The following is a 1,153,433-nucleotide window of genomic DNA, read 5'->3' as shown; positions in this document are numbered from 1 at the left end:
GGAGAAGAGGGTGGCAGAGGATGAGATGGTTAGCTAGCATCACCAACTCAATAGACATGAACTTGAGCAAACTCTGGGAGATAGTGGAGGACAGGTAAGCCTGGAGTGCTGCAGTCCATGGGGTTGCAAAGAGTCAGACATGACTTAGTGACCGAACAACAACAACAATGATCAATATTAATATTACACATTCATATAAACATTTTTTCTCCAAGAGAATGGACTCTCTGATACCTTAAAAGTTGTTTCATTATTTGGAAATAAGTCATGGCTATACTAAGATGAAGGCATCAAGGAATGAAAGGCCAGTGAGTAGAAGAACTTAGGCATTCTATCCTTAATTATACCTTATTCTAAGGATATATAAAGCAAACAAGGAAGTGGTGCTGGAAGGGAAAGGATTTCAGGGCCTACGAATAAAATGAATTGCCACCAACTTGTATAAATTGGCTAGAAATTAAAAAAAATTATAAACATTTCAGACTTTTAAATCCATACATTCTTCTTGAAAAAGTGTTGTTTCTGTTTTACAAAAGTAGGCACTTTTGGAGAAAAGAAAGGAGGGTAGTGGCATCGATACATTTCATGAAAATTTTTAATGAGACAAGGCATTCCTGCCCTAAATCAGTGATAACATAAAGGATGAATATTTGGCTTTGTCATTCAGCTTTTAAACTCTCAGGTTTTGCTTTTGTTTTTTTATTGTAGGAAGAAGCAGCCACTTTTTAACTTCAGGTCTCCTACCTTTATATATAAAAACTGTACTGGAGGCAGCTACAGAAAAAAATGACTTGAACCATACTGCTCATCATTCAGCTAAAAATAGGAAGCCACACTTAAGTATCTTGGCATTTACAGAGGTAAGAAAGAAAATTTCCATTGTCACTGTTGTTAGCAAAGAGAATATATTTCTTCATCTTCTACAAGGAAACTAAAAAAAAAAAAAATTACCAATGAGTACAAAGGGGTAGCACCTGGCTCTAATTCAATTCTGCCAAGAGGCCCAGAAGTAATCAATAAACACTTATTAACTAATCACACAGCATCTCACTTCGATGAGTGAAATGGCAAGTGCTGTACACATGCTGAAATTAAAGAATCCTTAATATAGACAAAAAAGTAGGAGAATAAAGAAAAAGCTGAGGAACTGGTTTATGTCAAATTTCCTAGGAAGGGGCTTAGCCTTCTTTCTATTCTGAGGACCACCTAGGTTGGAGGGGAAAATATCAAGGCTATTGTATTACAGTCTGATTTTCCTTTTCCTTGCATAGCTATCCTTTAGCTTTAAATGCTTATGAGATAGCCCTAGAAATCCCTTACCACCCCAATCAACCTTTGGAAAATCATTAGTCAAAACAACAAGTGCAAAATACTCAATTTATGTCCAGGAAACTGAATTACAATCAGAGGCTCAAAGGAAGTATCCAGATAATTCTGGAGAAACACGCCCCCACCCTGCTGCCCTTGGGATGTATTATTTAGTAAATGAAATTAACTTAATAAATAGGTTGGTAAACTAAACTTGTGTTCCTTCATTTTACCTTTTCAAGTACCTAGAGAAGCAGACAAACTAGACTGCTGGGCTCTGAAAATTTTAAAAAGAGCATAAGCAGTCAAACCATCTTTCTTTAGTCTGGGTTCAAACACTGGTATCACACTGTATCACAAATAGCAAGATTCTTGGGAGGTGGGGGGGACGGGTCTTATATTCAAGATCAAGGAGACAGAACTTCCCTCCCTATCAAACAGGGGCAGAGGACACAGGGCCGAGCTGCTTTGGTTTTTCTGCTTTCTTGGTCCTACTAACTAAAGACTAATTGGACCCTTGTGGTTTGAAAGGCAAGACTCAGGTGCTGTGGATGCCATGAAAATGGTGGGTGTCTATTCATGTTATGAGTGTGAAATCTATAAGGCAATTCTTGAAAGACACCAACAAGGACCACCAGTCCTCTTAGTTAAAGAATACTAACTGCCTAACAGAAGCACCTCAAATGTGACATATCTAAAAACTGTATGCATTAAAATAAAAAATCTTTTTCCCATGTTCCCTCTCCAGTGGCAGCAACACTAGGTAGCCAGTTGCTCAACAATACAAACCTGGTAGTCATGCTACCTTCCTCCCTGCTCTTCATATGCCTGTCCTGGAGCTCTCACATGCTCACCTTTCGCTCTTCCATCGCACTTGATCTTGACTTCCGCTGCTGCCTTTCATCACTGCTTGGGATTCCTGCAGGAGTCTCAGCCCACCACTTGGTCTCGAGCCTTCAGCAGCATTCTCCATTGCCTTCTCCAGTGCTGGCCTACCATCTTTTGGAAGTCTTACCACATCACTTCCTTATTTAAAATCTCTCAGGATGCCAAGTGACCCTAGGTATAAAGAACTGCTCATGTTTTAAGTAAGGATTTTCTTTTAGTCAAAGTGATACAGATACAGTTTTGAGTTTTTTAATGTTGTTCAGCCGCTCAGACATATCCGACTCTTTGCAATCCCCATGGACTGCAGCACGCCAGGCTTCCCTATCCTCCACTATCTCCCAGAGTCTGCCCAAACTCGTGTCCATTGAGTCAGAGTTGCCATCCAACCATCTCATCCTCTGTCATGCCCTTCTCCTCTTGCCCTCAATCTTTCCCAGCATTAGAGTCTTTTCCAATGAGTCGGCTCTTTGCATCAGGTGGACAAAGTATTGGATATTACTAAAGGATAGACAATGAAATGTCAATGTTTCACTCATCTCAGACTCTGAGAAAGTCTACTATTAGTAGCTTCTCAGGTATCACAATTTTTTCTGTGATATATACATGGATATTTGTAATTTTACATAAATGTTTTTTACCCATCTTAAGTTGTAGATTCTCTCATATGAACACATACAGATGTACTTTATTCTTCTGAATGGAATTCATTTCCAAGTATAAACCATAATATTTAATTAGCACCTCTCTGTGAGGATTTATGTCGTTTTTCCAGTCTTGTACTCTCAGAAACAAAATGACAACGTGTGCATTGAAGTTGTTGAAGAAGTTGAAACCCTTCTGCAGACAAGTTCTTTGGCATCTGGTGCTGCCGACACCCTTTGCTTCATCTCCCCCACTTCCCCATGCACAGTCTTTCCCTGGCCACACCACACTACGTGCAGTTCCCCAAACTCTGTGCTTCTGGGTTACATCTGCCTGTAATGTCCTCTTTGCCCTTCTCTGTCTGGCCAACTTTCACTCCTCTTCTAAAAGTACTCAAATTTTAATTTTGGTGTCCTTCCTTCTTTATCTGAACTCCATGGATTCCTGTGCTACACTGTGCTCCATGCATTATACCACAGGAGGCCAACTGAGTGAGAGAAGGAGAGATCTGGAGCCATCAAGAATGATTTTGAGGGGTGGTAGGACTGAATTGCCCTGGTGGCTCAGAGAGTAAAGAATCTGCCTGCAATGCAGAAGACCTGAGTTTGATCCCTGGGTTGGGAAGATCCCCTGGAGAAGGGAACAGCTATCCACTCCTGTATTTCCGCCTAGAAAATTCCATGGACAGAGAAGCCTACTGGGTTGCAGTTCATGGGGTTCCAAGGAGTTGGACTTGACTGAGCGACTTTCACTTTCACTTTTATTTCAGGACTGAATTGAGTCTTGAAGGAAGAATTAGACTGGGAGGCTAATTCTGTGATGACTGGGAGCCATCACAGTAAGGAGTATGCCCTGAGCAAACGCCCGGAGGAGTAATAGGGTGGGGTTTGCAGAGAAGAGAGGGAGACAGCAAGAGAGCTGAGCTCAGATTTTGATGACTGGCAGTGTAGGGCTGGCTCCTTCATGAATTAATTCAATAAACATTTATTGAGTCTTTGGCTGTTCTGGACACCAGTGTCAGCAATAAGCAAAATACTGCTGTGACCTCACAGAGCATCCAATCCAGGGGTGCTGCTGCTAATTCCCAGTGTAACCTTGAGCAAAGCTTCCCCACTGTATGGGTGCTGGGCATTTCTAAGATTGGAATCTTAGAAAATCTTTTTTCTCTCCAACATTCTAAGATTAATAGGAAAAGGTTAGAAATTTGGTGGAGCCAGATGACAGAGCTACGGAAGCGGGACTTCTTCATTTGGGCAGCAGAAAGCCTTTGTGTTTTCTGTGTATGGGGGACACTTTCAAGGTTTAAGAGGCTTAAGGAGTTGGGTCTGATCAACTGAAGGCAGGAAAAAAAAATAGGAAGCTGGAAACAATTTAAGAGATAACTGATCTTTATAAGGTGATGAAGACCCAGACCTACATCCTAAGATTTAAATTCATGGGTGAATAGCATAGATTTGATAAACCATGAATAAGCCACTGCTTCCTAAAAATACCGTCTCTATTAAATAGCTGGCTATCAAGGCTTCACTGCCATGATGTTAGCTGAGAACAGCAGAACTAGAGATAGATTTGCAGGCTAAGGACAGTTTTGGATCTCAATAAGACTAGGCTTAAGGGTACATGTGTTGCTTCACGGGCTACAAAGGAATGTCCTGCATGCCAGAGGAATACCATACAGCCCGTACCAGATGCAGAACACTCCAAGGGGTTTGGCTTGACAACGTGTAAATACACAACTGGCTACACCATGTAAGATGAATGAAGCCCAAGTAATGTGAGTTGTCTTCCTGGCATTCTGATAATAAGCACAGCATGTTGAATTTGCTATCTTTAGCCCTCTCGCTAGAGAATACTAGAGTGCTTATCACCCTGGTAGTTAATCGCAAAGCCATTTCTAGTTCAGCCTTCCCATGGCTAACAGAACTTTAGAAGTCACTCAAAGACAAATGTTCCCTGCCAGAAAATACCTTAAAATAAAATGTTGGAAAGATTTCCCTGTAGCAAGCAATAGGCACTTGCTTAAGAACCCCCCATACAGAGTTCTATCTCCTGCCTCCAAGAGCAGACTCCAGTCAGTCCCTTTTCTGAGGCTGGGGCACCAGGACCTCTTTAGAAAAGATCGGCAGAGAGAGAAGTCACCAATTTAGAAACTGAAGCAGAACTTGATGGCTCAGTCTCAGTTCTATTCTTGTTGACTTAATTCCATTGTTTGCTTCCAATTAAGTGAAAAACAAATAAGCAAACAATGATAAAATCTAGGTGGCAGGACAGTCCAAGTCAAAGTCAAGTGCACTTTGTTAACAGAATAACAACAAAAGACTTCTTTGAAAGCAAATAAACAAAAAAGTCAAACCAGACCTTAGTGTCCAATCTTCCCCAACTGCTCCCCCCACAGCATGACACTTCAATTTTAGTCCTTCTAGACTATAACAGGAGAAGGCAATGGCACCCCACTCCAGTACTCTTGCCTGGAAAATCCCATGGATGGAGGAGCCTAGTAGGCTGCAGTCCATGGGGTCGCTAAGAGTCGGACACGACTGAGCGACTTCACTTTCACTTTTCACTTTCAGGCATTGGAGAAGGAACTGGCAACCCACTCCAGTGTTCTTGCCTGGAGAATCCCAGGGACGGGGGAGCCTGGTGGGCTGCCATCTATGGGGTCGCACAGAGTCGGACACGACTGAAGTGACTTAGCAGCAGACCATAATAAGGAACAGCTGCATGACTAGTCATCAATAACCAAGGGTCATTTTTATCTTTATTTCAGAATATTACATCAACAGCATTTCAAATTCTTGAAAACCATAGTGTTTCACAATATCACCAACATTTCTCCAGTTGTATGTGATTATCAAGCAGTAGCCAGACTGCTACTGATCAGAAGATTATCATTTTTTTCCTGATCAGAAGATTATCAGAATCTGTTGTCTTTTATCAACACTGTCTACAATTTTTTCCCATTTAGATGTGGAGAGATTGACACTCAGAAGGGTGAAGTAGTTTATCCACTGTTATTTAGAAGGAAGAAAAGGGAACCTTTTCAGTAACACAGACAAGACTTTAACTCTGATTAATCATAATAATAAAACATATTTTCAATCTACCCTCTGTCCTAAAACTAACTTGTGACAAGCCAAACAAATACTGAGTACACATTTCTAGTTTGCTCCATAAAAAGTCTCTAGGTCCTCTCTCCTAATCTGCTTTTCATTTAAACAACTTGGATTTCACTGGCTGTCATCGCAAATCAGCTTATCACTGACCACATTAGCCTCTATTAAAGATGATGAGAAAGCTTCAAAATTCTTACAATCCAAGATGCTTGGAACTAAAAATTCTTTTAAAATTCTGCTACATATGGCCTTTGAGCCCTTAACATCATCCCAGGAAACAACACCTGTAAGTTTAAAGCAGCGTAAAGCTTGCTATACGTAAAACAGATAAAAGACAAGGATTTACTGCATAACACAGGGAACTGTATTCAATATCTTATAATAACATGTAACGAAAAATAATCAAAAAATTGTAATTTTATATATATATATACTATACACACATATATCTGAATCACTTTTCTATATACTTGAAACACAATATTGTAAGCCAGCTGTACTTTAATCTTTTAAAAATGTCTTTAATTGAAAACAGAAAGCAGTGTGAGGCTCAGAAACAGGCAGTGGAGCACAGAGCTGTTTCAGTTCTTGTGGTCCCTCCAAGAGTTCCTAGGATTTGTGGAACAAAACACTGAATAGATGGGTGGAAGCTAGGCTGACTGGCTCCTAGGGATCTGAACCCTTTCAAGTAATGCCTGCAGGTCTCTATGAATGCACATAATAATAACCACAATGTTATTAAATATTAATACTTACTGTATGCCAAGCTTATGTTAAGGGTTATATGTACCACTGCTGCTAAGTCGCTTCAGTCGTGTCCAACTCTGTGAGACCCCATAGACAGCAGCCCACCAGGCTCCCCCGTCCCTGGGATTCTTCAGGCAAGAACACTGGAGTGGGTTGCCGTTTCCTTCTCCAATGCATGAAAGTGAAAAGTGAAAGTGAAGACGCTCAGTCGCATCTGATTCTTAGCGACCCCATGGACCGCAGCCTACCAGGCTCCTCTGTCCATGGGATTTTCCAGGCAAGAGTACTGGAGTGGCACTCCATTGCCTTCTCTGAAGGGTTATATGTACACTAATTCTTTAAATTCTCACCACAACTACTTTAGTATTATTATCCATTGCACTCTACAGACAAAGAATCTGGGGTATCAGGAAATATATGTGACATGCTCAAGGTCACCCACGTAGTAAGAGGGAAGAAACAGGATTGAACCTGGAAAAATCTAGCCGTAGATCTCAGGAATTTAACAGCTCTACTAAAAAGCTTCCCACAAGGAAAGGCCCGTGTCTTCACTGCACAGACTCACTTGCGGCAGAGACAATTCTTGTGTTTACTAAAGACTACATTTCCCAGTCTTCCTTGTGTCATGTGACTGGGTACGGAGCAGTTAAATACCAACAGAAATGGTGTGAGCACACCTAGGGTGCACAATTAAAAATGTCCCGTGTGGACCTTCAGCTCTCTCGTCCCTGTCCATGGCACTGTGGAAAGCTTAAGTTTCAAATGGCATAGTTCTAAGATGGAGGCAGCTGCAGTGTCCCCAGTCATCGCTTGGAGAAGAGGTACCCAGGAGAGTCACTCAGCTCACACCAGGTGTGATGTGAGCAGAAAAGAAAGTTCTGTAAGAGCCAGCCACTAAGATTTCAAGATTGGTTTATAACTATGGCATGGCCTCATCAATTCTGAGCCACATACCATGCAATTTACTTCAGGTTTTAATTATGGGGGCCCATTATTGTATAATCTGCCTTAGTGAGTCTGCATAAACCATACTGTTTTCCTTGCTTCCCTAAGCTACTAAATTACCTTCCTGATCAAAAAGGGTTATGCCATTTCTGCCAGATTTCTTTCAAACACTGCCTCATATAAGGATAAATAGATCAATGAAACAGAATAGAGAGTCCAAAAATAGACCCACACATATGTGGTCAATTGATTTTCAACAAAGGCATCATGAAATTCAATAGGGAAAGGGAAGTCTTTTCAACAAATGGTGCTGGAACAACTGGATATCTGTATTTAAAAAAAAGAAAAGAAAAAAAACTTCAATTCCTAACTCACACCATGCACAAAAATAAATTTGAGATGAGTCATAGACAATGTAAAAGAACTATGAAACTTTCAGAGGAAAACATAAAAGAAAGCATGACGTTGCAGTAGGAGAGAATTTCTTAGATCGGTGGAGTGGATGCTGTGGTGAGCTACCTAGGCGCCCCCTCTTAGACCAAAACCCTCATTCCCCTAGCTGCAAGTGTTTGGCTCTTGTGGTTCACACTGAGTTTCTTCCCAGATGCCTCCTTCTGCAAAAAGGATCTACCTCGCTAGAGTTAGATTCTGTCCCCAGAGACAGCTCTTATCCAATGACTGGAAACAAAACAGACCTGTCCCTTTGTTGCAATTTGGGACAACTTTGAAGGGCTCTCCTGTGAGAAATGAAACATACTCACAAAGGATTTAGTCTGCCGTAGCCTTATTCATGATGGCCCCCAAACGGAAACCCAAATATCCATCAGAAGAGAATGAACAAGTTGTGAGATAGTCATACAAATGAATACCACTGGCAATTAAACACAACCAACTGCTGATATATCCAGTGTCATGGAGGATCTTAAAACCATTAGGTTGTGCTACACAAAAAAAAGTACATATGGGGGACTTCCCTGGTGGTCCAGTAGTTAAGACTCTGGGCTTCTAAAGCTGGGTGCTCAGATTCAATCTGCTTGGGGAACGAAGTTTCCACATGCTGTGTGGTGCAGCCAAAAAGGAAAAAGTACATAGTGTGATTCCACTCGGATAAAATGCCAAATCAGGTAAAACTACAGTACTAGAAATTAGAAAGTGGTTGTCTCTGAAATGAAGAGGAAGTTCCTTGAAAAGTGGAAAAAATGATCTTTCTGTGTTGACAGAAAAGTTCTGTGTCCTAATCAGAACGGGGGTTATAGAATTTCCAAAATTCAAACTTGACATGCAAGCTCCTTCCATTTTACTGTGGCATGAAGAGTTTATTTCAATAAAAAATGTTTGCCTCAAATCTGGGCTCCCTCTCTTACCCCCATGTGTGGAAGTTTTCTACCACTGTTGATCCCACTGCAGTGGATTTAAAGAATGGTTCACAACACGACTCCCATGTTCGTGTTTGGAGCCTTGAAACTTCCTTAGCTGGCCTCATTCAGAACTCTGCCTTTCTCCCTTCAATCTCTCTTGAATTTAATAGAGCTGGATTTCCCTCCTTTTAGGAGTTTTAAGGTTCTTTGAGGACTATGACGACTTCTTTCCTTATCTCTACTCTCCATCTCTTAGTCCAGGTGGCTAGACTATATTACCAGCTAAAGAATCAATCTCTCTTCCATCCCCAGACCAGGGAGGACAATAGCAATAGCAACAGCAGTAACGGTCACTGCCCTTTCTTGAGTATTTACCGTGGGTCAAGTGGTGTTCTAAATGCTTTGTTTACTTTCTTAGCCCACTTGGACTGCTGTAATAGAATACCATGGACTGGGTGGCTTATAAACAAAGAAAATTTACTTCGCACAGTTCTGGAGGCTGGAAAGTTCAAGATCAGAGCACTGGCAGATTTGGCATCTGGTGAGAGCTTACTTCCTGATTCATACACAGAACCTCACATGGTGGAAGGAGCAAGGAAGTGTTCTAGGATCTCCTTTATAAGGGCACTAACTCCATTTGTGATGGCCCCACCTGCATGATCTAATTACCTCCCAAAGACCCCCACCTTCTAAGGCTATCACCGTGGGGTGAGTTTTCAATATATGAATTCTTGAGGAAGACAAACATTCAATCTATACCTTATCTCACGTAAAAAGAGGTCAACCCCTTAAAGTAGGTATTATTATCCCCATTTTATAGTTAAGAAAACAAAGACTCAAAGAAATTTTTCAACTTATCCATATTCATAGAGCCCAGGATTAAAACCCAACTCTGGTTCCAAATAGGAAAAGGAGTACGTTGAGGCTGTATATTGTCACCCTGCTTATTTAACTTATATGCAGAGTACATCATGAGAAACGTTGGGCTGGAAGAGGCACAAGTTGGAATCAAGATTGCTGGGAGAAATAACCTCAGATATGCAGATGACACCACCCTCATGGCAGAAAATGAAGAGGAACTAAAAAGCCTCTTGATGAAAGTGAAAGTGGAGAGTGAAAAAGTTGGCTTAAAGCTCAACATTCAGAAAATGAAGATCATGGCATCCGGTCCCATCACTTCATGGGAAATAGATGGGGAAACAGTGGAAACAGTGTCAGACTTTATTTTGGGGGGCTCCAAAATCACTACAGATGGTGACTGCAGCCATGAAATTAAAAGACGCTTACTCCTTGGAAGGAAAGTTATGACCAACCTAGATAGCATATTCAAAAGCAGAGACATTCCTTTGCCAACAAAGGTTCGTCTAGTCAAGGCTATGGTTTTTCCAGGGGTCATGTATGGATGTGAGAGTTGGACTGTGAAGAAAGCTGAGCACCAAAGAATTGATGCTTCTGAACTGTGGTGTTGGAGAAGACTCTTGAGAGTCCCGTGGACTGCAAGGAGATCCAACCAGTCCATTCTAAAGAGATCAGCCCTGGGTGTTCTTTGGAAGGAATGATGCTAAAGCCGAAACTCGAGTACTTTGGCCACCTCATGCGAAGAGTTGACTCATTGGAAAAGACTCTGATGCTGGGAGGGATTGGGGGCAAGAAGAGAAGGGGACAACAGAGGATGAGATGGCTGGATGGCATCACCGACTCGATGGATGTGAGTTTGAGTGAACTCCGGGAGATGGTGATGGATAGGGAGGGCTGGCATGCTGCAATTCATAGGGTCACAAAGAGTCAGACATGACTGAGCGACTGAACTGAACTGAACTGACTGACTCCAAAGGCTGGATCCTCTCCACTAGACAATATTTTCTTTTGACAGATTTAATAAAATATCTTACTTGAATAAAAAATGATAGCTATGCTTTTAATAATGTGATGATTATAGCAAGTAATCAAGAAAGCTTTTAAAAATAAATAATAGCACTTCTTTGGTTTAGAGTCAAGAGGCATGAACTTGAAGCTCTGATTTAGGCTGGCTATAACCCATGGATGCTGGGAGGGATTGGGGGCAAGAGGAGAAGGGGACGACAGAGGATGAGATGGCTGGATGGCATCACTGACTCGATTGACATGAGTCTGAGTGAACTCCGGGAGTTGGTGATGGACAGGGAGGCCTGGCGTGCTGTGATTCATGGGGTCGCAAAGAGTCGGACATGACTGAGCGACTGATCTGATAACCCACGGAAGGCCTAGGCTGTGCAGCAGCAGACTGCAGCTGCTGAATGTCCTGGGGGGCTTTGGGGGGCATCCAAAATGCCCCAAACACATGCTACCACAATTACATTTCTGCTTGTTGAATGTTCAGTGCAATATACTTTATACCTGCTTTCAATTATAACATTACTTCATTACCATTCGAAACACAGATTTGCTGTTGGTTTTTTTAACCCCAGTGAGATTCATTTCAGGCCACCATTTATGACTTCAAACTGTCCCAATGAAATACATTTTATCTGATATGTTGAGAAACTGGCATCTTTCTTGATGCCACTGAGCGTGGATATTTTTCACTTCCCTCTGCTTGGGCTGCTCGAAGCAAAGAAGGCAGAGATGGCACTGAGCAAGACAGAGAAAGAATGGGATTGGGGGGCTGGGGTGTGTGGGGGGTGGGGGTGGGGTGTATATGTGTGAGTGATGTTTAGCCACTGACTAAATGAGGGATGAGTCTAGAATTAGTCCCACATCAGTCAGTTAGGAAGGCAGCCACAGTCAACACTCAATTATTCTAATGCTGAGGATCCAGGGTCTGAAATGAGCTTTTTGCTTTTCTTTTCTAATTTCTTTGTTGCTGTTGTTGTTACACATCTTCTTCCCTCTAGTTACCTATCTTTTCAACATTTCACTACTGATTAGTTGCTCCATTGGAGATTTGACAGAGAAAATAAAAAGATACCAACTGAAACTCTGTTTTCTACCAGAATCCCTGATTTAAGGTCTATGAGGAAGGTGGTTTATACCATCGTGTAAAATTAGATTTATTTTCTTTAATCATCTGTGAATTTTAATTATCTTTGATAGTTTCTGTCCTCTTATTCTCTATTCCTACTGAAACATATTTTAAAATGATTTCAACTTCCATTTCATCTATCTTGCACTTTTATAAAATACCAGAAATATTGGCAGCTCTTGGGAGGAAAAGCCTTAGACACTTGTATTGGGAGTCAGAAATAGATACTGTGTAGGGACCAAATCCTGTGCCATGAAATGGCTGTTTGCTCAATCTCCCTGAGATGTATATTGTATTTTAAAGGTTGTAAGGTCAGAACTCTTAGCTATTTTAAAAGGAAACGTTATGTTTTCAGTTCCACATACCATGTAAGCTGCTTATAAATTAAGCCATTAGGGTACTTCAGGAAGGACTGTGCTCTGAGATGATGTAGCCCCCAAAGCTCATGGGAGGTGGGTGGGGGGAAAGGTGGGGGGTTGCACTACTCTGAAGAGCACAGTTCCCTCTCACCCTCTTCATGCAAACCCCAAGGACTGACTGCATCTTCATGTAGCCACGATGACTGAGAGATAAATTAGATCATGTACTGCCTTTCCTCTTCCACATTTACTACTTCCAACAGCCCTCAGTTTAATTGTCTCGAACCTATTCAAGGGAATCCAATTTCATTGTTGAGGATCTGCAGCAGAACTAAGCATTATGATGCCTTTTTCTAGGATTATATGCAATTTAAAACACATCAGAATACAAAAAGCAAGTCATCTCCTGAAAACTTATCCTGGACAATAAAAAACAAAACATAGAGCAGTTGTTAAGTCAATATCTGACACATGTCCAGAAATATATATTCATTCCACTCAGTGGTGTATCCCCAACACTATTTTCCCTAAAAATAGGTGGATCATTTACTATAACAGACCCTTTGCCTCATTAATTTGGTTAGACCCTGTGGCGAACTTAGAAAATAGATACTACTCGGTGCATTTTATGGACACAGAAACAAAGTTCAAAGAAGTTTAATTTGTTGAAAGTCTCTCATCTGGTAGATGAACTAGGAATAAATACCTCAAATGATCTGGATCTTCCCTGGTGTTTATATAGAGATGATAAAGAAGGCAGAAACAAGTAGGGAGTCTAAAACAGAGATGCACTCTTAAGACAGAATATGATGAACTAGGACTCTTATCATCAGCCATTTGCAGATGTGGATCCAAAAGAGACTAGGAAAGAGAGGACTCAAACACCAAAAATCCACCATTCCTAGAAAACTAGAGCAGGTCAGTAAACTCATTGATTGGAGCAAAGGCAGAGACACATCTGAGAAGTATGAGATAGTGTTTTCTATTGGAAATGACAGCAAATTCTTGTTGAAGCCCTGACTCCCAATGTGAAGGTTTTAGGAGGTAGGGCTTTGGGGGAAGTAATTAGATTTAGATGAGATAATGAGGGTGGGGCTCTCACAACGAGATTAGTGCCCTTATAGGGAAAGACAGGAGAGAGTAAGTTATCCTTCATCCTCTCTCCTTTCTTTCTTCCTGTCTCTGTCTCTCACCTTTCACTTTGTCCCCTGCCCATCACATGAGAACACTCCATAGATGCCATTGGATGGCAAATCAAGAAAAGAGCTCTCATCAGACCCCAATCATGCTGGCACCCTGATCTTCTGGCCTCCAGAGCTGTGAGAAAAAACAAAAAGTCTTTTTTTTAAACCACCAGTCTATGGTATTTTGTTATGGCAGCCAGAGCAGGATAGGACAGTGCCCTTGCCTACAAAGGAAATGTAACCCAGATCAGGTATAACATAGACACGGAAACATGAGCAATGCAAGGATATCTATTGTCGTGTACTAAGTTAAAGGACTCATGATTTTGAAGAAGGCACAGTTTAACCTAGATTGGAATAGTCAGGAAGGCCAATGAGGAGCTGAAACTTGAGTGGAGCTTTAAATCACAAGGAGAAACAAAAACGAGAGGGTCTTGCAGGTGGAAGGCCAGCAAAGGCAGATCAAGGAAGAGGAGAGAACAAGGGTCAGCCAGTGGTCCAGGTGAAGCAGGAGACACACGGTGAAAGGCTGGGTTCTTCACAAGAGGAGAGGACCTGCAAGCTGTTTAGACACTGTATAGTGATCAAAATATGAAAGCGTGGTCACTCATTCATGTCTGACTCTGCAACCCTATGGACTATAGCCTGCCAGGCTCCTCTGTCCATGGATTCTTCAGGCAAGAATACTGGAGCAGGTTGCCATTCCCTTTTCCAGGGGATCTTTCCAACCCAGGGATTGAACCCAGGTCTCCTGCACTGCAGGCAGATTCGTACAGTAAAGAGATGGCAAAGCTTCATGAGCCAGGCAAGGATACCATCAAAGCCCAAGTCTCCTAGTCTACAGACTGAGAATAGCACGGGTGCCTCCTCCATGGCATTGCCGTATGGGCCCCATGTGGAGCAGGTAGCACAGGGCCTGGCAAACCAAGCATCAACAGGTATCAGCTCTCATGCACACAACGGCATCAGGAAGGCAAAAGGCTCGTTAGCCAGGGTGAGTATCAAAGCCCTCCAGGCCTCAGCATCTTGGCAGAAACACCCCATAAATAAACTGGCTGATGCTCAGGAGGGCTCAGCAGAGCAGCATCACTGCGGCTCAGGACACTGGCCCTCTGCCAACCCCCACCTCACAGCCAGCCCTGAACGCACTGTTTGTAGAACCTGGCCACGCTCACCACAGCCCACAAAGCATCAAGAGCTGCTGCATCTCCAGTCTTGCACTGCTCACTTGAAGAACCAGCCCCTGACTCCCAGAAAACGGACATGAGGTCTCTTGTCAGATGTCAGTCTGTTCCTGGCTCCCAGCTCCCCATCCCTGTTGGCTTGTCTGCTGAGGGGTGATTGACTCCAAATGCAGAAGGATGTCGGGGTTGAGGCCCTGAGATGCCACTTTCCAGCTTAGTGACCCCATTGCTTAGTCCCTTTATCCACTGCCTGCTCCCTCATTCATAAAACAGGATAATATATTCCCTCAAAGAGTTGCTACAGGATCACATGGGATGTGGTGGGTGAATGCTTTTGCTAAATATGCTATAAATATTAAATTTTAAAAATCTGTCTTTGGTTCATTTATTCATTAACCAAATATATACTGAGCACCCTTTCTGTGCCAGGAACTATTCTTGGAGGTGGGGATCAAGTAGGATATAAACTAGACCCAAACTCTTGTCTCCTGGTGTTTATATTCTAGGGCCTGAATCTCCCTGGAATGCAGGTGGTAGACAGTGTGAAGTAGCACCTATCTCTTAACAGCTGCTTCTTCAGTTATCTTCATTTCCGATGTATTCTTCTGTCTTCCCTGCCTGTCTAAAATGGCCTTAAATTTGACTTTGCCTTGGTTCCTGTTTTGCCTCTGGTTCCTCTTGATGCTTTACCTGACTCACTTTACTTGACTTGTTCCATCCTGGCTCCCAGCCTTGCTTGTCTTGCACCAAAGATGCCAGCATCCTGGCACAACAATTCTCATAAAATGCCGAGCTGGAAAATGGAAAACTGGGTACATATCACCACTTCAAAAAGTTTATTTTACATTGGGGCCACAACAGTGATTACCTACATGAAAGATGAGAAACCTGGCCAAGAACTGAGAGTCAGCACTCTTTACAGCCAGCTGTGTCCATTCTGCAAGCAGCACGGCTTGCCAGCTGCCTTTCTCAGCACATCTGGCATGGGAGGTCTGGACTTCAGTGTTCCAAGCCAATGAGAGCACCAAGGGAATGATCACTGTTGATTTTCTGACATCATGATTACAGGCCTCAAAATAACTCATCAGTAATGGGGTGAGAAGTGGAGATGGGGAAGACCAGGTGGAAACCATGTCAGAGGGTGCAGTGTGAAGGGCTCTACCTACTCAAATCTGTTCAGATGGAAACAAAAGCTCTTTTTGGAAAGTGTCTCACTGCATGGTTTTTATAGCAGCAGGTAGAAGAAAAAGCCTTCAGCTCTTAAGACATACTTCCAAGTCAAACCAATTTTGTTGCCATGGTACCAAGGCTCCTACAAGGGAGAAAAAAGATGCATTTTCAAACACTTGTTTGAAATATTCAAATAAATGGCAGTATGATGGCTGAAAGTGTCAGGAGGCCCCTGCAATTCAAGTAACAAATATCCACTGAGGAGTGCTTCCTATGTGCTAGGCACACTGGATTAAGTGTGGGATAGAGGCTGGGATGAATCAGATGCTGTCCATGGTCTAAGCCTTAGAGGTTTATGACCAAGTTTGGCAGAGAAATACTTCATAAAGTGAACTTAAACATAAGGCAGAATGTGATAGCAGCTAAAGGAATGGTACAAATGTCTGTTTACTTATTAACTCATTCATTAAATGAATATTTGAGTCCAAGCTCTCTTATAGATGTTGGGTATCCAGTGATTAGAAAAAATAAGCAAAAAATATATAGAACAGATAAACAACAATATCCTACTGTATAGCACAAGGAGATATATTCAATATTCTGTAATAAGCCATAGTGGAAAAGAATTTTTTAGAAAAAAGAGAAGAAAAATAAGCAGGATGTCTTTCCTTTTCCAACTAGGGCAGGGAGACACCTGAGCAACAGATGATAAATTAGTGTTGAATGATAAGGACAGATAGAAGTGAAGGACAGGGAAGTGGAGGACAGGGAAGCCTGGTGTGCTGCAGTCCATGGGGTCACAAAGAGTTGGACACAACTGAGCAACTAAACAGCAAAAGATAGATAGATAGATAATAGAGAGAAGATTGATAGATGATCAATGAATAGATACACGATGGGTGGATAGATGGATGACAGAAAGATAGACAGATGAGGGTTACAAAGTGATGGTTGCCATGAAGGTAACAGAACAAGACTGTATAATAAAAGTGCTCCTTAAGCACAGAGGTGAAGAAATTATTACAGCTAGAAGGAGAAGGGTAGGCTTCATGGAAGAGACAGCATAGGGGCCTGGCCATGGGTGATTTGTAGGTTTTAACAAACAGGGAGAAGGCCAGGAGTATCCAAGGTCAAGAAGCTGAACAAAGGCACAGAGGTGGAAGAGTGCCAGTGGTTCTTGTGACCGTGGAATGGCTAGAATGTAAGGAGAATGCTAGAAGGTGGAAGGAGGAAGCTAACAAGGTCCATCATCCGACAGCAGAGCAGAGCAGTTAGGACTTAGTTTTGGAGCCAGCTTGCCTGGTTTGGCCACTTCCTAGGTGAGTGAACTTTACCTTTTGGTGATTCAGTCTCATTCTTTGCAAACCAGGGATTATTGTGTTGTTTTAGGGATTAAATGATTTTTATTTCATTCAAATGTGTAAAGTAGAATCAGGCACATAGTGACATGAGTTACAACCAAGGAGAGAGTGGTTGCTGCCATGTAAGCGTGTGGCACAAAGCCAGGGATCACTCAGGCCCTCCCCCAACCTGGGAGATGTCCTGGTGATGTCTAAATGTCCCTGACAATGACCCATCGTTTTGAGGTGCACTGAAGAAGGTAAAGCCTTGGGGACACCGCCTTCCCTCTGACTGAAATCTTCTCTTCTGGACTTTGCTGTGAGTTTGGCCCTTCAGGCTTGTTTCTTGGATCTCGAGGCCCTAGGATCCACCGTCAGATAGAGACCCCTCTCACCGCTGTCCCTGCTGAGGGCGCCATGCTGTGGACACTGCGAGTGAAGAGACCCTGTTCTGACAGGGTGGACCAACAGGGGGCGACTCACTGCATTTTGCACCCTTTTTATACTGAACTGACCACCACTAAAATGGGGCCAGGAGGCACATCTGTAAATCTCACCACAACCTATAGTCTCAGCTTAAACAGCCTCAGTTCAGTTCAGTTCAGTTCAGTCGCTCAGTCGTGTCCGACCTCAGAAGGGTCTCAAAGGCAAAGCCTGCAACAGATAATGGGCTGCACAGACCAACATGGGGGCTGCTGAAGCTGAACTCTGCATACCCCACCCAAGCTTACTTATAAGCCTGGCTGATGCTGAAAGGAGAGAAGCAAAGTGGTTCACCAGGGCTCAGGATAAGAAGCCAGCATGGGAAAGAGGGAGAGACTGTTACTACAGGGAGAGAGATTCCCCTCCTCAAGCTGCAAAACCAGGCTATGACCCAGAATCTAGTCTAAAGGATATATTCAGAAGAGCTGAGGCAATTCAAACTCTGTAGGGGTCTGTTTGTTCCTTAGGCTGAATCCTAATGTCTTTTTGTGATTTACCTTGAAGAGCTGGTAGCTGGGCTGGCTTTTCCAAAGGGGATTGACTAGGCAGCCTGAGCAAAGTGAATGGGTTTTTGCAATTTACTGGCAGAATAACAAAATTGCAATGAAACTAGAGTTCAGTTCAAGCCTTCCCCCTTCCTGTCAAGTATTCCCCCTTCCTGTCTACACTAGTAATAATATCTATATACATACATTCATTAGACTATGTGTCCCATAAACACAGCAAAAGAAAACTTTACAGCCAATCTGAGAGATCACTGGCTGCAGAGAAGCCACACAACTTTACATGAGTCCATTATCTCTGCGGGCTTCAATTTTCACATCTGCAAAATGTTGAGGCTGAATGGGGAGATCTCCCGAGCTCTTTGCAACATACAAAATCTGGGCACTTAAAGGAATATGTTGTCATCAGATCAGCCAGAACGGCTAGTGGGTGCAGCTTCAGGAATATGGGGGCAGCTCAGAAATTTATAATATTGTACTTCTGCATCAAGAGGGGGGTTAATTTTGCTTTGTTTTTATTTTTTCATTTTTTTAAAAATTTTATTTTATTTTTAAACTTTATTGTATTGGTTTTGCCAAATATTGAAATGAATCCGCCACAGGTATACATGTGTTCCCCATCATGGATACACAGGCATTAAAAAGCAGAGATATCACTTTGCTGACAAAAGTCCATATAGTCAAAACAATGGTCTCTCCAGTAGCCATGAGTGGATGTGAGACTTGGACTATAAAGAAGGCTGAGTGCTGAAGAATTGATGCTTTCAAACTGTGGTGCTGGAGAAGACTCTTCCGAGTCCCTTGGACTGCAAGGAGATCAAACCAGTCAATCCTAAAGGAAATCAACTCTGAATATTTTTTGGAAGGACCAATGCTGAAGTTGGAGCTCCAATACTTTGGCCACCTGATGCGAAGAACTGACTCATTGGAAAAGACCCTGATGCTGGGAAAGACTTCAGGCAGGAAGAGAAGGGAACAGCAGAGGATGAAATGGTTGGATGGCATCATCAATTCAACTGATGTAAGTCTGAGCAAACTCCTGGAGAGAGTGAAGGATACAGAAGCCTCACATGCTGCAGTTCATGGAGTTGCAAAGAGTTGGACACGACTTAGCAACTAAACAACAACATGCACAGGCATTGTTTAACTTGTTAAAAACAAATCCCTTTACTGGCAGCCTTAGTATCAAACCAATAATCGTGCTCATTTGAAATGGTCCTCATCCAGCCTAAGTCTCAGAAGCATTCGAGGGCTTCGTTTTCTTTTTCTTCTTGTTTCAAAGTTTCTGTGTACATGTTCTCATGACTGGAACAGCTATATATTTATCAGGGATACTGGTCTGTAGTTTTCTTTTCTTGTTCAGATTTTCTCATTAATGCAATTGGATTTCCCCACCATTTAAATTAAATCAACTGAGGGAACATCAACAAAATGTTGGTACAGGAATTTCTAATACCTGTCCCCTCCTAGAAATATCAACCGGAACCATTATATTCACACAAAAATACCTTCACAAGATCTAAGGATTTCAGGTGAGGAATTATAGCACTTAGATGAAGTGCAGCAATAAGAGAAGGTGAATTAAGGAGGGTAAAAAAAATAGATTCAAATCACCTCCATCTCTCTTTCCCCCAAGTCAGGCAGCCCAGCTCAGAGAGAAATAGCCTTCCTCTAGAAGAGGAGAGTAAAGTGGGTACTCGTTTCACTCAAGACTTCAGCATAGCCCAACCCAGCACCAAGCCAATTCCTGTGGTCCAAAAAGGCTCCCAGGGTTCTCCATCAAACCCAGGCGCCCAGCACATCCCAGCACTGGCCAGCACTCATGGCCCAGGCAGTTCCTGTGGCCCCAGGCTTCCAATGAGCTCCTGCAAACCCAGACTCCAGGTGGGTACCCAGAAACCCAACCTTCCAGATGGACCCAGTGCCAGGCTCACCACTAAAGCCCCAGGCCCCAGCCAATCCAACCCCCATGGACCCAGACTCCTGATCTGCCCCACCACCAAAGGGCCCCATAGACTCAATCACCAGGCCAGCTCCCGGGAAACCAAGCTCCTGGCCTGTCCCAGGATCAGACTACTTCCCAGGGTCCCAGGTGCTGAGCCCACACTTGTGGTCCCTGATACCTGTTGATCCACCATGCAAGCCTGCCCATGCAGACCCAGGTGCCAGGCCCACCGCCATGGACTTAAACACCTGGCCCACACTAGTGACAGCAGGCTCCAGACTTGTCCCCATATTCCAAAACATCAAGCCTCCCCACTCTCTAGTCCAGATGCAAGACCTGCCCACCCAGGGACTCGAACACAATACCCCCAAACTCATTTTACAAGGCTAGCATTACCCTGATACAAAAGCCAGATAAGAACACAAGAAAAGGAAACTATGGACCAATATCTCTGATAAATATAGATGCAAAAAATCTCAAAAAATACTATCAAACCAAATTCAATAGTATATTAAAAAGATCATACATCATGAGCATGAATTTATCCCTGACATGCAAGGATGGTTTTCATAAAAATCAATAAATATGATATTTCACATTCATGGAGTGAAAGATAAAAATGATATGATCATCTCATAGATTCAGAAAAAGCATTTGACAAAGTTCAACAACATTTCATAATTAAAAAAACCTGAACAAAATACCTCAACATAATAAAGGCCATATATCATAAACCCATAGCCAACATAATCCTCAACAGTGAAAGTTTGAAAGCTTTCCTACTAAGATCAGGAAAAAGACAAGGGTGCCCACACTAACCACTCCTATTCAACATAGTACTGGAGGTGTGAGCCAAAGCAACTAGACAAAGAAAATAAATGCAAGGCATCCAAATCAGAAAGGAAGAAGTTAAACTATTTGCAGATGACATGATCTTATACAGAGAAAATCCTAAAGACTCCACGAAAATAACTGTTAGAATTAATCAACAAATTCAGTAAATCTGCAGGATATAAATACAATACACAAAGCTAAATTACTACTACTACTACTACCAAGTCACTTCAGTCGTGTCCGACTCTGTGCGACCCCATAGACGGCAGCCCACCAGGCTCCCCCATCCCTGGGATTCTCCAAGCAAGAACACTGGAGTGGGTTGCCATTTCCTTCTCCAATGCATGAAAGTGAAAAGTGAAAGTGAAGGCGCTCAGTCGTGTCCAACCCTCAGCGACCCCATGGACTGCAGCCTTCCAGGCTCCTCCGTCCATGGGATTTTCCAGGCAAGAGTACTGGAGTGGGGTGCCATTGACCTCTCCAAATTGCATTACTACATACTAACAATAAACTATCTGAAAAAGAAATAAAACAATCCCATTTACAATAGCATCAAAAATAATAAAATACTTAGGAATAAATTGAACCAAGAAGGTAAAAAATCCATACACTGAAAATTGAGAGACATTGATGAAATAAATTGAAGAAGATACAAATAAATGAAAAGGTATATGTGTTCAAGGATCAGAAGATTTAATATTGTTAAAATGTTGATAGACAAAAACCATACATAGAGTCAATGCAATCCTAATCAAAATTCCAACAGTTATTTTCACAGAGGAAGAAAAACAATCTTAAAATTCATATGGAACCACAAAAGACCAAATTAGACAAAGGAATTCTGAGAAAGAAGAACAAAATAGAAGCACCACAATTACTGATTTCAAACTTGACTAGAAAGCTACAGGTATCAAAACAGTATGGTATTGGCACAGAACAAATACATAAGCCAATGAAATTGAATCAGGAGCCAAAAAAAATCCCATGTATATATGACCAGCTAGAGATCTCTTCAAGAAAATTAGAGATACCAAGGGAACATTTCATGCAAAGATGGGCTCGATAAAGGACAGAAATGGTATGGACCTAACAGAAGCAGAAGATATTAAGAAGAGATGGCAAGAATACACAGAAGAACTGTACAAAAAAGATCTTCATGACCCAGATAATCACGATGGTATGATCACTGACCTAGAGCCAGACATCCTGGAATGTGAAGTCAAGTGGGCCTTAGAAAGTATCACTACGAACAAAGCTAGTGGAGGTGATGGAATTCCAGTTGAGCTATTTCAAATCCTGAAAGATGATGCTGTGAAAGTGCTGCACTCAATATGCCAGCAAATTTGGAAAACTCAGCAGTGGCCACAGGACTGGAAAAGGTCAGTTTTCATTCCAATCCCAAAGAAAGGCAATGCCAAAGAATGCTCAAACTACCGCACAATTGCACTCATCTCACACGCTAGTAAAGAAATGCTCAAAATTCTCCAAGCCAGGCTTCAGCAATATGTAAACCGTGAACTTCCTGATGTTCAAGCTGGTTTTAGAAAAGGCAGAGGAACCAGAGATCAAATTGCCAACATCTGCTGGATCATGGAAAAAGCAAGAGAGTTCCAGAAATACATCTATTTCTGCTTTATTGACTCTGCCAAAGCCTTTGACTGTGTGGATCACAATAAACTGTGTAAAATTCTGAAAGAGATGGGAATACCAGACCACCTGATCTGCCTCTTGAGAAATTTGTATGCAGGTCAGGAAGAAACAGTTAAAACCGGACAGGGAACAACAGACTGGTTCCAAATAGGAAAAAGAGTACGTCAAGGCTGTATATTGTCACCCTGATTATTTAACTTACATGCAGAGTACATCATGAGAAACGCTGGACTGGAAGAAGCACAAGCTGGAATCAAGATTGCCGGGAGAAATATCAAGAACCTCAGATATGCAGATGACACCACCCTTATGGCAGAAAGTGAAGAGGAACTAAAAAGCCTCTTGATGAAAGTGAAAGTGGAGAGTGAAAAAGTTGGCTTAAAGCTCAACATTCAGAAAATGAAGATCATGGCATCTGGTCCCATCACTTCATGGGAAATAGATGGGGAAACAGTGGAAACAGTGTCAGACTTTATTTTGGGGGGCTCCAAAATCACTGCAGATGGTGACTGCAGCCATGAAATTAAAAGACACTTACTCCTTGGAAGGAAAGTTATGACCAACCTAGATAGCATATTCAAAAGCAGAGACATTACTTTGCCAACAAAGGTTCGTCTAGTCAAGGCTATGGTTTTTTCTGTGGTCATGTATGGATGTGAGAGTTGGACTGTGAAGAAGGCTGAGCACTGAAGAATTGCTGCTTTTGAACTGTGGTGTTGGAGAAGACTCTTGAGAGTCCCTTGGACTGCAAGGAGATCCAACCAGTCCATTCTGAAGATCAGCCCTGGGATTTCTTTGGAAGAAATGATGCTAAAGCTGAAATTCCAGTACTCTGGCCACCTCATGCAAAGAATTGACTCATTGGAAAAGACTCTGATGCTGGGAGGGATTGGGGGCAGGAGGAGAAGGAGATGACAGAGGATGAGATGGCTGGATGGCATCACTGACTTGATGGACGTGAGTCTGGGTGAACTCTGGGAGTTGGTGATGGACAGGGAGGCCTGGCATGCTGCCATTCATAGGGTCGCAAAGAGTCGGACACGACTGAGCGACTGATCTGAACTGAGTGTTTGGCAAGGTAGCCAAGATCATCCAGTGTAGAAAGGACAGTCTCTTCAATAAATAGTGTTAAGAAAACTGGATATTCACATGGAAAAGAATGAAATTTGACCCTTGTATTACACCACTCACAGAAATTCACTTGAAATGGACTGAAGATGTAAGACCTGAATCTATAAAATTACTAGAAGAAAAGGTAGGAAAAAGTTCTTTGACATTGATCTTAGAGACAATTTTGTAGGTATGACACCAAAAGCCAAGCAAGAAGAGCAAAAATCAAGAAGCAGTGCTACATCAAACCAAAAAGCTTCTGCAGAGCAAAAGAAGCAATCACAAAATGAAAAGGCAACCTATGGGATAGAAGGAAATACTTCCAAACCATCCATCTGATAAAAGGGGTTGATACCCAAAGTCTATAAGAAATTCATACAATTCAATAACAACAACAAAGTTCAGTTCAGTTCAGTTCAGTCACTCAGTCGTTTTCAACTCTTTGCGACCCCATGAATCACAGCACGCCAGGCCTCCCTGTCCATCACCAACTCCTGGAGTTCACTCAGACTCACGTCCATCGAGTCAGTGATGCCATCCAGCCATCTCATCCTCTGTCATCCCCTTCTCCTCCTGCCCCCAATCCCTCCCAGCATCAGAGTCTTTTCCAATGAGTCAACTCTTCGCATGAGGTGGCCAGAGTACTGGAATTTCAGCTTTAGCATCATTCCTTCCAAAGAACACCCAGGGCTGATCTCCTTCAGAGTGAACTGGTTGGATCTCCTTGCAGTCCAAGGGACTCTCAAGAGTCTTCTCCAACCCCACAGTTCAAAAGCATCAATTCTTCGGCAATAACAACAACAACAAAAATCTGCTTTTAAAATGGGCTGAATAGACATTTTTCCAAGGAAGACACAGAAACGACCAACAGATATATTAAAAGGTGCTCAATATCACTAATCATTAGGAAAATGTAAATCAAAACCACAATGAGGTATCACCTCACCCTTGTTAGAATGGCTATCATCAAAAAGACTAGAAACAAGTATTGGATGTGGAGAAAAGAGAACCTTTGTGTACTGTTGGTGAGAGTATAAATTGCTGCCGCCACTATAAGAAACAGTATGGACATTCATCAAAAACCTAAAACTAGGGCTACTGTGTGACCCAGGAATCCCATATCTGAGTATATATCCAAAAGAAACAAAATCACTATCTCAAAGAGATAAGTGTGCCCCATTGTTCACTGTAGCACTATTCACTCCAGCAAAGACACAGAGACAACCTAAGCATCCATCAGCAGGTGGATGGATTCATAAAAGAATAATATTAGTCAGCCACAGGAAAGGAAAAAACTCTACCTTTTGTAAAAGCATGGATGGACCCTGAAGACACTGTACTAAGTGAAATAAGTCAGCCAGAGAAAGGCAAATACTATATATTCTCACTTATATGTAGAATCCAAGAAAGGTAAACTCATAGAAATAGAAAGTAGAATGGTGGTTACCAGGGTAGAACGAGGGAGTGGGAATAATGGGTAGATGTTGGTTAAAGGGACAAGCTTCCAGGTATAAGATGAACAAGTTCTGGAGGCATAATGTGTATATAGCATGATGACTATAGTTGGCAATACTGCCTTGTATACTTGAAAACTGTGAAGAGAGTAGATCTTAAATGTTATCACCAGACATATGCAAATGATAATTATGTGAGGAAGTGGAGGTGTTAACTAACCCACTTATGGCCATCAATTTGCAATACACATGTGGATTAAATAGTCGTGTTGTACACATTAAACAAAACAGAAAAAGGCTTTTAAAACTTAGAGGTCAAAATAAATATTTTTAAAATAAATAAATTATCTGAAAATAACAAGAGAGTCAAGAAAAAGGGCAGAAATAAGCAGGTAGAGATGAAACAAAGGAGGAGAGTAAGAATTCAGAGGAATAAAGATAAGGTCTCTGTAGTTACTTCTTTTCTATTTATTTTCTTTATGGTTTCTGAAGTTCTTTTTAGAAATGCAGCGTGACAGAATTTAACATCTGGTAGTAAACTGCATGTTTTCTGATTTGATAACATAACCACTGGGGGATCACAGCCTCTGGCTGCTGAAAATAATGCACTTAAAAAAATAAAAATAATGTTTTGTTATTTATTTTTCACAGCTCATAAATCATCTGCATGTCTTCAGTAGCATTTAAATGAATAAATAAAATGTTTACTCCCAGTACTAAACGGAATGATCTCTCTGATATGAGACATACCCAGTGTCATCCAGGCATTCTTGCCCCCCTCTAGAGATAGGGTGGCTTGTTTCCTCCTATGATATTCTATTCCATCTTCACTATTAGAAAATGCTCCCTGTTGTTGGGCTAAAATCCATCTCCCCCATTTTCTACCAACTGGTCCTATTGTTCTGCATTGGCCTATGTATAGCAAATCTCTCGCATATAGCAAAATTCTCTTATTTTTTGAGTAAAGCCATTGATTGTGTGTCTCCAAGCTCTATGATTCCATGGGTCCAATAGTTCCTTCTAGCTCACAATGCTTAAACTAGTCAACATCTAGTCATTTTCCTAGCAAACCCATGCTCCAATTTATCTTTGTCTATCTCAGTGTTACCCAAATTCACATTAGTTCTTTAACAAGCATACCACACAGTAAATTCATATTGAGTTTGCTATCAATTCAAAACCCCTAGGTCTTGTTCACATGTACCAATGCAGCTGGTTCTCTTAGTTTTTTGAAACTAAGTATTAACACAAAGCCCAACATTAATTCCTACAAAATTTCATCCTAGTGTATATGTGTTAATTCCAGTCTCCCAATTCCTCCCACCCCTCCTCCTCCACCTTAGCCCCTTGGTATCTATATATTTGTTCTCTACATCTGTGTCTCTATTTCTGCTTTGCAAATATTTAATAGGATCACCTATATCATTTTTCTAGATTCCACATTTATGTGTTAATTGGTAACTAATGAGAATATACTATATACATAGTATAGGGAACTCTACTTACTGCACTGTGGTGACCTGAATGGGATGGAACTTCAAAAGGGAGGGGTATATGTATGGCTGATTCATTTTGCTGTGCAGTAGAAACTAACATAACATTGTAAAATATCCATTCAGTTCAGCTCAGTAGTGTCCAACACTTTGCGACCCCATGGACTGCAGCACACCAAGCTTCCTTGTCCATCACCAACTCCCAGAGCTTGCTCAAACTCATGTCCACCGAGTTGGTGAAGCCATCTAACCATCTCATCCTCTGTCATTCCCTTCCCCTCCTGCCCTCAATCTTTCCCAGCATCAGGGTTTTTTCCAATGAGTCGGCTCTTCACATCAGATGGCCAAAGTGTCGGAGTTTCAGCTTTAGCATCAGTCCTTCCAATGAATATTCAGGACTGATTTCCTTTAGGATGGACTGGTTTGATCTCCTTGAAGCCCAAGGGACTCTCAAGAGTCCCCATGCCCCAATAAAAATTAATTTAAAAAAATTTACCTTGGATGGGGCCTGTCATTTCTATTACAATTTTTAAAAATTCTGCCATCCAGTATATTAACTACTCCTGAAAACTTCATGACATCTAAAAATTGAAAAGCATGTCTTTTTAAACTTTACCTAATTCATTGATAAAATTGTTTGCATTCTAGTAATATATGAAGTGTCCTTTAAGTATGAGCATTAGTAACCAAATACAATTCTGGTATCATTCAGTTTACATTTCTCTCTTTACACTTTCACAAGAGACCTTATTAAGCTGTATAAAGTGTGGGTGTATATGTGAAAAATTATCTCAATCTTAACAAATTAAGGAAAATTAACTTCTCTGAGATTACTTATACTTGGTGAACCTAAATTTGCTTCTACTGATCACTGATAGCTTTTTCTAATTTTCAAAAACTACCCTTTTCATAACCTAATCTTGAGTATTGGATGGAACTGATGTCAAATTCATTCTTTACAATCTACTGGTCATTATAATTTCCTTCCTTTTTTGTTAAATCTAGAAACTTTATATCCCTCTTTCTCCTAGCTCTGAGCACTTTTCTTCTCCTTTCAATCTCTTAGAAATTCTGCAGAAAATTCAGTGATCTTACTGTTTCTTGGTCCCCTCAGATGTAATTCATCCAGGCTGCAAGCCACAAGCTCTCAATTTCCCACAACTAATTAATATTTGTTCTCTGCATCTTAAGACAAGGATAAGCACCATGGCCCCAAGGAGGAAGTCTATGCAGACTGTCCCTTCTTGTTATCCTTTCTTCACCAACTGAACTAAAATGGCTCCTAAAATTGCCATTAGTTCTCACCAGCATCAGCAGATCTGAACCTTCAGCCTTCTGAGTACTGTTCTTACATGTTGCTGCTTTGTCATACTCCTTTTGGTCCTTCTCTCCATCTTTGGAATACGTGCTCTCTTCCTCTGAGCTCTTGAAGAAGCTCCCTAAGCATTCCTAAGGTAACTGCAAATGACCTCAGCAATGAAGGAAAGAAGGTAAGTTCTTAAATATCTTCTTTTCTTCCTTGTGGAGATCATTTGTGAGTTGTTGAGTTACTTTTTGAGAAAGCCCCAACACTATTGATGTCTCTTTTCTGTTAGAATTAGATACCATGGTATCATATCTCCTGCTTTTTCTGACATTTCTACAGTCTGCCTTGTTCAAGTCTAGAATTTCTCTGTCTAGTCTTCTTTAAATTTTTTTTTCTAATAAACTCTAAGGAGAGAATCGCTTTCTTTTGGAGTGCATTCTTCTCCAGCTCATCAATCTGGGGCTTCCTTGTTGGACAAAATTCTGTCCACCTTGTCACTTCTTCCCCATCATAGAAGAGGACCTTTATTGTAAAGCATGTCAGTGCATTGTCTGGCCCTCTGCTTTTCAGCTGAATGTGTTTGCCTGCACAGGTCCGAACATTTGAAGTCTCTCACTGTTACTGTATCTTGCCTTTCTCCCAGTATTGTGCCCATGGTTTTACAAGCTGCTAACAAAAATCATGATCTGGCTAAAATGAGAATCTAGAGGAAAGGTAAAGATGGGGAACCTACAAAGGAGTGTTCATGAGGCATGCATAGAAGGCAGCAATTTTGCTTAATCACTTGTTTTAAGGTAGTCATAGAACCTCCGGTTCTATGTGAACCTTTATGTGAACCTTTGGTCCACATAAAACACTGAGAATACGGAGAAAGAATAGATCTGTGCTGTGAACAATGAGCTAACCACTGAGACGCACGGTTGTCTGCTGCACTGTCCAACAGATGTATCATGTGAGACACACATGTAATATAAACATTCTAGGAGCCTCACTGTAAACATGTAGAAAAAGGTGAAATAACTGTTCAGAACTGTTTTTTTAACCCAATACATCCAAAATATTGTCACCTCAGCATGAAATGAGTGAAAGTCGCTCAGTCATATCTGACTCTGTGCGACCCCATGGACTGCAGCCTGCCAGGCTCCTCCGCCCATGGGATTTTCCAGGCAAGAGTACCGGAGTGGGTTAATGCAACACTACTCAGCAAAAAAAAAAGAAGAAGCAAACCACTGGTACATGAAATAACATCAGTGGAGAGATACACAGACAGATAGATCAACCTAGAGTAGATAGATATACATCCTATCTATAACAATAAGTTGAACAAAAGAAGCCAGACACAAAAGAGTACACACTACAAGACTCCATTCACATGAAATTCTAGAAAAGACAAACCTAACCTATAGGGATTGAGGGCAGAACAGTGTTTGCCTGAGCCTAGGAGCTGGGCATTGGGCAGGGACTGACTATAAAGGGACAGGAGAAAATCTTTTGGGAGACTGCTCCATCAATGACTGTAGTAGTGGTTATGCAGGTTTACATATTTGTCAAAACTCATCATATTTAAGTTCATTTAAGTGGGTATATTTTATTGTACTTAACAGCCCTGGGATTTCTTTGGAAGGAATGATGCTAAAGCTGAAACTCCAATACTTTGGCCACTTCATGTGAAGAGTTGACTCATTGGAAAATACTCTGATGCTGGGAGGGATTGGGGGCAGGAGGAGAAGGGGACGACAGAGGATGAGATGGCTGGATGGCATCACTGACTCTATGGATGTGAGTCTGAGTGAACTCCGAGAGTTGGTCATGGACAGGGAGGACTGGCATGCTGCCGATTCATGGGGTCACAAAGAGTCGGACACAACTGAGTGACTGAACTGAACTGAACTGAAGGGAATACACGTCCAAGGAGCAGTGGCTGCATGGGCGCAGGAGGCCCAAGAGGAGCTACTTCACGTTCAAGGTCAGGAGGGGTGGCGGTGAGGAGATACCCTTCATCCAAGGTTAGAGAAATCCAAGTAAGATGGTAGTTGTTGTGAGAGGGCATCAGAGGGCAGACACACTGAAACCATAATCACAGAAAACTAGTCAATCTAATCACACGGACCACAGCCTTGTCTAACTCAATGAAACTAAGCCATGCCCTGTGGGGCCACCCAAGACGGGCGGGTCATGGTGGAGAGGTCTGACTCAATGTGGTCCACTGGAGAAAGGAATGGCAAACCACTTCAGTATTCTTGCCTTGAGAACCCCATGAACAGTATGAAAAGGCAAAATGATAGGATACTGAAAAAGGAACTCCCCAGGTCGGTAGGTGCCCAATATGCTACTGGAGATCAGCGGAGAAATAACTCCAGAAGAATGAAGGGATGGAGCCAAAGAAAAACCAATACCCAGTTGTGGATGTGACTGGTGATAGAAGCAAGGGCAGATGCTATAAAGAGCAATATTGCATAGGAACCTGGATTGTCAGGTCCATGAATCAAGGCAAATTGGAAGTGATCAAACAGGAGATGACAAGAGTGAACGTCAACATTCTAGGAATCAGCGAACTAAAATGGACTGGAATGGGTGAATTTAACTCAGATGACCATTATATCTACTACTGTGGGCAGGAATCCCTTAGCAGAAATGGAGTAGCCATCATGATCAACAAAAGAGTCTGAAATGCAGTACTTGGAGGCAATCTCAAAAATGACAGAATGATCTCTGTTCGTTTCCAAGGCAAACCATTCAATATCACAGTAATCCAAGCCTATGCCCCAACCAGTAATGCCAAAGAAGCTGAAGTTGAATGGTTCTATGAAGACCTACAAGACCTTTTAGAACTAACACCCAAAAAAGATGTCCTTTTCATCATAGGAGACTGGAATGTAAAAGTAGGAAGTCAAGAAATACCTGGAGTAACAGGCAAATTTGGTCTTGGAATATGGAATGAAGCAGGGCAAAAACTAATAGAGTTTTGCCAAGAGAACACACTGGTCATAGCAAACACCCTCTTCCAACAACACAAGAGAAGACTCTACACATGGACATCACCAGATGGTCAACACCGAAATCAGATTGATTATATTCTTTGCAGCCAAAGATGGAGAAGCTCTATACAGTCAGCAAAAACAAGACCAGGAGCTGACTATGGCTCAGATCATGAATTCCTTATTGCCAAATTCAGACTGAAATTGAAGACAGTAGGGAAAACCACTAGACCATTCAGGTATGACCTAAATCAAATCCCTTATGATGATACAGTGGAAGTGAGAAATAGATTTAAGGGCCTAGATCTGATAGAGTGCCTGATGAACTATGGATGGAGGTTCATGCATTATATAGGAGACAGGGATCAAGACCATCCCCATGGAAAAGAAATGCAAAAAAGCAAAATGGCTGTCTGGGGAGGCCTTACAAATAGCTGTGAAAAGAAAAGAAGTGAAAAGCAAAGGAGAAAAGGAAAGATATAAGCATGTGAATGCAGAGTTCCAAAGAATATCAAGAAGAGATAAGAAAGCTTTCCTCAGCAATCAATGCAAAGAAATAGAGGAAAACAACAGAATGGGAAAGACTAGAGATCTCTTCAAGAAAATTAGAGATACCAAGGGAACATTTCATGCAAAGATGGGCTCAATAAAGGACAGAAATGGTAGGGACCTAACAGAAGCAGAAGATATTAAGAAGAGATGGCAAGAATACACAGAAGAACTGTACAAAAGAGATCTTCATGACCAAGATAATCACGAAGGTGTGATCACTCACCTAGAGCCAGACATCCTGGAATGTGAAGTCAAGCGGGCCTTAGAAAGCATCACTACGAACAAAGCTAGTGGAGGTGATGGAATTCCAGTTGAGCTATTTCAAATCCTGAAAGATGATGCTGTGAAAGTGCTGCACTCAATATGCCAGCAAATTTGGAAAACTCAGCAGTGGCCACAGGACTGGAAAAGGTCAGTTTTCATTTCAATCCCAAAGAAAGGTAATGCCAAAGCATGTTCAAACTACTGCACAATTGCACCCATCTCACACACTAGCAAAGTAATGCTCAAAATTCTCCAAGCCATGCTTCAACAGTATGTGAACCATGAAACTCCACATGTTCAAGCTGGATTTAGAAAAGGCAGAGGAACCAGAGATCAAATTGCCAACATCTGCTGGATCATCAAAAAAGCAAGAGAGTTCCAGAAAAACATCTACTTCTGCTTTATTGATACGCCAAAGCCTTTGACTGTGTGGATCACAACAAACTGGAAAATTCTTCAAGAGACTGAAGAATTTCAATCTCACATCCCTCAAGTTCGTGTTTCTATCTAGCCATCTCATCCTCTGTCATCCCCTTCTCCTCCTACCCCCAATCCCTCCCAGCATCAGAGTCTCTTCCAATGAGGCTGTCATCCCCTTCTCCTCCTGCCCCCAATCCCTCCCAGCATCAGAGTCTCTTCCAATGAGTCAACTCTTCGCATGAGGTGGCCAAAGTACTGGAGTTTCAGCTTTAGCATCATTCCTTCCAAAGAACACCCAGGACTGATCTCCTTTAGAATAGACTGGTTGGATCTCCTTGCAGTCCAAGGGACTCTCAAGAGTCTTCTCCAACACCACCAGACTGTATGCAGGTCAAGAAGCAACAGTTAGAACCAGACATGGAACAACAGACTGGTTCCAAATTGGGAAAGGAGTACATCAAAGCTGTATATTGTCACCCTGCTTATTTAATACTTACACAGAGTATATCATGCAAAATGCCAGGCTGGGTGAAGCACAAGCTGGAATCAAGATTGCTGGGAGAAATATCAATAACCTCAGATATGCAGATGACACAACCCTTATGGCAGAAAGCAAAGAACTAAAGAGCCTCTTGATGAAAGTGAAAGAGGAGAGTGAAAAAGCTGGCTTAAAACTCAACATTCAGAAAACTAATATCATGGCATCCAGTCCCACCATTTCATGGCAGATAGATGGGGAAACAATGGAAACAGTAAGAGACTTCATTTTCTTGGGCTCCAAAATCACTGCAGATGGTGACTGCAGCCATGAAATTAAAAGACACTTGCTTCTTGAAAGAAAAGCTATGACCAATCTAGAAAGCATAATAAAAAGCAGAGACAATACTTTGTCAACAAAGGTCCGTCTAATCAAAGCTATGGTTTTTCCAGTAGTCATGTATGGATGTGAGAGTTGGACTATAAAGAAAGCTGAGCATCGAAGAATTGATACTTTTGAACTGTAGTGTTGGAGAAGACTCTTGAGAGACCCTTGGACTGCAAGGAGATCCAACCAGTCCATGCTAAAGGAAATCAGTCCTGAATATTCATTGGAAGGACTGATGCTGAAGCTCCAATATTTTGGCCACCTGATGCGAAGTATTGATTCATTGGAAAAGACCCTGATGCTGGGAAAGATTGAAGGCAGGAGGGGAAGGGGATGACAGAGGATGAGATGGTTGGATGACATCACCAACTCGATGAACATGAGTCTGAGTAAGCTCCGGGAGTCGGTGATGGACAGGGAAGCCTGGCGTGTTGCTGTGCATGGGGGTCCCAAAGAGTCGTACATGACTGAGCGATGAACTGAACTGATGTTGGAAAATGAGTGGAAACTTTTGTTCGTTATTATTATTGTTACTGCTGCATCTTCTTTTTAGTATAAGAAACAAATGATTTTATATGATCTGATTTATACTTTTAAAGTCTCATGCTGGTTGCTTTGCATAACAGAGGTAAAAGGGAGGAAAGATGGAAGCAGTAGTTAGGAGACTATTGCAGGACCCAGGCAAGAAGTGGCAGTGACCAGGGCTAGTCTGTAAGAATGGAGGAGGCAGAAGGTGGGTCAGGTTAAACTGGGGGAGTAAAGAGTACCTACCTCATCAAGAGGCTCTGAAGAAAAACAAAAGAAATCCATGTACTCTAAGTACCTAAGTACTTAAAACATGCTCAGAATACTCTAAGCACTTGAAATACTCTTTAGAATAGTACTTAGAATATTGTAAGAAAAATGGAATAGAAATGTGCTTAGAATATGCTAAGCCCCTGAAAAGTGTTTATAAGAGCACCTGGCATACAGTTAAGGACTCACTGTGAGCTACGATTATCACTCTTCTTGGTAAAAGAACAGCCATCATCCCTGTGGGCAAGGCAGCACTTTGTGTTCTTGGTCAAAGGGCTGTGAGGGGGCCTCATCTTCACAAGTTTAACTGCTGCTGAGGTGCAGGGGACTGTGACTGAAGCAAACTTTAATAGTGTTAAAATTAAGGCAAAATTATTCCTACTTTTCCCACACTACTGTTACCCCTGTTTCAATAACAGCCATTACAAGGATACGAAGTCAAAACTCTTCTGAACATTAGACTCTAGGGCAGGAATTAAGGACCTGAGCTCCATCCGGGTCCCAGGCTGAATCATGTCAGGTTGCTATGTTTCTGCAGACTCTTTTTCACATTAGCACAACAGACAATTTTACTCCTGGATACAGAACTGAATCTGATGTATTTCAGTCTTGCTTGAACCCCTTTCTGTATGAGTCGGCAAGAGACACTGTCAAACAAACTCTGAGTGATACAGAGGCTGAGAGAGTTTTCCAGAGGAGAAACCCTGACACTTTTCCCAGATGGCTGCTCGAGTCTGAGCTCACAGATAGGCAGGAGTGCGCAGGACACAGCCACACCTGTGCCCCTGCCCACTTGATCCGGTGTGGTTTCCCTGGCCAAGTCCATGAAGTGAGCATAATTATCTTCATTTTATCACAGTAAAAAGCAATGCACAGTGCAAATACGTGAGTTGTCAATGGTCACTCAGCCAGGATTTGAACCAACTTGACTCCATTCTCCTCTGCCAGCACAGAAGAAAGTAATCAGAGGTGAAGCAAGTCCCTTCACAGTTTGTTAAGGTGAAAGGCAGTGATGCTATACTGCTTTGTACAAGAGGTCTTCGATGCAGCCCTTCTTCCAGTGAAGTTTCCAATCTGATCCAATACAAGTTTGCCATTTATGTAAAATACTTCTCATCTAAAAGACCCCAAACATGATCAGGTTCAACAGTGATGGCAGGAGGGAGAAAGTACTCTGTATGTTTGTGTTTAAATGGTAATTAAAAGTTAGTGAAAGGAGAAGCTATGTATTAAAATATTCATAAATTCTAAAATTTCTAGCTTATGTATAAAGATCATTGCTCATTATTTATTTATTTATTATTTTTGTCTGTGCTGGGTCTTGGCTGCTGAGTAGGCTTTTCTCTAAGTTGTAGCGAGCAGGGGCTATTTTCTAGTTGCGGTGCGGCCTTCTCACTGCAGTGGCTTCTCTTGTTGCACAGCAAAGGCTCCAGGGTTCATGGGCTTCAGTAGTCGTGGCTCGCTGGCCATAGAGCAGAGGGTCAATAGTTGTGGTACAAGGGCTCAGTTGCCCCTTGCCATATGGGAACCTCCCAGATCAGGGATCAAACCCATGTCTCCTGCATTGGCAGGCGGACTCTCTACCACAGACACCAGGAAAGCTTGATCCTTGCTCATTTTACATAGGCATTATAAAATAACTTTAAATACAAAAACGCAGCAAGTTGGGAAATCTGGATGGCTTAGTCTGTAGAATTAGATTCAAATTTTAAAACTTGAAGGTGTTTGCACATTAGAAAAATTCTGAAGCCTAGGAGAATCCATGATAGATTAGGGTAATATGGGGTGCCATGCAGGTCCCTCAGGGATGACGGTGATGTCCCAGATCACTCTCTGATCTACGCAGCCTTACATTTCTCTTGTCAAGTAAGCAAGAGCAATGTGGCAAATAAGTTTCCCCAAATAAGTAAGTCCCTACAAGAGCAGGGGGTCTTGTTTGTTTGCTCTTTCTCAGATCTTTCAAGAACAGAGCTGATATCATCTTAAAGAAGTACAGTAAGTAGTACCTAAATAATACAGGCCTGATTAAGTATCAGAAAAGGAGGGCTAGGCCGTCTTCCAGTACTCTTGCCTGGAAAACCTCATGGATGGAGAAGCCTAGTAGGCTGCAGTCCATGGGGTTGCGAAGAGTCTGACACGGCTGAGCGACTTCACTTTCATTTTTCACTTTCATGCATTGGAGAAGGAAATGGCAGCCCACTCCAGTGTTCTTGCCTGGAGAATCCTAGGGACAGGGGGAGCCTGGTGGGTTGCCGTCAATGGGGTTGCACAGAGTCGGACACGACTGAAGTGACTTAGCATAGCATAGCATTGCTGCAAACACCACGCATGTCACGTACCAGACCACATGGTGAGAAAACAAAGACAGTGGCAGCAAACAAACAAGCAAAGGCAGGCAGGACAGAAAGAAGGCCGGAACGTACCCTCCACTTCCTACAGACCCATCCAAGAGAATCGGACAAAGTCACGAGGCATGGGACTCAGTCCTTTCTAAAGAAGCATCTGGACTAGACCACCTGATAATCAATGACTCTGCTAAACTCTGGCCCCTGAAATCCTGTCTTTCCATATTATAACTGTTACTATCTACCATTTATTGGATGCTTCAGTTTAGTTCAGTTCAGTTCAGTCGCTCAGTCATGTCCGATTCTTTGCGACCCCATGAATCGCAGCACTCCAGGCCTCCCTGTCCATCACCAACTCCCAGAGTTCACTCAAACTCACGTCCATCAAGTCGGTGATGCCATCCAGCCATCTCATCCTCTGTCGTCCCCTTCTCCTCCTGCCCCCAAATCCCTCCCAGCATCAGAGTCTTTTCCAATGAGTCAACTCTTCGCATGAGGTGGCCAAAGTACTGGAGTCTCAGCTTTAGCATCATTCCTTCCAAAGAAATCCCAGGGCTGATCTCCTTCAGAATGGACTGGTTGGATTGGATTGGATGCTTATCTTATGCCAAGTAAGAGGAAGTTAAATGTTGCCTTGGTGCCTGGAGAGTAAACCTCAATCTTATCTACTGAACAATTTCTTAAGACTTGGAATAAGGGTTTTCTTTCCAGATGTCAGAGTTCGTGAAGGCTTGCAAGTGTCCTATGAGTCTAAGACTCCATCCCAGTGACTCAGCGGACTCTCTCCCCTTCATTCCTTACCCAGCTTCACATGCTCTTTTTTTGTTGTTTGTTTTCTCCAAATGCAACAATAGTATACCCCACCTTGCAACAATAGTGCCTTTTGTTTGGCTGCACTGGGTCTTCATGCTGTGTACAGGCTATCTCTAGGTGCAGCGAGCAGGGGCTACTCCCTAGTTGCAATGTGTAGGCTTCTCACTGCAGTGGTTTTGCCTGTTGCAGAGCACAGGCTCTAAAGATCATGAGCTTCAGCAGTTGTGGCTCATGGGCTCAGTAGTTGTAGCACATGGGCTTAGTTGCTCTGTGGCATGTGGGGTCTTCCCAGATTAGGGACTGGACCCACGTCCCCTGCATTGGCAGATGGATTCTTAACCACTGGACCACCAGGGAAGTCTCCATACACTCTCCTGATCTGAACGTGTGTCCCTGCCTCCACTCTGTGTCTTGGTCCCCTCTCAGGAGCCTCTTCAGAGGGGCTCCCTGGATTTTGATTTCCAACACACCCACAAGATCCTCTCAGATTACCTTGATTGATGTATTGTGATCAGCTCTGCCTGACCCCACCCTCAGTTCAGAAGCTCAGGAGCCAAGGCTGGGCCCAGAGCCCCCCACCCTGCTTGTCCAGGGAGGAAGCTTTGCCAGGCTTAAGAAACTGAATCACAGAAGTCAACAGCATTACTAAGGAAGTATAAGCTGCTATTATTAAATTCATTTCTAAAGTAAATCTTCCTTCAGTCAAGGCTAAAAGCTGATAATCTAATCCAAGATAACACCTTTTAAAAACAGACTAGCTTTACAGATTGATGATATTTTTATCATTCATTCACTTCAATTCTAGTGGTCTATTGTACATACTTCAATTTGAGAAATCACCAAATCACCAGACTTTAACAAAAACATTCTCAAATTTGCTAAGAGTAAGCCCCTCCAGAAAGATTCTAGTGCTTCTGATATAATGAATACAACTAAAGACTTCTTACATAAACTTATAACAATAGCTTTTATAAATTACTTTTGACAAACTGTGACTTACCATAACAATCCATCACTCTAATTATTGTTTTGGAGTTCAAATCTTTGGTTGTTTGACAGCCTGACTATGATGCTTACTGAAGTTAATGAATCCATAAGCCCATAAATTTAATATTTTATTTGGTTATAGTCTTGCAAGTGAGTGAAATGAGCCAATCTTTCCTTTTCCCTACACAATTTTGGGCAATAAATTCTACTTTTACTTCTGTTTCTCATCTTTACCTATACATAGCTCACCTGCGGCAATTCCACATCCACCTGTCTTTTCTAGGTCCTTTGTCTCAGGCTCTGTTGAATATAGGAATAGTCGGAAGAAGGTCCTAACTTCCTACCAGTCTAGACAACTGATCCTGACTAATGGAAAAAACAGGTGGGAAATTCCCATTTGTTCCCATCTAAGTATTTAGCTTCCATGGATCTCAACTCTCATACTAACTCAATATACAAACTTATGTTAATAATATATACCCTGATTGGATGCTTAGTATGTGGCAAGCACTGTCACAAAACCATCTATATACAGACGGGAGAGCTGAGGGACTCACACTTGAGTAAGTGGTCAAAGCAAGTGGCAGCACTAACCAACCATCATAACACCAGACTGTTCTAAGTAGTCATTGGGCCAATGTATTGCATTATTATGGGCAATGATTATGGGAAGAGGCTTTGTATACACATTTTTAATTTCATTTATTCTCAAAACAAACATATATGTGTTGAATATAGAATCATTTCTATTTTACTAAGGAAGAAACCAAAATTCAGAAAGAATATGTGACAATTTTTTCTATACATTTTATTTTGATGTATTCTTAACTATCATTGTTTCTTCTGACTGTACCATTGCATCTATCCATAGAGGAAGGTCTAGCAATTCAAATTCAGACTTCTAAGCCCACCTCAAAAATGAGAGCCAGTAGCCAGGGGGTTGATTCCATGAAGATCCACCCTCACCTACTTTTGTCTTTCTCACTTGTTAATGACAGTAACTATAGTAATAATAGTAACAATGACATAAATCATGATAGAACATTAACAGCATGTCAGAATACTTTATTGCTTTCCTTGTGACAAAGCTGTGAAGTAGAAATGATAATTATTCTGTTTTAAGAGATAAGGAATCTTGAGTTTAGTTGAGATTATATAGATTGCCAGAGGTCAACCATTCAGGAATAGAGAGAAATGAGACTCTAACATAGAACTTCTTACTTCAAATTCTGAGCTGTTTCCAGTAAGTCATGTTGCTTTACTTAGATTCATCGAACCTCATCATATATATGACTTACAAATCTTTGCTACAGTCCTCATCTGTCTCCCAAATTCAAGTACAGCTCTAATATCCATCTGCTAAGCATATCCATCCAAATGTCCTAGCTGTAGGTCTTATGCTTGTTTCCCTCACAGTATCTACAACAGGCTCCTGAATAAAGTGGGTACTTTTTCTGCTCTGATTGCTGTGGCCAAAACTTCCAAAACTATGTTGAATAGTAATGGTGAGTGGACACCCTTGTCTTGTTCCTGACTTTAGAGGAAATGCTTTCAATTTTTCACCATTGAGGATAATGTTTGCTGTGGGTTTGTCATATATAGCTTTTATTATGTTGAGGTATGTTCCTTCTATTCCTGCTTTCTGGCGAGTTTTTATCATAAATGGATGTTGAATTTTGTCAAAGGCTTTCTCTGCATCTATTGATATAATCATATGGTTTTTATTTTTCAATTTGTTAATGTGGTGTATTACATTGATTGATTTGCAGATATTGAAGAATCCTTGCATCCCTGGGATAAAGCCCACTTGGTCATGGTGTATGATCTTTTTAATGTGTTGTTGGATTCTGTTTGCTAGAATTTTGTTAGGGATTTTTGCATCTATGTTCATCAGTGATATTGGCCTGTAGTTTTCTTTTTTTGTGGCATCTTTGTCAAGTTTTGGTATTAGAGTGATGGTGGCCTCATAGAATGAGTTTCGAAGTTTACCTTCCTCTGCAATTTTCTGGAAGAGTTTGAGTAGGATAGGTGTTAGCTCTTCTCTAAATTTTTGATAGAATTCAGCTGTGAAGCCGTCTGGACCTGGGCTTTTGTTTGCTGGAAGATTTCTGATTACAGTTTCAATTTCAGTGCTTATGATGGGTCTGTTAAGATTTTCTATTTCTTCCTGGTCCAGTTTTGGAAAGTTGTACTTTTCTAAGAATTTGTCCATTTCTTCTCTGTTGTCCCTTTTATTGGCATATAATTGCTGATAGTAGTCTCTTATGATCCTTTGTATTTCTCTGTTGTCTGTTGTGATCTCTCCATTTTCATTTCTAATTTTATTGATTTGATTTTTCTCCCTTTGTTTCTTGATGAGTCTGGCTAATGGTTTGTCAATTTTATTTATCCTTTCAAAGAACCAGCTTTTGGCTTTGTTGATTTTTGCTATGGTCTCTTTTGTTTCTTTTGCATTTATTTCTGCCCTAATTTTTAAGATTTCTTTCCTTCTACTAACCCTGGGGTTCTTCATTTCTTCCTTTTCTAGTTGCTTTAGGTGTAGAGTTAGGTTATTTATTTGACTTTTTTCTTGTTTCTTAAGGTATGCCTGTATTGCTATGAACTTTCCCCTTAGGACTGCTTTTACTGTGTCCCACAGGTTTTGGGTTGTTGTGTTTTCATTTTCATTCATTTCTATGCAAATTTTGATTTCTTTTTTGATTTCTTCTATGATTTGTTGGTTATTCAGCAGCGTGTTGTTCAGCCTCCATATATTGGAATTTTTAACAGTATTTCTCCTGTAATTGAGATCTAATCTTACTGCATTGTGGTCAGAAAAGCTGCTTGGAATGATTTCAATTTTTTTGAATTTACCAAGGCTAGACTTATGGCCCAGGATGTGATTTATCCTGGAGAAGGTTCCGTGTGCGCTTAAGAAAAAGGTGAAATTCATTGTTTTGGGATGAAATGACCTATAGCTATCAATTAGGTCTAACTGGTCTATTGTATCATTTAAAGTTTGTGTTTCCTTGTTAATTTTCTGTTTAGTTGATCTATCTATAGGTGTGAGTGGGTTATTAAAGTCTCCCACTATTACTGTGTTATTGTTAATTTCTCCTTTCATACTTGTTAGCATTTGTCTTACATATTGACATGATCCTCTACATAGAAAATCCTAAAGATTCCATCAGAAAATTACTAGAACTAATCAATGACTATAGTAAAGTTGCAGGATATAAAATCAACACACAGAAATCCCTTGCATTCCTATACACTAATAATAAGAAAATAGAAAGGGAAATTAAGGAAACAATTCCATTCACCATTGCAACGAAAAGAATAAAATACTCAGGAATATATCTACCTAAAGAAACTAAAGACCTATATATAGAAAACTATAAAACACTGGTGAAAGAAATCAAAGAGGACACTAATAGATGGAGAAATATACCATGTTCATGGATTGGAAGAATCAATATAGTGAAAATGAGTATACTACCCAAAGCAATCTATAGATTCAATGCAGTCCCTATCAAGCTACCAACAGTATTCTTCACAGAGCTAGAACAAATAATTTCACAATTTGTATGGAAATACAAAAAACCTCGAATAGCCAAAGCGATCTTGAGAAAGAAAAATGGAACTGGAGGAATCAACCTGCCTGACTTCAGGCTCTACTACAAAGCCACAGTCATCAAGACAGTATGGTACTGGCACAAAGACAGAAATATAGATCAGTGGAACAAAATAGAAAGCCCAGAGATAAGTCCATGCACATATGGACACCTTATCTTTGACAAAGGAGGCAAGAATATACAATGGATTAAAGACAATCTCTTTAACAAGTGGTGCTGGGAAAACTGGTCAACCACTTGTAAAAGAATGAAACTAGAACACTTTCTAACACCATACACAAAAATAAACTCAAAATGGATTAAAGATCTAAATGTAAGACTAGAAACTATAAAACTCCTAGAGGAGAACATAGGCAAAACACTCTCTGACATACATCACAGCAGGATCCTCTATGACCCACCTCCCAAAACACTGGAAATAAAAACAAAAATAAACAAATGGGACCTAATAAAATTTAAAAGCTTCTGCACAACAAAAGAAACTATAAGCAAGGTGAAAATACAGCCTTCAGAATGGGAGAAAATAATAGCAAATGAAGCAACTGACAACAACAAATCTCAAAAATATACAAGCAACTCCTACAGCTCAATTCCAGAAAAATAAATGACCCAATCAAAAAATGGGCCAAAGAACTAAATAGACAATTCTCCAAGGAAGACATACAGATGGCTAACAAACACATGAAAAGATGCTCAACATCACTCATTATCAGAGAAATGCAAATCAAAACCACAATGAGGTACCATTTCACGCCAGTCAGAATGGCTGCGATCCAAAAGTCTACAAGCAATAAATGCTGGAGAGGATGTGGAGAAAAGGGAACCCTCTTACACTGTTGGTGGGAATGCAAACTAGTACAGCCACTATGGAGAACAGTGTGGAGATTCCTTAAAAAACTGGAAATAGAACTGCCTTATGATCCAGCAATCCCACTGCTGGGCATACACACTGAGGAAACCAGAATTGAAAGACACGTGTACCCCAATGTTCATCGCAGCACTGTTTATAATAGCCAGGACATGGAAGCAACCTAGATGTTCATCAGCAGATGAATGGATAAGAAAGCTGTGGTACAGATACACAATGGAGTATTACTCAGCCATTAAAAAGAATACCTTTTGAATCAGTTTTAATGAGGTAGATGAAACTGGAGCCGACTATACAGAGTGAAGTAAGCCAGAAAGAAAAACACCAATACAGTATACTAACACATATATATGGAATTTAGAAAGATGGTAACAATAACCCTGTATATGAGACAGCAGAAGAGACACTGATGTATAGAACAGTCTTTTGGACTCTGTGGGAGAGGGAGAGGGTGAGATGAGTTGGGAGAATGGCATTGAAACATGTATAATATCATATATGAAACGAGTTGCCAGTCCAGGTTTGATGCATGATACTGGATGCTTGGGGCTGGTGCACTGGGACGACCCAGAGAGATGGTATGGGGAGGGAGGAGGGAGGAGGGTTCAGGATGGGGAACACATGTAAACCTGTGGTGGATTCATTTTGATATATGGCAAACCCAATACAATATTGTAAAGTTAAAAAATAAAATAAAAAAAAGTGGGTACTTAATAGTAACTACTGAATAAATAAATAAATGAATAATTTCAAAGGAAAAAGGAGAGAAAGTCCCATAACTGAGCTAGGTGAGGTGGTGGGAACCTGGCCAGCATAGGAACCAGGGGATACCAAGCTCTCATCCTCTGCATCTCAGCACCATTGAGTACCACTGGCATCAGTGCTGCCCAGACCAGAACAGGGTGAGAGGCAGCCATTTCCTTCTGGCAGTTCAATTGACAAAGGGTCTCCACAAATGCAGCTGCAGGAGGAGAAACACCAGCCTGAGAGGTCCAGACCCTTTAGATGTCTTATGACTGGATTAAGATTGGTTCTGTAATATCCCAGGAGAAAATATGGCAGAAGAAAAGATAATCATGGCTTTGATTGTCTTATGGGGTAGCTAGAGTAGCAGCAAACCCACCTCTAATGTTCATTAGCAGAAAGATCCTGGACAAACATCCTAAAGTTTGCAAACCTCAATTTTCTCATCTGTTTGATGAAACTAATAACATACTTCTCAGTGATAATAGGAGGGTAATAAATGAGGTATTACATGATGCAAAATAAATATTAGCTATTATTATCAGATCAGATCAGATCAGTCACTCAGTCGTGTCTGACTCTTTGCGACCCCATGAATCACAGCACGCCAGGCCTCCCTGTCCATCACCAACTCCCGGAGCTCACTCAGACTCATGTCCATCGAGTCAGTGATGCCATCCAGCCATCTCATCCTCTGTCATCCCCTTCTCGTCCTGTCCCCAATCCCTCCCAGCATCAGAGTCTTTTCCAATGAGTCAACTCTTCCCATGAGGTGGCCAAAGTACTGGAGTTTCAGCTTTAGCATCATTCCTTCCAAAGAAATCCCAGGGCTGATCTCCTTCAGAATGGACTGGTTGGATCTCCTTGCAGTCCAAGGGACTCTCAAGAGTCTTCTCCAACACCACAGTTCAAAAGCATCAATTCTTTGGTGCTCAGCTTTCTTCACAGTCCAGCTCTCACATCCATACATGACCACAGAAAAAACCATAGCCTTGACTAGACGAACCTTTGTTGGCAAAGTAATGTCTCTGCTTTTGAATATGCTATCTAGGTTGGTCGTAACTTTCCTTCCAAGGAGTAAGCGTGTTTTAATTTCATGGCTGCAGTCACCATCTGTAGTGATTTTGGAGCCCAGAAAAATAAAGTCTGACACTGTTTCCACTGTTTCCCCATCTATTTCCCCATCTATTTCCCATGAAGCGGTGGGACCGGATGCCATGATCTTCGTTTTCTGAATGTTGAGCTTTAAGCCAACTTTTTCACTCTCCACTTTCATTTTCATCAAGAGGCTTTTGAGTTCCTCTTCACTTTCTGCCATAAGGGTGGTGTCATCTGCATATCTGAGGTTATTGATATTTCTCCCTGCAATCTTGATTCCAGCTTGTGTTTCTTCCAGTCCAGCATTTCTCATGATGTACTCTGCATATAAGTTAAATGAACAGGGTGACAATATACAGCCTTGACGTACTCCTTTTCCTATCTGGAACCAGTCTGTTGTTCCATGTCCAGTTCTAACTGTTGCTTCCTGACCTGCATACAAATTTCTCAAGAGGCAGATTAGGTGGTCTGGTGATTCCCATCTCTTTCAGAATTTTCCACAGTTTATTGTGATACACACAGTCAAAGGCTTTGGCATAGTCAATAAAGCAGAAATAGATGTTTTTCTGGAACTCTCTTGCTTTTTCTATGATCCAGCAGATGTTGGCAATTTGATCTCTGGTTCCTCTGCCTTTTCTAAAAACAGCTTGAACATCAGGAAAGCATGTTTTATTCTCCTTGCCATTAAATGACCACAAGTTAGAAACCTTCATGATTAAATATTGAAAACACAATTTTCCAAATCCCATGCTTCTTTTAGAAGATATAAGGATGATAAGCCTGCCTGCTGATGCCATGCTCTTGGCTGTCAGGGTACGTGGTGAATGTGCTCATAGGTGGTTCTGTCACAGACTAGCCAATGAAGTCCAGCTCCTTTACCTGTGAATTTCTAGGGAAATCAAAGGTCACAGGACAGGGTACACTTCCAGCTCAGCCTGGAGAAACTCTTCCCTGAAAGGAAGATCTCCTTATTTTATAGAGAGCATATGTAAGAGTTATTGTCCTTCGCTGTTCAGTCACTCAGTCAGGTCCGACTCTTCGCAATCCCATAGACTGTAGAACGCCAGGTTTCCCGATCCTTCACTATCTCCCCAAGTTTGCACAAATTCATTCCATTGAGTCAATGATGCCATCCAACCTTCTCATCTTCTTTTGTCCCCTTATCCTTTTGCCCTCAATCTTGCCCAGCATCGGGGTCTTTTCAAATGTGTCAGCTCTTCACATAAGGTGCCCAAAGTATTGAAGCTTCATATGTAAGAGTTAGTAAGAAACTACTCCCTACCCCCATTCCTGTACCACAATTCCCTGCCATGCTCAGAAAGATGATTAAATCAACCAGAGCAGGTTTGCAAAGCAGATGAAAGGCCTCGCATTTTCAAATAATGAGTCAAGAGCTGCATTATGAAGTGCTACTTGACACCTAGCAGTTCTTCTTTTTTGAAAAGATGCTCTCATTTACAGAATTTGAAAAGACTCCAGATATTTCCCCATGGGTAGTTTCAGGGCTTCACACATGGCATTAGTCAAAATGTTTGCATTTAACGTGTACAGTTTGCAGAAAGAAAACCAAATAGAAAGCAATGCTATATCAGAAAAGGTGGGGGCAGGCCAGATTCCAAAGAGAGGATTAGAACTGAGTGGATAAAACATTAACAAATGGGCATCTTACTACATGGTTCTTTCACAAATGATTTCTTGGCAGGTGCTGCAGAGAGGTTGAATTGAATAGCTTCAAGGTCAAATGCATCTCTAAGGATTCTCATGGACGTCACCTGTATCTGAGAAAGTGGAATGTTAAACATTTATCTTGGGTAATGACAATAAACACTCATTAAATTGCATTTGCCATCTTCTTTTGCTATAGAACTCAAACCATTTGCCAGAATCACAAACTGATCTCAGAAGGTCATGTCAACCTTTTCTTTGATTCTGAGCAGCCTTCAGATGAATGGATGTCCAAACAGCTCTTCAAAGATCTCTCAAAAGCGGGGAGTCACAGCTTTCCATTTCCCAGGGCTATACAGTTAGAAAGCTATCTCTTTTATAGAAGCTAAAGCTCCCTTACTGGGAGAGAACTCTCTTTCACATAGATGTTATGGGATGAGGGGGGATATGTTATTCTTATAGAGGAGACTTCTCCTGAAGTGTCTGCCCTGGGGTAAAAACAAACCAAGATTGCTGTTAGACCTTCTATTAATTGGGGGGAAAACTGCTTTAAAAGGAGTATTTCACAGAATCACAGTAACACACAATTTAGAGCCAAGAAGAACCTTCGTGATATGTTAATCTAATGTCTGATTTTAAAGAGTGGATAATTCCCTACTAACATGACCCGTGATAAAACTGGGACAGTATTGGGTGAATCGGTGTGGTTGGTTGTCTTATCCCACCAACCACCAATCACATTCAATCTCTCAGCAAGTCTACTTAGCCCAATCTCCCAAATAGGCACCAACTCTGATGCTGTCTCTCCACCCCCACTGGTCCAAGCCATTTTCTAGTCTTGCCCATCATAATCACTCTCTAATGTGTTTCCCTGTTTCCACTCTTGTCCCCATAATATATCTTTTGAACCATTAAGAGTAAGCTCTTTTAAAAAGAGATCAAAACATCAATATCCTCCTTAAACTCTTTCAGCTGCTTCCTTTGGCAAATGGAATAACATAAATATCAAGGCAAAAAAACAGACTTGCCTGTACATTGCTACCTTCCAAATAAGGCTGTTCTTACTGAAATTCAAATTAAATAAAAAATACATTTATATATCTCAGAAGAGTGAAGACGATGAAATAATACTGGGTTTGCAGTTCTAAACCTTTCTATTTGGTATAACAATGTTAGAAGAAGACCCTGCAGCGTAGGTTCTACATTTTGAGAAGCATTTTCCAAAGGAAAGCTCATTTAGGTCTAGGGGATGTTTACAGCCCATGGTAAACATAATACTCTAAGAGAAAAGCAAATGGATCCACAAAGTCCTGATATGTTAAGTGAGACATTTAGAGTTGCTTTTATATATTTTTTAGAAATGATCCAGTGATAGTTTTGACACTGAGTCTTTAAATCACCACCCTGCATGAACAGAAGTAGGACAGGGTTCCGCTTTAAAAGCTAATTGTATAACCAAGACATGAAGTCATCTAAATGCCCATCAACAGACGACTGGATAAAGAAGATTTGGTACATAAGTACAATGGAATGCTACTCAGCCTTAAAAAAGAATGAAATACTGACATTTGCAGAAACGTGGCTGGATGTAGAGATTACTAAGTGAAGTAACTCAGATAAAGACAACTATCATATAATATTTCTTATAAGTAGAATCTAAAATGATACAAGTGAACTTATTCACAAAACAGACTCACAGACTTAGAAAACAAACATGGTTACCAAAGCAGAAAGGGGGGAGGGAGAAATGAGGAATTGTGTACCTGGGATTAACAGAAACATACTACTATATACATAAAATAAACAACAAGAACCTACTCTATAGCACAGAGAACTATATCCAGTATCTTGTAATAACCTATAATGAAAAAGAATCTGAAAAATAATATATACATATATGTGTGTGTGTGTGTATACATAATTTAATCACTTTGGTGTACACCTGAAATATAAATCAGTTCTACTTCAATTCTTTCTTTTTTTTTTTTTTTGGCCACATCGCATGGCATGCATGTTCTTAGTTCTCCAACCAGGGATCACACATGTGCAGTGGAAACTTGGAGTCTTAATCACTTGACCACCATGGAAGTCCAACTATGCTTCAATTTTTAAAAAAGACTAATTGTAGTAGCCAACCTTAAGCCTCAGTGAGACTAATCAAAAGCTTTGACACTAAAGCTTTTGCCTGTGAATAATATCTTATATACTATTAGCTAAAAGAGTATCAGAGGAAACATACACACACACACACACACACACACACACACTCACACACAGAGTACCAGAGCCAAAGTAACTGAGATGCAAAGAAATACCACTATCTTTTTAAAGCCACATAGCTAGCAATAAGCAGAGCCAGAACTAAGCATCAAATCTCTTGAGTTTTTTGTACCTATTTCCCCACTGCTTCAGCCCAGTTAAGTCAATGCAAGAGACTCCAAAGTGTGGTGGGCTTGGTCTGGCAGGGAGAATTTGGAGCAGTGGATATCAAGACAGAAAGGGGAGGAAGAAAGTATTGGCTGTATCAGAACAACTGATCTTATTTACCACCAGAAGGCTTCAAACCTAAAGCTGTTCTTTGAGACTAAAAAATGTAACAACACATGAGAGATATTGTTAAGAGGATGAAAAGATAATTGTAAAGTCTAAAAATAAAATAAAATTAAAAAAAAAAGACAAGCATAGAATGGGAGAAAATATTTACAAAACACATATCTGATAAAAGGATCTGTATCTAAAGATGTATAACAAGAACTTTTAAAACTCAACAATAGGGACTTTCCTGGCAGTCCAGTGGTGAAGACTGTGCTCCCAATGCAGGGGGCACAGGTTTGATTCCTGGCCAGGGAATTAAGATTCTGCATGGCTAAACAAAACAACAAAAAAAAAAGCCCTCAACAATGAGAAACAAACAGCCCAATTAAATACAGATAAAATATCTCAATAGACACCTAAAGAAGATAAGCAGATGGTCAAAAGCGCTATGAATAATTGCTTATCATCATTTGTCATTAGGAATTGTAAATTAAAATAATAATGAGATGCCACCACACACCTATTACAACAGCTAAACCCAGAAAACTGACGTAACAAATGCTGGCAAGGTTGCCAAGCAACAGGAAGTCTCGCTCATTGCTGCTGGGAACGCAAAATGGTACGGCCACTCTAGAAGACAGTTTGGCAGCCTCTTACAAAGTAAACATAGTCTTACTATCCAGTCCGGCATTCATGCTCTTATGTATTTACTGAATTGATTTGAAACTTTATGTCCACACAAAACCCTGCACATGAATATTATTAATAGCAGCTTTAGTCAGAATTGCCAAAACTGGAAGCAATCAAGATGTCCTTCAATAGGTGAATGGATAAACAAACTAGAATACATCCATCCAATGGAATATTATTCACTAAAAAAATAAAAAGAGCTATCAAGCTACAAAAAGACATGGCGGAATCTTAAGTTCACATTACTAACTGAGAGAAACCAGTGTGAAAAGGCCACCTACTATATAATTCTAACTACACATATGACCTTCTGGAAAAGCCAAAACTATAGATACAGTGAAAAGATCAGTGATTGCCAGGGATCCAGGGGAAGAAGGGTGAAATGAGGCACAGGGGATTTTTAGGGCGATGAAACTATTCCATACGATACTATAATGTGGATATATGATACTAAGCATCTGTCAACACTTACTGAACTGTATAGCATAAAAAGTGAATCTTAACGTGTGCACATTTAGAAAAATCATTTAGAAGATGAGAAAACATCGAAAAAGAATGACTATGATGACAACGAGAATCTAATTTTATAGCAAATGTATGAAATAAACGTATTGAGGAATGTAGAGAAGACTCTACTCCATGTAACTTTGGAAATGAATGACGTCTATAAGACTAAAGGCAAAATGAACTGCACGTGGCCCTGTACTCTAGTAGACTTAGTTGTCTCCCACAGGGAAACAAAGGGTCAACAGTTCTGATATTGTTACACGTGTAGACCAGAAGTGAGCCATTAAGTAAATGGATGGTGGATGGATGGAAACAAATTTTTCACTCAGTTCAATTCATTTGTTCAGTCGTGTCTGACTCTTTGTGACCCCATGAACTGCAGCACACCAGGCCTCCCTGTCCATCACTAACTCCCGCAGTTTGCTCAAACTCATGTCCATCGAGCTGGCGATGCCATCCAACCATCTCATTCTCTGTCATCCGTTTCTCCTCCTGCCCTCAATCTTTCCCAGAATCAGGGTCTTTTCCAATGAGTTAGCCCTTTGCATCAGGTGGCCAAAGTATTGGAGTTTCAGCTTCAGCATGAGTCCTTCCAATGAATGTTCAGGACTGATTTCCTTTAGGATTGACTGGTTTAATCCCCTCTCAGTCCAGGGAACTCTCAAGAGTCTTCTCCAACACTAAAGATCAAAAGCATCAATTCTTTGGGGCTCAGATTTCTTTATAGTCCAACTCTCACATCCATACATGACTACTGGAAAAATAAAATGACAGGGGTATGTCAAAAGAGCACAGAAGCCAACTGAAAAAGCTCCCAAGAGCTGAAATAATAGGAGCCACAAAACAAAGTGATACTGGATTATAACTCAAAGTATAAAACAAATATCCATTATTTCAGGGGTCCTTTCCCCATCATTTACATTACCACCTGAGTTACACCACCTGTCAGATCACTGGTGGCATTAAATTCTCATAGGTGCACAACCCCTATTGTGAACTGTGCATGTGAGGGATCTAGGTTTCATGCTCCTTGTGAGACTGGACTGTCTGATGATCCGAGGTAGAGCTGAGAAAGTGATGCTAGCACTGGGGAGTGGCTGCAAATACAGATTATCCTTAGCACAATAAATTTAATTAGTTTGACTCATCCCAAAGCCATCCCCCCAACCCCAGTCCGTGGAAAAACTGTATCCCACAAAACCAGCCCCTGGTGCCAAAAAGACTGGGGAACATTGCATTTCACACTGAAGTAAATGAGTGAATGCATTAATAAAGGGGGAGATGAGACAAATCTATGCAGAAGACTTCCAAATAATGTATGTATGCTCCACCCTCAAGGAGGTGGAGCATAACTCCCCACTCTTTGAATGTGGGCTGTGCATAGTGACCTCCCTCCAAAGATGACAATGTGGATAGGCAGGTAAAAAGCACCTTGTCTGCGGAGAAACCTGCAAACATTGCATCAGCCGGCTGATCAAGGTCAGCACCATGAGTCATAAACCATCTTGATAACATGTATGCTTGAAATGATGTGATGAACTCGACACTTCACCCCTGTGATCTTCCTCTCAAAAACTCAGAACCACAGCCTAAACATAAGAAAAACATCACCAGACAAATTCCAATAGAGGCACCTTCTACAGTATCCCTGATGAGTATGCCTCAAAATCATCAAGGTCATCAACAACCAAGTCTGAGAAACTGTCATGAGAAATCTAAAGGAGGCATGACACCTCAATGTAATGTAGAATCCTGGATGAGATCCTGGAACAGAAAAAGAACATTAGGTAAAAACTAAGAATATCTGAATAACTATGGATGTTAGTTAATAATAAGGTATCAATATCAGTTGATTAACAGTAACAAATAGACCATCCTAATGTAAGATACTAATAATAGAAGAGACAATAACCCTGTGTTCGAGACAGCAAAAGAGACACTGATATATAGAACAGTCTTATGGACTCTGTGGGAGAGGGAGAGGGTGGGAAGATTTGGGAGAATGGCATTGAAACATATAAAATATCATGTATGAAACGAGGTGCCAGTCCAGGTTCAATGCATGATACTCGATGCTTGGAGCTAGTGCACTGGGACGACCCAGAGGGATGGTATGGGGAGGGAGGAGGGAGGAGGGTTCAGGATGGGGAACACATGTATACCTGTGGCGGATTCATTTTGATATTTGGCAAAACTAATACAATTATGTAAAGTTTAAAAATAAAATAAAATTTAAAAAAATAAATAAAAAAAATTAAAAAAAAAATAGAAGAGACAATGATGGGGAGGAGAAGGCGATGGCACCCCACTCCAGTACTCTTGCCTGGAAAATCCCATGGGCGGAGGAGCCTGGTGGGCTGCAGTCCATGGGGTCGCGAAGAGTCGGACACAACTGAGCGACTTCACTTTCACTTTTCACTTTCATGCCTTGGAGAAGGAAATGGCAACCCACTCCAGTGTTCTTGCCTGGAGAATCCCAGGGACGGGGGAGCCTGGTGGGCTGCCATCTATGGGGTCTCACAGAGTCGGACACGACTGAAGTGACTTAGCAGCAGCAGCAGCTGCATGAGGGCAAAGGGGAGTAATATGGGAACTCTGTACTATCTACTCATTTTTACCTGTAAATATAAAGCTGTTCTGAAAAAACCCACAACACTAATTTGTCTTCTGGCACACTATTTTCTTAGGGCATTTACCAGCAAAGCAATATGAGTATGCTGGTTGCCTCTCGCTTTTTCTGGTATTTTATAAAGAGAAAGTTACAGGAGAACCTTGCATACCATTTTTTCTGATGTTAATAGGATTTCTAATTATGACAAGATATACCCCCAAAATAGTGTATTTTGAAGGATTCTGACCTTATACAGTAAAACCCATGTCAATTCTTACACTTGGATATCAACAGTTGAAACATTTCCCTGGATACAATTATTCAAATTAGGAAGTAAATCCTTGAATAATCACTGTATGCCCCTCCCAAATGATTCTGGGGTTCCTGGTCTTGTGGCTCCCTAGGGCACTGCCATACTTTGGTGCATATTTTATTTAAGAATGAAGGTAAATAATGAGAAGAAGATCTACTCCATTCATTTCACTAGAATCGCACTGAAACCACTTTACGTCAGGAAGAACAACAGAATGTCACTGTTTGTCTAGAAATTACAATCTCTTTTTTTCAGTAAATTTTTATGATCAATTCTCCATCAGTTATGTCTCTCTCACCCCAACACACACACAGAACAAGAAAGTTTTGTTCTCTCGTCCATATTCCAAAAGTCACCTGTCATCTTTATCTTTTAAAAAAAGAAAACTCAACATCCTTTAGAAGTTGTTATAGTATTATTATTTTAGAAATAGAAAAAAATATAAAAGATAGTTTTAGATTATGATACTCCCATTCAATAGAATGCTACATAGCCTCTTAAAATAAATATACTAACATGGAAAAACATCTAGGATAATTAAATTTAAAAAGTTGCAAACTCAGCATAATGTAATTTGATTTTTATTCAGAAAGGGAATACATTAATATGGTATAATATACATTAATTATATATGTGTTATTATATTACTAATAATATAGTAATTAATATACTAACTAATATATTGCTAAGTCACTTATATAATAATATATGTTAGTATATGCAGAAGAAACTATTTGGAGAAATGCACTCCAAACTGCTCTATAGGAGGATGATGTGATAAAAAATTGTATGTATGGATTTATGTCATGTTTGAACTTCTATAAGCAGAGAATATTAATTTTATAATTTGAAACTTTTTCAATACTAAAAAATGTATTTTCTCTTGAATACCATGTGGCTTGATGAAAGGAAGTGCTGGCAATTCAGGATATATCTGTGCACCAGGACGTAGATTGTTCTGCCAGGACTCAGGTTGAGCCCACACTTGACAGAGAATGAAGTCTGAGGCACTCTTCTGTCCTATTACCTTCTCCTCTGCTCAAGCAGGACTTTAAGCTATAATGGCATTCATGGCAGAAATGCTCTATTGAATCTCCACCTGGTGGTTACTCAGCTCCTGGCTGGACATGGGGACCACACCACCTCATGAGACAGCTATTTCATTCTTAGGAGTTCGGAGGTATTTCCCCAAAAAATTCTGCTGGAATTTTTTTGGTGGCTCAGATGGTAAAGAATCCACCTGAAATGCAAGAGACCTGGTTTGATCCCAGGGTTGGGAAGATCCCCTGGAGAAGAGAATGACAACACACTCCAGTATTCCTGCCCGGAGAATCCCATGGATAGAGGAGCCTGGCAGGCTGCAGTCCATGGGGTCACAAAGAGTCGGACACAACTGAGTGACTAAGCACAGCACCCCCAGAATTGTAAACATGATTCAAAATTACAGAATAGTTGTTCAATGACATCCTGAATAGCCATTTTTAATGCTACGTCTAGCATAAATCATGACTTACAGTGGCTACTCAATAAATATTTATTGAATGCATAAGCTGACTGTTGAGAATAGATAGGTTTACACTCTGCTCTATTCTTCCCTTACCTGACTGCACCGTATATTTTAGACACTATATCACACAGTTACTTCATACTGAAAAAAGCCACAACTGAAAAAAAAAGAAAGAAATGAATTAGAAACCAAGAAACAGGAGTTCTGTTTCTGGTTATGCTGTTTATCAACTGCAAATTTAGGGAAGTCATTTCACATCTCTGAACTCTTCTTTCATATCTATAAAATGTGGGGAGGATTGGGAAGGTGGATTTCAACAAAAACTCTGAAAATAAGCTTATTTTCAGCATCCAGACTTTTGTTATCCTATGTAAGAGTAGTCATGTCTAAGCCCAGGGCTTTTACACTTATTAAATATAACCTTTATGTCTTGCTCTTTTATTCTGTATATTAAGTCACATCTCGTAACCCTCCTCCTTGCCCACTTCAGCTTTCTAGTGGCCATAGATTTAATAACTCAACTGAAAGTAGAACGAATAGAAAATAGATAACGTTGTCTAGAGAAACCATCTTCAAAATGCTTGTATTAAATGTACTCAGCAAAAGTCTTTAACCCAGAACCAGTCTTCAGAGTTGAGTGGAAACATTTGAGAAATGTTTTGAAACCAGTGGTTTTAAGTGCCACCTGGAAAAAATATTTTGCCTGGGAAAATAAACATTTTGTTTTCTATATGAACTGGCTGATTCTAAAACTTCTTTTGGAAAAAAGTTGTGTCCGCTAAGAATGAATATGTTAAAAACAAGCAAATGGAGAACTGAGAGCTTTGTTCGGAAACACTTACCAGTGTGGATACAGCCACCGTGGGGGCTAATTGTCCTAATTCCAGCCTTCATTTGGAACATGGTCAGTACTGGGAAATACGTTCTAGGAAGCAATAACTTTTCATTACTCAACTCAGTACTGCCATAACACCTGTTCAGCCATTTGGCAGATTTTGGTACTAGATACAATGTTAAGCTAAGTCAATGGAGTTGTGGGTGTTTACAAGGATGGATGGAAACTTCACCTTTAATAAAGGCATGGAAACTTCACCTTTAATAAAGGCAGAGAGTTTTCTGTCTTTGGTACTTCTCATTACTGGGCAGTAATACTGCTTTGTAAAAAGCAACAATAAAAATTCTTGCAGGTGAATAAGTATTTTTGAATATAAGCGTGCAATAACAATTCAGGACTTTTTCCTCAGAGAACTTTCTGAATCCTAAAGTAAGATTGCTAGAAGCTGCCACCTTTGGAAATCTCCTTAACCTTTCTCCATTTCACTAATCATGCTCCAAAGCCAGAGGTTACCACAAATTACTACTGTACAGGAAAAATGCAAACACCCAAGACATCTTTTTGATTAAGTAGTCAAGCTGTTTGCAACCGGGCCAGATAATCAGAAACTAAAGCAAAAGCTTGCTTCTATTCTTGGGATGGCATGACTCCTGGCTACTTCATCTGAAAAATGAAATCAAAACAATGGGGATAGAAGATAATAATAAACGTCCAACTATTTTGAAAATCTCAAAATGTGTGGATAGGAAATAAAACACTAAAAGGAAAAAAAAATGTTTTTTCACTTAAAGGAGCAATCTCTTTTCCTCAAACAGTTAAAAAAAAAAAAAAAAAAAAGGCAAGGATGATCACAAATCACCCTGAAGATGCAAAGGGCAGAAAAATTCAAAATATGGTGAAGTGTGAGTTTCTGGGAAGTCAAACTAGGGGAGTGAGGGAGAGCAAAAAATAGTGACAAAATAGCCCAAAATAAATTCTCTTGTGTGATTCAGCAGGAGGTACCAGAGAGAAGGCAGTACAGAGAAAAAAACACAAAAGGAGGTGTTTGTTAGGCTTCAAAGGAGAAAGGGAATAAAAGATGAAGGCTATTTTTTAATTTTCATTTGACAACAAAGGGCAGGTGAGGGAAACTGGGAGCTTGTGGGGAAGCAAAGCACTATCCCCTTGTTTTTAAAGAACTCAGAACTTTCAGAGGACCTGTGGAAGTAGACTTTACTTATACCATGATGATGCTATAAAATACTGCACTCCCAGTAAAGACAGCTCCATGCATTACCTTGGGAGAAGGCAATGGCACCCCACTCCAGTACTCTTGCCTGGAAAATCCCCTGGACGGAGGAGCCTGGTAGGCTGCAGTCCATGGGGTCGCTAAGAATCAGACACGACTGAGCGACTTCACTTTCACTTTTCACTTTCATGCATTGGAGAAGGAAATGGCAACCCACTCCAGTGTTCTTGCCTGGAGAATCCCAGGGACGGGGGAGCCTGGTGGGCTGCTGTCTATGGGGTCGCACAGAGTCGGACACGACTGAAGCGACTGAGCAGCAGTAGCAGCAGCATGCATTACCTTAACGACTGCTCTTATATATATATATATATATTATATACACACACACACACACACACATATATATATATATATCATGATGCTCCCTGACTCCAATTCCTCATTTCCATTATCAGAAAGAGCTTTGCTATGATGTTTTTTCTGCCTTAATTAGCTGGAGCAAGACAGAACATTTAAAACAACCAACTCTGTTTTATACTTCTGCACCTTTAGAATCCCTTGAGATATTATATCTAAATATCTCTTAACAGATCACTATTTGTCCTCCAACATTACCTAGGAGGAGGGACCTAGGGGCTAGAATTTGAACAGAACCTCTGAGCTGTGAGTTAACATCAACAAGAAATGTCTTTGTCTTTTGGAAATGGTTTTGAGGTTTAGTCTCAGAGTGTGGCTGGGAAATTCACAGTTTGATTAAAATTGTAATAAGAGCCAAAATCTGAGGCAAAAATTCTGGTAGGTGGAAAAAAAATTTCTTTAATAAAAATCCTGCAGTTCTGAAGGGAAGCATCTTGTTTCTAATTCTGGATTTGGGGGATGGAAAAAGGAATATGAAAAAGGAAACTGACTGACACGAACTGGCTCTAACTACCCTCATCAAGACCACTGGATAATATTAGGTACATCAATGAGAGATGTACCTTGAAATGATTTTTTAAACTATTGCAGGTCATGGAAATTTCCCTTATTAAAACATTCCAATCCTTAGTCAACAGATATCAATGCATCAAACAGAAAATGGGCATCAGAGCTTGATGTCAGTATAAAAAATGAACACTACATCCCAGCTCAGCTGAGAAGAAAGACCATCTCTTCAACTTTGATCAGATACAAAGTTCTTTTTAGGAGCATAACTTTTGTTATCTTGTATTTTATTCCTGATTTGTGAAAACTGAGACTGAGGCAACACAACTAATTGTCAGTTTCCTAAACCCCACACTATGGAAATTTGCAGATGGCAGGGGCCAGAAGTCACTGAAGGCTCCCCGCAGTAGCGTTTATGTAACATATGCAGCCCTTCCTAAATGCTGATGTAATCCACCCCACCGCAGCTGCGGGGGCAGGACCTGCTGCTCCACTGGAAAGCAGAAGCCCTGCCCATCCACTCCCTTATTGTCCCTCTTACTTGTCCTGCTGAATCATTTGTTTATCATGCTAAGTAGGTATGGAGCACCTGGACTGGCCAGATGAATCATCAGACCTCAATTCTAGTTCTGGCCCTGCCACTGATTTGTCGTGTGGCTTTGAGTAGGTCATCCTTGAACCTCGGTTTTCTCTTCTAAAAAAAATAGCTTTCTGGTCTAGAAATTACTTACAATCTCTTTGAACTCTACTGTCTTTTGATTTTTTAAAAAATTCTTTTTGGACCGAAGGGAATGCCAGGTGAGATAGAGTTTCTGCTCTCTTACAGGCTGTGGACACCACCTTGAGAAAAGTAAAAGTTCATTACTGGAGTCCTCTGAGCATACTTGGACCTCTAATTATCAGTCCTTTTCAACAGAGTTTCCATGAGGGGTGAAGATTTCATATTCTAAGATATCCCCTCTCTGTGATGAAAGAACCTCCCTTTTATGCATCTAGATTGGTACACGTTATGCACCATCCTTTGGAGAACTGAGAAACAGCCTCTCAGATCAACTTTCAGGTTATGTGATTCAGATGAGCAACTCCAATTGAGAAAGGCTGTAAGTTATTACTTTCCTATAGGATCATCATAGAATGCTAAAGCTAAACCATTCTATCCTGCTGGTTCTCAAAGTGTGGCCCCTGAGCCAGCAGCAGCCAGCAGCACCTGAAAACTTTTTCAAATGCAAAGTCTCACTCGCCTTAGTCCACTGAATCAAAAACTATGGGGGTGGAACCCAGTAATCTGGGTTTCAACAAGCCATACAGGTGATTCTAATGCATGCCAACGTTTGGGATCCACTGTTCTAGTCTTTGGACCTTCCTTTACAGATGAAGAGGGCAGGAGTGCAAGAAAAGTCACTTGCCCAAGCTGGCACCTCTAATGTATGGTTAGGCCTTGATTAGAATCAAATGTTATGGACAGAATTATGTCCTCCCTCCAAACTCATATGTTGAAGCCTTAACTCCCCAGTGTGGCTGAATTTGAAGATAGGGCCTTAAAGAGGTAATTAAGGTTAATGAGGTCAGAGGGTGGGCCTCTAAAATAGAAATGTCATCCTTATATCAACAGGGAGAAGTGGCCAGAATGTGTACATACAATGAAAAAGCCATGTGGGGACTCAGAGAGAAGGTAGCCATCTGCAAACCAAGGAGATAGACCTCAAGAGAAATCAAACTGACCAACACCTTGAACTTGGAGTTCTAGCTTCTAGAACTGTGAGAAATAAATTTCTGTTAAGTCACTCAGGCTGTGGCATTTTATTATGACAGTTCTAGCAAACGAATACTCCAGGTCCTCTGATTCTCTGGACATGAATCTATTATCTCAATTAAAATGACTTTGGAATTCTAACAAGTTTTTCTGAGACGTAAAGAAACAAATGAATCCCTAGAATGGCTGTTCTTCAGCTGGACAGATGGTAAGAAGAGGGCTTCCTAGAGCCCTGACCATGCACATATCCCAGACACTGCTCAGAGGGTAAGTTCTCCAAACCTGCATCTTATGCAAAGGTTTTGACACAGTCATATGAGAGTAGTGGACCTCATAAGAGGGGTTGTGTGTGTGTGTGTGCGTGCGTGCTAAGTCGCTTCCATCGTGTGTAACTCTTTGCAACCCCATGGACTGTAGCCCGCCAGGCTCCTTTGTCCATGGGATTTTCCAGGCAAGACTGGAGTGGGTTGCCATACCCTCCTCCAGGGGATCTTCCTGACCCAGGAATCAATCCAGCATCTCTTACGTCTCCTGCTTTGGCAGGCAGGTTCTTTACCACTAGCACCACAGGGGAAGCCCTATAAGAGGGTTTAACGGGGCCACTAAATCAGGAAGAGTTAAGGAAGATCGAATAATGTAAGGTATGAGGTTCCTGTCTTTCCAGCAGAAGCAGGAAGTAGTAGAAGGACAGGTTCTAGGAGGGCAGTGACAAATGTCCTTTGGACAAGCCAACCCTGGATATCCCTCAAGCTCTGTCCTCTTCCTCTTTCCTTCCCTGTTGGACCACACACAACACACAAATGCCTCCTCTTGCTTCCATAGCCTAGGTAACAGCATTTTCATCCCTCTGATGATTCCGGCTAGAATCCCTGAGGTCATCTTAACGTTTTTGATTCTCCTCTTCCATATCCACCAGGCAGCACCCGGTCCTGTCCATTCTGTCTCGGAAATACCTTTCAAATCTTTCCTCTCTTCTCTGTCCTGGCTGCCACTGTTTTTGATAATCCTTTCGTCACCTCTTGCCAGAGCAAAGCTTTTAAAGTTTTATAAGTTGTCTCCTGATCACTGACTCATATTCTCATATGAGAATATGATCACCTGATCACCCCCTCATATTCTCTCCAAAAGATGGTCAGAAGTCTGCCTTCCGAAAGACAGATCTCAGACAAGGCTCTTCATAATCCTATCTGCCCTTCCAGTCCACCCTTCGGCCACATGCCCATCCCTCCACAGGCACAGCAGCCCCACACTTCTCCAGTCCCCAAACCCAGCATGACCCTTCCCTCTACTGGATCGAATTATGTGGTAGTCTTAACTCTTTGGGGGAAATGCTTTGTTATTTTTTTCCACTGAGCATGTGTGTGTGTGTGTGTGTGTGTGTGTGTGTGTGTGTGTGTGTGTGTGAAATGTCATCTATGATATAACAACAACCCTCATATCCCCACCACCAATATAAGAAACAGAATGTCACCTATTACCCATCTCATATAGCCCTCTTCTCCTTTTCATCTGCCAGAGGTCTCCTTGATGTGCAGGCTTTTCAGTCTCCCGATTTCCTTAGTAGCTTTACCACTTGTGTATGTACCCATGAGTAATATTATTTAGTTTTGCTTGTTTTTAAGGGAGACCCCCCATTTGTAGCTTTCAAGGACTTGCTTTTTACCACTGGGTTCATAGGATTTGCCCACATTGTTGCAGGTAGCTAATTCATTTCACTGCTCTCTACAAATCTACGTAAATATACATGTACAGTATGCACACCCTTTTCCATTTTGTTGCTGACTGGTATGTGGGCTGTTTGTACAATATCATGAACATGTTTGAACACATGTCCATGTGTGTAAGTTTAGAGACTGCTTCTAGGACTGCCGGGCCCTGGGTATGTGTATGAGATCTGGCAATACCAGATTGTATTCCAAAGTGGCTATACCAATTGACACTCATAACTTTTTCATCTGTTGATAAAAATCAGTCAGTGATATTCTGTTTAAGATTTTGCATCTGTGTTCAAAAGTGAATTTGGTAACTTTCCTTTCTTAAATAATATTTAACTGATTTTGATATAAAGGTTGTACTGACCTCACACATTAATTTGGAAGTATTCCTTCTCTTTACACTCCTTCAAAAAGTTTTGCAAGATTGGAAATACCAGTTGCTTGATTTTTTTTTCTTTCCTTTTTTTTTTTGCCATGGTAGAATTTGTCTAATAAATTTCCTAGGCCCCAGTTTTTGAAGGAGACTTATAAATATAGTGATTCATTTAATAGTGTTTAAGAGCATTCCAATAATCATTGGCATAAAAGTGGTTCATGATATTCTCTTATCATTTCAGTGTCTGCTGCATCAGAGATTTAACAATATTGTTCCTAATACTGTTTACTCATGCCTTCTTTTCCTTTTTATATCAATCTTATAAGACTTTGAAAGATATTATTAGTCTTTGTATTGTAACATAATGTACATTCTTGGATTTTCTTGACCACATTCTACTTTCTCTCTCTTGCACGGGGCCCTCTCACACTGGCTCACCCCTCCACTGTCACCTGGATGCTAGGTCACACTGCTGAATGAATGTGCTGATGGACTATGCCCTTTGATAGTTCTTTGTGCTTTCTCTCTCTCTCTCTCTCTCTCTCTCTCTTTTTTTTTTTTTTTTTACCTTACTCCCACAGCCCAGGGCTTGTATCTCTCAAGTGAAAAAGTGTTCATAACTTTAGTCTTGACCTAAGTAAGGATCTGTCTTCTGGAGCAGTCAGGCTAAAGCAGTCTTTTTTTCAAAAATCACTTATTTATTTTTGGTTGCGTCTTCATTGCTGTGCGTAGGCTTTCTCCAGTTGCGGTGAGCAGGGGCTGCAATGAATGGGGGCTGCGGTTAGTGGGGGCCACGCTTCGTTGTGGTGTGCAGGCTTCACAACGTAGATGCTTCTCTTACGGCAGAGACAGGCTCTAGGCACACAGCCTTCAGTATTCGCAGTGCGTGGACTCATGAGCTGTGGCTCACAGGTCCTAGAACACATGGGCTCCAGTGTTGCACACCGGATAGCTGTTCCATGCCATGGGGGATCCTCCCAGACCAGGGATCAAACCCTCATCCCCTGCATTGATAGGGGGATTCTTATCCACTGTCCCACCAATGAAGTCCAAAGTAATCTTTTTAAATAATCAGATTTTGGCTTTGGTTTGGAGAGTCTTTCTTTTTATTTGCTTCTGCTAATGTCTACCATTTCCTTCCCCTTCTGTTCTCTGGGTCTATTTTCTGTTTTGTTTCAAAAGTTTTTAAGTTCGATAATTAGTCATTAATTCAACCACTCACTTTTTCTAACATCGGTTTTTAAGGCAGAGGTCAGCAAACCAATAGCCCACAGACTTGTTTTTGTAAATAAAGTTCTACTGGGACACAACCACACCCATTTGTTTTCATATTGTCTGTGGCTACTTCTGTGCTACAACAGCAAAGTAGAGTAGTTATGACAACACTGTGTCTGTAACTAGTAATATTTTAGTAGCTATTTCTTTACAGAAAAACTTTGCTCTAAGGATATAGATTTTTCTCTAAGTATTCCTTGAGTAACATCATGAATTCTGCTACCATAGTATTTGCATAACTCTTCTGAACTCTGTGTTTTCTCATATCTAGTATGATTTCTTTGATTCATATGTCATTTAGAAAGTATATTTTTAAAATTTCCAAACATGTTTTCTCCCCCCAAGGCTTTTAGTAACTTATTTCTGACTAACTTGTTCTGTGATGAGAAGGTAGATTTGTGTGACATTAATTTTCTAAAAATTTTAGAAATTTTATTCCTGGCCTAGTATATGATCACTTTTGTATTTTTTTGCAATTCATGGGGTTGCAAAGAGTCGGACACAACTGAGCAACTGAACTGAACTGAACTGAATGTATGTTTGAAAATAATATGTATTCTCTATACATATGTATGTGTAGTGTCTTATCTTTAAATCATATCTTTAAAATCTTTTGTATCCTTACTGATTGTCTGCTTAAACAATTACTGAAAAAAAGTATTAAAATTTCCCACTAAAGGGTGGATTTATCAGTTTCACTTATAGCATTGACCATATACGCTTTATTTTTTCAGATAGATAACAATTAAACCTTTTATAATTTCCAGGTGAACTGATTCTCTTATGAAGATAAGCATTGTATCTATTCATTTCTAATGATATTCATTTCTAATTATATGTCATAAGTGTGTCTCTTATAAATAGAATATAGTTGAATTTTTTTATGTATGCACTCTGAGAATCTTTTAACTTTAATTAGATGTTAAGTCCATTTAGTTGATCATAATTATGTGATATATCTGGATTACTTTGATCATCTGATTTCTTATTTCTCATTTTGTCTGCCTTTAGACATTTCCTTCACTGTATTTTCTTCTTTACTTGCTTTAAAGTTACATAATTTTTCTTTCTTGTTTTAAAGGTTAACTTAGAAATTTTAACATATATTTATCTTAAAGTCTCAAATTAATGTTTTTACCTTCCTACAACAATAAAAGAATCAATCACCTCCTTCCCGATTTATATGCTATTATTGTCCAGAATTGTAGATTTATATAGATTCTTTTAACCCCCAAACTCACTGTTACTGTTTCACATCAACTTGTTCACTATTTTTGTTTTGCTTTGTTTTTACCATTTCCTCTTCCTGAGATCATTTTTATCTCACATAAAATATATTTTTTAGTTAAGTCCTGTTGGTGGCAAGCCTCCTTGGCTTTGTTTTGTCTATAAATATTCATATTTAGTTTTTATACTTGAAAGATCATTTCACTGGATATCTCATCCCTTAATATGCAAAAATATATTTATGTATATGTTTTTGTCACCCTGGTATTACTTAATTATATATTTATTAAAGTAATTATAAAATTACTATCAGATCAGATCAGATCACTCAGTCATGTCCGACTCTTTGTGATCCCATGAATCGCAGCACGCCAGGCCTCCCTGTCCATCACCAACTCCCGGAGTTCACTCAGACTCACGTCCATCGAGTCAGTGATGCCATCCAGCCATCTCATCCTCTGTCGTCCCCTTCTCCTCTTGCCCCCAATCCCTCCCAGCATCAGAGTCTTTTCCAATGAGTCAACTCTTCTCATGAGGTGGCCAAAGTACTGGAGTTTCAGCTTTAGCATCATTCCTTCCAAAGAAATCCTAGGGCTGGTCTCCTTCAGAATGGACTGGTTGGATCTCCTTACAGTCCATATAAATGTGTTGTATGCATATATTTTTGTCACTGAATAGTTAGAAGCATTAGCTCTAGGTGAATCAAGTAAACTAAAAGTCTATTTCTAGTTAAACTATTAAGAGTTTATTTTATTTGCTAGTGAAGAGACTATTTCCAGTTTGCTACCAAAAATTAGTTAATTAAACCAGACTATGCTTCAGTACATCTTCCTAAATGTGGAATTAGCTAGTGATCTACTTTATAAGAACATCAACAAATTAAACAGCTATAACATAATAGATAGAATGAACTTAAGGATAGGTTATTTTGCCTTAACTATGTGACTGTACCCCAAGGTGCTCAACATCAAGAATACTAAATTAATATATATTTAAAAGAGAATGAATCAATTTTAAAAGATTATTTTTTCAAAAGACACAAAGAATATTTGTCCATAAAAATGATGTTAACTCTAATGTGTTAAAAAATATATACAACAGAGTGAAGAGGTTTTCAGGGGGTTTGGGGGTTAAAAGAATCTATATAAATCTACAATTCTGGATCTACAACACCAACCTTTCAAATAGATTCTCTCAACTCAGCTCATAAAACTGCAAAAAAGGCACAGCCACTTGAGTGCTCTGCTCTTGGGAGAGGTGAAGTCCTCTGTATTTATAGGAGGTTGATAAATCTGAATACATTAAATCATCAAATATACCCTCTTCCATCCCAAATGAAGCCCAAACTAAAACAGACATACTGAGCACAAAGATACAGGAGGGAAAGATAAGAGCACAGAGATAAATAATTCTGGAAAGTCAAAGCAATCTTGAGAAAGAATAATGCTGAGGGTATCACGCTCTCTGATTTCAAGCTCTATTACCAAGCTATAGTAATTCAAATTGTATGGTACCAGCATAAAAACAAATTCATAGATCAATGGAAGAGAACAGAGAGCCCAGAAATAAACCCATACGTCTATGGTCAGATAATTTACAACAAAAGCATTAAGAATATACAATGAGGAAAGGGCGGCTTCTTCAATAAATGGTGTTAGGCAAAGTGGACAGTCACATGCAGAAAAATGAAAGTGGACCACTTTCTGACACTATAAAATAGATTAAAGACTTGAACATAGACCTGAAACCATGAACTCCAAGAAGAAAACATAGGCAGTAGACTCCTTGAGATAGGTCTGGAAATGATTCTCTGAATCTGACACCAAAAGCAAAAGCAACAAAAGCAAAAATTAACAAGCGGGACTACAGCAAACGAGAAAACCTCTGTACAGCCAAAGAAACCACGATCAAATGAAAAGGGCAACCTACTGAATACGATAAAATACTTACAAATCACGTATTTGATAAGGAGCTAACATCCAAAACATGTAAAGAACTCATATAGTTCAATAGCAAAAAAAGGAAATATTTCAATTTAAAAATGGGCAGAAGACATGAGTAGACATTTTCCCAAAGAGAGGTATTACATGAAACAATGCTCTACATGACTAGTCATCAGGGAAATGCAAACCAAAACCACAGTGAGATATCACCCCTGTTAGAATGGCTATTAAAAACAAATTGAAAAAAAAAAAAAAAAACAAGGGCTGGTGAGGATGTAGAGAAAAGGGAAATTTTATGTGGTGCTGGTAGAAATGTTAATTGGTGGAGCCAGTATGGAAAACAGTATGGAGGTTCCTCAAAAAATTAAGAGTAGAACTATTATATATCATCCAGCAATTCTATTTCTGGGGTTTTTATCCAAAGAAGACAAAACAGTAATTCAAAAAGACATATGCATTCCTGTGTTCACTGCAGTATTATTCACAATACTCAAGACATGGAAATAACTTAACATCCATCAATGGATGGATAAAGAAATACTATTATATTATCACAAATATATATATATATATATATATATATATATATATATATAATTCAGCCATAAACCACAATACGATTAACAAGGCTTATGAGATCCCACTGCTGACTCCCTCCAACTTCACATCCTGCAATCTTCCTCCTGTCCATTCCATACCAGCCTCACCAGGCTTAGGGCTCTAACTTGTCTTCTTTCTTTTCTCTCTTATGTTCACTGTGGCTTCCCTCTCATACCATTCAGAGCTCAACTCAAATGTAACCCTACAATCATGCTAAATTGCTTCAGTCGTGTCTGACTCTTTGTGACCCTATGGGCTGTAGCCCATCAGGCTCCCCTGTCCCTGGGATTCTTCAGGCAAGAACAGTGAAGTGGGTTGCCATGCCCTCCTCCAGGGGATCTTCCCAACCCAGAGATCGAACCTGAGTCTCCTGCATTGGCAGGCAAGTTCTTTACCACTTGCATCACCGGCGGAGCCCAACATTACAATCATTTCACCTTAAATAACCACCTAGACCTTCGCAGACCCTCGCTCTCTATACTCAGATCATATGTTACTTTTCCTCATAGCTTTCAGTCTTCTATGAAGTCACATTTACTCCCTATCGTATGCTCTTTGTCTCCCTCACTGGAACGTAAGCTTCGTGAGGGCAGGAGTTTCATATGTCAGGTTTACTATCACATCCTTAGTACCTACTGCAGTGCCTGGTACATGGTAGGCACTCAAAAAACATTTGCTGAATACTAGAATAATGAAATGCTTACTCAGACAGATAGTTCATAAATAAAATGTCAGTTACTGTTATCATTAGGGAATGTTAGACCAAATTATCTAGCCACCTTCATTTTAGAAATGAATGCGCAGGAGTTCAAATTTGCAGAATTAGTGACATAGTTAAGACTACAACCCAGTTGCTAAATGAGTGTGTACTTTCAAGAGATAATCCTGTGAAAACAAACATTTCACTGCTCTTTAGTTCATTTTAATTCTGTGCAACAATATCCATAAGACTGATGAAGGGAGGTGATAGCCATAGGACTAGGGCGGCTGTGAGTGACTATTCTTATCGTAGCCACAGTCTATGCCATCCTGCTGGTAGTATGCTTAGAATCCCAGATATTATTCACTCATATGAATCAAAGCATTGAAGACTGATTTTAAAATAAAACTATCTAGGTACAGTATTGGTAATTATTTAATATCTTAGCTCAAACTAATTTATAGCAATAGGAACAAGATATCGAATAGAATCATGATGTAAAGGAACCCTGGGAAGGCAGACTTGGGAGGGGAGGAAAAAGAAGACAATTTGAGCACAGCATAGTTAGCCTCCTGGATGAGCTAGCTTACGAGCAGCACTCCCAAGTATGTGTGTGCAGGAAAGCACCATCAGTTGTGGGAGGAAAGCTGGGGAGCAAAAAAGATATGCGGGCAACTGCTCCCATGAGACTGCTTCAGAAAGGGGGATACCAGGGTAAAGAAAATAAAAACAAAGGCAAGGACATTCTTCCTTGAGCTTTATTTAGTGTAAGTTATGGAAGTAAACAGGGGGCATGGGGAGGGAGTACAAGTAGGTTTGGCTGGTGAATGGAAGACAAGGGAGCCCATGAAAGGGTGTACCCCAATAATTTGGGGATGAAGAAAAAGTTACCCAAAATTAAAGAACAAGCACCTTGAAATTAGTTACTCTTGAGATGGATTGGTCAGAATGCTGCCTCCATAGAATGTAGCACAAGTAAAAACTGACCAGTCTGACTTGGGCCTACAATGTCTCAAGCCTGTAACCAGGCTGCCCTAAAAGACCCTTGAGGTCTTTGTATTTAGATCCAGGATCACTTCTTTTTTGCCCATTTATACCTCTATGTTTAACTCCTAACTTTCAGCTCCATTTCCTGGACTGAGTTTAGTTAGAACATGAGGTATCAGATTTCAAATAAATTTAAGTTTCCTCCTATTTTCTCCACTTTGTTTTATTAGGTTGTTCTGTAAGTATTTACTCAGTACATGCTGTAGGCTATAGTGCTCTGTTTGCCATTGTAGATACATTAGAAACAACAGCAAAAATCTAAAATGCCTTAATCATGGACATACCACCACCAACAGACACACACACACACACACACACACACACACACACACACACACTTTTTAACCTTTATGGGAAACGAGTCAGTCCTATTAGAAGTGCACACTGTCTAATTCAGAATGGAATCTGCAAATTCTAAAAGTGACATCCCTTTTTGTAAGTAACTAGGTAAAAACACCAGAGAAGGCAATGGCAACCCACTTCAGTACTCTTGCCTGAAGAATCCCATGGATGGAGCAGCCTGGTAGACTGCAGTCCATGGGGTCGCTAGGAGTCAGACACAACTGAGCGACTTCACTTTCACTTTTCACTTTCATGCATTGGAGAAGGAAATGGCAACCCACTCCAGTGTTCTTGCCTGGAGAATCCCAGGGACGGGGGAGCCTGGTGGGCTGCCGTCTCTGTGGTTGCACAGAGTCGGACACGACTGAAGTGACTTAGCAGCAGCAGCAGCAGCAGGTAAAAACACACCATTTGGGTGTGCTGAATACCTAATCTAAGCAACGAGGTCTTGCAGAAGCACAATAAAAAATCATGCAAGAAATCACTGAGCCACTGTGCACATCAATATGAGCACTGATAGGAATTGTTAGAATTAAACTAACTAAAGAAGACCTTGCCCCCAGAGAGCTATTCAGTTTTGCAGAGAAAAGGAGATTTATGCCTCATGAAACCAAGTTTGCACAATATGATCAAGTGCCAGATTACTTAGTTCAGACAACAATAATTAGCGAGCACTTTCCAGTAATAGTCCACACTAATCTTTTAGCAAAATTTTAAACAAACCATCTGAATGTGCTGATTTGAATTCTGAACTCCTATTTTTCCTCACTATTACATATAACCATATGATAGGGCAGCAAAGGCAAGAACCAGGGTAGAAAAGCCTATAAAGTCTATTCAAGAAAGGGTCATATTCCACTACTACAGTGGCTTTAGGGCTCAGGTGCCCCGTGGTCAAGAAATGGCCTCTGGAAGAAGCACAGGAGCCAAAGTTAAACTGTCTGAGGTATGAGGGACACTGATGATACTAAGCTGTTAACAGCCAGAGTCTTCCCTCAGTAACACCTATAATAGAGCTACAGCCCTTCAGCGCTAGCCAGTTTCTATTTTCTAGATGTTCCTGAAGTGCCCACTGCTTTTTCTGTTACCTTAAAGCCTTGTCCTGAGCCAAGATGAAACATCTTCTACAGCTATAGAGTAGATCTCATTCCATGAGAGAAAGTTTAGGTACAATGTGAGACTCTTCTTTCATTTCCATTCCATGGTCAAGGCCAGAACCCTGTTAGTGAAGGTTCTCGCTGGTAATAGCCTGAGTCCTGTCAAGTCCTGTCTTTACAGATGATGAGGCTTGAGTTATCTGTATCTGTCCATAAAGGGACAACTGGATTCTCAAAGTATCAGATATACAATTGTGAACTGAAGAAACCAGTAGAAAAGAGTACCTTACATAAGCTGGATCTGTATGTTCTACTCTACCAAAGCTATGTAATAGTGAATTATCATAAGCATATATCTTCAGATCTTCAGAACCAATTGTATTTATGATAGGTTGTTCTCCATTACCCAAAGAATTAAGGTCAGATCATCTTGATTTACTCTCAAAATAGTTTTCCACTATCGTTGTTGTTGTTCAGTCACTATGTTGTGTCCAACTCTTTGTGACCCCATCAACGCCAGGTTTCCCTGTCCTCCACTATCTACAGGAGTTGGCTCAGATTCATGTTCTTTGAGTCAGTGATGCTATCTAACCATCCCATCCTTTGCCGCCCTCTTCTCCTTTTGCCTTCAATCTTTCCTAGCATCAGGGTCTTTTCCAATGAGCCGGCTTTTCACATCAGATGGCCAAAGTATTGGAGCTTCAGCTTCAGCATCAGTCCTTCCAATGAATAGTCAGGGTTGATTTCCTTTAGGATTGACTGGTTTGATCTCCTTGCAGTCCAAGGGACTCTAAAGAGTCTTCTCCAACACCACAATTCAAAGACATCAATTCTTCAGCACTCAGCCTTCTTTATGGTCCAACTCCGATATACATTCCACTCTTATACGCCAGTAATCTTTCATGTACCCCCTCTACTCTACTCTTTGCTGCTAAGTCGCTTCAGTCGTGTCTGACTCTGTGCGACCCCATAGATGGCAGCCCACCAGGCTCCACCATCCCTGGGATTCTCCAGGCAAGAGTACTGGAGTGGGGTGCCATTGCCTTCTCTGACTCTACTCTTTAGTGTTCCCTGAATGTGTAATATTTTCACACCTCTGGGTGTTACTTGATGGTGATACTTCTGTCTGAAATGCACTTTTAACCCCATTTTCCATTTACCAATACTTTATAGAATCCATCTGGTTCAAATACTCCCTCTCTTTTCAAATTTTTCCTGACTCTCTAGTCAAAATTAACCATTTAGGCTGTACAACTTTTATCCTTGTCTTAATCTACTGTTAAAAACTTTAAGTTGCCTGAGGATAGGATTATGTATTTTGTTCCCCTTTAAGTCTTCTTCAAACTGTTCATAGGGTTCTCAAGGCAAGAATACTGAAGTGGTTTGCAATTTCCTTCTCCAGTGGACCATGTTTTGCCAGAGTGAAAAAGTTGGCTTAAAACTCAACATTCAAAAAGACTGAGATCGTGGCATCCAGTCCCATCACTTCATGGCAAACAGATGGTGAAACAATAGAAGCAGTGACAGACTTTATTTTCTTGGGCTCCAAAATCACTGCAGATGGTGACTGCAGCCATGAATTTAAAAGACACTTGCTCCTTGGAAGAAAAGGTATGACAAACCTAGACAGCATATTAAAAAGCAGAGACATTACTTTACCAACAAAAATCTATCTAGTCAAAGCTATGGTTTTTCCAGTGGTCATGTATGGATGTAGAGGTGGACTATAAAGAAAACTGAGCACAGAAGAATTGATGCTTTTGAACTGTGGTGTTGGAGAAGACTCTTGAGAGCCCCTTGGACTGCAAGGAGATCAAACCAGTCAATCCTAAAAGAAATCAGTCCTGAATATTCATTGAAAGGACTGATGCTGAAACTCCAATACTTTGGCCACCTGATGTGAAGAACTGACTCATTGGAAAAGACCCTGATGCTGGGAAAGATTGAAGGCAGGAGGAGAAGGGGATGACAGAGGATAAGATGGTTGGATGGCATCACTGACTCAATGGACATGAGTTTGAGCAGGCTCCAGGAGTTGGTGATGGACAGGGAAGCCTGGCGCACTGCAGTCCATGGGGTCACAAAGAGTCAGACACAACTGAGAAACTGAACTGAAGTCTTCCTTAGTTCCTAGCATGTCCCTTTCACACAGTAAGTACTCAAAAAATGCTTTTTGGACGGATGGATAGATGGATGATGAATGAATAACACATAGCATCTCAGTTTCCTAACATAAAAATTAATAGATGATTGCCAAGGGACATTAACTAGCTATAAATGTCTTAGGATTCTTTTAGAAGGCTATTAGTTCTCATTTAGCTCAGTAGACACTGAGTGGGGGGTAAAAAACATCTCATTAGACTCACACACAAAAGAAACAGGAGCCTCACCAGAGTCTTACTCAGGATCCTTCAGGAAGAAATCTCAGAAAAGGGTCTAGAAGAACCTCTAGGTTCTAAAGGAGGGCTAGTACTTGGAGGAAATAGAAATAGTGGTAGCATAAAAGTAGAAACAAGCTGAGCAAAAAGCAATGTAGTAAAGGACATTTCAAAGCCAAACAAAAATAAATCTTGAATTAGCAACACCTTGAACTACTAGTAAAACACTTCTTTTCATCTGTAGATACGAATGATGGCTAAGTTTACTTCAAATCTGCATGTGCGTGAACATGCCTCTTCCAGTGGAGGATGCTGCTATATGCTGTTGCTAGTGCTCAAGAATCTCATGGAAATAAAGGGCCCATACAGAAGGGTTAATGGTTTCCATCTTGTACAGATTAAAGGCTGTGAAAGCACATAAAAATCTTTCCCAAAGTATACTGACATCAGAACAGCCTTCAGCTACTCAAATAAGCATCAGTTTGCAAACATCTAGAAACACAAATAGTATAAAAACGTCAGTAGTCATCAAACTGATATCAATGATATGTAGCGCAGACATATGTTCCATACATATGGAATTGCCCCATATTCATTTTCTGTTTCCAAAAGGACCTAGAAATGTCCCATGTGTGTTTAATTCTGAGAGGCAGGCAAACATATATGTGATCCAGAGCCATTCTCATTTCCCAATTTTTTATAAGCTGATTTGTGTAAGTATTAAGGTCAGAAAGTGAGACATTAGTCCTCATATCCCCAAGCCTGGATTATTCCATTATATGATTGGGATTTTTATCTTCATGGTAAACTACAATTTCACTTACTTCAATGTCACCAACTATAAGGGCACATAGAGGGGAAGAGAACAGGGAAATCAGGCCATGAGAACACAGTAAGGTAAGGACATGGGCTGGAAGACCAGCATGTGAGAATGTGTTCACTAGCTTAACAACTGTTCTTGGAGACCTACTATGTGCCAAGCACCATCCTTAGTACTGAAAATATAACAAAGAAAAAAAGATAAAATTCTGACCCTCGAGTAGTAGGAGATTAAATAAATAAAATAAGTGGTATGCTAGATGCTGGTAAGTGTGAAAGGTGAAGAAAAATCAGCAGTAAGAAAAGACAACATAAAAGTCACTCAATTGCAAACACTGAGTTCCATCTAAGATACTGACATTTACAAAATAAATTGGGATGAAAATTATGAAGTTAATGATGCTTGGCCTCTCTGCTCCTTATCCTTACCTTTTAGGTGCTATTTACTTTTTTTAAACATACCTTCTCTTTATTCCCCTAGGAGATTCAGGGTAACCAACTGTGGAATTGAAACTGCCAGTGTCCCGGTGACCATTCTTTTTCTTTCAGCCCGACATACCATATTACAAGATCAGTATTTTATTTCTAGATAATCTGATAATCCAAGAGGAAGCATAGCAACATGTAAAGCCACACCCCTATCCTCAGACAATACGTTTGTTGTTGTTTAGTTGCTAAGTTGTGTCCAACTCTTTTGCAACCCCATGGAAAGAGGAGCCTACTAGGCTCCTCTGTCCATGGGATTTCCCATTCAAGAATACTGGAGCAGATTGCCATTTCCTTCCCCAGGGTATCTTCCTGACCCAGGGATAAAACCCACATCATCTGCATGGGTATGGAGATTCTTTACCACTAAGCCACCAGGGAAGCCCAAACAATGGAGACAATGCCTTAAGCTAAAGGAGTTTCTTGAACATCAGGAATTTCATTCACCTTGTCACAGAGAGAGAAGTCTCGGGCAAAGGGGCCTCTCTTCCCCAATGACATACTTAACCTATGGGCTAAAGAGAGGTTAACCCTAAATCTTTGTAACCCTAAAACCCCAATAAACCTACTTTTAATTTTCATTTGATTTCAAGAGTTTAAATGCAGAGCCTCTTCATACTCTGTGAGACATTTGCCTTCTGATTTGTATTCTGGGGGCCCTGCCAGGACGTGAACATGAGTGACATGCACTGAGCACAACCAGGGACCAGAGCAGAGCCTGGGGATCAGTACATGTATCTGTCATCACCTAATAAGCATCCGGAGAAGGCAATGGCACCCCACTCCAGTACTCTTGCCTGGAAAATCCCATGGACAGAGGAGCCTGGTAGGCTGCAGTCCATGGGGTCATGAAAAGTCAGACACGACTTCACTTTCACTTTTCACTTTCATGCACTGGAGAAGGAAATGGCAACCCACTCCAGTGTTCTTGCCTGGAGAATCCAAGGGATGGGGGAGCCTGGTGGGCTGCCGTCTATGGTGTCACACAGAGTCGGACACGACTGAAGCGACTTAGCAGCAGCAATAAGCATCCAGGAGTCAGGCCCAGGTTCCTGTTGTTCGTTAAAAGCACGATTTGGGACTGCAACCTTCATGAGTGCAGAAAACCAAGGAGGAACATGTGCACGCCCACAGGATTTCAGTTGGCGGAGGCTTCTAGGGAGCAGGTGGGAGAGCTATTTAGATTTTTTTTCCAATTAATTGAGTTGGAAATTGTAGTAAATAAACAGTTTTAAGTACATTTTCTACCCTCTAAACAGTTCCCATATCATTGAAAAGCAGCTGCTTCAGGATCCCAGGTGGCTCATAGAAGCATAGGCTGGGCATGGGAGCTGGGGACCTGGCAAAGGGAATCCCCAGCCACTGTGGAGGAGGACCTACCATGAGAATCTGTATCCTATCACATCATATATATTGTAGCAGAGGAGGACACAGGCACAGCATGAGATACTGTGCTCACTCAGTTCAGTCGCTCAGTCATGTCCAACTCTTTGAGACCCCATGAATTGCAGCATGCCAGGCCTCCCTGTCCATCACCAACTCCTGGAGTTCACTCAAACTCATGTCCATAGAGTCAGTGATGCCATCCAGCCATCTCATCCTCTGTCGTCCCCTTTTCCACCTGCCCCCAAATCCCTCCCAGCATCAGAGTCTTTTCCAATGAGTCAACTCTTCGCATGAGGTGGCCAAAGTACTGCAGTTTCAGCTTTAGCATCATTCCTTCCAAAGAACACCCAGGGCTGATCTCCTTTAGAATAGACTAGTTGGATCTCCTTGCAGTCCAAGGGACTCTCAAGAGTCTTCTCCAACACCACAGTTCAAAAGCATCAATTCTTTGGTGCTCAGCTTTCTTCACAGTCCAACTCTCACATCCATACATGACCAGTGGAAAAACCATAGCCTTGACTAGACGAACCTTTGTTGGCAAAGTAATGTCTCTGCTTTTGAATATGCTATCTAGGTTGGTCATAACTTTCCTTCCAAGGAGTAAGCGTCTTTTAATTTCATAGCTGCAGTCACCATCTGCAGTGATTTTGGAGCCCAAAACAATAAAGTCTGACACTGTTTCCACTGTTTCCCCATCTATTTCCCATGAAATGATGGTACCAGATGCCATGATCTCCTGTGCTCATTACAGCTATACAAACGTTACCACCCTCAATGATCTCAACAGTTACATGAAAAGTTATCAATATGTGCATTTGAGAGATGAGGAAACTATCAGGATCTTATATTGTGCAAACGATCAATCCAAAATTCACACTCAGGTTTGTTTTACCTGCAGCTCTTAAACTCTCTTATCAAAGACCATATATGAGGATGGTGTTGACACTGATGTTAATGAAGGTAATGGTGATCTGAAAATGGTAGTAGTGCTAGAAAAACCATCAACAGAAGAACTGTTAATAACAGGAGAGCTAAGACATGCAATTTTTAAAAAATGGTCTTGCTAGGCAAAATTTATACTAATTATAGTCATTTATGTGAATCGTGTACAATTATGCCTAATTATAAGTCACCACAACAATGTTTATGTACAAAAATAAATATGTCAGAATAGCTTTGATCTAAAATGTATTTGATTATAATAGTCATCTCTCTATATATGTAATCAGACTTCACTGTTGCCCAGGTTCTAACATGCACGTGTGACATCTTGACAGCATTTTATATTCTGCAAAAGATGCTATCTTGAGGACATTCTCAAGCACCAGACATTATCATGTGTTGGGAGGAAACAGGCAACTAATAATAACAAAATAGGGTATGGCTCTGGAGAATCTCAGGGTGTGGTCATTTCATCCTGACCTCTGCCATGAATTAATTACGATAGTCATAATTCTATAGACTAGGAACCTGAGGCTAGATTCAATGAAATAGCTCATCCATAGACTTTAGTTTTCTATTCACAACCAAAAAAGTGAAATTAATTGCTACTGAAACACCCAGATTCAGTAACCCCACCCCCCAAAAACCTCTTTTCTTCAAAGAAATCAAAAGCCCACCCATTCTCAATTAGTTGGAGGAAGTCTCACTTTAATTTTTTAAAACATAATTTCTCATCTACTGAGCCCAATCATTTTGGTTGTTGGAACCAGATTTATGAATGAAAATAAAGAGCCCACTGGGGGTTAAAACCTAATCAAAAACAAGAAACCATCAGCTAGCCCATGTGCCTGCTGCTGCTGCTAAGTCACTTCAGTCGTGTCCGACTCTGTGCGACCCCATAGATGGCAACCCACCAGGCTCCCCCGTCCCTGGGATTAGACTCCCATTATACCTGCCACACCTCAAGGACCAGAGAGATTTAACTAGGTAAACATCTACCCTCATCCAGGGGAGGGAAAATTTCTAATAAAGATTAAATAACCAACATTATCCAATTTAATTCCACAGAAAGCAAAGAAGAAATAATGGCAATAATGTTTGGTAGGGAAGGAGGGAGGTAAAAATCAGAAGCTTGGGCCACTGCCTGCATCAGGACCCCTCAGGATAGAGAGCTCTAAAGCAAGTATCAAGGTTTATGTTAGGTTCAGACTCTGCAGCCGCAGACATGAGAGGGGATCAGGTAAGGTGCATAGCTGATCTTTACAGTAGGATGACTGCATTGCTGAAAATACAGAAAATTCCCTGAAAAGCAAATTCCTATATTTAAGACATAGGTTGAGAAAAGTCTCCCCAAACCAAGGACAATGAGTTGCTTGTGTTTAGGATTTTGCAAACCACTTTGTCCATCCACTCTTACAGATAATCAAAAATTGCCGGAGGATGAATCAGTTAGCATTTGCCTCAAGAGGTTGTGTGAAGCAGATACTCTGAGAACTGACCTTTCAGTCTGTGCACTTGGGGCCATGTACATCCCCAGCTCATTTCCATTCACAAGGCCTGGTCATATTATACTTAAGCAGAATGTCAGCAATCCAGACCATGGAATAATCCCAAGGTACGGTCCCTTTGTACTTTCCAACTCTAAAATGGATGTGCAATGACATTTGGAGTAGCTAATGTGACTAAGGTCAATGTTTTACACTGATTGTTGAGACAATATTAATAGCTAATATTTATTGAGGACTTAGTATATGCCGGGCACTCTTCCAAGTACCTTACATGGATTAACTCATTTAATCCTCACATCAACCCTTGGAGACACACACTATTACTACTCTCATTTAACCCATGTGGAAATAGGTACAGATGTTAAGAAACGTCCTGAAGGTCGTAGATTTTAATAAGAAAATTTCTGGACCACTGAAGTAGGGGAAAGTTAAATTGTTATAAATGCATCTGAAGTGACTGATATCTTTGTTACCTCAAAAGCAAACTGAGCCCCCTCTTGACCTTCAGCTGTTAGAGGTGTGGTACATTAAGATGTCTTACTCATCTATGCAACTCCCGATCACTTGTCAGGGCCAGGCTGGTCAATAAATGTTGAATGAATACCCTGCTTACCTTATATTTCACAATATCTATATCTATATGACAACTTTAAAGGGTATTTAAAGGCTAGAACAATCTGCATTCATTTTGAGGATCAAGTCTATCATTTATTAAGCCTACTAATCTGTCTGCCTGCCAATCTCTCCTATACACTGTGACAGATGATACATTGTCTTTTATGTTGACATTTTCATCCAAGGACCTTGATGTGCATTGTGAACCTGATCCTACTCATAAAAATATTCATGCATTCCAGGGAGCACATTCACTCAGAATCTAAAGGTGCATCCACGGCTGCAAACTAACTGGCAGACAGCTCAGGATCCCGCTGCAGATGTGTTTTGCTTGGCTGGCCGTGTTTAATATTTTTATTTGAATGTGTAGATCAGGCCTGCCTCTCTTTGCAAATAAAGCTAGATTCACACATTTTGTTACCTGAAAGTGAAAGGGTTAGTAGCTCAGTCGTGCCCGACTCTTTGCAATCCCATGTACTGCAGCCTGCCAGGCTCCTCTGGCCATTGAATTCTCCAGGCAAGAATACTGGAGTGGGTTGCCATTTTCATTACCTGCCTGGACCCAAAAGTGTTTAAAAGTGAGTCCTCCAATCTACTGGTACCCAGGGATTTGGAGTAGACTGAATAGAGACCTCTGTGCTCCTAAAATTTATAATCTATAGTCAGCACTTCAGGTGGATAGAAAACTTTTCATGCAATGAGGCCACTAAGTATCTTTTATTTCAAATGACTCCTTCCATATACACATATCTAATTCTCCTAGAGGAGCCTCAGGATCACCTCACTCCTATTTTCAAGGCATCCCTGAGATACACTCATTATGGCCACATCTTCAGAAATGGATAAACTACAACCCAGGGAAGGACAGACAATCCTACAGGTATCCAGTGATGGAATGCCCCAGAATAAAGCAAATGCTTTCACTCCAAGTTTACCCACTAGACTGGAATGTTCTCTGTTACATTTTTCATCTTAAGACCCCTCTTGTGAAGAAATGAGATTTATTCAAGACATCACCATGGTTTATTCTTGGACTCCTCTTTGCCAGACACCCTGGAGAGAAGAGATGCTGACTTGGAGGTGGACCACTGCAGTAGCTGAGAATAACAGCCACATGTCCTGTATGATAGAGGTGATGGGGCTTAGGAGGGGCTCACAGTCCTCCAGGACTGCTTGCTCTCTTTCGATATGGCCTCTTGGATTCAGCTTTTGGTTCAATGTGAAGCTGTGGCCAACCAGATCGCTCTTACTGCCTCAGTGTTATTTAGAGTCTGGATCTGGTCCATGGTGTGGAGTACAGCAGTGTCAATCAATACTTCTTACACTGTAGACATTTACGTGCCATTGATGGAGAACTTTCCATTTCTTCCTGTAGTCCCACTGACTAGCTCTCTCTGCTCAGGCCCATTAGAGAACTCAGCTGTGAAATTATCAGGGAGTAAATGCCAGGCCTTATCACTGGTGTGTACCTTCCAGTAACAGCCTTCCCTATTTGCTCCACTGGAGGATAGGCGGCTCTCCTTGGCATTCTTTTTGCTGCAGGATTGTTCTAATTGTCTCTGAATTGGTCTCAGGGACTCTGGAGCATTTGTTTGGGATAACGATGAGCAACACATCACCAAACATGATAAATGACAATGGAGTTCTGTGGCTTGAACTCTTTCCTTCTTCAAGAAAGCATTGCCTTAGTGCTCAATTTGCCGTAGAGTTATTGTTATTGTATAACAATCAGAGTCCGTCTTTTTCTAACTGTTGTCTCTCATGCGGAATTATCTAAAACAAAGTATTAAGTAGCACCAATCCTGGCTGTAAACAGTGATCCTACTAATGCCTGAAATGAGGTTGGTTACTTTCTTCTATATAGCTCAAGGATTCCTCACCTCTGATCAAAAGTCACAAGCAAATAAAGATGGGGTTCTCTGTGCCACCACCCCCACAGGCCAGACTTCTATGCCCTGATGCTTCTTCTGCCTACTCAGGGTTCCCCAAGAACCAGTGAAGTGCTCACCTAGGCTTGCCCCACTTAGGGGTTCTCCCAGGTGTTCTCAGGTGACAGCAATCCAATTCCTAGTGCTTCAGAAACTGGCTCTGCTCAGCTGTTAATGATGCTAATCACTGATGGTACCCACTGAGCTAACAATTTCGCATTTCTAATCTTTTGATAGAGGGAATTTCTTGAGTCATTGCCTTATCCCAAAGGCAGACCAAGGAGAACTACAGCCCTCTGGGTAACACTGACACCAACTCAGATTTGCATTCCTACACTTCCCTGAAAGCTATGCTGCCTTGCTCATCACATGGGTTTGTTCCTATGGCATAAAATCACACATAAACTCAGTAGAAAACTGTTGATGGTGTTTAAGCTTCTGCACAGGGGCAGCTGCTCCATCTCCAGAGTTCTCTCCTGCCTCCTCTGCTCTCTGAACAGTAAGCAGCAGCAAGCAGCTGCCACCCCCGAGGGGATGGCTCCTGTTGAGTGAAATTTCTGAATCTCTTTGGGATCTGATTTTAGGATATAATGTTTGTTGTCCTTCTTGGGCACTGGGCCCAGTAAAGTAAGACCTCTTCAAATAGTCAAGCCTGAACGGGGAGCTGGGGGCTTTCCTGGTGGCTCAGTGGTACAGAAACTGGCTGCCAATGCAGGAGACACAGGTTAGATCCCTGCTCCGGGAAGATCCCATGTGCCATGGAACAACTAGGCCTGTGTGCCACAATTATTGAGCCCACACTTGAGAGCCCATGAGCCACAACTACTGAAGCCCACATGCCCTAGAGCCTGTGCTCTGCAACAAGAGAAGCTACCGCAATGAGAAGCTGCGCACTGCAACTAGAGATTAGCCCCCGCAGCAACTAAGATAGAGCATAACCATAAATAAATAAAATTGTGAATGGGGGCTGCAAGACCTGTAACCAATGAGAGGAGTTCACTGCCTACGGAGATGGAAGGTGAAAATGAAGAGCCAACAAAGAGAAAATCAGGGCCTCGTGCCTCAGTGTCTGCTACCTGTATGGCCATGCCCAGCCTAAAGGGCAGCAGCCCTGAGCATTCCTGTGGAGTCAGCAATGTGCTCTGAGCTAGCCAAGGGAAGCAGTGCATGTGAGGAGAGGAAGCACAGCTCTTGTATTTTTGAACACTGCATCATCGGTCTCAGAGCTGATCTGAACTTTGTTTTCTAATAATCAGGAATCAGAAATGACAGAGGAGGGAAAAAAACAAGCTTGGCACCTCCCAAGGCCTATCCCCGTGGCAGGATCAGGACCAAGGCGCCAGCACTTTTCATTCCCTCTCTGAGTTGAAGAGGTGCTCTAATGGCAAAACTCACTGAAGCAAAGGAAGATGCAGTGACTGGAAATGTCTTTGTCCCTAAAATACCCTACTGGCTTTTAAACAGGGAGAGGACTGAGAGGATGCCAGCCCAAGGACCCGACGTGGCTCCCTGGGGAGATTTGGTGCCCTGCAGCCTCAGCATTGGCTGGGATCCTGCCATAAAAGCATCTGCTTCCTCCAGGAGCAGCCAAAAAGGAACTTTTCAAAGGTCCTGACTCTCCAAACAGACGTGACTGAAGCAGCAAAATCTCTAGGAGGAAAAGCAGGGTTGGCTTTAGAGAAAAGCTGGTCCCAATGCTCTGGGGAAGGGGCTCATAAAAGCAATGAGAGGGACAGCTTTGAAAGGAAGATATTCAGTGAGAAAGGGATTCAATAAGGAAAGGTGGTCCAACGAGAAATCAAAGCTTTGGTAATTTTCTGGGAAGACAAAAAATAACTCTGAATGTTCTGTTTGGTGGCTGGAATCCTGGGCGGGGGGCGGGGGGGGGGGTACCTTTTGAAGGTTCTAGCACCAAGTAACTTGCCTTCTCAATCAAGTCTTTTGGTCAAATAGCTTGAGAGAAGCTGGTGTTGGTTTTAGTCAAGTAATTTCCCAGATATGCTGCAGGTGGACCAACACAGGAGCCCATTTAACAACTCTGGGATGAAGGGGAAGCCCTGTGGCAGACAGCATGTCAGATGAAGGGAAATGTGCTTTTCAACAAGACCCAGTCACAAGTAGGGTTGATTTTTCTCGTGCAATAGAAACAGCAATAACACCCAATGAAATACACCCTCTTCGCTCCTTTGAAGTACTGTTGAAAGACCACTGCCACTCGTGACTCTTCTGTGAAGCAATTAAAGCAGGTTCTACCTCCAGACAGAGAGGAAAACCTTCATTTTCTTAAGGGACTCATTCAAGGTCACACTGAGCTAGGGACAGAAACAAGAATTCCTGCCTCCAGTTTAATTCTTTTTATTACATCATTCCACCTCTACTGGATAAATTTCGTAAGAAGGGTAGCTTAAAGACAGAGCTAATAAAGAAGGGTTTATATGGATGTGGGATTGTAGGAAATGAACCAGAATGCTGGTTTCTGAAGACATTCCTGGGCCTACACAAGAGATGAGGGAGAATCAAGCAGGAGGATGCAGGTCAATTAGAAAATGATGGAGCCAGTTGTTTCTAAACTCAACATTCTTTAATCTGTAAGGTAGAGTCAAATGATGAAATGAATAATCCTTCCCAGGAAGCAGTGAAAACAGGTGATCACAAAAAAAGCAACAGAGGCAAATAAACACAGATACTCATAATAAAATCTATTTAATAATACAAATCCTTAAAAAATAATTACTAGGGTATTTCACTCTCCAGATAAATTCCTCTCACCCTTTCTTTTTCAACATTTTCCCCCTCAGATCGACCCTAAGGAACTCAGAAATATATTTGTATTTCCTCTAATTCAGTATTGGAAAGGAAACAAAGAACTGTTTTAAAAAATGCATTTCACTGACGTGTCCTCGTCCTGCTTGACAATCATATTCACATAAAAAAAAATTATGCCAACATCAGACACACCTTAGTCAACTACCCACCTGCTCTGGTCTCACTCTTCCTACACCAGGCTAAAATGCATTCCAATATTTCCAATTTCACAGTTATCATCACCTCATTCTCTGGAACTCAACGGCTCACAATCCCTCAGGACAACCCTGGTCAGGACAATCAGTGCCTCGAGGTAGAAGCTACCACCACCCCACCACCCCCAGTGCAGATGTAACCTTTCTAACACAAGTCAATTTCTGTGAGAAGGACCTGGCTTTCTTTTACGTCCACTTGGGCCATTTCCCTGGAAAGGAGGGGATATTGGATGTCCAGCTATTCTGCTACAGCTCCTTAATAAGATCAGCTTCCCAAAGTCAAGGGAAAAGAGACCAAGAAGGTGGGAAGTGATGTTGGGAGATCCAGAGTAGGGGGACATTGTGCATTTTGCCATTTTAACCATCAAACCTGATTCTACAGGACAGCCCAGCCCTGCTTTCCAGCCACATATGCCTGGTACTGGGTCTGCATTCTGGCACTGCCTCCATCACCACACACTGTCGTTCCAAGCCGCTGTGCTTGAAGAAGTCACTGGTGTCCTCCTCCTCCCCCCTGCCTCCGTGAGAAAAGTGATCAAAGGCACGGCATTGGCAACATGCCGCTGTTATGTAATCAGACTCAGCTGAGGGCAGAACCAAGCAGGAATCTATATACCGTGGAGGCAAAATTCACTGTCATCCCAACCCGGGACTACGCCGTTTTCTGGACCGACATGAGCACACATTGTTGCTGCAGCTCAAATTCAGGGATTTGTCCTAGCCTCCCTCGAGGCTGGAGCCCAAGACCACAGGAGCAGTCTCAATTCTCAGCCCAAGTGCCTTCTGTCACTTGAGAGCTGCAAATTTAGATGGAGGAGGACAACTTTCTATGAGGAGGGCTAAATGAGGCATCTACTTGACCAATTTTTAATGGAAACTAATAGAAACGAGTATCTCTCTCATGCTGAGTTCTGTTTCAGTTAACTTTATTGTGGAGAGGGGGCTGGCAAAGAGAAGGCTATGACATTTTAAAAACAACTAGCTGAGGCCTGGAGGTTTTTCTTTCTTTTTCCAAGGATGCTGCAGTCCAAGGGGAAAAACAATGGGAGGGGGGAGGCGGAGAAACCATCTTCTCCTTGGCACTCTCAAAGCCTGACGCGGTGCCAGCCGCTCCACCAACTGTTTGGAGAGAAGGTAACTGTCACTCTTCTCACCGTAACTTCTTGCTTTCAGATCAGTGGCTGGCAGGTTTATCTGCTTCTGAGCAGCTTCGGATCCGCGTCAGTGACACTGGCTACGTCAGCAAGAGCAATCGGAAGGGAGCATGATGCCACTGCCAGCAGAGGTGGGAGGGAAAATTGTAGCCTTCAAGAAAATTCTTAGGTCTGTCCGTGTGGCTGACTCGCTCACATTGACTTAGATGACTGCCACCGATTTCAGAAAGCCAGAAGGAAACAGGTAGCTTTACACAGCCATTTTCGAGTTGGGGGTGTAGGAGGTTTTAGTTAGTAAAGGCTTACGCTTTCAAACCCCTTGTGTAGGACCTGCCTCCAACTTAGGAGAGGGCAGGCTTCAATCAGAGGATGGAATCAAGGTGACCACCACCACCCAGCAAGCGCCTGAAGCCCCAGTTCACACGCCTCCAGTGATTACTGCAGTAATTCTCCATTTCAGGTCACCCATAATTCTAGCTGCTTTCATTTTTGTCATTCTCATGATAAACAGGGCACAGTGATCACCAAGGGTCCTTGACACAGTGCTATTCTATGATCTATTTTTTTTTAAGTAGGTTTAAAAGCGTCTGTTCTTGGAGCAGCAACCCCTGAAGTTCATGGTTGCAAAGATAGAATTCTATTTCATTGACTTCTGGTTCAGGACTTTCTGGTTAAAAACAATGTTAAGGTGAAAAGACATAACATGACTAACACACAGTCCAAATGCTTTCAAAGATATTGTTTTGGGAAAAGAAAGGTAAAGATAGGTGGGGAACTTTGAAATATGTTCTTTAGCCCAGTCTTGGTCAAAGGTGAAAAATTTCCACAGACAGCACAGCCCCATGATTCCTGATAGCCCTAAAAGCAGCAAGTTAAAGTCAAAATCTTGTATCAAAAACTCATGTTGATTAGATTTGAAGAAATAACTCTGCCTAATTCATGGATATGGAGACAGTGTCAGGGTTCAGAAAATGGCAGTTCTCATCTCAGTCCATTCTTAAGATTATAAATAACCTCTGGAGTAATGCTCAATGCCAGGCTTTAGTGGGAATTTAACATTATGGAATGACAATTATTAGTAACTTGCTGGGCAACCATGGCCAAGGCACTGGATTTCCTATGCTTCCGTTTCATCGCCTATTCTGCCCCCAATAAGCTAAAGATGAGGAAGTCAAGCTGTTTCTCAGGTTTACTGAGGGGCACATCTAAAGGTCATTATTTGAAGTAAAGGGATCAATACCACATTTGGAGTCACTATCCTCATGGTCACTTGCAGGTCTGGATCAAAGCCATAACTGATACGCAGTACTTCTTCTGAGGTTCTTACCTTGGGACCTTGAACCCCATGGGAGGCCATGAATGGGCTTTAAAATGAGCCCACCTGCTCTGATCTAGGGGCAGGACACCCACTGACCCAAATAGTTTAAGAAGCATTGTCCTACAGTAAGCTTTGGTTACAGGTGTACCAAAAACAAACAAACAAACAAACAAACAAAAAAAAAAACAGCGACACTGCCTGATGGAGAGGAAAAGTCTAGGAGGTTGGTCACAGAAGCCAAAGGAAATACACAGGATCAGATCTCAAGGAAACCATCAGGACTTCACCTTGACCTTCTGGGTCATCTATCCATTCGGACTGAGCCTATCTGTCAGAATGGAATTTCTCCAATCAGCAATACCTGCTGCTGCTGCTGCTGCTGCTAAGTTGCTTCAGTCGTGTCCGACTCTGTGCGGCCCCATAGATGGCAGCCCACCAGGCTCCTCTGTCCCTGGGATTCTCCAGGCAAGAACACTGGAGTGGGTTGCCATTTCCTTCTCCAATGCATGAAAGTGAAAAGTGAAAGTGAAGTCGCTCAGTCGTGCCTGACTCTTAGCGACCCCATGGACTGCAGCCCACCAGGCTCCTCCGTCCATGGATTTTCCAGGCAAGAGTACTGGACTGGGGTGCCATTGCCTTCTCCTCAGCAATAGCTACAGGATCATTAATAATAAGCAGAAGAAATGACTGACTGAGGAAGGCAAAAGGCAGGAAGCACCTGGAGGAGCTGCCAACCATCCAATACCAAGAACACCTGTTGGAAGGAAAGCCTAAGGGTTTCACAGGGCTTTGTTGGTGTGGAGGAACAGGCAGATTCACAACAAAATGGCTGTAAAGAGTGGTAAACATGAGGCTGTCTTGTTCAAAGTGTGAGAGCTGCGAGTGAGGTCTGGGTCTGTGGATCAAAGTCAGGATGAAGAGATGGATAATTCTATAGTATCAAAAGGCAGTATCAAAGGGTAAGAAAGAAAAAAAGTTAAGTCACTCAGTTGTGTCCGACTCTTTGCGACCCCATGGACTGTAGCTTACCAGGCTCCTCGGTCCGTGGGATTTTCCAGGCAAGGGTACTGGAGTGGGTTGCCATTTCCTTCTCCAGGACCAAAGGGTAGTACCAAAGGGTAGTAGGTCCCAAACAAGACCCAAGTCCCAGCCCCAAAAGAGAAACCATATTTGGAAGTAAAACTAAAGGGATTTGCAGGGAACACTCCAAGGAGAGGGGAATGGTGCAAAAGAAGGACAAGAGCTCAGTTGGGATCTTCAGAAACCAGGTTTGAAGGTGGCACTTAGAAAAAGAGGGAGAGAATTGGAAAGGATTCCAATTCCTGAGATCCAGGCAACAAATAAAATACTCTAACACTTACAGAGCAACTTACAGCTTACAAAACATTAGGACATTCACTATCTCATTTAATCCTTATCACCCTGAAAAGCTGGTGTAATTTTCTTTATTTGACCCATGAGGAAACTGAGGCTAGGAAGGGTGGATTATGCGACTTGCTCAAGGTCACTTGGCGAAAGTCAGAGCTGGGACTGCATCCCAATGCTCCCACCTCTCCTGATTGTTATCCACCTGGAAAACCTTTATGTTAACTCCTAAGGGGCAAGGTTGATGTGATTACAAGGAACTCCACCCCCAACACTATCCCCGCCACTTGCCCTAAAATCTGGGGCGGAGTAGCGCCCCCCGGTGCCAGGGAGGGGACCCGAGTGACGCGGAGCCACAGCCTGGGGTTTCCCTGTCCTGCGGGGCTCTGAAGAGCGAACGGCAGAAACCACGGCTCTTATACTCGGAGCAGTCAAGTAACGCTCCAGCAGCAGCTGCCGGTTCGGGGCTTAAAGTGCGAGGGGCAGTGCTGGGCGAATTCCCTTCCAAGCGATTCTAGGTCCGGGACCCAGCCCGGGCGCCGGCTTCTCCGTATCCCAAGCTCGCCCCTGCCCCACTGGTTCCTTCTGGCGGTTCCCCAGTGCGTTGAGGAGGCGACAGGAGCCTGGGGTGGAATATTGAGGTGAAAGAGCGGGTCGACTCTGGGGCAAGAGTTTCCACTTCTGATCCTCCGAGTCAGAACCATGAGCAAACCCTGACTGGAAGTTTGGGCATCAAAGGTTTCAGATCAAGTAGCAAGTTGCCAGGAGAGCAGTAGAGGCGGGGGGAGGTGGGGGTCTGGGGTGGGGGTGGCGATAGGGGAAGAAGGGACAGGCAGGAAGAGATGCCCCTTCCCACGCAGCCCCCCTGCGGGCCCGCGGGTGGGTGGCCGGTCCGTCTCTGCAGCCCGCGGGTGCGGAGAACGCGCCGGGCATCGGGCACCGCGCATCGGGCACCTGGCGCAGCGCAGCCCCTCCTCGCCCGGTTCCGCGCTCCTCCCCACCTGCCCGCCGCCTCGCCCCCGCCGCGAAGACTCACAGTCCGCAGAAACTGGATCTCGTCCTCGCCTCCTTCTCCCCCTTCGGCCATGGCTCCCGAGGCGTCGGCGGTGCCCCAACCTCCGGCGCCTCTGCTTCCACCGGCAGCCGCTCGGCGTGCGCCCGCAGCTGCTGCGCTCTTTCTCCTCCTCCTTCTCCTCCTTCTCCTCCTCCTCCTCCGGCTCCTGGCTCTGCCTCAGCAGCACCGAGCTAATCCCCGACCATATAGGGAGCTGGGCAACACTCCACTGCACTGCAGAGCGCCAACGCCAACCAAGCAGCCCGCCTACCCTCTCGCCTCTCGCCCCAGCCAAGTGCGCGGCGGCCACCGAGCCCGCGGACAGCGCAGCGCCTGGCGCACAGAGCGGGCGGGGGCGGCGCTGCGACCCGGGCGGGGGCAGTGGGGCCTCCCCCGCAACGCACCGCGCCGCGCCGCCAGCTCAGCGGAGACGTGCGCCCCGCCGCGACGAGAGAGTGCCCCTACCCTGCTCGGATTCGCAAACAAAGGCCAGTTGCTTAGCTCCAGCGTGCCCAGACTAGGCATCTACCCTCTCTCTTTGCCCACTCTGCCCTCGTGCGTGTGTGTGTGTGTGTGTGTGTGTGTGTGTGTATGTGTGTGTATTGGGCTCCAATGCTTTGCTCAAACCTGAGTGCCTCGTTCGGACCCCCAGCCGCGGAAGGCTGAGAGAGGCGTGCCTGTGATCTTCTGATCAGCAGAGAGCAAACGGTGCAATGAGGGTGTCTGTCCATTCATAACAAAGTTTGCCTTTGCCTTTGCTTGCATGGCCCTTTCTGAGAACCCCTTCTCCTCTGCAAAACCCAGTCAGTATGTTTTACCAAACTGCTTGATTATCCATTGTTGGTGGACGGAGTACCATCTCTCTGCACCTCAGAAACCTTCCAGGGATTCCCCCATTCCATCCACAGTTCAGAGGTTAGGTGGCATGAATCGGTTCTCTCTGCCTACCCTCCTCTCCTAAATTTCTTCTGCATTTTAGGGTACCAGCCCTGGGAACTCTGTAAAAGAGAAACAGTAGGACCTCTTCTGTCTTCGGACTGCTGACATCTCACTCAGCCTTAGGTCACTTTCTGGAGCTGGGAGGCTGTCAGATTGTTCATTGCTAAAGCTGAGGTTTCGGGATGTCCCCTTCTGTCTGCTGGCCAAGAAATTCCAGGGCCAGAGAAGCTTTCAAGAGAAGGCACGCTAGGAAGAGCTGCACACCTAGGTTGAAAAGAAACCAGGAAGAGGTATGGGTGACAATTCTGGGCTACTGGTGGCACAGAACACTGGAAACCTCAACCAATTTCTCAGCTTCCTTGTGGACAGCCTCTCTCTTGATTCTGCCTTAAGACCTCTTTCCTGGGCTCCAGTTCTGCTTTGTCTACTGGACATCAGAGATGCTAAGAAGAATGTGGTGTTGTTGTTTTATATTTTACCAAAGCTGCTTCCTTCCAGAGGTTGCACCTTTACCCTTGTTCCTCTTCTGAAGCCTGCCTAGAATAAACCAAGCCATCTGCACATCTTGGCCCTTTACATATCGGAGGGCACCTGTCATGCTCACCCTCATCCACTTTTCCCACCTCCTGACTAAAGATTCCTCTTTCCCTCACCGTCCTCTAGCATAGTTTCCAAATCCTCCATCGTCTCTGATGGCCTTGTTATAAGCATTCCAGTTTGTCTTCTTCCTCCTAAATCAGAGTGCTCTCCTCCTTTGGACAGTCTGTACACAAAGCCTAATTGGATTGGCTTTGGAGCAGAACCAATGACACTTTATGTGTGCATTTAACTAGAATTTCTGTAGGTTTTTTTTTTTTCTTTCCCACATGAGCCACTAACATCAAAACTTTAACAATTTGTTCATGTCCAAATATTGATACTTAAGTACCAGCTTTAAAAAATATTTCTATTATAATTTATTTTATTTCTATCTATGGTCCCTTAAGACATTTTTAAAATCTAGATTATACCATTTCAAAGTGCTGATTATCACTAATCTATAGTATGGCCTACCTTTGCCATACCTTCTTAGATGATGTTGCATACTTTCATCTAAGACTATTTGACAGGTAAAGAGCCTACATAAATATAGTATTTTGCATCCCTAATTTTTTCTTGTTCATGAGACTACAAATACCTTTTCACACACTTTACTGAAATCAAGATATGTGAGATAGAACACTACTTGCTTTATTGGTCAAATAACCTCTGAGAAAAAGGAAGTGGTAATGAGTGATCTAACACTGTGAATGTATCCAATTGGATTTTGGGTGATCCTTACATTCCTTTAGTGTATTTAAAAGTGAGCTGTTTAAGTATCCAGTCTAGGATTGATTCTGGGGCTCAGCATACATTTGGGGGAATGTAGAACATTTGTCCCTATGTGAAATCCTCTTCCAATCTTTAAAAGTCCCCCAAATTCACCAATAGTGATGCTCTAAACAGGTGAAAACATTATCTCATCACTTTAGGATTTATTTAATCCAGGTCTGCAGATATAACACTGAATACGACAGCTGAATCCCTTGTTCTCAGAGACACTTGAAAGAAAGGAAACTGGGATGGATAAGATAGATAGATGACAGATTTCAGATATTGGGCTTTGTTAGTCCTTCCGTGAAGCCTGGGAGAGAATAAACTAAGACTGTTACTTGTCGTAAGTTATACATCTGGTAAGTGCAAGAGCTGTCATTCAGATATGGACTGTCTGACTCCAAGCCTAATACTTTTTGGTACTTTTTATCCCGTGCCACCTTGCTTCTAGGGCAGTAAAGTGGAAACCATCAGTTTGATGTACCCCTTCCCCACCACCCGACACCATCACATATCACTTGTTCTCCTACACCCTGTATTTCAAACTGTCTCTTGGAAAATTAGTTACTCTTCATAGAAAACTAGAGGACTTGGACCTCAGTTCTTAGAGGACTTAGCATCTACTATAGTCTCATTGGAAAAAGCCAAGCCGCTCAGGTTTCTAAATCCTTGAAAGTTGTCTGTCATTATTAAATTTTCCAGAAGGTGTCCACAGAGCAATAAAATACCATTGGGATGCTCAAGTTGTTCAAAGACAGCCCTGGAAGCTAGCAACTTTGGAGGTAGGGCGCTGAGCAGCCAATATCACCAACAGCTGGAAAGCACACTGTAACAACTCTGAGGCTTATGGGGCCAAACTGGACATTTTTATCCTTGCATTTATATATGTACATTTATATACATTCCTTTTACCATACATATTTTAAAGGCCTGAAAAAATCTAAAGCCTGATTATTGAAATAAAATTCATGTATTTATTTTTCCCTCTGGCAAATTCTCAAATGAAGTATTGGTCCTGAGGATTTTCTCACATTACAGGGCCTTTTATTTGTGTTTTACCAGAAAGATTGATATAGCTTTAAAATATTAATGAAAAATTGCTGTAGTCATATAATTCAGTATCTTATTTGCTATGCTTTATTACTCATGGTGGTCAATTGCTCAAGTGGTATTAATAAGGCCAGGGCTGTGGATTCAATTCCAGGAGGGCCAGTTAGTCTCACTCTATTTGCTGGTCAAAGACCTTGGTCCCTTTACTCTGGCCAAGAGCCTCATAAATCTTTGCTGGTTTATCCATAGGAAAGGCAGGTCCAAGCCTTGTGACTAACTAAGACCTACCATGCTTGGAGACACAGAAGCTAAGAGGCCACACTTGATAGAGATAGCCATCCCCATCGTATTAGAGATATATTTAACTCGACACAACATTGAATCCGTCTTCAATATCCATTTCAACCTCACTTCCCAACTCCAGGAGTCATCCATCTACTGAAAATACATTTCTCCAGTTAATTGTGCTCATGACTTTGGCCTGAGTTGACTCAGATTCCACCTGGGGAAAGTATCAAAGGCAATGATGGAATAACTGTAGAGGAGGGGCTGACCTCTGCTAGCTGCCACCTTTTTTGATCCAACACTACACATGTAAGTACTATTTGTAAATTGACTGAAGATTTATTTAATTTTTCATTAACAAATAGAAAAAAAAGCACATTTCTGTGCTTTTTCTCTAAGTATTTAAATTGTGAAGCTCTTTTACTGATGGGAGGGCAAGAAAGGATTGTCCCCAATTAAGCCCATGAACAGAAATAATTCCTAAAAAGGACACCTGCTTTTGATTTGGCCCTGATTGGAATGATGGCGTATAAACTTACAGATGTCTTTTTTTTTTAATTTAATGTTAAGCAGTGATTATATTAGTTTCCAAAATGTTTTGCAATAAGTTACTCAGTTGATAGCTTCCTTTGGTCCAAAGAATTGGCCGCTGCTGCTGCTGCTGCTAAGTCGCATCAATCCTGTCCGACTCTGTGCGACCCCATAGACGGCAGCCCACCAGGCTTCCCCGTCCCTGGGATTCTCCAGGCAAGAACACTGGAGTGGGTTGCCATTTCCTTCTCCAATGTAGGAAAGTGAAAAGTGAAAGTGAAGTCACTCAGTCGTGCCCGACTCTTCGCAACCCCATGGACTGTAGCCCACCAGGCTCCTCTGTCCATGGGATTTTCCAGGCAAGAGTACTGGAGTGGAGTGCCATTGCCTTCTCCGCCAAAGAATTGGAAGTCATACCAAAAAGCCTTGACTTGAATTCCTTTTTTTCATTAGCAAGGGGACAGATGCAGAGAAATATTTGTCTTCTTCTACTGATATCTGTTTTATCTCTTTTATAAAAGTCACAGACATCACAACTGCTTAACATAAACAAGATGTCATAGTCAAGAAGACCTTCCTGCAGTTAACACATGAAAAATGTCTTTATTCTTTTTCTGACACCTTAAAATTGGAAGATTATATAATAAGGTTAAATCGCCACTTTAGTGAACCACTCAAAGAGGGGACAAAGGAGAGGGGGTTAACTGAATTTCAGCAGATATGGAAGTCTTCCCAGGTAGCTCAGTGGTTTAAAAAAAAAAAAAATGCCTGCCAATAAAAGAGACACGGGTTCGATCCCTCAGTTGGGAAGATCCCCTGGAAAAGGAAACGGCAACCTGCTCCAGTATTCTTGCCTGGGAAATCCCATGGGCAGAAGAGCCTGGTGGGCTGCTGCTGCTGCTGCTGCTAAGTCACCTCAGTCATGTCCGACTCTGTGCGACCCCATAGACAGCAGCCCACCAGGCTCCCCTGTTCCTGGGATTCTCCAGGCAAGAACACTGGAGGCTACTACTTAGCAACTAAACATCAGCAAAACAACTACGGATTTGGAGGCAAGCTGAGCACACCAGCAGAAGCCTGAAGGGTGGATCCTCGCACCCCCGGTCTCCTTGGAGCTGAGCTTCAGGGCATCTCCAGCTGGAACAGTTGTTAAAGCAATAGATTAACAATAGGACCATTGCTCATTTACATTTTCCTCCAGGAAAACCACGATTTAACCTTAAACTTGTACTCTGGCTAGTACATGGGACCAAGTTTACACTAAACAGATGAGGGTCTGAGTTCTATGACCCTGAGCAGGTGATTTAAGCTCTCAGAACCTATTTCATCTGGAAAATGGGAATTAAAAGACCTACTTCTCAAGGTTCCTTTAAGGATTAAATGACCTAGTGATTAGAAAATGCTTAGCAGAGTAAAAGTGCTCAGTAGGAAATCCTGAGATCTCTCTTGCAGATCCATCCCATTCCTCTTCCTTTGTATTGGTTTCCAATGCCTGCCCTTCAGATCTATTTGTATGCCTCTTTAAAAATTGAAGTATAGTTGATTTACAATACTGCACCAATATAGGGAACTGTATTCTACATCCTGTAATAAACCATAATGGAAAAGGATATCTTAAAAACAATGTATATAGGCCTGCCTTTCTTAAAGTTCCTTTCTCTTTTGATTTGTCATGAGGCCTCTACCCACCAAGAAAGACACAGTGCCTCTGATTTCAGGACCCAATTTCCTGCCCCAGTAAGCAAAACATTCTGGGCCGATCTCACGTGTTGTGAGTTCATGGTGAAGGCCGACACTGCTTTTCGGTGTTTGTTTCCCATGGAGTTTTGTTCCGATCTATATTATGTCCACATCTTTAATGAGAAATGTATTCTGTTGCCATGGCATATTGAAATTCATGGCTTCCTCTGGTAGGTGGAATCTTCCCTGCCCACCTCCATCGTCAGGTTTTGCCTAGGGCTTTATGAGATTGAGATCTATGAAACTACACTTAATCAGATAAGTCTCAGTTACACTCAACTCAATGCCTTTGATTTCTAATTTCTGCATTTTAATTTTTCCTGCCTGCAGTTCAGTGGCACAGATTTATTGAAACTGTTGCCAGCAACAATTTGCTCTGACCTGCTACGGTTTTAAGAGTTGCTGCTGAAATAGGCAGGTACCCAGTGGGAAGGAGATAAATGGAGTTTCGTGTCATTTATTTCAGGTACCAGGGTAAGACCCACATTTCAGGAGGTAATAATGGAAGTAAACAACTTTTATTCTGGTTCTAAAGTAATGTTTCCATAACCAACTTCTGGATTAATTTGTCTTTTCAGCCTGTGCTGAGCAGATCTCATTTCCAGTGTCTTTGAGCTGGTGAAATTTCCTTTACAATGATTAAGGAATTTATCAAAGCAAATCTTCTTGCTCTTTACAAGGATGCACAATTTTCCATTGGCATTCAGAGCTGCAATGTCCTGGGACACGAGCTCGGCTTTTGAAATTTCTTCTCAATATGTCACTGCTGCTGACAAGTGTGGCAGATCACTCCAAGACTCTGATAAGAGTTCGGAGACTGGCAGGGCTCCTGGTTGCCTCCTGTTGCTCTCATCTGAGATCCAAATAAAAGTCAGAGGTTTTAAACTCTACCTGCCTCATTCAACCTAGAGTTGAAGAAGAGATAAGCGTTCTAGCCCATTGAGTCCATAGACCAATAAAAATCTAGAGGAAATTTTCAGCAGTACCATGAAGTTGCCAGCTTTTCCTGTTGCTTTGTAAACACATTAAAAAATCCAATTGCTAATGCCAGCTTATTAAAAAGCAGAGACATTACTTTGCCAACGAAGGTCCATCTAGTCAAAGCTAGGGTTTTTCCAGTAGTCACGTATGGATATAAGAATTGGACTATAAAGAAAGCTGAACACCAAAGAATTGATGCTTTTGAATTGTGGTGTTGAAGACTCTTGAGAGTCCATTGGACAGCAATGAGATCCAACTAGTCCATCCTAAAGAAAATCAGTCCTGAATATTCACTGGAACGACTGATGCTAGAGCTGAAGCTGCAATACTTTGGCCACCTGATGCGAAGAGCTGACTCATTTGAAAAGACCCTGATGCTGGGAAAGATTGAAGGTGGGAGGAGAAGGGGGCCACAGAGGATGAGATGGTTGGATGGCATCACTGACTCAATGGACATGAGTTTGAGTAATCTCCGGGAGTTGGTGATGGACAGGGAAGCCTGGCATGCTGCAGTCCATGGGGTTGCAGAGTCAGACTCGACTGAGTGACTGAATTGAACTGAACTGAATGCCTAGACCATTGTTTTATAAAATAAAGAACATTTTAGCATAACAGTAGAAATGACAAATCTTAGAATTAAAAATAAATTTTACTTTATAAACAACTCACTACATAATTTCTTTCTTCCTATCTTTCTATCTTCCTCCCTCTCTCTCCCCTCCCCCATCTACCCTCCTTTGCTGCAAAGGAGATGCAAACATCATCAGAGACAAATTCTGGTCTAAGAATCAACCTCCTTATTCTCAGATTGGGAATACGGAGCCTCGCTGAGGTTTAATTGAACTGATGAAAGCTGGAGCTGCACTCAGACCTTCTGGCTCCTTGTCTGGTATTTATTTTCCAGTTTTCTTTGTAATGAAATTCAGGGTAATGTCCCAGAGGTACAGCCTGATCCTGGAGTATCTTCCTAATCATCAAATACAATTATTTTGCCTTCTCTTAAGTTGTAATGTTAAGTGAATTGACGATGGTCTAATTCTTTAGAAATAAAAAATACCTGTTTGGGAATTCTCTAGTGGCTAACTGGAGTCCTTGTTCCCAAGGAATGATTTCCTAGTCTTTAAAACCAGTAACAACAAAACAAACCCAGAAAGTTAAGATTGAGGTCAGTCTTAAAGATTCTTAACACTTATACATTAAAACAGTATGTTGAAGTGGTTTGGGAATAGGGTGGTTCCAGAATAGCCTTCATAAAAGCGGAGGATTGATTTACTAAATTACATGACCAAATTGATTGTGTGAAAGTCATTTTCCATGACCTTCGTCCTGTTAGTTTCTACCTCAATATTTAAGTCTCTGATCTCCAAGGTTAAGAGCGACATCCCAAGCATGGCATTTTAATTTTAGTTCTTGTTCTCCTCTTTGACCATTGAATTATTTAGCCCTGTCAATGAGTTACTATTTCTTGGAACTAACGCTATTCCTTCCTTACCCTTAGGGTCCATCCTTGAGGAGCACTACCCTGGCACTCCTATGTCTCCACCTCCTTTGATGACTTCTCTTCCTCATTAGGAATGGGCATTCCCCAGTATTCCATCTTTGACCCTCCTTCATCCTCTATAAAATCCAAGCCTGTCCTTTCTTATAACTTTAGCTACCACCACCTCTAGGCCCAAATCTTTATTACCAGTTCTTCCAAGTCCCAAACTCATTTTGTTTAACCTCATGCTGAATGTTTCCAACTGTGTGTATCACCGTTTCTTCAAACACAATGTGACTAAAGCAGAATTCATCTCATAAGTAAGAGCCCTCCGCATGAACTCTCCTTTTCCACATCAGCTGTCTTCTTTTTCCTCCCAATGTCTACATCTCTGTTATTGGTACCACCATCCTTGAAAGAACAATTTCTAGAATCAAGCCTTTATTCCTCCAGTGACGTGGACAAGGGAACCAGCAGAAATAATAAATACCACTCAGTCAAGATATTAATACACTCTGCTTCTCCCTGTTGTACTGCCCTGCTTTTACTGTCTGTAAGAAATAAAATAAAAAGTATGGGGAGGGATAAATTAGGAATTTAGGACTAACTGCTGCTGCTGCTAAATCACTTCAGTCGTGTCCGACTCTGTTCGACCCCATAGACGGCAGCCCACCAGGCTCCCCCATCCCTGGGATTCTCAAGGCAAGAACACTGGAGTAGGTTGCCATTTCCTTCTCCTAGGACTAACAGATGCACACTAATATATATAAAAATAAATAACCAACAAGGACCTACTATATGCACAGGAAACTATACTCAACATTCTGTAATAACCTATAAAAGAAAAGAATCTGAAAACAAATAGATATATGTATATCTGAATTACTTTGAAGTACACCTGAAACTAACACAACATTGTAAATCTGCAATTTTTAAAGTCTTCATTTTTAAAAAAATTTAAGAAAGTATTTTTTAAGTATTTTTTTAAAAAAACTTCAATTTTTAAAAATATAATGCCCTCCCCCCCACGAATCACCCTCAAACTAGAGACCAAGGTCATCTAGACTTAAAATATTTAAAAGCAAAGACAAGATTCAGAAGTTAATGAGAGAAAATGAGCTTGGCCAAAAGACTTCTGGAGAAAACTGTGATTCTTCTCGAATAGGTGTGGTATCTACCTGGATCAGCAAATTTCAAGGTGTCTTCACTCTGGAACCCTATGCTTTGAATCCTGGTATCAATATATATTAACTTTGTGAATTTTGGTAAGGCACCCTGCTCTTCCTTGCTTCAATTTCAAAATTAAAAATTGTTAATAGGATGGTTGAAAAATTAAAAGTGGTCACTATCTGAAAAGCTTTTAGAACAGTGACTGGTAATGAACAGACACTGTGTTCAAGTCTGGTTTCCCAGAAGTAGACCTGAGACATGGATTTAGGAGTTGATTCCAGGAAATACCTGTAAGTGATGAAGGGAAGGGAAAGGAAGAAGCAGGCAAGGGAAGAAAGCCAGTAAGGGGTAAGTTATCAAGTCAGTTTCCCCTGTGAGAAAGTGGACACTTAATCTCACTGGGGAACTCTGGGGGTCAGTAAGGAACACCCACCTCAGAGTCACCCCCAGAAGGACAAGGAGGCTGGGGTATTTATATACTAACTCCGGTCAATCAGTGTTGAAGCCTGCTCCCAGGGAAGTGAATTCTCTGGCACTTTCACCAGCTCTGGCTGCCAGAGAAAGCCCTCAGGCAGTTGGAAACTGGGCTGGCAAGTCCCCTACAATAGTAGGGCCCAAGGAGATACTTGGGGACATTGTCTACCAGTATGCTCAATAAATATACATCATCATCATCACTGTTGAAGTCCAAAGGCAAAACCGATGAAAGCCAGGCTCTCCTGGCTGAGAGGAGAGAGTTGGGGTGATGAGCCCAAGGTTTGCATGGGGAACTCAGTTCTCTGCACAGAATCTTAGAGATCTACAGAGCAGTTTGAGAAGCACAGTTCATGGTGGCTGCTCCTGGGATCCTTTCCATCCTTAAGCAAATGCAGCTTAGTCCCTGAGACAAACTATAAACATAGTATTGTAAGGTAAGCAGCGATGGAAATTAGGACTTTCTCAGTGTCCAGCAAGTGGAGTAGAAGTTGTTTGAAAGGCTGAGATTGCCATAAACTGGGGCTGTCAGAATGGATGCTAGGGAGTAAATAGGATGAAACTCAGCCCTATATGCCGGCTGTCTTCCCAAGGTGGTGCAGTGGTAAAGAATCCACCTGCCAGTGCAGGAGACGCATTTTCGATCCCTGGGTCGAGAAGATCCCCTGGAGGAGGAAATGGCAACCCACTTCAGTATTCTTGCCTGGAAAATTCCATAGGCAGAGAAGGCTGGCGGGCTACAGCCCATGGGGTCGCAAAGAGTCAGACACGACTTAGTGACTGAACAACAACATGACGATTAGTTGTCAGTTACAAGAACAAAGGCAGAGTAGAGTTTACAAGAGGTAGCAATACACTGATTGGGCCCAAGTGTTTTCTAGATGCTAGTTATCGCCCAAGAGTGTCCTAGATGCTAGGTATCAATGCCGAAAGCCTAGGGGCTGGGACTTGCTGCTTTGGAAGGTCTGTCAGTTACCCTGGAATATGCAATGTGATTTATGCTAGCTGTGTTGCCATTCTCCCTAAACCAGCACTCCTAAAGGCAGATCCAGCTTTCAGTCTCTCTCTCCACCCCTGCACAGATTTTCCATCTTAAACATTACCTTTCATATCATAATAACTATCAACAACTCTTTGAGGTAGGCATTTTTATTACCACTTTATAGATGAGGAGATTAAGAGTGGAGGTTAAGGAATATCTCTAAAGTTAAATTTGAATTTGCACCATAGTCTATCTCATTTCAAACCCACACCAAATCACTATACTTGATGCCTTCATTTCAAGCAAAGAGGAGACAAAGAACTCTTTTAATTACTTGAAATTTGAAATAGTCACATTAGATCCTGCAGACTGATTTAAAGCACTTATATTGATAGTTTTTTTCTTCTGAGTATCAGCACTGTTATGGGGACTGCTTCTAAGGCTCCTTCTATCCCAGCAGCTGTTGCAAGCTTAGAGAAAACAAATTGGAAAGGGACAAAAGAGAATAGATTGAGATCCATTTGAGTGACAGCTTCCTTGCCTTGGTCAACAGATGGTGCATTTATGGCATTCTTGGATCTCTAGGAGAAGAAGAATTCCTTGAGATCTGAGTTCAGCCCCATTTCTGCAAAAATTGCAGGGCTCATTCAGCTAGTACTTAACATTCCATCTGTTACCTTTTGGCAGTTTTTTTTTTTTTTTTTTTTTTTATCAAAGGTATTCATTACCTGAAGCCTCCTTTCACTGTAACAGATGTGTTAAAGATATCATCATTCAGATATTCATTCATTCATTCATTTCTGATGACAGCTTAGGAAAGTAAAGAGAGTAAAATATTATTCTTTATTTACAGGTAAGGAGAGATGGCCAATAACGATCCTTTAATTTGGCCTTTCCCTCTTGCAGACACTCCTCTGCCCACCCCCCAACACCCCGACCCACCTCCTCCCATTTTAGCATCCCCAGAGAAAAAACTCTGCAAGCGTCTGGAGTAGATCACAGGAAAGGCAGATGCAGGCTCTTCACAGAGTTCCGGTTAAGTGATGGCTTGCCAATCCCTGAGGCCAGAGGTTTTCTCCAATTTTTTTAATCAGATAAATCCATAACTGGGTGCTGGAAATCCTTGGGTAAAATCACACCAGGATGAAAGGGAACAGATACAAAAGGATCACTTTAGAGGTCATTTTCCAAATACTTCAGAAATGTTTCAGGATATTCTGGGCTCCTTGAGGCACTAGGCTCTCTGGGACCACCTGTGTATGTGGACATGCCATTCCAAATTTAGAATCACATGAAGCTAGCACAAGCTTGGGAAGTTAATGTTGAAAATGTAAGTCTAACTCCCTAAGGAGCAGCGGTTAGTCTTAATTATCTGGAGGTGACTGTGTGTTTCTCTGGAAGGATATACACAATGATCCTTCCCTAAACTTTTAACGGTGATGATGATAATAATCGTAATAGCCACTGTAGTGGTAGTAAGCTCATATTGACTGCGTGCCAGGCACTATTTTGTTTCTATATGTATTAAATCATTTAGTCCTACAATAGTCTTATATAGTCAGTATTATTATTATTGTCCACATTTTACAATTGAGTTAGCTAAGGCACAGAATTAAAGTTACTTGCCCAAGGTCACATAGTGAATCAGTGGTGAGATTTAAATACAGGCAGCTTGTATTCGTTATCTATTGCTGTATTACAAATGACTCCAAAACTTAGTGACTTAAAACAGTATGTATTATCTCATACTTTACATGGTCCCACCCACTCTCAGAGTGTATAATATTAATACAAAAGTTGTCAGTACCAGGGAGCAGGATCATTGAGGGCATGATGCATTCCACACGGTCTGACTTCAGAGCCTAAGACACTGATCAAGAGAGGAAAAGGACAAGTTTTCTTTATGGTCAAATTCAGAAGAACCAAACCTGTGTCAACAAAGGGCATAGAGATGGAATGTCTTAGCCTGAGACTAGCTAAAGTTAATAATTTTCAGATCACTTATGCTTTGGGAATTATGTTTTCCTACCTTGCAAACTTTGCCATTTAGCTCCAAGGACAAGGAAAATGAAAAGCTGGGGATAATTATTTCTCTAATTCCCACTGTAAAGTTAATGATGAGAGAAATTAACCTGAGGAACAATCCCTCTTCCCTCTTTTTGTCTTCCTGTCCTTTGTCTTTCCCACTCTGATTTTGGGTCTCTCTGGCAATTTATCTGTCTCTCATCCATTCCCCTCCCACCTGACTAGCTTTCTCTTCCTAGTCTCTCCTGAGGTATCAGTTCAGTTCAGTTCAGTCACTCAGTCATGTCCAACTCTTTGCGACCCCATGAATCGCAGCACACCAGGCCTCCCTGTCCATCACCAATTCCCGGAGTTCACTCAGACTCACATCCATCGAGTCAGTGATGCCATCCAGCCATCTCATCCTCTGTCATCCCCTTCTCCGCCTGCCCCCAATCCCTCCCAGCATCAGAGTCTTTTCCAATGAGTCAACTCTTCGCATGAGGTGGCCAAAGTACTGGAGTTTCAGCTTCAGCATCATTCCCTCCAAAGAAATCCCAGGGCTGATCTCCTTCAGAATGGACTGGTTGGATCTCCTTGCAGTCCAAGGGATTCTCAAGAGTCTTCTCCAACACCACAGTTCAAAAGCATCAATTCTTCAGCGCTCAGTTTTCTTCACAGTCCAACTCTCACATCCATACATGACCACAGGAAAAACCATAGCCTTGACTAGACGGACCTTTGTTGGCAAAGTAATGTCTCTGCTTTTCAATATGCTATCTAGGTTGGTCACGACTTTCCTTCCAAGGAGTAAGCATCTTTTAATTTCATGGCTGCAGTCACCATCTTCAGTGATTTTGGAGCACAGGAAAATAAAGTCTGACACTGTTTCCACTGTTTCCCCATATATTTATGTATATATTAATCTTTTATCCTTTTTTCTCCCTAGGTTGTTTTTAAGTTTTAATTTATAAAAAGGTTTTAGGAAGGAAGAAGTCAAGATCAAACAAATTCACCAGAAGGTGGTAGGTGGTCATTTTTATGTCAGTGTGGCTGGACCATGGGACCCAGCTGTTCATTCAAACACTCATCTGTTGGTGCTGTGAAGATACTTTGTGGTGTGATTAAGATCTATAGTCCATTGATTTTATGTAAAGGAGATTATCCTCAGTAATATGAGTGGGACTGATCTAAACTGTTGAAACTGAAGTTTCCTGGAAGAAGAAATTTTGCCTGTAGATTGCAACGTCAGCTCCTGCCTGAGAGTTTCCAGATTTCTTGTCCTGATAGCTTGCCCTGCAGATTTAGAACTTGCCTAGTTCCCACAATCACCTAAGTCAATTTCTTTTCATATACATATCCCCTGGAGGAGGAAGTGGCAACCCACTCCAGTATTGTTGCCTGGGAAATCCCATGGACAGAGGAGCCTGGCAGGCTATAGTCCATGGGGTCACAAAGGAGTCAGACTCGACTTAGTGACTAAACAACAGCAAAACAATGTATCAATAAATGCAATGTGAATTGAAAATATCTTAAGTGAAAAATGCATTTACTACACCCAACCTACCAAACATCATAGCTTAGCCTAAGCCTGCTTTAAACATGCTCAAAATACTTACATTAGCTTCCAGTTGGGCAAAATCATTGAACAAAAAGCCTCTCTCATAATAAAGTGTTGAATATCTCATTGATTTATTTAATATTGTACTGAAAGTGGAAAACAGAGTGGCTGAAGGGTACAGAATGGTTGTAAGTGCATCAGCTGCTTATCCTACTGATCGTATGGCTGACCGAGAGCTGCCCTTGCCCAGCATCACAAGAGAGTATTGTACTAGCCTGGGAAAAGATCAGAATATGAAGTATGATTTCTACTGCACCACTGTAAAGTCAAAAATCATAGTCAAACTGTCATAAGTTGGGGACTGTCTGTATCCGTATATGAGTATGCAGGCATGCATGTTTGTGACCCCATGACTGTAGCCCACCAGGCTCCTCTGTCCATGGAATTATAGATATATAGATAAACACACAGCTTGCTGATTCTATTTCTCTGGTAGCACCCAGAATGATGCAGGTGGGAATGTCCAACAGTTCTGAAAGTAGTCTCTATAGCGGTTGGGAGAGGCAGGCTCGCGTTCATTTTAAAAGAGGAGTTGATTAATGTAAAGAAATGAATTGTTAGTGATACTTTTCTTTTGCGATGAAAATTCTGGATGTCCCTCAGGTTATGCATGCTGGCCATTTCCCCTCTGGTCTGAATTAGTCCCTGGTAACACCATCTTCAGACTTTTTTCAGTCACTCTTCCCTGTCCCATCAAAGCTTTATTGTCATGTTTTCTATTCTCTCAGGGACCTCATTGCCAATACATCGTTCTATTATTCTGTTTTATTCACATTTACATTCCTAGTTCTGAGCATTGCAATTTATGCCATTTCGTACAGGTTTACTTGAAGACCAATTGGTAAGTTTACATTTAAATAATAGCATCCAGTGTCTTAACCCAGTGATAAGACAAATGGTCAGGTTCATGTACCATGAGGGGCAGTGAAAGAGAATACCTTGGGGCAGGAGGTCCTCCTCACGCTCCTCAAATCCTATTACTCAGCCACCTAATCAACTACCCATATTCATACACATTCCTATGCCTTTTCCCATACATGGTCACAGACTGATATTAAACCATGCAAAATGGTTAAAGATCCACATAAAGATCAGTCATCTCAAAGTGTGGTCTCAAGATCCCAACAGGTCCCCAACACACTCTCAAGGGGTCTGCTAGGTTGTCCATGTCCACCTATATTTCTGTGTGATACTATATATTCTTCATCCACTTCAACCAAACCAGCATATTAGAACATATTAGAAATGAAAAGGCAGATTTAAGAGTCATGTTCTCTTTTACTGTCATCCATGAAAGAGATTTGAAAAAATGTATCATTGTGGTCTTTTTCTCACTAGTTTTTTCAGGAAAAAATATTTTACATAAAACGTTACACACAATGAGTTTATTATTATTTTAAATGAGTTAATACATGCCTATTTTTAGAAATTTGATCTGTTTTAATTTCTAATATGAGAAATATCATTAGCTATAACCCATATAAACAAAAGCTCTTTGTGTTCTCAGTAATTTTGAAGAGAGTAAAGAATTCTAAAACCAAATGCTTGAGAAACTGTGGTTATACATCACTGATTATGTTTCTGTTGGACCCAGAAGCACAGTGTACCCCGGGGGTGGGGGTGTGGGTGTGGGGTGTGACTGGCCAGCCTCAGGAATTGGAAGCAGAGTGACAAGGAACCTCAAGCCTGTTCCTCTCCTTAATGGTCAAATCCACATCAGAGGCTGTGTTTTATATTCCTTCTTTGTCTTCTACAGAGCCTAGAAGGACCGTGAGTACACCATACACACTGTATAAGATGCATTGACTGATGTCTGTTGATCTTCAATTGTGCAGAATGTATTAGTTTGAAGTAAGGAGGTCTCTGTCATGCAGCTCAAGAAACTTAATATCAGTCTCAAAAGCTACAACGTGAACAGTTATGTACCATTGTAAAGTCGAAAAATCATAAGCCAAGTCATCATAAGTTGGGGGCCATCGGCATCCATATATGTGTATAGATGTATAGATAAATGCAGAACTCATTGATTCTATTTCTCCGGTGGAAACTTGAATGACACTTGTGGGAATCTCTGCCCCTTACCCCACCACACACACACACACACACACACACACACACACACAGCCTAGAGCCTGCAGCCTTTTCTCAGTGCATGGATGGAGTCACTAGGTCCGGGAGATTCTGAAGTTTTCCTTTGGTTCAAGAAACTAACAGGCCAGGACACCAATATTTACAGTCTGGATCTTAGATCAACTACAGATTAGAGACTGGTGATATATAACCCAGGGTGTACTGACTGTGTACATGCTCTATCTTGTACAGTTTTTAAGTCCAGACTAAAGTACAGTTACAAGTGCTGAATCAAAGCTCATCCTACTCGCTGTGAGATCTTAAGCAAATTTCTTGCACTCTACCAACCTCAGTGTCCCTATCTGTAAAATAGGAATACTAATAATACAAGTTGAAAAGGTTGTGGTGAATATTAAATGATATAATGTATGCCAAATGTTCAGCAAAGGGGCCTGGCACCATGAAACACCTGAAAAAAAATGTGAAATACTATTGCTCTTATACGCCTGACACTTTTTTGTGTTAGGCAGAATAGAGGGGCCAGAAAATGAAGTTTCTGCTCCTACTTGATCGTTAATGTTTAATATTCGAAGCACTAGAGAGACCCATTGTCTCCCACAGTGCTTGCTGTGGATGAGGAAGGAAAACACAGATTTGTCTTGCTTCTTTTTTCATTCTCATCAAAAGCCTGGAAATGCAGGACAACCACTGGGGCATTAAAGACACAGTGCTTCCACTTTGACCTTCTGCTGTGTGTGAGTTTGGGACAATCCCCTTCAATCCAACAAGATGCTGTTTGAGTTGGAACAGGAGCTTCTCTTGCTGGAGGGGAAGGGCACGGCGCTGACCGGGCAGCGTGTTTGTTTGCCAAGGATCTTTGGGCCACTGGTTAACTGTCAGCACAGAGTTGGTTTTCATGTCTGGAGCCAGGAAAACATATTCCTTAATGCCCACATATTTGCAGTGTGACACACGTCTTGGAAGCCTGTCACACAGATTGCAGCAGTCACCTGATTTGTTTCCCAGGAAAGACTGTCTTCATGAGATATTATTAGAGATGAATGCTATGAGCGATGCGCACCGAGGACAGGACGGCAGCCACCTAACTTCAAAGTCTTCTCTCCTCCCCAGGCTCCTGTAGGCTGAGCCCTGTCATCAGCCTGCCCAAAAAAAGATCTTTCAGCAGCAAGGGGACTGTGACTCGCCTGGTATCTGCATTTGAGAATCAAAGGGCCAATTTCAGGTAATGATCTGCTGTTTGTCTGGAGACAGGTTTGGGGACTGCTCTCCTGTTCTGCTGAAGGAATGGCAAGCAGAATGATTTCACACCAAACGGCTGGTTCTGGTGTGAGTTTAAAGTAAAACTGAAGAAAACAACGAACACCCATCACTTCACCAAGGCACCCAAAGAGGCAAATTAATGCAGAGGGTTGGAATGAAAGAGTGCTGAATGTGAAATCAACTGACTCGCTTGTTTCAGAAAAGGGCACTGAAATAACAACGAAGCTAGAGAGTTGTAACGCCAAGTAATGTCTGAAAAGAAGCTAAAAAGAATGCATATTGTTTAATAGGAAGAGCAAAAAACCGAGGAAAGATAAAGCAAAACTTTCTGTGTTTAACAAGCTGTTTCCATCACTACTGGACAAAGGAGGAAAATGTGGATTAGAATTAGGGTTAAGTCACCAGAACTTTGTTGCTGTAGTAACAGGGGAGAAAATAGAACAAATGCTTCAGTGCATCATTAAAGCAGGAGGGGTCCCTACATGTTAGGAGTGGCTCGAGACCATCTTTCAGTTTTAGGCTGCTGCTGCTGTCAAGTCGCTTCAGTCGTGTCCGACTCCGTGTGACCCCATAGACCGCAGCCCACCAGGCTACCCCGTCCCTGGGATTCTCAAGGCAAGAACACTGGAGTGGGTTGCCATTTCCTTCTCCAATGTAGGAAAGTGAAAAGTGAAAGTGAAGTCACTCAGTCGTGCCCGACTCTTCACCACCCCATGGACTGCAGCCCACCAGGCTTCTCCATCCATGGGATTTTCCAGGCAAGAGTACTGGAGTGGGTTGCCATTGTCTTCTCCATCAATTTTAGGCAGTGAGTTGCAAATACTATAGTGCGTTATTTTCTATCTAATCTTTTCTTCTTTTTTTTTTTTTTTTGGTCACATGGCATGGGGGATCTTAGCTCCCCAGCCAGGGATTGAACCCACACACCCTGCAGTGGGAGCATGGTGTCCTAACCACTGGACCACCAGGGAAGACCTCTACATGAACTTTGACCTAAAGAAACTTTTGTTATTGCAATAACAATGAGGCAATGGCAAGGTTTAAAAATAACCAAGACAAGACATTAAAATATCAAGTAGCAAATAGTAAGTGTTTCCTTAATAAATGAACAGGTTTTTAGAAACAAGGAAGTATGAAGAGGGGGAGATGGAAGACTGCAAGAATGTGAATGCTTAATTTTCCAAATGTGTGTTCTTGTTGGTGATATTCTCCCTCAACAATTGGAGGCTCCCTCCAGATTCAGCTCATTCATCTCCAATATCTATCCACTGAAGCTGAAGCTCCAATACTTTGGCCGCTTGATGCAAAGAGCCAATTCACTGGAAAAGACCCTGATGCTGGGGAAAATTGAGGGCAGAAGGAGGAGGGGAAGTCGGAGGATGAGATAGATCGCATCATTGAATCAATGGATATGAATTTGAGCAAGCTCCGAGAAATAGTAAAAGACAGAGAAGCCTGGCGTGCTGCAGTTTATGGGGTCGCAAAGAGTTGGACACTGACAGCGAATAAACAGCAACAACCAATTCTGATCCATCCATCACCCTTCGTGAGATCTGAGCATCCCCATAATTAGGTTAGATCGCCCTCTGGTGGCAAGGAGTTCATCTTATCCTCTGCCTTCCCTCTGATGAGTTCAACATTTTGGTAAACAGCGTTTTCATATGAAGAAAATACAAACTCACAATTTTTACAGAATAAAGAAACCATAAAATATAAACTACTTATAGTTTCTTTTAAATTTCTTGTAAATAATTCATGAAGCAATTTGGGATATTGAAGAACCTGAGTAATAATTATTCGACTATTTTATAAAAAGGGGAGGGGTATCATTAATAGGGATTCTTTGTTACTGAGATTGATGGAAAGCCTGGAAAATAAGCTTTCACTGTTGATGGCAAATAAAACACTCTGATTTATAAGTAGATGTTTTCAGCCAAAACAGCCTTCACAAACCTACTTGAAATGAACCTGAAGGCCAACAATTACTGAAAATAACTAGGCAATAAGGGGGAAAAAAAGGTAATAATTGAATTTCAACCATCGTCTAAACAGATAGGATTAATAATTAATAAACAGACAGGATTCTTGCCCTGATACTGTCACTGTCTGGTTCTGTGTTCTTGGATTTCACTAGATACTCTGATGATATTCAAATAAATTTTCTCGGGCTTCCTTGGTGGCTCAGTGGTAAAGAATCCACTTTCCAATACAGGAGACTCAGGTTCGATCCCTGATCCAGGAAGATTCCACTTGCCATAAAGTACCTAAGCCAGTGCACCACACCTATCGCACCTGTGCTCTAGAGCCTGGGAACAACAATTAAGCCCACAAGCCGCAACTACTAAAGCCCTGCAACCTACGGCCCGTGCTCTGCAATAAATAGGAAAAACCACCACAATGAGAAGCCCATGCCTGCAACTAGAGAAGAGCCTCTGTAGCAATGAAGACCCAGCACAGCCAAAAATAAATAAATAATTTTTTTAAATTTCCTCTTTTTTCTTTAAGTGTTTCCAGTATTACTTGCAACCTAAATATTAACCAAAGTAACATTAACTCAATATTCTCCAGAAAGCTGCAATCAGCATTGACCAATAATATATGCACACACATTAGGGAGATAATTAAAAACAATGAACACATGAAGAAGGTTTCCTCTGATTATTTAAAAGGCAGTGGAAAATATGGCAGAAATGAACATCAAAGTGGACATTTTATGGACACAACTGCAGGGAGAGGGCCTGACATTTAATTTCAAATTCAAATTTTAAAGGAAGAGTCTATAAATGAGCTTTGGGCAAGGGTTCATCCAGGTCCACATAATCATGACTGCAAGCAGGGTGAGTAGGATAGGGTTGGGGGTTGGGGCAAGTAACTCAGCAGATGTCCACTGCAAGGACAAAATTCATATCATCTAAAATAAGTGAATGATCTCTAGATTTGACCCCAATAAGTACGTGTTTACGCTGCTGCTACTGTTGTTGATAATTAACAAGGAAGTGGATATTTTTTATTTATCTCATTGACTTTAGGTAGTAGAACTAAAGCTATATTATTCACTTAATGTATTCTACCTCATGCTACAAAAAAGTTTTATGTCTCTGTTATGATTTCTTACAAGGAATATAATAGTAAAAAAAAAACTAATCTCTTAGATAAAAATGCATCTGAGCCTTAATGTCTGCTGTGAAAAGTGGAAGTCATTCAGTCATGTTCGACTCTTTGCAACCCCATGCACTATACAGTCCATGGAATTCTCCAGGCAAGAATACTGGAGTGGGTAGCCATTCCCTTCTCCAGGGATCTTCCCAACCCAGGAATCAAACCCAGGTCTCCTGCGTTGCAGGCAGATTCTTTACCAGTTAAGCCACCACGGAAGCCCTAAATGTCTGCTATAAAATTCCATAATTTGAAAAAAAAAAAAAGCCAAATTTTAATAGAAGGATTTGAGACAGGAGCAAAGATCATTGGTGAAGTACTCTTTTAGTATGATTTTTGTCTAACATTTTTATGTTTCCAGTGTTTTTAGATTCATACACTAGCTATTTCCTCTAACACTGCAGGCAGAAGGATTATTAGTTAATGTCCACTTCATTAATTAGAGAAAAAAAATGAGGACCTTCTCAAGATCACAAAAAAACTCCTAGAGAAGTTCACGGGTTCTTGTTTGATCCTTTCATCAATTCATCCATTCATTTCCCAACAGATACCTATTGAGTAAATCTGTTTGTAATGTGTGTATCCTTCTAAGTGTAGAAAATGTGAATAAGATAAAATATCCGTATATGCAAGGAGTCTGGAATATAGTAGGACCAATCAGGCAACTAGAAAATAGGCTGAAATGGGTGCTTTATATGTTTGTGGAATCAGAATTGCAGAAGCTAAAGAGACCTTAGAAATTATGTAGCCTGACTTCTCTCATAGGGTACACTCTATAGAATATTTGGTGTGTGTGCATGCTAAGTCACTTCAGTCATGTCCAACTCTTTGCAATCATATGGATGGTAGCCCACCAAGCTCCTCTGTCCATGGGACTGTCCAAGCAAGAATACTAGAGTGGGTTGCCATGCTCTCCTCCAGGGGATCTTCCTGACCCAGGGATCAAACTCACATTTTTTATGTCTCCTGCATTGGCAGGCAGGTTCTTTACCACTAATGCCACCTGGGAAGCCAAGAATATTTGGTATCCAGGATCAACTAAAGCCCTAGAAATTGCTGTTCCAGCCACCATCCTGGCCAAGAGAACTATACTGTGCAGTGGGAAGGGAGAGGGGACAAGGGAGGGCTAGTTAAGGAAATGTCTCTTACATTTGCTGGGTCTCTGGAACAGAATCTGGGCATGTGGACAGAGAAGTGAACCAGGCTGGCCCTTGTCCTAAGTTTGGGGGCCCAGGCTAAGGAGAAATGGAAAAAGGAGTCCTGAATGAGGGCAGGCCAGAAAGCAAGGGAAAAATAGAAATTTAACAGCTAAGGAGCAAGTCAAGATAAAAACCAAGATCCATAGTGAAATGGTTTCAAGCAGAAACAGGCAAGGTTGCAACACAGGTTAAAGAGGTGATATCCAGAATGAAAACTTGGAGCAATTTTAGGTCTTCCAGGAATGAGCCCAAAGAACAAGAGAAAGCTATGAAGAAGACCAAGACTGTTTCAGCACTTTCACTTATTATTTCCTATCTGCTATGGCCTGGGCTAAGCACTAGGTAGAAAATATGAAGACGATCTAATCCAGATCTCAGAGTTCTCACAGCCTCCTTATGGGCGATGATCAAAGGCTATCTAATATGATCAGTACGATGATGGAGGAGCCATAGGAGCCATAGAAGAGGAACAAGACCTCTGAAGGAGGTGGCTGTCTGAGTCTTACAATATGAGAAAGACTCGAGTAGATGAAAGAACTGGGAAAGACTTTCTAGATGAAAGAAAAATGTCAAGGGAAGGCCCAGAGAATGAGAGACAGCATGGTGTAAAAAGGAACTATTGGTGGTTCTATATTGCTGGATTGTCAAGTGTAAATCACCGACAACCAGATTTTTCCTTTCCTGTACTTGAGAAGTTACATTTTAGAACCTAAGTAAAGGTCATTACACTTAATAATGTATTAATAAAGTATTAATACTGTATAATAATGTATTGATAAAGTATTATTAAGTACACTTAATAAGACAATAAAGTATTAACATTAATACTCATATTATTTGTTTTGCCCTTTCATAGTAGTCTTAGAATATTCTCAAAATATCAAAAGTCTGACTCCTTTTGGTGGCTCAGCTGGTAAAGAGTCCACCTACAATGTGGGAGACCTGGGTTCGAATCCCTGGGTTGGGAAGATCCCTTGGAGAAGGGAACGGCTACCCACTTCAGCATTCTGGCCTGGAGAATTCCATGAACTGTATAATCCATGGAGTTGCAAAGAGCCAGACACACCTGAGCGACTTTCACTCATTCATAGTTACTATTTCCCAAGGCTGCAGATCATCTGAAAATTTGATGAGTATTCTTTTTCTAGTTTCCTTTAGTCCTTGATTAAAATATAAAAATAAAAAAGTTGAGCAGTACAGCACTAAGTCTAGAGCCCTTCAGTATTCTCTAGAGAGCTCCTGTCAGGCTGTGATTGAGCCAGAAATCAACAGGCTACACATATGGTTGTTTAATTAGCTAATACTCTGCAGGGATGAGAGATTGTATGGCTACCTAGGGCCAGGAAAGGCAAGTTAGGATAACTTGGAAAGAATCCAGATGTAAAAGTGCACCTATTGAAGGGGAGTTCGGACATCAGAAGACAGAGCCGCATGTTAGTGTTGGAGGGAACTCAGTCCAACAGGCAGTTTCTGGAAATCATGGTAACAGACAATAAGCAAGTAGTCAAGTGGGAAGGCAGGCAGAGAATAAGGATTACATAATATAATGGGTTTATCTAAAAGGCAAGTGAGGCAGAGTGTTAGGGAGGATATTTGGAAATGTCCTCTTCAGCATTTAGGGGTAAAAGGACATATTTCTGCAACTGACGAATGGTTCAGAAATATAGATGCATTAATTAATTATGTATGTGTATGTAATATATATATCAACTACACATATGTGGGATGTATGTGTATCTATCTATCTACCCAGAGAGAAAAAAATATAAAATGTGATAAAATATTAATATTTGAAGGATCTGAATGAAAGATAGTCTTGAATTCTTGGCACTTTTCTTAAAACTTTTCTGTAGAACCAAAAATATGTCAAAATTAAAGTTTAAGGGAAAAAAAAAATCCCATAATGTAATGCCAAAGTGGAGTGGAGTGACTGATTAGGGTGCTTGCAACTGTTCAGGTGAGAGGTGATAAGTGCCAGGTGTAGGCAGGAATAGATGGGAGAAGGAAGCAAGAAACATACAGGTGAAGGTGCCCGTATTGACAACACAATAGATAACTCAGATGACTTGGGATTTTCTTTCTTTCTTTTTTTTTACTTTACAATATTGTATTGGTTTTGCCATACATTGACATGAATCCGCCACAGGTGTACACGTGTTCCCCATCCTGAACCCCCCTCCCACCTACCTCCCCATCCCATCCCTCTGGGTCATCCCAGTGTACCAGCCACAGGCACCCTGTATCATGCATCAAACCTGGACTGGCGATTCGTTTCACATGTGATAATTTACATGATTCAATGCCATTCTCCCATAACATCCTGCCCTCGCCCTCTCCCACAGAGTCCAAAAGACTGTTCTATACATCTGTGTCTCTTTTGCTGTCTCGCATACAGGGTTATCGTTACCATCTTTCTAAATTCCATATATATGCGTTAGTATACTGTATTGGTGTTTTTCTTTCTGGCTTACTTCACTCTGTATAATAGGCTCCAGTTTCATCCACCTCATTAGAACTGATTCAACTGTATTCTTTTTAATGGCTGAGTAATACTCCATTGTGTATATGTACCACAGCTTTCTTATCCATTCATCTGCTGATGGACATCTAGGTTGCTTCCATGTCCTGGCTATTATAAACAGTGCTGCGAGGAACACTGGGGTACATGTTCAAGTCAAGGTGCCAGAGAGAACGGTATCGCCTTCACAGTTTACGTGATGATCATCATGGTAGAGAGTTACTGATGATATTGCAAAATATGGACTCTGTGGGAGAGGGAGAGGGTGGGAAGATTTGGGAGAATGGCATTGAAACATGTAAAATATCATGTATGAAACGAGTTGCCAGTCCAGGTTCGATGCACGATACTGGATGCTTGGGGCTAGTGCACTGGGATGACCCAGAGGGATGGTATGGGGAGGGAGGAGGGAGGAGGGTTCAGGGTGGGGAACACATGTATACCTGTGGAGGATTCTTTTTGATATTTGGCAAAACTAATACAATTATGTAAAGTTTAAAAATTAAAAAAAAAATAAAAGCAAAAAAAAAAACACAACTGTAATTCTAGGAAAAAGACATGAAGGGGAATAATGTGGACTGCGACTAGAATCCCTGAATACTTACTAGGTGAGTCGATCAGTTTTTGTTGTTGTTAAAGTATCCAATTAAATTTAACTGTGGTCCAGTTGGTAAATTTGTATTTGTGCACCCAGCCAGAAAAGGACTGCTTTCATCCCCAATGAAGACGAAGAGTCCTGAATGCTGAAAGGTAACAAGAGCAAGCCCCTAGTTGTGAGATAAACTTTCAGAAGAGCACAGGTGCCTTGCTTAGGTGGGCTGGTCATCCCACCTAAGCAAGCCTTTTCATAGAACCTGCTGTCCCACCCAACTCTGTGGCCTTAACAGGCCTCTCAGGTGACCAGGCCCAATAAGAAAGGCCTCTGTCAACCAGAGCTTACTGGTGCTCTCTCATCTGCATTTCAATATCCTGAAATGTTAAGCCTCCACCCTCTTTGCATTTCCCAATAAATTTCTTCTTACCAACTATCGTGGTGGAATGTGTTACTTGCTCACAATTCTTCCTTCGCCACAATTCTTCCTTCCTTTCCTGTTCACCCTGTGGTCTTCCCCACCCATTGACTCTGGATTGGGCCATCTGGAGGAAATGACAGATACAAGTTCTGAGTAGGATTATATGTTTCTGTTTCCTCTCTTGACAGATGCAAATTCTGAACAGAAGCATCATCTGTTTCTGTTTCCTCTTTTGTCCTCCTCTGCTCGGCCAGGACCACAAACTCTGGCTAATGACTGCTCAATTTGCTTGCTCCATGTGGACCCAAATCCTTGTACCCAAGTCTAGACAAGCCCAACCAAGTCCAACCAAGCCAAGCAGAGCCACAAATCACCTAACAGACAGATGAAGAAATGAAAGTTTATTGTTGCAACTGTTGAGTTTGGGGTTGTTTATCACACAGCATAATCACAATAAAAAGTGATAAGTAACTACCAGTCTCTTGTCTATTTGGTTTGCAGCTTTTAACTCACCTCTTGGATTTGATACTTTAGAAGTTTTCTTTGGAACTGAACTGCTTTTTTCTGGCCTCTCTGGCTTCCCTCTACAAACCACCCTTAATCCATGGATCATAAGGTTTCTGGCCCCCACCTTACAACTCTGACCCATCAGGGCAATTCCCTGTCCTTGCAACCCCACTGAATGTTTACAGGCCCACAGATCAGGAAATAGACATGAGATGGGCAGTATTCAGAACACAGAGGTCCTCACCTTTCTAAATAAATTCAGTTACTTAGAAAGCTTTCCTCTTTAGAACACAACTGCAAAGGAATGAAAAATGATTGGAAATAGTGAAAACCATAAATGCTCCCAATATTCAGGCCCAATGGCAGAAATTTATTTTTCAGAGGAGAATTCCTCACTCACAGACTGTATGTTTTTATATTGCATGTACTTATAGCAAACCTGGTCCTATGTTTCAAGGCCACATCTGATTGGAGGAGGAGAGAAATCCTGTATGCAGGGATACTGACATTTGGGAGGAGAGACATCTGACATTCTCATGGACAGAGAGAAGATAAAAACCTGTTAAAATGGGACAATAATAAAAGCAAAAAGCCCAGTGGTAAGTATCCCTATGCACCACAGGACATCTCTGTTGTATAGTGGATCAAAGTATTTGCTGGGATTTTCTTTTCTTCTTATTATTTATTTTTGTTGAAGTTTAGTTGATGTACAATTGGGATTTTCTTTTATCCCAGAATTTAGCTACCTGAATATAATTGTTTCATGGGGGCAATCAAAAGCTCTCAAGTTAGTGGTGTCTAAATGTTAATGTGAAGAGCCGACTCATTGGAAAAGACCCTGATGCTGGGAAGATTGAGGGCAAGAGGAGAAGGGGACATCAGGGGATGAGATGGTTGGATGGCATCATCGACTCAATGGACATGAGTTTGAGCAAACTCAGGGAGATAGTGAAGAACAGGGAAGCCTGGCGTGCTGCAGTCCATGGGGTCGCAAAGAACTGGACATGACTTAGTGACTGGACAACAAGTGTCAACGTACCACTAAGCTTGCTAGGAACGCTCTCCATAAAACATACCATAAATGAAATTCTGTCCTGCTGAATGCCTTTAAGTGACAAGCACTACATGTTTTCTCTCAGGGTTTGAACAGCTGGGGCCTGGAGTAGGGTGTGTTGAATGTCTGAAAGCACAAGAGCAGCCCTCCACAGTCTCCTTAAGAATCTGTATGGCTCGCGACTTTTGTGAGTTTTCAGGTGTCACCGTCCTACTGTCGTATCTCCCCCAACTCCTCCCACCCTTGCTGTCTTCTCTGGCCACCCCTGCAGTCCTTCCATTCTCAGCCTAGACGGCGTCCTCTGGGAGGCTTTCCCTGGCTGCCACCCCCTCCCCAGGAGGCGGTTAAGTGTTGGGTTAAGTGTCCCCTTGGTGCGGTCACAGCCCCCTCAGCCCACTCCCTTCGTGCATGCCTGGCCTTTATGACACCATGCTGGACTCACCTGTTTAGACGTGGGCATCCTTGCCAGACTCTAACTCCTTGCAGGTAGCTCTGCGTCTGCCTGATGCATCCTCCTTCATGACTGGCCACCAGCAGACTCCTAGTATATATTCATTAAATGAGTAATGCTCCCACACAGGTGACTACCCAACATCAGGGAATCTGCATTACGACCATGATAACGAAATGAAGACACTCATCATGGATCATTTTGACAGGAAGGACACTGGGCAACATTATGTCAAATGGTTGGCAGTTCTCAATGCTGAAGTCAAGATTTTACACCAAATTCCAGTATATAGAACTATGTATATATAACTCCACCTTGGACTCTCTAAACACATCTTTCCCATTCATATCCCTGGTCTCTGTGGCATTATTTGCACATACAGTGGTACTTACCATCTAGTGCTGGGGGCAGCAGGACCCAGCTAGGCAGGAAGAAAGGGGGATGAAAGTGTTACCGTTTGGCAGAAAGGGGCCAGTGTGTACCCAGAATTAACAATGTGCCCTCAGGGACTAGGAAAACATACTGGGGCAAGATGTTTCCCCAAAGAAAGGCTTGTGAAAAAGAATCTTCTCTCAGACCCCAATCAAAGGACATTTATCTGGACAATCAAAATAACTTCAGATTAGGAGACTGACGTGCTGATGGCAATTTAAAAAACAGGGTTTACAACCATTTCTGATGGCAAGTGAGTGGTCCTATTATTATGTAAAAGGTCAGAAAACTTGAGAAAATGAAAGGCATCAGGTAGAATGGTTTGTTAGAATGTAAGCTAAAAATCTACAGATCTGGGCTCTAGTCCATTTTTTTTTTCCCATAATTTCTGTGTATACAAAACACAAGTTCCCCCAAACATAGCAGGTTCATCATGATGACTAATAATTATTAAGGAAAAACCAAAATACATTTCAAGAGAAATAATTAATGAAATGGGAAAGTGTTCATGATATACTTTAAAGTGAAAAAAAAGCAACTTATAAGATAGTATGTTCAAAATTGGGAAAGGGAGTAAGTATATCAAGGCTATATATTGTCACTCTGCTTATTTAATTTGTAGGCAGAGTACATCATGTGAAATGCTGGGCTGGATGAAACACAAGCTGGAATCAAGATTGCCAGGAGAAATATCAATAATTTCAGATATGCAGATGATACCACCCTTATGGCAGAAAGCGAAGAGGAATTAAAGAGCCTCTTGATGAGGGTGAATGAGGAGAGTGAAAAAACTCAACATTCGAAAAATGAAGATCATGGCATCCAGTCTCATCATTTCATTGCAAATAGATGGGGAAACAATGGAAACAGTGACAGACTTTCTTTTCTTGGGCTCCAAAATCACTGTGGATGGTGACTGCAGCCATGAAATTAAAAGACATTTGCTCCTTCAAAGAAAAGCAATGATAAACCTAGACACAAGCTGGAATCAAGATTTCTGGGAAAAATATCAATAACCTCAGATATGCAGATGACACCACCCTTATGGCATAAAGTGAAGAGGAACTCAAAAGCCTCTTGATGAAAGTGAAAATGGAGAGTGAAAAAGTTGGCTTAAAGCTCAACATTCAGAAAACGAAGATCATGGCATCCGGTCTCATCACTTCATGGGTAATAGATGGGGAAACAGTGAAAACAGTGTCAGACTTTATTTATGGGCTCCAAAATCACTGCAGATGGTGACTGCAGCCATGAAATTAAAAGACGCTTACTCCTTGGAAGGAAAGTTATGACCAACCTAGATAGCATATTCAAAAGCAGAGACATTACTTGGCCAACAAAGGTTCGTCTAGTCAAGGCTATGGTTTTTCCGGTAGTCATGTATGGATGTGAGAGTTGGACTGTGAAGAAAGTTGAGCACCAAAGAATTGATGCTTTTGAACTGTGGTGTTGGAGAAGACTCTTGAGAATCCCTTGGACTGCAAGGAGATCCAACCAGTCCATTCTGAAGGAGATCAGCCCTGGGATTTCTTTGGAAGGAATGATGCTAAAGCTGAAACTGCAGTACTTTGGCCACCTCATGCGAAGAGTTGACTCATTGGAAAAGACTCTTGATGCTGGGAGGGATTGGGGGCAGGAGGAGAAGGGGATGACAGAGGATGAGATGGCTGGATGGCATCACTGACTCGATGGACATGAGTTTGGGTAAACTCTGGGAGTTGGTGATGGACAGGGAGGCCTGGCGTGCTGCGATTCATGGGGTCGCAAAGAGTCCGACACAACTGAGCAACTGAACTGAACTGACTGATGGTTTTTCCAGTAGTCATGTATGGATGTGAGAGCTGGACGATGAAAAAGGCTGAGCACCAAAGAACTGATGCTTTTAAACTATGGTGCTGGAGAAGACACTTGGATAGCAAGGAGATTGAACCAGTGATTCCTATAGGAAATCAACCCTGAATATTCATTGGAAGGACTGAAGCTGAAGCTCCAATACTTTGGCCAGCTGATTCAAAGAACTGACTCATTGGGAAAGACCTTGATGCTGGGAAAGATTGAAGGTAGGAGGAGAAGGGGAGGACAGAGGATGAAGTGGTTTGATGGCATCATTGACTCAATGGACATGAATTTGAGCAAACTCTGGGACATGTTGATGGACAGGGAAGCCTGGCATGCTGTAGTCCATGGGGTCACAAAGAATTGGACAAGATTGAGCGACTGAACAATAAAATGTATTATATTCTCAATGAGTATAAGCATGCATGTGTGTGTGTATGTGTGGGTATATGCATAGGAAAATTATTTGAGTGAGACAAAGCAGATTATAACCAGTGATGGCACTGGAATTACAGCTATTTTATTCTTGCCATGTTTTTGCATTTTATAATTTTTCAGTAAGGTACAAGTTTTACATTATTAGCTGGAAAAAAAATAAGTTTTTGTGAATGTTTTCTTCTGTTCATTAAGTTAATATGTGTACTTTCTAATGGAGGTAATATTTTGTAACTATGTATTTGGAATTATAATAATAGTTGACCATTAATGACTATAGTAGAGCTCTGTAGCTATAAAGTAAACTATACTCTGTACAGATAATGTGCAAGTCATTTCCTTTTCAGCTCCACATTATTAGAGTTCAAGTAGCAATGAGAACTGAGGCAAGTCTCATGGCCTGGAACTTAGAGTTTCACAGACATCAGACATAGCACCAAGTTCCTCTCTCCCTCCTTCTGAGTTCATCTCTGCAGGCCTTGGCTGTGTATGGATCCAGCTTCTTCCCTGATTGTTGTTTGAGTCTCCCCATTTTCTACTCCAATAAATATTTAACAATTAGCGTGATGGTTTGATCCCATGGCTGGCTAGCTTAGGTCGAGCTGGTAAGCACACATCACAACGTGTGGCTTATTGTGGCAAATCAGTTGGAAGTTAGGAGGAGAAAGCTGTAGGGGGTGAACCCAGACCGGGAGGCAGAGGCTCATTCTCTTGACATAACAGGCTTCGAACATGAGGTGGAAGATTAGCTCCCACAGTGAAAGATTCCTTTTTCTTTTTTTTTAAATGATTATAATATTGGGAGGAAAAGAGAAATAAATAGAGTGAGCTCTTGGCTGGAGTCAGAACTCCTCAGTGGAGTTCCCAGCCTGCTCCACCCTCAGGTCCTGAAGTCTCTTCCTCTCTGCACCAGAAGCTTCCACACAGTGAACGGTATGATGCTACCAGCCTGAAGTTTTCAGAAGAGATTAGGGGACACTCCCTCCAAGAAAGTACTCAAGATTTCAAGGGCTGGGGAGAAATGAATCATACTTTACTAGAGCAGGAAAAATGGGAAAGGGGAATGGGTAGCTATTGATCCCACAATACTAATTTTATTGAAGATAGATTAAGTCATCTTGTAATTCCATCACCCTTGCCAGCATTTGGCTAGGAATAGGCTGGTGACAAAATTCTGCTAATGAGATTCTAGAGAAATCTGCTGAGAGCTGCTGGGAAGCACAGGAAGAAATGGTCTTGCTTCCTAAGGACACCATTATGTCTGCCTCCTCAGTCATCTTCTCCCAGCCTGAGAGTTGTTGTTGTTCAGCAGCTAAGTCACGTCTGACTGTTTGCAACCCCACAAACTGCAGCATGTCAGGCTTTCCTGTCCTTCACTATCTTCCAGAGCTGACTCAAATTCATGTCCATTGATTTGGTGATGCCATCCTACCATCTCACCATCTGTCATCCCCTCCTCCTCTTGCCCTCAATCTTTCCCAGCATCAGGGTCTTTTCCAATGAGTCAGCTCTTTGCATTAGGTGTTCAAAGTTTTGGAGCTTCAGCATCAGTCCTTCCAGTGAATAGTCAGAGTTGATATCCTTTAGGATTGACTGGTTTGATCTCCTTGCTATCCAAGGGACTCTAAAGAAGTCCCCGGCACTACAATTTGAAAGCATCAATTCTTCAGCTCTCAGCCTTCTTTCTGATCCAACTCTCATATCTGTACACAACTACTGGAAAACCAAAGCTTTAACTATATGGACCTTTGTCTCAAAGTAATGTATCTGTTTTTTAATACTCTGTCTAGGTTTATTATTGCTTTTCTTCCAAGGAGCAAATGTCTTTTAATTTCATGGCTGCAGTCACTGTCTGCAGTGACTTTGGAGCCCAAGAAAATAAAATCTGTCACTGTTTCCACTTTTGCCTGAGAGTTAAGACAACATTAATGATAACATACCAGAGACTTAGTAGCATGGCTGGGCCACTGAATCAAACAGGCCTGAACTCTCTGGACTTCTAGTTATAGAAGGTCATACACACCTTACCGTTCAGTCACTAGGAATTAGGGAAGAGGAAGACGTTTGAGGAGTGATTCACTGTGGGTGAGATAAATACCCACAGGGCATAACTTTAAAGGATGGACAGTGACACTTGAGCTCATAGATGGGGAATTGGGTCCACCCAGCCCTTTGCCTCCCCAACTAAGCTTAGTTTGCAATAAAGCAAAAGTGCAGGAAAGAACTTTCCTTGGAGTTTCATGTGTGTTTTTCTCAGTCAACATAGCAAGGTTACAAATAACTCAGACTCTATATTCAAATGGACAAAAAAAAAAAAAATGGAGTTAATTTTCCATAAGCCTCAGCCCCTCCCTAGGTACTAGAAACACTTACTAATTAACTTGCTAATTAAAGTTTTTGTCTCTTAGGGTTTAAACAATCTCCTGAATCAGATTATTCACAGTCCAGTTTCCCAGGGGGCTAGTATAAAGCATATATTTTGGATGACTTGGTCTCTCTGGGCAAATTATCAGGTTCCAGAGTGCTGTCTCTTCCTTCCTAAAAGATCTATGATGCATCTTACTGGGTTCCTGCGGTAGGTATCCCCTGGGTCTTGCTGGTCTTTACAATAGTATGGCTTGTCTGATCTGCATCTTTAACTGGTGATCACTTCAGGGTGGCTGGTCCCAAATAGACCTCTTAGATCATGTCATGGTACCTATTCTTGGAATCTTCAATCCCAGCCATCTGCTCCTACATGAAGATCCCCCTCATATTAACCTCTTTATCCTGCTGTTGCTCTGGCTCCCCCAGCACTTCCCATCCTTTCTGCAGGATACATGGGCATATTCCCAAGCAAGATGAAGCCAGCAGGGAGCCAGGAACAGGACTCCAGGCTTGCCAGCCCAGTCATCTCACTCCTTTCCATCACTCTATCATCACCTGGGATCTGAAGCTTTCTGATCACCTATGAATACTTCCTGAATGATTTGATAAACAGTTAAAATCAGTCTTACAGATTGCTATTTCTCTCCACTGTTACATTAAGGAATTAAATAGAAAATGCTATAAAATAATCTTTGCATAAATGCTGTCTAAATTAAGAGGGGTTTGTAACCCTGTCTAATTAAATCTCGAATTGAGCTTAGAGACTGAGGAGGGCCATGTTTGTTAAGGAATTGCAATTGGATAGAACTAAAATCAAAATTGCCTTAGCAACGGTGAACCACACACTGTCAGAACTTGAGATACCACTGGCCCAGAAGAGTGTATGAGCATAAAAAAGTCTGGGACAGGGCATCCCTGGTGGTCCAGTGGTTAAGAATCCACCTTACAATGAAAAGGACACCAGTTCGATTGATCCCTGGTCTGGGAAGATGCCACATGCTGCAGAGCAACTAAGCCTGTGCACCACGACCACTAAGCCTGCACTCTAGAGCCCAGGAGCCAAAACCACTGTGCCCATGCATCACAGCTTCTGAAGCCTGCATGACTAGAGCCTGTGCTCAGCAACGAGAGAAGCCACTGCAAGCAGATGCCTGCTGACCACTAGAGAGTAGCCCCATTCTCTGCAACTAGAGAAAGTGCACGCAGCAATGAAGACCCAGCACAGCCAAAAATAAAATAAATAAATCTTTTTTTTAAAAAAAGAAAGATAGAGACAAATTACCTACTTTTCCAGTATGGAAAGCAAAATCAGCATTTGATGAAGAATTTTTTTCATGTTTGTGATTCCTAAGTCTATCCTTTAAGCCAGGGCTTTTCCTTTTTGGTTTGTTTAACTGTAACCTATAATAAGAAATGGGCTTCCAGGGTGGTGCTAGTGGTAGAGAACCTGCCTGCCAATGCAGGAGATGTAAGAGACACGCGTTCAATCCCTGGGTTGGGAGGATCTCCTGGGATCATGGCAACCCACGCCAGTGTTCTTGCCTGGAGAATCCCATGGACAGAGGAGTCTGGACGTGCCTGGAGGGTCCTGAAGGGCTGGCTACAGTCCATAGGGTCAAAAAGAGTCGGACACAACTGAAGTAACTTAGCACACACACATAATAAGAAATACATTTTATTTTCCATGATGTACTTTTATAACAGGGAAGAGCCTTTCTATTTCATTATAAGTTAATCACTAAAGGGATGTTGTCTATAAGCTTAAATTATTTGTAATGGCTTATCTCTGGGAACCCTGCCTCCCAGGGAATGAGCTACCTTTGTTTAGCTCACAAGAAGCACCCTGAACCATGCTGCTGCTACTGCTGCTAAGTCGCTTCAGTCGTGTCTGACTCTGTGTGACCCCATAGACGGCAACCCACCAGGCTCCCCCGTCCTTGGGATTCTCCAGGCAAGAACACTGGAGCGGGTTGCCATTTCCCGCCTGTGAATAAATGCAGGAAGAAAGAAATTAACATATACCCTCCAGATTCTGGGGAACCAGGACTTTATCCCCACCCCTCCCTCTTTAGTATAAACGAAGCCCCGACAACTCATCTCTTGATTTATTGGCCTGTTGTGCAATAAGCAGTATGAACTTGGACTCAGTAACACTCTGGTCTATTCTGTTTTGTCCTGGTCTAGTCATTATTTTTTAATACTGTAGTGACCCATTAAATTGATGTCATGGCCCCCTAGTGGATTAAGATCTGTAATTTGAAAAATGTATATTGCCTTTTAAAGTGTTTCTCAAAATGTGATCCAAAGACCTCCCACGATACACACAGTATATCAGAATCTCCTGGAGTTATTTTAAAATGCAGAGTCCTTTATTTCTTTCCTGGACTCTAAACTTGAATACATAGTTTTCCTATGGCAATGGCTCCCAGCCTCTATTCTCATTCCATCATGGGCCTAAAATCAGGGTTGGCATGATCACAAACCACAGATTTGAGGAGAAAGAATGGACCAAAGATAGAAGCTGAGCTGAGGTCTGAAGGAGGCTTAACAGACATCAGACCTGAGGGGTAGGGGAGGAGCTACAGGACAAATAGATCAGAGAGGCAAGGGGCTTCTCAGGTGGGTCAGGGGGTAAAGAACCCACTTGCATTGCAGGAGACACATGAGAGCTGGGTTTGATCCCTGGGTTAGAAAGATCCCCTGGAGAAGGGCAGGGAAACCCACTCCAGTGTTCTTGCCTGGAGAATCCCATGGACAGAGGAGCCTGGTGAACTATAGTTCATAGGGTCGCAAAGAGTAGGACACGACTGAGTGACTGAGCAGGCATGCACGCAGGAGACAAGAGGAGCAGAAACAGACTGAGGAGACAGAACAAGGAGAGGGGCCGAGCCTTGCTGGATTTCAAGGTGCAGAACTGAGTTGCCAAACAAGGTCCACTCTCTTGTGCTGACCAAAAGCAGAGTTTGAGAGTGGGTTCTAGGACTCCAATTAAAATAAGCTCCCCTGGAGATTTTTATGCAAATAAAATTATAGAGATATTGCTAGGCATAAATTGTATCATTCACTCGCCAAGAAGGAGATTACAATTTTTAGCTACAGGCATGATATAAATTTTTAACATGCAGCCATCCACCAAAGTGAGGTTTAGTTACTTCTCTGTCATCATAAACACATTTGCTTCTTTCAGTGGAGTCTCCCTTCTCTTGCTCATCATAGTATCAACAAAATATTTGATCTTTCATCAGGGGCTCGGTCATTGGTTGCAGCTGTTACCTGAAATTCAGGGCCACTTTTTACTACCAGGTAAGATGCAGGGCTCACATTCAGCCAGGGACATACAAGGGCAAACATGTTAGCCAGAAGGAAATAGGATTTCTGAATAAAATGGCTTTGAGCTTGTTCTCAGCTAGGATCTGCCAAAAAAAATTTCATCATCTTAAAAGCCGAATTCAGAAAGCTAATATATTAATTTTTAATGAAGAAAATGTAACTCTCAGCAAGATGAATGCTCGCGTGCCTCTCCCTGTAGGCAATTTTCCTGAGATACTAAATTATCAGAATATTGCTTGGTGCTCACAGCATCACAGCAAGCGAAACAAGTAGGGTGAACCTCCGGCCCTCGGATGTTGGAATGGATGCATTTCCAGCCCTCTTTCAGGACACAGGCACCCCCAGGGCAGCAGGTTCCAGTCTCAGGGCACTTGCTATTTTGGACTTTCTGGAGATATGCTGCTGGCAGAAGAATCTCCGAATGTAACTTTTCTTTCTCATTTTTATAAAATGAAGTTTTCAACCCTTTTTCTTCTATTTGTTTATCACAGAATATTAAAAACAAAACAAAACAAAACAAAACCCTCCCAGAGAGAACTGCCATTAACAGCCTACTGATTCTTCTAGATGCTTTGGGTTCCATCCATTGTTGTTCTGATCTTTTCTGTCACAGTAGCCCTTGATCCCTCCCTTCTGTCCCCAGGGGTGACAAAGGGGGGGCGGGGCAGAGGGGGCCAGCAGCGTGCACAGTTCACCAGCTTCTCAGGGTGGAATTTAGGTGGAAGGCCAGGGTGGAATGCCCTGGCTGCGGTATGAGCAGACTGCTGTTTGCTCTGCAAAAACATAGAAACAGACACCCTGGGAGTTTGCTTAGCCCTTGTTCTCTCTCTCTCTCTTTAACTGGAGTATAATCGTTCTGCAATATTGTATTAGTTTCTGCTGCACAACAAAGTGAATCAGCTATAAGTATATATACATCCCCCACCTTGAGCCTCCCTCCACCCTCAACATTCCACCCCTCTAGGTCATCACAGATCACTGAGCTGAGCTCCTCTTGCCATATTGCAGCTCCCAACTAGCTAGCTATTTTACACACTTGGTTTATATTGTCAATGATACTCTATCAGTTCGTCGCACCCTCCCCTTTCCTTTCTGTGTCCACATGTCTGCTCTCTACGGCTGTGTCTCTATTCCTGCCCTGCAAATAGGTTCGTCTGTACCATTTTTCCTGACTCCACATATGTACATTAATATACAACCTTTATTTTTCTCTTTCTGACTGGCTTCACTCCATATGACCGCCTCTATGTCCATCCACATCTCTACAAATGACTCAGTTTCGTTCCTCTTTATAGCACGTTCTCTTGAAACTGAAATTTCCCCATGAACTGCCTTCTGCTCAGAGAAGTAAAATTGGTCAGTTGAGAGCAGAAGACAATTATTGCTGATGTTTATGAAACATTTACCATGCGCCAGTCACTATTTGAATATTTCTTGAGGGCCTACTTTGTTCCAAGCATTTTTCCACATGCTGAAAATGCAGAAACAAAACATAACAAAACCCTGCTCTCATGAAACTTCCATTCTCACATGGAGGCAATTTTTCAAACAAGTGAGATAAGAAGTATACTAAATGGTGATGAATGCTATGAAGGATAATAAAGCAGGAAAGGGGGGTGGACAGGACGATAGCATGATTTTTAAAAATTGATTAATTTACTTTTGACCACACTGGGTCTTCATTGCTGTGCGCGGGCTTTCTCTGTTGCTGTGTGTGAGCTTCTCATTGCGGTGGCTTCTCTTGTTGTGGAGCACAGGCTCTAGGCATGCAGGCTTCAGTAGTTGTGGTATATGGGCATAGTTGCCCTGTGGCATGTGGGATCCTCCCCTACCAGGAATCCAAAACTGTGTCCCCTGAATTGGAAGATGGATTCTTAACCACTGAATCACCAGGGAAGTCTGAGAGTTGAATTTTGAAAGCAGTGGTCAGGAGGACCCCTGACGTCTATCAGGAGAACGTGATATTTGAATTAGCATCCAAGGAGAGGTCAGGTAATGAGTCACATGGAAAAGCATTCTAGGCCCAGGGAACAGCCAGTGCCAAGGCCCTGAGCAACCAGAAAGGCTGGGTTGCAGACTAAGGAGAATAGAGGAGACAAGGACAGAGGCTGATGAGTGGAGGGAAGGGCTGGTTTGTGTTGGGCATTATTTAGAGGCCACTGTAGTGACTTCAGCCTTTACCATCAAGTCAAATGAGAGTCCCTGGATGTGGGAAGTAGGAAAGTGACATATTCTGATTTCTTTTATTAAAAGCTCCCTCTGGCTGACATGCCGAGGGCAGACTACTGGGGCCCAGGTGGCTGGGAAGCTACTGTAACACCCCAGGGGGCAGACAATGGAGGCTGGGATGGAGGTCGGAGTCATGGTGGTAAGCTTTGGACATATTTTAAAGATGGATCTGACAGGATTTGCTGACCATTTATAAGTGGAGTTCAAAGGAAGAGGGGAATCAAGACTGACAGAACAACTGGAAGGATAAAATTGCCTTTTCCTGCAACAAGGAACACCATGGGGAAGCAGGTTTCCCTCGGAGCGGGGCGGGTGGCGGGGGGCGATGATCAGATGTTCATTCGGGTATAGGTTTGTGGTGCTTACTAAGCATGAAGTGACAGTGAACGTGAAAGTTGCTCAATTTTGTCTAGCTCTTTGCGACCCACGGACTGTAGCCCACCAGGCTCCTCTGTCCATGGGGTTCTCCGGGCAAGAATACTGGAGTGTGTAGCCACTCCCTTCTCCTGGAGATTTTCCTAACCCAGAGATCGAACCCAGGTCTCCTGCAATGCAGGCTAAATGTGGAGAAAACTGTCCTTCAGGCATATATTTGAGAATGCCAGCATATGACACAGAAGAAGACTAACTAGGGAAAAGTAGGTAGAGAATAAAAAAGGTTTAATAACTGCCTCTGGATCTCATCACTATTTAGAGATCTGGGAGGTGAAGAAACACCAGGATATGAAATTGAGCTTGAGACCCAGGGAGATGGGGGGAAACAAGGAGTGGGAAGGCAGAATGAAGGAGGAGAAGAGGCAGATGCTGCAGATGGCCAAGGAAGACAGCTGGGTTTGGAGGTGTGGGAATTATTAATGGCTTCAGGAGCAGTGGTTTTGGTGGAGCCATGGGGAAATGAAAGCTCAGTGGTAGTGGTTTCAAAACAATATATGACATGAGGAATTGGGAAAAGAATAAACAATTCTTTCTGCAAGTTCTGCCCTAAAGGGAAAAAGGTAGAGGGGGTGGTAGCCAGAGGCAGATGTGAGAGTCAAGAGAAGGTCTTTGATTTTTATTTTTTCAAGGTAGGGTAAATTACAGTTTGTTTGTGTGCTGGTGGGCATGATGCACTAGAGAGGAGAAAATGATAATACAGGGAAGAGAGAGGAACACTGCAGGTGTGGTGACCTTGTGTAGAAAAGAGGGAGGGGGCGTGATGCATGAGCAGTGGGATGCACAGACAGACCTGCTCTGTGGTTCTAGGATGGGAGGCAGAATAGCTTGGCACAGATGCTTGTTAGCAAGGTGAGGTGGTGGTGGGAGTTTATGGATATTCTCTTCTCATTGTTTTGGATTTGCAGAAATATAAAGCAGGTCATCAGCTGAGAATGAGATTGGGGCAGGAAGTTTGGAAGATTGAAAGAAAGAGAAGTCTCTGAATGGATTTGAAAAATGTACACTTGCCGTAAGTACTTTTTAGTAATTTGTGCATTAATCTTTGCAATAGTCCTATGTAGTAGGAAGTAGTCTCCTCATCTAAAAATAAGGACATAGGATGATAAAACAGATAGCCCCAGTAAAGCAGGACCTTGTGAGTGGCTGGTTTCACCAGCCAAGAGTGAGAACAAGGAGTACAAGATTAATTTGAAATCCTTCAAGCTAGGCTTCAGCGGTATATGAACCAAGAGCTTCCAGATGTACAAGCTGGATTTAGACCAGGCAGAGGAACCAGAGGTCAAATTGCCAACATATGCTGGATCATAGAAAAAGCCAGGGAATTTAAAAAATTGACTTCTGCAAGAGAGTTCCAGAAAAATATCTATTTCTGCTTTATTGACTAAGTCGAAGCCTTTGACTGTGTGGATCACAAAAACTGTGGAAAATTCTGAAAGAGATGGGAATACCAGACCACCTGACCTGCCTCTTGAGAAACCTATATGCAGGTCAGGAAGCAACAGTTAGAACTGGACATGGAACAACAGACTGGTTCCAAATAGGAAAAGGAGTACATCAAGGCTGTATATTGTCACCCTGCTTATATAACTTCTATGCAGAATACATCATGAGAAATGCTGGGCTGGAAGAAGCACAAGCTGGAATCAAGATTGCCGGGAGAAATATCAATAATCTCAGATATGCAGATGACACCACCCTTATGGCAAAAAGTGAAGAGGAACTAAAAGCCTCTTGATGAAAGTGAAAGAGGAGAGTGAAAAAATTGGCTTAAAGCTCAACACTCAGAAAATGAAGATCATGGCATCTGGTCCCATCACCTCATGGGCAATAGATGGGGAAACAGTTGAAACAGTGTCAGACTCTATTTTCTGGGGCTCCAAAATCACTGCAGATGGTGATTGCAGCCATGAAATTAAAAGACGCTTACTCCTTGGAAGGAAAGTTATGACCAACCTAGATAGCATATTCAAAAGCAGAGACATTACTTTGCCAACAAAGGTCCGTCTAGTCAAGGCTATGGTTTTCCCTGTGGTCATGTATGGATGTGAGAGTTGGACTGTGAAGAAAGTTGAGCGCCGAAGAATTGATACTTTTGAACTGTGGTGTTGGAGAAGACTCTTGAGAGTCCCCTGGACTGCAAGGACATCCAACCAGTCCATTCTGAAGGAGATCAGCCCTGGGATTTCTTTGGAAGCAATGATGCTAAAGCTGAAACTCCAGTACTTTGGCCACCTCATGAGAAGAATTGACTCATTGGAAAAGACTCTTGATGCTGGGAGGGATTGGGGGCAGGAGGAGAAGGGGACAACAGAGGATGAGATGGCTGGATGGCATCACTGACTCAATGGACATGAGTCTGAGTGAATTCCGGGGGTTGGTGATGGACAGGGAGGCCTGGCGTGCTGCGATTCACAGGGTCGCAAAGAGTCGGACACAACTGAGTGACTGAACTGAACTGAACTGAAACCCTTTGACTGTGTGGACCACAACAGACTGTAAAATATTCTTAATGAGATGAGAATACCAGACCACATTATCTGCTTCCTGAGAAACCTGTATGGAGGACAAGAAGCATCAGTTAGAACTGAACATGGAAAAACTGACTGGTTCAAAATTGGGAAAGGAGTACGTCAAGGCTGTATATTTTCACCTTGCTTATTTAACTTATATGTAGAGTACATCATGTGAAATGCTAGGCTGGATGAAGTACAAGCTGGAATCAAGATTGCCAGGAGAAATATCAACAACCTCAGATATGCAGATTATACCATTTTAATGTCAGAAAGTGAAGAGAAACTAAAGAGCCTCTTGATGAAGATGAAACAGGAGAGTGCCAAAGCTTATTTAAAACTCAACATTCATAAAACAAAGATTATGACATCTGGTCCTATCACTTCATGGTAAATAGATGGGGGAAATGTGGAAACAGTGTCAGATTTCATTTTTGTGGGCTCCAAAATCAATGTGGATGGTGACTGCAGGCAAGAAATTAAAAGACGCTTGCTCCTTTGAAGAATCACTGTGACAAACCTATACAGTGTATTAAAAAGCAGAGATATCACTTTTCCAAAAAAGGTCTGTCTAGTCAAAGCTATAGTTTTTCCAGTAGTCATGTATGGATATGAGATTTGGACCATAAAGATGGCTGAGTGCCAAAGAATTGATGCTTTTGAACAGAGGTGCTAGAGAAGACTCTTAAGAGTCCCTTGGACAGCAAGGAGATCAAACAAGTCATTCTGAAAGGAAATCAACCCTGAATATTCATTGGAAGGGCTGATGGTGAAGCTGAAGCTCCAATACTTTGGCCACCTGTTGTGAAGGGCCAACTAATTGGAACAGACCCTGATTCTGGGAAAGACTGAAGACAGGAATAAAAGGGGGTGGCAGAAGATGAGATGGTTGGATGGCATCACTGACTCAATGGACGTGAGTTTGAGCAAACTCCAGGAGGTAGTGAAGGGCAGGGAAGCCTAGTGTGCTGTAGTTCATGGGGTTGCAAAGAGCCAGACATGACTTAATCACTGAACAACAACAACGTGGTTAACAGATTTATCTCAGATCCTGAGACCTGCAAGGGTTGGTCCTTGTGTATCCATATGATCTGTCTTATTTATTTTTTACCTCAATGACTGTGTCTCCATTCCATGTAATAAAAGGGTTGAATTAGCACAGTAATATAAAATAGGAAAGTTGGCCAACCCTTTCTCTCTGCTGGTCAGACTGTATGACAGTAGATAGGGGTTCTATTTACAGCTCTCAGGTCATTTCTGAGCCCTCCTGCCTCCTGGTTTGAACTGGGTTAGACTTCCCACAAGCTAGCATACTTCTGGTTCCAACTTAAGAACTATTTTATTACTCAGAGCCACTGTACAAAAGCATTGCCTGAGAACAATAAATGTGGTCTCTCAAAGACTGGATATTTTCTAAGGAATAAAAGAAGCTGTTTTAATCAAACTAATGAGAGTTGAACTATTTAGCATTTCAGTCCTTCAAGTTGATCGTGTTTGTGTGCACCGTCTCTTGACTCTAATCTGAGAAGAGTTTTCTGTGCATAACTCAACCAGCAAATTAATAAAAGACTTCTTTACTGTCACAACTCATTACTCTTCTTTGATCCCAGAGTTACAATTTTACCTTGATGTGTCAATACAAATGTTGACAACTACTGATTGTGTTGACATTGAGTCTAGTTTCAGAAACTTTAATTAAAAATATGTGTAGTGATGCATTTCTGCCAAGTGTTAATTAGACTAATTTTTTCCTACCATCTTCCCCATTTTAAGTAGCAGTTATGACTTTGGCATATGTCTTTATCAGAAAAAGAAATATCTACTTTTCTAGTTTTGGAGGAACACATGAGTAAAGAGGATACTTTATGGCTTTAAGAAAGCCTAACTAAAATTTGACATGAAGAATCCTCATTCAGATTCTAGTTTTGAGATACTGACCCAAATCAATCTAAATTTGATTCAGAAAAGCATTTTGGGGCTCACTTTGGTTTAGAGATGAAGAATCGAAAGTTTCATAAATAGCATGTACAAACTTGAGCTGATATGCCTTTGGATAAGAACGCTCGTTTGCATGAAACCCCACATCTTTGATCTTCATTACCACTATTTTCTGGATTCCAAACTAGACCAGAAGTGAGAAAGTATTATCTCAGAGTTCTCATTGACCTCATTTAGATCCATCTTCTCTGCAAGAACACGCTTTTAAAAAAATTATAGAGACATCACTATTTAAAAAAAAAAAAAAGGAACAGTATTTACATGAGCTGTTTAATATAAGGGCTTCCCTGATAGCTCAGTTGGTAAAGAATCGCCTGCAATTCAGGAAACCCTGGTTCAATTCCTGGGTCTGGAAGATCCACTGGAGAAGGGATAAGCTACCCACTCCAGTATTCTTGGGCTTCCCTTGTGGCTCAACTGGTAAAGAATCAAGACACACACACACAAACACACACACACACACACACACAAACTGTTTGATTTAATGAAAGTCATTGTTGTACCAATAGGTTTATTGTATGATATTTATCATCAACAGCAAGATAGACTATGTACCCATCAGTAAAACACTCAACTGCTTCACCTTTGGTGTTTAGCTGAAAGGAACTATGGCAGCCTTTTGATTCACTCATAAACAGATGCTTATTGAGTGCCCATGTATGTTAGTCACTATACTAGTACTTAGGAATATAAAATTAGAGAGAATGTATGCTCGGAGGCTGTATAGCACATCAGACAGAAATGTGCCTTTTAGGGGAAAATTCTATAAGGAAAAAAGCTTATCTGTTGCATTCATTCTGAATACCAAGGTTACCTTTACAAATTACCTTTGCAATTTTTGAATCAGTAGAATTGACTGAGATAACTCTCTACGATAATACTTGAGAAATTATTTCTAATTTTTGAAAATTTCATCAAAGGATTGAGAATGCCTGAACTCACACTGATGAACAAGAACAATAGTTTACTGTCCAGTTACCTCAGTGTCTAAATGATAGATCGATAGAGAATAAATAAAAATGCTATATCAGTATTTAAGGATTAACTTCCAATCTATCCTTATAGAAAATTAGTGAATTATTTCTTTCTGGCTCTGCACCCTTTTCTGCTTGTTCGGATTCTACTGAGTGCTGTTATTGGCCTGGCCTTAAATGGCTGTTTCCCTTGTTTCAAGGCACTTGTTGCTAATTTCAGAGTTCTGTTTTTCTGATTTGCAAATGTACATGTTCAGATGTTATATAATAGGGTCTCACCGAGTTTATTTCTTAGGAAATTTGCTTTGTTAAGTAAGCTTGGTAAAATGCCTGCCAATATATACTCATTAACTGGGAATAGTTTCTTGATTTGCATATTGCTGATGATTTCTATTTGTCTCTATTCTGAATGTTCCTGAAGGAAAAATAGCATATGGGTTGCATTTGAATTGGAAAAGAATTCTATAGCACAGAAATTGCAGGTGCCACAATGCTTCTCACGTCTTTAGACACTTCTCACTTCTCACACCTTTAGACATTCTTCTGTTTGCCTGTGTGCATGTTAAGCTGCTTCAGTTGTGTCTGACTTTTTGCAACTCTATGGACTGTAGTCTGCCAGGCTTCTCTGTCCATGGGATTCTCCAAGCAAGAATACTTGAGTGGGTTACCATGCCATCCTCCAGGGTATCTTCCCAATCCAGGGATTGAACCCACATCTCTCCTGTATTGGCAGGCGTATTCTTCACCTATAGGCACCATCAAAGTATTATGAGTTGGGACTTCCCTGGCCATCCAGTGGTTAAAGCTCTGACCTTCCACACTGTTCCAATGTGTGCGATGGGAGTTTGATTCTTAGTTGTTTAGTGGCTACATTCCTGGCAGAGGAACTAAGATCCTTAATGCTGCGGGGTGTGGACAAAAACAAATTAGGAGCTCATGTTCTAACAGGGGCTATACATTTATAATGGAGGTATATACAAAATTCTGTAAGAATAAATAAGACAGGGTAATTAATTGCTCCAGGAGTTTGAGATTCCTGGAAAGTTTCACAAAGGAGCTACATCTTGAGAAGAGACTAGGCATTTCCAAGGGAAAAAAGTGCAGAAGACTTCCAGCTAAAGAGGAAAAACATAGCATGAATAAACTTCCATTATGCTTAATTCTGTCATTATTTTTATGTAATTAGAATCTTGGATTTCCCTGGTGGCTCAGATGACAAAGAATCTGCCTGCAATGTGGGAGACCAGGGTTCAATCCCTGGATTGGGAAGATTCCCTGGAGAAAGGCATGACAACCCACTCCAGTATTCTTGTCTGGAGAATTCCATGGACAAAGGAGCCTGGCTGGCTACAGTCCATGGAGTTGGACATGACTAGCAACTAACACACACAACACACAATTAGAATATAGTTTACTCTGGGTTTGCTAACAAAGATGAAGGCCAACCCTAGAAGATGAGAAGACTAGTTCTTCAACTTCAGCTTTCTGTATCCCACGAAGACCAGCTTTCCTGAAACGCTGTGAAATTCCTTTTCATATCCAAAGCATCTGTCCTGTACCCTCATTCACTCAGGACATTTGTTTTCTCATTTTAAGGCAGCAATTCTTTATTGCAAAATGTTCGAGATAAAACCTCAATAACTGGTCATAATTGATATAGTACTCTTTCCAGGAATAATAGTATTTTAACAGGTTGATTCCAAATGCAAAAAGATTTAGTAAAAAGTAGTGAATCTTTCAGAGAAGGCAATGGCAACCCACTCCAGTACTCTTGCCTGGAAAATCCCATGGACGGAGGAGCCTGGTAGGCTGCAGTCCATGGGGTCACTAAGAGCGAGTTGGACGTAACTAAGCGACTTCACTTTCACTTTTCACTTTCCTGCGTTGGAGAAGGAAATGGCAACTCACTCCAGTGTTCTTGCCTGGAGAATCCCAGGGACAGGGGAGCCTGGTGGGCTGCTGTCTATGGGGTCGCACAGAGTCGGACGTGACTGAAGCGACTTAGCAGCAGCAGCAGTAGCTGTGAATCTTTATTTGTGGAATTTTTGTCGTTTCGGTAGATTGGTGGGGATATGTCTTAGTACAGTAGCTTTAATGTCTTCTCTCACAGCATGGACAGAACTGTGAAATATTATCCTTCCCTTGAATCATCAGACGTTAACTTTGTGTCTTAGCCATGGGAATCTTTGTTTCATTTGCCCTTTATGACCATGATTACATTTTTCCCAATCTGTGAAGAACTGATTTCAGTGGAAAATGGAATATCTTTTCAGCCTTAATTTATTTTAAAACAAGGAATAAAAATGGGAATTAAAAAAAAAGTGTGGAGAAGCATTTTTATTCATTTAGCTGAACGAGCTTGTGTTAAAAGAGGGTTTTCCTTCTGTAATGAGACTTAAAAATGGTAATTTACCTAACTTTTTTCATTTTTGTGAAAAGCTTTCCACCACAGTTCTGGTTTCTCCACTAGTAAGTGAAAATGTCATGAGAATACATTAATTACATTTTCTAATAAGAGTCTGTAGCTATTGCTCCTAAACTCTAGAGGAACCGTAAGTCCCTAATTAGAGTTTATCAATTGCAATTAAGCCTTTCAACTACTCCCTAGATGTACTTGAGAAAAGGAAAATGAGTGGCTAATAAATTTGAGGAAAGAGTGAAAGCTCTTTCGATGACTGTCAAGGGGCCCGCTATCAACCTGTGGGAGAAAACCTCACCCTGCATTTGGGAAGTGATTGCCATAGATTAGCTTTTATCTTCCTGAGACAGTCTCAGGACTTGGGTAGTTGGTGCAGTGCCTCTTATGGAGGTGGGTTGGTCTTAGGCACGATGGCTCTGATTGCCTTTGCACACTTTGGGTCAATACTGTAGAGGCACCTGCTTCAAGTGTCCCAGTTTCAAAAACTTGGAGTTAAGCACTGAGGGTGAGGCAGAGACTCACTGAGGTATGGAAGAGACTCACTACGAACTGGAGAAGCAGGACAAAGACGAGATGTGGTGTTTAGTGTGAAGGCCAAGGATGGAGTGCAGGAAGGTGAAGGTTAATCCAGCAAAGCTCCTTGGAGCCACGCAGGGAACCGTGGATGACCCTCAGGATTTCTCAGCTGCAGTCTTTCAGGAGTGACTAGTGAGTCTTGCTCATGAGGTCCAGTAGATGGAAAGAGCCCTCTGTTTAGCTTCTTCTGGTTGGGTACCTGCAGTTGCAGTATGCTTAAACTGGGACCCTGTTCTTGGTTTTGTGTCTGAAGGACTCTAAGCACCTTGCTCTTGCTTTCTTGCCTCCTGCTCACAGGATCTGAAAGTTAGTGTTCTGGTTATCAACATCTCTGGAAAAACAAACCACACATACAACTTAGATGCTGAAGACAGTTAAGATATTTCCTTTTTTCATACAAATCTACAACTTAGGCAGGTTCTCATGGGAACGGCTAGTCTCTTTTCCAAGGTATTAGCTGGGGCTGTTTGATTGGAGGATGGAGGACCTGCCTCCAAGATGTCTCACTCATGTGGCTGGAAAACTGGTACTGGCTGTTTGCAAGTACCTCAACCAGACCTGTGAGCCCAGTACTTTGAGCCTTTTCATGGGCTGCTCAGGCTTCTTCAACGTATGGTGGCTAAATTCCAGGGGAACCAGGCCAAGGTTGCAGGGGCTTTTCTAACCTAGACTTAGAAGCCCCTCAGTGTCACCAGCACTGCATTCTATTTATGGAAACAGCCACAAGTTTGGCCAGATTAGAGGAGGAAGGGACTTGGACTCCTCGCTTGATAAGGGGGTGGCCAAGTCCTAGAAAGACATATGGCCATCTTCAGAAAATGTGACAAAGTGGTCCCTTCTGCTGAGGGGTCCTGTTCACGGGGGGCCTGATTCTCTGTGTTCTGTCTCTCCAGGTCTCATGAGTCTTCAGCCTCCTGATGCCTCCATGGGACCGTCTGAATGTACTGCAACCCCCACCAAACCTTTTATATGCATCAGCTGCCTAATGAAATTGTAATGTCTGGAGTACTCATATAAAATTAACTTTAAATTAGCTTACAGACTAGATTTCGCATCTGTAAAATTAAGCAATGTGGGATAATTTCTCAGGTTCCTTGAACAAGAATATTCTCTTATCTGTATCTTTTTTAATATTAAGAAGATTATGTACTATGAGGAATACTTCATGCAACAATTGGCTTACAGTCTTCAAAATATCAGGGTCATGAAAACAAAAGAAGGCAGAACTGTTTCATATAAAAGGCTAGAAAGACACGACAACTGCAAACAGAGATAGTTTTTGACCCACCTCCTAGAGTAATAAAAATAAAAGTAAAAATAAACAAATAAGACCTAATTAAAAGTTTTTGCACAGCAAAGGAAACCATAAACAAAACCAAAAGACAACCCTCAGAATGGCAGAAAATATTTGCAAGCAAAGCAACCAACAAGGATTAGTCTCCAAAATATACAAACAGCTCATGCAGCTCAATATCAAAAAAAACAAACAACCCAATCAAAAAATGGGCAGAATATCTAAATAGACTTTTCTCCAAAGAAGATATACAGATAGTCAAAAAGCATAATAAAAAATTCTCAACATCACTAATTATTAGAGAAATGCAAATCAAAACTATAGTGAGATATCACCTCACACTGGTCAGAATAGCCGTCATCAAAAAATCTGCCAACAATAAATGCTGGACGGAGTGTGGTGAAAAGTGAACTCTCCAACACTGTTGGTGAGAATGTAAATGGTGCTGCCACTATGAAGAACAGTATGGAGGTTCCTTAAAAAACTAAATATAGAGAATTCCCTGGCAGTCCAGTGGTTAGAACTCTGCACTTTTGCTGCCGGGGGCTCAGGTTCATCCCTGGTGGGTATGTAGGATACCTCAAGCTAGGTGGCCTGGCAAAAAACAAACACAAATTTTTAAAAAATCCCTAAATATAGAACAACCATATGATCCGGCAATCCTACTCCTGGGCATATATCCATAGAAAATCATAATTTGAAAATATACATGCACCATAATATTCATTGCAGCACTATTTACAATAGCCAAGACATGTAAACAACTTAAGTGTCCCTCAGCAGAGGAATGGATAAAGAAAATGTAGTACATATATATTGCTCAGCCATAAAAAAGAACGAAATAATGCCATTTGCAGCAACATGGATGGACCTAGAGATTATCATATTGAGTGAAGTAAGAGAAAGACAAATATCCTATGATATTCCTTATATGTGGAATTTAAAAAAATGGTACAAATGAACTTATTTACAAAACTGAAATAGAGTCAAAGATATAGAAAACAAACTTAGGGTTACCAGAGAGGAAGTGGATAAATTGGGAGCTTGGGATTGACGTATGCACTGCTATACACAAAATCAATAAGGACCTATTGTATCGCACAGGGCACTCTACTCAATACTCTGTAATGACTTATATGGCGAAAGAATCTAAAAAAACAGTGGGTATATATATAACTGATTCACTTTGCTGCATACTGGAAACTAACACAAATTTGCAAATCAACTGTACTTCAATAATAATTAAGAAAAAGACAAGGACAACTAAATGCAATGTGTGATCCTAGATATAGAAAAATTGCTGTCAGAATTGGCACTATTGGCACTACTATTGGCACAATCAGCAAAATTCAATACTATATAAACAATAGGCATTATGCAAATATGCATTGAATTTAAATGAGTTTAATTTGAATTCCAATACTTAGAATGGTATGTGACAGCAACCATAAAAATCAATGTTTGTTTATATTCTAAATAAACACCCACCAATCAATAGTTTGGCATGGTCAGGTGAGGCAAATAAGTATAAAAACATTTACTAAATATTTTCCCTTTTAGGATCTTTTAGTGACTCCAGCGGTAATTCAGCTCAGGGTTTCCTTGACTTCATCTGACCTCCTTCCAAAGCATGAGAGCCTCCCACCCCTGTAGGCAGTAGAGAAATGGAGACAGCGCTCAACTTCTGCTGTAGCTCTGGTTGATCACATTCGCATTTGCACCATCCTTACCAACTCCCTTTGGACTCGGGACTTTACCAATGTCTTGTCTGATCTTCTGGAATCTGCTCCTCTGCCTGCCCAGTTCTAAAGTTGGACACATCCCTCCTCTTAAGTGAAAGTCCCCTCTACAGAGTCTGGATCTGTTGGATTCCATGCTGTCGGGTAACGCTTATGAGTCCTGGATTCTCATCGCCTTGCTTCTGTAAGTATCAGCATCAGGTCCAAATGAGACTTCATTCTCCCACCTACTGCCAAAGAGCAATTCCAATTCTTTATATTGTGTCTGTCAAACTACTACATAAATTTTAAATATTAAGGGGAGGTCTTATTTCACAACTGAAGCACCCTGGTCTTTACTTTTCTGTCCTCTACCGATTTCTTTCCCACCACCTGGCCCTCAGGCTGATTCACCTGTCAAGACGCTCCCCACCCCTTTCTACCCAATCCATTTTCTCCCCTTCCCCTCTCTCCCACTTTTTATTGATGTGATGAAGCTCAATTTAGCTACCTTCCTTCATTTCCCCCCTCTCCTCACTTTTTCTCACCCATTTCTGATTCTACTCTGGCAGTTCAAGTATAGCAACTGCTCTGGGATCAATCAACAGAGATCAAGAGAGTAAGAAGATGCTAGCAAACACAAGATTCTCTTTTCTAAATGGGAGGAAAGACAGGGACTGGAAACATTTAGATGTTATTTTAAGTGTGAAAGTGTCAGTTGCTCAGTTGTGTCCAACCCTTTTTGATCCCAAGGACTGTAGTCCGCCAGGCTCCTCTGTCCATGGAATTCTCCAGGCAAGAATACTTGAGTGGGTTGCCATTCCCTTCTCCAGAGGATCTTCCCGACCCAGGAATTGAACCTGGGTCTTCTGCATTGCAGGCAGATTCTTTATTGCCTGAGCCACAAGGAAGCCCAAAACTCCCAACAAAATAGGTCATCGTAAAACACTGCATAAATGGAATGAATGAATGTTCCCATAGAAATCACGGTACAAAAAAAGATTTTTTTTTTCATCAAGTCAAATCTGTTTCTCAGCCCACCTTTTCAAGATCAATGGGATGCCTGATATCAATGTGTTTGTATTGCTTCCTCCCCTTGCTACCCACCCTTCCTTGTATTATAACCAGGATCTTCAGCTTTTGTTCTTTCAGGAAAATGGGAGAGAAGAGTTAGCCATACATCATGGTCCCTACTGACCCTACTGACATTCTCCTCATCCAGCTGCTGTGAGGACTAAGGGGCAGCCATCCACTCAACCTCGTCCCCTGATGCCAGACCTATGCAGGGACATTCATTGTTCTATGTCAGAGACCACATCACACAGCCTCCAGCCTCCAGTGGCATTCCCAAGGCCTCTACCATCCTGATGTCATAAACTTTGATCACAAAGTGTGCAAATTCACTGTTACCTTGTGAATAGCTCTAATAATGATACAGGAAATTTTATTTTATTCTATTAGTTTTGATTGACAAGTTAGTCTTAATGTTATGAAAAGTTATAAAAATGAAAAATAAGTGAATTCTTTTAAATCTCAAAAAATTTCGTTTTTCACATATCTGCATGTTAAGAGAGTAATGCAAGATTTTTAAACTGTATTAAGGCTACATTTTTGATCTTCTTCCATTATGCAATCCAATGACTGAAAACGAATTCTCCTTAATCAGAAAACAAAGTTAATTCTTGACGCTGCAACAATTTTTCTTGCTATGTTGTGATATTTGTAGGGAGCTAAAATAGCATGACAGCACAAATCCTTCTGACTTGTGGGATTTCTAAGAAAATGGTTAAAATTGCATTCTGCAGTCATGCAAATTAGTCTAGACCTCCTCTATAGCCTTAGGTACTGGAACAAAACAGGAGCAGTTCTCAGTAAAACTAAGCTGTTGAGATAAAGAGTCAGAACTCACAACAGTAAATAAGTGAAATCGCTCAGTCATGTCTGACTCTTTGCGACCCCATGGACAGTAGCCTGCACCAGGCTCCTCTGTCCATGGAATTTTCTAGGCAAGAGTACTGGAGTGGGTTGCCATTTCCTTCTTCAGAAATCTTCCCCACCCAGGGATCAAACCCAGGTCTCCTGCATTGATAGACAGGTGCTTTACCGTCTGAGCCACCAGGGAAGTCCAAAACAGTAAATAGAAACCATCAATTCTTTGTTTGCCTAAGCTGCTGAAGCTTAGAGTTCTCCGGTGCCTCATTACAAGAGGACAGCTAGGTGTAGGGAGTGCCATAGGGAATCTAAAGAGTTAATTGTTTTTAGATTCATTAAAAAAAAAAAAAAAAAAACTGATGTGTTAAATAGGTCTTTATCTTCTTGATACATATATCATTCTTTCTATATGCCAGGGTCACATGAACAGAACTACATCAAGAAGGCATATATTTGGGTTTGTATTCACAGCAAGTGGTTCACATTATGGATTACACACTGCACCAGGAAAAGGAACATATGGGCCATACTCTTAAAAATTTATATATATAGGGGCCCAGGACTTCAAATTATGTTTTATTCCATAGAAAGATCCAAATACACTTTACTAATTAGTCATACATGTGCACTTGCTAAATGCTAAGAGTTACTTGTTTGTTAGTGTTAGTTGCTCAGTCATATCCAACAAGAATACTAAGTGGAATGGATTGCCATTTCCTTCTCCACAGGGGATCTTCCCCGACCCTGGGATCAAACCCATGTCTCCCGCATTGCAGGCAGTTTCTTTACCATCTGAGCCACAAGGGAAGCCCAAATGCTAATAGAATTACTTGAGAAGCCCAGAAAAAAAAATACATTTAACTCTACAGTTCTACTTTTCCAATGAAAAGGAAAAAAAATTTCACTTACAACAGCATTTGCCTAGGAGCTAAATGTTGTATTACCACAACTGGATTTAACTAGCTGAACCTGTTGAAAGACCATGATTTGGCCAATAGATTTTTGACAAAGGTGCAAAAACAATTCATTGGAAGAATGTTAGTCTTTTCAACAAACAGCGCTGGAGGAATTGGACATTCATAAACAAGGAAATGAACCTCAATATAAACCCTCATACAAAAAGTTAACTGAAAATGGATCATAGACTTAAATGTAAAACAGAAAACTCAAAATAAAATTAGAAGAAAACATAATAAAATAACTTAAGGACTTAGGGCTTGGATCAAACAAAGGCATGATCCATAAAATAAAAAATATCCATAAACTGACATTAAAATTTTAAAATTTTGCTATGTGAAAACTGTTAATAGGATGAAAGAAAAGCTATAGACTGGAAGAAAATGTTTGCAAATCACATGCTTGACAAAGGATTGTATTTAAAATATATAAATAATTCCCCAAACTCATCAAGAAAAAATAATCCAAGAAGAAAATAGTCAAAGAACATGAAGAGACATCTCACCAAGGAGAATATACAAATGGTAAATTAAGCAGTGTTCACCATCATTAATCATTAGGTAAATGCAGGTCAAGACCATGATGAGCTATTACTGCAAATCAATTAGAATAGCTAAAATAAAGATAATTACAACCCAATACAGGGGACAACCATGTGCCCTGCAGTTGAAGTGTGGAGTCTGAACCACTAAACCACCAAGGAAGTCCTTGTGTGGTGTCTTTAAGGAAAGGAGGGTGCAGTTAGTGGAGAGAATATGTTCTTCACCACTTATTCTCAATCAGAGGTGCCTACTGCTCTAAGGAGTTTAACAGAGGCTTTCAAACTGCATCTCCAGTGATTACAGATTGGCCTCCTGGGGGGTGTGGCCTTTTGTTGAGAATTCTGCTATGGGGTGCTGTACCGCCAACGAGAGTGTCCTAATGGGAGTGTACAGGTAAGCATCTCCCAGGAGGGTGGAAAGGACAGGGAGGATATATCTACTGTTCTAGATAAAGCAAGTGGAATGAATTGCTCATTCACTCATTCTTTCATTCTAAAAACATTCAGCATATGCCATGTGCAAAGGTAATATAAGATAAAAAAAATGAAACATTTTGTGTTGGCTAATGATGAGAATTAAGTACTTAACGCATGCCATACACAAGGTTAGGAGTTTTACATATGTTAGTTCATTTACTCTCCCAGGAAACACTAGCAGTAAAAAATCCACGTTCCAATGCAGGAGATGCAAGACATGTAGGTTCGATCCCTGGGTTGGGAAGATCCTCTGGAGTAGAAAGTGGCAACCACCCCAGTAGTCTTGCCTGGAAAATTCCATGGACAGAGGAGCATGGTGGGCTACAGTCCGTGGGGCACAGAGTCGCACACAACTAAGCAACTGAGCACACGTAACTTTATGAAGCAGGAGTAATGCACATCTTACAGATCAGGAAACCTGACCTCAGAGAGCTTATGTCCTGGGTACCACAGCTTCAAAGTGCCAGGATAGAGTGAAATCCAATGAAATTCGGTTTTGATTTGCGTGCTTTCTGTATCTAACCCGCTCTCTGTCTTCAGGGTCATCCTCTTCTTGAACAACTCCAGGGGGCACCATTCCTATTGTATTCTGCAAATGGTACCCCTACAGCACAAATCAGGGGGGGAATCAAAATGGCTTTGATTAAAATACGTTATTTCAAGAAGTTTATAGATTAACTGTGGAGTGAAGACCATTGTGAGCACATTCCTAAAAACAACATAAAATAAAAAAAGAGAATAGAGGTTGGAGGGATTAATTCTGCCAGGATTTGAGGGTGTGGTATCTGAGAGAGTGCAGAAGAACCAGCATTTGAGCTGAGCTGGGAAGGATGGATAAGCTCATGACAGATAATTGTGTGGGAGAGAGATTTTCCTGGAGAGAGAGTGGTATGTTCTGTAAGGCCTTTCCAAGGACTTAAGATTAGTATAATTTAGCTGGAAAACATTAGACTTACATCTTGGAGAAGTGAACCAAGTAAGAGGGATAGAAATGAAAGATATGAAGTCCAAGCACACACCTTTATAGATATCTCGCCAATTCTGTATCTCACCTCATTTCCTCCATCAATACAGAGAGGAATCTAGAACTGGTTAGTAGAGTGACATTGATAATGTAAAATCCCATCTACTATTCCAGTAATTTAAGATCTCAAAAAAATGAGGATAGAATTCTTTATAAGTGAGCAGTTGAGTAGGGTCTCTGGATCTAACCCTCCTCTTTCCTCCTTCCAGCTTGACTGCCACATACTCAACTTACCTTTGAAACATCAGGCTTTCCTTCCCAATGACTTGGCAGTGCCTCCTTAGGAAAAATAAAGAAATTTGTTTTGCTGCTCCAAAAATCCAACTTGGTTAAGAATGAGGATTTGCTTGGCTCATAGATAAGACATCTTTCATATTCTTCCTACCCTGCTCTCAGATGTTCCTGCCTCTCACCTCTTGACTGCATTGACTAGAGGTGCTTGGTTTGGATTTGGGTACAGTAATTTGCTCACATACCACACAGAGGTTGTGAAGGAAATGAGCATGATATCAACTACTGCTGGGTCAATGGATTTGGGGAAATGAAGGAATGTGTCCCATAGAGATGAGTGCTGTTTCAGAGCAGTTTAAACTGTGTCCAGAAATTTGTTCCATGGGTCTTATCACTCTTTAGGAAGAGAATTAAACTGTCCTAAAGTTCTGAACCCTGCTCTCACTCTGCCTACAGAGATGACAAGGAGTTGCTTTCACCCCACCCACCCCTATCCACTATGACATGCTGCCCCACCCGGCTAGAGATGACAGGTCCAGCTGTATGTGGAGAATGCCATCATCAAGGAGATACCTTTTCTGAAACTTGTGACATTCAGTTGGAAGTCCAAGTGGGAGCAGAAGAAATCTCTATTGGGAAGAGAAGGGTGAGCTCAAGGGCATCATCACAAGCTGGGCTTCCTAGTGTGTAAAGAGAGTAGAAAGAAAAGGGAAATTCAGGGAGGGCTATGAAAGGAGAAGAAGGTACAGGAAGGAATTAAAAGGGGAATTAAAACCAAAACAAAGAAGCTTCAAAGAAAGAGAGAGGGAAGAGAAGATGGAATGTGAAAGGAGATTTGGTGTTCTCCTTTTGTTAGATTGGGTTCAGTTGTGAACTTTAATTTTGATGCAGTGGAGCAGATACCATCCCTGAGAACCTGACATTTTCATATGACCCCTTTCAGTCATTATATCCTATTGCCCACGCTGCTTTATCTGTTCCCATTTCAGCATCAACCCAGCCATAATATCTAGAGTTTGTAAAAAAGTAGGATGGCTATAGACCAACAGAAATCAGCCAACCAATTCTTTTATATCCTCCAATTTTTCTATTATTCTTTTTTCCTAAGTCTCCCTGAAGGTCAGGGTTAGAAATAAACTCTCAGCGTGTTTGCCAATAGACACAAACTTGAGTTCTCCTAGCACTTTACCTGCCAATGTGCAGGCAAGAAAGGGGCAAGGTAGCCAAAGGGTAAAAACACTTTTGTGAAAACAAAAAGATTTCTGTACTCCAGTGGGATTCGTTTATGAGATTCATTTAAGAGATATGATCTGGCTTACTGAAATCTAGCAAAATATTGCAACTGATTCTGAAATACGAAAGGGTCTAGGAGGCATAAGTTTCGTCTTGGTTCTGTCTTGCCTGGTCAAACCTTTTCTCTGCTCCTTCCTGGGCTAATGACTATGTTGAACAGTAGAAGGTTTGTTTCCATAACACATGTTAATGTTAACAACATAGGAGACCTACAATGGAAGAAGCTGGACAGGACCCGTTGGATGATGTGTAAGTAACAAGAAGGAGGAAATGATATGGGACGCATCTACTGCATTTCAGTAAGGAAGAAAACCTTGACGGTACAGGACAGTGTCCTCAAGCCCGGGAGCCTTCCTAGGGAGGAAAGACGTTGGTTTCAGTTCTTTGGACTTCATTAGACTAGAAGTGGGGTTTGTAGAGACAGCCAATGTCTCCAAAAGCAAATCAGTCTTATTTGGGGAAAAGACCCTTGTCCCTGCCCCCTACCCAGTCCATGTTCCTACATGACTAGTGCAGAAGGTTTCCAATATAATAAACTCCTTAGTAGACTGTAACAAAGGAAAACTGAAAACGTGCCTCTTCCTTGAATTCTTTATACGTGTGGTGTGGAGTCCACATACTCTGTATAAATTTTTTGAAAACAAGTAAGTTAGAATATAATTATTCAAATGAAAAAAATACTTCTTTTGCTTCATAAAAGATTTGTGTTGTAATGGGTTCCATTTATAATATTTTAAATTAAAATGTGATTTGACTCCAAGAATTTGTTTTACGCAAAACATCTTAGAAATCAATTTATTGTGGACAATGATAATGCAAGGCTGGTGAGGCATAGTGACCACATAAGACAGGGCAAAAAATGAGATGACAGCTCATTTGTTTTCCTGTCCTGAGTTTGGTAATGAGATGATTTCCCTGCAGGCAGGAGGTGATGGAAATACCAAAACTAGAAGCCACAAAGCAGAACCTGGACTCCCTGAACTCAGACCTTGAAAAGGACCTGCAGAGAATGGATGAGGCAAATCAGGTTCTTCTCAAAAAAATTCGAGAGAAAGAAGAAACTATTCAAAGGTCAGGCTTTGTAGGTGGATGGGAAAGGTCTCCTCATCTGAAAGCCCCTTGGGATCAAGAGGTGGGTGGGAGGAAAGTTTACTTCTTTGTCCATGAATTGAGGCAAGTTGTTTAAATTCAGAACCTTAAGCAGTGGTGTCCTCAAAAGGTTTTATGTACAGATTTTTCACTACGTTTCCACATTAAGTCATTATTTTATTGCCACCGCATTGGGTGATCACTTTGGCTCCCTGAGACCTTGGCGTAGCTTCTCAAGCTGGGGCCCTGGCAGCTTCCTTTGGACTGAGCCACCCCTGGGTGACTATGTTTCAGTCTGGAAAGAGATATCACGCTGTCGGTCAGACAAGCCAGAGAGAGGGAGGAGCTGGACCACCGCATAGCTGAGAAGGAGGAAGCCCTGCGGGACCTGGAATTAGAGACGGCCAAGCTGGTAAGGAGGTGTCTAGAAAAGGACAGTGTGATGCATTTTGCTGCAGTCCACCACTCTCTCTTTCCCAGGGGACCATCATTGCTGGTCACTGCTGTGCCTGTGGAAATCACAGCTGTCTAACAAAGTGTTTTGGGCATGATGTGCTCGGCATGGGAGTGAGAGCCGGGCTCTGTTCCCAGATCCCCTGTGTGGGGCCCTCGTCCCTGGATGGGATTTCAGTGGCCCAGTGAGGAAGTGGGTTTGAGAGCAGCGTGAGGTTTGTATCCTTCACCTCTTTCTTTCCCCAGGAAAAAAATAAGGAAATTCTAAGCAGGAGTGTGGTGGAGATGCAGAAGGAGGTAAGGTGGGACCAGCTTTCTTTTTTGGGGGGGGAGGGGTGGTCCCAAGATAATAAGCCCACTCTTGAAAGGAGGCTCATTTCTTAGGAATCCCAATAGGTTTCATCATCTTCCTGAACTCCCCAGTCAGAAAGACAGGAGGAAGAGGAACTGGCAAAATGTGTGTGCTCCCTCCCAATCTGCCTTCCAAATCTCTTAGAACAAACTGGCTAATTGATACCATCCTTTGTCCTCTGGGAATTACAGCTCTGGGATGGGAAGGTTAAAGGAATGTGAGAGGAGAGAATTGCCCCTCCCTCCCACAGCTGCTCTGCACCAGTTTCTCTTCCCTCTCTCCCCACCTGCCTTGCCTCCTTTGTGCTGTACTTTTCATGGGCTCTGGGAACAAAAGGGTCTGTTCAGCTGGCATGGAGTCAGGCAGATTCCAGAGGAAGGAAGAGACACTTTTCTATTAAGCGTCCATCTGGGATCTGAATCAATTAACCACTGTTCTGCTACTTTGAGACCTTCAAGTCTGACTCTATGCCACGTTTTCATGTCCGGATGCCTTACTCAGTTTACAATTTGGGGGATGGTATTTCAGATTTCAAGGAAATTTAAGAATGTTGGCCTGGATAAAGAAGCCCTAAAGCAGATGTTGGCAGAATTGAAGGTGAGTAGAAAAGCAAATCTACCGATTTTCTGGGAGATGTGGTGTCATTCTAACTTTGGGGAGGAACAGCTTCCAAGAACCCACCAGGCTAAGTCTGTCTGTGTGCTCACAGAGGTGAGCCAGTGTCCTTCGTTCCCTCTGCTTTATCCCCTGACCTGGGCGGCATTCGTAAATTATTTTGCAGCATTCGTAACTTTAGTTTTAGTCACACTGGTGGCAGAGATGACTACAATGCCCCAAAGTGAAGGGAATTGCTCCAGAGACCTCTTCATCCATCAGTCAATAGGACATACATTCTGAATGCCCATCGGGACCTGCCCTCTAAAAATTTATTATCTAAATGACACACAAATGCAGGTAGTCAAGGAAGAAGAAAATACTAACTTCCACAATTGCAGAAGGATAGGTCAACAATTGTATTTGATTTTCTAACCCATTGTTTGTAACTTAAGGGAGTTTTTTTTTTTTTGATTGAATGTTTTACTAGGTGGCAAACCCAATGAGGGCATGAAGTTTTGTCTGTGTGGTTCACACCTATTTCCCCCGTGCCTAGAATAATGTCTGGCACACGGTAGTAGCTCGCTAAATATTTGTTGAATGAACTGGATGCCCAGTAGAGGGCAGAAATCCCATTGAAATGCTCTCTGTAGCTTTGTGTGGCAAATATGACCATTTGGCTGAGCCCAGCATGCCAGAGCACTCCTGTTCTGTTTTTCTCTGAAAAAGAGGCCGAAGGTTTCTCTTTTGCTCCATGATTCAGACTGCATGTGAGTGCACCCAGTGGAGTATAAGATGGAGGAACAGGTTGGCACTTTAGTCAGTAGGACTGGAGGAAGAAGGGTGATTAGGTCCAAAGACTGGGCAGTCAGAAAACCAGGGCTTAAACGTTGACTCTGCCACTGTGTGATTTTAAATAAGTCATGTACTTAACCTCTCCTTGCTTTTGTCTCCTCCTCACCTGTAAATCGGAGAAGGCGATGGCACCCCACTCCAGTACTCTTGCCTGGAAAATCCCATGGACGGAGGAGCCTGGTAGGCTGCAGTCCATGGGGTTGCTAAGAGTCGGGCACAACTGAGCAACTTCACTTTCACTTTTCATTTTCATGCATTGGAGAAGGAAATGACAACCCACTCCAGTATTCTTGCCTGGAGAATCCCAGGGACAGAAGAGCCTAGGGGGCTGCCGTCTATGGGGTCGCACAGAGTCGGACACGACTGAAGCGACTTAGCAGCAGCAGCAGCACCTGTAAATGGGCCAATAATATTGCCCACTCCATATTGTTATGGTCTGTCCTCACTATATGATAGCCATTATCATCATGCCCTGGGCTTCTCTGGTGGTTCAGTAGTAAAGAGTCCACCTGCAATGCAGGACACGGCTTGCAATGCAGGAGACATGGGTGCGATCCCTCGATCAGGAAGATCCCCTGGAGAAGGACTCAACTTAGAGACTAAACCACCACCACCACCTCCACCACCACCATTGTCATGCTCATTGCCTGTCTGGGGGAAGATGAATATTACCCATTTGCTTTCTCAAAAGAATGCTCTCAACCTTCTGCTGTCACATGCTGTCTTTAACAGGTGAAACTACAGAAGTCAACAGAATCCTGTGCCAGTCAAGAGAAGGAACTGGTCAAGGTAGAGGTGGAGTCTCCACTGAGGGTCTGTTCAGGATACAAATGAGAGAGAACCCCAAAGGTTTTAGAAAGAACAGTTGGAGGCACGGGAGGGGGAGGAGCAAGAATATCTGGCAAGTGAATTTCTGACTCACCTGCAGATAAAGGAAAAGAAAACTTATGTTAAAAGTACTGGTCTTGTCATTCCTCAAATACCCCTCTACCTCAAATACTCAAACACTGTTGTTGAAACCCATATCTAAGTGCCCTGAAACATCTCCTGATGTCTCATGTAAAAGGCATATGAGAACCTGGGAAAACAACTTTCTTTGCTCAAAATTAGACCCTGCCCATGAATGATGAGATCAAAGGTTTTATGATGTGGTTGCTTTCCCTGTTAAGAGGTTGCTAGGTAACCAGCCAAATAGCCAATGCACCAGTTGGGAGCAGCCCAGGCTTCATTGTGATTTAATCCATGAAATTTGTTAATTCTCTTTTCTTTCTAGATAGAGAGTGACTATCAATCTGTGTATCAGCTCTGTGAGGATCAGGCCCACTACATAAAGGTACACTGCCTCTGGGGACAAGTCATAGTAGAGGCAGAATTGCTCCAATGTCATGGATCCCTTGGTTTCTCATTTAGGCTAAAATCCACCACTAGGGGAAATACCGTTTATACAACAGCAGCAACAAGAACCAGATGTATGTTAAGGATTTATTTATACTGGCCCATATAGTATTTTTAAGCAATCTACATACAGTATTTTTCTCAATTAGTTTGTCCAGTAACCCTTTGAGGATCATGTTGTTATGATCAAGAGGACACAGGTTCAAATAAGTTTGGTAATGCGCTCTGAAAACATAGCTAGTAAGTGTGAGAGCTGGGATTTTCCTACAAGCAGGATCTGAAGAGAGAATTCTTTTCCTTTTTTTTCCATGTTCATCCATCCAGTCACTAATGTCCTAATTTTTATTGGAACGTCTTCATACTTGTATGTGTACATTCTTGCATGCACCATTTGGAAAATTGGGAGTTAGTCTTAAGAGAATCTTTTATCAATGTCATTGATATAGAAATTCAGAATACAGAAATTCTTGATTATGATCAATTTTTTTTTTTATTTCCATGGGAAGAAATACCAAGAAATTCTGAGACAGATGGAAAAGGAAAAGGAGATGCTTCTTCTTGAAAAAGAAGTGTAAGTTTGGGAAAATGACCTCATTGGTGGGATGAAGCTATAGTCCCCAGTGGTCCTTGAAGGGCAGAGTACTTCTCAGACCAGTTTGTGTCACTATAAATAGCCCCCAACAAGTTATCCCTGTCAACTTCTGCTCCATGTTCTGTACTGAAAAATCATCACCATTCAGGCTTCTCTCTTGCCTTTCTCAGCAGTTGGTGTTTAAAAGGTCTCTTTTTTTTTTTTTTACGTTCTTTTCATGCGTCCTCAGTTGAATGTTGTTCTTGAAAAAACTGATTGTGCTGACCCCTTTCCCAGGACATGGTGAACCCCCACTGGGGGCCCCGGTGATAGCCATTTACATACATTCTGTATTTGTAGACTTGCATGGTTTAGGACTTGACACACTTTCCATTGTTTGCTTATACTCTTTAACTGTGTTATGTATTATATTGTATTATGCAATATACATAGAGTGCACAAATCTCAAGTGGTATGTTAACATGACTCAGATCAAGATATAGAACATTCTGAGTACACCAAAAGGCTCCCTGTGCTCTCTTCTCAGTCATCATTTCTTGCAAAGGTAAACATGATTCTAACTTCCATCATTTCTTCTTGGTTTTGTCTGATCTTGAACTTCATGTGAACTCAGTATGTTCTCTCTTATCTCTGGCTTTCACTGATATTTATCCACATTGCTGCATGGCTCTGTGGTTCATCCTTTTCCTAGCTGTGTATATAGTATTCTATTGTAGGAATATGGCACAGTTTATCTATTTTACCATTGATGAACATTTTGGTCATTTCCAGTTTAGGGTTATTCAACTAAAGTTGTTATAAACATTTTTGTGCATGTATTTTGGTTGACATATATATTTCATTTCTGTAAGTTATATACCAAGGAGTAGAATTCCCAAGTCATTGAGTATACATATCTGTGGCTTTACTAAACAAAGTCAAATGATTTTCCAAAGCAGATTACCAGAATCTCCTCCAATGAGAATCTATACTAGTTCCAGTTATTCTGTTCCTCATTTCCACTTCATATTTACAGTCTTTCTAATTTTAACCACTCTGGCAGGAGTATAGTGATATCTAATTTTTATTTTAATAATGCATTTCACTATTGATTATTAATATATATATATACCTTAAAATGCTTACTTGAAATTTGGTTATCTCCTTTTATAATAAGTCTTTTGCCTTTATTTGGAGATTATCCATCTTTTTCTTATTGGTTTATAGGATTTCCTTATATTTTTTAATGAGGTCGATCATCAGATATGGATGGACACACATACACACGTTACAGTCATTTCTATGGCTTTTCTGTTTTACTCTTTTAATGGAATCTTTTGATTAAAAAATTTCTTAATTTTAAGGAAATCCAATCCATGAAAGTTTTTTCTTTTCTTTTTTTGCTCAGTACTTTTTCTTGGTAATAAAACTATTCTTTAATGCTTTCCCAAAGAATTTTCTGTTTGTTTTGCCTCTTACATTCAAATGAATGTAAACATTCATGTAAAATTTGTTTTTTGTGTGTGTGGTGTGAGGTAGAGATCAAGATGTGTTTTTTCCATGTGTGGGTAGCCAGTTGGCCCAGCATCATTTATTTAAAAGAGCATGCATTTTCAGTGGTGCCTTGTTTTATAAGTAAGGTGACATATTAATATATGTGTGAGTCTGTTTCTGGATATTTTATTCTGTGCCATTAGTTTGTGCCTCTATCCTGCGCCAGTACTACACAAGGATAGAGGTGTAAACTACAAGCATAGACTACCGGAATTCTGAAAGAGATGGGAATACCAGACCACCTTACCTGCCTCCTGACAAATCTGTATGCAGGTCAAGAAGCAACAGTTAGAACTGGACATGGAACAATATACTGGTTCCAAATTGGAAGAGGAGTACGTCAAAGTTGTATACTGTCACCCTGTTTATTTAGCTTATATGCAGAGTACATCATGCAAGATGCCAGGCTGGATGAAGCACAAGCTGGAATCAAGATTGCTGGGAGAAATATCAATAATCTCAGATATGCAGATGACACCACCCTTATGGCAGAAAGCAAAGAATAACTAAAAAGCCTCTTGATGAAAATGAAAGACGAGAGTGAAAAATCTGGTTTAAAACTCAACATTCAAAAAACAAAGGTTATGGCATCCAGTTCCATCACTTCATGGCAAATAGACAGGGAGACAATGGAAACAGTCACAGGCTTTCTTTTCTTGGGCTCCAAAATCACTGCAGATGGTGACTACAGCCATGAAATTCAAAGACGCTTGCTCCTTGGAAGAAAAGTTATGACCAACCTAGACAACATATTAAAAAGCAGAGACATTACTTTGCCAACAAAGGTCTGTATAATAAAAGCTGTGGTTTTTCAGTAGTCATGTATGGGTGTGAGAGTTGGATCATAAAAAATTGGGCCAAAAATTGATGCTTTTGAACTGTGGTGTTGGAGAAGACACTTGAGAGTCCCTTGGACTGCAAAGAGGTCAAACCAGTCAATCCTAAAGGAGATCATTCCTGAATATTCATTGGAAGGACTGATGCTGAAGCTGAGACTCCAATACTTTGGCCACCTGATGCGAAGAACTGGTTCAATGGAAAAGACCTTGATGCTGGGAAAGATTGAAGGTAGGAGGAGAAGGGGACGACAGAGGATGAGATGGTTGCATAGCATCACGGACTCGATGGATGAGAGTCTGAGCAAGCTCCGGGAGTTGATGAAGGACAGGGAAGCCTGGTGTGCTGCAGTCCATGGGGTCGCAAAGAGTCGGACATGATTGAGCAACCAAACTGACTGACTGACAGGGATTACAATTACAATTTAGTTTTCTAATTAGTTTTGATTTAGCATATCTTAAGTTCTGCAACTTTTTGCTTTTCTTCAAGACTATTCAAGACTATCTTAGCTATTTTTGGCTCTTCGAATTTCCATATAGATTTAAAAATTGGCTTCTAAATTTCTACCCAAAAAATTGCTGAGATTTTGATTGTAATTATATGGAATCTATTTTGGAGAAGGAAATGGCAACCCACTCCAGTATTCTTGCCTGGAAAATCCCATAGATGGAGGAACCTGTAGGCTACAGTCCATGGGGTCGCAGAGTCGGACACAACTGAGCGACTTCACTTCACTTCACTTCATAGATAAATTTGGAGATTAACAATATCTAAACAACATTGAGTTTTCCAAGTCATGAACATTTTTATCCCTACATGTATTTAAATCTTATTTAATTTTTCTTAAACATGTTTTGTAGTTTTCTATAGTGTTTTGTGCATCTTTCATCAGATTTATTCTTAGGTTTGATATTTGATATATTTGATGCTATTGTAAATAAGAAAATTGTTAATTTGATTCTCTAATTCATTACTAACGGTATATAAAAATAAAATTCATTTATAGATTGAACAATGTGGGGGTTAGGGGCACAAGTCCTCTGCACAGTTGAAAATTCATGTACCGCTATCCCTCAAAAGCAAAGGAATTAATAAATGACTCACCCAAGGACAGATTGCTGGGAGAAATATCAACAACCTCAGATATGCAGATACCACTCTAATGGCAGAAAGTGAAGAGGAACTAAAGAGCCTCCTGATGAGGGTGAAAGAAGAGAGCAAAAAAGCTGGCTTAAAACTCAGCATTCAAAAAACGAAGCTCATGGCATCCAGTCCCATCACCACACAGTGGTGGACAAATAGGTGGGAGAAAAGTATAAACAGATTCTGTTTTATTGGGCTCCAAAATCACTGCAGATGGTGACTTCAGCCATGAAATTAAGATAATTGCTCCTTAGAAGAAAAGCTATGACAAACCTAGATAGCAAATTTAAAAAGAGACATCACTTTGCCAACAAAAGTTTGTATAGTCAAAGCTATGATTTTTCCAGTAGTCATGTATGTATGTGAGAGTTGGACCATAAAGAAGTCTGAGCACTGAAGAATTGATGCTTTGGATCTGTGTAGTGCTGGAGAGGACACTTGAGACTTCATTGGACTACAAGAAGATAAAACCAGACAATCCTAAAGAAAATCAACCCTTAATATTCACTGAAAGAACTGATGCTGAAGCTGAAGCTCTATTACTTTGGGTGCCTGATGTGAACAGCCAACTCACTGGAAGAGACTCTGATGCTGGGAAAGCTTGTGGGCAGGATGAGAAGAAGGAGGCAGAGGATGAACTGGTTGGATGGCATCATTGATTCAATGGACATGTATTTGAGCAAACTTCAGGAGATATTCAGAGAAGGCAATGGCACCCCACTCTAGTACTTTTGCCTGGAAAATCCCATGGATGGAGGAGCTTGGTAGGCTGCAGTCCATGGGGTCGCTAAGAGTCGGGCACAACTGAGCGACTTCACTTTCACTTTTCACTTTCATGCATTGGAGAAGGAAATGGCAACCCACTCCAGTGTTCTTGCCTGGAGAATCCCAGGGACGAGGGAGCCCGGTGAGCTGCCGTCTATGGGGTCGCACAGAGTTGGACACGACTGAAGCGACTTAGCAGCAGCAGCAGCAGCAGGAGATATTGAAGGAAAGGGAAAACTGGCACACAGCAGTTCATGGGGTTGCAAAGTCAGACATGACTGAGAGACTGAACAGCAGCAACAAAGGGCAGGAAGCTGGAACAGTTCAGATAGATTCAGGACTGAAATGCTTCCTTGGGTTTTCCCTCTCATGATCTTAAACTCCAGTCTCTGTCTCCATGTTTGTTGTTCAGTTGTTAAGTCATGCCCGACTCTTTGTGACCCCATGGACTACAGCATGCCAGGCTCCTCTGTCCTCCGCTATCCCCCAGAGTTTGCTCAAATTCACGTCCACTGAGTCAGTGATGCTCTCTTATCATCTCATCCTCTATCACCCCTTCTCCTTTTGCCTTTAATCTTTCCCAGCATCAGGGTCTGAGTGTAACAGGTCTCAAACTCCAAATTCTACTTCCCAGAACAGCATGACTACTATAATCTTTTCTCAGCTCTTGAGGCATCTTCTGCTTTCTGGGCTTTCTTGGAATCCTGAGCTACTCATATAGAGCTTAAGAGCCAGATATCACTTTAAGGGAAGTTCATGCAGATATTTGAACTCATTTCTCTATGGTTCCTTCTTTCCTTGGATTTTCCCCCCTAGGGAATTAAACTCCAATCTCTGTCTCCTCAGCCAATTGATGCTGCCACTTGCTGCTTGGACTCTATTCACTGTACCACAAATTGACAAGTGCCCTTGGGGAAAGGCCTGGGATGAATGAGGGGATTATCTCAATATGCTTTACTTTGCTCATGATATGTATCCCCTCATCTTCTGACTGCATTCTTTAATTCATTCAAATGGCTGTTTTATGTACTTTGTCTAGTTTTTATAGTTGATTGTAGAGATGGACTAGCCTGATGCAAACTATTCCATCAAGGCCAGATCCTGAAATCTGGGCTGCTTCTCTCCTTTCTTCTATATTTGATGATTACAAAAAGATTCCCATGAAAAGTCTAAAAGTTTTTACTGGAACTGACCCTCTGGCAGGACACAGTTCTAAACTCTGAGCAACAGAATAAAACAAATGAATGAACAATCAGAAGGCCCTGGAAAGTGAATAAAGCCAAGCAAATTCTGGAGGGGGGGCTGACAACTGGAATAAGGGAAAGGAAAGAGGCGATTTTCTCATCTGATCACTTTTAGTCTGAAGGTCATCACCAGATGGTCAATACCAAAATCAGATTGATTATATTCTTTGCAGCCAAGGATGGACTATACAGTCAGCAAAAACAAGACTGGGAGCTGACTGTGGCTCAGATCATGAACTCCTTATTGCCAAATTCAGACTTAAATTGAAGAAAGTAGGGAAAACCATTAGACCATTCAGGTATGACCTAAATCAAATCCCTTACAATTATACAGAGGAAGTGACAAATAGATTCAAGGAATTAGATCTGATAGACAGATTGCCTGAAGAACAATGCATGGAGGTCTGTGACATTGTACAGGAGGCAGGGATCAAGACCATCCCCAAGGAAAAGAAATGAAAAAAGACAAAATGGTTGTCTGAGGAGGCCTTACAATTAGCTGAGAAAAGAAGAGAAGTTAAAGGCAAAGGAGAAAAGGAAAGATATACCCATCAATGCAGAGTTCCAAAGAATAGCAAGGAGAGATAAGAAAGCCTTCCTCAGTGATCAGTGCAAAGAAACAAAGGAAAACAATAGAATAGGAAAGACTAGAGATCTCTTCAATGAAATTAGAGATACCAAGGGAACATTTCATGCAAAGATGAGCTCAATAAAAGACAGAAATGGTATGGACCTAAAAGAAGCAGAAGACATTAAGAAGAGGTGGCAAGAATACACAGAACTATACAAAAAAGATCTTCATGACCCAGATAATCATGATCGTGTGATCACTCACCTAGAGCCAGACATCCTGGAATGTGAAGTCCTGGGCCTTAGGAAGCATCACTATGAACAAAGCTAGTGGAGGTGATAGAATTCCAGTTGAGCTACTTCAATCCTGAAAGATGATTCTGTGAAAGTGCTGCACTCAATATGCTGGCAAATTTGGAAAACTCAGCAGTGGCCACAAGACTGGAAAAGGTCAGTTTTCATTCCAATCTCAAAGAAAGGCAATGCCAAAGAATAATCAAACTACTGCACAATTACACTCATCTCACAGGCTAGTAAAGTAATACTCAAAATTCCCCAAGCCAGGCTTCAACAGTATGTGAACCGTGAACTTTCAGATGTTCAAGCTGAATTTAGAAAGGCAGAGGAACCAGAGATCATATTGCCAACATCCACTGGATCATCAAAAAAGCAAGAGAATTCCAGAAAAACATCCACTTTTGCTTGATTGACTATGCCAAAGCCTTTGACTTTGTGGATCACAACAAACTGTGGAAAATTCTTAAAGAAATGGGAATACCAGACCACCTTGGACCTGCCTTCTGATAAATCTGTATACAGATCAAGAAGCAATAGTTAGAACTGGACATGGAACAACAGACTGGTTCCAAATCGGGAAAGGAGTATGTCAAGGCTGTATACTGTCACCCTACTTATTTAACTTATATGCAGAGCACATCATGCAAAATGCCAGGCTGGATGAAGCACAAGCTGGAATCAAGGTTGCTGGGAGAAATATCAACAACTAACCTCAGATATGCAGATGACAGCACCCTTATGGCAGAAAGTGAAGAGGAACTAAAGAGCCTCTTGATGAAAGTGAAAGAGGAGAGTGAAAAAGTTGGCTTAAAACAACATTCAGAAAACTAAGATCATGGCATCTGATCCCATCACTTCATGGCAAATAGATGGGGAAACAATGGAAACAGTGAAAGACTATTTTGGGGGGCTCTAAAATCACTGCAGATGGTGACTGCAGCCATGAAATTAAAAGATGGTTGCTCCTTGGAAGAAAAGTTATGACCAACCTAGACAGCATATTAAAAAGCAGAGACATTACTTTACCAACAAAGGTCCATCTAGTCAAAGCTATGGTTTTTCCAATAGTCATGTATGGATGTGAGAGCTGGACTATAAAGAAAGGTGAGTGCTGAAGAATTTATGCTTTTGAACTGTTGTGTTGGAGAAGATTCTTGAAAGTTCCTTGGACTGCAAGGAGATCTAATCAGTCAATCCTAAAGGAAATCAGTCCTGAATATTAATTGGAAGGACTGATGCTGAAGGTGAGACTCCAATACTTTGGCCACCTGATGCGAAGAACTGACCCATTTGAAGAGACCCTGATGCTGGGAAAGATTCAAGGCAGGAGAAGGATATTACAGAGGATGTGATGGTTGGATGGCATCACTGACCTGATGGGCATGAGTTTGAGTAGGCTCCAAGAGTTGGTGATGGACAGGGAAGTCTGGTGTGCTGCAGTCCATGGGGTCTCAAAGAGTCGTACACAGCTGAGTGGATGCACTGAACTGAACTGAGTCTGAGGGTAAGCTAAACTTGATGTGAAGTCAATTTAAAAGTCTTGAGGGAACTGTACAGTCTTTCTGAGATAGAAAATAGAAGACAGAGCTCAGTGTAGTCAAATTGCTGGATTAAAAAGCAGAGAGCTAGAGTTGGAGAGTCTCAAGTTTTATCTAAACTCTGACCAAATCACAAGCTGACCTCCAAAACCATGCACTCCCAAGGCATTCTGTGGCCAGCCGAGGATATCAGACCTGAACTGAAGTTTGAACTGCCAGTAGGAGACAGAATTCATATTTTTGCCATGTGAATCCAGTATCAGGGTTGTGTCATGGTTACTCTTCATTGGTTGTCTTTTCTCATGAGACTGGTTCACATTTTCCTGTTTCTTTGCATATTGACCAATTACACATTTTGAATATTGAGCCTTGTGAATGTTATCAAGAATCTAGGAAATAAATCACATAGATTGCATGACTTAGAAAAGCATCTTTCATCGGTCCCACAGATTATGTTACTTAATTCTTGGATCTGATCTTTGTCACCCAGATGCAAAGCCCAGAACAACTCCACCCAAATAGTGAAACCAGGGTCAACTCTGGTGGAGACCATCCAAAGCAATATGGTAAGTTTTCCTTGTCCCAAATTGGAGTTTTCCTCTGTCTTTTCCTACCCTGGCTTCCCCCTTCCTGCCCCCTGGTCCCATCACTTCTTTTCAATAACCTTAGAGGTAGGAAATTAACAAGGCTCAGTACCTTGCTTCACACCACAGCAGCTAGGAAGTGGCAGAGCCAGTGACTCCTGGGTCAAGCTCTTAGCCACCCTACTACACTGCCTTTTTATGAGCACATGGACAGGCACACGTGTGGCTTTTATTGCTTTCCACAGGAGAAGACCATCATTAAGAAACAGAAGAGAATCTTTTGGTACAGGTAAGTGGTAGAATCTTCTGTTTTCCTAGTCTAGGTCACGTTCACTCTGTAGCAGTAAGTGACTTGATAAGAGCATGTAGAATAAGGATAAACACATCCACTAACCAGAAAATATCAGGCAGCCCCAGATTTCTGCCATCTCTCCCTTTCTTCTTTTCTGAAAACCAGAGTTATATAGGACTTGGTGGCTGGAGAAAATGGCTGTTTTGGAGACATTTAAGGTGAAGCTTGCATTTTAATTTCAATTTCCACTCTTAAGATTCATAGTAGGGCTCCTTCCTATTTTTCAGATCCTGAACCTGATAATCTGCTCTCCTCTTTACTGGAAAGAGAGTTCAAGGTGCATTAATTTTCTTAGTTCTTTTACTGCAGGCTGTAAAATTTTAGAGAAAAAAAAATCACTTGAACTCCGTGCCTTTTCTTTTCTAATTTTTGAAACAAGGAGACTAAGATGCTCCATGTGGCACTTTAATGAAAAGCTCCAATTTGTGACATTTTAGTATAGTTAAAGATGGAAAGCCTTGGGCCAGTTTTTAGGGTGGAATTTTCTTGGGTGCACACAAGAAAACACATGCACACAACCTATTATTGTTTCAGTTTATTTTTCTTCCTTATTTTCTTTTTTTCTTCCTTCCTTTCTTTTTTGGCCACACCATGTGACCTGTAGGATCTTAGTTCCCTGACCAGGGATTGAAACTGCACACTCAACAGTGAAAGCCCACATGGAGTTCTATCCACTGGACTACCAGGGAATTCCCAAGTTGGTTTCTTTTGGCACTTGATATTTAGCAAAAAAAAAAAAACAACAACAACAACCCACAACCCAATCATTTTCTGTGGATGTTAATGTCAGAGATGGCCCAGACATATTTCACAGTCTAAAAGTTCTTGCTATAGTAGAGTGGGGAGGACCACTGATGAGAGACTCTCAAGAGTGCAGTTCTGGATCTCTTGTGACAACCCCCACAAAGGCCTGCATATATAGTACCTGGAAGGTCTTATCCTTCTGCATCTCCAGCTCTTCTGTGTGGACATCTATTCTGTTGGAGGGCTTAGAAGTCAGGAGGGCTGTATCCCAGTCCTCACGACCACATCAGTCTTTTTTTAATATCACCTACCCCCTGCCCTCACCCTTTATGTCTGCATGCCCCACTTGCTCATCAGGCTGGCCCAAAGAAAGCGATTCACAGTCATTTATGAAGGTAAGGTTCACCTCCCGCTGCTGCTTCCCAGGCTGTCTCTTTCCCCTACGCTAACGATGAATGTCTCTCTGCAGGCATTTCAGGTACTTAATCTTCATGGTCATGATCTTCTTTAGGCTGCTGGGTTACGTGCTTTTCTACCTGCAGTACATAAACCCAGACCTCCTTGTGGACGTCCTGCCCATGGTCATGAGCAGAGAAACTTTGACGAGACTGAGGGATGCCTTATTTCCCTTCCTCACTCTAGAGGTGGAAGAAGTTCTACCACATTAGTCTGGAGTGATCTGGGGGCTTCACACTGCACCCAAGTGGAGAGGAGGGCATGGCTCTGGCCCCCAAGTGGGGAATGGGCCAGGAAAGAAGTAGGAGCTCTGACTCAGAGCTGCTGCTTTGACATCTGACCTCTTCATTTCATTCTCTTCCCACGCTTTTTCTCCAGAGTGTCTCTCTTTCAAATAAAACATATGTTTGATCAGAGTTCACTGTGTTAGTCTGAGAATTTGGTCCATGGGTCCTTTAGGGAAGATAACCATACATTATCTTCCCTAAAGTTCTCTTATTTTATATTGTTCTATGTCTTATAGGAGAGGATTGCCTGAAAAGCTGACCTTTTACATGTACACAGATGGTTACTCATTCTCAATTGAGAAGAAAATTACCCTAAAATTCAAGTGCTATAATAAAATCAAATCGTAATTCAAATGCCTTCCCTCCCATAATGCCTCCTCTGATCATTCCGAATGCTGCCGCAACCTTCTCCAGGCTTCCCTTACTGGCCTGCCCATTTCTGCCTTGCAGTATCATTACTGTCTTGAGGGTGGGGCTTCTGATACCTAGATTCTGGCCCCAAGCATAATGTCTTTACAAAGACTCCTTGGAGAGCAGCGTCCACTGGATACTGAAGCTGAGTAGCGGAGGCATCTTCCTTTTGCAGCTCCTTCCTCCTATGCATTTCTGAGGCCCTTGCTTTCTGGTGACTTTCTCCTTCCAAGACCATTCTCTTGCAAAGGTTTTAACTGAATTTCACTTGCACAGCAATGTTGAGGTGGAAGAGACACATTGTATGTTCACTTTGGCTGCAGACATGACCCTATCCCACATTTTCTTTGGGGAGTCTAAGGAGGAGAGGGTGAATGAATGGTCTCAAGACTCCTAAAAAGAAAGAAAAACTGATCAACACTACCCTCTTGTGGTCAAATACAAGCTCTATTGCATTTCAGCGGGCTTCCCTCCAAAAGGCAGGCGTGTGATTAACAAGTTGAAGCCGAAAGATGGGTCTTGGACAATTCTCTGAGCTCTAAGAAGTCCAATTCATATTCGTTCATTCATTCATTCATTCAATAAATATTCATTGAACCTTTTTCTTGGTCCAGGCTCTGGGATTAAAGCAATGAATGAAACAGCAAAAAAACCTCTGCTCTCATTGTGGTGGGTGTGTACATGCTCAGTCACTAAATCATGTTCAACTCTTTGCAAACCCATGGACTGTAGCCCACCAGGCTCCTCTGTCCATGGAATTTCCCAGGCAAGAATACTGGAGTGGATTGCCATTTCCTCCTCCAGGGGATCTTCCTGACTGAGGGATCAAACCTCCATCTCCTGTGTTACAACAGATTCTTTACCACTGAGCCACCTGGGAAGCTGTAGTGATTAGAGTCAGATAATAAATAATTGAAATATAACAATATCAGATGATATTAGGATATGAGGGAGGAGGAAAGAAAGGATGATGAGCAGTAGTTACAACGTTCCCTTGAGAAGGTAGCATTATAACCAAGACCTGAGGGAAATGAAGGCATGTGGGTACCAAGGTGGGTGGCTGAGCCAATTAGGAGACAGAAAGTACCTGGCCTAAAAAGTGGAGTGTGCCTCTTGTTGCTTTTAAGTTTCCTTTGCTGATTTCCTGCTCACACCTCTCTAATAATCCCTTCGTTAAACTCTCTTCATTGGAATCCTCTGAGCTGAGTAGGAGTAGGATAGCCTACTGGTTAGTACCAAGATCCTGGCTGATCCTCTGTTCACTGGCCAAACACATGCCCTAGGCTGGAGGATTTCAGAACTGGGCTGATTCTAAACTACAGGTGTATGTGAGGAAAACACCTGCAACTGGCCAAGAGATGTATCCACAGAACATTACTTCCTGAGTCATTCCCATCTCTGGTCACACAGTCCCTCATAAGTGCATGAAATGCCTAGGTGCCCCTCCAATACCCAGCCCTTCCCATATCACATCCTAGATAGATGTGGGCCCGTCCCAATCAAGACTGGTTAGGAAATACCGGGTTAGGAAAACTGTGGCTAGGTACCTCCTTATTTGTAGTCAGCAATCCACTGGGGACTGAAACCCTAAAGTTGTATTGGAAATTCACATTGCAGAAGCACAGTGACTTTTTCTGCCACCAGGAGAGCCTGGATCCAAGGACGCTGGGTCCTGAAGGGCCTGGAAAACATTCAAAGGTCTGGGAAGAACTAGAGTGGTTACTGCTGCTTTAAATGAACAGTGCTGAGCTGGACATTGGACTTCCGGCAAATGGGAGCTTATCATATCCAATGGGAGCTTATCATATCCAACCCTCACATACCCATCAGTTTCTGAAAGATTGTAACAAAATGATATAACACACCTAACACAACAAAGGGCACATGGTGGGCATTCAACTACAAGAGTTTCCTTTCTTTTATATGAGAGTTTGCCTTCATCTAGCAGTTAACCTCATATAGCAACACAGCAAAGTGACTGCCTCTTGTATATTTTAGTCACTAAAATGAACAGCCTTCTGGTCTCCAAATGAACATTTGCAAGTCCTCTGAGCTGTCACATGACATGGCTTCTAGATCTTGTATTATCTGATTTACCCTTCCCTGGCACCTACTGAGATGAACAGAATATACTACAGATGAGGTCTGTTTGGCACTGTGTGTGTGTGTGTGTGAGAGAGTCACTCAGGCATGGCCAGCTCTTTGTAACCTCATGGACTGTATCTTACCAGGCTCCTCTGTCCATGGAACTCTCCAGGCAAGAATACTGTAGCCCTATTATCCCTTTAGTTTAAATAACTATGACTTTATTAATACTGCCTAAAATTTCATTAGTCATTTCGCCTGCTGTATCTCTCAAAAATATGAGCTTGGAGTCAACCAAGATTCTTAACCTTTTTAGACATGAATTATTTTTATCCTACATCCCTTCTTTTTTATTTGTACAGATTAAAAAAAAATCAAACGAACAAACAGATACTAAAAACTATGGAGAACTTACTGCTTGCTCTATTAAATTTCATTTGTTCGTTTGGATGCTTTGTTTCAGTTTGTTGCAATCAAAACTCAGACTATCTGAAGGAGTTACTGGTCCATTTAATGACCTGAGACACCTGGTAGAGTAGACATTGCTGAACTTTGGATGGAGAGAGGTCTTCAGTTTTGTAATAACTGTTGACCCCAGGCAGCTAGTTAACCCTGGCTTTAAAGTAGCTAATTATACTCTCCCTCAGGAAATTGTTGCAGCAGTTGCCAAGTTTTTTTCTCCAGTATTCTGAAATGGAAAGTCTTTGGGGCTGAAGACTTGACTTGAGTTAAATGGATTAAGCACTTTCCTTGTATATTTTAACCTATCATAAAACGAACCTGTTAACTATTTTGGCTATTTTTCTTATCCATGCTAAAGATCAATTTCTTTGATAAAGAAGGCTGAAGTGGAATAGACTCTTATCTTTTAACATTATATATGCATACCCTAAGATGTGGCCCACCCTTCATCTTTCCTATTCCAAACATAGCACTAAAAGTACCTTTAAAAATGCACTTTATAATATCTTTTTGTAAACACCAGTGTTGTCTAGGAAAAAGCACCAAATAAGGAAGTAAGCCTTGGACACTAGTCCCAGTCTTTCTGTTATGTAGCTGATTTTCTACAAGCCAAATAGTCACATACCCTCTCTGGGCCTATGATCTCTATCTCCTAGTTTGGTGAAATGCCTGATATTATCCAGATGGTAAATGGCAGAGCCAGAGCTCACAGGCCACCTCTGGGCTCCTCTAGGACACATGCAGGCCAAGTAAGAGAGACGTAATCTAGACCCCTGAAGTCATCTTCTAATACAAAATTAATCTGCTGAGTATTAGAACTGTTGAATCAGTACTCATAAATCAGTTACTTTTCCATTACTTATATTCTTGAGATCCGGTATAATTCCTTTCACCGTCTTAAATTTTCATTTGGAGCTGAATTATTCCTCTAGTTTAATGATTCCCATTAAAATAAAAGATAACTTGGATAAATGTTTTATCAAGGCATTGAGGGCCATTTGTATCTTAGTACAAATACAAAGTGGAAGAACTGGATGTTAGGTAGGTAGAATAGGGAAAAAGAGTCCAAAATGGCGGTGGCTAAAAGACAAGGAAGGTCCGAGGACCAGAGTGAAGACTTCAGGCAGAACAAACAGAACAAACAGCACTCCTGGCTAAGCCCAATTTGCATAGGGCAGGCCCAGGTGGAGGAAAAAACATATAAAAGGAGAAGCCAAAGTGCTTTCTCTCGGACTCTCTCTTCCCTGCGTGCATGCGCTCTATCTCTCTCTCTCTTCCTCTCTCTCACTCTCTCTCACTCTCTCTCTCTCTCTCACTCTCTCTCTTCGAGTCTTGGATTCTCCTGCTATCTTCTAAATAAAATGGAGCTGTAACACTGATTTGCCTAAGAGCTGTAACATGGTTTGTCCAAGACCCGAGAGCTGTGATGCGCCGAGGGCTTTAATGTCCGTTGCTCCAAATCTTTGTTGTGATGAGACAAAGAACCGAGGAACATACACTCGAGTGACATGGATTTTACAGGGGAAAGGGAGGAGCTGAAAGAAATATTAAGGCCATTGTCACCTGAAGGTGGGTGAGGGTATTGAATCAAGGTAGTAACAGGGATGCTGAAGTAAGCATTAAAATAGTAACTTGTCTAGAGCAGCTTTGCCTGAGACAGCCCTTGGGGAGTCCACTTGCAAGCTTTAGTTCTCACATATAACCATGCCACTCTCATGTTACATCTTTTAGTACAAAATAATTGGACCTGGAGGGAACCAGACCCTGTCCAGGGGTGCCACTGTCCCCTGCAGATCGCTGTCTTGCAAAGCCCAGTTGAATCATTCCTGGTGGATCATTCTCCCACACACCATATATACTCACCAGTTAGAACTTCATCAGATCTTTTTAAATCCTTGTCTTTATGCCTTTATGTCATTCACCCCCTGGGTGTGGGTGCCAGCTTGAAAGAACAACATTAGTGGCTCCCTCTGGGAGTTCAGTGGACTCTATGGTTCCTGAGTTCAAGAGCTGCCAGCCCTGTGGTAGGGACCACGAATGAGCGGGTGTTGCTCCCTCTACTTGCTCGGGCAGGAAGAAGGCTTTCCTGCTCAGCTGGCAAAGCTGCCCTAGTGTGTGACTGTCCACCCTTTGCCAACAGTCTGTAGGAGACTGATCCCTGTTTGGAGCTCAGCATTTAGTTTTCTTCTGGGAGGTTTGTTGGAAGATTAGCGAAGCCCGGATCTAGCCTGAGGCTTTTCTCGGCTCCACAGAGCTATTTCACAGAAGAGTGAAGGGAACGAGGGAAGTGACTTTAAGCAGGCATTAAAAGAGTCACAATTTAGGGAGCAGTAAGATGGGATGGGGTGAAGGCTAGGGCAGCTTGGCAGAGGGGAATGTCAAGAAGGTCTAATGAAAAGGGGAATAGATTTCATGCCTTTGGATCCCTCCTTTTGCTAGAATTCTGCTCCAAATGTAGGTGGTTAGGAGATTCTATACCTTCCAGGACTCTTGGGCCTAGAACTACATTTTCAGTCAAGTTTAAACAAAACCACATGAGAGTGTAAACCGTGTACAATTCACAGTCAGTGCTGCAGTCTGGAAATGAGAGGTAAATTTGAGACAAGTTGTTGAAAGACCCATCTGCCTCTCGAGGCACAGTCTGAGCATCTCTGGTCTAGGAAACTAGATCAGAGTCAACAAAAGCAGGGAGCCAAGTGTACCAGTGACTTCCTATGTCATGAGAAACATATCCTCTCCCTGAGGTATTGTCCAACTGGGAAGATCACCACTGACCAACCTTGCATGAAAAAGAGTCAGTTCAACAATTTTTCATGTCTCTCCTACCTACCTAGCACATAGCAGAATTGTGTATTGATTACCTAACTTCTACCTTGAAAGAGTTTATAATCTACTAGCAAGGGGAAGAAAGTACTAAGTAACTGTAAGGTAAAGCAGAGTGAGGCAAGCGCCATTAAGGGCCTATTTGCAGGGTAGAAATAGAGACTCAGACATAGAGAACAGACTTTGGGACATGGAGAAGGGTGGGGTGAAAAGGAGAGGGTGGGACAAATTGAAAGAGTCGCCTTAAAACATATACATTACCATTTGTAAAATAGTGGGAAGTTGCTGTATAACATAGGGAGCTCAACCCAGTGCTCTCTGACAACCTAGAGGGGTGGGATGGGTGGCGTTTGGGGGAGAGGTTCAGGAGGGAGGGGATCTATGTATACTTATGGCTGATTGATGTTGTATGGCAGAAGCCAACACAATATTGTAAAGCAATTATCTTCCAATTCAAAATAAATTAAAAAAAAAAAAGGATACAGAGTGTCAAGGAGGCTCAAAGGAAATAGATTGTATCTAGAGCAGGAAGGAGCGGATGAGGAGGTATCATTTGAAATAGGCTTTGACAGAGGTACAGATTTCAACTCTCAGAGACAAAGGAAGGGCTTTCCAACTAAAGGAAGATGAGAAATGGTGGTTCAGATACTCCCGTCTTGTAAATAAACTAATCTAAAAGGCCCAGGGAAAGAGTTGAGCTCCACTAATCCTTTCAACTTGGAAAGAAAATTCTCGCAAGAGAGAAAATCTTAACAGCAGTTTACTTGATTACTAATTGTTCAAGAGATGTTATTAATTATTCACTTAGATTTGGTACTCAAGAAAGAGTTCCAAAGCAGATTCAGGCAACGTCTGTCTTCAATGGATTAAATATTGACATGATTGGAGGGCAAATTTTCCAGGTAACCCTGAGCATCCCCTGTTGGTTCACAAACTAGCCCCCATACACCAGGGGCAAGGAAAGACAGAAGAAGCAAACCACTCCTGGTTGGTGGGCAGCAGTTTCAAAAGCAAGAAGCTGAAGAGGTTTGCCTTAGGCAAAAAAAAAAAAAAAAAAAAAAAAAATGAGGAGACCTCCACACCAACCAACAGATCTCAAAGTTTCTGTAGAGGCCTTAAATGGTGCTTAGTCACGTGTACCACCCAGATGGTTTCAACAAAACATTACTCTCTCAAGGCAGCATTCTTAAGGCATCTTCTAGTGTGGGGGTGGGGTGGAGTGGGTGGGGGAACAGGTGAAACACACATTCCAAGGACAGGGGAGGGGTAAGGAGCCCTGATTGTCCAAGTCCAGCTAGTCGATCAATTAGTAGTCATGTCCTCTTCATGACCTTCTCCAACACCCTCCTTGGTCAAACTTTATAAATTCTTAAACCTTTAAAACCAATGATTTTCATAGATACTCAGAACAAAATGAAACATTATTTAGTAAAGAAAAGGAAAAGGACATTTTGTGAGCCTGCAGAAGAGAAATTCAGTTACTTCTTTACACCAGAGACTCCCACTAGAGAATAATATGTTAGAATCACCTGGAGATATATACATATATTTAATAAGAAAAAAATTCCTCAGCAGCAACATCAGACATGGGCTGTTCTGGAGGCCAGAAGTCTAAAATCAAAATGCTAGCAGGGCTGGGCTCCCTGCAGATGTTAGAAGCTCTGAAGAGGGTCCTTAGCTATCTTGATTTTATTTAAAGTCACTGATAGTTTTGAAAAGCCCCCACCCTTATTCCAAATGATTCCAATATATAGCCAAGGCTGAGAACCACTGTTCTAAAAGCATTTAGAGTAACCACCAGATTCTTTATGCAAAGTGAAAGGTGTGGGCATCTATTTCCAAATTGGGAAAGTAAGAAGAAGCAGGGACATCTCTATGTGGGAAAACAGAGTTCATCTCAATATGAAGCCACCTATCCGATCATTCTCCTTTCCTATTTACAACTGCTTTGGTGTATTCCACCTGGGTCTACATTTGCTGCCTTCTACCTTGAATTGATAAGAATACTTTCTTTTTGTTGTTGTTCAGTCACTCAGTCACATCCGACAATTTGCGACCCCATGGACTGCAGCATGCCAGGCTTCCCTGTCCTTTATCATCTCCTGGAGCTTGCTCAAACTCATGTCCATTAAGTCCGTGATGCCATCCAACCATCTCATCCTCTGTCATCCCCTTCTCCTCCTGCCTTCAATCTTTCCCAGCATCGGGGTCTTTTCTCATGAGTCGGCTCTTCATATCAGGAGGCCAAAGTATTGGAGCTTCAGCTTCAGTCCTTCCAATGAATATTCAGGACTGATTTCCTTTAGGATTGACTGGTTTGATCTCCTTGTGGTCCAAGAGACTCTCAAGAGTCTTCTCCAACACCACAGTTCAGAAGCATCAGTTCTTTGGCACTCAACCTTCTTTAATAGTTTCTTCAGCCTGTTTATTTTTTTTTTTTCTATAGAAATCAGGGTAAAGCAGAAACTTTTGTCTTTCCAAATGTGGGAGGCAGACTAAATATCCACATATCTATATGGATATCACTTCAGTGTATAAGCAATACAGAAAATTACTACTAGAGATATTTAACTTTTTTTGAATCATTCTAAGCTGAAGAATTGATGCTTTTGAACTGTGGTGTTGGAGAAGACTCTTGAGAGTCTCTTGGACTGCAAGGAGATCAGCCCTGGGTGTTCTTTGGAAGGAATGATGCTCAAGCTGAAACTCCAGTACTTTGGCTACCTCATGCGAAGAGTTGACTCATTGGAAAAGACTCTGATGCTGGGAGGGATTGGGGGCAGGAGGAGAAGGGGACGACAGAGGATGAGATGGCCAGATGGCATCACCGACTCGATGGACGTGAGTTTGAGTGAACTCCAGGAGATGGTGATGGACAGGGAGGCCTGGCGTGCTGTGATTCATGAGGTGGCAAAGAGTCGGACACGACTGACTGAACTGAACTGAACTGAACTGAACTGAAGCCTTTGAAATCTGGTTTGTAACTAAATGATTTAATGCTTTGGATTTTTTTGGATTAGATAACTATAACACTAAAATTAATTTTACCTGTTTGCTTTTACCTTTTATTTTTTTTAAGATTTATTTATTTATCTGACTGTCTTCATTGCTAGGTCTTCATTGCTGTACATGGGCTTTCTCTGCTTGCAGAGGCAGGGGCTATTCATTGCAGTGCATGGGTTTCTCATTGTGGTGGCTTCTCGTGTTCTGGAGCATGGGGTCTAGGGCATGCAGGCTTCAGGAGTTTTGGCTCACAGGCTGTAGAGCACAAGCTCAGTAGTTGTGGTGCATGGGACCAAGGATTGAACTCAAGTCCCCTGCCTTGGCAGGCAGATTCATAACCATTAGACCACCAGAGAAGCCCTGTCTTTATCTTTTGATGTGGCCTCTGAAAAATTAAAAATTTCACACATACCTCACCTGCTATTGCTGTTGGATACCACTGACTTAAAACATGTGAGTGATTTGCCTATTGGGTAAAACAGCACAATTTTGTAGTTATGGAGCTATTCCGTGCTGTTTTCCTGAGGAAAAAGTGTGATATTCACAAAGTCAGGATGAAGTGAGTGTGGAAGTAGGAGGGGTCAGGGCAAGATACACTTTTAGGCTTTTATTTTGGAATGTCACTTTAATTTTATTGCAGTAAGATGTACACAACATAAGATTTACTGTTTTAACCATTTGTAAGTGTAAAATTGGGTGGCACTGAGTCTATTCACAATATTCTGCTACTATCAGCATGATCCATCTTGAGCACTTTTTCATCTTCCTGAACTGAAACTCTGCACCCATTAAGCAATAAGTCTCCTTTCTCTCTTCCTCTCAGCCTCTGGAAATCATCATTCTACTTTTTGTCTTTATGAATTTGATTTTATACCCCACTAATTGGAATTATTCAATTATGTACTTTGTGTCTGGCTTATTTCACTTAGTATAATGTCCTTCAGGCTCATTCACTCCTTTCTAAGGATGAATAATATTCCACTTACGTATATGCCACACTTTGTTTATCCATTCATCTGTTCATGGATCCAATATGTCACTTTGCACTTGCTGTGCTCCTTATAGTTGTTCTAGTTTAATGAAGGGTTTTAGCTTTGATTCATCTCATATTCTTTTGTAGTGTCTATTGGACATCTTATGGCATAGGGCCTCTTAATAAATTCTTATGATGAATTAGGCTTTTCGGAGCTATTAACAAATTGGGCAATTTTTGGAGGAACCAGGAGTTCACATTCCCTGCCACATTGTCAGTAGATTTTGGTAAGTTAGAAGAAACTTTGTTAACAAATGATGTGGCAACGTCCCTACAGACAGGACAGTTCTCTAGAGATGCTGAATTCTCATGCTAGAATTTAAGACTAGCAACCCAGTGTTATTCCACTATAATGTTCATTCAGGGCTTCATGTCTCCAGCCATGGATAAATAGACATTCTACAAGGTTAATAGGCTCTGCTGAATCTGTGCACAGCAAACCAGGAGCCAGGAACCAAAATCTTTTCCTCCTGCAGCGTCTCTCCAGTGTCCTTTACTGGCAAAGTTTTCAGTTGGCCAGTTGGCAAAGGAACAGTGCTTGGGCTAAGATCCATTTTCACAGAGAAGGCAAATAGGGTGAATTTGGGGCTCAGAGTCAATAGTCTATAATGGACAAAAAAAACTTAGGTGAATGGTGGGAAAAGACCTATACAAGCCATAGCGTGATAAACTGAGCAATCCTATTTCCATAGACTGGGAGTGAAAGGAGTTTGTTGAGCATCAAGGATAAAAGCTCTAGTGATAAGTAAAAGAATATTTATTTTTTGAAGACCCTCAAAATGTCCTTGGTAACCTGACATGAATAAACAGGAAAACCCTGACTGCTGTAAGCAAAAGTGTTTAGAGGTCCACCTCTCCTGCTCAGTGGGGGAAACCACGTATGTTCTTTCAGCAAATATGAAGACCTACTAGGTGCAAGTGCTACTCTAGTAATGAAGGAGACAGGAGTAAACAAGGTAGGCATGGTACCTGACCTCCTGGCTCTGAAAACAAGACAATGAATAAGAAACAGTTAAAGCAACAGACTATTAACAAGACAACAAATAACAAGAAAATTAAAACGTGTGGAAGGTGATATATGCAGGAACAACTCTGATGTTATACAATGTAGCTGGGGAGAAAGGTCAGATGAGTTTGATGGATACACTGGAGAGGTCCTCTGCCGACGTGACATTCAGCTTGAGAATGAAGGCACGAGCAAGAGCCAGGTAACTGAGGGCCAAGGGGAAAGAACTCCAAGAAGAGAGAAGACCAAGGACAAGGCCTTGAGGCAGGAAACATCTGGCTTTACTCAGAGTGAAGCTGGGAGGGAGGAAGAGAAGTGGGGAGATAGGAGGAAGTGTGGGAAGGGAGGGAGGCATTTCTTGTCAACAGTGGAAATACATTAAGGCCAGCTCACATCCCTGTAGCAGACAGGCGTGATAGAAAGAAGAGCCCCAGGGTTCCTCAGAGAGGAAGAAATTACCTCATTACTTCAGCATGGATGGCATGATAGTATTATGTGTCTGTATCAGATCGGGTTAAGCTGCAGCCCAGCTTCAGCTGGTGCTGCACTCATGAATGCAGCTGGCCTTCAGGGTCAGCTAGCATCTAATCAGAAAGTCAATGTTCTACTCACTACTCTGCAGTGGCCTGTATAGTAAAAGAATCTAAGAAGGAGTGGATATATGTATATATATAACTAATTCAATTTGCTGTACACCTGAAACTAACATAACACTGTAAATCAGCTATACTCCAATAAAATTTTTTAAAAAGGGAGCCCATGTTCTGAAGGCAACAGCTCCATGCTCTTCTATTATCCATCACCAACCAACACCAGAAACTTGGGTAATGAAACAAATTTCAAAAATGAGCTTATCTATAAAATTAATGGTTAGTTAAATGGTTTGAATATTAGAAATTTGGCTTTTACTGTTAATGAAGGGTATTTTGTTTTGTGACTGGCCACATTTTTTAAGATTTCCAAATGATTTCTACAGGCCAAAGGGCAATATGTCTTAATTATATTTTATAAAGGAGATTAAAAGCATACCTATTACGTACAATGCATTTATAAAAGTGGGACATGCAAAGCAAGATGAAACATGATCTGGAAATATTAAAAATTATAAAATGAAAAGGTATTTTCTCTATTCTATCCCTTCATTATCCCCTCTTTTTTTCTGAAAGTAAATCTGGCCAAGACATTTTTGATCCACCTCATTGTAAGGACTATGCTGAGGCTGAAACTCCAATACTTTGGCCACCTCATGTGAAGAGTTGACTCATTGGAAAAGACCCTGATGCTGGGAGGGATTGGAAGGAGGAGGAGAAGGGGATGACAGAGGATGAGATGGCAGAATGACATCACCAACTCGATGCACATGAGTTTGGTAAACTCCGGGAGTTGGTGATGGACAGGGAGGCCTGGTGTGATGCCATTCATGGGGTTGCAAAGAGTCAGACACAACTGAGCGAGTGAACTGAACTGAACTGAACTGATCCATGCATGCACAGAGTATAAGCATCTAGGGAGGCATGTAGTCTATACCTTGTGTATGGACTCAAGGCTTGATTCCAAATTGGTTGTTTACAGCCACTGAGGATGCTAATCCTTGGTCATCTCTAACTTTTTGCTATGCTATGCTAAGTCACTTCAGTCGTGTCTGATTCTGTGCGACCCTATAGACGGCAGCCCACCAGGTTCCCCCATCCCTGGGATTCTCCAGGCACGAACACTGGAGTGGGTTGCCATTTCCTTCTCCAGTGCATAAAAATGAAAAGTGAAAGTGAAGTTGCTCAGTCGTGTCCGACTTTTAGCGACCCCATGGACTGCAGCCTACCAGGCTCCTCCATCCATGGGATTTTCCAGGCAAGAGTACCGGAGTGGGGTGCCATTGCCTTCTCCATCTAACTTTTTAGTGACTATTTTTTTTGGTTGTTGTTTTGTTAAAAAGGACCTAAGAGAGCTTGTCTGACCAATTTTGCCAACTGGACGTGGAACAACAGACTGGTTCCAAATAGGAAAAGGAGTTCGTCAAGGCTGTATATTGTCACCCTGTTCATTTAACTTATATGCAGAGTACATCATGAGAAACACTGGACTGGAAGAAACACAAGCTGGAATCAAGATTGCTGGGAGAAATATCAATAACCTCGGATATGCAGATGACACCACCCTTATGGCAGAAAGTGAAGAGGAACTAAAAAGGCTCTTGATCAAAGTGAAAGTGGAGAGTGAAAAAGTTGGCTTAAAGCTAAATTTTCAGAAAACAAAGATCATGGCATCCGGTCCCACCACTTCATGGGAAATAGATGGGGGAACAGTGGAAACAGTGTCAGACTTTATTTTTATGGGCTCCAAAATCACTACAGATGATGACTGCAACCATGAAATTAAAAGACGCTTACTCCTTGGAAGGAAAGTTATGACCACCCTAGATAGCATATTGAAAAGCAGAGACATTACTTTGCCAACAAAGGTCCGTCTAGTCAAGGCTATGGTTTTCCCTGTGGTCATGTATGGATGTGAGAGTTGGACTGTGAAGAAGGCTGAGCGCCGAAGATTTGATGCTTTTGAACTGTGGTGTTGGAGAAGACTCTTGAGAGTCCCTTGGACTGCAAGGAGATCCAACCAGTCCATTCTGAAGGAGATCAGCCCTGGGATTTCTTTGGAAGGAATGATGCTAAAGCTGAAATTCCAGTACTTTGGCCACCTCATGCGGAGAGTTGACTCATTGGAAAAGACTCTGATGCTGGGAGGGATTGGGGGCAGGAGAGAAGGGGACGACAGAGGATGAGATGGCTGGATGGCATCACTGACTCGATGGACGTGAGTCTGAGTGAACTCCAGGAGTTGGTGATGGACAGGGAGACCTGGCGTTCTGCAATTCATGGGGTTGCAAAGAGTCGGACATGGCTGAGCGACTGATTTGATCTGATTTGGATCCCATTGCCAAGTGACAAAAAACTGGCAGTGGGCATTTAAAAGAGAGAAAATGGAGGAAAGACTTTACTCTAACTACAGATGAGAATCTAGATTTAAAACCTATGACTTTGAACTATACCTATGTACTTTGACTAAAACCTATGACTTTTGAACCTATGATTTGAACTCTGACTACTAGCCTGCGAGCATACACATTTCCTGCAATTAGCAATAAGGTCTCCAGTACAAGGCAGATCTATCCCAGAGCAGGAAGGCTATGGCATGAGAACAGTACAGATCTAAGTAAGAGGCTCCAACCTTCTGGCGGGATAGGCAGAAGGGTGAACACGTGATGATGCATCCTTTCCCATCATGCTCGATAAAATGTTTGGGTGAAAGTGTGCCAGTTTCAAAAGTGGATATACAGCAATTTTTGTGATTCTAATCTGATGTTATTAAAGTTCAGTAAGTGTCCTTATTTTAGAAATAAGAAAATAATCCACTTAAAAGATAAATCATAATTCTTAGAAATCTCCTTGAATATCTGTAGAGAGATTTAAAGTGCCCTGCAGATATAGTACACCCACATCTTTATTTCCATAAAACAAAATTTCACAGCAGTAACTCAAGCTTTCCTTTTTGCATTTGTGCAGAAATAGATCTGAATGAGACCATAGGAATATTGTCCTAACTCCCCTCCCTTGCTTTTTTTCAGAAGGAGAAATTTAGGCCCAGTAGGAGAAAAAGGGCATGTATGCTTCTAGGTCAAAGTTGGGTTCTGACACGGGTGCCCAAGTGCTCAGCACTGGGCACTGAGCATCTCTCCCCGCTGCTTCCAGGTGAAGGAGACTCTAGGCAACCAGAACAGCATTGAGAGAAGATTTGCTCCACATTTTGAGTGGCCCCATGCAACACCAGGAAAGTAGAAATAAGAGCAGACTTACTATTAAGTATTATGAGTAACTGAATTCTGGTTTAATCTCTCCTAATAACTGCTGCTTGGCCTTTGATAATTTCTGCAGCATCCTTGGATCTTAGTTTCAGCTGTAAAATGTTGGTGTCAAATGCAGTAATCTTCAAGGTCCTTACTGCTCTTACATTTGATGTCTGTCCTTGGCAGACATCACAGGGGAAGGTGTTGCCAACTGATTAAATACAGAGCTCAGCCAAAGGATGTCATGGGGCCATGAAATATCTAATTTTTGCACTTTAAGCTAAACATTTAAGTTTCTAAAGAAATTAAACAGCAATGGTGGCCATGCCACATACTCCCCCAGCACACATGAGCACACAATAAAAATAGTATCCAAAAATGATGCAAATAAATTAACCTGAAACTGAAAAAAAAAAAATTTAGCTCTTGCCTTCCCTATGTAACAAATGATCCAACAAAACCTATTTGAAGGTCATTTATTCTAAATTACCTATCAGTTTCCCCCAGCCTCTTCAAATGCCAACTCCTACTATAGTTAATACTTGGCATCTTACAATCATTTAAGAATAACATTTCAGTCTCATGGTTTGAGCCCATCATAGAAGTTTAAGTGGTGCTTTTGCCTGTGTAAACAGAGAAAATCTAAAGTCATTTATTTCATCTGTAATTTTAGGTTCTGTGCCCTGTTATGATTGCTATATATATGCCTTCTGCCCTTTTGTCTCCAAGACAAGAATTTAGGTTATTAACAATTTGAAAAAAATATTTCTAAGCCCTCTCACATAGTGTGCTGTGCTGGGTTGTACTACGTGCCCTCCATCTGCCCTTCTGGTCAACTCTCATCCTTTTCCACTTGCTCTCTGGTCCTAGAGGTTGGCTTGTTCAGCCTGCATCAACGAGGGCTCCCTACTTTCAATTGGGTCTAGTACCCAAGACAGATAAGAGGGAGAGAGGAAAGTGAGACAAGGGTATTAATTCTCACGGCGACTCCCTGAGAGGTTACCTCCCTCTGGTTATGTCCCGTAACCAGGGCAGAACAACCGAACCCTGCATCTCCCTGGTTCTGGTAACCTTTGTCTTGTTGCTTAGATGTATAGAGAAGAGAGAGATCCACCAGACTGGGCAGTCAGAAGATCTTAGTTAAATTTTGCCAGAGTACTTATGAGGTGCAATGGATGGAAGCCTGGAAGAGGAGCAAAGACAGGGAAGGGTAATCTTTGCTGGAATAGAAAAGAAAAGGAGGAAGAGATCCTAGAGGAGAAGTCTAGAGAAAAGGTTTTTGTGTAAAGGCTAGGGATTTGAGAATGTTTATAGACTGTGGCTGTTCAAGCATAATTGGACTGGTGGGCCAGAGAGAATTGCCCAATGGCAACAGAAGCCAATACTATGGCACTGGCTTATAAGAAAAGAAAAAGTTTTATTGTGAAGTCTACCACCAAGGAGAAAAGAAGGAAGTCTCTCAGATCTGTCTCTTGCGCTCGGGATCTGGATGACAATTTAAAGGGTTAGGGAAATGTCAAACTGAGAAGCTGATTGGCTAGTCTTGAATCAGTCCATTTAAGATACCACACTGCTGGAAGCTAGATTTTCCTTAATGGAGGGCTTCTTGATTTATAAAGGTCTGTGGTCTTAATATTTCTTTTCTTTGAGTTCCATAGATGGAAATTCTTGGTTCTGAGGTCATCTTACACATGCACAGTATTGTCTCTGTAAAATAACTCAAAGTTTGATTAATCAACAACCTATTTAAGGAGGCAAAACCAGTTTAAGCTTGTCAATGTTTTATGTGCTGTTTCAATAGGTGGGCAGAGAGACTAGATCAAAGGCATGAGTTGGGGGGAAACATTTGACTTGAAAAGCTTGGGGTTTTAAGAATGGAAGCTGTGGGGACCATGTTCACAAACACACCTTTAATGGTCTGTGTGTATGGGAATTGATAAAATCATTTCCCAAGAATATCTATGCTTTCTGTGAATTAGGACACTGAAGTCCAGGAATTAGAGGAAGAGATTGCTGGAAAGAGTGAAGTTTAGGACCTGAGGAGGATCAGAGGTGGAGACATTCCTTAGACAAGCCAAGAGCAGTCAGAGATGTCTCAGCAAGGCTACGTGAGGTGACCCTCCCTGTCTGCAGATGAAAGCACTGCTCTTAACAGCACAGGTGTGGAGAAGTTTACCTGGGATTGTCCAGCTTCGTGGGTTGTACCTGGTGTCTGGAAGGGAAGCATATGAAGTTGAGGGTGCTGACAAGAGAATGACAGTGGATCCTTGACTTAGTGATGAAGGAAAATGTGATCAGTAGAGTGTTGACAGTGATGAAATAAAATTCATATTTTAAGGCCAGACAAGAAATAGCAGAGGTGTTTTTTTTGTTTGTTTGTTTGTTTTCTTTTTTTTTTTTTCTGTCCTTTGGACTTCTTCCCTTTCTTCTGGCATGCACTGGGCATCTGCATTATGCATTAACCAGACCTCTCCAATAGCAGACAGGCCTGCTCTTCTGGCTCCAGCAATGTAATGGCTTAGAAGATACCATTCCTTTCTCAATCCTGTTTGAGGTCATGATGACAAACCACTAGCCCTGTGTGTGCAAATGTCTTTGGTGAACCATAAGTACAATGCTGATAAATAATTTCCTTTAAAGATAGGAAATGGTGTGGAACTGACTGGATCAGACCACCTGGGGAGACACTGGGCTGAACCTAGTGAAAGTTCTTAGCTTAAATACTTTGGCGTCAATGGACAAACTGGTCACGAAATGTCTCCCACACCCAGGTTGAAGTCAAGACCGAAAGGGAAGGGATTGCGAAATAAAGAATGTTGCCCACTGTCCAGTTCTCTCCAGGGCTTGACGTCATTGACCTACAATAAATACTCTCTGAAAGGAATTCAGGGTGAAGATCAGGATGATGCAGACACTTTGTGCTCTGGGAAAACTGGCAGGATGGGCCCTCAGATGGTTAGCTATTTTCAGGAGAAAATTTTATAAGCCCGGTTTCTTGCATCTTCCCCTAAGTAGAAAAGCACTAAAACCATTAACTAAGATATTTGTTTCTTGAAAATAGAAGTACCATTCTGCCAAGATGTGTGCTTGATTGCACACACCCCTTTGCCAAAACCATGTCTGTGCTATCCCCTCACCTTACTTCTTTAGAACAGTCCTCGCAGCTTTCCGAGACTGTCTCCCAGGTTATAACCATCAGGCTGGTACAAATAAAATTCTCCATTCTTTCTTAGAATGACCATTGATTAACTTTTTGTCAAGAATAACTTCAGAAAAGTCAGGGGGGAAAAGTCTCATAGGGGCTTCATGAGCGTTACATGTGATAACATACAAAATTTTGGTGGACACTGTGCGGGCTGGGTCTGTAATTTTACCCTACTTAAAAGCTGCCCAGTTAGCCTGCTGTAGGGTACTGGCAGAAGTGACATGACTCTTAAGTCAAAAACAGAGACCTTTATTACTCACTGTAGCCAGAACTTCCCGTTCATTTGGATTGGTTCTCTGTGTTCTCCAAGTCCCATGGGGGCAACACGAGGCCTGTGAGAGACACTTGCACACACAACAGGTTAAGTTGCAGGATTTACCACTAAGTTAAGTTTGGGGATTCACCACTTTCTTATAAGCAGAAGCCGGAGAAGGCGATGGCACCCCACTCCAGTACTCTTGCCTGGAAAATCCCATGGATGGAGGAGCCTAATGGGCTGCAGTCCATGGGGTTGAGAAGAGTCGGACATGACTGGGCGACTTCACTTTCATTTTCACTTTTGTGTATCGGAGAAGGAAATGGCAACCCACTCCAGTGTTCTTGCCTGGAGAATCCCAGGGACTGGGGAGCCTGGTGGGCTGCTGTCTATGGGGTCGCACAGAGTTGGACACGACTGAAGCGACTTAGCAGTAGCATAAGCAGAAGCAAACTTGCTCTTGGTCCAGGGGGAGTAACTACCTCAGAACTCAAGGTTATGTGCTACAAACACAACTCTGAGGAATGGCTTGGCTAATGAGTGGTCAGAGCTTTGCATTCTCTGCACACTCAGCAAACATGCAGGGATGCTCAGAATACATGGCAGATTGCTTCTTCCATTAAGTATAGTGTCTGGCTGGTGGCTCAGATGGTAAAGAATCTGCCTGCAATGCAGGAGACCTAGGTTCGAACCCTGGGTCAGGAAGGTCCCCTGGAAAGGGAATGACTACCTACTCCACTATTCTTATCCTGAGAATGCCAAGGATAGGGGATACTGGTGGGCTACAGGCCATCAGGTTGCAAAAAGTTGGACACAGCTGAGCAACTAACCCTTTCACTGGATGATAGCAGGTGTTTAACAATATTAGCCATAATGGATGACCATGTTGTTATTCATGATTAAGTTGAATCCTATTTAAAATTCCAGGGAGATAAATGGAGGAGCCAAAGAGCCACAGTCTTGGGTATATGTAGTTCACTCACAGGGACTTGATATTAAACTCCAGCAGAATGAAAACTGGTGTGTTTGACTTATTTGCAGGTGAAATGCAAAGAAAATAAGAACTACAAGTTTGTGAATAAATCTGTTATAGAAAATCCTTCTTAATATTATGTGAGTATGAAATATGAAAGAACATCATGATGAAATGGCTAAAGTAAATCATAATGTAATCACATTTTTGAAAACACAGTGGATAAGTGTGAGGTGCAGAGAAAGAACTCTGCACAAAATATGGCTAAGTTAATCTTCATATACCATTTACTTAAAAATTCAAAAGGAGACAACTAGATTACAAAACATGAAAATAATTTCCCAGAATTGTTCCAAAGTCAAGGGAATGGACTCAATGACCTCCCTAGACAGCTAAGACTTTTTTTTTAAATGATCTATGACCTAATTTGAACGTTATATAAAAAACACACACTTCTAAACCCAACCATCAGCTCATTTTCCTTGGATTCCCTCTCCAGCTAAACTAGAATAGGGATCCTCTCCACTCTGTCCTTAGGAATTAGTCTAGCCTGCACTTGTTCCCTTACTTCTGATGTCAAATTCTTCATGAGATTGACAAGGCGTTCCCACTCAGAGAGAAGGAGTGTCCTTATAACTGAATGTTCAATGAAACCATTATCCTTCGTGTGCTCTGATATTAATCTTAATTGAGGGGCTATTTTCTCAGGCTCTTTGGATGAGAACCTGGGTTCTGGAGGATCCTGGGAACTGCTTTTGTTAACACCATAAGATTGCCCCTCCCCAAGCCTCTCTCATCCCAAGCAAATATTCACTCTCTACGTCCTTGTACAATCCATAGTCCCTAATCTAGAGTTACTCAGGATTTTATTTCCAACTACAACTGTAAAATCTTTTTACAAAACAAAACTAAGCACAAAGATGACACAGAATCGAGGCTCGCTTCCCCCAAACAAGTCAAATTGTGGCACAACGGTTCTCCAAAGTGCATCGTTCTGGTTCACAGGTCTTTGCCCAAGTGTCTCTATTTCAAATTAGCCAGTTGAAGCCACCTTCTGAATCTGGTTTGTGAAGGATTTGGGATAGCTGATTTAAACTTCAAATGGATTTGCTAGCTCAGCTGGAGCACTGATTGTTGGTATGATTGAATATCGTAAGCCTTAGGGCTACATGTACAGTTTTACCAGGTTCATCTTTAGGCAGATTCCAGGTTCCCAGGAGTTCAAAGATCAAATGCAGCATCTCCCTTTATACATTATTATGAGGCTGAAGGGCAAAGAAGAGTGAGTGATCCCAACTATATCAACATAAAAGCTTCCACCTGGTGCAATGGTATGACTTTCTAATCTTCCACATACATACTATAAAAGAGGTTTATTTTTAGGAAGTTTCTGCCTACTACTAACTTTATGTAAATGTCATTTGTCTACGTGGGGCTTTTTAAAATTTGTAAACCTCCCCAGTCATTTCCTCCAAGGACCCAGATTGCAAGAACACTTTTAACATTAAGTTAAAATAAACCCGTTAGCTTATTCAGGAAAATTACTGAAAATGAAACAAAAGGAGGAGGTTCCTCCCAGCCCTCCTGTTTTTGTTTTTTTTTTTTTTTTACATGTATACTTCATATAGTGAAGATAAAGTATCTTCAGTCTATGACTTGTCTTGGGCTTCCCTGGTGGCTCAGATGGTAAAGCATCTGCCTACAACATGGGAGGCCTGGATTCGATGCCTAGGTTGGGAAGACGCCCTGGAGAAGGAAATGGCAACCCACTGCAGTACTCTTGCCTGGAAAATCCCATGGACAGAAGAGCCTGGTAGGCTACAGTCCACAGGGTCACAAAGAGTCTTGTCTTAGAGCTTAACAGATCAGGATGAACTAATTCTAGATTGCAGCCCTACATCAATGATACACAGATCTCCAAAATAAAAGCTGATGAGAAAGGAAATTCTAAGAGTGAAGACTATCTTCCAATCAATTAATCTCATCTCTCTCTTTCATATTCTAAAATTGTGTAAGACATGGATATTTCAAGTCATGGTGAGCTCTGCAAGGAGCAAATGAATCTCTGCTCCAGCATGGAGTCAGATAAGTGTACTAGGGAAGATAATAAATCTGATGATTAGCAGAGACACCTGGTCACCTTAGCCCTACACCCACCCCACCATTCCAGGTGTGAACTTGCTTTTTTAAAAATCCTTTGAGACATGAACTCCAGAGTTGATTGGTTCAAGCAAATGTGATATATATAAAAATTCAAAAGCATCAGTTCTTCAGTGCTCAGCCCTCTTTAATGGTCCAACTCTCACATTTGTACGTGACTACTGGAAAAACTATAGCTTTCACTATACAGACCTTTGTTGTCAAAGTGATGTTTCTGCTTTGTAATATGCTAGCTATCCAGACTTTTCATAGCTTTCTAAGGAGCAAGTGTCTTTTAATTTCATGGCAGCGGTCCCCGTTCACAGTGATTTTGGAGCCCAAGAAAATAAAATCTGTCACTAAACAGACCTGCTAAATTATCAATAACTGGTGTGTACCTCACTGAAACCGAAATATTATCTTTCAAGATGTCCCACATGGAAGACATTACTCTAGGATCTTTCATTTTTCAGAGGATGTATATAGGAGCATTGCCCTTGCACAAAAATCAGTTAAATCATTTTGCTCAATGGGAATATTTAAAGTATTCTGCATGAATCCTGGTGACTGTCTTCTTCTATTTTAAATGGCTGCTGCTGTGGGATTATGTTCTCTCTTCTTGACATGCCAAATATAACTCTGTAAGTGATGGAGAATGCTGTCCTGCACAGACAACCTCATGACTCTTTTGGCAATTTAAATGTAGGCATTTTAAAGCCTGAAAGCTGCATTATTTTCATCCTAACTTGGTGTAGCTTAGTGGCCAGAATTGTGAAGCATGTGCCATTAATCAGGTGGATTTTTGGCTATCACTTCAAACGTGGAATAGATTTATGAATTTAGTATCCTCAAAGTAAAAAAAAATTATATATATAATATATACATACAATAAAATATTAGCCATAAAATAATATAATATTGTCATTTGTAGCAACATTGATGGACTTAGAGAATATCATGCTAAGTGAAGTCAGGCAGACAGAGAGACAAACATTTCATAATATCACTTATTTGTGGAATCAAAAAAATTATACAAATAAATTAATCTACAAAAAAGAAACAGACTCACAGATTGTTGAAAACAAACAGTTTGAATAAAAACTTATGGGTACCAAAGGGGGAAGGTGAGGAGGATAAAGAAGGAGGGGAGGATAAATTCAGAGTATAGTATTAACAGATTATTATACATAAAATATATAGGCTGATAGCTCAGTTGGTAAAGAATCCACCTGCAATGCAGGAGACCTGAGTTCAATCCCTGGGTTGGGAAGATCCCCTGGAGAAGAGAAAGGCTACCCACTCCAGTATTCTGGCCTGGAGAATTCCATGGACTGTATATAGTCCATGGGTCACAAAGAGTCGGACACAACTAAGCAACTTTCATTTCACAAGGATTTATTGTATAACAGGGATCTATATTCAACATCTTACAGTAACCTATAATGGAAAATAATCTGAAATATATATAATTGAATCACTTTGCTGTATACCTGAAAAAGAGATCTTCACGACCCAGATAATCACGATGGTGTGATCACTGACCTAGAGCCAGACATCCTGGAATGTGAAGTCAAGTGGGCCTTGGAAAGTATCACTACGAACAAAGCTAGTGGAGGTGATGGAATTCCAGTTGAGCTATTCGAAATCCTGAAAGATGATGCTGTGAAAGTGCTGCACTCAATATGCCAGCAAATTTGGAAAACTCAGCAGTGGCCACAGGACTGGAAAAGGTCAGTTTTCATTTCAATCCCAAAGAAAGGCAATGCCAAAGAATGCTCAAACTACCGCACAATTGCACTCATCTCACACGCTAGTAAAGTAATGCTCAAAATTCTCCAAGCCAGGCTTCAGCAATATGTGAACAGTGAACTTCCTGATGTTCAAGCTGGTTTTAGAAAAGGCAGAGGAACCAGAGACCAAATTGTCAAAATCTGCTGGATCATCGAAAAAAGCAAGAGAGTTCCAGAAAAACATCTATTTCTGCTTTATTGACTATGCCAAAGCCTTTGACTGTGTGGATCACAATAAACTGTGGAAAATTCTGAGAGATGGGCATACCAGACCACCTGACCTGCCTCTTGAGAAATTTGTATGCAGGTCAGGAAGCAACAGTTAGAACTGGACATGGAACAACAGACTGGTTCCAAATAGGAAAAGGAGTACGTCAAGGCTGTATATTGTCACCCTGCTTATTTAACTTACATGCAGAGTACATCATGAGAAACGCTGGGCAGGAAGAAGCGCAAGCTGGAATCAAGATTGCAGGGAGAAATATCAATAACCTCAGATATGCAGATGACACCACCCTTATGGCAGAAAGTGAAGAGGAACTAAAAAGCCTCTTGATGAAGATGAAAGAGGAGAGTGAAAAGGTTGGCTTAAAACTCAACATTCAAAAACTAAAGATCATGGCATCTGGTCCCATCACGTCATGGCAAACAGATGGGGAAACAGTGGAAACAGTGTCAGACTGTATTTTTTGGGGCTCCAAAATCACTGCAGATGGTGACTGCAGCCATGAAATTAAAAGATACTTACTCCTTGGAAGAAAAGCTATGACCAACCTAGATAGCATGTTGAAAAGCAGAGACATTACTTTGCCAACAAAGGTCCATCTAGTCAAGGCTATGGTTTTCCCTGTGGTCATGTATGGATGTGAGAGTTGGACTGTGAAAAAGCTGAGCGCTGAAGAATTGATGCCTTTGAACTGTGGTGTTGGAGAAGACTCTTGAGAGTCCCTTGGACTGCAAGGAGATCCAACCAGTCCATTATGAAGGAGATCAACCCTGGGATTTCTTTGGAAGGAATTATGCTAAAGCTGAAACTCCAGTACTTTGGCCACCTTATGTGAAGAGTTGACTCATTGGAAAAGACTCTGATGCTGGGAGGGATTGGGGGCAGGAGAAGGGGACGACAGAGTATGAGATGGCTGGATGGCATCACTGACTCGATGGACGTGAGTCTGAGTGAACTCTGGGAGTTGGTGATGGACAGGCAGGCCTGGCGTGCTGCGATTCACGGGGTCGCAAAGAGTCAGACACGACTGAGCGACTGGACTGAACTGAACTGAACACAGCATTGTAAATCAACTATTAAAGTGAAAGTGTTAATCGCTCAGTCATGTGATCCCAAGGACTGTAGCCTGTCAGGTTCCACTGTCCATGGAATTCTCCAGGGAAGAATATTGGAGTGGATTGTCTTTCCCTTCTCCAGGTGATCTTCTCAACCCAGGGATTGAACCTGGGTCTCCTGCATTGCAAGCAGATTCTTTACTGTCTGAGCCACCAAATCAATTATACTTCAATTAAAAAAAATGAGTTGATAACACACAAAGAATTGTATTTTTGTTAATGACCACATTTAGCAAAACAGCTGGCATACCAGTATCACAGTAACAAACACATTTTTCTTTTGCTGTCAGTTTAGTCACTCAGTCATGTCCGACTTTTTATGACCCCATGGACTGCAGCACGCAAGACCTCCCTGTCCATCGCCAACTCCCAGAGGCTACTCAAACTCACGTCCATTGAGTCAGTGATGCCATCCAACCATCTCATCCTCTGTCATCCCCTTCTCCTCCTGCCCTCAATCTTTTCCAGCATCAGGGTCTTTTCAAATGAGTCAGTTCTTCATATCAGGTGGCCAAAGTATTGGAGTTTCAGCTTCATCATCAGTCCTTCCAATGAATATTCAGGACTGATTTCCTTTAGGATGGACTGGTTGGATCTTCTTGCTGTCCAAGGGATTCTCAAGACTCTTTTCCAACACAACAGTTCAAAAGCATCAATTCTTCAGCACTCAGCTTTCTTCATAGTCCAACTCTCACATCCATACATGACTACTGGAAAAACCATAGCTTTAACTAGACAGACCTTTGTTGGCAAAGTAATATCTCTGCTTTTTAATATGCTGTCTAGGTTGGTCATAACTTTTCTTCCAAGGAGCAAGTGTCTTTCAATTTTGTGGCTACAGTCACCATCTGCAGTGATTTTGGAGTCAAAAAAATAAAGTCTGACACTGTTTCCACTGTTTCCCCATATATTTGCTATGAAGTGATGGGACCAGATGCCATGATCTTAGTTTTCTGAATGTTGAGTTTTAAGCCAGCTTTTTCACTCTCCTCTTTCACTTTCATCAAGAGGCTCTTTAGTTCTTCTTCACTTTCTGCCATAAGGGTGGTGTCATCTGCATATCTGAGGTTATTGATATTTCTCCTGGCAATCTTAATTCCAGTTTGTGCTTTATCCAGTTCAGCATTTCTCATGATTTACTCTGTATATAAGTTAAATAGGCAGGGTGACAATATATAGCCTTGAAGTATTCCTTTCCTGATTTGGAACCTGTCTGTTGTTCCATGACCAGTTCTAACTGTTGCTTCTTGACCTGCATAGTTTTTGCTGTAGTAGAAAGCTGAACCACCTGCTGGTTTAGAGGTGGCAGGCCTTTGTAGGAAGTGTGGATAGAAGAAAACATCAGATCCTCATTAAGTGGTCCTTGCTCTTATTCATCTTTTCCCTTTTCCACAGGGAATCTAAGTTCCAGCTCAATCACTAGCATCAATCACTCTTCTTCCTGGCTGGGAGCATCCTCACATCTCATGTGACTCCAGTGTCCAGGCATTAGATGCTCCTGTGTTGAATGAGAAAAATTTATCTGAACAGCTTATCTGAAAGAAGGTCCATTGTGAAATCCAGCCAAAAATCCAAAATAAGTAGGAATGATATGTGTCAGTGAACGAATTATGTTATCCGAGATGAGGCAAATCCAGAAGAGAGGGATCTGGAAGGTTGTGAATGTGCATTCTGGTTCCTAAAAAGCTACATTACTGTGGGTAGAACCAAAGCTGGGTGGTGTTACACAAGAAATGTCATGTAACACAGGTGTAACACAGGGATTGGGGTGAGGTGGATGATGCTGGGGAGTAACTTGGGGGCTCAGAATCCATTTTTTGCCTAGATTCAAATCTGGGAGTTAGCCTTTCAGCCTAAAGCAGAGAATAAAAACAAGCCTGTCATGGGCACAAAAAGAATGCCAAATGCCAAATGTGGAAAAAACCCAGCAACAACTTGCTTAGGTAACAAGGTGGGCAGAGCACTGAGGCAGATGGGGATGAAGAGAGGAAATACACACCATCAGATAAGCTGTTACTTTGGCAATTGGGGGCAAATACTTTGCTAACCATATTGGAAGGAAGCAAAGTCTTCTTATAATAGCAAAATAGATACACAAAGTTAAAGTTAAATGTGTATAATTCTGATATTCACGCATTGTGCTGAGCCGAGTTCTAAATGCTTTGTCACATTTTAATTAAAAAAAAAAAAAAAACAGAAAAGTCATATTATGAGGAAAGCACAGATAAGAAAATTGAGGTTTACCAAGGTCTTGTACCTCCAAAATTACCGTTAGAAAGTGGCAAAACTAAGACATAAACCCTGGTCTCTCATTGCAAACACATCCTCTAACCACACAATTAAACTGAATCCTCTGACGTGTGTTTGCTTTGATCACTGCTGTCCACCTGAAACTACCACAACATTGTTAGTCAACCATGAAAGCCAAAGTGTTATTCTCTCAGTCCTGTCCGACTCTCTGTGACCTCTATGGGCTGTAGCCCACCGGGCTCCTCTGTGCATGGAATTCTCCAGGAAAGAATACTGGAGCCTGTTGCCATGACCTCCTCCAGGGGATCTTCCCTACCCAGGGATCCAAACCGGTCTCCTGCATTGCAGGCAGATTCTTTCCCATCTGATCCACCAGGGAGGCCCAAATCAACCATACTCCAATATAAAATAAAAAGTTAAAGAATAAGTAAAATGTGTCCGTTTTGGAAACAAGAGCCTTGGGAACAGGATATGACTAGGATCAGCTACAACATTTATGGGACTCTGTGCAAAGTGAAAATGCAAAGTCCCTTTTCTAAAAATTACTAAAAATAGTGAAAGAGGCAGCAGAGCGCTACACAAAGTGTGAGCCTTCCTCGCTGGGGCCCTGTATGACTATGCAGGTCACATGCCCATGAAGCTGTACTTGGATTTGCCATTAGAAAATGGAACTGAGACCCAAGAACACGAACTAGACAAGAGAAGAGGAATCCAGTGCATCCATAAGAGAGAACAGTAGCCTCCCCTTTCCCAGCCTCTTTCATCAGCTGAAAGTGGAAACATATATAGGAAGTACTTTTCATTGTATTTGTAGTTTGTGACATATAGATTACACAGTAAAATAAATGTAGAATTCAATTTCTCTCCTTGTTTCATAAAGTTCTCAAGTTATACAACTATTCCAGTGTTATTCTCTGGACTTTCCTTCCTGACCATGGCTGTCAAGATTTTGGTGACCCAGGTGTGTGACTCTAGGTAAGCCGTCCTGCCCCACCCCCACACCTCGCTAGTCCTCTCCCACAGGTGTGGCTTTTGTCAGCCATGTGGTGTGATCTCAGTCCCAGAAGATGCCACATATACTACATACAATTCATGGGTAAGCCCCTGCAGCCCTCACACACCCTCAGTTTGTGCAGAAGGCACTGAAGGACAGAAGGGAGGCAGTCTTGCACCTAATGCACTTTCATGAACGCAGTGCTCCCTGGGCAGAACCATGAAGCTGTCAAACTAGGGTACAAATTGCTTCTCTCTGCAGCTCCTCTCACCTACCAGCCATCCACTTCTCCTTAGTGTGCAGCCTCCTCAGGGGGCCCTTTGTTCCCACTATTCCTTTACCTCCTTCAGATTCGCTCATTTCCCCATCAAGCCCAGACCTGCCTCTTTCCTTCTCTCAACAGGTCGCAGCTGACTTCCCTTTTACTCTCAGGGCTGTCCTATGTGATTGGCCAGGAGGAAATTAATCTCCTGCCCTCATTTGTGCTAAGACTAATGGTTAACACTAATTTGATGGATTGCTTTCACCTTTCAATTCCTTAGCTCAAGGATGAGTGATGAGGGCCCATTAGGTACCCAGGCTGAAGCTTTGCAAGCAATATCTTCAACAGAGGGGCTATTCCTGCTGCCTTTGACTGACATTGACAATAGCGTACTTATTTCACGGACAGGAAAGTCTTGCTCTATGAGTGGCAAATGAAAAATACAACAGGCAATAAACATTTGTTCACTGTTAAAGGAAAACTTCAATGATACATGGTTTGCTTGCCAAATGTTGAAGGTAAAAAGAAAGATAATTAATGTTGAAGATGAAGTGAAACTTATACAGTGCAAGAGAATAAACTGGTACACGTGTTCTGGAAAGAAGTTTGGCAGTTTGGTGGTCATGATTAAACTATACAAATGCATATATGTACACACATTATATAAACAAATGTTGTATATGTGTATGCGTGTGAGCATGCTCAGGCACTTCAGTCGGATCCAACTCTTTGTGACCCTTTGGACTGTAGCCTGCTAAGTTCCTCTGTCCATGAGATTCTCCAGGCAAGAATACTGGAGTGGGTTGCCATACCCTCCTTCAGGGGAACTTCCGGACCTAGGGATCGAATTTGTGTCTCTTGAGTCTCCTGCATTGCAGGCAGATTCTTTACCCACTGGGCCACCTAGGAAGTCCGTGTGTATATATATGTATATATGTATGTATGTATGTATATGTATATATATATATAATGCCTACACACATACATGTATATATATATATATATATGTATACACACATGTATATATACATACATAAAAATACTTGAAGGACTTAGATGCCAGCCAACAGTGCCCTGTGGAGTCTGACCCTGTCTGTCTCCCCAGGCTCATGTCCCCTCTCTCCTTCCAGCTCTGAGTCTATCCACACTGGCTTCTCTCAGCTCCGCAACTCACCTCATGTTCCCTGCTGCATGTTATTCTTTCTGCCTGGGTGGTTCTTCATCCACGTTTTCACCAATCATTTCTTGCTCATCCTACAGACCTCAGTTTAATAAGAGTCACTTCCCCAGGAAGCCTTCTCAGACCACCACTCCTCTCCCTGGACCCCCTAAGACTGGACAGACTCCCTTATACTCTACTTTTAGGGACTAGATTTCTTTTCTTGTGCTACTTAGCCTAGTAAGTCTTGATCCTCTCCTTTTCGTGGTTATATTGTTCATCTGTCTCCCCTGGTCAACTGTAAGCTCAAAGAGAGCAGGTTTGTGTTCACCTTTCCATTCTTGGTGCTTAGAAAAGGACCTGGTATTTATGAGGGGCTCAAGAAATACTTGTGGATTAAATAAATGAGATTAAAATCCACTTTAATTTTCTCCTTTGTGCTTTCTTGAATTTTTCAAATTTCAACAATCACGGGATACTTTTATAATAAAAAGACAATCATTTTTAAAAAGCTTTTCCTTTCCTTTGAGGCTGCAGCTGTTCTCTGCAGAGCCTGCTGCCTTTGGCACCAATTCCTCTGACTACTACTGTTCTAGGCTAGCCTGAGCCATGGAACAGGATTATGCTGCATTGTCTGAAATTCTTCCCTTGCTGGAGACAGTCTTCCCTGCCCATTGCCTCTGAGTTATTGGCCACAAAGCAGAGGCTTCGGACTCCTGCTGTTACATCTTTCCTGCCCTCAGAGGTGAAGCCTGGTTGCTCCCATGACTCAGCAGATGACTCTTGGACAAAACTGTGTGCGAAGCGTGTCTTGCCAGCTAATGATGAGACAGTGGGGTTTGACTGAGTGCAAGCTCTACTCTAGTGTCTGAGGATATATATCTTGGCATGAAACCATCACACATCACTCCACTCCATTCCCCTTTATTAAAAACAAAAAACAAAACAAACAAAAAAAAACTACAGTTATTATGACTTTTCCTGTTGAGTCAAACCTTATCTTTTCCAGGGAATTAATATGAGAGAGTTAATGGTTTCAGTTTGAGACTCAAGTTCCTACTTTCTTCCTACAAGCTGACAGCATAAATGCAATAATGGTTGTAGCTTAGTGAGAGTAATTTCTCCATATGGCACTTTAGGTGGCATTTGAGATATTTTTAATACTTCTGGCAGGCAAGTTAAAAAAAAAATCTTTCAAGCCTGTTAATATTTTACCAGCCGCCACATATGCTCACCTATACATGGCAACATTCCAAGGATTATTTGTCATTTCAAATCCTTTTCATAACGAGTTGGAGAATAAATAAATGTGGATGATGCATCAGAAGGGATGGAGCCCCTTCAGTCTAAACAGCCATGATTCTAGTGGTCTGAATAGGGGTATAAATATAATATCACTGTTATTTAAGTTCTGGCTTTTCCATGGCTGATGGATGTTTTCTCAGACTGTGAATCCACATTAAGAGACAAAGTTGCAGCACAAAGCCTTGTTTTTCTGTGTCTGAGATCCCTGGATGTGCTACAGAGATTGACATCTTAGCACCATGGAGTATTTTCAGGGAATTTGGGGGTGATGAGCAGTTATCAATTGACAGAATAGCATCTATATTAGGATGAATGCGGCAGCAGGCAAGATGCATTTATCCGGTGTTGAGATGAAAAGCTGATTACACAGCCGAGGGCAAATGAGGTGGAAACATCTTGGAGATTAGGTTTGCTCCCTGTGTCCTACATTTCAGAGGGATGCGATCATTGGTTTAATGTTTCCCATGGACAGCTTTTCTCGGGGTTGAAATAAACAGAAAATCTACCCTGGAGAATGTGGCATGTAGAAATTCAGCTCAGTCAGGACAAAGAGCGACATTAAAATCAATGGTCCTATGGTTGGCATTCTCGGATAATTGTGTCACCCCCTGTCTGGGACGGGGGAGGACACTGAGATTCAGACTGATTAGGGTGGTTTGGGCCACATTGTGTACTGAAAGTGTAAACCCTTTCTAGAATGATGTGATGCTGCTGTATCCTGTCAGAGCACAGTCCTTCTGTTGAAGGGCAAATACATTCCCCTGGGAATGCTCACTTGGGGGGCTCTTCCTATCCGTGTTCCCGTGACATTTTCCAGAATGCACTTGCAGTGTCTAGTCCCCACGTTCACTCCAGCTGGTCTCCCCTTGGCATCCACATAGGAGATCCACAGATGCCTGTTCCCTGACATTAGTTCTTCAGTACAAGACACTCCTTGCTTCTGCCTGGTCACATAATGGGAAGGTGAGATGTGGGACTTGAGCCACAGATGATGCCACCTGCCACATCTTATCTCTTTGTTCCCTGTCTGGAGTGGCATCCCTGCAAAGGGAGCCACCAAAATGTCTGTGTCCTTTCCTCTGCACCTGGCTTCTTTGCTTCTTTTTCAAATACTTCTGATTTTTCTTTGACACTGAAGTCACCTACCTCAGGGAAAGAGAGAGATGCAATTAAACATAGTGGATCACTTATTTTATGCAAGGCATTATGGTTATAAAGGATTTCCCTGGTGGCTTAGACAGTAAAGAGCCTGCCTGCAATGCAAGAGACTTGGGTTTGATCCTTGGGTCAGGAAGATCTCTTGGAGAAGGAATGGCTACCGACTCCAGTATTCTTGCCTGGAAAATTCCATGGACAGAGAAGTCTGGAAGGCTACAGTTCATGGGGTCACAAAGAGTTCGAAATGACTGAGCGACTAACACCTGGGGATAAAGAGGTAAACCACTGCCAATCCTCTCCCTCAAGTTGCTTTGAACCTAAAGGAGGGAACAAATATGTCTGCTGCCCTTTATGAGGGACAAGGAGATAAGAGAAGTGCAAACAACGTGCTACAAAAGCATAGAGCTGGACATGAACTCTGACAGGGAAGGAAGGAAGGCTTCAGGGAGGAAGTGGCTTGTAAGCTGAAGCATAATGGAGGAAGGAATTGCTTATTTCATTCTCTGAATGGAAGCACTTAGTGGTTGACCTGACATCTATGGTTTTCATTGACATAGCAGGTCACGGTTAGACTGAGAGGCATCAGGTATATGGAGGATCCATCTGAAGATCCATTCATCTTTCTTGTAAGAAAGGGATGGTTTAATCTTTTGAGAGAAGTTAATGATCAGTGAGCACTAGTAATGTTTCTTGCTGTTACAGGTTATGGTGGAAGCATAATTGAACAGGTATATTCCAGATGTTCCCTTCCCAGTCCAAGGTCAGGAGTATTTGGGCATTAAGCTGCTTGAGTTATTAAACACACTTTACACAAACAGTACTTGAGTGCATAGGAATCATCTGGGATATTTTATGACACTGCAGCTTCCAATTCAGTAGGTCTGGGGTGGCTCTGAGATTCTGCATTTCCAATAAACTTCAAGGTGAGGCTGACCTGATGACACATTGATTGGAGTGAATGTCATTATCTCATTTCACTAGAAGTGAACTAGGAGGTAATAAAGAGAGTTTTGGAACAGATGGGGAGTTAGATGAAAACCTTCTACCTACTACTAAGGGCTTTAAAAAAAGACATGTAAACATTACTTGAAGCCCAAATAGGCAGGAACCATCTTTTGTATTTTCTTGCTTCCCTTTAGAAGGTGGAGTACTTTGATAAACTGACCAAATTCAGTATTTTAAAATACATACCACATATTTCAGAGAGGGGTGCATTTCTATGGGGCTTATTAGAGATAGCTTCTTCCCTTAGGGAGGCAGAATGGTGTATTGTAAAAATGTGGACCTCTGGGTCTGAAGGATTTGGAATGAAGACCTTCTGAACTGTGTAACCTCAAGTGAGTTATCGTTCTCTCTGATCTCACTTTCTTACCTTTGGAATGAGGATACTACTAACCTTGCTAGGTGGCTGTGAAGACTGGCAATGATGTTTACAAAGTGATCTCTTCAAGCCTGATCCAGACTGTGTCCTCAACTCAGTTGTGCTTCATCGAGGTCATGAAATTGATTTTACTGAAATGGACATTTTCAGAGCCTAGTACAGCCACTAACATTTATTCAGTTCAGTTCAGTCACTCAGTCATGTCCGACTCTTTGCGACCCCATGAACCACAGCACACCAGGCCTCCCTGTCCATCACCAACACCCACAGTCCACCCAAACCCATGTCCATTGAGTTGGTGATGCCATCCAACCATCTCAACCTCTGTCATCCCCTTTTCCTCTTGCCCTCAACCCTTCCCAGCATCAAGGTCTTTTCAAATGAGTCAGCTCCTCGAATCAGGTGGCCAAAGTATTGGAGTTTCAGCTTCAATATCAGTTCTTCCAATGAACACCCAGGACTGATCTCCTTAGGATGGACTGGTTGGATCTCCTAGTAATTCCTTATTAAATGAGGAGCACATTTCAGTTCAGTTCAGTCGTTCAGTTGTGTTTGACTCTTTGCGACCCCATGAATCGCAGCACGCCAGGCCTCCCTGTCCATCACCAACTCCGGGAGTTCACTCAGACTCACGTCCATCGAGTCAGTGATGCCATCCAGCCATCTCATCCTCTGTCCTCCCCTTCTCCTCCTGCCCCCAATCCCTCCCAGCATCAGAGTCTTTTCCAATGAGTCAACTCTTCACATGAGGTGGCCAAAGTACTGGAGTTTCAGCTTTAGCATCATTGCTTCCAAAGAAATCCCAGGGCTGATCTCCTTCAGAATGGACTGGTTGGACCTCCTTGCAATCCAAGGGACTCTCAAGAGTCTTCTCCAACACCACAGTTTAAAAGCATCAATTCTTCGGCGCTCAGCCTTCTTCACAGTCCAACTCTCACATCCATACATGACCACTGGAAAAACCATAGCCTTGACTAGACGGACCTTTGTTGGCAAAGTAATGTCTCTGCTTTTGAATATGCTATCTAGGTTGGTCATAACTTTCCTTCCAAGGAGTAAGCATCTTTTAATTTCATGGCTGCAGTCACCATCTGCAGTGATTTGGGAGCCCACAAAAATACAGTCTGACACTGTTTCCACTGTTTCCCCATCTATTTCCCATGAATTGATGGGACCAGATGCCATGATCTTCGTTTTTTGAATGTTGACTTTTAAGCCAGCTTTTTCATTCTCCTCTTTCACTTTCATCAGGAGGCTTTTTAGTTCCTCTTCACTTTCTGCCATAAGGGTGGTGTCATCTGCATCTCTGAGGTTATTGATATTTCTCCCTGCAATCTTGATTCCAGCTTGTGCTTCTTCCAGCCCAGCGTTTCTCATGATGTACTCTGCATATAAGTTAAATAAGCAGGGTGACAGTATACAGCCTTGACGTACTCCGTTTCCTATTTGGAACCAGTCTGTTGCGCCGTGTCCAGTTCTAACTGTTGCTTCCTGACCTGCATATAGGTTTCTCAACAGGTAGGTCAGATGGTCTGGTATTCCCATCTCTTTCAGAATTTTACAACCCTAAATGTCTATACCACTAACCTGTTAATTAGTGTGCACCTTTCTATTATCTACAACCTTTAACTTATTTATATTTTGTCTTTATAAATAAACTTTTTGAAAAAATATTTTTATTTCTCTTTAAGTCACTTCCTACACATCCCTCCCTCTCAAGTTTAGATCAATTTACATATTTCAGAGTTTGACTAAAAGTTAGAATAGGATTTATTAATCTCTCCAGTAAGCTTTTGAAACAACTCTGGAAAAAGCCTTTGGGTTATAGCCTCTTTTTTTCTTTCCAAGACTAAGCTCCTATGGCCGTGTTATTATCATGTTGGTTTACTTTAAAAGATTCCTACTTCAGTTAAAATCTAGTTAGGTTCAAGCCCTGGAAAAATTTACTCCCTCCCCATCAATATCACGGAGAAGGCAATGGCACCCCACTCCAGAACTCTTGCCTGGAAAATCCCATGGATGGAGGAGCCTGGTAGGCTGCAGTCCATGGGGTTGCTAAGAGTCGGACACGACTGAGCGACTTCACTTTCACTTTTCACTTTCATGCATTGGAGAAGGAAATGGCAACCCACTTCAGTGTTCTTGCCTGGAGAATCCCAAGGACGGGAGAGCCTGGTGGGCTGCCGTCTATGGGGTCCTACAGAGTCAGACTCAACTGAAGCAACTTAGCAGCATCAATATCAAATCCAATTGTGTTCTATGAGCAAAGCTAATTTGCAATTGCTCCTAACACATTTCAGAGGTGATGCTTCACTCTTGAAAGTGCTTCTGAATGCAGTTTCAAAAAGTGTGAGAATTGGGTCCCTCTAAGATAGTTTTTCAGGTTTTAAAAAAAAGTTTTAAAGTAATGAGTGGTGTTAACATTTTCTGTTCTTCTAAATGATAATCATGGGCTTTAAAAAGAAGTATTGACTCAATTCCTAATTCGTTATAAGATCCTGGGACGGTTACTTGACCTTGGCCTTGGTGTTCTTATCTAAAAGGTGGAATTTACACAAGATAGATGTATGGATTGAAGGAGATAACTAAAAAGTGCCTATCAGTGTTTGACTAATATAAGTAATAATACATCAGAACACCCATAAACTATTATCTAGAAAAAAATTTGAGGAATAAAAATCACTTTAAAATATCTTTCCAATTTTTTTCACATTTATTTATGATTTGAACAGAATATTATCTGCACAGAATTTGTTTGGGATTGAATGCTCTTCTTAAGTCCCGGAAGGATGATACATTTTGCATGTATCAGGAAGCAGATGAAAGGCAATGCCCCTTCTTGCCCACCCACTTGGAACAGATAGGCCATCCAAATCACAGACCGAATCACTGTATCATTCAGGCTTCAAATCCTCTTATGAAACGTTTTAGAGTAATTCATTCCAGTAATAATTACATTTATTTAGGGGAAAAATAATTTATCTTGGCATCAAGTACACTGATCCTCCAGCACACAATGCCAGCAAGCAGGTACCCCCCATTGTGAGGCCTCTTGACATCCGGACTCAGCATTCCTTTCCCGAATTGCCGAGTCCCCTTGTTCAGATTTTTGCGCAAACCTGGTTAGCTCTTCAGAGAAGGCAATGGCACCCCACTCCAGGTACTCTTGCCTGGAAAATCCATGGACGGAGGAGCCTGGTGGGCTGCAGTCCATGGGGTCGCTAAGAGTCGGACACGACTGAGCAACTTCACTTTCACTTTTTACTTTCATGCATTGGAGAAGGAAATGGCAACCTACTCCAGTGCTCTTATTTTCAAGTGGTCAAAGTAATTTACTTGTCATGGATTCTGACTAAAAAGCAATTTGGATGCGGAACTGGGAGTGTGAGGGAAACTAACATAAGAGCTGGGTTTACCTGTAGATTCTTTCTTGAGTTTTCTGCTTTGACTCCTTTTAGCACTTACGATCTGGGGTTGCTAGGGTTGCAAGGGCAGTGGCCATTGACCTGATCACTGGAGCAGCACAGCCTTGTGGGGTCTCCGAGGCGTGGGAATCTCAGAAACTGTGGTTGCCATGGACCCGCTCCCTTCCCCCCATTGCTTCGAATCAGTCTAGGGCGTGCATCTGAGAGGCAACCCAGAGCAGGCAAGCTGGGGGCACGGGGCCAGGGATTGGCTGTTGCCCTTGCGGTCTACCTTAGATCTCGCCTTGAGACCATCACCTCCTACCCAGCAGCCTGGATATGCGTTGCCCAATAATCTTGCCGCTCTGCTCCTGATTGGGCGCCGTCGCCTTCCACCCCGCCTTGCTATCCGCCCTCCCAGGAGCCGCTACGCATTTCCATTGGTCATCAGCCCTGCCGATCAGTCCGTAGCTTACCTCCCCCAAACAGCCCGTCGGGCGAGCGCGTGCTGGGGAGGCGGGGCCTCACGTTTGGGGGTGGGGTTGGGGCGGGGCCTCGACGGAGGCCGGAGCCGCGGCAGCTTCAGGCTCTAGCTCTCGGACTCAAGCGCAGCATCCTCGCTGCGGCTACGGCTGCTGCACCTGGTCAGGTAAAGAGAGCCTTGTCCGTCCTGCTGGCGGTCTGCCCCGCCTCTTCTCCTTCCCGACCAAAGGTTGCCTGCTCCGTAGGGCTCTAGGAAAGAGGCGTCAAATCTGTTTTGCCTAGTTACCTTATCTTTCTTCCCTACTGCGTCCATTCTTCCAGCTCCGCAACTAAGAGGTTCCGAAGTGCGTTGTTGGGCCCTCCACCCTGGTCTTCCTAACGCTCCTCATTACAGAACTGTCTGTTAACTCCAAGCCCTCTCGACCCGCCAGCGCAGTCTCATTCTCACCTTGGCACAGGAAGGGTGGAAGGGCGGGTGGGGGAGGGAGCGATGCAGCGCTGTATTTTGAAGCTGGGTGTGTTTAGTTCTGAGGGGGAGTACTTAAATGGGGCTGGTTTGGGAATGGAAGTTGCTTCCTGGTTTTGACTGGGAGTGACCAGAAGGCTATCTGTTGCTGCTTTGTGCTTATATTTATAGGTGGCATTCACTATCAGTATTTTCTTCTTTCATTATCATCATCATCATCAACAGCACCACGACCACCGCCATCAACATTTCCCTTCCTCCATCAGAGCTCTTCAAGTTCTGCAAAAGCAGACTCTGTTCAGGCATGTAAGTGTTGACCCCCAAATAATAAGCAATGAGCTTGCCCCACCTGAGGCCAGAGCCAAGTACTCCTTTAACTCAAGGACAAGTAGCTGGGAACGGGGTTGAATGGGAGGAGTTTCTTTATCCCCCCCTTTGGGTTGTTGAGATTGCCACAAAAAACCCCTTTGTTTTAATCATTCACACTACTGCTTGCTGGCTCCTGGAGAATTTGACATTGGCACTGGCATTCATACATTCTTGATGGGCTGAATGCAGAGTTGTGGACCAGTGATGCAAGCCTGTGCAGTATGGGGGCTTCGGTCATGGAGAGGTGAATGCTCAGATCCCTTAGGAGGATCAGGTCAAGTGGCTTAGCATCTGACTTCCTTCTGCAGTGGCTCTATATGGGGTGTGTGCCAGCATGTGCTGTGTCTTCTTGGGGATCGAAGCTCCTGGGGAGAGATTTATGTTATGGGCACACCTTTGGTTTTCAACAATCATTGCTCAGCTGTTCTTAGGGCTAACCCCAAGATCACTTGGCTCTCATGCTTCTTTACCATTAGGAGGAAAGACAGCAAAGCCAAGGGTTGCATATCAGATTAACTCATTATGGAAGACAGAGCCTTAAAAATATTATGAAAGCCCTAGATCTTCTTGGTCAGCCATATATAATCATTAGTCTTGTTTTTCTCAACTGTGTTTTTAGTGCAGTAGGACCCATGAATTAAGCTCCTTTAGATATCTGCAGGAACAAAGGAGCAGAGGGTCATCACTGGAGGAAAACAATGGATAAAAGTCGGAAGGCAGTGCATCACAATGGTTAAACTTAGAGACCTGTCACTTGGGTTCATGTCCTGATTCAACCACTTGCTAGTTGAGTGGGTTTTGGCAAGTCACTATCCTTTTGAATTTTAGCTTCTTGTCTATAAAATGAGGATAATATTACCTGCCTCATAGGGGATGTTGTTAAAATGCTCAGTAGTTCCTGACACATTGTGAGTGAAGAATGAATGTAACTTTTATTAATAATACTTACCAACAAGAATAATAAAGGCCAGTGTTCTGTCCCTAAAAAGTACATTTTTACCCTGTTGTCTTTCTCCCTCCTTTTTTGGTCTCAGAGATGATCCCAGTGGGGGATGGCACTCTTCAGGCTCCTCATAAGACTCTTAGAGAAGTGGCATGTGTTTGGACAGATATTTCTCTCACCACCTGAGCAGATGCTTGGCAAGCTCTGTTAAGACACATTAGAGATGTAGCTTTAGAGAAGGTTTTGGACCTCTGGGCCTATCCTAGGTTGCTCATTCTCCCCAGGGTGTTCAGTGCACTGACTTGGTAAACTGTGCTTTTCAGAGAATCACTAGTGAGTGCGTTGGCTTCTGCCCAGAAGAAGCAAAACTACTTCAAAAATGCCCCTGGAAATAGAAGAAATTCTAACTTGCCAGCATGGAAGAATTTGTATTTTACAGTACTTTTATTCTCTAATGTGTTTTTCTTTGTTCATGTAGGAAACATGAACATCTTTGTGGTTTAGTTTTCTTATGTAGAAGGAGAAGTTAACAGTCTTAACTGCCTTTGGGGATACTTTGAAATTTAGAGTATATTATCAATATTCATTAGGGTATGGTCTGTTGTATAGGATGGAAACCCAGCTAGAAAGAATTGTAAGCAAAAATGAACACTGTGGCTAATATAACTGAGCCATGACCAGACTCTAATGTTGTGGTGAGGAAGTTGGTCTACCCCCAGCTTCTGAGATTTGAATGCTTTTCTGGTTGCTAGTTTGCTTTCTGTTTCCTTATACCTTTGAATTCTTTTATTTCTGCCCTTATTTCTGTCTTGGCTTTATTCCTTCCTATCACAGGCCTTGTCTTCTCAGTGCCTTCATAATGTCTACATTCACATCCATCTTGCTGTGTAACCTGAGGATAATCCCTTCTCCTTATTTCCATAGTGAATCCACACGGAAGAACTGTTATTCATCAGTCCTTGGTAACAGACTTAACTGTTTAGAATGAAGGTCTTGGCTAAGAGGATGGGGTCCTTTGGGTCCTACCTATGATTGTCTGGGGGTGTATCGGCTTCTTTACTCTCTAGACATAAAATTTGTAGAGCTGTCCCCAAAATAGGAAGGTTGGACAGGATGGGAACAGACTAGAGCTTGATGTGATGAAGGTAAACATCCTTGATAGAGGATTCAGAAACACTCCTCTCCTGCCTCCCATGTGCTGATTCAAAATCATTTTATGTTAAAGCTTTGGACTCATGCCTGTCATCCCAGGCAGTGGTATTTTAGATGATCTTGCCCTTAATGGTTTTCTTATTAAAACCTGGTGTGTATAATTGTGAAAATTTATCAGAGATATTTAATACTATACAGTGATTCTACTGTTGATAGATCATGTTTGGGGATTACTCATACCTTCTTGCTGGGACTTTGTTTAACAGGAGCATTATTTTTAGACGCACTGTGTTAAAAATCACCTTTAGTCTCAGCAGGTCCCAGCCTGTGGGTTGTTGAAGTTATAGCCATTAATCTGATTTGCTTGATCTTGTAAAGATGCTAAACCATGGGAATTGTATCCTTACGGAGCAAATATGAGCTTGCACCGACAGGCTGGCCATGGGAGGGAATTGAAACACCCCTGTGTTTAGTGTCTGTGTAGAAATGCTAACGAAGCAGTCGTCTGTATGCCCTGTAATATAACTACTAGAATGGAAAGATGGAAAGGAGGCTGAGAACTTCCTTACCTTGTCAACATATGAAAGCAAGCCTCTGGGAAATGGACTATTCCCTCCCACTTATGTGTCTCAAGTTCTCTGGCTAGCTGTATAATGAGTCCCTGAATAATCTTTATATCTATATTTCTTTAGATTTTGAACACCTAATACCATAGTTTTGTATGAGGCTAGGGTAGGCCAGAGAGTTGGTCTTCCTTTAGGCCACTTCAACTCTGCTTTCCTGAAATGTCCTCTGTAATTCACCTCTGCAGAAAGCAGGCTATTGGCGAGGTTTTTGTTTTTGTTTTTTTAAACCAATTCATCTGTATCCTTACCTTAATCGAAACTGACCTGTATTGTGTTCTGTCTTATTAGGGCCGTATCTGTTTCTCCTTTCTAAATTGTCAGATCATTGTTGAGGACCAACATCTTTCAAATTAAATGCATTTTACCTTGGTCTTCTGAGTCACAGATTATTGGGGGTAATGTTTTGGAGGGAGATAGATTTTTTTTTTTTTTTTGACAAGAGAAAAACAAACAGAAGTTTATTAGGATGTGTGTGGAGCTTACATGTGGGAAGACTCAGACATGAGTTACCCCAAAGGGCAGTTAGAACCTGGGCTTATGATCATTTTAAGTGAAAGGAAAAGGAATTTGGGGCTTCTGGGTGGGCGAGGCAAGTTATGAGAAAGTAACCTGGAAATGTTATGGTAAACAAGGGTTGTTTAATTAGGTTATGCAGATTTCAGTCTGTTATTTCTCCATTGATAAGAGTTGAGTTCTCTGGAGAAGGAAATGGCAACCCATTCCAGTATTCTTGCCTGGGAAGTTCCATGGACAGTGGAGTCTGGCAGGTTACAGTCCATAGGGTTGCAGAGAGTCAGGCATGACTAAATAACAACTGCAGACAGTAATGGCCTTAGGGATGATTTAACTGGAGCATTGTTTTAAAAATAAACTTTTTATTTGGAAACAATTTGAGATTTACAGAAAAATTGTAAAGATAATACAGAGAGTTCCCATAGGCCCCACTCAGTTTCCCATATTAGTAACATCTTAGATTACTTACATTACTATGGTACATTTGTTACAACTAATCAATGAATATTGAAAAAAAATTTTTTTGAGTCCTCTCTAGTGTGTGAGAGAAGGAAACACCTCTTTCAAATAGAAATTTCTTTTATAAATGTAAATTTCCTTATAAAAGGAAAACATGTGCATTGGTTTCAGAGTTTTCCTGCATCTGCTGGTGCTCAGTGGTATTTATTTATTTATTTTTATTCAGTGGTATTTAACTCAAAATAATCCATATGCCAAAGAGGCATATTTTGCAGTAGCATATTCTGGTACCCCTCATTCTGCTCTTTAACACTTCCTTTCTTTTTTCTGAAGAGGTTTTATATATAAAAATCGAGCTGGTAGCTGTAGGAGATTCTGCTTAGGGTTTGTGAGATTAGAGATGCACAAAGGGAGAGAGAAAACAAGAATAACAACACAGATTGGAACAATCTATGAGAAAGAAGAAAAGGACAGATTTAAAGCATTGCCCTGGTTCACTGAGTCATTCTCTCAGTCCTGAAACAGGTCAGTTCAGTTAAACAGTTGTGTCTTATTTCAGGAGGTGGTAGAGTAGGTGGGAGTAAGGTGACCCCCTGAATTAGGCCTCTATACGGTGTGATAAATGCTCCACTTAATAAGGGGCATTTCATTGGAAACGAGGAGAAAACAAAGATTAATGGTTAGAACAAACTCGAAACCCAATTTTTGAGTCCAGAGGGCAGTTGGGTCAAAAAGATTTCTAGATACTGGATTTGAAGCATCCTTGAATGGTAGAGCGAGGACAGGCAGTGGCAATTTGATGAATTTCGTGGTTTGCAGTTTCTGCGTCCCTGGTGATGGCATGGTGTGTTCCAGGGAATTTTCTGAGCACCCTATCCAGCAATCAGAATGAAGATTGGTAGGTAGGACTTTTTAATATTTATGTGGGTCATCAGAATGTAGGCATTAAAGGATGAGCAGCAAATGCAGTCAGAAGGCTGACCGAGGGGCAGGTGGTAGATACGGCTGTAAGTGCAGGGCAGGAGACACATATGGTGCTTGCTGCTGTTGTGGTTTTGTTGCCGAGTTGTATCCAACTCTGCCATCCCATGGATTGTAGCACACCAGGCTTCCCTTGGATTTTGCTCAGACTCATGTTCATTGAGTCAGTGATGCCATCCACCCATCTCATCCTCTGTCACCTTCTTCTCCTCCTGCCCTCAACCTTTCCCAGCATCAGAGTCTTTTCCAATGAGTTGGCTCTTCGTATCAGGTGGCCAAAGGATTGGAGCTTCAGCTTCAGCTTCAGCATCAGTCATTCCAATGAATATTCAGAGTTGATTTCCTTTAGGATTGACTGGTTTGATCTCCTTGCAGTCCAGGAGGCTCTTAAGAGTCTTATCAGGCACCACAATTCTGTCAAGGTATTAGTACTGCCATCCCAGTAGGAGCTCTCTAGCACCTATTTGTGAAAGAAGCACAAAGAACACAAGATGTCTTGCAGACTAGTATTTAAAAATCCAACCAACAGAGAAGGACATGGCTGCTCTTCTTTAGCTATGGTTGCCTTGTTTTTGTTGATTTTTTTCCTCTTTCTCTCTCTCTCTTTTTTTTTTTTTTTGGTTGTTCTGTTTTTGCCCGTATGAGTGTCTGTTCACACTCATCCAGGCTAAGATGGTTTCTTCAGTGATTTCCTCTGTGAAACATGGTAGGAAAAACATGTATGTTTCAGAGAGAGGAGACTCTGTCTACTTTTCAGGAGAAGCTCACTCCCATGGTCCACTGATCATGGTAGTTTTGGTAAACCATACAGTTTCCCAAACCTGGACATTTGCACAAATGATCCAGTGAGATTCTCTGAAAGAGCAGCATCACCTGTGGCCAAGAGAAAACCCTTCAGAGCAGCACATAGAGGATCATGGAGCTGCCTCCTGCTCTCCGAGAGCTCTTTCCAATGTTCTGGATTCTCTTGAGTCTTACGTTCTGGTTTTCTGCTCTTCAGTGCTGTAAAGATTGCTGAGCTAGAGTGGGCAACGTATTGTGGAATGACAAGTGCTCTCTTAGTGTTGCATGATCTTGTTCTTATAGGGCAAATGTAGTTATGTTGAATGTGTTCAGTCCCTGGGAGACACAAATAAAATCTTTGTCAACCTTTTTCAGAGGGTACATTGCAGCACTGATCTACTGACTGATTGAAAGTTCATCCCTATGATCTTAGATCTGTGAGTACTCATAAAGCCAATATCTCACCATTATACCATGGAGGTCATATAGCTTGCTGATGCTCTGTTCTGGGAAAAATATCATCAAAGTCTTTTCCAAGAGCAGGCAGTGAGTATGAGTGTGTGTTCCTCTGTGCCCATCCTGTGCTTAATACAGGGCATTTAAACTCCTTTCCTTGGTTACCTCTGGGCAGTAGGTAAGTGTGCTATACTTCTGTGTATAGACGAGCAAATCAGGGTTAGGAGAGGTTACCATGCTTTTGAAGGATATGGCTATTAATGGAACAGGGTAGTATTTACCCTACCTGCTGGACTTGCATTCTACCTTCTGTCTGTGTCTTCTAAGCCACAGAGAACATTCCTAGCTTTAATATTTTTTAACTTTCAAAGCAGAACAAACCATAAATATAGTGTAGTTTCTGGGTATGGATTCAGTAAAAAGCAGTTGCTGTTTTTAGGCATTAAAATTATTTTTACTTTCTCTTTTTAGATAAAGCAGCCACTTTAGAAAATTTTCTAAGCCTAGTTCATATTCAAAAAGCTTTGCAAATAATTTTGTTAAAAGCCCACAAGTCTGCAGAAAACAGAATTCATCTGCAGAACTGGCATCCATCCTGTCCCCATTTGCCAACGTCCTTGTCTCCTTTTATCTCTGTTTCTGCTGCAGCATCTTCTACCTTCCACTACAGGAGATCAGCTGGGCTTCTGAAACCACTCTTTCCTACCTACCACCCCTCAAATAAATATGAAGGGAGTACATCTCATATAATAGGGGATATCATCCTTGTGTTAAGGTCACTTTCTGATCTGTCTTAAGCTGGTTCTGATTTCTTTAAAGCTCTTAAAACAAAGGTTAACTTTACTTTTCATGATGACTTGAAGACCCAAAACTCCATGATACCTTAGTGTCATAAAGTTGACAGATTGAAAAAAAAAAAACAACAACGTGTCCTGTCTCCTTTACAAATCTTGTACCCAGGTTGTTCTCTAGGCAAGTGACAAGATATTTTTCTAGTTGTACAATGGAGAAAACTGAGATAGGGAGATAAAAAGTGACTTGGTCAAGGTCACTCATGGTCAGCCGCACAGCCAAGAATAGATCCAGGTCACCAGACTCCCTGGGCTTTCTTCATTACATCACTCAACCTCTCTTCAGGAAGAGACAGCCCTGCCAAACACAAAAATGAAAGGACAGTCAACTCTCAGCCTCTGTTTTGGGGGCTTGGTCTTTTTAAAAATGTTATATTGAATTAAATCATACAGCAATCGCTGCTAAATTGCAGCACTGATAGCAGGATTAACTATCTTAACTAAGGCAGAATTAGTTAAGAAAAGCAGAATTCTGTATCTATAGTCAATAATACTGTACTGTGCACTTAATTTAAGAAGGTAGATTGCTCATTGTATTCTTATCAAAATAAATAAAAAATTATAAAAAGATAAATGAAATTCTGATATCACAGTCAAAACCTGGGCAAATGACAAAACGAAAAGGGGAGATAGCTGAAGACTCCCAAGTGGTTGCTAGGAGCTTGTGCTCAATTCGCATCTGAGAAGGAAGAAATTCACAGAAGAGGAGAGAAGGGGTATGTTGTCTAAGATGACACATATAGAAGTATGGCATGGACCCAGGAGAATAGCATCAGGAAAACCAAGGTCATGAACAAGAAGATTTGAAAAAAAGTTGCTAAGGCTGTTTTTATAAGAGAAGGTTTTTAACAGCGCAATCAGTGCCTGATGTATAGATGCTGCTGCTTGAGTGAGGTCAGAGTTCACAGAGAGGGAGGACGCAGAGCTACTCAATTCTCATTTTGCTCCTGTCTTTTCCTTTCAAGTGAGCAGATGAGAGTCTCCATCTACAGGGACAAGTATATAAAAATATCTCATCTCTTTATTATTTTTTTTTCAAACCATGTGCATGTCTGTTTCAAGCCTCTTCCTTCTGGGAGGAAGGAAGTCTTATGAAAAACTTATTCTCAGTCCTCCTTAGGGTCATAGACATATAATCCCAGAGCTATGGCAAGGCTCCAAGAAGCTGACACAGGGGAGCAGCGTGGGGAGAGGAGACCCTGTGGTCACTGAGGCCTCTGATCACACAGTTCACACTGCAGCACTCTGTGTTGTTGCTCCTCTGGCTCTCTCAGGGGCTGCTACTCAGGTCATCTTTAGTCCACAGGATTCTTTTGGTGACATTTCCTATGATTCTTTCTGCCTAGGTCTACCACACACAGGTCAGGGGCATGTGGCCTCCTTAGGGACACTGACAGGAAGCAGGGCCTGGCCCCTCTTCCTCCAGAATCCATCAACCTACCTCTCTCCTTTCCCAACAGCCCTGGGAACTAATATTCCTTGTTTCTTCAAGATTCTCTGTGTCCATTAATATTATTCCTTCTTACCTCCTTCAAGCAATTCCTAGTGTTCTTCTAAGTGTTTGGGATTTTGGGAAACAAAACCCCAGAAATATTCTCAGGCTGTTTTCTTTTTTCTCAATGCCACATGCCTCTCCTGATGCAATGAATCCCACTTCTGACACCTGCCTTATTGGGGGTCAAACAAAAGGGAAAAATACAAGGAGAAAATAAACACTGATTAGTATCTCTGAACATTCCTTTAGCAGCACAGTAATTTGGTATACCTGTCTTTTTCTCATTCATTTTCCTTTCTTTGAAAATAACCCCAGGGTATATATAAGCATGGGCTTCATATACATAAGACCCTGTCCCTGGACAGGGCTAATTAAATTGGGGATAGCATTCTGATCCAAGCTGGGCCAGTTGCAGCCTCTTCCCCAAGAATTTAGAGTTTAGGGTTGAAGGGTGGTAGTGACTAAGAGTGAGAGAGTCAAGTCACAGAGAGTGCTCCAAGGACAGCCCCTGAACACTGTCCCAGTGGCCTTTGGAAGTCTCTGCTTCCTATTCTTCTTGCTCTTGGCTTTCCTGCTCTTTTTCTGATTTCATGAAATTGTCCATGAATTTCATGAAATTGGATATGCTTCTCTTTTTGTTAACATGGCCAAAATTAGTTTCAGTTGCTTGCATCCAAGAGTAATTTAAGAATTGTCCTTAGAATTACAAAGGCAGAAAAACATGGAAAAACAAGGAAACTGAAACTCAGAATAGGCAAAGAGTAAGATAGAATTTAGATATTTAGGGTGTGTCCATCTAATGACTTAAAGTGACCATTGCAAGAATTGTATTTGGAATCCTGGAACAAGTTTTGGCCTTTTTGGAGGAGTTGTTTTTAACTGTGCTCACAGCTTTGTGGTGGAAACTTTGACACACGGAGGGACAGTCAGATGGTATACTGGGTTTCAAGGATGAAAGCGTCTGCATTTGAGGACTTGAAGAGACTAGGGTGTTTTAGTCAGGATGAGATGTCTTAGGAAACAGGACTGTCTTTCAGGTGTTTAAAGGACAAATGGATGGAAGAGAAGTTGAATTTACTCATTTCAGCTCCAGAAGTAAGAACAAGCTCCCATGAAGAGATATTAATGGAGATGGATTTTAACTTGAAATAAGGGAATTTTTTTGTTGTTGTTTTTAACATTTAGAGCTATCTGACATTCTATGATTTCCTTGGGGGGTAGAGAACAATATGCCATAGAAGAGTTCAAGTTGAACTTTGATGTCCATTCACAAAGATTCAATGAAAGAGAGAATCCAGAATTGGGATGAAACAGATAACTTCTAAATTTACTTTAAAGTCTAGATTTCATCATTTTCCATATAAATATTACTAACTCCTCAACTGGAAAAATGCCAACACACATTTTGACAGAATGTAATAGGATTTAAAGCACTTTGCAAATAAAGTTTTTATGAAAAATTTCTTCCTTTATTAAAAAAAAAACAAAAAACAAAAAAAAACCCTGTTGGCTACAAACTGTCTTTGAAGGAAGACATTTTCAAAAAATAAGGCAACAAAAATGTATTTTCTCTAAATGGAATTGACAATGATTAACGGTTTCACTGCCAAGTGGTTCACTGAATTGAAAAAACTCTGTGATGTTAACATAATCATACAAAACCCAGGGAATACCGAATTCCATTTTCCCTAAATTTCTAGACTGTAAGAAACTGAGTAGATTCTTTGAATTATTTTAAGGAATAAATCAGAATCCGAACTCTTCTCCCAAACCTTTATAAGTGAAAAGAATGTCACCAGAGCACATTCTATTAAACCTAAACAGATATTTTATCTACCATTCCCCAGAACACTCACAGAAACTAGTCCCTTTCACAACTCTGAGACCCTTTGTGTATTTTAGATTATTGTTCTTAACTAGAGGGTAAGAACTAGGTTATTCTAGTTTATCATTTACATAGCAAGCAGATATTGACACTCAGTAATCATGTCTTAAACAAGAAGGGACAAGGAAAGCCACTTAGTTTGCAATCCTGGTCTTACAGACTCCACCAGACAGAATCTGACATCATGAAGCTTTGCATAATCTCTTTCATAATCTCGTATTCTCCGTGTAAAAACCTTTGAAAACGTAAACACACATATAACCATTCATTAGCTCCCTACTCTGTTTATTTAAGTGGATTACATTTATAAAGAGCATTCAAAAGAATCCAGCCTCTTCTGCTTTGCAAATTGGATTCTCAAGTCATCTTAAAGATACCATTTCCAACATAAGTAAAAAACGTGCTTTCTACCTATTTTAAAGTCTAACTTGAAAGAAATATAATCATGAATGCAGACTCTTGTAAAACCCTTTTAAAACTCATTTTTGGAAATGTAAAAAAATAGAAAAGGTACAAAGAAGAAAAGAACAATGATTGATATTGCCACCAGGAAAAATGGAACTAAACCTTGGTATTTTCTCTCCCTTTATTTTAAGGAACACACTTTTAAAAATATCCTATATGTTGATTATCAAGATTTCAAATAAGGCAGAAAGTTATGAAGATAACAGTTTTTAAAAAATTATCTCTTAACAATTTCCATCATTAAACTTAGTGAACTTCATTTCAGACATCTATCTATCTATTAGCATGAATGGATATTTAGGTAGAAATACTTTTATAAAGTTGAATAGAGATGTATATAATAAACATGATTAATTAAAAAAATTTTTTCAAGCAGTTAAAAGAAACAGAATTGAAACTAGAGTCAAACTTCAAATAAGTTTACCCCTTTTGAAGATACATTATTTCTTTTTAAAAAATCTCTCTATGGCTGAAGTATCATGAAAACTATTAAGAAGCCGGAGTCCTTGTTATGAATTATATTATTGTTTTTATGAGCTTTCTTCCTCAGATAGTATCAATTGACTTCCTTTTTTGAAAGTTAACACTTCTGAAAGTTCTTCTCCTCACCTCTGGAATGTTTTTAGGTGTTATTATTTCTGCATTGTTCAGGTTATATATTCAATTTTGCTATGGGGATGTATTTTGAGGATTACTTAGTAGTGGCTCTGTGCTTAAATGATTGAAGGCATAAACCTCTGGGAGTGATATCTTTGTGCTTTACTTTCAGTTATTATATCAACTGTCTGATAAACAACACTCGCTGACTTGGCACCATCATTCATCATCCCCCATGTGTAGGGTCTCCAAAGCTGTGTAAACCATTATCACTCATCACTGAAAAGTTGTTGAGTACCATTTGATGCTAAGCATTGCGAAATGCTGAAAATTCAGGGGTGGAGAGCTCATAGTCCCTACTCTCAAGAAGTGAGAGCAACCAAAGCGTTTTTAAAGTCCTAGTGTGTTGGATGCCTGAGAGCACTGCTATTATTTTCTTAACATCAGAGCCCATCATGTGGCCTGGTATTCCTTGTGCTAAGTTGCTTCAGTCATGTCTGACTCTTTGCAACCCAATGGACTGTAACCTGCCAGGCTTCTCTGTCCATAGGATTCTCTAGACAAGAATACTGGAGAGGATTGCCATTTCCTTCTCCAGGAAATCTTCTGACCCAGGAATCAAACCCTGGTCTCGTAACTGGGTTTGAGTGAGAGTGCTTGATGGTCCTCAGAAGGATAGCCGCCTGTCTGATATTCTAGAAGAGTGTTTCTCTCCTGCATTGGCAGTCGCGTTCTTTACCACCAGTACTACCAGGGAATCCCCTGGTATTCCTTAGGCCTGCAATTAATATTTGTTCAATTAAGTGAGCCTCTATGAGCCAGAAACTGTGGTTAAGTGTGTCATAAATTATATCTAATTTTGTCTTGACAACAAACATATTAGGTAGGCATTTATTGTCTCCATTTTGTAGATGAGGAAGCTGAGTCACAGAAATAATACCCCAAAGTTATACAATAGAATTTAATTATAGAACTCTTTCTTTTTTCATGACACCTGGTCACTTATGTTGGAAGTCATAGAGGAAAGAGGCACGTGAACTACTGGTTAGAACTCCTGATCACACTCACCGCTCAGTGGTGTGAGTGGTTTAATAGTGTAGATACAGTCCAGCAGTTAAGAGGCTGCTTCGTGGTGAATTTCCACTCTGTCATCCAGTTGCTATATGTCATAGAGCAAGCTCATCCTCTTTTTTAAAAAACATTATTTATGGCTGTGCTGGGTCTTTGTTGCTGCACAAAGGCTTTCCCTAGTTGCGGTGAGCAGGGGCTACTCTCTAATTGTGGTGCTTGGGCTTCTCAGCTCATGTGGTGGCTTACTCTTGTTGCAGAGCACAGGCTTTAGGTATATGGGCTTCAGTAGTTGCAGCACGTGGGCTTAGATGCCCCAAAGCACATGGAATCTTCCCAGACCAGGGATCCAACCTGTGTCCCCTCCACTGCAATCTGGATTCTTAACCACTGGACCACCAGAGAAGTCTGCTTCTCCCATTCTTTAAGCCTCTGTTTTCTATCTGTGAAATAGGATTAAGGGTAAATAGGCAAGAGTAAATCAAATGATTCAGGTAAATGTTTAGCATAATACTTGCCACAGGTGCTCAAGAAAGAGTAGCATTTCATATTATGTCTACAGCGTGCTCTGAAAGTTCAACAGAAGGAATCATTTTCCCCCCTGGATTTTCAGGGGAGGAGACACTCATGCTTGGGATGTACTGGCAGCATAAGCATTCATCCAGGCTGAGGTAGATGGAGTCTTAGCAGAAAGAAAAACATGAAACAGGACTGGAGATCCTGCCGAGTATTTGCATTCCCCTATTCAACTCCGGAAACTTCCTTCACTTGTACGTCTCGGGAGCATCCAAACAGGAGTATCTGTGTTTAGAAAGGCTGACTTGCAAATAGAGCATCGTATCTTACTGGACCATCTTCCCAGGGAGAATTAGTCAGTGTCTGTACCGCTTTGAGGAAATGTGAGTTGACGGGGCATTTTTAGGCCTAATGGTCCAGGAGGCCAGGGGCCATCCCAGGCCAGCTTAAGAGTGCTTGATGGTCCTCAGAAGGATAGCTGCCTGTCTGATATTCTAGAAGAGTGTTTCTCACCCTTGTTTTCATTGTCTTTCTCCATTAGACTTGTCTCTAATTGCTGTCCCCACCGCCACCATGAAATGTTAATAGAACAGACGGCATATCAGGTTATGTGCTGTGTGTTCATCCCTACTGCATACGTAAAAAGAGTAAGATTTTTGACCCACTCCCCAAGAACCAACTTGTATGAAACAGACGACTTCAGAGGGCCTTCTCAGGAAAGCTGCTGGTCTGGAGCTGACCCTGAACTTGAAAGCTCTAACTGCTGTGCCTACAAATAGCCACTTTTTTATTATGCTTTCAGTTGCACTTCTGCAATGAGCCCTTCTAGAAAAATAACGTGGGCTACAGCACCAGCTTCCCAACTGGTTTCTGTCTATCTGTGTTTCCTTGCCTGCCCTTTCACAGTCAGTTTTCCATATAGCAGCCCAAGTGACCTTTTAAAAATGTAATGAGAGCATGTCTATCATCTGCTTAAAACTCTCAAATACATTCCCATTGGACTAAGGATAAAATTTGGACTTTATATCATGGCCCCAAAGTCAGCCTGGTCTCCCTCTGAGCACTCTGGTCTCTTCCACGCCAGCCTGCATGCTAGGGAGGATGCTGTGTGGACAGACAGAAGCTGTCGGGTACAAAGGCACAGGGGTTGGCAGTGACAAGCTCTCGGTGTGTGTCAGTGACCGCTGAGAGGGTGTGGGTTAGGACACGGGTAAGCATGGACAGTAGTGGATGCAACACTGGAAGGGCAGAGAGAAGGGGATTTGTGTGCTCAGGGAAGTCAAGAAAGACTTCTCAGAACAAGTGACAGTAATGGAACCGCGACATGAAAAATGATTACACATTAACTGGGTGAAAGAGGATGGTGCTCGTGGTCCGAGCAGAGGGAACAGCATGCACAGAGCCTCCATAACGGGAGGGAGTGGGCAGCATGTGAGTCGCTGGTAGGGAACCGTGGCTGCAGCAGGATATGAGATGCTGCTGCAGAAATAGGCAGGACCCCCATCACATAGGCATCTCCAGGCATATTAAGGACTGTAGTTTGTCTTAAGAGGGAGATTGCCACTGGGGGGTGTTGACTGTGTGACTAGTTGAGAAGGAGACAAGGTCAGATTTCATTTTGAAAAGATTACTCTGGTTGCAGCGTGAGCACAGACCAGTCAGGAGGCACTGCAGTGGGAGGGTGGCAAACTGGTGCAGGTTTGCCCGGGAACTTGGCTGGGTTTATTACTGAAAGGCCTGCATCCGGGAAATTCTCCAGTTCAAGGCAAGCCTGCCTGGTTGGTCACCCAGTGCCGGGTAGTCATCCAGGTAAGAGATTATGATGGTCTCATGAATGATGCAGGAGCATCTCTTCCTGGACCCACATTAGAAGCAAAAGGGTCAGCCCAATGAATCCCTATTTCTGAAAGCCCCTTCAAATTGGCCTCCTTAAATATACAGGCAACACAGCAGTACACACACTTGCCTAATGTGCAAATTGCCTTAGGTGAGCCTTGATTATTTTTCCTACACAGGCTGGGTGGCGTCACGTTTTTGACATCTCAAAGCCTGGAGCCTGCCCAAGTGAAGGTCGATAGAGGTAAGAAGGGGGACTCAGTCATTGCTGCACCTTGAACCTCTGCTCATGATCAAGCCACACCCTGTCCCCAGACTTCTGTGCCGTCTCTTCACCCCCAGCTTCCTGATTCCAGCTGTGCTTTCCAGCCTATACAGATAGGCCCCCAATCCCACTAAAACTAGCTTTCTGACCACGCTGTACTGCTGAGCATTTTGAGCATTCCGAAGTACACCCTCAACAGAGTTAATAGCTCCGTGCTGAGACTTCGAAGCTGCTTCCCCCATCCCCTTAGCTTAATCTTCCTACTTTTTGTAGTCCCCAGAGGCAGAAGGTGTTTGTTACTAAATCGTCCGAGAGAACTGCTGCTACTCCTGCTCTCACTATCGATGGCTAACTGGGCCCGCTATGTGCCAGGCACTGTTTTTAAATGCTTCACATGCATAGTTATTAATATTTGTATTAATAAAGAGACTACTCATTGGACAGACTTTTATTGAGTACCCATGGTTTTGTAGTCAGTTGCTCAAGGACAGAGCGTAACCAGCAACAAAGCTCCTCTTTTCATGGTAGTTATCTTCTACAGTGTGTAGGGAGAGACTGAGTAACTGATGAATATGTAATGTGGCAGATGGTAAGTTCCATGGGACAGAGGCATTCGGGTGAGGACTGGAGAGTGACATTGGCTGTGGGCACTTTTTCATGTCAAATAACCTAGGAAGCCTTTTCATGAGGTGTCATTTGAGCAGATGCCTGAAGACAGCCAGAGACTGAGTCACAAAGATTCCAGAAAATTTCGTGCGAAGGGAGCAACAACAATATATATACTATATGTATATATATATACATATATATATAAACCATATAGCATCTATATATGGTTTGTGGTGAAATTCTGAAATCACACCTTTCATTTTTCTCTCAGGCACTAGTCAAGGTTTCATAAATACATTTTCCCCTTTGTTTAAAATCTTGGAGCATTTAAAAAAAATTTTTCTTTTCTTCATTTTTTATATTTCCTACTATCACTTTGATCTTTAACGGAAATTTTGGTCCTAACGAATCTTTTACTCTCTAATTTGACTTTTTGCATTTTTCATATTTTTCTCTCCTTGATATACATTTTAATGATGGAAAGCCAATTTTGTTCCTTTTAATGATTTTTTGGGTCCATTTTAAATGTTGTGTTTGATGGAAAGTAAAACTCAAGCAATCGTTGATCATTAATTATGGCTAGAAAAATAATATGCTTGAATTTCTAGGCAGAGACATAGTTTGGACCTGTGTTTTCAGATAATGATGCTTCAGTCTACTGTTGACTGAATGTCTGCCATCTTTCAGTCATATGCTATTGGGAATACAGAGATGGTGATGATGACGGTCCCTTCCCTTAGGGAGCTTTTGGTCAAACAGGAAAAATAAGTCACAGAAGGTCAATTGGCCATCAGAGGCAGTGTGTGTTGGGAGTCTTTTCCTGGATAACGGGTCTGGAACACAAAATAATAGCTATTACTTTTATAGTCCCTGCTAAGTATCAGACACCCACTTCTCACTGCTGATAAGTCTATCAGGTGTCGTATTACCTGTATTTTAGGGACAAGAAATTGAAGTTCATAGAGATAACATAGCTAAGGTTGCCATGCTGGGTGGAAGAGCTGGAATTTGAACCAAGTTCATATTCGTCCTAAAGTTATGCTAAGGAAGGGATGCTTTGACCCTCAGACAGATGAGGCAAGGACCCCAAGGACATCTGAAGTCTGGGTTCATGGGTACCATTGGGATTAAGCTAAACATTCTGACAGAGGAGGCTAAACAGATTTGAGCCCCAGTGCAGGACATGGAGGCATCATAGGTTGATAAGAGCTCAAGAAGGGCCTCAAGTTGAAGATTTATTCCTTTGTGCATGGGCCAGGAGGGGGCAATCAAAGCACCTCTTCAGAGGGTAGTTGTTAAGTGTCAGTCAAGGGTTTGGACCAAAGGAGAAAAGGCTGTGGTAGTGCTGAGGTGGAGAGATCACTGTGTCCTGGGTCTCACTCAAGCGAATAATGAATTTTCTTTTCTAATAGAGGTGGAAATAATGAGCCTTGATTAATTCATCTATTTTTCACCCATGTTAATTTTCAGTTTTACTCGTTTCCTACACTTCACTTGCTTTCCTTCTGGGTCTTGCATTACTGATGAAAATTTGGTTCTTTTGTGAATTTCTCATACTGTTTCCTTTACCTGCTTCCACCCCTTATTGTCCTGTGGTATCTTTGATTCCAGAAGTCTAGGTTCTGATCCCATGTGTGCCCTGAATTTACTCTACCTAGAAAAGTAATTTGGAGAGTGGACTCCATTTCTCTGCAGAAGGGACTATAGAACTGCATTGAAAATAGGGAGAATAAAAAGCTATTTTATAGATGGAGACCTTGAGGTGCAGAGAGGCTAAGTGACTTTCAGAAGACCATTGCTTTAGCAACTGACAGAGCTGGAGTTGAGCCCAAGCCTTCTGACTCTGAATTCATTGTTTTTCCTTCGGTCTGCGCTGCTCGGGTGGAAACTTTCTCATGTGAAGATTGATGAGTCCTGGATCAGTGATACTATGGGGTGAGTGCTCATATCCTATGACTTAAGAAGATGAATTAGTGAATGAGTGGGTCTCATTCAGAAGAATGAGATTTGGTTTCCCTGGCTAGTCCTGTAAGGGATTTTCATAGCCCCTCTGGGAAAAACCATCTCTGGTCAAATCCCATCTCAGCCCCTTGCCAGCTATGTGATTCTTAGCAAATTACTTACCCTCTCTGTAACTCAGGTTCAGGTGGCTCAGTGGTAAGAGTCCCTCTTCAAATGCAGGGGACTTGGTTTTGATCCTTGGGTTGGGAAGATCCCCTGGAGGAGGAAATGGCAACCCACTCCAGTATTCTTGCCTGGAGAATCCCATGGACAGGCTACATATGCACGTGACATGATCTTTATTATAGAACAGGGATAAATAATAGTACCTGCCTCATAGACTTTTTTGCATGGGTGAAAACAAATGTGTTAAAACAGGTAAAAGCTCTAAGAAGAGTGCCCAACATGGGGTGAGTGATCCCTAAACAAGCAATCACCTATTTAATTAACTATTTAAAGAACTAAAGCTGTTTACCTTAGGTATCTACAGTTTTTGTTTGGGAACCAAAGCTTAGAAACATTCTGGGTACTCAGAAGTTGTGTGTTAGCTGCAGATAATAGCTTTAGGATTTTGTCAGTACTGGGGAGACCTCTGACCAAATCACTCCCTCTTCTATATAAGTGAAGCTGAATTCCCTAAATTGGCTCCATGGCCTGTTATTCCCTTTGACAGGGCAATGCAGCAAATGAAAATACTTCTATGACAGGTAACTCACGTCATCAAAAGCTGAATGATTTCTATCTGGTCATATGTTGAAAGTGACTTTTCTTAGGGGTAGGAGACAGAATGTGTTACCAGCAAGGGGAAGGGAAGTAGAGGAGGTTGGTTAGAAGTGCCAAAGACAAATTCTCCATCTAGAAAAGTGAAGAAGAACATGTTTGACATATAGTTGGCCTTCAAGGAACAACTTTCAAATGGGAAATGTGCCATTTGCTCTGGGGGCCCTCCAGCCAGATATTTCTCTCAAACCTCTCTCAGCAATGTCCATTTATCTCTCAGATCTGATCAGATAAATTGCTTGTTTAAAAAGAATATGCATGTGAGATTTCTTCAAAAAGTATGAGACATTATGGGATTTTATTGCACTGTAGCCTCAGTTCAACTCTGACAGTCATAAATAAACATTTCAATTGGGACAGGACTTCTCAGTTGAGGAGGATGCTATATGGGTGAGAATTTCTTGATTCTTTATATATATACACACACGTATATATATAATCTTGTTCACTTATTTTTGGCTGCAGTGGGTCTTCATTACTTTGCCTGGGATTTCTCCAGTTGCAGCCAGGGGGGCTTCTCTTGTTGTGGAGCACAGGGTCTAGACACGAAGGCTTAAGTAGCTGTGGCACATGGCTTGGTAGTAGCGATGTATGGGCTTAGTTGCCCTGCAGCATGTGGAATCTTCCTGGACCAGGACCAGGGACTTAACTGTCTCCTACATTGGCAGGTGGATTCCTAGCCATTGTGCCACCAGGGAAGTCCTGATTCTTTTTACATCTGTGGGAGAGTACTGCTAAGTCTGTGTGTCTGGGTTGGGGGTGGGTGGATGGAGAATGTAGGTATTTTCAAAGCTTCTCTGCTTTGATTTGTACTAAATTTTGACCTCACTGGGGCCATACTTTTGGTTTCCAGTTCCCAGGCCAGCAAATGTACAGCAAGCTCTGTATGAAGTATCTAAGCTTAGCCTTTGAGGACTCCTTTCTTTATTTAAAAAGAAAAGAAAGAGGAAAAGATGTGGCAAAATAAGGGTGACCTGCCTTCTTGAATTTCTTATGAAAAGAAATAATGAAAGGAAGAAATATAAAGTATTTAGAAGATTGAGGAACTTTCTTCTACAATGTCAATTTCCTCCCTAGGCACCCCACTCCAGTACTCTCGCCTGGAAAATCCCATGGATGGAGAAGCCTGGTAGGCTGCCCGTGGGGTCGCTAAGAGTCGGACACGACTGAGTGACTTCACTTTCACTTTTCACTTCCATGCATTGGGGAAGGAAATGGCAACCCACTCCAGTGTTCTTGCCTGGAGAATCCCAGGGGCGGGAGCCTGGTGGGCTGCTGTCTATGGGGTCGCACAGAGTCAGACACGACTGAAGTGACTTAGTAGTAGTAGTAGTAGTATTGGGCAACCTCTATGACTGAGACTCTAGTCCTTAAAAAATAGTTCTTTCCTCTGAATGGAATCTAGTTTTATTTTATTAACTTATTTATTTGTGGTTGTGCTGGGTCATTACTACATGGGCTTTTTTTCTAGTTGCAGTGAGTGGGGGCTTCTCATTGCTGTGGCTTCCCTTGTTGCAGAGCACAGGCTCTAGGAGCACATGGGCTTCATCACTTGCAGTTCCCGTGCTCTGGGCACACACTCAGGAGTTATGGCGCATGGACCTAGTTGCTCTGTGGCATGTGGGATCTTCCCAGACCAGGGATCGAACCCATGTCTCCTGCATTGGCAGCTGGATTCTTTACCACTGAGCCACCAGGGAAGCCCCAGGAATCTAGCTTTATTAATTAAACTTGATGTGTGGTAGGATAAATTCTCTCCATCTGAAAGACCTGCTCAGTTTCATGGGCTCCTGATCTAGCTCCATGGGACAGTTCCAGAGTTTGAAACAGAAATCATGGTGGAATCAAACCATTACACTTTGTTTTTGGAAAAACTACAGTGTGGAATGTGGAAATATTTCTGATTGCCCACATTCCACAAGTCCAAATATGGGTCAGTCATACACAGGGATGTTGTCATTGATAACGTTCATATCATAAGGGAGCTGGGAACATGAAAAACTATTACACATGATATTTGCTCATTTGATCTTGAGCCTCCCGAGAATCTAGACACACTAGATTAATCCCTCAAATACTGATAGATAAAAATTATCAAAAATTCTGGGATTTGTGGAATTCAGTTGTCTAATTAACTGAACAAAGGAAATTTTAATAATTATTGGGATCAATTATTTTTGTTGGGAATGAAAATTTTATGATATGGAATATTATGGAACATAGATTAAGAGATCAAAGACTCTTTGTCTTTCCAAGAAGTGTATGTACCATAACATATTCAAAAAATTATACTAGCTTGGGATGGAAGTGTTCTGAATTCCAGCTCATCCGAGCACCTAGTCATCATGGAGGTAAAACCAAGAGGAGCTAGTAATGGATTGAACTCTGAGAGGGGCAGATATTAAGGGAGACTAATAGGTCTGTGGAACTGGATAGATAATGGTTAATAATTTCCTCAGAATCTCCATCAAATAGTCATCAACATTCACTTAAAAATGTCCGGTTATAGCAAACCTTTCAAAGAAACCCATTCCATTTGGATGACTGATTTTCTCTTCTTTGGGGTGGGAGTCATGTTTATCATTGCATTTCCTCTATTTCTTGTTCTTTTTTGTGCCCCTTATTCTTCAAACTGTGTGGAGGCCATCACTTGTTTATGGGTTGAAGTCAAGACGCATTAATAATAACACCTTAATGTGATCAATCTTAGTTTTTGCTGTTTACATAGGACTTCATCCACCCCTTTAAACGTCCCATTATTTCCTGGAGCCTCATATGTGCTAGGCCATCAGACTAGTCATTCTGTCCCCCAGCCTTGTCCTCATTGCACCTTGTCTTTATTCTGGCCTCTTCTGCAGGAACCCTCTGTTAAAATGACACCCTGTTGAGCACAATAGTTTTCTGTGATGGTCTTTTGAAGGTCCTAGGTCACCGGAGGAGACGATGGATGGGAAAGAACAGCTCCTTCTCCACCCCTGGCCATGCTCTCTCACTGGGTCCTGAAGCAGCACCGCTTGGTTTCATAGTCTTACAGAATCTTTTATGAACACAAGGAATTCTCCTCCCTTTTTTCCTCTGTGTGTATCAGATATTGTCCTTTCCTGTCCATTGTTCTCTTCTTTATCTCCACTTATCCCTTACCTACAATTTCCGCCCTCTCTCCAGATTCCTGCAACCAAATAGGTCCCCTTCATGCCTCTTGTCCTTCCAATCCCCCAAACTTCTCCTGTATATCTGCACATATATTAAACTCATGAAGGGTTCCTTGTCTATCAGTTTCACAAAAAGGTGGACTAGATATCCCAGGCCAATGCAGGTAGGTCACTCTGCTACATGACAGTTTTAGACTGGTGTTCTTCAGCTGCTCCAACCTTTTCCTGTGGGATATACGATGTTGTTCTTTTATTGAAAAATCTCTGGGAAAGTCATTCTTGTACTATCTGCATTATTTCAGTGATGTGACTCCCCACCCCCACCCTATTCTGTTCCTCCTCAAAGTCACAATCATTCATTCTCCATCCTTTATATTTTCCTCCAGCGTTATTTAAATGATTTGTTTTCTCTTTTCCTTTTCCACATGTTTGATATCCTTTTTAATAAGCCAGAGGATTGAGAGCCAGTCTTCAAGCCCCTGCTACTCGAATGTTCTATACTGAAAGGACTGTGGACTTGTGTTGAAGCCCAACTCTACTATGTTCTTCTGTGAACTTCATTTATTATGATGTATAAAATGAAAAACAACAACCTTATGAGGCAGAAGATAATTGCTAGAGTTAAATGAGATAACAAAGGCAGAATTTCTAATTCAGTATCAAACCGCATAACCAGTATCAGTCTCCTTCCCTTTCCCATCCCATTGCTTGGTGACAAGTTGCACTGTGCTGTGCGGAGAAGGCAATGGCACCCCACTCCAGTACTCTTGCCTGGAAAATCCCATGGATGGAGGAGCCTGGTGGGCTGCAGTCCATGGGGTCACTAAGAGTCGGACAAGACTGAGCGACTTCCCTTTCACTTTTCACTTTCATGCATTGGAGGAGGAAATGGCAACCTACTCCAGTGCTCTTGCCTGGAGAATCCCAGGGATGGCGGGGCCTGGTGGGCTGCCATCTATGGGGTCGCACAGAGTCGGACACGACTGAAGCGACTTAGCAGCAGCAGTGCACTGGCTGTGGTCCATCACTGCGTGCTGATCCACATAACACTCCTGCAGTATGTCGAGTGCCTTCCTCATCTTGCCATCCTCCTTCCAGGCTACTCGGTATACCAGTGGCCTCTGCATCAAGTTTGCCATGGAACCTCGAGTTAGTATGTGTCTTGATCCTTTGGTCTTTGTAACTTAGTTGTTGTTACTATTGAGTCACTAAGTCATGTCTGACTCTTCTGTGACCCCGTGTACTGCTGCCTTCCAGGCTTCTCTGTCCATGGGATTTCCCAGGCAGGAATACAGGACCGGGTTGCCATTGCCTTTGCCAGGGGACCTTCCCGACCCGGTGATTGAACTCACGTCTCTTGCTTGTGAGGTGTGTTCTTTACCTGGGAAGCCTAGGTATATCATTCATGTCGCCCATTTGAATTATTGTGTTTTGCACACTATGCAAATCCATGCAGTGTGATGACAGCTAGTGATATTAACACACAATTGTATACATGACCACATGTCTAACTTTGTTTGTGAATGTGTTCATCATACAGATTTTACAGAAACACCTTAGAATTGAAGAACTAGCTGTCATTAAGGTTGTAAGAGTGACATTTTGAGTTTGGAAAGGCAGTTCCAACTGAAGAAAGGGAATGGGGGAATGTATCCTGTCTCCAAGACCCATTGGTAGAATTAAATTTGTGTGCCCAGAAGTTACTTATTATAAAATGTTGGTATTTACTGAAATATTTAAGGTTGCAAAACAGGCTTTTTAGAAGAATAACTTGAATGCTGTAAATCTGTTTAGCTCACATAGGCCCCCAGGGCAGCCAAACAAATGCTTCTCCTGATGATGTCAGGCCCTTTAAGAAGGATTTTCTTGGTAAATCCTTATCTCTTAATCCACACAGAATTCCCCCAACTGAAAACTGATTTATCATGCAAGAACATGTCCACTTTAGAGTACCTTTTTGCCTAATCTGATGATAAAGCATTTAAAAGCCTTATCTGATGCACAGATTTAGTCTGTAATTTGTGTGACAGAAATGCGTGTCAGTTGCAACTTTTTATAAAAGGCTTTCAAATCATAGTGCTGGAGAAGACTCTTGAGAGTCCCTTGGACAACAAGGAGATCAAACCAGTCAATCCTAAAGGAAATCAACCTTAAATATTCATTGGAAAGACTGAAGCTGAAACACCAGTACTTAGGCCACCTGATAAGTAGAGCTGACTCATTGGGAAAGACCCTGATGCTGGGAAAGATTGAAGCTGAGTCCATCACCAACTCAATGGACATGAATTTGAACAAATTCTGGAAGGCAGTGAAGGACAGGGAAGCCTGGTATGCTGCAGTTCATGGGGTCGCTAAGAGTCAGATATGCCTGAGTGACTGAGCAACAGCAAAAAATTACGGAACCCCAGGACTTCATGTCCTCCTAATTCTGCATTCTTATTACCATCACAGGCCTGTTTGCTGTGCTTATTATATATTTGCTTTTATTTGCTTTTGAAACTTGTCACAGACAACGTTAACTCTTCCTGACATCCAAACTGTGCTCAGAGTTCTTGAATTCCCAGGAGTTCCCTTGTGTGCTGGGACGGGGAAGAGACCTATCACAGTTTCAGTTAGGAATCAGAACAATAGCCATTTGTTTCAAAATTCAATTACTGTTTTTTTGTGGCATGTATTTATGTATTAATTATACCAGAGTTTTAGCCATCTCAAATTCAGGAATGGTCTTATTAAGTTGTTTTATGTTTTTCCTAGATAATGAGGGACAGGGAGGCTTGGCGTGCTGCGGTCCATGGGGTCACAAAGAGCTGGACACAACTTAGTGACTGAACAACAACAATTTTTCAAAGGATTCTTTGGGGATGTTATTTGAATTCTAGGAACACAGGAGATTTCTAGAAACAGCATGAGACTGCCATAACAGGTTATCTTGGGTAACCATCTATACCTCAAAACTTTGGCTTTTCCATCAATTTCATGAGTCTATACTTATCTTCACCTTTATTCTTTCTAAACCTGCCATTTGGATAGGTGCAATCTTTGACTTCTGATACATAATATCTTTTAATGTTTCTACCTTTCAATCGAGGTCAATTAACAGATTTTTGAGAAGGAACTTGTGAAATCATCTGGAAATGCTTCTAAAATTGTGTGTAAATGGTGTGAGAGAACTGTTAGACACCCATGTGACATATCCAGCTATAGGAATTGTGGACATGAGCATTTTGCATGAAGTAGTGATATTGTGAGTAGCAGTCCAATGGGGAATTCTCAGAGCAGCACAGTTTATTAAAGGAAGACTTGTTTAGAGCCTGATACTACTTTCTTTGCCAAACCTTTGGGTTCAACTCTACCTGTTGTGACATGGAAGGTGTTTGTCTTAGGACCTGTTGAAATTAGGGATGAGACTTAATTCTTTTAAATTCAGGTATCAGAAGGTAAAAACTAGTTGGATATTGTTTAGACAGTCCCATTACAACTTCCAACCTTCTGCCAAAGATGGAATGGATTTAAATGTTTGAGTAGACATAGTTCTAAGTGTCCATACCCACAACTAAGCTCCTGCTCACAGGGGGGACTGTTTCAAAGTCTGGGGGTGCTCTGACATTTTTTCTTATACCTACAGTCAAAGCTTATTTTTAAAAATTTATTTGTTAATTTATTTTTTTGGTTGCAGTAGCTGGCATGTGAGATCTTAGCTCCCCGACCAGAGGCTGAACCCTCGCCCTCTGCGTTGGGAGTGCCAGGTCTTAACCACTGGTGGTGGTGGTGGTGGTTCAGTCACTCAGTTGTCTTGGCGAAGTAATATCTCTTTTTTTTAATATGCTGTCTAGATTGGTTATAGCTTTTCTTCCAAGGAGCAAGCCTTTTCTAATTTCCTGGCTGCAGTCACCATCTGCAGTGATTTTGGAGCCCCCCAAAATAAAGTCTGTCACTGTTTCCATTGTTTCCCCATATATTTGCCTTGACGTGATGGGACTGGATGCCATGGTCTTCTTTTTTTCAATGTTGGGTTTTAAGCCAGCTTTTTCACTCTTCTCTTTCACTTTTATCAAGAGGCTCTTTAGCTCCTCATTGCTTTCTGCCACAAGGGTGGTGTCATCTGCATATATGAGGTTATTGATATTTGTCCTAGAAATCTTGATTCCTGCTTGTGCTTCATCCAGCCCGACATTTCACATGATGTACTCTGTGTATAAGTTAAATAAGCAGGGTGACAATATACAGCCTTGACGTACTCCTTTCCCAATTTGGAACCAGTTTGTTGTAACCACTGGACTGCCCAGGAAGTCTCTGAAGTCAAAACTTATTAATATTCAAGCATAATTCTGTTAACTTCACTTAAGCAGATTTAATGGTGATATCCGATTTTAACCGTCCTCACTGCTCTGGGGCATTGTGAGTCAAATCTTTCTCTAGGCCCTGTTGAAAACATTAGACTGAACACTTGCATACTTTTAGAACAGAGAAGAATTCCTGGCAGGAATTTTGTAAACATTACATGTGCTTTTTCCTTTCTGCCAGATGGATAATTAACATGCTGGCTAAGGGGCATGTAGATCATGGCCTTACTTGTGTAATTGCCATAATGTCTTAACCATCAACTGTTCTTTGTGATCCCATGGACTGTCCATGGAATTCTCCAGGCCAGAATACTGGAGTGGGCAGCCATTTCCTTCTCCAGGAGATCTTCCCAACCCAGGGATCAAACCCAGGTCTCCTGCATTGCAGGCAGATTCTTTACCAGCTGAGCTACAAGGGAAGCCTTAACCATCAAAGAGAAATAATCCTTATGTAGAGGTGTTAGAGGTCTCCTGCGAGTGTCCCATAACAGATTTATTTTCTCTCCCCAGTGTGTGCATGCTCAGTTGCTAAATTGTGTCCGACTTTCTGCAACCCCAGGTACTGCAGCCCTCCAGGTTCCCCAGTCCAGGAGATTTTCCAGGCAAGAATACTGGAGTGGGTTGCCATTTACTCCTCCAGGAGATCTTCCTGACCCAGGGATCAAATCCTGGTCTCCTGCATCTCTTGTATTGGCAGGTGGATTCTTTACCACTGTGCCATCTGGGAAACCTCTCTCCTTGAAGTTTTTGAAAATGCATTGTTTTGTAACTTCTATGTGCAAATTTTTAATACATTTAGGCTTGGATTCTATTTCTAGTTCTTGTGACTTTGTGTAAGTTACTTAGGCTTATATGGTTCTCATGGGTAAAGAGGGAGTGTTGTTAGTACTCATCTCATAGATCTAAGAGAATTAAATGTTTGAGGCATTGGAAGCACTTAACTGAGGCCTAGCAGTGCTTAAGACCTCATGAGATGTTGCCTCATCTCATCTTCCTCTTCCTCCTTTGCTTTCTTTTCTTCCTCCTTCTCAACCGAATATGAATCCACCTATTTTAAATTTTTGTAGATTCTTATTGATTGTCTTTAAAATGTTACCTTCCTGGCTCTTAGTCAACCAAGGAAAATGAGCTTGCCAGACAGCAGTGGAGATTCCAGCTATCTTTGCTGAAACAGACTGACACTGGGTTGGAATGAAGTGGTGGGTTACCCTATCCCTTTCTTGGGAGATCCTTCTGTTTAGACAGTGCTATAGAGAGAGTTACTGGTATTGTGCAAAATTCACTTCAAAATAACTAACTCAGATGGCCGATTTTATGAACTGACACTAGATTTAAGATAAATAAGGGCCTATCTTGATTACCATGGTAAGCATTAAGGTTTGTGAATCTTTAATACCAATATGTCTTCTTCAAAAGCAACAACACAAAAAAGAAGCAGATACACCTTATGAAGCCATTTCCTATAAATTATTGACCTCTGTAGGATTCTGAATATTTAATCAGACATAGAACTCTTCTAAAGATCACACTTACATGAGAAACCCTTACCAAAGACTGGCTTTGAGCCCACTTGCTTCATCCTGTGTAGTACTACATTGCATTTAAAAGTCTATCCAGCAATAAAATTTTTATGGCACTTAAAATGGTTTTCAGCTATAGTGGAATAATAGAAAGACCACCAAACTGGGAATCCAATAACCCGGATTTGAGTCCCACTTCTGCTCCTCACTAGCTGTGTAATCAGGGGCAAGTCACTTTAATCTTTCTGGTCCTCTTAGCCTCTCTGTACATAAGCAACAGTGACAACATCTGTCATACTGGCCTTGGAGAGTGGTTGTATGTTTCCACTTGGAGAGTGGAAATTGGAGCCACACAACTTCTTTTATAGAAGTTTATACAAATCTCATATTATGGTAATGTATGCCAATGCAGGAGACAAAATAGATGCGGGTTCGATCCATGGGTCAGGAAGATCCCCTGGAGTAGGGCATGGTGACCCACTGCAGTGTTCTTGCCTGGAGAATCTCATGAATAGAAGAGCCCGGTGGGTTTCAGTCATTAGGGTCACAAAGAGTCAGACACAACTGAAGTGACTTAGCATGCACACATTCATGGAAGTATTTGGGAATGTTTTATAAAATTAGAATGCATGATGTGAGACAGTTTTTTTTTTTTTTTTTTTTTTTTTTCCATAACAGAGGGACTATAGGGGAAACAAGAGAGATGGCAGAGTTGCTTTATCTCTGAGAGTCCCCATCCTTCTCCCTTCCTCCGTGAGGTCTGTGGTCTCTGGTGGATCTTTAATCAAGAGAGTGCCCTTAAAGCCCCCTCCCAGGGTCTTTTATCCTCTATAAAATGTCAAAGTCTATTTTAAATCCTTTATTCTGTATAATCAGAACATCATTATTCGAGAGTAGTGTCCTTACTTAGGAAATGGAAATTTGACTTAACACATGCAATGACTGTTCCTGATTTAAACTTCTCATAAAAGCAAACTCCAGAGAATGGGTTCACAAATTTAAAAAGACACTTCTGATTTTTGAAAAGAAAGCTATGCCTGTCTTAACCAAGAATGTGCCAAGCCCATCTTTATGGGATGCTGTGCAATCATACACTGACCTTTGAAACTTAAGTATTCGATGTGTAAGTGTCTCATATGTACAGATTCTTTTTTAAAATCACAAGGAAGGGGTTTCTTCCCTCAATGTACTCATATACTTCCAATAGATGACTATATAAACCAAGTAGAGGCATGAACCCAGAGATGTGTTGAGGATCTCAATATCTGATATTTTCTTGGAGATCATGTGGTAGGCTGGAATTTATCTTTGTGTCGTGAAGTTTTAAAGAGGTAAGGGAGAGGTGAAGAAAAGATTCTCTGAAGTCTTTGGGGGAATCTTCAATGCTCATACCTTATAGCACATATGGATATTGGAGTGGCTTGGTTCATGGATTAAAAAAACAAACAAACAGGGTTTTCCGGGTGGCTCATTGGTAAAGAATCTGCCTGCTAGTGCAGGAGACACAGATTTGATCCCTGATCCAGGAAGATCCCAATGCCCCAGAGCAACTAAACCTGTGCGCCTTAACTGTTGAACCTGTGCTCTAGAGCCCATGCTCAGCAAAAGAGAAGCCACTGCAGTGAGAAGCCTGGGCAGTGCAGCTAGAGAGTAACCCTCACTTGCAGCTAAAGAAAAGCCCATGCAACAACAAAGACCTAGTACAACTAAAAATAAGTAAAATTATTTTTAAAAATAATTCACAGTATATGAACTGTGAAATTCTAGATGTTCAAGCTGGATTTAGAAAAGGCAGAGGAACCAGAGATCAAATTGCCAACATCTGCTGGATCATAGAAAAAGCAAGAGAGTTCCAGAAAAACATCTACTTCCGCATTATTGACTATGCTAAAACCTTTAACTGTGTGGATCACAACAAACTGTAGAAAATTCTTAAGATGGGAATACCAGACCACCTGACCTGCCTACTGAGAAATCTATATGCAGGTCATGAAGCAACAGTTAGAACTGGACATGGAACAACAGACTGGTTTCAAATCGGGAAAGGAGTACGTCAAGGCTGTATATTATCACCCTGCTTATTTAACTTATATGCAGGGTACATCATGAGAAATGCTGGGCTGGATGAGGCACAAGCTGGAATCAAGATTTCCAGGAGAAATATCAATAACCTCAGATATGCAGATGACACCACCCTTATGGCAGAAAGCAAAGAAGTACTAAAGAGCCTCTTGATGAAAGTGAAAGAGGCAAGTGAAAAAGTTGGCTTAAAGCTCAACATTCAGAAAACTAAGATCATGGCACGTGGTCTCATCACTTCATGGCAAATAGATGGGGAAACAATGGAAACAGTGACAGACTTTATTTTCTTGGGCTCCAAAATCACTGCATATGGTGACTGCAGCCATGAAATTAAAAGACACTTGCTCCTTGGAAGAAAAGTTATGACCAACCTAGACAGCATATTAAAAAGCAGAGGCATTACTTTGCTGAAAAAGGTCCATCTAGTCAAAGCTATGGTTTTTCCAGTAGTCATATATGAATGTGAGAGTTGGACTATAAAGAAAGCTGAGTGCTGAAGAATTGATGCTTTTGATCTGTGGTGTTGGAGACTCTTGAGAGTCCCTTGGACTGCAAGGAGGTCCAACCAGTCCATCCTAAAGGAAATCAGTCCTGAATATTCATTGGAAGGACTGATGCTGAAGCTGAAACTCCAATATTTTGGCCACCTGCTGCGAAGAGCTGACTCATTGGAGAAGATCCTGATGCTGGGAAAGATTGAAGATGGGAGAAGAAGGGGGCCATAGAGGATGAAATGGTTGGATGGCATCACTGACTCGATGGACATGAGTTTAAATAAACTCTGGGGGTTGGTGATAGACAGGGAAGCCTGAAGTGCTGCAGTCCAAGGGGTCACAGAGTCAGACATGACTGAGTGACTGAACTGAACTGATTTTGTAAAAATTGCAAGAAGGAGCCATTTTTCTTACTCTTTGATTACCAGCTGTGACTTTGGCTAGAAATTTATTGACAAAAATAATTCTACTGAACAGAAGTTCGCCTCTATATAATTATTTCAGAGATTCTCCAGTATGTTATAATAAGGCCCAGCTTGGAATGCTTTTGGCCCTTAGTCAAATCAGAGTTTTAAATGTAGAGGTTTTGCTTCTATAGAATAGTCTAGCATAGTGCTATCTTTCTTGTGACATTGTAGGAATACAAAGAAAATCATAAAATTGCAGTTTTTATGAAGAAAAAATTCAATGAGGTGATATATGTGTGCATGCATACGTGCTCAGTCTTGTCCAAGTCTTTAAGATCCTTTGGACTGTAACCTCCCAGGCTCCTCTGTCCATAGGATTTTTCAGGCAAGAATACTGGAGTGGGTTGCCATTCCCTTCTCCAGAGATCTTCCCAAGCTAGGGGTCGAACCTACATTTCCTGTATCTCCTGCATTGCAGCCAGATTCTTTACCAGTTGAGCCATCGAGGGAAGGTGATATGTAACCTCTCTTACTTTCACTACTTTCTGCTTATTGTTGTCTTTTCCTTTTAACTTAGACCTACTCTTTGACCATGAAATGATTTTCTTTCTTGTCAAGGCTTGTCCTCCTCATTTATCCTCAAGCCCATGTCTTCATCCTTTGGGGCCTTCCTTCATCTATTGTTCCATACTTTATCCCATCTTTCACTTGTATCATCAATAGCTCCCTCTTCACTACTACTTTTTTCTCAGCCTAAAAACATGCTCAAGTTTCCTTTGTCTTAAAAAACAAAAACAAAAGTAACCATGAAGTCAAAGCTGTAATACTTGTACAGGTTATTATTTATTACCTTCTCTTAACTATCTGCCTATCTCTTGCTTTTTGCAGTATATTTTGGTGTTCTATTACTTTGCTAAAATTACTATCTAAAGCTGTTCTTCTAATCTCCCCTTCTAGTTGGTTTCTTTTTCAGTTTCTTTGCAGAATTTTCTGTTCTCCTGAGTTCCTCATTCTTGATGCTTTCTGATCTCTTTCTACTCTATTCTGTTCTGATATTACTGCTAGACTCATCTATCTTAGGTTTAATCCTGGACATACTACTTTCCTGATCAAAACTCATCAGTGGTTTCTCACTTTTTTTTATGAAGTTAGCATTAATTTCCTACCAATCTGGATTCATTTTTTTTTTATGATGTGGCATCATGTCATACATCCTTATACACATCTAAAAAAGAAAGTCATTTTTCCCTTTGTGCACGTTAGCAAATTTCCCAGTCTTATATAATGCTTCTCCTCTTGTGTTTCCCTTTTCTTAATCTCTGCTTGTTGAGATCTTACCCTTTATGAGAGTCAGTTTCAAAAGCTTCTCCTGAAGGATTTTCTGATCCTACAAATCTAATGTACTTTCTCCTTTCTTTGACCTCTGATTTTTTGTTTGATGTCTATTGAATGGATCTCTTTCTGCTTTGTATTGTAGTCATTTAGTTGTGACTCCTGTACTCCTACTCCTGCTGTGTTTAGATTCTTTGAAGAAAAATTCCTTCAGGGAGAGAAGAGCTAGAAAGCTGTTGCAGACCTACCCTTGTGTTTGTATCTTCTATCTGAAGAACAGTGACACTGTTCCAACCTAGGGTGGCTAGGAGGTAGACAGGCAGGCACTAAAGTGTCCAAAATCACATGGGAGAGACAGAATTCAGAACTACCTAGAATGAGCAATGGGAGGGACCAGTAATGGTATCCAAAAGAAGTAACTGTAGCTGAAGGAGGACTCCCCAAGAGCCGCTGTGGTCTTCATGAGTAGAGGACCCACCTGTTAGAAAACCATGGTCTAGGAGGGAGGGAGCCAGGAAGTAGATATCCTGACCCTTTCCCCATTCTGCCTTCTAACCTGGTGCTACAGTGGCTAAACCTAGTGGCTGGAGTGCAGGGGAGCTTGTTGATGTTGCTGCTGCTGCTGCTGAGTCGCTTCAGTCGTGTCCGACTCTGTACGGCCCCATAGACAGCAGCTCACCAGGCTCCCCCGTCCCTGGGATTCTCCAGGCAAGAACACTGGAGTGGGTTGCCATTTCCTTCTCCAATGCATGAAAGTGAAAAGTGAAAGTGAAGTTGCTCAGTCGTGTCCGACTCTTAGTGACCCCATGGACTGCAGCCTACCAGGCTCCCGTCCATGGGATTTTCCAGATGAGACTGAATCCAAAAAAGTCAGTCTCCTGGTGCTTAAATTGGTGTGTAAAAGGACAGAGTGTGAATCTGTGTGGAGATGGACAATTTCCAGTTAAAAAATGGAAGTTATAGATAATCTATCTTGGTAATATTGGACTCAGATGGAGTCACAGGGCATGGCTGGGCCAATGACTGAGCAAAAAAAAGATTTTGCATTGGCCTTTTAGGCCCAGAATCAATTAGGAAATCTACAGTAAATAGGCAGAATGACTGCAGCTAATTCTTGGATCTAATTTTAGGCATTGGTGAAATAATGTCATGAGCATTGACTAGCATCTGCTAAAGGCAATAATTTCCTATTATGATGAGGCACAACAGATCTTTCCATTCGGGGTAGAGAAAAATCATGTACTTGCTTACTGGAAAAAGAGTCAGGGAAGAAATCAGCCCAGCAGTGTTGTTTTGGAGAGACTGGCTGCCTGGAGTTTGCTAGAGGAAATGAAAGACCTGAAGACTTACCAGGGAACAAAGTGCTTTCACAGTGGGCACAAGCAGAGAAGGTCACTTGGTAGACCAGATTAAGATGTATAATTTAGTGTGTGGCACCTGCAGAGCTGCTGTGTTTTAGTCAAAGCAGAGTGAGGCAGTGCTTCTTGAAATAGGCCTATGAACTCAGCATGGAATTGTGTATAATCCCACTTCATAGTCCTTTCTTTATTTTTTTTAATTTTATTTATTTTATTTTTGGCTATGCTGGGTCTTTATTTTGCTTTGTAAAGGCTTTTTCTCGTTGCTGTAAGTGAGGGCTGTTCTTCGTTGTGGTGCACAGGCTTCTCCTTGCAGTGACTTGTCTTGTGGTGGAGGCTCTAGAGGGTGCAGTCTTCAGTAGTCATAGTACATGGGCTTAGATGCTCTGTGGCATGTGGGATCTTCTGAGACTGAACCCATGTCCTCTCCATTGGCAGGCGGATTCTTATCCACTGCACTACCAGGGAAGTCCCTTTCCTTGTATTTTGCTTTTTTTCTTTTTTCCACTCCTAAGACTTCCAGTTCCTTTTCTCTGGCTTCTCAGATGGAAAATACATGAAATGATTCAACATTGTACTGTACTCTGACTTGTTAATGGATTGTCCCAGAGAAGCTTTTGCCCTGCTCAGAAGCCTTCTTTTGATGTGGAGCATCCTGGAGTGCTGAGGTTTGAAGTTCATTTGTTCAAGGCAGACTTCTGCAAAAAGGAAGCAGTTTGTAGTTTTTTGGTCATCTTGTAGGTATCACCAAGTAGTATTTTCGGTTAGTGGATTGGAAGCTTAGAAATTAAATTTCTCGTGTCACAGAGGACCTAAAATTTGAAGGAAGAAAGAACATGAGGTACGTTTATCCAGATGCAGACACTGGCAGGGATGCTAGACTGATGGCTGAATTCTTAGTCTGTTCTTGCCTGAGAGAGGGAGATTTAGGGAGAACCACAGATAGTTACTCCATGCTCCAGAAGCAGTTCTATAATTATTCACTGATGATAGTAGGGGATGTACACAATGAGTTTTTTTGATAAAAATAATTTCAAACTGTGGAAGAGAATGGGGAAGCAAGTTTGAAAATGTTTGTATTTCTTTGCAACAATTTATCTTAAATTTGGATGTTCCAATGATTCTAAAATTCATCCGTGGACCAGAAAACATGAAATTATCTTTTCTTTTCCATGAATTTCCTCTAAGATGCACTGTGGTTGCCAAATTCAAGCAAGTTGGATTATCTCTGTGCCGCTAGTATATCAAAATGTGTGTTCTTGTGCACTCAGTGGAAGCACTTGTTCTTTTCAACGAATTCTCCCTTTTTATTAGACTATTGTTCTCAGTCCCTACCGTCCACTGCAGATAATGTTTTTTGCTTGAAATTTTTTGTTAAATGATAAGGCCCAGAGAGAGAAGAAATAGGAATACCTTCTCTATGATCATTGGAAGCTCAGGAATTCTGAACACATGGCATGAACATTTACATCTGGATTTGGACCCCCAGAATCTGGTAGAATAATATTTCATCTTGGAAGCAGCAACACCTCTGTGACGCTAAAAAAAATTTTTTTGGGGGGGACTCTAAGAATGGAACTCTTCTCTTTGACAATTCATGGGGGCTTATTTTTGCCAAGTATCCTGCCATGCACCACAGCCCGTGTTGAGATCTATAACCTCAAAGTCACACCTTTCATTTTCTGTGCCCTATGTTTTGATCCCTGGTTGAAATGGTCTCCATCATGGTATGATACCATGTGATTTTTACTATTCTTATGGTATTTCTCTGCAAAAGAAATGTAGTAAAGATAATTGTAGAGGAAAATGTAGCAGGTCTTTAAGAAGGGATGATAGATAAAGCTGAAGCTAAGAATTTATGGATGCAACTGGATATGTGACTTCTGTTACTCTCAGAGAAGGGAGAAAGAAACTTTTGCCATTAATAGGATTGGGTTAGCCAAAAGTTCAATCCATATTATAGATTTTTCCATAACACCTTACCAATATTATGGAAGCCCTATGGTTTAATATAGCTTTAGCTTCTGAGATGTGGGTTTTGGTCTCAGTTTGGCTACACTGACTGAAAGATTTAAATCTAGAGTTTATAAACTTACAATAAAAGCATAATAATTTAGACTATTGAACTTTATTTAGATACAAAATTTGGGGAGTTATCTTACTTCTTATTTCTTTCTCAGCCTCTTTTGAGGTTTCTTTTTCCTCCATTTATTCCTTTAATATCTGTGTTCCCAGTACTATACTCTGTAACCGTTTCTCAGTCTGCATACTCTCCTTGAGTAACTTCATCCAAACCCGTGACCCATCCAAACTCCATACTGTTTGCATCCTGGTTCTTTGTATTGCTGAGTAGTTTTGAGTTGCATCCTGAATATTTGGAATATTATACACTCTGAGTAATGTTTTCCTCTTTTCAGGCAGCCAACCTGGATTAGTTCAGGCTGAAAGTTCCAATCAGTCTTCTGTTGGTTGTGGTTTTAATGTCAACATTTAGAGCTTTTCAGTGTTCTTTGGGGCTTTCCCACGCACATGCTACCCAGTCGCACCTGTAGGAGGGTAGCATGCAGGATCTTAGGTCCCTACTGCTGCTGCTAAGTCACTTCAGTCATGTTCGACTCTGTGTGACCCCATAGACGTCAGCCCACCAGGCTCTCCTGCCCCGGGATTCTCCAGGCAAGAACACTGGAGTGGGTTGCCATTTCCTTCTCCAATGCATGAAAGTGAAAAGTGAAAGTAAAGTCGCTCAGTCATGTCCAACTCTTAGTGACCCCATGGACTGCAGCCCACCAGGCTCCTCCATCCATGGGATTTTCCAGGCAAGAGTGCTGGAGTAGGGTGCCATTGCCTTCTCCATTAGTTCCCTAACCGGGGATCAAATTGGGACCCCAGCATTGAAAGAATGGAGTCTTAACCACTGGACCACCAGGGAAGTCCTGGAGGTCTATATCTTAGTCCGAAGGTCTGTCTGTTAGTTTTTTGTTTATTTTCTTTCCCAAAGTCTTTTGAATGCTGCTTAGGATCAGGTCCACACATACACAGTTGGGGGCGAATTCCAGAGTTCATAAATTACTGATTGGGTTATTTTCTAAGCTCCCCATATTTGGGGGACTCTGGGGATTTTCAATCTTCTAACTATAAACCAGAGACTTATCCACCTCTGCCTCAAACTTCCTGGAACTGTACTGACATCTGGGTCCAAGGAGGGGCAGAACAAGGAGATAAAAAGGAAGAAAGGAGCAGAGTTTGCCCCCACTGTCTTGGGACTACAGTTTCTCTGATCAAAGAGGGACATTCTCTTCTTTTAGTGTTTTCGGTGCCAACAGGCTCCTACTGCTGCTGCGGTCACTGTCAGGAAATATCTTGTATACTTCTGATTCTGTACTAGAAGATTTCCTCCAGAACTTTCTCTGTTTGTGCTGATACTCACTTTCATGTTTCAGGGTGATCTGAGTCTAGGCTAAGGGGCTGGCTACTGGAGGAAAAAATGGACAAATTTAACTGCAGTAAAACAGTTGGATGACACTTTAAAGTCTACTTTTCTTCACCAACTGGCTTGCTACTATTTACTTTCCAGAGTACTCAAATAACTACTCCATGCATTCTGTATAGATTTTTAAGGTGTATTCAGTGGTTGAATCAGGATGAAGTGTGATCATCTTACATAGAACTCCTTATATATGATATGAAAGTGAAAGTGTTAGTTGGCTCAGTCGTGTCTGACTCTTTGCGACCCCATGGACTGTAGCCCACCAGGCTCCTCTGTCCATGGGATTCTCCAGGAAAGAATACTAGAGTGGGTTGCCATTTCCTTCTCTGGGGGATCTTCCAGACCCAGGGATCCAATCTGGGTCCCCTACATTGCAGGCAGATTCTTTACCATCTGAGCCACTAGGGAAGCCCTATAACCCTAGTCTTAGCCCTTGTTGGTCTAGTCTCCACTTTGCTTCTGGAGTGATCTTTCTATAATACAAATCTAAATAAGCAGCATGCCTTGCTTAGGATTCTTTAATGATTCGCTATGGCTCCTGGGATGTTCCAGCTCCTTAGCCTGTGTTCAATACAGTCTTTTAACACATGTCTAGTCCCCAGTGCCCAGATTGGAGAAAATGTAGTTTCCCAAGAGCATGGGACAAATTCCTGTTTCCGTTTTTTTTTTTTTTTTTTTCCTCTCTCTGTTCTGTGCCTCCCTGGCCTCAGACATGGGCACCAAAAACAGCATTCTGTATTGAAATTTCTATGTGTAAGTGTTTTTTTTTTTTTTAATAGTAGCTTTATTCCTTGAATTGTGGTTTTATTGCTATAAAATCCAATCTCATAATTTCCTAAAACTTGGCTTTAGTTTCCCAACCATGACTAATATACATAATACTAACCATGACATTTTCTCCATGTGTATAATCAAGACTTATAAAGACAAGGAGAAAAAAGTATTTAACCCTATAAAAGAGCACTGTATGTCTATAATTTTCACAAAAGATACAGCCTTCATATGAGTCTGTTCATCTTTATTTTCTGTATTAGAATTTTTAAGAGTTCTACTTGACAGGTACAGATGCAATGAGTTTCTGGTGCCCTGACCCTGAATTATATTGCTTAAGGGACAGCCTTAGAGAACAGCATTTTGTCTGATCAGACATGCAAAAACATGAGTTGTAAAAGTAGCGAGATGTGAGACATATTTGAAGAAATAATGTGAGTAATACCAAGCTAGCAAAATAAAGGAACTCTTCTATTCAAATTTCTTGAAAAATTAGTTGAGCATTAGAAGGCAGTAAATAAGGAGCCACTTTACCTACAAAGCCGTGAAATGACACAGATCTAGGTTTTATTCTTCCTTCTTTTGAGCCATATAGCCTTAGACCAGGTCCTTAATCTCTCTGAATTTTAATTTCTTCATCTGTAAAAGGAAAATATGTTTGTTAAATGAGATAGCAAAATAAAAGTGTGCACACATATATATTCAATATATACATAAAATTCCCTCTCTTAGGGCATAGACTTTTAAAATAGGCAGTCATGGTTTCATCTGAAATCATAGCATGAACTTTGTGCTGCTACTTTGAACAGATTATGCTGCTGCTGCTAAGTTGCTTCAGTCGTGTCCGACTCTGTGCGACCCCAGAGACAGCAGCCCACCAGGCTCCCCCGTCCCTGGGATTCTCCAGGCAAGAACACTGGAGTGGGTTGCCACTTCCTTCTCCAATGCATGAAAGTGAAAAGTGAAAGTGAAGTCACTCAGTCGTTCCTGACTCTTAGCGACCCCATGGACTGCAGCCTACCAGGCTCCTCTGTCCATGGATTTTCCAGGCAAGAGTACTGGAGTGGGGTGCCATTGCCTTCTCCATGAACAGATTATATATATATATTAAAAAAAAATACTTTGACTCTTCCCCTTCTCCCACATCACACACTTATTTTAATCCAGGGAAATTGAGAAGGTAAGAACTAGAGGAGAGTGATGCTTGAGGTCAAGACAAGACCTTTCCTATCTTTGTGCAACTTAGAATAATAGCACTTCAACAGCTTCACTTCAGTTCTTTTGACAGTTCCTAAGTTGAACTCTCAATGCTCAGCATCATGAAGAGTGGATATTGGCAGCTATGCAGTTGCTTTTATAACTGGTTGTTTATGACTGTTTTACCACTTCTGAATAAAAAAACCACCTCCAAAGTGTGTTCTTAGATATATTCAGAGAGTTTGTACTATTAAGTATTAAGAATCTATATACATGGGCACCTTTAAGAAAGGCCAGGAATGAACATTTTAGACAAGTTTTAGGCAGTGGCACCCCACTCTAGTACTCTTGCCTGGAAAATCCATGGACAGAGGAGTCTGGTAGGCTGCAGTCCATGGGGTCGCTAAGAGTCAGGAACGACTGAGCGACTTCACTTTCACTTTTCACTTTCATGCATTGGAGAAGGAAGTGGCAACCCACCCCAGTGTTCTTGCGTGGAGAATCCCAGGGACAGGGGAGCCTGGTGGGCTGCCGTCTCTGGGGTCGCACAGAGTCGGACATGACTGAAGCGACTTAGCAGCAGCAGCAGCGATATTATAGTTGAATGAGAACAATCCCATAGAAAGCCGTGAGAGAGGCAAGGCCTCAGCTGGCCTCCCATTTCTTCTTTGCTTCCTCTCTTCTTGCCCTTTAACCCCTATGAGTACCCCAAGTCCTTCTGGAACTTCTGGGTTGACCAGATGGTTACTTTTTTTCTTTTTTTTTTTTTCTTTTTACCTTCATTTTATCCTTCTTATTTTCATATGTCTTCAGTAAGGAGTCTCTGTTAAAAGGCTTTTCCTCCTTTCTCTCTTCCTACACTCAAAATGTAGTTTTATGTACAGACCTGAGATGTCACTGAAGATATCAATGGTTAATAAATAGGTTATTATGTTACACTTCCCAGGGGATTTGTTTTTAAGCTTGGAAGTCCTGAAGACTGGGCAGTGCCTTCATTTGAGAAATGAAGTATCATAATATAGAATTCTAAGCTCATGGTTTTGTGGAGGGATGTTAGCCAAAGAGATGCCCCTGGGATACTTCACATCACAGGAGAGAGCAGCTGCCTTCCCCATCAATGTGACATTTCAGCCACTTTGATGGTGAAGTCATTGATTAAAAGTCCATACAGGGCCAGCAATGGCTTACAGATTTTTCCTTTTTCTCTGCCATTCCATTTGACTTCAGATAGGCAAGAAGTAGGAAAACAAAAAAACAAACAGAGAACCTGATTAAGATGTCTGAGTTACTTCTTTTAAATTTAAAATTAAGCATTTTCACTTTTAGCTCTTTTAGCAGAATTCATGAATTGTGTCCAGAAGAGACGTCAGATGTGTGCCTAATATCTTTCCTCCGTATTTCTTTAAGTTAAATAGAATGTGTGTTAGTTGCTTGTCATGTCTATTTGTGACCCCATGGACAGTAGCCCACCAGGTACTTTGTCCATGGGATTCTCCAAGCAAGAATACTGGAGTGGGTTGCCATTTCCTACTCTAGGGGATCTTCCTGACCCAGGGATGGAACCCAGGTCTCTTGCATTACAGGCAGATTCTTTACCATCTGATCCATAATCTCAAATCTTAGAAGGTGCTTCTTGGGGAGTAAAAAGGTTTGACTCATTTTTGCAAAGTAACCTTCCAAATCCGAGTTACTAAAATGGCTATGTTTTCTAAGGATCTCAAAGACCCCTCTCCTCAGGATTTCTGGGAGGTATGTTACCTCTGTTTTATAGAAGAACCTAAACAAAACCTTGAGAAGTTGAGAGACCTGCTTAGGGTATACATTAAGTTCCCACATAGGGCAAAGGGGCAAAGGGACTTTTGTCTTGGGGCTAATATTAAAGCATTCTCCTATTCTCAGCTGTAGAAAAGCTTTGCTAGTCAAGGGTGGGCTGGGAGCGGGGAAGAGGTCACAATCAGCCTTCTGGCTGATGTCTTGAGTTGATTGAGGTCAGCCAGAGAGGAAGGGTAAGACCGGTAATGCTTTGATTTCTGTCGGTATGTGATTCCTGCAGACTGTTAGACTAGCCGTTTTCCTCCCGTTTCCCTCACAGGCAGTCTCGTTGCTGGAGATGACCGTCAGCTGCTTTCCCCACACTGCCACCATCACATGCCCCACCACTGAAGCCTCAGAAGCCTGACCACAGACCAGCATCTCCGAGGCATGAATAATTAGGTAGGCATAATGGAAGGCACTCACTGCACCCTCCAATTGCGTAAACCCATTACCGAACTCTGCTACATCAGCTTCTATCTTCCAAGGGGTGAAGTCAGAGGATTTTCGTACAAGGACACTGTAACTCTAGACAGAGCCAGTAAAGCGTTTCATAACTGCTACCAAGTCAGGGAGGGATCCGACATCCACAGCCTCAGTCTGCAGCCGAACGAACATCCAGGCGACATCTTTTTCAAGCCAACTCCCACGAAAGACATTCTGACTGAACTGTACAAACTCACTGCCGAGAGGGAGAGACTGCTGGCCGGTCTGCTGAGCTCAGACCACATCCTGGGGATTACGATGGGGAACCAGGAGGGAAAGCTGCCTGAACTCTCTGTGAGCCTGGCCTCCGAGGATGACTGTTTCCAGAGTGCTGGCGACTGGCTGGGGGAGCCCGCCGTGGGCTGTCTCAACAAGAGGAGCTCCCACAGGAACAAAAAGGCCCGGAGGTTTGGTGGAAGGAGAGAGAGCTTTGAGGGGCTCTCTCAAAGCTCCCTGCAAAAGAGGACAAGAAGAAAGGGGCATGGAGGACAGGAACTGGCTCCTCTGCTGGGGAAGGACCAGGTCTATTCCAGCAGTTCCCTTCCTCTCTCTCGAACAAGGCCTCATCTTTGGCTTCTGGAGGAGAGAGGCGACTTGCTCCTCAATGGGGCACTTACTTCATCCCTGCAGAGGAGAGAGAGATGCACCCTAGAGGTCCCCAGGACACTGGATGCTGACTCTGGCTCGGGAAGCATCAAGAAGCCTTCTGAAGATGCGGGGATGGGAAGAGGCGGGCTGCCCCCTGACTGCAGCTCCACGGAGCCAGGGGATGATAGAGCTAGGGAGCTGAAGAGAACCCCTTGCAGGCTGGTGCATCAGCAAACAGGCTTGACTGAACGTCACAAGGAGCCTGAGAAAGAACCAGAGGCAGAGAGAGGCCGGAGAGCGAAGGCTGCTGAGTGGACTCATAGGAAGAAGCCTGTCTCCAGAGTGGTGGCCAGAGTCCAGGATCTGTCCATTCAGGTACAGCGAGTAGTCAAAACGCATCCTGAGGGTGAGGGAAAGATTGCCCCTGGCCTAGCAGCCCCAGCTGAGTTTATACCAGGCACAGACTTGCTCACCCTCCCGGGAGCTGAGGCTGGAGCTTGGGGAGCCAGGGGCCTGGACAAGGAACAGCAAAGGGACAGGTCATGGCAGCCATCAGCTGGGGAATGCCCCCCAGCCAGCACTGAGGGGGCTGTGAACAAGGTCCTCCTGAAGGTGATAGAGAGCGAGAAGTTAGATGATGCCGCTGAGGGCAAACGGCTGGGCTTTCCCTTTGGCACAATTGGTGCCCAAACCCTCCCAGAAACCAGGAGCAGGAGGGGAGCTGGGCTTGGAAGAGGCAGCCACAAAACCTTGTTTCTGGATCTGCCCCGTGGTGGCGTGGACCCTGGAAGTGATGAGAAAAGGCTGCCCCCACCAGCGCTGGCTGCTCTTGGCACAGTAATTAATAATTCAGCCTTTCCACCCAGCACGCGCAAACGGATGTCACCTGTTCCCTCACCTCTCTCTCCAAGGCTCCCCAGCCCTCAGCAGCATCACAGGATCCTCCGGCTCTCCTCACCGCCTGAAAAGGGGGAAGTCACTCTTGATGACTCTCTTTCTGGAAGGAGCCGTGCTGTCTCTGGGTCCCTCTCTGCAGACACCTTGGAGCCACCATCCTCTGCCAAGGTCACGGAGACCAAAGGGGCCAGCTCGACCTCCCTCAGAGTGGGCCAACCTCGGTTGGTGCCCGGGGAACCTTTGGAAAAGACCTTGGGGCCTGGGAGGACCACAGCTCAGCCCCAGTACCAGTCACCTCCAGGTTAGTCCCGGTTTAAAATGCTTTACATGTGTTCACGGGCGACCCACAGGCAATCTGATTGTGCTATTCAGAGACTGGCTAATTAACAATGAATCGATATTCCTTGGCCAAGTCAATTCACCTTGTAACAGTACAGCTGGGAGTGTTATTAAGGAGTGTGGAGGTGGTGTTGACTTATGGGGTTAGGGGTGTAGTTGCTTCTAGAAGCAATATTTTGTAAATGCCTTAAATTTTTTCGTTGTTTGTTTTGGCATGCTCTAAAGCTGCCTCCATGGTTGCTGAACACAGGACTCTCAAAGGAAATAGGACTGGGCAGAAAGAAGTAGCAACTTGTCACTGCCTTTGATGCTAATTGGCCCCTTGACCTAAATTCTGCTCTTCACGCTGCTGGGGTAGCCTGGATTTGTTGGGATTCTCTAAGAGTGGAAGCATACCGTGTCTTTGCTCCTCTATTGTCAGAGGTTTCAGGTTTTGGTTTTGCTTCTTTATAGTGATCAATTTTGTAAGTGGTCTTATTTTATGACAAAAACTTTTTTGTAAATACTAAAAGAGGGATGAATTCCTTCTAACTTGATGAAACTTGGTTCAGATTTTCTGGGTTTTTTTTTTTTTAACTCTTTTTTTATTTCTCAAATAAGCACAAAGTAATGTTTATCCTGAAGTTATGTTTTATATATGGGTTTTTGCTGTTACTGGTATAACATCATGTCTTATGCAGAAGGTGCTAAAGAGCTAATTTGGCTTGTATGTTTCATGTGATTTAAAATTTTACATGAAGATAGTTCTGGTGGTTCTATAAGTGGGTTCAATAAGACCTCAAAAGACAGTTTATTAAAGTGCCACTCCTGTATTCACACAATGTTCCAGTCCAGTGCGGCCAGGTGCCCAGGGTATTGCATGCCTTTGTGTAGGTAATAGGTTCTTTTTCAGTAGTCATTTCACAGCATATGGTCAATGCTTTGTTTAGGCTTGTAATGTAACACAGAGTCACTTAAAGGTTAGAGAAAACATCACATGAAATTTCTGAGATAAAAATATCTATCTAGGAAAGAGGAATTTAAAAAGCTTCTGTTCATTTTGAACTCTTGCCATTTTATAAATTTCTCTAAATCATTGATCCAGGGTGTGATTCTTTAAAGTGTAGTAAATGTTCTTCATTTTGTGTTTGTGGTATACTGCTCTTGGTTTGATGAAACTTGCTACTTCTTAATAGAACCAAACTGCTTCATCAGCAAAGTCATAGAATTGTAGATTCTATGTAGATCATGTGTCATAGAACCCGAGTGATGAAAATCCTTTCTCTGTGTGAATGCTGGAGCCTTCGAAATACTGGGAAAGGAAGCTCTCTGCAATTATTAGACAGAGACTTCTAGAGACGGGGCATGCAAGAGCCACCCCAACCCCAAAGGCTCTTTTTAAAAGTCACACTAAATCCTACTACTGGGTGTGGCACTTCTCCAGAAACTGCATTAAGTACACTGAACTTCAGTAAATATCCCCCCCATCCCAACTTAGAATTATCTTTATATTTTTTTGTCCTTTTTCTATTAAAAAAAAAAGATATTATAAAAGTTCTATTGCATCTGGGTCAAGGTAGGCACTCAGAGGACATTCAGTTTCTCTGATGACTGACCTTGAACTCACTGAAGGGCCAGTTCAACAGATGGTCACCCTTTCACGAGACCTCTCCATACGATTGCTCAGAACCATTCCCTTTTCTTTGGCCCCAGCCTTCTGCTGGGATCTTCACAGCACTTCAGGATACAGTCATTAGAATCACGTGAATTCCTTGGCAGGAAGACTGCCTGTGTTTTTAACATTTTATTAAAAAAAAAAAAAGGCATTGGAAAGCAGAAAAATGGGAGCAAGAAAAACCTTGTTTTTCTGGCATGGATAACTTCTCTTTTGCTGGGACCTTCCTCTGGGACATCCAAACATTGTTATCATCGTCCTTCTTTGAAAAGTGTGAAGGGAGGGAGTTCTCCAGACACTATTTTTCATCTGTATCTTGTGTTCCTGTCTCCTGCCTCCCATCAGTCCCCCTTCTCTGTGGCCATGAGTCCTCATTGTTCTGTGGATCCTTCAGTGACTTTGAGCAGCTGGTGGGTCCACACAGGGAGAATTTTCCTGCTTCCAGCTGCCTTTGTGTTTCATTTCACTTCTCCTACCTCCATATCACAACGGAGGCCTCAGACAGCCCCACGTGAGGGTGGGTCATTCATTTACCACCACCCAACAGTAGCCCTTTATCTGAGTCCAGTTCCCACCTTTCTCCCACGTTAGCTATTAACCAAGTCGAGTTTATGGTCTGTAGACATTTATTTCCTGTGGAAATAGCATCTAGGCATTTAACTGAAGTGATGCGATTAAGGTTATTGAAAGTGCTTATTAACTACTCAAGTAAGAGATTAAGTCTGGCAAAATAATGAGATCTGTTTCCAGTTGGAGGGCTCTTTAGTGTTATGGGCAAGTAGTAATTCCCAGGAAAGACTGAAACCTGCTTCTCCTTCTCACAAGAGCAGGCAGTGAAAGCCAACATTACCATCCACACAGGAAATAGCATGACCGCTCTTGGTCCACCTCCTTTTGGCTTTATAATTTTCCTTACTTTTCATTCCCAGGTCTGTGCTCAGGAATTTCTTGTCTGATGGTGATATGATCAAACAGAGAATATGCTAACAATGGATGGTGGTCAGATTTGTCTTCTATGGTCCTCCTCTTCCCACACCCTCATCCTCACCTCACTGCCACCCTGGTTTTATGGAAACTGCTGTATGTTATGTTCCCAAGCCTTTGTGGAATGTAGTATTTTCTCAAGCCTGAGGAACTCTAGTTGTGTTAATCTGCATAGTGATATCCTTGGGGCTGGGATTCCCTTCTGTTTTTCTGGCCTTCTTTTACCTTTGATCTGAAATAGACCCTTTTAATGCCGGAAGAATCACATGGAACTTGGGTTACCATACTCAGGAAGATCCCCAGTGCTGCAGTGCTCTGCTCAGCAATCTCATGATCTTTCTCCTTTGAAGTTACTGAGGTGGTGATGGAGCCACATGCCCCAGGCATAGTTCCTTTTGATACTGTGAATCATCTGACCAGTGCTTGTGCCCATCAAAAGATGTAATTAATGTCAACTGATTAAGGATTGAGAGGCATATTTATAGTAGATTTTGTTGTATCTAATGCTACTGTCAAAGCTTTGATTTCTCTTTGGACAACATTATGGGAAGTAGATATCAATTCCCCCTGTATTGATATTGAGGTTTGATAAATCCCAATAAAATTTTTAAGAAGCTCCACAACACTAATGGCTATATCCAGCCATTGAAGCTGACTACTAAAAGTATGTAACACATAGAAAATTATCTGTAATTTATGTTGACAGAAAGTAAGATCAGGGCTTCCCTGGTGGCTCAGTGGTAAAGAATCTGCCTGCCAGTGAAGGAGACATAGGTTTGATCCCTGATCTGGGAAGATTCCATGTGTAATTGAAACTATATGTAACTTTGACCTACCAACCCTATGTTAAGACTTTAGGTCACATAAATAGATGCACTAGTAAGAATATATGGAGAAGGCAACGGCACCCCACTCCAGTACTCTTGCCTGGAGAGTCCATGGACAGAGGAGCCTGGTGGGCTGCAGTCCATGGGGTCGCTAAGAGTCAGACATGACTGACTGAGCGACTTCACTTTCACTTTTCACTTTCCTGCATTGGAGAAGGAAATGGCAACCCACTCCAGTGTTATTGCCTGGAGAATCCCAGGGATGGGGAAGCCTGGTGGGCTGCTGTCTATGGGGTCGCACAGAGTCGGACATGACTGAAGTGACTTAGCAGTAAGAATATATGTATAAGGTTGTTTATTGCAACATTGTGTGTAGTAGCCAAAGCAGTGGGAAAAAAAAAATGGAGTGTCAATCAATAGAGAAATGGCTACATAAATTTAAATATATTTAATTTCTAAAGAATGGAACTAGATATTTAGCAAGTTGAAAAATAAGGTAGAGTATGCTCTGTTTTTCTAAAGACAACAAATCACACTCCTTTCTATATATGAGTGTATATGTTTGGTATGGGTTTGAATATCATGGAAACAGTGTAAAGAAAGATAGTCCAAGGTGTTCACATTCTATATCTAAGGGCAAGGCAAGGTGAAGGAGAGTAAGGGGAAGGGGAAGGAACCAGAAGTACTGAGGAAGAGCATTGACTTTTCTTTACATGTTTTAACACTGATTGTAATGAATGTGTCACTTTCATGATTTTTAGAGTTGCTGTTCAGTCGCTAAGTAGTGTCTGACTCTTTGTGACCCCATGAACTGCAGCATACCAGGCTTCCCTGTTGTTCACTATCTCCCTAGGTTTGCTCAAACTCATGTTCTTTGAGTCAGTGATGCCATCCACCATCTCATCCTCTATTACCTTCTCTTCCTTCTGCTCTCAATCTTTCCCAGCATCAGGTTCTTTTCCAATGAGTCAGCTCTTCACATTAGGTGGCCAGATTATTGGCACTTCTGCTTCTGCATCAGTCTTTCTATTGAATATTCAGGGTTGATTACCTTTATGATTGACTGATTTGATCTCCTTGTTGTCCAAGGGACTCTCACGAGTTTTCTCCAGCACCACAGTTCAAAAGTATCAGTTCTTTGGTGCTCAGTCTTCTTTATGGTCCAATTCTCTGGAAAAAACATAGCTTTGGCTATATGGATCTTTGCTGGCAAAGTGATGTCTCTGTGTGGTTTTTTTTTTAATTTATTTTTTTATTGAAAGATAGTTGTTTTACAGAATTTTCATGAATCAGCCATAGGTATACATATATTCCCTCCCTTTTCAACTTCCCTCCCATCTCCCTCCCCATCCCACCCTCTAGGTTGACACAGAGCCCCTGTTTGAGTTTCCCAAGCCATACAGCAAATTCCCATTGGCTATCTATTTTACATATGGTAATGTAAGTTTCCATGTTACTCTTTCCATACATCTCACCCTCTCCTACCCTCTCCCCATGTCCATAAGTCTATTCTCTATGTCTTTTTCTCCATTTATGCTCTGTAAATAAATTCTTCAGTACTGTTTTTCTATATTCTGTATATGTGCATTAGACTACAATATTTATCTTTCTCTTTCTGACTCACTTTATTCTGTATAATAGGTTCTAGGTTCATCTACCTCATCAGAACTGACTCAAATGTGTTCCCTTTTATGGCTGAGTAATATTCCATTGTGTATATGTACCACAGATTCTTTATCCATTCATCCGTCCATGGACAATTAGGTTGCTTCCATGTTCTAGCTATTATAAATAGTGCTGCAGTGAACAATAGAATACTTGGTTTCCTCAGGGTATATGCCTAGGAGTGGGATTGCTGGGTCATATGGGTGGTTTTATTCCTAGTTTTTTAAGGAATCTCCATACCATCTTCCATAGTGGTTGTATCCATTTACATTCCCACCAACAGTGCAAGAGCATTCCCTTTTCTCCACACCCTCTCCAGCATTTATTGTTTGTAGACTTTTTGATGATGGCCATTCTGACCGGTGTGAGGTGATACCTCATTGTGGTTTTGATTTGCATTTCTCTAATAATGAGTTATGTTGGGTATCTTTTCATGTGTTTGTTAGCCATCTGTATGTCTTCTTTGGAGAAATGTCTGTTTTCCCCATGTTTTGATTGGGTTGTTTGTTTTTCTAGCATTGAGTTGTATGAGCTGCTTATATATTTTGAAAATTAACCCTTTGTCAGTTGTTTCATTTGCTATTTTTTTCTCCCATTCTGAGGGTTGTCTTTTCACCTTGCTTATGTTTCCTTTGCTGTGCAAAAGCTTTTAAGTTTAATCAGGTCCCACTTGTTTACTTTTGTTTTTATTTCCATTACTCTAGGAGGTGGGTCATAGAGGATCTTGCATTGATTTATGTCATCAAGGGTTCTGCCTATGTTTTCCTCTAAGAGTTTTATAGTGTCTGGGCTTACATTTAGGTCTTTAATCCATTTTGAGATTATCTTTGACTATGGTGTTAGAAAGTGTTCTAATTTCATTCTTTTACATGTAGCTGTCCAGTTTTCTCAGCACCATTTATTAAAGACACTATCTTTGCCCCATTGTATATTCTTGCCTCCTTTGTCAAAAATAAGGTACCCATAGGTTCATGGGATTGTTTCTGGGCTTTCTATCTTATTCCATTAGCCTGTATTTCTGTTTTTGTACCAGTACCATACTGTCTTAATGACTGTAGCTTTGTAGTATAATCTGAAGTCAGGAAGGTTTATTCCTCCACCTCCATTCTTCTTTCTCAAGACTGTTTTGGCTATTTGGGGTCTTTTGTGTTTCCATATGAATTTGGCTATTTGGGGTCTTTTGTGTTTCCATGTGTAATTTTTTGTTCTAGTTCTGTGAAAAATGCCACTGGTAATTTGATAGGGATTGCATTGAATCTGTAGATTGCATTTGGTAGTATAGTCATTTTCACAATATTGATTCTTCCTACCCAGGAACATGGAATAGCTCTCCATCTGTTTATGTCATCTTTGATTTCTTTCATCAGTGTCTTATAATTTTCTGTGTACAGTTCTTTTGTCTCCTTAGGTAAGTTTATTCCTAGATATTTAATTCTTTTTGTTGCAATGGTGAATGGGACTGATTCCTTAATTTCTCCTTCTGATTTTTCATTGTTCATGTATAGAAATGCAAGTGATTTCTGTGTATTGGCTCTGTATCCCGCAACTTTGCTAAATTCACTGATTAGCTCTAGTAATTTTCTGATACTATCTTTAGGGTTTTCCATGTATAGTACCATGCCATCTGCAAACAGTGAGAGTTTTACTTCCTCTTTTCCAATCTGGATTCCTTTTATTTCTTTTTCTTCTCTGATTGCTGTAGCTAGGACTTCCAGAACTATGTTGAATAATAGCGGTAAAAGTGGACACCCTTGTCTTGTTCCTGATCTTAGGGGGACTGTTTTCAGTTTTTCACCATTGAGAATAGTGTTTGCTGTGGTCTTATCATATATGGCCTTTACTATGTTGAGGTAGGTTCCTTTTATGCCCATTTTTTGAAGAGTTTTAATCATAAATAGGTGATGAATTTTGTCAAAGGCTTTTTCTGCATCTATTAAGATTATCATATGGTTTTTATCTTTTAATTTGTTAATATGGTATATCACATTGATTGATTTGCATATACTGAGGAATCCTTGTGTTACTGAAATAAACCCAACTTGGTCATAGTGTATGAGCTTTTTGATGTGTTGCTGAATTTTGTTTGCTAAAATTTTGTTGAACATTTTTGCCTCTATGTTCATCAGTGATATTGGCCTGTAGTTTTCTTTTTTTGTGTTGTCTTTGTCTGGTTTTGGTATCAGGGTGATGGTGACCTCATAGAATGTTTGGTAGTGTTTGGTAGTGTTCCTTCCTCTGCAATTTTTTGAAGGAGTTTTAGAAGGCTAGACATTAACTCTTCTCTAAATGTTTGATAGAATTCTCCTGTGAAGCCATCTGGTCCTGGGCTTTTGTTTTTTGGGAGATTTTTGATCACAGCTTCAATTTCAGTGCTTGTAATTGGGTTGTTCATAATTTCTATTTCTTCCTGCTTCTGTCTTGGAAGATTGAACTTTTCTAAGAATCTGTCCATTTCTTCCAGGTTATTCATTTTATTGCCATATAATTGTTCATAATAGTCTCTTATATCCTTTGTGTTTCTGCATTGTCTGCTGTAACCTCTCCTTTTTCATTTCTAATTTTGTTGATTTGATTCTTCTCTCTTTTTTTCTTGAGTCTAGCTAAAGGTTTGTCAATTTTGTTTATCGTCTCAAAGAACCAGCTTTTAGTTTTATTAATCTTTACTATTTTTTCTTTCATTTATTTCTGCTCAGATATTTATGATTTCTTTCCTTCTACTAACTTTGGGGTGGGGAGTTCTTTTTCCAGTTGTTTTAGGTGTAAAGTGAGGTTGTCTATTCAATGTTTTTCTTGTTTCTTGAGGTAGGATTGAATTGCTATAAACTTCCCTCTTAGAACTGCTTTTGCTGCATCCCATAGATTTTGAGTTGTCATGTTTTCATTGTCATTTGCTTCTAGAAATTTTTTGATTTCCCTTTTGAATTCCTCAATAACCTGTTGGTTATTTAGAAACATATTGTTTAATCTCCATGTGTTTGTGTTTTTCTTGTAATTGATATCTAGTCTCATTGCATTGTGGTTGGAGAAGATGCTTGATATGATTTCAATTTTCTTAAATTTACTGAGGTTTGATTTGTGACCCAAGATGTGGCCTATCCTGGGGAATGTTCCGTGTGCACTTGAGAAGAAGGTGTATTCTTCTGCATTTGGATGGAATGTCCTGAAGATATCAAAGAAATCCATTTCATCTAATGTATCATTTAAGACTTGTGTTTCCTTATTAATTTTCAGTTTTGATGATCTGTCCATTGATGTGAGTGGGTGTTAAAGTCTCCTACTATTATTGTGTTGATGTCTCTGTTTTTAATATGCTGTCTAGATTTGTTTAATATGCCGTCTAGCTTTTCTTCCAAGGAGCAAGCATCTTTTAATTTAATGGCTGCAGTCATGTCCACAGTGATTTTGGAGCCCAAGAAAATAAAATCTGTCACTGTTATGATTTTTAAAGTGTTATTGAACTAATTTTTAAAGAAAAATATACACCACCTATAGGGGTTGTTTGTGTATATGTATGTTTTGGGGTGGGTGGTGAAGCTATACCACAATTTTCTGTGTCTTTCCCATGTTCTTTAAAGAAACAAGAAGCTCAGTATTGAGGTTAGAGCACTGTTACAAAGGAATATGTAGGTTGCTAGTGAGCTATGACAGCCATGTTTTAGAAGGACTAGTCAGGAAAGCAGGATTAGATGAAAGGGAGCAGTATCCAGAAACCAAGAGAAGAAGGAAGTTCAGAAAGGCTACTGACTCTCCTACACTGTTGGTGGGAATGTAAGCTGGCACAGCCACTGTGGAAATACTATAGAGGTTCCTCAATTCAGTTCAGTTGAGTTGTTCAGTTGTGTCTGACTCTTTGAGACCCCATGTTCTGCAGCACACCAGGCTTCCCTGTCCATCACCATCTCCCAGAGCTTGCTTAAACTCATGTCCATCAAGTTGGTGATGCTATCCAACCATCTCATCCTCTCTCATCCCCTGCTCCTCCTGCCTTCAGTTTTTCTCAGAAACAGGGTCTATTCCAATGAATCAGTTCTTAGAATCAGGTGGCCAAAATACTAGAGCTTCAGTTTAAGTATCAGTCCTTCCAATAAATGTTCCGGACTGATATCCTTTAGGATGGACTGGTTGGATCTCCTTGCAGTCCAAGGGACTCTCAAGTCCAAGTCTTCTCCAACACCACAGTTCAAAAGCATCAATTCTTTGGTGATCAGCTTTCTATATGGACCAACTCTCACATCCATAATGACTACTGGAAAAACCATAGCTTTGACTAGACAGACCTTTGTCGACAAAGTAATGTCACTGCTTTTTAATATGCTGTCTAGTTTTTTCATAGCTTTTCTTCCAAGGAGCAAGCGTCTTTTAGTTTCATGACTGCAGTCTCCATCTGCAGTGATTTTGGACCCCCCCAAAATAAAATCTGTCACTGCTTCCATTGCTTCTCCATCTATTTGCCATGAAGTGATGGGGCTGGATGCCATGATCTTTGTTTTTTGAATGTTGAGTTTCAAGCCATAGGTTCCTCACAAACCCAAAACTAGATTTGTTGTATGATCCAGCAGTCTCACTCCTTTGGCATATATCTGCACAAAACTGTAACTCAAAAAGATAAATGCATCCCTGTGTTCATAGCAGCAGTATTTATAGTAGCCAGGACATGGAAACATGCTAAATGTCCATTGACAAAGGAATGGATAAAGAAGATGTGGTATGTATATGCAATGGAATACCTTTCAGTCATAAAAATGAATTAAATAATGCTATTTGCAGCAACGTGGATGGACCTAGATTTTATCATATTAAGTGAAGTAAATCAGAAAGAAACAAATACCATATGACATAAATTATACGTAGAATGTAACATATGACATAAATGAAGTTATTTAAGAAACAGAAACAGACCCACAGATAAAGAGAACAGATTGTGGTTGCCAAGGGGGAGGTAGGGTAGAAGAGGGATGGATTGGGAGTTTGGGATTAGTAGGTGCAAACTAGTATATATAGACTGGTAAACAATGAAGATCTATTGTATAGCACTATATAGAACTATATTCAGTATCCTGTAATAAACCATAATGGAAAATAATGTATATATACACATCATATATATATATATATAATATCTTCCCCAATTATCATATATATATATGAAAAAATGTATATATATATATGTGTAACTGATCATTTTGCTGTACGTAATTAACATAACATTGTAAATCAACTATATTTCAATAAAATTAATTTTTTTAAAAGAAAGTCTTCTGGGTTAGACAGGGTCCTGGTGCTGCTGTTGGTGCTAAGTCGCTTCAGTTGTGTCTGACTCTGTGCGACCCCATAGACGGCGGCCCACCAGGCTCCCCCGTCCCTGGGATCTCCAGGCAAGAACACTGGAGTGGGTTGCCATTTCCTTAACAGGGAACAAATACCCAGGCCTGAAGGAGCAAGGGAAGTGGGGATCAATGGGACCCAAACAGGGGAGCTTAAAGGGGAGGACCACATGACAGGGATGGTATCCTGTTGTGGAGGTACTTAGCAGAGAGGAAGCTGTGAAATAAATACCATGGCATCACTCTCTGTTGGACTTCTGCCTGAACATCCTCCAAGTGAACCACCCAGAGGGCAGAGTGTAAGGAAGTGGGTGGGTGTCTCCAAGCTCAGCCTTCCAAGGCCCAAGGAAGAATGGAGAAGGGTCTGAGTAGATCTGGAGGGGCAAATGAGAGACAAGAGGACACAGATAGGCTGCACAATAAAGACTAGGAAATGCAGAAAAATAGAGTGGAATTTTAAAAGGGCAACAGGATGAAAAAGAATGTGTGTGTATGTGCGGTGTGTGTTTTGATATAGAACCATGGTTATCTTGATAGTAAGTGATTATTACAGCGTTTCATTCCTTTGTCATATGACCGTTCTACCTCTAAAGTACCAACTGCTGCTGCTGCTAAGTCACTTCAGTCATGTCCAACTCTGCGACCCCAAAGACGGCAGCCCACCAGGCTCCCCCGTCCCTGGGATTCTCCAGGCAAGAACACTGGAGTGGGTTGCCATTTCCTTCTCCAATAAAGTACAAACTAGAGGAAGTGAAAGAAATAATTGAAAGATTTTGTGATTCAGTTTTCAGTCTGTGGATTGAGAAAAAGTCATCAAGGTTTTAAAAAACAAAACTCTTATATTTAACATCAATTGATAGCCCATTGTGCTTGATTGCTTTCTGTGAAAAGCACAAAAAGGATTTTAAAATATCTTCCCCAATTATCTCAAGTTAAGAATAGCTAATAGCATATGAAATATGAAATGGATTTTCTACTAATGAATAATTTGTATTTTGAGGTCAGTTTCCTTGTAAAATAAATGCTGAGTGTTTCTCTCATTTAAATTTTGTTTTTTGAAAAGGAATAAGTTTCAAAAGCCAGGACCATGACCATGATCTGATGTTTTAAAACCCCAAGCTAGTTCTATATATGTGAATTTTTTTCCCAAATTAAAGTCCAATTGTGCTTTGAGGATAGCACCTTCTGTGGAGTTGTTTTTCACTTGTCTCTTTTCTATTCTTAGAGTCAGAGCACAATATTTAAAGCACGGGTGGCAATCTGTGGCCCTACCTAGGCCTTATCCATCCATCTAAAGTCATTCCTAAGATTTAGAAATGGAAGCATTAATAATGTGATGAAAAGTTACAGCTGCTGAAAAATCTTTATAAATAAATAGACACTAAATTTTGAAGAAAATTTTCTTTCTTCTGCCCTTTCTTTATTTTTTCCTCTCTTTCTTTCTCTCTCTCTCTCTCTTTCTTCCTTCCTTCCCTCCCTCCCTCCCTTCCTTCCTTTTTATAACTCAACCATTCTATTTCATAACATCATTGGTTGTGGGATATAAAAGACTCAAATTTTTTAAGTTGTAATTGGATTAGAAGCATTTTTATCAAATTGATAAAGCAGAATTCTGAATACTGAGATTCTGTGTTTTATTTCATTCCTCATGGGCTCTTCTGGAAGAGGGTATGTTTTGAAAACTGTGAAGACTACTCTGGGCCACTGTCTCCCTCTTGATGGCTTTTATCAAGTAAATGACTGTTACTGCCCATCTTCTTTCATCAAATTCCTCATTATGTACAAGAAAGCAGCTTCTGTTAGATAGTTCTTAAATGTGCTTAAATCCATATTTAGTACATTTTTGTGGCCTTGGGGCTGTGATATTAGGCCACACCATCCTCCTGGAGTTCCTCTATGTGGCCTGGCAGCTCAGCCTCCTGCATCAGCAAGTTCTGGAGTTCCTTCCTTCTCTCATTCCTGGATTGTTCCACTGCATTGAACCCGATGCTTTTTATCTGGCCCAGAGCTTTCCAGGACAGAACTAGAGTTAGGATTCAGATATGTATAGGATGGAGAGGGACTTGTGGGAACCATGAAGGTTATTGAACCATAGGGAGGAACAGGGGACAGTGGAAGAAGTATCACGAGAAAACAAGTCTGGACCAAAAGTCTGTGTATAGATATTTCCTCGTTCTCCTGGGCTTCCCTGGTGGCTCAGAGGTTAAAACGTCTGCCTGCAATGCGGGAGACCCGGGTTCGATCCCTGGATCAGGAAGATCCCCTGGAGAAGGAAATGGCAACGCAGTCCAGTATTCTTGCCTGGAGAATCCCATGGACAGAGGAGCCTGGTGGGATACAGTCCCACAGGGTCGCAAAGAGTCGGACACGACTGAGTGACTTCACTTTCACTTTCACTATACTCTAGGAAGAAGGAGCTTTAACATGAAGGGAATGAAGAACTTTGAAATCAGGAGCCCAGCAGTTTTGCAGTATGGAAGAGCTATTCAAGAGAAGCAGAAGGTTTTTTTGTTTAAAATATTTATTTTATTGAAGTATAGTTGATTTACAATGTTATGTTCATTTCTGCTTTGAAAAATGCAGAGTGATTCAGTTATTCATATGCATATTATTTTTCATATTCATTTCCATTATGGTTTATCATAGGATATTGAATATAGTTCCGTGTACTATAGAGTTGTGGTTAATCCATTCTGTGTATAATAGTTTGCATCTGCTATTCCCTACCTCGCAGTTCTGCCCTCCCCCCACTTCCCCACCAGCAACCACAACTTTGTTCTCTAGGAGTCTAAAGAGAGGAAGAAACTTTCTTGCTGGCCAGAAGCAGGGTAAAGCCCCAGCCTTGTGTCAACTCTTTATGACCCCATGAATTGCAGCACACATGGTTCCCTGTCCTTCACCATCTATCTCCTGGATTTTGCTCAAACTCATGTCCATTGAGTCGGTGATGCTATCCAACCATCTCATCCTCTGTCATCCTCTTCTCCTCATGCCTTCAGTCTTTCCCAGCATCAGGGTCTTTTCCAATGAGCTGGTTCTTTGCATCAGGTCCCTAAAGTATTGGAGCTTCAGCTTCAGCATCAGTCTTTCTAATGAGTATTCAGGGTTGATTTCCTTTAGGATTGACTGATTTGATCTCCTTGCAATCCAGGGGACTCTCAAGAGTCTTCTCTAATACCACAGCTCAAAAGGATCAATTCTTCAGCACTCAACCTTTTTGGTCCAACTCTCACACCCACATATGACTACTGGAAAAACCATAGCTTTGATTACACGGACCTTTGTCAGCAAAGTGATGTCTCTGCTTTTTAATACACTGTCTAGGTTTGTCCTAACTTTTCTTCCAAGGAGCAAGCATCTTTTAATTTCATGGCCTCCATGGTCCCAAGTTATTAGCTATCCATAGGCACTAAGAGTGACAGAGCAACAGAGCAGAAGGGTGGCAAGGGCAGTAGGCCCCCACATACAGAGATCTTGAGGGACCTCTGGAGGGCATAACTGGGAAGGAAGGTCCTAAGGAGAGATGGGGCTTCATGCCAAGCAAGTGAGGAAGAGCTTCAGACATGGAGGTTCAGATGTTTGTGCAGCATATCACACAGTCTTACTCTGAGGCAGTAAGTTGGGTCATCCAGGACTCACACATTTTTCCTAAGATATTCTGATATGGGGTTTTTGTCTGTTTGAAACCTAAGTTAAAGTTTTGAGGTGGAATTTTGCATTTGGAGGGAGAAACCCGCAATAATCCTATGGCTGATGAAAGTTGTTGATTTCCAGTTTAACCCAGAGGAATTGTGGAGAGAGTAAATAGCCACATGAGGCTTGAGTCTATGCATGGTCTCCCCGGGATTCAGACAAGTCTGGGCATGTCCAAATAATGAGATGGTTAGAGCTGTCATGAGTCTTTTGCTCGAGTGCCTAAATGCCTGTCTTTTGCTCGAGTGATGGTCACCGGGCAGAGCCCCTCCGGAGGAAAGCAGGATTCAAGGCACAGGAGAGGGTACCAAGCCCGGGGGAGAAACAGCACTGGAAGCAGCATAATGTGTCCTCCTGATGCCCTGCTGACTTGCACCTGGCTTGTAGGGAGAGAGGACAGCAATAAGAAAGTAGTGTGAAAATTTAGAGTAATTTTACTAAAATATTCCTAAGACAGTGATGAAGGCAGGGTCTTCATAAGAGACTGTGGGTGAAGGGGCCCCGCTCCTGGTGCTGCTGAGGCAGGATGTGACCGGGAGCACAGTGTGGGGAATTGGATTTGAGCTGGTTCCAGGGAGGAGAGGGGAGGTGGGGAGGTGGGCAGGAGTGTGTAAACAATGCACCTGGTACCTTAGCTGCAGCGCCCCAGCAACAGTTCTAGCAGCATCCAGAGGCACCTTCAGCCTCTAGACAAGTGAGGATGGTGGTGCCACTGAGGGATGAGGGGGATCACGTCCATGTATGCTTGTGCTTCCTGGAATGATTTGGAGACATTGGTGTCTAGCTGGAGGGGAGCCCCTAAATTGGTCGAGCCAGAGAAATACTGACTTTGCATGCATGCGTGTTAAGTCGCTTCAGTTGTGTCCAGCTCTCTGCACTACAGCCGGCTGGGCTCCTCTGCCCATGAGACTCTCCAGGCAAGAATACTGGAGTGGGTGGCCATGCCCTTCTCCAGAGTATTGACTTTACACTCTTATTACTCCCTTGGCTGCATTTGAAGGATGGAAGAATATCAAATTCACAGGGTTCTTTTGAGAATCGAATGAGATAATGTTGATGAAAATACTTCCTAACATATTAGAAAGTGTTAGCTTTATTACAATTACAGACCATTATTGGTTCATTGGGCAGAAGGGATTTTAATAAGCTACTCCCTTTGGTGTTTTCCAGTGATGAAATTATGCTACAATAATAGGTCACAATGGGTTATTCTATGTGAATTTCCCGATTTGCTCTCAAAGATTCTACATTTGCCTCTATTTCTTAAGTCACATGCTATTTTTAAAGTGACATTGTTCCCTTATTTTTTTTCTTCCAGTTTTATTGAATAATTGACACTGTTTAAGTTTAAGGTACACAGTGTAATGACTTGATTTACATACATTTTAAAATGATTATCACATGAATTTAGTGAACATCTATGCAATGTTAAAGAAATAGAAAAAAGAATTTTTTTCTTGTGATGAGAATGCTTAGGATTTACTGTTAACAATTTTCATATATGACATACAGCAGCATTAATTATTTTTATCGAGTTTTACATTATATCCTAGTACTTATTTATCTTACAACAGGAAGTTTTGACTTTGACTACCTTTATCCAGTTCTCCCATTTCCCACCCCTCACTGTGGTAACCACAAATCCGATCTCTCTTACTCAATTTTCTTGGTTTTTGAAGTGTAATTAACCTGCAACACTATGTCATTTCCTGTTACTCTGCATAGCAATTCAGTGTGTCTATGCATTTCAAGCTGATCACGACCCTAAGTCTAGTTATTATCTGTCACCATACAAAGATAATACATATTTACTGACTATATTCCCCATACCATACATTTCATACCCTGGGCTTATTTTGTATGACTTAATCTCTCTCACCTATTTCTTCCTCCCCCATCTCCTTGCCGTCTGGGAATGACTTGTTTGTTCTCTGTATCTATAACTCTGTTTTGTTTTGTTTGTTGGATTCCTTTCTGGTTTTTGTGTATCTGTTACAGATTTTTGGTTTGTGGTTATTATGAAGCTTACATATAGTTATCTGTTGATCTGTCTACATCTATCTGATGGTTTTAAGCCAGTGATCTCTTCATTTCAAACACATTTTAACAACCCTGCATTTTACTCCCCTCAAACTACGTTTACCGTTTCCTGAATCATATTTTACATCTAATTGTTTTGTGTATCCCTTAACTACTTATTGTCAGAGAAGGCAATGGCACCCCATTCCAGTACTCTTGCCTGGAAAATCCCATGGACAGAGGAGCCTGGTAGGCTGCAGTCGCTAAGAGTCAGATATGACTGAGCGACTTCACTTTTACTTTTCACTTTCATGCATTGGAGAAGGAAATGGCAACCCACTCCAGTGTTCTTGCCTGGAGAATCCCAGGGATGGGGGAGCCTGGTGGGCTGCCGTCTACAGGGTTGCACAGAGTCGGACACGACTGAAGTGACTTAGCATAACTACTTATTGTGGATATAAATTATTGTATTAATTTTGTCTTTTGACCTTCCTGTTAGCTTTGTGCATGGGTGATTTATTACCTTTACTGTGTATTTTCCTTTAACAATAAGCTTTTTCCTTTCATTATTTTCATGTTTCTAGTGTGGCCTTTTTCACTTAGAGTAATTCCTTTAACATTTCTTGTAAAACTGGTTTGGTGATGCTGCACTCTCAGCTTTTGCTTGTCTGTAAAATTTTCAATTTGTTCATCAAATCTGAACAGAAACCTTGCCAGGTAGGTTATTCTTGGTTGTAGGTTTCTCGCTTTCATCTCTTTAAATACATGTGCCACTTCCTTCTGGCTTGCAGTTTCTGCTAAAGAGTCAGTTGATAGCCTCAGGGAGTTCCTATGTATAGTTGTTGCTTTTTCCTTGCTGCTTTTGATATTCTCTCTTTATTGTTTTTTCGTTTATTTGTTTCTCTCTTTATCTTTGATTTTAATTAGAATCTGCCTTGGTGTGGTCCTTTTGGTTTAATCCTTCTTGTGCCTCTCTGTGCTTCCTTTGGTTAAATGTCTGTTTTCTTTCAGGTTAGGGAACTTTTCAATTATTATGTCTTCAAATATGTTCTCTGCCCTTTTCTCTCTGTGTTTTCTTTCTGGAAAATCTGTAATGTGATGGTCAGTACACTTGATGTTATCCCAGAGGTCTCTTAAACTGTCTTCATTTCTTTATTTCTTTTTATTCTTTTTTCTGTTATAGTGATTTCCACTATTGTGTCTTCCAGCTTACTGATACATTCCTTTGCATCATCTAATTTTCTGTTGATTACTTCTAGTGTATTTTTCATTTCATTGATTGTATTTCTTGTCTCTGTTTGGGTCTTTGTATTTTCTAACTCGTTGTTGAAACCTTCTAATTTCTCACTCTGTTCATTAGTTTTCTCCCAAGAATCCTTTGAACATATTTACCATCATTGTCTTGAACTCTTTATCAGGTAGATTGCCTGTCTCCCATTTCATTTAGTTCTTTATGTGTATATTTGTATGTATTTGTTAGGTTGACTATGTTTCTTGACCACAGAGGAGTGGCTTTATGTAAGAGCATGCCAGCAGCACACTCCCCTCGGGTCACCAGCACGATATGCTCCGGGGATACTCCCTATGTGGGTCCTTCTGATGTGGCGGACTGACTACTGTGGGTGGTCTCGTAGGCTCTCTGGTCCCCTAGTTTGGTTTGTTGCCAGGCCCTGTCTTATATGGAAGGTGTTTTTACTGGGCTTCCCTGGTGGCTCAGCTGGTAAAGAATCTGCCTGCAATATAGGAGACCTGGGTTCAGTCCCTGGGTTAGGAAGATCCCCTGGAGAAGGTAACGGCTACCCACTCCAGGATTCTGGCCTGGAGAATTCCATGGACTGGATAGTCCATGGGGTTGCAAAGAGTCGGACATGACTGAGCGCCTTTCCCTTACTTCACTTCAATTCTGCTGGGGGGCAGGGCTGGGTCATGAGGCAACTGGCTGCTGAGCCCTAAGGGGTCCCAGGGTTAGTGCTGGCTTAGTGGTAGGCAGAGTCAGGTTCTGGGGTGCATAGCTGTGGGGCTGGTGTTTCTGGATCTATTGTTGGCTTGTTGATGGGTAGGACCAGGGTGTGTGTATGGCAGAGGGAGGGCATTGCAGGGTTAGTACTTGCTCACTGATGGGTGGAACCGGTTTCTTTGGTCTCTGCAACATGGCCCTGAGGGTCCCAAACTTTGTATTGCCTGCTGGTGGGTGGAGCTGAGGTTCAGAAGATTGTGGACCCCACACTAGTATGTGGTCCTCTGGTGGACACAGGTCTTGAGTCCTCTGGTAGACAGGGCTGGGTCCAGGGGTTTCTGTAGGCTCAGAGTCTTAAGATAACAAGCCTTCTGGCAGATGAGGCTGTGCCTCTCCCTGGCTGGTTACTTGGCCTGAGGTGTTTCAGTGTTGGTTCCTACAGGCTGGTGGGCAGGGTCAGGTCTCAGAGCTAACAAGCTGGAGGGAGGATTCCATAATGGTGCCAGCGCCAATGTCCTTGTAGGAGAACAAGCTCCCCACATGGCTGCTGCCAGTCCTCTTGTCTCCAAGGTGAGCTCCAGTTGCCTTCTGCCTCTCTAGGAAACTCAAAAGATCACCAGGTAGGTCTGACACAAGCTCCTTTCAAATTCCTGCTTCTTCCCTGGGTCTTAGAGCATGTGGATTTTGTGTGTGCCCTTTAAGAGTGGAGTCTCTATTTCCTAAAGGCCTCTGGCTCTCCTCAAAGCAAGCCTCACTGGCCTTCAAACCACGTATTCTAGGGGTTCATCTATCTGGTGCAGGACCCCAGGCTGCGGGTCTCAATGTGAGGCTCAGACCCCTCACTCCTTGGAGAGAACTTATGCAGTTGTAATTATCCTCTCATTTGTGTGTTGACTATCTGGGGATATGAGTCTTGACTATACCAGATCTTCACTCTGCCCACCCATCTCACTGTGGTTCCTTTTTTTAATCTTTAGTTGTAGAAGATCTCTTCTGCTAGTCTTCTGGTCTTTCTCATCCACAGTTGTTCTGTAAATAAATAGTAATTGTGGTATGCTCATGGAAGGAGGTGAGCTCAGGGTCTTCCTACTCTGCCATCGTGGCCACTCCTCCAGTCTCTTATTGTTTTATGAAGGTCAATATGGATTTTCACCTCATTTGCAAAAAACCTGAAGGTGGTAATCATGTATGATACCTGTGCTTCACTTCCCAGAATATAGCTTAAAAATAGTCCACTCAATAGCTTTTGAATTAGGGAAGTTTTATTTTTAAATTAATTAACAAAGAAGTTGAAATTGCATTTCCAATATTAATTGCACTCCGATATGAAATCAAAAATTAAAGAATGAAATACAAAAGAAAACAAAGGTCCCCTTTCTTTCTACCAATTACTTCTGAATCACCTGAAGTCATAGCTTTCCGCTACTGAGCTTTTTTAGTTTCTGCAACTAATAGTAATCTTGTGCCTCCTGATTTTCATGTCATATTTTTGTGAAGACAGTAGGTTTTGGACCTTTATTATTTGCATCTTATTATGTTACTACATATATTTCATAATATTCTCTCATTTTTATGTGTATGTATCAATCTTGAGTTCCCATTAGGATTTTTCCTATCTTATACTTTGGTTGGAAGATTTGCAGTTCCTTAAATAGCATGCCACAAGGTAGTCAGCATGTATTAAATAAATTTTTATGGCTGTTGACTTTAATTAAAAGCAATTTTCAATTTACAAGTGACAAAGCAAGTGACTATGAGTGACAAATTTCCCTAAAACTATGACAAATTTCCCTAAGACTGCTGCTGCTAAGTCGCTTCAGTCGTGTCTGACTCTGTGCGACCCCATAGACAGCAGCCCACCAGGCTCCCCCGTCCCTGGGATTCTCCAGGCAAGAACACTGGAGTGGGTTGCCATTTCCTTCTCCAATGCACACAAGTGAAAAGTGAAAGTGAAGTCGCTCAGTCGTGTCCGACTCTTAGCGACTCCATGGACTGCAGCCCACCAGGCACCTCCATCCATGGGATTTTCCAGGCAGGAGTACTGGAGTGGGGTGCCAAGACTAGTTAGACAGAATAGTTGGAAATTCCTTCAGCTGGTGTGTCATATAACATAGCAGAGTAGAGTGGGTTTGTCTATGCCATTCTCTCGGTGTCTCATCTTCATTTGGAATCTGTTTCTGCTGATGATAGAACATGTCAGAATTAAAACAGATGTTTCCTTATTTTTATTTTTTAAAAAGGCCTCTCAAATTTAAGAATGGAGTCACATTCATCATTTCCCTGGAAGCAGGTTTAATGACATATGGCATGTATTCAGTGAATGTTTTTATTGAATGAATGAATACATGAATGAATGAAAGATGGGGAAATTTGGTCTGAAAACTGGTAAGAGGGGCAAATTTTTCCCATTTATCTTAAGTTAAACAGAATGAAACTGGTTTTATACCCTATTTTGTGATTACTATCATATTATTTTGGTAGATGATTTTTTTATTTTTAAAGTAACCTTAAAACTTCTAATCTCTGCACAGGTTTAGGAATCTGAATGTACTCAGAGGACGGGAATGAAATTAAATGAAACCTGCATCCTCAAAAGCAAATGTTTTTGTGAACAAATAGACTGTTATTTTTATTGGAATAACTTTACATGATCAGTTTTACCAGCACAGACCTTTTTTTGTTGTTTTAATTTTAAATGAGTCTTAACTTTATTGTCAGAACTAGTTGCTGAGAGGTGGTCGAGTGACCAAACCTGAAATGGAAGCCAGAGGCTGCTTACTGTTTCGTGTATTTTGCTGGTCACAGATTAACCATGTTTCACTGTGCATGATCAAAGGCCAGCACATTTGCACCAAGATACACTTTATTGCCTAATACACTGGTGAGCTAGAAGGCTGGGCAGGTACATGTCACTCTTCTAGACTGTGATTCAGGGCTCCTAAAAGACCTGCTTGCTGGGTGTCTGATGCCCACCATTGAAGTCTGTCTTGAAGCTTCAAACAGTGAAAACATTGTTGCTAGAATAGTTGTGTATAATACACATGTAAGCGGAGCCCATGTGATTGATTTCCAAAGCTAGGCACAAAACTGAAGAGATTAATTTGCCCATAAAGCTCCTGGTATTACCTAGCAAAACAGGTTTCTTAAAGGATGAGTTATAGAATGGGGTTCCAAAAATGGAAGCAGAAGTCAAGGCCAGGAAAGAAATGAACATGAGACCTAGAAAATGACATGAGAACTTGAGACCCTGAACAAGTGGGCAATATGATAGCACCAGGGACCTTAATTAGACCAGTAAATTCCTCTGCCTCTGGTATATAACTTCACTTGAGTCGTGGATGTGATATGCCATTATCTTCACAGGTTCTTTCCTCATTCAAGGAGAGGGGATTATTCTGGACAGGTCATGCAGGAGACAGAAATTCAGGAGACTATTTTAAAATTCTGCCTACCACAGTGTCCTTCCATTGTCTAGAAGCATCCGTTCCTGTCTCTTCTTGTCTCCTGCTTCCACTGTCAGAACCCTGTCCCTACAGCTTTCCCTTATGGAACCTGATCCATATCCATAATAGATTCTTCTTACTTCTGGATCATAATAATCCTAGTATATTGGTTAAGAGTGTGTGCTAAAGTAGAACATTTTAGTTCTACAATCTAAAGGGCTTGGCACAGTGTCTAGCATATAATTTTCCAAAAATGTTTAGATATAGTTCTTAATATATCCTGTATCAATGGTTTTATTCATTTATTATTTCTACACATTAGATACCCTAATAGATTCCTGTGTATCCTTCAAAATTCATCCTAACCTTGATTATAACCTTGATTATGTCAATGTGTGCACAATGCTGGGAAGTTGAATGAAGGGTATAGGGGACTCTCTATTTTTCAACTTTTCTATAAGTCTAAAATTATTGCAAAATAGAAAGTTTTTTTAAAAAGTCCTAAATGTTACCTCCCTTATAAATCTTTCTGATTCCCCTCATTGTAGAATAAACACTTTCATTTTACTTCTGTGGAACTCTACATATGATGTTTATCACATTCTATCGTATTATTTGTTTATGTATCTTTCCAGAATGTAAACTCTGTGGACGCAAAGACTTAGCTTTATTCGTCTTTTTTTCTCTAATGTATGGTATCACATCTGGTATTGCTTATAGCACAAATTACATAAATACCGGCTCAATAAGTAATTGTCAAACAAATTTTTATTAATTGTGTACAATAAATTCACCAGTAGCAAAATGAACTGTGGTGATAGGAACTTATGGGAAGGTCAGCATGGTGTAGAACAGTAGCAGCATTATTAGCCACAACTGGAAACTTGTTAAAATGCTGTTCCCTGGGTCTCAGGCCTACTGAATCAGAAATCCTGAGAATTAGAGCCAAGCTGTCTGTGCTTAACCACTTCAGTGGAGACCAGAATTAAAAACATAAATTATTTACTACTGTATTGCTACCATATGAATTCAAAATATTTTAGGTTTGGTTTTTTTAGACGGAAATGATATAGATGAGTGATCCTTGAGAAATAACTGAATTCCCATTTAGCCATTTCTGTAATGATTTTGAATAACTGTTATAGAATTTATCAGATATAGGAGCCTATATACTTATAAACATGAAAAAATTCTTAATATTCTTTATTAGCTTCCTCACAAACCATTCTTGTGCATTGCTTTAATACAGAAAGGTAGAATGCTATTCTTGAATACTTCCCTGTCTGACATTTGTTGCTGTGATCACAACTTTTTCCCTGTTAATCATAATATTCACCATTATGGCCTCAACACAGATGTCTTCAAATAGCTACTGATGCCAAGGACCAGCTGCTGTCATGTGGTCCAAGACGCTGTTTCTCCAAATTGTATTTAAGTGTCCATTAGATTTTCAGTATAGAGCTTTTGTAACCAGTTTTATGTTATCAGCAAATATTTCTGGAGTTAGAGGGTTTCATCTACTGAGTAATTAAGATATTACAATCACACATCTGCTGCTTTATTCCAAAGAGAAGCACTACTATTTTGTTGCCATCTTTCTAATTCCTTTAAGAGAACATGTCTGAGAAAATCATATGATAATGTATGACTAATCTCACAAAGAGCCTGAATCAGGAAAGCATTTGCCTCTTTGCGGCTAAGTCGTAGCCTCTGTGTTATTGGAGGAAAATCACTTCCTTATGTCCTCTGGGCAATATTTTCCTTTTGGAGACTGCCCGTTCAGGACTCACCTGCCTTTTGATGCCTTCTTCCTTTTCCTGCTAAACGGACCGTAATTCCCACAGCTATTTGGTTGAGCTGGGCTGGGGAAGAAGAGCCTGCCTTGGAATCAGGAAACCCATGTTGAAATCCTGCCTCTGTCAACTACTAGCAGTATGACTGTAAGGTACAACCTCGTCAAGTCTCATACTGAACAATGGATTAATAGCATCATCCTTTCAGAGTTGCTGAAAGAATTAAGTGAGAAAGCATACATGGGAGTGCTTTATAAATATAAGGGATTCTTTCTATAATTATGAATAGCTGCCTTGAAAAGAGCAATCACTTTTCATTTATCCTTAGTGAGCCTAATAGTCTCTATGCCAAAGAGGCCCAAAGTTAAAAGGACATTCTCTGCTGACTACATCCTGGGAAACTGCATTTATTTTCTTATTCTCAGGGGCACTATTTACTGTCATTTCTTCCATTTAAGGAACCCATAAAAGGCCATAACTTTCTCAGTTCAGTTCAGTCACTCAGTCATGTCCGACTCTTTGTGACCCCATGGACTGCAGCACACCAGGCTTCCTTGTTCATCACTAACTCCTGGAACTTGCTCAAACTCACGCTCTAACTTTCGCAGCTTTGTATTTCAAGGCAAATAGGCTTCTCAGTAGTGAGAATGTGATCAATTGAAAACAGGTAAGAATAAAAAAGAATCAAACAGGTAAGAATCAAGGCAGAAAGAGAGGACACTGAAAGATGAGCTCCCCAGGTCGGTAGGTGCCCAATATGCTACTGGAGATCAGTGGAGAAATAAGTCCAGAAAGAAGGAAGAGATGGAGCCAAAGCAAAAACAACACCCAGTTGTGGATGTGATTGGTGATAGAAGCAAGGTCCGATGCTGTAAAGAGCAATATCGCATAGGAACCTGGAATGTTAGGTTCATGCTGCTGCTGCTGCTGCTGCTGCTAAGTCGCTTCAGTTGTGTCCAACTCTGTGCGACCCCATAGACGGCAGCCCACCAGGCTTCCCCGTTCCTGGGATTCTCCAGGCAAGAACACTGGAGTGGGTTGCCATTTCCTTCTCCAGTGCATGAAAGTGAAAAGTAAAAGTGAAGTTGCTCAGTCATGTCCGACTCTTAGCGACCCATGGACTGCAGCCGGCCAGGCTCCTCCGTCCATGGGATTTTCCAGGCAAGAGTACTGGAGTGGTGTGCCATTGCCTTCTCCGGTTAGGTCCATGAATCAAGGCAAATTGGAATTTGTCAAACAGGAGATGGCAAGAGTGAACATCAACATTTTAGGAATCAGCAAACTAAAATGGACTGGAATGGGTGAATTTAACTTAGATGACCAATCTCAAAGAAAGGCAATGCCAAAGACTGCTCAAACTACTGCACAATTGCACTCATTTCACAGGGTAGTAAAGTAATGCTCAAAATTCTGCGAGCCAGGCTTCAACAGTATGTGAACTGTGAACTTACAGATGTTCAAGCTAGTTTTAGAAAGCAGAGGAACCAGAGATCAAATTGCCAACATCCACTGGATCATTAAAAGAAGCAAGAGAGTTCCAGAAAAACATCTACTTCTGCTTTAAGACTTTGCCAAAGCCTTTGACTGTGTCAGTCAGTTCAGTCACTCAGTCGTGTCTGACTCTTTGCGACCCCATGAATTGCAGCACTCCAGGCCTCCCTGTCCATCACCAACTCCCAGAGTTCATCCAGACTCACGTCCATCGAGTCAGTGATGCCATCCAGCCATCTCATCCTCTGTCGTCCCCTTCTCCTCTTGCCCCCAATCCCTCCCAGCATCAGAGTCTTTTCCAACAAGTCAACTCTTCGCATGAGGTGGCCAAAGTACTGGAGTTTCAGCTTCAGCATCATTCCTTCCAAAGAAATCCCAGGGCTGATCTCCTTCAGAATGGACTGGTTGGATCTCCTTGCAGTCCAAGGGACTCTCAAGAGTCTTCTCCAACACCACAGTTCAAAAGCATCAATTCTTCGGCGCTCAGCCTTCTTCACAGTCCAACTCTCACATCCATACATGACCACAGGAAAAACCATAGCCTTGACTAGACAGACCTTTGTTGGCAAAGTAATGTTTCTGCTTTTGAATATGCTATCTAGGTTGGTCATAACTTTCCTTCCAAGGAGTAAGCGTCTTTTAATTTCATGGCTGCAGTCACCATCTGCAGTGATTTTGGAGCCCCCAAAAATAAAGTCTGACACTGTTTCCACTGTTTCCCCATATATTTCCCATGAAGTGATGGGACCAGATGCCATGATCTTCGTTTTCTGAATGTTGAGCTTTAAGCCAACTTTTTCACTCTCCACTTTCACTTTCATCAAGGGGCTTTTGAGTTCCTCTTCACTTTCTGCCATAAGGGTGGTGTCATTTGACTGTGTGGATCACAACAAACTGTGGAAAATTCTTCAAGAGATGGGAATACCAGACCACCTGACCTGCCTCTGGAGAAATCTGTATGCAGGTCAGGAAGCAACAGTTAGAACAGGACATGGAACAACAGACTGGTTCCAAATCGGGAAAGGAGTATATCAAGGCTGTATATTGTCCCCCTGCTTATTTAACTTATATGCAGAGTACATCATGAGAAACGCTGGACTGTATGAGGCACAAGCTGGAATCAAGATTGCCAGGAGAAATGTCAATAACCTCAGATATGCAGATGACACCACCTTTATGGCAGAAAGTGAAGAAGATCTAAAGAGCCTCTTGAGGAAAGTGAAAGAGGAGAGGTATGGGGAGGGAGGAGGGAGGAGGGTTCAGGGTGAGGCACACATGTATACCTGTGGCGGATTCATTTTGATATTTGGCAAAACTAATACAATTATGTAAAGTTTAAAAATAAAATAAAATTAAAAAAAAAAAACACTCAACATTCAGAAAACTAAGATCATGGCATCTGTTCCCATCACTTCATGGCAAATAGATGGGGAAACAATGGAAACAGTGATAGACTTTATTTTTTTGGCTCCAAAATCACTGCAGGTGGTGACTGCAGCCATGAAATTAAAAGACACTTGCTCCTTGAAAGAAAAGTTATGACCAACCTAGACAGCATATTAAAAACAGAGACATTATTTTGCTGAAAACATCCGTCTAGTCAAAGCTATGGTTTTTCCAGTAGTCATGTATGGCTGTGAGAGTTGGACTATAAAGAAGCTGAGCATGAAAGAATTGATGCTTTTTTTTTAAATTAAATTTATTTATTTTAATTAGAGGCTAATTACTTTACAATATTGTATTGGTTTTGCCATACTGTGGTGTTGGAGAAGACTCTTGAGAGTCCCTTGGACTGCAAGGGGATCCAACCAGTCCATCCTAAAGGAGATCAGTCCTGGGTGTTTATTGGAGGGACTGATGCTGAAGCTGAAACTCCACTACTTTGGCTACCTGCTACGAAGAACTGACTCTTTTGAAAAGACCTTGATCCTGGGAAAGGTTGAAAGTGGGAGGAGAAGGGGGCCACAGGATGAGATAGTTGGATGACATCACCAACTAATGGACATGAATTTGAGTAAACTCCAAGAGTTGGTGATGGACAGGGAGGCCTGGCATGCTGCAGTCCATGGGGTTACAAAGAGTCAGACATGACTGAGTGACTGAACTGAACTGAACTGAAGAATCAAACAGCTCCATGATGATCTTGGTGTTAGTGGTAACAAGGAATAGATTCCAAAATACGTGGACTCAAAACTAGATGAATTTGATTGGATCCACAATTGAGGGAGAAAACAGAGTAAAGGATCACTAGAAGGTTCCTGCCCCAAGTGCTGGGAAGATAGCTGCTTTAGTGAAACTCGGTGGGTCTGCAAACAGATGAAAAGTCATAGTTAGAGTGTTGATGAATGCACCTATGTCAAAATGTAGAGAAACATCACTGTCATGTCATGGTCTCATCACTACTCCCTGTCCTGTTCAGATCTTTTCTCTTCAACATCTTGTTGGCATTCATAATTAACTTTGGAGATAAATGCAAATGGAGAGAGGTTACATGACAGAATCAGGGTATATTAAATTTTTCCTATGCTAAATGGAACAGGATTCAAGAGGATACTGGAAACATCCTCCAATTAGAGTAAAATATTCTTTACAAGTAAAGGACACAGGAGAATTCCGTTTCAACTTTGGTTGACAACATATTGATTTTGAGCCCGTTGGGAAAGGTGGCTATTTAAAGTAAAAAGCCAGGCTACATTAGTGATAGGTATTCATATATATTTATATCAAGGGAGAAAATGGGCTACTGTACCCTTTGCATGCGTGTGTGCTAAGTTGCTTTAGTTGTTTCTGACTTTGTGACTCTATGGACTGTAGCCCACTAGCGTCCTCTGTCCATGGGGATTCTCCAGGCAAGAATGCTGGAGTGGGTTGCCATGCCCTCCAGGGGATCTTCCCGACCCAGAGATCCTACCCAGGCCTCCTGCATCGTAGGTGGATTCTTTGTCACTGAGCCACCGGGAAAGCGTATGATGTGATCAGATGTACACATTTGAAGGGGGCTTACTTGAAGGGAGCTTTTGACATATTGGATGACATGCATGGGACCAGGAGACAGACCTACCTGGAAATGTTTTTGTAGGAAAAAGAATCCAAAAGAAGAGTGAGACAGTAAAATGGGAGAGGAGGTACATGACAAAGGCCATGTAGTGAATGCTGTGTGTGCCAGCCAGATCCCCCTGTCAAGATCAAAACCTTAGCTCCCTCAGCTACCCAGATGCTGGAATCATAATGTGGTGGATGACATCTGAGTCCCTCCTCAGACCCTGCCCTCTGCCTAAGGGAGCTGCCTCACCAAAGACTCCACCCACTCCACAGGGGCAGCCCTATCCCATGACGATGGCAGGTCTATGTGTGAGGGTACCAAAACCCAATCCTTGTCTCGTGCAGCTAATGACTCTGAAGAGCCATCCAGCTTCAGGGCTCCCTGTGTGACCAGCTGCGGCCTCTATTGTGGCTGCAACTCCTTATGACCAGCCCTGCATCCCTCACTCCCTAAGAGCACCCTCCCTTCACTAAAGCTTCGGAGCGTAAGTCTCCTCTCAGTAAATCCTGCTGCAACAGCTGACATTACAAAGACTGGGAGAGTATAAATTATTCAATAAACGTTGCTGGGCCAATTGGTAAGCCATATGGAAAGAAAAAAATAAATCTTGCGCCATGCACAAAATCTATTTCAGGTGGCTTTAGAACTGAGATGTAAAAAGCAAAACTTGAGAGCTCTTAGTAGAAAATATGCAAAGATAGGGAAGGGATGCCTAAAAACACAAATCATAAAGATTATTAGACAATTTGTATTAAAATAATCTGAAATTTAAAAATTTAAATGAAAATCATTTGACTGTGACAAATGATATTATTTTAAAAAGTAGTATGGAAAGCTGGGAGAAGATATTTGCAGCACTTACAACTAACAAAGAATATATAAAGAATTCATATAAGTTAGTAAATAAAAGACAAATTACTCAGGAGAAAAAAATAGTCAATTCACTTAAGATAAAATTTGAATGATGAGTGAGTTTATGAATGAGTGGAAATATGCTTAGTCTCATAAGCAATTAGGAAAATGATAATGAAAATAAAATCCTATTTCAGACATGTCAGATTGTAAAAATATTATTTTAAATTTATGATACTTTTCCTTCTTCCCTTCTTTTCCTTCCTGCCTTCATTTCTTTACTTCTGTGTCTTTGCATGTGCTCTTTCCATGAAAATCTACCTACTCATCCATCAAGACCTAGCACAAATGTCATCTTCTTTACAAAGCTCTTCTAACCTTCCTAGTTAGAGTTAAGCATTTCCAGAGTTAAGCATTTCCTATTATATATTTCGGAGAAGGAAATGGCAACCGACTCCAGTATTCTTGCCTGGAGAATGCTGTGGACAGAGGAGCCTGGTGGGCTGCTGAAGTGACTTAGCATGCATGCATGCATTGGAGAAGGACATGGCAACCCACTCCAGTATTCTTGCCCTGGAGAATCTCAGGGACAGAGGAGCCTGGTGGGCTGCCATCTATGGGGTCGCACAGAGTTGGACACGACTGAAGCGACTTAGCAGCAGCAGCAGGATTATATATTTCAGTAGTACATTGTGTTTCTTTCATTTCAAAACACTTGGCATTGTCATGATCATTTGTGTGCATGTGAGTCTGTGACACTAACTAGATTATGAGCCCCTGGAAGGAAAAAATCATAGGATGTTTGTCTGTGTGCCTCTGGCATTTATGGTAGTGCCTGGCACTTGACTGGTAAATATATATATTTTGTTGTTGTTGTTGTTCAGTTGGTAAGTCATGTCTGACTCTTTGCAACCCCATGGACCACAGCACACCAGACTTCCCTGTCTTTCACTGTCTCCCAGAGTTTGCTCAAATTCATGTCCATTGAGTTGGTGATGCTAGCTAGCCATTTCATCCTCTGCTGCCTGCCCTGTTCTCCTTTTGCCCTCAATCTTTCCCAGCATCAGGGTCTTTTCCAATGAGTCGACTCTTTGCATTAGGTAGCCAAAGGATTGGAGCTTGAGCTTCAGTCCTTCCAATAAATATTCAGGGTTGATTTCTTTTAGGATTGAATGGTTTGACCTCCTTGCAGTCCACAGGACTCTCAAGAGTCTTCTCCAGCACCACAATTCAAAAAGCATCAGTTCTTTGGCACTCAGCCTTCTTTATGGTCCAAACCTCACATCTGTACATGACTACTGGAAAAACCATAGCTTTGACTATGTGGACCTTAGATAAATGAATGCACCAGTTCCCTGCTCCAGTGGCTTTTTCTGAAGATCAGAACCCTTCAAAATGAGGGCTGAGAAGTCAAATGCTCTGCAATAGTTACTTTGCTTTCTTTTTGATGTATCCACTAAAGTGAATTTGAGATAAACTGTACTTTTGAAAAGAGTGTTTGATTTCTCATTACCTGCAGTGGAGCATATGATTAAATGTGGTCTCCACCCTCAATTTAATTAAAGAGGATAGCAGATAAGCTGGTTCTTTTGTATAAAGTTGTACTGGAGAAGGCAATGGCACCCCACTCCAGTACTCTTGCCTGGAAATCCTATGGATGGATAAGCCTGGTAGGCTGCAGTCCATGGGGTCGCTAAGAGTCAGACATGACTGACTGACTGACTTCACTTTCACTTTTCACTTTCCTGCATTGGAGAAGGAAATGGCAACCCACTCCAGTGTTCTTGCCTGGAGAATCCCAGGGATGGGGGAGCCTGGTGGGCTGCCATCTATGGGGTCGCACAGAGTCGGACATGACTGAAGCGACTTAGCAGCAGCAGCAGATAAATTATAGTTGTTCAAACCACATGGTACTCGACTGGCTGGATGTACAGTTTGAAGGAGGCATCGTGGAAGAACATGGGTAGCCACATTTACACTTGAGTCTGAACTCTGCTGCTGTGCTCTCATGAAGTTATACAACCTCTCTTAGTCTCAGTTTTCTCTTCTCTGCATTGTGAATAATCACAAGATGCGATTCACAGGGTTCTTAGGAAGAAGATGCCAGGCACAGTCAGGCACACTGTAAGCTATCGTGGCATTGAGGTGTACCAAAAGAAACTGACAGCTAGGAAAAGTTTTCTCTTTGGTGCTGACATCTACCTTTCCTGTTGATCTCATTAAAACTTTACTTGCTGTTACTGTCCTGTGGTGTGTGTTTTCAAAAACTTACTTTTTGATTGTATATTCAAAACAGTTGGTCATGATTTGATGGGCTGGTGGATAGGAGTATATGGTTCCCAGTTCCACAGCAAATTCCTCTGCCTTTTTCCCCCACCACACTTATTTATAGAAACAGCATAGCCAAAGGATTGTTGGATTTCTATATAGGTGTTCAGAAAAGAACAATGGGTAGATTCTTTAGAAGCCGGAATCAGTATACTGTGAATTTCTTTAGTACAGATTCTGTGTTTTTCATATTTGCGTTCCAGTACCCAACCAGCATGAATAAATCCAGTAGTGAGTGAGTATTTTATAGAGCATATGGGAGCAAGTAAACTTCCTTCCAAATTCTAGTAAAGATTTGGTACTTAACTGGCACTTTAATCAGTTTCATAAACAGAAACTGATCATTTTCTGCCCATATTTAAAATGTTTCTGGTATAAAGGAGCAACTAAAACCAGTGAAGGCTTGTATGGGACCACAGCACCACCAGGCTGGTGGTAGTGCTTACATGTACTGATCACAGTACATAAGCAATGGAGAAAGTGGATTCCAAAGCAGATTTGCCCATAACTGGGACTCTTCTCTTAGACACAGTGCTGATGGGTTTTCAAATGATTTTTTAAAAAGAGCATTTAGAACTTTCCATCAAAACCCACTGTATCATTTATAATGTATAACATACATATATGCAACTGAATTGTATAGAGTTCTTCATTGTCAGTGAATTATTTTATTGTCACCACAAACTCATAACTTAAAGAGGAGCTCCTGCCCTGGGCAATGTTATAACAGATTAAGAGACCTTACATAATTATCGTAACTAATATTTTGATGCCTAAAACAAGTGAAACCAGAATAAACAATTGGTTTTACAGAATGCTGTTTTAACAAGGATTCAGATCAGATCAGATCAGTCGCTCAGTCGTGTCTGACTCTTTGCGACCCCATGAATCACAGCACGCCAGGCCTCCCTGTCCATCACCAACTCCCGGAGTTCATCCAGACTCACGTCCATCGAGTCAGCGATGCCATCTGGCCATCTCATCCTCTGTCGTCCCCTTCTCCTCCTGCCCCCAATCCCTCCCAGCATCAGTGTCTTTTCCAATGAGTCAACTCTTCGAATGAGGTGGCCAAAGGACTGGAGTTTCAGCTTTAGCATCCTTCCTTCCAAAGAAATCCCAGGGCTGATCTCCTTCAGAATGGACTGGTTGGATCTCCTTGCAGTCCAAGGGACTCTCAAGAGTCTTCTCCAACACCACACTTCAAAAGCATCAATTCTTTGGCACTCAGGCTTCTTCACAGTCCAACTCTCACATCCATACATGACCACAGAAAAAACCATATCCTTGACTAGACAGACCTTTGTTGGCAAAGTAATGTCTCTGCTTTTGAATATGCTGTCTAGGTTGGTCATAACTTTCCTTCCAAGGAGTAAGCATCTTTTAATTTCATGGCTGCAGTCACCATCTGCAGTGATTTTGGAGCCCAGAAAAATAAAGTCTGACACTGTTTCCACTGTTTCCCCATATATTTCCCATGAAGTGATGGGACCGGATGCCATGATCTTCGTTTTCTGAATGTTGAGCTTTAAGCCAACTTTTTCACTCTCCACTTTCACTTTCATCAAGAGGCTTTTGAGTTCCTCTTCACTTTCTGCCATAAGGGTGGTGTCATCTGCATATCTGAGGTTATTGATATTTCTCCCGGCAATCTTGATTCCAGCTTGTGCTTCCTCCAGTCCAGTGTTTCTCATGATGTACTCTGCATAGAAGTTAAATAAACAGGGTGACAATATACAGTCTTGACGAACTCCTTTTCCTATTTGGAACCAGTCTGTTGTTCCATGTCCAGTTCTAACTGTTGCTTCCTGACCTGCATACAGATTTCTCAAGAGGCAGATCAGGTGGTCTGGTATGCCCATCTCTTTCAGAATTTTCCACAGTTTATTGTGATCCACACAGTCAAAGGCTTTGGCATAGTCAAGAAAGCAGAAATAGATGTTTTTCTGGAACTCTCTTGCTTTTTCCATGATCCAGCGGATGTTGGCAATTTGATCTCTGGTTCCTCTGCCTTTTCTAAAACCAGCTTGAACATCAGGAAGTTCACGGTTCACATATTGCTGAAGCCTGGCTTGGAGAATTTTGAGCATTACTTTACTAGCGTGTGAGATGAGTGCAATTGTGTGGTAGTTTGAGCATTCTTTGGCATTGCCTTTCTTTGGGATTGGAATGAAAACTGACCTTTTCCAGTCCTGTGGCCACTGCTGAGTTTTCCAAATTTGCTGGCATATTGAGTGCAGCACTTTCACACCATCATCTTTCAGGATTTGGAATAGCTCAACTGGAATTCCATCTCCTCCACTGGCTTTGTTCATAGTGATGCTTCCTAAGGCCCACTTGACTTCACATTCCAGGATGTCTGGCTCTAGGTCAGTGATCATACCATCATGATTATCTGGGTCGTGAAGATCTTTTTTGTACAGTTCTTCTGTGTATTCTTGCCATCTCTTCTTAATATCTTTTGCTTCTGTTAGGTCCATACCATTTCTGTCCTTTATTGAGCTCATCTTTGTTCCTTTGGTATCTCTGATTTTCTTGAAGACATCCCTAGTCTTTCCCATTCTGTTGTTTTCCTCTATTTATTTGCATTGATCGCTGAGGAAGGCTTTCTTATATCTTCTTGCTATCCTTTGGAACTCTGCATTCAGATGTTTATATCTTTCCTTTTCTCCTTTGCTTTTCACTTCTCTTCTTTTCACAGCTATTTGTAAGGCCTCCCCAGACAGCCATTTTGCTTTTTTGCATTTCTTTTCTATGGGAATGGTCTTGATCCCTGTCTCCTGTACAATGTCATGAACCTCATTCCATAGTTTATCAGGCACTCTGTCTATAAGATCTAGGCCCTTAAATCTATTTCTCACTTCCACTGTATAATCATAAGGGATTTGATTTAGGTCATACCTGAATGGTCTAGTGGTTTTCCCTACTTTCTTCAATTTAAGTCTGAATTTGGCAATAAGGAGTTCATGGTCTGAGCCACAGTCAGCTCCTGGTCTTGTTTTTGCTGACTGTACAGAGCTTCTCCATCTTTGGCTGCAAAGAATATAATCAATCTGATTTAGGTGTTGACCATCTGGTGATGTCCATGTGTAGAGTCTTCTCTTGTGTTGTTGGAAGAGGGTGTTTGTTATGACCAGTACATTTTCTTGGCAAAACTCTATTAGTCTTTGACCTGCTTCATTCCATATTCCAAGGCCAAATTTGCCTGTTACTCCAGGTGTTTCTTGACTTCCTACTTTTGCATTCCAGTCCCCTATAATGAAAAGGACATCTTTTTTGGGTGTTAGTTCTAAAAGGTCTTGTAGGTCTTCATAGAACCGCTCAACTTCAGCTTCTTCAGCGTTACTGGTTGGGGCAAGGATTATTTCCGACCAAATATGTTATGCATTACATCAGTACCAATTTTTTGTTACCGCATATAAAAATATTAAAAAAATGCTGATAACGAAATATTTGTTTCTCTAGAAGTAGTGTTTACTGGTTCAACAAATAATGACCTTGCATTGCTGAAGCGTTTTCATTCCTGCCCATGAAAATTCTTATCTAAAATGAAGTTTTTGATCAATGCCCCACTGCTGCTCAGAGTTGATTATTACAACTCAAGGTTATTTTTTTTTAATGACTGCACAAAATATCTCCAGCACACACAGTTTATCTCTGTTTACACTGACGACTTTGTCCTCTCACCTCTCCTGTTTCTCTATTTCAACAGGAGAAGAGATTAGAAGAATCTATTTGTCAATAACCGATTGACGGCCAGAAACCAGTTCTTCTTTATCCCATCCCTAAACATAGAATTCTAGAAAATTCAGCAATAAGGTTCATAAAATAGAATGAATGAGACATGGGGAATTAATGTTAATTACAGCATCCCCAACTGTGCTAGGCTGATTACATAGCATTTCATTTAACCCTTAGGAGTGTGTGCTTGTCCCACCTCTTTATGTGTAAAGCAATGAACTTCACTGAAAGTACAGCTCCAGTACTGTATAATATGGACTTCTGTGTATTTATCCTTTGAGTTTTTAAAAAACTGCTTAATTAGGTAAGTGTTATTTCATGACCGAGAAGGTCATTTTGTCAGTAGAAAACATTTTGATAAATGTCTAATCTGCCTTAAAGACCCATGTATGTTTTCTAGATGTTCGGAATCCAATTTTATTCTCAAGGAGAATTCTACTTTCTGGCCTATTTTCAACACTTTTATCTGTTAGGTCCCTTTTCATCCCCAAACAGCCCGTTTTGTTTCTCCCTTGGCTACGGGTACCATCAGAATACCCCCCTGCCTGTTGGTTTGAGAGATGGGCTCCTCCTGTTTGGTGTGCCAGAGGACACTTCTGGTGGCATCTGAGTGGCTTAGAGATGGATTTCAAGACAGGTAATAGCTACAGATAGCAGCCTTGGTTGTTTAGCAACTAAATGATTTTCCTTGTCAGGTGGCAGGCATTTCATGGAATGCTTATGTACGGTTTTATTATACTTGGATTAAACTGACCAGAGTGGTCAAGAACTAGGTCCCAGGTGTGTGGCTTACTGAGGAGTCTGAGAACTTATTTCTTTTCTTCAGGAAAAAACAGGATCCATAAAGTTTCAAGGGAAGGAGGCTGCTTTAGTATAAAAAGCATGAATTATTATAAAGTGGTTTAAAAATAGATAAGGTGGAATTTAAAATGTGCGTTCCAAGTGTATAAAAACGTGTGTGCATTCATGCTAAGTCGCTTCAGTCATGTCCAACTCTTTGTGACCCTGTGGACTGCAGCCCACCAGGCTCCTCTGTCCATGGATTTCTCCAGGCGAGAATACTGGAGTGGGTTTCCATGCCCTCCTCCAGGGGATCTTCTCAACCCAGGGATTGAACCACCCTCTCTTGCATCTCCTGCATTGGCAGATAGGTTCTTTACCACTAGCACCACCTGGGAAGCCCCATTAAAAATGTATGTGTATATTCAGATCTGAGTTTAAAATGCAAACCTTGACTTTACCACACATAGCCCTATCTATGGGGTTATGCCATATTCTTTTCGGGGAACTGAATCTATAAGTATTCAGACATTCAGGGCTTCTTTCGGTTCACAGGAAATATGGAAACTAGACGAATAAATTAAGCAACACCATGAGCAAGCAAACAGAAAAGCCCATAGGTGGGGCTATACTGGGTTCTTTATTTTTTTTAATTGAGATATAATTGACATAGAACACTGTGTAAATTTAAGGTGTACAGCATGTTGATTCGATATATTTATATACCGCAGTATGATTACCACCACAGCATTAGCTAACACCTCTGTCGTATCCTATAATTATTGTTTCTCTTTTGTGGTGAGAACCATTAAGATCTAGTTTCTTAGCAACTTTGATTCGTTTATAAAGCAGTAAACAAAGGAGACAGGTTTAGTGGGGGAGGGAAGATTGATGGGTCTGGCAAATATATATAAGAAAGTTAAGAGACACAGCAACCAAATGTAATGTATGAACTTGGAAATATGATTGAAATAAGCCATCTGTAAAAAGGCATTTTGGAGACAAGCAGGAAAATTGAATATAGATAGATATTTGATAATACTGTGCTATACTGTTAAACCTGTTAGGTTTGACAATGGCATTGTGAGTATATAAGACAGTGGTTCTCATTGTGTGGCCTTGGACTGGTGTCTATCAGCAGCATCACCCAGGAATACATTAGAAGTGGAATGCTCAGCACTGCTCCCAACTGACTAAATAAGGAACTCTGGGGAGTGGGGCCCTGGAAAACTCTGAGAATCACTGGTATAAGAAAAATATGCATTTTTCTAAAGGAGATACATACTGGGGTGTGCAGGACTGAAATGAAATTACAGAATAGTTTTATAATATTTGAGTTAAAATAGGTTAAATGTTTGATGAAGCAAGTGTGGCAACATCTTGATAATGGTTTTGTCAGGGGTCGTGTGTTTGTGAGGCTGCATTATTTGGTTCTCTACTTTTGTGTATATTTGGGAATATTCATTAGGGAAACTTTTGGAGACCTTACAACACACACACACACACACACACACACACACACACTCATGGAGGAATGTGAGAAAACAAACAAAAACTTCGTTTTAAATTTTATAAAAGCTTCCAGTTTACCCAGAGCAAACTGGGTTTTAGTCTTGACGGCCACTGATCACTTTGCTGGGTGGTCTCAATAATTCAGTTTCCAAGGAATCTCATCAATCTTGTCTATTCGATGAACAGGTTCAGTATATGATCTGTTGTGAAGACCCTCTCAAGCCTGCTGTTCTTAATTCTCTGAGCATTCAGGTGAGCAGTCGGACTCCTCAGCATTTCTCAGGTCTGCACTGTGCTCCTGGGTGAGCTGTCTCTTCCTGCCCACCCTCCTCCTGTGCATCCCCTTTCCTCTGGTTTCCATCCATTTGCCATGTCAGAGCACAGTGACATTCTCTGGGATGACAGAAGCCCAGGCATATCACCCTCTGACAGAGTAGATGAGGTGTGGAATTTCATGAAGATCTCTGGGGACTTGTGGTGGCAGGTGCCCTTCAGTCTAGGTCAGAGATGGCCAAGGCCCAGAGCAGAGCTGGGACCTGCACTCCTAGCATTGGGCCCGAGCCCCTTCTCTTGCCTCCCCCACTGCTGTGGCCATCATCTCCTCGTGCAGGGGCCACTTAGCCACAGCGGGGTAAACTCTGAGTGGATTCGGGAGCCCTAATTCATAGCTCTGGTACTTCGAGAGCTCTGGGGATTAGAATATCAAAGCCGTGTTCCCAGTCTGACAGACAGAAATGGTGTCCTCACTGCGAGGTGGAGTCAGGTTACCCAGTAAGCCATGAAAATGCAGAATTGCCAGGCAGATTCAGGGTCCCGGTGTCCACTTGGGAGCATGAGACAAGAGGAAGGCAGTAGGGAGGCTCTGGGGGGAGGGTGGGGCACACGGGTTGATCTTGGGGAGGGGATGGTAAAGGAGGGAGTGAGGGGAATATAGGGGCCTAATGTGTGCACAGGCTGCACGTTGCATTGGCAAGAGGGATGAAGACTGAAACAAGAGTAGCTCATGGGGAGGGAGCAACAGCTGGGGGGTCCACCACCAGCCGAAGGTGATACATCCTCCACCTCCTCCCCTTTAGATTGATTACCTGATAGAAACCTAAGTCCACAGTGCGGGTGATCAATAGATCATGTTCCCACCAGCTGAGCCGTCCCTGGAGGTCTTTTCCCAGTATTGGCACTTGCTTATTTTCTCTTCTCACGTTCCTCCATCCCTTTCATTTCCCTCTAGCGTCTTGGCCCTTCCTGGGCCATAGCAAATGGAGCATGGACACTGGCTGAAGGCAACAGTAACTGCAACAATAGTTTTGTTGAAAACTTAAGCACCAGCCACTTCCCTGGTGGCGCAGAGGGTAAAGAATCTGCCTGCAATTCAGGAGACCCAGGTTCAATCCATGGATGAGAAAGATCCCCTGAGAAGGGAATGGCAACCCACTCCAGTATTTTTGCCTGGAGAATTCCATGGACAGAGGAGCCAGGCAGGCTATATATAGTCCATGGGGTCACAAAGAGTCGGACATGACTGAGTGACTAATACTACTCAGCACCAACCACTGAACTGGATGCTTGATAAATATTACTTTTAATTCAAGCCATAGCTGTTATCCCCATTTTACAGATGAGAGACAGAAAGTCAGAGAAGGGAAGCCAATTAGAGAGTCACTCAGCCAGAAAGTGGCAGAACTCAGAGTTAAACCCAGATCTGACCGGCTGCCACTGTTGTCCCTCATCAGCCTCTCTCATTCCTGGCCCTTCTGTCATTGGTGGCAGGGAAGGGAGTGGGAAACTGCAACCAGCGCAGTAGGGCAAGCTCCTGAGTGGGCCATGTGGTGGTGGGGGGGGGGATGTCCTTTAAGAGGCTGCAGTACTGGGGCCCCACTACTTTCCCGAAGACCCCGATCACATGGAGAAGTCACTCCCCAGTGGAAAGAAATGTGCGAGCATCTCACATGGTACATGGGAAGGAAATTACCCTTAGTAGGGTGGACTATGACCCAAAATCAGAATTTCCTCTGATTCTGATTCTCTGATTCTTCTGATTCTTTCCTTCGCTGGGAAGAAATGTTGGATGCTAGGACATGTCCATCAGTAAACATTGCCCTTGGGCTCATGAATCGAGGACTTTCCTGATTGGTGCCATACTCAGTCTTTAGGACCAACATTAGTTCAGAATCATGTTGGTTTCTTTTTTCTTCTTTGAAACGTGGAGCTGTCCCTTCTCATTCAAAATGGGTAGAGAGAAAGAAGGTAGAATTCTGGAATGCTTCTGAAACTCCTACCCTGCCTGTCTCTGCCTTTCAACTGGAAGAGGGAGAGCAACTTCGGTGCAGGGTGGTGGTGACGGTGAAGGGGCTCACTGCAGCAGAGAAGGCAAGGGTGGAATCGGCTAAAGAGAGCTGAGGACAAGAACCACCAACTGCAGTCACCTCTGTGGGTACATGTGATTGCTCACACAGAATGTCCACGTGCGTTATCGTCAGAGCCTCATAAAAGCCCCCATGAAATGGGTGGGTATATTTCTGTCTTTTCTTGGTTTAAATCATTTTTTTTTTCCTACTTTGTCCCAGAAAAGATTTAAGGGAGTTGCATTCAGTGTAGCAGATAAACTACATTTAACATAGATGTTAAGAATCAGAGAGAAAGCACTCTTTTGATAGAATGGTATGCACCTTCCCAAATTTTGAATCCAAAATAGTGTGGAACCCTTAACATGACCCTTGCTCTGTTTTCAGAAGGAAATAACTATGAAATTGTTCATCAAAGAAGTCAATTGCTTAGACACGTTCATCCTAAAATTTCACTGTATACAATTAGGAAGCAGCAGTTTACGATCTAGAGACTGAGAAGTGGGTACTTTTTATTACTATTTGAAATGATTCCCAAACCCTTCCATCTTGGTTTATGCTCATGCTGCTGTTCTCGTCTATGTGGATGCACATTATGTGTGCATAAAATGTGTATTTTTTGTACATTCCCAAGAGATTTAAACCTCTTCAAGACTATGTGCTTGCTGTGTGATTCCTGACAGTCCTGTTCCCAAGGCAGGGAGTTCTAGCTGCCTTTGAATGAGGATGGAAGGGGAACTCAGAGAGGGTAACCTGCTAAGTAAATGGCACAGGAAGACTTGGTGTTGAATCACCTGCCCTCCCGCTTCACCACATTGCTATGTCCCCCGTTGGCCACAGGCCCATCTTGTCTGAACTGTGACAGTGAACACAGCTCTGTCGCCGTGGTAATTTGTATTTATACCTGGGAGGCACTCAAAAATCATTCGTTCATTCAACAATATTGATTGAATACTATCAAGGATTCATCACTGTTCTAGGTAGAGTGGACACAGCAGTGGACAAAACAGACCAAAATTAAAAGCTAATCCCTGTTCTTATAGAGCTCATATCCATCCTACAGAGGTGAGGACCCGAATATAAAGTTGTCAGTAAATTCTATCCTATGTTTGCAGGGCCTGTGTTGATGGGCAAAAACGAGGCACCTCAGGCAGTTATAGAGCCCAAGTCAGCTCCATGTTTTTATGGTCCATAGCAGAGGAACTTAATATCGGTATATAAAGCACCATGATAATTCTGTCCAGTTTTAAGTAATATAGACTATTGCAGCACCCTGGGAAGATAAACTAACTGATTGCAATACTGTTCCATGGAGTCACTTCTTACTGCAGCTAAGCTTTTCAACTTCTCAGCTTCACTCACCTCTGCCAAGAGGCCTCCTTGTTCCTCAGGGAATTGCTTCTCATATTTCAGAAGGACAGTGCATGCTTGTGTCAGGTGTGAAAAGAATCTTTCCTGCTTGATGCCAACGAGAAGCAGCACCAGGGAAGGCCGACAGACAGAGCATGCATTCTCCTCTCTAACTGGGTTATTCTTTGCTTGTCTTCCAATGAGATCTTCCTACTGGTGTTCGGTTTGTACCAACATTTAAAATCAATATTCTGATTTTTCAAGGACACATCCATACAAAAGAGGACTTAAGGAAAGGGGGGCAATTCTGAAAATTCTCGAAACTTGACACTGGCCTTTGAAATGAAAAATGTTGAGAAACTTCTAGGACAGGGTCCTCAAATAGTAGTTTCTTTAACGTCTAAAGCGCTTATTGGTCTTGGTGTGTATGGGTCAAATAGCACATTGTTTGGATTTTAATACTTAAAAAAATTCCTTGGGAAAAGTGGGGGAGGGGGATTGGATAAATTAGCAGTTTGGAATTGACGTATATATCAGATCAGATCAGATCAAATCAGATCAGTCACTCAGTCGTGTCTGACTCTTTGCGACCCCATGAATCGCAGCACGCCAGGCCTCCCTGTCCAACACCAACTCCAGGAGGTCACTGAGACTCACGTCCATCGAGTCAGTGATGCCATCAGCCATCTCATCCTCTGTCGTCCCCTTCTCCTCCTGCCCCCAATCCCTCCCAGCAGCAGAGTCTTTTCCAATGAGTCAACTCTTCGCATGAGGTGGCCAAAGTACTGGAGTTTCAGCTTTAGCATCATTCTACTACTATATATAAAATCGATAATCAACAAGGACCTACTGTATAGCACAGGGAACTCTATTCGATACTCTGTAATAACTTATATGGGAAAAGATTCTGAAAAAGAATAGATACGTTTATAGGTTTAACTTAATCACTTTGCTATACACCTGAAATGAACACAACATTGTAAATCAACTGTATTCCAATGTAAAATAAAAACTAAATAAAAAAAATTCTTTAAGGGATCAAAAAGAAGAGGGGGGAGCATCGGAAGGTAATCTGAAGGTAAAAACTCGGCAAACAAGATATTTCAAATGCATAGGCTACCTTTATTTTAGTGTAACACATTGTGACTCAAATGTATTTCCTTTCTAAGGTGTTTTCAGGACAAGCAGGATAACTGAATTTCAAGGGTTAAGCAGTTCTTCCAGGGTCACGGTTTTCTTTTTCCTTTCAGTGAGCCTCCACTTGACCTTGTGGCCAGCAGTCCAGTAGCTGGTCATGAAGCTTTCTCCAGCCACTGCTGTTTTCCCTAATGTCCTCAGTGGATCCCCAAAACCTGGATAAGAGTAGCCAGGTGTATGGTAGGCTGCTGAGGCTGCTAGAGAACTTGTTTAGTAACTGCACATGTATGGCAAGCACACTCTTTTTATATTATTTATTGCATGGTTTGGGGTGCTGTAGGCTGGAACTCTTAGCTCAGTACCACCCTTTCCCTCTGCTTCCAGAGTCATACTCAGGCCACCCAGGCATCTGTACCATTGTTTGGTTTCAACTCTTCTTTTAAACTTTGTGTCAATTCCTACAACCCCATTTAAAATGAATAGAATTAGTGATCTGGTTTGATAATTCATTCAGTTCAGTTCAGTCACTCAGTCATGTCTGACTCTTTGCGACCCCATGGACTGCAGCATGCCAGGCTTCCCTGTCCATCACTAACTCCCGGAGTTTACTCAAATTCATATCCATTGAGTCGGTGATGCCATCCAACCATCTCATTCTCTGTCATCCCCTTCTCCTCCTGCCCTCAATCTTTCCCAGTATTGGGGTCTTTTCAAATGAGTCAGTTCTTCGCATCAGGTGGCCAAAGTATTGGAGTTTCATCTTCAGCATCAGTCCTTCCAATGAATAGTCAGGACTGATTTCCTTTAGGATGGACTGGTTGGCTCTCCTTGCAGTCCAAGGGACTCTCAAGAGTCTTCTCTAACACCACAGTTCAAAGGCATCAATTCTTTGGCGCTCAGCTTTCTTTAGAGTCCAGCTCTCACATCCACATATGACTACTATAAAAACCATAGCCTTGACTAGATGGACCTTTGTTGGCAAAGTAATGTTTCTGCTTTTTAATATGCTGTGTAGGTTGGTCATAACTTTTATTCCAAGGATAATTTATTAGGTCTACATAATCATTCACAGGGGCTTCCCAGGTGGCTCAGTAGGTAAAGTATCTGCCTGTAATGCAGGAGAGACAGGAGACTTGGGTTCGATTCCTGGGTGGAGAAGATCCCCTGTAGGAGGGCATGGCAACTCACTCTAGTATTCTTGCCTGGAGAATCCCATGGACAGAGGAGCCTGGAGAGCTACAGTCCACAGTGTTGCAAAGAGTTGGACAAGACTGAAGTGACTGAGTACGCAAGCACTCTATCATTCACAGAAAGCAGTGGCTTCCTTGCTGTTTTGTAGCATGGCTTATGTAAGCTCTGGGATTTGATGGTAGTGCCTTGGACTCATGTCTTGTCCACTGTACAGGTTGGAAGGAAGCGTATTTGCTTGAGCTCTTCTGAGCTCTAAACAAGAAGTTTGATGTATTTATTCTTAGCTATACTTATTATAAAACAAGTAGAAAGGTTAATGGCTCCCTCCTTTATCCAAAGATGTATAAACACACCCCCGTGGCTTCAGGATCCTTTGAAGAAAGTATCAGTGCCCAGTTATCATTACTCATAATTGTAGAAACTTGCAGGTTGAGAAGCTATAATCTTCCTGCTGAGATCGTCTAGCTTCATCCTTATGCCAAAGACAGGATTCCAGAGAGATGAAGTGACTTTCCTATGGTCAAGTTGCTAGTTATCAGACTCGGGATTAGGATGGGGTCTTCAGCATTCCGATGAATGCATTTTCCCTTTATTTCTTGAATCCTGTTTGTGCTCTTTCACCCGCTTATGTACAATTATAGACTTTATGGGTTCATACTGTGAGAGACTCCTTTAGAGATCATCTCTTCTAACTCTTTCACTTCTAACTCTTTCACATGAGGGCAGGGAATCCCAGAGACTTTTACATGTCTTGCTTAGCATCACAGAGATTGTAGATGCCAGAACTGGAACTAGAGACCAGCTCCTCTGACTCTTTCGACCAATACCTTGCTTCTTACTGATGGCTGCACCTTGGAGAATGTTTCAACTCAGAGACCTCCGTGAGCTCAGTCATGTAGTTGTCTGTTCTTGTGAGTTGAACCGTTGAACAGCACAGGATCACAACGGTGCAGAGTTAGAGCTTTTGCCTTCAGTCCCTTCTGTGATTCTGTTGGTTTTTGTCATGTCTTTCTCTTGTGCAAAGTGAGGGTAGTGAATTAGATGTTTGTACTGGAGAATTCTGTGATCCTTTCCCAACTGTGCGTGTGTCTTAGTGTTTTGTCCAGTAGAGGGGGGTGTGTGCTCACAGACTAAGCCCCTTGGGCTACTCCAGGCTGGATTATTTGGAAACACCTAGAGGGTGTAGTGTAGGAGATGCAGATCTGGGCAAGACATCATGTGGGAGAAGCTGGAGACAGTGATGGAGGAACTGGGAGTTAGCGAAGGAAATTAAAGGTATCCCTAGAAAATAGCTCTCCAGGGCCCCAGAAATTCTTTTTATGATAATGCCACACCAAGGAGAATGATGAACTGAGAAGCTCCAGGTTTGGATATTCCCGTTGCCAAGTTATCCTCTGCTCTTAGGTGTGATGAGTACCCTGGGAGGATTGTGTGTATATCGTGCCAGTTCTGGTCTACGGCTCCTTTTCCAAATGATAACAATGAGGTTGCCTTAGGCGGAGATAGAAGATCTCCTTTGGACACCCAGTTGCACACAGGCAGCTTCTGCACCCCTGAAGCCTATGTGCTGAGGCCTGAGAAAGACCAGTGGATTCCTTCATGTTTAGTAAAGATGGTAGATGGCCATGGGTCAAGATAGAATCTCAAGAAAAAAGATGAACACTACAGTCTTCCTTTAAATTTCTACCTATTTATTACCGGTTATCGCTGGTTGTGATGATCCCATCATAAAGTGTAAAGGAAATAGAACTATGTAGCACTCGGAGAAGGCAACGGCAACCCACTCCAGTACTCTTGCCTGGAAAATCCCATGGACGGAGGAGCCTGGTGGGCTGCAGTCCATGGGGTCGCTAAGAGTCAGGCACGACTGAGCAACTTCACTTTCACTTTTCACTTTCATGCATTGGAGAAGGAAATGACAACCCACTCCAGTATTCTTGCCTGAAGAATCCCAGGGACGGAGGAGCCTGGTGGGCTGCCGTCTACGGGGTCGCACAGAGTCGGACACAACTGAAGTGACTTAGCAGCAGCAACATGAAACTATTCTCAGGCCCCTGTTTGTTTTATGTTTGTTCCCCCATTTTCATTCACTGCCTCTCAAAAGACAAATTAAGCAGTAATTTTTTTTTTAACTGCTTTGATATTAAAAAAAAGAAAAAAACTATGAGACACCTACTTCTCCTGAACAGAGTATGGAAGAGCAGGAAGGAGAATGTCATCTTAGCTGGAGAAGCTGAAGCTGTGGAATAATTTTGGAGAAGTGTCATTTTATTGAAAATATTCAGCTGCTCACGTTTTGGGCTATCAGAATTGAAAAAAGTATTTACAGCCAGGAAAGAAAGAGGGAGAGAAAGGTAGAAAAGGAAGGAGGGAAAGTTTGAAAGTCAGAGAGGTAGTGGTGGTGGGGGAGAAAAAAAAGAAAAAGAAAACTCTAGACTTCCTTCTTCTGACCCAGCTATGGAAAACGTGATTGCAGGTCCTTGCCTCCCTGGTCTGGACGATGGCCCTGGATGCCAGAGGCCATCACAGGGCACTTCTGAGGTCCTGGATGTCCTTCAGTTCAGTTCAGTTCAGTTCAGTCGCTCAGTCGTGTCCGACTCTTTGCGACCCCGTGAATTGCAGCACGCCAGGCCTCCCTGTGCATCACCAACTCCCGGAGTTCACTGAGACTCACGTCCATCGAGTCAGTGATGCCATCCAGCCATCTCATCTTCTGTCGTCCTCTTCTCCTCCTGCCCCCAATCCCTCCCAGCATCAGAGTCTTTTCCAATGAGTCAACTCTTCGCATGAGGTGGCCAAAGGACTGGAGTTTCAGCTTTAGCATCATTCCTTCCAAAGAAATCCCAGGGTTGATCTCCTTCAGAATGGACTGGTTGGATCTCCTTGCAGTCCAAGGGACTCTCAGGAGTCTTCTCCAACACCACAGTTGAGAAGCATCAATTCTTTGGGGCTCAGCTTTCTTCAGAGTCCAACTCTCACATCCATACATGACCACAGGAAAAACCATAGCCTTGACGAGACGGACCTTTGTTGGCAAAGTAATGTCTCTGCTTTTGAATATGCTATCTAGGTTGGTCATAACTTTTCTTCCAAGGAGTAAACGTCTTTTAATTTCGTGGCTGCAGTCACCATTTGCAGTGATTTTGGAGCCCAAAACAATAAAGTTTGACACTGTTTCCTCTGTTTGCCCATCTATTTCCCTCTCAAGAGGCTTTTTAGTTCCTCTTCACTTTCTGCCATAAGGGTGGTGTCATCTGCATATCTGAGGTTATTGATATTTCTCCCAGCGATAGAAGCAAGGTCCGATGCTGTAAAGAGCAATATTGCATAGGAACCTGGAATGTCAGGTCCATGAATCAGGGCAAATTGGAAGTGGTCAAATAAGAAATGGATGTCCTTACCTCCAGTATTTCTTTCTGAGAGGGTCTGTGAAAATCTTGATAGTACGCTACATCTAATCAGATCAGTATCTTTCTCCTGGGATCTGAAAGAGCTTTTCTCACATCTATTTAAATAACACTTAGCGTTACAGTAGAGGTGTTTCTGTCACTTGAAGCTGGATTACCCCCAAGGGGGCTTTTACCTATTAAATGTTGACTGCATTTTCCCCATTTGTCCATGCTCTGACCTGCCAACCTTCATGGTTTTCCTGGTGACCTGTCTTTGTGGCCACTCAGGCGGTCGCTTTGAGGAGGTGACTTACAATGACTTACCATCTGCCTGTATAACACTCACATTGGTCGTGTGTCTGTGGAGGGTATTTCCTGGGGTTGGCACTTGTGTATTCCATTCACAGACTATGAGAATTTGTATGGAATATATGTGACCGCTGCCCCATAAAAGTCTACCTAATGTGGTCTGGGCCAACTGACATGCACTGAACTAATACATAGATGATCAGTTATGATTAGAGGTTTTTCAAAACCTATTTGCATCTTCAGCTGACATTGACTTGTTCAGAAACAGCACCTTATAAGTCAGTAAAAATAATAACCCTCCTCATCCTCAGTTTGCTATAGCGTTTTATAGTTTGCAGTGTACTTTCCCACATGTCTGATTTGATCTTCCCACCCACCCTGAGATGGTCCCTGCAATTATTATTTGCCTTAAAGGTGAAGAAATTGAGGCCCAGAATTTAAGCAAATTCCTTTGAGAAATACAGCTAGTAAGAGATGGAACCAAAATTTGGATCTAGGTTTTCTCAGTACAAGTGTAAGCTTTTAAACTGATAACAGTTTGTTAATATATGATAGAGCTAATGTGGGTAGTTTGGTTCTAATAGTGTGGTTGAAAGAATCAGATAATTTCCCAAGCCTTCTGGAAAAAAAAAAATATTTCTTTTCTCTCATTAAAAAATGTATGAGTGTGTGTATATATATAATTATAGTAATTATATTTATAATTCTAGAAAACTTTGGAATCATAGAAATTATCTTAAAAATTGATAATTAAAGCTGCATCAATTCTATAAGTAAGCCTGTAGTAGCCACTTAATATTTTGAACTTTTAAAACTGCATATCTATAGTAACAAAATTATGAGTTTATATTGTATCACATTTTCCCATGCCATTAAATATTCTTAAGATCAACTTTAATATTTGCATATATTTCATTGAATAAATTCACCATAATTTTTTAAACAAAATTCACATTTTCTTTAGGCTGAAATAAACTATACAAAATTGATTTTCTTCACCATAATTTTTTAAATTACTCTTTTCTTAAATTCTTGAGTTGTGTCAGCCTTTACTATCAGACTAGTGCACCACACAACTCATCTAAAATTTTGTTTCCATTTCAAATACTTTCATAAAGCCCATTCCTGGACCTAAGTATTGAAAGGGTACATATGTTTAGTTTTTGAAGTAGAAACAAAATGCTAGTAGAGCAGTTGCTGACTTGCGTAAGAGGAATGTTTTCTGAATTTGGGGGAATTGCAATCAAGAATAGAAAGATTTTTGGTCAATGGAAATTGGAGGCTCTTCCAGATATAAGGGGAAAATCTCTTTATATCTCTTCTTTGACATCACCTTCTTTAAAGTCTTGCTGCCCATCCTAACTCCGGGAGATAGTGGAGGATGGAGGAGCCTGGTGTGCTTCAGTCCATGGGGTCACAAAGAGTCAGAGAGGACTTAACAACTGAACAACAACATACCCACCGCACATCAGATTATAGGAGGTCTCACGTGCCCCTGGCACTCGGCACCTGCTCTTTTTGTAGTACTTATCTTGCTCTGTCCATTTTAATTGTTTGCTTCTGAGAAGCCCCCTACAAGACCGCACGCTCTTGAGAGTGGGAACCCTGTCTCACTTATTGTAGCATTCTTGCACCGGCGCAGTGTGTGGCACATCATGGGAACTTGTGTTAGTCTGCTTCAGGAGCCATAACAAAATGCCATGGGCCATGTGGCTTAAACAGCAGACAATTTCTTCTCGAAGTTCTGGAGGCTGGAAGCCAAGATCAAGGTGCAGGCAGGAATGATGTCCTCAGGGCTCTCTCCTCGGCTTGCAGATGCCTGCCGGGGTCTTGTTGCCTCTTTACATGGTCGTCCCTCTGTGCACCTGTGTGCCTCTAGTGTGTCCTTATCTCTTCTTATCAGAACAGCAATCAGATTGGGTTAGGCCCCATGCTAATGACCTCTTTTAAACTTAATCCTCTCTTAAAGGTCCCATCTCTAAATACTATCCCATTTTGAGGCGGGCACAGGGGTCAGGGCTTCAACATATGAATTTAGAGGAGCATAATTCAGTCCCTTCCATTACTCTGTACATATGTTTATTGTAAACTATTTGACATGCTTGTAGATGCATAAGAAGATAACATTTACCTTCCAGCATCCTACCTTCTGGATGCTAGTCAACTCCTTTCTGGCCAGAGATAGGAACAGAGGCAGCCTGGTATCTTACAGAAAGTGCTAGACTTGAAGTCAGAGACCTGAATCTGCATCCTGGTTCTGCCAGCTCCCAGCTTTGTGACCTTAACCGCCCCGAGCATCAGTCTCCCCATCTGGAAAATTGGGATAATAACGCCTACTGCTGTAGACTGTTGAGGGACTAGATGAGGTCATGCATGTGGGAGTGCCTAGAATAACGCATGCCACGAAGTAGACCTAAGAAAATGTCGATTTGACCTAACAGTTGAAAGGTATGTTGGAAACAAGAAGTATTTCCATTTAGTTGTGAGGCATGGCACAGATACTGAGAAATCTCTGACAGTTACTGAGTTTTTTAAAATAGAGTTTCAGTGATCTCACCACGGTTATTCATACACACTGCTACTCCAGCTTTACATTTATTTCAGCTCAGTTAAGATGTTTTATCTTTTATATCTTTGTAGTGTTAAGTCACTCAGTCTTGTCTGACTCTTTGAGACCCATGGACTGTATGTAGCCTGCCAGGCTCCTCTGTCCATGGAATTCTCCAGGCAAGAATACTGGAGTGGGTTGCCGTTCCCCTCTCCAGGGGATCTTCTCAACCCAGAGATCGAACCCGGGTCTCCTGCATTGTAGGGAAATTCTTTACCGTTTGAACCACCAGGGAACAGTTCAGTTAAGATGAGTGGTTTACTAATCTTTTCTCATTTGAAAAAAACGACAGATTATTTATGTGTAAAGCACTAATTTATGACTGACGGTTTCCAAATTTCACTAAGTAATTTCAATTCTTGCTCCAAAATTCTAGTAGCTCATTGCATTGTGGTGGTGTCTAATTGCTGTTTTCACTGAGAGTTGTGTTACTCGAGCTTTAAAATATGTCCTTACATAAAATACGATGCCTTAGTGTAACGACCATGATAACTTCAGTGAGATGTAGAAAGATGGTAATAATAACCCTGTATACGAGACAGCAAAAGAGACACTGATGTATAGAACAGTCTTTTGGACTCGGTGGGAGAGGGAGAGGGTGGGAAGATTTGGGAGAATGGCATTGAAACATGTATAATATCATATATGGAACGAGTCGCCAGTCCAGGTTCGATGCACAATACTGGATGCTTGGGGCTGGTGCACTGGGATGACCCAGAGGGATGGTATGGGGAGGGAGGTGGGAGGAGGGTTCAGGATGGGGAACACATGTATACCTGTGGCAGATTCATTTTGATATATGGCAAAACCAATACAATATTGTAAAATTAAAAAATAAAATTAAATAAAAAAAAGAGATGTTTTATAAATGGACCTTGAAATGTCATAGCAACATAAATTCTCCATTTAGGACGTGGAAAGAACATTTTCACTTATGAGCAAACGGAAGGCTGTGGGACTACAGACAGAGCCTGGTGAATCTTTAGGACCCTTCAAGAATCAATGGTCAAGAATCAGACCCCTCATTGCTGGTCTTGTCTAAGCAACAGTCATGACCAGATTTTCCTTTGACCTACTTCTCATCGCCTATCTCCGTAGTTGTTTGAAATTGTGGTCTTTAGTTGTTCACTAATCCGCCCTTTACTCTCTTTTTCCAGGGCAAGTTGCTTGCTATCCTTGTTGCTCCAGCCTACTTCTGTTATGCTTCTGGCTTGGTCCCATCACCGTGTCCTCCTCTTCCTTCTTCCTTCTGCCTCATTCCTGGATTCTGTTCCAGCAAGCCTGCAGCCTCCATCTTTCCTATTTCCTTTCTTCTGCCTCAAGACCTGCCTCAGTGTCTGGGCTTTCTGCCATCATCTGCTTCTCTCGTTTTCTCTCTCTCTCCTGCCCTGTTGCTGCCTCTTCTCCTTTTCTCTTCAGATCCTCCTCTCGAATGAGCAGAGGTGTGAGATCACTCTGCAGCACATCCTTTTTATCTTCAGGAGACCTGAGGAGAGGGTCTTGGAATTGTGGCACCTACTTCTCCACAGACACTGCTAGTGGACCTAGCATCAGCGTCCTTGTAAGCATCACTATAATAAGACCTTTCTGAAGTCATCTCCTGGGCTCGGCATAGCCTACATCCGAGGAGGAAGCTCCACAGCCCCAATGGGGAGCTTGATCAAGTGAATGAGAAGGGAGCTTTGGTGGGAATGGAGCTGCGTTTGATTTGAAAATATTTTCATTTCCAGTTTTATCCTGGTTGAGTCGCTTTAGGATACTTGCAGATTTGGCTTCTACTTTAAAAGGTTCACAAGTGTTTGAAAAAATCTTTATTCCCTTTAATAGAGACGGTTACACTTGGATTTCATTTAGTAAGTAATAGTGATTTGTTTCATTATTTTGTTAACATATTTGGATTCACTTATTAACTCAGCTTATTAGTTGTTCTGGCCCCTCCCTTGAGACTGTGGTTTAAGTTGATGGTCCATGTGAGGACTGAATCGCGTTGTTAGGTGGTCTCAGGGTTTGGGTTGGACCCAGATGAGCATTGACCATAGCATTACTGAAAACAGTGGCTATTTGTGGCTGGTTAATGATGGTCCAGCCAACCATTTGATTCATTTTGAGACCATAGTCCCAAAGGAAAGCAGATCCAGCTTGACCTCCTATTTGAGGGAACATAAGATGTCAAATCTCCTTTTTGCCCCTTGTTGACAGGACTGTATTTTGTTTGCCTCTCCCCACCCAGCTCCTAATGCTCCACAAATCTTTTTACAACATGCATCTTGCAATTTTCTCAAACTCCCACATGTAACCATGTAGGTAACCTCTCTGCAGAGTCAGCCAGTCAGTTTTTCTTTGTCAGAAAAACCACTTTGCCTTTAATCAAGATGAAGCATTTACCCCACTCTGCAGTTACACAGCCAGTTATTTATGGGTATCAGTTTTCCTTCCCAAAGTTTCGGAGCCAGAGGACTCTCCAGGAAGGCGGATCCAGAAGAGTTCAGGTTTCACAGCCCTGCAAATTGGTGGTTACAGTCATTTGTCTTCCTCCCTTTCCCTGGTCTCTGCTCCAACCTGCCTGCAGCCTACACGGCTCCTTTCTTGCCTTCCCTTCCTGTCTGCTGAACTGCCTCCAGTCTGGGCAAGCTGCCAGGGTTTGCGGCTGTTTTTAGCCCATTTCCTGCTCTTCCCTTTCTGTCTCAGACCTGCTGCAGAATGAACAGAAGTGGTGTAAGAACCCTCAGCGAGATTCATGGACCTTTTTAATGAGTTTTAGAGGTTGATATATGGTAACATTGAATATAAATAATATACATACTCCGTGAATAAGAGTAGATGTAGGGTAGATGTCTTGAAAGAACTCTGGACATTCTAGGCATTGACCCTCGACCATCTGTGCCCACCTTCCTTTCTAGCTTTATCTCACACTCAGTTCCCTGGCACAGACTGTGTGCCTCAAGGCTTCCTATTATTTTTGAATATTCTGTGCTGCTTTTTCACACTGCCTGTCCATGGTACTTGTCTGCTTCTTCTCCATCCAAGTTTTGCCCATCGGTGAGATGGAAGCCCCCATCCTGTCTCCTTCAAGATGTTCCTTCCTCAATCATTCCACCTTCTTGTCCTCCTCTGAATCTAGAACTGTTTATATAATATTTCTTCATGGTGCTTAATCACACCCAGTGTCTCTAATGAGGATGAGTGCTCCTTATGACCAGGGATAAACTCCTTTTAGTCAGCAGTTATGGCAGCAGCACCTGCAAAAACATAACATTTACATGGTGTGTTATCATTTGTAAAGCTCTCTCATCTCTGCTATCTAATCTGGTTTTTCAGAATTGCACTGTGAGGTTGGTAGTATTATTATTTTTGTCTCGTATACAGATCTTTAGAAGCCGCTGTCCCAGCTTAGTGACTTATTGCAAAGGAGAGCCTTTAACCATGAATTATTAAAAAGAGATGGTTTTTAGGAAGAAATTTGGCATTTTTCAATGGGCTATATACATAACCGATCAATTGTACTTAGGAAGTTAAACATTTTGATGTTTAATTGTAATGAAACACTTCCTTGATAAACTCACTTGAAGACAGCCTCAGCCACTAAAGCTGTGGGAGCTTTAACAAAAATTTCACCTGTGAAGTTGGTTACTGGCCATCTAATGAACCCTATTCTTACTTTTTAACTATAATTAATTAATTGCATATTTGCTTCTGACATGTAACAGCTTTTAGTACTGAACCTTTTTTCCAGAGAGTGTTTTAGAGAAATTTTAGGTTCACATTAAAATCAAGGGGAAGATAGGTTTCTCATTAACCTGCTGCCCTCCCACATATATCACCTCTTTCCCCACTGCCAGCATCCCCCACTGGAGGGGGAACATTTGCTACAATTGATGAACCTACTCTGATACCTCTTGATCACCCAGAATCCACAGATTACCTTAGTTCATGCTTGGTGGTGTACATTCTATGGGTTTGCACACATGTATAATGATACATATCCATGATTAAAGTATCTCACAGAATAATTTTACTGCCCTAAAAATCTGTGCTTTTTATGATGATCATTTTGCCTCTAACATTAACAGTGTTTCTTAAAAAAATTTTTTTTTAATTTTTATACAACTTTAAAGGTTACTTTCCATTTACAATTACTACAAACTATTGGCTATATTTCCCACATTAGATAATACATCTTTGAGCCTATCTTATACTCATTTATTTTACTTATTTAAAGTTTTTTATTTATTTTATTATATTTTATCAAGAGCTGACTCATTGGAAAAGACCCTGATGCTGGGAAAGACTGAGGGCAGGAGGAGAAGGGGACAACAGAGGATGAGATGGTTGGATGGCATCACCAACTCGATGGGCATGGGTTTGGGTGGACTCCGGGAGTTGGTGATGGACAGGGAGGCCTGGCGTGCTGCGGTTCATGGGGTCGCAAAGAGTCGGACACAACTTAGTGACTGAACTGAACTGAACTATCTGGGCTGGGTCTTTGTTGCTGCGTGCAGGCTTTCTCTAGTTGCAGCGAGCAGGGCTGCTCTGTAGTTGCCGTATGCAAGCTTCTCATTGCAGTGGCTTGTCCTGTTGCCAAGCACAGGCTGTAGGGTGCGTGGGCTTCAGTAGTTGAGGTGCATGGGCTCAGCACTTGTGGCGTATGGGTTTTGTTGTCCCATGGCATTTGGAATCTTCCAGGACTAGGGATTGAACCCATGACCCTTGCATTGGCAGGTGGATTCTTAATGAACTTCACTGGACCACCAGCAAAGTCCCTCTTATACTCAATTAGCTATAATTTATATATTTAAATTCAAGAACTATTTGTTTGAACAGTAGACATTATTGATTTGTAAACCCCATTTGATATTTCCTTTGAATATTCATTTATATTTACTGTCCTAGTCTCTTGGTATTTACAATCCAGGAAGACTCTAACTTTCTTCATTTAGCACTAATCTTCAAGATTGGATTTTAAAAGAAAATTTCTTTCCCAAATGTAATAGCTAACAATTATTGACAACTGATTACATGTCAGATGCTTTCTGTGTATTTCTAAAGCCTTCAGGAGCCTTTAAGAAAGGTTATTTATTGTCTCCATTTTATGGATGATAAAACTTAGGCTTAGGTTAACTTTCTTAAGCTGATTACCTATAGGTAGTCAGTGTTGGATCAGGGATTTAAATTTAAATCCACAGGGATTTAAATTCTTATTGTTGGGTGTCATACTGTCATGAGAATCCCATGGGCAGAGGAGACTGGTGGTTGCAGAGTCGGACATGACTGAAGTGACTTAGCACGCACGCAGGCTGCTGTCATGCTGTTTTAGAAAGACAGTGATATAGAGAAACTTGATCCCTTTAAATTATCTCAGAATCCTTTGATAGGGCAAAAGTGGGATTGAGAAGGCATTTGGTATATTCCAGCGATATAACCTCATTACATCACTTCTGATTCAAAGTCAGAGCCTCAGTAGATGAGAACTCTAACAATTTCCCTGGTGTCAAACAAGGCTCCATTATTTGTTTCTCCTCCTCACCCCCTAAAAATCTAAGAAATAAAAACTAAGCCCACTTTTGTCCTTCTCTCTAGTACTGAATTGATATGGTGCAAAGACATAATGAGGGGGGCAGAAGAGTGCTGTTGAGTCCAGTGTCTGATTTATGGATGTTACTCCGTCGCCCTCCAAACATTGTGGATCAGTTTCTGAAGGGAAGCAACCATCTCAGATCTGCCTTTCAGAACACAGATTGTTAGACTAGATGCTAGTGGTAAAAAACCCACCTGCCAGTGCAGGAGATGTAAGAGATTCAGGTTCCATTGCTTGGCCAGAAAGATCCCATGGAGGAGGGCATAGCAAAACAGTCCAGTATTCTTGCCTGGAGAATCTCATGGACAGAGGAGCCTTGGAGGCTACTGTCCATAAGGTCACAGTCAGACATGACTGAAGCGACTTAGTACACACAAGCAGATACTCTAAGAGTTAAGCATTATTTGTGTGTGTTGATGGTGAAGACCAAAGTCTTTTATACTCCAGTGAGTCTCCACCCTGGCTACATAGTAGGATCAGGGAGCTTTAAAGAATCCCAGTCAGCCCCAGGTGCCATGTCACAAAGCCACTGCACTGCGTCCTCCTGCCCTGTAGTGGGGCCATGGAAAGCATTGCTGATGCAGAAGCAAATGACGGAGGCGGTAAAGTGTGAGGAGAGGTGCCTTCATTGGACAGAAGCCATGAGTGGCACAGGGAAGCTGTAACAGCAAAGTCGGAAGCTGACTACCTCTGTCACCTGTCTTGAGTGTAAGAATGTGTATGGTTGGCTTCAGTGTGCTTTCTCACACGGTATCCTTTGTCCACATTTCCCCTTTGTCTAGTAATAGTACTCATTTTTCCTTTGTGGACCTACTCCTACTTCCTCATGTTATGTGCTAAGGATGAGGCTTATCTCCTGGATCTAGAATTTAGAGCAACATCTGGAAAGCATTTAGCTCAGTGTCTGGGTACATTGTTGTTGTTCAGTCGTTTAGTCATGTCTGACTTTTTTGCAGTCCAGTGGACTGTATCCTGCCAGGCTTCTCTGTCCGTGGGATTTCCCAGGCAAGAATACTGGAGGGGGTTGCCATTTCCTTTGCCCAGGGTATCCAGGGAATCTTCCTGAACTGGGGATTGAACCTGCATCTCCTGTATTGGCAGGCAGATTCTTTACCACTGAGCCACCTGGGAAGCCCCTGGTACATAGCACATGCTAAGTAAACAATTAGTTTCCTTTATTAAAGTTGGAGAGCTTGTACCATGCCCAACTTTTACCATCCCTACATATAAGAATTATCAGCAGTTTCCTCTCCTTTTAGATTATATAGCAAAATTATGGCAGCAATTAGAACAAAGACTCTAGTTCTTGACTCTTTGGAGGAGCATACTTGGAGTAGGACAGTCCAGTAGGGGTCAGTTTGGCATTTGTGGATTTGGCAGAGACATTAAGATTGCTCTCTTTCATGTTGTGTGTGTTGCTAGTGGCCATTAGATTCCAATATTGCTAGGTTGTGCTTCCCAGGTGGCACAGTGGTAAAGACTGCTAATGCAGGAGATGCCAGGGGACCCGGATCGAATCCCTGGGTTGGGAAGATTACCTGGAGTAAGAAATGGCAACCCATTCCAGTATTCTTGCCTGGAAAATTCCATGGACAGGAGCTCCTGGTGGACGACAGTCCATGGGGCTGCAAAGAGTCAGACACAACTGAGCGACTAAGCATGTGTAGAGCAATGTGTATCTAAATTATTATTTAGGTGATAACAGGATTTTGACCTAGTTACTTATCCTGTTGTGCTTTATAAACTCAGGACACCTAGAAGGCATGGAAGAAATTTACTGTGAGATAAGCATTTAAAGAGTGAGCCTAATGTGTATATTCTAAAACCCATATTAATTTTATAAAACCTCTTCTAAACTACCTCACCTTCCCACTGTAGTATGTACCTTTAGGGGAGAAATCTATTAATAAATGACTACATTAAAACATCTTATTTCTTCTCAAGGAGCACAATTACTTGGTTACTTGAACTTAGAGAATACAACATATTTTGAGAAGGGATGGAAACAAATAGAATTGGAATATGACAAGAATATTCACATGTCAGCTTATTCACTTTTTTTTAATGAGAAGAGGTAAGGTTTTTCAGAATCTTTTAGGCTTCAGATGACCAAAAACACTGCACTTCATTCTGTTGGCAAGACAGTTTTGTTTTGTTTTGCTTCTCTGTGTAGTTAGCTATAAAAGTTTCCAGGAACCCTTTACTGAACTTCCAGAATGTTAATTTTTCTTTTCTTTCTTTTTTGCCTATTTTGTTCACCTGACTCTACTGTCTGCTCCTTTAAAGCAGGAATTGTGTCTTACTCACACTGTTTGCTTGCAGTACATGTTTAGTAAGTAAATAGATAAATGAACTAACAGGAAAAAAGTAATGGTGACCTAGTTATGTTTTAGATTTTTCTTGTGGCTCTAGGTCTATTGCTTTCTTTTCCTTCATCAGTTTTTAAAATATAAATCCCTATTGACTATGTACTTGATTGGGAAGTAAGATAACAGACAGTATATCTATGTGGAAATAGACAAGATACTAGTGTAAATTCCACTAGAAATGAAGGAGGAACACACTCCTTTGCGCTCTCACTTTATGGGCAGTCCAAAACGTTGAAATGATTTCAGTATTGAATTTCATATGACCCTGAATCTCCCATGTGGTCCGAGGGAGCAGAGGTGCAAAGTATCCGGTCACATGAGCAAAGTATCTGGTCACATGAGCACTCAAACTTAGGCAGATGATCTGAGTCTTACTGGTAAAATTCTTTTTGTTCCAAAACAGGACCCACCACTCTATCTATTGGTAAAAAGCCACGTTTTAGATTTCTGTTGAACTAAGGCCTTGGAGAATGTAGGCTGTGAGTCATAGATGGGTCATTGTAAATTGTTTTCTTATGGCATCACCTGGCTCTCCTTCCATCCACCCCACATGGAATGTTTTCCAGTTCACTTTTTGGGGTCATATGGATAGAGGGTAGTATCTTGCAGTTAAAGCCAAAACCTCTGCCAAGCAGTGATAGGAGGAAAGAGGGAAACTGAGTTTTCCGTTCAAGGCTTCAGGCTCACAATTTAATCAGCAGCTCAGTGTATAGAGCTGAAACTGTTCTGTGGTGTTTCTGGCTTCTCAGGTAGCTCAGTGGTAAAGAATCCACCTGCCAATGCAAGGAGACGCAAGAGACTCGGGTTCTATCCCTGAGTTGGGAGGAGGTCCTGGAGAAGGAAATGGCCACCCACTCCAGCGTTCTTGCCTGGAAAATCCCACGGACAGGAGCCTGATGGGCTACAGTCAGTAGGGTCACAAAGAATCAGGCATGACTGAGCAGGCACACACTAGGGGCTCCAAAGAACTCCTGGTACCACAGTCCTTTATGTCTCAGCATGCAAAGAATTCAGTGAGAAGCAAAGTGATAAGTGATTTATTAGAATAGGATGCTTGTGAAGCTTACCAGAGGGCGGGCAAGAGAGTGCCCCATCCTGAGAATTTACTGTGCTACAGTTTTATAATCAAAGGAAAAGTGGGGAGGGGGAGAAGAATTTCCTTGTCTTTCTTGAGTAGACATCATGTTTCCATCATCAGCTCCTCCTCCGGGTTGTGCAGGGGAGTTTGCTTGTCCCTACACTGTCAAGCTAGGTCCTCACATTGTTGTATTTTATGTGTACAGAGAGCATGTCCTGGGGATCATTAACTTATTGTGCTCACTGGGCACAACATGGGTCTCATGCCACCATGGTTTGATTGTTTAGGGGCAGGTCTCATGCTTCTGTTGTGAAGCAAGCCTGCTTGGCTTTGTAGTTAAGCAAACCTGCTTTCTTGAGTAATCATTAACTTACAGGGGTCTCCCATATTTTTCCTACTTATAGTCTCCTAGTGGGATTAACTAATCACCTACTTTGTCCCTTTACTCTGTCCCTATCAGTGTGGCATGTATATTTTCATAAGTAAGAGTTCTGGATCATGTAAAAAATAGGTAGTAGATCCAAAAGAAATATTTAAAAATTACATGAAATTATACACACAAGGATATTTATTACTGTGCATAAGTTGGAAAAACAAGGAAGTACCCAAATGTCCAGTAAAAAGGGATTGAGTAAGTGAATTTCATGTGTTCTTGTGCATATATCCATAAAATGGATCTGTAGCCACTTGAATGATGTAGAAGTACCTGCACTGACAAAGGGGGAGTGTTGGGAAATTAAAAAGCAATCAAACAAGCTGGAGAACATTATGTCTGTGCATATTCATGTGTGTATTCATACATCCCTGCATTTAACAATGGTAACCTCTGGAGGTGGCAATACGAGCTTTTTTTCCCTTTCACGCTGAACGGTTCCATACTGTTTGACTGTCTTACAATGAACATGCCCACAGTAGCCAACATCGACAACTTCTTTGCCCTAGTGCATGGACAAAAATGCACTGCTAAGTAGATATTCTGTATGGAGAGAGTGAGCGCCATCTGTGACCTGGTCCCTTGATGAGGAAGATGATGGTGGCCCTTGGAAAGAATAAGGAGAAGAATAAAATGACATCTGCTATTTTTCTCACCTGTGCCATAATTTGCGAACATAAAATAAATTTTATTTGTCTTATTTTTATGTTCTGTAAAGCCTTAGAACAGAAGAACAGATTCTTTCTGAGAATTGAATTCTCATTTCCACATGAAGCTCTCTGTCGGTAGGTCAGGTATGTCCTTGGAAAGCAAGGTCAGAGTCCTGAATCAAATTGTGCTTTCAGCTAGCATTGTGGCCTCAAATTGAGTCATTTAAATGCTAATCTCCCAGTTTCCCCACCTGTTAAATGTGATAGTAGTAATCCTTACCATCACATTCTTGAGCAGCGTGTCATGAAGCTTAGTAAGACCGTGTTAGCCAAATGCTTTGAGCTCTTCAGATAAAAATGCGATGCAAACATGAAGTCCCATTAAGATAATTATACAGTAATTTCTTTTTCATAGTATGGGTTTACATTCAAGGTCATTTTATGGAGGCAGGGAAGGAGCTTAGCTTTCAAAATTTGAAAATAAAATTCTTAACCCATGTTGAAGACAAATATAACAGAATCACTAGTTCTAAGAATAGGAGCACTTTGTTTTGAATCAAAAACTTGAAAATTAAAAAATAATCGTTTCTGTGTTTAACTGGAAATGTCTTTAAAAAGCAAAAGGATCACTTCTCCTAGCCCCTGAGAGAAGAAAATTAAAGGAAGCTCTTCAAGAATGTTGTTACTGTTATTCAGTCACTAAGTCATGCCCAGCTGTTTGCAACCCCATGGACTGCAGCACACCAGACTTCCCTGTCCTTTACTATCTCCTGGAGTTTGCTCAAATTCATGTCCATTGAGTCAGTGATGCCATCCAACCATCTCATCCTTTGTGTCCCCTTCTCTTCCTGCCTTTTGTAAAAAAAAAAAAAAAAAAAAAGTCTCACTCGTACTACTGTAAGGTGGTGAGACCTGTCTGGCCCACTGTGTGTGGGGACCGAACGTGACTTATTCATGCTGGGCGGAGTTTCTTCCCGTGCGTGGCTCTGTACCAGTTGCTCCTACGATGGAGCAGGGGAGGTACGCCCTCTTCCCACCTGGTCCTTCTTCTCCAGCGTTCCTGAGAACCCATCATGTTTGCTGCAGGCTCCCCGCCCTTTGGCACCATGGGTGCTTGCTACCATTATAATCCAAGACATGGACAGTCAATTTCAGTCCCCAAGATTTGGAAGTGCCGACACAGGAGGTCAGTAATCCCAGAAGAAGGTAAGCTTGCAAGCAAGAGCCCATGTTTTGTGTTGAAGGTGCAGAAAGAGAGAGGTCTATTTAGATGATCAGAACTGATGGGCTAAACTATGAAAGAAGAATTTTTGGTGAAGGGTCATTGTTTGGCACCTGACATGTTGGTTCAGGTGTCTTCCAATTGTAACCTGCAAGGCTGCTGACCTCAAATTTTTAAAATCACGTAATCTGAATTTTGTGTATCTATGTAAAATCTGAATATGTTCATTTATGTTGAACAAAACTAAGGATTAGCATTGTTTATTTTTTTAATTTTCTCAGTAAAGGAAGATTTAAAAATAGTCTTCCTCTAGGTAAGTTATTTTCATCTTAAGGGCTTGGGAGTATAAATGTGACAATTCGTATTTTTGAAATATAAAGCTTTTATAGAGTTCTTTGAAGATGGGTTACTATAATAAAATGCTGTATTGATGTCAGATAAATTTAATTTAGATTATTTATCCAAAGTAAGTGAAAACACTTTGTATCTAATCCTTATTATGGACATTGTTTAAATAATTCTCTTTACATTTAAACTTTAATATGGACCTTGTTAGGATGTGAGAGGTTTTGACTTTATTCTCTCCTACAAGAACTCTCCTACTTTCCTATCAAACAAGTTTTGTGGTAATGGGGTACTTTCTAATTTTATATTCAAATTAGAGAAGTTACCGAGGAAAGATAAGTTATGTAAAACAAAGTAATTTCAGCCTTAAGGGAGATACTGACCTTTTTTTTTCTTTTTGTTCTCTTGTTCTTACCTGCTGGTGCTTAGTTGATGCCATAATCTCTATTTTTCTGGTTCATTCTAGCCTTTTAGATGGACTTCTTAGTATGCCCTTGAGAATCTCTATCTTAAGATTTGGGATTATCAATGTTTTCAAATGGAGTCAGTGCTAAACTATGAGGAAAGTTGTTAGTAAAGCAAATGAAAAAATTCTTTCATTATAATTGCTTAGAGAGAACTAATAATTAAAACAGAAAAGGCTAAAGTTTCCCACAGAGGATATTAGGCAATGAATTAAATAATTTTAAGTTTGCAAGCTATGTTTTGTGATACAAGCATATCTTAAAGACATACATACACAGGTATTCCCATTTACTCAGAATTCATATGATTTTATCTTACGAAATCAGAATCAGCTTTAGAAAAGGTCTGTCCAGATTCACAACATGTTATATCATTATTTTGATTTAGGATGGCAAAGATTTTCTATTTAGGAACAGGAAAGAGAATATTGCTTATTCTTCTTCCCCACTACCATCCCATCACCAACAACTTAGAACAGATAAAGAATAGGCATTGCATGCAGGGTAAATCCAAATTTTATTTCTACTTCAAACACTAATTTGCTATTTGACCCTGAGTATGTTTTATAACTATTGTTTGCTTTAATGGTTCTTCCTTTAAAGATATAAAGTGTGTCCTATCTCATCAGAATGGTACAAAAATGCTACCTGTAGTGTGATGACCATTTTTAGTAGATGTAGGTGAAACACATATTAAATTAAGATTGTTTACATATGGAATCATTTGCAAAACATTACTTTCTTTTTCTATGAATCTATAAACTTTTGTCTCTGAAGTGGACTCAATAAATTTTTCCAGGTACAAGAAGCAACATTCAGCTCAATCCATAGCTGAGATTTTCCAACAGCAGTTTTCAAGGTTAAATCATTTGTTTGGGGGAAAAGAAGTTCAAAAGCATATCCTAGTTAAATAAGAACACTCCAAGAATTGAATGCACCTTGTAAGTCTCACAGCCTCTGTATTTCCCAGAACGCCAGTAATCAAAATGCAGCTATGATTTCTTCAACCTCCAGATTTTAAATTTCTCTCAAATAGATGGAGGATTCTGCACTGTCTTCTTTATGGCAGGAAATTACAAAATGCTTTTGTTGTTATTGCCAGAGTCTGAGGGCGTATAGCTTCCAGCAGTGGCACCTGGGTTTGTTTTCTTTCTCCCTCTTTGAGGGTTGGGGGTGGGGGCTGATGAGAGCTCGTGGAGGGTAGTAAGCTCTTTGCCAACATTCAATAGTTAAAACATTTTTCATATATTAATCATCCAGAAACTCTACTAGTAAAGACTTGTCCCCTTTGAGTGCTAGCTGCTGCTGCTGCTAAGTCGCTTCAGTCGTGTCCGACTCTGTGCGACCCCATAGACGGCAGCCCACCAGGCTCCCCATCCCTGGGATTCTCCAGGCAAGAACACTGGAGTGGGTTGCCATTTCCTTCTCCAATGCATGAAAGTGAAAAGTCAAAGTGAAGTCGCTCAGTGGTGTCCGACTCTTAGCGACCCCATGGACTGCAGCCCACTAGGCTCCTCCATCCATGGGCTTTTCCAGGCAAGAGTACTGGAGTGGGTTGCCATTTCCTTCTCCAATGCATGAAAGTGAAAAGTGAAAGTGAAGTCGCTCAGTCTTGTCCGACTCTTAGCGACCCCATGGACTGCAGCCCACCAGGCTCCTCCCTCCATGGGCTTTTCCAGGCAAGAGTACGGGAGTGGGGTGCCATTGCCTTCTCCGTTTGAGTGCCAGAATAGTCCCCAAATTAAATCTTCTGTTCTCTCCTAAGACCACAGTTATTCCTCCAGGTATAAATTATATACCTGGATCTGAGACTGACTTTAATTTCAAATAGAATATTTCTCAGTCCCTGTAGTATAATCATTAACTTATCTGACAGTTGGGTCATTGACTTTAGTGCCATATTTCGTTGTGGTAGTAAAAGTAATAGTAGTGGTATTGACGGTAATAAAAGTGTTAACAACCATTTATTGAGTGCTCTATAAAGTACTTTAAGTATTTCATCTTGTTTAATCCTCACAAGAGTCTTGGAGGATCTCTGTTGTTTCCATTTTATAGATGATGAACTTGCCCAAATGGATGAATAGTAACCTTTCTGAATCCAAGGTCTCTACTTTTCTCACTTTTCTATTTGAGAAAAAAAATCATATCTGGTATTATTTGTCTTTGCAGCTTATAGTCATATTTGGACTTCAATATGAATTCTCCCTCTATTAACTGCTTTATCATAGGCAGTTTTTCTGGGAGAAGTTGGAATGGAGTGCTGAATAGTGAGCAGAAATAATTTAACCCTGGGAGATTTTTCCAAGTTTTATCCTTGGGTGAAGCAAGAATTAGTGTGAGCCAACTGCACTTTACAATAGCTAGAGGGTTTTCCCAAACAGATGTAAAGAAAAATAGAAAGTTGGGCTTCCTATTCTATAGGTTGAACTCTAGTAAGAAAGTTATTCTAGCTCTCCATTTTTTTTTTTTCTCTATAAAATGGGGATTTACATGATACTAATAGGGCTAAGGGGCTTCCCTGGTGGCTCAGGTGGTAAAGCATCTGCCTGCAATGCAGGAGACCTGGGTTCGATCCCTGGGTCGGGAAGATCCCCTGGAGAAGGAAATGGCAACCCACTCCAGTACTCTTGACTGAAAAATGCTGTGGGTGGAGGAGCCTGGTAGGCTACAGTCCATGGGATTGCAAAGAGTCGGACACGACTGAGCAACTTCACTGGTTCAATAGGGCTAAGGAAGATCATAGCACCCACTAGATAACAGGGACAATAGCTAAAAGTGGGCTCCGCTTCTTTATGGTTAGATCTCTAGTTCCTGAATATCCCTGTGAGGTGAGAGCCTATAATCCCCATTCTCCCCAAGAAAGCTCTTTAACACACCCCAGGGCCACTAAGAAGCTTATTGATACTATTATTGCAAGCCAAGCGGTGTGTTACAGAATTTCTTGAAATGAATAGCAGTGCAGATGGGCCGGCTTGGTAAGGTCACAGGTTAAGGTGGAGATGCCTGTTACCTGCGGAGAAGGCAATGGCACCCCACTCCAGTACTCTTGCCTAGGAAATCCCATGGACGGAGGAGTCTGGTAGGCTACAGTCCATGGGGTCGCAAAGAGTCGGGCACGACTGAGCGACTTCACTTTCACTTTTCACTCTCATGCACTGGAGAAGGAAATGGCAACCCACTCCAGTGTTCTTGCCTGGAGAATCCCAGGGACGGGGGAGCCTGGCGGGCTGCCGTCTATGGGGTCACACAGAGTCGGACACGACTGACGTGACTTAGTAGCAGCAGCAGCCTGTTCCCTGAGGACTCCTCAGGTGGCTCAGTGATAAAGAATCCACCTGCCAATGCAGGAGATGCAGGAGACTTGGGTTCAACCCCTGGGTCAGGAAGATCCCTTGGAGTAGGAAGTGCAACCACTCCAGTATTCCTGCCTGAAAAATTCCATGGACAGAGGAGCCTGGTGGCTACAGTCCATGGGGTCACAAAGAGTTAGACATGACTGAGCAACTGAGCACTCATACACACATGTTACTTGAAGCTAAGGTTGATAAAATTACCTGCCCACAATGAGCTAAGAGCAGTCACAAGTTTGTTCTCTATATCTGTGAATCTGTTTATGTTTTGGACATACATTCATTTGTATTATTTTTTAGATTCCACATATAAGTGATACCATATAGTATTTGGCTTCTTCTGTTTGACTGATACCACTATGGCTAATATTCTCTAGGTCCATCCATGTTGCTGCAAATGGCAGTATTTCATTCTTTGTTATGGCTGAGTGATACTCCATTGTGTGTATAATACCAATCTCTTTAGCAAGGCTGTGTGCAAGGGCCTTGACCACCTGGTCCTTGCCTGCCTCTTCCACGAGCGGCACATCTTCTAGTCACATTGAAACACGTGCCATCTGCCAAGCACATGTGTTCCTTTACACATATTGTCCCTTCTGGTTTGCTAGGTTAAACCTTATTCATTTCTCAAGCATCAAGTATTATTTTCCCTGAGAAGTAGCCCATTCCTGAGGAACCCTACACTACCCTGCCCTTTAGGACTGCATTAATTCCCTTAGTATTCTCCTTTTAATACTTACAATCCAAGAATTTATTTCTTCTTTTTCCCTATGGGATACTGGACTCCTGGACTTGTCTTAGTTATCTTTGTATCACACAAGATTCAGTAGGTGATTATTCAGTATTTTGACTGGATGGATAAATGTTTCAATGATAGTAGACACGTTACTTGTGAAATCGACACACTGATCATACATTGAATTAAAAATGACTGCAGGTCACTTTCCTCCAAAATATGTTCAGCAATCACATCCTTAAACTTTCCAGTGACTGGCTGAATGGTAACTATAGCGGTTTTGCATCTTTTTAATCTCACACAAATGGCAAAATAAGGGAGAGAAAAAAGGATAATTTCCAGAAGTGAAAGATCTTCCATTTAGCAGCTGACGTAGGATCATTTTCATTCTTTAATTGTTGTACTTTATGGGCATTTGGGGTGTGCATTCAAGACAGACTTAATAATTTAGGTGAGACACTGCAGCGGCTATTACTCTTTATTTACTGGCTGTGTCCAAGAAAGGAAGCATTGTTACTCACGTGGCAGGGAGGGAAAGCCTAAGTGCTTTTGTCATGAGACAGGGAGAGACTCACATATGCGTAGTATTCTTAGGGTGTATACAAACAAGCAGCTGGATGATTCAAAAGGTTGAACCAGCAATGATTTGTTCCAGAACAGATGTGACAGAGACAGACATCTGGGAGTCAAGGACCACACATTACATGCTCAACTCTTTTCTGAACATTGCTTGAAAAATATTCAGATTTTCATGATTTCTACATATTTATGTCAAGGTCCAAATGTTCAGGAAGCAAGAGAGCAGTTATCTCTGCTTGTGTCCTTGCCCTGACATCAGGTGCTTAGGATGCTTACTTTAATGTCCTGGGACTCTTGATTCTCCTTCCTTAGACAAGCAGGGACTTCCAGGGATAATAGCCACAGGCCTGGCATGGGCTTCCCAGGTGGCTCAGGTCCTAAAGAATCCATGTGCAATGCAGGAGACCTGGGTTCGATTCCTGGGTTGGGAAGATTCCCTGGAGAAGGGAGTGGCTACCCACTCCAGTATTCTGGTCTGGAGAATTCCATGGACAGAGGAGCTTGGCAAGGCTACAGTTGAAAGGGTCACAGAGTCGGACACGACTGAGCGACTTTCACTTCACACACAGCGTGTGAAGCCTCCTGTCCACACTTGCAGAACATCAAGTTGAAGGGCAGGCATTAGCAGGAGCGTCCTGCAGGAATTCCAGGTTCAGAGTGAAACCAGGCTGACCTTCTAAAACAGAACTGCAAGAAGGGAAGGAAGGCAGGAAATCAGTTTAGGAGACCATGTATGGAGAGCCACCAAGGGAGGAGATTGACTTGGTCCTGAGGAGCCAAGCCTGGAGCAATTCCTGAGCTAAGGAGCAGGCAGGTGGCGTTTATCTGATTTCTCACACTTGGCTGTCAAAGCGTAATGAGAGTAATTAAAGGGACAGTAGAAGCAGTTTTCTGTGGGCATTTTATTATTACAGAAGGCTCTGCTTTGAAGTCAGCTGGTACCTCAGGGAGATGGTCTGGAAGGAATCCAGGCTGGAGGGACTGACCTGGCCGTGGAGCTGATTATGAGGTAGCGTGACTCGTGTCCAGTGAGCAGTGATAAATGTAATGTGGCAAATTTGGGTTTGACTGTGGCTCGTGTCATTATCCAAGGGGCTCCCATCTATAAGGGAGAGAGGAGTAACAGCAGGTGGTATGTTCCTAGCTATGTTGCTTAAAGAAATTAACAAGATACCAACAGAAATTTTACATAGAAAGAAAGCCTAGAATAAAATCCACTGAAATACTGTGTCTCTCAGTTGTGTCTGACTCTTTGTGACTGCATGGACTATATAGTCCCTGGAATTCTCCAGGCCAGAGTACAGGAGTGGGTAGCCTTTCCTTTTTCCAGGGGATCTTCCCAATGCAGGTATCAAACCCAGGTCTCCAGCATTGCAGGCGGATTCTTTACCAGCTGAGCCACAAGGGAAGCCCGAGAATACTGGAGTGGGTAGCCTATCCCTTCTCTAGAAGATCTTCCCAACCCAGGAATTGAACCAGGATCTCCTGCATTACAGGCAGATTCTTTACCAACTGAGCTATGAGGGAAACCTTGAAATAGTGTGATAATCATTCCTGAATAGGGGGACTGTGACTGCCTGTTTTTCCTTCTACTCATAGATATTTTTAAGTCTTCAATATAAGCAAATTCTACCTTGATAATGAAGAATAAAACAATACATTTAATAAAGGATAGGTGGGAGGGATCTTAAATTCACCTGCCTCAAAGCTTTGCTTCATTTTATTAACTGATAGTTGAAAGGATAATATGCTTGGGTAGTTCAAAACAACAGATGATTCAGTGTATAGTGGACGTAAGTCATAAATACTTGGGAACACTCATTTTGTTCAATTCCTTACTGGAAGGAATGATTTAATCCATGTGATGGAGTCAGCTGTCCTTTGGGAAAGAATATGTCAGAAGGTAAACAATCCATTAACAAATGATCACACAGGATACAGGTCAGGCTTTGGGAGTGAGGCATGTACACCAGAACAGTGATCCTCAACTTTTTTGGCACCAGGGGCTGGTTTTGTGGAAGACAGTTTCTCCTATGGGCCCAGGGGTGAGGTAGGGATAGTTTCAGGATGATTCAAGCACATTACACTTACTGCCAACTTTATTTCTATTATTATTACATTGTGATATATAATGAAATTATTATACAACTCAACATAATGCAGAATCAGTGGGGGCCCAGAGCTTGTTTTCCTGCAACTAGACAGTCCCATCTGGAGGTGATTGGAGACCCTCCAAGTGTGTTGTTTATATTCAGTCTACTCTGTAATCTCATTTTGGTTGCTGTCACTACAGAAAACCCTGCTTAACAAAGATAGGATGTTAGAAATGGAAGCAGGCATTAGATGCTCATAAGAAGCGTTCAACTTAGGTCCCTTGAATGTGTAGCTCACTGTGGGGTTCATGCTTCCATGAGAATCTAATGCTGCTGCTGGTCTGAGAAGAGGTGGAGCTCAGGCAGTAATGCAAGTGATGGGGAGCAGCTGTAAATACAGATGAAGCTTCACTCACTCACCTCCTGCTGTGTAACCCAGTTCCTAACAGGCTACGGACTCGTACCCCTACACCAGTAAATGCAGGCATTTAAAACATAACTTATTTAACATTTGGATTGTACTTTACTCATAAGAATTTTGTTGCCTGGTGCCTTGTACACTCTGAAGCACTGTGAATATATATATATATATATATATACAGTCAATGTATCGAAAAGCAAAAGTTGTATTAGTGTGGCTTTGTCTTCAGGTCGTTTCTTGTATACCCTGCTGTACACATGATGAGGCAGCCGTGGTGTGGAAGGTAAACCTTTCTGACAGGGTAAGCACAGTTGCGATAGCCCGTAGGATTGGTGTACCTCTGCTCTGACTGCGCTCGATTTCCTGCCGTCTCCACACACCACTTCCTGGCAAACCACATGCATGGCATCTTTGTGCGTACTCCTATTAAGTATTAATTAAGTAGTATGCTATTACTTAACTTCAGGTGTGAGCTCTAAGAGAGCAAGGATGACATCTTAAGTTTCTAGTGCTTGAGGAGTGATGACTGTTACCAGGTACTGGAAACAGTCCAGATAAACACTGGCAAAGAAGTTCCCAGATGTAAAGCTGGAGTATGTGTCAGTCACTTAATGAACTGGAGTTTTTATAAGCAGCTTGTTGCCCTGAATATCACTGGATTGCTTTTTTGTGACACTTTCAACACAGGTGTCTGAAATTCTCCCCGACGTGAACCCAATGGTCTTTCATTCGGCATCTCCAAGGAACTTTTTAATTTTATTGTATTACTGTGCTTAACGCTGGTTTAATGGAGCAAAAGCAATTTCAATTTTTTTTAATTAAAGGGATTATATAAGAAAACTACTACAGAAGAAAAAAGGACAGCAATAAAAATCTTCCAATATCCAACCACCTCAACCCTTTTCATAAAGATAGGTGTTTTTAAATGAGTAAGTCTATTTTAGATTTTACATACTTCCATATCTACCTAAGATTATTTTTGAACTTTTTATATTTCTGTACAATATTCTTAATTCTAATTTTGTAATTTTAATGGATAATAATATTTTGTCATAGTGATGAACCATAATACCAAATCCATTGTTCGTTATTTAAATTGTTTCCAAGTTGAAACTAATATAAAATACTGTGGTTAAAATCCTTCTTCACATAGCCTTTCATTTACTTAAATGATTTCTTTAGTGTAAATTCATAGACGTATTAGTAAAAAGACATGAATAACTTGTTACTGCAACAGTTCTTTCCCCAACATTATATTAATATATCAATAAATCATGGATGTTATCTTTTTTTTAAAAAAAGCTTTATTGAGATGTAATATACATGCTATATAATTCCGCAGTTTTTACTGTAGTCATGGAGATGTGCAGCTATCTCCACAATCAATTTTAGGCATTTCATCATTCCCCCAAACTCAATTCTCATTAGCAGTCACTTTTCATTTCCCACAATTCCCTTCAGCCCTCAGTTCAGTTCAGTTGCTCAGTTCAGTTCAGTTCAGTTCAGTCGCTCAGTCATCTCTGACTCTCTGCGACCCCATGAATTGCAGCATGCCAGGCCTCCCTGTCCATCACCAACTCCCGGAGTTCACCCAAACTCATGTCCATTGAGTTGGTGATGCCTTCCAGCCATCTTATCCTCTGTCGTCCCCTTCTTCCCCTGTCCCCAGTCCCGCCCAGCATCAGAGTCTTTTCCAATGAGTCAACTCTTCGCATGAGGTGGCCAAAGTATTAGAGTTTCAGTTTTGTGTCCAACTCTTTGTGACCCCATGGACTGCAGCATGCCAAGCTTCCCTGTCCATCACCAACTCCCGGAGCTTGCTCAAACTCATGTCCATCAAGTCAGTGATGCCATCCAACCATCTCATCCTCTGTCATCCCCTCTCTTCCTGCCTTCAATCTTTCCAGCATCAGGGTCTTTTCCCATGAGTCAGTTCTTCACATCAGGTGGCCAAAGTATTGGAGTTTCAGCTTCAGCATCAGTGCTTCCAATAAATATTCAGGACTGATTTCCTTTAGGATTGACTGATTTGATTTCCTTGCAGTCCAAGGGACTCTCAACAGTCTTCTCCAACATCACAGTTTAAAAGCATCAATTCTTCAGCATTCAGCTTTCTTGATAGTCCAACTCTCACATCCATACATGACCACTGGAAAAACCATAGCTTTGACTAGACAGACCTTTGTTGGCAAAGTAATGTCTCTGCTTTTTAATATGCTATCTAGGTTGGTCATAGCTTTTCTTCCAAGGAGCAAGTGTCTTTTAATTTCATGGCTACAGTCACCATCTGCAGTGATTTTGGAGCCCCCAAAACTAAAGTTTCTCACTGTTTCCATTGTTTCCCCATCTATTTGCCATGAAGTGATGTGACCAGAAGCCATGATCTTACTTTTCTGAATGTTGAGTTTTTAGCCAGCTTTTTCAGCTCTAGGTTTCCACTAATTTACTTGTTTCCTGTGTAGATTTTCCTGCCTGAAAATTGTGTATAAGTGGGATCATTCAATATGTGGTATTTGTAACTGGCTTCTTTCACTTAGCATACTGTTTTCAAGATTTATCCTTTTTATTGCCAGATAACATTCATTGTATAGATATAGCACATTTTGTTTATCTCTTTGGAAGCAGGTGGACATTTGGGTTGTTTTCTATGTTTTGGATTTTAATAATGTTTCCATAAACATTTGTCTGAAAGTTTTTGTGTGGACATATGTTTTCATTTCTCTTCTCTTAGTCGCTAAGTCGTGTCTTAGCTATAGTGACTCTTGCTATCCCAAGGACTGTAGCCTGCCAAGTTCCTTGTCCATGGGATTCTCCAGGTGGGAATACTGGAATGGGTTGCCATTTCCTTCTCCACTTGGATATATACCAGGAGTGGAATTGTTAGGTCATATTTAAATTCTTTGTTTTACCTTTGGAAGAAATATCAGGTTGTTTTCCAAAGCTGATGGCCATTTTACATTCCCACTAGTGATGTATGAGTCTTAATTTTTCTACACCCTTGTCAATACCTGTTATTATCTACGATTTTTTATCATAGCCACCCTGCTAGATGTTAAAATGGCATTTCATTATGGTTTGGTTTGCATGTCACAGGGCCTGTTAATTTTTTTTTGGTGTTTTAAATTACCTGTGTAGCATTCAAAGAACTTTACAACATACACTTAAAAAAAAAAAGTCAGTATAATTCATAGAGGGCATATACCATGCATATACCATGGATAACACACATGAGTGAAACAGTTCATAGATTGGGAGGGAAATATTCCATCAGAAATACATAAAAGGGAGAAATGGCATGGCACAAGAAATATAAAACTATTTGAATAGCAGTTTATAATTACATAGCACTTATTCATACATATTATCAAATTTACTCTATTACTTTAGATGCCATACAAAGACAACTTTAATAAAATGTAAAGGGCTTATTTCTAAAACTTCATTAAAGTTAATAAAAATATACTGTATGGCCAATGTATTAAAATTATTTTAATATAGACAATTTTAATTGACCAAAAATACTGATAAGTTGTCTCTGTATTCATTAATGGTGAATAGAAAATGGCTAAAAGTGTGGCAGAAGGATTTTTATTGAGATTTAATAAACTTTAAAAGAAAAGACTTGTTAATCATAATCATCAAAATGCCTTATTGATATATATTTATAAAAGTCTGTCCAGAATATTCCACTGTATGAATCATAAGGTATTTGATTTGGGTCATACCTGAATGGTCTAGTGGTTTTCCCTACTTTCTTCAATTTAAGTCTGAATTTGGCAATAAGGAGTTCCCAGTCTTGTTTTTGCTGACAATATAGAGCTTCTCCATCTTTGGCTGCAAAGAATATAATCAATCTGATTTTGGTGTTGACCATCTGGTGGACGTCTGATAGACTAGACCTGATAGACAGAGTGCCTGATGAACTATGGATGGAGGTTCATGACATTGTACAGGAGACAGGGATCAAGATAATCCCCAAGAAAAAGAATTGCAAAAAAGCAAAATGGCTGTCTGAGGAGGCCTTACAAATAGCTGTGAAAAGAAGAGAAATGAAAATCAAAGGAAAACAGGAAAGATATACCCATTTGAATGCAGAGTTCCAAAGAATAGCAAGGAGAGATAAGAAAGCCTTCCTCATTGATCAGTGCAAAGAAATGAAGGAAAACAATAGATTGGGAAAGACTAGAGAACTCTTCAAGAAAATTAGAGATACCAAGGGAATATTTCATGCAAAGATGGGCTCAATAAAGGACAGAAATTGTATGGACCTAACAGAAGCAGAAGATATTAAGAAGAGGTGGTAAGAATACACAGACTGCTAAGTCACTTCAGTCGTCTCTGACTCTGTGCGACCCCATAGAGGGCAGCCCACCAGGCTCCCCTGTCCCTGGGATTCTCCAGGCAAGAACACTGGAGTGGGTTGCCATTTCCTTCTCCAATGCATGAAAGTGAAAAGTGAAAGTGAAGTCACTCAGTCGCGACCCCATGGACTGCAGCCCACCAGGCTCCTCCATCCATGGGATTTTCCAGGCAAGAGTACTGGAATGGGGTGCCATACACAGAAGAACTGTACAAAAAAGATCTTCATGACCCAGATAAGCATGATGGTGTGATCACTCACCTAGAGCCAGACATGATGTAATGGGAAGTCAAGTGGGCCTTAAGAAGCATCACTACGAACAAAACTAGTGGAGGTGATGGAATTCCAGTTGAGCTGTTTCAAATCCTGAAAGATGATGCTGTGAAAGCACTGCATTCAATAAGCCAGCAAACTTGGAAAACTCAGCAGTGGCCACAGGACTGGAAAAGGTCAGTTTTCATTCCAATCCCAAAGAAAGGCAATGCCAAAGAATGCTCAAACTACCGCACAATTGCACTCATCTCACACGCTAGTAAAGTAATGCTCAAAATTCTCCAAGCCAGGCTTCAGCAATACATGAACCGAGATGTTCAAGCTGGTTTTAGAAAAGGCAGAGGAACCAGAGATCAAATTACCAACATCCCATGGATCATTGAAAAAGCAAGAGAATTCCTGAAAAACATCTATTTCTGCTTTATTGACTATGCCAAAGCCTTTGACTGTGTGGATCACAATAAACTGTGGAAAATTCTGAAAGAGATGGGAATACCAGACCACCTGACCTGCCTCTTGAGAAATCTGTACGCAGGTCAGGAAGCAAGAGTTCGAACTGGACATGGAACAACAGACTGGTTCCAAATAGGAAAAGGAGTGTATCAAGGCTGTATATTGTCACCCTGTTTATTTAACTTATATGCAGAGTATATCACGAGAAACGCTGGCCTGGATGAGGCTCAAGCTGGAATCAAGATTGTCAGGAGAAATATCAATAACCTCAGATATGCAGATGACACTACCCATATGGCAGAAAGTGAAGAAGAACTAAAGAGTGTCTTGATAAAAGTGAAAGAGGAGAGTGAAAAAGTTGGCTTAAAGCTCAACGTTCAGAAAACTAACGTCATGGAATCTGGTCCCATCACTTCATGGCAAATAGATGGGGAAACAGTGGAAACAGTGTCAGACTTTATTTTTTGGGGCTCCAAAATCACTGCAGATGGTGACTGCTTCCATGAAATTAAAAGACACTTACTCCTTGGAAGGAAAGTTATGACCAACCTAGACAGAATATTAAAAAGCAGAAACGTTACTTTGCCAACAAAAGTCTGTCTGGTCAAGGCTATGGTTTTTCCAGTAGTCATATGTAGATGTGAGAGTTGGACAATATAAAGAAAGCTGAGTGCCAAAAAACTGATGCTTTAAAACTGTGGTGTTGGAGAAGACTCTTGAGAGTTCCTTGTACTGCAAGGAGATCCAACCAGTCCACCCTAAAGGAAGTCAGTCCTGAATATTCACTGGAAGGACTGATGTTGAATCTGAAACTCCAATACTTTGGCCACCTGATGCAAAGAATTGCCTCATTCGAAGAGACCCTGGTGCTGGGAAAGATTGAAGGCAGGAGGAGAAGGGAACAACAGAGGATGAGATGGTTTGATGGTATCACCGACTCAATGGACGTGAGTTTGAGTAAACTCCGGGAGTTGGTGATGGACAGGGAAGCCTGCCTTGCTGCCGTCCATGGGGTCTCAAAGAGTCAGACACGACTGAGCGACTGAACTGAATTGAACTGAACTGATCCTGAATATTGTCAAACATTAGAATGAAAAAGAAATGAGAAGAGAAACCCCAATGTGATGGGTTGTGTGTACTCGTCCTCTTGATGTAATCTGGGGTACATGACTGGATAACCCTCCTCAGAAAGTGATCTTCCTATTCTGTTAATATAGAATTTTAATTTTTACAAAAATTCTAAAAATATTCTATAACCATTATAGGAAAATACTAAAAGATTTGTAGGGATAGAAGCAAAGAAAACCTTCTATCATCACAGTTCATAGAAAAGTTACAGTTAAACTTTACGTTTCTGTTCAATTTTTCTACTATATAAATTCCTACACTTGATATATAATTTTTTTGCTTAACATTTTATAAACCTTTTCCCATATTTTTAAACATTTTGTAAATATTGTTTTAATTATCATGAAGTATTCTGTGTAGAGAATTGGGTCATCCATTTACTATCATCTACCTAATTTTGGATCCTTGGCTTATAATTTTTTGATATTTGAATAACGTGACAAACATTTTTGCATAGGATGTTTGCATTTTAAAAGAATTTCTTTATAGTGGATTTCTACAAGAATTACAGTATCAAAAGTATGACTGTTAAAGGTGCATTTCAATACTTATTATCAAATTGTCCCTCCAAGTTGTGTTCAGTATGCTCCCACCAGCAGAGTATGCATGGACTTATTTCATCTATTTATTCAGCAAATACTTAACAGAAACTTGCTGTATCCAGGTACCATGTAAAGTATTGGGGCTGATTTAATGAATGTGGCAGGCACTATGCTGTTTTTTAAGAGAGGAATGCCAATTTCACTGCTCTGTTACCAACACTGCATATTTTCAGAGTTTTATTTTCAAGTTTCAGACTTGATGTGAGAATGTTGTATTTTATTGTTCTTTTAACTTGCATTTCTTTCTTTACTGTTGATGTTGAATTTCTCCATATTCATTGGTCATTTTTCTTATTTGCTGTTTGCCCATTTATCCATTAAAGTCTTTTTTTAAAAATACATGAAAACTCATGGATTTTTACATTGTCTTTTCACAGAGACTGCACAAGTCTTATTTACATTAGAGTGGCTAGAGACATTTATTAATTTAAATAAAATATTTTAGTCCATTTGTTGATAAATTGAGTACCCAACTTCATCTTGAAGGAAGTGCTGTTAAAACTGAGTGTTAATACTCTTTGAATGATCCCTTCTTGACTTTGGGGGGTAAGAAATGAGATGTAAACGGTGTTAGAGTTATGGCGAGTTTACTAGGTTATTTGGTTTTTTCCTTGGGCTAATTGTGGATCTTAGGACCTCTTCAGTATTAGACTGGATAACTCTTTCCTTGTTCTGAGAACTGATTGATCATCTAGAAGATTCGTATTGGGAGGCAGAAAGGGTAATCAATACTGTAGGCTGAGGTCACTGACAGGGGCCAAAGACGATAATCTGTGAAATTTAGGATAAATTGCTTTTGGGTTTTTGCCTAGATTTACTAAGACAGAGGAGTTGTTTGGGCAAGTGATGCCTCTTTGGCGTCTCTTTGAAGTGGCCATCTAATGAATCAAGAAGAGGGCAGTTAAATCCCTCTCGGTGAGAAGATCAAAAGAGGAATGGGATACAGTTACATGTTAGGAGCCAAGGGCTATCAGTTGACCTTTCTGAAGCCTGGGGAGAGGAGTTTGGATAATTGGGAAAACTTTTCGTTGCAGAGGGAGCTTTTTTTAATCCTTTCCCCCCTTTTCCCCCTTTTCTCCTTATCTTCAGTTTTTCCAGGCCTGTTGCTTAATTTTCAACATTGTATCACATAATTTCATCCTTGAATCTGGCTTTTCTTGAAGAGCAAGGAAAGTAAAATAATCACATTCTCTTATGAAAAAGATCTTTGAATTCATTCCCTTTTCTCCTATTTGCCATTATCTCCTTTCTCTACTTACAAGAGTTAAAAGGTATAGGGGTTGAAAAAAAAAAAAAAAAAGGTATAGGGGTGATTCACGCCTGCTGATGGTTTCAGCATATCTTTTAGCTCTCCCCCGTCTTCAGATCTTTTACCAAAGATTGAGTTTCATATATCTCCTGTTTTAAGTTGACGAGGACATCAGTGAGTATAAGCTGCCCCAAAATGAGCTGACAAAAGAATCAGAGGGCTTAGTCAAGGATGGGCAGACACATGGCATGCTTACCACCACTCTTCTCTCCCATGTCAGGAAAAGCAGTGCTAATCAGCCACAGGACTGTTTCCTACTGAGCCTGACCATGGCCTTAGAATTCTTGCCAATGTTGCATTCTAGTCATTCACTCCCAATATCAGGGCACCCAAGCTGAAACCTGTTTTATTTTTTTAATGTAAGATCTGGCTCCTTAATGTAAGATCTGCTTTTGAACTGTGGTGTTGGAGAAGACCCTTGAGAGTCCCTTGGACTGCAAGGAGATCCAACCAGTCCATCCTAAAGGAAATCAGTCCTGAATATTCATTGGAAGGACTGATGATAAAGCTGAAACTCCAATACTTTGGCCATCTGATGTGAAGAACTGACTCATTGGAAGAGACCCTGATGCTGGGAAAGATTTAAGGCAGGAGGAGAAGGGAATGACAGAGGATGAGATGGCTGGATGGCATCACCGACTCAATGGACATGAGTTTGAGTAAACTCCGGGGGTTGGTGATGATCAGGGAGGCCTGGTGTGCTGCAAGTCCATGGGGTCTCAAAGAGTTGGACACGACTGAGTGACTGGACTGAACTGAACTGAATGTAAGATCTACAAATAAACCTCTAGGGCTTTAAGTGTTAACTGTAATTGAGAAGTAACCTACATAAAATATCTGTCATATACTAGCATTTCTCTTTTCTTTCTCTTAAAAGAAGGACTACCATAATGCCATCTGTAGAGAGTAAAATCTGATCTGAAAACTGGCGTTGCTAAAACCAACTTTGTCTGAGACTTAGTTATATAGTTTCAGGAAATGCTAAGTGTTAAGGATAAAATATTTCAGAGAGAAAATGTTGGCCGAGGGGCAGTGACAAGAAATCTTCTCTGTTGGAAGTATATTTGAGCATATATCTGAATGATGTCAGGAAAGCAATGATGTGATGATCTGCGGGACAACATTCCAGCAGAAGAAACACCAAGTGTAAATGCCATAGGCAGGAATGTGGCTGGCTTATAGAATGGCAAGAAGGTTGAAATGGCAGAATGAATGAAGTGAATAGGGAGAGGGGAGAAGGTGGGTGGAGAAAGAGGTAAGCAGGGGTCAGATCAGGAGAGGTCCTTTAAAGCCAAGAATTTGCCTTTTCTTAAAACATGCCATTGTAGGATGTTGATGTGAGGAACTGTATGACTGAGCGCTAAAGAATTGATGCTTTTGAACTGTGGTGTTGGAGAAGACTCTTGAGAGTCCCTTGGACTGCAAGGAGATCCAACCAGTCCATTCTGAAGGAGATCAGCCCTGGGATTTCTTTGGAAGGAATGATGCTAAAGCTGAAACTCCAGTCCTTTGGCCACCTCATGCGAAGAGTTGACTCATTGGAAAAGACTCTGATGCTGGGAGGGATTGGGGGCAGGAGGAGAAGAGGAAGACAGAGGATGAGATGGCTGGATGGCATCACCGATTCGATGGACGTGAGTTTGAATGAACTCCGGGAATTGGCAATGGACAGGGAGGCCTGGTGTGCTGCAATTCATGGGGTCACAAAGAGTTGGACAAGACTGAGCAACTGAACTGAACTGATGACATTTTAAAAGATGCCTTGGATGCTTTGGGATAATATTATGGGGAACAGGAGTGAAGAAGTGAAAAGAGCTGGGAGATTATGTCAGTTACCCATATGAGAGTAGATAGTGGCTTGGACTGGGTGGTAATAATATGCCAAGTGATCAGATACAGGGTACTATTTAATACCTGATCAGATAAGTCTTGTTCCTAACATTATTGTGGTATGTGGGAGGAAGAGAGGATTCAAGGATGAAGCAGGTTCTTAATTTTAGAAAGATTAGATATTGATGCCATTTGACTAAGTGGGAAAGACTGAGGAAGGAGCACGTTTAGGATGAAAATCATGAGTTTGGGATCCATATTTCATGCAGTGAGTCATTGATGCCTTTGTGAGACAGGAGGGTGATAGGTCTGGCTGGATACATTAATTTGGGAGTCATTAGAATTTCAGTGGGGCTTCCCTGGTGGCTCAGATGGTAAAGAGTCTGCCTGCAATGAAGGAGACCTGGGTTCTATCCCTGGATCAGGAAGATCCCCTGGAGAAGAGAATATCCTCTCCAGTATTCTTGCCTGGAGAATTCCATAGACTGAGGAGGCTGGCAGGCTATAGTCCATGGGGTGGCAAAGAGTCAGACACGACTGAAGCAACTAACACTCATTTAAACTTTTGAGGCTAATTGAGGTGATCAAGGGAGAGGGTGATGATGGAGAAAAGGGCTCAGTACAGATCTTTGGGATGCTGAAACATTTAGAGCTTTGGTTCTCAACACAGTGACATCTGGCAATGTCTGGACACATTTTTAGCTGTCACAACCGACAGGAGGGAGGAGGGCGGGGTGCTACTGGTAAGCAGTGGACAAAGGCCAGAGAGTCTACTGAACATCCTATGGCGCACAGAACATTCTCCCACGATGAAGAATTATCTGACCCCAGATGTCAGTGGTACTAAGGTTAATAACCTGGAGGTAAAGTGGAGGTCGGGGGCCAAGAAGCCAGCAAGAGTGAGTAGTGAACTAGGAGGAAAACTGGAAGAGTGCTAAGGATGGGGTTTTGGGTTTCTAGAAAGGAATTTCAAGAGGAAAAATGTGTTTTCACTTCTGCATAAAGCTACTGAAAAGTTCATGAGATGAAGACTGAGACTTGATCACTGATCCAGTAAGACAGAGGATTTGGGAGTGTATCTGTAGGATTCAAGATTCCTTTGAAGAGTAATAGAGTCAAATGATGAGAGTATACATTTTCCTAAAATTAAATACATGTTAAAGAAAACTGACCCCTACTCTTTTTTTTTTGTTTGTTTGTTTAGCCACAGAGGCAATTCCAAATGAAATTTTTCTTATTTTCATTTCTTAGACTTAGTTTGTGAAGCACTGATTTCAACCAACTGACTCTGGTTAGCTTAAACAAGACAGGAATTTATTTGGAAATACGATGGTACTTTATGAAGTTAAGGAAGATTCGAATAACTGAGGCTTGGGCCAGGTGGCAACCACAAAGCTCTGCTTGTAAGCAAGATTTCATGGGTCTTTTCTATCATTTACATAACCCAGATCCAATGACTTTAAGTCTCTTTTAGTTTCTTGTTTCTTTTTTTTTTTTTCTTTTTGGCAAAAAAAAAAAACCAAAAAACATTGGCATTAACTTGGGTCAGGTAGCTATTTTGGGCTTCCCTTGTAGCTCAGATGGCAAAGAATCTGCCTGCAAAGCAGGAGACCTGGGTTCAACCCCTGGGTTGGGAAGATCCCCCAGAAAAGGGAATGGCAACCCACTCCAGTATTCTTGCTTAGAGAAATCCATGGTCTTGCTTAGAGAAGACCATGGGGTCTCAAAGAGTCAGACATGACTGAGCAACTAACACACACACACAGGTAGCTATTTTATGACCAGTCACTTCTGAAAAATTCCGACCACAATTGCTGTTCAGAGGCTCCCCCTTAGATTCTGGGAGCTGTTCCCAGAAAAGGGAGAAGAGTGAAGGGACAGGCCAACATTCTAGAGATGCCTTCTAGAAATCTCTCCTTTATCCTATAGATGTAAACATCTGTGCATCCGGGTAGGTCCTTGGCAGCTTTGCTCTAGTTCTATCATGTATAACCACAAACACTTCCTCCTTCACTGGAGATAACATAGACTGGCAGTTACTGGATCCAGAAGTGATGTCATGCGAACCCTATTCTTTGAGTTCACAGTCACTGGATAGTGTTCATTTCTCCTCTTGTCCCATCATACTCCATTTAAATGTTTTGCAACTTATGAATCAAATGAATATTTTTATTGCAATTAATATATCATGCATATAGAAAAGAAACCCCTCAAAAAGGAGGGGGGAGACAAAGAAAAAGTTAATAGTATTAATTGAAAGGATAAATAGGAAGAATTAATCAGTCTCTAGATATCCCAACAGTATGTAAGAAAATAGAGGTTCAGTCAAGATTCCCTGTTTACCTAATCATAAGGTCATAAACTACACTCAGTCTTTCCCCATTCATTTCCTGTTTCAAGTTATGCTTGCCTTCAGCCAGCATTTCAGCAGGTCTGAATTCCTCTGGGGTCTGAACCTTTTTTTCTGAGGGGTCTCAACCTTTGCCAGTACAGCCTAGATAACATTACAAGAGTCACCTACTAACCTGTCCCCCAGATTCCTCTTATACCCACAGAATCTCCAGCAATCCTGTTTCCATCTAATGGGATAAATCATGCTAGCTGTTAAGCAAAACCCCCACCGCCTTTTGCTTGTTCTTTTCCTGGTAGAAGAAGCTCAAAATGGTCCAGAGAAAATGTGTTTCTAATTCTGGGAAATGACTCCTGCCCCGGACACCTGCCTGGTGCATTTGGCAATGAAACAGTCTGAACACTCAGACCTTTGGGCCTAGACTCATTTATTATGAACTCCTCAGTGCCTAGTCCCTTGTATGGGCAGATGTGAGGCAGATGGCATTTTTTATTGATCATCAGAACAGAGCATGTACTTGGTGTTTTTGGACAGCTCCCCAGCTTACAAATGCTGCCTTCCAGGGCAGCTCCACTGTCTAAGAATCTTTGGAAAGGGTCTCACTCATTTAACACAGAAACCATCACAATGAGATTTCAACATTCTTACTGTTTTTCTTTTCTTTTAATGGAGCAAATATTAAGGCTCAAATTCACACTGTATTAAAAATAGAAACTATTTTTAAAATTTGTGCAAAGAAAAACAGTATCAAATCCCTTCAGCAGAGTAACACCTTTGTTAATCTAAATCAAGATATCCAACTTTTCCTTTACTATTTTCTCTTTTCAGTTAATTCACATTATCCTTGATTCCATGGCAAATTATAGAACTATTTAAGAATTAAATTAGCTGGTAGACATTGCTGCAGGAGTAGATACATATTACTCATTTCCCTAGTAATTGTGTTTTCATTTCCTTTTATTCTCAAAGGCTGAAGCCATCATGGGCATATCTCATGTTTTAATCGTGCTGAATTTGGTTATGTATTATCTCCCCTAACCTCATACCAAGGTGGTTGTGGCTTTCCCTAGGAATTTTCTGCATCACTATCATTGATAGATATGGCTGTCATTTCAAATGAAAGACAAGAAATGATTTGGTGCTTTTGCTCATTAGCAACAAGTCGGTGCAGTGCCTCATATTATTTTAAATCATAAATTGTGAAAATTTGTCAAGAAAATCTAGATCTATGTTTGTAAATAAAATGCAAACCCACAGTAAAAACCTTACACCTGAAATACCTCTCAGCACAATTCAGTCTAATCCTCTTGTCCTTCTGAAGCCATTATTGACAACCTTGTGCTTATTTATAATTTCTCAGCAGTGCTAGACTCAGAGGTTCCAATTCTATTATTTGTTTGGTGGAATCATTCCAGGGAATATTAATCATGAACTTGAGTATATTGATAAGTTCTTCTTAGGTGAAAAATATATGGTGAGCTCAATTCTCTTCTTCGTATAGATTTAGCTCAATTTATGGATCAATTGCTTTCCTGAAAGATTTGCCAATGAAATTAATTTTCTTCTATTAAATTGATTTTTCTACTGACATGCGTTTTAAATTGGAGCTGTGTTTTCTAGTAAACAATAGCCCTAAGGCATAGTAAAATCACATTTGCGATTATAACAGTCTCCTCGTGGGAGGAGGGGAGGCAATTTTCAGATAGTGATAAAATATGAAAAACTAGTTATTAAATTGAAGATGATTAGGATTAATTTTATGTTTTAAATGTAAAGGAAAAAAAACTATGATAACTTAGCCAAACAAACCATTTTGAAAAGACCCTGACTCCTATAATACTCTACTGAGGAAAAACATGAAATTCTTTTTGGTGGCTTAGGTTTTGTTTGCTGCTGCATGCTTTTTTTTTTTTTTTTTTTTTAATTTTTTTTCCTTTTGGGCATATACTAGCTTGAAGGGAAAATGAGAAACAGCTGAAATATTTCAAAATGAATCAAATGGAACATGAAAACATATTATTGAACCATTCATTTGAATTTAAAAGTGAACCCTTTGGAGAAATGGAGTTCTGCCCCATTCTTCCTTTTTGCCTTGTGGGGTCTAATTCAGCACCAAGTAAAGAGAAATCATTCTAATAGCGAGTGTATATATAGTGTTTACAACATTTAGTTCCTCAGTTCTGGGAGACTGCCCTGGAGGTCCAGTGGATAAGATTCGGTGCTTCTAATGCAAGGGGTGTGAGTTAGATCTCTGGTTGGTAAACTTAGATTCTACACAGCTTGGACAAATAAATATTCTCCCTTTTTAAACTATAGATTATTCTTTGATGGATATTTTGTAATATATCTTTATAATAGATCTTTTATTTATTTAGTTTTGGCTGTGCTGGGTCTTTGTTGCTGCATGGGCTTTTCTCTAGTTATGGAGGGTGGGATTCTCATTAGGGCTTCCCTGGTGGCTCAGAGGTTAAAGCATCTGCCTACAATGCGGGGGACCCGGGTTTGATCCCTGGGTCGGGAAGATCCCCTGGAGAAGGAAATGGTTGCCGTGGTTTCTCTTGTTGTGGAGCATGCCCTCTAGGGCAAGCGGGCTTCTGTAGTTGCATCACATGGGCTCGGTAGTGGTGGCTCCCCAGCTCTAGAACACAGACTCAGTAATTGTGGTGCATGGGTTTAGTTGCTCTCAGGCACGTGGGATCTTCCCGGATCAGGGATCAAACCCATGTCTCCTGCATTGGTAGGCGGATTGTTTACCACTGAGCCACCGGGAATGCCCTATAATAGAGCTTGAATAACAAAATGATTATTCTTCTAGGATAGATTCACACAAGTCAGGATTTAGTGATTAAAAGATAAGGACGTGTTTAACATTTTAAGTAGGTATCAGCTAACTTTTTCTGTCAAGAGTCAAGTAGTAAATATTTTTTACTTTGTAGGCTAAGGCTTCTTCTCTGTGGCTTCTTCCTCCCCCTACTCTTTCCCCCATTCTCCTCCTCATCCACTACCTCCTCTCCCTGCCTCTTCCTCCTCCTTCTCCTCCTTTAAAAATGGAAAAAAATGCAAAAGCCATTCTTAGCTCACAAGCTGTACGAAAACAAGCTGTGTGCTGTATCTGGCTGGCTCTTGTGCCAGAGTTGTCCACCCCTATTTCAGGTACATATTGCCAAATAGCTTATCAAGGATGAACACCAACTTACTCTCTCACCACGGAATTTTTGAGAGTATTTGTTTCACAGTACATTCTTTGTATCATTTTAATATTGATGTGAGGACATTCATTCTAGACTATTTTTCAAAATGTGCAGCTTTAACATTGATTCCTGTTTCTTTGATTGCTGAAGTTTAATATTCTAGGCCCAGTTCAAAATATTCAACTGAAGACATTCACTTGGTGAGGCACTGAAATGAAATAGACGCATCTTTAGTGTATGAAAACTTAAAGTGGTCGGGGAGCCTTCTTAGCTTCCTGTCTAATGCACCATGACTGAGTTCCCTTGTTGGAAGCCTCCCTCCTCTGGGCACTAAGATCTCTGAACCCCCCAAGTCCAATGTTGCAAGAATAAGAAGTTAAAATTATGCAAGCGATTAATTAATCTAATAATGTGAGGGGGCCCCTCTCACTTCTACTTTTGGTCTCCACATCTGTATGTTCTAGGAGAAAGAGCACCAACATTTTCCTGCTAGTTGAAAGCATATACTATATCTTTGGGGTAATTGCAGAGATTTGTGACACCATCAAAGCTTTGAAAGATGCAGGAGTGGTGACTCATACTGCGCTCCCATTTAAATTCTCTTGTGGCTAGTGAGAAAACAGATGGTTTTTAGAGAATGTCTGGATTATTCTAAACTTAATTACATTGGGATACAAATTGCAAGTGCTGTTTCAGATATGGTATATTTCCTGAGTATATCAACACAGCCTGGGGGAGTTAATATTCATTTATTGATACAGAAAATGCTTTATTTTCACAGCAACCAATTCGTCTTCATCTGGAAGGGATAGCAGTGTACTTGTCATTGCCTTACCTTAAGGTGTGACAGTTTACTTCTTCTCTGTCAGAAAGTCTGAAAGGAGTTTGATCATTTTGATAGCTCTTAAAATATTATGCTGACCCATTACATTGCTGCTATTATTTCATCTGGATACAGCAAGCATCAGATAGCAAGTGCCCTAAATGCCTTAATAATAAAAGCATGCTAAAAGGTAGGAAATAAACCCCATTCCTGATTCACATTACTCTATCAGAGTCCTGGCAGAAAACAGAGGGTATATATTCAAAAGTAAACTTAATAAAGAGATTATGTCCAGATCAATTAAGAAAACCAGCATGAGTTTGTGAGGTTCCTAGACACTAGCAAAAAACCATTATCAGCCCTAGGGGGCTGAAGGAGGAAATGGCAGAGACTGTTATAGTAAGCTGGCAAGAACTGGAGGTATGGAACAGGGCCAGGTGGCAAAGATATGGTTGCTAAAAAAAAGTAGCCACCTTTAAAAATCTTGATCCAGCAGGTCAAAAGTGACACAACCTCTTTCTCCTTTTGCTCCCACGTCCTTGCTGTTTACATGAGATGTCCTCATCTGTCTCACAGTCATTGGTTGCCCATGCTTAAGGTCTGGAGATTTAAAAACTTTTTGGAAGCTCTGAGTGCTTGTGAAAGTCAATTTTTCTTTAAATATATTCTGTCTCTCCTGGACCCCTGCTTCTAATTTTACATACATTAGACTACTTGACAGTGTCCCATAGGCCATTGGGGCCCTTTTAATTATTTTTCAGTCCAAAAACCACCTCTTAGCTATAAGCCTAGGCAATTTTGAGGCTCACTTGATTTGTTGTACCTCTCTCAAGGATTACAGTACTTCCACTGCTTGCTGCTGCTGCTGCTAAGTCACTTCAGTCGTGTCCGACTCTGTGCGACCCCATGGACTGCAGCCCACCAGGCTCCCCCATCCCTGGGATTTTCCAGGCAAGAGTACTGGAGTGGGGTACCATTGCCTTCTCTGGCATTGCTTGCTAGCAAATATCTGAAAATAGTTAATTTCCTATATTTTGCTTAGTTTTCAGTTGTTTATGGCAGGAGGCTAATTCTAGGCTTTGGGTTCAGAACCTAATTCTCGTACTTGCTGTTTGACCCTGGGCAAAGTTAATGTCAGTATTCATTAGTTTTACCTCTAACTTGCAGGATTATTGTGAAGATTCTCAATAATGTGCAAAATACATAAAGTGTGTGATGCATAGTAAACATCCCATATGTAGGACATACCTTACCCTTAGGAGAGTGAATTTTTGGAGAGAGAAAGTGATAATCAGGCCTCAGCTAAGGTTGCTGGGATAAAGTGCTGAACTTCTCTTCAGTACTAATGACTGGGAGAAGAAGGGAGATAGAAAAACTCCGTTTCCTAAGACACAGAAAAAGGGGTTCATTTAAACAAGCCTGCTGTTTCTAGGATGCTGCTATTTAGCTGATCTGCTGAAAAACTCATCGCTTCAGTTCCAAATCATTGAGTGGTCAAGATAATCTCCAAAGCTTTCTAGCTAGAAGGACAAAGGTCACTGACAGATGACTAGACCAGCCCAATTGGCTCTTTGAAGTCAACTATTGGTCTAACAGCTGGGATAGGGCTACGGCTCAGGTGTTGTGCAGTTGCTAAGTAATGTCCAACTCTTTGCGACCTCATGGACTACAGCATTCCAGGCTTACCTGTCCTTCACTATGTCCTGGAGTTTGCTCATACTCATGTCGATTGAGTCGGTGATGCCATCTCATCCTCTGTCATCCCCTTCTCTTCCTGCCCTCAGTTTTTCCAGCATCAGGGTCTTTTCCAATGTGTTGACTCTTCACATCAGGTGGCCAAAGTTTTGGCACTTCAGTTTCAACATCAGTCCTTCCTATGAATATTCAGGGTTGATTACCTTTAGAACTGATTGGTTTGATCACCTTGCTTTCCAAGGGACTCCTAAGAGTCTTATCCAGCACCACAGTTCAAAAACATCAATTCTTTGGCACTGAGCCTTCTTCATGGTCCAACTCTCACATCTGTATATGACTACTGGAAAAACCACAGTTTTGATTATATGGATGTTTGCTGGCAAAGTGATGTCTCTGCTTTTTAATATGCTGTCTAGGCTTATCATTGCTTTTCTTCCAAGGAACAACCATCTTTTAATTTTGTGGCTGCAGTTACTGTCTACAGTGATTTTGGAGCCCAAGGAAATAAAAGCTGCCACTGTTTCTACTTTTTCCCCATCTATTTGCTATGAAGTGATGGGACCAGATGCCATGATCTTTGTTTTTGAATGTTGAGTTTTAAGTCAGCTTGTTCACTCTACTCTTTCATCCTTATCAAGAGGCTCTTTAGTTCCTCTGCACTTTATGCCATTAGAGTGGTATCATCTGCATATCTGAGGTTGTTGATACTTCCCCTGGCAATCTTGATTCCAGCTTGTGATTCATCCAGCCTGGCATTTCACATGATGTACTCTGCATATAAGTTAAATAAACTGGGTGACAATATACGTCCTTGACATACTCCTTTCCAAATTTTGAACCATTGTTTGTTCCTTATCTGGTTCTAATAGTTGCTTCTTGACCAGCTTATAGGTTTCTCAGGAGACAGGTAAAGTGGTCTGGTATTCCCATCTCCTTCAGAATTTTTCAGTTTGTTGTGATCCACAGTCAAAGGCTTTAGCATAGTCAATGAAAACATGTTTTTCTGGAATTCCCTTGCTTTTTCTATGATCCAACAGTTGATGACAATTTGGTCTCTAGTTCCTCTGCCTTTTCTAAATCCAGGTTGTACATTGGGAAGTTCCTGGTTCACATACTGTTGAAGCCTAGCTAGAAGGATTTTGAGCATTACCTTGCTAGCATGTGAAATGAGCACAATTGTATGGTAGTTTGAACATTCTTTGGCATTCCCCTTCTCTGGGATTGGAATGAAAACTGACTTTTTCCAGTCCTGTGGCCAGTGCTGAGTTTTCCAAACTTGCTGACATATTGAATGCAGCACTTTAACAGCATCATCTTTTAGAATTTGAAATATCTTAGCTAGAATTCCATCACTTCCACTAGCTTTGTTTGTCGTAATGTTTTCTAAGGCCTACTTGACTTCACACTCCAGGATGTGTTCTCTAGGTTAGAGTGACCACACCATGATTATCTAGGTCATTAAAACCTTTTTTTTTTTTTTTTTTTGTATAGTTCTTCTGTGTATTCTTGTCACCTCTTCTTAATCTCTTCTGCTTCTGTTAGGTCCTTGCTTTTTCTGTCCTTTATTGAGCCCATCTTTGCACAAAATATTCCCTTTGTATCTCTGATTTTGTTGAAGCGACCTCTAGACTTTCCCAGTCTATTGTTCCCTTCTATTTCTTTGCATTGTTTACTTAAGAAGGCTTTCTTCTGTCTCCTTGCTATTCTCTGGAACTCTGCCTTCAGTTGGATGTATCTTTCCTTTTCTCCTTTGCCTTTTGCGTCTCTTCTTTTCTCAGCTATTTGTAAGGTCTCCTCAGACAGCCACTTCGCCTTCTTGTATTTCTTTTCCTTGGGGGTGGTTTTGGTCACCACTGCATGTACAATGTTGCAAACCTCCACCCATAGTTCTTCAGGCGCTCTCTCTACCAGATCTAATAATCCCTTGAATCTATTTGTCACCTCCACTATATAATCATAAGGGATTTGATTTAGGTCATACCTGAATGGCCTAGTGGTTTTCCCTACTTTCTTCAATATAAGCCTAAATTTTGGAATAAGGAGCTCATGATCTGAGCCACAGTCAGCTCCCAGTCTTGTTTTTGCTGACTGTATAGTCAGTGAAAAGGCTTAGGTGGGAATTCTGTAATCTAGCAATTTCTCTCAGAATTTAATATTAGAAAAACTTTTGCCCACCCACAGAATTAGTGATTCTTCTTTTTGGTAATAGAGGTGAAATAACTAAATACAGCTTCATCCTTGATTTATAAGAACACTCAAAACCATATTTTGTTCTTAATATCTCAAATGTTTACCTTTAGAATTAGCATATGTGCCTTCTTTTTTTCTTTGTATTGCTCTTTTATGTGTATTCATTTTTTGGTGAATTCCTTAAGATCATTTCTTTTTAGAGAGATTTTTAGAAAACATGTTGATTATATATTTTATCATCCAAGGCTTAGTTTTTTTTTGTACTACCTTGGCTATTAAGATAATTAGTAATTATGTCATATCTCTTCAAGAGTTGGGTTTCCCACTGGTGGAATTATCCCCATAATAACTGGGGCAATGTGACTAAAAAGAAAAAAAGGTTATTCAAATTTATTTATAATGAATACTGTAAGAAACACATTTATTCTTGTTCTTCAGTAATTTTTTTTCAATAAGCAAGTATATTCCTCATGACCAAGCACACCAAAAGTATTGATAACCTAGGCATTTGAAGTACCAATATCAATTTCTTCAGCATTTACTATATGTGAATGGACAGAGGCTCTTAATATCTCAGTGAACATTAGAGCCTTCCAGATTTGACCGTTTATTGATCTTTTCTGTACCAAACCTTACTTAGGTTCTCCTCCTCCTCCCTTGTATTATTTCTAAAGCAGAGTGACGCAGCAGCATTTGTGCTTTTTTAAATACACATCCCTGTTTTCAGGTGTTAAAATATCCAGTATAACTATAGCCACAGTTCAGTTTCCTGGCGTGAGTAATATTTGCCTCTCATCTAACATTTGTATTCTCTACAGGAAAAGATCATGGAAGGAGGTTAATGTAATAATCATAAAAAAAGATTTGATGTACCTCTTTAAAAAGCGATTTCATCTATAGTGATGCCTATAAATAGTTTCATTCAGAACTTGGGGAAAATGTGTCTTAGTGTGGTGTCTCTGAAGTGCCCTGAGGAGCTGCACTTTCTAGAGATGATCAGCCACTTTCTGAGAGCTATTGCATTTGATGATGTGAATTCTATTTTTAGAACTTGAACAGATTTGGGATCTGCTGCACTGGAGTGCTACTGTGAATTCTTATGAGCTTAATTTTTCTTCCCTGTATCTTCTTTGACAAAAAAAAAAAAAAAAATAGTCCTTAACACAAGTATGTGATGTGTAATATGCTTTTGTTGTAAACAGCTTTCTTCTTCTCTTTTATTTTTTATTTTTAAACTTTAAAAAATTGTCAAATTTTGCCAAATATCAAAATGAATCCGCCACAGGTATACATGTGTTCCCCATCCTGAACCCTCCTCCCTCCTCCCTCCCCATACCATCCCTCTGGGTCGTCCCAGTGCACTAGCCCCAAGCATCCAGTATCGTGCATTGAACCTGGACTGGCAACTCGTTTCATACATGATATTTTACATGTTTCAATGCCATTCTCCCAAATCTTCCCACCCTCTCCCTCTCCCACAGAGTCCATAAGACTGTTTTATACATAGGATCTTGTTTTCATACTCCATCAATTGATCACCCTGAATCCACGAAAAGTTTTCTGCAGGAAAATGATTTTGAGCACAGCTCAATATTAGGCATATTTTTATTATGCTCATCTTACTAATGAGGAAATAAAGATTCAAGAAGGTCTGGTAATTCCACCAACATCAAAACAATTAGTAAAGGTCACAGTTAAGACTCGATCCCACCTATCAAATCATTCACATCTCCTTCTTCCTCAGACTTCAGTATTCCCATCTGGGAATTGACAATAATGTCCTCCTCTAAACAGCATGAAAGATTTCCTTGGAACCTGGATTTTAGTTCTGCCTTTGCCACTATCTGGGTATGTCAGAAATATTACAATCTTCCTGGGTTTCTATTCCCTCAACTATAAAATGAGCAATAGGGAGGGGAGATAAATAAGATCCCCTCTAACTCTAAATTATATTTTGTTTGAATTCACACATAATCTTAAAAATCCAAATAGCATTGCATTTGTTCGATGGAATTGGATGCTTTCTTCATAGATTCTGAAATTGATATGCCTACCCCTCCATCTGTCTTACTTCTGGATCTACCCACAGCCTTCTCTGCTGCTGGACACTGTCCACCTGTCTGTCTGTGCTCATCATTTCTCTCTCTATGTACTTCTTATGAGGAGAGTTAGAGGCTGAGCTGGATTAGTAAGATACTTTCTCAAAGTTGTGTCTGCCTGGCTGGTTTAATGACATTATATTGTTAAATATCACAAGGAATGAAAATTGGGACAGTGGGATTGCCGAGGGTTGATCTCTAATTGACAGATACCAGCCATGAGACTTTTGCCAAAGCTCCATCTTCCTAGACATAGACATGAATAATTACACACAGGCACACACTCTTTACAAGTACTTAACAGTGTCACTTTCCATTAGCTACACATTTAGATTGCTGTCTCTCTTGCTTGTAAGTACATGTTTGAATAATATAACGGAAGACAACCTGTCTCCCTTTACATATCAGTTCTGATATTCACGGTTGAGAAAATTTCACCTCTTTGGATTTATTTTAAGTCAAGTATGATGGATAGCCTTGGGAGCTACAGCATAGGAACAAAATTCATGAGAGTTTCAGGCTGAGGGTTTTTTTTTTTTTCTCTCTTCTCCTTTTGGAGGCATAATACTCCATCATTGCTGTCAAGTGAGGGCTCAGTATGATGTGAAAATTAGAGGAGAAAGGCTGAAAGCCACTGTAATTTTGTTCCTTAGAGATTTTTGTCCAGATCTGATTATACAGTATGTTTGCATACTTCTCTTTGGACATTGGGGGTGTGTGTGTGTGTGTGTGTGTGTGATAATTAAAACCAATGCCTGGTAAATAAGGTTATGATTTTTAATGAAATGTAGTTTGTGTGTGGATTGTGGTATGAATAAGAATATGGGCATGCTGTGATTTTTCACCTAATATTTTCAAAACCTAATACAGTGAATATTTTCAGTACAAATTATAAATGAAACATATTGTAGTCTTTTAGTCCTCTCAGCTGAAATGGTTTGATTTTTTTTTAAATAGGTATAGTGTTTCTGGTGGGGACAAATGATAGAGTGTATAAGGCAGCTATTTCAACATACAAAACTCAAATCTTAGTGGCTCAGAGCAAATATGTATTGTTTTCGTCCATTGGTCTAAGAGTTGGCAAGGTTCACTTGATCTGATCTGAGTTCAGCTGTGCTGGCTCAGGGAGGTAGGACAGGGTTTGGGTCTGCTCTGTGTCTAAGTCCAGGCTCCCTAGACATGCTTATTTTGTGGTAATGGCAGAAACACAAGGCAGGGTGTTAAAACACACAATGCCTCTCCAGGTCTTGGCTCAGGACTGGCACAGTGTCACACTGGCCACATTCAGTTTCACCAGACAAGTCACAGGGCCACACCTAGCATCCAGGGACTCGGAGTCCATGGGCCTGGGGAAATGTATGACATCTACATCGGTGGGAGAAGCTACAAAAGCAACTGGAAAGGCCTTGGGTGAATAATCACAATGAAGCGAGTAAAGATGTGGGAACAATAAACCAGTATATCTAAGGTAGGGAGACTCACTCCACTGGGGAAGCTGGGCTGTGGAGACTGCCTCCAGGTTTAAATGGCACATCACGTTTCCTTTCCGTCTGCTTCCTTTGTATTGATAATTGACAGCAAAATCCCAGTTTGATGTTGTAGGTTAGCATCAGGAAGTGCAGCTCATATGGGAAAAACACAGACTTTCAAAGTGGTCCTAAGGTAAGTTGCCCTTCCTGTACTGTGACCGTGCTGTATGTTGTATTAACATATGGTCAATTGTGGAATTAACCTGTGTGTGTACGTGTGGTCCATCAAGCTGCTGAAATGATTCTGAGAAACAAAATAACTAATAAATACTGAGGAAAAATTAGATTTATAGTCTATGCACATGAAAGGGGGAAGACATGATTATGTTGATAAGGCTGTTTTAAGCTTTTCGTAAAATGTTCCCATGAAAATCTAACACCTCAAAATCTATTTGCATTAGAAATTTAAATGATATTTGACTGTTGTGACAGAATATGCTTACCTAATTTCAGATAATTTTTATCTGTCTTTATTAAATATATTCAGTTGAAGAGAGTAGTATGGACACTACCTATTTTAGTAGGCATAGACATATGCTTTATTTTTGACAGTTCAAAAAATGAGTTGATATTATTAAAACTCTTCAAAGACTTACTTTAGTTATACACACACACACACACACACACATATATATATACACTTTATTTTTAAATATCCTTTTTCATTATGGCTTATCATATTGACCACAGTTCTCTGTGCTATACAGCAGAACCTTGTTGTTTATCCATTCTATAAAATATATAATGAAATCGGAGGTTGGGGTTCGCAGACCATTATATGCAGAATGGATATACAGATCCTACTGTATAGCTCAGGGTCCTTACTATATTCAATATCCTGTAACAAACCACATTGGAAAAGAATATTTTCAGTTTTAGGCAATGAGACTAAAGCAGAAGCCTGACAAGAGATTTCTAGAAATGTTTCTCTTTCCTGCTCAGTGGTAACAACAGCTCTGGCACTGACTTTTCTCCTCATGCCTGGCGATGCAACAGGCATCTTGGAGGCAAGAAGCAAAATGCCAGCCTATGATGATGATGTAATAAAAAGCCAGAAGGATGTATCCTTAAGCTGTTTATCAATGCCAGCAACCAATCAACCTCCCTGCAGTTTTCCTACTATGAAAAATAAATGGGCTATCCACGCTGGCTCAGTGGTAAGGGTTCCGCCTACAATGCTGGAGATGCGGGTTCGGATCCCTGGGAGGAGGTGGCCATCCACTCCAGTATTCTTGCAGGAGGGTCACATGGACAGAGGAGCCTGGCGGACTGCAGTCCATGGGGTTGTGGGGAGTGGAACACAACTGAGCACATATACATAAATAAGAAATAGATAAATGGCAAATTTGTGAGACATCTTAAATAGTGGTTCCTGATACTTGTAAGTAGATTCAAACTAGTATACTTTTTAGAATATATGAAAATGCAGTGTGTGTTAGTTGCTCGGTTGTGTCCAACTCTTTGTGACACCCGGGACTGTGGACAGCTGGGCTCCTTTGTCCGTGGGATTCTCCAGGCGGAAGTGCTGGAGTGGGTTGCCATTTCCTCCTCCAGGGTATTTTCCAGACCCAAGGGTCGAACCCAAGTCTCCTGCTTTGGGGGGCAGAGGGGATTCTTTTCATCTGAACCACCAGGGAATCCCCAGGGATATTATGCAAAAACAAATAAGCCTATAACCATAGAAGATAAAATCAGTGAGACTTCTAATATCAATTAGCTGGACAGAAAACAGACATTTCAAGAGTGTTTTTATATGAATGAATAAGAAAATAGATGGTCCAAAATAAAAGTTTGTTCTTCATTAAACTATTGTCTTCTTTGACAAGAAATAAAAAGAAAATATATACATATATGAATAACTCAGTCACTTTGCTCTACAGCAGAAATTAACACAACATTGTATATCAATTATACTTTGATAAAAATAATAAAAGAATTTATTAGTTTATGTCCTTTTCAATGGTGAATTTGTCTTGTGTCCTCGCCTACTTTGTCAGACTTTTGAGAAGTGTTTTGTTACTCATTTCTGCCCTTGGTCTTTCCTGTCCTAACAACCTTTCCCCAGATTACTACCCATCATAGTTCTACCTTGAGTGTTTGCTTCATAGGGATATTGTCTGGTTAAAATTAGGTATTAGAAACGGGTTCTTCATAATTAAAACTGTTTCTAATATGAACTTACTTTTCATTGTTTCTGCCTAAACTTCACATTGTCTTTCCCTCTGCATTAAGTGAGCTAGAATGCACCCCACACCTACTTCATGCAGTGGTGGACAGCCACGAAAGGTGTGTGGATGCATTTCCACGGGCGTCTGCATTTTAGCTAAGGATACGAGGTCCTTATCCCCGTGGGAATTTACCACTGTCTTATACCTAAATGATGAACCATTCACCAGACAATGTGCCTTTGAGGATCAAGATGTCTTACCTTAGGTGTTGCACAGCATGTTCTTTGTGATGTATACAGCATGTTTTATGTTGTTTTGTCAATCTGTATAAACTGTACCCAAAGCCAGAAGCTATTCCAAAATAAAAGTGGAAAGTGGAGGGGTTTGAAATGAGAGGTGTGATTAGTAATGAATACATTTCGAAGACAAAGTAACTAGGTTAGAGTACACCATAAATTTTAAAAGGCTTATTTTCTCTTTTCTTGCCAAAAATGAGGGGGGGGTGAGCTAAATAAATAGAAGTTTTCTAAACAGAAATATTCTAGGAGAGGGAAAAGCTTTATAAATGGAAATTAAAAGGGGTCCACGCTTTAGTCTCTTCATCTCTTAAAGCATGGCCAGCACTGCGCTCTTCTTGGGGTCACCATGAGTATACAGGAGGAGCTTAGTAGACTGTCTCCTCTCTGAGGTTCTTTTAGGCATTATTCCTCCCTGTCTTCTGAGCAGGAGTGGGGGCCACTCTGTAGCACAAGAGGCCCTAAACAAGAGCCCAGAAGAAAGTCTGTCTGGAGACAGTAGGTACCAAGAGGCTTGTGGAAAGAATGAAGCCAAGTTCCTGAAAAAACCCTCATTCTAAGACACCTAACTCAGGTGAAGAAAGAGCTTAGGTGTAACCTTCTGGATGCACATGTCTGCAGAGTAGATGCCCAAGGCCCTGGACCTTCATTTTCTTGGTTTTCACTGCAGTGTTTTGTGGACAGCCTGCCAGAGGGCAACCATAGAGACACTGTGACCTGTATCATCTTTCAGTTTTAAAGTGTGATTGGAAACCAACCAACCCAACAGGCAAACAAAAAGCAAAACCTTGGGTGTTTCCAAATTTTCTCCTGAAATGCTACACTAATATAAAGGAGAAGTGTGTTATCCCACAGTCCTTTTGTTTGCTGACTTACTCTTGGCTCAGATTACTTGTAAGTCAGGTGTTCAGCATGGCTGAAGTCATTGGCTGGCTTTGGATCCCTGCCAAAGAGACACTATTACAAGGATTATGTGTAATAAACACCCTATCACATATCCAGCAGTCATCTCTATTGCAAAAGTACACTGAGCCTAAACTCTTAACTTCTGCCTGGTTGCTTAATATCCAAGTTTGCTTACCAGGAACTAGAATAGGTTTAGGAGCCTGAGAGCTCTATGGGACATTAGGGGTGATCTCGTTGTTTCCAAACTCTATTCAAGTGGAACACACTGGTGGCCTGTGACATGTTTAACAGGTGTCCCTTTAATTGGATTCTGTGGTCAACTAAGTTTGGAAAATGCTATTATATAGAGTTAAGTTTCTTTGCTAAAGGACATCTCAGGTTCTTTAGTATGCTAACATGAGTCATGGCTCTGGGGATAAAAGCTGCATGCTCACTTGACCACAAAGTCCTTTTATTGTAGGACAGGTATCGCCCTCTCAAAAATGTCAGGCAGAGACCATGAAGTCTCGTCATTAAGAGCACACCTGCCTGTGTGTGACTGCCTGGGTTCAATTCCTGGCTTTATCATTTACTGATCTTAAGCCATTCACTGAAAATCTTTGCACTTCAGTTTTCCCATCTAAAATGAGAACCCTAATGATACCTACCTATAGAGTTATTTTGAAAACCGAAGAACAGGGTTAAGAACTGTGCCTGACACATAGTTGACTATTATCACCCTAACAGTTCAAAGACGAGCTAGTTTAATACTCTCATTCTGGAGATAGGAAAGTGAGTTCCTAGTGCACTCACGTGGGTGTCACTCATTCAACACACTGACCAAAGGCCAGCTATCCCCAGAAATGAAGATGAACTGGATGCAGTTCCTGCCCTCAAAGAATACACACTAGTGACTTGGTTCAGGTGATACCTTTTGCAAATAAAGCCAACTTGTGAGTCAGGAGTCCAGGACTCCTGACTTCTGTCCTGCAGCTCATCCTCTGATTCTGTTCTGAAAGAGCATGATCTATATAGCCTGATTGGTAAGGAGGAATAGGGAGCACTGAGTACAACTAATAGACTTATTTTTTATATGCCTTGGATATGAGGGCATATATTTTAATTCATTCTGAGTGTGATGCAGAAAGAATACTTAAGCACTTTTGGAGGAAAGCAAACCTTAAAAATATAACTTAGAAAGGGAAGTAAGAGGTGCTATGCAGTGGCCCACATAGGAGTCCCCAGAAATGGCTGGCTTGATATATTATCACCACTGGGTCACTCATGGACTTCTCTGCTTTGGTCTAGGCATCTCCTCTGAGGGCTTTGCCCGGGACAGCTTCAGTGAGCAGACAGCAGCTAAAGACCTTCCCAGCAAAGATGGAGGTGCATGGGTCCTGGCTTACAGAGCAGGGCCAGCCTGTCCATTTCTGCTCCATGAGGAAAGAGAGAAACCCAACAGAAATGAATTGCACTTGGACCTCCATGTGAGTAGAAACCTTTGTGTTTGGGCTATGACTCTTTGTATGTCATAGAGACTCATTTACTATGCATTTAACATAAAGTGTGTCTGCAAGGCTGCCAAAGCTGTCTTTTGTGTGAGGGTCATTGTCTAAAAATCAATCAGCTGCAGAAAACAGATATACGTTGCTGATTTGAAATTTGTGCACTAGAAAGTGACTGTGTTTACACAGCCATGTAAATATCTGAGCATTTACAGAGTATTCTGCTAATATCACTTTGTGGCCTAAACCTCATTGTGGGAGGTTTAGTGACGCCATTTGTCACTCCTAATATTTTTCTAAAAATTTGAGAACATACAGTAACTGACTGATATGATCTGGATCCTCCAGTGAAATTCAAATAGCCTGTCTTCCACATTCCTACACCTTCCTTTCTCTGCAGCCACTCAAGTAACAGGTGAACAGTTTGGCAGGAAATCTGCCAAATGCAGGATGACCCGTTGAGAAAACAGCCTTCTCTTTCCCATTCTTTTACGGATTCAGTGACACAGAAGCACTGACTGACCTATACAAAGCAGAGGGCTGGGTTTTACCTACTTGCACATTGTAGACTGTCACAATTGTCCCTGCCCCCCTTCACTTCCCCATTTTCTATCAGAGACAGGAGTGAGCATTAGGAATCCAAGAGAGGCTTCCTCACCGCACCCTCCCCACCACCCCTACCATTAACTTTAATCCTTACTAACAATTTTGTGTTCCTGATTTCATTTAACACCTTCCAATTCATTACTTTCAAGCCTGGAAGTATGTTTTTGATGAGTTGTGGCCTGTAATATTCTCTGGGTGACAATTTTCTCAGGCATCCAAGAGCACAAGAATCTTGTACTTTTCATAATCATAAGACCACAGTCATCGTATGTCATATTAGAGAAACACTGGACATCTCAGTTTTTGTAAAAGGAGGTTTGGAATGAAGCTGAGAGATGTAAAAACTACAAGCCTTCATGAGATGAACTGGAAACTTGTAGTTTTTTTTAACCTCAGTTCAGTTCCATCGCTCAGTCGTGTCTGACTCTTTGCAACCCCATGGACTGCAGCCTGCCAGGCTTCCCTGTCCATCACCAACACCCAGAGCTTACTCAAACTCATGTCCATTGAGTCAGTGATACCATCCAAACATCTCATCCTCTGTTGTCCTCTTCTCCTCCCGCCTTCAGTCTTTCCCAGCATCAGGGTCTTTTCAAATGAGTCAGTTCTTCACATCAAGTGGCCAAAGTATTGGAGTTTCAGCTTTAGCATCAATCCTTCCAATGAATGTTCAAGACTGATTTCCTTCAGGGTGGACTGGTTGGATCTCCTTGCAGTCCAAAGAACTAACTCTCAAGAGTTTTTTCCAACACCACAGTTCAAAAGCATCAATTCTTCGGCGCTCGGCTTTCTTTATAGTTCAACTCTCACATCCATACATGGCTACTGGAAAAACCATAGCTTTGACTAGACAGACCTTTGTCAGCAAGGTAATGTCTCTGCTTTTTAATATGCTGTCTAGGTTGGTCATAACTTTTCTTCCAAGGAGCAAGCGTCTTTGAATTTCATGGCTTAAGTTACCATCTGCAGTGATTTGGGAACCCCCAAGAAATAAAGTCTGACACTGTTTCCACTGTTTCCCCATCTATTTGCCATGAAGTGAAGGGAGCAGATGCCATGATCTTAGTTTTCTGAATGTTGAGTTTTAAGCCAATTTTTTTTCACTCTCGTCATTCATTTTTATCAAGAGGCTCTTTAGTTCTTCTTCACTTTCTGCCATAACAGTGGTGTCATCTGCATATCTGCAATTATTGATATTTCTCCTGACAATTTTGATTCCAGCTTATGCTTCATCCATCCCAGGTTTCTCATGATGTACTCTGTGTATAAGTTAAATAAGCAGAATGACAATATATAGTCTTGACATATTCCTTTTCCGATCTGGAACCAGTCTGTTGTTCCATGTCCAGTTCTAACTGTTGCTTCTTGACCTGCATACATATTTCTCAGGAGGCAGGTCAGGTGGTCTGGTATTCCCATCTCTTTAAGAATTTTCCACAGTTTGTTGTGATCCACATAGTCAAAGCCTTTTGACTTTTTTTTAAATTTTAATTTTATTTTTTAACTTTACAATATTGTATTGACTTTTTTTTAAACCTCACTCTATCTAAAAAGCAGTTGTGTATCTTGAGATACAAAGTAAGAAGTGTAACAGCGCCATCTACTGGTCAGGCTAAGTTGAGCTTGCTGCAGCAGGACGTCTGGCATGTCACAGTGCTGAAATGAACTTGAAAGTCTTTCTTTTTCTTCTGTGTTTTAAAAAAATTCTGGGTTTATGTGTTTTTTAACCCATTGGCTAAACTATATATTCCTGGTTTTCCTTTTCCCTGTAAATTAAATTATTTCCTAATTTTACTTTACTTCAATTATAGAAATCCTATACAATCCTTTTAGAAAATTTGAAATATGTAGTTAAATTGAAAGAAATTAAATTAAAAAGAAATAATTCATAACCTCAGCAACCAAAGACAACAACTGTAAAAATTTGATAAATTATCTTTGTATTTTTCACTATGTCTGACTTATTTTCAGTGAAGGATTATTTTTAACTTGTAAACATAGATTTTATACCTTTTTTTTTTCCTTTACTTATTACTCTTACATTGCTTGTTCATGGTGTTACAAATTCCTCTGGATGTATTTTAAGTGAATGTGTAGTATTCCTCAACATTGTATGCTAAAATTTATTTAATCGTTTCTCTATTATTGGAGTTGGAGTTGATTTTTTTTTAATTTGAAATAGTACTACAACTTGGAAATAAATAGCACTACCACATATATAATTTTTCTTATACCCCTCCCTGCCAATATTGGGATAAACTTTGGTTTATTGTCTATAAGTATTTTTAGGCTTTTGAAACATATCATCACATAAACAAGGCCTATATCTTGAACTAACCTTTAATAGGGTATATGTGTTTGTGTATGTATATATATGTATACACATATGTTTATACATATTATACTATAAATATATTCACATATCATATATAAATATCATGTATTTTTATATAAAATTTATATAAACACACAATAAAATATATAAATATTTACATGCTTCTTAGTTTTTTAAATTATGATTTTTAAACATTGGGATAGTTCCTTTAGATTATTTTCTGCATTAGCAGTTTTTACACCTTGGGCCTTAAGTCTCCCCACCTCCAATCCTCCCCCTTCCTTAGATGCTACAATTTGATTCCTATGTTTTGAATATTGTTATTCTAAGTAAGATGTCCATTCAGGAGGAGGGTTCTACTGATTTAGTAAAAGTTTGCCTCTTGTTACTGATTCCCAGCTCGCACTAGTGGTAAAGGACCCACCTGCCAGTTCAGGAGACATAAGAGACATGCGTTCCATCCCGGGGTCAAGAAGATCCCTGGAGGAGGGCGTGGCAACCCACTTTAGTATTCTTGCCTGGAGAATCCTATTGACAGACGAGCCAGGTGGGCGGGCTACAGTCCATAGGATCGCAAAAAGTCCCACTGAAGTGACTTAGCATCCACGCATACACGCACTGATCACCATAGCAGCTCAGAAAGACTTCTTTCCTCTGGGGTTGTGAACACTTAGGTCAGGGAGAAGGGTATTGCTGCATGATATTTTGATCAGCCTTAAATGTTGCAGGACTGTTCTGTTTTCAGTTTTGAATCTGATTTGCAGCGTCACCATCAGGAAGTTACTTTAATCAGGCTTTTTCAGTGGAGATGTAGCTTTTCATTAGTATGTGGGGGTGATAGCTATAACATTTACTAATTGGTGGAAATTTGGCATCCACAAATCAGAATGACCCCAGGCATTCAGGCTGGGACTGCTATTAAGGCCCTTATTTAGCTGCAGATTAATTTTTTTTTTTAAGTCAAGAGCCAGAGAGGAAATATTTCAGGCTTTGAGGACCATACAGTCTCTATTGCAACCACTCTGTTGACAAAAGTAGCCATAAAGAATACATACATAGTAAGTGTGCCTGTGTTCCAGGAAAAGTCTGTAGACACTGAAATTTGCATTTCATATAATTTTCACCTATCAAAAACATTGTTCATCTTTGATTTTTTTCCTCCACCATTAAAAAATGTAAGGATCATTCTTAAAGAAGTCATTCAAAAACAAGTAGTGGGTCAGATCTGGGCCCCTCTGCTTTGGACCAGGAAATGGAAATCTCATTTACTTCACCTCTACTGCTGACTCAACCACTAACTAGCTATGGGACTCTGGGCACCGCCTTAAGTTCCATGGGCCTCAGTGTCTTTATCAAATGTGTGCTGACAGAATGGGACGAACAGGAACAGATAAAACAAAGTTCCTTTTTGTTATAATATTAAATTTCCTGATTCTGTTAAAGGGGTATAAATCAACCTAAGCAATGTTAGAGGGTAGATTGTGATGTATAGAGAGTGGAAATTATTTAAAAGAAATGTAAAGAAAGAAATGGCAATTATTTAAATGGAAGACATCTTAATATTCTCAATGTGAATTATTGTTTTAAAATGAGGAACAATGTCACCACTCCGATAGCGAGACCAAAATTTATACTCTCCTAACTCTGAAGGCTCAAACCACTTGTTTCTCCAATGCTATCCTTTCTTCCCGTCCCATTTTACTGAGGTATAATTAACATGTAATATTGTATAAGTTTCAAGCGTTTAGATGTTTAACATAGTGATTTGATATACATACATATTGTAAAATGATCACCACGATTATTTCACATCTTATCACCTCATTAGTTTCAATTATTTTTCTTACAATGAGAGCTTTCAAAATCTACTCTCTAGGCAACTTTCAAATACACAATACAGCATTGTTAGCTATAGCTACCATCCTGTACTCACATCCCCAGGACTTAAGAATCTTACACTGGGAGTCTGTACCTTTTGATCACCTCACCCGTTTTCCCCTGTCTTCATCTGGCAACCACCGATCTGTTTTCTGTTTCTAAGAGTTTGGTTACTTTTAGATTCCACCTATGAATGAGAGCATACAGTATTCATCTTCCTGTGTCTGACTTACTCCACTCAGCACAGTGTTCTCAGGGTCCATCATGTTGTTGCCTGCCACACTCATCATGTAGTGACTGAACTGTGAGAAGGTGGAAGGGTTCCCTGGGAGAATGGCAGGAGGTGGAGCTGGTAGAGGGTACATACCAGGGAGGTTCTGAGCAGCATCTTTTACCAACCAGTATATATTTCAGTGTTTAAGTGACCAGTGCTGCCAACATGGTGCCTCTTGGCTGCTTGTCAGCCAGACTGCTACGCAGCGAGGTTCTGTTTGGGTGATCATCGTGCTGTAGCAAACCATGTAGACCATTCTGGGTGATCTAGAAGGTTCTCAGAAGAACCCATTGCTCAGTCAGTTCCACGTCTAGGTCATGAAGTTGCTAAGTATTATATAGGACTTAAGTATTATATAGCATATACTCAGAGTGAAAAATTATTTATTGTTTGAAATTAAAATTTAACTGGTTGTCCTGTATTTTATTTACTAAATCTGGCAACTCTAGGTATCAATTTGGGAGCACCATCCAAACAAACCAAATGTGTGAATTGCCTTAAGGTAGTATCTATGCATGATAAATCCTCAGTCGCCCAAGAGTGCCCGTTTAGAGCATGAACATTACCCATTTAGCCTTAAAGGGCAGTTTCTTAAATTCTGCTATAGGACACTATCATTAGCTATGCTTCTCATTTTCTAGTGCGCTTTGAGCCAGACATGTCAAGGCAACTGAATCTGAACAGACTAGAGAGCAAATGGAGTCTAACTTCTTATTACACATGCAGTTTCTTAAGGATTCCATTTGAGATGACTTTTCACTATGGAGGATACTGTGTAAAATGTCTGTAAACACGGGATATGGGCAGGGTTGAAAAAAGATGCTGATAGAGGTGTGGCCTGAGATGGGCCACAAGGTACGAAAAGCAGAAAAGGTAAACAGTCCTCAAGATTCCGTATTGGTGGCATGAATTCTGAAAGTAGGGTTTCGCATGCAGTTTTTAAAACACAGACCTTGCACTCTTCTTGGAGATACTGGTTTCCAAGGACCGTCTCAGTCACCCCACCTGTGGGGCCTGGAGTTCTCCTTGCTGAACTGGGTTCATTGTCTTGGGAGGACACAGCATTGGGTTCCAAGTAGTTACATCTGATGAACAGAAGGATATAATTACCAAGTCCACACCCAACCTTCAGCGTCTACACCACTGACAAAACTGCCATGTATCGATCACTGGCTCAATGCCAGTCACCACCCTTTGTACCTATTGTACAGGTTAGGAGAGAGGTTCAGTAAAGCCAGGTGCAAGGATTTGAACCCAGGTCTGTCTGAGTATGGACCCAGGTGCTTAAATGGTAAGCCTCTCTACCTCTCTATTAGTTGGATGCTTTGTTTGTTTGTTTCTGTTTTGTTTCTAATTGAAGAACCAAATTCATTGTATAGATATGAGTTAGCCCCCATAACCAGTGAGAAGGCTTGAGAATTAAAACCACAACCAAAATCACCCCACGGAACTCAGTCCAGTGAAGATTCTGTAACATATTCTCACATGGAACACTGGATGCCTTAGACCTTTGGTTTTTATAGCTAATGGGGGAACACTGGTGGGAACATGAGCAGATTTCAGTCCCTCCACATTCCTTCACTCCTAAAAGACAAACTCCACGGCCATCAATTAGCTTCAACCACAAAGAATGAATGCAGAGGGCTCTCTGATATGCTGTCTTTGCAGTACATGGGCTTCCCTGGTGGCTCAAGCAGTAAAGAATCTGCCTGCAATGCAGGTGATGCAGGAGACATGGGTTCGATCCCTGGGTTGGGAAGATCCCCTGGAGGAGGGCGTGACAACTCACTCCAGTATTCTTGCTTGGAGAACCCCTCAGACAGAGGAGTCTGGTGGGCTATATAGACCATAGGGTTGTAAGAGTCGGACACAACTGAAGTGATGAACATGCACGCACGCAGCACATGGAAAGGACCACATCTTGGTCTCGTCTTTCATGGAAGCCAATGAGAGCCTACTGCTTAAAGCTAACGGCCACAGGCGGACTTCCCCAAACCATTAGCGTGTTCATGACAATGGGGCTTACATTTGCAAGTGAAGTGAATTCAGAATTAGCCAACTAGTTTGTTTTCTGGATGAGTGTGTTTATTCACATGTGTGTGTACATATGTGTGAGTGTGTGAAAGAGAGACAGAGATTGTGTATCTGTGGGCTGTATGATAAATGATCAAGAAATGATTCAGGCAAAAAGGATAGTTGGAAGGGATGAATTATTGATGGAACTGGAAAATTACGCTTGCTTCTTATAAACTCTTCAGCACTTTAAGTCATGACAAAGCAGTTGAAAAAAAGTTATCTGGTTTTATTCCTAAAGCCCATGAAATTTAATCATTTATCTCTTTCAAATTAGTTGCAACTGGTGTGGAAGGCTGGTATACATTTAAATAGAAACCCTAGTTTATGCCAGTCATAGAGCTCAGTTCTTAGGCCATTTCTCACACTTCCCTTGACATGTACTTGTCTTCTCTATAAATGGCAAGATCACAACAAACCTAGTAACATCCCAGATTTCTTTATAAAACAAAAAGAGTAAGTTTGACTTAACCATTGGACACCTTAGTGGTTAATGGAATTGTGAAATTCACTTTTTTAAAAAATCTTGATAACACTTGTACTCATTTCCTCTGTTCTGACATGAAACAGAATAGCTGTTCGTGTAAAACTGGAGTCTTGAAGTCTTGAAGTGTCTACATAGACACACTTATACTCTCAGACCCTGAAAGACCACAGATTAGAACTGAGTTTTTAAAATCGGTGAGAAATGTGGAGATGAATTTTATTTAAATGATTAGAATATTGCACTGAAATATTTCATTTAGCTTCTCTAAAATTCAAATGATTGCTTTTTTGTTCCCTTAGAATGGGTTCCATTTTTTTAAGCCTCCCTTTTCTGCCCCCAAAACTGCTGTTTTGTGTGCATTGCTTAGACTATGAGCTTCACATTATTTCTGTAAAGCTGGTCTCTCTACATGTATCATTTATGTTCCATGTGTGAATTTCGGAAAAGTATTTTCTGTCTTTTCTAAGAGAGAAATGGGAATTTGTGGTTAAAAAATTACATCCAATATGACCCATTTCGAATTTGAAACACAGAAGCCTTTGCCTAGAGAATGTTTGAGAGTACTCCTATGCTAACATAAGGCTCCAGTTTTTATGACCCCATTATTTTTCTCTTGCCTTTTGATTTTTACATGTTTTAATTAAGCCATCTTAATATATGATTATTATTGCTTCTGAATTTCATTAAGAACTGCAGCACTATAACTGTCCTGAGTATGAGCATTATAAATGTCCCTTTCGAGCTACAGGAAGTAAGTGACCGTGACTCTAGGAACTGTTGTATCATTTTTCCAGAATATTTCATGATAATTCTTAGAGTGCTGAAAATGACAGTAGCAGTATATATACTTGTTTGGTTTAAGTCCCAAATTAACACAGTGTACAAAACGGAGGCAACAGTGACTATATTTCAGAATTATGGAACTATGATTCTTTTTTCCGCTTTATTGATCTCTGTAGCTGTACATGTTCCACAGTAATAATGGTCACTATTTATTGAGCGGCTGTGATGAACTGAGCAAGCACTGGGTTAGGGATATTAACACATTTAATTCTTAGAACAATCCGATGAGTTAAATATTGTCCCCATTGTATGTATGTAAAGACTGAGCTAAAGAACTTGCCTAAATGTCACAGTTTGTGTGTAACTAGTAAGATCCTGTGTTGAATCCAAATGTGTTTCACTTCAAAGCCATGGCTATGCTCCCCTCTTTTTTTCTTTGTCCTCTCTTAACTGTGGTTAAGAATAGGATCATAGTTGTGAAGATCCCCTGGAGAAGAAAATGGCTATCCAATCCAGTATTCTCTCCTGGGGAAATCCATGGACAGAGGAGTCTGGTGGGCTATACAGTCCATGAGGTTGCAAAGAGTTGCACAGGACTGAGCAACTAGGGCTTTCACTTTTGTGACAATGCGTAGCTTACTTTCTCCTTTGTAATTTTAATGCCTTTACATCGGCTTCCATATTTTTCTTTAAAAATGACTAAGTGATGTGAGTATTAACTTCAAGGAATCAGTAATGATTCTGTGTCCTTTCTGCTCTCTGCCAGCTCTTTCTAACTGCAGTGGCCATTGGGTCTGGTAACCAGGTGATCATCTATAATATTTGCCCCCATTCTGATGTTTCAGTGTGAAACAGAACTACTACGTAATTCTATTGTTCTTCGATTTATTGTAATGAAAAGAAGGTACATTTAGAATCAGGCTGATCCAGTGCAGATCCTGACTGTTGCTCACTGGTTGTGTAATCTTAGAAGTGTCCTAATTTTTCTGAACCTCGGTGTTAACATCAAAAGCAGTAACCAAACACTAGTCACTAGCCACCTATGGCTATTAATTAAGATGAAATAAAATTTAAAATGTAGTTCCTCAGTTACATTAGGAACATTTTAAGTGCTCAAACACCACGTATGGCTAGTGTCTGCTGCATTGCATGACACAGATATAGGGGTTTTCCATCATTACAGAAACTTGCAATGAATAGCACTAATAAAATGGGGTCACTGACACCTTTCTCCTAGAGTTACTGGGAGGATTAAGGTACTAGAAAGCTTGCATAAGGAACGTAACATGGTGCCTACTTGGAACAATGACACCCTAAAATAATGCATGTCCCTAATGCATCTTTGTTTTCTACCTTTGTTTTGTTTTGAGCAAATCCTCATCATCCCTAATTTTTCTTTTGTCTCCTTTAAAATTTAAAAATATTTTAAATTGATAACTAGATCTTTAGTGTTGGAACAAGTATTCTCAAGATAACTTTTACATCTTAAAAACTAGGGAAGGACAAAAAGATAACATGTTATGGCTGTCTAGCTTCATACCCAGGAAGAAGGAGAATAAAAGCTTCAAGAGATGCATATGGTTTGTTAGAGTCCAGATCTGTATCTATAACTTGTATCATGAACAACTTTAGCCACAGTGAAATGCTTTCTCCACGGACCCCCTGCCTTCTGTAGTGGTTATTTCTGCGGGACAAAACTATTAGTCATTTGGGGAAAACACAAAACTCTTCAAAAACCTGCCCCAGGAAATTCTGTACCTTAAAGAATGCTTCTTTTTCCCTACCTCTCCAGCTTCACAAGTAAGTCACAGCCTTTCCTTTTCCTTACAGTATTCTGTCATGGACATTGAATCCATTTCCAAAGAGTCTTTGATACTGCTTATTGGAATCAGTCTTAGAAATATCTGACAGTAAGACCCTAAGTGGGCTTCCTAGGTGGCTCAGTGGGTAGAGAATCTACCTACAATGCCAGAGACGCAGGTTCAATTCCTGTGTTGGGAAGATCCCCTGGAAGAGAGCTTGGCAACCCACTCCAGTATTCTTGCCTGGAGAATCCTATAGACAGAGAAGCCTGGCAGGCTACAGTCCACAAGACCACAAAGAGCATGCACACACACATACACACACAAGACCCTAAGCAGTAATGCAATAACTATTTCAAACTTGATTTTTGTATTTGTAAGAGTAAGGACGTTTTCAATGAACTCGGTACACCTTTGAAGTATAATGAGTTGGCCTAAAAACAACAACAAAGAAATGGCCCTTGCTCTGCTGTTGACACCTTGGGCGGTCTCCCAGGCCAGTCACTGTCTGGGAACACCCTTTCCTAAAGGGAGGGAAGTCTCAGTGCTAAGGGAACACACAGCATCAGCATGTGTCAACAGACTCTTAAGCAAAGGATCTTCTGGAAAAAATCCAAATTCATAGATCTCCCCCTCCGAAATTATTGAGCTGATTTAAAAATCACCGTGGAACAGAGGAAAAGTATTATAATAAAAACAGGTGAACTTTGTCACCATCTATAGTAGCCACCTGGGAACATTTCAAGCTAATTGTTCTCTTCAGATGGAAAAAAAACAATCCAGAGAGCACTGGCCCTGAAATACCCAGAGGGACCCCTTGAAAGAATTTTCTTTGGAGCTCAACTCACTCGTGGCACAGATATGATATGGGGAGGCGTGGTATTTAGTAGGCCTATCTATAAGGAGGGCTTCCCTGGAGGCTCGGTGGTAAAGAACCCACCTGCCAAAGCAGGAGAAGTTCCAGGGTTAGGAAGCTCCCCTAGAGGAGGGCATGGCAACCCTCCCCAGTATTCTTGCCTGGAGAATCCCCATGGATAGCGGAGCCTGGCAGGCTACAGCCCATGGAGTCACAGAGAGTCGGACATGCCTTAGCGACTGAACAACAATAACAACAGTCCATAGGGAATAATCTTTTTCAGACCAAATGGCTCCTTTGTCCGGGAACATAGCTAAGAGCGAGCTGGGCAGGCCAGTTTCCTGCTTGGGCCTTCATTTCATGGGTAAATACTTGCTTCATATTGACGAGGTTAAAAGACATTGTTAGATATCAGTTGATGCCCCAAAGAAAGCTGTTCCTGTGATATGTTCTGAAAACATATCACATCCATATGGGACTTATTTTGTGTCAGGCACTGATGGAATGCGAAACACATATTCATTTATTTAATCCTTCTAATAACCCACGCAGAAGGAGCCTTTCTTATTCCAAGCTTTTAGGAGAGGAAGCTGAGACACAGGTTGCTTATATAACTTGCCCAAGGTCAAGTTTCTTGCAGGAGTAGGGTAGAATGTGAGCCCAGAACCCAAGGCCAGGTTCTTAACTCTTCTACAGCTTCACGAGTATGCCTTGGCCTCTCCTCTTCCTTTTCAGAGGAGAAGGGAATGTTTGTTACCAACATTCAACCCATTTCCACAGAAACTTTGAATACAGCTCAGTGGAACCAGTCTTAGAAACATTTAGCACCAAGACGGCTCGACGGAAGAAGGCGTTAATCCCTGAGTCCGGTTGTTGCTGTCAGCAGATGCAGCCTGTTTTGTTTTCAATCAGTGAAAACAGCTGCTAGCTTTTCTGAGGCTGAGTTAGAGGGGCTGTTTGAAGCACTGCAGTAGATAGCAGGGGGATTTCACATAGTGAAGCCTGGCAGAGCACTGCCTGAAATGGAAAGAGAAGCCTGGGGAGGCCTCCGGTTCTGGCCTCAGTTTGGCCTCATAACTCCATTTTCAAGATGTGGAAAATGAACTTAAAGAAGATGCTGTATCCTATCGTTGTACTTGAGCTTCGTGAACTGGTACAGTTAGCTAGCTTCTCTTGACTCCAAATATCTCCATCTTTAAAACATGAATGTTGAGCTGATTGTCTTCTAGTCCTTCTGAAGTCCTCTTAAGCCCCCCAACAATTTGATTCTACCCATCTTCTTCCATTATCTTATACTTCTTTCATCTGACTCCTCATTCATTTAACAAATGTCTTTTTGAGTACTTCTATGGCGTTATTTCCTCAGCGCTCACTTAGTTAAGTGTCACTTATTTAAAACATGCTTCCTGAACCTCCAAAACCCCATCTCCACCCATTACCTCACTTATAGCTTTCTTCATACTTTACTTACTTACTTTTCCCAGTCCATTGCTCTAAACACTTTTCTTCCACAGAAATAGTTTCTACAATCTTACATACTCTTACCAATTTTAACTTCTACTTTTCTTCAGCAGTCATTCCATGAACCTAGTTGAATCCCTAGAAGCTGGAAGCGGTCATGAAAAATCAGGCCCAGAACTTGGAGCTTATTGGATAAGGAGAAACATGAGAAATTTAGCCTAATACCATGAAATTAATCTCACTTTTCCCTTGCCTTTCTGGGAGAGTGCTCGGAGAGGGTTTTATGAGAATATGTGTGGGAAGGAATTCTCTAAGCTGAGTGACATGGGAGAGTGCTGCAAAGCGTGTGTGAGGTGGGGAGCGAGGGGCTTTAGGAAGTTTCTGCTTTAGACAGTGTGCTATTTCTGCAAATTGATTTTGAAAAATTTTTAATGCTCATTCCTTTAGTTGTTATGAGAATCAAGAAGCTAGGTTCTACTACTTCCAGGAGATGATATCCCTTCTTTTTTGTTTATTACCTTTTTTTAGGCTTATCTCACCAGGTGTTGTTTATTGGAATGTTTATTGACATGAGGTTCAGTTAACTCCAGCCTCAATCTGAGAACATGGTGAGATGGGAGGAACATGGAGAATTCATTAGTAGTAAATTCTCCACATAAATTCTGTATTCAGTTTTCACAAGCTGGGTACCAAATAGTTACAAAGAGCAACATGTGAGTTATCCTACCTGATATTGATCATGCCTATTTCAACTAGTTGTCCAAAGTAGATAATTTTTAATCTGGTCTTTTGCACAGGTAGCTATTATTAAGTATCTTGAGGTTAGAATAAAAGAGAATCAGGTGAGGTTGTAAAGGAGAAAGTCTTGGCTGTTACTTGGCTGTTTTTGCATAGTAGGTACTTGAAAAGCATGTATTGTCAGATCAGATCAGATCAGTTGCTCAGTCGTGTCCGACTCTTTGCGACCCCATGAATTGCAGCACGCCAGGCCTCCCTGTCCATCACCAACTCCCGGAGTTCACCCAGACTCATGTCCATCGAGTCAGTGATGTCATCCAGCCATCTCATCCTCTGTCGTCCCCGTCTCCTCTTGCCCCCAGTCCCTCCCAGCATCAGAGGCTTTTCCAATGAGTCAACTCTTCGCATGAGGTGGCCAAAGTACTGGAGTTTCAGCTTCAGCATCCTTCCTTCCAAAGAAATCCCAGGGCTGATCTCCTTCAGAATGGACTGGTTGGATCTCCTTGCAGTCCAAGGGACTCTCAAGAGTCTTCTCCAACACCACAGTTCAAAAGCATCAATTCTTCGGCACTCGGCCTTTTTCACAGTCCAACTCTCACATCCATAAATGACCACAGGAAAAATCATAGCCTTGACTAGACGAACCTTTGTTGGCAAAGTAATGTCTCTGCTTTTGAATATGCTATCTAGGTTGGTCATAACTTGCTTTCCAAGGAGTAAGCGTCTTTTAATTTCATGGCTGCAGTCACCATCTGTAGTGATTTTGGAGCCCAGAAAAATAAAGTCTGACACTGTTTCCACTGTTTCCCCATCTATTTGCCATGAAGTGATGGGACTGGATGCCATGATCTTCATTTTCTGAATGTTGAGCTTTAAGCTCTCCACTTTCACTTTCATAGAATAAGACAAAAATAATGTCCAAAAGAGGTGATTCTTTTTTCCTCTGAGAATGTTAGAGCATTAAATAGATGAATTTTTAAAGACCGCCCAACTAAGATCAGACTTGTAGGCTGCTTGTTTGAAAACTACTATGGTCTGAAACATTTTTCCATTCCCTAAATGACCAGATGTTGTAACATTTCTCATGGTCATGAGAATGAGTGTCCTGAAAGAGTCAATATTCAAAAATCTCTTTAAATTACCATGCTGCCCTTTCTTACTTATCTTCATATTTTTATGGTCATAACTTGCTTTCATTCAAAATTGTCTTAGTTCCACCTATTGCTAATTAAACTGAGTCTGGAGTATAAAGTACTAAGTTACAGTCTCTGAACAAGAATCACCTCTTTCTTGGCTGATTTCCCCTATTAAACTTCATGTTTCATCAAGGTGGAAGGCTGAATTTCTTCATCTTTATGTCGTACAGAGTTGGTGCTTGACAATGATTGTTGGATGAATGCATCTTTGTGATAGTTCACTTTGCTAAATGAAGGAGAATTGTATAGGTAAACTGGAAAGCCTCTTGATAAATTTGAGTCCTGAGGATTATGTGTCTTGTCTGTGACCAGTAGACAAGCCAGCTAGGGAATTTTTGCTTGATTTTTTCTAAGTAGCCTGTCTAGATTTCCCCTCTAAATTTACAAGGGAAAAGAATGGTCCCGCTCATATTTTTTTTCTTTTCATGAAGTCAGTCTTCGGTATCATTTCAGAGGGTAAGGTACAATACATGCCCTAGTGAGACCCCACCACCTAACCGGGCTGACACGCCTGCATATTTTAAGATGCAGGTGGATGTGGAGTCCTGTTATGGCAGGAATCAGGGCTCAGGCTTTTAGAAGACTGTGGATTCTGTGGCCTGATTGTCTTGATTCAAGTTCCAGTTCTTCTTGTGAATATGAGCAAGTTACATCATCTTTCCATGCCCCAGTTTCCAAACAGGAAAAAGAAAATAATACCAACCTCATAGTTAGATGTTGTTGATATTTTGTTGCTAAGTTGTTCCTTTGTGACCCCATGCACTGTAACCTGCCAGGTTCCTCTGTACATAGGATTTCCCCTGCAAGAATACTGAAGTGGATTGCCATTTCCTTCTCAGAGGGATCTTCCCCACAAAGGGATCAGACCTGTGCCTCCTGCTTCGCAGGTGGATTCTTTACCACCAAGCCATCAGGGAAGCCCATAGTTAGATGTACTAATCAGTTAATACACATGGAGCAACTAGAACAGTGCTTGTAAACACCTAATAAATGTTATGTATTATTAGTATCATCCACTTATTAGCTGTGCACCTTTGCTTGGTTGCATTCTCTTGGCCATGGTTGCTTCATTTTTAAAATGAACCTAAGAACACCTTATTTACCCTAAGCCAAGGGACTGGAATCAAACTGTCTCCCTGGGACCCAAGATTCCCACGACGTTGTATTCATGTCCGTGGGTATTGAGAAGGTGCTAGAACTTTGTATTTCCACTCCATGCTGTAGTGTAGAAGAGTCTTCTAGTTTATGTCCAATTTTGCCCATATCTGCTGAAAGTGCTTAGCAACTTATTCTGGAAATCAATAATTATGTCTGAGAAAATGGAGCTTTCTCGGTTAAAGAACAACAAATATGTGCCATGTCTCTTCCCCTCACCCATATGTTGACTGGTCTACATGGTTCTTCAGAAGACTGATCTTATGATCTGATGTAATGATTCCTTTTTCTTTCTCTGTCCTGAAGAAGCAGAAGTATGATTTTTATCAACAGGCATTTCCTTTAGATAGGAAGCTTGTTATGAGGCTTAAATGGCACGAATGAATTTTCCTGAGTGTTGTGGTGGCCTTTTGATTAACCATGCCCTATTTAATAATCTTAAAATATGCTGGGATCAGGAGCAACCAGGAAAGTATCCATTTAGACACAAGGTCAAATCAGGGATGAGGAAGCACTGTTTTAATTTTCCTATAAGAGTTGATGGGCTATAATCATATGTACGCTTTTTGTGTGAAGGTTTCTTTTGAACACATCACACTGGAAATTTATTATTGTGATCAGAATTTCTCAGTGGAGAACACAATTCAAGTTAGCAGTGTGGAAGCCACAGCCATTCCCTGCTGCAGATAAAGCAAGACAGCTGTTTTGCTTATGGCTACAGCTTCTGTTTTGCAGAATAAATTTGTTTGCATTTAACGCTTGGGCTCAATCTTCTCGTAGCTTTATTCAGAGAGCCAGTGATTACTATTAAACTATGATGACTATTAAGCCAGTTTGGCTCTCTTGATCCAGCATAGTGCCTTATCCATTCCAGGTGCTTACTAAATGCCTGCTGACTCAATAGGATCTGGTAAACACTGAGACCTTCAGGTACAACAGGAAGCTGCCCCAAGAGGCAGGTATGCTGCTAGGAAACAGAGCTGCAATTTTTCCATGTCCTTCATTGCCAGGTTCCCAGCTTGTACAGCATTGGAAACTACACAGAGCTGATGTTTGGTGGTGGTTTTGTCTTTCCTGTTTTTGTTTTAGGCAAATGGGTCTGTGACAGAGCCCTGATAGAGACCTTTCAGACGTTTTTCCCTGTAGGGAAATGTGGCTTCTTGGGGATCTTTTTTATGAATTGCTTTGCCTAACAGGGCAGGTTGTGTATTACTTTGTACCATGCTAGGTTTCAATTTGTTGGCTGGATGGCTGAAGCACAGAGGGGTGCCCTTTGGGCAGCAGGATTCCTAAGAAAGCTAGGAAGTCAGAGCTGCTGAACAGAAGCCCAAGGTTAGCCCAAGAGAGTGGGGGGTTATCATTCCTCCCTGACTGGGGCTGTTTACTCTACCACCCTGAGGCTGGTGGGCAGTGGGCGTGGTGGGCGTGCTTGCCTAAGTGCCTGTTTGTAGAACTCTGACAGCAGGGCAGAGCTAAAACAGCAGTAATCTGAAACCAGTCTTGTTGGTTTTCCTTCCCTGGAAGCTAAAATCTGCATTCCAGATGAAACCTGCAGGGAGGCGGAAGAAAGCACTTAAAAAAAAAAAAAAGAAAAAGCTTCAAGGGTAGTAAATTAACTGCTTTTTCGAGTCCTTGGCACTTTGAGATGATCTGTTTCTTTCTTTACTTTTAAATATTTCTTTGCTTCGGGCTTTGTAAGTGGCTGTCGGTCTGCGTGCAGTGATAGTTTTGGGGTGTGTTTTTTTTTTTTTTTTTTTTTTGCTTGGATGGCACAGGCTTCTGACCGTGATTTAGATGGCAAAAGAGAGCCCGCAAGACGTATTTCAGTTATTTTCTGCTGATTCACTTTAGAACTTCCTGGGCTGCTCTGGGAGTGGAGGGGCGGGGAGGTGGTTGAAGGCTGTCAGGAACTGCTTGCCCGCTCAGCACTCTCTGGAGCCTCCCGTGCTCACCAATGAGGAAGTTGAAAGCCACCAGGAGAACCGCGGGCACTAGGGCGGAGCTCGTGGCAAATCCTGGGCTGGGATGAGTGGGGGCAGGCTGATTTTCCCTACGACAAAAAGCCTTTTGTCCCCGGGAATAAATACGGAAGTCCCAGAGGAGCAGCCTCCCAGTCCGTGTGTAGTAAGGTGCGCAGCCTCAGCTGCTTCTGGACATAAAGCCCCGTGGACTCTTTACAGTTGCCTGGGGCGCCCCATCCCCGCGCAAACCGGAAGGAGGGCTCGGGAGGGACCAGGGCCGGGCCAAGTGTGCTCGCGCTGCGGCTGAGTCCACCGGCCGGTCCTGTGCTCTCCGTTCTGGAAGTTAAGAGCCGATGGAGTGCAGAAACTGAGAGAGCAGGGGAAGGTAGCAGAAGTGAGAACTGCCACCCAGGGCCCTGCTGGGACATGGAGGAAGTTGGAAACGCTCTGAAAGGCAGTGATGGCTCGAAATCAGAACAACCTGAAGCCGGACTTGACCCGGCGCTGTCGATCCTTACAAAGTTCTCTATGAAATCCCTCTTTGGGTTCACGAGTAAATTGGAATCTGTGAAACCCGAAGAGGAAGACGCGGTGCTGAAAGCCTTCCGTAATTTAGTGGTGGAGCCCAGTAGTGGATCGGATCTGCAGGAGGCAGAGGCTCAGGTTCCACTTGACCATGGAAATGATGGGAAGACAAAGGTGGAGACGCAGACGGAGTTGGAGGGAAGTCCTAGGGGAGAAGCAGAGGCCGGGATTTCTCTCCCTGGACAAGAGCTGCTTCCACTCGCTGCTTTGAATGTGAACAAAGACAATGTCATTTTGGTTCGAGGGACCCTGGTGAACACCACCATTGATTCTGATTCTGATGATGGAGGCCAGGAACCAGAAGAGGAAAGCAAGACCAATAGCCCCAGATCCCCTGGTGTTGTTTTATCTGAGCCATCCGAGGAGCCCCAAGAAAAGCCAGGAGATGAAAGGGAAAATACCGCCCCTGGTGACAGGGGTGATGCAGAGCTCAGTGGAGAAAGTCCTCAAAGAACTCTGCAGGAGATAAGCTGCAAGTTGGAACCCGACAAAGGTGGCCTTCAGACAGAGCACAGCTCTTGCCAGCGAGAAGCGGGAGAAAAAGGTTCCATGGCTCCAGCTGTGGTAGCAGACCAGGACTCAAGTGGTGGTGTCACCGAGAACACCTCTTCTAAAAAAGAAGTCCCTGGAGAGAAGTCCTTCCAGCTTCCAGCTTTTTTCAGTGGGCTTCGTGTGCTGAAGAAGGGAGCCACAACCGAGGGCGGGGAGACCATCACTGAAATTAAACCAAAGGATGGGGACCTGGCTTTGCTCAAGTTGACCCAACCAGTCCAGCGGTCCCTAGCACAGGCAGGGCCTCCAGCAGTGAAAACGGGAGAGAAAACAAGCTATCCAAAGGCCACTCCCACTCTCCTGGAGCAGCTCTCTCAGCTGCTCAACATTGACGTCCCCAAAGCTGAACCGAAGCCAGAAGACCCTGAACAGCTCAAGGGGGAAGAGATGGGCTGTGGTGCACCTCAGGAGAGCCAGAGCGACCCTGGAGAAGCCCAAACCCAGGGAGGAGAGGTCAAGCCAAAGCCTCCAGAAACTGCCTTGGAGGCCTTTAAAGCCTTATTCATCCGTCCCCCCAAAAAGGAGACCACCGCTGACACCTCTGAGCTGGAAGCTCTCAAGCGCAAGATGAGGCATGAGAAGGAGTCCCTAAGAGCTGTGTTTGAGCGGTCAAGGTCAAGGCCTGCGGATGGCCCCTCAGATTCCAAAAGCGTACGTAGCAGTTGGGTTGTGTGATTTGTCATCAAGTGTTATGTGGCCATGTTTCTTTTCAGGTTTCCTGTCAAAGAGGATCTTAGTTACCTACTCTTAGTGACACTCCTCTAGGTGAAACATGATATAATCAAGTGGTCCTTATAAGGAGTCTGGAGTTGGACATTTTGGAGTTGGAGTATTTTCTTTCTTTCTTATATTTCTCTGGATTGTTGTAAGAAAGGTGTGCAGATCAGAAAGGGAAACTGTCACTCTGAGTTTAAGCATTAATAGTAAATGTGCTTATAAAACCCAGGCAGCATCAGAATCAATGCAATATGGAAATGTAGCCCAGACTTCCTTCCCATTTAATTAATTATACCTCTGTGAAAACTGTATTTTTCCTTTGAAAATTGGTCACTTGGCCAAATACATGTTTGTGATGTGATTAAAATGTTCTGTGTTGGTTATAAGATATCCTGATTGAGGACTGGGTTTAGAATGAGACCTGGGTTATAATTCTAACTCCACCAATTACTGGTTGGGTGACCTTGATCTCCTCTAAGCCTCAATCTCTTCATCAGCAAAATGATGAAAATAATTTTATATGGTAGTATTGAAGAATAAATGAAGTTAGCACATGGTAACCATCTAATTAGTGAAAACTGTTACAGTTGTTTAAAAAAGTATTCAGGAAATTTGTAAGGACTAGCAAGCACTTCAGAGAAGGCAATGGCACCCCACTCCAGTACTCTTGCCTGGAAAATCCCATGGACGGAGGAGCCTGGTAGGCTGCAGTCCATGGGGTTGCTGGGAGTCGGACACGACTGAGCGACTTCACTTTCACTTTTCACTCTCATGCATTGGAGAAGGAAATGGCAACCCACTCCAGTGTTCTTGCCTGGAAAATCCCAGGGACGGGGGAGCCTGGTGGGCTGCCATCTATGGGGTTGCACAGAGTCAGACACGACTGAAGCGACTTAGCAGCAGCAGCAGCAGCAGCAAGCACTTGTTCAGTGGATCTTAAAAGTTCATAAGGGCAGTGAGTAGAATTTTTTGCATAGTTTCACCTTGAATATAATTATCATTCCCTCATACATTTGATCAGTTAAAATGTTAAATTTAAGGTCTTTAGAAAAGTTAGCTTGGGTTGCAGTTAAAAACTAAATACAATATAGCATTCTTCTGGTTGTAAAATCAACCCCTGTAAAAATAGCTTGAATGTGACAGCCATTTCATTCTTTTTTAAGATTTGGGAGAATGGCACTGAAACATGTAAAATATCATGTATGAAACGAGTAGCCAGTCCAGGTTCGATGCACGATACTGGATGCTTGGGGCTAGTGCACTGGGACGACCCAGAGGGAGGGTATGGGGAGGGAGGAAGGAAGAGGGTTCAGGATGGGGAACACATGTATACCTGTGGCAGATTCATTTTGATATATGGCAAAACTAATACAATTTTGTAAAGTTTAAAAATAAAATAAAATTAAAAAAAATAAAAAAGAATTGATCAATGTGAATGTCTTAGAGAAGTGTTATCTTGACCTAGAACTAATCTTCATGGAAAGTGCAAAGCTGGTTTATATCTTTAACCCTGGAGTTGTTTGGGCAATATTTGTAAACATACCTATAAATGTACCAAATTATAGTATAAATGTACCAGGTTATAGTACATCTGTATCCTCAGCTCAAAGTGTATTTATGGTTTTTTAAAAGAGTTACGTGCTAAAAATCACTTATTGAAGGTTGTGTAATACTTGGCCTTAAGTTTCGTTTTTCCACTCCAGCTGATCACTTTATGTTTCTGGAAAAGGATTGTATTGTAGTGAGTTGTTTCAGTTGCAGTGAGTGAGAGCAGTATGCAACTCAGGGTTTAGTTGGCTCTGGTCACATTTTATTGAACTTAAACTTTTCTCTGCCCACTTTTCCAACAGCCTGACCACAGCCCCACTGAGCAGGATGATAGGATTCCTGGCAGACTCCAGGCTGTCTGGCCACCACCGAAGACAAAGGACACAGAAGAAAAAGTGGGATTGAAGTACACTGAAGCAGGTGATGTGAAAAGAAGCCAGGTCTCAGAAATGAATCTCTTGCTGCATTGGCTTTTAGTTCTAGCTCAGTAGACTCTGAGAATTGGAGTTTTTGTTTCATTATAAAATGCAATGCTCAAGGCTTTTCTTTTTGGTTTCGATGTTACATTGACCCCTGGCACACTTATCAGGAATGAATCTCTTAGAGATGAAAGGTGAATGCAGTGAAATGAATGAAGTGGGGGGCACTTGTGTAAAGGAGGAGAACCTTGGGGGAACTAATGGAGAAGGTAGATTACAGATTCTTCAGGAAGCGGGTGGTTGGCCCTCAGAGAGTGTGTGAGCCGACAGGGCTTCTGGCAGAGGCAGAGTGTGAGTCTCCAGAGCTGGAATACGATTTGTTCTTTGTCTTCAAGTAATGCTTTTGAGCCACAGGAACCTTGTGCAGAGTGAATGTACAGATACCATCAATTACTCTTTCACTTTTGTTAAACAAAGCTTTATTTAATGCATGGCCAATTTCGAAGCAATCTAACTCCCTGGAAATCTTCCCCAGAGCTTTGCTTGAACGTATTTAAATAGAATGGGAATCTAGATATTTTTACTTTTTAAGTGAAGGGTTCACATGAAATTAAAAAAAAAGAAAAGAAAAGAAAAGAATGGGAGGAGGTTATGTCTTAATTGTATATATGTGTGTTTTTATGTATCTCTGAGGAAACCTCTTTGTCTTCTTCCTGATATTTGAAGATTTCTTGCATAGGCTTCCATTTTGCTGATTGTCTTAGGTATCTGTGTATATTACCAGTCTGTATGGCTATACAAAAGAAGTACTTCTTTCAGTTCTTATTGGTTGACTGGTTGACATAAGTGGATCAAAGTTTGGATGGTTTAGTAATCCACAGGCTTTTTGAAAGATGATAAAGTTACAATCAGTAAGTGATGGCACAAATGGATCTGAATTCTAGCCTCCACGTACACAGTTGCAAACTTCTGACTACCCCCAAGACAACAACTTGATGACGTTTTTTTCTGACCTGCTTGACTTACAGAGTGAAAGCTATGATAACCTTGGTGAAAATGTGTATTACAATTTCGTTCTTCTTGCCTACATTTGATTTTTCCAAAATCAGAATGCTTATGACTGCAATACTGACCACCTACCAAGTTGTCTTTTCCATAATCTGGCAGTTTGAACAGTCAAAAGTCCTGAAGCTCCCTTTAGTGAAAAACCAGAATCCTCTGAGTTCTTATTCCCAGTGTATAATGGGGTGGCAGTCTTCCTTGTGATAATGAGCATTTGCTGAGTAGAGAAAGAAAGGTCCTAAATGACTTTTCAGTCTATGTCAAATCACATTTGGGGGCATTTATACTCTATAGAGATTCCCGAGTATTGCTTTCTCTCCTCTTCTGTTTCTAGAAGCTCAGAGGAATCCTGTCATTACCTTGCTGTGTAATTACACCCAAAGTCAGTAGCTTTCCAAGCTCTCTGTCTTTTTTTGGTCATGAAATGTGTGTTCACAGAGCAATCTAAGGTCTGGGATTAGATGAGGGAAAAGGAGGGGGGAAGCAATGAATAGTAACAGTCCTCTTGGGTGCGTTCTGCTGGTACAAGGACAGCTTGCTGCAGAGAGAAGACTGACTGTTGTCTGGAGAAGGCATCTCGGTCCCCAGCGGGTTCCCATGGGTGGCAGTCCTGTGGCTCACTTTCTGTGCTCCCAGGTCTGGTGCTTATTTTCTTATGAACCTTGTAGCAGTAATTACTCTGCTGATAACACTTTACGGAGTATTAAAGCAGATACCCTATGCCTGCAGGAAACTTCTTTTTACTCCAAGACTCAATACCAACATATGGTTGCCTTGTCATTTATTGCTAATCTTGAGGAAGTTAACACTTGCCTTGTGATTTTAAGTTCTGTTGTTGAGAAATCTGGAGTCTTATAAGCACGTAGTTTATAACTGAATACATTTTGTGGTATTTCCATTGGTTTCCCTGCCCTTAGGGAAGTAGGGAGCACAGAGATAGAAAAATGAGATCCAAAATATTTTAGGGTGTTCGAAGTGCTTTTAATTTTTCCTGGCATGTATAATTCATTTAGTGAAATGGGATAGCAGGAGTCTAGCATTCGTATTTCAAGTATGCTATTGACTCAGATGATAAAGAATCTGCAATGCAGGAGACTTGGGTTCCATCCCTGGGTTAGGAAGATCCCCTGGAGAAGGGAATGGTTATCCTCTCTAGTATTCTTGCTTGGAGAATCCCATGAACAGAGGAGCCTTGCGGGCTACAGTTCACGGGGTCACGAAGAGCCAGACACAACTGAGTGATTAAGCACACAGATGTAAGAGTTCTGCGCTGTCAGCGTCGGAGCCCAGTCCTCGGCAGGGCTGGCCCAGAGGTGTTTTTTCCACCTTGAATCTCTCACTGTCCTTGTGCTGCTCTTGGCTACTTTGGATGTGCCGCTGCTTGTGTTTCCCTCTGTTCAGAGTTCATCGTTCAGTGATGTCTTTCTGAGGGCTTAGGTGGTCATCTGATATAGTCAGATCACTTTTGTTCAAGGATAAAAAGAAAGAGCTGATCTAAGGGAAGCTGTCCCTTTAAACTATGGCTTCTGGAGCCCTCGTCGCCATGTGAGAGAAGCTGACCACTGTTGCTGGTGCCAGCTGTCAAGGGTGCACTCTTCTGCCACTGCCAAAGCCATCAGCAGCATGTATAGCTGCTGACACGGCAACAAACTCACTCCCTCGGCAGCTAAAGCTTTTGGCTCCCACTGGAGCCTCTGCTGCCATTCTGATGACGCTGCATCCACCATCAAGGGCCCTTCCACTGCCAGTCTCTGAGCTCTCAGAGCCCAGGTGATGTGCCAGTTGAGAGGGGCACTAGCGCCCACCAGAGCTGTCACTCAAGGGACTTGGGCAGGTTGGAGTTGACCTCTACCAGGGAGGGTCCCCTGTGTTCATTCACACAGTATTTGAATCGCTCTGCTCAAATGAGAAAGAATCCCTTTTCCCAAGCCCTGTACTGTCCTTTCATACATTATTAGCAATGCAGTTCTGCTTTGTGCTTGGTATGCCTCAAAGCTATTGTGAGTGAAAAGAGCATTCTCTCTCCCCTGCCCCCCATCCCCTCCCCCACCCCAGCATTCCTTGGAATTGGACTGGGGACTATAATCTAAGTGACAGCCCTCATGTTCACAGAATTGTCTTTCCTCCTCCTCCTGAGTACAGAAGTTTGCTCTCGAAACAAGCTTGTGGGATAGTCTGGCTTTTTTTAGGAGGAATTTTTCAGTGGGCTCATCACATTCTTAAATGGTTAAGTCAGGTTGAGTCCCTGCCGCGTTCCTGCACTGCAGACCAGAAACATCTGGGTGGAGAAAACTTGATGACCTTGTGAAGCCCAGGGCTAAGTAAAACCAAGTCACAACCAAGTGAAAAGGTGTGAAACAATACAAGGGGAACCTAAACGAAAAAAAAGTCAATGTCTACCTTTAAGTTTAATGCTGCAAAAGCTGTTTGTCTTATCAGAGATAGATCCCCAGGGATCTCTTCTGTTCCTCCTCTAACAGGCTGTCCTATCTGTGGTGAGGTTACTTAAGGGTTTGTAACGGGCCCAATGTCTTCTAAAAAAAAAAAAAAAAAAAAAAAAGATTGGACATAATAAGGATCTAGGTATCATAGAATAGTCAAATAATAGAGGTAACATGGGGTTAAACTTTTATCTCAAACTTGAAAGAATTTTATAGACCCTATTAGGCTACTTTTTTTTTTTTTTTCCCATTTTGCTTTATGGAGAATAAATGCACTTAGCTATACTTATTTTGTCTTTGGATAATTCTGTATACTATTACTGTATCAGCCAGGGTCTTGTCAGGGATCAAGTGAGGATGATTTGATTGACAGTTTGTTGGAGATGGTTTACAAAGGTGTGGATGGGGTTTGGGAAAAGCAGTGAGAGATGGAGCAGCTCTCTGGGGCTAGTAATCATGGGAGGAGTTTACAGCCCAGGCAGGGCCAGGTGAAGCTGCTAGAAAACCCATAATGTCAGAGGGAGGCTGAGTGGTGTGGAGGGGGCTACCCAACAGGAGCCGTGGCCTTCAGTGGAGGGATGCAGCCAGTCCATGGTGACCTGTCCGTGGGAGGGAGCTGGGGGAATGAATGCTCTGACTTTCTTCTCCTGCTCTCTGGTCTCCTGCCATCTCTCCTCTTGGCCAAATCCAAAGAGAAGTTAGAGGACTGGGATCTGCTTTAGGCCAGACAGCAGAGCCCAGAAAAAGACCCAGAAGGGGCGAGAGTGGATCTGGGAGGCAAATGAAAGATACCCAGCACAGTTACACTGCTGGATGACTCCAGGTGAAAGAAGGTTCTGAAGCCCGACAGTCTGTGCAAAGAATTGGCACACACGTACCACATCGTTCCTGACCACATAGGGCGTGAAGAAAAGCTCCTCCCTTGTATCCCGTGGGAGGGTATGTTTTCTGCTCCAGTCAGTTCATAGAAAAAGACAATGGCTATTACTCAGAGCCTTGCCCTGTGCACTCCTACTTCACCTTAGTATAGAGGCTTTGTTTACTGATCTCAGAAAATCTTCCATAGGCTTTCAGTGGTTTCCCAATATTACAAAATAAAATAAGTTTGGAAATATCTAGAAATAACACAGAGTAAAACAGAATCTCTAAATTGTGTTTCATAGAGATATCATTTCCACCATTTTGAATGGTGATAGTCCTGTGTGAATTTAATACTTAAAATTTTTTTATCACACTGTACAGACTGCTTTTTATACTTGAAAATGTGACTTATCTTTGATTTCTGCATTGAACAATGATTAATTTGTAGATTTCATTTTTTGAAATGTATAATGATGAAAATAACATAGTTTATCAGTGTTTTCTTTATTTAGGATACATTGCTTGTGCAATGGCTAAATAAAAGTGTTTATGCCTTTTTCAGGTTTTTATGCATGTTAATTGCCAAACTTAATTTTCTTATCTAAAGTTGTTCAGTATGAAATCAATACTTTTAAAACACTGAAATTATTTTTTCCTCTTATTTGCGTTCTATTTTACTTGTATTTTCTGGTGTATAGAAATTTAAGATGTTTATATAATCAAATCTACTCTCATTTTATTGTATGGCCTTTCTTTTGGCTTCAGAGGACTTCCCCTACTCAAATATCAGCTTTATGTTTAAATTTCTTAAGTGATTTCTTTCTACCTCTTCTTTCCTTCTCTTCTTTTTGTCCATTTCATATTGAAAACTTATTTCAGGGCCTAGCCTGCAGTAGAAAGCTAATGGCAGCTTCCGGTTTTGTAAGTAGCTAATTGTATAGCAAGCTTCTGGAGTAATTATTCCTCTCCAGGATAAGTTTAGGACAGTATTGAGCTTTCTTTTCTCTTTGTGTTTGGATTTTGTACCAGTATCTTCATTATTGTACCTATATAATATATCTCAGAATCTGTTCAAGTTCCCAGGCATACTTCCAAAAAATTTTTTGTTTCTTATTTTTTTCTTCCAGAAAACTTTAGCTTACTTAGTCTTATTTTGAAAGACTCCCTTTGGGACTTTTATTGGAATTGCATTATTTATAAATTAATGTGAAGGTGGGAATGAGAATCGAAATCTTTAAAATGCTTAGTATTTCTTACCAGGAACATATCTTTAAACCTATTTAAGTTTTCTTTTCTGACTTAATAAACTAAATAAATGGATACATAGGGGTATATCTTGTATTGTGTCTAAATGTATTCCCAGGCATGTTATTTTTTGAAAAAAAAAAAAAAAAAATTGATGTGAAACTGTATCTTGTGATTACTTTTCCTTAAAGTCAAATGCATTCCTTCTAATCTAGTGAGTCACATGCACTGGATACTCAAATTTTCCTCCTGAGGTCAGGGCTGGCCTGAGTGAAGGGCATGTTTGGACCATCTGATCTCAGGGGTACTGTTCCTTAGTTTTACTCTGGTTGGTGATTCTTAGTATTCTGAGACCCCTTAAAAGGCTAATGATGATAGAAAGCTATGGAAGAAGACATTGCAGTTAATTTTGCATCTACAGTCTTTCAGACCCTCCTCCTCACCCCACAACCATCTGTGGACACCCTCCCCCACCTCCTGCCACGTCCCCAGGTTTAGATGAAGAACCTTTGCTGCAAATGCTCAGCCTAGAGCTGGGCCTCCTTTCCTCTTCATCTCCTATTTTGTGTTATAACGAATGACCTGAAACATTTCTTTCATTATTATTTAAGTATTAGGATATTTAAAAAGTACACCATCATACTGTGTACTTCAACATCCGAAGAGGAAATGAAGCTAATGTGTGTGAGATTAAAATGGTACCATTTAGGAAACTGGCAGTCACTTAATTACCCAAGAAAAAAATGGAGAAAAAAAGGACAAAGAAAGCAAGCCCTCATGTTTTCCCAAAATAAAATGAACTATGCGTCTTTAGTTTCTCTTTCAGCGTGCATCTGGAACTGCCCTTCTCTCCCCTGGCTGCACCTCAGAGCTGGCCTGGGACTGGGGGCTGGCACAAGGACCACCATACTCAAGGAACACTGTGGCTTATGTAGTAAATAGAACCTAACAGCAGGCACCAGGGTTACTGTGAGTGGGCAAGTTGTCAGTGCGTATGGCATCTCTTTGGGCTTATTCACACCACCCAGAACCTTGGAGTAGCTCAGGAGCATCCCTATTTGGAGTAATTTAGGTAACCCATTCCTCAGCTTGATAATAAAGATCCGCCTACTTTCTGGTTTGTTTCTAATTTAGGTTCCCTTGCTTATAAAGTGATAGAGCTGTTTGCCACCCTTCCTGGTGAGTCAGACGTTCTCGTCTCCACCAGCCAGGGAGAGCTATAAATATCTTGGAATATTTCATCGGCCTCTAGTACTTTTAAAAACTTCATTCATAGCTAACAAGCTATGTTAGCCATGAATGGATTTTCCTTTAATATCATACGTCCATTCAGATTTTCCTAAGTGTCTTCTTTCATGGTCTAGGCAATAGGTTAGTTCATTGTATATTTCACAGGCCTTTGTGACATGTTACCATCACTTGCATGGAGTTAGGGTGATGGTCCAGAAATTGGAAGCTGTGCCAATGGCCCAGGAAAACTTTGCATCTTATACTGAGAAATCAGAGGTGACACAAGTGTTACAGGCTTCTACTATGTGTCTGGGAGCTGTGGGGGAGGGAGACTGACTTCCTGAACACAAATGGGAACTAAGAATTGATATTTAGCAGAGGGAATTCCAAAATGTGGACCAGTGACTCAGGAATCATATGTTGTGTCCTAGGAAATATTAGTAAAGGTCTTTAGCTCAGAGGACGAAAAGCAAGAGATCAAAATACAGAATCTGAAACTTTAGAATATTAAGAATTTAGAGATACAAGCATCTCAGAAATTGTGTGATTAATCCTATTAGTTTTACAAATGAGAGCCAGAGAGGTTATGACTTACGGAAAGATACATGTAATTAATAAGAGAGCTGAAATGACAGAAGAAAGAGAAGAACCACAGCTTCAAGTCGGGGATAGGGGTGGTGGAATGCATTGGAGACTGAGTAATGTTTTTTTTTTTTTTTTTTCCTGCCAACATACAACAATTAAAGCTCCAGCAAGGAAAGCACATGGGAACAGGAGCATTTAAGAATTATGCTGATTATTAAAACAACAACAACAACAACAAAAAAAAACAAAGTATTATAGCACTGGAGTGAGTCCATCTGAATAATAAAGGAGAGATATGGGTACCATGCCAGCTCACCAGACACATCCACAGAAATTAACTGGGTCATTTCATGCTGCTTTTTGACTCATAAAAATTGTTAATAGGAATTTTAATGGTATCTTTAATATGGTCTAGTCTCACTTAAGCAATGTAAAGCAAATAAAAATGCTTCTGGTTTGTGAATTCTTGCAAAGTTCAGGTGGGGCTCATGGGGCTCAGTTTGTATGCTGAAATGCAGGGTGCATATTATTTGATTTTAGGAGGTACAGGAACAAATGTTTTTATTTTAATGGTTATGTATTTCAGTAGTCTTATGATGTTTTAGAGAAAATAAAACAAGGACTAAAATCCACTTTGAACCTTCTTTTGGGGAGGTGAGGCTGAGGTTTGATATGCCATATCCTGTGCCACATTTTCACAAATACCTCCTTTCATTATTATTATTTTTTTTTTTTACTGAAAATTTCTATCCAGGTGACCTCATTTTTCTTCTGTTTTTCAAATCTATTGCCAGCTGCCCAGTGTTTGTTCTCTGGATCCTCCACCAAGCACCACTCTACCATTCCAACCTCTGTACCCTCCCCTCTACCATTCCCCCTACAACACACATCTTTCACTTGCATTGAATTCTTTCCTCTGGTCCACCTTTACTGTTCTGGGATCACCCACCAGCTCAGCCAAGAAAGGGCACTCACTCTTTGAGATCCCTCCTCCCAGAAACAGCAGTTGGGACATGGTGAATGTTTTCCTCTTTGATAGAAAGAACAAATGACTGTATTTCTGACTAGTAACTAAAGCAAAGGTTCCATGGCTAAACTCTTGAGCCCTCTTTCCCAGAGGAAGGAGTGAGAATGTAAGATGGGAAAAGTAGAAGATGATCTCAGAGAGAAAGAAATTGAACCAGGGAAATCTTAGGGATGTGCTTAAGTTTGGTATTTCCTTTACTTTGGGTTTCATAGGTTTGGGCATCAAATAGAGTTGAGTTTGAAGCATGGCTCTTCCATGTACTAACTTTAAAAAGAGCAATGATGATAATTTAAAATAATTATTGTAAAGATAAAATGAGATAATATATGAAATTCAGTGGCATCACAACTAGCTTATATGTTATTTATTTTTTGACCACACCAAGCAGCTTGCAGGGTCTTAGATCCCCAACCAGGGATTGTACCTGGGTCCATGGCATGAAAGCATGGAGTCCTAACCACTGGATCGCCAAGGTGTGTGTGTGTGTGCATGCGTGTATGCTCAGTTGTGTCTGACTCTGTGACCCCATAAACTGTAGGCAACCAGGCTCCTGTGTCCATGGAATTTTACAGGAAAGAATACTGGAGTGGGTCGCCATTCCTACTCCAGGGGATCTTCCCGACCCAGGGATCAAACCTGCATCTCTTGCATCTCCTGCATTTGTTGGCGGATTCTTTACCATTGTGCCACGTGGGAAGCCTGGATTGTCAAGGAATTCCCACAATTGGCTTTCTAAAAAAACAGTTTATGTTGAAGTGTAGCATACATATGGAAAATTACTCATATTACAAGTGCTGATGAAAAAATCACTCAACCTCAGAAAGAAATGGAAAATTTTATTTGAGCCAAATTAAAAGGATTGGAAAAGACTCTGATGCTGGGAGGGATTGAGGGCAGGGGGAGAAGGGGACGACAGAAGATGAGATGGCTGGATGGCATCACCAACTCGATGGATGTGAGTCTGAGTGAACTCCGGGAGTTGGTGATGGACAGGGAGGCCCGGCATGCTTCGATTCATGGGGTCGCAAAGAGTCAGACATGACTGAGCGACTGAACTGAACTGAACTGAACTGAACTGAAAACTTAAAACCTGGGAATAGACTTTCAGAACTCTCCAAGAACTGTTCTGCCCATTAGAGAGAGTAGTAGATCTTGAGTCATGACCACCTTACAAGATTAAGGAAGGGTGTTCCTAAGGAGTAATCTTGTTGATGCTCGGAGAATGTTATTTATATGGTTGAGTAGTTCTTTCTTCTGATGGAAAGGTTTGGTCAATGTGTAATGCATATACACAATATACAGTAGAGGGGAGAGAGGAAGCCAAAGTCCAAAGAAAAAATGTAATTTGTAAATTTTCCTTGACTTGCTTTAGAATACAAATTTTTATTTCATCACAAATAGTATAATAGCTCCATGAATTATAACAAAGTGAACATAACCACCATGCAAATCAAGAAATAGTCCATTGCCTACAACCCCAAGGCCCCTATCTTGCCCCCTTCCTATCACAGCTACCTTTGTCCTCCAAAGAAATCACAGTTCTGACTTCTAACACTATAGATTAGTTTCAGTGCTTCTGAACCTAAATGGATTCATTTTGTGTCTGGCTGCTTTCCTTCAACATTAAGCTTGTGAGAACCAAACATGTAATCGTAGATACCTGTAATCTACTTGTTTTCATTGTTCTATACCACTTCACTGTATGAATGTATTGCAATGTGTTTATTCATCCATGATGGACCTTCATGTTATCCTCAGTTTGGGGCTATTATGAGTATGTTGCTGTTCATTTTCTTGTATGTGTCTTTTGGCACACAAAGGAACACATTTCTCCTTGGTACATACTGGGGAGTGGAGTTTCTAGTCATAGGATATGTCTGTATTCAGCGTCAGTTGTTGTTCAGTTGCTGAGTCATGTCTGACTCTTTGCAACCCCATGGACTGCAGCACCCCAGGCTTCCCTGTCTTTCATTATTTCCCAGAGTTTGCTCAAACTCATGTCCATTCTGTTGGTGATACCATCCAACCATTTCATCCTCGGTTGCCCCCTTCTCCTCCTGCTCTCAATCTTTCCCAGCATCACAGTCTTTTTCCAGGGAGTTGGCTCTTTGCATCAGGTGGCGAAAGTCCTGGGGCTTCAGCTTCCACATCAGTTTTTCCAATGAATACTTGTAGTTGATTTCCTTTAGGATCAACTGGTTTGATCTCATTGCTGTCCATGGGACTCTCAAGAGTTGTCCGCAGCACCACAATTCAAAAACATCAATTCTTCAGTGTTAGTTCAGTTCAGTCGCTCAGTCGCGTCTGACTCTTTGCAACCCCATGAATCGCAGCACACCAGGCCTCCCTGTCCATCACCAACTCCCGGAGTTTACCCAAACTGAGTCCATTGAGTTGGTGATGCTATCCAGCCATCTCATCCTCTGTCATCCCCTTCTCCTCCTGCCCCCAATCCCTCCCAGCATCAGGGTTTTTTCCAATTAGTCAACTCTTCGCATGAGGTGGCCAAAGTACTGGAGTTTCCCCTTTAGCATCAGTCCTTCCAATGAACACTCAGGACCGATCTCCTTTTGAATGGACTGGGTATATCTCCTTGCAGTCCAAGGGACTCTCAAGAGTCTTCTCCGACACCACAGTTCAAAATCATCAATTCTTTGGCGCTCAGCTTTCTTCACAGTCCAACTCTCACATCCATACATGACCACTGGAAATACCATAACCTTGACTAGACGGACCTTTGTTGACAAAGTAATGTCTCTGCTTTTGAATGTGCTATCTAGGCTGGTCATAACTTTCCTTCCAAGGAGTAAGCGTTGTTTAATTTCATGGCTGCAGTCACCATCTGCAGTGATTTGGGAGCCCCAAAAAATAAAGTCTGACACTATTTCCACTGTTTCCCCATCTATTTCCCATGAAGTGATGGGACCGGATGCCATGATCTTAGTTTTCTGAATGTTGAGCTTTAAGCCAACTTTTTCACTCTCCTCTTTCACTTTCATCAAGAGGCTTTTTAGTTCCTCTTCAGTTTCTGCCATAAGGGTGGTGTCATCTGCACATCTGAAGTTATTGATATTTCTCTGGCCAATCTTGATTCCAGCTTGTGCTTCTTCCAGCCCAGCATTTTTCATGATGTACTCTGCATATAAGTTAAATAGGCAGGGTGACAATATACAGCCTTGACGTACTCCTTTTCCTATGTGGAACCAGTCTGTTGTTCCATGTCCAGTTCTAACTGTTGCTTCCTGATCTGCATACAGATTTCTCAAGAGGCAGGTCAGGTGGTCTGGTATTCCCATCTCTTTCAGAATTTCTGCAGTTTATTGTGATCCAGACAGTCAAGGGCTTTGGCATAGTCAATAAAGCAGAAATAGACGTTTTTCTGGAACTCTCTTGCTTTTTCAATGATCCAGCGGATGTTGGCAAGTTGATCTCTGGTTCCTCTGCCTTTTCTAAAACCAGCTTGAACATCAATGTTAGTAGATGATACCAAATACTTTTCCAAAATGATGGTATCAATTTGTATTCCCATCTCAAAACATCACAGTTCCGATTGTGCCACATCTTTGCCAACATTTGGTTTGGTTGATTTTTCTAATTCAAGCCAGTCTGTTGTTAACTGCTGTTTCCCAGTTAAGCACTTTTTCATATGCTTATTGACCATTGGATCTCCTGTTTTATAAAGTGCCTGTTCGAATCACTTGTTCATTTTTAATAAGTAGATTCTTTTTTATTATTTTACACAGAAGTTATTTGTATATGCTGGATATTAGCCATTTGGTTAAATATGTTTGAAGTATTTTCTCTTACTCTCTGGATGAGCTTTTCATTATCTTGATGGTACCTTTTGATGAATAGAAATTCTCACTTTTATTATAATCATTCTTGTCCTATCATTAGCGTATTTTAAGCCTTCTTAAAATAATCCTTTCCTAAGTCAGTCATGAAAATACTCTCTTATAAAGGTATTAATGTTCTTCATTTGTCTTTAAACTTTTACAATATACTGGGCATTGATTTTTGTGTACAAGTTGAGGTGGAGATCCAGTTTGTTTTTTCTATATCAAAATTATCTGGAATTATTTACTGAGAAACCCACCTTCCTCCCCTGGACACTGTATTCTGTTCCAGTGTTCTCTAGATTTATCTAACCTTGTAACAGTGTAGCACTGTCTTAATGGCAACTATAATAAATCATGATCTACTAGAGTGTGTCCTTTAACCTTGGTTATTCTCAGCAGTTTGTATTTGCATATACATTTTAAAATGACTTTATTAACTTGGACATTGTGGTTTTGATTGCATTGACATCTTTACAATACTGAGTTTTTAATTCCATATAGTATGTATATCTTTTCTATAAATATTTGTATATTGTCTTTTCTGATTTCTCTGTTCAGTTTTCTTTGTGGAGGTTTTAATGTCCCTTAAATCGTTTCCTAAGTATTCTAAAGTTTTGATGCAGTTGTGCACATTTAAAAAAATTCCATGTAATGACTTTTTGTCAGAATGTCTCTCTCAATAAAATAGTTACTGGAATTATTGAACTCTTTCCTTTTTAATGAACCTTTTAACTTTTAGAATCTTTCACTGTTGCAAACAGTGCTTTAATGAAATTATTATATATCTATTTGTGCATACCAGTGAGTGTTTCGATAGGATAGGAGTAGAATTTTTAAGAGTTCCTGCCCGTTTTAAATGCTGATAGATACTACACAGCTGCCCTCTCAAAATATGAAACCCATTAATACTCAGCTAAAACAAGAAGGTCCTTTACTCACATTTCACCAGTATTCATTTAATTTATGCCAATCTAAGGTTAAAAATTGCATACCACTATTTTTAATTTGTATTTCTCCGATACTCGCATAGTTGGACGTCTTTTCACTGTCTTTTGTGACTTGTTTGCTTGTGTTCTTTGCCCTTTTGTAAATTGGGTCATTCTCTATTCTTACTGATTTAAAAGGAGGTGTTTATATAAGTCCACCAGGACTTCCCTGGTGGCTCAGATGGTAAAGCGTCTGCCTGCAATGCGGGAGACCTGGGTTCAATCCCTGGGTCGGGAAGACCTGGAGAAGGAAATGGCAACCCATTCCAATATTCTTGCCTGGAAAATCCCATGGATGGAGGAACCTGGTGGGCTACAGTCCATGGGGTGGCAAAGAGTCAGACACGACTGAGCAACTTCACTTTCACTTTTATATGTTAAGGGAATTAGTCCTTGATTTCCTTATATATACAAGTGTAAATATATATCACAATCCTAGTCTTTAGCTTGCCATTTCTTTTACCTTTTGCTGTCATTCATTATATGGAAATTTTGTTTTATGTAGTCATATCTTTTCAGGGAGTTGTTGTTTTTATTGTTGTTGGTCTTAAGGAAGCCTTCCCCAACCTAAACTTGAACAATATATGTATTTTAACTCATATGCATATATATTTAGATTTTATTCAGTCTGCAATTTATTTCTGTGTGTGGCATACATAAAGGTATGATATGGGTGACAGTGTGCTTAGCTTATAGAATCTGTTTTTGATTTTGTTTCCATCTTAGTTCTAATTTTTCAGTCGAGAGTCTTAGAATTTTTTTTTATAGACAAATGATGACAATTTGCGTTTGTTATAAAATGGATATAAAATTTATCATCTTAACCATGAAAATTTTTTTATCACTTACTCAAAACATTTATTAACACTCTGTAAATGTAGCACATATGGTTTACCTAAGGGTGAATAGAAGTTAGCCATTTTAAGTAGAGTTCAGTAGTGTTAAGTATATTTATGTTGTGTAACAGATATCTAGGACTTTTTCATTTTCATACCTGAAACTGTACACATTAAGCAACTGTTCATTTCTCTTGTTTTCCCAAACTCTGGCAACCACTACCTTATTTTCTATTTTATGAATTTGACTATTTCAGGTGCCTCATATAAGTGGAATCATACAGTATTTGTCTTTGTGTGACTGGTTTATTTCACTTTGCATAATGTCCTCAAGATTCATCCCTGTGTTAAAATGTATCAGATTCTTCTCCATTTTTAAGGTTGAATAATATTCTACTATATATGGTCTGTACCACATTTTCTTTATCTATCCATCAATAAACACTTGGGTTGCTTCTACTTTGAGCTATTGTTAATAATGCTGCTATGACCATAAATGTACAAATATTTCCTTGGGACCCTGCTTTGAATTCTTTTGAGTATATACTAGAGGTGGGATCGCCGGATCATATGACAGTTTTATTTTACTTTGAAGGCGCCTCCATACTGCTTTTCATAGCTGCTAAATGATACATTGCTACTGTATTGTGCAAGTTCCAATTTATCCACCTTGTCAACACTTGTTACTTTCTGATTTTTTTATTTGTTTAGTAGTAGCCACCTCAATCAGTGTATTGTCTCATTGTGTTTAGATTTGAATTTCTCTAATTATTCAGATCAGATCAGATCAGTCACTCAGTCGTGTCCGACTCTTTGCGACCCCATGAATCGCAGCACGCCAGGCCTCCTTGTCCATCACCAACTCCCGGAGTTCACTCAGACTCACGTCCATCGAGTCAGTGATGCCATCCAGCCATCTCATCCTCTGTCGTCCCCTTCTCCTCCTGCCCCCAATCCCTCCCAGCATCAGAGTCTTTTCCAATGAGTCAACTCTTCGCATGAGGTGGCCAAAGGACTGGAGTTTCAGCTTTAGCATCCTTCCTTCCAAAGAAATCCCAGGGCTGATCTCCTTCAGAATGGACTGGTTGGATCTCCTTGCAGTCCAAGGGACTCTCAAGAGTCTTCTCCAACACTACAGTTCAAGAGCATCAATTCTTTGGCGCTCAGCCTTCTTCACAGTCTAACTCTCACATCCATACATGACCATAGGAAAAACCATAGCCTTGACTAGACGAACCTTTGTTGGCAAAGTAATGTCTCTGCTTTTGAATATGCTATCTAGGTTGGTCATAACTTTCCTTCCAAGGAGTGCTGTTGAATGTCTTCTTATGTGCCTGTTGGTCACTGGTGTATCTTCTATGGATGAATGTCTATTCAAATACTATTGCCCATTTTTAGTCAAATTTTTAACTAGAAAAAAAAAAAAACAGATTGTTGCCTATCTCTTTTTATGGACTTTTTCTATTGACTAGAGCCTCCAAAACAAAGCTAGAAACATAGAACTTAGTAGACTTCCTTGTGCTATTCCTGATTTTATTGACTTCCATCTAATATTTTCCAGTTAAGCATTATGCTGGTTGGACATTTTTTGGTCAGTAGCTTTTATCAAGTTAAGGAATGTTATTTTTATATCTGGGCTTCTAAGTGTTGAAATCACAAAAAGTAGTTTGAGTTTTATATGTGAGGGATATATTTATTGAAATGACTGTGTGATTCATGTTTTAAAAAATCTGAATATCCAGTAATTACATTTTAAATTCATTAGTGTGGAATCTTCTCTGTACTATCTCATCATGATGAAAGACTGAATTTGATTTGCTGATTTTCTGGTCATTTTAAATAAAGAAAAGTCTTAGCCAAATGTAATAAATTTTGTGTATTCAAGATAAGGTAATCTAAAGGAAACTCTGGAGACATTCTTCATATTTTAAGTAGCAAAGTGTACAGTGACTGCAATGGAGCAATGGATTTGTTAAGATGAAAACAACAGCGAAATGGGTTTTAGATCTGCTCCTTGTGTTTTTCTCTGATGTTATTTTTTCCTTAGCATTAAGATTCCTTCTTCAGTGTACTACCAATCAAACTAAGTGGAAGTGAACTTTGAAAAGCAGCTCTATTGTGTGTTAAGTTACATGGTACAGCTAGGACAACTCCTGGGGGATTTCCCTTGACTTACTTAGAACACATGTTCTATCTTGTATTGTAATCTTAGAAGTTGCAGGTAACTGGCAATAAAATCAGAGTTACTGTTGCTTCTAGATCATATCTAACTCTTATTTAGTAACATCTAGCACATTGTAAGTGTCTAATTCATTATCAATTCCACTATTCCAATTAATAATATATGTGCATTTATTTAGCAAATATTTACTGAGTGTCTGTTATATACTGGTGAGTTTGATAGATGCTTGGAGTTCAAAGATGAATGAGGCAAGATCCTTTCGCTCAAGCAACTCAGAGGTAGTAGGTAGGTGATGGAGAGTAACCTAGGGGAGAGAGAGGTGAAATGTATACAAATAAGTGCAGTAAAATAGTCTAATGCTCTTATTGAAGTGTGTCTACCATATTGCAGAACACAGAGGAGAGCATGATCGAATCCTATTTGGGGCAACTAGGACAGGCCTCTTGAGCAGACATGGAAAATAGTAGTCTGGATAAGTCATGGGGAAGCAAGGTAGACCAAACGGTCAGAGGAAAGATGGAGCAGAGCTTGTTTGAAGAATAGTGGATAGTTTATTTTGACTGATAGATAAGAGGTAAAGGGAAAGATATACAAGGACATTATGCCTGTAAACTTGGAGGAGGCCAGGTCTTTAGGGGAGAGAAAAATATGGTGTTATGCTGTGCCTGAGGACCTCGGGCCATAGATACTGGGGAGAACTGTTGAAAGGTTTTAGGCAGGGGAGTAACAGAACCAAATGCAAATATTGTAGGACTACTTTAGAGATATTGAGGATGAGTATGGATCTGGGAAGGAGGTGAGTGGCTACTGAGGGAAGTAGACCAGTTTGGTGTGATCCTTGTAGTGACCCAGAGGATAGATGATAGAGGCAATCAAGGATTTCTACTTTCTTGTGAACACATACATTTAAAAAAAATGTTATTTTTGATATTCAGCAATAATGGAATCAGAGTTAATAAAAAAAATTCTAGATACTCTTGGTTGCATTTTAGGTGATGGCTTATACCTTTTGCTAAGCCCTAATAATTTGAATTCATTGCCTGTGAAGCCTGTAATGAATGTGTGACTTAGTAGCAATATATAGTTATCCTTATGGCTTACTTGGTAGCTCAGTGGTAGAGAATCCACTGATTATGGATTGTCCAATACATGGATAAAATATGTGTTCAGCTCTAGGTCAATTTGCTTGAAACAAACATACAAAACCAGTTGTCTAAAACCAGTTCACCTGGATTAGTATTATCAACCACTTATTTCTGTCTTCGGGGTTTCCCTGGTAGCTCAGCAGTAAAGAATGCCTGCAGTACAGGAGACTCAGGAGACATAGGTTGGATCCCTGGGTCAGGAAGATCCCCTGAAGAAGGAAATGGCAACCTACTCTAGTATTTGTGCCAGGAAAATTCCGTGAACAGAGGAGCCTGGCAGACTACAGTCTGTGGGGTCACAAAGAGTCAAACACGACTGAGTGCACACACACACACACACATTTCTGTCTTCAACAGCAAATAATTATGTTTGCAACACTCAAGCACAATAACCCACTGCTGACCCACCAGGGACTTTCTGTGATGAGCCACGTTCTTCCTGAGGACATCAATTGCTCCTTCCTGGTCAACAAAGTCAATATTTGCAATCAAACTTGGAAAACCATTTACCTCTGCTTCTTTCTCTTCACATTCTACCCATCCTTCCCCCAGTTCCAGAAAGCCTTTGACTATCCCACCCTCTCATGAGCGTCTCTGAATCCCTTGGTCACTAGGTCCTACCTGTGATAGGTCTTCTATTATTGAATTTTTATTCAAATCACACATCATTTAACATTTTATGTGTTTGTTTTGTGTCCCAGTTTGTTTCTCAGTCTCTAGTGAGGCAGGAAGTAATCTGGGGAGCCTTTTAATTCAGATAATACCGATATCTGGAGTAGGTCCATGAATCGGCCTTTTTCACATGACGCACAGGTACTTTGAATATAGAGCTAGATCAGTAGTCTTCAAATGCGGGATGCAGAAGGACCCTCCAAGGGGTGGGGGGGGGCATGGATAATTTTGAGCAATTTACCTTCCATATCCTCAACTTTCAATAGTGTTTTCTTTTAAGTTTATCTATCCATCCCTTTTCGGCTGCACCGGGTCTTTGTTACTGCTCAGGCCTCCGTAGCTGCAGTGAGTGGGGACCACTCTCCAGCCGCGGTGTGTGGGCTTCCCATTACAGTGGCCTCTCTTGTTGCAGAGCGCAGGCTCAAGGCCTCCGTGGTTGTGGCTCCCGGACTCCAAAGTACAGGCTCAGTAGTTGTGGTTCACGGACTTGGTTTTTCCGTAGCGTGTGGGATCCTCCCCGATCAGGGATTGAACCTGAGGCTCCTGCATTGGCAGGTGGATTCTCTACCACCGAGCCACCAGGGAAGCCCTTCTTAAATTAGTACTTTCTTAATTTAAATGGACCTCTAACCAATTTATAAAGGGAAAGTATTTAACCTATTCCCAAAGTTGGCTGTACTTGTTCAGGTGTAAAAACCACCAGGGTGTCAAAGGATAATTCCAAGTAATGGTATCCATGAAGCCTTCTTTGTTAGAGCACCAGAAGTTTCAGTCTATCCATTCCAATAAGAGTTATATTTCCAAATGAATTTTATTGTTTAATAATGATCACATTTCAATATGTTTTCATAGGTTAGATAGTAAAATTTTTTTGATAACTTAGCCCAAAAGTAAATGTAAAACTGGGCTTCCCACATGGCTCAGTAGTAAAGAATCTGCCTGCCAATGCAGGAGACACTGGTTTGATCCCTGGGTTGAGAAGATCCCCTGGAGAAGGAAATGGCATCCCACTCCAGTATTCTTGCCTGGAAAATCCCATGGACGGAAGAGCCTGGCAGGGCTACAGTCAGACACAAGTTAGTAACTAAACAACAACAACAAAACCTAAAACTGATTGTGATCAGAGGAAAGTTTTAAAAATCATTTTTGTATTTTTATTCCTTGAAAATTATAAAAGGGTGAATAATAGTCATTCAAGTATAAAAAAGCTATTTTGTTTTTTTGGGGGGTTCCTTTTTTATTGGAGGATACTTGCATTATTACTAAATTCTGTTAAAAGTAACTGAAATATTTAAAAAGGAAATAAAAGAACCAGGTAAAATTTCTGAATGTTAAAGCCATTTGTTCACAGCCTTTTAAAACAGATAATGCTGAGTGGCAAATTATGATATTATTAGATTCCATTAACTACATTTAAAAAATTAGTAGTTTCACTTTTCAGATCAGTATTTATAAATTGTCCTGTTTAAACTTACAGTGACAAGTTTCAAATGTCAGTTTAGAATGTGTGAGTTTATTTTTTTAGAGAAATTGTAGTGGGTGCGTGAGCAAGAGTTTGAAGAGGACTGTTCTAGTTTGTACTTTGAAAAATGCTGCATCAGAATCACCAGTGACCATGTAAAAAATGTAGCTCCCTGGGTCTGATCCAGGAATGATCATGTGTGTGATAATAGCTGACATTTATTTAGTTCCATGTGCCAAAGCAAGTGAAAACGGCAGGTTCATTTCTACAAAATGTGTCAATTCTGTTTGCCTTTCCTGAGGGCATGGCAGAGCTCTATTCCCTGTGGCTTACTGCCTGGTTCTCAGTGGCCATAACCAGAGCCTAAGGTTACAGAGGACACAGCCAATTCCCTCAAGTATGAGCCTGCTCAGAGAACTTGCTCCCCTCCCTTCCCACCCGTGCACTTGTGGAGTTGGCCCATCTTTAGACAGTCTCAGAGAAGAAGCTTCTGGACTCTCTCCCCAACCTCCTCACACCTTTCCCCTTCTCACCCAAACTCAGATCAGCTGTAGGGTGTTTGAAGGAGAGTGGGATGGTCAATGTCACTACCAGGAACAAACAGATTCTGTCCTGTTGTGCTGTACCTGGAGGAGCTTCCTGCTTCTGTGTCAGGTATGAGCTGAGCTTCCAGCACACTGAGCCAGATCTCTGGGGGATCAGCGAGATGGGAGTGTGGTCTCTGTTTTGCTTTGTTCCTTTTCTTTCTTTAAAGTGGATCACTGCTTTTATTTGTTTGTTTTATTAATTTTTTGAAGTATAATTGATTTAAAATACTGTTTCAGATATACAGCAGTTATTCAGTTATATACATACATATATGATTTATATATATTTGTATATTTATTATCTTTTATATTATTTCCCATTACAGGTTATTACAAACTATTGAGTATAGTTCCTTGTGCTAAATAGCAGATCATTGTTGTTTATATGTTTTGTTTATAATAATTGTTGCTGTTCAGTTGCTCAGTCGTGTCTGACTCTTTGCAACCCCATGGACTGCAGCATTCCAGGCTTCTCTGTTCTTCACTGTCTCCCGGACTTTGCCCAACTCATGTCCATTGAGTTGGTGATGCCATCCAACCATCTCATCCTCTGTCACCCCTTTCTCTCCTGCCCTCAATCTTTCCCGGCTTCAGGGTCTTTTCCGATGAATCAGCTCTTTACATCAGGTGGCCAAAGTATTGGAGCTTCAACTTCAGCATCAATCCTTGCAATGAATATTCAGGACTGATTTCCTTTAAGATTGACTGATTTGATCTCCTTGCTGTCCAAGGGACTCTCAAGAGTCTTCTCCATCACCACAATTTGAAAGCATTGATTCTTTGGTGCTCAGCTTTCTTTTTTGTCCAACTCTCACATCCATCCATGACTACTAGAAAATCCATAGCTTTGACTATACGGACCTTTGTAGACAAAGTGATGTTTCTGCTTTTTAATATGCTGTCTGGATTTGTCAAAGCTTTTCTTCCAAGGAGCAAGCGTCTTTTAATTACACGGCTATAGTCACCACCCACAGTGCTTTTGGAGTCCAAGAAAATAGTCTATCACTGTTTCCACTTTTTCCCCATGTATTTGCCATGAAGTGATGGGACCAGATGCCATGGTCTTAGTTTTTTGAATGCTGAGCTTTAAGTCAGCTTTTTCACTCTCTCCTTTCACCCTGATCAAGAGGCTCTTTACTTCCTCTTTGCTTTCTGCCATTAGCATGTTATCATCTGCATATCTGAGATTGTTGCTGTTTCTCCCAGCAGTCTTGGTGGCAGCCTTTGAATCATTCAGCCCACATTTCACATGATGTATTCTGCATAGACGTTAAATAAACAGGGTTAAATATACAGCCTTGACGTACTCCTTTCCCAATTAACGTGTATCTGTTAATCCCCAATTCCTAATTTATCCCTCTCCACTGTTTCTCCTTTGGTAATCATAAGTTAGTTTTCTATGTCTGTGAGTCTGTTTTAGTTTTGTGAGTTCATCAGTATCATTTTTTAAGATTCCACATATAAGTGATATCATATGATATTTGTCTTTCTCTGATTTCTTTCACGTGGTCTGATAATCTCTGTGTCCATCCATGTTGCTGCAAATAGCATCATTTCATTCTTTTTTTATGGCTGTGTAATATTCTGTTGTATATATGTACCATATCTTCTTAGACCAATCATCTGCTTACAGGCAGTTGGGTTGTTTCTGTGTCTTGGCAGTTGTGAATAGTGCTGCAATGAATGATGATGTGCATGTATGTTTTTGAGTTAGACTTTTTGTCTTTTCTTGATGTATGCCCAGAGATGGGATTATGGGGTTGTATAATAACTCTATTTTTAGTTTTTTAAGGAATCTCCATACTGTTATTCATAGTGGCGGCACGTTTTACATTCCCACTAACAGGATAGGAGGGTCCCCTTTCTCCATACCCTCTTTAGCATTCATTATTTGTAGATGTTTTGATGATGTTCATTCTTACTGGTATGTTTTGATCTTTGATTTCATTGTAGTTTTTATCTTGTCACATGCCTGTTAACCATCTCTGTTTTCTTTGGAGAAATGTCTATTCAGGTGTTCTCCCATTTTTTGATGGGATTGCTTATTTTTTGACGTGGAGCTGTATGACATGTTTGTATATTTTGGAAATTAATTGGCAGTTGCATTGCTTGCAGATATTTTTCTCCCATTCCATAGGTTGTCTTTTCATTTTATGTATGGTTTCCTTTGCTATACGAAAGCTTTTAAGTTTAATTAAGTCTCATTTGTTTATTTCCATTACTCTAGGAGATAGTTCCAAAAATATATTGCTGCCATTTGTGTTTTGCCTATGTTTTTCTCCAGGAATTTTATAGTATCCAGTCTTACATTTAGAATGTTCATCCATTTTGATTTTTATTTTTGTGTACAATGTTAGGGAATGTTCTAATTTTATCCTTTTATATGTAACTGTCCAGTTTTCTCAGCTCCACTAATCTCCACTATTCTCTATTGTATATGCTTGCCTCCTTTGTCTTAGACTAATTACAATAAGTGTGTGAGTTTATTTCTGGGTTTTCTGTGCTGTTATATTGATCTGTGTGTCAGTTTTTGTGCCAGTGTGATATTGTTTTGATTATCATAACTTTGTACTATTTAGTTTGAAGCCAGGGAAAGTGATTCCTCCAGTTCTGTTCTTCTTTCTTAAGGTTGTTTTGGCTATTCAGTATTCTTAATTTTGATAAGGACCAGAAATAAGTCAGTTGCTACAAAGTTCAAAGTCATTTTTAAAACTAGTTGTGGAATGGTTACAACCCTGATAAGGTATATAGAACAAAGAATAGAAGGAGTACGGCAAAATGCGAACAGTGGTGTCTCAGAGGAGTGGATTTGCCTGTTTTCTAAATTATAATTCTTAAATATGAGCATGCTTATATTGCTTTTACAATTTAGAAATCTGTTCTAAATTATCCTTTCTAAGAGGTGGGATACCAGACACTCATAAGTCACACAAGTGACTACTCTGTCACTTGTTCTCCGAGAGAATATTTCCATTTTTCAGTGATAACAACTAATAATGAATCTGTTTTACATCTGCCAAGCCCTATAGAAATGAACTAAACATTACACGCAGAGTAGATAACTATAATCCATAGTATAGCTATGAGGTAGATCATTATTCATAGTTTATTAACGAGGATACTGAAGCTTAGAAAAATTATGTCCTTTTCTTGGGCTTTGCATAGCTAATAAAGAGAGAAGCTAGTATTTGAACTTTGGTAGCTGGTTCCAAGACTACTGTTTTGCCTCATTAAATTGACAGACATGTCAGCTCACACCAGCTGACACCATGTGCTCCATCCTTTCTGAGTAAATATAGGAACATTTCTAGCAACTGAAATGAGAGCTCAGTTTGAAATGAGTGGAAAAAAACATTGGATATGGCATGATGATGAATGGATAAAATCCTGTAACGTGTTCTTACATGAAATTGTGTATAGAGGAGGTAATTCACATAATAAACATTCAGTGTTAATTTTAGTTAAAATGCAACATTTATTTAAATGATATTGCCTGAACACCTCCTACATGCCAGGACTTGTTTGAGGCATTGAAGTACATCAGTGAATCAAGGGAAAAAAGTTCAGCCTTCTAGGAGCTTGCTTCTAAGGGAAAAGGGGAGCATGTTAGTGGTGAATACAGATAGTGAAGACATAAAATAAGTAGACTGTGTATTAGATGGTGATAAACGCTATGGAAAAAAAAAGTTGGATAAGAGGCACTGGGATTGTGGTGGAAGACTTGGTTACCATTTTAAATAATATGATCTGGATAGGACTCCTTAAGACTGTGACATTTGAGCAAAGAAATAAGAAAAGAGAAAGAAGTAAGGGCCTGCAGGGGAAGGGGACCGCCAGTGCAAAGTCTCTGAGTACAGAATGGGTGTAGCATGGGCTGGGGAGCTGCAGCTGTTAGCCAGAAATGGAAATTCAAGAGAAGTGTAGTTAGAGCCTCTTAACCTGGAGTCTAGGACCTCTGAGGAGTTCAAGGCTAAAATTCAGGGGGTCTGTTAATTTGGATGGGAAAAAATTCCATCCAATTTTTTTCATAATAACATCTAACTGGAATTTAATGTTTTTCATCAGGTCCCAAACCTAGATAATAGAACTGATGACCTTGTCAGCAGTGGAAGTCACAGATATTATCACATCACATGATGGTTGTTGTATACCTTTTAAAATATGGTTATTTTCATCACCACGTCGCATCAAAGTTCCGTTAGTCATTAGACCTGCCACTGGATCCTATTATTTAATGTATTAATAAAGGAGTACATGTATTAATATTATATATCGCCATTAAAATAACACTGAGTTGGTTTCCTCTGTAATCTATGGTATTTCATTTTATACTCTAAATATATTCTTTGGAGAAAGGTTATGCCTTCCTCCAGGGCATTTTCCCAACTCATAGAGGCAAGAACCCTTGCCTCTATGTCTCCTGTGTTGGCAGATGGGTTTTTTACCACTAGTGCCACCTGGGGAGCCTAAAGGGATCAGTAGGCATTGCCACTGCCAAAGAGGCCTGTGGCACAAAAGGCATGGAGGAACGTCTGATGAACAGCTTTGCGGGCCAGTGTTGAGAGTGAAATTCGGCCTTTTTGTTGAGAGTGAAGTAGGGAGCTGTGAGGGAATTTTGAACAGAGACTTGACATGATTTTCTTTGTGTCTAGAAAAGCCCACTCTGGCTGCTGTGTTTAATTAGGGACTGGGGGCACGGAAGGAGGGTGTGGGGCCCAGCAGACCCAGGTTACAGTTATCAGATTGTTATGTTATCATAACATAATATGCAATGCAGGAGACCCCAGTTCGATTCCTATGTAATATGCAATGCAGGAGACTCCAGTTTGATTCCTGGGTCAGGAAGATCCCCTAGAGAAGGGATAGGCTACCCACTCTAGTATTCGTGGGCTTCCCTTGTGGCTCAGCTGGTAAAGAATCTGCCTGCAAAGCGGGAAACCTGTGTTCTATCCCTGGGTTGGGAAGATCTCTTGGAGAAGGGAAAGGCTACCCACTCTAGTATCCTGGCCTGGAGAATTCCATGGACTGTATATTCCATGGGGTTGCAAAGAGTCGGACATGGCTGAGTAACTTTCAGTTTCACCTTCATGGTGATCCAGGCAAGAGATTGTACTTGCTTAGGGCATAGGGGCATGGACTATGGTGGTAGAAAAGGAGGCAGTAAAAAATAATCAGATTTTGAATTTGTTTTGAAGGCAGAACCATTGGCATTTCTTTCTTTTTTTTCTTTATATATATATATTTTTTTTAATTTTTTGACTTGACAATATTGTATTGGTTTTGCCATATATCAACATGAATCCACCACAGGTATTCACGTGTTCCTCATCCTGAACCCTCCTCCCTCCTCCCTCCCTGTACCATCCCTCTGGGTCATCCCAGTACACCAGCCCCAAGCATCCAGTATCGTGCATCGAACCTGGACTGGTGACTCGTTTCATATATGATATTATACATGTTTCAGTGCCATTCTCCCAAATCATCCCACCCTCTCCCGCTCCCACAGAATCCAAAAGACTGTTCTATACATCAGTGTCTCTTTTGCTGTCTTGTATACAGGGTTATTGTTACCATCTTTCTAAATTCCATATATATGCGTTAGTATACTGTATTTGGTGTTCTTCTTTCTGACTTACTTCACTCTGTATAATAGGCTCCATTTCATCCACCTCATTAGAACTGATTCAAATGTATTCTTTTTAATGGCTGAGTAATACTCCATTGTGTATATGTACCACAGCTTTCTTATCCATTCATCTGCTGATGGACATCTAGGTTGCTTCCATGTCCTGGCTATTATAAACAGTGCTGCGATGAACATTGGTATACACATGTCTCTGTCAATTCTGGTTTCTTCACTGTGTGTGCCCAGCAATGGGATTTCTGGGTCATAAGGCAGTTCTATTTCCAGTTTTTTAAGGAATCTCCACACTGTTCTCCACAGTGGCTGTATTTCTTGATTGGAGGTAGGGGAGAGCAGTCAGGGATGACCACAGAGTTTTTGACTTGAGCCATGGAAGGATGGAACTGCCACTGACAGGAGGAGAAGACTGTTGGTGGTAGGGGAAGGATGAAGCATTATTTCTGAGATGTGAAACTCCAGGGGTCAATTTGACATGCACAAGGAAGTGCTAGCAGGCATTTGGATACTATGTGAGTGTGAAGTTGGGGTGCGGAGGGCTTCTGAGCTGCAGATGTGTACTGGGGAGTCACTTGCACATCTAAAAGTTGATATATAAAACTCAGATTGGTGAGATGCTGAGTGGAGATAGAAAAGGGAAACCAGGAGGGCATGACCCTAGGGACCGCCAGTAGCAAGAGATTGAGGTGAAGAGGAAGAATCAACAAAGTAAACCGAGGATGAGTGTCCAGTGAGGTAGCCAGAAAACCAAGAGGAATTCTGGTTGGTCTGAATGCTGAGTCCAAAAGGAGTATGAAGGATTGGGGGAAGTGTGCCAAATGTTAGAGCAGAAAAAAATAAGGATCGAGAATTGACCATTGAATTTAGAAGCGTAGAGGATCCTGGTGGAGGGGGCTTGGGCAGAAGCCTCATTCTGAGTGGCTTTAAGAGAATGACAATCAGAGACAGTATGTGGGAAAATTTTTGAGAAGTTTTGCAAAAGGAACTAAATTGGGGTAGTAGCTGGTGGGGCATGTGGGGCCAAAAGAAAGGTTCCATTTTGTTCTAATTAAGATGGGAGATGTAATAGTTCTTTTGTATGCCAGAGAAAAGGTTCTAGCAGAAAGGGGAAATTTGAGGTAAGAAGAAGGCAGGCTTCCTGGAATGGTATCTTTGAGAAATTGATTTGGATAGAGATATTAGGTACTAGCAGAGGGGTTGGCTTTGATAGGCGTATGAAAAGTCATCTCTAGTAACCAATCCCAAGAGCAAAGAATATGGATATCAGTGCTGGTAGGTAGAACGATGTGGAGGTTCTTCCAGTGGCTTCAGTTTTGTCAGTGAAGTAGGAAGCAAAGTTATCAGTTTGGAATGAAAATGAAATTATTGAAAAAATTATTTTTTAATAATAGTAATAACAGCTGAAAATATGTATTATACACCCGTGCACCAAACAGTGCTATAGGTACTGTACAAATATTAACTCATCTCTTTAGCAACTTTGTAAGGTAGGAATCATCATTATCCTTATTTAAGGATGAGAAAACAGGCACAGGAGGTGAAATAACTTGACCCAGATGCTACTACTTGTAAGTGCCCAAGCTAGGATGCAAACTAGATATCCTAGGTCCAGAGTCTGCTCTCAGTATCTATAGCGAAACTGACCTTCTCAAAGATAGTACCCACTTTACTTTCTTAACCAGTGATCCTCAGTGTCCTACAAAATGAAATACTAGAATGTCACCCTCTTAGGACGAGAGAAAGTGAGGCAAATGCCCGATTCACAGAAAACAGTCAATAAATGTTCTAACGGCAGTTCATTTTTGTTGATAAAGGTGTTAACGGTTTCTGATTCTGTTGATTGCTTTTTAGACAACATTAGGTTTCATGGTTTAAAAATGGTTTCCAACTGGAGGAACAAAAATGGTATCCTATGCTTTATTAATATTTATTTGATTACCAGCAAGGTTGAGTGTTTGCTCCTACGTTTAGAGGACATGGAAACAGTGACTCTGACTTTGTATTTCTGCGACATCTGTTGCCACAGTAACTAAGGCAGTGAACTGGAGAGGGAGTGTGTGAATCCACGAGCCTGGCCGCCAGCTTGCTGCTTGAGTGAGCCAAAGGGGCTGGATGAGCTGGAAGCTGTAGAATCTGGTGGCTGATGCATCTTGGTACTTATTCAGCTGTGGCTTCTCTATTAGGAGCAGCTGGGAATGCGGCTCCCAGAGTCGCCCTCACAAAATGAAGCACATGATAACAATTGGAGGAGGAAGACTAAATATTACTAAAGATGAATGGGTATAGTAATGGCCAAGTGGGAAAAAACCTGTGGACATGTGGGGATGCGTTCATGCTGACTAGTTGGTACCATGAGGGGTGAGTTTCAGGAAACCACTAATTGGGGTGGATCCTCTGCAGGGGACTGGGCCTGAGTCAGATCTGTTATGTGGGCTGAGTCCTCCAAGGAAGTCCGTGTCTGCAGGCTGAGTCAGCAGCAGACCCTCCAGAATGCTGGCTCCTTCTGGTAGTGACTGGAAAGCTTGGGTTGGTGTCATCATGATTGATTTTTGTCCTCATCAGTGGCTACTTATAGGGCTGGACTAGTATACAGAGTATAGCCAGGCTTCCTGGGTTCAGATCCTGGCTACATTCCTTATTATCCCTGTGAACGTGGGCAAGGACTTCACCTCTGTGGCTTTCAGTTTATCTCTAAAATGGGGGTGTGCTTGTGTGCATGCTAATTGGCTTCAGTCTTGTCCGACTCTTTGTAACCCTATGGACTGTATCCTGCCAGGCTCCTCTTTCCATGGGATTCTCCAGGCAAGAGTACTGGAGTGGATTGCCATGCCCTCCTCCAGGGCATCTTCCCAACCCAGGGATCGAACTCACATCCCTTACACACCTGCATTGGCAGACAGGTTCTTTACCACTAGAGCTACCTGGGAAGCCCCAATATGGAGGAAGTAGTAATACATCTTACATAAAATAGATACAACTTTATGAAAATTGAGTTAAAATATATCATCAAATGTCTGATATACATTATCTGCATCTAAAATGACAATTTTATAATTGGCATTGTACAGTCAAGATTGACAGCATTTTTTTTTTCTTTCTTCAGTTCAGTTTAGTTCAGTCACTCAGTCGCGCCTAACTCTTTGCGACCCCATGAATTGCAGCACGCCAGACCTCCCTGTCCATCACCAACTCCTGGAGTTTACCCAAACTCATGTCCATCAAGTCGGTGATGCCATCCAGCCATCTCATCCTCTGTCGTCCCCTTCTCCTCCTGCCCCCAATCCCTCCCAGCATCAGAGTCTTTTCCAATGAGTCAACTCTTCACATGAGGGGGCTAAAGTATTGGAGTTTCAGGTTCAGCATCAGTCCTTCCAATGAACACCCAGGGCTGATCTCCTTCAGAATGGACTGGTTGGATCTCCTTGCAGTCCAAGGGACTCTCAAGAGTCTTCTCCAGCACCACACTTCAAAAGCATCAATTCTTCGGCACTCAGCTTTCTTCAAGTCCATCTCACATCCATACATGACCACTGGAAAAACCATAGCCTTCACTAGATGGACCTTTGTTGGCAAAGTAATGTCTCTGCTTTTGAGTATGCTATCTAGGTTGGTCATAACTTTCCTTCCAAGGAGTAAGCGTCTTTTAATTTCATGGCTGCAATCACCATCTGCAGTGATTTTGGAGCCCCCAAAAATAAATTCAGCCACTGTTTCCACTGTTTTCCCATTTATTCCCCATAAAGTGATGGGACCAGATGCCATGATCTTCGTTTTCTGAATGTTGAGCTTTAAGCCAGCTTTTTCACTCTCCTCTTTCACTTTCATCAAGAGGCTTTTGAGTTCCTCTTCACTTTCTGCCATAAGGGTGGTGTCATCTGCTTATCTGAGGTTATTGATATTTCTCCCGGCAATCTTGATTCAAGCTTGTGCTTCTTCCAGCCCAGTGTTTCTCATGATGTACTCTGCATAGAAATTAAATAAGCAGGGTGACAATATACAGCCTTGATGTACTCCTTTTCCTATTTGGAACCAGTCTGTTGTTCCATGTCCAGTTCTAACTGTTGCTTCCTGACCTGCATATAGGTTCCTCAAGAGGCAGGTCAGGTGGTCTGGTATTCCCATCTCTTTCAGAATTTTCCACAGTTTATTGTGATCCACACAGTCAAAGGCTTTGGCATAGTCAAGAAAGCAGAAATAGATGTTTTTCTGGAACTCTCTTGCTTTTTTGATGACCCTGTGAATCTTGAACATCTGGAAGTTCACGGTTCACGCATTGCTGAAGCCTGGCTTTGAGAATTTTGAGCATTACTTTACTAGCGTGTGAGGTGAGTGCAATTATGCGGTAGTTTGAGCATTCTTTGGCCTTGCCTTTCTTTGGGATTGGAATGAAATGGACAATAATCTGAAGACACATGTGTGTGTGTATATATAATCTAAAAAAATATATGTGTATGTGTGTGTGTGTATGTATATAAAACTGAATCACTTTTCTGTGTATCTGAAACACATGCAATATCGTAAAACAACTAAATACTTCAATTAAAAAGCTGCACATTTCTATCAGTTGAGCTGACATCCTTTGCATGCTGCTCAGATAGTACACTTCTAGAACGATAATCTGGTGGGTTACATTGGGTTTATTAGTAAAGTGGAATTGACCAGAAGATCTTGCCATTTTTATTCCCATCTGCAGTCCCTTCTATATCATCCTGCCTTTTGAACATTACTTCAGGATGCTAAAATTTCAGAGGACATACAGGAGGGCAGGGAAGAACCCAAGTCCTGTGCATTGGCTGTTTGCTCATCAGCTTGGATGGAGGAGAGCTTGGAGTTAGCAGCAGATGGAGACGCATGCTTTTTACAATCTAAATATATGTGTGACCTTCTAGCATCCCCCGACAGCAGTGTTGGAGGATAACCCTAACAGTAGCTGTAGTTCTCAGCCTTGGCTGTCTGTCCGAATCACCTGGAAAGCTGTTAGAAAATCCAGTGCCTAATGTGCATCTCATACCAACAAAATCTATCTCTGGGCTGGAATTCATGCTTCAGTGATTTTTCAGCCTCCCTGGGTGATTCTAATACGTAGCCATGGCTGAGAACCACTGAATAGAGGCTTTACAGGGAGGGATTAAATTGGTTGGCTGATGTAGAAGTTTGGCTTTCACAAGTGAGCTGGTTGTGTCTCCAGTTTGTCTTGGCTGGTGTTTGACTGTAGTGACCCTGCAGCAAGCTCATAGGTGGGCCGCTGGGCACAACTGACTTTTCACAAGTGTGTGTTTGAGGGGCCGCTGTGTTTTGCGTGTTGAATCACTGTATCTGTCTTCATACGCTCTTAACAATGGCATTCCTCTCTCTCTACAAGAAGGGAAAGAGGGTGGTGTGTGCATTTGTGTTCTCTGTGTTGCCTTCATTTCACATCATTGTTTATTGTGTTCACTTTAAAAAGTAGATAACTGACTTCCTTGTAATTTTCAGTGAAAAATCATATGAAAAGATCAGATTACTTGGGGGAAAAAACAAAACTCAAACTGCCATTATAAAACTAAAACAACAAAATCCAGGAGATTTTAAAGAAAGCCAGCTCAACTGAAATGTCTAGAATCAGTGTTTCTAGGTAGCTAAAAGATTTCTACTATAACTCCATCTGTGTGCACACACAATCGCCAGTTTTTAGAAATTCTTGACCTGTTGTGCATAGTTCTCCCTAAGAGTGTCAAGAGATCCTGAAGTAGGGTTGCCAGACAAAATATAGGATGTCCCGTTAAATATGACTGTCAGATAAACAATAATTTTTTAGTGTTAAATACCACATATTGCCTGAGACACACTAACACTAAAAAATGATCTGCTGGTTATCTGAAGTTCACTTTTAACTGAGTTATCTTGAGTTTTTATTTTACTTTTTTATAATTATATACATATGTATATATATACATATATATATATATATTTTTTTTTTAATTTATTTATTTGACTACATCAGGTCCTGCTTTTGCAATAGGAGGGATCTAGTACCCCCACCAGGAGTCAAACCTGGGCCCCGTGCATTGGAGGTTTTTCTTAGATGTCTGATAGGTTTTCTCATCTTTGGTTTTAGAATTGAGAGAGACTTGAAAATAGATATATATGTGAAAAATCAGTTCTTAAAGTCTGACGGAAGAAGCAATGCAAGTCAAGACTTTACACTTAACAGGCAATACGCACGGTGGCAGGTGTAATGTGTTGTATTTTGGAGTACTTTTCCACCATGTGGGAGAAACAAGTGTCCTGTTGCCTTTAGAAATCTGGGCAGGTAGCCTGGCCTCCTGGGTACCTGTCTGGCCTGGTTTACTAGAAAATTCCACTCTCAGTCAAGTTAAAGCTGGCTGGCTTTCACCTGCGTCTCCAGGGACTGACCTTCATCTCCCCTTCTCCTGAGGTTCCCTTTGCTGGCTTTAAAGGGCTCTGTCAGCCACAGAGTCCAGGCACACGCTGAAGAGTGACGAACTTCGCCCAGAGTTTTCCATCAGATCATCTAATGCTTGTATGTGCCCCATAAGGAATGTATTTTCACTAGGACTCTGTGTATGCTTTCTAATTTTTCTCACTGACTTTAAACCAAGTTTTATGTAGAAAAAGCATATGTGTGAGATTTGGAACACATTCGTTGTCTTTTGTGGAAGAGAGTCCTGCATAATTTCAAACTACTAGGAAAACGGAGAAGGAGAATGAGCACTTATATATTAATCATCTATACTCAAACATTTCGCCACAGTTTCTTCAGACTTGTGAAGCCAGGGCTGAGACCACTTTTATAACGCCTCTTAATCCAATTTCTCTGCTTGTCTGCCCAGCCACTTTCTGGTTTGTGTGGGGGTCACCACCGTTAAAGGAAAGTCAGTTGTGAATGGCATCCTCTGTGTATTTCTAGACAGTATATAGCATGGGTTTTCTAAACCCTGTATAAATGGTACTGCCATATATACTTTGACAATCATATCACTGTAAATAATACCAGTATTGTCTTTTCCTTTCCAGTTTTCACATCTCATTTCTTACTGCATAGTCCCAGACCTCTAGTGTACATAGGGAAACATGAGTGACTGTGGGTACTCTTAAGCTGGCTTCCTGAGGTTTTACTATGACATGTGAAAAATTGCTGAAAAATTCTTAATGTCCTGAATTTGATTTCCTTCTATTCTAAATTATTTCAGAGTCTTTTTCTTTTTAAAATGGAGGGTGACTGTTGAGCTTTATCAGGATACTTTTTTGTTTCATTCTGGATCATTTTGAGATTTTTAGATATGATGCCTTTTCTCCTTTAGTGTGTTAGTATGTTAGATATCACTGACAGGTTTTCAGATGATATATAATTCTTACATTCTTAGAAGAAACCCTGCTTAGTTACATGGCTTATTTTCATATGTTGCCTAATTAGATTTGCTAATTTTAATTTTACTTTTTAGTCTATCCTCTTATTGATTTTAGTTGTATTATAGAAAGTGAACGTGGTCTGTATAGTAATATTTAAACATTTTGGAGGGATTTTCTCTGCGATCAATTTTAGCAGATACATCATGTGTCTGAAAAGGATGCATGTTGTTTTTGTTGGGTTCTGGGATATAGATAGTAAAGTTTGTTTCTTGTGCTAGTCACTTGTGTTTTTATTTGCTTGATCTGTAGTTTCTAATAGAAGGGCTCTGCTTATCTATCATTTAATTTATTTTGTCAGTTTTTACATTATGTATTTTAAGGCTAAGATGTTAATGACATTCAAGATCATTACTATACCCAATGCCTTAGTTAAGAAATAAAACATTAGAAATACATTTGCACCCTCCTGTGCTCCTTCTACCTTCCCCTTATGTGAAATTGCTTATTAATCCCATGTACTTCTTTATACTTAGGTACAAAATCCCTAAATATGTATAATACGATTGTGTGTTTTAAAATTCTAAAAGTGACATCCAACTGTATTTTGGGGCAACTTTTTCTCTCAAAATTATAGTTGCTAAATTAATCTGTGTTGGTATGTATAGTTCCAGGTCATTCATTTTAATGTCTGTATAGTATCACTTTGGATGAATATATTGTTCAATATTTATCTGTACTGCTGTATTGGAAATGTAAGTTTCTTCCTATTTTCCACTACTGGAAATGGGGTTTCCTCAAGTGTGCTATTAAACATTTGTGTTCATGGTAAACACCCCACTTGGGTTAAATTTTACAGTAGAATATCTAGTTCTATTAATGTGTATCTTTCAGCTTAATAGATGCCAAAATGAATTTTAAAGTGATTGTAACAATTAATACTTCCATCAATAGAGTGTGGAATTCTTCTTATTTCTCACCAGTAGTTAGTATTAGCAGTCTTCTTAATATTTTCAAGTTTGTTAGGTGTGAATTGACCTTCCATTGTAGTTTTAATTTGCTTCATCCTGAGGACAGGTTAGATTGTGTGTCTTTTTATATGTTTAGTAGTCTTCCATGAATGTACGGTCCATTTTTCTATCGGTTGCTTTTCTTATTTCTTTCTACTTGTTTATTCTAGTACTTGTTTGTCCTGGATGCTCATCTTTTGTTGTTCATATTTTGCAAATGTCTTCTCCAGGAGTGTGGCTTATCACTTCTAGTGGCATCTTTTAGCGTAAGTAATTTTGGTAATTTTAATGAAACTGAATCTAAAACATGTTTTCCTTAAAGAAAAAAAAAGTCTTAAGAAATCTTTTCAAATTCCAATGTCATAAAGATATCCTAATGTTCTTCCAAAGTATTTTTTTTCTGTTTTGCTTTTCATATTTGGGTTTTTTAAGCCTCAGGGATTTATTCTTGTGTATGGTATGAAATATAAATATTTTTCTTAAATTTGGATTTAGAAATAGTCTAGGCTTCTGTCACAAATTTCAAAACAGGCTCAGTTCTCACATTTAGTTTCCATATGTGCATGCCTCTATTTACAGACTTTGTTTTCTGTACTGTTTTATGGTCTAACTTCTTATTTATGTATCAGGGTCAGAGTTTCTTAATTGTGATTCTTTCTTGTCCTTTTTGTTTCATGCTGCATTTTTAGTTATATAGTATTATCTTTTATTCACAAATTCTTTCCTTAACAGTGTCAGTTTACCCCACTCTTAAACTTTTCAATTACTATATTTTACATTTCTGTTATTTCTTGTTTGTTTTTTAATTGCTGGGTTGTGTTCGACTCTTTTTCCGACCCCATGGACTATAGCCCACCACGCTCCTCTGTCCATTGGATTTCCCAGGCAGAAGAACACTAGAGTGGGTTGTAATTTCCTTCTTCAGGGGGGTCTTCCCAACCCAGGGATCAAACCTGCATCTCCTGCATAAGCAGGCGAATTCTGTACCACTGAGCCACTGGGGAAGCCTTCTAAAGTTTGTAGTTACCTGCTGTTACTTCTTTTTGTATATTCTTGTCTTAATATTGTTTTTATTACTTTTCTCATTATTGTTTATAGTGGTTGTTATTCTTTCACCTTGGTAACAATTCTAAACACTGCTAAAATATTTTAAACATTTATGTTTAAAATTTGTATTAATGTAATTTTCTCTTCCAATTGTTGACTTTGTTGTCTGTCTTGATATTTAGGTTTTGCTTGGTTTGAAGTCTCATAGTATATGGGATGCTTTTTTTAAAAAAAGAAATTTCTCCTTCCCCTTGACACTTGTCTGTTTTACAGTTGGCTCACCTGGTCCTTACAAGACTCCCAGACCAGAACCTAGTTTAACAATGGTGTTTTGGGGTCCCCAGCCCAAGGTGTGGTTGGGACGTTGCAGCTCTAGTCACTCGGAACAGGGATGGATATACTTGAAATCTGGTCTCAATTCTTGTCTACAGCCTCCTCTTTAAGCCCCCAGGCAGCAGTTGACAGCAACTATTAATACTTCTGGATTCTCTTGACCATTTAGGAGCACCACCCCAGTCCCTTTTTCTAAGCTGCAAGCCTAGCCCTGATTTCCTGCCCCACAGAGGGCCCTGTTAGCCTAGCTTCTCTGCAGTCGCCAAACTCCAGGCCGTCATGCCCGTCACTGGAACTTGAGCTCAGCCAGCCCAAGCTTCAGGCCCAAAGCGCCGCTGTGCTGCTCTAGTCCATTTCTGTTTCTCCAAGGTGTTACCCTGTTTTAGTAGTCAGCAGTGACTCTTAACTTTCTTGCTTTTTATTTCAGATATTGTTACACAGGTTAAGTCTGTGCTTAGTCGCTCAGTCATGTCTGATTCTTTGTGACCCCTATAGACTGCAGCCTGCTAGGCTCTGCTGCCCATGGGGATACACAGACTGGTTCCAAGTAGGGAAAGGAGTGCGTCAAGGCTGTATATTGTCACCCTGCTTATTTAACTTCTATGCAGAGTACATCATGAGAAATGCTGGACTGGATGAAGCACAAGCTGGAATCAAGATTGCCGGGAGAAATATCAATAACCTCAGATATGCAGATGACACCACCCTTATGGCAGAAAGTGAAGAGGAACTAAAAAGCCTCTTGATGAAAGTGAAAGAGGAGAGTGAAAAAGTTGGCTTAAAGCTCAACATTCAGAAAATGAAGATCATGGCATCTGGTCCCATCACTTCATGGGAAATAGATGGGGAAACAGTGGAAACAGTGGCTAACTTTATTTCTTGGGGCTCCAAAATCACTGCAGATGGTGATTGCAGCCATGAAATTAAAAGACGCTTACTCCTTGGAAGGAAAGTTATGACCAACCTAGATAGCATATTCAAAAGCAGAGACATTACTTTGCCAGCAAAGGTCCATCTAGTCAAGGCTATGGTTTTTCCAGTGGTCATGTATGGATGTGAGAGTTGGACTGTGAAGAAAGCTGAGCACCGAAGAATTGATGCTTTTGAAGTGTGGTGTTGGAGAAGACTCTTGAGAGTCCTTGGACTGCAAGGAGATCCAACCAGTCCATCCTAAAGGAGATCAGCCCTGGGTGTTCTTTGGAAGGAATGATGCTAAAGCTGAAACTCCAGTCCTTTGGCCACCTCATGTGAAGAGTTGACTCATTGGAAAAGACTCTGATGCTGGGAGGGATTGGGGGCAGGAGGAAAAGGGGACGACAGAGGATGAGATGGCTGGATGGCATCACCGACTCAATGGACGTGGGTTTGGGTGAACTCTGGGAGTATGTGATGGACAGGGAGGCCTGGCGTGCTGTAATTCATGGGGTTGCAAAGAGTCGGACACGACTGAGTGACTGAACTTGAACTTGAAAAAATGTGACCCTATGACAACTGAAGTCTATTGGGTCTCTCAACTTTTTGGAATTCTTGTTCAGTCGCTCAGTTGTATCTGACAGTTTGCAACCCCATGGACTGTAGCACACCAGGCTTTCCTAGCCTTCACCATCTCCTGGAGCTTGCTCAGACTCATGTCCATCGAGTCAGTGATGCCATCCAACCATCTTGTCCTCTGTTGTCCCCTTCTCCTCTTGCCTTCAGTCTTCCCCAGCATCAGGGTCTTTTCTAATGAGTCAGCTTTGCATCAGGTAGCCAAAGTATTGGAGTTTCAGCTTCAGCATCAGTACTTCCAGTGAATATTCAGGACTGATTTCCTTTAGGATTGACTGGTTTGAGCTCCTTGCAGTCCAAGAGACTCTCGAGAGTCTTCTCCAAACCACAATTCAAAAGCATCGGTACTTTAGTGCTCAGCCTTCTTTATGGTCCAGTTCTCACATCCATGCATGACTACTGGAAAAACCATAGCTTTGACTAGACGGACCTTTATTGGCAAAGTAATGTTTATTTGCTTTTCAATACACTGTCTAGGTTTGTCATAGCTTTTCTTCCAAGGAGCAAGCATCTTTTAATTTCATGGCTGTAGTCACCATCTGCAGTGATTTTGGAGCCCAAGAAAATTAAGTCTGTTACCATTTCCATTGTTTCCCCATCTATTTGCCATGAAGTGATGGGACCAGATGCCATGATCTTCGTTTTTTTAATGTTGAGTTTTAAGCCAGTGTTTTCACTTTCCTCTTTCACCTTCATCAAGAGGCTCTTTGGTTCTTCTTTGCTTTTGGCCGTAACGGTGGTGTCATCTGCACATCTGAGGTTGTTGATCTTTCTCCCATCAATCTTGATTCTGGCTTGTGCTTCATCCAGTCCAGCATTTCCTATGATGTACTCTGCATATAATTTAAATAAGCAAGGTGACAATATACAGCCTTGACATACTCCTTTCCCAATTTTGGACCAGTCCATTGTTCTGTGTCCGATTCTAACTGTTGCTTCTTAACCTGCATACAGGTTTTTCAGGAGGCAGTTCAAGTGGTCTGGCATTCCCATCTCTTGAAGAATTTTCCAGTTTGTTGTGATGCACACAGTCACAGACTTTAGCATAGTCAATGAAGCAGAAGTAGATGTTTTTCTGGAATTCTCTTGCTTTTTCGATGATCCAGCGGATGTTGGCAATTTTTGGTCTCTGGTTCCTCTGCTTTTCCTAAATCCAGCTTGAACATCTGGAAGTTCTCGGTTCACATACTGTTGAATCCTTGCTTGGAGACTTTTGATCATTCTTACTTGTTCTAATTTTTCTTATATAGGTACCCTATCCATATTAGTCCATCTTTTATGGCAAAGAAAAATGTTCATTTCACAGTTTTAACCCACCCTCATCGCCCCCATCCTCTGCTGCTGCTAAGTCGCTTCAGTCGTGTCCGACTCTGTGCGACCCCAGAGACGACAGCCCACCAGGTTCCCCCATCCCTGGGATTCTCAGGCAAGAACACGGGAGTGGGTTGCCATTTCTTTCTCCGGCCCCCATCCCCTAACCCCCACCAAATCTTTAAGGCTTTATTTGTTAGCAGGTTTCCAGTTTCCATATGAAATATGACCGCCACCTAGTGGCTCGCGTTGGGTACTTTCAGTTGAATCCTAAGTTTTAGACTGACAAGTTGGGAGCCTCTGAATTTTGTTTATGTGTGTGTGTCTTTTAAAACTACAAAGATAGGAAGGGGGAAATAAGGTTTGAGGAGCTTGTGTTCCTGGAGTTCAAAAGAGCTTGATAGCTCCATTTTAATAGTACAGAAAATAAGGGTAAGAGAAAAGGGCAAAGTGAAAAGGCAAATTTCCCAAACATTGGCAACTGGAATTTGAACTGACTGTTTTCCCCATGGTAAGATGCCTATGGTGCCTGGTACTGAATACCTACCTTGGGAACCCAGGTACTTATCAAAGAAACATAACCATAAATTCACTGACCTTTGTACCTATTTTACATTATCACCCAAAGACATAGAGACTCAAGTTGTCTGAGCTCATTTTTTGTGTGTGAAAGAATAGAAATGTGTGTGTTCCTCCCCTCCATTTATCTTTCCAACCTGAGCCCTCTTCTGTCTATGTTGGTTGGTAAGATTACATTCCAGTTACTTAAAGCTTTGAAAGTGGTATGAGCCTCTAAACAGTAAACTTGCCTGGAAACGTGTTCATCAGCTGTTGCTGCAATAATGCGGTGTAACAGACCTTGCTGACATCCAGTTTTCAATAATAAACATTTATTTGCATAGGTATCAAGGTCAAATGTGGTTCCCGTAAGCTAGTCTGGGCTCTCTTAGGCTGTGCATAGGCTGGGCTTGGCTGGGGACTCTGGCAAGGGTTTAGGTCTGCACCAGCTCTCGCTCTCTGCAACCCAGGCCGAGTCAGAAGTGGCTGTGTAGGGTGCGTCTTTCTCTTGTGAAATAGCAGGAGTGCCGGAAGCAAGCCAAACTGTGTGCAAGCAAATGCAAATACTCTTTACATCCTGTCAGTTCCTGTTCTGCTCACCAGAGCCTAGAGCCCTAGAAGTATTCTGCATCCCAAGCAGAAAGGGGAGGTGGAAGTGGATGAATATTTGCTGAATGGTACTCCAGTTTTCCACACCTACGTTTAAAATAATTGAATGAAATCAGATGAAGTCATTTAAGAAAATAAAGTCTTAATAGATGAATACTGAAGTTATAAGTGCTAGGAGTTTCTTAGACATTTCAAAGATGTACACCTTGAGAAGCTTTTTAAGACTGGGAGTGTGAACCATTTGTTTTCTTTTACCTAATGCTTAGTTCAGGCCGGGCTTATCGAGATACTAAACACATGGATGAAAGAGCTCCCAAGCAAACTGGTGGGATTGAATTGGGTTTTTCTCCCATTTTTTTAATATTAGTATTTGTATATTTCTGAGAGATGTTGGAAAATGATAATTCTAAGTTCATGGAATTTCTGTTGTCAGATCTTGTATTTTTCTGACATAGGAACTAGTCATCTCCCTTCTGTGTGCATATAGAACAACATACTACATAGAGCCATTGATTTACATGACTTCTACATGACCTCTTTGTGGTGTCCCAAGGATGAAAGACCAGAAAAAACCAAGGACAGTCTTGGAATGCATGAATAGATAAAACCAAGGAAGGTCTTAGAATGCAGGAACAGAAAAAAAAACAACCAACAGAACCTTATCGTCCTTCTCTCCCCCTTGTAACTATTAAAGAATTTCAGGTCCTCCTGAGCAGTATAACCTGTCTCCCCTTGTACCCCGTATAGGGAGGTTTCTGCCTTTCTGTTCCCCCCACCCAGTATATATGCCTCATCCAATCCGCAAATGACCCTCAAGACCCCTATCCTGCTCCTTGTACCCTGGCTATAAAAATGGACCAAGGACCCCTGTTCTACGTCGGTTCTCCCTTGAGCTGGCCAGCATTCTAACAGCGTCTTCTACTCTAATAAACTTTATTTTCCTCTCATCCTGTCTCATGTCTGGAAATTCTTTGCCAACTCACGCATGGACCATGACACTCTTCCTTTTGAAAGAGGCAGGATGGATCTTCTGCCTGAAATTTGATTCAGATGCCAAGATGATTTTGCCTCTCTCTCTCACACACACACACACGTATGGAAAGGTTTATCACTAGCATAATGAAACTTTGGGGGAGAGTAGGGCAGGGCCTCTCAAGCTGACTGAGAGATGCCTTGAGAGAGGAAGGACAGGAGAGTGGCATGGAGTTTTATGATATTCAGGGTTTGGGGCTAGGAGTGGGCTGAGGATTCCTCTCATGGGCAGTGGCTTGTATGTTCAATTTACTTGCCAGTCTCAAAAACTTTGTAACAAGAGTGCCAAGGTATGGAGGACAGAGGAAGAGGCAGAGGTGAAGCTTAAAAACTGTCAGCAATTAAAGATTAGAAAATGAAGTTAGACTCTGCATTATACTTTTCCCACCACGTGTGTGATTGTTGATGGCTTATTGATGGAAGGTGTTGTATTGACATTGTGTTGTTGTGTGGACTGGCTGGCAACTGCAGAATTTGATTTTACCCAACTTTGTTCTCTTGACTTCTACTATTTCTGACAAGTACGGGCAGCCATCCCTGCTCCAAATGGTATCGTTTGTACGGAGTGCATTGTGGATGGGTGTCTGGTGAGAAATGGACGTGGAGGATCTACTGTTCACCCAGACCGGGTGGCACACTTTGTTTATTAAACATGAGAGCTCAAATTTGAGTTTACTTTTATATTAGAGCTAATGATCTGTAAGTTTGCCTTCCATGACCAATACTATTTTCATTCATGTTAAGAGATAGTTGGAGGAAGTTCCTGTGTTTGTTCATGGATGAGTTTGAATGTTTATTAATCTGTCAATAACCAGCATGTTTCCCCAACACGTCATCTAGTATGTGCCAGTGTTACCGACCAGGGTTCTTGGCCTCCTTAAATCAGTAGAAATTGATCAGAAGCCAGACGAGAAATTCAGGCAAGTCTTGACTGGGACACGTGCTACAACACGAGGGAGTGAGAACAAGTGACATGTTCCCTTGCTCTGTCTCTGAGGGGTGGTGAGCTGGCATCTTAAGTAGGGTGAGGGTAGGGGTAGACTGGTGGGTCAGGATGCAGGAGTGGCTCGAGTGGTCTGCCCACCACCTGATGGTTCATGTTTTATGCAGGGTATATGTACAGTATCCTGCTTTTATTTCTGACTGTTTCAAAGTGGCAATTGGGGTTTTGGTCTTTTTGTATCTTGTTCATAATTTTCCCCAACTGAGCATGTACACAGTTATTTTTAGTCCCTTGTAGTTTGTTTGTATTCTGTTGCTTGAGGAGATGTTTGTCCAGGTATAAGCACTGAACTCCTTCTTGCCAATTTCAGACTTAAATTGAAGAAAGTAGGGAAAACCACTAGACCATTCAGGTATGACCTAAATCAAATCCCTTATGATTATACAGTGGAAGTGAGAAATAGATTTAAGGGACTAGATCTGATAGACAGCATGCCTGATGAACTATGGATAGAGGTTCGTGACATTGTACAGGAGACAGGGATCAAGACCATCCCCATGGAAAAGAAATCCAAAAAAGCAAAATGGCTGTCTGGGGAGGCCTTACAAATAGATGTGAAAAGAAGAGAAGTGAAAAGCAAAGGAGAAAAGGAAAGATATAAGCATCTGAATATAGAGTTCCAAAGAATAGCAAGAAGAGATAAGAATGCCTTCCTCAGCGACCAGTGCAAAGAAATAGAGGAAAACAACAGAATGGGAAAGACTAGAGATCTCTTCAAGAAAATTAGAAATACCAGGGAACATTTCATGCAAAGATGGGCTCGATAAAGGACAGAAATGGTATGGACCTAAGAGAAGCAGTAGATATTAAGAAGTGGCAGGAATACACAGAAAAACTACAAAAAAGATCTTCATGACCAAGATAATCATGATGGTGTGATCACTGACCTAGAGCCAGACATCCTGGAATGTGAAGTCAAGTGGGCCTTAGAAAGCATCACTACGAACAAAGCAAGTGGAGGTGATGGAATTCCAGTTGAGCTGTCTCAAATCCTGAAAGATGATGCTGTGAAAGTGCTGCACTCAATATGCTAGTCAATTTGGAAAACTCAGCAGTGGCCACAAGACTGGAAAAGATCAGTTTTCATTCCAATCCCAAAGAAAGGCAATGCCAAAGAATGCTCAAACTACCGCACAATTGCACTCATCTCACACGCTAGTAAAGTAATGCTCAAAATTCTCCAAGCCAGGCTTCAGCAACATGTGAACCGTGAACTTCCAGATGTTCAAGCTGGTTTTAGAAAAGGCAGAGGAACCAGAGATCAAATTGCCAACATCCGCTGGATCATGGAAAAAGCAAGAGAGTTCCAGAAAAACATCTATTTCTGCTTTATTGACTATGCCAAAGCCTTTGACTGTGTGGATCATAATAAACTGTGGAAAATTCTGAAAGAGATGAGAATACCAGACCACCTGACCTGCCTCTTGAGAAACCTGTATGCAGGTCAGGAAGCAAGAGTTAGAACTGGACATGGAACAACAGACTGGTTCCAAATAGGAAAAGGAGTACGTCAAGGCTGTATATTGACACCCTGCTTATTTAACTTGTATGCGGAATACATCATGAGAAACGCTGGGCTGGAAGAAGCACAAGCTGGAATCAAGATTGCTGGGAGAAATATCAATAACCTCAGATAAGCAGATGACACCACCCTTATGGCAGAAAGTGAAGAGGAACTCAAAAGCCTCTTGATGAAAGTGAAAGAGGAGAGTGAAAAAGTTTGCTTAAAGCTCAACATTCAGAAAATGAAGATCATGGCATCCGGTCCCATCACTTCATGGGAAATAGATGGGGAAACAGTGGAAACAGTGTCAGACTTTATTTTTCTGGGCTCCAAAATCACTGCTGATGGTGGCTGCAGCCATGAAATTAAAAGATGCTTTCTCCTTGGAAGGAAAGTTATGACCAACGTAGATAGCATATTCAAAAGCAGAGACATTACTTTGCCAACAAAGGTCCATCTAGTCAAGGCTTGGAGAAGGCGATGGCACCCCACTCCAGTACTCTTGCCTGGAAAACCCCATGGACTGAGGGGCCTGGTAGGCTGCAGTCCATGGGGTCACGAAGAGTCGAACATGACTGAGCGACTTCACTTTCACTTTTCACTTTCATGCATTGGAGAAGGAAATGGCAACCCACTCCAGTGTTCTTGCCTGGAGAATCCCAGGCGGAGCCTGGTGGGCTGCTCTCTATGGGGTTGCACAGAGTCGAACATGACTGAAGTGACTTAGCAGCAGCAGCAGCATCAGTCAAGGCTATGGTTTTTCCAGTAGTCATGTATGGATGTGAGAGTTGGACTGGAAGAAAGCTAAGCACCTAAGAATTGATGCTTTTAAACTGTGGTATTGGAGAAGACCCTTGAGAGTCCCTTGGACTTCAAGGAGATCCAACCATTCCATCTTAATGGAGATTACTCTTGGGTGTTCATTGGAAGGACTGATGCTGAAGCTGAAACTCCAATACTTTGGCCATGTAAACAGTTGACTCATTGGAAAAGACTCTGATGCTAGGAGGGATGGGGGCAGGAGGAGAAGGGGACAACAGAGGATGAGATGGCTGGATGGCATCACTGGCTCAATGGACATGAGTTTGAGTGAACCCTGGGAGTTGGTGATGGACAGGGAGGCCTGGCGTGCTGCGATTCATGGGGTCACAAAGAGTCAGACACGACTGAGTGAACTGAACTGAAGCACTGTAGCCCATCTTCCCAGGTGGCTCAGTGGTAAAGAACCCACCTGACACTGCAGGAATTGCAGGAGACTGAGGTTCAATCCCTGGGTTGGAAAGATCCCCTGGAGGAGGAAATGGCAGCTCACTCCAGCATTCTTGCTGGGATAATCCCATGGACAGAGAAGCCAGGTGGGCTATAGTTCATGGGGTCACAAAGAGTTGGACATGACTGAGCAACTGAGGATGGATGCACTCGAGCACTGCACTCAGGGGTCCCAGGTCCCAGCCTCTCCCCAGCTCCTTAATTTGGGGTATATCCTTAGACTACTTTTATTATTTTTTAATTTCTTCTTTAAACCAATTGATTTTTTGTTTTCTTTTTGCTTAAATAAAATTAACTTTATCTTAAAGCAATGATTCTCAAACTTTAGCATGCCTTATTACTTGGGGAGCTTGTTAAAAGTGTTCTCTCAGTTTCTTAATCAGTAGGTCTAGGATAGGCCTAAGAATGATGATTTCTAAGACGTTGCTTTCTAATTATTGTGCTGGAGAAGACTCTTGAGAGTCCCTTGGACTGTAAGGAAATAAAAAAATCAATCCTAAAGAAAATCAATCCTGAATGTTCATTGGAAGGACTGTTGCTAAAGCTGAAGCTTCAATACTTTAGCCACCCAATGCAAAGAGCCAACTCATAGGAAAATACCCTTGGGAAAGATTGAGGGCAGGAGGAGAAGAGGGCGACAGAGGATGAGATGGTTGGATGGCATCACCGACTCAATGGACATGAGTTTGAGCTGGCTCCGGGAGACAGTGAAGGCCAGGGAAGCCAGGCATGCTGCAGTCCATGGGGATTGCTAAGAGTCGGACACGACTTAGTGACTGAACAAGAAGTTCCAGGTGATACTGATGCTGTGGGTCCAGGGACTAAACTGCATCTTCTAACAGTGTCTTATAGCAGTAATACTCACAATAGCATGGGTTTTATGTGCTAGTTTGACTTTTTTCTAAGGCACATAAAATAAGTATTCAACTGTTAAAATAAAGTCCAGCTGTCTGTTACTGAAAGTATGACCTCACTGGTGTGTGTGCAAAGCCTTGGAACACTGAATAGTCTCCAAACATAATTCAGAGGAAGCATCCTTTCCCGTTAAAACTGAAGATACATACTTGAACACGTTTCTGAACAATATAAGACAATGGGTAAAGCCACTGTGAGACACACACAGGGCACACATTAGAGTCTGTGGGCAGAAACAGAGCTGTGTTTCATTTTGGGGGGAAATCAGAAAGTCTCCAATCCCCCAGCTGTGTGCATAGTCTGGTTCTGTCAGTGTCGTGTGAGTATGTTGGGGAGGGGCTGAGATATATTGGATGTGTGTGTACAGAGAGTATAAATGAAAACCAGATTTAACCACACACTGGTGTCTATAGGCTGGGAAGTCTCCGAGGAGACGACGAACGGATCAGTCATATAACTTGATGGAACCAACCATTGTAACTCACGCTGTTCATGTTGACCCCACACTCATCAAACCTCACTGTGATTAAAAAGACCCCTGCCTCTTTTAACGGAGAAGGCAATGGCACCCCACTCCAGTACTCTTGCCTGGAAAATCCCATGGACAGAGGAGCCTGGTGGGCTGCCATCTATGGGGTCGTACAGAGTTGGACACGATTGAAGCGACTTAGCAGCAGCAGCGGCAGCCTCTTTTAAAGAGTTAGGGAAAAATTGTCCCAATTTTACAAGTGATTCTTGAAATTGGATAATGTCAACAACCTTTAAGTTCTCAGGCATTTGGAATTTTGTTTATACCTGATGCTTACCCAACCATAAGAACAACAGTAACTCACAAATAAAACAAACAAAACTCTGTTAAGGAAATAAGACGGGTTCTTTGGGCTTGAATGACATCATTGGTACTGACTAGCATGTGGTCTAAGGGTAGTTGTTTAACCATTCGCCTCAGTCTCTCCATCTGTAAAATGGGTATTGATATGATAAGATCTACCTTGTAAGTGTGATGTGAGGATGGCATGAATTAACCTATGTAAAGTGCTTAGAACAGTTCTTGAGAAATAGCACTCAGTAATGTCACCGGTACTTGTGTATAATGTATGTGATTAAGAGAAACTCATGCAGTCAGTGATAAACTGCAGTAGTGGTTACTACCCCCATGTTAGAGAGGTCCTCTTTAATTTTGTTCTTGGTGAGTTGAAGAACACACCCCTGTGATGGTACCTGCAGAAAGTACCTTTTGTTGTTGGGAACTGATCAAAAAGAAAGGTCTGTATAGTAAAAGGGGTTGCTACCAATTAGACCAAGTACTTGACTAGAAAAAGCTCTATTTTTAATGGAGGGAAGTTCTTACCTCCTCCCAAAATGTTGAATCCTGCAAGTCAGGATCCTTTTTCTGTCTTTCCATATCATGTATTATTTCCCTAAAAGACATTATTCAAACTGCTTCTTTTGTGGGCTAGATTATTTAAATCCATTTGTTAATTTCCATTGAGGCTAATGAGGCTTCAGAGAAGTCTACTGTTTTCAAGCCCTGATATTTAGAACCTCTATTCCTCTTTTTCACACATTGATTAGAGTCCCAAAGCTACTGAATTGTAGGGTCAAGTTCTCTTTTTAAGAAACAAAAACATCCGTTGTGTTGAACAGAGACCACTGCCTCCCCATCGTTGCCCCCAAGAGACAGGGAAGATTTGCCTTGGTCTTCTCCAGGGTATTTGCAAACCCAAAAAATGTGGAGGGAGGGGACTGCCACCAGCAGGACACAGTTGAAAACCACCAACCATAATTCATTATTCTGTAACCTTTATCCTCTCTTACCATTCTCTTATGAACCCTCAAAGGGAGTATTCCACAAGCAAGGGTGTTAACTTCCTCCTTCTGCGTGCTGCCTGCTTATTGTATTTTATCATCTTTGTCACAAATGGGGATGTGTTTTCCTGCCACCTGTCACACTAGGACTGTTGGCACAAAACTGTTGTTTGAAGAGGAGATGAATCAAGATTTACTGGGTATTAGCTTTGCAGTGATCTTCATCAGTCTGTTGATTAGTCAGAACTATATGTCACGCCCTTCCAGGTACAGTTTACCAAAAAAGAATCATTTCAAAATATATTCTACAATGTTTCTCTTTAGGATGTAAATAGATACTATTCCCAAGGGGCACCAGTGTTGAAAGAAGGTTGGTTTGGCTAAGCTTTCTTTGCCTGCTTTGTGGAGACTTGGAATTGATTCAGGTTTAAATGTTGATCATCACTTTGGTTAGGGCTCAACACTTATACAAGACTCATACTTACTAAATTGTTCTTATTTGATCCACCTAGAAGACTCTTTTAGGGGCTTCCCAGATAGTTCAGTGGTAAAGAGTCTGCCTACCAATGCAGGAAACATGGGCTTGATCCCTGAGTTTGGAAGATCCCCTAGAGAAGGAAATGGCAACCCACTCCAGTATTCTTGTCTGGGAAATCCCATGGAGAGTGGAGCCTGGCCAACTACAGTCTGTGGGGTCGCAAAGAATTGGACACGACTTAGCGACCCAACAACAACTCTCTTATACCTATATGATATTCTTTTTATGACATGGTGGTGTTGTTCAGTCACTCAGTCATGTCCAGCTCTTGGCGACCCCATGGACAGCAATATGCCAGGCTTCCCTGTCCTTCACCATCTCCTGGAGCTTGCTCAAACTCATGTCCATTGAGTCAGTGATGTCATCCAATCATTTCATCCTCAGTCGTCCCCTTCTCCTCCTGCCTTCAATCTTTCCCAGCATCAGGGTCTTTTCAAATGAGTTAATTCTTTGCAGCAGGTGCCAAAGTATTGGAACTTCAGCATCAGTTCTTCCAATGAATATTCAGGATTGATTTCCTTTAGAATTGACTGGTTTGATCTCCTTGCAGTCCAGGAGACTCTCAAGAGTCTTCTTCAATACCACAGTTCAAAAGCATCAATTCTTCAGCACTCAGCCTTCTTTATGATCCAACTTTCACATCCATACATGACTACTGGAAAAACCATAGCTTTGGCTAGACGGACCTTTGTTGGCAAAGTGATGTCTCTGCTTTTTAATATTCTTTTTATGACACATGAAGAAGCTAATATATATAAATATAACCTTAGCAATCTTTTTCTTATACTTTAATGCTGCTGCTGCTGCTAAGTCGCTTCAGTCGTATCCGACTCTGTGCGACCCCATAGACGGCAGCCCACCAGGCTCCCCCGTCCCTGGGATTCTCCAGGCAAGAACACTGGAGTGGGTTGCCATTTCCTTCTCCAATGCAGGAAAGTGAAAAGTGAAAATGAAGTCGCTCAGTCATGTCTGACTCCTAGCGACCCCATGGACTGCAGCCCACCAGGCTCCTCCATCTGTGGGATTTTCCAGGCAATAGTACTGGAGTGGGTTGCCATTACCTTCTTCGACTTTAATGCTAGGTATGCATAAAGAAAATGATATAAAAGACATAGAACCTAGTGCTAGTGCTAAGTCACTTCAGTTTTGTCAGACTCTTTGTGAGTCTATGGACCATAGCCTGCCAGGCTCCTCTGTCAATGGAATTCTCCAGGCAAGAATACTGGAGTGAGTTGCCATTTCCTTCTCCAGGGGATCTTCTCAACCCAGGGACTGAACCTGCATCTTAACATCTCCTGCATTGGCAGGCGGGTTCTTTACCACTAAAGCCACCTGGGACTCCCCATGGAGGCTAAAGAAGATATTTTCATTGAAAGGCCTTCTTCCCTCATAACCCATCTCAGCTCCTCTTCTCCTGGATGGCACCATTTTCCTGATTTTGTTAATATTGTTTGCTTTTCTTGTATAGTCTTTCATTTGTGAACCTAGATATAGAATTTTGGGATAAGGAGGTATGGATATCTTCAACTTTATTAGAAATTGTTGAACATTTTCCATAGTGATTGTACCAATTCGCATTCCTACCGCAAGGGCCTGAGGGTTTCCATTGCTCTACATCTTCACCAACAGTCAGTTCTGTATAACTTTCTTCCTGATTGCTAAATGAGAATAGGCACAGGTAATGCATCTGATAGAGTGCCTGATGAACTATAGACGGAGGTTCGTGACATTGTACAGGAGACAGGGATCATGACCATCTCCATGGAAAAGAAATGCAAAAAAGCAAAATGGCTATCTGAGGAGGCCTTACAAATAGCTGTGAAAAGAAGAGAACCCAAAAGCAAAGGAGAAAAGGAAAGATATAAGCATCTTAATGCAGAGTTCCAAAGAATAGCAAGGAGAGATAAGAAAGCCTTCCTCAGCGATCAATGCAAAGAAATAGACAAAAACAACAGAATGGGAAAGACTAGAGATCTCTTCAAGAAAATTAGAGATACCAAGGGAACATTTCATGTAAAGATGGGCTCGATAAAGGACAGAAATGGTATGGACCTAACAGATATTAAGAAGAGATGGCAAGAATACACAGAACTGTACAAAAAAGATCTTCACGACCCAGATAATCACAATGGTGCGATCACTCACCTAGAGCCAGACATCCTGGAATGTGAAGTCAAGTGGGCCTTAGAAAGCATCACTACGAACAAAGCTAGTGGAGGTGATAGAATTCCAGTTGAGCTATTTCATATCCTGAAAGATGATGCACTCAATATGCCAGCAAATTTGGAAAACTCAGCAGTGGCCACAAGACTGGAAAAAGTCAGTTTTCATTCCAATCCCAAAGAAAGGCAATGCCAAAGAATGCTCAAACTACCACACAATTGCACTCATCTCACACGCTAGTAAAGTAACGCTCAAAGTTCTCCAATCCAGGCTTCAGCAATATGTGAACCGTGAACTTCCAGATATTCAAGCTAGTTTTAGAAAAGGCAGAGGAACCAGAGATCAAATTGCCAATATCCGCTGGATAATCGAAAAAGAAAAGAGTTCCAGAAAAACATCTATTTCTGCTTTATTGACTATGCCAAAGCCTTTGACTGTGTGGATCACAATAAACTGGAAAATTCTGAAAGAGATGGGAACACCAGACCACCTGACCTGCCTCTTGAGAAACCTATATGCAGGTCAGGAAGCAAGAGTTAGAACTGGACATGGAACAACAGACTGGTTCCAAATAGGAAAAGGAGTACATCAAGGCTGTATATTGTCACCCTGCTCATTTATCTTATATTCAGAGTACATCATGAGAAACACTGAGCTGGAGGAAGCACAAGCTGGAATCAAGACTGCTGGGAGAAATATCAATAACCTCAGATATGCAGATGACACCACCCTTATGGCAGAAAGTGAAGAGGAACTCAAAAGCCTCTTGATGAAAGTGAAAGAGGAGAGTGAAAAAGTTGGTTTAAAGCTCAACATTCAGAAAACGAAGATCATGGCATCCGGTCCCATCACTTCATGGGAGATAGATGGGGAAACAGTGGAAACAGTGTCAGACTTTATTTTTGTGGGCTCCAAAATCACTGCAGATGGTGATTGCAGCCATGAAATTAAAAGACGCTTACTCCTTGAAAGGAAAGTTATGACCAACCTAGATAGCATATTCAAAAGCAGGGATATTACTTTGCCAACAAAGGTCTGTCAAGGCTATGGTTTTTCCAGTGGTCATGTATGGATGTGAGAGTTGGACTGTGAAGAAGGCTGAGTGCTGAAGAATTGATGCTTTTGAAGTGTGGTGTTGGAGAAGACCGTTGAGAGTCCCTGGACTGCAAGGAGATCCAGCCAGTCCATCTTAAAGGAGATCAGTCCTGGGTGTTCTCTGGAAGGACTGATGCTGAAGCTGAAACTCCAGTACTTTGGCCACCTCATGCGAAGAGTTGACTCATTGGAAAAGACCCTGATGTTGGGAGGGATTGGGGGCAGGAGGAGAAGGGGACGACAGAGGATGAGATGGCTGGATGGCATCACTGACTCGATGGACGTGAGTCTGAGTGAACTCTGGGAGTTGGTGATGTACAGGGAGGCCTGGCGTGCTGTGATTCATGGGATCACAAAGAGTCGGACACGACTGAGCAACTGAACTGAACTGAACTGAATGTATCTGTTACTTGCATGTCCTCTTTCACAGTGCCTATTAACGCATTTAGCTATTTTTCATTTTCTGTAGTTTTTTAAGGAACTATTCACACATATATTTATACTAGATCTTTGGTTATGGGTTCCAATTATATTCTCCTACTCTCTGGCTTGTCTTTTCTCTCTTTTTATAGTATATTGATGAAAAGTTCTTAATTTTAATATAGTTGAGTTTATTACTTTTATGCTTTATATGTAATGCTTTTTTGAATCTTAAGTTCTTTCCTATCCTGAAGTTATAAAACTATTACTCTGTGTTGCTTATAAGATACTTGGTTTTGTACAGTGTAGCTCTTTATCAATTTAGAATGACTATTCCATGGTATAAAGTTGGGATCGAGCTTCATGTTTTTTTTGTGACTATCCACTTTTCCCAACCGATAATTATTGAAAAGACTGCTCTTTATTGTAAAGAAAGATCTTTTGTGCTGCTTCTGTCATACCAAGTAACCATAAGTTTATGTTGTATTTCTAGTCTCCTAGTCTATTAGTTCCTCTTTTAGTACCACACCACCATAATTGGGTTGTGATAGGAAAAAGTAATTCTTGTTACATAATAAGGCATGTTGTCTTATCTTTATATTTTTGTGAAGTTTCTTGGATTTTTGTATGTTCATGCTTCAATATACATTTCAGAATGAGGTCCTTAAGTTTGAACAAAACAAAAACCCTGAGAAATGTTGAATGGGATTGCATTGAATTGTTAGACCAATTTGGGAAGATCCATCTTTACACAGCAAGGAGATCCAGCCAGTCTATCCTAAAGGAAATTAGTCCTGGGTGTTAATTAGAAGGACTGATGTTGAAGCTGAAACTCCAATACTTTGGCCACCTCATGCGAAGAGTTGACTCATTGGAAAAGACCCTGATTCTGGGAGGGATTGGGGGCAGGAGAAAAAGGGGATGACAGAGGCTGAGATAGCTGGATGGCATCACCGACTCAATGGACATGAGTTTGAGTGAACTCCAGCAGTTCGTGATGGACAGGGAGGCCTGACGTGCTGTGCTTCATGGGGTCGCAAAGAGTCGGACACGACTGAGCGACTGAACTGAACTGATCTCTACACTATGGAATCACCCAAAACATGATTTGCTTACTTTCTATGTCTTTCTTTGTAATACATTTATATATAGTGTTTCTATTTCCTCATATGAAGTCTTGCATTTTTTGGTTAGGTTCTTTTTAAGTACTTTATATTTTTAGAGGTACTTGTAAATGTCAAGTTTTTTTCTTTAAACTGTTGGTGATATCAAGATTTTTGTATTCTAATTTTACATCCATCAATTCTACTAAACTCATGTATTCTAATATTTTACCTGTAGAATCTTTTGGATTTTTTTAAATACACAGTCATAGTGAATAATGAGTTTATGTTTCCCTTTTATATGTGTGTGTGTGTGTGTGTGTATGTGTGTGTGTGCACGTGTTTTTCTTTTCTCTTGTCCTACTGCATCTGCTGGTACCCTTAGGAAAACCATGAATAGAAGTGGTAGTAACAAGTATTCTTGTGTTATGGTGACTCTCCTAGGGAAAGCATTCAGAAGTTAAATATTTGTAAGTTTTAAAGAATTTTAATGTACTATAGTGTTAACTTTTTTCTTTTTTGTATAAGAATTCTGATTCTGAGTTTTAACCAGATGTGTAGATTCATGTAACCACCACCATAATCACGACCGAGGATAGTCACCCTCAAAATTCCTTTGTATGCTGCTCCGTTGTAGTCCAGCATTCCCCTGTGTCTAACTTCTGGCCACCGCTGCTCTGATCTGTTCTTCATCTGTGTGGTTTTGCCTTTTCCAGAATGTTGCTGCTAAGCTGCTAAGTCGCTTCAGTTGTGTCTGACTCTGTGCGACCCCATAGACGGCAGCCCACCAGGCTCCCCCGTCCCTGGGATTCTCCAGGCAAGAACACTGGAGTGGGTTGCCATTTCCTTCTCCAATGCAGGAAAGTGAAAAGTGAAAGTGAAGTCGCTTAGTCGTGTCCGACTCCTAGCGACCCCATGGACTGCAGCCCACCAGGCTCCTCTGTCAATGGGATTTTCAAGGCAAGAGTACTGGAGTGAGTTGCCATTGCCTTCTCCAGAATGTTATATGAAATTAAAGAACAGTCAACCTCTGAGGCTGACTTCCTTCACTCTGCATAATGCCTTTGATATTTGTCTTTGTTGATGTATTATTACTATTGTTGAGTAGTATTGAATTCTATGGACATGCCGCAGTTTATGTATATATTAACCAGATGAATTATGCACGTTTTTTAGCTATGCAACTTATTTTGCTTCTTTGGATAATGGGGATAATGCACCTACATCATAGGGTTATTGTAGTGATGAAATGAGTTAATCGCTATGAAATACTTAGGTAATTCCTGATATATAGTACGTGCTCAATAAATACAATCCGTTATTTCTGTCTACATTGTTAGTAAAGATTTTGAAATAGAAAAGAACTTAACAAGTTCAAGGAATAGGAAGAGAGCCAACGTGCCCGGTGTGTAATGAGAGGGGAAGGTGGCGTGTAGAAGGTGTGTAGGAGCAGGGTCAGACCTTAATGGGCTACAGCCTGGAGTTTTTATTTTAGTCCAAATACAGTGGAAAGCACAGGGATGAGACGTGATCTGGTTTATGACTTTAGCAGATCATTTAGGCTAAGAATGAGTCATGGAGGTGGTGGGAGTGAAAGCAGATTACCATGGTAGTCCACAGAAAACATGGTGGTGGCTTAGACCATAGTGGTGCTTATGGGGTTGGTGAGAAGTGGTTTGATTGAAGGTAGGGTTTGGAGGTAGAACCCACAGAACTTGCTGAGGGATTGTAGTTCAGTGGAACACATTCCCCATCAGAGTAGTGATGTGGCTAGTCTTAACTATCAACAGCAACACTGTTTTTTCTTACAGCTTTCCTGAAGATTTTCCTCATGCATTAAAAAAAAAAAAAATTGGAATATAGTTGATTGACAATGTTGTGTTAGGTTCTGCTGTACAGCAAAGTGAATCAGTTACACATATGCACATATGTCGACTCTTTTTTAGGTTCTTTCCCTCACCAGTCATTACAGAGTACTGAGAAGAGTTCCCTTTACTATACAGTAGGTTCTTATTAGTTGTCTAGTTTACGTATAGTGGTGTGTCATCTACTTTTGATTTGAAACTTAAACTTTCTTGCCCGATATCTGGAATCCACCTGAAGAAATAGCCTGCCTTTTCATACACTTTTAAGTGACATCTGATGTCTTTCTTACTCATAATCACAGTCCCAAACACATTTGTAAAAAAAAATAAATAAATAAAAATGGAAACTTAGCCCACGACAGTGTTTTCTCCGAGTGTTTTTCCTTGTGGTTCTCTACAGCCTGTGTAGTGCTGTGACCCCACATTCTAAGTCATCCTGCTGGAAGGGAATTTGATTCGCCAGTGGGATGGTAGTTTTAGTGGTTGGCAGGAGTTCCTGTGTACGCTTGGGACTGACTGTTGGAATAAACATTATTAGACTCAGACTAAAATTGGACCAGAAATTTATTTTCATCCTCCTTTCAACCTCAACTCACCCTCATCCACATGACAAATGGTCTTGACTTTTTGAAGTGATCTTAAAGATTAAAGTCAGCCCTGGGTGCTGGCTTATTAGTCTTGCATTCAAATGGAGATTTTTTTTTTTTTTTTTGGAAACAGTTAAAAATAGAGTTCTCTGATCTCACATGGAGACATTTTCTTTTATTTCCTGTGTGTCTTCTCTTAACATGACTATATTTGTTCTCTGTGGGTCTTTAGCTTCCAACTCCTTCTTAAGACAAATACCTGATCAGTCTATATCTGAAGCACTCATGTCTTTTTTTTTTTTAAACTCTATCCTCTCTGCTTAATTTTGGACATTTCATATTTCAGGATTTGCTAAATCGGGGGGAAATCTCCCTTCTATCTTGAGTTTCTAGTTGTATTTTGCCCCAGTGTTTATCATCTTTTGTCAGGTTAATGTCAAACTATGGTATTTATTTACTCAGTTGACTGGTAGGAGGGCTTATGGAATCTTAGAGCTACTCATTAGAATTCTGTGCATAATTTTGTGCTTCTTTGTAATTGGCTTCTTTTGTGATCTTACAGAATATCAAGCTGCTATTTTACACTTGAAGAGGGAGCACAAAGAAGAAATTGAAAACCTGCAGGTATATTTCTTTGATTCCCCTGAACTGGTTATTTGAGACTGATGCTTGGTTTTCTCATGTGTTGAAGTAAATACTCCGCTTTTTTGACACATTTACCAAGACAGCATCTCCACTGTGTACCTGCCACCATGTCTTGAGTTTATCCTGGGGATAAAAGTCTTGAATGCCATATTTAGTAGAATTGAATTCCTATTTTTTAAAAAAAAATACCACAGATGCATTTGGGGAAAGATTTGATTGGAGAAAATGATGGTTTTATTTGGAATGCAGGGAAGAAGATTGAGTATTTAGACTTTCATTGTAAATAAGAAAGCTCGGAAATAGTTTCCTATGCACATTGCAAATTATTTTGTTGGGTGTCCTCCCAGCCTTGTGTTCGTTTGTGTGTTGCTTAGCACATGTCTGCAATGTGATGTCAGGCAGTTAAGGAAGTGGACCTAGTAGGAGGAAGAATTGTGCTGGATCAGCCATTCCATATCCCCAGAGAGCACTTGGACGCTGCTGACTTGAGCTCCTTTGTGAAGTCCAGAAAGTCTGAGGGATCGTTTCCTTTGTCCCACTAATTACCATTCCCTTATGTTTGGTATTTACTTGCTGGGCCTATAACAGGAAGTTTCACAGTCATAATTTGACATAACTAAATATTGAATCAGGCACTGATTCCAGTTTACTGATAACTGGGGTTGACCCCATATCTCAGGAGAGAACATTAGCGAAATTGAAATCAGACTTGGTGGTTGTATAGTGCTAGGTCATTACATGCTAATTCAGTGAGTTTGTGGATCAAATATTCTTCTTTCCATTAGGTGATAGTATTCTTTTTTAAATAACTGAGATTGTATATTTGATTTTATATGAAGCTACTGCAGGTAGCAGAAAGATCACTAAATAAGGCATGTGTGACTCTTTGCAACCCCATGGACTGTAGCCCGCCAGGCTCCCCGTCTATGGAATTTCCCAGGCAAGAACTCTGGAATGGGGTTGCCATTTCCTACTCCAGGGGATCTTCCCAACCCAGGGATCAAACCTGGGTCTCCTGAATTGCAGACAGATTCTTTACGGTCTGAGCTACCAGGGCAGCCTTATGGGGTATGAATTCAGGCCACCCCTGAACAGCTTGGCTTAAATAGTTTGGGGGAGGGAATAAGTCCATTTCACAAAGAAACAAAAAAGTGGAAAAGTACCTCTGACTCCTAGGGGACAAAATGGGGGAGAGAGGGGGGCCCTTATTTCCTTTGTTGCAAAATGCTCTACAGAGACCTTGCTCTTTGTTCTGATGTGTAAAAGATTGCCAGCTGTCTCAGAGAAGCTGCAGTGGGAATTAATTAAAGAAGCAGATTGCTGAAGAGGGTGGTACAGAAGTGAGTCCATGAGCAGAAGCATTCTATAATAGCTCAGCCATAAGAATTAATACAACCTTCCCCAAGTTATAGATCAGCCCTGGGAGTACTTTGACAGCTAATAATATTCACAGGGACCACAGGTACTTGCAATCTTGGGGCTCTTCCTTTGTGCCAGGCATTTTTCTAGGCATGTTACATATATTATTTCATGTCTTTTCATCTCCCTCCACAAAAAAGTCTTATGATCTTACATCTCAAGCTAGGAGAAGTTTTGAGAAGGGAAAGGGTGAATAAGTGAAAAAGAAAACAACTATATTGTAATCATGATCTTCATTTAAAATAAAGGTTAGAAGGCAATGGCACCCCACTCCAGTACTCTTGCCTGGAAAATCCCATGGACGGAGGAGCCTGGTAGGCTGCAGTCCATGGGACCGCTAAGAGTCAGACCTGACAAAGCGACTTTGCTTTCAGTTTTCACTTTCATGCATTGGAGAAGGAAATGGCAACCCACTCCAGTGTTCTTGCCTGGAGAATCCCAGGGACGGGGGAGCCTGGTGGGCTGCCGTCTATGGGGTCGCACAGAGTTGGACACGACTGAAGCGACTTAGCAGCAGCAGCAGACCAAGGTATGATTGACAATAATAAACATTAAAAAGTGTTCCTAGTTATACTTTAAGCTTTCTTTAAGTATATCTGAAATAATTATCTGTTCTTTTAATGCTATTAGTAAACTTAAAAATACATCCCTTTTTTTTTCAATTTATTTTTTATTGAAGGAAATTGCTTTACAATATTGTGTTGGTTTCTGCCATACATCAACGTGAATCAGCCATAGGTACACGTGTTTCCCCTCCCTTGTGAACCTCCCTCCCCATCCGGCCCTGCTAGGTTGTCACGGAGCCCTAGTTTGAGTTCCCTGAGTCATACAGCAAATTCCCTCTGGCTATCTCTTTTATACATGGTAGTGTATGTGGAAACTGGCAACTCTTACTCCTCATCTGACCTAAAGAAGTGTCTTGTTGGCAAGTAGAACATTTTAAAGATTGAATTAGAAATAGTTTAAAGTAGGGAGAGATTTCTAGCTGCGTCTGAAAAAACAGTTGGAAAAACTGGTAATGGTGCACTTATTTTCCTGTATGACTTGAACCAGCTGGGGTTGAGGAACAGACATCGCTTCAACTTAGGACAGGTGGTCTCTAGTTTGCCGCTGTCCCCACTCTGGGCCATTTCCTCTGCCTAGTTCCTTTAACCCCTGGGTGATGCAGAAAATAACTAGATGTTATTCTGACCAAGTCAGAAAAGATGCAGGTTCATAAATCTGTAACCCCATTTGGCTGTACTTGTGGGCACTCGCTGAACATCATCCCCACCTGTTTTATTCCACTAAGTGACAAAGTCACGTCTGTTGTCACAGGACTGGTGGAAGACAATTGGTGAGCAGCTCTTTTGGTGCTCATTTCTTTATATGGATTTCAACTGGCAGCCTTCATGGCCTGCTAGATTTTCTTTCTCTGCTTACAGGTCACAGAGAATCAGATTTGTTTCAGGACCTCTTCAAAATGCCTTTCTAAAGTAAGAAAGAGTCTGTGCTTAAGTACATAGGGAAAGTGATTCATTCTGTCACCATATGTAAGAATTGATATGTGTCATATTTAGTTTTTTGAGACTGTTTTCATAGACTTAAAAAAAAAAATGGCCTGACTCAACAAGTGGAGAACCTAATGTCAGCTTGCTATTCTGTTTTTGACTGTAAATTCGTAGGAAGTCATTTAATTGTTAAATTCCCCCACCTACAAAATAGAATCCATTTTGATTGGAGGTTGGAACTTTTAGCCCAGAGGCTCAAGGCTTATAAAAGTGGGGAGTTTTTATCTCAGATATGCTCTGTAGCCCACACTTGTGGAAGGCTATGATCTAGAAGGGGCTTGGTCCTGGAACCGGCTTTTCAAAATGTGTAGCAACTCAGATACATATCCTCCCTGTAATTCAAAAGCAAAAAGTTATTGATGATTGGAATGAATTCATTTCCAAATTCCATCAATTTATGTATACCTTTTACCCAAAGCCCTTGACTGACTTTTCTACTCAAATCTCCAGTAGGAGAGTTGTGGCAGGTCCAACATTTTCTATGGCTTAGCTATTTCATTTATACTAAAACCAGAAAAATTCTTAAATTTTGTTCAAGTATGCCCTTCATTTAGCAAACCTTGCCCTAAGAGTATCTGATCACTTCATGATATTCAGCATCATCTAGTTCATTTTTCAGTTCTGAATAAGTCTGTGTTACTGATTTTATTTTTGAAAGAGTGGCACCTTTACAGTATTTATTTGAGAAAATTTTGCCTGTGGTAGCCGTTGCACAACAAGTTCATGGTTTATGTAGAAACTTAGTTCACACCTGCCCTTTCAAGGCATGTGATAAAGCTAATTCTCCCATGGTGTAAATACAGATTTTTTGCTTTGGAATGGTCTAGGAGCACGGTTTGAAAATCACTATCACAGCCCTTGTACAAAATCTTATATAGTTGGTTTTTGTCTTATTGTAGTCAGAAAACCAGGTGTGATGATATTTTATACATGATGAGAGTATGAAAGGATTCAGGTTTTTGAGTTAGAATTCAGTTCAGCTCCTTGCACTGTGACATTAGGAAATTAATCAACCTCTCTGGCATTTAATTTTCTCAGTTTCAGCATTTGTTCAATAATAATCATATTGATGCCCAAATAACAAATATTGGAGAAGATGTGGGGAAAATAGAACCCTCTTACAGTGTTGGTAGGAATGTAAATTGGTGCAGCTACTATGGAGAACAATATGGAGGTTTCTCAGAAAACTACAGTAGATCTGCTATATGAGACAGCAATTCCACTCCTGGGTATATATCTGAAAAAAAACAAAAACACTTAATTTGAAAGCTATATGCACCTCAATGTTAATAGCAGCATTATTTACAATTACCAAGATATGGATGGACCCTAACTGTCCATCAACAGATGAATGGATAAAGATATAAATAAGCTACAAGGGTATATAGTACAGTGCAAGGAACATAGCCAATATTTTATAATAACTCTAGATGAAATATAACTTTTAAAAATTGTGAATCACTGTGTTGTACACCTATAACATAGAATATTGTACATCAACTCTAGCTCAGTTTTTAAAAATGTAGTCATTTTGATGATGCCTCCATTCTAGGATTGTTCAATATGATATATACCTGAATATGAACACATGTTCAGTAAATACCATTTCTCATTCCTTTTGCTCTGCTCAAGTCTCCTTGTAATTAGGCAGCTTGAGTTTAGAGCAGCCCTCAGGCTCTTTTGGTTGAGGACTTCTTTGGGGCTTTGACTTCTTCTTTCTATGGTCTTCCAGCTGTCCACTAGCCTCTGTGCTCTATATCAGGGGGTCTAAACCAGGCTTTCCCAGAGGTCATTATGCTGAACAGTGAGCCTCCAAAATGCTCTTTGACAAAAATATTTCATGGTCTAATAAGTTTGATAAATATCTTGTTCCCCTGTTAGAGCTTTACCGTGAATAGAGAAGAGCAGAGGGAGGGAGGGAAGAAGGGAGGGCTCTATAGCTTGTTTCTCACATAATTCTTTTCTTCCTCCTAGTAACCGATGTTTCTGAATACTGCTCTGTGTTGATCTGTATAATCTTATCTCAGTGCACAATCTACTTTCTTAGTCTTGAGTTCTTTGAGTGATTTTATTACCCTTTTCGTGCCACCAAGGTCCTGCTTATTAGTCTGATTTTTTTTCTCTGTTTTTGAAAGTACCTAGTAAATTTCTTGGCACATAGATGATGCACAAATATTTTTTAAAATAACAACCTATGATTGAAAAACAAGTAGCAACTAAAATGTAATCAAATCACCACTGTGTGCCAACCTTTGTTCTATGCATTTGATACTAGTATTAGAAAGAGTAAATGTGGAAAAATAAACAAAGATTTGTCCCCATTTTCAGATTTTAAAACCTGAGGCTTTCAGAGACTGATTTGTCAGAAATCCTAGTATGTGTGTGTGTGTGCTGGGTTGCTCAGTCGTGTCCAATTCTTTGCAACCCAGTGGACTGTAGCCCACTAGGCTCCTCTGTCCATGGGATTATCCCAACAGGAATACTGGAGTAGGTTGCCAGGGAACCTGAATTTGAACCCATCTAGATCTGTCTGACTTTGAAGCCAATGTCTTTCTATTAATCAATGCAACATTAATGGAAAGAATATTGGATCTAGAAATACAAGGTCTGGAGTGTGGTCTCACTTTGGGGACAATGAACTGTGTGACCTTCAGGCAATGTTTTTGAATCATTTTTCTAATTTACAAAATAAAGAACCAGGCTGTATACTAATAGCAGCTTTGAATTTTATCACTGATCCAACTGCACTTTAAAAAAAGTTCTGTTTGTCCTCCGCGTTGTCCTTTCAGCCTTAGGGTTACCTAACTCAGCATCTGTAAACCCTGTGTTTGACACCTCTCCCTTGTTTTTCTCCTCCTTTTGGAGGTTCCCCGTTCTAACCAGGGGGGTTTCTTGTCAGCTCTCCTTGCTTCCTTGGGACACAGTCTTCTGTCCTCCCAGTGCTGATTAGGGTGCGTGACTCAGTGAGGGAGCACAGCTCTCAGAATGGCAAATGCAGCTTCCATAGGAGGGCCAGCTCTGCTTTCTGACGGGAGGGAAGCATAAAGATGGGTAGGACTTCTTTGGCTCTCTACTTCCTCAATTTTGAAAGTGGAGGGGAAAAAAAAACGCATGCCCCATATCTGGCTTTTGAGGAGCTTGGATAATGTAAAAATCCTGTTTTTGACCAGCACTTTCAGCAGTTCAGAAGTAAGTGCCTTAGAAATGACACATTGTTTTATCAGTTTGTGACTAATGTTCTTTGAGTTGTGAGATAGAAGAAAACTAGCCAACAGTCACATTTCCTTTACGGGAACCTTTTCCGTTTACCCCATTCATCACAGCCGCAGTCCTCACTGAGGGGAAACTGGACTGAAAACTGGCCTGTAGCAGGCCCCCGCTCATTGTGCAACGCAGGCACAGTTCTAATACGGCAACTCCTACTGTGAAATGATCCAGGGGTGGGCGCCAAGCTAGAAATTAACTTATGTTGTACCTTGTGGGCCCCCAGAGAACTAAATGGTATGTTGGCCTCCACTATGAGAAACTTGTAGACGTCCTTACTTTTCCTCTCTCTAACCCACCCCACTGGTCCATTTCTAATAGTAAACACATTGCTGTTGAAACAAAATTGAGTACAAACTACACTTGAGCTGATACAGCTAAGTTTACAAAGACATGCACACCCTGATCCTAGCCCATTTGTTATGTTCTTTACTATCAACATAACACATTTAAATCTGTTAATTCCTGGCGAATACTTTGAGGGAAGGGAAATAATTTGTAGATTTGATAAACAAAACTTTTGCAAATATGAAATATTTCATTAAACCCTTATGGCATTCCCCTAAGTGCTGATATTTCATTACTGAGATGCCAGGAAAGATGAGAGAGTGTTGGGAAATATCTTAATTTATTATTTCATTGTGTGCATATAGTATAATGTTAGGAGTTTAGTGGATTTACTGGTTTGCCCCTGTTGATGTGCCTTGTAGACTCCCTGGCTACGTAGAAGCATGCAAGTAACTTTGGGATTGAACTTTGATGAAAAACAAGAAGTGATTAATTCCCTGGCTGACTTAGCCCAGGAGCCCATTATCTCAGCCTTCAAGATGCTGTCTCGCCCCATATAATTCCACTATTTTTTCAAGTTGCATTTGCTGATAGAAGGAAGCTGGTTGTAGAATGAAGACTGTGCGCTTTACTTGAATTCGTATCATTGAGGCTGACGCCGGCTTTGTTTGCCTCCTTCAGGCACCATCGGCTCCAAACATCCCCACTGTGTCTTTTGTTTTTTTGTTTTTTGTTTTTAATTGAAGCATAGTAGAGTTGCAGTGTTGTATACAACCTCTGTTGTACAGCAGAGTAGTATTTTAAAATACTGTTTTCCTTTAGGGTTTATCCCAGAAGATTGTATATACTTACCTGTGCTATACAGTATGACCTTGTTATTTCTCCATTCTAAATGTAATTGTTTGCATCTACCAACCAGTCCATCCCTCTTCTCACCACCCCTCCTTGGCAACCACAGTCTGATCTGTGTCTGTGTGCCTGTTTCTGTTTTGTAGATAGGTTCATTTGTGCCATATTTTAGATTCCACATATAAGTAATATCATATGGTGATAACGTATGGTATTTGTCTCTTTTTTCTGACTTACTTCACTTAGTATGATAATCTCAAGTTGTATCCATGCTGCTGCAAATGGCCTTATTTCATTCTTTTTTAATGGCTGAGTAGTATTCCATTGTACGTATGTACCACATCTTTTTTCTCCATTCATCTGTCAGTGGACATCTGGGTTGTTTCCAAGTTTTGGCTGTTGTAAATAGTGCTGCTGTGAATCCCTTTGAGTCTTAAACTCTGAACTTGAGTCACTCATGTGAGCCAAGATGATGATTCTTTTTTCAATAGTTTTTGACGGAAGGGGACAAGCAGATGCTGGAATGGTGACTTTTTGAATGTTGGCCTTTGCTTTTTAAAAAAACTTTCAAAATTTGAAGTATAGTTGATTTACAGTCTTGTGTTAGTTTATGGTATACAGCAACATGATTCAGTTATTGACCTTTGCTCTTTTGACTTTTCATGAGATATGAGAAAGTGAATGAAGTATGTCAGATCCCATGGGGAGTGCTTCCTTCCCCCTTGATATGTCCCACTTTGCTCAGTAATGCTGTGTGTTTGTTAGTCCTGGGCCGTTGGGTGAATAATGGGTTCTGTAGCAATAAAGTAAGAGTATAGAACTAGGTCATCTATGTTTTCTTCTGAATTATTTCTGGCCTGGGGAGAGTGGGCCCATGTGTCTGCCTCAACTCAATCCAAAAGCCTTTGAGATACCCTGGTTCCACATTACCTGAAGCAGTGCTGAATGGCGAGTCAAAATATGAAAAGTTACTGAGTGATCTGACTGGATGTTGGCTAGAAAGTCCTTCATGATTCATGGTATTTCAGTATTTATGTTATTTTGGAGGTAGCATTAGGAGGCCAAAGAGTACATAACTTTATGGTGCTGTCAAATACAATCCAAAGAAGTATGTTTGATCATCATAATGCCATTTAAAAAATCACCCTTCAATCAATTTAGATGAACACCTGTGGTGTAATTTCCACAATGCTTCTGCCCTTTCCCTATCAAATTGTTGCTGTTAATTGCCTGATCCTGTAGACATCCATGTTGGTGACTCCTGATACTGAGCTTGGAGAAGCTGAGTAAGAATGTCCTCATCCTCTTTCTCCATGGCCTCATGAATAACAAGCAAACATCCCTTTTGCTTTTATAACTTGGTGGACTTTTATATTTCTTTTCTCTTCCCTCCTCCTTTCCTTTCTTTATTTCTCTTGTCCTTCGCTGAAAGCGTTATTGATGGAATAGAGAGGGCAGCCATGTTGGAAAGGTGAGCAAAAGATAGTTCTTAGGGCAGAAAATTGAGTAATGTTGGTGTTCTGCTACATTTTTAGGAATGTTCTACTACATTTTTGCTTTATTTTTCAAAATTTAAATGCTGAGTACCCTTTGCTTTCTGACTTTAATTGGACATGATTATGATCATCATTATTGAATATGAAGTACAAACTTCCAGGCATTCTGCTTGATGCTTTATTTGTATACATGATATCTAATCAGTTCAGGCTCAGAAGTTGAGTGCTGTCCTGAGTTTTCATAACTGGCTAGTATAATGGCAGGGTCTCCTAACCAGGCCTGTCTGGTTTCTAAATATACTTTGTTTCTGCTGTCAATTTATCAGCTGATTTGATGCACTTTCTCTAGTACAATAGTTTTCTAACTTTTCAGTTCCCCCCTTCCCTTCATCCTGTGACAAGATCTCTGCAGATCATCCCTTATTATTATCCTATACAAGCTCTTTATTGGGTAAAAAAGATGGAGATATTTCTATGATGTTTATAAACAAAAAATAGCAACAGAGTTCTCTTAGTTCACAGGTTTCAGAAATGACAAGCTGTTCTTCCTAAGTATAGAAGAAAAGAGCACGTTGAAGATTGCCCTTTCTAACCTCATTTCCCATAGCAGGTCCTGAATCCAGCTTGAGGAAGAGCCTCTAGTATTTATCACCATAATCTTGATAGTTGTCTATATTCATCTTAGAGATTTGATACCTGGAGTCTCAGACAAATTAATTCCTGAGACCATTGAGAAAATATAGTGGCAGAACTTTTCTGCTTCTTGCCAGCTACTCACTTCATTGATTTCTACAGTTTGAACATAGGAGTTCCTCAGCTATTTTCAGACCTTCCCCAGTAGAGTCCCAGGGTTACTGATTCGATAAGCAGATGGGAGATGTGACTGTTCTCTGTGCTGTCATCTGTTTGTAGGATGGGCTCACATGTGATAGGTGGCGCTTTGACCTCTTCTAACAAGCCCAGCCTCATGTGGGCTTTGGAATCCAGAGTGTGAATTTATGATGTCTGTGTGTTTATGCATTTTGACCATTTCACTGCCACTGATTCTCATGAAGGATTAATAATAATCATAGCTGCTATTTAATGATCATTTACTCTGTTCTAATCTTTTTGTATGAAGATTAAATGAGTTACTACATCAACCTTACGAAGTGGCACTCAACATCTACACTGAACCTCTGGAAGTTCTCCCACCTTGAAGGTCCTTTCCTAGAAAGAATTTGTGACATGACCTTGTTTCTGGACTGACCTTTGCCTTTGATCTCTCCTTGGGTAAAATATCAGTCCTTAAGAGCAGTGTACCTTAGCAGCAGAAATTGCTGAAGAACTAACCCACATAATGACTTTAAGTAATTCATTAGATGAAATGTAACACAACTCTAGGCAGAAGAACTGAGTCGAAACAACTGAGTGGCCGTGCGGTCTTCCTTGGGTTGAATCCTACATGTGTTCAGTCCAGTTCAGTCACTCAGTCGTGTCCAGCTCTTGGCGACCCCATGGACTGCAGCACGCCAGGCTTCCCTGTCCATCACCAACTCCCAGAGCTTGCTCAGACTCATGTCCATTGAGTCAGTGATGCCATCCAACCACCTCATCCTCTGTCACCTCCTTCTCCTCTGCTTTCCATCTTTCCCAGCATCAGGGTCTTTTCTAAGGAGTCAGTTTTTGTCATCAGGTGGCCAAAGTACTGGAGCTTTAGCATCAGTCCTTCCAATGAATATTCAGGACTAGCTTTCTTTTAGGATTGACTGGTTGGATCTCCTTGCAGTCCAAGGGACTCTCAAGAGTCTTCTCCAACACCACAGTTCAAAAATGTCAAAGACCTGCGTGTGTGGTCTTGAACAAATTATCTAAACCTTTCTGAGCTTTAATTTCTCATCTGAAACTGTGATCATGGTGACACTGTAACTTGGTTAATAGGATGCGGATGGCAACTGTAGTGATAATTAAATGTGGGACTGGAGGTACAATGGCAGTGCTTCAGTTCAGTTCAGTTCAGTCGCTCAGTCGTGTCCGACTCTTTGCGACCCCAGGAATCGCAGCACGCCAGGCCTCCCTGTCCATCACCAGCTCCCGGAGTTCACTCAGACTCATGTCCATCGAGTCAGTGATGCCATCCAGCCATCTCATCCTCTGTCGTCCCCTTCTCCTCCTGCCCCCAATCCCTCCCAGCATCAGAGTCTTTTCCAATGAGTCAACTCTTCGCATGAGGTGGCCAAAGGACTGGAGTTTCAGCTTTAGCATCATTCCTTCCAAAGAAATCCCAGGGCTGATCTCCTTCAGAATGGACTGGTTGGATCTCCTTGCAGTCCAAGGGGCTCTCAAGAGTCTTCTCCAACACCACAGTTCAAAAGCATCAATTCTTCGGCGCTCAGCTTTCTTCACAGTCCAACTCTCACATCCATACATGACCACAGGAAAAACCATAGCCTTGACTAGACGGACCTTTGTTGGCAAAGTAATGTCTCTGCTTTTCAATATGCTATCTAGGTTGGTCATAACTTTAATGGCAGTGGTAGATGACCGATAAATTACTATTTGTTCTGAGGATCAGAATACTTAGTTCACTTTAAGTCAATGGCTGTTGATGTGTATTTTTTGGCAGTGAAGTTTTTTAATATAAACCATGTACCTATATAAAGGAAAAATATTCTGTAATTAATGTCATAATGTTCCCAAGAGCATCGCTTTTAACATTTTTGTGATTTAAGTGTGATGCTCTTATTTCCATTACTGCCTGTTAAGGAAAATATTGCTGCTGCCATGATTTTAAGAAAAAAATCTGATATGGGAAAACATCCCAGGGCTTAGGGCTCCTTAAGTTTGTACTGTGAGATACTGCATTTCAAAAATTCTTATTGCCAAAAAATGAGAAACTTATATGACTTTATATAATAGCTGTGGTTTTTATACTTTTTAATAATATTCAGTACTCATTGAGCACCTTTCAAATATGAAATGTGCTAGAAATAAAACATTTGATGATAATATCAGCTAACATGTATTGAGTATTACTATGCCAGGAACTCCAGTTAGCATATACCCTGGATTATTTAATACTTGCATGGATTATATTCTCAGATGATTTACTGTTTAGTTAGAAAATAGAATTTATACCATAAAGGCTAGATAACAGGCAGTTTAAACTAAGTCCCCAATATCACCCAGATACTGATGAATGGAAAGATTCTGTGAGTGTTTTCATTTTAAATTATCTCCTTTTAATGGAGCTTGCAAATTTCAGATATTAGATCTCAACTAAGAGAATGCTCAAGTTTCAGATGTTCTGATTATCTTAAATGTTTTTAAATGTTTTAGTTTAAATTTAGATGAAATATTTTTAAATGTTTTAGAGATTGTTTTTGACTGTCTCTAGAGGCTGCTGTGGGTGTCTCTGTAATACAGTTCTGCTTAGTTTCTGTTAACAGTCTGTGTGACATGACCCCTATGTGTTTAAAATATATATAATACACATAATTTAAAGTGTTAATTGAGAAAGCTGTTTCGTAGACTTGTGGATTTGTGTGATTGGTAACCTGTGTACACTATATAATTATTTTAGAAGTCATTCCCCAATTTCACCACTGGAGGTCAGCTTGACCCTTTTTCTCTTAAAGCTCCAAGTTTTTTGTTGATTATTGAAAGGGCTTTCCAGTTTAGAGCTTTGCCTTAAATACATGAATAACAATATCACTCTTAGTTTATTCACAGAACAGCTTACACAAATATGTATGCATAGTTCTGTACTCATAGGTATATACTCATAGGTATGTATAGTTCTATACTGTACATAAATGTTTAATGTAATTATAGAAGCAGTTTGTCATGTGTTTATGTCCATAAATATACATGCGCATTCTATATGTCAAAAGACAAAAAGCCACCAGAAAACAATGCGTTTTGAAATGGATCATCCATGCTTCCTCTAATAATGGACTCAGCAAAAAGAAATTAGAGGCCTGTCACTATATCTAAGTAGGCTACGAGGTGTCAGGCACTGTACTAGGTGCTGGAAGAACCAGAACAGACATGGTCCCTACTTTCTTGTAGGGAAGCCTATAGTCCAGTTAGAGACAGATGTTGATAAAATAATCAGTTGATATGATGGATGCTGTTAGGAAAAATACAGTATGGGGTGCTACAGATAGGCTATAATTTAGATTTGAGGGGTCAGGGAAATATACTTTAAGAAAGTGGCATTTGAGCAGAGATCCGAAGGGTGAAGAGGAGTGTGGTTGGTTTGAGGGCTGTGGGGAGGTCAGTGTGACCACAGGGTGGTGAGTGACAAATAGCAGAGGCTTTGGGGGTGAAGCTCTGGAGTAGGATTTTTCAAACTTCTTAAGCTGCATCCTGGAATAAGAAATGAGTTTTATATCAAAATCCACATTACATGTTTGTGTGTGACTGTATGTGTGTGAAATAGGAGTTCTATTAAACAGAAGTTACTTCATGTGATGTATTTTGGTATATTCAATACTCTTGTTTTAAAAATGCTGGTGATAAAGCATAAATTGATTTGTTATCCCGCTCGTGATCACAGACCACAGTTTGAAAACCCTAGCTGTGGCAGAGAGCAAGAGGCCGGATTCTGGAGGGGCCTTGGCCTTGTTGGTCTCTTTAAAGTTTTCCAGTTTCATCCTCAGTACAGTAGGAACCTACTAAGTTTGAGCAGAGAAGTGTGTGACACGAATAGATTTGTGTTTTCAAAAGACACCCCCTTGGCTGCTGTTTCAGCAGGTCAATAGTAGTAGGGCCAGAATGGAAGTGGACAGGATAGTTGCGAAGCATGGCCATCTTGCAGGTAGGAAGTGACACTGACTTTGATGAAGGCAGGAGCATGGGTGGGAGAAGTCACACTCTGACAAAAAGCATTGACTTTCTCCCAATGCTGATTGATTGTTGCTTCTGCTGAAACAGGAACTACTAAAGCTGCCACTGTTGCTTCTCTATTTTGTACAGCTTGATTTTCTTTTCCTTGGCTACCTAGACCACTATTTGAACATAATGTGCTGTTCTTAGTCACTCAGTTGTGTCTGACTGTTTGCGACCCCATGGATGGTAGCCCACCAGACTCCTCTGTTCATGGGGATTCTCCAGGCAAGAAAACTGGAGTGGGTTGCCCTGTCCTCCTCCAGGGGGTCTTCCCAACCCAGGGATCAAACCAAGGTCTCCCATATTGCAGGCAAATTCTTTACCATCTGAGCCACCAGGGAAGCCCAAGAATACCAGAGTGGGTAGCCTGTCCTTCCTCCAGGGGATCTTCCCAACCCAGGGATCGAACCGGGGCCTCCTGCATTGCAGGTAATTTCTTTACCAGCTGAGCTACCAGGGAAGCTCCATTTGAACATAATAAGTACACAATAAATATTTTTTCAATGAACTAACTAATAGAGTGAGAGAAAGGTGCTGACACTCTATTACCCTTTTGAGCATGACATGAGAAAGCTCTTTCTCGGTATCTACATACTCTTCTGTCATCATAACTCAATATATACATACAACCAGGACAATTACTTTTCTCAACAAGTCAGTGACAATTACTTATATAGTCTTTGGAAGCTGTTGTGGATTGTCTGTATAATGTTCTGTTTATTAGTACTGCATATAGCATGACCCCTATCTGCTGCAAATAGCCATAATACACATATTTAAAGTTTTCTCACATAATTGAGAAGACATAGAACAAAGTGGTTTATTTATTTTTTTTCCAAATCTGAATGGGGCTTATAAGTTGAATCACAGGAAATTGTTGATACTTGGTCACTTTTGACTCTAAAACAGCAGTTTTGTATGGCTTAATCCGGGTATTAGCATCAGAAGTCATGGGGGTGAACCTGTGCTGAAGTGACATTCCTCTGGATGGGCTGTAGGCTGAGCTGCTGCCTGGGGTCAGCAGGGACTGAGAGACTGCACTGAAAACGTCCTAAGGCATTGCCTAAAGGATTTGTTGTTGTTAGTTCCCAAAGGATAGTGCTCTGTATATTCTATGGCAGTTGTGCTTAAGTGAGACCTATTGTTGAGAAGTCCCATGACTCTAGGGCTCATGTCACTTCCAGAATAATCTTGGTGAATAATTTCCCAGCCTTCAAGCAATCCATGAAAAAAAAATTTCTGGCAACTGTTTATCCAACTTAAATTAGTATTTCCTGGTCTAGTGAACAGGCTAAAGGTATCATGATTCTTCCTAAGTGAGCCCAAACTGATGTTTTACTCCCTAAAAAATGAATAATGCTGCCCCACCATTGATCATGTTGGCCTCCATAATGCAGGTCTTTGCAGAGTTATTTGCATTTTGGCTTCCTCAGAGAACTTTCATAGTAAAATGTTCACTTCTAAAATTAGAAGTTACAAGAATATTATATTGTGGTACAGACACGTTCGAAGGCAAATTATTAGATTAGGAAGGGAAGTGAGTTAAACATCTTAAGTTTAGTTATTGCATATCTTTTTCTTAAACAAATGTTTTGTTGACTATTTCCTTTACCTCTTCCACAGATACCAGTTTTTTTTGTTTTTTTTTGTTTTTTTTAGTAAATGAAATTTTAAACTAAGATATGATCTGTCACTCATTAATAAATAATCTGGAGGTTCTTTTGATTTTTTAAAAATTCATTTTCAATTAGTCCTGCTGGAAATTTATGGATACTAAAATCTGATCATATTTTTCCTATTTTATACTTGTGATTCTCAACCCCATCATATTCTAACCCTCTTAGGTAATGAAAATCTGTAATTATTTTCATGCAGAAAAGGGTTTTTCGTTTTGACATTTTCAGCACATAAAATGACATTCATTCCAATATTCATATATCCATAATAGAGAATCATTTTTTTTCCTATGAAATTCCCATATCCTAGAGTACTGTCTCAACTGTGAGGCTTGATTATTGCCAAAACAAATGGAAACTCCTTTGCTTTTGCTATAAAATAATGGTGCATGGGCTTAAAACTGGGGAGGGGAGAAAACAAGATTGCATTACAAATCTGGCAACATCAGCCACACTAGTAAAATCAAATCCAATGTTGTTTTATGACTGAATTTATGTGAGTGCCCAGGATCAAAGGGCTCGAATCCCACTGGACCACAAGGTCCATAGTTCATGGCAAAAACTCATCAAAAAGAGCATTTTAGTCATTTAAGCTTTTCATTTTAATCAGCCACAGTCATAAAAGAGCCTTTAGGTGTCCAAAAACATTTTGCAAGATCAAGAGGTTGTTTTCTCGCTCGTAGAAGCAGCTTTCTTATTGGATCCATATAATGCCTGTGGCCTGAGCGTGTCAAAGGGCCACCGCCTCCACATTGTTTGCCCTTGTGGGATGGTTTCTTTTGGTTCTTCTAACTGTGTATTATGTGACAATAAATTACGGTGTCTGACGGAAGGACCATAAAATTTTCACACAATCTATCAAGCTATTTCAGCCATTTAAAATTTGGCCTCTGACAGCAAGCCAGGTACTTTGTAACGTTTAGACAAAAACAGAGTCTACTGCCGGTATCTTGACAAGTGTGTAGAGTCTGCACAGGAGAAAGAACACAAGGCTTGAGAGTCGGACCCAGTCTTTAAGTCTTAGCCTGGATATATTGTAGGGTTGTGGCTTTGGACAGTCCACAAAATGGGGATGCTGCCTTCACCATGGTGATGCTCTGATTATATAGGGGAATGGTTGTGGAGTTCATCTCCTGTGGTAAGAACAGACATGCACTGGGCATCTATTTTGTGGGGAACCAGTTTGAGCAGCCTTGCATTGTCAACAGGAGACCTGAGTAGGTAAAGGGAAGAGCCTGGCTGGAGAGCAGCAAAGGGATGAGAACATGTTCCTGAGAATGTGAGAGAGCGTGAAATCAGGGACCCAAGAGGCTAAATTAGCTCTAGGGGTAAAGGGGGAACTTCTTTTTCTTTCTCTCAGAATTTTATTTATTTTAAAAAATTGATTGGAGTATAGTTGCTTTACGATGTTTTGTTAGTTTCCGCTGGACAGCAGAGTGGCTCAACCGTATATATAGTACATATAGTGGCGGGAGGGGCACTTCTTTTAAGACAAGGAAAATAGAGATTGAATGCCTTTGTCTCTAGACTATTAATGTCTTTATTTCTTTGCCTTTTTTTCCCCCTTTTTCTTTTTAAATTTTGGCCATTGTACCTAGGAAAAGAAACTGAGACCCCTGATATTTTTTCATGCAGTTCCTCCTCCCACCTCTGTGTTACCCTCTACCATCTTTTCCGCACTTTCTCTCCTTCACTGTTCCCTTTTTGGCAGGTGCCTTCCCCCATTTGTAATAATGTACTCAGCTCTCCTCTACTTTAAAATCTCTTCACTGACTCCTACATCTTGGAGTTTCGCTCTGTCCTCCCGATGGCACAGTTCTCAAACACTGGTTACATGTCTCAGCTTCTCTGCCACTTGCCTTCTGCTGCCTGTACTGAAGAAGCTGAGACCACGGAGAAGTGATCATGGTCCTGGTCGCCTCTGGGTCTCCATTGGCCTTGATTCCAGTGTGTCAGTGCTGAAATCCTTAGTCTCTTCCCGAAACATGTAAGACACTGAATTCTCATTTTTTCCCTCTTCCTCTGAATGTGTTTTCTTCATCTTCTTTGCTGCTGCCTTAGCCCTATCTCTGCAGTCCTAAATGTGATCCTCCAAAAGGTGGCCTTGAGTTTCCTGCCTTCCTGTGTTTAGAGATTTCATTAATTGCTGCAAATTTATATCTATGTAAAGGCTTTTCAGACCTATTATTCAGATTCAAGTGTTTACTCTAGTTCTAGCTCCAGGAAAGTTCTAGTTTTTGCTGGAAATCCTACACTGGGAAAAGTCTTTAGTATAATTTTTAAAAGTCTCAGCATCAAAAATGTCAATAATCCCAGGGTTGAAAGGACTCATCTCCTTGTCCACTTCTGACCTCCCCCTACACAGTGTATTCAGTAAACACAACACAGAACAGTCTTTTCTTAGCTGAAGGTTCCACTGTTCTTAAAGTCCAGACTAGAAATCTTGGGTGCATCTTTGCAGCTCTTGCATCCTCAGCTTCTGCATCCACTTGATTGCCAAATGATGCTGATTTTTATCTCCATGATCTCTTGACACCATGCCATCCTTGTCCTGATTCATCTTCAGTTCAGTTCAGTTCAGTCGTTCAGTCGTGTCCGACTCTTTGTGACCCTATGAATTGCAGCACACCAGGCCTCCCTGTCCATCGCCAACTCCCGGAGTTCACTCAGACTCATCCATCGATTCAGTGATGCTATCCAGCCATCTCATCCTCTGTCATCCCCTTCCCCCAGTCCCTCCCAGCATCAAAGTCTTTTCCAATGAGTCAACTCTTCACATGAGGTAGCCAAAGTACTGGAGTTTCAGCTTTAGCATCATTCCTTCCAAAGAACACCCAGGACTGATCTCCTTTAGAATGGACTGGTTGGATCTCCTTGCAGTCCAAGGGACTCTCAAGAGTCTTCTCCAATACCACAGTTCAAAAGCATCAATTCTTTGGTGCTCAGCTTTCTTCACAGTCCAACTCTCACATCCATACATGACCACTGGAAAAACCATAGCCTTGACTAGACGGACCTTTGTTGGCAAAGTAATGTCTCTGCTTTTCAATATGCTATCTAGGTTGGTCATAATTTTCCTTCCAAGGAGTAAGCGTCTTTTAATTTCATGGCTGCAGTCACCATCTGCAGTGATTTTGGAGCCCCAAAAAATAAAGTCTGACACTGTTTCCACTGTTTCCCCATCTATTTGCCATGAAGTGATGGGACCAGATGCCATGATCTTCGTTTTCTGAATGTTGAGGTTTAAGCCAACTTTTTCACTCTCCACTTTCACTTTCATCAAGAGGCTTTTTAGTTCCTCTTCACTTTCTGCCATAAGGGTGGTGTCATCTGCATATCTGAGGTTATTGATATTTCTCCCAGCAGTCTTGATTCCAGCTTGTGCTTCTTCCGGCCCAGCGTTTCTCATGATGTACTCTGCATAGAAGTTAAATAAGCAGGGTGACAATATACAGCCTTGATGTACTCCTTTTTCCTATTTGGAACCAGTCTGTTGTTCCATGTCCAGTTCTAACTGTTGCTTCCTGACCTGCATGTAGGTTCCTCAAGAGGCAGATCAGGTGGTCTGGTATTCCCATCTCTTTCAGAATTTTCCACAGTTTATTGTGATCCACACAGTCAAAGGCTTTGGCATAGTCAAGAAATCAGAAATAGATGTTTTTCTGAAACTCTCTTGCTTTTTCATCTTATCTTGCCTATATTCAGGCCATATTATGAATTGCTTAGAGATTGTTGTTTCTCTCTTCTTTTTCAGTTGCTAAGTCGTATCTGACTCTTTCGACCCTATGGACTGCAACACACCAGGCTTCCCTCTCCTTCACCATCTCTCAGAGTATGCTCAAACTCATATCCATTGTGTCAATGATGCCATCCAACCATCTCATCCTCTATCACCCCTTCTCCTCTTCCCTCAATCTTTCCCAGCATCATGGTCTTTTCTAATGAGTCGTTTCTTCCCATCAGGTGGCCGAAGTATTGGAGCTTCAGCATCAGTTCTTTCAATGAATATTCAGGACTGATTTCCTTTTGGATTGATTGGTTTGATTTCCTTGTAGTCCAAGGGACTTTCAAGAGTCTTCTCCAACACCACAATTTGAAAGCATCAATTTTCTCTCATACATACCTTTAATGGCTCAGTTTTGCTAATTAAGTTGAGTTCAAGTCCTTGGCATGATATTTAAGACTTTCTGAAGTCAGATTCAGTCTTACAACTTTAGTTAGCTTGCTCTTCTACTCTTTCCTAATACTTTCCCATCACTCTGCCTTTTTCTTTCATTTTGATTGCTTACAAGCTGCCCCACTACCTTCTCAATCCCTTGTGGCCCAGCAAGAGTTCTTGTTATATATGACACTTTCATATCTCTGACTTCCAAAGGCTCCTTCTTTTGAAACCTTAGGCTTTTTATCTCAGACTTAGGCAATTGGCAGACTCTACTATTATAATCATGAAAGCAGAGGTTCTATCCCCTTCCCTCCAACCCCCAGTGCCAAAGCCCATGATAGACAAAAACCTTCAATGAACAGCAAACAGTTGAATCTCCCATCACAGTGACACATACATAAATGTGTAAATTAACCACTGGTTGATTTTCTTTCTCTGTAGTGGAAACTGGGTTTAAACCAGTGATTTTACAGGCAGTATTTTTCAGATTCAAAGACATAGGAGGACTCTAGTAGGAAAACTATGTTCCCACGAGGATTCTTAAAGATAGTTTCAAAAGTTTATGACTTTCTACTGGAAGAATGGTGTTTATTTCTCATTGTCTTAAATGAACATTTAGCAGACTTTGTATGTCTAGACAGGTTATGGTGATTGATCATTTGTAATAGTTTAAGTGAAAGCAAAATGGACTCATTTGAATTTTTGGTAATTTGTAAAACCCTTTCCTTTTATAGATGAGTCTGAAAGCCTGAAAGATCTGATCTTTGAATCAAGCTTAATGCTTTTCAGCCTCTTCTTCCATAATGCCCTTAAGGGAAAAACATGCTCCCAACAGGACAAGGTTCCTTATACCAAGGAAGCTGATCACCCATTGAGACTCACCTTGTAGATACTACGTACTAACAGTAATAGAGCCCAAGCCCATGAAGGCAGCTGATAGACGCACCTTGACTGGAAGTCAGGTGTTTTCCCAATCTACTGGTCCATCACTTAATCCATACACAGAGTGCTCTGCTAAAGGCAGAGCAAGTGTTAACTGAAATTTGCGATAGGCAGTATAAACATCATATATTCCACAATGATGTGCGGTATTAAGCATATGCTATTTGAGATTTAATATAGCTTGTTCAAAACCAAAATCTTTAGGCACATGAGCAAAATTAAACACAATTCTTTTAGAAATGTAGAAATCAATTAGAGGTAAATAAGGCCACCTCTTCCAAATATTTTCATTCAATTTCAACTTTTTAAGTTGTTTGCTTTTTAAGTTCAGAAGGTTGTTTAATACTTTTTTCTCCTGTCTTCATTCCTTATCTCTGCAAGGATAAGAGCTGCATTCAGGATTTATAAATAGGAACTTGAGAGAGAATTTTATTATTTTCGAATGAGATAGTCTAGTTTTGTGAGATATGGATCATTGTGTTCAGATGGACTCTTCTATTATAACTTGAACTCAAACGTTGCACTCCTACAGCATCACTCATTCTTTGCTCAGTAGCAACCTAATTACCAAAATAATAATGATGATGATGATGATAATGATAATAATAAAGGTTGAAACATAGAGGCTACCAGCTGTCAGAAATACCTCTTGGAGTGATTTTACATTTTTTTCTCTAAAACCTGCAACCATGCACCACCCATACCAAAGGAATTTTAAAAACACTATAACTGTGAATGGCAGTTTTAAGTGTTACTAGAGGATTTTGCATGGCTAACTGCCCTCCTCCGCCCCCTAGCCCAGCTTTTAAAACCGATAACACCCAGAAGTAAAGTTAAATATTTCCTCCTTTATGAGACCCCAATTTTTAGTACGGGTCTGTTAACTGTTTTCCTTATAGGTACATCGTGTTTGGATTTAATTCTACATTTTTAATCTTACCTATGCTGTTTTGATAGCAAAATCTGAAAAACATATGAGAGGAAAAAAATATAAAAAAGAACATGATTCAAAAGAAAATAGGCATTTGCTTTTACATTTGGCAACTACAGTTGAGGTCAGAGTATGTTTAACAAAGTAAATTTGGACCAAGAAAAATGATCTTTGCGTCAATCTCTATAAAAATCAAAATTCCTTCCTTTCAAACACCTCAACCATTCTAATCCATTTCATATGTGTATTAATTTTATGTTCAAGGACATGCAATCACAAAGCCTTCCATTGCTCTGAAGTGCAGTGAAGGAAAGGTGATGGCCCAACACTGAGACTCCTAGTAATCTAAATATTTAGAATGCAAGTATTTTGTAACTATTTAGAATGGATGACTGGTGTAGATACTTGAGCCATTCATTTTTTCATGAAGGGTGCATGGCACAAAATTGGCATGTGTAAGCTCTTGTAGCAGACAGATTCCATGAGACAGCAGCATGTTCATGAAATACTGCAGCAGGTATGTGGTCTGATACAGATGTTATATAGCTGGTCCTATATCATCATTAACCTTCATATTTAGTTATTAACTTTGGAATGACTTATGTAGAAATTATGTATTCATTTTTAGGCAATAGTGCCCCTGTCTTTTCACACTTTAAATTGGAATAGCTGTAACATTTAACATGGAAAAATTCTTGGAGAGAAAAAATTATAGTCATCTATAAACCTGAGTTTATAGATGAGTGTCAAACTCAATTCAAAGTGACATTTAAACTTTGCGTAGAGTAGTTAAACATTTATTTTGAAAACAATTCGTGAATTATGTTCCACGTTTGATCAGCTAGGAAATAAGACTACTGATTTAAAGCTGTATCTTCCAATTACTGGAAAAAACTGAAAATGTAATTCTTGTAACAATTATCCTTTCAAAAAGCACAAATTACAGAGATGAATATCAGTCAAAAGTAATATAGTTTAATCTAAGGGGGAGAATGCAGGAAGAAAACAAGAATGTGGTTTGTCTGTATTCCAGGAGAAAAGAATCAAGTCAAAATGAGATCTGATCCTTTCCAAGTTATTTTGTGTGCATCATACTTGAGTGTAATTTCACATGCATCTTGACGTTCCAAGTATCATTAAACATCTAGTAATCAGAACAAATGTTCTGCCAAATTCCATTTATTATCTTAACTGTTTAAGGCTTTGAGCACCCCAGATTTCTAAATATATAATTAAAATCCATATTAAAAAAATAAACCTAGATGGGGGATTTACATTTTTCCTAATGCATGTTTACACAAAGAAGAAATCTGTTTTTAAATATTACATCAGATCTTCGTGAGCTCAAATAAATCAGTGTGATACTTTGCCAAAACTTTCCAAAAATGATGAGTATTGATGCCCTGTGGTCAGGAAACTTCCTTTGCGGAGTTTTAGAATTCTCTAGTTACTCAAAATGAATGTTATTTTGGGTCTCTCTGCTTTTAGAGGTATGGAGCTTAGGTGCTACAGATGAACTTTATCACTTGTATGCTGTCAGTCCATCTACACCCTCAATTACACATATTCCAAATGTAGAAAGCATAGTTCTAGAAATTTGAGCCTCTTTCTAGATGGATCTGTGACTGGAGATGTTCTGTAAGTCTGACTGCTTATATAGTCATCCCTTCGTATCTGAGGGATTGGTTCTAGCACCCCTTCAAAAATCATGAAATCCACAGATGCTCAAGTCCCTTATGCAAAATGGTACAGTACACTCAGCCCTCCATATCCATGGGCAGATACAGGGGATGACTATATAGAAACTCAAAAAAGAGGCCTAGCCATTATGAAGAACAAACTGGTCACCCACCTTGTTATTGGTGCTGTTTCAAGGTTCTTTTTTGTTGATCAAGGCATTTCTGTGGACCCAGTTCCAACCATTTTGGTGTGTGTCCCAGTAAAGGAAGATGAGAAAACAACTCATAATACTTGGATACACATGGAATAAAACATGTTTGTGGGCTCCTCAATTATTTTGAAATGGAGATTTGTTTGGAACTATAAAAATCCTTCACTAGTAATAGGTATTCACAATGATAGTATTATGAATGCTTATGATGTAGAATGTTTGTTCTGACTCACTTTGGGTCAGTACATTTGTTAGCTCTCATCTAGGCCCTGTGTGTATTATAAGATAACTCAGTCTGGAGGTCCATTGAATGAAAGAAACTTACCAGGTCTGAATGGAGATACACATGTGACACTGGATTTACAAGTGCTTATGAATTTCATGAGAGTTGTTGGAAAGAACGTGGTCTCCATCAGCTCTGCCCTTGTCAACGAGGACATCACAGAGGGTTTAATAGCAGTGATTAAAGACATCAGAAGGTTTGTAATCATGTATGTCAATAGGCTTTATGTAGGTACTACTCAATAGCTCCTCCCCTTTGCCTTCTTTTTGATAGCTGAACATGGTAATCACAGGCACAATAGCTTTAAGGACTTCTGAGAATCAGTTGCATGTGTGCGTGTGTGCCTGACTCTTTGTGACCCCACAGACTGTAGCCCGCCACGCTCTTCTATCCATGAGATTTTCCTGGCAAGAATAGAGGAGTGGGTTACCATTTCCTCCTCCAGGGGATCTTCCTCACCCAGGAATCGAACCCACGTCTCCTTCATTACAGGCAGATTCTTCACCACTGAGCCACCGGGGAAGCCCTTGAGTCGGGGATCCTGAAAAAGGCATGCCTTCATTCATTCAACAGCTATCTGAGGCCCTACAGGCCAGGCTGTACTTATGGTTCTAGGAATGCACTGGTGAACAAGAGAGACAAAAATGTGAGCCCTCATAAAATTGACATACTTAGAGGATGGAATGGGGAAAGAAAGTAGGTAGAAAAATCACAAAGGTGGAAAGAGAACTATGGAGCGATGTTGCCAGAGAAAGCAAGAGAGGCCATTTTTAAGTTCAGCTGCAAAGTCACAGAGGAAGAATGAGGACAAATCCACTGAACTGGGTAACTCAGGAAGCCATCAGTGATTTTGCCAGCATTTTCAGTAAAATGGTGGCAACCTAAACCAGGTTTTTGAGAAATTACACAAAGGTATTATAAAGATGCAAAGTAGCTAGCTGCACATGTTTTAGAACGATGTTTGTCAGTGAATATAATGGGAGATGTTTTTCTTGAGGAGGGGGGCAGAGTTAAGGCAATTATTCTGATTTTTGTTGGGGGTATTAGAGGTGAAAACAAAGGAGAACTTGAGCACTTTTCAAGTAGGGGGTAAAAAGGCAAATGAGGTATTTATCAATGAGTATGTTTAAATTGCTTGAGAAAAATCTTGTCATAAATATCAATGTATCTTGTATATAAGTGATAGCCTAACTTTTATTGTATGATACAATGCTAATTTATTTTTCTGTGCATTCTCATGGTATATGGTTCCCACTTAATGCAGTCTATTTAGAAGAAAAGTTGACTTTAACCACATTATATACACTCTCGGAGAAGGCAATGGCACCCCACTCCAGTACTCTTGCCTGGAAAATCCCATGGACAGAGGAGTCGGCTAGGCTGCAGTCCATGGGGTCGCTAAAAGTCGGACAAGACTGAGCGACTTCACTTTCACTTTTCATTTTCATGCATTGGAGAAGGAAATGGCAACCCACTCCAGTGTTCTTGCCTGGAGAATCCCAGGGACAGGGGAGCCTGGTGGGCTGCCATCTATGGGGTCGCACAGAGTCGGACACGACTGAAGTGACTTAGCAGCATATACACTCTGTCCTCTAAAGGTCATTTGAATGTAGATATATATTTACCCATGGGGAGCTGTATGGGTTATGTTAGTAGTTTCCAACTGACAGTATGCTGTAAACCTAACTAGTTGCTGTTAGTTCTATCCAGTGTCTTAAAACTCGACATTGTTTTTTAGTCAACGTATTTCTTAATTTGTTCCAAACCTATTATTTAGTTTCTTTTATGTCCCATGAAAAATATATTAGGAAGAAAGACAGGTTATATCATCCTTATTTTACAGAATAGAAACCTGGAGGGTGATATTCAGCTTACAAACACTGATAGAATAAAAGGCCTCCTGTGTCTTGGAGACCCACTGGGTATAGGAAGAAACTGTTCTAATTGCACTGTGTCACAGACTGTCTGTATTGATAGGTGGTTTCTCTGTAACTAAAGAAGAAAAATAAAACTGTCAATCTATTGCTTAAAAGAAAACGAAAATCCAAGGCAATACTTTGATCCTTGCCTTAGAGACATAAAACTCTCATGGTAGCCTGGGAATAGATGTTAAGTACTTTTTTCCTTACATAAGTGAAAAACTTAGAACCCTGTTTCCTTGGACGTGCTTATTAATGAACAACTATGAGGAAGTTGGACTCCTTATGAGTAATGAGATAGAAAGTAGGCTGTGCGAAAGCACCAGAGATGTGACATCACAGTGTTCAAGGCTCCGTAACATCCTGCCTCGGACTATGAGCCGTCAGTCATTCATTCTCCCCTGGCCATGTGCTCACAAGCTGCTAGTTTCGAATGCTGCTGAATGTGGCCATCTTGGATGACTGCCACTCACTCCCTCCTAAGCCTGACCTTGGGAGAGAAAGCTCTGGAAATTGGGCCATAGAAGTGAAAATTCTGTAGCATCAGTGAAAAAAGTTAAACTTTTGTCTTAGGAAATTTGGACACTTGTGTCTTGTTAAGGCCTAGGCAACTCTGGACATTTAGGGGACTCATTTCACTCTACTGTCTGTTGACATGTGTTTTCTTAAAAGAGAAAGATTTGGTTACAAACAGAATCTTGTTTGGAAGTCCAGTTGATGAGTGGCATTTTATTTATAATGCATTTAGTTTGCAGTTTTAAGTCTATAGAAATGTGTGCATAGGACTTGCCATAATGCCAGTCTTCAAGATGCTTTTTTCATTGACATAGAATTTTACATACAATAAAAATCACTCTTTAGTGATTTTTGACAAGGCATGCAGTCACATAACCAAACCACAATCAAAGCATAGAATATTCTCATTACCATAGAAAATGCCCCTGTGTCCTTTGGAAGACAGCTCCTCTTTTGAACTCAGAACCCTGTCCTCCCTGCTGATACTTTTTCTGCCCTTACAGCTTTGACTTTCCCAGAATGTCAAATAAATGGAGTCATAGAGTTTGTAGCCTTTTGAGTCCAGCTTCTAGCACTTAACCTAATACATTTGAGATTCATCTGTGTCGTTGGATCTTCCAGTGGTCCATTCCTTTCGTTTAAAATTTTGGGTTAGAATTCCTCTTTGTGCATTTGCCACAGTTTGTTGACCCTTCAGCAGCTGAAGAACATTTGAGTGGCTTTCAATTTGAGGTAATGCATTAGTCTGTGTTCTCCACAGAAATGGAACTAGTAGGGTTTATATATATATATATATATATATATAGAGAGAGAGAGAGAGAGAGAGAGAGAGAGAGAGAGGGAGGGAGGGAGGGAGGGAGGGAGAGGGAGGGAGAGAGATGATAAGAAATTGGCTTACACAGTCATGAAGCCTGATAAGTCTCATGACCTGTAGGGTGAGTTGGCAGTCTGGAGACCCAGAAAGACCCAATGCTGATATTTCAGACCTCAGGCAAGAAAATTAGCTGATGCCTCACTTTAAAGGTATTTAGGCTGGAAAATTTTTTTCTTAATAACATCAGCTTTATATTCATTCAGGTTTTTAACTGATTGGATAAAAGAGAAGTCACTCAAGTCTTGTCCAACTCTTTGCTACCCTATGGACTGTAGCCTACCAGGCTCCATGGGATTTTCCAGGCAAGAGTACTGGATTGGATAAAACCTACCTGCACTAAGGAGAGCAGATTACTCAAGCTACTGATTCAATTGTTAATCTCATCTCAAAACACCCTCACAGAGGCACCTAGAATAATATTTGGCCAAATATCTGATCACCCCATGGCCTAGTAAAATTAACCATCACAGGCAAGTAAGCATAAAGCTGTTAAAATATTTGCATATGGATTTTCATGTTAACATACATTTCTATTTCACTTGGGCAAAGCAGTGAGATTATTGGGTGATACAGAAAGTGTGTATCTAACTTTCCAAGGAACAATTTTCCAAAGTAGCTATACCATTTTACATTCCTGTTTGCAAACTGAGAGTTCCAGTTGCTCCACGTGCTCCCCATTACTTGGTGTTATCAGATGGGCCAGTTTACCTCTCGCTCTCTCTCTTCCTCCCTCCCTTCCAATAAGTATGCAGTGGTATCTCATTGTGGTTTAATATGCATTTCCCTAATGAATAACATATTGGGCATCTTTTTATGTGTTTATATATCATCCATGTATCATCTTCATGAACTGTCCCTCATATCTTTTACCCATTTTGGGAGGGGAGGTGTTTTCTTATTTTCATTGTAGTGGAGTTCTATGTTCTGGGTACAAATCTTTTGTCAAGACACATATTTAACAGCTATTTTCTGCAAAAATTTGAGCACTAATGTAAATTTAGGGATTTTCAATGTCAACTGTTTTATTTATTTATTTATTTCAGTTTGTTTTTTTTTTAACAAGTGTTTTCTTTATTTATTTTAAACTTTACGATATTGTATTGGTTTTGTCATACATCAACATGAATCCGCCACGGGTGTACACGTGTTTAGCCACAGCACCCAGTTACTTTCTATGTTTTATTTTACTAACAAAATCTCAAAACCCACATTTTACAAAATATATAGTTAAAAATGGAAACAGTTTTTGGAAAAAATTCCCTTACTATCCTAGGGTTGTATTCAATTAAAATAATCCCTAAGATTGAAACATGAATTGTAGGAAATTTTTACTTTACAATTGAACCAGTTAACAATTAGGAGCTGTTGGAATTCATTTTAATCATAAACATCACTCTGTCAGAAAGCCCCAAGTATAAAATTAAATGCTAAAATCATCTGTTACTCTGCCCATTCATGTGCTTGTCATTGAACAATGGACTATTTTGCCAAAACAGGGTCCTGCACAGAGCAGACTAGCCTGAGCCCTGGCCATGCACAGTGGCATATGATGCATGTGTGCCATAGAATATGCTTACATGTGTATGTGTGTGTGCTTAGTTTTGTCCGACTCTTTGCAACCTCATGGACTGTAGCCCACCAGCTCCTCTGTCCATGGGATTCTCTAGGCAAAAATACTGGAGTGGGTAGCCATTTGCTTCTTGTATGTGTACAAACCTGAATTTAAAACAAGGGAGGAAGAAAGGAAAGGAGAGAGACCAGTACAAAGTTATTACTTTCCTGATCAGTGAAACATTTTCAGATCATCTGAATAGATTCAGAAAGATGTCAGAGAAAACTTTGTATTTCAAAGGCTCTAAAAAACAAGCAAACCAAAATCTAAGTACTTTAGTACTTGGTGTGCTGGTGGTATCCACATATGTAGGTTTTGGTGTAACTATATGTATTTTTAAAATTCATTGTTTTTAAGGTTATTTTAAAATATCCTTTTTAAATTAAAAAAAAACAACCCCCTCCCTCCCCCCCAAACAACAACTGTTTGCCGAACTGCTGAAATACCTCCATGGATCCCTAGAAACCTGGTTGGTAAGCTGCTGATCTTTTTCTGACCTGTTTGTTTTACAAATGAAGAAGATGGCCAGAGATAAGCAAATTTAAGGTCATACAACAGTCCTATGCTGAACTAAATCCAGTCATTCTGATTACTATTTTAGTGTTCCCTGCCCACCCCCCCCCCACCCCCCCCAATTAACTTGACCTGGCCTTTCCAATTGGAGCAGAAAATATTTCTCCTTGGGTCCATTACTTAGAGAAATGAAGATTATACTCAATTTTGTGAGCCCTTTTCTGGCATCTCAACTTATGTCTTCTATAATGAGTGCGTCTCTTGGCTGGAGTGAGCAATATTTGGAAATTTAAGCCATTTCCCTTCCTAGCTTCCTCCAAAGGAGACGTCCTAGGCCAGAGCCCAGATCTTAATGAAAAACACGTAAACCATCTTGTTTGTTTTCCCTGTCGATTAGTCTATAATTTAAAACCCATTCAATGGCAGATTTATCGAGTGACTAATCCCCGGGAAGACTGGAAGTGGCCAGGAGAAGGTGATTGTGGCCTAGGTACACATCATCGGTCATTTGTTCAAATATTAAGGTGGGAAGCCAAATACCTCCTTACTTACTCATGAAAATACATTCAGGGAGTGGGCCCTGAAGTGACTCTTTACTGGATAATAAAAGCAACACAAAGAACCGGGGATATCTTTGCCGGACAAACTGGCCTCTGTGGTCATTGGTTTTCTTCAGTTATCAATGAAAACATCATGTTTGAATAAGAGTGTAAAATCCACACCAGCTCAGCTTTCCTGAAAATTAAAAACAACTCAAACAAATACCTTTTCTCAGCTGGAATTTGAGCCTCTCAAAATCTGACTTGTTTCTGTATATATACATTTGCAAGATTGAGTGCATTGTAGATGCTCATTAAATCTAGATTGAAAGTTAGACGGTAGAGAGACCAGAGTCTCATCTCATTTGCTATAGTGAAGACTTGTTCAGTGTCTCTGTGGTTCATACAACATCACTATGAAAAGTAAGCCTACAAATAGGAAATTTATTACAACCACTCCCCTGAACTTCTTCTTGCTAGCAGAAAGCTTTCTATTCCATTGGTAAAAGATGTGGAGACTATTTTTCTAATAAGTAATCCTACAGTCTTAAGCATAAATTTCACTTCTAATGCCAGAAAGGACTCAGCAACTAGCCCCTTCTTGCTCCTACTTGATAATGCTATTTAAATGACATTTTTTTCATTTCCCCCCCTTTTCAATTAAAACAAGAAAAAGACAAAGTTGAGAATATGTGAAGCAAACCTAATTGAGGAACCTACCTCACAGTTACTTACCAAAATGATACTGGTGGACAGATGGGCACTGGCCATAGGGTAACGACTCCTCATAGACAATAAGTGAATTGAGAAAGAAACAGTATGTGATTGCTGTGATTACTTGAAGAACCTCAATTTGTCATAGTATTAAGGACCAGGGTTTAGCATCTGTTGCTTCTAAATGCATATGTATTCTGGAATGTGTCATACATCCCTTATTGAGCTACATGTAGCTTCATTAGTGACAATAATAACACAACATAAAACTCCCAAGTCCTCTTTCCTGGTAGAGAAGGAATTAGTATGTTGGTTCTTTGCCTAAAAATATGCAGTCTTGGATTTGCTTATTAGATTTCAAATTATTTTTTAGAGGAAAAAACCTTGAAAGTCATTTCCATGGATGTCCCAAGGTATACCCATTCTGTGACTTACACTAATTTAGTGATATTAATAATTTAGAAAGAAAACATTATTAGAATCCCCCATGAGTCATGACTTTATTTTTTCTGTTTCACTAGAACACTCTAGCTACGGTGAGGTTTTATCTTGTTTCCCAGGTAGGAACTTGAGTACAGATTTCAAAGATTTATCTGTTCGACTTCCTATTTCCTTGGATGACTATCCATAATTTTATTTACTTATTTTCAGAGTATATTTCAGAATCCTGTCTGGAATAGCTGTCACATTTCAGAAGTAATGCCCAACTTTATCTGAACTGCAGGCTGAACCACTGGTATGATTTCAGAGCCATACTGAGTCTGCTTGACCTCCCATGTTGATTTGCATTCATGAGAGCTGGGACTCTTTCTTTGTATGGCTTAGATGATACTGTGCTTTGCCTCTTTATACAGCTTTCATGAGCAGGACTGTCTGTATTGTGGAAAGTTGAAGAGAAAGAGATAGGGTGAAGTTGTGGCTGTGGAAATGGCTACTATCTTAGAACTTGCCTGAAGTGATGCAGTTTCATTGTGCTTCTGTGCAGTCCCTTGGAATTGCTTTCCCTAACCTGGAAGAATTTAGAATTTCCAAGAGTCCCTGGGAAAAATTGACTTAGATTGTATAGCAGATAACCTGAATTTTTAATGGCCCCTGGCAGCACCACTGGGAGAGGATGTTCATAACAACAAAATGTTAATGGGTGATTTTTGCGCAGTGCTCGGCACCACCATGATGTCTTTCAGCAGTAGGCACTTTTCCAATTCTTTTTGACAGACATTTGTGGGGGCCAGGCAAGCAAAGTCTCCCTCTGTTGTTTGGGTTTCAGGACAGTGTGCTCCTTTGATGATATCTCTGAGCAGTGGTAATGTGGAGGTTATTTTTTAAAAAATGAGAATTTGGTAGGGGAAGGGAGGACCAGTCCATGGGGAGACTGCAGGAGTTGCCTGGAGCCCAATTCCTAATCAGATTAGAATGACAAATACTGTTGGATTCTACTGCATAGTTCACTATACTTATGGGAATAACCGTTAAGCTTATTGTGAAGAGAATGCTTATTGACCCTAAATATTTTGAATTGTTAAAATTAAATAGTATCAATATTAATTTTTAGACCCACACTTAAAAAAATCTAGAGGTTTTATTTGAATTTTCTAGGTAATAACAACAATGAAATCTCATAGTTTATGTTGTGCTTGTTTTAGTCGCTCAGTCGTGTCCAACTTTTTTGCAGACCCATGGACTGTACCCCACTAGGCTCCTCTGTCCTTGGAATTCCCCAGGCAAGAGTACTGGAGTGTGTTGCCATTTCTTTCTCCAGGGGATCTTCCCAACCCAGGGATCAAACCCTAGTCTCCCACATTGCAGACAGATTCTTTACTGTCTTAGCCACCAGGGAAGGAAGGGGACCACGTGTCTCTGTTTTTATATTTCCTTAGGCTTTTGAGTCTAGTTGGTTGGGTAATACAGAGGTACAAGGAGGTCTTAATATTTAAAGCTAAAGAAATAATTCAATTCAATAAGCATTTAAGGATCACTAGCCAAGTAGTGCGCAGTGTTCTGAAAGTTCAAGCATGAATAAAGCATGGTCCCCAACTGCCTGGAGCTTTTAGATTTCCAAAGAAGATAAACCTAAGTGACTGTAATGTGATGTGAACCTAGGAAGTTCTTTGGCAACAGAGTCAAAGGAAAACTTTTGTCAGGAAGAATCAAGAATAGTTGAAGCCAGAAGGTTCAGTTGCAATGGAGTGAGTTTTCCTTCAGGGCTTTCACTAGGCAAAAATGGAGAGAAAGGGTGTTTCACAGAGAGGAAGCAGCATGTGCAAAAGCATAAAGATGTGGGAGTTGATGGGATGTTTGAATCTGTACTGGTGCACCATAGGGAAACTATAAAGAAATATCTGCAAAAGTAAGCAGAGGGAAGGTTTTAAAGAGCCATGAGTGTCATGGAAAGAATTTAGGCTTATCTGCTGCATGAAATAACTATTCTCAATATGGGTAATGAAGGGATAGTCTCTTTATGGGGATACATCAGAATTACCAAGGGACTTTTTCAAGTAACACATATTCCTTTGGAGATTCTTCAATGACCCAAGTTAAAAGTCATTGCCAAAAAAATTCCACCAATATTGTAGTGCCATACTATCTCAGCTGTATTTGGAGCAGAATAAAGATTTAGAACAGTTATTTCTGGTTTCAGCTCTGGCTGCCCAGGAACCCTTTGGGGGAGCTTTAAGGACACCTGTGTAAGAGCACCATCTCAGATCAATTGAATGATTATCTTTTGAGATGGCCCCATCAGGATTTTTTACAAAGCTCTCTAGATATTTCTAATGGGTAGCATCCTGAGAACCATTACCTTAAACAGATAAAAAGTATCAATAAAGGAAAAGGGTGATTGGAACAGTGTTTTAATTGGGATTGCTCTCTTAAAGACTGTGAATTTGCATCTTGCTTAGAAGAAAATGGATATAGACTAATAGACTATGGCAGGTGGGAAGAGAATGTGATTGAAAATGAAAGTAATAGAAGCAATCAAGTTAAAAATAATGGAAGATAGATAAAAATTCAGGTGCAATTTGGAGATAAAACTTCGGGGAGATTGGAAAGCTGTCAAAACTTGGACCTGCCTCCTTTCAAATGATGTTAGGGTAAATGCAGAAAAACAACAGACTTTTAGCAGAGAAGGTTGGGGAAAGGGAAACTTGTAATGCTTCCTGTGTCCTAAAGAACATTTATTTAAAAATAATTGGAAGGTTTGCAGTCATTTTGTCTACCGTGTACAAACAGCACATTCAGTGCAAAAGTAAAGGAGACTGAAAGGAGAGTCAGTAGGGTTTAAAAGCGTTATGTTCCCTTGATCCATCCTTATCTGTAATTTTGACTGTGAGGGTCTGGACTTGACATTTCATAAAGATATTCAGGGTCATGCCTGGGAGTACATGATTATTCAACAGAAAATTCTACTCTGTGTATTTGATTCATCAAATCATTAACAGTCCTTCTAGCTATGGCTGTAGATAAAGGAGGGAAAACAGTATATGATTTCCAGGTACAAAGTAAAAGTGGCACAGAAAGTAGAGTGAAAAAGTGTTAAAAGATACTTTTCCCAAAGGCTTGATTTATGATACACACAGATTTGAGATGCCTATTTGTAATAGTGCTTGCGTGCTCATTTGTGCCCAACGCTTCATGACCTCATACTATGGTCTGCCAGGCTCCTTTGTCTATAGAATTTTCTAAGTAAGAATACTGAGTGGATTTCCATTTCCTGCTCCAAGGGATCTTCCTGACCCAGGGATCGAATCCGCATCTTTTGCATCTCCTACATTGGCAGGCACCACCTGAAAAGCCCCATTTGTAATAGAGCCAATAACAATTTGAAATAATTGATAGGATATGTATTACTGAATGCAAGTTTCTGTGCCCAGCACACAGTGAGGCCAGACATGTTTAGATCAAAGGTTTAATGCAGGACCATGCAAGGAAGACAGGCAGCTCATGCCCCCAAAACCCTGGATTCTCCAAAGGGTTTCAGCAAAGCACTTTTATAGGCAAGGTGAGGGATGGGCATGATCAGTTGTTAGGTGGAATGTTCCTGTAAACCTCCAACAAGACATGTTATTCTTTGTTACTGCAAGTTTTTTTCTGTTTATGAATGGACTCTTGAAGGTCAGATCCCTGAGAATAAGCTGTCCTATATATTTCAGACTATAGATAACATTCTTTTATAAAAGGTACAGAGCCAGCATGACTAAGCACAGGCAACAAAGGACACAGGTTAAAGCAAAAGGAACAGATCTAATATGGAGTCAGATTTGTTCTTCCCTATTACATATGGAGGGGCTTCTCTGGTGGCTCAGTGGTAAAGAATCCACCTGCTATGCAGGAGACATGAGTTTGATCCCTGGGTTGGGAAGATCCCTGGAGAAGTAACAGGCAACTCACTCCAGTATTCTTGCCTGGGAAATCCCATGGATAGAGGAGCTACAGTCCATGGGGTAGCAAAGAGTAGGACACAACTGAGTGACTAAAGACAATTACATATGGACAGATAGAGAGTGAATAAGGTGCTTATTACTTTAATCACTTTGAATTAGTATGTCATGTTGAGCTTCTGCACAAGAAATTGAAATGATCAAAACGAGTTGTGAAACAGGGAAGAGCAAGGGTAACTGGTTTCTTTATTTGAGCTATTAGAGCATATTGATATGGAGTACATAGAAATTTCATGGTTATTCTTTATATTAGTAAGTACAGTTTGTGAGGAAGCCACCATGGAATCTGTGTTTGATAATCTGTCCCCTTACCTTGGGTGTTTGCAGCAGACAGAAGAGGTGTTAAGAGAGGACAGTATTTGCAAAGGCCATATGCACGAGTATGGTCCTGGGAGAGAGAGGTTATATAGAACTGGAATCTAGGACATATTTGGAGAAGAGGCAGGAGCCAAGAGTGGACAAAATGGGCAAACACAGAAGAGTTTTCAATGTGGCCATGTTAAACAATTTTAATGTTAGCTTATAAGTAATGGCTAGTTGTTGAAGGGATTTTAAGGAATAAAGATATGAATTTTAAAAAATGAATGAATGTGTCTAAACCAGGATCAGGAATATTATTGAGGTGACTCTTGTCACTGTCCAGGTAACTAAGACCCAATCAAGAGTTGAGGCATTGGGGGTAGAAGGTAAGGAATAAATCAGAGAAATTAATGAAACTCATCGATAATCTGTTAGGAATGAGAGAGAACAAGGAATCCATCATGATATCCAGGTTTCTGAAAGAGATCATTGGGAGGATGTTGATGCTACTAATTGCAAAGAAGAATTTCAGAGGACGAGGAGACTGAGCTTTGACATCATGACTTCATTTTCAGACATACTGACTCTGAGGTGGCTGATAAAAATATTCAGGTAGATTAGTTCCAGAGGATAGTTGGAATTATGGTTTTAAGATACCAGTTTGGAAGTTGCGATAGAGTCAATGACTGTCATTTACCTCATGAGTATGCAGGATGACCAAGACAGATTGTGTAGTGTAAGAAAGGTAAAATGGGAAGGAGCATGCCTGGGGAACAACATTTAAGGGATGAATGGAGGGAGAGGAGTCCACTGACTGACTGGAGAGAGCCAAGAAATAGGAAGAAAATAGGGGTGGGTGGAGAATTTTGACGATCAGGAAAGTAGAGAGAAATTCAAGGCAAGGCAGCAGTCAACTTTAACAGTGCAGCCGAGAGGGCAAAATCACTGAAAGGTGCTAATCAAATGTAACACTCAAATCATGGAGTTTCAGTAATACAGTGGGGCTAGCAGCAAGGTGTCATTGGTTGAAAGAAGCATGGATAAGAAAATAGATAAAGCAAGAGCTGTGTATTTTCTTTAAAAAAAAAAAACAAAACTCTGAAGAAAAAGAGGGAAGGTGAGAAAAGAAATAGCAACAGCTAGAAGAGATTAAAGAAGGATTTTTGTATCTATTTTTTGCTTTAGAAGGATAGAGCAAGGTGCTGGAAAACGTGCTGAGAGCTGAAAGCAAGATGACATGGCCACTGGCCTCCGTGATCTGTCAGGCAGCAAAGAGACAAAACAATACCATTGTATTATTACTACCATAAGTAGTAACACCATTGGTAGTAATACCATTAATATTACCATTGTAGCAAACTTGTATATTTCCTCTGGTGTTCCAGACACTCCTCTCTGGTTTTACATATATTAACTCATGTACTTCTCATAACCTTGTGAGGTTCTGTTATTACCCCCAATTTCTGTATGAGAAAAATGATATACAGAGAGGTTAAGGAGCCTAGCCAACTTGTGCTCTACCCACTACACTATGCAGATGAATTACAGAGCCATCAAAATGGTCTGTATAGATGTGTTCACCAGATTTAGCCAACTTAAAAGATCATTGGTTGAGAGGTGGGAAATGGGAGAGGTGGGGACCTTTGGGTAGATATCATCCAGTTGTGTGAGAGAAGAAAGTTTCCTTTTGGAGCATGTCTTTGTAACTCTTTCATATTATTAAGAAGGTGAAGATTGTGTAAAATTATTGGCTCATCAACATTATCTGACTGTTGGGACTTCCTTGGTGGTCTAGTGGCTAAGACTCTGCTCTCCCAATGAAGGGGGCCTGGGTTCAATCCCTGGTCAGGAAACTAGATCCCACATACCACAGCTAGGAGTTCATGTGCTACAACTAAAGATCCTACATGCTACAACTAAGACCCAGTGCAGCCAAATAAATAATAAATGAATATTATCTGACGGTTCACCTTCTTAGGTGAACAAGTTAGGAACAACATTCAACATTTAGTTTGCTATGGCAGAACTAAAGTAGGCACTAAAATGAAATTTAAATATTGGTGATAATTTAGGATGGTAATCAGGGCTGAAATATGGGTGGAGGTAGGCGGGAGAGGGAGATGGAGATGGGTAGGATGTCCAAACAAAGATGATCTTGATCACATAGTTGAATGAAGCGTGAAGTTCCTTTCAGATAGTCGAACTCATGAAAGATAGGATGGACTTTTGTATTTGTATTTTTGTTTTTGTGTTTGTAGTACATCGTTCCTCCTGACTGCTGAAGCTTTCCTCGTTTCATGCCTGTGACTCCACAAAGATGGCATTGTTTGGAAATTTTTAAGAATGATTAGAAATCTATTCATCTCTTCCTCTAATATTATCCTTAGCAACAGTAACACTTACTCAGAACTAATGTTCCAAACAATGCCACCTTTTCCTGTGTCATGACCTTGACAGACTAGGCCATTGAAAATATTTCTTCACCTTTTTAATGTAAGATATAACTGTACTTTTATATCCTTTGGTGTTCTAGATATTTGTGGACTGAAATAACAGTGAAGAACGTCTTATAAGCCGTAACGAAGGCTCTTGGGACAGTGACTGAAAGCAATATTACAGTGGTTTTTATCCATCCATCTCATCAGTACCGTGTATTTGCTGTTCTAGCTGCTGCTGCTGCTGCTGCTAAGTCACTTCAGTCGTGTCGGACTCTGTGCGACCCCATAGACAGTAGCCCTCCAGGCTCCCCTGTCCCTGGGATTCTCCAGGCAAGAACACTGGAGTGGGTTGCCATTTCCTTCTCTAGCTGCTGGGGTATGGAAATAAAGGCACAGATACTGCCCCTGATTTCTTCTTGTGGAGTTTGCAGTCTGATAGGGAAGAAAGAAGTTAAATAGGTTCACCAGAAATATTTAATTACTATTAAATTGAATTTTAGAAAAACTAATAAACTTGTAAATGATTGCCTCCCAGTTAACTGTAAAGGCGAATGCTGGGAAATGGACTAGTTAAGAACCAAGGATATGCTAGTTTGTGCTGGTAAGTGAAGAGTAATGGATTCAAGGCATTGACACAACTGAAAAGATAAGCATTAAAAAGACAGGTATCCTATAAAATACTTTAAAATATAGAGTATCTTAATAGGTTCATTTTCTTTGCACTTAAATTGTTTTTTTTTTAATTACTATATTATGAATGATTATAAACAGACACAAATACTGATCATGGGCAGCTTTGATATGGAAACTTTAAAAAAAAAAAAAAGAGCACATGTATCATAACTTCCTCCTGAGTTTTTTCTTTCTGCTGTGTTGTTTTGGAAACTCCAGAGGAGAGACATTCTATGGATGACTGTGAGAGTATCAGCTCCTAGCCAAAAGGATCTCCAGACCTTTTTTTGTTCTTTTTCTCAAACCAAAAGTAATGAAAGGTATATTCAATCATGTTCAAATCTTTATTAAAAGTTTTCTTTTGCATTTGATATTAAAACCAGTAGACGTTCTTAGATAACTGTTTTACTTTTATCCTTAATCCATGGTTATTGTTGCCTGTGAGCTCAGATTGGATGAAATTATGTTTTTATTCCAGCTATTTAAATCCTGGGAAAATTCATAAGGTGAAATTTACGCTCATTCTCAGAAGAATGAGTCTTGTCTTTCCATATCTGTGCGGCCTTCTGCTTTGGTGGTATGGGGATGCTATTCAATATTTTATTTCTGATCATTGATCTTTTATAAATTTTTTGCTTCCTTTCCCATTGATATCTCTACAGGCTCAGTTTGAACTTCAAGCCTTTCACATGCGGGGTGAGCATGCAGCGATAACAGCAAGACTAGAAGAAACCATTGAGAATCTCAAACATGAGATAGAACACCGATGGCAAGGAGGATGCGAAGAGATGAGAGATGTATGTGTCTCCACGGATGATGACTGCCCTCCAAAGACTTTCAGAAATGTGTGCATCCAGACAGACAGAGAGACTTTCCTCAAACCCTGCGAAGGTGAAGGCAAGACAACCAGAAGTAACCAAATAATACCTAAAAAGCTGAACATCTCCTCTTTAAGCCAACTCTCTCCCCCAAATGACAACAAAGACACCTGTGTACCACCTGCGGAAGGCAGCTCACTGAATCAGCAGAAAGCAACTCCTTCCCCTCCCCCCCCTCCTCCTGCCCCACCACTACCAGCAGCCATCCCTGCCCCGCCTCCCCTGCAACCTGGACTTGGACCTTTGCCACCAGCACCTCCGCCGCCACCTGTGAATACTGGACCTCCACCACCTCCCCCACCTCCTCTGCCTCCAAGTGCTGGACCTCCCCCTCCTCCTCCTCCCCCGCCTCCCCCTCCTTCTATCTCTCTGCCCAACAACGGGGGTCCTCCTCCTGCTCCAGCACCCCCAGGACTCGCACCCCCACCTCCTCCTGGACTCTTCTTCGGAGTTGGCCCTTCTAGCCAGTGTCCTCGGAAACCAGCCATTGAACCCAGTTGTCCAATGAAGCCTCTGTACTGGACTAGGATACAAATAAGTGATAAGAGGTAAATTCAACTCCCTGGTCCATTCTCAGCTTGTGAGTTTGCAGGATTTTGCACAGGTAATGTTGTATTCTTATGAGTTCAGTGTCTTTGCAGTGTGGCACTCATTCTCAAACATGGTAGCGAATGCCTTGGATAAATGAGACTAGAATGTTTTGGGAAGAATGTCCCCACCAGGTCTTCTCTGTTTTCTCTATGGACTGATAACTGGGAGAAATGACATGTTCTATGTCAGACCCTTTTTAAAGGCATATATTCATTTGCTAGATTAGAGAAGAGCCCAGAGCTATGTTAGGGTTTCCTCCTGTATCCCTGAAATTAGTGAAAAATCATAAAGACACCGAGCCTGAGTCTATACTTCAGCTTCACTGAAGATTTTTAGAATACCTGTCTTGTTTTAGGATAGTATCATCAGCCCTATGATGTGTATATTCAACAAGTAGGTGTAATTTTTCATTTTGTATTCCAAGAACCAGACATAGCTGAGTCATTAACTCTTCAAATCAGTTCAGTTCAGTTGCTCAGTTGTGTCATACTCTTTGCGACCACATGAACTGCAGCATGCCAGGCCTCCCTGTCCATCACCAACTCCTGGAGTTTACTCAGACTCATGTCCATTGAGTCAGTGATGCCATGCAACCATCTCATCCTCTGTCGTCCCCTTCTCCTCCCACCTTTAATCTTTCCCAGCATCACAGTCTTTTCAAATGAGTCAGTTCTTCATATCAGGTGAAGTTTCAGCTTCAGCATCAGTCCTTCCAATGAATATTGAGGACTGATCTCCTTTAGGATGGACTGGTTGGATCTCCTTGCAGTCCAAGGGACTCTCCAACACCACACTTCAACAGCATCAATTCTTCGGTGCTCAGCTTTCTTTATAGTCCAACTCTCACATCCATACATGACTACTGGAAAAACCATGAATAGCTTTGACTATATGGACTTTTGTTGGCAAAGTAATGTCTCTGCTTTTTAATATGCTGTCTAGGTTGGTCATAACCTTTCTTCCAAAGAGCAAGTGTCTTTTAATTTCATGGCTGCAGTCACCATCTGCAGTGATTTTGGAGCCCCAAAAATAAAGTCTGTCACTGTTTCCACTGTTTCCCCATCTATTTGCCATGAAGTGATGGGACCAGATGCCATGACCTTAGTTTTCTGAATGTTGAGTTTAGAGGGTAGTATTAAAATATCAATTCTCTCTGCTTGAACTCTGATACCCTTCACCACTGAGCGCCCTCACATTTTTATACTTTGTTGCCCTTTAGAGAAAGTGCCAATGGGTAGGTAGCTAAAAAGCATCTTCCATTTGTATAGGTTGTTATGGTGGGTCTGTAAGGCAGCAAGAGATGCTTGCTTGAAAATTCCCACTCAGACAGATCTGATTGGATTTCTCCGGCCTCATTTTGGAGCCCATCAGAAGGACAATAAGAAAGATACTGAGTGGTTTCTTGACTATTCTCTAGGCGTGAAGTTCATTTGTTGGCAAAGAACAGCAAATATAGAATAGATTTTCACACTTAAATTTTTGAACTTATTCCCCAAATTATAAAATGTTTCTATTTCTGTAACATTCTGCTTAGAAACGGCAGGATAGTGAACCAAATAGCATGCAATTCGGTGAGCAAGGAGATGGGAACCGCTCTAGGCGGGATGGGGCACTCTAGGATGGGATAGTGTCACCGTATTGACACTAGCATATGGTGAACCAGGTTGACTGTATACTTTGTATTTGGCCCCTTTCCTCTCATCAAAAAATAAGAGCCACACATGTATTTTTTTTTTAATGTTAATACTCTATATTTAAACTTCCCAAATGAATGATTAAAAAACCGTGAAATAGTCCTGAAATAGCTCCTACCATTAACCAGTGCACTAGCTAGCATTCCTCTTTTCCCACTCAAGGCTCAGCTGACATTTCCTAAGAAACTATTTCTCAGAATATTTGGAGCCATGTTCCCTTATTAGTGTTCTCAAACTAATGTGCAGTCATTCCAGGGTGATGAAGCTCACCCATCAGCCCTGGCATTGTGTGTTCTGGGGGCACACAGAGCTGTTCCACACTTGGGTCTCTCTAACCTGCCTCAGCTTCATTCCCATAAGACTTCATGAGCAAATAATAGCCTGGACCATATCAGTGGCGTAATAGTAACAGCTAGGAGATGTGAGTCCTTCACTGTTTAAAGCAACAAAGACAAGCTGGAGGTAATCATTGCATTTCTTCTGTCCTTATGTAGTTGGACATTTTGAGAGAGAAAACAATTGAATGCTCAAGTTCTTACCAGCTTCACCATAAATCTAGGGCTTCAGTTTTGTTATGAGTTGAATTGCTTCCCCCCAAATTGATTTACTAATGGCCTTGACCCCTCCCCCTTCCCTCAGACTGTGACCTTACTTGTAAATAGGCGTGTTGCAGTTGTGATTAGGTAGGTTAAGATGAGCTCAGACTGGAGTAGGACCGACCTCGAATCCAAAACGACTGACTTTCTTATAAAACAGGGAAATGCAGACACTGCCGGCTGCAGAGGAAGGATTGGCGTATGGAGTTTCAAGTCATGCTGCCACCAGCAAGTCCATTTTGAGCTAAATGAAAAGTTAGATGGATGTACCCACTTTCCTGACCTGGGACTTCAGGAAATCCCTGCTTGGGGAACATGTCAGCTTTGAGCCTGAGTTCTAGGCACAGGGGTTTAGTCTCTTATTATGGGTCCCTCAAAATATCTTTGTACCTCAGAGCATGACTACATCTTTTAAGTGAAAATGGTCTGAAGATGCTGTGCACTACTCATTATGGACAGAAGTAAAATTATTGGGGATTGTTCTTTGGAAAGAGGTGCTATTTTGTATCACCAGAGGAGTAAGTACTTCATAATATACATGATAAATTTTGATCTTGGTCTTCTGAGGAATTAGGAATAAAAAATGAATTTTCTCTATTATATACACACTGCCTCTCCTCCAGCTAATGGGATTTTAAACTTTCACTGTTTTGCTTTCTTTGATGTCTGTTTTCTGTTTCTCCAGTAGGGAAAAGCCATTTATTTTATTTTTTTTAAAGAGAAACACTCATCCAACCACCTTGTTGGGCTTCCTCATAAGTGCCTTCCTAAGGAGAAAGCATCTTTCCTCTCCCTCTGCCCTCTTCCTGCTCTACCCTCCTTCCTGCGTATGCCTGCATGCATTCCCGCTCCATTGTTTCTCCCCTCACCTCCTCCTCCTTCTGCCTTCCTTTTCTTTTGAGTTAAAATTGATTCAGTGGTCAGGAAAAAGTTGACCATGATGGCGGATGGTCCATTGTGAGCAGCTCCTTGTTACTGTCCCACCAACCCAGTTGCCTGCAACCTGCTGAGAAGTGGTATTCCAAAATGCTGTGATTCATTTTTGGAAATGCCTTTTCCCATGGAAATAATGTTGGAAATGGTCATGAGGTGCTCAGCATGACTGCCAAAGCCAATTTACTTCAGTATATGAGTGAGGTACCGCCCTCATCATGCTGACCTGAGCTCAGTCCTTGGAGCTGGGGCAAGGTGGTACAGGTGCAGGAGATGGGGGAATGGGTCTGAATAATCTTCCTTGTGCATGACTTTACCTCCCTCTTGGCACCCTCTCCTTAGCTTCCCAGACCTTGCTGAGGCCCTGTCCAGCAGCTCTGAGGCAGCATGCTCCAAAATTTCCTGGTTGTCTTCTCCCACCAAGAACCCCTTTGCCAAGACGAGCTGAGAAAAGCATTTAACATTAAAGATGTTCATGTTTTGAACTGAAGTTGAGTGAGTGTGGGCAGGAGTGGTGCTGAGGAAGGAGCACTCACACATGCATGTACCTCACTGGGAATATGCTAGCCCTTGGGCGACGATTTCACAGGTACTCACTATCTGTCATACAACTTACATATGTCACATATATATTCTTAAATGCCTCAAATATTACGTTAGAGAAATGGTAATAAGATCAAATCAGTCGCTCGGTCGTGTCCGACTCTTTGCAACCCCATGAATCGCAGCACGCCAGGCCTCCCTGTCCATCACCAGCTCCCGGAGTTCACCGAGACTCACGTCCATCGAATCAGTGATGCCATCCAGCCATCTCATCCTCTGTCGTCCCCTTCTCCTCTTGCCTCCAATCCCTCCCAGCATCAGAGTCTTTTCCAATGAGTCAACTCTTCGCATGAGGTGGCCAAAGTACTGGAGTTTCAGCTTTAGCATCATTCCTTCCAAAGAAATCCCAGGGCTGATCTCCTTCAGAATGGACTGGTTGGATCTCCTTGCAGTCCAAGGGACTCTCAAGAGTCTTCTCCAACACCACAGTTCAAAAGCATCAATTCTTCGGCACTCAGCCTTCTTCACAGTCCAACTCTCACATCCATACATGACCACAGGAAAAACCATAGCCTTGACTAGACGAACCTTTGTTGGCAAAGTAATGTCTCTGCTTTTCAATATGCTATCGAGGTTGGTCATAACTTTCCTTCCAAGGAGTAAGCGTCTTCTAATTTCATGGCTGCAATCACCATCTAAAGTGATTTTGGAGCCCAGAAAAATAAAGTCTGACACTGTTTCCACTGTTTCCCCATCTATTTCCCATGAAGTGGTGGGACCAGATGCCATGATCTTCGTTTTCTGAATGTTGAGCTTTAAGCCAACTTTTTCACTCTCCTCTTTCACTTTCATCAAGAGGCTTTTGAGTTCCTCTTCACTTTCTGCCATAAGGGTGGTGTCATCTGCATATCTGAGGTTATTGATATTTCTCCCAGCAATCTTGATTCCAGCTTGTGCTTCTTCCAGTCCAGCGTTTCTCATGATGTACTCTGCATAGAAGTTAAATAAGCAGGGTGACAATATACAGCCTTGACGTACTCCTTTTCCTATTTGGAACCAGTCTGTTGTTCCATGTCCAGTTCTAACTGTTGCTTCCTGACCTGCATACAAATTTCTCAAGAGGCAGGTCAGGTGGTCTGGTATTCCCATCTCTTTCAGAATTTTCCACAGTTTATTGTGATCCACACAGTCAAAGGCTTTGGCATAGTCAAGAAAGCAGAAATAGATGTTTTTCTGGAACTCTCTTGCTTTTTCCATGATCCAGCAGATGTTGGCAATTTGATCTCTGGTTCCTCTGCCTTTTCTAAAACCAGCTTGAACATCAGGAAGTTCATGGTTCACATATTGCTGAAGCCTGGCTTGGAGAATTTTGAGCATTACTTTACTAGCATGTGAGATGAGTGCAATTGTGCGGTAGTTTGAGCATTCTTTGGCATTACCTTTCTTTGGGATTGGAATGAAAACTGACCTTTTCCAGTCCTGTGGCCACTGCTGAGTTTTCCAAATTTGCTGGCATATAGAGTGTAGTACTTTCACAGCATCATCTTTCAGGATTTGGAATAGCTCAATTGGAATTCCATCACCTCCACTAGCTTTGTTCATAGTGATGCTTTCTAAGGCCCACTTGACTTCACATTCCAGGATGTCTGGCTCTAGGTCAGTGATCACACCATCGTGATTATCTTGGTCCTGAAGCTCTTTTTTGTACAGTTCTTCTGTGTATTCTTGCCATCTCTTCTTAATATCTTCTGCTTCTGTTAGGTCCATACCATTTCTGTCCTTTATTGAGCCCATCTTTGCATGAAATGTTCCTTTGGTATCTCTGATTTTCTTGAGATCTGTAGTCTTTCCCATTCTGTTGTTTTCCTCTATTTCTTTGCATTGATCGCTGAAGAAAGCATTCTTATCTCTTCTTGCTATTCTTTGGAACTCTGCATTCAGATGTTTATATCTTTCCTTTTCTCCTTTGCTTTTCACTTCTCTTCTTTTCACAGCTATTTGTAATAGGAAAACACAAAAAGTGAAGAAAAGCAAATGTTCAGTTTTGTTATAGGCAATAAGCCAAATGTCATATTTCACAGGAAAGGCAGACACACAGCAAAATGTGAACACTCAGGCCTGAAAAGACAGTGTTGCCAACAGTTTCAAATACAAAAAAAAATGTCATTTAGTATCAAAAAACTGTAGGGACCACACTATGTAGTAGTTTCTTTCCTTTTCATTCACTGGGAAAATATATATGGAAACAAAAATAAGTATTTGTAGATATTATGGATCATTCACTGGGAAAATATATATTGAAACAAAAATAAGTATTTGTAGATATTATGGATCATAACAAACATACACATTTGATGTGTCTATTTGATGTGTAGATAAGACTTTTTTTTTAAACTGTCTTTGGGCATTAAAAGTGTTTAAAAATAAGGTGAGAAAGTAAGTTGAGAAAGTAAGTTAAGGAAGTAGATATTTAGAAAATATGTTCTGACTAAAAGAAGCCTGAATAGTAATCCATCTAAGGCCATTCTCAGAGGCAGTTCTTTTGAACTTGATTTCCCATATCTTCTTTCCTTCCTTTGTTTCAAAACTAGGCTGTATCTGTTTTTAGAGAAAAAAGCAAACAAACAAAACAGTCTCCGCATGGGTGCTTTAGCTGATCTCCGTAGGGGCTGGTGCAATGGCATTGTTTGTTTTTATTAATACTATTGTTGAGATAGTGTATTTTAAATCAAATATTCTAAATGAACACAGCCTATTCATATATATATATATATATGAATTTATATACGTATTTGGGTCCTGTACTTGGTTGATGTGAGCTAAACCCGAAAACCATATTTGAAATAAATAGAAAAAAATCTACAAGAGGATAAATCCTCACTTTATCACTCGATTTTCGTTATATTTGGGAATTATCCCATGGAATGTTTCAGAATGGTGGCTCAGATGGTAAAGAATCTGCCTGCAATGCAGGAGACCATGGTTCAGTCCCAGGGAACAGGAAGATCCCCTAGAGAAGGAAATGGCCACCCATTCCAGTATTCTTGCTTGGAAAATCCCATGGACACAGGAGCCTGGCGGGCTACGGTCTGTGGGGTCACAAAGAGTGGCAAAAGACTGAGCGACTAACACTTTCACTTTCACTTCACTTTCAGCCTTTATACAATGCCCATTTTTACCCATCATGAAAATGCCACAGACTGAGGGAGGGGCAGCTTACACACCCCAGGAGCTCTGGCCCCACGGGGTTTCTCTGGTTCTTTCTCGCAACAACATGTACTCGCACAAGGACCATTCTGTTTTGGAAACCTCTGTTTGCTTTAATGCTTTGTAGTATATTTTGATTTAAAAACGTATAATCATAAAAAGCTTTTCTTCAAGCTTTATTAGAGTTTTTAAAGGAGTTAAAAAATGAATTAAGGATGTCGCTGTATTCTGTTCTCTTTTGTTTGGTTCTTACATTTAACTTGCCATTTTCTCTTTTAAGCCAAAATTCTACACCAACTTTATGGGATTCCTTAGAAGAACCTGATATTCGGGATACTAGCGAATTTGAGTATTTATTCTCCAAAGACACACCTCAGCAGAAGAAAAAACCTCTCTCAGAGACCTATGAGAAAAAAAACAAGGTCAAAAAGGTATTGCCTGGCTATAGTAATCATAACTATATCACTGTTTTTTGTCCTAATGGGGTTTCATTATGTGCTGCTGGTTTGCTTTCCCTCTGTTTTCAAAAAAATGTTTTAGAAGGTTTTGAGTCACAGATGACATCAAGGAGCCTATATTTTGAGAAATCTGTACTTACTATTTTGGTCATATTGTCTGAATTTTCAAACTATTTTCTTAATCTGAACTTTTTTCCAGCCATTAATTCTATTAAAAAAAAAACAAACACTAATTTAGTGAAAAGTGGTCTGTAGGCTATGTGGAAAATATGCCTTACTTGTTTATAAATTCATTCATTGAACAACTATTTATCGAGAGTGTATTTGTGCTAGATTTTGTTTTAGGCCCATGCTATCCAGTAGGGTATTCCTTAGCCACATGTGACAAGGTTAAGTCATAACATTAGATAAATTTAAATATTTGGTTCTTCAAGTGGCATTTGCCACTTTTCAGTTTTATTCTTCTGGCTAGTTGTTACTATACAGCAGATTAAAGAGCATTTTTGTTTTTATAGAAAGTTCTATTAGATAGCACTGTCTGAGCACCTGGGTATGTTGGTGAAAAAAACAAAACAGATTATATTAACAGTCAACATAAAAAACAAAACAGATTATATTGCCTTGCCCTGTGCAGATTATATTATCAATCAACATCAAAAACAAAACATTATATTAACAATCAACATCAAAAACAAAACATTATATTAACAATCAACATCAAAAACAAAACTTTATATTAACAATCAACATCAAAAACAAAACATTATATTAACAATCAACATCAAAAACAAAACTTTATATTAACAATCAACATCAAAAACAAAACTTTATATTAACAATCAACATCAAAAACAAAACTTTATATTAACAATCAACATCAAAAACAAAACTTTATATTAACAATCAACATCAAAAGCAAAAAGTCAAGTCATGTGATAAGAGCAGCATAAGGAGGATCATCTTTGGGAGGAGGGGGAGGATGGGTTACAGGTTTGAATACAGCGTATTCAGAGTAGTCCTCATGGAGAAGGTGACCTCTGAGCAGGCTTGAGGGCTAAAAATCTGAGGCCATGAGCCACCCATCAGAGAACCAGACCAAGCAGGCAGACAGGTGTGGAGCTGAGTGACCAGTGTGCCTTGCACCGACTGTGTGACCCCCAAGTCAAAGTCCTTTCACCGGCCTCGCCCCGCTATCCATATTGTTCTAAGAAAGAATCAAGTGAGGTCGCCTACACAGCGTGCCGCCACGATGCCTGGCACCCAGTCAGCCCCCAGCGAGTGATTGCTGCCCTCGTTTTGCCACTGTTGCTGCCACTGCTGCTCTCTGTCTGCCTTTGTGTTGTGATGACAACATAGGTGGTGTTGAGGAGAATCAGTTGGCCCATGAGCAGTGTGTGTTTGAGCTGCACGGGTCCACTTGGGTGTGGATATTTTTCAATAGTAAATAATATAGTCCTAAACAGTCCATGGTTGGCCGACTCTAAGCTATATGCAAATTAACTCCTTAGTTGTTCAAGGGTCAGCTTTACAGTCCTTGGTTCTGCTGTTAATTTACGATGTGATTTGGGCAGCTTGTCTCACTTCTTCAGGCTGTATTTTCCCTTCTCTTTAAGACAGGGTTAACAATATCTGAGTCTATCTGAGCGATCAGGTTGTTGTGAAATTCAAATCTAAGAGGATTGGCAGAAGTGTTTTGAAAGTGTGTAATATCGAATGAGCGTTTCATCAACTCTTCATTCTTAAATTATACACTGAGGTGCATGCATTGGTTGGTATCTCAGATACCATTATGATTGAGAAATCTGCTATGCCTCATAATGGGGGAAATGGCAAAAGTCTGAATGCAATTTTCTGTTTAATCAAGTCAAATTGGACCACTGACTTGAATTATATGTGAAAATCATGATCAAAGTTTTTTACCTCTTAAGTTTGATGGGATTTTTTGTTTTGTTTGATGGAATTTATCAGTTTTCCTGATAAAAAATGTGATCCCAATTATAATTAAATATCAGAACAAATCTTTTAAGAGGACACATTGCATGAAACAACTTAGTTATATGCAAGAAGTCAAATGATAGACTATGAAATGTATACATGTGTGGTTAGAATCCTATGACATGGAAATAATGTGCTTTGCAGGCCAGCTTGCTTTTTAAGTGCGATCTATAGGAACAGAAGACTACTTGTTTCTATACAAAAGGCAGAACCAGAATCTCTGTATTCCAAAGGTGGCATCTTATTGCCTCTTCCAGGAAGTTTTCTCTGACCATCCACGAAATCCATTGAATGTTTTCTTACCCAATATCATATAAAATTTACTTTTGTTCTCTTCTTCTTTTAAGGTTGCTATTACTCATTGTGTTTTCCTCTCTCTGGATGCTTGATTACATGTTATTTATTCATAAAGCTAATTCTTTCTATTTTGGTGAATGAGAATTTTTAAAACATTGAAGCATTTGTTTTTGAAACATGAAAGCATTATTTTTTATTAATGCTAGTTTATTAGTTTATTAATGCTAGTTTATTAGTTTATTCTTATTTCTTATAATTGGTTGCCTTGTCAACAAAGGATTTTCACTAAGGCAGTTAATACTTGATGTGTTTGTTTTTCTGAGGGGTAAAATATCCTTCATTCAAGCTCTTTAATCTTTCTGAACAGTGAGGTTGCTGTTACCCCCAAAGAATCTGTGCACATGTGAAGTCACTATTTTTTCTTTAAAGGTAGGTCTACTGGGCTTTCTGGGTGGCTTAGTTGCAAAGAATCCACTTGCCAAGTAGGAGACATGGTTGATCACTAGGTTGGGAAGAGCTCCTGGAGAAGGAAATGGCAACCCACTCCAGTATTTCTGCCTGGGAAGTCCCATGGACAGAAGAGCCTGGCGGGCTGCAGTCCATGAGGTTACAGAGTTGCATACAACTTGGTGACTAAACAGTAAAATGACTACAGGGTTTCGATGGTCTTGAGGCTGCCTGAAGTCTGCAGCGAACTTGTGTCCCACCTTAGAGCTGAGATATTCTCAGTTTTAAAGAAAATAATGAGTCAATACCAGAAAACTCTGAACCTGCCTCCTATACGCCTTCCCTCTGTGCCCATGACCAGATTTCCAACATCAAGATGGATCCCTCAGTCTCTTCTGAAAGTCAGATGTTTTTTTTTCTTTTCTCTGAGAATGAAGATGGAAGTGAATTTTAGCAATTGTGAGGAACTGGGACTTTGAGTACTGGAGGCCAGCTTTGTTAGCCTAACCACAGAATGGTTCCCGTACAATATGACCAGGAAACACTTGCCAAATACATCTTTTTATGGTGACCAAAAGTGGAGTATATGTTGGAGTTTTAAGAATTCAGCATTCTGAACCTCGGCTTCTGGGACTGTGCTAGAACCGAGACATATACGTGAGCATCTCTTAAGTAGAGCTGGTTTGCATCCATCTATGTATCCCACATTTTTAGTTGAGAACTGTTCAAATTGTCATGGTTCTGGTAAACTCAGATATGAGTTTCTACTTCCATCTTTTATAACAGTTCCCACCACTGGCACTAGTTTTAAGTAAATAGATATATAGCTTCTTTTCTTTTCTTTTTGATACATATCTTCTTAAACTGGGCCAGGATCCTGTTTTCTAGTTAGACACAGTCTAAGAATTAGAAGGAGCCTTCCTGATCAACTAATTCGGTACCTTCATTTTGGCCCATAAGAAACGAGATCTAGAAAGATAAAGATGACTTCTAGGCTTTGTACGCTTTTCACAGGAAGTCATCGATAATGACAGAACCTTGAGAGGATGTAGAAGAGCCTCAGTATGTGCCTCCACTTTTCCTTAATTTAAACAGTAATTTGCCATACTTAAAGATGATAGATTTTACTAGGGTAATTGATTTTGACATTTATAAATGAGAATAACCATTGTTAGAATCATCAACAGGATACAGCTACAGTTGTGCAAATCTAAAATGTGTCCTACATGGTAAAATTATCCAGAGTTTTCTTCAGGGTCTTTCAATAGGAATCCAAATCTTTGAATAAAAAGACACTTTAGGTATAAGTCCAACTATAAAAGAATATGGAGAATTGGAACTGTTTTCCTTTGACCCTAACTATGACAAATTCTTAATTGCATACTCAGACATGAGCCTTCCTCATTTGTGACCGGAGACCATTGTGCCGCAACAAACGTAACATTTACCAAATTGAGAACCAGAGCTCAAAACATCCTCTCTTGTCTGTACCACTAATGCTTAATACCACCTCCTATTTTTTTGCTCTCGGATAGCTTTCAGGGCAAGTCGTATAACTTGTACACACTAATTCTTTCTCTACAAAATAGGGAATAACAACCCTTCAGGGTTGTTCTAAGGATAAAATGAAATCATGATTGTGAAAGTACTTTTAAGTATTCTCTAGAAATGTAATAATCTCTTAGTTTATGAACAAATATGAAAACTTTGCAAAGAAATTCTTGAACATCACTGATTCCCGCAACCTTGTAGAGCAGGGGTCCCCATCCTCTGGGATCTAATGCCTGATGATCTGAGGTGGAACTAATGTAATAATAATAGAAATAGAGTGTGCAATAAATGTGATGTGCTTGAATTATTCCAAGCCCCACCCCTCCCCAGTCCATGGAAAAATTGTCTTCCACGAAACCAGGTCCCTCGTGCCAAAAAGGTTGGGAAGCACTGTTAGAGGGCCTTCAAATATAAGTGTGTCCAGTCCTGAAACTTTGCAAATGGTCGTCTCTAGATCATTCCTGTTCTTCGGTATTTGTGGAAGAATTCCACAGCTTCCTTTAATGGCTCATACTACAGACATCTAGTAGTTCATCTTACAGTGGTTGATATGTCTTTTTGCACTGTGAAGTAAGAGTTTTCACCGTCAATACACCTATATTTATACTATCTCTAAGTTACATGTATTCTGGGAAAAGGCAGGTCAGCGTCTTGACAAGGAGCCAGAAACCTGCTTTCATCGTCTGAGATTCTTTGTCCTGGTGCCTGTCAGAGAAGTAGCTACTCCGATAAACTTTCCAATTGCTCTCTAAACTTGCCCAGCAGCATTCAGAAAATTAGCGTGACCTGCCAGTGTTCTTCCTCTGTCGAAATGGCACGATCTTACTTTGAATTAGGAATAATGTCCGTGCCTGTTCCCTCCTCTGTAAGATACATAAAAATCATTCCTCTCCCTTGGCCATTTTAATAGCGATTTCTTAAGAATTAATGAGATAGTGGCTATTCCCTGATCATTGGTGGGGATGATGGTGTAGGGAGAGGTGGCGATGGTCCCTCAGATGCTTGTCTGTTGAAACTTCCTGGAGCCAAAAGCTTTCAGTTGTAATTGGGTCACTTTGGCCAGGATTGTAGCTGTAACTCTCAAATCCCAGACTTGGTGTCTCAGTTTAGTAGGGAGGGGAGAAGAGTGGAAGGAGAACATCATTTGGAATTCTGAACGTAAATTTATAGGGTTTTCATAACCTGTTGCCTTCCAAGTTTATATAATTTCAGCTTTTGTGTACAAAGATAATTTCTCTGGACCGCCTTGGTAAGATATGTGCATTATTCCCCTCCCCGTCCCCCTCCGTCCAGGAATGGGAATGCGTTTGCCCAGCCCTTTCTATTTCTCATGTGTTTGAAAAATGAGCAGTGAGGTTAGGGGTTATCATCTATAGCAGTGAGTGAAATCACTTGCCCCGTGTGTCGATTACACCAATATATGACCTTGAGGTCATTAGTGCTATGTCCAGATTCTTTGAGTGATACCTGGAATGATCTGGGCTTTCCTGTTCTTCGGTTTGAAGATCCCTGACTGGCCAAATGTACTGAAAGCAAACTGGAGCTTCTATTCCGTGGCAAGCACAGCTTACAAAAATTCTGTCTTGTAAATTTTATTTGGAAATAAGACAGCCCAGAAAGTTAAGTTGTACTTTTACTTTATTTACTTACTTTTTAATTTATTTTATTTTATTTTTTTTAAATGGTTGTTAGAACTTGTCAAGTATGGATATCAATGATTCTTTCAGAATGTTGAATTTGAGTATTATTCTTGGAGTTCAGCTGTGTTTCTCTTGTTGGCTGTTAAACAGTAACTTAATCTGGACTTATACCTCAAGCCAGCTCGAGGATTGTAGGGTGTTCAGTTCCTACCCATACCACAAGAGGGCACCTTCGAATGCTGAGCTCCAGAGCTCAAGTGGCTTCTGTCCTAGAGCCGGGGCAGTAGAACCTATAGGAAAGTTAACTGCCCCTCAGCACTACCTTTCTTCTTGTTAAATTTCTTTATTTTGGACCATGAGGCCAGATTTCACAGCAAATTATCCACTCAAAGTATTGGGAGCCAAATGCATACTAGAAAGACTTATAGGTGTTAGTAGAATAGAAATCATTAGTAGGCACAGTTCCAGTACTTAGAGTGAATGACAGCAGTATAAAACTTTATGAAGTATTAGACTTAGCCCCTTTGAGACTGATCCTGGGATCACCTTCCTTCTCCCCCCCGCCACACACACAGAGTTCTTTACATTGTCCATATCTAAAGGGAGTGAAGATGTATTTGAATATGGACTCAGGGTTCTCTGATTGGAAAATAAAGAAATTGATTAGATGTTACAAGATGTACTATGAGAGAACACTTCTAAATATCTGTGGTGTTTTTTTTTTAAAGTATGCTATCCTTTATTCCTAGTAGAGTAAAATTTTTGAAATCTCACCTGTATTTTTCTGGACCTCATTCATTTATACTTAACACATTTATATGTATACTTAGACCTTTCCTAAGATTGTGACTGGCTGGACCTAGACAGTGGTTTGAGAATGAGTATTAGTGAAGGGACTTTGATGGTGTCAGTGACTTCTCTGGCCTCCAGTGCTAAGCTAGAAGTATGTGAGGAAATAACAAGAATGAGCAAAGATCTTATATGTGTGTTTAAGTCACAAACCCAAGTCACATGGATGCTTGCAAAACTGAACACATAAATGCTTTGCAAAGTATACATATCTCTGATATAGTCAAAGGTCAAAACAGCCCCCATGCCACATGCACACACGTGTGCACATTCATAAATATGTGCTTAACATGGACAGAAGCCTTAATAATCTTGTATTTATGTAGAATCTTTCAAGCGAAGGTGACAAGATTTCAATAGCAATAATAATGGTTAATGCTCCTAGCATTTTTTAACTTATCCAGTTGTCCTAAGAACCCAGTGAGATCGTTCTATGATTATTCCCATTTTGTAGGTGAGGAAGCTGGAGCTTAGAGGTTTATGTAACTTGCCCATCATCACACAGCTCTTAAGTGGCAAGGAAATGAGTCCACCAACCATCCCACAACCTGTGCTCTTAATTACTTGACAAAAGGTCTGTTGGTCTGAATTTAACTACAAGTGCTGACTTTATATTCGCTTGTAGAAGCCTGAATTGTATTTTCTGGTCCTTGTTTTGTGAAAAGAGTGCTGGCTTTGTTGTCCATAGACCTGGTTTCTACTTATGGCTCTGAACTTAGCCAACTATGGAATCTCAGGCAAATTCTTTAACTTCTCTGGGTCTTAGGTCTTTCATCTGTCAAAAGATAAACTTTGATTAGATAAATTCCAAAGATATGGTCATTACTTTTCCTTTGCAGATGGGTACACTCAAGAGTCACCAACTTTTGTCTTATTTATTAGAGGGCAAATGGACAGATGGAAAAGACCCTGATGCTGGGAAAGATTGAAGGCAGGAGGAGAAGGGGGTGACAGAGGATGAGATGGTTGGATGGCATCACTGACTCAATGGACATGAATCTGAGCAAACTTGGGGAGATGGTGAAAGACAGGGAAGCCTGGCATGCTGCAGTCCATGGGGTCGCAAAGGGTGACCTTCAAGTGACACATGACTGAGTGACTGAACAAGACAAAGGCATGTGATTCAACATGTTTGTGCTCAGACCCATAGATCAAACTGCCTGACACCATAAGTACCATGTTGTATGAGCCACAGGTATATGGGAGCTCAGGGAATAATTGTTAGGGTTTTAATAATCCCCTAATTTTAAAAGGGGCCTTTCCGGGTGGTTCAGTGGTAAAGAATCAGCTTGCCAATGCAGGAGACATGGTTCGATCCCTGGGTTGGGAAGATCCCCTGGAGAAGGAAATGGAAAATTTGCTCCAGTGTTCTTGCCTGGAAAATCACATGGACAGAGGAGCCCGGCAGGCTAGAGTCCATGGGTTCACAAAGAATCGGGCATGACTAAGCGACTAAACAACAATGGTCTTAAGAGACAGAAATGTATTGGAGAGTTACTTTAAAATAAAGTTTCTCTGTGTACTGGGGTTTTGAAGGACTGGAAGTCTGATAGGGGAAAACTACAGTGGAAGTGCTCCAGTGGTCTGGTCTTGAAGGTAACTGGTTAGCCACTGTGTCCAATCATGTAACCTCTCTGGCCTTGGTTTTGGTAACTGTCATGGCCTCTGGAGCAGATATTTCTAAAGATGCTTTCCAGATGCAAAGTATCAGATCATACCTGTATGTGGACACCTTCACACATACATTTTAAAGCTGAGTTTGTACAAGTGTGTGAGTAGAATGAAACCATGGATTTGGACCTGTTTCTTCCCCCAAAGATGAAATATTTCCCTTCTCACACTTGTCTCCACTTAATAAAAAAATCTTTGGTGATGGCAGCCCAATGGCTGAGCTGACCAGCTCCTTTCAGCTGGTGTGGCCCTCCAGCCTCCCCTCCATCTTCTGATAGAGTTTCTAGGGTACAGAGGCCAAGCCCAGAGTTCAGGTTACACCAGACAAAGCCATCCACGTGTTTCCTAGGACAGTCTGGCTTGACCCCAGGACTGTGGCTACACTTATAATTTTTTATAAAATACCCTTTGTCCCAGAGCTTGATTTCCTTTAGCCTGACCAGATTTGTCTCCAGCTGAGGCTTATTTGCATGGCTGTAAACACAACCCGACAAAGCTCACCAACTGTGATAAAAGCAAAGGAAACCCGAGACCATTGGAAATTCCAAAATCTGCCTTCAGTATCTGAGCCTGACTCACAGTCACGCCTCAGCCCAGGAGACTGCCAGCGTGCAGCAGCTAAAGAAATGTTATTCTGATTGATCTGATTAGGGCAACAAGGTTAGCCATGGTCAATTTACAAAGACAGTTTGAGAAGAAATCATGTGTGTAGGCAAGTTATGGGTCAGCGAGGCCCCTGCCAGAAGTTTTGAAAAACCATGGCTCTGCCAGGACCATTATCACATCTCCTCAGTGGGGTACAAATGGGATTGGAAGGCTATGGCCCCTCCAGCACAATGGATGGCAAAAGGGGTTGGGTTGGGAAGGGCTGGGGAGTGGTGCTTGCTTGTAGCTGATTTCCTTCACTGCCAAGCCCCTTACATGAAGTTCCCTATACCCCATGAAGAGGACTGACCCAGCCCCTCGTCGCTGGGGAGAGAAGGTGGGGAGGCTGTGGAGCTCTAGATTGACCCACAGGAGCAGCCAGATGGAACCTATTGGGCATTTTGATCCCTTCCTTCACCACAAGAGTGGTTTAATTGGGGTCTTGCTCCAGGCCCTGGTTACTAAATAACCTGAGTCTTAGTGTTTTCATTTTCATTCATTAACTTTTATGCTAGGTACCGTATTAGTCACATTAGACATTTTGCATGTGTTAAATATCCTAGGAGGTGAGAAGGTGGGAGGGCTCTTTAAAAATGGTATAGAGCTGCAAGGACCAGGGGGTTAATTCATGACCTAATTATCACATCACTTTTGACTCTCTTGTAGACCATCTTGTACAGCTTCCTTAGTTTACAGCAAACACAAATACTAACTTTTAAACTTCACTTTCAAATGGTTATGGCGTGCGTATTGGTTCTGAAGATCTTGGATCTTTCACTCTGGGTGTGGTTCTCTTCCTCCCTGCTCAATTCAGAAACATAAATGAGTGTTACTTACAACCCTAGGCTAAGGTACATTAATTAACAAAGAAAGATGTATTTAAAATGAAGCCAACCAAAAGCCACAGTGCTTGAGCTGGGCCTCATCATAAATAGTTCACTCTGTACTATACTCATCTTACTAATGGAAAAAATGAGACACTGAGATGGTTGCTTAGAGAATGTAATTCAGAATAGCAGCAAGATGCCGAAAGCATGCGATGTTTAGAATGATTTAGGAAGGCATTGGAGAAACCGGGCCATGCGATGTTTTTGTTGTGTTCCTTACGCTGTTGGGCTGTGGAGGTCTGTCAAGTTCAGCTGTGTAGGACACAGCCGTTCATTTACCACCAGTGGAAGGGTTGAGCCTCAGAGGCTGAAGGTATGCAGAAAAGAAAGTTAGACTCACAGGCCAGCATAGTAGGTCACACCAGTTGGCTGAGATCTTGGTGTGTGTTTGTCTCAGACCCACCAAGAAGCCAGTTTCAAGGCTTCCAATCAGTCGCTTCCTCCAGCAAACCCAGGGCACCAAGAGTCACAACTCATCTAAGTATGGAAGGTGGTCATGTCATGGTTCGGCAGGGGTTTCTGGAAACCACACAGGCTCCACTTTTTCTTTTTCTTTGAGTCATCACTTCATCCACGGGGCAAGTCCCTTCATCTTGCTAAGCTTCCTCTTTTCAGTTCCCTCATCTGTAAGGTGAGAATAACAATAACAAATAGTACCTATTTCAAAAGGTGACTGTGAGAATTAAAATAATCTGTGACGTGTTTAGCTGCACGTCTGATGCATACATATCTGCTGCTGCCACCGTACTATTACCACCATCATCATGACCATCAGGGGTAGCAATAAGAACAATGAAAACTCCACTAGTGTGACCCCTAAAAGAGAAGGGGAAGTTGGATTCCAACCAGAAGCCTCATCTCTCCTGCAGGGGTGACTCCTGAACCCCCAGAGGGCTAGGAGAGATCCATCTCATCCTCTCACGTGTGTGTGTGTGTGTGTGTGTGTCCGTCCGTGTGTCCGTGTCCCGTTGGGACACAGCTGTGTAATTAAAGTAAATGAGCTTAAGCTAGATGCTCAGAGATGCAGGTCCTCAAGATGTGCCAAGAGAAGACTGTGCATTAGAACAAAAAGATGATACATTTGCCTGCATTTTCTAGTACTGTTTTTATTTGGCTTTCATAAGTATTCTATGTTGGTAGTACAGGTTTTCAGAGAAGGCAATGGCACCCCACTCCAGTACTTTTGCCTGGAAAATCCCATGGACGGAGGAGCCTGGTAGGCTACAGTCCAAGGGGTCGCGAGGAGTCGGACACAACTGAGTGACTTCACTTTCCCTTTTCACTTTCATGCATTGGAGAAGGAAATGGCAACCCATGCCAGTGTTCTTGCCTGGAGAATCTCAGGGACGGGGGAGCCTGGTGGGCTGCCATCTATGGGGTCGCGCAGAGTCGGACACGACTGAAGCGACTTAGCAGCAGCAGCAGAGGCAGCAGTACAGGTTTTAAGTTTGTTGGCTCTAGGGAGGCAACATAAGGGTGCTTCCTTAAATCCTTTTAGAATATGATAGGCTATAAATAAATAATATAATCATGTCTAGGATCACTGATACAGGTGATGATGACACCCTTTAAAGTGTGCTAGTTTAGGTTGGTTTCTATGTTAATAATAAAATTTAACTGACTTTTATTTTTATCAACATCATGCATGGATATAATTTTAAGAGTCAAGCAATATTAAAAGATGTAAGAAAAGCAAAGGTCCTGAAAGTCTCAACAAACTTCAAGCCATTTTTTGTACAGACCACATCCTCTGGTTAAAGTGAAATTAAGTTAGAGGTAATTTATCAATAACAAAAATCTCCTTTGCTTTTTAAAATTTATATTCACCCCTGAAGATAACTCATGGATCAAGAATGAAATTATAATGGGATTGAGAAACAATTCAAACAATACTGGTTATTAAGATTCAGAGATATAGCTAAAATGCATGGTTCTGAGTGTTTATATTAGAAAAAAGATAGGTCAGAAATAAAGCATTCAAAATAAATAGCTAGAAAAAGAAAAACAAACCAAGGAAATTAGTAGGAAAAATTAGATTGAACAACAAGAAAAGCCATTTTTGCAGATCAAATGTGATCAAAGATTTAAAATTTCATATGGTTCACCCTAAATGCATTTTAAGATAAGAAGGAAATTTTTGTAAACATTTTAATGCAATATAGAAGATCGATAAAGTCAAAAGTTTGTTTTTTAAATTGAAATTCAGAACTTCAGGCAAGGTTAAGCAAAACAAGCAAACATAAATAAAAATAATAGGAAAGTAAAAGTGAATGTAACTATAGATGCAATAGAAATGTATAAGATAATTCCATAACCAAATTTTGGGCAATAAATGAAAATAACATGAAATTTTAAACTTTCTTGAAAAATATAAATTACCAAAACAGAGTCAATAAGAAATAGAACAATGGAATGTCTTATAAATATTAAGGAAATTGGACCCATAAAGTCGTCTTACTAAGAAAGTTCCAGACCCAGTTGGTTTTATTACCCCAAGCATTTTCCTTCTTACACAAAATACTTGAAAGAATAGAAAATACACTGAAAATCATCATATACTCTTGATAGCACTACCAGACAAGGGCAGGAAGTAAAACAAAAGTTACAGGTCAGTTTCTGTCACACAGAAGGAGGTCCTCTTACCTGTGGAGGCCCTAAACAGAGTGTTGGTAAATGGAATCCAGCAATGAATAAAAGATTATTACATTGCAAGCATTGAGGTAGACCTAGATAACAGATGTCAGTTAACCCCAAATTGATTTCTAGTTTCAAAATAATTCCAATCAAAATCTAAATAGGATTATTTGAAATTTGGTAAACTTATTCTAAAAATTTGTATAGAAGAACAAATTTTCAAAAATAACCTTACAGAATCTATCTTAAACATCATATTTAGTGAAAAAAGCAAGTCACAAAAAAAAAAATTATTCCATTGATCTGAAGTTAAAAAAAAAACATAAAAGCCAAAGAATGTTATGGAATCATACATTTGCAGCAAACTATTTTTTAAAAAGCAAGGGAGTGATAGACATAAAATTCAAACAAAAATTCTGACAAAGCAAAGCCAGGTAGGATACTTACTGTCCCTCATAGCAAGAAAAATAAAGCAGGAGGCAGTATAATAGCCATAGTGCAATAGTAATTTGCACAGAAAAAACAAAGACCAGTGGAAAGAGTTGAGGGTTCAGAGGCAGATCCATGCATATAATGGACACTAACATATAACAAATGTGGTCTCTCAGATCAATGGGCAAAAATGACTATTGAAAAAGTACTTTAAAAATTGGAAAATATTTATATGTATATATCTCCAAAAGAAAATAGACCCCTCCCTCACATTATGAATAAAGATCAATTCCAGATGTATCAGACTCCTAAATGAGAAAGGAAAAAGTTAATAGTTTTTTAAAAAAGCATATAGGAGCATATCCTTGAACCTCACATGGAAAAGACACAAAAAGCATAAGTCAAATAAGAAATAAGTACATTAAGTAAAATTACATTAAAAAATTTTTTTTAATTTTATTTTATTTTTAAACTTTACATAACTGTATTAGTTTTGCCAAATATCAAAATGAATCCGCTCATCAAAAGATACCACAGAGTATGAAAAGATAAGCCACAAACTTAGAGGAAACATTTTTAACATATTTAAATGAAGAATTACTACCCAACTGTCTAGTTCATGTGAACACATGTACACCCTCTGCTGACATTTTTGCACCTTTATGCCAGGAGACTCATAAGAGTACTTTGTAAAAGCTAAGTATTTTATAATAGCAAAAATCTGAAAGTGATAACAGTTCCATCATCATTAGAGTGGCTGTACATCACATAGTAAATACTATACAACTTAAAAAAAAAGTCAACGACTGCTACATGCATCCACATTGATGGTTCTTGAACATGATGTTGAATGAAAAAAGCAAGTGACAAAATAATTATTCCATTGGTCTGAAGTTAAAAGCATAAAAAGTCAAAAAATTTTATGAAACCATATGTTTGTGGCAAAACTTTTTTAAAAAAGGGCGTTCAGTACAGTTCAGTCACTCAGTCGTGTCCGACTCTTTGTGACCCCATGAATTGCAGCACGCCAGGCCTCCCTGTCCATCACCAACTCCCGGAGTTCACTCAAACTCATGTCCATCAAGCCAGTGATGCCATCCAGCCATCTCATCCTCTGTCGTCCCCTTCTCCTCCTGCCCCCAATCCCTCCCAGCATCAGAGTCTTTTCCAATGAGTCAACTCTTCGCATGAGGTGGCCAAAGTATTGGAGTTTCAGCTTTAGCATCAGTCCTTCCAAAGAACACCCAGGACTGATCTCCTTCAGAATGGACAGGTTGGCTCTCCTTGCAGTCCAAGGGACTCTCAAGAGTCTTCTCCAACACCACAGTTCAAAAACATCAATTCTTTGGCACTCAGCTTTCTTCACAGTCCAACTCTCTCATCCATACATGACCACTGGAAAAACCATAGCCTTGACAAGACGGACTTTTGTTGGCAAAGTAATGTCTCTGCTTTTCAATATGCTGTCTAGGTTAGTCATAACTTTCCGTCCAAGGAGCAAGCGTCTTTTAATTTCATGGCTGCAGTCAGCATCTGCAGTGATTTTGAAGTCCAAGAAAATAAAGTCTTTGTTTCCATTGTTTCCCCATCTATTTGCCATGAAGTGATGACGCCATGATCTTGGTTTTCTGAATGTTGAGTTTTAAGCCAGCTTTTTCACTCTCCTCTTTCACTTTCATCAAGAAGCTCTTTAGTTCTTCTTTGCTTTCTGCCATAAGGGTGGTGTCATCTGCATATCTGAGGTTATTGATATTTCTCCCAGCAATCTTGATTCTAGCTTGTGCTTTGTCCAACCCCGCATTCCCCATGATGTATTCTGCATATAAATTAAATAAGCATGGTAACAATATACAGCCTTATATTAGAATTCCATATCCTTTCTTGGATTGTCACTCAGAATGCTACAAGTCAGAATGACACCCCAGCCCCCAGAGTCAGGGGCCTGGAGAAATTCCACCTGGAAAAATAGATACTCCTTTCCCAATTTGAAACCAGTCTGTTGTTCCATGTACAGTTCTAACTCTTCCTTCTTGACCTGCATATAGATTTCTCAGGAGGCAGGTCAGATGGTCTGGTATTCCCATCTCTTTAAGAATTTTCCACAGTTTGTTGTGATCTACACAGTCAAAGGCTTTGGTGTAGTCAATAAAGCAGAAGTAGATGTTTTTCTGGAACTCTCTTGCTTTTTCCATGATCCAGCTTGATCTCAGGTTCCTCTGCCTTTTCTAAATCCAGCTTGAATATCTGTTAAGTTCATGGTTCACGTACTGTTGAAGCCTGGCTTGGAGAATTTTTAGCATTACTTTGCTAGCATGTGAGATGAGTACAATTGTGCAGTAGTTTGAGCATCCTTTGGCATTGCCTTTCTTTGGGATTGGAATGAAAACTTACTTTTTCCAGTCCTGTGACCACTGCTGAGTTTTCCAAATTTGCTGGCATATTGAGTACAGCACGTTCACAGCATCATCTTGCAAGATTTTAAATAGCTCAACTGTAATTCCATCACCTCCACTAGCTTTGTTCATAGTGATGCTTCCTAAGGCACACTTGACTTCACATTCCAGGATGTCTGGCTGTAGGTGAGTGATCACACCATCGTGGTTATCTGGGTCATGAATATCTTTTTTTGTATGATTTTTGTATGCATGTGCTACACTTCTGTATAGTATTTCACAGCTTTTAAAAGTGTTAAAAAAGATTTCCTGTCCACCTCCCGCCACCATTCCAATCTCACCCAGCCCCCTGCAGCACCAGTTTTCAACACCTTTGGGCGTTGCTCTGATACTCTGCTATCTGCTGTGAATAGAGTTTTAGACAGTCACCATGTGCTTCCTATTTTGGGAGACGAGGATTTTTGTATTTCAGAATTCTATATGAATGCATAAAAGCTCATTTTTAAAAGAAATACAGTTACCTTTCTGAAGTTATCAGTTACAGTTTCTTCATATTTTGTTTTGCTTCCTACTTTCCTTCTGTCCCTTTTTCCAAGTTTCTTTTTTGTATTTCTTGGTTGTGACCTCCGTATTTCATGTTAGAGGATTATCTCAAAGAATTGATAATCCTTAGCTGCTATTTTATATACAGGATCGAAGCATGATCAACTCAGCATGAATTAATGATGTATGCCCAGTGATGGGACTCTCAGTGGGGTCAAGAGTTGCAGACCAGCCATTTCATTTGGGTAGGCTTTGATGACAGGATCTTTTTGTCTTTGCTCTTAGATTGATCTATTTTTCCAAGTGGAATTTCTCCAGGCCCTTGACTCTGGGGGCTGGGGTTTCATTCTGACTTCTAGTTTTCTGAGTGACAATCCAGGAAAGGATATGGAATTCTAAAAACGACTCTAGTTCACGTCGTCTGAGTCCCAAATCTGTCTCATTGAATTTGTCTAAAAGTACACACCTGGCACTCTGTTGCACCTATGAACCAACTTTTAAATAATCCGCTAGTTTTTAGCTCCTTGTCTCACCCTTCCCCAGCATGTGATGACTCTAATTTATGTGTGTCCAAGGTTGTGCCTTCCCCTGCAGATTATTAGGTTTGTCCTTCTGTCACTCTGCCATGTAACTCACCACTCTTCCTATGACTTCTACCTTCACATTTCTATTTTGAAATTAAGAAGAGTCTACGAGTTTCACTGGGCTTCCCAGGTGGCTCAGTGGTAAAGATTCTGCCAGCCAACGCAGAAGACACAGGTTTGATCCCTGATCCTAGAGAGAGGAATGGCAACCCACTCCAGTGTTCTTGCCTGGAGAACCCTATGGACAGAGGAGCCTGGAGGGCTACAGGCCATGGGGCCACAAAGAGTTGGACATGACTGAGGAACTGAACAACAATAGCTAGTTTCACTGCAGGTAGATTTCCTGTTTCTGAATCTTATCATTTGAGGTTGATTTTTTAAGAAAAGGAAGTGAACAAGCTTTTACTTTGCTGCTTTAAAACTCAAAGTAGTTGTGATTTTCATATTTGAGAGGCTGTTGCCTTGTTGTAACATGATGATGAGGCAGGCACATCCTTGCTGGGATGAGGTGTGTTGCTAGGGAAAGAACACAGGACTGAAGTAGGCCCTCTGGAGGATGATGGCCTTTTGGACGAATGAATCACTTACTGTGTGCTTGTTGCTGTCGTACTTTCAGAAGGTGACTTGTCTGTATGAGAGAACCTCAGGGAACATATTTATTTTCTCGATTCTAGACAGGATGGATGTAGAGGCTCACTCTTCATGGATGATGGCGAGTAAATATTTTGGATCACAGGGTTACTCTATTCCCATGATGACTGAAGAAGATAATATACATTTGCTTTCCATGATAGATGGGCTGTGAGCGTAAGGAGGATGATAAAGACTAATTATAGGGGAAGTGTGCTGGGGTATAGACTGAAAGCCCTAACAAAAACTTGTAGCAGTTTTAAAATCTGTGTATACAGTGCTCTTTCATCTTTCCTTTCTTACTAACATTTCCTGGAATCGTCATTTTATGTTTATAGAAGGAGCTCAGGGAGCCTCCTTGAAACAATGTGGTACTTAAGTCAAATGTTGTTACCCAGAAAATTAACAGGGTAGAATGACTTAGGTTGTAAATAGTATATGTTACAGTAATGGCTGCAAATTAGAACTATGTGCGAGGTTGTTCTGGATGAAGTATGCCCGTAAAAGGAAAACTGAAAGTAGCCTTAGGTGTCTTTAAAGAGGAAATGTTTCTCTTTGAGTTTTGTCACAGATTATGCCATCCAGTGGCTCAAGGCCCTGAAGCTAGGAGTGCCCACTGTCACTGGCTCTTCACCTTCCAAGCAGGAGTGAGAAAGAGCCAGGTAATTTGCATCATGGTACATGCAAAATCAAAGGCCATCCATCATTTCTGATACCTTGAATGCAATGATTATCATTTCAAAGACATGCGATGACATTGAAGATAATAACTTTTCTGTTGCCCATTATCTCTAACCAGCTTGGAGTAATTATTAGCATGTGTTCTTTTCAAAAGCCTAACACTCTAAATTTTGGAGAGAGAAGCCCTATTTGAGCCACCAAGTATATGTAAGAGGCTAGATTCAGTGGTTTAATACTAAGTGAGAAATTACGTAGATAAGGCAGGAAGTCCATACCCCTGATAAGCTTTGTTATTTATAATCCTTCAGAGGGCAATATGGCTATCTGTATACCTGCGATTGGCTTTATATGAGAAAGCTGTACTCCTTGACTGAGCACATAGCTTTGAGAGAGGATTCCATGAGTACTGATAGAAAAAGGGTACATCTCCAGTTAGTTAGCAGAAAAAACTCTAGGAATTAGGGATTATATAAACATACAAGCATATATCAGGCACTGTGCTAAATGTGAGTGATAATGAACAAAGTACTTCATTTATTTGCAGTCACCTGACTACTCAAAAGTGTGATCCATGTACCGGCAGCAGAAGTATCACCTGGAAGCTTATTAGAAATGAAACATTCTCACTCCTTTTATTAGTTTCCTAAGGCCAGCTTAAATTACCACAAACTGGGTGGCTTAAAGCAACAAAAATTTATTGTCTCCACAGTTCCAGAAAGTCTGAAATTAAGGTGTTGGCCAAGTCATTCTCCTTCTGAAACCAGCAGTGGAATCTTTCTCCGTTTCTTCTGGTGGTTTGCTGGCAATCTTTGTTAGTCTCTGGCATGTAGCTGCCTTCATCAACACATGACCTTCATCTTCACCTTGTGTGTCTCTGTGTCCTCACATAGCCATCTTCTTAAAGGGATGCCGGTTATATTGGATTAGAGCTATACTCTACTCTAGTTGGGGCCTTCCCTGGTGGCTCAGACAGTAAAGAATTCTGCCTGCAGTTTGAGAGACCTGGGTTGATCCTTGGGTTGGGAAGATTCCCTGGAGAAGGAAATGGCGACCCACTCCAGTATTTTTTCCTGGAGAATTCCATTGACAGAGGAGCCTTGAGGGCTACAGTTCATGGAGTCACAAAGAGTCAGACACGACTGAGCAACTAACACTTCACTACTCTATTCTAGTATGGTCTTCATTTTAATTACATCTGCAATGACCCTATTTCCAAATAAGGTCACACTGTGAGGTGTTGGGGGTTAGAACATAAACATATCTTTTTAAGGGGGAATACCATCTCATCCATACATAGTGAATGAAATTTTGTATTTTTATTGAGGGCCCCAGTAATTCACAGGCACACTTAATTTCCAGGAGAATATCCCATGGGTTGTTCATATGTACCATAGACAGTTTTTTAGTGTCTCCACCAGAATTCTCTGAGGGCTTTGCCTGCAGGATATAGACGTATGTAGGATAGAGATGTTTCCCATGCAACTTAAGAGTACTGGAGAGAAAGCTTTCCCTTTGCTCCTCAATGCTAGGTTCAGTAGGGTGGAAAGGGGAAGAGAAAGAACATTTATTCTCCCAGTCTTTGATAGTCATGCTGATTGATTATTGAGCCAGGAATTTGAAGTGACATTGTAATAAATGTAAAACAGAAAACAAGTGAAACATGACTCATAGGTCCCATAGCATCATACCTCTGGTATATCTGGAGTAATGAGCCACTGTGCTCCCATCCCTCCTAAAAGAGAGTAAATAAATTCTTCCTCCTGCTGTTAAACTGGGAGTTACATGTATGGAGTAAGTTCCTGGCTTTGGGAAAGTTGAGTCATGATGATTGGAGACCATTTGAAAGTGTAGAACTGAGTTTTTCCAGGTTATCTTGGTGTTACTGTCTGTTCCAGAGAGTTCTTATTTCCCCCCACTTTCTGACCACCATAGCTTAGTGTTCACACTATCAGTTTCAAAGTCGAACTTTTGAATATTTAGTTTTGTTTTTATGTTTACCAAAAGTCATTATCTTCATACTCTTCTGTTTTTTTTTTTTTTCCTGCTGTATAGCCCTCTATCTAGATGCTTCTCAGTGGTTTAGAATTTTCATGTTCATCACACACATGCACTCTTCCAGGGACCTTGAGCACTAAGAAATACTAGGCAGATGTTTCTCATCTGTACCTTGGGTATAACAGTAGCTTTGGTCCTGTTTGAAGACTGGACAATGAATACACTGATGTCTCTTGGTCATTTTCTCTCCAGAGTCTCTGATCAAGAGAAAATGCATGTGGTTTTATCTTTAGAATTTGTTTTCTATAGATCATGGAAACTCCCAAACCAACAGAAGTATGTCTTGCTGCACCTACCCCTGATCCCATGTGCCTCCTCTCCCAGCCCAGCCTCAGCCTTCACCTGCTGTGGCCTTCTCTCCATTTGCTTTCTGAACAGAATCCACTGGTCTGAAAAGTAGTAAAAGGGTTTTTCTGTCTCATCAGTAAGGGAACAGGATGCCAAATATGTTCTCAGATGCAGGACAGGATGACAATTTGCCTTTTCACATTTCTTGGTGAAGAGCCTAAATCCTTAAAATAAACTTCATCGGAGCAATTTTACATGTCCCCAGAAATGAGGCCATGGAAGAAGTTCAGACCTAACAGTCTGACAGAACAGTGAAGCTTAGTTTTCGTTGAAACATTTCGTGGGACACATAATCAGGCTGCATGTGGAAAGCTTATTTTAATGGCATTTATCAGGCCAGTTGACAGAGGCTACTACCCAGCAGTGTACCCGGCTGTGCTGGCCATCAGCAGCAAGGGCTTGTTTATACCAAGTCAGGTGACATTTCATAATATGGCACCAGGGAGCCAGCCAACTAGCTCCTGTGGGTGTGATGCCAGAGAGTGCCAGGGGTGGAGAAGAAGGGACAAGGAGCCTGAGTCAGCATTTAATTTTCCCAGGCACCTGCCAATAAACAAATGCATGTTCATTCTCCCTGAGGAGAGAGCAAGACGGCTGCCAACTGTGGCCTTGCTCTTCCCCTCCAGCTGGCCCTGGCTCTTGGTACTGGATGGGAAAGTAATTGCTTACCTGTCCCAACTCCAGTCTTTGTCACACTAGCAGTGTGTAGGAGAGAACAAGTATGGCCACAGCTATGAAGTGGGATTGAGTCAGTTGCTTATTTCCATGATTTTGGGTGGGGAGGAGGTGGCGTATAAAGCCTGCATCCGTGGGCTACCATGGCCCATGGCCCTGTTTCGTCTTGTATCGTGAGTGAGTGTTGCATGCTCAGTCATGTCCAATTCTTTGTGACCCCGTGCACTGTAGCCCACCAGGCTCCTCTGTTCATGGGATTATCCAGGCAAGAATGCAGGAGAGGGTTGCCATTTCCTTCTCTAGGGAATCTTCGCTATCTAGGGATTGAACTCATGTTTCCTGCATTGCAGGTAGATTCTTTACCATCTGAGCCACCTAGGAAGCCCATCATCTTCTGTTGTTGTTCAGTTGCTTAGTTGTATCTGACTCTTTATGACCCCATGGACTCAGCACTCCAGGCTTCCCTGTCCTTCATTGTCTCCCACATTTGCCCACATTCGTGTCCATTGAGTTGGTGATGCCATCCAACCATCGCATCCTCTGTTGCCTCCTTCTCCTCCTGCCCTCAATCTCTTCCAGCATGAGTCTTTTCCGATGAATCTGCTCTTTACATCAGGTAACCAAAATATTGGAGCTTCAGCTTCAACATCAGTTCTTCCAGTGAATATTCTAGAATTTCCATTGGGAAATACTCTTTTCCAAATTAGATTTTCATTTCTTGTAAAAGTAAGGATTTCCAATGTAGGAGGTATGTGAATGGGTGAGAATTAAATGAGAGTAAAAATTAAGCCTAGGGGTTCCTCAATCCAGCCAAATTTCAGATTCCATACTATTTATATTTGTGGTTTGGAGAAATGATCAGCTCAATCATCTGAGCTTAAAGCCCCTAGGATAGGTGCATCAATTTCTGCATCTCCAGCATAGGGGTCTACCCGCTTTTCAACCTAGTCCACAAGAATGTCTTCAGGGTAAATGCAACAGTCATTATGAAAGCATCTTGGTCCCTTTGGAAGCTGGTGACTTAGAAATTCGAAGGATCACTGTTAATGAGACAAGCTGACTCGTCATCAGTAACGCATGTGCTACGTGCCAGCCTCCTAATATCTGTAGTTTTGCCAAGTAGTGGAATTTGGTGAGTGTTGATATGAAGCATAAGCAAAAGATATGGCCAGTCTGAAGACACAAAAATAGAAATAATGTTTTTCAGAATTTTGCTTTGGAGAGTCAGCTTGTCTCCTTTCTGTGTATTCTCCATTGTGTTGTTTGATCTCCCTGAGAGAGGCAGCGACATACTCATTTGTGCTCTACAGTCGAAAATGTCCTCCCCATGGATGTGGAGATTGATATGTCTCATTATCTTGAAAGTAACCATTACCCATGTATATGGATCCTTCATTTATTTGTTTGCTTTTGATGGAGGAAGGGAAAGGCAGCAAATTTCACATGTACTTAATTTATGGGAAGTGACCAAATTTTGATGTTCATGGGTGATAACACATGAGACTCTATTTAACTAGACGTGGAGCCTGTCCTCTGGCCTCTGTGATAAAACCGAGTTCACTGAAGATGGAGATCCTGTGACTGAAACTGAGAAAGTTCAAATGTGAGGACTAAGCCGAAGAACAGAATACCCACCTTCCTCTGCCTTAGGTTTCAGCGTGTTTGGTGTCTAGCTAAGGTGTAAGTGTGGAAATGAATCCTCTTTTTCAGACAGGGAGGGAGGGCTCCCTGGAAGAAGGCTTCTGTGATTCTCTTTATTTTGTAGCTGAGCCGAGCTCACGCAGCCAAGCATGCTTCCAGCATTCATGGCCTATCCAGACCATTTATTTTTATTTCTGGCCACATCTGCCAAGCCCAGGCAGAAAGCTGAAGATATATATGGATTTTATGTAGATGTGAAAATCCCACTGGACCTGGCAGGAATTCTTTCTCGGTCAGTCTGGCAAGACTTTTCTAGCCTAGCAGCCAGGGTGTGGTTTTTCCACTGGAGCAGATCTGTCTTCCCATTCCTGTCTTCATTCTTATTCAGAGAGGCAGGTTTTTCTAAAAATCCACATATGTAAGAAATAATGATCATTTGGATGCACGGGCTCAAGGTGCGGGCTTAGATAGGGTGGGATATGGGCCTGCCTTCCCCTCTCTGGAAGGCATGGCAAGAGTTCTTTAGGCGAGGTGATAGTGCGCATGTGTGACAGGCCCTAATCCTAGCATGCGGCGGGGGTCTGGAAAGGCTTTGCCTTAAACTAGGCATGTCTAATAGGGTTTAATGCAACCTGTGAGTTTGCCCCTGCACGAGGTCAGCTTGTAGGTCAGCGGAATGCTGCACAAATTGCATTCTCCTCCAGACTGTAATTATACCTCGGAGAAGGCCAGGGGCTGCCAAGTTCAGCTGACTTCAGATAGGACCAAGATAAACTAAGGGCTTGCTAATGCTTCTCAAAAGGTGATTTTTAAGGCTTTGGTATAAAGCATCTCTTGTTTAAAAAAAAAAAAAAATGATGGTCTTGAGGTTTATGAAGGAGCTTTGTGTAGGGGATGGTGAGACCAGCCATTGTCTGCCTTCCCTGAGAGCAGAAAAAGGTTGTTTGAAATGGAAGCATGAAGAATTCAAGTCAGACACAAAGTGAAATGCTTTGGTGCCAAAAGTTACTTAATCCTAGAAAATGATTTTGAGGATTTATAACAAATCAAGTAATATGCACCTGAGGACAAAGAAGAATAAAGAACGGGTAATGGGAACAGTCATAGAATAGGAATAGGATGGAAATTTTAGATTGTGTTGACAGTTAGCTGAGGAAGGATTGTATTTTATTTGTTTGATGGAAAATGGCTATAAATATGTATGTGTTACAAGCCTTTAACAATGATTTCTTAAAATATGAACTTTCCTCTAAAGTACGTGTTAGTCGCTCAGTTGTGTCCGACTCTTTGCAACTCCATGGGCTGTAGCCTGCAAGACTCTTCTGTCCATGGAATTCTCCAGGCAAGAATACTGGAGTGGTTGCCATTTCTTTCTCCAGGGGCTCTGCCTGATCCAGGGATCAAACCCATGTCTCCTGCATTACAGGTGGATGCTTTACCATCTGAGCCACCAGAGAAGTAAAAGTATTAGTTTCTCAGTTGTGTCTGATTCTTTGTGACCCCATGGCTGGAGCCCACCAGGCTCCTCTGTCCATGGAATTCTCAAGGCAAGAATACTGGAGTGGGTTGCCATTCCCTTTTCCAGGGCGTCTTCCCAACCCAGAGATCGAACCTGGGTTTCCTGCATTGCAAGCCGATTCTTTACTGTTTGTATCACCAGGGAAGCCCGGGAAAGTAAGGTCCATCCTTAAATATCTGGGCCATTCCAAAGAAAGAAAATAAATCATTTTCAGTTTTCTTCAATGCCAACAGCTGAGTGATTCCAGAATCCACTTAAAGCAGAATATTCATTAGGTGAGCAAACTTTTATAAGTACTCATACTCTCTTATAAATGTTTTCTGAAATATCTTTCTCAAACAGCCTGAAATGGGCATTTTATTCCAAGGACCCACTTGGAAGGAAGTCACAATGAGAGCTTCAAGGCGTAATTCTGCCTACTGGCTCCATATCCACATAGAAAACTATTAATCTGACATTCACGTTATGAAACTATGGACTAGTAAAGTCAGGAATCCTACCAGTATCCAAGAGTCAAATGTGGAAGACTGACCTAAAGGTCTTAGCTTGAAAGCCCCTCTGTGGATGGTGCTCATGCCTAATGCAGAGCCTTCACCTGGTTGCCACACAGAATGGAAGGAATCCTTTCTGTATAGGTAGATGAAGTTTAAGTTACAATGTCATTTGGGGGCCCTGGTCTGCAGAACTTTTCATTTCTCAACTCTCCCTCATGGAGAGGTTTTCCACAGGTGAGACCTGGACTTTTGTTTCAGGAAAAAGGTAGTGAATGGCGCACTTCCAGAAATGCTTTTCAGTTTACCCAGAGGAAGACTATGCACCAAACAGCCATTTCACTTAAAACCCCCACTTTCAAAAAGCTCTGGCATTTTTTTAGGGATCATATACATAAGAACAGTTAGAAATTCTTCATGTTAACTGATTCTTGTAAATAGCTCCCTTATGTCAGAGTTATTTATGTGAGTTTCTCTTTTAAACTCATCCTTGAACTCCCGTTGGACAAGTATATGTGTGTATAGGTATATGTGTGTGTTATATACATAATGTATATCTATTATTTTTAATTTTATACCCCTGCAGTGCACCAACATAGGAGTTTGCATTTTGTGAGTGCTGCTGAATTGGACTGTGTCTCAGGGTTGGTGTGTGAAGGCAGACCTAGAAATAGAAGGCTGGTCTCCTGATTTTTCTCTCAACAACTAGTCATTGGTGATGATGGCTGTCACTTTCCATAGCTAGCCAAGGGAGTGTGACAGCTTGGAAGGCTAAAGCTAAAAGCTAGAGGGAAGGACCATTGTATTTATGGCTCAGGTTCTTAGTTTTCTTTGCATTTCTACTTAGATTGTTGAACTGCTGGGAACCTTTGACTTGGGCCAGACAACTTTAAAGTTTTAACAGGATAATAGCAGCCAGGATGCTTAAAGACGAATGCTTAATAATGGGTTAAATTTTTGAGTTAATAAATGATTTGACATGTTATGGATTTTTTGTATTTAAAGTTCTGTGGTAATTTTTTAAATGTATTGAATAGTAAAGTATATAAGACTGAATAAAAGACTATTGAATATCTGATAGCCTCAGGCAATTTAGTATTGTTAAAGTTTTCCAGATAACCGTTATTATTGCCAGTTCATACTATTCAGTAAGGCAGATACAGAAGGTGTAGGTGATTGTGGTTTCTTTCAAGCCCAAGATATATTAGAGAAGCTAGTGAATGGGGAAGAATACACAAGATTAGTTTATCTTCCTGTCATATTTTCTTTCTCTTCAAAGAGGAATTTTGAAGTTGACTTTAACCTATGTAGAAGTTAGCTTATCAAGACAACATATAATATAATAAAAGAAAAACAAGCTATTTTCAGTTAGTGAAAGGTTCTACATACAATGGATCTGGTTATTTGAAACTTGACCATGATTATAAAAAAATATTTTAAAAGCAATGTAATAATCATTGGTTGATAACTAATATCTTTTTAAAAAAATCTTTGTTCTCTTTCTTTCCTTTGTTCTTTCCATCAGTTTTCTTAATCTTGTCTTTTATTCCATGTTTTCTTCTTTCCTACTCTGCTGTGAAGGTAAATGCGTCAGGTAAGAGTTTAATCTAAGTAAGGAGTTAGTGAGATTTGAGCACAAATCAGAGATTGATCAGAAAGGAGAGTTGGGTAGCAGAACAAAGTGTCCTTCTGTTTCTTTGCCCTTTGCTTTAATGCCCTAACAGTGAGGTGACCACACTGACTTTATAGGGCTCTTGAGCATGAAGTATTGTTACTTTTCTGGAAATCCACAGGGGGCCACTAAAGGAATAAAAGTTTACAATATCATGGTGCTCACTGCCCCCAATTCACAACTGTCCATTTGGATTGGCTCGTGGGCAGAGGCACATAAAACCTTAGCAGAGGTGCAGTAAAAGGTAAGTCCCTTCCCTCTTCTTCCCTTAGACAATGCCTCTTACCACCACCATCTCTGTGTAAGTCTTACTTCCTGCTGTTCACCCATGTTGTTATTTAAATTTCTTTGCATTGAACCAGTCCAATAGATAGTCATTGAAAAACATAGCAAAAAGGACACAGAGACAATTCACAAGAACATATGACCAACAACAAACTGTTTAACCTTACTATTAAATCATTAAAAATCCAAAATAGTGAAAAAAAAAATTCTACCTATCCTGTGGGCCAACATTTTTAAAACCAGTGATACCCAGTGTAGGTAAGGGAACAGGCATACAGTCACTCTCAAATACTTGGCAGCGGTGTGAATTGATAGTTCTTGTTGGAAACAATGTGACAATATTTATCAAAATGTAAAATGGACATGGTTGAACAATTTCTGTAAGTCCCTCCTATAGAAATACAACCTCAAGTGACCTCAGGAATGATTTGAATATATACTGAAGTCTTAGACCAGACTTTTTAGCAGACTGAACTCCCAGTGATTCTGTTTATTAAATCTAATGTGTTGTTTTCCTCCATGTGTTTTTTTTTTTTAGTCTTTTTGCATATTGGACTTAAAGATATTTTAAAATATTTATCTATTCTACTCTCTGTGCGGTTTTTTAATCTCCTTTTTACTTGTGATTTTTTTTTTCTTGTAATTTGTTTGGTAGTGTCCTCTGCTTCCTAAACTGAGAGCATTACAAACCACAGGCACCCTTGACTTATTGTGCTTTGCAGATACTGCATTATTTACAAATTGCAGGATTGTAGCAACCCTGCATTTAGGAAGTCTATCAGTGCCATTTTTTCCCATGGCATTGCTCATTTCATGTCTCTGTCAAATTTTGGTAATTCTTACAATGTTTCAGACTTTATTATTATTTGTTATGGTGATCTGAGATCAATGATCTTTGACATAACTCTTGTCGTCGTTTTGGGGCATCATGAGCCATACCATTGAAGATGGAGAGCTGAATCAGTGTGATGTGTGCTCTGGCTGCTCCACCAACCAGCCACTCCACCATCTCTCCTCACCTCCTTGGGCCTCTCTATTCCTGAAGACACAGTATTGAAAGTGGGCCTACTAAAAACCCCTCTGTGTCCTCTAAGTGTTCAAGCGAAAGGAGGAGTCATACATCTCTATTTTAAATCAGGAGCTGGAAATGATTAAGTGTAGTGACGAAGGCACGCTGAAAGCTGAGATATGCCCAAAGCTAAGACCTTTTGCGCCAGTTAGCCAAGTTACGAACGCAAAGGAAAAATTCTTGAAGGAAATTAAAAGTGCTACTCCAGTGAACACACAGATGATAAGAAAGTGAAACAGTGAAAGTTTTAGTGGTCTAGATAGATCAGATCAGCTGCAACATTCCCTTAAGCCAAAGCCTAATCCAGAACAGGGACCTAACTCTCATCAATTCTGTGAAGGCCGAGAGAGGAGAGGAAGCTGCAGAAGAAAAGTTTGAAGCTAGCAGGGGTTGGTTCATGAGGCTTAAGGAGAGAAGCCATCTCTATGACATAAAAGTGCAAAGTGAAGCAGCAAGTTATCCAGAAGACCTAGCTAAGATAATTTAAAAAGGTGGCTATTCTAAAGGACAGATTCCTATTGTAGCTGAAACAGCCTTCTGTTGGAAGAAGATGCCATCTAGGGCTTTCATAGCTTGAGAAGGAGAAGTCAAAGCCTGACTTCAAAGCTTCAAAGGACAGCCTGACTCTTTTGTTATGGGCTAATGCATCTGGTGACTTGAAGTTGAAGCCAGTGCTCATTCACCATTCCAAAAATCCTAGGGCCCTTAAGAATTGTGCTAATTCTATTCTTCCTGTGCTCTATAAATGGAACAACAAAGCCTGGATCACAGCACATCTGTTTACAACATGGTTAACTGAATATTTTAAGCCCATTGTTTGGACTTACTACTCAAGAAGAAGATTCCTTTCAAAATATTACTGCTCATGAACAATGTACCTGGTCACCTAAGAGCTCTGACGGAGATGTACTGTGAGATTCACTTTGTTTTCATGCCTGCTAACACAATATCCATTTTGCAACCCATACATCAAGGAGTCATTTCTCACTTCAAGTTTTATTCTTTAAGGAATACATTTTATGAGGCTATAGCTGCCATAGATAGTGATTCCTCTGATGGATCATGTCAATTGAAAACCTTCTGCAAAGAATTCATCATTCTAGATGCCATTAAGAACACTGGTAACTCATGGTAAAAGACTAAGATCTCACCATGAGCAGGAGTTTGTAAGAAGTTGATTTCAACCCTCATGGATGACTTTGAGGGATTCAGTTTGGACTTCAGTAGAGGAAATCACTGAAGATGTGGTAAAAATTGTGGGAGAACTAGAATCGTAGAGATGGAGCCTAAAGATCTGATTGAATTGCTGCAACCTTATGATAAAACTTAACAGATGAGGAGTTGCTTCTTCTAAATGAGCAAAGAAAATGGTTTCTTGATATGGAATTACTCCTGGTGAAAATGCTGTGAAAATTGTTGAAATGGCAACAGAAGATTTAGAAGATGACAGAAACTTAGTTGATAAAGTAGCAGCATAGTTTTAGAGGATTGACTCTGTTTTGACGAAGTTCTACTCTGGGTAAAATGCTATCAAATAGCATTGTATGCTACAGAGAAATTGTTTGTGAAAGGAACAGTCAGTTGACGTGGCGGACTTTATTGTTGGCCTATTTTAAGAAGTTGCCACGGCCACCCAACCTTCAGCAACCACCACCATCAGCAGTCAGAAGCCATCAATGTTGAGGCAAGACCCTCTACCAACAAAAATATTATCACTTGCTGAAGGGCTCAGATGATAGCATTTTTAGTAATGTTATTTTTAATTAAGGTGTATATATATATATACATACACACACACACACACGCACACATACACACACACACACACACACACACATATATATATATATTGTTTTTCTATATATATATTGCTTTTCTATATATATATATATATATATATATATATATATATATATATATTGCTTTTATAGGGCTTCCCTGATAGCTCAGTTGATAAAGAATCCGCCTGCAATGCAGGAGACCCCAGTTTGATTTCTAGGTCAGAAAGATTCTCTGGAGAAGGGATAGGCTACCCACTCCAGAACTCTTGGGTTTCCCTTGTGGCTCAGCTGGTAAAGAATCTGCCTGCATTGTGGAAGACCTGGGTTCAATCCCTGGGTTGGGAAGATCCCCTGGGGAAGGGAAAGGCTACCCACTCCATTTTGGCCTGGAGAATTCCATGGACTGTGTAGTCCATGGGGTTGCCAAGAGTCAGACATGACTGAGCAACTTTCATTACTGCATACTGCTTTTCTAGGCATAATACACTTGTACATTTAATAGACTACAGGGTAAATATAATTTTTACATGCACTGAGAAGCAAAAAATTTGCATGACTCCCTTTATTGCAGTTCACTTTACTGCAGTGGTATGGAACCAAACCTGTAGTATTTCTGAGGTGTGCCTGTACAGTATTTAAAACAGGATGGTACTGAAATAAAGACAGACAGAGACCAATAGAACAGAATAGAGAACTCAGAAATGAACCCACCCATACATGGTCAAATGATCTTCAGCAAGAGTGCCAAGACTAAGAAATGTGAAAAGGATTATCTCTTCAACAAATTGTGCAGGGAAAACTGGATATCCAAATGCAAAAGAATGAAATTGCACCAGGATCTTTCAGCATAAACAAAAATCAGTTCAAAATGGATTTAACACTTAAATGCAAGATATGAAACTATAAAATTCCTACAAGAAAATGTGAGGAAAGCTTCATAACATTGGTCTTAGAAGTTATTTCCTGTATATGACACCAAAGAACAGACAACAAAAGAAAAATAAATAAGTGGGATGATATCAAATTAAGAAGCTTCTACACAGCAAAAGAAATAACAGAGTGAAAAGACATTATGTGGAATGGGATATAATATTTGCAAAACATATATCTGATAAGGGGTATAATATCCCAAAATAGGTGAGGCACTCCTACAACTCAGTTGAATAAAAACCTGATTTAAAAATGGGCAAAATCTTGTGTAGATGTTTTTCGAAAGAAAGCATACAAATGACCAACAGGTATGTGAAAAGATATTCAACATCACTAACATCAGGGAAATGCAAATCAAGACCACAATGATGTATCACCTCACATCTAGTAGGATGGCTATTGTCAAAAACAAAAACATAGTAAGTATTGGTAAAGACGTCCAAAAATTAGAAAAATAGAAGTACCTCTATCCAGCAGTCCCATTTCTGGGTATTTATCCAAAAGAATTAAAAGCAAGATCTCAAAGCGATATTGCTCTCATCTTTTCATTGAAGCATTATTCAAAATAGCCAAGAAATAGAAATAAGTTACATGTTCATTGACCTATGTGTTTATATATATGCATGCACATACACATATGCAGTAGGATATATATATATCTCCACATATGTGTGTATTGTTTTTGTTTAGTCACTCAGTTATGTTCGGCTCCTCTGTGACCCACAGACTGTAGCCTGCCAGGCTTCTCTGTCCATAGGATTTCCCAGGCAAGAATAGTGGAGTGGGCTGCCACCTCCTTCTCCCATATATGCACACATATATACACACACAACCAGTCCATTCTGAAGGAGATCAGCCCTGGGATTTCTTTGGAAGGAATGATGCTAAAGCTGAAACTCCAGTACTTTGGCCACCTCATGCGAAGAGCTGACTCATTGGAAAAGACTGATGCTGGGGGGGATTGGGGGCAAGAGGAGAAGGGGACGATAGAGGATGAGATGGCTGGATGGCATCACTGACTTGATGGCCGTGAGTCTGAGTGGACTCCGGGAGTTGGTGATGGACAGGGAGGCCTGGCGTGCTACAATTCATGGGGTCGCAAAGAGTCGGACACGACTGAACTGATACACAGACACAATGGAATATTATTCAGCCTTAAGAAGAAAATTCTATCACACACTACAACGTATATGAACCTTGAGGACATTATTCTAAGTGAAATCAGTCAATCACATAAAGACTAATACTGTGTGATTCTGCTTATATGAGGTATCTAAAGTAGTCAGACTTGTAGAAGCAGAAAGCTGCGTAGGGGCTGGGGAGAAGGAAACGGAGTAAAGCTGTTTCTAGAGTATCCATCCTGCAGGATGAAGAACTTCCAGCCATCTGCTGTACAGCAGTGTGCATATAGTTAACAGTGCTTACTGTACATTTAAAATTGTGTTGATATGGAAGATTTCATGATTTTATTTCTCACTCCTTTTTTTTAACTGTAGTAAAAGAAAACCTTTTATTTTCAATTATGGTCTTTCAAACAATAATTTCAAAGACCAATTATGGTCTTTCAAGGTCTTTCAAACCTTTCCAATTATGAAAATGAAAGAAATGAAGAGGGCTTAGAGCATATATCCATTCTATGTCCACCTTGTTCCTACCATTTCGGCTGGTTTTGAGAAACCAAATTGGTATTATTCCCCAATTGAAGAGCGACTACATGGAAACATATACAGGTCCATTTTTAAAGCTCTAGTTAGAGATAGACAAAGAATTTGACACAAATAAGGAAGAGAATACAAATGCTCTGACTTGTGCACTGCTGACCCCCTTTTTAGGAAGTAGCAATGCATTTCAGGAAATATAATTTTTTAGTCCAGCTAGCTGAAAGTAACAGACACTTTTCTTCCAAACACCTGCTGTGCCCAGTTAATAGAATTGCAGGAGTAGTAACATTGTTTCCACAGGTCAGCCTGGTTGAATAATGAAGTGGGAATGAATTTGCTTGCTTTTGTTTATTTAAAAAATTTATATTTTATATTGGAATATAGTTAATTTATAGTGTCTTGTCGATTTCAGGTATACAGCAAAGTGATTCCATTATACATATACCCATTCTTGTTCAGACTCTCTCCCATGTAGGTTATTATAGAATATTAAGTAGAGTTCCCTGTGCTACATAGTAGGTCATTATTGGTTATCTGTTTTACATATAGTATGCATATGTTAATCCCAACTCCTAATTTATCCTTCCCTACATCTATCTCCTTTGGAAACCATAAGTTTGTTTCTGACACCTGTGAGTCTGATTCTGTTGTGTAAATAAATTTATATCTTTTTTTTAGATTGCATGTATAAGTGATGTATGATACTCTTCTTTCTCTGTCTTAGTATGGTAATCTCTAGGTCCATCCATGTTGCTGAAAATGGCATTATTTCACTTTTTTATGGCTGAGTAATATTCCATTGTATATATACACTATATCTTCTTAAACTGATCATCTGTTTATGGGCACTTGGATTGTTTCTGTATCTTGGCAATTGTAAATAGTGATGCAATGAACATTGGGGTGCATGTATCTTTTCAAGTTAGAGTTTTGTCTTTTCCTGATATAAGTCCAGAGATGCGATTACAGGATCATATAGTAACTGTTTTGTTTTTTTATTTAAAGAACTTTCACACTATTCTCCATCGTGGCAGTACCAATTTACATTCCCATCAGCAGTATAGGAGGGTTCCCTTTTTTCCATGCCCTCTCCAGCATTTATTGTTTGTAGGCTTTTTGATGGTAGTTGCTTGTTTTTTATCCTATGACAGAATCTCAATTTCAATTTCAATCCTTCCTTCTCTGTTCTCTTGTGGTTGCTCTCTTGTCTTCTTTTAATTAACTATTAGAAAACCTTGAATTTGAACCTTGTTTTTCCTGTAGGAAGACCGTGTTATCCAGGGTTTTCAGAACCCTAACTGGATAGCATGGTGAATATTTGTCTGAAGACATTTTTTACAACCAAATTGTCCTCTTGTCTTACATTTGATTCCTGTGCCTGTCTCCTTGACATTGATGTGTATGCCATGACCAAGGTTGTATCTCAGTCACTATCTTGGACTTTTAAGGGTAAATCCAGTCCGTTCTCAAAGCTTTTCTTCCTTTGAATTTGCTTTGCAGATAGCTTTATTTGCCTTTTTAGTTCTTCTCAGCAGTATTAAATCACTAAGCTTTACAAAATTTATAAGATCAAGGATGTGATCTGTCTTGGTCACCTCTGCATCCTCCGAATCCAAAGCAGTGCCAGGCACATAACAGGTGCATGGCAGATGTTTGTTAATAAATGAATACATGCCTGAATATGTACACAAAACTTTGGATTTTCTTAATTTTGTGTTGGGCTTTAATGATGGTTTCACTTTAAATTTGTGTCCTCTAAGAAAAAGCCATAAATTTCATTTTTAAAGAAGATGTTTGATTATATATAATCTCTTCTTCCTTGGCTTTTATATAAAAAAATTAATGAAAATACCAAGTATCTTCTTTATTTCTTAAAAACTGAAATTCTGTATCCTCCAAGAATCTTTCTCTAAGGCTAATGTTGAAATGATTAAACACATTAAGCTGATCCTCAGTTTTTACTTTTATCTTGATGAAAGCTTAATGTTTACAGTACTTTTGGCCTAACAGTATATGTAAGAGTAGCCATGCTGAGCAGGGGACGATAAGGGGCTGGCAGTAATTGACTCAGTATTGATTGATAGATAGGTAGACAGTAGTCTTGGTTGGAACAAACTAATGTTATCCCTTATTGTTCAACCAGCAAGCAACTCAGCTAGTTAGTACAAGTATAAATGTAGATGTTTATTACTATTTAATCTTATCTTCACTATGTTTTTGGTAAGTTTATATGCTCATAGGTGGGAGAGGAAGCATAGCTTTTTAGTTTATATTTCACCCAACAAAATGCATTCAAGACATATGATTTGATGATGTTTTAGGTGATTTCATATTGATTTTTGTAGCCCTGCCACAAGAAAGAAAAATAAATTTTTTCCCTTAGTGGTCACTGTGTGATATGTTCTTTGGAGCTGATTTGATTCACTAGATTTAGAAAGAAATGAAACTATAATGAGCTCTCCATGGAACATTCATAGAGGGTTGAAATAATTGTCAGTGAGGTATTTAGAGTTTCTAAAAAGATTATAAAAGTTTTTATATACATATATAATATTACTGTTATAAAAGAGTACTTCTAAACAACTTCAAACTAAAGTTGTATGTACAAAGTGTTATTAATCATAGCACAACCACAGAGCAACCTAACCCTCTTGAATAGAGAAATTTTATTTAAATAATATCTACGTCAGGAACTATTTTAAGTGCTTGATGTATGTTATGTCATTTAATTTCTAGAATAAATACACACACTCAGTACAGTCAAGCCTACTCGTGATGAAAAAGTTGAACTGCTAGAATTTAAGGCACTTTTCCAAGGTCATATGACGGGTCAACAGTGGAGTCCAGATCACAGTGATCTTTCCCCTGAGCCACTCAGGGCATGGTCTGCAGCCAAGGAGGTCGGAGGCCATGAAGTGACTTGCAAAGTCCAACATGGAAATAGGCCAGTGATAAGTGGCAAAGTTAGATTAAAAACTTGCATATGTGGTGCAGTTACAACTTAAATTGTGTTTAAATAAAAAAGATCAGAGTAAATTAAATATTATAGAGGTTTGCATGCTTGTATTAGATTGGTGGAATTTGGGGTGGTATTTTTCCTTTATTTTCTAGATATCTTTCAAATTAAAGTTTTTTTTTAATTTATTTATTTTAATTGGAGGCTAATTACTTTACAGTATTGTAGTGGTTTGTGCCATACATTGAAATGAAACAGCCATGTGTGTACATGTGTTCCCCATCCTGAACCCCTCTCCCTGCCCTCCCCATCCCATCCCTCAGGATCATCCCAGTGCACCAGCCCTGAGCACCCTCTCTCATGCATTGGACCTGGACTGGCGATCTAGGTCACATATGATAAAATACATGTTTCAATGCTATTCTCTCAAATCATCCCATCCTTGCCTTCTCCCACAGTGCCCAAAAGTCTGTTCTTTACATCTGTGTCTCTTTTGCTGTCTCGCATATAGGGTCATCGTTACCATCTTTCTAAATTCCATATATATGTGTTAATATACTGTATTGGTGTTTTTCTTTCTGACTTACTTTGTATAATATGCTGCGGTTTCATCCACCTCATTAGAACTGATTCAAATGCATTCTTTTTAATAGCTGAGTAATATTCCACTGTGTATATGTACCACAACTTTCTTATCCATTTCTGCCGAGGGACATCTAGGTTGCTTCCATGTCTTGGCTATTGTAAACAGTGCTGCAATGAACACTGGGGTTCACGTGTCTCTTTCAGTTCTGGTTTCCTCGGTGTGTATGCCCAGCAGTGGGATTGCTGGGTCGTATGGCAGTTCTGTTTCCAGTTTTTTAAGGAATCTCCATATTGTTCTCCATAGTGGCTGTACTAGTTTGCATTCCCACCAACAGTGTAAGAGGGTTCCCTTTTCTCCGAACCCTCTCCAGCATTCATTGTTTATAGACTTTTTGATAGCAGCCATTCTGACTGTGTGAGATGGTACCTCATTGTGGTTTTGATTTGCATTTCTCTGATAATGAGTGATGTTGAACATCTTTTCATGTGTTTGTTAGCCATCTGTATGTCTTCTTTGGAGAAATGTCTGTTTAGTTCTTTGGCCCATTTTTTGATTGGGTCATTTATTTTTCTGGAATTGGGCTGCAGGAGTTGTTTGTATATTTTTGAGATTAGTTGTTTGTCAGTTGCTTCATTTGCTATTATTTTCTCCAATTCTGAAGGCTGTCTTTTCACCTTGCTTATAGTTTCCTTCGTTGTGTAAAAGCTTTTAAGTTTAATTAGGTCCCATTTGCTTATTTTTGCTTTTATTTCCATTTCTCTGGGAGGTGGGTCATAGAGGATCCTGCTGTGATGTATGTCAGAGAGTGTTTTGCCTATGTTTTCCTCTAGAGTTTTATGGTTTCTGGTCTTACATGTAGATCTTTAATCCATTTTGAGTTTATTTTTGTATATGGTGTTAGAAAGTGTTCTAGTTTCATTCTTTTACAAGTGGTTGACCAATTTTCCCAGCACCACTTGTTAAAGAGGTTGTCATTTCTCCATTGTATATTCTTGCCTCCTTTGTCAAAGATAAGGTATCCATGGGTGCGTGGGTTTATCTCTGGGCTTTCTATGTTGTTCCATTGATCTATATTTCTGTCTTTGTGCCAGTACCATACTGTCTTAATGACTGTAGCTTTGTAGTATAGTCTGAAGTCAGGCAGGTTGATTCCTCCAGTTCCCTTCTTCTTTCTCAAGATTGCTTTGGCTATTTGAGGTTTTTTGTATTTCCATACAAATTGTGGAATTATTTGTTCTAGTTCTCTGAAAAATACCATTGGTAACTTGATGGGGATTGCATTGAATCTATAGATTGCTTTGTCAAATTAAAGTTTTAAAATGCAGTAACTGTAGCATCAGTTCAGTTAGCCAATCAGGGTATCTAAAGCTGTGAATGTTTTTGTTATGCTTCTAAAAGATTGCCTGGTCATTTAGGTTTATATTGATTTTTTTTTTAAAATTCTAGATCATCAAGTTATTGGATGGAAAACGATCTCAAACTGTGGGAATCTTGATCTCTAGTTTGCATTTAGAAATGAAGGATATCCAGCAGGGTAAGTCTTATTCATACTTTTTTCCCCTGACTTTAAAACTTTTCAGCTTTTATTGTGAGAAATGTCAAACATATACAAAAATAGAATGGCCACAGTGAATACTAAATATTCAGTACCTAGAGGCAAAATTATTAACTCATTAACTAGATTGTTTCGTCTAAAACACTCCATCTACTAGATTATTATGAAGCAAAGCTCAGATATTTTACAATTCCTCCCTTAAAAATGGCAATATACCATGAAATATACCGTGAAAGATAAGGATACTTTAAGCATAATTCTAGTGCCATTCAGTTCAGTTCAGTCACTCAGTCGTGTCCGACTCTTTGTGACACCATGAATTGCAGCATGCCAGGCCTCCCTGTCCATCACCAACTTGCGGAGTTCACTCAAACTCACATCCATCAAGTCAGTGATGCCATCCAGGCATCTCATCCTGTGTCGTCCCCTTCTCCTCCTGCCCTCAATCTTTCCCAGCATCAGGGTCTTTTCAAATGAATCAGCTCTTTGCATCAGATGGTTAAAGTATTGGTGTTTCAGCTTCAACATCAGTCCTTCCAAAAAACATCCAAGACCAATCTTTAGGATGGACTGGTTGGATCTCCTTGCAGTCCAAGGGACTCTCAAGAGTCTTCTCCAACACCACAGTTCAAAAGCATCAATTCTTCGGCACTCAGCTTTCTTCACAGTCCAACTCTCATATCCATACATGACTGCCATTTATCATGCATTTAAAATCATTTGCAATAATTTCCTAATGTCATCAAATATATAATTCTAATATCACTGATTGTAAATTTATCCATTCTTGTACAATTAGTTCAAATGAGGAATCATACAGATTTCATGCATTGCCTTGAATGTGTCCATCTCTTAGGTTTCTTTTTATCTAGAGGTTTCTATCCTCTTTTTTTTTTTTCTTTGCAATTATTGTTTTTGCAAAGAACCCAGATCACTCGTCCTGTGAAATTTCCCACATTTTAAGTTTTGCTGATTGCATTGCCATGTTTTTATTTATTATGTTCTTCTGTCTCCTGTGATTCTTGCAAACTTTTACTTTGATCTACAGAGTTAATCTCAGTGAAGAAAAAATAGTTCATAGATGCTACTGTATATTCTATTGAGAAGTACATAATATTCTGTAATATTACATAATATTCTCTTTATTCTCTTAAGTACGTAATATTCTCTTTGTGTTGTTTGTGGGCAGTAGTGATCTTTGCCTAGGTTCGTTACTTCATTAGAAGTTTGCCCAATAATGATCTCCTAGTCCTCTCATTTCTTGTTCATTAGCGGGAATGCCTCTACAGAGAAACACTCTCCATTTTCATACATTTAGTTATGTCATTGTTTCTTTGTCCCCTGCTTGTTTTTTCTTCAACTTGGTTATCTTTGGCTCAGTTTAAAAGACATTTAAAGCCAGGACATTTTACTTTTATATCTATTTTTAGACCCTGGAAAAGTAAACCCAAAATCTTCCAACATTTTTAAAATCTGTGTCTTACGTGAAGATATTCTGCTGCTTTCTCAGCCATCATTTAAATGTAGATCTTCATTTTGACATATCGCTGATAATATTTTCTAAGTGGTAATACAATCTCTCATAGATGGCTTCAGGAAATCTAGGTTCAGTGTAATCATGGAGACACTCTTAAGTCACACTTCTCTTCAGGTTTTAGTTGACGATGTCTTCAAGTTATCTCCAGGACACAGCAGAAGGACCCCACGTGTCCCCCCTGGAGGTCCTAAACTGCAAGGCACTTAAGAAACTTGCATATATTATTTTTCCTCTGAAATAAGCTTTGTTAAAGGCTTAAAATTTTGCTTATTGCAAACATTTAAAATTCCACATAAAACTAAACATATACTGAATCAGATGACAGGTGCAGAATATTCAAATAAACTTATCTTTACTATTTTAGCTTAGTAGTAGAACTGAATACATAAGTGTGAAATATTAAACCTCAAATCAGCGTTGCAGTAGTTGGTTTGAGATTGGAGCAGAGGGTGGCTGGAAAGGTCCACTGTCAAAATTAGAAAAGGATACGGCAGTGGCTTTAGGTATTAGATCCTCTAGGATGGAATTTCTGAAATTCACACAGAAAACTGTGATTCTAAGGCAAATGAAAAAAAATAAAAGAAAACAAATATTGGCAGGTTAGTTTATAATCTTTTGTCAAGGAGACTCCCTTTTTTGATGCAATCATTGAAATTAGAAAGGAATTTTTCAGATATAGTGGCAGAGTCTTATCCTAAACCACAGTGCTCTTTCTAAGCCTGGTGAAAATCAAGCATGCTTGGTTTCATTACCATAACAAGTAGCACTATGGATATTAGTCTTTACAGTGTCAATCGCACTTGATTCACTTCTCTTTAGGCTTGTCGGGCTGTAGTGTACATCAGATTGCTATATGGATAAGACTCATTCCAACAATGTGCTATTCCAGTTACCAACTCAGGACCGTAAACCTTCTTCCCTCGGCACTCTAACATTGAATGAATGTTGAATGTTCGTGGTGAGTTGAATAAGAGATTAGTTCACCCAGACCTTTTTCAACAGTCTGCTCTGGATAGGAACGTGCTCTCATGAAGTAGACGTGAACTTAAATTTTAGCCTTGGAAATGTTGATTGTAGCATCACAGACTTTAGGACTCATGGGCACCATTTAGTTCTTTCTCTTGCTTCAAGCATCTCTGTTATCCACCAGAGTTGGATCCTAAGTTCTAAAAAACAATTATCTTCACTTCATGTTTTCATTTAGTAATACATTCCAGATGAATCTAACAGTATAACTCTCGCTTAATTTCTTTTTAGAATCATTTGACTGACACTGGCATCTGAAGGTCACTTAGGAGCCTGAGCTGTGTCGGTTACGTTTCATTCGGAATCCATGTCTGGTCATGAATGGAATGCACTTGGCCTTGTGTTCTCATCCTGATGAAAGGACTCCTTGTGCTGACCTTGACCTAAAACATTTGTTTTAGTGTGAGAGAAGTAGCTGTCATGAGATCTGATTGGAACAGACCAGCTGGCAGGCAGGCAGGGTCACACAGCGTGTTAACCATGGTGAAGTGACCACAGCTAAGAGACTGTTCTTCAGTCTTTTGGTCATATATTCAGCTTTGTCAGTGTGCAGAGGTAGGGACACTAACTTGCGCTTCATGCAGACTCATAAGAAGCTGATGAATAAACCAGAAAGCTAGTATATTCACTCAGAGGAGAATAGAGAATTTTCCTTCAGCATGACAAAAATGTTTATCATATCTATTCACCGTTACTTCCACCTCACTTATCTCTACTTGGCATTAGATATTTGCTTATGCCATTTCTCCTCTTGCTGAGATAACAGTTTGGTCACCTTAATAATAGTTCTGGCTGTTTCAGCCCACCATTACCTCCCACAGAGGTAATGGATAATCCAGTTTTTACCTGTTCAACTCTTAAAAGCAACCTTATTTTCGTCATTTGTAAAGTGGGCCCTTCTCTGTTGTCCGTTTGACACTGCTTATAGTGTATATTGAAGAAGTGGAATTTGGGGGCTCAGTACCTCCAGGTCTGTTAACTGATAGCAAGTTACAGAGCCAGTGTGTGGTCCTTTATCACATGTAGCATTACTTTGCTTAGAATTTCTCTGATAATTAAGCATTGTTTACCATGAACTGGGCTAATTTATCGTATATAGAAGTCATTCAATAAAGAATCTTTTAAATTTGGTTTTAAAGAATAGAGTAAACCTTAGACTAGATGGCATCAGAATGTCATAAATTTCATTCTAGTGCATTTGGACAAAACTTCTTCCTGCCTGGCTACCTCCTCCCTTCCTCTTTCCCTCTCTCCCTCAATAAGCATGTACCGAATGCCAGCTCTGTTTCAGACACCATGACTACCACAACACATAACATCCTGAATTTCACATTCTCAAGAGTTCACAGGATGGTGGGAGAGATGTACAGAGTATCCTAAGATCACAGAATAAAGATACCTGTGAAATAACAAGAGATCAATGTACCGGCTCCTCCTGTAAAACTTAAGATGAGTCTTAGAGGATGAAATGGTGGTGGTCATCACACAAAGAAGGAGCTTTTCCAGTTGATGAAAGAAGGCATGTGAAAAGGAGGCAAATGTAGAGTCTACAAGTTGCATGTGAATGTGGGTGGCTTCAGAACAAAGTACTCGAAGGGCAAGTAGTATCCAGACCAGGAAGGATCCTGACTGTCATCAGATGAAATTCAAATATTATCCTATCAGTAACACGGAGACAGAAGTTAAAAGGGGCAGTGCTGTGATCTCATTTTGAGTGCAGAAATACTTCTCCAATCACAGAAGACTGGCCCCCAAGCCCTTTCATGCTCTGGTGGCAGCCCTATCTCCTGTACTTGACTGTGCTCACTTCTCTCTCACTGCTCTCCAGTGTCAGTGGTCCTCTGATTCCTTAACAGGCGAAGTTCTCTCCTTCCTCCGTGTCTTTGAAGGCACAGTATGTTCCCTCTGTTTGAAATGCTTTTCCAGCCCCATTCAATAGCACACTCTTTTTCTTTGCTCCTAAGTCACTTCAGTCGTGTCTGACTCTTTGCGATCCTATGGACCGTAGCCCACCAGGCTCCTTTGTCCACGGGATTCTCCAGGCAAGAATACTGGAGTGGGTTACCATTTCGTAGGGTTCAGCTAAACATCTCAAAGAGGTCTTCCCAGATCCTCCTCCCTAATTTAAGTCACTCTAAGTTAATTCTCTTATTTTCTACTCAGCACTTAATATTTTCTTTGTTCATATACTTCTCACTTACATCCGCCATCAGAAGATAAACTGCAAGAGGGATAATGCTCACTGATGTGTCCCTCACACCTTGTTGTACCTGGCGATGAGGTGAGGATCATCAAGGGTCTGTTGAATGAATAAACAGAAATAGTCATGTAGGTGATTAGATCTAGGCTTCTCAGGTGGTGCTGGTGGTAAAGAACCTGCCTGCTAAGGCAGAAGACATAAGAGGTATGGGTTCGATCCCTGGTTTGGGAAGATCCCCTGGAGGAGGAAATGGCAACCCACTCCAGTACTCTTGCCTGGAGAATCCCATGGACAGAGGAGCCTGGTGGGCTACAGTCCATGGGGTTGCAAAGAGTCAGACATGACTGAAGCAACTTAGCATGTATGCATGGCTAGAAAGGGATTGTGATTGTTGACATAATAAATGGCAAAGGCCAGAACTAAGGCTGTGTCTGTGGAAATGTAGATGGGACCATGTACAAGGGATGTTTGAAGAGCAGATTGTTATGGTTAGCCCCATGAGATTCATATGATGATGGAGAAGTTTGGGGTTGCTGGTTTCAACAAGAATGGGAATAATGGTGCCAAAAGCATAAAATGAAAATAGAGGGGGGGAGAGCATGGGTAGAAGCTGAAAGGTCAGTTCTGTTTTGCATGGTTTGAGTTGGAGATGACTGGTGACATTTCAGCTGAAGTGTTCGAGAATGTCTGAAAATTCCAGCTTGATACTAAGGAAATAGGGCTAGATTAGAGAGCGAACATCCCCACAAAGATAGCCACCCGTATATGTTTCTCTCCACCCCAGGTGGTGTGCAGGATCTCATAGGGGAAACCTAAATCTCTGTTCTGACTGAAGTTTAAAGCACTGTGTGACTAAAGGCAAGACCTTGGTTGTGGAGGAAGAATGGCTTCAGGACACTGACCATAATACCACATCACTTTATTTGGCCCAGGAGATATCCTGAACAAGTGATTTACTCCTTGCTGATTTTCCATCTACTTAACTAGGGTGACTTATATTTAAAAACATTTGGCATCCTTGGCTACAGTGACTTCCTAAATGATTGCAAATTAGTGTTTTCATTCCATGTTAGTGATTTCCTCTTATTCTTTTTCCCAGGGGAGATGGAAAATTGCTGTTGACTATTCTTGATATAAACCTCCATATGCATTGCAACAGATTAGGTGCCAGAAACCTCCTGGCATCCATTTGGAATTTCCCGTACACTCTCAGAATTCATATTTATAATATTTAATCTAACATCAAAATAAAACATTTTTCACTTTAGTTCTAACTAGTCCAGAATCTCAGTTTAGAGTTCAGTTGTATCAAAGACCATCTTCCTGTTTAGGAATCTCAAATCAAAATGTAAGTTAGTTGTATACCCAGAGTCTAAAACTCAGATCTGAGAATGCTGACTGGACTTTGCTCCCTTTTGCCTAATAATTTATAGAAATCTCTGTCAAGGTTTATGCCAGTTGTCTAAAACATAATGAATTTCCAGGCATCTGAAATTCACTGTGAATTGTCTTGGGCTTTCCTGTTGTTCAGTCACTCAGTTGTGTCCAACTCTTTAATCCCCGTGGACAGCAGCATGTCAGCCTTGCCTGTCCTTCACCACCTATTTGCTCAAACTCATGTCCATTGAGTTGGTGATGCCATCTAACCATCTTCATCTTCTATCGTCCCATTCTCCTCCTCCCTTCAGTCTTTCCCATCATCAGGGTCTTTTCCAATGAGTTGGCTCTTCTCATCAGGTAGCCAAATTATTGGAGCTTCAGCTTCAGCATCAGTCCTTCCAATGAATATTCAGGGTTGATTTCCTTTAGGATTGACTGGTTTGATCTCCTTGCTTTCCAAGGGGCTCTCAAGAGTCTTCTCCAACACCACAGTTAGAAACCATCAATTCTTCAGCACTCAGCCTTCTTTATGGTCCAACTCTCACATCTGTGCATGACTACTGGAAAAACCATAGCTCTAACTATACGGACCTTTGTCAGCAAAGGAATGTCTCTGCTTTTTAATACACTGTCTAGGTTTTTCATAGCTTCTTTTCCAAGGAGCAAGCGTCTTTTAGTTTCATGGCTGCAGTCACTATCTGCAGGACCTTCCTGAGGAACATTCTAATTCTGGTCTGGAAGACCTATATTCAAAGGGCAAAATTTTTATTGTGCACCTCTGCCAGTAAAAATTTTAGAGCATGCTTCTCAAGATATGTTTTTAAGAACTTGTATATCATGTAAATGTGTAACAGAACTAATATTCACATTATAAAATGAATACAAAGATATAAATTAAATTGAGATTAATGTATTTAAATGTGTTACTGATTTTGATAGCTTTAAATTCTCAACAGCTAGTATCTCACGGCTCAATATATACATAAAATGAAGCTTATTATTAAAAATAGTGGATTTAAACCCACATTTCAAACAGTCTCTTGATAAATTCTACTATAATATATGGAGGTCAGCATCTTGGCAGATCTAATTCAACTGTCCCCGTTTCTAATTAATTCCACGATTGATGAAGAACTTATACTAGCAGTCAAGCCTGTGCTCTGTCATTTTTCTTATTGTTGATGGATTATCTTCAGTCTGGGGTTTCTCTTCAGGAATCTTTTGAAGCCAACTGGTTTATTTTGTCGAGTTTAGTTAACACTAGATTTTAGAATCAGAAAATGTTATTTAATCCCCACCACCTCCCCCTCCCGCCCCGACACCGCTGCCACTGCTACCAAATCACAGTACATGGGAAGTAAAGGAACAAGTGAGGAAGCCACGTGTGAAAGAGTTTACCCACCGATGGTGACAGGTAGTCATGACCTACTGACGTACCAAAGGGAGGCATCAGAGTCAATCAGCTTATTAAGCATGGGCAGAGCTCAGTGTGGGCATGAATATAAACAGTAGCTCTAATGCTACTATATGTCCTTTCCCAGCTCTCGTTTCTTCCTGCTGAGTCTAAGACACCTGAGCAGCAGGGTCCCACCCACCTCTCTCTGAACCCCTGTGCATTCCTCCCCTCTCAGAGCTGGGTCCAGAAAGCCAAGGGTGGCATTTCTTTTGTTCTTTACCTTCAGGCAACTGGCTGAGACCATCCAATCTGCCTGGAATGTAATTTTGGCTTAAAAGAACCAGAACTAATGGAAGAACAGAAGCAGCTTAACCCAGACTGTTTCTCATTCCACTGCCCTACAGAGAATAGAGGGAATGAAGCAGCAGAAGTTGTGTGAATTCTATGCTTGTGCCCCTCTTTGAGGTTGGAACCATGGACAATTTTAATTGCACCTATAAAAGGCACCTTGTGACCGAGAACATGCCTCAACTTAGACAAGAATTGGGATTTTTGCTTGATGAGGTTGAGTGACTTGGAGCTTTGGGGACAGACTGGATGTGTCCCTTTCGGGATGCTTATTTCTGTCACCTGCTAGCTGGCTCCTGTTTACACTGTGTCATTTACCCTTGCCTCCTGTCTCCAACAAAGCTTGAATAAAGGTCTGTGCCAACTTACATGATACACCAGCAAGTGTTTGGCAATGTAGATAGTATCATAAAATATATTCCCTTGATAGTTGCTATTCTTTATGTGTCTGGAGGCAACTTTTGTTTGTGTTTCTTCATTTTTTGTGCCTTCGCTTCCCTTTTTAGTCAGTTCTGGCAAGCAGTATAAAATTGCAATTAGTAATATCTTTTTAAGTAAAATGGATTTTATATTACTGTTGATTTCTTCTTAGATTTTCTTTTCTTCTAAGATAATGCCTTTTCAAGTTCTGGGTTTCCTTTTGTTTTTAAACATTCTTTTTTGCTATGATTGGGAACCACAATACTGATTATTGTCAGTAACTGTGAATAATTAACAAAGATTGAAGTTTGATTGTCTTATGACATATATTAAGATAGCATATTTGAGGGGTTTCTCTGGTGGTCCAGTGGTTAATTCTCCACCTTCCAATGCAGGGAGCTCGAGTTCAGTCCATGGTTGGGGAACTAAGGGCCCACGTGCCCATGGCGTGTGGCCACAAATTTTAAAAAAGGACCATAGAAATGAATTAAGTATTAGCAATAATTAAATAACAGTGGCATTATGGATATGTATAATACACAAATGATATTTTTGTGGCCTGGGCTATCTATGGTTCCTACTGGGAGACTGCTGATTGATGTATAAAACGTGATGCCATTCAGAGGCAAAGGTTTCTGTGTAGACTTATAGGTAGTTGGTTAGCACTTTGTGTGTGTGTGTGTGTGTGTGTGTGTGTGTGTGGTGAGAATTTTGAGAAGTGAAAGTGTTAGTTGCTCAGTCGTGTCTGACTCTTTGTGACCCCTTGGACTGTTCCCCACCAGGCTCCTCTGTCCCAAGAATTCTCCAGGCAAAAATACTGGAGTGGCTAGTCATTCCCTTCTCCAAAGGATCTTCCCAACCCAGGGATCAAACTCAGGTCTCCTTTGCTGCTAAGTCACTTCAGTCATGTCCGACTCTGTGTGACCCCATAGACAGCAGCCCACCAGGCTCCTCTGTCTGCGAGATTTTCCAGGCAAGAATACTGGAGTGGGTTGCCATTTCCTTCTCCCAGGTTTCCTTTCGGTGGAGTGATTATTTCTAGACTGACACTTACAAAGGAGAAAAGACGTATAATCATGGTCCAGTCAATTTGGTTATGGAACTGAGCTTGGGAAACCATTTTCATGCCTTAGTTTTGTTGCCTGTAAAACTCAGGGCAACAGTAGAATCTTCCTTGTATGAATAAATGTAAAATGGTTAGAACAATGCCTTGCACACAGCAAGTTCCCAATAAAAGCAAGCTACTAATTAACTATTCATCCCCAGTACTGCCTGTCTGCTTTCCCCACCCTCTGGTGAAGTGCACAGAGATGCCTTTAAGCTGCTAAATAATTGCTGCCCTCAGCATTTGCTCTGGATATGTGCGTGGAATGAGGCTTGGCCTATACCTGTGTCTGCACGGGTGGGCCTGGTGCCATCGGAGGAGAAGCATGGTGGTCAGTAGGGAAAGAGTGAGGCATATGGCGGAAAGGTTATAGGAGTGTTCTGGCCATTGTGAAGAGACCTGGCTACTGAGCTTTCCGTGGGGCAGGTTCTGTGCAGCTCTTGTTCTGGCCTCTGTGTGGTTCTTTGACACTTCTCTCTGCCTGGCCCCCTTCTTTTCACCTCTTGTCCAGTTTTGTCACAAGCTTGGTCTTCATTCTCAGTGATGGCCTCATAGGGAGGTGAAACTGTGGGGAAATAGTCCTGCTTTCCCTTTCTTCAGCTTTCAGATTCTGCCAAGACCACCTTCTTTCTGGGACCCCACATCCTTGCCTTTCTCTTAAGAGAGGTCAGAGGAATTGGTTTGTGGGAATTTTGAGGGCTAGATTACCTGAGAGTTTAAAAACCCCAGGGATTGGGACCTCCCTGGTGGTCCAGTGGTTAAGACTCCATGCTTTCAAGACGGGGGGCATGAATTTGATCCCAGGTCAGGGAACTAAGATCCCACATGCCATGATCAAAATGGCCAAAACAAACAAACAAGACAAAAAACCCAAGGCCTTCCATGTTGCTTTCTCCATTCCATTCTCTTTTCCTTACAAATTATTTATCAAGCCCTAAAAAAATCATAATTTGGTTGAAAGAGCTGAGTTTTATGTTGGCTATTTGGAAGCTAACATTGCTAACAAAATAATTTCTATTGATAATCAAATATTCACCTTTGCTTTCTTGGACTGAGAATAATCTATTCCACTTGAAAAGGATCTTTAAACACCCACTTATAAAAGATGTCATGTACTGAAGGTAATGCAAAGAAGCATACAATGGGCTACATAGAGGCTGTTTTTTAAATTAATTTATTTAATTGGAGGCTACTTACTTTACAATATTGTAGTGGTTTTTGCCATACATCAACATGAATCAGCCATGGGTGTGCATGTGTTCCCCATCCTGAACCCCCCTCCTACCTCCCTCCCCATCCCATCCCTCAGGGTCATCCCAGTGCACCAGCCCTGAGCACCCTGTCTCACGCATCGAACCTGGACCGGCGATCCACTTCACATATGATAATATACATGTTTCAGCGCTACCCTCTCAAATCATCCCAGCCTCGCCTTCTCCCACAGAGTCCAAAAGACTGTTCTTTATATCTGTGTCTCTTTTGCTGTCTCGCATACATACCATCTTTCTAAATTCCGTATATATGCGTTAGTATACTGTATTGGTGTTTTTCTTTCTGACTTACTTCACTCTGTATGATAGGCTCCAGTTTTAAAACCAGAGATAGCCAAAGCCTGCTAAAGCAACCCAACCCTACCCATGTGACATCTTTCACACCTTGGACAACCAGATTTACTTGGTCTAACCGAACAAACTAAGAATAGTTAGATAGCACCACTGACTCAATGGACATGAATTTGAGCAAACTCCGGGAGACAGTGAAGAACAAGGAAGCCTGCTGTGTTGCAATCTATGGGATTGCAAAGAGCCAAGCACGACTTAGCGGCTGAACAACAATAAAAGGAGTGTGCCTTTCCTACCTCAGTCTGTCATGTGTTTCTTGCCCAAAGATACTACTTTGATCAAGAACAGCTCTCTTGAGTAAGTACATGTTTTTTACTAATTAGAAACCCTTCAGAACAGCAAACACAACCATTCTTTATTCCGACAAGGTGCGCTTTGGGATAGAAAAGCATTCAGGGTTAAAAATGGCTGGAGGGCTGTGAGAATTCTTGCCTGTTCTTTCTCCTTACCCCGCTCTTGTGAAAAAGCTGTCTCCAAAGTGGAGAGGGAATTTACCTATTGTGTAAGACCTTGACCCCCGTCCCTGTGCCTGAAGCAGGCGCATAGTTTTTATGTGTGCCTGTTAGTTTGAATTTGTGATACTGATCTGCTTTTTGTCCCTGCTGACGGTTATTATATCTTAATGGGCGAAACCCTACTCTAATGATCCTTGTGTATATAATTCTCAGAGTACAGAGCAGGCACCAGAGGACCACATAAAAATGTTTGCCTCAATTTCCCTGCAAAAAAGGAGCCCAGAAACCAGACTTGACCAAGTAACAGATTTTTAAAGGTAAAGGAACCCAATAAAATTACCAGCTTTTCACAGCGTGTGTCTATTTCCTCTCGACCTATTGTGAGGTGTAGGTGAAATATTCTAACTGAACTGACAGTGGGAGCAGGGGTAACTAAGGAGAGAGGGAGATAAAAGTAAAACCCACCAGCCATGATTGATATCACAGTAGCAATGAGTTGTTGGGGTCTCCCCTTTGTGAATTTGGCACTTCACCTTTCTGACACCGTGTGCGGGAGTGTTGGTATAATGAGCCTGATACAGATGGGAGCAAAAGCTAGAGAGTTACTTGGAATACTGTATCAGGGCTTGGAGGTGTGCTGGAGAATTGTGTAGGCTGGTATTTGCTTATTCAACTTATATGATATAAAGGGTTTTGTGTGTATGAGAGAGAGAAATAGAGTATGTTTTTGCAAGTACAAAGTGGAGGGGGCTACCTGGTCCTAGGTAACTCCAAAAATATTTTAATCAATGACTGATTTCTTTCTTTGATGTATTTGTCAATTAACTAACAGAATAGGTTCATAGACTGCTTCTAAATTTGATAGTGAGTGCTTTCAAGAATCAATTCTGTGACACTGTCCCGTATCTGGGGACTAGCAGGATCATGTATAGATTCTGGCCCTTGTAGGAACTTAAACTGTTCATGGTAAATAGAAGGCAGGACTATGTACATGCAAAATGTCTCTCCTATGAATCATGGGACTTTGGCTCTTTTTACTTTTCACCCCTTTGGCCAAATAGCCTAACCTTCCCTGGCCACCCTGTAAAATAGAAATAATAGAAAGTGTTTAATTTCTTAAGTTCCTAGGCTCAACCAGATGATCTCATTTCAGTGCTGCTTCCACCTCTGAACTTTTACTTTTTCAGTTTTAAGCTCCTCATGTGGAAGAGGAGAAACCTCAGCGGAATACTTGGCATTGGCCCTAAATTAACCTCTCCATCGACTTCTTCCTCTCCCCGACTCCTCCCCCAGGTCCTAAGGGGACAGCATCATGCATATCCATGCATATCCATGACATATGCATATCCATGCATATGTCACCTTGTCAGCTCCTCTGCCTATTTTGTGGTGGCCCAAGCCCTCCCTCTACACCTAAATGGAAAACCTCAGGCTGATTTGACACCAGACTTGCTTCCCTGGGCTCAGTTGATGCCAGCACTCCCCAGAGCTCTGCAGTCTTTCTCTCCTGTCCTGTTCTTTCTGTCCACAGTACTCTAGCTTTCACTACCTCTGCCGTGCTGAACTAAGTTCTAAAACATTCTTTCCAAATTTTGCTCTATCCTATGTCCTAGAACTCTGTCCCATTGCCTCACCTGCTCATCAGTGCTCATGGCCTCCCTGCAATGTGCCACAGGCTCTTCACCTTGGCCTTCAGGATTCCACAGGACCTTGCTCTGAACTGTATGTAAGGAATACTCTCTTCAAGCCAGACTTGGACTCTCCACCGTTGCCTGTGTGTTCTCTGAGCCTGTATGTGTCTGCTTCTTCATCCTGGGAATGTCTCACATCTTTCCCATTGACATTCGCTGGCACTTGTCCATTTACAGATTGTGAGTGCTTGGAATGGACTTGGCTTGATTCATGATGATTAATAAATGGGTGCTTTAGCTGTCTGCCTAAAGCAGTATAACAGTTGAATTTCTACTCATGGCTTTTTGCCTATGGTGATACCACTGTTTAAAACATCTTTGAAGGTTAAGCATGAGAGGAAAGATAGTTTCGTTATTCTTTCTTTAAAATGAGAAGATTTGCTTGTAAAATTTAGTGATTTTGAGGTATGGAGTATTCAGGCCAGCATTGTATCTGTACTGAGTATATGGATGGGGCATGATTGTGCAGCTTTACTCACCATACTTTGATTTTTTTAAATGGAAACAAACAAGGGTGGGCAAACAACCTTAATTCAGATATGCATATTCTATTTATTCATCAGTCCCATCCCTTTTAAAAGTCTCTTTTTCAAAACCTCATGCTGTCTTTATCGAGGAACTTTTCCTGACACATAGCAGCAAGACTCACTCTTTGGGGTTTCGGGGACATCTGTCTTATCTATAGACATTTATCTTTTTCCTGTTACTACCCCCAGGACTATGCTGGATGGTGGGATTATCAAGATGTGTAGAAATGATCCCTGACTACAGACCTTCCACAATCAAGTGTTAAGCAACTTACTAATATGGCTTCTTAAAATAGACTCTTTCACCCAATATAAAATATGAGTGGTCCCATGGAAGAGGTAAAGAATGAGTACTTAATGATCCAGAGATCAAGGAGCATCCTTCCAGGGGAGGAAACTTTTCACCAAGGCCTAGGAGGGTGAGGGGCAGGAAGGGAAAAAAGCATGGAATGTTCAGAAGTAGAGAGGTGTGTGGCTGGAGCTCAGGGGCCTGGGAGCAGTGGAAATGGTGAAGGATGAGATTGGAAGTGTCACTCAGGGCCAGGAAAGGAATGGACTTAAAAATCAGGCCTATGCGGCTGGACTTTACCCAATACTTAAAGGAAAGACATCTGAGATATTTCAAACATCAAAGTAAAATTTTGATTAAAAAAATAATAATAACTTGGGTGGTATGAAGAAAAGTGCTTTGATGGGAAAGATGGAAATAAGAAGTTAAGATTAGGTTAGCTTTCTAAATAGACCCGAAAAGTGAAAGTGTTAGTCACTCAGTCGTGTCCAACTCTTGGTCAACCCTATGGACTGTAGCCCTCTGGGCTACAGGCTATCCATGGAATTCTCCAGGCAAGAACACTGGAAGGGGTAGCCATCCCCTTCTCCAGGGGATCTTCCCAACCCAGGGATCAAACCAAGGTCTCCCACATTGCAGGCCATTTCTTTTCTGTCTGAGCCACCAGGGAAGCCCAAATGGACCCGAAGTTGTCTAATATTTCCCTTAAGACGTTCAATACATTATTTTTCATAATTAGAGTTATTCACGCATATACCTTTTCTATTAACACTTCTGAAGGTGGGCCTTGAGTGGGGTTTTAAAGGACCAAAAGGGTTTAAATAGCAACTGCTTCTACTGGAAACACTCAAGTATTCCAGAAAGTGGTAGTCATCTTTCTCTAATTCTTTCCAGATGTTAAAGCAGATAAGGCATTAACAAGCATTAAAACACGTACACAGCGTGTATAGTTAACATCACAATAGTCACTATTTGTAGGTACTATTTTGATTTCTCATAATGCTCTATGAGCTCGGTTGAGCATGCATCTTGCTTTAATGTTTTCAGTAAGTGAAATTAGACCCGTCCTATGAATGTGTGTGTGTGTGCTCAGTTATATCCAGCTCTGTGTGACCCCATGGATTGTAGCCTGCCAGGCTTCTCTGTCCAGGGGATTTCTCAGGCAAGAATACTGGAGTTAGTACGCTGAACCTAATAGAACTGAACGTGACAGATCATGCAGGTAGGTTTTGCTTCCATCCATAATAGTCATCTTGGTCTTTTTCTGAATCTTGGGCTTATTCCTTCATCAAGATAAGAAACCTCTTTCTGTCCTTACCTCTCACTGGAAGGCTTTTCTCCCAGACACTCATAGAACTTGACCTGCTCAGCTCTTAGCTTAAATGTCACCTCTTCAAAGAAGCCTTCATCCATCAGCCTCTCTAAGGTTGCTTATTGCTCTACTCTTTCTTTACATCATTATCTGTAACTATTTACTTGTTTATTTTCTATCCCCTAAGCTGGAGTATAAGTCTCATGAGACCAAGTGCCTTCAATGTCTTAGATACATTTGATTTATATAATCACAGCATTTTAGAACAGTTTCTAGAACTTGGTGCACATTCAACAAATATTTATTCAAGGGCTGGGTGAATGAATGAATAAATGTCGCCAGAGCCCACGCTCGTTCTCCAGTCCCATCTTCCCTACGTGTTTTCCTCTGTTTCCTAGCACACTGGAGGGGAATTGGCTGAGGATATAACCCATCAACTTGTATATCTGGGACCCAGACTGATTAACTTCTGAAACTCAAATATTTACTCACCAGGAAAGGAAGCCAACAGATCCTTCTCTTTCCCATTAGTTAAGATCACTTGATTATATGTAAACTTGCAGTTATATGCAGTACCTAGTTTAGAAATGAACATCTCTGATAAATTATTTTTAGAATTTTGTCTTGTCTTACTGCATTTTCATTGGCTGATTTTTATAGGAAACTATTAGAATTTACATAAAATAGACATTGTTCCTGGCTCTTTTTTGTTTCCTTAAAGCATCAGAAATTTAAAAATGCATGGTCCTCTTAATAAATTAGCGAAATCATCTTATCTCCATGCATAGTATAACAGTCCTGGGAGGGTAAATTCTTTCCTTCTTTCCTCAAAGGACATTTTTTTTGTGTGGTTTTAGATTGGCCTCTTCGGGAGTGTAATTTTCCTTTGTCTTGGTGGAATCTGAGATGACTGACTTTATCACCAGCATATTAACCGCTTCTTTTCTCACTACTCCATGTAGCTGAGGAACAGCTTGCTGATTAACTCCTGAATTAGAGAAGGTGCCCCGTGAAGGAATTTTAAGTACATTTCTCAGTATTCTGTGAAGTTACATGATCTTAGCTCAGTTAATTAAGTTTATTAAAATTGTATGAAGGGGTTCATACAATTCCTAACCATAGAAGCAGCAAAACAATTTGAAAGCAACCTGCCCCTTACCTTGATCCCTACCTTCTCCAAAACCATGGTGTAATGCCAACCAACAGAGTAATGGTTGACGAGCAGAATTTTAAGGCATTCTAAATATCACTGGTTGGTTTAATAAAATTAATTAGCCTGCCACGGAGAGAATTTACTAGCGTGCTGGTTAATTTCACAATGTAAAGTCAGAGAAGGGAGGTGGGGTTGAGGGAACAAACCTTATTAGTTTTGAATAATTATTTAAAGATGTGGAGCTGCCTATTTCAAGCACTTTGATTGCCAAATCCATTAAGGCTTTAAAATCTCCATGTTTGTATGCTGGTATATATGGGAAGGAATCTCTTTAGATGAAATCACAGGCATATTTGTTAACAGCTAAATGACTTATGTAAGATACAGAACAACAAGTAGAATCCAAATAAAACCATGGGAACAAGAACTTGCCTTAAGACTTGCTCATGGGAGGTTTCCATAATCTTAATTTGCCATTGATGCAATTATTGCTTTTTCTTGTCTTTTTAATCCAAACAAGATGTTTGCAGCAGCCATGGAAAGGTGCCTGAAATCACATGCCTGAATTCATTTAATTTGCCAACATCGTCTTTTTTCTCTCCCTCTTCCTGGTAATGGGCAAGCGTCAGTTCTGGTGCATTAGGTATTAAATCTCTTCAATTACCAGGCGGGAAGAAAGATTTAAAATTGTGTTTCAAACCTACTAACTGATTTAGTTTTAAAACACAAACACTTCTCCTGCGGAGCCTAAATTAAACTGCAGAAAGGATGCAGAGCTTGAGGAATTAAACCAGGCAGGGCCAAGGCTTAGGCCAGCAATCAGAACCACTTTGGTTTCTTTCACAGGGCCCCCCTGGTGCAGAAGGAAAGGGGGCAAGAGCATGTCAGAAGGCAACCAGTGTGAGAGAGGGCAAACGTTTACATTGCTTGGTAGCTGGACCTGGAGTAAACGTTAATGCAGCAGAGTCCCGTCTAACCTCTTATCCTTTTTCGTTCTCTTTGGGTGCTTGGCAGCCATTTTTAATGTGGACGATTCTGTGGTTGATCTGGAAACCCTGGCAGCCTTATATGAAAACGTGAGTATCAGAATTTCCAGATTTTTGTGTCTTAACTAACTTAAAAAAAATATGTTAATGTCTAAAAAATCATTGTATGTGACTCCTCCCACCCAAAAAAATCACTGATCCATTCATGTTCTTTGGCAGTGGGAATTTTGACATTGCGTGGCAGAGAGTAAGGTACAGAAAAGCCAGCTCAAATGAAAGTGAACATGAGGAAACACTAGGTTCTTGACATCCCTCCCCCTCACTGTGGTATCTGGGTTAGTAGATTTCTTCTACAGGGGAGGGTGGTTCAATGGGGAGGCCACATCTATGCCGCAGAACGTGGCCCTGTGATTTGCAATCAGAGTGAATGAAGCTAAGTTACCAGCTTAATATTGGTGTACAACCAGTGTCATCTTCTGAGGAATGGGGGTGTTGTCTCCAGCTTGGATCATTACTTTTAGTCCAGGTAAGCTGCTGGCATTGAATGTAGGAAATAGTATCGGATGGTGAGTGTGTGTTTTGGATTTAGAGTGAGATATTCAGGTTTGAGATCCAGCTCTGTCATGGACAACTAAGTGGCTTTGGGTCAGTTAAACTCCTAAACCTGTTTGATCCTCAGTACAATGGGGATTATAATAGGCTCTACATGATTTCTGTGACTATTAAAATAGAGCTCAATATATATAGCAGTAGCACTGTATTTTGAAAATGAGCAGCACTGTATACATATATGGTCTTTAAATGTGGATTATATGTGTAAATAACCAGAGTAATTGACAGGCTTTCTTGAGAACATGACACAGGAGAGTCCCAGTTCCCATAATTGTTAACTGCTCTGGTTCACTGACTCTGTTAGATATGAATATATAGATTGAACCAGATTCTCTTTACTGAGTAATGCTATTTCCCAGAGCTCTATAGCATGCTTTGGTTACCAAGCTCAAAAAATGATTCAATACTTCAGTTCCCAGGGACTTTAAACCTCTCACAGAAAATTTGCATAGTGTGATAATCCAGTCTAGCAGGATTTCCGATTCCCTTCACGTTTTTACATCCTTTTTGTATATCAGGAACTGTTTAGTATTAATATAATATGATGGGTGGGAATGTCCCATGTTTCTATTGGGAAGGCTTTCATTAATAGGTAAGAAGATGCATGAATCCTAGGCCATCCTGGCACATGTGTGGAATACCTGGAGGGCGGCATGGAATTATAGAAGAAAGATGTTTCACGTCAAGCTCTTTACCAGGGAGTTAGTCTAAGCCTCGGTGGAGTCATCTATAACACAAGGGTGCAATGCTTGATGTCGGAGGACTTCATAAAAGGCAAAATGCCTTCTAGGGGCTTTTAGTTGTTACCTCAGGCTCAGGACAGTGTGCGTGGTGGGTACTTGTTAGCTTACAGTAGCAGTAAGCCGCATATAACTGACATAGGTGGATAAATTGAGAAAGTATGAGACCAAATGCCAAAGTAAGTAGTGCAGACAGCAAATACTTAGAAAATTCAGAGAGAACCTGCTGACCAGAAATTTAAAAATCAGGATCCTATGTAAGTTAGGAGGGCTGTTTTGGGGATGAGGAAGCAGATGCTAAGGAAAGCTTGACCCATATCCGATCTTACAGGGAAAGACACTAGGAATTTAAGGTAGCAATTAAATTCCTGGCTTGTATATCCAGCTCAGGTTACTTATATGACCACAGGGTTTTAGCATTAGCCTGAGAATCACCTGGAGGGCTCTCTGAACCCCACTCTTAAGAGTGTCGGCCCTACTTCCTGCATAAAGTATGTCCAAGATGTGCTCAGTTGCACTAAGTCATGTCTGACTCTTTGTGACCCCATGGACTGTAACCCACCAGGCTCCTCTGTCCATGGAATTCTTCAGGCAAGAATACTGGAGTAGTTTGCCATCTCCTCTTCCAGGGGATCTTCCTAACCCAGGAATTGAAGCTGCATCTCCAGCATTGGCTGGCAGATTTTTTTTTTTTTTTTAAACCACTGAGCCACCTGGGAAGCCCTATGCCCAAGATAGGGCCAACAATTACAATTGGCATTTCTTTTTTTTTTTTTTAATTTTATTTTATTTTTAAACCTGAAACACTGTATTAGTTTTGCCAAACATCAAAACGAATCCGCCACAGGTATACATGTGCTCCCCATCCTGTACCCTCCTCCCTCCTCCCTCCCCACACCATCCCTCTGGGTCGTCCCAGTGCACCAGCCCCAAGCATCCAGTATCGGCAGTTGGCATTTCTAATTAGTGACAGGTGATGCTAATGGTCCAGAGACCATACTTTGAGACATATTGCTTTAGACAGATTCTCACTGCTCATTTTTGTGTGTGTTTTGCTTCTGTTTCAACACAGAGAGCCCAAGAGGATGAACTCGTTAAAATAAGAAAGTATTATGAGACATCCAAAGAGGAAGAATTGAAGCTGCTGGATAAACCTGAGCAGTAAGGATGCTTGAACACTTTTCTGTTAATAAAAGGAGAAGGGCCTTCCCTATCTTCCTGCCTCCAGCTCCAAATAACCACATCTAAGCTGTGCCAAGCTCAGTCACAGCAGCGTCATTCCTGTGACCTATTGCATGCAGCAGGATGACCTGACTGCCGGGAAAGGCAGCCGGGAGATTTGTGCTGCTGGGTAGCATGTCTCAAGCCCTCACCCCACCCCTCGTGACTCCCCTTTTCTTGTCCTAGCAAATCGTTAATTCCTTCTAGACTAAACATTCTGGCCAAAAGGGTAACTGAGGAAGGAAGAAGTTACTGCTCCGTTTAAGGTTCTGCTGATGCAGTTGAAAGAGATGATGTCAGAGTCACAGGATTCAAATTGATTTTCCTAAATATTGTATCCAGTAAATGTTGCCTGCATGTGCCAGCTTTCTCCCCACACTCTCCACCTGCTTTTCTTAATTTCAGTGTGACTTTTCATCCTTCATTTGCACGTGCTTATGCTGCTCTCCAGTCACTGTTTAGAGATGTCTGCTCTCTGTTTTGGGGTACTCCACACACTCTTGTTCTTTGCTGGGCTCTTGGGATCTGCAGCCCCCCAGGTTCCACCTAGGACTCTGAGAATGTGGGCTGGGTCCTGAGTGGACAGAGGGCTCTTTTGCCTGTTGCTCCTTTGAGTGCTTCCTGCCCAAGGCAGGGTACCCTTCTGAGCTTGGAGATGAGGGGAGGGATAGGAAACAGAGGAAATTGATCTAGTTTAGAGTAAGTAGGACTTCCCTGGTGGCTCAGTTGGTAAAGAATCCACCTGTAATACAGGAGACCCAGGTTTGATCTCTGACTGGGGAAGATCCCCTGGAGAAAGAAATGGCAACCCACTCCAGTATTCTTGCTGGGAAATCCCATGGACAGAGGAGCCTGGTGGGCTTATAGTCCATGGGGTCACAAAGAGCTGGACATGACTTAATGATTAAACCACCACCAGGGTTATAAGTCAGCCCCAGAGATAGGTGAACGGCTTGTCCTGAAACCTTCATACCTTGCCCTTGGTTCCTCTAAAATGCCCCACCTCCTTTGTATACCAAGGTCCAAAAATCATCTCCCAGTGACTGGGTGGGGGATTTTTAGGTTTACTCAGTTACTGACAAACCTTTATGGTAATTTGGGGACACTTCATTGATTGGCTTTCATATGGAGCATATGCCAGGACTCTCCCTCCAAAACACACCCAAAGTTAGTTAGTTCATGAAGCCTAGGAATTTTCTGACCCAGTGGGTTCCCTTCCCCTTCAGTTCCATCACCCTGAGTCCCCATCCTTACCAACCCTACCCCTGACCCATCACGTGATCAATCCCATGTCATGCTTTCTAATATAATGAGTTAATTTCCACTAAATTGCCAACATGCGCTGGATCATCAAAAAAGCAAGAGAGTTCCAGAAAAACATCTATTTCTGCTTTATTGACTATGCCAAAGCCTTTGACTGTGTGGATCACAATAAACTGTGGAAAATTCTTCAAGAGATGGGAATACCAGACCACCTGATCTGCCTCTTGAGAAATTTGTATGCAGGTCAGGAAGCAACAGTTAGAACTGGACATGGAACAACAGACTGCTTCCAAATAGGAAAAGGAGTACGTCAAGGCTGTATATTGTCAGCCTGCTTATTTAACTTCTATGCAGAGTACATCATGAGAAACGCTGGGCTGGAAGAAGCACAAGCTAGAATCAAGATTTCCGGGAAAATATCAATAACCTCAGATATGCAGATGACACCACCCTTATGGCAGAAAGTGAAGAGGAACTCAAAAGCCTCTTGATGAAAGTGAAAGTGGAGAGTGAAAAAGTTGGCTTAAAACTCAACATTCAGAAAACGAAGATCATGGCATCTGGTCCCATCACTTCATGGGAAACAGTGGAAACAGTGTCAGACTTTATTTTTCTGGGCTCCAAAATCACTACAGATGGTGACTGCAGCCATGAAATTAAAAGATGCTTACTCCTTGGAAGAAAAGTTATGACCAACCTAGATAGCATATTGAAAAGCAGAGACATTACTTTGCTAACAAAGGTCTGTCTAGTGCTATGGTTTTTCCAGTGGTCATGTATGGATGTTGGACTGTGAAGAAAGCTGAGCACCAAAGAATTGATGCTTTTGAACTGTGGTGTTGGAGAAGACTCTTGAGAGTCCCTTGGACTGCAAGGAGATCCAACCAGTGCATTCTGAAGGAGATCAGCCCTGGGATGTCTTTGGGAGGAATGATGCTAAACTCCAGCACTTTGGCCACCTCATGCAAAGAGTTGACTCATTGGAAAAGACTCTGATGCTGGGAGGGATTGAGGGCAGGAGGAGAAGGGGACGACAGAGGATGAGATGGCTGGATGGCATCACTGACTCGATGGCCGTGAATCTGAGTGAATTCCGGGAGTTGGTGATGGACAGGGAGGCCTGGCGTGCTGCGATTCATGGGGTCGCAAAGAGTTGGACACGACTGAGTGACTGAACTGAACTGAACTGAAGGTGCTAATGACCAAAAATGAAAAGACTAATAACGGATATTTAGAAACAAGGCCATGGAAATATTTGAGGACTGACTTAGTCAGCTCTAACAAGGTACCTTCAACTGGGTGACTTGTCAACAACAAAAATGTATATCTCACAGTTGCTGAAGCCAGAAGTCTGAGATCCAGCTGCAGCCATGGCTGGGTTCTAGTGAGAATGCTCTTGCACGCTGTGGACTGCCAGCGTCTTCACGTGGCAGAGAACAGAGAGAGGAAAGAAGCTCTTGTGTCTCTTTTCTGCAGGGCACTGACCCCACTCATGAGGGATTAACCCTCATGTCCTTATTACTGCCCAAAATCCCTACTCCTTAATACTATCACATGAAGGGTCAGGATTTCAACATATGGATTTGGGGGGACACAAACATTCAGTCCATAATAGGGACAGTAGGACATGCCAAGCATTTGTTGTTCTTATTCAGTTGCTAAGTCATGTCCGACGCTGTGACCCTATGGACTGCAGCATGCCAGTCTCCTGTGTCCTCCATTATCGCCCAGAGTTTGCTCAGATTCATGTGCATTGAGTCAGTGATGCTGTTTAGCCATCTCATCCTCTGCCCCCCCTTCTTCTTTTGCCTTCAATCTTTCCCAGCATCAGGGTCTTTTCCAGTGAGTTGGCTCTTTGCATCATGTGATTAAGCATTTGGGTAGTGCTAACTATACCACATTAAGCAATGATCTTCTAAGTTCAAAGTTGGAAAACTTTACCTATAAAGGACCTGGCAGTAAGTACTTTAGGCTTGGTGGGCCGTGACAGTCTGTTGGAACTATTCGAGTCGACCGTTATAGTCCAGAAGCAGCCATAGATGATGGACGTGCCTGTGTGCCAATAACATTTTATTTATGGATGCTGAAATTTAAATTTCATATCATTTTTACACGTTATAAAATATTATCCTCTGTTGACTTTTTCCCCAACCATTTAAAAATGTGAAAACCATTCTTAGCTGATGGACCATACAAAAACAAGTGATGGGCTGAATTTGGCCTGGGGTCTATAATTCACCAACCCCTGCTCTAAGCTATAGGAATGGCCAATCTGGTGAAATGAACAGTGGGCCCCTGCTCCTGGAAGGGGTCCCCTTTTCCTTCTGTGTTAATGTCTTTTTGGTATTATTTTACAAGATTAATTGCCAAGACAAAAAGTAATGGTAGCAGGTAATTAACAAAATGACTTCTTGTTCTTGCTTTCTCTACCGAGGATCTGGATAGAAGAGCATTTTTATTATTTTAATTTATTAAAAAATTTTTATTTGTATATTGTCACCCAGAGTGAAGTAAGTCTGAAAGAGAAAAGCAAATATATCAGTACACACAGGTGGAATCTAGGAAAATGGTACTGATGAACCTATTTCCAAGGCAGAAATAGAGATGCAGATGAAGGGCATTTTTAAAGTTTGTAAGTGGTCATTTTAATGGCTTCCTTAACATGCTAAGCTCTTACTGACAGCAAAGAAGATGGTCATATTGTCCTGGTGATGTGTTTGGACTCAGTTGCTAGAGGGTGAGGCCCAGAGAGGTAGGGCCTCAAGCCCTAAGTGAATTCCACCTTTGCTCCCAACCTCCTGCACAGCACAGCATTTGTTTGATTTATGCCAGAGTCTGATTTTTTGGCCACTTACTTGCCATTAGCTCCAAGTGAGTTGACTATAAGCATGTTTTACATACTGGAAAATATGAATCATTTATAGTTTCAACATTGCAGTTTCCTGAGATTCCTGTGGTGCCCGGTCCCATAAATTCGAGTCTGGAGAGTCTGGCTTCATCACTCACCTCATCAGCTTTCTTGAGCCATGGGGCCGGATGTAGAAAGCCATTTCCCACAGAGATGTCATCTGCTTGGGACTAGGCTCTCTGAGAACCACTCTCTCCAGCGATGGTCCTCAACTCTGTTCACACTCTGCTTGGGGTGGTAGTGAGGCATTGGGAGCTTCTATTGCATTTGATTAGGCCTGGTGTGTACTTTTTCTGGCCTGAAGTGAGGATACCGTATATAGCCTATTGGGATGTTCTACTTATGGGCTTCCCTGATAGCTCAGTTGGTAAAGAATCCACCTGCAATGCAGGAGACCCCAGTTCAATTCCTGGGTCAGGAAGATCCCCTGGAGAATGGATAGGCTACCCACTCCAGTATTCTTGGGCTTCCCTGTGGCTCAGCTGGTAAAGAATCTGCCTGCAATGCAGGAGACCTGGGTTCGATCCCTGGGTTGGGAAGATCCCCTGGAGAAGGGAAAGGCTACCCACTCCAGTATTCTGGCCTAGAGAATTCCATGGACTATATAGTACATGGGATCACAAAGAGTTGGACATGACTGAGCAACTTTCACTTTTCACTTATGCCCATAGCTGCCTTGCCCTCCTGCCCCACCCAAATGAAGACACGTTGACTTTTTGAAATAAGGCTCTGTTAGCATTTTCCTCTGTGGAGGAACATAGGTTACAACATGCACAGACAGAAATGTTAACATTCAGGGTTCCGACGGATCATTAACCAAATATTAGTCCCTTGAAAACAGTGGGCCTGTTGCGTCATTTCTGCTATGAGCTGAGTTACTGCTGTACATGTGTGACCCATTCTCTGTGAGGTACAGAATATCTCTCCTGTATACAGACTCTAGTTACAGTCCACCCTGGCAAGACCATCCGGCCTTAAGGACAGAAGGGGAAGGTCCCTAGTCTGTGGCTCTTTGGGGATATTTAGTCCTTCCTATCTCTGGCCCTAGCATAGACTAGTCCTAAAGGAAATCAGTCCATAAATATTCATGAGTGCCATGAGCTAATAATGCTCAAGACCCCCTCTTTGGGGATGGGTAAAAGAGTGCTTATCCCTTCCCTAATGGGTAGAGTATAAAACCCAGTTGAGGAGAGGGGATAAGATGTTAGACATTTCATAGCCTTTGAGGTAACCTTCCCTGGTGGCTCAGATAGTAAAGAATCCTCCTGCAATGCAGGCGACCTGGGTTCGATCCCTGAGTTGGGAAGATACCCTGGAGGAGAGCATGGCAACTAACTCCAGTATTCTCGCCTGGCGAATCCCCATGGACAGAGGAGCCTGGTGGGCTACAATCCATGGGGTCACAAAGAGTCGGACACGACTGAGTGACTAAGTGCAGTACAGCACATGCCTCTGGTACTTTCTCAGATAGATGGGAAATGGTGCTTTCCTTAAGTCTTTATTTTTCCCATATTTGCTACTCTAGTTTTTCTTATCTTCACCTTCTGCTAGGTGACCAGGCCCCAAACCCACAAATCATCCTGGACTTTTCTCAGTAACTTTCAGGATGGGTCAGCTTCTCTGGGTCTGGCCCCCTCAATTGCTTTCTAACCATTTGCCCCTGTACATCCACACTGGTGGCCCTCTCACCTACCCCATTAGAATATTCCAGCTCTTCCCAGCCTCAGATCCACTATAACTTCCAGTCAATCATTCAAGCCTTGCCAGGACAATTTTCTAAAACAAAAATCTGGAAGTGTCACTCTTCTGTTTCAAATCATTCATTCATTCAGAAAAAGCTTGAAATCTTTGTTTTAGAATATGAAGCTCCATTTTAGCTTCTTCTCCCCTTTGCCCATGAATATCAGGCAGCCTATCTAGGCTCTCACTGGCAGTTTCTCACACATGACCTGCACAAGCTCCAGAGGGCTCCCAGAGACCTGGGCTGACAGGGTCCTTTCAGGGCTCTGACTTCGATGCCCGGCATGTGTCATCCATAGCTCCTGTTTTAGGTCCCATCACCAAGATCACTCATCAAACTCCATGATAATTGTGGATTTATTTCTCAGGTGATCAAGAAGCAATTATGTATAAGTTAAATTAGGTTCTCAGGTCTTAGCATGGTGCCTGACACACTGTAAATGCTTCGTACACATCGAAAAACAGTAAAATTCTTGGTGACTGATGCTACAGTATTTTTGGTGACACATTTTCTAGAGTCCAATCTAAAAGTAATGTGAAATTTCTGAATTCCATTCCCGACTCAACTCTGGATATGTGTTTTGGCCCCTTCTCCATACACAGAACATGGGGTCTTTAAGATTCCCTGAGAGCCTTCCTAGTGCCAACCCTAATTCCAGTAAAGCTTTGAGCCCAGGGAACCTTGTAGTTCTATTTCATTTTTATCTGGGTAACACAAATTAGTTGAGGCTATGGGCTCATCTCCTTCTGTAGATCCTAAACCTCCTTTCTGGAGACTAGTTATAAATGATCATTTACCCAGCATTTCCTTCTTCTCTTCTAAGGCCTTGCTGGTGAGCTGGGGTGTTGATCTGTATATTCTTACCATTAGTTCTTCACTTACTGTGTCCACTTAAACAAGGAAGTGTACCTTCTCTGGGATATAGGTCCTACTTTGAGAGTAGTGTTTCATGGTCGCATTTGGAAAGGGAGAAATGCAGGGTGCTACCCTTGAGATATCTCTCGGCAGCATTTGAATATGTCAGACTTCCCAAGACTCACTCACAGGACCAGATGCCTCCCGGCCCATAAGCTTTTTACTGCTCGCGTTTGTGAAAACTGGTGATACCCCTGATTTCAGTCATAAATGAATCAGTGGTTTGAAACTAATTTTAGCAAAGAAGCAATTTACATATAGTGTGTAATTTTTTCATCTTGTTCTGATTCAGAATTCCTTTGGGTTTTCATTTTTATATCCCATCACATGGTTTTCATAATAATCAAAAGTTACAAAACCTTAAAACAAAGGTATGTTTTCTTTTATGAGCATTCTTTGCTTCATCTCAGTGCTATTAAAAAGAAAAAGGATTATGACCTGGTTGTAGGATGAATAAGAAAAACAGTTGATTATTAGAATTATTATTAAAACCCAAGTGTCCCTAAAAGAGGCACAGAGTATTAACTAAGAAACGTTGGGGGGTTATGGAAAACAGAGGGCTCCAGCTTTGCTCCTGTGTAAGAGTATTCTTGGTAAGAGGTTACAAAATGTCAGGGTATTGATGTTACGATTTGACTAAGACTTTCAGAACTATCAGTTAATCATCATTTCAACCCCAGAATGGATTTAATAGCTGTTAGTGGATTCTCTCCTCTTCTGGATTCATTTCCAGCTCTTTCCATCCATTTTAGTTTATACCCCTTCCTCGGGTGGTTGGCTTCGAGAATATGTAACTCTTCCAACTTAATTTTGCAAGGGGCTCCAGTGCCCAGCTGCTCAGACAGTGAGCTTCTGTGTGTGGGTCAGGACTCACCTTTAGCTTTTAAGATCTGTCTTGCTGTAATTTTTAAGAAACTTTAGATTGTTCTCACTTAATGAGTGCCTGCCTTGTTCCAAGCATGGAACTATGAACTCTTGTCTGTGTAAGTAAGTTGATGTAAGTAAGTAACCTGTAGAATAGAATCATTATGACTATTAAAATTGATTGAACAGAGACTTCTTTTAGTCACTTGCCTGTAGACATTTGCCTCGTCTTCACTTAGCCTATGTTAATACACCATTAGACAATACTGCCTTATAAAGGGAGTTGATTGTGTTATTTTCTTTTCTTTTTTTTTCAGACTGTAAAGATTAATGCTTTCCATTTGGGTTTAGTCTTATTTGGGAAGCAGGAGATAGATTACTTGATGTGGTTCAGTATACTTGCATTAACTTTCTGTTCTTATACATCATACGTTTGTTCACCATTATAGAAACCCATTAATATATTTTTAATTTTTAAAAATTGTATACAGTTTTTAAATATTACTTTCCATTTACAGCTATCAGAAAATATTGTCTATATTCTGTGTTGTAAAGTGTATCTTTGAGCCTGTCTTATACCCAGTCATTTGTACCTTCTACTCCTCTAGCCCTATCTTGCTCCTCCCTCACTGGTAACCACTGGTTTGTTCTCTGTATCTGTGAATCTGCATCTTTTTGGTTATATTCATGATTTGGTTATATTTTTTAGATTCCACATATAAGTGATATCATATAGTACTTGTCTGTCTTTGATTTATTTCACTTAGCATAGCATTATACCCTCCAAGTCTGTCCATGTTGCTGCAGATGGTAAAATTTATTATTTTTGTGGCCGAGTAGTATTCCATTGTAGAGAAGGAAATGGCAACCCACTCCAGTGTTCTTGCCTGGAGAATCCCAGGGACAGGGGAGCCTGGTGGGCTGCCGTCTATGGGGTCGCACGGAGTCGGACACGACTGAAGCGACTTAGCAGCAGCAGCAGTATTCCATTGTGTGTACATTTCTTTATCCATGTATCTATTCACGAACACAGGTTGCTTCCGTATCTTGGCAGTTATAAATAATGCCACTATGAACACTGGGGTGCATATATTTTTTCAAATTAGTGTTTTCAGTTTTTTTGGATGTATACTCAGGAGTGGGATTTCTAAGTCAAAAGGTAATTTTGTATTTAGGTTTTTGAGAAACCGCCATACTGTTTTCCACAGTGGCTGCAACAATTTGCATTCCTACCAACAGTGTACGAGAATTCTCCCTTCTCCACATCCTTGTTGACATTTGTTAGTGTTGTTTTTGATGATAGCCATTCTGATGGGTGGGGGGTGTTATACGGAAACCCATTTTGAAAAGTGGCTTTGCTGTCCACAGTAGAGCACATCCCTTGAGTTTGCTTATTTGATACCTTTTATGATGGTTCGATTGACATTGTCAAATAAGGAATGCTTTCTTTTTATTTCTAATAAAAACAGCCATCATTTTTTATCCTTTCAATGAATTACAAACTGTACATGTTTGTACTGTCTTTTTATTTCCTGTGTGACTGTATATGAAGTCAGCTGATTCATTCTTAATTTTTACAGATTTTTACATGAGTTAGCCCAGATCCCTAATTTTGCTGAACGTGCCCAGTGCATAATCTTCAGATCTGTCTTTTCTGAGGGTATCACCGCCTTGCACCGAAAGGTAGAGATCATCACACGAGCTTCTAAGGTATGTTTGCTGCCTAATTCAAGGATGACTTTGCCTTTCTTGGAGGTGGAGGAGGAAGTGGAGAGTGGGAAAGATCAACTTGAGTCCCTTTGTAGAAAACTTTTTGCCTTAAGATTGTGTATTTCCCTGTGACGATTATCCCATAAGTTTGTGTGCATGTAGGTGAATGAGTAAGAAAGGAGATGCAGATTGATAGAGGATAAAGAGGGAGAAAAAAATAACACTTTTACAGATTTCTCACATATTCCAAATACCTCCCAATATACATACTGGCCACTTAAAACCAACCTTAATAGTATAGTGTGTTTTCTACTCTAAGATTGCAAGAGATTTGCCTTAAACCAATGCACTGGATCATCTGAAATGTGTTTACATAGTGAAATATTGTAAGAAGATTCCAGAGACTTGATAAATGAAATAAATAATTATGGCAATGAGTGATGGGCCAATAAATTTTTGCTGTTTTCATCCCACTGGTGTTCTTTATAAATTCTTCAACTTGGCATTTTCTCCCAGTGACCTACGTCCTTAACCACATGATACTCTTCCATAAATACTGTAGTGTTTAGTTGCTTATTTGAAGGCATGTGTTTTTTTTCCCTTCTAAGACATAAAAGATTTCAATAAAGAAAGCATAAATAGCACCAAGGTGTATAATATGCACCTTCTAATAATGCCCTAAAAAGCAGGAACAGAGGTCAACTTGGAGCTGCACTTGGTTTTCTGTCTTTACCCTGAAATAAAGGAAAATAAAGTCGACTGAAATTATAGAGAAGGGAGAAAAGTATCAATTTGAAAATTTGCACTTGGAGCCAAAGAATGAGAGAGAAAGAGGTGAAACAAATGAGAGAGGAAGCTGAAGACACCCCAAGAAGCTTGAAATTGTAAAAGTTAACAGACAAATCAGCAAGCGCTTAATAAACAGAGCCTGTGACCTCGAAATACATTATTGTAGTTCACCTCTGAGGGTTATTTCCAGGGATAAGGAAGCATAGGCATGCTGTTGTATCTACCTGACATTTAACTATGCTGTTTATATAGAGACAGTGTCCAAAACCAGATTCTCAAATGATCTTAAAACCTTTTGTATTTAGAAGCCATCAAATACAAAACCTAACTGTAACAACTCTCTTGTTTCAATTTCTGAATCCCTTAAAATAAGTATTTAAAAAATAAAATTGGCTCAAATAGAAATATAATATTTAATATTCAGTGCTAAAACATGTACAGTTTGTAATTCATTGAAAGGATAACAAATGATGGCTGTTAACATATTTTTTTAAGACACTTAGCTTAATGAAGTGTATTTTCTGTTTCACCAATTGTAAATCCCGTTGGTACCAGGCCAGCAAACAGACTATCAGGTGCTTGGTGAAGATTTGTTGTTAAATGAACATAGGTGCATTTGGAGTTCAGCCTCATAATAATTATTTTTTTTTTCCCAGGGCTTGCTGCACATGAAGAGTGTAAAAGATATTTTAGCTCTCATTCTGGCTTTTGGAAATTATATGAATGGAGGAAATAGGACTCGGGGACAAGCAGATGGATATAGCTTAGAAATTCTGCCCAAACTCAAGGACGTCAAAAGTCGGGTATTTATTTTTCATATGAGTTTCTGTGATCTGCCATCATTTTCCTTCTACCCTTTCAGTTTTTTTTTTAAGTATCCCTAGTTGTTCCATTCATCTCTGTCTTCCTCCTAGCAGTACATTTTTTTCTTTGCTTTCTTTTGAATACAGGTTTTTCATGTTTGATCTTCTTTTGACGAAAAATTCCCAACATTCATTTGCTTGAAAGCACACAATTAGATGTTGAACTACCATGAGAGGATAAAACAGATAGTGTACAGTATTAGCCATAGCACAAGAGTTGAATCTGTTTGAATTTGGTGTTAGCTACTTGTAATTTACTCACCCCTGAGTAGGGAGCGATGCTGAATCACCAAGGGAGCTGAGCGTTTGAATTATCCTTTGGTCCACAACAATTGGACTGGGGGGTCCACTGTCAACCCCTCTGAGCCTGATTATCATTTGGCTCCACACCCCTGCAGAGCTCTCTTTAGAAACAAGCAGCCCATAGCTAGGCGACCCTGTCAGCGGGCAGGGAGGGGGAAATGGAGGGAGGCGAAACACAGAGGCAAATTAGAGTTAGACCCACGTGAACAAGACACAAAGGCTGCCTTGTGGGAGGGCTTGCTCTCCCCTGGAGTCCCAGGGTCATAAAGTGGCAGGGTGTTCCTTTTAAGCCATCTTGATTGTTTTTCATGCCATTAAGAACACACATTTTTTGAGAGGTGGGAAGGGAGGGATGGTTTTTCTGTTCTGCTCCCTGGTTCTCTTTAGCACTCCCCTTCCTCCTCCTTTCTTGGCTTTATGCCTGAAAATATTGAGATAGTCTTTTGGTTGGTTGGTTGCATGTCTTAGCCATTATCTCAGAGGTCTTATGGATTGATTATCTGTTTGGGTTTTCTCCCCCTCAAAGGAAAAGTGTAGTGTCATTTCTTTCTATAGATGCCATTAAAAATGAATGGGACAAGGAGGAGAATTTCACCAGTATCAAACAGAATCAGGACTAGGTATCAGAAAAGTATAAGAGTTACAAAATGAAATTTCAGTTCTTTGACTATATACTATGGCAGAGTCTCATGTGAAGGATATTCATTTAAGCTTCTCTTTTAAACCTAGGATAATGGGATTAATCTGGTGGACTACGTGGTGAAATATTACCTGCGTTACTATGATCAGGTAAGAAATGGCATTATGTGGAAAACTGCACCTAATGGGGTTTCAACTCCTTCACATTATTGGCATTCAGAAATTGGATGATGGCTGGATGGATGAATTTCAAGTCCAACATAGAATTTGAGAGCTCTCCAGCCTCCTTGGTTTACAGATGGGAACACTGGAGCCAAGAGAATTTAGTTGACTCTTGTGAAGGGAAGCATTATTCAGTGGTACAAATCTACTGCCTCCTAATCTACTATGTAACACAGCTTCAGAGAGATCCCTAGTCATCTCAGCGCCTTCTGACCAGATTGTGAGGGTTCCTGTGAAACCTATATCCATTCAGTAATTGGTTATATTTGAAACTAGATTCTGGGCTGCAGACCAAAATTTAGGAACTTAATATGCAGTAATACCCAATACTTTATCAGCAGTGTTCATTGGTGAACAAGTTAAAGACGTGGAATTTAAATCCATCTTCCCTGCTTAAATTACACTGGCCATTAGAAATAAAAATTTCTGTGAGAATCCACCTGAGCACCATTTTCTATGTTTTATTCCTTCTCATTAAATCGAGAACAAGGAGTCCTAGCTTTGAGAAGAAAGAGGTACTATTGTAAGTTGTTGAGAAACCTAGCAGTCAGTAAATGGAAAAAGTCTTGGGAAAATGTTGTCAGGAGTCCCACTTAACTATCCACAAAGGCAGAGTTTTTCCTAGGTACCGAGGGAAGAAAAGTCAAGATTCCAGGGCGTCCTTTTCAAAAGGCCTTCAATTTCATGCAGAGGACAAGTTAAGCACTGATGAAGCCTTTCGTCATCTGTCCTCCCCTCCTGGTGGGTTTATCTGACTGTAATGTAGGTGCTTGATACATACTTACTGAGTTGAATGTACTGTAAATATCCACTAGCATGTAGTCAGTAGCATCTGTGAAGAATTAGCTGAATGGAGGTGACAGATGTTTTCTGGTAGAGCAGTACAGGTGTGTTGAGCTTGAGGCAATGTTTGTGCACCCACAGTTCTGACAATAGGTACCAAAGTGGCAGAAGAACTCTCCTGAAGAATCTTGGGGTGACAGTTCAAAGTTGACATGAGCAGATTTATGCATAGTCTCTATCTCAGCCATGCTTCCTACACAGACGCACTGTGTAGGAAGGATAACATTTGCCTATGGAATTTGGCTCCTGATGAAGAGAGCTGAACCCAGTGGAATCAGCTTCACAGAGGAAAATGTTAAAATACAATAAGATTAGTTTCAGAAATCCTAAAGGAAATCAACCCTAAATACTCATTGGAAGGACTGATGCTGAAGCTGAAGCTCCAATATTTTGGCCACCTGATGTGAAGCGCCAACTCGTTGGAAAAGACTCTGATGCTGGGAAATATGAAGGCAGGAGAAGGGGGTGACAAAGGATGAGGTGGCTGGATGGCATCACCAACTCAACGGGCATGAGTTTGAGCAAACTCCAGGAGATAGTGAAGGACAGGGAAGCCTGGTGTGCTGCAGTCCATGGGGTCACAAAGAGTCAGACACTACTTGGCAACTGAACAATAGGATGACTCAGTTTAGGAAAAATAAGAAGTCAACAACTGTGTGGTGCTCTCCCAGTTTTTCACTGAGCAGAATGAATTTCACTCAAGAGTGTAGAATTATGTGATTTATAAAATGATCCCTTCCCTCTTAGGAGCCTAAGTGATGATGTTTGTGGTTAGTGGTGAAGAGCAATTAGCAGAAGAAAGGTGACTCTTGCTTCAAGTTTCCTTCTACTCATGGATGATTTTTGGTCCAAGTCGAGGTCTATGTGAAGTTTAAAGAAACCCTTCTAGGGCCATGTCTTTTGAACTCTTAACTGAGCAACTTTCATAAGAGCTGCTGCTGCTGCTGCTAAGTCAGTTCAGTCATGTCCAACTCTGTGCGATCCCATAGATGGCAGCCCACCAGGCTCCGCCATCCCTGGGATTCTCCAAGCAAGAACACTGGAGTGGGTTGCCATTTCCTTCTCCAATGCATGAAAGTGAAATGTGAAAGTGAGGTCTCTCAGTTGTGTCCAACTCTTCGCGACCCCATGGACTGCAGCCTACCAGGCTCCTCCGTCCATGGGATTTTCCAGGCAAGAGTACTGGGGTGGGGTGCCATTGCCTCCTCTGCATAAGAGCTACTACTAAGCTGATTTGCTCAGCAGCATTTTCTCTTTTTCTACCTTAAAAAAAAAGAAGAAGAAACTGAGACTGAATCTGATAAAAAGTTTTGAAGACTAGAAAGAGACATGCATGAGGTCTTCCAATGTTGATTACCGTGGAATTTTGTGGCAAGCATCTTAGATGTTGTTCCATCTTGGCACTCATACTAGGGTACTGCTTCCATTGTTTTTTAGAGCAGTAACATAAGGAAAGTAAAAAATAGTACACTGATCATGTAAAATATTGTTCTGATCAAACGAGGAAAACCACTTTCTTCTAGCATTACAAATGGGGCCAAATGTCTTAAAGGAAGAGGGAAGGACCCAGGGAATTCTTGAAATCCGAGGAAAAGAGGGTAATAAGGTAGATGACCCCTGTGCAAGATGCATACTTCCCAGAACAGTGTTCTATAAGCTGTCTGTAATAGTGCCAGAGTTGATTGGTAGACCTGATGGTGAGTACTCAACTGAGAACAAGACATAATTCCTGCCTTCAAAGTGTTTATAGTCTACTGGGGAAGACACCAGGCTAACAAGGCAATTTTTAAATTAATGTTGATAAGTGCTGTGATACAGGAAGTAGCGGGGGCTCTTGGAAACATCCAGGTGCTGGAGTTCTGGGGAGAGCTTTAAGGAAGTGCTGTTTTGAGACTTGAAGAAGTATGAACCAGGACGTTTGAGGAGGGCCTGGGGAAGAATTTGGAAAGAGACAGTTTTGTAGACAAAAGTCTCCAAGCAAGAGATTGTGGCCTGTTCTTTTATTTTTTTGAAAGTCTAAGAGTGAGGGAGTTAGAGATAGGAGAAGGGAGAAATCAGGCTGGAGATGGAGACAGAGGCCAGATCATAAAGTGCCTTGTAAAGCAGTTGTAGAGTTTGGAATTAGTCCTAATGGCAGTAGGGAAGATGGAATGTGAAGGAGAGCTGGCAGAGTACCCTGTGTGGAGAGAAGCATAAGCGAAGACGACCTGAGGTATGTAAGACACAAAGCTTACACTGAACAGCTCGGGGAGAAAGCAGGCTGGACTGGAGCAGATAGTTGAGGCTCTGCTTCTCCCTGTGTGCCTACGGGTTGTGCACCTCTGGATGTTTCTCTGCTGAGATCCTCTCTTAGCTGTGGTTGTGGAGTTTGTCGGCACTCTACACGGCCATGCCTTTGTAAATACCTACTAAGATAGCTCTTGCCTGGTGGCTCAGACGGTAAAGAATCTGCCTGCAATGCAGGAGACCCAGGTTCGATGCCTGGGTTGGGAAGATACTCTGGAGAAGAAAATGGCAACCTACTCCAGTATCCTTGCCTGGAGAATTTCATGGACAGAGGAGCCTGACAGGCCACAGTCCATGGGGTTGCAAAGAGTTGGACACGACTGAACAACTAAGTTTATACTTCCAAGGCAAGCAACATTAGGAGGATCTTTACAAATGTGTGAAGAATTTGATCACACATGCACACACAAACACATGCACGAGCTTTAAACTGCAGAGGAAGGTAGGTAAGAGCATAAATGAGTGCAATTGTTTCTCCCACTTCAGTGTTGCCTAGTCCAGTAGCTTCTAATTCACACCCATGGGCATACCCCAAAGATGAGTTATCTAATTGCTACCATGTGAAGCTCAACAGGGACTTTCAATTTAACCACTTTTCATGTGTTCTTCCTATAACTTTTTCCATGGGAATAGAGGGTCTAAGATCAGGACATATCTGACCATTTTCTCTTTGATTCAAGAGTCAAATTAGAACCCAGCCCAGGGACTTGCCTGGCAGTGCAGTGTTTAGGACTCCCAGATTCCACTGCGGGGTGCACGAGTTTGATCCCTGGTCCAGGAATTATGAGCCAACATGCTGTAAGGCACAGCCAAAAAATATATTAATTAAAAAAATTAAAACCTCAGCCCATGCCATAGCTGTAGCCTTGGCCTCAGTGCCAGTAAGACCAAAATGATAGCACAAAAGACATAAAAGCACGTCAAAGTAACCAGCCCAAAGTTAGGAATAGCAGGGGATCTTTGCTATGATTCTTATCCGACTATCCAAAAAAAAGATGTTTTGGAATTTCAACTGAAAGTGACAATTGGGAAGTATAATGTACTTTTGTTTACCATCTATTCTAGGAAGCAGGAACAGAAAAGAGCATTTTTCCCTTGCCTGAACCACAGGATTTCTTCTTGGCTTCTCAAGTCAAATTTGAAGACCTTATAAAAGATTTGAGAAAACTGAAGAGGCAACTAGAAGGTAATGGGAACTGTTCTGTTATTATGATCATAGATATTTTTTAAATGGTTGAAGAGGATGATATCTCTCTGGCTTGTGGAATGGAATTGGTGAGAGTTCAGTTACCACAGTCTTTGGGACACTCCCATCTCTGTGTACCATTTGGAGTCACTTTATTTACACATCTTTCTCTTTTGTTAGTGTTAATCAGTGCTTACTAGATATGTATCTTGTTACCTATATTTTCCAACATGTAATACATATTTTAATAATTACAGCAACTCTTCTCTTTTTTTTTAATTCTTACTATGATCTTATATGATTCTTCTAACTAGGGTAAGAAGGTAAAGGTAACCCAAATAAGCAGGAACCACACTAACTCCATTTTATAGATGAGAAAAATGAGGCTTAGAAAAGCTATATTCACACAGCCAGAGAGAGGCAGATTAAATCTAGTTAGAAAATCTCATGCCTTGTGTTTTCTAAGCTAGTTTACTATGCTGCCTTATCTCTCCTTCTCTCTTGCTGTCACGCAAAATGCACACTCACATTCCTATATATTTTGTTTATGTATATAAGTCTAATAGTGATGGCAAGACCCATAGTAAACAGTCTATTTTAGTTTAATTTACATTTTTAATTATCCAAAACAAAATGCTGAAGGCCCTTTTTGGCTTTTTTAAAAGGTGAAAATATGTCTCTGTTGGGCAGGAATTTTCCTTTGGCATCTCTCAAGTCTTGTGTTTTCACAGTGGAGACATCTCCTTGTCCAAGAATATAAATACTTGCCTCAGAGCTTGTATAACTCCTATTGAAGAGCTCTGCGGAGGATTTAGGGAGCGTGTTAATGTGGAAATGGAGCCCAGAGCGCCAAAAGCAGAGCTTGAGGAAATGAAGAGCTTGCACCAGGAATATTTTTACACTAAGACATAAAATAAACATTTTTAAAATGTTTATTGTGAAAGAGTACTCAGAAATCTAAGTCTTAGACGGAGGACAGCTTGGAAATGCAAGTAAAGTGGGAAAGATCTGCTCCCGGTGGCAGGGCGAGCCATTTATTTTTACTTTAGGCATAAAACTTACTTAAATAAGGATGGTGGTTACAACTGAATATTTTTACCTTGTAAATGATTTTTAAAGGAACATGTGGAGTTTCTTTTTCCTCCTGTTGATGTGGTCAAGAGCGTGAATTCAACCAAATGGATGTTTTGTTCAGGAATGTGATCTGTGAACACATGATCATTCTTTTTCCTCTCCTCAAAAACAGTTTTTTTCCTTGACTGAGATGAGCTTGATTCTTATTGTAAGAAAGCAGAGTAAGCCATCACATACCAGTATTTTTCTGTCCCTCTTCAGTGGCAGAATTAGGGCCAGGCCAGTCTTCAAGGTAGCTGTTGCGGTAGCAGAGAGGACCTGTGCTTGTCTCATAACATGTGTATGTTAGATATTTAGGCTCCTATGTCCATGGAATTCTCCAAGCAAGGATACTGGAGTAGGTTGCCATTTCCTTCTCCAGGGGATCTTCCTGACCCAGGGGTCGAACCCACATCTCTTGTGTCTCCTGCATTGGCAGGCCGATTCTTTACCATCTGAGCCCCCAGGGCTGTCCCTGACTGCCCATCCTCTCTCGTCTCTTGGTCCTTGTGAAACCACGGCCTGCCCTCTCCTGTAGTCTTTGAGCAGAAACCTGATCTGTATTGGATCTTTCCTCTTTGCCTGCTTTCCCTCCATGCGCTCTCTTTTATCAGGCATCCTGGCTCGGCCCCCTGCCTTTGATGTCTCTGTGTATTTGATGATAAATAACAAAGGGAAAAGAAGAGTGAATTCGGAGGACGGTGGAGAGGCAGGGATGTACCTTACTTTCTCTAGGGTGATCCGTGGTGTCATTCCAGATCTCTGAGGACTCAACTGATAGTTTCCTCAGGCAATTTTAAGGACATACGGGAACTTCTGAAGCTGGAGGAGCTGCCTTATGCAGGAAAACTGAACAATACCTCAGCTATTTTTCTTCTTTGCATGACATGTCATCAGAAGACATGAAGTTCACCACCAAGGCAAATGAGGAAACTGGGGCTGCCCCACACACATTGAATATTTAAACAAAAATGCCCTGCTAATCTTTAGAGATGCCAGTGTTTTTAATACATGAAAGGTACCTAGTAAATATTTAAAGAAAATACAGACCATCGGTTCTCTAATGAATTTCTTGTTCTTCTAAATCCCATCTGGCAAGATGGCCAGAGTCGTGGCGGCCCGTTTCATCTCCCGTCCCCATTCAGGCTTCAGCTCCGTTTCCATAAGGCCTGGGTGTGAGCCGAGATTGAATGTTTAATTGAAAAGGACATAATTTTCACACATACAGCAAAGATTTGATGAGGCTTTGAGGTTTATTGTAGCCATTAAAATGTCGTGGCTGCTGGCAAAACCCCAGAAAATGTCTAAAGCTAAACCAGATGTGATTAGCAAATCTCAAGAAGGCTCAGGCCTTAGTTCTCTGGGCAGCCATAGACTTTGAAAAGAAAATCATCTTGGGTAGCAAGAACCACACCTTAACAATGGAGTGGAAGTTAAATGATGGTTCTTGGTTGTATAGATGTTGCTGATAGCAGTAGAGATTGTCAATGAGATTATTGTCTCTTTCCTAGAGACCACAAGTTCCATCAGCACTTTTATGTAGGAAGACATAGCAGGGAATTGAGGACAGTAGTATCCGCTACAATTTATTGTGTGATTATTATCAGGCATTTTCCATAGAGCATCTCTTTAAGCCTTTACAGTGATACTGTGAAGCAGATACCGTTATACAGTCCTCACAAGAGGAGGAAACGGAAGTTCATGGTGCTCAGGTGACCTGCCAGGTTACTTCACAGCTGATGACCTAGATGCATTTTGAAACTAGATATGGCTCTGAGGCCTGTTACTCATGACTTATCCTGCTGCTGCCCCAGAAGTCTCCATAATCTGGTCAGAGGTCACAACAGAAAGATACATATTCCTAGAAAATGCATAGAGCCTCATAAGGAAACAAATGGCAGAGTTAGTGGGTGAGTGTGTGTGTGAGCCCAAGAACCTGCTCCAACTATGTACGTATTAATAGACCCTCAGATCACTTAGAGACATGGGAAAGAGCTTTGTGTGTGGTCTGGGGTTACATGGTTGGAGGAGACAGAGGAGAGATGGGTTATCAAGGTGAACAGTACTGCACAGGATTAGGAACTCAGACTTTAGAGTCAGAGATATACTTTCTACTGGCAACCCATTCCAGTGTTCCTGCCTGGGAAAATCCCAGGTTTGCAACTCCAGGAAGTGTAGCCCTTCCAGGCTCTTCTGTCCATGGGATTTTCACAGGCAAGAATACTGGAGTGAGTTGCCATTTTCTCTTCCAGGGGATCTTCCCGACCCAGTGATCGAATCCACATCTTTTGTGTCTCTTGCATTGGCAGGCAGTTTCTTTATCGCTAGTGCTGCCTGGGAAGCCCAGATAAAAAGTATTATTTCACCTGAATTTTTATTTTTTAAGGGCAATTATAACACCTACATCGTCAGAGGTAATGAATGCATAGTCCCTTAGTAAGGAAAGCTTCAATATAGCTGATTAACACTACACACCTTTTACTGGGAAACACATACCTTGTGGAAACAGGCCCATAGTGTTGAGGGCCAGCTGACTGTGTTCATGGAGAACCTAATTCCCAGAGCACTACAGAACAAGTTCTTGGTGATCGTGAATGTGTTCTTTGTCTTGTTTATTGTCGTACATCCTTTAATCAGACAGTAATTTTTATTTCCCTGATACTTTGGTGATGTAAGTCATACCTGGGAGCAAGCAACAGGAATAACTGCTCTCTGTCTCATCCCTTGACCTTGCTTGCTAGCTAGCACTTTGAAGGTACTCTTACAAACCCATCTGTCATAGGCAGAGTAATGGCTCCCAGAGATGTCCAAACCCTGCTCCCTGGAGTCTGTGACTTTATTACCTTACATGGCAAAAGGGGACTTTGCCGACCTTGAGATGGGGAGATTATCCCAGACTAGCCAAGTGGGCCTAATCTAATCACACAGATCTTTAAATGAATCTTTAAAAGCTGACAACTTTCTCTGAGGTCAGCGGGAGATACTACAGTAGAATGATCAGAGAGATGCAGTGTTGCTGGCTTGGAAGATGGAGGAAGTGGGCAGTGAACCAAGGAATGTGGGAAGCCTCTAAGGCTGGAAAAGGCAAGGAACAGATTCTCCCTAGAGCCTCCAGAAGGGAATGCAGCCTTGTCAACACCTTGATGTCAGCTCAGTGAGACCCATGTCAGACTTCTAACATACGAAACTATGAGGTAATATATTTGTATTGTTTTAAGCCATTTAAGTCTTCGGTAATTTGTCATAATAGCAATAAGAAACAAACACGCCATGAAATGCATTCTTTCTGATTGTGCCAGTTAAAACCAGTCACACACACATGCACGCACGCACGCGCACGCGCACACACACACACACACACACACACACCCCCATTGCTGAGGCCCTAGATGTAGGATTCCCCAGCTAGTGACTCTCACCAGTATTGCATGAAATGTGAATTGGTGCTCTCTAAAAAAAAAACCTGGAAATGCTGTATACTGAAAACACATCACAAGGATACAGTCACATGAATTTACTCAAGGTTCTTGGAAGTCCTGCAATTTTCAAAAAAACAAACAAAAACAAATAGGTTTAGTCCTGTTTGAAGCAAGATTTCTCAAAACATCAAACATTGTTTTTTTTTTCTTTCACTGAACATACTTAGTATATGTCATAGAATATGTTTTCCGTTAAATACAGTTTAAGAAGAAGGGATGTTGATATTGCTGTTACTTCTTAATATAAAGAACACAGCTGTTGGTTAAATGGTCATTCCTGGATGATCTTCGTAGGTGTAACTGTGATAAAGAGCCCTATACAAGCACGCTTCATACTCCCTAGCTTCATTACCCTACATGGGTTTGTTATCCACATAAACAAATATAGTAGAATAGGTCACATCTTCTCTGATGTCTTGATGCTTGAAAGCCAAAAAGAACAACTTTAGTATTACTCAAAATTATTCTAGTATGATATCACTGCCCCCAAATCCACATTTGTGTGACATGATCCAATTTTATTATTATTATTTAAATAATTATATTGTTATTTAAATAATTATAAAAATTGTTTCTGGGTTCCAAAGTAGAACAGCCAATTTTTTTGTTGTTGTTGGAAAGGGTAGGGACTCTTCAGATAGGTGTTGAGAAGTCAGCCTATTGTGAAAAGTTTAAGGATAAAAATAAATTGCCCTTAATAGCTAAGAAAACTTACTTGGTATCCCCTGTCATTTAGGGTAGGATATTTGATCAACTAACTATGTACTAAATCTTGACTTGAAAATGATGCATTCTTAACCCTGCTACTGCATATGTAATCAGTAGTTAGAGCTTCCCTACTGGGTTCAGATGGTAAGGAATTTGCCTGCATTGAGGGAGACCCAGGTTTGATCCGTGGGGCAGGAAGATCCCCTGGAGAAGGAAACGGCTACCCACTCCAATATTCTTACACTCAGGGTAAGATAATCTAACTTGCTTGAGAATGTTGGCAGAGATGCAAGTGAGTATGTGTGTGTTCATGTGTGTTTTAAGATAATTCTGATGATGTTCTTTTCTCTAAACATTTTAGACTATATTTGAACATGTCCTTTCTTATGTATCATTTAGAAATATTTTGAAATACACTTACACACTTTCAGAGAGGCAAAGAGTCTCTGTTAACTTTTTTGATATCTGTTATCACTCTATAAATGTTTATCCTTCAAATGTTTATCCTGAAATGTTAACTCTTTTAAGCCTTCTGTAAATGAGATGCTGTGTGAAATGTGTAGTCCAGGCATTCAATAAACACTGAAGCCTTTATTCTAAATTTGAATAGTAGTAAGATATCTAACTTGACATTGAAATATATCCATCACTTCTTCCGACATTTTCAATCCCCATGTCCTTATTTTAGTAGAATGACCAGATTAGCCCAGAAGGATCCAAATGAGCCTCTGCTTTGTATGAAATTAGTATCTGAATATTCTACCTCTAAAGCTAAGTTACAGAAGGATGTAAATTCATACATACATGAAAGTAACAACTTTAAAAGGAGATGTGTTTTGTTTTTGGTAGTTTTTTTTTAACTATAGTCAGCATGTTTTCCAGATGAATTTGGTAGATTGAACTCATTCACTTAACTTCAGTCCTTTGTAAAAGCCCACACAAAAACATTTAGAGGCACACAGTCAAAATCAATATAATCAGCTACAAGAGTAGGAATTAGGGAGGGAGCACACACATACACACATATGAACAGGAAATGAGAACATTTTCACGTGGTAAGTTGCTTATGGCCTTGGACACAGACCAGCATGGTGGCAATAGTTTGATAATTTGGATATGAATATGAAATCGTACAATTAAAACTACTTTCAAAAACATAAGTTATAGTCAACTGTCAACGATAGGTAGCTAGATTAGTGAGGTTGAGGATCAGTGATAGTCCATAAAACATTAATGCATCGTTTTTAACAGTAATCTCTGAGTCAGCTCTACTATTTACATGTTGGAGGACCTTCCCTGTTTGAAACTACATAGTAAGCAGTAGACCACCTTCCCTGCAAGGTGGAAACAATCCTCATCTTTAACTCACTTTACTTCATAAACAAATTAGTGTCTGGGCAAATACATTGATGAGATAGTGTTAGTGAGGTGATGAGGGTGAGATGAGTTTGGAACTCTGAGCACAGATAGCATCAGGGAGGGAACCTGCCTGCAGGAGAGTTGGTGTCCCCAGTGATGAAGAGAGGGCAGATGGTAAGTTACCAGAACTTGTACTTCATCTTGCCCTTGACCACTTTTTACCTTGGTAAATGTTTAACTTGGGATTTTGTGTGGTATCCATCCCTCTTCCTATTATTATAGTTAATGAAGAATTGACTGAGAGATGAAGAGAAATGCTAATAACCAGTGTTGTTAATGTAATGAATATTCAAGTTTGTTCCACTGGAGGCAGGAGGAAGGATCCTGTCTCCCTCATGGCCATGTTGGCGCCTCCCCAGCCAGGGTCTGTCCAACTCTTGGATGAAAGTATGGTATTTTGCAGATTTAGTACTGTTGAGCCCCACACAGAACTTGAGAAAAGTGATGGCCTATTGATATTATCTCAGGAAGCAAAAAAGACCAGTTAAAGAAGGTCTGAAGTGGCTGTTCCCTTGAATTTGCAATAAACAAGGTTGGGAGCCTACCAAGCAGTGGGTGGAGGGGATTTCAGTGTAGCATTCTGTGCTTCATGCATATAATATGGGGGTTACCTTAGTGTTGCCAAATCTAATAAATGAAATCCAGAAGGCCCATTTAAATCTGAATTTCAGACAAACCAGACTTTTACAAAGTGTTTTTTAAATAATGCACAATACTTATACTAAAAGAATTATTCCTTGATTATCTCAAATTCACATTTAACTTGGTGTCCCAGCTTTTTATCTGACATTTCTGTAGAGAATTTAAAAGCAATAATAAAACCAACTGAAATTTAGTTCCTTTTATTGAAGTATAGTTGATTTACAATGTATTAATTTCTGCTTTACAGCAAAGTGATTCAATTATATAAATATATATTCTTTATCATATTTTTTTAAATTATGGCTTATCACAAAGTATTGAGTATAGTTGCCTGTGCTATACAGTAGGGCCTTGCTTTTTTATCCATCCTGTATTATTAGCTTGCATCTGCTAATCCCAAACTCCCAGTCCTTCCCTCCACCATTCTCCCTCTCCCATAACAACCACAAGTTTGTTCTCTATGTCTGTGAATCTGTTTCTATTTCATGTGTGTGTTCATTTGTGTCATATTTTAGATTTCACACATAAGTGATATCATGGTATTTGTCTTTCTCTTTCTGACTTACTTCACTTAGTATGATAATCTCTAGGTCCATCCATGTTGCTGCAAATAGTTCATTCTTTTTTATGACTGAGTAATATTCCATTCCAAGCTGGAATCAAGATAGTCAGGAGAAACACCAACAACCTCAGATATGGGGATGATACCACCCTAATGGTAGAAAATGAAGAGGAACTGAAGAACCTCTTGATAAGGGTGAAGGAAGAGAGTGAAAAAGCTGACTTGAAACTAAATATTAAAAAAACTAAGATCATGGCATCCAGCTCCATTACTCCATGGCAATAAAAGGGGAAAAGTTGGAAGCAGTGACAGATTTCCTCTTATTTGGCTCTAAAGTCGCTGCAGGTGGTGACTGCAGCCATGAAATCAGAGGACAAATGATTCTTGGTAGGAAATCTGTGACAAACCTAGACAGTATTTTGAAAAACAGAGATCACTCTGCCAACAAAGGTCCGTGTAGTCAAGGCTATGGTCTTCCCGGTGGTCACATATGGTTGTGAGACCTGGACCATAAAAAAGGCAGTGTGCCAAAGAATTGATGCCTTTGAACTGTGGTGCTGGAGAAGATGCCTGAGAGTTCCTTGGATAGCAAGGAGACCAAACCGGTCAATCTTAAAGGAAATCAACCCTGAATACTCATTGGAAGGACTGATGCTGAAGTTGATACCCCAGTACTTTGGTCATCTGATGAGAACAGCTGACTCATTGGAAAAGTCCCCGATGCTGGGAAGGATTGAGGGCAGAAGGAGAAGAGGGTGTCAGAGGATGAGATGGGTGGATGGCATCACCAATGCAATGGACATGAACTTGGACAAACTCTGGGAGATGGTGAGGGACAGGGAGGTCTGGTGTGCTGCAGTCCATGGGGTTGCAAAGAATAAGACACGACTGGGTGACTGAACAACAACAGTATTCCATTGTATATGTATACTATATCTTCTTTATCCATTTATCTATCAATGGACATTTAGGTTGCTTCCATGTCTTGGTTATTGTGGATAGTGCTGCTGTGAACATAGAGATTCAGGTGTCTTTCTGAATTTTAGTTTTGTCTGGATTTATGCCCAGGAATGGGGTTACTGGGTCATAGGGCAACTCTACTTTTAGTTTTCTAGGAAACCTCCATATTGTTTTCCATAGTGTCTATACCAGTTTACATTCCCACCAACAGTGTAGAAGGGTTCCCTTTTCTGTACATGCTCTCCAGCATTTGTTATTTGTTGACTTTTTAATGATGGCCATTCTGACTGGTGTGAGGTGGTACCTCATTGCAGTCTTGATTTGCATTTTTCTAATAATTAGCGATATTGAGCATCTTTCCATGTACTTATTGGATATCAAAAAACACATCTCCCATGCATCCATCCTCAGGATGCTACCAGAGAATGTGCTTTACAATGAAATAGGAATGCAGAGGTGATAGGAAATGAAAAGTCCAGCAGAAAAGGGAAGTGATGGGATACTCCAGGGTAGACAAGAGAGCCTAGATGACAGCCAGGCATGGAGAACATAAATTAGAAGGGAAATCATTCATTCTGAGAATGAGAGAGTTGGAAGGGCGATGTTTAGGACAAATAAATTAATAAAAATTTACATATCTCAGCTGGGAGTGGAAGTTGTTTTTGTAAGCTTATAGTAATGGAAAAACTGAGTATCAGTCTAACCAAGTCATGGTAGTAAGTACTACATCGAGAGGAAGCTCGTGTGTGTGGTGGATGTGAGGGGAGGAAAGAGGACCAACATTTACAGTGCATAAATAGAAAAATCAAAAGATGCCAGTAGCAGCTTGTTAGAGACATGCAGTTAAATGCTCAACTAAGCGGGTAAAATTGGTATAAATGGTTGCCTCTGGAGAGGAAGAATTGGGTGAAGTCATTAGGCTGGATATTCATAGAATGCATAGCATCCATTTATTCTTTTAACTCTGTGCATGTATAACTTTGATAAATGTACAGAACCAAAGATAACAATAAACCAAAGCATTTGTAGGTGATAGTTTAGTTCAATTTCAACAGCAAAGGCTGGTGTGTTGATAGTACTGGCCAGGGTTTAAAAAAGATGCAATTGAAAATATTATTTCTGCCTCTTCCTAACCACGGGATCAGTCCTGCAACTCTGACAAATCACTTAACCTCTGTGAGGCTCCCCTGGAAAAAGCAGAGCTGCTAACCCAGTCCAACTCAGAGGGAAATCGGAAGGGTCAGAGGAGCAGATGGGTGAGGAGAGTACTTAGGAAGGTGTGGGAGGTATTATTTGAACTCATTGAGAAGCCGAGTAGTTTGCAATTTGCTCAGTTTGTGTTGGTGTGTCCTAGTAGAAAGAGGGGAATTGATCCATTAGGACAAGCCTGGCTAATTTATCACTCTTTAGGAAGCTCCAGAAAATGCGACTGGACTGATTATTGACCGTGCCTAATTTATTGGCTCTTTCCTCCTTCGAAGCCCATTTGTCTGCAGCAGAAGTTTGCGAAGTCTGAACTCTGGTACAGGCCTGGATACATTAGCCAGAGTCCTGACTGTGTTGCCATGGTGTTAAAAATATTTAGTTTTGCAAGCAAAGTCTTTGAAATAATAAAAGAAAAACTTTGATATGATTTATTTTTGTAAAATGATTTCAACCAAACAGACCCAGGAACTGGGGTAAGGATTTCAGAAAGGCAATGGGTGTAAGATGTTGATCAGCATGGTGACTTCTGATGCAAAGCATTCAATTAAGCGCAGCACCATGGGTAAAGGTCACGCATTTCCCAAATGGAATGCCTTCAAAGACAAGTTGTGCAGAAAGGAGAGAGGATGCGGAAACTGAAACCTGATTCATCCATTTAATTAATGGAAGAAGTCTGTGTTGTCCTTTGAAGCCATGATTGTGACATCTCTAGGTGGGAAGGATGACTTATGTTGTCCTGGTTTCTTCTTCTCAGTTTTCACTCTTGTTTCTATCCTTTATTTATAAATCAACACTGTTAATAAAATTCCTTTTCCTTGGACAAGCAATGAAATACTGAAGTCTGAGTCATAAGTCACGAATTCAAATAGTTGCTTCAGAAGCTGTGCAAAGCCTTGGCAGGTTTCACCCTCCCATTTCTGTGTCCTTGCATAAGAAGGAGAGTGTCCCGGCCTTCCACCCTGGTTGCTTGAGAGGGTTAATCAGGATCATATGAAGGAAATCCCTTGGCAGAGTATAAGCAAGATACATAATACTTATTCTTGATTCCTTTTGTGTCCTCAAATCCAACATCCAGTCCACGACCAAATCCTGCTGACTCTTCCTTCAAGACATGCCTTGAATCGGTGTAAGGCTCTTCATTTCCACACCACAATGTTAGCCCAGACTACCCTCTTCTTTCACCTGGCCCAGCGCAACAGACTCCCACCGGTTCCCCTGCTTCCCTGCCTATCCTCCCTTTAATCCGGTCTCTGAACAGCAGATGGATCAGGCCACTTTTTTTTTCATACATGTTGCTCTTGGAATAAAATCCAACCTCAGTACATGTAGCTGGGCCTTGCAAGTGTCTCCAAGATTTGACCACTTCTACCTCTCCTGTCTCCTGTCCTGTTGCATGCAACACATCCCTGCCTTCCCCCTAAACCCCAGTCTCATGGGCCTTTGTCTTCCACTCAGGGAGCTTGTTTCTGCTTTAGGACCTTTGCAGTAGCTATTTGTTCTGACTAGAGTGCCCTTCTGGATATTCCCATGCCCTGAGCCTTCCCTGACCACACAATCTACAACAGCTATTTGGAACAATCACTCTCTGTTCCAGCCTTCAGTTTTGATATTACTATTATTTCTTATTTCTTTGTAAACCCCTCCCCCTCCACCCATGAAGGCAGGGATCTAATGGCCTTTTTGGTGTTTCTATCTACTATGTTGATCAGTAGCTACCACGTGGTTGTTGCTCAGCCAATAATTGTTGAATGAGTGAATGAATGAGCAAATGAATGAGTGGTAGAAAAGATTCAGCTCACTTATGTCTTTCTGGGTAAGATGCCAAACAATCAAATAAGTAGAACCTTTAGGAAGTCATTTGAAAGCTACTCACAGGAGAACCAATGGCCTGAGAGAACGTGGGTCCTCCACACACTTCCAGTTGGAAGACTGTGTTATGGTAGATGGGTAGGATAGGTGCCATGCAAAAGGGTTTATGCTAGGTGATTTTGAAAGCACATTTTAACTCAGGGTTTCTAAGATAATGAATAATACTTTGCTATTTTTGTGCATTCTACTGTTCTCTTTATTTAGTAAGAGTCACTAAGTTCTTCCTTAGACTTAATTAGAACAGCTAAAAATCCTTGGGCTTCTGACCATTGATAAGATATAAAAGTCAACTGTAAAATTATATGAAGTTTGGATTTCAGGTATTCTCTGTCTAAATGATACTCAAGGATTTGCTCTTGAATTAATCCATGCCTCAAAAATTCTATCATTGATATTATCTAGAAGTAAGCTTTACAGAGTAGAACTCTTATTCAGTGTGGGTACTTAATATAAAAAAAAAATTGACCCAAATCAGGAATCACAGAAAATGATACTTCCATCCCTTAACCTTTCATTTAAAACAAGCTAAATATATCATCATTTGTCTTTTGATGCAGGACTGGGACCTCTTCTTGAATTACAGATCTGTTGAATAGAGTTTTGTGGGTCTTCTACATCTTCCACATCCATAAATAGACCACCTGTGATTTCCTTTTCATATTTTTAAAGTGGAGTCATGGCTTTCAAAAATATCACCACCAAATCTTTCTAGATATTTATAATTGTTCTCAATCTTTTAAAACTATCTTGCCCACATCTTTTAAAAAATGAACACTTTCTTTTGAGTCTGGCATAATTTTAGATTTACAGCCAAGATAGTATGGAGGTTCCCATATAGCCTTTCTTAAGTTTTCCCATTATTAATATCTTAAGCTGTTGTGACATATTCAGTAAAACTAAGAAACTAGCACTGACCCATTTCTGTTAAATAAACTCTAATATTTATTTGGATTTCATCAGTTTTTCCATTAATGTCCTCTTTCTGTTCCAGAATCCATCTCTGGGTTCCACATTGCATTGAATTACCATATCTGTCCAATCTCCACTGGTCTCCCACCCTGTATGTAACAGCAGTATTTTAACCTCTTCTACTTAAATTTATAGAAATAGTACTTTCTCTCAGTCATATTTCTACAGTTTACCATCAAGTAATTGAATTATGTAGTTATAATAAAAAGAACCACTAGAATAAAGAGGTTTGGAAAGGGCACAACTCTTCTTAATAGGGATTCTTCTCTGTGGTGAGAAGAATTGCCCAGAGAAACCAGAGAACAGCCTTTCAGCTGCAAACTTCCAGCATGTTGTAGGAGTTGGATAGGAGGAATAGAAAAGAACATGGACTTGGAAAGTCCATTAATGGAGTGTTTTTTGTATTTCCCATTCCAAAAAAAAAAAAAAATGAAATTAATGTATCAGTGGTACCTTATGTGTATAGAACTCCATCCTTTGGAGTGTGTAGGGCAGGCCTAAGTAGTAGAGAAGAAAGGTCTCCAAGTAAGAAGAGTGTGGTCAGGATCACCCAGCCAGGCCTGGAACTTGAGTTCTTTGATTGCCAAGCCAGTGCTCAAGCTACGTTACCATAAACTCATGTCAGGTCAAAACATTTTCTTCACAGAAATAGATTTGTGGGTGGTTTTGTGAATATCAAAATATTTTCCTGCCCGAGTAAATTGTGTATTTTGGACCCTGTGGAAGAGTCACAATTCACAAATGGATTCTGTTGGTGTAGACAACCAAGTGAGTGAAGTCAGAGGAAGACCTCTCGAACTCCAGGAAAGGGGATTGGGATTTTTGTCAGTCTCCATATCTCTCCCAGATTTCTTCCCAGATTTCTGGGCCTCGGTGTGGCCCATAGGCAGACTGGGGTCATGGACTAATGACTCTCCTTTTTAGGTAACCCATGCAAAGATCAGTTAACCCCCTGGACAGCAGCAGCCCTGGTTGCTATCCCCTTCATGCCACTTAATAACCTGACCTTCAGCTGGCCTCCCCTGACCTTCCATTTCTCCATTCAGAATGAAGCAGTGGCGCTGGTGGTGTTTAGCTTGCCTTTCGCTGCTCCTTACCTTTTACCAAGTGTTTTCATAGGTACTCCACATTGTTTCCAGAACTTGGCTACACCGACGTCTCTTGCTTTACATGTCCCTTTATTATGTTGTGCAGACACTGCGCTTTTTGCAGATTGAGGTTTTGTGGCCACTTTTGTGCCCCTTTTCCAATAGCATTTGCTTTACTTCATGTCTCTGTGTCACGTTTTGGTAGTTCCCACAATATTTCAAACTTTTTCATTATTATTATATTTCTCATGATGATCTTTAATCAGTGGTTTTTGATGTTTGTTTTGGGGCACCATGAACCACACCCATATAAGACAGGAACTTAATAAATGTTCTGTGTGTTCTCACTGCTCCAACCAGATGTTCCCCATCTTGTTCCCTCTCCTCAGGCCTCCCTGCTCCCTGAGACAGAACAATATTGAAGTTAGGCCAATGACCCCTCGATATCCTCTAAGTATTCAAGTGGAAGGAAGAGTCTCTCTCTCTCTAACTCAATAGCTAGCAATAATTAAGCTTAGTGAGGAAGATATGTCAGATGCCAAGATGTGCCTGAAGCTAAGTCTCTTGCACCCAACAGTTAGCCAGGTTGTAAATGCAAAGGAAAATTTCTTGAAGGAAATTGAAAGTGCTGCTCCAGTGAACACACAGATAATAAGAAAGTGAGAACCTTATTGCCGATAGGGAGAGAGTTTTAGTGGTTTGAACAGATCAGTCACAGCATTCCCTTCAGCCAAAGCCTAACCCAGACCAAGGACCTGACTGTTTTCAGTTCTAAAGAGGTGAGGAGAGAGAAAAGTTTGAAGCCAGCAGGGGTTGGTTCATGAAGAAAGAAGCAATCTCTGTGACATTAAAGTACAACATGAAGCAGCAAGTGCAGGTGTAGAAGCTACAGCAAGTTATCTGGAAGACCTAGCTAAGATCATTAATGAAGGTGGCTTCACTAAATAACAGATTTTCAATGTATATGGAACAGCCTTCTATTTGAAGATGCGACTAGGACTTTTGTAACTAGAGAGAAGTCAGTGCCTGGTTTCAAAGCTTCAAAGGACAAGTCTCTTGTTAGGGACTAATGCAGGTGATGACTTTAAATTGAAGCCTGTGCTCATTTACCATTCCCTAAATCCTGGGCCCCTTAAAAATTGTGCCGATTGTACTTTGCCTTTACTCTATGAGTGGAACAATAAAATCCTGATGATCGCACATCTGTTTACAACATGATTTAATGAATATTTTAAGCCCACTGTTGAGACCTACTGTTCAGAGGAAGATTCCATTCAAAATAGTACTGCTCATGGACAATGCATCTGGTTGCCCAAAAGCTCTGATGGAGATGTATGATGAGATTCATGTTTTCATACCTACTAACACAACATCCATTCTGATCAAGGAATAATTTCAAGTGTTACCATTTAAGAAAAAAATTTCATAACATAGATGCCATAGATAGTGATTCCTCTGATGGATCTGGGCATAGTCAGTTCAAAACCTCTGGAAAGGAATCATTCTAGATGCCATTAAGAACATTGGTGACTCATGATTAGAGTACCAAATGTTGACATGAGCAGGAGTTTGGAAAAAGATGATTCCATTTCTCATGGATGATTTTGAGAGGTTCAAGACATCAGTGGAGGAAGTCACTGCAGTTGTGGTAGAAATAGCAAGAGAACTAGAATTAAAGATGTGAAGCCTGAAGATCTGACTGAATTGCTGCAATCTCATGGTAAAACTTGCAATCTCATAGTAAATCTCATGGGCTTCCCTGGTAGCTCATCTGGTAAAGAATCCACCTGCCATGCAGGAGACCCCAATTCAATTCTGGGTCAGGAAGATCCACTGGAGAAGGGATAGGCTACCCACTCCAGTATTCTTGGGCTTCCCTGGTGGTTCAGTTGATAAAGCATCTGCCTGCCATGCGGGAGACCTGGGTTTGATCCTGAAGTTGGGAAGATCCCTTGGAGAAAGGAACAGCTACCCACTCCAATATTCTGGCCTGGAGAATCCCATGCATTGTATAGTCCATGGGGTCGCAAAGAGTCAGACACAACTGAGTGACTTTCCCTTTCACTTTTTTATTTTTCATGGTAAAACTTTAACCTATGAGTTCCTTCTTCTGGATGAGCAAAGAAAATGTTTTCTTGGGATGGAGTCTACTTCTAGTGAAATTGCTATGAATGTTATCGAAATGACAGCAAAGGATTTACAATATGACAGAAGCCTAGTTGACAAAGTAGCAGCATGGCCTTAGAGGATTGACTCTGATTTTGAAAGCAATTCTTTTGTGAGTAAAATGCTATCAAACAGCATTGCATGCTACAGAGGAATTGTTTCAGGCATAGTGCCATTCCATACTTACTAGACTACAGTATACTATGTAAACATAATTTAAATTTGTACTGGGAAACCAAAAAATTTTTGTGACTCATTTTATTGTGATATTAGCTTTATTGCAGTGATCTGGAACCAAGCTTGTGGTATCTCTGATGTACACCTGTAGATGGTTAGTGTAGGAGACAGGATAGCACAAAGCCAGCAGATCTGACACCCCTGGGTTCAGATTCTGGCACAGCCACTTAACATTTGTATGACTTTACCTACCATCACCCAAATAAACGGCAATAATGTCAGGGCCAAACTCATGGAGTTCTTACGATGAGTAAAACGAGATAACAGGCTGAAGTTCAAGACACTCTTGACCATTAAGGGTCATTTATTTTTCATCATGTAGGTTGAGAGCTTGATAGTTTTCATGGATTACTGGGTGCAGAAATAAAAGACAATTACGTCCAAATCGGTGTAGATAACCAGGCACTGTTAGACCAGTAATTTTCCTTGTGCTGTAACTTACAGAAAGAGAAAAATCTAAGGAAAATCTATAATGGCTAATATGCTAAAACAGCTGATTTTACTGTGTTTTTAAACTGTTTTTCTTGACTATTTTGATGGCCTTTAAAAACACCATCACATCTCCAGGTATCCAAAAAGAAAAAATTCTCTAAAATTTGAGAAGGGCCTTGTTTGACCTTTTCCGTCAGTTCATTTGTTCAGCAAATATTTATTCAAAGCACTGAGTTAGCTGCTGATTTTAAATAAACTCACTGAAATATCAACTCACTTGTAAACACACTTTAAGAACAAGTGTTACCCTCATTTTCTAGAGGAGAAATTTATTCCTGCTTATTCTTCTGATTTCTCTTCTGCCTAGGAGCAGGAATCTGTTCCTAAGGACAGTGATTGAACTTTCCCGGTGTCTGATAGAGGTGAGAAATGAACAGAGTTTGATGTTCCACAGATTCACAAAAGTATTTGCAAAACCCTTCCTGATTGTGACATTGTAAAAAGAATCAACAGATATTTGCTATGATACCTTGTGTTCAAGACACTATACCTTGAAATTACAAATACCTCATTTGTTGTTGCAGTGCAGGAAACACTTCCATGAATTCCCTAAACCTGCCCCCAGTGTTGAGTGTTTTAAGCTGGGGATGAAGCTTTTTAATTGTATAAGTTTCAGGTGTAGAGCATTACACACTCAACGGTGAGCACCACCACAAATCTACTGATTATACCGTACAGCACCCTGCTATTGATCCCCTTCACTTAGTTCTCCTACTTTCTGCTCCCTTCCCCTTTGATAATCATTAATCTAATCTCTGTATTATGAGTTTGTTTTTGATTGCTCCGTTTTGTTTGTTTGTTTGTTTTTTAAGATTCCACATATGGGTGAAATCCTATGGTGTTTGTCTGATTTCTCTTCACTTAGTGTGATATCCTCAAGGTCCATCCATATTGTTGCAAATGGCAGAATTTCTTTCTTTTTTATGGCTGAGTTGTATTCTTTCTGTGTGTGTGTTTATGCGCACGCGCATGTATTGTATCTTCTTTATCCTTTCATCCATCGATGGACACTTAGACTGTTTCCATGTCTTAGCTGTTGCAAATAATGCTGCCATAAGTATAGGGGTACATTTATCTTTTTGAATTAGTGTTTTTGTGTTCTTCAGATAAACGCCCACAAAGGGAATACCTAGGTCATACAGTATTTCTATTCTTAATTTTTTGATGATCCATACAGAATTTCCAAACTGTTTTCCATAGTGCCTACACCAGTTTATAATTCACCAACAGTGTACAAGTTTCTCTTATTTCCATATCTTCTCCAACATGTGTTATTTCTTGCGTTTTCCAAAATAGCCATTTTAACAGGTGTAAAGTTTATCTCATTGAGGTTTTGATTTGTATTTCTCTAGTAGTTAGTGGTGTTGCCTGTTGCCTATCTGCATATGCCTGTTGCCTATCTGCATTTCTTTTATGGAAAAATATTTATTCAGAATCTCTGCCCATTTTTATTTAATTTGTTTGTGTTATTGTTATTAAGTAGTATGAGTTGTCTATATATTTTGGCTATTAAGCCCTTATCACATGTGATTTGCAAATATCTTTTCCCATTCAGTAGGTTGTGTTTTCATTTTCATGATCTTACCTTGCTGTACAAAGGTTTTAGTTTGACATAATCCCATCTGTTTTTATTTTTGTTTCCCTTGCCTTTGGAGTCAGATCCATAAAACATAACTAAGACCAATGTCAATGAGTTTACCACCTATGTTTTCTTCTAGATATCAGGTCTTATTTTCAAGTTTTCAATTTTGTTTGAATTAGTTTTTGTACATGGTACAAGAGTCAAGTTTCATTCTTTTGTATGTGGCTGCTCTGTTTTCCCAACACCATTTTTTTTTTTTTTTAAAGATCATCCTTTCTCCATTATGTGTTATTTGCTTCTTTTTTGTAAACTAATCATCCACATATGTGTGTTTATCTCTGGGTCATCCTTTCTGTTTCATTGATCTATGTATCTGTTTTTCTGTTTTTCTGCTAATACCATACTGTTTTGATTACTGTAGCTTTGTACTAGTTTGTGTCAAGGACAAATTGGTGCTTGCCAAGCACATTTGCCATCTGCCTCTGCAGGGATTGAATCCTGAGCTGCTGTAGCTGTTGACTTTTGACATGCCCTGAAGGGAGTCCAGAGTGAAGAATGAGGTACTCCAGGAAAGCTGGTAGAACAGGTCTTTAGATAGATATTTTTAGGAACTGATTGCATGAACCCAATCCTTACGTCTCCTCATATCTGGAAAAGCACTAAATCCCTTCATGGTGACATCAGCTCCTTGTGACTGTAACAGAAAAAACCTTTTGTAAGTTAAGTGCTTGATTGCATGAACTCCCTGTTTATCAGAATCACATATATTGACCTCCTCCTCCTACCTCTTTGGAGTAGTTTCTCATAGCTATCTGAGATGCTGTCTCCTGGGTGTGTCTTCATTTTGACCCAAATGAAACTTAACTTGCAACTCTCATGTTGTGCATATTTTTAAGTCAACAGATTTGTGAGTTAAGTTTTATTTGGAGCAGTTTCTTGGAGCTATCTGAGGTACTATCTCCTGAGCACCAGTCCTCATTTGCCCCAAATAAAATTTGCAACTTTCGCATTGTGTATCTTTTTTAAGCAACAGTTAAAATCGGGGAGCATGTCACCTTCAACTTTGTTCTTCTTTCTCAAGATTGTTTTGACTTGGGGTCTTTTTATAGTTCTATGTAAATTTTAGAATTTTTTGTTGCAGTTCTAGGAAAGGTGCCATTGGTATTTTGATACAGACTGCACTGAATATGTACATTGCCTAGGGCAGTAGGGTTATTTTTGACATTAATTCTTCCCCTCAGTGAAACCAGTATATCCTTCCATCTGTTTGTATTGTCTTCCGTTTCTTTCATCAGCATCCTATAACTTTTTGAGTACAGGTCTTTTAACTCTGAAGGTAGGTTTATTCCTAAGTGTTTTATTATTTTTGATATGATTATAAATGGGATTATTTTCTTAATTTCCTTGATTTCTTTTTCTCATAGTTTGTTGTTAGTGTGTAGAAATGCAACAGATTTCTTACATTAATTTTGTATCCTGCAACTTTACCAGATTCATTGATGAGCTCTAGTAGCTTTCTGGTAACATCTTTAAATTTTTCTATGAAGAGTATCATGTTATCTACAAACAGCCACAGTTTTACTTCTTCCTTTCCAATTTTGATTCCTTTTATTTCTTTATCTTGTCTGCTGTGGATACGACTTGCAGTACTATGTTGGGTTACTCTGCTGAAAGTGGGTAACCTTGTCTTATTCCCGATCTTAGAGGAAATGCTTTCAGCTTTTCACCATTGAATATGGTGTTACCTGTGGTACTGTCATATATGGCCTTTATTATGTTAAGGTACATTTTCTTTATATCCACTTTGTTGAGAATTTTTATCATGAATGGATATTGAGTTTTGTCAGATGCTTTTTCTGTATCTATTGAGATGATGATATAGTTTTTATCCTTCAGTTTGTTCATGTTGGTGTATCATGTTGAGTGAATTACAAATGTTGAACCATTTTGCATTCCTGGAATAATCCCACTTGATCACAGTATATGATACTTTTAATGTATTGTTGTATTCAGTTTGATGATATTTTGTTGAGGATTTTTCATCTGTATTCATAAAGGATATTGGCCTATAATCTTCTGTTTTTTGTGTGGGGTCTTTGGTTTCGGTATCAAGGTAATGCTGGTTTCATAAAATATATTTGGAAGGTGTCCATTCTCTTTGATTTTTTGGAATATTTTGAGAAGGATGGCCATTAAATCTTGTTTGATTGTTTTGTTTGTTGGAAAATTTTTGATTACTATTTCAATCTCTTTACTAGTACACAGTCTGTTCAGATTTTCTATTTCTTCATGGTTCAGCCTTGGAATATTGTATGTTTTTAAGATTTATCCATTTCTTCTATCTTGTCTAGTTTGTTGGTGTTGTCTTGTACCATCTTTTGTATTTCTTAATATCAGTTTTAAATTTCCCTCTTTCATTTTCATTTTATTGATTTGAGCCCACTCTCTTAAATTGAAGAAAGTAGGGAAAACCACTAGACCAATCAGGTATGACCTAAATCAAATCCCTTATGATTATACAGTGGAAGTGAGAAATAGATTTAAGGGCCTAGATCTGATAGATAGAGTGCCTGATGAACTATGGAATGAGGTTCGTGACATTGTACAGGAGACAGGGATCAAGACCATCCCCATAGAAAAGAAATGCAAAAAAGCAAAATGGCTGTCTGGGGAGGCCTTACAAATAGCTGTGAAAAGAAGAGAAGCGAAAAGCAAAGGAGAAAAGGAAAGATATAAACATCTGAATGCAGAGTTCCAAAGGATACCAAGAAGAGATAAGAAAGCCTTCTTCAGCGATCAATGCAAAGAAATAGAGGAAAACAACAGAATGGGAAAGACTAGGGATCTCTTCAAGAAAATCAGAGATACCAAAGGAACACTTCATGCAAAGATGAGCTCAATAAAGGACAGAAATGGTATGGACCTAACAGAAGCAGAAGATATTAAGAAGAGATGGCAAGAATACACAGAAGAACTGTACAAAAAAGATCTTCACGACCCAGATAATCACGATGGTGTGATCACTGACCTAGAGCCAGACATCCTGGAATGTGAAGTCAAGTGGGCCTTAGAAGGCATCACTATGAACAAAGCTAGTGGAGGTGATGGAATTCCAGTTGAGCTATTCCAAATCCTGAAAGATGATGCTGTGAAAGTGCTGCACTCAATGTGCCAGCAAATTTGGAAAACTCAGCAGTGGCCACAGGACTGGAAAAGGTCAGTTTTCATTCCAATCCCAAAGAAAGGCAATGCCAAAGATTGCTCAAACTACCGCACAATTGCACTCATCTCACATGCTAGTAAAGTAATGCTCAAAATTCTCCAAGCCAGGCTGCAGCAATATGTGAACCATGAACTTCCTGATGTTCAAGCTGGTTTTAGAAAAGGCAGAAGAACCAGAGATCAAATTGCCAACATCTGCTGGATCATAGAAAAAGCAAGAGTTCCAGAAAAGCATCTATTTCTGCTTTATTGACTATGCCAAAGCCTTTGACTGTGTGGATCACAATAAACTGTGGAACATTCTGAACGAGATGGGAATACCAGACCACCTGATCTGCCTCTTGAGAAATTTGTATGCAGGTCAGGAAGCAACAGTTAGAACTGGACATGGAACAACAGACTGGTTCCAAATAGGAAAAGGAGTACGTCAAGGCTATATATTGTCACCCTGCTTATTTAACTTCTCTGCAGAGTACATCATGAGAAACGCTGGGCTGGAAGAAACATAAGCTGGAATCAAGATTGCCAAGAGAAATATCAATAACCTCAGATATGCAGATGACACCACCCTTATGGCAGAAAGTGAAGAGGAACTCAAAAGCCTCTTGATGAAAGTGAAAGTGGAGAGTGAAAAAATTGGCTTAAAGCTCAACATTCAGAAAATGAAGATCATGGCATCCTGTCCCATCACTTCATGGGAAATAGATGGGGAAACATGGAAACAGTGTCAGACTTTATTTTTCTGGGCTCCAAAATCACTACAGATGATGACTGCAGCCATGAAATTAAAAGTCGCTTACTCCTTGGAAGGAAAGTTATGACCAACCTAGATAGCATATTCAAAAGCAGAGACATTCCTTTGCCAACAAAGGTTCGTCTAGTCAAGGCTATGGTTTTTCCTGTGGTCATGTATGGATGTGAGAGTTGGACTGTGAAGAAAGCTGAGCACCGAAGAATTGATGCTTTTGAACTGTGGTGTTGGAGAAGACTTTTGAGAGTCCCTTGGACTGCAAGGAGATCCAACCAGTCCATTCTGAAGGAGATCAGCCCTGGGATTTCTTTGGAAGGAATGATGCTGAAGCTGAAACGCCAGTACTTTGGGCACCCCATGCGAAGAGTTGACTCATTGGAAAAGACTCTGATGCTGGGAGGGATTGGGGGCAGGAGGAGAAGGGGACGACAGAGGATGAGATGGCTGGATGGCATCACTGACTCGATGGACGTGAGTCTGAGTGAAGTCCGGGAGTTGGTGATGGACAGGGAGGCCTGGTGTGCTGCGATTCATGGGGTCGCAAAGAGTCGGACACGACTGAGCGACTGATCTGATCTGATCTCTGTTCCTTAATAAATTTGGCTAAAGGTTTATCAATTTTGTTTGTCTTTCCAAAGAACCAGTTCTTGGTTTCATTCATTATTTTTATTGTTTATATACTTTCTTCCTTTAATTTTGAGCTTCATTTTTTTTTTTCTTTTTCTAGTTCCCTTAGGTTTAAGATTAGATTGTTTTATTTGGGACTTTTTTTGTTCCTTGAGGTAGGCCTCTATTGCTATGAACTTCATTGATAGAACCTCTTTTGCTACATTCTGTAGGTTTTCTCCTTTGCTTTTCACTTCTCGTCTTTTCACAGCTATTTGTAAGGCCTCCTCAGACAGCCATTTTGCTTTTTTGCATTTCTTTTTTTGAGGATGGTCTTGATTCCTGTCTTCTGTACAATGTCATGAACCTCCGTCCATAGTTCATCAGGCACTCTGTCTGTCAGATCTGGTCCCTTAAATCTATTTCTCACTTGCACTGTATAGTCATAGTGTGTCTTACAGTGTGTCTTGGTGTGTATCTTTTTTCATCTTACCTGGAAATCTGGGCTTCCTTGGCCTAAATGTCTCATTAGGTAAGTTTTTAGCTACTATTTTGTCAAGCAATTTTTCTGGCCCTTTATGTCTCTTTTTTCCTTCTGAAAGCCCTGTAATATGAATGCTATTACACTTCACATTATCCAAAATGTCTCTTAAGGTATCTTTATTTTTAAAATTCTTTGTTTTCATTTTGCTGCTCTTTTTGGATGAGTTTCCTGTTTTGTCTTACCACTTACTGATTCATTCTTCTGCCTCACCCAATCTTTTATTGAACCCATCTAATATATGTTTCATTTCAGCAAAAACTTCTGTTTGGTACTTTTTTTGTATTCTTTATCCCTTTGTTGAAGTTCTCACTATGTTCATACATTCTTCTCCTGAGTTCTGTCAGCCTTTTACTTACTTTGAATTCTTTATTGAGTAGATTGCTCGTCTGTTTCATTTAGTTTTTTGTTTTTTTTTTTTTTTCCCAGCAATTTTGTCTTATTTTTATTGGAACATATTCCTTTGTCTCCTCATTTTGCCTAATACTTTGTGTATGTTTCTTTGTATTGGTTATATCAGCTATCTTTCCTAGTCTTGAAGAAGTAGCCTTATTTAGGAGATGTCCTGTGGAGCTCTAAAGCACAGTCCCACCCTGCAAGCATAGTCTGGTACTCAAGGGGCATCCTGTAGGTGGGCTGCACGCACCCTCCTGTGGTGCTGGGGCTGCAGCTGCTGGTGGGCAGGGTGATCACTCAGCCAACTGTGAGGCCTGTCTGAGGCCTCACCAGGGAGTGCTCACTGGTGCTTACTGGTTAGAGGGAGAATTCCAAAAATGGTAGCCACCAACACTGGCATTAGCATGGTAGCCTGAGTTCACAAAAATGACTTCTGCCAGTGTCTCGGTCACAGGGGAACATTTAAACTGGTTCCTCTGTCTCTGGAAGACACTTCAAGTTTAGTACGTGGGTGTCACCTGTGGTCCATGTGCTACTAAGTCTGATGTGCTTTCACTGATTTTCGGGTCCTGTGAGTCTGCATGCAAATCCCTTAAGAGAAGGTTTTCCTGTTCCATGTGGTCATATAGTTTTTTGGACTGTTTCCCCATTGATTTTCAAAGCCAGATGTTTGGGGGCTTGTGTGTCCTATGCAGGATCTAGAAGTTGGAATGCCTGACATGGAGCTCAGATCCTTCACTCCTCAGGGAAAAGATGCTATCTTGATATTATCCTTTTACCCTTTGTTGTGGAGACTGTGGTAATTCCATTTTTCATATCCATTTCCTAGAGAATTATTTTTCTTGTAGCTATAGACTGCTATATTCATGGGAAGAGGTGAGTTCAAGATCTTCCTACACTGTCATCTTGAACCTTCTCCCTGAGACTAGGTTTTTAAACTGATGTGTACTTTTAATGTATCATTTTTCTTCTTTAAAGCTATTATAAAAGTATTCATCATAATCAGTGACATGTTCAAGTCAGTGACATGGAATAAAAAGGTATTTAATCTGATAGGAAGAATTAAATGATTGTTCACTTTGCTCAAAATCTTATCACAAGTACCTGACTCATCTTGAAGAGAGGGATAAGGGATAAGATCCTGCCAGGATCAGCAGGGGATAGTTCACAGGGGCCTCCTTTGCATTTGAATTTTATCTATTAGGCTTCATTAACATCAGGACTGAGGATGCTGGGGAGTTTAATAGACATTTTAAAACTTGTTATACCCAGCCTCTCCCAGAGGATACTGTTTTTTTGTTATCATTCAGCTGTCTTGTTCTTCCCTGCGCTAGCTGTGGTCAGAATTCCCCCTTTCCTCTAAGTGTCCCCCATCCTTCCCCCTTAACACACACTCATGTCACATGTGACCATATAGTAGCCTCCTGCGACAGCCTCAGCAGCTCACCTTCTCCATCTTGACAGGCCCTGGGCTGCAGACGACCAGGACTGCTGGACTAGTAACTTTCCCTGAGCCATAACTCAACAGAGAGGTAGGATCAATGACAGGTTTATAGGAGAGCGGGCCTTTAAATAGCTGAGGTCAGTGTCTGGAGGCTTCCCGTTAATACCACTAACAGCATCCCACCAGCCGAGACGATTGGCCACTTTGTTACCCACTCTAAACTATTTCTGATTTTCAGCTTTATTTTCAGACACATCCTAAGAAATCTTGACTCCCAGCAAATTGACAATGCAGCCTTCTTTATATGAAGCCTTGTTTATAGGCCACAATTCTCCCGACAGATTTACAAGTGTCTGCGGAGTTTTAAAAGATGATTGCTTAACCGGCATTAAGTGAGACACGTAGGGCTGTGTAAATATTTTAGCTGGAATAGGGAATTTAATTTTTTAATGTCTGAGCCAAATATTGCATTAAATCTGAAGACAGTGGCAAACTGATTAGCAGGAGTTGCCAGCTTCATGCTTTGCCAGTGATTCTCGTAGCCAAGACTAGATATGAGAATTCATCTACCAGTTGAGGTTGTATGTTTTAAAATAACTTTCCATCTCTCTCTCCCTTCTCTTTATTCCTTTCTGTCTTTTCTCTTTTATTTCTTCATGATTTATTTAGATGTAAACACTTTGTAGAGTAAAAAATTACAGTTAGTGTGACTAACCCATGAAGGCTGAAATGGGAACATGGGTCTGGAGGTCAGAGAGACTGTAGAAGGCTCACAGCTGTCCTAGTCGAGCAACATGGAAACAGGTTCCTCTTGGCTAATGGGCTTGTGTATCATCATCACTAGTCTCTGTAGCCAGCTGATTGTTGTACTGCTGGAAGAAAATAATCCTAAAATCAGCAAGCATTGCTACCTCTTCCACATACCAATCTCTTTGAATTGCTGTTACCTTCCAGAATTATATGTGTGAGTGAATTCATCACTTAATTTTAATGAAAATTGCATGCACTCAGCATTTTGCCTCCAGAGGAAGTTATCTTTTATTTAAACACTTCCATGGAAAAGCATTTTTCTAAGTTGAGTGCTGGGTGAAATGGATGGTTCCATCTCAAGTGTCACTGCTTTGAGAGTTAGGCATCCTATCCACCAGGACTTGGCTCTGCCTTTCCCGATCCCATCAACAACCTGTTAATTTTCATCCACTGATTTCCACTTAAAGATGCTTCTTAAAGCAGTACTCACTCTGCTGCTGCTGCTGCTGCTAAGTCACTTCAGTTGTGTCCAACTCTATGCGACCCCATAGATGGCAGCCCACCAGGCTCCCCCATCCCTGGGATTCTCCAGGCAAGAACACTGGAGTGGGTTGCCATTGCCTTCTCCAATGCATGAAAGTGAAAAGTGAAAGGGAAGTCGCTCAGTCGTGTCCGACTCTAGCGACCCCATGGACTGCAGCCTACCAGGCTCCTCCATCTATGGGATTTTCCAGGCAAAAGTACTGGAGTGGGGTGCCATTGCCTTCTCCAAATACTCACTTAGTTGCCCCAAAATGTAGATTCCTTCTGTTCTCTGCAAATAGCTTGAACTGTAATCAGGTTTCCAGATCATTATATGAAATTGTGGATCTACAAGTCTGAGCATCTTAAATTTATATGTTCATAATTATATAAATGTATGCATGCATACTAAGTCACTTCAGTCATGTCCAACTCTTTGTGACCCTATAGACCATAGCCCGCCAGGCTCCTCTGTCCATGGAATTCTCCAGGCGAGAATATTAGAGTAGGTTGCCATGCCCTCCTCCAGGGGATCTTCCTGACCCAAGGATCGAACCCACATCTCTTATGTCTCCTGCATTGGCAGGCAGATTCTTTACCACTAGCACCACCTGGGAAGCCCATATAAATGTATACTTCTCCCAAAATGTGAGTGTTTTATGCAAATTTTAAATTTGCTTGTAGACATTCCCCAAATTCAGATAGCTCCACTGGCATTGGCAGCAGTATAATGGATATTCAGAATAAATGTGATACAGGGGCCTTTCAAAACTGCTGACAGGGACAGGCATCAACCCCAGTCTTATTCTGTGATTAATTTCTTACTAACTTCTGTATTTCACCAATTATCTTCACCTTTGAATAAATTACCTCAATGGGTAGATTGTCATCTCACTGTTTTCCAGCCTAGAGTGTAATCATTTCAAATGCAAGAACCATAGTATTTATATCACAGTGAAAGACATAATTCTAGCTTATATATAAAACCACCAGAGAAGGCAATGGCACCCCACTCCAGTACTCTTGCCTGGAAAATCCCATGCATGGAGGAGCCTGGTAGGCTGCAGTCCATGGGGTCGCTAGAGTCGGACACGACTGAACGACTTCACTTTCACGCATTGGAGAAGGAAATGGCAACCCACTCCAGTGTTCTTGCCTGGAGAATCCCAGGGACGGGGGAGCCTGTTGGGCTGCCGTCTATGAGGTTGCACAGAGTTGGACACGACTGAAGCGACTTAGCAGCAGCAGCAGCAGCAGCAGCATATAAAACCACCTCTGCAGAGTGATAGAGAAAGGTACAGTTTTACTTTCAAAATCTCCCTCCTTCATTCTTCCCAGTTTGGTACAATCCACATTGTACCAAAAGCAGCTTGGCTGCTATGTATTATATCATGGACTTAAATTTTTGTTTTTAATTTTACCCATAATTTCACTTCTAAAATCCATCTTAAAGAAGTAATCTTAAACTCAGAATAAGTTTTTATGGGCACAGATGTTACTTACAACCAGAATAATGCACTATAAGGATAAGTAGAAAGGACTCTGGTATTCAACTGCAGGGGAATTGTTACAGGAACTGGGGCACATCCATTTGATGAAATTTTATGTGGCTGTTAAACACAGTGCTTGTGAATTTTGTGAAATAATATGAGAAAGTGTGCCTGATATGTTTAATAGAAATAATAAAGGTACATAAATTTCTCTATCAAGTAAAAGTATATAAAAATAACATATAAGAGCAACCTCTATAAAATTACGGAGGTGGGAGGGTGGTGGTGATGCCGAGACTGAGATACTGAAAAACAAAAGAAGTATTAACGTTTTAAATGGTGATTGTTGTGTTCGTGGTACCATGAATGACTTTTTTCCTACTTCATTTTTTGTAAGTGTGTTTTGCCTTTGTTTATATGTGTTTACCTTCATAATACTTGAAAGTGAAAGTTGCATCCGACTCTTTGCAACCCCATGGACTATATAGTCCATGGAATTCTCCAGGCCAGAATCCTGGAGTGGGTAGCCTTTCCCTTCTCCAGGGGATCTTCCCAACCCAGGGATCGAACCCAGGTCTCCCACATTTCAGGCACATTCTTTACCAGCTGAGCCACAAGGGAAGCCCAAGTATCCTGGAGTAGGTAGCCTACCCTTCTCCAGCGAATCTTCCCAACCCAGGAATTGAACCAGGGTTTCCTGCATTGCAGGCAGATTGTTTACCAACTGAGCTATGAGGGAAGCCCTCATAATACTTAGTTGAAGATAATTGCTGCTCTCCTCAAGTTCCCTTCCCCTTCAGATGCTCAGAAACTTCGTGTTTGCTGCCTGAGACTTCCCATTAGACCATCTACTCAGAGATGGAACCCTGCTGATGGTGACTTTTTCTTCCATTATAATACAACTTCCTTGTCTCTTGTTTGAAATCTACCCTCTCCAAACTCTTCTGAGAAATTAATGTTTCTTGTTAATATTAATGAATTCTTGTGTGATTGTATTTGCTTTCTCAGCTAATGTATATATGCATTTCTTCTGATGTTAGCATCTTTAGTTCAAGGGAAGACTTCTCATGATGGCAATTTTCATGGAGGTCACGGGAAGGGATGTTTTCAAACAAATGGATCACTTAACACTCTATAAATCAAAGCATGCCCAATCCATCTATATTTAGGCCTGGTCATGGGTAGGTGATTAATGAATATTTTTCATGCTAATGTCTCACAGGCCAAGGCAGCGTCTATAACCACATAATCATTGCAGTGGAAATTCTGACTCAGCTGTGATGTTTGATAGGAGGGACCTTTGAATAGTGCTTGAGACAATTCCGTGCAAAAGCTGTAGCTGGTGGTGCAGCTTTGCAAGTCTTTCCAAAAGTCCTAAAGCATGTTGGCATGTCCTCATTTGGCCTTTTCACTTCTGCTTAATTTTTCTCATGGAGAATACTCATGATCATGGGACATTAAGGTGAATTTGATCTTGGGCAGCCTCCCTCTGTGAGGTGAATCAGCATCATGGGATTCCCCTGAGTCCAAGCTTCCTAGTGGGTTTATTTTTACAGAGCATTTCTCTGAGGAAAGGGACACCCACTCCTGGTCTGAGTAGACCTGAGAAAATATCTTCTTGGATGAAAGGATCTTCTTCATTTTGCCTCCCCTCCCCCCCCGGCTTAGCTTCTTAAACAAATGGCTATAGAATCTGTCTTCCCTTATTTCACCCCTTCTCCTATTTAGCTTCTGCCCTCCACGTGCCCCTCCATACCCTAAAACTGCTTTTGAGATGACCAGTGACCTCCCTATTGCTAGAATCAGTGGTCCCTTCTCTGTTTTCAATAGTATTGCACAGGGTTAACTGTTCTTTCTTGCAGTAATGGTTTCCTCTTGTATCTTGTGACTCCCCACTCATGATTTTCTACTTTCCTGCTCATTCTTGATGCTGAAAGTTCAGGCTCTGTACAATGGTGCCAAATCAAATCTCAGAGACAGGGTTTTGGGTGAAATAGAAAAGAAAGGCTTTATTGCTTTGCCAGGCAAAGGGGGACACAGTGGATTCATGCCCCCGAAAACTATGTCCCGACCCAGGAGGATTTGATGAGGAGTTTTATAGCAACAGTTCAAGGGCAGGGTTGCTAATAAGATCGGGGTGTGTGCAGGGACTGCATTCTTCTTATCTGGTCTCAGCTCTTCTTGATGAGCTTCTCTGGTTCCTAGCCTCAGGTGGTCTTCTCTGGTATGAAGAGTTTAAGCTGCCATCTTAAAGAATTTAAAGATATTGTTATGTGTATCCCTTTTGGGCTTACCTCCTTAGCTCAGTCAGTAAAAAATCTGCCTGCAATGCAGGAGACCTGGGTTCGATTCCTAGGTCAGAAGATGCCCTGGAGAAGGAAATGGCAATCCAGTCCAGTATTTTTGCCTGGAAAATCCCATGGACAGAGGAGCGCGGTGGGCTCCAGCCCATGGGGTCTCAAGAGTCGGGCAGGACTTAAGGACTAAACCACCACCACCACGTGTATCCCTTGAGGAAGAACCAGGATCCTGCCCCAAGGCAGCACTATTGTGTCTTGGCTGCCCTTCCCTTCCCTTCCTGGATTAGCACTGTTCCAAATCTGCCCTTTGGCACTCAGGGAAAGTCACAGAGGCTAGAGTAGGGCAGAAAGGCTTCTCTGCCCAGTGCCCAGAAGCTCCACAGCATCCTGTTTGGTTCATTCTCCTCCTTTATTGCCCTCTCCTCTACTGCTTGCTTGTAACCTCTTCTCTTTTTTGCCTAACAATTCAACTATTTCCATGGTTTTAAATACTAGTGTTATGCCTGTGACTCACTGGTGTGATTTGTATCCCAACCACACAGCCTGGACTACAGACTATTATGTATAATGTGGGTGTGCAATTGACATCTCAAACTTAACATGTCCTAAGTCACACTGTTGACTTTTCTCCTCAGACTTATGGCCCCCTCGATTGCTCTGGTCAGGTTCTCTAGTCAAAACATATTAAAACTGAGACTTTTTTGTATATAATTACAGGCCTCGTACTTTTATGGTACTTTCTGTTCTCCTTTCCCTAATCAAAGTAGTTCCGATTCCTTTTAACTCAGTTCCTTGAGTCCAGTTCCTTTGAATCAGGACACTACAGATCCAGGAGAGAGAGATCTGTGTCTCTGAGGTTCAGTCATCCTGTTACCATGAAAGCGAAAGTGAAAGTCACTCAGTTGTGTCCGACTCTTTGCGACCCCCTGGACTATACAGTTCATGGAATTCTCTAGGCCAGAATACTGAAGTGGGTAGCCTTTCCCTTCTCCAGAGAATCTTCCCATCCCAGGGATTGAACCCAGATCTCCCACTTTGCAGGTGGATTCTTTAACAGCTGAGCCTCAAGGGAAGCCCAAGAATGCTGGAGTGGATAGCCTATCCCTTCTCCAGCAGATCTTCCTGACCCAGGAATTGAACTGGGGTCTCCTGCATTGCAGGTAGATTCTTTACCAACTGAGCTCTCAGGGAAGCCCGTTACCATTTAACTTATCCCCAAAGAAAGTGAAAGTGTTATCACTCAGTCATGTTTGACTCTTTACGACCCCGTGAATGGTAGCCCGCCAGGTTCCTCTGTCCATGGGATTCTCTAAGCAAAAATGCTGGAGTGAGTTGCCATTTCCTCCTCTAGGGGATCTTCCTGACCTGGGGATTAAACTTGGTTCTCCTGAATTGCAGGCAAATTCTTTACTGTTTAAACTACCAGGGAAGCTCTAACTTATCCCCAAAGATCCATGCATTTCCATAATACCTTAATTTTACTCTCCATATTTCCTGTTTCTGAAACTACTTCCCTCTTCCTTCATTCTCCTTGGCTGACTGGCTGACTCCTCCTTGGCTGACTGGCTGACTCCTCCTTGACTTTTGCAATTCTACTCATAAGTTACCTCTTTTGGAGAACCTTCCCTGCCTACCACTACCCAATTCCAATCTGAATTAGAGGCTCCTATCCAGTGTCCTATGACACTCTACTGTATTACACTTTGTTGATTTCCTTGTCTCTCTATGTTACTAGACTCTTATGAACAATTTTAAAGGAGAGATGACTGATACATGCATGCTCAATTGTGTCCGACTCTTTGCAACCCCATGGACTATAACCCGCCATGGGTCTTAGACCCTCTGTCCATGGGATTTTCCAGGCAAGAATACTGATGTGGGTTGCCATTTCCTACTTCAGGGGATCTTTCCAACCCAGGGATCAAACCCACTTCTCTTGTGTCTCCTGCATTGCCAGGTAAATTCTTTACCTCTGCGCCAACTGGGAAGCCTTGAAATGCCCAATTCAATTCAGTTCAGTCACTCAGTTGTGTCCAACTCTTCACGACCTCATGGACCACAGCACACCAGCCCTCCCTGTCCATCACCAACTCCCAGAGTCCACCCAAACCCATGTTCATCGAGTCGGTGATGCAATCCAACCATCTCGTCCTCTGTCGTCCCCTTCTCCTCCTGCCCTCAATCTTTCCCAGCATCAGGGTCTTTTCAAATGAGTCAGCTCTTCGCATCAGGTGGCCAAAGTATTGGAGTTTCAGCTTCAACATCAGTCCCTCCAATGAACACCCAGGACCAATCTCCTTTAGGATGGACTGGTTGGATCTCCTTGCAGTCCAAGGGACTCTCAAGAGTCTTCTTCAACACCACAGTTCAAAAGCATCAATTCTTTGGCACTCAACTTTCCTTATAGTCCAACTCTCACATCCATACATGACTACTGGAAAAACCATAGCTTTGACTAGATGGACCTTTGCTGGCAAAGTAATGTCTCTGCTTTTTAATATGCTGTCTAGGTTGGTCATAGCTTTTCTTCCAAGGAGCAAGAATCTTTTAATTTCAAGACGGCAGTCACCATCTGCAGTGATTTTTGGAGCCCAAAAAATAAAGTCAGCCACTGTTTCCACTGTTTCCCCAACTATTTGCCATGAAGTAATGGAACCAGATGCCATGATCTTAGTTCTAAATGTTGAGCTTTAAGCCAGCTCTTTGACTGTCCTCTTTCACTTTCATCAAGAGGCTTTTTAGTTCTTCTTCACTTTCTGCCATAAGGGTGGTGTCATCTGCATATCTGAGGTTATTGATATTTCTCCCGGCAATCTTGATTCCAGCTTGTGCTTCCTCCAGCCCAGCGTTTCTCATGATGTACTCTGCATAGAAGTTAAATAAGCAGGGTGAAATATACAGCCTTGACGTGCTCCTTTCCTAATTTGGAACCAGTCTATTGTTCCATGTCCAGTTCTAACTGTTGCTTCCTGACCTGTATACAGGTTTCTCAAGAGGCAGATCAGGCGGTCTGGTATTCCCATCTCTTTAAGAATTTTCCACAGTTTGTTGTGATCCACACAGTCAACAGCTTTGGCATAGTCAATAAAGAAGAAATAGATGTTTTTCTGGAACTCTCTTGTTTTTTCAATGATCCAGCAGATGTTGGCAGTTTGAGCTCTGGTTCCTCTGCCTTTTCTAAAACCAGCTTGAACATCTGGAAGTTCATGGTTGAAGCCTGGCTTGGAGAATTTTGAGCATTACTTTACTAGCGTGTGAGATGAGTGCAATTGTGCAGTAGTTTGAGCATTCTTTGGCATTGCCTTTCTTTGGGATTGGAATGAAAACCGACCTTTTCCAGTCCTGTGGCCACTGTTGAGTTTTCCAAATTTGCTGGCATATTGAGTACAGCACTTTCAAAGCATCATCTTTCAGGATTTGGAATAGCTCAACTGGAATTCCATTACCTCCACTAGCTTTGTTCATAGTGATGCTTCCTAAGGCCCACTTGACTTCACATTCCAGGATGTCTGGCTCTAGGTGAGTGATCACACTATCGTGATTATCTGGGTTTGAAGATCTTTTTTGTACAGTTCTGTGTATTCTTGCCACCTCTTCTTAATATCTTCTGCTTCTGTTAGGTCCATACCATTTTTGTCCTTTATTGAGCCCATCTTTGCATAAAATGTTCCCTTGGTATCTCTAATTTCTTGAAGAGATCGCTAGTCTTTCCCATTCTGTTGTTTTCCTCTATTTCTTTGCATTGATCGCTAAGGCTTTCTTATCCCTCCTTGCTATTCTTTGGAACTCTGCATTCAAATGGTTATATCTTTCCTTTTCTCCTTTGCCTTTCACTTCTCATCTTTTCACAGCTATTTGTAAGGCCTCCTCAGACAGCCATATTGCTTTTTTGCATGTCTTTTTCTTGGGGATGGTCTTGATCCCTATCTCCTGAACAATGTCACGAACCTCCGTCCATAGTTCATCAGGCACTCTGTCTATCAGATCTAGTCCCTTGAGTCTATTTCTCGCTTCCACTGTATAATCATAAGGGATTTGATTTAGGTCATACCTGAATGGTCTAGTGGTTTTCCCCACTTTCTTCAATTTAAGTCTGAATTTGGGAATAAGGAGTTCATGATCTGAGCCACGGTCAGCCCCCAGTCTTGTTTTTCTGACTATATGGAGCTTCTCCATCTTTGGCTGCAGAGAATATAATCAGTCTGATTTCGGTGCTGGCCATCTGGTAATGTCCATGTTTAGAGTCTTCTCTTGTGTTGTTGGAAGAGGGTGTTTGCTATGACCACTGCGTTCTCTTGGCAAAACTCTATTAGCCTTTGCCCTGCTTCACTCTGTACTCCAAGGCCAGATTTGCCTGTTACTCCAGGTGTTTCTTAACTTCCTACTTTTCCATTCCAGTCCCCTGTAACAAAAAGGACATCTTTTGGGGTGTTAGTTCTAGAAGGTCTTGTAGGGCTTCATAGAACTGTTCAACTTCAGCTTCTTCAGCATTACTGATGGGGACATAGACTTGGATTACCGTGATATTGAATGGTTTGCCTTGGAAACTAACAGAGATCATTCTGTCGTTTTTGAGATTGCATCCAAGTACTGCATTTCAGACTCTTGTTGACCATGATGGCTACTCCATTTCTTCTAAGGGATTCCTGCCCGCAGTAGTAGATATAGTGGTCATCTGAGTTAAATTCACCTATTCCAGTCCATTTTATTTCGCTGATTCCTAGAATGTCGACGTTCACTCTTGCCATCTCCTGTTTGACCACTTCAAACTTGCCTTGATTCATGGACCTAATATTCCAGGTTCCTATGTAATACTGCTCTTTACAGCATCAGACCTTGCTTCTGTCACCGGTCACATCCACAGCTGGGTGTTGTTTTTGCTTTGGCTCTGTCTCTTCATTCTTTCTGGAGTTATGTCTCCACTGATCTCCAGTAGCATATTGGGCACTTACCGACCTGGGGAGTTCATCTTTTAGTGTCCTATCTTTTTGCCTTTTCATACTGTTCATGGGGTTCTCAAGGCAAGAATACTGAAGTGGTTTGCCATTCCCTTCTCCACTGGCTCACATTTTGTCAGAACTCTCCACCAAGACCTATCTCTCTCTGGTGGCCCTACACGGCATGGCTTAGTTTCACTGAATTAGACAAGGCTGTGGTCCATGTGATTAGAGTGGTTAGTTTTCTGTGATTGTGGTTTCAGTCTGCCTGCCCTCTGATTCCTTTCTCAGTGCCTACCCTCTTACTGGAGTTTCTCTTACCTTGACTGTGAGGTATCTCTTCACACAGTGGTATCTGCTCCAGCAAAGTGCAGCCGCTGCTCCTTACCTTGGACGTGGGGTATCTCCTCACGGCTGCCACTACTGACCTTGGACATGGGGTATCTCCTCTCGGCCACTCGCCGCTCCAGCGCCGCGCAGCCACTGCTCACCCAGTATGTCTGGTTAAATGTCTGTCTCCAACATTTACCAGTGACAAAAGTGCAGATACTCAATATTTTGAAGGTATGAGTATTTGTAAAACCCATAAAGGTGTTTTGTATGGTTAGAAACCACCCTGTCTCCTGTGATCAAAGTGCAGCTCACTCTAAAATCCCATCTCTGTGGAAAAAGAAGGGGCTTCCCAGGTGGCTTAGTGGTAAAGAATCTGCCTGCAATGCAGGAGATCCAGGTTCCATCCCTGGGTGGACAAGATCCCCTGGAGTAGGAAATGGCAACCCACTCCAGTATTCTTGTCTAGAAAATCCTGTGGACAGAGGAGCTTGGCAGGGTACAGTCCATAGGGTTGCACAGACATGACTGAACCGACTTAGCATGCATGTTGAAAAACAAAGATGTCCATAGGATTGGAAGGCCAGGGAATTGGAGGGTTGCCTTCCTGTGAAGTGTCTGCTCTGCACTAGGTCCAAACTTTGTGAAAATTGAGCTCCTTCTTCATTATTCACAGGCCACACTTACTCACAGTCGCAAGCACTGTGAGATCAGTGAGGCTCTACTGAAGCTATGGGAATGCCCCAGAGGCCAGACTTCTTCAATTCACTTATATTCTCTTCCTACCCATAAAGGTCTGTATCCATCTCTCCTTCTGAGAGAGATCCAAACTCCTCTTCCTCCGTTACAAAAGACAGAATCCCATTTCCCTGAAGCCAGAATGTTCCTGAGGCCTCATCTGGAGATCCTGAGATGTTTGACTCCAAGAATGTTATCAGAGACTTGTTTCTAATTATTACTGTCCCCTTTCCAAGAATTCTGAATCTAGCTTTTGAGATGTTTTTTAAAAAACATATATCTCATATCTGAATAAATGAATAGTAATGAAAATGACATGGTATCCAGTCTATGTGTGTTTTCCCTAGCCCCTGCCTCTATCTGTCTAGGTGTATTATACATATAAAGATGTATTTTTGTGTGGTTGTATACGTATGCACTAGAGACAGATTCGGAGAAGGCAATGGCACCCCACTCCAGTACTCTTGCCTGGAAAATCCCATAGACAGAGGAGCCTGGTAGGCTGCAGTCTGTGGGGTCGCGAAGAGTCAGACATGACTGAGCGACTTCAGTTTCTCTTTTCACTTTCATGCATTGGAGAAGGAAGTGGCGACCCACTCCGTGTTCTTGCCTGGAGAATCCCAGGGACGGGGGAGCCTGTTGGGCTGCCGTCTATGGGGTCGCACAGAGTCGGACATGACTGAAGCGACTTAGCAGCAGTAGCAGCAGCAGAGACAGATTCATCTATTTCTGCTTTATTGACTATGCCAAAGCCTTTGACTGTGTGGATCACAATAAACTGTGGAAAATTCTGAAAAAGATGGGAATACCAGACCACCTGATCTGCCTCTTGAGAAATTTGTATGCAGGTCAGGAAGCAACAGTTAGAACTGGACATGGAACAACAAACTGGTTCCAAATAGGAAAAGGAGTACGTCAAGGCTGTATATTGTCACCCTGCTTATTTAACTTATATGCAGAGTACATCATGAGAAACACTGGACTGGAAGAAACACAAGTTGGAATCAAGATTGCCGGGAAAAATATCAATAACCTCAGATATGCAGATGACACCACCCTTATGACAGAAAGTGAAGAGGAACTCAAAAGCCTCTTGATGAAAGTGAAAGTGGAGAGTGAAAAAGTTGACTTAAAGCTCAACATTCAGAAAACGAAGATCATGGCATCTGGTCCCATCACTTCATGGGAAATAGATGGGGAAACAGTGGAAACAGTGTCAGACTTTATTTTTCTGGGCTCCAAAATCACTGCAGATGCTGACTACAGCTCTGAAATTAAAAGACGCTTACTCCTTGGAAGGAAAGTTATGACCAACCTAGACAGCATATTCAAAAGCAGAGACGTTACTTTGCCAACAAAGGTTCATCTAATCAAGGCTATGCTTTTTCCTGTGGTCATGTATGGATGTGAGAGTTGGACTGTGAAGAAGGCTGAGCACCGAAGAATTGATGCTTCTGAACTGTGGTGTTGGAGAAGACTCTTGAGAGTCCCTTGGACTGCAAGGAGATCCAACCAGTCCATTCTGAAGGAGATCAGCCCTGGGATTTCTTTGGAAGGAATGATGCTGAAGCTGAAACTCCAGTACTTTGGCCACCTCATGAGAAGAGTTGACTCATTGGAGAAGACTCTGTTGCTGGGAGGGATTGGGGGCAGGAGGAGAAGGGGACGACAGAGGATGAGATGGCTGGATGGCATCACTGACTCGATGGACGTGAGTTTGAGTGAAGTCCGGGAGTTGGTGATGGACAGGGAGGCCTGGCGTGCTGCAATTCATGGGGTCGCAAAGAGTCGGACACGACTGAGCAACTGATCTGATCTGAGAGACAGATTCTATCAGGGCACTAATAACTGTACTGCATGCATATAAGTGTATTCATTTTGTAGTTTACTTGGTAGTTTATTCATTTATTTAGCAGCTACTCTTTGAGTGTCTTGTTTAGACTACACATTATATCAGGTGCCAGGGAGATAACAAAGTACAGTGCTTCTGCCTAATGGAGAAGACAACCAAATAATCGTGAAAATCATAGTTACAAAGGGGAAGTACACCATGCTGTGAGATTGTGTAATGGAGAAGACCTCATTCATATAGAGTGGCGAGTCAAAAAGAAATCCCAGTAATGTGCCCTTAGAGCCGAGATGAAAATGATGACTAACCACTAACCAGGCTCTGGTTACCCAGAGGATAGAGGAGAGTGTGTACATAGGTGTATGCATGATAGGTTGCTTCAGTCATGTCTGACTCTTTGTAGCCCCCCAAAAATCCCCTCTCCATGGTACTTCCAGGCAAGAATACTGGCGTGGGTTGCCATGCCCTCCTCAAGGGATCTTCCTGTCCCAGGGACCAAATCCGCATCTTTATTGGCAGGTGGGTTCATTATCACTAGCACCACCTGGGAAAGCTGGAGGAAAGATCACTGGCTAAAAGTACACCCTGATGATGGGAAGGAACTGATGGAGTTTGAGGAACTGAGAGAGGGCCACTGTGGCTGGAGCACAGAGTGTGGTGTGGGGACAGAGTGAGGCTCGGGAGGAGCAAGAGTCAGCTTATGCAGGGCCTGGCAGTGGCCAGTCTCTAAGAGCTGGTGGGTTTAAGCAGGGGATTGGCATAATCAGATGTGTATTTTATGAAGATCACTGTGACTCCAGTGTAAAGGACAAATCTGGAGGAAGCAAGGGTGTGGGAGAAACAGCCAAAAGGGTGTCTCAGCAGTCTGGTCAGAGTGATGGACTGCAGAGCACCTGTGGAGATGGAGCTATGGGATATACATGTACATGCAGGAGTTAGAGTCCCACAGATGGGACCGAAATGTTTATGCAGACATTGTCTAGCAAGAGATCACCACATGAGAAAAGAAATGTTCAAAAATTTGAGCATTTAATGGCTGAGTATAGAAAGATGAGGCTGCAAAGGAGACAGAGCAATTGAGGTAGGAAGAAAGTCAGGGATGCTGGACCCAGAGCCAAGGGACAAATTATTTCAAGATGGGCACATGGGTGACAGAGTGGACTCCTGCTGGGTGGTGAAAGTTTTTTTTAAGACAGTGACAATAGGGGGGATTCACTGGTAACTTGAGGGTATTCTTTCCCTTGTCATAATTGGGGTGAAGTAAATTTCAATGGGTCTGGGACTAAGTGGTAAATGAGAAACAGAAAAAGTGAGTATGGGCAAATTTTAAAGATGGTTTGGCTGTGAAAGAAATCAGGCTATTTATAACATAGTGATTTGTTGTTTACTAAACACATAAATATTAGGAGAGTCAACTTGTTTAAAGAATTTGTGGGCCTGTTATTGTTTCATTGTTCCTGGAAATGAGAAGAATAAAGCCATGTACAGTATGTATTCTAACTAGGCTTAGGACTGTTTGAATATTTTAAATGGATAAAGAATAGTTTGAATAGCATTTTACTGCTCAGTATACAAAATGCTTTTTCATGTACATCTCATTTAGTCCTCAAGAATTTTATATATCAGAAACTAAGAATCAGAGAGGTATTAAATAACTTTCCAAGCCAATAAAGAGTGAGGAAAACTAAGAATAAGTGAATATATCTTTAGATTAAGAGTAGTTCAAAGAGAAAAAAATTTTTATGTATTAATTATCTATATGTGTATATATTACAGATATATAGACAGTGGTCTACCACAATTAAAAAATATGCCAAAGCTCTTGTTTTAATTTGTTAAAAGTTAACAAAATTATTTCAGTCCCTTGCTTGTATTTCTCTTAAATACAACTATTTGTTTACTAAGTCTTTTATTTTTATAACATTTATTGGTATTTCTGAAGACTAATATGTTTGATTTCTCAAATACATGTATATTCCAAACTCATTTTCCACTTCACATCAATGGTTTAATAAATATTATTGTAACAGTTATAATTAAGATATAACTGGACCTGAGATTTGAAAAATTATTCTATCTTGTAAAAGAAGCACAGATTGGATATTCTTTACTTACATGCTCATTATAGTTCCAGTTTAAGGCTCAGAGTTTCTAATTAACTTTTCTATAATAGGTTTATTGAGATACATATAGATGCCATCTAATTCACCTTCTTAAGGTGTGCAGCTCAGTGATTTTTGTTATATTTGCAGAGTTGTACAACTATCAACACACTCAATTTTAGAAAATTGTCCTTACCCAAAAAGAAGCCTCATGTCTTTTAACCATCATCCCAGTAATCTTTCTATCCCTCCTTCTCCCAGTCCTGGGCAACCCCATACTCTGCTTTTTATCTTATTTGTTGTTCCATGAGTCACCAGGGAAGCCGTAAATTCTCCCATTTCCAGCATCAGAATCCAAGAACATGAAATAGGCACTTTCTGTTTGCAGCTTTTGTTGTTTATTTTTAACTTGTTTACTTTAAACTTTCAACTTTAAAGTATAAGCTGATACTTTCCTTTATGTAGCCCTCTTTAAAAAATGAACATGCAGAAAGTAGCCACAAAATAGCATTCTCATTTGTGCCAAACCTTTAACAAGCAAATTTTTTAAATTACTGACATTTTACTGATTTTATGTATGATTTGCCTCCCCCATAGAAGTCCTTGATTTGAATTAGCTCAGTGTTTTTTATATCTTTTTTAATGCATTGGATGTAATATAATCCCCCAGCCATTCAGTTCAAGGCCAATACCATGAAAAGATATTGTATAGGTTCATCACGCTAAGACTGCTATTTCGATTTCTGAATTTGTTTTTACATTTATCTTAATAAAAGTATGTTTGGGGCTAGATAACTTAAAGGTCTGTGTGTGTATATGTCGCTTGATGTGACGTGCACTGGGAAGAACACTATATACTGTCCTGCTGTTACTAAAGAGAAGCCTTGAAGTACAGTATGTTACTGCTGTTCAGTAGTTCAGTGGTGTCTGACTCTTTGCGACCCCGTGGACTGCAGAACACCAGGCTTCCCTCTCCTTCACCATCTCCCAAAGCTTGCTCAGCGCATGTCCATTGAGTCAGTGATGCCATTCAACCATCCCGTTTTCTGCTGTCCCCTTCTCCTGCCTTCAATCTTTCCCAGCATCAGGGTCTTTTCTAACGAGTTGTTTCTTCGCATTAGGTGGTCTAAGTATTGGAGCTTCAGTTTCAGCATCAGTCCTTCCAATGAATATTCAAGATTGATTTCCTTTAGGATTGACCGGTTTGATCTCCTTTGCAGCATTATAGTAAATAACCCATATGTTTACATGCAGTTCAGATTATGAGAAACAAGTTACTGTGTTCCATTCCCATTATAGATTTTTGTTGGGGATCCATTCAGTACAATGTCTGAAGGCAGAGATTTTAGTCTTTTTTGTTTTTTCCCACTGATGTATCCCTAGTATTGAATACAGTTTGTGGCAGACAGTTGGCATACAGTGACTATTTGGTGAATTGATGTATTTATTGAATGAATTTCTTTAGAATAAACTCCTTAACCCAGCAGTCTATGCTCTTTATAATCTAAATCTGACTTGCATCTCTCACATAAACCTCACTGGTGTAGTATAAACATTTGTTTTAGTCTCTTAGTTCTTTTTTAAAATCACTTTCTTTTTATTGAGCTGTAGTTGATATACAAAGTTGATATACAACATTCACAATGTTTAAAGGTTATATTCCATCTCTAGTTGTTATAAAATATTGATTATATCCCCTACGTTGTACTATATGTATATCCTGTAGCTTATTTTTTTAAACATAGTAGTTTCTACATCTGGAGAAGGCAATGGCACCCCACTCCAGTACTCTTGCCTGGAAAATCCCATGGACGAAAGAGCCTGGTAGGCTGCAGTCCATGGGGTCGCTAGGAGTCGGATACAACTGAGCGACTTCCCTTTCACTTTTCACTTTCATGCATTGCAGAAGGAAATGGCAACCCACTCCAGTGTTCTTGCCTGGAGAATCCCAGGGATGGGGGAGCCTGGTGGGCTGCCGTCTCTGGGGTCGCACAGAGTCGGACAGGACTGAAGCAACTTAGCAGCAGCAGCAGTTTCTACATCTTAATCCACTACTCCTATATTGCCAGGCCTTGTGTCCCTCTCCACACTGGTAACCACTAATTTTTTCTCCATATCTGTGAGTCTGTTTCTTTTTTGTTATATTCAATAAATTGTTTTATATTTTTAGATTCCACGTGTAAATGTATCGTACAGTATTTATCTTTCTCCATCTAACTTATTTCACTTAGCATAACCCTCACCAAGTCCATCTGTATTGTTGCAGATGGCAGGATTTCAAATTTTTATTCTTTTTATGGCCGTGTAGTATACCACTGTGTATATATATACTACATCTTCATTCATCTGTTGATGGACACTTAGGGTGCTTCCATATCTTGGCAATTATAAATAATGCTGCTTTGAACATTGGGGTGCATGTATCTTTTAGAATTAGTGTTTGGGTTTGTTTGATTTTTTTTGGATAAATGCCCAGGGGTAGATTGCTGGGACATATGGTAGCTCTATTTTTAGATTTTTGAGGAGCCTCTATACTGTTGTCCATAGTGGCAGCACTGGTTTACATTCTCACCAACAATATGAGGGTCCCTTTTTCCCGCATCATCACCAACGCTTATAATCTGTGATCTCTTTGATAATAGCTATTCTGCCAAGTGTGAGGAGGGTGTCTCATTGTGGTTTTAATTGCATTTTCTCTGATGATTAACAGTATTGAGCATCTTTTCATATGCCTGTGGGCCATCTGTATTTCTTTTTGAAAAAGTGTCTGTTCAGGTCTTCGGCCCATTTTAAAAATTGAGTTGTTTGGGTTTTGATGTTGTTGTATGAGTTGTTTATATATGTATCTATAGATAGATAGATAGATTAACTCTTTATCAGTCATATCATTTGCAAATATTTTCTCCCATTTATTAGGTTGTCCTTTTGTTTTGTTGATGGTTTCCTTTGCTGTGCAAAAGCTTTTAAGTTTAATTAGGTCCCATTTGTTTATTTTTGCTTTTAATGCCTTTGCTTTAGGAGACAGATCCAAAAATAATATAGTTACAATTTATGTCAAGAAATGTTCCGCCTAGGTTTTCTTTTAGGGGTTTTATGGTTTCCAGTCTTATATAAATATAAGGTCTTTAATCCATTTTGAGTTTATTTTTGTATATGGTGTTCGAGAATATTCAAATTTATTTCTTTACATGTAGCTGTCTTGTTTTCCCAGCACTACTTTTTGAAAACAGTGTCCTTTCTCCATTGTATATTCTTACCTCCTTTGTCTTAGGTTAACTGACAATAAGTTCATGGGCTGTCTGTCCTGTTCCATTGATCTATGTATCTGTTTATGTGACAGCACCATAATATTTTGATTACTGAAGCTCTGTAGTATAGTTAGACAGCATGATTCCTGCAGCTTGGTTCTTCTCTCAAGATTATTTGGCTATTTGGAGTCTATTTTTGTTTCTATACAAGTTTTTAAATTATTTGTTCTAGTTCTGTGAAAAATGCCCTTGGTATTTTGATAAGGATTGCATTGAATTTTTATATTGCCTTGGGTAGTGTGATCATTTTTAACATCATTAATTCTTCCAGTCCATGAACAGTCTATCTTTCCATCTGTTTGTGTTGTCTTCAATTTCTTTTTTCAGTGTTTTATAGTTTATCCCAGTGTAGTTCTTTTACCTCCTTAGTTAAGTTTATTCTTAAATATTTTATTTTTTCCAATGTGATTATAAATGCAGTTGTTTCCTTAAATTTCTCTTTCTGAGAGTTCATTGTTAGTGTTTAGAAATTCATTAGATGTCTGTATAAGAAATTTTTTGATGTATTGTTGAATTCAGTTTGCTATTTTTTATTGAGGATTTTTTCATCTATATTCATCAGTGATTTTGACCTGTAATTTGTATATGTGTTATGTCTTTGTATGATTTTGATATCAGAATGATGCTGGCCTCATAGAATGAGTTCAGAAACTTTCCTTTTTCTGCATTTTTTTTTTTTAATAGACAAGGATAGGTGTTAGCTCTTCTCTAAATGTTTGGTAGAATTCGTCTGTGAAGCTGTCTGGTCCTGGACTTTTATTTGTCAGGAATTACTTTTTATTACTGATTTACTTTCATTACTGGTAATTGGCCTGTTCATATTTTCTGTCTTCCTGGTTCAGTCTTGGGAGATTATACATTTATAGAAATTTGTCCATTTTTTCTCCGTTGTCCACTTTATTGGCATATGTTAATAGTTTTTCATACTCTCTCAGTTTTTGTGTTGCTTTAGCAATTCTCTGAGTTAGTTCTTTAAACATGGAGCTCAGAGAAAGGCTAGGGATCTTATAAAACTGAATAACAAGTAGAATTGCCCAGATCCAAGGAGAGGTTGAGTAGGAATTAGGTAAACAGAGAGGGGGAAAAAGAGGGAATCCCAGATTTAAAAAGCAAAGCCTAGATGCATCTTTATTTTTCTCTGAAACTATATTCTGACTTCATTACAAAGACCATAAGTCCTTCACTCATACAGAAAAAAATGTGTACCCTGTTTTCCCTAAAAATGCCCATGTACATTTGATCTGTTAAAATGATTAAACATGTATCAGATTTTGATGAATTATATGTAGGCCTTGCCTCTGTATCCTTATAACCTACCCATGCTTTTTAAGTGACTCAATAAGCTTTATTCCTTGTTCTTAAAGGTTAAAAAACAAAAAAACAGACAACCACTTAGAAACTTAACAGTCTAATATTTGAAATCTCAAAACATTCAAAGCTATATCTTTCCTTCCTCTAAAATATTTGACAACCAACCTATTTTTTAAGTTTTTTTTTAATTGAGGTATATTTGATGTACAATAGTATATAAGCTTTGAGTATACAGCATAGTGATCCACAATTTTTAAATATTATACTTCATTTATAGTTATTATAAAGTATTGGCTATACTTTATATTTTAAATGCTTCATCAGTACTTAACCTTTAGTTAGTATCTCAATTTAGTATCAATAATTTTATTATATAACATATACATATATATTCAACCTTGGGAGATTATACATTTCTAAAAATGTGTCCATTTTTTTCTTGGCTGCCCATTTTATTGGCATATATTAATAGTTTTTCATACTGTCTCTGTTCTTTGTATTGCTTTAGCAATTCTCTGAGGTAGTTCTTTGAGCATGGAGCTCAGAGAAAGGATAGGATAGGATATTATCAAGTATTTTAGAGAATGCTTTCAATATTTCATCTCTCACAATGATCTATTAGTAACTAACTTCAGGAATTAATATATTCTTTAATTCTGTCAAATTTAATAGAAAAAGGAGAGAGAGAGAAAGAATCCTGGGTGACTTTGGCTTCTAATGTTGGAACTCCTGGCACAGCCCTACGTGAGGCAGCCTTGGTGGTCCAGCAATATTGTATAAGTGTCTCCTGGTTGGACAATTAATGACATGGGGCTTTGTCAGGGACCTCTCTCCTTTATGCACTGCCAGTCTCCAGTGTCAGTGTTAATTAGTCTTCGGGTCTCCTGTTTGTCTGCTCGAATGCATCCTGGATAAGCCAAATTAATAAGTGGGAGCCGGCCAGCTGCCTGGCCATCGAATATAGCACTGCACTCAGACAGTCAGAGGGCAGCCCTGTGCTTTGATCGTGTGGAAAAGTTTAATTCTAACAGGCCACGTGGGAGGCTGTGCCCGTTGGGGTGCAAAGAGGACCTCGGGGCCCAGCAGGGAAGCTGCTGTCCTTTGGACTGGTTTCAGTGTTTCTCATTTCAAACCCGTGAGGCTCGGAGGCCCCAGACACTTACTTCACATTTTGCTGCATCTTTCCCCCGGGAATTTCTTCCTTGAATTCTCATAGTGGGTGGTAGATCATCAGCAAGGGAACAAAAATCATTATCTCTTTGTTCCTAACAGGAGATTTGCACTGAGGTGTATTTTCATAAATAGAGTGTGTAGAATTTGTAGTACCTAATCTCCAGCCATGACTCTCTTGCTGTTCTGCGTATGACATGTTTCCCAACCAATTTTACAAAGTTATAAAACTGACAGATAATATATTGGATGCCACTTGATAGTGCCAGGCATTCTGCAAACCACTTTACATGCATTGGCTCATTTAATTCATGTATCTTGCCTGTAGGGCTTCCCTGATAGCTCAGTGGGTAAAGAATCTGCCTGTAATGCAGGAGACCCTGGTTCGATTCCTGGGTCGGGAAGATCTGCTGGAAATGGAATAAGCTACCCACTCCAGTATTCTTGGGCTTCTCTTGTGGCTTAGCTGGTAAAGAATCTGCCTGCAATGTGGGATACCTGGGTTTGATCCCTGGGTTGGGAAGATCCCCTGGAGAAGGGAAAGACTATTGTGCCTGTGAGTAAGGGGGTCCCCGTTTTGCAAATGAGAAAAGCCACAACCCACCTGCACTCAGGTAGGTGTGGATCCAAGCACCAGCCTTTTACCACATCACTCCCTGGCCAATCTGGGGAGTTTGATGGACACCATGGGCTCTGTCATCTCAGCCAGCACAAAGGGAGAACCACAGTGATCAACCCTTTTAATTCAGGCAGAGACAGAGGTTTTGTTTGTGTAATTGAGAAAAGAAGCTCTACGTTGGGCTTTGCTTTGCCTAGGAAGAAATAACCTTGAAGAAATTACTGTCCTGGCTTCAGTTATGTCCTTTTACCAAAATACAGGCCTGCCTCACTGCATATTATTTGTGTTCATGAAACATAGTTCTCTATAAATGAAACTGTTGGAATATGAATGCAGTAGAAGACCAGTTAATTTGAAACCCTCTCCCAGTTTATATTGTGAGAATAAATATGGCTTCAGAATCATAGTTTGGTATCATCAGAAAAGTTTATGTGGTCATAAAAGTTCATTGGAAAATGTCAGTTCTTGAAAGTAGAACTCTTCCAAAGTCTGTCTGATCAGTCTCCTGCATCTTAGTCTGCTGTCACAACTATTCAGTCAGGAGAATAATCTTTGCCACTTTCCTGGGCCTTCCAGCATGAAGTGGTAGATGTTTGGGGGATACTTTAAAATACACTAAGCACTTTCACATCAGCTTGGGACAGTCACAGTGTTTCACTTGGACCTGTTGATGTACCTAGGGAGGAAGGTGAAAGTGTTAGTTGCATCTGACTCTCTGCGACTCCATGGACTGTAGCCTGCCAGTCTCCTCTGTCCATGGGATTCTCCAGGCAAGAATACTGGAATGGGTAGCCATTCACTTTTCTAGGGGATATTCATAACCCAGTGATCGAACCTGGGTCTCCCGCATTGCAGACAGAATCTTTACCATCTGAGTCACCAGGGAAGCCCCAGGAAGGAAGGAAAAAGTAGAGACAAGGAAGTCATATTACACCCCTGGAGAGCTCACTCAGTTGGGGTCAAAATTGCTAAATTTTTTTTTCCACTTTCCTTCACATAAGAATCTTATTGAGGATATCTGATGCTTTGGCCAGATGCATGGAGGTCTCTGGACAAGTTTGGGGATGAGTAAATGAAACCTGCATGGTGATTTTGCAGGGATTAATATAAATAGACAAATATAATAAAAGGTAAAACATAAATGCTGTCTGGAAGATAGATGTTCAAAAGATACAAAAACTTTGGATTGGAAGGGTTTTATGGTAGTGGTGGCATCTCAGAAAAGCTTTATTAGGATGAATAGGATTGTATCAAATGCACTAGAAAGTATATAGGGAGTGAGAGCAGGGTGGACAAAGAACCCCATGAGTGGAGGCATGGAGCTGGCAACACCCGTTGATATAGTTTGGAAACGTTGTATAATTTTGGTCTCATTAGTCAAATATATGGGAAAATATAAAGCTGAAAAAGGGAAAGGCCTTAAATCTCAGCCTGGAAGTTTGAATTCATTTGAATGAGCAACAAGAATCCATTAAGAGTTTCATCTTTTTCTGTCCTTTTGCCTTTTTGTTTTCAGTGGATGATCTTGCATTTTAATCCATAGAGACCACAAAAAACTTAAGTTTCAAAGTTAAGTTTTGATCTCCTCTCCCTTAGAACAAAAAAGAATAGAACAAAAACACTACATTCTCCTCTATCTACACTATCCCTCTTCCCTCTCTCTCTGATAGCTCTAGCCCAAAGTCAGTATTTTGATAATAGAATAGTGATAGGAAGGGAGGTACTTATCATTTTGGTCACAGTAAAAATAAAAAAAAGGAATGCACATACTAATAAAGCTTTTAGGAGTTACATGACTAGGTAACCTATGAGAAATACAAAAACAGAGGAGAAAAGGACAACTCTCCTTTTTCTTGCTCTAACAACTGGCTGGATACTGATGTAGAGGACCCACTTAGGGTGAAATACAATGACATACTTCCCTGGTAGCTCAGTAGGTAAAGAATCTGCCTGCAGTGCAGGAAACCTGGGTTCGATCCCTGGGTCAGGAACATCAGGAAATGGCAACCCACTCCAGTATTCTTGTCTGGAAAATCCTATGGACAGAGGAACCTGATGGGCGATAGTCCATGGAGTCACACGAGTTGGACAGAACTGAGCGACCAAACCACCACCACAAATTTTGGACATGTTGATGTAACATACATTTGAGAAACACTGGTAGAGTATTAGGTTCATAGGAGAGAACTAGCAAAGAGGTAAAGGAAAATCATACAACAGTAGAAAATTATTAAGTAGGTATTGTGGAGAGGACAGACATACTGACAAATAAAGGTAAAAGTGTAGGAGTTGGGGGAGAAATGTTTTGAAATAATGATGGACTGGTTTTAAGGTATTTGTTCCAGATAAGATGGATCATTAAAAAAAAAAAAGAAATGAACCTTTGCATCCCAGCAGGCAAAGTTTTCCTAGATGGCACTAGAGTGATTATCAGAATACTTCACCATAAATATTCAAAATAAACTCTATTAAAAACTTTTGGAAAATAACTATGTCAATGGGAAGAGCCTGCATTTAGGCCCTCGTGTCCTGTGATCAGCCTCATGATCCCAGGAGGGAATCCCTGGAGGTGATTCTGAGGTTGCAGCTGATGCTGAACTTGACAGAATTCCCTGCCGTCATGCTTTCATCTGCAGTACAATCTGATAGTCTCCCAGAGTCATCTAGGATTTCAGCAATCTAGGTGGCAATATTGTAAGAGAAAATGTCAAGTAACTAATTTCGAAGGACCTCTTTTGCCTTTTCTGTGTTTCAGGGCTGTTGTGCTTGTGGATCACTTCACATGTTCATAGTAAACATTCTGGGATGCTGGTTTTGGAAACACCAAGTTCTTGTATACAAATTTCCCGACATAAATAAAGTCATCCTTTCTAACCGTACTCTTCCAAAATACCTTCCTTTGTGCTTCAGTAAATTCCTCCAAGAGTATGCCTTTCTCTATTTTTTTGAACCATTTATGGTGATGTGTTTATGGTGAATATCTGGTGCTTTAATATATTCTCTTGAACAATGGCACGTCAGTAATGGCCGTGATCAACAGACAAAAGTGATCATGACTCAGCTCTAGCTTGGGAGAAATGAAGCCTTTTCTTCTACCCAATGCATTTCTGCCACTGTACAAACATATCAAAACTTTGGGAAAATGCCCCTTGTCTGGGTTAACTGCCTTTTGTGACAGATTTCTTACGGGTTATTGTAGTTTCCATGTCACCAAATGAAAACTATCTGAGAGGTCTTGATTACCAAAAAACAACTTATGGAAAATTCTGGATATCCTGTCTGTAGTAAATCATATTTAAAATGATTTCACATGTTTTAGTAAAATATTAATGGGAAGGGTAGGTGAACAAAAGTGAAGAGAGGTTTGATCCTCCCCAACCTGGCTTCCCATGCTGTGTGGTGGTTCAAGACCTGGGAATTTTTGCAACATCTATTTTAAGCTTTTGGACTATGAATCTGAAGAGGATCTGGGCTCTTAATTTGCTAGGACTAGTCTTTACGTTGCTTTGCCTCTCTTTTCGAGAGACCAAAAAGCAGCGTTTTTCACCTGTGCAAAATTGGAAGTTTTGCTGCGTTTCTTTAAAAAAATTAAAAAAGGTTGAAGGTGATGCATTTCCCTCTTCCTGAAAAAAGGTATAGAATGAGTAATAATTTTTGTTTTTTGGTTTTGCTTCTTGCCCTGTAATTTGGATAAATAGTGATGGGTAAGGATTTCACACTTAATGCAGAGCACAGAGCATGAGTTCAGCAAATCTGTGTTCTAGAGGAAGTCTGACTGCCACCTTCTCTTCACAGCAAGTGAGAAGCAGATGGCAGTCGTGTGTAAGGAGTCGCCAAAGGAGTATCTGCAGCCGTTCAAGGACAGCCTCGAAGAGTTCTTCCAGAAAGGTAGGAGATGTGACATTCTGAAACGTACTCCTGTCCCCCGTCTTCTCTGAGCCCCACCACCCTGCACATCCTGCCTGAGCCCCGGCAGCGCCAAGGATTCCATTAGACCATCTTCCCATGGAGGATCTATGCGCAGTGTAGATGAAGTTGTCGTGTAACCTTTATATCACCTTTCAAATGTGCTGTAATAGTTTAAATCCTTTAACATTACTCCTGTTTCTATAAACTTCGTGAGGGAAAGCTTTCTCTTTGTCTCTTGATGGTTCCCCAGAGGATCCTCAATACCTGTGAACTGACAAGTGACGGCCATGCAAGGCTTACGCAGTCGTGTAGGCGGGTGGTGATTATCTTTCTGGTTTTATGAGCGTAACAACTTGGAAACTGGTATTGTATTTTCCATTCCTTTTCAGAAAGGAAAATTGGGGCCAGGTGAATGTCACATATCCAATCACTTGGCACCCATCGGCCCTCAGGGGTTAGCAGATGGAAGTGATATACATGAGACCCAGTACTGACTTAAAAATCGTACCAAATTATGTTCCTTCCTCCATGGTTTTGGCAGGACTGGGGAACTTTTGTTGAGCCCTGGTAGTGAGTATGAAAGTTTAATGCCTTTTGGATATTTCCTATTCTGGTTTCTCAAATCCAACTTATGATGTGAAACAAAAATAAGTGTGGGGTGCAATTTTCAGTTGTAAAAGAAATAACTCATGGGGAGTGTAATGTACAGGATGGTGACGGTAGTTAATAATCCTGTACTGTGTATTTGAAAGTTGCTAAGAGAGTAGGTCTTAAAGTGTTCTCATTGCACACACAAAATTTGTAACTCTACATGGACGGATGTTAACTAGACTTACTGTGATGATCATTTCACTATTTATATATGTGTGTGTGTGTGTGTGTAAAATCATTATGTTGTACACCTGAAGCTAATGTTTTACATCAGTTATATCTAAATAAACAAAAAAAAGTGCGTGGTAGTAAGAGGGGGCTTTTGTCTTTGCTCAAAAGCCAGGGGAAATGCATGTAGGAACCTTTAGTGGTTTATTAGCATGCTATTTCTATTTATTAATAAGGCCACATGATACCAAACTATCAACAAAAGACCTTTAAGCAGAGTAAATCCATAAAGTATGGCCAAACCACCTTGGGAACTGGCAGGGAAATTCTCAGTCCATGAGTCAGAGAAACTTCATTCCAACTGGCCCCTTGGTACAGAGTTCATTGCTCCCTTCTCCTGGATGAGGTCTCATTTGTGTTGAAGCAGAAGTCAGAGTTCTCTCTTGGCCACAGCTGAACCTCAAATATGATGGAAGTCCTGGCACCAGGCCAAGGTATCATTTTGAGAACAGATAGTAATACCAACATTTATGAGTTATATGGCTAAAATTAGATTTTATATGTGATTTATAAAGTAGATGCATTGCTTTTTTTTAATTTATTTTTTTTAATTGAAGTATAATTGCTTTACAGAATTTTGTTTTCTGTCAAACCTCAACATGAATCAGACATAGGTATACATATATCCTCTCCCTTTTGAACCTCCCTCTCATCTCCCGCCCCATCTCAGTCCTCTAGATTGATGCAGAGCCCATGCTTGAATTTCCTGAGCCATACAGCAAATTCCGGTTGGCTATCTATTTTACATATGGTCATGTAAGTTTCCATGTTACTCTTTCCATAGATCTCACCCTCTCCTCCCCTCTCCCCATGTCCATAAGACTATTCTCTATGTCTGTTTTTCCACTGTTGCCCTGTAAATAAATTCTTCAGTACCATTTTTCTAGATTCTGTATATATGTGTTAGAATACAATATTTATCTTTCTCTTTCTGACTCACTTCACTCTGTATAATAGGTTTTCAAATATGTTCCTTTTTATGGCTGAGTAGTATTCCATTGTGTATATGTACCACAACTTCTTTATCCATTCATCTGTTGATGGACGTCTAGGTTGCTTCCATGTTCTAGCTATGGTAAATAGTGCTGCAAAGAACAATGGGATACACGTGTCTCTTTCAATTTTGGTTTCTTCAGGGTATATGCCTAGGAGTGGGATTGCTTGGGTCATATGGTGGTTTTATTCCTAGTTTTTTAAGGAATCTCTACCATCTTCCATAGTGGGTGTATCCATTTGCATTCCCCACCAACAGTGCAAGAGCATTCCCTTTTCTTCACACCCTGTCCAGCTTTTATTGTTTGTAGACTTTTGCATGATGGCCATTCTGACCTGTATGAGGTCATATCTCATTGTGGTTTTGATTTGCATTTCTCTAATAATGAGTGATGTTGAGCATCTTTTCATGTGTTTGTTAGCCATCTGTATGTCTTCTTTGGAGAAATGTCTGTTTAGGTCTTTTTCCCACTTTTTGATTGGGTTGTTTGTTTTTCTGGCATTGAGTTATATGAGCTGCTTGTATATTTTGGAAATTAATCCTTTATCAGTTGTTTCATTTGCTATGATACATTGCCTTATGTTTATTTCATGTATAGCCTAAATGGCCTAAAGAAGAGCACAAAATATTTCCTTTTGCTGACCTCAAATTAATAATTTCTACTTTTGACATATGTATAGGAAACTTGAAATGAGGTCATGTGTGCTTAAATTTCATTCCTTTTTCCCCCATTTCTGGATTTTTAAAAATGCTTTTATTGAAGTCTAGATGATTTACAGTATTGTGTTAGTTTCAGGTAGAATATACGTGTGTGTGTGTGTGTGTGTAAATATTTATATTCTTTTTCAGATTCTTTTCCCTTATAGTCTAATATAAAAGATTCAGTATGGTTTCCTGTGCTATGTAGTAGGTCCTTATTATCTATTTTGTATATAGTAGAGACGGAGGAGCCTGGTAGGCTGCAGTCCATGGGGTCGCTGAGAGTCGGACACAACTGAGTGACTTCACTTTCACTTTTCACTTTCATGCATTGGAGAAGGAAATGGCAACCCACTCCAGTGTTCTTGCCTGGAGAATCCCAGGGATCGGGGAGCCTGGTGGGCTGCCATCTATGGGGTCACACAGACTCGGAGACGACTGAAGCGACTTAGCAGCAGAGTGTATATGTTAAGCCCAAACTACTAATTTATCCCTCTCACTACCCTTCCTTTCTCCTTTGGTAACCATAACTTTATTTTCTTTGTCTGTGAATCTCTTTCTGTTTTGGAAATATGTTAATTTGTATCATTTTTTTAGGTTCCACATATAAGTGATAACATTTGATATTTGTCTTAACCTGTCTTATTTCACTTAGTATAATAATCTCCAAGTCCATCCATGTTGCTGCAGATGAGATTTTTCACTTTTTTATAGCTGAATAATATTCCACTGTGTGTATGTGTATGTGTATATGTATATGTATATGTATATATGTATATATGTAAGCTTCCTGAGTAGCTCACTTGGTAAAGAATCTGCCTGCAATGTGGGAGACCTGGGTGGTTGGGAAGATCCCCTGGAGGAGGGCATGGCAAGCAACCCACTCAAGTATTCTTGCCTGGAAAATCACTGTGGACAGAGGAGCCTGGCAGGCTGCAGTCCATGGGGTAGCAAAGAGCTGGACATGACTGAGTGACTAAGCACAGTATACACACACACACACACACACACACACACACACTCTCACTCACCACATCTTCTTTATTCATTTGTCTGTCAGTGGACATTAAGGTTGCTTCCATGTCTTGGCTGTCCATTTCTATTTTTAATTGCTGTTCTTTTATATCTAAAAAATTCTGCAGTGAGAATGCCTGGATATTATCAGTCTGTATGCTACAATGGCCTTATGATGTTTTCAAATTAGCTAGCATTTAAACAGAGAAGGCAATGGCACCCCACTCCAGTACTCTTGCCTGGAGAATCCCATGGACGGAGGAGCCTGGTAGGCTGAAGTCCATGGGGTCACTAAGAGTTGGACACGACTGAGCGACTTCACTTTGACTTTTCACTTTCATGCATTGGAGAAGGAAATGGCAACCCGCTCCAGTGTTCTTGCCTGGAGAATCCCAGGGACGGGGGAGCCTGGAGGGCTGCCGTCTGTGGGGTCGCACAGAGTTGGACACGACTGAAGTGACTTAGCAGCAGCAGCAGCATTTTAAAACACTTACATTGTGAATTTTATTCCTTTTGTTGGAAAAATATAAATATGAATAGATTTAGAACATTGAAAATCTTCTTCAATGCCTTGAAAAAGGATTTGCAAATTACTCTTGGGAATTCTGTCCTAATTTCTTCTCTACAAGGTTTCTTAAGAAACTATGATCTGTGGCGGATTCATTTTGATATTTGGCAAAACTAATACAATTATGTAAAGTTTAAAAATAAAATAAAATTTAAAAAAATAAATAAAAAAAATAAAATAAAACTCAAAAAAAAAAAAAAAGAAACTATGATCTGTTCTGAGAGTAGGAATGGAGCTGAGGCAAACTGAACCTTGTGTCAAGAAAGCAAGGATGTGGCCAGAGTAAGCTGTCCTAAGAAAGCCCTAGAGCAGCGGTTCTCAACCCTGACTGCATACTAGGATTGCCTGGGGGAGATTTTTTAAATTTCAACACCCAAGCCAAATTCCAGACCTACTTCCAGGATCTCTGGGGGTGAGACCAGGCATCAGCACTCTTTTTTTTTTAACTCCCCACATGATCCCAGTGCAGCCCAGGTTGAGAACCGCTGTTGTCAACCTTGGTTTACCTTTTAATGTGTCTTCAAAAATATTTCTTCAGAGCCCACTATGTGTTAGGCATTGCGACAGAAGCTGACAATCCTAAGATGAACCATAGACTCCTTGTCCCTCTCCCAGGGATCGACTCACTGGGGAAAGGTCTATAACTGAATAAAGAAGTCACCTCTTCTTTATCCACCAGAATGAAGGAAAGTTGGGAAGGACATAGGAATAACCTCAAATTATGGTTAAAACAAAGTCAGCCAAAATGAGACACGAAAAGAATTTGAAGGAAAATTACTGTTCCAAAAAGAATTTTTAAATATAAAAATAAACCTTAAACATTCCCAATATGATGTGGTGAAATAGAGCCACTGTTGAAATACCTGTTACTGTTGACTCATTACTGAACTGAGTTGGTCAAAAAAGCAGTCTAGATTTGTGTTGCCCAGGATGGTAGGCGCTGGCAACACGCAGCTGCTGAGCAATTGAAATGTGGCGGATCCAAACTTAGATGTGCCATAGGAATTAATCATACATCAGATTTTGAAGACCCCCAAAATATTTCTTCTTTTTTATATTGGTTTCATGGTAAATAGCATTTTTTTCCTATGTTGGGTTAAACTAATAAAATATATTATTAATCTTAATTGACTTGTTTTCATTTTAAAGCATGGATACTAGACCATTTAAAATTATGTCTGTGGCTTGCTTTGAACTCGATTGGACAAGCTGCCTAGAAGCATGATCCCTTGGCCTTTCCCACCATATTCCTTTATTCTCTTCTCCACGTAATTGTTTTACCTTCTGAGCTTATTGAATCTGGGTTATTGGGACCCAGTATCACAAACTCGCCTCTCCCCACTCATTCTCTGGATCTGGCTGTTTGGCTCTCAGATGTGAGTGCTTAACTGAAGGAGGTGATAGCATGCTGCTTCATCAGGCTGCCTGTCGGTGGTTCAGGGGGTGGGGCCTTGCTATATTGCAGTATATGCGAATGAAATAGCTCTTGGCTACTGTAGAGTTCCACATAGCAGTCCCTTTCTTCTGGAGATGGTTCATTGATTCACAGAAAATGTGGGATTTCCTGTCTACTATAAATATGCGTTATCCACCCTGGATAATCATGTTTTTATGGCAGTTATCACAAGTTTAGGTGTCATCTACTATGCTACTCATAAATAGCAACATTATTCCAAGTGATACTCAGTTCAGTCACTCAGTCATGTCCAACTCTTTGCCGCCCCATGGACTGCAGCACACCAGGCTTCCCTTTCCATCACCAACTCCCAGAGCTTACTCAAACTCATGTCCATTGAGTCAGTGATGCCATCCAACCATCTCATCCTCTGTCATCCCCTTCTGCCTTCAATCTTTCCCAGCATCAGGGTCTTTTCAATGAGTCAGTTCTTCACATCAGGTGGCCAAAGAAACAAAAATTGCTGCCAATTAAGCCAGGACTTGTCATAGATTACAAGATGTACCCCAGTATCAAAGATGCTAAAATATGAAAATTCCATCAATTTTGAAATTGATGTAATATGGTACTATAGTTCAGTTCAGTCTAGTCACTCAGTCATGTCCGACTCCTTGAAACCCCATGGACTGCAGCACACCAGGCCTCCCTGTCCATCACCAACTCCCAGAGTCTACCCAAACCCATGTCCATTGAGTCAGTGATGCCATCCAACCATCTCATCCTCTGTCATCCCCTTCTCCTCCTGCCTTCAATCTTTCCCAGCATCAGGGTCTTTTCAAATGAATCAGCTCTTTGCATCAGGTGGTTAAAGTATTGGAGTTTCAGCTTCAACATCAGTCCTTCCAATGAACACCCAAGACCGATCTCCTTTAGGATGGACTGGTTGGATCTCCTTGCAGTCCAAGGGACTCTCAAGAGTCTTCTCCAACACCACAGTTCAAAGCATCAATTCTTTGGTGCTCAGCTTTCTTCACAGTCCAACTCTCACATCCATACATGACCACAGGAAAAACCATAGCCTTGACTAGACAGACTTTTGTTGACAAAGTAATATCTCTGCTTTTTAATATGCTATCTAGGTTGGTCATAACTTTCCTTCCAAGGAGTAAGCGTCTTTTAATTTCATGGCTGCAGTCACCATCTGCAGTGATTTTGGAGCCCCCCAAAATAAAGTCAGCCACTGTTTCCACTGTTTCCACATCTGTTTCCCATGAAGTGATGGGACCAGATGCCATGATCATAGTTTTCTGAATGTTGAGCTGTAAGCCAACTTTTTGACTCTCCTCTTTCACTTTCATCAAGAGGCTCTTTAGTTCTTCACTTTCTGCCATAAGGGTGGTGTCATCTGCATATCTGAGGTTATTGATATTTCTCCTGGCAATCTTGATTCCAGCTTGTGCTTCTTCCAGCCCAGCATTTCTCATGATGTATTCTGCATATAAGTTAAATAGGCAGGATGACAATATACAGCCTTGATGTACTCCTTTCCCTATTTGGAACCAGTCTGTTGTTCCATGTCCAGTTCTAACTGTTGCTTTCTGACCTGCATATAGGTTTCTCAAGAGGCAGGTCAGGTGGTCTGGTATTCCCATCTCTTGAAGAATTTTCCACAGTTTATTGTGATCCACACAAAGGCTTTGGCACAGTCAATAAAGCAGAAACAGATGTTTTTTTCGAACTCTCTTGCTTTTTCCATGATCCAGCAAATGTTAGCAATTTGATCTCTGGTTCCTCTGCCTTTTCTAAAACCAGCCTGAACATCTGGAAGTTCATGGTTCACGTATTGCTGAAGCCTGGCTTGGAGAATTTTGAGCATTATTTTACTAGTGTGTTCACAGGACTTCTGTGGTGGTCCAGTGGTAAAGACTCCACCTTTCCAATGTAGGGGGCATGGGTTCAATCCCTGGGCAGGGAAGTTCTGCATGCTGCGTGGTGTGGCCCAAACAAACAAATAAAACAGGGGTTGGCAACCTTTTTGTGCTTCCCTGGTGGCTCAGACGGTAAAGCGTCTGCCCTCAGTGTGGGAGATCCAGGTTCGATCCCTAGATTGGGAAGATGCCCTGGAGAAGGAAATGGCAACCCACTCCACTACTCTTGCCTGGAAAATTCCATGGACTAAGGAGCCTGGTAGGCTACAGTCCATGGGGTCGCAAAGAGTTGGACACAACTGAGTGACTTCACTTTCACTTTACTATTGTGTAAGATGAGTGCAATTGTGCGGTAGTTTGAGCATTCTTTGGCATTGCCTTTCTTTGGGATTGGAATGAAAACTGACCTTTTCCAGTCCTGTGGCCACTGCTGAGTTTTCCAAATTTGCTGACATATTGAGTGTAGCACTTTTACAGCATCATCTTTTACGATTTGAAATAGCTCAACTGGAATTCCATCACCTCCACTAGCTTTGTTCGTAGTGATGCTTCCATAGGCCCATTTGACTTCAAGTTCCAGGATGTCTGGCTTTAGGTGAGTGATCACACCATCGTGATTATCTGGGTCATGAAGATCTTTTTTGTACAGTTCTTCTGTGTATTCTTGCCACATCTTCTTAATATCTTCTGCTTCTGTTAGGTACCATAGTTGGGTATATCAGATCAGAGAGAAGGAATGATTAATGTTCCAGGTAAGTGAGGGGAGACTGAGTGAAGGAGATATTTTTGTTGAGATTTGAAAAACAAAACCAAACAAAAATAACAAGGATGACAGTGACAGCAATGAGAGTGATTGCTAATATTTGGGGGTTGCTTCTACTGGCTAGGCACCGTGGGGAGTAGATCATTTTCCTTAGTCTTCATGACAACCCTCTGAAGTAAACACTATCATCACCCTGTTGTACAGATGAGGAAATTAAAGATTAGAAATTCTCTGCAGACAAATTATGAAGGGCGTTCCAGGCAATGGAAAGCACTGCAAATCTCAGGATGAAAGACATGCTATTTGGGCAATGGCAGAAGACTTGGTATGATTGTATCACAGGGCATATGGCAAGAACTCAAGACCCCAAAGGAGAGGAGAATCTCAGTGACTTGCTTAAAAATATGAACTTTGTCTTATGGGCAAGTGAGAGCCCTTTGAAAAATTATGTGTGTGGGAGTGACATGTCCTGTTGGGCTTGTTTGTTGTCATGTTGGTGTGTTGAAATCATTTTGCTTTTTGTTGTTAAGAAATGCATTATAGAGAATTCCCTGGTGGTCCAGTGGTCAGGACTTCACACTCTCCCTGATGAAAGTGCAGTGTGCAGTTCAGTCCCTGGTCGGGAAACTAAGATCCTACAAGCTGTGAACCATGGCCAAAAAAAAAAATTTTTTTTTAAAGAAATACATTGTAATTAAGAGCAATATTAAGAAGAGTTGGGATAGTAAATAATTGGAAGTCAGTCTGTCAAGCTCTTGTGTAGCTGTGCAGCCAAATGATGGTAAGAACTTGAGCAATTTGGTAAGAACTTGAGCAAAAGCAATCACAGTAGAAATAAGAAAGGAAGAAACATATTGATAAAGCTTTTAGAAGTTACAAAACTGGATAACCTATGAGAAGTACAAACACAGAGGGGAAACGATGACTCTCCTTTTTCTTGCTTGAATAACTGGCTGGATACTGATCTGGAAGTCCCACTTGAGGTAGAATACAGTGGCATAAAGTTTGGACAAGTTGACTTGACATAAATTTGAGACACAAATAGAATATTGGGCTCAGAGGAGAGCATTGGGTGAGACTTCAGAGGATGGCAGTTTAAGTCATAGGAATGAAGGAGATATCCCCCAAGAAAGGATGGAGAATGAAAAATTCCTGGAGTATCAGAATATCTGAGTACCAGGTATAATATAATAATCATAATTGAGAAAACATACTTCTAACCTTCTGTAGTATTTGAGTATTTCTGGCTGGAAAGCCAGTTTTCTATTAGAGATTCATCACTCCTAAAGCCTTAAGCAATTACATTCTTTACACCTGAGGAGTCACATGCATGCATTGTGACTCAGTTGGTTCATGGTTAGGCTAATTTTCATATGAGCTGCAGTTCGTTTCTTTTTGCCCTCATGATGGTTTAATTTTCTTTTGTAAATCATATCCTGTTGCCACACTCAAGTGGAGATGATGTGCTTGTCCTTCTTTCTTTTATCATCCTTCCCTTCTCCAAATGCCCTTAAATAGTGTTGTTTGACAAAGCGTGTGCTTAACTAATCTCGCTTTCCACCCAGAATCGAAAGTACTTTTAATGGCACCCCTTTTCAGAGTTGCATCCTCCACAGTATCTGAGCCCTTTCCCTGACTTGGTTTTGCTTTTCCACAGTAGGCTCTTATTGATTCCAGTTTACAGCTCCGTTCAGAGTGACCTTGTGCAGGCGTTATTTGAGCTCATGTTTTCCCACCCGCAGATCAAACATGGTCATAATGATATGGCCTTCAAAGATGTGATGCTTGTATTAAACGTCCCCATAAACGTGGCAGGGATCCTGTAATTGAAAGAAGGCGCAGAACAACTGATTAGATCTCAGGTATAGATCTTTAGGGTGGTCTTTTCATGCTGTTAAATTGGTCATTTGTATTTATAGCTTTGGCAGGGAGGGCTGGAATCTAACCTGGTGCTAATACCAACACTCTCCCACACTTGGCCTTATCTCCTTCTCCATTAGTTTTACTTGGCATCCATGAGTGGAATCTTAAAGTGAATCTGAATGAACTGTGCTAGTCTTAATTTATCCAACTATCTTCTGAGGCTCTTGGACCATCTGAGATTAAAGATACACTTAATATCAAGAAACTGTGTTCTAATAAAAACTAAGTAGATAAGTTTACCAAGTTAAAAAAAAATAACAATAACTGATTTTAAGCATTGAAAGCAAAAAGGTTTATCTATTAAGTTGCAGACACAGTGATAGCTGGAACTATGTCTGTCTGGTTCTGTTCATTTTCTTGTCTCAATATAATATAGGCTTAGCCTGGCCGATAATAGGTGTTAATAATTATTTTTTTAATTAATGAACAAAGAACCTGTGTCTTGTAAAGTGCCTGCAGACGTTTCCCCCTACATGGGTTTCCTGTTTAAGTCCTTTTAGTGTTGGTAAATTGTGCCAGGATCTGGTAAGATGCGTTTTTGTTCTACATCACACACCTGTGGTTAGGTCTCCTGGATATCAAAGCATCTTTCTATGTTGCAGATATCCATTTTTTCCATAAATACTTAGAGTAGATTGATAAAGGCTGAAATTGAACCTCTGGAAACTGTGGAATAAGAGCAGATTATTAGGTAATCTCTTCACTTCAGCCCCCAGAATATAGAAAGAAAACCATCTGAGCCACTGCATTCAGACTTTAAGGTTACAGAGATCAGGACAGGTCACTGATCTGGACCGTCAGACCTGTGAAAGGATATAATTCTTATATTCTTTACAGAACTTCCAGAAAGAAGGACTGCAGCAGGGGAAACACACACTGTACACGGGCCAAAATGAGTTCTTGTATACATCACTACTCAAAAAAGCACCCGTGGGGGTGACTCCAGAGAACATTAGATGGCCAAGAATTAAGACAGTCTTGTGATTTCCAGGTCACTGAAGTGACAGAGCAGTAATCCTTGGAAGGTGGAGAAAACCTTATCAGAGTTTTATCAAGTAGACTCTTATCTGACAGGATTAATTTAAATCCATTTTTTTTTTCCAGAAATTTCTGTCAAGAGCATGTATTTCCCTCACCCCCCAACAGCTTCTGTATCTCTTCTTCTCCCTCCTCTCTGTCGTCTCCCTACCCCCCTCTCTGCCTCTTCTTCCTCCTCTCTTCTCCCTTCCACTCAATCCCCTTTAAATATTTAATTTACTCAAGTATTTACTCAAATATTTACTCGATATTTAATTTTCTTTTTTGGCTAAGCATCCAATAAATTCTCTTTTCAGTAACTTTTTTTCCCCTTTCTCTCCAATGAAAAGTTTTGCACACAAAAAAAGTCTAAATTATTTTTACTGATATAAATACCTGAAAAATATTGACCCCCCCAAAAAAAAGAAAACTGATAGTTTAAAACTTCTAAATAAAACAGCACATCTTATGACCAAATGAAATTTATTCCCAGAATGTAAAGATGAGACTATATAGGGAAGTCTCATCTTGCTAATATGTGAAAGTGAAAGTGAAGTCGCTCAGTCGTGTCCGACTCTTTGGGATCCCACAGACTGTAGCCTACCAGGCTTCTCTGTCCATGGGATTTTCCAGGCAAGAGTACTGGAGTGGGGTGCCATTGCCTTCTCCAGGGGATCTTCCTGACCCAGGGATCGAACCCAGGTCTCCTGCATTGCAGGCAGATGCTTTACCCTCTGAGATAGTGACAGTTAATACAATTCATCAATTAATAGCTCTAACAAGAAAACTCATGTGGTTATCTCTTTGTTGTTGTTGTTGTTGTTCAGTCAGTAAGTCTTGTCTGACTCTTTGTGAACGCATGAACTGCAGCACACCTGGCTTCCCTCTCCTTCACCAGCTCCCAGAGTTTGCTCAAACTCATGTCCATTGAGTCGGTGATGCCATCCAACCGTCTCATCCTCTGTCTCCCCCTTCTCCTCCTGACCTCAATCTTTCCCAACATTAGGGTCTTTTCCAATGAACTGGCTTTTTGCATCAGGTGGCCAAAGTATCGGAGCTTCAGCTTCAGCATCAGTCCTTCCAATGAATATTCAGGATTATCTCTTTAGGTGATAAAAAAATGCAGGTGACAGAACTCAACATCCATTCTTCATTTAAAAGCTCAGTAATAATTAACTAGCACATACTTTCTTAATATAATAAAAATAAATCCATAATAACCCCAAATTTGCAACTCTTAGCATAGGTGAGAGCTCAATCTACCTTCTATATAAGAGCTTCTAGACATTGAAGCAGAGAAGGCAATGGCACCCCACTCCAGTACTCTTGCCTGGAAAATCCCATGGATGGAGGAGCCTGGTGGGCTGCAGCCCATGGGGTCGCAAAGAGTCGGACACGACTGAGCGACTTCACTTTCACTTTTCACTTTCATGCATTGTAGAAGGAAATGGCAACCCACTCCAGTGTTCTTGCCTGGAGAATCCCAGGGATGGGAGCCTGGTGGGCTGCCGTCTATGGGGTCACACAGAGTCGGACGCGACTGAAGCGACTTAGCAGCAGCAGCAGCAGTAGCAGACACTGAAGAAAAATAACCAGCACCCATTAAAAAGAAAGACAAATAATATGAACAGAAACTGCTTTTTTAAACATATAATAAATAACACTCTCAAAAGGAGAGAAATGCAAAATAAATTACCTTGAAATTCCATTTTTTCACATTCAAGACTGGCAAAATTATAAAAATTCAATAACAGACTCTCGGCAGTACAGTCGGATAGGTAAGCTTCCCTCTTCCTTGTTAAAAGCTTCACATTGTACATCTATTCTTTCCCTAATCCAGCTAACATTTTTACTACCAGTGCTTTGAACTCATTTTCTGGCAAATTATTTATTTCTATTTAACTGTTTTGTTTTACAGGGGTTTCTTTCTTGCTCTTTCCTTTGAGAGCCATTCCTCTGCATTTTCATTTTACTTTCTCTGCCTCTGTGTATTTAGGTGAAACCGTTACACACGTCTTATGTGGGAGCATCCCTATATAGACTGCATGTGTCCGATGCCTTCAGTGGGAGAGTTGGATTTGACATGGACATAAGTTCGTCTTTCCTTGGGGGGTGCTGTTAGCTCTCACCTTGGTAGAGGGTGCGGCTGGAGATGGAGGGGCTAGAGCTGGAGCCAGGTATGGGGCAGGACACCCCTCTGCTCAGTGACCCTCACTGCTCTTTTAGGGACAGGGTTGGATCCCACGCTGCTGGAGCAGAAGTCCTGAGGTTCAGGCTCATACTGTCTCTGTCCCTTTTAAGTGCGTATTTTCCCCATCCCTGCATGGAGACCCTTGCCTCAGAGAGGGCCAGTGCTGAAGCAAGGGGGGCCCATGCAGGCTCTAAGCCCATGTCAGCTGCAGAGGTCCAAGCTGTTTCTGATGCTGTGCTGGTGTTGTTTTTTAGTTGCTAAGTTGTGTCCAACTCTTTTGTGACCCCATGAAGTGTAGACCACCAGTTCTCTGTCTCAGGCAAGAATATTGAAGTGGGTGGCCATTTCCTTTTCCAGGGGATCCTCCCAACCCAGGGATCAAACTCACATCTCTTGCTTTGGCAGGATTCTTTACCACTGCACCACCTGGGAATCCCTGTTCTTGTGTAGATGCCCTGAATTGTTTCCCTCCCTCCACTCAGACTCAGTCTTGGGTCCAAGTCGCCTTTTCCCTCACAGCCAGTCATTGACCTTAGTCTCTGGTGCCCTGTCATGGAGCCACAGTGCCCGGAGACTGGAGCCCACAGCAGACTCTCAGTGTGTGTTGTCGGGGAGTGAGCTGTGGTAGAGTGTCTGCCGTCAGAGATACGGACTGCTGATGATTCACTGCTCAAGTAGGCACCAACAGTGGGCTCTGCCCTGGGACCAGGTTGCCTCTGCATCTCACAGTTGAGTATTCCCAGTTGTGGCTGCCCCAGATCCAGTGCCAAGCTCCTGTTATCCCAGAAGTCCTCCAGTGAGCCCAAGGGACTCCTCTCCCCTAGTAGGACCCTAGGAGTGGGGCATCCAGTCTGTGGCTTGACCCACTCCCTTCCCAGGGTGGGTGTCCACCTGTGAAACCTCCCTTTTCCCTCTGCGTCCCCTAGGTACAGGTTCCCTACCCAGTCACTTTTCTTTACTTCCTACCCAACTACACATGTACCTTTCTTTCAGCCTTGGTTGTTTGCACGTAGTCCTTCTCCCAGTTTCCAGTTAGTTTTCAGTAAGAATTGCTCCACAGGTATATGTATTTTTGACATGTTCTTATCGGGAGATGAATTCCATGTCCTTTCACTCCACCATCTTGATTGATCTCCAGAATGCATCATGACTTCCAACAGTTAAAACAGTGCTTCGTTTAATGCAGCAGTCTTTTGAGGCTGATTTTATTATCCCTAACTTTCCAGGTAAGGAGACTGAGTCTGAGAATTTCAGGAACTTACTCAAGGTCAGTGGGATCTTAATCCTAGTGTTGGTATTGTGCCATTGTAATAACTTGGAAAATAATTTCTTTTTTCTGTGTTCCAAGACCCTGGTAGCTAACCAGAAATAAGCATTATTTCTCTTACCATCTAAATGAGAAAAACATGAAAATAGCAGACTTGTCCACCATAGTTTAATGCCAGCAACTCCCATTCCTGGAGTCCTAATAGAGACTCCATTCTAGGCGCCAACCCCCCCTCCCCCGCCTCCCACCCCAACCATCAGTAACAACAGAAGTTTCATTTGTACTTAGGAAAGAATTGCAATGACAAGTAGTTCAGTATTTTATGGAATCGGTATTGAACTCTACATTCTTGCATAATAGTGTTTTCATGATAAATTGCTTTGTGTAATTGTTGGCTCAGCCACCACTTCCTCTTTGGATTCTTGACAACTATCATTGAGGTTTTCATCAGTGATTGATTGCAATTGCTATCAGATGACTTCTCTTTGAATTACTTAGTTATTGTCTTCATGTTGGAAGAACCTAACACCTATACTGCCTTCTGGGAGTTATTGTCCAGAATACATATTATATAATATGTGATTTTGAAGATAATGTACAACTCTGGAATGATCTCTTCATTCCTTCAAATAATTGTTGTTTTTGTTCAGTTACTAAGTCGTGTCCAACTCCTTGCGACCCCATGAACTGCAGCATGCCTGGCTTCCCTGTCCTGGAGCCTGCTCAAACTCATATCCATTGAGTCAGTGGTGCCATCCAACCATTTCATCCTCTGTTGTCCCCTTTTCCACCTGCCTACAGGTCTGTTTCTTCTGTTGAGTTCATTTTGCTTTAGAAGAATTGTGGCAGCCAATAGGAACCCAGGACTGAATGATATAATGTAGGTGGAGAGCTTAGCACAGAGCCTGGCACTATATATATGTCAGCTACTGCTATATTCTCAGGCATTTTATCACAATCTGATCAAAAGGTTCAGAGGCTGGAACTCAGAAAATCAATCACAGAAGTGTTACTTCTTAATGATTCAAATAACTGCAGTTCCAAAATCAAATGGCAAATAATAAATAAGTATAGTAAAAGGTCTTACATACCAGAGGGAAAATCATATTCAACTTGTCATCTTTTCTAAAAGTAAGTCAAAAGCAATGAAAATAAACTGAATTTCCCTAGGACATGAAGCTTTATTTATTATAATTTGTTGTTCAGTCAGTAAGTTATGTCCAACTCTTTGCGACCCCATGCACTGCAGCACACCAGGCTTCCCTGTCCTTCACTGTCTCTCAGAGTGTCCTCAAACTCATGTGCTTTGAGTCGGTGATGCCATCCATCTCATCCTCTGTCTCCCCTTCTCCTCCTACCTTCAGTAGGTCCCAGCATGAAAGTCTTTTCCAGTTTATTGATTTTTTGCATTAGGTGGCCAAAATATTGAAGCTTCAGCTTCAACATCAGTCCTTCCAGTGAATATTCAGGGTTGATTTCCATTAAGAATAATTTGTAGATCACTATATATGTGGCATCTGGTCCCATCACTTCATGGCAAATATATGGGGAAACAGTGGAAACCGTGTCAGACTTTATTTTTCTGGGCTCCAAAATCACTGCAGATGGTGATTGCAGCTGTGAAATTAAAAGACACTTACTCCTTGGAAGGAAAGTTATGACCATCCTAGATAGCATATTCAAAAGCAGAGACATTACTTTGCCAACAAAGATCTGTCTAGTCAAGGCTATGATTTTTCCAGTAGTCATGTATGGATGTGAGATTTGGACTGTGAAGAAAGCTGAGTGCCGAAGAATGGATGCTTTTGAACTGTGGTGTTGGAGAAGACTCATGAGAGTCACTTGGACTGCAAGGAGATCCAACCAGTCCATTCTAAAGGAGATCAGTCCTGGGTGTTCATTGGAAGGAATAATGCTGAAGCTGAAACTCCAGTACTTTGGCCACCTCATGAGAAGAGTCGACTCACTGGAAAAGACTCTGATGCTGGGAGAGATTGGGGGCAGGAGGAGAAGGGGAGGACAGAGGATGAGATGGCTGGATGGCATCACTGACTCGATGGACGTGAGTTTGAGTGAACTCTGGGAGTTAGTGATGGACAGGGAGGCTTGGCGTGCTGCAATTCATGGGGTTGCAAAGAATCGGACACGACTGAGCAACTGAACTGAACTGATATATGTGATTAGAGGAAAAATCAGGTACCAGATATGCCTTTCTACAGTGCTGTATTTTTACTATAATATTACAATATTTCATCTTAAATTATAATTGTAATGTCTATAGTTATACCTTAATTATAGAAAGTGTTTCCATAATTCTATTAAATATGACTTGCCTTATGGATCTAACTTCATGGCTACTCAAGTCAACAATATCACCACCTAGTGGCCACCAAGTTGAACTGCAAACACATGATCCCTGGGACTCACAAAGAGTCTGATTGCCTTGTTCCACTGGCTAAAAGTGATTGAAAATGACACTGAGTACCACTAGAGTAAATGATTTTAACTATCCTTGAACACTGTTAATTACCGGAACATTCAAACTCTGCTTTCTAGCAGATGGGAGAAAGATGAGACTTTGAAAGGTTGCAAGCTGAAGCTAGAGAATGTGATCATTTAATTCCTTGATCCTTTTATTAATCTTTTGAATTGAGAACTGTATCTACCTTTCTCCACCAGTTTTTATATTCAAGTTTTGATTTCTATTAGTTTTCTTCTGCAAATAAAAAAAGTGTGTATTTGAGTAGATCATAACTGTTTTCAATAGGGATAAACAATGGTTTTTCCACTATAGAAAATATGCAGTGTTAGTTTATGTCCTTTAATAAAATTAGCAAAAGCTAAGTGCTTAGCTTCTTGAAGTGCTGATCCATGATAGCACATCCTCACTCCATCTCAGAGTCTGGCACCAGGACCTTTTTTTTACTTACCACTTCCCCTCTCTCCCTATCATCTACGAACGTGTTGACATTCAAATTATTCATTGAAATGAACAAACCATCTGCCTACTGAGATCATCACTCCATCCCAGTTCCTTGCTGAAATAAATGAAACGTAGGATGAGTAATTGTAATATAATAATTCTAAGGGAGTGTAATATATTCAAATAGATTGAATGCGGAAATCCACTAAAAATATATTTGAAATTGCTATTCTTCCCAGGAGGGCACTATTCTTTCCTTAATATCTTCCCTTTGGTTTCATGATTCTAGGATTAAGCCTAATTGCTAACATAATATATGTGCGTGATCATCTGCTTTCTTAAACTTAAGCTTCCTCTGGCATTGGTTTCCAGTTTGTAGTCATGGCTGTGGCATTAACAGTAATTGGTCTGAGCTTCATGTGGTGAAATAGGTTCCAGCATGTTGACAGCAATTAATGAAGCTAGTTGGTCCTGGGTAAGATTCAAGGGATGGGTTTTGCATCTCTTTCAAATTGTTTTCTTATTGTTTCTGTTGTAGTCTCCTGGGAGACTGTAGTGAAAAGAGGGCTGGCTTTAGAATTACACAAACCTGAGTTCAAATCCTTTCCCTTTCTGACCTTGAAAGTTATTGTATCCAAACAAGGCTGCGTTGTCTCATCTCAAAGATAGAGGTAGCAACATCAACACCGTAAGGTTTTTGTAATGATCAAATCAGCTTACATATGTCAGCCACCTAGTACAGTATCTCACCAAGTAATATGCATAAATATTTGCCCTCTGCCTTCCCTTAACCCTCCCATTATGTTCCCTTGTGTCCCTTGTGTTTTGTTGCAACTTATATTTCTAAAACAGAGTCAGATTTAGTTCCATCTACGATACTTTGTTGATAACAGGTCTTTTTTTTTTTTTTTTTTTTGCCATACTAGTGTAGATATAGCTGTTCAAATCATTCTTTCAATAGTAGGGTCTTACTACGTTCTAGGCACTGTGCTACTTGTTAATGATGAGCAAGACGAACACAGACTTTGCTTCTGGAATATATGTCTGCACGTGGAGATTATAGCTTACTGGCATTAAGAATCCACATGCTATATTCTGGCTATCTGTAACAGATAAACTCAAAACTGAGTAGGTTTATTACCATCTGCCCAGTTCTGTGGGTTGACTTGACTCATCTGGGTGGTTTTCCATGAGGTTGAAGTCAGAAAGTAGCTGGATTTGGAATCATGTGATTACTTCTTCATACACATGTCTGGATCCTGGGCTGGGATGGACGGCACAGGTGGGAGGTACCGAACTTCTCCTAGTCCATGCAGTCTCCCCACTTGGCCAGGGCTTCCTCACAGCACAGGGTCTTGGGGGTCGTTAGATTTCTTACATAGTGGCTGACTCTTTCCAGAAACAAATGTTCCCCCTCAAAGCAGAAACAGCTAATCCTCTTAAAGGCTAGGGATAAGACATCTTGTCACTTGATCAAAGAAGTCACAAGCCAGATCCTTTTCAACAGAGCGGAGCAATAGACCCCGCCTCTCGGTGGAGAACAGTGTGTATTATGTACGAGGCAGGAAAGAACTGATGGTGGCTGTCCTGGAGGCAAGCGACCACAGAGTGTGATTGATTGTTCTCCAGTTTTATGTCCCTCGTTGTCTAGACTCTTAACTAGTAGGTTCTGACTTTTACTTAACTGAGTCCACCAAGATTTGTGAAGCTGACTACTAGCGCTTGCCCTGGGAACAGGAATCGGTATTGTCTTTAGGGGTCAGACAGTTGGCAAAATAGAAATGTTCCCTCTGGTCCTTTATAAATCCTTCAGGACAGATGGTATTTCCAGGGAATAAGATTTCATCCCTCTCCTCAGTCTCCTGAAGAAACATCCTTATTTCTCTGTGTTACTACAAGGGAAGAAATAGCCTCAAAAATAGTAGCCACACGAACCCACCTTACCAAGTGATTCACATGTTCTAGTACTGGTTTCAGTGCCTGAGAACCATCACCATCAGGATGTATTTTCTGGGTTTTGGTATCAATTCCCATTGGTATAGTTTCTACTCAACATTGTTTATGGTGTTTTCCTTGGAATTGGAGCCTTAAAGCATCAGTCCTCTGAGAACTCAACACCTCATGCTGTTGATGCTGTGAAGATTGTCCTCCTTCCTTGCCCCAGGGACAAATGACCTGTAACCTACTCTCCTAGACCTCTTTCCTACAACCTTATCATCTTTTCATTTTAAATATGGTTCAGTGCACTAAAATAGAAAGCAAGAAGTCAAATTCTCCAGCATAGACATGAGAGAGGAAAGAAAGTTGAAGCTGCCATATTCTCGTCAGTGTAATTGATGCTTGATTTAAGGTCTGAATTTAACTGGTACAACTTTTAAAGAATAAATTTTCAGAAAATTGACCAAATTGGGAACTTGGGTATTTCCTTTCCTGTACGCTTGTCTTCTTTATGTTCCTGGGCTCCAGAATCGCTGCAGATGGTGACTGCAGCCATGAAATTAAAAGACGCTTGCTCCTTGGAAGAAAAGCTATGACCAACCTAGACAGCATATTAAAAAGCAGAGACATTACTTTGCCAGCAAAGGTCCATCTAGTCAAAGCTATGGTTTTTCCAGTAGTCATGTATGGATGTGAGAATGGACCACAAAGAAAGCTGAGCACCAAGGAATTGATGCTTTTGAACTGTGGTATTGGAGAAGACTCTTGAGAGTCCCTTGGACTGCAAGGAGATGAAATTGGTCCTGAAAATCCATTGGAAGGACTGATGCCAAAGCTGAAACTCCAGTACTTTGGCCACCTGATGCAAAGAACTGACTCATTGGAAAAGACCCTGATGCTGGGAAAGATTGAAGGCTCTTGCCTTGAAGGGGATGACAGAGGATGAGATGGTTAGACGGCATCACCGACTCAATGCACATGAGTTTGAGCAAGCTCCAGGAGTTGGAGATGGACAGGGAAGCCTGTTGTGCTGCAGTCCATGGGTTCGCAGTCAGATACGACTAAGCTGAACTGAACTCTTGTCTTTAATAAAATTGTCCACTCTGAAAGCCCAGAGATAGGTTCTGTATGCCTTTCTCTAGTGAGTTATGTTTTGCTCTCTGGCCCCTCAGCAGCCAGGTTAATGATGCTGTCTCTGACAGATGATTGAGTGGTCCACCATTGCCAGAAAAGCATCTGCTGGAATATTTTAATCTAATATGAATCCATAGAGTTTCGATTTTTCCCTAAGAAGGTAAACAACCTTTTAAAGACAGACCTAGGAAGACTTTTCCTAGCTACAGCAGGTAATTGTGGTCACATGGGATCAGGGTTTATCCTTTGTTCTCAGTGAGTTCTTTCTGTGCTTATCAGGGTTCTCGTCATTTACTATCTTAACTATGAACTACTGAATAACAGACAAAGTACGTATGACCATTTGTGCTCTGCCTAGATGTGCTTAAAAATGCTTTATAGATTCCATAAATATGCATTAATATGTGATATTTGTCTTTCTCTGACTTACTTAGTATAGATGGCTCTAGGTTCTCTGTGACAACCTAGAGAGGTGGGATGTGGAGGGAGGTTTAAGAGGGAGAGGACATGTCTACCTATGGCTGATTCATGTTGGTGTGTGACAGAAACCATCACAATATTGTAAAGTAATTATCCTCCAATTAAAAATACAAGACTTTAAAGTAAAAAAATAAATAAAAATGCTTTCTGCTCAGGATGGGATGGAATATATAGGTTTAAGAGCCACTTCTAAAAATCACATTGAAAATATTTTTGCTATTGCTATTTTATCTACCAGTTTTCTGTTCCCAAAACTATAGATGAGAAACCAAAAATCTGAAATTTATGCTCAAGTTTATGAGTTTTGATTACGTGTTCCAGGTGGATTGATTTGCAACACCACCTGTCTTAACTTAATGACATTGTTCCCCTGGATTTATATAACCTCTTCTCCCAGGACACACGAGGTATACTCTGAGATTAGAATACCACATCATGTGTATGTTTGTATTTCTCATAAGAATTAAGTGGACAGCCTCCAAGAGGCATCTAAGGAGGAACAAGCTAGAAAAGTAGCCTAGATTGTTTCCCACAAACTGTGATAATCCAAACTCAAGCAAGATCAATGAGCTGCCGGGAAACAGGAAACAAACATTCCAAGCAGAAATATCTCAAGTAATAGCCAAAGGGATAAAGAAAACCACTGGCTGGATAAACTGTGATAAATGGCGGTGGTTTGTTTGTTTTTAAATTTTGTTCCTATGTGTAAGTCCCTCTTTGAGCAACAGTTTCTGTGTAATACAAGCCCTTTGTGCTGTGTGACACTCCTGTCTATGTGTGTCTTCCAAAGATGGGGAGGGTGGAGTGAGGAGTCATCTTTTCTTCTTTAAACAGCTATTTCTCACACTGTTTAGAACTTAACCAGTTCTAAACTGGTTATTCTCTAAAGAGAATGTGTGCGTTCTCTTTCCAGTACTCCAGTTATACAAGTTGCTTTCCACTTACTGCTCTGTATATGGGGAGTGCAAACCCCCTGACACAAGTCCTCCTCGTGTTTGCACCATTTTTATACATCCCACCTCCCTCTTGGGTTGTTGTCCTCGTCATCCCAAGGATTGCTGTGCTCCCCACATCTGCCTCTCCCCAAAAGCAGCCATCTTTGCCTCGGTACTGAATGAAATAACCAAGCCTCTGGGATTTCTATAACTTGCCTGCATGTTGATCCCACGTGATCTAAAATGCCTTTCACCTGGCTATTATACTTTAGACGCGAAATGGTTTTAATCATTTACAGGTAATTATCTGCAGAGATGAGAGGCTCATGCCATGCTGTTACTCCTTAGTAGAATCTTTAAGGTGATGGTACCAAATGCTCCCACCTTTCTAATGGTGATCTGAGGACAAGGGAGCTACCGCTAGCTAGATTTTCAGATAGTCTCATGGTTCCTCCTGAGGATATGTTAATCCTGAAGGTGACCTACTTGTCGACCCTCTCCAGAAAACAGGTATCGCCTATTGCTTTTTTCTGCCCCTCTCCTTCACTGCCACAGCTGTTCCAGGGACAGGGCGTCCCTGAGCCACAGAGCTGGGACACAGCAGGGACACTCAGAAGGTGAGTAACACGCTAAGCAGGGACCCTAAGTTTCGCCCACAAATCTCAGGCTGTTTTTCACCAGCCTCCCAGTCTCCCTCGATCTGTTTTGGATGACAGGACTGCGGTTCTCCTCCCTTGGGTGTTTGTTCAACGTGAGTCTGTCAAGTTCCTAAGTTGTGTTGCCCTGATTGTTCAGAGGGCAAAATCTGAAATTTGGTTGACTTACCAATGTAGTTTTTCCCCACGTTACACATACAGTTCTCCATGTACCTATAGAAAGTTCCCAATAATTAGAGGCAACATTTTTTACTGTTGCTGCCCGCTTCATGGCTGTATCACTGCATGTTAAAATAATACCTAGGGCTGCACAGTAGAGAGAATTCTTTTTTATGCTCATTCTCATTTTGAGGAGGAATAGGTTCTCAAGAGAATCCTCTCGCTTCATGGCTGTATCACTGCATGTTAAAATAATACCTAGGGCTGCACAGTAGAGAGAATTCTTTTTTATGCTCATTCTCATTTTGAGGAGGAATAGGTTCTCAAGAGAATCCTCTCAGTTCTGTTTCTGGGACTCTGATAGGCACCAGGCATTATTGATTTCCATAGTCAGCCCAAGTCTGGGTCTCTTGATGGAGACCTTCTGATGCAGGCAAAGAGAAAAATACATAAACCACACTAGGAGTTGCTCATCACCTTTCACCACCATGGCGTTTCCCAGTTAATAGCTCTTCACATATGATGTGTTCTGCTGTGGAATCCAGGGGGGTTCCAGTCCTTGACCTCAAGTAGGTCACTGTCTAGGTTAGGAGACAACAAAGACACTGAAATAGTGAGCAGTTGTCCAGTGTGGCCAATGCTAAGTGTCCCGTGAAATCTGAGAGGGGCCAGAAGTTCACTGGAACAGATTCTTCTTAGCTGCAGAAGCCTTGGAACTTTGCTTACAGTTGACTGTCTCCAGTTGATTCTTACGTATAAATATCTCCAAATCTCCCAACCCCAGGGAGTGGTGACCTGGGGGAATAGGATGTAGAAAAAGGTGTTTGGGATTAACAAATATCCACTAGTATATATGAAATAGATAACCAACAGGGACCTACTGTATAGCACGGGGAACTATACTCCATACTTTGTAATAACCTATAAGGGAAAAGAATCTGAAAATGAATACACACATGTGTGTGTGTGCGTGTGTGTGTGTGTGTAACTGAATCACTTTGCTGTGTACCTGAAACTAACACAATATTGTAAATTGACTATACTTCAATTTGAAAAAATAAAATAAAAAAAAAAAGAAAGTGACGGTCCTGACACGACTCAGGGAAAGCCGGCTACTCGAGCTGGGCTTGCTGGTCCCTGGCTTTGATGTGGAGTCGTGTTCCCATGAGAGTTCTGCCCGCGCCTCCTCTGTCACATATGACAGGCTCCCCCCAGTTTGGTCCCATTTCAAGGGAAATGAGCTGTTTGTCCAGTGACCATCTCCAGGCTGTGTAAACAAGCAGATGGGCAATTAGTGGCTCTGTGAGGCTTTGGCCCGCCACGCCGCTGGCACCGATGGAGAACCATCCCTCATCTCTTGGACGACAGTCGTGCAGGCATGAGATAATGGGGACTGCCCAGCTTTCGAGATTTCTTCATGCTGTTTAGATTTCAGTCTTCGTGTCAAAATCCTATTGTTCAAGCGTCTTTGGCAACAGCAACCACTGCCACTCAGCTAATTTGGGAGGGAAAAGAAAGAATAATTTAGATTCTGTCGCCTTGATTTTTTTTTTTTTCTCTCATTAAGCCATTTTTTAACGAGCAGGAAATAGAACCAAGACATGGAGATCTGTAGGTAATATCTTTCCTTAATTAGCCAAATGCTGACAGCGAGGTCACCCAGTTGAGCACAGTTTGCTCCTAGCTCCTTGAAGCCTCTGTATGTGTCATGCATGCAGACCAGAGGTTGGGGGAGTGTAGGGAGGATGGGACTGGGGCCTCCTGGGCTGCTTGGCCGCCCGTGGCCTTGTCAAACATGCAGTCAGGGCCCTTGTAACCCCGGGGCTGCTGTCATTCATGTTTACTTGAGCATTTCACTTTGGCCAAAGTGTTTCTTCTTGGATTCAAAATGCCCAGAGGCTTTGTGGAGGCTCCCCACCCCCCGCCCCACAATCTACCATTTGTCTCTTCTTGAGGTGTGCAGAAATCAGACACCGCTCCCTCGGTGCCCAGGCCGTCCTCAGCATAAGCTGACGGCATTGTGTTTCCTTTGTTCTTTCCCCAGACATTGGCATCACCTCCTCAGGTTTTTTTTTTTTTTTCTTTCTCTGCTTCTGCTTTTAATTTTCTTTTCCCTCTTACCTCAGTTTTCTCTGCCTTCTTTCATAGCTTTCTGTTTTCTCTCCGCATCCCCCTCCCCTCTTATGTTTTTGGTTTCTGGTAACACGCTTTCCAGATTCTTTCTTATTCAGGAATCCCTGTCTTGGCCCAGCATCATTCCAATCATTCTGGTCTTTTTTTCTCACTGCTTGAAGTCTTACATTCATTCCTTTCCTGACCCTCCGCTACCACCTCCTAGAACCTTTGAAGTCTTCAGTAGGGGTATCTCCAGGTCCTGCTGTGCTGTGTAGAAGGAACAAGAGCACTGGGTGATGTTTTCAGTGTGATGACCGTGAAAGTGACCATCTTTCCCCCATTTTGTCCTGGACATCTGCTCATGGGCAAAGAAGTCGTCTGTGACTGATCGTAACTATTCCTTTCCAGTTGTTCAGCATTTATAAGCCTTACTGTGGGTAGACCCTGAGAAAAAATGATGAATCAGGTATGAATTTCAGTTTCAAGGGCCCTGTAGCTTTAACACAAAATCTCACTAGACATTTCAACAGCATTGGGTAGAACTGAGTAACTCACGCTTCAGAAAATGCTGCCGTCTTTTTTTTTTTTTTTTTAGCTTACAGCCAGCATTCTCTTTTGTCCTCTTTCTATTGGGTTGGCCCAAAAGTTCTTTATGGAAGATGTCACTGAAAAATCGGAACAGACTTTTTGGCCAACCTAATAATTCACGAATGCTCCTGAGTCTTCTATGCTGGTTCATCACCTTCCTGATCTCTGAACTTCAGAGGACTTTAAGACTTGGTCCATGGAGGTCTCTCTCTAGCTCTGCTCACTGGTACCAGCTGATCTCATCAAGCCTCTAAATAGCTGTTATCTTTTTCTGATGGCTCCCAAATTTATGTCTCTTGGCCATACCCCTCCTCTGGATTCCAGATTTGCATGTCTCACTGCTCGTTGATGTCTTCACTTGACCGCCAAATAAGTGTCTCATAGCTGGTATCCAAAACCAAACTTTGATTTCCCACTCCACCCATCGCCTTCAGACATCTGCTTTCCTCTAATAAATAGAACTGTCATTCTTCAAGATGCTGGAGCCAGAAATCTTGGACACTTACACCCTTTTTGATCTCTCAATGAACAACCAATCCATCAGCAAATCCTGTCACCTCTTCCTTCAGAATATATCCAGAATCTGACAACTCTCTATTTCTCCTGCTACCGCATTGGTTCAAGCCATCATTCTTTCTTGCCTGGACTGTTGTAATACTTAAAATTAAATGTAAGATTATCACTCATTTAAAAAAACAAACAAACACCTCCAGAGACTTTCCATTTTAATCATCATGAAATTCAGAGCCCTTATTAAACCCTTTGTCATCTGACTGCAGCCACCTCACTGTCCTCAGTTTTTATCATTCCTTGTCTTGTTCTTTTTAGCTCTAATGCCCTTAGCTTTCCTGTTGACCTTTGAATCTGGCCAGCATAGTCCTGGCCTGACCACTTCCTTGGGCTGCAGGAAGTATCCTGGCTCTTCCTCTGGTCAGAATGCACTTCCTTCAAATATTCACATGGCTTGCCTCTCTCACTTCATTCTGGTCCTTGCACAAATTTTAAAGAGAATATCCTGGTAAAATAACAACTCTTCCAACCTTAGTGTTCTCTCTTCTCCTTTCTGTGCTTTATATAGCTTCTTAGAACTTATCTGCATTCAAACTATGATGTGTTTCATTGTTTTCTGTTTGGTCCCATAAAATGTGTGTTTCCTTAAGTCAGAGATTCTGTTCTGCTCATGACTTACAGTGCCTGTAAGCACCCTATGGATATTTTTGAATTAATGAAGAAAAGAGATCCTTTCAAGAATGTGCATAAAAGGTGCCATGTAACTCAGAGGAGAGAGAAATCAGGAAAGAAGGTGGATTATGAGCTAAGAATTTATGTGTAGAACATGAAGAATATTTCAGGGGGATTGGATTGACTCCAAGCAGCATGTACAGATTGCAGTAAATAGATTGTAGCTGGCGCATTCTATACCCAGTGTCCCAGTTGCCCAGGAGTGATCGGGAGGCAAGGCAGTTCTAACCATGCCCCCAACCACTCTGCCGTAGGTACACTTGTCTTGTTGAGATCAGATTTCTGGTGAGCCAGTGCTAAACCCAGAGGAAGAGAACAAAGTGAGAGGCTGCTTGTGGAACTGGGAGACATGCTTGGTATAGTCACCTGCAGAATCACTTTGGGGAGAGTATGAGGAAGATACAAAGGAAGTAGATGAAGAGAAGCAGTAAAGATTGCATCCCCTGGTAGAGATGGTTTGTAGTCATATAGTCTAAAAACTAAACTCAAAAATGATGCATTACAGCTGGATGGACCAGGAGTCTTCCATCTACCATCAACACCATCTCTGAGCTCCATTCCACTTTGAACTTTCCTTCCATTGAAACTCTTAGGCACTTGACTTCTTGGGGCATTTATGGTGGTTTCATTGCTAAGTGAAATTGAAGTCGCTCAGTCGTGTCCAACTCTTGTGACCCCATGAACTGTAGACCACATGCTCCTCCATCCATGGGATTTTCCAGGCAAGAGTACTGGAGTGGGTTGCCATTTCCTTCTCCAGAGGATCTTCCCGACCCAGGGATTGAACCCAGGTCTCCCACATTGTAAGCAAGACGCTTTACCTTGTGAACCACCAGGGAAGTCCTGAGTCATGTCCAACTCCTGCCATCCCATGGACTGTAGCCTGCCAGGCTCCTCTGTCCATGGGAGTTTCCAGGCAAGAGTACTGGACTGGTTGCCATTTCTTTCTCCAGGGGATCTTCCAGACTCAGAAATCGAACCCAGGTCTCCTGCATTCCTGGATCCACTCCTGCAGGTAGATTCTTTATCAACTGAGCTATGGCATCTGTTTCTTTATAAAATGAAGATACTGGGATCCCAAAGGTCCCATCTAGCTTCACCATTCTGTATATCTACCAGTAGTAGGAAACAAAGTCGGGAATTTTTCAGAAGTAGTAGAGGAGATGGAAAGATGTGTCTAGATCATGAATAGTCTAGAATGCGAGGCTAAAAGCTCTGTATTTGACCCTCTATGTGCTAGGGGGCCATTAAGATTTAAGTAAGAAAGTGATGTGCTGAGAGCTAACAAATAAGATGATACTGGCCACATGTACAATGACCTGCAGGCGGGAGTGACAGTGACTAGAAGTAATGATTTAAGAAGAATTGATGCTTTTGAACTGTGGTGTTGGAGAAGACTCTTGAGAGTCCCTTGGACTGCAAGGAGATCCAGCCAGTCCATTCTGAAGGAGATCAGCCCTGGGATTTCTTTGGGAGGAATGATGCTAAAGCTGAAACTCCAGTACTTTGGCCACCTCATGCGAAGGGTTGACTCATGGAAAAGACCCTGATGCTTGGAGGGATTGGGGGCAGGAGGAGAAGGGGACGACAGAGGATGAGATGGCTGGATGGCATCACTGACTCGATGACCGTGAGTCTCAGTGAACTCCGGGAGTTGGTGATGGACAGGGAGGCCCGGCGTGCTGCAATTCATGGGGTCGCAAAGAGTCGGACACGACTGAGCGACTAAACTGAACTGAACTGTGGTGGTTTAGGAGAAAAGTGACGAGGGTCTGGATTAGGATGCATGTTATGAGGAAAGGTATGAGAAGTTGAGTATAGACATTACAAAGGCCAGATCCCCAGGATTCAGGCACTGATTGAATGTACAATCCATGAAGGCAGAGCAGAGACCACCTCAGTTGTATTCATTACTGTATCCCCAACACTTGACATGTAATAGACACTAAATATTTGTCAGTGAGTGAATGTGAGTCATTGAATATGGGAGGTTCAAATGACAGGGAGACTCAGCTTTAGTTGCAGAAAGAACAGAGTATCGTGAAAAGAAAAAGTGAACTCTAGAAGATGAACTTGGACCATACATCTTGATTTCACTCTGGAGCATATTGGGAATATACCTGAATAATATGTGTAGCAGGTGATGGATAGATTGAGTCTAGCACTTCTCAGTGGAAAAAAGTCACATCAAAATACTGAGTTGTAAAGCTGTAATGACATTGAAAATGGAGAACAAGAGGAGAGAAAGCAAGCAGTGGAGTAGGTTGTGGGAGGGCAGCAACATACTATAAGAGATGTGCTCAGTTGTGTCCGGCTCTCTGCGACCCCATGGCCTGTAGCCCACCAGGCTCCTCTGTCCGTGAAATCTTCTAAATACTGCAGTGGGTTGCCATTTCCTACTCCGGGGGATTTTCCCAACCCAGGGATCAAACCTGTGTCTCTGGCATCTCCTGCGTTGGCAGGCAGATTCTTTACCTCTGCACCACCTGGGAAGCCCACCATAAGAGATAGGGGAGGAGGGGAAATGATACAACCTAAAGTAGTATATGACACTAAGGCTAAGGGAAGAGAAGTCCAAGGAGCTGGTATAAGCAGCGTGAACTATTGGAAAGAGGCTGAAGAGGATGAGTATTGAATGTCAACCAAAGCTAATCTACACGTAAAGTGGATGGAGATGGGGGATCAGAAGTGGCCCTGGGGCGACACATTTGCCGCTGCAGGACTGAGGGTAGCTTGAGGAGGAGTCAGACCTCTGTGTTTAAATCGCATCATTCCTTACTACTTCCATAGCCGTTTTCGTGTATCCTGGTCAACCACATGTTTATGTCAGACCCAAGCTTGCCCAGAAGACTGTCTCTCTACTTGGAGAGAGAAATAAATCTCAACACCTACTTTTTACAATGTTAAAGCATTTGTCTACTACTGTTGTGTTATTTTCCAGCCCGGGCCAGGCGGGTTGTGAGGAGAGCAAACCAAGTTGCCATTTGATTTAGTTTTGTGAGTGCTCTCTTCTGTGAGGGGCTTAGTAGGGGATTAGAAAGGCATGAAGTGTTCTGGAGCATCGCCCTGCAGCCTGGGCATTGGCTGCGCCCTGTCATTGCTCATCCTGTCCCCACAATGCCCTAGCACAGCAGGACCTACACAGCTCTTCTGCTTCTCATGTTGCTTCAATTAAGCTCTGTTGCCTTATCATCAGAATTTCTCTTCTTTTTAATTGATGTATAGTTGATATAGAATATTATATAAGTTACAAGTGTACAATATAGAAAGTCACAATTTTTAAAGTATATTCTCCCTTTGTAGTTATTATGGGGTTTCTCTGCTGGCTTAGCGGTAATCTGCCTGCTAATGCAGGAGAGAGGAGCTTGATTCCTGGGTTGGGAAGATCCCCTGAAGTAGGAAATGGCAACCCAGTCCAGTATTCTTGCCTGGAGAATTCCATGGACAGACAAGCCTGGCAGGCTACAATCCATGAGGCTGGGAAAGAGTCAGACATGACATAGTGACTCAAAGCAAAAATAACAAACAAAATAGTTTTCATAAAGTAATTGGCTATATTCCCTGTGTTGTACAATATATGCGTGTAGCTCATTTTATGCCTAATAATTTGTACCTCCAAATCCCCTATCCGTATCATGCTCCCCTCCACCTCCCTCTTCCCACTGGTAACCACTAGTTTGTTCTCTATATCTGCATCTGGGGCTTCCCAGGTGGCTCTAGTGGTAAAGAACCCCGCTGCCAGTGCAGGAAAGTAAGAGTCATGGGTTCGATCCCTGGGTCAGGAAGATCCCCTTGAGGGAGAGCACGGCAACCCACTACAGTTATCTTGCCTGGAGAATCCCATGGACAGAGGAGCCTGGAGGGCTACAGTCTGTAGGGTCGCAGAGAGTCGGACACGACTGAAGTGGCTGAGCACACACACACACGTGGTAGTTCTATATCCAGGGTTTTGAGGACCCTCCATACTGTTTTCCCTAGTAGCTGCACCATGGAATTTACATTCCTGCTAACAATGTACAAAGGTTCCCTTTTCTTCACATCCTCCCCAGCGTTTGTTATTTTTGTGTTCTTTTTGGTGACAGCCATTCTGACAGGTGTGAGATAATATCTTATTGTAGTTTTGATTTGCATTTCTCTGATGGTTAGTGACGTTGAACATCTTAGGTACCTGTTGGTCATCTACATTTCCTCTTTGAAGAAATGTCTATTCAGTTCTCCATCAGTATTTCTGAGGTGGATAAAAGCTTGAAACTTTCTTATTTAGTGTACAATAAAGAGATCAGGAGAGATATGTCTCAAACAATGGGTGAGTCATCTTCTTTACCAAACAATAGATATAGTTTTATTTTCATTAAGTGCAGAGCTTGTGAGATTTTCATTAAGTCCAAAGTTTGTGATCTGGCCATTTGTAATATTGAAGCCAAAAGTAAGGAAGAAAGAGTTGCTGAAGTAAAGCTAAGTTAGAGTATGAATTATTGTTGCTATAAATTACAATAAGTAGAACCAGTGAAATGGGAGAAGATGTGAACATTAAGCCTCAAAAAAAAAAAAAAAAAACAGTGAACAGCATGTGAAAAGCTTTGATTTCTCTTTCCATCATTTTGCAAGTTTCACTTTATTCCTTCCCCCTTTGCACCAGACAGACTTTTACCACTGGGAATCCTCCTTGTCTGTGTCCCAAGGTTATCTGCACACCAAGATCACACTTAAGAAGGAAAGGTTATCAACTCAGGGGGATTGAAATAGGAGTCCTGTGGAATTACCCATAATATCTATTTGAAAACAAAACCCTTGCAAACCATCACATCACGAAAATCACAGCCCATGATGAGAAAACTGCCAAGTTTTTTGAGGTTGCAACTTAGACCACACAAACAAAATGTGTCTGTGTCTCCAAGTGACTCTGGTTTGGAAACTGGAAGAACAGGGCATTCGATCAACCTTCCTCACTGGATCTCTACTACTTTCCCCACTTCCGGTGGCAGAAACCTGGTTGGTGGTCTGAGCCAGGAAGGAAAGTGATATTTCAGTTTGGGAGAGAAAAATAATTCTAAGTTTACTGTTTTAGAGTCATGATTTAGAAAAAATAAACCAAGAGAAGGGATGCCTTTTATTTACAGTCAGTCGACGTACAATTTCTCTGAATGATTTGCTTCCCTTGTGCTTGAGTGTCTGTGATTACGTGGTAAGGACCTGACATGCATCCCAGTCAGGCTGGTTGACGTCCGTTTGTCCTGCCCTCTCCTCCAGTTCTTCTTCATGGGCTTTCTAGCACCCGTGGATTTTAGGAAGAAAGGGAATGGATTCCCTGATTCTACTCTGCTTCCAAACCAACCCTACATAATTCAGATTCTCAGGCTTGAATTAAGGTAATGCCTTTCCTACGAGGATGCCCAAAAACCACAATACCAACTGCATGGCAACTTTGTGTACAGCAAAACTTTTAAGTATTTTTGGTACCAGTGTTATAATTTTGAACGGTTTAAATGAGTAAAAGCTTCAGACTTCTCTATGCAATAACTATGAGACCCCTGTCCTAACGTTAATGAAGTAATCAGTGATGACCACCATTCTGCCTTTGAATGGTTCTTTAGGATCTGTTGTTGTTGTTCAGTCACTAAGTCGTGTCTGACTCTGCAGCCCCATAGACTGCAGCATGATAGGCTTCCCTGTCCTTCAGTATCTCCCAGAGCTTGCTCAAACTCATGTCCATTAAGTCAGGGATGCCATCCGGCCATTTCATCCTCTGTCATCCCCTTCTCCTGCCTTCAGTCTTTCCCAGCATCAGGGTCTTTTCCAGTGAGTCAGCTCTTTCCATCAGGTGGCCAAAGTATTGGAGCTTCAGCCTCAGCCTCAGTCCTTCCAGTGAATATTCAGGGTTGCCTTCCTTTAGGATTGACTGGTTTGATCTCCTTGCAGTCCAAGGGACCCTCAGGACTCTTCTCCAACACCACAGTTCAAAAGCATCGATTCTTCGGTGCTCAGCTTTCTTTATAGTCCAACTCTCACATCCATAAATGACTACTGGAAAAACCATAGCTTTGATGCAAGAGTGTTTTTTCAGAGAGAGGTGCTACCTGGATTACCTTATCTGCTTATGCTGCTGTCTTTTCTTTAAAGGAAAAAAAAAAGGGGGGGTGGGGGTGGGGGTTAAAATAACAATGATGGGAGTGGGAGAGGGCCACGAGGGAAGTGAATTTCAGACATATTTAGGGGAGAGGGGGAACCAGCTAAGAGCCGAAGTAGTGGCAGTTGGGTTTCTTTGGGGTAACTATTAATAATCTTGATTGGAGCCTTTGGCTTCAGTGTTTCTTGATTTGTTTTGTATAGCTTTTCTCTTTGAAGCAGTATGAAATAAAAAGGCAAGGGAGCAGAATTAATATAGGATGAGAAACATATCTGTATATGATTAAGGTCTTGCTTCCTCAGCTTGCTACTACCGAACCCCAGTGGAGGCCAGAGCCAAGGCGGGAGAGGAGATGATTCAAAGCAGTCAGGCAGCTTCATCAGTGTGTTGGTCAAGGGTCAGAGGCTCCTGAGCTGGACTCAAGATCATGGTTGATGTGGTGTCAATATAACTTTTCTAGTTTTCCTGTAGGAAAAAAAAAAAAAATAGGAATTTAAAGAAAGTAGTTGACCATCTAAGGGTTTAATTTGGTTTTCAACAGAGATGGCAAAACAGGTGTGCTGGGGTCTAGGCACAACTAACAGAGATAGAACTGGGTTGGGAATAAATTTCTGGAGGTTCTAAGATCCAGGAAAACATGGGAAAGTTCAGGAGATTACAGAGGGTTTTCACTCTCAAAATGCTGCTACAGTGTGAGAAGTATCTGCTTCTTAGTATAAGATCTGGGCTTATGAAGAAATTTGAGAAAATGAGAACGGAGGAAGAAAATTCATATTTAATTAAATGAAAATGCCCACATTTCTTTCCTTACTGATTTCAGAGGATGAACTTGAGTTAGGCCTTTAGTATGGTTAAAGTCTAAGATTATTCACACAAAGTTTTGTTGTTGTTGTTGTTTTATTTTTTTTTATTTTTTTAAGCAGTTCCTTTATCACATTACACAGAGAAGTATGTAAATTCTGCTTTGTACTAACTTCCATAAAGAAGATTTGGAGACCTTCAGAAAGGAGATGCTCAGATAATTCATCAGGTTTTAGAGAAAGATTCAAACTAAACTCATTAATCATTTTAACTCACAAATAATTATACAGCAAAGTCCTTTACACCTTTAGATCATTGATGTGGGTGGCAAACCATTCTCTGAGCTATGGCATTATCTCTTCTATAGGGTAATTTCAGAGTGTATTGGATGATCTGGATCAGAAGGTTCACTTCTTCTGCCCTTGGCTTTCAAGGCTGTTTTGGCCTTCTGTGAGTCTTCTCCATCACCAATATGGGATATGTCCCACCCTTCCAGATGAACCCCTTACAAAACAGCCATTGTTTCAAAAGCCATTCCTGTAACCCAAGCCTTTTCCTTGCCATCAGTTACATTACCTGAAAACTCAAACTTATCTTTCCTTACTGTGTCTTTTCTACTTATCCCCTAAGAGAAGAATTATAGAGTAGGATTGTTCTTGAAGGGGTAGCAGCCTTTAGAGGAATGACAAAGTAAAGTTTTAGAAGGAAAACAGAATCAAGGCAAAACAGTATGTCCCTTGCCTTTTCTGCCATTGACCAATCTAAATGTAATAAATTGCTTTACCTTCTGCTTTTCACACACACACACACACAGAAAGCATCCCATATTCAGGTAACTGAAACAGAGTTGAGAGATGGAGAAATGGAATCTTTAGCAAATGACTTACTTACCATTAAGCCTCGAATTATCAGCAGTTTTAAACACTGATTGAGTCATCCTCTCAAAAAGGCCTCCCCTTAGCTTTGAAAATATTCACATTATCATCTCAACAGCCACCCCTGTGAAACCCCTCTCCACATGGAAATACAGTGAGGAAAATTTAGGGAAGCCATAGAGGAACAATAGTTCCTTTACAAATTGCTGTACATCAGAAGAAAAGCTGAGGCAGGCATATAGTATTTTATTTTACACACCACAAACAGACAAACAACCCCCAGACTTGCAATCCAGAGTTAACAAAAGCATTAAATCCATCGGGCTTTGAGAAGGGGCAATGTTTTTTCATATTTCTCCTCTGCTACCATTATTTACATAACAAATCACTGCGAAATGCAATCATGTCAGATGTTGGAAATAAACTCTTTGGGGTATAGCTATTTTTAAACAACCCATAGTTGTAGGGATGTTTTAAAAACATGCAAAAGCTGAGTTTGTGTTTTAAATTGTAAGTGGTCTCAGGAACTCTTGATATTGTTAGGCTAACCTATGGAACAGAAAAACTTTTTCAACAGAGCCCCAAATCCCTCAGGAATGATGTTGTTTTAAAGAGTTTCAAAAATTCAAGTTGGCCATAAATTGAGGTCCAGCATTTCCAGATAGGTACATGGAAATCCCTGGTGCTGGTTTTTCCTGCATTAGAGAGTATTGAACTTCTCTTGCAAATGTATTCAAAACATTTCCCCACCAGAAGATTGTATTTACTGACACCAGGAACCAGTCTCCTTTCCCTACCTGCTTCTTCACCCACCCCCATCCCCCAGGGAATCAGAAGTCAGTAAGAATGCTGCATTCTTGGGGATTATTTGCATGAGTGGATTATTTGCGTCACTCTCTGAAAGGTTATAGTCATGGTCTCCATTCCACTTGTCCAAGCTTACTGCTCCCACAAAAGATTTTTCCTCTAGTCTAGCGAGTCCCATGCTTGTCCCCGTGACCCCTGCAACAGCTGGCACACATCCCCATCAGCCACTCTTCCTCTCCAACATCTAGGCACCTGCTCATGAAGAAATAGAAGCTTCAGCCTGAGCCTGGAGGCATAGCTCTGTTTTTCTGCTTCTTTACCTTCCAAAACTCGCCCTCAAGTCCTCCCTCTCCTATAGAAACTTCCCAACCTCCTCTGATATTTGTGATATATTATTAAGAATAATAGAAACAATATTAACTAACATTTTTAATGCCTTCATCCTAGATTTGATATTAACTGTAGTCTCTTCTAGTTCTCATTTAAAAAAAAAAGAAAGAAAAGCTATTATTAACTCCATTTTACAAATGAGGAAACTGAGCTCAGACAGGCCAGGTTTGTTTGATGTCAAAGGAGGACCCCAGTGAGGACAACTTAAGAATTCAGTGTGGGGGTTTGCTAGCTTGGACTGGAGAGATTGAGCAAGAAGAAAGAGAAAACAGAGATGAAGAAGTGTATGGATGGTGTCTTCCTACCACTGAGGTCTCAGACCTTTGAGAGCTTGATCTAGATGTAGAACCTGATTTTATATACCAGCAACAGAAAAGTTGTAACTATTTCCATCAGTCATGGATCCCAGCTTTTAAGCAGATGAAAGGGTGAGTTACATTTGGCAGGGGTCTAAGGATCCTTATTGCTTTTGTAAGCTGAGACAATAGGCCCAGTCCATAACACAGCAAATAAGGTGTCTTGGAATGTGATTGCATCCATCTGCTTTCAGCTCATGCAATATAGGCACACACACACCAAAAACAAACAAACAAACAGGCCCAGGAAACTGACTTCAGAGAAGGCATAGTCTGCTGACTTGGTTCCCACCAGTCTTCCCCAATAGCCATGTATGGAGTTCTTAATATTAATAAAAGTATTAGATTAGAAATAAATTTTCATTCTTAGAAAATAATTCCCCACTCCCTTCTCCCAGAACCTGTGTTAACCTAGTGCTAGAAACACTAGCAGCTGGAAAGTAGAAACCTAGTCCTCCTGGTTCCTTGCTCTGAAGAGCCAGAGGTTGACAGAACTTTTCACCTCAGTCTCTTTTTTAACTTAGTGGGAGGAATCGATGAGTCTCCTAAATTGTGTAGTTTTAGACTAGATGTTGCATAACAAGTTTTTGTTCTGGGATATTTGACTAGTTACATCAATACTAAGAGTAAACCTTGAGGAAGCAAAGAAGTTTTCTTCAATTTGACTGGAGTTCTGTTGCCCTCCTTGTGTTCTTGCAAATTGTGTTTTGAGTTTGTGACCATGTAGCAAACTATTGGTACAAGAAGGTAATTACTGGCATGCTTACTATCATCCACTAGGCCTTTCCTCTAAGGGACAACAGAACATTTGATGTGCAGCACATGTATAAATGGAGAAGGCAATGGCACCCCACTCTAGTACTCTTGCCTGGAGAATCCCAGGGACGGGGGAGCCTGGTGGGCTGCCGTCTGTGGGGTCACACAGAGTCGGACACGACTGAAGTGACTTAGCAGCAGCTTAGCAGCAGCAACATGTATAAAGGTGCAAGCCAATAAAAAAGTTTGCTTTAGGTCACCTCCCAAGAAATAATAAGTTTTACCTGTCCAGGTCCCTCTTCACTGGAATTGCCATCAAGTAGCATAGGGAGGAATTCTGAAATCCTTAAAAGACCAAAATAAAATTGCGAAATTGTTCCCTTTATTGTGTCGATACTCCTAGTAGTCAAAGAACATGCTTTCTCTCCCCAGAATGTTATTAGGTTACTGAAAAATTGTGGTTTGGTTGGGAGGGAGCATGAGCCAAGTGGTAGACCTAAATCCCTCCTTTTATCTGAGAATCGTGACACTATTGTAACCACAAATATTTATCTTTGATTCTCAGAGGAGATGGCTAGCCTCTTTGGATCATACTCTGCAGAATTCAATCGATGCTGAGGAACTGTTGTCCAATTTGTTAGATCTTGCAGCCAGACTAGACTCCGTTCACTATTGCACAAACAGTAGAAAGAAAATCCTAAATGATAAAAGTTAAGACATCATTTTTGTTGTTGGCTGCATTCACTGAGAGAATTGAATTTCCCTTTGGATGACTTTTAGTGATCAAAATTTACCAAATGAAGAGTAAGAAATAAGAAGAATCCTGACTTTGTTCAGGAAGGCAGTAAAAGAACGATGGAAAGGATGCCTCAGACTAGGTTTTATAATATCATTCTGCATCCTGATTTTTCATTCAGGATTGTTTGAAAAATCTATCCATATTAGTAAATACAGATTTAATTCTTTTAACTGTTATGGACTAATTCCAGTGTGTGAATGAACCACGTTTTATTTATCCACAGCCCTTTCCCTTTCTATCATAAAGTCAGTCACGTCCATCTGGAACTTCACTATAAAAAACAGCCAGGAATTTGTATATCCCTTCTTCCTATTCTCTGGGACTTTGGGAAAATAAACAAGATAATAGCATGAAATGAACAAGATTCTTTAGTTATGAAGTGATACAAACATTAAAACTAATTCTGTATTCATATACATTGTGTTTTACATTTGGAAAAAAAAGATTCCTCAAGTATTCTTTTTTTCCTATTTAAATAGTGTAATCGCTGTCATCCATATGTGAAAGTGATGGGAATGTAAAATTAAATAATTGTGATTAGCGAGGACCTTAGGGCCATAAACTCAGCCCAAAATAACACTGCTGAGACCCAAGGACAGTCATTTTGTGGCTCATAAATAGTAGTGTAAGCAGTTGAGTGGATGAGGTCCAGGATTCTCCTTGGTCCCTCGATGGACAGTAATGCTGCTTGGGCCAGAATTTTCCATCTTTCTTCTTGGAAAGATTGACTACAGGCCACTCAGTAAAGTGAACCTTGGAAATAAGACTTCTGTCTCACACCATTTATTCACAAAAGAGAGCTATAAAAATAAACACAAACCCAGAATCTAATGGAGATATGGCAACAAGCCTGAGGCAAATGCCATGCCTTCAGCCTCTCTTTTCATTCTCTTCTCACTTTTATTTAGCTTTAGGACAGAGCAAATGCATTCGTTATAGGCAGACATCTGGGTTTTCTGAACTGGTTTCTCTAGAAAATAGTTGAAAGAGATAAGAGTGAGTAACTTTGAAAAGAGCTGGCACTAAGATGACTGGGATGGGCGTACAAAATAGTATTTCTGTGTGTGTTCATGCTCAGTCACTTCAGCTGTGTCCAACTCTTTGCGACCCTATAGATTGTAGCCCGCCAGCCTCCTCTGTTCATTTTCCAGGCAAGAATACTGGAGTGGGTTGCCGTTGCCTTCTCCAGGGAAGGCTTAGAAGAGTTTATCAAATGAAAATGACATGGCTGTATTTGTGTTTTAAAAGATGATCCAGATTGCTCTGTGGGAAATAAATGGAAGAGGCAAGAATAGATACAAGATTACAAAAGTAACTCAGGTGACAAACAACAGCCCTGTGGACAGGAATGGTAGAAGTTGAGATGGAAAAATAGGGATGAATTTAAGATATGTGCTGGAAGTAGAAAAGACAGGGATTTGACAACAACTTCAGCCTCAGAGCAGAGGGAGGAGCCAAAAATAATTACCAGGTTTTGATCACCTTCAAGAATGGCAGTGCCATTTACTGAGATATGGAAGACTATGAAAGGAACAGGTTTGTGTTATGGTGGGGCTCATTTGAATTCCTAGACAGCTATTCATGTCATGGGGTCCAGCAGGGCAAAAGAAATACAAAACTGATGTTGATAATGTAGTTTGGAGTTGACAGTATAAACTTGGAATTTATCAGCAGATGAATGGTAGGAAACTGTGTGTCTAGTTTATTCTGTTAAGATAGAATAGCAGAGAGCCACGAGACAGTCTTGGGGGCTGAATATACTTAGTGTGTAAGAGAAAGGAGAAGAAGAAAAGCCAAGGGAAGGAATGGAGAAAGTGATCAGAGTAGGTGGGATATTGATCAGTGTTTAACATGAATCTGTCTAGCTTGCCTCTGATATGTACTTTCTCTTTCATGATAATTAAAGGGGGGGAAAAACCTGTTTCTGAAACTATGTGTATAAAGCATTACCTGTGTATAGCTAATGCATCAGTACTGTATGATATTTTGAAACTACCATGTAGGAATCTGAGCCTTTACAAATCATTGCTGGATTCCAGATCCAAGGACACTTACATTTCATGGCATGAAGAAAATGGGACATGTCCCTTTTCAAATAGTACTCACACTTACTTAATAATATAATTAATAATAGTGTGGCCAAGGCTTTTTTTTTTTTAATTCTTGCCTTACTCCTATCCCAGTCTTCCTGCAAATGCAGTATGGTATCTGTTGGTGACGGTGTGTGCTGCCATCCCCAAACTCTTGTTTTCCAACTGTGTGTGGCTTCCAGCACTTAAATGAAATCTTATTTATTCACAGATGCCATTTTATAGAACTGTAAAAAAGGAAGCACATGGGCTTTGGTCGGGGCACATAGGCTCCGGCATAGCCTTCCACTGTTTTTGCAATAGAATGTTACAGCTCCAGGCTCTCTGCCTTCTCTCTTGTAAGTCCAGAAAAGCTCATTCTGTGAAGAATACTTTGCAAATGTGAAAGTTACCAGAAGAGTATTTTGTACTATCTTTGTGAACAGACTTCCATTTTTAAGCCTAGAGTAGAACTTTTGTTTCAGGGGCTTCATTTCCATGTAGCGTCTTTAAAATAGGTATTGTTTTTACATGGTTAATTATGATTATTTACACTCCCACGTCATTCCCTATAGTAATAATCCTATAATTGCTTCTTTGGGATATTATTTGGTTTTAAAAAAAATCGAAGAACAGCATGCATGAACTATTCTATGGTCATAAAACTATGGGGGAAGAAATGTAAAACTTTGAGTTTTGAAATGTAAACAGTTGCTGAGAACTACAACCCTTGGAGGAATTTTCTCATTCTGCAGAGGCAACCCCTTTGACCACACCATGGAGGAGGAAGTATTTGCCTCTGAGACAGGACCAGGAAAGGGGCCTGTGGGTGGGAGAGACAGAGCAGTGCCCTGGGTAACTGATGATATCTCAGAACATGAAGATACACTTACCGTGTTCTGTGTATCTCTCCTCAAAACAGCTAGAATACAAGCTGCAGCACAATACCCCACTCTTCACCCGGTGGTGAGACTCAACTGCAAAGAATGGATTTTTATCTAGAGTCAGCTATTAAGGAAAGGCAGCCAACTCAGTGAATAGAACTGGCACCTAAGAAAACACACAAGTAGGCAGAACAGGGCTTCAGAGCATGTGCGCTCTATAATCCCAGAGAATTACGAGAGGCCACCACTCCATAAAAAAGAGTCCAGTAGAGAACATAGAAATGAACGTTTTGGTTGATGGAATTTTTTTTTTTAAATCAGTAAATGCACACAGTGGAAGAATAGTCAACACTGAAGAGCAATCGGTGAATTGAAAGAATCCAATCAAGGAATTTTTCTGGAGTATAACATAAAAAGAAATGTATAAAAAGTATTTCCTGGGGTAACAACTTAGCGACTGAACAACAGCAATGAGAAGTATGCATAAATGTTGGGATGTGGAAATTGTATTTAGAAATTGCATGTTTAATCTTACATCTATTTAATACAAGTTAAGAGAGGAAGAAATAATGTGAGATTACTCCCTAGAAATGAAGAAAGACATTGCATTTTTTTTTTTTTTTTACTGAAAGAGCTCTTTAGAGCAACAGAAGATAAATCCACACATATATTCGCAACCTTTGTTTTTATAATCAACCCTGAGAAACAAGGATTTAGAAAAATTCTAAGCGCTAAACAGCAAACTTCTCAACAGCAACATTGGATACAAGAAAACAATGAAATAATACATTTAATGCTGAAGGAAAATACTTTTAAAGCTGCTGCTGCTGCTGCTAAGTCACTCTGCTGCTACTGCTAAGTCACTTCAGTCGTGTCCGACTCTGTGTGACCCCATAGACGGCAGCCCACCAGGCTCCCACGTCCCTGGGATTCTCCAGGCAAGAATACTGGAGTGGGTTTCCATTTCCTTCTCCAGTGCATGAAAGTGAAAAGTGAAGTCGCTCAGTCGCCTCCGACTCTTCGCGACCCCATGGACTGCAGCCCACCAGGCTCCTCTGTCCATGGGATTTTCCAGGCAAGAGTACTGGAGTGGGGTGCCATCGCCTTCACTCTACATTTAGCCAAACCATCATCAAAGTGAAGGACAAAAGTAAATTTTTTGAGAGACACAGAGCCTCAGAACTTTACTCTTCATAAATCGACTCTTAAGGTTGCATTTCTTCAATAAGAAAATGAATCCAGGAAGAAGTGGAGTGGCAAGGGTATGATGAACAGATAGATTTGTAAAATGGTGGTTTCGTATTAATTGTAAAAACATTTCTTTTTTGGTAATTTGGAAGTAAAATTTTAGATGATATCAACAGAGGATTTGGCATAGCATGTGGCCATCAAGTTTGGCAGGGGGAGAAAGGAAAAACAGGCCACTTTCTTTTTGTTCAGAGTTAGGGTGCAAAGCTATAATAAACTCTGAATACTCTTAGAATCACAGATACTTATATTATGGGTATTGAAATTTAAACATAGTCACCCATCAAAAAGTTAAAATTAATCAGTTTCAGACCAGTAAAGGAAAAATGAAAGTTTGATGAATTCAGCAAAAAAGTCAGGAAAGGCAGAAAAGGAAATAGCTAGAAAGTTTGGTAAATAAAAGTACAAAAATAAATATGACAGAGATCAATCCAAATACATCTGTACTCACAAGAATCATGAATGGGTCAACTCTACCCAGAGGCTGAAAACTCTAACCTGGGCAGTATAAAGGAAAAAGAAATGCCACATCTAAATATAAGAGAAGACAAAACAAAACTACCATTATTTGCATACATTGATTATCTTTTAGGAAATCAGTGCTGTTTGAACAGTTTCTATCTCCAAAATAAGAGTCCTGCCCTACACAATTCCAGATGATTAAGGGACTAAATCTACAAAGACAAAAGGCAAAATACAGGGCAGCTTTTTGACCTTGGGAGTGGCAAAGGTCTTTTTTTAATTTAAAAGGCAAACGACATGAGGAAAATATTAATTTGACCTCTTCAGAATTAAATTGATAAATGAAAGGTATTGTAAACAAAGTCAAAAAGCAAGCAAAAGTATAAGAAAAAGTATTTCCAATATATGTCGTAAGGATTTGTACCAAAACCTGTGTGATTGCAAAAATTTGAGTTCAAAGATATGAGTTACTGGCTATTAGGAGCATAACATGGTACTCTCTCTCTGGAGGACTGTTTGACAGTCTCAATTAAAATTAGAACCATGCATACCTGATGAGCAAGCAAGTCTTGTCTCTGTCTTAGAAAAATCTTATACATTTGCACAGGGACACTCAAGGTTTTAGAAGGATATACTGCAGACCAATAACAATAGTGGAGTCTCAGAAAGTAACAAAAATAGAAGGGGTGGGGAGGGACTAAGGATGGGATGCAGGGGCTCTCAAAGAGAACTTTATCTTCAGTGTTTAATATTTTTACACGGAGAATGCTTAATACCTAAAGCAATTAAAAATTAATTTTTCAAAATCTTTAGGACTGGAAGTTTTCAGTTTTGCAGTATACAGAATTAAAAGCTCTCTAGTCACAGTTAAAAGAAAAAAGTAGCCTGTCTGTTAATACAAGGCTCCAGGTTGAGCCCAGTGTTTATGTAATCACAAATCTCTGTTATGGCACTCACTTGCTACAATGGGAAGAGTTTCTAGATGACGATGAAGTTTACATATGAGCTTCACATTGTGTTGATGGATTTGGGTTGGAAATTGTCTGCGTTTATCTTTAAGCATATCCATTTTAAATGTTTAAATATCTGCAATTTTATTTTAACACCGATGTGGTTGGACTTTTATTATTTAGTCCACCATTTGAAATGTCGAAATCTTTACAAGTACATCAAAGGCAGATTATTCTTTCTAGTCCTGTTTCAAGTATGCAGAAAATGGTAGGTTATGCACTTTAATTTTTAACTTCATTATATAAATGGCATTAAACCAACCATAAAATAATTGCCAGTGATAACAGCATTGTTTCACTGAGCTTTTATTTGTGACCATGAGTCATTTTTCCCACTCCAAATGAGAAGTGGGGTTTTTTTTGTTGTTTTTTTGCTTTGTTTTCTAAATTAGCTCCTAAGCACACAACTTTTGACCATATTTTTCTCCTGCTTTTGGAATTCTTTTTTTTTTCTATCCATCATTATATTTCTTTAGAAAACTTCTTTAAATTTTTTTAAGGGAAGGAACAAAGCGAGCAAAGAAACAGATGTGTCCCATATAAAATATGCAATAAATCTTGTCCCACAAATTCTTTGCTCTGAACTTTCTGACAGAAACTGTCAAATATCCACTTTAATTCAGGTATAAAATGTTCACTCCGTGTCATGGCGCCAGCCACCATATGCCAGAATAAAGTTAGTGACCAGCCATAAAAACAGCAGCATAAGCACCTTTGAAACGGGACAAGTCATCGTGGGTGAGAACGACCCTTATAAATCCATGGGGAATTAATCTCGGCTTTGCTACTATCCTGCTGCGCATTTACAATGAGCTTCCACTCCCACACAGCAGAAGTAGTAATACTTTTAAAAGGAGAGAGAGAATAAGAGAACTGTGTGCCTACCTAATGAGCTCGTGGGAGGGAAGAAGGGGGTTCATGGATCAGAAAGCAATAGCTTTTCCTCCCCCTCTGATGGGCCCTGGAATCCCCTTGAAGAGGGCAGATCCCAGCCTCAGTGGAACATGTGGGGCTCTTCTTCAGCTTGCATCGCCTGGCTTCCCAGCTCATGTGAAACCAATCTCCCCTGAACGCAATCACAAGAAATGACTTCAGCTTCATAAATCATTGTTATCATCCCACAGGAGGAGGTAATGCCATGGTTTTTCTCCAGTAAAACATTTCAAGCCTCTGGTTTCATCATCTCTCTCTCTCTTTTTTCCCCTTTTTTCCTCCTGTCATGAAATGAGCTTTGTGCCAGTGGCATGCCTAGCTTCAGACTAAGGCAGACAGTGGCACTTCTTCAACTGACCAGATATTTGAACATTCCCCTTCTCTCAATGTTCAGGGAGACTCCTTACTTAAGGGGTGTGTGTGTGTGTGTGTGTGTGTGTGTGTCTTCGTATGCTAAAAGGCCTCTCGCTTGCTTCCAAGCATATACTGACCCTCAATATTTTTTCCTATTGAGGATATTTTCTTTATCCTGTATTTTCCAAATACAGAATAGGTATATTAGGTTTAAGTACAGTGGACAGAAATTTTAACTTGCTTTGCAGCATTTGACATAATTTTAATACTTGTGGCCATCTAAAACATTTCTCTAATGAGCTACAAAAAGGGGAAGACAAAAGGGTAAAGCAATAGATTATTTCCAAGTTGAATCAAAAGATAAGAATTTGCTTTAATTGTACTTGGTAGTATTCTAATAGTGCTTCATAAACCAAGCATTTTTCTCCTACACTATCTTTTGTAAGAGATACTGTAAGAAAATTATCTTGAAATGTTGTCTTGGGTTTCTAGAAATTTATTTGGTTTAATTTGAATAGGGTCCATACCTGCTTTGGAATAGAGACTTGTTTTTTAACAATTAATTTCAATAATCACAAATTATCTGTAAAAATGTTCATTTAAAAGTTACCTATCTATTTCTGCTTTATTGACTATGCCAAAGCCTTTGACTGTGTGGATCACAATAAACTGTGGAAAATTCTGAAAGACATAGGAATACCAGACCACCTGATCTGCCTCTTGAGAAATTTGTATGCAGGTCAGGAAGCAACAGTTAGAACTGGACATGGAACAACAGACTGGTTCCAAATAGGAAAAGGAGTACGTCAAGGCTGTATATTGTCATCCTATTTATTTAACTTCTATGCAGAGTACATCATGAGAAATGCTGGACTGGAAGAAACACAAGCTGGAATCAAGATTGCTGGGAGAAATATCAATAACCTCAGATATGCAGATGACGCCACCCTTATGGCAGAAAGTGAAGAGGAACTCAAAAGCCTCTTGATGAAAGTGAAAGTGGAGAGTGAAAAAGTTGGCTTAAAGCTCAACATTCAGAAAACGAAGATCATGGCATCCAGTCCCATCACTTCATGGGAAATAGATGGGGAAACAGTGGAAACAGTGTCAGACTTTATTTTTCTGGGCTCTAAAATCACTACAGATGGTGACTGCAGCCATGAAATTAAAAGACGCTTACTCCTTGGAAGGAAAGTTATGACCAACCTAGATAGCATATTCAAAAGCAGAGGCATTACTTTGCCAACAAAGGTTCATCTAGTCAAGGCTATGGTTTTTCCTGTGGTCATGTATGGATGTGAGTTGGACTGTGAAGAAGGCTGAGTGCCGAAGAATTGATGCTTTTGAACTGTGGTGTTGGAGAAGACTCTTGAGAGTCCCTTGGACTGCAAGGAGATCCAACCAGTCCATTCTGAAGGAGATCAGCCCTGGGATTTCTTTGGGAGGAAGGATGCTAAAGCTGAAACTCCAGTACTTTGGCCACCTCATGCGAAGAGTTGACTCATTGGAAAAGACTCTGATGCTGGGAGGGATTTGGGGCAGGAGGAGAAGGGGACGACAGAGGATGAGATGGCTGGATGGCATCACTGACTTGATGGACGTGAGTCTGAGTGAACTCCGGGAGTTGGTGATGGACAGGGAGGCCTGGCGTGCTGCGATTCATGGGGTCGCAAAGAGTCGGACACGACTGAGCGACTGAACTGATCTGATCTGATGCTTTGACACATTAAGTGGAAGAGCAAGCAAGTAAACTGTATATTCAATATGATCTCAACTATATAAAAAAGCACAAATGAGAACATGTGATCATAAATATATACATTTATGGAAAATAAATTAATATCAGTAATATCTCACTTAGAGAAAGGCTTATATACTATTCTTTTTTTTTCCCCTCAAATGTTCTACACTAAGGATTTATTAATTTAAAATCTCAGGAAAATATAAAGATTTGTCTAAAAATGAGGGAAAGAAATTGTTATTTAACAATAACAGTTATTGTTGAACGATGACTCCAGGGGAACCACTTGGAATTCTGCTAACCTCACCCATCAGCACTTTCACCTCAGCAGCCTTATAAGTGCTGCTGCTGCTGCTAAGTCACTTCAGTCGTGTCTGACTCTGTGCGACCCCATAGACTGCAGCCCACTAGGCTCCTCTGTCCCTGGGATTCTCCAGGCAAGAACACTGGAGTGGGTTGCCATTTCCTTCTCCAATGCATGAAAGTGAAAAGTGAAAGTGAAGTCACTCAGTCGTGCCCGACTCTTAGCAACCCCATGGACAGGAGCCCACCAGGCTCCTCCGTCCATGGGGTTTTCCAGGCAAGAGTACTGGAGTGGGGTGCCATTGCCTTCTCCGTATAAGTGCTATGGTCAGTCTTAAAACCAAACCTCATTTCTTTGTTTGCTTCTACTGACTCAGGCTTCCCTGGTGGCTCAATGATAAAGAATCCACCTGCCAACACAGGAGACACAGGTTCGATCCCTGGGTTGGGAAGATCCCCTGGAGAAGGAAATGGCAACCCGCTCCAGCATTCTTGCCTGGCAGATCCCATGGACAGAGGAGCCTGTTGGGCTGCAAAAGAATTGGACATGACGTAGCGACTAGTAAACAACACGCTGACCTTGATAGTGATTACTTGTGCTAATGGTCCTTCTGTATAACTTTTATAGGTAGAACAAATTAAATGTGCTTTAGTATGAAAAAATATCTTCTACAGTATCTTTTTAGGGAATCCTAGTTCTCCAAGTATTTCCTCTTAGAAATATCTCTCAGCGAACAAACTGTTGCTTCTCTTCCCTGCACCTGTATTCCTGGTAATGTCACAACTGTTGAAGTTATGGTAGTTCTTGGGTACCATTTCTAGTGGGTCAGTTTATATCCCCAGCTAGGACAAATTCTTGACCATATGATAACAAAGTAGATAAGAAAGTATTTTAATGTTTAAAGCAATAGAAGTTATCAGGGAAGTGAGCCTTTTTTCAGCTAATGTGGCCCTATAAATGAGACTCCCTAGTATACTCAGCTTTGCCAAGGTTCTAAAAGAAGACCAGCTCAAGAGTAACAATGGGTGCTTTGTGGTGATTACTGGACATTCTGGTGGTCCATTCATGTTCATAACTAAACATCTAAGCATTTATTTTTCTAGAGGAAGAACTTCTATTCTTTAACAAACATCCCTTTTTTGCCATTAAGATGTCAGAGGTTCCATATAAATAAATCTAGACAAAGAGAAAATTTCTTTTGTAAAGTTATGGGTACCATGTTATATTTTAGCTGATAATATGAGTATGGATTTTTTTCCCTCTCTTTGTTTTTGATTACTTAAGATCAGTCTTAGGCTGTTAAGCTCCCTGACTTTGCATAACAGTTTTTTATCTGAGTTTTAGTCTTTAAAATATGATTAAAACCACTCTTTATAGTGGATATATTTCTGGACAGTTCATAAAAATATGTAGGATGGTTACTTTATAGAGAAGGTAAAATTTCACATTTGTGTATGTGTGTACGGGGAGGGAGGTGGGAGGGGGGTTCAGGATGGAGAACATGTGTATGCCCGTGGCAGATTCATGTTGATGTATGGCAAAACCAATACAATATTGTAAAGTGATTAGCCTCCAATTAAAATAAATAAATTTATTTTAAAAATATATATATATAAATAAATTACTTTAATGTAGGTGACTATACATTTAAATTTAACCTATTCACTCAAATGCTTCTTTTCCAGTTATGACTTATTTCTCTCATTTCCCACTCTGTAGTGATACAACAGTTTTACAGCTTTTAAGCAGGAACCTATAAGGAATAACAGTGTGAAATAGTGGAAAAGAAACTAATAAGAGAGCAAATTGTTTCTTTTTATCCCCCAAACCATCTGTAAGACCTTAGGCAAGTCACTTACTTTCAATGTGTCATGCTTCCAAATAGAATCTATTGTTACCATATCTGATTGTATTAAGCGATGCAAATTCTTTTTTAAAAAATTTTTAAAAAGGAAAAACAAAAGACCTATCAACCAGAGAGGCAGAAATAGCAACTGTAATATTACTTTCTGATATTTTTGCTAGATATGTATTTCTGTGATATGTATTTTAATATAATTTTAGTCATAACATATTTACTGCTTTATATTCTGAATTTTTTGTAACCATGTCATAGCTTTTTTCCATGATATCCTTTGAAAGCATGATTTTGGTGTTTGAATCTAGCCCCTTTGCTTCAGATCTTAGGGAACTTACTGTGGGTAATACAAATGTCACTAAAGGAAAAACAGGATGTTTAACTATTCAGACAAGTCTCTTGGGAACCCAAGAAAAGTTGAACAAGCAAGTGTCATTTGGACAAATCATTGTTGTGGTGGTGATAGAAATGGTTGTAATAACTGTCATTTCCCAAGCTAATATGCCAGGTGCAATGCTAAGTATCTTACAAACGTCTCATTTAATTATTACAACCACCTAATATAGGTCCTATTATTACCTCCATTTATAGATTAGAAAACTCATTCTTATCCAAGTTAAACCATTTGCCCATGACTAACAGCTCATAAGTAATAGAACAATGTGAAGCTTTGGCTCCAGTATTATCCACAGTATAGAACCCACCTGATACGTGAAGAGGTTTAATGATAAATGAAAATCCCTTGGAGCACACTGAATATGCCTCAGTGAATATTCATCATTCTCACCATCATCATTGCCAGCACCAGTCCGTTGTATTAAACTGCTTCCTCAGCAGCTAATCAGCCAGGGGACTAACTGTCCTTGGACCCCACTAGCTGTGGTTGGTGGGCTGATGGGGTCACAGTCCTGTACACTATTTGCATACAATCCAATTTTATTTTTATTCATTATCCTCTTGTTTTAACTTAGCTCACTTTTAAACTATAGCATGAGAGGCTTACATGAATTTCTTAGGTTTCTCGTTGCTCCAGGGTTCTTAAGTGTAAAGTTTCATTTTATCCAGTGTACAGATGGGCAAGCTGAAGTACCAAGAATCAAGCGATGACTTTTAAGTACATAGATAGTCATCAAAGGAAGTTACAGGCTAGCCAAAGAAGCCAATTGATGAACTGTTTCCCAATTTGTTAATGTGGGCTTAAAGAAAGATTTGTTGAAAACCAAGTGTGAAAATGCTATGAAATAAACAAATAAATGAGGCCCTTGCTTTTGAGCACAATACGTTTAAATCAGGAAGAAAATGAGCATGGAGCCTGTTCCCGCTTTGCTCACAAATCTGCTTACAAATTCAAACTAGCATCTGCTTTTCTAGTCATTCTCCTTCTCACCAGTTAATGGAGCCAAAAAGTTATTGATTTGTTAACACTAAGCTTATAGTCTCAAGTGCTAAGCATTTTGACTACAAAGTTAAACACGGACACACACAGTCCATGTCTTCACAAAATTATGCATCTTTCAGTCAGTTCAGTTCAGTCGCTCAGTCATGTCTCTTTGTGACCCCATGGACTGCAGCATGCCAGGCCTCCTCGTCCATCACCAACTCCCGGAGTTTACTCAAACTCATGTCCATTGAGTCAGTGATGCCATCCAACCATCTCATCCTCTGTTGTCCCCTTCTCCTCCTACCTTCAATCTTTCCCAGCATCAGGGTCTTTTCCAATGAGTCAATTCTTTGCATCAGGTCACCAAAGTATTGGAGTTTCAGCTTCAACATCAGTCCTTTCAATGAACGTTCAGGACTGATTTCCTCTAGGATGGACTGGTTGGATCTCCTTGCAGTCCAAGGGACTCTTTAAAGAGTCTTCTCCAACACCACAGTTCAAAAGCATCAATTCTTCAGCACTCAGCGTTCTTCATAGTCCAACTCTCACATCCATACATGACTACTGGAAAAACGGTAGCTTTGACTAGACAGACCTTTGTTGGCAAAGGAATGTCTCTGCTTTTGAATATCCATCTTTAGGCTAGTGCTAATACAAAGATGGGACAAAGTTGAAAGATCTTCTTCCAATATTAGTACACCTGCATTTTGTCACCAGATAGTTATTAAAGGCTTGAAACTCTGGACCCCAGTGTCTTTGAAATATCACCAAGGGTCTTGATGAAACAAAACAAAAGAGGGACAGCCTCTTTTACAAAGCTAACATCTTTGGAATTCCTAATAGTTCCTAAATGATAATTCATTTAGTGTCTGCTCCCCAAGTGATGAGCCCACAGAAGGAGTTCACTATTCCTCCATAACCCCTAAAAAAATCCTAAAGCATTGTAAAAGGCCTGAGCCTTCCCATTGAGAATGAAATGGTAGCAAGATAAGGTAGATACTATGGGAAACAGTTTTCATTCCAATCCCAGAGAAAGGCAATGCCAAAGAATGCTCAAACTACCACACAATTGCACTCATCTCACACGCTAGTAAAGTAATGCTCAAAATTCTCCAAGCCAGGCTTCAGCAATATGTGAACCATGAACTTCCTGATGTTCAAGCTGGTTTTAGAAAAGGCAGAGGAACGAGAGATCAAATTGCCAACATCCGCTGGATCATGGAAAAAGCAAGAGAGTTCCAGAAAAACATCTATTTCTGCTTTCTTGACTATGCCAAAGCCTTTGACTGTGTGGATCACAATAAACTGTGGAAAATTCTGAAAGAGATGGGAATACCAGACCACCTGATCTGCCTCTTGAGAAATTTGTATGCAGGTCAGGAAGCAACAGTTAGAACTGGACATGGAACAACAGATTGGTTCCAAATAGGAAAAGGAATACGTCAAGGCTGTATATTGTCATCCTATTTATTTAACTTCTATGCAGAGTACATCATGAGAAACGCTGGACTGGAAGAAACACAAGCTGGAATCAAGATTGCTGGGAGAAATATCAATAACCTCAGATATGCAGATGACGCCACCCTTATGGCAGAAAGTGAAGAGGAACTCAAAAGCCTCTTGATGAAAGTGAAAGTGGAGAGTGAAAAAGTTGGCTTAAAGCTCAACATTCAGAAAACGAAGATCATGGCATCCGGTCCCATCACTTCATGGGAAATAGATGGGGAAACAGTGTCAGACTTTATTTTTCTGGGCTCCAAAATCACTGCTGATGGTGACTGCAGCCATGAAATTAAAAGACGCTTACTCCTTGGAAGGAAGGTTATGACCAACCTAGATAGCATATTCAAAAGCAGAGACATTCCTTTGCCAACAGAGGTTCGTCTAGTCAAGGCTATGGTTTTTCCTGTGGTCATGTATGGATGTGAGAGTTGGACTGTGAAGAAAGCTGAGCACCGAAGAATTGATGCTTTTGAACTGTGGTGTTGGAGAAGACTCTTGAGAGTCCCTTGGACTGCAAGGAGATACAACCAGTCCATTCTGAAGGAGATCAGCCCTGAGATTTCTTTGGAAGGAATTATGCTAAAGCTGAAACTCCATTACTTTGGCCACCTCATGTGAAGAGTTGACTCATTGGAAAAGACTCTGATGCTGGGAGGGATTGGGGGCAGGAGAAGGGGACGACAGAGGATGAGATGGCTGGATGGCATCACTGACTCGATGGACATGAGTCTGAGTGAACTCTGGGAGTTGGTGATGGACAGGGAGGCCTGGTGTGCTGTGATTCATGGGGTCGCAAAGAGTCGGACACGACTGAGCGACTGATCTGATCTGATCTGATCTAATGGGAAACAGGATTTATGTATAATTATTTTCTTAGATAAGAATCATATTATATACATGGTTAAGTATCCATGAAAAAATAAGAACAACAACAAAAAAAAATCCTTACAATAGACTCGTCACTTCTTTTAATGTTGATAAGTTAAAGGTATTGTATGGTCCCAGAAGATGAGATAACATGGAGAATTTCAGATCATGTTGAGAATGCAACCACCTGTCTCCCATTAATGTTAATGAGCCTCTCACAGATCATTCTAAAATTTTACCCCATGGTCTGTTTTAAAATATCAAGAGTCAGGAAATTTAGAGTGAAAGCTAAAATTTCATCTTGGCACTTCCTCTCTGAGGTATATATTCCTATAGAAAATGTACAATACAGTGCAGCCCCAATATACCTTGGTATTTGAAAATTCTGGAGAAAAACATTGCCTACCATCTTGGGAAGCAGCAGGGGGCACTGGAAAGTATATTGGATTATGAATCAAGAAACTTGGATTCTGCCACTATCAGCATGACCCAGGAAAGTAACTTTATCAACTCAGGTATCCATTTTCTCACTTCTATAAAATTAAATTGTTGGAGTAGGTTATATCTAGGTTGTAGGTGATACTGTCTTATCAGCTTTCTCAAGTAATTGCATCAGCATCACACTGAAACAAAAAAATTGCTGTGTACAGATAGTTTACAGTCTTTAGGGACTTCACTAGACTACAGAGAAGTGGAGGAGAAAAGATAGTAGAATATTAGCAGCTAATTAAATGGTTGCCTTTAAAAATAACAAGCAGAATTCCTTCTAAAGTCTAAAGTTGAGTATTGTGTCAATATTGTGAGTGATGAAAGTCTTACCTATTGGGGCAAAATCTCATCTAAGATGGATATATATTGAAAAAAATATATCATAAAGCTTTCACAGTGAGTTGACTCATGAATTGTGGATAAATTTATTTCATTTAGATCTCGGTGATACTCATAACCTGATTAATTCCTAGAATTGTAAATGGATAAAATGTTTACTATTACAATAGTTACTAGAGAAAAAAAAACAGATACATAATCTGATGAACACGTAGATTTACATTGTGGTTTTTGTGGTCTGTTAAACTGTACTCATTACCAATACAAATAAGTATTAGAGTCATCATAGAATATAAAATAGTAGTATAATTCTTATATAACCAGGGAGATTTTTCTAATTCAAATTCTTACTCCAGTATGATATTTTATGAGGTATTTGAATATTATATTGCCTGGGTTTAGAAATATTAAAATGTAAATGACTTAAAATCATGAGTCATCTGTAATCTTGAGTTCATCAAGACTGTCTCTTTTCCAACCATTGATGAGAGAATTAAGCCCTGTTGACCTAAAAGGGCACCATTGTGTGTAATGAATTTGCATATCCCTATGCCACCACCACATTCATCTAGAACATTTTCCTGATGTGCACAAGAGATGAGGGATGGGGAGGGACTGAGAAAATAGCCTCCCAAATCATTTTCTACGTTCTGCAGTTCAAATGAAGAACCTTGGTTGAGAAAGGCCCCAGGTACCCGAGGAGTTACATGAAAGCCCTATTTTGCTTTCCTTTGTCCCCCATAAAGATATTCAGATTTAGTTGTAAAGGCAACTGAAAATGGCAGATCAAAATGATGAAGAAGATGAGATCTGGCAAGTCTAATTGAACACAAGAGGACCCAGCTCAAACATAAGCCTGAGGGTTAGACGAGATGATTTTTCACACTCCTTTTATCTGGGTCCCTTTGATTTTATGACCCTCCAGACCTCTTCAATGCCTTCTTTTCCAGTGTGTTTCACTTGGTACTTTCATCAAAAGCCTGAATTTCCTAGTCAGCTTTAGCCTTAGATAGGTGACCTAGAAATCAAATTATACCCATATATTGAGAGCCTTCATACCATGCCTTTGCACAGCTCATACCAGATTATACAGAAAATCTTCTAAATGATCTCTTAGGCACTTCAACTTTACCAACCAACAGGACCTTTGCAAATGTAAACTGTGACAGCCCCAAAATGATTCTTTTAGTTTAATCACAGCCAAGAAAACTAATAAAATAGGAAGACGAAATGGGAGGGTATCATCCTCTGCGGGCAAGCATGCCAAAAGAAAAAATGCAAGGCTAAGACCGCTCCATAACTCAGTGATTCTATATATTTATATTTTCCCCTCTTTCATAAATGTTAAGAAGTTATCCCTCTTTTCCAGTGTCAGTGTGCTGTTGCTGTCTCTGTGGGTGAAAAAGCATTCTTTTCTCCTAGAAAGTACACGATGGGCTGATTTTCTAAGAAATGAAAAATGACTGCTGTGCTCACGTCAGATGGATACCACATGAAGTGGAGTGCGGTCCCTTTGTTTCCTTATTAGCATCACCAGCTCCTCTATTTGTAGAGCTGTAATAAAAACAGCTTCTTTACTGTGTGTCCTGTCGGTTTATACCAACCATGTCAGGTCCATAAACCATGGTATATTAAAGTGTAATAGACTGTGTAAAGAATACCAAGGAAGATATTCCAACCTCTATCCCTTTCCCTCATTTCACAGTTTACTGCCTCCCAGATGGGCATCCATAAATATGACTTAATTATGTTTGGCATAAAACTCCCACTTTCTTTGAAGAGTGCCCTCCTCCTCTTGCCACTTGTAGTGCATGAATGCAACCCTCTTGAGGATAAAACTTTGGATATTTCAGTTATCTAGATGATGAATGTTCTTAGTCTATTTTTGGAAGTGTCATTTTCTTTATAAAACCTTTACATTTTTTGTAATTACTATATTCAAAAAATTCAGTCCAATATAAATGAAACTCAAAGAGTTAATGTTTTTTGTGCCTGTGATGTATCAATCTAAATAATGGATCAGTCTAAAACAGGATTTAACAGGATGATAAATAGTCCTCTCTTACCCTTGGATTCTATTGAACTCTTCTCTTTTGCTGCAAAAAGAAAATGGAAGATTTGAAATTGCTGTGCCAGGGAATGGGATGTGGTCCCGCAGTGGAGAGACAGTGAGCAGGGAGTGTATTCTGTTCGCATGGGCTCCTTGCTCTCAGATAAGTGAAGTACCTCCTAGGTAGTTGAGAGGAACACTATGAAATAGCTTAGGTCACTGTCCTGAAGAAGCACGGAGTCTGAGAGAGTAAGCAGACTGCCAGCCAAGGACCCCAGTACCGTGACCCACATATGTGAACACAGTGCTGTTAGAGCTCCACAGAAAGAGCGTTCAACCGCTCCACGGAGGAGAGGCCTACTTGGAGGGCTCCACAGTCAAGGTCATTTTAAAGCTTGGTTTTTGAAGAGAGAAAAAGACACTTATAGTGGGCGTGTTTGGGAGGGAGAAAGGCAGGAGAAGGAGGCATTCAAATCAGAGGAAACAGTTTTCCCAGCACTACTAATTGAAGAGTCTATCTTTTCTCCATTGTATGTTCTTGCCTTCTTGGTCATAGATTAATTGACCATAAGTGCATGAGTTTATTTCTGGGCTCTCAATCCAGTACCATTGATCTTTGTAGACTCAGAGATCAGTATGTGCCGGTATCATACTATTGTGTGTATCATAGTATTGTCTGAAGTCAGAAAGCATGATTCCTTCAGCTCTGTTCTTCCTTCTCAAGATTATTTTGGCTGTTTGGGGCCTTTTTTATTTCCATACAAATTTTAAAATTATTTGTTCTAGTGCTGTGGAAAATACCCTTCATATTTTGACAGGGATTGCATTAAATCTGTAGATTACCTTGAATAGTATGTTCATTTTAACAATATTCTTTCAGTTCAAGAACATGGTATATCTTTCCCCATCTGTTTGTGTCATCTTCAATTTCTTTCATCATGTCTTAACAGTTTTCAGAGTACATATCTTTACACCTTTGGGTAGGTTTATTCCTAGATATTTTACTATTTTAGATGTGATTGTAAATTAGAATTATTTCCTTAACTTCTCTTACTCATCGCTATATATAAAAGAATGAAATTAGTACATTTTCTCTCACCATATTAAAAAATAAATGTAAGACCAGAAACCATAAAACTCCTAGGTAGAACTTTTTAAAATATAAATCACAGCAATGTTTTTTGATCTGTCTCCCAAAGCAAAGGAAATAAAAGCAAAATTTAAAAATAGGACCTCATTAAACTTTACAGCTTTTGCACAGCAAAGGAGACCATCAACAACAAAAAACGGCAGCATCAGCTTTGTGAGTAAAGTGGGAAAACAGGTTTGAGCAGAGGATACCTGAATGTGGGTTTGATCTCTGGGTTTAGAGGATCCCCTGGAGTGGGACATGGCACCCCACTTCCCACTCACTCCAGTATTCGCACCTGGAAAATTCCATGGGCAGAGGAGCCTGGTGGGCTGTAGTCCATGGGGCTGCAAAGAGTTGGACGTGACTAAGCACCTGAGCACACCTGATCTGATGTGAAAATGACGTCAAGGAAAATTAACATCTACTGAGAATGGTTGTTAACGTTCTCAAGCGAAAAAACACTTTGCTTGAAATTGTGTACTATTCATCCCAATGTCAAAGAGCTGGAGTGGTGACTGCTAGCATTTGCTTCTAGCCAATCAGCAATAAATGGCAGCCATCCACGGGTGCCTGGCGTGTGTTAGTCACTGTGTTCATCTCTCACATTCAGCGTGTCCAATACTCGCAACCACCTTGCAAGATCTTATCATTCTAATTTTATGAGCAAGGTTCAGTGCAGTCAGCTGACTTCCCCAAGGTCTCTCCATTAATAAGTGGCAGAGCAGAAATTCAAGCCAAGTCCACCTAACACAAAGCCCAAGCGCTCTCCACTCTACCACACCTGTATTTAACTTCGTCAAAGCAGCCATCCAGCTGAAAGCTTGGACCCCCAGCAGCCTCTGCATGGCATTGAGTCATTGAAGATCTGACTGCAATGATTCCGATTCAACCAAGAACTGTGCTCTTTTCATGTAGCCTTCATAACTGTGTGGGAGGTAGGAGGTAGGTCATTATTTCTAGAGGAGGAATCTGGAATACAGGATATGTGCATCTTGTCCATGACATTACATGGCAGAGCTGGGCTTGAAACTTGACCTTTAAGTAGCTTGAGTTCTGATTTGCATTCCTTGGGCCTGCAACCAGTGAATAGAAAGGATCATTTCTGCTTCGGTTGGTCGACCACAGTACTTATGAATTTCAGAATCGTTATCGTGCGGCGACTTTATGAAAACTAATGAAACAATGGCCATCCAATGAACCAGGAAACAAAATGCCAAGGCATTAAATATTTACACAAACACAAATGGCCTTTATTCAGTAAAGGCTGCACTAAATAAAATCCACAAAATTATCTCTTAAATAAAAAACTTCCAAAGAAGCTGTGTTGCTTTCTCTCTGGGACATAGAGTTACATAAGAAATAAATATCATTCTTTAAGGGAGAAAATTAAAACATAAGAAAAGCAACACAGTTCTAACTGTGATAGAGAAGTTATAGGATGCTGTAGGCAGGTCACCAAGCAAAAACCACTACACTCTCTCCTGGCCCCTCCATTAAATTACCATCATCACAGTGTATACCTGGTCTTGATAAGGAACTTTGGAAGACAGAATTGATGGTAAGCAAAATGTCTCATTTTCAGTACTCTGGTTTGTTTTTATTATTGCTTTTATTATCCTAAGTTGTGAGACTGTTATCATTCTAAGCAGTTGTTTTAGTCCCTTGATTTGAAAAATAATTTGTTGAGACAATGAGACAACTTTTTGCAAAAGCGAAGAGAAGAGAAAAAAGGATGGTCAGGGATGCCTGTTATTTCTCTGCCTCCCCTAGTGCTGTATCAGTATCTGACAGTGTCTCCAAACTTACTCTTCTGGAAGCCTACCCACCTTCCTCTTAGCTACGTGCATTCATGCATGCTCAGTCATGTCCGACTCTTTGCGACTCCATGAACTGTAGCCCACAAAGCTCCTTTGTCCGTGGGATTTTCCAGGCTAGAATACTGGAGTGGGTTGCTGTTTTCTACAGGGGATCTTCATGACCCAGGGATCAAACCTGCATCTCCTGAATTGGCAGGTGGATTCTTTACCACTGAGCCACCAGGGAAACCCCCTCTCCCATAGCTATTACCAAATTAAACTGAAAAAGAAGCATATTTATGCTCTATCCATGGAATTGTACAGTAGAAAACTAAGGAAATTTCGCACCTGGATTCAGGACCACTGCTCGTCTTATTTGTAGGATAAGGACAGTTTCTGTCTAATATGTGCCATCTTCAATTTAAACTTTGTCTCTCCCTTTTTGTGTGGGGTACCTCTGTGCCATGCTGTGGCTGCCTGCTAAGTTGCTAAGTTGCTTCAGTCGTGTCTGACTCCTAGCGACCCCATGGACTGCAGCTTACCAGGCTTCTCCGTCCATGGGATTTTCCAGGCAAGAGTACTGGAGTGGGGTGCCATTGAGTAACCCAGGTAGGGAACTATCCATGGGGAACTATAGGGAACAATCCATGCTCTGGAAGTTTTTTCTTTTTTTTTTTTTTTTGCCAACTCTCATCAAAAATTACTTACACTGCTTCTTACTCTCTCAGGTTTAATTGTCTGTCTTCCCCAGAAAGAAAGTTCTATAGGATATTTGTCTGCTTTCTTCACTGAGGGGTGCCATGCACCTAAAACAGAGTCTGGCAAATGGAATGAAAGAACAGACTCACCTATGTCTTGATGTCTGTAGCTACCAGAGCTTACAGAGGCAGATACGGCCAACAGGAATGTGCTCTTTGTCCTACAGACTGTCAGAAAAAATGTTTTTAAATTTGGGAACATATGTTTAAAAATCCTAGCTTCTCTGGAAAAGGTGGAGGAGGATGGAATAGCAGTGGTCAGTGCCTTGAAGGGGCCTGGCCTTCCCATTTCTCTCCCACTCTCTGCTGACTTTCTTGCACTGAGACTGTCAGTTCTAGTATTGAGAAGCTAGAGATAGAATTTGGAATAGTATGATTCTTACACCTGGCCTACAATTACCTTATTTGTTGGTGATGTTGGAAGTTGAATTTGTGACTCCTGTCTTTAAACATTTTCCTTCTGCTGCTGCTGCTAAGTCGCTTCAGTCGTGTCCGACTCTGTGCGACCCCAGAGATGGCAGCCCACCAGGCTCCGCCATCCCTGGGATTCTCCAGGCAAGAACACTGGAGTGGGTTGCCATTTCCTTCTCCAATGCATGGAAGTGAAAAGTGAAAGTGAAGTCACTCAGTTGTGCCGACTCCCAGCGACCCCAGGGACTGCAGCCTACCAGGCTTCTCTGTCCATGGGATTTTCCAGGCAAGAGTGCTGGAGTGGGTTGCCATTGTCTTCTCCTGGGTAATGTCATTTTTGTTTTATTCAGAACATTGAGGACTTAAAATGTATAATGACATGGTTGGAAATTTCACACATCGTGGCAGGAGAAATACTTTAGGCTGGTGGAACTTCAGGGTCACACCAGGGAAGTGGCTGCCTTTTCTGTCTGAACAGTGGCCCTTGACTTAAGAAAGCTTGAGATCTCTAGGTTCTTCTACTTTTCTTGAAGGCTCTCATCCCCACAACCCTCAGAGGTTCTGCAGTATGCATTGCCACTTAGCAATACCTCTTTTTACATTTGGATACTGGGTTGTTTTTGTTTTTTTTTTTTTCCCAAATAACTATATTCATAGAGCTCTTGCACAGTCTTCATCTCATGCTTAATTCAGTTTGGAAAGGGTATTTCTCGTGACTCAGTTTATATGCAGCAATGGGGTTGACCACAGTCTACTTAGCACAGAGTGGAAGTAGCCAGTTAGAAACAGCTAGTGACAGAGAACAGCACCCGTAAGCTCCAGGAAGATCACTCAGGCCTCAAAGGAATTTTCCCCCTTATTTGGTCATGTACATAATTAATAATCCTTGGATAAGAACAAACCACTAGTCGATTTCATATTTGGGGGAACTTGGTAGCCTAGGAGAGATGCAAGCCACTTCTCTGAGTCTGATTGGCTAAGAACTCAACTAATTCACAGAGATTCCTGCTTGAAGAACTAGAGAAATCATAGCACAAAAAAATGGCAATGACTGTGACTTTACCTAAAATGATGTAGCTATCTAAATCATTTTAATGTAAAAAGATTTTGTTGATTCATTTTGATATTTGGCAAAACTAACACAATTATGTAAAGTTTAAAAATAAAAAAAAAAAAAAGATTTTGTTGAAATTTACTGAACTTAGAGCTACTAGTATCCAGTTTTAGCCTGACATTCTTCTTTAGCCTGTGTTCATATTCTGAATATAAAGTCTCATGTTCAGGAAACTTAGTATCTGTCTATTTAAGCAACTATTGTCAAGTATATACATTTTTAGCTAATTTATTTAACATGTAGACACTTTTCCACCTTTAAGGCCAGATGAAGGGGCTGCTCTCCTGAAGCTTACATTCAATGTTGTGTAATAAATGAGTAAACGGATAGTCTGTCGGGTAGATAGAGGCTCTAAGGAAAAGAGGCGGGGCATGTGTGGCAAAGGATAATCTTTAATGTGGCAGGATCAGAGAAAGTGATATTTGAGCTGAGACCTACTGCAGAGAGGGAGCCAATCACACAGGAGCTGCGGGCAGTGTCCTCCAGGGAGGAGGAAAGGCAGGTGCAGTGGTCCCCAGTCCACACACTCAGTGTGCTCCTTCAGTGATCCTACCAGCTAGGCTGGAAAGGAACAAGCATGAGAAGGAGGAGATGACATCACAGGGGAGCCAGGGGGCAGGCTGGCAGGACCTCTGGGCCATTGTAAAGGCTTCAGAGGCTTTGTCAGGAGAGATGGCAAGCTGTTTTGGTCAGGGAAATAAATTAATAAATTTACATTGATTAAGTGAATAATGATGAGATGCTAATAATACCTGTCCTGTAATTTATCAAGCATATCTTAGGTGCTAAGGGCTTTACATGTATTACCTCATTTAATCTTTATCACATCTGTGTGATGATAGTCTCTGTGGCTATGCTCATGGTACAGATCAGGCCATAACTACACAGTTCATCATGAGTGACTTGTCCAGTCACACAGGTAGTAAATGGCAGAGTTAGGTTTATTAAACAGCCTAGCTATTTAATATCCTTTGAAATATCTTAGCTATTAAAATCTTTTAATATCCTTTTAAATATCCTAGCTTTTAAAATCCTTTAATACCTTTCATGAGGTATCACAACATAGCTCATTATGATTGGTTTTCTTTTCTCATTCATTTTAACATCATAAGCATTAAATGAAAAGATTCTTTTTCAAGTTGAAGTATAGTTGATTTACAATGTTGTGTTTCTGCTCTACATCATCCTGATTCAGGTATACATACGTATACATTCTTTTTTTTATTCTTTTCCATTATGTTATCACAGGATATTGAGTCTAGTTCCTGAGGCTACATAGTAGAATCTTGTTATTTATTCATTCTGTTGTATAGATACTAGTTTGCATCTGCTAACCCCAATCAAGATTGCCAGGAGAAACAATCAATAACCTCAGATACATAGATGACACCACCATTATGGCAGAAAGTGAAGAACTAAAGAGCCTCTTGATGAAAGTGAAAGAGGAGAATCAAAAAGTTGGCTTAAAACCCAACATTCAGAAAACTAAGATCATGGCATCTGGTCCCATCACTTTATGGCAAATAGATGGGGAAACAATGGAAACAGTGACAGACTTTATTTTTGGGGCTCCAAAATCACTGCAGATGGTGACTGCAGCCATGAAATTAAAAGACCCTTGCTCCTTGGAAGAAAAGCTATGACCAACCTAGACAGCATATTAAAAAGCAGAGACATAAGTTTACCAACAAAGGTTTATCTAGTCAAAACTATGGTTTTTCCAGTGGTCATGTGTGGATGTGAGAGTTGGACTATAAAGAAAGCTGAGCATGAAAGAATTGGTGCTTTTGAACTGTGGTGTTGAAGAAGACTCTTGAGAGTCCCTTGGACTGCAAGGAGATCAAACCAGTCCATCCTAAAGGAAATCAGTCCTGAATATTCATTGGGAGTACTGATGCTGAAGCTGAAACTCCAATCCTTTGGCCTCCTGATGTGAAGAACTGACTCATTGGAAAAGACCCTGATGCTGGGAAAGATTGAAGGCAGGAGGAGATGGGGATGACAGGATGAGATGGTTGGATGGCATCACAGACTCAATGGACATGAGTTTGAGCAAGCTCTTGGAATTGGTGATGGACAGGGAAGCCTGGCGTGCTGCAGTTCATGGGGTCGAAAAGAGTCAGACACGACTGAGCAACTGAACTGAACCCCAAACTCACCCTCCACCATCCTCATCCCCAGCTCCCCCTTGGCAACCACATGCCTGTTGTCTATGCCTGTGAATCTGTTTCTGTTTCATAGATAAGGTCATTTGTGTCATATTTTAGATTCCACATATAAGTGATACCATATGATGTTTGTCTTTCTCTGAGTTTACTTCACTTAGTATGATAATCTCTAGATCCATCCATGTTGCTGAAAATGGCATTATTTCATTCCTTTTTATGGCTGAGTAGTATTCCATTGTATATATGTACCACATCTTCTTCATGCATTCATCTGTGAATGGACATTTGTTTCCATGCTCTGGCTACTGTGAATAGTGCTGCTATGAACACAGAGATGCATGTTTCTTTTTGAATTATAGTTTTGTGTGGATACATGCCCATGAGTGGGATTGCTGGATCACATGGCAACTCTGTTTGTAGTTTTTTGAGGAACCTCTGTACAGTTTTCCATAGTGGCTGTACCAACGTATAGTTCCACCAACAGTGTAGAAGGGTTCCCTTTTCTCCACACCCTTCTAGCACTTGTTATGTTTAAACTTTTTAATGAGGGCCATTCTGACCAGTGTCAGGTAGTTTTGATCTTTGATCTCATTGCAGTTTTGATCTTTTCACGTGCCTGCTGGCCATCTGTATGTCTTCTTTGTAGAAATGTCCGTTTAGGTCTTCTTCACTTTTTTAATTAGGTTACTTGTTTTGTGTTGCTGAATTGAATGAACTGTTTGTATATTTTGGAAATTAAGCTCTTGTTGGTCACATCTTCTGCAAACATTCTCTCCAATTTCATAGGTTGTCTTTTCATTTTCTTTATGGTTTCCTTTGCTGTGCAAAAAAGCTTGCCAGTTAGATTAGGTCCTATTTGTTTCTTTTTGCTTTTATTTTTATTGCTTTGGGAGGCTGACCTAAGAAAACACTGGTACAATTTATGGCAGAGAATGTTTGGCCTGTGTTCTCTTCTAGGAATTTTATGGTATCATGTCTTATATTTAAGTCTTTAAGCCATTTTGAGTTTATTTTTGTGCATGGTGTGAAGGTGTGTTCTAACTTCATTGATTTATATGCAGCTGTCCAATTTTCCCAACACCACTTGCTAAAGAGACTTCCTGTCCATTGTATACTCTTGCCCCCTTTGTCACAGACTAATTGACCATAGGTACATGGGTTTATTTCAGCCTGTCTATTCTGTTCCATTGATATGTCTGCTTTTGTGCCAGTACCATGCTGTTTCGATTACCATAGCTTTGTAGTAGTGACTGAAGTCTGGGAGCGTTATGCCTCCCACTTTGTTCTTTTTCCTCAGGATTACTTTGGCAATTCTGGGTCTAAAGACCCCTGTATAAATTTTAAGATTATTTATTCTAGCTCTGTGAAAAATGTCATGGGAAATTTGATAGGGACCATGGACTGGAAGAAACAAAAACGAATCAAGATTGCCGGGAGAAATATCAATAACCTTAGATATGCAGATGACACCACCCTTATGGCAGAAAGTGAAGAGGAACTCAAAAGCCTCTTGATGAAAGTGAAAGTGGAGGGTGAAAATGTTGGCTTAAAGCTCAACATTCAGAAAACGAAGATCATGGCATCCGGTCCCACCACTTCATGGGAAATAGATGGGGAAACAGTGGAAACAGTGTCAGACTTTATTTTTCTGGGCTCCAAAATCACTGCAGATGGTGACTGCAGCCATGAAATTAAAAGACGCTTACTCCTTGGAAGGAAAGTTATGACCAACCTAGATAGCATGTTCAAAAGCAGAGACATTACTTTGCCAACAAAGGTTCATCTAGTCAAGGCTATGGTTTTTCCTGTGGTCATGTATGGATGTGAGAGTTGGACTGTGAAGAAGGCTGAGCACCGAAGAATTGATGGTTTTGAATTGTGGTGTTGGAGAAGACTCTTGAGAGTCCCTTGGACTGCAAGGAGATCCAACCAGTCCATTCTGAAGGAGATCAGCCCTGGGATTTCTTTGGAAGGAATGATGCTAAAGCTGAAACTCCATTACTTTGGCCACCTCATGTGAAGAGTTGACTCATTGGAAAAGACTCTGATGCTGGGAGGGATTGGGGGCAGGAGGAGAAGGGGACGACAGAGGATGAGATGGCTGGATGGCATCACTGACTTGATGGACGTGAGTCTGAGTGAACTCCAGGAGTTGGTGATGGACAGGGAGGCCTGGCGTGCTGTGATTCATGGGGTCGCAAAGAGTCGGACACGACTGAGCGACTGATCTGATCTGATCTGATATTAAATGTGTAGATTGCTTTGGGTAGTATGGCCATTTAACAATATTAATTTTTCCAATCCAAGAGTATGGCATATCTAAATGAAAGAAATCTTAAGGCTTGTAGAGATTGTCTTGATGATTTTTCTAGACATATTTGAAGTGCTGGTGCACTGGGATGACCCAGAGGGATGGAATGGGGAGGGAGGAGGGTTCAGGATGGGGAACACATGTATACCTGTGGCGGATTCATTTTGATATTTGGCAAAACTAATACAGTTATGTAAAGTTTAAAAATAAAAAAAATTAAAAAAAAAAGAGTTGTATTATCATATATGACAGTATTATCTTCTGATTAAAGAGAAAATATATAAAAGAGCCACTCCAAAATGAAACCTCCCAGTTTCCCTGTGGCCCTTCGGAACATGGGTTCTTTTATATATAAATACAATAGGTTTTTGTTGGTTATCCATTTTATTTTATTTTATTTTATTTTATTTTATAACACCAAGAACATTTTGTACTGGGGTATAGCCAGTTAACAATGTGATAGTTTCAGGTGAACAGTGAAGGGACTCAGCCATACATATACATATACATACATCCATTCTCCCACAAACCCCCTCCATCCAGGCTGGCACATAACATTGAGCGGAGTTCTGTGTGCTATACAACAGTTTTTTGTTGGTTGTCCATTTTAAATATAGGAGTATGTATGTGACCTTCCCAAAAGTTCTTAATCTGTAAATTCAGAATTCGATCTCAGTATCATTTATTTCTTTAGTAATCATAAGTATTTTTTTCCAATGCATTTAAAACATTATTCTAAGAAAAGAGACCATAGGCGTCCTTAGACCATGCGTATAGAGACAGCGTATGCAATGTTTCCGGTGAATTCCTTTGAATTTGAGCAGAACTGCTACAAATGGTACTGAGTTATGTTGTTTTGAGGGAGTGGGGTTGCTGAGCACATGCCAAAGGGTCACAAAGAGGCCAGCTGTAGCTTGGATGACCACATGTTCCAATCTGGCCAAGATCATTCCACTTTAAGCCTTTGTTCAGCATAATTAACAATATCACCCCTTTCAAAAGTATTCCAGAAAGAAAAATGCATTATATTTATGGTCGCCATTAGCCATAGCTGTTAACAAGAAAGCAGTGACAGCGGACATAGAGAATTGAGTACAATCACCAGGACATGTCGCAGGGGCTGCCAACCCCTGAATTTGGACTTATTTTGATAATAACTGGATGTAATCGAAGTCAGATTACACAAAGGATATATGATGGAAGAAAATGCTGTTCTAATTCATAATTAATTCTCTTTCACAGCCAAAAAGGAACATAAAATGGAAGAAGGTCACTTGGAGAATGCACAGAAAAGGTGAGCAGCTCTGACTGGCCTCGAGCCTCTCTTTGATCATCCATTCTTTTTTTTATTATTATCAAGAACATTCACACTGCTATGCAACCATCAACACCAGCCTTCTCCAGAACTTTTTCATCTTCTCCAAGGGCAGACTCTGTACTCATTAAACCATAACTCCCCCATTCTCCTTCTTTCAGCCTGGCAATTACCATCCTACTTCCTGTCTCTGTGACTTTGACTTCTCTAGGTACCTCATGTAAGCGGAATCGTACAGAACTTTTCCTTTTATGACTGGGTGATTTCACTTAGCATAATGAATGATTAGCCATTCTTTCGACTGCCTCCCTGCCGCCCCCCCCACCCCCCGCCCCATGAAGACTGTGCGTCCAGAAGCAGTTGGAGTCTAAGGAGAGCTGGAGTGAAAAACTCCAGGAATAGCCCTTGGGAATAGTTTTCCTTGAGAATCAGGGAATCTTCCAGAAGTGACCCACCTGCCTCACGAGGTCTGACACTATTTCCATCTGTTTGCCTCTCCCCCGTTACTCTGCTCCTAAAGACTCCATGGATGATGGGAACAACGGGACCCTTCTTAGTAGTACAACTAGATAAACCAATTATTACAGGTACCTAAGAGACGTACGTTTCTCCTCAGGTTCTGGAGGATGTGGTAAACAGGGGGCAACTGGAGAGTAGGGACTCATCTCTCTTTGTGCCCAGAAAACTCCCCAGCAGTTGGGAAAGAGACCTCAGAGGTCTTCTATTCAAGCTCTACCTACTGCAGACCTCTTCTGTGTGCTTGTTTCTCTTAATAGGCACCCAAGTGAAACTCTCCACCTCACCTGTGAGAGCTCAGTAACGATCGGCTGTGGTGTCTTAGAGCCCCTCGCTTTACGGTGGTTTTTCTTTTTGGCAGTTGACCGGCAGTAGTCAGCTTGGCCCTCTCCCACTCTTAGGAAGGTGAGGGGGAATACACTTAGGCTTTCTTATACTCAGAGCTGAAAAAACTGAGATAAATTTTGCTGGGACCCATTCTAAAAAGTACCAGAGAATTATATAAGAGATAAGGACAGGAAACAGTATATAAGGTAAAATGAACTTTACAAATGTGTGAGGAGAAGAGTTCACTAAATGCAAGTGAACAAGCTCTAGAAATGAACCCTTTTCCTCCTGTTTCAGCACAATTTCTGAGAGTTCTGAGAGTCAGTCAGTAGTGCTGTTTCTGCTCTGCATTGACAAATGCCGACATCTTGCCCTTCTTCCCACTTAAGTGCCAATAAAATTAAAATGCAGATAAAGGCAAGGTGAAGGCTAATCTCACGATTTTCTAAGTGCAGACATGTTCTTGAATCATGATTATCATCTTTGCATGATAATTTTACCAACTAAGATGATCACATGGTTCTGTTTATAGATTTTTAGATTGTGCCCCTTTATTGGCTTTATCCCCTAAGTATTATATATATTTTACGTTACCCCTGTATTAAGCTTCCCTTCATCAGCATGTCAAGCTGGTGTGTCTGCGTTATATAAATATCCCACAAGCATAAAAAAAGACCATTCACAAGAGCACATGGGTATCAGGCCAAACAAAATTTCACTTTCCAAGGTGGATGTCAAATATCTAATCCTCTTCAAGATTCTCGCTCCAGGAAAAGGGGGCCCTTGTGAGAGGGGCTGATGTTGCTGCTGTGCATTAGCTATGCTGAGGGGGGTCATAAATTTTGGTTGTCAGCGTTTTCCGTGACTTTGTGGTGAAGGTAGTCTAGCTTTCATGTCATACATGAAATATGTTAGATCCCATCTTTAATGTAGAAACCACAGTTGTTTGGTTACACTCTTGAAGGAGGTTGGTGGTCAGTGTTGCAACATTCGTGTGAGATTTAGGAAATTCTTATGTTGTATTCTCAAGAGAAACAATTTACTCTGAGGCTAAGGAATATTTGCTTTTCCTCAGCATTTTCTGAAGGCATGCATGAGGGGCAATAAGCAGATATGTTCCACCCTGGCATCTCAATGCTGCAAAAGAAAAACCATTAGCTTTGCTACAGGCTCTTTGATAGAATCATTGTCTGAACTCTCAAAATGTTTATCTGAGTCAGAAAAGATGGAAATCAGACAAGGAGTTACAGCAGAGAGAAAAAGAATCAGGTAGCAATTGAGAGTGGAGTAGAGAGGTTTTATAGAACCTAATATACAGTTAGAAACCTGTCTTTTAAAAGTTGAAAACTATGTTAGTTACCTGCTGAGAAACAAAAGAAAATTCCAATATTGTTGTCAAATAGCAACAGTTTTCATGCACAAATTACAGAAGGTTTTCAATAATCAGTCTTCTGTGAATCAGAATTGAGTTTGAAAGGAAGAGAGTTGTGTTTGGGGACGGGAGGGAATAGTCTAGACCTTATCAGATAGTTGTGGGTTCATATTCTAGCGTTTGGCTTTTCCTGGAACAAAGGGATCATGATGAAATCCAATAAGGCACACCCTCAGAGTGGCTTCGTCTTCGTTAAACTTGCCAAGTGCCAAAGCCAGGCCATCCTCTGCAACTCTGTTTGCGTTGGTTCTTCTGAAGAGGTTCACTTGCTTTCTTAATCACATAGGGGAAAAGCTGCTGAAATTCATTCTTTCCTTTAGTTTTCATCCTCTTTGAGGGTTAGCAAGTCAGGCTCCCCCGTCCCGGGGGAAAGGTGGTAAGGGTACATGGTTAGCTTCATTTCAGAGCTAGGAAAAGCAAGGCCCACAGGATGATGAAATGCTTTTCCCAAGCTCTGTAATAAGCCACCAAACAATGCTGTCATTCTCTGAAGCAGCATCATACTTGCAGTGTCTTGATCTCGCCATCTACACTCCAAAGAATGCCAGAGTTGGGGTTAAAGCACAGTGGTAACTGGAGTTTCTGTGCTCTTCACTATATCCTGCTGGAAAAGTAGGAAGATAATTTGTTCCTCTGAATACTAAGCATGAAAGACTTTCTCTTTTCTCTTCAGTGCACAAGTAAATATGTTTGTGTAGAAGGTCCGCATAAGGAAGAGAGAAAAATAATGATGTGTTCTGCTGGGGGTAATGCATGTTATGTGTCATACAGGCAGCAACTGTGTCAAAAGTGGAAACAAACTAAAACTTGACTGTTTTATTTCTTAAATGCATGTGTCAGTATGAACACCAGAAGGCTGGATAGAGCAGAAAACGCATTTCACTGAGATATGATTCTGTAGACCCAATTCTGCCAATGAATAAGGTCATTCAGTCTTTCTAGGTCTCTGTTTTCTCATCTGTAAGATGGAAACATTGGACAGACTGACCCAAAATCCCTTCCAGTTTTAAAGCCCTGTGACTCCATAAGAAATTCATGGACTGTTCCTTTAGGTTGCAGAACTCTCTCCGTACATATTTCCATGCTATAATACAATTGATGTAGTTTACATTTTGAATGAAATAAAAGTATATGCTGTAGAGTGTACATTGGGTTTTATCACTGTTTTGACTGCCGTAGAATTAGGAATCATGTCTGAGCAAAAGCGGACATTGCTCCTTTCTGGTTTTGCTCCGAAATATGTGTATTTGGAATTATAAGAGAGTCCCTTAAGAAATTACTGCAGTTATTGCCTTTCTCCACCTATGCACTTCTAGTCTTTTAATAACTGAGAGCCAAAATTCCCTGACCAGTAGTTTTAATTTGCATTAAAAACAGATTTATTATTTACAGAAGCACAAAGAATTTATGGGACTCAGAGCTGCAGTTCCAGCTTGGATCTCGCCTAATCATAGCCATGGAATCAATTAACAGTTCATCTGTGAAATGTGATAAAATCTTATGAGATACATATTGCCCAATAACTGAGAACGAGATGAAAGTATGCTCCATAATAGTAACGGGGCTTCAGGGTTTTACAGTCGTTGTTGAATAGAGTTCCATTAGAAACTCCGTATTCGGGATGGCCACAAGAAAAAAAAAAACAAAACACTGTGTCTGAACAGATGATAGAGCATTGAGTAATAAACCCTGGCCAGTCATTCTTGCTTTGATTAGTTTCCAACACCCTAGAAAAGGGGGCCATTTATTTAAGTGTTCTTGCTCATGGCAAATGAGCTTGTGGGGCTTGGAGTGGGTTGGGGGAAGGACCGAGTGCAGAGCTATAAATCGCTGCAAAGCCGGTGGCTCCTAGAAGGGCTGCCTGGGGGGCCTGGGTGGCCATCTGGGAACAAGCCTCCATGGGGTTGGGCAGAAGTTTCTTAGTGATATCTGGGAATCACCCTTATAAAACCTGGGTTCTTTTCCAACCCAGATTAGAGATCATTTTTAAGACCAAAAATGGTTTTTCCTCCAATCCTTGCTACATCCTCAATTATATGTATTTTTGTACGTTGGTGGTTTGTATTCTTATATCATGATAAGCTTTAAAATGTAGCCTTCTTGAAGATCATATAGTCGAAGTCTCTTATTTTACTCTCGAGAAAATTGAGAGTCAAGTGTTGAATGATTGACCCAAGACTACAAAACCAGCAAATGCCAGAATAAGGATAAAACAGTCTCTTTATCGTCCATGAAGCACTCAACAGATTGGGAATTCCCTGCAGGCTCTCTCACTGTCCACTGGTAGTATTACAGAACCAACATGGCATCAGTGTTCTATGTAATCCTTCAGCAGAACCCAAAGAGTGGGTAAATGACATGGATTTGAGATGAAGAACAAACCCCAAGTTTTTACCTATGTACACCCTGAAACTATTCATGCTGATTTTATGCAGATAAGATGTGTCCAAGAGTATCCCCAATCATGTTGAATTTCTTAGAAAATTGTCTTCAATACTTAGGCTTAGCATAAGCCACCGTGACTGCTAAGCCTGGGCTTCTGAGCTAGAAAAGATATGGGGGGTAGGGGGGGCGGCGAGGAGTTCTGAGTGTCTTCTCTCCTAATGGGTTTTGGCATTGACAGCTTCTCACCCTCCACCTCATAGTTTGTTATTCCTCTACATTTGCAGTTTTGAAACAACAGTAGGATATTTTGGGATGAAGCCAAAGTCTGGTGAGAAGGAGATCACACCCAACTACGTGTTTATGGTGTGGTACGAGTTCTGCAGTGACTTCAAGACTATCTGGAAACGGGAGAGTAAAAACATATCTAAAGAAAGGTAAGGTTCTAATAGACTGATTAACACTGGGAGTCCAGGAAACCACCTTCTCAACCCTAACGAAGCGTGTACATCTCACCCGTGTCAGTATTGCCTTTCAGATCAAGTGGACGTTAGGGAAGGATTATTGAGAGTTTATAAGGAAATGTGGGGGTGGGAGGGCTTGCTGTCCACACAGGCAGATACTCTCACGTGATCTGATAAGTTACACTTTCTTAACCCCTTCCAATTACTAGCTAGTAAATGAAAGGGGAGCTGTGCTAATTTGCAACAGATTGCTTCTCTGTGTATTTTCATGTCGGCCCAAGCTAAATGAGGCAGCCTTGCTGTTGCAGACAGTACAGACAAATAAAAGTGAATGCTTTTCCCATTAATATACTGAACTTGCATCAAAGGGAAGTCTCTGAGAGTCGGGCCACACTTAACACGGTGTGGAAGCCCCGCTCTGGATTTACAGCGCCACTTCTGACTCCCCGCATCCTGCTGAGGACATCAAACTGCGTGCCGCTCGCCTCATTGCAGCCTCCTGATTTTATTAGTTGGGGGTAGGAGGAAAACCTCAGCACTGAATATAGGGAGAGTGTGTGTGTTCGTTCTCCTTAGAGAAAGACTGCATTTGGCCCTGTTGATCAGGGAAAAAAAAAGCATTTCTGCTTGATCAGTGTTTTGATCAGGTTGCCACTGTTCTACAAAGGGTGTCATGGATTTAAACTTCAAACAGGTCTTGCTACTACTCCTGCAGAACAGATGTATGAGAGTGTCATTCAAAGTGAAGTTGGAGACAAAAATTCAACAAATGAAGGGAAGTGGTTTAATTGTAGCATCTATATCTCACTAAACATTGAGACCCTAAAGTCCAAATTTCAGTACTTTTGTTCTTTACTTTGGAATCAGAGAAAAGGTATATATAATATAGCTATACACATACAGACACACACACACAGTACACTAATATACTTTACCTTATAAAGCTACCTTAAAGGACTCATAATGTAAAGATTTCTTGACTCAGTTTTACTAAATCTATAAATATTTTCCCCAGGAATTTTTTCATATGTTTGCTTTCTAAGGAAGTCACAGAGCTTTAAAAATGTATCAACATGTCTTCTTCCCACCATACCTCTTTTGGAACATGGGAATTAAACCGAGTATATCCATTATAGAGTGAAAGCAGAAAACAGTTAAGTGACATTGTTAAGCAAATAGATTGTTGATAACAGCATGAAAAAAATCCTAAAAATCTTGACATCCAACCCAGCGTTCTCATCCTGCAATCTCTTGTTTAGCCCTTTAAGCTAAAATAAGCTTCTGCGGAATGCATTCTGTGTTTTGTGAGCCTCAGAGAAAAGTGGCAGAGGCAAGTTCTTCTGTCTCTAACGAGGTAGCAGCAGGCCAGTCAGCTTTCCACGTCCACACCCGAAGGCCAGGGAATTCCTTAGTGGGCCCTGAATGTCATGCTTTTGCTTGAGATTTTACATCTTAGATTTTAATCGTAGCCCTTAGTGAATTTATCCTTTTCGTTGGAGCCCTGAAAATAGTCCCAGAAAACCAGCAGAGAGGGTAATGAATCGCTTTTCATTTGAATAAACTGCTATTGAAATACTGAACCATGTTCCAAATGGAGTTTTTCCCTATCACAGAAGTTAGACCACACTCACTCTGAGCCTGTGGTGGTTCCAACTGCCCTTCAGAATGACCTGTCCTCCTAGTGATGGGCACTTGCTGTGCTGCTTCCTGGGTATAGCTGGTGAATTGCCCACTTCACACTCTGTAAACCAACACCTTTAAAGGGTCATGACTTCCCGGGACCCTTTCCAGATCTCATTTAGCAGTTTCAGGGGTTTCTTCATTCCAGCCGTGCTTTGTGAGATGGATCACCAAGGTTTCCAACCTAAAACAACATCTCTGATGGCTCATAAAATATTTGTGGAAGCAGCTTGTTTACAAAAATCATTTTATTAAGAAACCTTAGCACATTATATGTATTATTGCTCATCCAGTTTAAAACAAACTTGATAATAATCTGGAGTTTTCTCGTGAAATGAGGGATTTTTCAGTTGTTCTCTATATCTGCTAAGGGTTTTAGCTTTCAAACTATTGACATCACATTCATTATGGTGAAATAAGAGAACTAACTCAAATTCTTCTATTATAATCAAATGAGAAATAATATGCCTGCTTTAATGATGGGAAAAAATATGATTGCTCTAGTATTATATTTAATGATGTTTGATGTTATCATTTTTGTAGTACTTTTCCCAGAAATCCAATAAATCCTAACAACAGTAAATGTCAGGGGGCTTCCCTGGTGGCTTAGACAGTAAAAGATTCTGCCTACAATGCAGGAGACCCAGGTTCACTCCCTGAGTCAGGGAGATCCCCTGGAGAAGGAAATGGCAACCCACTCCAATATTCTTGCCCAGAGAATCCCATGGACAGAGAAGCCTGGCAGGCTGCAGTTCATGGGGCCACAAAGAGTCGGATATGACTGAGCAACTTATACTTTCACTTTCAGCATAACATAATATGAAAACATCCTCAAAAATTAAGTTCGTAACCAAATGAAAACTTGATAGCTTGTAATTATTAGGGGAAAAAACTATAGTTTGGGATCCAATAACTTCATCCTGCTTCATTTTCAGATGTGTTTGAAGGCCAACTAGAATCCCCAAAATCACTGGGAAAACCTAAGGATCAATAATAGTGTTTTCAAAGGGACAAACTCACTTCCAAATGAAATGGAAATTTTGAAAACGACTTTAGGCCACTTGAAGTCGATTTTAGGTGACAGACAATATTTGCTTCTTATTCTGCTTAACGTGGTCTCCTTGAATGCACATTAGTTTGATGTAAAACTGAATGATGCAACTCCATTGCAGGGTAACAAGACTCTTCATGAGACCCAGAACAATGTCTAAACACACAGACGACTGATTGAAACATTCAATATGCTTGTGCCTTACAAATGAATGATAAACCCTATTATTAAGCTGATGTCAGGACACAATTCGGTATTTTAGTAGAAGAGACAGTACTTAACTGGGGGTATGGTTTACCTGTAGATTTACTCTGTTGGTGGAAGAGCAAGCTACTATTATGATGGTATGAAAGTGAAGTCACTCAGTCGTGTCCCACTCTTTTTGACCCCATGGACTGTAGCCTACCAGGCTCCTCTGTCCATGGGATTTTCCAGGAGTGGATTGCCATTTCCTTCTCCAGGGGATCTTCCCAACCCAGGGATTGAACCCAGGTCTCCCTCGTTGTAGACAGACACTTGACCGTCTGAGCCACCAGGGAAGTCCTATAACGGCATTAAACTTTGCTTGTCATGAAAGCCATTATTAGGCCAAAATGGCAAGCTTCTAAGACTGGACACAAATTCAGAGTGCCCTGCTCCCTAGACCTCAGTCTGTGACCCACCCAGTCCTCATGCCGCCCAAGTACTAGAACTTACCCTCTAGTGAATTGTACCAGGCTCTGCTACCCTTCCTGAGTACTGGCAGTGCTCCATAGTATAAAAGATGACTTATGGATAGAGAGTTGAAAACCAGCATTTTTATGTGATTAGTCTGCTTTATGATCTTGGGCCAGTCATTTATTGCCTGGGGGACCCAAATATCACATTTGTAAAAGGTATATATTGGGATGAGGCAGGAACTAAATGCTTACTAAGATCTTTTCTGGTTTGAAATCTCTATGAATCAAGAAACTATCTTTTTGTAATATTCTGAGAAACTGTGCATTTTCTTTCTGAGATAATGTCCCTTACCTTTGTTCCTGAGCTCACAGGGGACTAGACCAAAATACATTTCAAGCCAAGGTCTGGTGGTGAGTTGGGGAGAGCTTTGGAGACAGGCAGAATTTCCACTGTCCTCTTGGCCTTAGTAACTGTCAACAGCTACTTTGGCTCATACCCTTTGTTCCTCCCCTAAAATACTAAGGTTGGTCTTGAAGACCACATTTTTTTCATTAAAAGTACACACACACAAAATTTTCCTCTGCTTATCTGCATCCAACATTACATTTGCTGGTTTATGAAAGTTCATCAAGATTTTTATTCTCAGAAGCAGCTTTGGTTCAATTTTACTTTTTCATTCACTTTTTTTTTTTTCTTTATTTATTTATTTATTTATTTATTTTATTTTATTTTTTTTTATTTTTAAACTTTACATAACTGTATTAGTTTTGCCAAATATCAAAATGAATCTGCCACAGGTATACATGTGTTCCCTTTTGCATTTGTGTCTCTTGACATGCAAACATTCAATGAATTTTTGTAACACACATTTCTTCCACTTATTAAATCAATGGGTTATTTGAACCATATGCGTAGTGGCAAGGAGGTAACTTAATTTTTGCTGCTATCTCCATTGACTATTCTTTACTCACTTTCTGCTTTTTTGCTTTTTTCCTGTTTAATTACTCTGGCATATACAACTCTTCCTTATGAAATTTCCCACTCTCTAGGATATGTTAAGACTGCTCCCCACATATGCCCACACATGCATACATAGAGGCCACAAACCACTGCTATCCACAAAATGAGCTATGAATTTGCAAAAGGTAAAGAAGTCCCAGGGGAGTCATGACTCCAGGAATAAAGTCTTGACAAATAATTCAACCCTGAGCCAAGGCAAACTTTGAAAGTACCATTTAAAAACCCATAATGGCTGAGTAATGAGTGAATAAGGAGTTTGGTAAATTTTATATGAAATGCAAATAAGACATTTTGTTATATACATAACTATAATTTACACCAGGGGGGAATGGACTGTTAGTTGGGGTGTTTTAAGTTCAGCTAAATAACAACAGAGTTTTTGTTTTAAGTGTACTAGTTGCAGCAATTATGGTTAATTATGCAACTGCCATACCCTTGACAGCAGATGGTTCAGAGCTGTTGTGGGGTTATCCCAGAGCTGTTCTCAGGGCCCCCACTGTTCAGGTCACTTTAGGACCAGGAGCTGGGGACTTAGAGTGGCCATCACTCAACCCACAAAGAAGCTGTTGATTGCAGTGTAGACATCATAAGAATTCCTCTCTTTATATGATAGTTATTCCTGGAAAAAGTTCCATAAGCTAAAATTTTTATTTATTGAATCATGATCATTACAGTAATGTCTAACAAGTTAACTTGCTTTTCCCCAGCCCTCTGTTATGTGGTTAAATGATTTATATACACTTAACTGCTATAAAGGGGCTTCCCAGGTGACGCAGTGATAAAGAATCTGCCTGCAATGCAGGAGACCCGGGTTCAATCCCTGGGTTGGGAAGATCTCCTGGAGAAGGAAATGGCAACCCACTCCAATATTCTTGCCTAGAAAATTCCATGTACAGAGGAGCCTGGCAGGCTACAGGGGGTCATTGGGTCGTACAGGCAGACACGACTAAGTGACTGAACACATATACACAACTGCTAAGAAACTTCATATTTTAAAGGACCCCTTTAATAATACAAATAATCACCCCCTAGTTGATTGGCATAACTTTGAATTTTCCTAAGTCACGTGTGTGAACGGTTCTTTACAAACACAGAAACAGGAAATGTGGGCTACAGTCTATAGCGTCTTGGAGTCAGACACAACTGTAGTGACTTAGCAGCAGCAGCAGCAGCAGCATATGTCCCAACGAGTTCACTTATAAACAGAATGTGTGATTATCCTAATCACAAAGAATTAAACCTGCTTATTTCCCAAGCTAAAACATTAAAACCAACTGTGCAAAGTTAAAAATATGTCATGAATAAGGAGAGGAGATAGTAGATTTTTAAATGGTAAAAATTATGGGATCATTGATTCTCAAAAACTAAAACACCTCTTTTGATCCTCTTTCCTCTGGAAATTAAATATTTCCTGTTCCTTCCAGCTTCTTAAAAGAAGAGTTTATATCCATTTCCTTACTTTCTTTTCCATAACACTCACTCCTTTCTGTGTCAGTAAGGATGAAGCCTCTGCTGCCATAACAAAGACCAAAGTAAATTTTACTTTTGCATAACAGTCTGAGTGTAAATTGTTTAGAAATCTGGATCCAGATTCCTTTACTTTTGTGACCGCCATCATTAGGCGTGGTCCTTATTCACAAGGCCAAAGACGGCTCATATGATGTCCACCAGCTCTGAGTTCCTGTCAGTGGAAAGGGCCCGGCACACCCTTTCCTTTAAAGGGTGTGGCCTGAAAGGTACACAGATTTCACTAGGCAGAACTTAGTCTCACAGCTCTATGCAAGGGAGACCAGGTAATGCAGGTTTTTCTAGGAGCCAGGGCCCAGCTAAAGACTGATGAGTGTTAGTCACGCAGTCATGGCTGACTCTTTGTGACCCCATGGACTGTAGCCCACCAGGCTTCTCTGTCCATGGAATTCTCCACACAAGAATACTGGAGTGGGTAGCCATTTCCTTCTCCAGGGAATCTTCCCAACCCAGGGATCGAACCCAGGTCTCCCACATTGCAGGCACATTCTTTACTGTCTGAACCACCCGGGAAGCCCTGATTTCTGTTACTAAAGAGAGCAGGAGAAATGAATGTTGAAACCATTGGCAGACTTGGCCACCTTTCCCATTTGCGGAACCAAGCAGCTGACTTCTTGCCACTACTAGCTTTTGACATTGATGCTCGTTTCTTCTATCTCCTTCATCAGCTCCTATTTTTCTTCTGTGGATCTTCCCCTGGGTTCGGATCTCGGTTCCTCTTTTCTTCTTTGTACTCTGTCCCTAGTTAATCCCAATAATTCTCACAACTTCATTGATCACCTCTTTGCCCAGTCCTCCTACCCAGAACCAACCTCTTAATTGGACTCAAATCTCCTACTTCACACTGAGCATTCCCACAGGCTGCCCAGCCTTCATCTGCACCTCAGTATGCCTACTCCTCTGAGGCTCCCTAATTTTCTTTGGTTAGGGAACAAATTCATTTCCCTCTCCTCCTCCTACTAGTTCAGTGGCAGGCTGGAAACTGGAATCATATTAATGCCACAAGATTCACTTTCCACCCATTGCAAACTTCTCAGCTTCGCTTCCTTAGCGGCTTCTTTTCCACCCTGTTTTCTCAGTGACTTTGCCCTAGTTCAGGACCTTATGTCTCCCTGGATTACTGCTACATCCTCTGACTCTTCTCTCTGCCTGTAGTTTTTCTATTTCCTCTTCACTGGCGCTTAATATTGTATCCAGTTATCTTTTTAAAACAGAAGTTAGACCATATCTATTTCTTTTTATTTATACTTGGCTGTAACATATATATTTTTAACTTTTTATATTGGGGTATAGCTGATAAACAATGTTGACTTCTCATCTGTTTCCTTAAACATACTCCTATTTAAGCGTATTCTGTTCTGAAATAAAAGGAAGAAAATCAGCCATGATTGGTTCTTATATGTATTAACTCTGAGAGCCTTACAACAGCCCTGAAAAGGTGTATTACTGTCGTACAGCTAAGCAGAGGAGAGAGTAAATGAATTGCCAGCATCACAGTTTCACTCCTAAGGTACAGGATGGGGATAAGAACCTAGGTCTTATGTGACAACTAAAGCTTGAGCTCTTTCAATAATTCCATATTTCTCCCAACTTAGAGCATGAGCATCCAAAAACTTACCTTAGCCTATTTTCCAGCCTCGTTTCCCATATCCTCATCTGCCTCACTCAGGACCTTGACTCTGTTTCTCACATCTGCACATCCTTGCCCTGTTTTCTCATTGTGTACTTTCTTTAAATTGCATTGTTCCCAGTTATTTCTTGCTGATCAAAGCAGTCCTCCTTTAAGGGCTACCTCCAAAACCTCTCCCCTAAATAAAAGAATTACATCTTCCTCTGCTCTCAGATAGCATATTTTTCTTACTATGTTTTAGCACTTAATTCATTCCAACTTGTTATTGTGGCACTTTACATGTCTTTTTCCACCTTTAGGATATAAGCCCGTTCCTTGTCATATCTTCTATGGTACGTCTCCAGTGCTGCTGCTGCTAAGTCACTTCAGTCGTGTCCGACTCTGTGTGATCCCACAGACAGCAGCCACCAGGCTCCCCTGTCCCTGGGATTCTCCAGGCAAGAACACTGGAGTGGGTTGCCATTTCCTTCTCCAATGCATGAAAGTAAAAAGTGAAAGGGAAGTCGCTCAGTCGTGTCCGACTCTTAGTGACCCCACGGACCGCAGCCTACCAGGGTCCTCCATCCATGGGATTTTCCAGGCAAAGTACTGGAGTGGGGTGCCATTGCCTTCTCCAACATCTCCAGTGCAGAGCCTGATAATTGTTTATTGATAGAGAAAGGACTTGCCAACATAGTACAAAATGATGCTGAGTGAGCATTAAGGATCCTGGGCAGGGTGTGTGGAGGAGGAAGTAAATTCCTAAGAAAAATGAGGGGGCTAGGGGGCACTTTGGGAAGATGGTTAGCCATCAAAAGGGCCACCCTCTGCAAAAGTTGTAGAAGAGATTCAGAAGCCTGTATGGGAATGCTGGATATCAGTCACTTCCAAATTTGGGAGGTCTTCTAAATCACCTGGAGAGCTTTGTCAGATCTACCAAATCAGAATCCCAGGAGGGTAGAACCTAAGGACTTGCCATTTTAGAAAGCTCCTCATAGAGAGGACGAGCAAGAACACACTTTGTGTTTGGTTGCTTCAGTACATGCCTTGGCTTCATCCCCTGATGAAATCTATCAGATCAGCTTTGGAGATGGGAGGAAGAAGTTCATATTCCCAGGGAGTCTCACTATGTTCAACCAATCCCCTAACATAAATGTGCATCACTTAATCAGCTTGACTTAAGCACATACTTTTAAAATATCTATTCCTTCTTAAGTGCTCTGAAGCTTCCTATTCTGAAAGAATTTAACCTGGTGATCATGTAATGCCTCCTTCATGAAGCTTTCTCTGATCTCTGTGAGCTATCTTTCCTCCAAAATTTGGGAGGGAGGAAAGAGATGGTTACTGTCTCTTTAATTTGGGAATTAGTGATTTCTTTTCCATTCATTTTGTTATAGACATTTTCCCCTCAAATAAATCATAAGCCCTAGAAGACAATGGAGAAGGGAATGGCAATCCACTCCAGTATTCTTGCCTGGAGAATTGCGTGGACAGAAGAGCCTGGCAGGCTACAGTCCATGGGGTCTCAGAGTTGGACACGACTGGGTGACTAGCACACACTGAAGACAAGAGCAATGCCTCCATACGTATTTGTTCTCTCTCTGGCATCTTCTATTCACTCATATATAGTGAGTGCTCAGTTAATATTTGTTGAACAAATAAACAATCATTGTGTTTTCGTTTGGCATGTTGAAATTGATTACAAATTTGCTGTCGACTGCTGATAGATGAGAGATCTTATTTATTTAGACTTAGGTGGTAGAATTCCCCAAACATATCCCTTATGGGTTGCTTTTGCTCAAGTGTCTAAAATCTTTATAGCTTGGTTAAAGAGGATAGACATGTTCAAAACAAGAAAGACTAGTTATCGGGGTAAAACAATCACTTTCTCTGTTCTTGACTGTATTACTTTCAATTTGTCTTAAAAAAAAAAAAAAAAAAACTAGGGGAAAAAAAAGGAAGTGAAGATCTTTAGGATTCATGGCTGTGCCAAGCCTCAAACCTCTTTAGAGCTCACATAAGAACCTTTGAGAGCATCTGTCCACACTCTATTTCCCTAGCTTGGCAGACAGCAATGGAAACCCAAAGTAAGTCTCCTTCATTCAGCTAGAATATTTCTAAATTGCTTATCTGTGGGACTCCTGACAGCTCCTGCCTTGGGCAGAGAATGGATGGAATGGGGGGCTGCCTGGGTAGTATAATTTGAGGGGCGCCAGAAAGACTGCCTGCTCCACCCAATCTCCCCTGCTTCCTCCCCTTTTTGTTTTAGTCACCCTGCAAACAGGCTCTGATCAGTTCCAGTTTTTGGTGAGACTTGGTTGGTGGTAAAGGTTTCAAAACCAAAGGAGGAGGGGACATCTACAAGCACGTGCATGTCTTCATTATCAGGATTGGAAATGTCTTCCAAGGACTAGCAGTGCATTGCAATTAAACTTGCAGATTTATGTCCCAGGGCCGGCTTGAGTTTCCAAGCTGTCTCCCAGACGCCTCTCCCTGAACAAGGAAACACAATGCTGTTACCTTTCACTCTGCACCTAAATCGCCCAGGCGGCTCAGGGTGTTTCGTCTACCAAGTGCAGAGTGATTGGCTTTAACTGATCATTGCATTCCATTGCAAGTCCAGGACCTCCCTACTTCCACTCCCCTGTGTCTTGTGGGAGACACTCGGCAAACGGAAGCGGCCTTTGTTCTGCAATTAATCATTTGAAGTCAAAGTGTGTTTGGGCACTACTAGTGATAACCCACAAAAGCTATCAAGTGACTGATTGTGTAGCTGGTGAAATGCGGTGTCTAGGAGGACTTCCTTCATTGTAAATAGAAAAATATCTTAGGAATGAGGTAGAGAAAGTTGTCAAATGTAGGAAGTGGAAGTGATGGGCTAATTTATCATGGAATCACTGAGAGGTGATTCTGATGTGTAAGGAGCTGTCTTTTAAGTCTAAGACCTGCCTTACTTTCCGGCTGGTCTGTCTTACCATGGCTGCTAGTGAGACTGGCCTGGGGGCCCTGGGGATAGAAGGGTTAGTCAAGGTCAAGGGTCAGACTCTGAAGAGGGAATAAGCATAGAAGAGTGTGCGCCTATCCCAAGTCTGTAGCCCTGTTAGCCTGCCTGAGATAAATGATTTTGAGGCTACCCATTATTTCATATGAGTTCCTAGTTCTCTGGTGGCTTAGACGCTAAAAGCGTCTGCCTACAATGTGGGAGACCCGGGTTCGATCCCTGGGTTGGGAAGATCCCCTGGAGAAGGAAATGGCAGCCCACTCCAGTATTCTTGCCTGGAAAATCCCATGGACAGAGGAGCCTGGCAGGCTACATACAGTCCATGGGGTCGCAAAGAGTCGGACATGACTGAGCGACTTCACTTTCACTTATTTTCATTATTTCATATTGTCTATGGCTGTCTTCTTGGAGTTTTATTTTCTTACCCTTTGGAAACATTCCACATAGACGAGTTCATGATGTTTCCATCAGCTGCTGCAGTGAGGGAGAAATGTCTGTTTACATTGAGGAGATGATGAGTTTAATCTTTGTGTTATAGGTTTTCTTTTTTTTTTTTAATTTTATTTTATTTTTAAACTTTACATAATTGTATTAGTTTTGCCAAATATTGTAGGTTTTCTTTATTGAAGTATAGTTGATTTACAATATCATGTTAGTTTCAGGTGGAGTGTGCTTCAGTTATACATATATTGTATTTTTGGTTCTCTACTGACAATGAAGAGTGACTTTATTTCCTTGGCTTTCATAACTATTATCTCTGTGTAGTAGTTTTATCAAGAATTCAGAAACACACTTCATGGAGTGTTCTCAAGGCAGGTAGAAATAAGAGCAGTTCCTACATCCCCTGCGTGGATCTCCCCAATTGCACTTACTTATTTAGAACCCAAGCTGAACCTTTGCTCTCTCCTCCCCGTCCTAGCCCCCCATGTGGAGAAATGTCCTGGCTCAATGAACTGAGGACAGTACCTATGGACACTTGAGTATCAAAAGATGTAGAGAAATCCCACAGAGTGCCCATATCTTCCTTCTCATGTCCAGGCTACTAGGCAGTGGTTAGAAGGGTAACCTGACATAGCAACACCTAAAAGCACATTAAAAACAACCCCTATGATGTTAACACCGTCTGTGCTTCAGGGAAGCCTAATGAGGAAAATACCCGGATGTTGCCCTCAACCTTCTCCATCTAAAGTACCAGAAACTATGTGCAACTGAACTTTCTTAAGCAATCAAGCCACTCCCAGGCTTCCCCAAAGTCTCTTTGAATAGTATTCTTTGCTCCTTGACCTGACGCTACTTAGTTCAAGGCTGCAAGGAGATCATGGCAGGGGAATGAATAATCTGTTGGTATTTCATCTCTGCAGCTTCTTATACAGTGTCTCTTGTTTTTTTTTCCTCCTAAAGGGAAACCATAAAAGTAGCACTTTATTATAATAGCACTTTACTTATAGAAGAAGGTGTCCCTAATAATGACTGGTAAAAGGCTAACCCACCTTGGGAAGCCAGACTGGCAAGACATTTATTTAGAAGTATGATCTTCAGTAGGTGCCAATACCTTTTCCATCCCACAAAAACCTTATCCACCCTTCAAAGAGGTCCAGGCTGGAATTTACGAGGCCACAGACAAGGGAATGTTTTTCTCACGTTCCTTTGCTGATCATGTTCTTCTGTGTATTTCAGAATAGCCACCAGAATGAAGAGCTCTCATACTTGGTAGATTCTGGTTCACATGTTTTTGAAGTTTAGCATAAGCCTGGTGACATAGTTGTTTGGATCTTTAGCTTTTATTATCCTGTCTTCCTGGGTGTTATTCACGGCAGCACACTGACTCAGACACTCATTACTACACATACTGGCGCTCAGAGCCTGCTGTGTTCCCTTTCCAGACTATTTTGACCTCTTTAGTGATGAGTGATATTAAGTCTTCTTTAAACAGGTTTACATTACAGCTGGTCAGATTTCATGCTTTTACCAACATGCATTTCAATTTCATGAACTATGTTCCTGTAATGCCTCTCTTTTCTTTGTCTTCATCCACCCATGTTCCCAAAGCCATTGACTTTGAAAATCTTCAGTGAGGATGTGTAGATGGTGTGGGTCATGCAGTGGTTAATGTTTCTAGGTCACACCATCCTGGATGGATAACAGAGCTTCCTCTTTGAAGCTAGCGGCACTGTAAGTAAAACTGTACCCCTGTAATCCTGCATCACTTCCTCAGTCCCATTGTGAACATTACAAGAGTTGAATGAGCTATTAACAAGTATGCCCTGCTAATATAACCAGATTATCTGTTTTCTACTTGCTGAAATGAATTCATCATCATTTAGAGAATTTCTAACAAATCACACCAATAAGTCTTTAAAACAAAATGGTAATTTGTGGGAGCCATCTACCTGGTTTTTTGTTTTGTTTTTTTCATTCTTTTGGAGCAGTTCTAGGTTTACAACAAAACTGAGAGATAGGTGGATTTCCTACAGAGATTTCCCATATATCCTCCTGTCCCCACACATGCATCAAATCAGATCAGATCAGTCACTCAGTCATGTCCGACTCTTTGCGACCCCATGAATCGCAGCACACCAGGCCTCCCTGTCCATCACCAACTCCCGGAGTTCACTGAGACTCACGTCCATTGAGTCAGCGATGCCATCCAGCCATCTCATCCTCTGTCGTCCCCTTCTCCTCCTGCCCCCAATCCCTCCCACACATGCATAGCCTCCTCCATTATCAACGTCACTCATCATAATGATAATTTTTTTTTTTAACCAAAGAGGAATGTATTGACACACCATAACTACCCAGAGTCCATAGTTTTTACCTTAGGGTTCACTGGTAGTGTCCATTTTCTGAGTTTTGACAAATTGTGTAGTAATATAATCTATTATAACATCTGACATCATACAGAGTATTTTTCACTGCGCTATTGACTATTCAGATCTCCTTTTTGCCCCACAGCCACTCATCTTTTTATTGTCTCCATGGTTTTGCCTTTTCCAGAACATTTACTCATTTTTAAGTACTGAAATTAACCCCACTCTTTACAGTGTAGATTTCAACCTAAGCTATGATTTGAGATCAGTTGTGTCCAGACACCAGTGAGTTACCTATGTGACTTTTTAAATTAAAAATATAACCTAGGCTTATACATAAGAGTTATTCAGAGGTTAATAGGCTGACAGTCTTATTACAATTCAGACAGTTATTTGTAATGGGAAAGAAAGGAAACAGAAAAGTACAGATGACCCAAAGAAAATGTTAATTGCAGTCAATTAAATTGGAAGGAATCTTAGGGTATAATCTATTGGATTCATTTCATCTCCAGTCTAAGGTATTAAGAGCAAAGGAAGTGAACAGAAATTGAAAAGTAGAATAGGGCCGAAATCAGGAAGCTCAGTTAAAATTTCCAGCACAAAAACACAAAGAAAATGAATCATAATGAAATGTAATGTCTTTATTACAGGGAAGTAAGTAGATGCTGCCATGGGCACTTAATTTTCCCACATTTCAGCTCCTCTGAATCTGTCCCCACAATGCCTGTCTGTGAGTCTTTGTCAGAGGCTGTTGTTCTTCCAGGCTTAGGACATTTCTGGAAAGTATCAAGCAGGGGAGAGTGCAGAACTGGCTGTCTTGTGATTTTTAAAGCTTTGATATTTTATTAAAGCCCCAAAGCTGGAATCTGGTGACTATGGCTGTCAGAAGAATCATTCTTCTGAGAGGCTTTATCTTCTTAATCAGCTCTTTATCTCCCAGAGATCCCTGGACAGTTCTTTAAGAAGACTTCTCTTGGCTCTCATTGTCCTGGACAAGAAGGTTGTTTTTTTCTCCTTCTCCCAGGAGATTCAGTGGGTTCCACTGAGTTCCATACATTAGGGTTTTCCAACTTTTTTTTTTTTAAGAGCTTTTTTTTTATACAAATGAAAACATTCATGGAACCTCAATATATTAAACATATAAAATTTAACTTTTCTGGTTGAAGCAGTCTTGCAGATGCTGGGGTTAAGAGAATCCTTAACTCTTCCTTCTTTTCCTGAGGCACCTTTGCTGAGTTTTAAGGTATTTTGGAAGACAGTTTGAAAACGCTCCTCTAAGTCATTGGTTATTCCATTAGTGACATGGAGTACGAAACAGCCTAAAACTCTACCCCACCTCCTGTATCTCACTTACTTTTGGTTGGCTAGTATGCCCAATCCCTATGGTTAAAAATGAAGGCACATCTGTTATTATAAAGTTCAGGATGATTTCAGTATATTCTGCCTTGTACATTGTGAACCAATGAAAAATGAGATGTCAAAAGAATAAAGACATCTTCTTCAGTCTCACAGAAGTCTGGGTTCTGAGTTGGTTTCATTCAGCTGCAGGAATGAAGCTGAATGAAGATGTTTCTACACATCTAGCCTGTAGAAACTCCAAAGTATGCCCAGTTTTAAGATCTCCCAGAAAAGGAGGCTGTAGTATGGAGAATCTGAGCCTTTGAATGGAAAGACATATCACTCTTTGGAATGCAGTTCCCTCAACTGCTGTATGATCCCAGCTGTCTGATGGGTTAAAGAAAAAGTGTGAAATTGTCCATTATTCAGATCTTTTCATTTAGGATGGGAATAATATTTTCTTGGCGCTTTCTACATGGAAGCAGAATTTCCTCTGCAACCAAGGAGTAGAAGCAGAATTCCCTCCCCAACTATCCAAGGTTGTGAATTATTTCTATGGAATTAAGACAGAGCAGGACTGTCAGAGGACACATGTCACCGCCCTGTCTCATATTCACATCTTTCCCCAGTAAACTTTGACAGCAACTGAAATTTACTGGGGCCCTCGATAAGTCTCTAGAGATACATTATAACAAAAAGGAAGAAAAGGTTTTCAAAAATCAATTTTACTAAGGCATTTGTAAATTCAAAGTAGTTCTTTTCTTTCTCTAACTTGTTTGTATGTTTTTCTCCCTATATTTCAGATTTTTTTTTTTTTTTGAGGGTGTGAGATGTAATCTTTGAAATCAAGTCTAGGTATTCTCCTATGAGTAATCATGAGCAACTGTGTGTGATAGTCTAGAGTAAATATTTAGACAAGAAACAAAAATAGAACCAAGATCTAGGCCAGGACCAAAAATAAGTCCATGAACAGTGGAGCTGGGGAAGTTAGAAATTGTCTAACCAGTTCTTTGACTGAATGCAAAAAAGTTCTTACCTCGTAAGTGAGAGAGGCAGATTCCAGACTTGGGAAAAGTTGTATAACCTCACGGAGCCTCAGTCTCCCTGGGGACAAAGCAGTGTGGATACTTTCAGGAATCCTGGAATGTGTACATAATCTGATATGTATAAATATTTAGCACATTTGGGTGGCCTTGAGCATCCTTTCCTTTTCCGTATGTAGGACTCAACCAGCTACATTTACTGGAGCTAGATTTTTAAATGCTTTTATGTGTTATTTTTTTCCCCAAAGCTAAATGCAGAAAATAATTTTTCTACAACTTCTGGGTATTTACTAAACAGGCTTGTTTAAGGAAGGGGGTAAAATCTGTCAGTGCAAGTCATTTGTCACTTAGACATTTGCTAACAACTGACTGGTACCTGGCACTGCTGAGTGTGGGATCAGGGAGGACACTCAGATATGCAGAAGGCGTAATGACTGTCTTCAAGTGGTTCCAGTAGTTGAAGGGAAATAAGACACCTCTACAGTCCTAAGAGGAAAAGTTCCTAAGTGCCTTAAGAGAGGGGCAAAGTGCCCCTTTGCTTGAGAAAAGAGCAATTACTTCTGACTAAGAGAGATGAAGGAAGCTTTCATGACGCTGGCACTTAAGCTGGGACTAGAAGAATGGGAAGAATTTGAACACATGGAAGTGAGTAAAAAAGTCATTGAGGGAACAGTCAGAGCAAGATGCAGGGAAGAGAAGAGCCTTGGTACAAAGAAGAGTGAGAAGTTTGACCAGGACAGGAACACATGGAGTGAAGGGAAGGGAAGGATGCTTGATAAGGAATCATAGGTAATATGTTTCTTCAGTTTTCATAGCAGTTGTGCTCTTTAGGTGTGATACTACTTCCATTTAAAAAAAAATTTTTTTTTGTCTTGCTAGATCTTAGTTTCCCAACCAGGGATCAAAACTGCACCCCCTGCAATGGAAGCCCCGAGTCTTAACCACTGGCCCTCCAAGGAAGTCCCTATTTCCACTTTTAACAGATGAGGAAATTGAGGCTCTAAAGGGTTAAGTGATTTGCCCAAGGATAGTATTAAACTAGATCTGGGTCTGAAAAGGTAAAATAGACCAGTAAACTACATTTAAAACAGGGGGAGCGTTGAGTGCCAGAGTAAGGAATTTTCTGGATCCTATACTGTAGTTCTGGCTTCCCTGGTGGCTCAGTGATAAAGAATCCACCTGCCAGTGCAGAGGATGCAGGTTTGATCCCTGGAGAAGGAAATGGCAACCCACTCCAGTATTCTTGATGTGAGAATTCCATGGACAGAGAAGCCTGACAGACATCAGTCCTTGGGGTTGCAAAAGAGTTGGACACAACTTAGGGACTAAACGACAGCAGCATACTATAGTTCAAGCATCAGCAAGCTACTGCCTGTGGGCCAAATCCACCTCACAGCCAGCTTTTGGAAATACGTTTCTTAGAACGCAGCATTGCACTGCCGTTCAGTCGCATGTACGGCTACAACAGAGTAGTCCCAGAGACCCTATGGCTCACAAAGTCTAAAATATTGACTCTCTGGCTCTTTATGGGAAACCTTTGCTACCCTGGCTGTGGTTGATTGGGCATCACTGAGACTTTCTTTGAGAAGGGCGATGACATTCTTAGAGTGATGTGTTATTCATTGATATCATTTTCATCAGTAGGATCCATCGGAGGGAACTAGATAATTTCAAAGACTATTTTAGTAATCTAGGCCCTCACCCCTGTGATCTCAAACGATCACAGTAGCCTTCCAGCAAGTTTCTGACCAAAACTTGGAAGCTTAGAGAATCCAGGCAGGCAGCAAAAATGACTGAAGTGTGCCAGGTAAGTGCAAACAAGCTGGTAGCTGGCAGCACCTCACAGCCTCAGGGCTGAGCACGGGACGGGCAGTGATGGCAAGTGTGGCAGACTGAGGTGTGGTCATGGTCAAGTGCCGCTCAGTGGTACTGTACCTTCTAGTTTTCTAAGGGAGGCCAGAACTTTGGATTCTATGTGAAGTCTCTGCATTACCCACGCTGGCTCACATTTGTTTAAACCTCCTGGAGTTGATGGAAACTGGATTTACATTGGTTTAAATCCCCCTTGGCCAATCACACTGCCGGCCTCTTCTCTTCAGTTTCTTCCCACGTGATTACCAGAACGCTGATGTTGAAGTGAACTTAGCGTGATCAATGACCGCAGCTGCTGTCGCTTCTTCAGCGGGTACAGGACACTTTGAATAGAGCTTTTAAAGGACATTTTTGAGAGGCAGACAGGCAAACTGACCAACTGACTGACCGACCAATTATCCAAAAAAATCGATCTCTTGTCAGGTCAAGGCAGTTTTCAAGACCTGCCTACATGCTCTGTTATGACAATATATGTAACATAGCTAGCTGGTCAGAATTTTCAAGTGTTTGTCTCTTAGCATGCATGTATAAGTTTCATATCATATGATACAAAACCTATTGACAAATAGCCTTGCCCTCCACCATTAACATTGCCCTCTAATGGAAAGGATATTTAGAGAATCTCATGAGAACTTGTTGGTCTGTATTTTGCAGGATTGGCTTTGAGCATTGTTGTTGTTGTTTAGTCACTCAGTCATGTCCAACTCTGCGAATCCATGGACTGAAGCACACACGACTCCCTGTCCATCACCAACTCCCAGAGCTGGCTCAAACTCATGTCCATTGAGTCACTGATGCCATCCAACCATCTCGTCCTCTGTTGTCCCCTTCTCCTGTCTTCTATCTTTCCAAGCATCAGAGGTTTTTCCAGTGAGTCCGTTCTTTGCATCAAGTGGCCGAAGTATTGTATAGCTTCAGCATCAGTCCTTGCAATGAATATTCAGGACTGATTTCCTTTAGAATGGACTGGTTTGATCTCCTTGCAGTCCCAGGGACTCTTTAAGAGTCTTCTCCAACACCACAGTTCAAAAGCATCAGTTCTTCGGTGCTCAGTCTTCTTTATGGTCCAACTCTCACATCCATACCTGACTACTGGAAAAAAAAAACACATAGCTTTGACTATACAGTCCTTTGTCAGCAAAGTAATGTCCCTGCTCTTTAATATACTGTCTAGGTGGTTACAGCTTTTCTTCCAAGGAGCAAGCGTCTTTTAATTTCATGGCTGCAGTCACCATCTGCAGTGATTTTGGAGCCCAAGAAAATAAAGTCTGTCACTATTCCATTGTTTCCCCATCTGTTTGCCGTGAAGTGATGGGACCCAATGCCATGATCTTCGATTTTTGAATGTTGAGTTTTAAGCCAGCTTTTTCACTCTCCTCTTTCACTTTCATCAAGAGGCTCTTTAGTTCCTCTTTGCTTTTTGCCATAAGGGTGGTGTCATTGAGCATTGAGCATTGGTGATGTTATGGTGAGAGAAAGTGACTTTATATTTTCATGCGCCAGAATGGACTTGAATATTTGCCCCATAACCATTCTTGAGACCTAAGTTTTTACAGTTTGGAGGCTTATCACTTATAATTATTTATTAATTCATTAACTCAGTTTTGCGGTCACATACTATATGCCATTTTACAGTGTAAAATGTGAAGGAAAGAAGGTGAAGTCCTATCCCCTGCTTTTGAGAAGCTCTGCTACTGCTAAGTCACTTCAGTCGTGTCCAACTCTGTGCGACCCCATAGACGGCAGCCCACAATAAACTCAGCCTGCTCCCCCATCCCTGGGATTCTCCAGGCAAGAACACTGGAGCAGGTTGCCATTTCCTTCTCCAGTGCATGAAAGTGAAAAGTGAAAGTGAAGTCGCTCAGTCTCTGGTCTTGTGTAAAAAGCAGGTGCATAACATGATTGCAACACAGTGAAATAAATTAACCTTGATGGGAGGTATGAACTTTATCCAACCAGATTTCTTTCTTTATGTAATAAATGTGCCGTGGAAAAAAAAAGATTGGAAAACATTCCATTTTATTAATAAAATAACCTTAAATGTCCTAGAAAGTCTTAGACAGGACCAACCTTATAATTTACGGGGCTCCTTGTTCAAAAACTGGGAATCTCAAGAACGTGGTGGGAGTGCATTAAATGAAGAAGCCCCATGCAACTGTGCATGTGTGTGCCCAGGCAGCCTCAAGGGCTCAGCATTTTAAAACATTCAGATGAGCAGTATTTTAAGGAAGTAAAGGATTTTTTAAAAAATTTGTTCTGTATGTCTCTTTATGGCATGTCAGTGTGTGCCAGCTACGGTATCAAGGGCTAGGAACACAGCAATAAAAATGATAGCCACAATCTCTATACTCTCATGTATCTTACTGTCTAACTGAAAGATTTGTATATGATAATTTTCCTAAACTGTCCCATTGTGTCTTAATTACATTCTCAGAAAAGCATTTAAATGGCCAGTAAGTCTTGCCTTTTCTTTACACTTTTAATTATATAGAATAATTTGAAAATATAATCCTTCCATGTATAAATATAGAATTTTCCTATAAGGAACAAGTGTTATTTTGCTTATGAGAAAAACAAGGTTAACATGAAAAAATATATTTACTCATAAATTCTATAATTTGAAATGTAAATTTTATTTATGATACTTACATCAAAGAAACTTGGGGAAATTGTGAGGAAATAGATTCAATCTTCTTTTGAAGTTGAAATAGTTTCTTACTTATTTATCTGGAAAAGGTCAGTTTTCATTCCAATCCCAAAGAAAGGCAACGCTAAAGAATGTTCAAACTACGCACAGTTGCACTCATCTCATATGCTAGCAAAGTAATGCTCAATATTCTCCAAGCCAGGCTTCAACAGTACGTGAACCATAAACTTCCAGATGTTCAAGCTGGGTTTAGAAAAGCCAGAGGAACCAGAGATCAAATTGCCAACATCCATTGGATCATCAAAAAAGCAAGAAAGTTCCAGAAAAATATCTACTTCTGCTTTATTGACTACACCAAAGCCTTTGACTGTGTGGATCACAACAAACTGTGGAAAATTCTTCAAGAGATGGGAATACCAGACCACCTTACCTGCCTCCTGACAAATCTGTATGCAGATCAAGAAGCAACAGTTACAACTGTACGTGGAACAACAGACTGGTTCCAAATCAGGAAAGGAGTACATCTGTCAACCTGCTTATTTAACTTTTTTGCAGAGTACATCATGTGAAATGCTGGGCTGAATGAAGCACAAGCTGGAATCAAGATTGTCATGAGAAATAAGAGTAACCTGAGAAATAAGAGTAACCTAAGATATGCAAATGACACCACCCTTATGGCAGAAAGCAAAGAGGAACTAAAGAGCCTCTTGATGAAAGTGAAAGAGGAGAGTGAAAAAGTTGGCTTAAAGCTCAACATTCAGAAAACTAGGATCATGGCATCTATTCCCATCACTTCATGGCAAATAGATGGGGAAACAATGAAGACAGTGACAGACTTTATTTTCTTGGGTTCCAAAATCACTGCAGATGGTGACTGCAGCCATGAAATTAAGACCCTTACTCCTTGGAAGGAAAGTTATGACCAACCTAGACAGCATATTGAAAAGCAGAGACATTACTTTGCCAACAAAGGTCCATGTAGTCAAAGCTATGGTTTTTCCAATAATCATGTATGGATGTGAGAGTGGGACTATAAGGAAAGCTGAGTGCAAAAGAATTGGTGCTTTTGAACTGTGGTGTTGGAGAAGACACTTGAGAGTCCCTTGGACTGCAAGGAGATCCAACCAGTCTATCCTAAAGGAGATCAGTCCTGGGTGTTTATTGGAAGGACTGATGTTGAAGCTGAAACTCCAATCCTTTGGCCACCTGATGCAAAGAGCTGACTTACTGGAAAAGACCCTGATGCTGGGAAAGATTGAAGGCTGGAGAAGAAGGGAACAACAGAGGATGAGATGGTTGGATGGCATCACTGACTCGATGGAGTTGAGTTTGAGCAAGCTCTGGGAGTTGGTGATGGACAGGGAAGCCTGGCATGCTGCAATTCATGGGGTCACAAAGAGTCAGACACAACTGAGCAGAACTGAACTGATTTATTTGGTTGAGAAATGTATGTCATGTCTGCATCAAAGTATAGCTTCTCATTATGACTTTTAAAATCTGTGTTCAGATCAGAAAAAGTTGAGGTGAGTTCCTTGGTTTGCTGAATCTCTGGATAATAGCATTAGTTGATTTGGTTTGCTTTCAGAATACATGTAAATAATATTATTGCAAGATAGTATTTAGCTAGTAGCAGCTCCATTAGTATTATTTATAGTCAGAAACTATTGTCATGCGTTCTTCAGGAGTTCCTTTATCTCTGTGATGGAAGATTCCATTATGGTTATCCTTTGTTAGGTGTCCAGTTCAGTGGCTCAGTCATGTCTGACTCTTTGCAATCCCATGGACTGCAGCACGCCAGGCCTCCCTGTCCATCACCAACTCCCAGAGTTTACTCAAATTCATGTCCATTGAGTCAGTAATGCCATCCAACCATCTCATCCTCTGTTGCCCCCTTCTCCTCCTGCCCTCGGTCTTTCCCAGCATCAGGGTCTTTTCCAGTGAGTCGGCTCTTCGCATCAAGTGGCCAAAGTATTAGAGCTTCAGCTTCAGCATCAGTCCTTCCAATGAATATTCAGGACTGGTTTCCTTTAGGATTGACTGATTAGATCTCCTTGCAGTCCAAGGGACTCTCAAGAGTCTTCTTCAACACCACAGTTCAGAAGCAACATTTCTTTGGCACTCAGCCTTCGTTATGGCCCAACTCTCATCCATACATGACTATTGGAAAAATCATAGCTTTGACTATATGGAGCTTTGTTAGCAAAGCAATGTCTCTGCTTTTTAATACACTATCTAGGTTTTTCATAGCTCTTCTTCTACGGAGCAAGCATCTTTTAATTTCATGGCTGCAGTCACTGTCTGCAGTGATTTTGGAGCACCAAAAAATAAAGTCTATCACTGTTTCCATTTTTTCCCCCATCTATTTACCATGAAGTGATAGGACTGGATGTCATGATCTTAGCTTTTTAAATGTTGAGTTTTAAGCCGCCAATTTTTCATTCTCCTCTTTCACCTTCATCAAGAAGCTCTTTTGTTCCTCTTCACTTTCTGCCATTAGGGTGGTATCATCTGCATATCTGAGGTTATTGATATTTCTCCTGGAAATCTTGATTCCAGCTTGTGGTTCATCCAGCTGGGTATTTTGCATGATGTACTCTGCATATAAGTTAAATAAGCAGAGTGATGATATACAGCCTTGACATACTCCTTTCATGATTTTGAACCAGTCCATTGTTCCATGTCCAGTTCTAACTGTTAGTTTTTGTCCTGCATACAGGTTTCTCACGAGGCAGGTAAGGTGGTTTGGTATTCCCATCTCTTGAAGAATTTTCCACAGTTTGTTGTGATCCACACAGTAAAAGGCTTTAGCATAGTCAATGAAGCAGAAGTAGAAGTTTTTCTGGAATTCCCTTGTTTTTTCTATGATCCAATGGATGTTGGCAGTTTGATCTAGATATGTTAATTAATTTAATTCTCACAGTAAACCATGTAAGGGAATATCCCCTGGAGAAGGAAATGGCAATCCACTCCAGCACTCTTGCCTGGAAAATCCCATGGACGGAGGAGCCTGATAGGCTACAGGCCATGGGGTCGCAAATAGTCAGACACAACTGAGCGACTTCACTTCACTTCACTTCACTTCACTTCATATATGATTGTTGTTTTTTTGTTTGTTTGGGGGCTTCCCTGTGTGGCTAAGGCTGTAAAGAATCTGCCTTCAATGCACAATACCCAGGTTTGATCCCTGAGTTGGGAAGATCCTGAAGAAGGGAATGGCTGTGCACTCTAGTATTCTTGCCCAGAGAATTCCATGGACAGAGGAGCCCAGTGGGCTACAGTCCATGGGGTCACAGAGTCGGACATGACCGAGCAGTTAACACAGACTCACACACAGACACACACACACACATATATAATACATATGTATATCATACCATTTTATATATAAAGAAACTGAAAGTTGATTAACTCACTCCAAGTTGTCTAATAACTAGCAGAGTTGGAGTTAAAATCAAGCCTCACTGATGCTGAAGCTACTTTGCACCAAGCTTTGATTCCTCTCAGTCCTTTCTGATTTTCTGGAGTGCCCTGTGAAAGGGAGACATCATAATTGAATGAGAATCTTTAGAGAAAAGCAAGATAGAATCACCGAGATCAGAATTGTCCTTGGAAACCTGGGGTATGCATGAGAACCTCAGCCTACAGAACAGTCACAGAGCAATAGGAAATGGTTAGCAGTGGGGACAGGACGTTAGGTTATCTCCCAGTTTACCTAATTCCCCCTTTCCAATCACCGTCCCCCACCCCACCCCCGGATACGGAGAGAACATGGAAAGTGATTGCAGAGCTACTAAGAAATATGGGAATCGGGGGAGGCAATGCTGAGCCTGCATCATGGTAGAAGACCAATTCCGGGAGAAAAGATCAGAATTCTAAGGTGAAAAGGAACTACTTAGGCAAAAGATGACCCTCAAATTTCCTAAAAGTTAGGGAGCTGCAGGAGGAATAGTAATTCCAAGCGATTCCATTGGATTTGGGATTAAAGGATGAACAATAGGTGCTCTTGTTGAAAACAAATCTTGCTGGAGAAAACCAAGGAAAGAAGGTGCTACAAGCCATAGCTTCATCTTGATTGCAGATCCCTTACTGATTGGTCTCCAATGCAGTCTGAACAGGATTTGCTCCTTCTGGTGCATTCTTTTCTTATGTGGGTATGGTGACAGTTAGTGCTGCAAGCAGAAAAGTTTAGTAGGCAGTGTGGTATATATGTCAGACTTATGCCAGAGCTTGTTCTCACGGCAGCTCTGCAGATGCATTTCTTGGGTTACATAAATCATTGCTCATCTTTGTCTCATTTTTCTTTTCTGATGCACAAGTCAGCATGTTGAATTCATTGAACTAACTTGTGCATGTGGGCAGGGAGATTGGATTATGAAGTGTGTATTTCAAACAAATTGTGCAAAATGAAGTAACAAGCTAAGGCACTCAGCCACTTCTTCAGTATTAAGCAAGTATGGGATTAGTAATGAGTGAAAGATTCAGATTTGAGGCCCTGAAAAAAAGCATGTTCATTTTTTTGTCTTTGATGTGAAGACATTTTTAAAACACAGACATTCAAAAACATAGAACATTTTTGAAGAAATTTTTAAGTAAACATATTAAAGATCACAACACACCCATATTCCCACCACCTAGAATTGTTACCATTTTGCCACATATTCTTTAAGATTTTATAATTGAAAATGAAATATTGTGGATAAAAATGGAATTCTGTTTGACGTTGTTGTTCAGTCGCTAAGTTGTGTCTGACTCTTTGCAACCCCATGGACTGCAGCACGCCAGGCTTCCCTGTCCTTCACTCTCTCTAGGAGTTTCCTCAAACTTACGTCCATTGAGGCAGTGATGCCATCCAACCATCTCATCCTCTGCCACCCTCTTCTCCTTTAGACACCTCCCAAAGTCATTCTCTTCTTCCATCTTTCTAGCGATAACTTCTATCATGAAATTAGTCTCTTTCCAGTCTGCATGTAAGTATAAATAGATGTTTACATACAGGTGCAGGCATCTGTGAACAGTCTTTTGTGGGCACTACTCCCCAGCATATACACAAAGTAGCATAATGCACACACAGTAACAGTACTAGTGAACATATGTTGCGTGATTACACTGTGCCTGGAGCAGCACTTTCTCAGTCCTTTCAGTGACTCAACATAGCCCACACTGTTGTTACCTCCTTTTCTAGGTGCACAGAGAGGTCACTTGCCCAGGGTCACACAGCTAATAAGTAGTGGGGCTGAGAATTAATCCCACAGTCTAGCTCTGGAGTTGAGCACTTGACCACCAGGCTGGATGGCCTCTTCACTCTATCACCCTGCAGAATTTGTCACTCTTTCAATATCATGTTTCTGATATCCACATTTTCACAGTTTTACAGTATTCTGTTAAATGAATATAAGCATCACTGCACTGTGCGTGGGCTTTCCAGATGGCTCAGTGGTAAAGAATTTGCCTGCCAATGCAGGAGATGCAAAGACTCCAATTCAGTCCCTGGGTCGGGAAGATCCCCTGGAATAGTCAGTGGCAACTTCCTCCAGTATTCTTGCCTATAGAATTCTATGAACAGAGGATCCTGATGAGCTACAGTCCGTGGGGTCGCAAAGAGTTGGACACGACCGAGCACACACACGAAAACACGGTGCTTAAGACCTATAAAATGCAAACAGTGAGAGTTTCCATCTCACAGGGTTGCTGGGAGAATTGAATGGCTTAATTCAAATAAAGCAGGGAGAAGAGTACCTAGCAGAGAGTACGCACCCTGTAAATGTCAGCTGTTATTATTTGCTCTTATCATCTATCCTGTATCCTCTTGAACCTGATTATTAGGTTGTTTCAATTTTTCATTATTGCATATATTGCAACAATGAAAGCCCTGTGTCTAATTATAAAATTTTCTTTTGGGTATCTCCCTAGAAGAGGAATTGATAGCTCATAGAGTATGTATGTGTTCAGTTTCACTTGATGCTGCCAAAGCTTGCTGTGTACATTCACACACCCTCATACATGTTTTGGGTTCCTATCACCCATTATTGTCCTCAATGTCAGTTGACATTCTCTGTTAGATTTGCCAATCTGATGGTTGAGAAATACTGCCTTGTTGAATTGATAAGCCGAGTAAGAAATAATGTCATGTTGTGGAATTGGGTTTTCAATAACAACTTTATTGAGATATGATTCACATGCTGTAAAATTTACCCTTTTGAAAGTGTTCAATTCAGTGGTTTTCCATATATACACAAGGATCTGCAACCATCACTGATACCTAGTTTTAGGAGAAACCCCTTATTCATTAGCAGTCACTCCCACTTCTCCACTGCCCCCAGCCCCTGTCATTGCTAATCTACTTCATGTTTCTTTTATTTACCTACTCTGGACATTGCATGTAAATGGAATCATATAATATGTGGATTTTTATAGCTGGCTTCTTTCATTTATCTTAATAAAATGGATTTTTTAGGTTCATCCATGATGTAGCTTTCATTTAGCACTTCATTCCTTAATATGGCCCAGTACTTCATTCCTTAAAATATTCTGTTGTGTTACTATACTACCATTTGTTTATTCATTTATCAGCTGATGCAAATTTGGACTGTTTCTACTTTGGCTGTTTTAAATAATTTTAAATAATGCTGCTATAAAAATTCATATGTATATTTTTTATAGACAAATTTTCATTTTTGGGGGTATACATATATTGATATACCAAGTAGTGGAATTGCTGGGTCATATGCTAACTATGTTTAACATTTTGAAAAGCTGCCAAACTGTTTTCCAATGTGATTGTACCATTCTCTAGTTCCATCAGCAGTGTATAAGGATTCCAATTTCTTCACATCCTCATCTCTAATGCTTGTTATTGTCTGTCTTTTTAATTCTATCCATCCCTAGGGGCTAGGAGTGGTATCTCCTTGTGGTTTTGCTTTGTATTTCTCTGACTGATGATGTCGCACATCTTTTCATGTGCTTATGAGCCATCTGTCTTTGGAGAAATGTCTAGTTAAATATTTGGCCTATTTTTTAAGTTGAGTGATTTGTCTCTTTATTTGAGTTTGTAAGCTATCCATGTAATCTGAATGTAAGTCCTTTATCAGATACATGATTTACAAATATTTTCCCCATTCTGTAGGTTGGCTTTGACTTTCTTGATGTGAACTGGTGGATTTTTTTTTTTTTTTTTTTTTCTGTGCTACATGGCTTGTAGGATCTTAGTTCTCCCACCAGGGATTGAACCAGAGCCCCTGACAGACAGTGAAAGCACCAAGTCCTAACCACTGGACAGCCAGGGAACTCTCTGGTGGATTTTAATATTTGCAGTTTTGTATGTTTCTCCAAAATTTTAGTTTTTCAGATTGTCTTTATCTTGTCTGCTGAGTGGTTCACAAGCCAGATAGCCTTGGGGTGTGCCCTTAGAGTACAGGGAGTCCATCCAGTATTCCATAGATCAGAAACTCTTACCTTGGTCACAAAAGCACAGATTTCCCAAGCAGATCTCAGTGAGCTTCTCAGTCAGTGAAGGAAGATCAGTTTTGATACCCAAGATGAGATACCCTCACAGAGTCTGAATTTAATCATGAAAAGCACTGGAAAAGCCACCCCTTATATTACAGACTGCTAACTGATTAATTCAGCAGCATTTGGATTTCTGTTTAACCTGACCTCTTTCTTCTTTCTTTTTTTCTCCTCTTTTCTTTTCCTCCTCTCTCCTCCCCACTCCCTGTTTTGATTTCAGATTGAAAATGGCTCAGGAATCAGTCAGCAAGTTAACAGCAGAGAAGAAAGTGGAGACAAAGAAAATCAACCCCACGGCTAGTCTGGTGAGATGCATTTTTCATCATAACCTCAAGACTTTTCACTATACCTGAGGTGCACCCAGGAGTGGGCCTAAATTTAAAGGATAAAACTCAGAGGGATGAGTAGTGTACATATTCTCAGTTCCCATCCCAGGATACCACATGGTGAGAAAGAACATAGGGCAGGACAGAGTAAGGAGCAAAACCCAGCCCTGTGTGCTCTTCCAGCAAATTCAAACAGGGTCCTTTCCTGATAAACCAAATGTAGTCACTTGCCATTTCACAGCCTTGCCCATCGCACCTCACACCAAGATCCCCTTCATCTCAAAGTACCCTTCTCCTGAACTTGTTGAAGCATTTTACCCTCACCAGTTCCTTTTCCTTGTTAAAGAGAGGGGCAGGGAGTAGCCTCTTTTGCTAGTTGGTAAAACTGAGATGCAGAAAGATACAGCCTACCTAAGATCACTTCTCAGACTGCTGACTGGTCCCCTGACTGCTCGCCCTAGGATAGAAACTAGCAGACTAGTGTGTCTTCCGAGCCATGAAGGGAAGCTGTGCTCCACAGTCCCACTTGCAATACTGATCACAAGGAATCTCCACGATACAGTTGGAATAGCTGAATGGTTAGGAACCCAGGGTATAGAGGTTCAAGTCCCAGCTTAGCCACTTACTAGTTGTATTTTACTAGTTGTGAAGTTACTTTACTTCTTCATTCTTCACTAGTACTTTTGCCAGTTGCTTTAAATTCTTTTACCACCTAAGTGGTCAATAAGTGAGATGATTTCTGTTAACCAACGATGGTGTTCTCCTAACAACCCCATCAGCAGCTCAGCAAATGTTGAGTGAGAAATGGGGAAGTCAGGGCTGTACGACTTCATCAGGGACAGCCATGGTTGGCTTGCAGAGCTCCTACCTGAATGGAAACATTCTGTGCCCATTTGGTGGTGTATTCGGTACACTCATCTTTATATGGTGTATCTCTATTTTTGATGGCAGTGGGCTCAACTCAGATTTTTGTCTTCTTCCCTCATTATCCACTGCTCCTTCCCCAGGCCTCTATCCTCTCATTTCTAGGGCATTTGGTACAACTCTATTCAGCATCATAGACCAACATTTGAGAAACAGATCAAAATTTGAGAAAGGTAAAAATTTAGGAAAAGGAATAATAATAAACTCAATTTTTGTCTCAAATAACAGAAGGAAAGACTGCGTCAGAAGGAAGCTAGCGTGAGCACCAACTAACACAGACACAGGAGAACAGTGATCGTGAGGCATAGCACCCGCATGACCCTCTGTAATACCAGTGCTACAAGAAGCCCTCAAAAGATACGTCACTCAGTGTTTATTTTGCTCATCTCTTTCCGAGAACCCTGTGCCTTCTTAAAGAAGCCCCTTGTTAAGCCATAGGAACAATGAAATGCTGCTGAAGAAGTATTTGAGAACTGTTTCTTCTAGAGGTCCAAAGTTCGCTCTGCTACAAGACCAGAGAATTACCAAGATTTTTGAGTTTTTCTTTTTTTAAATCAGGGACCTCCAGCTTTTTAACCCAAGCATGATATATGTAAACTTGTGACAGAAGAATAGATGGATTTTTTGTGACAGCCACCTTGAGCAAGTTCAAGCCTTGATCTTTACAATAATCAAGCCTGCTGGTTTGATTATTGATCTTAATTTTGATTCTATTGCAGCAAGATCCTGAAGCACCCGTCTTGCCAAAAATGTTGAGACTTACCAGAATTATTTTAAGAGGCCCAAGACTGTATGCCCCACACTCAAGAAATGGTTATTTTTCATTGTTTTTCATGTGTTAGAAAGAACAGAACATGGAATTATACATGGATGGAGAAGGAGGTTAAATAGTCATAAACTTCCTTCTGGAGAACAAATTATAATACAGGTAGTTGGCATCAGCCATTTAGCAAGAGCCATTCTTCTGTTTTCATATCAGTTCATTGAGGTTTCCTAGGCCACTAGGAATTCTCTACCCCTTATTTAAAAAAAAAAAAAAACTATGATAACTGAGCAGCAACAGACTTGGGGTCAAAGCATCTGCTTTGATGAGTGACCCAGTATCAGCCAGAGTTCATTTCACACCTCAAATCATCTATGAGTGGATACACCATGTTGAACTGCAGCTGAGCTGTACGCCAGGTTCTGGGACTGAATATGGCTGGACCTCTCCCATGCACCCTGGGAGGCAGTGTCTAGACAGGAGAGCAAATGCTTCTTGCAGCTGTTTATCATGACCTTGACTGACAGACATGTGACCTGTGGTTGAAGCAGGGGGGTTTAATGTCCAAAAAAGATAGGGTAGTAAAAAAGTTCTTTACATCAAAATGAGAAGAGGGCGATTACATTGATATTGAATTTTGAGTTCAACAGGTAGTTTTTTCTGACCCTGGAAGCCCGTGTGATTACTGCCTCTAGAGTCACAGGAAAACCACCTTGGACCTCTCGCCACTCTCCTATGCTGTGAGAGGAGAAGAGAGGAGACTTGGGGTGGACTGAGGGAAGGATCAAAGCCTATCAGGTTTCAGTCTTGAAAGGAGAGAGGTCCAAGCTTTCTCCTCCCAACTGGTGGAAGACCATCTAGAGAAGAGCAGAAACCTTAACACCCTTCCGCATCAGCTGGTCATGTGTGAGCTGCCCCTTGCCCCAGCATCTTGCCAGAGTCCCTCAACTTGCCAGGTACCTGAGTGTCTACCCAGGACCTGCCTGCTAGTTATCAGCCCCCACAGGGACCCCATAATAGATATAGCCAATTAAAGCAGCACCATATCCTAATACAATGCCCAAGAATGTAGAGTCAGGATCAAATCTAGTCAAAAGGCCATATTCCTGCAGGTGCTAGCCACTCTTTCTAATAATTAAAAAAAAAAAAAGGAATGTAATAACATGGTTTGTTTTTTTGTTCCCAAAAAAATAAAAGAATAAGACAAGCAAAACAGAAGAGCTGGTAAGAACTTACATGACTAATAATAGTTGCTTGTGAGCAAGCCTTTCTTACTGCTTTCTTAGCTTGTTTTTCTCTTCATTTTCACTTAATGGTGAGGACCTAAGAAATTCCTCAATTTGAAACAAATCCTACTTACAGCTACCCTGTACTCTGTGACAGTCTTTCTAGTATTAACGGACAAAAGAAAAAGCGCCTGTTTTACCCACGCTCAAGTTGGATTTCATTCTAGTGGACAGACCGGAATTTGGCAGTAAAATAAAACCTTTTCTAAAGAGCAAAGTTTGCCTACCTCTGTTGGGAAAGCCTAGTGAGTCCAACATACTGTTAATGTGTGAAGACACCATGGCAGGATCCCCGCATTAGGCGTCTGGAAAACCCTCCCAAGTCCGCACGTGGACTGAGTGCGACGGTGCCCTCATTTGTAACTTGACCTGATGCTTGGTAACGGTTCACAAGACTTTGTCCAAGGTGGATCATCTTAAACAACCCAGAGGCCCTGAGAGAATCACCTGGCCAATATGCAGCTGAGATTGTGTTAACTACAGCAGGTGTCGCTAAACTTTTCATGAGTAAGTAGTTGGGGTATGTTAAGTAGTTGGGGTATGGTAAGTAGTTAGCAGCTTGGGCATGTCTGGCTGTTCTTAGCCCAGCCCTGCCTGCACAAGAGGGACAGTGGCCGGTATTTCTACCCTGCATTTAGCCAGACATATTTGACTCACTAATCAGACTCAGAGAAACCTTAACTTATAACAACATCATCTCTGCCTAGTTAAGATTCATTAAAGCTGAGGGCACAGTGGATAGCAGTTCAGATTCTTGCATAACCTGCATAATCATCAAGCACACAAGTATATCATATATGACATAAAAGCATTATATAAACATGTTAGGTGAAAAACAGGCCTATGAAGTATTGAGGATCAAGTGAGGCAGAGGTGTGCTATATGGTTTTTTAACCCAAGAAGAGACAGTTTATGGGCAGAGACATGGTGAAGGGAAAAGGTAGCCAAGAAGAAATGAATGATATGATGATAGGCAAGGCCCAGGAGTCACAGGTGATAGACCTGCTGCTCAGAAGTTACCTTTTGAATCCTTGGGTTGATGTCTATGAAATCTCTTTAAACATTCATTGCAACTACCCAGGAACTATGAAGAAAAAAGTGAAATCTGGGAAGTAGAATAAAGAGATCCAGTCATGCTCTTCCATCTTTAAATGTTTTAGCCAAAACAGTGGCAACATGATGAGAAACTGGATGCCAGACTGGACTCCGGTCTTCAGTCCTCTTTTCTTCCCGGTAAGAATAGTGTACGCTGCACACCTGCTCAGCCGCTCTTAGGCACGTCCTTTTCTCATAAGTATCGTAAGGAAAGGCATTTCCCAAATGCTCATATGCTGCTGGTGGAGAAATTAAAGGAAGGAATAAAACTCTTTGGTAGTATCAGCAAGGTGAAGAAGTCATTGGTACAGTCCTTCCAAGACTGTGATCAGATGTATCAAAAGATACGTAAGTGTATTTTTGGTAAAGATTTGCTTGTTGGACTGGGATTGCACATCTCTCTCTCTCTAGATTATACCACCTGCATGGGGAAATTTTAATTTTACTTCTTTGTTGGACAACATATTTTATTTCTATTTCATTCTTTGCCTGGTGTCACTAACATAGATCATTGCACACAGCAGACAGCACCTAGGCAGCCGGAATATGAAAGGGAATTAGCGGTGCAGACCTGTGGGCTCTTTCCCAGTAACCAGACTGTATGTAACACTGACATGGGAACTTCATTCCCTGATATTCTAAATTGGTCTGTTTTGTAGTACTGCCACCCTTGCCAAACAAAGATAAAACCAAATTGGAGCCTTCTGTGTGAAGAGGAGGAAGAAGTCAAAAAAAAACATAGCTTTTACCCCCAAAATAACTGATGCAAATATCAAATATCTTAGTTTAAATAGTCTAAAAATTGCTAACAAGAACTCTCCACTAGGTTTGAGCTTCATTTTTCTTTGATCTTGCCCATTCTCATCATTTAAAAACAAAAAGACCAAAAGGTAGAAGGGGAAAAGAAGCATCAGCAGATTTGGAAGTCAACAAATTAATTAGTTCCTGAATCACAAAAGAAGGACATATTGTGAAACCCAGTGTTGTAGAGGTCCTAAGCATATAAGAATTTGAACAGCTGTGAGGGCTGATGAGTGTGAACAAAGTAAAAGCTCTTAACTGCCCACTTGAGACTTCAGCCTAAACCAGGGAGTTTTCAGAGTGGGTTCAAGAGAGTGAAGTATTGCTCTGAACAATTTATTTTTGGAAAAATCACATACAAAGAGAAGTGGTATGTAGAGAAAGAAGTGTTAGACAATTAAAATTTCCTTTCTCTGATTCTCTTGTAAGAGCAGTTCATAAATGGATGGACCATCCAGAAAACCATGAATACCACACTTCATATATCAGGTTTTTACCATAGAAACACAGCTAAAGAGGGTAGCCTGAATAAAGAAATGAACTTTCATTCAAGTCAGCTACTTTGTTATAAAGAAATCTACAAGAGAAACAAGTCTGTGCAGACAAGTTTACAGTATTTGAAATGAATGGCTAGTTTTTAACTTTTCCAAAATGTAAATAACTTTGTTGAACATATTTCCATTTTCCAGCTATGGAGAGAGACAGTCTGGCTGGTCGGAACCTTGTCTGTTATTGGTGCAGAAGTCATTTAAAGGCACCCTTTGGCACAGGCCTCAGTGGGTCTGGCTCCTTGAGACTCACATAATTGTATTTATAACTCCATTATGACTGAATCCAGGCATCACTGGGCTCAGTTACACCGCTGTATGTGACTCGGAGGCTCATTTTGTGTCATGTCTGCAAACATGTCAGTTGTTGACACCTTGTTAGAGGCATTGAAGTTTAGTTTCACAGTTCTTCATTTCCCCTGCCAGGGAGCAGGCAATCTACCAGACCCTCCCAGATCAGTGCTTTGCTGGGAAGTAGTGAATTCCAGAGTATTATTAACATGTCAGACTGAAAGCCAGTTCAGTAGTTTTATTTCTTCCAAGACCCTTAATCAACCCTGTAATATAAACTTAGCATTTGGGAAATTTTTGTAGTTGACAGCTGACCTGGAAATGTGAAGATATGCAAATGTCAGCAAGGTGTCTCTGTCTCTTAAGGTGCCCATGAGGTGTCTACCAATGAAGAGATTAGCGGGGCAAAGCCGCATGTAGTAGGTCAGACTGTCTTCACTGAAGCTTCTGGATTCACTACCTCTCCACCCCCAGCTCCTCTCTCAGTCATCCTGGTGATAAATAGTAACACAGAGGACCTTTTTCTTCTCGTCCTCCCTTCTCTGATATGATGGTTCACTTTAGCCAGAGCTCAAACTCATTCTTGCATATTATGTCTCTAGAGTACTTGTTCATGAATATCTTCTTCACGCTATAATCTGGGAAAGACTGGTTTAATCTCAAGTTTTTATATAGAGTGGTAGCTAAAGCCATTATTTTACATTCCATCTCATATAACTTTCTATTTTTTAATATTTTCTTAAATATACTAAGAATCGCCATTGTATCTCTTTTTCTGAAAGCTTATTCATAGACTTCTGTGGGCTGTTGTTTTTGGTTTTTTTTTAATGCTTTGTGTGAAATTCAGTAGCACTGGGTGAGCAAAATGCAAATGAGCCCAATTTCCCACAGCAATTTGGCCTTCTTCTCCATGGAATAAGCAACCTTCTACCACCCTTAAGCTGTTTTGTAGGCTGTTTGCCTAAATTCTACCTGTGCAGACACCAAGGGGTTCTTCTGTCTTTGAAGCTGTAAGAATGTCTTAAAAGAGAATGAGTACTTCTCCCCATATATAGTGTGAGCTGGCAGTGTTTTATACTTAGTATATCAAGTAAGAAATCTAATGTTTTCAGGTGTGCATTCCCAGAGGTCTATCAACATCTTTAGCAAAATTATACATACTTTCTTTCCCTGTTTTCTTCTAAGACTTGCTTCCATTCTTGTCTCATGAAACAAATGTATTTTTGTTTATTCACCTGGGTCAGCTTTCTAGAATGAGAGGCTAGTCCCATGGACCACTGAGTATAAAGGAAGTTACCCTCCACTGCCCCATGACATGGTTAATAGGTGTGTTTAGGAATGCACAGCTTTCTGGGATATCTTGGGATGGATTTTTGAATTCCAGGTTTCCATGAAGTATATAAAATTGGGTACATAGCATACAAAGATTATACTGTTGTCCCCATAACAGATTAAGAGCTTTATAATCTATACACCTTAGATAGATTTCAGCAAACTGTAAGTAGCTCATTTTACCCGCTTTGTTCTTGGCAACTTGTTCCTATCTATAATCTTATTCCTTCACATCTGACCACCAAGGCATAAAGTGTCAACCCACTCATATTGCCCCCTGCAAAATCCTCTAAAGATGTCCATTTCCTTTAGAAACAAATCCATGGGTAAGAGGGGAAAGTCTAGTGACCATTCTCTTAGCCCAGGGTGGCACACATGGGATTTTGGGCTAAGTCTATACCAAATATTAATTTTACAATTTTTTAATTTCTCAAGATGCAAATAATGTGATTATTATTAGTAGGATGTAGAATCTTTGAAGAACATAAGCATTAAGAAAAAAGGACTTCTCTTTAAAGAAACAATCGAAGATATTCCTCAAAAGACAGAAACTTTTAAAATTAGAAATTGAATAATTTTTAAGATTCTTTGGAGAAAATATGTCATTGATTCATCATAGTCTTTTCCTTTTCGTTGAGTTTTAATTTAGACTAGCATGGGAAGCAGAGTGCCCCTGGCACTTTGATTTAGGGGATCGTGCTTTGGCCTGGAAAGTCAGTACTGGCCTGCATGCCCAGAACCCAAATGAAGTCAGTCAGTGTCCTAATGAGAATCAGGCCTAACAGAAATGTAAATTATTTCAAGACCTTTAGGGTTTAATTTTCTTAGCAACACCCTTGACCCTGTTTCCTAAAATTAATTTGATCCATGCAGTTATGTGTCTTCATTTTGCGTTATGAGATTGCAAGCAATGGGATGATGGAGAAAAATAGACAGTAGAAAAGGAAAATTTGAACAAGGCCAGGGTGTAATGTTTTGCTGATATAATGCATTGTTAGGGAGCTGGTGACTGTTGCCATGGTTGTATCATGGGCAGCCTTTCAACAGATGCTCAGGGCATATGTATGAGGGCAGTAGGAGTGCCCAGTATCTCCTATTGGTCCATGCTTGACAGTGTGCTGGAAAAGCAGATACATACCAGTGGACTGGCCTGTGCTTGCTGAAATAACTTCATTGAATTTCAGATTAATTTCCATGGGATCAGTTATCCATGAACCTTCCTGGTTCCTCTCTGCCTGTTTAAAATTCATTTTGGCATCAAGCTTCATTTCATTTTTCTCCTTTCAGTACTTCTGCATTGCCTCCCCTTCCTTCACATCCTACAGTGACATTTGCCTCGCTTTACTGTTTCTCCAGGACCCAGCTTTCCGTCCCTCTTTCCCCCACAGACACCTGAAGTGCCCCCGAGCCCTCACTCTGTCGCCCCACACCCATGCTCCATCCCCCAGCCCTGTGGACAGGGGGCTCTGCTGTCACTGAGAGAGACACAGCCTTGTGACTGCTTCTTGTTAATGTCAGCACCACCTCATCACTTAAGCAAAGAGGGAAAAATCCATAAAAGAGATGGAAAATACATTTCTTTTTTTATTATTATTCTACTTTATTTTAAGAAGCTTGAAAAGAGGGGTGGTTCCAGTCCTTCTCAGTTTCCCAGAGAGTTTTACTTTACAACTGTCTAATGAAGGACCATTCTTTTGATAAATGTATAAATCAGTCCAGGTCACCAGCTATGATGCGTAGGACTCAAGTGTTGAATCTCTGTGCTGCTGGACAAAGTGACTAAATTCTGTGCAAATATTTTGAATCATAGGCTTTTTATTGCCCCTCGGTTCTTACTACTACTCATGATTCAAACATCTTCACGAAGCTGGGTCAGGATGTTGACAATTTGTGGTTATTTTCAGATCAACAGTAACTTACCCTCTTGAAAGCACTTAAAAAGAAAGTTAAGTGTATCTTAAATATGCAACCATTTGACCTGGAAAAAAGTTGGCTTTTCTGTTTAATTATTAGACCAATCTGTAGATGTAATCTTATAGGTTTTTAATGCAATAATGAAGACAGTTTGAGAAATGAGAAGGCACTTTAAAGACATGAAACCTTGTATTATACACTCGTGGATATTTTTTAATAAGCTAATTGGATTCAGGTATTTTTTTCCCTTTAAATTTTTAAAAATATGTATTTCTAATTTTTTTGCATATTTAATTTTGTCAAAACTGAGAAATGCTCGCTAGTTGAACTTGTAAATGTTATTTGCAAACCAAATAAAGTATTTATTTTTAAAAAGAAAAGGTGAAGGAATCAGTACTGATTTGTACATAATGAATATATGTGTGTGTGTGTGTATATATTTTTCCTTCCTGACACTACTTGGTCCTCACATCAATTGTATTTTTGTACATAGTGTATATATATTGGTTAGAAAATGTAGATTGTCTATTCAAAGACTTCTGTCTCTGATAGATTATATTTATCCTACTGTTGATACCTCTCTTAATTTGTTTTAAGAGATAGAATTCTATTTTTTTGGAACTTGCAGAGAACTGCATTCATGGCTTCCAATTGTAAATATGCTAAGGGTATTTTAATAAATTCTGGTTTCATGTCTGTCTGGTGTGCAGTACAGATCTGTTTCCATGAGGCATTTAAGATAGTATCCCAGCAGAGTGCTGTAATGTGGAGAATACCAATCATTTCTAACTTGCATTATTGCTCGAGGGCAGCATTACTGCTGAACTACAAAAGCTGGATCTCGGTAAGTCCATCATTCGCATTTTCTTCTTTCTCCTCTGTCCTCCACACCAACAGTGGGAAATCTGGCTAGGCATTCAAGGCTAACACCAAACAGACAAACCCAGCCAAGCACGGTCTCAACCGTACTCACCTGAAAGCAACTCTGCTTGAACATAAATTGCCCAAGGTTGGGTGTGGGGTGGAGAACCACAAGGATTGGTGACTTTGTGTCATGAATTGGTAGAGTATGGAAACAGAACAGAAATATAATTGTATTTTAACACTAAATACAACATTCAAATTCTTTTCAGGCAGATGATAAGATAAATGCAGGTATTTATGAAAAAACTAAAAGACTTTCAGCAAATCACTGCTCTGTGAAACAGAAGAGCAGTCTTTGTGATTGCATGTTTAACTGATTCATTAGTTCAGTGTACTTGAATGCCATGCACTCTTGAGTTCTAGAAGTTTGTTGAAATATGCCCTAATGGGTTTAATGAACACACATAGTTATCATCTGGGGAGACATTTTATCACTAGGAGAGCTTTAAAATCAGAGTCATAGAGCTGCAAAAATCTTCGGACACTGGATAAAAATCTCCATTTCACAGAGTTGAAAACCACTGTAATTCAAGGGACTTGTTGAAAGTTATACTCAGCATTAGTAAATACATCAAGACTAGAATCCACATCTCTTGACCCTAAGGCCAAAGCCCTTCCAACTGCTCAACTCATTCATCACATTAAGTTCTTTTCTTCAAAAGACCCCATTATGGAGAAATGTTCTAGAACTGTTGTTTGGAAAGTAGGGTCCAAATGCTCCTAAGGGTTTGGAGAAACCATTATTAAAGTTGTACCTTGAATTAAAGTACTTAGTAGAGGTTGAAGACTTCTGTATCATAAAGACCTAGGAAAAATATTCCACCTTAGGAAGAATCTCCTCTTTGATTTACTGAGATTTACTCTCCCTTGCAGAGCATAGTGGTACCTGTTGAATTTTTAAGTATACATATTTGCCTATTCTTTAAATAGTCCAGGTATGCCGATGGTCCAACTAATAGGCCATAAATTCCTGAGACTAACTATTCCCCTTTAGAGTCTAGCTGTCTGCTTTCACCTGATATGATGTATTCATGGAAATAAGACATTAATGTTGGCCTGCACCAGCCATGCCTGCTTGTATGCCGCTAAGTCTTCTCCAGGTCATGTTTGCTTCATGCTCATCATTGTGTGAGGATGAAAGCTAAGATAAGGTAACTTTACAGTTATCAACTGCTGCATAACAAAATACCCCCAAATTCAGTGTTAATAAACCATAATCACTTAGTTTTCATGGTTCTTGTTAGTTTGAGAAGAACTCAACTGGACAGTTCTCACTTGGAATCTCATATTGCTTTAGTGCTGTATCCATTGGGTCTGCAATCATCTGGATGGCTGGAGCATAAGCCTTCAAGGTGGCTGACTCACTTGGCTGCCAAACTGTTGGTGGCCCTAGGCTGGGGGCCTCAGGGCCTTTGTCTCTACAGGTCTGCTTGAATGTCCAAGGTGAAATAGGTAGTACTTTCTTTGACCAAGGCTTTAAAGTTACTTTCATTGTATCTACTGATTGAGGCATTTATGAAGTTCTTCCCATGGAATGGACAAAAGGGACTCACCTCCTGATGGAGGAATGTCAATACTATAGGAAGAGGTTGTGAGATGAGAAATTTATTGGTACAACCATTTTTGGATAATACAGTTTGCCTCAGTAACTTGCCCTGTTCTTTCCATTTGGTTTTATTCCTATTTTTGTTGTAAAATTAAACGTTAGATTATTTTAAAAATTTTCCCTTCTTGTTTTCCCCAAATCTCTCTGCCTGCCTATCACAGCACAGAAATGTTTGTCTTATTCCTCTGAGTGCAGGCATTCTCTCCCATTATTATTGAAGTATAGTTGATTTACAATATCATGTTAGTTTCAGGTGTGCAACATAGTGATTCAGCATTTTTGCAGATTATATTGCATTATAGATTATTAGATAATGTGCTATACCTTAAATCCCTTTTGCTTATCTATTTGAAATTTTTAAAAATATTTATGTATTTGGCCACATCAGGCCTTAGTTGCAGATCTTTGTTGCGTCACGTGGGATCTCTTGTTGCGGGGCATGAGTTCACAGGCTTAGCTGCTCCATGGCACGTGGGACCTTCGTTCCCCAATTAGGGATCGAATCCACAGCCCCCAAATTGGAAGGCAGATTCTTAGCCACTGGACTACCACTTACCTATTTTATATACAATAGTTTATATTTATCAATTCCATAACCCTAATTTGTCCTTCTCCCATCTTCCTTCTCCTCTTTGCAACCACAAGTTTGTTTTCTATGCCAGTGAGTCTCTTTCTGTTTTGTGTATACACTTATTTTGTATTTTTAGATTTCACATAAAGTTATATCATACAATATTTGTCTTTCTCTGTTGGACTTATTTCACTAAGCATAATATTCTCTAGGTCCATCTATGTTGCTGCAAATGGGACTGTTTCATTCTTTTTATGGCTGAATAATATTCCATTAAATGAAAATTTTTTTTAACACAGTCATCTGCTGATGGCACTTGGGTTGCTTCCATGCCTTGGCTATTGTAAGTACTGCTGCTATGAACACTGGAGTGCATGTATCATTTCAAATTAGAGTTTTCATTTTTTCCAGATATATACCCAGGAGTGAAATAGCTGGATCATAAGGTAGCTCTATTAGTTTTTTAAGGAACCTCCATATTATTTTCCATAGTAGCTGTACCAATTTATATTCCGACCCCAGTGTACAAGGGTCCCCTTTCCTCCACATCCTCCCCAACATTTATTTGCAGAGTTTTTGATGAAAACTATTCTGAGCAGTTTGAGGTGTTATGTCACTGTTAATTTGCATTTCTCTTGTAATTAGCAAGATCTAGCATTCTTCATGTACCTACTGATCATGTGTGTGTCTTTTTTGGAAAAATGTCTATTCAAGTCTTATCCCCATTCTTTGGAATTGTTTTTAATATTCAGTTTGTGAGCTGTCTGTGTATTTGGGGTATTAAGTTCTTGTCAGTCATATCATTTGCAAACATTTTGTCCCATTCCGTAGGTTGTATTTTCCTTTTTGAAGGCTTCCCTTGCTGTGCATAGTCTTTTGATTAGGTTCTATTTGTTTATTTTTGCTTTTATTCCCTTTGCCTTGGGAGACTGATCCAATAAAATATTGCTACAATTTATGTCAAAGAGGTTTAGCCTGTGTTCTCTTTCAGGAGTTTTGTGGTTTCAGGTCTTCCATTTAGGTCTTTAAAACCATTTTGAGTTTATTTTTTGTATATGGTGTGGTGTGGGGAAATGTTTTAATTTTATTGTTTTACATGTGGCATTCAGTTTTCCCAACACCACTCGTTGAAGAAGACACTTGTCTTTACCCCAATAAATATTCTTGCCTCCTTTGTCATAGATTAATTGACCATAGGTACATGGGTTTATTTCTGTGATATTCTGTTCCACTGATACATGTATCTTTTTTTTGTGCCAATACCATACTATTCTGATCACTGCAGATTTGTAGCATAAAGCCTAGAAGGATTAAACTCCAGCTTTGTTCTTTTATCCTCAGGATTTCTCTGGCAGTTTGAGTTCTCTTGTGGTTCTATATAAATTTTAGGATTATTTGTTCTAGTTCTATGAAAAATGTCCTGGCTATCATGATAGTGCATGCGTGTGTGCTAAGTCGTTTCAGTCGTGTCCAACTCTGTGCAGCCCTGAGAAACCCCGTTTGTGTGTGCTTACTGTCATTTAATTTATTGTTTTCTAGTTCTTTTTGTAGTTCTCTGTTCATTTCTTTTTCCCCACATTGAGGTTTGATGTGATATGTGTTGACCCATAATTATATCAACTTGCTTTAAACTGATAATCATTTAAGTTCAAACACATTCTAAAAAATCTACATTGTGTTTATTTATTTTAATTGCAGGATAATTACAATATTGTGATGGTTTTTGCTGTATATCAACATGAATTGACCATAGGCATACATGTGTCCCCTCCATCCTGAACCCACCTCCCACTTCCCTACCCACCCTGTCCCTCCAGGTTGTCACAGAGCACTGGCTTTGGGTGCCCTGCGTCATGCATCAGACTCCCACTGGCTGTCTCTTTCACATATGGTAACGTACATGACGATCCTATGTGCAGGGCAGCAGAGGAGACACGGACATAAAGAACAGGCTTTAGGGCTCAGAGAGGGAGAGTGTAAGATGATGAGACTAGCACTGAAACACACACACTGTGTTTTTCATGACCTATTTTACATCTTCATGCTTATCCCTTTACTGTTTATTAGTCATTTACAATTTTTTAAATCTACACACTGGCTTATTTAAGTGATCTCCAATCTTACTATATTTTGCCTTTCTATTGGGATTTTCCCTTTTCTATAGATTCTTGCCTCTTTTCCATTTCGAGAAGACTTTCCAGCATTTTCTCTAGGATAGGCTTAGTATTGCTGAAATCTTTGTTTTTGCTTGTCTGAGAAATTCTCTCTCTTTCTGTTCTAAATGATAATCTTGCTGGTTAGAGTATCCTAGGTTGTGGGTATTTTTCCTTTCAGGACTTTGAATGTCTCATGCCATTCCATTTTGGCCTGCAGAGAAATCAGCTGGTAGCCTTATGGGGGTTCCCTTGTAAATGACTTTCTCTCTTGCTACCTTAACTTTTGCTATTTTAACTATGATATGTCTTGGTGTAAGTCCATTTGGAACCCTCTATGCTTCCTGTACATGGAAATTCATTTCCTTCTTTGGGTTTAGGAAGTTTTTGGCCATAATTTATTCAAATTCATTTTTGATCCCCTTCCCTCTCTTCTTCTGGAACTCCTACGATGCATAGGTTGGCACATTTTATATTATCCCATAGATCTCATATGTTGTTTCCTTTATCTTTGTCTGCTGTCCTGATTATGCAATTCCCATTTTTCCATCTTATACATCACTCAGGTGTTCTTTTGTGTAATTTAGTCAGCTATTCATTGCCTCTAGATTGCTTTCTATCTCAGAAATGGAATTACCTATTGTTGACTGGGTCATCTTTATAATTTCTAGTTCCTTGTTTAAATGATGTCGGTTTATTTTGATAATCTTATTAAATTCAATCAGCATTTTTCAAACCAACCTTGTAACTCACGATCTCAAAGACTGTTTCATTACTTTTCCGGGATTTTCCTTTTGGATTTTTATGTGGGAACATTCCTAGGTAAACTGTGTGTGCCTAATATCTTTGGTGTGAGGGCTAGATTGATTGTGGATACCAGCCATGTCTTTCTTCAGGGGGTGTTAGTGCCCGCTGTCACCTTGAGAGTATGGTTGGTGTAAGAAGGGCTAAAGCCTACACAGGGTGTAAAGAAGGACTTCCTCTCTACTCCATGGCTGTTGTCATGTCAGGAGCAGAATCTGTTCCCCAGTTGCTAGAGAAGAAGTCCTGAGGGTTGGGCTCAAGCAGCTTCTGTTTCCTTTAAGTGTGTTTTTCCTTGTCCCTGTACTGTGACCTTCGCCCCAAAGGAGGTGAGTAGTGAAGTAAGATTCATGTGCTCATCCAGGTCTGATACACTCCCTTTGTAATAGTGTCTGTGACTCTGCTTAGAATCAGCTCACAGTGGCATCCTTTCTCTTCAGTGGTCAGCCCAGATCTAGTGTTCGGATTGTGCCATGCAGTAGGCGGAGCCAGAGCATTCATCAGGCTGGGAGTGAGGGTCAGGGTGCTGCAGTTGCAGGAATTCAAGTGGCTGTGCTGCCATCGGAGGCTTGGGCTGCTTCTGGATCTCTGAGCAAGTGCCAACACCAGCTGCTCCACCAGAACCACATCCCAGGCCTCCTCTCCATCCCTAGATCAAGTCTTTTCTGCCTCAGATCCAATGCAAGGCTGTGGCATAAAGTGGGTGTGTGGTGTGTAAACTCTGCTGAGAGTGGGGACTGTGGTGTGCTGGTCACAAGGGTTCAGATGGCTGCTCTGCCCTCCGGGGTTGGCCCTGCTTAGATGGCACTGCCTGAGCAAGTACCAGCCATGCCCACTGCTGCCGCCCCACCTGAACCACACTCCTGGCCATTTCTGCATCACTAGAGCAAGTGTGCAGTAAGTGAGGCTGGGGTGATGACCGCACTCAGGTTGGAAAGTGTGGTGAGGCAGCAGGCCCCAGTGCGGTGTTCTCACTGGCTTGTCTGTTGGTAAGCCAGTGCGTCCACGCTGTTCCAGTGCGTCTAGACTTCTCAGCCCCTCTGTCACAGCACTATCCTAGCGGCCAAGCGGACTTATTTCCTCACGTGAGACAGGGATACCCAATTGTGGCTTAACCCACTTGATCCCCAGGCGAGGGTCTGCCCCTGGGATTTTAAGTCTCCTCTCAGGGGCCCAGGTCCCAACCCACTGTTTATTTCCCACCCCCCACCCGCCCCCACCCCACCCGGTCATGAGGAAATCTTTCTTGCAGCATTGGTTACATACGAGTTCTGCTGGTTTCCAGTTTTCCATGAGAATTGTTCCACATATAGATGTGTTTTTGAGGTATTGGGAGTTGGGTGGGGAGGTGAGCTCCACCATCTTGATCCCCCTCTCCAGGCACTCTTTACCTTTGAAGAAAGTGAGGACATCCTAACTGGGAGACTTTGTAAACACTGATAGAGAAAAGGAATCAATGGTAAGTCTGGGAATTTACTCCAAAAGTGTAAGCCTGCATTTTTTATTATAGTAGTAGAGATGCTGACCCTCACTAAAGCTATGTCTTAGCAAGTAAGTGAAATCACTTTTTAAATAGCTATAATAGAGCTTTCACTCTTATAATAGTATGTACATATTAACACAATGGAATATTATTCAGCCATTAAAAAAGAAAATTCTAACATGCATGGATAAATGCTGAACCCAAGATGCTGAGCGCTCTTCAGTCACAAAAAAATAAATAGTATATGATTTCATTTACATGAAATATGTATAGAATGATGGTTGCCAGGGAATAGAATGGGAGCAGTTGTTTAATATGGGGTTTTAGTTTGGGAAGATGGAAACATGAAAATGAAAGGTGCCGGTGGTTGCACTATATGAATGTACTTAGTGCCACAGAACTGTACATTTACAAGTGGTTAACGTGTAAGTTTGATGTATATTCTACAATGAAAACTAATTTGTGAGTTAAGGGCAACTTATATTACAGGTGCTGTATTTAGTGTATTATATGAATAGCTTTGTTTGAACCTGATAATACTTTATGAGGTAGAGAGATACTGCTTTCCTATCATTTTACAGAAAAGAAAACTAACTCTTGGAGAAGTTAACTTTCCCATGTAATTTTAGGTGGAGAATTCAGACACTCCAGAGAAACACTGCCAACAACTGCCCTGTCTCTATAATCATAGAATTAGCTGATACAGGAGAAAGGGAGGTGTACAAACAGATTATATCACTGCTGTTTCAAACCTGACAAAAAAGTCAAGTATCTACCCAAAAGCATTGGCGCCAACAGCACGTCTATAAAAGCCAAAGAATCTAACAGAACGGAGCTGTATGTATAACCTTCAAGGAACTGCTAACAGGTACCTTCTGGAATTTTCTTAATTCTATAGTACGGTATAACACAAGGCAGAAATGAGTAAGAGTTGGTGAGAACCATATGAGGAATAGTGTAAGATGAAATGCAGCATCTGTCTGGATAGTTATCCTAGAGTAACCTTGCAATGAATAAGTCTGCTTAAACAAACTGGATCATATACTGCTAGAATTTCTCAGAGCCTTTTACCAATACTGTGGTATGCCCATTGCTTGATGTGAGGTCAAACTGAGGCCCAGTTGGACCTCAATGAAACCATTTTGAAGAAATTTACTGTTGAAATTAAAGCCTTCTGTTCAGAGTATTTTATTGTTAGTGAAAGAATCACTAAATGATTGTACTCAGTTTTCTAATGCTGACCAGAACCAGAAGTAGAAAGAAAATGTCCTCACTCACACCTCAGGTTCTAGAAGACATCCAGAGTTACCAAATTATCCATTACTTACCTGATCTCCTAAGACTTCCAGCCTAATTCCAAATAATAGAATGGTTTAGCCACCTTTGAGGATTACTGAATTTAGGAGAATGTGTCCCCCAGATGAAAGAATGTGGGTGTAAGAACTAGAGAGTGCTAACCTAGCAAGCAGAGCACCCCAGCTTTTCAGATCCTACTTCTGGTTTGTGTGACAGGTAAGAGAACACTGCCCCCACCAAGGCTTTCCAAGTGGCCATCTTACGTACAGTCCCACCACAGAGGCCTTTTCTGGGACTTCACTGATGGTCCAGTGGCTTAGACTCAGCGCTCCCAATGCAGGGGGCCTGAGTTCAATCCATGGTTGGGGAACTAGATCCCACATGCTGCAATGAAGATAGTAGATTCCACCTACCACAGCCAAATAAATATACAAAGAGACCCTTTCTGATTTGAGTCCCTCTTTTCACTGGGTCCCCACCTAAGAGTCAGTGGGAACTTGGATGATCACTTTATACATATTTTAATCCACAGGCCCTTGAATGAGAAGTCATGACCCTAAGAGAACAGCAAACCATAAAAAAAAAAAAAAAAAAAAAATCATGGGCTTTAAGGTTTGACTCAGTCTTTTAGCCTGACGACCTGAAGCAAGTTATAGCATGCTAAACTTCAGATCCTCCTCTAAAAATGGACAGTAAAGAATCTGGCTGCCTAAGTTTATCAAGGATAAAATTAAATAATGCAGAAATTCCTGATACAAAATAAATATGTTCCTTCTCTCATAAGAAACATCAGGATAGCTTTACTTCTCTTGGGACCATCGCCTGTTGGATTCTACAATGGGGTAGAACTGTCCCACCTCCTCAACCCCAGCCTTGTTAGTACATGAGATTCATTTTGGCCCTTCTCATTTCTCTAGAGGGGACACATTTCTTCAGTTCTGGTTATCATAAGACAGTGTAGTTACACAGACTTCCTGTGCTTCACTTTCTTTATCCATTTGGACTAGGTGCTTTTTAGGATTCCCGATTTTAAATCCCAGAGAGTTTAGGACTCTCTGAGCAGCTACCATAGAAAGCACCCTCTAAGCCCTGGTCTTCAAGATGCACAAATATACCAAGAAGGAATTACTGCATTTGTGAAAGTGGATGGGCACCCACAGTCAACAATCTCTGAAACTCAGTCATTGAGTTACGAACTGAAGACTGATTCTTAAAATATTCTTCAAGACAAATGTCTCAATAGCATAAAGCATGCTGGCATGGCAAGGAAAAAGCCTTTTCAATCAGCAGAATGGCCCATGTGAGAACCACGCGGTACTGACAGAACTTACCTGCAACTGTGGACACTGGGATTCTAAACATACGTGGCTGTCCAGGCAGCAGGAATGGATGTGTGCATGTACATCCCTATGTCAAATTTGGATCTAGTCTCCACTGAGGACAACTGGAAAAGCAGGATAATACTTGAATTGGGACAAAAGTAAAGATCAAGGACTACTATATTTAAACCTGATAAAATTCTCTTGTTTGGGGGTTAAGACAGTGGTTTAAGTACCAGAGAGCATTTGGCAAAATCTGGAGACATTTTAACTGTGAAGAAATATTATAGTGTCTAGTGGGAAGAGGCTAAGATACTACTAAACATCCTGTAAAACACAGGACATGCTCTCACAATAAAGAATTATCCAGCTTGAAATGGCAATACTGCCAAGGTAAGACAATACCAGATTGCTAGCGCTCTCAGGTAACTGCAACAGATTCTTTCTGAAGAGTATCATTGTAAACCTGTACAAATGAGCCCATTTTAAAATAAAGTCTTGAAGTAAGTCAGAAAAAGACAAATATCCTGTGATATTGCTTATATGTGGAATCTAAAAAAAAAAAGGTACAAATTAACTTATTTACAAAACAAATAGAGTCACAGAAGTAGAAAACAAACATGCTTACCGGTGGGTAAGGAGTGGGAGAAAGCATAAATTGGGAGATTGGAACTGACATATACGCACTACTATATATAAAACAGATATCTAACAAGGACCTACTATATAGCACAGGGAACTCCACTCAGTGATCTGTGGTGACCTATCTAGGAAAAGAATCTAAAAAACAGTGACCATATGTGTGTGTATATATATATAACTGATTCACTTTGCTGGCCACCTAAAACTAACACAACATTGTAAATTAACTATACTCCAATACAATTTTGTTTAATTTAAAAAATAAAGTCTTGTCACACAAGGATAAACAAGAGACAATCATACATGAGAACCAGGAAAATGGTCAGAAGAAGAAAAGATGCAGAGGCTCCAGATACTGGGACCATTAGCTTACCATGTTCAGGAAGTAAAAATAAGATGGCCAGCATTTCCAAGGAACAGGAAATCACAAAATTACAGAGCAGATTTGGTGAAAAGAGTACTAGAACTAACATAGTAATCCCAATTAAGAATGCAATGACTGGGTTAAATAGCAAATTAGAAATAATTTAACAGAATTGGAAGGCAAATCAGAAGGAAGTATTCAAAATAAAACTCAGAGATTCAACACTGATAAGAAACTAAGAAAAAGTAGAGGACACAATAAGAGCAGAAGTAACAAAAAATACTGGAGTCAATGACAATTTTCTAAAGCTAAAGATATGAACTACCGGATCTGAGAAGCTGTAAGAAACCAAAGCAATATAAATTAAAAGCAATTTATTCCTAAATATATCATAATTAAACTTCAGGAAAATATTTAAAATCTTACATGCAGTGGACAAAAGACATGAAAATAAAAAGGTCATTGTAGTAGAATGATTCAATAATAGTCCCTCCTTATTTGCAGGGAATATATTCCAAGACACCCACTGGATTCCTGAAACCACAGATAGTACCAGGTTCTATATATACATGATATTTTTTTCTTCTACATACCTATGATAAAGTTTATGTATGAATAAGGCACATTAAGACTTGTTCACTCAGTCGTGTCCAACTTTGCAACCCCATGGACTGCAGCCGACCAGGCTTCCCTGTCCTTCACTATCTCTTGGAGCTTGCTCAAACTCATGTCCATTGAGTCAATGATGTCATCCAACAATCTCATCCTCTGTCACCCCCTTCTCCTCCCGCCCTCAGTCTTTTCCAGCATCAGGGTCTTAGTAAAATAGAGAAGTTATAATGTACTATAATAAAAATTATGTGAATGCAGTCTATTTCTCCCTCAAAACACCCTATTGTACTATACTTACCCTTCTTGTGATGACATGTGATGATACAATACCTTCAGGAGGAGATGAGATGAAGTGAGATGGGAAGTCAGAGGGAGCATCATCCACTTCAGCTGATCCTGGAACACTGATCCATGACAATGTCAGTGGTTGGGGAATCCTGAGAAAAACAGAACTGGACAGTGCTGGATTAAAGTGCTACTCAGAACAGTGCCTAATTTAAGACTGATGATTTATTTCTGGAATTTTTCATTTAAATATTTTCTGAACATGCTTGGGTAACTGAAACCATGGAAAGTCAAATCACAAATGAGGGGGTACTACTATTGCTTTAAACTTACATTAGTAATTATATTAAGTAAATAGATTTACCCTATTTAAATTCCGTCACTTGAATCTCTTGGGGGAAAAAAGTAGCCCTTGTAGTTATTGACAGGATATATAAGGACTCCAAAAGAGTGAAAGTCAAAGAATGTGTACAAATATATTATTTAAAGTTTTAGGAATTAGCTAATTTCTCAAGCAAAGCAATGAAATCCAAAAGATAAGGACATGCTTTATTCAGTATTCAAAAAAAAGCACAAGAGTTTTCACTGGAAGCCTTGACCTAAAATTTATGTAGCTATATTAGTATCATTTAAAGCAGGGGTCTCCAACCTCTGGGATCTAAAGCCTGATGATATGAGGTGGAGCTGATATAATAATAACAGAAATAAAGCTCACAATAAATTTAATGTGCTTAAGTCATCCTGAAACGATTCCCCCAACCTTGGTCCATGGAAAAATTCTCTTCCACAAAACTGGTCCCTGGTGCCAAAAAGGCTGGGGACCACTGATTTAAAGAATGCTTGAAGGTGAAGAGCATTACTGTAGATTAAAACTGACACTTCACAATGATCAAAGGCTTGACTTACTGGGGAAATAAGACAATCTTAAATTTTAGTCCTCTAATGACACAGCCTCAGAATATTTAAAGGAAACATAGAACTATAAGGAGAAATAGATTCATACATTGTGGAAGTGATATAACACAGAAGAAATACAATTTGAACAAAACATTTTTCAAAAACTGATTGATGTCTTGGGCCATAAGGCAAGTTTCAAAAAGTATTGAATCTATTGAATATGCTTTGTGAAAATGCAATTAAACTGAAATATAATTCAGCTAGAATATTTCAATCAATGTAGAAATTCACTTCTAAATAACCAGTAGGTAGAAATAAACCATGATGGAAATTAGAGAATATTTTGAGCTGAATATTTTATGAAAAGAACTTGTGGGATGTAGCAAAATCCGTATTATACATTTAAGATATTAACTTCTAAATACAAGACAGATAAATATTAATGAGCTAAATATCCATCAAGAAATTAGGAAAATGGTGAATAAAATTTAAAGGATTAAAATATTAAAGCCAAAATTTGATTCTTTAAAATGTCTAATCAACATTTTAAACTTTTGACAAGACAGAATCAAATCAGAGACAGGCAAGCAACCAGTATCAAGAATGAAAGAAGGAAACCCATGCACCTATGGGCACCTTATCTTTGACAAAGGAGGCAAGAATATACAATGGAGAGAAGACAGTCAATTCAATAAGTGGTGCTGGGAAAACTGGACAGCTACATGTAAAAGAATGAAATTAGAACACTTCCTAGCACCATACACAAAAATAAACTCAAAATGGATTAAAGACTTAAATGTAAGACCAGAAACTATGTGGAAAACTTAAGCAGAACACTCTGAAATGAATTGCAGCAAGACCGTCTATCACCCACCTCCTAGAGTAATGGAAATAAAATAAAAAATAAACAAATGGGACCCAATTAAACTTAAAAATTTTTGCACAGTGTAGAAAATCATATACAAAATGGAAAGACAATCCTCAGAAAGGGAGGAACTAACTGCAAATGAAGGAATGGACAAAGGATTAATCTCCAAAATATACAAGCAGCTCAATATTAGAAAAACAAACAACCCAATAAAAAAATGGGCAGAAGACCCAAACAGACATTTCTCCAAAGAAGATATACCGATGCTAATAAACACATGAAAAAATGATCAAGATCACTTATTATCAGAGAAATGCAAATCAAAATAAGGTATCACCTCACACTGGTCAGAATGGCCATCATCAAAAAATCTACAAACAGTAAATGCTAAAGAGGGTGTGGAGAAAAGAGAACCCCTTGCACAGCTGATGGGAATGTAAATTGATACAGCCACTATGGAGAACAGTATGGAAATTTCTTTAAAAACTAGGAATAAAACTAACATATGACCCAGCAATCCCACTACTGGGCATATACCCTGAGAAAACCATAATTCAAAAAGACACATGTAGCCCAAAGTTCATTGCAGCACTGTTTACAATTGCAAGGACATGGAAGCAACCTAGAATTCATCAACAGATGAATAGATAAAGAAGTTATGGTACATATATGCAAATAAATATTATTCAGCCATAAAAAAGGAATGAATTTGAGTCAATTCTATTGAGGTGGATGAACCTAGAGCGTGTTATCCAGAGTGAAGTAAGAAAAACAAATAGCATATATTAATGTATATATATGGAATCTAGAAAAATGGTACCAATGAGCCTATTTTCAGGGCAGGAATAGAGACACAGATAGAACAGACTTGTGGACACAGCAGTGGAAGGAAAGGCTGGGATGAACTGAGAGAGAAGCACTGAAACATATGCATTACCATCTGTAAAACAGATAGCCAGTGCAAGTTGCTATATAATACAGGGAGCTCAACCTGCGCCCTGTGACAACCCAGAGGGGTAGGATGGGGTAGGGGATTGGGAGGAGGTTCAAGAGGGAAGGGAAATATGTATACTTATGGCTCATTCACGTTGTTGTATGGCAGAAACCAAAACAACATTGTAAAGCTATTATCTTCCAATTAAAAAAAATTTTTTAAGTATTCTAGTAAAATAATAATCCAATTTGGCAAACACTAAGGAACAAAATATGGAGTTCAAAAATAGATTTACATATATTTTCAATTGATTTTCAACAAAACTACCAAGTAGAATTCAATGGGAATAGGAAAGTATATTTTTATTTGTTTTTTGGCTTACAAATAGTGAAGTGTGAAAGGGAAAGTCACTCAGTCATGTCCAACTCTTTGCGACCCCATGAACTATACAGTCCATGGAATTCTCCAGGCCAGAATACAGGAATGGGTAGCTTTTCCCTTCTCCAGGGGATCTTCCCAACCCAGGATTGAACCCAGGTCTCCTGCATCACAGGCAGATTCTTTACCAACTGAGCTATCAGGGAAGCCCTGCTTACAAATAATGCTAGAACAAACAGATATCAATGTGGAAATAAATGATCCTCAATTCTCACCAAAATCTATATACAAAAGCTAATTTGAAATTAGTCAGTTGAGTGAAATAATTGAATTTTTAGAAGTGAGTGAAACAATTACATTTTTAGAAGAAAAATTAGGAGAGAAATATCCATAACCCTAGAATAAAAACATATTTCTTAGATAAGACATAAAACATACGACCCACAAAAGGAAAATATTGATAACTTGAACTTCACCAACCTTTAATATGTTCATTTTTTGAAGGACAGCATGAAGAAAATGAAAATCCAAGTCACGTACTGGGAGAAAATATTTCTAACTCATATATGTATATAAAAAAAGAACAGGTATCTAAAATGTATTTTAAAATGCCTATAATACAGTGAGATGAATAATCCAACAAAATATGACAAAATATTTAAAGAAATCCTCACAAAAGATGGCATGTGGATGGAAAACAAACATATAGAAAAGATCTTCAACAGATGATTAAATTTAAAGCCATAATGAGATATAACCAGACACTCACTAGAATGAATAAAATTTAAAAGACTGACAATATCAAGCATTCCTGAGGGTATGTGGCATCTGGAGCTGTCATACTTTGTTGATAAAGTATGTCAACAAAGTAAAATGTAAAATGGTACCACTTTGGAGTGTAGTTCTGTGGTTTCTGTTAAAGTTAAACCTATACCTACACCAAGTGATCTACCGATTCTACTCCTAAACATTTATCCAATAAAAATTAAAGTGTTTGTCCCCAAAAATATTTCATAAGAATATACACAGCAATCTTATTCATAATCACCAAATAATTTAAATGTCACTCGACAGCTGAAATAAATAGTGTGTATTTAGGATGGATAAACACAATATCCAAAAACAAAATGTAAGAAACTACTGATATATCCAACATAAATGAATCTCAGGAGTATTATGTACTGTAAAAGAAGGCAAATATAAAGGATATATATTGTATGGTTCCATTTAAGAACCATAGCAAAGAACAAACAAAAAACTAATTTATAGTGATAGAAGATAGCACCAGCTAATTTGGCTCAGATCGTAAAGAATCTGCCTACAATGCAGGATACCTGGGTTTGATCCCTGGATCGGGGAGATCCCTGGGTCAGGGAGATCACCTGGAGAAAGGAATGGCAACCCACTCCAGTATTCTTGCCTGCAGAATTCCATGGCCAGAGAAGCCTGTCGGGCTACACTCCACGGGGTCGCAGAGAGTCACAACTGAGCAATTAACACTTTCACTTTTCTTTCACAGTGATAGGAAAAAAAAAAAAAGGAATGAAAGAAAGGACATGATATATCACTACAGAGTCTACAGAAGTTGAGAGAATTATTTAAAAACTGTATGCCAATATATTTAAGACATAAGTAAAATGGAAGATGTAATATCCAATAACCAAAACTAAGAATAAAATATCTGCATTTTTTAAATTTAAAAAGTTGAACATAATTAGAAGTCCAAACTCAGCTTTCACTTACAACAACAATTTGAGAAGAACTGGTGTTCTTCCAGAGAAAAAAAAAAAAAGGAGGACTGAGATGGACCAAGATAACAGAGTAGAAGACCTTGAGTTCATCTCTGCTCATGGACACACCAACATTACAAATATTTACAGAACAACCATCTATGAAAAAGACCAGAACCTAACCAGAAAAGGTCTTCTACAACTAAAGATATAAAGAAAGAGCCAAAACAAGATGAGTTAGGAAGGGCCGAGTCACTGCATAGTCAGGTGGGTGACCCACAAGCAGAAGTTTTGTTCCAGAAGTCCTCCCCAAAGAGTGAGGGATCTGAGTCCCACATCAAGCTCCCCAACCCTGGGGATCCTGCAGCAGGAACACAAGCCCCCAGAATGTTTGGCTTTGAAGGCCAGTGGGGCATACTCTGGGAGTCCCAGGATGCTGAAAGAAATAGACTGCACATGCAAATCTCACTTGTTTAGGGATCCAAGAATGCATTAGCAATTTGAAATGAACCTGGATCAGACCTACCTGCCAATCCTTGAGAACCTCCTGGAGAGGCAGGAGGCAAATGGAGCTCATCCTGGGGATGCAGACACTGGTAGCAGTCATTCTGGTGAAACTTGTTCGATTATGTGGACATTGGTGCTGGAAAGCACCACTTTGGAATCCTCCCTCTAGCATATTAGCCTCAGAACCCAGCTGCACCCTCTCCAGACAGCGTATAGGCACCAAGGCAGAAGCCTGGCCCCAGGAAACAGTAGCCACAGCCGCAGACCTAGCCCACCCACCACAAAACCAGCACCAGTGTTGAGACCAACCACCATCAGGCCAACACAAGCTTCAGGACACCCTGGACCCCACAGCCAGCTGTGTCGGGAATCAGCTCTACCCACCAGCAGCCTAAAACCAGCTCTAGGTCCCCTGAACCCTACAATCAGACCAAGGACCCAGTTCTGCTTTCTGGTGGCCAGACACTAGATCTCAGAACCAGGCTTTACCCACTAGTTGGAGGCGAACCAGCCCTAGGCTCTCCTGGACCCCAACTTTGCCCACCCAGGAAACAGCACTAGTCCTGGGGTAGCACAGCCAGCCAACTTGTGATCCCAGCCCTGCCAGCCAGTGGTCAGCAGCCTCTGCAAATGTAAGGCACATCAATCAACTGGACAGGGGTACCAACCAAGCCTACCAGATTGCCCACAGTCATGAGCCCACATAAAGGGCAGCCCTAGAGCACAGAGCTCTGGTGATGAGAGGGAAGTGTGATCCTGGGACACAGAGGTCATCTCCTGAAAAGGCCATCCCCTCCAAAGGCCATTTCTGGAAGACTGGAAAATGTAACCAACCTACCAGATAACTAGAAATAAGAAAAACAAAGTTAGGCATAATGAGTCAACAGAGGAACACATACTAACAAAGGAACAAAACAAAAACTCAGAAGAAGAAAGATTATTGAACTCTGAAGACTGGATGCACAGATATACAAGTTAGAAGTTTTTAAACAAAGAGTTGGGAAACAAAGAGTCAAACATATGAAGAATAACTGAGATGAAAAAGACACTAGAAGGTAATAACAAATGAAATGATATATTCTTTTCTATTAGCAAGCTGAAAGACAGTAATGGATATCACTATTCCTCAAAAGATGGAAAAGGAATGACACTTTAAGAGACCTCTGGGATAGTATCAAGCATGCTAACATTTACATTTTAGGGGTCCCAAAAGAAAAGATATAGGCAGGGGGCAGAGAATGTATTTGAAGACCTGATTGCTGAATACTTCCCTAACCTAGGTAAGGAGAGAGACATCCAGGTCCAAGAAGCACAGAGAATCTAAACAAGATCAATTCATAGAGGACCACACCAAGATACACTGTAATTAAAGTGACAAAAATCAGGGTCAGGACCAGGATGAAAGGGTAGAAAGACCTGAGTTCACCTGCTCTCATGAAAACACCAAAATCACAACTAAATACTAAACCATTAGCTGAAAAAAAGACTGAAACCTACCAAGAAAGATATTCTACTTCCAAAGACAAAGAAGCCACCACAACGAGAAGGCAGGAGGGGTGCCTTTTCAATACAAATCTCACACCCAGTAGGTGGGTGACCCACTAACTGGGAAATAATCATATCTCAGAGGTTCTCCTACAAAAGTGAAAGTTCCTGGCCTCGTCAGGCTCTCTCAACTGGAGGTCTGGCATCGGGAGGAGCCCCCTGAGCACTGGGCTTTGAAGGCCAACAGGGCTTGATTGCAGGAACTCCACAGGACCTGGGGAGACAAACCCCACTTTTGGAGGATTCACACAGGTCTCCTGTGCACCAGGACCCAGAGGAAAAAGCAGTGACTCTACAGGAGCCAGGACCAGACCTACCTACTGGTCTTGGTGGGTCTCCTGGGCAAGCAGGGGGTGGTTGGACCTCACAGTGGACAAGACACAGGTGGCAGAGGTAAATTTAAAAAAATTGCAATCATATCAAGCATCTTTTCCAACCACAACACAATACGCTACTAAATAACCAGTGGATCACTGAAGAAATCAAAGAGGAAATACAAAATATACCTAGAGACAAATGAAAACAAAAGACAACAATCCAAAACCTTTGCAAAGCAAGTTTAAGAGGGAAGATTATCACAGCACAATCTTACCTCAGTAAACAAGAAAAATCCCAAATAAACAACCTTACACCAAATGCAACCAGAGAAAGAACAAACAAAACCCAAAGTTAGCAGAAGGAAAGAAATCATAAAGATCAGAGCAGAAGTAAATGAAATAGAGATGAAAAAAAAGATAGAAAAGATCAATGAAAATAAATCTGGTTCTGTGAAAAGATATACTTGATAAATCTTTAGCCAGACTCATCAAGAACAAAAGGGAAAGGGTTCAAGTCAATAGAATTAGAAATGAAAAAAATTACACTGGACACAACAGAAATACAAAGAATCACAAGTGACTACTACAAGCAACCATATGCCAATAAAATGGACAATTAAAAAGAAATGCTCAAATTCTTCAAAAGGTACAATCTCCCAAAACTAAACCAGGAAGAAATTCCCTGGTGGTCCTGTGGTTATGTCTCAGCATTTTCACTGCCGGGAGCCTGGGTTTTGCTTCTGTTCAGTAAACTGGGATCACACAGGCAGTGCAGCACAGCCAGGAAAAAAAACACACACAACCCAAAAACAAAAAACTCCCAACAAAATCCTGGACCAGACAGCTTCACAGGAAAATTCTATCAAACATTTAGACAAGAGGTAACAGCTTCCCTTCTGAACCCATTCCAAAAAAAACTGCAGAGGAAGGGACACTCCAAAACTTATTCTATGAGGCTATCATCACCCTGATACCAAAACCAGACAGAGATATGACAAAGAAAATTATAGGCAATATCACCAATGAACACAGGCACAAAAATCTGCAACGATATACTAGCGAACTGCATCCGACAATACATTAAAAGGATCATACACCGTGATCAAGTGGGATTTATCCCAGGAATGCAAGGATTTTTCAACATCTGCAAATCAATCGGTGTAATATACACATTAACAAATTGAAGAATAAAAACTGTATGATCATCTCAGTAGATGTGGAGAAAGCTTTTGACAAAAGTCAACAACCATTTATGATTTAAAACAAAAAACTCTAGAAAGTTGGCATAGAGAGAACATACCTCAATATAATAAAAGGTATATATGACAAACCCACAGCTAACATAATACTCAATGGTGAAAAGCTGAAAGCATTTCCTCTCAGATCAGGAACAAGATAAGGATGTCTACTCTCACCACTTTCATTTAACATGGTTTGGGATTTCCTAGCCAAGGCATCAGAGAAGAAAAAGAAATTAAAGGAATCCAAATTGGAAAAGAAGACACAAAACTGTCTCTGTTTGCAAGTGACATGATTCTACACATAGAAAATCTTAAAGATGCTACCAGAAAACTATTAATTAATTCAGTAAGTTGCAAGATATAAAATATACAGATATCTTTTGAATTTCTATTCACTAACAGTGAAAGAGAAAATAATTACAAAAAGAATATAATACCTAGAAATAAAGCTACCTAAGGAGTCAAAAGACCTGTACTTGAAAAACTACATGACACTAATGAAAGAAATAGAAGATGACAGAAACAGATGGAAAGATATACCATGTTCTTGGATTGGAAGGATCAATATGGTCAAAATGACTATACTACCCAAGGCAATCTACAAATTCAATGCAATCCCTATCAAATTACTAATGGCATTTTTTGCAGATCCAGAACAACAACAACAAAAAAATCTTAAAACTTGTGTGGAAACACCAAAGATCCTGAATAGCAAAAGGAATCCTGAGAAAGAAAAATGAAGCTGAAAATCAGGCTCACCAACTCCAGACTATACTATAAAGCTACAGTGATCACACAGTAGGGTGCTAGCACAAAGACAGAGTTATAGATCAGTGGGACAGGACAGACACCCCAGGAATAAACCTGTGCAACTTCAGTCAATTAATCAATGACCAAGGAGGCAAGAACATACAATGAAGGAAAAAAGACAATCTCTTCAATAAATGGTGCTGGGAAACTGGACAGCCACATGTAAAAGAATTAACTCAGAATATCCTCTAACACTATATGCAGAAATAATCAAAATGGATTAAAGACCTAAATGTAAGACTGGATACTACAAAACTCTTAGAGGAAAACACAGGCAGAACACTCTTTGACATAAATTGCAACAGTATGTTTTTGGATCCATGTGCTAGAGTAATAACAATAAAAACAAAAATAAACAAATGGGACCTAATTAAACTTAAAAGCTTTTGCACAGCAGAGAAAACCATAAGCAATTAGAAAATACAACCCACAGAAGGAGAGAAACTGTTTGCAAATAATGTAACCAACAAGGGATTCAGTTCAGTTCAGTCACTCAGTTGTGTCTGACTCTCTGCGACCCCATGGACTGCAGCACTCCAAGCTTCCCTGTCCATCACCAACTTCTGGAGCCCAAACTCATGTCCATAGAGTCTGTGTTGCCATCTAACTATCTCATCCTCTGTTGTCCCCTTCTTTCCTGCCTTCAATCTTTCCCAGCATCAGGGTCTTTTCCAATGAGTCAGTTCTTCACATCAGGTGGCCAAAGTATTGGAGCTTCAGCTTCAGCATCAATCCTTCCAATGAATATTCAGGACTGATCTCCTTGCAGTCCAAGGGACTCTCAAGAGTCTTCTCCAACACCACAGTTCAAAAGCACCAATTCTTTCGCACTCAGCTTTCTTTATAGTCCCACTCTCACATCCATACATGATTATTGGAAAAACTGTAGCTTTGATTAGACAAACCTTTGCTGGCAAAGTAATGTCTCTGCTTTTTAATATACTGTCTTGGTCGATCATAGCTTTTCTTTCAAGGAGCAAGTGTCTTTTAATTTTATGGCTGCAGTCACCATCTGCAGTGATTTTGGAGCTCAAAAAATAGTCTCTCACCATTTCCATTGTTTCCCCATCTATTTGCCATGAAGTGATGGGACCAGATACCATGATCTTAGTTTTCTGAATGTTGAGTTTTAAGCCAACTTTTTCACCCTCCTCTTTCACTTTCATCAAGAGGCTCTTTAGTTCTTCTTCACTTTCTGCCATAAGTGTGGTGTCATCTGTATATCTGAGGTTATTGATATTTCTCCCAGCAATCCTGATTCCAGGCTGTGGTTCATCAGGCCAGCATTTCTCATGATGTACTCTGCATATAAGTTAAATAAGCAGGGTGACAGTATACAGCCTTGACATACTCCTTTCCCAATTTGGAACCAGTCTGTTGTTCCATGTCCAGTTCTAATTGTTGCTTCTTGACCTGCACACAGATTCCTCAGGAGGCAGGTCAGGTGGTCTGGTATTCCCATCTCCTGAAGAATTTTCCACAGTTTGTTGTGATCCACACAGTCAAAGGCTTTGATGTAGTCAATAAAACAGAAGTACATGTTTTTCAGGAATTATCTTGCTTTTTTGATGATTCAGTGGATGTTGGCAATTTGATCTCTGGTTCCTCTGCCTTTTCTAAAACCAGCTTGAACATCTGGAAGTTCATGGTTCATGTACTGTTGAAGCCTGGCTTGGAGCTTTTGAGCATTACTTTGCTAGCATGCAAGATGAGTGCAATTGTGCAGTAGTTTGAGCATTCTTTGGCATTGCCTTTCTTTGGGATTGGGATGAAGACTGATCTTTTCCAGTCCTATGGCCGCTGGTGAGGTTTCCAGATTTGCTGGCACATAGAGAGCAGCATTTTCACAGCATCATCTTTTAGGATTTGAAACAGCTCAACTGGAATTCCATCACCTCCAACTAGCTTTGTTCGTAGTGATGCTTAAAGCCCACTTGACTTTGGATTCCAGGATGTCTGGCTCTAGATGAGTGATCAGTCTCTCCCATCAGGAACTTCCAACAAGGGATTAATCACCAATATATACAAATAACGCATGCAGTTCATATCATAAAACAAAACAAGCCAATCAAAAATGTTTGTACTAGAAAATGTGTTTCAGTGCTCCTCTCTCAGTTCACCCCAGCCTTTCCTTCCACTGGTGTGTCCACAGGTCTTTTCTCTATATCTGTGTCTCTATTCCTGTCCTGAAAATATGTTCATTAGTATCATTTTTCTAGATTCCATATATATACATTAATATGATATTTGTTTTTCTCTTTCTGACTTACTTCACTCTGTGTAACAAGCTCTAAGTTCATCCACTTCACTAAAACTGACTCAAATTCATTCCTTTTTAGGGCCGAATAATATTTTATTGTGTATATGTACCACAACTTCTTTATCCATTCATCTGTTGATGAATATCTAGGTTGCTTCCATGTCCTTGCTATTGTAAATAGTGCTGCGATGAGCACTGGGCTACATGTATTTTTAAACTATGGTTTTCTCAGGATATATGCCCAATAGTAGGATTGTTGAATCTTATGGTAGTTCTATTTTTATTTTTTTAAGAATCCTCCATACTGTTTGTCACAGTGGCAGTGTCAATTTTCATTCCCACCAACAATATAGGAGGGTTCCCTTTTCTTCAGATGCTCTCTAACATTTATTGTTTGTAGACTTTTTGATGACTATTCTGACTGGTGTGAGGTAATACCTCATTATAGTTTTGATTTGCATTTCTTTAATAACTAGTGATGTTGAGCATCTTTAATGTGCTTTTTAGTTATCTATATATCTTCTTTGGGGAAATGTCTATTTAGATAATCTGCCCTTTTAAAAACTTTATTTATTTTAATTGAAGGATAATTACTTTATAGTATTGTGTTGGTTTCTACCAAACATCAACATGAATGAGCCATAGGCTTACCAACATTCCCTCCCCCTTGAGCATGCCTCCCACCTCAATCCCCACCCCACCCCTCTAGGTTGTTACTGAGCCCTGGTTTGAGTTCCTCGAGTCATATACCAAATTTCCACTGGCTGTCTATTTTACACATGGGAATGTGTGTTTCCATGTTACTCTCTCCATACTCGCATCCTCTCCATCCTCCCCCAACATCAGCTGTGTCCATGTCTGTTCTCAATGTCTGTGTCTCCACTGCTGCTCTGCAAATAGGTTTATCGGTAACATCTTTCTAGATTCCATACATACATGTTAATACATGATATTTGTTTTTCTCTTTCTGACTTACTTCAAAATGAGGGAACGGAGGAACATGTACTAACAAAGGAATGAGGCAAAAACCCAGAAGAAGGATTTTTAAAGAACTCAGAAGACTGTATGCACAGATTAAAAACTTAGAAGTTTTAAACAAAATGTTAGTCACTCGGTTATGTCTGACTTTTTGCAACCCCATGGTTGCAGGCTTCTCTGTCCATGGAATTCTCCAGGCAGTAATACTGGAGTGGGTTGCCATTCCCTTCAGGGGATCTTCTTGACCCCAAGGATTGAACCTGGGTCTTCCACATTGTGGACAGATTCTTTCCTATCTGAGCCATCAGGGAAGCCCTGATGGCTTTAAACAACTCTTTAAACAAAGAGTTGGAAAATGAACCAAACATATGAAGAATAATTGAGATGAAAAATACACTAGAATGTATTAATAAACTAAATAATATGTTCCTTTCTATCAGCAAGCTGGAAGACAGTAGTGGATATCACTATTCCTAAACAGAAATAAAAGAAATAAGGACAGTTTAAGGGACCTCAGGCATAGTATTGAGCATACTAACGTTTACATTATAGGGGTCTCTATAGTTATATATGGGGCTTCCCTCATAGCTCAGTTGGTAAAGAATCTGCCTGCCATGCAGCAGACCCAGGTTCAATTCCTGGGTTGGGAAGATCCCCTAGAAAAGGAAATGGAAACCCACTCCAGTATTCTTGCTTGTAGAATCCCATGGACAGAGGAGCTTGGCGGGCTATAGTCCATGGGGTCACAAGTCAGACATGACTGAGCGACTAAAGAGAGAGAGAGAGAGAGGTAGTCATATATAAGAGATATAGGCAGGGGCAGAGAATGTATCTGAAGACCTAATAGCTGAATACATCCATAACCTGGGAAAGGAAACACATCCAGGTCCAGGAAACAGATTCTAAACAGAGAGGACCATACCAAGATACATTGTAATTAAAGTGGCAAAAATCAGGGCCAGGGACAAGATGGCAGAGTAGAAGCACCTGAGGTCACCTACTCATGAAAACACCAAAGTCAAAACTAACTGCTGAACCATCTTTGATTGAAAAAAGACTAGAACCTACAGAAAAGATATTCTATTTCAAAAGACAAAGAAGCCACCACAATGAGAAGGCAGGAGGGGTACATTTACAATACAAACAAATCCCACACCCAGTGGATAGGCAACCCACAAACTGGGAAATAATCATATCATAGAGGTTCTCCCACAAAAGTAAAAGTTCCTGGCCCCAGGTCAGGCTCTCCCACCTGGAGAGCCCCAGGTCAAGCTATCAGGAAGCAGAGGAGCACCCTTAGCATTCAACTTTGAAAGCCAACAGGGCTTGATTGCAGGAACTCCACAGGACTAGGGGAAACAAATTCTACTTCTGGAGGGTGCACACTAAGTCTCATGAGCACCAGGACCCAGAGGAAAAAGCAATGACTTCATAGGAGCGAGGGCTAGACCTACCTTCTGGGTTTGGAGGGTCTCCTGGGCAAGCAGGGGTGGCTGTACCTCACTGCAGACAAAACACTGGTGGCAGAGTTAAATTTTAAAAATTTGAAATTATATCAAGCCTCTTTCCCACAACACTATGAGATGAAAAATCAACTACAAGGGAAAAACTATAAACAACACAAATATATAGAGGAAAAACAATATGCTACTAAACAACCAGTGGATCACTGAAGAAATCAAAGGGGAAATTAAAAAATTACCTAGAGACAAATCAAAGCAAAACACAACAATCCAAAAGCTTTGCAATGCAGCAAAAAGCAATTTTAAGAGGGAAGTTGATAGCAGCCCAATCTTACCTCAGGAAACAAGAAGAATCCCAAATAACCAACCTAACCTTACACCTAAAGCAACTAGAGAAAGAACAAATGAAACCCAAAGTTAGCAGTAGGAAAGAAATCATAAAGATCAGAGCATAAATGAGATAGAGATGAAGAAAACAATAGAAAAGATCAATGAAACTAAAAACTGGTTCTGTGAAAAGATAAAACTGATAAGTCTTTAGCCAGCCTCATCAAGAAGCAAAGGGAACAGGCTCAAATCAATAAAATTACAATTGGAAAAGAAGTGACAATGGACACCACAGAGATACAAAGGATCATAAGTGACGGCTGCTGCTGCTAAGTGGCATCAGTCGTGTCCGACTCTGTGCAACCCCATAGACGGCAGCCCACCAGGCTCCCCCGTCCCTGGGATTCTCCAGGCAAGAACACTGGAGTGGGTTGCCATTTCCTTCTCCAATGCATGAAAGTGAAAAGTGAAAGTGAAGTCGCTCAGTCGTATCCAACTCTTAGCCACCCCATGGACTACAGCCTACCAGGCTCCTCCATCCATGGGATTTTCCAGGCAAGAGTACTGGAGTGGGGTGCCATTGCCTTCTCTGATAAGTGACTGCTACAAGCAACTATATGCCAATAAAATGGACAACTTAGAAAAAATGGACAAATCCTTAGAAAGGTACAGTCTCCCAAAACTGAACCAAGAAGAAATTGAAAATGTGAACAGACCAAACACAAGCACTGATACTGAAACTGTGATTTTAAAACTCCCAACGGGAACTCCCTGGTGGTCCAGTGGTTAGGTCTCAGTGCTTCCAGTGCCGGCAGCCTGGGTTTGATCTCTGGCCAGGGACCTGAGATATTGCAGGCCTTGCAGCACAGCCAAAAAAGAAATTACAACCCCCAAACAAACAAAAAACTCCCAACAAACAAAATTCCTGGACCAGATGGCTTCACAGGAAAATTCTATCAAACATTAGAAAAGAGGTAACACTTATCCTTCTGAACCTATTCCAAAAAAACTGCTGAGGAAGGAACATCCTGAAACTCGTTCTATTAGGCCACCATCTCCCTGATACCAAAACCAAAGATACCACACAAAAAGAGAAAATTACAGGCAATATCACTAATGAACATAGACACAAAAATTTCCAACAAAATACTGGCACACCGAATCCAATAGTACATTAAAAGTATCATACACCGTGATCAAGTGGGATTTATCCCAGAGAGGCAGGAATTTTTCAATATCTGCAAATTAATCAGTGTGATAAACGCATTAACAAATTGAAGAATAAAAACCATATGATCATCTCAGTAGATGTAGAGAAAGCTTTTGACAAAATTCAACAACCATTTATGATTAAAAAAAAAAAACTCTAGAAATTTGGTATAGAGAGAACACACCTCAATATAATAAAAAGCATATATGACAAACCCACAGCTAACATAATACTCAGTGTTGAAAATCTGAAATCATTTCCTCTATAATCAGGAACAAGACAAGGATGTCTATACTCCTGCACTTTTACTTAACATGGTTTGGAATTTCCTAGCCAAGGCAATCAGAGAAGAAAAAGAAATTAAAAGAACCCAAACTGGGGGGAAAAAATGACATAAAACTGTCACTGTTTGCAGATGACATGATTCTACACATAGAAAATCCTAAAGATGCTACAAGATTAATTCAGCATAGTTGCAGGATGCAAATTAAATACACAGAAATCTCTTGCATTTTAACATACTTACAATGAAAGAGAAATTAAGGAAATAATTACATTTATCATTACATCAAAAAGGATATAACAGCTAGGAATTAAGCTACCTAAGGAGTCAAAAGACCTCTACTCTGAAAACTGTAAGACACTAATGATGGGAGAATGGCATTGAAACATGTAAAATATCATGTATGAAACGAGTTGCCAGTCCAGGTTCAATGCACGATACTGGATGCTTGGGGCTAGTGCACTGGGACGACCCAGACGGATGGCATGGGGAGGGAGGAGGGAGGAGGGTTCAGGATGGGGAACACATGTATACCTGTGGCAGATTCATTTTGATATTTGGCAAAACTAATACAATTTTGTAAAGTTTAAAAATAAAATAAAATAAAAAGAAAAAAGACACTAATGAAAGAAGTATCAATAGAAGATGACAGAAACAGATGGAAAGATATACCATGTTCTTAGATTGGAAGAATCAATATTGTCAAAATGACTGTTCTACCCAAGGCAAAATCTCTATCAAATTACTGATGGCATTTTTTGCAGATCTAGAACAACAACAAACTATCTTAAAACTTGTATGGAAACACGAAAGACGCTGAAAAGCCAAAGCAATCCTGAGAAAGAAAAACAGAGCCAGAGAAATTAGGCTCACTGACTCTAGATTATACTATATTGGAGAGAGAGAGAAAGAGAGAGAGAGAGAGAAAGATTCATATTAGACAAACCTGTTCTGTGCTGAGTCACTCAGCAGTGTGTGACTCAATGTGACCCCAAGGACAGAGGAGCCTGCTCTGTCCATGGGATTCTCCAAGAAAGAATACTGGAGTGGATTGCCATGCCCTCCTCCAGAGGATCTTCCCAAATCTGGATCTTCCCAAACCTGGATTGAACCCAGGTCTCCTGCATTGCAGGTGGATTCTTTACCATCTGAGCTACCAGGGAAGTACACACACACACACACACACACACACACAAACATACTCTAAAGCCACAGTAGTCAAAGAGTAGGGTACCAGCACAAAGACAGACTTACAGATCAATGGAACAGGACAGAAAGCCCAGAAATAAACTTGTGCACCTACAGTCAATCTACGACAAAGGAGGCAAGAACATAACAATGGAGAAAAGAGTCTCTTCAATAAATGGTGCTAGAAAACTGGAAACCCACATGTAAAAGAATTAACTTAGAACATCCTCTAACATTTTACACAAAAGTAAACTCAAAATGGGTTAAATATCTAAATTTAAGACTGGATACTACAAAACTCTTAGAGGAAAACATAGGCAGAACACTCTTTGACATAAAGTGCAGTTGTATATTTTTGGATCCACCTTCTAGAGTAATGATAATAAAAATAAAAACAAAATAAACAATTGGACCTAACTAAACTTAAAAGCTTTTGTACAGCAAAGAAAACCATAAACAAAACGAAAAGACAACCCACAGAATGGAAAATGCTTACAAACGATGCAATTGACAAGGGATTAATCTCCAAAATACACAGATAGCTCATGCAGCTCAACATCAAAAAATAAAACAGCCCAATCAAAAAATGGCTGAAACTCTAAACAGACATTTCCTCAAAGAAGAAATAGAGATAGCCCAAAAGCACTTAAAAAGATGTTCAACATCACTAGTTATTAGAGAAATGCAAATCAAAACTACAGTGTATGACTTCACACCAGTCAGAATGGCCATCATCAAAAAGTTTGCAAACAGTAAATGCCAGAGAAGGTGTGGAGAAAAGGGAACCCCCTTACACTGTTGGTGGCAATGTAAATTGGTACAGACACTATGGACAAAAGCATGGAGGTTTCTTAAAAAAATAAAAATAGAACTACCATATGATCCAGCAATCCCATTCCTGGGCATGTATCTGGGAAAAAACTATACTTTGAAAAGATACATACACTCCAGTGTTCATTGGAGCACTACTTACAATAGTCAAAACGTGGAAGCCACCTAAATGTCCATCAACAGATGAAAAGGCATATATATATAATAGAATATTACCAAGACATAAAAACTAATGGAATAATGCCATTCACAACAACATGGGTGAACCTAGAGATTTTCACACTAGGGGAAGTCAGTCAGTCAGAGAAAGACAAATATCATATGATATCACTTATATGTGGAATCTAAAAAAAAAATGATAAAAATAAACTTATTTACAAAACATAAACAGACTCACAGGCTGAGAAAACAAATTTATGGCTACCAAAGGGGAAAGGTGAGGGGGAGGATAACTTAGGAGGTTGGGATTAACATATACACACTACTATATATAAAATAGATAATCAACAAGGAGCACAAGGAATTCTACTCAATACTCTGTAATTACCTCTATGGGCGAGAAGTCTGAAAAAGAATAGATATATGTACATGCATAATTAAATCTCTTTGAGGTGGACCTAAAATTAACACAGCATTGCAAATCAACTATACTCTAATATAAAATGAAAATTAAATGGCAAAAATCACAGATAAATATTAAAAGTAGAAAGGGAAAAACAAGTTACATACAAAGGAGTTTCCCATAAGGTGATCACATAACATTTCAGCAGAAACTCTGCAGGCTAGAAGGGAATGGCATGATGTATTTAGTGATGAAAAGTAAAAACCTATAACCAAGAATACTTTACTCAGCAAGGTTCTCATTCAGGTTTGTTGAAGAGATCAAAAGGTTTACTGACAACCAAAACTTGAGTTCAATATCATCAAATCAGTTTTGTAAGAAAAGTTAGAGAGACTTCTCTAAGCAAAAGAGAGGCTGCAACTAGAAACATGGGAATTACACAGAAAGAAGCAGTTCATTGGTGAAGGCAAATACACAGTAAAAGTAGAAAAGCCAAATGTACAGAGCTAGTAGGAAGGTTAAAACAAAGTAGAAAATCATCTATATCCACAGTAAGCAGTTAAGGGACACACACAAAAATTAGATGTAAAATATAATGTCAAAAAACAGTAACTTTAAGAGGAAGAGTATAAATGTAAAGTTGCTTAAAAAGTATTAGAAATTAAGAGATCACCAACTTACATCATGTATATAGCTGGCTTTATATAATCTCACAGTAACTACAAACCTTGAGAATCCCTTGAACTGCAAGGAGATCAAACCAATCAATCTTAAAGGAAATCAATGCTGAATATTCATTGGAAGTACTGATGCTGAAGCTCCAATACTTTGGCCACCTAATACTGTTGCTCTAAAGAGCCAACTCATTAAAAAAGACCCTGATGCTGGGAAAGATCGAAGGCAAGAGGAGAAGGGGATGACAGAGGATGAGATGGATGGATGGCTTCACTGACTCAATGGACATGACTTTGAGAAAGCTCAAGGAGATGGTGAAGGACAGGGAAGCCTGCCATGCTGCAGTCCATAGGGTCACAAACAGTTGGACACGACTGAGTGAATGAACAACAGCAACTACAAAGCAAAAATCTATGATAGATAAAAACTAAAGAAAAAGAATCCAAACATAACACTAAAGAATCATCAACTCACAAGGGAAGAGAGAAAGCAAAAAAAACTATACCAACCAACCCCAAAACAGTTAACAAAATGGCAATAAGAACATACACACTTCTTCAGACATAAATAGACTAAATGCTCTAATCAAAAGACAGAGTGGCTAAATGGATATAAAAACAAGACCTGCTGCCTACAAGAGACTCCTTTCAGATTTAAAAACAAAGTGGTGGTTATGGTTTAGTCACTAAGTCGTGTCCAACTCTTGTGACCCCATGGTCTGTAGCCCACCTGTTTCCTCTGTCCATGGGATTTCTCAAGAAAGAATACTGAAGCCGGTTGCCATTTCCTTCTCTAGGGGATCTTCCTGACCCAGGAATGGAACCCAGGTCTGCTGCATTGCAGGCAGATTACTGCATTACAGGCAGATTCTTTACTGACTGAGCTATGAGGAAAGTGAGGGAATGGATAAAACTATTTGATGCTAATGGAAATCCAGACAAACTAGGGTAGCAATACTTGTATTGACAAAATAGTCTTTAAAAGACAATAACTGTTATAACAGACAAAGAAGAACAGTACATATGATGAAGGTATAAATCCAAGATGTAACAATTATAAATATGTGTACCCAACATAGGAGCACCTTAATACATAAAGCAAATATTGACATAAAGAGAGAAATTGACTACTAATATTGACATAGTAGTAGAGGACTTCAACTCCCCATTTACATCAATGGACAGATCATTCAAACAAATATATATAATATATACACATATATTACATATTTATATCACTAAGGAAGCACTAAATTTAAAATGCTTCAGACAGGATGGACTTGGGTTTTATATATATAGAACATTTCATCCAAAGACAGAGGAATACACATTCTTTTCAAACTCAAATGGAACATTCTCCAGGATAGATCAAATGCTAGGCTACAAAACAAGCTTCAGTGAAGTTAAGAAAACTGAAACCATAATCAAGCATTTTCTGACCAGAAGGCTATTAGACTAGAAGTAAACTACAGGAAATAAAAGCTGCAAAACACAAATACACGGAGAGTCAACAATAAGCTACTAAGAAACCAATGGCTAGCTGATGAAGTCAAAGATGAAATCAAATTATACTTTGAGACAAAAGAAAATGAAAACACACTGATCTAAAAACCATGGGACAGAGCAAAAGCAGTTCTAAGAGGGAAGTTTATAGTAATACATGCTCTCCTCAGAAAATAGAAAAATCCCAAACCAGCCCAATCTTACACCTAAAAGAACTAGAGAGAAGAAAACAATCCAAAGTTAGAAAGAAATCATGAAAGATCAGAGTAGAAAAAAAAGGAAATAAAGACTAAAAATAGAAAAGAAGAAACTAAGAGTTGGTTCTTTGAAAAGATAAACAAGGTTGATAATCCTTTAGCCAGAGGCATGGAGGAAAAAGAGGGCCCAAATCAATAAAATCAGGAATGAAAAACTTACAACACACAACACAGAAATAAAAAGGATCATAGAGACTACTAGGAACAACTATAAGTCAATAAAACTGACAGCCGAGAAGAAGTGGACAAATTCCTAGAAATGTATATTCTCCCAAGGCTAAACCAGAAAATATGAACAAGCCAATTACCAGCAGAGTAATTGAATCAGTAATTTAAAAATTCTCAAACAAAAGTCCAGGACCATATGGCTTCACAGGTTAATTTTACCAAACATTTAGAAGGAACTATTCCAAAACATTACAGAAGAAGGAACACTTTCAAGCTCATTCTATGAGGCTAGCATTACCCTGACACCAAAACCAGACAAAGATATTACAAACAAAGAAAGTTACAGGCCAGTATCACTGATGAACATAAATGCAAAAATCCTCAACAAAATGTTAGCAAACCCAATCCAACAATCCACTGAAAAGATCATACAACTTAATCAAGTGGAATTTTTTTCCCCCAAGAATGCAAGAATGGTTCAGTATCTACAAATCAATGTGATATACCACTTAAAAATGGAGTAAAATCCATATAATCTTGCCAACAAAGGTCCGTCTAGTCAAGGCTATGGTTTTTCCTGTGGTCATGTATGGATGTGAAAGTTGGACTGTGAAGAAAGCTGAGCACCAAAGAATTGATGCTTTTGAACTGTGGTGTTGGAGAAGACTCTTGAGAGTCCCTTGGACTACAAGGAGATCCAACCAGTCCATTCTGAAGGAGATCAGCCCTGGGATTTCTTTGGAAGGAATGATGCTGAAGCTGAAACTCCAGTACTTTGGCTACCTCATGCGAAGAGTTGACTCATTGGAAAAGACTCTGATGCTGGGAGGGATTGGGGGCAGGAGGAGAAGGGGACGACAGAGGATGAGATGGCTGGATGGCATCACTGACTCGATGGACGTGAGTCTGAGTGAAGTCCGGGAGTTGGTGATGGACAGGGAGGCCTGGCGTGCTGCGATTCATGGGGTCGCAAAGAGTCGGACACGACTGAGAGACTGAACTGAACTGAATCTCAATAGATGCAAAGAAGCTTTTGACAAAATTCGACATCCATTTATGATTAAAAAAAAAACCTCTCCAGAAAGTGGGCACAGAGGAAATATACCTCAACACAATATAGGTCAAATATGACAAATCCACAGTTAACATCATACTCAGTGAAAAGCAGGAAAGATTTCCTCTAGGATCAGGAACAAGACAAGGATGCCTGCTCTTGCCACTTTTATCCAACATGGTATTCAAAGTTCTAGCCACAGCAGTCCATCAAGAAAAATAATAGAAATTGGAAAGAAGTAAAACTGTCACTGTTTGCAGATGATTTAATACTATACATAGAAAATCCTAAAGATGCTACCAAAAAAACCTACTAGATCCTGATGAATTTGGTGAAGCTGCAGGACACAAAATATATAGAAATCTGTTGCATCTCTGTACACTGACAATGAAGTATCAGACAAATCTATTTACCACTGCATCAAAAAGAATAAAATACCTAGGAATAATCCTAAGGAGGTAAAAGACCTGTACTCAGAAAACTAAGACACTGATTAAAGAAACTGTGTCATATCCAAATAAATGGAAAGATACTGTGTTCATGGATTGCTACTAATAGTTAATATTTTTAAAATGACCATACTATCCAAGGCAATCTAAAAAGTCAATGCAATCCCTATCAAAATAACAATGACATTTTTTCACAGAACTAGAACAAAGAATTTTAAAATTTGTATGGAAACACAAAAGATCAAAAATGGCAAAACAATTTTGAGATAGAAGAACAGAACTGAAGTCATCATGCTCCTTGACACAAACTATACTACAAAGCTACTGTAATTAAACCTGTGATACAGGCACAAAGACACAGATCAATGGAACAAAACAAAGTTCAGAAATAAACCCATGCACTTATGATCAGGTAATCTACAACAATGGAGACAAGAATATGTAGTGGACAAAACCTCTTCAGTAAGTGGTGCTGGGGAAACTGGACAGCCACATGCAGAAAAAATAGAATATTCCCTCACAGCATATATAAAAATAAACACAAAACAGATCAAAATCTTAGAGGCTGGCAACCATAAACTCCTTGAAGTGAACCTAGGTTTAACAGTCGAACATAAATCATAGCAACATCTTTTTGTATCTGTCTCCTCAGGCAGGGGAAACAAAAGCAAAGCACACTAAATGGGACCTAATTAAACCAGAGCTTTTGCACAGCATGGAAAACCATCAACAAAATCAAAAGACAATCTACTGAATGAGGGAAAATATTTGCAAAGGATATGACCTATATGGGGTTAATGTCCAAAATTTATCAAAAGTCCATAAACATCAAAAAGACACGAGAAAAAAAAAATGGGCAGAAAACCTGAATAGATATTAAAAAAAAAAAAAAGACGTTCAGATGGTCAACAAGCATATGAAAAGATGCTCAATGTTGTTCATCAGAGAAATGCAAATCAAAACTACAATGAGATATCACCTCATACCTGTCAGAAGGGCTACAAAAAATACCCTAACAAATTTTAGTGAGTATGTGGAGAAAAGGGAACCCATATACATTTGTGGCAATATAAATTGGTGAAACCACTGTGGGAAACAGTATGGCTATCCCTTAAAACTAAAAAGCAAACTACCATATGATCCAGCAATTCCACTCCTGGGTATATATCCAAAGAAAATGAAAACACTAATTTGAATAGATACATGCACCCCAGTGTTCACAGCAGCATTATTTACAGTTGCCGAGATAAGGAGAAGCAACCTAAGTGTCCATAAACAGATGAACAGTTAAGGCGTGTTGTGGACTACTACTCAGTCATTAAAAAAAGCATGAAATATTGCCATTTGTAACAATGTAGATGAATCTAGAGAATATGCTTAGTGAAATACATCAGACAGAGAGACAATTACTTATGTGGATTCTAAGAGATTAGTGCACACAACAAAAAGAAACAGATATAGGAAACTAGTATTTACCAGTGGTGAGAAGGAAGGGGGAGAGTCAGGGAGGGGGTTAAGAGGTACAAACTATGCATAAACGTCAAGGATGCAGTGCAGCACAGGGAATATTTCCTAAATTCTATGATAACTATATATAGAGTATAATTTTTTAAAATTATGAATCACTATGGTCTAAACCTGAAATTTATATACTGTAGATCAACTGTACCTCAATAAACAAAGGAAAATACAAAATAATGACAAAAATTAATATGCAAATCTAACAAAGGCATACAAAGAAAAATTACAGGTAACTCTCAGGCATAATATTTACTTTAACAATTCTTAATAATTTTAGCAACCTGGATCTAAAGTGAAAGTGAAAGCCACTCAGTCTTGTCGGACTCTTTGCAACCCCATGGCCTATACAGTGTACGAAATTCTCAAGGCCAGAGTTCCCTACTCCAGGGGATCTTCCCAACCCAGGGATCAAACCCAGGTCTCCTGCATTGCAGGTGGATTCTTTACCAGCTGAGCCACCAGGGAAGCCCAAATTATCATTCGACCTATTATTTTCAACAACCAGAGGAGTCAGACCTCAGTATCTGGTGTTGTGCCATCTAAGCCACCAGGGAAGCCCCCTGGATCTAATTAATATATAAAAATACACCATGGCTAAATTGAGTTTATTTTAGGAATGCTGTGGTTATTTAATATTGGGGAGGGAACAGAATCAAGCAATTTAATCCACCACACTCACAGAATAAAGGAGAATAATGATAATCTCAATTGATGTTCCTCAAAAGCATTTGATGAAATCCAAATTTTAAAACTCTTACCAAAGTAGAATACAACAGAGCTTCCTAAACCTGATAAAGACATATATTTTTTAAAATCTAAGCAAACATACGTGATGGTAAAATGTTGAAAACTTTCGCCTTTGAGATTGAGAACAAGAATGTTGCTATCATCTCTAATCATGTTTATTCTGAATGAAGAACCTAAACAGTATAATAATGTAAAAAATTAAAGTGTGAAAATTTTAGAAATTAGAACAAAGAAATAAAATATACATATATTACATATATAATCTGAAATAATCTATAGGTAAGTCATTAGAATAATCACATCAAGTTTTTGGATACAACATAAATATATTTTATATAAAATTTGTTGCAGATAAATATAAAACTTTAAAAATACCATTTTCAATAACATAACAAAATACCAAGTACCAAGGAACAAATCTAACAAAATCTGTACCACCTCTACACAATTATTACCATTGTGAGTAAAAATCTAAAAAGTAGAGGTAATCATATCTATTTATTGAATATTTTAGATTTTCAATTCACTCATAACTCATTAACAGATTCAGTGCAATCCCATTCATTGTAAAACTTGACAAGCTGATTACTTACTTATTTGTTTTTAATTGTCTCCGTAGGGTCTTAGCTGTGGCAAGTGGGATCTAGTTTCCCGACCAGGGATCAAACCTGGGCCTCCTGCATTGGGAGCACAGTATTAACCACTGGACCACTAAAGAAGTCCTCGACAAGCTGAATTTAATATTTGAATGTAAAGGCGAAATGTCAAGAGATAACCAAGAAGCTCTTGAAGAGAGGTATTTTATAAAGTCAGATATAAAAATTTGAAACTACAGATATCATCAGATCAGATCAGTCGCTCAGTCATGTCCGACTCTTTGCCACCCCATGAATTGCAGCACGCCAGGCCTCCCTGTCCATCACCATGTGGTATTGGTTCAAGGATAAACAGAAAAGTAGAACAGAGCCTCCAAACAGACACAAGATCTATGACACAGGTAGCAATCCAAAGAAATGGAAAAAGGATGTTTGCTATAAAGAGTGCTGAAATAGTGGTGTGTTTATATAGGAAAAAGAACTTGACCTCTTGCTAATAATATACACAAGTAGCCCTTGAAGATCTTTTGTAGATCTAAATGTTAAAGGCAAATGAAGCAGTCAAGGCTTTAGAAGTCTATCTTCATGATTTGAGCAAAGGGAAAGATTTTTAAACAGTGTGTAAAAAAACTACCAATGACCAAGATTGATAAATTTTGCTACATTAGAACTAAGAGCACCTGTTCATCAAAAGCTATTGTTACCAAACCTGGTTTGTCTTTCCCTACACACAGCAAGCCAAAACACTGAGACACAGAGGTTTGCATTAAGGAGGGTTTATTTGCAAGGCAGCCAAACAAGGAAACAGAACAAATCCCAAATCCACATCCCTGAAGGCAAGTGGCTCAGCATATTTACAGAGTAATGAATAAGGAACAAAGGCAGTGGGGAGCGTGGGGAAAGGTGATTAGAAAAAGATGCAGTAATCATCATTCTGTACAGGCAAAACAAGCTATGGGCCTCTGCATACTCAAGAAGTCACTAAGCAGATACTCAAACATGCTCAGTTGGGAGATCAGGAGTTCTCTTCAGAACTAACCAACTCAGCTTGAACTAGATGCCACTTAGACTCCAAGTTCCTGGAAAATGAGTGGGGCAAACATCTTATTGTTTAGGATACATGCTGCATGGAGCACATGCATGCTTCCATGCTCAGTTATGTTCGACTCTTTGCGACACCAGGCTCCTCTGTCCTTGGGATTATCCTGGCAAGAATATGGAGTGGGTGGCCATTTCCCTTTCCATAGGGTCTTCCCGACCCGAGAATCGAACCCACATCCCTAGTGTCTCCTGCCTTGGCAGGTGGATTCTTTACCCTGCACCACCTGACCCTGGAGCACATATAAGTCTCAAATCCATTTGACCTGCGGTTTTGGTACCTCCCTAACTTTTGGTTATTTCTCAGTCTGGAAGAAAGAGGGGTGACTGCTCTGGGTCTATAGGGCTATAGACCCAACAGGCCTTGAGGAATGGAACTGTTTAGCAATCACTTGAGAATATTCTCCTGTTCCCAGTTTCAAGTTAACATTTCGATCCCAATAAACAAATACCACTTTTGTGCCAGTTGTCAAGGCATTCACAGGCCCAAGATCGGTAATGGAAACCACAGACAAAGATGTACCCTGAGGGAGCACACAGAATGCAGGACATATTGTTAAATTTTACACGGTCAAGCCAAGGACCAGCGTTTTACCTATTTACATACTGGAGTGCCTCAATCACTCTGTTTGGCTGAAATATTTAGGTATTAAATATGGAAGGGACAATGTTTTCTTATTCTAAGTATGGTGTCTACAATATCCTGACCAAGTAGAACCTTGACAGGGGACATGAGGATAGAACCAAATTTCTGCATAGTAAGAAAAACACAGGGACTGGCAATTCTGTTGATTAGCCTTACTCAGTATGTTACATCTGAAGACAAAGTCAAGTAAGGAGTGGTTGAAGAATTAATGACAGGCACGATCAAAGGGCCAGAATGATCAAATACGGAAGACAGTTTCGGATGACATATCCCATCACTAGAGAGATTACCTGCTTTTGCCAAAATTTGAGAAATCCTAGTTATTGAGTTTTCCTTCCAAGCCTGGGAAGTTAGGAACAAAGCCTAAAAAATAAATCATTCTGGTAGCCTAACAAGTTATTTAAATAGCCTTCTGAAGAATTTTACTTTGCTCCCCAAAAGAAACCACTGCAGAATCTCATTCACCTAATTCCTTTCTTACGGTTTCTTTCCAAACAGGAACTTAAGATCTGTTAGGGGTTCACTTGTCCTCTTGGACAAGTCAGTAATAGGGTTCTGGAACCAGCCAAGATTTGGATGATATCACTTGTGATTTTTCTGCAGCATGGTTTAATTTTCCATCATGTTCCTCATAAAGTCTGGTCCAGTGAGGGTGGAGCTGGTCTTCTGAATGTTTATCCTTCCACGATTTCATTCTAGAGGTTCAATGTCTCCTCCTTTAAGAACTTCTGAAAGTGCTTTTTCCACAAGTCCAAAGTCAGTGACCCAAATAGGGCAGAAGCCAGTCATTCCTAGGACTCTGTGCAATTTTACCTTGGTAGTTAAAACCCCACCCATGGTTGACAGCTTCCTTTCTGTCAGGGATTTAGTGTCTCCATCCTTGTGCAAGTTCAAAACTCAAATATCAACTGAGGGATGAAAGATTTGGGCTTTCTTCTTGGATACCTTGTTCAGCCAAAAGTTCCAAGTCAAACTGTAACTTGGTTTAAGGCGTCCTTTGTTTTACTGGTGATCAGAGTATCATCTACATACTGATCAGGGTTCTCTTGTGCCTTTGAGTCTTTTCCTAGGATTTCTCTAACTACCGTGAGGAAACTTTTAGACACCTAACAAAGTGTTATTCAGCAATACTGTTTAATGTGTACCTAGATCTTCATTTTCAAAAGCAAACAGCTCTTGGGATTCAAAGCTCAAGGATATAAAATATATATATATGACTGTGTGGATCACAATAAACTGGGGAAAATTCTGAAAGAGATGGGAATACCAGACCACCTGACCTGCCTCTTGAGAAACCCATATGCAGGTCAGGAAGCAACAGTTAGAACTGGACATGGAACAACAGACTGGTTCCAAATAGGAAAAGGAGTATGTCAAGGGTGTATATTGTCAGCCTGCTTATTTAACTTATATGCAGCCTGCTTATTTAACTTATATATATCATGAGAAATGCTGGGCTGGAAGAAACACAAGCTGGAATCAAGATTGCTGGGAGAAATATCAATAACCTCAGATATGCAGATGACACCACCCTTAGGGCAGAAAGTGAAGAGGAACTCAAAAGCCTCTTGATGAAAGTGAAAGTGGAGAGTGAAAAAGTTGGCTTAAAGTTCAACATTCAGAAAACAAATATCATGGCATCTGGTCCCATCACTTCATGGGAAATAGATGGGGAAACAGTGGAAATAGTGTCAGACTTTATTTTTTTGAGCTCCAAAATCACTGCAGATGGTGATTGCAGCCATGAAATTAAAAGACACTTACTCCTTGGAAGGAAAGTTATGACCAACCTAGATAGCATGTTCAAAAGCAGAGACATTACTTTGCCAACAAAGGTCTGTCTAATCAAGGCTATGGTTTTTCCAGTAGTCATGTATAGATGTGAGAGTTGGACTGTGAAGAAAGCTGAACACTGAAGAATCAATGCTTTGAACTGTGGTGTTGGAGAAGACTCTTGAGAGTCCCTTGGACTGCAAGGAGATCCAACCAGTCCATTCTAAGGGAGATCAGTCCTGGGTGTTCTTTAGAAGGAATGATGCTGAAGCTGCAACTCCAGTACTTTGGCCACCTCATGAGAAGAGCTGACTCATTGGAAAAGACTCTGATGCTGGGAGGGATTGGGGGCAGGAGGAGAAGGGGACAACGGAGAATGAGATGTCTGGATGGCATCACCGACTCGATGGACGTGAGTTTGAGTGAACTCCGGAAGTTGGCGATGGACAGGGAGGCCTGGTGTGCTGCAATTCATGGGGTCATAAAGAGTCAGACACGACTGAGCGACTGAACTGAACTGATACACACACACATATAGCCTTCAAATCCAATATGGTGAGCCAACAAAAATCTTTAGACAAAGTAGTGAGCAGAGTGTATGTATTAGGGACTGGATGAATATCTCATCTTCTATTCGATCAATTGCTCTTTGAGTGGGGTACAAACCATCTTAAGCCAGTGCCTAACCTGTGCAGGCATAGTCGTCTTTGTTGTTCCCCCCATCTGCCTGTATCTCCACACTCACCTTCTGCAGTATCTCTTCCAGAATGGATGCAGGCTGTTGTTTTGGAGGTTAGCATAACCTCCAGTTACTGCAGTGCTCAAGCCTGCTCTGCTGGTACTTTCAAGTCCATTTGTCCAGGTGCAAAGGTAACCATGGTATTTAATTTACTTAGTAAATCTCATCCCAGAAGGGAAATGGGGAATTGTATAGAAAGCTATGCTTCAGGTAGGCTTTTCCCATCTGACAGTCTAGCAGCTGGAGAAAAGGCTTTTTCCAGGTTTCTCCAGACATCCCACGGTCTCAGAACAAAGTTTAGAAAAGCAGGTATCTAAAACCTAGTAAATGGCCTCCATATCAACTAAAAAATTCAGAAGTTGATTTCCCACTGTCATAGTCACCTGGAGTTGCTGATGGACTCAACAGAATTTAGAGGAGCCCCTGGGCCCTGTCCTAGGAATGACCAAGAGGTGACTGCCATCCTCAGCTCAGTCTTGAAAGACCTTACTTTCAAGAGTCTTACTTGGAACAGTCTCTTTCCCAGCGTTCCTCCTCTTTGTAATATGCACTCTGGTGGGTCCCCCTATTCAGTGCCCTATTTCAGTGGAAGTTTGGGGTTTGGAACCACCCACCTCTTGCCAAGCCCCTCGTGGGGGTCCTCAATTTGGTCCAGCTCTTCCTCGCATTAAGGAAGCTGCCAGGAAAGTACTGTTTCACTCTACACTGTTCCCTTTTCTCCTAAACTTGGTCTTTGCCATTAAAAACTTTGAAGACAATTTGAAGAAGTTGAGACAGAGGCATTCCTAAAGCCCCTTCCACCTTTTGCAGTTTCTTCTCTTTATCAGGAGTGCTCTGACCAATGAAAGTCATTAACCATCTTTAAATTCTCTGGGGCTTCAGGGTCTGTATCCATACATAGCCTATAGGATTTAAAGACCCTTTCTAGAAATCCTGAAGGCTCCTCAGTCAGTTTCTATCTTGCTTCCTGTACTTTACTAAATCTTTCTGGGTTTTGCACCCTTCTTCACAATTCAATCTTGATTGTTTTCAACTTTGGCCCTATCCCCAACATCACACCCCAATTAGGATTTGCCCTTGGTATAGCTATGCTTGCAGCAGCCCATACTGTGTTGCCAGGGGGTTCTGTATGAAATTGATCTGCCGCCTCCCTAGTTTTATCCAGCACCATTCTATATACTTCTCAAGTGAGAAGTGTCTTTAGTGAAATCTGAACATTTGCACAGGTTGGGTTCTGGGTTGCAAAAATTGATCAAAAAAGATGCTCCACTCTCTGTGAGTCAGCAGATGGTTCTTCCAGTTAAATAAATCCAAAGCTGAAAAAGGGGTGTAGACCCAGATCAATCCTGTGGGCTGCCCAGCTTCAGCATTCATACCCCCAATGTGTGTGATTTGCCTTAAGTGGATATTACCCCATCTAAGTTTAGATAACTCTCTGGCCAAATTAAGTGCCCTTGCATCTTTGAGAGGGGAGACTCTTTCTATTTCTTAATCCTCAGAGGCTGGGGGAAGAGGACAAGCCTTAGGCTGTGGCTCAGGAACTGGGCAGGGAAGCAGCAGCTGCACTATCACACAGGAGTGGAGAAGAAACAAACTGAATTAACAGCAAGCTGGCCTCCATTTCATTAGAATCAGCTAAAACAGACGTATTCTAATTGTATAAAAGACTATCCATAAGATATTTCATCCCATTTTTCTTCTCATTTACAAAATAAGTCTGGTTGCGAAATTGTATTGTAATTTAAGGATCCATTTTTAGGCCATTTTGCTCCAAGTCTAAATGATATTGTGGCCATGCCATAATGCCAAAAACATACATATATATATGTATGTATGTGTGTGTGTGTGTATCGTATTTTTGTTTTTTTGCACGATACCATAATTGAAAGTCACCCAGTTTTGGAGAGCGCAACCTAGGTGGCTTCAAGGGGCTTGGCTTCCAGGTGGTCACAACGAAATCTTTCTAAAGGTCCTTGCTCCAAGCACCAAGAAGCTATATCCCCAGTAGCCAATTCTTAACAATTAAAATAATCAGACACAGATGGACAAAGAACACCGACGCAAAACCAAAAACCAGAGCCCCTGGCTTCTGACCCGGGTACAGAGTACCTCAGCAGCTGTAACCTTTTATGTCATCTACCAAAGTCCCTCCAACCCACAGTCTGATGGGGATCACAACAATAATCTAGGCACAGATGCTTTTTAACCAAGTTACTCATCCAAAGACGTCTTCCCAACACAGAAACCCAAAACCCATCTCTCAGCTATAGGACAAAACTAAGCACCCAAGGTCAATGACACCTCACTGGGGAAATCCTGAGGACAGTCCCTGGAACAAAGAGACCAGGCAGATGCTTAAACTCAACCACAGAGTCCCAATACCACCAAGGGGCTGAGAGACCACAGGCAAAATGACCATCTGGACTTACATCCTGATTGGCTCACTAAATTTCTTACCAAACAAGGTTTGTCTTTCTCATGCACAGCAAGCCAAGACGCTGAGACATGGAAGTTTACAACAAAGACAGGATTTATTCATAAGGCAGCCAAGTGAGGAAATGGGAAAACAAATTTCAAATCCACCTCCCTGCAGGCAAAGGGCTGAGGTATTTATGGAACAACTAATAATGAAGCAGGTTGATCTGGGCAGTGGGAGCATGGGAAAAGGTGACAGGGAAAAGGTGTGGCAGGACTTCCCTGGTAGTCCAGCAGCTAAGACTGTGCTCCTAATGCAGGGGGCCCAGGTTTGATCCCTGACCAGGCAACTAGATCCCATGTGCCTCAACTAAGACCTGGCAGGGCCAAATAAATAAATATTTTAAAATTTTTTTAAAGAAAGAAAAAGGTGTAGTAATTATCATTATGCCCAGGTGTAACTATGCTAGAGCCCTTTACACATGCAAAAGGTTACCAAGCAGACACTCAGTACATGCCCAGTTGGAGGATAGATCGTCCCATCTAATCTTAACCAGCTCAGGTCAAACTAGATGCAGCTGACACTCCTGCTGCTGCTGCTGCTAAGTCACTTCAGTCGTGTCTGACTCTGTGCAACCTCATAGATGGCAGCCCACCAGGCTCCCCCATCCCTGGGATTCTCCAGGCAAGAACACTGGAGTGGGTTGCCATTTCCTTCTCCAATGCATGAAAGTGAAAAGTGAAAGTGAAGTCGCTCAGTCATATCTGACTCTTAGCGACCCCATGGACTGCAGCCTTCCAGGCTCCTCCACCCATGGGATTTTCCAGGCAAGAGTACTGGAGTGGGGTGCCACTGCCTTCTCCGAGCTCTCACTCCTAATTTCTGAAAAATAACTCAAACAAACATCTTATTTAGACTATGTGCTGCCTAGAGGACATGCAAGTCTTAAAACTACCTTGATTAGAGAAGACAGGTGAAATGGATTCAAGCCACGGTTTCAATATTTTTTAGGCATAGACCAGGAGAAGATATCTGCAGTACATATTTCTGACAAAGGACTCCCATCTGAAATATATAATGATCTCCCATAATAAATTCATATGAAAAGACCCCAAATATTATAATACAACAATCAGTGAGAAATGGGACTTCCTTGGTGGCCCAGTGGCTAAGACTCTGAACTCCCAATGCCGGGGGCCTGGGTTCCACCCCTGGTCAGGGAACTAGATCCCACATGCACAACTAAAGCTCCCGCATGTCTCAACCAAGACCCAAAACAACCAAATAAACAAATATTAAAAAAAATCAGTAAGAAACTAGACAAATGAGTTTATTCAAATGGCCAATACATTTATGAAAAGATACTCCAATTCATTACTGATCAGGGAAATCCAAATTAAAATCACAATGAGCTATCACTATGATTTAATACAACCACAAGAAGGGTTGGAATTAAAAGATAGGTAATACCCATTGCTGATGAGAATGCAGAGCGAGAAAGTTCTCTTATGCTCTTAGAGAATGTAAATTGAGAAGCTACTTCTAGGAAAAGTCTGGCATTATCTGCTACAGCTGAGCAAACATACTTTCTGACCTAGCCATTTCACATTAGGAAAATGCTCACAGAAGTGAATGTATTTTTGTACACGGATGCATACACAACAATGTTTATAGCAGCTTGATTAATAATAGCCAAAACTGGAAAAAAATGCTCAAATTTCCATCCAAAGTATAATGAAATATTGTGATATATATTAATGTTAGTATATGATACAACTGAATGAATGACAGCTGCAAATAAAACAGATAAAACTCACACACAAGGCTGACTGAAAGAAGCCATACACACAAAATAATATGCCATATTATTCCATTTATATAAAATTCAGAAAGAAGTAAAATAAACCATAATGTTTATATATGCATACTGTGGTGATAAAACTATACAGAAGAGTTAGCCCATCAAAGTTAGGATAATGGTTACTTTGGAGGAGGCGGCATGACTAGGTAGGAGCATGACCAGAAACATAGTTTATAGGCCCAGTGCAAAATGAAATATAGGGTCCCTTGTTCATAAATTATTAAGAATTTCACAACAGTGACAGCAGAACATCCAGCCGAGTAGAGCCCAGATAAACACAGGATCCTTCTCATACCTACACAGCTTCCCCAGGCAGCGCAGAAAGCCTCCATGGTGCTGGCCGTGTCATGTAATTCTTTGTTTTCTAATGATCCGATGAACTTAACTTTGGGTTGTGTGTTTTTCTGTGTGTATATAAGACATCTTAAAAAGGACCAAAAGGCAACAAAGCACAGAAGCCACAATTTCATTCCAATCCAGGCAATCTTGGAGGCTAACACAGATCCTACTATGAGGCAAAAATAAACTGGTAAAAATGCTCAAAAGCGCTAAATTAGGCTGGGCTTCCCTTGTGGCTCAGGCGGTAAAGCGTCTGCCTACAATGCGGGAGACCTGGGTTTGATCCCTGGGTTGGGAAGTTCCCCTGGAGAAGGAAATGGCAACCCACTCCAGTATTCTTGCCTGGAAAATCCCACGGACGGAGGAGCCTGATAGGCTACAGTCCATGGGGTTGCAAAGAGTTGGACACAACTGAGCCACTTCACTTCAAGGCTAATTTGTAAGGCTGGGTTCTTATCACATCTCTGCACTGTGACTTCAGGCAAGTCACTGGACCTTTCAGAATGTCGATCTCTCCATCTGCCGAAGGTGCATTCACCTCCCTACCTCATGGATTGATGAGAATCTAATGGGATCAGACATCAGCACTTTAGAAAGAACAAGTTGCTATACACGTAAGACAGTAGAACTAGAGTATTCTTTACACTTTAAATTTCATGTTTAAATATCCCCATGCTATCTACATACACCAGGGGATCTCAGTTTAAATGGTGTCCCCAGCTACCTTCTTCGTGTTTTGACTGGGACAAGGCCTGAGAATAGAATTTCCAGGCTCCTCTGCAATCTTGTATGCATTTGAATCCAAGGACTGACTGGACAGACCATCCTGAACTGTAAACCTCCGTTCCCAGCAGTGATCTCTCCCTCACGCAGAATTAAAGTGGCACCCTGCTTCCCTGTTCATGGAACCGTGTCACCTGTAGCCCAGACCCTATCATGGAAAGCACCCAATTCTCCCATTCTATCTGCCAGACTGGGAGTTAGAGGGAAGAACTGGGGCTCACTCTCAGAAAATGAGTAAAAACAGGTTCTGAGCCTTTGGGATAAAATCCCACGGCCTCGGATATTGTTCTTTCTCCGGCCATCTAAAGCAATTTGATCATGTAGTTGGAACCTGCTAGTCATTCATTCAACATATTGGAAGTCTTCATTCAGATAGGAAGAATTCTAAGATTTATTGAGAAAGGATGAAAGTGTAGAGAAGAGACAGGTCTGAAATGACACCTTGAAGCAGTCACTTTAAGACCCCTCTCTTTATTTGTTTTATTTTTTATTTTTTTGGGGGGGGACAACCCAGAGAGATGGTATGGGGGGGAGGAGGGAGGAGGGTTCAGGATGGGGAACACATGTATACCTGTGGCGGATTCATTTTGATATTTGGCAAAACTAATACAATTATGTAAAGTTTAAAAAAAAAAAAAAAAAAAGACCCCTCTCTTTAAAACATGAGCGAATCCAGCCACATCAACAGTTCCATGACTGGTCCTGAGTCTGTCTTCAGGTATGCCTGTTAGGATATTATCCTGTAGTTGCTGACTTCACAGGATTTTTTTTTTTTGAAGTGCTTTTCCAACCTCACAGCCCTTCCTGACTATCCTCTAAGTTCGTAAGAGCCTCTCTAGGGAGCCATCCCCATCAGGCTTAAAAGCTTCAGCTGTGGCTATCCTTCATATTTCATAACCATAAAGGAGAGGGAAAAAAGTGCTTCCTAGCTTAATACCTGATATCCAAGGAATTGATTGAAGATGGCCTGGAAAATCAGACGGATGTGCTACACAAAGGGGATTCTCTGGGACTCTGCTCCCACGCTGCAAAGGTAAGCTGCAGTCTCAGAAGGCAGAGAAAATGAGCATTTGATGTTTTCTTATTCCTCACCTCACTGAGTCCTTGCATGGCTTGTCCTTTCTTCGCAGAGAAGTTCACAGAGGATTCTTGGGGAGAAAAATCAGAATTTTGCTGTAATGACTGTATCTATTTGCAAAGCCACCCTACAGACAAAAAACCAGCCCTGGTCCTCATGACTCACAAGCGGAGCAACAAGGGCAGGTCTTACCAGGCAGACAGAGCACTGGAGCAGCTCCCGTGAGATCTCAGTCCTGGTTTCACCTTCATTTCAGACTAGTTATAAGGCTTCTAAGAACACCTTCATCCCTTTAGCTCAAAAAATAGAGATGAAGGCAAGCCATGACTTACTCAAGATCACAAAGCTGCTTTGCAAACATATGGAGACGTGAACCCCTTTCACTGCCATCCTGTTGGTGCTCTTCCTAAAATAGGCAGACTTCTTGGGGCAGTTTTCTGTGGTTTGATCCATTTGTGGGGAGGAACTGGACCAAGCATTTTTACCCATTTGATGACCTGGTCGGTATTGCTCACTTAGTTGAAGGAGATTCCCAAATACTTAACAATTTAACCCTTCTGAGGGAGTGAAGTTGGATTCAATCATTTACATCTCCACCCTCAACAGAACTAATGAAATCAAGCCCGTGGCCTCAGCTGACAGCCTCACACAGGCTCCACCACCAAGGACAGGAATAAATCATTAATTGCAGTGAAAGTTATCGAGAGCTTCACGGAGGAAGACATTCTGATGTTAGGTTTCGTCACTTAAACTGGATTCTTCTGCTTTAGTGCTTTGCTTAGAGGAGAGTTCGGCAAGGAACTTTTCCACAAATCTGGCTGGAACCAGGAGTGGGAAACTTTTGGAGTAAAACGCCTGGAAAAGAAAAAGGTTCCTACCCGCAAGTAAGTTGTCTTTGTTTCCTTGCAGAGAAATATGCACGAGCCTCTGCCCAGCACTTCTCAAAAGCTACTGGCATTTTTTTGGCCTCCATTGAACCACCCCAGTTGCCTATATATAGCCCTGTCTTGTGTAAAGAATTTAAAAAGCATTAGAATGCAGAAATCAAAGAGACAATAAATTTAAAACCAATCTTATTGTCTGCAGCCTAAAGTGTTATTCAGATCAAAGGGGAGGGGACATCTGGCTTCTGGCTTGCTACAAAAGGCAGATCACGTTACCTACCAATCACTAGATACACCCACTCTCTCCAATTTGGGGTCTAGAGAACAGGGCTTTTTAGCTCCTAGGGAAGCATGTTGGATGAATCAGTCAAACCTGGTACTTTTGAAAATAAACAAGTTCCACAGGATCACCTAAATATGTACTGAGTTCAACCCTACACCTCTCTGGTCACGTGCGAGGCCTTCAAGGGCTCAAAGCCATGACCACATTGTCATCATGTGGTCCAGTCCACTGACCCCTCTTCTGCAGTCCCCTCCCCCAAAGCGAGAACTTTCAGTTTGCAAAGCTAACTTCATAATTGAGGATGTATATCCACGTTAGATTATTCGAATCTGTTTTGCCCAAATCACAGTTTAAAACCGAGTAACAATGTTTAGTTGAAAACTCATGTGCTTATTTTCCTCCATTTTGGTTATAAAAGCACAGGTTTGTCCTACCACGTGAAGTTAAAGTCGCTCAGTTGTGTCCGACTCTTTGTGACCCCATGGACTATATAGTCCATGGAATTCTCTAGGCCAGAATACTGGAATGGGTAGCCATCCCTTCTCCAGGGGATCTTCCCAACCCAGGGATCGAACCCAGGTCTCCCACATTGCAAGCGGATTCTTTACCAATTGAGCCATAAGGGGAGCCTACCATAAATATTTCATAAAAACAGTTTCTGAAGAAAGGTCAACTTTGCAATTGTCGACTGTGCAATTTGCTTAATATGTGTACAAACTCTATACAAGATTCAGTTCTAAATTAACATGAATAAGATCTCCCTTGTAGCATTGTTGAGGGAATGACAGCAATTTAAAGGCCATCATTAATATTCAAAACTAGGAACGCTTCACTTAGTCAATGCTTGTGCTCAGTCGTGCCCGACTCTGCAACCCCATGGACTGGAGCCTGCCAGGTTCCTCTGTCCATGGGATTTTCCAGGCAAGAATGCTGGAGTGGGTTGCCATTTCCTACTCCAGGGGATCTTCATAACCCAGGGATCAAACTCAGGTCTCCTCATTGGCAGGCACATTCTTTACCACTATGCCACCTGGGTGCTTGGCTCTAATTTCATTGGCTTTCATGAGCTAATAACACAAAACTCAGGATATTATTCTCCCAGATTGTTTGAGGGGAGTAAGTAGAGAGGTAAGCACCATAATTAAGAATTTTTTTCTGGTTCTCTGGCACCTCAACACCACCCTCTCTCCCCTCTCCTGTTTATCACCCCCAAGAGTCTAGAAACAACTGCAGAAATGGCAACAGGTGTTCTGTGTGGGATACATCACACAAAGCTCCCAGCAGCATTCTTCAACTACTAACATGGTTCACTTGCTTAAAAAAAAAAATTATTGTAAAAGTCACACAACATAAAGCATACTATTTGAAACATATTTAACTGGACATTTCAGTGACACTAAGTACATTCACATTGTTGTGCAACTCTCACCATCATCCATCTCCCAAATTTTTCACCTTCCTAAACTGAAATTCAGTCCCCATTAAACACTAACTCCCCATTCACTTTCCAATAATGGACTAGGTTTCTACTGAAGGATCCCCACAGATTGCTTGATATTATTCAGTCCTTTGTCTATTTCCCTTCTACCCCAATGTCCTTCCAATTTTGGTCTTCTCCATTGAGGGCCTTCTGGAAACTTCCAAAACAAATCAAAATCTTGTCTTCTCTTCTCATCTATTCTCCCGTACCCCAGTCTTTCAGGTGAAAGATTCTTGGTCAACCAAAAGTTAAAAAGAAGAGAATCATCAAGAGATTTGGAGTAATCCTAGCCGATAATCTTCTCCAAGAGACTGGAGTCTCTTCTGTAATTTTTGCTCATTTGTCCCTGAGTACACCTCTTTTTTTTTTTTTGCTGATGAAAGATTGTCATTCACAAACAGAATCCTGGGTGAGAGATAAGAGTAAATGGGAAAATTTTAATTTTATTGCACAACGAGATCTCAGAATAGGATATCAAAGGGTCTTCAGTTTCTGGGGGGAGTTGGAATTCTTACATTTAGTATTTCATTAACATTAATGGTTCTTTAATTCTGTTTTGAGAGTACTGCCCAGTTTCACTTGAATCATGAGTGAGCATCAGAAGTGAGATTGTGGTATGGATCTGATATTCAAGTTTTGACAGTGTGTCTGGAAAGGCAAGGAAGAGTTGAAATGTTTAATAAAATGTAGAGAGAGAGACCAGCAGGGATGAAACTAACCTTTCCAGCCTTGCTTCAAAGAACTGGAAAGGTAATTTTTCAGTGTTGAATATCAGGGCAAGAAACCCAAATAAAGTATCTTCTTTTAGCACTGACTTTTCTTTTTGCTTTTTTCCTAACAAACTCAGCCTCTCTCTGGGGCTCTGTGCCACATCCCATAAACTCTTTTCTGGATTCCTTCCTGCTCTCAGAAAAGCCTGAGAAATAGAGTTATACAAATCCTAACTTCTATCTACTAAAAGAAAAACTTAATACTTCTATTAATGAGGGTGGTGATAATATAAAATAGCCTATGGCTCTGAAAAGACCTAGGAATGCCTACAAATAGGCTCTGTTCATTATGATATGTCTATGTATTTATTGTGGATACAATGACAAAATATTATGTTTTCCCCCATTAGAAAGCCTATGTTTTATATTGATAAACATATACTTTTTCTCAGATTTCTAAAAAGTAGACCTTTTTTTCCCACTCCTGCCCTCTCCCATGACTCCAGAAAGCACATCAATAAAGCCAAATTTGGGCAGCATAGAAAGAAATTGAAGAGCAGAAATGAATGTCTAATAATTGAAAGCATCATGGACCCCATTATGGTTTATGGCCTTATTCTAGGGGTCGGATGAGCACACTGTAAAGAATGTGGCACTAAATTTATTAGCATGGTTATCATCTTTCAGGCAAGACATAAAGCTGAGGGGACCCTCTTCTTCCATCACCTGCCATCACTAGAGATCCCATGGCACCTTCTACAAGAAGAGTCGAGTTATCCTGGCCCAGATCCAGATCCAACTGTCTGCTGACTTATATTTCCTTTGTAGTATGCCTGGGAGACATTATAGCGTCTTCCTCTTTGAAACTCAGTCACTACCCTAAGAACAGCCAAAATGGGCTCCTGTGAAGAGACGTGGGAAAAAATTCTCACATCCCAGCATGTGGATCAAGTGAACAAAATCACGTGAATAGGAAGCTGAGCTAGGTCGTGAAAATCTTCCTACTTCATTACTAAATAGGTTCCTGACCCACCCACCACAGCTACCCATTTATATAAAAATTCTGGATTGTGACATGACTGCTTCAGTGCTATACAAATTCTATTTTTTCTGAACTCCATGTATAGCACCCTCCCCCTCAAATTAAAAAAAAAAAAAAGTTTTGACTTGCCCTTGTCCTTTAGACTTAATTCCAGAACATTTCCCTAGAGGATTTAAATGAAAGCAAATCACATGTGCAACATTGTACAAATCATTTTGTGTCTCTGATTTCAGCTTGTTCACCTCTAAAATAGAGATAATTTAGATATTTGTCCTGCCTTTCTTTCAAAATTAATGAGAATCAAGCAATATGATGTATGCAAAAGTACATTTGTAAATTTTAAAGCACTCTGCAAAGTCAACTTGCTAACAAGTAACAAGGGCTATAATTTTTTGTTGAACTCAGAAAAATGTACCACATCATTTCTTTCTTGTGGAGATCCTCTAAAATGAAAGTAAAAACTGTAAAAGTGTATGACCATAAAAGGACAAAGAAGAAGAAAAAAATAGCAATTGAGTGATTTCAGTAAATTTTTTAGGAAATGGGTGGCAGACAGGAGAGTGAACATTGACATCTCAATGGAAGAAGTTTCAAACTGCATTAAAAATCCTCAGAGAATCAAGGCTCTGAGGCAAGATACATCAGAAGAGAGATGGCACAGCAATTTGTAGGTCTGAACACAAGGAGATGGAATCTAAGTCCATATGCAGAAGGGCTGAACCCCTAAGTCCCTTCCCAGCCAGGAAAGTCAGGTGTGGTAAGTTAAAGATGGTCACAAATTACTTGACACTCTTGTCATCAAGAGCTAGGGACACACCCTTTCTTGAGTCTGGGCAAGTCTAGTTTGCTTTGACCAATCGACGATGGTAGGAGTCAGACAGTGTAGTTTTCAGGAAACTGGCAGCTTTCTCCTTTTTTTTTTCTTGGAGCCTAACCACTATGTTCATAGAAGCCTAAGACCCATTAAAGGATCACTTAAAACTAAGCTTCTAGCTGTAGCCAGCATCTACTGCCAAACATCTGAGGCAGTCACTGGGGCATTTACACCAGTTGAGCCTTCAGATGATCCCAGTCCCATGTGCAATCTGACTGTTTTAGCATGAGAAACCTCTATCCCAATTAAGAATCACTTAGCTGGCCGAGACCCTGATGCTGGGGAAGACTGAGGGCAGGAGGAGAAAGGAGAGACAGAGGATGAGATGGTTGGATGACATCACCAACTCAATGAACATAAGTTTGAGCAAACTCCCGGAGATAGTAAAGGACAGGGAAGCCTGGCATGCTTCAGTCCACGGGGTCTCAAAGAGTTGGACATGGCTTTGTGACTGAACATACATACAAACACCTGGGTTCAGTCAATGCACAGAACAATGAGAGATACTAAGTTTAAAAGCCCCTAAGTTTTAGAGTGTCTTTTCATGCAACAAGAGATAATTGGAACACCAGGAATACCTGACTTAATTTAACCCTTAAAAATTTATTTTTTTTTTAAGAAGTAACCTAGAAACCTCTGCATTCAGGAAACTAGACCAACTAAAGACTGGAGCTAAAAAGAGCCATGGAGCTAAAAAGAAAAGAAATAAATGAAGGTCTTCGTGTCACGTATGGATGTGAGAGTTGGACTATAAAGAAACCTGAGCGCCAAAGAATTGATGCTTTTGAACTGTGGTGTTTGAGAAGACTCTTGAGAGTCCCTTGGACTGCAAGGAGATCCAACCAGTCCATCCTAAAGGAGGCCAGTCCTGGGTGTTCATTGGAAGGACTGATGCTGAAGCTGAAACTCCAATACTGTCAGCACCTGATGCGAAGAGCTGACTCATTTGAAAAGACCCTGATGCTGGGAAAGATTGAGGGCAGGAGGAGAAGGGGATGACAGAGGATGAGATAGTTGGATGGCATCACTGACTCGATGGACATGGGTTTGTGTGGACTCCAAGAGTTGGTGATGTACAAGGAGGCCTGGGGTGCTGCGGTTCATAGGGTCCCAAAGAGTCGGACATGACTGAGAGACTGAACTGAACTTTGTGCTAAATAAAGAACTCACCCATCCTTTTTCTCCCTCAAAGAAGACTAGTAGTGTCCAGAAAAATATAACAGGGTCTTCTTTGGGGAAACTGAATGGCCACAGAGAAAAAAATTATTAAATACTGACATCTGGGAGTTCCCCAATGAAAAGGTTGCCTCACTAGTAAATTACTTTGCAGTGAAGGATACCAATTTAATGGCCATTCCCGCATACAGATCTTCTCAGCTTATTTGAGTGTCACTGTTAAATATGAAATACCACTAAAGATCAACCAACATCTTAGGAAAGCTAGAAATTAAACACACACATACCAAAAAGCTAGAGTTAAACAGAAACAATAGAGAGAACAAGAAATAAATTGGCAAAGGAAAAAGATACCACATCCGTAAAATAAGAATAGGATGTTACTTTAAGAGAGAGAGAGGATAATAAGCAAAAGAGAGACTTTAGAAATGATAAACATAAATAGCCCAAATTCATAGGAAAATACATAATTTTATATACTACAAAACTAAGTACTAAAAATTCAATGACTTAAAAAAACACACATTTTTAAACTCACAGCTTCTGTGGGACAGGAGTCTAGGCACAATTTAGCTGTGTCCTCTGCTGAGGATCTCACAATGCAACAGTAAGTGTGTTAGCCAGAACTAGGTTCTGATCAGAGCTTGACTGGGGGAGGATCCAATTCTAAGCTCTTTCAAGTAGCCTGTAAAATTCATTTCCTCACAGTTGTAGGATTCATGGCAGCTTGTCTCTTTGAAGTCACCAGTGGGAAGAGAAAAAAGATCCCAGAAAGATGGGAGCTACATTTTTATGCCATCACACTCACGTGATGATCATATGGATTCTATACACCTAGTCACATTCCATCGATTAGAATCAAGTTCTAGGACCCAGCCACACTGAAGGGGAGGGTACCATGTAGAAAAACACTTGAATATCAGTAAATAGTTTTCCTGGTGGAATGACCTAAAACATGATAGGGGCCACTTACAAATGTGCTTGCCACAAAAGAGTTTTATTAGTGCATTGAGAAAATCACTAAAAAACAAAAAGCTCTGAAATAGAAGTGAAAAATATGAGAAACTAAGAGGATTAGTCTAAGATGTCTAATATCCAACTAATAGTATTTCTAGAAAGAGAGACCAGAAGAAAAAGGTGGAGAAGAAATTAAAAAAGAGGTAACACAGGAAAATGTCCCAGAACTGAAGGACATGATTCTATAGATTAAGAGGATACATGGAGTGCCTATCAAAAATTAAGAAGAAACTCAACATCAAAGCACATCATTTGTGTGTGAATTTTTAGAACACAAGAGATGAAAACTCTAATTGTTTCCAGAGAGAAAAATTAGAATTCCATTGAACTTCTTAAAAGCATGGCAGAACATAGATAATGATGGAGGAATGTCTTAAAAATTCTGAGGGCCTTAAAATTTTATGCTCATTGACTCTATAAATAAAGGGGGGGGGGGACAAGAGACATCTAAAAAAGCACAAGGACTCAGAGAACTCTCCCACAAAGAACAACCAGTCCACACTGAGGCTGGTTAAGTAGAGAGTCCTGAAAGGGAGTTCTTCAGTGAACAAAATGGAAATAATACATTCTTTGAAATATTTGAACACCTAAAATCACCATCATAAACATAAAAAAACTAATGGAGTATATAAAAATACAGATAAGAGTATATGCATATATATGAATACCCTGTAAATCAAATAATTCTAGGATCAAAATATTGCATAAGGATGCGACTTCCCTGGTGGTCCAGTTACAACTCTGCCTTTCAATGCAGGGATTGAGCATTTGATCCCTCATTGGGGAGTTAAGATTTCACATGCTTCGTGGTCACAAAGCAAAAAACGTAAAATAGAAACAATATTGTAACAAATTCAATAAAGACTTTAAAAATGGTCCATATTAAAAATAAAACACCTTAAAAAATTAAACAAGGAAAAGTAATTTCAGCAGTAAATAATAATTGTCATAACAATATGAACTCTGGTTATTGATGTAAGCAAAGTTTGTGATATAATTGTGTTGGTAGGTTGGATAGCGTCACTGACTAAATGAACCTGAATTTGAGCAAACTCCGGGAGATAGTGGAAGACAGAGGAGTCTGTCGTGCTGCAGTCCATGGGGTCACAAAGAGTCTGACACAACTTAGTAACTGAACAACACAACAACAGGATGGAATGAGCAAAGTGGAGAATGAATGAGCTGAAGATTCCTTCCCACAATACTTGGATGACAGATAATAGGTAAAATTAAATATAAGAAACAAGAAAAATGGACGCAGAAGAAACAGACAAAAATAATTGAAAAGAGTTGATCCTGAGAAATGATACTGAGGAGAGTTAGGTAGAAGAGATGAGACAAGTTTTTTTTTTTTCTTCAATAGAAGCCTTAAAATTTTTTTTTCCAAGCCCTGTGTTTATGAATTACTTGGATATCTATTCCAATATCCTTTTAGATTATCTCCTATACTATAGAGCATAGAAAGCTAAACACTTGTACTTCTCAGACTCCCAAGAAGTTAATAATTTGCACTAGGTCCCAGTGAACAGATCTTACACTAGACTTGTAGGCAGAGGCAACCACCCTGAGTCAGCAACCATTCATAGAGACTCATAACTTCTGTTAAGCATGAAGAGGGAGTCCTTGGGTTCTTGGGCAACTTGGTTGCAGCTTCTACATAGGTCCCTAGTGACATAAGAAGTGAATAATGGGCAAACCAGTGGCATTTTTCTACAATAGCCCCATGGTGTGCTGAAGACACCTAGATCATTTCTGGATTTTATATTCATGACCCTTCAGAGATTCTGTGAACTATCTGATAATTTTTTATATAGTCTTTTATATTAAGCTACCTAGAGTGGATTCTGTTATTTATAACCAAGAACATTCACTGATATATGTTTTAAAAATCAGTTTTAAAATTTTATAATAATTGTTCTAGTCAACTAGTTTATAAATGTAATTCAAAGTACAATTTTTTTTCATGGTTTATGGTCCCTTCCATAACTGCAGTCCATTGGGTTGCAAAGAGTCAGACATGACTAAGCGACTGAACTGAACTGATGATCCCTTCCATTCAAAGCACAATTTGCTTTACTGGTGTAAATTTTCAAAAATGTGATATTTAGAATCTTCAACATTAATATTCTCTTGTTGAACCCTTAAAGGTGAACAAGTGCTAATAAGGCATTTTCTTCATCTAATTGAAAATTGATTTCCAAATTTTACTCTACAAAAAGGATGCCTGAATTTGAGATTTGGAGAATAAACCAGAAGGTAATATAACAGATCTCTCCATGGCACTAAATATTAGATACTATGAGAAAGGTCATTCTCTGGACCTGCTGGAAAGTAAGTTTCCTCTGCTATATGTTATGGTCTAGCCTTCTATAGACCAGTTTTGTTACTTGTGATACAGATGTAAGACAGTGTAACACTGCTGTGATTGCATTAGATCGTGAGAGATGAACCAGCTAGAGTAAAAGCAATGGATTAAAACATCTAAAGCTTTCTGAGTGATTGAGATACAGATGTTGTCAGGACTTTGAGTTTTCAGTGATGTAAATCCAATACAAATTAAACCAAAAAGAGGAATTTATTTATGTACCTTCAAGTGTGCCAGTTTTTAAACTCCTTGATACTTCTCCCTTAAAAAGTTGAAGTCTAAAAACCCTCCTCTTGATTGAGGGCAAATTTAGTGACTTGCTTCTAATACGGGCTTCCCTCATAGCTCAGTTGGTAAAGAATCTGCCTGCAATGCAGGAGACCCGGGTTTGATTCCTGCATTGGGAAGATCCCCTAGAGAAGGAAATGGCAACCCACTCCAGTATTCTTGCCTGGAAAATCCCAGGAACAGAGGAGCCTAGCAGGCTACAGTCCATGGCGTGGCTTCTGTCTAATAGAATAAAGTAAAATTAAAGGTATATGACTTTGGAGGCTAAGTCATGAAAGGTATGGTGGCTTCTCCCTTGCTTTCTCTGAGATTACTTTCCTGAAGGAAGCCAACTACTATGTTGTGAAGAGAGGTCCACATTGTGAGGAGCTGAGGCCTCCAGCCTACAGCCATGTGGGTAAGCCATATTGGAGACAGGTTCTATAACACTGGTCAGCCTTAAAATGACCTTAGCCCCTGCTGACACTTGACTACAAGCTCATGAAAGATTTTGAGCCAGATACATCCAGGTTGGTCACTCCTAGATCCCTATCTGAACATGTGTGAGATAGTAAATGTTAGTTTAAAGCTACTAACTTTTGGCATAATTCGTAGAGCAATATATAACTAATATGAGATGATTCAGAGGTTGGCCTGACTTCCGTCATAGCCTGATCCAGGAGGGGGCAGGGGGAGGGGAATCTGTCAAGACATTCAGTTCATCTTTTTGGCTCTACTTTTTCTGTGGCTTCATTCTTCAGAATTTCCATACATTTGGGAAAGATGGCTGTCAGCAGAGTTTGTTCTACAGGCTTATTATGACTTGTGATCCTAGAAAAGGAAATAGATCCCCCAGCTTCCATATTCAAAAGTTAAGGAAGATTCTATGGACTTGGATTGGTTTCAAGCCCATTTCTAAAGCCAATCATGGTGGCCAAGTGGAATGAGTATTCTGATTTTCTACTGTGATCTTATCCACCCCTACAGCTAGAGAGGGAATAGGGACAAAACATACAATGATAAGAAGCCTAGATGGCCCCACATGAAATGAGGGAAGGGTAATTCTTTAAAAATGTATGGAAAAGAGATGAAAGAAATAAACAATAGTTATCTACTCAAAAGTCATTCCCATGTTTAACCTTCGGCTGTCATTGTGCATAGTAATAAACTTCTACATTCAAGCTGGATGTATCTGGCTCAAAAGATATGGAAAGAAGAAATTACTATAAAAGTGGCTGTTACTGTGATGTGAAAAAGTGTGTAAAGTTGGGCTGGGGCCTAGGAGAGCTTCTGGGGAGACTGGAAAAATTATTATTTCTTAACCTAATGACCTTTAAAAAAGAGTGTTCACCTTGTAACACTTCTTTGTATAAATTTTGAAACCAGAAAGTGTGAGTCCTTTAACTTTGTCCTTTCTTCTAGAATGTTTTGGCTATTCTGGGCCCTTTGCATTTTCATGTAAATTGGCTTGTTAATTTCTGCAAAGAAGCCAGTTAGGATTTTGAGAGAGATTGCATAGAATTGGTATAGCAATATTAATTCTAATTCATGAACACAAGGTATCTTTCTATTTATTTAGGTGTTTTCTAAATTCTTTAAACAATGTTTTATAGTTTTATTATAAAACTTCCTCTGTCAAATGTATTCCTATGTATTTTATTCTTTTGATGCTATTGCAAATGGAATTAGTTTTTAAGTTTGTTTCAGATTTTTTATTCCTAGTGTATAGGTGACAGTTAATTTTTGAATATTGATCTTGTACCCATAACTTTAATATTAGTTTTTGCTTTGGTCTGAATGTTTGTGTCTGCCCATCACCCCAAACTCAGGTTGAAATCCTAACCCCCAAATACAATGGAATTAGTAGGTGGGGCCTTTGGGAGAGTGGAAACTTCATGAATGAAATTAGTACCTTATAAAAGCGGCTCCAGAAATATCCCTAGCCCCTTTCCCCCTGTGAGGACTCAATGAAAAATTGGGGACCTGAAAGCAAGCCCTCACCAGACCATGACAGCACCCTGAACTTGGATTTCCAGCCTCCCAAACTGTATGAAATAATGTTTAATGTTTATAAGCTACCTCAGTCAGTTCAGTTCAGTCGCTCAGTCGTGTCCGACTCTTTGAGACCCATGAATCGCAGCACGCCAGGCCTCTCTGTCCATCACCAACTCCCAGAGTTTACTCAAACTCATGTCCATCGAGTCAGTGATGCCATCCAGCCATCTCATCCTCTGTCATCCTAGTCTATGTTATTTTGTTATAGTTCCTGAATGGATTGTTGTTCAGTTGCTCAGTTGTGTCTGGCTCTGCGACTCCATGGAACCCAGGAGCCATCAGGCTCCCCTGTCCCTGGGATTTCCTGGGTAAGAGTACTGGAGTGGGTTGCCATTTCCTTTTCCAGGGGATCTTCCTAACCCAGGGATCAATTTGAGTTGGCATGAGGATTCTTTACCACTGAGCCACAAAAGAAGCCCCTGAATGGACTAAGACAATGCTAGTATTTTGTGTGTGTCAATTCCTTAGGATTTCTACATACAAGTTTATGTTGTCTGAAGATAGAAATAGTTTTACTGCTGCTGCTGCTAAGTCGCTTCAGTCGTGTCCGACTCTGTGCGACCCCATAGACGGCAGCCCACCAGGCTCCCCCGTCCCTGGGATTCTCCAGGCAAGAACACTGGAGTGGGCTGCCATTTCCTTCTCCAATGCATGAAAGTGAAAAGTGAAAGTGAAGTCACTCAGTCCTGTCCGACTCGAGACCCCATGGACTGCAGCCTACCAGGCTCCTCTGTCCATGGGACTTTCCAGGCAAGAGTACTAGAGTGGGGTGCCATTGCCTTCTCCGAATAGTTTTACTTCTTCCTTTCTAATCTGGATGACTTTATTTTCCCTTCCTTGCCTAATTACCGGGCCTCAAGTACAGTATTGAAAAGAAGTGGTAAATATATCCTAACACGGAAAGTTTTCAGTCTTTCTTTCACCTTTAAGTAACGTCAGTTGTTGGTTTTTCATAGATGCCTTTTTATTGGGTTACAGAAATTCCCTTTTATTCCTAGTGTTTTGAGTGATTGTATCATGAAAAGATGTTGTATTTTGTCAAGTGTTTTTTCTGTATGACTGTATGGGGTTTTTTTTTCTATCTTCTATTAATGTTTTATTACATTGATTTATGATTAAATCAACCTAAAATTCCTGGGGCAAATCTCACTCAATCATGGTATATAATCTTTTTTATATGTTGCTGGACTCACCTACTTATTTTGCTGAGGATTTTTGCATCTCTATGAAAAGAAGAGAAGCGAAAAGCAAAGGAGAAAAGGAAAGATATAAACATCTGAATGCAGAGTTCCAAAGAATAGCAAGAAGAGATAAGAAAGCCTTCTTCAGCGATCAATGCAAAGAAATAGAGGAAAAAAACAGAATGGGAAAGACTAGGGATCTCTTTAAGAAAATCAGAGGTACCAAAGGAACATTTCATGCAAAGATGAGCTCGGTAAAGGACAGAAATGGTATGGACCTAACAGAAGCAGAAGATATTAAGAAGAGATGGCAAGAATACACAGAAGAACTGTACAAAAAAGATCTTCATGACCCAGATAATCACGATGGTGTGATCACTGACCTAGAGCCAGACATCCTGGAATGTGAAGTCAAGTGGGCCTTAGAAAGCATCACTACGAACAAAGCTAGTGGAGGTGACAGAATTCCAGTTGAGCTATTCCAAATCCTGAAAGATGATGCTGTGAAAGTACTGCACTCAATATGCCAGCAAATTTGGAAAACTCAGCAGTGGCCACAGGACTAGAAAAGGTCAGTTTTCATTCCAATCCCAAAGAAAGGCAATGCCAAAGAATGCTCAAACTACCACACAATTGCACTCATCTCACATGCTAGTAAAGTAATGCTCAAAATTCTCCAAGCCAGGCTTCAGCAATATGTGAACCGTGAACTCCCTGGTGTTCAAGCTGGTTTTAGAAAAGGCAGAGGAACCAGAGATCAAATTGCCACCATCCACTGGATCATAGAAAAAGCAAGAGAGTTCCAGAAAAACATCTATTTCTGCTTTATTGACTATGCCAAAGCCTTTGACTGTGTGGATCACAATAAACTGTGGAAAATTTTGAAAGAGATGGGAATACCAGACCACCTGATCTGCCTCTTGAGAAATTTGTATGCAGGTCAGGAAGCAACAGTTAGAACTGGACATGGAACAACAGACTGGTTCCAAATAGGAAAAAGAGTTCGTCAAGGCTGTATATTGTCACCCTGTTTATTTAACTTATATGCAGAGTACATCATGAGAAACGCTGGACTGGAAGAAACACAAGCTGGAATCAAGATTGCCGGGAGAAATATCAATCACCTCAGATATGCAGATGACACCACCTTTATGGCAAAAAGTGAAGAGGAACTCAAAAGCCTCTTGATGAAAGTGAAATTGGAGAGTGAAAAAGTTGGCTTAAAGCTCAACATTCAGAAAACAAAGATCATGGCATCCAGTCTCACCACTTCATGGGAAATAGATGGGGAAACAGTGGAAACAGTGTCAGACTTTATTTTTCTGGGCTCCAAAATCACTACAGATGGTGACTGCAGCCATGAAATTAAAAGACGCTTACTCCTTGGAAGGAAAGTTATGACCAACCTAGATAGCATATTCAAAAGCAGAGACATTACTTTGCCAACAAAGGTCTGTCTAGTCAAGGCTATGGTTTTTCCAGTGGTCATGTATGGATATGAGAGTTGGACTGTGAAGCAGGCTGAGCGCCAAAGAATTGATGCTTTTGAACTGTGGTATTGGAGAAGACTCTTGAGAGTCCCTTGGACTGCAAGGAGATCCAACCAGTCCATTCTGAAGGAGATCAGCCCTGGGATGTCTTTGGAAGGAATGATGCTAAAGCTGAAACTCCAGTACTTTGGTCACCTCATGCGAAGAGTTGACTCATTGGGAAAGACTCTGATGCCGGGAGGGATTGGGGGCAGGAGGAGAAGGCGACAACAGAGGATGAGATGGCTGGATGGCATCACTGACTCGATGGACGTGAGTCTGAGTGAACTCCGAGAGCTGGTGATGGACAGGGAGGCCTGGCGTGCTGCGATTCATGGGGTCGCAAAGAGTCGGACAGGGCTGAGCGACTGATCTGATCTGATAAGAGATATTTGTCTATAGTTTTCTTTTATGATGTTTTGTCTGGTTTTGATTTTAAGGATACATAGGATGAGATAGAAAGTGTTTCTTTTTTTTTTAGCAGAGGTATAAAGAATTGGTATTAATTCTTTAAATATTTGGTAAAATTCACCAGTGAAGCTTATGGTTGTGGCTTTTTTTTGTGGAAAGTTTTTTTTTTATGAATTCAACCTCATTTATTTGTAATAATTCTATTCAAATATCTATTACTTCTTGAATCAGTTTCAGGAGTTTTGTGTGTTTCTAGGTGTTGTGAACACCTGCATAAACAGAATTCAGTTCAGTTCAGTTGCTCAATCATGTCCGACTCTCTGCGACCCCATGAATCGCAGCACGCCAGGCCTCCCTGTCCATCACCAACTCCCGGAGTTCAAACTCACGTCCATTGAGTCGGTGATGCCATCCAGCCATCTCATCTGGACCTTACCTAAAGTTCGGTTCAGACCAATAACACCACAAATATCCCAAGAGTATATGAAAAGATTTATTACTTACATAAAGAGGCTTTCTGTAGAGAACAGGGCAGGCTTCCCAACCTGGTCTGATAAATGGCTTGAGAGAGAGGAGAAGGAAGCTGACCTGGAGTTTTTATGGTGGTTAGAGAATGATGCTGGGATGACAGCTCCCACCTGGAGGAGATGGGCCCTTGTTGAGTTTAATCATCTCATCAGAGGCAAATTAAAGAGAACCTGGGCTTTCCTATCAGCTTTATCAGATGTTGGGGCATAAGGGGAAGAGAGAGGAGTGAGGCTTAAAAGATTTCAGTAGTCAAACATCAAAAAAATGGAATCAGACTTTCTTATATTAGAAATTTGTCCATTTCCTCAGTTATCTAATTGGTTGGCATACAATTGTTCATGGTAGTCTCTTATAGTCCTTTCTATTTCTGTAAGTTTCATAGTACTGTTCCCTCTTTTCCTGGATTTAGTAGTGTTTCTCTCATATCAGTCTAGGTAAAGGTTTCTTAATTTTCTTTTCCCGGCTCAAATCTGCTGTACAGCCCCTCTAGTAAAATTTTTATTTTACTTATAATACTTTTCAGCTTCAAAATTTCTATTTTTTACAATAACTTCTATCTCTTTACTGACATTACAAATTTAGTGAGATTTCATTCTATTTTCCTTAGATTCTTTAGAAATGGTTTTTCTCAGTTCTTGAACACATTTAAAAAGTTGACGAAGCTTTTGTTTAAGGTCTGAGCTTTCTAGGGGACTGTTTCTTTCTTTCTTTCTTTTCTTATGTATGGGCCATACTTTCTTGGCTTTTATTTTGTTTTCCTATGTTTCAATTTTCTGTTGAAAAGTGGGCATTTTAAATAATATGATGTGGTGACTTTTGAAATCAGTCTCTCTCCCCCCAGGATTTGTTATTGCTGCTGTTTTTTAATATTTATTTCATTCTTTAGAAACTTTTCCAAGTTAATTGTGTAAAATCTGTATTTTGTGTTGTGTATGGCCACTAAAGACCACTAAAGCCTCTGCTTGGCTAATAGCTGAACAGTAATTTCCTCAAATACTTGGAACAAATAAGTCTTCCAGCCTTTGCAGAGGGGCTCTGGGTGAACACTGGGGCACACCTTCAACCCTCAGCCAGGCAACTGACAGCCCTGACTTGGCTTTCTGCCTGTGCAGAGCCTCAGGGTCAGCCTAAGACCTTATGGCCTGCTCAGATTCTTCCTGAGCTTGTTCCCAGCCTTGGGCAGGCACACAGCCCTATACATGATTTGGCTTTTTAGATTCCCAGTAATATGTTGAAGCTTTTCAAAGCCCCCCAAAATGTCATTCTGCAGTCTCCTTTTTAGGTTTTTTGTTTAACCTATTGTGAGCCCCAATTGCTATCCACTGCCTCAGGCGGCCACAAAAATAATCAATTGCTTCTAATTGTTTTCAACAGGGCTTTTCACACTAGGCAGTTTCCAATTAGGTCAAGTAAAGATACCTTTGCAAGTGGGGCCTCCAGGGCCTGACAGACAGGTCAAATAATTACAATTCTCTGGGTATTTGGCTTTCAAAGAACTCAAATCCCATTCTACCTCTCCCAGTGACTGTCAGACTGCTGGTGCTTATCATAATTGCAGGCTGTTGGTTTCGAGACTTCTATGGAACTGGAGAGGGAGATGAGAATAGGGCAAGTTACAGTATGACAAGGCTCACTATTGTTACAGATATTCAGCCTTTCTCTTCAATAAGCACTCCTCAGACTGCTGCAAGTCTTCAGGTAAATTTCCAGAGCTCTAACTATCTGCTTCTATTTTTGCAGACATCCAAAGATTTTATGGAGGAAAGAATTTTCAATGCCTCTCACTCCAACATTTTTGCTGATGTCCTATTACATACTTTTTTGAAACCTAGAATGTATTTCTCTTTCCAGTCCCACTACCTTTTCAAACCCTGTCCACATATTATCTCCTAGGTGTACATGTGATTTTTCTGAGGACACTGTCTTTTGGGGACTTGCCACTTTTTTTCCCCTCTAAGTCCAAGGAGGCCATGACAAAAAGAGGTGGCAAAGAGACTTTGAATGCTTCAGAACAGGAGTTCCTGATGATGCCATCAGGATGATGATGCCAATACAATTTCAGGGTGGCCTTGATCATTAGATGCAAATAGTCAAGACTGGATCAGTTTTTAAACTGCTGCACTCTATCCTTAAAAGAACAAACTGGTAAGTTGAAAAATCTCACAGCTTTCCATAGTGTTTAAGAGCACAGGTGCTGTATACAGTAAGACAAGAATTCACTATTTCCTAGCAGCGATCATAATGGTACACACCTTGTTGAGTCACTATGAAAATTAAGTGGAAAATAATTAAAATAAAATCCTTGACAGTGTCTGGCACAGGCATTTTCCTTATCACTGTTAGAGCACCAAAACGTAGCAGCAATCCTGTATTGCACACCTAAGTAGGAAGGAACCTCAGAAATCCACTCATTCAGTTGCATAACCCGGGCAATAACTCACAATGGCTCAAATCCCTATCAAATGATATCAAGCATATGTTTTAATATTTCCAAGGGAGTTGACTATCTCAAAGATAGCTCATTGCATTGCTGAATCACTCTCATCATTAGAAAGCTCCTTCTTCTCTACTGAGCCCCAAATCTTTCTCCCCGTTTTCCCTTGAATACCTCAAGAATAAAGCTATTACCATTTCAGTGCGACGATTCTTCCACTATCTGAAGGCTTCTCAGAAGCATTTTAACTCTTCTTTCTAGCTCTGGGGAAGAGGTTGGTACTTTCTTCTGCTCACCAGCTTTCCCCTACCTCCAACTGCCATTGCCTGAGGTGTCCTGAAATCCAGTGAGATCTGGAAAGTGTGAATGGAGGAAATAAATTCCTTTTCATATCACAAGAGATTTCATGATCTATTTTCTACCTCACTTCCCATGACAAATGAATCCCTGCCCCAGCTCTATCCTGTGAACACTACCAGTGAAACACACACACAAACAGAGAACAGGTTCAATTTATTGGTTGTTCTTTGGGAAAGGTTATATATAACATTATTGGGGTGAAGTTAAATTCTAGTTACAGATTCATAAAACTTTGCTTTCAACCAAATTAGCTTTTATGAGACTACTAAATCCCCCCTTATCCTCATAGACAGCAAAGGACCTTGATCATAGTCTTCATAATTCTCTGTTTTTCAAATGATTAAAGCAGACATAATACATAATGCAGTTGATATTAAATATATTGAGAATGACAAATCAGTAGAACTACTTTCACTCTTTAGCTTTAACTTGTCATTTATAAATGTTCTGTACATACATTTTTTGTTTTAGATTTTCTCCATAAAAGGACTTGTGGACAATTCATTATTATTTGCTATTAGTATACGCACATTTAATTCTTCCAAAATAACATTTAAGATCTCTCTTAGGATGCCTCAGAAATGTTAACCTTTAAGGAACATTCAGTTATAAAAATAAAAGCTCAGGTCTTGACTCTATAAGCAAGTTCAGATGTGTCAAGATTTTATTGTTTCCCTCTGACCTGATAAAAACCTCCAACAACATACAATGTGCCAGCTTCTTCTTTGCTCAACTCAGAGGAAGTCATATAAAGGAGAAAAAAAAAACCATGCTTGAAATCACAGTGACCAAAGGATTTGAGTTAATAATTACATTAAATAACCATAACTTTCTGTTTAACTATTCACATTCCACACAGTGGAAATTATCCTTTCCTCCAGATTATTCGCTTACATTTTTAACTTTGCAGAACTATAATAACAAAACACAACTTACAGACGCAGGATGTGTGTTTTTCTATTTTAATGCCAAGCACAAAGTGTACATCATAAAATTCATATTTGGTGTTTGGCATTATTTTAATAGGAAAGATCTAGATCACAAATATCTTGCCATAAAAATTCTACTATAGTAATGAAAAAAACATATCATTACATCATCAGTGATTCCAATACAATATTAACAGATATGGCACTTTCAATAAATGTTTGAAGATGCATGGGACTTGGGCTAGTTTTAATATAGCCACAAAAAGAAAAGCAGACATCCCCTTCTTTGGGTAGTGCTGTGCTTTTAGGGCAATTATGTTGCTTATTATCACAGCGAAGTTCATTTTGAGCAAATTCTCTTCACTTAAGCCAACTCCAACTTACATGCAAAACTGTGGACCAAGCTACTAAAAGAAGATTCCTGCTGCCAACTTAAGTCATCTCTTTAACAAAATTGCAAGCTTGTGGCAGTTAAAACAACAAGAGAGATTTGGTGTCTGCTGGTTCTGAATGTCATTTTTCCTCTCTAGTGTGGTTGTATATTTTCAGCTCCTCCTCCTTTCTTCTCTCCCACTCTCAAAATTCTAGCTTAGTATTTGCATGCTTAATTAAATCTATTCTGTGCTTTATTGTTGGAGGATGTGGACGATAGAAGGATTTAGGGCAGGGGCTACCGTGGATGTGAAATGCACAGACTATGTGTTAGCACAAATTCTCCTAGTGTAGAATCATCAGTAGTGAGTTTCAACGTTTTAAAATTAGACTCAATATTTTGGGTGTTCAAGATGACTTTCTGCTTCAAAGTATGGTTCCTATTTAGTTGTTAGTGGGGAGAGCACTGGACCAAAACAAAAATAAAATAAAAGCAGCCTCTTTAGTTGCAATGATTCTTTGAACGCTAGAGCCGTCATGGACAAACCTAAATGCAAGTCCATGGTGTTTGTTTCCCACGTTACACATGACTTGGCTGGTGAGATTGAGAAGATGCGAGGCAAAAAGAGTACGGGGGTGGGGTGGTTTACATGTAAAACCTCAGGCTTGAAGAAAGCAGGTTGGCCAAATCCAACATGCAGGAAGGTTTCCCCACCCTGCACTTTGGCCATTAGATAAATCCTACATAGGCACTGCAAATAACCCAAGTTTAATCAGAGAACAGCAACTACCGGTAGGTTCCGAGTGGCTATAATGTTACATAAATCCTACCAGCAGTAGGACAGCTAATGCACACAAATGCTCTGATTTCTTAACTGGGGTTTCCCTTAGACCCTCAGAGGGTGAAGGAAGAAACGCAGGTTATACGCCTTACATCTCCTCCCTGCCTTTTAACTACTCCTTAGCCAGAAGCAATTGCCTTCCTTGCCTTACTCTGCTCTGCTTTCCAGCTCAGTCTCTGCTGCTGCTGCTGCTGCTGCTGCTGCTGCCGAGTCGTGTCTGACTCTGTGTGACCCCATAGATGGCAACCCACCAGGCTCCCCCATCCCTGGGATTCTCCAGGCAAGAACACTGGAGTGGGTTGCCATTGCCTTCTCCAGCTCAATCTCCTAACAATGGCTAAGACAGACCCCAAATGAGTGGAAAGGAGCAGGCCCTAAACTCTCTTATTTCAGCCGGGTCCTTCACTGTAAGGTACACTCAGCAGAGACAGTATGTTTTTATCTAACAGGGTTGTGGTTCTCAGAAGCACCACACAGAAACAATGAACTGGGGAAAAGGTGATGATAACCCAGCCAAAAGGACAGATAATAAGACCTTCTTCTTATGAAGTTTTTGTCTTTTTCCTATTCTTGTGTAGGAGTTTCTGAATTACATCTTTTGTCCATCTGAGGGGCAAAGCAGGAGGGGCTGTTTTGGTTTCACTCACTTGGTTCTGAAAATAGGAGTGGTCAGTATTTATGTTTTAAGTTTGGTATTGAGTTACAGCTAATTTCATCAGTCACAGTGACTGCCAAAGTTAATGATTTTTTGGCAATTCTATTTCTCTTCTTTAAACATCAAGGGAAAATTTGCTAAAGCATGGGTCTCACTGTGTTTGGAGGTTGGCCTTTCCACACTCTGCCCATCTCCCGCCTGAATTTTGCTGGACCAACTGGTCCTCACCTGCAATCTCTCTCTTCTCTCAACCCTCTATCCTTCTTGCCCTTGCACCATCAGCTTCTCCCAGAGTCTGAAAGGTCTTCCCCAAATAGGAAACATTTGCATCTATAGTCAAGCAAGTTGCTTTAGAACCTTTGACAGGGAAGGTGGTGGACAGAAACAGTCACTGAGATCCTAAGAGGGGATGGACTGTGAGAGAGAAGAGGAAGGAGGGAAGCAAGCACAGGGTAAAACATCTTTTCCAAGGCCAAGCCAGCACAAAACAGGTCTCATGCCCCTAGAGAAGCCTCTCCATTAATATTCATTTGGAAGGGAGGATCTGGTCCCCAGGAAGGCACATGGAAGACTGAGGCAGACCCAGCCCACAGCCTGCCCACCAACCCCTCCCCACAAAGTGCCTGGGGTAGTAAGTAGCTTGGGTTTTCTGTGTCATCCCGCAAGGAAGCAGATACATTTACATACTAGGAAGTGCCCTCTAGCAGAGACTGTGTTTCCTCTGGTGTCTGCAAACACCCACAAACACTCAGGCACACAAACTACGCACTAGCAGGCTCCTGGGAGGAGGCAGCTGGTGGTCCTTCTTGCCTCTAGGTTTAAGCCAAGTAAGAATCAGGTTGATTGAGGTCTGTCTCTGGGCCCGCCTGGGGCCTGCATCCCAAGGACAGGCTGGGTGTGCCTGGCTTTAATCCAAATCGATGGATATGCAACGACACTGCTTGACACGCGTGACCCTCTTCTTCTTGGTGGGTGGCTGGAGCTCAGGACAGTTGAGAGTGACCATCATGGTGGTGAATTTCTTGGGCTTGCAAAAGGAGCAGGACTGAAAGGAGCCCTCCTCCTTCCGGATGTGCCTGGGGATGTAGAAGGAGTTGCACTGGCCGTAGCAGAAGCGGTTGATGATGGTGCGGCTGTTGCAGCCCTCCTCGTGGATGGTCTGCTTCAGCGGCTGGGTTTTGCACCAGTCTCGCTTCAGGTATTTGCGCTCGGTCACATGCAGGGCCTCCTGGCTGGACTCCAGCACCTCCTCTCCGGGCATGGCAGTGCCCCTCCCCTGGCCCCGCCCCCGGTTCCTGGAGCCAGGCTGCTGGGGAGACTGAGTCTGCTCGGAGTCATTGTGCTGGGCCTTGTCTGGTGGGGGGATAGCCCCTTGGGACCCCTTCTTTTTCCCCTCAGCAGCTGGCAACAGGGTCCCCAAGAGGAGAAGCAGGGCTCCCACAGTGTAGGCTGTGCGGCTCATGCTAAAGAGAGGAGACAGAGAGAGGAGGCATGAAAAATGTAAAATTAACAAAAGCCTTAATAAAACAACCAGTATTTTATCAGGCACTTGGTAAACACTTGATGTAAGTGATTTCTTTTGTTTTCACAATATCTCCAGGAATTAGGTACTGCTATTCTCATTACCCTCTGACCCATGAAGCCATGAATTAGCTCATCCAGAGTTATACAGCAAATAAGCCAAGATATGGACTCAACTGGGAATTCCAAGGTGGCTGAGTGGTAAAGAATCTGCTTGCCAATGCAGGAGACTCAGGAGACACAGGTTCAATCCGTGGGTAGGGGAAGATCTCCTGCAGCAGGAAATCCCATGAACAGTGTGCGTGTATGTTCAATCACTCAGTCGTGTTGGACTCTTTGCGACCCTATGGACTGTGGCCCACCAGGCTCCTCTGTTCATGGGATTCTCCAGGCAAAAATGCTGGAGTGGGTTGCCATTTCCTCCTACAGGGGATCTTCCCAACCCAGGAATGGAACCTGTATCTCCTGAGTCTCCTGCACTGCAAGCAGATTCTAAACCACTGAGCCACCAGGGAAGCCCACCTGTGAGCCATACAAAAAGACAAAAAGATATGACACCAAAATATGATTCCCCCACCACCACCTGCCCAGGTCAGAAGGTGTCCAATATGCTACTGGGGAAGAGCAGAGGGCAATTACTAATAGCTTCAGAAAGAATGAAGTGGCTGAGCCAAAGCAGAAATGACTCTCAGTTGTGGGATGCGTCTGGTGGTGAAAGTAAACTCCAATGCTGTAAAGAACATTACATAGGAACCTGGAATGTTAGGTCCACAAATCAAGGTAAATTGGACATGGTCAGGCAGGAGATGGCAAGATTGAACATCAACATCTTAGGGATCTGTGAACTAAAATGGACCGGAATGGGTGACTTTAATTCAGATGACCATTATATCTACTACTGTGGGCAAGAATCCCTTAGAAGAAATGGAGTAGTCTTCATAATCAACAAAAGAATCTGAAATGCAGTACTTGGGTGCAACCTCAAAAATGACAGAATGATCTTGGTGCATTTCCAAGGCAAACCATTCAACATCATAGTAATCCAAGTCTATGCCCCAACCACTGGTGCTGAAGAAGCTGAAGTTGACCAGTTCTGTGAAGACTGACAACACCTTCTGGAACTAACACCAAAAAAAAAAAAAAAAAAATGTCCTTTTCATCATAGGGGATTGGAATGCAAAAGTAAAGTCAAGAGGTACCTGGAATAACAGGCAAGTTTGGCCTTCGAGTACAAAATGAAGCAGGGCAAAGGCTCACAGATTTGCCAAGAGAACATGCCGGTCATGGCAAACACTCTTTTCCAACAACCCAAGAGACAGCTCTACACATGGACATCACCAAATGGTCAATAATTAAATCAGACTGATTATGTTCTTTGCAGCTGAAGATGGAGAAGCTCTATCCAGTCAGCAAAAATAAGACTGGGAGCTGACTGTGGCTCAGATCATGAGCACCTTGTTGCAAAATTCAGGCTTAAACTGAAGAAAGTAGGGAAAACCACTATATCATTCAGGTATGACCTAAATCAAATCCCTATGATTATACAGTGGAGGTGATCAATAGATTCAAGGTATTAGATCTGGTAGAGTGTCTGAAGAACTACGATTGGAGGTTCATAACATTGTACAAGAGGCAGTGACCAAAACCATCCCAAAGAAAAAGAAATGCAAGAAGGCAAAATGGTTGTCTAAGGAGGCTTTAAAATAGCTGAGAAAAGAAGTGAAAGGCAAGGGTAAAGGGAAAAATATACCCAAATGAATGCAAAGTTACAGAGAATAACAAGGGAAGATTAAAAAAAAGGAGGGGGGCACTTAAGAGAAAAATGCAAAGAAATAGAGGAAAAAAATAGAACGGGAAAGATTAGAAATTTCTTCAAGATATAAAGGGAACATTTCATGCAAGGATGAGCATGATAAAGGACAGAAATGGTAAGGACCTCCCAGAAGCAGAAGAGATTAAGAACAGGTGACATGAATACACAGAAGAACTATAGAGAAAAGGTCTTAATGACCAGGATAACCATGATGGTGTGGTCACTCACCTAGAGCTGGACATCCTGAAGTGTAAAGTAAGCGAATGGGGTGATGGAATTCCAGTTGAGCTATTTAAAATTCTAAAAGTTGATGCTGTTAAAGTGCTGCACTCAAAAAAAGTTGCTCAGTCATGAGTCGTGTCAGATTCTTTGAGACCCCATGGGCTGTATCCTGCCAGGCTCCTCTGGCTATGGAGTTCTCCAGGCAAGAATACTGGAGTGGGTAGTCATTCCCTTCTCCAAGGGATCTTCCTGAGGTCTCCTGCATTGCAGGCATATTTTTTATGGTCTGGGCCACCAGGGAAGCCCCCAGTATGTCAGCAAGTTTGGAAAACTCAGTAGTGGCCACAGGACTGGGAAAGGTCAGTTTTCATTCCAATCCCAAAGAAGGCATTGCCAAAGAATGTTCAGACTACTGCACAACTGTCTGTGTTTCACATGCTAGCAAGGTCATTTTGCTCAAAATCCTTCAAGCTAGGCTTCAGCAGTACATGAACCAAGAACTTCCAGATGTACGACCAGGATTTAGAAAAGGAAGAGGAACCAGAGATCAAACTGCCAACATTCGTTGGATCATAGAGAAAGGAAGGAATTCCAGAAAAGCATCTACTTCTGGTTCATTGACTATGCTAAAGCCTTTGGCAGTTTGGATCACAACAAACTGTGAAAAATTCTTAAAGAGATGGAAGTACCAGACTGCCTTACCTGTCTCTTGAGAAACCTGTATGTGGGTCAAGAAGCAACAGTTAGAACTGGACATGGAACAACTGACTGGCTCTAAATTGGGAAAGGAGAAGGACAAGGCTGTGTATTGTCACTCTGCTTATTTAACTATATGCAGAGTACATCATGCAAAATGCTGGGCTAGATGAATCACAAGCTGGAATCAAGATTGCCAGGAGAAATAACCTCAGATATGCAGATGATACTACTCTAATGGCAGAAAGTGAAGAGGAACTAAAGAATCTCTTGATGAAGATGAAAGAAGAGAGTGAAAAAGCTGGCTTGAAATTCAGCATTAAAAAAATAAAGATCATGGCATCCAGTCCCATCACTTCATGGCAAATAGTAGGTGAAAAAGTAGAAGCAGGGACAGATTTTTCTCTTCTTGAGCTCCCAAATCACTGCGGATGGTGACTACAGCCATGAAGTTAAAAGATGCTTGCTACTTAGAAGAAAAGCAATGACAAACCTAGACAGCATATTAAAAAGCAAAGATATCACTTTGACGACAAAGGTCCATATAGTCAAAGCTATGGTTTTTCCAGTAGTCATGTATGGATGTGAGAGTTGGACCATAAAGAAGGGAGAGCACAGAATTGCTGCTTTCGAATTGTGGTGCTGGAGAAGATTCTTGAGAATCCCTTGGACTACAAGGAGATCAAACCAGTCAACCCTAAGGGACATCAACCCTGAATATTCATTGGAAGGACTGATGCTGAAGCTGATGCTCTAATACTTTGACCACTGAAGAGCTGACTCATTGGAAAAGACCCTGATGCTGGGAAAGTTTGAAGGCAAAAGGAGAAGGGGCTGGCAGAGGATGAGATGGTTAGACAGCATCACTGACTCAACAGACATAAATCTGAGCAAACTCTGGGAGGCAGCAAAGGACAGGGAAGCCTGGTGTGCTGCACTCCATGGGGTTGCAAAGAGTCAGACATGACTTAGCAACTGAACAACAACAAATACCGTGATGCACTTCCAAATGATGAAACATGTCCTTCACATGTATGTGTGTACGTGCATGGATGTGTATATGAAATTTACAAGGTAGAAAGTGGGCACAAGAAAACAGGTGTGTGCAAATATTTACATAGGTAAGTGCCAGAGATATACTGAATAAGTTTATGATAGTGAATTATTATGACTGGGTCTGGAGTTAGATATGGGTCAGCAGGAACAATGGCATATGAACAATGGCAAAAAATTAAAATAAGAGAAGAGGAGGCTATAGGAAAACTGACCAAAAAGAAAAAAAAAGGAAAGCAAAGATGGAGAGAGAGAAAAATGAATGGAATGAGGAGTGTAAATCAGAGAAAGGAAGACTATTTTTAAGCAGTATATTCAGGGAAGGTGGGGCAGACAGAGAAGGAAGAACAGGAGATGTATATTTATCAAAAGGAGGGTGCAAGAGAGAAGCATCAGAGTATTAAGATTCTCCTGGGACAGTACTTCTCAAACCTGATTTTGCAGACAATCACCCAGGGATATTGTTACAATGCAGATTGTCATTCAGTAGGTCTGCCTTTCTTTTTTTTTTCCTACTGATTTTATTTTTTTTAATTTATTTATTTTAATTGGAGGCTAATTACTTTACAATATTATATTGGTTTTGCCATACATCAACATGAATCCACCACGGGTGTACACGTGTTCCCCACCCTGAACCCCCCTCCCACCTCCCTCTCCGTACCATCCCTCTGAGTCATCTCAGTGCACCAGCCCCAAGCATCCTGTATCCTGCATCGAACCTGGACTGGTGATTCCTTTCTTATATGATATTATACATGTTTCAATGCCATTCTCCCAAATCATCCCCCCCTCTCCCTCTCCCACAGAGTCCAAAAAACTGTTCTATACATCTGGGTCTCTTTTGCTATCTTGCATACAGGGTTATCATTACCATCTTTCTAAATTCCATATATATGCGTTAATATACTGTATTGTTGTATTCCTTTCTGGCTTACTTCACTCTGTATAATGTGCTCCAGTTTCATCCACCTTATTAGAACTGACTCAAATGTATTCTTTTTAATGGCTGAGTAATACTCCATTGTGTATTTGTACCACAGCTTTCTTATCCATTCATCTGCTGATGGAAGGTCTGCCTTTCTAACAAGCTTGGAACAGCAAGGTCTGTGGTATCCACAGCTATGGGGCATGGAAGGTGCTATGAAAATGTGAAAGGATTTTCTTTTCAATGAGTGCAGTTTCAAATTCACAGCCTCCCTCCTCAGGCTGTAACAGCGAGCCTGATGGATCCTGAGGCTTTCCCTGTCTTGCACCACCATTGTGGTTCTGAACCCAAGGACACAGCTGTGAAGCACCCATTTGCCTGCTCCCTTCTGACCACCAGTGTGACACATGATGACCACTAAGTGCAATTGAATAGTAACCTCATCACAACCCCCTAGGAACAATACAAGCTAGAATTAGTACCAACAGTTACCTTTCAAAGACAAAGGCAGGGTAGAATCTACATCCTCTAAGGGGCAAGTCCTGTACTAAAGACCATGCAACCCTAAGGATAATGTCAAATTAAGACAATATGAAAATCAAGATATTCTTAAATGGCACCTTTTAAACATTAACCTAATACTTTTGGGCAAGGTCAAGTTTGGAGCTGATAATGTGACATTTAGCTCCCGCTCTGACTGCAGACTCCCTGGCTTTTTTCAGTTTATGTTACAACATCCCTGTTCTTTAAACAGAGCCTTTTTGGCCTCAACAACAACAAAAAATTAATTTCTTTGTTTTGTCTTTAAAAAAAAAATTGCTCATGAGGACAACCCAGTTATAAAACAGTCTGATTTTCTCCAGAGACCAGGATAACTTGAGCCATGACAATCCAGTCTCCTGAGCAAATATAGTGTGAATTTGGGAAGCTTTCAAAGTTTCTGTTCTTCACTCAATTCCAGGCCAGGATCTAAACTAAAATTCAGTCTCTGCCCATTTCCAAGAGGAGCACATAAGACAGCCTTATCTTCCCCATTGCTCCTAAAAGGGGCCTCCAGAAAAACTGAAGCCTCTAGAGCAAGAGTGCAGAGCCAGGATCACAGAGGCCAATCTGAGACTTGACCAGGAATGTATGATGACCTCACAGGACAGGTTCGAGTCATGGGGTCATGGGGCCAGCCCTACCTACAAACATCTATCCAAAAAATGCAGTTTTCTTTCTCTTCACCTCTTAGGACCTTCTTTATATTCATCTTTTCCTATCTGGCATTTTTCCATCTGTCATTAAATAAAACCAAGTTTGGGAGTTCTAAGGGCTTATTCATTACCTCCTCTTTCATTCCTGGCAGAGTGGGCTCTCTTTTATTCAATGATGATTGTCATGGACCACACTGACCAGCGAAACTTCTGTTCTTTGCATTTGAAATGCATTCCCACAAGCTGATGAGCAGAGCCAACTTTTGATTTCTGTCTCCTTCTAGTCTTGGGAGCTTCTTAATATTTCTCCTTTTTCTAGGAAAACTCCAAATACCCACTACTTTTTACCAGGTCCCTGGAGAACACCATGGGGTTTATTTTCCCATTGAAGCCATTGGATTCACTTGGGCAGAAACCAAGAGTAGTAAGGCAGTAAATTCAAAATTAGTCAACTGTGGTTTTCTGTTTTAATTTGGACCAACTTCCTCTTCCTATGGGAGTGTGCAAACCCCATAAGAAAAAGGGGTCTAGAGTGATAGATTGTTTTTAAGAAAAGTAAATTTTTCTCAAAATAAGATTTATTATGTGTGAAAAAATATTATGAAATGGTTACACAGAAATTTAAAGCTTACTCTTAAATATCTTCAGCTTTTGAGTTCTTAAATCTTATAATAGTTATTTGGAGAGAAGAAAAAAAACAACTTTATGAATCTCAGTCAACAGAGACCTCAACTTCTTAGAGCAATGCTCTGAGAACTCTGCATATCCCACATGAGTATGGTGGGAGGTGGGGCACCGGGGGGATGAAAACTATACTTCATGGTAGTACCAGGGCTCTGTCAAGTCATCGTGGTCAATCACTCAACCTCCCCCCACACCAAATGATCTTGATCATGCATTGAAGGAAACAGGACTGAGGTGTTCTTGAAATTCCAATTGTATTGTCACTAAATAATTTACAATCTATAAATATCTAGATATGAGGGAAACCAAGAAAATATAAATTTCTTATAGATAAATTCTTCACCTTGACATCTAGCAGAGTGCCCCATTATAAAAAATAGAAGCAAAGGCCAACCCAAATTTAGGTCTTATGGATTATCACCCGTGTTCAACCATGAGCTGGAAACATTTCTGGTAACTTGCATTCTGAAATGACCCACTCACATTATTAAATTAAAGCTGCAACTCATGGGCCCAGAGTGCAGCAGACACCTACAAAGATTTCCCTTATTTCTCCTTTGCAGATAATATTCTTCTTTCCAAAGGCTGCCCCTCAATGCACTTCTGCTTCACCAGATCATGTGATTATATTTTCATGGTGAGTTTTCTCTGCAACTGTTTCCCACCAGCAAGACCCACCCACCCCTACCTTTTTTTCCCCTTTACCACTGTCCTCCCCTCTAATCCACTTGTCCCAGAGGACATAGATACTCTCAAAGTATGTCTTCTCTCCCTGATGCTTTCCTTCAGGTTACCCTGAGTGATCAAAAGCAAACATCTGCCCAAAGATAACCCATATCAGCCACCATTGTCCTGTGCAGGTCATGGTGATTTATTCTAACCTTCGCCAGGCCATAAGAGTACAATCATCTAATTCTTGGGAATGAGGAATAAAAGTGCTGTGTGTAACCTGTTTCTAATATCCTCAGTGTCTTTGGGAAAGTTTAGGCCAGCTCCTTTCAGCACTCTTCTTGCCGTATTTCTCCTTTTAGCTAACCAACCTGCTTGTAATCAGTTAAATGGAGTGCTGAGTGGGATTAACAGTGAGGAGACAATGATCAGCAAGCCAGATGTCTGTGGCTGAATGTCTGATCAATGTTTTAGAAAGCTATTCAACAGGCGTGACAGCAAATTATTCACCAGCTTTAAAAAAAAAAAAAAGAAAAAGATGGAAATGACAGCAAAGGCTCTAAATGCAGGCCCAATTATAGAAGACCCTATTTCTTTTTCTTAGGACTATATCTTTAAGGACAAACATTTTAAATTGGATCTTTACTTTTTAGAAAGATAGTCAAATTTTAGAAACTGAGCAGTGATGTTCTAAAGAATCTACTGGGTTGATTTTCTGTTTTCAGACAATTTGTACCAAGATGGTTGGCAAACTAGTGGAGGATAAATCTCACCTGTGTGTACAGCAAGCACACCAACTGTATCTTTTCTATATTGAAGACCACTCAGGCTAAGTCAGGCTGGGGCCCAACATCACAGAGGGCATAGAGAAGCATCTCAGGGGCTCTCCAGGCTCTTGGAAGATTTTTTTTGTGTGTGAAGTTAATGATAGTATACAATTTTTTGCGGTCAACAGGAAACAAGTTGGAAAGTAATCAATGTTAAATGTTTACTAAGCGGCACAATTGAGAGACAGCCAAATCATAGGTTCTATGTTGTAGTAAAAGGTGTGTGTTGATCTCTGTGTGAGCAGGACTTGGGATTTAACTTCAAAACCATCTTATGGTACACCTTGAGGTCCTAAAATGTTACTGCCTCTCCAAATGCCACCACTCATAATAAGAGCCACCTATATTTTTAAACCCTATGTGAGGCAATATACTCAGTTCTGACAGAACTTTATAATTGATTTTTCACAACAAAATAGGAGGTAGATAATATTGTCTTCCTTCTACCGACCAGGGAATCTAGACTCTGAAAAGTTAGGAGTTTGTCCAAGGTCACACAGCTCCTCGTAGGGAAGTCGGGGTTTGAGTCCCATTCTTCTGAGCCCCCAAACACATGTCCTTAAGAACTATTCTAAGGACACAGAGCACAGTGTTTAATAAGGGACACATGCACTTGTTTCTAATGCAATCAAATTTGAGGAATATTGTAACTCAAATAATTCTCTGTTTTGCTCATATGTGAAGAAAAAAAACCTTTCTGATCCCAGGAAATACTGTTGTACTTCACATTTCTAAGTGCGTATGTTAAAACTAAGACAATTCCTTGCAGATGCAAGACATAGGCTGATAACACTGGCCTGGTGTGTGCCTTTCGGTTGGATGCTAAGTCACCTCCCCTACCTGTCCCATGCCTTTTATATACGTTTAGGTTTTCCATCTGTCCTTCACTTTGTTCTGCACTGCTTTGCTGCTGACAAGCATTTCTTGGGAGAGGGGTTTGTGGCCTAAAATTTCTTGGCATTATATCATTTTTAATGCTTAAACCTTAAGAGCTTCAGTATAAAGACAAGGCAGGCAGCTTTCATTCAGAGATGTGGGGATGTAATAGGTTTCTACTCTCCCCTATGTAGCCATTCACCTAAAACTAGGTTAGCCAACTTGAATTTCCCATAGATCGTGCATGGGTTAGCAAAACATTTCACTCAAAATGAACTTTTAAGAAAATAGGAAACCTGTGAAATCACAAAGTTTACAAAACACTTTAATTCCTACAATGACCTGGGGGTTAAATACACACACACACACACACACACACACACCCCTCAGCACGACACCCAGCAACCAAGTTCTAGAGAGCCCTTAAATAATTAATTAATACTAACAATTTGGAGTGTGCAATTTATTCAGTGATGGTTACTGGATCACCTACTGTTGTAAGCTGGAGTATACCAGAAAGGAGAAGAGAATCTGTGGTTTTCTGAAAATACTTCTTTCCCTCGTTGCTTTGAAAAGTCCACCCTTTCAAGTCCCCCTCTTTCAAAAAAAAGAAAAAGAAAAAGACTTGGGGGCTGAAAAGCCCTGGGGTGAAAGAAGACTCCTTGCCCTGGGATGGGGGTTATCTTAAACTCTTCTCTGCTATTTATTTATCTTGTGTGTACAGTCAGAGAAAGCCACTACTACTCTGGGGTCCCTGGGGCAGTTTAAATCCCTGGTGACCCACTTAACACAATAGATTATTTTAATCAACTCGTGTCCTGGCACCATCTCGAAGAGGAACGTAAACACGCGCTCACCGCTTGGATCTGCTCTTTGCAGCCGGAGATCCAATTTCCTACCGATGGTCGCCTCTCTGCCCTTGTACCATTTAAGAAGAGACTTTTAACCCCTAATTTCGAGGCTGTATTTCTGTCTAAAAGAGTCGGGATTCAGAGACAGAAGGGGTCCAGGAGAAAGCAGCAGCCACCAGATTCTACCCGGGAGCCCCTTCGGGCCAGCTCTGGGCGCGCTGGCAGGGCTTCACTGGAGAGACTCCTGTCTGCCCCCTGCCTCGCCCGGGGTACCTATCAGCGCCCCGCTCTGGGAAAAGCCTGGCTGGGGCGCCCCCAAGGCGGTGCTGGGATCCAAAGACAAAGCCAAGTCAGAACGGTGGTGTGTCTGTTTTTCCCAAGCCAGAAATCTACAAATAACTCCAACTGGCAAGGTGACGGCCCCCGACACCCTACCAGCCCCTGACTCTGCTCCGTGGGCTGTAGAGCGGTCAGCAAAGAAGGCGGGTGAAGACGAAGGATGACCTGGGCTTCCAAGCCGGGGACCAGCCTCCCGCTGCCAGTCCCGCGTCGTCCGCGCAGCGATACGCTGCAGGGTCCACTCGGACACAAATTAGGGCGGTACTCGCGGAATTAGGACCCGATGGATTGTCACTGCCCAGCGCCTGGACGTCCGCGGTTCAGTCGAGTCGCGCATGGGGCAGGAAGAATCCTAGAAGAGGAAACGCAGCACCCAAGAGTGCGCAGCCCGCAAGTACTGGTGTGTGCTATTTGCGGTGTGAGCACCATGGGCTGGCGGGCCTCGGCGTCCCGGACGGCTCACCGTACCTCACCGGTCCGGTTACCTGACCCTCGGGTTTCCGCCGCGGCTGAACTCCGCAGCTCCGCCGTTGCACAAGTCTCCATCTCACCTTGAGGATAGGCAAATGGATACATCGCTCATTCTCAGGATCTTCCACCCCATGGCCGGATCAGTCACAGCCCTCCGACGGGCGCGCCCTGAAGTCTCCAGACCCAGAATTCAGCCTCAAACACAGGGGACCCTCTCGTTGCAACTTTTCCCGTCGTCTGTGGTCGAGCCGAAGGTTCCTGCTGCTCCCCACTACTCCCCGACGCTCATTCTCCCTCTGCTACTGCGCTCTGTACGCACGGTCTCCGCGCCCTCACCCAGCGGGCACGCACACTAGCAGAGTATTAGCGGAGCTCCGGGAGGTGGCAATGGGATGCGGGGTTCTTGCTCTTAACATCCTCTTTCCCAGTCATGCATGCCCTGCACACTGCACAAGGTGAGGTCAAGGCAGCCAAGACCTTGGGCACGAAGGACCCCGCGATGGTTCTTGAGGGTTCACCCAGGGAACGCGGGGCCTCGGCCTGCGCGCAGGAAGGGATGTCGCGCACCGAGCGGGACGCGGGAGTCGTTTCCCGACCCCTACACACATATACATACACACCCAGACACACACATACACATACACACGCCTGCGTCTCCGCGCTCACCTGTCAATGCGGCGGGCCTTCGGGGCCTGCGCTCTCGACGCGTGGCGCGGTGTGCGGCCGCGGCCAGAGCCGCCCGGGCTCCGCGTGGGGTCAGCGGGACAGAGAGTACCGCTCTTGCGGCACACTGGGTCGCCCGGTCCGCGGAGGGCGCACCGAGTGAGGGGCATCGCGCCGTCTCCCGTTTAAATGCCGGCGGCGGAGCGCGGCGCCCGGGGCCGCGCCTCTTCATTGGCCAGGCGCCGCCGCCGCCGCGGGACCCGCTATCCGCCCCCTTTCCCGGTACTGCCCCCGCCCCCCGCACCCCTCCTGCCTCCCCGCGGGGTCCCCTCTCTCTGCCGGCCTCGCCTCTTTGTCTGCTCCCCCCGCCCGGACCGGCTGGGAGAGGTCACCCCAGGGAACTGCGCCTGGAATGCACAGCAAATCACATTTTCCGCTCCCGTTGGAGGGGGAAGCGCGGGAGGAAATCCCCCCGGCTCTCGGCCCCTCATTCCTCCTCCGCCCCAGGCCTGGGCTTTTCCTCTCGTCGGCCCCGCGACGCGCTCGTTCGCGGAGACGGCACAGGGAAGAGCAAGATCTCCGTGGGATCGAGACAGATTAGGCGATTCTTTTCCGGTGGAGGCAGCGGGACTGCCGGCAGCTCGGGTTGAGCGGTCGCCGCGGCTCTGGTGCGGCTCCGCCCGAGGCCCCCAACTTCGAGGGCGCTGACCCCGGCGCCCCCGTTAACCTCGGCGGGCTCGCTGGCCGCCAGCAGGAGCCTGTCGCCAACATGACACCCTTCTCTCCTAGCCCGCCACGGGCGCTTTCAGCTCATATGCCGGCGGCCTCGGCTGTGAGTGTACAGAGGGAGTAACGGGGGGCAGAATAACCGAAAAGGACCCTAAAAATCTAAAATGCAAAGTCAAGGTTTCCATGCAGATTACTTTTAAAAGGGAGAGAACAGTCGCTAGGAGAGAAGAGGTTTTCGGTAGCAAGTTGAAGATGAATAAATCAAGAAAATAAAACGTCAGACGAGGAAATAACTCTCTAGAAATGGAAGACAAAAACCTATGTATGTGAAAAACCGATGTCACATTCTGTATTCATTACTGAGAACCCGATGAAGAGTGGCGAACATATCAAGCGCAGAAATATTTTTTTAAAGATGAGCGAACACTTTGATTTGTTCTCTTAGCTTGGAAATCGGTTCCTCAAAGAGGCCGTAAACTTTTGTGTGTCGACGTTAGAAGCCCGTGCAAAAATCGACCCGCCTGCAAGGTTTGCAGACCGGCTCCAACAGCGAGGTCAGATGATGACGTTGAAAAACATTTGTTACAGAAGGAAATTTGAAGGTGTTTGTACTGACTACAGCAAAATAAACAAAACAATGAAACCCATCAAAAGGTACTTGTGAAACATTCGTGATTTAAGTACTTAGCTTAAGAAAACAAAACAAACCCCCAAACAGCCTGGATTTTTTTTTTTTCTGTCTAGGCAGGCATTAGGGAGAGAGGGCAAGAAGTATTGAACTCCTTCTAGATGATGTTAGGAACGTAAAATCGATTTTTCAAAATAAATGAAACAAGAAGGAAGTCTGCATTAAATCACTATCTAGAGAATCTTCATCAATCTGCATGTTTTGTTTGTGCAGACGACAGTTTCTACCCATGAACTCAGTGCTGCACTTTAAATGTTTTCAGTAATTTTTTGTTTAAGAAAAAAAAAGCCATAGTTTGACCCATAGTTTCTAGTTGCCTGCAAGATTCAAACATTCAACAGGGCTCAAAGACTTATCTTGGTCAAGTGGACTGCAGGAGAGATACACAGAAATATACAAAATATTTAGGCAATTAACAGCCCAGCCAAAGCCCACCAAGCTGTAGGAGCCAGCTGCTCTCTGCGTGTGTAAACTATTCCACCAAAGAAAAGGAAGCATATTTTACAGATTCATAAACTCCTTCTAATCTAAAATCAGTGCTTTAGTCATGGGTTGTTTTTTTTTTCTTTTCCAAGATTCATATAAATTGATCCAAATAAAACTACAGGGACAGAGTTTACCTCCTACATTGGAAGTAATTGTTTTAGAGCCCCAACACCCTGGTTTTGTATATCTCAATCTATCTCCATCACTACCTCTATTTAGTAAATGTTGTTAATCGCTAGGATTCCTCCTCAGGAGGCTTCTCAGACCACACTCCCTGCAGTTGAAACACCCCCACCCCACTCCGCTACCCAACAGTTCTCTGCCTCATTTCACTGCATCATTTTTCTTCTTTGCCATTTTCTCTCCCTCCCAGTAGAATGTAAGCTTCATGAGAGTGGGCACTTTGTCTGTCTTGGTCACTTTGATTCCACGAAGTATGTAGAATACAGAGTGTCTAACACAGATTTGGGGTTCAATAAGTAGCTGTGGATTGGGAATATTCAGCATATGCCCACTAGGTATGATTATCAGCTGAACCAATCCTGAGGATATACCCATCATGCATTTGGTAAAGATAGGCCCTCCCCTTGCGGAGTTTATAGTCTACTCTGTTGGTAAATATTTATATAGAGAGTTAAGCTTTCTGCCTCACATTTGTGTTTCCACAGCTCTCAACCAGTCATTGCAAACCATTATCTAATCTAGATGAAGGCAAAAGAGTAAAAATTCTTCAGACCTCTTTAACCATAATTACATAATTGAAACCTGCTCTTACTAAGAGAGGGAAGAAAAAGAATGACTCCATGTAGGCAAACTTAAAATTTGAAATCTGAGATGCCTAAACAATAATCACTAAATGATAAATTTCACTTACAGAAATCACTCTCAAATTAATTTGAGGCTGTTATGAGAGAAGTGGCAGTGCTGCTCAGCTACTGGTTTATAAAAGGAAAGTCCATTTCTCTTGTTTTGCTCACCTATCTATAAAACGTGTTTCTCTCCATCTAACTCACAAGATGCTAAGAGGAGGCTACTGTCCCAATCTGGAGAAGAAATTTGAAGGCCTTTGCATGGAAGTTTTTGCTTAGGTCTGCTAAAGCTATTTATGTCTGTTTCCTTAATTTCAGAGACCGTGTATGCCATCTTGCATTGGCTTCAAAAAGAATAAAGCCCTTTGTCCATTTGGAACTGACCTTATGTGGTAATGGTTTAGTCACTAAGTTGTGTCTGACTCTTATATCCCATGGACTGTAGCCTGCTAGGCTCCTCTGTCCATGGAATTTTCCAGGCAAGAATACTGGAGTGGGTCGCCATTTCCTTCTCCAGGGGATCTTCCTAACCCAGGGATCGAACCTGGGTCTCCTGCACTGCAAGCAGATTCTTTACCAACTGAGCTACAGAGTCATGTTGACCTTATGTGTTCCTCCTTAAAAAAATGTGATAGTAATCTTGACAATGATTACAGAGAAAAATATTTGCAATGGTCAAATAACAGTTAAATGATTTACATTCAGAATAGATTCCTTTTATAAAGTAACAAGAAAAAAATTCCACAAATAGCTCAATAGGAGTTGGCAAAGCACATGACCAGGCATTTCACAAAAGAAGGAAACTGAACAGCCAATAAACATGAAAAGATGCAGATTATACTAGTAAATTGTGAAATGCAAACAGAAATAAGAACGTACCCTTGCTTATTGAGCAGATTAGCAAAGATTTAAGTCTGTCAGTATCCAGCATTGAAGAGTATGGAGAAGAAGGTAATTAAATGTATTGCCAATGAGACTGTAAATTGGTACAACCATCTCAGAGAATAATTTGTCAAAATGTGATCAAATTAAACATGCATCCAGTAGGCTGTGCTGTGCTTAGTTGCTCAGTCATGTCCAACTCTTTGCGACCTAAGGGACTATAGCCCACCAGGCTCCTCTGTCCATGGGGATTATCCAGGCAAGAGTACTGGAATGAGTAGCTGTTCCCTCCTCCAGGGAATCTTCCTAACCCAGGGATCAAACCCAGATCTCCCACATGCAAGTGGATTCTTTACCATCTGAACCACCAGGAAAGCACAGACCTAGTGTACCACTCCGCCATTCCACTTCTAGGCAGACACCTTAGAAGAATTTGAGTGCATGTATGAGGAATAAAAACTTATATGAGTACTTCTATTGTGGTTTGTTTATAATAATCTTAGTGCCTATTAACAAGAGTAGGAGAAGGCATAATAAATTATTTTATCCATACAACAAGATGCTTTACAGTTACTAAAAAGAATGTTCTAGATTTTTCTATTTCAACACAACAGCTCAAAAACCTAGAGATGTTTGAAAAAAAGCAAGTTGTAAAATGATACAAGCAGTATGACACCATTATGTATATTTTATAATAAACATATAAAACAATAGTATAAATTGTTTATGGAAACATATGTATTCATGTAAATATATAAATAGTGACTTGGAAACCAGACCCTTGATGGTGCCCACCAGAATAGAGTGGGGGAGGGAGTTGAACTGGGGGTTCAAAGACAAAAGAGATTTCAACTTTATAATGCTGTTGAAAGTTTTCTTTTTAAAAAAATATTAAAATTAATGTGACAAAAATGTTGACAGTTTTCATCTCTGGGTGTGGGCACATGGATATCTGTTAGACTATTCTCTTCATATTTTGGTTATTTTTTCAAATTTCTCAAAATTAAAAAAAAAAGGATTTGATCTTTCTATTATGATTTCAAGAGTGATTTTGATCCTCATGTGGGCCCTGAAGACTTTTCCTTTCTAAGTGTCCTCTGTAACCAGCTCTAATCGAGATAGGCAGGCTTTCAGAACACATCCAAGCCCTTACTGGTATCTGTCTGTCTGCGGATCTGTCTGAGAGTCAACTCCTGCCTAGTTACCTTGCTTCACACATAAGCAGTTAATTGTTGACTGGTTTTCTGTATATTCAAAAATGCATGTTCATGTGAAAATTCTGAACAATGCTGCCAAATAAAAGGCTGAATCATGCAAATTTTAATACAGTTTGGACTTAATTCTATACAAGTATTTATTGTTCACCTTACATGTACAGTGCAGTACATAAAAGGTGAAAGCAAAAAGTATGGACCAAAGCATGAAAGTCCTTCCCAGTAGGTATGTGGACATGGTGGAAAACACTGAACTGGGAGTCAGAAATTCATTTTTCTGATGCAGCATAGGAACCGAGTGCCCCTGGGTTAGATATTTAAACCTTCTAAGCCTGAATTCAATCATCAGGATTATAGGAATGGTAATAATACCAACCTCTAAGTGGGTGATGGAACTAAGTAACATACGCTCCGTGAAAGTGCCAGGCTCATAACAGATACATAATAAACAATAGTATCTGCATGCATACTAGAGTTCAATTGGTAGCTAAAACAAGACAATGAAACTATAATATCAGCATAAGTCATGTCTTTGACTCTTAATTTCACAGTGCGTAATGCAATGGATGCCACATAGTGGGTGGTTGATAAAGCTTGATGAGTACTTACAGGAGGAAAAGAAGAAGGAGAGGAAGGAAGAGAGGGAAGGGGGAAAGAGGGAGGAGGGAAAGGAGAAGAAAGGGAAAGGAGAAAAAGAAATGAAAAGAAGCAGTCCTGTTTCAGTAAATGGCACAGCAACTTCTATTTTTGGTAAAACCAGTAAAGAGTATAAATACCCCACAGAGGGGCAGAGCAAAAAAGCAAACCCTTCTGGCTTTCTTCTGTCTGCGTCGTAAGAATCACTTTAACCCAAACTTATAATCCTCAGGATGTTTTCACTGCAGTGACAAAACTTGAGAAAAAGAGACCAGAAGATACCTGAACACATAACAAGACAGACTGAAGCTCTGCCAGCCAAGGTCTACTGGCAGAGACATGAGACTGAAACAAGACAGACAGAGACAGAAATGTATCACTCGGCAAAAATTCACATCCCCAGTGCCAGAATATAACAGAACCTGATGGATATGAAGATCCCATCCTTGTGTGCAGACTCAGTGACTCTTGTTCAGTCTGAAAAGTTTCCATTTGTTTTGACCTCTTTGATGTGACCTCACTCTTAGAAAAAATTGGAGGGGATTTTCATCAGTCATTGATTTCCTGCTTTCCCTTAGTATTTGAACTGCTGTGGTCTTCATTTTCCAAATCTTTTTTTTGGGGAGATAATTTCCCCCCAAAAGCTCATCCTACTGCAAATTTTAAATGTCAACACCTTGGAGAAGATCTGCTGAAGGTGCTTATTAAACTGAAGGTCTCTTGGCTTTACCCCCGTTGTCTTCCACTACCCTGTTCCTTTTTCTTTTACTTTTGGCTCAATTTAACTCACTTACAGCCTTTGTTCCTTTGAGACATTTGCTGTTTACTAGGAGCTATATTTTCGGAGAAGGCAATGGCACCCCACTCCAGTACTCTTGCCTGGAAAACCCCATGGAGGGAGGAGCCTGGTGGGCTGCAGTCTATGGGGTCGCTAGGAGTCGGACACGACTGAGTGACTTCACTTTCACTTTTCACTTTCATGCACTGGAGAAGGAAATGGCAACCCACTCCAGTGTTCTTGCCTGGAGAATCCCAGGGACGGGGGAGCCTGGTGGGCTGCCGTCTATGGGATCGCACAGAGTCGGACACGACTGAAACGACTTAGGAGCAGCAGCAGCAGGAGCTGTATTTTACGGCTTTATCTTTTTTTAAGGCATGGACATCTATATCTGATTTTGCTCTTGCTATTATTAGGACAGTTATGTCCTAATAAGTAACTTGTTCTGCCTCATTACATTTTTTAAAAAGAGCTTATAACATTACAAAAATATTAATTCATCCAAGAAAACTTGGGAAATAGAGAAAATACAATGAAAATTTCCATAATCTCATCCCACCAAACCACTGTTTACACATACCCAACACACACACACACACACACACACACTATATATATATATATATATATATACACATACATATATGGATTTACTTTCAGTGATATAAAGTGTGTATGTATATCTTAAAGTTGATTTTATTAACTGCTTAACAAGTACCAAACCCTAGGCTTTACATCTAATTTAATCTTTATAACAATCCTGTGAAGTTGCTGCTATTATTTGCTCTCTTTGAAGGTGAGGAAATGGATATCCAGAGAGGTTGTGTAACTGTCTCAAGAGCACACAGCTATATGAGACAGAGGAAATATCCACAGTCGGTTGATATCTACACCCCTTCCACACCATACACTGTGTAGTTGAATCTATACTACACACGGTGTTAGAGCTGGTATTCAAACACCATGATTGCACCACAAAAAAGCACCTTAAATGCCAAGTAATTTAAATAATTCAGTAGTCGGTATTGTCAAGACATTGATTGTGTAAGATGTAAACGTATGTATGAGAAATACAAGTTTATATTCTACATGACTTTACTTGTAAAAAATTCTGAATATGTGAACACTGAAAACTCAGGTATGCTGTTTTGTTGGGGCTTCATGCAAAAACTGCTTTATTGCGATTACAATTGTTATTAGTGGGAGACAGTATCAGTCTGTTTTTAAAATAGGTGCTCATTAATAACCTCAGTGCTGGGGATCTGCTCAGGGCAGAGAAGTGGAGAGCTGAAGGTGGGAAAGTAAATTCAAGATCTACTTTCCCATCTAAAGAACAGGCGCTCATATGTCAATTTGCACTGGGCTCACAAAGGGTTCAAATTTAAATCTCTTTTAAGTCTTGGTTCCTTCTTCACTCATTCCCTCCCTGGCTTAAAAGGTTGGATCATCTGGAATATGATTTCTCATTCCTTTTTAAAAGAAAGACAAAAAATGTAAACTGTGGGCTCCTCGCTGCTTATGTCAGAGCAATACATGTGTGCTTTATATAAACTAACCATTTGTCTATTAATGTTTGTAAAGAGCTTCGTAGACAGACGGCATTTGGGACACACTCTCTAGAGAAATGTGGTGCCTTTGGAAAGAGGATCAGACAAGGATGAAACCAGTGTAAAGAGAAATCCCTTTATGCTCACACCCAGAGTGTGAAAGGAAATCTCTAAGATGAGCAGCAAATTGCATTTCCCGCTGTGTTGACGGCCACGACACGAGGTAGAACCTGCCAAGGAGATTAGGTAGCTTGGCCTTTAATATTGGTTTTTAGATCCTATGTTAGTTGTCTGTGTGACAAGAGAGAGAAAAATACAGAGGACATACTTCAGACTGGACAGCGTGATAGTGTATCCCCACATACTAGCTTTCAGATGATCTCCCGGGGGGTTCCTGATGACTGGTTACCCCATCAGCCTGAGTGGTGAGGGGGTCTTGGGATCTCCCAGGGGCATGTGTCTACCTGCCTACACACCCACCATGGTGTAGGGAAATGCAGGTCTGGGCACAGGCTCTTAAAGACTGTAATGTGTGGACAACAAACTGGTGAATATAACAAAAAACAAGCAGCCTCCAGATATAGAAAATAAACTAGTGGTTACCAGTGGGGAGCCTGGCGGGCTACAGTCCATGGGGTTGCAAGGACTCAGACATGACTGAGCAGCTAACAACTAACATCGATGGGAAGAAGGAAGCGGGGAGGGCCAATATAGGGGCAGGAGAGTAAGAGGTACAAACTATTAGGTATAAAATAAGCTACAGCAATAATTGTACAATGCAAGGAATACAGTCAATATTTTATAATAACTGTAAATATACTTCAATAAAAATAAATAAATACTGTCAAGCATGGCTCTTAGTCACTGTTACATAGAGCCATAGAAGAAAAACTTTCTGAAATACATCACAATGATTTCTGCAGCAGCTACTCTGCTAGCCAGAGAGATCCATGAACATTCATGGGCAGATTAGGGTATACTTTCCTTGGACAAATCTCTGTGGCCACCTCTCAATACCATGCTTAGTCACTCAGTCTTGTCCAACTCTTTGCAACCCTATGGACTGTAGCCCACCAGGATCCTCTGTCCATGGAGTTTTCCAGGCAAGAATATTGAAGTGTGTTGCCATTTCCTACTCCAGGGGATCTTCCCAACCCAGGGATTGAACCCACATCTTTTGCACCTCCTGCATTGGCAGGCAGATTCTTTAACAGCTGCACTACCTGGGCAGCCTCAAAAAGCCTGCCTAGCCAAAACCTCAGGACACTAGCGTGAGCCCCTTGTTATGTTTCCAATATTCCTTGAAAGGATGGAAGGGTGGGAGGGAGAGGGAGAAGGAGCAAAGGGATCAAACAACAGCTTCCTTTAATTGGTACCTAAACTTTGGCTTTGTCTCTCTAAGTGTCTATTTTAATAGTCATGATTGCTATGTGAGCTCTGTGCTGTCAATCTGGGGAAAAGAATCTTGCCACTAGGAAGATGAATTAGAGTTTACTTTTGATAAAAACATTTGATATAGAGTTGCACAAATACAGCTGGAGGAAGATGGGAAAGGAGCTACAAGTGGTTGCTCCTACCCCTGGGGACACTCTCAGTCTCACTTTCTGCAAATCCAATGTTCCAGCCAAACTGGACCATGGCTGGTCCCTAAGCATATTCCCAGAGCCCCACTTTCAGGCTTTTGCTCCTGCTGCTCCTTCCACTTAGAATTTCCCACCCTCACCTCTTTTAAATTGTTGCTTCCTTTCAGACCCTTGAGCATTTTCTGTGATTCTAGGAGCATATGTTACTTTGTTCTAGTTGTACATCTACTTGATTTATCTTTGTCCATGGAACGTAGACTTTGAGATCTGGCATCATTGCATCCTTCATCCTGAGGTCACTGTGTGTCCTGAGCAAAGAAGATGCTCACTCAGTAAATGTTTGTTGAACTAGATTTCAATTAAAATAAAGGAGGCTGAATTGAATGGTAACAAAACTGCCCCAGATCTTATTGCTTTAGTCTGCTATTTTATCCTATCACCTGTGGAAACTGTATCAGGAGTAGTAAGCACAAGTGTTGATCCTTCAGCTAGATGCTGGTGTTGCCCATTCAGGTGCTGAGTTCAAGTCCACCCCATCTCTTTGCTGCCAGCACCCCAGTCTGGGTCACGGTCATTTCTCATCTGGATGGATGTGGGATCTCTCTACTGACTGCTCTCCTCAATTCCACTGACATGGACATGCAGCTGCTGGAGTCAGCTTCTTAAATCACATACTAGATGTTGTCCTTCCCTTGCCTAAGACCCATTCTTCCTAGTTCTTACCAGTCGTATTATTCAGTTTAACTTACCTCATTTTTCTCTGTCTCCTCCACAAGCTCTGGGGGGCAAGGATCATCTCTGCCTGGTTCCCTGTCTCCCCAGGCTCTAGCAGAGTACCTAGAATATAGTAGATGCTCACAGACATTTGTTAAATGAATAGATAAAAGTGCAGAGTTGTTATCATTCTCCTTTGCATTAGAAGCCTTGCTCTATCTCCAGTTTTCCTGGCTTTTGCGCTTTGCTTAGAACTTGCTGGACAAATGAGCATGGAATGGCCCTGGATCTGAGCCTTCCTGTAGAACCTCAATTCTTAGTTATTTCTTAGTGGAATCAGAGAGCACATCTCTACGCTCTGTGTGCCCCACCCATTGAAGACCAGCCAGTGGCACAGACTCACTCTGAGAACTTCAACTGCATCCTGTCCCCTTGTAAAACCAATCAGGAAACAACATTCCAAAGACCCCAGAGAAGTAAGGAAGTTTCACTGCCTGCCAGATAGGATAGCATCCACTCTATTTAAAATATCACAGTAAAGTCTTGTGAGAAATTAATAATGCACTGTTGCTCTTGTCTTTGGGGAGACCTTAAAGATGTGTGGTAAGCAGATATTTTCATTTTCTTAGCCTGATGAAACAGGGCACAAAAGAAGAAAGCGATATTAAATGAGAGAAGGAACATATGTGTACGTGCCCAGGAATGATGTGCATGTTGTCAACTGATTTTACTTTTTACTCTTTTTCTTTGAAGCAGGGTCAAACTACACTTTCAGAGCATCCATATTTCCTGATGCCTTTTCCTTTACTATTTATTGATGGAGGCTTGCATATCTCATCCTAATTCATCTTGAGGAGACAGGGTATAGTGACAGCATTTTATCATGGTTGTAGTGGCTTCTGAAAGCTCAGTTCCAAACCACAGGAGTATCTGATTGTCATTTGGCAGGACGGAGCCTGGCGGGCTGCCGTCTATGGGGTCGCACAGAGTCGGACACGACTGAAGCGATTTAGCAGCAGCAGCAGCAGGCTGGTTAGAAAGGTCTGGGGTCTCAGAAATCAATTCAGGTGATGCCAAGCCATGTTTTTCAGATCTGGTAGAATTTTGCAAGACTGACTGTGGTCAGCTGTAGTTCTGCCCACCGTTCAGGGAAGCCTGGCACGCTGCAGTCCGTGGGGTTGCAAAGAGTTGGACACAACTGAGTGACTGAACAATAACAACAACAGAGAGCAGTGGAGTGCCTGCATTCCACCCACTCTCTCCTGATCTCTTATCGTCACTGGTTCTCACGCTATCTCTGGTTGTAACTATACCCACAATACCCACAACAATACCCACAATTGTTTTCCCAAATGGACTTGGCATCAGAGTCACTGGAGGGACTTAAACTTTTTTTTGATTCTCAGAGCTTGCTCTAGAATACTAAATCAAAATTTCCTGGGCTAGAGCCTAAGAATCTGTATTTTTACAGCACTCTTCAGATGATTCTCATAAGTAACCAGGTTTGGAAATCACTGGTGTAGAGGAAAGAATTCTATTTGCACCTAAGCTCAACCAGCAACTGCCTAAACAACTTTAGACAAGTCACCTCTTGGACTATCAGGAAAACGGAAGAAATGATACCTACATAACAAGGATGTGGCAAATCTAAAGGACATTACATATGTGATCAATCCCTGGGAGTATTTAACAGGCCAAGTTAGTTAATACCCTGATGGTGATTCTGGCTTCCCAGAATCTTTTTTCTGAAACAGCGTTTAGCTTCTTCTTCTATGTTTAATTCCTTATGAAAGTTCATTTCTCCCTTTCTCAGTCACTAAGAACAAGGCCATATGTAGATGAATCATAAGACCATCATGCCATGTGTTCTAAGAGCCTTCCAAGTTCATTTCTGTAAGAAATGCTCAACGTTTAATGCATATTGTTTCTCGCTATCTCTTTCCAAATTGCCAGTACAGTTTCCATTTCTGGGAAATTACATGTCTGGATCCAACTCTTTTATCTTTACATTTCCAACTGCTCTGTTTTCCTTCTTTCTTCCCATCAAATTTTCATATTTTGACAGTTTTAAGACCAGCTCTTCCTTGATCTTTTCCTTCCTATAATATATTGAATTGAAATGAGCCCATTCTCCTTGGTGTGCCTTCTCTCCAAACACAAAATATTCTAAAGTTCAGATTCTCTGTCTGTGAGTGGGTCAACATCACAAAAAGTTTGTGGTTTCCTCCATCATAAACAAGAGTGCTTTAAATGAACTGTTTCTTTTCTTCCAAGCATCACAGAAAGGTTGGGACAAAAGGAAATTCATTTTTAGTAAGAAAAGTTACTTATTAAAAATAGTGATGGGAAAAGTATGTAAATTGATTCAGGAGAAAGAATGTGTAAAATGCTTTAACTTAAAAGGAAATACTCGTGTAGACATCCACAATGAATCAGGAGGAAAGCACTCTAGCGTCTTGAAAAAAGCTGTTACACTGTTTAGTGTTGACAAAATCTGTCCAAAAAAAGCCCTTTCCTCTTATGATGTGGAGGAAGAAGACAAACTGCATGTAAGAGCATCTGATTATACATACTTCATTTGGGAATGTGTACCCACTTGATCTGAGTATATTAACAAGCATGGTATTAGGTGCTGACAGTGTTTTGTATTGAACATATCCATTTGTAAAAATAAAAGAAATACTCTATTCACTTTTTCAATTCTCTGCTTTATTTAAAAAAACTACTGCAATGTGGTTTGAGTTGTGAATCTATTGAAGACAGCTTTGATGAATCAACAGTCAGGGCATATGTAAGAAGTGATTTGGAAAATTTTCTCTGGGTTATGAGGGGGTGTGTAGGGGCATCTCTCCATACTCTTTCTTGCTTTTCCATTGGCCCTTTCACTCTCTAAGTTCATCTACTTTCACAATAAAAATAACTCTCTCTCTGATGCCAAACTCTCTCAGAGTTTTCTGGGGGTATGGTTGCCTAATTCAAAAGTTGTTGCTGTTGTTGGTTGCTTGATCATGCCCGACTCTTTGTGACCCCATGGACTGCAGCATGCCAGGCTTCCCTGTCCTTCACCGTCTCCCAGAGCTTGCTCAGACTTATGTCCACTGAGTTAGTGAAGCCATCCAACCATCTTGTCCTCTGTTGTCACCTTCTCCTGCCTTCAATCTTTCCCAGCATCAGGGTCTTTTTCCAATGAGACGGCTCTTCGCATCAGGTGGCCAAAGTATTGGAGCTTCAGCTTCAACATCAGTCCTTCTAATGAATATTCAGAGTTGAAAAGTAATCTCGCTTTGGATAATGGGTGCCACCTGGATATGATGATGATTCCCCACCAGACACTCCAAAATAGCATCATCCAATCTGAAAACTTCCAAAAGCCACGGAGGATAAATTAGGTAACAGCCCATTCCAAACCTCAATCAAAAAAGAGCAAAGTATAGTGAAAAAGAAAAAAGAAAAAACCTCCATTTTCACCTTCTTCATTCATGCCAATGTACAAATGGGGCAGGGGAAGATGGTTCCTATGTCAATGCCGATGATAAAGCTTGAGTGTGATTACACCTTTGCTGCAATTACTCAACATGAATATTATCATTTAAAAAGGAGTCTGAAATTCCAGTCTACAACTTGGCCATACTTTCTCCTGTGGAGCTATAAAACGGTAAATAATGGCTAAACTGAGATCAGGTCAACGGGCTCTACTTTGACCTTTGACAGAGCATTCAACTGACCTGTGCTTCAACCACTCCTAGATGGAAAAGAGAGATTTCCTGATGATTTACTTGATAGAGTTGAGCAGGAAGATATGATATGGACTACGGTCACTTCTAAGAATAATAGCTTATGAATGTTGGCTTAAATTTGTAAATCTATTAGTAATGATGATTAACATTTAGGATCTTCTTTGTCGACACTGTGCTAAGTAGCTGAAACATTGGATATGGTCAACTGGTGCACAATATTTACTCCTATCACCTTCTACGTTCCTTCCTGCACAGAAGGACTGGAAAACTAAAAACTGCATTTGCTAACCTGAGGCCAGCAGGATTCTGGAAGAAAATAAAACATCGGATAGATGCACTCCCATACGCTTTGAAAGAGGAGAGTATTTTTCTGCTGCTGTTTCTGCTATGAGAGATCGTAGCTGCACACTTGTGTCAAGACAATGGCTTTGGGGGTATCATCATCTGTCATAGCACGGTGGTGTGGTAGTGACATCAGTCACCACTTCCTGATATCTGGATTCCAGTTATGCTGGTGACCTTGAACTGGTTAAGCCCAGCTGTGGCTTCCTGCCTGCTCCTCCACATCTTCAAATAATTTTCTAAGCACCTAATTCTTTGCATTAAATCACTTTCATCTGGAAATATCCAGAGTAAAGAATTTGTTTTGTGCACTGTAATCTGACTAATTCTGAATTTGGCACCTACCTCAAGGTTGAATACAGGTGTGGTGGTGCAGGGAATTTGTCCTTACATCAATTTGATGAACTAAGTATTACCTTTCCCACTTGACAGATGAAAGAATTAAAATTCATAGAGACAGAATAACATTCAAGGTCACTCAATTTGTTAGTAGCAGAATCCAAGGTCAAATGCAAATCTAATCACAAAGTTTTTTTTGCCTAACTATGCTGATGGTATGGGATCAATACAGAATAATTATGTACAAAGAGCCAAAGATTTTTTTATTTGCTTTTATCTACAGCACATGAAGGAAGAGTCTACATCTTACATAGCTTTTCTGAGGTTCTCAAATCCTAGAGCATTGCTCAGTATTTGATGCCTAGGTTAGGTCCTTGAGAAATGATTGCTGAAAGAATAAATGAATAAATGGACGGCATTGTGATGAGTTCTGACCAAGGAAAGTGACATCCAAAGACAACAATTTATATGATGGCCTGCTTGTGGTTTTATTGAAGTTGTCCAACTGGTTTTATTAGTATTTTTCTCACTCCTCAAGTTGCTTCTGCTAAGGTTGTGGTGCTTCAGTCACTAATTCATGTCCAACCCTTGTGACCCCATGGACTGTAGCCCGCCAGGCTCCTCTATGCCTGGGATTTCCCAAGCAAGAGTACTGCAGTGGGTTGCCATTTCCTTCTCCAGGGGATCTTCCTGATCCAGGGATTGAACCCGGGTTTCCTGCACTTCAGCTGGAGTCTTTATGGACTGAGCCACTAGGGAAGCCCATGCCTCCACTAAGAGTGATTACAAGTATTTTTTTGTTTCATATATATATATATATATATATATATATATACATACACACACACACACACACACACACACACACACACTTGGTTTCTGTTGGGAGGAATAGCTTATCAACAAGTTCTACTGCCACATCAAAGTCATCAAACAATAGAACATGCAGTCTTTTAGAGTGGACTTTTAAATCTATATATTCCATCCCATCTTGTTGCACCTCTTTTCTAAAACTTTCTTTCTTTACAATTCACAAGTAAGGTTTCTGAATCCAAATTCAAGGACATGTTCCTAGTAGAATCTTTGCAAACACCTTACCTTTGCTTACAAACCTCAGAAGCCAAGGTAAGACAGCCACAAAGCTCTTGCTAGTTTTTTCAGGGGTTTCCTCTGAACCAATAGCAACCCATTTTCCCCTCTAAATAGTTATGGCAATTTTCAGTGGCCTCTGCTTTCTCAAAGGGCCGGGAACTACCAGATTTGCTATCCTTGCTTACTTGCTAAGCCGCTTCTGTGGTGTCCGACTTTTTGCAACCCTTTGGACCGGACTGTAGCTTGCCAGGCTTCTCTGTCCATGCGATTCTCCAAGCAAGAATACTAGAGTGGGTTGCCATGCCCTCCTCCAGGGGATCTTCCTGACCTAGGGATGGAACCCGAGTCTCTTGTGTCTCCAGCATTGGCAGGCGGGTTCTTTACCACTAGCGCCACCTGGGAAGCCCACCAGATCTGCTATATTCTACATATTTTCTTTCAATTGCCAAACCCATGAGTATTTTAGGAGGAAATTTGATCCATCTGTTTCTGATTCATCTACAATGAAGTCACCAAACTGAGGACAGCAGCTTGACAGCCACAGAGTCCTGGTAGAGACTCTTTTATCCTTTAGAAACGGAAGTCATGAATGTGAAGAACGAGCATTCTGAATCCTGCTGTACTCAGGCTGTTCACAAAACTGAGGCTTCAAGTGGCTTCAGGAAATGTTACTTTCTCAAAATAGATACTTCTTTAAGTAGGTCTGGCTTTCAATAGTTCTCCTGATGAATGTCCTGGGAGTTGCTTTTGAGGGGTGATGGAACTCACCCACCCTTCTGACTTCTCCTTGGGACTCCTCTGTGCACTAAGCAAGTTCCCATGGATTGGCCAATGTTTCCCAAGGTCTCACTGTTCTAATTCCCAAAGCAGTTGCCATAGCACAATATAGTTAAAGACTCACATATGCCCTGTTTGCTTCCCACATGGCTACTGGATATTCCCCTGGTCAGAGGAACACCCAAAGATGAAAGGCCATAGTGTAACCCAATGCTGAGGCTGCCCAGAGATCTGCCTTGATGGTAAGCAAGGACTACTCCCTAGTCTGGTCTATTTCCTTGATGATTAAGTCATGCACGGCCATCGTTTGAGTACAGCAAATGGAGATATGTAGCTGGAACGCCTTAGCTGCCAATATCTGGATGATGATTCAGGAAAGTAAGGTGAGGTTCTATTTCTGATATTTAAAAGAACTTGACAATCATATACACAACTTATTGTCAATCTGTCAACTCAACATAAAGTAAGGGGTAATAATGGTAATCTTCTTTTTTTCCCCCTGGCCGCACCATGCAGCTTGCAGGATCTTAGTTTCCAGACCAAAGATTGAATCTGGGCCCCAGCAATGGAAGCTCCAAGTCCTAAGCATTGGATAGCCAGGGAATTCTCTCATTCTTCCTTCTTTACACATACTCTAAGATATTCAAACTCATATGGCTTCTTTAAAACATTTCACGATGGTCATTCATTCAGCATTTACTGTGTTTATCAGGCCCTATGTAAGTACCAGGATAGAATGCAAAATGAGACACAGTCCATGACCTCAAAGAGTTTATAACCTAGTTGAGTGAGGCAGACACATCATAAACCTAAGTATTGGCTAGCTGCTGCTGCTGCTAAGTCGCTTCAGTCGTGTCCGACTCTGTGCGACCCCATAGACAGCAGCCCACCAGGCTCCCCTGGGATTCTCCAGGCAAGAACACTGGAGTGGGTTGCCATTTCCTTCTCCAATGCATGAAAGTGAAAAGTGAAAGTGAAGTCGCTCAGTCGTGTCCGACTCTAGCGACCCCATGGACTGCAGCCCACCAGGCTCCTCCATCCATGGGGTTTTCTAGGCAAGAGTACTGGAGTGGGGTGCCATTGCCTTCTCCAGTATTGGCTAGAGTGTGGTACAAAGACGGGTATTAACTGCAGAGATCAAGAGACCAAAATTAAAGTTCCAGCTCTGCCACAGTCACAGAGTCTTGGTTAAGTTATGTAATGTCTCTGCCTTAATTATTCATCTAGAAAATGTAAGAAGGGAGAATTAAATGATCCACATATACATAAACCTGCTCTGCATACATAGTTCAGTTCAGTCGCTCAGTTGTGTCTGACTCCTTGTGACTCCTTGGACTGCAGCATGCCAGGCTTCCTTGTCCATCAACCATCTCCTGGAGCTTGCCCAAACTTATGTCCATTGAGTTGGTGATGCCATCCAGCCATCTCATCCTCTGTCGTCCCCTTCTCCTTCTGCCTTTAATCTTTCCCAGCATCAGGGTCTTTTTCCAGTGAGTTGGCTCTTTGCATCAGGTGGTCAAAGTATTGGAGCTTCAGCTTCAGCATCAGTCCTTCTAACGAATATTCAGGACTGATTTCCTTTATTTTTTTTTTAATTTTATTTTATTTTTAAACTTTACATAACTGTATTAGTTTTGCCAAATATCAAAATGAATCTGCAACAGGTGTACATGTGTTCCCCATCCTGAACCCTCCTCCCTCCTCCCTCCCCATTCCATCCCTCTGGGTCATCCCAGTGCACCAGCCCCAAGCATCCAGTATCGTGCATCAAACCTGGACTGGCAACTCATCTCATACATGATATTTTACATGTTTCAATGCCATTCTCCCAAATCTTCCCACCCTCTCCCTCTCCCACAGAGTCCATAAGACTGTTCTATACATCAGTGTCTCTTTTGCTGTCTCATACACAGGGTTATTGTTACCATCTTTCTAAATTCCATGTATATGCGTTAGTATATTATATTGGTGTTTTTCTTTCTGGCTTACTTCACTCTGTATAATAGGCTCCAGTTTCATCCACCTCATTAGAACTGATTCAAATGTATTGTTTTTAATGGCTGAATAATACTCCATTGTGTATATGTACCACAGCTTTCTTATCCATTCATCTGCTGATGGACATCTAGGTTGCTTCCATGTCCTGGCTATGTCCAGGACACAGTCCAGCCACTATGGAGAACAGTGTGGAGATGCCTTAAAAAACTGGAAATAGACCTGCCTTATGATCCAGCAATCCCACTGCTGGGCATACATACTGAGGAAACCAGAAGGGAAAGAGACACGAGTACCCCAATGTTCATCGCAGCACTGTTTATGATTTCCTTTAGTATGGACTGGTTTGATCTCCTTGGAGTCCAAGGGACTCTCAAGAGTCTTCTCCAACACCACAGTTCAAAAGCATCAATTCTTCAGTGCTCAGATTTCTTTATGGTCCAACTCTCACATCCATACATGACTACTGGAAAAACCATAGGTTTGACTAGATGGACCTTTGTCAGCTCTGCATACATAGTTCAGTTCAGTTCAGTTCAGTTCAGTCGCTCAGTTGTGTCCGACTCTTTGCGACCCCATGAATCGCAGCACGCCAGGCCTCCCTGTCCATCACCAACTCCCGGAGTTCACTCAGACTCACATCCATCTAGTCAGTGATGCCATCCAGCCATCTCATCCTCTGCCGTCCCCTTCTCTTGCCCCCAATCCCTCCCAGCATCAGAGTCTTTTCCAATGAATCAACTCTTCGCATGAGGTGGCCAAAGTACATGAAATTAAAAGACGCTTGCATACATAGTAACTCATTATTATTATGCCTGGTTACAGGGACTGAATGGAAATACGTGGAGGTCTCCCAGAGACACACTCCTAGGAAGAGTGGTAAAAGAGTCAACACTACTTGATGTTGGGGGAAAGAGTGACCTCCTACATGGCTGTGACCTCCTACCTTTCCAGGTGAAAGTTGCTAGGAAGATCTACCCCATATGTGGGAGTTCATATTCCCTATGACTGAGCCTCGACTATTCTGACATAATGAGGTGGAGATAGAATACTCACCCAGTCCTGAGTCCACCTAGCTTTACAAATCTCTCCCAGGGCTCACAAGACCTGGAATTTCTATTTGCCTTGACATTTCAGTATTTTTAGCTCCCTTACCACTATGTCCTATTTTTTTTTCTTGTGTAGATTAGAAACTTGAACAGCCTTTGGCCTGGTCTATATACTACTGCCAGTGATTTTTTTTAAAACAAGAAATTATAATGTTCCCACCTCTGATGAAATCCTCTTGAGATTCTTCACCCTTCAAGATAAAATCCATCCTTTCTCGTGTGACCCCTCTAGCTCTCTTTGGCAGTCTCTGCCTCCCTCACCAGACTCCTCTCTCAGCTCTTCTCTCCGTGTTACCCCCAACACTACCACCAGACGGGGCTCCCCCAAGCACCGTCGCCTCAATTTCCTCTGAAATTTTGAACATACACTCCTTTGCCTGAAACATTCTCCCTTCCATTCTCCTTCTTGATTTTGAAGAACTCTTTTTAAAAAATTTATTAAAAACATATTCCTTTAAAAAACATTCTACTTTATTTATGGCTGTGCTGGGTCTTCACTGCCATATGCAGCCTTCCTCTAGCTGCGGACAGTGGGGCTCCTCTCCAGTCGCAGTGGACTTTTTTGTGGCAGCTTCTCTTGTTGTGGAGCATGGGCTCTAGGGGTGCAGGCTTCAGTAGCCGAGGCCTGCGAGCTTAGTTGCCCCGTGACATGTGGAATCTTCCCACACCAGGGATCACACCTGAGTCCCCTGCATTGGCAGGTGGATCCCTAACCACTGGACCACCAGGGAAGCCCTGAAAAACTCTTTTGAGACTCAGCTTGGGTGTGACCTTCTGATTTCCTTTCCTGACCCTTTCCGTCTGGGTCAGCTGCCCCTCTTCTGGGTCCTCATTATACCTAAACAGACTCTTCCATGACTCCTGTCCTCCTACCAGCCCCTCTACATGGTGAGTTCCTTGGGCTCAGAAATCCTTTCTGTCTCCCCACCTGGCTCACCCCCAACTCTTGAAATGTTTGGATGGAATCACAGAACCCTGGAGAGAATCTTAGCCATCCTCACACGTGGAGGTGCAGGAATGCCCTCCCCAGAGACTATAAACCAAGTGCCCAATGAAAGTGCAGAGGAGACAGAGGCAGCAGTGCATGGGGGAGCCCCGTCTGGTGATAGTTTTAGTTTTAGGGGTAACATGGAGAAGAGAGCTGAGAGAGGAGTCCTGTGAGGGAGGCAGAGACTGTCATAAAGAGCCCGAGGAGTCACACACACATGCTTCAGATGCCAGCCTCTTCTGCGTTTAGGGGCAGAGTGTGAATACCATCTGCAGCAGAGACTAAAGTGAGAGGGAGAAGGGCCACTGGCTCTTCTTGGGTATCTAAGTGTCCTGGGAAAGGGTGTGGCTGGACCTACCCTGTGTTAGTGTGGTCCTTTGGTGAGAGGGCAGGGGAGAGTATGACAGGGTGGCAGGTGTTGGAACAGCTCTACATGCTCTTAGAGCTAGACTGTGCTCTAGAAAGCAGCCGTGACGGTGAATGGAGATAATTTTAACTTCATATCCCAATCATGGAGCCCCACATCAGCCACCCAGCTATGCATCAGGCAAGTGTCTATGCATCAGGCAAGACCAAGCTTTACCAACAAGGCTGTGTGGCAGCAAGATGGCACAGGAGGCTACAAGGATGCAATAATCTCTTCCCACCTGACTTCAGCAGATGGAGTGTCCTGGCGTCCTTAAACTGTTGCTTGCAGGGGCCCTAAGAAAAGGGATTCTGGACCACCTTGCTGGTGTGTGCTTGAATGATTATTGAACATAGAACACTGCAGTTGATGGAGAGTGGTGTTGACTGCAAAGTGGTGAGGAACCCAGTAGCCCACCAGGTGCCCCTTGCAGTTCTGATGCTCTGATGGAGCATCTTTCCCTCTTAAATACATGCTTGATGACTCCCAAAGGGCTCCCGGTGAGTGGCTAAATAGGATACAGTTTTTTTTTGTTTTTTTTTTAAACTTTACATAACTGTATTAGTTTTGCCAAATATCAAAATGAATCCGAGGATACAGTTCTTAAGTGTCAGAGGAAGTGCAGTATTATTTTGTATTGGTCTACTTTAATTTTATGGCAATTCTAAGGTTACTAGGGTCTAGAGGCCCATAATATCTGTCTCTTGTTTGATCTGATTGACCAGTGGATTCAGGAGCTGCTGGCCTAATGGATCTACTAGCAATTAACTCTTTGATCTTTCACCTGGTGGTCAGAGGGCATTGATGATTATTGGCCATGACATTTCCTTTTGAAATCCCCATAAGTTTTACTCTACCCTCTTGCCTTTTTCAAGGCAATTTTCAAGGCAATTCTCCCTTTGAGAATCTGGAACTCCTTCATAAGAGGAAAAGCACCCCTCCAGATATGCATAGGCGCATAATTCCAGTGAGTATCAGAGGTTCTCTGATCAGACCTCAGATTCAGCCTGCAATCTACAAGCTTGTGTACAAGTTTGACCTTGCACAGAACCTTGCTCCCTTGACCTTCCCTATAAGACTTTACCTCTTGCATTACTGATTCTGTCTTTGGTTCCCCTGACCTTCTACTTCAAGCCTATTGATCGTCAGCTCCACTCAACTCTACTTGCTGTACTTGTCACAACAGAGATGTCATTCATTGTTACTTGAAATTTTTCCTTTGCAGAGAATCCAAACTCAGCTTCTCCCAGGCTGCTAACTCTTTTCCCTTTCCCTCTCATCCCCCTTTGTATCTATTGAAGCTTATTTTGGGTCACATCATTTCCATAGTTCTTTTGACATTTCTCAGATCAGTTGAGCCAACCTGACCCTTCACAGAGCCTCATGTCTACAATGGGGCATCTCAGGGTTGCTCTTCCTCGTGTCTTAGAATCTCGACTCCTTAATGTTGTATATGTGTCAGTTGAGGAGGGCTCACTCTCATGTCTACCCTATCAGCTCTTCCCCTCAAGGTGCTGAGAGTGACTGGATAAGGTTGCTAAACCATGTTGGCTGCTGCTACTGCTAAGTCACTTCAGTCGTGTCCGACTCTGTGCGACCCCATAGACGACAGCCCACCAGGCTCCCCCGTCCCTGGGATTCTCCAGGCAAGAACATTGGAGTGGGTTGTCATTCCTTCTCCAATGCATGAAAGTGAAAAGTGAAAAGTGAAAGTGAAGTCGCTCAGTCGTGTCCGACTCTTAGCGACCCCATGGACTACAGCCTACCAGGCTCCTCCGTCCATGGGATTTTCCAGGCAAGAGTACTGGAGTGGGGTGCCTTTGCCTTCTCCATGTTGGCAGGGTCCTTACAAATTCAGAGTAAGTTACTAAACTGGGCTCTCAGAGCGTTTCACACACTTTCACCTTTTTCTAATTCCCTATTTCTGTGCTACTCAAGATGTTGTTCAAGGGCCAGCAGCGACAGCACTGCCTATGAGCTTAAATGCAAAATAGAAGGCTCTTCTGGAACTATTGTATCAGAATGTGCGGTTTTAACGATATCCGTACGTGAATCATGAACGATCAAGAAACACTCTCCTGTCTGTTCCCCACAGGAGTTGTTCTAAATTTTTTTTCCATAATACTTCATTCTTGATTCCCCTGTGGATGAGTGTATCAGTCAGGGACCAGTTGGGAAAATAGAAACTATCCTAAGGATTTCAGAAATAATTCAATATAGAACATGGTTTATACAGGTGATAGCAGGGCCAGGAACCCAAACAGGAGTTGGTGAAATAAACCAGAGATTAACAATATGACAGAAGCCATGACCTCCATAGGCTGCAGGGACCAGGGGAAGAGGTGACATGACTGGTGCCCGGGGAGACCAGGCTTATCTAGCAGGACATGGAGCCTCAGAGAAGACGCAACTACTGGACACAAAAATGAATTACCTTGATTTCTTTCATTTTCTCACCTTCTACTCTGCCCTCAGCCACCTCATGTTAGACCCAGCCAGATGTCAGCTGACAAGGGAGCCTAGGAAACAGGGAAAGGCAAAAAAAAAAAAAAAAAAAAAAGGCATTGAAAGGCAAATGAGTCAAACAGCCACCTCCTCCTCCTGCTTCGCTTATACTTCCTTCCACCTAACCTCGGAATATGTCTTTGGCCATCTTCCCTTCCTTCTGGTCAATCCTGGAAAAAAGGTCTCTTTTATTTTTTGAGAGAGCTGAGATTGGTATAAATTGTAATTAAAATGCTTATGAAACACAGAATACCTAGGGTAGACCCTCCCAGCTCTAAACATCTCTAGAATGTGAATGAATTATCTTTTAAAATCAGGTGTTAATGATTCTTTTGAAATGATGCTATGGATTGTGGAGAAATTGCCTGCTGAAACCCTCTAGGAAAAATGCTTCCTACTCTGAAGCAGGTGCCAATACCTCTCCTAATTCATATAAGTGATAATAACAGACTCAGGTGCTAACTAAATATGGACAAGCTATTTCTGTTACACAAGTCATTGACATTTAGATTTAATAATCACTTATTAGAGCTTAGGACTTCCATGGTGGCTCAGATGGTAAAGCATCTGCTTACAATGTGGGAGACCCGGGTTCAATCCCTGGGTCAGGAAGATCCTCTGGAGAAGGAAATGGCAACCCACTCCAGTACTCTTGCCTGGAAAATCCCATGGATGGAAGAGCCTGGTAGGCTACATACAGTCCATGGGATCACAAAGAGTCAGACACGACTGAGCAATCAAAATATTAGAGCTTCCCAGGTGGTGCTAATGGTAAAGAACCTGCCTGCCAATGCAGGAGACATGAGTTTGACCTCTGGGTCGGGAAGGTCCCCTGGAGGAGGGCATGGCAACCTACTCCAGTATTCTTACCTGGAGAATTCCATGGACAGAGGAGCCTGGTGGGCTAAAGTCCATACGGTCACAAAAGGTCACATACGACTAAAGCGACTTAGCACGTAGCACACATTCACTTATTAAAATGAAAAAATGATCATTCTAGGACTTCCCTGGGGGTCCAGTGGTTAAGACTCTGTGCTTCAGATGCAGGGGATCCAGGATCGATCCCTAATTAGGGAGCTAAGATCTCACATGCTGTGTTGTGCAATCAAAAATTTTTTTAAAAAGAATGATTTTTGTCCCTGAGTGCTTTCTCACTGTCATCTCTCTTCTATAGAAAAGGAAATTGAGGGCAATGATATCAAAGCCTGAAACCATCATCTCCTTTACAGTTGTACGGTGAGGAGGTATAAAGAGCACAAAAATAATCTCACCAATGAACTAATTCCCACCAGCCTTTCTCTGAGTTGATTTTCTGACTTGGGAGGACTCAGCTGAGAGAAGACGGCACGACTCTTCAGACACATGCAGGAAAGCACATCTGCATCTGCATTCCAATATTTAAAAGTAGTGTGGAGCTGCCTGACCTACCTGGAGCTCACAGATTGGATGCTTGCTGCCTGAGGACCTTGCTGGTGTCAGTCTGAGTCCCCAGTGCACCGCCCGCCCCCCTCCCCAGAGCCCAGCTCTGTGCCTGACACATGGTGGAAACCCAAAGTCTGCTGAATAAATAAAACAACTCAGAGTCTGTTGACCTGAGTTCCTGTTTGTTGACTGTGCCACTTTCAGCTTTTCATGGAAGCTGAGTCTCAGTCCCACCATCTGTAAAATGGGAATGATAATACTGACTCCATATTTACTTCACAGTATTTGAGCGACTTCACTTTCACTTTTCACTTTCCTGCATTGGAGAAGGAAATGGCAACCCACTCCAGTGTTCTTGCCTGGAGAATCCCAGGGACGGGGGAGCCTGGTGGGCTGCTGTCTCTGGGGTTGCATAGAGTTGGGAACGACTGAAGCGACTTAGCAGCAGTAGCAGCAGCATTGTTGTTAAAATAAGATCATGTTTGAGATTTTGTCCTGGTAAGCAAAGAAATCATTCATATAATGCTCTAAATTTAATTTTTAAAATTAATTTTTTTTTAAATTTTAAAAATTTAGAGCCTCAAATTAAAAAAAATTCACATACCTGTGCTTGCACATTTATTAAGATGTACCCAAGTGAAATGTGTCGGCTCCTCCTCCTGGATACTGTTTCCTTTACTGGTGTGTAACAGTGTATAAGGGCTGACTGAACTGCATAATAAAAATCAAATGCCAGCTTTTTATAGACTTGGCCAAAACAGTGCCACCCAAAACACCATTTTAAATTGCAAGAAATCAGAGGACATTTCATTCATTTGCTTTTTATTGTTGTTGACACATACACTTCAATTTTAATGCTCATTGCAGATCCACAAGTACAGGGGAAAAAAGGCTCTTATCCTAATTTAGCAGAAAGCAGAGCTATCGGCATGAAGGACAACACAATAACAAAATACGTTTGCTTTTCATCCATACTTATCTAAATTAGAAACATGCTGTCCTTCACAGGGGCTCTAACAACACATGGGCAGAAGCAGTACCAAGGAGGTATAGCAGGTCACATGAATTCCACACTGCGTCTTCACTTTACTCTGGGTCCTTATCTTCATCTGAAAAGTGGGGGACTGACTTCTTTGCAACAACATTGTCCAGTCTCTGTCCTTGTAGATATGGATTGACACTCTGAAAAATATATATGGTTTAGAATCATACGTGAATAACAGATACAGACATATCACAGAAGAGGTGAACGAGAACTCCTTCTCACCTATTGGGTTAACTAGGTAACAGTGGAGCCTACCACCTACCAACTGATGACTTCGGTGCACTAATCAATACCTCAGTAGGCAGAGACACTGACTGACAGATGTGTCTAATTATGTCTTTCACACAACTCATTATCAGATGCAGTTTGGTCCCACTCCCTTTTTTGGAATAAAGATTGGAAGTGAACCAGCTAATAAACCCTCACTATTAACTTAGATACAAAGCCTCACATGAAACAGAATTATTATCCCATGGCCTTAGAGAAGAGAGACTACAAACTGAATTAAACCATTTTACAAGAAGAGTGTTCTAAAGAGGAGGACAGAATGTAACCAAACGGGAAGAGTGGTCACAGATGACCTGCTGCTGTGACTGACTCTTCCAAAGCAGCATTCCACTTAAAAAGGGCTCATCAAGGGCTCTAGCTATCACGGTCACCTTCTCTCAGTCAAATTCAAAAGCTGAAGGAAAGGAAATTATACAGAAAGCTTCTTTATTTATTATTAATTTTTAAGATGTATACAATTGTGATATTTTACTTAAAAAAATTTTTGTTGTAGTATAGCTGATTAACAATTTAGCTTCAGGAGTACAGCAAATACATATATCCACTCTTTTTTTTTTTTTAAGATTCTCTTCCCATATAGGCCATTACAGAGTAGTGAGTGGAGTTTCCTGTGCTATATAGCAGTTTCTTACTAGTTACTTATTTTATATATAGTAATGTGTATAGTGAAAATTGCTCAGTTGTGTCCGATTCTTTGTGACCCCATGGACTATACAATCCATGGAATTCTCCAGGCCAGAATACTGGAGTGGGTAGCCATTCCCTTCTCCAGGGGATCTTCCCAAACCAGGTATTGAGCCCAGGTCTCCCACACTGCAGGCGGATTCTTTACCAGCTAAGCCACCAGGGAAGCATAATGTGTATATGTCAGTCCCAATTTATTCTGTCTCCCCCTTATTCCCTGGTAACTGTAAGTTTGTTTTCTACATCTGTGATTCCAAACTACAGAGGTATTACCTCATCGGTCAGAATGGTCATCAAAAATCTACAAACACTAAATGCTGGAGAGGGTGTGGAAAAAAAGGAACCCTCCTACACTGTTGATAGGAATGTACATTGGTACATCTACTACGGAGAACAGTATGGAGGTTCCTTAAAATAACTAAAAATAGAACTATCATATGATCCAGCAATCTACTGTTGGGCATATACGCAGAGAAATAATTTGAAAAGATACATGCACTCCAAAGTTCATTGCAGCACTATTTACAATAGCAGGACATGGAAGCAACCTAAACATCCATCAACAGAGGAATGGATAAAGAAGATGTGGTACATATATACAATTGAATATTATTTAGCTATAAAAAAGAACAAAATAATGCAGTTTGCAGCAACATGGATGAACCTAGAGATTGTCATACTGAGTGAAGCAAGTCAGACACATAAAGACAAATGACACACGATATCGCTTACATGTAGAATAAAAAAAAAAAAGAGTGCAAATGAACTTATTTACATAACTCCTTTATTTTTGACTCAAGACTCCACTGTCTGAAATTTTTTTCATCTGTTTGTATTCTGAATGAGTCAACGTTTTTCCATTCCTTATTTTATATCTATTTTTTGAGGTTTGGATTTGAACAGGGAATTGGAGTTTTACAACAGTATTTAGCAAGCAGACAAAAATTCAAGTTTTGAAAGGTATTTGTTTATTGAAGTTGTCTTCCAATAACTAAACACAAATATAAGAAAGAAACTGTAGTTACAATGTATCTGCAATCCCATGGCACCTCTAGGCCCCATGGATGAATGGAGGCATTTCACAGGGGGTCTCTCTTGCCCATGGGACATTGTCTGCTATGACTTTTGAGCAGACATTCTCCTAAACAGAAGGCCTGGAATCTGAGTTTAGTATTTAAAAATGTACTTCCACATTCTGATAGGTAAAAGTATGAATGATGAAAGGCCCAACTTATCCTGCAAAAATGCATCACAAACAAGCTGAGAATTACAAAGTATGCAATGTTCTCATTGATCTGAAAAGTGGTAGGTCACCAAATAACAGTACTTTACTGGGAAGCATCTCTGAAATATTTAAAAAAACTACTTTTTTATATTAGGAATTGTCAACTAGAATGGCCTGGCTTAACCCAGAGAATCATTTCAGAATCTCTGGCTAGGTGGAGCTCGTATGGACTGAAAAAGTACATTCAGTACTACAAATATTTTTTTTTCTTAGTAAAAATATATTCTGAAATTTCTAACATATTTAAAAGGATATGAAATATTCATTTAAAAATATTTTTTCTGAGCTATGTTCTTTAATATGATTTTTGAGCATTTAAAAAAATTTGATATTGACATATAGCTGATTAACAATGTTGTGATAGTTTCATGTGGTGAGCAAAGGGACTCAGTCATACGTATACATGTATCCCTTCATGACAGTCATGTTTATCAAATACAGAAATAAAGGGTTGACAAACTCTTTAAGATAAATAGCAGATCTCAAATATTAACAAGATACCTCCTAAGAATTAAAAATTTGTTGCCATTTAAAAGGTCACTTATTGACCTTTTCTTCTTGAAGCAACTAGGAATTCAACTGGATTTGAGCACATTTAGAAGGCTACATAAAACCACCCAAGGCTCTGTTGTAATTCTGGGGAGAAGCCGTCCTGGTAAGGGACTGTCATGAGAGCAAGTCCTTCTGCCCAGACCTAGGCTGCAACAAATGAAGCAGGGAATAAAGGAACTGAATTAATGAGGAAGTAAAAGGAAGTTCAAGCAATCACTTGAACTTCTTTGATAAATGTCTGAGTACTGATTCCTACATACAAGGTTAATAATAATGATGATGTGTGTGCATGCTCAGTTTCTCAGTTGTGTCTGACTTTTTGGTGACCCCATGGACTGTAGCCTGCTAAGCTCCTCTGTTCATGGGATTATCCCAGGCAAGAATACTGCAGTGGGTTGCCATTTCCTCCTTAAGGGGATCTTCCTGACCCAGGGATCGAATCCTCGTCTCCTGCATCAGCAGGCATATTCTTTACCACTGAGCCACCAGGGAAGCCCAATAGTGATGGTACTTGGTTTTAAATACCTTCTGAAGAACTCAAGGCACTTAGATATTTACCTTCTCTCTTGGGTGAGAGACTGGCTAGGTCACACAGTTGCTATTTCACAACTGATAGAACCACTGGGATTGGACCCCTGCCTCTGAAGACCTCTGGAAACCCAAAGCAGATGCTGTGCTTCACTGGAGAAAGCCCTAATTTTTCACAATAGCAAGCCCATAATTTCTTCATATTGATTTGCATACTGGAGGGAGCCGTCAAAGTCATCAATCAAGATGGGAACACAATCTGAGGTCTGATGACAGGGAAGGTAAGTTCTGTTTCTCCTCCAGACCTGAGAGGCCCCTGGTTTATGGCATGAGCATGGATCTTTGTAGATGTCTGAGAATAGGAAGAACTTGATACCTCTGGGTCAAAACGACCCTATTTTCATAAATTCTCAGCCTTTCCTATGTGGAGTAAGATGAAGCCAAAGTAAAATCCTTTATAACATGTGTCCTAGCCAAACTGAGTTTTGGTCATCACTGGTCTCATACCAAAATGACCTAAATCATGACCTGCAGTCATTAACCAAGGCAGGCCAGGAGGAATAGTGAGCCAGGCAGTAGAGACAACTAAAGCTTCATGCTAAGACACCCATTTCAGTATGGTCACTGTTCTTATTTGGAAATGTCCTTATTGCACCATGGGGAGACATTCAAGCCATCTTACTGGTAAATTATGTGTATTCTGAACTCCTGGAATGTAATTTCTTGATGTTCTCTCAAGACCATATTACACCCTTCAGACCTTCCCTGCCACCATCTACCACTGGAAACTGTAATCATCCAAGAAAAATTTCTGAATAACCGCATTAACTCTCTGAACTTCTGTTTTCAAAGCAAAGCTTTGCTTCTTGAATAGAAAACTGGCCATGGGTCTTCTGTATTTTGTCAGGCAGCAGAGGGGCTTGGAACTTTCCATTTTGAGGGCCGGAGGAATTCATGCTGAGTCCAGAAAACCTACACCTCTTCAAGCATTCTGACTAGATTTGGCAAAACTATTCAGAAAGGCAACAGTGACCACTGTCCAAACTCCCCAATTTTGCCAGGATCCAGGTACTTCCTATTCTAAATAGTCAGTGGCCTTGCGTGTATGGTTTGGTTTGTATATTTTAACTAAGATGGTTACTATCTGGCAGCATTTTATTATGGAACAAGCAGACTTTAGCTTTTAAAATCTGATTAAAAAAAAAAAAAAAAAAGCAGGTGGGACTTCCCTGGTGGTCCAGTGATTGAGACTCCATGCTGCCGATGTTGTAGGCAGAAGCGGGTTGTGGGAGGGGCACAGGTTCAATGCCTGGTGGGGGAACTAAGATCCCACATGCTGTTCAGTGCTGCCAAAATTTTGCTTTTAAATGGCAGGTGGCCTGGCACTTTTGTCTAAAAAGGCACCAACCACCAGCCACTTGTTCAGTCTTAACACCATCAAATACACTGGAAGCCCAAAGTCAAGTGACATCAGCTTTACAAGAGGAATCACTGTAGTGGCTAAGTGAACAGCACCTTGGGCAGCCCTGCAAATTCCAGTCATTAAACAAATAAAATGGATCTAGTGTATTTTTACATCAATCTGGCTGGACCAAGAAAAAACAGTGTGCAGAAGGAATGAGATTTGTTCATGTCATCTTTCACCCCGACATTTCTTCAAAATTATTGCCTGGAGCAGGCAGTTCAACACTTCCTGTTTCTTGGTTCGAGTTTTTATGTAACTGATGCGGATGGATTTGTGGGCAGTTTCCCCCAGTGGCCTATAGATCCTTTGGGGAAGGACATATACTCCTGTACTCCCCACATCCCTATCTACACCCACGGGTGGGATGCAACTGACTTTTTGTGCATGCAATGATGGTGGTGATTTGCCACAAAACTTACTGTGCCAGATGAATAACCAAAAAGGACCTTCTGTATAGCACAGGGAACTCTGCTCAGTGTTAAGTGGCAGCCTAGATGGGAGGGGAGTTTGGGGAAGAATGGATACATGTATATGTATGGCTGAGTCCCTTTGCTGTCCACCCGAAACAATCACAACATTGTATAGTAATGCCTGTACTCCAATACAAAATAAGTTTAAAGTTAAAAAAAAAATTAAGCTTGTCCAGTGGGAAAGGATGGGGGAGGAGATAGGGGGAAGGGATAGTTAGGGAGTTTGGGAAGGTCATGTACACACTGCTATATTTAAAATGAATAACCAACAAGGACCTACTGCACGGCACATGGAACTCTGCTCAATGTTATGTGGCAGCCTGCATGGGAGTGGAGTTTGGGGAAGAATGGATACATGAATATGTATGGCTGAGTCCCTCTGCTGTCTACCTGACACTATCACAACATCATAGAGTAATGGCTATACTCCGATACAAAATAACAAGATTAAAAAAGAACTTGGTGTGCCACTAAAAATTACATGCTAGAGCCTGGAGAAGACATCACAGAAACCAAGGGCAGACTTTCTAGGCACAGTTATCACTAGGAACCACTGTTCAGCCTCGCCCCCATGCAGGACTGTACGTGAAAGGACTCTGCTACTTTCTGTTACCGCCCAAGGGTAACAGCCTGTCAACTGCCCCACTCAGAAAGCTCTAGGCATCCCCCAGCCTCACAGCCAGTCAGACGTTACCCTCCGCTTGCGGCTCTGTCCTCCCTTCATCTTCTCATAAAGGAGCTTCTTGTTCTGGAGTCGAGAGAAAAGAAAACAAATGCAGAAGTATGGATCACATTTGGTCAATGGCTATTATATCCTTGGTGTGTCCCCCTGGATATTTGCATACACATATTTTGGAAACAAAACCAGATGAAAGGAGTGTCGTGTCAGAAAGATAGACCACAAGAGAAAAGCCGGTGTTGTGCAGCTTTTAATAAAGTTCTCTGTGATGCCCCAAGGCACACCCATGTCATCAACAATCATATAAATCAGAAAATACGACATTCTAACACAGAAGGGGCACTGGAGACCCATCTCCTCACTTTGAACAGCCTTTGTTTAAAACAAACAATTTTATCTTATTTTACTTTAGTGTCTAACTCCCTTTTTACGAGCTGTACACATAAACTGTTCTCTAGAGGAGTGTCTGACTATTAGCAACAATCCTGTGTGTAAATAAACAAGACATCTGACTTCTGCAACCCTTCCTCTTATGGCTTGAGTCAGTGCCCCCAGTCAAGACAATCGGAAAACCATTTGGTCTATAACATTTTTAATAGAGTGAACCTTTTAAAAACTGCCAAAAATCTTCTTGGCAGAAGAAAAGCTATGTTGTTGAGAGGGGTGCAGGACAGGCTCTGTTACCAAAGTTTGTATAAGTGTTTCCACATATTTCTGGATTTCAAACACATAATGGATTTAAATGAGCTCTAGAATATCACATGCACATTGAATATATTTCCCTTCTATTGGGATTATAAGAGACCGGACACTTAACCTGAAGAGAGAATGGAAAATGGGGAACTGGGGGCTTTTTCAAGTTGTTTACTTTTTTCAAAATTTTTTTTTCATCAGAAGGGAGATAACATATAAAAGAGGTGATTCATCTTACTCTAAAATACCCTGACATTGATTTTTTAAAAGAAGAAGATGACAGAGTTCTGGTAAGGAACAAGTTTATACAACCCTTGTATCTTCTGAGCTGTTTGGATATCAAGTTCTTTTTTTTTTTTTTTTCATGGTAGATTTGGGAAGGAAAATGACAAATACCAAGAACGAGGTCATAGTTTTCATGTTCATTAAAATCTACTCCACCCACAATTTACAATGTGTATCTCTTGCCCAACCTCAACTATGCACAGAGGCCGTGCCAGAGTGTCAAGGAGCCTCCACTGCCCCAAAGATCAGTCCTGGCCACAGCCTAAATCTCATGCTCACTTGGAGAACTGATGAGCTTCATCTCAGAAGGGAGAAAAGTGCAGATCGTTCACTCGAGGAATGAGGGTATTGCTGCTGTCTGTGCTTGCCTTTCTGTAGATGGAACAATTCCTGGTGACAGAGAAAGTCCTGGGAATTCATGCCAAAGCTGGGGACAGGGGTTGGGAGATAGGGGGCCAGGAAAGAGGCTTCTGTGCATCACTGGGATCAGTTGCCTGAGCGGGAGGGAGGGCACAGGGCCCTTGAACTAGTACCATGGGGTGGGACAGCCAATCAGCCATGGTTGAGGTCCACTGTGCCACCAGCAGGGTAAAGACAGCAGCATCTTAGTCACTCCCCTTTAGAAGGCCAGGGTTATACTCATAAGGGCCTTCATTCAAAGAGAAAAGGAAAGATACTGCAAGCCTTCCTCTCAAAGATGATCCCTGTATTTCCCTAAGAGTGCAGGTGAGGATGAGCCAGATGCTTTCCCACCCCTGCCTGCCAGTGACCTTGGCATTCCTGATTAGCCCTGCTATTGTATGGATTTGAAGGCAGGGATTGGCAGGTCTCCTGTGGGTGAAAGAAGTACACAAAGCCAATGCAAAGAGACCAGCCCCCCTCCTGACACCCATTCCCTGTAGATAGGGTAGGGAGGGGGAGCACTGAGCCTGTTTTCCATGTGAGCAGCAGGTCTGAGTTCACAAAGAGGGCTTTCCATTGTGCCATCAAGATTTTGGACAACTGCCTAGATCTTGGTTTCAAATTCCATTCCTAAATGGAACCAGGGAGGCTTCTTGGAGAAATGTCTGATTCCAGAGCTAGGGCAGGGAAAGTACAAGGATGAATGAAGTTGGGATATCTAATTGGGCCAGAAAGTAAGGAAGTACTCAAAAAGTGATGAGACACCGTGAAAGGAAAGAAAAGCCAGCCTGCAGAGACTCCCACTGGCTAAATCTAGGACAGTTTGAACAGCAAAATAAATAATAATAGGAAACAATGAATCTATACTGATAAAAAAAATTTTTTTTTAATGGGGAACAGGGGAAACTCTTGCTTAGAATAGAATGTCAACCAAGAAATGCCGAAAGAATAGTAAGGTTTTTAAATAAATCACCATTTTAAAACTACCATAGTTATCATTATTCTGGTGAGTGCCATCAGTGGATACTAAAACTGTTAGTTGAAACTTTAATGGAGACAGAATATTTATACAGTCTTGAAGTAAATCCCCACAGATTAATTATTAATTTCAAAGGGAAAAATAGTAACTTTACACTGGAGAAACCTGGCAGGCACCACTTTGCCCAAGTCACCACCAGTTCTGGGATAAACTGGCTCCAGGCATTTCCCAAGGGAAACACTAAGAAGAACATATCAGAAAGGCATAGCTCATGACTAATGACATGGAAACATGAGAGAAACCCAAACTGAAGAGCATCTGACTCTTCAGACACAATGAGGGCATGAAAGACAAAGAAAGGCAGAGGGTCCTTTGTCTCATTTCTCCCATGGCTCAGGTTCAAGGCTCAGTACAACTGCATCCGGTTAAGGAGGAGCCTCTAGTCACTCAAGCTGCTGGTGAAAAGATGTGAAAAGCACTTGGAAAGGAGAAACATTTGCTTTTCAAGACAACTTCTTCCTAAGTGAGTAACACTCAGTAACGAACGTTTGAAGGAGGGGTTGGCTGACATCTATGGTAGTCAGCCTTGGTCTACGGCAGCTCCAGGTGACATACCATCGGAAAGACAACCAGTTGTAGACAAGACTCGATACAGCCACCGTACAGGACACACTCTGAGTGCTGAGCCATGGAGAGAAAAGGAATTTACCCATTTTTTAGAGAACTCCTACAGTCCAGTGTTCTGGTTCAAATCTCAGTTCTGTCAATGATCAGCTCCATGGGGTTAGGCAGACCTTTTAAACTCCCTCTTCATGCGTCCATGCTTAGTCGCTTCAGTCGTGTCCGACTCTTTCCAACCCCATGGACTGTAGCCTACCAGGCTCCTCTGTCCAAGGGATTTTCCAGGCAAGAATACTGGAGTGGGTTGCCATTTCCTTCTCCAGGAGATCTTCCCAACCCAGGGACTGCACTTGGGTCTCCTGCATTGTAGGCAGATGCTTTACTGTCTGAGCCACCAGGGAAGTCTCTAAGCCTGTATTTTCTCATCTGTAAAATGAGCATGATAGGGAAGGGCAGATCGAATGAAATAATTCACATAAAGTATTTGGCACTGTCTGGCACACAGTATGTGCTCAACAAATATGGCTATTTACTATCTTATTATAAAATACAATGACTATTATCATCTTTGTGTCAGACACAACTGAGCGACTGAACTGAACACCTAATGCAGGGCCTGGAAGGTATATGATGTGTATTTAATAAATGTGTCTTGATGCATTATCAAAGAGAGAAAAATGCAGGAAATTAGACAGACACTGATATTTATGTGAATCAGTACTCAAGACTCAGCTGAGCTCCAGCTCAGCTCAAACATAGGGAAACATTACCAGCAAAAAAAAAAAAAAAAAAGGAATCAGGATCTTGTGTGTAGCTCTCTTGTGAAAGATGATCCCTTTGCTAATTTAAAGGACGGTGGAGCTTGAGGCCATCATTCTTTATGAATGCTAAGGAAAGCTTGGGGACCCCAGCTTAGAAAAGCGAGACATACTCAATTCATACTTCCACATGAGGTGAAACCCATGCTTAACTGCTAGGTGGTAATGAGAAAATAAATGAAGGAAACAAGTTTAAACAGACACATAATTACAGACGAGGAAGGCGTGTGGACATTGCTCCTGGTCATTGATCTGTAATAGTCCTAAACTTCCAGTCTTTAGCTCTGATGTAGACAATGAGTGGCAGTGACTCAAAGGAAAGAAATCAGTATTGAAAAGAGGCAAAAACAATGAGATGGTGGCTGACTTCATACTGGAGTGCTGGGAGTGAGTCGAACATGACGAGAGAAATCTGTAAAGATTTTCAAGAAGAGGGGAGGAAAGTTGGCAAGAGAGAAGTTTCCCTCTCTCACATCCTCACTCAGACTGGTCTCCGTCTTCCCCTTGCACCTTCCCCTCATCTCCAGACTGGCGGTCATGCAAGGTAGATGCATCACCGTAGAATTCAGCGCTGCCCTTCTTAGCACCTTCAGCATCCTCAAGGTGAGTCCTCAGTCCTGGGTCTCCCTTGACTATTCTCTTCCATCTCCTGGGTCTCCCTTGATTATTCTCTTCCCTCTCCCCCAGTCACTGCACCTGGTAGAGCTTGATTAGGAAGCTGAACCATGCTGAGGTGGGTTCATTTTATTTTCATGCAATTTATCCCAAGTTGGTTAGCTCCTTGAGACCAATATCATGTCAATGACTACTGTATATCGTGCACCCAGCACAGTTCAGGGAACACAGTAGGCTCTGTCCAGGCCCTTGCTTCTGATAGGTGGCACTTCTGCCCATCTCTTGCAGATTCCTTCCTAGTGCTCCTCTGTGATCTACTCTTTCCTACTCTTCCTCTGCTCCTTTCTTTCACCCCTACTTCCCTCTCTTCTTCCTTTCTTTTAAAAAAAATTTCCTCAGAGGAAATGTTCATACCATCCATTTCTTACAAACCTGACATAGCTCTTTTTACCTTCTCATGCTATATTTATGCCATATACCAAATCTAGTCAGTTCCCTAGTTCCCTTTGAAATGTCCTGGATTCTTATTGCTTCAGTGAGAGTCACTTAAATTCTCTGTGTTCACAGCCTTCATAACTAGAATTATCTCCTTTATTTTTTTCCCACCTTTAGTTTCTTCTCTCTACATCTCCTCCTTCAGAATAACTTTTATAGCACACTTGCCTCCTATTCAAGAACCTATAGATGGTTGCCTATGTAATTCAACATGTTTAAACCCTGCTAGTAGGCTTCAGGATGTCTCTACAAATGCTCCCTAACATAACTGCTTATGAAAAGGAAGAGAAATAGAATAATGCATATTAGAGGAAGCAAAATTAACTTAGAGGGCATCGTTGCTTTGTCATTTTAAGACAGGAAACATGTGCATATTGACAGGAGAGGGAATCAAACTCAGTGCTTGGATGATGGAAAAAATGGAAGCGGTCATTAATGAGGAGGGACCTCTCTCTCTCTAAAACAATATAAAAAGGAAGAGAGAGAGTGTAGTTCTGAGACCACAGTATTCCCAGTAAAGTAGGTAGCAAGTTGGCTGCCAGTGATGGAGACCTATAGCTTTCGATAGGCTTAGGCAGTTAGGAGTATCTGCTCATTCCTCATTCAGTCACTCCTACAGGTGTATTGACCACTTCTGTATACGTGAACTAACCCTCTTTAGTAGTGTTCCACTTTGCTCACAAGGCTTCTGCATTTGATTACATCATCCAAACCATAGGAAAACAGATTTATCTCCATTCAGTTGTGATCTTGTTCGATTCATTATTCCAGCCAGTTGGGATCTTCTTGAATCCCAACTCTGTCATTCAATGCTTTCCCTTCCAACTTTGTGTCTTTCTTTGAGAATCTGATAAGCATATGCTCTATAGCTTTTATTACAAACATTTATAAAAATGTGGAGTGGGATAGCACTAAGACATAGGATATATGTGAAACTGCTCTCCCTCTTGACATGACTCTTTAATAAGCTCCCTTTTGGTGATGTTTTCCTGCCTGGGTTGTATCTCTCCACCTCTTCCAACAGGATATCATGAAAGAGCTCATCAAATACTTTGCTAAAGTCCAAACACACCATGCTTACTTCATTTCCCTCATCAAGCTGGCAAGTAAATGAATAATGCTGGCAAGTGGAAGAATACAATTAGATCGACAAAACTTGTTTTTAGCAAACCTATGCCAAATGGTCATGATTTCTCTTTCCAAGTGCGTATAAACAATTTCCTTAACTGGCAGTTATAGGTTCTTGCCATTGATGGCAAGTTCACTGCCACATATTTTGGAATTTTTCTTCTCTTTCCATAAAGCAGAATTGTATGTCTGTTTCTCAGTTTCTGGCATGGTTTTCCTTTAGTTCTGCAGAGAGCACCTCCCTCAGTCTAGGGAAAAAACCTGCAAATTTTCTTAGTATCCTTTTTTTTTAAACAGAAGTTTCATATACATCCTGTAAGAGGTGCATGAAACACTGGTGAGATTCTAGGACGTGTTATGACACAGCCTATGGAGCAGACCACAGTAGAACCCTCTTGAGATTAGACCTGTTGAGATTGGTTCAGGTCACTGACTCTTCAAATGGGTTGGTATATTGTGCTCTAGGCAGTGAGTGTGGTTTGGAATTAAAAGTCCCTCTCAACTAGAGATTTCTGGAAAAAAAAAATCAGAGTCTAAACAATTTTCCTTCTCTCTCCCCACCCATATTGTTTCTCTCTCCCAAAAGTATCTTTAGAGTACCAGAGTATATGACCTACTAGCAATTAAGATTGGACTTACCCACTTGCCCAAGCCTGGATAGTCATGTTCTGGATCAAAAAGGTGCTGGTGTAACTGGAATTCTCGACTGAACTCTGCTGTGTCAGGGGTGTTTTCTAGACATCCATCATCTACTGCAAACAACAAAAGGTTTTTGAGGAACAGCCAAGTATCTATTGTTATTCTAAGAGTTAATTTATTAAAAACAACTAGACATCCAAAGGTCAGAATGTATTCACATCAGTCATTCTAAATCAATATACTTCTGGGATTTGCTCATCCCAGATTCCCATTCCTCTCCTACCCATGTCAGAGAATGGTTGGCTGCTCACCAAACCCACTTCCCATTCCCCATCGGCACATGGCTAATTTCCCAGCCTTGCTATGCAATCAGGTGGAGTCATATGCCTGGATTTGTGCTGATGGAATGTGGGCAGAAGGGATGTATTCCACCTCCAAGCCTGGCCCATAAAAACCCTCTAGAGGACCCCTCTCTCGCTCTCCCAAGCCCACCCTCACCCCCAGCATCTGTTGGTCTGCTTGCTACACGTTGCCGACCAGGGCAACTGTGGATGTCAAGTGCAAAGATGAAAGATGGCAGTCTGGGTTGCTGAACCATCCACCTCCACAACACCCTCACCCACCTCTGGCAGGACTTCACACAATAAGAAATAAGCTTCTATTGTGTTAAGCCAGTGTTATTTTTTGTCTGTCATAACAGCAATTATTTCCTTTACTGATATACTTCCATTCCACATGACTTACTCTGTTTTCTCTTGGGTGGCTCTTTAGAAATGATTTTGGCTTCTTGGAGAAAATCCATTATATAAGAAAAATAATTATTAGATAGAACTTGATGGTGTGTGTTGTAGTGGTAACTGGGTAAGCCTGGAGTCAGAAACATACACCCGAGCTCAGGGTTCAAATCTTAGCTCATGATTGATAGATGGGTTTAGTTCCTTGGGAGAGTTAACTTAGCCTAAGTCCATTTATTCACCTATGAGATGGGAATAATCAAATCCTTACCTTTCAGAGTAGCTATGGAGAATAGAGATGATCATATAGAGAGCATCTGGCACATAATAGGTTTCCTCTATGTTTTAGTTCCCTTCTTACCATCTCTCTTTAAATGACAGTTCATATTATCAATGCTCTTTGAAATAAAGCATGTCTTCCATTCAAACACAGAAAAAGGTTATCCCTCTTGACTGCTGCTTTTACCTAAGCCCCGTCATTACAAGTCACAGTGCTCTGAAACAGAGTTCTTTTTTTCCTGTCTCTAATGTACTTTATAGACAACAGCTTTAGGGGAGGGGAGGTTGGGAAGGTGGTTTGTGCAGGACTAGGGAAATGAAAATGGCAACCCACTCCAGTATTCTTGCCTGGAGAATCCCATGGACAGAGGAGCCTAGCAGGATACAGTCCATGGGGTTGCAAGAGTCGGGCACGACTTAGCAACTAAACTACTACTAACTAGGGAAATGAATGGAGAAGGCAATGGCACGCCACTCCAGCACTCTTGCCTGGAAAATCCCATGGATGGAGGAGCCTGGTAGACTATAGTCCATGGGGTTGCTAAGAGTCGGACACGACTGAGCGACTTCCCTTTCACTTTTCACTTTCATGCATTGGAGAAGGAAATGGCAACCCACTCCAGTGTTCTTGCCTGGACAATCCCAGGGATGGGGGAGCCTGGTGGGCTGCCGTCTCTGGGGTCGCACAGAGTCAGACACAACTGAAGCGACTTAGGAGCAGCAGCAGGGAAGTGAAAGAGACTTCCTTTCAAAGGGAGAGTGAAGCATCAAAGTCAATGCTAAAAGCGGTCTAACACAATCAGGCAGGTAGTCTGGTCTCTTGAGACCGCTCTGACGCCTACCAGCAGCTTTCAGCATCCAGTCTCTCAGTCTTTAGCAGCAGGAAGCTTGTGAGCAAAGCACTAGCATTTGGAAAAGACCCTAATGTGACTCTAACATGGCTCCCCACTTCTCACTGAACTGGTTATCTGATTTCTTCATCTAGAGCAATTAACATGGAGGAAAGGGAGAGCAAAGCAAAAGAGGTCAGGCAGTCTGCACATGGCAGCTTTACAACCTCTTCCTAATTGTTTCTCGGGTACCTCTGAGTGGGCCCGCACTGAGATGCAGAGATAGAGCCCTGTGGCTCTGGGAACCCAAGGTGTCTGGAGCCCGAAACTGCTCCCTGGAATTCACATCCCTGAGGACCAGGACAGACTGTGAGTTCTGTTTGCTGCTCTACCGGGCTGAGTGAGCCATGATTCAGAGGTGAGTGTGGCTTGGGGAGGGAAGTGAAGGTTATTCTTGGATGGTTGGACTATGCGGTGTCATGATTCTCAATGAGGCATGTCTCAAGCAATTTCTTACAAATAATGGCTAAATTTAGCAAGTAAGGTTTTTCTAGAATGCAGATTATGATAGAACAAAGAAGGAGAAGTATGTTAGCTTAATGAAAAGGCAGAGAGGGAAGGGGAAGATAACGGCAGACAAGAAAGGGCCTGGGAGCTGGGTTTTTATCCAACTCTATCAGCCAGCCAGGATTGCTCCATCTCAGAGCTCCTAAGAGCTACTGATTAGGGCTTGATTACATAGATCTCTATATTACTTGGTTCAAGGATTAGCTAGGACTACACTGAATGTTTTTTTAAGGCACTGACTATGTCTTCATTTTACAGATGAAGAAACTGAGGCCCAAGGAGGTAAACTGACAGACTGTAATGAGGACTAGATAGCAGATCTGTTGGCGCAAACTCTGCCTCTCTTTCCGTTCTCCTCTAATAGCAGTTCTCCAAATTTCAGGATCCTCCAGAATCACAGGAAAGGCAGCTTAGAATACAGATTTCTGCCTCCTACCCCCAGGGTTTCTGTTTCAGTGGACAGAGGAGGCTGGTGGGCTCCCTACAGTTCATGGGGTCACAAAGAGTTGGACACGACTAAGCAACTAACATTTTACCTTTTTATTTTTTACCCCCAGGGTTTCTAAATCAATAGCTCTGGAATAGAGGTGAACATCTGCATTTCCAATAAGTCTCCAGGTAATGCTGATATTGCCAGGGCTACATTTTAAGAACTATTGTCCGATATGATATTGAATCAGTTTAACCAAATCCCCATGGAGACTGTTACTCTTTAGACTCCAAACTGGTCTTTCTTCCTGCTCATCCAAAGCCTCACAATCAAGTGAAAAGTGGCTGAAACACTGGTTCTGTGCAGTCATTTAGGTTTTCCTATCCTGGGCCAGCATCCCCACGCTGGCTTGGCCACGTCCGACTATTTTGGTTGTTCCATCCCAGGATGGAGGCTCTGTCCCCCATGGGAAACAAAGACCTCACCGTAAGTGAAAAGAGGACTATCTTTCAGAGGGAACGTCTTTCGAAGAGAGCCTGTATTGTTTAAGAAAAGCTGAGGTACCAACACTGTCAGAATTTTCAGAGCAAGGCAGCATGTCTTAGTGGTTGGGTCCATGGTCCTGAATCAGATAGACCCAAGTTTGAGTCTTGGCTCAGCTACTTGTTACATGAATAACCTTGAGCAAGCTATTTCGGAAGCTGCAGGTTCATTATATGTAAAGTAAGGATAATAAACACTAAGTGTAGTGTTCGTCATTCAGTCGTGTCCGACTGTTTGCTACCCCATGTAGGCCACCAGGTTCCTCTGTCCATGGAATTCTCCAGGCAAGAATACTGGAGTGGGCTGCTGTTTCCTTCTCCAGGGATCTTCCCGACCTAGGGATCGAACTCAGGCCTCCTGCACTGCAGGTAGATTCTTTACCATCTGAGCCATCAGGGAAGCCCAATAAGTACTAACATTATTATTATTGGGCTGGAGGGAAAAGACTACTCTGGTTGCTTGCTAGTGGCAAAACTATTTACAATCTGGATGATATTTAATCAGTCCTTACTCTGTGTGAGGTGATGTGCCAAGTGCTTAACATGGATAATTTCATTTAACTCCCCAATAACCCCCATTTTTCAAATAAGGAAGCTGAGATGCAAGTAGTTTATTAACTTGTTCGAGGTCACATCTCCTGACCAGGGGTTTGAATTCAGGTAGTCCTCTGTCTAGAGCAACTCCTCTGAACTAGCATAAGTAAGCTGCTCAAAGCCCAGCTCACTCACAATTCATCCTCTTTAGCACTGAGGGGTAGAAAATTGGGAGCAATACATGAACAGCAAGGAAGGTTTCAACCTACTTCCTTAACCAACTTACCTTCCTGGGTCCCCCCTCTCTCATGCCACCTCCCAACTCCCAAAGAAATATTTCAGGATAGATGCTCACTTGTTACAACACAGTTGAAATGTCAATTGTCAAGAGAAGTGAGGAAAACAAATGGACATGGATCATCCATAAAGGAAACAAGTTCCAAAGTGGGCAGTAACAGGATCAAAGAAGAGAGGAAAAAAGAGAAAACCCTCTATTTTATTAAAAATGAAGCACATGCAGAAAAGAGCATCAATTCCCAAAGAGGGAGAGAGAACATGAAGCCTTGGCAAGAGAGTCCTCTGCAGGTATATCTGAACACCAGAATTCACCAAGAGTTCTAAAATCAACTTCCCTTTCCAATCCACCTACAAATAAATACATAGGGGCTCATGGGACTAGAAATACTATTTCTCCAAACATATGTAGCCAATGTTAGCATTTTTAATTTCCTCCAAAAGCTCCTACCTTTCATGGGAACCCAGGAACGTGCCCACTAATGCCCACTACCTGTTTTTCCAACGGGACAGGGGTTTGGAGGGTCTGGGTAGCCCTGGTCCTCACTGAAGTCCTTAGGAATGTTGTCACCGGTCAACTCTGCTACGATGTTTGGGATGTTGCCAAAGGGACCCAAGTGTTGCAGACCTTCATGAGCTCCACCTGCCAGGAAATCAAAAGTAGATCATTTCAGGGCAATGTTATTCATTTCAACTACTATTTATTCAGGCATACCATACAAGCAAAGTACTGTGTTCTATGCTGTGGAGAGAGAAAAGGAAATACAATAGTTCCTGCCCCTTAGGGGGTTAAAATTTTCATTGTGGAAACAGGCACAAACTGCACAAAGATCATTTCCACTCAGGGTACACTGTATATGTGCTATACTGGACATGTTAAAATACAGTATTTGGAACAGAGTAGAGGGAGAGTTCCATTAGGCTGAGAGGACGGGAGGACTTTTGGACAAGTTGGAGCTTGAGTGGCACTGACACAGAAGGGCTGGGCTTTGCAAGTTGGGCACGGGGCTCAGGGAAGAGAAAAGGGCGCAACTGGCATCCAGATAAAAGAACAGGCTGAATGACAACCAATTACCAGGAGAAGGGAGATGAAGAAAAAAATATTTGACTTTCTCCCATTCTAGATCAACCACTTAAAATTGGGTGTATTTATTTCAATCTTTTCTTACCTGTGCATCTTTTTCTATCCATTTGTTCATTTTTCATTTACTATTAGAGCATGTGGCTGCATGGTCTCTATCCCCCTGAGTATAAATGACCATGTAGTCTTCAATCCAGTGATTCCACCACAACATATTAATCATTCCCCCATTGTGGGATGTTTAGTGTTTCCCAATTTGCTCTTAGGCATTTAATTTTTTCCATATTTTGGATTAGTTTTCCTCAGGAAAGATTCCCAGAAGTCAAATTACTGGGTCAAAGGCTATAAATATTTTTATGACTCTTTATATTATATTGCCAAACTGTTTTCCAGAAAGGAGGTACCAATTTATAAAATATCAACAAAATCTGAGAATTCTATATTTATACATCTTAACCAGTATTGGGTTTTACAAAAATAAAGTTTTATGTTTTCTTTGCTAATTTTAAAGGCTTTTAGAAAAAGTACTGTTTCCTTTTGAATGTCTTTGATTTCTAGCTCAGTCGATTTTTTTCCATGTTTATTTACCCGATTTAATTTCTTTTCTGTGAGTTGTCTGTTTATGCTCTTGGAATTTTAGTGTTTCTCTTATCAACTTTCAAGAACATTTTACATAATAAAGGTATCAAGTCTTTGGCCATTACATTTCCTGCAAACACTTTCCATGTTGTCTGACTGACTTCTGGATATTATATTTGTAATAGTTTGCTAACATACGTTTTTAAAACTTATGTAGGTTCGTTGTTGTTATCCTTCATGATCTCCTCTCACCTTCCAAACTTACAAAACTATTGGCCCTTCACAAAAGTACTATCAGTATTTAGATATTTCAGTTTTCTATTTTTAAAATTAACTCTTTGGTACAGCCACTGTGAAAACACTGTTGAGGTTCCTGAAAAAATGAAAAACAGAACTGCCATGTGATTGAGCAATTCAACTCCTGGGTATTTATCCAAAGAAAATGAAAACACGAATTCAAAAAGATATATGCAGTCCAATATTTACTGCAGCATTATTTACAATAGCCAAGATATGAAAGCAACTGAATGAATCAACAGATGAATGGATAAAGAAGATGTGTGTGTGTATATACGTGTGTATATATATATATATATATATATAGAGAGAGAGAGAGAGAGAGAACGTCAGTCAGTGGAATATTACTCAGCCATATGACAACATAGATGGACCCGGAGGGTATTAAACTAAGTGAAATACTATATGCTCTCACCTATATATGAAATCTCAGAAACAAAACAAATGAAAAAAATAACAGAATAGAAACAGATTCAGATACAGAGAGCAAACTAATCGTTGCCAGAGGGGAATGGGGGTGGCAAGGGGTTGAATGAAAGCAGAGGAAGGGAATCACGCAAACTGCAGTTATAAAATAAGTCAAAGGTATGCAGTATACAGCACACGGAATACAGACAATAGATTATAATAAATTTGTATGGCATGTAATCTATGAAGATATGGAATCACTAGGTTGTGCACCTGAAACTAATATAATATTGCAAGTCAACTATACTTCCAAAAAAAGAAAAAAGCTAACTCTGATATATATATACACTGTGTGTTTTAGGGCATGTAAAATAATTAACCAATTATCCTATCGGCACTTGCTTAGTGATTCTGTCCTTCTCTACATATTCCATCCCTTCAACAAATATTTAGTTGCCCCGTAGATACCAAGCCTGCTCGGAACACCAAGGCACAGCAGTGAATAAGAAATGTAGGTTCATGTTGATTAACTTGCTTTACTTAAATATCCTGCTTGTGCTCCGTCGCTCAGTCATGTCTGACTCTTTGCAACCCTATGGACTGTAGCCTGCTAGGCTCCTCAGTGCGTGGGATTCTCCAGGCAGGAATACTGGAGTGGGTTGCCATTTCCTTCTCTAGGGGATTTTCCCAGCCCTGGGATCGAACTCTGTCTCCTGCATCTCTTGCATTGGAAGGTGGATTCTTTACCTCTGCGCCACCCGGGAAGCCCTTTACTTAAATATAATGTATGTTAATTTCCAGACTCTTCTCTTGCAGCCTTAATATCCTATAAGGCTCAGGAATCTTACTTTTCCAACACTACAGCAGCCATTTCAGGAATGAATTCCTATTTATTAGCTGTATCATGACACAGCTGCCTTGCTGCGTAATCACTATGTACATAGACCTAAACACAAAAGGGAAAATCAAAATGTGCTTGCTTGATGTGCATGAAACTAGAAACAAAATCAGGTAGTTCAGCTGGTAAAGAATTCACCCGCAGTGCAGGAGACCCTGGTTCTATTCCTAGGTCGGGAAAATCCTGTGGACAAGGGATAGACTATCCACTCGTATTCTTGGGGTTCCCTGGTGGCTCAGACAGTAAAGAATCTGCCTGCAACGTGGGAGACCTGGGTTTGAACCCTGGGTTGGAAAGATCCCCTGGAGGAGGGCATGCAACCCACTCCAGTATTCTTGCCTGGAGAATCCCCAGGGACAGAGTAGCCTGGCAGGTTGCAGTCTCTGGGGGTTGCAAAGAGTCAGACACGACTAAAGTGACTAATCACAGCACAGCATAAAGTAACCATACTTTCACCTTCACAGGAAGAATGGTCTTGCCAATGGGTTATGTTACTTAAGTCGAGCTAGGTGAGTCTCCCTTTTCCCCTGGACAAGTTGTGCCAAGGCATAAACCTCTGACACTTGCTTTTTTCCCTCTTTGTTGGTTGAATCAACTCCCATTTAGATCAACACATATTTTTCCTTTGGAAATATTAATATATTCTGTAGGATCATGGCTAGCTCCTAGTGTCCTGGGAATACTATTGTCTCTTTGAAGTCACATTGCATCTTTCTGTCTTAATTTATTATGCTTAACATTTATTCTTTTGGTTTTTTTTTTTTGTTTTGTTTTGTTTTGACCACATAGCATGGCTTGTGGTATCTTAGTTCCCCAACCAGGGATCAAACCCATGCCCCCTGCAGTGGAAGTGCAGAGTCTTAATTCTTAAAAGGTTAATTGTACCTCCTTTAATTCCAAATTCCTCTAGCTTCCAAATATAGACACCATAAAGTAACTGGGTTTTTTGGTTTATGTTTATATTATAGCTCACTGAGTGAGTAGCACACAAAATTTCTGCATTTTTAAAGAAAGGTATTATTTTTGTAAATTTTCCATGTGAGTATTTAAGATGTATTTTTATATAATCCATAAATATAGCCAACATTATTAATCACATTCTTTTATGTCCTTATTCATATTTTATCTATCATAATCTGGTGGCTGTGTCAAAATTTATTACTACCAATAAGTGTCTGTCAGTATCTTTTATTTCTTATTGTTTTTGCTTTAGCATTTTGATGCTATGCTAATTGCTATGTCCAAGAGTATAAATTCATTTTAATTGTCATTAACTGGCAAAATTAACAATTGACAAATCATATCTTGACACATATTTCTGCTATTAGCATTGCCACTTTCATTCGGCTGTTTTGTTTGGTGAACCTTTGATCATTTTATTTTTAAACTTTCTGTATCTCTCTGAAGATTTTTCCAATTCATACTGAGGTGCCTGCCTTCAGAGACATTCTAGAAATTCACATTTATTATCTCACATTAACCCAAGAAAGACCCACAAAAGTTTAAAGAGACAGACCAGTATGCTTGGTATTGATATATCTGAGGCTTTATACCATCTTGGCATTAGAGCCACCTTGGTGATTGCTATAGGGCATGCCTTCTGGTGTGTCAATACATGTCTCAACTTTTGAAAGCACCCTAGGCTTAAGTGCCAGGAATTATCCAACTTGGCTTCAGGGAGATGCATGTCTTAATGCTCCACTAGTAATTAATGAAGGGAGCAAACACGGTTTCCTTTATGGAAGGCCTGCCAAGGCTCTGTTTACCTCTGTGCACCAGAGCCATTAGAATGAATGGCACACTTGTTAGGGAGCAACAGATGTTTAGCACCAGGCAGATATAACACAGGCTCTTTTAAAACTACATTTAATTACATCAAATCAAGAAATACTCACTGAGCAACTATGGGAGTTAGATGGAAATTAAAAAAAAAAAATTCTATCTTTTGCACCTGGATGGGTAGAGGGGAGTTTAGGGAAGAAGGGATACATATATATGTATGGCTGAGTCCCTTTGCTCTTCAACTGGAACTATCACAACATTGTTAATCGACTAGACCACAGTACAAAATAAAAAAAAATTTTTTTTAATGCTATCCTTTGTTCTCCAAGAGCTTGAATTTTATAGATAAGAAAGTGGAAGTGTTAGTTGTTCAGCCGTGTCTGACTCTTTGTGACCCCACGGACTGTAGCCTGCCAGGCTCCTCTGTCCATGGAATTCTCTAGGCCAGAATACTAGAGTTGGTTGCCATTCCCTTGTCCAAGAAATCTTCCCAACCCAGGGATAAAACCTGGGTTGATCAAACCCAGGTCTCCCACATCTCGCAAGCAGATTCTTTACTACCTGAGCCATCAGGGAAGCCGGCCAAGAAAACTAACCACATATAGAAAATAACTAGAAAATTATATACTTGAGTATACAATCAAATGCTAGTTAACTGGTTCAGTATAATGTTTAGATTATGCTGTTCTATTTTGCACCTGAAACCAAGTCAATCAAACTGTTAGGATGCCATGGATACTATCTGATCCATTTGTCTCTAAAAACCAAACGTATTTTAAAATTATTATTCAGTCAGCTTAAAAAAATATTTCTTGAGTATATATGACCATCAAGACATGGACTAGAGGGTCAGTGATGAACCAGGTAAATATGACCCCTGCTCTTACAGAGTTTACAGTTTTGTAAGGGATATATAATGAAACACACATTTAATGATACAAGCGAACTTATTTACAAAACAGAAATAGACTCACACACATGGAAAACAAACTAATAGCTACCAAAAGGGAGAGCAGGAGGAGGGGAGAGATAAATTAGGAATTTGGGATTAACACATACACACTACAATATGTAAAATAGGTAAACCACAAGGACCTACTCTATAGCACAAGAAACTATACTCAATATTTTATAATAACCTGTAATAGAAAGGAATCTGAAAAAGTGTGTGCGTGTGTGTGTGTGTGTGTGTGTGTATACATGCTGCTGCTAAGTTGCTTCAGTTGTGTCTGACTCTGTGCAACCCCAGAGATGGCAGCCCACCAGGCTCCCCCATCCCTGGGATTCTCCAGGCAAGAACATTGGAGTGGGCTGCCATTTCCTTCTCCACTGCATGAAAGTGAAAAGTGAAAGTGAAGTCACTCAGTCGTGTCCGACTCCTAGCAACCCCAGGGACTGCAGCCTACCAGGCTCCTCCATCCATGGGATTTTCCAGGCAAGAGTACTGGAGTGGGGTACCATTGCCTTCTCTGATATATATATATATATATATATAACTGAATCACTTTGCTGTACACTTGAAACTAACACAAGGTTGTAAATTAACTATACCTCAATAAAAAGAGAGGAAATACATTTAAGATGCAGAGTTATGATGTGACAGGGTTACAGTGAGGTGTCACAGGTATGCAGAGAAGCAATATCTAACCTAGATCTACAATGTGAAGGATTGCCTGCAAGAAGCAATGTACCAATGATTATGCTCTGGGCCATAGAAAATACAAATGTGAAAGACAGGATTCCTGCTCCCTACTTAGTTCTTCATTCTAGTTGGTTGTTCAGCACCAAAACAACAAGCCAGTGGTCCATGATAAGATACATTCCTTGATAGTATTCATTATGGTATTATAAATGGTGTGGAAATTCAGGAAATAGGGACCCTTCCAGGAAAACTTCCATGGAAGAGGTGACACTTGAGTTGAAGCAGGAAAAGCAGGATCCATCCTTATTGGTGGTGAAGGAAAAGCCACACGTAGGGCACAGAGGTAGGTGAGAGCAAGGAATATTTGAGCATCTGTGATGAGCACTGCTTGGAAGGGAGGAGCTAGATAGAAGGGGAGACAGCCAATACCAAGCAGAAAATTATGAAGTGATATAATAACAAACAGCAACCAAAGCTGTATGGGAAGAAGAGTGATATAATAATTGGATGTTGTGTAGAGCATTAATTTATCGATAGTTTAAAACCCTCTTTCCCACCAAGGGTGCACATCAGAATCACTTGTGGAATTTTTAAAAATCCCAGCCCTCTACCCCAGATCCACTGTACTCAAGCATCTTTCTGAAGGCCACTGTACAAAGGTAGACTGGAGGGAAGTTAAGAAGGCTTAATAACACACTACTGCTGAGACTCATGGGAGAGGTGACACAGATTGGGGTGGAGCAGCCACAACACGAGCAGAAATAAGAGAAATCTCAAACAGTGCAGAAGGGAGAGATGAGTCAAGAGTCTATGCCCTGCTGACAGGTGAGGAGGGATCTGGCTGCTCACTGCCCAAAAGCCAATAAACATGCCAGGTTGGTGGAAAGGAAAGGTTGCTTCATTTCAGATGCTGGCAACCAGGGGTAGGGGAGAGGGGCGGACATCTGTCCAACGGCCGACTCCCCCCCAGCTAGCAACTAGTGGGGCCAGAGCTTTTACAGACAGAAGGAGGGGGCTACATGCAGAAACAGCACAGTCATCTCTGATCTGACAGTCATCTTCAAATTGGTCATCGGTGCTCTGACCAGTGTCATCTTGATTGCTTCAGGGACAGTTAACCTTCAGTTCCAGGGTCCATTTGTTCCTGTTTCTTTGAGGCCAGCTCCTAGAATTGTAGCAGCTCATGTCCTGGGTACAGTCTGGTCATCGTGTAGTTAACTTCTCCACCTGATGTTTTAGTATCTGTAAGACAGCTCACAGGATATGGCTCAGAATATTATCTACAGCCCTTGAGAAAGAAAGAAAGGTCCTTGACTATGCTGAATGACTACGTTATTATTATTTGGTCTCTGTTGACTGTTTGCCTTTGTTTCTGCAAGTTCTCATTTCTCTGATTAAACTTATCCCTTGACTAAAGTTTTCCACAGACAAAAGGCAGGCAGAGGTCATGGTGGGGGTGGGGTAGCAGGAGGGACCATGGGGGTCCTGCTCTGTTTCACATGAAGTTTCCAAAATCTAGAGGCCCCTTTATTTGGGAAAATAATGCTATTGGTTAAAGATGGGATCTTTCACTACAGCTTTTAAATTATTTCAGGCAATTCATTAATTAATTCTATCCGGTGATGATGCTTTATTTATCTGTTTCCATCATGGCCATATCACTCCATAAATGTCTCTAGAATAGACTGAAAATATTTCATTCTTGCCAAATAAATGTTAAGCCCTTTTGCTTCTATGAACAGCAACTTCAGAATATGACCTTACCTCTTCTTGATACTTTGGGACTATTATTGGGAATATCCGTGACTCTACAATGCTGTAGCAGTGTGTTCTCAGAGCATTAAAATGTATACAGTAATACAACTGTAATAAGTGGTCCCAGCTGTTAGGGCTTTTAAAGTTCTTTGTCTTCTCCTTCTTTGTAAGCTATTAATCCTAGTCATCCTCAATCTTTTTCATAATAAAGTACAATGCATAAATAAATAGTAGGTCTAGGTCCTGCAAGTCTTGTCTTCTAATTTGCTTTATCACACACATATGTGTAACTTGAGGATCCTGTCAAAATGTAGACTCTGATCAAGAAATGAGGGATGGACCTGACACTGCATTTCCAACAAGCCCCCAGGTGATGTTGATGCTATTGCTCCATTAACCATACATTCAGTATCAAGGGCTAGAAAAGGAGAGAGCCAGACTTACTCAAATTAGATGCAAACTAAGAGTAAATTAGCACCGAGAACGTTGGCATGACCATCTTGGTTCGTGGAGTTTGTGACATTCAGTGTGGCCGCTGAGAGGCTTTTTGAAAGTCACTTAAGGTTTCAGATAAGGGAACTATAGCTAGCTGAAGTCCCTTTACAGACAGTTTTATTCCAATTATAGAGGCACTCTCACACATTTCACAAGAAAAGGAGCCCACTGTACCCTTCTTCATTCAAACTAATCCTGTAGGGACTGGAAGCAAAGACCTCGCTCACGAAGCATGAAGGTACGTTCTCGTGGAATAAGCAACGTCCTCTCAGGGAATAAGCGGAGCCCCACGGGTCGCCCCATGATGCAAAAGCTGGGGTCAGAGCGGGATGGTTTTGGTAGAAGTCAAGGTTGGTCAGAAATGAAGACAATAAACAGGGACTGCACCACTCCCCTGCCTTTTTGTAACATTATGGTTTCAATTGTTTCAGACTACTTTAATATCTTTATTAAAAAGTTTTAGTGAGGTCAGTAGGACAAGAGTTACTACTCGTAACTGTGAGCAAGTGAGTCCTGGGAGACCTTTACTTGCTTGCCTAAAGCTGCTCAGCCAGTCAGTGCTATTTGCAGCCTGGGATCCCAGGGCTGTTTCCATGCCCCCATGGGGCCTCAGGCAGCCCATCCGGATCCTTTCCAAAGATTAGCTCGAGAGCAATCATTGGTAGAATGACCTCTCGACATAAGAGAGGCCTCTCTCATATTTTCTATCTCACTCTGAGGCTCCAGAGTGTCAGCGACCAGTGGGGGTCGACACCCTACTCGAGCCAGGCACCAGCAGAATGACTCTGAGATGGGGCGCCAGCCACGGGCCTCACCATTGTGGTTCCTGCGTGTCTGAGTGCCAGCCTCATGCCAGAAGGTTTAGAGCATCCAGACACAGCCCCTGCCCTGCAGACTCTGCTTTGCAATCTGGTAACACCCTGACAAGCTCGCGGCCAGCAGTCTCACCCGCAGCCCCATGCTGGGGCCCCTGGGGAGCCATGCGACTGGGCAATAAAGGAGAATTGTGGTGGGGCAGCCTGGTGCCAAGGAGCCAGTCACCCACCTCATAAAGAGGGAGTTCCGTGAGGAGAGTCTGGCAGGCAGCGGGCACACTCGCCTGAATACCAGCCATTCAGCTGAAGGGAAGGCATCCAGCAGTTTTCACTTATGTTACCACAAACAGCAGACGCTAAAAATACACTGCGGTCTGGGCCTTCATTCCTCCGCGTGTCTCCATACATCATTTATAAAGCAATGACCAGCTTTCCTTTTGTTCACAGTCTGGGAGACTGAAGCAGTCAGGTGATTCCAATGAGTGTAGCCCTCCTTTGTTTTCCCTTCAAAGGTACAAAGGAGGGGGCAGCAGAGAAAGAGGAAAGAAAGTGGAGACAACAAAGGCCCCGGTGGGGCTGACATTTTTGAGGTGTGCGTGCTCAGTCGTGTCTGACTCTTTGCAACCCTATGGTTTGTGGCCCGCCAGGCTCCTCTGTCCATGGGACTTCCCAGGCAAGAATACTGAAATGGGTTGCCACTTCCTCCTCCAGGGGATCTTCCCCACCCAGGGATGGAACTTACCTCTCCTGCACTTGCAGGTGGATTCTTTACCACTGAGCCACCTGGGCATTCTCCCCCAGGGGCTGAGGAAGAAGGTAAAGTGAGGCGGGCAGGGTGCCTGAGAGTGGTTTCTGAGGCTGCAGAGCAGGTGTGGACCCTTTGACAGGGCAGCACCGGCTGGACGTGAGGGGACACAGGGGGCCTTAATGAGGAAGGGCTGGCTGGCCCTGAAGGTTTGTGGTGTTTACCTCACAACCTGTAAACACACACACTTTTACAAAAAGTGCCATCCCCTCTCAACTTGGAGGACCCTAGGCAGGCCTTGGGGATGTGGCGGGCTTGGTTCCAGACCACCGCTATCAAGTAAATATCACAATGAAGCCAGTCACACAAATGTTTTGGTTTCCCAGTGCATATAAAAGTGATGTTCACACCGTACTGTAGTCTATTAGGTGTGCAAAGCATATGTTTAAAAAAACAATGTACATACCTTCATTAGGAAGATACATACATTCTTACCATGTATCACGGATCTTCTCTGCTGTGTATCTGAAACTATCACCACATTGTTAGCCAGCTATACTCCAATACAAAATTGAAATTAAAAAAAAAAAAAAAACTGGTATCAGGGCTGCTGCTGCTAAGTTGCTTCAGTTGTGTCCGACTCTGTGCGACCCCATACATGGCAGCCCACCAGGCTCCCCCGTCCCTGGGATTCTTCAGGCAAGAACACTGGAGTGGGTATCAGGGCACACTTGAAAAAAAGAAAGACACATTTTTGTTAGAAAATGCCAACCATCATCAGAGCCTTCAGAAAGTCATAGTGGTCACAAAGATCACTGTAATAAATATGATAATGAAAAAGCTTCTAGTAGTGTGAATCCAGTATTCTTGGGATTTCCTTGTGTTTAGCTGGTAGAGAATCCACCTGCAATGGAGAAGACCTGGGTTTGATCCCTGGGTTGGGAAGATCCCCTGGAGAAGGGAAAAGCTACCCACTCCAGGATTCTGGCCTGGAGAATCGAATGGACTATAGAGTCGGACACGACTGAGCGACTTTCACTTTCCCTTTCAGTGTGACAGTCAAGAAAAGAGCAAATGCTGTTGGGAAAATGGTGCTGATCAGCTTGTTCAATGCAGGGTTGCTACAAACCTTCAATTTGTTTTAAAAAAAAAAAAGTAAAACGAAACCCTGCATCGTTTGTGCAGAGCAATAAAGTGAGAATGCCTATAATCTGTCACCTCCTATACAATCATGCCTGAGTTTCTCAGCATAGCATTCAGGCAGTTTCAATGCACAGGACTGTCTGTACTGGAGCAAACAGTAGAAGCAAGGAGGAAGGGCTGGAAAGAAACAACTTAGCCCTTATTAAAGAGGGAAAACACCTGAAAGAAATAGCCAACTTAAGGGGTGGGATTTTTAAAATTTTTAATGTCTAACCTTTGTTTCTTCTTCCTTCAAACCCAGTAATTTCAGTGGGCTCAAAGGAAGAAATGAAAATGATTAAGAGTAGTTTCTGCAGACTCACATAGAGGCATGGAGAACAGACTTGCGGTTGCCAAGGGGGAGAGCAGTAGGGGAGAGAAGAACTGGGAGTCTGGGGTTAGCAGATGCAAGCTATTATATATAGGAAGGATAAACAACAAGGTCCTACTGTATACCACAGAGAACTATACCCAATATCCTATGAGAAAACCAAAATGGAAAAGAATATGGAAAAGAAAATAGATTTATATGCATAACTGAATCACTTTGCTGTACAAAAATTAATATAATATTGATTTATAATATTTACTGTATTTATTTACACTTCAATAGCACCCCACTCCAGTACTCTTGCCTGGAAAATCCCATGGACGGAGGAGCCTGGAGGGTTGCAGTCCATGGGGTCGCTAAGAGTCGGACACGACTGAGCGACTTCACTTTCACTTTTCACTTTCATGCATTGGAGAAGGAAATGGCAACCCACTCCAGTGTTCTTGCCTGAAGAATCCCAGGGACGGGGGAGCCTGGTGGGCTGCCGTCTATGGGGTTGCACAGAGTTGGACACGACTGAAGTGACTTAGCAGCATTTACACTTCAATACATTTTTTAAAAAGTAGTTTCTGTACATATCCATTCTCAAAATTAACTCTGTGCATTAAAGCCTTTTTTGCCTTGATTCCTGGTGAGAAATGAGAGTCCTAAAGGTCAAATGTAGTTGTGAAAAGCAACTAATTTTCATTTACTGAGGATCCACAGACAAGCCTGGGTAAAGAATATGCCTGCAATGCAGGAGACAGAGGAGATGCAGCTTCAGTCCCTGGGTTGGAAAGATCCCCTGGAGAAGGAAATGACAACCCCATTCAGTATTCTTGCCTGAAAGATCCCATAATCAGAGGGGACTGGTGGGCTACAGTCCATGGGGTTGCACGAGTTGCACACGACTGAGCGACTAGGCCGGAGAAGGCAATGGCACCCCACTCCAGTACACTTGCCTGGAAAATCCCATGGACTGAGGAGCCTTGGTAGACTGTAGTCCATGGGGTCGCAAAGAGTCAGACATGATTGAGTGACTTCCGTTTCACTTTCACTTTCATGCATTGGAGAAGGAAATGGCAACCCACTCCAGTGTTCTTGCCTGGAGAATCCCAGGGATGGAGGAGCCTGGTGGGCTGCCGTCTATGGGGTCTCACAGAGTCGGACACGACTGAAGCGACTTAGCAGCAGCTGCAGCAGAGCGACTAGGCACACATGCACACAAAGAGAGCACCTGATATATTAAGAAACTTTATAGCTTCCCTTTGTTCAGGTTCAAATCCACATGTTGTCAGGCATCTGATGATATCCCAAACCCTTTTTAACTTGGGCATAAGATGCTAAATGCATAACTAAGTGCCTGGAATGTAATGAGCACTCAATAAATGTAAACTTCTTCCATTATCCAATCAATATTTCCTAATAGCACAATTAACAGAGGCCAGATTCACGATCCTACATATTTTTCATTCTGATGCCCACAGTTCTGTACCTGGGGCAGTTAGCAACAAGGGCTCAAAAACAGCTGAACTCTTTATTAACAGTAGTGCATCCTCGTTCACTGAAAACTAAAAAAGTAATGCTTGAACTCATTTCACTCATTGTTTTCAAGCACACCGCCCCCTCCCCAACCAGGCAGCATCAACTCTTTATCAAGGATTTGCTATCCGGTTATAGGAAACAAAACATGTCCACATAAATACACACCTAATATAAGTGCCAGTTTCATGGAACCGACCATGAGCACTGTGGGAGAAAAGAAAGACTCACCCTAGGATGAGAAAATAGCCTCTAATCATGTACAATTAGTGAGGGATGCTATGTCTTCAATTCTCCTCCCTAGTAATGGAATTCAGTTTAAGCTGTTTAGAATGGTGAGGACTTATGTTGCAATATTCACATTCTCTAAACTCATGACAAGTGACCCCAAAGCACACAACATTTGGTAATTGAGAAAAACAAAGGAATGATTCTATCTATGCTGAATTGGCTTATTCATTGATTTGCCCCAGGGCAGGGGGCTAGTCCAGGCGGCTTGCTAAAGCTATCCTAATGTTCTGAGTGTGAGCCTGGTTCCTCAACAGGGACTTCCCCACGTAGCCAGCGTCCCTGGAAAATGCACTCCATTTTGCTGGCATCATCCTATATGTGCCGGAGAGATTTGAATTGAGTCTCGCCTGCTGGCAAGGAAGCAAAAATAGAACTCACTGTTCAGATATTTTGTCTTGAAAGGCATTTGTTTTCATTCCTTTTCTTTCTTCTGCTTGCTCCCTCATCCTAGGAGCTAAGAATCTCAGGTTCCTTTGGGACCAAAGGCAACATTATCAGCATCTACTCGGAGGCACGCAAACAGTGAAGGCAGAAACTCGGAGTCGAAATGTAGCGCATTTGTAGCTTTCACATGTCCATATGGTCCCAATTTAGGATCACAAGCAGAGTTGTTTATTTTAGAAAAGCTTTTTAGTTCACTTTTAAGGTATTTTGCTTAGGCATTGCTTGCTTTTCAAAAGGAGAAAATGTGTATTTTTTTCCAAAGCGGTGTTTGTTTTGGCTGTTTACTCATTTGCAAAAGTTCAAATTCTATTCTGTGAATTTAACTCATTTGCCTGCAGCTGCCACAAGCCCCGCCCCTTCCCAACATGTACACCTCAAACCCCAAATTAAAGTAAAATGCATTAATTTGAAAATGAGGCATTTTCAGGATAGCTGTGAATTTTGTGGGTTTTGAAAAAATCGTTTTAACAGGTAATTTACATTGTAGCATTTCCAGTCCCTTCGTGTAAATTTATTTGCTGCCTGAAATGAAGTCTCTATTTAGCAATTTGTATGGAGACCAGGTATGTTTTTGTACTGAGGTTAGAGCCAATTTGGGGTCATTTAAAACCTGTAGTCTGTGATTCTTGCTGAAATTATGTGACTTGATTGGGAGGTAGTGGAGCTTAAGTTAAGGTATCAACTAATGTTGAAAAAATAATGGGACATATAAGCAAAACTGGTCCCATCACTTCATGGCAAATAGATGGAGCAAAAGTGGAAACAGTGACAGATTTTCTTTTCTCAGGATTCAAAATCACAGCAGATGGTGACTGCAGCCACAAAATTAAGATACTTGCTCCTTGGAAGAAAAGCTATGACAAATCTAGACAGTGTATTACAAAGCAGAGACATCACTTTGCCGACAATGGTCCATATAGTCAAAGCTATGATTTTTCTAGGAATCATGTATGGATTTGAGAGTTGGACCATAAAGAAGGCTGAGCACTGAAGATTTGATGCTTTCAAATTGTTCTCTTGAAGACTCTTGAAGAGTCCCTTGGACTGCAAAGAGATCAAATCAGTCAATCCTAAAGGAAATCAACCCTCAATATTCACTGGAAAGACTGATGCTGAAGCTGACGCTATAATATTTTGGCCACCTGATGCAAAGAGCCGACTCATTGGAAAAGACCCTGATGCTGGGAAAGATTGAGGCCAGGAGAAGAAGGGGGTGAAAAAGGATGAGATGATGGACATGAGTTTGAGCAAACTCTGGTAAATAGTGAAGGACAGGGAAGCCTGGGGTGCTGCAGTCCATGGGGTTGCAGAGTTGGACATGACTTAGCGACTGAACAATAACAACACAAAATTGGGGTAGGGATGGGTATTAGGTGAGGATATTGGTTTAAAAAAAAAAGGCAAACTATGAACTTGGAGCCTCCAGCACCTGGTTCCACCTAGAGTCCTGTTGTCTCCAGTTACTCAAAGCTCCCAACTACATCTTCCTTTCTGAAACTTCACTTACTGAAGACATCCTCTGTCCAAAATCCAGGCCCCACATCTCCGTTCTCAGTGATGTGACAAGTCCTGGGTGTCATTCCTGTGGGTGAGGGTCTCTAATGAGTATGAATTAACACATGGTATTCTGCTCCAGTATAATATCTTTGCACATTATAGAATTCCTGGGGTAATTATTTTAACTGAAGTTCATGACTTCACTAACAGGAGTCCCCGGCCCCCTGGGGTACCAGCCAAAGAAACAAGCAGGCTACGTCAGGTTCTCAGGTCAGGAGAAAGGGCAATGGCAGTGATGATCCAGGTAGGCAGGCAAAAATCAATGTAAGGAAGACCTCAGAGGCCAAACCAGAACCAAGGAAATGGCTACAACATTCACAGTTAGAGACTGAGCATCCAAGGAAATAGCTTCCAACACAAAAGAAAATAAGGGATGTCTGAAAGTGAAGTGAAAGTGTTATTCATTCAGTCATGTCCAACTCTTTGGGACCCTATGAACCGTAGCCCACCAGGCTCCTCTGTCCATGGAATCCTCCAGGCAAGAATACTGGAGTGGGTTGCCATTTTCTTCTCCAGGGGATCTTCCCCACCCAGGGATCGAACCTGGGTCTCCTACCTTGCAGGCAAATTCTTTACCGTCTAAGCCATCAGGGAAGGATGTCTGCAGAAGCATAAAATAGGGAAGCACTGAATGGGTGAGCCAATAGGTGAAATCAACAGCAAGTCCTCATGATCATGGAGGTGGTCCTCTGCCCCGGACTTTAGCTCTTTGATAAAGTTTGAGTGTTACAGGGGGAGCAGGCCACTGGGAACACACTGAGAAGGAAGTGTGAATAAGGGGCAGCAGAGACCATGATGGGTCCATTCTGAATGGGATGGAGATGGGAGAGGTGATAGGGCTTGGCACTCCACTTGCTTGGAGTCGTCAACTTTCTGAGGTTCTGCACTGGCCAGAGGAGCAGCAACCTGGCTCAGGAATCTAATCATTTCATATGTCAGCCCCCTTGTCAGTAGATTAAGACAAAGGAACTGAATTGGGGTCAGAGAAGGCTTTTGGGCCATGACAAAGAACACTCCCACTTAGTCTTACTAATTGGTACCTGCATGATATAGTCCCTATTTCCCTTTCTCCATCCAAAGCTGCCGTAAGTAACTAAGCATTTTTATAAAGAGCTAGCATAAGCATTTGTTTTGGACAAACAGTGATCTCTTCGCAGGACATTCTTTTCTGAGTTTCTAAGCAGCTGTTACCTTTTTTCTTTCTTTTTATTGTTTCTGAATTCTAACCTCAGGAGGAGAGGGCAGGTGGTATGTGTGTTGGAGGAAGGAGGGGCACTTGGACTAAATCTCCTGCAAACGTTTGGTATATAGTGTTTCTGGTCTGTAGTCTTCCTATCTCACACAAATATTCCCAACTTATTCCTTTTGTATCCATGTAATCTCTTCCTGGCAATAGTTAAGAATGAAACCACATCCTCACATACTGCTGATGGGAATGTATCAATACCAGGAGGCAGCTGCTTTGGGAAACAATCTGGCAGCTTCTCAAACAGTTCCACAGAGCTATCCTATGACCCAACTGTTCCAGGTCTAGGTATTGATATATACCCAACAGAAATGAAAACATATTCCCCCCACAAAAGCTTGTACTCAATGTTCAGAGAGACGTTAATCCATAATAGCAAAAAAATAGAAATTTAAACTGTCAATTTAAAAAATAATATGACAACATCAAAACCAGTAAAAAATGCTTAGCTACTTATTCTATCTTCATTACTTAGTATAAACTAAGTGCCAAGTGCCATACCCAGAGCTAGGGCCCCCTGGCATGCTGGAGGAGACATGAAGTTGATTGTCACAAAGTGTGTGGAAATGGAAGCAGCTCCCACCACGGCGGACAGAAGAGAGACACGAGCCATGCAACACTGAAATCATAGATCACAAGTTCCTTCTGAACCTTAGAAACGGCAGTCTTTCTTACCCACACATGGTCCCAAGAGTGAAGAAAGCATAATTCAAATTCATTCATAAACCCAGACTTACATTTTAAAACAGCCTTAAAAAACAATTTAAAAAATTTTGAAATGGCTTCAACCTCCCCACCCACTCTAAAACCAAAATTTTAACTAGAACTACTGATGAGAAACAAATTTCATAGCCCCTCCTTTACTTGCAATAGTAGATAGCAGTGCTATCCTACAGAAATATGATGAAAGCTACATAGTTAATTTTAAATTGTCTAGTAGCCTTATTTCAAAAAATAAAGAACAGATGAAGTTTAATTTTAAAAAATGTATCCCAATAAATGCAAATTGCTATCATTTCATAAATAAGGGCTGATGAGATATTTTGCATTCTTTTATTTATTTATGGTATTGCCTTCAAAATCTGGTGTGTGGCTTATATTTAGAGTACATCGCAATTCAAACCAGGCATCCATCAAGTGTGTGGCAGCCACCCGTGGCTGGGGTCTACGTGGACAGCTCAAGTTAGAGGAGGTGAGGTATGCTGTGCAAAAGTAGGGGCCCTGCAGTCTGCCTACCTGAGTTTGAATCTTGGTTCCATCATACTACTGTATGACTTCATCTATAAAATGTGGATACAAATTATGTTGATTTTAAGAGGTTGGTATGAGGATAAAATAAAAAAGGATGGGGGGAAGGGATAGTTATGGAGTTTGGGATGGACATGTACACATCGTTATATTTAGAATTGAGCTCTGCTCAATGTTATGTGGCAGCCTGGATGGGAGGGGAGTTGAGGGGAGAATGGATACATGTGTGTGTGTGGCTGAGTCTCTTTGCTGTATACCTGAAACTGTCATAACATTGCTAATCAGCTACACCCCAATACAAAATAAAAAGTTTAAAAAATAAGATAATAGGATAATGAAATGCATAAATAACATAAATGAATAAATGAAAATAATAAAAAACTTTAAAATTAAACATATTTTTTAAAAGTAGTAAAATAAAATAATAAAGTAAAAAAATATAAAAATAAAATAGACCTTGTAAAGTTTTTGCAGGATCCCGGCAAATGTTAAGTGGTTGTCATTTTATAATGCATGCACGCCATACTTTAAAACTTATGTGATCCTGGACAAGATAGCTTTACCTTTTAAAATATTCATTTTCCTTTGCTGTAAAACGGGGTGATAGTAATGCTTCATTAAGACGATTAACAGGTACAAACATAGGACTTAATAAACGCTCGTGTCTTTCCCCTTGGCTTCAGGTGTCGCCAAACAGAGAAACAGCCAAAAGCCCAACAGAACAGCAGCAGAGGTAACTGGCAGACTCGGTCGTCACAAGGGAACTGCAGGAAAACATCCAGATGGCTCCAACCTACCTCGGGCAGTTTGAGAGGGCCCACAAGACGCGTTTCTTTTGTAGTGCCTGTACTAGAAGCCATCTGACAGCAAGCAGGCTCGCTGTTTCCTATGCTGATGGAGGATGGAGTTTCACCTTCTGTGCTGTGTCCCTATGTATGCCCAATTCAATAGACGGCCATTCAGTATTTTAAAGTTACAGCCTTGATTTGATTCTCTTGGTGTTAATAAGAAGAAAAACAAATAAACTATTCGTGTGTTATAAAATTCAAAATCTCTAATGGTAATGGCTTTGACTGCTTTCCTATTCTGGGGTTTGTTTTTTTCATATTTAATGGCTTATACAAGATTTTGAGAAGGAAAACTTAAAAATTTTAATTAGAACCATATCCTAAATATCCTTCTGCTCCTCTGCATATTTGTTTATTTTTTCTTAGGATTGATTTGTTAAGAGTTTTGGAATTACCAGAGAAGAGCTTTTGAGGATGTTTGAAATCCATGATTCAAAACAGGGAGGGTCCCAAGAGTGATGGGATTGCTTATGACACCAGAAGGATCCAGCCATTCCTCAACCCAGGGGCTCAGAACCTTCCACCCTGCACTTCAAAATGTTGTAACTCCTCCCAAGGTTTTAATGTCCCTTCATGCTTTAACGTTCCAGAAGGCTTTTTTTTTTTTAATAATAAAACTGCCACGAGAATCACAGCGAGCTTTAGGTGACACCAAGGACTCAGCCATTCCTCCCACCAATAGAAAGGGAAATTCACTAAGATGTGAACAGTGCTTGATTTTTACCTAAAGGGACTCACATCTCTGACTCCCCATTTCTCCAGGGAAATCAATAAAACTAAGGGTAACAATTAAAAAATGAAATAAAACAAACATCACAAAACACCCTCCACTGACCTAGGCCCCCTCTTGACCCAGACTTATCTCTATCACCATGTTCTTTCTCTCAGAAAGTGGCAAAACCCACACCTTTAAAAAAATACAGGAGTTAATGCTGATATGATCAATTAAATAAACAGAATTGAGTACAGATGTCTTACCAAAGGGCTTCCCAGGTGGCACTAGAGGTAAAGAACCCATCTGCCAATGCAGGAGACATAAGAGATACTGAGGAGGGCATAACAAACCACTCCAGTATTCTTGCTTGAAGAATCCCATGAGCAGAGAAGCCTGGCAGGCTACCACCCATAGGGTCACACAGAGTCAGACAGGACTGAAGTGACTTAGCATGCATGCACTTCTTACCAAAGTGGAAATAAATATCCTGAGAATCTTCACAGAGATTTTTCAGGATACTCATGTTATTCTAACAATCTCAATGGCATCAGGCACGTTTTAGGGAAAGAGGACCCTGATGGATGAATGTACTTTTAATTCATTTGAAGACAATACTTTTAGATTTAAGGGACTTTGCAGTGGCTTGGGAAGGGGTGCCCAACCACAGAGATGTCATTTAAATCATGAAAAGGTTTTCATTCAAAAACCCCAAGAGTTTCACTCATATTGATGTCCATTCCCCATATAATGGAGGGAGAGGAATGACTATGAAAGGAAGAAGGCTCTCTGAGACTAAAATTGGAGACACAAATAGAGGCTGAGATCCCTTAGGCATCCATCCCTGGCCCAGCCCACGGTTGGGAAGAAAGAGTGGTCTCGGGATTTATTATTATATACTTTGGAACTGCATATCCTGAGACTGTGGTCTCCTTACTGTACTTACTCCTTACTTACTGTGAAGTGAAGTGAAGTGAAGTCACTCAGTCGTGTCTGACTCTTTGCGACCCCACACGCTGTAGCCTACTAGGCTTCTCCATCCATGGGATTTTCCAGGCAAGAGTACTGGAATGGGTTGCCATTTCCTTCTCCAGGGGATCTTCCTGACCCAGGGATTGAACCCAGGTCTCCTGCATTGCAAGTAGACGCTTTACCGTCTGAGCCACCAGGGAAGTTCCCGTTACTTACTGTACTTACTCCTTACTGTAGCCTCTGTCCCCTTCAGTATTCTTTTTTTTTTTTTTTAAATTTGGCCACACAGCTTGTAGGATCTCATTTCCCTGACCAGGGATTGAACCCAGGCCACAGCAGTAAAAGCCCAGAATCCCAACCACTAGGCAACCAGGGAATTCGCGCCCTTCAGTATTCTTTATGTACAGCAGCTACTCAAGACATATTTGTTGATAGAATGGCCTCCATTTTGTGAGACTGGTGTAACTAAGTGGTTCGAAGCAGGATATGTGTTATTATACAAATAAAAAAATTCTAGCAGGACACACATGACCAGGGATCTTGCTATAACTGTCCCTAGAGGTGAACTGACAATGAAGTGAATGAAGCTGAAGATTCAACGTCTTTCGTTTGCATAGACTGCTTCCAAGGCCCTGGACCTAATTTTGCAATTTGGTATTATTTGTCTTCAAGAGGGTTTCCAAATTACATAAGCTTCAGGCCTCACAAAGCTTGGATCTGTTCTGGGCTTGTTCTTAAAAGCCATCCATGAATGCCATCGTGAAGTTTTCATCTGCCATTATTTTAACTCCTACTTATCCAAGGCAAATATAAATCATTTAGCCCCGGAACCCTGGACAAATTACGCCTGGGTTTCCTCACTTCTGGAAATGACAGGTGACTCAATAGGATTCCTCAGATCCCCAAAGAGAGAGATGTGAAGTGAGACGCAGTGGGGAAAGAAGGTGGCAGAGGACCCTGGCCCTCAGCTCCACTCCTGGCTGCACTGCTGCAGCTGGTACGTCCGTCACCTCTGCAAGGAGCTTCAGGACCACAGTGTTCTCTACCATGAAACAAGACAGGTGGACAAGATGCTCTCTGAAGCCCCGTCTCATGCGCTTCCCTAATCTAAGCCAGGGGCCACACCTCTCACCCACTCTCACCAGATGCTCACAACAGCTCCAGGGAGTATTCAGTGGAGAATTCTGGCAAGTTTCTGGCTTCTAATTCAGTGTTCTTTCTGCTATACCCCATTAAAGCTATTTGCCAGCCGAGCAGTATTTAAATAAGGCTGATGTCATTGTTTTTGATGGCCTTCAAAAATGCACTCTTGTCATGCCGAGTCAAAGATGACGCTCTGACATGAACCAGCCTTGTAGCATGCGGTTGTGGCGACCATAAGCGTGCAGCTCCCTTCCCACGAGAGGTGCTGGATTTGAAGCTGCAGCTGAAAGAGATGGTCTGCAGGAAAAGGTCATTTTGGTCTCATGCCTCCATATTCCAAACCAGGTTTCTTTTTCTCCACTACTTGACTGCCCACTGCCGACAGCTAGACAATCATTGGAATCACCTGGGGCACCAAAAAAAAAAAAAAAATCCTCAGCAGCCTCAACTCCCCAGAACTACCAAATATAAATTCCTGGAGAAGTTGTTGGTTAGTTGCTAAGTTGTGTCCAACTCTTGCGACCCCATGGACTGTAGTCCACCGGGCTCCTCTGTCCATGGGATTTCCCAGGCAAGAATACTGGAGTGGGTTGCCATTTTCCTTCTCTAGTGGATCTTCCTGATTCAGGGATTGAACCCCATCTCCTGCATTGGCAGGTGGATTCTTTCCCACTGCACCACGTGGGAAGCCCTCTGGAGAGATTGGGAGCCAGGAATCTTTAGTTCCATAAGCTTCCCAGGTGATTCTGTTTATCTATCAAATGAGAATCTTGCTGTTGTCTGTCGTTTTCTCTATCCTAATAGGCCTGGAAATGCCACAGCACTTGAAATAGTCTATCCAGCTACTCTGATGCCTCTTGCTACAAAGTCAACTGGGGTAGTGTTGGCTGGGACAAGTAGTAACAGCCAGAGAATAACTCTTTCACAAGAGAACACCCGTGTACAATCCTGTTACATGAAGTGTCCAGAGTACACAAATCCAGACAGACAGAAAGTAGATTAGTGGTTGCCAGGGACTGGGAAAGGGGAATACTAAGTGAACGGAGGGGGTAGGGGGCAGAGACGGAGGGGAGTGATAGCTAAGGGGAAGGGGGTTTCTTCTAGGGGTGATAAAAATGTTCTAAAGTTGATTATGGTGATGAGAATATGCTGAAAACCATCAAAGTGTATGCTGTAGATGGGTGAATTTTATGGTATATGAATTACCTCTCAATAAATAATAATAACCAGTCCTAACCTTCCCTTCCTTTTCTGTACACACATATAAAAACACATACACACACCAGGCCAACTTGTGATCACTGGCAGGTTAACTCCAAACACCCAACAAGCCTCTGTGTTGGACACTCAGCCTCCTTATCACCTCAATCCCCTGTGCTGCTGCTGCTAAGTTGCTTCAGTCGTGTCCGACTGTGTGCTCCCTCCCCTACCAGACACCAAAATCGTCCCAGGCCGATAGCACCACCTGGTGGCCATCACAGGAACTCTCTGACCAGGTACTTGGGCATTCCTCTCTCACAGAGTCTGAGGACCTCAGGCATAAGCCATTCTCTCCTCTTTTCTGCTTCCAGCTTCAGGGTTCGATTCATTATAATTTAGGTAATCAATTATTTATACACAAGCATTCCCTTCCTCTCTTCTCCCAATCCTTTCCCAGAGTCCAATCCCTCAATTAGTGCTAAAAAGCGTAAGGAACTTCAGTTATGGGCCTGTGCTGTGAAGAAGGCAAACTCTGAAAGTGGGTAGACACAACTAGATCTACTAAACAACAACACATCTTATTAACAAATGTTTCAGAGAATAAGAAAAGCAAATAGCTGTATAATAGAAAGATGGTCAGTTTTGTTTGTCATCAAATAAATACAAACTGAAACAAAGAGACGTCTTTTGTGCCTGTTAAATTCAAGGATTTGTAAGGTAATACTCATGGTTAACAAGTGAAATAAGATTCCCACAAACAGAGAGAGAGAGAACAACCTTATTAGTCGAACATTTACAGAAATCAATCTGATACTATGTAGGAAATGGAGCCTAAAAATATGCATGGAGTTTGACCTAATTTTTCTTTTCATAGAAATCTATGCAATTATATATGATTTTCCAAATCATCCACAATGACCTTTATTACTTTTATAATAAAAATTAATATAAATAATTAGTCCATACCATCTAGAGAGTCTTTAAGTGAAAGTGAAGTCGCTCAGTCATGTCCGACTCTTTGCTACCCTGTGGACTGTAGCCCACCAGGCTCCTCCATCCATGGGATTCTCCAGGCAAGAATACTGGAGTGGGTTACCATTTCCTTCTCCGGGGGATCTTCCCGACCCAGGGATCGAACCCAGGTCTCCCGCATTGCAGGCATACGCTTTAACCTCTGAGCCACCAAGGTACCCCCAAATATCCTTTTGAAATGTGCTGTGGCAGGAATAATAAAGCCTACAGAAAACTGGTTCTCCATAGGGGGCGATATGATCCACAGGTGACATTTCTGGTTGTTACAAGCAAGGGCGTTCTGCCAGCATCTAGAGGCGCCCCACAACAAGAGGAGTCTCTGGCCAATATCACAGGTCCTGAGAATGAAACCCTGCTCTAGAGTCAAACTCACATAATTTGAATCTAGACCCATATCCCCCTTAGCTAGTCAGTCCTGCCCGATTAATTACTCACTGACTCTACACCTCAACTTGTCCTTGCAAGAGGAAAGCATCGCATAGGATTTCTGAGGACAAAAATACACACATATACATATATACACTACACACACACACACATATGTATATCTACCTGCAATGCAGGAGACCCACCAGCAATGCAGGAGGCTTAGGTTTGATCCCTGGGTTGGAAAGATCCCCTGGAGAAGGAAATGGCAACCCACTCCAATATTCTTGCCTAGGAAATCCCAGGGTCAGAGGAGCCTGGTGGGCTGCAGTCCATGGTGTTGCAAGAGTTGGATACAACTTAGTGATTAAATCACCACCACCACCACATATATATATAGTGTCTGGCACATAGTAGATACAAAATAAATCTTAGTTCTCTTCCCCTAACACATCTAAAGAAAGAACACTATTATGTATCCCACTAGTTGCTTCTCAGCTCCTCTGCTTAGATTGGAGCGAGGCTGATGGTCACCATGTGCTCTCCTCGGTGCTGTAACTGGGGGTAAGGGATGAGATTTGACTCATCATTAACCACAAATGAATGCCCTGAAGCAGGGTCGGGAAGCCTGGGTGGGCGGGCAGGCTGCAAAGACAGCTGTGTGGGTATCAACTGCTCACTCTGCTCAAGGCCTGGATCTGGAGAGCTGCGAGTGGGCTGACCACTCCCTGCCTGCTGCAGGCACATCCTGCCGTCACAGCCCAGACCCCTAGGCACTGCAACCCTGCCTGTAAAAAAAGCTAGAGGCGATGACCGGGCTCCAGAGTGCTGTATACAGACCTGGTTCAATGAGAACCAACTGCCAAAATTCTCTTCACTGACCACACATGTGGGGAGAAAAAAAAAAAGTCCTTCTGATATTAGCATAATGCATCATTTACTGTCAGAAGAACTGCTCTTGTTCCCATCCTTTCGGAAACATTTTCAGACAAGAGCACCTGCATTGTTGCCATATTTTTGCACACTCCAGTGACCAAGGGCTATTCAGAGTCTGGACAAACTCAACAGATGACCCCTCCCATCATCTGCTGAAGGATTAAGAAAAAAGAAGAAGAAAGCAAGACACCCACTGGTTCAGCTCGGGAGACGGGCGTCTCTGGTAGTTTACAACAAAGGGACTCCTCCCAGCCGGCCGGTCCACTCCTGCTGCCCGGGAGGAAAACGTTAGTCACCCGCATCTCATCCAGACTGGGCCGGGCTTGTTGACAACAGGCCTGCTGAGTCCTTGGACCGGGAGGATGGTACCAGAAAGGTCCCCTGGGCCTCTGCAGGGCCAGCCAGTCTCCTGGACTGACTGTCTCCTCGGCCACAATGTCTCGTGCAAAGATAAACTCTGACAGGCCTCCATGGGAGAGGGCCAGTGGCGTCCTGAGCCTGCCGGGGAGCCCCAGGGGAAGGGCCCATCACCACAGTCATTACGGGCCCTGGCGGAGCATCACTCTGCCTTGCTCAGGCCAGATGCCACGCCAAAGCTCTCTTCCCACTGCACAGTGTCACCTCCCACAGGGCATCCGTGTCCTCTGAAGTGCTGGGAAGGGTCAGTGTCTGCTCCCCTGGGGGCTTACAATCTAGGGTGTCCAAGGGAAGAACTACCCAGGACAGTGAAGCCACTAGAGGAATGAGCGGGTATGCAGGTAGATCATCCGCCCATGCTGAGCGTGGTGGGAGGCAGGCTCCCTCTATTCTCTGACATCCACATGCGCTGAGTGACTGAAGCGACACCCACCTCCAGCCCCTGAGATTCCAACGGTGCTGTGCCTAGTGTGCATGTATTTGACCAAAACATAAAGCAGTACCCACCCCACGTCCCACCCGGTACCACCAGCCCACTGCTGCCTCCAGGGCACCTCCAGACTTGGGTGACCTATCTGCCAGCAGACAGAGCTCACTGGACACTCTGCAGACAAGGGGACGGGCTGGGGAGGCAGGTCCTTCCCTGGGGGAGTTCAGGGCCCTGAGCCTCACAGACCACGTGTCCCTGTCCCCAGAGGTGCTTGCAACATTCTTTGTATAAATCTTTTTTTTTTAAGAGCTTTTATTTCTTTATTTGGCTGTACTGCTTGGCATGTGGGATCTTAGTTCCCCAAACAGGGCTCAAACTCATGCCCCCTGCAGTGGAAACACAGTCTTAACCACTGGACCGCCAGGTTAAGTCCCCCCAGATCCCCTTAAAGAGAGAAATTCAGTGACAACTTTAAAAGTGTCCAGACTTCCTGCCACCTCCTCCCCACCCCCAACCATCCTGCACTCAACACAATCTAGATAAAAAAAGTCTATTTCCTCCTACTTCTTCCTTCCTGAACCTGAGTCCCCCTGATCCACAAGCTCCCTCCTCAAGGAAGCCCAGCTCAAGTTCAACTGGCCTGCTACATCTTTTCAACTGGTGGGGGGCAGGCTGCGGGCACATCACCTTACTCCCCACAGAGTTCCTGTCATGGTGACTATGAGAACTATATCCTGGACTCCCAGCTTCTATCCCAGCCTGTGGAAAGCGTGCATTTCCATTTTTACATCCCTTTTCCTCACCTAGACGTCAAGCTGCTTAAACAAGGGCTTCTGGTTACAATAAGAGAACACGGCCCAGCCACTAACCAGCAGCTCCTTGGAAATCAGCTTGTGTTTAGCCCGCCGACCCCACTGGAGCTAGCAGGTGTGTGAAAACACAGCTCATCATTCCTGGTCTTGCCTGTGTTCTCTGATTCTTATCCTTCAGGAGGGCTTTCTAGGTGGTGCCAGTGTTAAAGAACCTGCCTGCCAATGCAGAAGACGTAAGAGACGTGGGTTCTATATCCGTGTCAGGAAGATCCCCTGAAGTAGAAATGACAACCCACTTCAGCATTCTTGCCTGGAGAAGCCCATGGACAGAGGAGCTTGGCGGGCTACAGTCCACAGGGTTGCTAAGAGACATACACGACTGAAGCGACTCATCACACACGCATTCCTCTGGAGGCCTTGAGACTGAAGCGCCGATGGAAAATGCATCCAGGGATGCGAAAGTGAGGGGAAAGCCTGTCTAGTCCTGCCGCAGCCCCGGTTCTCGGGAAAACACCTCAGTCCCTCAGGTCAGAGTTTAACCTTTACTAATAGGTTAGAAGATAATGGCTGACTCTTAACTAGTTCACAAAGATCCTTTGTAAATACATTAGATGTATGTTGGTTGGTTTGCAAATGTCCAGGCCACAGTTCCTGGCACGTGGTAACATAGCTTGCTCAGTCACTTCAGTCACTTCAATTGTGTCCAACTCTGCAACCCCATGGACTGCAGCCTGCCAGGTTCCTCTGTCCATGGGATTCTCCTGGCAAGAATACTGGAGTGGGTTGCCATGCTCTCCTCCAGGGCATCTTCCCGAGCCAGGGATCGAGCACTCGTCTCCTTTGTCTCCTGTATTGGCATGCAGGTTCTTTACCACTAGCACCACCTGGGAAGCCTGGAATGTGTAGGCACTCAATAATTACTTAGAAAGTTAATAAAAATGGAAATATGTTAAATGGTATTTTGATAGAATGCATGGTTCAGGGGAAGCGTACTGATCACGGCCTGCCAGTCACTACCATGGAAACATGGACATGTAGACAGCCTCCTCTCAAGCCACTGAGAACACGCTTTCCAATCCATGTGCACACCATCACATCAGCGTCTCCTACATGCACATGGGCATGCTGTTGGCTTGGCAGTTGACTAAACAGCCAGTCTTCCTGACTTTTAAGATGCTTCTATAACCCACGTCACAGCCAAACACAAGACTTATATAGCCACCCAGAAAAGAAGCAGAACGGAGCACTGTTGAGTATGGAAAAGTTACTCTTTACTGGTTTTCAGAAACCATCCATCCTCACTGCAGACACAGACCCTAACTCCTAAGGTAACACTAACAGGCGGCATAGTAGCTCATAAGGCCAGAGGTCAACTGGTTCCTCCAAGTCTAACTATTGTAGGCAGTTTTCCCCAGGCCAAGTCAAGGACATGGGGAACAGGAAACACAGGATACCACTGCAGACATACCATCTTCCAGCCCTGGAGCCATTTACACCTGGAAATACATATGGTTGAATGAAAGCAGTAAGGGCCATGACAGTGGTACTTCCCATTATGAGTAAAGCTTCATAGTGCCCCAAACACTTTTATATACCTGATTTAACATGACTACTATATCAACCCCGAGAGATGGTCTGGGTAGCTCACCTCCGTCTTCAGACTGGGAAACTAAGCTTCATAGAGCTTAAGGGACTGACTTAGTGCCACGCAGCTGGTCTGAGCCAGGACCCAAACCCCTGGGCTTCGATCCTCACTGTTCTTCCTGCTTGGCTCCACGGTGACCACGTCCCCCACCATCCAGACCACGTGCCCCTTCTGCTACTCCAATCCCACGGCCTGCAATGCGTGAAAGTCACGCTTACTTTTAACTGTAGTGCCATGCTGGGATCTGCTAAACCCTCCCAGCCGGTTTCCATAGCTTTCTTTATGACCACGGTGCCCAAGGTATTTGCACAAATTTGTTCCAAGAGGGCAGTTTTGTCAGACAATTTGCTTTCTGAAGCTTCCTATCCTGGGAACACCATCTGCCCCAATTCGCCTGTGGTTTACCACCACTCCCAGCATCATTACAGCTTCTCAGCTAAATATCACAGGATTAGCCAAGTCGATGGGGATGGAAGACAGCTGGCTGGAGAAATGCAGTCAAACCTAACACAGCTGGCTTGCCAGCTAAATTGAAAAGCTCAAGCGGTGTAGGCAACATCCACTTTTTTTTTTTAATGGTTAGAAAGGTTATATCAAATGAGACAGGGCTCAGGAAAGGATTTTTTGCAAACCACAGAGTATTATGTAAGATTTGGTTACCATTTTCCCATTTCCCATATGTGTGTGATCCACTTTTCCCATTATCTGTGGACATCACGCCCTGCAGTGACTCAGCAGCTGCCGTTGCCACACCCTCTCTCCACATGGCGAGTCTCAGGTGATGTGGGACGAGGTTGAGGTCCCAGCTTGAACCTGCTCTAGGCTTCAGATGGGACAGCGTGTCTGGGAGGACACCTGCCAGAAGCCTGTGTGCACCAGGAATGAGATACCTCCTGGGGAAAAGCTCAAACTAAAGGAAGAAGGAGTCTGGCTGGCCAACCAGAGGCAGGGATAAGCTCTGCCTTCATGGGCAGTGGGGGTGTGGAGGGAAATGGGGCTATCCCTTCTCCAGCAGATCTTCCCAACCTGGGAATTAAACCGGGGTCTCCTGCATGCAGGCAGATTCTTTACCAACTTAGCTGTCAGGGAAGCCCCTTCCACCTTCACCCCTTTGGTGCCTGAGGCCCAGTTAGGTGTGTCTCCCTGTTCGACCTCTCCTGTGAATCTATGGAGAGCACAGTGGTGGGGAGGGGGGGTGGGGGGGTGGGGTAGGGTGTTGTTGGGAACAGTGAGAAATAAAATGTAAAGCTCTGTTTTCCTAAACCTCTCTAGGGTTTAGGGACACAAGGTATTCAGAGGGGTCTCCTCCTATCCTCGCCAACCAACACTTTATGACAGACTCCCTGAGGCTGCAACTGCTCAACTGGAGTCTGGAGGATGAGGTGGTGCCCAGCTGAAGGGGACAAGGAGAGGAAAGAGGGGAACATGGGTAAGTGCCCCAGGGTAGGGACCAGTCCTCTGTGTTCTGGATCATGCATGTATTTAAGATACTTTGAGGAGCTGAGATCCTAAATAACCAGGTAGGAGGAAAGCCAGTGAGTATTGGATTGTCAGGGTTAAATGCTCAAAATATACTTACAGGCTAGATGATCTGAGCTAAAATAATACCACTTTCACCTGCTGACATCTCAGAGGTCAATGTTTCTAGGATGCATACTGTGAGAGGTTCTTTCAAAAAACGTTTCGTGAGCATCTATTACATGCCCAGCCCCGTCTAGGCCCTGCATACAGAAAAAGCAGGTCAGACCCTGAGTCTGCTCCTGCAGATCTCATAGTTTGGCGGGGAAGGGAAGCAGCCCTTTATCATAAATGCCACTTCACAGGCAGTCTATATGGAGCAGCAAATTCAAAGAAAGGTCAACAATGAGCCCAGGAACAAGGATCATCCCTAAAGATAAATCTGTTTCCTAGTTTGGCCCAAGATCAAGCCTGTGCTCTACCATACCATTAATCAACTAGCCTAAGAAGTAGCATGCTGTGCACAGCAGACCAGAATAGAAGAGGGGTACACCAGGGTCTAGTGTGTTTGAACCACGTTCAAATACGAACTGCACCCCTAGAGAAGTCACTTCTCTGAACTTTTCCTTCCACCTCTGTACAGTGTGGCAAAGAATACCTGCCCTCCTTAACTGAATTAAGGTAGTGATTGTGGGGGGTGAGCATGAACAGCCGGCTCATTAGCAAAGACCTTGATGCTGGGAAAGATTGAAGGGAGAAGGAGAAGAGGGAGACAGAGGATGAGATAGTTGGATGGCATCACTGATTCCATGGACAAGAACTTGGGCAAACTCCGGGATATGGTGAGGGGCAGGAAAGCCTGGCATGCTGCGGTCCATGGGGTTGCAGAGTCAGACGCAACTTGGTGACTGAACAACAATAACAACAACAAATCATGAACTTCACTGCATCCCGACACACTTCTGCCTCTTCCCTTTTTTCCCAGTTGTGGAAAGACCTAAACCCTGGCCTCCACCTGAGCTCTTGGTTTCATCTCCTCTCATATCCTCAGGCACATTTACCCATCAGTCATCTGCCCTTCATCCTGTAACGTTAACTCTCTCTCCATCATGTGTGCATGCATGCTCAGTTGCTCAGCCATGTTTGACTCCTTTGCAACCTCATGGACTGTAGCCCACCAGGCTCCTCTGCCCAAGGCATTCTCCAGGCAAGAATACTGGAGTGGGCTGCCAGTTCCTTCTCCAGGGGATCTTCCCAACCCAGGGATCAAACCTGTGTCTCCTGCATTGTAGGCAGATTCTTTACTGTCTGAGCCACCAGGGAAGCCCCTCTTTCCATCAGCTCTTGCCAATTAGCACTTTAACAAGTTCAAGTCTCTAAAACAACCTACACAAAAACCTTCCTCATCTCTCCATCACCAACCCCCTCATCCTTCCACAACCGTTTCACAGTCTTCCCCCATAGCCCGACATTCGGGAATGTCCCACAGCCCGACATTCGGGAACAGCTTCTATACCGTGTCTTCTGTTTCCCACACTGTGGTTTCTGGCCCCCACTATTCTGCAGAACCTGTTCCACCCAAAGTCCCAGGAACTTCAGGGCGGTTACACTCAGGGTACACTCTGCACCAGTGGTCCTGATTTCATACAAACTCTCTGCTAATCTTGACAAAGTGACCACGGCCCCTTCCTGAAACTCTCATTCTTTGTTTACACTGCACCTGTCTGGTTCTCCTTAATGCCCAATCTTTCTGGGTTTCCTTTGCAGATTCTTCTACCTGACCCTATAAATGGAGTGTTCGAGGCTTTTTCTCAGGTGTCTGCTCGTCTTAATTAATACTTGACCAGGAAACTTCATCCATTTCTATGACATCAGCTACCACTAATATGACAAGGGCTCTCAAACCCCTTCCTTCACCCAAAGAGCTCTCCTGTGTCCTATACATCTAAGTGCCATCTGGACACCTACACCTGGATGTCCCAGGACACCTTAAAAGCGACAGTAAAATAAGTCGTCATTTTTATCTCCTTATTCCCCTACCACCAGAAAAAAAAAACAAATTTCCTTTTTCCTTATTCCTTTTCAATTTCTTATCACTATCGGTGTCATTGCCTAAGACAAAAAACTGAAAATCATCCAGGGAAATATTAAGGATTTGAATTTAGGGTGAGTGCAACAGAACTCCAAAGGACATGAGCCAAACTGGAGGCCCTGCTGCACTCAAAGACAACCCTTCAAGCCCATTGCTCTCACTGGCTCCCCCAGAATGAGGATAACCTAGAAACAGATTTTAGTCAAGATATCTGTCTCAGCCCCCACCCCTTCCTCCAACTGCAGACAGAGGCTAACCTGAAATTGAGAGGCTCAGGTCAGCTGATCAATGTTTAAGACTCTTCTCTCCAACGTACATCTTTAGTGGCTCAGTGGGTAAAAAATCCGCCTACAATGCAGGAGACCACACCAATGCAGGAGATTAGGGTTTGATCCCTGGGTCAGGAACATCCCCTGGAGAAGGAAATGGCAACCCATTCCAGTATTCTTGCCTGGGAAATCCCATGGACAGAGGAACCTTGCGGGCTATAGTCCTTGAGGTCTCAAGAGTCAGACATGCTTTAGCAACTAAACCACCATCAGCCTTCAAGTAGGAGGCAACTGGTGCCCCCTTGTGCTCAAATGGAGGCACTGCGGTTCCTTTACGAGGCCAGAGGTTGACGAAATAGAGGCTCCTTAGGATCCACCCCTTTAAATAAACCTTATCTTACAGATTCTTTCTCTACCTGACATTTATTAAGTAAACAATTTTTGTTCTCTTTAAAGTAAAAAAAAATTAAAGCCCCAAATTTAGCGTTATAAAAAGGAATTTTGGTATTTTTATGTTTGGCAATATTAGTTTAAATTTATTTGGGATCCATTAAGTGCCAATATATATAAATCCCTCAGTGGTTTGATATCTGGTGTTATCAGGTGGTCTAGGAGGGGAGGGGGAAATGAACCCGTGGCATTGAGCAGACCCCTTTCTACCTGAAGCTGCTATCCTGAAAATGGAAGCACATTTTCTGATTGGATTCATCAAAAGCTAACATTAGTGTCTGCTGGCAGAGCCACTTCTGACTCCCAAGCATCTCTACCTCATAGCTAATGGCTCTCTGAACTAGCCTCTTGGACAGCTGGTGGCTTTCCTTGTTTCTGGGGAAAATATAACAACAGTAGCCACTTATCTATGTCATTTTGACCAATGAGCCGATTTGAGCTTGGGGACACTGCTGAGATGCAAGGTGCACAGTAGCACTGCTGAGCTGTACTGCTAACTGGGTGAATCATCCGCAATAACATCAGGGAAGGCCAGTAAAGACTGCAGCTGTGCTCCTGATACTCCACAAAGTGAGAAAAGGCTGGCCTGATTCAGTTACTAACAGCACCCACTTTTCGCATGTGAGTAGGCTGGAGCCTCTGGAAAAATAAACTATCATCCAAAAAAAAAAGACTCAACTCAGGTTTTCCTTTCCATTAAAGCGTGTTTTCTTCTCTATAAAACAATACGTTGGTGCCTGTTTGTCTTTACTCTGTATTTTTGTTTTGCTTTGGGTTACTAATTTACACATTTGAAAGATATTCCTTACCAAGTCATGATTAAGGTACCTACAGAGAAGTGAAAAATAACCCCCAACCTCTTGATGTTTTGGGCAAATGATTCCTCTCCAGTGACCATCTAGAGCAGGTCAACAAGGAGACTGGCTTAACAACCCGGTGGCTGGGTACCAGGTTTCAGGAATCCTCTATGCTTCAGGTCTAGTAGGCCCTCTGCTGGTTTCGTGCCATAACTGCAAAAAGTCTCCATTTCTCAATACGCCCCTGTACAGAAGGTAGGAAACTTGCACCCTGGTGGTCGTTCATAGTCAAAGTAAACAGACCTTTTGACGAGCACATTATCACTGAGTTCCTGATTTTTAAAAGGGAGAACAGAAATGGAACCTTTCCCTTGAGCTTAAGGAGAAGAAGTCTCAAGAGACCCAGATGTCAAATAGAATATAAATTCTATACTCATATGCTTACTGCTGCCAGATATGTTGTTGTTCAAAGTTGTATCCAATTCTTTTCCAACCTCATGGACTGTAGCCCTCCAGGCTCCTCTGTCCATGGAATTCTCCAGGCAAGAATACTGGAGGAGGTTGCCATTTCTTTCTCCAGGGGATCTTCCCAACCCAGGGATTGAACCATGTCTCTTTCGTTGTAGGTGGATTCTTTACCCTCTGAGCCACCCAGACAGCCCACTGCCAGATATATCGAGTTTTTAAATATTTATTCAAATACACATTCATTTTTCAAATATTTACCAAGTGCCTACGATGTGTCTGGGTATAAAGCAGTAAACAAAAGATGCGGCCTTGTGGAACTGACATTCCAGTGGGAAGACAGACAATAAACAAGCAAGGAAACAAACATTCATTATAAGTTTTTTTTTAAACGTTAGAGTTTAAAAAATACAAAAGGGCACCATGTCAGAGAATGGGGAGAGCTATTCTGGGCAGTTGGGCAAGCCTCTCTGAGTGGATGACTTTGAAACTACAGCCACACCAGCCTCCCTGCTCTCATCTTGAGGTTTTTGTATTTATATTCTGGGTATTCTTCCTATAAAAATCAGAAAACCTTTCTAACTTGGTCTTTCATAACAAAATACTAAAATAAATGTTGAAGTATATGGAAGATAACCCATGCATCTGTCAGACCCCTGGGAATTAGCAGGAATGATCATCTGAGCAGAGACAATTCAAATAAACAAGTGAGTTGAAACAATCATACACTCACATAAGAAAATATTAGACCACGCAGTAACTTAAATGCCAAAGTCCACAACAGGTAAAAAGTCAGTTTGTTTCCTCTTCCCTCTAAAGTCTTTGGATTATTTTCTCCGTTAGTTTGCATTCAAGCTGTAATAGGCAGAATTCTGTGATGACCGCCCCGCTCCCCCAAGATTCCCACCTACTGGTGCACATGCCCTGCATGAATCCTTCAAGTGTGGGCGGGACCTGGGAACCTAGTGGACTATCACTTAATGACAAAGATAAATGGACCATCACTCCTATAATTATACTGTATGACGATTAGCAGACTAAAGGGACATTCTCCCTCTGGCTTTGAGAAAGTAAGCTGCCAAGTTGCAAGAGGCTTACAACCAACCTGAGGGACCCCAATGACAGCCAACCAGAGAAAGGGACCTTGGTCCCAAAAGAGCAAAAAATTGAATTCTGCCAACAACCTAGATGAGTTTGGAGGAGAACCCCAAGCTCCAGCCAGCACTGCATCTCCTGTCAACACTGAGATTTCAGCCTGATGAGACTCCGAGCCGAGGGCCCTGCTAACCCATGCCCAACTCCTGACGAAAGGAAACTCTGACGTAACAAGCAAGTATTGTATTAAGCTGCTAAATGTCTGATAATTTTTACACAGTAACAGAAATCTAGAACACAAGCTGATATTCATACCGTCCACAGACACTGTTAGAAGAGATGCAACATGGCTATGACATCACACAGCACGCATGCTAAGGCGCTTCATTCAGGTTCGACGCTGTGTGACCCTGTGGACTATAGCCCACCAGGCTTCTCTGTCCTTGGGATTCTCCAGGCAAGAGTACTGAGAGGGTTGCCATGCCCTCCTCCAGAGGATCTTCCCAACCTAGAGATGGAACCCACATCTCTTACATCCCTTGCACCAGGTGGGTTCTTTACCACTGGCACCACCCAGGAAGCTCATAACATCACATTATCCCAAGGGTAATAAAAACAGTTTCTGATTGTGAATTGTTCTAAGCCACACTTTCACATCTCCATGCCCTTTCACTTGCCATTCCCTGATGAATTCCTATTCAAACTTCAAAACCCAGTTCAAACATTGCTTCTTCAAAGAAGCATTTCTTTAAAGCCACCACCTCCATTTACACCAAGCAGAATAAACTACACTTTGTTCTTCACTTCCATGGTAGCACCTTGCCTGCATATCTGTCAAAACACTGGCCCTGACACACTGTAATCACCTCACCTCGCCCCTACTCCCAGACAAGAATCCTCTAGAACAGAGCTGTCTCAGAGCCTCCTGCACGGTGGCGGGCACAGAGCAGGTGCCAAACAGCTGGCTACTGAGTGCAGGTAAGGAGGCTCTGGATAAACGCAGGCTGCTGATGTCCAGGGATTTGCGGTTTCTCGCTTCCAGGATTAACGGAAACCTGGGAAACCATCTCCATGACAACAGCTGGGTGACTAAACAGCACTTACGGTTAAAGGGGCAGATATTCACTGTCTTGAAAGAGCTGGTCTGAAATGGGTAGGTGTGTTTGAAGCCAGAGGTGGCAGTGGGTGCTGGGCAGGATTTAGATTCAGCCCAGAAGGGGTGGTGTGAAGCTCTGTCTGATTTGTTCCACCTCAAGCCCTGTGCTAGGCTGGCATGCTTTTTTTTTTTTAATTTTATTTTTAAACTTTACATAACTGTATTAGTTTTGCCAAATATTGATTCAAGTCATCTACGTTAATCCACTCCTGAAATCAAATGTTAGCCACATAGACAACAATCCCACGGAGTTAGTTTTACTCAGTGGTTTAGAGCTATGGGTAACATGACAGAAATGAGAATCATGTGTCAACAATATCCATGGCATTCTCTGGACTCCCAAGGCAGATAGCTGTTGTAAGAATTTATAGACTTAGGCAAAATTATACAAAATTGATGCACAGGAAATACCATTTGCTGGATGTGTGTTTTGACAAGACTCAAAGAAAGAATTCACATGTTTTCTTCAGACCCACTCCTGTGCATTTGTGTTCTCTTGTGTTCAAATGAAATCAACCATGCTCCGGCTTTAGGGCTCCACCTCAGTGGAGAAAGAGAACATTCAGAATCAGAGCCATAAAGCCAGGCATGGAAATAAGGCAGCTGCTCTTAAAAGCTGCTCAAGACCTAGACTCCAATTCTCTATAAATAAAGCACTAAGCAAAAAAGTACCACTTTCTAACAAAAGTATTAAAAGTATATTGCCAGAAACTCAGGAAAACTCAAGGGGGCAATGGTCTTACCACCATGAAACAATTAAATTAACATTCGTTATACTTTAAGATATATTTTTAAAGTTTTTGACCTAAACTCTTAATGCCAGTACGTCATTGGCTCCTTCTGGGTTTATCTGATGTCCTCCTTAAGAATCAAGTCAGATCCTTTAGGTCCTACATTTTGAAGATCTTTTACAAATACCAGCTGGTAATGGCTCAGAGGTAGGCAGCTGGGGATACAGTTTCCCAGAGATCAGTTTGGGAGATGATGTGGGATCTGGGTTCTAATCTTTTTTTAGTGACAACACTAGATGTTTCTTCATTCACTTGATAAATACTAATGTATCAGGCTTTGTGTTAGATGCTAGGGCTACAGCTGTGAATTAGATAAGGTTGCTGTTCTCACAGGACATATTCTTATGTATCTGCATGTATATGCTGTATAGTATAAGAAGAAAGGGAAAACAGGGAGAAAGTAGAGTTTCTTCAATATGTATTAATTATTTTACTGCTAATAGAAACTGCTAATAGTGGAGGACAGGGAAGCCTGGCATGCTACAGACCATGGAGTTGCAAACAGTCAGACACAACTTAGCAACTGAACAACAGCAATGATCGAAACTGCTAACTGGCAGAACACAGTAAATACCTTCGATGCTCTGCGGGCCCACAAGGTTCATGGCCTGGTGAGCTGGGTACTCTACCCGTGGCCTGGCAATGCCCAGCTGCTCCATCACGCCATGGAGCAGCCTCTGGATATCTGTTTCTGAGACCCGGTCTGGGGTCCTTGGGCTATAAGCAGCTGTTGGAGTCCATCCAAACGTCAGCCATAACACCAGGCCAGACAGCATGGCAGAAACCATCCTGGAGACCATTTTTAACCTGCAGAAAAAAGACCACACACAGATCGATTGGCCACAATCGTCAACTGTGATGATGCAACCATGTGATTCCCTCCAGGGAGTGATTCAAGGATCACCCAGGGAGAGATTGCAATGAAAATTTTTAAGGGTTTGCTTAGGCCTTACGTGTCCACGCTACCCAGGACATCAGCTGTGAGAAGGTGTTAAAGAAACAAAACTGTCCGAGATGGCCAGTTCCCTGTGTCCTCACATCCTGGGGAAGACTAGACTATAATGGCAGTTCTGTCATTTTTTATTGTGGTCATAGCTCTCTGGAAGTTTTGCACCATTCCTACTCCACCACTCTCTCCTGCTTTGAAACAAACAGAAACAAACAACAAAACTTTGCTTCCATCTTGAGAAAGGGACAGGGAGAGTGACATCTTGACTTTCCTAGTCCTGGGGAAGAAAAGGCTCATGGGAAGGCATTAGAAGACATACATGGTAAAGAAGCACAGAAAGCTTGGGGCTGGTAGAAGAGACCATCTTAGCTTAGCAAACATGGGATACACTTGAGATCCTGGGTGGGGATGAAGATACACACAGCTCACACTGCCCTGCAACCTGGGAAGGAAGATGAGGGCTGCTTGCTGCACCAAATGAGAGCAGGGGATCGTGGGCAAATGCCTCAGCTTCCTTCTTGCAAAAAGGGACGAGAAAAGCATCTGTCTTTTAGGGTCACTGTGAGGGTAAGTGTGGGAGCATGTGCAAGAGCACTGAGAACAGTGCCGGGCACAGAGACCCCCAGATTGCTGTTATTATGTTGGCAATATTACCTCACTGTTTTGGAGGTTGGAACTGGGGGGATCAAAGGTGATGAAAGAAAACAGAACAAGTGAAAGAGAAGGTGAAAGTCTGGGGAGTCAACCTGTCCTGAACGTTGGCTTCTATGCAACCAGAAGCCTGCAGAACAAGAGAACAAATATTCACATAGATTCCTTCTGCAGCTGCTGGACCTTAGGGCGGACACCTCAGGCAGGGGCCCTGCAAACCCTCTTCTAGCATCCTTCTCTGGGAGCCAGAGGAGATGGTGGCGGCATGCATTTCTCCCCTGAAACGGAAATATTTATAACCCCCAAATTCTATTTCTGTAAAGGAAAGACTTTTAAGAAGCCACTCTCAGATGTAAAACCTTGTTCTACAAAGAGCTGAGACAGCAGAGCCCGCAATCTGACCAAAAGGCCAGAGGCAGGGATCCGCCTCTCCGGCCATCTCCGTCTTTCCCTCCCCGGCTTTGCACGCAGGATGTCTTTGTTTCATTTACACCCCCAGCCAACATCGTTCAGATCTGATGAGCTACCCAACCTTCTTCCTCCCAACTCTTTCCCTCTCATTTAGAGCCGACCCTCCGATTTTCGCACCCATCCTTTGTCTGCCCCCAGCCTCCGGCTCAAGGATTTCAGCAGGACGCCCTCCCCCACTCCCGATCGCGAAGAACCCGTCGGTCTCCGGTGGGCGTCAGTCGGAGGTCTGAGCTGGCATTAGCGAAGGACTCACCGAGCTGCAATCGGAGGAGCCTGCCACGGTCTGGGCCTCGGTGGGGGTCGGGCGAGAAGCGGGGCGATGTGGGTCGCTCGTGCGTCACCTCCCTCCTATTCTTAGCCCCGCCCCGTCCCTCCTCCAGCAGGTGGAGGCTGCCAGGCCAGGACTCCCCAGAAGGCGACCCACTAGCCGGGGGCCTTCCGGCCACGCATTCCACATACACATCTCCCCGACGCCCTCTTCCTCTGTCGACCCCTACGGAAGTAATGAACCTTTTCTCAAGCAGTTATCTAAACAATGTGCTAGATTGCCTCCCCACTTCTGTCCTTCATTTGCAATAGCACACCTTTAATTTTGCCACCTTTCAGCTTTTTAAACATCTTGTAGCTTTAAGAGGAAACAGGCACTGGGGCACTGACAGGAGAGACAAAAGTTGAGGCCTTAAGAACCTTTAATGACGGCAGTGATCAGGTATATTGAGTGCTTTCAGAAGACTTTTCATTGAGCCGGAAAACTTTGGAGATATTTAATACAAGATGCTCTAAATTTCTGTTAAAGTGATAAACCAAAACCACATGAAAACCTCTAGGACTATTAGTTCTGATTGTTATTTCTAAACTTCCACACCAGCTATCAAGTAAGACTTCTTTTGCTTGAAAAGAAATCATACTCTGCACACTGGAAAATGTATCCATTTTTATTCTTTTCAAACAACAAGAATTGAAATGTAAAACCATAGGATGAATATAAGTATTTCAATTTCTTTCATCAAGACTGGGAATGAGTAAAGTACTTGGAGATCCCAGAGTGAATACCCTGATGAGGTTGGAAGCCAGAATTCTGTATCCTTGTTCTGTCCCCAAATCCATTATCATCTAGAGCAATTTTACACAATGAAGAGGGGGCCTGCAAAATTCATCCATGACCTTTTAGTTTGAAGCCAACCTCCTTCCTAGCACCTTTTCTTCTGTGGATGCTGTTATGCTTCCAGCTTTTTCAGTGGATGCTAACAGTACAAAATAACAAATATATTGTCCATTGGTTCTAGGCTTAAAGACCATGCTGGAGTTTAATATTTATTATTCACACATGATGAGGGCTTTTTCCAATTCTAAATTTTACTTTACTGTTTCACTATTATCTTCATTTTGTGCCTGGAAAAACAGAAATGCCATTATAATTGACTGCCTTTGTGTTGAATGGAAATCTGACCAAACTACACTGTTTATGCTTCATGTGAAATTTTATATTCTAAAAACAAAACATTGTACATCCTGGGCTTGATGATTTTCAAAATCTTGTATCAAAAATTTTTAGTGATTTTAGAATGTTGCTATCTATTAAGTTCTATGCATAACTGTATTGTTTGTTGCCCATAATAACCAAATTAATATTAGATTTTTATTTACTTGTAAGAATAAAATGAAAATAGTTTTTGGAGTTACTGCACATGCCCAGACTTTTAAGTATGTTTGTATATCATGATTAAATATCCCCATGAGATTAAAAACATTATCTCTATATTGTATAAGAAAAAATGAAAACATGAATACGAAATCAAGTCTAAAACTCAACTTTCCCAACTCTCCAGTTCCCACATCTCCAAGCTTTGCACCTTCCTGATCCTTTACTCTGCACTGCAGCTTTCAGCTAACAAAAAATGGAGTGACATGTGGGTAGTTTTTTTCCTTAATAAACATCTTTTATTATTAATAATTAGCCTTTTAGAAAATCCACTGATTCAGGTGATTTGTACAGTTAATTTCTTGTCTTCTTACTGAATTAGGCTTCCAATTCAACATTTCAACTACTCCCATGGAAATCAAAGGACATTAATACATTTTTTAAAATAAAGTTAAAAAAAACTGCTTGCAACAACAAACATCTCAGAATTTACGAATATTTTCTATATCCACTTACTATTAGAAATACCATCAACAGAAATGCATACCTGTATTAAAAACCTGTTTTGATGTCAGATAAACATGATGTTTCTATCTATAGATTTTAGTCTTTATATAATAAGTAATACTTCCTAATTCTGAGAAAGGGTCAGTTCCTAGGTAGTGATTATAGAAACAGGAAATAGCTTTTAAATAAGATGTACCACTATCAAGGAGGACTTGGTAAAGCAAACCTCTGATGACTTTCAATTCCTCCCACGTATTCACACTGCCTGGTTGTTGCGTGGTGTGCAGTGTGGTTCTGTCCTGCCCTCGCCTTTGAATGAGGCATGCTAACACCTGGCCTGCAAAACTATCTTTAGTGATGGATTCTGCACACATATTCCTTCTTCTAGAACTTAAATACACTCTACTGTTGATAGTATTCTGTCCTTAAAACTTTGTTATTTCTAATAATTAGACAGATTAGCTTGACAATCTGGATCAAATTCTAAAAGGTACTTTGAATTTCATTGGAGTCTCAGGCAAGTCATTTTCCAGAAAGTTTTCTTTAATGTCTATGCTAAATAAATAACATTTACACACATGACAAAACCATCACAGGTTCTTGTAAGAATCCAAGGTAAATATACAGAGGCGCATCAATTACTTCAAAGTCTAAAACCAAGCATCTGCATACAAGCAATCACTTTGATTAAAATCTCCCAAGCTTAATTACTCCTTAAAGAATTTTAAATTCTTTATTGGACAAAACAGATACAAATGTATTTGTGCAAATTAACTTTAAAAATATAGTATGGCTTAAAAGTCATCTGTTATTTCTGCAGCCTCATACTATAGAAGCACACTTGAGTCATCGTCATTCTGCATCGGCCATTATTCTTAGTTCAAGGGAACACACTGTCACATCTATAGGCAATATAAACCTAATTACATCCAAAAGGAACAAAGGATTAAAATGCTATTGAAGCAAATTAATTTCTAGGGATTTTTAAAGACACTGAACATTAATGGAATTTGAGAAATAAGATCTGCAGGGCTTATCTCTCCCTCTATGTGTTGAGATTTCTTGGAGAAACCTCATCTGACCTAGGAGTAACAAGAAATCAGCACGACTCATTCCATTCTATCACACGTTAAAAAATAAAATTCATCCAATTCTCAAAAATTAACTTCTTATAAACCCAGTCAACAATTTCTTTAAAAAAGTAAAGTGTAACCTCTGCTTTAAGAGATCACAATAAAATTAAAGACAGCTTAAATATTGCCATAATTAAGAAAAACAAGAATTCAAGTTGCTTGTGCAATGAAATTAAATTCATCACATAACAATCATCCTGAGCTACAAACACATCAATTACCTTGCAAGTCATATCACCAATTGATAATTTTATATACATTAATGACAAGTACAACATTTACCAATTATAAGTCTACAGGTTTACTTGTTGGTAGTAGTTGAAGTTTTCCAATAGGATTTTTGGGAGAACCTTTATACCAGATCCGCTCTTTTTCTGATGGTTTTCTAAGGACCCTGCTGCTTACTCCAGGGGGAAAGACCTTATCATTACTTACAATAGATTTTACTATATCATGGTTTGTTAGATCATCCAAGGGAACCTTAATTTGGCTATTAGATATCACTTCTTGTTTACAAACTCTGGTGGACCCAAGAGAAGCATTCACAGAGTTTGGGTGCCTCTTCATTTGTAAGAAAGATGTAGAAGTTACCTCCATGCTTGATTTTGAAATCATATCAATATTTGACTGCTTGCAAGATGAAGACTTCTGTTCTTTAGGACCTGATCTGGTACATGGATGGGAGGAATCTTTTGTCATACTTTCTACACAAGAGGGAAGAGCACTCTCACAGCTCACTGATTTAACCAGAGGAGAAGCAGTATCACCAAGACTTGCTAATTTACGCCTTGGAGGTTGTCCACCATGCTCCAACAAAGAACTGATTCTTCTCACTGACTGACGGACAGGCGTACGCTGAAACTTCAGAGGTGACTTAATTTTTGTCCTATTTGGTTCATTTAAAGAGAGCTTGTTAAACCACTGTATGTGGTCTGAAACCCTTCCATGCTTTGTCATTTGTAAGCATTCAGAAACCGTTTCATCACGTGTCTCCACCAGTGACTGCTGTTTAATGATTCCCCCAGGACTAGGTTTTGACAAGTTTGTGCTACTGCCCGTGCTCTGTCCCAAGGAAGAGGTGCTAGCCACAACCTCCCTAGAAGCTGTATGTTTCAGTAAGTTCTCTTCAAGCAAATTTTCATTCTCCTTTAATTTAGTATTGAGGGTATCCCTTGGGGACTCTTGTTTCCTTACATGTTCATCACTGGGCAACTCCTGCTTGCTTAAATAATCTGTTGGTATATTGAAATGAATGTTGTTTTCTAGTTGTATCTGCATCTGAGTTGAGTAACATTTTATAGTGGCTTCTCTATCCGATTTTTGAGGCTGATGTAGTGAGAAGTCTCTTTCTGAAAAGCTATCTTCATCGTTACTGGTATGGTGTCCATTTGATTCTATCACAGTCAAATTAGTTTTCAAGAGATTTTTCTCTGGGCTACCTTTGGTAGAAGATGTTTCATTGAATTTTACTTTCTCCACATTAGTTAATGATGACTGCTTGTGATTTATCAATGCATGAAGATTACTTCCAGATTCAGAAAATGCTTTCTGAATTTTCACCACAGTCTCTGTGGTCAGGTTATTTTCATCACCACTAAGAGAGCTGCCAGTTATGTTGTTACTGTGCTGACTGTGTACATTAGGAGTGGGGAGCGCGTATGAGCTAACAGGGGACTTTTCAACCATCATATCAGGCTCCAAAGAACAGTTCTCCACCTCAAGAGTTCCATCTATTGGAGAAGCTTCACTTCCATCTACTTCTTGAAAATCAGAATTACTAGGTCCTATCCAAGATATTCGGTAATTTGTTCCACTTAGTTGCTCTGGAGTTAATAAGTTTTCCTCCGACTTACTGCTCTTTTTCGAACCTAAAATAAAGCAGTTCAGTGTTTTTAAACTTATATTTGACTTACTTTTGAAATGTTATTCAAATACATGATAAATGAAACACTAAGCATTTAATTCCAATAAATTAGATTTGTATTAAAAATAATTTTTTATGATATATATGTATGGCTGAGTCCCTTTGCAGCTTACCTGAAACTACCACAACATTGATAACTGGCTATACTCCAATACAAAATAAAAAGTTTAAAGTGTGGATAAAAAATAACAAGTCAATACAAAAAAAGTAATTTTTTAATGTATGAATATTAAACATTTTTGTATTTACATTGTAAAGATCCAATTGCTCATAGAAACATACACTCCAATTCAAATATTTTCACTATTCAAACATAAATTTTCAATTTCTAGAACAGTAAAGCACTTAACACATTTTATCACTAAAAAAGCAACTAAAGGTTATATGTCAATTATCTCAATAAAATGGAAAGAAAACTAAAAAAAGAAATTAAAGTAGGTTTTTGGGGTAAAACTCTACCAATATCATGTAAACATACCTTTCTGTGTTAATCTTTCATCAGTATCTGGGCTAAAAAGCAGACCTGTTTTTACAGAGTCAATCCTATTTTTTAAACTTTGTTGATTTGCAAGTCGTCGACCAACATTTTCAGATCTATTGACACCAGAACACTCATTCTGTACAGAAAAAATTGAAAAAGTTTTGGTTAAGAAATAAACCTAGTTAATTCAAAATATTAAGACAGACTATTGTTTTGTAGTTATCAAAATCCTCTATAGCTAATTTTAAAAGGTAGATATATATAATTTAGGAATAATTTTATAGCAAACAATATATTTGCATGCATGCTGATGGAAATTATAAGCATTTGACTGGCTATTAATGGATATATTATGATCTAAAATAAAACAGCCTCATACATTAACTTAAAAATTTTTTGTGTGTGGTGATTCTGTGCCCAGGACTGTTCACAAGAGTGAAAGAAAACAAAAACAGACCAAAATCTTACCCTCATGGAATTTACATTCTTGATGGGGAGATTCAGAGCAGAATAAGATAGACAATAAATTATAATGTACAATATACAATACATAAGATAAAAAGTGCTAGAAGGAAAAGTAAAACAGAGTAAGAAGGATATGGACTGGTGAAGGGTGGGGGTATAAATTTTTTGTGGCCGGGGGGAGGTACAATTTTAAATATATTGATCTGAAGATGATTTGTGAGCAAAGTAAACAGAGTGAGAGTCATGAACATATAAGGGGAATGAACATTCCAAGGAAAGGAAAATGCCACTGCAGCCTCTAACGCTGACGCAAGGTCTGGCACATTCAAGAAATCACAAAGAGGCAAAAGTGAATGAAGTCAGATGAGCAGGAGGGTGGTGGGAGGAGAGCTCCAAGAGGGAGGCCAGGAACAGACCATGTGGAGCACTGCAAGTCAGTGTAAGAACTTTATTTCTCTCCTGAGAGTGAAGCAGGGAGCCACTGGAGGGTTCTGAAAAGAGGGGTGACATGACTTAACTCCGCTTTTTAGGGGATAATTTTGGTCCTAGTACTGCAGTGAAATAGAAGCAGGTGGTAGGAACTTATTGTAGTAATCTAAGTTTTAAATGACATAACTCAAAAAGTTAGAAATAAAGTGCTGTGAAAAGTGGTCAGTCTGGATAGACTCTGGAAGCAGAGTTAGACAGGATTCCCTAATGGCTTAGAATGTCTGCATGGTTTGGCCTAAGTGCTTGGAAAAGTAAGTTGCCATAACTGAGACGGTGAAGACTGCAGGTAGAAGCGTGGGCTGGGGAGAGAGGAAGGAGTGGAGAAATAACAGCAAAGGAGAAATGCAGCTCAGGAGCTCTATTAAGATGTCAGTACCTCCCAACTGGGAGGTCAAACAGGTAAATGTTAAGCAGTCAAGTTGTTTTCAGGAGAGCAATGTGGGCTAGAGATACAAATTTGAAGTCCTAAGTAAATACACGATATTTAGTTAGAGCCGATGATCACCTTGAGTGAGTGGAGTGGGATAAGAAATCCAAGGGCAAAGCTTTTTGGGTACTCCAATATAAAGGAATTAGAAAATTAACTGGCAAAGAAGGAAGAAAATAAAAATGTCCTTGAAGCAAGGAAATGTCCTTGAAGCGAGGAAAGAAAATATGCCAAAGAAGAGCAAGTCATTAGCTGGGTTACATGTTGCTGATGGATTGAGTCCACCTGTTTGAGCAGTGCTGAATTCATGAGTAATCTTGTGAGATCTATTTTAGTGAGAGATTGGGATGAAAGTGTCACTGGAATTGATTTCAGGAGGATAGAAAAGGAGGAACTGGAGATAACAACGCAAGTGTAAATGCCTGGTATAAAGAAGAGTTGAGAACAGGGCAGTAGATGGAGGAGAGACAGGGTTGGGAGGGTCTTTTGCATCAAGTCTCCAACTTTACACTAATATAAATAGCAGGGAAATGGTGAAAGACACTTACTCCATCTTTGCTATTTTTCCCTAGATTAAATTTCAAACGAAGAGATCTTCGAACCTTTTCTTTACGGCTGATTTTAGGAGAGAGGCAGCCTGCTTTTCCTGATTCCACCCTAGAAAGAGTGAAATTAAAAACATCAGTTTACAGCATAAGAACTAGAGGAATTCCTACAAAATAAAGTTTGAAAGCCCAGAGCAAATCACATTGTTAGTACCTGAATAGAGTAATAATTTTTTAGGTTTAAGATACCATACATGAACACATTGTATATGCATAAAAAATGATCTTTCCTGTTGATCACAAGAGTTTAGTCACTTATAAACCAGAATCATTAGACTAGCTTTTTATATTCAGGAAATTTAAAAATTACCCACATCAACAAAAACAGGATTTTAAACAGGCAAAATGGACTCAAATTAGGAATCTTTCTCTGGAGGATAGGCCCTAGATTAATAAGACTATAGGCAAAGGGGATTTTAAAAAATTATTATTCAAATATGATTTTCAATAGAAAGACAAAATATTTTTTAAGTATATATATCAAATTTTTACCCAACCTGGATAACTTACCTGCAAACCTTTTTGCTTGCAAGCCTTTTACTTCGCCTTAGCACATTTGTACTGATCAAATGGTTTCCACTGATGGCGACAGGAGAGAATGAACTCTGAGATGACCCTTCCGGGCTTGTATCACAGTGAACTATAAAAACAACCACATGTGATGGACCATACATATTTATTTGCTTTTCAAAGTGTAAAATATTAACAGCAATTAGATTTAAAGTCTTAATTTCTACCCCTAAACAACAACAAAATCACATAATTTCTGGTTAGACTCTTCAAGGGTCAAATAACCCAAGTTAACCAAAAAAGAAAAAAAAAGTATCAATTTCTTTTTAGTTGCCAATTAAAGGTCAGATTAAACATTATTTTTATATTAGAGTTTTACTTTAAACTCAATACTTACTTACAAGGGAGAGATGGGCGCTGTTGCAGTTTAGAGAAATAAGCTTTTGAGACAGACTTTGAGTTTGTCCATCACTTACTAAATGGCTTTAGGCTCTAAATTTGGATTTTTATGGTGAATATAAGTATGGCTATAATGTATATAAGATGTCTAGCACAGAACCTGGTGAATAAGATTAATTATGCCCTTATCAAAAATGAACTACTGAAAACAATTTAGTGTCTGAGTATGCAGTATGCACCTGCTAGCCAACCTCCTGTCTATCTGACTCTAGAGTGTAATTTGTCCAATATTTTTGACAAAAACTGATGACCCATAACACACATCTAACCACATGGTTACTGCCATGTTCCACGCTAACAACTGGAGGTTACAATAGCTCATTTTGATAAAGTTATTTAACACTATATCATGAAACCAACTATAATGAAAAAAATTAGGGGTAAATTATTATGAGTTATGAGCAAAGGCTCCATATACATTTGACTTGTATTTTCCCACTGGTGTTGATGAAGAATTTACACAGGTCCCCAGAGTCTTCCATTACAGTGACTTTTTGGGTGCATTTGCTTTGAAAAAAAAAAAAAAACTTGGAGGCAATATGATATATCAAATGTGACTCAGGTAGCTTTATTTTAGGGTCAGGAGCTTGCAGAGAAGGAGATTTGTTTCCTGAGTAAGATATTGTATTGCTAATAAACAAAGGCAAGAATGCCGATGGACATCTGCCATTTGGAAATAGTCCTCCAAAGTGGAAAACTCTCAACATTAAAAATATACTAAGTTAAAGTTTGTATCTCCAACCTGTAAACACTGGAAGAACTACAGACATAGCTTCAGAGTTCTTATTATTACACTTTAATGAACCATAGAGAACAAGTTGCTATTCTGTTCATCTTTTAAAGTAAAACAGACAAGTAAAATGTAAAGCTTTTGGATAACAGAAACAAAACAGAGGCTTTTGGGAAGACCTCATAATCCAGCTAATAAATTCAAAATAGAACTCTTAACATTGTCTGAAAACAAATAAAATCTAAAAGAATCTGAGACCACTCACATTTTGACTAAATGTGAGACAAATATGAGATAGAAGACTCTGGGCTTAGAGCTTCATTTCATTTTGGGTTGATAGGAGTTTAATACATACATAGTTGATACATAGTTTAATACGAGCCAACTTGTATTCTACACATACATGTTAAAGGAGCCAAGCCAATCCAAGATCATGCTAACAAAAACCTGGTATTCAAATTAGTGTGTGATTTTATTTTTCTCTGGAGGCTCTGGTTGGCCACATTAGGAACTTGCAGTTCATTCAGAATAAAATGACTGGGCTGGTAAAGGGATGTGGAAACCATGCCATAAGGAATGGTGTTAAAGCTTTTAAGGCATTTTATAAAAGCTCCTTGAGTATAAAACTAAAAATACTACCCAGCCCCCAACTAACCCACAATGATTACATTAATGGTAACACCCCGACTCTGAATTCAGAGACACTCAAACGCTGGTGACCTCAGTTCAACAGGAGGCAATAATCAAGTCACAGCCATAGATTCAGAAGCAACTAAAGTAGAATTCAGGATATTCAATCAGGTAAAACCTGAGCACCAGTACTATTCCTATTCACAGTGACCCATCGCTTTCAACAGGCAAGGCGTAAAAAACACACACACACATTAATTACACTGAACCACACTGTCTATTTTAAAAGTGAGGGGACTTTACAAAATCCAGAGATTTGATAAAACAGAGAATAAAATCTGCCTCCTAAAGGATTATTATGAAATAGCACTTTGTCTAGAATAAGCACTCCTGTTAATGTTTATAATCCAGTTATACAAATTCTATTTGTTACCTGATATTGGTGTAGAACTGCTACTGAAGAGATTACTTGGCAACAACTCAAAGTTAAAATTGTGCTTGATGGACTTTCTTTTCTTACTTGAGAAACCATGAGAATCTACCGGCAGTTTACGCTTAGCATTTGGTGTAAGAATTGGTGAAACGGATAGCTGGGCTGAAAAAGAAATTTTGTTTTTTCTCCCAGAGTTGATAAAATACAAACACTTCATATAATTTCTTCCTATAAAGCTATTATTTAAAACTAACCAAAAATGGGGGGATGTTTACATTAGTATTATAAAAAACACATTAATAACTAAATTAACACTAATGCAATTACTTAAAAAGTCAAGTTGTAAAGAGGCAAGATTCTTAGTAACAGCTGAAACAAAAACTAATCTAAATATTTTTGCTTTTCATATTAATATTTATATTAATTAATTAAATAATTAATTAATTAAATAATTAATATTTCATATTAATATAACTATTAACCAATTAATGTCTTCAATCTGGAAAATGAAAAACAATCAAATTTTCTATTACCAGGTTAAATAATTTTAGCCACAAGCAAATTAAAATAAAAAACTGGAACAAACGCTAATAATTTTCTGGTTCTGAATAAAAATGAGATTGAGTTTTTCAGTCTCACATGTTCAGTAGCATCCCACTTGCAAATGGAAGAACATGACTTAGAAGATCACAGACATAACAACAGACTAAAATATTGTATATGTATGGCTGAGTTCCTTAGCTGTTCACCTGAAACTATCCCAACATTGTTAACTGGTTATACCCCAGTACAAAATTAAAAGTTCAAAAGAAAAACAAGAAAATTAAAACAAACAAACACAGACTAAAATAAATTCTTACCTATAATATTAAGTTCAACATATCCAATGTAATTATATATGTAATCACATTTAAATCCAATGTCATAATACAGTACTATAGTACAACATCTCCACTAAAAATTACACTTGGAATTGATTAAACAAAATAAATCAGGTAATTTATTACCACAATTAATTTCTGTATAATATACATGAAACTGTGAAACTTAGTTGTTCAGTCATGTTTGACTCTTTGTGACCCCATGGACTGTGGCCCACCAGGCTCCTTTGTTCATGGGATTCTCCAGGCGAGAATACTGGAGTCGGGTGCCATTCCCTTCTCCAGGGGGTCTACCAGACCCAGGGATAGAACCTGGGTCTCCCGCAATGCAGGCAGATTCTTTACGCTCTGAGCCAACAGGGAAGCCCATAATGCACATATATAAATGTCCAATTAAATAAAAATATATAATACCTACCAATTCTTTCCTGTTGAGGTGTAATAGAAGGTGTCCTGTTAGATTTAAATTTATTTAATGCTCCACTAACAAAATCTGAAATGCAAGGCATATATAATATAATCAATTATAACAACATTTACCTATCTTTCATCAATAACTCATAAATAGGAAAACATTAAATACAGAATAAACTGTAAAACAACTAACTACAATGTATAAAATGAATACAATGTATAAAAGAGTACAGAAGAGGGTATCATTACCTTTTGAGGAAAGGAAGAAATGGCACCAGAGAGAAAGCTTGGAAAGGGAAATAAAACCTTGTAGGTGTTGATTAGGTACAAGGTAGAATTCAGGCGAGGTGACTAGCATATGCAAAGGCATGTAAGAATAAACAGAATGTATGTATATTAGAAGCCAGGAGTTTGACACAGCTAGAGCAACTAGTGAACAGTGGATATGGTTAAGAGAGAAGTCTTGTGCGTTAGGAAAACAAGGCTGTATATAATTTTGAAGAATCTGAACTTCTCCAAAGGGAAAAAGGAACAAAACCATCATTTCTGCGCTTTGACAGCAGTATGATAGATTAGTTGGGGGTAGAGTGTATGTCAGAGAAGGCGATGGCACCCCACTCCAGTACTCTTGCCTGGAGAATCCCATGGATGGAGGAGCCTGGTAGGCTGTGGTCCATGGGGTCGCTAAGAGTCAGACATGACTGAGCGACTTCACTTTCACTTTTCACTTTCATGCATTGGAGAAGGAAATGGCAACCCACTCCAGTACTCTTGCCTGGAGAATCCCAGGGACAGAGGAGCCTGGTGGGCTGCAGTCTGTGGGGTCGCACAGTCAGACACGACTGACGTTACTTCACAGCAGCAGCAGCAAGGGTGTGTGTGTGTGTGTGTGTGTGTGTAAGCCTCCTTGGAGATAGGCAAACTAGCTAAAGGTTCTTCTAAGTATGTTATTCAGTCATTCAACAAATATATATTTCGTACCTATTATGTGTCAGACACAATGAAGATACAACAGTAGCCAAAATATGAAACAGTGACCTTTATGAAACTTTCTATTGGAGGAAGCAAACATTAAATATAACAAGCAAATAAATACCTATCGAAAAATGGGTAAACAGCATGAAGTACAAATATTAACAACAGATTTAAATCGTGGAGTTAGAGAAGGTATCGCTGAGGAGGTGGTATTTAAGGTAAGACCTGAAGGAAGAATGGGAATTAGCCAGGCAAGAGATGAGGCTCTGAACTGAGGTAGGTCCTGTGGAAACAGAGGCAGTAATAAAGGTATTTACAAGATCAGAGTGATAAGACTTGGTAGACAGTAGGATATGGGAATGAGAAAAGAGCAGATAAGAACACGTAGAATTCTAATTTTGATGACTAAGGACAAGCCAGGACAGATTGGAATGACATGACATACTCAAAATATTTAAAGATAAAAACTGTTAGCTATATTATTCAGATTAGAAGGAGAAACAGAAGCTGAGGGAGTTCATCAGTGCTAGACCTGCCTTACAAAAATGTTGAAAGGAACTCTTCTACCAGAAACAAAAGGCAAAAGTAAACAAAGCTTTGAGTAAGAGGATAAACAGTATCAGAAAATTGCAACTCCATATCAGAATAAGTTGTCAAACAATTCTATATTAAAGGTTAAAGGGAAAAAAAGCAGTAAAACTGTAGCTACTTCAATTTGGTGGTGAACACACAACATAAAGACATAATGTGAGACAACAAAAACACAAAAGAGGAGGAGGAAAAGGATGAAACTCATATAAGCAAGTGAAGGTAATAAGACACTGTTGGCAGAAAAAGGACTATTTCATCTACAAGACAATTTATACCAACTTCACAGTAACCACAAAATATAAATCTAGAGCAGAGTCACAAAACATGAAAGAGAAAACAGAAAAACACCACAGAACAAAATGGAAGACAGAAACACAAAGAAAAAGAGACAATGGACAAAGAGAACAACCAGAAAACAATTTTAATTTAGGCAGTACTAAGTTTTCATCTGTTAATAATCATCCTAAATGTGAAAGTGAAAGTGTTAGTCACTCAGTCAAGTCTGACTTTGCTATCCCGTGGACTGTAGCCCGCCAGGCCCCTCTGTCCACGGAATTCTCCAGGACAGAATACTGGAGTGGGTTGCCATTCGCTTCTCCAGGGGATCTTCCTGACCCAGGGATCAAACCCAGGTCTCCTGCACTGCAGGCAAATTCTTTATCATCTGAGTCACCAGGGAAGTCCAAGACTACTGGAGTGGGTAGCTATTCCCTTCTCCAGGGGATTTTCCCAACCCAGGGATCGAACCCAGGTCTTCTGCCTTGCAGGCAGATTCTTTACTGTCTGAGCCACAATGTACATGGACTGAATTCACTGATCGAAAGATACAGAGTGGCTGGATGGATTAAAAAACAAAACCCAACTATACACTGCCTCCAGGAGACTTACCTCAGCTCTAAAGATAGATAAGCTCAAAGTGAAGGGATGAAAGGTGATACTCCAAGCAAATGGCAGCCAAAAGAAAGTGGATAAATGTAGGTATATGTACATGCTCAGTTGCTATGCCGTGTCCAACTCTTTGCGACCCCATGGACTGTAACCCACTGGGCTCTTCTGTTCATGGGATTTCCCAGACTAGAATACTGGAGTGGGTTGCCATTTCCTTCTCTGGGGAATCTTCCCGATCCAGGGTTCAAACCCATGTCTCCTACATTAGCAGGCAGATTCTTTACCACTGAGCCAGCAGGGAAGCCACAAAGAGTCCAGAAATAAACCCATACATATATGGAAAATTAACTTATGACAAAGGAATATAAAAGGCAGAGAGAATAGTCTTTTCAATAAATGGTGTTGGGAAAACTGGACAGTCACATGCAAAAGAGGGAAATTAAACCAGTGTATTACATTACAGACAAAAATCATCAAAATGGATTAAAGGCCTGAATGTAAGACCTGAAACCATAAAACCCCTAGAAGAAAACATAGGCAGTAGCCTATGTGACATCAGTTTTATGAAAGGACAACCTACTAAATGGGAGAAGATATCTGCAAATCACATATCTGATAAGTGGTTAATATCCAAAATATATAAAGAACTGATATAATTCAACAACAACAACCAAATAAAACAAACAACCCAGTCAAAAAATAGGCAGAGGAACTGAATAGACATTTTTTTAAAGACACACACATGGCCAACAGGCACATGAAAAGATGTCCAAAATTATTGACTACTAGGGAAATGCAAATCAAAACCATGAGACACTACCTTACAACTGTTAAAACGGTTATTATCAAAAAGGCAAGAAATAACAAGTGTTGGAGAGGATGTGGAGAAAAGGGAACCCCCATATACTGTTGGTGGGAATGTAAATTGGTGCAGTCACTATGGAAAACATTATGGAGACTCCTCAAAAAATTAACAATAGAAGTATTCATTATATATGTACATACTACATCTTTACTATTCATCCATTGATGGATACTTAGGTTATTTCCTTATCTTGGCTATTGAAAATAATTGTGCGATGAACATAAGGGTGCATGTCTTCTCAAATTAGTGTTTTCATTTTCTTTGGATAAATACCTTGATATGGGATGGATCATAAGTATTTTGTTACAGAACAAAGAAGGTACAAGGAAAATCTACAAGGAAGGCACAAGGAAAATCTACAAGGAAGGCAAGAAGAAACAGAAGGTGGGAATACCATATAAGGCCAAAAGATTCAAAAAAGCAATGGGACAGTTAATAACTTTGAAACACATTTCAGGCAAAAGCAAACTGTCATACCTCCACATATGGGGCTGCCATGACCACTTACCTCCTACACTTTGTCTTCGTTTTCTCTTATAGTCACCAGGAGTTTCATAATCGCCTTCTTCAAAGCCTTCTAGTGATGGAGTAGCACAGAGACCATCAATACCCAACATAGCTGGTATCTTTTCTAGGATAAAATCTGGAACATGCCCTAAATGAAAATGTTCACAATCAAGATTTTTCCTCTACCCTTCCTCCAAATATTTAAATAGTACATAACTACTTCCCAACAGTTGTCTTGGTAGCTCACTTAGAAAAAGCTGGGATCTCCCTCATTTAAACAAATTGCATTACTTAAGAATGCAACTACATCTTACCGATATCTGATGCATAATCAATAAAAGTTCGTACTACTGCAGCCTGTAGTCGTAGCTTTTTTTCTGTGTTAGCAGACATCTTTTCATGTCCTTCACTTGTCTGAAGAAGATTTGGTGCAAATATTACAGCAAGATTGCTGCTATCCATCTTATTCTCACTGGACCTTAAATGAAAAAAAGTTTTATAAGATGGAGTCAAAGATAAAAATACAGAGTTAAAATAACACTGAGCACATTCTGAAGACCTCTCACTTTACCAGTTAAACACAAACCAAGATACAGTTACCCCTCACCTACCCATCTACATGACTGACTTGAAATAAGACAGAATCAGAAATACACAGCCTCTGTGTGCTTATATATATGTCACGAAAACACTGCTACCCCTAGAGTCCACACTTTTTCCCCCCACACAAATTGAACACATTTCTTTGATTTTCACACACAGAAAATTCAAAGTACTGAAGGCAGTAAGTATGTCTAGAACAAACAGGCTCAATGACAGCCAGCAGAAGGGACAAATTGAAAAGCAAACCACAAATATTTTAAAAACACAGTAATCATTAGAAGCCATTTAATGGCCTCAGAATCCTATAACACTAATAAGCCATTAAGGCATTCACAATGCCAACCCCAAGACAGCAAGGAAATATTACATATTTTTCATTATACAGGATATACTTCTTATAGTAAGGAAAAATATAATATTTTTAAGAAAAATTTCTATTCCAAATGAAATTTATTATCATAAGGGTATATCTAGCTAGTTGAGAAATTAAATTGTTATCTCCCCAAAACTTTTTTTACTACTTACCTAAGAGAAACTTTCCTGAGAAAGTTAAAGAAGTATCTTAATATATCAATTGTGTGGTCAGCCATTAGACAGGAGAGCAACAATGTAGCTTTATTCTTCTCCTCTGTTTTTAATTGTTGAGCTTTGAAAAGTGCTTCATGCAAATCAGCTGGGAGAATGGGCTCTGGCAATTCCCTAAAAAACTGCTTAAGAAGTCCCGCGGTATCACAAGGAGGTGCAGAAGACAGGCATCTTTCACCATGATCGAGTTTATTCTAAAATGAATATAATCATTTTGAGTACTCTGGGGTTTTAGGGTTTAACACAAATAAAGTATCCTTCCTTATACTCTAAAGAGCTTTCTTGAATGAATTTCTCTTAACTCTTTAGTATATATCAGTACTTTTTAGAAGGCTAAAAATAAAAATTTAAACAAACTTTCATTTCCTATCGTACACAGGGACAAGGACCATGAGTTTGAAAGTACTCTGTAAATTTTTAAAGCATTATATAAATAGCTTGATTGTGAAAATCATTTCACAACATATATGTATATCAAAACATCAGGTTGTATGCCTTAAATATATTTGTGAATTATACCTCAATTTTTTAAAAAAGCATTATATAAATGATACACACTTTGGAAAAAGGTTCTTCTGTCATGAAAAAAAGCTATTTGCAAACTCAATTTCTGTCAATAATTCATGTAATAATTCTAAATATTTCAATCTTAAAAACCTAATCAAAGAGTGGTACAAATATAGTTCAAGCATATGCTTACCTTTAGTGCTTTTAGACGAATAACAGATCCTGATTTCCTAAAAAGCCCTTCTGTATGAACATGCTCTTCTAAAGACGTGCAAGCATCAACAAGAAAACTGAAAGACAGAACTCTTTTCAGGTGGCAGGATGCACAAATCCTCTGCAATCAAACTTATCCCCATTACTCCATCAAAGTCACTAATGGGCTCTGCCTTGCCAAATCCAGAGTCAAGTCATTGTCTTTATCTTGCTTGATACTTGACCACTCCTGATGATCTTTTAAATACTCTTTTTAACTACACTTATTTCCTGCTGTCTGCCTGGCTGCTCTTTCTCAAACTTCTTTTCTGGCTCTTCTTTTTCTGCCAGACTTCTCCATCCTAAGACCACCCAGGGCTCCAAGGCCTCCTTCTTTTCTTTACCTACTCTCTTTCCACAGGTGATCTTGCACAACACACATAGCTTAAAAAACCTGGCATCTGCACATTTGTCCCAACATAAGTGAAGGTTTTTTCCCTCTCAGAAAGTCGGATAAATTGATCCCAGTCTTTACAACCCTTCTCATATTTTTAGAGGTGTGTGCTCAATTTCTTTAATACTGAATAATTTTTAACAATCAATATTGGCTTTATATGCTTAGTTAACAGCTGGTAACACAAATCTGAATGGATGTCAGCTGCAAGGAAATGAAGGCATTCTACTGATGTACAGTTACTGACAGAAAAGTTTTCTTTTTAAAGCAGGCAAACAAATTACAACAAAGATTTAGTCATTACTACTAGGGACATGGGGCTTCGCAGGTGGCACTAGTGGTAAGGATCCCGCCTGCCAATGCAGGAAACGTAAGAGAGGTGGGTTTGATCCATGGGTTGGGAAAATGCCCTAGAGGAGGGCAGGCCACCCACTCCAGTATTCCTGCTGGTATAATCCCATGGGCAGAGGAGCCTGGTGGGCTACAGTCCATGGGATCACAAAGAGTTAGACACGTCTGAAGTGACTTAGCATGCACACACACACTAGGGTTATGACTGCAATTCTAAATGTTGAATATCATCATAAAAAGCCCTTTCATAGGCCATCTAAAAGGCAAAACACTAAGTGGTTACCTCATGAAGACTGTGAATCTACAGTGTGAGTGAGGGAAAACTGTCTTAAGGCAAAAAAGAGTTCAAAAGCTTTTAGAGAATGCATCAACTAAAAACTTAGGTTATTGGACAATAGTAACCAGAATGAACCCTATTTTGGACAGAGGAGAAATGAATTAGTAAGAGCTAAGGTAGTTTGTTTATACTATGCACTTTTAAACTATTTTCTTAAGATGAAAACTTCCCTAGTAATTTCTGATGCAGTTAGTCCAAAAGGTTATTTACAAATAGTGATATAAAAAAGTTCATGGGTTACATAATTTATATTCACAAATACCCCAAAAGCTTACATATTCTTTTATTCAACATTTCTAAAACAAAAAATAATAAAAATTATAACTGAATTGGTAGTTTAGTATATCACTGAGTATAATCAGAACAGCAGTGAAAAGACTGAGAACCAAAAATTCTTGTTTCTAACACTTATTCATTACTGAACCTTAAAATTCAATCCTGAAAATGAATGCAAATTAAAGTGTTAAAACATGCAAAATTAAAAATAAACAACTTTTAATCTGAGTAAATGTTGAGAAATAAAATCATTTGCTAGTTCCAACTAATTGTGTGCATCAATTAACTATTTATTTTCATACATTCAAATAGTAGTTTGAAATATTTACTCTTCATTTCAAACTTTGCTCACCTTGGAATATGTCCATATTCTGGTACAACGGACTGGGGCAATGCATTTAATGGTACTCCAAATATTTTACCCTAGAATGACAAATTCAGTTACTCTAACACAAATATTAGGCTCAATATATAAGCTTTCTTAAATATTAGGTAAATTAAAAATTGCAAAAAATAAAACAAGATAGCAGAAATAAACTATTAGTCAAGACATAGAAAACAGTTACATCAAGTTCATTTGTTAAAAAGTAACTACTGTATACTAAGATGCTAGGTGCTGGGAGTGCAAAACAGTCACTTTGCCCTTAAGCAAGGAAGCACATTCCCTGTTTCCAATCCCATAATGGAAAATCTTTTAATCCATTTAGTGTTCAGTCAGGAAATTCTTATACAGAATTTGGCCCAAAATACTAACATTTCTGGAAAATACTACAAGCTCCTTCAGTAACTACATATAAATACTGACCTTAAACTTTCTATTGGTCACCTTATAAATATTTACTAACTTGAACAGAAGGTCAAATCGACTGATCTGACCCAGGGATTGAACCCACACATCTCTGGCATTTCCTGCATTGGCAGGCAGAGTCTTTACGCTGTGCCATCTGGGAACACTTTCCACATTACTGGAGAGTACTAAGCAAACTGCTTTGAACATTGAAGGAAAGGATTTTGTAAACAATTTAAATTTTATTTCACACTCTGAAAACCATTTTTAAGAAGTCACAATAGAATGTATTACGTTCAAATGTTAATACATTTGAAGATCCCAAGAGTATATCCATATGTTGAATGAGTGTGCACACCTCTGAATAAAGAATCTATCACTATTTTGGGGCATATATTCAAACTTCAAAAATGAGTCACTGTTTAAGAAGGCTGTAGCAATACCTTGGACTTGAATTTAGTTTTAATTCAAGCCTGTACATGTCTGCTTATATAAAATTAGATTAAGTGGGCATACCTAATCACATATATGTTAATTTATTTTAGATACATCTGCTCTCCCTGAATGCTCTTGAAGCACTTAACATTTTAAAAGCATATTATTAACATTTAATTATTATTTACAATAATAAATCATTCAGGGAATTTCCTGGCAGTCCAGTGGTTAGGACTCACTGCTTTGAGTCAGGGTTCCATCCCTGGTGGAGGGAACTAAGGTCCTGCAAGCTGCATGACATGGCAAAATCATTCACATTCTTAATGATCTGACAAAATCTTACTAGTCCTTTCTCAAGCATCCGTTCAATTTAGTAGATGAATATAGAAAAGAGCAACAGAGTTTCAGAAAAACATCTACTTCTGCTTCATTGACTATGCTAAAGTCTTTGACTGTGTGGATCGCAACAAAATGGAAAATTTTTAAAGAGCTGGGAGTACCAGACCACCTTACCTGTCTCCTGAGAAACCTGTATCGGGTCAAGAGGCAATAGTTAGAACCACACATGGAAAAACTAACTGGTTCAAAATTGGGAAACGAGTATGATAAGGCAGTATGTTGTCATCTGCTTATTTAACTTCTTTGCAGAGTACGTCATGCGAAATCCCGGGCTGGATGAATCACAAGCCGGAATCAAGACTGCTGGGAGAAATATCAACAACCTCAGCTATGCAGATGATACTACTTTAACGCTGAAGCTGAAGCTCCAATATTTTTAGACACCTGATATGAAGAGCCGACTCACTGGAAAAGACCCTGATGCTGGGAAAGACTGAGGGCAGGAGGAGAAGAGGGTGGCAGAGAATGAGATGGTGGAACAGCATTATGGATTCAATGGACATGAGTTTGAGCAAATTCCAGGAGATAGTCAAGGACAGGGAGGACTGGAGTGCTGCAGTCCATGGAGTCAAAGAGAGTTGGACACGACTTAGCGATGGAACAACAACAAAAGGGAGAGAGCAGAAAAGAGGAACAGAGATCTGAACCCTGGGGAAGATCCACACTTGAGGAATAGAAGAAAAAGGGAGCCGAAGGAGATGGAAGAGGGGTGGGCAACTGAACAGTAACAACCACTCTGATGGCACAAAGTAAAGAGGAACCAAAGAGCCTCTTGATGGATGTGAAAAGAGGAGAGTGAAGAAGCTGACTTGAAACTCAACTTTTAAAAAATGAAGATCATGGCATCCGGTCCCATCACTTCATTGCAAACAGGAAGGGGAAAAGGGGAAGCAGTGACATTTTATTTTCTTGGGCTCCAAAATCACTCCAGATGGTGACTGCAACCATGAAATTAAGATGCTTGCTCCTTGGAAGGAAAGCTATGACAAACCCAGACAACGTATTAAAAAGCAGCAACATCACTTTGCCAGCAAAGGTCCGTCTAGTCAAGCTATGGTTTTTCTAGTATTCATGTACGGATGTGAGAGATGATCCATAAAGAAGGCTGAGTGCCGAAGAATTGATGCTTTCAAACTGTGCTACAGAGGACTCCTGAGAGTCCCTTGGACAGCAAGGAGATCAAACCAGTCAATCATAAAGGAAAGCAACCCTGAATATTCATTGGAAGGACTGATGCTGAAGCTGAAGCTCCATTACTTTGGCCACCTGATTTGGAAGAGCTGACTCACTGGAAAAAGTCCGGGTCGGGGACTAATTTCCCACATGCTACAAGGTGCAGCCAAAAAAAAATTTAAAGGAAAAATAAATTACGTTAGTATAGGCAACCCCTTATTTGGGTAAATCAGAATTTTCTTGATACTACACAATCAAACAAAATGCAAAAATAAATCATATGCCGAAGCTGAAGTTTACAAAAGTCATACATACCTAGAATTCAGAGTTGGTGTTTTTTTGTTCATTACACTCAATAATTGACTTCACAAATAAGTGCTATAATTTAATCTCATAAAATAAAACTAATAACATGCTTTTAAAATTTTATTAGAACACCACTTACAATACCATCTTTAAAAAGATGCCTAGCACTTTTCGTAAAGAGCTCAAAACTCTCATTAGATAATACACAACAAAGAGCTAAAGAAATCTAGTATTTAAATAATTACCTAACATGTTAGAGCTCATAACACAATGATCTTCTGTATTTCTCTACTTTATTAGGGTTTCTAGCATGATTACTAATTAGAATGTAGATCTCTGATTATCATAACAACTGGCTGAATAAATAAGTGGCATGTGACAGGCACTGTGTGCTAGTCTTATCTACAAATCTTATTTTTTAACTTCCCCAAACAACTCAAGGAGAGATATCATTCCAATTTTATAGAGTAGGAAACTGAGGCTTAGGACAAGCAGCCCAAGATCACACCCCAAATAGGAGGAGAACAGGAATCAAACACAAATCAGTCTATCTGACTCTAAAAGCAAAGTGTCAGTTTTCTTTAGAAGTAAAAAAAAGAAATATGCACACAAATTCTTTCACACACTTACAAACCTACTATATTTGTGATCTTAAAATAAAGTACCATATAATTAGGTGTATATATATATTAGGTATCAGAAAGTGAAGAAGAACTAAAAAGCCTCTTGATGAAAGTGAAAGTGGAGAGTGAAAAAGTTGGCTTAAAGCTCAACATTCAGAAAACGAAGATCATGGCATCCAGTCCCATCACTTCATGGGAAATAGATGGGGAAACAGTGGAAACAGTGTCAGACTTTATTTTTCTGTGCTCCAAAATCACTACAGATGGTGACTGCAGCCATGAAATTAAAAGATGCTTACTCCTTGGAAGGAAAGTTATGACCAACCTAGATAGCATATTCAAAAGCAGAGACGTTACTTTGCCAACAAAGATTCATCTAGTCAAGGCTATGGTTTTTCCTGTAGTCATGTATGGATGTGAGAGTTGGACTGTGAAGAAGGCTGAGCGCCGTAGAATTGATGCTTTTGAACTGTGGTGTTGGAGAAGACTCTTGAGAGTCCCTTGGATTGCAAGGAGATCCAACCAGTCCATTCTGAAGGAGATCAGCCCTGGGATTTCTTTGGAAGGAAGGATGCTAAAGCTGAAACTCCAGTATTTTGGCCACCTCATGCGAAGAGTTGAGGTGGAAAAGACTCTGATGCTGGGAGGGGGCAGCTTGCTGGGGGCAAGAGGAGAAGGAGACGACAGAGGATGAGATGGCTGGATGGCATCACTGACTCGATGGACGCGAGTCTCAGTGAACTCCGGGAGTTGGTGATGGAGAGAGAGGCCTGGCGTGCTGCGATTTATGGGGTTGCAAAGAGTCGGACAGGACGGTCTGATCTGATCTGATTTATATTTAGATATAAATCTAAAACAAAATCCTTATATGCAACTTATTTTTCACAATGAAATTCTTCAGGATTCTGTACAAACATTAAAATCTCATTCAAAATCCCCTTACCTCAACCACCCAAAAATCAACTGCTTCTGAGCCATTCCACTGTGGTTTCTCAATTAACTCATTTAAAGCCTATTCCTAATGCTATCACATCTCCTCATTTACTGATTCATTTAGAAAATGGACTAGTATCCCTTGTCCCTCTCCAAATGTTACTCAACAGTGGTGAGTGTTTGTCTCCCTTCCCACGTGCAACTTGTTCCAAATACAGTAAGTTGGCAATCTCTGGCGACATTTTTAATTGTCACAATTGGGACACGCTATTGGCCTCTCGTGTGTAGAAGCCAATGCTGCTAAAGATCCTATGATGTACACGACAGCTAACCCCTATGCCCCTCAAAGAATTATCTAGTTCAAAATGTCAATGTTGCTGCGGTTGACACAGTTAAACATATTCTCTTGGATCCATACAGAATGAACATTTTAGCATGACCTGGTAATAAGCGATGGTACAGAATGCGCACCACCCCCCTCCCCGGTCCCTTTTAAAATCTAAACCTCTTTCCCCAGAACTTACCACTATTTCCGTGGTTGCTGTTTCCTGTCTCCTGCGATCGCACTGAGCACGGCCACCCTTGACCTTAATTCCATAGGCAGCCCGAAGCTGCTGTACAACCGCCAAACGCACCAGCCTCTGATCCCACATCCCGGACATGTCGCTCACTCTCCGAGGTGCGATCTGAGTCCTGACCCTCTTTCGCCACCAAGTCTTCCAGTTTCCAAACACTCTCAGTTTTGCGTTCAGCTCCGCTGCCTTCCGGCCCCGTCTGACACTCTTCCGGCCCCGGACCCCAGCCACTTCCACGGCTTTTTCCTCGATCCTCTATACACTTTCACCGACCCTTCTCTTAGCTCTGTGCCACCCCTCACCTTTCCTTCACTTTCACTGGCCTTTCTTGTCACTTAATTCTTTCGCTACTTACACAGATTTCCCTTCTTTCTCTCAGATCCTTTCAGTTCCTTGCAGCACGCCTGTTACCAGCTTCTCACTACTTCCAGCCACTCTCTTCCAAACCTCCCTTTGTCCTCGGCTCTCTCCGAACAGTAAAGACTACCCTTCTTCTCGCCCTCCTGCCCCCAGCAGGCTCAGCTGAGCGTCTATCCCTGCGACCCCACGCCCCCCACCCTAGCCCAGCCACCGGACCAGCCGGCTGCTCAGGGGCCTCTCCCAGGCCCGGTCCCCGCCCGGGCTCGTGGCCGCCGTCACCCCGTTTCACAGGCTGCTCCTTCCCTCCCCCATCAGCCTGCCGGCTGCCCCGGCCAACACATCCCGGTGCGTTTACTGAAGTCAAGCGACCCTCTTCATTCCTCCGCCCCCACCGCCTCTGCAGACACCGCAGGCGCCGCGGCCGGCCCACCCTCGGTTTCAGCCCAAGCTCAAATGGCAGCGCCAAACAGCGCTCCGCACTCTGATTGGTCCGCTCCTCTTTTCAAAATCAGGACCCTGGAAGGTGGCTAGGAGCTGCCTGTCCAGGGCGTTACCGGGTTACCGGCCGGGGGCGGGCGACGGGGTTGGGCACGAAAGGTGTGGAGGGCAAAACTAAGAAACACGGAAAGAAAGATGAGTTCCACTTGCTCCTTCTTAGCCATAATTTACAGGGAAATACTGTCTATTGTGTATTTTAAAACACCTGGCCTGAACCCGAGATAATGTATTTGGGGAAATGTAATAGACACCTCATTCTCTCTCTCTCTCTCTTTTTTTTAGGTCTCGACGGAGGCTGAAGGCCCTTTTACGAAGAAACCGGTTCTACGGAACCGTAAGGGAGACCATTTGGTCGGGATTCATCAACGCTGATTTTAGTAACCCTAAGCCGGAATGTTTGGTGGAAACCTCGGCTTTGGGAACTGGTCCATACTTAGGGGACTGATGATGACACCCAGATCTTTGCGTTTAAGTAGTTAAAATACAACAAAGAAGACCTGTCAAGAGAGAGTGGAGTGCGGGAGGAAAGTCTAGGGGAGGCGGCCGCTGCAAAAGCTTCATTCGGTGGGGTCTGGACTTAGACCACGAAGGAGACTGGTTCCCGGCCCTCACGGTGCAGAGAGCGTGGTTTATCTTGTTGACAGGCAAGACCGCACATACCCAGCCCTCGTCCCCGGGCTGCTTTTCCATTCTCAAACGTCAGCAGTCCCATCGGAGATTAAATATTTTTAGGGCTGGAGATGTGGACTCAAATACTACAGACAATACAGCATATGTTTATTACCACCCATGCCTCAGTCCCTGTAAACTTGGCAAGAGTAGCAAAAACTAAAACAAAAAACAAAACTGTATCTGCCTTATCCAGTTGTGTGCTTATCGCCTAACAGTGCCAGAGGCCAAATGCGTCATTTGCCCGACTTGAAAGAGTTTAAATGGGAAACAGTTTTCTTAGAAGCATTTTGTTCCTTTTGGAGTTCAGGTACTTATTCTACCTTTTCCAATCTAAAGAGGATGCCCTGAAATGGAAACAAACATGGCAACCCACTGCAGTATTCTTGCCTGGAGAATCCCATGGAAGGAAGAGCCTGGCGGGCTGCAATCCATGGGGTTACTAAGAGTCAGACAGGACTGAAGCGACTGAGCACACACGTGCAGTTTGGTACAGGATGAGTGAAACCAGACACGATTTTGGCCCTCCAAGGGGGGAGGGAGCAGGGGAGAATATCAACCAAGTAATTATATGATTGGGGACATAATTATTAACTAAGAGACATGCCCTAAGGAAAGGAATATTCTATGATAGGGTACAATGAAAGATCCTTGATGGGGGAGGGGGTGATGTAACAATGAACTGATCTGAAGAATCAGCAGAAATTAACTTAATAAAAAGTGAAGGTGGAATGGTGGACTGGGCCTAGCATTCAGGAGACAAAAACACTACAGAAAAAGCCATCAGTTTTAATAGGAGCAGTGCATCAGAAGCTCTACTAAACGTATTTCTCTTTTCTTCCTGCTTCAGACATAACTGTAAAAAATTACTTACATGGTTTTTAGCCTCCTCCTTTACCCAAACTTCCCTTTGTTTTGGGTTTTAGGACCCACTGTATCTCTTGAATATTTTTCTAACTGTATCTTAATGCTTTTTCTTTAAAGCTGAGTGCTTTGATTTTATGTTTTGTCCTTTCTCTTAAGATGAAAATACTAGTTCTTAATGTATTGACACAATTATTTACTTCTTTATTCATATTTATAAATACACACATATAAATATATATGTATAAATAATACATATATATTAACAGAATAAGAATAGCAGTATTGCTAACATAAGACTGCTGAATGAAGTTTAAGTTTGCATGTGTGTTTTTTCCCTCCATATTAGTGTCCCACTGGAAATGTACAGGAAAAATACTGTGTTTTAAATGAGCTAGATATACATCTTCTCTTTGGTTATTATGAATGTACTATAGTTTATTCAGCCGGACCTCTACTGAGGTGGCTTCTCTTGTTACAGAGAGTGGTTCTAGGGCATGCCCATAGTTGTGGTGCAGGGGCCTAGATGCTCTGCAATATGTGGGATCTTCCCCAACCAGGGATCGAACCATGTCCCCTGCATCAGCAGGTGAATCTTTAACCACTAGGCCACCAAGGAAGTCTTGTGTTGCACTTTTAAAAACTAACCGTTATTGGACTATTTGCTTTGCTTGTCTGTTGTCTGTTTAAACTGTAGTTAAAATAATCAACCTCTTCCCTTAATGAGACTCTGAATGATAGGTAGGAATGTTTTTCCCACTTCCAAGTTATAAAAGAATTCATTTATTCTTTTTGAAAAAATACCAGTATGGTTTCATTTTTGAAAAATTTAGATCTCTGACCCATTTGGAATTTATCCATTGTAGAATAAAGGCTGGATCAAGCTTTATCTTTTTCCATATGGCTACTCATCCCTAGACATTTTGTCTCACTTCAGCAAACTCCCACACCTACCTCTAGAAGTAACAATACACTATACTGAATGCCCCACAGAGTACCTTGACTGGATCATTAGATTTTGCCTTTATTTTATCTATTTATTTTTAATTTTGTCTGTGCCCCGCAGTTTGTGGGGATCTTAATTCCCCAAACAGGGATTGAACCCCAGGTCCCTAGAGTCCTAACCACTAGATGGCAAGGGAATTCCCTAGACTTTGCTTCTAGTTAGTGCCACTAGGCAGCACACATTTTTTCTTTAGCTATCTCACTCTCTTTTCTGTGAAATTAATCAAGTATCTCTCAAAGTTCTTCCCTACATTTTTTTCCTGCACCCCCGCTTGGGAGAAGGTGACTTGAGTAGCTTTCCAAATCAGATCTGGAGATATTCTCTGTAAAGCCAAAGTGATCGGCCTTGAAATCATTGCCTTTAAGGCCTGGCACATTGCACAGACATGATTTCATTGATTAATAAAACCAAAACATTTGGGGAGATGTCTAAAATTCAGCTTGACTAACAGAAAATAATATAGTGATTTTCTCAGGTCACTGGAGTTCTCACCAGAATAATGGCACAGCGATGCTTCACCTACATTGCCCTCCAAGACTGAGATGCTTGCTCATCTTTGCTTACAGGAGTATTGGCTACAGACAGCTCATAGCCAAGTTCTTTTGAGGACAGAGAATTGCTCTCATAGAAGGGAGCTGTCTCAGCCCAGATGACACCTCCTCCTGGGGGCAGTCTGTGTGCCATGTCTGGTCCATGTGGGGGGACATAGACGTGTCCCTTACCTCAGTTTAGGACAACTGAAGGGCCTTCCAACCTTAGAAAGTCTTATAGGATGAGCTGAGGCCTATGTGGCAACTGTATCACAACTCAGCCTTTCCATCTGTCCAGTCCTGCTTTCCAAACTCATTTGCTCTTGCTATTCCAAGAGTTTGCCGCAGTAAGCCTCCTGCTCACAAATCTTCTCAGGGCCTGTTATTCAGGCAGCCCAACGTAAGGCATAGGGTTGATGCTTTCCTTACTCTGTGCTCTCAGCTAGAGCCTTGCTATCAAAATGCAGTCCGTGAATCAGCACCACTGCTTGTCAACATGGAAAAGTTAGAAAAGAAGTAACTCAGGCCTCACTCAAGATCTACTGAATCAGAATCTGCCTTTTTACAAGGTTTCCAGATGAGTTGTCTGTACACTAAAGGTTAAGAAACTCTGAACTAGGCTCAAAGGACAATGGTCTGAACTCAAAAATATTTCTTCCTGTGGGTTATTAGGTGGGAAAACCCAACAATATGTTTTGTTGTATTTTATATTATGCAAATAGAGAGTAAATGTTATCATCTGACTGCTCAGGTTTAGGTCTTTTAGTCTCAGGTCACAGGGTTTTCTCTTGCCTTTCGAGGTTGCCTTGTGTAGTGTTCTGTTATCCAAAAGAATAGTCGAGGACTTGTGACAACTCTGAAATACAGACAAAAGGTGTCAAACATAGAATAATAGCCTTCTGAGACTTGTGAGTGGAAGAGACACGTGCAAATTTCTGTTCTGCTCTAGAGCAAGAAATTCAAGCTGGTTTTTTTGCAGTGGTCTGAGGGAAGGTAGGGAAAATGGAATGGAAAAAGACAATGATAGATAAGCCAAAATGATTAAATAAAAACTATAAGTACAGAAAAGCTTAAGAATTTTTCTGTCTTTCACAAAACTACAAAGTGGGCAGTTTAATAGTGCCTTCAACCACAATACAGGCTTGATAAGTTATTGGGCACCATTACATGGAGAAGGAAATGGCAACCCACTCCAGTATTCTTGCCTGGAGAATCCCATGGACAAAGGAGCCCGGTGGGCTACAGTCCATGGAGTCACAAAGAGTCAGACACAACTGAGCGACTAATACATACATACATACACGGGTGATATAAGTTTATTGATTTGGAGGGTGTTCAAGATATAATTTGAGAAAAACAAGTCACAAAGTTATATGAATAGTATGGTTGTTGTGCTTTATATGTGTATATGAAAAGGAAAATGAAATGATGTTAACAGTAGTTACATCCGAGTGGTAACACAGCCAAATGACTTTTACATTCATCTTTGTGCTTTTCTTCTATTACCACTTTTTACAGAAGTGATAATATTTAAATATTTATAATGGATATAATGGGTATCACTTGAATATTTATAATGGGTATATTGTTGAGGGTTGAATTGTGTCCCTCCAAAAGATATGTTGATGTCTTAACCCCCAGAATCTCGAAATATGACATTATTAATTAAAATAAGGTCATACCAAAGTAGGGTGGCACCCTAATCCAATATAAATATTATACTTATAATAAGAGGAGGTACAGTCATGTGAGGTAAGAATGCTGTGTGATGATGGAGAAAGCAATTGAAGTGCTGAATCTGCATGCCAGAAACACCAAAGATTGGTGGCCCCTGCCAGAAGCTAGGAAGAAGTAAGGAAGGGTTCTCCCCTAGTTTTCAGAGGGAGCACTGCCCCACCAACCTTGACTTCTAGTTTTCAGAATTGTGGGAAATAAATTTCTGTTGTTTGAAGGCACCCAGTTTGTGCTACTTCTTTAAGATAGCCCTAGAAAATTAATACAGATGTTACCTGACAAGCATTAAAAAGTATAGTCATTGCCATTTTGAAAATTAAATGGAGCTGTAATTGATCTGAAGGAAGATGACACTCATCAGCCTGCACAAAGGTGATTTCTCTCACAAAACCTTCCCTGAGGGTTCAGAGAGGCAACACTAGAATCCTTGGTGGGAGCAGCTAGTTGCACGCATCACTTTCCTCCTCCAGGTCTAAATTCCCTTGAGAGGGCAGGGGCCAGGTTCATGTTCACTTCCCATAAAAAGTAGGTCTGAACTTGAACTAAAGATCTCAATGAATGCTTTTTGAATTATTGAAAAAGGGATTCCTATTAGCAAGTAAAGCTTTCCCTCCCACTCTTACGGAATAGGATAATCAGACAAACAAAAGCAACAAAGCACCTGGAGGATGAGAACCGAAAGACTCTGGATTTGGGAGGAGTGGAAGGCAGGGGTCCCATAGGCCAGCACATCTGTGGGCACAGACTCCAGATCTCTAGTTGTTTGGAGTGTTAAAAAGGTCTCCTGTCAAACAAATGTACCAGTTTCTTCACCATAGGAACTCTGGGGGCTTTAAAAACACCATTGTGCACTGGGACTTTCCAATAAGAGGAGGGAGTGGGGCTGCTCATCCTGCATTTGACTGGTAAATTATTTTTTCTCTCATTATTTCCAAGCGCTTGGTGGTGGGTGTTTGAGGAATGTTCACTGTGTTCATGTGAGCCCATTGAGAATACCCTTAGGAGAGAGTGAAGTCAGGTGACCAGAGGTTGAATTCCAGCTCTACCATGTAATTATGGAAAAGTTACCTAACTTGTCTGAGCCCCAGATTCCTCACCTATAGTGAAAAATTATTAAAGTATCCACCTCTTATAAGACTTACATGACTCATGAAATTATTAGTGTCTTGCCCAGTGTACTGAAGACCTCAATAAATGTTAACTGTTAATAAGTGTTACAGGTATTTATCAGTTCAGTTCAGTTCAGTCGCTCAGTTGTGTCCGACTCTTTGCAACCCCATGAATCGCAGCACGCCAGGCCTCCCTGTCCATCACCAACTCCCGGAGTTCACTCAGACTCAAGTCCATCGAGTCAGTGATGCCATCCAGCCATCTCATCCTCTGTTGTCCCGTTCTCCTCCTGCCCTCAATCCCTCCCAGCATCAGAGTCTTTTCCAATGAGTCAACTCTTTGCATGAGGTGGCCAAAGTACTGGGGTTTCAGCTTTAGCATCATTCCTTCCAAAGAAATCCCAGGGCTGATCTCCTTCAGAATGGACTGGTTGGATCTCCTTGCAGGTATTTTTAGCTGGTACAAACTCAGAAGTCTCAGTCGTCAGGGAATTCTGACAGCTGGAGGAAATGCCAAACCATAGGAGAAGTTTACCCCTGTGTGCCGTACGGTGTGTAGAATTCCCCGGGATCTTGTGAATGTGATCCTTTCTCCCTACTCCTTAGAGCAAAGGCATTCACTCCCAAATGCTGAACACAGGGGAAAGGACAGCATCCCCATTTCACTGTTAGACTGACAGAGCTGGTGTGAGACTTCCCCTTTGCAAGTGTCCCTCGAAGAGTTTAATGTGTTTATCTGTGTCTTCTGTGTGCCTTGTGCAGAGAGGTCAATAATACTGTAAACAGAGAAGAGCTCCAGACTGAGTCAAGCAAATTCCAGAAAACTGAAAAGGTCATGGCAGTAAAGTACATTACTATAATCCACAGAATATATGAGGCTTTAAAATCCAAATGCCTTGACTTTTGATCAAAATTTATTGGAGATGAGAAGAATGAACTACCTCAGTACATTTTTATGGCCAGAATTAAAACGAGTGTATTCTCTTAAGTCCTGCCAGCAGTCTTAAATTCATTGAACCATCTTCGGGGTCCACAGGATTCCTTCTCTATGGAACTCAATGTGATGGGGAGCTCTTATGGCTTTGGAACTTTCTCTGAAGTTGAAAGGTGAGACAAGAGTGGGTGATAGATCACAGGACCAGCAGGTGAGACATCTTCACACATTTGAGACCAGAGTGATGGTTAAAGGAGTGCTGGTGGTTTCTCAAGGATACCGGGCACCTGACCCCCTGGATCTATGATGCTCACCAGCCTAAATTCATGACCTGTTCTTCCACTATCCATGCAGCAGGGTCAGCCCTACATGGATCTGTCCCTCTGCACCGCACCAAGCAGAAGTGGTATGCAGGGAGTGTGGGTTCGACCCCTGGTCGGGGAGCTAAAATCCCATGTGCCTCATGGCCAAAAAACCACAAACTTAAAATGGAAGCAATTTTGTAACAAGTAGAAGCAGTTGTTCACTGTAGATACTAGCCTTGCAGCCCAGAAAGAGTATACAGAAGCAAACGTGAAGCTCCATGGATCTCTCACATTCAGCAGAGGATCCTTGATACCTACAGAAACTCTGGGTGAGGCAGCTATGGGGCCTGGTTGGTAAATATTTCTAGGAAATAGTTCTTAGAGAAAAATTCCTCGGAAAGAGCTTACTCACCTTCACAACCTCATAACTGAAATAATCGATGGTGTTCCTGTCTAACCTTTGGCAAAACTTAATTACTCTGCCATCTGCGAAGTTCCACCAAGAGAAGAGGCAGAAGGGATTAATATTTATTGTATGCAACATGTCAGGCGTTAATCTTCATGGTTTAATGCCCTCAGAAATAGGTACTATTCCTGTTTTACAAAGGAGGAAAATGAGGCTTAGCAAGGTTAATAAAATTGTACAAGGTCCTAAACTGTTAGATGGCAGAGCTAATATTCCAGACTGGCTCCAGAATACATACTCAGTCTGATACACGTGCAACTGGACTGCAGCACTTTTTCTGCAGGTGAACTTGAGAACAGCCTTTTTTTTGTTTTTGTTTTTCGTACTTTTTAAAAATTTTGTTTTCCAACTGGAGAATAATTGCTTTACAGTGTTGTGTTGGTTTCTGCCATACAACAATGCAAATCATCCGTAATGATTTGAGGCTCCTTCTTGAGCCTCCCTGCCCTCTCCCATCCCATCCCTCTAGGTCATCACAGAGCACATGGCTGGGCTTCCTGTGTTACATAGCAGCTTCCCCCTAGCTATCTGTTTTACACATGATAGTATATATATGTAGATGCTACTTTCTCAATTCGTCCCACTCTCTCCTTCCCCTGCTGAGTCCATAGGTCTGTTCTCTACATCTGTATTGCCATTCCTTCCATGCACACAAGTTCATCTGTACTATTTTTCTAAATTCCATTCCCTGGTGGCTCAGATGGTAAAGAATTCACCTACAATGTGGGAAACCTGGGTTCAGTCCCTGGATTAGGAATATCCCCTGGAGGAGGGCTTGGCAACCCACTCCAGTGATATTGCCTGGAGAATCCCCAAGGAGAGAGGAGCCTGGCAGGCTACATTCCATGGGGTCACAAAGAGTCGGACACGAATGAGCAGCTAAGGACACACACACTTGCATTAGTATACAATATTTGTTCTTCTCTTCCTGACTGACTTCACTCTGTACAGCAGGCTCTAGGTTCATCCACTTCACTATACCTAACCCTGAATATTCATTGGAAGGACCAACGCTGAAGCTCCAATACTCTGGCCACCTGATGCAAAGAGACGATTCATTGGAAAAGACCTGATGCTGGGAAAGATTGAAGGCAAAAAGAGAAGAAGATGACGTGGTTAGATAGCATCAGTGAATCAATGAACATGAATTTGAGCAAACTCAGGGAGACAGTAAAGGACAGGGAAGCCTGGCATGCTGCAGTTCATGAGGTTGCAAAGAGTCGGACATGACCTAGTGACTGAACAACAACAATATTCCATTGTATATATGTACCACAACTTCTTTATCCATTCTTCTGTCGATGGACAATTAGGTTGCTTCCATGTCCTGGCTATTGTAAATAGTGTTGCAATGAACATTGGGCTGCATGTGTCTTTTTGAATTGTGGTGTTCTCAGGATATATGCCCAGAGTGGAATTGCTGGGTTTCCTATGGCTTCTATGGCTTCCCTGGTGGCTCAAATGGTAAAGTGTCTGCCTGCAATGCAGGAGACTGGAGTTCAATCCCTGGGTCAGGAAGATCCCCTGGAGAAGGAAATGGCAACCCACTCCAGGATTCTTGCCTGGGAAATTCCATGGACAGAGGAGCGTGGCAGATTACAGTCCATGGGGTCGCAAAGAGTCCGACATGACTGAGCGACTAACACATGGCAGCTTTATTCCTAGTGTCTTAAGGAATCTCCCTATGTTCTTCATAGGGTCTGTATCAATTTACATTCCCACCAACAGTGCAGGAGAGTTCCCATTTCTTCACATCCTCTCCAATCTTTATTGTCTATAGGTTTTGTTTGTTTTTAAATTTTATTTATTTTTATTGAAGGATAATTGATTTACAGAATTCTGCTGTTTTCTGTCAAACCTCAACATAAATCAGCCATAGGTATACACATGTCCCCTCCCTCCTGAACCTCCCTCCCATCTCCTGCCCCATCCCACTCCTCCAGGCTAACACAGAGCCCCTGCCATATAGCAAATTCTCATTGGCTATCTATTTTACATATGGTCATGTAAGTGTCCATGTTACTCTTTCCATACATCTCACCCTCTCCTCCCCTATCCCCATGTCCATAAATCCATTCTCTATGTCTGTTTCTCCATTGGTGGCCTACAAAAAATTTTTTCAGTACCATTTTTCTAGATTCCGTATATATGCATTAGAATACGATATTTATCTTTCTCTTTCTGACTCACTCCACTCTGAATAATAGGTTCTAGGTTCATCCACTTCATCAGAACTGACTCAAATGCATTCCCTTTTATGGCTGAGTGACTGTGTGGATCACAATAAACTGTGGAAAATTCTTCAAGAGCTGGGAATACCAGACCACCTGACCTGCCTCTTGAGAAACCTATATGCAGGTCAGGAAGCAACAGTTAGAACTGGACATGGAACAACAGACTGGTTCCAAATAGGAAAAGGAGTACATCAAGGCTGTATATTGTCACCCTGCTTATTTAACTTATATGCAGAGTACATCATGAGAAATGCTAGACTGGAAGAAACACAAGCTGGAATCAAGATTGTCGGGAGAAATATCAATAACCTCAGATATGCAGATGACACCACCCTTATGGCAGAAAGTGAAGAGGAACTCAAAAGCCTCTTGGTGAAAGTGGAGAGTGAAAAAGTTGGCTTAAAGCTCAACATTCAGAAAATGAAGGTCATGGCATCCAGTCCCATCACTTCATGGGAAATAGATGGGGAAACAGTGGAAACAGTGTCAGACTTTATTTTTTGGGGCTCCAAAATCACTGTGGATGGTGACTACAGCCATGAAATTAAAAGATGCTTACTCCTTGGAAGGAAAGTTATGACCAACCTAGATAGCATATTCAAAAGCAGAGACATTACTTTGCCAACAAAGTTTCGTCTAGTCAAGGCTATGGTTTTTTCCTGTGGTCATGTATGAATGTGAGAGTTGGACTGTGAAGAAGGCTGAGAGCTGAAGAATTGATGCTTTTGAACTGTGGTGTTGGAAAAGACTCTTGAGAGTCCCTTGGACTGCAAGGAGATCCAACCAGTCCATTCTGAAGGATATCAGCCCTGGGATTTCTTTGGAAGGAATGATGCTAAAGCTGAAACTCCAGTACTTTGGCCACCTCATGCAAAGAGTTGACTCATTGGAAAAAATTCTGATGCTGGGAGGGATTGGGGGCAAGAGGAGAAGGGGACGACAGAGGATGAGATGGCTGGATGGCATCACTGACTCAATGGATGTGAGTCTGAGTGAACTCCGGGAGTTGGTGATGGACAAGGAGGCCTGGCGTGCTGTGATTCATGGGGTCGCAAAGAGTCGGACACGACTGAGTGACTGAACTGAACTGAATATTCCATTGTATATATGTACCATAACTTCTTTATCCATTCACCTGTCGATGGACATCTAGGTTGCTTCCATGTTCTAGCTACTGTAAATAGTGCTGCAAAGAACAATGTGTCTCTTTCAATTTTGGTTTCCTCAATGTATATGCCTAGGAGTAGGATTTCTGGGTCATATGGTGGTTTTATTCCTAGTTTTTAAAGGAATCTCCATACTGTCTTCCATAGTGGCTGTATCAATTTACATTCCCACCAACAGTCAAGAGCGTTTCCTTTTCTCCACACACTCTCCCGCACTTATTATTTGTAGTCTTTTTGATGATGGTCATTCTGATATCTTATGATAGTTCTGACTTTCATTTCTCTAATAATGAGCAAAGTTCAGCATCTTCTCATGTATTTATTAGCCATTTGTATGTCTTCTTTGGAGAAATGTCTGTTTAGGTCTTCTGCCCATTTTTTTGATTTGGTTGTTTTTCTGATATTGAGCTGCATGAGCTGCTTATATATTTTGGTTTTGATTCAAAAGCCATCACACATCTTGATTTGAGTAGCAACTGAAAACCTCCTATCCTCTGTAATTTCCTGTTAGTGGCTGATCGCTTCAGCTTTCATTCTGACTTTCTTTTAAAACTCAAATTACACTGAGAGACATACTTTATTTCCTGAAGGAAGACCTTGATAATATTAGATCATGCATCACCAGAAGAAGAGAAAGAGGACTTTACAGAGAAAATGGCAAAAAAAAAAAAAAAAAAAAAAGGAACAGTTGGAGGTGCCAAGTACTTGAGTCTATTTCAGAATTTTACCTTTAGCCAACCCAGTGATCCTTTTTGCTTTTTAGGAAGAGTAAGTTCTATATTTTAGGATGTGCGTATCTATCAAATGCTACTGTTGTAAGAAATAAATGAGACTGATGCGAGGAAGTTCTGTAAACTAAATGGCTTATACAAACAAGGTATGGTAGTATTTCAGTTTGTAAATGCACTCAGTCTTATGGCTAAATGTCCTTTTTCTATTATTCCATGTGGCTCTATTCTCTTGGGTGCATGCATGCACAGTTGCTCAGTCATGTCCGGCTCTGTGATCCCACGGACTGTAGCCCTCTTGGTTCCTCTGCCCATGGGATTTTCCAGGCAAGAATACTGGAGTGGTTGCCACTTCCTACTCCAGGGGATCTTCCTAATGCAGGGATTGAACTCATTTCTCCTGTGGTTTCTGCACTAGCTGGCAGATTCTTTACCACTGAGCCACCTGGGAAGCCCTCCATTCTCTTGACCATGTATTAAATACAAGTATGGGGGAAAACCATATGTAGTCTCTAGAAACAAATTATATAGGCAATGAGCGCTAAAGCATTGATGCTTTTGAACTGTGGTGTTGGAGAAGACTCTTAAGAGTCCCTTGGAATGCAAGGAGATCCAACCAGTCCATCCTAAAGGAAATCAGTCCTGAATATTCATTGGAAGGACTTATGCTGAAGCTGAAACTCCAATACTTGGCCACCTGATGAGAACTGACTCATTGAAAAAGACCTTGATGCTGGGAAAGATTGAAGGCAGGAAGAGAAGGGGATAACAGAGGATGAGATCGTTGGCTGGCATCACCGACTTGATGGACATGAATTTGAGCAAGGTCCTGGAGTTGGTGATGGACAGGGAAGCCTGGCGTGCTGCAGTCCATGGGGTCACAAAGAGTCAAACACAACTGAGTGACTGAACTGAGGCCAATGATTTATTCTAGAAAATAATGTTTAATAAATAAAACTGCAAGAATTGCAAACTTTTTTGCATGATTTTCAACATTATTTTCTCTTACGGTTTTAAGAACACAGTGAACATTTTCTATCAACTTTTCAATAGTTAAGCACAATATTAGAACTTACCAGCAGAGGGGAGTAAAGGAACACAAAACATCTTTCAGTTTAGGATAATTTTTGTGTATAAACAGGGCAGAAAAGTCCTCAAATCCATGCCTTTTAAGAAAAATTAGCCAATATGGGTCCACATGAACACATGAAATTTTATGGACAGCTTGAGTCTCTGACAGAGGTAAACAAATAAATCTGTAGGTAACAAAGGCATTTATTTTTTTAATTTATTTTTAATTGGAGGATAATTGTAATTTGTAATATTGTTAGTTTCTGTCATACATCAACATGAATCATCCATATGTATACATATGTCCTCTTCCTCTTGAACCTCCCTCCCACATCCCACTCTATCTCACCCCTCTAGGTCATCACAGAACCCGAGATTTGAGCTCCCTGTGTCATACAGCAAATTCCCACTATTTATTTTACATATGGTAATGTATATGTTTCAATGCTGCTTTCTCAATTCATTCTACCCTTTCCTTCCCTCACTGTGTCTGCAAGTCTCTATCTCCACTGCTGCCCTGCACGTAGGTCCATCAGTACCATCTTTCTAGAGTCCATATATATGTGTTAATATATGATATTTGTTTCCCTCTTTCTGACCTAATTCACTGTGTATAACAGGCCCTAGGTTCATCTACCTCATTAGAACTGACTCAAATGTGTTCCTTTTCATGACCGAGTAATATTCCATTGTGTATACATATCACATCCTTATCCATTCACCTGTCGATGGACATCTAGGTTACTTCCATGTCCTAGCTATTGTAAACAGTGCTGCCATGGACATTGGGGTACATGAGTATTCTTCAATTATGGCTTTCTCAAAGTATATGCCCAATAATGGGATTGTTGAGTCATATGGTAGTTTTATTCTTAGTTTTTAAAGGAATCTCTGTACTGTTCTCTATAGTGGCTATATCAATTTACATTCCCACCGACAATGAAGAGGGTTCCCTTTTCTCCATATCCTCCCCAGCATTTGTTGTTTGTGGATTTTTTTTTTTTTTTTGGATGATGGACATTCTGATTGATATGAGGTGATACCTCATTATAGTTTAGATTTGCATTTTTCTAATAATAAGCAATGTTGAGCATCTTTCCATGTGTTTATTAGCCATCTGTATGTATTCTTTGGAGAAATGTTTGTTTAGGTCTTCTTTCCATTTTTGATTGGGTCGTTTGTTTTTCTGGTAAGGCATTCACTTTTGATCAAAAGTTATGGTTGATGAGAAGAATGAAATACCTTAGTGCATTTTTATGGCCAAGTTTGCCAAGTGTGAAGTTCTATTTTCCAAGTTTCTTGGAACTATGGTGAAATCAATTTTACTGTATTAAAATCAATTTCTTAATTTGCATATCTAGTTCTGAATGGAGAAGGCAATGGCATCCCACTGCAGTACTCTTGCTTGGAAAATCCCATGGACGGAGGAGCCTGGTAGGCTGCAGTCCATGAGGTCGCTAAGAGTCGGACATGACTGAGAGACTTCAGTTTCACTTTTCAGTTTCATGCATTGGAGAAGGAAAAGGCAACCCATTCCAGTGTTCTTGCCTGGAGAATCCCAGGGACAGGGGATCCTGGTGGGAGGCTGTCTATGGGGTCGCACAGAGTCGGACATGACTGAAGTGACTCAGCAGCAGCAGCAGCAGCAGCAGCAGTTCTGAATATTCATTTAGAATAAAATTTCAGTGATATGCATTTTTCAAGGTAGCTCTGTCTTTATGGGTGGAAATTTGACTCTCACAGATTGTATCTCAGACCTAAAGTCTTTATTCATATGAAGAGCGGATGTAGTAACACAATCTGATGCCTGTTCAAAATGTACCAGAATTGTGTGCTACACACACACACACATGCACCTTTGAAAAGCCAGTTATTTTCTTCTAGGTAGATGGTAGTTAATATTCCAAAATCTCTTTCTCCAGATCTTGAAGGAAAGCAACTAGATTAGAATGTTTGAAGTGCTTTCTAGAGGGAATACATAGCAGGGATCATTGCCAGAAGCCTGACATAAATATTGAGTAGATTCCCATGACAGGCATTAGAGACACAGCAGTGTTGTAGAGGCCATTACCTTGGGAGGGAACATCTCACTGAGGAGGCAGACCAGAGTATATTTTGCAGTGAAATAGCCCTTAGAGGAAAGAGAAGACCATTTGCTCGAATAGATGTGAATTGCAAAATCAAATCCAGGTATTATTCACCAAGTTTTTCCCTCATTCATCCAGTCCATAGTTTTTATAGCGTGGTGTTAGCAGATAAACTGAGGCATATCTGAGCACAAATATATTTGAAATAGTGCCAAATCTGAAGTGGTGAGGAGTGCTCCACTAACGGGAGCTCAAGTGAAGTCGCTCAGTCATGTCCGACTCTTCACAACCCCATGAACAGTAGCCTGCCACACTACTCTGTCCATGGTATTTTCTAGGCAAGAATACTGGAGTGGGTTGCCATTTCCTTCTCCAAACAGGAGCTCAGGGAAAGACTTTTAGAGAAAGGGTGGAACAGAGCAAGGAAATTGTTGATCAAGTATAGTGTAAGCAATTTGGCTGTTTGTGATTGGTTGTCCTCAGGCTTCAATTTTGTAACCTGGAGGCATTTGCAGGCTGAGATTGTGCTTTGCTTACATGGGCCACAATAGAAGTAAAGCCACCTCACTCTCATGGCCTCCTTGTTCAGTTAATTGAACTGTGGTAACCAGAGTTTTGTGCTCTTACCAGAGAGTTCTAATCTGGAAGGTGAGAGAAGTTTTCAAGAAATATCTACATTCATTTCAAGAAATATCTACTCATCAATTTCATTAGTTTTCTATGCAGGATCTAGGAGTAATACCATCCCCTGTCCTTTAATGAATATACTGGACACATTGTTACTTACCTGGTTTAGAAGCTTTGAAGGGCCATTGTGGTAAATATTAGATAGTGCCATGGTTGCATAGTGACCTCACCATTAATGAACTCAGGATCCCTCTTTTGCTAGGAAATCCTAAAGAGTAATGCCTAGGAGAAAACTTTTGTTTGTTTTTGGATCATGCAAACCAAAGGTGACTTTTACAAAAGATTTAATTGGAGTTCTAATGACTAAGAGGAGTAGAAATTTAGATAGAAGGATTTGTATTTCTGTTATTGTTTTAAAAATGGAGAAAAATGTTGATCCACTCTCTATCTTTGCTGAGAATTAAGAGATTTTCTATAAAGAATAGGAATGATACCACTTACATATACAGATGTATACTCTAGAACATCTTTTTATCTTCTTGAAGAAGAAGGGACTCTATTTTGGTCAAATATACTGTCTTTACTCATTATTTTGAATCCATCCAATTTTTCAATTCACCCATTTTCCCCCTTTTTTTCCATTGCCAACTTTTTATTCTTTACTGGTTCCTAATATGCACCTCAGAAAAACTAACAACCAAAAAAAGTGAAAAATAAAAAACTTTCTTCTGGTTCTCCATCTATTTCTCCTACCCTCTCCTCTTCTTTTTTTACAAAAATCCTGAAAGAGTATTCTGCCTTTAGGGTTTTCAGTCCACACCTCCCTCAGGTCACTGCAATCTGAATTCTGAAGCCTTTAATCCACTGAACATGCTCTTGCCAAGGTAACTATAACCTGGTTACCAAGTTCACTGGACAATTTTCAGTCATTATGTCACTTCTCTGGCTAACCAGAGAACCTTTCCTTCTGGCTCTTCTAAAGTCCTCACCCTGTGAATACTGGGGTCCCTGGAGCTTTGTACTCAACCTTCTCCTGATCAGCATGGTCTGCTTAAATAATGTAATCCCCTCCCATGGCTTTACTAACTCACCAATGGTGTCTTCCAAATCTACTCCATTCTGGCTCAGACCTCATTCTGGGACTCCAGCCTAGTTTTTCCAATTACGTCTTTAAGCATCTTTGTTCTGTATCTCACAGGTGCTTCTTACTGCTCTATCTCCTTATCATCTTCCTGGAGTCTCACCCCGACAAACACCAACAGCCTGCTTGTCCTTTTTCCTATTTTCTCTTCTCAGGTAATGCCATCACCCTTCAGAAATATGAGAAATATCAGAAATCTGAGCCATTCTAGATTCCTCACCTTCCATTATGTATCACTTCAAAAGATTCATCAGAGCCCATGTATTCAACCATTAAGCATCTTTTGAATCTGGCCCAACATCAACATCTCTATTGAATTTAACTTGTAGAGGACAACTGAAAATTCTGAAATGTCCTCCTTATCTTCATTCCTGTCCCCGACAACCCTCCTCCAGCCCCATTGCACTTTGCAACCATTCACTTCCCTAATCATGGAAGTGACATCCTCTTCCAGGGCATGACACACAGACTCTTCGTATATGACTCTTGTGTACATTTTGGCATCAACACTGCCATTTCCTCTGTCACATTCCTTTGTGCCTTTTCACACTTCTCTACATATGCCATGCTCTGACCATATCCAGAAGAAACACCTGGTGGTTTCCTAAACTTGAATGTTCTTCCATTCTTTTGTACTTCTGCATGTGCAAAATCCCTAAGCCTTTACTGTCTCCTTCTTTGTCTTATGTTTCAAGAATCAGCTCAACCACTGTTTCCTTGGGGTTCTCTCCCCAAGCAGTTAAGTACTCCCTCCTTAACACTGCCATGTAACACTGTATCTGAGTGTATTTTGATACTTGGCACTTTGCTCACATAATGTACATGTAACATGTTTATCACATGTAAATACATGATTATATATTTACAGGTCTGTCCCTGATGAGACTGTCAGCTCTCTGATAGCATGTAAGGTGTCTTTTAAAAAAGTCTTTGTATCCCCTTATCCCTGTCACAAAGTCGGTGCTAAATGAAGGCTGAGTGAAAAAACAGAAACCAAGAAATTTTAATAGTGAGGATTATAGGCGACTGAAATGTATGCTAAAAAAAAGTTGTGGAACCTGTTAATCAAAAGTCAATAAGACTCATACCCAGTGGGATGGCTAGTTTCAGAAAAATGGAAAATAACAAGTGTTGATGAGGATGAGGAGAAACTAGAACCCTTGTGCACTGTTAGTAGGACTGTAAAAAGATTCAACCACTATGGAAAACAGACAGTGGTTTCTCAAAAATTTCAAAATACATCTACAGTATGATCCAGCATTCCCACTTCTGGGTATGCATGCAAAAGAATTGATGTCAGGACCTCAAATAGATATCTGCATACTTATGGTCATGGCAGCACTATTTATAACAGCCAAGAGGTAGAAGCAACTCAAATGTCCATCGATGAATGAATGGATAAACAAAATGTGACATATACATGCAATGGAATATTATTCAGCCTTTAAAAATGAAGGACATCCTGTCAGATGTTACAACATGGATGAACTTTGAGAACATTATGCTAAATGAAATAAGCTGATCACAAAAAGGATGAATATTGTATTATTCCACTTACATGAGATACCTATTATTCCACTTATGTGAGAGTAATTGAATTCTTAGAAATGGAAAGTAGAATGGTTGTTACTTGGGGCTGAGAAAAAGAGGAAAGGTGGGGTTGTTGTTTTATGGGTATAGACTTTCAGTTCTACAAGATGAAAAAGTTGTGTAGATCCTTTGCACAACAATGGAAATATACTTAACCCTACTAAACTGTACACTTAAGAATGGTTAACATGGTGAATTTTAGGTACTGTGCTTTTGCCACAATGAAACAAGTCAATAAAAACGCAATAGACAGTGCATTTGATGTGAAACAGATGCTGTCTAAAGGTCAAGAATTTGATAGGAAGACCAAACATTTATGACGTCTGTTTTTATAGGTCACATCAGGCTGATTGTCTTTATCTCATTCATCTTGAATGCATTTTGGGGTCGGGGAGGGCAAAAAAGGATACACAAAACCTATACCATTTTAATTTAATAACAAAATATGACAATGTGCATTGATAATATGAATTATAATATGATAGGAATATCCAAAAAATTCCAATTCCCTTTTCAGGAAAACCCTCTATCTTACACCATCTTTATTATGCTTAGGTTTTAAGCATCATATAATAATAGAATTCAATACTCAGTGATCTAGGAGTAGTCCTATTGGAGCTTATGATTCAAAGAATATGACCCCAATGCAGACAATTGTCCATAAAACTGAAGAGAGTTGCCCAAAGAGTGCACATGGAAATATACACATGCATGTGAGCATGCATGCACACTCACACACACACAGACACAACTTGCTGAAACTCATGAAGCATTCATGAGTCAGGTTTTTGAATAATTGAATAATGTTGAGAAAATAATTCCATAAAAGGCATATATTGAGAAACTGTTTCTAAAGACAGTGGAACTGGAATGTCTCAACCAATCTTCATTGACTTAAACAGATTGACATAAAGTCTCTAAGTAGCAATCACTAGTCAACCAAAAAGTGGACCTCAGTTTGAGCTGATTCTTTAGTCTTTAACAATCCATTTGCAGCAGGAAGCATCTCAAACTTTCCCATTAGGGTTTCAGAAATTTCCTTTTTCTGAACATACACAATTTTATCTCTCCCTTGGAAAACATAAACACCAGGGGTGAAATGGAATTCAGGATTCTTAAATGATCCTCTGCTCTAATACAGCTCATTTTCCATCATTGAACCTCTGGGGTTACTTTAATAAAAAAGCCTGTTAGCCATTGAAATTGGGTAGCTGAGTCAAACTGGTTAAACTGACAAGGAAAAGACCTGTGAAAATTGCCATGCGTCTAGGGTGCAGTAGGAAATCCCTGACATAATACTGCTTTCCTCTATGTCTGCAGACTGGAGACTCAGCACACCCCCCAGGCCTGACTTCTCATCTCTTCCAAATCTGCATGAAGTGCATCTCTGCTAGTCTGAGCCCTGCCATTGCTGAGCTGCCTGGGAGCTATAGGAAAACATCATTAACTCAATCTGTGTTAACCTGAAATGCTGAAAATAAAAATAGCATCTAGGAGGCTACTTCCCGAGCTTTCTGTTATTTCATATAAAGATTTTATTTTTCCTTAAGCTACTGTTACTTGCTAGCTATCTTCCTCATCATAGGTGCTCTTTCATTTTTCCAGCTTTATTGAGATATAATTGACATATAATATTGTGTAAATTTAAGATGCACAAGGGGATGATTTGATATGTGTATATATTATGAAATGATTACCATACTAAAGTTAATTAACACATTCATCACCTCACATAATTACAATTGTGTGTGCTTATGCACTGAGAACGCTTAGGATCTTCTTTCTTTACAGCTACTCTTTAAAGATTTTATTTGCATTCATTCTGCCTGTAAGCAAATTTACTTGCAGGAAGGGAAAATATCCTTCCACTCTCTGTGCAGACAGGAAGTCAAGGGTAGCTGGTCCATTATACCGTGAGATCTCCTCCATAGGCCCATATATATTTATGCAGATGGAGCAAGTAAAATTGAATGCCTTTATTTTTTTAATAAATATGTCAATTTTAAAAAATAATATTTTTATTTATTTGGCTGTGCCAGGTCTTAGTTGTGGCATGTGGGATTTAGTTTCCTGACTAGAGATCAAACCTGAGCCCCTGTGAGTGCAGAGTCTTAGACTGGACCACCAGTGGAAGTTACTGGATTTCTTTAAAAAGCAGGCTTAATGGGAGAAATCATCAAAGCTAAAATCCTCTAGAAACCCTTTGAAAGAACATGGAGGAAGAGAGGTCGGATGAAATGCAACCCCATGCATGCACTTGGACTCGGGTGGTGGAGGGTTTCTAGGCTGATGGTGTGTTTCTAGGCTGATGGCATGGTGGGGGGCAGTTACTGAGGCCTATAACAATGTACCATTAACAAACCTTGCTTTTTATTTGTTAGCTTGCTCATTTGTTTTGTGGTATGAGCTTGCCACATTGCCACTGACACTTGGCACCTTTTCTCCCTCAGCAGATCATCCAGGGAAACTGTTGTAAAAAATATATATTTTTTTAAACTGACATATTTATTAAAAAAAATAAAGGCATTCAATTTTACTTGCTCCATCTGCAAAAATATATATGGGCCTATGGAGAAGATCCCACAGTGTAATGGATCTGATCCCAGCTCAAAAGAGATTTCTTGTAGAAAAGCCTGTTACCTAAACTTACCTATAAAGATGACTATATCACTGCTCATAAAAGTCAGGACATATTTCAAAGTCAAAGTGGGCACTGAAAAGAAGAGGTAGACAGTAACTGATCTACAATAGGTGAAAACATATGATCCATTGTCCACCACTATGTGCCTGAATAGAGATTTCCAGGTGGTGCAGTGGTAAAGAGTCTGCTTGCCGATGCAGGATACTCAAGAGATGCAGGTTTGATCTCTGGATCAGGAAGATCCCCCACAAGAGGACATGGCAACCCACTCCAATATTCTTGCCTGGAAAATTCCATGGACGGAGGAGCCTGGTGGGCTATAGTCCATTGGGTCGCAAAGAGTCAGACATGACTGAGCATGGGCTTGCACACACAGGCACCTGAGTAGTGGCAGTAATTCAGACCCAGAATCAGCCCAATTCAGTTCTCAGTGGGCTTATGGTGCTGCTGCTTTCCTCCAAACACCCTGGAAACAAGGATAAGACTGCAAAATCACTAGGTCATTCTATTGCTGCTTTACATCATGACCGCAAAAAGAAGTTTCTTATTTTATTTGTTTAAATGCTTACTAACAATTGTCTATTAAGATATGTATTAATTTGCTAGGGCTGTGTTCGCTGCATCTCACAGGCCTTCCAGTTGCCTAGCCACGAGACAAAAGAAAGAGCCCAGAGACAGCAATAGAGACATCAATAGTTTGTTGAATACGGAATCTTACAAATCTGAAACAAAACGTCCTGGAGCAACACCCCACTGTGAAGGACAGACAGCAGGCAGGCCTGGGCAGCAGTCTACGCTACTCAGGAGAGAAGGAGGCTCCCATTTACAGAGGGAATTAATGCCAGGTATGGCACCCCACTCCAGTACTCTTGCCTGGAAAATCCCATGGATGGAGGAGCCTGGTAGGCTGCAGTCCATGGGGTCGCTAAGAGTCGGATATGACTGAGCGACTTCCCTTTCACTTTTCACTTTCATGCATTGGAGAAGGAAATGGCAACCCACTCCAGTGTTCTTGCCTGGAGAATCCCAGGGACGGGGGAGCCTGGTGGGCTGCCGTCTATGGAGTCGCACAGAGTCGGACACGACTGAAGTGACTTAGTAGTAGTAGTAGGCTCAGTTACCAGGGAAACCAGTGGCTGGGGCAGGGGGCAAGTACATAGGCAGTTACTGATGATGCCCTCTAATTAAGAGGATTAGAAGGTCAAGTGAGAATTGAATAGTCATGTGAGTGAAGGGGCTAGTTGAGCAAGGGGATGCACCAAGGGCAAGAGAACAGCCGTCTTGAATGACCTGACCACACAGGCTGCCACAGCAAAATATCACAGACTGGGATGGGGAACACATGTATACCTGTGGTGGATTCATTTCAATATTTGGCAAAACCAATACAATATTGTAAAGTTTAAAAATAAAATAAAATTAAAAAAAAAAAAAGACAGAAATTAATTTCCTTACATTTCTGGAGACTAGAAGTCCAAGATCAAGGTGTTGGTAGGATTAGTTTCTTCTGAGGCCTGTTTGTTTGCAGATGGCCACCTTCTCTCCGTGCCCTAACATGGTCATTCCATGTGCATCCATAGTCATGGACCATGACATCCATGTGTCTCTCTGTGTATCCTAATCTCCTCTTCTTATAAGGACATTGATCAGACTGGACTAGGGCTGACTCTTAAGTCCTCAACTTAATCACTGTTTAAAGGCCCTATCTCCAAACACATTCTGAGGTACTGGGGTTAGGGCTTCAACATGAATTTTGGGGGGGGACAGGCTTCAGTCCGTAATTCTGTCTCTTCTCAGTCTAGCTCTCCATCATGTGAGAACACAGCAGTAAGACATTTATTTACAAACCAGGAACAGGACTCACCAGACCCCAAATCTGCTGGCACCTTGGTCTTGGACTTCTCAACTTCCAGACTGCGAGAAATAAATATTTGTTGTGTAGGTGCCCCCACTCAATGGTATTAATACTTCTGTTATAGCAGCCCAAACGACAAAGACAAGATCTGATCATTTTGCAAACTGCAAATATGTGGAGTTACTAAGAAATCTGGATGAGGTGCCAAGGTGTGCCAGACCTCCAGAGATAGTGGTGACATCATCAAACTGAGCCAGGCGCTGAGATATGATCAAATGTGAGCTAAAATCATCTCACAGTACTAGAGTCAAGTTTCTTGGATGTCAAGTGCCTACTGAAATCAGGAAATCTGTCTGTTTTCATTATGTGTTTAAACATTAATAATTAAACATTATTATGTTTCCCTCCCAGAATGAGGGAGCCCATGCAAAAATTCCAGGCTGATGATGCCTTGATACTAGTGAGGGTATCAGCACTCATTATCCTGGCATCAGGAGTGGCAGCAGGGGAGCTCCTGGGGATATTTCATTCTTTCTGTGAGACAGAGTGTCAACATGCTTTCCTCTGACACAGAAAAGTGACATACAGGGATGAGAAATTGAAAACGAAATTATGCAAAAAGTATTATTTAGCTTTCATTGTTTGCATTTATGAGCTGCAAATAAACCTAGGGATAAAATCATGAAGTAATGAGAACTGGAAGAACTTTGGTAGATTCCAAATTTGTTTTTCTATCTTCTAGAAGGACTGTGCCAAACCATGACTGATGAAGGATGGGGAAAACACTGATAATGAGACCTCTTGGCCTAAATGGCCAAATGGGGTTGATTAGTGGGTTTGGTGTATGTTGTCTAACATCACCAAGCCATTCTCCAATTCTTAGTGGTCATACGGGTGTACTGCAAATTTAACTCAACTCTCACACTATCTACCAGGACAGTGTCAGATCCCACAGGCTGAGGGTCAGTCCTACAAGACTGTCCCACTTCCCGTGGCATTTACAAGTGCAAGTTGTTCCCTGTGTTTCTGACCCACTGGCTCTAAATTGGTGGTCCCCATGATTCCTCCTTGGATTAAAACATTTTGCTAGAGCAGCTTACAGAAGTCAAACATTTTCTTACTTTTATCAGTTTATTATAAAGGATATCAAAAAAGCTACAGATGAAGAGGTACATAGGGTAAGGTTCAGAAGCACCCAGAGCACAGAAGTTTCTGTTCTCACAAAATTGAGGTGTACCACCCTTACCGGCAAGGAGTCCCATCAGCTCTTGTGGTTCAAGAGTTTTTATAGGACTTAATCTGCAGCCACTCCTTACAGTGGTCAGTAGGTGGGACTAAAAATTCCAGCTTTCTAATCTCTTAGGATTTCTGGTGACCAGCCGCATCCTGAGGCTACCTATCGGCCACTTGTTGTTCAGTCACGCAGTCATGTCCGACTCTTTGTGACCCCACGGACTGAAGCATGCTAGGCTTCCCTGTCCTTCACAATCTCTGGGAGTTTGCTCAAACTCATGTCCATTAAATCAAAACTAAGTCACCTCATTAACATAAACTCAGGTAGGCTCAAAGGCACTCCTTATGAATGACAAAAGACATTCCTATTACTCAGGAAATCCCAAGTTGCTGAGGACAAAGATCAAATATATTTCCTATTGTGCCACAGTGGGGGGAAGGATGGCATATAGTTTTTCAGTCAATGGTGTTTTAAGACACAACAAAACAAAATACATCTTTTATTCAAATAGGTAAGAAGAGATATTTGAAGTTTGTGTCGTGAACTGAAAAGAATGTTCAAAATAAACACTTGGGGACTTCTAGTGGTTAATAATCCACTTGCCAATGTAGGGAACATGGGTTCAATCCCTGGTCTGGGAAGATCCCACATGCCATGGAGCAACTAAGCCCATGCACTGCCTCTACTGGAGCCCAGAAGTTCTAGAGCCCATGCTCCTGAACGAGAGAAACCACCACAATGAAGAGTAGCGCCCCCTCCCCTCAACTAGACAAAGCCTGCACGCAACAGTGAAAGATTCGGCGCAGCCATAAATAAATAAAAATAAGATAAACACTTGGTTGAGGAGGTAGATATGAAAGGTACAGAAATGAGGTATGTACAAAAGCAATGATCTGGAACCTCCATTTTAAGGAAGGATGTGGATGTGCCCTTCAGCTGAAAAGAATCAGAGTCAGAGTTGCCAACTGGAGTCAAAGCCTAAAGTGTCTGCCACATAGGCCATAACAGGCTGACTCAGGGAGTGGACCAAAGTTGGAATCCAGTGAGTCTAAACAAATTGGCTTAGGTTAGCTTCTGAGGACAAGGGAACCTGAGGAGATGGCCGAGGAGCAGAGAGGCCAGGCCTCAGCACAGAAGGGTGAGTTCCATGCTGCCAGCTTAATAGTTATCTGATCAATGATCAAACTAGCTGCCCTCTCCTCAGGTGTCATAATTGGCCTGAGTATTAGCTCAGGCTAAATATGACAGCTGATAAAGAATCTGCCTGTAACTCAGGAGACCCTGGTTTGATTCCTGGGTGGGGAAAATTCCCTGGAGAAGGGTTAGGCTACCCACTCCAGTATTCTTGGGCTTCCCTGGTAGCTCAGATGGTAAAGAATCCACCAGCAATGTGGGAGACCTGGGTTCGATCCTGGGTCAGGAAGATCCCCTGGAGGAGGGCATGGCAGCTTACTCCAGTATTATTGCCTGAAGAATCCCCATGGACAGAGGAGCCTGATGGGCTACAATCCATGGGGTTGCAAAGAGTCAGACACAACTGAGCGACTAAGCACAACACAGCACATGGGCAGACAAGGCATTTGTAAGCTGGTGTGTAGCCGCTCATACAGTCTCATCTTCCAGCCTGCACTCTCCACTTTAGCAGAATCTAGCTTCTGCTTCCTCATTGTCTCTCTACTGCTGAAGTGCTGTCTATTCTGATTGAAAGGTCCTCACCCTTCTACCCACCTGGGACACTCATTCCTCAAGACTCAGCTCAGGAGTTACCTTCTGAGTGAAGCCTTCACACACACACCCCACCATCCCACAAACGTGGATACTTACACATACTGCCCACTCATGCACCAACCACATACATGAACATACATCCATGCACACACACCTCATAGTGCCCCCCTTCCACCACCAGTAAGTTAGAGACTCTTTCTCAGCGCTAGCCGTACAAGTTGATATATCCCTGTTTTACACACATCTTACAATGTTAAACAACAATTTCCTTATGCTCAGTCACTCAGTTATGTCTGACTCTTTGCAACTCTTATGGACTGTAGCCCACCAGGCTCCTCTGTCCATGGGATTCTCCAGGCAAGACTATTGGAATGAGTCACCACTTCCTCCTCCAGAGGATCTTCTTGACCCAGGGATTGATCCCGTGTCTCTTGTGTCTCCTGTGGATTCTTTACCACTGTGCTGCCTGTGAAGCCCTTACATTTTCTAAGAATTATATCTAAAAACTGTACAGAATTACAACATTTCAAGTGCTGTGAATTCCCAAGTGGTTTGCAACCACTGTTTAATCCAACCCCATCCCTACTCACTCCCTTCACTGATCCTAGAACTGTCATAGTTTCAGGACCCCAAGCCCATAGCAGTTCAAAATCTGCTATAGGTGGCTAGAAGGAAGTCACAACTACTGACAGCTCATGACCCAATCAAAAAATTTGCTTTCAGATTCCCTTGGTTCAAGTACAAAGAGAAAGATCTCAAGGACATAAAATATATAATTTTTCTATTAGAGAAGGAAAATGCCATGATTTCACTTTCCTATTAGAGAAGAGGTGGTTGGCTTCTGTCTTCCTTCTCTTCACCTTAGCTCTTTACCCACTGAAGCCTTGTTATTTTCCACATAACACCAAGTATCTCCTTAGCAACTATCTCAAAGAAGATCAGATTTATCTCCGGTCTGATGAAGATCGCTCTTTCTTTAAAAAAGAAGAAAGTATTCCTTTTATAGTTTAAAACCCAAGCCCAACAGAATATGCTTTTTAAAAAGCAAACAAAAGTAAAATGTAGTTTTATAACAGAAGCCCCTGCAAGAAGAGGTCTAATTATACCATACAAGATATAATTCGCCTAGGGATGAAGCCAGCTATGAGATAGCCATGAAATGGCCAAAAAAGCAGACCATGAGGAGGAGTAGGCGATGAAGGAAAAGCAAGAAGCCTTGGTAATTGGTCCTTGAATCATCTAAAAAACCTAGCCGTGTCATTAATATAGAATTTTAGTGTTTCTGCTGGAAGGAAAGTGAAGATATTACGTCCTCTTATTTCATTTAGGGTCGTCCTGAATACAAGTTCTTTCTAAGGGCTGACGTTACACACCTTGAAGGGCAGAACTGTTTTACTGCTGTGGGGTTGGAGAAGGGCTGGGTGTTCCATCTTCCAATTCATTACCACACATTATCTATGGCTTTCGGGTAATTGAGCAAATAATGCCCTTGACAAGCATTCTCCCTCTTTAACTCCAAAGCAAGGTAATTAATTAAGGCCAGAAGGGGTTGTTAACGGCTGTTAATGAAGCACAGTTGAGGGAATTACTTAGGAGAGCACACTAGAGACTATAAACATACATGAACAAGAGGAGCTTGGGTGTCTAATGCTCCCTGTCCTTCCCATCAGCATTCAATCACAGAAGGACATATTAAATCTGAAACAACCGGGGGATTTCCACAACATAGCCTCGTCTGACTATGCATGCACAACTTTGAGGAGCTATTTATTTTCAAATCCCATGATAATTTCTGAATAAACTTTCCTAGGACACACATGTCATGAGTAGCACACGCCAAAATATAATGATCTAGACAATTAACTGATTAACCTGTCTTGACTCAATGCTGTGTGCTATCATTTGAGCATCACACACACATACTAAAAAGGATGTAAGGTACTTTCTGCCCTAAAGAACTCATCTCAATGGGGCCATGCAACAGACACAAGGAACAAGGGGCGTGACCCAAGGGTATAAGCACTACACTGGGTATTACAGGGTATTACAGTGGGTACTACAAGGGTATTAAGCATTACACTGTGTGATACAGATCATCAGTGCTAAAGGAGTTTAGAGAGGTGAGAGACAACTGTGTGAGCAGAGCAGGTTTAGGAGAGTGGAATCTAAACTGGCTTGAGGGAATCAGAATGGCAGAGAGGAGCAGGGACAGCACAAATAAAGGCAGGGAGTGTGGCCTGGAAGACATCAAACAGAGAGTCTTGCCTTAAGTAGAGAATTTCATGCCATGGTCTACAGAATTCTCCTTTCTGAATTCTTCTTCCTCTCCTTTTCCTTTCCTTCTCCTCTTTCTTAAGTTCCCTGATAGCTCAGTTGGTAAAGAACCCACCTGCAATGCAAGAGGCCCTGGTTTGATTATGGGGTTGGGAAGATCCCCTGGAGAAGGGAAAGGCTACCCACTCCAGTATTCTGGCCCGGAGAATTCCATGAACTATATAGTCCACGGACTCGCAAAGAATCGGACACAACTGAACGACTTTCACTTAAGTTCAATGAGACAATTTGAGATTAACAAGTCTAGCTTGGTATAGAGGAAATAGAAGAAAACAATAGAATGGGAAAGACTAGAGATCTCTTCAAGATAATTAGAAATACCAAGGGAAGATTTCATGCAAAGATGGGCATAATTAAGGACAGAAGTGGTAGGGACCTAACAGAAGCAGAAGATATTAAGAAGTGGCAAAAATACACAGAACAACTATACAAAAAAGATCTTAATGACCCAGATAACCATGATGGTGTGATCACTCACCTAGGGCTAGACATCCTGGAATGCAAAGTCAAGTGGGCCTTGGGAAGGATCACTACACACAAAAGAGTTGAGATGATGCAATTCCAGCTGAGTTATTTCAAATGATAAAAGATGATGCTGTTAAAGTGCCCACTCAATATGCCAGCAAATTTGGAAAACTCAGCAGTGGCCACAGGACTGGAAAAGGTCACCACTTTGCATCCCAATCCCAAAGAAAGACAATGCCAAAGAATGTTCAAACTACCGCACAATTGCACTCATCTCACACGCTAGTAAAGTAATGCTCAAAATTCTCCAAGCCAGGCTTCAGCAATATGTGAATCGTGAACTTCCAGATGTTCAAGCTGGTTTTCGAAAAGGCAGAGGAACCAGAGATCAAATTGCCAACATCTGCTGGATCATGGAAAAAGCAAGAGAGTTCCAGAAAAACATCTATTTCTGCTTTATTGACTATGCCAAAGCCTTTGACTGTGTGGATCACAATAAACTGTGGAAAATTCTGAAAGAGATGGGAATACCAGATCACCTGACCTGCCTCTTGAGAAACCTATATGCAGGTCAGGAAGCAATAGTTAGAACTGGACAGGGAGCAACAGACTGGTTCCAAATAGGAAAAGGAGTACATTAAGGCTGTATATTGTCACACTGCTTATTTAACTTATATGCAGAGTACATCATGAGAAACGCTGGGCTGGAAGAAGCACAAGCTGGAATCAATATTGCCGGGAGAAATATCAATAACCTCAGATATGCAGATGACACCACCCTTATGGCAGAAATTGAAGAGGAACTAAAAAGCCTCTTGATGAAAGTGAAAGTGGAGAGTGAAAAAGTTGGCTTAAAGCTGATTCAGAAAACTAAGATCATGGCATCTGGTCCCATCACTTCATGGGAAATAGATGGGGAAACAGTGGAAACAGTGTCAGACTTTATTTTTTGGGGCTCCCAAATCACTGCAGATGTGATTGCAGCCATGAAATTAAAAGACGCTTATTCCTTGGAAGGAAAGTTATGACCAACCTAGATAGCATATTCAAAAGCAGGGACATTACTTTGCCAACAAAAGTTCGTGTAGTCAAGGCTATAGTTTTTCCAGTGGTCATGTATGGATGTGAGAGTTGGACTATAAAGAAGGCTGAGCACTGAATAAATGATGTTTTTGAACTGTGGTGTTGAAGAAGACTCTTTAGAGTCCCTTGGACTGCAAGGAGATCCAACCAGTCCATCCTAAAGGAAATCAGTCCTGAATATTCATTGGAAAGACTGATGCTAAAGCTGAAACTCCAATACTTTGGCCGTGTGATGGAAAGAACTGATTGGAAAAGACTCTGATGCTGGGAAAGATTGAAGGCAGGAGGAGAAGGGGATGACAGAGGATGAGATGGTTGGATGGCACCACTGACTCGATGGGCATGAGTTTGAGCAAGCGCTAGGAGTTGGTGATGGACAGGAAAGCCTGGCATGCTACAGTCCAAGGGGTTGCAAAGAACTGGACATAACTGAGTGATTAAAATGAACTGTTATCTTGTTGCATACTTCTTAACACACACACAAACACACACACCATCACAGACACACACACACACACACACAATATACACCAGGAAATAGGCCAAGTGGATCACACCAGTCTTTGGTGACAAAATCAGAAACTAGACTCAGACAAAAATCAGACTGCATCATGTTGCATCTGATGTGCAATGTTTTCCTCACTAGGGCGTAAGGCTAGCTTGAGAGTGTGGGGACAGATGATAAAAGTTCTGAATATCTAGACAGAGGAGTTCAGGCAGATGATGCTATAGACAAGGAGCCTCCATAGGGAAGTACATACTGAAGAAGTGTTGGGAATTACTATTTATAATGCCTAAGATTTATCAGCAGGTTACTGTGTGTCAGATTCACTATGGCTCACACAAATATTCTCATCTAAGGCTCACAACAGCTCTCTGGAGTGCTAATAAAGTTTGTTTCTGGTTATAGATGAAGAGATGGGTTTAGAGGAATCAGCTCTCTCACCCAAGGCAAGTAAGAGTAGGACCAGAAATTCTAAAACATAAATTCCTAAGGATTATGCTTTATTGCTTCTCACGTAAGTCAAGTCTAGATTATGGTCTTTTTACTTAAACACCACAAAAACAATGGCTCTCAACTGGGATGTTTTGCCACCCTCATGCCAGACATTTGGCAATATCTAGAGACATTTCTGGAGAAGGCAATGGCACCCCACTCCAGTACTCTTGCCTGGAAAATCCCATGGATGGAGGAGCCTGGTAGGCTGCAGTCCATGGGATCATGAAGAGTTGGACATGACTGAGCGACTTCACTTTCACTTTTCACTTTCATGCATTGGAGAAGGAAATGGCAACCCACTCTAGTGTTCTTGCCTGGAGAATCCCAGGGATGGTGAAGCCTGGTGGGCTGCCATCTATGGGGTTGCACAGAGTCGGACACGACTGAAGCGACTCAGCAGCAGCAACAGCAGCAGAGACATTTCTGGTTGTCACAATGGTCAGGGGAATACTACTGGCTGTAGTGGAAAGAGGCCAGGACTGCTGCTAATAAGCAACCTACCAGACAGAGCAGCCCTTCCAGCAAAGACCTGCACAGCTCCCCCAAGTGCCGATGGTGCTAAAGTTGAGAAGCCCTGCCCTAAAGGAATTTTGAAAAAATATAGCCCCTTCACACATAGGTTGACATGTAAATATTTAATCACAAACTTAAACAGTGGCAAAGCATGTAACAGCTGATATGTCATTAATTCTGATATTGAAAAATAAATATTTTAAAATAAGGGTCATATCATTCCTTTAAATGTATCCAATGATATTTAAATACCATATCAAATTGATATGTAATAGCATCTTTTTAAAAAGACACATGAAAAAGGGTATTTACATTCTACCTCCTCCATGGACTATTATTTCAACAAAATGTAATTTATGCTTGTAAGTCTTATTAATTATACAACCATTTTCTCTGCAACAAAAGAGATGCATAAATTGAAATTAAAGGAATTATTTCCTGTGACTCTAAGGCTCTAAGACAGACACTCCCAAACTACTTACTAGGTGTGCCAGGGGCTTTTCAGTGAATTCACGGGGGAACTGTGGGATATTTTAAATTTGCAAGGGAAACACTGTGTCAACTGCCAGTTTAGAAGTAGTTACAGCTTCTACATTCCTTTGATGAGGTTACATTTTTGAAAAACTGTTTTTTTGGCAGTTGCTTTGATTTGAAAGCAAGTCAGCACAAAGTCAGTGTGGGACAGGCCATGAGGGTGTGGTGCCCAACCTGACCACCAGGTTTAAGCAGCTGTGCAGAGTACAACAGGGCACACGTTTTATTAAGTAATTGTGGTTATTTAAGAATGAAATAGAAATATTATTTTTCCTTTCACTTTATGTGTTTAATTTTTGCAAATGTCTACTATGTTATTAGGATATAAATATCATTAAGTGGAAATACTTCTGGTTCAATAAGGGTGCTATGACACAAGAAAACCTTTGAGAACCTTTTGTCTAAGTGTTAAAAACAGTTTTCTGCATTGAGGTATCATCAAAATGACTATTGGTGTGTAATATATCAAGACAATATAATTATATTATAAATTTTGATGATTATTAAAGGTAAAAGTAGACTCCGCAAATAAGCCATATCACATGATATCTTTCTTTGTCTGGGTTACTTAAAAATTTTTTTTTTTAAATACAGATAACTATTTCCAAAACAGAAAGAGACTCACAGACATAGAAAACAAATTTATGGTTACTAAAGGGGAAAGGAGGGTGAAATAAATTTGGAAGTTGAGATTAAAATATACACACTACTATACGTAAAATACAGAACCAACAAGGACCTCCTGTATAGTACAGGGAACTATTCTCAATATTTTGTAATAACCTATATGGGAAAAGAATCTGAAAAAGAATATGTGTGTGTGTGTATAACTTTATCACTGTGCTGTATGTCTGAAATTAACATGATATTGTTAATCAACCATACTTCAATTAAAAGAAGGATGAAAGTAAAAATTTGGGAAATACATCTTTAGTGGGTGTCACCTCCAACCTCCAACTAGTCATATATCCGTGGCTGAATAGTGCTATATACTCATGGGTGGATATTTCAAATGAAGGTAAAATTATATTCCTAGCTCCATTTTAACAGATATGAGTACTAAATAATCTTGTTCACATATTTGCATACCTGAAGAGGTATTTTTATAAGCATCCATGCATGCTAAGTTGTTCTAGTCCAATCTTTGTCACCCTGTGGACTGTAGCCCACCAGGCTCCTCTATCCATGGGATTCTCTAGGCAAGAATACCAGAGGGGTTGCCATGCCCTCCCGCAGGGGATCTTTGTGACCCAAGGATCGAATCTCATGTCTCCTGCATTGGCGGGTGGGTTCTTCACCACTAGTGCTGCCTGGGAAGCCCTTCTCTGTAGGAGTGTCGTCCAATTCTCAGACTCCTGAATTATATGCCAGAAATTCTGTAGTGCTCTAGCTTCGACAATTATTTTTAGTGATCCATTATCTCTATTCAGTTCAGTTCAGGCGCTCAGTCATGTCTAACTCTTTGCGACCCCACGAACCGAAGCACGCCAGGCCTCCCTGTCCATTACCAACTCCTGGAGTCCACCCAAACCCATGTCCATTGAGTCGGTGATGCCATCCAACCATCTCATCCTCTGTCATCCCCTTCTTATCTCTATTAGGTAGTTTCCATCTTATTGAAAGCCAAGTATTGGAAACATTTATTTCTAAAGACTGTGTTGTCCAATCATTAGAGTTATTTGCTTTCTCAGCTCCAGAATTTCCAATTGTCCCTTTGTTTGAGGCTCTACAACCTGGGATAATCAATAGTTGGGAAGGACAAGAGGTGTGCTTTTTTGGTGTTAATGGAAGGGAGATGGGAAGGAGAGCCTGCCTATCTATGCCGGTAAGTTCTGAAGAAGATCCGTCTTAGGAAAGAACACATGGAAGGTGAGGCCATGGAAATCAGTCCCCTTAAAACTGACTGCACCCTCAATACACTTGGAAAGCCTCTGCATATGCCTGGGGGGCACTTGTTTTCAGGTGTGAAGACCACTGCTGACCTTGCTCCGGAACACGGACACCATGGTGTTCCCAGTCAAATCCATATGGACTGTAGGGCTAATAGGCACAGTATTTTTGGATCACTTCCTTCTTGCCTTTTCCTTTCTTGAGGGGCTGCTGAGTATGGCCTCTGAAGCCAGATTCCCGGCCTTACATCTTGCTTTTCCTACTTGTCAGTTTTCTAAACTTGCACAGGTTACTTAATTTTGTGTTTCAGCTTAGTAACATGTAAAATATGTATTAGAATAACAATTAGCCCATAGAATGGATGAGAGAGTGAAATTAATTCAGGCAATAAAGCTCTCAAGAATTGTTGTTGTTGTTCCAGTTCCTTGTGACCCCATGGACTATAGCATGCCAGGCTTCCCTGTCCATCACCAACTCCTGGAGCCTGCTTAAACTCATGTCCATTGAGTCAGTGATGCCATCAAACCATTTCATCCTCTGTCCTCCCCTTCTCCTCCTGACTTCAATCTTTCCCAGCATCAGGGTCTTTTCCAATGAGTCAGTTCTTCCCATCACATGGCCAAAGTATTGGAGTTTCAGCTTCAGCATCAGTCTTTCCAGTGAATATTCAGGACTGATTTCCTTTAGGATTCACTGGTTTGATCTCCTTGCAGTCCAAAGAACTTTCAAGAGTCTTCTCCAAAACTACAGTTCAAAAGTATCCATTCTTTGGTGCTCAGCCTTCTTTATGGTCCAACTCTTATATCTGTGCATGACTGCTAGAAAAAACCATGAAAGGTAAAAGTTGCTCAGTCATGTCCAACTCTTTGTGACCCCATAGACTATACGGTCCATGGAATTCTCCAGGCCAGAATACTGGAGTGGGTAGCCTTTCCCTTCTCCAGGGGATCTTCCCAACCCAGGGGTCAAACCCAGGTCTCCTACATTGCAACTGGATTCTTTAGCAGCTGAGTCACAAGGGAAGCCCAAGGATACTGGAGTGGGTAGCCTATCCCTTCTCCAGTGGATCTTTCTGACCCAGGAATCGAACCAGGGTCTCCTCATTACAGGTGGATTCTTTACCAACTGAGCTATCAGGGAAGCGCTTTGACTATATGGACATTTGTTGACAAAGTGATATCTCTGCTTTTTAATATGCTAAGTTTGACATAGCTTTTCTTGCAAGGAACAAGCATCTTCTAGTTTCATGGCTGCAGTCACCATCTACAGTGACTTTGAAGCCCAAGAAAATAAAGTCTGTCACTGTTCCCCATCTATTTGCCATCAAGTGATGGGATTGGATTCCATGATCTTTGTTTTTTTAATGTTGAGTCTTAAGCCGGCTTTTTCTCTCCCCTCTTCCACCTTCATCAACAGGCTCTTTAGTTCCTCTTTGCTTTCTGCCATAAGGTTGGTGTCATCTGCATATCTGAGGTTATTGATATTTCTCCCTGCAATCTTGATTCCAACTTGTGCTTCATCCAGCCCAGCATTTCACATGATGTACTCAGCATAAAAGTTAAATAAGCAGGGTGACAACATACAGATCAAGACTGCTGAGAACTTAAGGTCCACACTTCTAAAATGAGCTGACTGTGGAGCAGGTATGGAGTTCTCAGCAGGGTACCAGGACATCATCACACCTTCAGTTCTTCTAGGCCAGTAAGGGCCAGCAGTTGAGAGTGTTTAAGGAGCCTCAGAATACAAGGTCCTGCTTTGATGAGGAAAACACAAAGGATCTCCTCTCTGTCCTGAACCACAAGTATCTTGGCTGGCTCCTGGGGTAGGCATAGATAAGTGGGGAAGACAGGCAGCTGTCTTATCTGCAGCTGCTTCCTGGATCTCTACTACTCTCCACACTGAAGTCACTGAGCAGGGGAGTGAAGCTGGTAAAATCTGTGCAACCTCAAGTTGATCAAATGCCACTAATTGTCATTCAATTCCAGCCCCACCACTGCCTAAGCCCAAGTTCTCTGTGTCTCTCATTTGTAATCCAGCAACAAGCCCTGACTGATCCTCCTCTCCATCTCTTTCCATTTCTGTTCACTGTCCACAATGCCACCAACATTATCTTTCTGGAAAGACAAGAATTGCACACAGTCATCTCGCTGTTACTATCTCTGCTGACCCTCTCTGCCTATGGGAGAAAGTTTAAATTAATGAGGTGGTCATGCAAGTCTTCAAAAATTTGGTTTCTTCTCTCTCCAACCTCCTCTAGAATCCCTTTCCTCCACTACCCTAGAATCTAACAATCAGAATTTCTGAATAGTCTCAGATTAGGCCATACTCTTTGCTGAGAACATCTGTCAGTTTTATTTATTAATTTTTTGGCTGCTCAGTTTACAAACCCTTTTCGTATTTGGGGAGAATCCCAAGTGGTGAGTTTGGGTGGGAGTCCAAGGGCATTCTCACTGGGGAGTGGTGAACCCTCTGGCTTGGTGACTTGAGTGTTCTGACCCAGGACTTTGAAAGATGCAAAGGCCATCGATAATCCATTCTGCCGGTGGCAGTGGCAGAAACATTCTGTGTTAAAGGACAGTGGTGGGATACTGACAAGCTGCTACTAGGGCAAGATCCAGCCCCTTAGCTCCAATCCCTTGATTCCTACCAGTTTTCCAGGCTTTCTATTAACTCTGAGCTATCACCTAGCATCTCATGAATTCATTTTCCAATTAAGTTGGTCAGACTTCCCTGATGGTCCAGTGGCTAAGAATCAGCCTGCCAATTAAGGGGATACAGGGTCAATGCCTGGTCCAGGAAGATTCCACATACCACAGGGCAACTAAACCTGTGTGCCCTAGAACCTGTGCTCTGCAATAAAAGAAGCCACCATAATGAAAAGCAGGTGCACCGCAACTAGAGAGTAACCTCTGCTTACCATACCTTGAGAAAGCCTGCACACAGCAATGAAAATCCAGCACAGCCAAAAATAAATAAATAAAAACAACAAAAAAAATCAAGTTGGCCTAAATCAGTGGAAGTTGATTATAACAAAGAATTCCTAGTGGTTCACTTTTTATGACTCCACACCTTTCTACAAGCTGTCCTCCCCACACAAGAAAGGTAGTTACCTCCCTCTCTTCTGCAGGAAGCAAACTCTACTGATCCTTCAAGACTCATTTCAAATGGTTTCTTCACTGTGGCCTTTTCCAGTTTTCTGGGTTTTAGTTGCTCTCTGCAGCAGGATCCAATAGTACTTTTTGCAACCTATTAAGTACTGTTATAATGGGCACGGCTGTGTAGCTGTCCCCTGACATGTCTGTTTCTCCCATTTCACTATCAATTACTTAAGGACAGTGGCTGTGTTTTATCCCTGGAATTGAACACAGTACTTGACACCTAAAAGGTGAATAAAGGGCGTTTGTCATTTTGGAAACTGTATACCATTTCACTCCTGTTATATTTGAGGGAATTATTCACTATATGAGTCTTGATGCTATCAATGTAACCAAACTGGGCCCTGGAGATGGAGTCACTCATGCTAAGCCCTACATCAACAAGCCCAGATGGATTCACTCATGCTAAGCCCCACATCAGCAAGCCCAAACTAAGATTCTATATGCTACTTTCCCAGAAAAGGCAGACCTAGGTCAGCCAATTAGCTCTTGTCTACTTAGCACAAGTTACCTGACCTGGCTCTAAGACTTCCCTTTGTTCCATATACGGAAACAAACTCTGCTTTGACCAATCAGCAAATACCCAGGATAACTTCTTTGTTTCTGCTCACTTTGGCCTATAAAAATCTCTCCTTGTTCAGCTCTTCAGAGCTCCTTCCTCTCTGCCAGATTGGATATTGCCTGATTCAGGAATTGCTGAATAGAGCCAGTAAGATTTTTAAAATTTACCCAGTGGGATTTTGTTTTTTAACATAAGACAGAGTACCTCTCCCACTCAAGAAGTGAAAATCTTGGCAGTTTTATATCCCCAACTCTGCAGATAGGGAATGGACATGAGGCCTGGGGTTGACCAATCAAATGAATACTCCCCAGGGTGCATTTGACAAAAAGCTGAGGAGATAGTCAAGAATCTACTGGAAAGTGCTACAGAACAGTAAATGGGATGGAATGGGAATATTCTTTTCTTTGATACACCTACATCCTTTTCTGTGTCCCTAGTACCCCTCTCCATTCTACTAGATTAAAGGAAGCTCCTGGCTGCACTTTAGAAAAGATATAAAGAAATTTACATGAACTTGTTAATATCTGGTTGTTGCAAAATATTACCTTTCTAAGAAATATTTGCTTTTTAAAAGGGACAATTCTGTAGTTAAGTGACCAACTCCAGGGACTTCCCTGGTGGGTCCAATAGTTAAGAATCCACCTTGCAATGTAGGGGATGTGGGTTCTAACCCTGGTCAGGGAACTAAGATTGCATACGCTGTGGAGCAACTGAGCCTGTGTGGTGCAACTGCTGATCCCTTGTGCCACAACTAGAGAGTCTATGCGCCACAATGAAGATCTGCATGCTGCCACTAAGAGTTGTTGGAGCCAAATATATACAAATTAAAATAAATTTTTTTTAAGTGAACAACTCCATAATGGTGGCATTTGGGGAATATAGCCCAAGTTAGTAGAGAGGTATTTTACAGCAGAGAAACCTCAGCAGCATTCCTATATTACAGAATATGGGTGATCACCTGGCTGTCCATTTGTAAGACTGATTCTGTGTGTATGTAGTGCTTATTTGCATGGTACTGTGTTGGGGATTTTCTATGTGTGTTTAAAGGACAGATCTGTGCAGAACTGGCTTGGCAGGGATGGACAGGTAAAAATTAGGAGCTACTAACAAATTGAATTGCATCTGAAAAAACATTTTTAGTCCCAATCCTTCAAGAAATCCATGCTTCTGTAAAGCAAATGTCTCCTGCTCTAATGCATACATTCTTTTGATAAGAGCTGATTGATGGAAGCAAAAGGCAAGAAGACCATGAGAGATCAAGTCTTTGGTTCACTGACTCAGCCGTCCATTCCCCAGTTTCCAGGCAGCTGAATAGAACCCATTCTGTTTGGGTTCTAGGCAAGGAGAGAGGGTAAAATGAAAGCCAATGTTGGTAGAGTTTATAAGCCATCCTCACATGTGTTATCATATGTTATTGCTCTAATCATGACAGCAATCATGAGATGTGGAGGTTAAGCCCTATTTTGCAGATAAGAAAACTGAGCCTTCCAGAGCTAGGAGACTTCTCAGTTAAGGGGAGGGCCATCTAGAGGGAGTTATGCTCAGTACATGTGCACATATTTGTTCCGATTGAACTGCGTGAATTCACCAAACAGGTAAGGAGATAGGGGAAAAACTTCAAATCAGAGCTGACATGGAACCTAGAAAGCCTTCCAGCATCATGCGTGGCCAGACATGGTGGCATATTTTTACCTAGTCGTGAAGGTTCTACACTGCTTTGAATCTTCCTGAAGCTAGCTGACTAAAGGAGATCCATCTGAAAGTTCAACCAATATTCATTTGCCCACCTCATACTGTGCAGTTTCATCTTCTGCAGCAAGCAGAAGGAGGACCAATGTCATGCATTTCATTTCTCCTTGCCTGCAGTTCTGACATGCAAGTTAGCCCTAATCTGCCAACTCATTCTGATGAGATTGTTTTGGAAGTCACCCCAAAGTCACTGGGCTAAATGGGATGCGGCTGTTAAGATAGAAATGCATTTCAGTTAATACCTCAGCTGCACTGAAGCTAAGCCAGTGCCAGCCCTAATTCCTAAAGGAAAACAAATCCACAATAATCCATCTTCTAATTCTGCACAGACTGGCACAACACCAGGTCATATCAGCTGTGAGTTCTCCTTCTTTCGAACAGAGGACCAGGCCAACCCCTCATGGGCATTCACTGAATTTGATGTCAGCGAGTCACCAGTTGCCTTGGTTTGTCTGAAATGAGAGCATTTACTCTGATGAGAGAAATAAGCTCATCCTTTTTCAATGAAAAATCAACATAACTTGAGCGGTAACCTAAATGAGCTGTTTTGCAGGTGGCAACCTAGGCTTTGTTGGGCTAAACGTGGCTTTATCTTATTTCCTTTCCAGTATCCTTTATCTTCATTTTCTTCCAGTCTTTGAGGACAGGCCTTGATGTTTGCTCATTCTCAGTGGGCTGGAAATGAGTGAGTAGAGTGTCCATTACTTTCTAGAAATATTTACGTGCATATTTGCATGGTCCACACAGGCCGAAGGATTATCTGGCCCTTTACAGAAAATGTTTGCTGCCTAGGAAAACTGATCAGCATCAAGTAGCTCCTAAAAAGAAAGTGGTTCAGAAGGTGAATGATAAACCCTTTCAACAACAAATGTGTCTGAGTGAGCAAATTTTTTACTTCAGTCAGCTTCTCCCTTGCTAGCATTTAACAGAGGTCCCTCCCAGGGATAGGAGGCCATTGCAGATTTCCCAGGGCAGAGCACCTTGGGGCTTCTTCCCTCCAGAGAACTTGCCGGGTGTAGATGACCTCTTCCATGGTTGGGCGAATAGGCAGTGGCTTTTGGGTAGCTTCCAAAAAGTGGCACCACTCTGGTGCCCAGCTGTCACCACAACTTTGACTTAAGGGCTAGATAAATAATTCTAACTGGTTTAGTCTAAGTCTCCCAGGGAAAAAAGCTCCTTCGTGTTATCTTTTGGATAAAGGTGGCTTTTTTCAGGGAACCCTCTTACACTGTTGGTGGGAATGCAAACTAGTACAGCCACTATGGAGAACAGTGTGGAGATTCCTTAAAAAACTGGAAATAGAACTGCCATATGACCCAGAAATCCCACTGCTGGGCATACACAACTGAGGAAACCAGAAGGGAAAGAGACACGTGTACCCCAATGTTCATCACAGCACTGTTTATAATAGCCAGGACATGGAAGCAACCTAGATGTCCATCAGCAGATGAATGGATAAGAAAGCTGTGGTACATATACACAATGGAGTATTTCTCAGCCATTAAAAAGAATACATTTGAATCAGTTCTAATGAGGTGGTTGAAACTGGAGCCGATTATACAGAGTGAAGCAAGCCAGAAAGAAAAACACCAATACAGTATACTAACGCATATATATGGAATTTAGAAAGATAGTAATGATAACCCTGTATGTGAGACAGCAAAAGAGACACAGATGTATAGAACAGTCTTTTGGATTCTGTGGGAGAGGGAGAGGGGGGGATGATTTGGGAGAATGGCATTGAAACAGGTATAATATCATATAAGAAACGAATTGCCAGTCCAGGTTCAATGCATGAGACAGGATGCTTGGGGCTGGTGCACTGGGATGACCCAGAGGGATGGTATGGGGAGGGAGGTGGGAGGGGGGTACAGGATTGGGAACATGTGTACACCCGTGGCGGATTCATGTTGGTGTATGGCAAAACCAATACAATATTGTAAAGTAATTAGCCTCTAATTAAAATAAATAAATTATAAAAAGGTGGCTTTTTCTATTAATGTATTTATTTTTTTGTTGTTCTTTTTAAATATACTTCTCATTCATTTACTTTTAGTTATTATTATTATTATTTTTTTTTAATTTGGCTGCACTGGGTCTTCCTTGGAGCACTTGGACTTTCTCTAGTTGTGGAGAATGGGCTCTAGAGTGCATGGGCTCAGTAGCTGCAGCCCCATGGCATGTGGGATCTTAGTTCCCAACCAGGGATCAAATCTGTCTCCCCTGCATTGGAAAGCAAATTCTTAATCACTGGACTGACAGGGAAATCCCTGTCCTATTCATTTATTAAATCATTGTTCCATTAACATTTGTTGAGTACTTACTATCTACTAGAAGACAAAAAAAACAGCCACAGTCCCTGTTCTTCAGACTCATTATCTTCTGGAGAACTGGACAACGGTTGAAACAGACAGTTTAAACATAAGACATAGTTTTATAATAAAGCTGCAAGTAAGATGCCTGTGAGAGCTCAGAGAACATTATAACCTGGGATGGAAACAGTGGGAACTAATGTTTCACTGTATACTGAGGAAATCTATTGACAGGTCACTTGATCACACAGAGAAATTTGAAGAAAAGTAAGACTGACACCATATAACGGGCCCCTCCATAATACTTGTGGATTTCTGAAAGCCCCAATCTCTTTCTCCCTGTACCAGTTTGCTTGGTCTACCACAGCAAAGTACCACAGACACAGTAGCTTAAACAGAAATTGATTTCTCATAATTCTGAGGCTAGAGATCCACAGTCAAGGTGTCAGCAGAGTTAGCATCTTTTGGGGACTCTCACCTTGCCTTGTAGATACCTGTCTTCTCCCTTCTCCCTTTGCATTAGTAATTCTACTTCTTGGTCCTAGGGAAAAAGAGCTAAACGTAAAAACTGTTTTTTTCCCCTTAAAATAGAAAATCTGTAAGACACGAAAGCACAAGACCTTTGGTATCCTGCTAACAAAATGTTACATAAAAAAAGAGGCGGGGGACATTCCCAATGCTTTTAACTCAAGAGCACAGGTATCAGGGGCAGCATCCAGCAATGGTAACTGAGACAGGAGGACTGGCCGCTACAGAACTGCCAGCAGGGGCAGGGAAAGAAGCGGTCAGCATCTCATGGTATCTGACCAGATGCCTTCATGAGCATCTGTGAGACTGAGAACACTGAGCTCTGTGATCAGGAGGACTTTGCCGGGGTCTGGGATCATGCAGTGAAATAGGTTACAGTAGATTTTAGATAAAAGGATTAAGGGTATTAGTTTTGAAATTATACCAATAGGAAGTAAAGTTTACAATCTGTATTCTTCCTGTTGGTAATCTTGTTTTCAGATTTATTTATTTTTGTCTATTTTTAAACTTCTTTTTTCTTTCCTGTTAGTATTGAACAAGTATTCAGCAAGTCTACCTAGGAAGGAAGAAAATATGGCTATTCATCTTCTGGTAAAGGCAGGGAAAATTGGGTAAAATCTGTCTTAATATCCTCTCAAAAGAGTAGAGAATGTCAATCTGTTGGCTCAGCTAAGCTTCAAGTTCAGATCTAGTTTAAATCTGGGGTTTCAACCAGCCTTGGTTTCAAAAGAAACATTTTAGTCCTGCATTTCTCAAAATTGACCAATGTGCAAATCTTTAAGGAAAAAAAAATGAGTGCTCATAGAATTCCAGTAAGAAACAACATTTTTAATATTCCCTAAATATAAACATATATATACTTATGGCTCTTATGTGAATACAAAGCACAAACAGATGTGTACATTAAGGATAAACAAAATACAAGACTAATGCAAATTAAATTTAAAATACCAATTAAATATGATAAATAATGATTTGCAGAAGCAAAACAGATGATTTAGAGTTTAATGCTAGAGAGAAGTAGCCTCTGGTACAATTCTAAATTTAGTCATTTTAGACTTCAAAATAAAAGCATTAAAGTAGTGAACGCTGGTTATCATCAGGAGATATTATAAAATGGTGTTAATAGTAATAATTAAAATATTTTTATTGAATTGAACAAAAAGTGCTTTATTGTCTATATGTTACTCTGCTCACTGTCAATCACCTGTTGGCTCGAGGTGGTATGTTCACAACTGGTATCCATGCAGGGTATCCATTCACAGAACAAATATTGTAGGATTGTTATGCTATGGGAAGGTGATGACTCCATTATCCTATCTTTCTGTAGTCAAACTACTACTGCAGCTTTAGGACAACACTCAGCAACATTACTGACCCTTTGCAGGGTTTGAACATAAACACAAACACAATTTCAGGTACCTATAGAGAGTGGCATCTTAATTTTAAAGTAGTTACTCAGACGATCAGAATTGTGCTAATACACTGCTTGGAATTGGAGAAGGGAATGGCAACCCACTCCAGTATTCTTGCCTGGAGAGTCCCCATGGACAGAGGAGCCTGGTGGGCTACAGTCCACGGGATCCCAAAGAGTCAGACACGACTGAGAGACTAACGCATACAGTTTAGAATGACATGACAGCATGATACTAAAAATATTCATCAAAAGAAAACTCTTGAACTCTTGAGGATATATCTATGGGCCTTTGCTCCATTTTGATAGAACACTTATAGTTTATCACAGTCCATCAAGAGAAAGAGGTCTACTTCCCTAAATATCTGGTGTCCTTCAAGGAGGACACTGGGCAGGGCCAGACAGTGGTAATCCTTGGGAAATTAGAAGTAGGTTGCCTACTAAAAAATTTTCATTTCTTGTGATGCTGAAATCAGTTCTCCCTTGATGACTTCTACTTCTCCCCTTGTTCTTGGAATTCTTTGACCCTGGCTTGGATTTTTAAAGTCAGCCATCTGAAGCACCATTTGTTTGTTGGGGGAACACCATAAGTTTAGGTTGAATGTGGCAATGGAAAAGTTCTGTCCTCTTGTTCCATCAGAATTAACATCTGTTAACCTCTGGGGCATCACACCAAAACCATCTGCTCAAGCAGCATTTGCTAAGGGGGTTGTGGGTGAAGGTGAAAGGGACGGAGAAAGGGTAAATTGGAAAACCTTCCTTTGGCCTTTCAGCATGCTAAGAAGCACCAGGTTCCACTGGTGAATGAGATCCAAGGGAAAAAATACTCCAGTCTTCTTTAGACCCAGGGAAAGGTGAAAGTCAAGTTTTGGGGGTACTGTAAGAGGGCTATATAATTCTCTTTTACTTGTAATTTTTTTTAAAAGATTAAGAAAACTTTGAGAACTTATAAGTACATAAAATTTTGGTCATGCATAGTTTAGCCACCAAAAAGTGAAATATTACAGGTGATCAAGCCTCATGAGTGAAAATCTCAAACAGGCCTTCCTTCAAATAGTCAACCTGAGCCCTGGGGGAAAAAAGCATTTCTACATTGATAAAGATATCACTACCCACCCTCTTGTAACTGAGTTCTCTCTCTCTCTCTTTTTTTTATTTTATTTTATTTTATTTTTAAACTTTACAAAATTGTATTAGTTTTGCCAAATATCAAAATGAATCCGCCACAGGTATACATGTGTTCCCTATCCTGAACCCTCCTCCCTCATCCCTCCCCACACCATCCCTCTGGGTCGTCCCAGTGCACTAGCCCCAAGCATCCAGTATCGTGCATTGAACCTGGACTGGCAACTTGTTTCATACATGATATTATACATGTTTCAATGCCATTCTCCCAAATCTTTTCACCCTCTCCCTCTCCCACAGAGTCCATAAGACTGTTCTATACATCAGTCTCTCTTTTGCTGTCTCGTACACAGGGTTATTGTTACCATCTTTCTAAATTCCATATATATGCCTTAGTATACTGTATTGGTGTTTTTCTTTCTGGCTTACTTCACTCTGTATAATCGGCTCCAGTTTCATCCACCTCATTAGAACTAATTCAAATGTATTCTTTTTAATGGCTGAGTAATACTCCATTGTGTATATGTACCACAGCCTGAGTTCTCTCTTCATGGGTGCATGAACAGTAGAGTAAATAACCTTTCTCTTTATTTAGATTCCTGGTGCTCAACCCTGGCTGCCCATTAGAGTCATTTGGGAAACTAAAAACATACTCAGTTAGGTCCTAACCCTGACGATATGGATTTAATTGGTCAAGGTGGAGTCTGTACGCTGACATAGTTTGAAAGTTCTCTCAGGTTATACTAATGTGCAGAACTGTTGAGGACCACTGATTTGGAGAAAAACTTGATATTTTTCCACAGCTACTGTAACCTAATTTCAGAAGCTAATTATTCAAAGAAATCCATAAGGTCAGGAGAAGAGGTATTAGAAGGAAGAATCAAAAAGTGTGATTCAATGAAGAAAAGGAATAATAGCAAGGCCATCTTGGGCTTCTCAACCTCAGTCATCTTAACATTTGTGGTCAGATAAATCTTTGTTGTGGGGGCTGTCCAGTATGCACTGTTAAGAAATTTAGCAGCAACCTTGGCTTCTATGCCAGTAGCAATGTCCCCTCCACAGTTGTGACAAGCAAAAATGTCTCCAGGCATTGCCAAATGTCTTCTAATGTATGAACACCCTCCCCCCCACCACCCCATTTGAGAACAACTGATTTAGACAATTAGAGTGTGGATTTTCTCTCTTCTTTTATCTAATCAGATCATCTTTCCTAAAGTTAACACGTCTATTAAGTTCTTAAAACCCATCTCTAACTAGCAGAAAAGTTACCAGCTTTGCTGAAAGGTTTGGAAGGCTCTGTTTAATGATAGAAACAGCCATCCTCATGGATGCTTTGGAATTAGGGTGGCATCCAAAATGGAAGGATTTTCTTGTTTGATTCTTTTTTCAAATAAATCTTACTATATATTTGTCTTTGGGAGGGAAATAAGATCTCAGACACAAAATTTGTTTTTAATAGGTATAAACCAAAATAAAACTGTACCATAGTCAAGCCAATTGAGCTTTTTGAAACAGAAATATTTCAGAGACTCTGGAGAATACTTTTGATACAATTTGTCTTAAATTTGTTTCTTCAAGGATCCTTAGGCTTCTCAAACAGAATAAGCAGTCTGTGAACTAATGTTAGGAGGAAAGCCCTAATGGAAGACTGATGGTGAAATCATTCACATAATACCATGACAAATCTCAGGGGGATTGTTAATTTTCTGGTTTCAGAATGAGTTGATTGACACCAGATATTACAGACATTACAACAGTTACCATGGCAACAGCACTTGATTTGAGAAACCAAAGGCTTACAAATAAATTGAAGCTCATGTAGGTCAGAGTAGTTAGGGCTAAACTCTACTTCTCTTATGGTACCCAAGGTTCTGTGGATTTAGACTTGCCAGTGTTTCTTTACTTGCATTATCTCATTTAACTTTCACAATAGCCCCCCAAAGGTATTCAGTCTTATTATCCCTAAAAATTGATGCTTTTGAACTGTGGTGTTGGAGAAGACTCTTGAGAGTCCCTTGGACTGCAAGGAGATCCAACCAGTCCATTCTGAAGGAGATCAACCCTGGGATTTCTTTGGAAGGAATGATGCTAAAGCTGAAACTCCAGTACTTTGGCCACCTCATGCAAAGAGTTGACTCATTGGAAAAGACTCTGATGCTGGGAGGGATTGGGGGCAAGAGGAGAAGGGGACGACAGAGGATGAGATGGTTGGATGGCATCACTGAGTCGATGGACGTGAGTCTGAGTGAACTCCGGGAGTTGGTGATGGACAGGGAGGCCTGGCGTGCTGCGATTCATGGGGTCACAAAGAGTCGGACACGACTGAGCGACTGATCTGATCTGATCTGATAGTTGAGGAACTGGTAGTTGAGCTTGGAGTGTTAACTTTCACTAGGCCACAATGTTGGAAGTAGTGTTACATGTCCATTTCAGAGTTCCTAAACATTTTCAGTTCTCAGTGCCCTAGTGTTTCCTTAACTATTTTCCTAGTGCACAAAGGCCAAAACAATATACTAATAGTTCCATTTACTTATAAATATTTCTGTCCTGATAAATTAGTAGCCATTTCACAAAACAATATATATATATATATATAAATTGGGAGAAAAAAAGTCATTCTTTATTTCATTCTTAACCACATTCACTTACCAGTGGGACGTGTGTACCCACTTGGCATACATAGCTTCTCAAACTTGAAGTCAAACTGGATACTACCACCCTCATTTTCTCTTCTATGTTGAGTTTTATGTGTTACTTTCTCTTTAGTACAATAACCTCCAACAACCTAGCTTTGCAAATATATGGCATTATCGAAAGGAGTATTTCAATCTAAAATCGAAGCTGTGAACTACTTTGAGTCAGCTGTTTGTGCCATGTCTGACAGAGGCATTGATGTGTTTTCCTTGAAAATTTAAAAGGTGCACACAGTTTGGGAACTGCAAGTCTTCCTGTTTCCCTCCACTAGGCTGTGAGCTCTTGGCCAGGCATCCAAATTCTCTTCTTAATCCCTACATGCTCACTCTTAGCATATGGCTTGGCACACAGAAGGGCATTAGTGGGTGAAAGCAGAAGCCTGATTTGCTCCTAGTTCTTGGATCCACCTCTTGTTCTCTACAGAGAAGATCTGAACTCTTCTGAGTCTCTTGGAGAGATTTTCTTCCCAAAGCTCGTTGACTCCTGATCCACCTTTCCAAGGACATGAACTCAAATTGGCTTCCCAGGCTGGGGAACCCAGGGCCCCATCATCGAGACCCATTCAATCTAGTAAAGGCAAAGCCAAGCAAACTTGTCTACACAAAGTCAAACTCCCTGACCCCAGTGATCTATGCAGCTGTCCCCAAAAGCAGCAGCTTTGACAGTCAAACGTGTTTGCCTCCAAGGCTCTGACGCAGCTCTTTTGGGGCAATGAGAACAGGAAGGGAGGTGGAGAGGAGTTTGCAATTAGGACAAAGAGTGACCTTCACAGGAGTGAATGCTCTTGCATTGGTTTCCACAGTTGTGATACATCAGTAGATTATGTGAATGAGACACATACTTTCTATGTGGACTTCTCAGGTGGCTCATTGGTAAAGAATCCACCCACAATGCAGGAGACATGGGTTCTATCTCTGTGTTGAAAAGATCAGTTGAAGAAGACATTGGCAACCCACTCCAGTATTCTTGTCTGGGAAATTCCATAGACAGAGGAGCCGGGTGGGCCACAGTCCATGGGGTCACAAAAGAGTTGGACACTTACCAACTAAACAACAACAACAACAGTGTACTTTCTATCCATCAGATTCCCACAGTCCCATTTCAGGGAAATGGATGAAAGCAACCACCATTACTCTCTTTTGAAATAGTGTTCTTCATTTTTCTCCTAGCAGCACAGAGCTCTCAGTTCATTCTTGCTATTGGTCTATCTTCTGGTCTTAGCCTTCTTTCACATCATTAACACATATATTCATGAAAAATCTATGACATATTTTGCCCAGTAATCTTCTCCTGTAATTATAGAGATATGCTCACATATTAGAGAATAACACAAATAGTAATATGTCAATTATAGCTGTATTTATAGCAAAACATTAGAAATAACTGAATTGTCCTTTAATAGGGGACCATTTAAATAAATTTTGACAGTTCATACATAGAACATTAGGCAGTCATTTAAAACAGGGGTCAAAAACCTTATTCAGTAAAGGGCATTTAGGTTTTGCAGATCATACATTCTCTGTTGCAATTGCTCAACTCTGCCATTGTAGTATAACAACAGCCACAGACAATGTGTGGATGAATGGGGGTGATCATGTTCTAATAAAACTTCACTTACAAAAATAGACAGAGACTAGATATGACGCTGTAGGCTGCATCTTGCCCATCCTAATTTAAAGAAACAAGGGAAGTCTATGTAAACACTACTCTGGAAAGTATTCTAAGATATGCTGTTAATTAAATCAAAGAGGAAGAAAATAACAGACATATGTAAATACATAGAAAACTCCGAAAGGTTGTATAAGAAATTATAAATATGGTTGCATCTGGGGACAGAAATGAGAAGACTGGGAAGAAGGAGAGATAGGCTATTCATTGAATATCATTTTGTCCCTACTGGAGTTTGTACTGTGAGCATGCATGTATGTGTGCTAAGTTGCTTCAGTCATGTCCAACTTTTTGGGAGTACCCCATGGACTGTAGCCTGCCAGGCATGCTTTACTTATTCAAAAGAAATGAACTATGAAAAAGTGGATTCATAAGAGCAGAATCCCAGTTTGGAATATCAAGGCTGACCCTTAGTACACCTCTTCCACAATCAGCATTCCTTTGCCTAATTTCCACATATGATTGAGGCACGTTTGATTTCCCATATAAACTGCAAAGTCTTTTGAAGGACTGTTTTTATATTTGCAAACTTTCCTGCCACACATACAATTGATCACAAGGTTTTACAGAGTGGGCCTTCTTCATATGCTTATGACAGGAAAACTATAAAATAAATATTCACTTAGAAAAGCAGGAATGGAAGAGTACCCTTCCTGCCCCCTCAATTTACTTATTTTTATACAGATAGAATCAAATTAAAGCAAACTTCAAGGACAATATGTGGAAATACTTCACACAATGGCAGGTGCTCAATATTTGTTGAACATTCACTTAAATTAAAGGACCACTGCCACAGAGCCACTGCTCCAAGTTCACCACACTACTTCTCCCCAGGGGCAAGTGAAGACATTCCCCAGGTCCCCTCCCCTCCAGTGTTGGAGTTGTTCCAAGGCCCATGGTGTGTCCAGAAACTGAGGGGCCTCCCAGCTTTCCGGACACTTACATACTAGGCCTGAATCAAGGCAAGAATGGGAAACACTGCTGCTGCTGCTGCTGCTGCTAAGTTGCTTCAGTCGTGTCCGACTCTGTGCAACCCCATAGATGGCAGCCCACCAGGCTCCTCCGTCCCTGGGATTCTCCAGGTAAGAACACTGGAGTGGGGTGCCATTTCCTTCTCCAATGCATGAAAGTGAAAAGTGAAAGTGAAGTCGCTCAGTTGTCTCCGACTCGTAGCGACCCCGTGGACTGCAGCCTGCCAGGCTCCTCCGCCCATGGGATTTTCCAAGCAAGAGTACTGGAGTGGGTTGCCATTGCCTTCTCCGTGGGAAACACTACTCCCTTCCTTAAAGGAGGGTTATGGTCTGTCATGGATGGCCCACCTGTGAGATATCTATGACTGATGGGGAGGTGGTGTGGGCAGTGAAGAAAGGGAGACACTTACTGTGATTGTGTTGATAGCTGCCCTCTCATTCTCCTTAAGCAGTTACCCAGTCCCCTGATAAAGAGTCAGAAGACAGGGTTATGCAGTTCTCAGATGCTTGCTTTCCCTGACCCTGGAATGAGTTGCCATGACAATTTCCACAGATTAGATCTGCACTCTTTGGTTATTTTTTATGTCTTTACTGGAGAATAAAGTTTGTGATATTCAGTTTTGAAATTCTATCCATTTTCAGAGACTCTCCATCCCTTTTCCTCTAATGCCTTTCGAACTGTGTCCATACAACCCTGTCTCCAGCATGTTCTCCACTGCCTGAGCTCCAGCCCATCAAAGCCACCTGTCACACAACCTCCAAGCCTTCTCTGTCCTCACTCCAATCTCCTTGGGAGCCTTGGGTTGGGCAACTCACTTTCACTGGGCCTTGGTTTACTCATCCATCACATGAGCAGTAACTAAAAGAGTAAAGTATGACGAATTAATCTAATCATATGTTAAACCGAGCTTTATGGGTGATCTAAGAATCTGTCCGACACCATTTTTTTGGGGAAATGTGCTTTGAGTTCCAAAGCAATTCCAACAAGGAAATTTTTGGAATATGTACAATCCCTTTGTAACTTAAAAATATTCTATAACAACTGTGCGCTTTAGGAAGGAGGATTTTCGAAGAGTGGATTTGAAGACAGGATGGAGGTGGGAGCTGGGAGAAAAGGGTTATTCCACTCAGAAGCTGTATTTTGAATGGGAGAAGTCAGAAGAGAGAACCATATAAGGGGCTGGGTGGGGCCTGAGCATTCTGCTGCCTTTCTACGTAATTACTCCGATGATCCAGGGTGAATTCAAAGTGACAGCTGACATGGTGCTGCAGCCCTCAAGGTTGCCAATCTGAAGTAGCCCAGATGCTGCTGTAACATCAATATTAGGTGATACAGGAAACTGAGATGTGCCGTGGGAAGGTGTAAGAGGGAAGGCTCTCAGAGCCTGAGGTCAGCAAGCTCTCACTCTCCCCTTCCCTCAGCTTTGGGTCTGTGATTTCTCCACCTTCCTGCTGTTGGTTAGCTGAATGGTTGCTCCCCCTGGTTGATGATGAGAAGCACCCAGGGAACCAGGAGCTGTGTTCAAGTATTCTTAGAGTGTTTGAGTGGTAATTCAGTTTTGGTGATCCCTGGTTGAAATGACTGAACCAAATCGGGGACTTCTGGAAGTACAGCTGGCATAGGCATATATGACTACTGCAGTGTGAATGCAGAAAGGACTGGCTGGGTCATCAATAAAGAGTAGGGGATGGCGACTTCCCTGGTGGTCCAGTGATTAAGACTTTATCTTCCAATGCAGGGGGTATGGGTTCGATGCCTGGTGGGGGAGCTAAGATCTCACATGTCTCATGGCCAGAACACCAAAACATAAAACAGAAGCAATATTGTAACAAATTCAATAAAGACTTTAAAAATGGTCCACATCAAAAAATGTTAGAAAGAAAAAGCAACCCAGAATAAGACAAAAAGAAAGGGCATGAGAAAATACTTGAGGAGTTAGTAGTTGAAAATGTCCCTAAAATGGGGAAGGAAATAGCCACCCAAGTCCAAGAAACCCAGCGAGTCCCAAAAGGATAAACCCAAGGTGAAACAGCCCAAGACAAATATTAATCAAGCTAATGAAGATCAAATACAAATAGCAAATATTAAAAGCAGCAAGGGAAAAGCAACAAATAACACACAAGGGGATATAACACACAGATAACACCCCATAAGGATAACAGCTGATCTTTCAATAGAAACTCTTCAGGCCAGAAGGGAATGGCAGGACATACTTAAAGTGATGAAAGAGAAAAACCTACAACCCAGATTACTATGCCCAGCAACGATCTCATTCAGATATGAAGGAGAAATCAAAAACTTTACAGACAAGCAAAAGCTGAGAGAATTCAGCACCACCAAACCAGCTCTTTGTCAAATGCTAAACGATCTTCTCTAGACAGGAAACACAGAAAAGGCTTATAAAATTGAACCCAAAACAACAAAGTAAATGGCAAAGGGATCATACTTATCAATAATCACTTTAAATGTAAATGGGTTGAGTGCCCCAACCAAAAGACAAAGACTGGCTGAATGGATATAAAAACAAGACCCCTATATATGCTGTCTACAAGAGACCCGCCTCAAACCAAGGGACACATACGGACTGAAAGTGAAGGGCTGGAAAAAGATATTTCATGCAAATGGAGACCTAAAGAAAGCAGGAGTAGCAGTACTCATATCAGATAAAATAGACTTTGAAATAAAGACTGAAAAAGACAAAGAAGGATACTACATAATAATCAAGGGATCAACCCAAGAAGATATAACAACTATAAATAAATATGCACCCAACATAGGAGTACCTCAATACATAAGTCAAATGCTAACAAGTATGAAAGGGGACCATTCAGGTATGACCTAAATCAAATCCCTATGATTATACAGTGGAAGTGAGAAATAGATTCAAGAGATTAGATCTGACAGAGTGCCTGAAGAACTATGGATGGATGTTCATGACATTGTACAGGAGGCAGTGATCAAGACCATCCCCAAGAAAAAGAAATGCAAAAAGGCAAAATGATGGTCTGATGAGGACTTACAGATAGCTGAGAAAAGAAGAGAAGCAAAAAGCAAAGAAGAAAAGAAAAGATATATGTATCTGAATGCAGAGATCCAAAAGAATAGCAAACAGAGATAAGAAAGCTTTCCTCAGTGATCAATTCAAAGAAATAGAAGAAAACAACAGAATGGGAAAGACTAGAGTTCTCTTCAAGAAAATTAGAAATACAAAAGGAATATTTCATGCAAAAATGGGTTCGATAAAGGACAGAAATGGTATGGATCAAACAGAAGCAGAAGATATTATGAAGAGGTCCCAAGAACACACAGGAGAATTGTACAAAAAAGAGTTTCAAGACCCAGATAATCACAATGGTGCGATCACTCACCTAGAGCCAAACATCCTGGAATGTGAAGTCAAGTGGGCCTTAGAAAGCATCACTATGAACAAAGCTAGTGGAGGTGATAGAATTCCAGTTGAACTATCTCAAATGCTGAAATATGATGCTGTGAAAGTGCTGCACTCAATATGCCAGCAAATTTGGAAAACTCAGCAGTGGCCACAGGACTGGAAAAGGTCAGTTTTCAGTCCAATCCCAAAGAAGGGCAATGTCAAAGAATATTCAAACTACCACACAATTATACTCATCTCACATGCTAGTAAAGTAATGCTCAAAATTCTCCAACAGGCTTCAACAGTATGTCAACTGTGAACTTCTAGATGTTCAAGCTGGGTTTAGAAAAGGCAGAGGAACCAGAGATCAAATTGCCAACATCTGTTGGATCATAGAAAAAGCAAGAAAGTTCCAGAAAAACATCTGTTTCTGGTTTATTGACTACACCAAAGCCTTTGACTGTGTGGATCACAACAAACTGTGGAAAATTCTTAAAGAGATGGGAATATCAGATCGCCTGACCTGCCTCCTGAGAAATCTGTATGCAGGTCAAGAAGCAACAGTTAGAACCAGACATAAAACAACAGACTGATTCCAAATTGGGAAAGGAGGGCATCAAGGTTGTATATTGTCACCCTGCTTATTTGACTTATATGCAGAGTACATCATGAGAAATGCTGGACTGAATGAAGCACAAGCTGGAATCAAGATGGCTGGGAGAAATATCAATAACCTCTGATATGCAGATGACACCACACTTACAGAAAGAAGAACTAAAGAGCATCTTAATGAAAGTGAAAGAGGAGAGTGAAAAAGTTAGCTTAAAACTCAACATTTAGATAACCAAGACCATAGAATTTGGTCTCATCACTTCATGGCAAATAGATGGGAAAATAATTGGAAACAATGAGAGACTTTATTTTTGGGAGCTCCAAAAATCACTTCAGATGGTGACTGCAGCCATGAAATTTAAAGATGCTTGCTCCTTGGAAGAAAAGTTATGACCAACCTAGACAGCATATTAAAAAGCAGAGACATTACTTTGCTAACAAAGGTCCATATAGTCAAAGCAATGGTTTTTCTAGTAGTCATGTATGGATGTGAGAGTTGGACTATAAAGAAAGCTGAGCACCAAAGAATTGATGCTTTTGAACTGTGGTGTTGGAGAAGACTCTTGGGAGTCCCTTGGACAGCAAGGAGATCCAACCAGTCAATCCTAAAGGAAATCAATCTTGAATATTCATTGGAAGGACTGATGCTGAAGCTGAAACTCCAATACTTTGGCCACCTGATGCAAAGAGCTGACTCATTGGAAAAGACCCTGATACTGAAAAGATTGAATGTGGTGAAATGGACGAAAGAGGATGAGATGGTTGGATGGCATCACCGACTCAATGGCATGAGTTTGAGTAAGCTCTGGGAGTTGGTGTAGGACAGGGAAGGCTAGAGTGCTGCAGTCCATTGGGTTGCAAAGAGTTGGACTCGACTGAGCAACTGAACTGAACTGAATGAAAGGGGAAATTATCAGTAAAACAATAATAGTGGGAGACTTAATATCCCACTCACACCTATGGATAGATCAACTAAACAGAAAATTAGCAAAGAAAGACAAACTTTAAATGATACAATGGACCAGTTAGACCTTACTGATATCTATAGGACATTTCACCCCAAAACAATGAATTTCAACCTTTTCTCATATGCACAGACAGCATTCTCCAGGATAGATTGCATCCTGGGCCATAAACCAACCTTGGTAAATTTTTTAAAAATTGCAATCATTACAAACATCTTTTCTGATCACAATGCAGTAAGACTAGATGTCAACTACAGGAAAAAAACTATTAAAAATACAAACATATGGAGGCTAAACAACACACTTCTGAATAACCAACAAATCACTGAAGAAATAAAAAAGGAAATAAAAATATGCATAGAAGCAAATGAAAATGAAAACATGACAACCCAAAACCTATGGGGTTCAATAAAAGCAGTGCTAAGAGGAAGGTTCATAGCAATACAAGCGTTCCTCAAGAAACAAGAGAAAAATCAAATAAATAACCTAACTTTACTCCTAAAGCAACTAGTAAAAGAAATGAAGAGCCTCAAAGTTGGTAGAAGGAAATAAATCATAAAAATAAGAGCAGAAATAAATGAAAAAGAGACAAAGGAGACTATAGCAAAAATCAACAAAACTAAAAGCTGGTTCTTTGAGAAGATAAATAAAATAGACAAACCACTAACCAGACTCATCAAGAAAAAAAGGGAGAAGAATCAAATAAACAAAATTAGAAATGAAAATGGAGAAATCACAAGAGACAACACAGAAATACAAAGGATCATAAGAGACTAGTATCAGCAACTAGATGCCAATAAAATGGACAACTTGGAAGAAATAGATGAATTCTTTGAAAAGTATAACCTTACAAAACTGAACCAGGAAGAAATAAAAAAAATCTTAACTGACCCATCACAAGCACAGAAATCAAAACTGTAATAAAAAATCTTCCAACAAACAAAAGCCCAGGACCAGACAGCTTCACAGATGAATTCTACCAAAAATTTAGAGAAGAGCTAACACCTATCCTACTCAAACTCTTCCAGAGAATTGCAGAGGAAGTTAAACTCCCAAACCCATTCTATGAGGTCACCATCACCCTAAGGCCAAAACCAGACAGATATGCCACAAAAAAAGAAAACTACAGGCCAATATCACTGATGAACATAGATGCAAAAATCCCCAACAAAATTCTAGCAAACAGAATCCAACAACATATTAAAAAGATCATACATCATGACCAGTTGGGGTTTATCCCAGGGATGCAAGGATTCTTCAGTATTCACAAATCAATCAATGGGATACACCATATGAACAAATTGAATGATAAAAAACATATGGTTATCTCAATAGATGCAGAGAAAGCCTTTGACAAAATTCAACATCCATTTATGATAAAAATTCTCCAGGAAGCAGGCATAGAAGGAACATTCCTCAATATAATAAAAGCCATATATGATAAATCCACAGCAAACATTATCCTCAATGGCAAAAAATTGAAAGCATTTCCCCTAACATCAGGAACAAGACAAGGGTGCGGACTCTCACCACTACTATTTAACAGAGTTTTGGTAGTTTTAGCCACAGCAATCAGAGTAGGAAACGAAATAAAAGGAATCCAAATTGGAAAAGAAGAATCAAAATTCTCTCTGTGTGCAGATGACATGATCTTCTACATAGAAAACCCTAAAGACACCACCAGAAAATTACTAGAGCTAATCAATGAATATAGTAAAGTTTCAGGATATAAAATTAATACACAGAAATCTCTTGCTTCCTATGCATTAATAATGAGAAAACAGAAAGAGAAATTAAGGAAACAATCCCACTCACCATTGCGATGAAAAGAATAAAATATTTAGGAATAAATTTACCTAAAGAAACAAAAGACCTATATATAGAAAACTATAAAACACTGATGAAAGAAATCAAGGATGACACAAATAAATGGAGAAATATACCATGTTCATGGATCAGAAGAATCAATATAGTGAAAATGAGTATACTACCCAAAGCAACATATAGATCCAGTGCAAGCCCTGTCACGTTACCAGTGGTATTTTTCATGGAACTAGAACAAACAATTTTACAATTTGTATGGAAACACAAAAAACCTCAAAAGCCAAAGCAATCTTGAGAAAGAAGAATGGAACTGTAGGAATCAACCTGCCTGACTTCAGACTATACTACAAAGCTACAGTAATCAAGACAGTATGTTACTGGCACAAAGACATAAATATAGATCAATGGAACAAAATAGAAAGCCCAGAGATAAATCCACGCATCTATGGACACCTTATCTTTGAGAAAGGAGGCAAAAATATGCAATGGAGAAAAGACAATATTTTTAACAGTGGTGCCGGGAAAACTGGTCAACCACCTGTAAAAGAATGAAACTAGAACACTTTATAACACCATACACAGAAATAAACTCAAAATGGATTACAGATCTAAATGTAAGAGCAGAAACTATAAAACTTCTAGAGGAAAACATAGGCAAAACACTCTCTGACATAAATCAAAGCAAGATCCTCTATGACCCACCTCCCAGAATATTGGAAATAAAAGCAAAAATAAACAAGCAGGACCTAATTAAACTTAAAAGCTTTTGCACAACGAAGGAAACTATAAGCAAGGTGAAAAGACAGCCTTCTGAATGGGAGAAAATAATAGTAAATGAAGCAACTGATAAAGAATTAATCTCAAAAATATACAAGCAGCTCAATACCAGAAAAATAAATGACCCAATCAAAAAATGGGCCAAAGAACAAAACAGACATTTCTACAAAGAAGACATACAGATGTCTAGCAAACACATGAAAAGATGCTCAACATCACTCATCATCAGAGAAATGCAAATCAAAACCACAATGAGGTACCATCTCATACTGGTCAGAATGGTTGCTATCGAAAAGTCTACAAGCAATAAATGCTGGAGAGGGTGTGGAGAAAAGGGAACCCTCTTACACTGTTGGTGGGAATGCAAACTAGTACAGCCACTATGGAGAACAGTGTGGAGATTCCTTAAAAACCTGGAAATAGAACTGTCATATGACCCAGCAATCCTATTGCTGGGCATACACATGGAGAAAAACAGAAAGAGACACAGGTGCCCCAATGTTCATTGTAGCACTGTTTACAATACCTAGGACATGGAAGCAACCTAGATGTCCATTGGCAGATGAATGGATAAGAAAGTGTGTACGTATACATGATGGAATATTACTCAGCAATTAAAAAGAACACATTTGAATCAATTCTAATGAGGTGGATGAAACTGGAGCCTATTATACAGAGCAAAGTAAGTCAGAAAGAAAAACACCAATACAATATATTAATGCCTATATATGAAATTTACAAAGATGGTTATGACAACCTTATATATGAGATAGCAAAAGAGACACAGATACAAAAAGCAGACATTTGGACTCTGTGGGAGAAGGTGAGGGTGGGATGATTTGAGAGAATAGCATTGAAACATGTATATTACCATATGTGAAACACATGACCATCCAAGTTCGATGGATGAAACAGGGCACTCAAAGCCAGTGCACTGGAACAACCCAGAGGGATGGGATGGGGAGGGAGGTGGCATGAGGTTTCAGGACTGGGGAACACATGTATACCCATGGCTGATTCATATCAATGTATGGCAAAACCCTCCACAATATTATAAAGTAATTAGTCTCCAGTTAAAATTAATTAATTAATTAAATAAAAAAAGTAAAAGCAAGAGTAGGGAATGCCTTCACCTGCTGTTGCTTTGACTGTGCTGTTAGGCCCTTTAAAGCAACCTGACATTGCCTAAAATCTATTAATCAGTCAATCTATTGAGTAACTATGTTGAACCAGGCACTATGCTAAACAGTGGGGATGTTAGATTGAAGACCTAGCCATATTTTCAAGGAATTCACTGTCCAGCTTGCCCCTCTCTGCTGTTAGGTTCAAGTCTACTCCTCCCCAGTGAACCTGACCTTTCTTTCCTCATCCCTTCTGAGCTTTTGCCCAAACTATTCATACAACAGCCTCTCTCTTCCTGCCACCTGCCTTCACTAGAACTCATTTCAAAGTCTACATCCCTGTCCTCACGAGGTTTGTTCATCCTCCAGCCCTCTGACACTTCCCTCACCTGTCCCTCCTCTTCAGGATCATCTTTTGTTACCACTATTTGGCATTTTCAAGTGTGCTAGTCATAGTATTGAGAAAGGAAGAAAAGATAGTTTTTATTTATATAACCCCCCATCTCCCACTCTTGACCTTCTAAGAAGATTGAGTGTTTAAGAAATAGAATGCTTAGCATAGCAGAGTACTTTGTGTTGTTTGAGCTCCTTCCAGTAGGAGGTAAGAAGGAAGGCGCTGGGGGCTGAATGCCCCATCTACTCTTGGGGCCAGGCCATAGGCTCTAGTCTCAACTGCCATGTCCAGTAGGGGCACCTTTCTACAATTTGTCTTTTTTTTTTTTTTTTAATTTATTTGTTTATTTGCTTGTGCCAGGTCTTAGCTGCAGCATGCAGGATCTTTCTTGCAGCATGTGGCATTTAGGTCCCTGACCAGGGATCGAACCTGGACCTCCTGCACTGGAAGCATGAAGTCTTAGCCACTGGACCACCAGGGAAGTCCCACAATTTGTCTGTCTTGAACAGAATGCTTTTTCTAATCACACAGTTCGGCCTCTAGCTGCTAGGATAGAACTGTACCCATTTTTCTTCATGGCTTCTTTCATTTAAACAAAACAAATCCAAAAGCATTTAATGAAAATAGGGTGAATTTACATTGTTTTTACGAAAAGTTATGATTCTCTTACGCAGGAATAAAAGCTTCTTTAATCAGAAAAAATGAAGTCCTTTTATATTTATCATGTATAATATACGGGGGCTAAAAATAGAATTGGTGATTCCACCAGACCAAGAAGTGTAGACTTTTCCCAAGATGGAACGGGCTGAAGGGCTATGAAGAGTTAAGCCAGTGCCTTCGGTGCTTAGTTTAATAAGATGCCTATTAAAGTTCCCTCTACTTCAGTAGGGCAAACACCTTATAGAACCCTTTTTCAAACCACAGGAACAACCCCACCATCTGGTGTGAGGGCTGAGGACTCCACTGCAGGCCATCACTGAGCCAATGAGTGGGGACATAATCAGATCAGAATCAGAAGCTTTCCCAGGGAGCACCACGAGTTAAACACTAGAGATCCTGAGAATCAAAAGCCACTGATGCTTATCATCAACTTCACTTTTTCATCTTTTATTTGGGTTGAAGAATTCTGAGATGTTTTTAGCGTTCCTATGGGGCCTTGCGGTTTTCAGATACTTTCTTTTCTCAGAAGTTAAGCCTCTATATTGGGGAAAATAAACGTGTGTGTGTGTGTGTGTGTGTATCTTTTTGTCTTGATGCATTCTATGGCCCATTCCACTAAATATCCTGCTTACAACATTTACTTTCAAAACCCAATATAAGGAAAAACAAACATGCACTCAGGGTGCTATATTTTCAAAGTGTTATATTTTTTCAATTGATTTTCTAAGAATTTCATGACCTGGGTAAGTCTGATATTTCCTCCGCTTGATTTAAAATTGAAGTAACATCTCAGCCAACTAATTTGCCCAAGATCATACTGTTAGGTAAATGGATTTTTTCCAGTAAGGAATATAAATCTCTGTAAATCAAATATTTGAGCCAGTGGTAACATCTTACTGGTTCCTTCACTAAGTAGTGAGTTAAAATCTCTGATACATCTTCATGTTACATTTGTATGAGGATCATTATATCCTCTTTTAAATATTATCCTTTCACCCTTTCCCATGCCCACAACTTACTTCCCTTACTGCCATGATTTCTCTCAGCTGTATGGTTTCCTGCTCACTCAGCCATTCTGTCCCAGTCTCCTGACCTCTGCTGGTGCCATCTAAATAGCTTCTATTCATTCTGTGAGGCTTAATAAAGTAGCTCCATTGCAGGTAAAAATCACTAACAACCCACTGCTGAGACATAATGGAGACCAAGATTTGGAAATTGCATTTTGTTTGACTCCTTGAAAAGGTTAATTGCCCTCCCTTAATACTTAAAATAAAAAATGTGAAGATTATGCACTTGCAGAGGGTATGTAAACATAAAGAGGGTCAGGCCAGAAGGGTACTCGTAATTCATTATTCAACATTCTACAACTTGCCCAGGAGATTTTAGGTAACTTTCCCTTCTCAGAATACCTGCCCCAGGCAAGAGAACATTTTTAAGAGACCAGTAGAATGATTCTAAGGCAGAAAATCTCATGGGCATGAGTAGCTTGTGAAACAGAAAAAAAAAATATGCCCTGACTTTTCTCCTTTTATTCTAAGTTATACTTCCATATCTGTTTTATTAAGAAAGAAAGGGATACTGTAGTAACTGCATAGAAACAGCTAAGAGGACGTCCCTATGACTGGAATTTAAATAAGAATAAGATGGTAAAAGTGAAGTCTCAAAAAATTAAGAGCTTTGCATAGGGAAAGAATCATAGTCTAATAGTTAATATGTTTTGGGTAAAAAGTGCTAAGGGCTTTCTTGATGGCTCAGAGGTAAAGAATTTGCCTGCAACGCAGGAGATGCAGATTCGATTCCTGGGTTGGAAAGATCCCCTGGAAAAGGAAATGGCAACCCACTCCAGTATTCTTGCTGGGAAATCCCCTGGCTAGAGGAGCCTAGGAGGCTACAGTCCATGGGGTTGCAAAAGAGTTGGACATAACTTAGCAACGAAACAACCACAAAGGAGTGCTAAAGGAATTTCATTTTTATGGATCTTTAGCAAGATAAAGCACAATCGTACTCATCTCACATGCTAGCAAAGTAATGCTCAAAATTCTCCAAGCCAGGCTTCAACAGTACGTGAACCAAGAACTTCCAGATGTTCAAACTTGATTTAGAAAAGGCAAAGGAACCAGAGATCAAATTGCCAACATCCATTGGGTAATAGAAATAGCAAGAAAGTTCCAGAAAAACATCTGCTTTATTGACTATGCCAAAGCCTTTAACTGTGTGCATCACAAACAAACTGTAGAAAGTTCTGAAAGAGATAATTACCAGATCACCTTACCTGCCTCCTGAGAAATCTGTATGCAGGTCAAGAAGCAACAGTTAGAACCAGACATGGAACAACAGACTGGTTCCAAATTGGGAAGGAGTATGTCAAGGCTGTATATTGTCACCCTGCTTATTTAACTTATATGCAGAGTACATCATGAGGAATGCTAGGCTGGATGAAGCACAAGCTGGAATCAAAATTGCCGGAAGAAGTATCAATAACCTCAGATATGCAGGTGACACCACCCTTATGGCAGAAAGCAAAGAGGAACTAAAGAATCTCTTGATGAAAGTGAAGGACAGTGAAAAAGCTGGCTTAAAACTCAACATTCAAAAAATGAAGATCATGGCATCTGGTCCCATCACTTCATGGCAAATAGGTGGGGAAACAGTGAAAGGCTCTATTTCCTTGGGCTCCAAAATCACCACAGATGGTGAAATTAAAAGACACTGGCTCCTTGGAAGAAAAGCTATGACCAAACTAGACAGCATATTAAAAAGCAGAGAAGGTGTTTTCAAAGAAGGAGGAGGAATAGGATGGGGAGACCACTTTCTCCCCAACAAATTCATCAAAAGAACATTTAAATTCTTTTGAATTCCACAAAACAACTTCTGAATGCCGGCAGAGGACATCAGGCACCCAGAAAAGCAGCCCATTGTCTTCGAAAGGAGGTAGGAAAAAATATAAAAGACAAAAAGAGAGACAAAAGAGGTAGGGATGGAGATCCAACCCGGGAAGGGAGTCTTAAAAAGAGAGAAGTTTCCAAACACCAGGAAACACTCTCACTGCCGAGTCTCTGACCAGCCTTGGAACCACAGAGGGCAACATAACAAGGAGGAAAAATAAATAAATAATTAAAACCCACAGATTACGAGCCCAAAGGTAACTCCCCTGGCGGAGAAGCAGCGCAGATGCCTGCACCCACCGCTAGCAAGCAGGGGCTGGGCAGGGAGGTGCGGGCTACATTGCTTAGAGTAAGGACTGGGCCTAAATGCCCCAAGGGCAATCTGAGGGAACTAACTTGGGCTAGCAAACCAGACTGTGGGATAGCTACCATGAGAAAAGCCCTAACCTTAGACACCACCAGGCCCGCTTCAGAACAAAGGACTGAACAGAGATAGCCGGCTGCAGACCATCCCCCTCCAGTGATAGGCAGCCAGAGCCTGAAGGGGGCAATCACAGCCCCAGAGAGACATTATCTACCAAACTGCAAGCAGGCTTCTTTGCTAACTAAGACTTCTTGGGGTTCTGGACAGTCAACATCCACCTGAGAAGGTGTGCCGGTTGTACACCCAGAAAACCTAGCAGCAGGGACAGGGGAGGTGATAAGTCGCAGCAACTGTGCTCGCCAAACACCTCATCACTTGAGATGCTTCGACCTGGGAAGGGCACAAAACGCAGGCCCAACCCAGTCTGCACCTCTGAGGACTACCCAAGTGCCTGAACCTGAGCGGCTTAGAGCTGGGAGGTGCACGCAGCCCAGGGCCGGCCTCAGATGGTTCTTGGCAGAGCAACCTAGAGCCTGAGCAGTGTGGGCAGGGAGAGCACACGCGCCGTGAGTGGGGGCGGGCCCAGTGTGGCTGAGACACTGCGAGCACATGCCAGTGTTATTTGTTTGCAGCGTCCCTCCCTCCCCACAGCGCGACTGAACAAGTGAGCCTAAAAAAGTGTCCACCACCACCCCCTTGTGTCAGGGCAGAAACCAGACACTTAGAAGAGACCAGCAAACAGAAGAAGCTAAAACAGAGGGAACCATCTTGAAAGTGACAGGTGAAATAGATTAAAACCCTGTAGTTAGCACCGACTACATAGGAAGGGGCCTATAGATCTTGAGAAATATAAGTCAGACCAAGGAACTAGCTGAAAATGAACTGACCCCACACTGCCCACAACACCAGAGAAAGTCCTAGATATATTTTTACTATCATTTAAAAAAATTTTAAAGTCCTCTATTACTCCTTTAATTTTCATTTTTATAACCTACTATTACTTTGCAAAAAAAAGAGACCCTATTTTTTAAAGCAAACCATATATATATATATATTTTTGTAATTTTTGTGATTTTTTCTCTTTTTTTCTTTCCTTTAATATTGTATTTTTTAAAAATACAACCCCTACTCTAGATTTTTAATCTTTGCTTTTTGGTATTAGTTATCAATTTTGTACCTTTAAGAACCCAATCTTTAGTACCAATTTTTACTTGGGAGCGAGATTACTGGCTTGACTGCTGTCTCCCCCTTTGGACTCTCCTTTTTCTCCACCAGGTCACCTCTATCTCCTCCCTCCCCCTTCTCTTCTCTACCCAACTCTGTGACCCTCTTTGTGTGTTCCAGACGATGGAGAACACTTAGGGAACTGATTACTGGCTGGATCTGTCTCTCTCCTTTTGATTCCCCACCTCCCCCTTTATCCTCCTGGTGACCTCTGTCTCCTTCTTCCCTCTTCCCTTCTCTGTATAACTCCATGAACATCTGTGAGCGGTCCAGACTGTGGAGCGCACATAAGGAAGTGATTATTGGCTAGCTTGCTCTCTCCTCTCTGGATTCCATCTCATCTCATTTGGGTCACCTCTAACTCCCTCCTCCCTCTTCTCTTCTCCATGTAACTCTGTGAACCTCTCTGGGTGTCCCTCATTGGAGAAACTTTTCATCTTTAACCTAGATGTTTTATCAATGGTGCTGTATAATGGAGAAGTCTTGAGGCCACTGTAAAAATAAGACTGAAAACCAGAGGCAGGAGGCTTCAGTCCAAATCCTGAGAACACCAGAGAACTCCTGACTCCAGGGAACATTAATCGACAGGAGCTCATCAAACGCTTCCATACCTACACTGAAACCAAGAACCACCCAGGGCCAACAAGTTCCAGAGCAAGACATATCATGCAAATTCTCCAGCAACACAGGAACACAGTCCTGAGCTTCAATATACAGGCTGCCCAAAGTCACTCCAAACCCACTGACATCTCATAACTCATTACTGGACACTTCATTGCACTCCAGAGAAAAGAAATCTAGCTCCACCCACCAGAACACTGAAACAAGCTTCCCTAACCAGGAAACCTTGACAAGCCACCCATATAACCCCACCCACAGCGAGGAAACTCCACAATAAAGAGAACTCCACAAACTGCCAGAATACAGAAAGCCCACCCCAAACACAGGAATATAAACAGGATGAAGAGACAGAGGAATACCCAGCAGGTAAAGGAACAGGATAAATGCCCACCAAACCAAACAAAAGAGGAAGAGATAGGGAATCTACCTGATAAAGAATTCTGAGTAATGATAGTGAAAATGATCCAAAATCTTGAAATTAAAATGGAATCACAGATAAATAGGCTGGAGACAGGATTGAGAAGACGCAAGAAAGGTTTAACAAGGACCTAGAAGAAATAAAAAAGAGTCAGTATATAATGAATAATGCAATAAATGAGATCAAAAACATTCTGGAGGGAACAAATAGTAGAATAATGGAGGCAGAAGATAGGATTAGTGAAATAGAAGATAGAATAGTAGAAATAAATGAATCAGAGAGGAAAAAAGAAAAACAAAAAAGAAATGCAGACAATCTCAGAGACCTCCGGGACAATGTTAAACGCCCCAACATTTGAATCATATGAGTCCCAGAAGAAGAAGACAAAAAGAAAGACCATGAGAAAATACTTGAGGAGATAATAGTTGAAAACTTCCCTAAAATGGGGAAGGAAATAATCACCCAAGTCCAAGAAACCCAGAGAGTCCCCAATAGGATAAACCCAAGGCAAAACACCCCAAGACATATATTAATCAAATTAACAAAGATCAAACACAAAGAGCAAATATTAAAAGCAGTAAGGGAAAAGCAACAAATAACACACAAGGGGATTCCCATAAGGATAACAGCTGACCTTTCAATAGAAACTCTTCAGGCCAGGAGGGAAGGGCAGGACATACTTAAAGTGATGAAAGAAAATAACCTAGAGCCCAGATTATTGTACCCAGCAAGGATCTCATTCAAAGATGAAGGAGAAATCAAAAGCTTTACAGACAAGCAAAAGCTGAGAGAATTCAGCACCACCAAATCAGCTCTCCAACAAATGCTAAAGGATTTCTCTAGACAGGAAACACAGAAAGGGCGTATAAACTCGAACCCAAAACAATAAAGTAAACGGCAACGGGATCATACTTATCAATAATTACCTTAAATGTAAATGGGTTGAATGCCCCAACCAAAAGACAAAGACTGGCTGAATGGATACAAAAACAAGACCCCTATATATGTTGTCTACAAGAGACCTACCTCAAAACAGTGGACACATACAGACTGAAAGTGAAGGGCTGGAAAAAGATATTCTACACAAATAGAGACCAAAAGAAAGCAGGAGTAGCAATATTCATATCAGATAAAATAGACTTTAAAACAAAGGTTGTGAAAAGAGACAAAGAAGGACACTATGTAATGATCAAAAGATCAATCCAAGAAGAAGATATAACAATTATAAATATATATGCACCCAACATAGGAGCACCACAATATGTAAGACAAATGCTAACAAGTATGAAAGGGAAAATTAACAACAACACAATAATAGTGGGAGACTTTAATACCCCACTCACACCTATACATAGATCAACTAAACAGAAAATTAACAAGGAAACACAAACTTTAAATGATACAATAGACCAGTTAGACCTAATTGATATCTATAGGACATTTCACCCCCAAACAATGAATTTCACCTTTTTCCTCAAGCACACACAGAACCTTCTCCAGGATAGATCACATCCTGGGCCATAAATCTGGCCTTGGTAAATTAAAAAAACTGAAATCATTCCAAGCATCTTTTCTGACCACAATGCAGTAAGATTAGATGTCAATTACAGGAGAAAAACTATTAAAAATTCCAACATATGGAGGCTGAACAACACACTGCTGAATAACCAACAAATCACAGAAGAAATCAAAAAAGAAATCAAAATATGCATAGAAATGAATGAAAATGAAAACACAACAACCCCAAACCTGTGGGACACTGTAAAAGCAGTGCTAAGGGGAAGGTTCATAGCAATACAGGCATACCTCAAGAAACAAGAAAAAAGTCAAATAAATAACCTAACTCTACACCTAAAGCAACTAGAAAAAGAAGAAATGAAGAACCCCAGGGTTAGTGAAGGAAATAAATCTTAAAAATTAGGGCAGAAATAGATGCAAAAGAAACAAAAGAGACCATAGCAAAAATCAACAAAGCCAAAAGCTGGTTCTTTAAGAGGATAAATAAAATTGACAAGCCATTAGCCAGACTCATCAAGAAACAAAGGGAGAAAAATCAAATCAATAAAATTAGAAATGAAAATGGAGAGATCACAACAGACAACAGAGAAATACAAAGGATCATAAGAGACTACTATCAGCAACTAGATGTCAATAAAATGGACAAGTTGGAAGAAATGGACGAATTCTTAGAAAAGTACAACTTTCCAAAACTGAACCAGAAAGAAATAGAAAACCTTAACCGACCCATCACAAACACAGAAATTGAAACTGTAATCAGAAATCTTCCAGCAAACAAAAACCCAGGACCAGACAGCTTCACAGCTGAATTCTACCAAAAATTTAGAGAAGAGCTAACACCTATCCTACTCAAACTCTTCCAGCAAATTGCAAAGGTAAACTTCCAAACTCATTCTATGAGGCCCCCATCACCCCAATACCAAAACCTGACAAAGATCCCACAAAAAAGAAAACTACAGGCCAATATCACTGATGAACATAGATGCAAAAATCCTTAACAAAATTCTAGCAAACAGAATCCAACAACACATTAAAAAGATCATACGCCATGACCAAGTGGGCTTTATCCCAGGGATGCAAGGATTCTTCAATATCCACAAATCAATCAATGTAATACACCCCATTAACAAATTGAAAGATAAAAGCCATATGATTATCTCAATAGATGCAAAGAAAGCCTTTGACAAGATTCAACATCCATTTATGATAAAAACTCTCCAGAAAGCAGGAATAGAAGGAACATACCTCAACATAATAAAAGCTATATATGACAGACCGACAGCAAACATTATCCTCAATGGTGAAAAGTTGAAAGCATTTCCCCTAAAGTCAGGAACAAGACAAGGGTGCCCACTTTCACCTCTACTATTCCACATAGTTTTGGAAGTTTTGGCCACAGCAATCAGAGCAGAAAAAAGAAATAAAAGGAATCCAAATTGGAAAAGAAGAAGTAAAACTCTCACTGTTTGCAGATGACATAATCCTCTACACAGAAAACCCTAAAGACTCCACCAGGAAATTACTAGAGCTAATCAATGAATATAGTAAAGTTGCAGGACAAAAAATCAACACACAGAAATCCCTTGCATTCCTATACACTGATAATGAGAAAATAGAGAAATTAAGGAAACAATTCCATTCACCGTTGCAACGAAAATAATAAAATACTTAGGAATATATCTACCTAAAGAAACTAAAGACCTATATATAGAAAACTATAAAACACTGGTGAAAGAAATCAAAGAGGACACTAATAGATGGAGAAATATACCTTCTTCATGGGTTGGAAGAATCAATATAATGAAAATGAGTATAGTACCCAAAGCAATCTATAGATTCAAGGCAATCCCTATCAAGCTACCAACGGTATTTTCACAGAGCTAGAACAAATATTTTCACAATTTGTATGGAAATACAAAAAACCTTGAATAGCCAAAGCAATCTTGAGAAAGAAAAATGGAACTGGAGGAATCAACCTGCCTGACTTCAGGCTCTACTACAAAGCCACAGTCATCAAGACAGTATGGTACTGGCACAAAGACAGAAATATAGATCAATGGAACAAAATAGAAAGCCCAGAGATAAATCCATGCACCTATGGACACCATATCTTTGACAAAGGAGGCAAAAATATACAATGGAGAAAAGACAATCTTTAACAAGTGGTGCTGGGAAAACTGGTCAACCACTTGTAAAAGAAGGAAACTAGAACACTTTCTAACACCATACACAAAAATAAACTCAAAATGGACTAACGATCTAAACGTAAGACCAGAAACTATAAAACTCCTAGAGGAGAACATAGGCAAAACAATCTCCGGCATAAATCAAAGCAGGATCCTCTATGATCCACCTCCCAGAATATTGGAAATAAAAGCAAAAGTAAACAAATGGGAGCTAATTAAAATTAAAAGCTTCTGCACAACAAAGGAAACTATAAGCAAGGTGAAAATACAGCCTTCAGAATGGGAGAAAATAATAGCAAATGAAGCAACTGACAAACAACTAATCTCAAAAATATACAAACAACACCTGCAGCCCAATTCCAGAAGAATAAATGACCCAATCAAAAAATGGGCCAAAGAACTAAACAGACATTTCTCCAAAGAAGACCTACAGATGGCTAACAAACACATGAAAAGATGCTCAACATCACTCATTATCAGAGAAATGCAAATCAAAACCACTATGAGGTACCATTTCACGCCAGTCAGAATGGCTGCGATCCAAAAGTCTACAAGCAATAAATGCTGGAGAGGGTGTGGAGAAAAGGGAACCGTCTTACACTGTTGGTGGGAATGCAAACTAGTACAGCCACTATGGAGAACAGTGTGGAGATTCGTTAAGAAACTGGAAATAGAGCTGCCTTATGACCCAGCAATCCCACTACTGGGGATACACACAAAGGAAACCAGAATTTAAAGAGACACATGTACCCCAGTGTTCATCACAGCACTGTTTATAATAGCCAGGACATGGAAGCAACCTAGATGTCCATCAGCAGATGAATGGATAAGAAAGTGGTGGTACATATACACAATGGAGTATTACTCAGCCATTAAAAAGAATACATTTGAATCAGTTCTAATGAGGTGGATGAAACTGGAGCCTATTATACAGAGTGAAGCAAGCCAGAAACAAAAACACCAATACAGTATGCTGCTGCTGCTGCTGCTAAGTCACTTCAGTCGTGTCTGACTCTGTGCAATCCCATAGACAGCAGCCCACCAGGCTCCCCCATCCGTGGGATTCTCCAGGCAAGAAAACTTGAGTGGGTTGCCATTTCCTTCTCCAATGCATGAAAGTGAAAAGTGAAAGGGAAGTCTCTCAGTCGTGTCCAACTCTTTGCGACCCCATGGACTGTAGCCTACCAGGCTCTTCCATCCATGGGATTTCCCAGGCAAGAGTGCTGGAGTGGGGTGCCATTGTCTTCTCCACCAATACAGTATACTAATGCATATATATGGAATTTAGAAAGATGGTAATGATAACCCTGTATGCGAGTCAGCAAAAGAGACACAGATGTATAGAACAGTATTTTGGACTCTGTAGGAGAGGGCGAGGGTGGGATGATTTGGGAGAATGGCATTGAAACATGTATAATATCATATATGAAATGAATCGCCAGTCCAGGTTCAATGCACAATGCAGGATGCTCGGGGCTGGTGCACTGGGATGACCCAGAGGGATAAAATGAGGAGGGAGGTGGGCGGGGGGTTCAGGATGGGGAACACGTGTACACCTGTAGTGGATTCATGTTGATATATGGCAAAACCAATACAATATTGTAAAGTAATTAGCCTCCAATTAAAACAAATAAATTTATATTAAAAATAAATAAAAAGCAGAGACCTTACTTTGTCAACAAAGGTCCATATAGTCAAAGCTATGGTTTTTCCAGTACTCATGTGTGGATGTGAGAGTTGGGCTATAAAGAAGCTGAGCACTGAAGAATTGATGCTTTTGAACTGTGGTGTTGGAGAAGACTCTTGAGAGTCCCTTGGACTGCAAGGAGATCAAACCAGTCACTCCTAAAGGAAATCAGTCCTGAATATTCATTGGAAGGACTGATGCCTAAGCTGGAGCTCCAATACTTTGGCCACCTGATGTGAAAAAGTGACTCATTGGAAAAGACCCTGATGCTGGGAAAGATTGAAAGCAGGAGAAGGGGACGACAGAGGATGAGATGGCTGGATGGCATCACTGACTCCATGGACATGAGTTTGAGCAGGCTCCAGGGGTTGGTGATGGACAGGGAAGCCTGGCATGCTGCAGTCCATGGGGTTGCAGAGTCAAATCTGACTGAGCGTCTGAACTGAACTGAGCAAGATATGGAAAATATAAATCTTTGGAGTCATTTGGTAATTTTGTAAAGTAGCAACTACAAGTAGTTCCAAATATGGTTTTCTCAATTCTGCTATACTCTTCATTCATTCATTCAACTTTCAACAAAGATTTATAGAAGACATATTCTATGCCAGGCATCATGCTAGACATTGGAAATAAAGATTTAAAAATCCTGCCTGAATCCTCATGCTCTCTCCCACACTTGGAATGCAACTTCTAATTTCTAGAGCCTTCAAGATTCTTGTGTTCAATCTTCAGGATTTTAAGCTGAGACTGTAGAAAGACAGCCTCAGAGGCCCAGAACTCTGCAAAGACATAAAAACCATTTTCCACTGCTATAAATAAAAATCTGAAACCTGTCACACTTGGTTAATATCACCCACATTAGGAGCCATGAACAGGAAAGAAAGAGGCAAAAACCGAACATCTGTTGCTTTATTTAGAAACCTAGCATGTGCTAGAAAAACAAGTCTCTGGTTTTTAGGCTTGTGGAGATTTCAAATGGCTTCCCCTTAAGATTTGAGTTAGGGAACACCATGTTTGTTCAGTCCTGATTAGTGTCTGCAACACTCGTACCAACTAGAGCAGAAGGAAGCACAGCAAGAGCCTCTTTGTCTGCCTCTGTTGACACCAGCCACCCAGAGCACAAAACAATCTGAATCTCAGACCCAGGCCCTCCATTGAAAGACTCACTGGCCAGCAAGGAGCACCTAACCAGTGCCTACTGATCATTATCACCAGCCCATTTCTCAACTCAGCAATTCCTGGAAACCTAAGAGCAGCAAGAAGAGGGTGATCTGTACATCAGTAAGGGTGAAGGCTGACCCCAAGGCAGTTGCCCCAAAAGGGTGATTTGAAGAAACCCTAAAGTACCAAAGACCTCTCTGCTCAGGATTCTGAAATGCTCCCCAGCTGGGACATTCCTTCATTAGTTATAAGTCGTGATGCAGGTATGGACCTGATCAAAAATCAGCCATGGCTCTGTGCAGCATACCAATTCACTTAGAAATGATATTTGAAACAGAAACCTAAAGGTGTGTGTGAATCAGGGGACAGGGAGGAGAGATAGAAGTACAGTACACAAGCACTGTACAGAGTCGGGGTGGGGTGGGGGGAACATGACATCCCTTCTTGGCAGCAGGGAAGCAATGTAAGAATGTGGACAAAAGAGATGGAAATAAACCAGAGAAGACTTCCCGTCTTGGCAACTTTATCAACGTAAGGCTTATCCTGCTGAAGATTCAATGGCTTAAAATTGCTGTCAAATTGGACTTCCCTGGTGGCTCAGTGGTAAAGAATCCTCCTGCCAATGCAGGAGACATGGGTTCAATCCCTAGTCTGGGAAGATCCCACATGCCATGGAGCACTTAGTTGCCCATGTGCCACTATTGAGCCTGTGCTCTAGAATGCAGGAGTCACAATTACTGAAGCCACATGCCCTAGAGCTCATGCTCAGCAACAAGAGAAGCCATCCACATAAGTCCACGCATCCCAGCTAGAAATAGCCTCCACTCTGCAATTAGAGAAAAGCCTTCACAGCAATGAAGACCCAGCACAGCCAAAAATAAACAAACAAAAATTTTAAAAACTGCTACCAAATCTACCAACCTGAGTGTTCTTGGAACTGCTTCTCAGAGATGAATAGATATTTTATGCTTTCATTCAACCAACATTAACTGAGGGTCTACTATATGTCAGGAAATGTTCCAGGCACCAGAAATATAGCAATTAACAAAGCAGGAAAAAAAATCTGCCTTGAAAGTGTTCACAGCCTAGTAGGAGGGAGATAGATACAAATGGAGTAAGGGAATTTAATAGAATATGATAAGTGATAAGTGCTACAGAGAGAAATGAGGTTAGGAGAGGCATAGAGAATGGCATGGGTTAGTATTTTAAATAGGAGGGTCAGGCAAGAGTCTCTTCATGTTTCATTGCCTCTTAATTATCTAATGTCCCCATGCCACCTCTTTTTCAGAGTGCAAAGCACCAGGGAAGTCCTGGCTGCACAGTGGATACCGGACCTGCACCTAGTATAGAATATAAAGGAGCAGTCTTTCAATAATTTTGACTATGAACCCCATGGCATTGAAACAGGTGTAATATCATGTATGAAACGAGTTGCCAGTCCAGGTTCGATGCACGATACTGGATGCTTGGGGCTGGTGCACTGGGATGACCTAGAGGGATGGTGTGGGGAGGGAGGAGGGAGGAGGGTTCAGGATGGGGAGCACATGTATACCGGTGGCGGATTCGTTTTGATGTTTGGCAAAACTAATACAGTGTTTGAGGTTTAAAAATAAAATAAAATTAAAAAAAAAAGAAATATATTTCAACATGAAAAAAAAAATTTTTAAGCACTCGCCCTCCGAATATACTCATATTTTCTTTATAAATCATATATATGTTTTCCTGTAGGCTCCTCTGTCCATGGAATTCTCTAGGCAAAATACTGCAGTGGGTTGCCATTTCCTTCTCCAGGAAATCTTCCCAACCCAGGGACTGAACCTAGGTCTCTCACATTGCATGAAGATTCTTTACTGTTTGAGCTACCAGGGAAGCCACATTAATATACTCCACTCATTTTAAATTAAACATATCAAAGGGATGGAAGAGTTAAAGATGGAAGAAATAATACTTTTGACACTGAGTTATCCATGATGACTTCAGCAAACACCTGAAGGCAGATTACACTACTACCAAATCTACCAACTGGTAAGTTCATTGTTAAAAATAATGGTTAAAAGTCTCAAGGTGCACTGTTAAAAATAATGAATCTAAGTCTCATACATTCATGGAAATTTAGGATTTGGTGGGGAGGCCAATTTCTTTCTGCTCTGATTAGATCTCCATTGTTTTTTTTTTACTTTTAATTGAAATAGATGAAAAGATGGTACCAGGAGTAAAACTATTGGCTTCTCATTGTTCACATGGGCTTACACTGCCAGAAATTTCTTCCCAAGAGCTTCTCAAAAGTTGTTCTTTTCCTCCTTAGTTTTCTCATGATGGAGGATGTTCTAGGGCCTCTTAAACACAAATCTCTCTCTCTCTTTTGCGCCCCCTCCCCAATTCCCCCTCTCCTTTAATTTTTTTCTCAGAATCTTCTCTCCTTCTCACCCAGATTTTTATTCTATGAAGCACCTTGGCTTCTCTGCTAGAACCTTTCTCCAGCTTTTACCAGGGGCTCCCATCTCTAACTGTTCTCTCTCTTAGAAAAAGATTGTCATTTACTTTGTCCTAGCAGGCAAGAAGGAGAAAGGCATAGGAAAGCTGGTGAAAAAAAGATACTAATACCTTTATCTGTTCATTACCCTGCTTCCATGAACGTGGGATTGCCATGTGAATTAGGAAGAAACACCTCTACCCACAATGCATAAGGAAAGCTAGGAGAGGAAATGATCCCAGGTTCTTATGTTTTGGGAGCCATTCCTACTGAGACTGGGAAGGGGGTTTTAGAACAAAATTTTAAACATAACTTTGGGCAAAAGTGAAACGTGTCACTGGCAGAGCCCATCACTGGCAGAGCCCATTAACAATTCCTGAGAAATAAAAATAGAACCTGGGTAAAATATAAAGTCTAACGTTTTTGTTTTCCTTCTTTGTGCTGAGTGTGGTGTCACTTGCTCATAGGGGTGGTGTGCAGGGGGCCTTGCACACTTCACTTCAGACCAGAGATCCTCATATGAAAAAGCTGCCCTGACATTCAGGCTCAGCAGGCTATGTGCAGAAGCCACACTAGACACAGCAATGCAAGATGGGGGTGAAACTGTGAGCAACATGCAAGTGAAGGAAGGCAGAACTCCGCCCCCTCCCTGCAGACCAGCGGCCTGTGACGAAGCCCTGCCAAGGCCTATGAGGGGCGGGGAGGCAGAGTGTTCTCTAGAACACAAGATTGTATGTCTCCATACTTTGATCCCAGAATAAAGTTTTCCTTTGCTTCTGTATCAAACTCAGTCTTGTTCTATTCACCTGAGCAGCACTGGGCAGAAGGACCCTTGTTGGTGATCCACTCAGGAGGGTTGGTAGCAGAAGGAGTTGCATTAAGGAAGTGTTCCATGAAACCAAATATTTAGAATCGGGATTTTAAGCAAGATTAAAGATTACTTATTTATTGTAGTTTGGACATTTGTATTTTACAGTGAAAGGGGAGTAAGTTGGTGAATTGATATAATTTGTATGCAAGAAAAGTTAGACATTGTCAGATGTAAAGTGAAAGATAAAGATGTAAAACTGCTAAAGTGAATTCTGTCTAAAAACAGTGGTGACCTTCTTAACATGAAGCAAATAAAAAGTATCCAAGAGGTGGAACGGATGAATGTATAATATGTAGAAATCTTTCAAGCAGGAGAGTAGAACCAAAGGATTCACAAACCAAAACAGACATTTCTAGGAGAGAATTCACTGGAATACATTTAATTGGTGCAGGGTGAAGGGTTGGTGGTAGGCCAAACAAAGTCAGGAGTCAAGGTTATGAGAAAAGAAAGTCAAGGGAGGGCAAGGAAGAATAAAACAGAATGTCCTCAAGAATACAAGAAAAGGAAAGAAGACAGGGTGGTTTACTGAGAGAAAAAGGAGGGAGGTTAAAATGCTGCTGAAAGAGAAACTTCTAGCATTGAAGAAATTTTAATAAAAAACATTTCCAGAGGGGGCTTCCCTGGTGGTCCAATGGTTAAGAATGCAATGCAAAGGATATTGCTTTGACCCCTGGTTTGGGAAGATCCCACATGCCAAGAAGCAAGTAAGCCCCATGTGTCACAACTAATGAGCCCACGCACTGCAACTTCTAAGGCCTGCGTTTCTAGAGCCCAAGCTCTGCAACGAGAGAAGCCACCCCAATGAAGGCCTGCACATGTAACGAAGAGTAGCCCTCTCTCTCCACAACTAGAGAAAGCTCGTGTGTAGCAACAAAGACCCAGCACAGTCAAAAATAAAAATAAATAAATAAGCCTTTTTTCTTTTTTTTTTTTTAAAAAGAGTGTTTCCAGAGTATCGAAAGTTGGGGTGGAAAATACTTTCTCAGTCTTGACAATGTCTTTCTGTGGCTCAAGTCCAAAACTGAGTTACATGTTCATTCCCAAATCAGTCACTGGCAAGGGGAATGGCACTCCCTAGTTTGGTTCAGATAGTCACAGGCACTGCCTTGTTGGAAGTATATAATCATCTATGAACTAAGAAAAATTGAGACTCTGTGGAAAAAGAAGAACGTGGGATGAGTGTCAGTAGGGAACCTCTAAATAGAACCTGTTAGAGAAGCACGTATGGATTTGGTGAAATTTGGGTTAGTCCTTGAAGGACAGGTCAGAATATAGGTGTGAAAAAATAGGCAAAATTTTCCACTTGGAGGGATCACCCGGAGTGAAGGGACCGAGACAGACAAGTACTGAGGGTGCTCCTGCCAGATGCAAAATTGGATGGTGGCGCACGCACAGGAAAGCAGGGTTAGGTCACACGCAAGGATATATTGGCATTGCTACTGAACAACTGGGTTCACCTTTTGGTGGATGTTGAGCCAAAAGACACAACAAGCCAAAGGTAAGAAGGAGGGGATTTATTATCACTTGCAGCAAGTAAGGAGAGGACCAGGGATCTGCTACAGGGTTGCTTGGACTTGGAGGACATGGTATTTGAGTGCAGCAAAAACGGGTTCCTCAGTGTGCAGTGTGCAACCCTGGTTCAGGTTTAGCTCCCCAATGGGTCATGGTGGCGCCAGGTCTCCAAGTCTCCCCTGTGGGTGCCAAGGCAGGATGTGTGCTCTGAGGGATGGCAGATCTCCAAAGCGGAAGGAGAATGGGGCTGAGATAGGCACTTTTCACTTCTCCCAAGCTCATCAATTATACAAGCTATCCCTCCTTTTTTAGAGAGGAAGAGATGGATTAAGAAGCTGTAGCCCCCTCCAATAGTGACATGCTGCTGTTGCTAAGTCACTTCAGTCGTGTCCAACTCTGTGTGACCCCATGGGCTGCAACCTACCAGGCTCCTCTGTCCATGGGATTTTCCAGGCGAGAGTACTGGAGTTGGTTGCCATTGCCTTCTCCAAATAGTGACATGAAAGAAATCCTCTAGATCCCACAATACCTGCTTTTTCAATAAGACCCCTACAAATCTTTCCTTCTGACCACAGCACATCCAGGGCTTTCCTGATAACCCTGGCCAATGATGGGTTATTAGGGGTCATTCTGAAATGAATTGTTTCTATGTTCTTCCCATGTCTGTCTCTTGGGCAGACATTGTGTCTCTTCCTCCAGAACTTTGCAGTGCTTTCAGCCTGCAACATAAATTCTGTTTTATAAGTCTAAATGTTATTTGATATGGCCTTGAAATGACACCTTCCTGATTAAATGTTTTGAGGTGTGAAAGCACTTAGCAGAGCAGCTGCATGCCCATAAATGTCAATTGCCTCTCCAGCCTCACCCATGCCTGCTTTTCATTTTTAGGTGCTTGGCTTTCACATGCTCCTCTGCAACTTCCTTCTGGTATCATTTTGTAGGCTGAGCTGTTCTGTTTTTGAAAACTTTGCTCTTCAGCATAGCACTCCTTTCTCACCACTCTGCAACACTTGGAGATGAAATGTGAACCAGGTACACTTTTCCTGTTGTCTCCTGTCTTAATGCTTGAAACTCCAAGGGACTAAACAATAGAGCTGTTCCCAAGGCTGCCATGTGAGATGCCTCCTGATAGCTTTTGCCCTGATACTCCTTCACACCATGATTAGTTCTCATAAAATGAGAACCCATCATTTCTACCACATCTCTGAGGCTACTGAAAAACGGAAATGATCTACAAAAAAACTGACACCAGAGATGGTCCTCTTAGATTTTCTTTGTTTTCTATTATTTAAATTATTCCACATTTATTTTCTTTTTATTTTCTTTACTTTTAATCCCCTCCCCCATTTTTATGTGTTTTTTTTTTGTTTGTTTGTTTTTTTTTATCATGCTGTGAGACTTGTGGGCACTTAGTTCACCAACTACAGAATCAAACCCAGGACCTTGGCAGTGAGAGCATGGAGTCCTAACCATTGGACCACCAGAGAATTCCCATCCCTCCCTTTTTTGTGCATTTTTTTTTTTTTGGTCCTCCAATTTGAATGCCAAGAACTCATTCAATATGCCTCCTAATAACAGATCTACTATTTGCATGGGGACCTACAGTTCACCAAGAGATTTTGTAATTCAGAAACGAGCCTCCATAAGACAGACTTCCTTAACTGTGATCATTTTGATTCTTAGAATCAGTCTGAGCCAGAGCTAGGTCTCACCTAGTCCAGATACCTCAAATAACAAGCCCTGAAATGTCTTGATCACTCAGTTGTGAAAATAGTAATAGGATTTTTGAGAACCGGCAGAAGGCACACTCCCAACGTTCCTCTTGTTTGAGGCCCCATGTGACAAGTCTATCACCCAATCCACTAGGGAACTGATAATCAACTTTGATCATCTCTGTGTCTCAGGTCCACAGTGCCCTGGCCCAGGCTCTCGGCAGCAGGCCACTAATTTCAAAATTAATAGTTGTTGTCCTGGGCTGACTCACAGTTAACTTTCAGGACAGTACTCACCAAGGTTTGGCTCAGGGCAGCACCGGCGTCTTGCTTGTTCATGTTAGCTTGTCTCTTTCAACCTAAGCGCCCCGTGTCTGGGTGAACTTTGCCCAGTTCAATGTGTTTGTGTGATGGACTCAAAAAATGATTGAAATGCTCTTTAGCAGGAAGCGTTGCTTTCTTCTTGCAGCATGAGGAGATGTTTTCTTAGTAGCATCACTTAATACCCACCTCTTCAACCTCTCTTTTCTGAGAGCCTAATGTGCAGCCGTGGTACTCTTCTATCAGTCCTGACATCCTGTGTGCTGCTGGCAACCAACACCTGGAACTGTGCTGGCCACCTTGGGACCTCAGGGGACTATCTAACATATTGAAAATGGCAGGGCAGAAAAACAGAAAAAACAAAACAAAACAAAACAAAAAACCTTGCATCTTTGATGATGATGTTTAAACACTGAGTTAACCAATAGTGGGATTGTTCTACCTCTGGACTTTGTGCTTTAATAAATTTGTTTGTTTAGCCATTTTTAGTTGGGTCTTCTGCTACTCGATGCTGACAGCATTTTAACTGAACGTTTCCTCTGAACACTAATATTGGAAACAATCTCTGCCCACCTTGACTTTCTGTTACATTTCAGTTATATTTCTATTATGGCAAGTTTCAACCTTATACTAAACTTCCATGACTTACATAAAAATAACTTCTCTCTTATCAACCTGTACTCTTGATCTTAGTTAAAGCATTATTCTCCACAAAATGTCCTCCAAGTACCAGTAATCCTGTGAGATACTTCATTAACACAGCGTTCTGTCATTTAAGTTCTGTTGTTGTTGCTGTTCAGTCACTCAGTGGCGTCTGATTCTTTGTGACCCAATGGACTGCAGCACGTTAGGCTTCCCTGTCCTTCACCATCTCCCAGACCTTGCTCAAACTCATGTCCATTGAGTCAGTGTTGCCATCCAACCATCTTATCCTCTCTTGTCCCCTTCTCCTCCTGCCTTCAATCTTTCCCAGCATCAGGGTCTTTTCTAATGAGTCAGCTTTTGGCATCAGGTGGCCAAAGTATTGGAGCTTCAGCTTCAGCATCAGTCCTTTTAATGAATATTCAGGATTGATTTCCTTTAGGATTGACTGGTTTGGTCTCTTTGCAGTCCAAGGGACTCTCAAGAGTCTTCTCCAACACCACAGTTCAAAAGCATCAATTCTTCTTCACTGAGCTTTCTTTATAGTCCAACTCTCACATCCATACATGACTACTGGAAAAACCATAGTTTTGACTATACAGACCTTTGTTGGCAAAGTAATGTCTCTGCTTTTTAATATGCTGTCTAGGTAGATCATAGCTTTTCTTCCAAGGAGCAAGCATTTTTAAATTTCATGGATGCAATCACCATGTGCAGTGATTTTGGAGCCCAAGAAAATAAAGTCTCTCACTGTTTCCATTGTTTCCCCATCTATTTGCCATGAGTGATGGGACCAGGTGTCATGATCTTCGTTTTTTGAATGTTGAGTTTTAAGCCAGCTTTTTCACTCTTCTCTTTCACTTTCATCAAGAGGCTCTTTAGTTCCTCTTTACTTTCTACCATAAGGGTGATGTCATCTGCACATCAGAGGTTATTGATATTTCTCCTGGCAATATTTATTCCAGCTTGTGCTTCATCCAGTCTGACATTTCTCATGATGTACTCTGCCTATAAGTTAAATAAGCAGGGTGACAACATACAGTCTTGACGTACTTCTTTCCCAGTTTGGAACCAGTCTGTTGTTCCACGGCTGGTTCTAACTGTTATTTCTTGACCTGCATACAGATTTCTTAGGAGGCAGGTCAGGTGGTCTGGTATTCCCATCTCTTAAAGAATTTTCCAGTTTGTTGTGATCCACAAAGTCAAGGTTTTAGCATAGTCAATGAAGCAAAAATAGATGTTTTTCAGGCATTCTCTTGTTTTTTAATGACTCAACGGATGTTGGCAACTTGATCTCTGGTTCCTCTACTTTTCTAAATCCAGCTTGACTATCTGGAAGTTTTTGGTTTGTGTACTGTTGAAGCCTGGCTTAGAGAACTTTGAGCATTACTTTGCTAGCATGTGAAATGAGTTTGGGAGAATGTAGATTCACTTAAGTTTGGGAGAATGAAAGTTAATGAACAGAAGCCTCATTTAAAATGCAGTCAGGAGGCCAGAAGGGGGCACTGTCACCCCCTACCACTCAACATCAATTGCAGACTGAAGCGAAGAAATGTGCCTTTGCATCTCCAATAGGAAGAAGTCACCACTTTACTACCCACCTGGAGGAAGGAAGAATTTCTTCTCACCTGGCAACAGTGCAGCCAGTGAGAGACTCACAGCTCAGCCACTGAAAAGGATCCCCAGTTTCCTCCAATGGACTCTGTTTATAACAGCCCCATCCCAACTCCCCTTTCTCCTTTATAACAGAATGTTCCTTTCCTTTATAACAGAATGCTCCTCTCCTTTGTTCTCCAGACTTCCCTGTGGTTTCCACAGACTGCATATCCTGAACTGCATTTATTTGCTGTTCCTGAATAAAGCCATTTTGCTGGTAAAAATGACGGGCTCTTTTATTGCCTCTCTTCAACAGAAGACACAGCATGCTACATCCTTCCCTGTCTTGCAGACTCACTATATACATTAGCATACAGAAATGATATGATATCAATGTTAACAGTGAGATTCGAGTCTACCAGATGTGCGGCAATTTTGGTTAGTTATTTAATCTTTATGAGCCCCTGTTTCCCCACCTGTAAAACAGGTACAAAATGCATACCTCACAGTGTTGTTATGGGAACCTGAAATAATGTATATCAAATATTTAGTCCTGCACCAGACTATGTCCCAAAATGCCTTTGGCTCATATCACCTGCCCTATGAACTTCTTGCTTGGTAGCCAATATTATTTGTTTATATTTGTGTACTTGCTCACACATTATTTTCAAGTTTCAGAATAGTTTTCTTGGGGCTTTCCTTCTTTCCCAGTTGCTCAAAGACATGATAAATGGAACTCATAAATGCTTAATAATGGCAATTAGTGTTATTTGCAGCAGTACCACATTAAAGGCTCTAAGAAGTTCTAAAGAGTTCTGTTTACTTTCGTTTAAGTCTGTTATTTCTCAGACTTATTTGTGGATATAGCCGCTTTTGACACAATGCCTTCTCACACCCAATAGAGCTGGTGTTACAAGGCACATACTTTGAGAAACACAGATCTATATACTTGGCAAGAAACATGACAACAATCCTAGGCAAATCCCTCTCCCGTCACCCCATTCCACATACTCAGTCCTTTATCAAGTTCTTCTGGTTTTTCTGATCTTAACTCCTAAATGCTTCTCAGTCTTGCCCACTCCTTTCTATTGTATGAGTAATGCCTTGGAGCACCCATACCTTTGCAGGAACTAGTGGATTTGCTTGCCTTTTATCTCACTCTCTTTAAATCCATCCTCTCCATGCACTAGAGGGATCAATCCATGCAAACTGATCATATAACTTCTTTACTAGCTGTCCTTCAACGGCTCCCAAACTCCTGCAGAACAGAGCTCAGTTCTGTTTCCTTACCAAGGCTCTCAAGTCCCTCTCTACCTGGCTGCAGCCTCTGTCCCAGCTGTATGTTTCTCAAGCTCTGTCTTCCACTTTACACCTTCCTACACTGAACTGCCTGTGAGTCCCCAGTGGTGCTATGTTGTTAATTCTTTGTGCACTTCCCTTTGCCTGGGAACTAGCTTGCTTTATCTGACTCTTCCTCATTTTTCACAACATGATTTAGGTGACAGCGCCTTTTGGTCTAAGATCCTTCCTCTGGGCTCCCATAGCAACCTGTGCATATGTTTACATTACCACTTATCTGGTTTCACTGAAAGTTTCTGTTCATGTAAAATGTGAGACTGTCAACTCTTCAAATGCAGAAACCATGTCCTTTTTCCTCTTGGCTCACAGTACTTACCTGTCTACCCTTGGTGTAGGCACTTATTAAATCTATGGTGAATTGAACCATTCTGAGCACCAGATCTTTACTGTCTTCACCCTCCAACTGGAAAGATCAAAAGGTTCAGGCCCTCCAAAATATCTAATTGCCCTCTGGGGTAACTGAGCACTGACCCGCATTTTCTGCCAGGGCCACAGCCATCTGGGTTGGGTAACACCAGACTCAGAAGACTTCATTCAGGTTTTCTTCTCTTTGAGCCAGATATCAGCATGGCCACCTGCAGCAGAGCAGAGCCACAGCTGGCCTGTGCTGATGGGGGAAAGCACATCTCTCTGGCTTCCTGCTGTGCTGCAGCTTTATGGAGACTTGAGAGAAGTGGACTGAACAAGCCAACCTGGCAGCAGCCGTTCCGACCTTTAGGAATGAGGAGGAGGCAGAGAGGGAGAGGGAAAAGAAGGCCCTGGGAGCCCACAGCCAGCCCTATCTGGGGGTCCCAAGAATGCCTAGGAACAGTTTCTTTCAATAGACACTAGCCTTTTGCTGCTACTTAGCATCATCAAAGCCTCATGTTACACTTAATAGTAATTTTTTAAAAACCAATAATAGCAATGTGTGCAGCTGCACTGCTACTCAGAAGACATGAATGAGTCAGCCTATATCTTAAATCAGGGTCCGTGGCAGACCAGCTCCGACAAAGCTTCTAGGCACAGGGGCTGTAAGGCAGCATCAGCTTTATCAAGTCTGATTCGATTAGTTTCTTCAGTCAATTTTGTGCACTTCTGGCCACAGGATAAATCATCTATCTTGCTGCTCTGCCCTTTTCCTGTTGATTTAAAAATAGTGCCGTTATTTTCCTGTCAAATGGTCACTGGATTTACCTAATGATGCTCATAGGGAAAACCCATGAGATCGCCCACTATCCTTAGATGTCAAATCTCTTCTTTAACTAAAAGAAAACTGACCTAACTCTGCAGCAAGAGGAACATGTTACTTCACCCTGTTATCCCCAAATGGAATCCCTCAGCATCCTTTAATCCCAGGCAAGGACATTTCAGAATAGTGTTTTCCTGGCCTTCTTCTTAGACTCATTTAGAAATAGGGTTCACATGCCTGACCACTTAGAACAATGCAATTTTTCTGAGCTATAAAGGATCTGAGAGACAATCAAGTTGGACCCTTTCATTTCACAGATAAGGAACCAAGGGAAAATAGGGGAAATCTCCAACCTGACAGAGCATTTGGCAGGTTGAAGATGTGGTTGGAGGGGGGGGCGGGGCGGGGTATGTAGTAGAGATGTGCATGGCTTCAAGGAAACATTATTCCAGTAAAACCTAAGTCTGAAAAATAAAGTGAAATTGTTTACCCTTCACTTCTCTTTTTAAAACAAATTTGCCTTAAGAATTCTTTAACATCTGGATTCATTTTTAAAATACAATCTGATTTACCAAAATTACATGCACAAAGAAATCTCAAGAGAAACTCTTTACAACTAATAAGACAATCTTTCCTACTTCTGTCTACTCCCATTCCAACTACATTTCCCTGGCTCATGACCAGCTCTAGGTCCTTACTGTCCCTCTGCTGGGATTACCTTCCATGGTCCAGGTACATAGATCCTCTCAATCCACCAGTTTTAGCATTGGCTCCACTTCCTGGATGCCCACTGGTACTTATTCCAGTCCCTACTGACCTTATCCTTTCCTGACCATGGATGTGCTCACATGCCATAACTATACCCTTATTCTCCTTGATTCTTGATGTATGTCATATTCCCTAGACTAGACTGGTAACTATTGCTGGTGTGGGACAATGACTTATTTTTTTAATGGTGGCTCCATAATACCTAACATATTGGATGTATAGTAGATACCAGTGGTATGCCAGTAAACTGGCTCTCCAAAGGGGAAAAACAAGCTATGATTTGTAGCATTTGCTATTTTTGTGGTATACATACTCCTATCATGGCTACCAACACATTGTCACTCGATGTGAAGTTGGGAAGAAAGATGCCCAGAACTGGTTCTCTTAAGCCTGTTCCAGCACACCACTGATGGACATTAATATACAGGAAACTGACCTATTTCACACCCACTGCATGAATCATACTTGCCAACAGCCTTGGGGTTGAAAGCAATATTGTCAATGTTTAGCATACATTTGAAAAATTAGTCGCGATATCCCTCATTCATTCAGTTAAAAATTGCTGATGGACTTCCCTGGAGGTCCAGTAGTTAAGAATCTACTTGCCAGTGCAGGGGACACGGGTTCAAATCCTAGTCCGGGAAGATTCCACATGCCATGGGGCAACTAAGCCCACATGATACAACTATTGAAGCCCTCATGCTGCAACTCCTGAAGCCCGTGGACCTAAAGATGCACCGTGCACCTGAAGCCCATGTGCTCTGAGACAAGAGAAGCCACCACAATGGGAAGCCCGTGCACTGCAAGAAGGACTAGCCCACACACTCCACAACTAGAGAAAGCTGGCATGCAGCAACAAAGAACCAGCATAGCCAAAAATAAATAAATACGTAAATTAAACAATTTGTTGAGCACTTCCTAATGTTTTAGGTACTGTTCTAGGCACTAGCCTCATGAGGCCTACAGTTAAATGGAGACAAAAGATATTAAGCAGACAAAAAACACACAGATAATTGCTCAATTATAAATTGTAGAATGTGTTATGAAGAAAATACAGGGTGCTAAGGAATATAACCAAGGGAACTTAATTCAGATTGATGATGAGCTGGGAATGAGTGACTTAGGGCAGGTTTTTCTCAAGAATTACCATTTCAACTTTTACCTAATGGACAGATGAGAGGGAGGTCACAGGAGAGGAGCAAGTGAAGTAGAGGGGGTATCAACCTCAGAAAATGGGACAGTTGGTACAAAGAACCTCAAGCAGGAAAGATCTTGATCCTGTAAGAAACAAAGAAAGGCTGTGCTACAGAAGAGTGGTAGATGAAGGGGAAATGGAAGAAGGTGTGGCTGGAGAAATAGGCAGGGGCTGGATCACTCTGGGTCTTGCAAACCAAGTTTAAGAGCTTGTATTCTATTTGAAGTTCAGTGGGAAAATGATTTATTCTTTCCAAGCAAAAAGGTGACATAACTTGATTTATGTTTTAGAAATATGAGGATGATTGCTATATGGAGAACAGATTGCTGGGTAGGGGGCAAAAATAAAAATGGGGATACCAGTAAGGAAATGCAGAGTAGAGATGAAGTATGGTGGTGGCTTGGTCTCAGGTAGGAGCAATGGAGACAGAGCAAAATGAACAGATGTGAGTTGTGTACTGGAAGTGGAATCAAGAGGGCTTGTTTTAGGGAACAACTGTATGGATGGAGTTGCCATTTACCTAAGTCAGGGATACAAGGTGAAAGTGTTAGCTGCTCAGTCATGTTTGACTCTTTGCAACCCCATGGACTGTAGCCTCTGTCCACGGAATTCTGTAGGCAAGAATACTGGAGTAGGTTGCCATTTCCTTCTCCAGGGGATCTTCCCAACCCAGGGATCAAACCCAGCTCTCCTGCATTGCAGGAAGATTCTTCACTGCCTAAGCCACTGGGGAAGGAGTATCCTTTTCTTGATGGAAGGAGGGGATCTCCCAAAAAGCAAAGATCCAATGAAAGATGGATAAGCCAGGAAAGAATAGATGACTGTATGATAGGAGGAAAAGCCAGGGAGTAGGTGTATCATCAGCGAGGCCAAGATCTGAGCCGTTCAAGGAGGAGGGAGCTGGAACTGTGTCTAAAGCTGCTAAAATGCCGAGGAAGGTGAGAATTGAAAAGTCTCTGTTAGATTTAGCAATATAGAAGCCACTGATGACTTTCATAGCCAGAGTATTTTTGGTGGGGTGGTAGGTGCTGTAGGCAGACTAGCAAAGGAAATAAATGGAGATGGCAATTCTTTAGAGAAAATTATCTGTGAATAGTGTAGAGAGAGAGCATAGACAGAATCAATGGAGGCATATTTTAAAAGATGGGATAAACTGAGTGCTTGGGAAAGCATCTAGTAGAGAGGGAATGCTGGAAGATGCTTGCAGAGACAGCAAATTAATCTATAGATTCAATGCAATCCCTATCAAACTACCAATGGTATTTTTTGCAGAACTAGAACAAAAATTTCATAATTTGTATGGAAATGCAAAATATTCCATGTTATTCTTTTCTCAAATTCAGAGATATAGAGTGCAATGAAATAAATAAATGAAGTTTGACAACCAGAATGTATCTGTTTTGCTAAGTGTTAGACAACAGTCATTTTCCCTGTTAATGAAGACAGCAATATAATTCAGTGTTTGTATACTAGACTTGAAGGAGTATAGACCCCCACTGTAATGGGATAATAAAAGTTCTCATAATTCCTCACATCACCAGGCAGTACATTCCTTGGGAGGGGAGATGGAGGGTTGTGTTGGTGGACTGGCAGGTTTAGTGGAGAAAAGATGAAAAAAATTCTGTTTTCACTATGAAGTGTAAGGAAAGGTCATTAAGTTAGAGGGAGGAGACCAAATGAAAGAACTGATGATTCCAGGATAAAGGAAAGGGTCTGACATAGGTACTAGACAGAAAGAGAGATGAAGTTTACTTTCTTCAGGGTTAAGAAAAACAAGTCTTGTTCTTTGCGGTAAAATCTTCACAATTTCTCTGATGAATCTCTCTGAATGCAGGAATACTTTTGTAGTTGGACCAGTTGTCTGAAAAGGACTTTCTCCTCCTGGTGGATGGCATCCCTGGAAAGGGGCTTCCCCTTCTCCAAAACAGGCCCCTTGGTCTCAGTGATGTGTTCTCACGGATGTTTGAAGTGGCACAGAGTGCCTGCTCTTGCTTCCCTCCCCTCCCACTCTAGCCTACATTCCCTCTGGGCTCCTCTGGACCCCTGCTCCATGGGTTTAGTTCATCTCTTCTGTGCCACACTCCAGCCCACACTGCTTCTCAAAGGGTCACTGGAGGACTGGTACTCACTTGCGAATCGTTTGTTACCCATTGTGAGAGGGTAAGGAACTCGCCAGAGGATGGCTCCACTGTGCCTAAGTGTTATCTTCAGCTGACATTATTTTCAGGGAAAGATTTTCTCAAGGAAGAGAGCAGCTCATTGTGTTACACTGTGACACAAGCTCCTTTTCTCTCTCTTTTTTTTTTTTTGGTCACACCACATGGCTTGCGGGATCTTAGTTCCCCAACCAGGAATCAAACCTAGGTCCCTGAAGTGAAAGTGCCGAGTCCAAACCACTGTAAACACGGAATTCCCACAGGCTCCTTTTCTTCTGGAGACCACTAAAGCCAGTGCCCTGAGCAGTGCCTTTGAATATCAGTGCTCCATGCAGTAGTTTTTAAGCCACTTAAGTTATTTTTAAGTTCATGATCCATCAGTTTGTTGTGAAATCAACTGAGAACAGTTAGCTCTTTAAAAAAAATCATATAAATTTGAGTAGAAAATATCAGAGTGCATTACACAGTAATTGTACATGTAGTAATGGTGAATGCTGCATGAAACTTTTGTTTCAATCACATATCAGATCAGTCGCTCAGTCGTGTCTGACTCTTTGCGACCCCATGAATCGCAGCACGCCAGGCCTCCCTGTCCATCACCAACTCCCGGAGTTCACTCAGACTCATGTCCATCGCGTCAGTGATGCCATCCAGCCATCTCATCCTCTGTCGTCCCCTTCTCCTCTTGCCCCCAATCCCTCCCAGCATCAGAGTCTTTTCCAATTAGTCAACTCTTCGCATCAGGTGGCCAAAGTACTGGAGTTTCAGCTTTAGCATCATTCCTTCCAAAGACATCCCAGGGCTGATCTCCTTTAGAATGGACTGGTTGGATCTCCTTGCAGTCCAAGGGACTCTCAAGAGTCTTCTCCAACACCACAGTTCAAAAGCATCAATTCTTTGGTGCTCAGCCTTCTTCACAGTCCAACTCTCACATACATACATGACCACGGGAAAAACCATAGCCTTGACTAGATATATACACATATACACAGAGGCAAATTTGGGGTCATGATGGAGAATGTGTTTCTCACTGTAGATCAGGGTGTAAGATCGAGAAATACTCTCCAGTAGTTCCTTGTTGTTTAGTTGCTAAGTTTTGTCTGACTCTTTTGTGGCCCCATGGATTTTAGCCTGCCGGGCTCCTCTGTCCAGGGGTTTCCGAGGCAAGAGTACTGGACTGGGTTGCCACTTCCTCTCCAGGTGATCTTCCCGACCCAAGGATCCAACCTGCATTGGCAAGTGGATTCTTTATTGCTGAGCCACCAGGAAAGCCCCTATTACTTTTTATTGTGACCCAAATCTTCTTGAGCCAGGATTCTCTCCTCCCCCACTAGCTACTGCTTCCCTGCAGCCATTTACAGAGCTTCCTTTCCGAAAACACATGCTCCACTCTGGATCCCAACTCAAAGCCCAACAGTGACATTTCACAGTTCTCTTGTCTCTCGCCAGACAACAGGAGAGTTTCTCATTTTCCCACAGAGTTGGGAAATTATTTTGATCTGTGTTTCTGTAGCAAAAAAATGTGCCAAAAAATAAGGTTGCATAAGATTGGTCAGGACTGACTTTCAAAGTCTCAAATTACAGTTTGAGAAGTGTTTACAACATAAACTAAACAATTCTTTATCTGATTTGGGAAAAGCAAGGTTTGTTTTATCATTTTTGGTCCAAACAGCAGAGGATCAAAGTTTTGAAGGAGGAAGAGCAGCTGATAGACAAAACTGGCTGCTAGGCAAAATTTCAGATGAACAACAAATAGTGCTTTAGTATAACTGTTCCATGCAATATTTGGAATAATCAAAAATTATCAATACCTTATCTTCAATTCAAACTTAACTGTGATCTTGAAGTTTCATTTGCTAAATCTGGAAATTCTAATGGGATGGGAAGCTTATATTTGGATGGAGGGATCCTTTTTAAGTAAGAGAATAGGGACATACATTTTTAAAAAGTTTACAGAAGTACATGATATTGCTATACATGTTAGGGACCCTCCCAAGAGCTTGGAAGATGCTGTGAACATGAGGGATTCTGACACTTCACCTTCACAATGATCTTCATGGTAAATTTTCTTCTGTGCCAAGTCTCAATGTAAACTCTGTATATCAGCACTAAGGCACGGCAAGGAGGGAGGGATTTCTCAGTTGAAGGGGCAATGTTAATGGCTGTAGGGACATCAGATACTGAGGAGGAGCACATCCTCCATACTCCTATCTGTTGATGAAGGGAAAATGAAATTATTAGTCAGTCAGCCATGTCCAACTGTTTGCATCCCCAAGGATTGTAGCCCACCAGGTTTTTCTGTCCGTGGGATTCTCCAGTCAAGAATACTCCAGTGTTAGCCATTCCCTTCTCCTGGGGATCTTTCCGACCCAGGGATTGAACCCAGGTCTCCTGCAATGCAGGCAGATCCTTTATCATCTGAGCCACCAGGGATGGAGAAAGGAAGGAAAAGGGAAAAATAAAGAAAGAAGACTCTCAAAATTCATAAACACAGTGTCCTGGAAACAAAACCATATTTGTTCCTGTGGCTTGGAACACTGGTTCTTAAAAACAGATTGCTTAATGCTGAAAGAGGAGCATTAATTGCTTAATGCTGAAGAAGAAGCATAAAAGAAGCTTTCCAAGTAATACTCAGTGTTAAGAGCTTTGAGAGAATAACTTTTCAGATTCAGCTTCCCTACAGCCCTTTGCTGAATGCTCAGCCTGAGGACTTTCCTGCTGCTACAGGTTCTCCTTCCCCACCTCCACTTTCACAGCAGAACTTCTCCAACTTTAAAAAGAAAATCACACTAACCACCCCCAGTGATACCAAGGTTCATTGCTCTGGGAGTAAAAACAAAGGGTCAAATCAAGAATACATCATTCTAGAGGGGGAGGCCCCTGGGAGAAAGCCAAGAAGGACTGATTAAGGGACACTGGAGAGAACAGTAACTTTGTGTCATCCAACTGACACACTCTTCACAATTATTATTCAGAAGGGAGAAGACTGTCAAGGGGAAATGCATATTCAATCATTTACTTGAATTACTTATAATTACTTGTTTTTTCTGACACAAAGCATCCCTGATTTATTAGTTTGAAAATGAGGACCACTTTTGTCAATTAGATATGGTAGATTTTTTCAATAAATTGGATGCTATTAAAATATGTAACTTCAAGAGTTTTGTTGAAAAGATCTTGAATGCACACGCACAACACAGTATGTCAGAAACTATCCTTTGCCACTATAAAAAATTGATGATAAAACTTGTAAACTTAAAAGTGTGTCAAGGGTATATTGTTTTTCCTAATTTGTTAAGTGGGTACAGGAGGAAAACATTTTGAATACACTGCCATAGGCTTGGTTGCCCTTTAGTGATACATCTTTCATTTCAAGGCTAGCCCAATTGCTCATTTCAATGATTTGATGAGGGCTGGAGAGAATCTTCTTGGATGAGGCTGAACCTACTTGTGTGTCTGAGGACTGTGTTGAGCTTACAAATGTGGACAAGCCTATCTTGACCTCTAACGACACTGGAGCATCTCAGTTGTTATGGTATAAAGCATCTCCATCTGTTTTTGATTCTGATGTTTAGGAGCGATCCATGCAAGCAAAAGGATGCCAGCAATAGCCTTTCTCTCTCTAGGCATACTGCCACTGGGTTGTGGGTGCCAAGCGTTGCCATGGTTCTACACTGATGTTTTGGCCTTTTTCATTTCTTCTGATTGTATGATGCAGGACTAGAACAATATTCTGTAACAGGGACTGGATCATCTTGTTGAGAGGCTGCTTGCTCCTCATCTGGTTGGCCTTACACCTGACGCATTTCTTTTCTGACCTGAAAGCTAGGATTTCACAAGAAAAACTAGACAGGGCATGCTGTGTTTCTGGAACTGCTGGACCTTCATGGCATTACACCTACAAAATGAAAAATCTATATGTGGCGTTGGCCTGCCTTCTGAGATTCAAATACCAAGAGGTCCATGAAGCCAGTGAAACAGGACTCTGTGCCCCAGAGAGTCTCCTAGGTTTTCAGGAAGTGTCCCTGAGCACTTATTGCCCTGGTTCCACCTGACCTTTGCAGACTTGTAAGGACACCAAAAGTGCATTTTTAAAAAAAATCAGTATTAGCAAATGGTCAAGCTTAAAGTAAGAATGTCCTAATGTGGATTATTGACCTATACTACCCAAATGCAACTTTTGAAAACTTTCCTCATGCAATATGTTTCTCCGATAGGATTAAGCCCTAAAAAGTTATTGAGGAAAGAGAGAAATCCTGACATAGAGGGGAAAATGAAACCTTTAGTGTCAGACAGACTCTGGTTAAAACCTTGCTTATTAAATCTCTTTGGGCTTCAGTTTTACTATTTGGAAAAGACAATGATTACCCATGGAAAAGGAAATGGCAACCCTCTCCAGTATTCTTTCCTGGAGAATCCCTTGGACAGAGAAGCCTGGTGGGCTACAGTCCATAGGGTCTCAAAGAGTTGAACATGACTGAAGTGACTTAGCACACACACCTCTACCTGTGCAGTTATTCTGAGTATTAGAGAAGATATGGGAAAGCATTTGTCCTACTGACTTAAACATAGCAAAGGATCGATAAAGAACTACCATTCCCCTTATATTAATAACAACAACAATAACAACCTGAGGTGTCGAGATCTGTTTAACTATGTTGAGAATTTAAAGGAAAAACACTGCGGAAATAAGCAACAAAGAGATATAAGATTACAGAGGAAACTATAATGACTGGGTTCCCATCATTCCCCATTTCAACATAAACCACCACATTTACTGAGAAGAGAAACCATTCCTTGAAAAAAAAAAAAAAAAAAAGCCCAGAGGGCAACTTCCCCAAAGAGGGCATATCTTCAACTCACGCCTGGCCTAAGAGATTCAAATCTTTTTTAAAAACTGATTTTCTTTTTCTTTTTGGCCATGTCACATGGCTTGAAGGATCTTAATTTCCTGAACAGGGATTGAACCCAGGCCTACAGCAGCGAAAATTCCGAGTCCTAACCACTGGACTGCCAGGAAATTCCTGAGAGTCAAATCTTGAATGTGCATTTCCAGGGGCCAAAACCTCTTCTTTCCTCTCACCACTGGATAACATGACTAATGTATAGAAAGAATTGCAGGTGAACCCTAATCTGTTCTCTAAGGGAAAGCAAGTCAAAAAGGAGGCAGGAATATTTTATGAATGAAGTTCCTTGCTTCCCCTGGTGTAAGCTCAGAGCTGAGCACTGGCTCAGTGGGTGTTAAAATGCCTGGATGCGCCATATCCTGGAGGATTCATCATGATGAGAGAGAATAATGTGATTATGGTAAATCTCTTTGTCAGTGTGGCTTATTATTACCAGGAACTTGAACTGATTCAGACTATGGACTCAATATCTGGGAAATAAACTTCACTGATTGCTGAAATCACCATCAAACTAAACCAAAGCAGAGTTGTTCATTCAAGACTTTCTTCCGCAAAATAAACTTAATGAACCATTTTGAATCTATCTTTTAACTTACTGAAGAAATCTAAAATCAGATTAATATATTTTCTAAATGACACCCAAACAAAATTAACCATGGTTGGTCATTGAAGATACTGTAGATTTTTAAATATATTGATAGTCCCAGTGCTGTACTGATAAATGTGTAATAACAGGCTTTCAGGGGATACACACACACACACATATTATACTATGTATATTACACTATGTATATTACACTATGTATATTAGTATTATACTACATATACTAATATGTTATAAGTTTTACTAATATAACATACAATTTATATATAATTATTAAGTATATAATACTTTTCATTGCAAATTCCATAAAGCCAATTCTCACAGTATCCTTTTGTTGATTTTTTTTCTGAACTCTTGTATCCCTAAACATTTTATGGTTACAATTAATAAATGAGCATAATTCTGATCTGAATGTTGGTTGATATTTTCATTTATGTTACTGTAATAATAAAAGTAATATGAAAGTAAAACAAAGAAAAGAGATATGTCATTCATTTGTCAATGTGAATGACTTCACTGGTTCAAATAATGGCTTTTGAAAACTGGAAGAACCCTTCTTTAATGTTTTGTGCTATTCACAATAAAATGGATGTGGACACACCACACTTTTATGTTTCATCTTCATTAGACACGTTTTCTCCATCACTTTGTTAAATCTAGATAATCAGCAAAACAATAAATCAAAACATGATTTCTATCATTTGACTGTTTCGATGGTTGAGTACTCACACCATTGCCATTTCAAATAGTTAACATGATGTTACTGAATGCAGAGTTGGGGGTGATGCACTGTAACTTACCATTATTTGGCACTTCCACCATACAGATACACAGCTATCAATAACATCAGAAGCACAGATAATAGTAGCTTTAGCTGTTAGTTGCTCAGTCATGTCTCGCTCTTTTCTACCCCATGGACTGCAGCCTGCCAGGCTCCTCTGTCCATGGGATTCTCCAGGCAAGAATATTGTAGTGGGTTGCCATGCCCTCCTCCAGGGGATCTTCCCATCCCAGGGATCGAACACAGTTCTCCTGCATTGCAGGAGGATTCTTTACCAGCTGAGCTACCAGAGAAGCCCAGTTAAAGGTCATGTAACTCAATTCTGGGTAATAAGATATGAGGTAAAGTCTGCTGAAGGAGTGGTGGAAGAAATTTCCTCATTCCTAGACAAGAGGCACAGGAGGAGATGGTCCCCTTTCAGACAGTGTCATGATTGAAGGGACTTGGGAGTGGCCATAGCCATTTCCCTACAGCTGAGGGAGGTCAACGTATAAAGAAAGGTGGAGCCATCAGCATCACAGACAGAGGTGGAGCTGGAGGCCACACTTGGAGCCCACACAACTGCTGACCCTCTTGTTACCTGACATAATCAATATCCTAATTGCTTAAGCTAGTTTGAGTTGGGGTTTTCAGTTACTTGCAACTGAAAGTAAAGTTGTTTCCTACTCTGAAGGGAGTTTGGGAGACAAAGTGAAAGTGAAAGTGAAATTTGCTCAGTTGTGTCCGAGTCTTTGCAAACCCATGGACTATACAGTCCATGGAATTCTCCAGGCCAGAATACTGGAGTGGGTAGCCTTTCCCTTCTCCAGGGGATCTTCCCAACCCAGAGATCAAACCCAGGTCTCCCGCATTGCAGGCAGATTCTTTACCAGCTGAGCCACAGGGGAAGCCCAGGAGATATAAAAGCAGAGGATAAACTGGTCTCATATGAAGCTTGACTCCTGACAGGGAGATGAGACTAACATACAAGGACAAACAATCCAATACAGATGATAAGTATCCACAGACTCTGAATTTAACAGAATTTTGGAGGAAATTTTAATCAAGGTTAGAGTCACCATTGATAGCTTCCTGCAAGAGACAGGTTTTAGGTCAGGTCATGAAGACCAAATGAGGTTTGAGAAAAAAAGGAATAAACAGCATTTCAGGCAATTGGGACAGATAAATGGAGAGACTCCTTAAAATGCCACCTAGAGTCCTACTTTTTTAGCTATGAGCATTCTTAGGGTCAAAGAATGTATTTCTTTACTTTGTAGAACATGTGAACCTAACATTTTTGTTCACCTATACACTGGCTACCCCTTTATTGGCATTTTTGTTAATTTAGACACACGCTTTGTCAAGTCCTTGGGAATGTTGACAAGCACAGCATTACAGGCATGCTTAATTCCATTTTCTTCTCTTTTTCTCTTCCTCCCTGGACCTCCTGGAACTTCCTATAGATTCAGCCTATCAGGGCCACTCGGGTGGCAAAGCGGGATAGCTACTCATGCTTTGAGGCAGGACTACTCTCTCATTTCTGGTTGGCAATTGTCTGTACTTAAAAAAACAAACAAAAAAACCAAGAAGGAGAATCTGAGAGTCTCTCTAACTCAGTATTTTTGCCTCTCACCACCTGAGAATTCCTTTCAGCCTTTTGCTCAGATACACTGCTGATTTGGATGACCATTGTTCTCTTATCCAGTCCTCTGCTCTTGCCTCCCATTTGTGGAAAATCTCTTTGCATACTGCAGCCTTCTGTCAAATCTCTTAAGGGTAAATGTGACCTAAGTGGAATGTAATTGTGTTGGTTTTCATCCTCCTCCAAGGGAATGATGGACACTTAGCAACAGCCTGCAGAATGAATCAAGTTGTCGGAAGGCTTTGACAGATCCAGAAGGAATCGACGGTAACAGGGCACTGACAGGTCTTTGGGGCCACAGTGCTCCTTGCAGGGCTCCCAGTCAAATGGAAGACATTTCCTCTTAGATGCCAGTTAGTGTTTTGCTCAGAATCAGGGGCAAATTAATATGAAGACAGAAGGCTTGGAAAGAGAAAGATAGTGAGAAACAGAAGTCAAAAAAAAAAAAAATCAGAAACGGCATAAGAAATAACCTACTTTATTCAATATCCTACATAGAAATAACCTACTTTATTCAAAATTTCATCATAAGCTATTACATAAGGGAAAGTTCTCATAAATTGGCTTGAATTAATATCAGTATTTCTTTTGGCCTTGCTCTTCTTAACTGATAGCAATATATCTTCCTTATGTCTAAAAACTATTAGAAATTCCCACAGCTATTTAGTTAAGACAAACCCTAAGATTTTTCAGGAGAAATCATTTCTCACGATTGTAATAAAATGTTTTTAGGTCTCAGAAGGAAAACGTCTAGCCTTTTTTTTTTTTTTTTTTTTTTTTTAATAACTTAGGTTTGTAAATTAGTGAAGTAACCAGGCAGGTCTGAGACACAGGCTCTTATGGTCCACTTCAGGATGGGGAAGCCCAAGCATGAAGGCAAACAGGAGTGGTGGGGAAGACTGTAAAGGAAGACAATGGGGAAGGATCTGCCTAGAAGGCAAGGGAACACAGTGGCTAAGAGCTTGGGTTTTGGACTTCCCTGGCGATCCAGCGGTTAAGACTCTGTGCTTCTACTTCAAGAGGGTGGGTTCAATCCCTGGTTGGGGAACTAAGATCCTGCATGCTGCATGGCACAGCTAAGAAAAAAAGAGAGAGAGAGAGAGAGAAAGTGAGAGAGAGAGAGAGCTTGGGTTTGAATCCCAGCTCTACCGCTGACCAATTGAGTTACCTAAAGGTAAATTATGTGTCATCTCTGTATCTTGGTTTTCTTATGTATAAAATGGGAATAATAGTCTCTACTGAGTGTCAGGATTAAAGACTTCATTGATTAAATGAGCTAATGTATTTTTAAAGTGCTGGTACATAGAAAATTTTGTATAAGTTAAATAAAAAAAAAAAACAGACGTCTAAGTTGCACAAACAAATACCAATCTTTGTCAGTTTAAACAAATTTGGACTTTATTAAGAGGGTACTGTCTAGCTCATAGAATGTCTGGGATGAATAGATAGGCAGAGCTGGCCCATGAAGATAGTACAGGCATGAAGGGCAAAGATAACAACAGACACTGCAGGTTGCCAAGGAGACAATGCTGGACCTTGAATGCTGCCACTGGGAATTGTAGGTTGCTGCACCCATTCTCCCCAGAGGCCATTCTATAGTATCCCTGCTTCCTTGGGCCATCACCTTCCAATTCCAAGTTTAGTGTGGGTACAGACTCATGTCTGCGGTGGGCTAGGTTAGGGCTCATGTCACAGTGGCATGGGAGCTGCTTTAGTAGGAGGTAAGCTCTGCCTCACAAATTAGGGGCTTTCCCAATTTTAGAAATGAAACTCAGTGGGAAGTCAGCAAGAGTGCTAAATGGTCGGGGCTGGGGGCACCAAGAAAGAAGGATTCTAAGATGATAAATGGAAGAATCAGGAAATCCACACACAGACTTGACCAATTGTTGGCTATCTATAGTATTATTGATCCATGTGGGTAAGAAGTTGTTATAAGAGGATGAAAAATGAATAGAAGGGGAAATCATCTGAAATTCCTTAAGGAGCTTAGAGACAGTACTGTGGAAATAAGGTGTTTTCAAACAAGTTTTGTCAATTTCCCCTCCTATCTCAGGATTCTCATTTCTACATTCCTACTGCCACTCTCCTCCCCTCCCCTCACCCCAAGGACTCTCTGCCTTCCATTTCAGCTCTTAATCAACTACCAACTCATTGATTTTTTGCAAAGGTGTTCACCAAAAATGAGGGTGGCAGCTGATAAACCAGTCATCAATGTGTGCAGCTCCTCAACAAGCATTTCCATTTCAAGAGAAAAACAAGATCTTTGAGTTCTAGAGGAGCGACAAAAGGTGGGGACTGTATTTGGCGGCAGAGAGCTCTTACCAGCACTCTATACAATTGCTCCAGCTAAAGTGCAGGGGCCAGCCCAGCTCTGCAGGGGCCGCTGATGAGGCAGGCTGGTCTACAGACATAAGGCTTCTGAAGGTCACCCACAGAGCACATGCCCATCGCAGGCAAGCATACCCACCCCTCTCCTTTTAGACGGGTTTGCATCATCTACCTTTTGCCCAATGGAGACATAGCCTTTCTTAAAACCCAGTTCACCCCATTTATTCCTCTCTCAAAGATTAAAAATAGCACTCTCTTCAATGACCTCAATAATTTAGAACCCATGAATAAGTCATTTGCCCAAGAGGCTACACTGGGACTTCTATTTTTACTTATACTCTCTCACCAAGCAAAGTGACCTCTCTCAAGGAGCCAACATTGACACCCGTTGATCTCCTGGCTTTTTGGGGAACAGCACAAGCAGAGCTTGCAGTGCAAATTCTTCTCTCAAGGCCAAAGATGGACCAGTAAGTGTCAGTGATTTCAGAATGTGAGTAACGAAACATGAATTTAGGCATATAAGTCTTGCTTGGAACTCCTGGAGCTACCTACAGCATGCCCTAGGACAAACACTTCCATAAAGCAAGGAAGGCAAACTATGTTTATACTGATCCTGCCTGGGCCCACTTCTTCCCAAAGACATCATTTTTCAAATATTGAACCTTAACAGAAAAGCAATATGATAGCACAGGTCCCTAAAACTGCGGGATTGCCTCAGCCTCCCAACCACATGCCTCCTTCATTTGCCTTCAATGCACATTCCTTTGCCCCATCTCCTCTATGGACTGCTTTCAGGAAGGTTAAGTATTCACTCTGAGCCAATGCAATGGTCAGTGAGAGGACTCCACATTGGGCCTTTCAGCCACTGGTCTATAAAATGTTTTATTTTTTTTCCTCCATATTCTCATACCCAGGAATTGTCCTATTTCTCAGATCATCCATAGCATTCCCAATCTTACTGTTTTTCTGGAACCCTCAGTCCAGCCTCCAAGGGACTTATTCTTATTTTTTTACTAACTTCACACCCATCACACCTATAACCTTCCATAATGTTTGTACAGGACTGAGCTCTCAGTGTGAAGCTACATGAAAATCTTTCACATGACCTCGTCTCATGATTTACAAAATCTTACATTTATTATCACCCCCTCCCCCTGGAAAAATATTCATTCCTCTCACTGAGCCCTGTCACTTCCATGGCAGTTCCCTCTGTTTGTTTAGTTTGAATGAATAGAAAAATATTCATTCCTCTCCTTGCCCCTGTCAACAAGAAGTGATGTTTTAGAAAGTGAAAAACTCAGGGGCTGTCCTAAGATGGTGGAGGAATAGGACGGGGAGACCACTTTCTCCCCCACAAATTCATCAAAAGAACATTTGAACGCTGAGTAAATTCCACAAAACAACTTCTAAATGCTGGCAGAGGACATCAGGCACCCAGAAAAGCAGCCCATTGTCTTCAAAAGGAGGTAGGAAAAAATATAAAAGATAAAAGAGAGACAAAAGAGGTAGGGATGGAGATCCATTCAGGCAAGGGAGTCTTAAAAAAGGGAGAAGTTTCCAAACACCAGGAAACACTCTTACTGACGAGTCTGTGGCAAGCCTTGGAACCTCAGAGGGCAACATAACTGGGAGGGAAAAATAAATAAATAATTAAAACCCACAGATTACGTGCCCAACAGTAACTCCCAGCGGAGAAGCAGCGCAGACTCCGGTATCCACCACTAGCAAGCTGGGCAGGGAGGCGCGGGCTGCATTGCTTAGAGTAATGACCAGGCCTAGATAGCAAACCAGACTGTGGGATAGCTATCCCGGGAAAAGCCCTAACCTAAGACACCACCAGGACCGCTCACAGAACAAAGGACTGAGCAGAGCTGCGGACCGGCCCATCCCCCGCTGGAGACAGGGAGGCAAGGGCAGCCAGAGCCAGAAGGGGGCAATTGAGGCCCCAGAGAGGCATCATCTACCAAACTGCAAGCAGGCTTCCTTGCTAACCAAGACTTCTTGGGATTCTGGATGGTTGACATCCGCTGGGAGGGTCGCAGCCAGAGATCAGCTCCCCAGAAGAGACACATGGCACACCTGAGAAGGTGCGCCGGTTGCACACCCAGAAAACTGAGCAACAGGGACGGGGGAGGTGATAAGTCTCAGCGACCACGCTAGCCAAGCACCTGGTCACCTGAGCTGCTTGGACCTGGTCTGTGCCTTTGAGGAGTACCTGAGTACCTGAACCTGAGCGGCTTAGACCTTGGAAATGCACACAACCCAGGGCTGGCCTCAGTTCCCAGCAGAGCAACCTAGAGCCTAAGCAATGTAGACAGGGAAAGCACACACGCCATGAGCGGGGGCAAACCCAGTGTGGCCGAGACACTGCGAGCACACGCCAGTGTTATTTCTTTGGAGTATTCCTCCCTCCCCACAGCACTACTGAACAAGCGAGACTTAAAAAGTGTCCACCACCGCCCCCTTGTGTCAGGGCGGAAATTAGACACTGAAGAGACCAATAAACAGAAGAAGCTAAACAAACAGAGGAAACTGCCTTGGAAGTGACAGGTGCAATAGATTAAAACCCTGTAGTTAGCACCGACTACATAGGAAGGGGCCTATAGATCTTGGGAAGTGTAAGCCAGATCAAGGAACTATATGAAAATGAACTGACCCCACACTGGCCACAACAACACCAGAGAAAGTCCTAGATATATTTTTACTATTATCATTTTTTAAATTAAAAAAATTTTTTTTAATTTTTAACTCCTCCAGTGTTCTTGCCTGGAGAATCCCAGGGATGGGGGAGCCTGGTAGGCTGCCGTCTATGGGGTCTCACAGAGTTGGACATGACTGAAGCGACTTAGCAGGAGCAGCAGCATCATTACTCCTTTAATTTTCATTTTTATAACCTACTATTACTTTGCAAACGGAGAAGGCAATGGCACCCCACTCCAGTACTCTTGCCTGGAAAATCCCACGGATGGAGGAGCCTGGTAGGCTGCAGTCCATGGGGTCACTAAGAGTCAGACATGACTGAGCGACTTCACTTTCTCTTTTCACTTTCATGCATTGGAGAAGGAAATGGCAACCCACTCCAGTGTTCTTGCCTGGAGAATCCCAGGTATGGGGAAGCCTGGTGGGCTGCCATCTATGGGGTCACACAGAGTCAGACATGACTGAAGTGACTTAGCATAGCATAGCATAGCATACTTTGCAAAAAAAGACCCTATTTTTAAAAAAGCAAACTTCATATATATATATTATAATTTTTGTGACTTTGTTTTTTTTTCTTTAATATTGTATTTTTGAGAATCCAACCTCTACTCTAGATTTTTAATCTTTGCTTTTTGGTATTTGTTATAAATTTTGTACCTTTAAGAACCCAATCTTCAGTACCCATTTTTACTTGGGAGCGAGATTACTGGCTTGACTGCTCTCTCCTTCTTTGGACTCTCCTTTTTCTCCACCAGGTCACCTCTGTCTCCTCCCTACCCCTTCTCTTCTCTACCCAACTCTGTGACTCTCTTTGTGTGTTCCGGACTGTGGAGAACACTTAGGGAACTGATTACTAGCTGTATCTGTCTCTCTCCTTTTGATTCTCCACTTTATCCTCCTAGCCACCTCTGTCTCCTTCCTCCCTCTTCCCTTCTCTGTATAACTCCGTGAACATCTGTGAGCGGTCCAGATTGTGGAGCGCACATAAGGAAGTGATTACTGGCTAGCTTGCTCTCTCCTCTTTTGATTCCCCTTCTTCTCCTCCTGTTCACCTCTATCTCCTTCCTCCCTCTTCTCTTCTCCACATAACTCTGTGAACCTCTCTGGGTGTCCCTCACTGTGGAGAAACTTTTTATCTTTAACCTAGATGTTTTGTCATTAGTGCTATATAGATAGAGAAGTCTTGAGGCTACTGTAAGAATAAGACTGAAAACCAGAGCCAGGAGGCTTAGGTCCAAATCCTGAGAACACCAGAGAACTCCTGACTCCAGGGAACATTAATCGATAGGAGCTCATCAAATGCCTCCATACCTACACTGAAACCAAGCACTACCCAAAGGCCAACAAGTTCCAGAGCAAGACATACCATGCAAATTCTCCAGCAACACAGGAACATAGCTCTGAGCTTCAATATACAGGCTGCCCAAAGTAACACCAAACCTATTGACATCTCATAACTCATTACTGGACACTTCATTGCATTCAAGAGAGAAGAAATCCAGCTCCACCCACCAGAACACTGAAACAAGCTTCCCTAACCAGGAAACCTTGACAAGCCACCAGTCCAACCCCACCCACAGCGAGGAAACTCCGCAATAAAGAGAACTCCACAAACTGCCAGAATATGGAAAGGCCACCCCAAATACAGTGATATAAACAAGATGGAAAGGCAGAGAAATACCCATCAGGTAAAGGAACAGGATAAATGCCCACCAAACCAAACAAAAGAGGAAGAGATAGGGAGTCTACCTGATAAAGAATTCTGAATAATGATAGTGAAAATGATCCAAAATCTTGAAAACAAATTGAAGTTACAGATAAATAGGCTGGAGACAAGGATTGAGAAGATGCAAGAAAGGTTTAACAAGGACCTAGAAGAATTTTATTATAAGAGTCAATATATAATGAATAATGCAATAAATGAAATTAAAAACACTTTGGAGGGAACCAACAGTAGAATAATGGAGGCAGAAGATAGGATAAGTGAGATAGAAGATAGAATGGTAGAAATAAAGGAAACAGAGAGGAAAAAAGAAAAACAAATTAAAAGAAATGAGGACAATCTCAGACACCTCTGGGAAAATGTTAAATGCCCCAACATTCAAATCATAGGAGTCCCAGAAGGAGAAGACAAAAATAAAGACCATGAGAAAATACTTGAGATAATAGTTGAAAACTTCCCTAAAATGGGGGAGGAAATAATCACCCAAGTCCAAGAAACCCAGGGAGTCCCAAACAGGATAAATCCAAGGCAAAACACCCCAAGGTACATATTAATCAAATTAACAAAGGTCAAACACAAAGAGCAAATATTAAAAACAGCAAGGGAAAAACAACAAATAACACACAAGGGGATTCCCATAAGGATAACAGCTGATCTTTCAATAGAAACTCTTCAGGCCAGGAGAGAATGGCAGGACATACTTAAAGTGATGAAAGAAAATAACCTACAGCCCAGATTAGTGTACCCAGCAAGGATCTCATTCAAATACGAAGGAGAAATCAAAAGCTTTACAGACAAGCAAAAGCTGAGAGAGTTCAGCACCACCAAACCAGCTCTCCAACAAATGCTAAAGGATCTTCTCTAGACAGGAAACACAAAAAGGGTGTATAAACTCGAACCCAAAACAATAAAGTAAATGGCAACAGGATCATACTTATCAATAATTACCTTAAATGTAAATGGGTTGAATGCCCCAACCAAAAGATAAAGACTGGCTGAATGGATACAAAAACAAGACCCCTATATATGCTGTCTGTAAGAGACCCACCTCAAACCAAGGGACACATATAGACTGAAAGTGAAGGGCTGGAAAAAGATATTCCACACAAATAGAGACTAAAAGAAAGCAGGAGTAGCAATGCTTATATTAGATAAAATAGACTTTAAAACAAAGGCTGTGAAAAGAGATAAAGAAGGACACTACATAATGATCAAAGGATCAATCCAAGAAGAAGATATAACAATTATAAATATATATGCACCCAACATAGGATCACCACAAATATGTAAGACAAATGCTAACAAGTATGAAAGGGGAAATTAACAACAACACAATAATAGTGGAAGACTTTAATACCCCACTCACACCTATAGATAGATCAACTAAACAGAAAATTAACAAGGAAACACAAACTTTAAATGATACAATAGACCAGTTAGACCAAATTGATATCTATAGGACATTTCACCCCAAAACAATGAATTTCACCTTTTTCTCAAGTGCACACGGAACCTTCTCCAGGATAGATCACATCCTGGGCCATAAATCTACCCTTGTTAAGTTCAAAAAAATTGAAACCATTCCAAGCATCTTTTCTGACCACAATGCAGTAAGATTAGATCTCAATTACAGGGAAAAAAAACTACTAAAAATTCCAACATATGGAGGCTGAACAACACGCTGCTGAATAACCAACAAATCACAAAAGAAATAAAAAAAGAAATAAAAATATGCATAGAAATGAATGAAAATGAAAACACAACAACTCAAAACCTGTGGGACATTGTAAAAGCAGTGCTACAGGGAAGGCTCATAGCAATACAGGCATACCTCAAGAAACAAGAAAAAAGTTAAATAAATAACCTAACTCTACACCTAAAGCAACTAGAAAAGGAAGAAATGAAGGACCCCAGAGTTAGTAGAAGGAAAGAAATTTTTAAAATTAGGACAGAAATAAATGCAAAAGAAACAAGAGACCATAGCAAAAATCAACAAAACCCAAAGCTGGTTCTTTGAGAAGATAAATAAAAGTCACAAACCATTAGCCAGACTCATCAAGAAACAAAGGGAGAAAAATCAAATCAATAAAATTAGAAATGAAAATGGAGAGATCACAACAGACAAAAAGAAATACAAAGGATCAGATGGCTTCACAGCTGAATTCTACCAAAAATTTAGAAAAGAGCTAACACATATCCTACTCAAACTCTTGCAGCAAATTGCAGAGGAAGGTAAGCTTCCAAACTCATTCTATGAGGCCACCATCATCCTAATACCAAAACCAGACAAAGATGCCACAAAAGAAGAAAACTACAGGCCAACATCACTGATGAACACAGATGCAAAAATCCTTAACAAAATTCTAGGAATCAGAATCCAACAACACATTAAAAAGATCACACGTCATGACCAAGTGGGCTTTATCCCAGGGATGCAAGGATTCTTCAATATCCACAAATCAATCAATGTAATACACCACATTAACAAATTGAAAGATAAAAACCATATGATCATCTCAATAGATGCAGAGAAAGCCTTTGACAAAATTCAACATCCATTTATGATAAAAACCCTCCAGAAAGCAGGAATAGAAGGAACATACCTCAACATAATAAAAGCTATGTATGACAAACCCACAGCAAACATTATCCTCAATGGTGAACAATTGAAAGCATTTCACCTAAAGTCAGGAAGAAGCCAAGGGTACCCACTCTCACCACTACTATTCAACATAGATTTGGAAGTTTTGGCCATAGCAATCAGAGCAGAAAAAGAAATAAAAGGAATCCAGATTGGAAAAGAAGAAGTAAAACTCTCACTCTTTGTAAATGACATGATCTTCTACATAGAAAACCCTAAAGACTCCACCAGAAAATTACTAGAGCTAATCAATGAATATAGTAAAGTTGCAGGATATAAAATCAACACACAGAAATCCCTTGCATTCCTATACACTGATAATGAGAAAATAGAAAAAGAAATTAAGGACACAATTCCATTCACCATCACAAGGAAAAGAATAAAATACTTAGGAATATATCTATCTAAAGAAACAAAAGACCTATACATAGAAAACTATAAAACACTGGTGAAAGAAATCAAAGAGGACGCTAATAGATGGAGAAATATACCGTGTTCATGGATCGGAAGAATCAATATAGTGAAAATGAGTATACTACACAAAGCAATCTATAGATTCAAGGCAATCCCTATCAAGCTACCAATGGTATTTTTCACAGAGCTAGAACAAATAATTTCACAATTTGTATGGAAATACAAAAAACCTCGAATAGCCAAAGCAACCTTGAGAAAGAAGAACGGGACTAGAGGAATCAACCTGCCTGACTTCAGGCTCTACTACAAAGCCACAGTCATCAAGACAGTATGGTACTGGCACAAAGACAGAAATATAGATCAATGGAACAAAATAGAAAGCCCAGAGATAAATCCATGCACCTATGGACACCCTATCTTTGACAAAGGAGGCAAAAATATACAATGGAGAAAAGACAATCTTTAACAAGTGGTGCTGGGAAAGCTGGCCAACCACTTGTAAAAGAATGAAACTAGAACACTTTCTAACACCATACACAAAAATAAACTCAAAATGGATTAAAGATCTAAACAGTAAGACCAGAAACTATAAAACTCCTAGAGGAAAACATGGGCAAAACACTCTCCGACATAAATCACAGCAGGATCCTCTATGATCCACCTCCCAGAATACTGGAAATAAAGCAAAAATAAACAAATGGGACCTAATTAAACTTAAGAGCTTCTGCACAACAAAGGAAACTATAAGCAAGGTGAAAAGACAGCCTTCAGAATGGGAGAAAATAATAGCAAATGAAGCAACTGATGAAGAATTAATCTCAAAAATACACAAGCAACTACTGCAGCTCAATTCCAGAAAAATAAATGACCCAATCAAAAAATGGGCCAAAGAACTAAACAGACATTTCTCCAAAGAAGACATACAGATGGCTAACAAACACATGAAAAGATGCTCAACATCACTCATTATCAGAGAAATGCAAATCAAAACCACTATGAGGTACCATTTCACACCAGTCAGAATGGCTGCGATCCAAAAGTCTACAAGTAATAAATGCTGGAGAGGGTATGGAGAAGAGGGAAGCCTCTTACACTGTTGGTGGGAATGCAAACTAGTACAGCCACTATGGAGAACAGTGTGGAGATTCCTTGAAAAACTGGAAAGAGAACTGCCTTATGACCCAGCAATCCCACTGCTGGGCATACACACTGAGGAAACCAGAATTAAAAAAGACACGTGTACCCCAATGTTCATCGCAGCACTGTTTATAATAGCCAGGACATGGAAGCAACCTAGATGTCCATCAGCAGATGAATGGATAAGAAAGCTGTGGTACATATACACAATGGAGTATTTCTCAGCCATTAAAAAGAATACATTTGAATCAGTTCTAATGAGGTGGATGAAACTGGAGCCTATTATACAGAGTGAAGTAAGTCAGAAAGAAAAACACCAATACAGTATACTAACGCATATATATGGAATTTAGAAAGATGGTAATGATAACCCTGTATGTGAGGCAGCAAAAGAGACACAGATGTATAGAATAGTCTTTTGGACTCTGTGGGAGAGGGCGAGGGTGGGATGATTTGGGAGAATACCACTGAAACATGTATAAAATCATATGTGAAACGAATTGCCAGTCCAGGTTCGATGCATGATACAGGATGCTCAGGGCTGGTGCACTGGGGTGACCCAGAGGGATGGGATGGGATGGGGAGGGAGGTGGGCGGGGGGTTCAGGATGGGGAACACATGTACACCCGTGGTGGATTCATGTCAATGTATGGCAAAACCAATACAATATTGTAAAGTAATTAGCCTCCAATTAAAATAAATAAATTTATATTTAAAAAAAGAAAGTGAAAAACTCTTACTATTCTCCCTTTTACTTTTCATTGTTTTCCTTCAACAAAAATATAGTTGCCTTTTATCAGATGGAGTGCTTACTGCTTGATTGAAGCAATTCTTACTTTTCTCTAAAAATCCTCCCATGTACTGTTATTTTCTTCATTTTACATATAAGAAAAGTCCAGTACTTCCTCTGGCTCTGGAATGTCCTCTCTATCCTCCCTAAAAGATGTCATTGTTGTTCAGTTGCTCAGGCATGTCTGACTCTTTGTGACCCCATGGACTGCAGCATGACAGGCTTCCCTATCCTTCACTATATCCTGGAGTTTGCTCAAACTTATGTCCATTGAGTCAGTGATACCATCCCTAAAAGATAAGATAGAAACTATTCAGACACACACATATTAATACTTGGCAGGCATCCCTTACTCCTTATCTGTCCTTCCTTTCTGCCAGTTTAAGAGAATGAATTAGCAGGCGTAAATGCCCTTAACAAAGAGCTCCCTGGTCTAAAATTCTTAAAGTATTGATGGAGGCCTTACTGAACCAAGCCACCCTCCATGGTTCAGTCTAACCATTTGAAACAACTGCTGCATATTTTCATAATTACAAGGAATTAAAAATAATCAACACAAGCCATTAAATGGCTTTTCCCAGATCTTTGAAAATTAGAACTGAAATTTTTAAGGTGAGTTGTTGGGGAGAACCTAGTTAGCCTTAGTTCTGACTCATAATACACTTTGAATAGATATGACAAAACATTTTTTCAGCAGAGGTGTCTAGGGGAGATGTAGCCCATTAATTCATCTGCACATATTTACAAAATGTCTGTTTCTATTATAAGCTTGTTGCTGAATTGGATAACTTTAGTGATTCCTTCTGATTTTGAGAATCAGTGATTCTAAGAGAAAATTGAAATGGGTCTGGAAAAATTCATCGAATTTTGTAGACAGGAGACAAGAAGGGACAGCTTTCCATATCATGTTAATGAAGGACACTGGTAGGAATAATAGTGGCTTGTGCTAGAATAGCAGCTTCCCAGGTGGCTCAGTGGTAAAGAATCTGCCTGCCAAGCAGGAGATGTAGGTTCAGTCCATAGGTCATGAAGATCCTCTGGAGAAGGAAATAACAATTCATTCTAGTATTTTTGCCTGGAAATCCCATGGACAGAGAGAAGCCTGGCAGGCTACAGTCCATAGGGTCACAAAGAATTGGACGCAATTTAGTACCTAAACCACTACTGCCACCATGCTAGAGTGGGTGGATAGATCTTTCTGGTAGAGCAAAGATTTTCCCCAGGAAATCATGATAAATGTGACTGAAAGGATATATTGGACCAGGTTATTGGATGCTCTTAATATCAGGCAAAGGAATTCCAAGTTGGCACTGCAGGCACGAGACAGCCATTGTCATGATCCTAAGCTGGGGGACAGTGTGAAGAAAAAGGACGAGAAGCCAGTGGCCATCACTAGTTAAAGTGACACTTCCTCCCATTTCCACAGATAATTTAATGAAAATGAACACTTTCAATTCGAGTAGAAAAGTCACATTCCTGTGGCCTAGATGCACAGCACAGAAATGGGAACGGAAGGCAATTCTCTCCCCTTTCACAGTTCTCATTTTCTCTGTAACCCACATCTCTCAGATCATGATGATGTGGTTTGCTAGATGTTCCAAAGGCTGCTAATGAGATGCAGCTATAATCTATTCACTTCCTAGCCTTTGCTGGAAACCAGACTACCCTCTTCACCTGCTGCACGGCCCAGATGCCCACAGGGGCAGTACAGTGTGACCTGAGTGCCCAGGGGGAAAGGACAGTCCTCACCCAGGCAGGTCATCACTTTTCATTACACCCACTGGGAATGAAGGGGATGTGGGCCTCTCACTGCCAAAATCAGAATGAACAGGGGAAAACCAGGCAGAGAAGAAAACAGGATGCTTGAACTCAGAAACAGATTAAGAAAAAGGAAGAGAAAACCAGAGAGATTTCATTCAACAGAAGGCATCTGACCAAAAGAAGAGTCATCAACATGTCTGTTTAACATCACAAAGACAGAACAAGAAAGAAGCTCGGTTATAGGGTAGCGAGACTATAACATTATCTTTGTAGGCGAGCTTAGTTCTTAACAAGGGCTGTTAACAGGCCAGGTCACTGAAGAAGGTTGTGAAATCTCCCTCTTTAGGTCCTTAAAAATAGCTCTAGGGACTTAACCTGGGGATCCAGTGGTTGAAAATCCACCTTCCAATGCAGTGGACATGGGTTCAATCCCTGGTTGGGGAACTAAGATCCCACATGTCTCAGGGCAACTAAGCTTGTGCACCACAACTAGAGAAAGCCCCTACACCACAGTGAAGACACAGCATAGCCAAAGTAAAAAATAAACAATGAGAAAATGTCAAAATAGCTCTAACTTGTATTTGTCTGGGAATAGGCTAAGAAATTACATATTGGAAGACGGGAAGGCACATGCTTTAGCCTTTCAAAGACATTCCTAATCAAGTAATATTGCTCTCCTTTTTCCTCTTTCTTTTTAGTTGCACTAAATTAGTTTAGCCCAAATTAATTGAAACTGGTTAAGATCTGGGGTGGGTTTTGTGTGTGCTCTTGCCGTTGTGTTTTCACTGTCTTCTTCCTTATGATTGAGATTCTCCCAGGCTCATCTAGTCCCCCTTCAAGAGTCTGTATTTAACCACTCCCATTTTCAGTCATCCTTCCACACTTGGCAATATGGGTGGTCTTTGTCACACATTCAGCAGCTACCCCAAACTATTTTGTATTCTTTGTTGGCCCTTATTGGTTTTTAATCCCAACTCATTGCCAATTCCGGAGAAGGCAATGGCACCCCACTCCAGTACTCTTGCCTGGAAAATCCCATGGATGGAGGAGCCTGGTAGGCTGCAGTCCATGGGGTCGCAAAGAGTCAGACACGACTGAGCGACTTCACTTTCGCTTTTCACTTTCCTGCATTGGAGAAGGAAATGGCAACCCACTCCAGTGGTCTTGCCTGGAGAATCCCAGGGATGGGGGAGCCTGGTGGCTGCCGTCTATGGGGTCACACAGAGTCGGACACAACTGAAGTGACTTAGCAGCAGCAGCATTGCCAATTCAGTAAGGCAGAGGCAATATTTTATACTGTGTCATTTTTCCAAGAATGCACATGCTTCAGTTTAATGTTATTATTGACCAGCAAAATAAATATCAAATAAATTGTATATATGTAATTTAGTATTTATGGAGCATTTACCATGTGTGAAAGTGAAAGTCACTCAGTCGTGTCTGACTCTTTGAGACCCCATGGACTATACAGTCCACGGAATTCTCCAGACTAGAATACTGGAGTGGGTAGCCATTCCTTTCTCCAGGGGGTCTTCCTGACCCAGGAATCGAACAGGGGTCTCCTGCATTGCAGGCAGATTATTTACCAGCTGAGCTACCATCTTTGTCTAACAATTTTCTCAAATATTAGAGACATTTCCTAAAATTTCTCTTCAGAAAATGATCTATAGTGTGTATAAAGATTGTGTTGAACAAGTGTTTTGTTATAGGCAAGTTGGTTAGTTAGAACATGATCATCTACAAAATACTAGTAAGCATAATTTAAGAACTAGATTCCTGAATGCAGAAAGGAAGAGCTAGAAAAATTTTTTCTTTGAAAATTGTGCAGAAGAAATATTGATTGAAAAAGATAAGAGTGGAGAATATTATGTACAGAGAGCATGCTCACATGACAGTCTCTCTTGATATCTGTAGTTAAATGTAAAGTAGGACGGAGAAGGCAATGGCACCCCACTCTAGCACTCTTGCCTGGAAAATCCCATGGACGGAGGAGCCTGGAAGGCTGCAGTCCATAGAGTCGCTGAGGGTCGGACATAACTGAGAGACTTCACTTTCACTTTTCACTTTCATGCATTGGAGAAGGAAATGGCAACCCACTCCAGTGGTCTTGCCTGGAGAATCCCAGGGACGGGGGAGCCTGGTGGGCTGCCTGCCGTCTATGGGATCGCACAGAGTCAGACATGACTGACGTGACTTAGCACAAAGTAGGAAGACTGTGAAACCCAAGAGGATGACAAGAGTGATGGTTTAAGACCAGCAGTCAAATGAAACAGAGATGGGTTGCTTTGCTGTCTGGGAAAATCATCTCAAAGACTTTTCATACCAAATGCATCTAGAATCTTAAGAACCTGTAGACAAATTCCCAAGAATGATCTATTCTTATACTGAAGGAAAAAAATCCACTGTGATGTAGAGAAAAAGATTAACTTAATGCCCTAATGGATAGAAGTTAAGGGTTAGTAGAAAACATGTCTTGATTCCAATCCCAAAGAAAGGCAATGCCAAAGAATGCTCAAACTACCGTACAATTGCACTCATCTCACACGCTAGTAAAGTAATGCTCAAAATTCTCCAAGCCAGGCTTTAGCAATATGTGAACCATGAACTTCCTGATGTTCAAGCTGGTTTTAGAAAAGGCAGAGGAACCAGAGATCAAATTGCCAACATCTGCTGGATTGTGGAAAAAGCAAGAGAGTTCCAGAAAAACATCTATTTCTGCTTTCTTGACTATGCCAAAGCCTTTGACTGTGTGGAACACAATAAACTGTGGAAAATTCTGAAAGAGATGGGAATACCAGACCACATGACCTGCCTTTTGAGAAATTTGTATGCAGGTCAGGAAGCAACAGTTAGAACTGGACGTGGAACAACAGACTGGTTCCAAATAGGAAAAGGAGTTCATCAAGGCTGTATATTGTCACCCTGTTTATTTAACTTATATGCAGAGTACATCATGAGAAATGCTGGACTGGAAGAAACACAGGCTGGAATCAAGATTGCCGGGAGAAATATCAATCACCTCAGATATGCAGATGACACCACCCTTATGGCAGAAAGTGAAGAGGAACTCAAAAGCCTCTTGATGAAAGTGAAAGTGGAGAGTGAAAAAGTTGGCTTAAAGCTCAACATTCAGAAAACAAAGATCATGGCATCCAGTCCCATCACTTCACGGGAAATAGATGGGGAAACAGTGGAAACAGTGTCAGACTTTATTTTTCTGGGCTCCAAAATCACTGCAGATGATGACTGCAGCCATGAAATTAAAAGACTCTTACTCCTTGGAAGGAAAGTTATGACCAACCTAGACAGCATATTCAAAAGCAGAGACATTACTTTGCCAACAAAGGTTCGTCTAGTCAAGGCTATGGTTTTTCCTGTGGTCATGTATGGATGTGAGAGTTGGACTGTGAAGAAGGCTGAGCGCTGAAGAATTGATGCTTTTGAACTGTGGTGTTGGATAAGACTCGTGAGAGTCTCTTGGACTGCAAGGAGATCCAACCAGTCCATTCTGAAGGAGATCAGCCCTGGGAATACTTTGGAAGGAAGGATGCTAAAGCTGAAACTCCAGTACTTTGGCCACCTCATGCAAAGAGTTGACTCATTGGAAAAGACTTTGATGCTGGGAGGGATTGGGGGCAGGAGGAGAAGGGGATGACAGAGGATGAGATGGCTGGATGGCATCACTGACTCGATGGACGTGAGTCTGAGTGAACTCCGGGAGTTGGTGATGGACAGGGAGGCCTGGCGTGCTGTGATTCATGGGGTCGCAAAGAGTCGGACACGACTGAGCAACTGATCTGATCTGATGTCTTGATTAAATTACTTCAAAATTTTCTCCTATGTATCATTCTTTGGGAATATAGTATGTTTAAATTTTCCATACTTAATTAAAGTAATGACTATTGAGTAGAAGACCAAGGCAGACTCTCCATTAACCTGGTTGACAAAGCAACAAAGTTAGGAAATCTATGCAATAAAGTCAAAACTCCATAACCAAGGTGTAATCACTATTTCATTATTGAGGATTTGGTAGATTACCTTAATCATAGTCAAAGTACTTCATAAGAGCTAAACTTACAGTGATAAAACTGTAAAATATTCTAATGTCACATTATAAATGGATTACAATTTTGTGATGAATTAGACTATAAACAAATACCCAGTCATGACAGGAAACACTTTATTAACCTTCAATCATTCAGAGGCCTTAATAATGCCACCATACTGTAGGACTATGCTTCAGAGCCTTCACTTCAAACCATGAAAACCTTGACATTTGCATTTTATGGTTATTTGGACACAGTTACAGTCTTAACATAGATCATAAAGTAAATTATTAATAGGCAGAAATTAGATACCTGATATGCTTCCTCTGTTTTCCAGGAAATAAGATTCTTTGTAATTTTACATTGTTTGTAGATAGATAGACAGGTGGACAGATAAAGGTTGAGTCTTTCCCTCATTATTTTATGAGTACTTCCCAAACTCTATCACATCCTGATACAAATGGTAAGTAATAATCTTCAAATAGCACCCTGGAAAAATGGAGGAAGCTGCTGGGCTCTGACCTATCAATGCCTCTTCCTGCTGACTCAAAGGTAAGAGACCTACATCTCTGCTCACCTAGAACGTATCTGTGGCTCTCTAATAGCGAAGCTCTAGAGATTGTTGGGTTTTGGTAACCTCTCCTGTGGTCCTCTATCATGAAAACATGTTCTTCCAGCATCCCTATCCTCACTGAACTCAGCATCTCTAGGGGATAGAAAGGAGATGAGCAGCCTCGCAGAAAGGAGGATTTGGCATGCATTCTTGAATGGAGCGAGCAGAAACACTCGTTTGTGGGCAGTGGCAGCTGTGGTCCTCAGGGAATTTTGCTGACAGAATGAGAGTGGGGCATGATGTCACAGGAACCCTGGCTTGGTCAGAACAGCATGGTGTCCAAGGCAGCTGATCTGTTCATCCAGATTGAAAAGATTTCTTCTCCTGCTGCTCTCCCACCCTCCCCTTCTCCCTACCAGTCTGAGTGATAATTGTAAAGCCATGCAGTTCCTTTCAGAAGTAGGCCATGGGAGCTAGGGCTGGGCGTTTTTATTGCTGGCATGTTGCAATTATCACCGAGGATGGCTCTGATGACAGCATAATACATGCAGTGTTTTGTGCTAAAAAAAAAAATTAATGCCAGTGGCTTAAAGAGAAAAACTTCCCAGTGAATCAAGCACAGTTTCAGTATGACATATGATCTGTATGGGACCAAATTCATGGTCACCTTTTTTCACCATCAGGACTCTTCCTACAAAATAGTCTATAGATCTAGCCCTTGGGAGGCCATGAAAGATATTCAGGAACTCTTAAGATCTCAACAGAGTGGTAAGGGGATATTTTATACAGGGCCTGTGTTAGAGTTCAGAATTTAAATTTATCTAAACCTGAGAGGAAGATGTTAGCCTCAGATTAGGATTTTAAGAAAGTTTAAATCTTATGTGTATCACTTACCATCTGAGTAACTTGCCAAATTTTAGTTAACTTCTCTTACCCTCACTGTAAATAATATATATAGCGATATCTATTTTATGGGCTTCCTAGGTGGCTCAGTGGTAAAGAATCTGCCTGCTAATGTAAGAAATGCAGGTTCAGTTCCTGGATTGGGAAGATCCTCTGGAGAAGGAAATGGCAATCTACTCTTGCCTGGGAAATACCATGAACAGAGGAGGCTGGCAGGTTACAGTCCATGGGGTTGCAAAGAGACACAACTGAGCGACTAAACAACAGCATCCACTTTATAGACTTGTTAGAATCACATGACTAAATGTAAGTAAAATACTTTGCACAAAGCCTGACCCAATGAAAATGCTACATAAATAGTAGTTGTTGCTGATGCTATATTTGTAGTTATTATTATATATACCACTCTTATTTCAGGAAGGGAGCTCAAAAGAAAATTATTATTCATAGTTCCTAAATATTTCTTAGTAATAAACAAGTCACATGACTATCATAGAGACAATTAGAATCATGATACCAGTCATAACCTCTTCAAAATCTTAATATGTCACAGAAGGGAGAAGTTTGAACAAACCATCCCAAACAAGAAGCAGAAAATTTGGAACATACACCCCTGCACCAGAGCAATCCATAAACTCAAAAATTTCTTCAAGGCACCATGAAGCTAAGGTAAGTATCCATTTGCTGAATAAGTTAAAAATGAATATAATATATATTTAATGTTGGCATTTTTATACCAAAGGCTATAGCTTAACTTTTCGTATTATTGAACCATCTAAAAAAAGTTAACTTTTCATATTTTATGGCTATTTTTATTTATTTAACCATGAACTGCTAACCTGAAAAGGCTTTGCCTTATTCATTATTCAACATTAAGTAGCTATTTTTCACTTTGATGTAAGTTACTAATTTATAGACTGCTTTTACCTTAAGTCATCTGGTGACAAAGCACTGTTCCAGAAGTAGATTTTGAAGATAAGCAGCTTAAAGCAGGAGAATATTTAAGTCAGCTTGATGTTTCCTCAATAATTCATTAAAAGAAAACAATGAAAAGGAAGTTACTCTTGGGCAGGAAAAATAGCCTCTTCACAATCATATTCAGCTGTTAAGTTTTTATTAAGTAGTGTGTTTTACACAATTGCATTAAGTAATCATTGTATTTCTGCAACTAAACTGACAGTGAATAAAGTCCTTGGTGTGCTGGCTGTTACAAAGGACAGACTCCAAATTCATTTGGAAATGACAGAGAAACTGTTTTCCTGTTAACAGATTCAGAGAACATCCACTCAAGATAAGAGTACATGAAACCAAGAGACCAGGTCTACATTATGCCTCCAAATTAGCACTTATTGTAAAATGGGGCTTTCAGGAGTTTCCATTCTATTATTAATTTTTCTTCCCGTTCCTCTCCTTCTTCACTGAGGCAAAAACATTGAGGCCAAAAAAAAGAAAAAAATCTCATCGTCTCCAGTCTCATCATCATAGTAACATCAGGTGGTTAAGAGTGGAGCTTCAGCAAGTCAACCTGGCCGAGTTCAAATCCTGGCTTAACCACTTTCCAGCTGTGTGACCTTGGTCAAGTGATTTATTTGTCTGTACTTTGTTTTTCTATACTGGAAAATGAAAGTTACAAGCTAGTGAAAGTGCGTGCAGTTTGGGGTTATTATAAGAAATAAATGGGTCTATATGTATATGTTAGATGTTGCTACAGATGGGAAGACTGAAGCTCTGAGTTACAGGATTTGTGTTAAGCTTTCTCAGTTAGTCAGCAATGGACTCCAGTCTCCTCACTCCAGTTCACAACACCATTTTCCACCAGTGAACAGCATGCTGGTAGTGGACATAGTTCCTCTCTGCTTAAACAGCACCCATTCTTCCTTCTTCTAGTAATAGCAAATTAAGCTTCCTTTAGAAAGTCACCTGATCCCCACTCTAAATTCATGTGTCTCACTTTGTTTTGGGGCAGCAAAGGACTGTCACTCAAGCCAAGCCTGGACAGTCAGAGCATTCCATCCTGGCCACATAGTTTGGTTCAGGAAGGGACATGTGACTCCAGGTTAATGAGATGCCATCAAAGGGAGAGAGAAGCCCTTGTCCAATAGATGTGACTATTAAGACAAAAGCCCAGAGTCCTTGGTAATCATCTTGCCTTGAAGAGGGTAAAGCCTGAGTGAAAAAGAAGCCAATAGAGGGAAAGATAAATAATAAATGGAGAGAGAAATATTCCTAGTGACATCATTTGACACTTGGGTCAAGTCACATCTGAATATCAGGAAGATCTATCCTGGGGTATTTCATTTAGTCAGTGAATAAACTGGCTGTTTTCACTCTCACTGAGAAAGTTCTGACTTACACAGACATTTAAAATATAATCACATTGCTCTAGCTCGGGAACAAACTTGAGTATTTTCTTGTACTCTGAAATAAATCCTCTTGCTACAATGCAGAGAGGAAATCCAACAGTCCTCCCGAATCAATGACATTGCATTATTGTCTTGGTAAGATGGCCAGCATGGACAGTTGCATAGGGAGCACTCTGGACCCTGATCTGAGTTGGAATCCCTACCCTTCCACAGGTTAGTCCCTTCTCCTTTACAGGTTATTTAACCTCCTGAACCTTAATGTCCTACGTGAATAAACTTACTGCTAGGGTTCAGTGAGATGACACATGCAAAATACTAAACATTAAGAACGATCATAATAAAGATGACAAATGCTTACTGCTGTGCGCTGCACTTTATTGTGGACTTTCTAGATGCTAACTCCCTGACTCCTCATAGCAGCCTTGTGTGGTAAGGGTTCCATTCCTTGTTTTGCAATTGAGGAAACTAGAGACAGAGAGGTTAGGTCATTTGCACCAAGTTGGCTTCTGGTCATGTGCCCCATTGGTGGCTCAGCAGTAAAGAGTCTGCCTGCCAACATAAAGGACATGGGTTTGATCCCTGGGTCAAGGAGACCCCTGGAGAAGGAAATGGCAACCCACTCCAGTATTCTTGCCTGGGAAATCCCATGGACGGAGGAGCTTGGAGGGCTACAGTTCATGGGGTCACCAAGAAAATATTTTTAAAATCTACAAGCACATCACTACTAAGAAAAAAATAACATAAATAAGTAGAAGTGCGTTACTAATGGTCATGTGCTTTAGAATAAAGCTTTAACAGCTTTCATATACATTGTCCCCTCTTACCTTTTCATTTTCTTGGTGAAAATGAGAGTTTTTGGTGATACAAGAATAGGAATGAAAAATTTGAGTTGTTTTATTGTTGTTGTTGCTGTTGTCATAAAGTTTTATATAAGAAGGGCTTCCCTGGTGGCTCAAATGGTAAACAACCTGCCTGAAAGGCAGGAGACCTGGGTTTGACCCCTGGGTTGTAAATATCCCCTGGAGTAGGAAATAGCAACCCACTTTAGTATTCTTGCCTGGAGAATTCCATGGACAGAGGAGCCTGGTAGGCTATAGTCCATGGGGTCACAAAGAGTCAGAAATGACTAAGTGATGTATAAACTCATTGCCAAAAATAAATCCGACAATACAAAAGGGCATAAAGAGTAAAAGATAACATGCATAATCCTACCACGGAGTGTTGAGACTTTCAAACATTTCTGTATACATTTTGACTCACTGCCAAAAAAAGATTATCATGTCTTGTAGACTGCTTTTATCAAGATATTCTTAACATCTTACAATACTAGAATAATAGACCTAGTTTAATATTTTTAATTCCTTTATAATATCTTACTATGTAAAAGTACTTGACTCAATTCTTTACTGAGGATGGACATTTAGACTGTTTTTAACATTTTTTTGTAATGAATAACTCATCTATATATCTTTCAGCACTTGTTTGATGATTTTCTTAGGAGGTTAATCCCAGATTCTGGATTTAAGAGATTTTGCACTTTAAAACTCCTGGGTTAACTGCAGTGGAGTTACCTTTCAGAAAGGTTTTCAGGGAATAGAATTACTTTTCACTTTTCATAGACAATGGCATAGAGAGAAGCAATGGCTTGCTGAAGATGATTCAATCACTCACTGAGGTACTTACATGTGTTGTTGTTATTCAGTCTCTCAGTCATGTTCAACTCTTGCGACCCCATGGAGTGTAGCCCTCCAGGCTCCTCTTTCCATGGGATTTTCCAGGCAAGATTACTAGAGTGGGTTGCCATTTCCTTCTCTTGACCTAGGGATCAAACCCGCTTCTCCTGCATTGGCAAGCAGATTCTTTACTGCTGAGCCACCAGGGAAGCACTTATATATCCATCTGTTAAAAACTTGATATGTTTCAGAGCTGGTGATATCTACTGAAAGCATCTCATCTAAGTCTATTATAGGCACAATGAAGAAGGAAGGTGTATAACCTCTGAATTCGAGGGCTTCTTTCTTCAGCCCTTCCTTGAACTGGAGGCTGGTGTCTGTAACTTGACATGGAGCCATCCTGCCACTCCAGTGCTATAAGCGCTAGATTTTTTTTAAATGGGTCTGTATTTTTATGGTAACCAGTCCTTTCCACCACAATTTTAACCAACCTCACCATGTACACCAGAGTCAGGATGCAGGCAGGATCTCAGAACTGGTATCTTAAAGCAAACCAAAAACCAAGATCTTTTTTTAAGGTAGAAATGGTTCTCACTAAGTCTCATCCAGATCTAGGATTCATTCAGTGATGCTTTTAGACATTTTCCTCCTTGAATCATGTGTAGTTAGTTCCAGGCCCTCCCTGATGACCACTAGGCGTCAGACTTTCCCATCTCTCCTCCAACTGTGCTGCTTACCCAGTAATTAACTCATTTGCTCAGAGTCATTAGCTCTTACCTAAGAGGGCTCCTTTGTCATCACATGAACAGGGTCATTATGAGGCAGAATCCTAACAGATTTGAACAGGACTTACTAAATGTGACTGTCCTAGCTACTGGCTTTTCAACAGAGTTCTTCATTGTGAAGCCCAAGCCTTAAACTAGGAGGAGTAGAGGAAAGACTGGTAACCAGGCTTTTCACTGGCCAACTGAAGCCACAGAATGCCACTGCTTTTCACTCCATAGGTATCTGCACCCTTGTTGCCAATAGGATGATGGTGTATTCTGAGTACCACCCCTCATTCATCTTAAAGGTGACAAAATGCCAAAGCAGGCAATAGCAGGCTCTGAATTCTGTATGCAAAGTGGGTTGCAATGTCACAGTTTATCATCAACCAAGCATTTATTCAATGTCCAGGCTCACAGGGCACTGCACCTGAAGTCCAGAAAAGAGCATTTCATTCAGCCAGTCATTCGATTATTCAACAAGCACTTGTTAAACTCTTCCCAGGGGTTGAGGTCCCAGTGATGAAGAAAAAACATGGGGTAAACACACCCAGAGGACAACCTGCATAACAACAAGACCTACTCCAGGCTGTGTCATCCCTCCCGTGTTAGAAGAGGCCGCAGAGGTAGGATTAAAGCTACAGCCTTGTCTCCTAGCCAAAGTAGCTCTCCCCTGGCAACCTTGGAGGGTCTTAATGTCTTAGCCTCAGAACCTCCTCAATTCCTTTACTCCCCACCTGACAGCATCCCTAAGAGGCAGAAATAGAAAAACCTTTATCTCAGACATGAGGGAACGGAAACAGAAAAGTGGAAGAGGTTTTCTCAAATAATGTAGACAAAGGCCAAACCAACATTCTGGGCTATGTGAGCTGAATCACAGGAGACCAATGAAAATGATTTTCAGTCAAGACATACTTTACAGCAAAACGTACAATGTCTTGCAGAGAGGGGCTCTCTCTTTGTATTAGGAATATTATAAATCTCTCTTACTATTAGGAAGCTAAGCAAGTAGATCAACCAGTCAGTCCTAAAGAAAATCAAGTCTGAACATTCATTGGAATGACTGATGCTGAAGCTAAAGCTCCAATACTTTGGCCACCTGATGTGAATAACTGACTCATTGGAAAATACCTTGAAGCTGGGAAAGATTGAAGGCAGGAGGAGAAGTGGACGAGGAGGATGAGACAGCTGGATGGCATCACAGAGTCAATGGACATGAATTTGAGCAAGCTCTAGGAGATGGTGAAGGACAGGGAAGCCTGATGTGCTGCAGTCCATGGGGTCGCAAAGAGTCGGACATGACTGAGAGACTGAACAACAAAATCAGGAAGCTGGTAAATGAAAACAGAAAGCTTCATTTTGTGAACTAGTTTTCATGAAACACAACATCCTGCCTACAATGTCTCCAAGGAGAGAACACTCTTATCCTGGAGACTTCCTCTTACCTTCCTTTCCTGAAGGAAGGTGGACTATTCCTTGACAGGCACTGACTCACCTGGGCAGATGCAGCAGTGATTTCCTGCAGCATATGTCAGCCTTTGCAGAGCTACTCAGACCAAAACAGCAGCCTAGTCTCTGGAGCTGACATTCATATAGATCCATTTTAATTTGCCCCCAAATCATCATTACCAGAGTGTGTCTCCCAAATAACTGAGAACTCCCCACTTGTTTATCTTGAACTCTGCTTAACACTTCCAGAATGAAAAATAGTATCTTTATATATGACTATAAAATAACGAGACACACCTATTACCCACAATAAACACACATTTTCTCCTTATAACTCAGAATTACTTTTTTCCCCTGCACTTTGCTTTGAATTAGTAAAAACAAACAAAAAAAGTATTATTTTCAAAACAAATAAACATGATCACAGCAAGGACAATAAAACACACCATCAGCATCTTTACAGACTGTAGTCCTTTTCAATTTCCATTGCCAGGCTCTGAACAACCCCATTACTTCCTAAGGAAAGCTTAGAGTGGCTCTAAGGGCCACTTTTTTTCTTTTTGCTTTCTGTAGCTCCTAAGAAGGGATGTGACAGCATGGATTCACATATCCACCCCAATGCCAGGGCAGGGCCTCACCTACCAGCCCTGCATCCAGCCTGCTGGCTCCCTCAGGTCAGTGCAGCTCTCACCATGTGAGTCATCTGAAAAATTGAACTGGCAGCTCAGCCCTTGAACAGTCATTCCACTCCCATGAAGATATTTTCTGAATAAGCACTCAGCAACCACACTAGCTTCAGTTACAAAGCAAGATATGGGTATTTCCTTTAGGGCCAGGGTAAAGAATGGCTTTCTATGGCACAGCAAGAGGGCAGGCCTAAGGTCAGGTAGGTACCTTAAAAATGTGAGCACTGAGCTAGTCATACTCTTTAGCTTCTTGTCTAAAAACCACATATTTCCCAGGAATGATGGAAGGTCTGGAGGTGGAACATGCACCCCTATTAGGGACATGAAGAGCTGGACTAGGAACAGAGTTTCCAGAACATACTCCTGCACAGGACCCTACATCTCCTATACCTTTCCCACTTCTGTTAAGAAGGTAAGAGTGCAAGTCTGTGAATCTACTGGATATCCAGAATCAACTGACTATTGCCTGCCTTAGCTTATTGGTTCCGCATGACTTTACAAGATTCAAAACCCAAACATTTCACTACAATTAACTAATAAGAGTAGTTCATTGAATAAAAGAAATAAATTTTTTATGACAGCTCTTTAATTGTCATCAGGTAATGTTTATTGAGATATTCTCTAGGTGTTCAGGGAAGTATATTACTTTATTCTGGTTTTCAACAAACATACACATAACTGTACTCAGTATAGCTCTGTGCTCAGCACCATAGGAATAAAAAGAATCCTGGTCCATGGGGAGACCGGTCTAGTATGGGATACATCGCACTGTTTGTACATTAAATAATCATAAAAATGATAAGTACACTACATTATTGGTACTATATATCTACCCTCTAAAACAATACCCAAACACAAACAGTAAGGTGATACAGAAAGTATGAGATTATATGCATATAAAGTGTTACTCGTCTCTCAGTCACGTCCGACTCTGCAACCCCATGGACGGTAGGCCACCAGCAGGAATACTGGAGTGGATCGTCTCCAAGGGAATCTTCCCTGCCCAGGGATTGAACCTTGGTCTCCTGCATTACAGGCAGATTCTTTACTGTCTGAGCCACCGGGGAGGCTGGTGTGTATATGTGTGTGAAAACAACTGTAAGTGGAAACATCAAAATGCTCTACTCAGATGAAATTATCTTTGGGGAATAAAGATATAAATATAAATAATCTTTATTATCTTTATGTTTCAACTTTAAAATGTTGTCCACATTGAATATGTAATCCTTGACTATGTAATGTGAAAATTATGTTATAGCACAAATTTTAAAACAAAGAATGTGAGTGAAGAAGTGCTTTCTTACACCTGGGGCAACCAGGAAGGCTTTTCAGGCAAAGGACACATGAACTCAGCCTGAAATAACACAGAGGACTTTAGAAGGTAAACAAGGAGATGGGGAATTGGGTGAGTGTGGACAAGGGAAGGAGAATTCATCGTTGGAAACTATAAGTATCTCGGTTTGACAGCAATATATTGTATAACAATGGTAATGAATAAGGCTGACTTTCAGAGGCAGTTACAGGAGTTCCTTCCTTATTGTACAGGACCATATGAATAGTGGATAGCATTCAATTATTGACGGGCCATTCTATGTGCAGGGATGCACAGGAGTGGAAGCCAAGCTGGTCAGCAGACATCATGAGCGCATCCAGAGGAGAAAGTGTCCTTGACTTTTGGATCTGAAGGGAATGTCCTCACTGGGTCATAGCACAGAGTTCTCCAACCTGGGGGAAGGTCACTTTGTCCTCAGACGGTTGGAACATTCTAAATGCTGAACCATGCAAGGCCTTGAGCACATTTAGCAGATGGAGCATAGGAGGTGGAAGGGGCTTATGGAAAATGCACTATTGTTTCAGTAATTTGATATTAATTGTTCCTGTGAAGCACTTATAAGCTAGACTCTATGCCCATCACAACACAGATATGCAGACAAACATCTTTCCTTGCTGAAAAGAGGCACAGCCTTCATGCAGCCTCATTCAGAGATGATAAAATACTTTTTCCAATGGGCTAGTGGTTAAAACTAAAATTCTTAAGCTTTTCAGAAATAATCACTTTCAGGTGCGTGTGACTTTATGGGAAGCAGCTGCAATTTCCCATTGCCTTCTGTCACGGTTGCAGTGCTATTTTCCCCTTCATTTCATGATAAATTCCTGAAACTTGAGGTCTTTTCTGTTCACCCCAATCCTCACTTCTATGGTCAGTTATCACTCACTTTAACAAACACTGAGGCTGGTGAATTTGTCGGCAAACAGAAGAATAACCCTTTTAAAACTCTCTTGCGTGCTCAGTCGTGTCCAACTCTTTGCAATACCATGGACTATAACCCACTAGGCTCCTCTGCCCATGGGATTTTCCTGGGAAGAAAATATATTTTCCTCCTCTAAGGTATCTTCCTGACCCAGGGATTGAACCCTCATTTCCTGTGTCTCCTGCATTGGCAGGTGGATTCTTTACCACAGAGCAACCTCAGAAGCCCTTAATACTCACTTCATACTCATTTAATACTTAATAATACAATAAATTTTTGTCTAATGGAAATAGCATGGCTATACTTGCAACCACACCTGGACATGAGGCAGTTCAAGGAAAAGGACTTCCTTGATGCACTGTCTTGACCGCATACATATGACAAGTTGCGTACAAGACGAGACCAGAGGCGCAGCATATCCCTGCTCTCACTTGGGGAAAGCGTGTGAGTGGTGGATGGGCCTGCACCCTCTGCTCCACACAGGTGCTGGGGGACCTGAGGTTGTGCAATAAGCAAGATGTGCTTGCTTACTGTACAAGGACCTAGAAAGAAACGTAAGTGGGGTTCTGGGTTTTCTGAAAAAAGACCAGAAGCTCAGGGAGGTGTTGGCTGGGCACAGCTAGGTATGGCTATGTCTAGCTCTTTTATTCAATAAGAATTTGGAAGAATGGATCCTCTTGTTCTTGAGGGTCAACAGTGACTCCACTGCATCTTCCTGATTGCTTGGGTTTCCCAAGTGAAGCCACAGAATTGCAGTGCCTCTCACTGCACTGCAGAGATACCTGCACCCTCGTTACTCACAGGGTGCTGGTATGGGCAGCCTTGAGTACCACCCCTTATCCATCTTAAAAACAACACAATACCAAAGTAGCTGACACCAGGCTCTAAGTTCTGTATATACAGTGAGATGAAATATAACATTGTCAACCAGGTACTTACCGAGTGGCTGCTGCATACAAGACGCTGCACTGAAGGTCCAGAAGAGGGCATTTTCATTTTGAAACTTGTTCATTTACTCAACAAGCACTTGTTGAACTGCTTCTGGGCACCAAAATCCCAGAGAAAGAAAGCAACATGGGGTAAACACACCTGCAGAACAGCTTGTGTGACTACACACCACACCCAATCCCAAGCTGCTTGGTCCCTCAAGTAGGGTAGAAGCACAGAGTCCAAACCAGTATTCTGGGCTCCATGAGCTGCATCATAGGGAACCCTATGAAAACGGTTTCCAACCAAGACGCAGATAATAACTGCAATAGATGTTCTTCAAGTCCTGCCATCTCTGTGATGTTAGAGAAATTACAATTATGTGGGAAGGAAAGTGAGGGACAATCAAGTTAGCCAGACAGAGTTAATCTACCAGAAAGAAGCTACAGTTAATCTCATTTCGAGGACTCTGGGGTAAAGGAGTTTGAGTTAAACTGCAGAGAAGGTGGAATAGGAGCCTGACCAAGGGCCATCATCCTTTCAGACCAACCGTGAGTAAACTGTGTTCAGTAACATGAATGAATTCCTGCCTTCAACTTGGTTGCCCAGCACCTCACTACCCTTCCCCAGAGTTTGGTTGAGTATGAAAACCAGCTCTAGCTTGAAAAGCTGGACATACATAACGATCGTTTCTGAGGGCTGTGCTCTTTGTGTCCGGGTGAGGGAAGCCACGTGTGTGAACAGACACAGGCTTCCTCATGACTGAACTGTTTCTGCGGCTCAGGAGGCGCAGAGCTGGTGAACAGACTGTGCCCTCGCTGCCTCCGGGCTTCTCTGCTCCATCCAGCTGCCAGCACAGCTCGGACAGAGACTGGAAAGTACATGGTGTTTCCTGCCCTTCGGCCCTCCGCAGTGACCAGGCTGTCCCTCACCTTCCAGAACGAGACCCTGCTGCTCCTCAGGCAGGAACTTCTCAGACCTGGTACGTCATGTCGGCTGTCCTTGCACGCAGGTTGCTGTGCACAGTAGACTGACATCCATCCCCCCTGAACGAGGGGTGTTTAACCCTTTGATCCAGGCTCATCAGGAACAGCAGTAATAGATGGACAGGATTGTGTGTCTTCCTGGACAAGGAAAATTGTGTCAGGAAAGAGTTTGAAAAAAGAACAGAAATGGGGTACACAGGGCTCATCTGCCAGAAACCCTGGAAAGGTTTATCAGACAGCTTGTTGCTAAAAGCAGGTACATTTTACTAATAAACATGTTCACAGTTGTATGAACATCTTCCAGGAAAGAATAAAGCAAGAGGGAACAGAACTTTGTTTGTTAAAACACCAAATTCCATTATAAGGGCCAAGCAGTGGCTTTATAAGTGAAGAGAATAGAAGATGACATCTATGGTATGTTTTTAAGGTCATAGGGAAGATGTCTTTCCCTTCAAAACAATCACACCCTTCTTCTGCCACCCCTATTCCACCAAGACCCCCAACTATTCCACCATTAGAGATATAGTTCTTTCAAGGTGAATCTTTTCTAGGCTTCTCCTTTAACATGCAAACCCCCAATTTCTTACTGGTCATGACTTTTTCAGCTTACTTTCAGCCCTGATCCCACAGAAGAGCTCCCAGTTTTTGGAAGATGAAGATGGTTAGAGTGAGGAAAAGGGGACAGAAGGCCCAGAAAGGGAGCTGGGAAGAGCCTTTCCTGCTTTGAGAAGGGCAGGTCCATGCTAAGATGCACTTGAATGTACAAAATCAGCTAATGGAAATTCCCCTTTGTAAAGACAGTCTTGTTTTTATATAAAGTCTTTGGGAATTTGATTCTGACAATTCCTCTTGAATTTCTCTGAATCATTTTTAGAAGATAGAATAAGCTGGAAGAAATAGGTGTTTAAATGATGTCTGTCTCGTGTGTGTGTGTGTGTGTGTGTGTGTGTGTACTTCCCTACAGCCCCTGAAATAAATTGGGACTAAACTTGGCAACAGTTAATTTACTATAAATAAATATGCTAAGCAGTGTGAGTTACTTACCAGACTCTTCACCATAAATGTCCTACGTGAAAACTGACCCCTGCTTGACAGCTCAGCTATTTTAAAGCTACATGTACAAATTCCTCAGCTCTGCTAATCTGTAAAGTCTAAAATGTCCTTGCTTCTAGGCTCTCTGGGACTCTCCTGACAAGGAAAGTTGGTGTCAGGGAATAATTAGGTTCTGTTGGCGAGGGGGAGGGAAATGTCAAGAGCTTATTATTTCTGGTCACCTTGTTAGACATTTATATTGAAATGCTGCAGAAAATAACACAGACATGCGGAATATTCAAGTCAAAGAGAATAATTGCACTGGCTGAAGAGAACTTAATTTATTTTACTTCAAAGCAACAAACTTAGTTTTAGAGCACAGAATCTAACTAAAACAGAAATATACCAGACCAGTCTCTCCACAGAAGACTGACCAAAAAGGCTAGGTCTCACTGTCTCAAAAAACTGGCTATCAGACATGGATGAAATATTTACATCAGTAACTTCCTTTACCCCATCCCTTGATAGAATGTTATAGATTTTACACATATTTTTCAGCCTATCTCTCCTAGTCTATCCTCATGAAGATCCAAATATGTAAGCCATGAAGAAGAGGTTCATAGCAGATGAGATTTTGTTGGAATGAATGAAGACTGATTTGTAACTCATAATCCCATTGAACAGAACATGACTCTCAAGAGAAACTATTATTTCTGCTTCGGACAAGTGCAGAATAATTGAGTATTTCCATATCCAAATCCCAAAGTGATCAGCTCTTAGAAACATCAAGTTTAAATTAGTAAAATGATGACATTTTCATTTTTACATGGAGGCTTCAGCTGTAGAATATGGGGAAAACAAAAATTTTTAAGAAACCTGAGCAAAACAAGAAGCCTGAAGTATAAACGTCCATGAATGATAAGCCAGGACTCTCACTAAGATTTACCTGATCAGTTGGCAGGTAAGGTTGTAAGGTAAGGCTGAATGCTCTATTTCATTTCGCCATAATCACTGGAGCAAGCAGTGTTTATGGGGTGCTCAGCATTGAGTGGATGTATCTTAGCTTGAGTTAGTAAGAACACTTAGCCCAAAGATATGAGATGGAGACAGGAAATTACAACATGGAAACCCAATGTCACTATAAGGGCTTTACTGCATTCCTCAACACTTCATACTTTTGTATATAGACAAGAAATTTTACTAACATTCTCTCTTCCCCTCCAGACCACCCTGACCCCAATTTTCCTCTGTGTAGCTGAATCTAACCAGCTGAATCACTGGTTAGACTCATGGCCCCTGATTTACATTTAGAGAAATCAAGAAACACAGATTAAATTATTTGCTCAAGGTCACCAACGGCAGAACTGGATTCAGAAACGACTGCTTCTTGATTCTCTCTGGTCACTGTCTGTCTTCACTTTAGCATGAATGTCAAATATTTTTATTTGAATTAATTTTTATTTCAGGCCTCTGCATGCAAAGTGCACACAGACTGTGTATGGCTGGAAGCAGCAGCCTGCTATTTCTAGCAGGCAATTCCATCCCCCTCTGGAACAAGTTTCCATGGGCTTCAGAAGCCGGTCCCAGATTCTAGGGGGATGTGCGTGTGTGCGCACGCACACCCGTGGTGAGTGGGTGCATCAAGCTGATCTTGAGGGTCTGAATGGACTCAGGATGCCTGTGAGGGTGGCATCTTTATGTCTGATCCCATGTGCGGGAGCAGCAGTCACGCAGCTTGGATCAGGTTCCCAGCTCCCACAGGCTGTTCTGCCCTTGTCCCTGCGGAGGCCCCCTGGGGAGGCTTCAAAAGGGAGCCTTTGGCTGGCAAGGCATCGACTTGTCACCCGCTGCATTTGGACCTACTCAGCAGAATGTGCCTTCCCAAGGTGGCACAGAGGGTACAACCCTTGATACACAGTGACTCATCTGTAATCTCTAGCTAACAGGGAATTTAAGCAAAATCCGCTTTACAAGACCCAAGTGTGTGAAACTGGAGGTCAGTGTGGGGCAGAAACTATTCAGGTCAGCAGGAGGGCTGGGGCCAGAGCCTCAACTTTTTCCATTTGGTGCTCTCTCATCATCTTCAAGCCTTTGGCTCGTCGTGCTCTCCTGCCCTTTCCAGCCACCATTTTAATCATCGGCCTTGTGGCTTCTCCTCTCTGCTGCCCAGTGTCACTCAACTCCCCCTCCTTCCCCAGCCTCCCGAGCCAGGGCCAAAGGTTGTTTAAGGTCCTTGAAAATTCACTTTCATCTCCCACAAGGTGAAATGTTGTTTTCTGATGGAGCCTCACACCCCCAATGAGCTTGTGAAACTATTCCACACAGAAATAGCCTCATGCTGACTGTGTGAGTCAAGAGTTTTCACATATTTAGCCCCAAATTGCTCCCTCTGGTTTTCCTCCAGACTTACAAGATACAATCAATCATTTCTGGGATCTTTCCAAAGAATCCTCTGAGATGATCCAAGGGCTTTTTAGTCTTTTTTTTTTTTTTTTCTCTTAATTAATGTCTTATAAGACTCAATACAGTCAGGTTTGGAACTTTACTGAAAACTACAGACTGGCTGTCTTGTCCTCACTCACTCTGGATGGGTGATAGGGTGGTGAGAAAATATGAGAGCACAGCTCTGTGAGAGGATGGACTTTATAGTGACTACGGCAGGATGCATGACTCTCTGCTTCTTCCAAAGGCTGGGTTGCTTAAGGGCTAGTCCTGGGAGATGGGCATCCGGAATCTTTTTTTAAAATTAATTTATTTTTAATTGAAGGATAATTGCTTTTCAATATTGTGTTGGTTTCTGCCATATGTCAACATGAATCAGCCATAGGCATACATATGAACCTCCCTTCCACCTCCCACCCTATCCTACCCCTCTAGGTTGTCATAGAGCACTAGGTTCCAGCTCCCTGTGTCATACAGCAAATTCCCATCGGCTGACTGTTTTACATATGGTAATGTGTATATTTCAATGCTACTCTATTTGGCCCACCCTGTCCTTCTCCAGGGCGGCAGTGGAGACACAGACATAGAAAATCTTGAATGAAGTCTCAAGTTCACCCTAGGCGGGGCCCAAACCCTCGGAATTCCTGACATCCTGACTCTGTTTCCAAACAGTCCTCCAAACACAGGATGTCCTGAGGTGAGTCCCTGAGCAGCTCTCACTATACTTTTCCAAGACCAATTCACCAAATAAACTGGAGAACCAGTAACAGTCATCACTCCAAGAGTCTTATCTGGGCTGCCTTCAGAATTTCCACTGGAGGAGACCATGGTCTCCTTTGAAGTCAAGAGGTTACAGGCAACAGAATTTACTTTGGGTAGACTCTACTTTCTGGCCCCAAACCTGTTCTTTCATTCTGTGTGGGTAAAATGAAGCTGTCCATGAGTGAGGAGACAGGACACCTCACTAATATATGAGCAAACGGCTTTTCTTTGGTTTGTTTTGAGAATATATACATAGATATATATGTACACAAAAATGTGTATAAAATGAAGTGGGAGGGGAATAATAATAATAAATAGTAACTAGAATGCCATAGCACCTCATAAACCCGGGGAAGTTTGTGTATGTTTTATTGTGGTAAAACATACATAAAATTTACCATTTACAGCATATTTAGGGGTATGGTGTCATTAAGTACACTCGCATTGCTGTACAACCATCACCACCATCCACCTCCAGAACTTCTTCATCTTCCTAAACTGAAACTCTGTGCCCATTAAACAATAACTTTCAATTCCCCCTCCTCTCAACCGCATTCTACTTTCTAACTTTCTGTCTCTGTGAATCTGACTGCTCCAGACTGAATTGACTTAGCAGCAGCAGCAGCAGATACCTCATATAACTGGTATCCTTCAGTATCCATCCTTTTGTGATGTTACAAGCAGTTCATGCCGTTTCACTTGTTTAATCATAATGCTAGCTCCGTAAGGTAAGACTTTGCTTCCCAAGTGGCACAGTGGTAAAGAATCTGCCTGCCAACGCAGGCCACTGCAGCCTTGATCCCTGGGTCAGGAAGATCCCCTGGAGGAGGAAATGGCTCCCTACTCTAGTTTTGTTGCCTGGAAAATTCCATGGACAGAGGAGCCTGATGGGCTACAGTCCCTGGGGTTGCAGAGTCTGACAGGACTGAGCAATTGACCGAATATATGTATGTATGTATATAAGGTAGGATTACTAACCCATTTTATAGATGAGGACATTGAAACACAAATAGGTTAAGTGAGAAGCAGAAAGTAAATGTTCTGAGAGAAAGGAAAGATCTTCCTTAATTTGGTTCTCTGGACGCAGGGATCCACGAGGCAGACAATCCTCTTGTTGGAGGCGCCTCCGAGCACCTGCCAGCCCCAGCTTTCCACATAAGTTATGGTCTGGGCAACTGGACAGGCACTCCTGCAGGAGAGAAGAGGGAATTTGTTGAACGAGTTAAGTGCCCCCCTGTTCCAACCCCACCACCCTCCCAGCACGCATCGCAGGCTGAGCTGGTGACCCGGGCAGGATCGGAGCCAAAGGACTAATCCATCACAAAATAGACATTCTATTTCGGGCAGGCGGCAGGAGCAGATGCTGGGCGCCTGCACATCGCGGAGGCAGTGTACAGGGAGGCGTCTGCGCAAGTCCTTTCGCATCCATGACTCCACTCACTGCCCAATGAGGAGACAGGGACTAGACAGAGGCAGCCAGCTCCCCATTAAAGCCTTAAGATGGTCGAAACTAGACAGGCTGGTGCCAGTGGGATTTCTTAGAAGAGCCCTTCTGAGAAACCCAGCTCTCTTACTTCCACTATGTTTAGAGTCTGCAAAAGCCACCTCAGTTACCTCCCATTCCTTACAAATCCAACCCACACCTTACCTCTTGATCCATCCTCCAGCCTCCCCACCACTCTGCTTCCACTCCCATCACAGTGGATTTTTCTTCTAAATCCACACGGGAGTCTGCCCAAGTCCAGACTTCAGGATGGAATTGATGACTGGGAGGAAATCACCACCCCAGTGTCTAAATTAAGAGAAGGAAATCACTCACTGTTACTGTTCCCAGGATACTCCCTTCTCAAGGTGTTTCAGTGGCCAAAAGGGGCTGTGGAGCAGCCCCTTTGTGCCCCATGGAGAATAAGTCCTGCTGCTTCCTCCTGTCCATAATCTTGGCCCATTTGTTCCCCTGTTTACATTGAACTGAACAGAGCAGACCAGTAATTTCTTTAGTAGCTGCACTCCCAAGACAGGTCAGGAAGGAGAGTGGAAGAAAAAAAAGAAAATACAGTGGGTGAATACTTGAACTTAGAAAGCCCAATTTTGAAATGAAATTAACTTTGAAATCAATCTTGATGGCTTGACAACGCCTTTGTAGGTATCATCAGTCCCGCCCAGGCAGAAAGAAGCATATTCTGGATCTTGGAGAAAAGCATTTTTACAGGTTTCATTAGAGATTCAGTGAGAGGGTTGTACAAATCTAAAGCTTTAAGTATCTAAAATGGAAGTCAGGACAATATCTAGCAGGGAAAGGGGTTGTCTCTGGTTCTGTGGGTCTTTTTGACCTATATAACTGAAGGAGGGTTGCTGTACACTTGAAACTTACACAACATTGTAAATTAACTATACTTCAGGGCTTTTCTGGTAGTCCAGTGTTTAAGAATCCACCTTGCAATGCAAGGGACACCAGTTTGATCCATTGTCCAGAAAGATTCCACATGCCGCAGAGCAACTAAGCTGCATATGATACAATTACTGAAGCCTCTGTGCTGAAACTGAAGCCCAGTGCCTAGAGCCCATGCTCCACAATGAAGGCCTCGCTCATCACGGTAAGAGAAAGCCCTTGCAGCAACAATGACCCAGCAAAGCCGAATAATAGAATAAATCTTATATATATATATATATATATATATATATATGCATATATTTACTTCAGTTTTTCAAAAAGTGGTTGGTATTCTTTCCCTGTAAAATTTCTAATCCTGCCAGTATGTTTGCCTAACCCAGGGGCTACTTTATGTTTTCCCTGTTTCTGTCTAGATCACTCATTTCACTAAGGTTCTGTCTTTCTAAGAATTAGACATGAGGATATTTGGCCAAATGTCAGACTCCTATCTTACAGATCTCAAATGTGATATAAAAAGCTTCTAAAATGCTCTCAAGCACACAGTTTATAAAAATAAGTAACTCAAGAGGCCTAGAGATTTGGAGTCCTGGCTGGACTTCGTGCACGGAAGCTTGGGTACCTCTACTGCCCTCCACACTCTGCTGACCTCCCAGGCCTCCTCCTTGGCCCACAGGAGCAGCAGACCACAGAGGAGCAATGTCTTAGCGAGCTGGGTGCAGGAAGCAGATTTGATACCTTGATGGTACATGAACAATCCAGGGCGCGAATGGATGACAAACACTGCCTCAGGTGAGCTAGGGGCAAGTGTATCATGCCTGAGAACCCAGAAATAATCCCCTCCTGCCTCATTCACTCTTAAAACGCTGCTCATCTCTACTACTACCACTCAGCCCTTTCCGGGGCCCCTTTGCCATTTCTCTGTTCAGCCCTAGGCTCAGGCCCTTCTCTGAGCTTTGGCTTTTCTTATAGACTCTAGCCCACAACCTCCACCTCAGCACAAGGAACCCTTTCTTACACCCCTGAAGCTATAATGAGTTCACTGGTATAGTGGAAAACAAGAGCTGAGTATGCTTTGGACATCAGTTAATGCAGTGATTTTTAAACAAGGTTCAAGAAGCCTTGGGGATTCCTCAGTGGGGAGGCCACTGAGTATGTGCACGTGTGTGAGATAGCAAGTACTCACAGCAGTAAGTATATCATCCCTCGGTGTCCGCAGGGGATCCGTTCCAGGGCCCGCAAGGATACCAGAATCCTGAGATGCTTACATCCATAAACTGGCGAAGTTCTGACCCTCTGAAACTGCCAGTTCAGCATCCACTGATTCTACCAACTGATCCCCGGTTGGTTGAATCTGTGGATGCAAAGCCCATAGATATTGAAGGGTGACTCTATATGGAAAAACAGAGGCTCTGAAAGTGTCTTATGTGTGCATACATATTTATCAACCAGAACAACAACAATAAAAAAAAAAAACAAAAAACTTGTCTGTTTTCTGTCTGGGGCTACTTCATTGTGTGATAGGGATTCTATTACTTAAAAAGTGGTTCCTATCTACCCTTTCATTATATGTAGGTTTGTGCCTTGGTGGGGTTTCCATGCCTGCATTACTCCACACAGATGTGATTACTCCTGGTTCTAGCCCCAGACGATGAGGATAAGGCCACATGATTCCATCCAGGCCAAGGTGGATTATTGCCAAGAATAACCCAGCATCCAGGGCCTCAAACCATTTGCCTAAAATCTCTTCCATTCCAGTAAGGGTTGAGATGGAGCTGTCACAGGGAAACTCAGCAGGCTGAGGACAGTAAATGCAGTCTAGCACTTGGCTGGAACTAGAGCATGGCTCAAAAAAAAAAAAAAAAAAAAAAGCACGCAATGAATAAACCATGGTAGCAGCAGCTTTATTTAAACAAACATGCATGGTGCTAAATCCTTTTGCATTAGGACTTGAATTTTGTTTCCGTACACTCTTGAATTCTTAAGACTCACAGGAATCCACCTCAGCTTGTACCTTTTTCTTCAAAAAGTATTTCCTCAGGAGCCTAGATGCCTGTGTATTATTAAATATACCTGCTATTCTTTGGAGAAGGATGTCTATGTTCTTTAGTCTCAAAGCAACTCACACAGAACACTATGTATACTAAAGAGAACCCTCATGCACTGCTGGTGGGAATGTAAATTGTTGCAGCCACTGTGGAAAACAATATGAAAGTTTATCAAGAAACAAAAAATAGAACTACCATATGATCCAGCAATTCCACTCCTGGGCATGTACCTGAAAAAAATAAAAACACTAATTCAAAAAGATACATGCACCCCAATGTTCACAGCTGCATTATTTACAATTGCCAATATATGGAAGCAAATGTGTGTGTATATATATATACACAATGGAATACTACTCGGCCATAAAAAAAAGAGTGAAATTTTTCCATTTGCAGCAACATGAATGGACTTGGAGGACATTATGCAGTCAGACAGAGAAAGACTAATCTTGTATGATCTCACTTATATGTGGAATCTAAAAAATGCAGCAAACTAGTGAATATAACAAAAAAGAAGCAGACTCACAGACATAGAGAACAAACTAGTGTTTACCAGTGGGGTACTCTAGGGGTAGGGGACTAATAGGTACAAACTCTTAGGTATAGAATAAACTACAAAAATATATTGTACATCATGGGGAATATAGCCAATATTTTACAATAACTATAGATAGAGTACAACCTTTGAATCTGTGAATTATTATGTTGTATACATGTAACATATAATATTGTACATTAACTGTATTTCATTAAAAAAAAATAAAACCACAGTCCCTAAGGGAATCCCAGGCTCACCCTGGATCTGTAGTGATTGCTAATTCATGAAACTCAGAGTATGATTATAATGATGGTCATAATAATATTATTTATGGAGCCCTTCTATGTACTTGATGCAATGCTATGTACTGTATATTTAACATAAGAAGAAACATTTCCAAGGTCAAAGCTTAGATGTGGCAGAATTGGGATTCAAGCAAAAATTTCCTGATTCCAGAAACCATATTCTTTTTTTGATTTCTTGAGCTTTTTCTTTTGTATTGGGGTACAGCCAATTAACAATGTTGTGATAGTTTCAGGTGAACAGCAAAGGGACTCAGCCATACATACACATGTATCCATTCTCCCCTAAAATCCCCCTCCAATCCAGGCTGCCACGTAACATTGAGCAGAGTTCTAGGTGCTATACAATATGTCCTTGTTGGTTATCCATTTTAAATATAGCAGTGTGTCCATAACCACCTCAAACTCCCTAACTGTCCCTTCCCCCCAGCAACCATAAGTTCATTTTCTAAGTCTGTGAGTCTCTTTCTCAAAAACCGTATTCTTAATTTCAATACTATGTACTGTACTGTTAGACTGCCCTCACTGGAACCAGAGACAGTCCTCACTAAATGGTGATGATCAAAATGAATGTGTGAGAGAGGAACCTCACCTTGACTTAAACTTCTCTGGACTTCTACTCTCAACAGAAGACTCCATCATTGACTAATAATGAGGAGATAAAGAGCAGCATGTGCTCAAGAGATTTATTTCAGATCCAGCAGCCCTTTGGCATGTCCTGTTGAAATAGTCAAATATCTAAGGCATTGCTCAGACCCAGCTGCCAGGGTCTGTCCCACAGTCACTAGACCATAAAGCAAAGAGATCCCACCTGACACAAGCTGAGAGAGCCCCCCAGCCAAATTAAGGAGAAAACAAGGCTCAAGAAACATGGATGGCATCTGAACAGCTCACACATTCAGCTGTTGTGCATTGAGTACATAATTGAGTGCTGAGCTTTGACATCTGATGCAGCTCCTCCCTCCCCCATCCTCACCCCTCCATCAACCATTTGTTGTCTGGCCAACTGCAGAGACAACTGGTGGCCCCTCTCTTTCCCCATAAATACACACACACGTATATATACACATACACATATATATTTGACTCTGAATATACATTAATTTCACTTTGTGAATGACATGAACAGGCTTTATGGTAAAGAACTAATAACCTCATTTCTTGTGAGATAAAAGAAGGAACGGAGTGCATAATAAATATCCTGGTGTCAAGGCCTTTTCAGGCATATATCCCTGAAAAGGAAAAATGCCTGAAAAGGGGATCTATGTAGAGGTGGGGTAGAGCAGTGGGCCACAAATTTTAAAACACACAAAAATCACCTGAAGATCTTATTAAAGTGCAGAATTTGACGCATTAGGTGGTGCCTGGGATTCTGCATTTCCATCAGTGAAAGTGAAAGTTGTTCAGTCGTGTCAGACTCTTTGTAACACCATCTGTAGTTCAGCAGGCTCCTTTGTCCATGAAATTCTCCAGGCAAGAATACTGGAGTGGGTAGCCATTTCCTTCTCCAGGGGATGTTCCTGACCCAGGGATTAAACCTGGGTCTCCTGCACTGCAAGCAGATTCTTGACCATCTGAGCAGATTCTTTACCACCTTTCTTTACCAAAGGAAGCCCTATTTCTATCCAGGTAATGGCACTGGGGCTTGTCTGAGGACCATACTTTAAAAAGCAGAGGCTTAGTCTATGAAGAGGGTGATAGGGATCAAACAAATATGGAGGAAAGAGATGGGTGAGCAGCCCCCTAAAAGACTCCTGAATTGCTACAAAACAGGGAAAGTAGGACAGGACTGATGTGTGCTGTCTTATTCTGGCAAAATTACATATAAGAGAATTACAGGAATCTAATTGTCTTCAGAATTTGTAGGCTAATCTTATGTCTTGGTCCTATATGGAATATTACTATTGAGTGGTCTAGACCAGTGCTTCTTAATCCCAGTTGCATTTTAGAAACTAGAGTACTGAAAATTTATTTGTGCTAAATTGTCATTCAAATAATTAAATCTTAATACTGGAGGAAGAGCCCTAGTTCCAAGTTTGCTGGTTTGTTTAGAATACGTGGTCTAAGTATTTCATGTGGCAAAGCTTACTCTGGACAAAGAAGTCCATATTCTGGCTGGAACAGAGTTAACCTCAGAGTCTGACTCAATGGAACAAGCCCTACTTAGCTGAAGAACTGAAGCTTGGTCATTTTTCTATTTTGGGATTGCTTGTCTGTACTTGCCGATGATTTTCAGAGTGATACCAGGTAGGCTTATGAATGTTAACATTCTAAGCCCAAATCTGGTGACAAGACTTCCTGCCTTTCTTGAATAGTCTGTTTTTCCCTTTATTGTTTTATTTGTTACCCAAAGTCATGCTGTTTGAATAAATTTTCTCTTAGAAGTCTGAGGGAGACTACTAAGTCTTCAGTCATAGGAATATCACTCACATCCAATCCTTGGCCTCCAGATCTTATTGATCCAGATTTATAGGAATTCCTCCCATTCCAGATCAGACCTAGAGATTTGAGAGGGCAGAAGAGCCCACTCCTCACTCTGAACTCATACCCTAAGGAGTTGTATGACTAGGTAGTGAGAAGATAGTTGAACTCCTGATTCATTGTTTCATCATGATCAACCCACAGAAGTTCTCCAGAGAACTCAAGGTTCGCTGGAGAAGCAGAACCCATAGAATGTATAGGTATACAAGAGATTTACTCTGAGTTCCTTCACAGGATTATGGAGGCTGAGAAGTCCCAAATCAGAGACCCAGGAGAGCTGATAGTGTGTGTGCGCTTAGTCATTGAGTCATGTCTGACTCTTGGTGACCCCATGGACTGTAGCCCACCAGGCTCCTCTGTCCACGGAATTCCCCAGGCAAGAATACTGGAGTGGATTACCATGCCCTCCTCCAGGGAATCTTCCCAATCCAGGGATCAAACCCATATCTCCCACACTGCAGGTGGATTCTTTACCAGCGGAGCTACAGTTCAGTCCAAATCTGAAATCAGGAAAAGCTGATGTTCCAGCTCAAAAACAGGCAGACAGAGAAAGCATGAATTCTCCCTTATTGACCATTTTTTATTTCATTCAGGCCTCTAGAAGATAGGATGAGGTCCACCTGCAGAGGAGAGGGCAATCTGGTTTAGTCATCCTACCAATTCCAATATTAATCTCATTCAGAAATACCCTCACACAAATATCCAGTTCAGTTCAGTTCAGTTAAGTCGCTCAGTTGTGTCTGAGTCTTTGCGACCCCATGAATCACAGCACGCCAGGCCTCCCTGTCCATCACCAACTCCTGGGGTTCACCCAGACTCACGTCCATCGAGTCAGTGATGTCATCCAGCCATCTCATCCTCTGTCGTCCCCTTCTCCTCCTGCCCCCAATCCCTCCCAGCATGAGTCTTTTCCAATGAGTCAACTCTTCGCATGAGGTGGCCAAAGTACTGGAGTTTCAGCTTTAGCATCATTCCTTCCAAAGAAATCCCAGGGCTGATCTCCCTAGGGTAATTTTTATTTTATTTTTTATTTTTTTTTCTAGGGTAATTTTTAAATTAGATATCACCCTGTGGCCCAATCAAGTTGACACATAAAACTTACCATCACACATACATAGAATCTCATAAAAAGAGGATCTGGAGCCAGCTCCACTATTTACTGTTCCCTGAGAAAGAGCTGCCAGGAAGGACTGAGCCATTTGCAACGAGGCTGAAGTTTAAGTATTGGGTTGGCCAAAATGTTTGTTCAAGCTTTCTATAACATCGTACATGAAACCCGAATAAATTTTTTGGCCAGCTCAATATTATTTTAGACATTATCTTTAAATCTTTAAATACCCCCGATAGGAATTCTATCAAAATATGTATGTCTGTATGCATTTGGTCTTTTACCCCTAATTCGGTCCAGCTTCTAGGATATCGTCATGAAAAGACCATAAACCTCTGCTGCAGCCAACATTCCTGGTTTTTGTTTATGCCCTGTATATGCCTTCATCTCCCTCTCTCTGCTCCTGGTCTAAATCCTATCTGTCCTCCAAGGGCAGCTTGTATTTCCTCTTTATAAAGCATGTACTAGTTACTCCAGCTCACTATAATCTCTGTTTCGTTGGATCTTATAGGCAATATTACTGTCCATATGGCTTTCTTGCCACTGTCACATACTACCTGATCCTTCTTGTATCGAAGCAGTAAGTCAGAATTATTAAAAGCTTATTTGACATTGTAGTCAAATATGTGCATGCCTGCTAAGTTGCTTCAGTCATGTCCGACTCTTTGCGACCCTATGGACTGTAGCCCGCCAGGCTCCTCTGTCCATGGGATTCTCCAGGCAAGAATGCTGGAGTGGGTTGCCGTGCCCTCCTCCAGGGGATCTTCCCAACCCAGGGATCAAACCCCGCATCGAGTATGTCTACTGTATTGGCATGAGGGTTTTTTACTACTATTGCCACCTAGGGAGCCCCTGGAGTCAAATACATCTAGGTTCAAATCTGACATTGCCAATTAACTGGTTATATGACTGTGTGCATGTGTTTAATTAACTTTCTTAATTTCAGGCTGTGTATTAGAAAACAAGAATAATAATGACCTGCCTTGCAGAGTAGTAGAGAAGGTTAAATTAACGAGAATAACGATTGTACAACCTCACTTTATATGTGATTCATATGATTCATGTGTGATTCATATAGCGCTATCTCAGAATGTAATTATCAAAGAGCAAGGTCCAATTAAAAAACATTAGCTTCAAAATATCTCAACTTTTTACTCACATTTCTCTATACCTGGAAGGAATATATAGTCTACCACAAACCCTTTATAATCCCCTCGTTTCCCTATATGTTTCCCTTACACCCCATAGCTGCTTAGAACCCTTCTTTCCATAACTTTAAACTTACTCCACTCCAAGTTTTAGACCATAATAATCCGGCATATTACTCGTACCCCCTTCCTCTCTTCCAATTCTGTGTCTGTCTCCCCATTCCTACAGGTCTCCAGAACAAACACAGTTGATATGACAAAGGCTGGTACTTTCCCACACACACTTGGAGGGTGAGGAAAGGGGAAAGTCCAACAAGCACAGGGAGAAGACCAAACACTCTTGGGTTACTTATGTTCTGCCACATGCGTAAAGAATTTAGCACAACTTGGCACATCATACATGCTCCCCAAAGGGCAGCCCCTCTGATTTTATTACTGTCATGTATTGCTGAATAAAACAAGAATTATACTTTTATGTATATATGCAGTCTCCTCAACTAAATTGCAGAATCTTTTAAAGAAATAACTTTGTCTTATACTCTATTTTTTGAAGTATAGCTGATGTACAACATTTTGTTAGTTTTAGGTGTACAACAAAGTGATTCAATCATATATATTCTGTTTCAGATTCTTATCCCTTATAGGTTATTACAGAATCTTGAGGAGAGTTCCCTGTGCTATATAGTAAGACTGTGTTGGTTATCTATTTTATATATAACTGTGTATATATGTTAATATCAAGCTCCTAACTTATCCCTCCCCACCCCCCCACCCCCTCGCCCAGTGCACTATACATTTTGACACTCTGTAACAGTGATGCTCAGTAGACCTTTCTGCAACAATGAAAATGGTCTACTATCTTTGCTGTCCAAGATGGTAGCCATTAGCTACATGTGAGTGTTGAGTACTTGAAACATGGCTAGTACAACAAAGGAACTTTTATTTATTGAATTCATCCAATTTACATTTCAAAGTCCAATGTGGCTAGTGGCTCCCATTAGCCACAGAGGGCAGAGCAGATAATGTCTGCACTTTTTCACAAAGTAGACACATAGTAACATTTATTGGCTGGGAGGATGGATAAGTGATTATATGAACCAAACTATAAACTATACACATTACAGTGCTGATACTTTTCTATTAGTACAAGCAGATAATTTTACAATCTACTTACCTAAGTGGGCCGTAGCTACTTTCCAAGTGTTTTATTCTTTGGAGTAGCTTTCTTGCTGTAGGAAAAATATTAATAACAAATGCTAAAACAAATAAAGCAGATTCTACATTTAGGCCTCACTTTGTCTCTGCTCACTATAAATTTATTCTGACTGTGAGGTCATCCTCTTTTGTTTTTCAAAAAAAAACAAAAAACCTGTGATGTACATGTTTTATTTAATGGTGGATTCTTGTTATGACATTTCCCTTCAGGAATGAACGAGGAAGAGAGAAGTTATTGTTGATGCAGCCACAAGCAAATTCAACCCTCTTTCTCAGCACTGAAGAGAAATGTCAAAAAAGATTAATCATGCATTAAAGATGCATGGACATGTTAGCCCTCTTATATATTGAAGGACTGGGTTGTGTTTAAACACTTATAGTCCATCATGAGATAGTCAGGGACTTGGCAGCCTTGAAAAAATATTTATATCAGTAGCTCTATGACCTCAACTGTCTCAATACAAAGATAGAAGAAAATATTTCATTGATAGTTCATCTGAATTATAGTTGTTAAATTTTAAGGCTATTGAGATTTGTAAAAGAGTATCTTCACATAGTTGAATTTATTTCTTCATCATTTTATGTTTTTGGAACATCACATTTGAAGAAGGCCTTGTGTATTTAGGTCAATTTCTCTTCCAGGATGACAGTTAAGAAGTCATAAAATGATCCCTAAAACAGGAAGGGAAGGAAAACATATCCAATCTGAACAGAAGTTCAGTTCAGTTCAGTTGCTCAGTCGTGTCCAGCTCTTTGCGATCCCATGGACTGCAGCACGCCAGGCTTCCCTGTCCATCGCCAAATCCCGGAGCTTGCTCAAACTCATGTCCACCGAGTCCGTGGTGCCATCCAACATCTCATCCTCTGTCGTCCCCTTCTCCTCCCACCTTCAGTCTTTCCCAGCACATATCAAGAACTGAGTACCCGAAAACATTATGCTAAGTGAAATAAGCCAGTTGCAAAAGGACAAATAGTGCATTTTCTACTTATATGACATACGTAGAATAGGCAAATTCTTAGAGATTGTAGATTCCAGGTTACCAGGGACTGGGGAGAGGAAGGGATGGAGCAGTATTGCTTACTGGTTACAGAGTTTCCATTTGCAGGGGTGGGGGCGGGGGAGGATGAAAAAAATTTGAAAACAGTGGTGATGGTTACACACTATCATGAATGTAATCAATGCCACTAAATCTTACACTTAAAATTTGTTAAAATGGCACTGTTTATGTTATATTATTATAATAACAGAATAAAAAGAATTGGGTAATGCAGAAAATCCCATGGGCAGAGGAGCCTGGTAGGCTGCAGTCCATGGGGTCGCTGAGAGTCGAACGGGATTGAGCAACGTCACTTTCACTTTTCACTTTCATGCATTGGAGAAGGAAATGGCAACCCACTCCAGTGTTCTTGCCTGGAGAATCCCAGGGATGGGAGCCTGGTGGGCTGCCGTCTATGGGGTCGCACAGAGTCGGACACGACTGAAGCGACTTAGCAGCAGCAGCAGCAATAGGTCTCATTTTAAAAAAAAAAAGACAAAACACTCTTTGGGAGAGGCCAAAAGCCAAGTTTAACCCAGGTATTTAGCTCAGCAAAGTTATATTGAAAACATTTAACTTCCGGACTTTGATTTTGACAAGTAACATTTTATAGGGAAACAAGGATGTCCTCCAAACAGCAGCAATGAAATGATATCCAAAGGCACTACATAGGAGGCAGAGAAGGATGTTCATAGAGTTTGGAAAAGGCTGCTGGAGGGCATCCTTCACCTTTAGGTGATACACTGGAGTACAACTATATCCTCCCACAAACAGCTCTTAGGGCCACGGGAAGAAAAAAGAATCATGGGCTGGAACCAGTGAACTGACTTAATGTGGCATTTCTTGAGTCTTTATGTGGTTGTGGTATGACATTAGTACTGGAAAGATCTCTCACAACCATTTATTCATCCCTTCTACTTGAAGCAGGATTGCAAGTAAGCCATCTCAGCTGAGAATTTACACTTATCTTAAAGACCTCTGAAATTCCCTGGCTATCTAATTGACATCCCGTAATGAAACCTTGGGGCTCCCCAGGAGGCCCTGGTGGTAAGGAACCCTCCTGCCAATGCAGAAGATGTGACAATCGTGAGTTCCATCCCTGAGTTGGGAAGATCCCCTGGAGAAGGGCACAACAACCCACTCCAATACTCTTGCCTAGAGAATCCCATGGACAAAGGAGCCTGGAGGGCTATAGTCCATAGAGTTGCAAAGAATAGGACAGCACAGGAGAGTGGTTAAAAAAGTTATGGAGCAAACATGCAATGGAATACTATATGGCCTTTGGGGAAAATGAGGCACAGTACTATATGGAGTCAACCCAGTGTTATTTTGTTAAGTGAAAAGGGCAATGTGAGAATAGTGTGTATGGTACCATTAAACAAGAGATACTCATGACGTCTCTTGTCTCTGGGGAAAATGAAGAATGTATATAACCTTTGAATTTTGTGCTATTTATTTGTACTGCTTATTAGATAGATAGAATGGGTAGATACATAGACTCACATTTTAACAATGATATGTTCTGTGATACAGAGTGATCTGGAATATATTACCCCGAAATCCTCTGCTCTTGGTATCAAAGGTGCCCAGAAGAAAGAAATAGTAGTTATCATGCTCAGACACTCAGTTATGTCTGACTCTTTGTGACCCCATGGACTGTAGCCTGCCAGGCTCCTCTGTCCATGAGATTTTCCAGGCAAGAATACTGGCTGCTGCTCCTGCTGCAAAGTCGCTTCAGTCTTGTCCGACTCTGTACGACCCCATAGACGGCAGCCCACCAGGCTCCCCCATCCCTGGGATTCTCCAGGCAAGAATACTGGAGTGGGGTGCTATTTCCTCCTCTAGGGGTCTTCCCAACCCAGGGATCAAACCCACATTTCCTGTGTCTCCTGCATTAGCAGACAGATTCTTTCCTACTGAGCCTCTTAGGAAGTTCAAGAGTTTAAAGATAGATTCAAATTACCTGTTAGAAATGGTTCTTTCTTGAGACACCACCTATTCAAACCACAGAAAAAAGTTCACTTTTCCAATCATCAAAATCACTTATTAAAGAGGGGAATATTATTACTAATCTAGATCAGTGAAGAGGCTTATCCTGTACCCTGTCCTTTTCCTGGACTGCCTACTACAGGAAGAGTGGATTTACTGTGCTTCTCCTTTGTAATTCATTGCCTCTAAATTATATTTTCCTCTTTCATTCTGACCATATGTTTGACAGGTGCTTGACTTCTGGAGTCCTTCACCCAATCACCACATGTTCTTTCTTGTATGTAGTTGTCCAAGGCTCAGAAGTGAACTACATTCTGTTCAAGAGTACAAACCATTCTTGTGCTGTACAAATCATGGTTTCCAGAGAAGAGCACATCCCAGTGGGCTTTGGGTTGATACTAAATTCCTGGGAGCAGGGAAGGACCTTTCCAGCTCTCCCTTTTCATTTACTCCTAGCTGTTTGGTAGCTAATGTCCTCACTTCAAATACTCGGCTATGATCATTGCAAAAAGGACTCTGGGGCACAATCACATAACAGGGGTTTTCTCTGGGATGACATGGACCAGCTCTTGATCAAGATTGAGACTTAAAGGCACTGAAAACTATGACTATGTTGGCATCTTTTATTAAGTGGTTTTTATCTTAACCATTTCTTATTACATGGTTATTAAATTTCTTCCTTCCCAGTCTTGCATTTTCTTCCCTCACTGACCCATATGTGTGCAAAAGGACAGTCACACTTTCATGGAAACCTCAGTTCTCTCCCTAGCACTGTGAGCTATCAGTTGCTTGATAGAGAACAGTGCCCTGGAGGTGAGGACTATACTGGCATTTCCACACATTTGGGCCTTCCATTTGCAACCCTGTCTATAATTTCCTGTTATTCTTACAGTGTGAGCAACTGACGTATTCCAGATTTTCTCCCATTAGAAATGGGTCATTTAGCAATCACTGTGGATCACAATAAACTGTGGAAAATTATGAAAGAGATGGGAATACCAAACCACCTGATCTGCCTCTTGAGAAATTTGTATGCAGGTCAGGAAGCAACAGTTAGAACTGGACATGGAATAACAGACTGGTTCCAAACAGGAAAAGGAGTACGTCAAGGCTGTATATTGTCACCCTGCTTATTTAACTTATATGCAGAGTACATCATGAGAAATGCTGGACTGGAAGAAACACAAGCTGGAATCAAGATTGTTGGGAGAGATATCAATACCCTCAGATATGCAGATGATACCACCCTTATGGCAGAAAGTGAAGAGGAACTCAAAAGCCTCTTGATGAAAGTGAAAGCAGAGAGTGAAAAAATTGGCTTAAAGCTCAACATTCAGAAAACAAAGATCATGGCATCCGGTCCTATCACTTCATGGGAAATAGATGGGGAAACAGTGGAAACAGTGTCAGACTTTATTTTTCTGGGCTCCAAAATCACTGCAGATGGTGACTGCAGCCATGAAATTAAAAGACGCTTACTCCTTGGAAGGAAAGTTATGACCAACCTAGATAGCATATTCAAAAGCAGAGACATTCCTTTGCCAACAAAGGTTCGTCTAGTCAAGGCTATGGTTTTTCCTGTGGTCATGTATGGATGTGAGAGTTGGACTGTGAAGAAGGCTGAGCGCTGAAGAATTGATGCTTTTGAACTGTGGGTGTTGGAGAAGACTCTTGAGAGTCCCTTGGACTGCAAGGAGATCCAACCAGTCCATTCTGAAGGAGATCAGCCCTGGGATTTCTTTGGAAGGAATGATGTGAAAGCTGAAACTCCAGTACTTTGGCCACCTCATGCGAAGAGTTGACTAGTTGGAAAAGACTCTGATGCTGGGAGGGATTGGGGGCAGGAGGAGAAGCGGACAACAGAGGATGAGATGGCTGGATGGCATCACTGACTCGATGGACGTGAGTCTGGGTGAACTCCGGGAGTTGGTGATGGACAGGGAGGACTGGCGAGCTGTGATTCATGGGGTCGCAAAGAGTCAGACATGGCTGAGTGACTGAACTGAACTGAAAGAATGCCCAGGTGGTGCTGGGGTAAAGAATCTGCCTGCCAGTGCAGGAGACACAGAAGACGTGGGTTTGATCCCTGGGTCAGGAAGATCCCTTGGAGAAGGAAATGGCAACCCACTCCAGTATTCTTACCTGGAAAAATTCAATAGACAGAGGAGCCTGGTGGGCTATAGCCCATGGAGTCACAGAGTCAGACGTGACTGAGCACACACTCTTCTCTTCTCGTTATAAATTCCGTGAAGGCGGGGATTGTTGTGTCTGTTCCCTGCTGTATCCTCTTTATCTGGTTCAGAGTAGGCGCTCTGGAATGAAGGCATGAATGAACAGTTGTGTAGTTCTCCTTCCTTCACGTTAGATGGGCTAACCTACAACTTTTCCCTGAGGCATGAAAATGAGTCGATTCAAAGGAGTAGGAACCAATACTTAGGTTTCAGTGGCTGTGTTCTAAGCATTTTGCATTTTGACTCTCATTGTGTTGTCTGCCCAGTACCATCCCCACACCCACCATCCCCACACTCACCCCGAGCAGTATTTGGAGACTGCTTTCCCTTCCTCTGGAAACTTCACCAGGCCAGCTCCATCTGTCTGACCACCTTGGAGCCTCCATTTTAACACAGCATGACCTTAGATCCAGCCCTCATTTTTTTGGGTATAGGAGTAGGCTTCTTGTTCAAGCTAGACAAAAGATGTCCCCAGAAAACTTAAATCCAGACCAGGGGATCCAAACTCAGGCTGGTTGTGCTAATGAATTGAGAAAATAGAAACCTGGGAGCTGCTGAGAGCGGCCACCTTTTCAGTTATGCAGACTGGCAAACAGAAAGCTCGTCTGCAGCAAAGAGAAGAGTAGATGGATCATGCAGAGAGTCACAGAGATGTCAGACCAAACGTGGTCCTGATGCCCTTGGAGTCCCTGATTTCAATGTACTCTTGAGAATCAGCTACACTGCCATCTTAGAATTTTAAAAATACCCTTATATCCATATACTGCATTCTCTCTTTCTTTTTAAAAGCTCATTAAAGGTGATTTCTGTCCCTTATTAAGAAAACTACTCATTAAGATAAGGGTAGAGGATTAAGAGGTACAAATTATTATGAATAAAATAAATAAGCTATAATGATGTATTATATAATACAGGAAATACAGCCAGTATTTTGTAGAAGCTAATGGGATAGAACCTTTAAAATTTGTGAATCACTATGCTGTACACCTGTAACTTATGTAATATTGTACAGCAACTATGCGTGTGTGCTAAATCTCTTCAGTGGTGTCTGACTCTTGGTGACCCTATGGACTGTAGTCCTCCAGGCTCCTCTGTCCATGGGATTTTCCAGGCAAGAATACCAGAGTGGGTTGCCATGCCCTCCTCCAGGAGATCGTCCCAACCCAGGACTCGAACCAGCATATCTTTGTCTCCTGCATTGGCAGGCAGGTTCTTTACCACTAGTGCCACTTGGGAAGCCCATACAGTAGCTATATTTCACTTTTTTAAAAAACTGGAAAAAAATAAAACTTTATTATATCATTTAATGTTGAGAGAAACCTGTTGGGGTAACTAATCTCTCTCTGATTTTACAGATGAAGTTTTGGGACAGTTAAGTATCATGTCCAATTACTACAGGAAAGTAGCAGAGCTGGGATTTGATCCCAGACCAGACAGATTTCAGAGCTTGAGTCAAGACTTCCACTTTGTGATTCTGTCAAGTCCATTTGTCTTTTAAAAATTTTATTCTATAGATTTTACACTCATAAAGCAGACAGACTAGTATGATTCCCACATGAACTGATTAACCAACTTCAACCATTATACACGTTTACCACTCTTGTTTCTTGATTGCCTTGTAAGCTGGGGGCTGTCAGAGAGAAAGAACTCTTAAGGGTTTGAGGCCTTGGAGTGGGGTCCACAGTATGGTTGTGCAGTGATCCTCCGTGGAGAACTGCAGAAAAATAAGAGGTGTTGAACTCAAAGAAGCACGGCCGCCGAGAGTAGAGAGGTCTACAGTGCTGTCAGAGGCAAGAAGGTGGGTTGCATCACCCCAGAGGGTGTTTTTCCAGCCTCAGTGGAAAATGCTACATAGTGGAAGACCCTTTAGAGTTAAAAGAAATGCAAAATGTAGACCCCGCCCCCACTTCTAAACATATGGCCTGTTTGTGATAGCCAAGTATGATTTATGCTCAATTGTTACCACTGAGATAAAGTCTTGAGGGGCCTCAGGATCAGGATTCATTTGTTTTGACCTTGCTCTGGTTCCTCTCTGCCCTGGTTAATGATTTACAAGCGACACCTTGGTAACAGCTAAAGGACTCTCTCTCCCTGTTCTCTTTAAGGGCAGGGAGTAACCCTGAGCCTGGGGACAATCCCATCACCCATGATTAGAGATGCACCCAGGACACTGTAGGAACTGACCGGAGCTTTGTTGGATGAGATGGCAGCTCCACAGCCTGACACTCTGCCGACAGTTGCCGTTTCCCTTCTCTCTCTCCCTCCCTCTTGCCAGAAGGACATTTACGTAAGCGCCACTGGCTGGGTACTGAGTAAACCAAGATAAGAAATGAAATGGCTGGACTCAGCAGGGTAGCGGAGTGTGTTTTCCCACACTAAGAAGCCCAGCCCCAGAACTGCCAAGATGAGCTAGAGTCATTCTCAGGAGATTCCCGTGCTGGGGGCTTCTCCCCCATCACGACTCTTTGGGCCCAAGAAGTTATTCCTGGGATGGAGGCAGATGACAGCCCTAATACTCATCTCACAGGAAATTTAGGAGATCAAATAAGATTGTGATGGGGAGGCATTTTGTGAACCTCACAATACCATGTAACTGTAAAGGACTGACATTTCTACTACTGTTTAACATCATACCCGGGGAACCAGCCTCCCACACTCAGGCCTTTTTCAGCCTGAAATCCAGGTCTTATTCTTGGGGAAGAAAGCTTCATTCAGGATCTATTTCTAAATGACAGTCACTCCTGAAAAGAATCCATCAATATTTATAATTCATATGCAAAATGTGTCAGGCATATTTAGTAAGCTTCCCATGAGTTCCTTGTGCCCAGCAACCCAAACAGAAAAAGCAACATATGGAATTCGTAGTTATCTGGTAGCAACTCAATCTGAATGAACAAACTTGTCTATTTTTCCAAATGTGAACCTGGTACAAGTATTACTGCTTGTGTGGGGAGTAAATTATGCTCTTGCTACTTGCATTTTATTATCTCTATTTTCCTCAGAATTAACTATTTGTATTCCTGGCAAAGAGAGATGACCATTGAATCTAGTGTGTACATCCTCTGATGTTCCAACACAGCTCTATGCCTTGCCTTTTCCAATTCCAAACCCTCAACTCCAAGAGTCTCTCCTCCCTCCTGAGTGCATTGTATCAGGCACCATCTCAATAACAATTTTTTCCAGTGGAAAGCATGTAGCTATTAACTCCACTACTAGCAGTGAACCATGTGAGTCTGAATGGGAAGAAACTAGAGAAGAAAAAACAAACACCTTTTCTGCTGGGCTCTTGTCTGAAAGGGTAGGAGATTTCAACTCAACACAAGGAAGAACTCTGAAGCAATCAGAGGTGCAGAATGGGCTCTCTTGAATGAAACCAGTTCCTCACCAGCAGATGTGAGCAAATACTGAGAAAGGATGCTGTGTAGGGAATTCAAATATCTGAGAAGAGGCTGAACTAACTGCATACAATACCACTGCCACCCCGGGAGCCTGTGAGTCTATGAGCGTGCTGAATGGCTGGTAAAAAGTAGGAAGACCTCCTACACTGTGGGTGGGAATGTAAATTGGTACACCCACTCTGGAAAACAGTATAGAGGTTCTTCAAAACACTAAATATAGAGTTGCCATATGATCCAGCAATCCCACTTCTGGGCATATATCCAGACAAAACTTATAATTCAAAAAGATACATGCATCCTGATGTTCATAGCACAGTTAGGGAGTTGTTGACTGAAACCACCCCCCTTGGCCAGGCACAATGATAACAACTTGCCTGAGTTGTCTCACAACAGGAGATCCCAATAAAGGAGGTGCTGCCAGTAGAAAACTAACCGGGAGAATTCAGGAGGGGCTGAAAGGAGGTGGGGAACATGCCAGTCCACAAGAGGGAAGAGACAGTACATCTTGCCAACCTCCAAGAAATCCTCATGAGAGCACGAGAGATGCTCATGCCACCAGGAAGGACCCTGAGTCAGAATGACTGGCCAGAGACAACCCAGAAACTAAGCCAATGACCATACAACCTGAGACTGTGAGCCACACGGCAGTTTTCCTGCTTTGTCAGCATGTGTGTCTCCTCCGACAATCCATTTCTACATGTTAGACAAAAACCCCCTCTCAGGCCCTGGAAGGAGCCCCCTTTCCTAGCAGCAACACTATCCACATTAGCCAAGACATGGAAGCAACCTAAATTGTCACCCACAGATGAGTAGATAAAGAAGATAGGGTGTGTGTATAAAATGGAATACTACTCAGCCATAGAAAAGAATTAACTAATGCCATTTGCAGCAACATAGATGGACCTCAAGATTATTATACTAAGTGAAGTAAGTCAGAAAGACAAAGATAAATGCCATATGGTATTACTTATATGTTGGAGAAGGCGATGGCACCCCACTCCAGTACTCTTGCCTAGAAAATCCCATGGATGGAGGAGCCTGGTAGGCTGCAGTCCATGGGGTCGCGAAGAGTCGGACATGATTGAGCGACTTCACTTTCACTTTTCACTTTCCTGCATTGGAGAAGGAAATGGCAACCCACTCCAGTGTTCTTACCTGGAGAATCCCAGGGACAGGGGAGCCTGGTGGGCTGCCATCTATGGGGTCGCACAGAGTCGGACACGACTGAAGCGACTTAGCATTACTTATATGTGGAATCTAAAATCTGACATGAATGAACTTATTTATGAAACAGACTCATAGACATGGAGAACAGATTTGTGGTTGCCACGTGGGGGTGGGGTGGTGAGGGAGGATTGGACTGGGAGTTTGGGATTAGCAGATGAAAACTATCATATATAGAATGGATAAACAACGAGGTCTGCTGCATCACCCAGGGCACTGTATTCAATGTCCCATGGTAAACCATAATGGAAAAGAATATTAAAAAGAATGCATGTATATATGTACACACACATATATATATACATATGTATACACACATATATACATGCATTCTTTCATGGTTTTGTATATATATGACTGAGTTGCTTTGCTATACAGCAGTAATTAACACAATACTGTAAATTAACTGTACTTGAATAAAATAAAAAATAAAAGTAGGAGAGGCCCCTGTGGTATTGTTTGAGTGAGTTAGAAAATTCTGCTTAAAAAGACCTTCATTGACACCTGAAATTCCATCATCAGTAATATCTTCTTTGGGGTCAAACATTTTTCTTTTACTAAGGTGTTTTTCTTTTTTTTTTAAGAAATAGTAATTTTAAAACTTCATCCTTGGAGTGAAAGAACTTAAAAAAATCTTCCCCCCTCTACCAAGAGAGAAAAGATGGAGGCCCCATAAAATTATGAACAGAGAGAAAAAAGGTAGGAAGGAGAGAGGGAGGGTGGAGAGCAGGCCTATGAGAAAATCTACCCACACTACAATCGTTTGGGACAAAATCTGACATGGGCTGAGACATCTTTAGAATTTCTCAAATACTTGTAGAGTATCTCTTACAAATATTTCCCCCCCAGCATCTCAAACATCTAGCAATGTTACCAGGGCACTTTCAATATAGATTCCAACCTTGACAGCTGTGCATTGCCTCCCTGACCTTACCCCTTACTCCACCCAACTAGCCCACGCTCAGTGTCAGAATCCTAAGATCTTCAGCGGGAGGGTAACTTCAACCAAGAGCCTTCCTCTCTTTACCTGTCAGTGACTTGCACTTTTACCTCTGCCCTTCCATCTCCTACTGTTCCCTTAAGCCCATTATAAGAGTCCGGTAAAGACAAAATCAGCAAAAGGCTTTGTAATGAGGTACCCTCTCTCTGCTGGCTCAGTTGGTAAAGAATCCTCCTGCAATGTAGGAGACGCAGAAGACTTGGGTTTGATCCCTGCATCAGGAAAATCCCCTGGAGGAGGGAATGGCAACCTACTCCAGCATTTTTGCTGGAAAATCCAATGGACAGAGGGACCTGGCTGGCTAAAGTTCATGGGGTCACAAACAGTCAGACACAACTGAAGTGACTTAGCACTTACACATTCTCTCCTTGTAGCCTTGGGCAAGATAGCCACTTACCTCAGTTTTTCCACCTGTAATCTGGGTCTAAAAATACCTTTCTCACAAGGACACTGCATTAGCACAACGTAGAATGGACGCTTGTGTCAGTCAGGGCCCAGGCTGGTTGTTGGTGGCATATTTAATCTGAGTGTTTTAAGAAGACTTCATGAATAAACAATTGACAAAAGCCACAGAAGACCAGACAGTGTTAAACTTCATACTTTTCTCTAAATACAGTAAGCAAAAATTCCTGAAAATTATAAAATTAAATATATCATAGTCATATCATATTAAAGTACCATATATTAAATTTTTTGTGGAAAATCTATAAGTGGAACTAAATTTAAATTTGTCCACCACTCAGGAACAGTGGGACTTTCTAGGTGGTGCTAGTGATAAAGAACCCACCTGCCAACACAGGAGATGCAGGAGACCTTTCCTGATCCCTGGGTCAGGAAGATCCCCTGAACAAGGATATGGCAACCCACTCCAGTATTCTTGCCTCGAAAATTCCATAGACAGAGGAGCCTGGCAGGCTACAGTCCATGGGGTCACAAAGAGTTGGACAAAACTCAGCATGCACAGGCATGAGCAAGGAGAGGCAAATTCCTTGCTGACTTCTCTACATGCAAATATATACAGCCAAAAATGAGTTCATACCACACTTAGTGCTTTGGAACCTTTCTGGGCCTCAGCTTCCTCTTCTCTAAAATGGGCTCATTGGGTTGTTTTGGTTACTAAGTTAATTATTACATGTAAAATTCCTAATAAGCATTCAATAAATAAAACACAACTTATTACACAACAATACAGGAGTCCATTGAGGACATGCTATATGCCAGACACTGTTCATAAAAGTTTCACATCTGTTAATTCAATAAATGAGTCCATGAGTAGTGCCTCAACAAAAGCCAAGATCAAGGTCATGGATAATAAGTAACAGTAATGCTCAAATTCCTCTATGGCTTTAGACTTTAGTCTCTAATGCTTTGCTATGTCTACAAAAGTTGTGCTAATTTTATCATGTTCTTGCCTGGCCAAGGTTAAACTAAGCTTCCCTCTGCCCAGAGAAGGCCTCAGAAGAGCACAAATATTCACATAAACTGTAAAGGGGTCAGTATTAGGAATAGCAGAACATTCTAGTAACAGGAAATTTGGGTTTCGAGCAGCTTTGATTCAATCCTGACTCTGGGCCTGGCGGTTTGGTATTAAACAATAAGTGTCTCTAGGAATCAGCAAACTGAAATGGACTGGAATGGGTGAATTTAATTCAGATGACCATTATATCTACTACTGTGGGCAGGAATCCCTTAGAAGAAATGGAGTAGCCATCATGGTCAACAAAAGAGTCTGAAATGCAGTACTTGGATGCAATCTCAAAAATGACAGAATGATCTCTGTTCATTTCCAAGGCAAACCATTCAATATCACAGTAATCCAAGTCTATGCCCCAACCAGTAACACTGAAGAAGCTGAATGGTTCTATGAAGACCTACAAGACCTTGTAGAACTAACACCCAAAAAAGATGTCCTTTTCATTATAGGGGACTGGAATGCAAAAGTAGGAAGTCAAGAAACACCTGAGGTAACAGGCAAATTTGGCCTTGGAATACGGAATGAAGCAGGGCAAAGACTAATAGAGTTTTGCCAAGAAAATGCACTGGTCATAGCAAACAGCCTCTTGCAACAACACAAGAGAAGACTCTACACATGGACATCACCAGATGGTCAACACCGAAATCAGATTGATTATATTCTTTGCAGCCAAAGATGGAGAAGCTCTATGGTCAGCAAAAACAAGACCAGGAGCTGACTGTGGCTCAGATCATGAACTCCTCATTACCAAATTCAGACTTGAATTGAAGAAAGTAGGGAAAACCATTAGACCATTCAGGTATGACCTAAATCAAATCCCTTATGATTATACAGTGGAAGTGAGAAATAGATTTAAGGGTCTAGATCTGATCGTGAGAGTGCCTGATGAACTATGGAATGAGGTTCATGACATTGTACAGGAGACAGGGATCAAGACCATCCCCATGGAAAACAAATGCAAAAAAGCAAAATGGCTGTCTGGGGAGGCCTTAAAAATAGCTGTGAAAAGAAGAGAAGTGAAAAGCAAAGGAGAAAAGGAAAGATACAAGCATCTGAATGCAGAGTTCCAAAGAATATCAAGAAGAGATAAGAAAGCATTCCTCAGCAATAAATGCAAAGAAATAGAGGAAAACAACAGAATGGGAAAGACTAGAGATCTCTTCAAGAAAATTAGAGATACCAAGGGAACATTTCATGCAAATATGGGCTCGATAAAGGACAGAAATTGTATGGACCTAACAGAAGCAGAAGATATCAAGAAGAGGTGGCAAGAATACACAGAAGAACTGTACAAAAAAGATCTTCATGACCCAGATAATCACGATGGTGTGATCACCGACCTAGAGCCAGACATCCTGGAATGTGAAGTCAAGTGGGCCTTAGAAAGCATCACTACGAACAAAGCTAGTGGAGGTGATGAAATTCCAGTTGAGCTATTTCAAATCCTGAAAGATGATGCTGTGAAAGTGCTGCACTCAATATGCCAGCAAATTTGGAAAACTCAGCAGTGGCCACAGGACTGGAAAAGGTCAGTTTTCATTCCAATCCCAAAGAAAGGCAATGCCAAAGAATGCTCAAACTACCGCACAATTGCACTCATCTCACACGCTAGTAAAGTAATGCTCAAAATGCTCCAAGCCAGGCTTCAGCAATATATGAACCGTGAACTTCCAGATGTTCAAGCTGGGTTTAGAAAAGGCAGAGGAACCAGAGATCAAATTGCCAACATTTGCTGGATCATCAAAAAAGCAAGAGAGTTCCAGAAAAGCATCTATTTCTGCTTTATTGACTATGCCAAAGCTTTTGACTGTGTGGATCACAATAAACTGTGGGAAATTCTGAAAGAGATGGGAATACCAGACCACATGACCTGTCTCTTGAGAAACCTATATGCAGGTCAGGAAGCAACAGTTAGAACTGGACATGGAACAACAGACTGGTTCCAAATAGGAAAAGGAGTTCATCAAGGCTGTATATTGTCACCCTGCTTATTTACTTATATGCAGAGTACATCATAAGAAATGCTGGGCTGGAAGAAACACCAGCTGGAATCAAGATTGCCGGGAGAAATATCAATAACCTCAGATATGCAGATGACACCACCCTTATGGCAGAAAGTGAAGAGGAACTAAAAAGCCTCTTGATGAATGTGAAAGTGGAGAGTGAAAAAATTGGCTTAAAGCTCAACATTCAGAAAACAAAGATCATGGCATCCGGTCCCATCATTTCATGGGAAATAGATGGGGAAACAGTGGAAACAGTGTCAGACTTTATTTTTCTGGGCTCCAAAATCACTGCAGATGGTGACTGCAGCCATGAAATTAAAAGACGCTTACTCCTTGGAAGGAAAGTTATGACCAACCTAGATAGCATATTCAAAAGCAGAGACATTCCTTTGCCAACAAAGCTTCGTCTAGTCAAGGCTATGGTTTTTCCAGTGGTCATGTATGGATGTGAGAGTTGGACTGTGAAGAAGGCTGAGCGCCAAAGAATTGATACTTTTGAACTGTGGTGTTGGAGAAGACTCTTGAGAGTCCCTTGGACTGCAAGGAGATCCAACCAGTCCATTCTGAAGGAGATCAGCCCTGGGATTTCTTTGGAAGGAATGATGCTAAAGCTGAAACTGCAGTACTTTGGCCACCTGATGCGAAGAGTTGACTCATTGGAAAAGACTCTGATGCTGGGAGGGATTGGGGGCAGGAGGAGAAGGGGACGACAGAGGATGAGATGGCTGGATGGCATCATTGACTCAATGGACGTGAGTTTGAGTGAACTCTGGGAGTTGGTGATGGACAGGGAGGCCTGGCATGCTGCGATTCATGGGGTGGCAAAGAGTGAGACACAACTGAGTGACTGAACTGAACTGAACTGAATGCATGCATGTATATGTATGGTTGAGTCCCTTGGCTGTTCAGCTGAAACTATCACAACAGTGTTAACTGGCCATACCCCAACACAAAATAAAAAGTTTAAAAAAAAAAAAAAGAATAAGTGTCTCTAAATGTCATTTTCTCATCTGTAAGATAGGGTATTTCCACTCTGTCTTACAAGGCTGCTGACAAAGGTTCATTGGAGAATGTTGATGATAGCATCTTGTAGGATAATATAGAAGTCTACACAAACAGAAGCTGCTTATTTAGATCTTGCAACAAAGCAGAGTTCTAGGTAAATAAAAAGGCATTTCCAGATCTTCCATATCGCTTTCTAACTACTTCTTCAGCAAGGAGCCCCATGTCTTGGCAGTGTGGCCCACATTCTTTGGTGTCAAAGCTGGATTGCCTCATGTGCTCCCTACACATCACCTTCTCCTTCCATCAAATTGACTCTAGGAGTCATGGCATTGGCCTGAGACAAACAGTGGAATGAGAAGAAGCTGATGTCCTTGCCAGATCCCTCGTTCTATATTTCTTTTCTCCTTTTTCAGTATCCACTTCAGATAGGGCTGTGATGAACTCCAGATACCAATAATCACATCCAATCACCTCAGTTCAGTTCAGTTCAGTTCAGTTGCTCAGTCGTGTCCGACTCTGCAATCCCATGAATCACAGCATGCCAGGCCTCCCTGTCCATCACCAACTCCCGGAGTTCACTCAGACTCACATCCATCGAGTCAGTGATGCCATCCAGCCATCTCATCCTCTGTCGTCCCCTTCTCCTCCTGCCCCCAATCCCTCCCAGCATCAGAGTCTTTTCCAATGAGTCAACTCTTCGCATCAGGTGGCCAAAGTACTGCAGTTTCAGCTTTAGCATCATTCCTTCCAAAGAAATCCCAGGGCTGATCTCCTTCAGAATGGACTGGTTGGATCTCCTTGCAGTCCAAGGGACTCTCAAGAGTCTTCTCCAACACCACAGTTCAAAAGCATCAATTCTTTGGCTCTCAGCCTTCTTCACAGTCCAACTCTCACATCCATACATGACCACTGGAAAAACCATAGCCTTGACTAGACGGACCTTTGTTGGCAAAGGAATGTCTCTGCTTTTGAATATGCTATCTAGGTTGGTCATAACTTTCCTTCCAAGGAGTAAGCGTCTTTTAATTTCATGGCTGCAGTCACCATCTGCAGTGATTTTGGAGCCCAAAAAAATAAAGTCTGACCATTATAATAAATCAATAACATTTATTAAGTACTTAATGGGTATCAAACAATGAAAAGAGTTCTTTATAAACGTAATCAAATTTGTCACTCCCAACAACCAGTGAGATAGATGGCTTTATTATTTCCATTTCACAGACCTGGAAACTGAGGTTTAGCAAGGTTAAGTAACTGACCCAGATCCCACAACTAGAAAGTAAGAGTCATGAAGCTAATTCAGTGTCTGATCCACAGCTGTGTCTCAGTAAATACTTATAGAATGAATGTGAAAGTCGCTCAGTCGTGTCCAACTCTTTGTGACCCCATGGACTATACAATCCATGGAATGCTCCAGGCCAAAATACTGGAGTGATTAGCCTTTCCCTTCTCCAGGGAATCTTCCCAACCCAGGGATTGAACACAGGTCTCTCACATTGAAGGCAGATTCTTTACCAGCTGAGCCACAAGGAAAGCCCATAGAATGAATGTGTCACTTTTAATCAAAGATGGTCATGGGATGCTACTAAATTGCAAGTCACTATTATATTTGTAGGGCATTTGACTCTAAAGCTTGCGCTTGCAACTACTTGTCAGCTATCTGTCATTCTTCTATATATTCCTCATTTATTATTATTCCTTTGACCCTAGAAAGCCCCCGAGCACATGCTAGATATGAAGTCTACCCCCACATACAAAGTATGCAGACAAGTGAAGTTAGTTTAACTTTCAATTTATTTAAAACGATACTTTTTCTACCCACCACTCATCTCTCTTGTTCCCTCTCTTGTCCTTAAAAAAGAAGTCATTACGTCATTGTATTTTCTCACCTAAGAAAGTCTTTTTAAGTACCAGCCACTCTCATCTCAACACCCTAGGACCCTCAGAGCACCAGAAAGAGGTGTGGTGAGGAAAGAGAATTTATCAAAGTGAAGAATCAATGCCTGTCGAGCTCATTAGCACCCAGGCACAGAAAAGGAAACTGCTATTTTTATCAAGTGCACCTACATTTAAATGAATTCCAGAGTGATTTGATAAAGAAAAAGGGTTTCTTTGGAAATATGTTTTCCTTTTAATAAGGACTGGTTATATTATGTGCCTTTCTAGCCTGCTTTTTATCCCCAGATATGTAACATGTAAGTCTTGACACTTGTTCCCTTATCAAATCTCCATCTCAGCCATTTGCCCATTTGGGTTCTAGCCCAAGCATAGGCCTGAGTGGAGGCATGTGAAACCTTGGTGGGTGAGTGGAGTGCCACCTCTGCGACCAGGAGCTAGGGCTTCACCCGTTCCTTGGGATTCCCCAGCTGGATTTTGATCACTCAGCAATGGTTTTCAAACTGTATGATTCTTTTACCGAAGACTGCTTCATGGGCCAATGTGTGAGCTGGCCTTCAGTATTTAATTCTATCTGTTCTTTTCTCACTCACAACTTTGCCATCCTTTTATGGATACTCCAATTTGCTTCCCTGATCTGGCTGGGTATTATGCTCTTCCTCAACCTTATTTTTGTCTCAAACTCAGGAGTCACAGCTTCCCAGAGTCTCAGTACTGACATGTTGTATTTAGAGCAGCTTGAGACTATGGTGGCTCAGACCGTAAAGAATCTGCTTGCAATGTGGGTTCGTTCCCTGGATCAGGAAGATCCCCTGGAAAAGGGAATGGCAACCCACTCCAATATTCTTGCCTGGAGAATTCCTTGGACAGAGGAGCTTAGTGGGCTATAGTTCATGGGGTTGCAAAGAGTCAGACACGACTGAGTAACTAACACACATTTAGAGCAGCAGTCTCCAACCTTTTTGGCACCAGTGACTGGTTTTGTGGAAGACAATTTTTCCACAGACTTGGGGATGAGGGAACGGTTTCAGAATAATTCAAGTGCATTACATTTCTTGTGCACTATATTTCTGCTATTATTACATCAGCTCCATCTCAGATCATCAGGCATTAGATTCCAGAGGTTGGGGATCCCTGATTTAAAGGGTTAGCTCCCATTATTAACACATCCCAGGTGACATGAAAGGTAAAGAACCTGCCTGCCAACACAGGAGACATAAGAGACGTAGGTTTGATCCCTGGGTCAGGAAGATTCCCTGGAGAAGGGAATGGCTACCCACTCCAGTATCCTTGCCTGGAGAATCCTGTGGACTGAGGAGCCAGACAGATTACAGTCCATAGGGTCACAAAGAGTCAGACACAACTTCAGCGACTGAACACACACACATACTGATTGTTCTCAATAAGAGACAAAAATGAGCCTTAATTTTTTCCTTCACCTTCCCCCCCTCCAAAACAAATTTGAAGAGATTTTCTGCCTCTTCCTGTCTTGTAAGTTAGTTTTGCCTGAATCTCAGAAATATCTGCTTCTTAAATTTTCTCATTAGCTACCAATATCTACTAACATTTTCATATTCATCTTTTGAAAATTTGGCAAAATGTAGCAACAAATGTTTGGAGAAAGCAATGGCACCCCACTTCAGTACTCTTGCCTGGAAAATCCCAGGGACTGAGGAGCCTGGTGGGCTGCAGTCCATGGGGTCGCGAAGAGTCGGACACGACTGAGCGACTTCACTTTCACTTTCCACTTTCATGCATTGGAGAAGGAAATGGCAACCCACTCCAGTGTTCTTGCCTGGAGAATCCCAGGGATGGGGGAGCTTGGTGGGCTGCCGTCTATGGGGTTGCACAGAGTCAGACATGACTGAAGCAACTTAGCAGCAGCAGCAGCAGCAGCAACAAATGTTAAATGCCTGCTCTGTAATCCAGTTATCCTGAAGAAGCAATCTAGGAAGTGTGTGCAAATTTACCCCACTATTGTGTAAGACAGAGACAACTGGTAACAACCTAAATGTCCAAAACTAGAGAATTGTCCAAGTAAATTGTGGTTCCACCGTATTACAAAACATGTATCCACTAATCAAAAGTTTGTTTTCAGCTATTTGATATGTGAAAAATATTGGCTATCTATTTCTAAGTGGAAAAAAGCCTACAAAACAGTATGGACCCTGTGATGTTACTTCTAGGAACTCCATATCCAGATCTTATGTGCACCCATCTCTCTAGCTACTGAACAGAAGTCTTATACCAAAGGACAAATGATGATTCTCTTTGAGTAACAAAATGTTTTTGTTGTGCTTCTCTCTGCCCTGAATTTGTATTATTTTGGCAATTAGAGGAAATAAGTGCAGAGAGTTTTTTAAAGAAAAAGTGCTGCTTTTTGTTTCCTCTCTCATCTCTGGAATCAAGGAAAATAGATAAGAGGATGAAACCATGTCAGACCTAGGTGCCTTGCCAGGATTCTCACTTCACTTTCTCTGGTTTGCAGTCCAAGGTCCAGAAAAATTCAGTTCTAACTTTCCTGAATGAATTGCAGTTCCCAGGAGACCAAGGCAATGTCCTTTCCTAAAGACTAGCCTGCCACATTTCCCTGAAACTTCTTTAAAAATACAGGAAGCCACTTTCTAAGAATATATTCATTTCCCTCCTATCATTTCTAGATCTCTCTCTTGACAAGTTAAAGCTTAACATTTGGCTAGTCAACATTTGATTGTATCAGATTACAAGGCAGAGAAAAGGGCTCTGTCCTACCATATTAAAACTAACTGTGGTTTTGGACAAACCACGAAAACTGAAGTTCTACGATTTTGTTCCTTTAAGGAGAAACAAGTACCACCTGTTCTGTACTCTGCCCACTCCTAGACAGGGCTGCAAAGACCAGATAAGACAATACACAAGGAAGAAGTGAGAAAACGTATCTACTCAAATGTTTATTCTCACTATCATGATTGTATCATGGTCATTAGTATCACTATTACAGTTCTTATAACTGAAGAAAATCAGTCGCTGATCTTAAAATTTGAATTTAGTTTTTGGAAAAGGAGAAAGAATATCTCTATGCCCAGTTCACCAAGTTACCTTTGGCGTATAGCATCATTTGAGGTTATATTCTTATATATTTTAATAAAAGAAAAGACTTGCCTTTATGTTTTCCAATGCATATAGTCTGCTTCTCTGGAGGAAGGTCCTGGAGCTCTAGTGTTCATGATCTTTTCCATTGTGATTGGATGTCTCTCACCTCTGATTTTTTTTCTTTTAAAGCAAGAGCAGCCCCAAGCTGCTTCCTTTGGTTTTCTCTGACATGTCTTCTGTATCCTTAGTACCTAGCTCAGAGCTGAACATGTATAAACACTACATTTAGCTTACATGTGCAAAAATAATAATTTTCTGAGTACTTTTTGTTTTTAAAGATTTTTTATGTGGACCATCTTCGAAGTTTTTACTGAATTTGCCACAACATTGCTTCTGTTTTGCTTTTGTTTTGGCTGTGAGGCATGTGGGATCCCAGCTCCCCAACATTGGAAGGTGAGGTCTTAACCACTGGACCACAAGGGAAGTCCCTGAGTGCCTGGCTTCAGGCAAAGCATAGTGATGGGAAAAAATGGGGCAGAGAGAGAAGCTTCTACACAGAACTGGGAAACACTAGCTAAAGAGCATGCAGCACTGGTTATCCATGGGCTCCCAGAAGACACAGAGAAAAATCTGCAGAGAAGCTGCAGTTAGGATTGGTGAGGGTCAGGGGTCTTCTTCTAGCTAGGGAAGCCTGAGTTCCATCTGTGAATGCCCCCGCCCACACACACACACACACACACTACCCGGGGTTCTGGAAGAAATGTTCAAGAACATGGCTTCTCAGAGTAGGGGGTGTGAAGTTGCCCAAAGTGTTCTCAGAGATAGACACACACTCATGTGCATAACTGGAGGTCAAGGCTACGAGTCTGTGACCTTGAGTTAATCCTCTGACCAGGACTAAGCTCAGGAATATGGTGCCTAGAAGCTGGATGGGCTATGTGCTAAACCAAGACAATGGTTCATGGTTCTCCAACACCATTGCCAACTCATGGTTCCCATGACCTGTGGTTGGAGAATCTGGACTAGGAATCAGAGGAGCTCTGACATCGCCAGCCACTGCTAGCAACCTTTGTCCACCCAGGATGTCTTTTCCTGACAATTTGATGAGCTACTTCTTAATCCCACCCTGCCTCAACATCTCTCTAACCTGGAGCTCTTTATTTAGGCTTTCTCTCTGGATCTAAGTTGTCTCTACAAAATGAAGGAGTGAACAGAAAGACCTTTCCCATCTCATCTCAAGGTCCTGTAAGTCTATATTTTTATTTATTTATCCAATCAGTAGACATGTATGAAGTCTTGCTCTATCTGTACCAGCAGAAACAAAGGTAACTATGATGTGGTAATGCCTTGGGAAACATAACAGTCTCACGTTGCACTGAGACATACCAAGAAAAGAACATTCTTGTTGGGAAGGAGGAACGTCCCAGTGAAAAATGTACTGAGAGCAAGGTAACAGACCAATGTGTCAGGTTTCTCGAGACCTCATCCTGCAGAGCTTTCTTGATGGCAAGGTCAAGAAGTGTTAAAACTTGGCTTCCAGGTCGCATTGCATGGGCTGAAGTCTAAACATAGCTGTGGACTAGCTATATGCCCTAGGAAATTGACTTAACATCTACATATTTTGGTTTTCTCATTTGAAAAATGGATGTACTCATACTTAGCACTCTTCTTACAGGGCCATTGTGAGGGTTAAGGGGGAAATGTTTAATATGTCTTTGCTATTATTGAGATCAGAATTTCATAATAAAAAACCTTCAGAATTTAAAAAATTATATTTAAGAAAATAAAAAATATGAAGGGAAGAAAGTAGAAAATTATGCAAAAAAAGTTTTTTGGAGAAAGCAATCATTTGCAAAAAGCTTGGCCCCTACCTGGAGACAGGTACAACAGACAAAGTTCCCCAGATTAAATGTCTCAGAGGTATCAAAATTCACCAATTCTATATTTAGGTGCCCATATGTTCCTGCTGGTCAGAGTTGCCCACAAATACAGACATTTCAGTGAACAGAACAGCAATTTTCAAAAAGATTTCCCTTTTAGGAGAGAGATGCTACAAAGCTTAATCGGTTCTAAGTGATTCTGAAATATTGTATCAATTTACAGCAGAAAGGTCATCCTGGTGAATAAACATGAGGATTCTGTTCAGTGTCTAGGATTTAGCAGACTAACTCCCACTAATGTTAATGGGGCCATGCTGCCAAATCCCCAACCTTCACCCTGGATATTTGCTCCAATCCTTTACTGTTGAGATTGAAATGTGTTTTCCAAATCAAGGCTGATCCTGAGATGGAATTTCTGCATGGTCAGAAAGGGACAGTGTGGCTGATGCCTGGGGACCTAAGTGTACTCAAAATGATGGCATGAAGGGGCTTTGTTGAAAGGTGTTTCTTCACATTTCTCCCCAGTTCAGTGCAGATTTCTTTGCCGAATATACCATGTGGTCCACTCTCTTCACCTTCCAAACTCACTTCCTACCACTTCTCTCTGTGAACTCCAAACAAAACAGAAATTTCCCAATTCTCCACTATGTCCCAGTGTGCCAGTGCTCAGTCATGTCTGACTCTTTGTGGCCCCATTGACTGTAGCCTACCAGGCTCCTCTGTCCATGGAATTTTCCAGCCAAGAATACTGGAGTGGGTTGCCATTTCCTACTTCAGGGTATCTTCCCAACCCAGGGATAGAACCCTTGTCTCTTTTCTCTCCTGCACTGGCAGGCAGGTTCTTTACCACTAGCACCACTTGAGAGATAAATGGTTATGTTGATCCATACCTCTTTTATTTTTCAAGGAGACCCAACTCAATACCAGTTTGTTGGTGATGTTTTCTGTAGCTTCCCACCTTCAACAAACATACACACAGGAGCGATGGCTTCCTTCTTAGATCTCAGAAAACTTTGAGCTTTGAACATGACACTTCATGTTCTTTATGAACTTGATTTGTTCCCCTCAGATAGACTGTAGGACCTGTGAGGGCAGGAAGGGCATCACACCTATCTGTAAATTTCCTTTAATACCTAATCCAAGCCCTTGCATACCATCGGCATTCAAGAAAGCACTGAATTGAATTGAATGAATTTCTATTGCTTGATGTTTGGAGGGACTGAGACTTTCAAGGAAGGGACTGGGGACTGGGGAGCTGGGGTGTAGTTATAGATGATAGGTCCTTTATTTTTCAAGTTAGATAGACTTATCTAACTTAAAGAGCATCCTAGTCTTTGGAGTCAGAGAGAACTGGCCCACTCCTCAGAACTGGGTTTGCCCCAGCTGCTGCTGCTGCTGCTAAGTCGCTTCAGTCATGTCCGACTCCATGCAACCCTAGAGACGGCAGCCCATGAGGCTCCCCCGTCCCTGGGATTCCCCAGGCAAGAACATTGGAGTGGGGTGCCAGTGCCTTCTCCAATGCATGAAAGTGAAAAGTGAAAGTGAAGTCGTTCAGTCATGTCCGACTCTTAGCGACCCCATGGACTGCAGCCTACCAGGCTCCTCCGTTCATGGGATTTTCCAGGCAAGAGTACTGGAGTGGGTTGCCATTGCCTTCTCCAGCCCCAGATGCTAGAGACTTAGAATACTGGCCTGGGTGAACCAAGGATCTGATTCACAACAGCAAATGGTGCATGGATATTTGGTACCAGTATCCTCTCAGACAAAGATCTATATAGTCAAAGCTATGGTTTTTCCAGTAGTCGTGTAAAGATGGGAGAGTTGGACCATAAAGAAGGCAGAGCACCAAAGAATTGATGCTTTTAAACTGTGGTACTGGAGAAGACTCTTAAGAGTCCCTTGGACTGCAAGAAGATCAAACCAGTCAATCCTAAAGGAAATCAATCCTGAATATTCATTGGAAGGACTGATGCTGAAGCTGAAGCTCCAATACTTTGGCCATCTGATGCAAAGAGCTGATTCATTGGCAAAGACCCTGATGCTGGGAAAGAGTGAGGGCAGGAGGAGAAGGGAGCCATAGAGGATGAGATGGTTGAGGGGCATCACCAACTCAATGGACATAAGTTTGAGCAAACTCCAGGAGATAGTGAAAGACAAGGAACCCTGGCATGGTTCAATCCATGTGATCATAGAGTCGGAGACAACTTAGCGACTAAACAACAACAAAAATCCTCTCAGAGGCCTCTATTTTTTCTTTTTTTCGTATTTTAAATTAAATTAAATTTATTTATTTTGGCCATGGCACACACCATGTGGGATCTTAATTCCCCAACCAGGGATCAAACCCATGCCCCCTGCAAAAAAAGCGTGGAGTCCTAGCCACAGCCAGGGAATTCCCAGAGGCCTCTATATTTATACACTCTCCTTGCTTACAGCCCCAGGACCCTAAGATGACAAGAGCCACTAAACACATTTTAGCCACAATATTCATTTAGGCTGTGTTCCATCAGGTCTGTTTGAGCTAAAGTACATTATAACCTGGTGTATAATGATGTCCTAAATGAACATAAGCTTTGAGTAGTCACAAAGCTGGCTTGCCATGCCTGATTAAGTCTCAGAGCCCTGGCGTGGATGGGATGGATAATTTTCTGTTCACCTGCTCTGACTTTAACTGTTTCAGTGAAACCGCAGGAGGTCTGGAAGTATCCAAAACAAAGGACAGTCTGTGCTCACAGCTTTATCACTTCCCACTCACTCACCAAGTTTAGTGGATGGTTTGGAAGCTTTAACTAGCTTCAATTTAGCATTTTAGTCTAACGAAATGCTTACTATAAGTTGAATACTCAGAACAGACCTTCTTCCTTGAGATTCCACCTCCCTGAACTTCATGAAACCACTTTGCAACTTGCCCTGTCAGCCCTTAAACTGGGCCTCTCCTCTTCCATTCACTCCCAGCTCTATCCTTGGTTAGCCTCTCTTACCACCAAGGCCACTGTTTCTACTCTTAAAGCCCTGAGAATTGCTGTTAGTCCTCTACTTAGAGCTTCTCATCACTAACTTTTCACATGACATAAGCAAGAGCAGCACTGAGAACCTCACACTTCTCTTCTCCCCCTTTCCTAACTTCTCCTCCAAATATCTGATTCTCACTATTTTATGCTAATGTATGTCTCTGATGTCGTGGCCCTCTATCCTGACTACACATTCGATCCCCTAGAAATAGGGAAAGAAATGCCCAGGCTATAGCATCAGAGATTCCAAGTTAGGTTGTCTGAAGGGCAAAACCATATGTATTTTTAAAAATATTATTTTCCCATTATTGAGTGATAAGTCACTTCAGTCATGTCCAATTCTTCGAGACATTTGCACTGTAGCCCGCCAGGCTCCTCTGTCCATGGCATTCTCTAGGCAAGAATACTGGAGTGGGTTGCCATGCGCTCCTCCAGGGAATCTTCCTGACCCAGGGATTGAACTCACGTCTCTTACGTCTCCTGCATTGGCAGGCAGATTCTTTACCACTAGTGCCACCTGATTATTACTGACATAAATTTTTATCTCTGTCTGACAGCAGTTCATAGCCCTTCTCAAGAGCTGAGACTTAGGTGTCATTATCTCCAGGGTTCCAGGCCCTGGAGCAAGAGCTCAATGATTGTTGATTGTCTTAAGTAAAGCAGTCACACAACTTGGTTTGCTTAAGGACAGATCCAATTTACACTCACAGGTCTGGTGTTCCATTCAATTAGATATCCTGCCCCTTTTATTCTCAAAGATAACCCATTTTGTACAGTAAATTATGTAACCACTTCCAAGCATAAGGGTACCTAAAGGTTTGAAAATATTTAGTATTATGGGCTAAACTGTGTCCCTTGTATCAAAATGTGACTGTATTTAAAGACAGGGTCTTTTGAGAAGTGATTATGTTAAAAGGAGGCCATTAGGGTCGGCCCTAATTCAATGTGACTTATGTCCTCATAAGAAGAGCAGATTAAGACACACAGAGAGACACTAAGAATGCACATGTACAGAGGGGTGACCACGTGAGGACACAGAGAGAAGGTGACCATCTGCAAAACCAGGAAAAGCCGCAAAAGAAACTAATCCTGCCAGCACCTTGATCTTGGACTTGCAGATTGCAGAGTGGTGAGAAGACAAATTCCCCTTGTTCAAGCCGCCCCATTCGTGATATTTTGTTACGGCAGCCCAAGCAGACGAATATACCTTGTAAAATACAAAGTAAGTAAAACCAACATAAATATTGATTTCCTAAATATTACAGTTCTCCAAGATGAATGGTTACATCATTTTCCAAGAAACTCCGTGTCCTAATTATAGACCTTTCAGTTTTCTCAACCATATAATAAAGAGTTTGACTTAATGTCTTTGTAAGGTGCTTTTAGCTTCCGTACACTGAGTCTGTAAGGCTGTTGCCAGATGGAACACTAAGCATCCATCTCTCTTGTAGTAGATGTAGCGATGATGATAAATGCCACATATGGTTACAATGGCTAAGGCACAGTTCCCATCCTCAAGGACCCACACACTGATCTAGAAACATCTCACCTCCAAGCAGTAAGCGGCAGAGAGACTTTTATGGAGGCTCAGCACAGGCACACTAAGCCAGCCTGGAGGAGAGTTTAGAATAGGCTCCTGTGCGAGAATTTTTAGGGAGTGAAGAGGAACACACTTAGTGAAAGAAGGTGGTGAGACAGGTATTCCCTGCAGAAGAAGCAGCATTTAAAAAAAAGAAAAAAAAAAAAGGAAGGAAAGAAAAGCAGAGGTGAAAGAGAAACCATGTTCTTTCTGGTACTTTATTTTCTACACCCTTGATTTTGAATCCAGTCTTTTTCCTCTGCTCTCAGAGGTCAGCAAGTACAGCTGTTATCCCTTATACTTTTTAACCCTTTAAATATTCGAGGACTTAAAAATGACAAATTCTGTACTTTAGGCTTTCCTTTCCCCAGGCTAAGTAACTTCAGTCTCTCCAGGCTATTCTTCAAACTTTTAGACTCAGTTTATGCCTTAGCACCCACCCCTACCCCCACCAACATGCACACACACACACACATACACACATTATGCACACACAGGCCAAAAGGGCCTGTGGTTCACTAGTGAGTGAGTGAAAGTCATTCAGTCATGTCCGACTCTTTGCAATCCCATGGACTATACAGTCCATGGAATTCTCCAGGCCAGAATACTGGAGTGGGTAGCTGTTCCTTTCTCCAGGGGATCTTCCCAATCCAGGGATTGAACCCAGGTCTCCCTCATTGAAAGCGGATTTTTTACCTGCTTAGCCATGAGGGAAGCCCAAGAATACTGGAGTGGGTAGTTTATCCCTTCTCCAGTGGATCTTCTCAACCCAAGAATCGAACAAGGGTCTCCTGCATTGCAGGCAGACTCTTTACCAACTGAGCTATCAGGGAAGCCCTGTGGTTCACTATAGGGCTCTTAAATTTATAAGAAGAGATTGGTTCTGTCCTCTCAAAACTACAGATTAAGATCATACCCATCACATAGCTATGTGAAGCATCAAATCATCAGTGTATTTCCTTCATTAAATAGAAAGCGAAAGAATCAGACTGACACGCATCAGTAAATCTGAGGAATGACTCTATAAGCCTAGTGGAAGGTGTGTTCCCTTCTCTACTACCAACAAGTGAATTAATCTTGAATTTGCAGGTGTTTGGAAACATCACAGAGCTCCACTGATATGGGATGCATTTCTACCAGGAAACACTATCGTTCTTCCAATCTCACATTGTGGCATAAATACAACAGCCCTTGTTTTCCACACAGCTTCCTACTTCTTTCACACCCAAGCATATGCTAAGAGCTCTCAAGCAACACTCTTCTTCCATCTCTGGGAGGCATCTTAAAACATTTTTAGCTCACCAAACACAAAACAGAGGAGGATCTGTTTCTTTACTCAAGAATAATCCTTTTCAACTGCCTATTTATACTGCAGATGGAAACCTATGGATTGAAATAAACAGATTTTCATTCTAAAATTGGCATCCACACTGTCATAGTTAAAGGATGCAACAATCGTGTTTGAAAAGCAATCATCCAAGAAATTTCACGTTGCTTTGCAATATTCAGATGAAGGGCATATTGGAATTAGAAGGTGAATAGCATTTAAGAACTGAGGAAGAGCATTAGTTTACGGAACTAAGGAGACCATTAATGTAGACAGAAAATGCCAAACACGAACAGATATGTGTATATCTATAACTGAATCACTTTGCTGTATACCTGAAACTATCATAAACACTGTTTATCAACTATACTGCAATATAAAATAAAAAGGTGTTTTTAAAAAAAAACTAAACTAAAAAAGAAAGAAAATGCCAAATATGTTAGTAAAATGTGTTCCTAAAAAGTAATATCTTAGGACACATAAGCAAAGGATTAATCTCTTTTGGAATAACCCAGTAAGAAGTGCTTGATTAAAAGTCTATAATTGTGCTTTATGATACAGTAGCAACTAACCCTATATGGTTATTTAAATTAATTAAAATTAAATAAAATTAGAATTTCAGTTATTCAATTGTCCTAGCCACATTTTAAGAGCTCAAAAAACATTGTCATATTAAGCAGCAAAGACAACAGAAGTTTCTGTCACTACACCAAGTTGTATTGAACAATGCTGGTCTAGAAGGTTCTGTTTGACTACTGGATTAGCATCATTTAAACATCAGGCCTCAAATAGATGAGCACAGGGAGCACGGCCTGCTGCCAAATGTGACAGCTGAGAGCAGGAAAGTATGGGAAAATGGGAAAAATAATTCCACTCCTGGAATAAACTAATATGTTGCAGCATTGACATTTTATTACAAGAAATATCCTTAAACAAGCAGAGAAGTCTTGGACTAAAATGGAAAGGAGTTAGTAAACACCACTATTTGAATACCTCATCACAGTCTTCTAAACTTTCACAAAATGTACCAGTCTTGTCTCATCAGTTAGTGACTAGACATTATCAGTCATCCCCCAAGTACTATTCAACCATCCATCACTTCCTGCCCTTTTTAAATATGTGACAAAACATTTTTGAACATATATTTAAATAAATAGAATCCAAATCAAAACATAAAATTGCAGACTCTTCCCATTAAAAAAAAAAGGCAAGAACTTTATTTTAAACATATCCTCAGTTGTGTATTACATCACGTCTGTTACCCAAACCAAAAATCATAATGATAATGCAAAGGAAACGGAGGGCTTCATAAAAGCACATTTATCCAAATATTACTCTTGGCCAATGCTTTAACTAAATAAACAGTGGATATGAAAGGTACAGTATGGCACTTAAATAAATAAGAGCAAAGAGAAGGAAACATATTCACAGTCCAAAGCAACAGGTTTTTGAACCTTTGGTATATGTATATGTCTCAAATAAGTATCCGTAAACACGTGTTAGCCAATAGTGTTTAGTTTCAGGTTTCTTAAGCCAGTGATTGCATGTGTTTCAAAAATAACTGATAAAATTATAAATCAGGATTGACATGGACTGATTAAGGTCTCTGGTGTGAGCACACAGGTAAATTCAAACCATGGCAAAATGAAGTGCAACTATATAAGAAAATGAATTAAATACACCAGTTAGAGATTCTGTGGCTTGGGTAGACACCCTTGATATTAACAAGAACAACAAAATTGTTTTTAATGCTGTCCAAAGTCCACAATCTGGAAGGCAGAAATATCCCAAAGCTCATAACCACACACCTAACAGTGCAATGGCCATCCCATAGGACTGTTTCAGTTGCATATTGCAATCCCCTCCCTCCCACCCAACCCCTGCCCCTAATAAACAGCACCAGTGCAGTTTGAGTTAGAAAACTGGAAATATTGAGACATTCCTAAGGTTTTCATATGACTAAGGGCCAATCAGGTGGGGCTATGATGCAAACCTATGCCATGGCCATTCTCTGAAAAGCACCCCACAGAATTCCCTCTAGCTTGCAGATAAACCATATTAGGTTTACTGTAAGGCCAGATTGAGGAGAAAGCTGGCATGCTGTCCTGGGTTGAGGGAGAGGGGCATGCTGATGGGGGAGGTACATGAAGGATACCTCAAGGATGTTTGTCCTGCAGCCCAGGAGGAAGGGATGTGTTGAGCTGGTCACAAATTTTGTACCAGTAAAATAGTTGACTCATGCCATTCACCAGAATACAGAGCTTAGCAGAGCTAAGTCCTACTTGGTAGCTGTTCAAGTCCACTATGGGATCAAACTGGACCACAAAAGAAAAGGGCCCAAAGGAGTCCAACTCATCAGTCTCATCACTCTGTCCAGGTGTCTCTGGAACCAGTGGTGTGATGTGGTAATGGTTCTATTTTCTCTCCTCTCCAACTGATGCAAGATCTTCTCTTAACCAGCCTCATTCTATATCTCAATGATGACAGTCACATAAATGAGGGCCGATAGAGCCACCCTCCATAGTCATCTGCCTTGGGGCTACTTGTCATTCCCTAGGCCTTCCCAAAACCTGCCCTTTCACACATAGGCAGAGTCACTGGACTGAGTCCTGCCAAAATTGGGAACACTGACCCGGGGCAGGTCCTTGTTGCGGATCTCATAGACTGACTTTCTCTTGGCCTGGGCTCCTCGCACAGCCAGCTTGATCTTGCGCCATCCCAGGTGGTTGAGTTCAGCCAGGTTGAGCACAACACAGATGCCGCTCACTGCAAACATGAACACTAGAAAAACAGTCTTCTCAGTAGGCCGGGACACATAACATTCCACCTCCTTGATACAGGGGTAGCGGTCACATTCGTACAACCCCGGGACACTGAAGCCATAGAGAAAGTATTGGCCCACCAGAAACCCAATCTCCAGGGCATTTCGGAATACCACTTGGATAATGTAGAAGCGGGAGATGCCTTCCTGCCTTCGGAGCTTGGATCGAGAAGCAGTGCGCAACCCTGATGGGTGTGGGGTCAGCTCCTTCACCTCTAAACAATCTGGCTCTGTCTCCTTGCTCGTGTTCTCTGTGTTCTGCAGCACTCCATTAACAATGGCATTTTGCAATTTCTTATCTTCTCGTTTGCCACCACCACTGCCCCCACCCCCAGTTCCTCCAGGACCCCCCATGGACTCAGGAGGATCTCTGTCCAGAGCCAGGAAGACAGTAGAGTAGCGGCGTTCTCGTTGCTTGGCAGACTGGTGCACAGAGTAAGTGATGAAGCAGAGACTGGGGGTACACACCATTATGATCTGGAAGACCCAGTAACGTATGTGGGAGATGGGGAAGGCGCGGTCATAGCAGGCCTGGTTACAGCCGGGCTGCAGTGTGTTGCATACAAACATGGTCTGCTCATCATCGTACACCGTCTCCCCCACAATGGCCACAATGAGAATCCGGAAGATCACCACCACAGTCAAGAGGATCCTGAGCAGGGGAAAAGGGAGGGAGAGAGGTTCTCAAGGGTTAAGTCACTGACTCAATAGAAAAGCCCTATTGCTCAGTTCCCAGCTCTGTCCTTGACTGGGGAGCTATCCATCCAGAGTGGTCCTGAACTGGGAATTCAGCAAACCTTTTGGTCTCTTCCCCTTCTGCTGGGTGTTGGTAGTCTGGGAACACTTCATACTACAGGGATCTTAAGCATGTGCATTTCCATACACTGGACATGGTGTATTTGCAACAGATGGAATGTAGAGAGGCACAAAATATAACTTCCCTCTGGATATGGCAAATGCACATGGAATAGCTGAATACAGCAAATACAAAGTCTACACACAGAGTATGTATATGTAAGTACTCCAACTGGATATTTAGTTTATCCTCAGTATGAATACTGTTACATAAACAGATAGTTATAACTATATATACACATATATACACGAATATATATAGTATATATAGAGACAAAATGTGTCAACTGGGCGTGTAGGTTTCTGACACTGTAGGTCTTAACTCAGTTTAGCTTGTTAAATATTTGTTGGGGAAAGATATATCTGCTCCGAAGAGCAAATCCATCTCCCCATTTGCCCTTCTCTGTCCAAATACAATCCTGCCTTCTTTGTAGATTCTATTTAGGGAACTGGATGAAGATTGGCTCTGACTCCGGAGAGTGGGGGTACCATGACTGAGCCAATAACTCCTTTGCTAATGGAAGAAAAGTGAATCCCCTGGTGGTGCTTCATAGGGAAGGGATGGATTCCTGATGAGGAGCAGCTGGAGGAGGGGGGCCTCACTGGGCGTCAGGCAATCCCTCAATGCTGGGAACACAGGCGCATGGACCAAGGATGATGGGAAGGAGACAGAGGATGGTCTGAGGGCTGCTGGGGCTCTGTCTGTACGTTAGAAAGGACTCCCGGGGGCCGCCCGACGGGGCCCGCTGATGGCCGGCTCGTCGCCCTTACCTCCCGATCATAGTGGAGTGCTGCTGCACCGCGGCTTCCAGCAGCCTCTCCAAGATGGTCCATTCCCCCATCGCTGTGCATCCGGAGGCAGCAGACAAAGACGGGGCAGCACCGGGCACGTTCCCGCTTCGGGCCCCTCCCCGGGCCGCACCTCCCGACTGGGAGCGAAATGCCCCCCAATTAAAGAATCAAACAAAATTTTTAAAAATCCAAGATCCCCCTCTCCCTTTTATTGTACTTAAAACAGGGAAAATGGGGAAGGAAACCCAAGCGCGTCCAACTGATGGGCAGCTGGCGCGATCCGGAGAGCGGGCACGAACCTCGGGCGCCGTCCTGGGGTCAGGTCTGGAGCCGGGGGATGGCCGGGCGAGGGGCGGGGCGGAGCGGCGGTGGCCGCGTGCAGGTCCGCGAGCTCTCGCCCGCCCGAGCGAGGTGTTTGAGCGCCACTCACTCCCGGGGGTTAGGGGCCGAGGAAAGGTCCGGGCACCAATCCCTGCGCCTGGCACTTCAGCGGGCACCGGGCGCTCCCGCGCTGCCGCCTGAGAAGCCGGGGCGGAGCGCGCGGAGCCGGTTGCAGGGCTCGGGAATCCGCGGCCGCCGCCTCTAATCCGGCCTTAAGTAGTCTCCGCCTGCGTCACGCCAGGTCGGCGGAGGGGAGCCGAGCGCTGCGTGCGGCTGTCGCTGCGCGCCGGAGCCCGAGGGGCAGGGGACGCGCGCAGGGGGAGAAGGGGCCAGAGTCTTGGGGGCCCGGTGGGGAATGGGGCGACTTCGAAAGGAAGGATCGCTGCGCCCCTCGAGGCTTCTCGGGGCGCCCAGGTAACCTCACCTGACCGCCAGCCCGGGGCAGGAGGAGGGGGAGCCGGGAGCCGACGCGTGGGTGAGTGGGGAGGGGTGTTGAGTAAGGAGTTAGCGTCTCTCCCTGCATCCCTCACCTTTTGCTTTTCGTGCTTAGTGATGCAACTGAAATTCCCTCTCTAAATGAAGATGCTGGTTGGGGGAAGGAAAGCGGGGGCATCAATAGGACGTTTTTCAGTCTCTCCTAAGAGAGGACTGCGTGGCTTAAGAGTGAGTCCGCGGTCGGTGCCATCGTGAATCGGATACAGGAATGAGGAAGGCTCGATGCGTGTCCATTTAGGCTGAAGCTTAAATGTAGGAGTGAAGCTGTCTGTGAGGATGGGGGTTTGAGCATCCTCAAATGTTCAAAGTCTTTGTGCAAGACTCTCTACCAAATAGGTGCCTAGTTTGAGCGAGTGGATGGCCATGGTTAAAGGACTCGCTTCCCCAGCGCAAACCCAGACGCTCTGCTATTCTATATCTATCTTTTACTAATTTATTTGGAGGAGTGGGTACTTCTCGGGTAAACTGTGAGCTAATCGGATCGTAAGGAAGCTCAGTATTCAACTAGCTAGAAGAGCCACTCACAATCTCACTCCACCATCACTTTTGTTTTCCAACCTTGGCTTTCTATACTGTCAACCAGCAGCTCCTGGTTTCTGTTTTTAAGTTTACATATTGCTGACAGTTCTCTCTGGAGCAACTGCTTAATTGGTAGCTAGAAAATTAAGACAATCACACTGATACTAATTAGCTCAGGGGTCAGTATTAGGAGGGGCTTCCCAGGTAGCTTAGGGGTAAAGAATCTGCCTTGCCTGCCAATGCAGAAGTCGCAGGAGATGTGAGTTCAGTCTGGGGAGGAGGAAATGGCAACCTACTCCAGTATTTCTTGCCTGGAGAATTTCACAGACAGAGGAGACTGGTGGGCTACAATCGATGGGGTCACAAAGAGTCCGACAGGACTGAGTGACTGAGCATGCCTGCCCAGAACTAGGTATTAGGAGACATAGTAGTTGAGACTCTTTTATATATATGTACAAAAAGCACAGTAAGTGGTTGTCACCCTTTTAAAAAACACAGCTGTGAAAGAGCTGCTAGCTCCCTTCTAGACAGGTAATGCAGCCTTAATTATCCACAGGGATCATCGCACATATTATTATGTATGTATTATGTAAGCTACATCATGATGAGCCTTCAGTTTGTGACCATACAAGTTAGTTGGCTAGTTGGTAGCCCAGAGACTGGGAAGAATTGGGTACAGGGCATGGGCTTGAGTCTACTCACAGTGCACCTCTACATAAAATGACATTTAAACGCACAACCTAAGCTTCAATGAGAGAGGAATCAGTGAGATCTCTCCTAGACTTGACACCTTTAGACCAAGGAAGTTGGTTTTCACAGCAAAGAAGGAAAGAGTCCACTGAAAATGGAGAAAGGTGTAGGTTGAAAATGGAACATTAAGGCTATGGCAAATGCTCCTTGTTTCCTGCAGGGTAGAGAAGAGGTACAAAGATGGGAGTGGTTGGATAGCCTATTACCTAACCTGCCTCCAGATGGAATGGTGATCCCCCAACTCAGACTTGGTGTGTTTGCTCAGACTTCCATCTGCTCCCTTTGGCTCTAGCTCCCTGTAGTTCCTCCTTCCCTAGCAGATTCTTTGGGGTGAAGGGTCTCAGACAAGGAGTGAATGAATTAGAAAGTCCCTAAGGAAATCTGTTTCACATATTTAAATGTCCCCAAAATAGGCTGCATGATGTTCTATACATGTGGCTTTCCCAAACCCTTTAAGATGGTGATCCTAAGGACATAGATCACAGGAGAGATGTTTCAAACGTTCTCACAGTGCAGTTTTGAAATTCTGGGCTATGACTAAATTGTTTATCATTTAATTAACCGTTTTAAAATTACACTAACATGACATATAGATTTAACACATGAGCACATGTGTATACATGTGTAAACACACAGAAACACCTATATACAGAATCTGTATTTTTAAAAGACTCATTTATTAGATTCGGTAGTCTTCTTTTAGATAAAAACCTTATTCTCCCCACTACACCTTGAAAAAATGAACTCTTTATTTTTAAAAATCATTTATAAGTTGTCTTACATTACTATGCTGTTTCCTTTTTTTAACCTTTAAACATTTTTTGACATATAGTTGATATACAATATATACATTACAGGTATACAATATAATGATTCACATTTTTTAAAGATTATACTTCCTTTATAGTTACTATATAGACTACATTGCTCATGTTGTACAGTATATCTTTATAATTTTTTTTATATCTAGTTTGTACCTCTTAATCTCCTGTCCCACATTGCCTCTCCCCATTTCCCCACTCCCTATTGGTAACCACTAACTTGTTCTCTGTATCTGTGAATCTGTCTCTTTTTACATTATATTCACTAGTCTGTTGTATTTTTTAGATTCCGCATCTAAGTGATATCACACAGCAGCAGTCTCCAACCTTTTTGGCACCAGGGAGCAGTTTTGTGGAAGACAGTTTTTCCACAGACAGATTGGGGTGGGGGAGGTTGGTTTCAGGATGATTCAAGTGCATTCCACTTACTGTGCACTTTATTTATATTATTATTACATCAGCTCCAACTCAGGTCATCAGGCATTAGATACCAGGGGTTGGGGACCCCTGTCATACAGTATATCTTTCTCTGATTTATTTCATTTAGCATAAAGTCCCCCAAGTGTATCCCTATCAATGCAAATAACATTTCATTCTTTTTTTATGTATTTTTTTTGAGCCCAATATTCTTAATTAATAAATTCTCCTGGTTGTGCTGCAATTATATGAAAAGCTTCTGTGTAGAGCTAGGGGAGAAGGCAATGGCACCCCACTCCAGTATTCTTGCCTGGAAAATCCCATGGGAGGAGCTTCGTAGGCTGCAGTCCATGGGGTCGCTAAGAGTTGGACATGACTGAGCGGCTTCACTTTCACTTTTCAGTTTCATGCATTGGAGAAGGAAATGGCAACCCACTCCAGTGTTCCTGCCTGGAGAATCCCAGAGATGGGGGAGCCTGGTGGGCTGCTGTCTATGGGGTCGCACAGAGTCGGACACGACTGAAGTGACTTAGCAGCAGTAGCAGCAGAGCTGGGAATCTGTTTCCTCAGTACATTGTCTCAAACAACTGGATTCTGACTCAATTCCTGCCTGATTGAAGATCTCCATTTAAGACATCTGGGAAGTTCTTTAATTCTTATTTAAAACTCATTCTACTCTATTAAAATAATAGTTTTGCATGGAAAAAAAAAGAACTTGAAGAATAAACTTGACTTCACTTTCACTTTTCACTCTCATGCATTGGAGAAGGAAATGGCAACCCACTCCAGTGTTCTTGCCTGGAGAATCCCAGGAACGGGGGAGCCTGGTGGGCTGCCGTCTATGGGGTCGCACAGAGTTGGACACGACTGAAGCAACTTAGCAGCAGCAGCCCATCTAAGGATACTCAATACAAATACAGATGCTGGAATCCTCTCCCAGATCTGCTAAATTAAAATCTTATAGAAGTGAGGTTTAGGTACCTGCATTTTTATCAAGTTCTCACCAGTAGCTCTGATAGATGTTAAAACTGATCCAAAGATTAGGTACCTAAAGTCATGCAAGTAGTTAAGGAAAAAGCTATGAATAAAGTGCTATTTAAGGGTCCTAGAGAGGAGGAATAAATAATTTCAAAAGATGAGAAAAGGTGACTTTTAAGAAAGGAAGAAGAAATTAAACACGGTTTGGGTCATGGGGACATAGCCACCTGAAAGCATCTAAAGTAAAATCATACCTGGATTGTTGGCTTTCTGAAACTAGGTCTTTCCAAGCAGAAACGTCCCTTGGTAGATGAGGAAAAGACTCTCCATGTCTAGTGGGAAAAAAACTGTAAAGACACATAGCAAACGGCCTAGTTAAATATTCTAATACAGGGTGGAAATGAAGAGTTACTAAGAATAATCCAATTTTCTACACGGATATATCTGGATTTGCTCTTATCTTTATATATGCTTAGAATTTTATTCTTTTTCTTCTAGTTTTTTACAAATATAACTGACATACAGCTCCATATAAATTTAAGGTGTAGAGCATAATGATTTGACTTTACATACATCATGAAATAGTTTTCACAAGTTTAGATCTAGTTTAGATTTAGTTCACATCTCATATAGATACAAAATAAAGGAAATAGAAACAATTTATTCCTGGTGATGAGAACTCCTAGGATTTACTCTCTTAAACAACTTTCATATATTACATACAGCAGTGTTAATTAAATTGATCAGGTACGTTATATCCCCAGTACTTTTATCTTACAATTGGAGGTCTGTAGCTTTTGAGCACCTTCATCCAGATTCATTCTCTTTTCAACCTCAGATTCCCAGGTATAGTAGCTTAGTAGCTTAGCTTAGTAGCTTCAAATACTTGGTAAATGAAACCCCCTAGGAACTCTGTAAGGTGTAAGAATGATAGTGAATCCACTGATCTGTCCTCTCCTGGATCATAAATTCTTGGAGAGCAGAGGGCATGCATTATACCTCACAGCACTTTCCATAGTGTTGTGGAAACTAGCATTATGGAAACTTAAGGTTTGTTGGAGGAGTAGGGTAGCTATTCTGGCTCTCTATTACCATCAACCTGGGAAAGCTGCATGTTCTTTGAACAGAGACAGATCCTGGCTCCTGCACAACTATAGATTACATTCAAATCACGAAAAGAAAGAAGTTCCCTTTGTTCAGTGAAAATCCCACACACTTAGGGCAGCCAGACCCCTCACTAAAAAGTTTTCTTGCTGACCCCTAGCCCCCTGCTCTCACCTTTGTGCTGCTTTTACTCAATGTGATCCCAACACCCACTGAACTAACCCGGAAAATGCTGCTGAGTGTGCAAGATTTGGGCTTCAGCATCAGAGAGGCAGCCTCAGAAAGCTGATCTCAGCTCTGGATACACAGCCTCTGGGAAGCGCCAGCATCTGTAGCCTCCGGGATTTGTGAGGGACTGCATTCGGTTTGGGATTGGTCTCTGTGTTAAAGTCCTCCACATTTCATTCACAAACAGCTAGGATTAACTGAGCTTTATCTCTCCCAGTGGCCTACATACATCTGTTTACTAATGAAGCCATCAAATTTGTCTTCTGACAGAACAAACCCAACCTGTCTTGTGAGACTTGAAAGAACATAAGTGGCATGTGAAACAGACTCTTTTATGCCGCAAAGTGATTTTTCTCGTCTTTTGTGTGTGTTTCCTTCCCTCTGTTTAAGCCCTGGCTTATATGTTTAGGGAAACACCTTTTGGATTTTATTGTCCAGACAAAGTAATAGGGAATCATATTCCATACAGAAGTAGAACTGTCCAATCCACCAATCATAAGTAACCCTAAATATGGTAGCTTACTGTGTACCTTAGGATTCCCCTGAGCCTGTTACCATGGAAACTATTCTGCAATGTCAGGGCACAAACGCCAAGTTATGTTTTAGCCTCAAGAGATTATATATCCAAATAGTGGGGAAATCTAACATCTGCCTACTAGTCCTTTGCATTAAATGGTGTGTATCCCTTTAAGAAACATCACATGTACTAATTTCTCATTCCCCACCTTGTGTATAGAAAATATAGTATGTGTAGTAATATCTCAGGATTAATGTAATATGACATTGTGGCCAAAGCAGATGTGTGAAATCACAGCAAATAAATTAACACTCATTAAGAATCAAATCAGGCCTGCTGACACATAATCTTTCATGTTTATGTCAAGTCGTGATCCCCATTCACATCAGGAACTTCCCAGGGGGGCTCATTAAACCTGCAGGAAGAGATTTCTTTTAAGTCAACATTATTCAAAAGTCATTCAGCTACAGTGCAGAAGAGCCTGCCTGGGTGGTGAACATCCTCCTCTTTACACTGTCATTGTCATGGTCCAGATAGAATCCCAGCCACAAGGGATATAGCTGGGCTTCCTGCTGAGTGCGTTTCCAGTCTATTTAGAAGAGATGAGGAAATTGTAGGGGAAATGCACATGGGTAGGACCTACCCTGGACAGAATCGTTCAGCTGAGAGAATATATGTTAGTTCCCATAGGCGCCCTTCCTGCACTTTTGCCACATCAGAGTGGGCTGCTAAAAGCTGGATTCATCCTGTTGCCTCATATCTACAGCCAAGATAATTATGCTGAATTGATATTTGTCCCCAAAGGAATCCTCTCTAAGACCTGGAGCTGATTTTCAAGGTTCTTCAATCAATCATGCATGGATACTCCTGGCTGCCTGGTATCTTGACCTCCTGAAATTTAGCCAGTTCCCATTTTTGTCAGAATTCTGGCAACTCAGGCATGATCAACCCAGAGGCCTTTGTGATGTTCCAGTTCTTGTCAATCTACCTGCCTTCTGATCCCTCTTGAATGTCCAAGTCCGGTCCAGAGAACCTCCTGTTTCTGGAGATGGGCGAGACTGGAAAGGGGCTCTCACTTTCTTGCCACTCACATGTTCAGCTCCCTGGTTGCAGTGTTTGGATAGTCAGCCAAGGGTTTGTCAAGAGCAACTCTCCCACTTGTCCATTGGATTTGGTTCACAGTCTTCTCTGACCTTCAGAATCTCACACAAAGATTTATCTTTTTGGTCTAAACTCATCCTTCCCCCTTGCCTATAGACTGCCTTCGGTCATATCCCCCAGCCCTGGAACTCACCCTGAATCCACATCCTATTGACCTTTGAGCTTCCCACCATCATGCTTCACTCATTCCCTGCCCCCTGATTCCCCCACCATTAAGGAAAGTAATCCGATAAACAGGCACACCAGGGTGTTAATAACTGATAACCACTTAATGTATTATCCTTCTCAGAGGAATTATCCTCATTTAAGTTGCAAAGCCTTCATTGAAAGAAATGAATTTTTCTAGGGAGTTTTCCAAACACTGAAGGAGAGAATAGCTATTTGAGGGCCAGAGATGTTCTGTGCTGTCCCAAATCATACCATGAAAGAACTGGCTTCTTTTATTGATCTATGAAGTGGGCCTATTTGTGTAAATACAGGAATTACACTAATGCAATGATTCTTAAATTTTACTGCACCTTTGAATCACCGGGGGAGCTTTGAAAAATTCCAGTGCCTGGGCTGGACCCCAGACCAATTAAACCAGCATCTCTGGAGATGAGCCCCAAGCACTGGTATTTTTTTTTTAAGAACTCTCCAGGTGATTCTAATATGCAGTTAAGTTTGAGCACGAGCACACTAGTGCAATTATAACCACCATCAACTACTTATACACAATAGCCCCGTAGGACTCCCATAAGATGGGCTTTCTCCTTGTGCTGGGAATGGTGCTTCTGGAGACAAAGCCAGAATTTCATTCTGAAAATGTGTTCCTGTGATTCTGTAAGGACTTAGTATAATCCATACAGGCTAAGTAGTTAGTTGCTAAACTGCAAGCACCCATCTCATTTCATCTCAGTCCATTCCTGGCCATCTGGTCCCCTGTCTTCCCATTACAGAGCCATGTGTGTATTAATGAAATGATTGCATCCGATTACATCTTTTATTCAGAGCACAAGAAGAGTCCGTGTGTTTTCTCCAGCATCACTGTTTCTGTCATGGTGTCAGTAATTAAGTTATTCTTTCTACCTCGGGCAGAGGTGGCATGGTCTTCCATTAAGGTAAGAGTATAAATCAAATAATGTTGTTGCTTTCAATAAACTTTTAATTTTGCTGCCTGGTATCTGTGATATAGATATTTCAGTGAAAAGCATAAACCACTTGTTAGTAGTCTCTGTTTTTAAATGTCCATCATATATTTCATATTAATAACCAACTTGTGACAGTTGGTACACAAGAAGGATCACCTCAGAGCTAAGTTAATAACTTTTTCTAGGTTTGTTTAGGCTTTGCCTCTGCAACAGTACAGATGGTCAGAAAGTCACATGCCTAGACTATATTTTTTTGCCTTCTCATTTGAGGAGGAAAGGGTTGCAAGCTGTGGAGGGTCGGGGGACCAACTTAACCTGAATACTTACCATAGTCTTTTGTGTTGTTGCAATCAAGACAGTTCTTTTCCAAAGGGAAATTTGAGTGCCAACTGTTCAAATAAAAAGGAAGTCTTTCCATATTGTGACATCTGAATGAACAAAAATGAGTGAAATATGAATGAATGGATTAATTAACATGCTATTCACTCTTTATTGGGCTTCCCTGGTGGCTCAGTCAGTAAAGAATCTGCCCGCAATGCAGGAGACTCAAGGTTGATGCCTGTGTTGGGAAGATTCTCTGGATGACTAGTCATTCCGGTATTCTTGCCTGGAGAATTCCATGGTGAGAGGAACCTGCTAGGCTACAGTCCATGGGGTCGCAAAGAGTTGGTCCTGACTGAGCGACTAACACTTTTACTCTTCACTTCATTCTGTATTAACTAGTCATGTCCTCACCTGCCCCTTTACCTTCCTAGAACATACATTTAAAAAATTGACAGAGATGCAAGTGTATCTACCATGTAGCAATATATGCTATGCTACAACCAAATTCTACCAACCCATTACATTTCATCTTTGCACATAGATTCCTTTTTTATTTGCACATAGATTCTTGGCCCTGTCATTTGAGTGAAGATTTATTCATTTCCTGCTCTGTGCTAGGGGGATACAAAAGTGAGTAGAACAACACGGACTTTGACCTCATGGAATTTAAAGTTTCTTAGGAGAGACAAACTAATTAATCAAATAATCTCAAATACTAATGTATAATTTTAAAATTGAGCTAAGTGCTACTAGATAACTCTGAGATAGATCTGTAGCCCTGAGTAAAGAATGGGGCAAGGGGTCTTCCCTGGTGGTCCAGTGGTTAAGAATCCACCTTGCAATCCGTAGGACACAGGTTCAATCCCTGATTGGGGAACTGAGATCCTACAGGGCACAGAACAACTGAGCTGGAGCGTAGAAATGAAGATCCCGAGTGCCTCAACAAAGATCTGAAATAGTCAAATAAATAAATAATTTTTTTAAAAAAGAATGGAGCACGGAGGGGCTGACCTACTTTGTGGTAAAGTGTAGGGGTAGAAGGTAGTCTATAGTTGAGATCTAAAGGAGGAGGAGTAAACCAAGTGCAAAGGGTGAAAGCATTGCTTCTCGGCTGGGGGAACAGGAGTGAACAGGCCCTGGGGCAGGAGAAAAGTAGCATCTTCAAAGAACTGCAAGAGCTAATATGGTGGTCCACAAAGCAAGAGGGTAGGGAGTGGGGAGGCTGGAGATACTGGCAGGAATCCGATCAAGCAGAACCTTACAGGCCAGAGTAAGGTTGTTGTTAGTTACTCAGTCGTGTCCGACTCTTTGTGATCCCATGTACTGTAGCCCGCCAGGCTCCTTTGTCCATGGAATTTCCCAAGCAAGATGACTGGAGTGGGTTGCCATTTCCTTCTCCAGGTGATCTTCCCGACCCAGGGATCGAACTCAGGTCTCCTGCATTGCAGGCAGATTGTTTACTCTCTGAGCCACCAAGAAAGACCCACAGGCCAGGGTAACAGGCCAGGGTAAAGCAGTTGCCTTTTTCCATAAAAATAATGTGCCACTTTTGAAGGCTTAAGAGGAGATTGACATAATTAGGCTTGTTTTTGAAAGCTCAGTCTATTTGCATTGTCGACAGAATAGTTTGGAGGGGCTGGGCAAGGCTGGATGCAGGGAAACCAGTGACCACACCACCACTGCTGATGGGCTACACTCAGTAAAACCCATATGCATTTGCCTGCATTCCTGTGGGAGTGGGTGGCTATACCAGGGAAGTGCCTCCAGTATCTAAGCCTGTCTGCTCTCAGTGAAATGATCTAGGACAGGGGACCCCAACTTCCAGGATCTAATGCCTGATGATCTGAGGTGGAGCTGAAGTAATAATAAAAGTGCACAATAAACATAATGCACTTGAATCATCCCCTTGTTAACATGTAAGAAAACCATATTTGAAAAATCACCCCTTGTTTTATACTACAAGGTATATGAGCCACTTTGATTACCCAATTTATTTTCATTACTAGCTTCTAAAATACATACTTTAATGAGTGAAATTTAAAAGAGGGAGACAAAATGATTTGCACCTGCATCATAGAGAGTTTCTTGCCAACTGTGAGCTGGGATTCAGGTTCCTTCTGCTTCTTCAGCATTCAGGTTTGGAAGGTTTCCTTGTGTTGTCCATTAATGACTTTTAGCTATTTACAAAATCAAACTCCCCTTCCAAGTGTGGGTTTGCCATCTCTGAAAATATTCATACACATTTGCCAGCTCCAGAGCAAACAACATCAAGCAAGTTCCTGAAATATTCTGTGTACTGGGGCATGCTGTGAAGCATACTTGGGACCTTCCAAGTAGTGGACAGAGGAGCTACTTTGAAATATGTTGTGGTTCACACTGTCAAGTCTGCGTGTTGATAATATGAGGTGAGAGACTGCGTAGCTTTTTTTGATGAATGGATAGGTCATACTGGATAGATTAGCCTTTCACTCAAAGTGTGTTTACTGGGAATATTATTACAGTAACAAGCCAACTACAGTTCTACAGTGCTTCCTGTGGCCTTCTGGGTAGGTCAGACTCTTTAGCAAACTCTTGGGTTCCACCCTGTAGGCCTGCAAGCCTTTCAATCACCCAGCCTCAAGTCCCAAGAAAAAGCCTGGATATGGTGATGGTGAGATAAGTGGTGCATCAGAGGGGATTTTACATGTCTGAAACAGAGTCCTGGAGTGACACCCCACCATGTACGGCAAATGCAGGCAGGACATGACAACAGTCTTCACTCCTTGGAGAGAATGAAGCCGCTGTTTTTAGCGGGACTTGACTTCAGGTTGGGCTTCCCAGCAGGCGCTAGTAGTAAAGAACCCGCCTGCCAGTGCAGGAGACAAAAGAGATGCAAGTTCGATCTCTGGGTTAAGAAGATCCCCTGGAGGAGGACACGGCAACCCACTCCAGTATCCTTGCCTGGAGAATCCCATGGACAGAGGAGCCTGGCGGGCTACAGACTGTAGCATCGCAGAGTTGGACACGACTGAAGCCTCTGAGCATGTAGCATGACCTCAGATTGGCTTATCTGTTACCAGGGAAACCAGCAGCTGGGGCAGGGAAACCTGCACAGCCCCTCAGATTAATGATCATCACAAGGGCAGATATTTCCCTTTAATAAATTAGCTGGTGGACCCATTCTGGCCTACGGATTAGAACAATCACTAGCTGGAGCTGGGGGTAAACATTCACGTGAATAGGGTGCAGGTAAAGAAGGCACTGGTCAAGTAGGGGAGGTACAGAGAGCAAGAGAACAGCCGTCTTAGTGGCCTGACCATACACAAACCCATGAGAGCTCCTCAGATCTGGTTTGTACCTGCCTCTCTAGTTTAAAGGCCTGTCCTCTTCCCACACAATGTCTGCACTCCAGTCCTACAGATCTCTGTGCACTTCCCCAATCCACCGTCCTCCAATGGAAAAACATTTCCATTGTTTTCATGTCTATATTTCACATTAAAGGCTTTCCTCTTCAGGTGTCTTCTGACTTTTGAGTGTCAGCTCACACTGGAAAGTGAATGAAGCACTGAGGAAATGATTGAAGACCAAGTGCATGAGTTGGGCCCGCTAACTGTGGGCTTCAGTGCAGAGTGGTGCATTTAGCATATAGTGGGTAGAGGCCAGGGATGCTGTTATACATCCTATAAAGCACAGGACTGCCTCCACAACAAAGAGTTACCCTGTCCCGAATGTCTAGTTTTGGTTGAGAAATCCTAATATAGAGTATCTCATTGGACCAGTTAGTTAGGAAAATTCCTGATTTTTTTTTTTTTTTTCTTCTTGGTCTGGTCAGATTCTGCAGACAAGAACCTACCAGCCTCCTGCATGGTGGGGATAGCCCAGTCTTCCAGTATTCCCAAAACCAGGAATGGTGGGCTTATGGTTTTAACAGCTGGTGGGCAATCATTCTGTTGACAATATTGTCTCCTTATCATCAACTATAGCCACTGCTCCCCCAGTCCAGAGAACCCCCCTCCAGAGGCTAAGCATCCAGTTTTCTTCTAGGGTGAAGGAAAGGGAGTTACTTGGCTGTATGAAATGGGAAATGGAAACATAGAATTTTAGTTTCTTAAATAGATTTTTCAGCAATCATCCTGATTTTAGCTACATTCTTACCTCCCCTTCATGCCCAGTTTCTAAACCTTCACTGGGGGCAGAGGTGGGTTTCTACTAAACAAAATACTTGTTGCTAGCTTTTTCTATATCTGAGCTTAATTATTATCACTGTGTATCTGCTTTCCAGTTTCCTATTCTCTTTGCCTGTATAGACTATGGCTTCTTAAAAGTACTTTTAGTATCTTATTAGTGAGACTTCTGAAGGGACAGAGAGCAAATGAAAGTAAATGCATGTGGCTTCTTTCTTAAATAAATCTACTGACTAAATGTGAGGAGAAGCTAATTTGGAGCCCATTTAATCTGCAGGATGTAGTGTGAGAGGAGCCAGGAAAAAACATTTTTTTAAACCTAAACCCAAGAGAAAACAAGAATCCAAACATAATTTGCTAAAAATAAAATAGCAGTGTAGACTAATTGACTAACTGAAGTTCTGTGTGAAAAGAATTCAGATTTCTCCAGCTGACCAGCTCCTTGAGCAGCTGGAAAATGATCTTAGCTCAAGGTCATTCAAGATCTGTTGCTCTCTAGAAATCTAATTTTCACTATTGTCCTTTGAAATTCGGTGACTTTGGAGAGGACCTGGATTGTGCTCTGGATTTCCATCTCATGCACAGATGCTGCTCTCAAGGCCAAATGGAGCATCTTTGCATTTTAAAAAAGAAAAGAAAAAAAAAAACCTGCTTTGAAAGCAGAGAGGGCATATAGCCACACTTTCCAGGTATAGTGGGTGCTGGTCTGAATTCTTTTACACTCTAGCTTCAAGTCTTGCATGAAGACAGACATTACATTCCATCACTGTGAAGAAGAATTTCTAATGTCAAGTAAAAAGCAAGATTAAAGGCACATTTGCATTGAAGGTATGCAAATAAAAGCAGCCCAGAGCAGCTGAAACCTGAGTCTTGAATGAGGAGACTCTTCCATTTCAATATCTCAGGGGACTACTTCTATGGTGCCATGGCAACAGCATCACCTTCAATGGTTCCCCTGAAGAAAATCTTGCAGAAACAGGATCAGAATACTTGAAGATTTGGCATTGATTGGATGAGGCACCAATCAAAGGATTTTCACATCCTACTGCATCTTGGTGTGTATTTTTTAACTTTTGAGAAATTACACAAATATTCAACCTAGAAAAATTAGAATGTGCAAGTAACTGAAGAAAACTGCCAGTGGTTTTTCCATTCAGATATAAGCACTACCTTGCAGTTATTTTTCTTCACCTATATGCCCAATTATCTTAAAGAGGGAGAACAAGATATTTTTTTCAGACAAAGAATGAAAGAGTTTCTGATACACACATCTGCACTGAAAGAATAGTGAAGAACTAACAGTCAAGAAAGAAATTAAACCCAGAGCGGGGTATGAGAAAAAAAATATGAAAAAGAAAGATAGTCTTGCTTATAAAGGTAAGTATCTACTGTAAATACTTAATGTGGGCAGAATGGGGATAAATCAAGGCGGAAGGGGCTTCCCTGGTGGCTTTACCCCTGATGGTAAAGAAACTGCCTGAAATGCAGGAGACCTGGATTTGATCCCTGGGTTGGGAAGATCCCCAGGAGGAAGGCATAACAACCCACTCCAGTATTCGTGCCTGGAGAATTCCAGGTCCAGAGGAGCCTGGTGGGCTACAGTCCATGGGGTTTCAAAGAGTCGGACACAGTTGAGTGACTAAGAATGCCCGCATAATAGGAGAGGAATAGAAATTAATTTTAGGTTGTGTTTATTTTAATGTATATTAAGAGCTCTAGAGAAAATTTAAGAAAGAATAGAAATGGAATGTAAAAACTTCCAGACTAGTAGAGAAAACATCAGCTCAGTAAAGGCCAGAGTTTTAGTCTGCTCAAACTGCCGAAATAAAATACGATAAACTGGGGGGCTTAAACAACAGAAATGTATTTTCTCACTGTTTTTGAAAGTCTAAGATCAAGATGCCAGCTGCTTTCTCTGAGGGATCTTTTCCTGCAGTCCAGGAATTGCAGATGGCCACCTTCTTGCCATGTCCTCAAATGGAGAAAAGAGAAAGCAAGTTTTCTGTGGTCTCTTCTTGAAAGTGAAAGTGTTAATCATTCAGTCGTGTCTGATTCTTTGCAAGCCCATGGACTATAGCTACCAGGCTCCTCTGTCCATGGGATTTGTGGGCAATAATACTTGAGTGGGTTGTCATTTCCTTCTGAAGAGAATCTTCCTGATCTAGGGATCAAACTGGTGTCTCCTGCATTGCAGGCAGATTCTTTACTGTCTGAGTCAATCTTATCATAAAGGTCCCACTCTCATGAGCTCATCTAACTAATTACTCACAAAGGCCCAGCCTCCATCACAGTGAAGTTAAAGGCTTCAACATATGAATTTTGTGAAGATACATTCAACCCATAACTGTCAGTAAAAGAAGAAAAGGAAACAAAGCAAAGCAAAAAACATAGTAAGTGAAAAACATAAAACTCAGTGATAGAAGTATCCAACTGTGATTTAGTCATCTCACGGCATAATACTCAGAAGTGAAGAATGAATGAAATTGATCTATATATCTCAACAAAGATAGATTTCAAAAACTAAATATTGAGTGAAAAAAGCAAGATGCTGTATAGTAAGTAGACTATAACTCCATTTGTATAAATGTAAAACACAGGAAGCAATAGCCTATACTTTCTACATGGATATTTAGTAGGTATATAGATAGTTCCCAAATGTATCAGTTCAGTTCAGTTCAGTTCAGTTGCTCAGTTGTGTCTGACTCTTTGCGACCCCATGAATTGCAGCACGCCAGGCCTCCATGTCCATCACCAGCTCCCGGAGTTCACTCAAACTCACATCCTTCGAGTCGGTGATGCCATCCAGCCATCTCATCTTCTGTCGTCCCCTTCTCCTCCTGCCCCCAATCCCTCCCAGCATCAGAGTCTTTTCCAATGAGTCAACTCTTCGCATCAGGTGGCCAGAGTACTGGAGTTTCAGCTTTAGTATCATTCCTTCCAAAAAAATCCCAGGGCTGATCTCCTTCAGAATGGACTGGTTGGATCTCCTTGCAGTCCAAGGGACTCTCAAGAGTCTTCTCCAACACCACAGTTCAAAAGCATCAATTCTTAGGTGCTCAGCTTTCTTCACAGTCCAACTCTCACATCCGTACATGATCACAGGAAAAACCATAGCCTTCACTAGACGGACCTTTGTTGGCAAAATAATGTCTCTGCTTTTGAATATGCTATCTAGGTTGGTCATAACTTTCCTTCCAAGGAGTAAGCATCTTTTAATTTCATGGCTGCAGTCACCATCTGTAGTGATTTTGGAGCCCAGAAAAATAAAGTCTGACACTGTTTCCACTGTTTCTCCATTTCCCATTAAGTGATGGGACTGGATGCCATGATCTTCGTTTTCTGAATGTTGAGCTTTAAGCCAACTTTTTCACTCTCCACTTTCACTTTCATCAAGATGCTTTTTAGTTCCTCTTCATTTTCTGCCATAAGGGTGGTGTCATCTGCATATCTGAGATTATTGATATTTCTCCCAGCAATCTTGCTTCCAGCTTGTGCTTCTTCCAGTCCAGCGTTTCTCATGATGTACTCTGCATATAAGTTAAATAAGCAGGGTGACAATATACAGCCTTAACGTACTCCTTTTCCTATTTGGAACCAGTCTGTTGCTCCATGTCCAGTTCTAACTGTTGCTTCCTGACCTGCATACAAATTTCTCAAAAGGCAGGTCATGTGGTCTGGTATTCCCATCTCTTTCAGAATTTTCCACAGTTTATTGTGATCCACACAGTCAAAGGCTTTGGCATAGTCAATAAAGCAGAAATAGATGTTTTTCTGGAACTCTCTTGCTTTTTCCATGATCCAGTGGATGTTGGCAATTTGATCTCTGGTTCCTCTGCCTTTTCGAAAACCAGCTTGAACATCTGGAAGTTCATGGTTCAGGTATTGCTGAAGCCTGGCTTGGAGAATTTTGAGCATTACTTTACTAGCATGTGAGATGAGTGCAATTGTGCGGTAGTTTGAGCATTCTTTGGCATTGCCTTTCTTTGGGATTGGAATGAAAACTGACCTTTTCCAGTCCTGTGGCCACTGCTGTTTTCCAAATTTGCTGGCATATTGAGTGCAGCACTTTCACAGCATCATCTTTCAGGATTTGAAATAGCTCAACTGGAATTCCATCACCTCCACTAGCTTTGTTCGTAGTGATGCTTTCTAAGGCCCACTTGACTTCACATTCCCAGATGTCTGGCTCTAGGTCAGTGATCACACCATCGTGATTATCTGGGTCATGAAGATCTTTTTGTACAGTTCTTCTGTGTATTCCTGCCACCTCTTCTTCATATCTTCTGCTTCTGTTAGGTCCATACCATTTCTGTCCTTTATCGAGCCCATCTTTGCATGAAATGTTCCCTTGGTATCTCTAATTTTCTTGAAGAGATCTCTAGTCTTTCCAATTCTGTTGTTTTCCTCTATTTCTTTGCACAAATATATAAAGAATACCAATTCATGGATTAGAAGAACAAGAACCCATTTCAGGAGATTGGAGGAAAAACAGGGAACGAGGTTAAGGCTGAGTATAAAAAAAAAAAACTTTTCACTGTATCTGAAATATACATGGGTCCTGGCATGGGGGATAAGGGCCTTGAGATGAGAGGCTTTCTTGGGTAATAACCCAGTTCCCACTCCTAGGGTTCAGTTTCTTCATCCATAAGACACAAAAGTTGGACTGAGTGTTCTCCGGTCCCACCCAGCTCTACTTTTCTCTATTCTGTAAGGGGGTTGGGAACAAAGGAGAACATTGAACTAAACCAGGAGACATCACTGACTCTAGGAAAAGCACAGAGCCCTGGGTACAAGTAGCATCTGTGAGATTTGCCTCCATTTTTCTTCCAAACTTGTTTTCCCCAGTAATTTCCCATAGCCTCTCAGGAAGGCTCCCAATTGACTTGAAATAGTCACAGCTTGAACCTTTAGGAAAGATAACTTCAGTTCTACCTGAAATCTCCCCTGAATTTAGTAGTATGGAGAAAAAAATTTTTTTAATTACTGAAGGAAATAAATAGAATTGTAGTATCTACAAAAGACAATTTGGACCCTGATGTACAGGGTCTATTTTACTATATTGCTATTTTAGGTAAATTTGCTATTGTTATTATTTATCTATATTTTCCTAATAAAAAGTTTTTTAATAATATATGAAAACTGATCATTATAAACCATTGATTTTAAACTTTTTTTTTGCCATGATCAACAAAATACATTCCATATTACAACTTAATACATACACATAGAGACTAAAACAGTTTCACAAAATATTATTTACTCTCACTACACGCAGTATACTCTGATATTTTCTGTTCTCTGCCCTGTTTGTTTCGGCAGTGTATGTGCTAGCTGAAACCTACTCAACTGATTCAAAACTCATTTAATAGATCTTGATCCACAGTTTGAAGAACACAGTTCTAAATGGTGTTAGATCATTCTGGAGGCAATTCAATATTTTCCTGTTGGCCTGAATCAAGAGAAAAGTGGGAGCAATGGAAGAGAATGAATGAAAATTTTCCCAGTGTTCTTGGGAAAGCCTGACCCTCCTCTGGTGTCATCGGGCTTAGAAATGAAAGAGTTTAACAAGCTCCCACTTCTTTGTACATCAGCCCATTGCCCAACTTCTCTATTTGATTCTAGAAACTGTACTGCTAGACAGAGGTCATGGCCTGGGCTGCCCTGAACAGCTTTTCATTCCACCTGTCTTCTGGTTTTGCCTTCTCTGAGGTTCAAGCCCATCCTCGGCATTCCTCTAACCTTGTCTGAGTTATGAATTTATATCCTGTCCCCTCTTGCCCCTTCCCCATCCCTGAATGATTACTGTCCTCCCCAAACTCAAGGGTCATCAACCAAAGCTGCATCTTCCATAGAGGAGGGATGAGGACATGGCTGAGATCTGCTCAGCACTCAAATCTCATTAAAGCAAAGGTCAGGCCCGGCAAATAGGGGACAGACGGAGCACCTGATGTCTGGAAAAGAAGAGGTCAAGGGAACATTGACTACAGCGTTTGAGAGAGAAATGTCAGCGCTTCTGTCCTGCAGCAGGTACCAGATGAATATCCACTGGGAAGGAAGATGAGAATTTCAGGACAGAATTGTTAATTCAAAGGACATGAAGAAAACACAGAATAGACAGCATCTTGAGCTACTCCAAAATCACCTCAGGGCTGCAATTTTACAATGCCATATCAAGATGCCCACAAATCCAGAAATATCACCCATGTGAAATTGTCAGTGACTGGATGCAAATGCGTGTGTGGGATGAACTACCACCTAAAAAGCCCATCTCCTTGGCTCACACTGGTGCCACTATTTATGCTGAAAGGAAAGGCATTTTCACTTCTCCTACTGCAAAAGCTGTATTTCTTTCAATATTAAGGTTAATGAGGGCTGGGGCCCTGTAATCTACATGAGTAGGTTAATTCTCATGTGTCCTAGATAGTGAGAGAGAAAGAGATTTAGAACTTGGGCTGAAGGGGGATGCAGACACTGCCAAACCGGAAATAAATGCACGCAAAGAAGCAAGGGAAAGCAGCCCTTAGGAGTCTCCACCTCAGCTCCTGCCTCTGTGAGGAAGAGACGCTGAGCATGACCCGTTCCTCTCCTGTGCTTGAATGAGAGAGGCCAGTTCACAGGTATGTGATGAGGCTTGATTACAATGCAGTGAGAGAAATATCTTGCCAAAAATTAACAGAGCAGCTATGATTTTGCTGATAGAACACAAATCTCAGCTGTATTTTCAGAAACTGAGATCCCATTTGAGTGAATCTCGTATCTTATCAAGGGCACAGATTTAAAATGTCTTCATCAAGGAAATTGAAAGCTCAAAGTTGAAAGTTACAAAACGAATGAAACTATTTCTACCTGTTCATTCAAAATGGTAACACATTTTGCCCAAAGGCAAAGGAATGTGACTCCTAACACAGCTTTCTCTCCCATCCGAGGCTTCCTTTGTCCTTGTTGTGATGAAAAGGGGAAAGGCAGGGAAAGAAAGAAAGCAAACAAGATGAGTAAGACTCCTGTTCCCTAAGCCTTGCAATCAAATCCTCACTGTTACACTGTTACTCTCAAATATTTAGCTGCTTCAATTTTTTAAGTTAAAGCTGATAAATAGAATGATTTGGCATTTATTCATTCTGGCATTGCCTGGCCTTGTGCTAGAAAATTGTGAGTAAAAAAATAATGTATGTTGTAAAGCAGCTCTACTCTAATATCAATTTACAGAAAAAAATAGATAATCAACAAGGACCTACTGTGTAGCACAGATAACTATACTTAAAATTTTGCAATAAATGATAAGGGAAAAGGATCTGAAAAAGTATATATATATATATATATATATATATATAAGAATATATATATATATGTGTGTGTGTATATATATACACACACACATATATCACCTGAATCACCTTGCTATACACTTGAAGCTAACACATTGTAAATCAACTATGCTTCAATAAAAAAGAATTGTATAAAAAGATCTAGTTGTAGAAACTGAAAAGAAATGAACAATTTAAATTATTATGATTATTATGAAATTTGAGAACAGACAAAACTAATCTATAGTGGCAAAAAAGGTTCTCTGGCATTGAGATGGAGAGGGTTAAATCTGGAGGAGGAGCGGGAATTTAGGGGCTGAAGGAATGTACTATATTTTGATTGAGGTGGTTACTGGATTATAAGCATTTGGCAAAATGAATTGCATGCTTAGGATGGCACATTTTATTTTATTTAAATTACACGTTAATCAAGTTAAGTTGAAACAAACTTAATATGAGATATAAAACAAGCAAACAAAGTGGAGGTGAAGCAGGAGTGCAACCAAGAAGGGTGTCTCAAGAAGGCTTCTCTGCAGAGGAGGTTCTTGGCCACCAGGAGGAAAGAGGCTGATGCAGAAAGAATCACATGAGCAAAAACCCTGATCATTCTTTTTATGTCTCTTGCAATAGAGGACTTTATTAAGACAAGAATCCTAATTTTACTCTCCCATGGAGAGAAGATATATGCAAGCAGATCATCCCAGTAATTCCTTGTGGAGGTGAGAGAAGAGGGGTGGGTTACGATGGAGTGAGAGCTATAGAGTCTGAGGCTTCTTCCTTTTCTTCTCTTTTCCCTTTTTAGTTTTTAGTACTGAGTCTTCTTTTTAAGGTGATGAAAACATTCTAAAGTTGGCTGTGGCCATGGTAGCACTTACATGTGAAACTACTAAAAAACAGTTGAATTGTATATTTTTTTGTTGTTCAGTTGCTCAGTCGTGTCCAAATCTTAGTGAATTGTATATGTGAATGATATTTTGAAGCTGTAAAACAATAAGGTTATATAATTCCATGATGAGGCCAGTTCAGGTGCAAACTGTAAACATAGATTAAGCAGAGTAACCTGGATGAAACTCTTCATTTTTAGCCTCCTACTCACATGTTGAACCAACAAGATGTATGTGGGGTAACTTCAGATACATTTTCTATTTCATTCACATGCCAAAGAAAAACAAAATTCCATGCCCTCCCTCCAAACATGGAATAAAATTACCCAACACTAAACTCATTTCTGACAAGTGTGGCACTTTGGACACCCTGAAAACCATCCCGACTGAAATAAAAACCATCCAGGATTACGTTTGTTATTCGAAATGTATTGTTCATCTGGCATTCAGTCACCTCAGAGCCCCAGAGCAAAGTGAAATCGTCTAGAGGTGAGTGAAAAGCTGGTGATAACAGCCAGAACTGGCTAGGTTGTGCAGTGGTAACAAGCACAGTCTCAGTGGTCAGTTTGTGTCTGACTCACGCTTTCAGTCTGCAGGGGGTGCCGCTCATTCTAATTTTGTGAGGACCCAGGCTGATGGAGGCCTCAATTTCAGCAAGTGAACATTACAGTCAATTTTTTATTCCTTGTATTGTACTTTATTCTCAGAGTTTGGATGCATACTTTTATATCCTCCAAGTTAAGATTTATGTTTGGAGTAAACACTAATCAAATTCTTCCTATTGAATCTCTTTTCCCTACCAACCTACACTTTTTTCTTTTTAAAGACTGGAATCCTCATACTACATTTCAGTGCTGGAGTTTCCTTTTATGTATTAAAATCAAACCAGTTATTAGAACACAATGGAATTGACACTCTAGGGTAATGGGTATAAAAGAGAATATGGCTGCCCTTTGCTGTAGGATTTAAACAGTTTTAAAATAAATTCCTTCAACTTGAGAGGAGACTCAAAAGTGTATAAAAAGTTCTTCCTGCACTGAGAATTCAGGAAGCCAATTTAGATTTTCTTAACAGTTCCTGTAATGGGAGGCCATGGTGATTGTTAATCAAACTCTTTATATCCTGTATCATGAAGCCATACTTTCCTCTTTGATAGATGAAGGAGAATCTAACTCTACAGTCTCAGTCTTTGGAATATGCGCTCCCTACTTTCTCTAGTTGCTCTTGGACTACTGGGTGGTTCAGTAAGGTTCTCTAATCACTAGACTGCTCTGGGCCCAGGTGCCAGAATTCAAATATCATTCAGTGAACCACTTCTCGGGAAGTGTCATCAGCAGAACCACGTACACTTTCTTATCAAATACAAATTCCTACATTTGTCTTTCAATTCTTCTACAACACACACACATACATACGCATGTATATTAACATACAATATCTATTATATGTGCCAAATATAAATATATGCAAATTCAAAAATATCCATAACTATAATTATTGAGCATTAGTTAAACTCCCAGTATGTGCCAAGGCCTGAGCATAGTGCTGACTTTATCCCATACCAGCAACCTCAAAGTACAGTTCTATCATCATTTGTGTGTTATAGGCAAGAACACAGCCCACCTGTGTCTGTAAAATCTGTGCTATGACCCTCACCCTATCAGGTCCCAATCCAACACACACTCCCCGCTCGGTTCACCACCTCCCTGTCCCCAAAACCACTCCCTGCTCATTCAATCTCCCTCCCTTTCTCCCAGAAAGCAGTTCAAAGACCCAGAGCAGATCCCATTTTTGAGGTTTGAGAGAGCAAAACCTTCCTTTCCAATGCTGGGCTGAAGCTGCATTTGAATTACCTTGTAATCTTAATTCCCCTGAAGACGCGTTGTCCACTCAAGCCCACAGCCTGGGCAGCCTCTGTGGCACTCTCTCTTCTTGCCTGGCCCTCTCTAGCCCACTAGTACATCCTGTCATGGCTTCTTAGGAGATCCATCTGGACCCTGTCCACACTGCACTCCATCTTCACAGCTTCCTCTGGGTCCGAGACCCACGATATCCCACCTGCATCAAAGAGCTTCTCAGTGGTTTACTTGTCTGTATTCTTGCTTCTCAAATCCTGTCTCCACATGGTACCTAGAACAAGCTTTTAAAATATATGGTTCCTATTTCTATGTTTTAAACCTTTTAGGATCATTCTGTTACACTTAGAATCTAAACTTTCGGCGTAGTCTAAAGGCTCTGTATGACGGGTGTTCTTTTATTATTTGGCTGTGCCAGGTCTTAATTGTGGCATGCAGGATCCTTTTTTCTTTTTTAATTTGCAGCCTGCGAGATCTTTAGATGTGGCCCGAGAAGTCTTAGTTGCAGCATGTGGGATCTAGTTCCCTGACCAGGAATCAAACCTGGGCCCCCTGCATTAGGAACATGGAGTCTTAGCCAGTGGACCACCAGGGAAGCCCTTGATGGGTGTTCTGATCACCTCTCTAGCATCACTTACCCCACTCCCCACATCCCCCCATCACCATCCATCCACTTGGGTTCTCCCACATCTTTGAACATGATAGATCTTCCTACCTCCAGGTCTTTGCAGATGTTGTTTTCCCTGCTTGCTTTTTCCCTTCTTCAGTTCTCAGATTAAATGTTACCTTTTCAAAGAGGCTTTTCCTGACAGCCTTATCTAAGTAAAACCCTCCTCTCAACTAGAATCTCCTTTCACTGCACTCTGTTATTCCTTCCATGGGCTGAGATCATGTTCTATCTGGGTATCTGTGTATTTGAAGATTTATCTATTGCTTGTCTCCCCTCCCCCCACAAGACACACACATGCGTCCTGGACCACTCTACTGTAAGCCACATGAGTACAGTGGCCATGTCTGTTTTGTCCCCAGCACCCAGTAGAAAGATCTCAATGAGTAAACGTTGGTCTAATCAATTAGTCAATCAAACAGTCATTTCCCCTAGCCAGATTTAAACTGTTTGGCAGGTTATGTTTTTTTAATTGGAGGGTAATTTCCTTACAATGTTGCATTAGTTCTTTCTGTACAACAACGTGAGTCAGCTGTAAGTATATACGTACATCTTCTCCCTCTTGAGCCTCCCTCCCACACCCCCCACCCCACCCCTCTAGGTCATCACATAGCACTGGGCTGAGCTCCTTGCGTTACACAGCTGCTTCCCACTAGCTCTCTGTTTTACATGTGGTGGTGTATGTATGTCGCTGCTACTCTCTCACATCATCCCACCATTTTTCCCCCTTCTCCTTAAAGCTCCTTTCTAATAAAAGAAAAAAATATATATCCTTTCTGAACACAGAGAATATGACCGGAACTCAGAAACTCCTTACTGGACTAGTATCTGACTGCATGGTGAGAGAGGGTGTCCTCTGGTTTCTAGCTGTCCTCACTGATGCTGAGACCGTCTGGACTGCTGACAGGGGACTTGGAGCCATGCCCCAAGAGTGCTGATGCTCGGCTCTGCCACTTACTAGCAGCCTGACCTAAGGCAAATGGCCTCTTCAGCTCTCAGTTTTCATCAAAAAGGGTGGGGAGGGGGATAGTAATTCATTGTTTGGTTAAATTAGATAATAGATTTGAAGGGTTTAAGTGCAGTGGAGGACATAGGTAAGGGCCTAGTCATTGTTAAATAATAACATTAGTATCCTCATCATTATTTTAGGCACCCAACCTTTTGGTGAGGTCAAGTTGCTGTGGTCTAAAGGTGGCCAATGTGAGAAGCACAAAGATAAAAAGCTGCCTCCCGAAAGAATAAGCCATGTCTACTTCATTCCAGGGAGCAGTAAGGATTCCCACTACGTGAGCTAAGTTTCTAACCCAACTTAGTTCAGCAAAACATAAGTATACCCTGTATATCTGCTTTCCTTGCTGAGGACACCCACTGGCTGCAGAAGAGCTTGTACAAGCAATTGTTCGGGAAGAGGGTTGGGAAGAGCAGTGGGAGGCTGCTACCGCGCTGCAGCTGCCTGCTTTCTCACCCGCTCTGGCTGTTCTAACAGCTTGTGGGAACTTAGCCACTGTAGCCACCGTAAGTGGCTCCCTTGGTGGCTCAGACGGTAAAGAATCTGCCTGCAATGTGTGAGACCCAGATTCCATCCCTGAGTCAGGAAGATTCCCCTGGAGAAGGGAATGGCACCCCACTCTAGTATTCTTGCCTGGAGAATCCCATGGACAGAGGAGCCTGGTGGGCTACAGTTCATGGGGTTGCAAAGAGTTGGACATGGCTTAGCAACTAACACTGACTTCTTATAGCTTGTAGGAACTAGTCAGAAGGGAGGAACAAAGGAAGACTATGCACCGTGTATCTGATGCTAGAGATGAAAATGTTTCCCCAAAGGTTTGGGGTCAAAGGACATTTCAACCCACCATCACACTGCCAGAGACTGACCCCTCTTGCTTTCTATTTGCAGTTGTTCAGGGGATAAAACTGTCTGGCCAGCCGCCTAATAAGCTCTGGGAATGGAATAATTTCTTCCTTATGCAAATGCAAGGATGAGAGCACAGAGAGCACAGTAGTTTACTATAAAAAAGAAAATATCATCATACTTTTTGGTTAGTTGGGATGAGCAGCCCAGAGTAATGTGTAAATAAAAGTACCTTTCAATGTCTTTAATGAAGAAAACTTTAATGTCTTATTATCAGCAATCCCTGTTTGAGTAATAGGATTGGATACTCTTGTGAGTAACATGGACTTCCCTGGTGGTTTAGGTGGTAAAGAATCTGCCTGCAATGCAGGAGACCCAGGTTCAATTCCTGGGTTGGGAAGATCCTCTGGAGAAGCGAATGATAATCCACTCCAGTATTCTTGCCTGGGGAATTCCATGGACAGAGGAGCCTGGCTGCCTCCAGACAGTGGTTCACAGAGACAGACACAACTGAACTACTAACACACACACACACACACACACACACATTAATAACATAGATCTCTCCCCCGAGCTCAGTCTAAGGAGATTCACAAGTGCACCAACTGTTGTAGTCAGGTGCTGTAAATGCTTTGTAGAGTCAGAAACAGGGCACTGTGAAAACACTGAAGAGACACCCCCTGACCCTCATGCTTTCTCTATGACTGATGATATGTTTCCCAAAATGGATACATGAGCATCTGGGCAAGTTTGGATCTGAGTTTCAAACATATAGGAGCTAGTCTGGAGGGCAGAGGAATGAAGAAAAGTTCTAAGTAATAGAATTAAAAGATCTTACCAGGAAATACAGGCTTCCCAGATGGCACCAGTGGTAAAGACCACTGGCACCACCTGCCAATGCAGGAGACATAAGAGACGTGGGTTTGACCCCTGGGTCAGGAAGATCCCTGGGAGGAAGGCATGGTAACCCACTCCAGTATTCTTGCCTGGAGAGTCCCTGGGCAGAGGAACCTGGTGGGCCCCCATTCATGGGGTCACAAAAGAGCTGGACATGGCTGAGTGGCTAAACAGCAATGAATAGAGAAACCACTGCAGTGTAAAGAGACATTTACAGCTCACCTCCCTGTCTACCACCCAACCCAAGCCCCCAAAATCTATGCTAGAAACAAAAAAAAGGGGAGAGAGGGAAGTAAACTTTGTTGTTTATCTGGAGCCCAAATGCCCTCCTGATGGGCACTGTGCTTAGTGTCTTAAATGCATGATACCATTACATTCCATGACAACTCTTGGACCATGATTTTAGTTACTCCTTCTGTTCTAAAGTTTAGAGAGTTTAGGTAATTAATTTACTTCACTAGTTGGCAACTAGTCAACAGCAGAACTAGGATTTGCACTCAAATCTTTTTTGACTGAAAGCCCATGCAATGCCAACAATTATTGTTAAATTATGAGTGTGTTTTCTAGTGGGAATATATGTTCTAACTTTTCCCCAGGAACAGATCAGGTAATTAGGTAACTAATATGTTAATTAGCATAGCCTGCTTTTGAGGATGCATAGAAAGGTCAGGCAAGTGTCATCACCATATGAGTAGCAGGAAGAATTTCCTGGGTGGCCAGCCTTGGTTGAAGGCACTGGAAAAGAAGTCCAAAGCATAGATCCTAGAGTTAAAGATGCCTTGGGAAAATTTCAGTATTTTGCTTAGGCAGGTTTGCTTTTAAATTTCCCACACGTTGCCTGCTCTATCATATCCTACCCAATATGATGTCACCATCCAGTAGTATTTCCAAAGTTCCTCAAATCATCTTTCTGTGTTCAGCACTAAACCTACTGACTTAATCTCTTGCTTACCCTTGACTCCAGAGTTCACTTTTCATCTACTATTGATGCCACATTTTAGTTCAGCTTTACTGCAATCTTCCCTTGGGTCTGTTTTCTCTCTGCCTGTCTTCCCCAGCCCCGATTCCCAAGGAAGCTGCAGTAAAACAGTGCACAGCAATTAGCAAATAATGCCATGGAGGAACTGCAGACCACCCCTGCTTACATCTCTTCTGACTCAGCTCCCTTTCCCTGGCAGGAGAGATGGCCCAGGACTAAGGACTCAAGAGAGCTATGCTTGACTGAAGCTCTTTATCCTACTAGTCAATCTTTGTTATTGCTGTTTAGTTGCTAAGTCGTGTCCGACTCTTGCAACCCTATAGACTCTAGCCCCTCAGGCTCCTCTGTCCATGGGATTTCCCCAGCAAGAATACTGGAGAGGTTTACCATTTCCTTCTCCATGGGATCTTCCCAACCCAGGATTGAACCCTAGTCTCCTGCAATGGCAGGGGATTCTTTACCACAGAGCCTCAAAGGAAGCTTGATTACATCTGTTGCATGCAGAGCTGTTGTGTGAATTGCAGAAATTACTGTCTAGCATTGAGTTCACCAGTGACCAGAGGCAGACTTTTGCATTTTCCCCCTTCTTCCTAATATGGGCTTGGTTGCCATAGCAATGGCCAAGCTCTGCCTGAAGGAGAGACTCCTTCTATAATGAGCCTGGAAGAACTCAAGTTGAATATAGACAACTTTTGCTATTTCAGGCCTAAAAGACTTGAAATTTCTTCCCTACCTATTAGTTCCTAGGAAATATTTATGGTATTTATGGAATTTTAATCATAAAGTGAGTCTGACTTTTTATTTCCTTTTCAACACCTGGCTAATCAAGTCTTATAGAGATTGTTGGGTTTCTGGATCCCCAGGCCACAGTGGAATCTGGAGAGATTGTTGCCGCCAAAATCTTGGCTTTCTCTGCCCACCGGAGCCAGGTATGAAAATACGGAGACAGTTTGGAGGAAGCAGAAAAATGGCTTTAATCCTCAAGCCAGTAGAGGAGAGAACACAGTAGGCTCATGCCTCAAGAACTGTGTTTCCCTCCATAGGGAATCCAGGAGAATCAAGTTGGAGCTTGCAGTCAGGGGTTGGAGATAAAGAACAAAGGTGTAGGGATCCTGTGTTCTTCTTTCTTTTTGCAGTGGCTGGCAGACAGTCACCTGCTTGCTGTGCCCTTACCTGCCCTTTCCTGTGTATGGGCACACTCCAGGTAGCTCACCTTCTTATAAGAACATCAGTCCTGTTGGATTAGGGCCCCACCTTTATATCTCATTTAACCTTAATGACTCCTTAAAGGTCCTGTCTCCAAATACAGTCACGTTGCGGAGGTTAGGGTTTCAACATATGAATTGTAATTGCGGCAGGGGTCAAGGTGGGTTGGGAGTGCCATACATAATTCAGGCCATAACGGATTCCATAGAAGAAGTGGAGAGGAAGGTGGAGACCCAGTTTTAGGCTGACATTGTATCTAGCTCAGGGTATAGTAAACTGATCCTACCTCTCTATTCCATTTTCTTCAGTTATTATCCTTTTCTAACTCTACACTCTAATTATTTAAGCACATCTACATAATAACCATTGCTAAGAAGTGACCATTGTTAAGGAAAATAAAGACACAGTGTTTTAGGATCTTAGAAATAAATCCAAGTACTTCTTTCATTTTAGACTGAGAAAAATATCATGATCAATATGGGTTGTTTTACATTGCATCTTAACCAAGATCTATTTACTGTAGACATTTCAATTTATACATGTGAGGGTGGCCTTAAGAAAAATCTTATTGCCTTAATACCTTTCTTAAGTATGATTATTAGAAGAGTCACTTGTTCTAATATCTTACACCCTATCAAGCAGAGATGAGGAAACCTCAAAATTCAATAAGAACCTGTGTACTTTCCACTTTTGATACAAATATCAGAAATTGATTCCAAAAACTTCCACTTTTAAGCAGAAACAATACCCATTTCATTTACATTCACACATAGAAAGAACCACAGGTGATAAAGAAGCCAGTTGCCTAAACCTAAAGTATTAATACTGTATTTAGAGAATAAAATTCATAATTTACAACCTTTTCAATTTGAGAAAAAAGAGACACAGAGACTGGCTAAATTGTATCTTCCCATACATGCTCCAAATCTGTCTCTGGCTGATACTTAGCTTTTAAATCAATCTATCTGTGCTACAAGATATAGTTGGGGGAAGAAAGGAAAATCTACAGTAAAGTTTATTGTATCTTATGTAAATGTCACTAATTATTTATTCTTTAACCCTTAAAGCAAAGAAAGACTTCCATTTAGCTGTGCTAGATATGGAGCTCTAAGCACAGCCAATGTGCTCTACTCCATTTTTGTGTCCCCCACACCTACTACTGTGCCTGGCCCAGAATCAAGGATCAAGAGATGTTTTTATAAGTGAATGAACATAAAGACATAATTACTACCTTGAATGATAATGACATTGGGAACTTATTAAGATTGTCTGATGAGCTATAAATACTCTGAATTTTGAACCCAGACTCTCAAAAGGGTGTGTGATAGAATGTGGTTACTTTTGATAAACTATGACTAAGTTAGAAAAGATTGTTGTAGAAGAATCATTAGATTAGATGCCAAAAAATCTGGGTTCCTGACTTGGGTATTCCACAAAGAAGCTATATAACATCATGTGTGTGTATATGTGTGGGCATGTGCACTCAGTTTTGTCCGACTCTTTGCAACCCATGGACTGTAAGTCATCAGGCTTCTCTGTCCATGGGATTCTCCAGGTAAGAAGTAAGTAAGTAAGCTGCCATCTCCCACTCTAGGGGGTCTTTCCGACCCAGGGATAGAACCTGTGTCTCTTATTGCCTGGGCAGGTGGTTCTTTACCACTAGCACCACCTGGAAGCCCATATAACATTGTACCCATTGCTTAATCTGTGTTTTAATTCTCTCATCAATAGATAAAAGTTTAATTAACTTCATTCAATTGGTCTTACATGGCTTCCCAGGTAGCACTAGTGGTAAAGAATCCGCCTGCCAATGCAGGCGACGTAAGAGACTTGGGTTCAATTCCTGGGTTGGGAAGATCCTTTGGAGAAGGGCATGGCAACCCAATCCAGTATTCTTGCCTGGAAAATTCCATGGACAGAGGAGCCTGGTGGGCTACAGTCCATGGGTTGCAAAGAGTCGGACACGATTGAGTGGAAATACACACACACACATACAAATGGTCTAACAGTTCAACAACTATTAAATTGAAGGTGAAAATTTTTAAAGCTCTGCAATCAGGTTGAAATCTACCTTTCCAAATTGATGGCCTAAAATTCATCAGTTCCCACCAGCCTGCCTTGTACTTTGTGTGATGGCATCTGCCCTGTCTCCTGCTGAGATATTCTCCCTCCTCTTCCCACCTCTTTAATTCTTAACCACCCTTCAAGACCCATACTCATATGTCCATTTCCTTGAAACCTCCCAAACCACATACAGTGCGAGCTTCCGAGTAGTGTGTATGTGAACCCCTCAAAGACAGAGTATGATAGACGTGCTATGCCCAACGTCCTTTGCAAAGAGTACAGCACAGAGTGAAGGGAATATTGTGCCTTTCTGCCCCCTTAACCCCTCAGGACTTTAGAGCCTTCACTCTACTCAACCCAAGATCCCAAGATTTCAAAGAACTGAAGAGCCTGAAGATGTCTGTCCCACAAGTCGGTCACTGACTAGGCAGAGGTATCTGGTGCCCGTTTCCTCACATTTCTTTCGGTGTTTGTCTTTGGCCACACCATGTGGCTTGTGTGATCTTAGTTCCGGGGGCTGAATCTGCACCCACAGCAGTAAAAGCTCGGAGTCCTAACTGCTGGACCTCCAGAGAATTCCCCATCCTCACGTTTGTTTTGAACGTTCGCAGTGGTCTTGATTTGCTTAGGGAGTATTTGGAATGGGGTATGGCTGGGCTTTTCTGTCAGCTGGCCTCACTGTCTCACTGTTAACATGCCTGGCCCTCAGGAAGACAATGGAAAAGACTGAATTGAGAATTTATACTAATCTATTTAAAATAACCTTGACTTTCTCATTACCAATATCTATGTGGCTTCGGCAAAGTCACAAAAATAACTGGAACATGTGCTAAAACCACAATTTTCAGTGTTATCATAGAAACTAGTCTTCACAAACTGTATTCTCCAATCCATTTCTCACTTATGTGGACCTAAACCTAATCACACTAATGAAATGACAGAGGATGAGATGGCTGGATGGCATCACCAACTCGATGGACATGAGTTTGAGCAATCTCTGGGAGTTGGTGATGGACAGGGAAGCCTGGCATGCTGCAGTTCATGGGGTCGCAAAGAGTCAGACATAACTGAGCAACTGAACTGAACTGAAAACCTAATTTGCTTTTCAGATATAAATTATCTTCATGATTCTGTCCCAAAGGGTAAAATCAAAATTTAATATTGTAGCTCCCAGCTAAAAGTCACACTGATGAACTGATGTGGTGCTGTGATATTACAAAGCTCATGGTATCAAGGCCATCAGTATACGAGCTCACAGACTGAGCAAGCAAACACTGGCCCCATCCCACTCCTTCTCCAAACCCCAAACAGAAATAAGAAATGCTTGCTTTTGTAGGTTGCAAGTCCTGATCTGGTTTATTTATAAAGCAATAAATATTAGAAGCACAAATAAATTGCACGTGTGTAAACAAACTGTACAATGATTGATGAGAGATGAGGGAGGGTGGTTCAGAAGACTCCAAAAAGCATCATACCATCATCCTGAATGTAATGTAGACTAAGAGAGAAGGCACCTTAGAAGCACTTGCGGTGGACGATGGAGGGGCCTGCCTCATCATACTCTTGCTTGCTGATCCACATCTGCTGGAAGGTGGACAGGGAGGCCAGGATGGAGCCCCCAATCCAGACAGAGTACTTACGCTCAGGGGGAGCAATAATCTGCAGAAGGAAAGCGAAAACTGCCAGTGAACTCTGAGGTTCCAAGCAACAGAGTAAGCAACATGGTGGGGAGATTCACGGAAAATACACTGGTGATCAAGTTGCTGTAATGTGATACAAATGAATAAGCCCAGTAATCCTACAAATGAATATGGTTGACTCACGATGAATGCATTTTCTCTATTTCATCAATTCCATGATCAAAGACTCTGTAAAATAGAAGTTCCCCACTTCCCTGAACCAGAGAATATGTGGCAATAAGCTATAGGCATGGTGAAGCCTAGTTTGAAAGCTGGGGTCTTTTAAAATGTGTTCAAAGATTAAAATTTTTTTTTCCTCAAAGATTTATTTTTATCCACTGCTTCAAAGTGTTTTAAAATCTCCTATCTTGGGAAAAGTGCCAGAAAAGTCAGAAAAGGTGCTATAAAAGCAAAAGGTTTCTGTGAGACAGGAAGCTATTTGTATGAGGGGAAAGGAGTTAGGAATTCTGCTTGGTATATGGAGACCTGCCTTGGTTCCCCCTACCCCACCACAGAAGTTCTTTACCTTAATTTTCATGGTGCTGGGAGCCAGGGCAGTGATTTCCTTTTGCATGCGATCAGCAATACCAGGGTACATGGTGGTACCTCCGGATAAGACATTGTTGGCATACAGGTCCTTGCGAATATCAATGTCACATTTCATGATGCTGTTGTAAGTCGTTTCATGGATGCCGGCAGATTCCATACCTATGAGCAAGTTTAAAAAAGTCACAGTGCATTCAGGCCATGGGGCCAGGGTGGAGGGAAGAGAACAAGACTCCTCTGTGTTGGTAAACTGTCACCATTTGTCTCTGAAACATATGTTCCTCTATAAGAGACACTGCAGAGTTTTGTGGAACAGGTGTCTTAAAAGTGCTGAGAGTAATCTACGACAGACTGCCAAGACACAAACAACTGCTTTTAGCACCTGTTTGGAGGGAACACGCGCTGTACCCATCAGACCTATGGAGATGTAATAGAAAAGCATGAGACACACATTCATGTGAAATGAATGCCATTCTTATTTATGGACTAAAATAAGATACCGACAAGCTTCCTCTTGGAAATCCCTGCTTAGGAAAGATGTTCAGTGACACGTGAGTGTCCAATTATTACTATAAGTAGGATTGTTGTCACACTTAATAATGAGTGACTCAGAAGAAAGGTCTAACTACTTGGTGATGGAATCTACCAGAATAAGTCAGCACTCTTGAGTCATCGTCTCTTCCTTGCAGATATGGATTATTCAGTTAGTACTCTATCTCATTCCTTGTTTCAAGATGAAGCCAGTGTGTCATCCTTTATCATATCATTGCTGCAGAGGAGGAATGGCCATCCCTGCAAAAGCCATCAGGACCTGAGGCTGAACTGTGTGGGTCTCCAAGCTATGACTACTTTCAACACAAGGGCCCCTTAATCATTGTTGGTTATACTAGATTTTTCTCTGGAAGCCCCAAGCTGTGTTTCTGCACCAGACCATCCAACTCACCAATGAAGGAGGGCTGGAACAGCGTCTCAGGGCAGCGGAAGCGCTCATTGCCAATAGTGATGACTTGGCCATCAGGCAGTTCATAGCTCTTCTCCAGGGAGGAGGAAGAAGCAGCCGTAGCCATTTCATTCTCAAAATCCAGAGCAACATAGCACAGCTTCTCTTTAATGTCACGAACAATTTCACGTTCAGCTGCAGAAATAAAGGGGGTCACAGGTAAGCTCTGAAGAATGACATCAGCTTTGGAGAGGTAGGTGGGGTCGCTGGTGGAGGAGAAAACCAGACACCTACTGTGGCAGATGAAACACACACAGACTCACCGGTGGTGACAAAGGAGTAGCCACGCTCAGTGAGGATCTTCATGAGGTAATCCGTGAGATCCCGACCAGCTAGATCCAGACGCATGATGGCGTGGGGCAAGGCATAGCCCTCATAGATGGGGACGTTGTGGGTCACACCATCCCCAGAGTCCAGAACAATGCCTGTCAGAGGAAGTAGGCAAAAACAAGGTAAATCTCTGAGGACACCACTGCTTTCACCATGTCAAAGCCTACTTCCACTCTTGGCTAAGAGATACTAGCACTGGGCAAAGATCCAGATAAAATTAGATCCCTTAGACGTGAAGAATAAAAATGAGCATAATGAATGCTAAGCCTAAAGCCAGGGACAGCTCATCCTTTTAAATATTGTGGTAGAATTTCCCCAGGAGACTTTCAAATGACCATCCCTCTTACCAGTCATTAGCATATTATACAAGCCTCCAGGTGTGTTTTTTTGTTTTTCCTCACATCTAATTTATACATTTTTCTTTTTTGACTCAGACCTTGTAGGGAATGTAGGTTCTCTCTGGTTGTCTCTACTGGAGATGTTTACCCAGGGGCTGCGATAATGTGAACACACACCAACGGTTGCTACATTCCAGGTTACTAGTTTGTGCAGAGCCTCAATATCTGACATCACATATTTTAGGCAAGGAAAGGCTCTAACTCCATATTCTTTCCGCTTTTAGAAATAAGCGTGCTCAGGGTACTATTGCTACCTCTCTCTCTTGGCACAGACACCTCCCCAGAGAGTGTGAGGAAAGACATCATTCTTTTTTCATTGGGGAAACTGATTCACAGCAAGGTCAGTGACTTGGGAGTGTAATTAAGACAGACTCATAATCGCACACCTTACAATCCAAACACACCTGTGGTACGGCCAGAAGCATACAGGGACAGCACCGCCTGGATGGCCACATACATGGCAGGGACATTGAAGGTCTCAAACATGATCTGAGTCATCTTCTCACGGTTGGCCTTGGGGTTCAGTGGAGCCTCGGTGAGCAGAGTGGGGTGCTCCTCTGGGGCTACACGGAGCTCATTGTAGAAGGTATGGTGCCAGATCTTCTCCATGTCATCCCAGTTGGTGATGATGCCGTGTTCAATGGGGTACTTGAGAGTCAGGATACCTCGCTTGCTCTGGGCTTCATCACCTACATAGGAATCCTTCTGACCCATACCCACCATGACTCCCTATAAGAAGAAAGAGATTAGAAAATCAAGCTTCCTCCATGTCAGGAATGTATGCAATGCCTAATTAATTTGTCTAACTGCCCGAATCAAGGGGCATCTTATGAATACCAGAAATAATAAACAATAGTTTATCCCAATTCAGAAATATCATTTAAAATCAGTCCTGCATCTTTCTCCACCCCACCCTCAGGAGGCATAATTCTATTGTTTAGAATATAACTGGGGGTAAGGAGGAATGAAGCTATTTCACTGAAGAAGCAGAGCTTCATCTCATTTTTAAATTGCCATAATGTCTTCATTAAATTATTAATAATTAATAATAATTAATGAAATTAATTATTATCACCTATGTCAACTGGAATATAAATGACTACATTGCAGAATGGCTGTATTAACGACACATTGTATGTCTCCTGAGAAAAGATTTTGACATTCATCAAGTGAACCTAAAAAGAAGGACAGATATGCCATTATCGTTGTGTCTGTGAAATCCAGCCTGAGTGAAATCCAGAGTGTCCTGGAGTACCCATGGTCACCCACACTGAGGAATACCCTCTCCTCCCTGGCAGTCTGTCTGGCCAGGCATTGTGGCACAGCCAGAGAGCATCTGTCTCTTTTAATAAACAAGGTGGTACGTCACTATCACTACGCACTTACTGCCTCTGTCACGCCTGGCTTCTAAAAATGCAATGGCCAGGAAGCAGATAGATTACATCTTTTGGGAGCCCTAGAAACTGGCTGTGAACAAGAGGGAGCAATGTGGCTTGGCCCCTGGTTGGCTGGGAGAAGTTGTATTATTATGAGTTTTGAACAAGACTGAAAAAAAAAAGGCCAAGGAGTAAGGTGAAATGTATAAGAGGAAGAGAGGACTGAAAGAAGCTGCTGCCTTTTCACACCAGGGAGTTGGACCCTTGGCGAGCTGTATCCCTGAAGTGGACTGGGGTGGGGTGTGGAATGCACATTTCCTGGTATGTTGGCGGCTGTAAGTTGTTACTTGTCAGCTCGGATTTGAAGCTAATTCATCTTTTCCTATCTGACCTAAAGAGTTCACGAAACAGGAGGGTCAAGTGAGTCATTTCCTCGGTTGCTGGGCTGAAGAGGTGGCCGGAGAGGGGTGTGCAATGGGGCTGGGGACTACGAAGCGAGGTGAAGTTTACCTGGTGGCGCGGGCGGCCCACGATGGAAGGGAAGACGGCGCGGGGCGCGTCGTCGCCCGCGAAGCCGGCCTTCACCAGCCCGGAACCGTTGTCGCACACCAGGGCGGTGGTCTCCTCATCGTCGCACATCTTGGCACAGCTTCAGCGGGGTCTGCAGGTGGAGCAGAGCAAGGCGGCCCAAGTTCAGTACCTGCGGAGCTGGCCTGGTCCTCTCCCCCGGAGGAGGGGACAGAGCAGAGGGGGTTCCGCGGGCGGGAGTCGGGGGCGGGGGACGCCTGCCATCTCCCTTCCCCTGGAGCAGAAAAAGAGTGAGAAGAAGCTGCGGAGCAGGGGCAGAGGACCCGGACAGGCTCCCGGGCCAGCAGGCTCACCCTCTGCCCCAGGGCAAGAGGGACAGCCATCCCTTAGAAGGTCCTCCCCAGCCCTTCACACTTTCCCCTTTTCACAAACTGGGAACCCACTACGGCTCCATCCACACTCCCATTCATGCTCCAGCCCCAGGGGGAGAGAAAAGCACAAGACAACAGGGACCCCCAATGGGGCGCAAGGCTCCCCCTCTGCTAGCCCCTCTCCTGTGAAGATCGAGACCCAGGACAAAAGAAGTTAGAACCAAATGGAAAGTTTGGTCTTAAAAGAAGAAAAGTGATGGAGCGGCGGGAGCGCGGGGCACCGGCTCCGGGCGCCGGGCGGAGGGAGGCGCGGAGGCGGGCGGCGCTGACTCACGGTCCGCGGGGCGGGATCTGCTCGGTTGCTCAGACGGCTGCAGGCGCTGGTGCCCCGCGCGCGGCGCACGGATTTATAGCGCGCTGATGGACGGGGTCAGTTGGAGAGATCGGGGGCAGGGGTGGGGGGCCCGGTCGGCCACCTTGCCTTATTTGGTCGCCTTCGCACCACTGAGGAGCGCCGAGGCCATTCATGGAGCCAAGGGCAGGGGAGAGTATCAGCCAGGGGGCCCCCAGACCATGTAAGGAAGGGGAGGGGGCAACCAGGGGGATGGCCAAATAGGGAGCTAGGGAGGGGCAGACAGTGAAGGGTAGGGGGCAGGGGAAGACTGAGTGACGCCAACCCACCCCCTCCCCCTTCCTGGGTGGGGGTGCTCCCTGGGTGTGCTTCAGACTCGTTCCTCCGCAGCCCCGCCAGCCTAAGAGACAATAAGCCACAGACAAGTGGGAAGGCTTGGCGCCCTGCCCTCTGCTGAGGGGTCCTGACAGCTGGGCCAGGGCAGCCGGGGAGTGACGGCAGCTTCTCATCCTCCCGCTCTGGGAGCTGGAGGAGCAGAGCCCTGGGAATCCTCATGGGCCCTAAAGGCACCCCAGCAGCACAATTGGGGGCCAGAAAAGGGGCGCATGGCACAGGACACCCTCCTGGGCTGGTCCCCACCAACCTGCATGACAGCTCAGAGATTTGTACTCTTCTGTGGCAGAAAGCCGAAATTAACCAAGGCCACCTTGGTCCCCGATTTATGCTTGGTTCCAGGGGCTGGTTAGGGAAGAGGCCAGACAGAGCTGCTCTGAGAGCTTGCTTAGTCTTGCTGGGGGACAGAGCAGGTGTACCCCGGCCCAGACATCAGGTGGCTTTCCTCCATGTCTCCAGGGTTTTGCTCAAACTCAGACTCCTGTCTTTAGGCCAGAAAAGGACTCCTTGCTGTAAAAGTAAATGAAGGAACAAATGCCAAAGGTGACTGGTCCATTAGCTGGTGGATGAAGGTTTCCCCGGTGGCTCAGATGGTAAAGAGTCGGCCTGCAATACAGGAGACCTGGGATCCCTGGGTTGGGAAGATGCCCTGGAGAAGGGAATGGCAACCCACTCCAGTATTCTTGCTGGGAGAATTCCATGGACAGAGGAGTCTAGCGGGCTACAGTCCATGGGGTCACAAAGAGTCGAACACCACTAAGTGACTAACACACGCACACAGGGGAACATCCATAAACTGAGGGCCAAGGCCTTTACTCCAGGTGAAGATAAGACTGAAAGAGAACTATTCTTGTCAAGAAGATAACAGCAACTTCAACCTACGAACATACCAAAGAGATATCATCATAACCAGGCATGAATTAGAAAAGCAGAGTCTCAGGCCCCACACCAGAACTACTGAAGCAGAAGCTGCTTTCTAGCAAGATGCTTGGTTGATTCATATGTATGTTGATGTGTAAAAAGCCCAGGTATAAACGATATCAGCTCCTTTGTGGAGGATCTGGGGATTTTGGAGAAAGGGATGACATGAATCAAGGAGACAAGAAAGGAACAGAGAGATAGAAGGACACAGATCCCTGGTTTGCCCTGGGGTGCCCTGTATTCTCAGTTCTTGACCGGCACTTTGATTTTTAATGCTTGTGTTTTTCCTCCCGTTCACACCAGTTAAAAATAGAAAACTGGGCACAGGCATCCATCTCTGGAGTGGTCTTGGATTGATATGGTAAGGAGGTCTGCTGATTAGATACTTGTCCAGACTGGGGAATGCTGGGTCCTCCCCTCTGAGCTCCCCAACCATGTTTGGGTTGGTCTGGAGAAGAAAGCCTAAGGGCGGCTGGGTGATGGAGCCAGGTGAGTGTCATTCCAGCTGGGCTCGTTCTGCCAATGCGGTAAGCCTTTTTCAGTGAAAATGCCCATAGACAGGAGGCAGAGAGCAGAGCTGCTTGGGCTCAGGCAGATGCAGAAGAACCAAGAAAAAGCAGAAATGTTACTGGTGATACAGGCCAATATCCCTGGGTTTGACCCTTGCCTCTATCACTTATTACCTGTTTTGCTCTTGGGCAAATCACTTCACTGTCCTAAGCCCCAATTTTACTCTCTGAAAAAGGGTACAACTCGTTTCCGTGAGGGGTTACTGTAGTAATAACTAGAGACAAGTGATATAAGCCACATAGAAGATAGAAAGCAAATAGTAACTATTACGATTCAGTAATAATGACAGCGGCAGCTGTAGTTCTCACTTTTGACATTTTGGGTCAATTTCATTCACTTATTGATTCAGCAAATATTTTGGGGACAAGAACTGTGCCTGTCACTGGGAAATAGTGAGCCATAAAACAGAGCAGGACTCATACTGCAGAGCAACTGCAAAGGAGTCAGAGACAGTTATTTATGGTACGTGCTGGGAAGGACAAGGAGAGAATCACTGGGATAGTCACAAAAATGGGGATTCAAAAGAAGGTTCAGGACTTCCCTGGTAGTCCAGTGGTTAAGACTCCAAGCTTCCACTTCAGAGGGTGAGTTCGATCCCTGGACAGGGAAAGTTCTGCATGCCTCGTGGTATGCTTCCCCCACCAAAACAAGAGTTCAGAGAAAGGCTTCCTGAGGAAATATTTCATTACTTTTAAAGTAGAGTAGGACTTTTTGTGTGAAAGAAACAGTTTCTCCCTGGGAGTGGCTGATGGTGCATTCCCACGTTCACTGCCATTTGTGTAAGGGAACTCCTGGAAAGTTGAGCAGATCACCAAACACCATGGTTATTTCTGAATCCTTTGTAAATACTTCCAGGGCTCAGGACACCAATTCCAGCCCACCCACCTAGGGATCAGTCTGCCCTGGGAGTAGGTCGGTGGAGTACTGAAACCAGTTTCATAATCATCATCCTTAAAATGTTTAAAAAATAATTTCATGTTTTCCCATTTAGGACAAAACATATTTTCCTATGCATTATACTTATGGTAAGAACACTTTTTCCCATTCAAGACATGATGGTTCGATCTTTGTTCATTGTGATACTATTCAATTTCCACATTTTAAAACTCTAAACCCTATTTTTATATATTTTAAAATTTAAGTCAATGGGAATATAAGATTCCAAGATTGATTTTCCTTTGACACCATTTTTCAGGGATCCATTTAATTTGAAAGTTGATAGTGTCTACTAAAGTATAGAAAAGTGACTTACCTTTTGTGGTGCATTCTGGACTTTTTAAAAAATTTTGGTAAAACATACATACCACAGAATGTACCACTTTAACCCTCTAAAATTGCACAGTTCAGTAGTGTTAAGTACATTCACATTACTGTGCAGCCAGCCAAACTCCCAGTTTTTGATGCAACTTGTGAATAAATTGACTTCAAAAATCCAGGAATGACTGTGCCCTGCAGTTTGAGAAAGACTGTCTTTTACATGGTAGAGAACCATTGTTGTGCCTGCTTTGCCCAAGGTCACATGGGTGAGCAAATGGAAGAGTGAGGCTTCAAATCCAGGCACCAGACCACTCCCTAATCCTAACCACCACCTCAAATGCCATCTAGTCCACTCAGACTGCTGTTTCTCCAAGTGGAATGCTGCAACCACTTGTAGCCAAATTACCCGGACTGCCTAATAGCAATGCAGATTCCCAGGTTTCACCCTGGAACAGTGAATCTGCATTTTAAATAAGTCACCACCCCTCTTCCCCAGGTACTTCACAGACAAACTTGCAGGCACTGCCTGGCTCTTCTTCCCCAGGCCCGAGGAGCTGTGCTGAAGGCTGCCCAAGCTGCCAGCACCAGCCTGAATCCAACTTGGCTGACCTTGAACATCCCAGCAGGATGGCAAAAGCCAAACTCGGGCATGTCCCCAGGCTCTTGAGGGCCAGCAAGGCCCTTCTGGGCAGGGACTGGCCATGAGGGAGACGTGCAGGGCTGGCTGAAAGGAACAGAAGGTGGGACAGTTCCTGCTGCCCTTGCCTCGAGGGAAGCCTGTTTCATCCACCATCTGCTGGGATCTGCAAGGGAGCGGCCGGCCTCCTCCCGGCACTGGGGGATTAGCAGTCACTTATCTCAGCTGTTCCTCCATTCGGAGGTGTCACAGTATTTACAGAGAAGCCAGAAACAGACTGAGCCACACTTAATTCCTCCCCAGGAGCCCTCCTAGCTCCTTCTGTAGCCCCTCCTGCATTCCACGTGCTAGGAGGCAGTGTGGGGAGGTGCTTTTTCTAGCCCAGACCAGGGGTCAGGGAGCCACCCTTCCTAACCATTTCTATTTTCTTTTCCTACACATTTGTTCACTCCCCCTGCCCTCTGGCAGGAGCTGGGCTTCAGTTTTCATTAAAAGAGGAAAGTGACGGGGCTGTGAGGGATGCAGGCCCCCACACATCCTGGCGCTCAGAATTCAATACCGGGGCATGCCTAATCTCCGCCACATGCTGCCCCATGTTTTACATGCAACCGCCGAGAAGATTAACCCAGGGGGAAGGTATTTCAACTCCAAATGGATTCTGTTCTAGGCAGATTCTGGCAGTCACTGCCTTCTGACATGATAGGAGCAACTGTGATGAACCATTTAATGAGATTTAGAGAAAAGACGATGAGGGAAGGGGAACATCATGTAGAAGGGCGTCCTTCTGAGTCTGAGTCACCTGGGACTAATGCTTGAAAAGCCAAATCTTTACTCTCTTCTATCCTGGGAAATCACAAAGGATTTCTAATCTGAATTCCTTAAAAGGAGTTTGAATCCTTCTAGAATGAAGTGCTGAAGCTCGCAGGTTTCTGCTTGGAAGGTATTCCTCTTAGCTCAGATTTGGCTTGCTCCCCACACTGGCAGTAACTATTTATGGAGTTTCGACTTTTCAAGTGTTACCTGGAGCAATCCTGTCTTCCCCAGAGAGCCCAAATGTGGCATCACCCAAACCCAAGCCTAAGTTTTGAGATCACACAAGAGCTAGGGGGTCTGTGTGGGAGGTGAGAGCTATGATCTCAGCAATCCTCCTGCCAGCCACATTCCCTCAGCTGTGTGTGTGGAGTCCATCTCTGCCTTGTCAAAAGTAGGCACAACTGGGTAGGATTGTAAACTGGTATAGTTACTACGGAGAACAATATGAAGGTTCCTTAAAAAATAAAAACAGAACTACCATATGACCCAGAAATCCCACTCCTGGGCATACACTCAGAGTAAATAAACTGCAATTCAAAAACATACATGCACCTCAGTAATCATTGCAGCACTATTTACAATAGCCAGAACATGGCAGCAACCTAAATGTCCATCGATACAGGAATGCAGAAAGAAGATGTGGTCAGTCAAGTTTAGTTGCTCAGTCGTGTGCAGCTTTTTGCAACCCCATGGACTGCAGCACACCAGTCTTCTCTGTCCATTACCAACTCTTGAAGCTTGCTTGTGTCTATGGAGTTGGTGATGCCATCCAACCATCTCATCCTCTGTCATCCCCTTCTCCTCCTGTCTTCAGTCTTTCCCAGCATCAGGGTCTTTTCCAATGTGTCAGTCCTTTGCATCAGGTGGCCAAAGTATTAGAGCGTCAGCTTCAGCATCAGTCCTTCCAATGATTATTCAGGGCTGATTTCCTTTAGAATTGACTAGTTTGATCTCCTTGCTGTCCAAGGGACTCTCAAGAGTCTTCTCCAACACCACAATTCAAAAGCATCAATTCTTTGGTGCTCAGCTTTCTTTATGGTCCAACACTCACATCTCTCAAGAAGATGGGGTACATATATACAATGGAATATTACTCAGCCATTGAAAGAAATGAAATAGTGCCATTTGCAGCAACATGGATGATCTAGAGATTTTCCTATTGAGTGAAATAAGTCAGACACAGACAAATATCATATGATATTGCTTATATGTGGAATCTTAAAAATAGGGTATGAATGAACTTATCTACAAAACCGGAATAGAGTCATAGATATGGAAAACAGACTTTTGGTTATCAGGGGATAAGTAGGGGAGGAATAAATTGGGAGACTTGAATTGACATAAACATACTACTATATATAAAGTGAAGTCGCTCAGTCGTGTCCAACTCTTTGCGACCGCATGGACTGTAGCCTATCAGGCTCCTCCGTCTATGGGATTTTCCAGGCAAGAGTGTTGGAGTGGATTGCCATTTCCTTCTCCAGGGGATTTTCCCTGGTGGATCAGACGGTAAAGCGTCTGCCTGCAATGCGGGAAACCCAGGTTCAATCCCTGGGTGTCGGGAAGATCCCCTGGAGAAGGAAATGGCAACCCACTCCAGTAGTCTTGCCTGGAAAATCCCATGGACGGAGAAGCATGGTAGGTTACAGTCCATGGGGTTGCAAAGAGTCAGACTCGACTATATATAAAATAGGTAACTAATAAGAACTTTATAGCACAAAGAGCTCTACTCAATGCTCTGCAATACATATGTGTAGTACTCTTGCCTGGAAAATCCCATGGACGGAGGAGCCTGGTAGGCTGCAGTCCATGGGGTCACTAAGAGTCGGACACGACTGAGCGACTTCCCTTTCACTTTTCACTTCATGCATTGGAGAAGGAAATGGCAACCCACTCCAGTGTTCTTTCCTGGAGAATCCCAGGGACGGCAGAGCCTGGTGGGCTGCCATCTATGGGGTCGCACAGAGTTGGACACGACTGAAGTGACTTAGCAGCAGCAGCAGCATAACAGATTCACTTTACTGTACACCTGAAACTAACACAACATTGTAAATCACCTATACTGCAAATAAAATTTTTTTTAAAAAAGTAGGCACACATCTGACATGTAACAGAAGTAGCGGTAAGACTGCTAACATTTTTAAAGTATATACTGGGTCCATGCACTATACTGAGACTTCATATGTGTACATGATCAACATAGTAAGCTTCTAGATGAAGCTGGACTGACCGCTATTCCATTTTTACAGACCTACTCTTTAATATGATGTTAGTAGCCTATATGAAGAGGCTGTGTAGGAAACAAGTCACACCGTTGCAAGGATGTTGCCGTGGGTATTCTTCATAGGATATGGTCTTTTTTATTTATTTTTTAATTGGAGGAAAATTGCTTACCATGTTGTGTTGTTTTCTGCCATAAACAATGCAAATCAGCAATAATACAGAGTATGGTCTTTATGAGCCTCTTAGAAGAATTTCCTGTCTGGTTCTTGTACCAAGAACAAAGGATTTCTACCAAGTAACTGGTTTATTTTGATCCTGTAGATCCTGAATCTAGTGACTGATCAGATTTTTCTTTTGGCAGTCGACAAGAAAACCCGTAGGGCTTCCCTGGAAGCTCAACTGGTAAATAATCCGTCTGCAATGCAGGAGATCCAGTTTGATTTCTGAGTCAGGAAGATCCACTGAAGAAGGGATAGTCTACCCACCCCAGCATTCTTGGGCTTGCCCAGTGGCTCAGATGGTAAAGAATCCACCTGCAGTGTGGGAGACCTGGGTTGATCTCTGGGTTGGGAAGATCCCATGGAGGAGGGCATGGCAACCCACTCCAGTATTCTTGCCTGAAGAATGGACTCTGTCCATGGGGTCACCCAGAGTTGGACATGACAGAGCAACTATGCACAGCACAAGAAAAACCTCAGAAAACTATACTTGAGGCCCAGTTGTTCATTATGATCTGTCTTGCACATCCACCTCTATTTTTCATTTTCTTTTTTCTTCCACCTTAAAATTTTCTATGTCCATCTATCTTTATAAGCTAAGCTGCCATGCATCTTTTATGAGAGATAACAAAGGATGAATGGATAAATAGATAAAAATGAACTCATGGGACCATGGAGAGAATATTTGAAATTGAAATTGGGGTGATCAAGTAACCAAGAATCCAAGATATCTTGCATATGTCTGCTGGTTTCTTCCTTCCAAATGCAAGCATATATGCTTCATGAAAACACCCTTTGCCTGTGAGGGATTGTATCTTTTTTATTTTCCTCTTAACATCATGGTAAATCTACTTGGCAGTTTAAAATAACCTTTCCCTCACTATAAAAATAATAAGTGCTTATTGTGGTAAACTAGGAAACACTAAACAGAGAAGGACAAAGAAAATGACATGTCTGGTTGAGTCTTTAAAGCCTTCCATTTTAACTTCCCTAAAATAAAATTAAATGTGACATAAAATTCATGAGGCCTTGGTTTCCATATGTATTCCTCCTATTCTGGTCATTTGCAAGAATGTCCACTTGCTCTTTAAAGAGAGACAAGCAATGCAAGGAATTTGCATTAAAAGCATTTTTTTGGTTTTACTATATTAATCTAAATTATCTCTAGTCAACAGCTGGAACCAAAGAATGCCAAACCGGGAACAGGCTCTGCCCTTAGGATTACAGAATCTACATTTCACTTTTATATTTTCGAGGATGGGTTTTCATTGCCAACCCAGCTGTTGAACTGTTTCAAAATTAGTCTAAAAAGAGGAATCTATCATGAATATAAAATTAAATGGTGCAACTATATCGCTGAAGGCTTTGTCCTTTTGTGAAGAGTCTGAAAACAGTTGTTTTTAGGGAACATATTTATAGCTAGTTTATGATCAATATTTCCAAACTCTTCTTAGGACTACAAATAACCAACTCCTCTTTCCTTTATAGCCTCTAACTTAATTTCATAAATTAAAAAGTAATAAAAAATAAAGGCTTTGCCTGAAGCCTGTGTTCACCAGAGATAGGAAACTGAGGTTGTTCGTCCAAAATATTGGATTGACCAAAAAGTTTGTTCAGTTTTAAGTACAAATAAGAGACATACTCTTTATTTTTGCCAAGAACTTTATTGAACAATGTATTCACTAAATGCATGAACTTTTTGGCCAACTCAATTAAAAAAATAATTGAAAAGTCTTCTTGAGTTGTTACTTGAGTGAAGATGCTGGCACTCACACACGTAACCAGGTCTCCACATATATGGCATTTCAGAGAGATGAGCCAGTCTTTGAGAGCTGAGAAAAGAATCCACCATTGAGCCCTGATGTGACTTTGAAAAGTGATCAGAACAATCTTGAGCATGACCCGCAAGGTGTAACCATGTAAAGTATCACATCACCCAAGAAACAATTGCAAGAACTAGATAGCCCTCAAGTGAGAATATTCTTTATGGATGAACAGGAAGGGTGCCCTCTGTTCAGTTAACCCTTTTGTAAACTCTATTTAAATATGCTGTTTTCCAGGGAGTTCACAGTTGCTATATAACTTTGTAGCTCAACATCTGTAGATTTATGCTGGACTCCCCTCTCCATCGTGGGTACAGCTATCTTCTTTCTGTATCCTCTGCTCAGAGCCCTACTCCTGAAGGTGCAGAAAGGGATCCCTTAGACAGGCACAACCAGTTCCTTCTGTGTTCACTCAAGTATTGCCAAAGGTGGTGGTGGAGAAAGAGGGAAACAAGTGGGAAGATGGTGGGGGTACAGACCTATGCCCCCTCCACCCTCCCCATTGGTTTCTGTCTGAATAGGAAATGAAAAATGACAAATTGGAAACATTGGATATACTCTGATGCTTTGCTTTCACACTGGGCAGTGGAAAATTTTAGGTAAACTGTGCTCATCTTGTCCTGCTCAGGGATGTGCACCCCAGAATGGTAATGGAAACGGCAAAAGTGATCCTAAGAGGCAGAAAACGTTTATTAGAACTGCTCCAATGTTCTAGAAGTACCCACACTTCAGATCTGAAGTTGTTTTTGTTCTTTAGTCACTAAGTGGTGACCAATTCTTTGCAATCCCATGGACTATAGCCCGCCAGGCTCCTCTGTCCATGGGCTTCTCCAGGCAAGTATACTGGAATAGATGCCATTTCTTTCTCCAGGGGGTCAGGATTGAACCCAGGTCTCCTGCACTGACAGGCAGGTTCTTTACCTTCTTTACCACTGAGCCACCAGGGAAGCCCCTCAGGCCTAAAGAAAAGATCCTAAAATATTGTTTCACAGTTTATATCTTTGTGTACTCTAGAGTTTTCTTTGATCTGCCTGGAAACTAAACTTTATTCTGACTGAATATGAAAGCTTAAATGTTAAGCTTGCCTACTTGCTCACCTGGAACATATTTGTGTGAATCTGAGAGACTCTGAGTAAAAATCTTTTTGCTCCTGTTTCCTCTATTTCATAAAAAGATTGCTGTAGCGAGACCAAGCACACCTTCCCAAAGCATCTGCTTTAACCACAATCACACAGACAGAATGTTTAAAAAGTTGGTGTTATACACAAAACAAAAATAGACTCACAAACATGGAAAACAAATGTATGGTTACCAAAGGGGAAAGGGTGACAGGGAGGGATAAATTAGGCATTTGGGATTAACATATACACACTACTATATGTAAAATAGAAAAACAAGGACCTACCGTATTATAGCACAGGAAACTGTATTCAATATTTTGTAATAACTTAGAAAAGAATCTGAAGATGAATATGTGTACAACTATATCATTTTGCTGTACATCTAAAACTAACACAATATTGTAAATCAACTATACTTCAATTAAAAAAATAAATTTTTTAAAAGGTTGGTGTTGGGCAGTGGCTAAGAATGAACTAATGCTCTTTATTTCCTCGGATATTTGTGGGAGTAGAAGGGCTAGATAATGTTTCATAATGTCACCACTCTGAGACTGCTATGTGGCAATATACCTTTCATCCAAAAAACTGTCATGCTAGGAAAATTTGGTACCCTGTTCTCGGAGTTTGTGTCATTTCTAATAAAGTATATTTTACCCTCCTAGTGTCTCTGAATACTATTTAAATTCTCAGCATCAACCAAGAAGATATTCAGTTCTCAGTGACTGATTTTTAACAAAGGGCTTCAAATAATTTCTTTGAGACATTCAGGCTTGCTGTCACCTATGTGGACGCTCAAATGTGTTCTTAGTCTGTCATTTTGCAAGTCACTGAGCAAAATATTTTAAATGAATAAACCCTCTGATTTGAAAAAGCATTATTTCTAACTAAGCAGGATCAAAAGAATGATGCTTATTTTGCAAATACAGACATGAACAAGAGGAAGAGTCCAATTTTGTGGCTAAATGGGGTTAGCCATTAAAATCAAGATATTGTTGATTCAATCAATGCTTTTGTCTTGCTTAGCCAGTGGAGATTTCTACATAATAGCCTCCACATACTTGAAGAAAGATATTGCATCTCTGAGAGTTGTTTAGGATCTTTTTCTCCAGTAATGCTATTTTTAAAACTGTCCTCATATTTGGTCAATTATCTCACTCTGCTCCAAGTTTTCCGTGTGCAATAAAAATCTCTTTTAGTTAAATTGGTTAGGTATTGAGTTTCTTATTAAGTGGAAAACAACCATTGTTTGGAGAATTAAACTCATCTAAGTACATCTACACAAAACTACAGAGAAGATAATTTAATTTTCTTTGATGTTTCAGGAGTTATTTATAGAATGGTCTCATTCTGAAAATGAATTCTTGTTAAATACTATGGCATAATATATATGACAGATGCAGAATATTGGGCTGAACTAAAATTGTAACCATGAAAAGTCACTTATATGAAATAATTGTTGGTATCAACATACCTGTTGTCTATTAATGGTTATTCCTCTTAAAAATCAAGTATAGGGACTTCCCTCGTGGTCCAGTGGTTAAGACTTTGACTTTCAATGCAGGGAATGTAGATTCTATCCCTGGTCAGGAAGCTAAGATCCCACATGCCTTGTAGTTGAAAACCCAAAACATAAAACAGAAACAATGTTGTAACAAATTCAATAAAGACTTAAAAAAAAATCAAATATAGATCTGACTTCTAGTTCTGGCCAAGATAAAGCATACTATTTCTCCAAGGTCCTCCCTCTTATAACTGTGGGCATTATATAAAAAGCAAGCAGAGGAAGACTCAAAGGAGGAAAGAGGTGGACTCATAGGGACCTTGGGACAGTGATGAGTTGCGTAGTTTCCCCTATCACCTTCCATAGGCCCCAGACAGGAACTCTAGTGGCCTCCATCCTGGAACTGCCAACGGGCACAGATAAAGGAAGCACTAAGTAAAGCTCTGTTGTTGTTGTTGTTTAGTCACTGAGCTGTATCAACTCTTTTGAGACCCCAGGCATTGTAGCCTGCTAGGCTCCTCTGCTCATGGGATTTCCCAGGCAAGAATACTGGAGTGTGTTGCCATTTCCTTCTCCAGGGGATCTTCTCATCCCAGGGATATAACCCACCTCTCCTACATTGGCAGGCAGATTCTTTACCATTGAGCTACCAGGGAAGCCCAAGAAAAGCTCTAAGGGAGCTCTACAAAAAGTTCCTCCGGTCAGTGTGAAGTGAAAGTTGCTCCGCCGTGTCCAACTCTTTGCGACCACATGGCCTGGGGCTTGCCAGGCTCATCTGTCCATGGAATTCTCCAGGCAAGAACACTGGAGTCGGTGGTTGTTCCTTCTCCAGGGGATCTTCCCAACCCAGGGATCAAACCCAGGTCTCCTACATTGCAGGCAGATTCTTTACCGTCTGAACCATCAGGGCTCTGGTCAAGGGACCAACAAAAGAGAGGCCTCACAGTGGAAAGCCTTTGTGGCAATACCTACCCCACTCCAGCCAAACACTAAGGAAATTGCATCCCAATATCCCTTCATTTCAGTGGGGCAGAATGGGGAGTTGGTTTTTCTCCCCACCGCATCTCTGCAGAGGCAGGTGGTGGTGCTCTAATTCTCTTGCCTGGTGGTATTGGTAGGATGATCTGGGAGCTGATCTAATCTTTCCTGCCTCTTATCAATGGGCAATGCTCCTATTCTCCCACCAGGGTGGTGTCAGCAGGATGGCATGAGGGATCCTTGTGATGGAACTGTTCTGTATTTTGGTGGCCATATGTATCTCTACATGTGATAAAATTACATAGCACTGAATATATTCATGCCCTTCCCAGGTGGTTCAGTGTTAAAGAATCCCCCTGCCAATGTAGCAGATGCAGGTTCAATCCCTGGGTTGAGAAGAGGCCCTGGAGAAGGAAAAGGCAACCCACTCCAGTATTCTTGCCTGAGAATTCCCATGGACACAGGAGCCTGGCGGGCTACAGTCCATGGGGGTTGCAAAAGAATTGGACATGACTTAGTGAGTAAACAACAACAAATACGCATATAGACACACACATGAGTGCATGTAAAACTAAAACTGGTGATATCTGAATGCTGTTGATGGATTGCATCGGTGCCAGTTTCTTAGCTATGATATGGTTTAACAAGAATGAAGGGTTTCATAGTTATATCTGAATGAAGGGTATACAGGATCTCTGGATTGTTTTTTTATAGTTGCATATGAATCTACAATTATCTCAAAATATAAAAGTCTTGAAAATAAAAACAAGGTACACTCCCTAAAATCCAGTGTTTTCAGTTTTCCATTCAGTCTGATTCTGAATGAATTAGTTCCTATGTTCAGGTTACCATAGTTATGAAGTTTAAACACTAGTCATATTAAATATATCTCATTTTCTATATTTATAGCAAGAATACTGGCTGGCCCAATTTAGATCTGGCAGGTGCAATTAGGCGCCACTGAGGCTGAAGACGTTCCAACGTCCATGGGCAAGTCTGACGAATCAGGTCCTGATGACAGTAGGCAAACCACAGCGTGATGGAAGAACCCCAGAGAGAGAGTTTACACCTACTGAAGGTGGAATCTGGTACCACAAACAGACTCAGCAGACTCGGAAGACTGGAGAGGGGTGATGCTCCTGATTAATAGCATGGTAGCTCTTTAAAACATCCCAGCCGAGCTACTGCTGCAGCAGGTAAACACTTGAACTGGAAGGCCTATTTTGCAAACAGAGAGCCATCCCAGAGTAAAAAAGCAGAACTTCAGGGATGGATATAGTTTCCTGAGCTGGTCCAGATCCACAGCTGAGCAGTGAATGGTGTTTAGCCTGAGATGTAGCACCAGGAGAAGGCCTCAGTGGGGCTGGAACGTTGGCAGTAAGGAGCAAGTGGCACAGGATGCTCAAATGATGGCCAGAGTGGACAAGGCATGGCAGCAGCCAAAGGGCACAGCCCACACTTTACCCTGAGCATCCATGATTTATCCCCAGGGACTTTTGGGAGCCTAAAAAAGGCAGGAGTGTATGAGGGATGGGGATGGGAAACATCAGTTGTGCGGATAGGGGCATCTAGCAGACAAAAATTTAGGCCAGTTGTTCTCGATCTCGGCCACACATAGAATCAACTGGGGAGCTGATAGCTGGGTCGTGCCTCCATAGATTCTGACTTAATTGCTCTGGGTACACCTGGCATTTGGGAAATTTTTTACGGGAATAATTCAGCACTCTATTTATTCATTTACTTGTTTCTGCCTGCGCTGGGTCTTCGTTGCAGCAGGCTCTCTGTGACGGCACACAGTTTTTCTCTGGTTGCTGCGTGCTGGTTTGTCTGGGACCACAGGCTCTAGAATAAGTGGGCTTAGTGGTTGTGGTGCTCTGGCTTAGCTGCCCTGTGGAATGTGGGATCTTAGTTCCCTAACCAGGGATCGAATCTGCTTTCCCTGCTTTGGAAGACGGATTCTGAACCACTGGACCACCAGGGAAATCCCTAGAGAATCATCAATCTAACTGTGTGCTTCTCCAACTTAAACCTACAGCAGAATCACCTGGAGAGCTTGGTCAGCCTCAAATTGGTGGGCCCCACCCCTAGAGTTTCTGATCCAGTAGGTCTGAGGTGGGCATGATGATTTGCATTTCTGAGATGTTCCTGCAAGATGCTGATGCTGAAGGAACACACTCTGAGTGGCACTGACCTAGGATAAATGTTCGCTGAGATAACATTTATACCCACCAGGTGGTGAGGGTGCTGCTGACATTGGAGAGCGGGAAGCAGTTTAGAGTAAGAGCCAATGAATCGGCTCATAAAGACCTGAGCCTCACCACTGCCTCTGCCTCTCAGCAACTACATGATCTTAAATAGTTTACTCAAATTTTCTAGACTTAAACTTTCCCTTCAGGAAAGCAAAAAAAAAAAAAAAAAAAGACCTTATGCTGTCTACTCAGAAGGTTGTTGTAATAATCAGTATTTAAAAAGTGCTTTTTATCACTGATAAACATATTTCATACATTAGAACAATTTAATCCCTGCACAGGGTTCAGAAAAGTTAAATTACTTTTCCAAAGTCACATAGCTAGTTAGGATGAGATTAGAATTCAAACATTAGGGAAACTCCCAAACTCATACACTTAAGTATTACACTACACTAATGTAATCCAGTACTCTTGCTTGGGAAATCCCATGGACAGAGGAGCCTGGTGGGCTGCAGTGCATGGGGTTGCTAGAGTCAGACACGACTGAGCAAATTCACTTTCACTTTTCACTTTCATGCACTGGAGAAGGAAATGGCAACCCACTCCAGTGTTCTTGCCTGGAGAATCCCAGGGACGGCGGAGCCTGGTGGGCTGCCGTCTATGGGGTCGCACAGAATCGGACACGACTGAAGCGACTTAGCAGCAGCAGCAGCAGCAATGCAATAAATACTCACTGCTTTGGATAGTAATTACATATAATTTTTAAAATCTGTATTGGACAGATTTTAAAAATTATATTCATTTTGATATTTGGCAAAACAGTTATGTAAAGTTTAAAAATAAAATAAAATTAAAAAAAAGCAAAAAAAAAATAAAATAAAATGTGTATTGGAGTACAGTTAATTTACAATGTTGTATTCTTTTCAGGTGTACAACAAAGTGATTCAGTTATACATAAACATATATTCACTGTTTTCTTTTAGATTCTTTTCCCAAATAGGCCATTACAGAGCACTGAGTCCCCCGTGCTATACAGCAGGCTCTTATGAGTTATCTATCACATGTATATGTCAATCACAATCTCCCAATTTATCCTCCCCCACCCCCATCCCCTGGTAACCATAAGTTTGTTTTCTACATCTCTGACTCTATTTCTGTTTTGTAAGTAAGTTCATTTATACCTTTTTTTTTAGATTCTACATATAAGTGATATTATATGATATTTGTCTTTCTGTGTTTGACTTATTTCACTCAATGTGACAGTCTCTAGGTCCATCCATGTTGCTGCAAATGGCACTATTAACATTTTGTTCCTTTTTATGGCTGAATAATATTCCATTGTATATATGTAGCACATATTATTTATCCATTCCTCTGTTGATGGATATTTAGGTTGCTTCCATGTCTTGGCTGTTGTAAACAGTGCTGCAATGAACATTAAGGTGCATGTATCTTTTCTAATTACGGTTTCTCTGAGAATATGCTCGGGAGTGGAGTTGCTGGGTCATATGGTAGTTCTAATTTTAGATTGTTAGGAACCTCATACTCCATGCAGTTCTCCATAGAGGCTATATGAATTAACAAATCCATCAACAGTGTGGTAGGGTTCCCTTTTGCCCACACCCTCTCTGGCATTTATTATTTGTAGAATTTTTTTTATGGTGGTCATGGATATAATTTATTAAAAATTAAATGTACATGGAACTCCAAAAACTTCAGATCAGTTTCTGGTTTTCATGAAATACAGATACAATTGAGTAAGAATAGACATTGGAAATTGCTGGAATCAAATCTATTAACTAGTGTTTCTCAGATTATCTGCAAAGGAATCATCTGGAAATTTTCTTCCTCAAATCTAAGGAGTCACAGGCTCTCAGGGCAGGGGTCTGACACATGCTTTAAATCAAACATAGTTTGTCATTACTCTTTTCCAATTCCTGAGACTGATCTAGTGTTCCTCTTACTGCTACTTTTTATGAATTTATAATATATTATTTGGGGCAGCTCAGATACAATGGGCTATAGTTTAAGAAAAGTATGAAGTCTCTCATTTAAGCTTTCATAAGTGTGCAAACAAAATAATGCATGAAATGTGTCGTTTAAAAGCTAGAGCATTGCCATCTGTGGTGACTTGAGAACCCAACTTGACAAATAAGATAAGCACATCATTTGTTTTTAAAGCATGGCTACATTTCTGACTTTCTTAATTTAATTTAATAGATTAATTTAAACAGATGAGTTGTAGTTTCTTGTTTTTTTATTAATTTATTTTTATTGAAGGATAATTCCTTTACAGAATTTTGCTGTTTTCTGTCAAACCTCAAAGTGAATCAGCTGTAGGTATATATCCCCTCCCTTTTGAATCTCCCTCCCCATCCCGCTCTTCTAGGTTGATACAGAGCCCCTGTTTGAGTTTCCTGAGCCATATGGCAAATTCCCACTGGCTATCTATTTTACATATGGTAATGTAAGTTTCCATGTTACTCTTTCCACACATCTTCCCCTCCTCTCCCCCCTCCCCATGTCCATAAGTCTATTCTCTATGTCTGTTTCTCCATTGTTGCCCTGTAAATAAATTCTTCAGCACCATTTTTCTAGATTCTGTATATGCATTCAGTTCAGCTCAGTTGTGTCCGACTCTTTGTGACCTCATGAATCGCAGCATGCCAGGCCTCCCTGTCCATCACCAACTCCCGGAGTTCACTCAGACTCACGTCCATCGAGCATTCAGTTCAGCTCAGTTGTGTCCGACGCTTTGTGACCTCATGAATCGCAGCATGCCAGGCCTCCCTGTCCATCACCAACTCCCGGAGTTCACTCAGACTCACGTCCATCGAGTCAATGATGCCATCCAGCCATTTTATCCTCTGTCGTCCCCTTCTCCTCCTGCCCCCAATTCCTCCCAGCATCAGAGTCTTTTCCAATGAGTCAACTCTTTGCATGAGGTGGCCAAAGTACTGCAGTTTCAGCTTCAGCATCATTCCCTCCAAAGAAATCCCAGGGCTAATCTCCTTCAGAATGGACTGGTTGGATCTCCTTGCAGTCCAAGGGACTCTCAAGAGTCTTCTCCAACACCACAGTTCAAAAGCATCAATTCTTCGGTGCTCAGCCTTCTTCACAGTCCAACTCTCACATCCATACATGACTACTAGAAAAAGCATAGCCTTGACTAGACGGACCTTTGTTGGCAAAGGAATGTCTCTGCTTTTCAATATGCTATCTAGGTTAGTCATAACTTTCCTTCCAAGGAGTAAGCGTCTTCTAATTTCATGGCTGCAGTCACCATCTGCAGTGATTTTGGAGCCCAGAAAAATAAAGTCTGACACTGACCCTATCTATTTCCCATGAAGTGATGGGACCGGATGCCATGATCTTCGTTTTCTGAATGTAGAGCTTTAAGCCAACTTTTTCACTCTCCACTTTCACTTTCATCAAGAGGGGGCTTTTGAGTTCCTCTTCACTTTCTGCCATAAGGGTGGTGTCATCTGCATATCTGAGGTTATTGATATTTCTCCCGGCAATCTTGATTCCAGCTTGTGTTTCTTCCAGTCCAGCGTTTCTCATGATGTACTCTGCATATAAGTTAAATAAGCAGGGTGATAATACACAGCCTTCACGTACTCCTTTTCCTATTTGGAACCAGTCTGTTGTTCCATGTCCAGTTCTAACTGTTGCTTCCTGACCTGCATACAGATTTAGAATATGATATTTATCTCTCTCTTTCTGACTTATTTCACTCTGTATAATAGGCTCTAGGTTCATCCACTCTATTAGAATTGACTCAAATGTGTTCCTTTTCATGGCTGAGTATTATTCCATGTGTATATGTACCACGACTTCTTTATCCATTCATCTGTGAATGGACATTTAGGTTGCTTCCATGTTCTAGCTATTGTAAAGAGTGCTCCAGTGAACAATGGGATACATGTGTCTCTTTCAATTTTGGTTTCTTCAGGGTATATACCTAGGAGTGGGATTGCTGGGTCATATGGTGGTTTTATTCCTAGTTTTTTAAGGAATCTCCATAACGTCTTCCATACTGATTGTATCAATTTACATTCCCACCAACAATGCAAGAGCATTTCCTTTTCTCCACACCCTCTCCAGCATTTACTGTTTGTAGACTTTTTGATGATGGCCATTCTGACTGGTGTGAGGTGAGATCTCACTGTAGTTTTGATTTGCATTTCTCTAACAATGGGTGCGGAGAAGGCAATGGCACCCCACTCCAGTACTCTTGCCTGGAAAATCCCATGGATGGAGGAGCCTGGTGGGCTGCAGCCCATGGGGTCGCTAAGAGTCGGGCACAACTGAGCAACTTCACTTTCACTTTTCACTTTCATGCATTGGAGAAGGAAATGGCAACCCACTCCAGTGTTCTTGCCTGGAGAATCCCAGGGACGGGGGAGCCTGGTGGGCTGCCGTCTATGGGGTCGCAGAGAGTCGGACATGACTGAAGCGACTTAGCAGCAGCAGCAGCAGCAACAATGGGTGATGTTGAGCATCTTTTCATGTGTTATGTCTTCTTTGGCATATGTATGTCTTCTTTGGAGAAATGTCTGTTTAGGTCTTTTTCCCACATTTTGATTGGGTTGTTTGTTTTTCTGGTATTGAGTTGTATGAGCTGTATATTTTGAAATTAATCCTTTGTCGGTTGTTTCTTTTGCTATTATTTTCCCCCATTCTGAAGGTTGTCTTTTCACCTTTTCACAGTTTCCTTTGCTGTGCAAAAGGTTTTAAGTTTAATCAGGTCCCACTTGTTTACTTTTGTTTTTATTTCTATTACTCTAGGAGGAGGTAATAGAGGATCTTGCTTTGATTTATGTCATTGAGTGTTCTGCCTATGTTTTCCTCTAAGAGTTTTATAGTTTCTGGTCTTACATTTAGGCCTTTGATCCATTTTGAGTTTATCTTTGTGTATGGTGTTAGGAAGCATTCTAATTTCATTCTTTTACATGTAACTGTCCAGTTTTCCCAGAACCATTTATTGAAGAGGCTGTCTTTGCCCCATTGTATATTCTTGCCTCCTTTGTCAAATATAAGGTACCCATAGGTGCATGGGTTTATTTCTGGGCTTTCTATCTTGTTCCATTGGTCTATACTTCTGTTTTTGCATGAGTATCATACTGTCTTGATGACTGTAGCTTTGTAGTATAATCTGAAGTCAGGAAGGTTGATTCCTCCAGCTCCATTCTTCTATCTCAAGACTGCTTTGGCTATTTGGAGTCTTTTGTGTTTCCATATGAATCGTGAAATTTTTCATTCTAGTTCTGTGAAAAATGCCACTGGTAATTTGATAGGGAGCATATTGAATCTATAGACTGCGTTTGGTAGTATAGTCATTTTCACAATATTGATTCTTCCTATCCAGGAACATGGACTATCTCTCCATCTGTTTATGTCATCTTTGGTTTCTTTCATTAGTGTCTTATAATTTTCTGTGTACAGTTCTTTTGTTTCCTTGAGTAAGTTTATTCCTAGATATTTAATTCTTTTTGTTGGTGAATGGGATTGATTCCTTAATTTCTCTTTCTGATTTTTCATAGTATATAGAAATGCAAATGATTTCTGTGTATTGATTTTGTATCCTGCAACTTTGCTAGATTCACTGATTAGCTCTAATAATTTTCTGATACTATCTATAGGGTTTTCTATGTACAGTATCATGTCATCTGTGAACAGTGAGAGCTTTACTTCTTATTTTCTGATCTAGATTCCTTTTATTTCTTTTTCTTCTCTGATTACTATAGCTAGGACTTCCACAACTATGCTGAATAATAGTGGCAAAAGTGGACACCCTTATCTTGCTCCTGATCTTCGGGGGAATGCTTTCAATTTTTCACCATTGAGAATGATATTTGCTATAGGCTTATCATATATGGCCTTTGCTATGTTGAGGTAGGTTCCTTCTATGCCCATTTTTTGAAGAGTTTTAATCATAAATGGGTGCTGAAATTTGTCAAAGGCTTTTTCTGCATCTATTGAGATGATCACATGGGTTTTAATCTTTCAATTTGTTAATATGGTGTATCACATTGATTGATTTGCGTATATTGAAGAATCCTTGCATTTCTGGATTAACCCAACTTGATCATGGTGTATGAGCATTTTGATGTGTTGCTGAGTTCTGTTTGCTAAAATTTTGTTGAGGAATTTTGCATCTATGTTCATCAGTGATATTGGTCTTTAGTTTTCTTTTTTGTGTTGTCTTTGTCTGGTTTTGGTGTCAGGGTGATGGTGGCCTCATAGAATGAGCTTGGAAGAGTTCCTTCCTCTGCAATTTTTTGAAAGATCTTTAGAAGGATAGGCATTAGCTCCTCTCTAAATATTTGATAGAATTCTCCTGTGAAGCCATCTGGTCCTGGGCTTTTGTTTTTGGGGAGATTTTTTATCACAGCTTCAATTTCAGGGCTTATAATTGGGTTGTTCATAATTTCAATTTCTTCCAGGTTCAGTCTTGGAAGATTGAATTTTTCTAAGAATCTATCCATTTCTTCCAGGTTATTCATTTTATTGTCATATAGTTGTTCATAATAATCTCTTATAATCCTTTGTATTTCTTCATTGTCTGCTGTAACCTCTCCTTTTTCATTCTAATTTTCTTGATTTGATTCTTCTCTCTTTTTTCTTGATGAGTCTGGCTAAACATTTGTCAATTTTGTTTATCTCTCAAAGAACCAGTTTTAGTTTTATTAATCTTTACTATTTTTTCTTTCATTTCTTTTTGCTTGGATCTTTATGATTTTTTCCCTTCTATTAATTTTGGGGGCTTTTTGTTCTTCTTCTGTTTTAGGTGTAAAGTTAGGTTGTCTATTCAATGTTTTTCTTGTTTCTTGAGGTAGGATTGTACTGCTATAAACTTCCCTCTTAGAACTGCTTTTGCTGCATCCCACTGGTTTTGAGTTGCCCTGTTTTCATTGCCATTTGTTTCTAAAACTGTTTTAATTTCCTTTTGATTTCTTCAGTAACCTGTTGGTTATATAGAAATGTGTTGCTTAATCTCCATGTGTTTGTGTTTCTTATAGTTTTTTTCTTGTAATTGATATCTAGTCTCATAGTTTTGTGGTCAGAAAAGATGCTTGATATGATTTCAATTTTCTTAAATTTACTGAGGTTTGATTTGTGACCCAAGATGTGGTCTATCCTGGAGAATATTCCATGTGCACTTGAGAAGAAGGTGTATTCTTCTGCATTTGGAAGGAATGTCCTGAAGATATCAATGAGATCCATCTCATCTAATGTATCATTTAAGACTTGTGTTTCCTAATTAATTTTCTGTTTTGATGATCTGTCCATTGGTGTGGGGTGTTAAAATCTCCTACTATTATTGTGTTACTGTCAATTTCTCCTTTTATGTCTGTTAGTGTTTGTCTTATGTATTGAGGTGCTCCTGTGTTGGGTGTATAGATATTTACAATTGTTATGTCTTCCTCTTTGATTGAGCTCTTGATCATTATGTATTGTCCTTCCTTATCTCTTGTAATATTCTTTATTTTAAGGTCTATTTTGTCTGATATGAGGATTGCTACTCCAGCTTTCTTTTGCTTCCCATTTTCATGTAATATATTTTTCCATCCTCTCACTTTCAGTCTATATGTATCTTTAGGTATGAAGTGGGTTTCTTGTAGACATGATATATATGGGTCTTGTTTTTGTATCCATTCAGCCAGTCTGTGTCTTTTGGTTGGAGTATTTTAATCAATTTACATTTAAAGTAATTATTGATATATATGTTCCTATTGCCATTTTCTTATTTGGGGTTGATTTTGTAGATCTTTTTTCTTCCCTTGTATTTCTTGACTATAGAAGTCCCTTTAACATTTGTTGTAAAGCTAGTTTGTTGGTACTGAATTCTCTTAACTTTTGCTTGTCCGAAAAGCTTTTGATTTCTCCATCAATTTTGAATGAGATCTTTGCTGGGTACAGTAATCTTGGTTGTAGATTTTTCCCTTTTAGTACTTTAAATATATCCTTCCATCCCCTCTGGCCTACGGAGTTTCTGCTGAAAGATCAGCTGTTAAGCATATGGGGTTTCCCTTGTATGTTACGTGTTGCTTCTCCCTTACTGCTTTCAATATTCTTTCTTTGTGTTTAGTCTTTGTTAGTGTGATTAGTACGTGTCTTGGTGTGTTTCTCCTTGCGTTTATCCTGTATGGGACTCTTTGTGCCTCTTGGACTCGATTGACTAGTTCCTTTTCCATGTTGGGGAAATTTTCTACTATAATCTCTTCAAAATTTTCTTATACCCTTTCTTTTGCTCTTCTTCTGGGACCTCTATAATTCAAATGTTGGTGCACTTGATATTGTCCCAGAGGTCTCTGAGACTGTCCTCAGTTCTTTTCATTTTTTTACTTTATTCTCCTCTTCAGAAGTTATTTCCACCATTTTATCTTCCAGCTCACTGATTTGTTCTTCTGCTTCAGCTATTCTGCTATTGATTCCTTCTAGAGTATTTTTAATTTCAGTCATTGTGTTGTTTGTCTCTGTATATTTATTCTTTAATTCTTCTGCTGCTGCTGCTAAGTCACTTCAGTCATTTCTGACTCTGTGTGACCCCATAGATGGCAGCCCACCAGGCTCCCCCGTCCCTGGGATTCTCCAGGCAAGAACACTGGAGTGGGTTGCCATTTCCTTCTCCAATGCGTGAAAGTGAAGTCGCTCAGTCGTGTCCGACTCTTAGCGACCCCATGGACTGCAGCCTACCAGGCTCCTCCATCCATGGGATTTTCTAAGTCTTTGTTAACTGATTCTTGCATTTTTTCCATTTTGTTTTCAAGGTTTTTGATCCTCTTTACTATCCTTATTCTGAATTCTTTTTCAGGTAGTTTGCCTATTTCTTTTTTCATTTATTTGGACTTCTGTGTTTCTAGTTTGTTCCTTCATTTGTGTAATATTTCTCTGCTTTTTCATTATTTTTTTTTAACTTATCTCGTTTGAGGTCTCCTTTTCCCAGGCTTCAAGGAAAATTGAATTCTTTCCTTGAAGAAGGTTGAATTGTTTCTTCCTTTTGCTTTCTGCCTTCCTGAGGTTGGTCCAGTGGTTTGTATCAGCTTCATATAGGGTGAGATTTGTGCTGAGTTTTTGTTTGTTTTGTTTGTTTATTTTTCCTCTGATGGGCAAGGCTGAGAGAGGTGGTAATCCTGTCTGCTGATGATTGGGTTTGTATTTTTTGGTTTGTTTGCTGTTTAGATGAGGCATCCTGCACAGGGTGCTACTGGTGGTTGGGTGATCTGGGTCTTGTATTCAAGTGGTTTCCTTTGTGTGAGTTCTCACTTCTGATACTCCCCAGGGTTAGTTCTCTGGAAGTCTAGGGTCTTGGAGTCAGTGCTCCCACTCCAAAGGTTCAGGGCTTGATCTCTGGTCAGGAACAAAGATTCCACTAGTGGTTTGTTATAACATTAAGTGAGATTGAAACAAATATCCAAAAAAGAGAAACCAAAGATGAACCCCAGACAAAATCAGGCAAATAATAATTAAAATAATGAAATATACACACCTATACATATGAGCAAAGTAAAAACATGAGCAAAGTCAAAACAGTCCAAAAAAAAAAAAAATTACAGCAGATTGACCAGGTGAACAAAGCAAATCAATATTTTTGTTTACCAGTTAAGAACAAAACTAACTAAAGCACAAACTGGAAAACAAAACTAAAACAAGGTGCCAAGTGGGGAATAAGGCAATGAAAACAAAAGTAACAAATATGTTGAGAGAAAAGGAAAAAAAGAAATGAAAGAATGAATAGATATGCAAAGTTAAATATAGGTAGATGAAGATTTATATACATTAAAGATTAACTGCAAGGGGATAAGAACAGTAGGAAAGACAAAGGAGTAAATGTATAAAATATATAATAGGTTTTAAAAACTTTAAATTAAAATTATTAAAAAGAGAAAAAAAAAAAGGAAGAAGAAAAAAGGGGAAAAAAAGGAAAATGCCAAAGAACTGCAAAAACCAAACGTAGAGGCAGAGGTTTATAACAACAATAAAAAGTGTGACTGATTATACATATATACATATACACCCATAAGCAAAATCAAAACAGTCCAACAAAAGTAAAGTATAGTAGATTGACCTAGCGAACAAAGGAAACCAAAAATTATATATACCAGAACAAAACTAACTGAAGCACAAACTGGAAAACAAAACTAAATCAAGGTGCCAATTGGGTAATAAAACAATGAAAATAAAACTAACAAATCTGTTGAGAGGAAAGGAGAGAAAGAAAAGAAAAAAAGGATATGCAAAGTTAAATAGAGATAGATAAAGAAGATTTATATATGTTAAAGATTAACTGCAAGGGCAAAAGAGCAGTAGGGAAATAAAAGAAAGGAATAAATGTATAAAAAATAATATTAGGTTTTTAAAATTAAAATTAAAAAAAAAGAGAGAGAAAAAAATGATAACTCCCCAGAACTGCAAAAGCCCAATGTAGAGGCAGAGGTTTATAATGACAGTAAAAAAAAAGTGACTGAGAGAAAAGCTCAAAAGCTGGTGGAAAGGTTTTAGATCTTCTTCCTTAGCCACTCTGCCCCTGGATTTCAACTGTAGTTTTATCTCCACCTCTGCAAGTGGGTCATCCACTGGAGTTTGCTTCTGAGGCTGCCCTGGAGGACTTGGGTTTGCCCCTGTGAGGGCCAGATGTGGAGGTGGTGCAGTTGCTTTGGTCACAGGGACTCTGGCAGCACCAGGTACTTGGGGGAGTTAGCAGCTAGGGCAGAAGGAAATATAAAGAGGAACTTAAAAGCCTCTTGATGAAGATGAAAGAGGAGTGGAAAAGTTGGCTTAAAACTTAACATTCAGAAAACAAAGATCATGGCATCTGGTCCCATCACTTCATGAGAAATAGATGGGGAAACAGTGTCAGACTTTATTTTTTGGGCTCCAAAATCACTGCAGATGGTGACTGCAGCCATGAAATTAAAAGACGCTTACTCCTTGGAAGAAAAGTTATGACCAACCTAGATAGCATATTGAAAAGCAGAGACATTCCTTTGCCAACAAAGGTCCGTCTAGTCAAGGCTATGGTTTTTCCAGTGGTCATGTATGGATGTGAGAGTTGGACTGTGAAGAAAGCTGAGAGCCGAAGAATTGATGTTTTTGAACTGTGGTGTTGGAGAAGACTCTTGAGAGTCCCTTAGACTGCAAGGAGATCCAACCAGTCCATTCTGAAGGAGATCAGCCCTGGGATTTCTATGGAGGGAATGATGCTGAAGCTGAAACCGCAGTACTTTGGCCACCTCATGCGAAGAGTTGACTCATTGGAAAAGACTCTGCTGCTGGGAGGGATTAGGGGCAGGAGGAGAAGGGGACGACAGACGATGAGATGGCTGGACGGCATCACTGACTCGATGGACATGAGTCTGAGTGAACTCCAGTAGTTGGTGATGGACAGGGAGGCCTGGCGTGCTGCAATTCATGGGGTCGCAAAGAGTTGGACACGACTGAGCAACTGAACTCAACTGAACTGAACTGAGAAGGGTATGGCAACTAGTATTGGTCAATGCACTCCAGTATTCTTGCCTGGAGAACCCCCCTCCCTGCCAGAGAAGTCTGGCAGGCCACAGTTTACAGGGTCACAAAGAGTTGGACACTACTGAAGCAACCCTGAGCACATAGGTGCAAGACATTTTTTGCCTGTGGCAGCTCTACCCCTGTGAGAGTTGAGCGTGAAGGTGGCACAGCTGCTTGGCTTGCAGTGCCCTTGGTGGTGCCAAGTGTGCAGGGACACAGACAGCCTCTACCACAGGAGTTGTGGCCCTATCGGACCAGTTTTCCCCTCAGTCAGTCTCTCCCATCAGGAAGCTTCCATAAGCCTCTTATCCTTCTCCATCAGAGGGCAGACAGACTGAAAACCACAATCACAGGAAATTAACCAATCTTATCACATGGACCACAGCCTTGTCTAACTCAATGAATCTATGAGCCATGCCATGTAGGGCCACCCAAGACGGACGAGTCAAAGTGGAGAGTTCTGACAAGATGTAGTCCACTGGAGAAGGGAATGGCAAACCACTTCAGTATTCTTGCCTTGAGAACCACATGAACAGGCAAAAAGATAGGACACTGAAAGATAAACTCCCCAGGTCGGTAGTTGCCCAATATGCTACTGGAGATCATTAGAGAAATAACTCCAGAAAGAATAAAGAGACAGAGCCAAAGTAAAAACAACACCCAGCTGTGGATGTGACTGGTGATGGAAGTAAAGTCCGATGCTATAAAGAGCAATATTGCATAGAAACCTGGAATGTTAGGTCCATGAATCAAGGCAAATTGGAAGTGGTCAAACAGGAGATGGCAAGAGTGAACATCAACATTTTAGGAATCAGTGAACTAAAATGGACTGGAATGGGTGAATTTAACTCAAATGACCATTATATCTACTATTGTGGGCAGGAATCCCTTAGAAGAAATGGAGTAGTCATCATAGTCAACAAAAGAGTCCAAAATGCAATACTTGGATTCAATCTCAAAAATGACAGAATGATCTCTGTTAGTTTCCAAGGCAAACCATTCAATATCATGGTAATCCAAGTCTATGCCCCAACCAGTAATGCTGTAGAAGCTGAAGTTGAATGGTTCTATGAAGACCTACAAGACCCTGTAGAACAAACACACAAAAAATTTTGTCCTTTTGATTGTAGGGGACTGGAATGCAAAAGTAGGAAGTCAAGAAATACCTGGAGCAACAGGTAAATTTGGCCTTGGAGTACAGAATGAAGCAGGGCAAAGGCTAATAGAGTTTTGTCAAGAGAACGCACTGGTCATAGCAAACACCCTCTTCCAACAACAGAAGAGAAGACTCTACACATGGACATCACCAGATGGTCAATACGGAAATCAGATTGATTATATTCTTTGCAGCCAAAGATGCAGAAGCTCTATACAGTCAGCAAAAACAAGACTAGGAGCTGACTGTGGCTCAGACCATGAACTCCTTATTGTCAAATTTGGACTTAAATTGAAGAAAGTAGGGAAAACCACTAGACCATTCAGGTATGACCTAAATCAAATCCCTTACAATTATACAATGAAAGTGAGAAATTGACTCAAGGGATTAGATCTGATAGACAGAGTGCCCGAAGAACTATGGACGGAGGTTCATGACACTGTACAGGAGGCAGGGATCAAGACCATCCCCAAGAAAAAGAAATGCAAAAAGGAAAAATGGTTGTCTTAGGAGCCCTTACAAATAGCTGTGAAAAGAAGAGAAGCAAAAGGCAAAGGAGAAAAGGAAAGATATACCTATTTGAATGCAAAGTTCCAAAGAATAGCAAGGAGAGATAAGAAAGCCTTCCTCAGCAATCAATGCAAAGAAATAGTGGAAAACAACAGAATGGAAAAGACTAGAGATTTCTTCAAGAAAATTAGAGATACCAAAGGAACATTTCATTAAAAGATGGGCACAATAAAGGAGAGAAATGGTATGGACCTAACAGAAGCAGAAGACATTAAGAACAGGTGGCAAGAATACACAGAAGAACTAGATCTTCATGACCCAGATAATCACAATGGTGTGACCACTCATGTAGAGCCAGACATCCTGAAATGTGAAGTCAAGTGGGCCTTAGGAAGCATCACTATGAACAAAGCTAGTGGAGGTGATGGAATTCCAATTGAACCATTTCAAATCCTAAAAGATGATGCTGTGAAAGTGCTACACTCAATATGCCAGCAAATTCTGAAAACTCAGCAGTAGGCACAGGACTGGAAAAGGTCAGTTTTCATTCCAATCCCAAAGAAAGGCAGTGCCAAAGAATGCTCAAACTACCTCACAGTTGCACTCATCTCACAGGCTGGTAAAGAAATGATCAAAATTCTCCAAGCCAGGCTTCAACAATATGTGAACCGTGAACTTCCAGATGTTCAAGCTGGTTTTAGAAAAGGCAGAGGAACCAGAGATCAAATTGCCAACATCTGTTGGATCATCAAAACAGCTAGAGAGTTCCAGAAAAACATCTACTTCTGCTTTATTGACTATACCAAAGCCTTTGACTGTGTGGATCACAACAAACTGGAAAATTCTGAAAGAGATGGGAATACCAGAGCACCTGACCTGCCTCCTGAGAAATCTGTACGCAGATCGGGAAGCAACAATTAGAACTGGACATGGAACAACCGACTGGTTCCAAATCAGAAAAGAAGTATGTCAAGGCTGTATATTGCCCCTCTGCTTATTTAACTTAAATGCAGAGTACATCATGAGAAATGCTGGGCTGGATGAAGCACAAGCTGGAATCAAGATTGCCAGGAGAAATATCCATAACCTCAGATATGCAGATGACACCAACCTTATGGAAGAAAGCAAAGAAGAACTAAAGAGCCTCTTGATGAAAGTGAAAGAGGAGAGTCAAAAAGTTGGCTTAAAGCTCAACATTCATAAAACTAAGATCATGGCATCTGGTCCCATCACTTCGTGGCAAATAGATGGGGAAACTATGGAAACAATGACAGACTTTATTTTGGGGGGGCTCCAAAATCACTGCAGATGGTGACTGCAGCATGAAATTAAAAGACACTTGCTACTTGGAAGAAAAGTTATGACCAACCTAGACAGCATATTAAAAAGCAGAGACATTACTTTGCTAACAAAGGTCCTTCTAGTCTAAGCTATGGTTTTTCCAGTAGTCATGTATAGATGTGGGAGTTGGACTATAAAGAAATCTGAGCACTGAAGAATTGATGCTTTTGAACTGTGGTGTTGGAGAAGACTCTTGAGAGTTGGAGCAAGGAGATCCAACCAGTCCATTCTAAAGGAAACCAGTCCTGAATATTCATTGGAAGGACTGAAGCTGAAGCTGAAACTCCAATACTTTGGCCACCTGATGCAAAGAACTGACTCATTTGTAAAGACCCTGACACTGGGAAAGATTGAAGGTGGGAGTAGAAGGGGATGACAGAGGATGAGATGGTTGGATGGCATCACTGACACAATGGACATGAGTTTGAACAAGCTCAAGGAGTTGATGATGGACAAGGAAGACTGGCGTGATGCAGCCCATGGGGTTGCAAAGAGTCAGACACGACTGAGCAACTGAACTGAATTAATCTGAGTGGAGTCTTTTTTGAGCCTCTTATAGCTGGGATCAGAAGGCCTCTTTAGCCAGTCTTTCTCCATAGCTCTGCCAATTCAGGCACTTAGAGGGCTCCCTTGCCTGGGGTCCTTCTCTGTTTTTCGGTGCGACAGGCACTTTTAGGGGCACCCTGGGTGGGATCCTGCTCTGTAGTTCAGGGCATCAGGCGTTTGATGGGCTTGCCTCTCTATTGCTCAGCTGCTGATGCCAGGGTGTGAGGAGAGCGTGATGGCTCCACCCCCTATGCCTGACTCAGCAGTATTGCCTTGTTTTCATGGCTGCCTGGCTTTCCTCCACCAGTATTTCCCACCACAGTCTCCTCCCTCACATTCCCTCAATCCATCTCTCCGCAGTCAACAGCAGCCCTCGCCCTGGTATTGCTCCACAATTCCTATTCTCCAGCTCCTAGCCACTGCACTTTCCAGGGGACCAGTGTCCCTGTCCAGGGTATGTATGGCTGCGGCAAGGACTGTCTGATTCTCATTCCATTTAGGTTGCCACAGATCAGTTGTTTCACTCTCAGCCTTAAATGTTTCTCCTCTGACTCAGACAATTGCCCCGATGTGGGGATTGGACCCCTGCTTCAGTTCCCCCACCCGCTGAGTGCAGGTCCAGTCCTACTAACACTCCTGTTTTCCCCCCTAGTTTCTTCTTCTTACCGAGTGTTTGTGGGTCTATATATTCTTTTCCTCTGGCCAGGCACTCCTGTCTGCTCTCAGCTGGTGTTCTGCATGCACTTCTGTGTCTGAAGGTGTATCCCTGATGTATCTGTGGAGAGAGATGTACTCCATGTCCACTTACTCCTCCACCATCCTGTTCTCCTCGAGTTGTATTTTCTTAAACAGATGGGTAGTTAAGACTTCTTAACATAAAGTTTATTGACACAGTGATATTTCATAGAAAACCATTCCCACATTAAAAATTCCTCTGATTCTAAGTGGTGGTGAACACTAAGTTGCTGATGAATCGTTAACTCACATAAACCTCCACTGGCTACGATGGACTAGCATGTCCCCCATCCAGTACTAACTAGGAAAGTTGGATAAAGATTTTATTTTTAAAATTATTTATTTAAGGTTTTTTTTTCTAATGTGGGACATTTAAAAAAATTCTTTATTGAATTTGTTACAATATTGCTTCTGTTTTCTGTTTTGGTTTTTTGGCCATGAGGCATGTAGAATTTTAGCTCCCCAACCAGGGATTGAACCTCACTCCCTACATTGGAAGGCAAAGTCTTAACCACTGGACTACCAGGGAAGCCCCAAGCATTTTAAAAAGGCATTTAGTTGAAGGTATTTATTTAAAACATTTATTTATATAAAAACATTTGTTTGAAGTGGGTTACACCCCAGGAATAAAGACACGCTGACAGTAAACAGGATTTGAATCAGCTCAATCCTGGGATAATTTAGAGTAATTGCCCTTACCCTGTCAGTCAAAATCAAAAGTAAATTGCCTCTGGAGGAAGATACCTTGCATGCGTGTGTGCTCAGTCACGTCGGACTCTTTGCGACCCTGGGGACTGTATCCCCTGAGGCTTCTCAGTCCATGGGATTCTCCAGGCAGGAATACTGGAGTGGGTTGCCATCTCTTTCTCCAGCGGATCTTTCTGACCCAGGGATCAAAACCGGATCTCCTGCATTGGCAGGTGGATTCTTTACCGCTGTGCCACCTGGGAAGCCCAAAGATATCCTACAGAGCTTTAAAGTATCTCTACACTTTTTCATGCATACTGTCTAGTACGTAATAAAGGAGTACTTGGCAAGACCAAATAACTGAAAAATCTGTGAGAAAAACTCATAGACAATGGAAAGAGAGCACCAGGAGATCCAGACACTGAAGTTATCTGACAAGGATGTGAGATATATTTTTTTTAAACCCAATGAATATATTCAAGAAAATAAATGGCAAAATAGAGAATTTCATCAAAGGGTTGGAACCTATGAGAAAGGATCACATGAAATTGTAAACCCCAAAAATATGAGTATAATAAGTGGGAGTCAGGGCCAGATTCCTATCTTGTGCTAATTTATGGATTTTCTCTAGTAGAAAGTAGGATGTGAATCTCAGCTCCCAAGTGAATTTGAGATATTCAGTTTAGGGACTACGTGGAAACAAAAACACCCAACTCACAACCAAAGTTCTTTTCATTAAAGTGTCAGCAAGTCTTCAAAGCTGATGTCTCCTGTTTCATATACATGAAAAGAAAATCAGATGACACGAAGCCAGGAAAATAAACAACATGTTTATAATTAGAAGCTCTTCTAGAGATCTGGTCACGTCTCTGTGTGACAGGAGCTAGTCTAAGCTTTTCATGAGGCATCAGGAGGCAAAAAAAGAAAAAAAATCCTCTCTTCAAGGAAAATATTGTGTATGTGTAAGAAGGGTACCCACATGATCAGGCCACCCTACTACCCAACTGTGCTGCCATGGGTCTCCTGGGGTGCCAGGGAGGAAGGCTGGGAACATTTGCCCTGCTCCCTTCTCCCAGTTCGCAAAAGTATATCCCTTTCTATTTAGCTAATAAGAGACTCATTTAGGAATATCAAGATATCTATTTTTTTCCTTTTGTCCCAGTAAGGGTAAGCCTATTATATTATTTATGCACTTATTCTTGTTTACTTAAATTAGGTTTTATGCAATTTGATCATCTCAAAGCAAAGATTTAGATCAGAACCAAAGTCAGGTGATCCTTTTTACCGACTTGAGCTGGCTGGTAGGATGGAACCAAAGTCAGGTGATCCTTTTTACTGACTTGAGCTGGCTGGTAGGATGGAGGGAGGGGCAGGGGGCGACTGGTGTTGTCACAATGTCTAGTTTTAGAACAAAGAGACAGAGAAGAATGCTAACTGGCATAGGGTGGCATACTTAGACTACTGAGGAATTTGACAGTGGAGAGAAGATGTGTGAAGGGGAAAAATGTGTATTTTTATCAGGTGCCCTACTCATAGCTGGAACTCTGCGATGGATAGACTATCTGCTGTGCTGTGCTTAGTCGCTCAGGTGTGTCTGATACTTTGCGACGCCAGGGACTGCAGCCCACCAGGCTCCTCTGTCCATGGGGATTCTCCAGGCAAGAACTGGAGTGGGTTGCCATGACCTCCTTCAGGGGATCTTCCCAACCCAGGGGTCGAACCCAGGTCTCCCACATTGTCGGCAGATTCTTTACTGACTGAGCCAGCAGGGAAGCTCAAGAAACTGGAGTGGGTAGCTATTCCTTCTCCAGGGGTTATTCCTGACCCAGGAATCAAACTGGAGTCTCCTGCATTGCAGGCAGATTCTTTACCAGCTGATCTACCACGGAAGCCCGGATGGATCATACCTCCTAAAATTCACTTGGGAAAGTACAAGACACAATCCCAAGGACATTGTTCAGACAATCAGCATAGAATGGAGAAAGAGGTTACTACAGGCTGGAGTAATCCAAGAAGACTTCCTGGAGGAGGTAGTATTTGGTCTTAAGCTTCAAGTAGAGTTGACCAAGAGGACAGGAAAAGGAATAGCATCCCAAACAAGAGGCACAGAAAAACCAAAGCCATAGAAGTGGAAAAGTTCAAGACATTTTCAATGGAAACTAAGAAAAATGACCTGAATGAAGCAGACATGTTGGCGGATATAGTTTATTAAATGCATTTGACAGTTTAAATAAAAAAGAGAGAGAGGTGCATTCTTATAATATGCTTCTTTCTCAGACACTTGTTTTTTAACCAAAAGTAGTGATAATATCAGAAGCACAAGGATAAACGTAAGTCACAGAAAAGATTGGTTTGGGTGCAAACATAATAAGAATTAAACACATATCCCGGGGATTGATGAAAAGCCCCCAGCCCAGATGAACCTGCCAGGCACTTTCTCTAGGCTTACACCCTAGCAGGTGAAAACTTACCAGGACCTTTCACCCCATAGAGGAGCAGCTGCCCGGTAATCTTTATATGTTTCTCTAGTCAGTTCATGGTGTTATTCTCCACTAATGTTCACGCTTTTTCATGCTTGTCAAAGCTTCAGTGAATTCCCACTCTTAAGCTAGACCTCTGAAAAGGGCTTTTAGAAGTGAGGCTATTGATGAATCCCAGTCACTACCAGGAGTTTGAAATGAGGGTCCCCTAGTAGCATCATTTTCTAGGATTTCGCTTGTCTTCTTCGCTGAATTTCTCCCTCCACACTTTACACATACTGACTCCTGGGCTTTCTCTCTTCCCACCTGTACTTTCCACAGCCATGTGCTGCTAAACTGGCTCTCTGTAAAAAATAAAGCCTGGATTTGTACTGTTTGTTGACTTCTGTGATATAAAGATTCCTGCCACATCTGATTTCAAGCTACCACCAGCTTGAAATATTTGACAGCCACCGAGAACCTGGGAATCATTTCTGGCTCTCTGGATCTCCTGCACCGCATCAAGCTCCCTTCTCATTCCTCAGACCACTCTTCCCAGGGGCCTTGACTCTCTGGACTTTGTAGGGGTTTTGTGCCTGATAATAGAGTTACAGCGACTAGGATCAGCTGACTGAAGCATTCTGAAATTACTGACTTAGACCTGTAGGAGGCCAAACCACATCTTCTACTGTTCCAAGGGGTGAGGGCTCACCTTTTATCTCTCAAGAAGTTCAATATTCTTGCAGGACCAGGGAAGCATTAAATGATAAGAAGCATTAAAAAGCCACATCCCTCTTCCAGGAAATGATCATTTCTTAGCATTCTGGACCTAGCTCTTTTCAACATTGACAAGAGGCAAGGACTCTTAATCCCTTATGCATTCTCCTTCAGTGCTTGTTAACCTTCAGTGTGCATACAATTACTGGAGGGTCTTGTTAAAATGTAGATCCTAATTCAGGAGTGGGGAGGGTGCTGAGAGTTTGCATGTTTAATAAGCTCTGTGTGTGTGTTTGTTAGTCACTCCGTTGTGTCCAACTCTTTGCGACCCCATGGACTGTAGCTCTCCAAGCTCCTCTGTCCATGGAATCCTCCAGGCAAAAATACCGGAGGGGGTTGCCATTTCCTTCTCCAGAGGATCTTTCTGACCCAGGGATTGAACCCAGGTTTCCCTGCATTGCTGGCAAATTCTTTAGCATCTGAGCCACCAGGGCAGCCCAATAAGCTCTCCAGACCACCTTTGAGTAGCATCAGATCCAGTGACCTCTAAGGTCCTATCCAGCTCTGGCCGGAGAACTTTGCTTGGCCTGTTGTGTAGGACTTTTCATTGACACTCAGCAGGTCTAAGAACTCTAGCGAGGTCTGCCAACCCTTCAACTCTGTGACCCCACTGCCCTCATCTTTTGTCACATTTTGGCTCAATTCTCGATGAGTACGTCCCATCCTGGCATAGCCCACATCCTCTGCTCCTCACACGGTCACCTTCAAAGCGTTTCTCCTGCCCACCCCTTCTTTCCCACCAACTCACCTCCATTCCAGCTCACAGTTGCTGCCCTGATTAACCCTCCCTGGCTCCAGATCCTTGGTCCAGTTTTAGCAGAGCCCCTAGCACATGTGTATTTTTAATTGGGTCTATTTACACAGTGTCACTTTTCCATTTGTGCCCTCATGCCCATAATATCTATTTACATCTTCTGTTCAGTCTCTAAGAACACAAGTCATGACTTTTCTCCCTTTTGTCCTCTACCCAAATACAGGTATGGAGTTCCATACAGGTTGTCCCAGGAAGACAACACAAATAAGCATTAACCAGTGTCTTCTATTTTACTTTTGACCGCACAGCACGGCATGCAGTATCTTAGTTCCCCAACAAAGGACTGAACCTGCACTCCCTGCAGTGGAAGTGTGTAGTCTTAACCACTGGCCCACCAGGAAAGTCCCTCAACCAGTGTCTTCTAGTGTCTCATCTCCCCATTCCTAAGTCCATTCTTGACTGACTCTCCTTTTTCTGTGCTGCAGACATGAACTTCTTCCTTGGCAGTGTGGGATCACTGAGAAAGCCAGGGACTTGGGCTCATGGAGAACCACTTCCTTCCTGCTTCAGTTTGTGAAGCAGCTTTGTGTGAACAGTCCAGAATTGGGGTGAGAAGGTCCTGCCTGAGTTCAGGTCCCACTTGCCCCTCTGATTAGATGTGTATGACCAGGCAGGTGATTTTGTCTCTCTCCCCAATGGTTTTTTGTAAAATGGGGATCATGGTGCCAAACTCAAGTAGTTGTGACTGTTTGAAAAAATAATTCACAGAAAATACTTAACACTGTGTCTAGCATAGAGTGAAAAAATCTGTGAGCTTAAGCTCGCTCAGTCTTGGCTCCTTGTGAGCAAAATAAGAATGATAGGACCATTGTCCAGGGTGTTTGGGAGGATAAAATGAAGCAGTGTGTGTGGAATGCACACCACCCAAGGGTGATCCCCTTGCTTCTCCTTTTCTGCTATATGGGCAGACTCTTGAGGTCAGTCTTGATCTTGGTGTTTTTCTCTCCTCCCCCTGCTCCCATCTCTCAGGCTTCCTTCCTTCTGTCTTTTCCCTTGATAAGTATTCATTGACTAGAGTGACAAGGTGAGTGGAATAATTTTTTAATTTAACTTTTATTGGAGTTTAGTTGCTTTACAATGTGGTGTTAGTTTCAACTGTACAACAAAAATGAATCAGACATACATATACTGAGTGGAAGAATATTGGTTTCTTTTAAAGGAGTGTAATGGGGAAAAATCATGAGCCCATAGGTGGTGGTGGTCATTTAGTCGCTAAATCATGTCTGATACTTTTGGGACCCCATGGACTGTAGCCTGCCAGTCTCCTCTGTCCATGAGATTCTTCAGGCAAGAATACTGGAGTAGGTTGCTCTTTTCTTCTCCAGGGATATTCCTGACCCAGGGATCAAACCCAAGTCTCCTTAGCAGGAGGATTCTTTGCCACTGAGCCACCAGGGAGGCCTGAGCCCATAGGTAGATAGGGATAAAATACAAAATAATGACTAATTCTACATTAGTTCTTTATTCAGTCATTGCAAACCAGGTTCTGTGGGAAATGTCTCACTAATAAGATGTAATCCTTCTATCTAGATGCTTATAGCTCTACATATATGATTGAAAAAAACTCCACTTTACTTAGAATATAAAATTACATGGTGAAAAATTCAGCTTCAAACAGAAATTCTATCACCTAAAAGTCAATGAGCCCAACTTAAGATTCCTAGCTGATTAAAATCAGTCTTTTCTCTCCTGTTTCAATTTTTTACTTTGACTGTTGCTTAAAAGAAGAGACTGCTAGTGAATTTTGTGTTGGTTTCTCTCATCTTACAGTGAATCCCAGAGGCTATATTTTAAAGGGGAGGGTGGAGAATTAGAATATAGGAATGTTAACCCACTGGAAAAGAAGAAAACAATGAAACAAGTCCTTTGGAGAAGTGAGAGGAAAAATGGAAATTACAATCTTATTAGATTCTCAACCCTGTCTGCAAAGTAGAAACACTTGGGGAAATTTTTTTAAATTATTAAAATCCAGGTCCCGTCCTAGACTGGTTAAATTAGAATTTCTGGGCATTAGTAGTTTTATAACTTCCTCCTCGTGATTCCAATGTGCACCCTGGGTGGAGACATGCTCTTTTAGTTAATCAACAGTAAACACCCCCTGTTAAGTAAAGGGAGATGAGTCCAGCTTCATCTGAAAGCATGCCTTTTCTCTTGTTCTGACCTCCAACCAAGGCCCTCTTTCATTCCTCCAAATGCATCAATCTTCACAAAGGCTTTCTGCCTAGAAGGATCTTACTCCCTCTCCTTGTTCTTCCATCCCATTTGAGTTCATTCCCAGGGTTCTGCTCAATGATTTCTCAAGGAGGCCTTGGCTAACCTTGATTATACTACCCTATACTTCTCCTTAGCATACATAGTAAGTAAAGTATTGTGTAATTAACTGTTTTATTTTTATGCCTTCCTAGAGCAGGAGTTTTGGAGAAGACAATGGCACCCTACTCCAGTACTCTTGCCTGGAAAATCCCATGGATGGAGGAGCCTGGTAGGCTGCAATCCATGGGGTCGCTAAGAGTCGGACACAACTGAGCGACTTCACTTTGACTTTTCACTTTCATGCATTGGAGAAGGAAATGGCAACCCACTCCAGTGTTCTTGCCTGGAGAATTCCAGGGACGGGAGAGCCTGGTGGGCTGCTGTCTATGGGGTCGCACAGAGTCGGACATGACTGAAGCGACTTAGCAGCAGCAGCAGAGCAGGAGTTTGCAAAGTGTATGCTGTGGATTAATAGCATCACCTGGTAATTTACAAATGCAAATCATCCAGCCCCACTGCAGACCTAATGAGTCAGAAACTCTGTGGGTGGAGCCCAGCATTTCAGGTTTTAACCAGCCCCCAGGGTGATTCTGAAGTTTGAGAGCCAATGGAGAGAGTCTTAACTCCTTGAGGGGCAAGGATCACATCTGCTGTTTTTTTGTTTTGTTTTGTTGACTGCTCAGTGTCTGCCTCAGTGCCCTGTGGCACGTATGACTTAAACATTTGTTGGATGAGTGCAATGCTCAAGAATCTGAGGTGAAGTCTGTACTTTGAGGTAGGGAGCATGTTCATTTAGGTTAAAGTCTCTACTACATAGATCCACATGCCTTGTGGGAACTTATTCATCATGCTGTTGGGAAGGACCAGCTCACTTAGCGCCTTCCATGGCCTTATTAAGGATATTGGTCTTTATCTTAAGAGAAATTGAAAGGTATCAAAAGGATTTAAACAGTGAAATGATAGACTTAGAGGCAGGAACAGGATCCTATAGCTTCAAAGAAGGATGCTTCTTACAAAAGACAGCAGCAGTGGTGACAAGTGGAGAAAGAGGACTTGGAGGAGCGTGAGAGGAGGGCTAGGGGCCCTTCTGATGAGCTGGTGGCCAAAGGCCTCAGAGAGAAGCCAGAGGAGGTGGAAGGATGAGGTGTTTGAATGAGCGTTTTTTTTTCTCACTGTGCAGCATGTGAAACTTACCTGACAAGGGACTGAAACCATGCCCCTGCAGTGGAAGCACAGTCTTAACCCCTGGACCGCCAGGAAAGTCCTGAATCAGAGGTCTGAGGGAACTGGGGATCTGGTGGGTGCTCTGGAGGCACAGGAATACTCTGGAAAGGAGGCAAGGAGAGAGGGTGCGTGCTCGGAGGAACAACATGAACGGTCCAGGCAACAGTCTGCTGCAGTCAGCTCGGCCCTGGGTTAAAGGAGACCCACGGCTTGTGATGTTGCCTGGAAGGCAGCTGCCATTTCACATAAAGTTGTTTAGGGCCCATTTAATTTCTAATCATGAGCAATTTTGAGTAACTCAGCATCAAGCAGGACCTTATGTCCTTGTTCTATTAATAGTGCCTGGCTTCTGGCAGAGAACCTTATTGTCCAGATCTAGCACCATTTTTCATCGTGGTAAGTTGCTGGATAAGGTTGTGTTTTCTTCTCAGTCCTCCCTTCATTCATCTACCTACAAGGGACCTGGTAGTACTCTAGAACCTAGGGCTTAAATCTTCCTCTGGAATCCTAGTCTTGTGTCTGAGTTCCCTCTTTCTACAGCCAGATTTCCTTGATGACAACTATCAGGCAAGTGACACCCACCATCACCTCAAGGGGAAAAGTCCCAGTCCACCAGGAGTGGCAGCCCTCAGATGTCAATCCACTCCATGGTTCAAGGTCACCAAGAAGGATACAATGCACAGAGGCACGGGATGGAAAAAAATTTCACTCAAACAGAGATGAGACAGAGCAACATCAACTTCAGCGGTGGGTGTTGGTTCCCTCACAGCCAGTGGGTCTCACCCTGCAGCTGATGCAGGGTGATGGTCCGCACACATCCCTCTCGTACTGCAAGAGAGGGACCCGGTTCCCTCCTCCTCAGTAATGGCTATAGTAGTGGGGTCAGCCTAGTGCCATATGACACACAGGCTTACACAGAACAGAAGGAGTACACTTGAGTCTAGAACAGGAAAAGATATTTAAACACAAGGCAATGAACCCAGCACAGGATGTAAGGGCTCTTTATTTTCTTAAGGTTTCCAGGGCCAAGGCCCATTCTTATGTAGCAGAGCAGGAACTGAAAGACTGCATTTCTCAACAATGATCTCATAGAATCTTGAGATGCTTAGCATTAAAGGAAGTCTTTGGAGTCCTTACATGTGTTTCCCATCCATGCTATTTACCCATAGTCTGCTGTGTAGAATTTGGTTTGTCAGATGTGAGGATGCTCCTTTAGCTGTCCCAACTCCTAAGCCATGTCCAAGTGAACCCACCTCATATTTCCTTATTTTTTATGGCTGAATAGTACTCCTTTGTATATGTATACACCATTTCTTCTTGGTCTGTTCATGCACTGATAGACACTTAGGTTATTTCCATGTCTTGGTTACCAGCCATTCTTGGGTCTGATTCAAATAGCTACTAAGCCAAAACTTTGACACGTGAGAGAATGAGTATGTAATAAAGTAAGACAGTATATATGACCATAAAACTCTGACCAGGAAGCCAAACCTCAACCCCTGTAGCAATAGCCCAGAATGGTTAAGAACTTGGACAATGACTACCAGGTTTCCTATGTTTAATCCCTGCTTCCAATGCAGGACCAATCAGAGAAAGTCAAATATGCTCCCCAAACCAGTCATGTGAGATGCCCTGCTTCTAGTCAGCCTCCCTCCAGCTTCCTCAGGTCAACAGTCTTCAATCAGACCTTCTCCTTTCTGGACTATGAAACTTTTCCACTCCCTATCTGTTTTGGAGTCTCTGCTAAACACCAGCGAAGGTGGTGAGTCCCTTACTATAGACAGCTCTGAAAAAATAGCCACCCATCTCATTTGGGAGTTCTTTACATATTTCACACATCCATGGACAATAAATTAACTTGGAATTATCTCCTAGGTATCACAGACTTGGTGAAATAAAACTCACAATTAGAACATGTTGAAAATAATCTGAGGGGAATAGAATTGCATTTTTATGATTTTCTCAGTTTTATTGAGCTATAATTGATGTAAATATTTAATTAGTTTAATGTACAACATAATTATTTAATATTGTGAAATAATATTCAAGTATATTTATATCCATCACCTCACATGGTTACATTTTTTCTTGTGATGAGAACTTTTAAGATCTGTTCTCTTAGCAATGTTCAAATGTACAATACAGACTATTGTTAACTATAGTTGTATATAATAGTATAGTTAAATATTGTATAGTTCTAAGTAATTTACATGCTGTATATTATATCAACAGAACTTAATTATCATATAACTGGAAATTTATATCTTTTTATCACCTTCCCCCATTTCACCAATCCCCTGCCCCTTATCTCTGGTAATGACCAATCTGTTTTCTGCTTCTATGAATTCATATTCTCTTGGTTTTCATGTATAAATGATATAATGCATCATTTGTCTTTGTCTGACACATTTCACTTAGCATAATACCCTCAAGGCACACCCATATTGTTGCATATAGCAGGATTTCCTTATTTTTTATGGCTGAATAGTACTCCATATATGTATACACCACATCTTCTGGGTCCATTCATCCATTTCCATGTCTTGGTTATTGTAAATAATGCTGCCATGAACATGGGGGTGCAGATATTTCTTCAAGATAGTGATTGTGATTTTGTTTCCTTCATATGTATACCCAGAAGTAGAATCAATGGATCATATAGTCATTCTATTTTTAATTTTTTGAGGAAACTCCATAAGGTTTTCCATAGCCGCTATTCAAATTTACATTCCCACCAATGGTACACAAGGATTTCCTTTCCTTCACGTCTTTGCCAAAACTATTTCTTGTCTTTCTGATGACAGTTATCTTATCAGATGTGAGATGATATCTCATTGTAGTTTTGATCTGCATTTCCTTGATGACTGGTGATGTTGAGTACCTTTACATACCTGTTGGCCATTTGTATGTCTTTTTTGGAAAATGTCTATTCAGTTCCTCTGCCCATTTTAAAATCAGATTTTTATTTTGCTATTACATTGTATAGAAATGCATCTTTAAACTGTATTTAAATTATATGGTCATGGATAGCCATAAGCAGAGGATACTTGGCTAGGCAAAAAAGAAGAGAAAGATATGCTGTCTCTACAGGATATGCTACAGACCATCAAGCCAGAATAAAGGTAAAGGTAATGTTTTTCATGAAACGGACTATAAAACTGGCAAAAGAGAAAGTTCTAGTGAAAGATGTGACTATGAAATGTTTGCTAAAAATCTAATTCTCTCCAAAACAGAGAATCAGATGCATTTCTGACTTGCTTTAATATTTCCGGAATAAAACAAAACCACAGACCCAAAAGATTATGTGGAAGTAGAGGAAGAATCAAAGCTAACAATCTAACCAGAAAGTTTTAAAAATATGGGAGGAATGGAATGAGGAGGAATTGAATTGAATTGAATATGAACTGGAGAATGCACAGCTTTGCATGCAACAGACTAGGAAAGATGGCTGGACCTTTATTCTGTTCAGCATTACAGCTAAAAGCTCCCCACATTTACCTATAAAGCAATGAGGTCTGAAGTTATGTTATTTTAGCATATGGTCTTATTTCTGATATGCTAATATTGGTAGATACTTTGGGCAGTTAGCACTATAATTGAAATAAGAAAAGCCACCACCAACACTCTACTAGTTATATTTTCCACTTGGAGTTAGTGTTTTCATTTTAATTAACCTTTTAATACTTCATTCATTAACTAACTTTTTAATACTTCATTTTAATTAACTTTTATTTTCTATTGTCCTATTATTACTTTACGGAATCAACTTAGGAAGTTTGTATTAAAAACAATATTGCTCATGATTTCAACAGCTCAGTAGTCAGTCCTTCCTAACTAGAGTGAAAGAAATGAATCTCAAGATAAGGGGCCAAGTTTTAGGTCTTCCAAATGTGCTTCTTAGCTTGCATGCATTCCAGAATTTTCAACTATATCTACATTTGAATGTAACAGCCAATAGCATGAAGAGAAGGTATTGAGAAAGAGCATCTCAGATCATATCTGCATCAAGCAAAGTATTAGCATTCAGTTCAGTTCAGTTCAGTCACTCAGTTGTGTCTGACTCTTTGTGACCCCATGAATTGCAACATGCCAGGCCTCCCTGTCCATCACCAACTCCCTGAGTTCACTCAGACTCACATCCATCGAGTGGGTGATGCCATCCAGCCATCTCATCCTCTATCGTCCCCTTCTCCTCCTGCCCCCAATCTCTCCCAGCAGCAGAGTCTTTTCCAATGAGTCAACTCTTTGCATGAGGTGGCCAAAGTACTGGAGTTTCAGCTTCAGCATCATTCCTTCCAAAGAAATACCAGGACTGATGTCCTTCAGAATGGACTGGTTGGATCTCCTTGCAGTCCAAGGGACTCTCAAGAGTTTTCTCCAACACCACAGTTCAAAAGCATCAATTCTTCGGTGCTCAGCTTTCTTCACAGTCCAACTCTCATATTCATACATGACCACTGGAAAAACCATAGCCTTGACTAGACGGACCTTTGTTGGCAAAGTAATGTCTCTGCTTTTGAATATGCTATCTAGGTTGGTATTAGCATTGCAGACTGATTATTTTTCATTGAAAGATTGAAAGTATTCTTTTTTGATAGGTAGATATAATTCACTAAATAAATATTTACAATCATTAAATAAACACTTGCCAGATACTGTGCTTGCTACTATCAAACAGGCCAAAATGTGGAAGATTTATTCTCCAAGTTTCTTAAGTTTTAAAGTTTTAAAATGTATTTCCTTATTTCTACCTATCAATGTTTCTCCTGGTGGCATCCAGTCTATGTATCTTCAGTTCAGTTCAGTTCAGTCGCTCAGTCGTGTCTGACTCTTTGCGACCCCATGAATTGCAGCATGCCAGGCCTCCCTGTCTCTCACCAACTCCCTGAGTTCACTCAGACTCACGTCCATCGAGTGGGTGATGCCATCCAGCCATCTCATCCTCTGCCATCCCCTTCTCCTCCTGCCCCCAATCTCTCCCAGCATCAGAGTCTTTTCCAATGAGTCAACTCTTTGCATGAGGTGGCCAAAGTACTGGAGTTTCAGCTTCAGCATCATTCCTTCCAAAGAAATACCAGGACTGATCTCCTTCAGAATGGACTGGTTGGACCTCCTTGCAGTCTAAGGGACTCTCAAGAGTCTTCTCCAACACCACAGTTCAAAAGCATCAATTCTTTGGTGCTCAGCCTTCTTCACAGTCCAAATCTCACATCCATACATGACCACAGGAAAAACCATAGCCTTGACTAGACAGACCTTTGTTGGCAAAGTAATGTCTCTGCTTTTGAATATGCTATCTAGGTTGGTCATCACTTTCCTTCCAAGGAGTAAGTGTCTTTTAATTTCGTGGCTGCAGTCACCATCTGCAGTGAATGCCATAAAAATGGTTACACATTTGTTCTTTTAACCTAACTTCTTTGAAGAAATGTTGGTCAAACCAATTTTCCTTTAATTAAAATAAATATTTCTCAAATGTGGTATTTTGGGGGTCTTGAGTTATCTGAAAAGTATATTCAAAGTGTCCCCAGAAAGTACAACCTAACAAACAGAAAATGTTGATTCTGTGAAGTTCCCTACTGGTTTAGCAGGTATGAGCATCTGCATGCTGAGGAAATGCATGTTCGGATGCTACCCCTTCTACCAAAATTCTCAGTTCTCCATGGGTGCGTACAATATTCCCATGACTAGGAGGCTATTGACTGTAAGTGCACCATCATTTCAACAACAGATGTTTGGGAAAAAAGAAGTCACTCTATAAAATATCAGATCAGGTCAGATCAGATCAGTCGCTCAGTCGTGTCCGACTCATCATTATAAATGTTAAAGTAGAGAGAAAGGTACATCTTAGAATCTAGGTAATATATAATGTCCTTTTTTAAAGATTTTTTTATGTGGACATTTTTCATAGTCTTTATTGAATTTGTTACAATATTGCTTCTCTTATATTTTTGGTATTTTGGCCATGAGGCGTGTGGGATTTTAGTTCCCTAACCAGGAATCAAGGCTGCATCCCCTGCTGGAAGGCGGAGTCTCAACCACTAGACTGCCAGGGAAGTCCCTTAATGTTTTTATAAGGACATACATATATAATGTGTATTTTTTTCTCATAAGCATTTATTTTCAATATATAAAAACATATCTCTCAAACACACACACCATCATCATTATCTATGTGGGAAAACCTCCAACATCACAGTAAATCTATTTCAACCTCACGTCCTGATTAACACATGCCATCAGGAGAAGCACACTTCTCACACAAGTGAGGCAGTTTTCACAGGTCGGGTGCCATTCTCCCTTCTTTAGGTATTACAGTGAAAATGAGCATTTCAGTGTGATGATATCATGCTTAGTTTAAATTTACTGCAGTCAGGAAATTCCCAAATCAGATGAATAACTTCTAAACATTACATGTGAACATGGCTAAGTATAGTGGTGATCCCAACATTGATTTTCATTGTGTTCAGAGGCATTTAAATCATATCACAAAGGGAAATAGATTATTTTTTATCTTGATTTTTATAATTCTAATTATTTAGGACCAATCACTTTCTAAAACTCAATAAAGAGGTTAGATGTGACATTTGTGGGGGAGGTTAAACATGGCTCCTAACCACAGGAGAAAACTATAAGGTAAATGAGAAAAGATAAACAAGAATAGAAGATGACATAGCCATCTGTCAGCTCCCAAAGGACCTCTTGGCTTTCATGATGGTGTTTTCTGTTTCCTTTTTTGATGTTTTATCTAGTAGCATGCTGCTTGGTGAGCAACATTCAGGTACAGGACTGAGAGCAATGCTACTGGTAATAGGTAACTGCCTTTAGGTATTCCTGACATATAACCTGGCTTGTCCACTAGCAGATTTTGAACAATGGTTTTAAAGCATACGTTTTAATCCAAGATAAGAATCTCAAAGCTATTAAAGAGAAGATAGACTTCTCTACATATGTGTATGAGTACATGTGTATATATACACACACAGAGAGAAATGTGTATATATTTATACATTTCAAAGGCAAGGCAAAATGTACTGCAAAGTTATTACAGAATGTGAAGGCTTCTGGTTTTAGCAGATAGTGAACCAGGATCATCTTTAGCCTAGGACAAACAACTAGAAATGCTGAGTAAAAATATATTTTTATAAGTGTGTAGAAGTCTCTATAAAAAGAAACTCTCCAGATACTAGAAAGGAAGAGGGATTTGAGACCCTGCAAGGTAAGAATATGTTCTGATGAAAGGGCTATTCCAGAAAGTGCTATCCACTATAATAACCTAATGGCTTAGATAATTTTTTTTCTTTTAGGTTGACTTAAAATTCTATAAATTTTACCTTAGAATTGCAAACCTGATGTGCACATATTGAAGTGTGTAGCTTGATGAATTTAAAATATGTATACACCCCTAGTCAAGATGCAGAAAGTTTTCTTAGGCCCCCTTCCAGTCGATCTCTATACTCACAAGCAATTATTGTTCTGATTCCTCTCACCATAGATTCCTGTGACCATGTTTTTGAATTTTATATAAATTGAATAATTTATGTATTCTTTTATGTAAGGCTTCTTTCAACAATGGGATAGGGAGATCTCACTATCTACAAATAACTGTGCCCCAAAAGGTCATTTATCTCTGACAAAAAAAGTAATGATGATGACAAGGGGGATTTTTTGAGAATTTCAACCCACACTCTAGTGCATTGTAGAGAGAATACAGAGGATTCTGGTATCAATATCATGAAGAAGCTGCTGGTAACCCTTAACCAGTGTGGATGAGGAGTGTCGTCTGTTTGGTCCCATCTTTATGGTGCAAATTATTTCTGTCACACAGGTATGGATCTGTGTGTGGAGTCTCACTTTTTCTTCAAGGATCATAGTTTCCAAATTTGGTCCTCGCAGGATGCACTTATTTACAGACTGTCTTCCAGCACTGAGTCGTTATTATTTTCTTAAGCTGAGTAGTTCTACAGTGTCACGTTTCTAACATGGGTTTGTGTGCATATGTGCGCGCTGTCGTGTTTGACTCTGCGACCCCATGGACTGTGGCCTGCCAGACTCCTCTGTCCACGGGATTCTCCAGGCAAGAATACTGGAGTGGGTTGCCATTTCCTTCTCCAGGGGACCTTCCTGACCTAGGGATCGAACCCGCATCTCCTGCATTGGCTGGCAGATTCTTTACCACTGAGCCACCTGGAAAGCCCACAACATAGGCATGATGGGTCTTCAATTTCTCTGGAGCTGGGGACAAGGCAGGTTTCACCTGTTTTCCTGGGACAAAGATATGGGAAGGCCTTCATATCTAGTTTCCTCATAAAAGTCTCTTTCTGTTTGAAGAAACTTTTGTGTAACACCTTGATGCTTCCTCCAGTCAATAATCGATATCACAGAACTTCTATTTAATTTAGCTCTAAAATTGAATGGATTACATACACTGCAAGCAGTCTGGGGTAGTGAGGGGCTGTGAAAAGGACGCTTGACTGGTTTCCTCTCACTGTAAGCTGGTGGTGACGATAGTGGTTGAGAAATATTATGGCATTTCTTTGGCTCTCCAGGTATGGGAATGAGTGGTTTTTGTTTTTTTTTTTTTAATACCTGGGGAGAAGCTAAGACACCCAGATGTAAATTCCACCACTTCAAGATTTTGTAAGTACATCACTACATGCCACTGATTGGGCATTTAGAGCTTTCTAGGTAATGATTTAGGGGGTTCCCAGGTGGTGCTAGTGGTAAAGGACCCACCCGCCAGTGCAAGAGATGTTAAGAGACTCAGGTTGGATCCCTGGGTTGGGAAAATCCCCTGGAGGAAGGCATGGCAACCCACTCCAGTATTCTTGCCTGGAGAATCCCATGGACAGAGGAGCCTGTTAGGCTACAGTCCCTGGGGTGCAAAGAGTCGGACACGACTGAAGCGACTGAGCACAGCACACGCTGCAGGTCACAGTTGATGCTGACCCTGAGCAACTATAAAGCTGCGGCATGGCCAGCATCCTTCCAAAGCTCCAAACACACGGGCACATGAGCAGAAAACTGTTCCTGTTGAGTTGTTAAATGGGGCTGTGCTACCCTCTCAGGCTTGAAAAAAAATTCAGGTGACATCATCCTAGCAAAGTTCTGGCCACATGCTGAACAGGTGACCTTAGCTGATGCGCTTTCTCCCAGCTCCTCTCCCCATGTGGACATCTCTGTCTGCATGTGGACCACTTTCACCCCAGTGGTCAAATGTTTGATGATTTAGTTTGTCTGTGATGGCAAAGGCCTTTTTTGTTTAAAGCTCTAGGCAGGGTTAAGCCAGAGCGGCTCAGGGCTGGAATGGTCCTGAGGTCGTCTCAGAGTGCAGCTGCTGGGGTTAGGTGTGCACTTTGTGCCGCTTGCATCTAAATGGATGGACAGCTCATCCATCACAGCAAAGGAAGGAAGAAGAAAACATTTTGAAGGGCCAAGGTGGGAGTGGGAGGTAAAGGAGGTGAGCGATGCTCTGTGCCCCGAGCAGGAATGCAGGAGAGGATGCTCCAGTGGAGGTGAAAACGAGCCGGTGAGGACAGCCACTGGAATGGGTATGGGGAGCGTAGCGAGGTGTTCAAGATCTCGGACACTGGGAGGTCATGGCACATGTTGATGAAGAGCAGAAAGGGACCCAGGGAAGAGCCTGGGCTGTGAGCCAGAACAGAAGAGAAGGCTTTGAGCTGCCGTCCCCCACCACGCGCCGCCTGGGCAGGACACAGCTTCTGCACTGATGCCCCAGGGCGCCACCCCGCCTCTGCCCTTGGCTGGGCAGTCGCAGCTGAATGGTGAGTCAGCACCCAGCAGTCATTCATCCTTTTTTGAAGCCAAGTCTCTAGTCATTTCTGAAAAAAGAAAAATGATTGAGGAGGAGCTGATTTTTTTTCCTTCAGAACGGATGTGAGCGAACCCATTATGTGTTTTACTAATAAAAGCAGTCCCATCTTCAGAGCAGTGTGATGTTGGGGCATGAATGCTCCTTGAACACATCCTGCCCATCAGTGATGCTGCTGCCCATGGTGCCAAGGGAAAGGTAGCGTGTGACCGGCAGCAACCCGCAAGGCTCTGTCCGCGGATCACCACCACCAGAAATTCACTCCAGAAAGCCAAGTAGCACTTACACTCATTTGAGAGGCCAGAGTGAGGCTGCTCGGCTTCCCTGGTAGCTCAGCTGGCTAAGAATCTGCCTGAAATATAGGAGACCCCGGTTTGATTTCTGGGTCGGGATGATCCCCTGGAGAAGGGATATACTACCCACTCCAGAATTCTTGGGCTTCCCTGGTGGCTCAGATGGTAAAGAATCTGCAATGTGGGAGACCTGGATTCAATCCCTGGGTTGGAAAGATCCCCTGGAGAAAAGAATGACTCCCTCTCCAGCATTCTTGCCTGGAGAATCCCCATGGACAGAGGAGTCTGGCAGGCTACAGTCCATGGGGTCACAAAGAGTCAGACACGACTGAGCGACTAAGCACAAGCACAGCCCAGCACAGAGTCTGCTCGCTTACTACACTTATTTCAGGAGCAGATGAAAATGGACTCTGCACCCTCTTTGCCTCAGTTGGCCCCTCTCCACACGCCACCTTGTTTCCTGGTGGCATGAACACACACCTGCCACTCTCTCCTGCTTCCCAAAACCTGGGTCCACCCATCTGGGTAGCACCTCCATGCCTGAACCAGTCACAGGTACAGACCTGTACTCAAATTGTTGTTATTGTTTTTCAGTCGCTCAGTCGTATCCGACTCTTTGCGACCCCATGGACTGCAGCACGCCAGGCTTCCCTATCCACACCAACTCCCAGAGCTCACTCAAACTCATGTCCCTTGAGTTAGTGATGCCATCCAACCATCTCATCCTCTGTTGCCCCTGTACTCAAATTGTTGTTCAGTTGCTCAGTCATGTCTGACTCTTTACGACCCCATGGACTGCAGCATGCCAGGCTGCACTCAAATATTCTAGTTCAGTTGTGGCTCTTCCACTACTGGCCGTGTAAACCTTGAATGGGAATCTTAATTTTGTTAGGCTTCGATGTCCTCATCTATAAAATAGGAAATCTATTACTCTAGGGTCGTTGTGAGAATCAAATGTAACCATCTGTGTAAAACACATACCATAGTATCTGAAGTATAAATGCTTAATTAACACCATCAACATCATCACTGTCCTTGTCTCAGGTCTTTCCCCAACTCAGATTATGCCTTCTCTGTGTCAGAGCCAGACAACAGCCACAGCATCTCATATGCCACCCTCTGACACTGTTCTGCTAAACCAAGGTATCACAGAGAAGGATTTGGACACTGTCAGGACTAAGAAGGAACCTTCTTGACTGGATCTTTGCAAATATTTAAAACCATGCAAAGCAGGTTTGGATGTATTAATACATGTTTGTCATACTATTGGTCTGTCTGATGGAAGGATGCTGCTACACAGTAAGAGTGCTCTAAACATTTTTGGCCAAACAAATGATTCCTGGAAATTTTCTGTCTAGCAAACCAAGGCACATATTCCTTCTTTATATCAGGAGGCTTCTAACCTGCTTGAAATAGGAAGGCCACTCTGGAATCCAGTCTAATGTGGGAGAGAAGATCCATAAGCTAGTAACTCTAGCATCAGGTGGTAACGCCACCATTCAGGTGTGTCAGCGGTCCCCAACATTTTTTGCACCAGGGACTGGTTTTATGGTAGACAAGTTTTTCCATGGACCAGAGAGGGTGGGTGGCAATGATTTGGGGATGATTCAAATATATGCATTCACTATGCACTTTATTTCTATTAGTATTACATTGTAATATATAATGAAATAATTATACAACTGACCATAATGCAGAATCAGTGGGAGCCCTGAGCTTGTTTTCCTGGTTCAGATCCTGGCTCTACCACTTACTGGCTGTGAAAACCTTGAATGGGTGTCATAATTTCTTGAATGGGTTGCTTGACTGAACCTGGACAGTCCCATCTGAATGGGATGGGAGACAGTGACACCCAAAGTGTGGGGAGCAGCTGTAAACACAGATGAAGCTTCACTCGCTTGCCCACCGTTCGCCTCCTGGGGTGCATCCCAGTTCTAATAGGCCATGGACCAGTAGATAATCATCATGGTGATGACAGCCAGCATTTGCAGAGTTTCTGCTGTGTCCGGCATTATATTATTCAATCCCGTATCTCAAAATACTTGATCCTTATAACAACTCTTCAAGGAAGGTATTTCTACCCCAATTACGCAGATGAGAAAACTAAAGCCATGTGATTCAGGGTTACCCAGTGAGCAAGCAGCAGAGCTCCTTTGGAGAGCTCTAATTTAGGTCCACTTGGCTCCAAAACACACCACCTCATCTGTCTTAAACACTTCAGCCACGTCCTGGGTCAGGACCTTCCACTACTGTTCTGTCTGCAATATTCTTCCTCTAGATATAAAATGTCTCTCTGCCTCACCTCCTTCCAGTGTTTGCTCAGTGGGGCTTTTCTTCACCATCATGGATGACTAGGAGACAGGGAGAGAGTGGATGTCACAAAACAGGGGTGAGAGTGTGGAAGCTCATGAGTCATTTGCATGTGAGTCTGAGGGGCCAACGAAATGTGAGCCACGTAGACAGGTGATGAATATCCCTGAAGTGGGGCAGACTGTTGCCAAGAGGCCTGGCCCTGGGCAGCATTTGGAAACAGGTGAACTGCTCTCTAGCTCCAGGTACCAAAGGTCCTCAGGTGCTGCCCTGTACTGTGGTTAGTAACTCAGTCGTGTAGGACTCTTTGCGACCCCATGGACTGCAGCCCGCCAGGCTCCTCAGTCCGTGGGGATTCTCTAGGCAAGAATACTGGAGTGGGTTGCCATGCCCTCCTCCAGCCTCAGGTGCCCTCCATATTTTTGAATCTTCTCTCAGGAAATCTTTCCTAATAAACGCATTGAGTCCTGAAACACTAATATGTGCAATGCTTTAGCCAACCCAAGCACTTTTTGTCTTAATATGGGAACAAGGTCCCAAGCCATAAAATTGAATCTCTAATGGTGGATTTTTAATGTGTCAAATGACAAATCTGGTGAGTGACACACTCCCTTACTCCTCCCGCCCCCAATACGTCACAGGTGGCTTTCTGATCGCCTTATGAGGTGACCAAAGCAATTTTTGAAAGACATTCAGCAAAGGATGGACAGAAAAATTCTTTGTGACTAAGTCCCCATTACTCAGAAAATATAAGTGGATCAAACGTCCCATCCCCCTCACCCTCTGAGCATGTTGGTAATCACGACGTTACTGTATAATGTGAAAATTTCCAAATAGAACTAAACTCAGGTCTATAAATATACATGATTAAGGCTTCAAATATAGCCCTGCTTTATTTTCATGGGGGCTATTTCTGTGTGGTGATTGCCTGGCTGATTTGCAATTTCAGAATACAAATGGCTTCTCTCTATATCTAATGGGAAACTTGGCAGGGTGCTGCACACCCAGGCCCTCTCTGAGAAAAAGTCTGTTAAACAGTGCGAAGTGCTCTTCTTCGGAATTACATAAGCAGAGCTGACAAAAGGCAGCAGTACAACTACAGATCCTGCCGGGAAGAAACAGTGACTGTTTGGTTTCTCTTCTGGTCCTGGAGGAATACGGACTCTTCTTGTAATAACTAATGAAATGATCAAGAGTTTGTATCCCTATGATAATTTTTAACATTTTTCTTTATTTATGTTTCTTTTTGGCTGGGCTGGGTCTTCCTTGCTGTGTGGGTTTCTTCTTGTGGTGGCTTCTCTTGTTGCAGAGCACAGGCTCTAGGTGCGCGGGCTTCAGTAGTTGTAGCTTGCAGGCTCTGGAGCACAGGCTCAGGAGCTGTGATGCCCAGGCTTAGCTGCTTTGCGGCATGTGGGATCTTCCTGGACTAGGGATTAGACCCATGTCCCCTGCATTGGCAGGCGGATTCTTTACCAATGAGCTACCAGGGAAGCCCCTCCCTATGATACTTTAAATGCACTATGGTACAAACTAGGAATAAATTGCAATGGAGAGTTCTCTGACACTTGATTCACAAGGAACTAAAATATGCTTAAATAAAAATGATTGGAAAAGTCTTTGTACTTAGTTAAAGATAATAGCACATAAAAAAATAAAGTTGTTTCCAGTCTGCTGCCAACAATAAAAAAAAAAAAAATGCTTAAATAAAAATGATGTGAATAAATTCATAACCATGGTGACTAAACCAAAGAGGACCTGTCTGAAGCAAATTCTGTGGCTGTTCTAAGCAAAACATTATCACCTCCAGTTAATAAGAAAAGTAGATTTGTGACGCATCATGATCGCAACATCATAAAGCGACATTTCCAATGTCATCGCAGACACTATAACCCACCTATGGGCCAGGCTTCTGTAGCTAAATATAATGAAATGGTTATATTTTGAAGCAGTTTAGAGAAAGACAGACTTTGGAGTCAAAGTTCAAATCCTAGTTCTCTCACTTATACATTTGATTACTTTGGACAAATAAGGCTTAGAATTTTCTCATCTGTACAGTAGGGGTTTTAAAGTAATACCTAAGTCCCACGGTCACTGAGACGCTTAAACGAGAGAAGGCAGGTAAAAGCACAGTATTTGACAAATAGTGCAGTCAGTAAACATCTTTTGTCTCTCATCGATTCTGAGCTGCCTTCTCCTGACTCCATAGTCCTTCTCTCTGGAGAACCTTAGGACATTCTTTCCCGCCAGCCCTTTTTAGGGATACAGTTAGGCCAGGTACAGCATTAGAATCCAAACTTTGTGTGAAGGAAACACTTCTAGAGGAGCTGCTCCCTAAAATAGGGGTTTAAAAAAGGTGGGGAAAGAAAGTTAGGACCAAAAATTTAAACCCATACCAGACACAGAGTTAGTATGAAGCTAATGAAAGTTAAGTTTCAAGACTCGTGTATGACCTCTTCTAAAACCTTATACTTTATTTTGTGATCATAATTTTGAATCCTTTTTCTTAATCATGGCTCTTAAATTTGTATGCACTTTGGGCCCACTGAAACCTGGAACTGCCCGTGTCTAATGAACATGCTCTGAGCCCATCTGATAGCAGGGGTGACCTGAAGCTGCGGATCATGGGGCTAGTCTATGATGCATGCCTTTCTTTCATCTGTTCCCAGCGAGTCCCAGGATTGGTTAGAGGTCAGGGTTAAGGCTTGCTCCTTGGAAGAAAAACTATGACAAACCTAGACAGCCTATTGAAAAGCAGACATTATCTTTGCCGACAAAGGTCAGTATAGTCAAAGCTATGGTTTTGTCAGTAGTCAAGTATGGGTGTGAGAGTTGAACCATAAAGAAGGCTGAGCACTGAAGAATTGAGGCTTTTGAACTGTGGTGTTGGAGAAGACTTTTGAGAGTGCCTTGGACTACAAGAAGATCAAACCAGTCAATCTTTAAGGAAATCTGTCCTGAATATTCATTGGAAGGACTGATGCTGAAGCTCCAATAGTTTAGCACTCTGATGTGAAGAGCTGATTCATTAGAAAAGACCCTGATCCTAGGAAAGATTGAAGCAGGAGGAGAAACAGGTGACAGAGGATGAGATGGCTGGATGGCATCACTGACTTGAAGGACATGAGTTTGAGCAAGCTCCAGGAGATGGTGATGGACAGGGAAGCCTGGCATGCTACAGTCCATTGGGTTGCAAAGAGTTGGACACAACTGAGCGACTGAACAACAGGGTTAAAGCTACACCTACAGGTGGGGTTGAGACATTGCTTAATGAAAAGAAGAGCCAACCAGTCATTTCAGGAAGGAGGCCTAGTCTGATCAAGCTGAGAATTAACGGTAATTCTGCAGAGACTTAAGAGTTCAGTAAGGGAAATGAGATGTTATGAAATAGGTACACTTAGGCATTTAATCAGTGTTTTTCAAAGGTGGTCCAGTCCAGCTCTGATGGGATGGGCTGACCAACACTCATCAAGAACAATTAAAAAGCTAGAAAAAAATAGAGGGAAAAAAATGCGTGAGGTAGCCAGGACTTGAGGGAAAGGTACTTACTGAAGTGATTTCCAAGTTTCTGCACATTGCTCTGTGCCTAGGGGCATGCACTGAATGGGTATTCTCTCCAAATCTTAGGTTGAAATTCTAACTTGCACTGTGATGGTTATTTGGATGTGTGGCCTTTGGGAAATAATTAAATTATGAGGGTGGATCCTTTATGGATGGGATTTTTGTTGTTGTTTAGTTGCTTAGTCATGTTTGACTCTTGTGACCCCATGGATTGTAGCCCGCCAGGCTCCTCTGTCCATGGGATTTTCCAGGCAAGAAGACTGGAGTGGGTTGCCATTTCCTTTTCTAGGGGAACTTCCCAACCCAGGGATCGAACCTGTTTCCTGCAGTGGCAGACAGATTCTTGACCACTGAGCTACCTGGGAAACCCATGGATGGGATTACTGCCCTTTTAAAGGCGACCCCAGAGAATATTCTTACCCTCTTTCCAACATGTGAGATCAGAGAAAAGATAGTCCTTTACAAACCAGGAAGTAGGCTCTCACCGACCTGAATCTGCCAGCTTCATCTTAGACTCCTCAGACTCAAGAACTGAGAAATGTTTGTTGCTTATGCCACACAGTTTATGGTATTTTTGTTAAAGCAACCCAAATGGAAAAAGACATGGCATTTGGCAATTCTCAGTGCAGGGTAAATGGCTGAGAAGTCGGCAGTAATGTGATGGGGATGGGAAGATAAAAATTGAAGTTTGAAGCTGCCCAGGTAATGGACATGCAGAATCAAGATCCCAGAGAAGTGGAGTGCAAAAGTGTGACCCCAACATCAACATGAGTGTTCTTCAAGTTATTTACTGATTAAGGTGTGTAGGCAAGAGGCTTAGAGCCAAATAGAAAGTGGGTGGAAAAGCAAAGCGGAATTTTTTGACCATTTCATAATGCTATGGAGACCAATACTGAATTCAGAGCCTACCCAAAAGTACTGGTCCCCCAGAAAATCTCAGACTCTCAGCTGGAACTTCTACATGGCTATATCTTAGGAATGAGAGTGAGTCAGAGCTGACCTTCCCGAAGACGGCACACCAGTCTGGGAGAGGTGTGGCCCTTCTGGATGGAGGCGATCTGCCTTCGGGCGGCCTGTGAGAGGAGAAGGGGAATCCTCTCTGCAGGAAGAAAGCATTATCCAAGGCCTGTGGGATGTTTCACACACAGTGTCAGACCATAAGAGAATGTATTCTTAACAAATTAATTGCATGGGAAAAATTAAATACTTAATATATAAAAAATACTTTATATACCCAAAGGAAGGCAAGAAAGATAAAAAGTGAACTAAAAACACAGGAGAGTAAAATGGTTAAAATAAACCCCAATATACCATCAATTATAGAAAATTAAATAATTACACAGTTGCTTACAAAAGAAAAAATCAAAGACACAGAAAGATTGAGAAGAAGGATGGTTTTTAAAATGATATGGAGTGGAAAATCTAACCTGAGGTAAACTGGTGTTATTAAATTAATATGAGAAGGTAGCCTTCAGGGCAAGAAGCATTATTAAAGAGGGGCATGTTCTCATGATAAAACAGGGTTGATCAAGAAGGTATAAGATTTTTGACTGCTGTTGTTCAGTCATTAAGTCGTGTCTGTGACCACACAGACCGCAGCACACCAGGTTCCTTTGTCTCCCAAAGCTTTCCCTCCAAGGGGCAAGCATTTCTTTTTGTCCTTTCAAACTGTTCCCTGGGTTCTTACGGCTATAATACTGGAGTGGGTTGTTGCTTCCTCTTCCAGTGGACCACGTTTTGTCAGAACTCTTCACTGTGACCCATCCATCTTGGGTGGCCCTGAATGGCAAGGCTTCATTTGAGTTACTCAAGCCCCTTTGCCATGACAAGGCTGTGATCCATGAAGGGTACAATACATCAAGGAACAGCTGAAAGAATATAAGGAGAAATAAACAAGCTCAGAGTATCCCAGCCCACTCTCAGGGGGTGTGTCAAGAATGCCAGGCTGCACTTCACTCAGGCCATTTCCCAAGAGGGTTGAGTGTGCAGCAAAAACACTTGGAGGGATGAGGACATGTCTCCCTCTGGGACTACGAACAGGTTTGTTTGCTGCTTACTGTAAAAGTAGGGGGTTCCCCACTGTTCCTCTCCTATAACATAACCTGTGACTACGCAGGCACCCTTCGGGGCCTCCGGTCACCACTGTGGGACTTGGAGAACAAGAGGATCTGATGCAAACAAACATGTCCATGTTGCTTGCTATTCTGTGCAAGATGTAGTCTTTTGCTTCTCACCCAGAACTTTTGTGTCTTCCACTTATTATTTATAAATAGGTACAATCAAATCCTAAACCCAACAATATATTGCTTACAACAGGAAACCCTAAATATAAAGGACCTAGAAAGTTTGAGTAAGAGAATGGAAAAAAATGCCATATAAAACGCAAACAAATGAAAGCTGGTATAACTATAATAAATGTTAGACAAGGTAGTCTTGAAGGCAAGAAGTATATTTAAAGAGAGACATTTCTAAATAATTAAAAATCCATCCATCAGGAAGGTATGATAATTCTGTTTGTATGCTTTTAATAACAGGGTCTTAAAATACACAAAGCAAAACTTGAGAACTCAAAGAAGAAATAAACAAGTCTATAACACACTCAGATTTTTTTTTTAAACACACACCTCTCAGTTACTGATAAAACAAGCAGACAAAAAAAAAAAGTGAGAATATAAGGATGTGAACAAAACAATTAACAAACTTGACCTAATGGTACCTAACTACTACAAAATGCACATTCTTTTCAAGGACACATGAAACATGTACCATAAAAGTCCTGACAATTTCAAGAGATTATTATCATACAACGTATGTTCTCTGAGCATGGTGGAACAAAGCCAGAAATAACAGAAAGATAAGAAAGATGCCCAAGGGATTTCTGTGTGTTGATTTTATATCCTGCAACTTTACTATAGTCATTGATTAGTTCTAGTAATTTTCTGGTGGAGTCTTTAGGGTTTTCTATGTAGAGGATCATGTCATCTGCAAACAGTGAGAGCTTTACTTCTTCTTTTCCAATTTGGATTCCTTTTATTTCTTTTTCTGCTCTGATTGCTGTGGCCAAAACTTCCAAAACTATGTTGAATAGTAATGGTGAAAGTGGGCATCCTTGTCTTGTTCCTGACTTTAGAGGAAATGCTTTCAATTTTTCACCATTGAGGATAATGTTTGCTGTGGGTTTGTCATACATAGCTTTTATTATGTTGTGGTATGTTCCTTCTATTCCTGCTTTCTGGAGAGTTTTGATCATAAATGGATGTTGAATTTTGTCAAAGGCTTTCTCTGCATCTATTGAGATAATCATATGGTTTTTATTTTTCAATTTGTTAATGTGGTGTATTACATTGATTGATTTGCAGATATTGAAGAATCCTTGCAAGCCTGGGATAAAGCCCACTTGGTCATGGTGTACGATCTTTTTAATGTGTTGTTGGATTCTGATTGCTAGAGACACTGATGTATAGAACAGTCTTATGGACTCTGTGGGAGAGGGAGAGGGTGGGAAGATTTGGGAGAATGGCATTGAAACGTGTAAAATATCAGGTATGAAACGAGTTGCCAGTCCAGGTTCAATGCACGATACTGGATGCTTGGGGCTAGTGCACTGGGACGACCCAGAGGGATGGTATGGGGAGGGAGGAAGGAGGAGGGTTCAGGATGGGGAACACATGTATACCTGTGGCAGATTCATTTTGATATTTGGCAAAGCTAATACAATTTTGTAAAGTTTAAAAATAAAATAAAATTTTAAAAAAAATGACAAAAAAAAAAAAAAAGAAAGATGCCCAAATGCTTAGAAATTAAGAGACTCACTTCTTAAAAGGTGCTTTTTTTTTTTTTTTTAAATTGAGGTGAAATTCATGTAACATAAAGTTAACCATCTTAAGGGGAACAATTAAGTAGTATTTAGTGCATTTACAATGTTGTGTAATACCGTATCTATTAAGCTCCAAAACATTTTCAAAGAATATGAAAAAATGTGTTTAAAAAAGTCCCAATGGAAATTAGAAAACACCTTGAAATGGATGCTAATGGAAACATATGGGATGTGTGCAATACAGCTAGAGCTGTGCTAAAAATTGATAATAATCACTTTTGCCCACATAAATTTGAAAATTCAACTTAAATGGACAAATACCTACAGAAAAACAACTAACCAAAACCAACACACAACAAGAAGCATAACAGTCCTATACCATTAAATAAATTAATCTGAAATTTAAAACCTTCTCACAAAGAAATCTCCAGGCTTAGGTGACATCACTGGTAAAATGTTCCAAATGCTAAAAAAAAATAAAAAATGACACCACTTTTACAAAATCACTTCCAGTGAAAGAAACAGAAAATTCAACTGAATTTAGGAGGTCAAAGTAATCTTGATACTCAATCTGATAAACTAATATCATCATCACCATAATTATAGAACCACCTCACATAAACACAGATGCAAGAATCCTAATAAAAGCATTAGTACTCTTGATATAGCAATTATTTTTTAAATATTAGGAATATGTTCAGTTTAGTCGCTCAGTCATGTCTGACTCTGCATTCTCATGGACTGCAGCATGCTGGGCTTCCCTGTCCTTCACTGTCTCCCAGAGCTTGCTCAAACTCATGTC

The 1,153,433-nt window shown here is 41.2% G+C and overlaps 7 protein-coding genes and 9 long non-coding RNA genes across 40 annotated transcripts; 5 read left to right on the top strand and 11 right to left on the bottom strand.

Moving 5' to 3' along the window:
* Positions 1–80,334: 80,334 nt before the first annotated feature.
* LOC123328121 lies at positions 80,335–87,710 on the bottom strand. The gene is made up of 2 exons (XR_006542927.2): positions 87,206–87,710; positions 80,335–83,451 (listed from the first exon to the last, which is right to left on the bottom strand). It is a non-coding gene; the product is annotated as an uncharacterized LOC123328121 (long non-coding RNA).
* A 492-nt stretch (positions 87,711–88,202) lies between these two features.
* LOC123328120 lies at positions 88,203–96,185 on the top strand. Its single transcript, XR_006542926.2, has 4 exons — positions 88,203–89,874; positions 90,990–91,159; positions 94,851–94,991; positions 95,601–96,185. It is a non-coding gene; the product is annotated as an uncharacterized LOC123328120 (long non-coding RNA).
* Positions 96,186–107,884: 11,699 nt separating this feature from the next.
* On the top strand, positions 107,885–113,541 carry LOC123328296. The gene is made up of 4 exons (XR_006543142.1): positions 107,885–108,021; positions 112,607–112,665; positions 112,752–112,807; positions 113,259–113,541. It is a non-coding gene; the product is annotated as an uncharacterized LOC123328296 (long non-coding RNA).
* Positions 113,542–143,371: 29,830 nt separating this feature from the next.
* On the top strand, positions 143,372–160,905 carry LOC102392860 (transmembrane and coiled-coil domain-containing protein 5B). Its single transcript, XM_045162104.1, has 12 exons — positions 143,372–143,443; positions 144,295–144,339; positions 145,012–145,161; positions 145,474–145,591; positions 145,879–145,929; positions 146,513–146,581; positions 148,166–148,222; positions 148,707–148,766; positions 149,335–149,399; positions 157,838–157,913; positions 158,177–158,220; positions 159,497–160,905. The coding sequence occupies exons 2-12, from the start codon at positions 144,305–144,307 to the stop codon at positions 159,693–159,695; spliced, it is 924 nt and encodes a 307-aa protein (XP_045018039.1). The 5' UTR covers positions 143,372–143,443; positions 144,295–144,304; the 3' UTR covers positions 159,696–160,905.
* A 24,505-nt stretch (positions 160,906–185,410) lies between these two features.
* On the bottom strand, positions 185,411–187,817 carry LOC123328295. The gene is made up of 2 exons (XR_006543141.2): positions 187,655–187,817; positions 185,411–185,633 (listed from the first exon to the last, which is right to left on the bottom strand). It is a non-coding gene; the product is annotated as an uncharacterized LOC123328295 (long non-coding RNA).
* Positions 187,818–196,580: 8,763 nt separating this feature from the next.
* Positions 196,581–694,858, top strand: FMN1 (formin 1). Of its 17 annotated transcripts, none has more exons than XR_006542923.2 (24): positions 196,630–196,697; positions 197,223–197,303; positions 212,172–212,236; positions 214,770–214,801; positions 237,883–239,874; positions 337,146–337,324; positions 358,652–358,769; positions 414,201–414,262; positions 453,102–453,865; positions 461,162–461,312; positions 498,334–498,421; positions 515,918–515,979; positions 518,314–518,402; positions 527,734–527,863; positions 529,309–529,455; positions 530,548–530,607; positions 534,874–534,994; positions 585,668–585,760; positions 651,926–651,977; positions 656,943–657,092; positions 685,101–685,185; positions 686,359–688,686; positions 689,340–689,412; positions 691,281–694,858. XR_006542923.2 is itself a non-coding variant. In XM_025295965.3 (22 exons), the coding sequence occupies exons 5-22, from the start codon at positions 238,014–238,016 to the stop codon at positions 686,401–686,403; spliced, it is 4,257 nt and encodes a 1,418-aa protein (XP_025151750.3). In that variant the 5' UTR covers positions 196,591–196,697; positions 197,169–197,303; positions 212,172–212,236; positions 214,770–214,801; positions 237,883–238,013; the 3' UTR covers positions 686,404–694,858. The 17 variants fall into 17 exon arrangements, 10 of the variants coding, with proteins under 10 accessions (XP_044781180.2, XP_044781179.2, XP_044781178.2 ...); XR_006542921.2 differs by having other exon boundaries at positions 690,765–694,858; XR_006542918.2 differs by having other exon boundaries at positions 689,340–694,858.
* LOC102393922 lies at positions 230,508–239,705 on the bottom strand. The gene is made up of 3 exons (XR_327528.4): positions 239,575–239,705; positions 235,128–235,232; positions 230,508–231,147 (listed from the first exon to the last, which is right to left on the bottom strand). It is a non-coding gene; the product is annotated as an uncharacterized LOC102393922 (long non-coding RNA).
* Positions 694,859–699,055: 4,197 nt separating the features above from the next.
* LOC123328119 lies at positions 699,056–706,375 on the bottom strand. 3 transcript variants are annotated; one of them, XR_006542917.2, is made up of 4 exons: positions 706,262–706,375; positions 704,326–704,438; positions 701,482–701,606; positions 699,056–699,170 (listed from the first exon to the last, which is right to left on the bottom strand). It is a non-coding gene; the product is annotated as an uncharacterized LOC123328119 (long non-coding RNA). The 3 variants fall into 3 exon arrangements; XR_006542916.2 differs by having other exon boundaries at positions 701,482–701,651; positions 706,230–706,337; XR_006542915.2 differs by having other exon boundaries at positions 706,230–706,337.
* Positions 706,376–742,106: 35,731 nt separating this feature from the next.
* On the bottom strand, positions 742,107–776,702 carry GREM1 (gremlin 1, DAN family BMP antagonist). Its single transcript, XM_006048186.4, has 3 exons — positions 776,454–776,702; positions 758,026–765,104; positions 742,107–742,317 (listed from the first exon to the last, which is right to left on the bottom strand). The coding sequence occupies exons 1-2, from the start codon at positions 776,618–776,620 to the stop codon at positions 764,549–764,551; spliced, it is 723 nt and encodes a 240-aa protein (XP_006048248.1). The 5' UTR covers positions 776,621–776,702; the 3' UTR covers positions 742,107–742,317; positions 758,026–764,548.
* Positions 776,703–798,095: 21,393 nt separating this feature from the next.
* Positions 798,096–801,173, top strand: LOC123328294. The gene is made up of 2 exons (XR_006543140.2): positions 798,096–798,268; positions 801,099–801,173. It is a non-coding gene; the product is annotated as an uncharacterized LOC123328294 (long non-coding RNA).
* An 860-nt stretch (positions 801,174–802,033) lies between these two features.
* On the bottom strand, positions 802,034–859,004 carry SCG5 (secretogranin V). Of its 4 annotated transcripts, none has more exons than XM_006048188.4 (6): positions 858,837–858,992; positions 857,087–857,319; positions 819,603–819,752; positions 814,900–815,012; positions 808,240–808,293; positions 802,034–802,410 (listed from the first exon to the last, which is right to left on the bottom strand). In XM_006048188.4, the coding sequence occupies exons 2-6, from the start codon at positions 857,310–857,312 to the stop codon at positions 802,315–802,317; spliced, it is 639 nt and encodes a 212-aa protein (XP_006048250.1). In that variant the 5' UTR covers positions 857,313–857,319; positions 858,837–858,992; the 3' UTR covers positions 802,034–802,314. The 4 variants fall into 4 exon arrangements, with proteins under 4 accessions (XP_006048250.1, XP_006048251.1, XP_044781173.1 ...); XM_006048189.4 differs by having other exon boundaries at positions 814,900–815,009; XM_044925238.2 differs by lacking the exon at positions 808,240–808,293 and having other exon boundaries at positions 814,900–815,009; positions 858,837–859,004.
* On the bottom strand, positions 826,338–833,550 carry LOC123328118. Its single transcript, XR_006542914.2, has 2 exons — positions 833,310–833,550; positions 826,338–827,038 (listed from the first exon to the last, which is right to left on the bottom strand). It is a non-coding gene; the product is annotated as an uncharacterized LOC123328118 (long non-coding RNA).
* Positions 847,544–848,466, bottom strand: LOC123328117. The gene is made up of 2 exons (XR_006542913.1): positions 848,158–848,466; positions 847,544–847,790 (listed from the first exon to the last, which is right to left on the bottom strand). It is a non-coding gene; the product is annotated as an uncharacterized LOC123328117 (long non-coding RNA).
* A 2,253-nt stretch (positions 859,005–861,257) lies between the features above and the next one.
* LOC102405681 (rho GTPase-activating protein 11A) lies at positions 861,258–883,503 on the bottom strand. 4 transcript variants are annotated; one of them, XM_006048190.4, is made up of 12 exons: positions 882,625–883,502; positions 877,797–877,867; positions 876,028–876,124; positions 875,268–875,521; positions 874,454–874,617; positions 874,141–874,287; positions 870,318–870,392; positions 869,019–869,180; positions 866,767–866,896; positions 866,200–866,308; positions 864,268–864,406; positions 861,258–863,733 (listed from the first exon to the last, which is right to left on the bottom strand). In XM_006048190.4, exons 1-12 carry the CDS (start codon positions 882,760–882,762, stop codon positions 862,151–862,153), a joined length of 3,069 nt encoding a protein of 1,022 aa, XP_006048252.3. In that variant the 5' UTR covers positions 882,763–883,502; the 3' UTR covers positions 861,258–862,150. The 4 variants fall into 4 exon arrangements, with proteins under 4 accessions (XP_006048252.3, XP_025151748.3, XP_006048253.3 ...); XM_025295963.3 differs by lacking the exon at positions 882,625–883,502 and adding an exon at positions 879,180–879,204; XM_006048191.4 differs by lacking the exon at positions 870,318–870,392.
* A 169,817-nt stretch (positions 883,504–1,053,320) lies between these two features.
* Positions 1,053,321–1,057,089, bottom strand: GJD2 (gap junction protein delta 2). The gene is made up of 2 exons (XM_006043987.3): positions 1,056,867–1,057,089; positions 1,053,321–1,055,892 (listed from the first exon to the last, which is right to left on the bottom strand). The coding sequence occupies exons 1-2, from the start codon at positions 1,056,935–1,056,937 to the stop codon at positions 1,054,998–1,055,000; spliced, it is 966 nt and encodes a 321-aa protein (XP_006044049.1). The 5' UTR covers positions 1,056,938–1,057,089; the 3' UTR covers positions 1,053,321–1,054,997.
* Positions 1,057,090–1,088,917: 31,828 nt separating this feature from the next.
* Positions 1,088,918–1,094,300, bottom strand: ACTC1 (actin alpha cardiac muscle 1). Its single transcript, XM_006043988.4, has 7 exons — positions 1,094,147–1,094,300; positions 1,093,424–1,093,574; positions 1,091,942–1,092,266; positions 1,091,073–1,091,234; positions 1,090,753–1,090,944; positions 1,089,790–1,089,971; positions 1,088,918–1,089,243 (listed from the first exon to the last, which is right to left on the bottom strand). The coding sequence occupies exons 2-7, from the start codon at positions 1,093,550–1,093,552 to the stop codon at positions 1,089,100–1,089,102; spliced, it is 1,134 nt and encodes a 377-aa protein (XP_006044050.1). The 5' UTR covers positions 1,093,553–1,093,574; positions 1,094,147–1,094,300; the 3' UTR covers positions 1,088,918–1,089,099.
* Between the last annotated feature and the right edge of the window lie 59,133 nt (positions 1,094,301–1,153,433).

This window comes from Bubalus bubalis, chromosome 11 (assembly GCF_019923935.1).
Source record: "Bubalus bubalis isolate 160015118507 breed Murrah chromosome 11, NDDB_SH_1, whole genome shotgun sequence".
Taxonomy (NCBI): Eukaryota; Metazoa; Chordata; class Mammalia; order Artiodactyla; family Bovidae; genus Bubalus; species Bubalus bubalis.
This window is presented reverse-complemented; position numbering and strand designations above follow the sequence as displayed.

Bases quoted from the DNA above. Each gene is read 5' to 3' on its own strand.
- LOC102392860 (XM_045162104.1), top strand. From the start codon at position 144,305: ATGGAAGAAGCTGGACAGGACCCGTTGGATGATGT. The intron at 144,340-145,011 runs GTAAGTAACAAG...ATTTCCCTGCAG, and splicing joins CAGGACCCGTTGGATGATGT to GCAGGAGGTGATGGAAATAC. The intron at 145,592-145,878 runs GTAAGGAGGTGT...TTCTTTCCCCAG, and splicing joins AATTAGAGACGGCCAAGCTG to GAAAAAAATAAGGAAATTCT.
- FMN1 (XM_025295965.3), top strand. From the start codon at position 238,014: ATGGAAGGCACTCACTGCACCCTCCAATTGCGTAAACCCATTACCGAA. The intron at 239,875-337,145 runs GTTAGTCCCGGT...GCTTTGGTCTAG, and splicing joins CCAGTACCAGTCACCTCCAG to GCATCTCCTCTGAGGGCTTT. The intron at 530,608-534,873 runs GTAAGAAATGGC...CATCTATTCTAG, and splicing joins ACCTGCGTTACTATGATCAG to GAAGCAGGAACAGAAAAGAG.
- GREM1 (XM_006048186.4), bottom strand. From the start codon at position 776,620: ATGCCCCTCACTCGGTGCGCCCTCCGCGGACCGGGCGACCCAGTGTGC. The intron at 765,105-776,453 runs GTGAGCGCGGAG...TCCTCTCTTTAG, and splicing joins AAGGCCCGCCGCATTGACAG to CATGAGCCGCACAGCCTACA.
- SCG5 (XM_006048188.4), bottom strand. From the start codon at position 857,312: ATGGTCTCCAGGATGGTTTCTGCCATGCTGTCTGGCCTGGTGTTATGG. The intron at 819,753-857,086 runs GTATTTACTGTG...ATTTCCTGGCAG, and splicing joins GGGCCCGCAGAGCATCGAAG to GTGGAGCTCATGAAGGTCTG. The intron at 802,411-808,239 runs GTAACGTCTGAC...TATATTTTTCAG, and splicing joins GACAGAGCCGCAAGCGGAGG to AGTGTCAATCCATATCTACA.
- LOC102405681 (XM_006048190.4), bottom strand. From the start codon at position 882,762: ATGTCCGGGATGTGGGATCAGAGGCTGGTGCGTTTGGCGGTTGTACAG. The intron at 876,125-877,796 runs GTGAGCAAAGTT...TCTGTCTTTCAG, and splicing joins GAATATGGACATATTCCAAG to TTTTCTTGTTGATGCTTGCA. The intron at 875,522-876,027 runs GTAAGCATATGC...TATTCATTTTAG, and splicing joins TTCGTCTAAAAGCACTAAAG to AATAAACTCGATCATGGTGA.
- GJD2 (XM_006043987.3), bottom strand. From the start codon at position 1,056,937: ATGGGGGAATGGACCATCTTGGAGAGGCTGCTGGAAGCCGCGGTGCAG. The intron at 1,055,893-1,056,866 runs GTAAGGGCGACG...TCCCCTGCTCAG, and splicing joins CACTCCACTATGATCGGGAG to GATCCTCTTGACTGTGGTGG.
- ACTC1 (XM_006043988.4), bottom strand. From the start codon at position 1,093,552: ATGTGCGACGATGAGGAGACCACCGCCCTGGTGTGCGACAACGGTTCC. The intron at 1,090,945-1,091,072 runs GTGAGTCTGTGT...TTATTTCTGCAG, and splicing joins CTACTCCTTTGTCACCACCG to CTGAACGTGAAATTGTTCGT. The intron at 1,089,244-1,089,789 runs GTAAAGAACTTC...TTCCTTCTGCAG, and splicing joins CCAGCACCATGAAAATTAAG to ATTATTGCTCCCCCTGAGCG.